Genomic DNA, 1,153,433 nt, shown 5'->3' on the forward strand with positions numbered 1-1,153,433 from the left:
ACCCCTGGAGTCCTTCCTGAATGCCTTCTCCCTCCCAAACCCACACCTGGGCCCCCTGATACTTGCTACTGAAACACCTGGGAAATCCCTCTCTCCCAGGCTGGACTCCCAACCATGGCTACTCTCTCCCCCAAGGCCTTGTTCTTCCAGTGTATCCTTCCTACGGTGCCGGAAGTCGTTATTATACCATGCAGCTCTACTCTTCAGGAAGTCTTGCTCCTCTTCAGGAAGTCTTTGTGAGTGTCCCACTGACTGCTGCTGAGGTTTTAAAGTTATGATTGACAGGACCCCTTGGGGGCTCCTGGGTGTGAACTGAGGGTGAGAGAGTTTGGACTTGCATCTCTCTCATTCCCATTTCAAACACTGACGTCCCATTTCCATCTGTTTTGCATATATATTGGGCTTCCACATGAGATTTCATTTTAGGACATGGTTCTCCTCCTAAGGAAAAAAAAATACTTCTGGAACATTGATGGCCCCAGAATTATGTCCAGTCTTCTTAGTTTAACAGTTGCTGTCCTCAGTTCTCTATCTCAGAAGCTGGCCTACTGTTAGCCCAATGTAAAGCCACAGACAGATAGAGTCTAATTTATAATTTACATTTATATTTTATTTTATTTTTTTGGTGGCTCAGTACTGGGGCTTGAACTCAGGGCCTCACACTCTTATTTGAATGTTGTGCTCAAAGCTGGTACTCTACAACTTGACCCATATCTCCACTTGCAGCTTTTTGTTGGTTAATTGGAGGTAAGAGTCTCTGGAACATTCTTGCCCATGCTGGAATAGCAATCCTTAGATCTCAGCCTCCCTGAGTAGCTATGGTAACAAGCATGAGCTACCGGTGCCTGGTAGATGGTCATATAAGTACCTATATAATATCCTTCATTTAATGTCTTGTCCTACAAAACTTAAATATTTACTATCTGGCCCTTTCAGAAAAAAAGTTTCATTATCCTAGCTAGCTAGTCATCCTAGCTCTAATGTTTCTTTCCATAATTAACTCCTAGGATGTTAACACATTCACCCTAGAGAAGCTGGCTCAGTACCTAGCTTATGAGAAAAACTCATCAAATAGAAGGCTACAGGACCGCAGGCCTGGTTTTCTGCTCTGGTATCATTCTTCATATTAATAGGGCCTCTTCACCCTCCCACTGTCTTTAGGAAGCGAATTATATTGTTATCCTGTATGTAACTGACAAATGAATTGAAAGGAAGACCAAAACCCCACCAGCAACATTTGGGATGAGTTATCTGATCTTTACTCCTAAGGACATCTCCTAAAGAGGTTCCACATTCTGGCTGTTTGAGCTAATACCCAGAAATGACAAGCATTATAAAAAAGGATGGCCTCAGAAATAATTACTGTGCTCCTATTATGCATGTGATGGGTTTCTAGAAGTAATGGCATCCTTGCTTGCCAATTTTCTTAAAAGGATTTAACCAATCTATCTGATTTTTTCAAAGCAGCATGAGGTATGTTAACAGAAACCCATATTGGGGCATAAATAGGGACTCATGGTATGCACTGAATATTTTGTGTAGAGAAAGGCTATGTTTGGAGGGAATGGGAGGGGTTTTCCTTTTATCTGATATTCTAGGAAATGAACCATTTTGCTACTTTCTGCGCTGCGAGCCCAGCATGGGTGTTTATCTATAATGGGTCCAACTTTTAGAAGATGTCTGCTCCAAATGACCTGGATATTATCCAAATAAGTGCTTTTAAATTCCCAGTAATAACTAACCAGCCATGAAGAATAACTCAATTTTGGATGAATCTACTTTTATTTATAACCAGGCATCCGCAGAAATTCTGAAGTCGAACATAATTTAAAAAGTGGAGGTGCAGATGCATACTTCATAATAATCTCCCTGCCATCCTGTTTTGAAAATTACATTCAATCAAGAAGTGTGTTTGGAGAGCATGTATGCTTCTAGATTTGGGCCCTGGGAAGGATACAGGGCACAGGGCCACCATTTCTGTGCCCTCCTGAAACCAGTCCAGGGCTGTTAGAGCCCACCCACATCCTGGGTAACATGCCAGTCTTTGAAGGTCATTATTTTTTATAATAACCAGAGAGAGTCAAAGAAGGGAAAATGATGGTGTTTTCATACAAGGTGGTCTGGGTAATCCAGAGATCAGTAGATAGTGAGTCCCTTATCTTTTCCAACACTGTTCATATTCCCTTTAATTAATTGTGCAAATATATTTGGCATACATTTCTTGAGCTCCCTTAAGAAACCTTGGGTCTCCCAATTTTAAGAAACCAATGTTCTGTCAAAGTCCAAAGGAGAGCAAATGCCCAGCACCATCCGAGAGGCCTTAGCCCCTATTAAAACTTTCAGTTGCATTAGACTAGCTTTACAGTGCAGGGTAGTCTTCTGCAGGTAAGTGAAAAAGAAGGACTGGTAATTTTCCATGGGGCAGGGTGCAAGGGAAAGGTCAGAATGGATTTTTGGGGGGTGAGAAGTGACCTCATGGGGCCAGGGTTTGAAATATGGTGGCCTTGGTGCTTGACAATCAATGTGTTGCCTACTGCTGGATTACTGCATACTGGTGTATGTATTAATTCAATAAATCCTCCCAACTATTATACAGAGACAGAATACTTGCTGAGCAGAGCTCCAGAAGATATAGAAGGTAGAGACAGTGGAGAAAAGCCTCTAGACTATAAGCTTCATGAGAATAAAGACAATACCTATTCTGTTCTTACAGTTTCCTTAGTACTTGCTTTTCACTGATGCAGTGTTTGTCACATACACAAATAGCAAAAATCCCAGAGGTAGGAATGAGGTGTGTACAGAATTTCATCCACCCGGGGGGACAGAGTCTGATTTGGAAAGTGACAATGAGGAGGAGGCCACACAGCTGAGTAAGGGCATGCAGGAGAGAGAAAGTTAGAAAGGTGTGGGCCTGGACTGGGATGGTGTTACAAGTACAGGTTTTTGTTTACTAGAGATGCAGATGACTCCATGTGAATGATTCACTTGTGGGAATAAGGCTGTCAGTTCTGACCAAGTGGCTGAATGGCCTGGGCGGAGGCAGTTAACACATGCTTCCTCTAGTCTTCCCCTCTACCCCCACTCTTCCCCCCGCCCCCTATTGACTGTGGCTAAGGATGGGAACAGCCTACATCTTTGAGTTGCTGCACAGTCACTGCCTATCTAGTTCATCAGATATTTTGTGAACGACAAACACATCCTGTGTATGTTAAGCTACTGAGATTTAGGGGCTTATTTGTTACTGCAGCATATCGTTTAGTATACTGACTAATGCATGGCTGGATTGCTGGGGCCCTTGAATATCAGGCTTAGAGCTCTCTTGCTTAGAGAGAGGAAGAGTAAAGTTGACCTGCTGTGAAATTTGTTTTGAGATGTTCAAAGTGGCTTGAACAGTAGAATCTTTATGCCTGCTGAGAGAACAACATGCCTTATGGATAAAGGCAGCAAGGATGGGGGTAGGGGGAATAAACAATGGCTTCCATTTAATCTCATGTGTGTTTTTAAAAATAGCACACTTTCCATGAAGCTTCTGTGCCTACCAATTTCTTTCCCTACATGATGGCATATCAACAATCTTCTTCTGCCTCCTTGTCTTTAATGAGCCCCTCTTCTCAGAGAATGCGTGTACCATGCTGTCTGAAGGCCTCTCCTGGTAGTGGGCTATTTTGTTATTCTCTGATTTTTCAGCATTATAAATAAGACTACAATGGATGCCCATTGCACACATCCACTTGAACACATGTCCAAGTATTTGTGTAGTGAAATGTCTCGGTCAGAGGCTATGAGCCTTTTTCATTTTAATAGGAACTGCCAAATTGCTACCCTAAAGGGGACTGTTATAATTTACACCCTGGGGAATAGTGATTTTTTTTTTTTTACTAGACTGGTTCTTCTGTCTTGTGGTTGGGGATGGCGGGGGAGCCACAGACCTTTGAAATTCATGTTTGGCTCAACTCCTTCCATTCTATCTGTGGCTCAGGTTTTGTCCTATCATCTGGCCTGTAGGTACTCTACCCCCACCAGGCACACATTTAAGCCATGAAAAATGGGAGGACTTAATCCAGTCTCCATCAGATCTAAATCAGAACATCCCCCCCCCCCTTGCCATTTTAAATTACCTCTCAGCTCAGCCCTAGACTGAGTAATTCAGAGTTAATGGGATATGAAAGTCACGGTCCATGGCATGATTGTGGATACCTCAGCCAGAGGCGAGCAAGATTTATTCTCTTGGAATCCAACTGGGCTGAGAAGGGTGATAAATCAGCAGGGCTGTTGCTAGTTTTCCTTCTGTTGCAAGCTCCAGTCCAGGTTATCAGAAGCAGCATCTGAAGCCGGAGGCTAGAGATAAACAGCTGAATCCAGAGCCCCACCATGTGGAGAGAAGAGAGGGGAAGGAGGAAAAGGTGAGGAGAGAGACAGGAAGAAGGAAGGAAAGAAGGGAGAAGGGAGGGTATGGGAGAGAGAGAGAGAGAGAGAGAGAGAGAGAGAGAGAGAGAGAGAGAGAGAGAGAGAGAGAGAGAGAGGGGGGGGGGGGAAGAGCACAAGCGATCTGGTTTCCTAGCTAGGTTGAGCTGGAGGTGAGGAATGTGTTCCTGTATAACTTGAATTCGACCAGAAGCATCCATTTGTGTTCACCCAAGATGCGGGCTGTGAACATGGCTGGCTGAGACTGCAGATCTTCCTGGCGATGTCTTGAAAGTCTTAGAAATCTCATGCCGATCCAGGCTATCCAGTGTCCAAGTCTTCTCCATCACTTGGCCATCCATCCATGCACTGAAAAGACCAGCTTCGTTCCTTTCTAGTGGTTCTACCTGTACACGGCAGCCATTTCCACAGAGAATCTACCATTTTCTGCGTTTGTGGATATGTTCTCAATTTTTCTTTACCCATCACAAGATGGACTCTGTTGTTCACTCTACCCCTGACATCGTGGCACAGGACTCACAGAGCAATAGTCACCAACAGACCAGTATTGTTGGAATCCTGAGGCCACCACGTGCTCACAAGCATACATACAGTGACTTCCTGTGAAGCCCTCATCCGTGCTTCACAAGCATTACTTCAATCCAGTCAGCTGACCACTGCAGGAAGTCAGTACTGCAGTTATGGCCAGCTCATCAAGGAGGAAAATGGTGCCCGGAACAGCTTGTTAAAGGACTTGCTCAAGATCACTGCAGTTTCCACGCACAGGGGCATGCAGTAGCTGCCCACAAAGGACTGCGGCTGACGACAGGCACACATGTCAGCATTCAGCTAAACACACACACACACACACACACACACACACACACACACACACACACACACACACACTGCTAGCCAGTCTCCAAGTATTTAGCAGTCATTGCACATGACACTGTTGACACCGAATGTGTCAGTTCAGTCTGGGAGGATATCTGTAGATGGTTCCCAGATAGGCTAAAGGATTCCAGCAATCTCTCTGCCTGAAAGGGATACAGGGACTATGGTTAGCCCTTGAGTTTGTGAGAGTGGAAGTGCTGGGAAGTGCTTGGGGAATTGCCCTCAACCAATGGAAGCAGACATTGCAGCCCCTTTGCAGCTCTGAGTGTGCTGTCCACCCATCTCTCAGAAGATGGCAAGCTCTGTGGTATGAGCTCCCATCTTCCACAATGGTCACCTGTACTTTTCCTGGTTTCTCCTTTCCTGCCGCACTTCTCCACTCCTTCCTGATACATCCTTGAATCACCTCCCAAATAAACTGTATGCTCCTAAATACCAGACCTTCAGTTGTGACCCAGGAACACTTTCCATTGACCCTTAGTTTGTTGGGAGAGCCAGACTCACCTGATCTTCAGGAGCAATTTGACCCTAGGGGTGAGGAGCCATGCATGAAGTCAGCTAGCGGCGAGATTAAGTCATGGCTAGGTGGGTTATAGGCAACATGGCTTAGGGCACACTTAATTTACTTTCTAAATCTCAGTACTACTTAGAACATGGAGATAGCAAACACATAAGTTTCAGAGTTATTGGAAAGAATTGCAGTGTTTTGCCATCAGTGGGTACTCAGTAATGTCACAGGGGCCTTCATCTTCCTCTGAGGAGATGCTGGTTTCTTTTAGTTGTGATGCGAAGAAATCATACTTGCTTTACTGGACAGAGGCTAGGGGCATGGCTGAGCACTGACTGTGGGCGTCAGGAAAGATGGTGGTCACCTGTTCATTTAGACTCCCCACACTCAGGGACAGACCTCTCTGCTCAGGTCCACACTGCATCTCCTAAAGGAGCCCCCTGTGCTTTCCTAGCTTTGTACTTTTGTTTCCCTGGGCCCCCCATCCACCTTAAATAATTTTGCCTTTTCTACCATGATCTGTTAAAATCCCACTCTAGCACACATGAGTCACCAGAAGAGTATAGGTATTCTCAATACACAGGTCTAGCACTTACGCTCAGAGTCTCTAGCCCAGTAGGTCGGGGTGAGGGCATATATATATGAAGAAGAAGCCTTTTCTTATTTTTTTTTGTGTGTGTCAGTCATAGGATTTGAACTCTGGGCCTGGGTGTTGTCCTTGAGTTCTTCAGCTCAAGGATACCCCCTACCCCTTGAGCCACAGTGCCACTTCTGGTTTTCTAGTGGTTAATTGGAGATAAGAGTCTCCTGGACTTCAGTGCCCAGGCTGATTTTGAACTGCGATCCTCAGATCTCAGCCTCCTGACTAGCTAGGATTACAGGGTTGAGCCACCATGCCCAGCTTGAAAAGCTTTTTCTTTATTCTGACAAACTTTGTGGAAAGAGTGGTTGGTATTGTGCCCAGGTGTTGTAGTCAAACTGATTTGATTGTGTGTGTGTGTGTGTGTGTGTGTGTGTGTGTGTGCTCTTGGGTCAGTGTACTCTGGGCTTGGAGCAGGGAGAGGAATGTAGCTAACCTACCTGTGATGGGTTGTGATGAGATTTCACGACGATGGAGTGATGCTTAGGAACACGTAGATGTACAGGAAACCATCCCGATATACATCCTGGAGTAGCCACATCCTCCCACACTCCCTTCTTGCTGGCCGTGTCTCTAGTATGGTATTTTGCCATGATCCTTCCTTCCAGGAGACTCCTAGGCCTGCGTGAGGTTCTTCTTATGCACACTCTGCCCTTGAACACGTTTCTGAGGACTGGGGCCGAGCAGGGCTGTTCATGCTCTGCCATTCCCTCCCATAGCACCAGACATCAGGTCTTGCATGGAGTCTAGGCTCAGTACATTTTTGGTGTGTTGACTATGAAGTCGTAGGAAACGAATGTATGTGGTTATGTTAGGTACCTGCCATAATGCGTTTTGAAGAGGCTTTTGATTAGGCTTAGGGTCTGGGAAACAGTTTCCTACAGACTGCTCATTTGGAAATTGCCAGGAGAAGCAACAAATATGTGCCCAGCATTCTGTTTTGCACAGACCTGGACAGAAAGTCTTTGTTTCCTGGGACTTCTGGTGACCAGGCATCCACTAGAGCTGGCGTGAGTGGGTTGCAGGGTTGTCCCTGGCTCCATCCTTGTTCCAATCCCACTGGGAATATGCTTGGCTCAAGTCAGGGACAAGTGTAAGTCTAACCTTGAGCTGCAGACAGCATAGAGGTTAGGAATCCTGTTTGTTCCTCTGAACTTGAGACTCGTGGGCTCCCCACTCAAGTTTAGTGATCTGGGCTCAGTCGCCATGGTGAATCCTTTCCCCTGGCTCAGAGTTGCGCCTGTGGGGGACACTTCTGGTGCTTCTTGGGGTTACTCTGTCCCCTGGGGGAGCAAGGCTGCTAGCAGGGCTTATAGGCAGATGGAACACGCACCATAGTCCCAGAGTTTTCCTGGAATGTGGAGTCTGGAAGCAAAGGCAGGCCACTCAGAGATCTTTCTAGAAGGTGGATGTTGTTACAGGGTGAGCATTTCTCTCCAAGGGCAGAAATGGGCTAGCTTCCAACTCTCTTTTACGTTTCCTCCCTTTATCTTAATATACTATGTTCCCTTTAAGAAGGAAAATATAATTTTCCATCACTTCAGAATTCAGCTGTTGACATCTTGATGTAGGTAAACCTATATATGTAATCACACACAAATATATGTGTGTACTTTATATACACACATTCACTCAGATACATATATATACACATGTATCAAACAAGAGGGCATATAAATAATACATAACATGGGCACACAAAAGTACCTATGGATAATATGCATAGGTATATATGTATACTATGCATGGATATGTATAGTAAGTATACATATAAAACACATATGCATTACTACATGTAAAACATACATAACTTATATACATAGATAGATGAATAACACAAATATTACATTTCATAAACACAACCATATCATATACATAGACATATTTGCATTATTTACATAAGTCTATATTCATACTATTCATTTATTTGTAGGTATATATATTGAATGCATATATAATATACACATATAAGTGCATGTATGTAATATAGGTATGTATAATATATCTGGCATATAATAAACAGAGCACATATACAATATATATAATACATAGAAACATTGTAAACATATATGATACATATGTACTCATATTGTACACATATGTAAACACAAATGCATACAATATACACATGTAATTGCTTGTAGGTATGTGCATACATTACACTGTGCCATGTGCACATGTATTGAGGCATACATAATAGGAATACACCATGTACTCTAACTCATTCTCAGGAAATCTTCACATAAGAGCAAGTCTCTCTGTCAGACATCCCTCAGCAGCAAGAATATGTAGGAAGTTTTAAAATTTCAATTTGAATTTCTTTCACTTGAATTTTATTTTGTTTTATTTTCATTTTGGGGAGGACTGAGGACTGAAACCATGGCCTTGCATTGCCTTGATTTATGCCTCCAGACATTTAGTTTTTGTCATAGTGTCCTGTTACTTTGCCTGGATTGATCTCCATCTCTTGGTCCTCCTGTGCTATGCCTGCTAAGTAGCTACCATCAAAGATGTGCACAAACCCCGCTCAATTTTTGGCATTACAAAATTGGTGAATATAAATTGTACTTAAGTATTCGTTATGGTGTTTCCATATATACATAAACTGTTATCTGATCTTAGTTACTTTCCATGAGTTCATCCTAATCCCCCTCTCCTCTCCTTTTTCTTTTCCTCTCTAATAATCTTAAGAATTCCTTCAATTGAATATATATTATATACACATATCCATATATGTGTATCATAGATGCACACATATGTGATCTTAATTTTGTTTTATTTTCCTCTAAGTGATGATTGTCTTTGGAGACTGGCATATTTCATATAATATGATTTCTATTTCCATTTATTTTCCATGAAACAATATAATTTCGTCCTTTTTCATGGCTAAGTAGAAATCCATTGTGTGTATATGCCCCATTTTACTTATGCATCCTAGGCCAGTTGCACTATTTGGAACTCTGTCCTTTTTAAAGATAGTGAGCCTTAATAGGGCAGAGTCCCTGAATGGTTTTCTCCTACTAGTATCTGGGTATCTGGCTATGTGTGTGTGTGTGTGTGTGTGTGTGTGTGTGTGTGTGTGTGTGTGTGTGTGCGTGCGTGCGTGCGTGTGTGTGTGTGTGTGTGTGTGTGTGTGTGTATGTATGTGTTCACATTGGGGCCTGAACTCAGGATCTTACATCTTTGCATGCCTTTTTTGCCTGAGGCTGAGTCTACTTTTTGAGCTGCACATCTACTTCTGCCTTTTTGCTGATTAATTGGAGATAAGAATCTCACAGATTGTCTAGTTCATGCTGCCTTTGAACCATTACTTTCAGATCTCAGCTTCTTGAGTAGCTAGGATTACAGATGCTGGTTCTAGCTACAAGATTCTTTATAATTATTTGTAATTAAGATTGTAATGATGTATTTAGGAAAAAAATTAACAGCACATTGTGAGCCAATTTCCAGGTGAAAAAAAATGCTTAGCTACATCATCACTTGAATGACATTGTAGTGATTTGTCATACCTGCCACAATGAATTTAAATTTTAATTCTAGTCCTGGACTGAAATGTGGCTTTCTAGTGTGTTCTTTGAGAAACAATGTTGCAAGTGACATACTTGTGCTGACACATGACTGACTTGCTTGACCAAAAAGGTTGCACTATCTCACATTTCCATCCCCAGAACTCACTTAAAAAAATACTCACCTTGAGAAACATTATATTTTTCTTGTTGGGTTAGTAGTCATAAATCAAAATCACCTGCCTCTGATAAATAAGAGTATTTATTTATTCATTCTATAGATGCTTGTTAGAGTGCGGGTGGTTAGCAAATCAAACCTATTCTGGGGCCAATGCTGAATTATAGCTTATTAATACATTTAAATGTTCTTCTCATTAAAAGCTACATTCCTGGTTATTATGACACATTTATTCTTAAACATAGACATTAAAGTGATTTTGTCAAATGACTTTTAAAATTACCTTTGGTTATTTCGATACATAGTATGTGAAATTTATAGATTTGGAAAGAACTAAATCTTTATTATATATTCTGTCTGTCTGCTTCGAAGCACAGCATGACACACCTTGCACATATTTAACATGTCTTAAAATCTTTTAAATATGCCCACCAAAGATAGACAGCATTAACATTTGATCAAATATCCTATCAAGCCTTTGGAGATATAGGCATTGACATAAATGTAGAATTTTATCTTGGTGTGACACACAGACTGTTTTTTTTAAAATAATATTTGAAAGTGATCCGATGACCTATAACGAATGTTTCCATTTTAATAAAACAGCTATTGTTTTTTATTAAGCTCTAATAATAATAATTATTAATAAACTATCAATGGTTATGGTAGTATTCTCTCATGTGGATTCATTGTCATTTAATTAGTTCCTTATTGACAGATTTTATATTATTTCAAAATTTTAATAATGAAGATCATAAATAGTGTCTCCCCACCCATACACACCAACTACAGTCATATGCCTATCCTTTTGGAATATTTTCTTATATTTGGAATGTTTATTATACAGGTTTTCCTAGATGTATTACCGAAATAGGCTTCAGAAGAATTACATTAATTTGACTTTGCCCTGTAGCATGTAAGAATGCACATGTAAACCTGAAAAAATAGCATTCATCCAGAAAAATGAAACAATGATCAATTCATATAGCCAAAGAGGAGAAATATGCTGAAAACTACATTTCCGCATTGCAGAGGAAATGAAAGAAGCCCTAAATGAATGAATAGCTATCCTATGTTCATGGATCGGGAGACCTAATAGTCTATAGATTGAATGCAACTCCTATCAAAGTTTAAATGGCCATTTTTTTTCTGGCTTTTTACAACAGTGGAAGAGCTGAGCTTCTTATTCATATAAAATCACCAGGGGTCCTGAGTAGCCAAAACTGTATTAAAAAATGCAGGACTCAAAATTCCTGATTTCAAAGATTTATTGTAAAACGAAAGTAATAAAATCAGAGTGACACAGGTCTGAAGATAGAAATAGTGAGCTCAGTGGAATTGATATGTGAGCTCATAAAGAAATCCATACATTTATGGCTGATTCTGGCTAGAAGTACTCAGCACATTCAATGGCAAAAAGAATCATCTTCTTTAACAATGAATGCTGCTACATGTAAAAGAAACTTAAATTGGATCATAATTTCAGGCCATATAAAAAGAGTCAAAATGGACCAACCATCTAAATATAAAACCCATAAAACTCTTAGAAGAAGGCAGAGAGTAATTACTCTGCCTTCTTTTACTTCACATAATTGTTTGAGGGTTCATCTATGTCATAGAATATATGTGTAATTCACTTTTTCCATTTTTATGCTGAATAATATTTCATATATGGAATGTACTTGGATTTGACAAAGGATTTTCAGACATGTCTCCGAGAATATAAGCAGCAACAACAAACAACAACAAATGGATATAAGGAATATCACCAAAAAATTGTATGTCAAGGAATATTGTTATTGTTAGTCATGGGTCTTGAACTCTGGGTGTGGACACTGTCTCTGAGCTCTTCAGTTCAAGTCTCGTGCTCTACCACCTGAGCCACAGCGCCACTTCTGGTGGATGCAATTATAGTCAGCAGCCCTATAAGCAAAGGAACTTAAGGTGCGTGGAAAGGCCCTGGATGTGAATATGTTTTATGTGTTCTAGGGCATGAAAGGCAGCTCAGGGTGGCGAGAGGAGAGAGGAGGGAAAGGAACAGGAAATGAGAGAGGCCAGGTGGTAAAAGCTGGAGTTGATGAGTGACCTTCTGGAGAAGAAAATCTAGATGGTTATAGAAGTGACTGGTTAATGACAGGCGTGGCAAGGGGTAGGAAGGAGAGGAGAGGGTCCAGAGGAAGTGTACAGCAGGAGACCCTGGCTGGGTCTGGGCATGATTGTGGGAACTTTGATAGGGCTCAGGTAGCCTTTGGGCCTCAGAGTACATGGTTGGCATCACGGAGATTTGAGCAGGACAGAAGGGATTTGACCAAGCCTGCAAGAAGACACTGGTGGGGAATCACACCCTTGCTAAGCAAGAGCTGCTTGGGTGGGCAGCCTGGAGCGTTCATCAGGCTATGGGCCTGGAGTCCTCATTGCACATCTAACTTCATGGGATGGAAGGAAAGCCAAAGGCATCTTGGTGAGTCTGGTGTGGGACTGGCATCCAGAGAGGAATCCAGTCTGCAAGGCTCCTCACAGCCCTAACTGAAATCCTCTCTGTCCCTGACATGTCAGGCTACCTCAATGAAGCCTTGGGTGGAAGACTGACAGCTCTATGTGAGAGCCGTCGGCATTTGACCATTCATGGTGAGTCTGCTGATGTCCCAGAAGTCCTGGGGCTCCAGGTGAATTATGATCCTAGGCCTTATAGCCTGAACATGTCTCATGGCTGTCCCCTAAGTTCTTTCTTCTAGCCAGCTAGTAGGGTGCAGACCACAAAATCCAATTAGATCAATTCAAGGGGGAAATGAACAAAAGATCATTTGCAAAAGTACTGGCAAGGTGTAGGCAAGCCACAGGCTTGTCTCCCTGGGTCCCAGGAGAGGAGCAAGAGGAATAGCCAGACATAAGAGGCTAGACCCAGTGCATTATGGAAAACAGGCTGGGCTCTCAGTTGGGGGCACCACTAGATCCAGAAACCTTCCAGAGAGGAAGCTGGGGGAATAAATACCCTCAACTCTTCTCTATTTTTTTTAATTTTTCAAGTGAGCACTGTTCAACTCACCTTCCCCAAGTTACTGACCAATGAAAAGATAAATGAATGATGTAAAAATCAATGTTAATAAATTCTTTTTTAAAAAAAGATAAATGAGTCGATGATTGTTCCAGATTTCTGAGCTTGGAGTCACGTGTCATGCACCAGCATTCACTAGAACATGTCCTCACACTTTGTCATGTGGGTAGCATACTCTTCAATCCCTGGGCTTGGAATTCGAATGTGGCCAAGTTCTTTGGCTACTGGGATATGAATGGTCAGTCTGCAGTTCTCTGAGTGAAAAAACATGCTGTGAGGGCCAGCCCTGAGATTGGTGGCCTCTTACCTGGCATTATCCCATCAATATCTAAGTAAGATAATGTAGTCGAGTCACACCGTAACTCTCATTTAGCACATGGTCAACTGAAGCCTTGAAAGACTAAATAAATTGCATAGATCATAGCTAGTGAGAGACAGAGACTATTTTGAAATGTAGGAACTCATACTTAGCTACAGTCTACCAAAAAAAAACAAAAACAAACCAACAACAACCACAACAATAACCCCACAGGCTCTCTTGCGGGCCAAAATATATTTCAGCATTCCCACTGACCCCCTGCTTGGACATCTATAGAAACTTTAGTTCCCTGAGGAGCTGAGGACATTGCATGAAATATGTAGTCAATGAAAGACTATTTACCAGGGTCTAAAGCTGCAGCCTTGAAACCCCAGCCGTATCATTTGTTATCCTCCTTAGAGTGCAGAGGAAAAGCAGGTGTCTAGAAGTGTGGAGAAGCTATGTTGCAGCCCACATGCTTAAGGAAACAAAGCTGCACCTGCGTCTTTCTTCCTCTGGTCTCAGAGGTGGCCATCTTAGCAACGGTGAGGGATTTATACATATTTATTTTTTGTGTGCATTTAGAATTGAGGTAAACACCTAAGGTGAAATTATCTGTGTGCTTGGCTAAATGTTTCTTGCACTTCAGTGTGTGTGTGTGTTTGTGTGTAGGTATGTCCAACCACTATAGGACATAGCTGGAAGAGCAATATGAATGAAAGTGCTGGGCTTTAGAGTCAGACAACCATGGGTATAACGATGACACTTTCCATTAGAATCTTGGATATATTTTATTTTATTATTTTATTTTTCATACCAGTTCTTGGGCTTGAACTCAGGTGCTTGGTACTTGAACATTCGTGTTTAAGGCTAGCACTCTATTTCTTGAGCCACAACTCTACTGCTGGCCTACTGGTGGTTAATTGGAGGTAAGAGTCTCCTAGACTTTCCTGTCTGGCCTGATTTTGAACCTTGATCTTTAGATTTCAATCTCCTAAGTAGCTAGGATTGATTACAGGCACAAGCTACCTGGGTGAGCAACTAGAAATACATTTTAAGGAAGCTCAAGACCTAGTTCATTCATACTGTGCAAGGAGGCCATAAAAAGTGTGTAAAGAAGATCTTCCATGATGTGAAGCAGTAAAGTCCGTAGCATTTCCTACAATTCCTGAGACATTTGTTTGGGTTACTTCTCCATGTTACCTTTTACAGACAGTGTCTACTGACTCTAGGACAAATGCGAATTCTGCTGGCCTAAGAAGCTGCCCTTACTCAGGGAATGAGGCAGAGAGAAGTCTTTTGTGCCTTGCAGATCTGCCTGTCAGGTCACATGCTCCATTCTTCTCCAGCTGCCTTCATCACCAATGCAATCACGAACACCTCTCTTTAAGTTTTCTGGCTTGTGCAATGTATGGGTTTACATGTATTTGCAGATAAATATAAAAACAGAACAATTCTTATCTATCGAGGTTGTAGTTTTAGACCCTGTAAAATAGGCTTTCATTGACTGTGTATGTACCTGTCTCCTTCAGGCTCCTTCAAGGTCAGGGACAGTGCACTGATGTCACTGTGTGCCCTCTTTTTTCCCCCCATATATTTTTTATTGTAATTAATAGAAGGGTTACATTATATTCACCAGATAGAAGGTGCCTTACTTCACATACATTGATACCCTTTCTCATGTCTCGGTCCCCATTTCCCTCCCCCCACCCCCACCTCTCATTTTGTTTTCCCCCCTTCCCTATCCAGTTTCAAATAACCAAATACTCATATATACAATATATCAGATAACAAGGTAAGATACTGTAACAATATGAGATAACCAAGGGACAGCAAAAGAGATGAGAGATAACATAGTACATTAAGGACAACCATCACTCGTTATGTGGCTTTTGTTTCTATATCCTAGAGGTCCTTTCATTTAGTGCCATACTATATGGCCTTATGTATCTAGGTTTTGCTCTATTGTAAATCTCTGCTAGGAGAGCCCAGGGTTTCTACTGATTATGACAAATGAGGGAAACCATAGTGAGCCTATGTTCCTTTGAGTCTGGCTTACTTCACTTAATATGATTTTTTCCATTTCTTTACAAATGGGGCGATGTCATTCTTTCTGACAGCAGCATAGAATTCCATTGTGTATGAATACCATATCTTGTTGATCCACTTATCAACTGAGGGACATCTAGGTTGGTTCCATATCTTTGCTATGGTAAATAGTGCTACAACAAACATCGTTGTGCTAGTGGCTTTATTATGTCCTTCTTTTTGGACGATTGGGTAAATGTCAAGTAGTGGAATTGCTGGGTCATAGGGGAGCTCTATGTTTAGTCTTTTGAGGAACCACCATACTGCTTTCCATAGTGGTTGAATGAGTTTGCACTCCCACCAACAGTGTAGTAGTGATCCCTCCTGGCCACATCCCCTCCAGCATCTGTTGTTATTAGAGTTCTTGATCATGGCCATTCTAACTGGAGTGAGGTAGAATATTACAGCTGTTTTGATTTGCATTTCTTTTATGGCCAGAGATGTCAGGCATTTCTTCATGTGTCTACAGGCCATTCTTTTTTTTTGAAGATGAAATTTTTATTAAAGAATTTATTAACATTGATTTTTTACATCATATTTCAAATGACATGTTTAACAAACAAGTGTTCAAGAAGAGAATCTCCATATGCAATCACTGGCACTTAGTTTTTAGAACATAATCAAAATTAGGCTAAGGGTTTGTATATCATAGATACATATTAATTTATGAAATAAAATATTATGTCTATACAGTCATAAGTTTTTATGTCTATGTAGTTTTTTTAAATATTTCCAATACCACGTCCATAGCATTGGGTATGCAACTATTGAGTCCTCAGTCTTGTACTGTTTGGATCTAATAGCCAAATATTAAGGATACCATGCACCTTTTGTTCCTTTGGTCTTGACTTATCTCACTCAACATGATTCGCTCTAGATTCATCCACTTCCCTGCAAATGCCATTATTTTATCTTGTCTGTTGGCTATGTAGAATTCCATTGTATATATATACCACATCTTATGTATCCATTCATCTGCAGTAGGGCATCTGGATTGTTTCCATTGCCTGGCTATTGTGAATAGTGCAGAGATGAACATAGATAAGCAGGTGTCCTTATTGTATTTTGGGTTATGGTGTTTAGGATAGATGCCCAGGAGTGGAAGGTGGGATCGTAGGGAAGGTCAATTTTCAGTTCTTTAAGAAACCTCCACACTGCTTTCCAGAGTGGCTGAACTTGCTTACAGTCCCACCAGCAGTGTAGTAGGGTTCCTTTTTCTCCACAACCCCGCCAGCATCTGTCATTGTCTGAATTCAAAATCCTGGCCATTCTTATTGGGGTAAGGTGGTATCTTAGGGTTGTTTTTATTTGCATTTCCTTTGTGACCATGGATGATGAGCATTTTCTCATATGCTTTTCTGCCATTTTAATCTCTTCTTCTAAGTCTCTCTTTAGTTCCCTTGCCCATTTAGTGAATGGTTTGTTGGGTTGGGGGGGGATTAGTTTCGTGAGTTCTCTGTAGATACTGGATATTAATCATTTGTCAGATGTATTATTGGTAAATATCTTTTCCCAGTTGGTTGGCTGTCTCTCTACTTTTGTGACTATGTTTTTATCTGTGCAGAACCTTTTTATTTTTAGGTAGTCCCATTTATCAAGTCTCTCTCCAATCTGTTGTGACCCTGGGATTCTGTTCAGGAATCTTTTGCCTGTGCCTATGAGTTCCAGTGTCTCTCCTACTCTGCCATGTAGCATTTTCACAGTTTCCGGTCTGCCCTTGAGGTCTTTGATCCACTTTGAGTTAATGCTTGTGCATGGCGAAAGGCTAGGTCAATTTTTAGTTTTCTGCATGTGGCTGCCCAGTTTTGCCAGCACCAATAATTGAATAGACTGTGTTTGTTCCACTGTATATCTTTGGCTCCTTTGTCAAATACAAGTTGACTGTAGGTATGTGGTTCTATTTCTGTTTTTATGCCAATACCATGCAGTTTTTGTTATTTTGGCTCTATAGTAGAGCTTGAAGTCTGGTATTGTAATACCACCTGCATTGCTCTTTTTGCCTAGAATTGTTTTGGCTATTCTAGGTCTTTTCTTGTTCCATATGAACCTTTGGATTATATCTTCTATTTCAGTAAAGAATGTCTTTGGGATTTTGATGGGGATTGCATTGAATTTGTATATTAATTTTGGCAGTATAGCCATTTTCACTATGTTGGTTCTCCCTAACCATGAGCATGGGATGTCTTTCCATTTCCTAGTGTCCTCTTTAATTTCTTTCATTAGGCTTTTATAGTTTTCATTAAATAATTACTTTACATCTTTGGTTAAGTTAATTCCTAAGTATATTATTCTTTTGGGGACTATTGCAAATGGGATCATTTTCTTGATTTGGCCTTCTGTTTGTGTATTGTTGGTGTACAAGAAGGCTACTGACTTCTGAAGGTTAATATTGTATCCTGCCACTTTGCTAAAGTAGTTTATTATTTCTAGGAGTTTGGGAGTGGAGTTTGTTGGGTCACTCAAGTAGAGGATCATGTCATCTGCGAATAGGGATAGTTTAATTTTTCTTTCCCTATGTGGATCCCTTTGATGTCCTTTTCTTGCTTTATTGCTCTGGCTAAGGGTTCCAGCACTATACTGAAGAGAAGTGGAGAGAGTGGGCATCCCTGTCTAGTTCCTGATTTTAAGGTAAATGGTTCCAGTCTTTCACCATTTAGTATAATACTGGCTGTGGGTTTTTCATGTATGGCTTTAATTATTTTAAGGACTGTACCTCTTATTCCTATTTTTTCTAGCGCTTTCAACATGAATGGATGTTGTATTTTGTCAAATGCCTTCTCCACATCCAGAGAAATTATCATATGATTCTTATCCTTAGCTCTATTGATGTGATGTAGTACATTGATTGATTTGCGAATGTTGAACCAGCCTTGCATCTGTGGGATGAAGCCTTCTTGACCGTAGTATATAATGTTTTAAATTTGTTTCTGGATTCTGTTGGCTAATATTTTATTGAGGATTTTTGCATCTGTGTTCATTAGAGAGATAGTTTTCTATATTTTTGTTGGTTTGGGAATGGGAGTAATATTAGCTTCATAAAATAAGTTTCGTATTGCTCCTTCTGCTTCTATTTCTGTGAAGAGTTTCAAGAGTATAGCTGTTACTTCATCTTTAAACGTCTTGTAGAATTCCACAGTGAAACCATCTGGACCTGGGCTCTTTTTGGTTGGCATTTTCCTGATTGCTTCCACAATTTCATTGTAAGAAATTGGTTTGTTCAATTTGTTTACCTCTTCATTGTTCAGTGTGGGTAGCCTATATTTATTTCTTCTTCAGGGAAGACTCTCTTTAAATCTTTGGTCCATCTTTTAATGGAATGGTTGTTTCTTTGGAGATTAGTTCTGGAGTGGTTCGATTTTTTGAGTTGTTGATATATTTTAGATAGGAGGCCTTTGTCTGTTGTATGGTTAGTGAAGATCTTCTCCCACTCTGTAGGCTTTCTAGTTAATTTGTTAGCTATGTCCTTTGCCATACAGAAGCTCTGCAGTCTAATGCAGTCCCACTTATCCAGCCTTTCTCTGATTTGTTGTGTTTCTTAGTCTTTATTAAGAAAGTTTCAACTTGTGCCAAGGAGACCTAGTGTATCTCCTATTCCTTCTTGTAAAGTTTTCAGTGTATCTGCTTTTACCTCAAGGTCTTTGATCCATTTGGAGTCAATCCTAGTGCAGGGTGACAAAGAAGGATCCAAGTTTAGTTTTCTGCAGGTGCTTAACCAGTTCTGCCAGCATCACTTGTTGACTCCCTTATGAAAGATTAGGGGTATTGTGTGCCCTCTTATTCCTGGAGTCCAATGTAGAGCCTGGCTTCAAGTCATGACTCCCAGTATTTTGGAATGAATGAATGAATGGATGACATCTGCCTGTGAGGATTGGATAGCTCTAGTCCTTAGTTCTCTGTGCTTCTCAGATCATCTTCCTTTCTACTTTGCCTTTGCCTTTGGTTGACCCTTTGAGAGCTAGCTGAAGTATCATCTTATGTGATTCTCCATTAGCGAGGTAGACTTCCTGCTGATGCCTCAGAAAGCAGAATCATGGGGAATGGGTAGGTTGGCATGTGGAATCAAGAGCCAGGGAGATCAGGCAACTGGAACAACAAAGACTTGGCCAAGAGGCCATGGGTGGATGACCCCAGTGACCTTGTGGTAGTGGGACCAGCAACAGGGACAAAAACCACACAAAAATGTTATAAGACAGAAATGATTGGCCCTGAGAAGTGGGTGAAGGGTGCAGGAGGGTGTGAGTACCACGAGTGCCTCTATAATCTCAGCTTTAGTGGAAAGAATAAAGCCTGCTGGCATCAATGGCCCCAGGACACCCTCACAACCACTTTGGTTTAGACTTCAGGTCTTGACATGGTTCTTCCATCAGCTGGATCTTGGCCGGCTCAGTGTCTTCTCTATATTCAAGTCTGGCTCCAGTGTCAAGATCTCATGCCCTTTCTCTGACCTCCCAAGTCTAAGGGAGTAACCACATCTCTCTGCTTTCATGCCATTCTATGCTTGTTTTCACATTCCACCACTAGCCGGCATTCCTATCTCTACCCATCTTGGAATGGAAACCTCAGAATCTTCTCGCTGGTGCTCAGCACAGCACCTTGCAGCTGGAAGACTGTTGATCTTGACACACTTCACTGAGTGTCATCAGTTTTTTTTGCTTTGTCCAGAACCACTGAGAGCTCTGTTCCAGCAACTGAGAACCAAAGAAGGGAAGTAGTGACAGGCTGAGATTACTTTCTGATGTTCGCTGTAGTGCTTCTCTTCTGCCCCTTGATGGAGCCCGTGTGGCTCCTTTCTAGTATATCTTGGTACTCCTTTGCTGTTACCCTTGGACTGGAAATAAATCATACTAAAGTGTGAATGATTGATATAGACTTAAAATACCACCTAATCTGAAGAGACCAAAGCCTGGCTTGTTGTGTTGCCTTCCTTCAGGAGCTGATGTGAGGCCAGTGCCATGAGAAGAGGTGAAACTCCTGATGCCAATTCATTCTAATTAGCTGTACAGTATTAAGGCAGCAATTTAAGCTCTCTGAGCCCTGGCAACATTAGTTTGGGGAAGATTTTCTTCCCATGTGGGGTTGTTAGGACAATCTGATGCAAACCTTGTATCTGGAAATGACTTATCTCTGTTAGAATGCTCCCTCAACAAGCTGTTATCATTGTTTATCACAACAGCAGCAGCAACAACAAACAAGAGGCACCGAGGAAGTGAAAGGTTCGACCTGAAAGGGCATTGTGCCTCTGGAGGCCCCCGCCTCCCTGCTCACCACACACACTTGCATAGCTTGGGATGAGGGCCCAGGAAACCCTCTCTCTCCATCTCCTGCCTTGCTCCTGTGTCCACACTCTGGGATCAAGGACCCACATCCTAAGAAGTGAGTGGTACAATGGATGCTAAGATCAGTTCTGCAGGTTCTCCAAGCCACGTATTCCTCTAACCCACTTATCACTTCAGCCTTTCTTGTCTACATCGTGCCCTCCCTGGGTTATCAAGAATGATTTTTCTAGTTCTTTCTCTTGATATCTTGGCCCAAACTTTAGGTAGTCTTTTCCTCCTTACAGCCAGCATCTTCTCTAAGTCAGCTGGACTCCCTGCCATCTGTCTACAGTTACCAAGCCATGAAGCTCTGTTGCCATATTGGAAAGGGGAGAGAACAAGGGGAGGGATGCATGAGATCAGGACACACATGCTCTGCTGATGGGATAGGGAGTTAGGAGGGGTGTGCTAGATCAGACGGACTGGGTCCCTGCCTTTGTTCTAACTAGCTTTGGGACTTTGAACACATTACCAGGGTCTTCATTTATTCATCTGCAAGGTGAAGGAGATCATAGACCCTCACATTAAGTGTTGTTTTCATAAGAATTAAGACAGATCCTTTCTGTCTGCACTCTGCTTCCTACTTTTCATAACATGTGTGTGTTGTGTGTGTGTGTGTGTGTGTGTGTGTGTGTGTGTGTGAAGTATGGTCAGCCCATTATCTTTGTTTGTTCACACCTATTTCCTTTATTCACACCAATTTCCAGGTACGTGTTCGTGTTTCCACTAAAAGTAGTTTGGGGTCTACTATATCTGAGTTGAATGATGTGTTTTGGTTCAAAGAAGTGTGAGCAGAGGTGGTTCTGAGCTCACTGCTCTGGTTAGGTTGGGTTTTCCTTTGGAGAGGAAGGTGAGAGTCTCGGGAGACACTGGAGCAGACAGGTACCTGCCCACTCATGCCCAATCGATCCCAGCCATGGCTCAGGGAAGATCAGCAGATCTTCTAGCCAAATCATACACTCATAAGCAAAGTCAAAGGCTTTTGCTGTGTGCTACTGATGTTTGTGATTGGTTGTGGGGCAACCATACCTGACTGAAACATGTGGTAAATGATGGAGACTCAGTATATTATGGACCAAGGATGAGCCCCATCTGAGGAGGAAATGGCTAATGAACTAGGATGGACCACATGCAAATTCATTTTCTTAAACTAGTTGAGTCAGACAGAAGGCAGTGGTTGTCACTGCTGTCTTGAGTAGTTGTTCCCTCCTCAGTACTCACACTGTTCTGTGTGCAGACCTGAGCTGTACAGCTCCTTCTACAAGGGCATGAGAGGCAGAAGGACAAATAGATGGTCAGGTGTGTTCTCATGCTTCCCATGGCATATAGATGAAGCAGAGAAGAGAAGACTAGTTGGTTTGTAGTGGCAGATTAGGTCCTGGTTTGTTCATCATGTGTATAAGAGATAAAAGAGAGAAAAATAACTCATTTGTTTGAAAGTAAGGTGACTCCTTCTCTAGGTGGGGCCCAATAAACACCTTAGAGTGTAGCCCATGAACTGTGCTGTGCCCTTTCCCTGTAGGTAAAGCTAAATCAGGAAGAAGGGAGGAGCCTGGAGAGCCTTCTTCCTTAGATTTCTCCCAGATTCATCACTCTTAACCCTAAAACCATCCTTCCTTTCATCCTCCCTCCCTCCCTCCCTCCCTCCCTCCCTCCCTCCCTCCCTTCCTTCCTTCCTTCCTTCCTCCCTCTTCCCCTCCTTCCTCCCTCTCCTTCCCTCCTTCCTTCTCTGCTTCCTCTCTTCCTTCCCTCCTTCCCTTCTTTTCTCCCTCCTTCCCTCCCTCCCTTCCTTCCTTCCTTCCTTATTTCCTTTCTACCTGCCCGCCTGTCTGTCCTCTCTCCCTTGCTCCTTCCCTCCCTCTCTCTTTTCTGTTTCTTTCTGCCCTGTTTTGTATCTGAAGTTATATATTTGTTAGTTTATTTACATCTACATCTCCCAACAGCAGAATATGAGCTCATGAGGACAGGAAACTTGTTTCTTTTCTTCATGGCTGTACACTCCTCACCTGGTAACTGAGACTGGTCAGTGATCTTTATGTATCTGATGAATGAATAAATACATGGACTCATGCAGTGGCCTGAGCCAGAACATGTTGGCCTGCCCTGTTTCTATGTCTGCAGCAACTAGACAGCAGTAACCAAGAGGCTCATTCTTTGGCCCTTGGAATGGATTCTTATTTGCTTCATTCGCTGGTGTGCCCAGAGTGTGGATCTGCTCTCTGTCTTGTTTGCTTTCACACCTGGGTCACTCACATTGCTGATGAGTTTGGATGCAGCTCCTCGCTCCACTTTCTGGCCTTGCTCCACTTTTGGTTTAGCTGACTAGTTGAAGATTAATGGCGAGCACAGCAGTTCCATTCCCAGCATGCACCTGGCATGGTCCTCCAGGGCAGAGATGCAATTCCTGTTACCTTGCTTACCCAAATGGGGATATTTCCAAATTGTTTCCTTGGAGCCAGGACCATGATAAACCAGTTGTGAGGACTTTTCGCCTGTGTGAGGACAGTTCTTACAGTCTAGCCTCTTTAAAGTCTTGCCAACTTGTTTCTATATGGCTTTAGCTCATTCTGCGCCCATTTGCTCCTGTAGTGATTCATGCAAATACAGCAACTTCTATGCAAATGGAACCTACTAATACTGTTTGCAAAGATGCCTCTGTGAAATGCCCAGAAACAGTTTTCTTCACTGCTCTGGAAAGGACTTCTTAGCTTTAGGTCACAAAACTGCTCCCTCCAAAAACCGCAAAACAAAAACCAAAGACAAAACCCCCCAAAACAACAACAACCTTCCAGGTGGGATGTTGGCTGAGCTCCATGGATGCTCCTTGCGCTCAATCACCATTCTTCACTCACGGCTGCTAGGGGAGCTGGGGATCCATCCTTTGCTCTTTGACTTCTCCAAGTTCACATCCTTGGAGTTATACTCTGTAATTGCTGCCTTTAAGTCACAATTCTCTGCCTTTGGCTTCCTTTTGATTAATGGCTAGAGCCTCAGCATCCCTCCTGAGAGGCACCTTATTCTTACCCATTAACACATCTCCTTCTATTTGGCCGGGGCCCCTGGTGCAGCCAGCACAGGCATTTATCAGAAGTTCATGAGCATTGCAGACAATTCTTCTTCCAGCTCACAGCCTGCAGCACCATAAATATTTGTGAGGGAGAATGATAATAATGGTGATTGCTAATAATTTTTGAGTTCTTCCTATGTGCCAGGTACCATGTTAACGACTGACATACTAATTTTTTTTTCACAGTACATCATTAAGGGATCTACTATTTTCTTAACTTTGGCAAACCCATTAAACCTTATTGCACATGTAGCATAGATAAGAGACACTGGCTGTTGTCTGGGGATTAAAGCAGATCTTTACCCCTCCATCTACTTTCCTGTGTCTCTATGGGGCCTAAGCCCTAGGCAGATAGCTCTCTCTGTGCAGCACTCCCTCTAGCTTCCAGTAACTGCTTCTTCCCCTTGCCTATTCTAAGTTAGAATGAATAGGAGTAGCCTTTGTTATCTTCTTCAAGGTTCTGTATCAGTCTTTGTTGTCTTCCTACATGCTGTCTGTATCTTTAAAAAATAAAATGGATAGTTATTATTATTATTATTATTATTATTATTATTTTGTGGGTCATGGGGCTTGGACTCAGCTTAGGAGCTGTCCCTGAGCTCTTCAGCTCAAGGCTACCACCCTACCCTTGAGCCAAGCCCTACTTCTGGTTTTCTAGAGGTTAATTAAGATAAGAGTCTCAGGTCCTTTTGTGCCTGGGCTGGCTTTGAACCTTGATCCTCATATCTCAGCCTCCTGAGTAGCTAGGATTACAGGTGTGAGCCACTGCTCCTGGCATGGTTATTATTTTTAAATAGTTGTACAAGGGGTTTTTAAGTCAACACATCAACTATGAGCACAGTGTATCTTGACCAGTTTCACCCTTTCCATCATTCTTACCCCTCATAACAGCCCCACCCAAACCTACCCTCCCTCCATTACCTGTTCCACCTTCGCATATGTACATTGAATATTACAATTGTATTTGTCCATCCTTCCTCTTCCCATTCATTTTTCCTCTCTCCCCTTTAGCTCCACCTTCTCCAGATAAAACATGTTTCAACCTCCTAGTATTCACTTTACTAAGCTCTCAGTGAATTGTGCTGAGAGTTACAACACAGGGATCTACCTGCACTTAGCACACTTTAGCCAATTTGATTGCATGATTGCCTAACACTTTCTTTAGTAAAGTGTCCTTATTTTACTCAATTTGAGCATAATATTAAGTACCTGTCATCACTCTTACTGAGATCCCTGGATTTTTTTTTTTTTAGTTTCATGTTTCCTGATATAGTTCTCGTTTGTCTTCTCTTTTAAATTTTCTCTGAGTAGTTGTACAAAGGAAGCTCAAGGCAACACGTGAGTTTATAAGTACAATGTGTCTTGATCACTGCTACCCACCCCTTCCATCATTCTCCTCCATCTGTCCCATTTCTGGTCTTCAGATAATCAGCATTTGCCTATACTCCATGATTATAGCCCACTCCAGCCAGTCTACCTTGGTGCTCCTTCCTAACTCTTACAGAAGCTACAAAGAGCACCGTGGAAAGAACAGTGGCTTCCAGGTTAATGCTGGGTTACAAGTCTCATTCTGACACACACACTGTCCAGCTTCAGCTAAGTCCTTAATTTGCCTCAACTTTATCCTCTGGGCAATGGAAGATAAGATGGCATCACAACTCTACCATCAACACCAATTAGAATAATAGAGCCAGTGTGGGTCTGGCACCTCAATATTCATTTCCCTTGATTTTCCCATCCCCCATTGGTCTCTAACCCACTGTGTTGGACTCAGTCTCTTATCCTTTTGTTAGACCCCTTCTTTTGGTCCCACACCAAAATATGTGTGACAGATCAAACCATCAGATCCTTTCCCATGGAAGGGTGTGTGTGTGTGTGTGTGTGTGTGTGTGTGTGTGTGTGTGTAACTCAGGAGAACAAATAAGACATTTGGATAGCTAAAATAATGTTATATAAGAATGGCAAAGTTATGCAAAAGGAGAGCATGGAGAGGGTGGCTCAGTGGGGCTCTTCACACCCAGCTCCATTTCATCACTAGGATAAATTGTTTCTGATATATTAGCATGAGAAAGTTATCATTTGATAATCTAACCCAATGGCTAGCTGGCCATGACCTCTGCAGAAATAGTAGAAGCTAACCCCTCGCCATAGCTCCTGGCTTTTCATTGGCCAGTGGCCTCGCTCCATCTCTAGAGGGGGAGGATATCCTCCACTTCTTACAGTGAAGAAAGGGCTGAATTGAAATTAACCCATGTCCACTCCTAGAGGATGGGGTCTTGGGTGGATCACAACTTATTCCAAAGACCATTTTCCTCATCCTCAAGGTAGGGATAATTATGATTGCTCATCCATGTGGTTGAGCAGCTAGTAGAATCAGGAGCAGGTGATGCCTATGAAAAAAAAGTGCAGGTGTGACACAGAGCAGAAAAGCATTCAGCCCTCAGCCAATGTTAATCTCCACCTTTCTTCTTCCATCCTCGCAGAACAGGTGGCCCTTTTCATTCCAGGGAAAACCTGAACATTTTTTAGAAGCATATGAAGAAACGTCTGATTTTTTTTTAAATCAACCTTCTTCAGTTTCTGGATGAATTGTCTCTATTCCTGTCTCATCAGGCAGTACGTTTTCTTCCTTGTTGCAGTGGTAGTGGTGGTGGTTGGATTGCCACTTTCAAGGATCTTTTCAGATCACCTGCAGCTTGTCTCTATTGAACCATGCTTCAAGAGTGAAGGTCTGGCTGGGTGGGGGGTGAAATCAGGAGTATTCAGAGTCTCATAGAGATCCCTATTTGATTTTATCCTTTTACTTATGTTATTCTTGCTTTGGTATGAGCCTATTGTTCTACAAAAGAGCTTTGATTCTGACTTAGACTTCATACCAAAGAGGAGGTCAGACTGGGCTTTAGGAAGGATTAGTGGCGATAGGAAGGGAAAGACCACCTAGGAAGGATTGGTTTCCAGTGGTAACTTATTATTTGCCAACTGTTTTCATTGATTTGAAATGAGAAAAGAGAATAGTCCTTTACCTAATTGGGCATTCACAGTTTTCCTTAGGGAGGCATGGTTACTACCGGGGTGTGGGGGTCTCGTGTGTTCTCTCTGCAAATGGCTGGGTCGGGGGAGTTTCAGCCTGCTACATGCTGAGGGTGACACAGAAAGAGCTCCTCTGGCAGAAAAGCTTTCACTCATGCTCAACTTCCTGTTGTAACAGTGTTAAGAGAGTCAAGCCTTTTAAGTTCACAAATAGGATGGGAAACATTTATATCAACCATCATGACTCAACAGGATTCTTAGCTAGGAAATACCATTTCTGTTGTTCTATTAGAAACACATGTGCTGCCCTGGAAAACACGGATACCAAGACAGCTCCCAGGGAATTTGATCCATTCCCTCTTGGATAGGTCCTGAGAATCTGCATATTGCTAAAGTACCATAAGGGATTCTGATGTATAGTGAGGACAGAACCATGGAGTGGTGAGATCAGTAAATTGCTAGTGTGCTACAGTTTTGTTTTTTTTTTTTGTGGGTTGTGGGGCTTGAACTCAGCCTGGGCATTGTCCCTAAGCTCTTCAGCTCAAGGCTACCACCCTACCCTTGAGCCAAACCCCACATCCCATTTTCTAGGTGAATTCGAGATAAGAGTCTCAAATCCTTTTGTGCCTGGGCTGGCTTTGAACCTTGATTCTCAGATCTCAGCCTCCTGAGTAGCTAGGATTACAGGCATGAGCCATCATGCCTGATTTAGTGTGCTGCAATGTTATCCCTACTCCCCACAGAATGAAATAACCTTTATTTAACAAGATGATAAGCCACAATCAATATAATGTTTAGCCAGAGACTGATATCTAGAGTATACAGAACAATAGATAATGGACTTGGGCATTGTTAGTCTTCTGAAAACAATGAGTTATTGGGCAATGAGCTATTTTCTTTTCCTGGGCTTTACCTTCCCATTCTGTAAAGTGGCAGGGTTGGGTGAAGTGCATTCTACTGGTCTTCTTCTAACACTGATGCTCACCATTTCTGTCTTTACTGGGTAGATATTTTGTTGTTTGCTGAGGCTGGCCCTTCGAGGGTTGACAGCCACTGGCAGAAGGACAGAGTAGGCCCTGGAGTGAGGTGGTGGCCTGGCTGCAGAGGGAGCAGCAAATTCCCTAACTGTAGGATTGACACTGGCCCTAAACTGAGTGCAGTTGCCTTTAAAAATATGTTGACCAAGCTTGAAGCTTTTATTTTCATATACATGGGTAAAATCAGTTCTGATATTTTAGCTTTATTTTTTTGAATATTTTCATTTCTTTCTGTAGCTGGAATAAAGAGTTGCCTTTCCACGAAGCAGTTTATGAATACAGTGCCTTTTGATCAATGTCACCTCTTTTAACATCCTCACCCGCTCCTCCCAGCCCTGCTTCTTCCCTCACTTTTCTTAATTTTTAGGTTAAATATTGAATTTTCTTGTCTTGTAACAAAGCAACTTATGTGTAAGATGCATCTTGACTCGTGTCATCCCTACAGCATCTTCAACCCGCTTGGATCCACCCCTTCCCTATTTTTCTCAATTCTGTGGTATATACAAAGCATTCGGTGCATTTCTGTCTGTCTGTGGCCTCCTCGGATCCCGGGCAGATTTAAGAATGAAGCCGAGACATTTCCCCATGCTGCAGCTATGCTGGAGGCATGAAACATCAGAACAGAAGTTAGGACCCAAATGCCCTGGAACCAGACTGTTCAATTTGAAATTGAACTTTGTCACTCAGTGGTTGTGAGACTCTCAGGAGGGTTATTTAACAACTCTGTGACTCCCTTTCCCTGTCTGTACAATTGCTTAACATTAGCTGAGTCTAGGGTTGTGGTGAAGACCTGAGCTGATGTTTTCAAAGCTTTTGGGATAGAGCGTGGTTATGTAGTGCACTGGAGATCTCTGTCTGTATGGAGACCCATATCTGGTTCTGTGCCTTCATTCTTGTCTCTGTTTATATAGTTCTATGTGTATATAGTTGAATAAAATATGGTCTATTACATGGATTGTATTGATCATGGCTCTTGAATTTTCAATCAAATAATGAACTTATAAAAAATGAATCAGTGCTGATAGCCTGAAAGGTCAGGTAACTCTTCTCTGGTCACCTGTGAGAATCAGGCCTGTGCTGTGTGAGGAAATTTTCAGGCAGCCCCCATGCTAGCCCAGGCTTCTTCAGGTCTTCCCAGGCTTTCCTGAGCCCCAGCTGCCCAATAGGCCTCTCTATGGGGACAGCCACACAACCCTCGAGCTCTCTGCCCACACATGACCCTGTCTTCACATTACAAGCTTTTCCTTGGTTTCTGGTCTCAGTGATTGATGACTCCCTTATTCCAGAGAGTGTAAGTCGGTCACTCTTCACCTCCTTTCCCTCATGCTGCTCCGCATTTCTCTACAACTCCTCTCCATTCTCATCTTGTTTATCTCTGTATCTCAATGCATTCTGGATATACGTGATCCTTGGCAAATATTTGCTGGGAGATGGAATGGATGAATGAATGAATGAGTGAGTGAATGAATGAATGTCATGCATAGGTGTTATAATAATGACTGCTAAGCATGCTTTGAGTGCATGTTGTCTTTCAGGCCCCATTCTAAGTACTGGGCCTATGTGCTTTCCATACCTAAGTGCTTAGCATGTGTTCTAAACGTTCCCTGAGCGTGGGATACAATGCATACACAAGGAAATCAGTTGATTGTTCTCTTAATCTACAGAATAACTTAAAATTTCCAGAACATTCCAGGCATCTGGACTGCACAGCCACAATCCCTGCAAAGCCAATGGTATTTCCCATCTTCACAAAGTCATCTCAGAGCCAATTCCTACTGAGCTGCGTCTGGCCTGGCGCAGTGCAGTTTCTGGGCCATATCTCCCCCCTGCAGGGAAGATGTAGAAGCTGCCGCTTCATCGAGCCCCCTAATAGCCAGGACTCATTTTCTCCCCTGCTACCCTGGGGGGCTTTTGCTCACCATGAGCTTACTTCTGTGCAGCTCAACACAACATACTGTAAAAGGGAAATGGTAATTAGAAAGAATGCTTGAGTAGGGGACTTAGGTGGAAAAATACTTTAGTTAAATGAAGCAGTAAGGATTCTTTTAAAATGTTAGGCCAACGTGCCCATCTCACTGTTCTTCTTTGCAAAGGGGAAGAGAGGGTATGCAACCTGTATTGTGCATCTGTAGGTACCAACTCCCTAGGGCTGAGTGACGTCAGCTGGGTCACCTAGGAGTGTGCTTGACTGTCTGATGAAATCCGTCCCTGTCCACATCTCAGTAGCCTAGGACCAAGAGCCCAGCCCAACAGATGGGATTTAACAGAATTACATCCACATCAGGGCTTTCATGTGTATCGCAGAGCAGATGATCAGGAGAGGGTTGTGGAAGCAGGGGAGGGGCCTCTGTAAGGACATCCCAGGCTCTGCTAACTTTTGTTTAAATAGCAGTCATTGTGCTCCAAAGCCATACATTGGTTGGTTTATCTCTTTATTAACCTATCTCCAACCAGACTGGAAGTCCATAGAAGTCAAGATTTTGTCAGTCTGGTTCATATCTGTACTGGGACCTTGCAAGGAGTTGAGATCTAGTAATTCTTCTAGAGTAAGTCTTGGTGTCTATGCTGCATGTGTACTGTAGAGTGGGCTGTGTGGACACAAATGGCCATGCCAGTGTTCCAATTAAACTTGATTTATGAAAATAGGCAACAAGTCATATTTGAAGCAACTTGTTGGCTCCTCCCCTAAAATACCAACTCCCCAAAGAGACAAGATTTAAACAAAATCCAAGAGATCAACACCTGCACAGTGCCTTTGAAGGAAAGAAATGTTGAACGGGTGAGTGCACGAGTGAATAAAGGAAGCAGTGAAAGTCGTTTGAATTGGCAGCTTCCTCTGGGAAAGAAGCATGATGGATATTGGTATGTCAGGCTACGAAGCCTTAAATAATCCCTGGAAGTAGATGCTAGAAGCCATCTTAGTTCTGGGATGGTTGATGCCATTGGCTTATTAGTCCCATGTCTGGGAACCCCATAGCTAGGGCAAGGCTTGGGAAGGGAAGGGAAGGGAAGGGAAGGGGAAGGGGAAGGGGAAGCGGAAGGAAAGGGGGGGATATTGAGCCTGAAGGAGAGAAGAGCCAGGAGGCATATTCTATATACTGAAGGAATTCAAGTGGGAGGACAATTAACTCTTCCTAAGCAATGTGAGGAATATTTTTAGAACTTTCTAGAAGTTGGTCATAGTCAAACATGGCTAATTGGTAGATAAGTGAGCTTTGGGAATATCTAAGCAGATATGGCAATGCTATAGCTCTTGGTTTTCAAAATCTTGGTGAGTGGCCATGTTTAAGTTTGGGCCTTTCAATTTGTAATACGTGGGCCCAAGGATGCCTGAACTACCTGACAAAGAAGATTTTTAAAAAACAAAACAAAACCGTGTTCCTGTGTTTCACCAACAGACGAAGCCCCACTCAAATCTCTTTTTGCCTCATCCTCAGGCCTGTCCTTGACTCTTAAAACTACAAATGTCTATTTCTTTAAATGCTATATTGTATGGAACATTATGAAATAACTACATGTGAGAAATTCTAGGCTCACTGATATCAAGAAGCTTGCCCAAGGTCACACTGCTAGCCTTAAATGTAGGGTTCCACAGCTGAGTGTAAAACCCATGCCATTCTTTTTTCCAATGATACGGAGACTTGTTCTCACTGGAATAAAGTTTCTAATGTATTTTACTTTAAAAAAATTAAAATTCGCTTCTTTCGAGTCAGTTTATGTTCTATGAATGAATCCAATGGCTTCTGCATTTGCCAAGGTCGTTTTCCATCTGCCTAGGGCAGAGTCCTTCCCAGGAGTTGTGTACAGATGCTAGCCCTAGTGATGTGTCTATGCAGTTCTTTCTGGGGCCTATGATGTTGCTCCTGGCTTTGTGTTGCCTCCTGTTCATCTAATAAGCACTCCTCTCAAAGCACCCCTCTCAGAGATTGGTATTGCATTATGCTTTTAAGAGCCAGAAAGCACTTCATGGAAACAAAGAGAAAAAAAATAACCAAACAAACAGTAAAACAAGTAGAACAGTGTCATCCCAACAATATGACCCTCTTCTGGCTATCCCTACCTACCTTGGACCTGAGCTGACTCTTCACCTTTCTGTCAGTCACCCCAACACCATTATCATCACTTTGTGCCCTCCTTCTTGATTCCAGAAATAATTACATGCTCTTTGTAACAGGTCTGTCTTTCCATTATATAGGAAGACAATGAAAACAGGTCAGAACTCATGGTTCAAGCTTAACGGCATCCGGCCCATGCTCCAACACATAACTTGGAGGCACAGACACAGTGCTTTCTCATTAACAATGCATCAGCTAATTACCAGGCCATTACACTCACCCAACACTTATTTGGTCTTGGTGAGACACTGCTTTATGTGCCCAAATGGCACAAAATTTGCATATGCCTAGGCAGTTGTCTCCAAATACGAAGAATGTGATTCCTCACATCAATTTAATAAAGGCTTTGTGGGCCACACCTGTAATTCTAGTGATTATGAAGACGCTGAAATCTGAGAATCATGGTTCCAAGCCAGCCTGGGTAAGAAAGTCCAGGAGACTTTTTAAATGAACCACCAAAAGCAACTGGAGTAGAGCTATGAATCAAGCAGTTGAGCATTAGCTCAGGTAGAGTAAGAAAATGTGCATTTCTAACCAGCTCTCCAATGCATGTAATGCTGTTACTCTATGGGACTACAATGGGAGAACTTAACATATGAAGTGGACAATAGCAGGTAAGATTGTCGAAAGGATGGTGTCATAGTACTCTGCATTTACAGAGATTGATACTGTCAGAGGCCTTCTCATCTCCCTTCCTTTGATCTTTTAAAACTTTTTGGTGCAGACAAATATCACTTTCTTTTCACACAGGACGTAAGAGAAGCTCAAATTTAATGCCCTTGGCAGGTCCAAGCAAGCTAACGTTCTAGTCTGGCCAGAGTGTGTATGGGTGTGTGGTTATGGCGGGGGACAGCTCAAATGGCAGCACTAATTCCTTCATATTGTCTATGTGACCTTTACTAAGTTGCTTGTCCTCTCTGAGCCTCTGTCCCTGCCAGCTAGAAACTAAAGGAGGGAGATGGATTAGGAGATTGTTCAAGGTCCTTCTGATTTTAGGACGACATTTTGCTTTCTGACTTCTGTTTAGACCCCTAGAAAACAAAACCCATGCCAATTATCTGCGAGAGGAATTATCCTAAAATAGTGCAGGAACTCAATAACCCTGCCATCCCCTGGAATGTAGGAGATCTCTTGTTCCAGAAACATAAATCATCATTTTCCCCCTTAAACTAGTTTATCCTCCAGCATCCATCTTAGCTAACTTCATCTACATTCCTCTGACCACCCTGAACCAGAGTCCTAGGAGCCACCAAATGTGAGTCTTCACTATCTGACATGCCTCCTACCAGCACCACCTCATCTGTCACCAAGTGATCACTACATCAATTAAAATTTCTGTGTGCCCAACTCTGTCCCCCAGCTCCAAGGGCCCTGCCTAGTTTGGGCCCTTAGCAATGCTTTTTTTCCCCCCAAATATAGGTTATTGGATCAACTTTCTATCCAATTTCCAAGTAAAGAGCTTGTGCTCAACACTCCCTCCTCCAATTCAAGAACCTTCAGTAACTCCCCAGAACAGGCATGCAGCCTGTCCCTTCTCACTCTTTGAAATCACAAACTATCTTTCTGCCAGCATGTCTTCATCAAAATTGGAGATGACAGTCTGACTTCTTTATGCTACCTTTTGTGGCCATCTCCTCTCCACACCAGGATTTTAGAAGGGATAGTGAAGGTCTCAGCTCAACAGATCCTGTAGGGCTGCACATAGCTTGTATCACTCCTTGATGTCTAGAAACTTAAAATATGTGTGAATTGTGATGTGTCCCCTTATTCTAGTTATCTGTGTGTCCCACAGCTCAAGTTTAGAAATGTTACTTAATTGGCAGGGGAAAAAAAAAAGGTTCAGTTTGCTATCAAGAAGACCATGAAAATGTAGAATAATGTGAGGGCAGGTATCCCAGGGCAATTAGCGAAGAACAAAGACAAACCATTATGTAAACACATCACCATTTAGCTTCCTGCAGATTGCAGTCAAGATACCTAGAGTTAGGGGAGGGAAATTCATTTTTTTTCCCCTCTGCCTCTTCTTGAAGTTCATTCTAATTCTCTTTGGAAATTAAGCTTCCATATGGTTAATATTCAGGCTCTTGGCATTAGAAATCGGCAGCATTAGCTTGTTAATACTCATTAATAGAAAAAGGCTTATAATAATAACCCTTCACATCCGTGGGGCCCTCTATGGCTTTAAGATGAAGTCACACAAATTATCTCATTTAATTGCCTTTATCCTTGTGAGTCAAGGTCCAGCCAAAGATATCCATTGATTGAAGATGGCGATGCCCTCACTTAGGAACCATAGGAAAAGATGAAAAGACCAAGGGTTGCTAAGATAGAACAAAGAAATGTGAGGGGAGGGAGGGCAGGAGGTGGGGGAAGGGTACTTTGTATCCTCTAAATATCCTCTGAAAGAAATGCTGCCAGTGCAGTTTGGAAGAAACTAAAGTAAGCCTTGTCTAGTACAGATCTGGTTTTAATGAGCAGATGAGAGGTAACTTGGAATCAGTACCTCAGAGAGTGGGCCCTCTAAGGCTGGACTTGGCTTCCTTAACAGCAGTGTTGCTCTCAAAATATTGTGTGCTCTGGCTGGATGAGCATCATTCTTGCCGTTTAATTTCTGTATCAACATGGGCACTTACATCCTGGTAATATGAAGTAAGGAAGTACGACCAACCCGCTCCTGAGTCAGAAGCACCTGTGTTCCATTCTTTTGAACTCCTTTCCATTTGAAAGTCACCACAGCCTTCTAAACTCCAGTTTGTCTATCTGTAAAAATCACCCTTGTTCAGCAAATAGAGACGAAAGGAGGAACAGGCTGGACTCTCCATCTTGACAGGCGAGGATTGTTTATTGAGGCACAGCGAGGAGCAAGAAATCCCCCCATGAGATCAGAGGTGGTGCAAGGAGGTGGGGTTGAGTGGTGCTTTGATGGGGGTCTGAGCAAGGAGACAGAGGTTATTGGAAGGCCATTAGGGCTGGGGGTGGTGGGGACTTTTGGTTAGGCCCACAGTGGGCTGTCCACAGACAGGCTCAGGTTGGATTGCCCTTCCTGCACCTCAAGCACATCTGGGTGCCAGATAATTGTTGGCTCTTATTGCTCTGGTCTGTCAGGTTTATATGTATGACCTTGAAAAGTGTCTACACTCATAAGCAGTATTTCCTGATGGATATTTGGGGAGCCCAAGATCCATGTTATCTGCAATAGCTGGTGAAGGAGGCAGTAACTGATCCCAGGGTCAAGAAAGTAAGTTCCATAGCTGACTGTACCTGTACTGTGTGCTGTGGAAAGCCAGGAATCTCACTGTGGATGGCCTTTCTGGAATCTGTGTGTTTATCTGCTGATTAAGCATGGAGTAGAAGATTTCTGAGAAACCTCTCAAATTGAAACAGTTCAGGAGAGGGTTGGAGTTGTCCAGGGTTTGGATGGATTTGCCTCAGAGGACAGGGCAGGCCACCTGACAAGTGCACTTCTTCATTCTGCGTGAAAGAGAAGCAATGTGGAAAAAGTTGTACAGATTAAATGAAGGGAGATATGAAAGCACCTGCTGGCATGATGTCAGTCTTTTTACTGGCTGGTAATGAGCCACCATCTTCTAACATCTTACCTGTGGGTGTCCAGATCATAGGTTAGGGTCTCCGTGTGTTTCTCTAGAGTAGCGCCACTTTCATGGGCTGATAACAAATGCTTAGACTTTACCCCAGACCTACTAAGGTAGGAACTTGAGGACCAGCAATTCATGTTTTAACTAGTTCACTCACAGATTATGATGTAAGTTCTTTTTAGAGAGCTATGTATTTATGGCTTGTAGAATCTACCATTTTTTTTTAAACCTTGAAAACCAGAAGGACAATCTACAGCATATAGCAAAGGCTAACCTTATCTAGGCCTGTAATGAAAGCAAACATTTGTTCTTTCCTAATTTTTCTAGCACCTTTCTTATTTCCTAAATTTTCGACTACCTTAAGTGGAAAACAAATACATTGACTTTCATCTGTTTCTACTCTCCTACCTCTATTCTGGTTTCCTCATAGGCTTACCAAAACCAGAGCAGAAAGAGACATAACTCAGGTCATAAAGGTCATGCTCTGGGACTGGTAGCCAAGTAGTGAAGGGAAGAGTTGGGACAGGGATGAGTAAACGGAGAATATCAGCTCAAGTTCAAGCACTTACCTCATTCCTCTCAATCCTCTTACTCTAAATGGGCCCAGCAATGCCTCTCTTGTTTTGAGCAGTTTCAGACCTGTATCTCCATCCATTCTTTTGCCAAGTCAGTGTCACCCTTGTACTACCCACCCCTCAGCAGTATGCCAGATTTCTACCTTAGTCTCGTTTTTAGAAACCCAAGCTCTCTATGTGGCTGTTTCCTGGCTCCTGGGGTCACAGAAGTTTGGAATCAGGACTCTGAGAATTGCCTTGTGACATTTTTCTCTCCTACATCCTTATGCCAGTTTTTCTTTATCTGGACTTTCTAAAGTATCTAAATTTCAGGTCTCTTTCTGACCTTTCCTTGGCGATTAGGAACTCTAAGCCAATGTGGTCACTTTCCCTCAAGGTTCCTGTCATTTAAACTTCACCGACCAGTTCCTCCTTGCTGGTCATAATTAGGACCAGAGAAGTAAGTAGGTCCTGCTGGGCGCTCAGAACATTGTGGATTCCGCATCTTTAATCAAATGAGATGTTGAGAAGGAAAGCCTCCTAGTGCTTCTTGCATTGATTGGCACCAGGCCCCTGCTTGAGCCTTTTGTACTTCCTGAGTCTTGTCTTGATTTCATTCCTGAGCCTTGTTCTCAGATTCCCCAAGAGCTCTTGTGACTGGTCTTGTGTGCCTGGATGCTAGAAATCCCCTATTTCCCTCTCCTTTCTCCCTTCCTCCTCCGCTTGTATCCTCCCCTCTACTTCTATGTTTACCAGTTTTCCCCATACCCAGTGGTTTCCCACCATGATGTTTTAAAGCCTCTTCACAGACCCAGAAACTATATAATCTTTCCTTCTTTTATTTCTCTCAATTTTTTGACAGTAGAGGTTTAAACTTGCTAGGCTGGAGCTTTATCACTTGAACCAAACCTCCAGCCCCATTTTCATAGCTTATTATTACTTGCATTAACATTAGGAGTGATTATTTAAATCCAAAGGCATCATGAAGTTGGAAAGTACATCTTTAAATTCAGAGAAACTATCAACCGATGTATAATGGACAAGTGACTGGCATACAAAGTATAAAAAGAGCTCTTATTAAACAGTTAAAAACCACAAGTGGCTCAGTAGAAAATTAAGTAAGGTGACAGTCAATAGATAACTTTACAGGAAAAGAAAACCAAGTAGCTAATGAACACATGAAAATAGTTTCAGCCTCCTTTATATACAGGAGTGTGCATTTTGGAAGAAAAGCTTGGTGAGATAAATTCAGGCAGAGTATTGAGGCAAACATTTCTAGTTGAAGCTTTGGCAATCCCACATTTGTTCTCCTAAATAGACAATGTGCTTGTATATCTCCACATGTCGATATTTTCACCCTTGTACAATAACTGGTCAAAAAAGTCACAAATTGTGGTTTGATCACATCCATTGCTTTTGGCTGCATGTGATGTAAAATATACCTATAAAGGTCAAGGTAACATGACATGGGGTCTCATACTTGAGCCCCAAATCTGCCTATTTGGAAATGGAGTCTCAAGGTCTTTTCTGCTTATGCTGATCTTGAACTGGGACCCTTCCAGTCTTGGTCTCCTTCAGAGTGACAGTATGCCATATTATCCACATGTGGTTGAGAAGAGGGTGTTACTAACTTTTTTGCCTGGGCTGGCTTTGAACTATGATCTTCCTAAATTTAGTCTTCCACATAGCTAAAATTATAGGTGAGCCACTGGGCCTGACTTTCTCAAACAGAAAGCTAACATACCAGCTATCTCCATTCTGGTTGGTTATTTCCTTGTGTGGCAAACAGAACTGCAAGCACTATGTTGATGGGTTTATCTTCAGACTATGTGAATATGTTGTCTAAGGTGGAAAAAGAGACTGTGCAGCTATGATATGATTAAAGGTTTTTTGTTTTTGGTTGGTCATGGGGCTTGAGCTCTGGGCCTGGGTGCTGTCCCTGTGCTCTTCAGCTCAAGGCTAGCACTCTACCACTTGAGCCACAGCACCACTTCTGGTTTTCTGGCAGTTAATTGGAGGTAAGAGTCTCATGGACTTTTATGCTAAGACTGGCTTTGAACTGTGATCCTCAGATCTCAGTCTGGGTTGAAACAGATTTCTATCATAATTAACACCAAATGAGCACATTGGCAGAGAGCTTCTTGTTTTCCAAATGTGGAATCCACATTAGCTAATTAATTCTAATTAGAGGCTGACAGTTCCATGTGGCAGAGTAAGCCTGTAAGAGGTGGGATTGTTCCTATGTCTTGACAAGTTAATTAATGAAAAGGAGCCTGAGAACTTCTTCCCAGTGTCACACTAGAAACTGCTCTTGCCCTTGAGAAGGGTTTTGGAATTTTGAGAAACTTGTGATAGACCCAAAAGAAGGCTCTCAGCTAGCAACAAGGGATCGGTGTCTTCTTAACATCTGCAGTGAGCTGAGAATCAGGGTAGGAACTGTAGGAGAGAGCATCTTTATTTTTCAGAATGTCCAAGTCTAGTGATCGAGGCCCATCCACACTGACACAGGCCAATGGCACCTTAGCCAAAGCTGTATGACAAGAAAAGAGAGATGAAGACAGAATGAACACCAGAAAAGAAGATTTGTGTGATTCCATTTATATAACATCTTAGAAAAGACAACACTATAGTGATGGACAACAGGTGAAGGGTTGCTGGATTGATGAAGATTGAGTCTTGGGAAAGGGCTATGATCTAAAAAGGGATAGACGGCCGAGACCAATGGTGGCTCACGCCTGTAATCCTAGTTACTCAGGATGCTGAGATCTGAGGATCACAGTTCAAAGCCAGCCTGGGGTTTATCCCCAATTAATCTCTTGAAAATGGGAAATGGGGCTGTGGCTCAAGGGTAAGGTGGTAACCTTGAGCTGAAGACCACAGGAACAGCACCCAGGCCTGGGGGTAAGGTGGTGGCCTTGAGCTGAAGAGCTAGAGTTTAAGCCCCATGACAGACCCCCCCCGCCCCCGACAAAAAAAGGGATAGACAAACAAAGGGTTTGAATTATTCTATACACTGATTCTTTCATAAATCTCTGTGTGTGGAAATTCAGGATTATACACAAAGAAGAGCCAAATTTCCCAAAGACAACTTTTGTATATATATACTGGAGCTTGAACTTAGGGTCTGAGTACTATCCGTTTGCTCAGGATTGGTGCTATGTTATTTGAGACACAGCTCTGCTACCCCAAATAAAGCTTTTTAAAAGACAGAAAAGAGAAAACAGGCTACAGCTAAAAATATGTATCAATATCTATGTGTCTCAACATTGAATGAATAAAAATTATATCATGATATTTGAATTTTGATACTATTTTTAAAGTACCCTTAATAAATATCTAAAATATTCTTAGCTAGATATATTTAGATATGTATACTTTAGAACTGAAGATCTCATGAGTTAATGAATTAATGTACGAAATAGTTGAAGTGTGAAACTTTAATTCATACAAAAAATAAGTAAATTAACATAAAAACGTGAATTGAGGTTTATAGAACTCAATAGATAGAATTCTCATGGCATTTGAGACTGATTTTCATAGACACCGAGCCCTCCAGTTTTGGGCAATGCCTCCATATCTGCATGATAAATTTAGCATAGTTATTTCAACTAAAAAAATTCATGATTTATAGATGACATGGCTGCCAATTTGGAAAATTTATGAGACTCCGCTGAAGGTGTTTGATGTTAATAAGAGAGTTCAACGAGGTAGCTGGGTATAACTTGCGGTACACGAACACAAGCTGAAAATATAGGGACATAAAGAATTAGACCATTTCCATTGATTGGAAGCATGTAATTAGAAAATGTAATATCTGAAAGAGCCAATTCATAATAGCAATGACAACATTAAAAAAACAAACAAACAGAAAATGAGGATAAAATTTGGGGGGAAAGGTGGGCACCAACGACTTAGGAGGCTGAGATCTGAGGATCATGGTTTGAAGCCAGGCTAGGTAGGAAAGTTCATGAGATTCTTATCTTAAATGAATCACCAAAATAAAACCCCAACAAATACCAAAATACCAAAATACCCCAACAAAACTCAAAGTGGACTGTGGCTCAAATGGTAATTTTGAGTGCTAGCTTTGAGCACAAAAGCTTAGGGACATTTCCTAGGCCCTGATTTCAGGTCCTAGGACCATTTATCTGTCTGTCTGTCTGTCTGTCTGTCTGTGTGTCTGTCTGTCTCTGTCTCTCTGTCTCTGTCTCTCTCTCTCTCCTGTCTCTCTTTCTTTCTCTAACACACACACACACACACACACACACACACACACACACACACACACACACACACACACACACACACACAATGAAGAATGGCTGGGATGAGTGGAGAGAAATCATGTGGTCCTGGTGGTGATGACTCAGCCAATGGATTAAAAGATAACAACGCTTCTCCACCTCATCAATAAACTCAAAGCAGCCTCAATAAAGACCAGTGTGAACGAAAGCACAGGGGACAGGAGAGTTGATGTGTGGAACCCAGGTAGCTTAGAGGTGAGGTGCAGTCAGCCACTCCCCTGGGACCAGATCAGAAAGAGCCTGGGCTTTCAGACTGAGGGCTTTGCCTTTTGTATGGCAGCTCATGAGAAGCTCTTGAAGATTTTAATTCAGGCTTCAGTAATAGGGGAATTGTGTTTGAAAAATATATCTTGACTGACTTAGGGGATTTCAGGAGAGGCTGAGACCAAAGGCAGGGAGCCCAAGTAAGGAGTCTTCTCACCAGCCTGACTGCCATTGTAGCTGGACTTTCAGAGGAATTTTGTGATGAATTGTCAATCATTTCCCTTCCTTTCCCTTTCATTTCATCATCCTACCCTAAAGCAAAATCCAAAGAACAGTTGCCCTGAGATGAGGTAGGGCATATATGTACATACATACATACATACATACATACATACATACATGTATGCAAATCTGATATCTAATGTCTTAGTGTGACCAATGGGGAAGAACCTTAAACTAGTTGAAGTAAACAAATAAGGAAAGAACAAAAAATGAGCAAATTTCCTCCCTCCCTCCCTCTCTCCCTCCCTTCTTTCAAGGCAAAGAAGTTAATATTCATGTGGTGGTCCTTCTCCTCCTTGCAAACCCCCATACCTGACACAGAGAGTTCTTGAACACTTGTTATATTGAGTCAAGTTCTCAAAAGTTGCTTCTCTGGGAATTTACTTACTATGGACTTGGCTGCTATCTCCTCTTTATCACTAAATCTTCTTCCTTCCCATAAATAAGTTAGCATTTGGCAAGAGAAGGCAGCCAGGGGTCTAGTAGCAGGGGTGGGAGGTAGGAAAAGGGAAGAAGGGACTGAGTAATACAACTCAATGCATTTCTATAAATTAAAAACCATCCAGTTTGCCACTGACCCAGGCATCTTTATCAATTTGCTTCTCCACAGCCTGCCAGCTGAGTACAATAAAGCTTCCTGTCCATTTCAGGCCTAATCATGCAGAACGTAAATCCTTCTGCAGAGAGGCAGTGAGCTGCCAGGGGTGGGGTGTGAACCAGGGGATGTTCATTTTCTTCTGGGATGTAATGAATATCAGAAATGCACATCTGCTCACTAGAGCTGCCTTCCTCCAGATTGTAAAGTAAGCACCCCATTAGAGGCAGGAGGCGTTCTGATGAAGAGGAGTGGAAACTATTATTTATGGAATGATTTCGTGGTACTTGATTCTTTTATGTGTAATTCAATCTTCTAGAAAGCTCTGTGACATAGGTACCATTATCCTCTTTTTGCCACAGGGAAAACTGAACTCAGAAAGAGCAAGTAGCCCATGATCTCAGACAGAAGTAAAGAGTAGATCTTGAAGTGACAGGTCTGTGTAATTTCAAATCTCTTCCACCTAAGTTAATATTTTGTGGGGGATTTCTGGCAGAGGATTGGAGGAATTAAGGGCTATATCCACTCCATAATTCATTTTGGTTGTGTCAATTTAATAAATATTCACTGAGGGTCTATTTCACACTCAACCTGATTTTAAAACATAGCCTGTTGTTCTCTAAATAGAACATCAGTCCTGTTGTCCAGGGTCCTTTTCCTTTTTCTTAGTTCTTGGATATCACGGTTTAACGTCTCGTGATCCTTGTGAGATTTTTACTCTTGTTTAGAAACTACCTTTTTATTATTTCTATAAAAATTTACATCATCTCTAGGTAGTTGTACAAAGGGGTTTCAATGAAACATGTCAGCGTATGCATATATATGCATATGAATCTGCAGATTTCCATATATGTTTATAATTTAGATCTAGCTTTCACACATATATTCTTTGTCTCCCTGAGCCTGAATTATTTTAACTTAACACATGTTTTCCTGATCCATCCATTTTCCTGCAAATGTCCTGTTCTTCCAGATGGAGAAGTAAGCTTCTCCACCCTGTGTATGTGTGTGTATGTGTACCCCACATTTTCTTGATCCATTTATCCATTATAGGACTACCTTTTCAACTATTGCCTCTTGTCCTGCCTCATCCAGTTCTTCTCCTCCCTGCACCTATTGCTTCTTCTCTGTAGGCACATCCACTTTTCCTGACTATATACCCCATCAGCTAAGCTTCTAGCCTTTTCTGCAAGGAGAATTGAATACACACTGGGCATGTGGAGAGAACACACACTATTCTGGGCCAGGATGAATATGGAGGCTAACTGGGAGATGGACACATATCCAAGAAAACACCAAACAAATCATAAACAAAGAAATGCTAGAATACCATACACACAGAAAATTAGGAAGTTATAGAGGAAGGAACAAAAAGATGAAAGTGCTCTTCGGTCATTATAAGTTTCAGAATTTTGGCTCATCTCTTAGTTTCTGACACAGGAATGGATGGAAGGAAGGATATGATTTCAATGGCTTTGTTTACAGTTTATTTAACCTGAGTCAATGTCCCAGAGGGCTAAATCATCAGGTAACCTTATGATAACCTTGAGTGTAAGAAACTGATATGTAGGAAAAGCAGAATAATAACATGGGGAGTCTCCCTATAATATTTTAAAAATCAGTGTGTATTAGTTGTACAAGGGTATTTCATTTTGATATTTCCATTCTTCCTATAACATAGTTTGATTGAATTGACAATCTATTCTTTCTTTCTCCATACTGTGAAGTCAGAAAGGACTTAGGCTGGGAGAGGATGAGTGGGGAATGGATGGCAGAGAATGGACCACACTCACTCTGACTTCCTAGAGTGGTCTTTTCTCAGACAGGATAGTATACACAAACTAGGACTTTCTTAATCCTGAGCAGCCACAACTGCTCATGAGGCCCCAGGAAGGCCTGCACTCCGCTCTGTGACACCAGAAATACACACAATCCAGAGCCAAAGTCCCCTGAGAACAGAGTAGGAAGTGACCATCTACAACCCAGGACGAGAGGTTGTAGGAAGCCAAGCTAATTCATAGATCGCAGGCCAGGCCTCTGCAGAAGTTCTTCCAGATGCCAAAGTTGGGAGTTGTTGCCAGCCAGGCAATCATTGGTAGGCGAGAGGATGTGGGGAAATAAGTGGAGAGATAAGCCTGCCCAAACATGTGCGCCTCTCACAGAGTTAAGTTGTGAGGATGCTCACATGTGCTCCTGCCCATATGTGTGTGTATGTATGCATATGTGCACACATGTATGTGTGCATTATAAAGTGTACCAGCTATGATTTTTACAAGGTGAACTTGCTGGCTCTGTTCTGTTACCAGAACCAGCAAAGCTCCAAGAAGAAAAATCTCCAAAAGTTACCCTCCTTTAGTTAAGTTAATCTTCTTCAGTTACCTTTGGGAACTGAGATAGTGATGTTGCCACAAGGAAAAAAAATATGTTAGGACACTGAGGAAAAGACCAAGAAAATTTATTAGTGAAGCAAAGCAAAGACAGGAAGACAGAAGCTGGCCAGTGGGCTGTTAACTGGTGTCACATTTACTGTAACACCAAGGAGATTTGAGGTGAAAAAGTAGGCTGGAGGTCTGGTTCAAATTCGCCTTAAGGAGAGATATTCTCTTGCAATCTCATTCCTTGTGTGTTTAGTCATTCTGGCTATTTCACTGTTGGATCTCTTGGGCCCAGAGATTTCAAGGTTGTTTGGCTTATTAAATTTGGGTCATTGTGACTTAGATGTTTGAGTCGCCTTTTAAAGCAAGCTGGATGCAACCAGATGGAACCTTACAGGCAGGCATCCATGCTGGAGATACATATTTTCATTGGTAATCACTTTTTTGTGTCCAGATGGGGCCTTTCCTCAAGCCATTTCTCTCCCCCTCCCCTGAAAAAAAATTGTATTTTTATTCCATTTCCTTCTGCTCCTCTATTGTTTACCAGATTTCAGTGAGATCTCTTTCACCATTTTCATACATAGATACAATGTGGTTCAAAAATATTCACCCTTTGTCATTGTTTCCTTGTCCCTCCTCACCCCCAAACAGTCCTATAGTTATAATCGTATTCTGAGATTATAGATAAACACACACATTTATGCATGCATGTGTATGTGCACACATTTATATATGTATGTATGTGTATCTGTGTGTATGCATGCATGTGCAGTGTGTTTGGTGTACAGTGTGTGGTATGTAGTGTGGGGTTATGTGGTACGTATGTGTGGTTAAAGTCTGAATTCTACAAATGAGTGGGAACATATGCTATGTGTCATTCTGAGTCTGTCAATGCTCACTGGCACAATGAACTCTCTAGCTCCATCCATTTTTCTGCAAATGACATAATCTTATTTCTCTTTCTGGCTGAGTAACATGGCATGTATGGTATGTATGCATATATATAAAATATGTTATGACATATATGATAAGTTACATATTATGTATGATGTATATAAGATATGGCATGTATAATCATATATATATATATATATACCATATTCATTGACTATTCCCTTCAATGAATATTCATTGCTGAGCACCTTGGTTACTTGTACCATTTAATTACTGTTAACAGCTCTACAGTAAACATGGGTATGCAAGTGTTTAAAGAAATAGGTATATAATTGGCATTTACCCAATGGTCCAGAAACAAAGACACATTAAATCCACTAGCACAATGATGTTCATTGCAGCACTATTTACCATAGCAAAGATATGGAACCAACCCAGATGCCCCAAGGTTGATGAGTGGATCAACAAGATGTGGTATTTATACACAATGGAATTCTATGCTGCTGTCAGAAAGAATGACATCACCCCATTTGTTAGGAAATGTAAAGACTTAGAAAAAATCATATTGAATGAAGTAAGCCAGACTCAAAGGAACATAGGCTCAATGGTTTCCCTCATTTGTCATAATCAGAAGAAACCTTGGGCTCTCCTAGCAAAGATTTATAATAGAGCAAAACCTAGATACATAAGGCCATATAGTATGACGCTAAATGAAAAGACCTCCAGGATATAGAAAGAAAAGCCATATAATGAGTGATGGTTGTCCTTAATGCACTGTTATCTCTCATCTCTTTTGGTGTCCCTTGGTTATCTCATATTGTCACAATATTTCACCTGATATATTTTATGTATGCTTAATTGGTTATTTGAAATAGGATAGGGAAGTGGGGAAATCAAGAAGAGCGGGGGGAGAGGGGAGGGAAATAGGGACCATGACATGAGAAAGGGTATCAATATTTGTGAAGCACTGTACCTTCTATCTGGTGAATATAATGTAACCCTTCTATTAATTACAATAAACAATATATGAAGAGAAGGAAAAAAAGAAAAAAAACCCAGGACTTTTAAAGACAATGGAAATAAGGATAAAGCTGTGTGAACCAGAACAAAAAGAAATAGATATATAAATATTTCTCTCTGATTTGAAAGAACAGGGAGAAGAGTAGCCATTAATATGGGTAAAATAGTATAGAAAAATTAAGATACATTGAGTCATTTTAAGTTGGTAAAAAGTAACAGTCACATCAGTTCCATGACACCAATTACCATTTATTTATCGCAGTGACTTTCCAGCAATGATAGCCCCTATTGCCACATCAGAGTCTCTGGGAAGTGTTATGGAAAGTTCCCACATACCGCATTGTTTAGTTCCACAGGGCCCAGCCACATTCCCAGTGGATCAGTGCTGTATGCTTTAGAGGGCCAGACAACAGAAAGCAGCCACAAAAACCCAAAATCCAAAATGAAGAAATTATTATAATTGGATTTGTTTTGGTGGACTTGGATTTTCTTTGTGTTATTTTCAGGAAAAAAACCACTATTCTTATTGTTCTTAGAACATTTATCAACTATTAATTTTTACCAGCTTAAAAACAAACAACAACAAACTCTGACAATGAGAACAACAGAAATGGTTTTGTCAAGTTCTGTAATGGCAGCGAAACAAATTTGGTATTGAAGTGCGAATGAAAAATTCAAAGCACTTGAAAAAACTCTTATGTCTAGTTACATCTGATAAAACATTCACACTACGGCTATACATTATGTTGAAAAGTAGGCAAATGAGAATTCTGAATTACAAGACTTCCAGATATGGCCAAAACTAAATTCCAATGAAAATTGTTTTACAATTTTTAATTAAACATCATAGAGTTAAAAAGAATCATGTGTTAAAGTTAAAAATTCAAAATTAATTCAAGCAAGTCAGGAGGAAGCTAATGGCAAATATAAAAAATGTAATTAGGAAACAGGAAAAAAATTTGATAAGGAAATATAAGAGCTGTCTTTTGAAAATGACAGTAGACAAATGAAGTCCTGGGATTTGTAAATTAGGAAAACAGAAAGCTAGCATAAATGTATAAAATTAGCGCTGAGCTAAAAGGAACCAATTGAGCAGATATTCTATATTCTAATATTGTAAAAAGTGTATTACCTCTGGAATAAGTATGAATTCCTAGAAATGAATGAGAATAACTGAAATTTCTTCCCTGAAATACCATTACTTAGTGTATAAGAAAATTTAGTTCTTCAAAATATTTTAAAATATTTCGTGTTGATTGATATGTATTAATTATACATATCAGTGGTTTTTGGATAGACAGTTGAACACGTGCATCACAGAGTACAATAATCAAATCCAGCTGCAGCTGCTCCTCCTTTTCCTCTCCCCCCTCCTCTTCCTCCTCCTTTTTTCTATTCCTGGGGCATGAATTGAGGTTCTTTGGCTCAAGGCTAGTGCTCTACTCTTTGAGCCATAGCACCACTTCCAGATTTTTTTCTGAGTAGTTTGTTGGAGATGAGAGTCTCATGGACTTTCCTGCCCTGTCTGGCTTCAAACCATGATCCTTAGCTCTCAGCCGCTGGAGTAGCTACGTTTTCAAGCATGAACCACTGGCATATAGCTATAGCTCCTTTGTATCCTTCATCTTCATCATCTTTCCCAACATTTATTCTACATTCAGGCCAATCTTTCTTACCCTCAACCTGAGAGAGAGACTATGAAAACTTGCCCTTTAGTGTTTGGTTTACTTCACTTAACACAATATCCTCCACTTGCACCCATTTTGCCACGAATCAAAAGGTTTTGTTTTTCTTTATAGCTGAGTTGTGTTCTATCATGTAAACATGCTACAGTTTTTTTCGTTCACTCATTTGTGGCTGGCTGGGTATCTAGGTTGATTCCGTATTTTATCTATTGTAAATGGCGTCACAACCCATGTGCACATACAGTTATCTTTCATAGACGGAGTTCATTTCTTTTGGATATTCACACAGGAGTGAAATAACTGTGTATAGATACTTCTCCAAAGGGGGAAAAATTAAATGGCAAATAAATACAGGAAAAAAATTCTCAGTATCATTTGCTGTCAGGGATCTGCTAATCAAAATGACAATGAGAAATCCTCCTACCCAGTTAGGAATGGCTGTTATTTTAAAAAATGCCAAGAATGTAGAGCAAAAGGTAGATAGGTAAAGTAACACAGGCATTATGAACAATAGCATGAAGATTCTTCTAAAAACTAAAAAAAAGGATTTATTTTAAACCAGTTGTACTATTAGTTACTATGTGAGTTGGATAGATTATTCATTTCTTTCAGCTTTATTTCCCTCTTCTATAAGTGGCAGAGTAGCTTCTGTTTCTCGATGGTCATATTAGTTGGCCATGAGATGCTTACTAGCATTGGTCTGTTATGGTTATGGAACAGATGTTGGAAATAAAACAAATACTTTGGGTCTTGATGGTATTATTAGTGCATTCCTTTTTGTAGTTTTCAAAATACGTGATATATATGTATCACGAATGTTATAGATCACCATCTTCCAGCTAAAGAAATGGGAGCCAAGTGAGCAGAGATAGCTGGGCAAGGTCAAGATAAGGAAGAGGGCTGAACTTACCTCATGGCTAGTTTACTCCAAGTAGAGAAATGCTCTCCAAACTTCACCCTGAGTTTGGCATGCTTTAATAAAAGCCTAAAGTTGTATTGCAATCCATTCTTGTGGAAATCCCTGGATTACTTAGGGCTAACACATTCTTAACAACATGTTCAATAATATATTAAGCACTCAGTTTCATGCTTAGTGGAGAGACACCATTTTCAATCATTTCTTTTACTTTAAAATAATTCTACAGACATTTAGGATCAGAAGTAAAATGTGTAACAATGACATTAGAGTTATACAAGTATTGGTATACCTTACATTACACAATCAATATAAAGCAGTAATGGTAATAATATAATAGTTCTGTAAGGCAATCAAATGTTTAAGAAATATTAAAAGTTGCTTTTATTTCGGTTAATTAATTCTTAAAAATCCATTCTTCGCTATCGTTAAGTCACACAAAGGGAATTTGATTCACTGTTATATACACTAAAAATGTCAGAAAATACAATGAAAAACTGGGGGGTGTTTGTGCCTGTAAGCCTGGCCATTTGAAATATAGGGACCAGGGGATCAAGATTCAAGGCCAGGACCGGGAGTTTAGCCTAGTGGTAGCGTGTTGACCCAGCATGCACAAAGACCTGGGTTCAATTCCTCAGTATCCCATACATAGAAAAAGCCAGAAATAGTGCTGTGGCTCAAGTGATAGAGCTCCAGCCTTCAGAAAGCCCAAGGACAGTGAGGATAGTGCTCAGGCCCTGAGTTCAAGCCTCAGGACCGCAAAATAAATAAATTAATTAATTAATAAATAAATTAATTAATTAAAAAAAAAAGATTCAAGGCCAGCCTGGGCTGAAAAGTTTGTGAGAGTCCATCTAAACAACGTCTAGAGGCTGTCATCCTTTAGTGGCTGGGACAGTAGTATGCCCCTAACATTCTCAGGGTCTTGGGACAGAACAGTTTGGGGGATTATAGCTCAGGCTGCCTCAAAATAACCCAGGCAAACAGGCTGGGACATGTCTGCCCAAGGGCAAGGTACTGAGTTCAAACCCAGTTCTGCCTCCCTCCCCCCACCCCTGCCAGCAGCCAGCAACACATGGGAAACAATTCGGATTTCCATTAGCAATGCAAATACAAAATGCTAACTTTAGTAAGGATTATTCGGGGATAGACTTGGAGAAAATGGCAGTGATCAACTGAGGGAGACAAACAATGACTTGAATAAATGGGGAGAGACATAACCTATTACTGGTTAAGGACACTCAGTGTTGTAAAAATGTCATTTTTCTCTAAATTAATTGATAGGCTTGACTTAATTTCCTTCTAAATTTTATTCATGGGGGTTGGTGTGTTGGCATTCAGTGTGGTGATCCCAGAATTCATGTGGATGAATACAAGTGTGTAATAGGGTTTTAGGAGAAGGCGGGGAAGAGTAAAAGCATTCACTAAATGTATTCATTGATTCTAAGACTTTCAGAAACATTAAATTATATGCCTGAAAATGGAGGGAATATGATAATCAATAAGTTCAAAACCTCCATGAATCCTTACATTAAGTCTGCTACTACTGGCATATACTCCCTTCCCATAAACTGTAGTAAAATTTAACTGAATAATGCATGTTTTTCTTCAGAGCCTTAATGATTGTATAAATATATGACAAAAGAGAAATGTATTAAGTAATAGGCCTTTAAAACCAGGAAACACAGCTCTTAGCACTTCATAAGAGTTACTGCAGGGGAAAACAGGAACAGAAAACCACAAATGCATGCTGCCCTGTGAATCTCAGTGATTGGCTGTGTCTGGCCAGTGACTCAGTGGTTCTTTCTGCATCTTCAATGGGAAGTTATTAGAGTCCTGCCTTGTGAGGAATAAGATTTACCCGGTCATTAACAAGTAGGTTTCCCAGATTGCCTAACACAAAAATTCTTGTGCAAGTGATAAACTGCAAGTAATCTATAGAGGAGATGGAAACAGATTGGAAGAAGGAGGATACCTTATCCAAAATAACATTCCCTCCTCCCCCCACCAAAAAAAAACCCCAATACCTTAAAACCTAGTTCATAACTCTTCCATAGAACCTTAGGGCTTCCTTGCAGGAGATGGGGCTGTGTATCTCTCTTGCATTTGGCAGTGGGGTTCCAAGAGGGAATACAGTTCCCAGGCAGCTCAGATGGGCGTAGCTGTGGGCTTTTTAGCAGGAATACTGCCAGTACCTGGCAGGTAGAAGGTCCGTAGTTAAAGGGATCTGAGCAGGGCACTGGCAGCATTTATTGCAATCATGGTTACTGGTTATAATTTGTGGACTAATTAAGACTCGGAATAATGAAAAGACCTGCCAAATATCTACCATAGCTATAGAGAAAGAGCCTAGGAGGGCCGGGAGTTTGGCCTTGTGGTTAAAGTGCTTGCCTAGCATGTACGAAGACCTGGGTTGGATTCCTTGGTACCACATACATACAAAAAAAAAAGCCGGAAGTGGTGCTGAGGCTCAAGTGGTAGAGCTCTAACCTTGAGAAAGCCCAAGGACAGCGCTCAGGCCCTGAGCTCAAGCCCAGGACTGGCAAAAAATAAAAAAAATAAAAAAATAAAAAAGAGAAAGAGCCTAGGAGAAAACATATTGAAATCAGGATTGTAATGATTTCTAAGGGATGGATGGTGATTTTTTTTGTTCTTATTCTTTATAAAATGTTGCCTGAATTCTTACCCCAAAACACATATAAGTGTTTTTATTTTAGAAAGGAGAGTAACAACTGCCCTGGACTATGCATTTGACAAAACAGACTGTGGCTTTGCCATCTTCCAGCATATGATGAGCACAGGTGACTTAGATCACTGTGAGCCATGGTATTCTCATTTTTTTTACAGTGAGTTTCATGGTGTTTCTTTGCCCAGAACTTGATTATCTTATCCCAATGTGGACTCTCTCTGCTATATTCTTTATAGTTCTGTCATGAATCACGGCAGACCACCATCTCCAGGCTCACAGTGGTGATTGTGTAACCAGACTTGGGTGTAATCAGGGTTCTTTTCAGAGTCCTCCAACTTGGAGGGAAAATTCTATTTTCCTTGGATTATGTGTTTTAAGGTTATGATGAAGGCTGCTCCAAAAGGAAGTGTGAGAGTCCCATCTCTTCTCAGACAGTCTCCCTACACACACACACACACACACACACACACACACACACACACACGCACACACACGCACACACACAGACCAGTTTTCTGTTTTTTCGTAGCCTTCAGTTTTCATTGAATGGAAACTATAGACTGCTCTATCACTCTCCCCTTATTCTGTGAGTGTTTTCGTAGGATCTGGCTTCCAGGGTGCACCTTCCTGATCACTTTGTTCTGGCCAGTCCTGGGACTTGAACTCAGGACCTCAGCATTGTCCTTTAGCTTTCTTGAAGCTAGTTCTCTACCACTTGAGCCACAGCACTACTTCTGGCTTTTCCTGTGTATGTGATACCAAGGAATCGGACCCAGGGATTTGTGCATGCTAGGCAAGCGGCCTACCACTAGGCCATGCTACTGGCCCCTTACCACTCGTAAGGACATCCATTCTTCATTCTCTTTTCCTCAATGCCTTCTTGAGGTTCAAATGTATCATTTTTAACTTTTTTTCTTTATTTCTTTCTTTTTAATGCATTGTTATTGTACAGTTGATATATGGAGTATTACAGTTACATGAGTCAGGTAATGAGTCATGAGTACAATTCTTGAATCATGTCTCCCTTTCCTTGGTATGCTGTCTTTCTCTCTCTCTCTCTCTCTCTCTCTCTTTCTCTCTCTCTCTCTCTCTCTCCCTCCCTCCCTCCCTCCCTCCCTCCTACTCTTCCTTCCTCTCTCCCTCCTTCCCTCCCTCCCAGTTTTTCCCTCTGGTTCCCACCCACAAGATGTATAGTTACAAGATTTACAATTTTATTTGTTCAGCCTTGTTTCATCTTTTTTTGTGTGTCCTTCCTTACTCTCTCAAATACAAACAAACTAACAAATTAGACAAAAGGAAAACAAAACAAAATCAGCAATAATGGCAACTAAAAATGTGTCTTATTTCCCTTTCTTTGAGTTCATTTTGCAGATGTTATTTTACATAATCATTGCATATAGGTATTGTGCCTATAAACCATCATTACTTGCTGCCTGATTCATGTAACTATAATTTCTCTGCATATGAACTCTATAATTACAATAATAACAAAAAGAAACATTTCAAGCACACTACTTATATATACATTTATAATAGTATAATGGTCTAATTTCATAGTTGAGTTCATCTGTAGCTAATCAGAAACCTAGATGTAAGAGTCTTACACATTTTACTTTTAAAACTTATACATATTTACTTTATTAAAATAAAAAATGATATGGAACATCACTGAAAAAGCTGAGTTCCTATCCTTGTCCCCCTTAGAAGTGAAGCCAACTGTAGAGTTCCCTTTGAAATCTGTACTTCCATTTACACACATGACTCTCTTTCACAAAAGAAACTGGTGTTCTTTCTGTTCTATATTAGGTATGCTGGCACACTACTCTACATTTCAGTTGCAACTTGTTTTCTTTGTTCACCCTACATTGTATTTTTTCCCCAGACTTACTCATTTTGATTTATATAAGCTGTCCTTTTCATCCTTATTTACTTTTAATGTTGTGTGAATAAACACAGTGTATCTATTCTTCTACTGAGAAATATTTAGGTCATTTCCACTTTCTCTGTATTATAGAAATTGCAGCAGGGAGCCCTGAATGTGTCCTTGGGCACATGGTGAGAGTAGCTGCAGGCTGAACGTAGAGAAACAGAATTGCTCTATGCATGCCATATACATCTTCATGTGTGCCAAGTGCTATCGGGCTATTCCTTCTCCAAATGGGAGCTCCGGGTTATGCACTCATCTGCAACGACAAGGCTTCATTCACCTTTGCTTCAGCCTCCGTGATGTCTGCCCCTACAACCATCGAATGGATCAAGAAAATGTAGCACGCATATACAATGGAATTTTGGTCATCCATCAAAAGAATAATAAGATGTCATTTGTAGAGAAATGGATGGACCTAGGAAAAAAACATCATATTGAGTCAAATAAGCCAGGCTCAGACAGACAAAGGGCTTGTGTTTTCTCTCACATGCAGATGTTGGGCCTAAAGTATAAATATATAAAGCATAAGCAGGGCCATATGTATGCATATGAGTAGTTGACTATTAGATTGACTAAATTTGTTAAAAATTTACAAAATTGACTAAAACTGAAGTGTGGCGTACATAGTGAGAATCCATGTTATTATGACCCCGCTGAACAGTGGTGAGTTTAACAAAATGAATCTCAGGAAAGTGAGTTACGTCTTGATTGCGGGTCTGGGGACTAAAGTGAGGGGGGCAGGCAAATGGAAAGAGGAATAGAAGATGAGTACAGTTTTAGCACTCAATGTACATATGTGAAAAAAAATGGAGCAAGGAAAATTGAGACTGGCAGAGACCGGGTAAGCAGGGGAATGAGAGAGAAGGTAGCTCTGACTCATATGCCCTACACACACATATAGACATGTTGAGTTGAAACCCTGTCATGCAATTATTTGAAGATTAATAGCGATCATAAAAATAAATCTCCTAGCTTATATCAGCAAATAGATAGTGGTAACATTCCATAACACAAGAGATTGTAGCAGGAAAATAAATAAGAGACAGGTTTTATAAGTACTCAAGTAAGTAGCATGCCAATGAATAACTAAAGCTAATAGATAAGGAGCCAAGGAAAGAAAAAAAAAACGTATTGGAGATTTGATTAAACCAAAAGGCTCAGTCTTTTGTTTACTTAAATATGTCTGTTAAAAATGTGTGTTCTATCAGACAATGACAGACGCTGGTGGGGTTGTAGAGAAAAAGGAACCCTACTGCACTGCTGGTGGGCTCGTAAACTAGTTCAGCCACTCTGGAAAGCAGTGTGGAGGTTTCTTAAAGAACTGAAAATTGACCTTCCCTATGATCCCGCCATACCATTCCTGGGCATCTATCCTGAACACCATAACCCAAGATATGATAAGGACACCTGCTCAGCTATGTTCATATCTGCACTATTCACAATAGCCAGGCAATGGAAACAATCCAGATGCCCTACTGCAGATGAAGGGATACAGAAAATGTGATATATATATATATATATATATATATACACACACACACACACACACACACACACAAGTAAATTCTACATAGCCAACAGACAAGATAAAATAATGGCATTTGCAGGGAAGTGGATGAATCTAGAGTGAATCATGTTGAGTGAGACAAGTCAAGACCAAAGGAACAAAAGGTGCATGGTTTCCTTAATATGTGGCTATTAAATCCAAACAGTACAAGAGTGAGGACTCAATAGTTGCATACCCAATGCTATGGTACTGGAAATATAAACACAACTGCATAGACATAAAAACTTAGGACTCTACAGACATAATGTTTTATTACATAGATTATTATGTATCTATGACATACAAACCCTCAGCCTAATTTTGATTATGTTCTAAAATCTAAGTGCCAATGATTGTATATATAGATTCCCTGCTTGAATACTTGTTTGTTTTTTTATTTTTATTTTTATTTTTTATTGTAATTAGTAAAAGGGTTACATGATATTTGCCAGATAGAAGGTGCATTAATTCACATACATTGATACCCTTTCACATGTCTTGGTACCCATTACCCTCCCCCCCACATCCCCCACCCGTCTTGGTTTTCCCCCCTTCCCTATCAAATTTCAAATAACCAAATACAAATAAATTCAATATATCAGATAACAAAGTGAGATACTATAACAATATGAGATAACAAAGGGACAGCAAAGGAGATGAGAGACAACATAGTACATTAAGGACAACAATCATTCATTATATGGCTTTTGTTTCAATATCCTGGAGGTCCTTTCAATTAGCTTCATACTATATGGCCTTATGCCTGAATATTTGTTTGTTAAACACGTCGTTTGAAATATGATGTAAAAATCAATGTTAATAAATTCTTTAACAAAAAAAACTGTGTTCTAGGGGTGGGGATTGTGGCCTAGTAGTAGACTGCTTGCCTAGCATGCCTGAAGCCCTAGGTTCGATTCCTTGGTACCACATTCACAGAAAAAGCCATAGTGGTGTTGTGGCTCAAGTGGTAGAGTGCTACCCTTGAGAAAGCCCAAGGACAGTGCTCAGTCCCTGAGTTCAAGCCCCAGTACTGGCAAGAAAAAGGAAATGTGTGTTCTGGTTTCTTATATCTAGATTTATATACCTGTCCTCTATGTTTCCTCAGTATTTTATCTGTTACACTATTTCCTCTATTTCCATTAGTATATGTATATATATATATATTCCTAGAAGAGATTAGAAATAATATTTGGCATCACCAAACATATTGAATTTATAAATTTAATGAGTGTCAAATGATGCTCATTTTCTTTTTAAAATTTGCCTTCCTTTGTTTACTAAGCAAGACTGTTTCTTTTTCTGTATTTATTGACTTTAAATATCTGAGCCCTGATTATTCATATTCATTCTTTGTCTCATGTTATTTGTTTGCCTTTTTCTTATTGATTCTGCAGTCTAGTTATCAGGTGGTAAATATATTCTCCCAGGCTGTTAATTTTGTTCATAGTTGACTGTCTTGCATCTCATCTTGCAATTGTTTATTGTTTTGGAAAAAGTCTCTTCTTCTTTTTCAGCCATTTTTTCTAATAGTTCTTATTCTTAGTGCTTTTGGCCTTAAAAATAATTTAGTTGATATTCATAGAGACACCAGCTCCCTTCACATTTGCTTGGGGTATCTATCTTTTTACATGTTATCTGAATTTGCACCATTCTCTATTTGTATTTATTTTATTTCTTTGTGCCTTTAATTCCTTTCCCTCAAATTGTCCTGATGACTTCCTCTACTTTTTATTTTCCTCTTTACTATTTTCCTCTACATTTTTAATGTTTACTCTTGCCTAAGACTAAAAGCAATTATTTCTCTTTTCTCATAGGATATAAACCTATGGGATGACCACTTTGGTCTTATCTGTAATTGTTAGCAGTGGTGTGTGTGTGTGTGTGTGTGTGTGTGTGTGTGTGTGTGTGTGCCAATCTTGGGGCTTGAACTCAAGGACAGGATGTTCTTCATTCAAGGATAACACTCTACCACTTCCAGCTTTTTACTGGTTAACTAGAGATGAGTCTCACAAACCTTTCTGCCCATGATGTGATCAAACCGTGATCCTCAGATCTCAGGCTCCTGAGTGGCTAGGATTACAGATGTGACCCATAGCTCCCAGCTTAGTTTCACTTTTAAGTACATTCAAATTTGTCACCAGAAGCATCATCTGCACTGTGATAATTCCAGTCTTCCTTTGCTTAGATTTCCCCATGATTGCATCTTTTGCTAATTTATCTCATAGAACATTCCACTCATAACTCTCCAGCAACTGGGACTCATGCCCTACCCAGGCACTTCCTGAGCAGCTCTTTCTTCTCTTCTGATTGCACTTCTTGCTTCAGTCCTGATGTCTAAAGGAGTCTTCTTTCCTTCCCTTAACCTTTATCTGTTTAACTAATGACATATTACCCTTTTTTGTGTGTGTATGTGAAGGCTTAATAGACTTCGTAGGATAGGTCTTGAGATATTAGATACATTTTTAAAAAGTCTTAGAATGAGCAGCAATTACAAATATTTATCTACACTATGTCTGTCTATATCTATCTATAGATAGATAATTCCATTTCAGGATTATACAACTTATCAGTGATCTTCCCAATATTTATAACTCCTTAAAGTGCAAGCTATAAATTGCCAAGCTTTTAATTCTTTTTCATTTTTGCTACATGTGAATTTATACATCAATTTATGTGATTTTTAAATTTTTTTTCTTTACTCCATGCTCTCCAAATTACAGAACACCTGCTGGTTATATAAAGGAAACTAATTATATCTCTGAAATTTTCCAAGATTCTGTCTCGTGCCAAGAGAAACAGTGCTGCCAGCCTGGTAAACCCGTAGTTCTTACCTGAAAGTATCTGCACAGGTAGTAAGTGTGTTTGTTTAACCAAAACAGAATATGCAATTTGCCTGATCCAATTCGGAGCACCTTATTTTAATAAACTTCCTAAAAATTGTTAGACTGTTGGCTGTCAGATTATTTTTAACTTGCTGTTCTGAAAAACCACAAGTCACCCATTTGCTTTCTAATTTTAGGGATTTCAGCTTTCAACTATTGTTACGGTGTCTAGCCTTACCTTTTGGCCCTGAGTCTCATCCCCAGTTTCTGGAGTGGTCCATTATCCATGAGCCACCAAAATGAATCTACACAAACACAGGTTAAAAGATGACTACTTAGACTTTGTTACATGCAAAGTCTAGGGCTTCATTTGGCCACTGCTCTAAGCTTGGGAGATATAGTATTAGAGCCAGACTTCCCCAGCTTGCTCACTTGTAATTGCTGTAGTTGAAGAAAAGCCTAGGGTCTATTTTTCCAACAACCAATTCACCTTCAATGTAGGACAGTGATATACAACTCTTACCAAACAACAAGATCATTTGGAAATTAAAACAAACAAACAAACAAACACCTGTTTCCAGGGCCAACCCTTAGAGATTGTAGCATCGCATGTCTAGATTGGACATTTGTGTGAATTGATTGTAATATTTAGCTCATGTTGGGTCAGGTGAAAACCCAGGAAGACATACTGACTCACCTCCCAGGTCCTCTCTTGCAACCACTGGTTCTTATCCCATTCTCAGAGACATCCCAGTGTAGCCACAATTCAGGGAAGATGCAAAAGTTTGGAGCTGGAAGATCTGGTGTCATGTGACATCGCCCAAACATTTCTCTCTCTGAATGTCTCTTATCTTAAACATGGTGATTATGATTCCTGTTTCCTACAGTGGTGCAAAAGATGGCCCTGGATGTATTTTTAGTAAGTTGAAAGACTTCATAGAAATGTTGAGCATGATGGGGCTGGGAATTTGGCCTAGTGGTAGAGTGCTTACCTAGCATGCATGAAGACCCAGGTTCAATTCCTTGGTACCACATACAAAGAAAAAAAAAAACTGGAAGTGGTGCTGAGGCTCAAGTGATAGAGCTCTAGGCTTGAGAAACTCCAAGGACAGTGCTCAGGCCCTGAGCTCAAGCCCAGGACTGGCAAAAATAGAAAAAAAAAGTTGAACATGAGATTTTTTTCCTTTAAGGGCTGAGTTCTTTTTTCTTATTTGTTTATTCTCTAAATTAGCCATTGATCTTTCCCATCAGATGAGCCTGTGAATCCAGTGTGAAGAATGCAGGATGTTTTGATTTTTTTTTTGCCAGTCGTTGGGCTTGAACTCAGGGCCTGGGCTTTCTCAAGGCTAGTGCTCTACCACTTAAGCCATAGCACCAGTTCCAGCTTTTTCTGTGTATGTGGTACTGAAGAATTAAACCCAGGGCTTTGTGCATGCTAGGTAAGCACTCTACCGCTAGGCCACACTCCTGGCCCCTTTTTGGATTTTCTGAAAGCCTCTTTTTTTTTCCCCCTCAGTACATGAATTTTATTGTTCTGATTTAGAATTACAATTGGGATGAAGTCACTGTTTAGATTTTTTTTATTTTAAATTTTCATTGTTTTTTTAATTTTTATTTTTTTAAAGAATTTTTATTGTGATTAATAGAAGGGTTCTTTTACAAACTCTCAAAGGCTAGTGATGTAGGCTAGCTTTAGCAGAATGACTTTAATACTGAAAGTAATTGGTCAGGTCATCCTGGCCTCTCGATTTTCTTCTTCCTAAAAGGAGTTCCAATCACTTTGTAAAAGAGAAATCTGGAATTAACACTAGTCACACTGTTGATAGAGATTCCTTCCTTTCTCTTCTAATATAGATGAGGGTGTTTTAATAGAGAAGTCTGGGCTTTGAGTGGGAATCTCCATGAAGGGCTATAAGTGATGGGACTAAACTTGTGGGGTTTTGTTTACAATGGTTTAGTCTAACAGTTAAACAATTTAAATATTGTAAAAGAGATATTTAAAACCTATGAAAATTTAAATACCATTGTGAGGATGCCACATTTTGATATACTACATAATTTTAACATACCAAGAAAAAAATAGAGCAACAATTACATTCTTTATCCAGGAATAAATAAGACCAGTATTTCTCAAGAGGTGGTTGCTATAGGCATTTGGGTGATATGATTTAATAACATCCAGGGAAGTGGTCATTTTAAAACTGGAGGTTTTCCAGAATTATTAGGAACATGTAAACTAGTAATAAATCACCCACAATGAGTTTTGTTATTCTTCAGTTCTTATAAAAGGGATTTTATACTATTGTCCCTTTTGGATGTAGCAACTTGGAATATAGAATGTAAAGAGATATAGAATTTCTATTTGCAACCAGTTCAAGCAGAATGAAACCTTGTCTATAAGACAAGATAAAACAAAAAGGGATAGGGCATGGCCCAAGTGGTAGAGTGCTTATATAGCAACTTAAAACCCTGACTTCAATCCTCAGTACTGAAAAACTTAAAACAAAAAAGAAAAAACAATACCAGAAAACAACAAAAAAAACCCAAAATCAACCACATAAAAAAACGCACATCAAGTCACAACTGTAAATTGTCCAAAGGAGATAAATGAGTAAGATGGTAAGTTCATCCTTGCTTTAAGAGGTAATCATGTCTCCAAATGGAATGACCTGCTGATGGGACATTTTCAGCCATGTTTTCTCTTTAGGTGGCATTGAAGGTCACCTAAAGGTCACACAGAACTCTTTCCTCTTGTCATTCAGAAAACATCAGAATGTGTTTATTATTATTTTTTCTGTATCCACTGATGTGTGTGAGATGAAGAAAGAATTAGCATCCTTAAGTGTGATCTACCTAGACTGTATCTATTACTTGTCACAAAACTCTCACTTAGATGTTGGGTATATGTAGTTCCAGGGCCTGTGTTTGGCTTTGCAACAAATCAAGGAGAGTTTATTTTCTGAACCAAGGTGCAGATACTTGCTTTGTATTTCCCACAAAGGATATGAGATCTTTGTCCCAGGAGCTTTTGCAGTAAGAAGGCACTCAGTGAAGTGTATGTCATTGTCTGGTCAGTGTCTTGCTCAGCTGAGGTTAGCTGGGTCTCACCTGTAAACACAGGAATAATCGGATTACGAAGATGGGTGTTACTGGGAGAATTTGAGACAAAGAAGGCATGCTATGACTTGCTTTCCCCAGAGACTACAATTATTAGCTACTCAAATTTGATGGCTATGACTGCTTGACTCCTTCCTTCATTCCCTCAACAGATGGTTACTAAGCATCTACCACAAATAAGAGAATCCTGAAGTTGCTGGAGAGTGTGAGAGATGCATGAGACAGAATCATTACATTTACTGGATACAAGTCCAATGCCGGGAGGAAAACCACAATAGTCATTCTCAAAGACTTCACGGTCAAGTCAAACAATTTAACACAGTATCAGGTAATGATGTGCTAGACACACAGGCAAAGGGCTTAAAAAAGAGATGGTAAAAGGTGATGGTTGAGTTTCCCCACGAGGTTCTGGAAATGGGCTGGATCACCATATTTTAATTGTACTTTAAATGAGGAAAATTGCTAACTGTGTTTGGAAGTTTATTACAGAATCCCAGTCTCTCCCAGGGTTCAATATGAACCAGTTCGTCTTGGTGTTACCTTCCTAGAACAGTCTACTAACCAAATACTCATTAGGAATATATCAAATCTATGCTTTCCTCTTAAGGGGATGTCAAAAATGGCAGCCACCTTCAATACTGAGAGCATGTTATAAAAAAAAAATCCCTCTCCCTCTCCCAGGCCCTACCCAGATGGCAGAGCCTACTGGTTGAACTTACTCAACCCTTTTCTCTTGTGTTCTCTTCTAAACTCCTTAAACCCTTCCTAATATATGGGCACATAACTTTCCCATTTCTCTTCCTGAATTTCCATCTGTACAATCCTGGCTCTAGCTCTGGTGCACTCTCTCTACCTCTCTGTCTGTCTGTCTCTTTCTCCTAGGCATTTCTGACTCACTAAAGATACAAAGCTCCCTTAACTAAGGACAAGATTTGTTGGTGTAAAATCTGGGAATCGGAACACTGTAAAACAGGAAGATGGGCACACAGACATCGTAAGTGGAGTCTAAGGAGACTGGAGAGAGGAAAGCATACAGAGGGGATCACTCCATGTGATACCCCAAATTGCGAGGGATCTTGGGAAATGTTGGCTTATAAGAGTCTCAGGGAGTAGGTGATACTTAGCCTAAAATGCTCTTTTTTCTCCCCTCTAAATAGACTTTCTATTCACCCAGATTTCTATGAATGTCTGTGTAGTGCGGGAAGAGGTCTGAGGTAAGGAGAGTGGATGCTCATGTCTTTTGGGCTGTCAGGGGAGTGCTAATGTGACCTTGGAGAGCAGGAAGCATGCACTATGGAAAGGCTTTTTCTGGTTCTCACCCACTTCCTTGGACTCAACTCTCCCATCCACTCTCAGTCCCGGTCTCCCTTTCCTGAGCATAGGTGGCTGCTTCTGTTTAGTGATCTCCTCCCTCCTTCCTGAAGAGCCTACTTCTTTCCTTGTTGACTTGGTGAACTTCTCTTTATCCTTCGAATGCCTGCTTACCTGTGCCTGCCTCTGACACGTTCCCCAGCCTACATAGATGACCACTCTTTTATAAGTGTCTCATGCAGAAAAATACTAATCTGATTGTAATTTAGTGATTTTGTACTCTGCACCTCATATGTATTATCCCTGGCATGCCTGTAACTTGGGGAAAGATGTGCAATTATCTAGATTTCACAGGTGGGGGCGGGGGAGTGGTTCGGTTAAATTGAATGGTAGTGCTTTGTCCAAGACTGGTGGACATAATCACCCAGAATATGCTCATATTTATTTTAGGGCATTGTCAAAATGGTAATATGTAAGCATGTATAGATAGGTTCAGGAATATATATTTATTATACATATTTGTCTATTGTCTATCATCTGCCTTCCACCATCTATCCATCATCTATCTATCTATCTGTCTGTCTATCTATCTATCTCAATCACATATATGTCTATTATCTATCACCTATCATCTATCTCTCTGTCTCTCTATTATCTATCTATCCATAATCTACGTATATATCTATTATCTATCTATCTATCCATCTTGTATGTATGTATATATGTACATGTCTGTCTGTCTGCTGTCTTATCTATCTATTGATTCATCTATCAATTGCTCTATTAATCTATCTATCTAATTTGACGGTCCCCAATGGGATTCTTAAAGGTAGATCTGAGAAACACTTTTCTGGTTCACTTTCTTCCTGTCTTCTACCAAAATTTTTACCTCCCTGTATTTCTATACCTTTCTGTCTCTCTCTTCATTCTTTTCTCCCTCCTCTACCTTTTCTTTCTCTCTCCCTGTCTTCTGTGTTCATGAGAATCTGCCTGTTCCTTTTGCTTGCATTCAGACTCCTAGCAAGACAGGTTGTGTCACCAGCTCTAGTTTCTGTGGAGAAATAGCTTGTTTAAATCTCTAGCCAGACTCTGTCCCCTCCTGTGGGCTGGGGTGATGGATGGTGGCAATTACGGCCTGTGTGCTTCCATTAGGGCCCTGCTGGCCCCTAGTACCAGCAGCTCTCTGCAGGCCTGGTTAATTATGATGTGGCATAGTATGGGGAGAGGCCCGTGGTGGTGGAGCCTGGCAGCAGCAGAACACTGGAGACCAACCATCAGGATTCTGTTCTTGCCAGAGTCCAGGACATTGCAGTTGGACATTTTCCAGTTGACAAAATAGGCTCAGACATATGACATGGCACAGGTTAAGGGTACGGGAGTCAAGGCTAGGTTGAAAGATGTATGTTCTAAGCCCAGCATGTCCTCTGCTGGGCACTTTATGGCCACCATACCCTTTAGAACATGATCGAAGGACCACTAGCATCACTGGATGATCCAAATGGATGCTCCTATCTCCCTTGCCTCTGAGCTTCACTGCCTTCCCACCCAGTACTTGATTGGAAATATCATCTATTCCTTCAGGAAGGATGGGGGTTGTGAAGATCACAGTGCTGGTGAGGTTGGGGTCACTGGATAGTCTGGCCTGGCACTTGAGGGATCTCTACCTTCTCAACCCAGTTCTCCTATTTTCATTTTATCTAGCTTTGAAAAACTCTTTCCTTCTCAAGGACATTATCCCTAGATTCTGCGTACCTAGAGGACCATGTAGACAAACGCATAAAATTGTGTAGAAGGCTTCATGATAAACTCATATTAGTTATAGTTTCTGGGGAGAAGAAGGAATGTGGTAGTTGTTTATAGGGGAAACTGGGACTTCAATTTTTTATGTATTATGGCATGGCTTTACATTATATGATATAATATGAATACAATACTTGATTCATTTAGTCTCTTAGTAATAAAATGAGATGACAAGTCTAGATAGTCTGAGTCCTGACAGTGATGTGATGGTGGTTCTGTGTTTTCTTGGACTGTGAGTTCTCACCCTGGTTAGAGAGGGTTCCTCTGTGTAGTAAGGACACCAGGCCTCTGAAAGTCCTGATCCCTGTGCCTAAGAAACCAACTTCATCTTGATTGGTTGCATCAAGAACTGGGAGGAAGAATGACAGGCTGGGGCAAAGGGATTTCTTTCGAGCCTTTTTTCTTCTGGTCCTTTAAGTTGGAGAAATCCAGAGTTACCTCTGATCCTTTGAGATCTAGTGGCCCTCTAGCCATGGACTGGCGTGCTAGGTCCAATTTATCTGTCCCCAAGAGAAACTTAGACCGAATGGAGTTCTGTTAGCTGGCATGGCCAGCGCTCCCTGTTCACACGGAGGAATGTGGCAGGGCTTCAGAAAAATCCATTGATTTCTGCTCTGCTTCACCCAGTCTCCTTTCCACCAAAAAACAGACCTTTGCTGAAGTTGTTTTCAATATCAGAGAACGTTAAAGAGCCTTGAGAGAAGTGGTACACTGACTGGGTCTTCTAGAGAGTAGTTAGGATTTGAGGCCAAATGATTAAGAAAAAAAACCACACTGACTTAGTCCACAAGGAAAATCTTAGTTCTACATCTTATTTCGCTCAATTTCTAGAGGTTTATATTTGCTTTTTGAGAAAAATTTTACTCCAGGTCCCCTAGAAGTCTTTTCATGGGGGCGTGTGGGGGTAGAAGTGCAGAGACTTAAAGTCATTGGACAGTCATTTTGTTCAAGGGAAGGAAAAGCAGGTCAGAACATTCTGGAAGCTAAGTATAATTTCCCACTTTAACCTAAACGCACAACTTGTTGAGCTCTTCTGCCGAGTTTACGTTTGTCTGTCTCCTTCTTTCCCACTAGCATTTCTTTGTGAGGGGTATTTCTTTTAAAAAAATCAATCTGATTGGACTAAGGGTTACCCAGGCTGCTAGTGAAATGTCATTTCTGATGTGTTTGTGAAGCCGTTTCTGGAGGAGATTAGCACTTGAGCAAGTAGATAGTGAAGAAGCTGTCCACTCTTCGTGAACACCCTCCACCCGACTGAGGGCTGGAGTGGGACAATGAAGTGGTAGACGTGTTGTTTTGCCCTCTCTTCTTGAGCTGAGACCTCTGTTGGTCTCTGTTCTTGTATATCAGAGCTCCTGGGTTTGGACTGAACTCTGCCGCTAGCTTTCCTAGGTGTTTAGCTTGGGGCTGGCAGATCACAGGCTCTCTCAGCTTCTCCAGTCAAGTGAGCCAGTCTCCTTAATCATGCACTTCTCTCGCAGCTGTCTTTCTATGTCTAGTGCATCTCTGTATCTCTATTGCTTCTGTTTCTCTAGAGCATTTTTCACTTCGTCCTCCTGCTTTTTGTCTCTTTCCTCTCCATCTTGAGTCTCTTTTAAATCCAGCAGGTCCATCCCATTTGCCTGTTTCTCCTCTCCACTTAGTTTCTTCCTTCACTTTTTTGTTCTGCATAGTCTCTCCCATCCCCTGTCCTCCTCTGTCCTCTTCTCCCTTCACCCCTTCTCTCTCCTTCCCTCCCCTCCCCTCCCCTCCCTTTTCTTTTCCTTTCTTTATTTCCTTTCTATTCTTCTTCTTCATTTTCCTTTCCCCTATCTTGGTCATAATTTGAAAATTAAGTAAGTTACGTCTTTGTGATGTAACTTTTGTGATGTAATTTCTTAGCTGCTGTTCTGAATTTAAAGGCTGAAGAAATGGAGATGTAAAACTTTCCCTTCTTTCTGTTAGAAAGAAAATTCAACCCAACCAGCACAAGTCCTAAACCATTTTTGTTATACCACTCCTGTTGGAAATTTTGTTGGAGGAGTGAGGAAACCAAAAACCACTGATCAATTAAAGTTTTTCTCGTCTTTGGGAATGGTAGAGTTTAATCTTAGATTTTGGCCTAGCGATTATATAGTAATTCCACTTTAGAAAGATAGGTATGGAAAAAATATGGGCCGCTCTGACCTTTTCTTCTTTTGCAACTCCAATAACTCATTCTGTTCTCTTTGTAGAATGTTCAGAGGACACCGCTGACAGTTAAGCCAAGAACTTGGAAATCTGGGTTTGAGCTCTAGTTTTTACCAGATGACTAGTTTGACTAGTTTTCAGACACTGGGTAAGTCTAAGGCTCAGTTTTCTTACATATGAGATAAAATCAATGATGCTATCTCACATGCTGCTTGTGAAGACCACGTAAGAAGAGTTCAGAGAAAACCTATGTCTCATCCCAGTGCCTTGGTCCATGTCAACTAACGATCTCTTTCTAGACTCTCTGGTCCTTCCTTCCTTCCTTCAAAATGGTAGAAGACTTTGGGGATTATTATTACTCGTAGAGGTGAGGATAAACACAAGAGACATAATCTCAGTTACACTGTAAATTTCGTCAGGAAGTCCTTCTCAACTTCTCATCCCGTGCTGCTTTGGCTGGATTCTATTTTCTTCTCTAGCCTTCTGTCTGGCTCACTTTTTTGTGCCATTTTTTTTTTATAAGACTGTGTCCTTCGCTAGCCAAGAACCATGTCTTGTTCCCATTCCTATATCCCCAGCACAACAAAGTGTTCAATAGAAGCTCACCGAAACGAAAACCAAGTCTTCAATTAGCCATGAATGCCTTACACCCCTGTGAGCGCTATCAACTTTTGACATCATAACTGATGAGGTGGCTAATTATTACAGATAAGAAGACTAAGTCTCCTAGGGTGGAAGTAAATGGACTTAAGATTACACATGATCTTGGCAGAAAAAGGTTTTGAAGCTGAGCAATCTACCTCCAGCACTCCTGTGTGTTACCACAATCTCAGGCAGCAGAGAAATCGGAAGGATTGGATAAACAAGACTAAACTAACGAGCCATGTGGCCTTGTAAGAACCACACCGGGCTTAGCAATATAATTAACTTCATTTTGAACTTAGTGGTAGTGAAGTTATAGCAGCCTGAGAAAATGAATCCTTTCTACTTCCCTCTTCCCTTAGAACAGATTTGAATAGACTGAAATCCCCTAACTGTCGTGATCAACACAAACACAACAAAATAAATAATGCAGTAGCTTTTTTTTCCCTTCTCTTCATAATCAAGACTTTGCAATCATAATTCTGCCCCTGAGCTAGCCGAGTTGGTAAGTGAGGAGGATGAGGAGCTTCTCTAACAATCCAAAATAAATTTCCCAAGATAATTACCAAGCTGAGAAAATTCCATAAATTTGATTTAATTGGAACGAGGCACAAGAAATAAGGAAGGAAAGCATCCATCTCCTTCTAGTCACTGGGGTGGCTCCAAAGCAGAAGCTGGGAGCAGCCAGTGAAAGTGGAACAAAACAGCAGTCGCCCAACCTCACTTTCTGGGAAGAGGAAGGGATGATTCTCCATCCCTCTACTTGGTTTTTCGTATGTGTCAGATGCTTCCGTTACCATGGGTGCACGTGTTCTAAGGTCATTCCTGTGACAACATGAAGGGGGAAGTACTACCAACCATTGGATTCATTAGCTATTGCTATGTAACAAACTAGCTCACATGTGAAGGTGTTGAACTGAAGATGGGTTTTCTGGAGCTGGGGCTTGTTCCCACCTCACTGAAAAGCTCTGCTTCTCACTGCATGAGTGTGGTGGGTTTCCATGACAGCTCTATGGATCTCTGTCCCTTTCTATCATCAGTCAGCTAGCCAGGATGTGTCTACCCTAGGTTGATGTTTTAGATCACTGGCCAAATAAGTCACATGGGATATAAGAAGCACAGAGAAGTGTACTCAGTCCTTGAGGAGGCCCCGGCCAGGTGGTGGATGTGGGGAGGGTGAAGAATTAACAGGGCTGAATTAATCACCAGCACTCACTCAACAATGCCACAATGAAGGTAGAATTATGGAGCTGAGAATCAAACTCATCTTTTCCCTTCTCGTGGTTCTTACAGAGAGACCATATCTGCCAGCTCGAAGCCACTGAGATTCTCCCTGACACGAGGCCAGGGCCTTTGTGCTGCCCGGAATGAATCTCTCAGATGAGGGAAGGGATCACAGAATCCAACTCAAGATGGGAGTGTCTGTTAAAATTCCTCCCCCTGTCACCCCACCTTGGCCTTTTCTAGAATTGTTGTCTGTATAAGCAAGATCAACTTCCAACTCTGCTCGTCTGTCCTTCCCTTCATTGTTACTAAGCTACCAACACAACTCCATTAAATGACCCCACTCTCCAACCTGGCCTACCCCACAGAGAATGAGTGAAGATGGGCTCCCTGGGCCCCAGCCAAGGCTCTGCTGGGGGTCCCTGTGCTGTTGTGCTTCTGGAATCAACCTGTCATGAGAGTGAATCCAGCTGCAGGCAGTTAAGTCAGAAGTGACAGGCCGCCCCTGCTCTGGTTTCCTGCTTCCAGTGCACGTGGGGACATGCGATGCTCGGGGAATTGTTAGGAATTGGAAGTAGATGCTCAGGACTTTAAAAGTGGTTTTTGTTTTGTTTTTGTTTGTTTTTTTTCTATTTGCCCTGTCAATGGAAAAGGATTCTTATGGCAGCTCCCTCTCAAACTCACAGGGAGTTAAGGAAGATTTTTGCATGGCACTTTGCAGGCCAGAAGGCCTCTCAGCCATTTAGGCTGCTCTGTGGATTGAAAGTCCATGCTTCTTGCATGCCTTGCATGGAGGAAGCAGCTGAGATACTGAAAGTTTCTTCCCCCAGTCAGGCAGTGGTTCTCAAAGCAGGTTGGGGTTTCTAGATCATTCCTCCTCCTTCCATTTGCCTTCTCCACACATAGATTTTGATTGGTTGGTCAATGTAAGGGGTGAGGGTGACCCAGAGAAAAAAAAAGCATGGTTATAGGCGCTCCCCCACAAAGATGACAATCACACAGCGAGTGTGCAATGAAGCCAAGGTGGGTGCAAAAACAGGGTTATTGGAGTCCAGAGCTTCACCTGTCCACTGATCTAACGCATATTTATTATGTGTCTATTACATGCTAATGACTGTGTTTGGAGCTAGGAATACAAAAGCAAATCACGCAGTCATCCCTGCCCATTTTAGAAAGGGAAATAGTCATTCAAGAAGTAAATAAGCAATGAAGCCCATAATTACAAATTGTCATGAATGCTGTTAACTGAGCCAATGAACTAAATATTCAAGGGAATCAGAGGTATGAAGGAGAAATCCTACTTAGGTAAGGTGATTGGAAGTGACTTCCCTGGGGATATGATGTTTTTGCTAAGAAAGACCTAACTGCTGAAAAGTCACCTGAGCCAGAGAATGGGACAAGAGAGTTAGAGGCAGATAAAATAGCATGTGCAAAGGACCTGAGGCCACAAGGAGCATGCTGCAAGAGCATAAGGTTGCTCTTGTGACAGAAGTACAGCAAGAAAGGAAGGGGTTATTGAAGGTGAGATTCCAGAGTAAGAAAAAGCCAGATCATGCTGGGTCTTACCAGCCACCATATTGAATTTGTCTTCCTTCTTTGCATTATGAGTCTCTTGGCCTAGAGAGCCATAACTGGATTTTGGATACCATAGAAACAGATCCTGAGATGAGAATGTGAGTGCTAGTAGTTGTTTGGGGTGGTGATGTTGGGAAGTTAACCGTGCATGGGTACTGGGAAATGAAGGAAGCTAATACAGGTAATCACTGAGCCAGGTTATATTTGTGGGTTACTGGAGAGCCTACAGGATGAGGAGATACCCGGTCCTTAGATCCAGGATCACTGAACAGGCAAAGGAGCTGGGTTTTTACCAGCTAATGGCCACCAGCCCCTGGTGAACACAGGAATGCTAACCCTGGTGATCTGCCCTGGGGATCAAGACACATTTGCAATGGTAAACCATCCGACTTGCATGCATATGGATGAGGGCTACTGCTCTGTTTCTTCTTCACAAGGAGTGTCTGAGCCATTAGCTTAGGGCTGAAGACATCCTGGTTTTTTTTTGTCTTGGTTTAATTAAAAAACTTATATAAAAGTGATGTCAGGGTGTTACTTAAGTGAGGTTGCTTAAACTTTTTAAATGTCTTCACCCTTATTCTACACACTTCTATTAATTTATTTTTTGAAATATCTTAAAGTAGTTGTCCAAAGGAGTTGCCATTCTGTTTGGGTGGTGGTGTTTCATATTTGACACTTCTACCTTCTCTTGCCTGTAGCCATGCCCACGCTGAAGACAGAATCTAAAAAGTGCCCATGCTGTCGGGATACAGGTGGATTTAGGAAAAGCACAGAGATGCAAGAGGTGGCTTTAGCAGTGGAAGAGCTAGTATTTTCCACAGAGCCCTGGGTAATTAATGAAGAGAATCATACACACCACCCTTGGCAATATAAGTAATAAAAACCAACATTACTGAACCTGTATTGTAGCTCATGAAAGGCTAACTAATAAATGATCTCATTTGTTCCCACAACAACCAGCGAGGCAAATAATACAGTTAGTGCCACCTAACTCGTGAAGGAGCGCCAAGCTTCACGAGTACTAATTGCTGTGCCCCAAATAACACAGGCAGCGAACAGCAGACTTAGAACATTTTTATTCTGGTGATACAGTGAGGTTTTTTTTCTTTTTTTTTTTTACCTTCAAAACAGCTCCATGGTTTTGCAAAGAAAATGGCACCCATTCATTGCAGTATTAGTTATAATTGGCATATGGTTAATGACCCCATCTGCACACCAAGAAGACATCAGTTGTCATGGAGCCTATAAAGCTGAGGATGTTGGAGGGGTCTGTGAACATCGATAAATCGATGTAAAGAAGCCATTGCATGATTGCGTTGTAGGTCAGGATCAGCAAACTTTCTGAGTAGAGAGCTACGTGATAAATATTCTAGATACTGCAAAAGACAGCCTTGCTGTCATACCTCCTCCATTCTGATATGGTAGCCCAAAAGCAGTCAGAGGCAATTTGTAAAGAAACTGGTATGTTTGTGTTTCAGTGAAACTTTATTGACAGAAATCAAGCCAAGGGCCAGGTTTGGCCTCAGGGTGACGTGGTAGCCGCAGGACCACTGCTATGGTGTAAACTATGCTACAGAGATGCTACTGTCATTCTGTCACTAGATGGCGCCCTGCCATTAGTAAGGTGAAAAGGAACGCTGGGCAGATTCGCCAGGGAAAGGAACAAACTAGGGCAGGGATTGCTTTAGGAGGTGGAAACCAGAGGAAAGAGTCTGGGAATGTTTCAAAGGACAGAAGTGCGCGCGCGCGTGTGTGTGTGTGTGTGTGTGTGTGTGTGTGTGTGTGTGTGTGTGTGTGTGTGTGTGTGTACGTGCACACAGTTCTTACTGAGTTCCAGGCATAGTTCAAGGCTGTGTGATGATAATGTGTGCCAATAGAAGAGGAAGAGGAGAAAGAGGAAAATAAGGAGGAGGAAGTAGATGAAGAGCAGGAAGAGGAGGGTGAGGAGGAGGGTGAAGGGGAGGAAGAGAGGGAGGAAGATTAACAGGAGGAGGAGGAGGAGGAAGGGACAGAAGAGGACGAAGAGAAAAGAGGAGGAGGAGGACGAGGAGGAGGAGGAAGAGGAGGATGAGGAGAACAAGAGAGAGGAGGAAGGGGATTGAGGAGAATAACCCCAACCTGTCTCCTCCCAGTTTTGTAATGTTTTTTTCCACTTGTGCAGTGAAAGGCTCTAGTCCTGGGTGATTTCAAGCTACTAAGCTGCCATCAAGGACACCCCTTGCAAAGTTACTCAGCACTGAATATGGAGCCTTACAGAAGGATACAAGCCAGCTGTTCCACTTGCTTAAGGTCCTTTATTCTGATTATTTCCAAATTCATCTAGTGAGTAGGTGGTTAAAATTTAAAAACAAAAAACAAAAAACAGTTAACCCTAGCTGAGCAACAATGACCTGCTGCTAGACATTCTGCCAAGGAAGTATTCTGTTTATGTCATCTGTTTGTGTACTTAGGTGCCACTGTCAGATGATACTGCAGATAAGCAAATCAGGCTTAAAAAAACAAACCCAACCCAAACCCTGGTCATTATCACAAGATGATATCATGAGGATTCAATGCAGGAAGTCTGGCTCCCAAGGACAGGCATTCCCCCAGATCCTTCTGTGACTGCCTCTTCTTTAGTCAGGTAGGATGTGAGAACTGAAAGCTGTGTTTGGAAACTAAGAAAACAGGTTTCAAAAACATGATTCAATGCTTAAGATCCCACAGCTAGTCACTGGTCACGTGAGGACAGACTCCAGTTCTTACTGGCTTCGGTAAGAACTGCTGGTCTGGCACAGACAGACCTGGAACCCAAGTGGCTGACGCTGAGAAAGACTGATGTAGCACTGGAGATGCAGCAAGGAAAAAGCTGAAGTGTTTTTGCTGGAAGAAAGAGATGGGACTCCTATGTAGCCTGCTTCCTCCTGCCTGCTTCTCAGGATGTTGCATGCAGTGGGAAGGCCACTGGGCTTGAAATAAGAAATGCAGATGACAGCTTCAGCTCTGTCCATTACCAGCAGCACAATTTGAGGCAATTCTGCTAATTTCCCCACACCTTCTCATCTGTAAAATCCAGCTAATAGAATCTGCCATCCAGATATTATAAATGAAGTAATGGATATTAAAAAACATCTGGCCTGGTGCCTCGCACACAGTTGGAACTCTAGCAATTCTCAGTCTTTCATCCATCTCAAACCACTGATGTACTTGGGAGAGAGCTCAGCGGTGTCTTCATAATAAAATAACACGTCAGGCCATGGCTGTCCACCTCAGATTCTATTGAACTTCTCTAGCAAGGACTTGGCAGAGGCCAAACTATGAGTGGAAATGGAGCAAGCTATTTTTTAAGCTCTGACCATGGTTAGAAGAGGCAGGAGAAAGCGTGTCAGTTATATGTTCACCCTTCTCAGAAACATAAATGTGGGGAAAGTGCAAGCTATTCTATGCCATTTGGAAGCTCAGAGATCTCTCAGAATACAAAGGTTCTAAACACCCAGACTGCCCTTAGTTACTTAGCATGGTGAGATCATCAGGGACCTGGTTTATCCAGAAGTGGCCCTCCCAACAATCACAGTTATACAGCATAATGATCTAGCTTGGATCCAATAAAGAAGAAACTAAGTACTCTTTTGCCAACATATGTATAAACAGATATGATCAAAGTTATATATCCCCAGTGGACCACTCAGCACCCCTGAGTCTCATCTCTCTATATAAATCTATTATGTATTATAGAAGTATATAATATCTACCTATAGTTATGTAATTATATATGTGTGTAAGTATGTATGTATGTATGTATGTATGTATGTATGTATGTATCTATCTATCTATCTATCTATCTATCTATCTATCTATCTATCTATCTATCTGTGCCAGTACTGGGGCTTAGACTCAGGGCCTGGGCACTGTCCCTTCGCTTTTTTGCTCAAGGCTGGCATTCTACCAGTTGAACCACAGTTCCACTTCCAGCTTTTTAGTGGTTTTTTGGAGATAAGAGCATCACAGACTTTCCTGTCCAGGCTGGCTTTAAACTGTGATCCTCAGATCTTAGCTTCCTAAGTGGCAAGATTTATAAGCGTGAACCATTGATGCCTGGCTACCACAATTCTAATGAGAATGGTTATCAAGTTTTCTAAAGTAGGGATTAAAATTAGAAGGGATTGAAGATCCAAATGTTCAAAGCAAACAAATAAAAAACCAAATTTATTGACCACTGCAACAAATATTCACTGATTGCTGCGTTGATTTCAGGCGTCAATTTCAGTAGCATATTCAGAGCTATTTGGATTCATATCACAATATCTGATCAGTGATTCATGATTATGGCAAGTGTGTGCAAGTGACCTGGAGAGGTTTTTAATGGTGTGTATAAGCAGGCAATGCATTGGTTTATTCATTTTAGAAAAATTTCTTTCCAATGTGCTTCACTATGTATATATTTGGCATTTGTATGTTTAAGTTGTCTCAGAGAGAAGTATGTCCTGTCATATGAAAAAAATATATAGCATGTAAAATATTCCTCTCTAGGGTCAGATTTTGGGGACATTGCAGCTGATCCTTTATTTTGATTAGGTGACAGACTCCCTCCCTCTCTCTCTCTCTCTCTTTCTCTCTCTCTCTCTCTCTCTCTCTCTCTCTCTCTCTCTCTCTCTCTCTCTCTCTCTCTCTCTCTCTCTCTCTCTCTCTCTCTGCCTGTCCTGAGGCTTGAACTCAGAGCCTGGGCACTTGAGCTTTTGTGCTCAAGGCTAGCATTCTACCACTTGAGCCACAACTCCACTTCCAGTCTTTGAGTGCTTAACTGGGGATAAGACCCTCACAGACTCTCACTGCCTAGGATAGCTTTGAATCGTGATCCTGTGATCTCAGACTCCTGAGTAACTAATATTACAGGAATGAACCATCAGTGCCCAGCTTTTAAAAATCTTCTTTTAAAGTCTTTAAAAAAATCTGCTCTAAAAACATTTTCTCCTCATTTTTTGTTTGTGAGATTTGGTAGACAGATTAATCTCTACCATTTCTCCTGTACTTATGAATCTGTGAAGCGTGATTATAACCTCATCAGTCTATATCATCCCAGACTGAGACGGTCTGATGTCTAGAATTTGTTCTCCCATCTAGTTATCTCTCTCTTCTTCCACCCATTCTAGATAAAATGCCCCAGTGATGCCCAGCTGTCCGCTTCTCTCTGAAGACTTGGAGACTCCATCTGTTCCCCAGGTGAGTTCATATTTCATTCTTCTCTGTTACATACATCTTTCCTCTGAATTAAAAAAATCATTTCTCATAATCTTCCACACATACACAACGTCTTTGGCAGAGCTGAGCTTCCGGGATTGAGGGCGGGGTGTCTCACTCCCTTCAGGACAGCCTGCTGAAGGAGCTGTGACTTCAGATTCTCATGGTGCTGAGGTCATGGCACAGCTTTTTCCTGACTTATTCTAGACCTGGAGTAGAGCTCACCAGTGGTTCCCTTAATCTGTCTTCTTTCCATCAGCCTGGCTGGCACTAACATAGAATTTGCATTCTGAGCCCTTTTGTTTTTATCTTCCTACCCTCAATCTTTTTTTTTTCTTTGTGGGTCTGGGCGTTGTCCCTGAGAAATTTAGCTCAAGGCTCACCCTACCCCTTGAAACACAGCACTACTTCCCATTTTCTAGTGGTTAATTGGAGATAAGAATCTCATGGTCTTCAGTGCCCTGCCTGGCTTTGAATCTCAATCCTCAGATCTCAGCCTCCTGAGAAGCTAGGATTAAAGGTATGAGCCACCATGTCCAGCAATCTTAAATGGTGCACATGAATCTCTGACCCAGGACTCTCCCTCCCTGCTCTTTTGTGTCTTCACATTCACTGTCCTTTCCCCTAGAGGCCTATCTGCTTCAGGGAGACCCCACACTCAGACAGAGTTGGATGCCATGCAGGCACCCACAGATGTTCCTTGGGTTGAAATTTCTGGTGGTTCTATTCATCACTGACCTGGTCTTATTTCATTGTGGAGGTTTAGTGATTTTCATGATACATGGAACCCAATCCAAAGTCTCTCTTAGACAAGGAGGCTTTGGATGAGTTGGGATTATCACCCTGGTCTAGTGGAGTGTGAACCCTGTGATACACCCATAACCTCTCGCCAACCCATGTGGGAGGGACCTCATGAGTTGAGTTCTCTATTTGGTATTTCTCATTCCATTTGAGGTTATGTATAGGAAGACATTTCAAAGATCCTTTATTAGCTGATGTTCAGGGCACCTCACTACTGATTAGGGGTTAGAGATTCAGGGTTTGATGAGATAGTGCTTCTTCTTCAAGGTGAGAGCAAGTTCCAACTCATTTTTACAGATGATAAACCAATTTGGCAACATTTCTCAGCAGAGTCATTATGCAGAGGAAACTACAAGAAGCTAATCTATAATGGCAACAGCGGATTTTCTCAGGATGGGCAGGTGTGCCTTTCTAGCACCTTCTGGGCCCCCTGTCTGAGCCTTCTAAGTGGCTGCCGACAGCTCAGGATTCCTGTGACTAATCAACACAGTGGAAAAGATGTTTCCTCCAGCCCGCTCCATCAACAAGGACCTCATGCTGCTCATTTAATTGTTGATTTATTCTTCTGAGAGAATTAGGATTGTAATAAGTGGAGAATGAGGCCAGACTTGAGCTTAGAGGAACTTGCCACTATTCTGTAGAATTGTTGGGATAGAGAGACTGGGTCCACTCCCAGTTCTGTCACTAATTCTCCATGTGACCCTGCACAGGACATTTAACCTGTTTTATACGTCAGTTGGCTGCAAGATCAGATAATAATAAACACTGCCTCATGGCAATGCTGTTGTGATGATGGGACATTTGCTATATGAGCATGTTCTGTAAATAGTTCAGCGCAAGGGAGCCTATCAATACAAATTTTATTCTGACACATTATTTGGAAAGATTACTCACTCACCAAATGATATCGTTATAGTACTAGTGGAGCATGGCTCTAAGTTCTTTGTAAATCTTCACATTACAAGGCAGGCATTCTGTTATACTGTGGGTTAGGGATGAGGAAAGGGAGATGCAGGTCATTCATCCAATGTCACACATGTACTAAAGGCAGACTTGGGATTCTAATCCATGCTCCATTATCCATGTCATCAAATAATACACCAAAGGGTGAGGATGTTGGGACTTCCTTCAAACTGGAATTTATATACACAAACACACTAATGGATAATGTTAATATATTATTGATATACATGAATATATTTTAGATATATGGAAAGAAAGAATATGAAGAAAAGAAAGATGCAGCCTCAAGAGGAAAGAGACGTTGTTTAGGAGAGATGTGTCTAACACACCTCTGTGTATAGATTAGGTTAGAGGGGGAAGATGGGTCTGAAGAAAGGGGTAATTGTATATGCTAGATTGAAGGGTTTCAGTTAGATAGTCATATCTCCCCTTAGAATATCTCTGCAGTGGTGTGGTGGAGCATCCGAAGAAAGCCAAGACTCTGAGCAGTCCTTGGACTGTGGGACTCTTTGAGCTTGCAAGTTCATCGGCTCTCCCTGCCGTTGATGTCAAGGCTACAGTTCTCTCTGCCTCAGGGGTTTTCATTTTCTTCTTGTTCCAATCATTCTTTATTTTCACTAATGTTATAATAAAATGTGATGCATGTAGCTCATTACGTAATTATGGAGATCACTGAGGATGTACTGGACGCTGCATTCCACCTGGTCTCAGATACGGATCTGGAGGTGTCTTTGTGAAACTGTCAGGTTCACATTGTGGATGTGGAGAATGGAGTCTGCAGTGGACCTTTGCCCTCATTTGAACAGTATGTAAAATATCCTTACCCCATTTACAGCCTAGTGATGGTTATAATGCAGTGGGCATTAGAGTTTCCAGTGAGAGGAGCTTGCCAATTAAGAAGGAAGGCACAGGAAGAGGTAACCCTGTTCAAAAAGAAATATACTCATTACCTGACTCATGTTACTGTAATCCTTTAAAATAACAATAAAAATACATTAAAATAAAAAGAGAGAGGCTCTGGAGTCAGAGGGCTTGCGGTTCACTTCAAGCTACAAGGCAGTTGGCAGCATCTGTTTCTTTGGAGGATGTGAGAATGATGGCCTTGGGTTCTTGCTGACTGCTAAGCAGTGATAGCTCAAGCTCAGTGCCCTGTCAAGTGGATATCTCCAATTTGCTTCATCTGATCAAGTCCACAAGGATCAGAGTAGGAGTTACAGAGGGGGGGCAGGGGGGACAGAGACAGAGGAGATAGAGACAGAGCACGTGTGACCCATGTACTTTTGTAATCTGAGACATGATAGCCTACCACGCTTCCATATTCTAGTCATTAAAAATCAAGATACTTGATGCAGACCATTCTGAGATTGCACGAGGAATTAAATACAAGAAGACAAATATCAGAGACCACTGTGGACCACGTTTGAAGCCGTCTCCTATGCCAACATTGCCTAACCTGCACATATCAAACCCTGCAGACAGGTGAGTGGAGAAAGAGTTATCATCTGCACGAATATCACCTATTGATGGTCACTAGGGATGAGAGCCCCATGCCACTTATTTCCACGGCTATTTCTTGACTTCCTAATTCTTAGAGATTGAGTCCGTGGTTGGAGGGTGTGGATCTCACAGCATCAAGGGTTCTTGAGTAGGTCTAGGAAGTGGCCAGGGACAGAGAGAAACTCAATCATTACCTAGGGGCCAGACATGGTGGCCTTCTATCCCAATCTTCTCCCAAGTTATATGTGCAGCATGCGTGTTAATATGAGACACTAGATGACTTACATGGGTTTTATACCAGGTCAGCTTACGTTATGCTGAACAAATTTTATGAAGTGTTAATGCTTTGGGTTGGTTTCTCTTTATTATATCAAACATTGGGTGAATGTAACAAAGTTTGACATTGGTCTTCGGGTCTACCGGGGTTTTGGCTGTGAGTGTCACTTCTATTGAGAACCGACCCCACTTAGCTCATCTCTGGTTTATCTTATCCTAGTACACGCTTCAGGGCCCTGGGTGGAGAGTGAGCCTGGGGCTGGATGAGGTTCACTGAAAGGGAGGTGAGCCTGCATCCCAAAATAGGGTTTAGCAGTTAGGTGGAATTCTCACTACCCAGCCATGACCCAGGTCCCCAGTGCACATCTACATTCAAATTTCCACTTACCGCATCCCCCACCCGCCCCGCCCCATTGATCACATGCTCATACTACGTCTTCCCTTTTACCATCTGGTCTCAGGGTCTGGGTGCTGACATCATTTGTTTCTTTAACCTGCATGAAAACCAGAAGAGATGCAAAGTTCCTAGCAACTGAAGTTCCTAGAAATGCAACAATTTAGGTAGCAAGAGGCAGATCCAGGACCAAAACACTGGGCTGTTTCCAAAATATTGTTCAATACCAGCTCCTAAGATCAAGAACTTCCAGCTAGTTATAACCCATGGGTGAGCGCATGTTAACATCTGTCATCGCTGGCATTCACTCTAACTGAGGAGAACACACAGAGACCTCATTTTCCCACAGCCCAGCTAGAGATTATTCTCTCCTCAGGCCTGTTTCTGACATAGCCTCCATTCCACCATCCCTGAGCAGATGCCTGCTGCAAGGCCTGAGCATATAATTGTTTGCCACTTTCTCCTGGCTGGTGAGTTCTGTCAAGATAGAAGCTGGGTGCTACAGCTAGTACCTGGCAGAGTGCCTGCTACATAATAGGCACTCAGTAAAAACTGATGGTGCTTGAGTTTGACTACATCCATTTCCCAGTGGGACATCTCAGAATGGGTTGGTTTTATGCATCCCTTGAACTGGAAGGATGCCCTTCATTCGCTGCTTTCTATTAAAGCATTGACTGTACCAGATTGCAATGGGATGTTCACTCACTGGCTTTTTTCTTCTTTTAGTGTTTCTCCTAAAGAGGACCTTGTTGCAAAAGTATGAGTATATGTAGCTGATTTGGGAGAAAGTAACAGGATAAGCAAGTATGACAGAGAGTGGAGGACAGAGCCTGTGAGTAATTCCAGGGGCTCAGCCCCACTGGAGCCTTTTGAGTGATGGCAATGAGCAAAGCTCAGAAGTGTCTCACTAGGATAAGGAAGTCGGGGAATTTATATGCCAACTTCCTGTCATAGATGCTCATTTCTGGTCTAACTTCCCAGCACTGGCCTGTGGTCATTAATCTATATAGTTCAAGGTCAAAGGGGCACAGAAGGGAGGCACTGAGAAATCCATTCCTCTGTTTGAGTCAAAATATGTTTAAAAAGACTCATAGGTTTGTTGAGAACCTAAGATGAGTCAGGCATATGTTTATAGATCTTGATAAGTAATCGTGGGGTTTTTCATATAAGATCTGTTATATGGAGAGGGAAATCAAGGCTCAGCGAAGCTACTTAGCTTGTCCAGGTTGGTGAGTGACAGTGTTCAGCCTCCTTCCTGGGTGTGTCTAACTCCACAGCTGGTGTTTATTTCACTCTACTGGATCCGCAATAGTGCTTAGCAAATAAGATAATGATTGGGTTTAGATGTCAACAATAGCAAGCAACTTGGAGACCATTTAAAAATGTAGCATTAGGGGATCAAGGCCTGGGATCCACATGGACTGGTGAGAATTAAGGGCAAAGACACAAGAGAGAAGAAAGTCAAAAGAGAAGACAGAGTCAGGAAGAACCAGCACAGGAGAGCAGACATAGGAAGTAATGTGACAGTGAGGCAGGAAGCAAAAATTGTTCCTTCAGAAACATCCAGAAGCACCTCGTGGATCAGCGTGCGGGGATGATTAAAACAAACCAGAAAAGAATCAACAGAACCCCCCCTCCACCACCGGCCCCCTGCTTCAGTGACTCATTTGAGGAGCAGCTGTGAATCACCAAATGCACGGCCATCTATTTATAACATGGAAGGACCCCTGCCGTGCGGGTTATTTGACTAAGTTCTTGACCAGAGGAAATGGCCGCACCAGAGAGGCTGGTGGATGTCCTAATGCTTGTGCAGAGATAAACATCGACTGCTCCTATCTGCAAATGGACCCTAAGGAGCTTCCAGGTGAGCTGTGAAAACTGGGAGAAGCTACCTCTTCCCTTGTCTCCTGTCATCATTATCTTTGCTTCTAGACAGGAGCTATGATTGTGCAGCACTGATGGTTAGAAGAGGCCACACATGTGAACCTGCAGCTCATGGACCATGCCATGAGCTTTCTCACAGTTCCTACCCCATGCCTGTACCAACCAACCTGTACCCTGTGTGCAAACTATGTGTACACACACAGAGATGGGGACACGAGGCATCATCTTTCATGTGTGAGCAGGGCAGGAGAGGACATGTTGGCATTTCAGTAGTGAGGATCACTCCCGATAGCAAGGCAGACCGGCTGTGTGACTCCATGGGCTGAATTCTGCTCTCCCCTGTCTGTCTTTGAAATGTGCAGCTGAGTGAATGGCTAAGCGCTCTGAGATTGCCATTCTGTGAAATGGACACTGAAGTCACGGGGGTTATTTGAATGTAACTGGCAAAAATCTTCCCATATCTAGAGGCACATAATCTGGAGGAACTCATCACAAAAGTGCATCCTTCCCCTGTTCTCTTCTCCCCTGCCTCCAGTCTGTCTTTTCTTCCTCCCTTCTTCCTTATATCATATTAGCATTCTATATATCTTAACTGTTATGTAAATTACAGGCAGTTTTGGTGTACAACGTGACTGCACACACACACACATTTTGAATGGCAACATCGAAGAAATAACATATGCATTAACAAATTTTCAAATACATAGTATAGAGTTATTAACTATAGTCACCATGATGTGTAATATATCTTGAGAATTTATTCTTCCTGTCTAACTGAAGTTTTGTGTCTCAACAATTTCAAACCCCAGTCTTCAGTAACTGCCATGAGTGTGACTCTTCCGTACTCCTCATTTAAGCCAGGTCACGTCATCTGTTCACCTATGTGTGCCTGGATTGTTTCATTCGACACAGAGGCCCCCAGATTTATCACATGTGAGGTTCTTTATGTCCTAACGTTATTATGTGTCTACACTGCATTCTTCTTCATATCTATGGTTATTATTTAATAACCATCAATGGATTGGCTATTGTGAATTTTGCTGCAATAAACAGTAGAATGCAGATATCTCACTGTTTTTTAGCTCCTTTTGAGTTTATACACCCGGTAATTGATTGCTAGGTGGTATGCTAGGCCTATTTTTAATTTTTTTTTTTGCCAGTCCTGGGCTTGTGCTCAGGGCTTGAGCACTGTCCTTGGACTTTCTCAAGGCTAGCACTCTACCACTTGAGCCTCAGCACCACTTCCAGCTTTTTGCTATGTATGTGGTACCGAGGAATCGAACCCGGGTTTTGTGCATGCTAGGAAAGCACTCTACCACTAGGTCAAACTCCGGCCTATTTTTAGTTTTTTGAGGGATCACCACTGTTGTTTTTTTTTTTTTTGTCAGAATGGCTGTACTAATTCCCATATACAGTATCTGAAAGTTCCTTTTTCTCCACATTCTTGCTGGCATTTATTTGCCTTGTCTTTTTGATATCTATCATTCTATTTCCTTAATGGTTAATGGCAAAAGCTTCCTTCTTAAAGGGGAAGGTTCCCTAGGAGTCTCTTCCACACTGAGCCAGGCAGAGAGGAGGGACAGGCGGTGGGAGCAGGCCCAGTTTCCATTCACTAGAGCAACTTGAGGATGCCAATCGGACAGCTTCCTTGGGGGCTCACCCAGAAGGCCTGAGGTAGGTAGTACACTGGAGTCTTTTCTAGTTGGATGGGCTGGTTTGGGGTATGCTTATCTGTATTTATTTAAAGTCAAACAAAGACCCTTTCTGGCATTTTCTGGGGATTCTAACATCTATTGAGCATGAAAGACATATGGTTGTCCATGAGGTGAGTGGGGGCTGGGTAACCATCTTCCAAGGTACCTCCAGGAAGCCCTACCTGTTTTTCTTCCAGGTCCAGATAGGAGTCCCATGGAGACTCGTTTTGTGGTTCACAATGCAATCTCATGAAGATGTTTCAAGAAACAAGGGCAAAATATACTACACACAGTGAACTCAGTTTCTTGGCAATGACACTTATTGAGTGTGTCTGTATGGAAAACAGCCTAAATTGTAGGAAAGTGTGATGATCAAGATTTGATATCATTTATATACTGTATACATATGTTTTATACATAATATGTATAAAATATACTTATATATTGAAACAAACTCTAAGATATGGAAATAAGAGACCTCTCATTAATTTATTTTAAATTTGTAATTAAATCTTTTTGATGATTATGTCTTTTTTTTTTCTTTTGTGGGTAATGGGGCTTGAACTCTGCCTGGGTACTGTCCCTGAGCTCTTCAGCTCAAGGCTACAGCCCTACCCTTGAGCCAAGCCCCACTTCCCATTTTCTAGGGGTTAATTGGAGATAAAAGTCTCAGGTTCTTTTGTACCTGGGCTGGCTTTGAACCTTGATCCTCAGATCTCAGCCTCTTGAGTAGCTAGGATTACAGGTGTGAGCCCCTGCGCCCGACGATTCTGTCTTCTTTATGTATGGTACATTAAAGTGTATATCTTCAGGAGGATTGGAAGGAGGGTACAATGGGTGAAAAAGTGCCACAGTAGAGCTCACTGGCTGTGGATGAAAGTGAACTCTACAACTTATGGGTGGAGATGGGAGGGAGAGACTGGGGGAGAGTGAGGGAATGGAAGACACTGTCCAAAAGAAAACATATTCATAACCCAATGCATGCCATTGCCATCCCTCTGGACATCACTTCTATAATAACAGTAAAGTAAATCAATTTTTAAAAGGTGATTAGATACCAACTATATGCTGAAATAGAAATCAGAAAGCTCACCTCCCGTGCTACACAGCTTCCCCCAAGCCTGGGAGAAGGTTGAGAATGTTATCCACTTCTAGTGGGTCCCATGCTGGCTACTTTGAAGCCAAAGCCTCCATGGCCTGGATTCATCTAGAGGAGGCATGCTCAGTACCACATTCCAAATGCCAGCATGCATTCACATGCGGGGTGAAAGATTTCTTGTGGGAGGAGACTGCAGATTTGGTCAGACAAGGCAAGACTGGTATTTGCATTTCCTGTGCTCACAGGTATCTTAGCTGCTAGATTTCACCGTTGGTCCTGGTGACTTCTGTTCACTCTTCAAATTCACCCGGGCTGGTTTTTCTCCTTTTATCAAGACTGCTTATTCCTGGTGCTGAATGAGCCCAACTTAGTACTGTCCTCTAGCTTCTCATTTTGTAATCTTCTCAGTTGTGTCAAAACTTATTTTTTTGCTGGATTTGAATGATGTTGGATTTGGTTCATGGAGACATGGAGATCCCTAGGGATGGATTGATTTTTGCGATCTGCAGGAGAGAAGTGCCTGTATCAGCAGTTGTTGTGAATCAGGGCTGAGATCCTGGGCTTGATGGATCATTCCCTCTCCCTCATTCAAAGGAGGTCATGGGTTAAATGGGAATATCTTTAAGTTGCAATTTTCTCTACCTCCCAGAAAGCCTTGTGTTGCTAGTTTTTATTTTCTTCTGCTTTAATAACTCGTCTAGACAGCCAGGAGCCTGGTGATACATGACATTGTTCAGCACTTTACAATTTATTTTGCAAGGCACTTTTTACATACATTAGAGGGCAATGGTTTAGAACATAGACCTTGAAGGCATGCTGCCTAGATTCAAATCATGGTTCTGCCAGTGCAGGCTGAGCAACTCACTCTTTCTGAATCCAGTCTCCATAAAACAGAGAAAAGATATAGGATATTTGTGGGGGGGTGGAGGTGGGGCTGCAGGAGAGCCATAGAATAAGAACTGTACATAGTAGGTCTGCATCTGTGTTTTTATGATGACTACTACTACATTTGTTTCTGTGGACACCTGTTTAGGTGAGTGATATCATCTCCTAGCTCTTCTTGCTTGAGCACTAAATATTTCCAAGCCCTGTTAACTTAAGCATTCCTGACACACGTGTAATGGGAGTTCCCAAAAGCTGCCTCACCTTCATTTACCGTCAAGCCTTGCCTTTCTGTTGGCGATGGCTGTCATTTACAAGCCTCCCAGGTGTAGCTCTATGGTGTACCTACTCATCGCCCCTTGCCTGTTTATAGAGGTCCAGCTGTTCTTCAAAGACGATTTGTTAATCCCCGAGCCTCTAAGCTATAGATAGAAGGAGGCACTGTGATGCTGGAGAGATGCCTTGCTTCCTTTGGAAGATTTAGCTCTCCAGCAAGGAAAACCCACTCTTCCAAACATCAGCGAGGCCTGGAGAATTTCCTAGTGAATGGATCAAAGAGGTAATTTCATGGTACACATCGAAACAAATGACCTAATAAGCATTTCTTGTAAGCATTTCTTCAGTCTACAAACCTTCCCTTTCCATTCACCTTCCTCGGCCTCCTCCTTCTTTCCTTACTTCCCCTGCCCACCAAAAACTAATTTGGAATCGTTTCCATCTTTTCTATGATCTTTGGAATTCTGCTCACTTCAACCACCAGGTGTCTATTATCGTTACACTTTGGCCTAGAAGATCCTTCCATATATCACTGCAGCACGATTGAATGTGTCACAAAATAGGACTCCAAACAGCCCTACAGCTAGTCAGTGTTTTTCGCTCCGCAGAATTTTAGATTCTTTCCCAATCCATTCAAGCTGGTGCTGCAGAATTTGTTCTACTCAGGGCCACCAGCCTCCTGACTGGGACACCCCCAGACCTCTAGGGGGATGGAGACCCCAGAATGAATGCAGAGATCTCTGTAACAGATGCTCCATGCCTTAGGCCATATTGACCTACTTAAACTATTCGGTGACATGACCTCCTTTAAGACAGCCTGACCAAGTGTGTGCGGTCAGGTTACCACAACTCTAGAACCTTTTAGAGGGACCCATGGGCAGGTGCCTTGCTCTCAGCAAGTACTCCTGGGTTAGAGCATATGGGGTCTAGCCAAGGCTGTTAAGTGAAAATGCCTTGTCTGGCTGTATCAAGTCACTACAAATTGTTTCCTGGAACAACTACATCACCTGGTAAAGGTGCAAAAGCCTATGAATGCCTGGGCTTTCCCAGGTCCTACCAAATCAGGTCCTGGGAGTATAGGAAGGAATAATCATATATGTATATATGGTACCAGTGCTGGGGCTTGAACTCAGGAACTCACTTTCCTTGAGCTTCTTTGGCTCAAGGCTAGTGCTCTACCACTTCAGTTACAATGCTATTGTTGGCCTTTTCCAAGTAGTTTATTGGAGATAAGTCTCACAGATTTTTCTGCCCTGGTTGGCTTTGAACCAGAATCCTCAGGTCTCAGTCTCTTAAGGAGCTAACCCACAGACACCAAATTAAGAATCAGAAATTTTAAACAAAGGCCCCAGTGAATTCTTCTACATTGTGAAATTTGGGATCCACTGCCCTAGGCTGTCAGTTCCATTCAGATAGGCACCTTGATGATGATCTTAGTTTCTATTTTCCTTCTGTGTGGAGCAGAACCTCCTTACTGACCCACTGTGGACATGGTCTGTGAATGAGAAATAAACAACTGCCATGGTAAGCCAGTAAGACTTGAGTATTAATTTGTTATCACAGTGTAGCCCAACTTTATCCTTACCCAAACACAAGCCAATTTCATCATCTTTCAGTGACGTTGGGCAATTGATTTATTCATCAGCAGGAAGTTTAATGAGATTTACTCTATGTTCCAGTAATCGTGGCTGGAGAAATGAGATAGAACTGCAATGGACAAGCAAGGAATTGGAAAGACCCAGCCTGTTCATTCCTGCATTGCCGGAGAGCTCTTGCTTTGTAAGGGAACAAATGAAATTGATTTGTAATCTCAAAGGAGAAGTGGGCATTGTTCTAGTCTTTGAGGACATCACAGTCGGATGAGGAATCAGACAAATCAGGACAACACGAGGTGTTGAGTCCCCAGTGGGTGGGGGGCTGAGCTCAGAGCTTGGGGGCCCCAGTAAAACAAACTAGCTTCTTAGGGAAGCTCAAAATCCTTGGCTATAATGAAAACCACCAAGCACATCAGAATCTTCTGTGGGTGTTTGGAGAAGAACTGGGTGCTGGAAGCTGAAGATGCCCGTTCAGATGCCCCAAATATGCTGATGATTGGATGAATGGGATCTTCTGGCCATTCAGATCCAGGTTTGTTTTGATTTGAAGTTAACTCCAAACAGACGCTATACACACAGTACAATGTCAGGTCGTAGTATAGTGAATGGTCACAAAAAGTATTGGGTAAAGCTACGTTCTTCCTGTTAACTTGTTGACAAGAGCTGGGTTTTGAGAGTGACTGCAAGGAGGGAAAACACTTTATAATGAAGAAGTTGATGGTATTTGTAGCTGTAATAATATTAAGAAATATCATTTGCTACAAAATGGGTCTAGGCACTTTTCTTCAAGAACTCCCTTAATCTGTACAAAAGCATTCTGTACTCATCTCCTATCACCATTGTGATAAATTGTCATGAACTTAGAGGTTGACATCAATAAGGATTTATTATATTGCAATTCTGGCCGATGTCTGATGCATATCTCACTAAGGAGCAGGCAGTGCTGGCTTCTTTTCTAGAAATTTGAGGGGAGAATGCATCTCCTCCCACTTTCCAGTTCCAAGAGGCTGCCTACATGTCTTGGCCCACTGCTTTCTCCCACCTTCAAATCCATGTTTTCTTTTACTGCTTTCAGCTTTTAAAGGTGGTTCGTAGGACATGGGGCCTACTTGGGTTATCTCAATAGTTTCTGTAGAGCAAAGTTGACTGAGTAGCAAGCTCAATTCCATCAGCATCCGGACTTCTCTCTTATCTTGCAACCTAACCTATTGCTGTGATGAGAGCACCTTTGGGAAGGTATAATTCTGCCTACTGAGAAGTCCTGTTAATAAGGGAGGTGCTGCTATAGGAAAGACTAAGTCCACCACTGCAATAAGAAGAGCAAGCACTGAGTTCATTTATGTATTTAGCAGCCTTGGGGAGACACGCTGTGGAGGGGGGGAAGCACTGTGTGGAGTGACTTCCGGAAGGGAAAACATCAGGGAATTTTATGTGCTAGGAAAGGAAGGCTTATTCTGATTATGCTAATGAAGAATAACAGCTTGCATCGTATATGGAAAAAAATTGACCCATCAATCAATGATCACTGCATATTATTGGGCAAACTGTTTAGGGCTGTGAAGGTCTCTTGTCTTGAGGTGACCCCAAATTCACAGACTATGTGCTTCAGCTAGTTACAATCTGTAACTAGGGCACAGCCTGGCACTCATTGTCTATACATGTGGAAATATCTCTCTGTATCACTGTCATGGCTTCCAATTGGCAGATGAAACAAGGAAGATGTAAAGAGCTCACATGGCTAGAGAGTAGCAAAACCCAGGATTCGGCACTGAACAGTCAGATGTCAATTCTCTCTTCTTGATGGCTTTACTCCAGACTCAAGCTTCAGGCCTCGCTAGCTGACTCTCTTCTCCTGTTTCCGCCACTGAGAGGAGGCTGCCGGTGAGCGATTCCACTACACTACCTGGCGGATGTCACGTCTCTGAGGGGAAGATCAGTGCCGTAGAGTTCTGGGCAAATGCCTTTCCCAAGTGAATGGGGACATTCAGAGCTGAAATTCACCAACCATCAGGCTATGCCTCTTGCAATAGAAAACATGATCATCTTCTGACACCAACCCCGAGGCAGGAAGGAGCAGCTCATTAAGCTCTGGTGGGGATGCTGACAGCTGCAGACGTGAGACCATGTTTATAAACGACTTACAGTGGGGACCAGTGACACCTCATTACAGGCGCCCATCAAGGGCCTGGTTCTTCTTTCTTCATCCCCCCCCCCCATCAATCTTCCAGTGTGGAGCCTGTAATAAGGACCTGTATTGACTCTTGATCAATTCATTTTGTTCAGCTGAAATAGAACATTGCTGCCTATGTGTACACATCAAGAAAAAGTTGTCACATGAGTGTGTGTGTGTGTGTGTGTGTGTGTGTGTGTGTAAGGGTGGTAAAGAAGGGGATGTACTGCACTCTTGGTTCAACTTATCCATAAAAGGATATCTCTCTGATATGGTTTCTTATGTCTTCTGGCGCAAATATGGCAACTACAGCCCTGCCTTATGTAAGATGATCTGGGATGCCTGATACTCGTTGTGTTACATAGAACTGCCAAGTATATGTGGGGTGTCCGGCTGTGGTATGTGTGTGATTTCTTGCAACATCCCTGCCAGGTTTGCATAGGTAAGTAACGTGTGGGGATCAAGATAACCCCACAACTATTTGTCATAAATACTCAATATTGCCTTAAATATATAACATCATTCAGAACAGAAATAGAATCAGATCGGTGGTATAGTCCCTCCATTGGGTGAGTCTGTCATTTCTAATGAAATCTTGCTATGCACAGGGTCAGGGGAGGGGGACAAAATTGGGTAGGGATAGCTAGACTCAGCCCCAGTCTTATCACACAGGGATCTTTAGAGGCTAAGCTGGAGGAGACATGTCTCATCCCTGGAAAACTGCTGTCTGGGCTGTCCCAGAGTTTGCTTCTGAAGCTGGCAAGTGTGTAGCAGGCAGATCTCTGTCATGTATCTTACCACATAGCCAGCTCTACTTGTGTAGATATATAGCAATCATCCAGTGATGAATTCCCCTCTTGTGTAGATTCTCTGTGGATAGAGAATTTAGTCTCTGAACTTTATACCGTGTTCATCGACTTCTCATAAGCCTGGTATATGTGAGTCTGCCATCAAGGGGAGATCATAAAGTAAGGAGCCATCCTGGTGTCTCTTGGGTGGGTGTAGGGAGTTCTCCTCTCAGTGCTGAAAAGCTTAGAGGTGAGACAGCTCATTCATTGAATGCAGATGCCTAGCTCAAGGTAGGCTGAGAGGACTCTGCTTTAGAGAAATGCATATGTCATAGCCTTAGGAAAGCTTTACATAGAGAATGCTCAGATACCTCAACGACCCTCCCTGCCCCCGAGTCTGCAGACAGAGCCTCAGGATTTATGTGTGTGTAGAGGGAATGGTTCTGACTCCCACCTATAGGTCCAATGGGTATACTTTTGCCTAGGATCTCTCCTGAAATGTATTTGAGAACTCCAGGGGTGTTCTCACGCACAGCCTGGATATTCCTTCCTCATTACCAATCTGTGGGTCTTAGTGATCTCTCTTCTCCATTGCTGGAGCCTGATTCTCAGCCTCCTGAGTAGCTGGGAGCCACTGGCTCCCAGCAATCACAGCATTTCTAAACACTTACTCTTGCCCAAACATTGTTGTAAATCCTTTACATGGACCTTTCCATTTTAGGAGTTGAAGACTAAAGCTCAGAAAGGTTAACAAACTTACCCAAGGTTACAAAGGTCAGAAGGGGCAGAGCCTGGCTTTGTGAATTCGGAATATCTAGCTCTGTGTCTCTGCTCTCAACTCCTCTGTCTCTCTGAAGTGCTGAGCCATTACACTGTGTTGAGCTGTTTTGCTAAACAGACAGGAGAATACCAGGAGTATTTACTTCATCTAACAAATTTCTTTATCCTCAAAACTGAATGCAATGTCTGACCCATGGCAGCCCAGTGAATATTCCTTGTGAAGGACTATGTCTTTTGTGGTGTGAGTTGAAGCAAAACTTTAATTCCACAAGGAAACATTTAGAGACCATTTAGAGACCATGACAGGTTCACTGAGGAGAAGGGTTCATGTTTAAGTCTCAAGTCATGGAGGACTGAGGAGAGAAGTCTTTACTGTGTGTGTAGAGGAGGGGCTGCCATGGCTGTTGTGCCTGTGATTGAGTCACTGTGCCCTTGAGAGAGACCTGCTGGCTATTACTGACATGCCAAATGCAGGGCCGGGAGCTGTGGGTGATCCAAAAACACAAATTTATGAAAATAGCACTCCCTGTTGAGAAACATCGGCTCAGCAAAGGCAGAGAAAAGCCCGCATCAATGCCACCTGGCGAGAACTAAATGGGAGAAAGATAGCTCAGGAGGCTGCTGTAAATGCATTACACAGGAGAGGCTCCAAGATTATTTACAAGATTCTGAGAGCCTTGCTGATCCTATCTCAGCCTCAGCAGAGAGCAGCCACTGGCTGGAGCTACAGTGAGTCCTTAACTTGCCACTCTCTTGGCCAGAGAATCAAACTCCGGTCGGATCTAGGTTTATTTTCCCCCATACTCTTAACAACAACAGAGGGGACCAGATGGTCCATTTCGAGGACCTGTCTTGTTTGGGTTTCTCTGGAAGTAAACTCTGAGAGGAGGAAGTAGATGACAAAGTTTATTTAAGTGCCGATTCCGGGAACCTGGCAGGGAAATGGTAAGTTGAGACAGAAAGGGGAAAAAATTGTGAGAATGCACTTCTGCCTTGCTTTGGGGAATGGTCTGGTCTTCAGTGAATCACTGCCCTGTCTGCTTCTTGTGTGCATTAATGACAATCAACTTGCACTTCTGACTGAGGGTGAATTTCAGAGCCAGGGACACTCAACAGTCCAGATGGCCATCAGAGCCTCCTGGAGACTCACTCTTGACTTCGAGGGGCAAAAGAGAGGGAAGCAAGAGATGAAAAAAACCTCTCAATACTGAGATCTTATTCTGGATTTTTATCTGAGCCTGTGACAATTACATGTGTGCGAACAAGATCAAAATAAGTTTTAATGCCCACATCAGAATTAAATCACAGCTTTTCCCGGGAGTACTGTAGCATGGTAGAGTTTTTGCTCTACCCACTTTGACCTGATGGTTTCTGTTTATGGACAACTACGTTTCCCCCCAACTTTCTGGCACCGTATCTATTTCCAGACTGAACTCCCAGATTGTTTAGTTTCTGGTAGATCTGTTTGATCTGGAATTTCCCGGAGGCCTAATTCCATTTGCCAGATGAACAGATTCTATTGATTGACTGGTGTGTATGTGTGTGCGCGCTTGTGCATGTGTATGTGTGCATGTGTTTCAAGTCATTGTGAAGTACTGCAAATCTGCCTATTCTCTGGGAGCTAACTGCAGAGTTTTCCAGGCATCTGGGGTGGCATTTTGTGATAGACACTGAAGGACACACTGACACCAGATCTGGCACTAACAGTCTCAGTAGAGAGGTCTGACCATTGGCGATACCTTCAAACCCATGCAATCCCAGCCGGTCCTCTGGGACCCACTAGGTCTGAGGCCATTGTGCTCTGAAAGGCTCTGCAGGATTCTGTCCACTCCTGAGAGCGGGCCAGATGGTGAACTTCCATGAGAGTAAAGAGGCCCCTGACCCTGCTGAGTGACTGACACAGCAGATGGTGGAGACTCCAGTGTGGCTTCCTCCTCCTTAGTCTCCCGTAGGTCCCAGCCATGGCCCAAAGTCATTTTTTTTTTTTGCCTACTTCTTATTGACATTTAGAGCACTGATCGAGTCTGGTTTACTGTCTCTCCCCTCCCAGGTTTTTTTTTTCCTCCCTTGACTATTTATTTGTTTTAGCAGTACTGAGAATTGAACCCAGGGCCTCATGCAAGGTAGGGCAGGTACACTATACCTTGTTTCCAGCACCATTTTTCCTTGGTTATTTTTGAGGTCATGTCTGATTTTCTGTAAACAGGTCAAAGCTTTGTTCTTCTTACTTGTGTTTCCTATGTCCTTGGGGATGATGAGAACATACCACTGTGCCTTCCCCAGTAGCTGGGTAACAGTCATGAATTGCCACCTCCAGCCAATGAGTGCAGATAGTCTGTGACCTGTGCTCAGACTGGCCTGGGACTCAAGTCTTCACCTCTGCCTTCCATGTAGCTAAAAGGTCACATTTAAGTGTGATTTCGGTTCATCTTCCTTTACAGATGGAACAATGACAACAGACAGTAGCAAATTGGAAGCTGAACTCTGGTCTTCCCTTCCCCTCACCACCCTGCCATGTAAAATATCATCTGTTTCTCTACCTTGTTCCCCCCTGTTCATCTGGGGACCTTAGGGGACCCTTTCTGAAATTCTAGAGGTGTGACACACTTAGCTGTGGCCATCGGGGTGGACTCATAATGGGAACATTTCTCGCCTCATTAACTTTCAATTGCCTGTATTTAGTCCTAGAGGAGATGCCCACTGCACAGTTAGGCTCACGGCAGGAATACTGACAAGTCACTATGAGGAGAGACTGGAGTCTCTGGGAGTAGGTACAAGCTACAGACACCTTCAAAGCAGACTCATCTCTTTAGTCCCATGTCTGAGAAATTGACCTATTATAGACTAACTGGAGTCATTTAACCCAACATGAACCCATTTACTCATTCATTCATTCATTCAATGTTTGTTTCATGGATTTAATTAGCATTTATTTAGCACCTGTCTGGAGCCAGCATCTGTTTTGGTATCCAGGAATCAGACCTCATCTTGATCCTACTTCACTGTAGATCATACCATAAAGGAAATAAATTTATAACAAGGTTAGCGAGGAAGGGGGTCAATTTTCCATCCGATTTAGGGCTCATTTGGAACAGGAATCTGGGCTGAATCAGGAGTCAGTCTGAGGCTTGGGGGTCAGAGATCAATCTCTGGTCAAGAAACAGAGTGAGATTCAATGGACCATAGGTGCCAAGGTCACTGATGGGTAATTTCCTCAGCCTTGTGGTCAGAGAAAGGTGTTGCGCATGAGTAGCCATCTTGGGTAATGAATCTCAATCACGAATGTACTCCTGGGACTCAGAGACTCATGACCTTGAGCAAGCTAACGCAGTGGTATAACTTGTAGTTATTAATATGAATGTGAAGTATCTTATTTTATGGTTCTTTCCACTCACTAAGGTCAGCATGGGTGACAGATAGACTGGTCTGAGAGATCTATTTTTTTTTTCCCCACTAAACCTGGGCTTGAACTCAGGACCTGAGCACTGACTGTCCTTGAGCTTTCTCAAGGCTAGAGCTCTACCACTTGATCCACAGCATCACTTCTAGCCTTTTCTATGTATGTGGTACCGAGGAATTGAACCTGCATGGTTGGCAAGCACTCTATGAGTAGGCCACAGAGACCTATTTTTGAGAAACTGGTTATGGTGTTTTGAGGTGAAAGTCATTGCAAGTTACAAATCAGTTCATCTTAACAAAGAACCAGATCTCTTAAGTAGACATTTCATACTTTACAAAGATAATAATTTCTTTTTTTTTGCCAGTCCTGGGCTTGAGCTCAGGGCCTAAGCACTGTCCTTGGATTTTCTCAAGGCTAGAGCTCTACCACTTGAGCCTCAGCACCATTTCTGGCTTTTTTCTATCTATGTGGTACCAAGGAATCGAACCCGAGTCTTCATGCATGCTAGGCAAGCACTCTACCACTAGGCCAAACTCCCGGCCCTACAAAGATAGTAATTTCTACACCTAGGACTCCCCTAGCAGAGGATTACAATACTCAAAACCTAGGTACATATGGCCATATAGGATGAAAATAAATGAAATGAACTCTAGGATATGGGAATGAGGTTTATCTTGAGTGATTGTTGTTCTTAATGTACTATGTCATTTCTCTTCTCTTTTTTTTTGCCCTTGTGGTTAATCGCATGCCATTGTTGTATCTGACTTGGTTACCTACTATATTGTATATACATTTATTGGTTTATTTGAAGTAGAGAAGGGAAGGGGGAAAACAAGATGGGGTAGGGGAGGGAAACGGATGACAATAACATGAGAAGGGGCATCAATGTGTGAGAAGTAATGCACCTACTACTTGACAGATGTAACTGTAACCCCTCTATACATTATCTCAACAATAAAAAAGTAAATGATAGAAAAAAAGGAAAGACAGTAATTTCATAAAATGGAGTTGCTAAGCCACTGCTTAACTGTGCTTTGAACAGAATGACTTTCTGTGTTAAAATCCCACCATATCAGAGGTACAGGGCCTCCTGGGAGTATTCTGGTTAGCTGTCTTGAAATTGTGTTCCCTGAATCTTCCATTTCTCCATTGGTGTTGATGGTAGAATTGTGGTGGATTTATGGCATAGCTTATGAACACAGGGCCATTAGAGAAAGGTCAAATTGCCCTGTCTCTCCTTCTCTATCTTCTCTCTAGCTTCCTAATTCCACCATTGGTCCCTCTCTGTTTTGGGGGTTGCAGCCCATTCAGGAAAAACCTATGTATCTCTCTACTAGTGTCTGGAAGATAGGTAAGAGGACTGACAGAATCAGTGCCTTTCAAGGCATTGACTAGAACTTCTTTCTTCAGGATAACTGGGCCCAAGGGGTATTTCCTGGCAAGGACCTGTGAACTCTGTATAGTCTCCCCATCCCCCAGGCAAAGGAATTATCCACACTAGTTACAGATTGTTCCTGAGTATTCAATAACTAGGTATGCCCAGGGTGAGACTTCCAGATCTCTACTTTTCGAACACCTGCTATTTTCCATAAAGCGAATATGAAAGCATTTCTAAGTGACACTCAAAACCTTGCAAAGTTTTATGGTTTTTTTTTCTACCTTCAGCTTGGATCAAGACACTGGTTAACTCTCTTTTCTCCTTCTTATCTTACATCCATGAATTCTTTTGCTGATTTAATCTTTGGCTGACTGTATTAAATAGATAGAAACATGGATATGAGGAAGACTTGACTAAGGGAAGAGGCAAAAGAAAGAAGAGACAGAGCTGTGAACACTTGAGCAGCTAGGATACCAGAATTTTGTAAGTTTTCCCTTCAGAAATCAAGCAAGAAGGATTTGAATTCTTGAGCTCTGAGCACAGTACTTCTGGTGACCTCTGAGGTGAGTATTGACTTCCTGGAGAAAGGCATCCTGACACATAGGTGCTCTCTTTCTCTCTCTCTCTCCCCCTCCCTCCCCCTCCCCCCTCCCTCCCTCTCCCCTCCCTCCCTCCCCCCTCCCCCCTCCCTCCCTCCCTCTCCCTCTCCCTCTCCCTCTCCCTCTCCCTCTCCCTCTCCCTCTCCCTCTCCTTGTGTTTCCCTGGCCACATCACATATTGCTGTCCCTTGTATGACTCTCTGCTGGAGGTGCTGCCAGAAATTAGACAAAGGAATAACCACGAGAGTGCTGAGTGAAATGGGAAGACGTTGGAGAAATAAGAAAGAGAAGCAGAAGGAAGAAAGAGTATACAGAGCAGGGGGCCTGCATTTGTGGAGGTGAAATGTCCCAGTGGGCAGAACATGTCTCTGTTCATCCTCAGTGGAACCAGAGAAGGCAGCAGAGAAGAAGAGCAAAGCTGGAGTTAATGAGTGTTTACTTCTGTCTCTTATATATGAAGCTAGCTGATTTTCCTCCATTATTTGTGTTGGTCTGTGCTCTATATGATTTGTGTTGTCTTCTAGAATATTCTGCCCTTTCCTGTATCCTTTCAGCCCTCCAGCAGTGCTGTTTACCATTTCTTTGAGGTCCTCCTGTTCTTGGAAGCTTGTTGTTTCTCTCATTTTATTGAAATTCTAATTGTATCAAGAGGAATTTAGGTTACTTTGACCTGAGATGGGCTTTTAGAAGCCAGCAAGGGTGTTTTTCTTCGGCTATTTAGCAGAGATTGTCTTATGAAGTGCTCTCAAGTCTACACTCCAAGAACAAGCTTATAATTTCTATTCAAATAGCTTCTAATGAGATGATGCTTTTTGTCAACTTCCGGGGCCAAGTCAAACTATAGAGAAAAACATCTTAGCTTTCTTGGCCCTTGGACAAATTCAAAATATGTACAAATATGATTTGGAAGATTGTAAAGACATGGAAAATAGACAACTGAGGTGAGATGGAGGGCTTGGGAGGTCTCAGAATTTTCAGAGGCCTTATCCCAGCACCGTTTATTCATGAATCATCCACCCAATACTTCCGTGTATATGTGCCAGGGCTGTACAGTATGCTATGGAGCAAAGGGTAAACACAAACTGAATTCTGTTCTGTGGAAATGATATTCCTCCCTATATTGGTAAATGATGTATGTGTGTGTGTGTGTGTGTGTGTGTGTGTGTGTGTGTGTGTGTGTGTAGAAGGTGTATGCTTTTGGGTGGCAGGCAGACAACCACAAAATTGCAATGATAAAGTATATAAAGTACATCACTCTGAGAATGACCAAACAATTTATCATCCAGGCTGAGACATGTTTGGAACAAACACTACACCACCCGGGAAACCACCAAAAACTGGGAGTTATTCTTGGCAAACCAAGACATATGGTTTACTGTAGGTAATGCCTCACATATGGTCACCGGAGCACAGGAAGTGTGGAAGGCTTCCTAGAGGAGCGCTCTTTGCACATTCCATATGTCCTCTCACCCTCTATTCTTGGCTTCTTCCACTCTCTCAGGTCCTAGCTCAATCATCCTTTCCTCTAGAAAAGTATCGAGCAAAAGCCTCTTCATCCTTTCTTAGCTCTATATCTCTCCTGCCATGTTCTGATAGCTGAGTTGAACTTACATGCAATCGTATGTTTCAGAACCATTTCATCCTCCGTCTTCCCGCCCCCCCTCCCAACAATGAGGAAGTAGGGCCATCTAAGATGATTTTGTTTACTATAGACAGATGTTCAATGGATCTTGGACGAATGGGCTGTGTCAGGAATTACCATCCCACCTAGCCAAGTCATCAGGCTCCTGAAACAGGACAAGAGAGGAGTGAGCAGGAAGCAAGAATCAGCACATTCTGGCTGAGGAGTCTGTAGAATGGGAGGTGTGGAGATGGTGGTGGTGATGGGTGGGGCATGGAAACAGCACAATGAATTCAGGGCAGCTGGATCACAGGGCTGGAGATGTCTACCAGAGACTCTGGCCTAGAGTTTCCTCCTCTTCCTTTCCTTGGCTGCAATTTGAACAGATGAATTCCTTGTGATTATTTTTTCCCCTGATTTGGCTCATTGCTCAAGGGCTTTCCTCAAAGTTGTTCTTACCTTTTCATATAGTTTTCATTAAGATCATGGTTCTCCTTCATTTTGGATTAAAAGGAAATCAGATTCAGAAAGCGGATGCTAGAGGTGATTTCAGACAAGATGCTGTTACATTGCATATCACTCTGGAGATGGAGTCATGTGCTGGGCAGGTCTGGACTTCCAGCTGGATGCCTGGAAGAGGACTGTGTGTGATCTATGGGCCCTCAGGAAATCTGCCTCTCTCCTATGCTGCAGGTGCTAATGAGAGGGCCAAGGAATGCTCTCTCTAGCTTGGTGAGTGCCTTGGCTTATAAAATATGCATTAGATAAATACTACCTTCCATTTCTTCCCATCTTCAGCTATTTTGTTAAAAGCATGCTTTTCCCCCCTCTTTGGAAGGCTTCTCTTAGTTCAAGATGCAAGGCTTCTAGCCACGAGATCTCCATGCCTGGGTACGTGTAATAAAATAGCACAAGAACATGTAGTTAGCTCCACAAAGTGTCACTAACCTGAGCCATCATGTCCCAAAGCCACAAAGCTATTTCCTTCAGTGTATGATTTGGCTCTCTGCAATCTCAGGCACTCTCACATCTTCTGATTCCTCCCTCCACCAACCCAGAAATGACACCTGATAACAGCTCCCAGGCCCCCTCTAGTCTCTTTGTCCTCGCCATCTCGCCTGGCAGAGTCTGCAGAAGGAAATGAGAACTGGGGGGCTCATTTCCAAAGGCAGAGACAAGAATTGGCTAATTAAAATGAAAAGCCTCCATTCCCTGGATCAGGAAAGGAGGTCTTCTGAGCAGCACCTCGAGGAAATCATTCTCCAAACTAAATGGCCTTCCAGCTGGGCCCTGATAGAGCTCTGGCATCTGTCTAGCGGCAGGAGGGCAGGAAATTGGGGCTCTTGCAGACTTGCTCCTCAACAAAGCCTAATGACCCTAGGACTCATTTCTAGAAGCTTCTTCCTTGTCTTCCTCAGTTCTGGATTCACAATTTCTTCAGAGATTCAATAGATTTATGAATCAAGGAGCCCTTGGATCTTCTCTCCAAATCTTTTTTATTCTGGTATGTATTAGGATCATGCAGAGACAGATGAAAGGATGTCTATGTCTGCCCCAGATCTATCAAAAAATAAATCCCTAGAGGGAGCCTGGGCATCTGCATTCCCTGAAAGCAACCCAGAGATTCTGTTGAATCACAAGTCATGAAGACAGCTGATCATATCAAGCCTTGTTTCTGGATGAGGACTCTGAGGGCCAGGAAGAGACAGGACATGACGCTGTCCCAGGCCATTCTGGATTGGATTCTGGACTTGCTAGCTAGCCCATTCTGCCACACAGAGTGTATCTTCATTCCTCCTTCCCCTCTGTCCCCCCACCCCCTTTCCTATTCATCCTCCCCACCCAAATCCCCCTGCTTCCTCACCAGCTGTGCAGATGGAAGAAAGCACAGGGAAATTAAGAAATGTGCAAGGGCCCTTGGCCCTTGGTGATGTCTCTGTGTCTAAACATGTTGGGAGGGGGGCCAGCAGGGGGTCTCCGTGTAGGGGCACTGAAGGCCCTGGTGAGAAGTGTTTACCCTCAGGGAAGATGTTGGTGAGATGTGTGGAGGTGGTGGAAGAATCTGGGTCAGGACCAAGGATAAGCAGAAGAAAACAGAAGTACCTGCCCCTCAATGTGGTACTGGATCAAGTTTAAGTCATAGGAAACTTTTGTTTTCTGTCCATTTTCTTCTTTTGCCTCTGGAAATAGAAATGTTATGTGACTGAATGTAATAGACCCAGCAGCAATGAGGAGAAGGTGAGGAATGGAGACCCAGGGCCAGAACTAGCTTAAGTACATCTTGTTCAAAGTCTCTTCACTCCTTTGCCTTTTCTTTCTGGACAATCTAGGATGCTCAAAAAAGAGAACTGTAAACTTTTAAGCCATAGGACTGGGAAGATCAATGCTTTGGATTCCTTCCTTCCATCTTTCCTTCCAAAGTACTGGAGTTTGAACTCATAACCTTACTTTTGATAGACAAGCGGGGTCTGCCACTTGAGCCACATTTTTTGCTTAATGATTTTTCAAATAGAGTCTGGCCCACCTCATCTCTGATCCCTTATTTACATTCCCCATGTAGCTAGGGTGACAGGGAGCCAGGCATGCTTTTACTGATGGATATGGCAAGAAAATGATTTACAGAGATGAGCCATGATGATCAGCTAACACACACTCCTACTTTAGACACAGTGAGGTTTTCAGTGTGCGTTCTTCAGATACAAAGAACTGACAGAATTGGTCTGAATTATGAAGGCCTAAATATGTTAGCTTTAAAAAATAAGGTCTTTGTTTTTTGTTTTTTTTTTCTGTCAGTTGTGGGGTTTGAAATCAGGACCTGGACAATGTCCCTGAGCCTTTTCCTAAATGCTAGCACTCTAGGACTTTGAGCAAAAGCACCACTGTTCATTTTTTGATGGTTAATTGGAGAGAAGAGTCTCATGGCCTTTCTTGCTCAGGCTGGCATTGAGCCATGACCTTCAGATCTCAGCCTCCAAAATAACAAGGATTGCAGGCATGAGCCATTAGTGCCTGGCTTTAAAAGTTAATATTAAATTTCCAAAGAGTTTTAGACTATGAATGTGTCTATTTCTCCAGTGATAGAGATAAATTTGGCCAACATTTTCTTCTTCATTAGAGTGTGCCCCATGCAGCTCCTTTTGGCTCTTCTGACCAGGACACTCTGTCCTTTTGGTTCTGACAAGCAGGACATGAGTTGTCACAGCCTATTTCCTCTCAGAAGTTACCCACAGTCTGTGTGGACAGATGGTACCTCTCTGAGGATTCTCTACTTTGTCCTTATTCCATGACCCCCAGGCAGTTGTGGTTTTCTCTGGGGAAATGGATGCCAGCACTGCCTGGGTTTCCCTGGGGCTCTACTTGGATTGTCAGTGATAGCTGATTGCTCGCCAAGCCTACTCTCCAAGAAACAGATGGGCTCAACTCTGCCTTTACCCAGCCTCTTGTTTTGCACAGAACCTGTTGGATCTGATTTGTGGAACTGAACATAAATCCCAGAAGCATCATTCATCTTTCTAGTCCAACCATGGAGATGGGATGGAAGTTGCTCTTCTCTGTTTACTTTCCTCTTTTAGTTGGATGTTCTCCACCAGGTAAGGCCATTAGTTGACCTTGATTTTAATACTTACTATATTGAAACCTGTCTTCCATGTTGCATGGGTAGTGAGAAGGCAATAAGCAGAAAACAGACCCAAGAGATTGTGTCTTTCCCTAGAAGGATAGGTGGCTGGGTTTGGAGGTTGGAGCCAAAGAGAGCCTTGCTTTATCTGTAAAGTTCTGACTATAAGAAAAAATATATTTGTATATCACTTACGTAATTAAAAATTAAGCCCATGACTAATGTCACACTTTTAGGTCTTAAGGGTTAACATTAATGGATATTCTGGATACAATAAAAAGAACTGAATTGAATTAAACCCAGAAGGCAACACGTATTTTGCTTTGGTGATTTGTTTCTAGTGTTTTTCCCATTTCAATTTAGCTTACCTTTGATCAATGCATAATAGATCCTATCAAACCTGTTTTATTCATATTATATCTTGATAGATGTGAAACCTGCCCTTCTTTCATAAGGAGTCTTGAGGAACTGACAAGAGCATATTCTTGGATTGGCACTAATGCTTTTGTATTTTTATTTTCAAAAAATTGGCATATATTAGTCATACAAAAGGGAGGGGATTTTATTGGTACATTTCCATACATGCCTCCAGTATATCCTTATCAAATATACCCCTCTTCTCACTCTCTCACATTCCCTCCTCCTTCTGAAGCAATTTCAGCAGGTTTTATTGTTCTTTCTTCACATGCAGATAAAGTAACTCACTTTTGCCGTTATCATCCCTCTCTTGCTGACACCCACCCCTCCCTGCAAGGAATGGCTTTATTTTCTGTCATTCATTTTAAATATTTTTTTAGTGTGTATTCATTTCATCAAGGAATATCACCATGGTATTTCAAATGAATGTGTGTGTATGTATATATGTATATACATATATATGTGTATAGATAGATAGATAGATCAGACTAACTCTCTTGTTTTCTCTGTTCCATTTCTCTGTTGATGGACGGCTTTCACATTGACATTCCTTATGCCATCTTCATATACAGGTGCAACATATTCCATTTTCAATATTATTCCTTACGTCCTTAAGTAACCACAGACACATACACAGTGACTTCAGGCCAAGCTGAAATTGGACTGTAACCTCGTCAGCCCTTTAAGCAAGATCTGTCCTATGGACCCTTTCTGAATATCTTACTAATAAAATAAAAAATGGTTGTTTGGGGTTAATTTGTTCCATAGCAGTTGAAATTATCACAGTAATCTCTCTCTTTTTTTCGTGTTGAATCATACCAGCTGCATTGATACCAATGTAGAATACTAATTAATAGCAACAATGTAGACATTCATGATTCTAGTAGAAATTCATCTAGGTTTTCCTCTATGATTTGACATATTTGGCACTTACATTAGCTATTTTACAGTAACAACACCAAATCCTCAGTGGCTTAGGACCACATAGATTATTTAGCGTACATGTAAAGTGCTTGGAATCTAGACAGTTTTCAGGACCAATGGGTCTCCACGTGGTGCTTCAGGGATTCAGGATGAGGGAGACTTTCTCATCTTATGTCACAAGACTTCTTCATTGGTGGGATAAGGAAAGAAAATGTTGGACAGCCTCTGACCATTAATTAAATAGTTTGTCATAAAGTTGGAATACATCATTTCTGTACAAAGTCATTGCCCAGGACTTGCCATGTAGCCCCAGGTAATGTCAAGGGAAGACGTCAGGCTCGATCTTCCTTCCTGTCCCATAGCTCAGCAGTGCTCCCCACTCATCATCATGAGCTTATGATAACAAAGTGTTGCGTAGTTATTAGCTTATAGTGGCTTAGTCAAGGAAATCTGCACTAAATATTGTCAAATGCTAAATGCTTTTTGTTTTGTTGTTCATGGGACTTGAACTCTGGGCCTGGGAGCTGTCCCTGAGCTCTTCAACTCAAGGCTACCACCCTACCCCTTGAGCCACAGTACCACTTCTAGTTTTCTGGTGATTAACTGGAGATAAGAGTCTCACAAAAATTTAAAAAAATTAAAATTAAAGAATCTCACAGATGTTTTAGTGCCAGGGCTGGCTTTGAACCAGATCTCAGATCTCAGCCTCCTGAGTAGCTAGGATTACAGGCATGAGCCACCATGCCTGGCTTGTCAAATCCTTTTTAGCATTTATTAAAATAATTGACTATATATTTCCCTTCTTTTCCATAGACTCCTCATAATGAGCTAGTTTTTTTTAAAACTAAATTCCTAGCATACATGTGATAATTTGGCTATACTGTCTCAGCCTGTGTCAAACTCCAGGCATTCATACACAGTGAGACAAAAGGAGGATACTCTTTAGATGAGGCCCACAGAGATTTAATGCCCATGTGATCATATAAAAGAATAGTTTTCGAAATAAATTCTGAGAAATGGCAAACAAAGGTTTTTTTCTTTATTGTTGTTTTTGTGTCCTGCTCTTTTTTTGACTTGTTTGTTCATTTATCCATCGTTGAAAGGGTGAGGAGGAACACAGACGTGGAGGACCAAAAGATGAACAAACAGAGCAGTGGCACTCAGAAGACACTATGCAGAAAATGAACTATGGGGTAGAAATGGGAGAGAGCAAGGAAACAGTGACACTGTCTAAAAAGAAATGTATTCGTTTATTTTTTCACCTGACTTATGTAACTACCTCCTCTGCATACCACCTTTCTAATAGCAATAAAAATGAATATATAACTAAATCAGTCAGTATCATAGCCTGGCATCCATGCTGTGATTTGGCAAGGGAAGGGGCATAGATGAATAAATGAGGGGAAAAGGTAGAGAATGCAGTCATAAAATTCAATGATATCCTATGAAATTAAAATTGACAGGAGGGGTAGAAATGGGAGAGATGGAGCAGAATGATGATAGAAGTGATACTGAGATTCATAAACTGATTTGAATGGTAACTCCTTTGTTTAACTACTTAAAGATAATCAAAACACAATTTAAACAATCAGTTAAGGGGCAGGGAGTTTGGCCTAGTGATAGAGTACTTGCCTAGCATGCACAAAGACTTGGGTTCGATTCCTTGGTACCACATACATAGAAAAAGCTGGAAGTGGTGCTGTGGCTCCAGTGGTAGAGCTCTAGCCTTGGGAAAGCCCAAGGACAATGTTCAGGCCCTGAGTTCAAGCCCTAGGATTGGCAAAATAAATGAGTTAAATGTTACCACTAAAATTTAGTAAAAAAAAAAAATCTTTGCATTTATAAGCATGCTTGCTCTGGCCATACTAGGGTGCGTGTGTGTGTGTGTGTGTGTGTGTGTGTGTGTGTGTGTGTGTGTGTGTGTGTGTGTCACACACAAAGAAAGAGAAAGACAAAGACATGGTATCTGTGCTATTTTCGTTTCCTAAAATTCATATTTGGGAAGGTTTCCATTCTGTTTTGGAATAGTACAGATTACCTAAGAATTTTGTTTGGAAGCTAGAACAACCTCAGTTACAAAAATATCTGTTCTGCCAGGTGCCAGTGTCTCACACCTTTAATCCTACCTAGTCAGGAGGCTGAGATCTGAGGATTGTTGTTAAAAGCCAACGCTGGCAAAAAAAATTGTGATAGTCTTCAATAAACTAATCAGAAAAAGCTGAAAGTAAGTGATGCTGTGGCTCAAGTGGTAGAACACTAGCCTTGAGTACAGAGAGGCTCAGGAACAGTTTAGGACCCCAGCAAAAAAACAAAACAAAACAACTATCCTTGCATCTTTTCAGGTAGAATTAACAAACTATTTTTCCCTCTGATAATTGGTTTACTTGGGCTAGCTGTTTTTTTGAGTGAGTTTTGGTAATATTCATGTGTTTCCAAAATCACCCAATAATCAAAATGTTAAAATTTGCTAGCTGCAATTGTTAATAATGTCCCCTTATAAATACAGCATAATTTCCCCACTCACCTGCCTATCCCTTCTCTGTTTTCTAATTTTGCTTATTTGTATTTTTATCCTGATTAGACTCATCAGCAATTTAGTTTGTTGGATTCAATGATAAATAACAACAAAAAAGTTCTTAGAATTCAGTTTTGAAATGTAGTGTTTTCTGCCTTTGCATTTATTGGAAAATGTCTCCTTTTTCTTGGCAGCACCTTGGTTTCATAGACAGGCACTTCCTCTGATTGCTCAAAGTGAGCCTCTGCTTTTGAACTCCTGTATCTTTTCATGTGCCTAGTGATGTTTTCCTGTTTGCTTATCCTTACAAGGGAAGCACTGAGCTTGCTCAGAATTAGAGACTGCCAGAGAGAGTCATGCTGGGCCAGAAGGGAAGCAAAAGAGAAACTGAGATTTGCTGTTAATGCTTCTTTGCCAGCTCAGAAATCTGACCACTTTGAGGTCAGAGGGCTTCAGCAGAAAAGACCTGGTACAGGGAGCTAGTGCCAGGAGCTTCATTAGTACTGAAGAAGGTTATATCTTCATTTAGTGTTGGCTAGAAACCCCATCTTACCATCCTACCTTTTTTTTTTTTCAGGCACAATGTCCTCTGTCGGGACCTCAAGGCCTACATGACTTATCAGCTGCCATATCTTGTTAAAGGCAGGAAGAGTTAAGTATTGCTGCAGGCTTTCTTCTCTGTGTGCACAGATTCTGTACCCAGATACTCCTCACTGTCCCACAGAACACTCTGGTGAGCTAGCCCTCACAGTCAAGTCACTCACTACCTTTTCCCATCATTTTGGGGGGCAGGCTTTGCACCTATTTCCATCACAAAACATGGGACAGCATGCCTCCTGCTACCAAACCTGGAAAGTAAATTAACCTCGTGACACACAGGATGGACCTGGGACAGAGTCAAACGCTTTCCACCCGAGCCACTATGTCCACTCTGTTCCTGGATTAAAAGCTAAACTGGGCACCTTGCAGCCTTTCATGGTTGCTTGCAGATGAACAGCTGGAGGATGGGATTCCTCCATGCCCAGGGAGGCTCTCCCCCAAAGCAATGTCTATGTGGAAACATGATTTCAGGAAGTGATGAGTACAGGGGGTATTAATCAGGGAGGAAAGGAAGGCGGGTCAATAGGAGGGGTGCTATTAGTCTACTTCTTCAAAATCACTTGAAAAGGTTATATGCAATGTAGTTCACAACTATCTTCGTTGTCCATAACCGTTCATCTCCAGTTGGTCAAAAGTTGTACCGTGGGAATGTTATTATATCCTTGCAAACTTGGCCATTCACATTGTCCTGTAGACAATTCAGCATAGTGTCAGGTGCTGGAGGGCAGGAAGACAGACATGGAGCCTGTCTGAGAGCCACAAGAAGCTTTCCTAGAAATCATCACCACATATGAGGTGTAAGGTCAAGAATTTCTGAAGTGGTATCATATATAGATGTTACACAAGTTCAACTAGATATGAGATCCCCATTCCCTCCCCCCTCTCTAGGGGTGGGCTCCAAATAGAAGGGAGGCAGGAAAGCTAAAATACCTATGCTTACAATGCCTACAATATTTACTTCAACAAAGTTCTTCCTCACCATTCTATTTTTTTCTTCAATGTTATTTTATCTCCCACATAATAATAGAAATGGGCAATTGACTAATTTTCTGAGTAAATGGAACAGGCGTCTGGGAGGGATAAACCATTTCATCTTTTCTGAGGCTCCTTTACCTCTTTCAGGTAGCAAAGCATTGAACACCAATCACTGATGATGATTCTCATTCAAACTTCTTGTGTCTTGCAATCAGAGGATACACCTGCCATATTTACAATGCACTTGGGCTGCTGGCTGTAGTCAGAAATTTATAGCATTGTCTACATATCTGTAGGTAATTTAGAACAAAACAAATGGGCTGGATGGAGCGAGTCCTCTTTATAACCTGGAGTGAGATTTTGTGGCTCTTTCTCTCATCTTCACAGACAGATATACTTTCCTATCTATGCACATATGGCCATGAGACATCTCATCACTCAAAAGGAGGTGGTAATGCCCATCTTTGCTCAGCTGGCTCTTAAAGCCTGCCTCCAAATTTACCCAACAAGTCAGAATAGCTACTTTGCTGGTAATTGTGTGGGATAAAAGCCTCCATCTAGGTTCATGGACACTTTAAGGAGAGCAATGTGATACTCAGGGAGTATCATGATTCTGCAAATGGATGTCTGGCTTAGGTCTGGCTTGCAGAGAGATGTATAGCAGGCCTCTCCATTTCTGGTCCTTCAGTAAGGAGCTTTCACCATATTGTTCAGTGGCATAAGGGCCATCAGCCTTCAGAGAGGGAAATGCATTGCATTCTGCTAAAGATGTTCTGGGGCTATTATCTGTTAAGGGAACTCATACCAAACAAACCACAACAAAACCTCATCCAGACTTAGTAGTAGGAATGCTTTTATTTACTCTGGGAAGTTGGTTTCTTTTACTCTTTATAGGCACTGTGCTGACTAATTGACCATCTCCTTTTTTGGGATAGAAATGCCAAGCTACCCCTTGCTATGGGTAGATGCTATGTCTTTGGGTTGACCTCATAACTTGTCATCATTTTATCTGTCATGCTCTCATTTTCTTAAGTTCTAGTCTTTCTACTGTTTTATATAATTAGCCTTTCCAACATGCAAGAAATACAAAATTTAGAAAATATAGAAACATAGAATAAAATTAATCATACTCTTGGTACTAAATGTTGATTATCAATAGTATTGAATATTATCGATAATACTGAAAATATTTTGATAGCTTTTGATTCACATATATATTTGTTTTCTCTGTCTCTGGACATGTAGTCCTATTTTCCATTCATCCATCCATGCACATCACATGCTTTTAAACAGCTAGTTAAAGCTTCATTCCAACGTTTACTTTATAGACTATGAAAGTAAATAATCTTTTACATTTCTGCTTATTTCTGGGAATTGTATTTCCATGTTTAACTGTCTCCACTTGCTCTGCTAGTACATGTCATCTGTCTTCAGGTGCCATATTTCTGCAGAATAGCTGGAGATTCCAAACCAGTCCCTGCACAAAATATCAAATCAAGTCATTAGGCCCAAGCCTCTCAGGAGTCTATCTCCCTTTCTTAAAAAACACATGAATGATTAGAATTTTTCTAACACCAGCTGGACTGGTTTCCTTACTCTTTCTGACTACTGTTCTTAGTTTTCTCCATACCATCACCTGCAAACACTGTCAGAGGAAATGCAATCCTTTTTCGTGCCTTTTCTATGGCAGGTGAGTGGCCTCATGCCACATATTCATATGGCATATGGCATATGGCATATAGTTCCCCTGGAATTTTGATAAAAGTCTTGAGGCCCTGGAATTAGTGTAAGACCTTAAACCAAACCACAACAACCAACCACACAATCCAACCAAGTTGTGCCCAGAATTCATGTAAACCCACATTTCACCCACGTGGTTAGCCAAGAGAAACATAAACAGAAGTAGACCATTGTTCCTTGTCTGTTTCAAGTGCTGAATCACATAAGATAGGGTTTCAGCCACTGTTAATGTTGGCCCCAAGTATATGAATGGTTTGATGCGCATATAAAGGTCTGGGATATAGGAAATATTAACAAGTACCGTTAGGTGGCAACTTTTACCTGTGTATTGGACATACACAATTGTATATTGTGTTCTGGCAATTGAGTATGCACTGATTTCACAATAATGTTCCAGAACGTATAAAATATTTCTGTTTTAGGCATTATGGAAATGTTTTCCTTCTTTCTAATTTTCTTTTCTTGGTGTCATTTTATTATATTTGTGGTCCAAGAATAATTATAGCAGGCAGAATAAGTGAGATTAACCTGACCAAGGACAAAACAACAATGACAACTAGCTGGCTGGGCACCAGGTCTCCCACTTAGGACTCACTCTGGGAAGCACACGTGGTATTTTGTGGCTCGAGAGTTCTGGTGAACAATGTATGCAGGTCTCTCAGGAGGAAGAGGTCTGTCAGGTTCCAAAGCTCATGGAAAAACAAAGGGAGCTCTGGGATCCAGCCCTTGTGGCTCATTTTATTTGTGCATGCTTTTATTTGGATTGTACAGAGGTATTAAAAAATAATTAGTGAACTCCAAGGAGTGAGTTCTAGTTGTTTCTTTTGATTTTCTAGAAAATAGAATAGAGACTAGCAGCCTCATATTCTCATTTGACAACTGGCTTGAACCCATTCCTCTTGGGATCCTATCTGTCTCTTTTTCACAGAAAAAACATTTGAAACAGTGCTTGTCCTACTTTAGCAACTATCCAACAATAGTCCAAGAGTGCTTGTTAATCATTCCTTGTTACTGTTTTGTACCTCTTGAGTTAGGCTTGGCAGGATTAAATGTGTCCAAGGTAAATATGTGGAGGTGACGCATGGACCCCTAGCTAAGATTGGAAAGCTCAGGCAACACTGGTTTTAGTGTTTAATTTCTGTGATTGAGAAGAGGGATCTATGTCTAGAGGCAGAATACTCTTTTTCCAGATTCCATGTCACTGGCTTTAGTCAATAGGATGTAGCAGATACCATTCAGGCAAGGAATTGTCCAACGCTTGCCATGCTGTCACCATGGGCATAGGAAGCATGTGCCTAGGCTAGCTTTCTGATCTCAGGAGGGAGATAAGAAGGACATGAAGCCAGGCTATGCCAGTTAGGGTGCCTGGCCAGAACAAAACCCTCAGTCAAACATGTAAATGAGCCCTGCTGAGGGTCTCTCAGTTAAGTCCCAGCTGGCTATTACAAAAGGCAGTTGCTTCAAGTCACTGAGTTTTGGCACAGTTTATTATGCAGCTATAGCTTGCTGATACATCTGGGAAGCTTATTTGTACACAGGCTCTGCAATTGTGATTCTGTAGAAGCTTCAAAAATGCACAGGTTTAACAAATGTCCCAGTGCCTCTATTACCAGGGTTCTGCACCCCACTGAAGAAATTCTGCTTTAGATCCCCCGCTTTTTTTTTTTTACCAGTTCAGTTCATAAAAAATCTTTTGATATTTCTGAGCCTTAACAAATAAAATACACATCTTATATCTTGTGCTGTAGTTGTGAAGATTAAATAAACATAAAGAAACTCTGTTGAATCCTAGCATCCATGGCTCATGCCTGTGATCATAAAGTTACTCAGGAGGCTGAGATCTGAGAATCACAGTTTGAAGCCAGCCTGAGCAGGAAAGCCTATGAGACTCTTATCTCCAACTAACAAAAAGCTGGGAGTAGAGCTGTGGCTCAAGTGATGGTACAGTAGCCTTGAGCAAAAGAGTTCATTGATAATGGCTCAAGGCCCCGAGTTCAAATCCCAGGACTGGCACCAAAAACAAAAACAAAAACAAAATGGAAATCAAACTGAGTCTACATGAGGATTTTCATCTTTCACATCCCATCCAACCTGAGGAAGACACCAGGGCGAATATCTTAGGAAAACATGAATCTCAGGGTCACAGCTTTATTGTATAGAGTTTTAACACAGCCATATTACAAACATCATCAGGGAACATTTACAAGAATAAATAAGATGGACTTGCAGGTGTAAAAAGATTACACTTCACTGTAATGTACAGTCAAAAAATATATCTGATATTCATTGACCTGACATTATTTACCTTCTGCTTTTTTTAAGCTAGAATTGGAAAGAAACAAACAAAAACAAAACAGAAAAAAAAAACATTGACAGCACAGTGCTGGCTTTTTTTCCCCAAAGTTGATTTATTTTGTTTTCTCTTCTCATACGTGCTTTATCTATCAAACACCCAAACTGTACAAGTGCAGGCTGTTGGGATTCATGGAGGTGACCGCAAGTAGTGTGGAGACTCTGGCCTCATGCAGTATCATATGCCCCATGGATATGGAAATGTCAGCTTCCCTAGAGTTGAGTGGCAGGGTTGGGGGAGACCTGAGCACAGACCTCAGAAGCTATGCATGTGTACAGTAGGCCAGGCAATGACAGACAGAGGCCTGTCTTGGATTGGCTTAGTGGGATGTGAAGTGAAAAGATAAGGTAGAAAAGTGATTTTTGTGGAATCTGATTATCAATATGGGTTCCCTCGGGCTAACCCAAGACTCATCTGAGGATGAAATGTACACACTGGGAATGATTATAATTTGGTGTCAATTGAATCGCTGTGCTTTTGAAATCTGCTCTGACAGGCCTTGAGTGAGGGTAGCATTCACTTTTAGAGATAATGAATGGGTATGGCCAGTGAAGCCCTGCTCTGCATTCTGGTTGCACTTTTCTTGGTTCGGTCATGGATGGTCCTGACAGCCAATGGATCTAGGTTATAGACCATCTTTTTTTCCAGAGGTCCCAGCAGTCATCAAGTCTATGGAAAAACAGTTGCTTCCTCTGTTTTGATGTTTAGTAAACAAAAAAAAAATCAGCCTGAGTTAACCCAGGATACTTAACCAGAGTAGCATTTAGCAGCTGGGTGAGAAGACACAGAGAGCAGAGCAGACAGCGTCCACCAGCACAAGCCAAGAATTGCCCACTGCTTAGTTGCGTGCTCAGCAAGTATGAATGAGTTCACAGAAGTCCAGAGCAACAAGATCTCAAGACGAAAGGGACCCGAAAGCCATTTCAGCAACACCCTTTCTTTGTTTTGAAGATACATCTGGCTTCTCTTGGCCAGCTGCTAACATGGGCACCTTATTTCTCTCTGGGCATCAGCAAGTTCTCCCTTAGAGCAATTAAATTTCATCATTGATCTCAGTTCTACTCTCAGGTGTGACCTTGGACTGGCAAACTGTGTTTGGCTTTGTCCAATAATCTGCTGTCTGTGGAAGATATGGGCAGTAGTATTCGGCAAAATCCTTTTGGGAGCCTGATTTTTACCTACGGTGACATCACTCTGACCACTGTGTTCCCCCTAAGAACACCTGGCACCATTAACCTTCCAGGAGAGGTCTTAAGACAGGAGAGGGGAGACCTTTTCAGACCATTACAGAGATACCCCAATTCATTTGTATTCACAAGCCCAAAGGCACTGAAATACTTGTATAGGGACTCAATTTTAGGAGGTTACTTGCTACTACCCTGTCAAGATTCCCACTCATGGAGGACCATGAAGTATGCTCAGCTCCAGGCATCCTGTCCAACGTGCTAAAGCTCTGGGATCTTTATTCCTTGAACATTCCAACAAAGGACCAGGGGGCACTTTCCACCACCCAGAGCTGCTCTCAGACAGACAAGAAAGCCTCCTAGTTATCCAGTCCCCGAAGGTCTTCTCAACAGGTCCCCTTCTCTATTGATCATTCTCTTATCACTTGCATTCTCTTGCCCAGTGGGTCATCATTCAGCTCTTGGGTGGGATGGCATGGGGGGGATAACAAGCTTAGAGGCTACCACTGTGGGTGCCAACCCCACCTCTTGGAGAATTAATATTCATGGAGCCAAACGTAGCTCACGTCTTCTGGGTGTTGATACACAACAGATCATCTTGACCTCTACATTTGTACAGTACCCTTGGTTAACAAGAAACGGATAGTCTTTTGATGTGCACAGATATGGCTCAGACATCTCTGTCTAAATACAACACATGTCATAGGAAACTAGAGCTCACAGCCCTGCCTCTCACTGACCTCTCTCTACCTTCTGTTTAGAGATTATAGCTGCCTGCTAGGAGAAGCCAAAGTTCTGCAAGTTATCATTTCTAGAGGGGTATTAATGGAACATTTCTAGCAGGGAGCTCTTACATGGAAGCAAATGAACAAGGCTGACTTTTTTTTATTTCTTTGTACTGGGGCTAGAACTCCTTAGTCTTCATGCTCAAGGCTGGTGTTCTACTACTGAAGCCACAGCTCCACTTCTGGCTTTTTGATGTTTCAGAAGAGATAACAATATCACAGACTTTCTTCCTGGGCTAGCGTGGAGTTGTGACCCTCAGATCTCAGCCTCCTGAGTAGCTAGGATGACAGATGTGAGTTACCAGTGCCTGGCAGGGCTGAATCTTAGTTGGTCTCCTCTAGTTGGATTTACTTTTCCTGTTTATCTATTATGCTTGGCTTTAGTTTGTTGCTAGCTAGAGACTGAAGAGGGGCACTGATTGGTTGGGTGATGGTTAAGACAAGTCAGGGCTCTGAAATGACATGACCACCCACACTTTATCTGTTGACATATCCTTAAGCTTGGATTGGTAACTTACCCCTGGGGATCTTGGCTAGTTCAGTGCTTTGTCCTTATGGCCTTGGCTCAACATCCTGCCTGTCCTTACCCTTCAGCTGCTCCCTGTCTTCCATGGTTGACCATCTTGGTGTTTAATGACCTGTTCGACCAACCTAGGAGTGGGCAGCTTCCCACTTAGGAAAGGTGGCTTTCTTACCCTCTGTCCCTGGCTACAAAGTCCAGATAAATGAGCATTTCCCTTCCTATCTCTGGATCTGGCTGGGTGGACACTACTGCAGAGATGACATGAGAAGTGCCTGGCTGCAGCTCCCTGGGGAAATTGCATTGTCTGTAGCAGTCTTGCTTTACTGACACATCCATACACTCCTCAGGGGTTCATCCCGATCATGATGAGGATCGTGGTAGGCAGCACAACAACTGCAAGTGGAAGATGGCCAGAGGGACCATTACCATTTGTTCACAAAGAAACTGAGGTTCATTTCAAGGATGCACTCTTGTTCCAAAAGGGTCTGGTAAGCCCTGCATGACACCTTATCCTGCTATAGCATAGAAACAACCTATGGTTGCTCAATGGTCTATTAGCATTTTTGGTTCTAAGTACTCATTAGCCATTCAGTTCTGACTTTGCCTTCTTGTTTTCTTGGCTAATGCCCTCTTGATCTATCCCCTCCTAAGTTGGCCAGGGCTTCTCTTTTTGCCTTCCCTTCTGCTTGCATCGTGTGGCTCAATAGCCTATAACCAAAAATTGACCAAGTTGGTGATTGAAACAAAGAATAAGCCCTTCCCTCCCCCAATATCATCTCCCACCATGGTGCACTACACAAAAGTAACCTGAGCTGCTTGGCAGTGTCCCCCTGCAAGGTGTTGCATACTATGGAAACCAGAGAGTGTTAAGGGAAAGTAAAGGTCCCTCTCAATCCCAGCCCTTGATGAGAGGCATGCCTTCAAACTTTCCCACATTAGCAGCTATGACACCCCATCAAGGGCCACTTAGACACTGGCATCTCTTCCTAGACATTAGCATTCAGCCTTTTTACCTTTAGGGTTTTGTAGGCTCAGTCTTTACCATCTCAGATGGGCAGTCTGTGTCATTCTAGTCTGTTAGTAGGTTCTTTCCAGCATGCAACTGGAAGAGACTAGTTGACATTAAACCAGAAACAATAAGGTCAGTGTACCCTCAGAACAAAGGGTTTGCTGAGGAGAGAGTGAGCGGGGCTCCAACTCGAGTCTAGCATCAGCTTCAGGAAAAAGCAGCATCACTGGCTCATTGTGCTTTCATTCTCCAGGGTCCATTAGCATAGGCTGAGCAAATCAAAGTATTATAGAAGCATATTAAAACTAATCAGGATAAATTAGGAAGTAGACTCCCATAAATACATCAAGAATTGTTAAAGTCAAACACGAGACGAGACTGAAGGAGCGTTATGCCTTCCATTATCTGCTTGGGGTTTTACCAAGATCTATTGAATGGCTTGTTTTACTGTAGTCTCTGATGTTCTGAGCAAATAAATCTATGGGAAAGACAAAGACAGATGGTGGGAAAAGATTGTGTCTGTGGTCAGAAAAACCAGGTAAGTACTGGTTTGCTCATTCATTAGGTATGGAACTCTGGCTAAGAGATTTCTCTCTCTGAAGACTGTTCCCTCCTCAGTAAAATGGCACTGATGATAATCACAGACATTCGTTACGATTGTAAGAAGTATATTTGTGGGGGTATGAGTCCCCTGTTCAGGGTCTACTGGTCCCATGGGATGGGTGACATCTAATAGGTCATTGCTTAGGCCATACCTACAACATGCTGTTCCCTTCCATCCTCACAAATGGAGACCTTCTATCTAGAGGCCCAGAGGCTTCTGGTTGGCCCATAATCTTCACACCAGGAAGATTAAAAAATTATGGGGATGCAGCTGAGATACACCCTGAAGCTGTCTGGGTCATCCACACATGTAGGTGAGGACAATTCATAGCTTGTCATTTAATTCCTTCTATCTTTTCCAAATAGAGTCCATAACAAAGACAGGGCATTCTTTGAGACCTACAAGCTGAATCGAGCTCTGGCCACAGATACCAAGAGCATTAAGGTCCTCTAAACCTACATGGCAACCTGGGTGAGGCAAGGACATACTATAAGGAGGCAATATTCATTTGGGAGATTTCCCAGGCAAGGGATCAAGTCTAAATTCCTGTGAACTGTTATCTTAGCTAAGTCCTGCCACATATATCCCATCCGAGATCCTGGAGAAATCAACTCCATTAGTGAGCCTCAGTTTCTTTTTGCATACACTCGCCCAAGAGCAGTTTACGACCCCTTCTTTGGAGGGTGGTTTGGGTTGTGAGAAAATGATGGACAAGCTGACCCACATTGAGTTACCCTGCCATGGCTAGAATTTCTGTCTTTTACCCCTAAAGCTCTTTAAAGTTCCTCCATTTGAAATGATAGAAGCCAGTGTCATTTTTTTTCTCTTCTAGCTATCATACCCTTTCCTGAGTAGGAAAAATCCTGACACTTGTGTTAAGTAGCCTTCTGTCTCCCTTTCCCCTGTTTGGATGAGCTGAGAGCTGAGAACAGAGCATGCAACATGCTATGACCAAGCTGTAGGCTCTTTGAGGCTGGGAAGGACCATCTTAGGACAGAGAACTTGAGGTAGGGGAGGCCAGAAAGACCAGTGGGTGCTATGCTGTAGGGACTATCCCATCAAAGGAGAAGAGCAAATTAGTTCTAGGGTTCTTCTGCCTGCCTTTGCTTTGAGATGTTTCCTTTGAATCTCCAAAGTGTCAGCCTTCCTTGATCAAGTCTGTTGTCCCTAGACTTCTACACAGCTCCTTGCCAATGGAAGCGGCTTCCTGGGGCTCCTTTCATGTCCTCTCCTAGTAGGCTTAAAGGCATGAATTGCTGACCCTAATCTGTAGGAAAGCAGAGACTCTGAGCTTCTCCTAGGAGTTGAGTCTCATGATCCACCACTTATTTTGTTCCAGCAACAAAATAATGAGCAGACAGACAAAATAAATATGATATTATAAAGCACACGCTTAAGGGGATGGTTTCACAGTGTCTGATGAAAGGAAAAAGAAACAACCCCACTGATCCAGGGGGGAGCCTTCTCCAGCAATAAGCTGGATGCATCACTGAAGAGGTCTGTTGGCTTCTTGTTGCCCACAGGGCAGCATCTGTATCCTCTGTGGGGCATCTGTTTCCTGGCCCTGGTTCACCTCCTGTCACTACTCCTGTTCTGCTACATTCTAGCTGGGCTTCATTCCCAACTCTGACCCTCCTGATACCTTTCTTCTTTTTTAACACCTCATTGGCATTGTACATATGGACACTTTGGCTTGCATTTCTTCCCTTCCCTTCCTGCTAAGACCCAGTTGGAATGGAGGTTGCTCAGGAAGCCCTAGGCAAGACAAGTCTCTCTTGTGCCTAGGCTCAGAGAACATTGGTAGGCTCTATTATTATTGCACTGTAGTTCAGTTTCCCCACTATGCACTGAGCCCTTGTGGGTAAAACTTGTGCCTTATTAAATTCTGCAACCCTCCTATCCTGTTCAGGGCAACACTAGCCTGCAAAATGGAGCATCCTGGGTCTCAGGCCACCTAAGACTTCCAGATATTGTACCTAAAGACTAGATAGAGACAAAGGTTGAGAGAATGTCCCTGGCTGGCTCATTCATAGTCTGAGGGAATAAAAGAATTGTTTTCACCAAGGAAGAAATCAGATAAAACTAGCTTTCCTGGGAAGCCAGGAATGAATTACTAAACTATATCTGAAATTCAGTGCTTCCCAAAAGAACTGGCATCAGAAAAAAAATAATTAAATCTTCACTCATGGAGTTCTTTGCTCAGAAGCTTAGCCTTATTTTTCCTCCATAAAGTAATTGCTTGGCTAAGAAAGTCTAAAGAAATTGGTAGAGAGAAGTTCATGGCCATTATCTTTTTTCTTTCTGGAACTCAGGACAGCACGTTACCTTGATTTCCTTAGCTACAGAATGGTGATGAAAACTGTGCCTTGCTGGGATACTAAGGACTGTGGGAAGTGCTATGGGAAGTGCCAAGCATGACACTTGGCATACAGTAGATGTTTCAAAATGTTGGAATCCTTCCTTGACTTACTCATACTTTGGGTGAGACCCACAGTCTCAGGCCTAATTTCTTTGGCCTACTTAGAGCCAAAGGTTGGCTGAATCTTAAAGAACTCTTTCAATATGGCAGCTGAATTGCCTTAGGAAGGAGTTAACATTTGGAGAGAGATTATGCATAGAGCTAGAGCTCTGTCTACCTGCCAAACCAGGGATTATCTTGGAGTAGCCCATCTTCTTTCCTTGTTCTGCAGCTATGTTATTCTCATGGTTGAACTTTCTAAGGATTGCCAGGAAAACAAAATAACAGGCACAAGAGATTTGTCTTGGAGCTACACATTCCAACTCCTACCCTACCTTTTGACATAAATGACTATGACTTTATACCCTCAAAAGAAAGTTTCTCATCACGTACACTCAGAAAAATAATCTCTGTTCATCTCTCCCTAAAGGAATTTTCACCCAGAAGACACAGGGGTTACAGACAAGCCAGCCAGAGCCCTGCTCACAGAGGGTGGCACCTTTTACAAAGATGAGGAAGAGCAACAGCATTTCCACACCTTTCCACACACCATAAAAAATATCGAAGAAAACCTTTAGTGAAGTGTGCTGTGGACACAGCTGGCTGGCTGGTGTTTAACACAAGTTCAAGGCCTGGGCTGGCAAAGGAGGAGAGGATGGTAGCGGGCCAAGCCCCATGCAATTTAGATGTGAGAATGGAGAGGGCATCTTATGTGGTCTACAGGGCATCCTGAGGTCACACTGATCTAGACTGGCATATGTCCAGTGTCAGAGGCCTCTGAAGGAATTTAGAAGGGGGAAATAGAGCAGTGACTTCCAAAAGCCCTGATCTTAACCATGAGAGCATGGAGGACTAGAACCCACATCCCCAACACACATAAGAGCAGGAGAGGGCTTGCCCGCCTCCTACTCCCCAGCACCTGCACAGTCAGTTTGCCACAAGATTCACAAACTCTGAAAAAACGAAAGCAAGAGGTCTGGGAACCGGAAGTCTCGGGCCTTGCTTGAGTGCACACTTCTGGTTGGGCACTAGGCTGTGGCTGGTCAGGTACAGAAGGAAAGCCTAGCACCAACAGAACAGTATCTCCTCCACTTGCAGGGAACCCTCCGGAAGGTATGGAGCTCTCCATGGAACATGGGGCCCCAGTCTTCGTTCTCCTTGGTATTAGGCTGAGGTTCCACCCATGCGCCCCTGAGCTCAGTCACTGTCATAAAAGGGATCCGGCTGCAGCAGTCTTGGGATTCCAGCAGGTTCTCTCATTCCACAGGGCTAAAAGGAGCTTAAATATTCCAGTGCCACTTCGTATACAAATTTATACTGTTCCTGGGATTGCAGGATTGGGGTGGGAAGCGAAATAGAAAAAAGAAGAGGAGGCACAAGAGAGACAGAAAAAGGGAAAAAATATTAGATTAGATGTTTGCAGATTTTAGAGGAAATTCTGTCTACAGCCACCCTAAAGTTTGCTCAAATTATCCATATCTGGACATTCTTTAGGATTCTGGCTGATATGACTTTTATTCAAGTTTCCCCAAATATCCATCTGGGATTCCCCCTCCTGTTATCTTTTGTTTTTCACACCAGTTTGCTATGCACTGCTGTGCCTAGCGCACTCACTGATAGCTGCTAAACATGAAGATTTTGAGTCTGCCAATCTAGAGTGAGGCTCGAGATTTTTGCCTTTCTTATAAACCTCCAGGTGACACTGCTGGTGGCGGTGTTTGGACCACATTCTGGGTTAAGAGGTCATCTGAGTAAGATCCTCCCCTGAGTAGGCAGTGTGGATTGATCTTACAGCTGCTCTGATGGCCTGTCCCTACAGTTGTACTAGCTCTTCATTATAGTTTAACTAGTGCCCTAGTTCAATGAACATTAAGTGGAATAGAACAGGTTTGGACTGAACTGTTCATCTAGAATCCTTTCCTCCAAGCCTGAATTAGTGATTTTTCTTAGGAGCAGGCAGAAAGTAAAACAAAGTAGGGATACTGAGATTACTATTCTGACTGTCCTGCAAAACAGTCAAGTTGATGAGGTTGGAAGGGGATGGGAACAGGGCAGGCAGCTGTGTATGCAGAACACGGACTGTAGGTATTCAGCAAGCTTCTAGCTGTTGGACATGTTTTACTATTTGATGTCACTTTTCCAAGTCCCGGAAGCTTTGAATGTCTAGAGGTGGAGGAACAGCTCTCCGGAACTCACCAGGGTCTCCACCATGTTGGATTTGTTGTTCCTCAGGGTTTTTACGATGTGGAACACGTCAATGATATTCTGCTGCTGGATCATCTCACACACACTGCAGATGGCGCAGAATGTCCCGCTGCGGCCTCCCCCGTTTCTAAACACAGAGTGAGGAAGTGAGCTATAATCCTGGGTGACCCCTGCTCCCACACTGGGCACCTGCTGACAGTAAAGCCACGCGATAGAAGTGAGGATCGGCTACCCTGGAAAAGGCAGGGTAAGGCCTGATGAAAGCTTTCAGCCCGAGTGGTAAGTTTTGGCTTGGGTCCTATTGGTGCCAGGAATCTTGAGGCCTGGGCACTGTCTCTTAGCTTTTATGCCCAAGACTGTTGGCACTCCACTTGAGCTGCAGCTCCACTTTAACCTTTTTGATAGTTATTTGGGGATAAGTGTCTCATGGTTTTCCCGCCTGGGCTGGCTTCGAACCATAACCCTCAGATCTCAGCCTCCAGAGTAGCTAGGATTACAAGCGTGAGCCATCGGCACATGCCTTGGTATAGGACCTTTGAAGGCTTCATCTGGTTAGTTCTCCAAGCCTATGATTGCCGCCTAGAGCCTGCTGACCATCAGGGCAGGATACTCTTGTGTCTTTGTATGCTGCCTACATCTCTTTCTAAAACAATGCCCTGGTCTTCCTACATATCCACTGAAGACAATGGGAGGCTCCAGCTCGTTTTCCTCTTTCTTCCCATCCTGCTCCAAGGACTTCAGAATTCCATCAGCATAAAGCCAGCCAGCCCAGACTCAGACCTGGGTATCTGGGAAGCCTCTCCCTGTCACTCTGCTTTAAGGAGAATCCTATCAATCATGAAGATAGGGATAGAGTGGTCTTGGCAGGGTATCTCTCTGTTGCTCTTTCTTTCTATGGTTTATCAATCATCTTCACAGAAACACCCTTCAACGTCTTTATAGAAAGCTCCTTTAGGAATCTTCCAGATTCTGAACTCCTGGGCATGTTGCCAAGATCAGCTAATGATTTCATGTAACGATCTGTGTCTAAGAAACATCTGGACAGAAACGAAGGTCCTCCAATCTCTCAGATGTTTTACCTACAGGTCTCCCAATGACCAGAGGCTTCCAGTATAGAACTTTCCCTCCCTCTTCCCACTCCTGGCAAAGGACAGTCCAGGGACCTCTCCAGGGTATAATGTCTCTGTTGGTGAAATGACACTGCTGTATTGGTCACTTCGACTAGGGGAGTCATGCGTAAATAAGTATACTAAAACAAAAGGCAGGTAAAACACACACACACACACACACACACACACACACACACACACGTCTAAGAAGGGTTTCCAGGAAGCTTTTCTGAATTGAGAACAGTGTACAAGAGGAGTTGGTGAGAAGGTATGGCTCTTTGGGCCTGGAAGAATGAGACCTTCCAGGGTGGCAGGTACTCCTCTGCTAATAGTGGGACCATCTGCATGTGTGGAGGGAAATGGAGGGAGCAAGAGTTAGCAAGAAATCAGCTGCCAGTTTCTTGGCAGCCAGTTGTGGGCAGGGACAGTTGCTAACCTCAACCTGTGGCAGCATGAAGGGATGCTGGGATGAAGAAAATTAGAAAAAGCTGAGATAGATAAGAGATGAGAGATGAGAATCAGAGGGCAGGAGGGGCCCCAAGGCTCTCTGACACTTGGGCCCTGAGTCCCCCCACACAGGCATATTTCTTTGAGTTCACACAGGGAAGGTTACCATGGATACATGCAAAACACAAAACATACATATTAATATTATAATCAGAGCTAAAACAGACTTTGTGAGACACACTGGTTCCTTTATTCCTTTGAGACAGGAGACTGCAGCCCAGGGAAAGTCCAGACACGATGATGCTCACTTATTTAGTCCAAGGTTAGGCTATGAAGGCCTTTTGTCTAGCCTACAAGGTCCCTAGCACAGCTGCTGGCCTAAGGAAAGGGGTGTGGGGAGGGAGTGGTGCCCCAGTCTCCTAACCTTCTCCAGAGCTGTCTGGTTTAACCCTTCCAGGGCCAGCTCTTAGCATTTCAACTTCTGGATCCCTTTCCAGGTTTCACAGCTCACTTTCAGAGTTTCCTACAAGAGACAGCTTAGAGAGGTTGATGTCACCCATCAGCCTGACAGTGGCAGCCACATAATCTTCCTTGACTCCACTTAGAGCTGTACCTTTATGACTCTTAAGATCTCAGGATGCACTTATGTGTTTAACCTCTCTTAAGCTCTAACTTTGCTGACATGTGTGTGTACCGCCTGTTAAGTGAACAATTAGCTGGATTTGAAAAGACTAAACCTCAATTCTCAGGTCAGTACAATCTTACTAATGCTTCCACTCACTCTAGAGATAATTATCTGGGAGGGAAGGAGGGAAGAAGGGAGGGAGGGAGAAAGAGAAAGGAGGAGAAGAAGAAGAAGGAGGAGGAGGAGGAGGAGGAGGAGGAGGAGGAGGAGGAGGAGGAGGAGGAGGAGGAGAAGGCTGCCTTTGAGTCAAATTTTCCTGGAACACACAGCTTTAAGAATTGGTCCTCCCCAGATCATTTGCATTCTAAGAAGCAAATGAATGATCTGAAGCACACATTCCATACACAGCTGTGGTCACTTGCAGATTTGCCATGGATCTCAGATCTTTGTAGAATCTTTTGTGTGTGTGTGTGGGGGGGTGATCTCTTTATATTCCTAAAGTAAACTCTGTGACATGCTAACATAATTACATTTACATGTACATATTTGCCACAATGGTATTGTTGATCTCAGTACTGACATTATTTTTGTTTCCTATTTCCTGCCAGAACACTATTGGTTTAAAGATGATCTCATTCAACCCATAAACTGGACAGATAAGGAAAGCGAGGCTCACAACATTCAGTAATTTCCTTAATGTGGCACAGATTATGAAACACAGTCCTCACATCTGGTATAAAGACACTGGGCTTACATGGCTGGACAGTGCCCATTCTAAGACAGGAAGTAAAGGCTCCCTTTCACCCTAGTAACTGGTCTTGGGCCCACTGAGCTTCTAAAGATTCCTGGACTCTGCAGGTCCATGTATCAGTCCCCTTCTCTGCATCCCCATAATGCTTATGGTAAGGTATATTCCCAGAGGAAGCAGACTCAATGTGGTGGTGGGGAAGTGGCTGGCATACTAGCCAAGGGCCTTGCCACATCCATCATAGGTCTTCTCATAACCTGCCCCCATCCTTGTGCTTGTATTTTCTCATTACAAAATGATAACGTCTATGTCACAGATGGAATGAGGTGATTCATTTACAAAATGTCTGGCCTTTCCCTTTCTCTTTCTTTAAGAAATAATAGAGGAAGCTTTGATTAGTGGGACCCATTGTGTCCGGAGGTTTTTGTGACTTGACTGGCAGGACACATCATGCATCCTTTTGGGGAGTGAGGCTCATTTCCATATTGGGAACCCTTAGGTAGAATCTGCATCTGCCATATTTGTATGCAAGATCATGCCATATAATGAACAGTTTGGGAAAACTAGCTATTAAAAGATCACAATTGCTTTCAATATTTTGTGACTGGCTTTTTTTTATTGTTGTTGATTGTGGGGTTGAATTTAGGGTCTGGGCATGGTTCCTGAGCACTTTTTTTTCAAGACTAGCACTCTACCACATTGAGCCACAGCGCCAATTTGGTTTGTGAGTGGTTAATTGGAGCTAAGAGTCTCAGGGATTTTTCTGCTCAGGCTGACTTTGAACCAGGATCCTCAGATCTCAGCCTCCTGAGTAGCTAGGGTGACAGGTGTGAGTCCCGGGCACCCAGCCTGTGACTGACTGGACAGAGCTAGGACTGACACACGGGGCCAGTAGCATCCTCAAGTAGGCTCTACTACCCATCACCCCACGGTGATGGAGATACCTCCAGGCTACTTACAGGCAGTGAACCACAGTACGTCCCTCCCTGCCGTCGTACTGCTCCTGCCACTTCTCCAGCCGTCGAACCACTTTGAGCAGAGAGCGCTTGGAGGGAGGGATGTCCCGGTAGGCAGGCCAGCCAATGTACTGGAGGTGCTGGACTATGCGATAGCCATCCTGTGGCTGAAAACAGAGAACTAGTGAGGGCTGCTTTCCTCGAGATGCCCAGGGATGCTGAGCCTCCAGATACCTCTGAACACAGACTCAGTGGGGACTAAGCCGGGCTATCATGGAAGAACAACGGGATATTCCCACCTATACCCACCGCTCTACCTTTGTGCACATTGCCTCTCCTCCCCTCTCTACCTGGAAAACTCCTAGTCTTCAAATTTAATTTGATATCCTTCTCTCTAGATATAATTTTCCTCTCCAAAGTCAACTTAAATATTCCCCCCTTCTCTCTCTGTCTCTCTGTCTCTCTCTCCCCCCCTTCCATGTCCCCTGAGATTCATGACAGCACGTATCACCTCCCCATTAGGTAGGATCTTCAGAGGGCAGAAACTAAGTTCAACATACCGGGCTCCTAATAAAGACCAAATAATTAGCCACCATTTATTTCACAGCTTATTATTTTTTCTCCTCCTCCCCAGTAATTATGCAATGAACATTTTCTTGAAAGCAACAAATTATTTTCCTTCTCAACACTCATGGGACATGGCTCAAAGCTTCCAGGATCCAATAGAGAGCTGCATGAGTCAGTGCCAAGGCAGTGGGGTGAGCTAATGCCTGGGAAGTTTTGTCTACATGGCAGCGAGCGTGTCAGGAAACCCACAGATGGCAAGCTGGGCGCCACTCTGCATTTCTCCAGGTTGGAGCCATTGCCGGGTCTGTTGCTCCCGAATCGGCAGCAACATCCCTTCCCCAAGGATGATGCTCGGGAGAGTGTGACACAGACTCCTGGCTTGGCTCTGCAGGATCCTTTCCGGGCAACTTCCATCTGTTTTGCGGAGGAGAAGAATGGCAAGCAATGGTGGCTGCACACTCACCCGAGCCATGTTACAAATGCGGAATATCCTGTGGATGATGTCCTCGTCGATGTCGGCCGAGACGAACTCCACCTGGATGGGCCCATAGCAACCAGATGTCTTCTCTGGCCAATACTGCATACAGAGCTGACAAGAGGAAAGAGGTCACAGGGGGAGCCATGGACAATGTGGGAAGGACAGCAGCGTCCTTCATCACAGAGCCTTCCTTATTTCTGATATTTGGCAGGCCATGTAGTTTAGAACGGCAAATAGCAAATTAGACTTGTGGTTTCTTTTGTTGGGGAGTAAAATGTCAGGATTCTGAACACAAACTCTGGACTCCAAAAGCTTTGCCATGCAGATTTCCAACCATTTGTTTACATTTGACAAGCCTTGGGTTTTCTCCTTCATAAACTGGTGACAATATCTACCTTGAAGTGCTTTTGTCAGGATTAGGAAGAATGCAGAGGGAAGGGCAGACACAATCTGTTTTTTAATAACTGTCAAAGTTGTGGCAGACATGTCCCTGTACTCCATTCTTACACAGGGTGCAGTAGCAATTAGATTATGATGACTATAAAAGAAAATATAAGCTTTGGCATCTGGCCCTACTGGATCCAAATTTGGGCTCTGTTGACTACTTGTCACATGCCCCCAACCTATTTTTCTCGTCAGCAAATTGGGATAATTATGCTTCCTTTGTCCCATAGGAAAAGCCACATACCATGAAGAGATCTTGTTGATATCTGTCTAATTTTTTAAACTGAATTGGGGAGAGATAAAAACTATAGCTGAAAACAATAAGACATAGTTGCCTCTCAATATATTAGTGACTCTCAGAGGCTGTTTTGTCTTCCCAAGAGGCATGTGCTAAAAGGCCTGGCCTACTTGAGGATTGTGATCAGCATTGAGTGATGAGAGGCCAAAATGCTTCTGCATATCCCGCAGTGCCTAAGATAGTTCCTTTTAAGTTGTGACTTCAAATATTGGTAGTGCAGACACTGAGAGTCCCTGGCCTAAGATCATAAACTTGTCATCAAGAAGGAGAGATATCTCATCTATCTGATGGGCTGCGAGATGACTTTGTTGAGGAAAGAATATTGGTGGAAATGGCAGGTATGTGGCTGTGGGGCAGGAAAGCACCTGTCTTCAGTTTCCTGGCTCCCTAGGGCCATATAGTTGGCTCCTGTCCAGGGCTCCAGGGCCCAGACATGAAGCACAGAGGCTAACTACAATTGAGGTTGCAGACTTGCTGTGGCCACTCAAGTGTAGACAGACACCATATCATAGAAAGGCACCTCAGAAGATGTGCAGTTTGGAATTGTTTCATCCATGGGGTGTTCCCCAGTACACATGCGCCTGCAGGCAGGAAGCTAGAATGATGGAGGTGACTCACAGAAGTGCAGTGGCTTTCTCTGCTACAGAGGGAACCAAGCGAGGGAACCATTGGCTTCTCTTTTATTGATGGAGAACAGATAACTCACCCTGGGAAGTTACATATCACAATGTCTTACTATGTCCTTTCTCCAGAAGTAGAATTAGGAGAGAAGAGGAGGAAGGAGGGGAATATAAGAGGGGGAAAATCACAGCTCTTGTCTTTCTCACTGTGGAAAGCCATAATTCTTCCTTAGAGATAGCATCATTAACCGTATAACAGTGGTTGAAATACTATGGCCCTCATGCCATAGTAAATAAAGGTCGGCAAACAAATGAGAATAAAACATAGCCACAATCACTTGTCCTTACCTCATAACTATTCTACATAGGTGTTTTGACTTACATTGGGGCTACATCCCCATAAACCCATCATGAGCAGAAAATACTATTAATCTCCCTCCCCAAATAAAATAGAGCACATATGCTGGCATTAGTGGCTCATACCTATAATCCTAGCTATTCAGGGAGCTGAGATCTGGGGAATCTCACTTTGAGAGCAGCTGGGGAAGAAAAGCACTCTAGTCTCTACTTCCAAAATAACTATCCAAAAGCAGGACTGGAGACTCAAGTGATAGAGCACTAGCTGAGCAAGCCAAAGTCCAATGAATACAAGACCCTGAGTACACATCCCAGTACTGTGTGTGCGTGTGAGAGAGAGAGAGAGAGAGAGAGAGAGAGAGAGAGAGAGAGAGAGAGAGAGAGAGAGAGAGAGAGAGAGAACACAGAGAAACACAGAGAAACACAGAGAAACACAGAGAAACACAGAGAGAGAAACACACACACACACACACACACACACACACATGGAGAGAGAGAGAGAGATAGAGAGAGAGAGAGAGAGAGAGAGAGAGAGAGAGAGAGAGAGAGAGAGAGAGATCCCTCATTTAATACATGCAACCTACTGAATATTGTAACTTAGCAACCCAGGAGTGCATAAGGTAGACTATTCCTTGTTTCCCCGTGCTATCCACTGGCTAACTGCAGCTTGCTACTGTGATACAGATTTACCTGACAGTATCATACTATGTGTCACTAGTCCAGGAAGATCATCAGATTCAAAATTTGAAATATGGTTGACACGGAGTGCTTATTTTATTCACAATGCTTGTGAAGTTGCAAAGAAAAAAAATGAAAGTCTAAATGGAATCCCTGTAAGCTGGAGATTGCATTTCAATTCGAAGGATCCGTCTTCACGTCACTCTTTGTGAGTAGCGAAGGCATGCACCATTGCGGCACTGGTGCTGTGTTTGCTGTGTTTCCCAAGCGTCTCCATCAAGGGCTAATCGAGCCTGTTGAGAAAGGCGGGGTGAATGTGTGTGAGTGGAGAGCACTGGTCACCCGGGGCTTCCATGGCTGGACAATCTGCTGCTGCTGAGCTGTGCAGAAATGACAAATCCATGATTTGAACTTCATTTCTCTTTGCCATTGGCTCTTCTGCCTTGCAACCTTCACAGTAATGAGGAACTGGGACAGATAAGCCTGTGACTGGCTGGAGAACATGGAATTAATCAGAGCTGCCCACTTTAAAAAAAAATAATTGCCTTTATCGCTTGCATTGAATTTAACCTTGCCAGAATTTGGCTGTGATCCTGACATGAAGTGTACGGATCCCAAGCTTCATGGAAAGTCTATTACCCCCAATATTTTCTGTCGGGGGTGAATGTGGACTGATTTGTCTCTTTTAATAAGATTTCCAGACCAATTTCTCAAGCTAATAGGTTCAACTATGCCTCAAACAAGACTCCTATATTTTGGGGACACTTCTGCATTGGATTTTTTTCCAGGTTACTCTCCCCGAATGCCCAGAGGGCTAGGGAAGATGGTAAGGCTTTTCTGCTTCTAAATCAGAGCCATTCTTTGACATGAGTTCCCTAATTTATAAGCCCACATCATCAGCAGCACTGGTGACACTTGGCTGAGAGATAGGTGGTTAGATGTGGGTTTGAGATACCAAGGCTATCTCTTCAAAGCCTAAGACACTATATATAATCTAGCCATGGGAAATGGGAGAAGAAAGCAGAAGAAAGCCATGTGCTTTGTTCCTCGTGACTTTCTGGGGCTTGGAAGTGATTTTCATCCACACGAGATGTAGTCTTGGGTTGAGTTCATGATTGTCCTTGTATCCAAGCATGTGGTTGGCCCTTGTGTGGGAGCTACCATTCGGGTTTATGCATGTTGTATAGTACAGGGTGGGAAAATACACTGGTGTCTCCACTTAAAATGCCTGAGGCTCAAATACCAGCTCAATCACTTTCTAGGTGAGTAATGTGGTCAAGTCTTTTAGCTCTTCCAGGTTTCAAGTGGCTGTACATTTTCATACTGATGTGTGTGTCGTGTGCCACTCAATGCACATAGCTATACAGATGAAGCAGCAATATTCAAAACAATATGGATAAAGGAAAGTTTCTATTTTAGAGTTCTAAGTCCTTAGGACAATTTCTCTTTGGAATAATACCCAGAGAACTGTCTTACAAAAGAATCCCTCATCAGTGAGCTTCTTGGTGTAGCTGCACAGTCAGGTAGCATTGTGGTAAAGGAGACGTTTCTTGAGAGGGGCTCAGAAAATGAACCAAGGAAGGCAGAAGGCAACTCAATGTGCAATGCGATCCTTCTCCGAAGCTCTTAGCTATTTTGTAAGTTTACAAAAGCATATACAATGCTCGGTGTCCACAAATCTTAATGGAAGCCAGAGCCAGCAAAAAATCAATTGACAAAAGAATAAGCAGAGTCCACATGTGTGAATGTGCATGTGGTACCAAGGAATTAAACCCAGGGCTTCATGTGTCCTTGGCAAGTACTCTACCACTAGGCCACACTCCTGGCAGAGACTCTAGAAACAGAGATGAGGAAGCTCATTTGGTCCCCAAGTCCAGCTAACCTTAAAGCCATGCAGAACACTCCATGTAAGCTTGGGCTTTTCTTTCCCAGATAGAAAGCTTGTAGTTGGCTGTCTGTATGAACAGGTTCAAATTCCTCAACCTGGAGTCTAGAGCAGTCTGTTTCCCCTCCCTTCTTTCTCAGTGCTCCTACTACTTTATTTCCCAATCATGTGGGGGGGGGGGTGCTGTCCAAAGGGAGCTCTAACCACTGAAGATGGACACAGCCAGGGATGATAGCCACAAGTTGAGGGAAAGAGCTCGCCTTATTATCTCTTATTACTTGGAAGTGACCACACATTCTTCCTGGGGAGAAGCACTGGGGCTTTGGCTATTATTGGCAGAATGAGTGAAACCAAGCAGAAGTGGAGAAGCCTAAGCAGACAGCTCTGGAACAGCTGCCATCCATTATTCCACCTCGTGATCTCCATCACTGTTGGAGCCACAGAAAGATGTCCTTTGGGGGTTGCAAGTTCACCCGTGAAATGTAACAAATGTGGAGGGAGCCTGGCTTGTTAAACATCCTTTTCTTGCTGATGAAATCAGAAAGCTTGTTAGTCGCCAGAATAAACATGCTCTGATGAGGTGAATGAAAACTAGCAGATGGACCTATTTTTGGAAGAAAAAAACCACACACACTTATTTTGTGCCATATTTCAGCACACCTTAGTTATGCCTTGGTTAATTAAAAAAATGCTTTGATATGATAGAAAGATCAAGTAATATTATAGCTTCCGAAATCAAAGCCTCTGCTTATCAAGGATCCCATGATACACAGGGGCTGCCAGGCCATCCAAAAGGTGAAATGATTTAATAATTTATAGGCAGAAGTGTGAAAGAATCATTTGCTTTTAAAATTCTGATTAGCAATTCAAAAACTCCCTTAAACAGATTCTGTAAAACATTATAACTGACTTTAATACAGTGTCCAGTTAGGAAGGCAGACTGTGGGAGAAGAGATAGGAACAAGGGGAGAGAAGGACACACACAAACAGTGAGTGAAGGAGATTCCTTTTGCTGTCCTGATAGCGGAATCCAAGTTCATTTCCAAGAAGGGACAGGTGTTTAGTGGGGGGAAGACAAGGCTCGGGGCCCAGAGCTAGGTGCTCTGGAGATGGCTGAATTTGGCAGAAAAAGGAGCAATCTTTTGGGAAGGCTTGGGAAAGCTCAGGATGAGCTGGGAGAGGAGGTGGACAGAGGAAAAAATGGTTTGAATAATAGGATGGGGAAGAGATGGGGCTATGGGGTAGGGAGGAAGGAAGGTGGGGCTTAAGAATGAGTATGTACGATGTTCAACCTTAGATCTGGGAATTTGTGGGAAATATGCCTCACGTTGCTCCCACTCAAGCCTTAGCTGGGAGTTGGAAATGGACATGAGCTTGAGAGACCCTTCCCTTAAAGTGTCAGAGTGGATGATGGATTTTCTGCACAGCATGAGGAATAAGATTCCCAGCCAATTTTATCGAATCCTTCAGAGTTAGAAGGAACTTGACTAATATCTGGGTCATACTAGTCTAACAGCGGACAACACAGAAAGAAAGCAAAGACATTGCCGGGCAATACAACATGGAAGTAATGAGAAGAAAACTTGAAGAATTAAGAGCCCTTAACCCAAGATATCCTCTTTCATATCATCCCAATTATTCCAGGCCAGCAGAGAGAGGGGGGGTGGGGCATGCACACAGCCCCTTACAAACTCAGACCTGAGGCTGGCTGAGATTCCATATATTTTGCTAGCATCTTAGGCTATGCTTTGTCAAGCTGAGATAACAATGGAGACGCCAATGCTTGCTATTTACCCTTCAGGCATGATAATGGCAAAAGACATGGGAAATGTCACCTTCTTCCCCTGGAAGGATGGAGAGCTTGTGCCCCCTCCCCCATGGACTCTACCACAGTCTTCTTTCTATTCTTGAACCTATGCATATTCACCTTTCATCATGGGTTTTGTGTTCCTTGAAGACTTAGGATTTCCACAGTGGGAGCCTCAGAACTTGGCAAGCTATGGGCTCTTGCTTGTTTTAAGGCATGTGCCTTCTCCACATCTCTACACAGTAGGAGATGGGCGATCATCAGGCCCTAGGACTTGGAAATCCATTATAAAGTGATTGTAAATTTCTTCACTATCCTTGGCAGGAAGTGATGGGTAAAGGTCAGCAAAGGCCATGTGATCTTTGTTCAAATCCCTTCTCTTTTATGCCTTCGTCTCCTGCAAAATGAAACCGGTGGTTCCTAAAGCAGGGTGTGGAAAGTCAAGTAGACACCATAACCATCTCCAAGGTCTTTGAAAACTGAAGGAAAGGAGGGCTTGAAGCAACAGAATTCTTCTCCTGCAGTAATGGATGTCAGAGTCCTGGCAGCAGCCTTAGGGGCTTACCAGCAAAATGGGGGGAGTAGCTTCCTTCCTGCAGTCTCCAGGCAGACCCTCTTCCAGCCTCTAGAGGTGGCCTGCATTCCTTGTCTGTCTGTCTATATCTAGTTCTGCTTTTGTGTTACCCACTGACTTTCACCCACCTCTATTTTTCCCTCCTAAGGCCCCTTGCATTGGGCCTAGGATAACGTCTGTATCTCAAGGTCCACCACTTCGTTGTGTCTTCACAGTATTTTCTACCACACTAGTGAACATGATCAGAGGTTTCAGGGTTTAGGATATGGATATCTTTGAAGCTCTGTGGGTCTGTCCACCGCATGGCCTATCCTACAGCCAATGTGAAGGATCTTCTGAGTTTTCTAAAGTCGCTGGTAGCGTGGTGAGACTGCAGGGGGACGTCTTTCTGGTGTCTATTGGCCAGAGAAGAAAGAGCTCTTAGGACTTACAGCTTACCCTTGGTCTTCTTGGGTTACATCTTGCAAGTCATCTTATGTGACACCCAACAGTCTCTGCTGGAGCCACAGGTGTGACATTCATCCTCTCTGGATGATGACAGTTAGGACTTAAGGCAGACCTGGTCCACGTTGCTGGGCTGGCCCAAGTCCTGAGTTGCATTGGCAGGAACACTGCTGGCAAGCCTAAAGCTGATGCCACTTCCAAGAACCGCCTTCCCAGGTGCCAAAGGGTGCTTTTCTGGTGCTTATACTGTGTCATTGTTTATTTTTGCAAGGCGCCCAGCTGCTGTGGTGATGATATTTATATCAATAAGTGCTCTATTCATCTGCCGATTTCAGGGGATGCTTGCCAGCTGTGTATGGCAGCCAACCTCAGGGTGCTTCTAAGCCTGATGGTTTTGCATTTAGAGACTTAATTCTCTGTATCAACATCTGGGATTGAAACATGCCCTCCCACCCCCAAAAGAGAGCCATAGCAAACAGGTTTGACTTTGCATGTCCCCAAAGGAGGGTTCTTTGAAACACCAGTTCTATACTCAAGACGTAAGAAAAAGAGAAGAGTAAACAGGTTTTCATAGGCCCTGTCACACATCAAGTGTAGTCCACCTTTACTTTTTAGTGGTCGTGATGGTTTCTGATTCTGGAAATCTTCTGGGAGCACTGGAAATCCCCAATCATTTATTCCCATCATTTACTTAAGCTTCTAGTCTTTCCTCACTCAGGCACCAAGCCTTAGAGTTGTCCTGGATTCCTCCTTTTCCTTCACATTCCATCTTCCACCTGCTGGCATATTTTGCCAGCTGTTCCTCTTGCATGTATTTAGAACTCAAGCCACGGCTGTCCCTCCTGGTTCAGGCTCTGTTACTGCCACCTGCATACTGCAGGAGCTTTTTCTCTATGGTCTCTGCTTTTGCTCTCAGCAACTTACCTCCCTACCAAGACTCTGCTCTCCTCAGAGTAGCTGGCTGATCATCTGTAAGTAGTCAGATGATAGCGCCTCTCTGCCTAAAGTGTCAATGGCTCTCCAGTTCTCACAAACTGAAACCCCCAATTCTTTTTATGAAGCCAGATGTCCTTGGCTCGCACCTGTAATCCTATCTATCCCAGAGGCTGAGATGTGAGGATCACAGTTCAAAGCCAGCTCAGGCAGGAAAGTCCGTAGGATTCTTATTTTCAATTAACCAGCAAAAAAGCTGGCAAGCTGTGGTAGGGTGCCAGCCTTGAGTGGGAAATATAAATAAATGAGAGTGCTCAGGCCTGGAATTCAAACCTCAGTACCAGGACACACACAGCATATTCTTCCTATGACTTCTCCCCATGATTTCCAAAACTCTGTGATCTGGTCTGGTTATATCTATCACTGCAGTCTGCTCTCATCACACCCTTTCCTGTCCCAGAAACTCTTCTTGGAACACTGTCTCCTAGACAGAGGCACATGGGTTCACTCTCTTACCTCCTTTGTGTCCAGATTCAAATGTTCTTTAGCTGGCCTGCCTGAACCAGGCTATGATAGCTACATCCTCTGCCCTGTACCCAGCCTTCTGATCTCCCTCATACCACCTTCCTTCTTTGTCTTTTCCGTACCCTTGCTGCCTTCCTAACATACAGAATACATTAGAGAACATGTGCTGTTTCTCTTCTGTCTTCCCTTTTAGAGGAGAAAGTGCAGGAGATGGGAATTTTCTTGTCTGTCTTCCCTCACACAGTCCAAGATTCTAAAATAACTTCCAATGAATTGTGGTAGCAGATGTTCCATAAACATGGAGCGCATGAATGGAGGGAATGTCTTGAGAAGTCTCTCAAAGGCACATCCCAAATTGAACCTCACATTCAGCCCCTCCTACCACACATCTCCCTGCCTCCCTTACCTTCCAGCCTTCCCATGTGGGTTGGGTGAATCCTGGATGCTTGATGACCCAGATGAGACACTTCCCATCATCTGTAACTTTCTTCTCACTCACCTTCCAAGCACAGCTGCTCCAACAGTGGGAACATTCTTCCAAAACACTTCCTCAGTTCACATCTCCCTGGACCCCCGAGCTTCAACCCCTTCACACTTGTGACATCTCTCTGCTCACCTCTGGTCTCTGCCTCCCTGCTCTTGGACTGTACATTTTCACTGGAACCTTGGCTTCATCCCTCTATGGAGAAACTTTGTATAATCTCTTCTGACTGGGTAGAAAGTCTTTCTAACTGGGCTCCAGGGAGTGCTAGGTGCCCACAGTGTCTGAGTCTGACAGCCACTAATCGAAGGTGAATTATCAGTGTGGGTGATGGTCGGATCTCTGCCTCAGATTTCCATACTATCACCTTTTGGTTTTGTTTTATGCCAGTTCTGGGGCTTGAACTTAAGGCCTGGGTTCTGTCCCAGAGCTTTGCTCAAAGCTAGTCATCATTCCACTTCTGGATTTTGGTGGTTAATTGGAGTTAAGAGTCTCATGGATTTTACTTCCTGGGATGACTTTGAACCACAATCCTCATATCTAAGCCTCTTGAGTAGGTAGGATTACAGGCGCCTGGCCAAGAGCAACTCTTGATCTCTGTCTTATACAGTGGACTTGCACAAAAGCTTTTATTAGTGGAAAGGATTAGGTGGCTTACAAAGTAAAAATCTGACACAACACTTCAATCTAATGCCCAATCTCCTGAGCTTGGCACAGAGAATTTCTGCAAACTAGCTGAGTCTTGCTGGCATGTCCTGTCTCAACATGCTCTTTTTCTTTCAGAGTAGCCCTGGCCCTTGTCACAGTGGAACAGGAATTATCTGCAAACAAGCCTACATTTATCTGCCCTGTCTTGCCCCTGCCGGCCCATCTGCCAGGAGTGCCTTTTTCCAGTTAGTTTATTCCCTGTACACCAAATTCTCTCTTGCCTTCCTCAAGGTCAAGGCCATCTTTCTCGAGGTCTCCCCTCACTCTCACTCTTTGGGCAGAATTGATTGGTCCCTGTTTCCTGGTCAACACAGCATTTCACTGCTGACCTCTATTACAGTATGAATATATGAGGATGGTCTAGTTTACCCATCTGTCTCTGTAGCAAGAGTCGAAGCTCCTGGAAGGCCGAGACTATAGCTCAGAGCCACAAGAAGAAAAGTTATTCCCACCCAAGGCCTTTATAAAACCAGAACTCATAGGTCACTATGATGAGTTGTGTTTTTGAGGTTTCCTCAAAGCAATGAAAAGACAGGTTTGCAAACATCTGAAAGGCGATTGCCATCAATTCCTCTGTGGAAGGGCTGCCTGAGAACAGAGTGGGCAGGACTCAGAATCTGTCTCAAGACATGCCCTGTAGGTCCTAAGTATGAAGATGTATCATAGGCAGATGATGTTTAGAGCAGGCATACCTAAAAGGGCAAAGTCTTGGGACAGGGCTCAGATTTTAATCTCCTAGGTTCAAGCTCCAGGTTCTACCAGCACATGGAAGAAGAAGGGCTTAGGTGTTGGATATAGACAGGCATTGGATTTTCTTCAGGGTCTGAGATGCCCCATGTTGGGAGGGGGACCTCTTAGCTTATAAGCTCAGTGTTAGAGAATGACCTTGAATGGTGTCTGAGACATAAATAATAGAGGCCGGCCCTGGGAGCTGCTGGCCAAGTAGTCACTACTGGAGGTTTGGAGTAGAGGATCCGTAGGAGTGCCCTTGTGTCTGCGGGCAGCAGACTGGGCATGCAAGTCAGACAATACCCAGCCCATGATACATCAACAGTGCTCATCACAGTCTCCTTCCAAATCTACAGCCTGGCTCTCCTGACCCACGCGGACCTACCTGTAGAAGCTAAAGCACCTCTACTTACCTGGGCAGTGTCCATCTCATTCAACATCACCACAGAGGAACAGTTATAATCGAAGACCAGCCTCCAGAAATCCGCTACGGTGTTGGGTAGAGGGTGCTGGGTGACCACAAAGGCAGCAGGCTGCTTGTGGCTCTGAATAAAGGAATGACAGAGAGGTTTTTGTGAATGACATATCTATCAATGTTATTCCAATGATGATGATGATGATGATGAGATTCGGATGGCTGCCAGAGGCTCTGATCTTGCCAAATGGATAGTACATAGAACCTGCCCAGTCTGTTATCTCCCAGTGAGTGTCCTGGGGACAAGGGGACCTTCTTCTAATGAACACATTCTCCTCCAAACTAAGACATTTCATTAGCAAAGTGTCACTTGGATGGGGATTATCTAAATAAATTATTTATGTCTTGGGGCTCAGCAAATAATTATCATTACAAGGTGAAATAAAAGATTCTGGATGCAGATCTGTGGCTCTGCCGGCCAACACACCTCTTGGGATGTAAAGAATCTGCCCTGAGCCTGTGATTCTGGAAAGCAGGAAGGGGGATGGCCACTGAAGGGGCTTATATTGCACAATTTACTCCTGGTTCTATGCTGGGTTAAGGATGAAACTATCCTGGCAGAAGATGGTAATGTGTCCTACAACCAATGGAGCAGTGAAAGGTTAGAGTTAGGGAGATATGGGGTATGAATCCAGCTTTGTGCCCTGTAAGTTATGGGTCATTCATCCCTCTATTCATTCACCCATTGTCAACCCTTTTATTCATCCATTTGTTAAGCATTGTTGGTAGAGATCTTCCTGTGGGGGCCATATAAAGGATTCTTTTACTTTTTTCTTTGTTTGTTGGTTGTGTGGCTTGGATCCAAGGCCTGGGAACTATCCCTGAGCTCTTCTGCTCGAGGCTAGTGCTCTACCACTTCGATCCTAGCTCCACTTCTGGTTTTCTGGTGGTTAATCTGAGATAGGAGTCTCAAGGACTTTCCTGTCCAGGTTGGCTTGAAACCATGGCCCTCACATCTCAGCTTTCTGAGTAGTTAGGATTACAGGCATGAGTGACTAGTGCCTGGCTGACATAAGGGTTTCTTAGCATTGGTAATTTACTACATGGCTCCAAAGCCTTGATTCTTTACCTGGAAAATAGAATTCATAAATCCAAAGTCATACAATTGCGTGAGACTTGTACAGGAAAAGACTAGTCAGCAAGAATCTGACTATAAGCCCACTACAGGACTCAGTACTGCAGGTGCCTAAATACAATGCAGCTCCAGTGAATAAATGAATTAATTTAGCTCCATTCCACAGGCAGGGGAAAAGGTGGCCCAGAAAATCAAAACAAAACAAAACAAAAGGCCTGTAAGGCTCTATAAACTTCCACTGGGCTCTGTCTATCATGATGCCCTGTGAGGAGGCATTTGGAAAGACGGAGTACTGTCTCTACTTTCTCAAGGATTTGAGGAATCTGAGAATTAGCCACATTCCCTTCGGAGATGGTTCCTGTAGGAGTGACAGGCCTTTTCAGTCGAGTTATATCTGAAGGAAATGGGGAGGAAAAAGAGGCAGAGACCTTAGCAAGCACGAACAAGACACTGTTAATATGGATGTATGCATGAAATAGGTCTATGTTCAAAGATCTGTATTCCGTCTCCTGGCCAATAAAAGGTTAGAGGAAGGATCTGGGAAGGCAAACTATTGAACTACTCAGAAACCAAATGCCCCAGCCATGCACAAACTAGCTTTTGATGTATTTCTAGACCTAGAAAAACAGAATCTAGGTTTTCAGAGACCACAGACACAGGGCTCTCAGATCCTTGGTTCCATCCTTCCTGATTTGGTTGACCTTCAGTTGACCTACTGATCCTTAATATCTCTGCAAGAAAAAAATGGAGAGAAGAATTCTCAAATGCAGAACGAGACAGTACAAATTCAGGCTCCGACAGGGGCCCAACACTCAGGATATGTTAGTTTTCTTTGCTTTTCCTTGTCTTGGTGATAAATGCACTATTAGGCCAGCATGCCTGACAAAGCCTTATCTGAAAATATGTTCGAGATCCGTGCTCCTGCTGGGTTTCAGGGATCAGCCAGCAATCCATTTCATGGATAACATCATCCTTTACCAGGGGAAACATTAAAAATTAACCCAGAGGACTTCATATTTTTCTGCTAGAGGCAAAGCTGCTATGGTTACCAGATAATGCACAGACTGAGCTGGAATACAGATAAGGAGTTTTTTTTTAATATAAGAAAGGCAAAGGCCCCAATGATGGCTTACAGGAGAAATGCCCTGTGGACAAAGAGAATATAATCAGAATCAGAGCTTAGAAAAAAGCGTTTGACTCCAGGCACCATCTAACCTACTAAGTAGAGGCCAGACACTTGCTTGATCCTTGCTTGGATGTAGAAGGCAGGAATATGATGTGGGGGAACAATGGTTTGAGGAGCTTGGATGTGTGGGTACACCCCTAGATCTCTTCTCTCATACACACACACACACACATACACACACACACACACACACACACACACACACACACACACACACACACACAGTGACCTTGGAAAGTCTTCAGCTGATTCCAGAGGTCTTTGCTATATTTCCAGCTCTTGGAACTAACCCAGACAAGACTCCCTACTTGTAGATTCAGAATTTCTATGGAAACTCCTAGCTCCTGTGGTCTGGGCCCAGGGCAAGCCTCTTAAGAGCTAAGATACTGGCCTCCCATCACTTCCTTGCAGCCCACACCTAGGATTTTTGAGGGGAATTTTGGGAGGATCACAGATTAGAGAAGTAGCTGGATTTGATTATAAAAGAGAGCACTATACACTCTGTCCTTTCTAAGAGAGATGAGGGGGCCATTGGGGCTACACAGATGTGCCCTCAGGGTGGGGAGTGGTGGATGGGCAGACTTAAAAGGTACAATATCTCTATCTTACTGGATCAAGCAAACTGTGGGTAGGCTCAGAAATAGAACTGAAGGGCAGAAAGCCAAAGAACTTTGGGTTTGGTTTTGCCACATTGTTTTCTAGGTGACCTTGGGAGTATCTCTTTCAAAATATGGCCTGTTTCCTCTGTTGCAGTGTGCTTGGATGAACAAGATGATTCCTGATACAAACATCTGTACATCTGGAGGTAGGATGCTGAGAACTAGAAACCCCAGGGAGAAGCACATGAGTAGAAGCACAGGTCTCACTAGAGGTGGGGCAGACTATCCCAAACCACAGCAAAGTCCCCTTCTTGCAATGATGGTGGAAAATCGGGTGATGTTCATAACAGGGTAATCAGGAATGTGGCCTGCTTCCCGTCCTTGTTCCTTTTGCTGCCTTCCATCACTGGCCACATAGCCACTTAGGGAGCACCTACACACACCCCCTTCCCTCTGCCTTTCACAGGAGTTGTCTGGGAAGCGGAGTGGGCGGGGCCAGCAGACAGGACGTAGGTCTGTATTGTGAAGTGTTCCTCTGGCTCAGGGCAAGGTCTGGAATGAGAAATGCTGCCAGATCTGAAAATCCAGCTGCGAGCCAGCTCCCCTGGAGATGAGAGGGGGGTGGGGCAGATCTGGTAGCTTTGTGCTGTCACTGAAGTCACTTTAAGCATTGGCTTTATTCTCTCCGGGCTCTTTGAGCCAGGGTGCCAAGAGCATAGCTTCTGCCTAGGTTTCAATCAGAAACCTCAGGGAATACTTCTAGAGGACAGCCATCAGAAGCAAGATGGCCAGGGAAGTCAGGTTCCTGAAGTCTGGCCACCTATGTATGCCTTGGGAAGCAGCTCCCTCTCCCGTGATGGCAGCCCAGGGGCTTTCTGCCAGGGCTCAGCTTACGTCCATCAATGCTGCATTGATGTAGTTGCTGGACTCGCCATCCACTGAAATGAGGAAAGGCAAGCAGCGGTCCAGAGGCAGGACATCCATGTTCCGGTTCTTATCGTGGTTCCGGGGCAGGAGCCCAATGCTGCAGTCCTCAGGCCGGACTCGAGGGGTGACGATGTTGAGTGTCTGTGGGGAACAAAGGTGGGTAAGAGAGACACTGCTCCTCAATCTCAAGAGAGACATTGGCTCCTCAACAGGGCAGGGATAAGTTCCAGCCAAACTCAGTACTGTCTCTTTGCCAGGACCCATGTTTCTCCCAGGGTGGCAACGTGCTATCATGTCCTGCTTGCTGTCAGAGAGCCTTTGAGCTTACAGACATCACCAGAGGGCTGTGTGACACCTTCAAGACACCAAGGCTGAAGGGGAATCATGCCTATGCACAGGATCAGACAAGCTGCCAACCCCTGCCAACCATTTGAGCAACACGGGTGTTTCTTTTTACCTGGTTGTCAGCTCTTGCCCAGTTGTAGCCCTGGCATCTGCCTGGGATACAAGTCAGAACTCTAGCTTTCTGCCTAGTGACTCACACTCAGGTGTCTCAGACCCAAGCTGACACGATTTTGACCAGCTGGGTGCTCAGATGTGTATCCATGATGTCTGGGCTGGGCCCTAGGTTGTGATTCCCCAGGGATAATGTATAGTAAGAAATACATGACCCAAAGAGCCTGTTGGCACATTTGCATTCAGGGGGTTTAGGTGGGGCCCAAGATTCTGTATTTTCTAAAAAGTCGCAATGCTGATTCCCTTGGTGGAAGAAGTATTGATGGAGAAGATATGGAGAGAGAATCTGAGTCCCTTTAGGGACAAGGAAGAATGGAATTCATGCTTGTGTGTATGAACTGATTTCCATCCACCATCTGGACAAGAATTGACACTTTGCCACAAAGAAAAAGTAATCATAGATAAAACAAGTGTCAGCCGTCACTGAGTGATGGGTTGAGAGTTGCTAATGGCTGGGAATTCAGTGTTGTGGAATGCATTCAGCAGCTGCCTGGTGCCGTAGATGGAAAGGGTGTACATTTCTCAGTTCTCACAATGTGTGCACAGAACCACTGAAGTGGGCTGGGTGACAACTACGGTAGGTTAAATGTTGTGTATTCTGTTCCTTTCTCACCCCGAAACAATGTGTTGCCATCCTAATTCGTGTGTGATCTGTGTTAAGGAGATGGAACATGTGGAAGGTAATTAAGTCACAAGGGTAGGATTCTCATAATTGGCATTAGTGTCTTTAGAAGAAGCACAAAAGCCAGTTGCTGGTGGCTCACACCTTTAATCCCAAGCTACTCAGGGGTTGAGATCTGAGGATCACAATTTGAAGCTGGCCTGGGCAGAAAAGGCTGTGAGACTAATCTCCAATAAATTACCAAAAAAGCTGGAAGTGGAGCTGTGGCTCAGGTGATAAGAGTGATAACCTTGAGTGAAAGGATCTCAAGAGCAGTGCTCAGGCCCTGAGTTCACACCCAGATGGAAACAACCAACCAAAAAAGAGGCATGAAAGCCTTCTTCCTCTCTGCATTCTGTCATGTCTACAAGAAGAAGGCTACCATCACTGACCAGGGTGGGCTCAGTCCTCTCCAGATTTTCCAGTAGCTTCCAAAAATTGTGTGTGTGTGTGTGTGTGTGTGTGTGTGTGTGTGTGTGTGTGTGTGTGTGTGTGTATGCACGTGCACACATGTGCGTGTGTGTGCCTGGGTGCATATGTTTTATTTGTATTGCTTTGTTTTACTATGATTGGGACTTTTTATGTAGCCTAGGCAGGTCTTGAACTCATGAATCTCCTTCCTCCTCACCTGTCCCAACAGTTCTGGGTGTGCAGTGTCACACATTAGCCTCCATCAATGCCATCCATTTCTGTTATGTCTCCATAACAAGTCAATATCTATGGCTTACGTCATCCAGTCTGTAAGAGCTTGTCACCATCATCTATCTGAACTGTGGAGATAGCCATCGACCCTGAATGTGTGCCCATACCTGAAACTCATCTTTGATCTGACTGGAGTTTGTCTGTGGGTCCAGCCTGCTGATGTTATAGTAGAGAGAGCGGAACTCACACACGGGGATGGCGGTATTGCCACAGAGGCAAGCTTCCAGGATGGCATCATGCACAAACACGTACTGCTCCTGCAACATTAAAAAGAGGAGAGGGAGGCACCAGGTAAGAACAGCAGTCACCCGGGCGCTGGTATGCCATATTGAATCCTGGGGCTTATGAAAATGGGCATGATTTGTACTGTCGAATACTTACTTTTTTTTTTGCCAGTCCTGGGCTTGGGCTCAGGGCCTGAGCACTGTCCCTGGATTTTCTCAGGGCTAGAGCTCTACCACTTGAACCCCAGCACCACTTCTGGCTTTTTGCTATGTATGTGGTACCGAGGAATCGAACCCGGGTCTTCGTGCATGCTAGGCAAGCACAATACCAGTAGGCCAAACTCCCGGCCCATCGAATACTTACTTTTTAATCCTGTATCCCAACAGGCTACATCGCCTTGGCTCATAGTGATAGCAGAGATTGGGTGTGTTGTTCATTATGTAAGATAGAACAGTAGAGCCCCACTTGATAAAAATAAAAATTTCTACACATATCCCACAGATTGTTCTTGGTGTCCTGTCTACATCCCTTCTGCTTTCCCCTTTACCTGCTACAAATAATCTGTGATTCTCTGATGACACATTTCTTCCTGGTAGCCAAAATGTCTAAGCAGCTAAGGCCACATAATAAAGGAAGCCTCAAGACATTGTCAGTGGGACAGCTTAGAGACACCGGTCTCACAGTAGCCTACCAAGTTCTCCAAAAAGCCTCCTGTTGTAAATTACACTCTGCTTCCTTCCTTTTCCTGTATAACTTCCTACTCACCATTCAGTGTATCTTGGGATTGCCTTTCAAACAAACTCAGTTTGCCTTCAAGGATTTTTCTCAGAGTCTGCTCTGAAAACATGTGCCAGACCCTTTCCCACTTCCGTACTTTATACCTGCTGTCCTCTTCTCTTGAGACTTTAAGCCCCATTAAATATATCATTCCCTCTAGAATTATTTTGCTTTTTCTATTAAGCAGAAGCTGTGACTTGTAAACACTTGATAAATGTTTATCGAGTGAACATTTTCCCTCCCAAAACTTGGCCTACTTCTTTGAAGTTTGTCTTGGGATGTATCATGATGAATTTGTGTTTGAAGATGTCTCCACATCAGGCAGTAAGGACCATGTGTCTAACTCCAGCCAGTGAGCTTGCCTCTTGCGTGAATGGTGGACCTAGCAACAGATAAAGATGAACTAATCCTCTTGTGGCAGTGCTGGAATCCTGAAGCTAGGCCTGCCAGTCAGCTCAGATCCTGCAGCAGGTTCCTGTGTGTATAAACCTAACAAAGACAGTTTTTGATTCAGAGCTAGGGGATACTGCTAGGCCCATAGACCTTGGTAACTGCCTTTGGCAGGATGAATGAAGTGTGTAGCTCCTATGTGCCCCAGCATTGAGAGTGCCAGGGTACTCCCAGCCTTCATGAGAAGATGGGCTCCTCACAGTAATAAGAAAGCAAGACATGGAGGAGAGAGATAGGTAGGAAAGGGTTGCTTAGCAACAGAGTAGATAAGTCAGGGCAGAGAGAATGTGCCTTGGGGGTCACATGCATTCCTGTACTATCACAATCTGGCCTTGTGAGGTGTGAGTTTTTCCGTTTCCCTCTTCATAGAGGAAATGGAAATATGTATAAGAGCCACAGCATTGGCTGTGAAGAATGGACTAACTACCAAGACTGTAGCTTGCCTTCTGTCTCTTGTCAGCAGAGGATAGGTACTGTCTCTCCTACAGTTCCATCCCCTGGCTTAAGTCCTCAAGTGTTTTGATGCTTAAGCTACTTCCTGCATGGGTTGACTTGATGGTTGGCATACAGCCAAGCACTCTGTTCCCCCTATTATTCCTTCATCCAACACTGGAATACTATTCGAAGACTCTCTGATGGCTGCCATTCAGCCACCACTTGGATGCTGTCTTAGATGGGGAGCTTACCACTTCTCATTGTCGGTGAGAGTTCTAGTACCATAGACCTGCAGGGCTGGCTGGGTCATGCCCTCCTACCTCTTACACACCCAGGTCCTTTTCTATAGGATGCTTTACCCATGGGTTTTTCTGATCTATGTGTCTCCTTGGCCAGGGATCTAAGTATCCTGCCAGCTCAGTTCCCAGAACTCACCTCTGTCTGTACCAGGTTGACCCTCTGCGCCCGGAGCTCACGCACACAGTTGAAGATGTCCACCACTCCTTCGTTCTCAGCCATGTCAAGCATGGTGTCGATGGCAATGAAGCAGCCTGTCCTCCCAGCTCCAGCACTGGAAAAGAGGGGTCCTCTGTGTTAGAGATCTAGGGGTCCAGCTTTGGACCAGCCACTGGCCTTCCTGCCTCTCTCTCTCTCTCTCTCTCTCTCTCTCTCTCTCTCTCTCTCTCTCTCTCTCTCTCTCTCTCTCTCCCTCCCTCCCTCCAAAAAATGTGTAGATTGATGAAAATGAGCAAGAGGAGATCACAGAGCAGGCCTCTGAGCTGCCCAGAGGCAGGAAGTCACTCTGGAATTCCCAGTCCAGGGCCCTGCAGTTGGACCACAAACCAGGGCACTGTTAAACTGGAGCAGCTGGCAACCCTGAGACCCCTGCCAGAGATCAAGTTTCCCAATCCATATTCAATTTTGGATCATTGATGGTTTGTTTAGTGGAATCAGAGCCAAATCCTAAAACGGCAAGAGAACTCTATGAGATTGCCAAGGAGCCTGGCTAGTCCTTCCCAGATCAGCGCTGACTTCTGCAATGGTGCTGAGCCAGAGACACAAAGAAAATTTGCCTTAGCTGCACAGTTTTGAAAAGAATGGCCAGGCAGACTGTCAAGGAAGCCCAGCTGGATGATGAGTCACATCTTGCTTCTCCTGTGGAGACACACGTTGCTATCTAACATGGAAATCAAAGGAAATTCAAAGGGGAGAAGAGATGGGATAAGACAGAAAAGCAATATTGTCTGATAAATCCATGGAGCACAGGACAATGGGGCTTAATCACTCTCAGGGAAAGGGACTGTGTGTGTGGGAGGGGCATCATCTTTACTTTCTTCTGGAAAATCCACTTGGAGGAAGCAGTCTGTATGCCTGATAAAATTTCATGGCGTGCACTGAACAAAATCTGACTTATTCTTCCTCTCAAACACCCGTCCTCTTCACCACATACAACCTTATTCCATATACCTTCCCCAGTGCTCCCAACAGCCGAGTCCTCAATGTTTTGGAGTCAGCCTAGAAAACTACTGTTTCATCACTTCTCCAGAGTCGGATTCTCAACCTGCTTTAGGGGAAAAGCTAGCCTGACATGCTTTGGAATCTTGGATCTATAGTGAATAAGTTGTGGAGTGTCTGCGAACCTGTTTCCTCACAAACAATAACAGGCTTCCTAGCAGAGTCTTCATAAGAACTGAATTATATTTGTTTCAGAATCAGATAGTAATTAAACATCATATATGGAAGAGACCCCTGGGACTCAATCCGGTTCTATTGCTTACTAGCTGTTTGACCTTAGGAAAACAACTTAATCTCTCTGGGTTTCATGATTCTCATTCATAAAATGTAGCTGATAGTATACCTGGGCACATTAACACTGTATGTGTATATTACGTGAAATTGCATTTAAGAAGCATTATGTATGTAAACTGCTTAGCTTTGTGCCTGGCTGCACAGTAAAATTTCAGGATAAATAGTTGCTACTTATATTCCACAAATATTTATCAAGCATCTATGATGCACGAGATGCTGGAATTAGGAGTTAGGGATGGGAGGAAAAATAAAACCTTGTTTCTTATCTTAAAGAATTAACAGTTTGGGGAGGGGTAACAATAAAAGGTATGGAGTATGGATGGTATTTTTAAGTGCTTACCATATGTCAGGGATTCTGTCAGGTACTTAGTAGACATTAGCTAACCCATAATAGCCCCCGGGAGTAGGTACCACTCAGTTCAGATACATTATGGTGCCTTGTTATTGAGCAACAGACACAGGGCATCATGCAGAGAGCTGTCCATGGTGGAGGACCTGATGCATATTTACCTTTACCCCACTTTCTCCCTCACTCCCTACTCTGGCAGCTGTTTACAAGAAAAGGCCGGATGCTAATGTTCCACCATTCTTGGTGGGCTCTCAGTTACAAAACAGAGGACACATGAAACTGTTCCCACAGGCCAATAGGGTTTGGCTTCCTCTGTGGAGTGGGTTGTGTGTCCACAACTGTAGAGAAGATGAGAGGATGCAGGGAGAGGCAGGAGCTAAGTCTGAGACATCCTGGTCCCTCAAATGAGGCAGGCATTGCCCAGGGCAGGGATGAGATGACTTGAGCAGGCAGGGTCTGAAGTGATGGGCTGGACCCAAGGTCACACACAGGCACTGGGAAGGAGGGGCCTCGAGGTCACTGGCCTTCAGGTCTAGGTATTGGAACCTTTCTGGTTCTCAGTGCCCTCCATATGCTACTTCATTTCTGTTTAGGAGATTTCAAAGACACGCTGTGCATGTTCACTGTGACTTTCTATGTCAAGGCTGAAGATATTTCTTCTCCATAAGAAGGGCAAATCTATTTTCCCTCTGCTAAGAACCCTGCAGGCCAAGGATTTATTTTAAAGACAACAGAGATGGACAGAAGTGTGCCTACACCAGGGCACTCTGCTGTTGTCCCACAAAGTCATGGCTGAGTGTCTAGGGGATCGTATACAACATCTCAGCTCTGCCATTTTTCATCTGTGTCTACTATCTCAGCAGCTCAACTTCCTCATCTGTATAATGGCATGAGAACACCCATCTCTCAAGGTTGGATGAGAAGTCAAATGATAGGGGAGGAGCGCATGGCAGAAGGAGCCAAGGTTGCTAATGCTCTACCTACATCCCCAACAACTTTATTGCTTCAGTACAATCACAACCATCACTTCTGCTATTGTGGTGAGACTTTGGGATCTGGTTCCATGGGAAGGGATTAGGCCCTGGAATAGAGCAGAGACCAGTGGGCAAGTGAGGGAACCCCTACCTGGAGCAGAGGAGCCAAGAAGCACATTCCTCTTCGGTGCTATGACTCACCTGCAGTGGACCACAATAGGCCCAGCTTCAGGGGGATTGAGGAACTTGACCTGGCGGACGAAGCCTAGCAGGCCCGTGGCATAGCAGGGGACGCCGTGGTCAGGCCAGCTGGTAAAATGAAAGAGGCGGAGCTCCCGAATTTCATGGTAGCCTTTCTGAGGAGAGAACAGAAGTGTCTGCCCCTCCAGCTCTGCTCTCAATGTGGGGAGCAGAAGCTGATTCATGGAGAGCCCCCTATCTCCCTTCCCTTGGGGTCAGGTGCTGTTACTTCACTGGAGGACTCTGAAAGGTGTGCAGCTAGCTAAAGTGACACTGGTGGCTTCAGAGCAGGCCTTCTCAGTGCCTTTAGGGTGTTCATATATATTCTGAATTCAGTGTTTTTCCCAGGAGACTTTCTCTGACAAGGGTTTTTTTTGGAGGTACATTAAATACAATATAAAAGAAGAAAGGATGTGGGCGGAGATCCAGTTTCAAGTGTTTCCAGTGGAATACAAGGCTTTTTTTGTCATCTGGTGTTGCCTAGTTTGTCGTGTCAGTGATGGTCACTGGGTTGCTTTTAAAGCTTAAAAAGTTGAGCATACTTCACTAATTAGATTCTTGCTTAGAATTATAGGATGGGAAACCAATGTAAAGCTTTCCTGACAGATGGTGGCTGTGGGGTCATTTTCCCACCTGGGCTCTCTTACTGACACACTCCTGGCCAGTCTTGCCTTCCTAACTTTTCCCTTGTCCGAATAAATGACAGTTTTTGCTCACACAGTCTACCCCATTGAGCCTTTCCCACTTGGTGACATCTTGCGTGCATCTCAGGAGCATCCACGAGGAAGAACCTGCTCGACCCATGTTAAACAATATTTCCAAATCATCTGTGCCTAGATTTGTGGTTGGCCCCAGGAAAAGAGAAAGAAAACCATAGTTTCTGTTCTTAGAGCAGTTTATGCTTTGGCTGGGGGAATGGGTGGTAGGTGGGGAAAAGTCTCAGGTGGCTAGTTCTACTAAAGACTTAGTTCAGGTCTGGCTTTGAACATGGTCCTTAGTTGTCAGTATGTCATATGTAGCCTGACACTCTCTTATAAAGGGCAGCGAGCCAGACTCCTACTCTGCCACACTATCTCAGGACAGAAAAATACAATACCATCAGTCCTGTGTGGCCAAGCAATGGTGCCAAGTGGATTAGGATCTCTTAAAATTACTTTTTCCATCTCAAGGATATTTCCAGTTTGCCATGGGTTTATTGGGATACAATCCATTATAAATCAAGAAATGACCGTATTTAAGAAACATGATAGAATTGCCATGGGCTATGTAATAGATGGACCATGCAGGCAACAACGATTATCTAGGTCTTACTCATTCATTGTGTTCCTGTGACATGAGCTCCTTCTGAATTCTAGATAAGCATCCTATGACTTTGAAACAAATGTGTTGGGCTTGATAAATTTCTCACACCCCCTATGAGGTGGGTAGAGGAGAGACCTTGCTGTGTGTGGTGGGTGATTTTTTGGCACTTCTGGCCTCCACCCAGCAGATATCAGTAACAACCTGCCCCTCTCAAGTGCCGATGACACCCCCCCAGAGCCCAAACACACTGACAAACACCCCTGAAGAGCCTAAAATTACTCCTGGTTGAGAACCTCAGTGACTCGTGGTGGCTTTTCTCTTCTCCATACTGTCAGGAATAATATTCCTTCCATCCTTTCCTTGGCTGTCACCTCACTATCCTCGTTCTCTGCCCAAATTCTTCCCCCTCCAGGGAGGTTCCTCTCTGACTTCTCCATTCTCCCACAGCTTTCTGTTTCTACCCTTAGAAAAGCCTTGCTGTTTTCATCATGGCATGTCGTCATTCCATGGATGTGTCTGTTAATGTCTGTCTGTCCATCCCTGCCTCTAGTTGTGGGATTTGCTGACCTGATTGTGGGTTGTAGAAATTGTGGAGTCAGACTTGGATCAGAGCCTTAGTCTCTGCTTGTCTGAGCAAACAGACAAGCCAGCTAGCTCAGTGGTCAGGCTTCCCACAGTAGAGAGTAGCTTACCTTCTGGACAGTGAAGGTGCGTATGACATATTCTGCTAGGGGCTCTGTTTCAATCAGGGTGACTTTAATGTCTCCATAGACCTCTGTGTCATCTGGCCAGTATCGTACACACTTCACCTGTGGCCAAGTGAGAGACATGGAAAGAGGACAGAAACAAGGGTACGTGAGCAGGTGGTGGAACTATCTCCTCTGGCTTTCCCATTTAAATAACCCAGGGGGAGACTTTGGTGGCATTCCCGTCCATGGGGTGCTCAGCTGGCCATGGCCCATCAAAGTGCACAGGGCCAAGTTCACTCCCAGAGGAATTAGGGCCATGAGAAATAACAGTTGTACCTTCTTTCTGCCAAGCTTCTTGTGATTTCCCAATGCATATGACACTGTGATCAGACAGAACTAGGTGAGACCAGTGGGCATCCGTAGCCTGACTTTGCAGATGGAAACTATCCTACTTAGGGTTTGGTGACAAGTTCAAGGTCAACTTTGTACTTTTGGTGGTTATGGGGGAGGAGAAGCTGAGTTTTATCAGCTGAGCAAAGACCAGAATAAAGGGTGGGGAAACAGCAAGGAGGTGGAAGCACACATAGTCAGGAGAGGGTCTTTATTAGAGGTGGTACTTGGCGATGGGTAGGAGAAAGGCTCTTCATTGGGGGAAGGATGGAACGTTCTAGGCTCAATGGGAAGAGTCCCAACTCTTCTCTGCCCTGACGCAGTGGGCATCAGAACTACACACAAGCTATCCCACACTGGACTCGGAGTCACACTTCACGGAGGAAAAAGATTTTTGAGTTTTCCCCTTAAAAGAACAAAAGCATGATTACCATTCCGGGGGACGCCGCACGGCTTAGCGTGGCATTTCCCACAGTGTGTTCCGCTGGGTGCTAATAGGTATTAGGTAAAAACAAAACAGAACAAAAACAAAAACAGAACAAAAACAAAACAAAAAACAAACACAAAAGGTTTTGTGGTCAAATGAGTTTGGGAAGTGCCGATTCAACAAAGTTAAACAGCCTGCTTTGCTACAGGACTACTCAGATCCTCCAAGCTGGTGATGCTGTATCTTAGGACTCTCCAAAAGGGACTGAGGACCCAGCATTTCCCAAACGTATTTAACCATGGAACCCTCTTCTCACTGAGCATCCTGCAGGCTAGCCTCCAGTGGAACCCACTTAGGGAAACACTGATACAGGGGCCACAGGGTGTAGAGGCAAATAGGTTCATTGCTTCATTTGTCACTCAGTAGCTGAATAACTTTCAGAAACTCACCTAACCCTCTGCTTATGAACGACAGACAACACTTAACATTATCTAACGCCACTTACTCAGCATTACTTGGCTAATTCGTATATTGATTTGTTGCCACAACTACAGATATTATTACCCTCCCCATTTTACAGAGGAGGATCTGAACATCGAGAAACGAAGAAAGTTGTACAGAGGAAAGCTTGGTAAGGGATAAGGTTAGTCTTCAAACTCAGGCTGCATAACAGCCAGGAACACTGGCTTGTACATTATTATAAGACACATTCGATGTATATAAGTGTTCACCACATTACCTACCTACAAGCAGGAGCTCTACTGGGAGACTTGCCTTTTCCTTAAGTCCAATGCATACTCAAGATCCACCCATTGAGGGCATCTGCTTCTAGTGAGGGATGTGTTGGGGCCAGCCTAGATTTGCCTCTGAATGCACAAACCTTGGGCTGGCCTTTGTGTCCACAGTAGCTGGAACTGGGCCTAAGCCCATAGGAAAGAATCTGAATGGACTGAATGTTAGGTTCTGAACATTGGGTGCTTCCAGGGAAATGATCTGCCCTTGGGGATAGGGGAAGATCTGTATCCTCATCTGTAAAATGGGGTAGTAAGCCAGATAAAGGTGAACTTGAGGATAACACCTCACCAGGCCCTCATTTCCTATTTGATTGAGAGCTGTGCACACCTTTTAAGTACATTATAAAAGCCCAGCTCCCCCTTCCCATGACTGTGGTCAACGTGCTCTGTTTTTGTGTTTTGTTTTGTATTATGGATTACTCCATTCTTGCCAAGATACACACTTACCTGCCCATTCTTTAGTGAGTTCATTCTCATAGGCAAGGAGGCCCTTTGAGTTCTGATGTTAAGCTATGTAGCTCACAGTTAACCAAGTAGGCACAAGCAAGTTGGGAATAATCATCTTATTTCTAAGCTCTAGTTAAGGACAGCCTACAGCAGAGGCTAAGTAGAAGCAGTGAGGGAGACAAAGCCTGTGCTCTGAAGATCGGCAAGGTTTTGAGGTCAGAGAAGGAGTGCGTAGTGAAGAGTCAGAGGCTGCTGTGAGGCAGAGAAAGATGAGAAGAAAGGAACAGTGAGTGGGTTTGTCCACATGAAGGTGAGTGGCCGTGACAATACTGCCCCCTATCGAGTGGAAGGAGGAGTTCCACAGGAGTTGGTGGAAGAGAACAGAGCAAAGAAACAGAGCTTTGATGGCAGGCATCTTTAAAGCTGGGGCAGTAAAGGTGGGGCAGCACAGCCATTTTTGCTGGCCCACCTTGACCTTTTAATAACAAATCTGGAGGTGGAAGATCTTGAGCACACTCGTTTGCTGAGCAGGAGGATACTCTAAGCCATGAGGAAGAGATGTATTTTCCAAGGAGAAAAAAAATCCCCCAGCAAGAATCAGAGGTTCGAAGCAGTACGCTCACATTCGCAGGGGCCAAGGCTCAGCTTATGTTGTTATTGGGCTCATCCCTACAAAATGGCTAGTAGGCATGGAAGGTCCACAGGAATCTCAGAAGCAGTCATTTCTTATGGCCGAACGGAACTTGACAACAGATGGGAAGAAGGAGAAGATGGTTGTGGATAAAATCAGGACTCGGCTTTGTGATGAGATGATGAGAGGAGGTGATGTCATTCACAGAGTAGGGTGAGAACAGAGAAAAGGATGGGGATTTGAACGGGAAGGACTCAGCTGGGCTGTGACAAGGGAAGGACTCTGTCTCTCCCAGAGGCTGCTGGGAGAATCTTGACCAGGGAGGCACTTGGGACAATGCAGGATACAGAAGCACTCTAGGGGTACATATCCAACACCCTCTGCCCCGATGGCTACAGAAGAGCCTTACCCTGCCCACCTCCACGAGGTTTGTGACCATGACGATGCTGGCAGAGTTCTCCTGCCAGATCATTCTCCAGAAGTCTTTCACCGTCTCCTGCATGGGACCTGCCGACAGAGAGGGTCATGCGGTTAGAGACAGTAAAGTCAGGAACTGGCTCTGACTCTGACTGCATCTTCCCCCTGTCCTGTCACAGTATTTGTCCTGATTGGAGGCTGTGTCCAGGGAGTTTGATTTAAAAAGAAAAAGTTAGGAGACAGGAAGGAATTGGGGGGGGGGGAGGGTGTTGCTGCTGAGGGTAAGAGCAGAAGATGCACAATTTTACACTTGCCAAATGCTGGAGGTATTTATCATCAGCTTCAACAGAAAAGAAAAGGTTTCTTTTTTTTAAGGGTAAGGGAAAAAAATATACTCAAGGAGTAGAAGATAGGATCTGACAGTCCAGAGCAATTTCCTAGGAAATTACTCTTTGAATGTCTTGGGTCTTCATCATTTTTTAAAATTACAAATGTAATTCATGTATTTGATATAAAAGTTTGAATGCTACTTTTCTGTGTTTATTCATATATGTATGTATTTACTGCAATAAGTATATCTATCATAAGCATTTTTGGTGCCCTTAAAAATTCCCAAGTATGATTTTTTATATCTGCAATATTGAGGGATGACACTTTATTTAGTCATATTTTTCCATTACCAAGCAGTTAGGATTTTCACTATATTTTCTAACAAAGATAATACTGTAAAAATGATTTTTAAATGTAATTGTCCTTCTGCCCTCCCCCCTTTCTCCCACATTTCTTTCTAGAAGGATTATGATTTTTTTTGTCAATTGTAGGGCTTGAACTCAGGGCCTGGGAAATACCCCTAAGCCTTTTTGGTTCAAGGCTAGTACTCTACTTTCTGGACCAGGCTGACTTTGAACCACAATCCTCAGATCTCAGCTTCTTGAGTAGCTTAGGATGACAGGTGTGTGCTACCAGCACCTAGAGAGGTATAATTATTTTTAAGCCTTCTGGTAACATTGCCAAAATAGGCTTGTAAGAGCAGATGGAGGTAGGTCTCTGGGGTCACATATGCTGAGACAATAAGGCACCTTTAGCTCCAGCCCTGTTAGGTGGCACCTAGTAAAGGCCTGTGCGTCTGGCCTCTCCCCTTCGGAATATGTCCTGGTGGACAGATAGCTCCTTCTGGTCTCCTCCCTAGAGTTTACCTTGTATCTTTTCCTGTCAAGGCCCCCTAGGGGTTCTCTGGCTCTGTACTGGTTGGGTTTTTCTAATGGAACTCACCCTCTTTTCCAGAGAAGGACCGAGGTCATTTCATTTACAGAACAGTGCTAGGATAAAGGGCATTGGAAGAGAGAACCGCGGTGTTTGCTGTGATTTCCCAGAAACCCCTCTTCCCTGGCATCCTTGTGGTCCCCTCTAAAGCATCAGGTAGATGGAGGGCTCTTACCTTGAGTGGCGATGTAGTGTCGGGGCCGATGGTATCCCTAGAGAATAAGAGAAAAAACTAGAGTGGAAGAGGCTCCATTTGAAACTTGCAAACAGCACAAGATAAATAAATATGTTCTCCCGGCTTGGTTTCTTCATAGTGAGATGGGAATAGTACTAGCCATTCCCCAGAGAAGTGGCAAAGATTAAATAAGCTGATGCATACCAAGTGCTTGGGAAGTCACTAGATGCTAGCTTTTCTTTTGGGTTCCTTGTGAGGCAACCATTTGGGCTTGACTTGACGCCATTAGCCCTGGGAGCAAAAAAATTAAGGGTGGGCCTCCTTTACAATCATGTGCCCTCCAAAAAGAAAGGAAGTTTTCAGTTTTATGGGGCATACAAACTACCACAAAGACTCTCCTAAACCCTAATTATATGCAGAACACTCTGCAAGGCCCCATGGGACAGCCAAAGAGGAGAACTGAAGAAAACAATTCTGCTGTTGACATCTTGCATTAGTAACAATTAAGAAAAGAAAATGGGAAGGGCGCCACATTGCTTTACTCTGTGGCACACTTGGGCTCACAATTAAAGTTCTGGCTGCAGAGAGGATCCTGCAGAGGGGTGAACTTACAGACCTATAAGGTATTTGCCGATTTAAAGAAGAGTTTCTGATTGGGGCATTTCAGAGAGCTCTTATAAACCCATCTTGTCTCTGCTGTGGGATTATTCCAGTGACCCATAAACTCTGGGAAAGAGATGGTGAGTGATCCTCTCTTTTGTCCCATTTGTTATTATAGAGAGGTAGTGTATCTCATGGAGTAGAAGCTTACATCAGAGAGAGTAAGAGATCTGTATTTCATACAGAGCACTAAATGTGATTGGTATTTAGAAGATGGATAGATGGATAATTAAAAAACAAAGGCCAATTATGGAATACATGAATAGAGAGACATTGGACATACCAAAGTTCACTTAACCTTTTTGGCTAAAGTTCTCTAAAGAAAGTAAGCTGTAAAGTTTGAATCATACTGCTTTGATCTTAAATTTCATCACCATGTTTTTGTCCCATCAAGGCAGATGATGTGCTTCAGATTTGCTGTCTCTGTTGGCTTTTGATGCAGTTGGTATCACATGCTGAGGTTCTAATAACTCCAAGACCAGTATATGTGCCTCCTGTACATTCCTTTCTCTTGCTTTTTCATTTGCTCCATAATATCCAGTAGGTTCCCTTCAAATGTTAGTCATTCTCTAGAGCAACTCTCAGCACCCAACACAATCAGGTAAACTACCCAGAAGCCTCAGCTTGGAACTCATCACCTGTTTGCAGCCTCTCCTCCAGCCTCACTTCCAGCTGCCCTTCATCTGCTCCCACAATGCCATGGGCCCTGTACTCCAGCCCCACGTCCTAGGTCTTCAGACACAAGATCTCTTCTGGTACAGAAGGAAGCCCTTCCTCCTGAGGACCTTGCATATGCCTAGGGAACACAGTGTCACACCGAAGGTCTATCTGTTTGTTTGATACTCTTCTCTACCTGGCCCATGGTACCTGCCATTTACAGCAGAGCAGTGTTTTCAACAAAGACTGGTTGGTGGAATACATTCACGTCTGCATGGGTGGAGTGTAGAAAATAGATTACACTACTTTATTTTTTATTACTAGTTACAGAGGGTTACACATATGTTTTTGAGGTTGTGTTGTGGTACCCCCTTAGCACATGGGCTATGAGACCAAAGATCCTGAAGAAAACTATGGTTTGGAAGACTGGTTTTCTTGAAAGTTAACAGGGCCAAATTTGGTGGCAGATGGTGGATAAAGAAAGGTACAAGGCTATCTGTAAGATCCTATTTGAAAAAACAAACAAAAAACCTAAAGCAGCAAGCACAAGAATGAGCTCCGAGTTCAAACGCAAACACCACACACACACACACATGCACACACAAACACATGCACGTGCACGCATGGGTTCAGGGAGAGCCTACTACTAAGTATGCAACACAAAAGTGGAGCAGATAGATGCGGGCTCTGCATTAGAGCCGTTTTCACACATCAGCAAACTGGGGTACGAGGCACTACGAGGGAAGATGCGGGGCTCTGTGGAATACCCCCAGGAACTGACCCAGCCACAAAGGCCCAAGGGATGCTCTCTGAAGAGGTGCTGGCTTAATTGGCTTCTTAATTAAGCCAAGTATGGGTCTCTTGGTCTCCCTGCCATTCCATTCCACAGCTCCAGCAGTCTGCTCTGTCTTTCCACTACTCTCCCCAGTGCTAACGGGGTTTGGGGGCACTTAGGAGATAAGGCCAGCTTCTTACTGGGTTTTATCACTGGCCATTCCTGGTGGCAGCCATGCTTCTTCCTAGTACCTTGTTCTCTCCTTAGTTCTGTCCTGTGATGTTGCCAGTTATTGCTCCAGACAGCTTTTTCTCTGTCCACATTGTCTGCTTCTCTAGTCTCCAAGTCCCTGCTAGGACTTGAACTCAGAGCCAGGTTGCTGGCCCTTAGCTTTGTCACTCAAGGTTGGCCCTCTACCACTTAAGCCACACCTCCACTTCCATACACACACACCCTCCACGATAATACTAGTTAGCTGGAGATAGGACTCTGCCTGGGCTTGCTTTGAACTGTGATCCTCAGCTCTCGGCTCCCTGAGTGGCTCGGCCACTCAGCAGCATCCTCTGCTTTAGTCATGTCCATGCTTTTGTTGGTCTCCCCGAGTTAAATGGGGACTCCACCAAGGCAGGCTGACTGAACTTGCTCATGTCCAGCTTGCTCACCACTGTTGCCTGCACTAAGAACTTTGCCTGGCCTTTCAGCCTTGATGAAAACATCCTGAAAACATTCCAGCTGGGTGACTGTCCTCATGCTACAGATGAGCAAAGACATCCTCCCTGGCCTCTGGAAATCCACACACTCCCTGAAGAGAAATGATTCCCACCACGAGATTCTTCAGTGGAGGAGATAAAAGGAGATGCACTGCTCAATTGGGTCTTCTCTGGGGATTTGCCAAGAGCTCATACTGCAAACTTCCTAACCTTAAAAGAACTTTGAGTTCATTTAAGTCCCACCTACACAGCACGCAGCCTGCCTGCAAACCAGCACTGGGCCTGCCTCCATCTGTCTGTGAGCAATGGGAAAGAAGTTTGCATCCAAAATGCATTTATCTCACTCTATACTCCTGCATCTGTTACTTACTGGGGACCTAGATACGATATTTATTTCCAGGCTGGTAATTTATAACAGATTCAAGTGGCCAATACGTTTTCGGGTGTGCAAACAAACCTGCCAGTGGAAAGTTCAGACAGCAGCAGATTATGTTCTCTGGTGGCCCTGACAGGGCTCGGCCCATCCAACTCATCCACATGGAGACATTTAAATGAATTGTCCAGATCCAATTGTGGAGAAAGGATTCAGTGCAAAGGAAGACTAGACAGATGTGTGTGTGTGTGTGTGTGTGTGTGTGTGTGTGTGTGTGTGTGTGTGTGTGTGTGTGTATGTGTGTGTGTGTTACCAAGAATCTCCATGAAGTCCCTAAGAATTAACTTTGCTGGAATATCCAGTAGGCTCACAATTAATACGATTCTATTTCCTACCCCCACAGTGGTAACACTGCAAGAGGGAAGTCGTGCTGTTTCTGATTTTGTCTCTCCATTTCTCCTCTCTTTCCTCCACACTCTGCTCTGCTTGAGAGGCTGATCTTATGAACTGCACCACAGCTTCATCTTCTGGGTGAAGATGAACCAGGAGCACAAGCAAAAGCTCAGTAGCCAGCAAGACGTCGAGGCCCATGTCCTTCTAGATCCCTCTCCACCAAGTCAGTGAAGTGAGTTAGTCTGGCTTTCTGTCAGGCTACAGCTTGCTCCTTATAGAGACTCCTGTCTTTTCTGATAGCTACCTCCTAATGCCCTCTCCTAGTTCATCCTTCCATCTAGTGAGAACCCATTTCTGTGTACAGTTCCAAAACACTATACCTTGTCTATTGACTGCCTTGAATTCCATTCACATCCCTATTAAACTCTCCTTGGTTACGTCCTTTGAACGGGCCTCTGTTCCCTTTCTGGTACTGTAACATCAGTTATGGTTTACTTGTAGGCTGGTATTATTCCTTTTCTGGAGCGATCAGGAAAAGTATCTAACTTATAATCACAGAAAGCCAGTCATTAGAAAGGCCTGCATTCAACAGGCCTAACCAGGATCAGATTCATGACTGTGGTCTTGTTAGCCCTTGATGTGGCCCTATTAGGACAGGGTGTAGCACGGGCATTTGGCCTGCTGGCACAATCTACTTCTTACAGAGAGAAGAAGGGGGTATGGTGTGTTCTAGCTGGGCAGAGAATTAAAGTCTAGCTGTGTGACTTTGGGCAATGCTCTTAACCTTGATCCCGATTTTCCTGTCTTTATAGGCTTGTAAAAAAATAACAGAACATGGTAGACACAGGAAACCTGGTCAGTATTCAAGCTACAGAAATTCACTTGCATTTAAGACAATTTCAGTTGTTGCCTTACAAAACCAGTAGAAGTCAGTCAGTTCTGGGTAGTGTGACAGGAGGAGTGGCTTTTGCTGGGGGGTTCCATTCAGATAGATTGGCCAGTATACAAAACTCTGAATGGGCTGAGGTCTTGAGGCTTGTTGCATACATCTAGATACAGACAAGATCCAGGAGAAAAAGGAAGGGAAAAATTCAGCCCTCAACCAACACGTACAGCTGTGCTGTCCTAGGCCCCACTGAATGGTGCCTACACAGTGATGTCAGGGGTAGATGGAGAGCAAAGAAAGAGCACTGGTCAGGGAGTCCTTCAGCTTTGGATAGGATTCTGATTCTTACCCTGTCCAGGACCATGGCTTGGGAGAAGCTCTATAAGCCCCAGATCTCAGCAACACAGGCACAAAATGGGAGAGAAGTGAAAGTGATCAGAGTTGTAGTTACCACTGTTCTGGGTATTATTGGAGGCAACAGGACATGGTTGGGGAATGACTCATGATCAAAACTCCTGCTCTTCTTCCTTTAATGTCACTTAGCCTTGAGGACCTCAGCTTACTCCTCTGGAAATGGGTAATAGTGGCACTTACTCTGTGAGGTAGAGGTACTACTTATGGTAACTCTGGCATGATACGCCCTTTCTTTCTGGCTTTTTTTCATGTAAGGCAGGATTAAGGCACAAGAAACCTTCTCTAATCATTCTTCCCCACCTTGAGGTTTTTTAACCTACAGAACCCCTGCTCTGTGAGATTTTTTTTTCCAATTTTTCCTATCAGACTCTTTCACCAGACTGAGTTTATTTTAGGCTGAAGACATGATTGGATAGGTTATTATTTTTAGGACTTAGTGAAAGAGATGTTTGTGAAATGAATGCTAGACCCATGCAGAAGAGGTTGATTGCATGGTGAATGAATGCTCAGAGTGCTTTGCTCTGTTTGGAGGTCTCTCCAAAATGGTATGGAAGGAGAGACTTTCCATCTTCGTGTCCACGGATGTTCCAGTCTCAGAAAAATAGAAGCTGCTGCATGCATTACCAACAGAGGGGACTCAATACAGGGACTTGGCTACACTAGGTGAGGGAGGAGTCAGGATGACTAGTGGACTGGTGGACTAACTCCTTACAGTTAGTGAGACAATTGGGGACAGAGAAGACAGTAAGGCTCAGGAGCTGGGGGTCCTGGAAGGAGCTAAAACCATGAGGGAGCCTAACTGAGGGAACCTGGACCTGTAGGCAGGATGACATGGCCAGGCCTGAACTGCCCACCCAAGAAAGGGTGCAAGAAAGGAACACACTCTTTTCTCTCTTCCTTGGATCTCTCGTCATTCTCTCTCATTGAAGAAGCCAGTCTCCCTTGCTCCCTACACACTGCACGTGAGCTCCTATCATGTAAATTCTGCCACTGGAAGTGCAAAGTAGAGCAGAGAAGGACAAGGAAACAATCTGAGGGCAGATGAACAAATGACACACACAAGTATTTGTTGAGTTAATAAATCATCTGGTTCAGGGTAGATAATGAGAAAATATGCAGAGCACATTTTCACTCATGTCAATGAGAATTTGCCCTTGATAGTTTGTCTACAAATGCATCTGGGAGTCTGAAGGACCAGGGTCAATCTCAGAGCCATTCTTCAAGTTCCAGAGAAGCCTGGCTTGAATCAGCCATGCTAGAAAGTCCGCTTGGCCACAGCGACCATGTTCTGTCCTTAGAAAGTCTTCTATGGGTATCCTTCTTGGCACCTGTTGAGGCCCAGATACTCTTAAATGGATGGATGGATCAAGAAAATATGTTATAGACTCACAATAGAATTCTACTCATCCATTCGGAAGAATGGTATCGCACCATTTGCAAGAAATGGATGAACCTGGAAACAATTAAGTGAAGTGCAAAAAGTCAGGCTCAAGGAGACAAAGAATAATTACATCTAATTTATCAATATGTAAGTAAATATACATAGGGTCCTATGCACATATACACAAATGTATTAATCCAAGTGTGGTATGTACTGGGGTTCTTACACTGGTGTAAGAACTAACTTATGCTCTAACAAAGTGAACACTAGGAAGCTGGAATTTGTGGTAGGTGTGGGAAGATGGTCCAGGGAGTGGAGTAGGTGATTGAAGAGAGGAAGAGGAAGGAAAATGCTATTATAATATTTAATGTATGTTCCATGAAGCTAGGGAGACAGGTGATGGGTGGGGCTGGGAGAACGACAGGGGTTCGGTTGACCAAATCACACTGTACTCATCGAGTGGTCTACTGAACGGTAACCCTTTTGTAGAATTACTTAAAGGTAATAAACACATTTTTTTTAATGGAGAGAATGAGGGAACAGATGACACTATTCGAAAGGAAATGTACTTATCTGTTGTATATAAATGTAACCCTTCTGTATATCACCTCTATATTATTAATAATAAAGGAAATTAATAAAACATTTTAAAGAAAATGTTTTTTAAACAGTTTTTAAAAATCTCCCCAGTCTAGCCAGCTAAGCCATCAGGAATCTAGTGCTGACCTTATTTTCTACTCTTTCCACCACCACGTCTCCACCCCTTCAAGTGGAGCTGCTTTGTCCTGCCTTTTCAGCAGATCCATCTTAGCGTCGGCTCTCTCTAACCAGAGGCCCATCTTCCCTCTCTTTGATTTTAAATTCTGCTTGTGCTTGAAGCTTTGGCTCACATCACCTTTTGCATTCCTGATGGAAGAAGTGATATTTCTCCCCACTTCTGAATCCTTGAAGCATTTTATCTGAACCCGTGACACTTACCACTTTCTAGTTTGCCCCAGCATTATTGATGTGCACAGCTTATCTCCTTTCTGAGATTCTAGCCAGGGTAGAGATCCTGGCTTTTATTTTTTTTTGCTGTATAATTCCCATACATAGCATCTAGCATACAGTGGGCACTTAAACATTTTTTTATTGCCTTCATGGCTGTACCTTTACATGAAAGGCTAAATAGAGAAGTATGCAAATGAATTCATGGGCTGAATGAGTAAGACTAGCAGTTGTCCAGGGGCTGTGGAGTATAGACTCCTCCAGGCTGCCTGAAAGCTGTCAGGGACAGCCACAGATCTCCGAGCCTGCACAGGCAATTCTAGACTCCAGATACCCGGCCTCCTGAAGACACTCACGTCAATGTAGTTGGCATTGATATAGTCAGAATGTGGATCTCCATCCAGCACCAGAAGCCTCACTCGAGAATGGTCATCTGCAGAGAGAGCAGAAAGAAGGGAATGGTGGGTAAGAGGAATTGGAGCGATGAAGATCTACTGCACATGGTCTCATTCCACTCCTTCATTGAAGCCTTCACATTCCTCTCAGGTATTTACAAACGAGGAAGCTGAGGTTCCGGGAGGTTAGTAGCTTTCAAATGAACCTGGAGACACATCCTCCTTTTTTCAATTTTGTTTTCTGCCTTCCATGCGGATTCTGGTTTTTCTATTACTTATCTGAGCAAGTGAGTCACCCTGGGGGAAGAGGGAATGCATTAAATTATATGTAGTTAGGGATTTCCTCATGGCTTTTCCATACATGTAAACAGAGGGATTTGAACACCCATTCCATCTATTCCTGCTTCTCTTTCTCCTCTCCTTTTCTTAGTAATTGCATTATTAACTTACAGATGAAAATACCAGCTTCATTGCCGGGGCCAGCCGGCAGCAAACCAGGGTTCGCAGATTGGGGTTCCTGAAATAGGGGGCAAGGACTAGGAAAAAAATAGAAGAGAGACAGACACACCAGGTCCGGGATGTCTGCAGCCCAAGTAAAGAGTGCCTTGTTTATTGTCAAAACCAGCTTATATCCCTTCTTGAAACCAGGGAACTTCCAACTGTTATATTCATATGGTAAATCTCAGGTAATTTAAACAGAATAAGGCCATAAAACAATAAGACAATAAAGCCATGGTCTGATGCAAAACAAGGTACAATTTGATTCTACTCCGGCTCCCAACACTTCATAGCCCCATGAAAGGGAGAGTCATATAGATATACGAGGGAGGGAGAGAGTATTGAACCTAAGGTAAAAGGCTCTATTTTCATGCTTGCTTACAAATAGCAAGTTTACCTTTGTTTTTTTTTCACATGTGCCCAAATTGCTTTCCTTTTGCCTCTCTGAGCATTGGAGCAAACAGACTGTTAGCATCCTATCATTATCAAGACCACTGTTGAAGTGAGGTTGGCTAAATCATGATATAAGAAATCATCAATAACTACTTACCATGTCACTGAAGATACCTTTTCTTTTTTATTTTATTTTTACCTTTCTTGGGAATTGACCTCAGAGCCTGAGCACTGTCCTTGAGATTTCTCAAGACTAGGGTTTTACCACTTGAGCCACAGAACCATGTCTGGCTTTTTCTATGCATGTGGTTCCAAGGAATCGAATCCGGGTCTTTGTGCCTGCTAGGCAAGTACTCTACCACTAGGCCAAACTCCTAGTCCCTGAAGATACCTTTTCAAATACAAACTAGGCATAGATTAAAACTTCTAGCTTTTAATCAAAATCACACTTCCTTCAAATAACAGCAAATACGAACTATCAAGAATAGTACAGTAGAAGGATCAGGATAATCTCTTGAAATTAATTAAAGTGATCCCAGACATATTAACAGGGATGTGCAAAGAGGACAGTTTGTTTAGATCTGGTGAGAGGAGACCCTCAGTTTGCAACCTGGATTACTGTGCATCTGTTATACAGTCACAACATCCATTGGCCAGTCAGTCTTGATCCAGGAGAAGAGTGGGATATACATTCTGACTATACTCTGCACGTCCTAAGCACCTGGATGGCTTCTAAGCAATTGAAATTCCCTACCAGCAGGGCTATTATTTGTCTTGTTCCCTGTTCTATCCCTGTGCTGCATAAAAAAAAAAAAAGAGTTTGCCACATGGCAAGCAGGCAGGCAGGCACCAGTGAGCACTTAACGTTTATGTAAATGGTGGCCTCATTGCATCCTCACAATGACTCCGTGAGAGTGGCCAGTGGATTCTGTTAGCCTGTTGTTGCAATGGATGAAACTGACCAGGCTCCTGACCAGTGAGTGCCAGAGCATGGAAGAGCGGGGTCCTGCAGCTGGGAGTTCCTATGTACGCAGAGTATCAGATACCACCTTAAACACACACGGTAGGAGAATTAACCACAGAGAAGTGGTTGTCCTGTGATGGAGGAAAATTTGAAGAGTCAGGTGACAGGAGAACTGGATAACTTTAAAGAAGCACTGATTCCTTAGGCGTGGAGGGACAGTGAGTTGGGGATCCCAGAACTCCTGGGGACACTTGGCTGGAATTGGAGTCACCCTGGGCTTTTCCAATGAGATTTGGAGACCAGAAGTAGGCCCACTTCAGAGGCCAACTCCTCACAATGCAGAATCTGGTGGGAAAGGCAAGCTAGGGAAAAGCAGGCCAAGAACTGGTAGAGGGAGTTTGAATTATTTTTCTGATCCTGGGGCTTGAAATCTTGGGCCTGAGCTCTGTCTTTTGTGCTCAAGGCTAATGTTTTACCATTTGAGCTCCTTGAGATACAGCTCCATTTACAGTGTTCTGTGGACAATTTGAGGTAAGAGTCTCATGGACTTTCCTGCATGGGCTGAATTAGAATTGTGATCTTTAGATTTCAGCCTCTTGAGTAGCCAGGATTACAGGCATGAACCAGGCATGCCTGGTGAGGAGTCTGTTTTATAAGTCATTACTGAACTCATAGTACGCAGTCTAGACATAATATAATATAAGAAATAATATAATATACATTCATCTTCAATCATTTACTCAAGCTACCTCTATAGCTTTGTCATAATATCAGAATGATGTGGCATTTTTTCCTGAGTCTTCCCATTTTATGAATGAAGAGACTAGAGCTCAGAGAGCTTATACCAATTGTCCTAGTTACGTGGTTATTCTGTCAGGCCAACTTGACCCTGGGCTCCTGCTCGGCTCTACCCTGGGATTTAGAGCTTCTCACAGGGAGAAGTGTTGAGTTTGTGCACACGGGTGGCTCCCACTTCCTTCTGTTCTCTAGCCCCAGAGAGGAGAGCTTTCCAGGGCTCAGCCATCCAGTGGTTCTGGTGCTTGACTTTGAGCCCAGACTTGCCAAGCTCTGTCACTAGCAGAGAAATGGTAAGCCTTAAAAAAGGGCATTATTCCATATTATATTTACATGTAATGGTGTCACTAATGACTTATTGATCCAAAAATCTCCTTTATTTATTGAATAATGTCTGTTCCTGGGGTCCATGGTGCTGGAAACAGAAGTTCTGTTATAAAATGTTGAAAGATTTCTCAACAAAAAGTAAAAAAAAAATGAATCTGAAATCGAGCTATGAAAAAAATAAAACAAAACAAAACAGAGACAAACCAACTTCTCCTAGCTAGATTTCCTTCAAAATGAAAGCCACTCTAACCATTAGATGGTAGGGTCTGCTAATGTCTCTTCTTCGCTAATTTGAAAGAACACATTTATTGAGCACTTATTGTGTGCCAGGCTCACTGAAGGTACTATAATTTTGTCAGTTTAGTAGGAAGTTGCACAGAAATGAAGTGCCCAGGTTTAGGAAGTAGATAACAGAGAGACATATGAGGCAGGCATCCATGGGGAGAAGACTAAGCCAGTGGACAATGGGGAAGGGTTTTTCCTTAGTGTGAACGTGAAAGCAAAGGTGAGTAGAGAGCACACTGGGTAGCTACAGAAAAAGCCCTGCCCTGGGAAGACCGGATGTGAGAGAAAACAGGAAACTTACACACACACACACACACACACACACACACACACACACACACACACACAATTGTGGCTCTTGACCTCAGGGCCTGGGTGTTGTCTCTGAGCTTTACCTCAAGGCTAGCACCCTACCACTTTGAGCCATAGCACCACTGTGGTTCTCTGGTGGTTAATTAGAGATAAGAGTCTCACAGAGTTTCCTGCCCCAGCTGGCTTTGAACCATGATCTTCAGATCTCAGCCTCCTGAAGTAGCTGGGATTACAGGCATGAGTCATTGACAATATTTACTAAAGGGACTAAAACATGAGTGACCAGGCTGAGTTCTGAAGGGTATCTAAATATCGTCTCTCTTCTCCAGGCTGGTAGAAGAGTACTTTAGTATAAGAAAACCAAACTCAATTCTTATACGGACTGACCAGAGCAGGATACAGTTTTTGTGTGTGTGAACCAGTACTAGGGCTTTGAACTCAGGCTCTAAGTCCCTTAGCTCTTTTGCTCTTGAGCCACAGCTCTAGTTCTGGCTTTTTAATTAGAGATGAATTAGGGATAAATAAAATAAGACAAAATAATCTGATTAATTAGAGACAAGTCTCACCGACTTTCCTTCACGAGCTATCTTCTGAGATCCTCAGATCTCAGCATCCTGAGTAGGATTACAGGAATGAACCACTGGCATCCAGCAAGGAGGGTACATTTTTAATGTGTGATGTGGGTATGGAGAGATGGCTCAAGCCTGGGTTCAAACCTCAGTCATGAGGGAAATCAACTCTCTTTATTTTGATTTCTTTAGCAAAATGGAGCCAATTCTAGCTCACATAGTAGAGGAAGGATTAGTTTTTTTCTTTTTTTATTAAAAGGTAGATAGGAAAAGCAAATATTAAGAAATCATGAAAAGATAGCTAACAATATTTGCCAAGCATGTATCTTACCAGTGACATCATGTATCCAAAATATGCAAAGAATATTTGAAAGCCGAAAAAGTAAGAAAGCAGTTTTTTATTTTAAAAAATGCGTAAGGGCCAGGAGTTTGGCCTAGTGGTAAAAATGCTTGCCTAGCATGCCCAAAGACCTGGGTTCAATTCTTTGGTACCACATATATAGAAAAAAGCCAGAAGCTGTGCTATGGCTCAAGTGGTAGAGCTCTAGCCTTGAGAAAGCTCAAGGACAGTGCTCAGACCCCGCGTTCAAGGCCCAGGACTGGCAAAAAAAAATGCGTAAAAGATCTGATGGACATAAGAAAAAGAAATGTAGGGGACAATAAATATATGCAAAGATGTTCCACATCTTGTTTCACTGAGGAATTTCACACTGAAACATCAATGAAGTAGGCTATCATGCCAGGTAATCTAGAGGCTAACATCAGAAAGAACTCAGTTCAAGACCAGACAGGGAAAAATGTTATAGAGATGCCATCTCCACCAATATAAAGTGGGGTGCGGTGGCACATGTCTGTCATCTCAGTACGTGTAAATAGGAGGACTGAAGTCCAAATGAGACTCTGTGAGTAAAACAATTGAAGCAGAAAGGGTTGATAAGGGTATGTGCAAGGCCCTACTTTCAAACTGCAGTGCTATCAATGAGTAAATGAATAAACATGATATAAGTAGATAGACATTTTGGTATGGCCAAAATCCAAATCACTGATACCACCAAATACTGGTGAGGATATCAGGCAACAGGAATTCTCATTCACAGCTGGTAGAAATGTAAAAGGCTGTTCCCACTCTCAGGGAGACAGCTCCTTACAAAGTTAAACATATTCACACATGACCCATTGCTTATACTCTTTGGAATTTATCCAAATGTCCTGGAATTTTAAGCCCTCACAAAAATCTGTACTTAATGTCCAGATCAGTCTTTTTCATGTTTGTGTAAGAGTAGAAGTAACCAAGATATTTGCTAGTAGGTACATTAATAAGCAGATTGTTATTTATTCATATGATGGGGTATAAATTCAGTGATTAAAGGAAATCAAGCTGGACTCTGAAGGATCACACTTGTAATCCCAGCTACTTAGGAGTCAGGGATCTGAGACTCATAGTTCGAAGCCAGCCTGAACAGGAAAGTCTTTGAGGATTATCTCCAATTAACCAGTAAAAAAACCAAAGTAGAGTTCTGTCTCAAGTGGTAGAGCACCAGCCTTTTGTGAATAAGCTGAGGAAAAAAACCTAAACCCTGACTACAGGCTCCAGTACCAACACACACCAAATAATGAGTTGTCATTCTCAAAAAGTCATGGACAAAACAAATACATATTGATTGGTGAGTAAAGTCAGACTGCAAAGACTCTAGACTCTATAATTCCATATGATGTTTCATATGACTACATATGACACTTAGGCAAAGAGAAAACTATAGAGCCCATTAAAAAAATCAGTGCTTGCCAGGGACTTTTAGGAAGAGGGTAGATTTAATAGGTTGAACACAGGCAGTTTCAGAGAAGTAAAAATACGTTATGTAATACTGTAATTGGAGATATCTGTCATGACAAATCCGTCAGTATAAAAACAACACACGAAGTGAATCATGATGTAAATTATGGACTTTAGACAATCATGGATCAATATTGGTGCATCAATTGTAACTAATGTACTGCATTAATGCAAATGTTCATTATATGTTAAGGATGGGAAGTCTGTACTTACTGCTTTATTTTTCTGTAAATTGCTCTCTGAAAAGTGGTAGGACAGTGTCGAGTACACAGCAGGTGCTCAATAATTGGTGGTTTAGGGCTGGATAGGGGGCAGACAGTGAGCCAATGGCAGAGCCACTTAGAAATAGATCCATCTAACCTGCAGAGGCACAGTGCTATTATCTGTGTTCATTAAAGGGCAGGATTCAACTAGAGGTACACCAGATACCAGAAAGGCATTGCAAGGAGTGGTAGGGCCTTTATGGTTTATTTATTCCTTCTGGGAAATGCTAATATCATTCCATGTCCCTTTATTCTTCCAACTTTATATAATTAGAAAGATAAAAAATTGTGTTTACCCACATACACGTGGAGAGAGAAAGATGTGGTGGTGGAGGATGCAGAAGCAGCTTCTATGAGGTAATTTACAAGCAGCCTGGATTGTTCATTATGCTCTATCTACATTTTGCAAGCTTGAAAAAAAACCTAGCTAATTTGCTGCTCCTCCTGCTCCTTGTTTGATATTCAAGACAAGGAAAGGAGTTAAGAAGAGTCATATGGAGGAGAAGCAAACTCCTTGATGGTGAGGTGAGATAAAGGGAGGGACTTGGCTCCTTTGGGTTCACAGAGGAGGTAGAGGGAGGCAAGGACTGGTGTGTGCCCTGGAAGGGGATGGTGGCTGCAGGTGGGAGAGAGACAGCGCTGGAACTACAAGGACTCGGATCCAGATCTCATCTAAACATAGCTCCAGAGCCTGTCATTCTCGTTTCCCACAAAGGTGCTCCTACTTTTGGCTAAGGACTGGTGGTATACTGATAAATGTTTTAAAACAGCTCAGTGGGGGGAAAGGGGTTTTGCTGTCCATGATGTCTGCTGATGTCTATGGTATAAACATCACCAATCTCAGCATCGCATGGCGCAGCTCACACTACTCCTGAAACCTGCACTGTCCCGGGGCTATGTTTCACTTACAGTACTCTACTGGCGAGAACGCTATCTCACCGTTCTCCTTAACCCCTTACATGATCAGAGACCATGTCTCCGTTCCCCACACACTTACTACTCCTCTTCTAGAATTTGCTGAAATGCTCCATGTTCACTCTGATCCCAGGGCCCTTCCAAGGATGGGTCCTGGCTGTGATTCCTCCTGTTCTCATAGCTGACTCCTCACCACATCAGACTTGCAGCCAGTTCTTGTCTTTAGCAGAAAAGAGCTGGGGGGATGGGCATATATATACACACATACATATACACATTTACATACATATAGTTATATGCATATATATGTATGTAAACACACACACACACATAGATCTGTCCCACTTTATGGGTAAAAAATTTAAGGCTCAGGAGAGGGTTTAGGGCCGAGTGTTTCTTTGTAGAGTGGTGGGGTTCTTATCTGAGATCATTGCCTGGCCTTTCTCCCATCACTTCTTACCGTCTCTCAGTTCCCAGTGCTAATCCGCTGTTCCACTGTGGTCCCATACCCACTCTAGGAGAGAGTTCAGTTCCCTCCTCTGCATAGATCTCACTCAAAACAAACTACAGCTTTCTCCGTCATCATCAGCTGTAACCCAATAAGTCAGCCACTGCAAGTGGCACATCAACACAGAATTGTTTCCAGGAGGTGGGGCTGGGGAGAGGAATACCATTTGGATATTTGATGCCTTTTTCCTCCCTGTCTTGTGGGCACTGAAGAAGGTAAAGAAAGGGTGTGATTTTTCAGAGAAAAGAGATTCGACTCATTACAATGAAATGTGGAGCTGGAAAACCATTTCCTAGACGTATTGGAAATGTTAATGCTATCATCTTGCATGGGTGGGTAGGGAAGAGGCAGGTAATTCTGCAGAGAATGCCTGGGTACCTCATTGAAGCTAAAGGTCTGACATTCAATCTTGATTGAATTACCGTTACTGGTGGGGTGATGGGGTGGTTGGGGTGGGAGCTTGGGGACAACATGGAGATAGCTTGATACCCCATCACATCACACACCTTCTGTTCCTGCCAGATCCACGCTGGCTGAATTGGGAAGGTTCCTTCTGTGGGACCCTGTGAGGAAGTATTCTAACAGGTGTAGCTTCAGGAGAGAAGGGCTGAGAAGTAGAAGCACTGAAGTAGGAGGGTAGTCATCCCCCAGTGAACCTCCTTGAATTCCTGAGGGACCAGTGAAAGGGTTTTCTGGTTTGGGTTTGCGTGTTAGGTTTAGATTTCAGCAGCAGCAGCAGCAGGACAAGGATGTAGGGGGAAGAAGGTGATCTGGGAAGGGGTGCCAGGAAATACTAGAAAGGGACTGGGAAGTGAGAAGGAGAAAGGAAAAAATACACAGGGGTGACTCACCAGCTCTAGCCACTACAGCCAATTCAGGCTTGATCGTGCTGAGGAGGAGGGGGAAGAATCACAGGTTGTGGACCTCAGTTTATGCCACCCAAGGGGAGAGGAACCAGAGGGGTGCTTTAATCGCCTACTCATCTAGACCATGCCGCAAGCAGATGCAGAAGGCTCAGGAGCCAGAATGTGACGTCCATCCTTGGGCCACCTGTCTTTTTTGTTGTTGTTGTTTTTGCCTGTGAACTCAAAGAAGCTAGGCTCTCAGCTAGACTTGAAAGTCTCTGACTCACTAGCATCCATATTCAGCTTTCTTAATTGGGTCTCTTGTGCTGGGATCTGACCTATCACCACCTCACAGGCAAAAATACAAGGTCAGAGACATGGAGAGACTTGGCCTAAGGGTGTGGACAAGGTAAATGACAGACTGAGATTAGAACTTGCACCTGCCTGACCTCAAGTCAAAGGTTCCAATGTCTCCATGTCCACTAAGCTTCTGACCCCAGTGGTTTTTCCTAGACTGGAGGATTTGCTGGGTGCCCGCCCGCCAGGTCTATCTTCCACCTTCCTTACATGGCTCTGTCATCCAGGAAGCTGGTCTCTGGGAACATAATTGGAGACCTTTAAGATAGGACATACAGCAGCCTGACCTATGAGGCTTTCAAAAATACACATTACTCAGCCCTTTCCCTTCTTAGTTAGGAGATCCAGGGTAAAGCATTTGTAGCATATTTTGCCAGTCCTGGGGCTTGAACTCAGGGCCTGAGCACTGTCCTTGGACACTTTTTGTTCAAGACTTGCACTCTGCCACTTGAGCCACAGTACCATTTCTGGCTTTGTCTGTGTATGTGGTTCAGGGGAATCAAACTCAGGGTTTCGTGCATGCTAGGAGAATGATCTTGGTATTATCACTGCTAGGGTCTACACTTGTCATTAACTGGGCAGACAGCTTCCTCTGCCCTCTGGTTTCTGTTGGGTTCAACAGTAGAAAACAGAGGTGAGGAGTTGGTGGAAGGAGGAAAACAGGGTTAAAGTACTCTTCCCTACAGAGTCAGTCAGCATTAAAGGTCAAAACTCTATCCTGGTGATCTCTCACCAGGACCAGAATCCTTCTTGTCCTGAGTTAGTGTTTATCCCTACTCCTACATCACACTTTTACAAAGTATCTCTTAGTAATTTCTCTTCAGATCATACAACTACAAAATATCTCTTAATCCTGCGTGGATCCCAATAATCTCATAAAGGAGCCCCATTTTATAATATTTGTAACCCAAGACCACTTCCTCTTCTAGTTCCATTTACTTCCTGCTAGCCCAGGAAGTGCGAGAAGGTCTACATAGGTAATGTTTTGGTTTTCTCTAAGTTTCCCCTTGCAGCAAGTCTCTGCCCTGGAGCAACCTGGAAGCAAAAGGCTCTTTGTTCTTACTTCCTCCCCTCACTTCCTTTCCATCCATTTCCCTTCAAATCCCACTGTCTCTAAATTCCAATTAGAATCTTGGAATCAAAAGGTTATTTTGCCAAAGTTTCAATTTCACTGTTTCTTTTAAAGCAATGCCCTTCCTCCTTTTCTTCCCCTTTAATCTTTTCAGTTCTCCCTGGCCTGGGCCTTTGTCCTCAACTATGGCCTCTCTTGGTGCTCTGGGTTCCTTAAGATGCTAATCACACTCAGTTTTCTTCTTATGCCAAGAATATTTCTATTTATCAAGGCTCAGCAGGCTGTGCCTTTGAGAGGAACACATACAAGGGCAGGAATACTTTCTAGTCCTCCAGGCTGTTTCTTTTTCACCTTCCTCATTGTGACTGTAGGATTTTTTCTTCTTCTTTTTTTATCCACCTCCCCCCTCCACCTCCTTTGGTTCCCTTTTATATCTTGTGCTGCTTTCTGAATTCCCTGGTTACATCCACACTGTCTCCTTTCAGTACTGAGTACAAGCCTGGGTCAGTCTCCCTGTGCTGCACTGACCCTCTGATTAGAAAGGAGATTCTAGCTCATTTGAACCCACTGAGGAGGCATTATTAGGGGACTTGAATTCTTTCTGGATTCCATGACCAGAGTCATGGAGGGGGAGAAAGAACTCCAGGGGGAAAGGGGAAGTGAGTTGGGAAAAGTGGAGGCCCCTGAGAAAGGTGTTTTTTTTACAACCCATTGCTACAGTGGCTAATTGCATCCTAAAATCCCCCTGAGCTCTGGATAAAAGAAATGGCAGATGCACTTTCATGGCACAGGGAAGAAGCTGGGGCCTTGCACTACTGAGGGCCTCTCCTGGCAGTGTCCATTCTTCAGCTCTGTGCTTGGGCACAGAAAAAAACATAGGCTTAGAGTGGAGCTGTGAGATGTGTAAGCCACAAGCTTTAAGGAGAAGCTTACAAACAGGGACCTTAAGTTCAGAACCGACAGCTGAGAACATGGCCAGTGGGAATGGTGTACACTGGGCGCCATACTTCTCACCCATCCCTGTGAGCTGGAGCTGTGCAGCAGGTGATGCAGCTATGGAACGTAAGTGGGTATCCCAATGGTGGATCTCTCACTTGCCTCATGATTTTTCTTCAGCATCCTCTTGTTCTTGTGTCCTATCTTTCTCTTCTGGGAACTCATCATTTTCAGTGCTGGCTTCATGTAGCCATCTTCCCTCTCTGCAAATGTTCCTCTCCAAATATTCTCTGTCTCATCAGCCTAGCAGTGAGAGGCCCACTTTTTCTGTTTTACATCCTGCAGCCTCTTCCCACTATGAACTTCCTATTTACTGGAAGCCAGTCATATACCAGGGTTTGGGAAACAGAACTGTAAGATGGCTGTCTTGTCACCTAGCAGCAATGCTATGAAGACAGGATTCCTGCCAGCAGATAGTCATCCAAGGGTCTCAAAGGTCAAAACGATGACAAGGGCCAATTAAAGACATAGATGTGCTCTAGGAATGAATCATAAGGCCTTGTCCAAACTTGAAGGGTCAGGATATCCTGTGGACCTGATGACTGAGCTGAGTGCTGAAGAATAACTAGCTCTTAGCAGGAAAAGGGGAAGAGAGGACATTTTCTGAGAACAGAATGTACAAAGGCTCTCAGACGTGGCGTATATGGAAAGCTCAAGGACTAAGTGACATTCTATGGTTTAACTAAAGTGGCTACTCTGAGGTGTTATAAATGAAGCTGGAAAGACAGTGAAAGCCTTACAACAAGGAGAGCTCAAAAGTGAGAGAAAGTAGCCAGGTACTGGTGGCTCACACCTATAATCATAGCTACTTAGGAGGCTGAGCTTGGGCAGGAAAGGCTGTGAGACTCTTAGCTCTAGTTAACTACCTAAGAACCAGAAGTGGAGCTGTGGCTCAAAGTTGTAGAACACTACTAGCCTTGAGCCAAAAAGCTCAGTACTCAGGCTCTGAGCTCAAGTCTCATGAGTGCCGGTGGCAGGGGTGGGTAGAGGGGAGGGGGCGGAGAGAACTATTCGAGATGTTTTTAGTAGGAAAATGACATCATTTGGGTCAGCTTCTTAAGAGGTCTTGCTGGCTTTTGATGAGGATAAAAGAGAAACTGAGGATACACTGCAAGTGGGCTGAGTGGAGTCCAGGGGAGACCTGGTGATGGCCTAGGCAAGGATGAATGATGGTTCCTTTGGGGAGTCTTCCCATAGATCTACCCATCACCCCTCAGGCTTTGACCTGGGATCATGGCTCATTCATTCTGGATATCCTTGGCTCTCAAGGAGGCAGGCACTCATCTTCTCTCTTTCTCATCTCTAAAGGAAGACATTGTGAATCCTGTTTTATGGAGCCTAAGGATTATGGCAATTACCCAAGGCTACACAGCCTATAATGGTCAGCACGTGGACTCATAATCCGATGAGGAGAATGGGCAAAGTGACCAAAGAGACAGAGCATCATAGTCATTGCAATGGGAGCAGATGATGGTGAAGACCAGTTAGAACCAGCATCCACATGTCCTGAAGCAGGACTGCATCTCCTGGTACCCCCAGCACAGGAGCATTTAGAGGAAGTCTGCGCAGCCTGTGCCTTAATACATGTCTGCTGACTCTCTGAATCTCTCCGCCACTTCACTTGCAAGAAATCTCGCTGTCTGCATGACTATCTTCCCAGAGACAAATTATAAATGTTTTCTGATTAGTGCCACCATTCAGAGCCCATTCCTAAATCAGCACAGGAAACAGCTAAGCAAAACTTCTGCCTTTCTTCCTTTACAATCTGCCCGTATCTTATTCTTTCTTCCTCCAAATTTTTCTTTCTTTTTTTTTTCCTTTAACTTGGGCCATGTCTAGACAGATTAAACCGAACCAAACCAAACTCCAAGTTGTGCTAGAAATAATTGTTATTGAGGATCTTTCCCTCTCACTCCCCTACCCTTGACTGAATTGGCTTATTTGGAGAGTTGAGACCAGGCGAATGCTCCCATACATTTGGGGAGATACCCATAGGTCCAGATTGGCTCCCTTCGATGCCACAGGCACTATGGGCCCTTTTTCTCATCAGGAGCACTGCTTAACATGTTGTCTAAAGTAACTTTGTTATGTCTGCGTGGATGATGCTTTGAAAGTTGTACATACCAATGTTTGGCAGTGATACAAATTGTATGTTATCTTCCTGTGGCAGCTTCTCTCTTCCCTTCTCCCACAACTGAGTACTAGGTAACATGAATACATGACTAGTGTTAGCTCCTCACCCTTCCTTGCTGGAACTATTGCAGTAGTCTGCCAACCCAAAGATGGATACCTCAAGGGTTATTCGATAACGGATTTCAGATAAAGAATGCTTTTCCTCCTTGTTCCCAAAGTGTAGTAGTATTTAAGCTCTCCCAGAACACCTACAGGATATGATGTTGCCATATCGATTCTTGTTGCGGTTTTCGTCTTCCTTGGCTGTGTCCCATGAAGCTGTCTGTCCCTCTGGTAAGGCCTGAAAAGCAAGGGTAGAATGATTAGAGTAGCCTGAAGTGGTGTTTTTATACATATGTAGATGAGCCAACAGGGAGAATCAGAGCCTACTGATGGGACACTCAGTTTGAAGCACTACGTTGTTTTGGGTTGGGTTCTGAGAAAAATGGAGTTGGCCCTTCCATGCACTTGTATTGACTCCAATATGGTTATGGGTTTCTGGGTGTCAAAATCTCATAATCTTGTCCAGCAGGGAAGTCATCCATCATTTATTCATGCATCCATTCATTTATACATCCATTTGTTCATTCCTTCCTTCTTTCCTCCATTCATTTATTCATTCACATACTCAAAAGACATTAATCTCTTAATATACACCAGGCACTAATCCAGACACAATGAGTATAGCGAAACAGAATGATCACTTTGAGCATCCAATTGATTAGCAAACACAAAACTTTAGGTAATCAAAAGTGCTAGAAAGAAAATAAAGCTGGATAAAGAGCTAGTGATGAGGAGCTAGAATTCTCTCGGCTTCTACAGTCTGGGAGAGTTTCTCTGAGCAGGTCACATTAAATTCATTTCTTAACGAGGTGAAGTCGCCGGCCACATTAAATAACACAGAAAATGCTTCAGGCAGAAGAAACAAGAAGGGCAAAGGTCACGTAGCAAGCAGAAGATCACACTTGCTCAAGGACGAGAGGGAAGCACCAGGAACTAGACATGGAAGCATTTGGGGATGAGACTCCCAATTACGCAGATGTTGGCTCAGAAAGCGAGCATCATTCTCAGTTTCACAGGAGACCAGGAGAGGGTTGTGGGAGCTGGGAAGTAATCTCATCTGTCGCATAAAGTAGTGTCTGGCTCTTGCCTGAGATATAGGCTCTTGAGGAAGGCAAAGGAAGAAACAGAGAGATTCGTTAGGAGCTTGTTGGCCTTTCCTTTGTAAATATGGTGGACCTGGATTGCCTCAGAAGCAGACTCAGAGAGATAGGAGTCCAAAGATGAGTAGTTAATTTGGTAGGTTACTCCAAGGAGAATGGCGGAAGTGTGACAGCTGAGCCCCCTCCCCCCCTCAGGGAGCCATCAATGAGGATGTGACCAGTGGGGTTTTTTCCCCTGGAATTGTCCCTCTAGAGGGGGAGGGAAGGTAGTGTACTGATGGGTGTGTATCCATCAATTCCCTCCTGTCACTGACTCAGGACAACACTCCGGGGATCCCTGGTTCTCTCTTCACGTTCTGTAGGCAGAATGGTCTTTTTGTATGGAAGAAGCCCTCAGGTGAACAAGTGCTGACACGAGGGAGCCATCAGTGGGCAGGACAGGAGCGGCGGAGAGAAGGCAGATAGATATTGGCTAGCAGCAACTCCACTATATGGGAAAGAGGAACAAAGGCTGGCCTTAGACTCTCATTTTGAAGAACTGACTGGAGTGAGGTGTATTTATTGAGATAAAGAAGGCTGGGACGGGGTGGGGAGAAACAGGATTGGGAAAGCACAAGTTAAGCATTATGTTTTGAGTACCTGAAGTGCCTAGAACAGTGCCAAGCACTGAGAACAGTGAGGGTTGGTTTCGGGAGATGGGGGTGAGAGTGGGGGGAGGGCCAGGCCTGGGGCTTGAACTCAGGGACTGGGAGCTGTCCTGAGCTTTCTTGCTTATGGCTAGCACTCTGCTACTTGGACCACAATGCCACTTCCACCATTTTGGTGCTTCATTGAAGATAAGAATCTCACAAACTTTCCTTTCCAGGCAAGCTTCAAAATGAGACCCTCAGCTCAGTCTCCTGAGTCACTAGGATTATAAGCATGAGCCACCTTTGCCAGACTCACGAGTTTTTTTTTTATTTTTAAATGTTCAAATTCACAACATTAATGGCAGCCATGTTTGAGATGTCTGGTAGAGGTTTAAGCTGAGAAGTTGAGAAAGAAGTTGGGTACTGAGGTCCAGAGTTTAGGAAGTAAGACCAATCCATTTAAAGGACAAAAACCACAGAAAAGAGAAAAAAAATAACCCAACTATTTGGAGTGCTTTGCAGGAGAACTGAATCAAATGATGTGGAGCCAGTCATTTCAGAGAGAGGAAAGACAGATATTGAGATGGATGAGGGAAGCGTTAGCAAACCTTCAGCAATGTGAAAGTTAGGCCATGTTTTAATTACAGTCCCTGCTTTGCCTCCAGTGGAATGGGGTCAACTGTTCTGCCTTACGGCCTTTTCATTACTTCTGATGATGGCCTGGGAACAGTGTCAGTATAGACAGTCTCCAGCCGGGCATGGAGGGGCCCTCTGCCCCTCCTCATAGCCAGCCTTGACTTGGCTGATGGATCTTCATTATGTGCATCCTAAGCAAGGGTTCAGCCACTCAGTGGCCATGCTTCGTGGGCTTCAGGACCACTGTGTACATGAGATCCACTGTTCATGTACGACATCACCTGTCTTGCTTGCAATCTCCTGTGTGTGTGTGTGTGTGTGTGTGTGTGTGTGTGTGTGTATGTGTGTGTGTGTGTGTGCACGTGTGTGTGTGCATGATTTTTTTTCCCTAAAGCAGGATTGTTGGCAAGCGTTCCCTATGACAACCCATATCGTAAGCATCTGCTGCCAATACTCATACCCAGTTCTATGGCTAGGGAGTAAAAGCAGTCACAGACAGGAAAAAAATAAAAAAGGAAGACATCGGTATAACGGCATTCCACTAAATCTTTATTTACAAAATCAGGCATCTATAACTTGTGGGCCATAATTCAGATCCAGGAAGTACTTGGTTCAGTTGAAATGTGTCCTTTGCGCCCCCCCAACACCCTTAAAAACCAAGTAGTTGATCCAGAGTCACAGGAGGGCACAGGTGGCAGGTCTCTAAGCTATGCTCTCCAACTTAGTCTTTCCCAAGACTGAAATAGTGAGATGGCTTGCCAGTTATCAGTAGGTCACAATTTTGTGTGTTCCATACTCGTAGATAAGAATCTTTGGGGTGGTTGAAGGGGGAGACAAACCAGGCATTAGACTCTGTGTACCAATCTTTGCCCGACATCCAGGTATGAAATGGAAGTGGGACAGACTTAATCTTCCAATGTAGGGTTGACGCTCTTCCCCCAACCCTCCTGTCCTGTCGTTCCTTCTTTTCTTGTTCTTCGTGGCAAAGGTCTACTGCTCTGCAACCATCTTGCCATTGGCTTAGGTGCTCTCTAGGCCACGAAGGCTTCTAGTTCCTACGCGTAACCCTTAGATTCCAGACTCTAGCCACCCCCCCCACACCTAGTCAGCAAGTAGAGCTTTCTCAGACAAGATGCTAAGTCTGTTGCCATGTATCAGGGTCTAAGTGACAGCTTTGGATTATTTTCTGCTTGACTTGATCTTTTTGAGGTAGATTTTCTAACTGAAAGCCTCTGATAAAAACACAACTGTCTATGCCTAATACAATAGCTGGGAAGAAGAATCTAATTGTTTTCACACTAATTTCTTCAGGAATGACTGGTGAATATTGGTTATGTGCTGTGGTTTGGGTTACAGTTGAAGTCTCTTTATGCCTGTATGCTGAAATTGTTTGGGGAAATTTTTTTTTCAAAAATTCCTAAAGCCAAAGCTTTGCCCCAAACCAGGGGTGGGACACAGGTACCCAGAGTGTGTAAACTCCCCAAGAGATTCTGATTTTCAGCCAGGACTCTTTCGAGTAGTGAATTTACCTGGATTAATACTTTCCCATGAGTCTCCTCTTTCGTTTCTCTTGCTTTGGTTTTGGTCCCTCCAATCCATCCTCCACTGTAATCAGAGAGATCTTTCTAAAATGTGAACAGGACCCAGTTATTCCCTTTGTTCTTGTCCTCAGATTAAGTTCCAAACTTTTTAAATAGCATGGCCTGTATGACTTTACCTCAAATACCCTGCCAGCCAAGCTGCTTGCTCTTATTTCTACATATTAGCTGCAAGATGCTTATCATTGTCTCACTTGGAAGTTTTCATTTGGCTAAGTCCTCCTGAAAACCTCGTATGGAGCCTTCCAAATCCATTTCAAACATCTTCTCCACTGTGAAATACTCTCCATTCACCCTTCCTTACTGTATCCCCAGTTAGAGTCAATCAGCTCTCTTAGGGGAAAAGCATTTGTACATCTAAATCTAAACGACTCACTGCCTCCCAACTGAGCCATGGGCTTCTCCAGAGAAAAGGCAGTGCCAGATAAATGACCACTGCTCCAGGACCCAATGCTAGTTCTGTTTCATCTGTGCTTGAATGACCCATCTGGAATGGATGAATGAATGAACGAATGAGTGAATGAATGAGAGAATTCATGAATCCGGTTGCTCTGTGCCTCCAGGAGATGAAGATCCTTGAATTTCAGGGGTGCTGGTAAATCTTGAAAAAGACCTAGTTGCATTTTCATCCACAGTGGCTTTCCAGGCACAGCAGCCATCACTGGGACAGCTGCATGGATATACAGTGGGTTGCTTCTTAGGCCTCTGCTCTCTTTTGAGCAGATTCTCTTCCTTTTTTTCTCCTCTGCTTTACCTTGGTCCTCCTCCAGGGGGCAGGGTGGAGCTCACAGAATAAGCATGGATTTCTCTGAACTATGGAGAGTGTCCAAGTCCAAGGAAGTTCCCTCCTGTCATTCTAAGAGTCCTCAAATGGCTCTCCTTAACAAGGCCACGCCCTGTGGGACAGAGGTAGACATGCAGCTGTGCCTGGACAATCCTTTATCCAATACAAAACCAGTGATGAGTGAAGATACTTTCAACCTGGTAGTGAACATGGCATCTGCCACAACTCTAGAAGCCTTGGTCCTCTCCTAGTGGGGCTAGAAGAGCAATGGGGTTTGGGGGGAGGGAGGGGAGGAGGGATAAGGGAGTAGGGGAGGGGGATGGGCGGCACTGTGATGATGGAGACAAACACAGAGGAAGCATTGCCCAGTGGAGAAGGAGGTGATAATGACCCCCTAATTGGCAGCTTTGATCACACATCTATTTTCCTTTTCCAGGGAGCTGCAATCTAATAGGGGATAATCTCTTCAAGGAAACAATTCTGTGGGGGTAAGAGTCTGAAAGGGAGGCTCATCTCCAGCTTCAAAGTGAGTGAACCAGGGGCATTATTTTTACATTAGTGGCTAGTTACAGTAGATTGACCAGGGAATGGTGGCAGTCATTAGGAGCTAATCACATTCTTTGAAACCGAAATTGCCATCTCATTATACCCCCCTCCAGTATCAATCTCCGCGTTTCCTCCCCTCCTTCTTCTCTCCTTCCAGGACTATTTTTACATTCCTCTCCAAGAGTGGGGACATTCCCAACTCTTCCCTCCGGTTGTGTTCCCAAGGTGCTCACTTTGTTTTCCCTATTAAAGTCCAAAAGATATATTTGAGAAAGTCTTTGTCCCATTCATAAAAATGCTCAAAAGTCAGGTTTGAAAGGATCTTTTTCAGAAAAAAGACATGTTAGCCTATGTGACAGGTCAGCAAATTGAGGTCAGAGACAGGAAATGACTTGCCCAAGAACATGCTGAAGCATCTTCCTCTCTCCCTCCCTCTTCTCCCATGGTGGCCATCTGAGGTAAGGCCCTGTGCCTTGTCCTAGGGACAACATCAACAGACCTCCTCTCATGAACAGTTCTCATGATGGAGAGGGTAGGACAATATGCCAGCAGATGAATGATTGCTTTGTACTTTGAAGGTAGTGAACAGGGTCCTGGGGTAGACAGTGAGAAGGGGACAGTGAAACTACTCAGTAGGAGCGTTGGGACACCCAAAAGGGGAAATGTGAGGAAAAAAGCAGCACCTGAATGTGGGGAGGTGATGGTGCTCGGCAACGAGCCCTAGCAAGCTCTTGATGGCCACAAAAGATTTCACAGAACCCTGAAGTCATGAAGCAAAGGGACGCAGGCAAGGCCATTTCACAGACATCTCTCCACACAAAGACAGGAGCATTATCCGTGCTGACAAAATGGCCACACAGCTCCCGTCCCGGCTGGTTTGAGTGCCCATTGCTTCTCTACTAAACTCATTTCTAGCTTCTCCATCGCTGTTCACCGGATGTGTGTTATTCCATAGCATGTCACCAGAACAAAGCCTGTCCTCCTTAAACCTTCCTCCCCATCACTTAGGACCTCCTTTCTCATACGCGTTCCCTAAGATACGCACTGAGATACACCAGAGGTATATTTTCTTCCTTGCAATCATGGATAAAACCAACTCCCTTCACCCCAACTGACATAGCTGTGCTGAGAACAAAATACGGCACATGCCAGCCTTGTAAGAGATAGGAAGGAATGTTCCAGGCTGAGGGAGCAGCCAGCACAGAAGTTAGTAGGTAGAATGGTCCAGAACTTGAAGGGAGGCTTTTTGGAGCAGAGGAACAAGAAGGCTGGAGGGATGTATTATGTGGATTCAAAGGTGTCTGAGGACACTTAAGCAAGGGCCTGTCAACCATGAGCGAGAACATGACTTATAGTCCATGCCATTGGGATTGCTCTGGGAATGTTTTAAGAGGCAGTGAAGCCAGTGTCATGCCTTGATAAATGGAAGGGCCAGAGGGATTTTGTCCTTGTTGATAAACTTCACAGACTTTAGGATAAAATGACCATCTAGTGCCGTCCTAGACTTTCTCCTTACAGTGACAGCCCATTGTCCCTGACACAGAGCCCAAGCCCTGGAGCCAATGGGAGTCTCAAATCAAATGACCACAGGTCAGGTGCTCTCAGTCCCTCTGTATTGGCTCAGTCAACAGGCCTAAACAACCTGCCTCAATTTCCCTACTTAGTCTTTTAATTCCCTGCTGGAGCTAAAATTTATGATGGATGGCCTCCTAGCTGATTCCTTTTTCTCCCATTTGGACTGGCCCTACTGAAGCTTAGAGGGTCCTTTCTGAAGATTTCATCCCTCGTTGGACACTTTTCCTTGGACTTAAGCCCTTAGTTTTTGCAGGAATGTCCCCAACATTTGCCTCCTCAGATGTCAAGAGGCAAATCTTCCAAGAACAGCTCACCTCCAATGCAAGACTGACGGTATGCCCGTCCAATTCACTTACCTGTTCACCCACTATCCTAGCAGGCCTGTCAGATATGAGCTCCCTTCACTCCCCTGGGCTTAACTGTGTCCGTGGAGATAACTGGATGTGATATGCCCCGGGGTGCAGCAAAACTGGGCCCAGCGATTGCTGATTTGGCAGTTCTTGTCTGATGCTTCAGGGCACAGCCAAGGGTCTGCCTCCCTCACAATCGATCCAGCCCACCCAGATTTCCCCTTAGCTTAGTCCAGGTTCTGTATAGGAATACTTTCACAGTCTTCACCAAGGAAGTACCATGTTCTCTGGGACTGTCATTCAGTTGTTGGTTTTTTTTCTTTCCCATCAAGAAATACTTCTTGTGCACAAATGAGGCATATGAATCCAGGAAAAATTAGGCTTTGCGAAGACAGAGTGCAGTGCATGAATATTTTTTTTGGCTTCAAGTCATTTTGCTACTCTAAGTGTCGATGAATTTTTCTGAAAACCAAGGCAATAATATACCCTTTAGGTGAGGAATAAGGAGGGGCTTAACTAGACAGGGGAAGCACAGGGAACATTCTGGATTGTTTTGTTTTTCCTTGAGCATGCCGACCGTGTTGGTATTCACATGATTCTGTACATTTATTAAAAGGCATAGCATTTAATACTTCCTCCCCAATAAAAAGTAACTAAATATTTCTAGAAAATGAAAAAAAAATACAATCAAGAGTTTCGTGATAACCAGTGTTAACCTGAGATAACGTGCATGACACTCCATATAATTCCTGCCTTGCACGTAGCAAGGTGTTCAGACTCCTCCATCCTAATTCTGCCTGGAGACCTTGTATTGGGTCCTCATGATCAAAACCCCAAACCCCCATTAAATTAGGAGCATCCACTGGATTATCACAAGAACAAGGATGGAAGGAAACTCAACGATATCTATTCCAGTTTCTTGGGCCAAGGGAGGAGTTCCTGGTCTTTTAGTTTTAAAACTAAGATTATTCTGGAAAGCCAGAACAAGCTGAGTAATTTTCAGGTGAGACTTAGAAATTCAGGAGTGAGAAAGTATGTCGTGATCTGTTGGAAGTCTAGGGTCTGGTTTAATTGGATTCGTGGTTAAATTTGAAAGCCACATGTACTGAAGTCATTGGCCAGCTCAATAATAGATGGTAAGGGCCACCACAGACAGTTTCCTGGTTGTTGACAGCACAATCGTACCACACCCAAAGAAGTACCATGCAGGTGGAAAACTCCACCTTCTATGTATGTTAAGAATATGCTTCCTGGAATGTGACTATTCAGTATCTTGAGAAAGATGGACTTGTTGCTATTTCACTCCAAGATGCCATGCTTTATGGGCTGGCCAAAGCCAACCTTTCAACAGATGCCATGTTTTGTGCTTGAAAAGCACATGCCTTGGGGTTTATAAATGTAGCCACAGAAGGCAGGAGAGGATGACCGATGAGGTCTCGTAAGAATGGCATCAAGACGGCAAATGTTATTGTGTATCATGTCACTAAATAGATGTTAATGTATGAGTTCTGCTAGTGAAGCTAAGAAGAAAATCAGATCACAGCAAGATGGTATTTGACTGTGACAGGAGTTGGGAATAAGGCAGAATAGTCAAGTGTGTGTCTCTGTGGAGAGCCACAAAATCTCTTTTAAAAGAACTAGTGAGGCCAGGTGCCCGTGGCTCACACCTGAAATCCTAGCTACTCAGGAGGCTGAGATCTGAGGATCATGGTTCAAAGTCATCCTGGGCACAAAAAGCCCATGAGACTCTTAACTCCAATTCACCACCAGAAAATCAGAAGTGGTGCTATGGCTCAAGTGGTAGATCACTAGCCTTGAGCAAAGGAGCTCAAGGACAGTGTCCAGGCCCAGAGTTCAAGCCCCACGACTGACAGAAAAAACAGCCAGTGAGGGTCAGGCACAGTGACGTGTGCCTAGAAATCCTAGAACCCAGCAGGCTGCAGACAGTGTTCATGAAACCCAGGCTAACCTGGGTTACACGGTGAGATCCCAGAGAAACCAGATCTTATTTCCTGGTTAAAGAATTTTTTTTTCTATAGTGCCACCCAGAATCACTCAGTTAGAAGTGCTCTTGTATTAAATCAAGAAAAAAAATGCTGTTGGCTGTGTTACTAATGATATTATAAGTAGAATTCTTAAAATAGGCTAAGAGGAAAGAGCTAAGTGCATGCTGTCTGCTTCCTGAGCTCTTCCCTAAGTCTGAAATCACAGGAGTTGCCGATGCCTTTTGTCCGTTGGTCTACTTTCTTATTTTAATCCAAAACAGTTGAAGTGAAATGAGGAGGCAGAGCCCAGGTCTCCCACTCTGGTTCTTATGAGTTCCTAGAGTTGAAGAACTGTCAATGATTAAAAACAAAGCAAACAACAATAACAACCACGGTTTCTCCACTCATGATTCAGACACTGCCCTCAAGTATTCATGCTTCTGTTTGAGATCACCTCCCTTCTGTAAAATCTGGGCCAGATTCCCACTGGGGGGTCCCATGCAGTAGATGTTCTGTGACTAAGGAGACAAGGCATGGTAAGAGACACAGGTACATTTGTCCTCTGCTCAGGTAGCTCAGGGCAGAAGGGAGAGCGCAGGTAATAACCTGAAGTTTCCTTCTCCATGCCAATGCCCCATCAGGGGGCTCCCTGCCCCCCAACACCCAGAGAAGACTCAGCAAGTTGGCAGCAGTGGCCTGTCCCCTCAACAGCCATGCTCATGGCGCATCCGCCCAGAGCTGGAAAACAAACAAATGTTTGCTCTTCATTAGGCTGCACCATATTCTCCACAGCTGTTCCTTGTTGCCTTAAATAGTCTTAATGGAGCAGTAATAAGCAGATACCTTCTGGTCACCCTACTGGGCTCATTCCATTCATTATGGTGGCAGGCTTCGTAGACTCGAACGGGATTAACATGCCTCCATTCCTCCTCTCCATGGCCAAATCACTTCTTCCTGTTCTCCTCTATCTTCCTCTAACTTGCTTTTCCTTGGATCATGGTGGCTGAGGTGCATCTGACTCTTGACTTGGCTCTGTATGCATTTTTGTTGGTAACTAGGGATGATGGAATCATTTGGGCTTTGGGAAATAGGCTGGTGCGGGGAGGGGGGAAGGATTGTGTAGTTCAAAATCATACCCAGACCCTTTTTATATTTTGTCTAAGATATAAGATTTAATGTATAAAAAGCATCATTTCCCAAACCTCATGATTTATTAAACGCTTGACTTGCACTTAATAAATGTTCTCCCATGTAACTATTGTTTTTCAAAAGGACTTTTTAAAATTGGCATCCATTAACTGCACAGGGGGGTTATATTTGATAGAATGGGTGTGTTCCACCATCCAGAGCAGATGCGAGGGACAGTGAGTGGAACAGGCAGGCGACGTGACAGGTCTATGGGCAGGCACAGAACCCGTGGAGAAGTCCGTCTGCTTCCTTAGGCTAGTGACTCTCAGCTTTAAAAGTGTACTGTCATCAAGTAGAGAGGTTAGAGAATATGGATATCAGATCCCATCCTTAGCGGTTTTTTTTTTTTAATTTTATTGGTGTGAAAGATAGACCAGTGTTTTAGAAAACTTCCCCAGGTTAAGTTTGAGATGGAAGACATCTCTGACCTGCAGTCCAAATATGCATAACAGGTAAAGTTAATGTTCTTTAGGTCTTCAGGTTTGTGAATCCCCAGGGTCCTGCTCAATTACAGTTGCTAGAATCTGAGACACAAACATGGGGTTCCATGAGGCTATCTGTGGGTAAGGGGCTCAGCTGGCCTAGCCAATCAGCTCCTATTTAGACATCCAGAATATCAGCAACAGAAGGGTTCTTTGGGTCATTTTGATCAACTCTTCCACCCCTGTCCACATAAATATAGAAACAGGTCCAAAGATGGGACGGGGACCTTCCTGAGGTCGACTTCAAAGTGAAAGCAAGTGACAGAAGCCTTTTGACTTTCAGTTCAGAACAATTCACGTAGTACTTCAAACAGCTGAACTAAGAGACTCTCAAACTTTCATGCCAAAAGAGAAGCTGATTTTATGATTCTACATTTAGCGTGTGTGGGAGCTAATCTGGGCTCTGGGCCCAATCTCCATTTTTCTCTCTCTCTCCCTGAGTTATAACCCTGGTCACCTATCTGCCTCTGGTGTCTCTCCTGTGATAGCCACCAGATTTAAAGCACAAGTTTACATTAAAAAAAATAGTCCTGTTCCCTTCCTTGACCTTCATGGTCAAATTTCTCATCTTGTTAAGTGCTTTCCTCTTCCAGCCCTATGAACAATTCCAGCCCCATGCCCCCCACCATGGCTCCTCTCATATTTTACACACCAAACTACTTATAGATCCCCAAACTCAACTTGTTGCACACATTCCGAAGCCATGGCTTGTTCTGATTCCTCTGCCTATCACAGCTTCCCATTTATTTTGGTTATTTGTTAAACCAAGATTTAACCTGGTGCCTTTGAAGAAGCTACCTATCTACCCTTAGGCCAAACTTAACACACTGTGTTCCATGGGTTGCTATAATTCCAGTATACCCCTATTATGGCATTTTACTAAGAAATGGAAACAATCAGGTTATATGCCTGTCCCAATGATAGGCTAGGGGTTCCCCCAGAAACCTAGTTCTTACAGAACTAGCCTCTATTCCCAGAGCCTAGAACAACGCACATCTCGTGGGAAATACTTCCATGTCTTATCAACGTTGGAATTCTGAACAGTTCAGCCCATGGTCCTTATCACTTCTTAGATCCATCCAGTCTGTGGTTTGCCAGTGACTCCAAAATTTTTCTCTTCAGCTCATACTTCTCTCCCTATTTCCAGTCCTACAGCAAATTTTTGCCATCTCAGCAAAGACATGTACTCAGTTCTATGTACTTTGTTCAGCTGAGTTGAGATCTGTTCTACCTGGAACTTTCTTTCTGTGGGTAGCAACCTCATCCTTTCAGTGGCTTCAGGTCATAGCTTTGAAGTAAACTTGGATTTCTTTTATTCGCACATGCCCTATGTTAGGAACTTTTGTTGGCTCTAACTTTAAACTATGTGTATCTAGAACTCACCATTCCTTGCCAACCCCTCTTCCATGCCTGGCTCCTGTCTCTACTCAGTCACTGTAGTGATCCCATCTATCTATGTCTCCCCGCATCCTCGTCACTGCGTAGAAGCTAGAATGACTCCACACAAAGGCAGATGGCTTCCACCTCTCCTCTCAAAACTCTGCAGTGATTTGCCATTTCATTCAGTGTAAAGCCAAAGTCCTTATACATGGCTTTGAATGCACTCAGCATCAGGTCCCTCTTTTTTATTTTCTTTTCCTATCAAGTCTCCTATTTCTTTTTACTTGATGCTCACTCTGTCCCTGAGAACTCTCTTTGCTCCTACTTTTACTTACTAGGTAAGTATCTTCCTCCCTTGATCTTGGAACTCCCTTTTCACAAATATCTTTCATCATGTCTATCTTGTTACACTGTCTTGTTACACTTTTACCCTATTTAATATTGAAACCTCCTTTATATCATGCTCCTGGAATCTACCATCTTCCTCTCTTTCTTTACTATTTCTTTCCCTGTGGTACTGTATTATTCAAAGACTATATTTTCCATGATCTTCTATGTCCTCCTCTAGAATCTGACAGGTGATTCCTTTCTTCATCAAGAGATTGAGTTAAATTCCCTGACCCTAGAATGAGGAAAGTTTGTACTTGTTTTACTGGAAGGCAGTACAAACAATGGATGGAGTGTGGTGGCAAAGTCTACGTAACAAAGTGATACACTTCTCATCTCATTAGCTGAGAGGCTCACCTTCGGAACTGTAAGCCACTAGATGAGAAATCCAACTGTTATAAGGTTACCATGCTATGAGGAGGTCCAAGCTGTTGCTGTTCCAATGGGAAATCACCACTGTGACCTGCATCAATGCTTAGACCTGGTAGTGAAAACACTTTCAGAAGAGTCCAGCCGTCAGTCTTGAAGCTATCTCCATTAAGGCTCTCAACACCACAAGAGAAGATAGACTGTAATCTTTTGCATCCTTTCCAAATTCCTACCCCATATAACCAATAGCTGCAATCTATCAATTGCCTTCTGCTGCTTCGAATTTGGAGCATTCTGTAATAGACACAGAAAATCCAATATTTCCCACCATCAAATGTGTAATACATTATCTAAGTCTACTTATTTTTAAGTCTAAATTTATTTTTCTGTTTCCTCTTCTGGAATATAAGCATCATGAGGACATGAATCTTTGTTTGGTGCACTGTTAGATCCCACATATGGAGAATGTCCTCGGCAATAGTAAACACTAAGTAAATATTTACCGACCAAATCTGTAAGTGATTGTGCAATTGAACTGATTTTTAGAAGGCACAGCTTGTTAAAGCTGAGAGGTCCCTTATATGTCAACTTGTCAAACCCACTCATTTATATGAAAAATATGGAGCCAAAGAAGGATGAAGCAAGCAACAGACAGCACATAGCTATATGGGAGGGAGCTAGAGCATAGGACTCTTATGTCTACTCTTGAGTTTTCCAGTTGATCTGTGACTCATGCTCAGGATGGTGATTTAGATAGAACAGGAACTTTTATGATCAGAGCAAAATCAAGGTATATTTCCTAAGAAAGCAGGCTGAAGCATCATGGAAACTATTTCATTCATGGTTGTTGTTGTTGTTGTTTTTCTTCTAATTAACCCCAGGCTAATCAGAAAATGCTCCTAACTAGAAGCTAGGAATTCCAGTTAGCTAATTAATATCATTTGAACTAATTGAGGACAAGGCTAGTCTCATTAGAGATATTTCTGGTGGAGGTTCAAATGGTGGAACAATTTGAATTGTATATTGCTTGCTTCACTATAGAAGTTCATTTTCCAGTTAGAATGTTTGGAAGATACAATCAATAAAAAATAAGGAATGTTACCAATTTCACCAATGAGATCCTTTTAAAGAAACACTGGAAGGAAACAGACAGAAGTCTTCAACTACATTTGTATTTTGGTTCTCAAATTGAGGTAGCAAATTATTAGAACAGATGTCTCTTAGCTTTTGGCTACTTGCCCCCTTTTCTGGCTCCTAATGTTGTTTGAAACTTATGACTATAATTGATCGTATCATTATATTATTGAATATAGCTCTATAAACAACACATCCTCTTCTCTTATTTGTTCAACAAACACATCTTTAACCTTGTGCATCAGGAAATACACACACACACACACACACACACACACACACACACACACACACAAACACACACATACACACACGTATTCTCTACCCAAGAAATCAGAAACATTCATCCCTTTAGGAACTAAAACCCAGTGATGTGAGATAATAGTATCATCTCCTTTCAGGCTTACTCCAGCATTCCATCACAATTTGCAGGCTGAACATGAACATATGGAAAATTATTATTTTATTTTACTTAGACTGTGCTTGAAATTGCTGGTTCTTCTGAGCTGACAATTACTCACATCCATTGGTGTAAATGGTTTGTCCTCATAAATAGGCCAAACACGCCCCATGCCACCATATATTATACCCTTGTAAAGTTTTAAGACCACATAAGTCCTTAGAAATCACCTTATACAAACTCACTATCCAACTAACAAAAAAATTTAAAACAGAGATAGCAGAATGATATCTTAAAAATATCACAAAATTCATGGCATTGGAAAACCAGCTGTCTGGACCTCCCCAAGTTTAACACAATTTCATGACTTCACATGGCTTTAGAGATATTACTTTGTAAGTTTTTTTTCTCAAAATATAGTCTGTGGGACAAACTTAGTCTGTATTATCAAGAATGCCAAATGTGTGGAGTCTGAATCAATGAGTTTTTATTGCACACAATGAAACTGAACTGAACATAACTGGGACATATACTGTATGTGGCAGAAAGAGGGGAGGGAGGAAAGGAAGAAGGCATGGAGAAAGAAGGAAGGAAAGAAGGAAGAAGAGACAGAAGAAAGGAAGGAAGAAAGAATAAACAAACAAAACATAAGTGCAAACAACTGACACAGAAGATGTACAAGAGATATTCAGAGGAGGAAGTTGGTGAGGAAGAGAGGGAAAAGGGAAAAGGCAAGTAAATGCTTGTTTTCAAATCTGGCTGTAGCTGGCTTCCATGTACACCAGGGTAATTGCAGAATTCCTTTAGGGAGTGAGCTCTTCCTTGGATTAAGAAAACATCATAGGAGGGGTTTCCTTCTATTTGGTTCTTTTTTTATTTGCAAAAGGTGAACTGCAATAGGCAAGGTTTGAGATGAAAAGGAAAGAGACAGAGAAAAAGCTAAACTGTTTTGCGGGATAAAGCAAAGGGAATGTGGGAGTCCTTGCCTTTGCATGATAGGGTAGAATGACAGAAGACACTGAAAGAACCTGGGTAGGGGAGTAGAGAGCAATCTGTCAGAACCAGAACCTTGCAATTCTTTCTCAGTGAGGTGAATCCTTGAGAACTTAAAGCATGATAGCACAAAGAATTCAGGCACTTTAGGCACTTGGCTACAACCAAGTACCTGTGTTTTTCTCCACATCAAGGTAACAAGTTAATGACCATTGCATGCCTGTGCAGCCTGTGTGTTAGAGATGCATTAGGGAGGAAGGGGAGGGGTAGCCCACATGGAAGTGAGGAGGATGTAGACAGAGGGAAAGCAGCCAATAGAGACAAGCCATGGCCTTGGTGGCACATGGTAAGAATGGAAGCAAGAACACAGTGTCATCATGCCAGGCATCACTGGCAAAGGAGGTGTGTAGGCTTTTCTATAGCCTGGGGGACAGAGAACTGAGCCATTTTATCTTCATAATGAAGGATGATGTGACTCCAAAATGTAGAGACCTTAGAGATGCTTGTGTTATCAAAAGAAGAAAAGGAGGGAGGAAGGGAGAAAAGGAGAGAGGAGATTAGAGACCAGAGAGGACAGAAAGAAAGATATGGAAGAGACATATGGAAATCTCTTGGCATGATGCATGTAATATTTTACACATATACAATGGTTCCTATCTGAGTTCTGACTCAGTGGATCTGGTGGGCCTGAGTTGCCAGATTCCTACCACATTTCCAGGTGAGATTCTGCTCCTGTTTGGAGAGAATACTTTCAGGATCAAGGCTTTAGGCCCCCAGACAGACCCATGATCTCTCGGCAGGGGAGAGGGGGGTGTCTCATTGCCAGCTGCCTTCTTACCTCGTATTCCTCCTTGAATCCGTAGCCCTGGCCTCTCTTCATCTGTGTGATGTGCTGCAGGAGGTCGGCCACCCGGATGGCAGGCTGGAACTGGTCTCGGGGATAGCTCATCTCCACGGGGTCGCAGGTTCGGTAGGGGTGAGTCTGGATGGTGAGGGTGGGCTGAGACAGCTCGCCACGGCTGCCATCTGCTTCAAAGAGAAGGAGGCAGAATGGCCATCACCAAGGGCAGAGAAGCCTCACTGTGGACTCAACTCAGGTGATCAGGAAGCTATAGAAGGTCTTCCCTGGGATGGCTAAGGGGTAGGTTTAACTATTAAAGTGAGACCTACGCCAAATATGTACTGTAACCCTTGGCTAGATTCCATTTGAAATGCCTACATTGATAGAGTGAGGACAAAGTGTCAAGTTGGTTGCCTTTCCTCCCCATTTTAGTTCTTCTGCTGAGCTTATTGGATTTGCCAGATAACCCCAGAATCAGTGAAAAGCCAGACAATGAAACATTGAGGGAAGTCTTCTATTTAGTAAGCAGGGTACCTAGAGTCTTTGATGCCTATCTGTAGGTGAGGAAACCTAAGGTGCCAGGAGATCAGGACCATTTGCCTGTATCTCTGTGACCTCATGCTGTTTATTGGGTTGTATCATGGGAGGAACTGGATCCATTTTTAGGTCCCCCATCAGGTAGCCAGGACTCTAATCTTCTAGCTGCTCTTTATAGCCATGAGCTGTACAACACTGACCATTTCTTCCTCATTTCTTCCTATTATCTAGTCCTCCCATTTCATACTGCTGACTCAGGAGAACCTCTGAACCCACCTTCCAACATTTTGTGAGCCTCTTCCTTCAGTTATACATCCTTCTGAGCATGTCTCCTTGATAGGACTTATATTCTCCCTATGATAAGAATCTTTATACTCCATAAGTTTCTTTGACAACCTTCTATTGGTTTGGTCACTGTGGAAACTGAGGCAGCTCAAACTGAGATTGAACTCCTTGTATTTCTGTAGACCTGGGCCTGCCACCTCCTTGCCAGTCATATGCCATTGGTACTACAGTGTTGGATTCTCTTTCCAAGAAACAGTTACTCTGGGTTCCCATACCTGTCTCAAAGACATGGGCAGTATCTGCCCCAGTGGTATTTTCACAGGTGAGAACCTCTAGATGTGGCAGCCAATGGATCTCACCCAGATCTTTCTAGACAGGGCAAGGTACCCATGCAGGCTTCCTACAAGTTGGTTCCTTACTCATTCCCTGGGAGACTTAGCAAACATGCTTATTTTCTGCAACTTGTCTTTTCAAAAGCAGTGTTCTCCTTAACTCCCATGCTTCTCATGTCACAATAATCTATCAGACATAGACACACTACTGGACAGTGCACTGGCACCACAGGCTATTCCTGGTAAGGAGGAGAATGCCTGGTATACTTGCAGGAATAAATCAACTGGTCCCACTTTGCCTGACCTGCAGACCCAGGAAGCCCATCAGTTTGGGGCCAGTCACAGGGCTGTCGTCTATGTCTGTGGAGGCAGCATACCTTATTTTCCTATCCCCTTGTCTTTCTGTATCTATTTTCTTCACCAAGGGACAATGAAAAGGTTCTAATTTGATTGGCCTAAACTCTGCACATTGATTGGGTCATAACAAATTAGACTATAGGAGGTCACAGGGTGTGTGTGTGTGTGTGTGTGTGTGTGTGTGTGTGTGTGTGTGTGTGTGTGTGTGTTTTAAACTTAGTGTGGGCTGGGCACTGGTGGCTCATGCCTGCTATCCTAGCTGCTTCAGGAGGCTGAGATCTGAGAGGATCGTGGTTCAAAGCCAGCTCCAGTAGGAAAGTCTGTGAGACTTTTATCTCTTAATTCATCACCAGAAAACTGAACATGGCGCTGTGGCTCAAAGTGGTAGAGCACTAGACTGGAGCTGAAGAGCTCAAGGACAGTTCCCAGGCCCACAGTTCAAGCCCAAGGACCAGCAACAACAACAACAACAACAACAAGTTAGTACTGTCAGTGAATATAACCAAGGCAGAGATGGGCCTTTGGGATTAACCAATCATCTCTTCAATACTAACCAAAACACTTCAGGGGTCAGATTTACACATAAAGAAAGGTCTAGGTGAGATGTAGACAAAGCCTTCCTGTCTGGAGGTAATAAAAATACTTATGTTTTTCTCTTCCAGGATTTTGAGCAAGGGGTAGATAGATCTTCACTGATTGTCAAAATGTAATGCCTAGAAAGTGAGGGCTGTTTTCCTTTCTCCTGATCACAAGTTAGACTTGTCAAGCACTCATTCTGATTCTGCTCTATGACTCTGCTAGACAGAGGTGAGACAGAGAGAAACATGAATTCTCCTCCCCAGGCTTAATGGTCTGGAAGGTAAAACATTGAAGAACTGTCAGAAGCACACACAGCCTTGAAGATGAAGGCACACTTGGGTGAGAGCAGAGAGACGGATTGAGAGTAAAGGCTGGAAGAGATAAGACTATGCAGAGCCAGGCTAAGGCTGGCAATGTGGAGACTCTTGAAGCCAGTGTGAAGCTGTCGACGACTTTGCAGAATGAAGGCTCACACTCTTTCTTGGAGGTATCCCAGCTGCCACAGATCAAAAACATTCTTCCAGTGAATAGAACTCCTGGGATGATGTGATTGGGTTAGAGACGGAGAGGAAAGAAAACTCTGGAGTTTGAGTCTTTCAATGTCACAGCTATGATTCCCAGGAGAAGAACTGACAGTCAGAGCTTGAAAACCTGCTCTTCCCACCCATCTAGCTCCCACATATAGGACACAGGTCCCTTCACAGACCCCTACTCTCCTAGAGGACCTGGGGTGTAGGCGTCACGGGAGACTAATAGCCTGCTTCCTAGAAATGGACACCTGGCAAGTTTTGTAAGGTACTCAATGTTTCTTACAAAAAAAAAAATCAACACAACCTAAAGAGCTATCAATATGGATATTTTCCCTCAACACATTGTTAGACAGACTGTAAACTTGATGTCAGCAAAACTAACAGCGGAATGGAAAATAAAATGCGCCTGAGATTTAACAATTCGTATTTGCTACAACATTTGTAACAGCGTCAGTGGTGCTGCAAATGATGCTAAGAAGACTCACGACCAAGGGACTTTCAAGGTTTATTAATCCAGTACGTTCGATTCCCTTTGTCCCATGTATCTTCGCTCACCTATTCCCTTATTAACCTTCGATAATGCGAAAGTGATGCCTTTTATCACACCCCATTTCACCAGACGCACTATACTTAATTTTCCATCATTAGGTTTAATGAAAACCCAATTTCACAACTCACTTCTCTCAGGAACCTACAAGTAATGCTACGTTTTTATCAGCCCCAATTAAAAAGCGTTATGATGTTCCTATTCGAGAGGGAGCCTTAAAACTAATGTGCGATGCTGCCGCTAATTCAGCAAGGGTGCGGGAATTCACACGCTGCCCATAAAATGGAACTCGAACCAGCTGGCCCAGAGAGAGAATATCTTTCATTCTGCTCCTCACCAGACCCTTAATTTTCATGTCTCCCATTGATGGGTCTTTCATGCTAGTTTATCATGTAATAATATTTTGGATTTCTTTCGCAACTTTAGATAACTGTTGCCTACATCTGTGACTTCTCTGGCAGTTACACTTATTATTGTCTGTGAGTTGATTTGTGAGGAATTTTGGTAACATGTATGAGATTTTAGGTCATGACGGTCTCCCTGATTTCTTCATTTTAGCTTCTGTACTAACTCCAACTCTTCTTTTCCTGGTATATCTCTCTCCCTCGCTGCTCTTTCTCGCTCCCTCCCCCTCCTCTCTTTCTTCCCTGCCTCCCCCCACCTTCTTCTCTCACATCTCCTGCTACCAGCCACTTAGAACTCCCTGTAACTTCAGCCAAATATCCTGAATCTGAGTCTCCATGTCTCTTCCTCCCTCTCCTTTTCTCCTTCTCCCTCTCTCATATCCCCTGCTACTCGCCATTCAGAACTCCCTGTAGCTTCAGCCAAATATTCTGTCTCTGAGTCTCTGTGCCTTTTTATCTCCCTTCTTCCCTACTTCTCCCTCTGTCACACACCCTGCCACCAGCCACTTAGAACTCCCTGCAGCTTCAGTCAAATATTCCCAATCACTTGACAGGAATTGTCACCCCAGCTGTCTAAGAAATGCTTACAGAATGCATCCATTGTTCAAAGCAGTATGTAAACTGCTGTCTGCATGCGGGAATGGGAGCCAGGTGTGTTCCTGGAGAGATAAGCACACCACAGTTGTTGAAGGAGAAGAGAAGTTGTGAATAAACAAGTGGAGCAATGATAGGAAGAGGCAAGCACGTTGGAGATGGGTTAGGCACCATGCAAACATGCTTGGGGCTTCCAAATCTCCCTTGGTTTCACTTGCCCTCACTTCATACCATCCACACTGGTGCTGCTTGATAGAACTTTCTGTGAAGACGAACACCTATGCCTGGAAATCTGGCAACCACAGTATTCAGAAGATCTGAATGGTAGCTGATGTGACAGGGGAAACAACATTTTGAAGTTTGTTGCCACTTCTGGGGCTTGAAATCAGAGCCTGGGTGTGGTCCTTTATTGTTTTAATTCAAGGATGATGCTCTATCATTTGAGCCACAGCTCTACTTGTGGCTTTTTGGTGATTAATTGGAAATAAGACTATTATAGACTTTCCTTCCTGGGCTGGCTCTGAGTCATAATCCTCAGCTGTATCCAAACACTAACCAACAGAACTTCATACAATTCCATGTGTGTTCTATAGCTGCAAATTTCTAATATGGTAGCCAGTAGCCATCTGTGGCTACAGAACACTTAAAATATGGTGAATAAGGCTTCGCATGGTGGTTTTTACCTGTAAACCTAGCTACTTAGGAGGCAAAGATTGGGAGAATTATGGTTCCAGGCTAGCTTGGAGAAAAAGCTAGCAAGACTTCACTCAATCCACATGACAGTCATGTTGGTACATGCCTGTCATTCCAGCTATGTGAGAGGCATAGTAAAAAAAGATCTCCAAAACTGGGCGCTGGTAACTCATGCCTGTAATCCTAGCTACTCAGGAGGCAGAGGTCTGAGGATGGCAGTTCAAAGCCAGCCTGGGCACAGAAGTCTGTGAGACTCTTATCTCCAATTAACCACCAGAAAACTGGAAGTGGTACTGTAGCTCAAATGGTAGAACAGTAGCCTTGAGCTGAAGAGCTCACAGACAGAGCCCAGGCCCAGAGTTCAAGCCACACAGCTGACGAAAGAAAGAAAGGAAGGAAGGAGGGAAGGAAGGAAGGAAGAAAGGAAGAAAGAACGAAAGAAAGAAAGAAAAGAAGGAAAGAGATCATCATGGCTGGGCACTGGTGGCTTGAGCCTATAATCCTAGCTACTCGGGAGGTTGAGATCTGAGGATTGTGGTTTGAAGCCAGCCCAGGCAGGAAAATCTATGTGAGCTACTTATGTTAAATAATAATAATAAAAAAACTACTCAGAAAAAGCCAGAAGTAACAATGTGGCTCAAGTGGGAAAGCACTAGCCTTGAGCAAAAGAAGCTCAGGGAAAGCACCTAGGGCTTGAGTTCAAGCCCCAGTACCTGAAAACAAAAAGGGAGAAAGAATCTCCATCTGAGGCTAGTCCTGGCCTAAACATATACAACACACACACATACACACACACACACACACACACACACACACATGCACACGCTCATGTGTTTGTATTTATAAAATCTACACATTATATATAATAAAATATATACATATACACATACATATACATACAAATAGCTATCATAACTGAGAACATAAAGTTTTACTGTAATTTTAATTAAGTTAAAATAAATATCCACATGTAGATAGTGACTACTGTAATATATGTATATATATATTATTTATTTTTTTTTTGCCAGTCCTGGTCTTGAGCTCAGGGCCTGAACACTGTCCTTGGACTTTCTCAAGGCTAGAGTTCTACCACTTGAGCCTCAGCACCACTTCCAGCTATTTTTTGATGTATGTGGTATCAAGGAATCAAATCCAAGTCTTCATGCATGCTAGGCAAACACTCTACCACTAGGCCAAACTCTTGGCCCAATATTTTTTTTTTTTAAGTCAACTCTTTTTTTTATTGTAATTAGTAAAAGGGTTACATGATATTTGCCAGATAGAAGGTGCATTAATTCACATACATTGATACCCTTTCACATGTCTTGGTACCCATTACCCTCCCCCCCACCCCCCCACCCGGCTTGGTTTTTCCCCCTTCCCTATCAAATTTCAAATAACCAAATACAAATAAATTCAATATATCAGATAACAAAGTGAGATACTGTAACAATATGAGATAACCAAGGGACAGCAAAGGAGATGAGAGACAACATAGTACATTAAGGACAATAATCATTCGTTATATGGCTTTTGTTTCAGTATCCTAGAGATCCTTACTTTTCCTCACTATGAATAGCGGTAAAACATAAAATCCTAAAATCCATAAAATTCACTAGCATGTTTACATCACTAAGCCCTAAACTGCCCTATATTCCTATGAAGAATACAGCCTGTATCCGAGGCCAGGTCTCAGAATCAAACAGGAAAAGGTCTAGATCATTCATCAGACAGTTATGGGCTTTGTGACTTCGACCAAGTGGCCATGTGTTTTCTGAGCCTCAGTTTCTCCATCGAGAATACAGGACCAAAAAAAACCAAGTGTGAGGAGGATTTGAAGAGACAGTGCATGTGAGCCGCTCAGGCCAGTGCCAGGGCTAGGCTAGTAAGCAGGAATACTCTGATAGCTGTCTTGATGACGATCAGGATGTCCTAGTGAATCCACAAGGTTCTTAAGGCTTCTGCTGTGGTTCAGATACGATTTGAATCTGTTTTCCTGAGTTGGAAGCTGGGTCTTCAATGTGGCAATCCTGGAGGATTATGGGGTGGGGAGAGCTAGAACTTTCAAGAAGGTGGGGGCTGATGGGAGATGGATTAGGTCATTGGAGGCATTGGCCAAGGAACAATATTCACCTTGTGGGATTTCATTAGTCTCACATGAAATCAGATTTCATTCTGAAGAACAAGGCTCCTTTCCCTTTCCTCCAGCTTCCTGTCTCACGGGGTGACTCATCCTTCCCTTTTGCGAGTATTTGTGTTAGGATGCCATCTGCCATGATGTCATTCAGTCCTCATGAGGGCCCAAGCAGACAGGACCGCCTGATCTTGGACTTTCAGCCTTCAAAACTGCTGGCTCAAGAAATCTCTTTTCTCAAGAAACACCATCTTGGATGTTTTGTTGTAGTGATGGAAAACAGACTAATATAGCTCCTGTCCTCCTGTCTCCACTTTCCCCTCAAAGCCATGCATCTTACTACATTGGCCTTCTTTGTGTGTCTAGGGCAAGGCAGTTCCATATGTTTACTAGTTGTTCATTCACAGTTCTCTTTTCTCAGTTTTGATGGCGTCATTCATCTTAGCAAAAGTCTTCCTAAGAGGCAAGGCAAAATTTCTTTTCTTCTCTCTCTCTTTCTTCCTTCCTTTCTTTCTTTCTTTCTTTCTTTCTTTCTTTCTTTCTTTCTTTCTTTCTTTCTTTTTCTTTCTTTCTTTCATAGGTCATGGTCTGAGTGCTGTCTCTTAGCTCTTCAGCTCAAGGCTACCACCCTACCCTTGAGCCAAGACCCACTTCCTATTGTCTAGAAGTTAATTGGAGATAAGAGTCTCAGGTCCTTTTGTGCCTGGGCTGGCTTTGAACCTTGATCCTCAGATCTCAGCCTCTTGAGTAGCTAGGATTACAGGTGTGAGCCACCACACCTGGCAAGACAAAATTTCTTAACTAGCCAACCAAATTTGTATGATTTCTGACACTGGTATCAATTTCTCATTTTATAGATCACAACTACTTGCAAACCCATGTGCCCTTTAAGGAAGGTGAATTGCAAGACTCTCTTCTAGGAGTCAAAAACCTGAGAGGAGAGAAAGGATAAAGTGAGGATGAAGCCTCACTAGCCTCAGTGTGGGGATATGCTTAGCAAAAAAACTCTCCAGGGTCTGTGGCCAAAGCAGACCTCCAAGCACAGCACCTGAGGACTAAACTTGCATTGACACAGGAACTTCACAAATTTTTAGCTATGGGCTGTCAAATGGAGTTACCTTGTGCCTCTAATCTTTATTTATTTATTTATTTATTTATTCACTTATTTATTTTGCCAGTCCTGTGGGCTGTCAAATGGAGTTACCTTGTGCCTCTAATCTTTATTTATTTATTTACTTATTTACTTATTTATTCACTTATTTATTTTGCCAGTCCTGTGGCTTGAACTCAGGGCCTGAGCATTGTCCCCAAGCGCCTTTTGCTCAAATTTAGCCCTCTACCATTTGAGCCACAGCACCACTTCCAGCTTTTTCTGTGATTAATTGGAGGTAAGAGTCTCACAAACTTTCCCACTTGCGCTAGGCTTCCAATCACAATCCTCAAATCTCAGCTTCCTGCATAGCTAGGATTACAAGTGTGAGCCACCGGAACCCAGCTCCATCTTTATTTTTAATGGAGAATATTAAGGGGAATGATTTCTGTCTTCATAATAATGATTATCAGTAACTCTTTCCTTGGTAACAAAGGTCAGATGGGATTCCACTGAAAGAATTCTTCTCCCAGTGGTACCTGGCTAGAAGTCAATGTCACTTCCTCCTTCTCCTACCAAATATCAACCCAACTTCAAGACAACATGCTCATAATAGAACTAAAATGTAAGTCTGTCAGTGAACTGAGTGCCAGAATCTGGGAGGAATATCCGTTAATTATAGCAGTATCACACTTAACATGTGCATGAAGATAAAGACTTAATTTTGTTGAAATTTCCTAAAAACCTCTGAAATTGTACAAAATGATCTTCCAACAGATTCGACAAGCCAGTTTTCTCTTTCTAGAGTTGAAAATGATTACAATTTCTTTGATAAAATAGAAGAAGAAGCAGTTGGCTTGTGGCTAGGAGTTGCACTGGAGGAAAATTTGTTCCACACTACTGAATTCTAGTCTGCCACTATGACAAGTGTGTGAGATTTGTGACCCCTGAGGAGCAGACAGGGCACTTCCCTGTCTCCTAGCCACGGGGGGACATATTTACTCAGTATAATGGCAGATAGAACTACTTGCTCTCTGTTTAATTATGACTGATCAAATGCATACTGTTGAACCAGTAAAACTAACAGAACGTAGAATGCCACCCACTGTGCATTTTATTTTGGGGGATGGGGGAAGCTGAAATGGATATTATACAAGCAGCATTAACACTGACACACTTCCTTAGGTGGGCTAAGGCTAATCTGTTGACCTGAAGAACAGAAAGAAAACTCCTCCTCCTCCTCCTCTTCCTCCTCTTCCTCCTCCTTCTCCTCTTTTTCTTCTTCTCTTGCCTGTCCTGGGCTTGAGTTCAGGGCCTGAGCACTGTCCTTGGATTTTCTCAAGGCTAGAGCTCTACCACTTGGGCCTCAGCACCAATTCTGGCTTTTTTTCAATGTATGTGGTACCAAGGAATTGAACCCAGGTCTTTGTGCATGCTAGGCAAGCACTCTACCACTGTGCCAAACTTCCGGCCTCATCCTCTTCTTTTCCAAGGTTCTTTCCTAGGCTTGAGAATATCAAAGACCCTCACAAACAAATAGCAAGGTCAGAGTAGCTCCAAGTGCATTTTCCTCCTTAAACTCCACCATTTCCATGACCAAGACAACTACAACAACAAAAGTCACCTTTGTGTCATCCCAGATGATGGAACACAGCAAGTATGAGAGCATGCCTTCTGGACCCATTTGCTCTTCCTGATCAAGAGCTAAGCCTTCCTCTTCATGAGCAGAAGGTGTATTGCTTTTATAATATCCCTCAGACCAGGAGTAAGGATAGTGTTAGACACCCTGCCTAAGAATGGGGGCTGTAAGGAAAGATTTCTCCTCCTGCTCAAGCCACTATGGTGGGAAGACAAAGATGCCATCAGTAACCAATTGAACAGATGAAATGAATGAGAATCCACTTGTCTATCCATTGGTAAATACCAAGCCTGGAGTAATTTTTCGTCCTATCAAGTTAAATATATAGAAACGAGACCAAGTGGGGGCTTAGGGAAAGATCTGCTGTGTTCATTATAAGGCAAACAGTATACTAAATTCTGAGAACAAGCATCAGTCTTACCATTCACTCAAGAGTCTTCTTCATCTTTACTAGTAGAGGGGACAAATTTGTGCTCCTACACTTTTCTGATGTAATTCAGGGGTGGACATTTTTATTTCAGTACTAAAAAGGGAAATATGGATTTTGTTACCATAATCAAGATGTCCTGATTCTCTTTGTCAGTTTTCTACCCCCACCCCAAACTTTAATGAATGGGCAGGCAATTCTCATAGGAACTTCTCATCTTGGTGATCATGATCTCCATGCATGGCAACTCTTCTGTACAATTATCCAGTCACCAAAAGATGTGTGTGTATTAATTATATGTATATAATTATATAATATGTATCATCCGGCAATGTCTCAGGAAGTAGATAGCACCATATCTGGCTGTGATACGGGGACTTACTAAACAGCAATGCATCTCTGAGGGAAGGCAGGATGGGGGCTCTGCCAACACGAGATACAGTAGGGAGCTGGAATGAACTTCCAGAACCACCTATTCTAACACTGAATGTGTTCTGTGAGAGAAGAATGCACTGCCTTACCACTGAAGCCAATTTGATCCCCCTCCCTACCCTCAACCCTGTTACTAAAGTATGAATCCACTCAGCAGAAAGCAGAAATGCATTTCAGAAAGATGTGTGTTTGAAAACAAAATTCATGCAAACATGGCGGTCTAAAGGAAGTGAGAGATTGAAAAACGAGACAACACAGTTTTCATTAAATGAATCAAGTTTAAAGCAGGCGAGTATTATTCAGCCACCAAGAATGAAATGTCTTTTGCCATAATATGGATGCACGTGGTGGGATATTTTAAGTGAAATAAGCCAGACACAGAAAGGGGAGTAGTACATGTTTTCTCACATAAGTAAAAGCTGAAACAAAAACCAACCTGGGTATAGAATAGTGATAAGGAGAGGTTGGGAAGCATGTAGGGTGGGAAGAGCAGATAAGGGGAGGTTGGATTGCATCAATACAAGCTGGACACATGTTTTTCAATATCATATCATAATTGATCCATGTGTATTTGAGCTTCATTAATGAATTTAATTCATATGTGCTAATTCCAAGGAAAATAAAAACTTACTAAAAAATGCACTAAGTAAAGGCAGAAATTACTGTAAGAAAAGAAAAAACAACCAAACAGCAATGGTAGATTTTAAAATAAATATAAGGATCTATGAGAATAAAAGACATGCAGGAATCTGTGAAGATATCTGAGAAACTTACCAAGGTACAGGCAAGGGTTAGTAGGAATAATGTGAATTTATTATCTGCTCATGTGTGTTCATGTGTGAAGGAAATAAAAAGACACTTTCAGAGAAGAAGAGTAAACAGACATATAAATGACAGATAATGGTTGCTATTAAAGAGGAGATCAGAATAAATGATCAAAAGCAGCTCCCTGGTAAGATATAAAACGAAACCTTCAATTGTAGACGTCTCTCAGTACCAAGTTCAAAATAAAACCCATAGCCTAATTCAATTGTTGAAATATTATTGAAATACAAACACTGTGATAAAAATCTAGGTTAGAAAATGGCTGCTTCTGAAATAAAGAACACAATGCTAGACAATTTTAAATGGGAGATTGCAATGGAATGAAGTGATGTGGACCCTCAAGTTATATACTGAGATAGGGGGTGTTCACTTTGTGAGGCTCCCCAAAAGTCCATCTTACATACAGGAAGACTCTGAAGGTGACTGGATGATTCTTTTACATAGGGCTAGTGAGTGGGAAGCAAACCAAAGACATAACTCCAGACCCCTCAAAAAAAAAAAGTAAGAATCCCACAGCAGAAGAATCATGCGATAGACAAAGTGACTTGAGAAGCACCATTATCAATGAATTATAGAGATAAGTATATAACTCACAATAAATATGAATCAAAACTGACATATAGAAAGAAATTTAAGAGGGATTATGCTAAATCTCTAATATAAAAAAATATTGGCTATAGTTTCAACTTTTAACAATAAACACCCAAAAGTGGGTATGCTAGAGCTGGGAGTGTGGCCTAGTGGTAGAGTGCTTGCCTAACATGCACGAAGCCCTGGGTTCCATTCCTTAGTGCCACATATCCAGAAAAAGCTGGAAATGGTGCTGTGGCTCAAGCGGTAGAGCACCAGCCTTGAGGAAAAAGCCCAAGGACAGTGCTCAGGCCCTGAGTTCAATCCCCAGGACTTCCAAAAAAAATTGGTTTTAAAAAAGTGGGTATTCTAATGCACCACCAAAAATCACATTATTTCTACTTCATCTTCCTTCAAAATGGACATGTAGTATATTCTCATTTTACATTCTGCCTTAAAAACTTTTATTGGCTCATATCAGATGTAAAAGAGGAGGTATTTTGTTATTACATCTTCATACATGTTTACATTTCCTTCAAATCAGTCTCATCCTAATTTTGGCACTGTTAACTAAGAGGTCTAACTTAAATGAATGTGGGAATATTGGTAAGAGTGTCCATCCATATACAAGACAACATTATCAATTAGTAAGGAAGGCTTCATAGCTTGATACACAAAAAATAAAGAAAACTCCAGCTCTTTTTCATGTTTTTTTCCTTTTTCTTCCACATGTGAGTTTAGGGTTGATATTTATGCTACCTGTGTGTAAACCTAGAAATCAATATACAAACCCTAATGCTACTGGAAACCTTCCTGTTCCAACAAGCAAATGAGAAACCATCCTATAGAGGTGTTTTCATAATCCAAGACACATTAATTCCCATGAGTAAAACCACCTCCACTCAAGATGAACTCATAGTGGGAAAATAAAATACAGAGAGTGACAGGCCACAAGAGGAAATCTGTCCCCACAAGGGAGCAACAGCAGACATGATATACAAAGAAATACAACTCCCGAGAATGGAAAACAGTGAAGCAATTGGAGAGACTGTAAAATAGGATGCTTAGATGAATTCAAGAGAAAAGAAGAAGACATATAAACCCTAGCAATAATGCAACACATCATGGAAGAAAGAGAGGTGGGCTTGGAAAATTCAAATTCAACTTCTAGAGATGAAAAACACAGTCACTAGAAGTGGAAAGAGAGTAAATAAATAGATTAAAAATAGCAGTCAATGGAACAAGAAATCAAGAATCCAACAGAGAAACTGAAGAAAAGAAAAGCTGTCTCCTGCCTTTAGATTATACAATAGACAATAAAGTAGATTCCTAAAGAGTTTTATAAATTGATTATAAAATATGGCATTAATATTGGGTGGGAAGAAATGAGTTCCTAGGGAATGTGTTGTTTATCTAGAGAAACTTGCAGTTTAAAGTAAGAGGAAGGTGTGAGGGTGTTTAATGCTGTAAAGATGAATTTACTTAATATTACCAGTAAGAGTTCTGTAAGTGCTGCTGTGTGTTGACGTAAGTAGAAACATGTGAAAGAACTTAGAGGATCGTGTCTTGGTCAGTAAGTTACATAAAATAGAGAAAAGTCAGCTAGATGCTGGTTGTTCACACTTACAACCCTAGCTACTTAGAAGGCTGGGATCTGAGGATCTCAGTTCAGAGCCAACCTGGGTAGAAAAGTACTTAAGACTCTTATTCCTAATTAACCAGCAAAAAGCCACAAAGTAGAGCTATCCCTCAAATGATAGAGTACCACCCTTAAATGAAAAAGCCAAGTGAGAGTTGTGAGGCCCTGAGTTCAAGCCCCCTGTATTGGCATTTAAAAAAAAGTCAATTGCACAGTTTTAATATTTTTACAGGAATAGTAGCATGATTTGGGTTCATTTGAGAGGAGTTACATAAACAAGACTGAGAATATTTTAGGGTAAGTCTGAATTATAGATAAGAGAACTGATAGGGGCTTTAGGCACAAAGGACTTTGGAAAAGTCTGAGAATCCTTTTTGTCATTTTCGTGCTTGACTGAGCCATAGCCAGCTTAAGGTAAGCCAACTATTCAACGATCGGAAGATTCATACTATCTCCTATGTCCTGTCCAAAAACCATCTTTGCAAAGCAACAACAACAACAACAAAAAAACAAAACAAAAAATACAAACAAGAAAAAACCCAAAACAAAACACCAAAAAAATCTTTGGCTACTTATCCTTAAAAGGGGAACCTGAATTGGCTAGGATTACTAGCAACTTGGAAATTTTTCTGACTTGAGAATCCTGAAGTGTTTGAAGACTGATCTAATAATGAGGGAAGCAGTGATTCCAATTAGAAAGAGTGAAGGACTTACGTGACACACTTTGAAGTCAGGGAATGTGTTTGAAACTGTATAGACTTTGGATATAAATAAGCCAGAGTGAGAACCTTAACATCACTACTTATTGCCATAGGACTGTAGTCAAATTATTTAACCTTTAGGAGCCAGTTTCTGCAAAAGCTTTACAGCTAGTATCTCTGAAAAGGGAAGACAGAGAAATATCAAACACCATGGCATAGCTGTGAGAAGCTCAACTTCAGAAGCTAACACAATAGGGAAAAGGAAGTAGTCTCTTCTTTCTGTGGCCAGAATCCAGATCTCTATGGTCAGCCTCTTTTCTTTCCTCTTGGTACCTGAAAACAATATCCCTACAACACCCAGGTCCCCACTGGCTTCTCCATGTTTCTGTTTTCAATGTTCAACTATCAACATAACATGTCTGTTCAAACCTTTTATGGACAGCTGCTGTCTTTCACGTATATGCCAGAATTTAAATATTGAAGATGGTTTCGAGTCTTGGAACTGGCTAGCAGCATTCTCACTAGCCTCCTTGTGTGTCCTCTTCTCTCACTAGACTTTAGACAAATCCTCATTGTCATCAAATTCTTGTCAACAAGCACACCCGAGTTCTGTACATGGTAGTTTATTCACCTGAAGTGATTCAACTTTTCCCAACTTTCAAGGCCCAACTGGACTCTGATTCATTCTTCAGGACTCAGCTCAAAGGTTACATACTGTGGAGTGTTACTTTTTCTTCTAGAAGAGACATATGATATATGGCAGAAGAAACATCATAAGTATGGTTACCTGTTATGCAGGTAAGGACAAAGATTGGCTGAGAAGAAGCATCAGGATCTTTGTTGGTGAGTCTGTATATTTTTAAGGTGTTGAGTTACATATACATATTCCAGTGTTGAGGCTATGAATGGAAAATTTAAGTTTTGTATATTCCTTTATAGGTTAATTTTATCTCAAAGGAAAAGGCATCAGTGATATGAACAGTTTGGTATTCGATAGAAATGATCTTTAATGTACATTAAAAAATCAAGGTGGGGCTGGGCACTGGTGGCTCATGCCTGTAATCCTAGCTACTCAGGAGGCTGAGATCTGAAGATCACGGTTCAAAGCCAGCCCATGCACAAAGCATCCATGAGAATCTTATCTCCAATTAACCACCGGAAAACTGGAAGTGGTGTTGTGGCTCAAGTGGTAGAGTACTGGCCTTGAGCTGAAGTGACCAGGAACAGTGCCAAGGCTCAGAGTTCAAGCCCCACGACTGACAAAAACAATAAAAGTGGATTAAGGGATTTGGATATAGGTGATAAAGTCAGTATAGTAAAATGTTAATGATGGAATGTAGCTGTTTTAACTTTTTTGAATGAAGATATGGCAGGTTCTATGCTTATGGCATTATCCTGTGTACCTCCAAGATCCTATAACTGCTAAGAAAATGCTTATTTGTGTGGCAGGTACACCCAGCTCTGCTCTACCTCAAGGAGAAATGCTACTCAGTCTTGTCTGTCTGCCAGGTCCATCTCTCACTCCTTCCAATTCCTGTGGCTGGAGCAGCCTGGTCTCTACTTCCTGCCTCAGTTCTGTCAGCCAGGTAAGCAGAGAGTGGTAGATAATCTGTATCTACCCAACCTGTTTCTTATCCAGATCCACTGGTAATTTCCATTATACCTGGATCCATTCTTCTCTCAGCACAGTGCCAGTTCCAGCTTGGGTAGGGTCTGATCTGGAGCTTCTGATTGGCTTCAAGGCTGTGCATACACTGAAGGAAACACTACCTTAGCATTTTGTGTTGGGTGTGTAGCACCAACCTCCAGGATCCACACACTCACAGTAAGATGTGTTATAGAAAGAAAAAAAATACCTCACCCTGAGACCATAGGCTTATCTTATTTTTTTTAAAAAAAGTATTTCCTATTCATCAAAATCATAAGACAAAGGTATGCTTAATAGTTGCCAAGTAATACTTAGCTAAACTAGAAAAATTCAATTTCTGACAGGTTTTGCAATCAACAGCTTGACAGGTGACTTTGTCTCTCATTGATGGGTAAGAAACAGAAAATGAAATGACTCACCTTGTCTGGGAGAGAATATTTAAATGTGCAATAGCTGGTTAAAATGAGTTTGCCATTGAATGAGCTATGAAATGGAAACTTCCTTTCTCTATTTCAGATAATGCCCTGGATGCTTAGGCTGAGTTTGCGGCCATAATAAGCCACATAGACAGCCGAGAATTACTAGAATAGAAAGAGAGATGGGGGATTACAAGACTTGAGTTTTCATTGTGGGTTTTACCACTAAAGTATCTTATACAATTTCTGTGAATCTTCACATTAATTGAGGAGCTGAATTAGACCAATGTTCTCTAAGTTTAATATGTATATATCTGAGATACTTGAAAATGATTCTGATTCAGTGCATCTGGGAGCTGGCTGATAGTCTGCATTTATGGTGACGCCTTTGGAGCTGTCAATAACTTTGCTCTATGACCATGCTCTGAGTAGCAAGAGATTGGATGTTCTCTAAGGGAACTTGGAGATAATGCATACAATTATATTTTTACAAATGGCCCTAAAAAGAGATGCTAATCAAACAGGGAACATCGTTTCTTCTTTCCTTTCAGTGGATAGATGAGGAGATCCGTGGGATTGTGTAAAGCCAATGAAAGAAACCTAAACAAATCCAAGTAGCCAAAGTGGATGGTTCCTATGTAGAAATACAGAAAACATTCTCGTAATCATGAGCTCATTCATCAGTATGTCCATGTCAAGATTCAGCTTTGCTTGGCAGATCTTTACTTGTTGGATTATGGAGATAGAGCACTGTCATGGTGGATGGCTTTGTTTTACAGACAGGCATACCAAATCCTGGGGCTAAAGAAGAGTCATTTGAGAAGCACATTAAATAAATATACAGTATTTGGTTCCATATTCGGGACATAAAGCTATGGCAACTTTAGATTATTCCCAGTTATATTTGGAAATCACTCATATCCATTTTATGTGGGTCAAGACAGAGACTGGGGGCCAGAAAGAGGAGATTGGTCTCAATTATTGATGGAAAATGCGAAAGAGAAGACCTGTCCTTTGGGATTACTTTCCAGTCTCTCCAAGATTCCAGTGGTTCTATGGTAATGAAAGTGACACAGGGGAATCACTGCTACAGAGAAAGGGCCCTCAATAATTGTCTATGTGGGATGCAAAACTCTTGGGGATTGCTGGTAAGTATGTTGCTTTAATTTTTTTCAACTGAGATGTATCGGGAAAAAAAACAAAACAGGGTTAAAAATCTTGGCTCTATTGTTATTAGTCCAAAGGACTATTATAACATCTCACATATTATTTCATGCATTAATTATAACACATGAAATCAGAAGCTTCAATTAACAAATCTCTACAAATCTTTTAGATTTCTCTAGGTCACAAGTTTGAATGCAGCTCAGATGGGTACCACTGATTCAGTGTTTCTCATGAGGTTGTGCACAAGCTGAACACTCACCTTGGAGAGAATCGATTCCAACCTCAATCCCATGATTGATGGCAGACTCACTTCCTCAAAGAATAGGGATTCAGTTTCCTGGATAACTTATTAGCTGGACGTACTCATGAGTTCCTTGTTAAATGGGCCTTTCCATAAGACAACTCAGACTGTGGCAGCTGACTTCCCACAGTGCAAGTATGAGCATGAAAAGAAGAAAAGGGAAGCGGCACTGTCTTTTTATACACTAATCCTGAAAGGAGCCTCTCATCACTGCATCTGTTCATTAGAAGCTACTCACTAGATCTACAAGAATGGGGACTAGGAAAGGATTACTGGGGCCATCGTGGAGGCCGCTAATAACAAATGCTAATATTATCCTACAATGTTGTGGAAGATCCCAAAGAGATAATAGCAATCAAACAAAACCAAAACCAATGAAAGGCCAACAGGGCTGGCATGACAGCCCAACCTGCAGTTCAAACTACTCAAGAGGCCCATGGCTAAAGACCAAACTAAAAGCAAAAGAACGAATAGTGTAGCTCATGGCACCACACTTGCCTAGCAAGAACAGGGCCCTGAGTTCAACTCCCAGTACTGCAAAGGAGCACTCACAGACTTTACCTGTATCAGAGTACAATATAAGAATTAATTCTTTTTTATTTTTATTGTCGGGATAACGTATAGAGGGATTACAATTAAATTTGTCATATAGTAGGGGTAATACTTCTCATACATTGATACTTCCTTTCATGTTTTGTCCCCGTTTCCCTCTTCCCACCACCTCCCAATCATCTTGTTTTCCCCCTTCCCTTCCCTAATTCAAAAAAACCCCATATATACAATATACCAGGTAACAAAGTAACAATATGAGATTAACCAAAGGGCAACAAAAGAGAAGAGCAATAACATAGTACATGAAGAACAACAATCACACAAGATCAAGGTCTTGTTTCCATATCCTAGAATTCCTTTCATTTAGTCTCATCCTATATGACCTTATGTACTTAGGTTTTGAGCTATTGTAATTCTCTGCTAGGAGAGTCCTAGATGTGTACTAATTATTACAAATGAGGGAAATCACTGAGCCAATGTTCTTTTGAGTCTGGCTTACATCACTTAATATGATTTTTTCCAAGTCTTTCCATTTCCTTATGAATGGGGCGATGTCATTATAATAATTAATTCTAAGGGATCTAATCAAAACCTTCCATGGAAGTGAACTTTGCTTATTAGCTTTACCAAGTATTCCACATCATTTATTTAATAGAATTATTATAATTCACAACAAATTCTAAGCTTTTCTTTCTGTATATTTTTCCCAAAGGGTTTTCTAGAATCTGATATATCAAGGGAAATATATGGTTTAATTTTCTTTATGACATGGATTGCCATTGACAGCAATCTTCAGTCATTAAAGAGTTAACAATGCACTTTGAATTGCTTTACCCAGATTAAAAAAATATCATTCCTTAAGTGAATGAATTAGCCACATAATTGACAGTTGATTCCAGTAATACAACACTAATTAAGTGATTCTGCTAAGTAAAAAAGTATAATGTAATGAATTTCCTAAACAATGGCCTAACTAATAAATTTTCATGCTAAATAAATGACTTGCAATGGGACTCAACACTCACCACTTCTAGGGTCAGCTGAGAAAGCTGCTCTCAGAAAACAGAAGTGATTGAGCCATCCAACATCCTTAACATTATATGAGGCACCTTGCCAAGGAGGGTAGATGCACTAGATTCTGGGGCCCAGAGAAATTTTACTTATGGGCTGGGAGACTACCTGGGTGAAGACTTGCAATAGACTAGTAAAGCCAGGTTGGATGAATAGCAGAACCCAATAACAGGCAAGTGGAGGCAGGTTTGTCTACAAGGAGTTCAGTATAATAGCAGGAACACAGACAATATGAAAGATTAGGTTTGAGTCCCAACTTTGCCACTTAGTAGCTATGTGACATTGAGCACATGACTTACTCGCTTTGAACTCAATCTCTGCCTGTATGAAAGAAGTGTAGCTCTGATCATAATCACCATCTTAGAGATTATGAGCAATGTATGACATAAGATGCAAAGCACTCAGCAGAGTCCATGGCACATGGCTCAGTCATCCTTGCTATCTTTTTGACAGTATAACTCAGACAATGAATGCCGTTCCTTACTGACATGGTAAGGAATAAGTAAGGCTAAGTTAAATTTTCACTCTATGCAGGACGTTGGGAGAGAAAACCTCAAAAAGCATAAAAGTTGGAGACCAGCTTGGTGCCAGTGGCTCATGCCTGCAATCCTAGCCACTCAGAGGCTGAGAGCTGAGGATCACAATTCAAAGCCATCCCAGGCAGGAAAGTCCCTGAGACTCTCATCTCCAATGAACTACCAGAAAACCAGAAGTGGTATTGTGACTCAAAGTGGTTGAGTGCTAGTCTTGAGGTAAAAAGCTCAGGGATAGCACCCAGACCCTGAGTTCAATCCCCATGACAACCACCAGAGCCACCAACAGAGCTAGAGACCAGTTAAGCTGTCACTGGAGGATTAAAGGGTAAGAACTTAAGAGCCCTCTAGAGGACAGAAAGGAGACTACAATGTAAGGGGCTGCAGGGACCATAGAGTGGTTCTGGAGCTGTGCTGAATGGGGAAACACAAGAAAGTAAGCATTTGGTGTTGGGAATCTTTAGGGCAGAAATACCAGGATTAGTACTTTTTAAGAAACATCCAGGCTGGCACTTCCTCACTATGTGATTAAACCCTAAGAGCAACTTAAGAAAACTCCCTGTTTATAAGCTTTCACTTTTTTCTCCCAGCAAGGTATAAGAATATTAGATTTAATCTTGAGTAGTTAAGGGTGGACCACTCTGTTCATCTTGATTGCAAAGTTCACACGTGATTCATTCAACAAATGCTAGTTAGTTCCTTCTAGGCTGGCAAGTACCATTTTAGTGACCGCGGGACGCTGTGGTGGCCAAACAAGAAGTGCACTGTGATTTGTATAGTCCAGTAAAAAGGGGCAGATACCAGCATCACAACCTTTACATGGAAAGCATGCGCAGTCCTGATATTTCTGATACAGGCTGAGGATGAACAAGAGCAAGGGTCTATTAGGAAAGAAAACCCCATAACAACTCTTTAGATTGAATATTAAAGAATGCTTTCCATGAGCCACATTTAATGATAGCCTTGAAGGAGTAGTAGAGGCTAAACAATGATAGTTAAAGAGGAAAGAAGTTCTGGAAGGAAGGCGTAGAATTGTTATCAAAGAATAGGGGGAAAATCAATAGGACTAAGCTGTCTTGAGCGAACCAGAGTGGCCAGCGATAACACTAAAGATATAAACAGAAATCTGATCATTCCGGGCTTTGGTGGACCCTGAGGTGCATTTTAACTTCATTAAAGGGGATACAGGGAGGGCAATGGGGATTCAGTGACAGGTTTTTGGTTTGGTGTTAGCAGGGGAAAATTTGCATTTTTACAAGGTAGCCACGCCGAGCAAGGATCTGTTTTATTAGGAAAGCATCACAATGACATTGAGTTATTAGGTAAATCTCAGCTGATGGATCAATTTCAAAGGAGAGTGACAGGGAAGAATGAGAAGGTTTACAGAAAGAATGCCCAGGGACCAGATTTGCAAGTGGATGTATTTGACAGAGCACAGCTGGCCGAACACTCACCACTCAAGTCCCGGCTTCAGGGGCGACTGTGCTAGTTTGGAATGACTCTCTTACTTCCTGAGCCACTGTCACATCTGTAGATCAGAGGGAATTTCATCTAACCTAGATCAAAGACCCTGAAGATGAAAAGGGGTTTTCACCTTGGAAAAACTGAACTGTCCCAATGAGACATTATCTGAATAAAGGCACTCATTTCAAAATCAAACATATCTAACTATTTCCAGCCATCAAACTCTCAAAATATGGATGGATCAAAAACGTATAGAGCAAGCTGGGAGATCTAATCAATACTCTGGACTTAAAAATAATCCCAAGAATAAAACCCTCACAAATACCCTCTCTCTACCAACCCTTAACTTCAAAGAGCTGGTCTTACCTATTGAGTTGTAGGGATTGTTAATTCCATAAGCAGGTGTGTTGGGGTGTGTGTGTGTGTGTGTGTGTGTGTGTGTGTGTGTGTGTGTATAATGCATCATTATTGTGCATTACTGTGTGCTGAGTCACTGGGATTTGGTGGCAAAAGAAGAAAGAGGCTAAGAACTCGGCAGCATCTGACTGGTAAAGGAACATAGTTTATTCCTTTCTCTGCAACCAATTCCAGATGCTAGAGACAGAACAGCTGTGTTTAGCATCAGCTGTATCAAGCACCCCAAATACTTCTTTTAACTTTGAGCATTTAGAATTTCTGTATCTGAGTCTTATCTATTTATTTATCCATCACAGAGTTCTTTCTCTTCGATGCAAAACATTGCTCTATGCAGAGAACAATGCACATCACTAACCCTTTTCACTAACAAGCAGGAAACACCCAGAAAACAGAGATAGTATTGCAATGAATATTGGGGTCTACCAATCTTTGCACTTTCCTGTTTTGCCCCCCATTTTTATTTGGGGATAGTAATGTGCTTGAACTTATCATCCTGCCTTCTCACTTGGCCATTTGCTGATGGCTGGTTAATTAGAGATACAGAGTCTTATAGTCTTTTCTTCCTGGGCTCTCTATGAACCTTGAATCTCAGATTTTAGCATCTTGAATAGCGAGGATCATTTCTTCAATGTTGGTGACAGTCAATCATTTTGATCATACATTGACTTTCTAAGGTATATATAAAATTTTTGTTAGAAAATTCTATGCTAAATACTGTGATTTTAATGACAATTCAGGATGAATAAACAGTGGTATTGTCTAGTTTATGTATTAACTTCTTCACCTACTGAATGCTATCCCAGAGTTGAGATGAATTGCCAGAACTTTCTATACTGGAATGATATTTTCACATTCCCTTTCATAGTTCTCTACCTTAACATTATATTCTCAGCTCTGAGTGCTTTTTATAGGCACTCCTATTTGTAAGTCTTGCTTCAAAGTTCTCATTCATTCATTGACTTGTTGAATGGCCCTGGGCCATGGCCTTCTCTTTCTTTAATTATGGCAGTGTGTTATATAAAATATATAGCCATTTTTGGTGGGGATTTTGTTTGTTTGTTTCCTATCAGACTCCTCTACTGAACTCCAAGCCTCCTTGACACCACAGAAGTGATTCAACAGTACCTCAAACCCAAGGGCTGAGACATAAAACTCCTCTCCTGCTTCAAATCTAGTCTCCTCATGAGCTTATCATTCCAGCATCCTCACCACCCATCCTACAGTGGGTAGAAGCAGGAAAGATGGGCTTCAGGACTAAGATCTAGGCTACTTTCATGGACAGAGCTGTGGAAGAAGAAGAACCCTTTCTAGAATAATGAAGATATGACAGGAGAGAAAAGTGAAAACTAATGGAGGTAGCTAGGCTTTGGTAGCTCACGCCTGTCATCTTAGTCCATCAGGAGGCTGAGATCTGAGGATCAAGGTTGGAAGCTTATGTCCAATTCATCACCAAAACTCCAGAACTAGAAGAGTGGCTTAAGTGGTAGAGCCCCAACTTTTAGCAGAAAAGCCGCTGAGCAGCCCTGAGTTCAAGCTCCAATAACGACACCCTCCCCACTTCCGTCTCCCTCCAAAATGGGGAGTACACCAAAGCAAGCAAAAGGAGAAACTGTAGTGTGTCAATCACAGATACTTTAGATCAAACCTCGGCTTGCTTTCTGACATAGTTGTTTGACCTTGAGCTCGTTTCTTTAAGTGACTGATCTTCTGTTTCTTTAACCCATGTCACAGAATTGTTGAGCATATTAGATGAAATGAGGCATGAAAAGTGCTTTGTCCAGTAATTACTTGCAAGATTACTCACAAGTGAGGTAGAAGTGTTATCTGTGTTTTTTTTTTAACTTACCAAGGCTGTAGCTTTGTGTTAAGGAGAAGGGGAAAAAAAATGGTCTCTAAGCTTGGTTTATTCCGCTACCTAGCAACTACATATTTACATTTACAGCACCACTTCTTTATCCCTGATTACTTTAACAAGCACTTTTCTAAGTGCCCTGTTATGATTCAGGACCACCTGTGAAGTGCAGAAAATAATTCTATTTTCTTCTTAAGATGTAGTGGCCTCGCATAAATTGTCAAAGGCAACCTGGGTTTTGTAGCTTCACTGAAGTCCCTTTGAAACAGTCTGAAGAAGGATTGGCTGGGCGAGCTCACAATGAAAGTGAAGATCTGAAGCAAATTAAACCTCCTCCCTACTTCTCTGCAGTGGATAGGTGAAATCTACACAAATTTCAGAGAAACTGAAGCCAGGTTTCAAGGAAACATAGAGACTCCTAACACTGGGAGTCCTTTTAATATTCAAACAGGCAAACGTTTTTCTTCTCTTTCCTTTTCTTTTTGAAAGTGTGTTAAGTTGTCCACACACCATGAGGCTCTCTTCCTAGCAAGTTCCGGCTACCATAGTCAATCTCATTTCTGGCCATATGCTGTCATACGATTCCAAACTCAATGTTCTGGGACTGTGATGCCCTTACGTATCTTTAAATCTGAGGTAAGCCTTCCCTTGTGTCCTCTCTAAATCAGAATACATCTCCCTTCATAGTATCCAATTATAAACTTAGGATGAAGGACTTGTTGAACTTCTGGTTGGCATTCCTAGGATGCTATCCATGTCTTTCCCCTGTCACTTATCACATTTATTGAAACTAATCCACCTGCAGGCCTCCTGATGGAGGACCGTCATAGCCTTGAAGGCACAGACTGTGTCTTATTTATCTTTACCATCCCTTATAATACATCCTATGAAGTCAGCATTCCATGAACATTTAAAGGAACATCTTGGCTATTCCCATTAATAAGCAGATGAAAAGTAAAATTCAATTTCAGAAGGTTCTATCTGTGAAGAAACAAGACATAGCTTCTACAAAAGGTACTCAAAGATAACCACTACTGACAACAGCCTCTATAGTATTTCATTCCTTTAAAGTAGGCTATGGAATAAGAGCTGGAATGGACAGAAACCCAAATTTATCCCTGGTTCTGTCAGTGACTCACTGAATGGTCTAGGGGAAACTCACTGGGACTCAATTCTCCATCTTTAGAAGAGGAAATTGGTTGGATCAGATGATATATGAGATACTTGTAAAATTTTGTCATATCTACATCATACTTACATCCATTATCATTTATATCATATCTATAACAACCAATAAATTTCTTTCTGATTCTGTTTCTCCCTGAAATTTGTCATAATTTAACTCCTTGGTGTTGGTGATAAACCATTTGCCCATTTTCTTAAGGCTACCTGTATTTCCATTTTCAAAAGAGTCAACAATTCCCATGCACCTCCGGCTTGTCAGGAATTTAATAAGTGTGGCCTTTATCTGCCACTCAAGTGGCTGATTGCAAAATATTCAATAATCCCCATAAAATATTCAATAAAACTGGAGGTGGCAAGCTTGTAACATTCAATTCTTCTTCTAGATTCAATTTAATCTTGGAGCAAAATGAAAATATAATTGTTCTTGCAAACAGATTTTTTTTTCTTTTGCATTCCTCTGCAAGAGCTCCTTGAGCTCTTCCTTTCACTGGATGACTCATCATTGATTTTCCTTGTAAATTTCCACTCCTTTCATCCTGACTTAGATTGTCCACTGTTCAGACTAAAAGAGAGGAAAATCCCAGAGATGGTTGTGGGAGGAAACACTTGGGGACCCTCATTTCTAACCGCAGGCTTTAACAGTCTTCTGAAGGTCCAGCATTCCTTTTAGCACTGCCCTTTTAGAGCATGCAACCTGGGAAGCTGAGATTATAGACTCTCCTCTATCTCCCTCTCCCTTTTCTTTTCCCTCTCCCGCTCCCTCTCCTCCCCCCTCTATCTCTTTGTCTCTCTGGCTGTCTCACTGTCTCTCCTTCTGTCTCTCTTTGTGTCTGTGTCTGTGTCTATGTCTGTGTCTCTTCTGCCTGCCTGCTTGCCTGTCTCTCTTTCTCTCCCTCTCTCTGGAGTGCCTGCAACTCTATCATAATCATCAGAGACAATTTAAGAAGGACGTTGGCTTTGCATTGATCTGGTAACTTTTTAAACATAAATAAGCATTTGAATCAACTGGAAATCTTGTTAAAAGCAATCCTGAACCCTCACCACTTTGTGATTCACCAGACGTGAGGTAGGTCCAAGAATTTTCTTCTAGCAAGTTCCCAGGTAATGCTCAGGTTACTCATTTGGAGACCAGACTTCCAGAACCACTGCTGGATGAATGACTCAAGGTCAGCCCAAGGGCAGCATGGGACTTGTCTTGGCTTTGGGCTTGGAGAAGTCATACAAACCTAGATCTGAACTCCACCTCTCCCTTCTAAAAGTTATGAAGCCTTAGGAAAGTTCTTTGCTATTTTTTAACCCTTCTGTTCCTCATCTTTAAATCACCAGGAATAATGACAATGTCTACCTACTCTGCTCAGCATACCAGTGAGATAAGGATGCCTGTCTCTCCTCAAAACAGAAATGGTCCACGATGTAAATACTGTCTAGTGTCCTCATCCAAGGTAGCAATTTTCACCATCACACAGCATTTAGTCGATTGTTTCCATAGAGAAGCAGAAGATACATTTCTCCTGCTAAGCTCATTCTTCCAGAGTTTCCACCCTTCCAGCCAACCCCCAATACTATTCAAAAATTCCTCTTCTGTCTTCCCTATGTGAATCACTTTAGTTATTCAACATGATCCTTCAATAATCAGACATTTTGCCAGCACAATGAAGATGCACTTTATGAGACTCTGCTATCCCTGCAGAGTTGTGAGATCTCTGGACAAGAGCCATCCCTGTATACCTTACCCATTACATGTTTCCAGGTGCTTCCCTTCTGTAAGGGTACCTTCCTTCTGTAAGGGTACCAAGCTTGGACATTTCTTGACCTGCCCCAAAGAAACCCATTACAAACTCTGTGTTCTCAAGGTCAGGGAGGGACCTAGGGTTTCAAAGCCTGCTGTCTTCCCCAGCAGTAAAGGATTGTTATGATTATGGTATGCTGCCTAATAAGTACACACAAGCCACAGAATCAGGGAGCAGGGTTCTGGGGCTTTTATACATAAGGTGACTGCAAAATATCAGCACAATGAAGATATTCTGTGCTAGACTTGGTTACCCCTCTAGAGTTGAGAGCTCTCAGTGAACAAGAGTCATTTCGTATCCACTTCTTCCTATTACCTCCCTAGAACTTGGTCTGGGCTACAAATGATGAGGGTGGGATTTCTGGTCTATAGTTTTTATGCTCTGTAGTGACTTCTAGTAGGGAGATTCCCACAGAAACCCCTATGAAAGCATTCTATGGGCAGGTGTCTTCCTGTTGCAGGTTAGATGAATATAAAAGTAATAGGAGATGCTCTGTTCTCCCAGTCAGTCAGGTGACTTTGCCTTGACATCTTTCCTCTTCATCCAGCTTCCAAAGTTTAGAGGTGAGATAAAGGCCAATTTGGAAGGAGATATCTGTTCTGGAATCCAGGATTCTTAATCCTTCATATAACTTTAGGAAGACATTTTAATAACTGAGAGCATCAAGTAACTCCACTGGTCAAATGGGTTTGGTAATAAACACATTGAAATTTTATAAGCGTGGTATGAGGACGAACTGAGATGTCCAACACAGAGCCCAGGACCTTGTGAGAACTAGATTGGCTCTGTGGCAGTGCCCAGCTCCAGGTCTCTGCACTAGACAAAGCCTATATGGCAGAAATGTCGGCTGACTCATTCATAAAGAATGGAAGCCTTTGCTAGGTGCTGGTGGCTCATATTTGTAATCCTAGCTACTCAGGAGACTGCGATCTGAGAATCACAATTCAAAGGCATCCTGGGCAGAAATGTCTGAGACTTACTTCCCACTAGCCAGCAAAAAGTTAGAAGTAGAATGGTGAATCAAATGGTTAAGGTCTCTAATCTTGAGTGGGAAAGCTAAGAGAGTTAAAGCCCCAGTAGCAGCACCAAAAACAAATAAATAAATAAACAAACTAATAAATAAATGGATGCATCCTTCTCTCTCCTTTTCTCTCAGCTATCAGTGACCTCATTTAGTGAGCTTAGCAAATTTCAGGCTGCCATTGGCTTCTAATCCCATGGCTAATGTTTCCATTGTCTATCTGTTGGCTTGTTAATTCAAATGAAAATGAATTTTCCTAATTCGTATCATCTAGTTGGTACTGTTATTTTATGGCACATGCTCTTACTTGTTATTTCTCTAAATTTTCCTGAATCTTGTTTTTTCTTGTTTTGCTTTTTACTATTGTTTTATTGTAGGTGCTCTTATTTGTTATCTCTCTAAATTCCTTGTGAAACTAGGGTCATAGACTCTAACCAATGTCAGACAAAATTAACCCTTATTGTGACTTACCAAATACCTGTACCATCTGGGCCTTAAAAGTCTCTCTGAATCTCATTTTGTTCATCTGCTTATGGGGGCAGCAATGAACCTACATGCTACTCATGACACAGGAACAGAGATTAATTTCTTATGCATTCTACAGAAGAATATGGTAAGCCAGGAAAAGCCTACAAGTAGAAGCCCTTAGTTCCTTGTGAGACAAGACCCTAACTATTCATCACTGTAACTTCTATACTCCTCCTTAAATGGTACCCAAGGAGTCAGAGCACAAAGTCAGGCACAAATAAAGCTGGGAGAAGACAGCTATTAGAGTCCATCTCCAGAGACTCTCCCTATGCCTATCTCCTGACTTAGCTGAACACTTCATAGACCAGTGTCAGATTGTTTTTGGACATGAATTGGTTGAATTGGTTTTGTCCATAAAGAGTCAATCAGATGGAAGCATTAAAATAAAGACAAGAGTTAACTAAAGGTGCCCAGTGAACAAATCAGTCTGTCAAATGCAATCTGCGAAGGGTAGACGGCCAAGAATTCTTTCATAGGGATTCAATAGGGATTTGTTTGGAAGCATTTTGGTTTGGACTGCAAATGAACAAGAGGAACATGACACATAAACACAAGCAATCAAGATGATGTAAGCATGATATGTAAAGAGTTCAACGGAAAAGAGACCCAGAAAACCATCCTGAGAGCAAAAGATCTCAGGGAAAAGAACTAAACAGGGCAGGGAGATTAACATCAGATTACTTAACAAAAGCTAGCACTTCTTGAAATAGAAAAGCAATGCACATTGTTTTTCCTTGAAGTGTGACCTACTCTCCTGTACTGGACAGTCCCAAAGCACCCCATCTCTATGACCAATATCTGACAGAGTCCTGTCATCTCTCGAGTCCCAGGGGGTCATGATTCCTATACAACTAGGAAGTGTGATTGAATCGATGCAGCCGAGTGCAGCAGGCACATAGATTACCCCAGGAAATAAACCTACACAGGAAGAGACAGAATTCGAATTAAGCTAGGGCCTAACTATTCAATAATGAAATAATTGCTCAAGGCACATTCTGTAATCTTTCCTGATGTAACAACTCTTCCCGTACCCCCCCTCTCTTAAATCTGCTTTAAAATTTGCACATAATCTCCGGGCCTCTTAAAGACACCAATTCAGAAGCCAGACAGTCACTTCCCTAATGTCACAAAAATAGATTCAATTTTACATACATCAGGGTGATTTTAGAAGCAATTTCTACATCTCCAGTGTAAGCATTACTTACACTTTTTTCCCCTCTCAAATCTCATCCCAGAAGTTCCACAGGGCATTTTAAAAGGTACGTGCTACATTTTAGGATGTTCAAAAAAAAATCCCCAGAGTGTGTTTTTAGCTGCAGCCTGAAGACTCCAGATGCGTAGAGAGGGTTTTAAAATATCCAATGATTCAAACAAACAGAAAATTTTCATAATAATTGAGTATAATAAGTCAACTGAAATTTATTTTTTTTCTGTCTTAAAAATCAACATCATTAAAATGGATGCATAGACACATATGAGTATGTGCATCTGTGTATTTATGTGTTTACATCTATGTGTGTACCCTTGTATGTATGTGTGCATAAACATAACACACACACATACAATCACATGGAATGACTGTGCGTTTACCTCCAATTACAGTCCATTTTATATTCTTTCTCCTCCCTTTCTGGCTAGTGAATCTGTCTCATTTTGATCTCAAAGGTCTGAAGTGTTGGCGCATGCTGAAAACAGTAGTGATATTTCTTTTGAAAACTAAAAAATCCAAATTGTTTCTATGTGTGATCGGAAAGCTTGAGACCAAACTACAATTTTAAGGTCACAATAAAAGTCATGCAATTTTGACCATAATCTTTGGTTTCCAGCATCTTTTCAAGGTATTTTTACAAAAGGAATATAAGTGTACATGTGAGGACAGCCTATGCAGTAAACATTTGATCTGCCTAAGCACTACTTAAACAGTATTTCCAATCAGCTGGACTTTTGAATGAATGTCTCTGTCCCTGGGCCCAAGGCAGGAGAGTTTGTGACAACTTCTTTATATAGTAGAGGGTCAGCAAACTTAGGATGGTCTTTTCTTAACATTTTTTTTTTGCCAGTCCCGGGCTTGAGCTCAGGGCCTGAGCACTGTCCTTGGACTTTCTCAAGGCTAGAGCTCTACCACTTGAGCCTCAGCACCATTTCTGGCTTTTTTCTATGTATGTGGTACCGAGGAATCGAACCCAGGTCTTCGTGCATGCTAGGCAAGCACTTTAACCACTAGGCCAAACTCCCAGCCCAGGGATGGTCTTTTCTTCAAGGACAAACAAACCCATATTCTTGGTAGCCCCTCTCTGGTCAGCGTCTCCTATCTGGGTCTCTGGGGAATATTTGAACATTAGCAATTCACCTGGATTACTAATAGAGAAAGGACGGCTTTCATTGTTAAGCAACTCACGTATTTTTCTTCAAGAATAAAAAGTCAAATATTTGCTTATTCAATAACCCATAGACTTTGGATTTTGTCTTTAGAAGCCATTACCGATCCTTAAAAAATACTCAACCTGAGCCTCATCAGTAACTGACACAGTGATATAGTGCGGTATGACACTAAGAGAAATATACAACATCACCTACATAGTATTTCTGCCAAAACATTTAACTTGATTATGATGGAGGATTCAGACAGGTCTGTATCATAGACTATTCTATAAGACAGCCTCTCCAGAGTTGGAGAAAAAAAAAGAGTCAGAATCCTGAAAGAAAAAGTAAAGTCAGGAGGTCTGTTCCATATGAAAGGGGATAACCAGACAAAAGCAAATAAAAGCATGAGTATCTTGGATTGGATCCTGAATCTTAACAAACTAGCAACAAACAAATAAACAAAAGAGAGAGAAGGACATTTTGTAGATAAAAAAATGAGTGCGCTGTATACTGACAAAGGATCTTGCTGTTTATGTCGAAATTTTCCTAATTCTTAGAAAATGCATGCTATAACCTCTGGTGGGGGGATGGATTACCATGACATCTACTCCTAAATGCTTTAGAAAATGACACCCGTGAGGGATATGTATAGGTATTCATTTTGCTACAATCTCAAGATTTTTTATGTTTCATCTGATTTCTTTCCAAATACGGCATATCATTCTCTGAAAATAACCATTGCTTACCATAACCGAGATGCCTAAAAGAACCATCTAAATGAGTTTACACACTCCATAGCACTCACACTCTATTTCTCATCTTAAAGAAGATGTCAGTTCAGTACATAATAGATAAAGGAAGAACCCAGATGTATGCATTTCGACAACCAACCCAGTGTGGATCCCACACTAGATGGGCTTAAGAGTGATGGGACTGAGGGATTCTTAGATCCTGAGTGATCAAAATGTGCTGTGTGGCTATAGGAAGTTGAGCTAAACACACTCACCATTGGATATCTTACCTGTAAAATATGAACAACCAGTCAGATTGTGTGCATTATAGCAGATAGCAAATAAACACTTCCTCTTTCTTCATCTTCTCCTAGACCCACATCATTTCAAATGGGCCACATCTAAAGTGTATGGTCTGATCATATATATATTTAGTCTTCTTGAATTTTCCCAGCTTGTACTAGAGGCTGAAGAATTCAGCTTATTAACTCTAAGAAAAAAATCTGATTTACAGAACTGGTTGAAAGATAGAAAATAAAGGCCAGCTCTTTTTTGAAACTGTTCTACAGACTAGGCTTGTAAATGCTCAGTTTTACAGTTCTCTTTTGGATGAGAGGTAACCACATAAACTTAACCACTTTAATTGGCTCAGGATCCTGTATTAACTCTACCTGAGGTCACTTAGAATGCCAAGAGTGATACTATGGCTCGAGTGGAAGAGCACTAACCTTGAGCACAAAGAATGTCAGAGACAGCACCCAGGCCCCGAGTTCCATACATGAAGCCCTGGGTTCAATTCTTCAGTACACATACATGGAAAAAGCCAGAAGTGGTTCAGTGCGGTGGCTTAAGTGATAGAGGGTTAGCCTTGAGCAAAAGCAGCTTAGTTCAAGCAGGACTAACAACAAACTAAAACAAAACAAACAAAAACTGGCCAAGGCTGGAGAAGCATGACTTCTGGTTATGTAAATTCATCAATTCTTTGGAGAGAAGTTGTTTCTCCAAGCTACCGTTTCCTAAGCAGTCTGAGTAAAGGCATTAATAGTCCATGTCTCTCTATTACAGAGATATAATTATCAAAACAGCTTGGTACTGGCACAGGAACTGGCCTGAAGACCAATGGAATAGAACTGAGGACCCAGATATTAAACCACAGACCTATGGCCACCTAATCTTTGACAAGGGAGCCAAAAAAATAGAATGGAAGAAAGACAGCCTCTTCAACAAGTTGGCAGAACTGGTTAAGCACCTGCAGAAAACTAAAGTTGGATCCTTCTTTGTCACCTTGCACTAGAATTAACTCCAAATGGATCAAAGACCTGGAGGTAAAAGCTGACACACTGAAAACTTTACAGGAAGGAATAGGAGATACACTAGGCCTCCTTGGCACAGGTCGAAACTTTCTTAATAAGGACCAAGAATCACAACAAATCAGAGAAAGGCTGGATAAGTGGGACTGCATTAAACTGCAGAGCTTTTGTATGGCAAAGGACATAGCTAGTAAACTAATCAGGAAGCCTACAGAGTGGGAGAAAATCTTCACCAACCAAACAACGGACAAAGGCCTCATATCTAAAATATATCAACAGCTCAAAAAATTGAATCACTCCAAAACTAATCTCCAAAGTAACAACCATCCCATTAAAAAATGGGCCAAAGACTTAAAGAGAGTCTTCTCTGAAGAAGAAACAAAAATGGCCTATAGACACATGAAGAAATGCTCAACATCTCTGGTCATAAAAGAAATGCAAATCAAAACAACTCTAAGATTCCACCTCACTCCAGTTAGAATGGCCAGGATCAGGAAAACGAATAATAACAGATGCTGGAGGGGATGTGGCCAGGAGGGATCACTACTACACTGTTGGTGGGAGTGCAAACTCGTTCAACCACTATGGAAAGCAGTGTGGCAGTGCCTCAAAAGGCTAAACATAGAGCTCCCCTATGACCCAGCAATTCCACACTACTTGGCATTTACCCAACCATCCAGAAACAAGGACATACTAAATCCACTAGCACAACAATGTTCATTGCAGCACTATTCACCATAGCAAAGATATGGAACCAACCTAGATGTCCCTCAGTTGATGAGTGGATCAACAAGTTGTGGCATTTGTACACAATGGAATTCTATGCTGCTGTCAGAAAGAATGACATCGCCCCATTTGTTAGGAAATGGGAAGACTTAGAAAAAAATCATATTAAGTGAAGTAAGCCAGACTCAAGGGAACTTAGGCTCAATGGTTTCCCTCATTCGTCATAATCAGTAGAAACCTTGGGCTCTACTAGCAGAGATCTGCAATAGAGCAAAATCTTGATACATAAGGTCATATAATGTGAAGCTAATTGAAAGGACCTCCAGGATATTGAAACAAAAGCCATATAACGAATGATTGTTGTCCTTAATGTACTATGTTGTCTCTCATCTCCTTTGCTGTCCCTTGGTTATCTCATATTGGTATAGTATCTCACTAGTATCTGATATATTGAATTTATTTGTATTTGGATATTTGAAATTTGATAGGGAAGGGGGGAAAACCAAGCGGGTGGGGGGCGTGGGGGGGAGGGAAATGGGTACCAAGACATGTGAAAGGGTATCAATGTATGTGAATTAATGCACATTCTATCTGGCAAATATCATGTAACCCTTTTACTAATTACAATAAAGTAAAAAAAAATAGTCCATGTCTCACCTGCCTTACTTGCTAAATATGAACAAGTTTTGAAATTTCCAAGTCCTCAGTTTAGAATGGTGTGCTTTCTCCTCTGAGGCACAGTCCTCCCCCTCCCCCATCTCCTCTTCCCCCCTCTTCCTCATTCTCTTCCTCCTCCTCCTTCTCCTCTTCCTACTTCTTCTCCTCCTCTTTCCATTCCTTATGAACTATTATTGTTGGAAAGCTATTTCTATTTAGGTTCACAAGCAGATACAATGCAGTGGCTTCCATTTCCTCCTTTTTTTAAAAAATGTAGATTCTTAAATATTTTCCCCCTCTGATGGGCTGCCCTAAGCTTTTCCAGAAAGAACCATCATCCCCAACCATCCCCAGAAAGCCTCCTGATGCTGTGACTCACAGCCCTTGATCACCACGAGGTGCCCACAGCAGAAGTACCAGGGCCAAACTAGACCACAGATATACTCTGCTCTTATTTGGCTCAACTTACTGAATCCATTAACGTCCTGAGAGCTAGAGGAGAAGCCTTCGTCGTTGCGGTTGGCACTGAGCTTGGTGTTGGGCTTGTCAGCTGAGGCCACAGGTCCCATCTCCCTCTGAGCTCCGCTCTGTGTCTCCTTCTGTTTCTTGGCCAGCTTCCTTTGGGACATGTGCAAGGGAAAAATCACAGTTAGATGGTGCCAGTTACACGAGAGCATCGGGAAGATGGGTTTCTTTGCTTTCTTTGTGTACTCTTCATTGTCACCCTGCTATAGCATCAAGATGACCCTCTGAGGTCAAGATGGAGTACAGCTCAGCCCTCCTGAAATCATTCATGGTTTCCTTTTACCATAAAATATGAAAGTTATGCTGCTTTATGACCTCAACTGGGTAAATTCTAGACTTTGAGTTTAATATGGTAAAATCAATGATGTTTTCCACATTCTGTTTTCAGAGAGATCAAGCTGATCTTTCTGCCTTCATGCTTCTTTCTGAATACAGAGTCTACCTGAAAACAGAGTCTAGACTTTCTCATAGACGAACTCATAGAGAAACTCAAGAAGAAATGGTGGACTGAATAAGAGGCTGGTGGCTGGTCAAACCTGACTTTAATGTGTAGCATTTCCTGTAACAGCCACAGAGCCTCAGAACCAAATGGACATTTCTTATTGTAATAATGATGATAATGTGGAGAAATAGTGCTCAACCTTCGGTGTAAATATGAATCACCTGGAAAGTCTCAGGGACAAATAGGGCCTGGACCTGGGTGTGGTCACCAGGTTCCTGGTTAGTCACCTGACTCAGGAAAAATTCATTCATCTCTTTACATCCTGAACTCTTCTGCTACTTTCCTGTGTCAAACAGCAGGACCAACATTACAGCATTGTAAGGACGCAATAAAATAATGTGTACAACACACAGAGCCCCTGATACATAGTAGACTTCAAACACACAGAAGTTGCTATATGTGACTATCTTATACCAACGACATTTCAACATCTCATTTCTGTCTCCATCTCTCCCTGTATCATATCAAAGGATGGAAGGACACTGATTCCTGGCTAGAGAACTGATAGTTAATCTTTCTGTTTACTTCCATCTTAACTGAGCGTTCTTAGCTATTTTATTACACACATAAAAAATGTGACTAACCAATCACTATGCACACATAGTGATTTAAATATTTCCAAACAGTCAGCATGGTCCCTCCAAGTTTTCCCAACATCTAAATATAGCCTTTAAACTGGGTGCTGGTAGTGCATACCTGTAATACTAGCCACTCAGGAGGCTGAACTCTGAGGATCAGGGTTCAAAGCCAGTCTGGACACAAAAGTCTACGAGACTCTTATCTCCAATTAACCACCAGAAAACTGGAAGTGGTGCTGTGGCTCAAGTCGTAGAGTGCTAGCCCTGAGCTGAAGAGCTCAGGGACAGCATCCAGGCCCAGAATTTAAGCTCCATGACTGACAAAAATAAATAAATAAATAAAAATAAATAAATAGCCACATGGAAAGTTATAGGTGAAACTCAAATCTCAAGGGTCAATTCCTCTGGGATTCCATTCTTCTCCAAACCTGACTTCATATTCAATCTTGTTACCCCTCTCTCAACACAGAAATGCCCCCATACAGGTCAAAATCAGTGCATTAAAGGGATTGTTTGTCCTAAATTGAACTATTTGATTGTCACATAGTCCATTTCAAGTGGTAACAATCTCCCTGCCAGAAGGAATCTTCAAGGAATAGCTAAACCTAGACAAAAAAATCCTTTTAGAGGAGTTCATCTAAGATCACTCCTGTCTGATAGCCGCTGTCTCAAATCATGGGGCTGATGTGAATGCAGAATGTATGGAAGGATGAATGGCACACTTAAATGAGGATCATTTGAGGAGGACTGATTTAGAAAAGGGACTCTCAATCGTGGGGAGAAAGGTGTTGGTGCCCAAAGGTATAATATAGCAATAAGCAGGTTATTTATCACCTACAGACCCAGATGGATAAACAGAGGAAGCTACAGTAACTAGAACCCCACAAGAGAGGGTTATATTAGAAACTATGGCTTTCTCCTGAGGGGACAATCTCTCGGGGTGGGAACCAGAGTCAAAAACATCCTGACTGCTAGATGCAGGTGGCTTACTCCTGTAATCCTAGCTACTCAGGAGGCTGAGATCTGAGGCATTAAAGTCCGTGAGACTCTCATCTCCAATTAATCATGAGAAAACCAGAAGTGGTGCTGTGGCTCAAGTAGTAGAGTACTAGCCTTTAGCTGAAGAGCTCGGGGAAAGCACCCAGGCTCAGGGTTTAAGCCCCATGATAGACAAAAAAAAAAAAAAGTAAGAATCCTAACTAGGCTGGGAATGTGGCTTCGGGGTACAGGGGTGGAGTGCTTGTTTAGCATGCATGAGGACCTGGGTTCAATTCCCCAGAAACCCCAAAATAAAAAAAATAAGTAAAATTAAAAGAAAAAAGCATTGAAATTATTATTTTTTGTGGGTCATGGGGCTTGAACTCAGCCTGGGCGCTGTCCCTGAGCTCTTCAGCTCAAGGCTACCTTACCCTTGGGACTGGGCATTGTCCCTGAGCTCTTCAGTTCAAGGCTACCACCATACCCAAGAGCCAAACCCCACTTCCCATTTTCTAGAGGTTAGTTGGAGATAAAAGTCTCAGGTTCTTTTGTGCCCAGGCTGGCTTTGAATCTTGACCCTCAGATCTCAGCCTCCTGAGTAGCTAGGATTACAGGCATGAGCCACTGAGCCTTGGCCATTGGAATTATTTTTAAAGGCTTTAAAAAAGGTATCCTAACTACAGCCTACCTTATCTCCCTAACTTCCGCTCATAAAGGCTGTCATTGGATGAACTCAATTAAAAGCCAGTAGAGGCAAGGTTCCCTTCTGCTGAGGAAGCAGAAACCAGAGTGGATTATGGGAGAAAGTGAATCTGAACCCAACAATCCAGAGCAAGAAGCAGAATGCATTTACAGTCCTCATTTTGGTGAGAGTTTGAAGAGAAGTACAACCTAGAATGGAATGTTTCATCTATGTATTTATTCTAAAACTGGCCTGCGGAAAGAAGGGCACTCAGGAATGAGAACACGTCATTTGGTTATAATGGTTTGGCCACAGGCAGGCTGTTGTACTAGTGAAACTGTTCCAGGCAGACAGAAGAACAACATGGAATGAAACATTGGATCAGCCGGGTCCTTTCTCCCCATCAGCAGGTAATCAACAGCCAGGGAGAACGCCAATGAGAGAAAAATGAGTACTTCTGCTGCTGATGACATTTCAAAATTTTATTCTTCATTTATTATCAAAAAGGAGTGTGTTTAAAAATGTATATGTGACCTTCTTAATCATAAATTTGAAAAGATATACAGCAGATCCTTTGCCTTTATTTGAGTTCTGCACATATTGCCCCAGTAGGAAATAAAAAGGAAATCCGATAAGAGAATTAACTTTAAAAGTACAAATGAGTATATATCAGAGGCTTTCATATTTCTTTGGGGGCAGAACTCTAAGCCAATCTCTTTCTATTCAGGGTAAAATAATATAGAGAGGGTTGTCTTAGACACAAATCATGGGTTTCCAAAGGAATAATAATAATAATACAAAAGGTTTCGCTGCTTCTGTGAGAAATGGCATTTTATAGAAATGCTTGGGTAGCTTTGAATACCTGTGTTAAAAAATGAAGAACGGAGCCTCTCTAACACACACACACACACACACACGCACACGCACACGCACACACACACTTAAAAATTAGGAAGGTAAGCTGTAAAAAAATTAGATACAAGACATCTATATTTATCTGAGATTAGCAACTGATTAAGAGGGAAGGTTTATTTTGGCTTATAGTTCTGGGGCTTTCTAGTCCAAGATTTGGTCGCTGTGTTTGCGCTTTTAGCAAGGGAAGTATATTACAGAATATACCTGTCAGAGAAAACAGCTCAGTTCATAAGCTAGAAAACAGAGAGAGTGACTGGATTACCAAGCTCCTAAAACCCTTTTGGCGAGCATCCTTACAATAACCTAAGGACCTCCCATTAGGCTCCACCTCTTAAAAGTCCATGGCACCTTTTCAGCCCTGCCATTTTGAGGATTAAGCCTTTCAATGCATGAATTTTTAGGGGAACACTCACCTAAAACATAGATTGCGACATCCTTAGTATTTAGCCCACAATGGATATTTACTGTGTTTATCGATGTGATTATAATCGTAACAGTGTTCTGGCAGTAGGGAAGCCTAACAGCAAGGTGGAAAGGCATCAGGTATTTCTCATATTGTTGGAGTGATGTACAGAACAGGTTACATACATCAGAGAGTGGGTGCATTACTTCTTGAACATTGTTACCCCTTCCCATGTCTTTCTCCCACTTTTCCTCCCAGGCATAAGGTTTTAAAGGAAATAAAACAAAACCTCAGTATAAGAATCAAGTACCAAAATTCTATCAGAATTCCAATGTTTGAATATTAAAAATGATCTCAGGGAAAATGATTTCAGGAAAATTGACACTCCTTTATTTTCCCCTCGGGAGAGGGAAAAAGCCAACTCTGGTAATAGGGTATATAAGACCCTGAAATTATGGTCTAGTTTCAGCTGAGCTTTCCCTTCTGCATACCTCCCTCTCATTTTTCCTCCCATAGCATAGCATGAAATACTTGTTATTCCTTGTTGAGTCTGATTCTCCACTGGCTACCACCTCCTCATCTCGCAAGGCTCAATGCTGTTCAAACGTCACTCTTCTTCAATGCTTCCTGCTGCTTCTCTACTAGAACTGCCATTTTCCCTCTAGCTGACTCATCCACGGAGCTCCTACATGTGTCGGTTTCTACTAGATGTAAGATCTCAATCTTGGGCTGGAGTTTGGCCTAGTGGTTAAAGTGCTTGCCTAGCATGCATGAAGACCCGGGTTCGATTCCTCGGTACCACATACGTAGAAAAAAGCCAGAAATGGTGCTGAGGCTCAAGTGGTAGAGCTCTAGCCTTGAGAAAGTCCAAGGACAGTGCTCAGGCCCTGAGCTCAAGCCCAGGACTGGCAAAAAAAAGAAAAAAGAAAAAAAGAAAAGATCTCAATCTTGACCCTCATGCAATCTAAAGACTAACGGACAAGACAGGCATTGAACGGCTAAATGCAGAAACAGAAAATCATGAAGATGATGAGGGCTAAGAGGAAATACTTTGAGCTATAAGAGAGAGCTAATACCTGGCTTGAGCCCTGCCGGAAGATCAGGGAAGGTTTAGAGGTTCTGTCAGCTAAGCACTCATCCATTCTTATCACAGTGACTCAACTCTTTCACCTATCGAGGTAAGAGCCTCTTGGGAAAAAGGGCTGTTGACTCCTTCTACTTACTCCAATTTCTTGCTGAGTGCCTGGCTCATAGCCAGTGCTCAATAAATTTGTTGCACAAATTTATATTTAAAAGTCTATGATTTGAATCTGAAGTGTAGAAAAAGATTTTCATCCTGCTCTGAATGCAAATTATAACCACTTTAAAAGTAGTTTCATCCAAGGGTAAAAGAGAAAGAAAAAAATGACTGCCTAAAATCAGTCCATGTCCTGGATTATTTGTGCCTATGAATACTTTTTCTTTTTCATTGTTGTTAATAACACATCATTTCTAGCTTGAAATGTCTTCAGAATTCATGGAATATTCACAGAAGTCAAATTTCCTACCCCAATCCCTGAGCCCACAGAATGTTCATAGCTACGGAATGTCAGGGGATTTTTAAAACTCATATAATAGTCACATGACTCATTATTTAATGTATGGAATCTTTGGAGCTTTCAAGATTAGGGTAATAATGTTCTGAAATTCGGAATTTGTTTCTGTTGTTGTTTTGAGATTCTTATCTCTTGGGTGACAGGATTTCACCAGCAGGGGGTACCAAAAGCTGTTACATTTAAAAAATAAGGCGAGCCTGCCTAGCCTACTTAATTCTCTGCAGAGACTGAAAGGGGAGGCAAATGGGAAAATTCACATGTTTCTCCTGACCAGGGGATCCTGGGGTATGTGCTCCTTCCACAGCTCGCTACTCTTCTGGGGTTTTTCTTAGAGGTGAATAGTCATCCCTACTTTTCTGGGGTGACCTTGCTCAGGCATGCTTTTCTTTTCCATAGGTCTTTCCTCTGTACTGCCCTCCACTGTCATGGCTGATGGACTTTTGCGGGGGAATTATGGAGATTGGAACCCTGGAGCCAGAGGTACATCAGTTCAAGGAAACACAGCTTGGCCTGACTCCTGGTCAAAGCATGTTTTATAGCCTGCATTGCTCCATGATTAAATGGTTGAATCTCAACAGTTAGGCAACAAAACAGGTAAGAGGGAAGGAAGGGCTCCAGCCTCTTACTTTACAGAAGGAAAAACTGAGGCCCAGAATAGGAGGTGCTTAGCCAAGATACTTAGCACCTGGGTGTAAGTCACAGGGCCCCAATACCTACTTTCTCAGAGATGCCTGCTCAGAGCACCTATTCAATATCTGCCGACCTCTCTTTGGGGATAAGATTAGAAATGAATACTCAAGCCAGGCACACATGACTCCAAGCTCTTACAGACAGCGCAACCTCTGCAACCAAACCCCATTAACTCAGAACTACTGGGCTAGATCACACCAGTGGCTGATATGTGCAGGGTTTGTGAATAAAACATCATACTCCCTTATATCAGGTGGCAGGATGGCATAGTTAACACACTGGCTTTGGAGCCAGACAGCCTGGCATCAAAGCCTGGCTCCCTGTCAGCCTCACTGTTTGAGCTTCTGCCAGTTCCTCCACCCACTCCTCCCATCATGCGCCCATTAGTTTCCTCCAAGCTGTGTAGCAAAGAGTATAGGAGTACTTTTGTTCCTGGTGGTTGTGAAGATGGTATGGGGCTAGCAAAGCACTTTGCTCAAGGTATGTACATAGTAAACAATCAGGAAGCACTCTCTGGTGTGATAATCTTTTAAAGGTTCATTTAAACAACCTCATTATGAAATGCGAATTCTTCAGTGCCAGTGCCCTAAGGAATATTTTTTTTTTCTGGTGTTTCAGGACATCTGCTGCTGTACAGGAGAGCCATGCTCTTCAGCTTCAGCTGCCAAGATCATCAGCTCTGGTGAGTGGCCATTCTGAAGCAGAGCTATGGGTCTTTCTTTTCCTAGTGTCTTGCCCTAGAAAATTTCTCCAGAATGGCAAAGTTTCAGATGCAGCCAAGGCAGCATCAGATCGGAACACAATCCGCAGGGCCAATTTGGGGGTGAGAGGGGGATAAAGAGAGTTTGATGAGATTCTACTGCTATTGGTAGTTTGGACATCTTGGTTTTAGGAATTTCCCAAATGAGTACCACGGGGCCACTTAGATTGAGCACCACTGACATGGAATGGCAAATCCCCACATGTGGTCCCTCCACCAGCCTCAACAGCTTTTACATAGGTACCTGTTACCAACTTGATTTCTTGGGCCACACACCTGACCCAGTGCATTGGGATAAGTGATCAATCAACCCCAGGCAATTCCCAGACATGCCACAGCTGGAGAGCCACTGGTCCACTCTTGGGATGTGGAACTTACCCCCCCCCCACACACACTCAAGAGCTATCTGGGTATTTCTAGTATCATTCATAGACCACACAAGATTGGCAGGCAGGCCAAGAGTAGCCAAACTGAGGGTAGCTGACAAGAAGCATTATGTGTGTGTCCCATCGTGTGCCAAATGCTTCACAGCCTCTGCAATGTGAGATAATATATTTCAATTGCTTCAAACCATACAAAGTGTTTTGTATGGAAGCCCAAGGAAATGAATGAGATTACACTAAAATACACAGTAAGTGTATTTCATATATTTAATAAACATGAAGATGAGACTTACTTCATCCCAGGCATTACTCAAGGGTGTTTCTAAACACTGTGTTTTAAAGGTGTTTAACTGAGAATTCTAGGAGGGGCAGCGCGACTTTTGTCACCATTTCATAAATGACACAGGCATGTAGACAGCTGAAGTGACTCACAGAGAGACAGGATGTCAGAGGCAGGCAGAGCTGGGATCCAAACCCATGAATGTTAAGATTCTTCGTGATGTTGTGCACAGCCCCAGTATATCAACTCTTCTCCCCACTTACCTTATATGAGTCCTCCATCACTTGTCTGACACCTTCCTCTGTGCCCCACTCACCCCATTGAATTTAGGACCCTGTATCATTGAATCTATGTAATCTGGGATTCCCATTTTCCTGCAATTTTATCCTAAGGATATCATACAGGAAACATTGCAAAGACACAGATTTATATAAGCCATAATTTTTTAACTTTAGCAAAATTATATATGTGTGAGTATGTCTGTGTGTGTGTGTGTGTGTGTGTGTGTGTGTGTGTGTGTGTAGATGTTTCTAGACTTACTTACACATTGCAGAATGTTTAGTAGCATCCTTGACCTCTAATCTCTAAATGCAAGGACAGCCCTTCACTTCCAGAGATAGCATTACAAATATCTCTAAACTTCACTCAGTGTTCTGGGGCTAGAGGTGGGTCATGGCCCTTTTTACTATAAATGTAACAGTTTAACATTTCATACCCAAACATGAAGTTGGTACCTTGAAAACAGCTCCATTCTTTCCAACAACACAAAAAGTGGCAATTATTTCTTTTGTTTTATAGATGAAAAAAACCAAAGTCCCAGAAGGATTAATTCTAAACTCATAAAACATGTCGAGAGAACAGGTTGATTTTGGACCTAGTTATTCAGCCTGCAGAATCGGCTTTCTCCGTCAACCTCCTCTGGTGCTTCTCTTTAATAGCAAAAAAAAATCAGTTATAGACTCATAAATGTCTAACAATAGGGAACCAGCTCTGTAAATTATAATGCATCCCCTGCATGGAATATTATGCAGCTATTAAAATGATGGAGTGCCGTTAAAAATGAAAACTGTAACAACATAGGGAAGAAAAGCCAACTGGATTATATTAAGTTACAAATACTAGAAAATAAAACTGTGTCTATATTGTGATTACAACTTTGAGGTAGTATACATGTGGATGGATGATGGGTGAGAGATTGAAGACATTAAGCATGATTTTCCTGTCTCTTTTCGTATCCATTCTTACTACCAGCATACTTTTTTGATTTCCCCCACCCTGTTTTTTTTTTTCTTTTCTTCTAAGTGATAGCCAGATAAAGAGGAAATGCAAGTTGTCAAGTTTGTCCTGAGTTAGAGGAATCCAAGCTTCCTAGAGCCTTTTGGGTGTGGCTAGAGGGGTGCTATGCCTCCCCTCCCCCACCTAACAAATAGTACTGTCAAGTTGTGTATTTTGAGGGTAGAACCTTCTTGTACTGACTACTTCTTTTAAGCACACTAAGCTGGAGGGACAGAAGAAAAATAGCTCTGAAGGCTTTTGTGTGAGGATCACTCTGTGAGTCAAAGCTATTAGGAACGCACAGTCTGAGAGAAGCAGACATGTCTGTCTGTCAAAAGTACTGAACACAGAACACTGGTCTCATGTATTATTCAAGAGTGGCCTGGCACCCTGGCCTGGCCGTGCGGGAAAAGTCTTGCAAAAGAAACATCTGATGAACTGATTGGAATGTCAAAATGTCATTAAGGATAAATTAATGGATGTGTTACTTTGGTTGTTAGAGGCAGTGCCAGCAAGGCAGTCGGCGGGCTGTTCGCCTGCCCAAGACAGACAGTGTTTGCAATGGAGATTCATGGTCTTTATGCGTTGTGAGGTGCTTTTGCAGGGAGAAGAATAAACAGAAATGCTCCAGCACTTAAGCATCATAAAATCACAAGCATGAGATAAATTAATTAGTGTACACGGGGAAGGCGGCTGCTCTGTCTGGACTCCTGGGAAAAAGTTAGAATGGATGGTACTGGGTCCCCCTATCAGCCTTCAAAGAAAGCGATTGAATTTAATGTGCAATCATAAACTGCGGCTGATGGAAAGATAAGACTGGTCTGCTTTTTTTTTTTTCTCCCAGAAATGCTATTTCTGTCGACTACTTGCCAGCTCTTTGTGTCTGTAGGTCAAGAGTCTAAGGAATCTGGAGAAACCTGGGAACTGGTTCTGCTGTTGAGGGCAGATTATAGTATCCCAAATACAGAAGCCATTCTCAGGCCCCCTGGGTCACTCAAGGTCTAGTTTTGGGGTGGTGTGAGGGGGCATTCACCACCCAAGAGTCAGCTCATTCCATTGATACATCAGTGTTGTCCAAAAGTTTTGTGGCTTCCCTAAGCATCTTCCTCCTTGTGATTTAGCAATAAAAGCAACAAGAACCACTACTGCTTATTGAGTGCTTAGAAGATACCAAGTACCAGGCACCGGCTAATTTGCAAGCTTATTCCACTCTTTAGTTGAGAAGATCAGAGAGTAACAAGGACACTTATGAGCACACAGCTAGTATATGGCCAGGTCATGACATAAACCTGGGTTCACAGAGGCCACAACTTTACGTTTCAGCCCTCACTCCGGTCTAAGTCCTGGAAGCTCCTTCTCTCACATTGAGTGGGCCTGGCTTGCATAGTAACACAGAATACAAAAACACTCAGCTGATGTTACTTTGTACTGGTGCCCAATGGGAACTTGGCTAAGTACTGAGCTTATCTTAGTCAAACCTGTCTTCCACGAAATAGGCCTTTTCATGAGAGTTATTTCCACACTTACTATTTATCTTTCCTATCTTTTCCTTTAATAGTTAGATGTACATTCATTTTTTTTCAAAATACAACAATTAGTTTCTCATCTGTACATGAAAAAAAGAACAATACAAATGTACATTCTTATGCACCAGTCCTTTTGCAACTGGACACAAAAGAAAAATTCAGATATAAATCCACCAAGACATGAGAAGGAACTACCTAACAAAAATGACCTTTAAAAGTTGACCACAAACAAAAATCAAGGAAGCCCAGTATGGTGGTATACACCTGTAATTCCAGTACAGAGACTTGGAAGACAGCTGGGCTATGTCATGAATTCCAGGCCAGTCTGGGATGCATGGAGATACAGTGTCTCAAAACAAAACAAAACAGAATTAAGGAAGACCCATCCAAATGAAGAGGTTTGTTGTATTAACCTATAAAAATGATCTTGCTGGGTGATCAACCTTCACCAAATTGTTTTGCAGATTCAATGGAAGCCTGCTCTAAATCTAACAGGATTCCTTGCAATAAGCTGAAATGTAAATTTATTTCTAAAAACTGGGAGAGAAGAGAAAAGAATTTCCAAGCCTTAAGTGCCCAGAAAATGATACTTGAAAAAAAATGATACTTGGAACTTATTATGATACGTGGAACTTACTATCATATTTAATACTTTAGCATCCAGCTACTCTTTAAATCATTATTTCTCTGTATCAGGCATAGCTGAATTTGAGTGAAATCTGTCCATGTTTCCTTCTCCCTCTGCCACCATTTTGTTGTTTAGACAACAACAAAAAATGTATTAAGAAACTGAACTCAAAAGTGGGACTCAAGAGGCCCTTAAAAACCAACAACAACATCAAAAATCCTGTCTAGCATCTCTTTAATCTTTGTCCTGATTTCTCCAATGCAGATCATAAATTTCATGCCAATTATAAAAAGATGAATGATCTTGCTCTTGTTTTATTTTTGTCCCATTTATATAGTAAGTGTATTTAAAGGAGTGAAGTGGTGGGTGCAGGGTTTTATGTGTGTATTTTGGAGCTTATCCTGTGATATTTTGAGGGCAACAATTATAAACTTCCATTGTAGGGCTGTCTTTGGGCTCTATTCATTTCATATTCTACCTAGCATGTGACTTTGGGGCAGAGGCTACAGCTCTTGCTACTTTTGGTGCTGTGTAAAATGAGAACCTGTCAGAATTATTGTCACACTAATTTTCCAATTCGTGGCAAGAAGACAGCATTAGTTTTTGTGCCTCTTGGTTCCCCAGATTTCTTTGATAGCCTAGGCCCTGGTCAATTTGATCCATCTTCCTTTCTTGAAATTTAAAGTGCTATTTGCCCATTGGATTGGCTCAAAGATTTCATGTGAAAATATTTTGTAAACTGAACAACTTGAATTGACATAATGTAAGACTAAAACATAACCATAATATGACACATAATTCAACATCCTATGTATTTTACTATGTACCAGACACACAACCCACTGAGTTATGTGTATTTTACATTTGGTATAATTCATCTGTGGATGGACATGTTCAAATTGATTCAAATATTTACATAAGATATCCGTGTATATAATTTTGTTTTAACATATCAGTTAAAAATTAATCTAAAAAGTAAAAATTCTTTTCAGAGAGCCTGATGCTGTACATATATTACATCATCTTACTTTGTCCTGATAAATCTTTGTAGTAGTGCTCCAAGTTTCTTATTCCTGGCTTCTAGTTCACTGATGAGGAAAAAGGCTCAGAGTAGTTAGGTAAGAAAGGGGCAAAGTCCAAGGTCCAGGCCAGCCTGGGCTATATAGCAAGACCCTATCTCAAATAAGCATACAAACAAGCAAATAAAAAAAATGCAAAGAAAAAGCAATGGAAAAGTCCAGAATTTGAACACAAATCCAGGCCATACTCATTTTACAACATCATTTCCAGGTTTTGATGATTGCTTTCCTCACGATGTCAAGCTACGGCAACAATTAAATCTAATACCCTCAAGGAATGGGAGATGAGATTATGGAAGTATAATTTACTGAGCACGCTGCTTTCTATCCAGATGGCCGCAAACACCTATGTGGTAACACAGCCAATACATCCACCTGAATCAGCCAGGAATTTCTTAAAAACACCTTGACATCCCACACTTCCACGGTAGTTTCTCCATATAAAAGTAAAGATAAGAAAAAAGAACAGCGTGGAATCCTACATCAACCAGATTGGAGGCTCGGGTTTTTTTCACCACAGATCCTCTTCTCATCTATTAGATGCCCAGATGATAAACACCGCAGGGAGAAAGGAAGAATAAGAAAGTAGAAAGACGGTCTTGGCTTTCCTTTTCTCCATTTTGATAAAAGCACATCACTGCTCAGGTGTTTTCCAAAGTAAAACAAGCTCCCTTTGCTTTCTTTCTTTCTTTTTTTTTGAGGCTCAGTGTGGTTTATAACCTTAATCAAATCACAGTTTCACATTTAAAAAAGATCAAATTTGCCATGAAAAACACAGTTTGGATGATACTAAGATTTATACTCTTCTCTCCAACTGGAGGTAGTTGCTAATGGAAATACAGATTCCTCTGCTTTCTGAATGCTCTGCACTGGGGATCAAAGTCATTGAGAGTAAAAAATGACTCGGGAAAGTAACTCAGCCAATGTTTTCTAAGATATTCTGTTAGAAAGTACATATCACTCTGTGTGTGTGTGTGTGTGTGTGTGTGTGTGTGTGTGTGTGTGTGTGTGTGTGTGTACACAGGAGCTTAAATTCAGGGCCAATGTGCTATCCAATAGTGTTTTTGCTCAAGGCTAGCACTCAACCACTTGAACCACAGTTTTACTTCCAGCTTTCTGGTGGTTAATTGGAGATAAGAGTCTCACAGACTTTCCTACCTAGGTTGGCTTCAAACTGTGAGTCAGTCTCTTGAATAGCTGGGATTATAGGTGTGAGTCACCAGCACCCTGCTCAACCTTTAGAACCTTTGAAATGAAAGTTTTGGCAACATGGGACAAGCCTGTTTCCTGTTACCACTATCCAGAAATAGCTGTCCAACCCTTTGCCTGCAATGTCTACAAACACCTTCTTGGGTAAAATGACATCTTCTACCCTGGTGGTTCTGGACAATAATTGTATCATTAAGGATGGACGCCAGGAAAACATATATCTATCCAATTTCACAGAAGGGAAAATTTGTAAAGTTTTCAGAACTACCATTTACAGTCACTCTACTCCATTCTGTTTAATAAGATATTCTTCCATTTACCTCATGCTTGGTAGTTAGACTTGATCTCCTTGTTTTCTTTCTCTCTTTTACACGTCCAGTCATAGTTGCATTCGGCTCAGACCCACGGTTTCATATGTTATGCTGGGCCACTGTCTAAGTGGTTTTGCTTCAGATCAGCCAATGACTTAAGTATATCTCATTTTACAGATAAGCAAACAGACTCAGAGGTTTGGGATTTCCAACTTCTAAGTAATTGTTCTTAACAGTGTCTGACTTCCTTCCTGTCCTTTTCTTTCCCTTTCTACTTCATTCCTTTAGGAGTCCTTTGCACAAAAACCAAGTATGACTCAGTAAGACAAATACGGCATGTTTGCACTCACTGGCAGAGTCTAGACCTCAAAAGTAAGACATAAATATAAAAGGTAGGACTATTTGGGTAGCCAGTGGAAGCAAGGGATGGTGGGGGTGAATGAAGTCAATATATGCATGCATAAAAATGGAGTAATGAAACCCATTAAGATTGGTTATAAAGTGGAAGGAAGCAAGGGGGAGATAAAGTAATAGAGGAAGGAGATGAATTGATCAAAATACATGTCATACACATGTGGAGATACCTCAGTAAAACTTCTCTGAACAACTGGTATATGCAAATTAAAAGAAAAAGGAATGCGTGCTTGCGCATGTTTCAAGATACTGTGCCCAAAGAGAAATGTGGAGGCATATGTGTCACTGAGGATCATGTCCTGTCTACCTTACATGAGGACCTTCCCTGGGACATGTCACCCGTTAGAATTTTCCTCAAAGCAGGATCGGTGACTTCCCACCTGGGGTAAAATCTTCAGTGCTCCTCTTTCATGTATCTGCAGCACTGTATTATTATTTAAACTGTGAACTCCACAGAAGAGGAATCTTTCTCGCCAAATACCCAACACCTGCTCAATGCTTCGCACAATGAATTGCTCATTCAGTGCTTACAAGTGATGATTCCACTTTTACCAAGGGAAAAAACTGAAGTTGGGATGGAGTTAAGAGACATCTCTAAAGCCAGGTACCAGTGGCTCCTACCTAATCTTAGCAATTTAGAAGAAGGCTGAGATCTGAGGATGGCAGGTCAAAGCCAGCTAAGGCAGAAAAGACTCTTATCTCCAACTAACCAATCAAAAATCAGAAGTGGTGCTGTGGCTCAAAGTGGTAGAATGCTAGTTCTGAACAAAAGAGCTCAGGGACAGCACCCAGGTCCTGAGTTCAAGTCCCAATATCAGCACATATACAAAAAAGAGAGACATCTCTAAAACTATGAAGCCAGATGCTCAAGATTATCTCCTGCTCCGCACAATCATCTATCTAATAATATGGCGTTAAATACTTGCAAGCCAAACCAGAAAAGTAGGTAGCAAGTAGGAAAGTACAAAGCACCACAAACAAGATATAATCACTATCATCACCATCAACACTGCAAAGCTTAACTAAAGCACTTTCTTCCATTAAAAGCACTCTGCTGAAACACTTAGAAAAACATTTCCCAGTTTGTGTATCTCAGAATCATCTTTTGCTGTAGCCCTTGCTTCAGGAAACATCCCCCATTTTAGAGAGGTTTGCTGAAATCCCCTTCTTCTCTGGAGACATTGCTAAATGCCACAGCTGCACACTGCCTGGTACTTCTGACCCTCACTGTTCCTTGAGGTTGTTTCAACAAGGGGTATTTCTATAGTTTTGTCTATGATACATGTTGAACTCTTCTAGGCAGAAGTTATGCAGGAAGATACCGTTGGTCTCAGGCAGCAAAAGCACCATGGAGCAACAAATTATGAATGAGTATCCAAAGTGGGACTTTAAGTTTACCTCAGCACCAGGCAACGAGACAATGAACTCATCTGGCTGGTGTACAGAGTATCCATAAGCAAGGGCGAGCGCATGCTCTGGAGAGGGGATACAGAAAGTACTCAAACCCTCTCATCACCATAGCCATGTTAAAGAAAAGACAGTGGCAACCACTCAGGTTGGGGTCACTGGCCAATTGTCTCAGAAAGAGACCAACCTGAAGGAGATATATTGGGAATGCTTTACTCATAAAAGAAGAGAAAGGAAGGCAAGGAAAGGAAAGGGGAAAGAAATGAAGCAGTAAGGCAGGATGGAAGGGGAAACCCTGTGGTAATATTATCGCTGTAATGGCTTAAGCTAACCCCTTGGAAATTGTACAGAAGGGTTGTCCGCTACAGCCCTGTGTGGTCAGCTGCTGCATGAGTACCTTGGTGGCAAGCAACTGCAAAGGGCACATGCTTCAGAGGGCTGTGAGTGGGCAGTGGATCTACCGGAAGCAATACTGGACAAGCATCTATACCTTTATTTTTCCTTTTCTAGGAGGTCAGAGTAGCGCCTCCCAGTGCCACCCCTAGGAACATTCTCTCTAACCACATTTCAGTTGGCCACTCCCTTGGATCTCAGGGGATCCTTTCTACCTACTCTACATCTGCCTTATAAAATTCAAAGGCATTTATTTGCAGAGTAGACACTCAGAATCATAGTCAGATGCATCAAGGCATCATTCGTACGGGGTTAGTATTAAGACTAACATAGGTATAAACTAAGAACTGAGATCTAAACATCTTTTTGTCAGCTTTGGAGAAGAAGTAGTCATTTGCATTTTCCCTGATTAAGGTGACAGTCTCCATGTTATAGATTGGCTGTGTTCAGTATTCATGAGTGATATGTTTAGACTCAAATTCAATTGAGTAAATAATAAAGCATCCTTCAGTCACAATTTCTATCTAAATCTATCTGTATACATGATCAAATCTGGTGCATTTATATCTATTTCAGTGTGACAGCATTCATTCATTTTATGCATTTATAATTGAGATGTATGTGAACAGATACAATGTCTCTAAACTCAAAGCCAATATAATACTACAAAGTTGGTGATCTGAAAGCCCACTATCACCATATGCTGAAATAAATGAATGGGGACATTAGCTAACTTCTAGAGAATGGGATAATGTAGTTCCAGAAGACTCCAAAAGTATCCAAAGGATATCCAATGCATAGAAACCCCTATATCTAGTAAGTTATCCTATCCTGACAACTATGAGATGCCTGACTCATTTGTGATAGTAAGCTACTTGTTGATAAATGCAAGTGGAATAATACATAGCCCTGTCTACAAGGAAATAGGTCTGCAGAGATTCCAAGGGTAGTTCATGCAGAAGAGTGTTCATGAGTGAGTGAGCTAGTGGATGAGGGAATGAGAAATGGATGCTGTAATAATGACAGGGGTCTAACACTATCGATGTTGTCTGTGGAAAGTGGAGAAGGCCTCCAAAGTGAAAAATAGTGTTTGTTTGTTAAAGACATTAGAATTAGTCAGGTGCTGGTGGCTCACACCTGTAATTCTAGCGACTTAGAAAGCTGAGATGTGAGGATAGCAGTTCAAAGCCAGCCTGGATAGGAAATTCCATGAGACTCTTATCTCTAATGAACCACCAGAAAACTGAAAGTGGTGCTGTGGCTTGAAGTGGTAGAGCACTAGTGTTGAGCAAAAGAGCCCAGGGACAAGTCCCATGGCCAACAAGAAAAAAAGTAAAAGACATTAGAATTTTCCAGGTAACTGAAATGGCAGCAGGGGGAACAGGCATTCCAGGAAAGACATCTGGAGATACAACCCTGTAAGCAGGACAGATGCCACAGTGTGATGTGAGGATATCAAGAGAGTTTTCTCATAGCCAGGATACAAAACAATACTTTTCAATGCTAATTACAGTTCACACTTTCAAAAGGGCTGGGAAGTTATGGGGTATTGGGCAGAGACTGGGAATGCGCATTCTCACCTTGTCTTCACCCTGGCCTGGGAAGTAGCTATGCTAGGCCCATCCTTGACCATTCACATCACAATGCCTTACACACTCACCTGCTGTTAGCTTTTGGCAACTGGTATTTATCATCTTTAAACTACCTTCTTTGATCCCCAATTTCCTTCATTGATATTCAGAGTGCCTGATAAATCTTAGAACAGGATTTTTTAAATCTCTCTTAATTTAATTGTTCTGTGAGGCTATGAGATCTGATTTGCCATGGAGGATGGATGATGGGAAAGAAGTTGACCTCTTAATATGATTGAGGCCCTACTATGTGCTAGGTGTTTTACACATATTTTGCTTTTTGAATCTTTGCAAGACTTCTATAGACATCATGAGTCTTCAAGCAGTTTTAAAAACCAGGAAACTGAGACTCAGAAAAAAATTAATTAAAAAATTAAATGTGTCATCCAGGCCACACAAATGCAGAATCAGAAGTGAAGTTGCCTTACAGAAATAAGGAAAATTCAGTGTCTAGGACTTTTCTTCTAAAACAGAAAGGACGTCCCTGTTGACTTTAGCTGTTGTGTCACTTCATTTCATCTTGGTCATTCATTCATTCTTCATACATTTACTGGGGCTTGATCATATAGGTCAAAGATAGTACAGACAGCAGCATGTTTATGGATAAGAAATGATCATCAAACATTTGTCCCTCCCTATGATACAAAATAATTGTAATGATATGTAACTGGACTCCAGCAGGTGCAGAAAAATGGAGAAGACATTTTGCAGAAGGTGGCTTTGACCTACCATGAGTAGAGAACATTGGGTCCACTGGCCACGTGAGGCCCTTGAAATCGTGTGAGCTAACCTTGACAAGGCAACAGCAGGCAAAACTCAAAGCTCAATAATTGTTGGAGCATTTTTCACAGCAACAACCAAAACTGGTGAACATCACATGCCACATGGCCCTTACAGAAGAAAAAATGAAAAGGATCCAACTTCCTATAAGAAAGCTGTAGGATTTGAATTTGCTGAGATGAACAAGAGACACGGATAGGGGAAAAGACCAAGAGTCCCACACAATATGAGAGGCAGAGAATAGCCTAGTCCTGGTATCCTTCCGCTGTTACACTTGAACGATGAGCTTTTTCTCAAGAACTAGCACAGTAAAATGTCTCTATTCCAAATGATTATTGTTCCCATCACACACCTTGAGGCAAATTAATCTATGGACACATGCCAGTGCTTTGTGTCCTACAAAAAGGGAAAACAGAACAAGTGGAGTTGCTCAGAGCTGTCCTATTATAGGGAGAAAAGAAGTAGGTATGTCATCTCAGAATGTGAGGAACTGAACACCTACTGTGCATAATCACCTGCATCAACTTTCTCTCACTAACCCTCACCAAAAAGCTACCATCCTTATTGCCATTTTTTTTTGTGTGTGGGTGTGGGGGTCAGTCATGGGGCTTGAACTCTGGGCCTGGGCGCTCTCCCTGAGCTCTTCAGCTCAAGGCTCTTGCCCTACCCCTTGAACCACAGCACCATTTCCCATTTTCTAGTGGTTAATTGGAGATAAGAGTCTCATGGACTTTAGTGTCCGGGCTGGCTTTGAACCATGATCCTCAGATCTCAGCATACTGAGCAGCTAGGGTTACAGGCATGAGCCACTGAGCCAAGCCTTTATCGCCATTTTGTAGATGAAGGAACTGAGGCTTTTAATGTGGCTCCATGATATCAAGGTAAACACTTGACAACAGCTGTTTTTTAATTCAATATACTTTGTCTTGTATGCAAGTTTACCTGGTATGGGAAAGGGAAGGGGAATCACAGAAACAGTGGGATACAGGTTGAACCAAGGCAACAGTGGTATTCACTAGACACTATGTCGGAAATGAACTTTACAACTTGAATGGTGCGGGGGGGGGGTGAAGTGAGAGAAAATGAGGGAGGCAAGCAACATGGTTAGAAAACACATGTATTCAATACCTTACTTATACAACTGTAACCCCTCTGTACATCACTTTTACAATGAAAAACTTAAAAACAAACAAACAATAAACAATGACAGGACGCCATGGTGGCTCCTGCCCGTAATCCTACAATCCTAGCTACTTAGGAGGCTGAGATCTGAGGATCGTGGTTCAAAGCCAGCCCAAGCACTAAAGTCCGTAAGACTCTTATAGCCAGTTAGCCACTAGAAAAGCAGAAGTGACAAGTGACAGGATGCTTGACTCAAGGGGTAGGGCGGTAGCCTTGAGTTGAAGAGCTCAGGGACAGCACCTAGGCCCAGAGTTTAAGCCCCGTGACTGACTGCCCCCCCTCAAAAAAAAAGACAAAAAAATACCTTGATAACAAGCCTCTTGTATCTCCCAAGAGACTGGCAGTTTTGCATAGAAATAAAGCTCTATAGGCAGATGGGCTTGTGTTTGCATCCTGGCTCTCCATCTGCCTGGATGAGGACTTTACACATGCATAGTCTATGTAGAAGTCTCTCCATCTTCTAGACTACAAAGCTTGGTGAAAAGAATGTGGATGTGCTGGGCTTGGGAAGTGTGTGGTCTGAGATTCAAAGTCCTGGCCTCACTTTTCTTCTTGGCTGTGAGATATAGACAGAGCTTCGAATCCAAGTCCTAACAGCTAAATAAAATCAAAGCAATGAGCTATATCTTGAAGGGCTTACTATCAGCATTCAGTAAGTCTGATGAATTCTAGGGACTTACTGGCAAGTCCTTTTAACTGTGTCTTTTGTGAGCTCACTCACCTTAGTGTTTTTCAGCACCAAAAACAGGATGTAACACTTAGTAGGAGCTCAAGAAGACAGGATGAATCTTGAATCTCCTCCTCTCCCTATTTCAGAAGTCTAGGGCAATGACAGGCAAATTATAGCATGTAGGCAACCTCTGGTCCACCGCTCACTGTTTATATATTTTAATGGGGTTTCCTTGGACTCGTCCGCATGCATTCAGGTGCACATTATCTCTGATTACTTTCATGTTACACAATCATAGTTAGGTAGATGCAAAGCCAAAAACATTATGAACAAGTTTGGGGACCCCTAATCTCATGTATGGATCCTTCCATTGAGAAAGAATACATAAAAGCTTCTTTGTTTAAGGGCAAGAAAAATTCTTCTATTCCTCCTCTATCAATTCTTTGTACCTTTTTTCCTAGGTTTATTCATTTTGTTCTGTTTAGCTATTTTTTTTTAATCTAGCAGTTTGGAAATCAATCTGTCTGTCTGTCTGTCTTTTTCTGTTTTTCCAATTAAAAAGCTCTACATGGGTAGAGATTTTTATGTTAAATCCTAAATCCTTAGAACCTTGACAAGCGCCTGTCACATGTTGGGCATTTCATCACTATTTGTTGACTGCATGAGAACCGGTTTCATTGAAGAGACTGTTAGTCAGAGTGTGTTGGTCAGAGTGGCTTTTGGAGGGAACATGGACCATCCTGTGAGGAAGAAATTGGGCTTTGGTTTTTTTGGACAGTCCTGGGATTTGAACTCAGGGCCTGGGCACTGTCCTTGGGCTTTCTCTACTCTTGAGTCACAGCATCACTTCCTCCTTTTTCTGTGTATGTGGTACTGAGAGGTTGAACCCAGGACTTCATGCATGCTAGGTGAGCACTCTACCACTAGGCCATGCTCTGGGCCCTTGTTTGTTTGTTCTGTTATTTTACAAAGAGGAAATGTGGACTTGTTATTTCTCAATGCTTCTGAAACTGACATACAGACATAAATCACCAAGGGATCTTGTCATGGCAGAGGGTCTCACTTAGGAGCTTTGGGCTGGTGCCCTAGGTAGTAAGCTTACCACAAGTTGCTGCTGCTGCTCCATGGCTTCTGTCCTGAGTAACAAAGATTCAAGGCTCCCTCTCATGCACAACACCAGCTTATGTGGTATGATCTCAAATATGGTTTTATGGAGGTGTCACTTCTTGTCTGTCCCTTTCTCCTTCAGTCTCCATGTCTTTCTATAAGTCTCGTCTTCACTCCTCCTAGGTGGCTCCCTATCTGGGAACACCTTGCCTTTAGAACCTTCCTTTTCTCTTCTCTTTCCACCTCTTTTCACCTTCTTCCTTTCCTACTGCTTTCTCCATAGTAACTCTGCCAAGACTTGCTGATCAAAGCAGACAGTCTTAATAGTTCTCTTCTGTTTTTAGTGCAATTGTTAAAGAAAAGTGATTGTTCTCATGACTCACCCCACTCTAGGCAAGATAGCTTCTCATCTACTCTTACTCAAAAACTTGCAGAAGCAACTTCTTATGTCGGGATATCTAGTTTGTCCACCTCAGCCCTCTGCAGCATCTGTTACTGTCAACCAACTCCTTCTTCAATGGCTTCCTCCTCTTATCTTCTTCCTACTGCTGGTCTGCAATGATGCTTAAATTATCTTTAAGTAGTTGTACAAAGGCATTGCCATTTAACAAAGCCATTTGTGAAGACTGTGAAGACTCGATCAATGTCATCCCTTTCAATATTCTCACCTATCCTTCCCCCATTTACTCCTTTCTCCTCTCTTCTTAATTTTGCAGGATATACATTGAATTTTTGTCTGAATTTTCCTTCTCTCCATTTGTCTGTCTCTTTCTGCTTGACCCCACCTTACTCCTTTCAAGTACCTACTTCCTGGTGTTTTACTTGTTGAACTTTAATTTGGGCTTTCCAAGGAATTATACTATTTGAGAACTTTTTGAATATATCATATTTATATATACTTGTACACCAACAAACATATTTACTTATGAGATCATATGCTAAATCGAACTCCCACCTACAAGAGAAAACATGTACCCTTTGTCTCTTTGGATCTAACTTACTTTACTTAAGATAACTTTTCACAAATCTTCATATTCTTTACAAATGCTACAATATCATTCTTTCTAATGGATAGGTAAAATTCTATTACGCACATATCACACACACACACACACACACACACACACACATACACACACACACACCACACACACACATCACACTTTCTTGACCAATTTGTCCATTGAGATTCATCTGGGAGGATTCTATTCCTTGGCTTTGGTGAGCATAGTGACCATGATTGTATCTTGGTTTGTAATCTTTTGGGTAAGTGCCAAGGAGTGAAACTGCTGGCTCATAAGGTAGATTTATGTTTAATTTTTTGGAAAAACCTCCATACTGTTTGAGTGGTTGAATAAGTCTAAATTTCAACCAACACTATAAGAGTTCCCTTGTGAAACTTTTCTCATCACTCCTGGACCTCAGCCCTTGTTTTCTCTGCTTTCTAATCTTTCTTTAGTTCCAGTTTCATTCATCCCATACTCCTATCTGCTATCTCTGAGAAAGGCTTCAAATATCTGCTTCCCATTGAAATACCATTTCTGTATGCCCAAGGCTTCATGGGACATTCTTGCTTGGAAATTCCATCAGAATTCTGGGCCCCATATATTTAAAATCATATTTATTCCCTTTGTTGCAAGCCACCCTCCCCACCCCTAGATGGTCTTGTTGAGGGGAGCAGGGACTGGTGCCATCCAGAATGCCTAAGAGTTCCCCCACCCCATTGTGGAAGGTTAACAATGGTACAGCCCAGCCACCTGGACCTCCCCACCCCAATGAGGAGGGATATGTGGTACAGCCCAGCCACCTTTGCCCTTCTAGGGAGGGACAACCTTGACCTCCCCACCCCCACGAGGAGGGATATCCGCTTGGGTGGGGAGGGGCCTGGCTTTGTGTGGAGACCTTTCCAATTTGCGCGCCAATTCCAACTAAGGTGATAGGTAAATTCAAACACTGGACTGTGACCCTATTGGCTACCTGCGCGTGGCCGGAGGTATCCCATTGGCCACCTGTGTGACCAGGTGTGACCGCATGGGTTTTGCCCTTAAAAACCCTGTGTGAGAGCTGCTCAGGGTCGCAGCGTCAGCTCCCGAGTTTGCACCGTGTCCCTGGCTGGTCAGTTCACCACCATCTATTTCCCCAATAAATTCATCTTTTTATATGAGACTGTCTCTGTGTGGTGGACTCTGGTGGGACGTGGAATCCCCTCCTCTTGACCCCATAACAGTCTCTGTTTCTAAAAGTCTATTCTCCATTCTGACCGTTGCGGAGCATGACTTACCTACTCTGAGCAATTTCTGTACCATTAAATAGGGATAACCATAGCTCTCAGACTGGGCCGTCATGAAAACTTACTGAGCTAATGCATGCACTAGGTTCTTGGAAAGTATTGTTACTTTCACTTTGTCTTCTCCTTGCCAGATGATTAAAATACCTTATCTGTTCAGTTTTCTTAGTGCTTAGATGGTTCATCTTCTCTGGCAAGTAGAGGTTAGGGATAAGGAGATGAGGCTTAAGAGAAAATCCAACTACCTATCTCATCTTTAAAGAAGGCAAAACGGGGGCAGATTCTTGCTCAGCAGTGACATACCATAAATAACACTCAGGGTGCTATAAATTTATGGATATTATTATGGAATATCTATGCTCCATCCACATGCATATGTTTTTTTAGTACTGGCACTCATTTTATATTCTAGGGCTTGGGATATTGAACTCCATGTCAGTAACAAATGCAAGGCCTTTGCTTAAATTGCACCTGAACTATAAGTATTTACATATTTACCACTTCTATTTCCATCTGCTCAGCTCTGATTTTACCACAATGACTAGTATAGCAGAAATCCAGCCTCTAGTGACAGTACTAGTTATACTAGCTAATACATGGAAGGAGTGATGTGTGCAGTTTGTTCTGGATCACACACACACACACACACACACACAAACACACACACTCCATGAAAGTCCGTGGAAGACCTGATGAGCTTCCAGCTAGAAAGCATTCTTTCTGCCCAGACCCTTAGAGTTTCTGAAAGGAGAAAAAAAGAAAACTAACATTTCATGGTCACTGACTTTGTGCGAGGTGCTTTACAAACTCATCTTGTTTCCTCTTCTAGGTAACTTTATGAGTTAGGCACTGTGATCATTTTAGAATTCAGAAAAAATGAGACTCAATGAGTTTTGAATACTTGCTCACAACCACTATACAACCACTGAGGGAATGACAGGAAAAAGACTTGAGCACAGACATGCAGGAGCCCTAAAGGGCACTTGCTTTCCATTTCAACAACAATATCATTTCCTGTTTTCATGGATGCTGTTCCAACCAATCAGAATGTTTATTTCTCCAGCAGTGAAAACAATCCATTCTTAAATACACTGACAATGGTCCCTTGCCATATTAATGATCTAAGTTACACAGCTATGTATTCCTATACCACAGCATATATAGACGCCCCTCAGATGACATGTGAATTATTTGATTTTTATGCTGATCTCTGATAGGCTTGAGCATCATGATGGTGCAGTTTAAGGTTTTACTCATTTCTCTGTCTACTCTGGAATGTAATGTGCACGTGTATGCATCTTTTTATTGACTGAACAAATGAATGAAAGGATAAATGAAGGAATGAATGAATAGAAAAAGTCCTTCAGGACTTCACTGGCACTTATATAACAATGTTGGTAGTACCGTTGTCTTATGAGCTCATCATGTGGCTCTAACTGGACAGAGTGAATGGGGAAGCAACTTTTCTGCTTCCATCTTCATTGGTGGAAGTTTTGGCAGATGGTCACCAACAGGCAAGCTTCTCTCACAAGGCTAGGTTTGCCAGGGATGAGGAAAGACACAGAATTGGGTGGGAATATTCTTTACCAGTATTCTGTGTTTTAATCTCACCATTTTTGCTAGTTAGATCTGAAATGAGTTCATGTATCTTTCTTGCAAACTCAATTTACAACAATAGAAAATTCACTTTGGGAACTTGGGACAACTTAAATTGAATGTGGTTTTCTAACTTTTTCTTTTTGTTATTCAAGATCTATTAGATGTAGTTCTCCACCCTGCCTCTTCCTTCATGCTTTGAAGAGCTGTGCTTTATCAATGAGAAACCCAATCACTTTTATTTAGCTTGTACAAAGCACTTTAAAAGGCTAGCAGCCATAAGGAATTGCAAACAAGTGCCCTGGTAACATAAGATGACTAATGTTAAACACCAAACAGAATTTCAACCCCAAACAAAGACCTTGGATGTTTACTGTCACCAGTGAGCCTGGGTATAGTCCTTACAATAGAGCAGAAACAACCAGTAGACTCCTTCCTAACCCTGAGGCTTCAGGGCTCAACCTTCCCCAGGTAGATACAAATGAACTCAGATGTTCTGGAGATTCTGTGATTCTGTTTTCAAATCTTATGGCAGGACTGGGTCCTTCTCTTGCGGAAATCCAGGAATTCCTAACTAGAATATTACACTCCATCTCTCCCAGCTCTAAAAAATGGGGCGGGGGGGGGGAGGAGGGACGAGGGAGAATAAGATGGTAGAAACAAAACAGACTTGAACAATGGCAGTGCATTTTCAAATGGCAAACATCTACAAAAAAATAACGTAAGAGCTACAGAGGACTTGACAAAAGTGGATACAAGAAAGCAAGAGACAATCAGTTGGTGCACAAAATGCATGCCACAGGTTCCCCTATGGGGCCACGAAGCAGTCAACACCGACTGGATACTTACAAGTAATAGGAGTAGGAATAAGCATTTCTTCTATATATTGGTGGGCAGTCAGATGAAGGAAATGTCCAAAAAGGGGGAAAAAAGAAAAAGACAAACAAACAAGAATTAGATTTATATGAAATCTTAATTCTTACATTATTTCAGCATCCCTCACCTCAAGGAGATGAAATTTCTCTACTAATCAGAGTCTTTGAATGGAGGAGGAAGTAAGAGAGGCCTCGCATATGATACCTTGGGCCAAGGAAGACAAATTTCAGGGTGGGCTGCTTTCCTTGTTTGAAAGAGTTCTTTATGGCCAACTAAAATGAAGTTCCTATAATGATGGGTCTTGGGGGGTCTTTAAGGTGCATCTTACAATTTGTGTGCCATACTTCTATATAAAACCCAGTGATTTCTTCTCTCTTCTCTGTTTCAGGTCAAACCAGAATTTGGTAAGGTAATGACAAGACAAAGGAACATATTGCCAGTGACCCAACGTGGCTCCCCAGTGATTCACTCATTGCCCACACCCACACATAGACTGAGTCAGGACTGGACCTGTGCCACCAATAGAATGTAGTAGGAGTTATAATCTGGAGTTTTCACAATCTAGACATAAAAGAAGCTTTATCTGGATGTTTGGACTCTTCTTTGGATGTTGGAGTCTCCATGTAAGCCCAACTTTCACCTAGGCTGGAGAAATCACATAGAAAGACCCTGAGATCTCTAAAGAGAAAGAAAATACCTAGGTAGTACCTAGCCATTCCAGCTCTAGACAATAAGGTTCTCTAAGCGGAGATCTTTGAGATCACGACCGAGAAACAAATCATTTTGAGAAGCCCTGTGCAACATGAAGATGCATCCCAAGCAATGGGTTGCTATCTCTAAGTGTTGAGATGTTTGATGGTCACGTGTTATGTAGAAAGACCATGCAAAATCCAACTCCATCATGAAAGGACATCGTATGGAGGAAGAGGGCTTTCAACTTCTGTGGGAACCAATTCTGTGCCTGTGTTCTCTCTTATTGCTCATATTAGTGTACAAAATTGTGTTTCTAGGAGCTTGGGGGTTCCTCAAGGCAACTTCATTGTGCAGAGGAGGATACTAAGAAGATGGGGTTACTGGCACTCAACCATGCACCCAAACCAGAGCATCTCAGATTTTTTTTTCTGGCCATGGGGCTTGAACTCTGGGCCTGGGCACTGTCCCTGAGCTCTTCAGCTCAAGGCTAGCACCTTACCTCTGGGTCTGGGCATTGTCCCTGAGTTCTTCCATTCAAGGCTACCACCCTACCCAGGAGCCACAGCGCCATTTCCTGTTTTCTAGTGGTTAATTGGAGATATGTCTCATGGAATTCAGTGCCTGAGATGGCTTTGAACTGTGATCCTCAGATCTCAGCCTCCTGAGTAGCTAGGATTACAGGCATGAGCCACTGCACCTGGCTCTATCATCTCAGATTTCTAACCTATTTTCTAAGCAGGGGCATTATCTCAGATACCATCTGGCTAAGAATTCAAGCCTCAAAAGAAATCACAATCTTCAATTTCTTCCTAATATCCTCACTAGCTCTTCATTTCTGAATATCACAAACCTCAAATACAGTCCATGATATTCCCCTGGTTGTAATTTGTCTTGTGTTGGGAGACAATAAATAGAATGTTTTTATTTCACATCAAGCTTCACTACACTGACATTAAGTGATCCATTTGAGGATTGAGAAAAATTGCTAGAAAATTCAGGTTCCCAAATCTGAGTAAGCAAGAATAGTTTCCTGCCTTCCTGAATTATTTGATTAATTGCAGCCATTATCCCATCTGCTTGTCACAGGAAGACAGTAACTTTATAACTGCAGAGGCATGAACACTTATTCTGACTTCTACTTTTCAGATGTGAAGTGGCCTCAGCCCCAAGACAGGCTATCTTGAGGTTTTCTGTTCACTATGAGCAAAGCCTACCCTGGCAACCCCATAGTCCCAGAAGGAAAGTGGCTGAAAGAAAAGAAGACATACAAACTCATGGCCAATATAGAAGACCTAGAAACCCAGAAAACGCTTCAGTGTCCTGGACCAAAAAAACAGTGGGTCTGGCTGCTGAAAGCATAAAACATTCAGAACTGTGGTGGATGGAGAGTCAATAAACCATGTCAAGTCATCAAAACCTGCCACTGACTATGCAGGTTGCCCTTGCAAAGAGATTGTTCCTGAACTTCCTACCATCTGACTCAGGACCTAGAAATGTTAGTACTCAGGGATGCAAAGCTTAGGATATTTGTGATGAACATTTCCAAATATCTGTGGCCACAGTCTGAACACCCCTTCTGAGACATATGGGAACTTCATCTCTAAATCCGTGTCCATGATATCAAAGGTGAGATCTTTGGGAGTAATGGGGATCAGACAGGATCATCAGAATGTGGCTCCCTTACTGGGACTGGTGGCTTTATAAAAAAAGAGGAGGAGAGAGTTGATGCACACTTGTTGTCTCACATCCTGTGACATGGCAAGAAGACACTTCCCAGAGGCAGGGCAGATAACAGCGCCATTCTTTCAGATTTCCAAGCCCATAGCACTACAAGACATAAATAATTTCTCCTCTTTATAAACTAACCAGTCTCACTGACTTTGTTATGTACAAAAACAGATGAAGACACCTATGTTCTCCATATTGTCATCTATCACCTCCATAATGATCACAATTAATCCAATAATTCAGGAAGGCAAGAAACTATTCTTACTTACTCAGATCTGGAAACCTGAATTTTCGAGTAATTTTTTCCCCAATCCTCAAATGGATCACTTGATGGCAGTGCAGTGAAACTGAGCTGAGAACCCAGAGGATTTCAAGAGCCAGTGTTGCTGTGTGTAACATCAAAGGCAAACTGACTCCTCCCCTTCAGAACTGTACCAAAGGGTGGGAATAGACAACCACAGCTCAAAGCAGCTTTGAAGAGTGAAAATATAAGGTGCATGAGTACGTCAAGTACAGTCACTCATTAGCTGCAGTGCCTTGAGCAAGTCATTAAATAGTCCTGAATTCAACTGTTTCCATCTCAAACTTGGGACCATAATTACATAGTCTAAAAGTTATCATTGCCATTGGCACTAAATTATATTATTTACATGATGTTCAAATTGGATGTGACAAGCTGATTTTATGTAAATTATGTTAGTGTAAATTTGCATTAGGTTAGATACATCTATACTTGGATGACACTAAGGATGGATAAAGGATGGTTTATGCCATCACAGATGTATACTGTTCTACATTCTGGCTATGAGGAAAAGTGTTCACTTCTTTAGGGATAATAAAATAGGAATAAATAAAACTATGTAGGTAGCACTTACAATGTGCTAGACATTGTTTATAATGCTCATTTTCCCCCCCAGTGGTACTGGGGGAGAGGAGGTATTGAACCTGTGGATTTGCTTGCTAAGTGCTCTACCATTTAAACACCCTCCCCCCATCATTCTATTTATTTATTTATCCATTCATTCATTTTTGCTGGTCCTGGGGCTTGAACTCAGAGTCTGGGTATTATTCCTGAGTTTTTGTGCTCAAAGCTAGCTCTCCACCACTTGAGAGCACAGTATACCTTCTGGATTTTGTAGATAATTACAGCATTGGCATTCACTGGACACTATGTTGAAAATAAATTATACAACTTGTGAGTGGAAATGGGAAGAAAAAACTGGGAGAGAGCAATTGAAGGGATGAAATTTCCACAAAAGAGTGTACTCTTGCTGGGCGTGTTGGTCTACATCTGTAATCCTAACTACTCAGGAGGCTGAGAGCTGAGGATCAAGGTTCAAAGCCAGCCTGGGCACAGAAGGAGCTGAGACCCTTATCTCCAGTTAACTGCTAGGAAATGGGAAGTGGGGCTTGGCTCAAGGGTAGGACAGTAGCTTTGAGCTGAAGAGCTCAGGGATAGCGCCCAGGCAGAGTTCATGCCCCATAACCCACAAAAAAAAAAAAAGGTGTACTCTTTACCCGATTTACATAACTGTAACCCCTCTGTACATCATCTTTATAATAGGAAATTTTATTTTTGTCAGTTGTGAGACTTGAACTCGGGGCCTGCTTGATATCCCTAAGCTTCTTTGTGTTCAAAGCTAATGCTCTATTACCTGAGTCATAGCACCACTTCCAGTTTTGAGTAGTTAATTGGAGGACTCTTCTGCCTGGGCTGGCTTTGAACCGCAATCCTCAGATCACAGCCTCTTGAGTAATTAGGATTACAGATGTGAACTACCGGTGACCACTTAAAAAAATTTTTTTTTTAAAAAGAAGCTCTTGGACTTGAGGCATGAGCCTGAGATCTCGGCCTCTTGGATAGCTAGGATTACAGGCACCAGCCACCAATGGCACCTGGCTCAGTTCTCTTTTCAATTGTTTGCTTTTTCACTGCAGGATTTTGCTTTTTGTCAATCCTGGTCTGGACTGCACTCTTCCTATTTGTGCTTTTGTTGCTGGGATAATAAGCAGGCACCACCCAAACATTGATTGAAATCCAGTTTCATGAATTTTTATTCTCAGGGTGACCTTGAACCACAATCCCCTGATTTCCACCTTCCAAATAGCTAGGATTCCAGGCTTGAGCCACTACACTTAGCTTATTCTGAAATCATTTAAAGATTGTTTTACTCACATATATTAGTAAAACAAGGGGAATTTCATTGTAATATTTCCATGCATGCACATGAAGTACCCCATCTGACTGTTCAGATAAATGTTACTGTTATCCCTTCACTTTGCAGATGAGGAAACGGAGGCAAAGAAAGTTGAAGGCATTTCTTTAAGGTTATGTGCATAGTAAGCCAAATTTGATATCATCATTGCTCTTATGCTCTTGAACACCACAGTGCCTCTGCTGTCTTGAAGTCAAGCAGGAAAGCAAATTATTGTTAATGGACCAGGCTCCCACTAGAGAAGACTCGTGCCTTATCTCTTTTAATCACCCCCACCCCTCAGCTCCATGGAACAGACATAGCTGTTCTCATTTTTAGATGGGGAATCTAAGGCTCGAAAAGATCATTTGTCAATAGGTCAAAGCTTCTGTCCTGAGATGGACCTTCTTCACATTGAGCAGCCACCTCCACTTGGGCCGTAGGCTGCATTTAGTACTCTGACTCAACCTTCTCTACTGACCTCTGTCTCAGCCACCTCTTCTTGACAACACGCTTCTTTAGTCTCAGAGTTCATCTTCTAAACAGCTTTTCTGAGTTACTCTGAGGTCATCAAAAGCCAGTGTTATCCCTGATCTGGCTTCATAGAAGCTAGAACAATGGTAACTGGCAATATTGCTTCAATATTACCCTTTCTTAATTAAACTGCCACTTCGGTCAGGGAAGCCTCTCAGCATTTTCTTCTGTGACCAAAACACAAGATACATGTGTGTTTTCTCTAAGCTTTGAAGAAGATTTGTGAAAGGTCTAAATTTACAATGATATGGTGATATTGCAAGTAGCAGATTGCCTAAAACCAAAAATTTTGAGCAGGAAGACAGTTGCTTAGGTGACAAAAACAACAATAATCTGAAACTTAATAAATCACATACTGCAGAAGCTTCTTTATATTTGGCTGAGAATGTTGACTTCAGGCAAAGTTTCTCTTTGTTCCATACCTTACAGGACTGGGTTGTCTATCTAATTACCCATTTGACTGACCTCTTACTGATCCATGTAGTCCATCCATCCATCCATCCATCCATCCATCCATCCATCCGTCTATCCATCCATCCATCCATCCATCCATCCATCCCATCTTCTGACCTTTCTCTCAACAACCATCTAAGAACAAATACTTCCTTTGCATAAATCTACTGAACTCACTTATCTATCCATTCACTTATCTACTCATTCATTCAACAATTCATCATCCATGTCTCCATCTTTTCACAATTAAGTTGGCAAAACTTCTTGAAGTATTATATATACTGTCTCTTTTAAGTATCAGGGATAGAAATCCTGAGTCAGTCTACCTGTCTGGTGGGAGAGTGAGGCAAAAGTTTGAAAAGCAGATGATAATAATTGTTCTCACTGGGGCCAGGAGTTTGGCCGAATGGAGACCCAGGCTTGATTCCTTGATACTACATACATAGAAAAACCAGAAGTGATGTTGTAGCTCAAGGACAGTGCTCGGGCCCTGAGTGCAGTCCCCAGGACTGGCAATCAATCAATCAATCAATCAATCAATAAATGCTCCCATTTACCCACTGAGTTATGTCTTATGTGTCAGAGACTATTCTAAGCAAACTATGTCAGCTATATTATTTAATACTGATAATATCCCCAAGAGACATTATGTGCATTTTGTGCATATGAGGACTGAGGCTCAGAGAGGTTAAGTAACTTGCCCATATATGCATAGCTGCTAAGAGGCCTGGTAGGTACAGAATGCAGACAGTCTTACTTAAAATGCCTATGTTAATAATCACTATTCTTATTTAGTCTTCTGGAATAATAAAGTAATGATTAGGAACACAAAGAAGCTGTGTAACCATATAACTGGGTGGGGCAGGTAGAAATGGGGAGGGAAAGCAAGTAAGGTGGGTGAGAATTTTTGATGCTTGATTCATAAAGCCAAAGAGAAGCCAAACGTGGAAATGGGTAGGTATTTTCAGGCAGATGGAAGAACTGCTCATTGACTAGGTAGGCAATTAACAAAGTGGGCGAATCTAGATGTAGGAAATAATACACAGCAAAGAATTTAAGGAGCTTGCGTTCAGTCCACTAGGTCATAGGGCATCTCAAAGAAGACCCAGGGGCCTAGTACTCATTTGAAATTCATGATTTGGGTTGGAGAATGGAGAGAAAGATAGAGGGGCTGGCAGTCAAATTGTTACATCAACAGCCAGGGCAGGAAATTGTGTGTGTGTGTGTGTGTGTGTGTGTGTGTGTGTGTGTTTTGTGTGTGTGTTTGTGTGTGCGTGTTTGAGCATGGATGCACGCATGTGCATGTACAAGCATATGACTGTATCTGATTTTAATGAACATGAACATTAATAACCGGAGGACGTCCAGGATGTGTGGTTTTGATTTTAGAATGAGTTGAGTAAAGGATGACTCATTCCATTTAGGCTGTGAACCCACTAAACAAACCACACACTCTCCTCTCTGACTTTCTCCTCACACTCCAGTTGAAACTTCGGTTTTATATTCCATCAAGGAAAAACCATCTTCATAATCATAACTAGATGGTTATAAAGAGTACAGACCATCATCAGTGTCTAAGGTGGAGAGCCAACTCTGTTACTCATCAGCCATGTGATTTCAAGAAATTTTCTGGAACTGTATTCATTCTGTTTTCTGATCTGTTGCATACTATAATCTAGTCATGTGTGCTGCATCATTTCACTCATCTGAGAGTTATCACCTGTGATTCTTTTCACTGTTTCTATTCTTTTCCTTTGGTTAGACAATGTCTTTCCAGAAAACTCAAGGCATGGGAAGTCTTTCACATTTTGTCTTGCATCTTTACTACTCACTCTTCTACCTCAGAACTTCATACATCATCCAAGCTGAAGGTTGGTATTTGGGTCTGCATTCTGCATGCTGTTACTTTGTACACAACACAGAGTATTAATCCTGGTTCCATCTGGGCTATTCCGTCCAAATGTTTTTAGGAAATACCCTGTATGTGCCAGACATGTGTGGGATAAAGATGAATCAGAATAGACAGATGATGGTCCAGTGGCAGAGGTAAGATGTGAATACAAATGACAAGGGTTAGACAGAACACACTTGGATCTCCACAGAGGATCCAGATGGCAGAGGAAGTTTGTCTAGACCGGAGGTAAGGAGAGATTTACTAGAGAATAAAATTTTCAAACTGGACTTTCAAATAGGTTTTATCTTGTCACACAGAACTGAGAAATGTAAGAATTAATAAAGAGGAAATGCCATAAACACAGTGATAGAAATGGAGTTACATTAGGAGATCTTCCAGAATCACTGTGAACAAGAAGACATTATAGCTTGAGAGTTTCCTAATCACTGGCTTCTTCTTTCCTTACCCCAATTGTTTCAGGGGAAGGAGAAGCTGTTAGAGGATTTCAGGGAACAGGGTAGAGTATGAGTTTTGCTTTTGAAATACTACTCTCACTGGAGTGCAGGGAGCTAATCAAGTATATTGGAGCTTTAGTGATAGGTTGGCAGGGCTAGAGGTGAGGAGAAGTATCAGAGGGGCTGGGGAGGAGACTCATGCAATAGTTCTATAGAAGTCTGCTTTATATGAGAGATAGTAGAGAGAGAAAAAGGAAAAAAGGGAGGGAGAAAGGGAAAAGGGAAAGATACAGGGAAAGAAGGAAGAAGGAAGGAAGGAGAGAAGAAAAGGAGAGAAAGATGGAAGATAAGAGAGAAGGAAGTATGATGAAGAAAATGTAAAGATGCAAGCTTAGAAGAGTTTAACATGATGAAATGCCATTTGTTTGTCAATGGATGGGATATTTGGCTTGAGAAAATACTCCATTTTATTTGATTTGGAATAGTTTGAGAACTAGGTAAAGATATTGACTTTAACTATAAAATGCTTGTGGGATTTCCAGGGCAGACAATACAGAATAACAGAATTTCAGTGACCTTTAGTGAGAGAAGAATATAGTTGAAGACTTGTCCCCATAGGCCAGTTCTTTGTTCAGACCTGCAAAACCACCAGGTAGTATGAACTATAAACAAGTGTCCCAGGGGCCAGAGGCCTCTGTCACTGGTTGCTTGTAAGAAACCCTTGCTAAGAAGGTAATTTTTTAAAATCCTACTTGGAAGGATGTAGGGGTCAAATTTAGAGAGAAATAGAAACTTTATAGATGAAGAGGACTATCAGGACTTTTAATTCAAAGATACACACCCAAAGACAGGCTATCGACAAAATTGGGAAAAATAATCCTAGAGAAGAAAAGTGGTACCTGAAACCAAGCCCAGTCAGTGATCTGTCATGTTGTTTCTCCAAAGTTAATAGCAATCAACAGGATTGTAGAAATCAGGACACTATTTTTCTTATTCCCAGTCCATAAGCAAGGTATCTTCCACCCATTAGATCAGGAAGAGACACTAAATGTTCAATGCCAATCCCAGAGAATCAATATAGACTCAGACAGGCCATAAGTCTTTCAGAAGGAATTCTCATATTCTACACTCTATCCTAACACACTTTCCAGAAAGTTGCTCTTTGGAAAGTCGGGATGGGCTGAAAGCTCATCTGGATTGAAGGAACTGATCAGGAGAGGAGTGAATGAGATAGGGGGGAGCTGCAACCATTCTGGGACTTGACTTCAGCACATCTTCCTAAGAGTTGCTTTGTTCTCATTTTAATACAGTGAAATGGAGGAGTTCATGAGGGATTTGGAGAAATCTTGGGGTGAAGATTTGCCAACCTGGCTCTGGTACTTCCCCACACCAGGCCATGCTGCCTGAAGCTTTGGCGGTTTGATATGATGGCACTGAGTTATGTGAAAACCGAGGGCATGGAAATGCCATTGCATAGCCCAGGAACAAACATTGAACTGTGGAACTTCTCATATGAAAGTGGCTAAGCACTTTCGACCACCAACATAGATTGGTGAAGGCCCCTAAGACTTGAATTTTCTACCTTACTATTTATTGATGATACCCAGTGCCACATGACATCAAGCAACATAAATATCCATGGCCCTGTAGAACTGTGGCTATCCATTTCTTTGAAGGAGGCTATGAATTACTTTAGGGAGAGGAGAAAAAGGGTAAAATAATCTCAGGATTGGAGGAATGAATCAATGGGGGTCTCTCTGTGTCAGTCTTACCCTCATGCTCATCAATACTAATGTCATTGCCTCTTCTTCCTTCTCGCTTTTCCTCCCTTCCCCTCCTCTCTTTTCTTGCCCTTTTCTGGCCTCCTCTTTCCTCTTTTTCTTCCCCTTCTCACTTCTTCCTCTTCCCCTAACCCCTTCTATTTCTTTTCTCTTTTTTTACACTTTCTTTCTCTTCCTAAATCTATCTGTAAATTGATCCTATCGACTGACCAGAAAATGCGGCATTTTTCCAAAGGGTTCAGCATATGCCAACACCAGTCATCATCCACATTCCCATGTACTCTTGCCACAATGTCAGAATTTTGCTCTTTGGAAAGAAATGGTAGTCACGTGACACTTGTTGATTGGGCCAGTGAGCAGTGATGAAGAGATATTTAAAGGAGGCTGAAACCACACAAAAGATTCACTTTCTACTTGCTCCTACCCCCAACAAAAAGCCCTTTCCTTATTCCCAGAAAGTCACACATTTCAGAAATAACTGTGGAGAAGGAAGTCAAATTTCTTCACAAGCTCACAGATGATGGTGACGTGGGTTAAGCCAGGTTTTAGAAAGAGCAAAATTGGAAGAGCATATCTGACTTACAAATCAGTGGCAAAGAATGGGAAAATTTCAGGTCTATCAAGAGATATTCAATTCGGTTAAATTGGTCACTTTTTCCCAGGTAGACAATACCAGACTTACCTCTGCCTCGCATTACATCAGTGAGACATCTCTAAGAAACCTGTCAATCATCCTGTATGTGCAGTGTGCTTGCTACCTCCAAGAAATCACAGTATATCCTCTAATTCATAACAGCAGCTGATGCTGTTTTGTCAATGGTAATATGAGACTGCAGTGCTGTCTTTAGCTCTTTGAGGGCTCCTCACTCCCAGTGTTCACAGAATATATTGTCGCTCACTCTAGTTTCCCCAACAAAAAAAGTCAGTAGCTAGATGAGAATGTTAGCTCAAGTCATTCTTCTGTCAGTTTGAGGAAAGAACCATGATGGGGACAAACGGGGAGTGGGTAGTGGGTAAAAAAAAAGAAAAAAAAAGAGTCAAGATGGATTTGGACAAAGGATATGAAGAAAGGCTGAAGTCCTGGCAACAACACATCTTAGTCAGGCTGTCAGGCTCACACCCATAATGCTAGCTACTCAGGAGGCTGAGATCTGAGAATTGTGGTTCAAAGCCAGCACAGGTAGATAAATCTAAGAGATTCTTATCTCCAATTAAGCAGCAAAAATCCAGAAGCAGACGTGTGGTTCAAGTGAGAGAACCAAAAAAAAAAAAATCCAAAACTATGGGATAGCATCCAGACCCTAAGGGAGAGAGCACAGGGAGGAGGAGAGAGGACAAAGAAAGAGGAGGAGGAATAGCGGAGAGAGCCAGGAAGACACAGAGAGAGGATATTCTGGTACCTATATGCCTTTGGTGGTAATCTCCAGGATTTTTTTGAGTCTCTGATAGCTGGAACTGAAGAATCTTAAAATATCTTCTGCATTCATATTAAGGTTTTACTGGACTCTTTAGGTAACCAAATCCAGAGATTCAGGATGAGGTATTAGTTTGGTTATTAATGTAAATGGCTGTTACACTAGGGGTGGCACATGTTATGATTTATATTATTATAATGCACATCAATGATGTACTGATAACTGATGCTTTGAAGACTGGAAAGTGGGAAGGTGGAGACCAAGACTTGGACTTTGGTGATGAATTGTGAAGCCATGGAGATGGAAACAGGTGTGGCATGCAGTGACAAGGCAGGGGCTACTCATTATTTAGAGGAATAACCAGTGAGTCCTAAGGAGTGCACCCCTAGCTGACCTTCCCTTCCCTCTGCAGTTGTCTTGTGTTATCCTTAATCCTTGGGAATTCCTCTTAAGCAGAAATGCATCGCTTGGGAATGCAGGACTTATTTCATTCACAACACACACATAATAGGTTACTTGACTAAATGTGCCCAGGAAAAGTATCCTGATGAGAGATGACAAGCAGAAACAAGCCAGCAGGGAAGGTTTTGCAGGACATGGAGTAGGAAGAGCTCAGGGTAGAAGCATTCCTGAGACTCTCACCCAACTGGCCACTTTGAAGATAGGTCAAGAGCTGCTACTTGACCAATGAACATGAAGGTGTGGATACAGGTTGAAGTGTTCCTTTCTTGCAACTGTAGTTCTAGGCTCATCTGCATTCTAGGGCCTCCCTAGCTGTCTCAATGGCAATCACAACCATGCCAAGAAGACTCACTTTAGAATAAACAGAATCTCATGGCACATCAAGCCATAGAAGCAACTGGTCCTATAAGAATCTATTCTCTCTGGCTCACTAGCCCTGCAAGCGGTACCCCTCCTTCTAATAACATAAAAGAGATAGACTGGAGCAGTTTAGGACCTCAACCATCCTACCAGAAGATTCCCTAATGGACAGTGACCCATGGAATGATGGCCTGGCCACACAGGAGTGCTGGGATCACCTGGGGTCAGCAGAGTCTCCAGGGAGGTGTGAGAGACTCACCTCCTTTTAATGGTAAGCATCACTCCCAGGAGAATGATGATGAACATGAGGAGGCCAGCGATCACGCCGGCCATCTTCACCGTGTTGTCCACCTGCTTCTCTGGCTCCACGGTGTTGGAATTCTGGGTGGAGGCGCCTTGGAGGAGGAAAAGGAAGGAGGAAGATGTTGAAACAGCTTGCACAGGTGACTGGACAATATTCACAATGACAACCCCACGGCAATCAGTGAGCTAAGTAGGTGCCAGGCACCATACTAGGAGCTTCCTAGACGTATTAATCCCCTTTGAGAATGCATCCTCAGGGAGTCTGGGATTCTTATGTAATCCACTCAAAGAAGGAACTGACATGCAGAGAAATTAAGTCAGCTTTTCCCAAGGATTGATAGCTGCTGAGTAAGAGTACCCAGTCCCTCTAGTGGAATCAAGCAGAATTTTCTGCCTTCTACTTTGTCCCTCAGAGCTACCATCTAGTTCATGGGTCTGTAGAATTATTTATGATCAATAAAATGACAGGCAAATGATTTTAAAAATGGTGCATTGAAGCAACACAATTCAAACCACAGGGATTATTAAACTGATAACATTTTTGTTTGTTTGTTTGTTTCTTATTAAGCAATGAACTTTAGGATGCAAAGTTAGTGCCTTAAAGGACTTGGCTTTGGCTTCAGAAAACATATATCAACTTTACATTGGACATTCTCATGAAGCTCTGTGCTCTACGAAAGGTGGATTTGTTAATTCTGTCCCTGGTAGAAGAAAGGAGGGCTCTGGCTATGTATATGCTTAGTCCTGTGCTAGGTGATTCTTGGACCTAGTTTGGTTAGCTCATACAACAGTCTCAGAGGTAGGTACTGATTTTCCCACTTCACAGATGAGAAAATCAAGGGACTTGCTTGAAAACACATGGTAAAGCTAGAGCCAGGCTGGCACAGGTTTGCTGGCTCCATATTTAGGCATCAATAGTCAGAAATCCCAAATTCAGCTTTCAAGACTTCTAGATCCTCTAATTCCCACTTACCTAAAATGACCACATTGCTTATGCCATAGCAAAGTAAATAACTAAAAAAACCAAGGCCCAGCCTCTAAGCTAAGTTCCTGTTTCAGAGTGTGGAGAGTGGTCCAGGGGCCATACCAGCCTCCTATGTCCATTTTCTCTGGCTGTCTTTATAGTCCCACTGGCGCTTCATTTGTATAAGAAAGATTAAAGTCCAACACATCTGTTCCCTAACCCTATCCCTACTTTTCTGCCACATCAGTACCCATTCATCCTTTATTAGCCAAAGCACTTTCTCTGGCCCCTAGGAGAGTTCCTTTCTCTTCTCTAAATTCAGATAAAACTTTGTAATACTTTGCACATGCCTCAAAGTTCTCTCTTGCCAGAATGTACTGATGTTATTAGTTATTTGTTTCCACATCTGTCTTCCCCACTGGTCTGTAAGATCCTCGGGGGCAGGATTATGCTCTGTTTATCCTTGTTTGCCCGTGTTAGCATGGAGCCTAACTCGTAATACAGGCTCTCTAAATGTCTGTGGTTTGCTCAGTGTTTAGCTTAAAGGGATGAGGGTGCTGCCTGCACAGACATTTGTCCTCATGGAGCCAAATCAAATTTTCTCTTTGTTTTAGTGATACATTCACAGAACTCAGTGGAGTCACGAGTGTAAGAGATGCTGATACCCATAAGCTTTATTTTTGATTCACCAAATGCACCGAGGTTTAAGAATAGCCCTCCAGCACCTCTTCCTTTTTGCTCAAGAGCAAGTGCAGAGTATATTCTCTCTCAGGGAACTATCCCTATATTGTGTAACTTGAACTAGTTGGATTTATCCAAACTGAAGAATGAAGATGGGGTCTTCAAGAATGAGGGGTAGCATCCCCTTAGTGGCTTTGATGTAGTGCTTAGCACAGGAATTCTGCCTCCTTCTCACAATAACTGTGTAACAGACAAATACGGAATAATATAATTTGCTTTCTTTTGTCACTCACTCATGAATTGTTTTTCTCATGTGCAATGTGCTAACTTATGCTGTCTATAAGGCCAGAAAGCTTCCTCCTGGTAGCAGTTGTGGGCATCAGTGTTTATGTACTCCTTTCACCAGCCCAAGGCAAGACCAGCTCATCAAATTCCAGGGTTAGCTGAGAAGGCTTCACTCAGCCCATCTACAGCTCGGAGAATTCCTAAAGTGAATAGACTGAGCCAGCCTCCTCTTTAGCAGGGGAAGGCTGACATTCTAGAGTGGGGAGTTAGCTCCAAGTAGAATGGAGGTAGCTCTCCCATTTCCCAGATTCAAGGTAGGATTTCCAAAATGTGTATAGTGTGCCCTGGATGAAGAACCTTAAATCACAATTCCTCAGTTTCAGCACAGTCTACTTTGGATTTGAATGGAGAGTTTTCTCTACAGCAGTGACTCATGGACATAGTTAAACTTTACTTAGTGTGGCTACTCCTATGCTAGAGGTTTGAAGGGTAAAGGCAGGCAGCCTCTGGAGAGACTCTTCTTACCCTAGAAACACTGGTCTACACAGTATCCCATCAGGAGATGGTTACCAGCACCCACAACAGGATGGGCATCTGATGAGAGTGGTGAATAGAATGGACATAGTTTCTCTTCTCCAAGAGTCTATTATTATTGAGAATAAGGGGTGACAATGAATGCAAGAATCAGTAAGAAGAAACTTCCAGCTCTGATCAAGGCTTGTACAAAGCTGTTCATGGCCTTGACAAGGTACAACACAAAGAAGTGAGTCACTTCTGGAGGAAGCAGCCAGCCCAGGGAATGTCAAGGCTGCAAGCACGAGAAGGAAGTGTGGGAGGAAGCAGCAGAGCAAACTGCTTAGGTTATGGCTGTGTGAGAGGACAAGTTTCAGAAATGAAAGGCATTTAGTAAAACGGAGATAAGAAGGCAAGAAGAGCAGGCTGAGAGGAGCTGGTAAGGGCAGCAGGGACCATTTCACACAGGACATTACAGGTCATGATGAGGGGGTTGTTCTGATACCCAAGAAGCAGGGAGAGAGGGGAGAGAAGGGGGTGAGTCATTTATGAGCCTCATGGAGGTAATGATGTAACCAGATCTGTTTTTCCAACAGCTTATTACAGCATCAGTAGGGCTGGGAAAGATGAGTTTTGAGAACATTGTAGGCATTCAGGTAGCTGAGACTCAAGGGATAGCAGTGGAGATTCAGAGATGTCAGGCAATGTCAGTGAAACCCAGATAGAAAAACCATGTTGATCTATTGCAAATCTCTGCTAGTAGAGCCCAAGGTTTCTACTGATTATGACGAATGAGGGAAAACATTGAGCCTAAGTTCCTTTGAGTCTGGCTTACTTCACTTAATATGATTTTTTCTAAGTCTTTCAATTTCCTAACAAATGGGGTGATGTCATTCTTTCTGACAGCAGCATAGAATTCCATTGTGTTCAAATACCACAACTTGTTGATCCACTCATCAACTAAGGGACATCTAGGTTGGTTCCATATCTTTGCTATGGTGAATAGTGCTGCAGTGAACATTGTTGTGCTAGTAGGTTTAGTATGTCCTTGTTTCTGGATGGTTGGGTAAATGCCAAGTAGTGGAATTGCTGGGTCATAGGGGAGTTCTATGTTTAGCCTTTTGAGGCACTGCCACACTGCTTTCCATAGTGGTTGAACGAGTTTGCACTCTCACCAACAGTGTAGTAGTGATCCCTCCTGGCCACATCCCCTCCAGCATCTGTTGTCATTCGTTTTCCTGATCCTGGCCATTCTAGCTGGAGTGAGGTGGAATCTTAGAGTTGTTTTGATTTGCATTTCTTTTATGACCAGAGATGTTGAGCATTTCTTCATGTGTGTATAGGCCATTTTTGTTTCTTCTTCAGAGAAGACTTTCTTTAAGTCTTTGGCCCATTTTTTAATGGGATGGTTGTTACTTTGGAGGTTAGTTTTGGAGTGATTCAATTTTTTGAGTTGTTGATATATTTTTAGATATGAGGCCTTTGTCCGTTGTTTGGTTGGTGAAGACCTTCTCCCACTCTGTAGGCTTCCTGATTAGTTTACTAGCTATGTCCTTTGCCATACAAAAGCTCTGCAGTTTAAGGACATATAATGTGAAGCTAATTGAAAGGACCTCCAGGATACTAAAACAAAAGCCATATAATGAATGATTGTTGTCCTTAATGTACTATGTTGTCTCTCATCTCCTTTGCTGTCCCTTGGTTATCTCATATTGGTATAGTATCTCACTTTGTTATCTGATATATTGAATTTATTTGTATTTGGATATTTGAAATTTGATAGGGAAGGGGGGAAAACCAAGACGGGTGGGGGGGGAGGGAAACGGGTACCAAGACATGTGAAAGGGTATCAATGTATGTGAATTAATGCACATTCTATCTGGCAAATATCATGTAACCCTTTTACTAATTACAATAAAAAAAAAACCATGTTGAAGATGCTGGCGGGGATGTGGCCAGGAGGGATCCCTACTACATTGTTGGTGGGCGTGCAAACTTGTTCAACCACTCGGGAAAGCAGTATGGCGATACCTCAAAAGACTAAACACAGAGCTCCCCTATGACCCAGCAATTCCACTACTTGGCATTTACCCAAATGTCTAGAAACAAGGACATACTAAAGCCACTAGCACTAGTTCATTGCCGCACTAGTTACTATAGCAAAGATATGGAACCAACCCAGATGCCCCTCAGTAGATGACTGGAACAAGAAGATGTGGTACTTATACACAATGGAATTCTATGCTGCCATCAGAAAGAATGGCATCGCCCCATTTGTAAGAAAATGGAAAGATTTGGAAAGAAATCATATTAAGTGAAGTAAGCCAGACCCAAAAGAACATAAGCTCAGTGATTTCCCTCATTTGTCATAATTAGTACACATCTAGGCCTCTCCTAGCAGAGGATTACAATAGTTCAAAACCTAGGTACCTAAGGTCATATAGGATGAGACTAAGTGAAATGAACTCTAAGATATGTTAACAAGAGCTTTATCTTGTGTGATTGTTGTTCTTAATGTACTATGCTATTTCTCTTCTCTTTTTTTTTTCCCTTATGATGAATCTCATGCTGTTACTGCATCTACCTTTGTTATGTGGTATATTGAATGTACATTTATTAGTTTATTTGAAATAGGAAAGGGAAGGAGGGAAAACAAGATTATTTGGGAGGGTAGGGGAAGAGAAACAGGAACAAAAACACGAGAAGGGGTGTCAATGTGTAAGAAGTAATGTACCTACTACTTGATGAATGTAACTGTAGCCCCTCTATACATTATCCCAACAACTAAAACGAAAAGAAAGAAAGACCATGTTGGTGGATGGGGTCTGAGGAATGAAGGAGAGAAGACCGAAGAGGGTGGCTACAAGTCACTGGTTTTCATGATGGGGTTGATGCTGCTTAGTGGGGGGGGAGGGTAATGGGTACCAAGACATGTGAAAGGGTATCAATGTATGTGAATTAATGCACCTTCTATCTGGCAAATATCATGTAACCCTTTTACTAATTACAATAAAAAAGAGAGAAAAAGAAAAAAAATGGAGAAAGAGTAATTTTAGAGTAAACTATGTAGGTGTTTAGGGCCATTTGAGCTCGAGAGAACTCCAAAACAGTAGGGAGTTAAATATGCAGGTCAAGAGTTCTGAAAAGCAGTCTGAGCTGGAGGTGAAATGTGAGTCATGCCCAGCAATGGGATTTGAAGTCTAGAAGTCAATCAAGTCATTTGAGGGAAATAATAATTCTAAATAAAAAAGCAGATCTAGAAGAGAGGCACGCAAGTCTTCAGTCTTCAGTGAATGGCAGAGGAAGATTATCCTCCATAGCCAATTGAAGGAGCATCCAGAGATGTAGGAAGAAAACTTGGGACTAGTGTAGCATCCTACTATGCTGTTCCTAGGGTGGAATCAAACTCCATGCCCACAGGAGAGTAGAGATCTTTGATATGAAGCAGAAAATCCCAAACAGATGCATCTTTAGCAGTGACTATGACCCAATGATGAAACATATCTGCAGCTCACAGAAATGTCTGGGCATTCAGTGACACCATATGAACAGCCAGAGTCCAGTGGTTTAGAAATGCAGTGAATTCAACCAACAGACATCAGAGCTGAGAGCACAGACTCTATGTAGTAGTGTTGTTAGGTAACTGATCCAACTACAGATACAAGATCTTGAGCATGCTCTAGTGTACATGAAATTTAATGCTTAGGGTTTTTTTTTTAAGGTACTCTTTAATGAAACTTGTTCTAACCTCTAGGAATTTGCACCTCTGTTCACCACCATTGGCCGGTGTTGAAAGGTGCAGCAGACAGACGAAATGGCTCTGAGACAAATGGTCAGATAAAATCTACATATGGCTTCTAAATCTGAAAGGAAGAAGAAAGAAGTCAGGCCAGGCCAGGCCTACTCCTGTCTCAGCATCAGAGGTGCATCCTCAGGGCTCGCATTGAAGAGTTCAGTGGAGCAGAGAGCTGTGATGGAAGTTATCAGGAAGAACCCTGGGGTTGGCTACTGATCCGAGTCACATATAGAATTGTACTGGGTCTATATAGAAGTCTTTTTCTCTGAGTCAGTGGCCCAAACATCCAAGGAAGAATTTTCAGACATAGTACCAGAAGCTCTTTAGTGAGATGTCATGTGAATTACTTTTCCCATAATCCCAGCCTTTATCTGAAAAGTCAGGCTTACATCAATCTCGGTTCCCAAAAGACTCTGTCTCAGACTGATGACTTTCTATTTATAAAGCCAGTACTGAGTAATGGGAACAAAAGAACTGGGAGGAGGAGGAGGAAGAGGAGGAGGAGAAGGAAGAGGAAGAGGAAGAGGAGGTGGTGGTGGAGGTGGGAGAAGAGAGGCACACCTTCTCATAGACCTACCCTCTATAAGACCTGACCCAAGACAAACCCACATAAACTCAATTGGCAACAAGGCACCAGGTGATAATTTCTCCAGCTGGAGAAACATTAAAGCTCTCTTGGGGTCCCCTGTGTGATGTGGTCATCAAAAATAATCCTGTGAACTCAGCTAGCACCAAGCTGTCTCTAATGAGAAGCTAAGAGCCTCACCTTGTACCCCAGCAGCTGTGCCCTCTGAGCTCTGAGCACATCCAAAGGCTAAGCTAGTTTCCTCAAAGCAGCAGCAACATTTCCCTGACCTCTATGATTCTCAAAAACCAGGATTTTTTACCAATCCCACCTCTCCCAGTACTGGCCCTAAGTCTACATGTCACTTTCTGGATGCTATTTACTCTAAGGTGGCTTCCAGTTTAGAAGTGGCTACTAGTCTCTTTGATCTTACTTAGCTTCATGCATATAGCCTGGGTACCATGTTTTGTCTCTCCACTGCCTCCTCCCACATTGCCAATCAACCATGTCAGTTGATTTTCCCTAGAGAATCTTGAGACCCAGAAAGGGCAGTGCTAGTTCTCTCTACCCTGTATTCATTTAAGCTATTTTGGTGAGTCCTATCCCATGTGGACTCAAGCCCCTTGAAAGGATTTCCAGGGCAAAAAAACCCAAGAGACTTGTTATATAAAACGTGGTCCAAAGTCAACATGTCAGCATCACATGAGGCCTTATTAAAAATGTAGAATTTTAGGCCTCAGCCCCGATCTATGAAATCAGCATATTAACAAGGTTTTCTGTGTGTCACAGGTATACATGAAAGCCCAGAGAACATTGCCTTTGAGGGTACATCAATCAATCAGAAGCAGATTTGTCTGCCTAGAGAAAGGAGATTCAGACGAGAACTAATTCTTGCCTTCAAGTAACTAATGGGCCCTTGTAGAAGCTGGGGAGATCTGGAGAGGTCTACCAATGGGTAGAAGTGACGGGAAGTAAATTGTGGAAGAGCTGTCTCACAGAGGGTGAAGCTAGAATCTTTTGATGAGCCTCAGGATGTGGAAGCAGAGTGGAGATGGTCATGGGTCATATGGCCAGCTTTAGGAATATCCCTGCTCTTCCTGTTCTACCTGTTCTCACCTCCATACCTTCCTAGATGCTTAACCACACTCTCCACACCTTACCTTCATGGGATTGGAGCTTTGTCAGTTGACAAGGCCTCCTCATCTCAGCTCAGCATCTCTTTAACTTCTATAATGCTCATGTTCTTGGTGAAAGAAATCCTCTGCCAGGTAGTCTACCTCCTCCCTACCCTGACACTGCTCATGTAGTTCACAAAGGCAGAAAATGCTGGGGAACTAAGCATGCTCTGGGGTAAACAGGAATGACTTAGTAACTTTTCATGCCTTTTTTGGTACCTGAAATGTTATGGTTTGATAATGCTGGGCCTATGTAGTGTTTCAAAGCAGGGTGCTATAACACTGGCTACTCAGGAGGTTGAGAGCTAATCTAGCCTGGGACTCTTATCTCCAATTAACCAGCAAAAAGCTAGAAGGGGAGGTATGGCTCAAATGGTTGAGTAGCAACCTTGAACAAAAAAACCTAAGGGATAGTACCTTGGCCCTGAGTTCAAGTTTTAGTACCTTTTCTCCCCCTCCCCAAGGGAAAAAAGTAACAAGTTTCAAATAAAACATACTGAGCTAACATGCATATTTCATTACTCACTGGCTATGTGTCCTTGCCCAAATATGTTCATGTGATCTAGGCATCTCATTTGTAAAAGAGGAAAGAAATATTAAATTTAATTTCTAAGAATTAGATGTAATAAAGGGGGTATAAATGCTTAATAATTTACAAAGAACTGTCCTCACTTGGAGCATAATAAAAGCAGGACACGGAAATCCCAAGGTGAGTAGGGTTTAATATCTCTGCAAATGGTGGGTGGCCTAGGTTGCTTGGGTGCTAACTTCTTGCAACACACTACTTGAGTTCAGCCTCCAGATTGTTGTACTTGACTCCCTCATCTCAGCAAGGCTCACATCAGGCTTATCTCTGGGTGACTTAATGGCAGCCATAACATAATTTGGCACCAAGGGATTCATGATTCATTCTTAAAGGATCCACTTTGGCAACAGGCCCAATTTCAGAGCTTTGCTTCAGAGAATTTCCCCTGTAAAGATAGAGAGTAAAAACAGAACTCACAGATAAAAACAAAAAAGAAAGTAAAGAGAAAAAAAAATCTTCCATTAATTGCACTTGATAAAACCCAAGTAAATCCCAGGAGAGGGATAGTCCCTGTCCCTCGTCATTGCTGACAGTAAAGAAAGGAGGCTGGCACTGGGGGATACAGCTCTGAAAAGCTGCGCTCTTTAAAACCCATAGTGGCCTCTTCCTATCCAAGGGACCTATTATCCCCAGTGTAGTTTATGTGGAGCAAATCTTCCTGTGTTGGCAATTTACCCCCATCTATTTAATGACTTCTTTTGTTCAAGGGTTTCTTTGCCTTTAGTTTGGCTTTGCATATATCTGGCACCCGGGAGAGGAAACCTCTGAAATCCTGACTTTGAGCTACTACTTCTCTGCCAAGGAAAGCTTGAAGCTAAATGTAAGAGTTTTGCCAAGAGGAGACATTCAGGGGAAAGATGAGGTAACTGGGCAACTGGGCTATGTTCTGGTTCTCCTATAGCCAGGCATGTGTTCTGTATCACCTTGGTTTGGCTGGGAGTGAATCCTCAGAATGAAAGCCTTCTTTAAGGTGAAATTGAAGTCCAAGAGAGGAAAGAAGTCAGTAGGAAAGCATCTGGATGGATGCTGTAGATTAGATTCAAGCCTCTAGACTTTACAGATTGCATCCTAAAGCATTGAAAGTATTTGTAATTGTGATCATGAACTACTTTGGCAGTCTTTGAGGATGGAAATTGTAGTGAACAGGAGGGGAGCGAGGAGCCTGGGGAGAAACAAATGCTGTGGCTGATCTATTGAAATGGAGAAAAAATAGTGTATTTCAGATTATTTTACAGTAGTAAGCGTGATGTTGATACAGGAAAAATAAATATAGAGAGAGACTGGATGATTAAATCACGACCACCCTCCCCTCTTACTACTTAAAATAAGAAATCATCATTAAAAAACAACACAGGCTCCACATCAATCACCAGCCAAGCAGGAAGAGAGAACACTTAAAGGAGAGCAAATGTGCTAGAGAATTGGCATAAGAGGATCAGAAGATGCAGAAAATAGTGTCGAGACACCTAGAGAGTGGCCATATAAGGAAGTCTGGCCTAGAGAAATAAAAACGAGATGATGAGGATCAAAGGTCAGAGGTTAAGATCGCCCAGGAGGAGTCAGAGTTCCAGTAGATCTGTGGGAAGAACTGGATTCCTGGGGTAGACACCACCACTGTCTAAGAAGAGCTGATGCCAAGATGGACAATGCTTCTCCCTATTTTCTGCTCTATCACATCTAAGTCATTGTCCTCCATGGGCCAAACCTAGAAGTAAGCTGGCAGAGGGGATCCAGGAAATGTGGCCTGAAGGGATCACCTGCAAGGGCCAGCAGTGCAGAGCAAGAGTGCAGGTTGGATGTGAGACTTGGATGGGCTAAGAACCACATCAGCCTTCTAGAAATAAGGAATGTTGGGTTCACTTCTTTGCAACTTTTGAACCCTATCTGGACTTAGAAACCAGGGAGACTGCCAGTACTATGTTTGGATTTCAGCAGTTGGCACTATAATGAACAAAACTGTGACTGACTCTTTTTAAATTAAAGAATTTATTAACATTGATTTTTACATCATATTTCAAATGATGTGTTTAACAAACAAGTATTCAAGAAGGGGATCTCTATATACAATCTGTGATTGACTTTTCAGGATAGCTAGCCACCTCTGTTAGACATAGTTAAACAGGTCTACTTAGAAATAGACTAACATATAGTTAGGCAGGGCTTTAACTGAACTCCTTATCTATAATAATTCCTTTAGCCCTCACTTGCCACCCTATGGAGCAGTTCTCTCACTTTAAGCATTTCAGAGATGAGAGCGAAGGTCAAAGAGACTAAGCAAGAGCTGGACTATGGGCCCTGGGAGTTTGACACAGAATTTAATCTCTTTAAACTCTGTCATCTCGCTAATAAATCAGAGGAGACATTGCTCAAGCCCAAACTTGGTTGTCTTTCTTCAAAGATCTGGAAGAAAGAGGCAGATGGGTATTAAGAAAATCTGGAATCTTATCTTGAACAGCCAGATACAACCATCTTTGCATTTCTATCTGAGTTCCTGCTGAGTTTGCCACCTGCTGTGTAAGCTGCTCTATTTTATACCTGGCTTTTTTTAAAATTTAAGATTCTCCTCCTGCCCTCTAACTAGTGTAGCATATTCTAATATCTAACGGATTGATGAACATGTCATGTGAATCTTGTTATATGGGCAAAATTATACAGGCTCTGCTCAAATGATATTTAAACTTGACCTTTTAAACTTAAGTTCCTTCATCCCTTTCACTCCCTTTGTATATCAAACACCATCTCCAAGTCTTTAAATATATTGAGTTTAGCTTCATTATTAATCTCCAAGCTTTCTCTGTGAGACCTTTCTTGATATTTAGCAACCAAAGCATTTCCTTTAATTCCAAACGAGACAAGTTTTGCTTAAGCTTAGGTGAGTCTTTTTGGCTTTATTTCCAATACCCATTCTTTTAGCTTGCCGTCTACTTTTTTTTTCTTAATTGCTGACTAACTTCCTTCCATACTGCAGATCATTCTTGCCTCGCTGGTTCTGGTTGATAACAGAGTACTTCAAAAGGATTATTCCATCATTCTTTTAAGTGACATCACCAACAAGTTGCTCAAGTAATAAATAAATTGCCTCAATTCATCATGTGGCAGTAACTGCTTTTAGCCAAGATTTAGCATAGAGTCAATGTCAGTTAGCTAAAAAAGACGACAGAGATGACAATTGTGTGTGTGTGTGTGTGTGTGTGTGTGTGTGTGTGTGTGTGTGTGTTTTAAAGATACCTCTATCCTCGCTACTGAAAACCATTTAATAAAATATGGCGTTAAGTGTAAAGAAGATACATATTTTAATATATTGCATTCCTTCAATATTACCCATCCAAGCCCTAAAAGATTAGTATTAACTTCATCAGAGCCTATATAACTAAATGTGCTAAATATTGCTGACAGAGGTACCTCATTTTCAGCCCTAAATGGAGGTTAGCACCCTGTGAGATGGGAAGAGCTTTCACTGATTGTTTGAAAAGCATTTGGGCCACTCAAATAAATTGCTCCTCCAGTGGTGATTTTGCTTGGTCCCACACATCGCCTGAATGGTTCCAAGTGGCATGCATTTTGTACAAGGATGGTGTATATAAGTCAAATTCCATTCTAATTATGAGTGTCGCTATGAGCTGGTGCTACAAGATCCTTATGAAGACGTTCTGGATACAGGAAAATCCCTTATTCTAGGATCACTTGTTTATACATTTGGATTTAGCCCCCTAGACATCATTAAGGGAAGTCATACCCCCTGGCAGTTCTTGCCCCTTACAGGGTAAGACTGGGGAATCTCTATGCCTCCTCATGACCTCCACTGCTCTCTCGCAACCCAGAGAAGCTTATCTTACTTTAGGAGCTTTGCCAGGACCCTAAACGGATTGGGAATAGATGTAGTCTGCAAGCGGAATTAAGCTAGACTTTGGTACAGGTGTTCACAGAAACCAGGAAGAGGGTGTTTTTGTTTGTTTGTTTGTTTTGTACACTAGGTTGGGTATGAAGCCATATAGAATGTTACCAATCAGAGTATAGAAAAGTAGGAATCAAACTGAAAGCAGCAAAGTCAGTAGCTTGGATGTAGGATGCTCTGACAGACAGCCTTGCATCCGTGATAACGGTAGCGTGGACACCTAACAGACTTAGAAGCACAGTGAGCCAGAATACAGAACTACTGAGCCTGTGGATGCTAGGCAGCACTAATTTCTACAAAAGAACGATTTCAAGGGGATGTGGCCTCTTCCCTGTGGAATCTCTCACCTCCCTGAATTTCACTCACACTGTTCAATTTCCTATGGTGCTGAATTCCTTTACTGGCCTAGTCTAACTTCTTCATCTGAATAGCAATAGCATCTGCTGCTGGGCCTGACCTGGCCTGGCCTTGGTCAGACCAACCAGGCTTTGGCTATCACCTGCTCTCTGTGTCCCCAGATTGTATGTCCTGCAGATAGTCCGTGACTGGCTTTTGTTCTCTGCTCCTGGGAAGGCCTCTCTTGTCCCACAGTTACCTGGGGCTTGCTCTGAACTCCACAGGAAGAATTACAATCAGCTCTGTGTGACCACGTGCTCTCTCTACCAGCTGCCTGAGAAAGTCTAAAGGGACTACCGTTTTGCCGCAGGGCATCCTAACGAGTGTGTGTTCTCTCTTACATCTGCTCTTCAGACTAAATCCTTAATCCCTAGCTCGGGCTGTGGGTGCTCCTGTCAGTGGCAGCTAAGCGGCTTTGAGCCCCCTGGGCTCGAGGCTCAGTGCACAGATTTCTGCAAGCAGCAGCCAGTACTATTGGTGCTGTGCTAACTCTGCCTCTCCATCTTCCTCACCAGGGCAGGCCTTACAGGGAGCCAACAGGAAGGCAGGGGAATGGGGTAGATAAAGGGGAAAGAGAGCTGTTGTATTGTGTCAGGTAAGCCTGCTGTGTTTGCACAACCCTGAAGATAGAGGAATCAAGTATGTTTAGTTTTGCCTAAGCAGAGTTGTGAATCCCCTTTTGCTGAGTATGTCTCTGTACAAACACCCAACACGTGGGGCTTTGACTCTCCGTTTGCATGCTTCTCTTTTCCACGAAGAAATGGTCTCCAATGTGGCAGGTTTGTCTCTTCATTGCCAAGATTGCACGAATAGTACCATTGTCTTTTCATTACAAAGATGGCAGGATTGTCTCTTCAGTACCAAGATGGAAGGATCATCCCCTCAGTGCCTCTCATGTCCAGCACCTTGCTGTGTTCGCTCTCATCGTTATAATCCAGGCATCTCTTTAGTTAGGACATATCCAGGCCCATTTCTCTATGGCCTAAGATTAAACCTATGCTAATGGATATGGTCCATTAGGAACTCACTTGGCTTGTCCAGTTCTATGGCTATGGGCTAAATTTTTCCAATTCTTTTTTGTTTGTTTTTTGCCTAGTCTTGGGGATTTAACTCAGAGCCTGGGCACTGTCCCTGAGCCACTTTGTACTCAAGGCTAGTGCTCTACCACTTGAGCCACACTGCCCCTCTGGATTTTCCTGTGCATGTGGTACTAGGGATTTGAACCCAGGGCTTCATGCATGCAAGGAGAGCATTCTACCACTGATGTACCTTCCCAGCCATTTTTTCCAACTATTATAAAGACATAATGGGATTTGGGCTAACCATTGGGATTTTGTCTAAGTAATCACATCTGCCCCAAACTTCTTTCCTTCTTTTTTATCTTTCTTTTTCTTTCTGGAGGGTAGGATTGAACCCAGGGCCTCATACATGCTGAGCAAGTGCTCTGTCACTGGAGCCATGTACCTAATCTTTTCATTTTCATTTTGTTTGGGTGATAAGGTTCTTACGAAGTTTGCCCAGTCATCACCTCAAACGTGTCATCTTCTAGCCTTTGTGTCTCAAATAGCTGTGATTATAAGCATGTGCCACCATGTCCGTCCAGGTATGAGACAGTTATGACCTCAGTATATCTTTTGGGGAGGAGGTGGACACAATTCAACTCATAATATTAAGCTGGATGATAAGCCAAGTAGCCTGGGATGGGGATACCAACAAGGGAAAGATCTTAGCATTTCACTAGGTAAAGTGAACATAGTAACAAGGTCAGGGCCCAGGGCACAGCATGAAGAGAGTGATCAGACACTTCTTCTTGGACAGGAAATGAAAACAACGTAAGCCTTCGGGAAGGATATTACGTCCCAGCTTTCTGTCTGAAATACACTGCACGATACCCCAGGGGCAGAGGGTCCCCAAGGCTCATACTCAGAGACAGAATTCCATTCTTTTTTCTAAACAGCTTCAGACAAACAGATTCCTCAAGGGATGCCTGTGTCACCTGACCCAGACCAGGCAGGAAAGGATGAGGGGGAGGAAATTGCTGTCCAGCAGGGGCTGCTGAGTTCACATCACGTGTCTGCTAGCCAAAGTCAACTTACACACAAGCAAAGCATCATAGTGCCAGAAAGAAGAGGAGGTGCCAGGAAGGGAGTGAGAAATCTATAGCCAGGATTAGTGCAAGTATGCACAGGATCAGAGAGAAGGGCTGTAAACATGCAGCACAGAATTCAGATTAAGGCAACTAACCCCAGCTGGGGAATAAAAGCAGCAGTGAGAACAGCAGCGTTTGAGGAGCTTCCAGCCAAATCCACCATGAACACATTGCCTTTTTCCCTAGCCTTTGTCCCTTCGCATGCGAACACTGAAACATCGAATCCCTGTGTTCTGTATGACAAGTTCATCACCCCCTGCACAAAGGATGGGTGAAAAACACAGCTCTGTGATTGGCAGGAGATGATGAGGGTAGAAATGGGGGCCTGTATATGGGTAGCAGCCAACAGGCTCACTCTGCTACATTGTGAGTCTCTCCTCACGATTACTACCCCATCTCTGTCTCCTAGGCCAGCACCAGGGCAAGCCAGGACAGGCACTGAGCTGATCGAGGTCAATCCCCACAGATTTGCAAGGACTCCTATCCAAGTGCTTTGGGGAGTGTGTTTCCAGGAATCTTGGGCATGTGGGCTTCATAGCATTCAAGTACTGGCTTATAACTCAATGCTCAGTGCTCACGACCAACCTAACAAAATGGTAAAAGATGACCAAGGTGAACTGCTAGAGCCATCACAGCATAGGGGCAAAGGAGAGGAGCTGGGATGAGTATGCTCAAAGCTATCACCTTACCCCTGGGCGGGGGCATTGTCCCTGAGCTCTTCAGCTCAAGGCTGCTGCCCCACCCCTTGAGCCACAACGCCACTTTAGATTTTCTAGTGGTTAACTGGACTTTAGTGCCCAGGCTGGTTTTGAACCTCGATCCTCAGATCTCAGTCTCCTTCGTAGCTAGGATTACAGGCGTGAGCCACTGCGCCTGGCTTGATTTTTTCCAAAAATATAAAAAATGATATTCACAGATCAAGTTCTTTTTCTATTGACCAGTGCCACCATGCAGATTTTTAATAGGAAATGTGACACTTGGGGTTGCACTCTAATGGCATTGAGCTGGTCCCCACATCAGAGACATTGTTAACTGTCCTATAGTCAATATGCAGAACAGCCCTCTACAGGAAAGAATGTGGATGGTGCTATATGACATACACCATAGCATGAATTCCTTGAAAGAAAGGTCAATATATTCTATGCTGCTGTCAGAAAGAACGACATTTCCCCATTTGTAAGGAAATGGAAAGACTTAGAAAAAATCATATTAAGTGAAGTAAGCCAGACTCAAAGGAACATAGGCTCAATGGTTTCCCTCATTTGCCATAATCAGTAGAAACCTTGGACTCTTGTAGCAGAGATTTGCAATAGAACAAAACCTAGATACATAAGGCCATATAGTAGGATGCTGAATGAAAGGATCTCTAGGATATAGAAACAAAAGCCATAAAATGAGTGATTATTGTCCTTAATGTATTATGTTATCTCTCATCTCTTTTGCTGTCCCTTGGTTATCTCATATTGTTACAATATTTCACTTTGTTATCTGATATATTGGATATATGTGTATTTGGTTATTTTAAATTGGATAGGAAAGGGCGGGAAACAAGATAAGAGTGGGGGTTGGGGGGAGGGAAATGGGGACCAAGACATGAGAAAGGGTATCAATGTATGTGAAGTAATGCACCTTCCATCTGGCGAATGTAATGTAACCCTTCTATTAATTACAATAAAAAATATATGAAAAAAGAAAAGTCAATATATTCTGAAAGACCCAAACCATGAGCTGGAATGAGCTAGGCCAAAAAATAAATATTAACATGGTGATCACATTTAGTGTTTATGATTAACTATGGCTGCACTTGTTCCAGTCTTGCATCTACAGGACGAGGTCCAATAAAGAGAAACAACTTCTGTAGGGGCCAACTGACCACAATGCGGCAGTGCTGAGAGCAGAGAGCTGAAAGCAGTAGCCACTCACCCCCAAAACCAAGCCATGCCTGCATATGGCTTCTCGGGAGTCCAGGTCCACATGCACCTGCCATGGCAAAGCTCCCAAATATCCCCATCGCTCAGATCCAGGTACTTATTTACACTAGCCATTGATGCTACCAGGGGACAAACAACAACAACAAAAAAACAAACAACAAAAAAACCCCACCCTTTGAAAGGGACAGCCTGCTCTGAGAGAAACACTCACAGGCACCTCACCCATCGAATGAAGCTGAGAAACTAACTGGTGGAAATAAATGGAACACAATGAAATAAAACTGTCAGAGAAAGAACATTCATATGCCTAGGAAAGACCAGGTGAAGAACAAATGTGTCTGATATGGGATTGGCTCTGTTTAAAGAAAACATTATCTGACTGCTCATCTTGAATAGAGCCCAGAGAACAATGGCGGGCAGAAATGGAGCTGCTACAACGGTGCCCCAGGGAAGCACGGCTTCCTCATACATTAGGCTTGGGCTCAGAAGCCACAGCATTTTTCTCTTGATGTCTTTCTGCACGCTTTCCTGTGTCCACCTGTGATTCTCTGCTTCTCCTGGGGAAGGGTGAGGTTGATAATCTGTAGGGGAGTGGTACTAGGCATATTAGGTTTTTGCTCCATGTTGGGCACTCTCCAAAATGAACACATTTCAGCTTTAGGAAAGTGAGCATGGGGATGCACTTGTTTTTTTTTGTTTTTTTTTTTGATTGGTCTTGAGGATTGAACTCTGAGCCCAGCGTTATCCCTGAGCTCTTAGCTGAAGGCTACCAACCTACCCCTTGATCTACTGCACCACTTCCTGTTTCCTAGTGGTTAACTGGAGATAAGAGTCTCATGGATTTTAGTGCCCGGGCTGGCTTCGAACCGTGATCCTTAGATCTCAGACTCCTGAGTAGTTAGGATTACAGGCATGAGCTACCGTGCCTGGCTGCGATGCACTTTTCAACTTGAAATAAGGTTGTCACAACTGACTCAGCATCATGGAGTCAGGGCGTGGTGAGATGGCCTGCCTGAGCTGTGGGAAGTAGTACAGTGGACAGAGAGGCTGACAACAACCACCAAGGCTGGGACAAAACTAGGCCATGGTGGATGAGGACCACTGAGGCTTTCCTAGGTTTTCTTTCCTGGCCTGGTGCTCCTCTTCTCTGGTTGCCATTTAGATCTGGCTGAGAATGACTCATAAATGCATTCTTCCCTGCCCATGCACCATATAGCTGAGTGAGGTGAACCAGTCTCTAGAAGGTTAGGAAGATCCCCATGGAAGCCCATGGCCCTTGGATAACTGACACAGTGGCCAGTGCTGCAAGACAGCTCACGTTCCAGAGGTGCCCAGAGGTGCACCTGATACAAGGTTCCACTACCTCCCTAAGTTTTGCCCTTTGCCTTATCCCATCTCCCTCCCTTTCCTTCTTCTGAGAGCACACTTCAGTGAGGAATCTGTAGCAAGAATCTCCACCTCCATCAAACCTGTGCCCAGGGAATTTAGTCTAAGACATTCACTAAGGGGAAGACATCTGAATTTGGGTTGGGGAATGGAGTGTGGATATGCAGGATAGCCTCGACAATCATCTCATCACTCCTCCTCCCTCTCCCCCACCCCTGCTCCCCACCTGCGGCCTGCATTCTCTTCCTCACCATGAAAAAATGACCAGTTAGGAATTAGGAGAGAGAAGTCCCATTCTCTAGGCAAAGATATGAGGAGAAAGGATATTCAAAGGTGGGACATTTCCCCAAAACTTTGCATTGATCAGAAAGGGCCCCATAGCAAGGGGGTTCTAGCTTGGCAGCCTTTTCCCTCTGGGGTCTCCCAGTACTTATCCATCTCTGACTTGGCTTCCAATGCTTTGAAGAATGACACATGTTTATAAGAAATGAGCTCTGTCTGTGATAGAGCTGAGGAAAGGGACTGGGATTTACATCAAGCAAGTACTAATTCTAGATCTGACTCTTACCTCTCTAGCTCCATTGACATTTTATTACCTTATACAACTCTGGATTGAGAAAAATAGGGAAGGGGTGAGGCAAAGGAGGAGAGTGAAGGGATGACACAGATGGAGAGGTATTGTATACACAAATTGCTTTGTTAAATGGTAAAAAAAATTCAATGTATAAGCTAAAATGTTGAGAAAAGAGAGGGAAGGAGTGGGGTGGAAGAGTCGGGTGAGAAGGCTGAAAGACGTTAACATTGATGAAGAGGCAGTATATTCATAAACATCTTTGTCAAATGGCAACTCCTTTGTACAATTCTTGAGATAATAAAAATATCTACAATGTTGGAGGAGTATACACCTGTGAAGTACATAACACAGTGTCCCCTAAGTGGTAGGTATGGTTATTCCTATTTAACTGGAAGAATCAGTGGGGCTGATCATTTTGAAAGGGATGTGTCAGGACCAATGCCAGATCTGGAATCACAGCCAAGTGTATTTGTGTCCTAGTCACAGCCCTGTTAGAAAAACTCTTCCCCAACCTCAGCTTGCTTGCTACTTCTCCTGTTGAGCAAATCCCTCCATGGCTCTATGAGAGTTTGAATTTTATTTTATTTTTTTAAACCCTTATATCTCTCCTTTGTATACTAGCTCACAGTGATATGTGTATCTGTGCACTTTTTAACTCTTAATGTTGAACAATGACTATTTCTCCTCCTAGAGCCCCACATGTCTTCTTTGCTTATTAATGTCTTCCTCAGTACTGAGAGTGATGTCTGGCACATGGTAGGTACAAGAATTAGGAGAATCGATGGATGGACAGATAGAGGGACGCATGAATGTGTGGTTAGATGGCTGGGGGAGTGGACAGATGGACGGATGGATGGATAGATGAATGGCTAGATTGGTAAGTTGGTAAATGGGAAAATAGAGTAGAAGAACTACCTGTCTCTCCCTGGTATACCTGGCCTGAGGGACCCACTGAACATGGGTTTTTCTCAATCCCCTCCCACCACCCAGGACTCTGGTGATCACCTGTGGTGAAGAGGCAGAGTGGAGTCCCCAGGGTCACCTGGGCGCTGCCCATTGGTACTGACCACAAGGAAGCCAATCCCCAGGCAGCATGCAGAAGAGAAGGAGAGAAAGAAACACAAATGAAAAACGTGCCATAGGTGAACAACACTGCAATTCTTGTGGCTCTGAAGAGCTCACATTACACAGCAAAGAACCTTGTGATCCCACAAAGCAAAAGGCTGAAATCGGCTGTTAAAAATGACCCAAGAATCAGAGTCATCGTTTACAAAGCATCATGACATGCCAAGTACTCTGCCAGGAGTACTTAAGTACATACAATGGCTCTAAAAACTTAGGACAGCCCAGAAAGGTCAGAAAAATTATAAATGAATGCAGCAATTCTTTTCCCAGTCAAATTTCATGTCCCTCAATCTTCCTTTTCTTCCTAAATGATTCCCCGCCCACATACCTACTCAGTCTAGAAATCTGGGAATCTCTTTTCACCCCTCCTTTCACCTGACATCCCACTTGAAATGATCACCAGATCTTACTAACTCTTTTCCAGAAAAGCTCTTGAAGGTACCCACTGCTCTGAGTTTTATTCCTAATCACTCAAGCTACTCCCATGTGTCACTTGCATCATTCAAGCAGCCTGCTCTCTGGCATTCCTCCTTTTAATCTTGTTCTCCTACTCTCCTATCCTTTCATTGAAATGCATCCATGTCCCTGTTATCCTAATGATAACCTGCAAACTCTTCAATCCAGCTCACAGCTGTTCAATGAGAAGTTACCAACATGCCCTTCCAAATCTTATCATCTCTCTACTACCCTCTACTCTACCCAGTATAGAATAATCAACTTTCCATTATCAGCAGTCTCCAGGCCATGCCTAGGCCAGACGCTTTGCAGGGAACATTCTCCTCCTGCTTCTTTACTTGTCTGAATAATGTCCTTTTTTCAGGGATCAATTAGAACTCCTTCCCTTTAGGGTCAAATGCCCCTCTTCTGCTCTCCCCAACTGCAGTAGCATTCCTTCTCATTGCAATGACCTCATTGTATTAGAAGTGGATGTCTTTTTCATCCTGTGGTTTCCTGGAAGATGTACCCTGTCTTGTTGATTAGTGTGCTCTTGGCATGCACCTGGCATAGAGTAGGTGCTCAGAGGAAACATGTAGGAATGAAAGGAGAAATGGTAAATCTGGGAGTTCCTATAACTTGTTCAAGGACATTGTCAGATGCTGTATTCACACATGGCTTGGCATGATTTTTAACATTTTTGCCTTTCCATACCCACCATTTATGTCTAGAGAAAATGATATAAAAGCCTAGAAAGTGTCTTATACTTGCTAGGACATCCTCAACCAGTGATAAAGAGGGTATGCATCATTTCATCCACAGGACAAGTGGCAAGCTTGATCAGCAACCATGAAATACTGTAAGATGGAAGCACCAGTAAACATCGGTCATAATAAACCTTTGGGTAAGCTTTGTCCTTTTCAAAGTACATCCTAGCTTAGGGGTCAACAAGCTAAGGCTCAGGAGCCAAATCTGACTCTGACTATCTATTCCTGAGTGGACAGAAGCTAAAAATGACTTTAATAATTTTCAAGGAAAAAAAAGAGGAATATTGAAGTTGTATAAAATTCAAATTTCCATGTCCACAAAGTTTTATTTCAATCCAGCTGCTTTTTCCATTGGTTTTGTGTTTCAGTGACAAAGTTGCTAGGTCTGACAAAAACCTTCAAGTCTACAAGGTTAAAAATAGTTCTATCTGCTTGCTCACCTTTCTTTCTTTCTCTCTTTCTTTCTTTCTTTCTTTCGTTCGTTCTTTCTTTCTTTTTTCTTTTCTCCCTTCCTTCCTTCCTTCCTTCTTTCTTTCTTTCTTTCCTTTTCCTCTTTCTTTCTTTCTTTCTTTCTTTCTTTCTTTCTTTCTTCTTTCTTTCTCTCTCTCTCTCTTTCTTTTTTCTTTTCTCCCTTCCTTCCTTCTTTCTTTCATTCTTTCTTTCTTTTCTTTTCCTTTCTTTCTTTCTTTCTTTCTTTCTTTCTTTCTTTCTTTCTTTCTTTTTTCTTTTCTCCTTTCTTTCTTTCTTTTCTTTCTTTCTCTCTCTCTCTCTTTCCTTTCTTTCTCTCTCTCTCCTTTCTTTCTTTCTTTCCTTCTTTCTTTCTTTCTTTCTTTCTTTCTTTCTTTCTTTCTTTCTTTCTTTCTTTCTTTCTTTCTTTCTTTCTTTCTTTCTTTCTTTTCTGGTCCAGAGGCTTGAACTCTGGGCCTGAGCACAGTTCCTGAGCTTCTTTTTGCTCAAGGCAAGTGCTCTTCCATGGAAGCCACAGTGACATTTCCACCTTTTTGATTGGAGATCTAAGTCTCATGGAGTTTCCTGCCTGGGCTGGCTTCGAATCACAGTCCTCAGATCTCAGTCTTCTGAGTAGCTATGATTTCAGGCATGAGCCCTGGCTCCTGGATACTACATGGGTTTCTAACAGGGAAGATTGATAATGCCTGTTCTAAGGGGCTTTTATGTCTGTCTGTCTGAACGCATGTACATATTTCCTTTGAAGGAAGTCATGACAGGACCTCTTGGTTTTACATGTCAGAAAAAAGAAAAAGAAAACATTTGCGAGAGGAAATGGGTCATGTATTCATGGCCCCTTAACTATTCTGTCATTCTGCAGTCTTGCCCCTAACTCAGTCCATGTTCTCTTCTAAGTCACAGCTAAGGTTTCCTTCCTGAACAAGGGAGCTTACCCATCTTTCCTTTCTATAATCACTCTCATATTCTACACATTCTGTGGGACTATCCGGAGTCCTGGTGGGGAGGGGTAGCCTTGCATAGTCCTTCAATTTCATGTCTGACTCCAACACCTTCTGGTCATTATGGCACACTACCATATGTGTCCTATTTAAGTTCATTCCATCTTCCCTCTGCTGTGGACTGGACCCCAAGCCTCACACATGCTAGGCAAGTAATTTCTCGCTGAGCTACATTCCAGGGATTTTTGCTTCCAGTGGTTCATTTAGTTTCTTCCCGAGCTTGAAATGTCTCCTTGCCATATACTCTCCAACCGGTACAACATGGTCTTTTTCCCTCTTCTCTTAAAACTTGCAGTATCATCCACATTAAAAAGCATGGAATGGGCCTGGAGTTTGGCCTAGTGGCAGAGTGCTTGCCTAGCATGCATGAAGACCCGGGTTCAATTCCTCAGTACCACATACATAGAAAAAGCCAGAAGTGGTGCTGAGACTCTAGCCTTGAGAAAGTTCAAGGACAATGAACTCAAGCCCAGGACTAGAAAAAAAAGCATGGGCTAAGCTCATTGCTATTTCCCTTCCCCTTGCTTTCTTATTCCTATGGCCTACAGTGGCTCTCATCACATGGTACTGATATATATGGCTATCTTTGCTAACTGTTAATTGTTGAGTGCTTAATATAAGCTAGGAATTTCACTAGGCACTTTATATACATTAGTTCATTAAATTTGTATATGAGGCCTGAGAAATAAATGGTGTTACTGCCACATATATATATATATATATATATGTATGTATATATAGTAAAACTGAGATACAGAGTTAGTGAAGTGCTATTTCCTGCTTAGATTCTATAACAAGGATAACCTTTTCAATTGCTAGAAACAAGATTTACATATGAATTCTAAATCAGCCCAGATGCCCCTCAATGGATCAAGAAAATGTGGTATAGATAATCATATATGTATCTATATATGTATTTGTATATATATATACATACATAATGGAATTTTATTCATCCTTAGAAAGAATGATATTGTAGCATTTGTAAAGAAACGGAAAAGCTTGGTAAAAATTATGTTAAGTGAAGTAAGTCAGGCCCAGAGCGACAAAGGATCCAACTTACCCCCTAGGAGCTAGATTTAGCTTATAAATTCATAAGTAAATATACATTTATTAACTGAAATATCGTAGATTCAAGGGAGATTTCAAACAGTGCAGTTCCCTAGAAAGCTGAAATCAAGTTCAGCAAAATAAAACACCAGGAAGTAAATACTTGAAAGGGATGGGGTGGCGTTCAGGGGAAAAGGTTAGATGAAATGATGAGGAGGAGACGGGTAAATTCAGAGAAGATTCCAATTTATATCCTACAAAATTAAGAAGCATGAGGGAAGGGGTGGTTAGAGGAGGGATAGCTCAGAATGTTGAAAGGGATGACATGGATAAAGATATATTGTATTCATAAACTATTTTGTTAGACTCTTTTGTACAACTACTTAAAGATTAAAAAAGAAGTATTCATGGGGTCAGAGCCAAGCTACTTAGAGACCTTGAGCTCTTTATTTAACCCTTCTGAGCCCAGTCAGTTTAAATTGTGAGGGGGTCAATAATGTGCCAAGCCCTCCTTCTACGAGCCAATTTTAACTTCCTGTTGGCACATGCGATCTTGTGACTAGCACAAAGTAGGTGGTTAATTTCTACAAGCCTCCCTTCCACCACTGGGAACACTACACTGAAATGGAGATTAAAATTACCTTTATTTTCTAACACTGATCTCCAGTCTAACTTCAATATTTCCCATCCTTTACTCTTCGTTTTTGTACCAGTCTTGGGACTTGAACTCAGGGCCCGGATGCTGTCCCAGAGCTTTATTGTTCAGTCAATGATCTACATCTTGAACTACAGCTCCACTTCTGGCATTTTGGTAGCCAATTTGAAATAAAAGTCTTTTGGACTTTCCTTTCTAGTTTGGCTTTGAACCACGATCCTCAGATCCCAGATGCCTGAGTAGCTAGGATTACCAGGTATGAAAAAATGATATACAGCTCTACTCATAATTTAAATGGCAGCCATTTCTCTTTGTGAGCTATCAATGCTTTGAGAACCAAAGCTTTGTGATGAAGATGACTCAAGTAACTCAGGAATGGTCTTCTATGCTAGAAGGGTGAGAGTCATTGCAGGATTTTTTTTTTTTGTCTAAACTTGTAGCATCTCTTTTCTTCCTGAGTATGTATGGGAGCGGGGAGTTTGAGCCAACTGAAAATACAGGGATGGGGCCAGGAGTTTGGCCTAGTGGTAGAGTGCTTGCCTAGCATGCATGAAGATCCAGGTTCAATTCCTTGGTACCACATAGAAAAACCAGAAGTGGTGCTGTGACTCAAGTGGTAGAGTGATAGCCTTGAGGAAAGCCCAAGGACAGTGCTCAGGCCCTGAGTTCAAACCCCAGGACTGGCAAAAAGAAAAGAAAATACAGAGAGTAGGGGAAGGGACAGAAGAAAACCAAAGATGTGCTGGCTATTATAATGAAAAAGATATTTATTTTATTTTATTTTGCCAGTCCTGGGCTTAACTCAGGGCCTGAGCACTGTCCTTGGGTTTTTCTCAAGGCTAGAGCTCCACCACTTGAGCCTCATTTCTAGCTTTTTTCTATGTATGTGATACCAAGGAATTGAACCCAGGTACTTGCATGCTAAGCAAGTACTCTACCACTAGGCCAAATTCTTGGCCCAAAGGGATATTTATTAAAATGATACTACTGGGTTATTTTCTGATGATTTTGTGAGGCAACTGCTTTTGTTCTTGCCATTAAGCCTTCAGGAAAAGCCATTTGTATGGAGAATATTCTGGGTCAGAGCCAAGGAGGTCTTGCTATTCTCAGCCCTTCCTAAAGCATGGAAAAATCTTTACCCTGGACTTGCTCAGGGAGGAATAGCAAGGCCTGGTTAAGCTATGAAGTGTGGAGCTTTTCCTTTTGAAAGTTCAAAACAGATTTTTCAATGTATCAATAAGAACCAGGAGTTTTATACCAGGCTCTCTCATTACAGCTTGTTCTCTCTTGCTTGACCCTTCATTACAGCTACTGTCCTAGCTACCATGGCTAGATTTGGGCATGTTATGGTCCTGAATTTCTCCTCAAATCTCTAGTCAGATGTGGAGGAACAGGAAGGGCTATGTGAAAGGCTAGCAAGTGAATGGGCAAAATCCTCTACATGGTCAAAAACAGATTATTGCTGTGCAAGATCTGTTAACATGATCTCTATATAGGTGACAGGCTTAAGGGTAGAAATCTGCCTTTCTGTACCCTTTGATTCTAACCTGAGTCCATTTGACAGATGGCTGATACACAAACATGTATGAGCAATGACATGATTCCAGATGTTGGCTTTTTTCTTTAGAAAACCAAGAGAGACAGGAGACCTGTACTACATGGGTCTAGATCTCTCTTATACTCAGAAGTCTAGAAGGAGAAGGAAGATCACTGACCATAATCTATTAAATGCATAATTAGTAGAAGGGATTAGTGATCTCAGTGAGATGACAGATATGATGGCACATACCCATAATCCCAGCCACTACAGAGACAGAGGTAGGAAGGTTTCCATTTAAGATCGGTCAACATAGATGATATTGGAAAAACTAACTACAAACAACAGAAAGGAGCAGGGGGCAAGGCCAAAGTCTATAAAGCAATAGAAGAGCTGGATCTGAATGTGAAGTTAATGTTATATTATGTTATTGTTATGAAATGATGTTAAAATTGTTCCATATCAAACAACCAAGTTTTGTAAAGAGACTCTGCCTCCAGGTCTCTGATTTCTCAGTAGTCCCTATAACAGTTCCAGGAAGCTTTATTTAAGATAGAACATTTTGTATAAAATTGGATGTGTTGAGTTCTGACTCCTGACAGATGATTGCCATATCTTATTTGGCTGTTTACCCGCCCCCCTCCTGTGACCTGTTATTCTGTGGGTAAAGAAGTCACAGACACATTATTTCACCTCTGGGCCTCTGTGTTCACATCTGTCCAGTCAGAGCATCTCTCTGGAGAACGGTTACTTATTGTCCCTGTCACTTCCTATAGGAGTGTGAGTCTGTTATGGAGAGAGCAGAGAAAGATGCTGGGCAAATGACTAATCCCAGGCTGGCCCATGTGAAAAGAAGGTATGTTTACAAAAAAGCATGGCCTCTTAGCTACCCAGAAGGTGGAGATTTGAGGGTAGTTGTTAGGAACTAGGCCAGGCAGACAAATCTGAGGTATACTAATCTCTAGTGAACCAAGCAAAAAGCCAGAAAGGAAGGTGTGGTCCAAATGGTAGAGCAATAGTCTTGAGCAAAAGAACCAAATGAGAGCAGGAAGCTGTGATTCAAGCCCAAGTAGCAGCATGCACATGAACACCCCACACACACACACATACACACACATGCACACATGCATACATACCCACACATAATACCATTGCTCACATCTCTTGCTCGGTGCACTGAGACAATGGTTTTAGACCTTTACTACCACTGTATCACTGGCCCCTTATACATCATTATTCTGGAATTCAGCTCTCAGCACCTATTCCAAGGGGGCTACTTTAATGGGATCATTAGAGAGTGTTTACTAGATTAAAACTCTGTCTGTCTTCTGCAAAGCAACTCTGCAAATGGCTTTATGGGTTTCCAGATTTATTTTGTCTCAATGACTCGGCTCAGTTTGCAAATCAAATCAAAGCTGATTTTTCTAACTGCCACTCCTGTGTACCCAGCAGGAGTCTACAGAGCCAGCTGTGTTTGCTTGAAGGCTGAAACCAGGGGCAGAAATGCTGCTGTCTACTGGAGGCCAGGGAGCTTGTAACTAATGGCTATATGGCAAGCAAGTAAGTACCTGCTTGACCTGGTTCAAGGAGGGAGCTGGGGTGAGGACGGCAGAGAAAAGAAATCAAACTTTACTTCCTGAAAGTAGAAAAGGCGGCAGAAGTATGTAGCCTTAAGGATTGATGGACAGAAATAAGAACGGGACAATTTGTGTAAGGGTTTTTTTTTGTTTTGTTTCTTTGTGTTTTCTTTTTTTTTGTTTTTGTTTTTTTTTTTTTTGCCTCCAGTCCCTGAAGTAGTAGTGAGATCCTTGTGTTCAACAAGACCCAAACAGGGACTAGAAGTGTGTTTCCGTAGAGAATTATAGATTAGAAGCTGATGCTTTGTTTTATATTTACTCCTCTCTTCCAAAAGAACAGTCCTGATATATAGCTTTCATTTGAAAAAAAAATGTGGCCAGGGAAGAAGAATGACCTGCTGGTTTTTCATCCATCCATCCATCCATCCATCCATCCATCCATCCATCCATCTGTCCACTGATCCAGGAAAGCATCCATCCATCTATGCATCCATTCATCAATTTAATCCACTTATCTACCCATCCATCCACCTACACATCCATTTGTAGCATTTGTTTACTTCTTCATTTAACACATTTATTTTCCTGAGTACCAACTTGTGCTAGCACTCAGAATGACCACAGTCTTTGTACTAAAGTCACCTAGAGTCTGGAAGGGAGATAAAACTTAAAAATATAGACAAACACGGAAATCTGTGTTGGCTAGTTAGATGAGTGATATGAAGGAAAAGCAAAAGGAATAATGAGAGTGAAACATGGGGAGTTGTATTATTAGATTGGAGGTGTGGTCTTTCATGGATAGCAAGGTTGAAACTGCAGCCTCAAAGATATTTATCTGTTAAGGAAGATGTTACATAGGATGGCCAGAGCATCTGCTGAGTAAAGGCTCTGAGGCTAGAAGCTGTGCAATGTAGTTGAAAAAGTGAAAAGAGTCCAGCAGGCTGGAATATAGTAAGGAATAAAAAAGAAGCCTGGAAGGGCCTGGATGGGCAGAAAGGATCATATAGACTGTAAGGAAGAATGGTACACATAGAGATTATGAAAAAGATAAAGTAGCAAAGGAAATGGAAGAATGGATGGAGGGGTACAAGAGAATCATGGGCAAGTAGAGTAGATTTGGATGGAACTTGACGCTGGTTTCTTCAAGAACAACTGAATGACAGGGGTCTAGAATTGGGCAACTAGTTCTGAGACTATTTTCTTGTTAGTCTACTCTGCCCTAGCCAGGCACTGACTCATCTCCTTTACAAGCAGTAGCCTTGAATGTCTCCTCCCAGATGGGCCGATGCTTCTCGAAGGAAGGATTGTTTTATCTCGCACCTCTAAATTCTCACTCCACACAGTGTACTTTCACATGAGTCACTTCCTATGTCCAACCTGAGGCCCCTCCAGCTACTTCCAATGTAAAACCCACCCTGCTCCCTGCTGTCCTGACATGCCTTTCTTGCAGTTTCCACTGTAACTACAAGAATAAGACTTACAGTTTAAATAGATCTCTTTTGCTCCCTGATTCTCCACTGCTTTCCTTTCAAAGTCTCACTCATAGATTTAAAACAAAATAAACCAAAATATAAGGCTTGTTTACCTACTGGGTGCAACGTTCTCTTTCCAGTTAAATTGTGAGCATGACTATTTCTCAGGATGAGACAGGCAAAGGCTTTGAGATGCTCATTTTTTAGCTCTTGGATCTGAGGCTATTCTGTGCACATTTTGCTACCCCTCCATCCAAGGGTACAGTAACGTCCTACACAGCAAGCTTGCAATGGTAACAGGATTTGTTCCTTTTACTAACTAGATACTAGGGTTAGCAGTCGATCACCTGTGTTCAAAGTTATTTTATGAACTGACAAAGATGGCTGTAAAGATGGTGCAGTGAAATTTCAGAGAGACGGAATAAAATCCGCATGGTCTGAGCCTTATTACTGTGACAGGCTGGGTCCAAATGTAGTTATTCATGTCAGCAAGTTTGTTTTAAGTGTCAGGTATGGAGCAGAGATGATGTCCTGTCATGGTCAATTTGATTAAGGAATTAGAGACGATTGGAGATGAAGTAGCCTCTCCTCAGAGCTCTTCTCAGAAGTCCAATATGGGGCCTGCCCCAGGAATCCTGGTCCTTCCTCTGCCAGAATCATAATGGGTCAGTCAGCATCTAAGATCTCACTACTATAGGGAGTCTCAGGATGGTCCTGAGACTGTGCCACTCAGAATGCAATGTAAAGGGATGACCATTCTATTTACACACCATCCACAACTACTTCCACAGATCATGTTTCATATAGCTACTACTAGAAACAAGAATCAAATCAGAACCTCTGCTCTCCCCTCTCCCCCTCTCCCCCACAACCACGGCCCTCTCTGGCAGACTGATTTCTGTTTATTCTGTACCTGAACACCTTGGGCAGTGGATTACACCGATTACACTGGTTGTCACAAGAACACTGTTTCTAACCATACAGGTCCTGGCATGTACTGAATTTTTATCACCCCTTCTCCAAGTTCTTTTTCTGTTGTGGACAGTATAGGAATTTGAATTCAGGTTCTCATGCTTGCTCAGTTTGGCTAGTGCTTTATACTTGAGCCACGCCTCCAGTATGGAGTCTTGCAGATTTTCCTACTTAAGCTTGCCTCCATATCTCAGCCTCCTGAATAGCTAAGATTACAAGTACAAGTCACTGGTGCTCAGTTAGATCTGTACAGACCTTGGACTATATCCTGATTTGTTAATAGAGTCTTTACAGGTATGATTAGTTAAGTCAGGATGAAGTCATGTTAGTATAGGGGTGGGCCCTTAAGCTAAGATGGACAGCATCCTTATAAAAGGGGGGTGAGACTGGACACAGACTTGCACACAAGGACAATGTCATGTGAGGAGAAGGCAGGGAGCTGGGTGATGCTTCCCTATGCCAAAATGCCCAACAGCTCTGAGAAACCCATAGAACAGAGTCTTTCCCATAGTCTTCAGCAGGAGCGAATCTGGCTGTGGCATTCACTGCCGCCTTCTGATCGCTCCAAAACTTCAGTACAAGAAGTTCTTATTGTTGAAGTCACTGACTGTGTAGACTTGGTTACAGTGGCTTTAGGAAGTTTGTAATCTACCTGACTGGGCAGCCAGAAATGGGAGCCAAGTGAGTATCTAATGTTATGGATGTTAGGTTTGGGGTCAAGTCAGAGTGACCCTGAATGAGTACCTGGGGCTATTCTAGATGGTAACATCCCGGGGCTATAGGATTCATGCAGCTGGCTAGCATTTGGAGTGAAACACTACTGAGGAGCTAGAGTGCCTCTCCATGGGTGTGTGTGTGTGTGTGTGTGTGTGTGTGTGTGTGTGTGTATGTGTTTCCATTCCCCTCTCTGGCTTCCTGTTAAAGTGAGATGCTATAAACACCCAGTTTATCCTGACTGCTGCCCAATTGATGGTCTTCTCTCTTCCACATTATCCATTTTCCTCTGTGGAAAAGTCTGTCATGGCATGTAATTTGCGTCGCTTTTGTTTGCAGGCCATCAATTCTCCTTGCCTTGTGAGAAGTGTTTGATCTTTTTCCATCTGGCCATCTGAGTTCCAGCAAGGGAACCAAGTGAGGACATGCCGACCTTAACAACTTATGAGACTTCTCATCACAGCAGCTCATAGAATTTAGGTCTTCACTTTCCACTTTCATCGTCCTCTCAGTGCCTATGGGTGGTAGATCTTGGTGCATGCTTGGCAAACTAACTGTAGATAGTCTCTCTCTCTCTCTCTCTTCTCTCTCTCCCCCTCCCCCCTCTCTCTTTCTCTGTCTCTCTCTTTCTCTCTCTGTCACTCTCCCACCTTCTCTCTTTTTCCTCTTTCCTTCTGTCTCTGCCTCTCTGTGTCTCTCTATGTATATCTCTGACCCATGTGTATATGTTTTCTCATAATCTATATCTATATATTCACAGACATATCCATGCAAACCTGAGTATTACCCTTGTGTATAGTTTATTATCTATGATTATATGTATATTAATATTTATAAGTTTATAAATCCTTTGACTCCAACCCATGAAATTATTATACAGAAAACAGAAACCAGTTTTGTTTGGTATGAAGGGAAAGGTGGTTGCTGTTGAAAATACCAGTTCTATAACAAAAGGATAAACCCAATTTCGGACTATTCAAGCTTGTAATAGGTTAAATGATAACACACCATTCATTGATTTTGGTTTTTAAAAAGAGTAATAAAAAGAAACATGTAGCAATTGAAAGAGCCAGGCAATTCAATTATAATTAGGAAAACAAAAGAGATGAGCCTGAACAATGCTGCCTTCTTTTTTTTTTTTTTTCCCTTTTTTGGGGACAGGGCGTGGGGGAGGATAAGTGTTGAAAATGCCAAGGACATAACAATGCAGTGTTTGTTTCCTCATTACTGAAGGTAACAACACTAATCTTCTCATATAGGAAAGCCAGGTACCAACTGAACAAGATATAAAACCCAAGCAATGGGACTAATAGGCATACTTAAAGAAAAACATCCACATCAACATGAAAACTGAGTGTAATGAAAATTTATAGCAGAATACTACTGAAGAGTTTATATTCATCACTCCACTGACTAAGCAGACAGGACTATCCATCCACCCATGCAACCATGCATGCATCCCTCTGTTCATGCATCCACACATGCATGAATCTAACCATTCATGTATATCATCTGTTCATTCATCCATCCACATTTCCATGCACGCATGCACCTATCCACTATTCTCTCCATCCTACCCCTCTAGTGAATAGATATCGAGCTCGTATGCTGTATGCACCTGTGCTCATGCATACTGGGGATGTACAACTTAGAAGAAAAGACCCCAGTGAAAATGACAGTGTCTCCTGATTTTAGACATTGTTGCTTGACTTTTGTTGTGGAGTTAGGGGAGTATATTTATAGTGTTGAAGAAGGGCTAAAGACTGACAAGTATATGCCAACATACCTTTTGTAGCCAGGCGAACACAGTTGATTTTGGTCTCCTGTGAACAACAAAAATGAGGCATAGTTAACTAGTTGTTAGTTATATAAGATTTCTATATAAAAAATATATACATATTTATACATAGGCATGCATATTTTTAAAAATTATAATTTAAAATTTGTCCTTTAGTTTTCTCCTATTGGGATAACTTTTTAATTTAATCTTTTTATTGCTTCTCGGGATTCTTTCTCCCAGGCAGAATGACTTGATAAACATTTCAGATACTTTCCAGTACCCAAAAAGCTGGAGCACTTTCAGTGAGTATATAGTGTTTTCCGGTGTGCTTTGTACTCAGGTATGGAAGTTAGCGAGTAGAGGAAGGGCCTTCTGGGGAAACCTGACTACAACTGGGCATAGATGGAAAGCACACTTGATGATAGCACAGCTTGTGAGAAGTGTGTAAGAATAAGAACCACAAAGCTCATTTTCCAAAGTTCCTTTGGCCCTGAGATTTCCAGGGGGCCTCCTAGTCTTTGTGAATGGTACTGTATATGTGTTTATGTGGCTACTGAATCTTTCCTGGGTGAACTCTCTAGTCATTGTTGGCTGTTCCTCAAGTGCAGGATCCATAAATCTTTGATATCGATGAGCATGATATGGAGTTACAGAAAAGTGTGCTTGGGTACAGAGGCATCTTACTCCACATTCCTGGGACCCATTTCCCATGGGCCTTGGAACCAGTTGGAAATTCTAGTTGGCCAAAAAAAGTCTAACGAGTGGGGATGCAATGGAGTGATGCAAGTAAAAGGAAATAAAAGAACAGAAGGGTGTGAGGCACCAAGCCAAAAACCTCTTCAGAATCCAGTGCTGCTTGAGCACATTTGCTCACAGGGAGCCACTGTGTGTTTGTGTTCCTCAGGACAGAAAAGGTTGTGTTACATCCATAAAACCTATCAACTTCAGAGAAACAACAAAAGCTTATTTTTCTGCTCAAACTTCCTGCCCAGTGTTTGTCTTTGGGTCTGAAGAGGTGAGAGCTAAAGTTAGGGAATGTGCTAACCTCTTTATCACTCAGAGACCAAGGTTGTTTAACTCAGAGAGTGAGACTATGCTAAGAGTCAGGCTTTGACTCAGAAGTCACACTTTACTTCTTCTCCTATTTCATTGATTAGAACTAGTCCCTGTGCCATGTTTAGTGCACCTAGAAGCAGAGAGTACTTTACAATGCTGACAGCAGGGTCTACTCTACCCATACATACCTCTGGAAGCCAGAAATTATTACTTCTATTGAGCCCAACTATGGCTCCCCACAGTTAACCCAGTGATTCTAATTCTAATTCCTGACTGCATAGAATGTCCTCCCCTGCTTGAATAGGAAAGAGCTCTGGATAACAAAAGATGCTTCATTTTAGTTTGTCTTCTGTAAATCATGATAGTAGTTAAATATTTTGAGCCATTATCAGTACTAATCCTAAAACAATCTCTAATGTATTTCTTTTCTTTCCCTGTTTCTTTCCTCCCCCCTCCTCCTCCTCTCCTTCCTCTTCCTCTTCTCCCTCATTCTGTTCCTTCTCCTTTTCTTCTTTCTTTTTTTTTTGAGCTAGTACTAGAGCTTAAATTCAAGGCCACGTGTTCTCATTTGTATTTTTGCTCAAGGCTGATGCTCTATCTCTTAAGCCACATCTCCACTTGGAGGTGGTTTTGAACCACTATTGTCAGATCTCAGCCTCCTGAGTAGCTAGGATTATAAGCAAGAGTCACTGGCCAGCCTTCCGGCCCTCCTTCCTTCCTTTCTTTTTCTTTCTTTCCTTATTTCTATCTGCAGGCCCTAGGTCTTGAACTCAGGGCACTGTCTCTGATTCTCTTTGTACTCAGGGTTAGAGCTCTACCACTTGAGTCACAGCACCACTTCTGGATTTTTCTGTGATCAGCCAGAAATAAGAGTCTCTCCGGCTTTATTGTACAGGCTGGCTTTGAACCATGACCCTTAGACCTCAGCTTCCTGAATAGGTCACATTACAGGCATGAGCCCCTAGCTACTTTGCCTTTCTTCATGTGCAGTACAAGGAGAGATAGCAGCAGTTGCCACCTGTCCTGTTGTGATCATGACTGCCTTGACTTACCAATGTTTTCATACCACAGCCAGCATCCTAGCTCAAGTACAGAATCAGATTTACCATTCTGAGTATGTCTATTGTGTATATGAAAAATAAAGTTTGACTGATTCAATTTCATCAGTTGTCTATCATATTCACCACTATTTTATAACTTATAGAATTCCACCACTATTTTATAACTTGTAGAATTTCTTTTCTCTTAGTTTCAGCCAGTTCATTTAATATAATGCCAATGGAAGAGTCTGGAGACATACACTAGAATCCTTCCTCTAGGTTATCATCCAAATTTTTGAACTAACTAGACAGCAATCATCTTGGTTGCTTATGCATTCAGCTCTCCTCTGGTGCTCAACTGCCTATGGCAGTAGCTTGAAAATAGGGTCAAATTCATTTCAGATGCTGATGCTGTCTTATTCCTTTTTTCCCCCTAATCCAGCAGTCTAAGAATTCCTTTAAAGAAAGAAAGTTGGGGGAAGCAAGATGGCACCGAAACAATAGGGACCCAGCCTAGCTCTCTCCCACAAAAAGAGAATCAGGGACTCCCACGAGCCAACGATCTCAAGATATCCAAAACTACAAATTCAAGAAGCAATGGAGAAGTATACAAACTGGAATAGAAATCCAGATAAAGCTTATATCCAACGTTCTCAAAGAATCCAAAAGTGAGGACCCCTTTGCCACTCCTTGCCCACGGCTCCAAGCCACAAAAGCCATGGTGGTGGGCGCCGGGGGCCGGGAAGCCCCGAACTCCAGCAAGCGGCAGAATCCAGCAAGCAGCAGAATCCAGATGCAGGAACCCACACAGATCCGGTGTGGACAGCACAGACAGTGGCTAAGACCAGAGGGGAGGCAAACCACCTTCCAACACCATGGAGCAGCTCACATCAAACCCCGACGAGTAAGTAGCCCAGCGGGTTCCCCAAACCCATTGAGAAAGCAGAACTGGTAATGAGCTACAAAACTTAGCCTGGACCCCTCCACCCTGCCAAGAAATACTGGCAAGTGCAGGAGGGCAAGGAATTCAGAATCTTGTCTCTTCCCCCAACAGCCCCCTCCCCCAGGACATTAACTGGAGACTGACAGGTGGGCAGAGCTCCCACCTGCCCAACAGCCTCCTCTCCCAGGCCACTGAAACTGGAGCCTGAGGGGCGCTAAGACCCTGCCTTCCATCAGTGGATGGGGGTGTGCGGGATCCTGAGAGCCAGCATCTGAATGACCCAAAACTAAGTGAGGTGCCCTCCTGTTGGGAGCCTCTGGCAAGCCAGCACCAGGGGAGTCACAGAAAGACTCTCAGCCAAAGTGGCCCTGTACTTCTCTGAAACACAACAGGGAACTGAAGGGCAGACCAGCAGGGGCCGAGCTTGCCCTCTAAGAGCCTCTAAGGTGCAGCTCCGCCTTCAGAGCCCACGTCCTCTGCTGGGCCCCACCCCTGGGATGAGGGACACAAGCTAGCCAGCTCCTGGAAGCTCCCAAACCTCCCAAACAGCAGGCCCTCAGCTGGGCCTCACCCCTGGGAATAGGGTAGGCAAACTAGCTGTCAGGCCCCAAGGCTAAAGCTCACAAACTGCAGGCCCACAGCAGGGCCACTGGTTGGGCTAGCTGAGAGCTAGCTGTGCAGCAGCACACAGCCTCTAGGAAAGGGCTAACACACCTGTATAAGCTACAATCTCTGACCCAGTCAGCAGCAGAACTAGTTAGACTGAGAACCACACCTATACACAAATTCCCTGAACTACTAGCCCCAAACCAAGTAAAGACTGCCACCTACCAACCACAGAGCAAACCTACAACGACAGTCTCAATTCCAATGTGGTGGAAATCGCAACAAATCACGAAATACGTAAGTAATGAAAGTCCCATACAAATCCAAAAGGAAACAAGAGTGAAGGTATGAGAGAGATGTCACCATCCAAACAAATGACACTGAAGAGACACAAAACATGACTCTGTTCAAGGAGATGATTGCAGACATAACTAAAGAGATCAAAGCAGAATTCCAAAAACAATTCCAGGAACATAAGCAGGAAATCAACAAGGAGCTCCTCAATCTCAAATGAAAAATAGATAAAAATTATACTTCCCTAGAAAAAAAGATTAATACCCTTAGAGCAGACATGATCAGCTCAGTCTCCACAATGCAAACAAAAATGGAAGCATTAAGCAACAGATAGACTGGGATGGAGAATAGGACATCAGGAACAGAAGATAAAACACAAGAGCTGGAACAGAGAATCAGTCAGAATTCACCAAAGAGAACCCAGGACCTAAGACACAGCCAAGAAATCTAATCTTTGCATAATAGGAATCGAAGACGGGGAGGAGTTTCTCCATAGGGGAATGCCACCCTTATTCACCAAGATCATAGCAGAGAACTTCCCCAACCTCAAAAGGGAAAATACTCACATTACTGAAGGCTTCAGAACTCTAAGCAGGCACGATCCTAGAGGGAACTCATCTAGACACATCATAGTAAAAACATTAGACCTGAATATTAAGGAGCTGATCTTAAATACCACAAAAACAAAGAATGAGCTGTACTACAATGGAAAAAAATTAGAACAACTGCAGACTTCTCCACACAAACCATAAATGCAAGAAAGGCTTGGAAAAATATCATTCATGCCCAGAAGACCAACAATTGCCAACCCAGACTGATATTCGGTGAAACTAGCATTTACGTTTGAGGGAGAAACAAGAATATTTCATTCTAAAGAGAAGCTATATGAATACGTGCACAATAAACCAGCATTACAAAAATATTAAATAATCAAGAACAAATTCCATAACAGCAAGAATTCCCATCAAGAAGCTATCACCTATAAATCACTAAACACAAAAGGGGAAAAAGGAGAGAAATAAACTCAGAAGTAAAAATAAATAATGACAAAGGACACTAACCCCTTCTCCGTAATTTCCCTAAATATGAGTGGGCTGAACAATCCAATCAAAAGACACACAACAGCAGACTGGATTAAGAAACAAGAGCCATCCATATGTTGCCTCCAAGAGATCCACCCACTTCCAAAGACAGAAACAAACTCCAAGTGAAAGGATGGAAAAGAATTTTCCACTCCAACACACCATGTAAAAAAGCAGGCGTAGCAATCTTAATCTCCGACAAAATTAACTTCTCAGTAAAATCAGTACAGAAAGATAAACATGGCCACTACATATTAGTAAAGGGGACAATTCATAACCAGAACATTACAATTATAAACATTTATTCCCCCAACATGGGAGCACACAAATTCGTCAAGCAAACTCTATTAGAATTATAGAACAAAATAGACTCAAACACAGTCACAGTGGGAGACCTCAATACGCCACTCGCACCATATGACAGGTCAACTCAACAAAAGATAAGCAAAGCCACCATCGATTTAAACGACACCATAGCCCAGCTGGGCTTAACAGATATAAACAGAGTCTTCCATCCAATGGTGAAACTTTATACATTTTTCTCAGTAGCACATGGATCATATAATAGTTCATCAAGAAAACTTAAGCAGATACAAAGGACTGATATAATCCCATGCATTCTATCTGATCAAAGTAGAGTCAGACTAGTTCTGAATAACACAGTAAAAGGTAAAAAGATTCAAACACCTGGAAGCTGAACAACACACTTCTGAATAACTCCTGGGTTACAGAACAAATCAAAGTAGAAATTCAAAACTTTCTTGAATGTAATGACAATCAAGATACATCACACAGAGACTTATGGGACACAGCAAAGGCAGTTCTAAGGGGCAAATTTATTGCATTAGGAGCCCATATTAAAAAGACAGAAGAAGAGCATGTAAATAACCTAAAGGAGAAATTGAAGCACCTAGAGGAAGAAGAAAAAGTTAATTCTAAAACAACTAGAAGGACAGAAATAACAAAAATAAAATTGGAAATATCAGAGATTGAAATAAGATCCACTATACATAAAATTAATAAATAAAAAGTTGGTTCTTTGAAGGAGTCAACAAAATTGACAGACCCCTGACAAGATTAATCAAAAAAAGGAGAGAGGAGACTCAAATAAACAAGATTAGAACCTACGGGAAATATCATGACTGATATCCATTATGAATAAGTACTACCAGGGCCTATATTCAAAGAAACAAGAAAATCCAGTAGAAATGAATTACTTCTTAAATAAATATAGGCTACCCACATTGAACAATGAAGAGATAAACAAATTGAACAGACCAATTTCATAAAATGAAATAGTGGAAGCAATCAGTGAAATGCCAACCAAAAAGAACCCAGGTCCAGACGGTTTCACTGAGGAATTCTACAAGACTTTTAAAGATGAAGTAATACCTATACTATTGAAATTCTTCTGAGAAATAGAAGCAGAAGGAACAATACCAAACTCATTTTGTGAAGCTAATATTACACCCAACCCCAAACCAGGGAAAGACTCAACAAAAAAAGAGAACTACAGACCTATCTCTCTAATGAACACACATGCAAAATTCCTCAATAAACTACTAACCAACATAATTCAGAAACAAATTTTAAAAATTATATACTACAATTAAGTAGGCTTCATCCCACAGATGCAAGGCTGGTTCAACATTCGCAAATCAATCAATGAAATACATCACATCAATAGAGCTAAGGATAAGAATCATACGATAATTTCTCTGGATGCGGAGAAGGCATTTAACAAAATACAACATCCATTCATACTGAAAACACTAGAAAGAATAGGAATAAGAGATACATTCCTTAAAATAATTAAAGCCATATATGAAAAACCTACAGCCAGTATTATACTAAATGGAGAAAGACTAGAACCATTTACCTTAAAATCAGGAACTAGACAGGGATGCCCACTCTCTCCACTTCTCTTCAATATAGTGCTGGAACCCTTAGCCAGGGCAATAAGGCCAGAGAAGGACTTCAAAGGGACTCACGTAGGAAAAATAGAAATTAAACCATCCCTCTTCACAGACGTCATGATCTTCTACCTGAGTGACCCAATAAGCTCCACTCCCAAATTCCTAGAATTAATAAACCACTTTAGCAAAGTGGCAGGATACAAAATTAACCTACAAAAGTCAGTAGCCTTTTTGTATGCCAACAATATGCAAACAGCAGGCCAAATCAAGAAAATGATCCCATTTGCAATAGTCCCCCAAAGAATAAAATACTTAGGAATTAACTTAACCAAAGATGTAAAGGAATCATTCAATGAAAACTATAAAAGCCTAACAAAAGAAATTAAAGAGGACACCAGGATATGGAAAGACATCCCATGCTCATAGGCAGGGAGAACCAATATAGTAATAATGGCCATAATGCTAAAATTGATATACAAATTCAGTGCAATCCCCATCAAAATCCCAAAGACATTCTTTACGGAAATAGAAGATATAATCCAAAGATTCATACGGAACAAGAAAAGACCTAGAATAGACAAAACAATTCAAGGCAAAAAGAGCAAAGCAGATGGTATTACAATACCAGACTTCAATCTCTACTATAGAGCCATAATAACAAAAACAGCATGGTGTTGGCACAAAATTGGACCAGAAGATCAATGGAACAGAATAGAAGATCCAGAAATAGAACCACATACCTACAGTCAACTTGTATTTGACAAAGGAGCCAAAGATATACAGTGGAACAAACACAGCCTATTCAATTATTGGCGCTGGCAAAACTGGGCAGCCACATGCAGAAAACTAAAATTTGACCCTAGCCTTTCACCATGCACAAGCATTAACTCAAAATGGATCAAAGAACTCTGTCAGATCGGAAACCTTGAAACTGGTATAAGATAGATTTGGGAGACAGTGGACCTTATAGGCATAGGCAAAAGATTCCTGAACAGAATCCCAGGGTCACAACAGATTGGAGACTCGATAAATGGGACTACCTAAAAATAAAAAGTTTCTGGTCTGGCTTTGTGCCTTGGTCCTCATATCTTGGTCTCCTCATTAGCTAGGATTACAGGTGTGAGTTACTGTGCCCAGCAGAAAAAGGTTTTTGTATAAGAACAATCTCCAGATGATAGGAAGGTACATTAATAGAGGACACATAAAAAGAACTCCCTGAATGTTTTGCTCCCCAAATTTTTATAAATAAATTTAAGCTTGCAAGTGATGGTAAAAGTGAACACACTAGGGCTTTGTTCTTTATGCTTAGAAGAAAAAAATTCTTATATTATTGTTGGATTTGCTTTTTTTGGCTTAAAATATATGGGGTGGTTATTTGGTAGATAAACTTAAGAGATTTTTATCTCCAATTAACCAGGCAAAAGCCAGAAGTGGAGATGTGACTCAAGTAATAGAACATCTATCTCTATTGATCTTTCTATATCTTTTATCTCTATTATACTAAATCTTAATAAAATTTCCACAGTTCATTTCAAGTATCACATACCTACAGACAAAAAAACCAATGTTAAATACATTTTTGGCCAGAACCCAGATCAAAACATGGAATGTCACCAGCATCTCAGGACTTTCTTCCAGGCCCCTTCTCCTCACTTCCTCACTGGAAAAAGGAGCCTATAAGAATGTTCTTTTCAGATTGTATTCCCAATGACAAGAATGCTGGATACCCACAGTCTTTTTATTCAGTCGAACTTTCCTTCTAAATATGTCTCCTACAGGTTTCTACATGAAAACAAACCCTTTTGTAACACAACCTGTCTCCTCTTCCATTGTCTCTTTCTTCCCATTGGTATTAGGGACTGAACTCGGGGCTTCAAGCATGCTGAGTAGGGCAGTCTATTCTCCACATGTCCAGGTCTTTTGCTTTCAACATTTTAAGATAGGGTCTTAAACCAACTTTGCCTGGGTTGACCTTGAGCCGCTTTCTTGATCCTTAGGTCACTGCTTCCTGAGTGGTTTAGACTACAGGTATGCTCTAGGATAACCAGACTCTGCTCTCTATACTCTCTAAAGCCTGCTATCTATAATCGGGATTGCACAACTGATTATGCTGAAGGTTCCCGACTCACACAAACATGACACAGGCATGTTTACAGTCTCCTCAGTTCCTGACAGCTTCAATTCGAGAGGAGATTTGTCTTTGTTGGTTAGAATTAGGCACAGAATAACAAAGCCTTGAGTTATTCTTTTGACCTTCTGGGTGATTGAACTGTCAGCAAGCAAAACAGGGAGGTTCTGGTCACTGTGGATTCTACCAAATGGACAGTCTGACAAGTCTGCATATGTCTAAGGTTTCGAGGCAGATCAATAAGCAGGAAATTAGGACTTGCTTTGTGCTGAGACTGTAAAAAGAATTTGGCAAAGGGAAAAAAAAAGAAAGTATGGTTTTCTGTTCTCTCTTATACTGTACTAATTGATCTATGTTACGTGATACTATAAACCAGTTACTTTCTGCTTCCCACTCCAGATTTGAAAATCTTTACCTAGGTATATCACCTGAGGGTAGAAGATAGCTTCCTCAATTTTGTGCCTCTTTTGAGACTTAATTCTGTTCTAGGTGTTGTGCAAGATCAAGCAAGTCACAGGCCCTCTCTGGGATTCAATTCTCTCATCAATCAGCTGGCAGAGAAACAAGTAGAGAAAGCCATTTTGGTGGAGAATGCAGGGTATTAAGAGGCTGTTTTCAAATGCCTACACTGCTCTCAGCTACAGTTAATATTATCCTGCTTTTTCAGTATCCTTAATACCACTCTACTTCATAACCTTACCTCATGCAAATAGTTTTTAAGGTATCAGCTGCCTTATTTACAAGAATGCCTCAGACCTGAATCTACTTATAACCTCCATTTTTGAGGAAGCCAAGTCTGACTTATTCTATAATCCAGCCATTCATCCTTCAATTAAGGACTGAAATTGCAGGATATTCTTCAGCTGGAGAGCTCACAATGTTAAATGTGCAAGCCACTGAATATTTTTATAGCTCATGTCTATCACCCAGGATGAGTTAGCATAAATTGTATTGCAATGTAATCAAGAGCCCTAGGGACTCAGCAAATACTTGCCACTTTTGCTCAACCATCCCATTGGATTATCAATTAAATAGGAGGGGGATTAGTCACAATCTCATGGTTTTCAAATAGTCCCTGGCATAGCTTTTCTGCAGCCTGACTCTCTGGACATTTTCTGGCATTGCAGTGTGATCCTAAGCTGTTGTTTGTCCTCAGTGGGATTCATTCACTTATCATGTTTCAATCCCTTCAAGACTGTTTAAGGAGTCTGTTTAAGGAGACTGTAGGAGGGGCTATCTGATTTTCAAAAATTACCTGCTTTGCATATCTTATGTATTTCTAAATTGTTTTCAAATCTGGTACCATTGGGCTTTGAACTCAGAAGCAAACAACAAAACAAAACAAAACAAAACCTCAGAATCCTTTAGCATCTGCATGATATAAAAAATCATCCATTAAAATATGAGGCTCAGCAGGGCACTAGTGGCTCACGCCTGTAATCCCAGCTACTTCAGGAGGTTGAGATCTGAGGATTGTGGTTTAAAGCCAGCCGAGGCAGGAAAGTCCATAAGATTCTTACTTTAATCAACCATCAGAAAACTGAAAGTGGTGCTGTAGTTCAAGCGTTAGAGCACTAGCCTTGAGCTGAAGAACACAGCGACAGTGCCCAGGCCCAGAGTTCAAACACTACAATCAACCAAGAATTTTAAAAAAAATACAGGGCTCCCTGATTCTGTTGAAACAGTATGTTTGTGAATTCTGGAAGGGATTTAATAAAGTTAGTATGCCAGAAAAAAGTTATAAAATGAAAAACAAAATATTATGGACAATGGACGTCTATCACGTTAAGAAAACAATCTTCTAAAAGAAGAAAAGAAATGTAATACAATACTTCAAAACAAAGTAAATATTCTGAGGGAGGTGGGAGGGAAACCATTTTGTGAATGCACAAGTTAAAAAGAGAAATGGACAAACAATGCAGGAAGATGAAAAGAAAGGTGATTTAATTCAGGAAAGAAATGAAAGAATAAGCCAGAATTGTCTCAGAAAGACTGAACTACATGATGCTCAATGGATCCTTTTAAGAAAAGGTGATGTTGAACATTTTTTGAAGTGTTTCTTAGCCATTTGTACTCTGAGAATTGTTGAATTGTTCATTTATTCTACGGTCTGTTCTTTTGCCATCTAACTTTCTGAGTTATTTAGATATTAACCCTCTAACTGATATGAAGCTGCTAACAGTATGATATGCGCATATCTACACATGTTGCAGCACCATGTATGAGAGTCAAATTGTGGGATCCGCCTCAGTGTCCAGCATTGAATGAATGGAGAAAATATGGTATACACACTTAATAAAGTATTATTCAGCCATAAAAAGAATAACATTCTATTGTTGGCAGGAAAGCAGATGCAATTGGAGAGAACTAGTCTGAGAAAAATAGGTAAGGCTCAAAAAGCTAAATATTTCATTTTTAACTTATATAAGGACCGGGGTCTAATATCATGATGACAATAATGGGATATAGATCTAAAAAGCAAACTATGAGGGAGCTAGTAAGAGGGGAAAGGTGTAAGAGATGGTAAAAAGACTAAAGAAGTTCAAAGTATTTCATAAGAAGAAAGAGAAATGGGTCGATAAATACAAAAACTGTTCAATATCATTATCTGTCAGGAAAATATAAAATCAACACAACAAGGAAGTCATTTTATCCAAGTTACTACAAAATGCTAGAAGGCTGGGGAGGAAAAAAAAATTATTGCTACATACAGGCAGTAGGAATGTAAATTAGCAATAGCTACTGTGGAAGCACCTCAGAAACCTTAAACATAGATCAGCCACTTAATCTAGCTATGGACTGTAAGGTATATCCAAAGGAAAAGGATTTAGTCTACATTCCAAGGAGATACAAGCATGTCCATGTTTATTATGGCACTATTCAAAATGGATAAGGTATAGCCTTAGCCTATTTATCCATGAACAAATGAGTGGAAAAGGACAATGTGATAATGGGTGTATGCATATGTATATGTAAATGTATATGTATAGGAGAACTATTCAGCCATAAAGAAGAAAATTCTTCACCCCACAATGAATGAAACTTGAAGTTGATATATGAAAAGAAATGGCAAGCCCTTAGAGATAAATTTGTTTTCCTACAAGGGGAGACAACTAAAGTTGATCTGAATGCATAACTAGAGCTAAGAAGGGTGTTGGGGAAGCGGTAAAGGAAAGTCACATATTGAATACCAAAGCATGGAAGCAATAGGCTCTGGTGTTCTGTAATACAGTGGAGAGACCACAGCTCAGAATTAACTATTGTATATTTTACGCGGAGCTAGAAAAGGGAAACTCAAAGTCTCTAAATGTTAAGCAATGATAAGGAGAGGAAACGGCTAATTTCTTCAGTGCATGCTGGATGCCTGTATTGAAATATTTCGCTGAACCTCACTAATGTGTATAATTGATCTGTTAATTAAAAGAGGATTTTAAAAGGACTGACAGCAAGGATTTAATAAACTTTATGGCAAATGTAAGGCTTAGATGAGGGCATGATGGGAAGCAGAATAGACAAATGTCATTATTTTCTGACACTGCAGAAATAGTGTAACTCAAGATGAAAGAATAGAAGAGGAAAAAGAGGAGAGTAAGATGATTCTCTGCTATCAGACAGGTGAAAACTAATGTATACCATTAAAACAAGTCAAGCATATAGCCAAAGGCCGGACAAGGTGAAACAAGACTCAAGGCATTTAAAATGTAAGAACAAAGATAATTTCTAGAACAACAACAAAAAAAACCCTCTCATAAATACCGAGTGCAATTTTAAAATAAGAGTTACTAAGGCACAAAAGCAAATAGTATAAAAATTAATATTATCAATTATGATATTAAATATAGATGGAGTTAAAACTCAGCACATCAGTCTATTAGTGAATGGATTTAAATTACAGAATTAAATTAAAAAGATTTCAAATTGGCTCACATATAAAAACTCAAATATCTCTGGTTATAAAGCCACACCTACAGCAATATTAGAAAGGAAAGAATGTTAGACGTGTCAAAACAGCCGGGTGGTAGCTCCCACCTGTAATACTAGCTACTCAGGATGTTGAGATCTGAGGATCGAGGTTCAAAGCCTTGAGACTCTTATCTCCAATTAATCATTGAAAAACAGGAAGTGGGGTTGTGGCTTAAGCCTTGAGCTGAAGAGCTCAGGGACAGTGCCCAGGCCCAAAGTTCAGGCCCCATGACCCACCAGAAAAACCCAAAACAAAACAAAAAAGAAATGTCAGAAAAATGAACAGGCAAATGACAGACCTAGAAGGCCATGGTAGTGAGCCTGAACTCCAACAAGAATTCATCTAAAAGAGACTGTATGTGTATATGCTGGTCCTGGGGCTTGAACTCAGGCCTTGTCAAATATAATGTGCTTGAGTCACAGCTCCACTTCCAGCTTTTTGGTAGTTAATTGGAAATAAGAATCTCATGTATTTTCCTGCTCAAGCTGGCTTTGAACCACAATCCTCCAGTTTTAACCTCTTGAGTATGTAGGATTACAGATATGAGCCTATAACACCCAGCAGTGAGGGCCTTACTAATGCTAAGACTTACATTTAACCAGCTGTAGAACAGTTATGGATATCTATACACCAAAAGCCACAATGATTAATCTACAATGTCAATCAATAGTAGCCATGTATGCAATAAGTCAGCAGTTAGTGAGTACATTGGTATGAAAGTCATATTCTCAACAGCAACGAAGACGAAATATTTGCTGATAAACCAAACAGAAGTTTCCAAAGTCTGTCAGTAAGAAAACTTTAGAGCAATCTCCAAAGAAACAAAAGTAGATTTGTCCAAATATATAGCCCTTAGTCTCAGATAAGATACTTCCATGTCTTAAACAGGTGAGTTTATCTTAATTATTGCGTACAGACTTTTAATGGAGCTGTGTAATGGACACTAAAATTTATATGATGAGGTGAGCATATAAGAAGAGTTAGGAAATCTCTGAAAAATGAAAACCCAATTGGACGGGGACTTTTCCCCAGGCATTACTAGGAAGCTGTGATTTCGGCAGGGTGGGCTTGTATGAGCGTCTCCTGCCAGGATGACTGCAGTAGCTTTCTGACAACTTCACCTGCATCCATTCTGGACTTCCATAAGGCATTCCTTTCTTTTCATTTCCCTCATGAGATTTTTTTTTATTGGTGCCTAGCCGGGCCTGGAAACTGATCCTTAGTTTTTTACATTTTTTTCCATCTAAGGCTGGTACTCTACCACTTGAGCCATAGCTCCACTTCAGGCTGTTTTGCTGGTTAATTGGAGACAAGAGTCTCATGGATTTTCTTTCCTGGACTAGCTTCAAACCATAATCCCCAGATCTAAGCTCCATGAGTAGCTAGGATTATAGGCAGGAGACCGTGGTACACATTATCTACAATTTAATTACCTAAATCAGCTCCCACCACCAGTGCTCAAAACTCCCCAAGGCTAAACAACAGAATAAACTCAAAATCCCAAACCTGCCCCTTGATGCTCATTCTGCTACACAGATCACATTAGGAATCCTTTCTCTCCTTCTTACCATCTGTCCCAGGGTGGTTGACCATACTTGCGTTCCTCCAACATGCTGAGATTACATCAACCTCTTTGCCATTTCCCCGTGTCTAAATTGCCTTGACCTCTCCACCTCTTTTCCATTCCAGTCTGTTCTGCATCACTCTCTCAAAGATGCCTTCTCTGATGTGTCCATTCAAGGCTCCATTTTTCTTCTGTCCTCTGTCATGTTATTATGCCATTACCTTTACCTCTCACCTTCTCACACATTACTCTACAGGAATTCTTTATGTATCCATTTGTCCATTATCTTCCATGTTTCACAGTAGAATATAAAGTCTGGAAAAGAGGAGATTCTCTCTCTCTCTCTCTCTCTCTCTCTCTCTCTCTCTCTCTCTCTCTCTCTCTCTCTCTCTCTCTCTCTCTGGTGATATAATGCTTACACATGTTAAGTGTTCCTTAAATAATTCATAAAACTAAACATATAAACATTAGTGTTGTTTTTCACTGGTGAATGAGCTGGGGTAGAGATTCCCTAAGCAAGCTGGGCCACAGTGATCTCAGAGGTAGAAGAGGGCTGACTTGCTCCACACATCTCACGAGGGTGAGCCCAACTTTGGATCTGAAAGGTACATCTATGCATCATCTTACAATTGTAATGAAATTGATTTACAGAAATTGTCACTAAGATCATTTCCTAATGTTTCCTTTGTTCCTCAGAATAAGTTTCAGGCTTTTCTATATGATAATACAAGAATCCTCATTGTCTAGTCCAGTCTCTGTGTCTCTGTCTATATCCCCAAGTGAACCTGACTGAATCTCCCTGAGCAGATCACAGCATCCTTATTCTTTGAGCTTCTGTCCAACTATGTGTTTCGCATGATGCACTCCATCCTGCTCTATGGTCTGCCTGGAAAATACTTAGATTTAATATTCAGCTCCCATGGCTCCATGTCTGAAGCTTCCCTGAAGTACCTCCACCTCTGATTTTACAGCTGAAATCTACCACTGAGATTCCTGATCTACTTTATTGTACACATTTGTTTCCACGACTGTCTTTTGCCTGGACTGGGAGTTTCCCAGGGGCAAAGGCTATATCTAATTTATCTGTGCATTCCCCACTGACTCTGAGCAAGCTCTTCTTAAATGCCAGCTAGGGTATTATCATCTGCAGCAAGAAAGATCATCTTACAGAAGAAGGGACACCTAACTAATGATGGCAAAAGTTTGCGAGGCAAACAGATATTGATGGAGGTAATGAAAGAATTGGGTTTAAGCTATGGTTGTTGCTCTAGGTAAGTCATTTCCACACTGGAATTCTTTTTTTTCTGCTATGAGAAAGGAACTGGACCCATCTATACAATCCAGGTCCTCCTGGGGGATGGATTAGCTGTAAGAACCAAAAAAAAAAAAGCAAAAGAATGTATCCCCTAATTGGGATGTCAGAAATGTGGCTGCTCTGGACAGCATGGAGTGTGGGTTAGACTTTCCATCATGAGCCAGGATCCCCTTGGCCTGAACCAGCCTAAACTAGAGCTGTCCTCCTCCGTACAGCCCTGCTTATCTGACCTTAGTGATCCCTGCTTTCTGTAAGCAATCAGTGGAGCTGTAATTACTAATTGATGTTTGTAAAGCCTTTGAAATTCTCAGGTGACAGATGTAATCAAAGGCCAATTTATTATGATAATTGTTATTAGTGCCGCTTCTCATTCTTTGTTGATGTTAACGTCAGGCCAGCAGGTGTTTTAAGATTGCGCAGGGGATTGAAGCTGGCCATGTCTGGTGGAAGGAAGAGAAAAGGGAGGGTGAAGTGGGAGATTTGGGATCTTTAAGGGATGCCTACTGCTCCCAATCTTGCAATATTCTACAAATCCACTTCGTGGAGCTAATACTGAGCATGGAGATTGCTAACTGTACAGAACTGATTAACTATACTGTCTTGTAATTCTAACACTTGATTCTTAAATATCGAATTATACCTAATAAGGAGTATCATCATGACATTTCCCTACCCACATACAATGTTCTTGGGTCATATTCCCTTGCTCTGTTGCAGTACTGAGGAGTGGCTCTGGGGAGCTTAAACTAAAGTCCTTGAGCTTGGTATGCAGACCTCTACCATTTAAGCCATGCCTCTAAGCCTGTTTGTGCATTGGTTATTTTTAAGGTGGAGTTTCACTTTTTGCTTAAGACTGCCTGGGTTCCTATCATATACAGTCAATGGCTGAAATAACATCTCATAAACTTCTTTTTTCTGGGCTCTTTTTGAAATGCTATTTTTGATCTTTGCTTACCAAGTAGTTTGGGATTATAAGCTTGAACCATATGTATGGCTTTGTCTGTGAACACACACACATTAGTATATACATATATATACACGAATATATACACATATATATTCATACATACACTAGCTCTACAAGGGGAAATTTTATTGTTGCATTTTCTTACATGCTACAAGGTATTCAAATCATACTACTAACCACTCCTTTACTTTTCTGTCCTTCCCCAAAACAATTTCAATAGGTTTCGATGGCCTATTTTCATATATGCCAATAACCTATTTTGACCATATTCATCCAAAGATTTAAGTTCAGCTTAGACTTTGTCTTTGGGAATGTGCTTCTATAAATCACCAGTTCTCAGAGCCCTGTCTAGTTCACATCAAAAGAGGATGCAGACAATGTGTACTGCAAAATAAGATTTAGCTAGGTAGTAAGGATCTGGAAACAAAAGGAGCCAGCTGAAATTTTCTAGGCAAGAGACAGTGACATGCAAGCCTATAATGGTGGCACTGGAGATGAGAAAATAGTACAGAGTAAAGAGAATTGTATAGTGTAAATCAAATAGAACTTGATGATTGGATGTGGAGGGTGAAGGATCTTGAAAACTTTAGAGCAAGGAAAGACTTAAGGATACGTTTGGAGATGAATGACAATTCACTTTGAAAGAATCCAGTGCATATTTTTTCCATCTATCTCTTACAGATCTCAATAGTTGAGTTAATAAGTTGGTGGCCATGATGTAAAACAAAACAAAACAAACAAACAAACAAGCAAACAAAAATGAACAAAGTTCAGCTTCCAGGAAGGACCTATGGAAGAACGGTGTCTTTCCATCTCTAAGCACAGCCATCTCAGCTTTCCTTTGTACGTTCACTTCCACCTCCTTCACACATGCCATGTGCCAACTTGTGCCCCCGAGCTTCCATCAGACTTTTGTTCTTCCCTCTTGAATGATCTCCTCATATTCAAATTTGATGAATGGGCTTTAAAAGACTATTCCTGGTCTCTGGGTTAGGATTATTGAATCTTTACTGAACCTTCATACTCTGCCACATGGATGATACTGATAATACTCTAATGATGGCTAACATGGAATGGTTGGTGTATGAAAGGCACACAACCACATTTCCTGCCTCTAACCATTGAATATTAGCAACATAAAAAGCTGATGCTCGGGGAATCAACAACTTCCCAACAAGAAGAGATGTTGAGAACTCAAGTCACTTGCCTAAACCCAGGAGAAACGTCCATGCTAAGCAGAGTCATCAAAAATGCTGAGGTGAAACAGACTTGGCAATCCATTAATCTTATTTAATAACATTAATTGGTAAAATTAATGCCATTTTATAGCTCAAGAAACAGAACCCATGAGTGTAAATGGCTCTATTTAAATTCTAATTTTGTAACTTCAGACTACAGCCTAATATAAAAAAGGAATAATTGAGTGTTTGAGCAAAAATGTTTCTTATAGTACTGGCCAGTGTCTCCTCGGGGTCCCTCATCTATATGTGAGATGTCCCAAGTGTATATGTGATAAATTTCTCTCTGATATTAGGGAATTCATGCTGTTCTATGAGAGAAGCTATGTAAATGGCACAGTTTCTTCTTTGCCTTGGCCTACCAGAAGTTCAAGAGGGAAAGATAATACACCAGTCTATGGACCGACTATAATTAATCCCATTTTTGTTTTTTGTCAGTCATGGGACTTGAACTCTGGGCCTAGGTATTGTCTCTGAGCTCTTCAGCTCAAGGCTACAGCCCTTCCCCTTGAGCCACAGCACCACTTCCACTTTTTTAATGGTTAACTGGATATAAGAGTCTCAGGGTCTTTATCAAAAAATTGAATCACTCCAAAACTCCAAAGAAACAACCATCCCATTAAAAGATGGACCAAAGACTTAAAGAGAGTCTTCTCTGAAGAAGAAATAAAAATGGCCTATAGACACATGAAGAAATGCTCAACATCTCTGATCATAAAAGAAATGCAAATCAAAACAACTCTAAGATTCCACCTCACTCCAGTTAGAATGGCCAGGATCAGGAAAATGAATAATAACAGATGCTGGAGGGGATGTGGCCAGGAGGGATCACTAATACACTGTTGATGGGAGTGCAAACTCATTCAACCACTATGGAAAGCAGTATGGCAGTTCCTCAAAAGACTAAACATAGAATTCCCCTATGACCCAGCAATTCCAGTACTTGGCATTTATCCAATCGTACAGAAACAAGGACATACTAAACCCACTAGCACAACGATGTTCGTTGTAGCACTATTTACCATAGCAAAGATATGGAACCAACCCAGATGTCCCTCAGTTGATGAGTGGATCAACAAGATGTGGTATTTATACACAATGGAATTCTATGCTGCTGTCAGAAAGAACGACATCGTCCCATTTGTAAGGAAATTTGAAGACTTAGAAAAAATCATATTAAGTGAAGTAAGCCAGACTCAAAGGAACATAGGCCCAATAGTCTCCCTCATTTGTCATAATCAGTAGAAACCCTGGGCTCTCCTAGCAGAGATTTACAATAGAACAAAACCTAGATACTTAAGGCCATATAGAATGACACTAAATGTAAGCACCTCCAGGATAAGGAAACAAAAGCCATATGAGTGACTGTTGTCCTTAATGTACTGTTATCTCTCATCTCTTTTGCTATCCCTTGGTTATCTCATATTGTTACAATATTTCACCTTGTTATCTGATATATTTTATTTGTGCTTAATTGGTTATTTGAAATTGGATAGGGAAGGGGGGAAATCAAGATGAGCGGGGGGGGGAGGGGTTGGGAAATGGGATCATGTCATGAGAAAGGGTATCAATGTTTGTGAAGTAATGCACTTTCTATCTGGTGAATATAATGTAACCCTTCTATTAATTACAATTTAATAAAAGTAAAAAAAAAAGAGTCTCAGGGTCTTTAGTGTCTGGGTTGGCTTTGAACCGTGATCCTTACATCTCAGCCTCCTGAGTAGTTAGGATAACAGGCATGAGTCACTGCACCAGGATGCTATTCCCTTTCTTCTATTATAAAATCTTTGAACCAAGCCAAAAGCAAAGGTGCATGTGATTCACGCCTATAATCCTAGTGACTCAGGAAGCTGAGATCAGAGGATCATGGTTCAAAGCCAGCATGGACAGAAAACTGGAACTGTGGCTCCAAGTGGTAGAACACTAGTCTCAAATGAAAAAGCTTAGGGACAATGCCCAGGCCCTGAGTTCAAGCTCCATGACCAACTACCAAAAGAAAGCAATATGAATACACTCATATTTACCTATACATATGTACACATGCACATACAGAACAGGTCCTAAGTAGTCCACAGAGTTATTACATTTATCATTTACTTCTTACAAGTGTCCTAGAGAGTTTAAGAGGGCATATGGCATCCATATTTGATGGATGTGAAAACTGAATTTTGGTAGGTGATTACTCAGTTCCGATAGCTAATAAATGGCAGAGGCAATTCTTAAAAACAGGAATCTGTTTTACAAATTCTTTACTTTTTTTGCCATTTAGAGGCATTTAAACCAGACTTCATGGAGACCCTAACTTTTTTTTATTGGTTTTATTCTGCCATTTTATTTTGAGATAAGGTTTCATCAACTTCAAAGAAAACGATCTTTAAGTAGTTGTACAAAGGAGCTGCCATTTAACAAAGTAGTTTATGAATAAAGTACATCTTGCCCAATATCATCTCTGTCACCATTCTCACTCATCCCTCCCACCTATCCATTCCCTCCCATTTTGTAGGATATATATGGAATTTTCAACTGCATTCTCCCCATCTTCTCATTGGGAGACCCTACCTTTGAAAGGGCCTACTGGAGGAAGAGACCCTAGCATAAGAAAGCTGGGCTGATATTTCCATGAACTGCTTAAGAACTGGGGTCTGAACCTTAAAGCCTCAAGGCCTAGGCTGACAGGATTATCTGCTGTCAACATTTAGGTAACCTTCATCTCGTTCTCCAAATGAATATAAAGTATATTTGCATGTGAAGGAAAATGTTCTTGCTCCCAGAAGTCCCATAGCATGATAATAAAATCTGTAAGAACTGTGAGTGCAAAAATAAATGTGCAACCTGGGAGAACTCATCTTGGTATTTGTACAAGGTGACACTCAGGGAATTTCCTACTTACCTGAAGAGAGAGAAGTTGGAGCCCCAACAGACCTCTAAACGAAGTTCAGAGTTTTTAACAGCATGGAACAATGTTCAAATGGTAGAGGAGAGAGGCCTGGTGGTAGAGATGCCAAAGAAGGTAAAGTGAGCTCCTTGGAACAGAATCTACTGAGGATCAAACTGAGGCATGGACAGGCAGTCCAGGCATGAAACCCAGGCTATGATGACAAACAGGAACCAGAAGAGGATATAGAAAGTTTGCAGCGAGAATTCCAATGCACAACCTGAAGTTTCCCTGTATAATTCCACAGGGCAGCTAATGAAATCCAGAAATATGTTCCCACTGGAGAATTACAGGGACAACTCTGTAAATAAAAGTTAGTGGAGGCCTTTGGTTTAGAAGTTTGTCTTGGATTCGGACTACTGGTGGGTGAGGCCAAACTAAGAACTGCAAGAAAGTATCCAAAGCACAGAGGAGCAATGGATAGTGAATCCCAGACTTCCCTTTTCCAAAACTCAGTGGGAACCAAGAGGAAGACCTGAAGCTTCAGGATGAAGTAACTGACTTTGTGAGATTCCCCAGGAGGGCTTCTAGCAGTCCATCTAACTACTGACAGGAAAAGAGTCACTTGCTGAGACCAAGCACTGTAAGAGGGGTGGGTGTGTCTGAGACATAGCAGGTACCCACTAACAGAAAGTCCTCAGTTTTGAAGCAAGAACTACATATGTGCTTTATGCATGGGTACCATGGGAATTTGAAGGCAAAGCTTTGGAATCATTGTTTACAGGTACGGGAGTCTTGAGGATTGTTCTCAAGCCCGTTCTTTCTTCAGAAGGTTCTGTCCCATTCTCTTTGAAGGAAACTATGGCCACAAGACTCGTGTTGGCCAACGGATCATGAAAGTTGTATGTGCCTTGAGTGGAAACTTTTAGGCCCCGTGTGTAACATTGATGTTTCTTTCTTTCCATATTTGGCAATTATGGCATGATGAACCATTCTCTTTCTAATACTGACAAGCAGGTCATTTCTGCTGAAATGATTATGTACTCCTTGCAAGTGTTCCCATGGCTTTAGGGAAGATACATTAAATACCTATGTCTCACATGGGAAAACTGACAAGAACTCAGTTCATTTAATGAATGAATGTTAGACATAATTCTGAAGCCCATGAATTTAAATATATACACACATTTAAATATACATATTCATGTATCTATATACATATTTTTTCTGGTCATCTATTGAGATTTTGTTGTTTAGCAGCATACTACAATCTAGTCTATCCTAAACAATGTAGAAGTTTTTCGATTCCATCAAGAAAAAAAAAGCTTAAATTCATGATGCGACGAGCTATCCCAAGCTGCAAAGTGCCTTCTGATCACGTATGTGGTCTTGACTTGAATCCTTCTATGTGAGTACCTCACCTATCTTCAGTCTATGGTTTGCTGTGACATTTGGATGTGACACCTGTCTAGTCAGAGAATCAGGAAATGGGATGAGAAAGGCAACTTTCTAACCAGAGGATTTAATTGTGTCAGTGATTCAATAGGAACAGATGGTAGGCTTGCAACCGTTTGTGAAAAGTTAATCTAAGAGGTAGGGAGCGGGTCATGTGCATGTCAACATCTGGGGTGCAGATGTGAGTCTTGAGGTTCCCCAGATTCGGGAAGGTATGCTGCTTCATGGGTAAGATGTGACATGCCAATTAAAGATGCTCTCACCCACCCTCCCTTGGGAAAGAAAAACAGCAACAAGGAAAACAGAATAAATTCTACAACTGTAATGCTTATATACGCATGGTCTCTATTACTTTCCATGAAGTTTATGAGACAGAGGTCATCAATAACAATATGTACATATTGAGCTCTTTGAGAATATCCATAATTCAAAACAAAGTCTGTTTGATGCTCAGCTCCAGTTGTTCCCATCCCACTTCATCACAGAAAACTCCCCCAATGTGCAAGCATTCTTTTCACAGTACGTGGACAAAACTAAATATAATTGCTGCTAGTTCATTCAGATGTAGAGAATTTTGCCTAACCCAGCCCTACCTAGATGATCCCAATTATTACAAAGTGATTATCCTGCTAACATGGCGCCCTATTCTTTCGTATCTGGCTTCCAACTGCTTTCAAGAGGCAATTGAGTTCAGGAGCTGGAAGAGGAAGTCTGAGAAAAAGAACAATCACCCTTCCACTGCTCATTTCTCTTATTTAGCTCAACAATTGGCAGAGCCATCATCCAGGTTAAATGTGCCCCTGCATGGTGAAAAAGATATGGCAAGGAAAGAGTTTTCTCTCGCTATAAATAGAACATGCATAACAGCATTGCCCAACAAAAGGTGGCTTCTGATGGATATTTGCATGTATTCACCACACTTGTTTTGCATCCAACCGTTAATTATGGTCCTTTTCAACTTCACAATCATGGCTAATGGTGGCGGGGATGCAGAGAACAGTAGATTCAGCAGACCTCATTCTGGGAAGAGGGAGATAAAACAATGCAAAACTGCACCTCCCACTGTTTACCACGGAGACAGCTACTCTGGGTACCATTTAGAAGATCTGGAGGAAATCAAGGCTGTCCAGGAGCCTGGAGCTTGGGAAATGAGACATCTGGGTGGATATTCTTACTACTATGATGAAAGGAAGTTCCTTTAAGGTTCATCTGTCTATGGCAAAATGGCTCCGAAACACAACTCTCATTTCTCACTGAAGGGAAAATTCAAAATGTACCGATACTTACTTGATGCCTTTAAAAAAAATCAAGATCCTATCTTATTTAGTCTTTGAAATTTCTGTGTGAAGAACAGATCACAATTTCAGGTTATGGAGGAAGACATTGACACTTAGCTGATTTACCTCCATTCATTTGTTCATTGTCACCCATCAAACTATTAGAATGTCTATAATATACTAGACAGTTAATATACCACACAATGAACCTTACAATGTGAAAAAATGTATTCATTAACTGAATACAGCACGAGGATTCAGCAATAAATAAACTAGAACCTTATCGTTTTTTAGTTGTCTGTTTAACTCTTGTACAGCACAACGCAACAAAAAGAAGCATGTTGTACTTGAGACATGTCTGTTTAACATTCATCTGGTGGTATATGGAAAATGGGTGAGTACTGATGTGGGATCTGAGGCAATATTACAAAGTTCTCAGAGAATGGGATATTAAAACTGACAACTAAAAAATGACAAGGTTCTAGCTCTCTAAAGGATGAAGTAAAGAGAGATCCAGATAAAAATCACAACTTTCACCAAGACTCCCAAGTGAGAAAAACAAAACAAAACAAAACACATCTTGGAAGTTTGTGAGATGATGTCTTAGGAAGTAGCCAAGACAGGAGTAGTTAAGACGCACTTGGCATGGCTTAACTGTATTTGAAACACAGTGGTAGGTTTCGGGAGAATTCTTTTTAGAGGGAATAGTGTAAGAAAGGAGCTTATCTATCATATAACAGGGAGAACAGGATGAAAGAGATCTTGTGATCATAGAAATGATACTGTGTGAGGAATAAAAGGAAGTGCATGTTAAATATCAATGAAATGACATGGGTGGCCGAGGCTGGGTAGTCGGTGCTGTCATATTTCTTTCTGAAAGGTTGACAGGGAGATTTGATTTGTTCAAATCAATAAAAAGTGCCCAAGGGAGAAAGAACATTAAGAAGACTGAATTTGGCTTTATCTATGAGAAAAAAAAAGTTCTAATAATTTTACCTACTCTACAAAGGAATCAACTTCCTTTCACTCCAGAGAATTGCTGTAATCAAGCTGAAGCTCTGCTGAGGAGGTTTTATTGGAGAGTCCCTTTCTCTTTTTCCCTTCTGGTCTAGATTAGATGATACTTCAAGCCCTTCCCACTCTAAGGTGCTATAGATGTATCAAGCGCTAGATCCAAAACAAATGGTTGATTGGTAAGGTGCTAGGCATTCAGCACCAGGGGATCCCCCCACCCGACATAGACTGTCCCGTCACCTAAAGGAAGAAATATCAATGGGAAAATAGCAGATCATGAATCAGACACAAATTTCTATCACAAGTGCCTGTGGACAACTCCTTCTTCATGAAAATGACCCCTCAAAGACTCTGAGCACCATTATTTTTTCATGCACATCTTATTTAAATTCTCTAAGGTTTTCATGGGGCCAGAAAAAAATTCCTCCCATTCACTGATCACAATAGAGTTTGGAAAACCTCTCTGTCCTCATGCCAAGAGTTGTCTTCTGCACCTCTAAATCTAGTAATTAATTGTTTGATATATTATTTCACTTATCATTCGCTTATTTTTGATCTCTCCCTTCACTCCCACTAGGTTGTAGTTTTGTGTGTCTGGCCTTGTGTTGTAGTTTCAGAACTTAGCAAAGTGCCTTTCTGTCACATAGTGTGCATTTGATATATCTCCTTTTAATTAATCAAGCATATCTAATTCTTTTAATAGCTTAATTAAAATTACACAGCCACCAGAGTTTTGTATGTAGGCAGTATGAATGTAAAAGCTAAATTTATGGACACTCTGCTAAGCTGACAAATTGCCCTAATAGCCACAGAATAAAGATATTTGGATCCTAATTTCTCTTATCTTGAGTGGAGCACGCATGTAGGGTAGGAGGGAGTGAAATTGGTTCACAGTAAATTATTCAACTTGGCCCACAACCATCCTAAAAATCAGTGGTCATTTTTGTTTTCTTCTCATCAGTTTTAGTTTTACAGAACCTTACCCCATCCGACATTTTTTTTCCCCACAGTAATGGAGTGTGAGCTCGAGGGTCTTGTACTTGCTAGGTAAGTGATCTAATATATGAGCCATATCATCCACCTTTGTAAAAGTTATCTTTCACATAGGTTCTAAATGGTATTTCCCCAACTGTCATCCTCCTCCCCTATGCCTCTTGAATTGCCAGGATTACAAGAACACATCACCACACTAAGCTTGTTTTTCAGACTGACTCTCATTCCTGTGAGTCAGGGCTAGCCTCCAACAACAATCCTCTCATGTCTGCCTCCCTTGTAACTAGGATGTTTTTAATCTTTTAGTGGTTTGGTTTGCTGAATTTGGGTTTTTACTTGATGTGAGCTACTATAACTATAAGAAGGCCACTTTCTTTGATTTTGTTTGTTTTCTTATTTTTGTCGTCAAATTTAGTTGTTGGTTTGGGTTTTTTTTTGTTGTTGTTGCTTTAGCATTGTCGATTCTCACATTTCCTTGAAGCTTCCTTTATTCTTTCTTGGTAGATTGGTACTGTCGGGCTTTGCTCAGGCAATTTGGAAGGCTGACTGCATGCTGAAAACACACACTTTAAAGTTACTCAGTATCAAAAATAAAACTGCCTTTATTCCCTCTGTCTAATATGAAGAAATTAGCAAAAATCTGTTTACATGCTTCAGTCCTCCAACTCCTTCTCAGTTTTTTTACAGGCCCACATTACCATTGTTAATTTTTACATTATGCATATTCTCTTTAAGTAATTATATTTTACATTAACCTTCTGTTGTATAACATGTTTAAAACAATTTGGTAGCATTAAGCCAATGGTTAATTAGTTTCATGTTCATTATGTAGGTCTTTTTTATATTCCCTATTTCTCCATCTTTGATTTCTTCATTTTCATTGATTGCTTCGTCAATTGCTCTTTGGATGATTTATTGAAAGCCAGGAGTCTGTGGGTCTTGACAATATCTTCTTGATATTGTCAGACAAGGGCAACAGACATGGCTGATGAGGGATTTTTGTGACTGGCAAACTCTTCTCTTACCAAACTTCTGCACTTAAGTAAATTGTTTGATGCCCTCTGTGATATGGAGAAATGTGAGAATGGGCAGGGTGAGATTTGTGGATGGCTTTTTTGCTTCTATGACCTTATTACCCAATTCTATTCAGTAAAATTTAATACCAAATACAGTCATTTCAAGCAAGGGATAGGGTTTCTTTTTCTTTTCCCTTGCCAGAAAAATGCAACACTTTAAGAGCCTAGACCCAATTGATTTTTCCTCTCTTTTCTTGTAAGGCCAACTGCACTCTAGAAATTTTGTTTAAACATTCACCCAATTGCCTTCCTACCTCATTATTGAAAACCCTCGTTTCAAGTTGGAAGTATACATAATGGAGGATAGATGGAGTAAGCAACTACGTGGGCTGGTTTATTTATCCTAGAAGCCTCAGAGAAAATACTTCTAAGACAAGGCAGTTCCAGGGTATCTGATTTCCCTTTTCCTGTAGGGGAACTCTTGCAATTTTGAAGAGGTGACCTGGGTTGTGATATCTGGGTACATTTCATGGTCTCATTTGTGCTCTAGGTTTTATGAGATTCTGGGTGGGACAATGGCAGATGGTAAATGGAACACAGGTCCTTCTGTGTCTACCCAGTTTGGGATTCCAAATGTATTTCTGGATATGTACCAAGGACCGGAAAGCCACACCTTGTGCTGAAGTGATGCAAGGGTTAGTGTGGAATGTAGAGATCTGAGGAGAAGTTGGGCCTCCAGATGCATCTCCCTGTCTTTATGTCTTCCTACCTAGTTCATCAGCATTGCCTGCAGAGGGAGGGCCAGATGGACAGGTGTAGGAGAGTTTGGCAGCTTCCTCTTTGTAACTTTAGACTTTCTGTGAGGAGTGTTACCTGAGTCAGTAATAAACGCAGAGTGGAAATACCAAAGTGGAATTTCAATGGGCATGGCAATATTCTGAAATGTTAATTTGTTCTTCCACCCAAGTTGCTTGTCAACCCCAGGCAACAGCTCCTACCAACACTCTAATCTCTATCTTGACTACCAAGAGCCAACCCAGGACATTCTCAACACACTTTGCCAAGTCTTTTTTTTTTGCCTTAGCTTTCCTTTACTAATCAGTTTCTTGCTTGTTCATATCCAGCAGATAATTCTTTTTTTGTTGTTGTCAGTCATGGGGCTTGAACTCTGGGCCTGGACATTGTCCCTGAGCTCTTCAGCTCAAGACTACTGCCCTACCCCTTGAGCCACAACCCCACTTCCCATTTTCTAGTGATTAGTTGGAGATAAGAATCTCATGTTCTTTTGTGACCGGGCTGGCTTTGAACTTGGATCCTCAGATCTCAGCCTCCTGAGTAGTTAGGATTATGCCCAGCTTACATGTCAGGAATCTTATGTTCCTACAAGCTCATGTAGTGGCACATAATACTCCCAGTATGAATCACAGGACTTAGCATATGACAGAGTTCATTATGTGTTGGTTTGGAATAAGGGAAACCTGGAGTATGTCCATTAAAGCACCCTAGATGACAAATAATAACCGGCAGCACAGACCAGATGAGTACGTTTGTAAAAGACCATAAGTGAAGGTAGGAAAGACCAGATGATATTAAAAACCAAGTACAGCAACCAAGAACATGTTTTCATGGCTCTATGGGACCTTAAGAATATAAATGATCCAATGGATAGAAGCAAAAAAATCTAAGAGCTATTTCAATCAACATTTCACATAGATTTCTTAGAGTCACAGACAACCATTCCTCCCTCCAAAAACTAAAATCAGTAAGGTGATTTCTCTGTTATTTCATCACTAACACTGGTTAGATGTGAGTCAGGCAGTAAGACTGACTGAAGCAATCAATATAATATGTGCATGTGGGGAAAAGTTAGGCACTGCATGGCTTTTAAGATCTGTTCTAGCCCTAAGATCGTGTGATGTGATGACTAACACTGTTTCTTGACCAAAGAGGTCGGTGACACCAAAATAGTTCCCTTATGTTTTGAGATAACAATGATCTTTAAATGTGTGGCTAATGGTCGTGATAAAAGAAATAACATTCCCAGATCAGCTAGTGCATCCAGATAGCACATTCATAGTTATTACTATCACAGATAAGGCCATATGCATTATTCCAGCACAATGTCTTCTCTATACACTGTTATAGGAGTCTTCAAACTTTTCTTCAGAAAGAGCCATATAGTAAATGTCTTAGGTGTTTTGCCAGAGTTTGGCAAAAGTGCTCAATGTTATTCTCAGACACCAATGCAGCCACTAACAATAAACAAATAATGAGGTAGAGCTATATTTAAAAGCAAAAAAATAGGCCAAACATTGGTAGTTTGTGCTTGTAATCCCAGCAAGTTGAGATCTGAAAATGGAAAGATTGGAATTTGAGGTCAGCCTAGAAAGAAATTTTTCATTATAAGAGACATTGGGGGTGGGGAGGATCCTGACCAGCCCAGGCAGAAAAATCTAAGAGAAAGGCTGGGTCTGGTTTCATGAACCTGATTCCAGCAACTAGAGGAAACTGAAAATAGGTGGAATACAGTCCAGGCATGTGCCAGGGAGGAAATAAAACACTACTCTAAAAAAAGTCACCAGTGAGTTAGGTGACACTGGATGATACCTATAATTCTACCTATTCAGTAGGCTTGGACCAAAGATGGGTGGTTTGAAATCAGTGTGGATAGAAGTCTGCTAGACTCCATTACTAAAATACCTAGCAATAAACAGGGCAGGGGGCATGGGTCAAGTAAGCCAAGCAAGCACAAATACCACAAACCCATGTACCACCAATACAAAACAACCAGCAAAAACAAAACTCAGAGCTTGAAGTGTGACTCACTGGTAGAGCACCTGTATGGCAAACAACAGGCCCTCAGTTCAAACCCAACACCACCAAAGCAGACTAACAAAATCTTATTTAAAGCACCACCAAAGGCATGAGGATAGATTTAAATGAGTCTCAGTTTGAGACCTGGAAAATCCCGACAAGGCAAACAATGGCTTCCACGTGGCCATACTTACTCCATTTGCTTTGCTGAGTGCCTGGAAGTAGATGCTGTAGCTTTTCAGTGGGGACAGGGGAGGGTTCCAGTAGCCATTGTAGGTCTTGTTGTCACCCACTGTGAATGGCTGGGTGACAGGCAGGTTGGCCGGCTTGAGCTCAGCAGCGAAGTAGTGCAGAGAGTCAAGGTTGGAGGCATTCCTGTAGCTTACAGGTACTGAGAAACACTCCACAATGTCAGCTGCCCTCCGGGACTTCTGAAGTCTCTCCTCTTTGACAACTAGCTGGTAAACACTGGACAGGAAAGAGGAGAGATGGATGAGCCCCTCTGTGGTGGAATGAGCAATCTTGTGCTTATGGTCAGCACAAGTCCCCTCGTGGGAGTTGTGGACACATCATGATCACTTCCTGTCTACAGTGACTCAGATGTTCAAATCATTAATACTTTGGAGGAACCTGTCTTCATGAAGAGGTCACACCAAACATGTCCAAAATTCAGCTGCATCCCAATCCCTAGGAACCGGTAAATCCCTATCTGTCGTGTTGGCTAATTCTCAATAAAGGGTTCATGGTTTCAGTTGGTATCTCCCTTGTTCTCACTCCGCACCATTAATAAACCAGCCCTGTAGACTGGACTTGACCTCAGCAGTGTCATCTGCTTCTCCCCTCTCACTATCAAGGTTGGCCACTATCCACTTCTCATCTGCCTTCACCAGAGTTTTTGTCTCTCATTTATTTGATCAGTTAGTCTGTCCATTAATTTCTTTCATCATATAACCCTGTCCTTGCTCAAAAACTACCACAGCTTCTCCATTGTCCACATTGTCTTTGGTAAACCCAGCCTGACAGGTGGAGCCCTTTGCCTACCTTGCAGCCTTCATTTGACATCTTCTGGTGATGCCTCTAGCAATCCAGCTTTCCCCCACGCCATCATGTCATGTTGCCTCTGCCTGAAGTACTCGCCAATCCTGTCCACATCTGCCTATGAAAGTCTTTCCTTAAAGGCTCAGCCTTCCCCAACTTTGACTTCCTTTCTGAAGCCTACATAGATCTGTCCAGTCAGGAAGAGTTGTTGCTCTGCTGTTGTTTTTTTTTTTTTACATCTTATCAATCACTATTGGTTGGTTTTGTAGCAACATGAGTCGGAGCAGCTCAATGTCTCAGTGGGTAGTCTGTGCCAGGTAGGTTAATTATCTTGGAATCACTTTCCAAACATACATGATGTCCCACAAGATGCCTGATATGAAGCAGGTGATTGATGAATGCATGTTGAAGTGAATCAAACTGGATTGATTTAAAGTAGAAAGCAAGGACACAAAGCCAACTCTGCCTGCATGCAGGAACTTTGACTCAAGGCAAACTGAGAGGGATTCCTTGGAGCTCTTGTCTACTGGTCTCCTATCATTCCTTCAAGTTAGAACCATGCAAGAAAGGTGATCCTGTGTGTGCAGAGATGACTGAACCTTTATTGAACATCAATGGTACGTCAAAGGTTGGTCTAAAATGGTTTTAAAATTGGGCACCTCATCTCTTCAAGTGCCTTACTATGTACTTCTTTTGAACAAATGCCCTTTTAGAAACTTTTATTGTGAAGATTTCTGAGACCCATGATCTAAGACATAAGGACAATGCTTAAAGAGTACTCACAAGGAGTGAGTCATAGCAAGAGCCCCAAATCAATCATGTGAATGTGCTGTGAACTTGCACATGATTGAAATAGATCCATGCAAAGACGTGTGGGCACTCATGGCTCACACTTGCAATCCTAGCTACTTAGGAGTCTGAGATCTGAAAAAGTCAGCCTGGACAGACAAATTCAAGAGACTTACCTCTGATTAACTAGCAAAAAGCCAAAAAATAGAAGGTGTGGCTCAAACAGTAATAGTGACTCAGACTTGCGTGAAAAAGCCAAGAGAAAACATAAGGCCTTGGGTTCAAGCCCTACCACAGGCACATCCACATGCATGCACGTTCACACACACATACACATACACACATAGAGGAGAGATACAATGATACAATTTGGGTAAAGATATAAAAGCATAGATTTAATTATTTTTTTGGTAGTCCTGGGCTTGAGCTCAGGGCCTGAGCACTGCCCTTGGATTTTTTTTTTCCCCTCAAGGCTATTATCCTACCACTTAAGCCATAGCACCACTTCTGGCTTTTTCTCAGTATGGGGTATCAAGGAATCAAACTTGGGTTTTCATGTATGCGAGGCAAGCAATCAACCACTAGGCCAAACTCCCAGCCCCAAAGATAGATTTTTAAAAATTCAAGAAAAGAAGGGCTACAAAAGACTCCCCCCAAGAACAGATTATTTGCTTGATATGTTAAATATTCCCTGGATTTAACTGACTGTGGAGATAGTTAGCCATGCAAAGGACAAAGAGATGGGCATGAGAGCATATGACACATAGGAATGAATGGAAAATATGGTTGGAAATTAGTAGAAGCCCACTGCACATGCCCATTGACTTATATGCATCTCTGCCTACTTTCCCCTAAGACCTAGTCTTTTCCTAATCCCTGTTTTGGCTGAGTGCAGCCCACATGACAAAACCTCTGTGCTGGTATCTCAGTCGGCCCGCTCATCCATCCTACCTTGAATCTTTTCTATCATCCTTTCCCACTACATTGAGATCACAGAGGTTTGGGGGAATTCCTGGAATTGGTGTCTCCCTTTTGGGATAATTTTAAATCTTCCTTGTGGCCTTTTTGTGATCAGGCAGATCAAGGAGGACCTAAAAACTACCCATGACATACATAAGATTTCTGTAGGTGTAGAAAGCCAGGCAGATAGGATTCCTTTATGTCTGAATGTTGCCAAGACACGTGGATGAAGGAACAGGATCCACACAAGTGTTACCGTGGTGGGTGGGTGGGTGGGGTGACATATGCCTGTATTTCCAGCTCCGTGGGAGGTGAAAGTGCGAGGATTATAGTTTATGGCTGACACCCTGGCAAGCAACTAAAGCAAACAAAATTGAAAGCAAAAAGAGCTGGGTTTGTGGCTCAAGTGGTAGAACATTTGTCTTACAATGATTCCAAAACCCAAAAATCTAACAGAAAAAAAAGATCTATTTGTCTATTTAATCACAGTAGCCAGATTAGAGATTATGATGTCTGGCTACATGACCCGAGAATCCAACTCTAGCAGCAAACAGCAGCAGAAACTCAAACTCTTTTCCTTCACACTTCCACATTGGTTCTTTCTTTTTTATGGCTTTAATTTTTCCCATACGTAACACAATCTATGAAGGACCATGTAAATACCTTTAAAAATTTTTTTTAACTTGGTGGCCTAAACCGCTTAGCTCTATTTTAACCAGCCTCAGAGGAAACAACAAAAGACTAAAACAGAATTTTTTTCCTTTTTTTTGGTTAAACTGCATCGTCAACATATGGTTCACATTCATTTGGGGATTATTGTGTGGAAGCACACTCAGCAACTCCCTCTGGCCCACTGCATCTGCAGCTTGGCCATTTAGACACAAATCTGCAACTATAGCCTGAACACTGAAAACGTTTGTCAGATAAAATCTCTTTGCCAGTAGATCCAGCCTCTCTCAAAGATCAGTGAACTATGATTAAAAGAAGGAGCGAGAAGAAAGAGTGCTTGGGATTTGTGTAAGGTTCTTTTCCTTGGAGGATACACATTAGGAAAGGAATGCCCGTTGATTATGACTGGTGGTTCTCTGACCAGATTTCAACTAGCAGAAACAGGGACCTATTAGGGCCATTAACAATTCCGGTGGCTTGCTTTGCATCTCCAAGGAGGATGTTTCCAGCCAGAGGCAGTACCCCTTTGCAATGCTGCCTTCAAATGACAGATGGAGTGTAGGCTTCACTTCTCAGGTGAAAGCTGTCCCAGGTCCAGATAGATATACATTCTGATTCCTGCACTTCTGGAAAGAGGATTTTACAGAAAGAGGAAAACAAGCCAGGTTTCATTGTAACAATGTACAGAGGAAGTAAAAGGTCCCAGGAGAAAAGCAGTAAGGAAATAAAACAAGCAGGAGAGCCAAGGTAATGAAAGCAAGCAAGGGTGTGATCTCAGCCAGATCCTAAAGGTAGCACTGGAGAATTGATGGTACCCCATAGTTGGTCTCATCTCCAGCCACATGCTTTTGAACATGGAGTAGCAATGCATTCTTTGTTAAAGGTTGTAAATGTGTGAGCCAGACAAGGAGGCTGCATATCTCAGGGAAGTCCTCCAAAGCAGGTCACATCTGAGAACCATTTGCGTGAAAACATATGGCGCCCAAAGGAGAGGATCTGCATGGGCAACCACAGTATGCCATTCAAAGTCCCAACAGGTGTGAGACGTGCACAATATCAGAGATCTGTTTTAGCGAGGTGTGGTTCCTCTTTTGGCCCCAGCCTCCTGGAGCTGTGGCAATAATAACCTTTCATCAGTCAAATACGGCTCCTCCACCACTGGTTCTTCAAGTGAGGATCCAAAACTATCAGCTTAGAATCTTAAAGGTGACCCAAACTCTGCAGTTTTTAACTGTAAATACAAATTATGCACCCCCACACGGGACTTTAAAAAATGCTTATCCCCTGACCCCATTTTAGACCAAATGAATCAGAATCTATTGAGAATGGGACTTCACACGGAACCAAATGTTTTCTCTAATGTTCTCTAAATGGTTCTCCTATATAACTAGGAAGTAAAAAATCTACTATAAATACTGGAGTATTTATACTTTTCTACCTAACAAGAGCATTCCCCTTCCAGCATTCTCAGTCCCTTAAAATCATTTATTTGGGTTATTTCAAGTCCACCAAGGCATTAATTCATAATTACTGCTTTATCATAACTATATGTCTATCATGTTTTGAGTCATTTCTTTGATTTCTTCCTTAGGGATTTTTTTTGTCACAATAGAATCCTTTTGTCTGATTTGTTTACTGACATGCCAACTGCCTCTAAATAGACTGTGAAGTTCATAAGAGCTAGGATCCTGTTATTTGAACATTGCTTTTAATACCACAATAAATATATAAAAGTTGTTCACTATTTATTAAAGACCTAAATCAATCAAAAATTCATAAAATTAATTTAGTTTCCACTCATATTAATTCATACCAAACTTTCAATCATCCTCATATTTCTGCTCCATTTGCCCACAGTATCTTTTCTCTTCTTCTTCAGAATAAGAATTCTTCATCTAATTAAACCTGGGCCAAACATCAACTTTCTGAGGAACATATCCTGACTGGCAACCCAGAACCAGCTTCTTTTTCCTTTGGTTTCATATCTCTTCAACTCAATTTCTATTGTAGGTCTTACTACTGTGTACTGCAATGGTGGTTCACCAATTGGTCAATGTTTATTGACCAATCATCAAGTATCATGTTAAATTCATTCCATCCATTATTCTATATAGCTTTCATAGCAACTCTGAGAGGAAGATACCATCTCCATTTGACAAATTAAAAGAACTGATATAGGGTAGGAAGAAAAGTAGCAATAAAAACTTCCTCAGCCTGACAAAAAACTATCCATAAAACTTAGAGGGGCCAGGAGTTTGGCCTAGTGGTAGAATGCTCACCTAGCATGCACAAAGCCCTGGGTTCAATTCCCTGGAACCACATACACAGAAAAAGCCAGAAGTGATGCAGCTCAAGTGGCAGACTGCTAGCCTTGAGCAAAACATGTCCAAGGACAATGCCCAGGTCCTGAGTTCAAGTCCCAGAACTGGCAAAAAAAAAACCCCACACACATAAATAACATCATCAAACTCAAAGATAAGAGACTAAATTAAAATCTTTTTCTCTGAAATCAGGATCCACACATGGATATCTGACAAATACCATACAGGAGATTCTAGCCATTGAAATCAGTTAAAACTAATTAATGAAATCACTTAATAAACAAGGTCAAAAAGGAAGAATTAAGACTTATTTGCAGATGCTATGATCTTATATTCTTCTAGGTGGCCAACTCTAAAAAGGTTTACACACACACACACACACACACACACACACACACACTTACAGAATAAAATAGTACATAAATATAAATTATATTTTCTCACTGAAAAAGCAATATGGAAATAAAGTTAAATATGATTCCACTCAATACAATAAAAACTACTTAGAAATAAATTCAACAGAAATAAAAGGCTTGTAAATTAAAAAAATAAATTGGAAAGGACATAAATAAATGAAAAGACATTCCATGTTCATGAATTGGAACAGTCGATATTGCTAAAATAACAGTTCTCCCCAAAGTTGTCTGTAGATTTACTTACGTATTTTGGGCAGTATTTGAACTCAGGGCTTCACACTTGCAAGGTATACATTACCTCAACCATACCTCTATCCCTTTCTTGCTTAACTTTTCAGGTAGTTCTCATGGTTTTTGTTGTTGTTGTTGTTGTTGTTTTCCCTAAGACTGGTTTCAGATCACAGTCCTTCTGGTATCTTCTAGGTGGAAGGCATGTACCACCACACCCAGATGAATGAAATGGGGTAATGATAACTTTTTATCCTGTTGGCTTCTATCTTGTGATTCTCCACATCTTCCCTTCCCTTCCAGCCACTGGGTATGATTTTAGGTGTCAGAACCACAGGAACTGAAAAACTCTAATGATTTGATCCTAAAACGGATGAAGAAATGTAAGTGCCCCTAATAGATCTAAAGTGATTTTAATTATATAAAGGAAGTTTTAGGACTTGCACTGTCCCTTTTCTTATAAATTCTGAAAATCGATACCATGATAGGCTGGCAGAAGAATAGACATATAGATCAATGAAAGTGCATTGAGATTCTTGACAAAGTTGCTGAGACAATTCAGCAGCAGCAGAATCATCATTTCAAGAAATAGTGTTGAGCAAATTGAATACCCCATGCAAAAAAAGCTAGATTTAAATTCATCCTATACATAGGAACTAATAGAAAAGGGATCATTATCCTAAACACAAGAACTTATGCCATAAAACTTCTAGGAATAAACACACAAAATCTTGATGACCTTGCAACTGGAAAAAATGTATAAAGATAAAATGCCCAAAGAACAAGCTACCAGTGAAAAAAACACAAACTGACTGAATTGCATTGAAAATCTAGGCTTCAGAAACATGGTTAAACAAATTAAAATAGGAGCATATAGTGAGCAAAATACTTCTAAATAATTTATATGATAAAAACTTATGTCCAATATCTATAAGAACACACTACAACGCAGTAAGACTGCAAAAGATAAAATTTGTGAAGTATCTGCCAGGTGCTTGTGGCTCATGCCTGTTATTTTAGCTGCTCAGGAAATAGATCTGAAAACCACAGTTCAAAGTCACAGTTCAATCAGAAAAGTCCTGGAGATTCCAAGTCCAATCCACAAGCTAGATTGGAGGTGTTCAAATGATAGAGCATCAGCTCTCAGTGATAAATCCAAGGAAAAATGGGAGGTACTGATTTCAAACCCTAGTACCAACACGCACATGTGTGTGTGTGCGTGCATGCACACATACACAAATATTTGCCTAGAAATTTTATTAGAGATGACACACAAATGGCAAATAAGCTATTGAAAAGATGGTCAACACTATCAATCATTAGGAAAATGTAAATTAAAATAGCCATAAGAAACCACTACATTTCTCTGTTAGAATGTCCATCAGTTAAAAGATAGAAAACAGGAGTTGGTGCAAATGGAAATACTGGACTCTTCATATCTTTTTTGTTGGGAAGGTAACAAGTGACAGTCACTTTGTAAAACAGTATGGTGGTTCTTTAGTAAATATTACTCTACCATTCATCCAGCCATTCTACTCCTGGATGTCTATGCAAGACATGCATCATCACAAAGAAATACACAATTGTTCATAGTAGCATTGTTAAGTGATTTTACGCTGTGGTAGAGACATTCTGATATGGTTTTGTGATGGTAGCTGCACAACTATTGCACATTTACTGGAAACCACTGAATTATACACTTAAAATGGGCGAATTTTATGGCATATGAAAGAGACCTCTAGAAAGCTGCCAAGGAAATGAGAGTCTTGGACTGAATAATTTCGAGTGTTCTTTCTCTTCTTAAAAAGCCATGATCTATCCTCCCCACTATGCACAGATTGCAATACAAAAAGACAATGAGCAGTGCTTGGTGTTATTGGGTAAGATGAATTGAGAAACAGTTGTGTGTTTTGTATTCCCCCAAAGACTCTAGCTTTGCAATTTCATTCCCCACATTAAAGGTCACCTCGCACTGTGAAACTGAAATTCACCATGATATGTCTTAGTGATTTCAAGGTTCTGGGAATTCTGCTTTACTTCACTATTTGCCTTATCAAAAGCTCTCAGAGGACAGGAGGAAGTAGGGAGAGAAGCATGTCTACCTGTTGCACATCTTTGCTTGGTTTCACACTAGCTATGTGGCCTGTCTGTCTGCCTTTTGTACACTTGTGAATCAGATATTTCCTGAGTGACTACAGTTCAGCCAATGCGAATTTCATTGTGATGGGGCTTCCAAGTAGTGAAAACTTAGAACCAAGCTGGAAAAGACAGAAAACAAAAATAAATAAACAAAACAAAACAATTAATAAATAAAATAACAACAACAAAAAACACAATGAGGTGAGAAAGAGGAAATCTTTCCAGGAAGGGTTCTGAGAAGAGCAGGTCACAGAGTGTCCTGTGAGGAGTGTCCTGTAAAGTGGGATAACGTGTCTATAGATATTCCATAGAGGCATCCTCTTGGTTTACCCATAATTCGCATGCTACTGAAGCAGATGAATTTCTTTGGGGTCCTAGGAGACCTTTCTCCTGTGACTGAATTGTTCGTGATACATGGAAGGATAATGAATCATGTGAAGAAATTTAGAGAGAGAGAGAAATATGATCACAAAGCAACCAGGACAATTCAACTAAAGAAGTCAGCTACATTATTATTATTATTATTAATTTGTGAATGAGAGTTACAGCTTTCTAGCCTCTTTTCCAACATTTACAAGAAGTTGAATTGGCTTTCATTGAGTGTTAACTATGGTTGAGACCAATTTCTCCTCAATCATGGTCCTTCTCTTGTTAATAATACCATGTAAATATCTTCCATGTGCAAGATATCTAGAACCTGACAATTTCTTTTCTTGACAACAACCCTAGGCCAAACCCTCAGCATCTCGTGATTACTATAATTGCATTCTATTCTCCGAATTTTCTTTTATTTTTGTCCCTAATAATTTACTGTCAGTGGCCAGAAAAACATAAAAATCAAATTTAAAAAATATGCCAATTGTTGTAACAACCTTCTTTTCAAACCCTTCTTCTGGCACCTAGGTATCACATAAAAGTGAAAAGGAAAACAGAAACAAAACAAAACTACATTTCTTCAATGAACTCCAATGAACTTAGCCTTCACTTTTAAATTTCTTTTCCAGTTATATTGGGGAAAAAAAATCACCTCTTCTATTGCCAGAACCTTCTAGATAAGCTCCTATATCAAGGCCTTCACACTTGGTATCTTTTGTGCTCGGAGTCTTTGGTATATCAACCCTTGGAAGCTATCACTGTCTTTGCCAGCAAAGTTCTACTTGACTGCTGTGTTTAAATACAACTGACTCCAACCCACATCATATTCTGTTACAATTCTGTGTTTAGATCTGCAACATCTCATTTACCAAAAATGAGTATAACCTAAGAACCTCAGTGCTTTCAAGAGAATGCTGTAGAAACAGCAAATGTCAACCTTCTTTGGGAACAAAGTAAGTGGACAGACAGGGACTCACTTGGTGAGATTTCAGTAGATGACTGAGATTGGTTGACCTTTTCTAAAGCAGTATCAAACTAAAAAGCTCTGCCACTCATTGTCAGATATGCTGAAAAAGTCACTTGCATTTAAAATCTAACCAGTGCAGCAAGACACAAAACAGAAGAGATATACATCTTAGCAAGGAAAGCAATTCATCATCATTTGTTGATAATGTGATTGTGACTTAATATATTGAAGGGAATCAATTGAAAGACTTCTAAAATTAATAAAAGGACCCAGTAAAGTGCTTTAATATAAGATAGAGATAAATAAATTGTCTATTGTGAAAAAAAACAAGCTAGACAATATAATGGGAAAAATCCTTCTAGAATGGAGTCCTTTAAAAATAATGAAGGATAACATAAATAAGAAATGAATGAGACTGATATTAGAAGGAAACAACTGCTTTACTGAGTGATACAAAAGAGAGTACCCAGTCCTTAGCCCAAGGCTCAGCAGAGTGGATGTAAACTAATTGTACGGAATCAAAGATGATTATACATGGACAGAAATACTGAAGTTCTGCAGGAAAGTACTGACTCACGACAAGTTGATGTAATGTTATCTTTGTGAAAAAGCATTTTACATAGTTTATATGCCATTCAAGAGCCCCAAAGATGCAGATCACCACAATCTGGCAAATCTATTGGTTTAATTCTTTAAAAGAAGAAATGCACTTAAGAACTTCTTCTGTTTCCTAATAAAGAGAAGGGTAAAAAAATCTCTATTGTTTATTATTATTTTTTATTGTTGGGGTAATGTATACAGGGGTTACAGTTATATTTGTCAGGTAGTGGGTGCATTAGTTCTTATACACCGATACCCCGTTCTCATGTTTTTGTTCCTGTTTCCCCAACCTGTTGTGTTTTTTATTTTTTTAATTAAAGAATTTATTAACATTGATTTTTACATCATATTTCAAATGATGTATTTAACAAACAAGTATTCAAGAAGGGAATCTCTATATACAATCACTGGCACTTAGATTTCAGAACATGATTAAAATTAGGCTGAGGGTTTATATGTCATAGATACATATTAATTCATGTACTTAAACATTATGTCTATAGAGTCATAGATTTTTATGTCAATGTAGTTGTGTTTATATTTCTAGTACCATGTCCATAGCATTGGGTATGCAAATATTGAGTCCTTGTTCCTGTACTGTTTGGATCTACTAGCCACATATTAAGGATACCATGAGCCTTTTGTTCCTTTGGTCTTGACTTGTCTCACTCAAAATGATTTGCTCTAGATTCATCCCCCTGCAAATGCCATTATTTTATCTTGACTGTTAGCTATGTAGAATTCCATTGTATGTATATACCACATTTTCTGTATCTATTCATCTGCAGTAGGGCAGATTGTTTCCATCACCTAGCTATTGTGAATAGTGCAGAGATGAACATAACTGAGCAGGTGTCCTTATCATATCTTGGGTTATGATGTTCAGGATAGTCCTTGTGTTTTTTTTATTAAGGAATGTTATAAAATTATAATACTTACCTCTACTACTGGAATATAGGTTAAATAAAAATGCGATAAAGCTAGGTGACAGTGGCACATGCCCATAATCCTAGCTACTTAGGAGGCTAAGATCTGAGAATTACAGTCCAAAACCATCCAGGGCACGAGACTCTTATCCCCAGTTAAGCACATCCAAAAACAAACAAATAAATATATAAAAGTAAATAAACAAATGAAATCCAGAAGTGGAGCTGGGGCTTAAATGGTAGAGCATTAGCTGTGAACAAAAAGGCTCAGGGACAGCTCCCAAGCCTTGAATTCAAGCCCTAGGACTGCCACGCACATGCACACACATACAGAAACACATGTGTGTCTCTATGTTAAAATAGAAAAGGAGAGACAGAGAGACAGTGAGAAGGACTTTTATGTATAGACATATAAATAACACAAATTCAATGAAATAGAAAATTATGAACAACAAATTTCAGACTTTATCACCTGTGTAGAAACTATATTGTATCTCAATTACTTAGTAATTTATTTCTTTATTTACAAAATTTCATGATATCTACATCAGCCAAATGCAAAGTGTTGGGTCTTGAATGAAATATTTCAAACTCTTAAGGGACATGTGATTGGTACAAGTGGGGAGAAATTTGAATTATTTGCTCTATATGAAATGCTAATATCTTATCAATTTATAGTTTCCAGAATGTGATTGCATTGTGTCTGTGTGAGAGGGTTCTTTTTTCCTTAGCAATGATAAACTAAAAGTTTTCCAGAGTAGTGATTTTTACAACTCATCTTCAAATGGTTCAACAACCATCTGAAGAGGAAAGAAATTAAATGTGACCAAGTCTTGGCAACTGATAAGCCTGGTAGAAGAATATGTGGAGGAACACTGAACCATTTTCAGGATTCCCTATAGGTTTGACATCAAAGAAAAAAATAATTTTATGTATAAATTTGATACTAGGATAAATAATACAACAAATTATAAGAAGCTATACTCAGAAAATAAGAGAAGGGAACAATAATTTACTATTTAAGACAATGGAGTAGTGTGGAGGATAAAATATTAAGGGACAGACATAGAAATCAATTTATCATCTGAAGAAATCTAGATACACATAATATGTTGTGTATATAATGAGATAGAAGTAGAAAAGCCAAAATTACAAATGAATAAAAAATTTCCAACTGGTGAAAATAAGAATTTTCCCAATCATTCTCATGTGAAGTAGGGACTCAAACCCACAATTTCATACTCTTTAGAAGCTGTTACAATGAGAACAGTGATGTGTAGTGCTTATGGGAGAAGACTAAACCTGTTTTTGGCATCTGAAAAGCCTTTGTTATTAAACAAAAAAGAATGACAAAAATTAATTAAGCATTCTATAAAAAGAAAATTAGAATAAACAATACTAGAGCCAGATGGCTTTTCCAATGAGTCCTTTCAATCTTTCAGGAACTGATAATTCCCATGCTATGTAAACAATTACATAGGACAGAAAAGAGAGAAAGCATATGGAATTATTGCAACTTATTTCTTTAATACAGTCTTCGGTTGGCTCCCCTAAATAGGTCACTTACCCCAAGAATACTAGGCAGACTTAGTAATGGAAAATCTTGGAAAATACCACAACAGTCCAAGTCGAAAACATACAATCATAAATGGTTGCCAAAGGCATTTGATAAAGTTAAATGCCCATTTCTCATTGCAAATGAATGACAAAGACAAAACATAGAACAAAAATATTTCCTTACTGCATTTCTGAAACCATCTGCTTCAAACTGACAAGTAACCTTGTATGCGAGAGAAATTTGCTGGAGGCCTAGTTTACTGAGCTTGGAAGTTAGAAAGGTCAACTATCAGTGTTGTTTGGTATCATTGCTTCCAATGCAACTAAACAAAGCTACACTAAGACTTATTACAACATGAGTAAGAGCACATGAAATCATTATTACTCATAGATGATATGATTATAAGATGGTAAATCAAGATAATAAAATTTAATCAAAGAAAGTCATGAGAGGGTTCACCTCTCATGGATAACACAATGCATGCATGCATGTGTACACAAGCACATACACACACACGTGCACACACACAATTTGCTGAGATATCAGCAACAAGAAAAGAATAGGAAATAAAATTTCAGAACGAACAGAGGACAACATTGATTTTAAGAAGCAATTTTAACTGGATAGTTGTAAATGGAATCTATGTGATAGAATCCATGTAGTTTTTCTGGGAAACAGTACAGACTGGAACAAGTACTTTTGCCTTCTTTCAGTATGGAAATGTCCATCTTCATATCATGTCAGACTGGGTGTTGATGGGAGCCTATAATCCATGTCAACACTGGAGAATTGGAGGCAAGTTGATCACCACTTTAAGATCAGCTTGAACTACAGAGATCTTGTCTCAAGCAACAACCACAGCAACAATAGCAAATCTTGTATAACATAATAATTTCAGATGAACCAATAGTTGCAATATAAGTTAAACCAATTTCCTTTGGAGAGCTTTAGGGAACACTAGAAAGTGATTTTTTTAAGCCATAGGGAAGCATGTACTAGTGAAAATAGTCAAAAATATTATGAACGAGACCATCAGGAGGACTGGACGGTGGAATATTTTAAAAGCTTGGATTAAAATGGTTGCAGAGTTGAACACACACACACACACACACACACACACACACACACACACACAGGCACTAGGTATCCATTTAGTGAGTCACTATCATGAGTTAGGACTGGGAAGGATTTTTGGTGAATGGCATGGAGAAACATTGCTACTGTTTGGAGAAGTAAAAGAATGAATGCCAATAAACATCATAGGAATGGTAGCTGTTATTGTCATATGTGACAAAAGAAAGACGTGAGGCTAGGCGCCGGTGATGGCTGATGTCTATAATCCTAGCTTCTCAGAGTGCCAAGAGCTGAGGATTGAGGTTCGAAGCCAGTTCAGGCAGGCAAAAAGCCAGAAGTGAAGCTGTGGGGCTCAAGTGGTCGAGTGCTAGCCTTCAGCATAAAAAAGCTAAGGAAGAATGCACTGAGTTCAAGTCCCAAGACTGGTATTGTGCCCAGATTTCAGGATCCCCAAAGACCACCAAGGAGCTGAACCCGATGTAAGAGCACAAGAGTCTTTATTGCAGGCTCAAGCCTGGACTCACAATCAACACTGACACAGTGGGTCTGAGTTGAGAGTCCTCACTTCCTGTTGTACAGGGTTTTGACAGGGTTTTGGGAACATTAGTAATAAGTTGAGCAAATCATAACACACTGCGGACAAATAGCAGGAAGTGATTGGTTATCTCAAAGGGTTTATGTATTATGAATTGATTGGCTAGTGTTAGGGGATATGTGCCAAACTGCAGGGCAGCTGAAGGGCAGCTGGTCAGGATATCACAATAGTTATCACAGGATGTCACAATGATTATCTTATCCTGGAGCCTTAAATCACTGGGGCGCTTTTACACAGGGAGTTGTCTGGAATTTACTATTTTCTTTTGAAGCTGCCATTTCTGCTGGTTAAGAATTAGTTCAGAGTGACCTTCGTCGAGGGGGGGGGCAGTCTGGGTGACTTTCTGCTAGGACCTGCTTAAAAATAACTTTTTAATGAAGTTCATCAAACTTCAAAATTAATTGAGGCTTCACAATGGCACAAAAAGGAAAGCAGAGAAAGAAGATGTGACACTACAAGGAGAGATAAAGATGGTAGCAAATAAATACTAAATTGTCCAAAATGTAAATCTGAATTTTTGTTATCATTTCTGCATATGCTGTAAAACTTAAATTTCATTTCAACTGAAGAGCTAAAATGAAGTTGTGCAAAACACCTCAGTATTTTGATGAGGACCCAAGGTATTTGGGAAAGTGAAAATACTCTGAAGATGATGTTTAAATGTGCAATGTGACAAATAACTTCCATGTAATAATATGTTTAATTGAGGGATAGTCTACTTTGGAAGAATGAAATAATTTCTGTTACATTTAATATGTTTTCTCCGCCCTCCACCCTGGTAATGTTAATTATTTAAAAACATCCAGTTACATAGCCCATTCCCAACTCCACTCCAGAGGTGTGATTTTCAGAGTGCACACAGCCTGTGGAGATTGGCTTTGAAGCAAGGAGGTGGGGCGGAGGTGTGGTAGAAAGGATGAGCCCCATAACAATATATTGTATGCATACAGTGACATGTTAGAATGAAGCTCCTTTGGCAGAGCTGATTGACACACATTAAAATGTGGGGAAAGAAGGGTGAAGTACAATATCAATCCAGTGACTACTGTACAATCGCCTTATATGTTAATATCAGCAGCTCTTTTTAACCCAAAACTGAAGGCAAGTTTATACAGAGTTCAGTACACATACAGTGCTCAGAAAAGCAGAATGCTGGAGAACCTGACCACTCAAGAAGCAGTAAGCGTCCACCTGATCTCAGAAAGTTCTGGAATTCAGAATCTCAAACCTTTCCCCGTTGCCACCTAATCAGAATCTGTCTTGTAAGAGATCTCAGGATGGTCTACTTGCATATTGCCTTTGAAAAAGCAGCAAAGTAAAACAGGGCACTTTAGGGAACTTTAAAGTTTCCTTCCTGCTTTTATTTTGTTCCTTAGTAAAACATTCCAAGTGTTTTCTGTACTGTAGCAGAGTGCCAGGCTATTTCCCTCACTCCAGGCTTCCCAACACTGCCTTCTTGTTGAGAAGCCCTGGGAAGCAACCCCTTTACCCTCCTGCCAAGATCTCAGTTGCAATGTCATTGTTATCTTCTACATTCACCTTATGTGGTAAGAGGAACTGAGGGGGAAAATGGAGTTGAAGGAGATGAGCCTGGATAGGGGTTCAGGCTCCAGCTCAGGGTGGAAACCCACAGAGATGCTCTGGGGACAGGAAAGCTTCAGCAGGCAATTTCTAAGAAAGCATTTGAATGAGAAAAGAAGAAGAAGAAAAAGAAAACATTCGACAGGGTGCCTGGGATGTCTTGGAACAAAGACAGTTTGGGGAAGTCAAAGTAGCAGGTGCCTTCCCTCCCAAGGCGGTTTTGTATGACCACCTGCAATCAATCATCCAGGAAAAGGCAAATGAAGTGGTTACTAAATTATCCTCAAATGAATCCTAATTGTTGGGCATTGTAGTGCAGATTGGACAAATCAACCCTAGAGGAGAGTTACAACATCCAACGAAACTTCTTTCCTACAGGAAACTACAACCCACAGATGGGGCTGTCTGCAGGAATGCAATGATCTGAAAATTGCACCTGTGCAGGGAACACTAGGGGCCAGGTCTCCACTCTAGCAGAAAGGCCTGTGGTTTCTGGAAGCCCACTGTAAATCTCAGGATGTGGAGGAAAGAAACAGCAACTCCAGACAACCTTATACACATACAATTACAGAGATTTCCACTCTAAGTCTTGCACTGAGTTGAACTCAGCAGTTCCTCAAGTATACTCGATGACCCCTTGGGAGTTCAAGACTCATTATTATTGTTGTTAATATTATTATTATCATGCCAGTCCTGGGGCTTGAACTCTGGGCCGGGGCACTATCCCTGAGCTTTTTGACTCAAGGCTAGCGCTCTACCACTTGAGCCACAGCACCATTTCTGGCTTTTCTGAGTAGTTTATTGCATATAAAAGTCTTATGGACTTTCCTGCCTGGGCTGGCTTCAAACGTGATCTTCAGATCCCAGCTTCTTAAGCAGCTGGGATTACAGGTATGAGCCACCTGAACCTGACTCTAAGACTTATTTTTGTCATCATTTTATAGCATGACAATTACTCATCAAAAATTAATAATAAAAATTATTAAACCAAAGGAAGTCATCCTTGTAAACACTGACATGGCGCAGATGGATTGTAAATAACAAAACAAAACAGGACATTCAGGACACAGACCTTATTCCAGGAATTCTGTTGCTCCCCAACAACTCAAGGAATCAGCCACTTACAACTTATAGAGTAATTTTACTTAACAACTGATGATGAAACAGTCTTTAAAACTTTAAGACCAATTTACCCAGTAACTATCCCTGGCAATCAGGCTTCTCATCTAATGCTACAAATAGGGATTTCCTCCTCTTCCAATAAAACTTCTACCTGTGCTTTGGTAGTGTGACTCATCAGACACCATCCCAGCCTGGGACTGTGTGACCTGAACACAATCCCATTCTTTAGTTCTGAACAAATTCCCTTGAAGGGAGATTTCTCTATTTTTGCTTAATTTGAGAAACATCAAAACAATTTTCATGGCAATAGTAAGACTTTCTCTGCCTTTTTGTGCCAGGCTGTAGGTCATCCAGGAGAAATAACATTGGTTTGTAAAATTGTAGGTGCCTATTAGCATGAATTAAAGGAAATGGTCTCCAATTATCCCGTCATACTTGTCCTTATGCTTGCCAGCATACCTTGCTATAAAAGTAAAAACAACAACAACAACAACTAAAACATGATACATTGACCTAAGAGGGCTTTGAGGTAGCAATAACAAGTATTAGTTCTAGTAAGTCTCACATGTGAGTACAAGTCTTTTGAATGTTCACATGGGACAATGGGCAATGTGTAGGAAATGGGTTTCCTGCTTACTGCGATATTAAAGCTTGTTAAAGGAAAACATTTCTCTGATTGAACTGTTTATTAAACTAAGCACATTTTTTTCCTGAGGCACTATTATTTATTTATTTTGAGATAATCTCGTCTTTAACTGCTGGGCTCAAGTGATCCTCTCCAAGCACCATTTCTTTTTATTGTTATCGTAAAGTTGATATGCAGAGGTGTTACAGTTACATAAGTCAGATCAAGAGTACATTTCTTTTTGAATAATGTCACCCCTTTTCATTCTCTACAGTGTCTAGTGAGTCTCACTGCTGCATTTGTTCACTCTTTGTTCTGCCATTTCTATACCATCCCCCTTACTGTCCCTCAAAATAGATAAAAGAACAAACAAGAAAGAAGGAAAAGAAAATGAAAACAGCACCAAAAAAAAAAAGTCTTGTTTCCATTGCCTGGAGCTCATTTGGGAAATATTATTTTGTGACAGATGCACATAGCTATTGTGCTTTTGCAGTCCTCTCCTCAGAATATCCTCCATTGGTCTCAAATGTGGAATCAACACAGATGGGCCTCAGTGGACGAACAGATCAAGAACATGTGGTATATATACCCATCCATCAGAAAGAATGGTATGATACGGTATCATTTATAAGGAAATGGAAAATTTGGAAAAAATACATTAAGCAAAGTAAGCCAGACCCAAAGAAACATAAGCTGCATGATTTCCCTCATTTGTGGTAAATATAAAATGCCTAGAAATCTACAAATAAACACTCTGGATATTTTTTTAAAAAAGTACTCTGGGACACAATAAACTATACATGTCTCAAGGTATTTACCAAGGACCACTATCATTCCTATCTACTTTTTTCTTAAAAGAATGACAGAAAATTATGGTCATTTTAGACTAGGATATTTGGTAAACCTTTTCTCATAAATAAAGTCTGTCTGTCACTTTAAAGAAAACTGACAGCATTTGCTTTCAAAGGTATAATTGAGCTTTCAAGGAAAAATTAGAATTTGGAAAACTTGTGTCTACCATTGTGAACTTGAAAAGTTCCTAATTCTTATTTATTGGTGGTGGTGAGAGAAAATGTGAAAATTCTGACATAGGATGTTTAAAGGTACTGGTGTTCAGATGACTGCTATAATTCTGAGTATTTTTCAGATGACCGGTATATAATAGAGCAAATTGTTACAAGGATAAAAGATCCATTCAAAGTGCAAGCTACACCGATATATTCTAATATAAACACCTGAAAGATATTAAAATGACAGTTTTTGTAATAAAAATAAAAACAATCACTTTGCATTTTGGTATAATACCCAAATCAACATCCATAATTACTCCGAACGGATAGTTAACATACACTTCCTTTCCCTTATCTATTACATATCTATATGATGCTGAATTTTCTTTATGTATTTCCACCTCAATAATTAATGGTAATTGATTAAATGCAGTAAATGAGACACCCAAACTATTTGCAGAATGTGAAGTTATATCTGTTGATCCTAGTTTTTTTGAAATGCAAACAGAAATATATTACTGATAGTAATGCATAATGGGCTTGGTGTTATTTTGTAAATGAATTTAAATGAATTCAAATTTTAGCTTTAAAGTTTTTTGGAATTTCTTAAATTTTACTGTCAGGGTAATGTATAGAGGGGTCCCAGTTACATTCATCAGGTAGTGGGTATATTACTTCTCACACACTGATACCCCTTCTCATGTTTTTGTCCCCCTTTCCCTCCCCCACCCCCTCCCAATCATCTTGTTTTCCCCACATCCCTTCCTTAGCTTTAATTTTTGATAGAGACAAAACCCACATGGGATCTTCCATAATATGAAGGATGTAAGGGGAACTGGAAAAGAATGAAATGTTAGCATCTCTGATATGATTATACATTTAGAAATTTTAAAGGAAGATTCCATTAATTCAAGATTTTTCAATCCTGGTTCTACTGGTACAAGAACTGGATAATTTCATGTTATCCTGTACACTGAGATATTCACAGGTCTTTCTTTCCTCTATTCATTAACTAAATTTCCTGTCTACCACCTTCAGCTTGGGTAACCAAAAATATCTCCAGACATGGCTACAATAAACTTGATTGAAAACAATGCCACAGGTAAATGGGGTGGGTGGGGAAAATGTAATTTAAAGAAAAATTCAGTTCACTAAAAAAAGAAATGTCAATGACATGAAAAGATGTGAAAAAAAATCTATCTTGCCAAGAGATGCAAATTAAAATAGCAATATGCTTCCATTGAAATGTACTAAATTAGCCAAAGAAAACAAATTACAATACATCATTTCAGTGAAGTAGTGGTTGAATTGGCAGGGTTAGATATTTACAGTAGCACTGTTAATTGATTCATCAAACTGTGGGAAATAATTTGGACATGCATCTCAACACTTTTGTGACTTGGGAGTTTATAGAACACAGGCTCTGGAATCAGCATTGAATTTGAATTTTGACTCAGAACCCCAGTCCTTAATTTGCCCTAAATGGCATCATTTACCCAAATCAGGAACAATAATATCTCCATCCATAATTATGAGAACTGGCTCCAATAATAATGTAAGTGAATTTCTACTCAGTCGACGAAGATTCTGTTCACTCCTCTTACCTCCCTTCCTTGTGAGATTTCACTAAAGTGACTGTGAAAGATGAAAAAAGTATAAATCTACAGGGAAAAGGAGAACAAGGAAGGGGGCAATGGAGCTTTTAACATAATTCAAAAAAATTAAACATGATCAGAGGACATACATAATGTATAAAGGACAAACAAATCCCAATTGCAAAGGAATGCAAAGTGCCTCCACAGATTTCAAGAGAAATAGCCGTGTGTGTGTGTGTGTGTGTGTGTGTGTGTGTGTGTGTGTGAGTACTGGGTCTTGAACTCTGGGCCTGGTTGTTGTCTTTGAGCTTTTTAGCTCAAGACTACCACCCCACTCCTGGGCCTGGGCATTGTCCGTGAGCTCTTCAGCTCAAAGCTACAGCCCTACCTCTAGAGCCACAGCCCTACTTCCCAATTTTTAGTGATTAATTGGAGATAAGAGTCTCATGGTCCAGGCTACTTTGAATTGTGATCCTCAGATCTCAGCCTCCTGAGTAGCTCAGATTACAGACATGAGCCACCGCACCCGGTTAGTCTCACAGACTTTCTAGAGCACTTCCAAACAACTTCTCCTACTCCTTATTTTAAAATATTGATTGTGGAATGTATCTTCCTGGTCAGATGAGAAGTGCTTTCCACACAGAGAACAGGCAGTTCAAACTAGAAAAAAAAGTGACTCCAGAAGAAATAGATACAATATAGATGTCAGGAAAGCCCTTCCCTTGCTCTCAAATCAAAACAGCATACTGAGAAAAGTTCCAGAAAAAATTGATTACTGTTATAAGCAAAAGTGGATGTCATGAGAAAACAAATTCAGAGCATAGTAAATAGCTCTTAAAAGACAAATTATGATTGCTGAAATTATAAGCAAATACACAAGAGCTGGTACGTTTTGGAGTATTCAGCAAAATTATCTTTAGAAAAATATATTAACAAATTTAAATTGATGGAGCTCAATGGGCAGAAACAATGTATAATTATTTTAATAAAGATATTGTCTGAGAACAATGGGAACTGGTATAGTCTATGATGAATTAAACAACAAAAATTATGACTGTCCCTAATAGGGAGAGTAATCAGAGGTGGTGGAACAAAGTGCTAGTGGCTACAGTATTATGTGTTCAGATTCGATACCAGACACTTACTAGGCTCATGGTATTGGGCAAACAACCTTTCTGTACTTTGGATTCTCTGTCTATACAATAGTGTTTTCTGTCTTATAGAATTTTGATGGGAATTAACTGAGTTAATATTTGTAAGGGGTTCAGTACCTGGCATTGAGTTAGCTTTAAGTAAATTATATCCTACCATAATATAAAGAGTATGCCAGTTGGCTCTAAAGAGACTTGCTTTTTAGAATTAAAAAGTTAGTCACTGTATACATATTTAATTAAAAGTAGTGGTATAACTAGATTGGAAAGATGGACGGGAGCTACTGGCTGATGTAAAACAGTTGGATAATCATCTGTCATATCACCGGGTAAACAGATAATGCCTGCAATCAATAATTTCAAAAAAGCACATTATGTAGTGTCAATGCCAATTCTCAGAAGAGATGGCACAGAATTACGATGCAATTGCCTCTGGGGCAGATGTCTGAGGGATAGAGTATGGAATAGTTGATGATTTGATTTTCTAACTATGTGTATTTATTATTTGAAGATTTTTTTAAATTAAAGAATAAAACAAGGTTAATGTATATGAATTGGCTGTCACTACTTGGCATATGAAAAGAGACACTTAATACCTTGTAGTTTCATTTTATTCATTTTAGTAATTTGACTCCTGGGGATTTTTCCTACTTGAATACACAATACCAAAGGAAAAGGAAGAATAGATGCATTATTGCTGAGATATTTATAACAATAAATGAATGGAAATGACCCAAATTTTCAACCATATGGGAATGGCTAAGAATTATGAATTATGGAAACAACACCTGGTAGAGTATTATAAGCTAGGAATATTCACTGCACATACATGCGCATACATACACAAACACACACACAACACACACACACACACACACACACACACACACACACACACACACACACACACTATGTCCCTGATGTATTTCAAAAACAGAAACCTGAAACAACCAAGAAACCTTAGACCAGAAGATGTAGTGAATTTCTCTGAAATCTGCAGTCATACACAGGACAATTCACAAGTGATTTTGCATCACTATGCAAAACAAGTTCCTTCCTTGTTCCCTTCCTTCCTTCCTCCCTCCCTTCCTCCTTCTCTTCTTTCCCCCTTCCTTCTCTTCCTCCTTCCTCCCTCCCTTCATCTCTCCTCTCCTTTCCTTCTTTTTATATGTACCAGGACTGGAACTTGAACTCAGTTCCTCAGCAATAGTGTATTTGTTCTTTCTTTTCTTTTGGTATTGAATCTTTTAAGTAAGAAAAATCCCCAGGAGTCAAATTTCTATAGAATTGGCAGTGACACTGTTCAAAAAGAAATGTACTCATTACCTGACTTGTGTAACTATAATCCCTCTGTACATCGCCTTTACAATAATAAATTTTTAAAAAAGAATATATAGGGGGCCGGGAGTTTGGCCTAGTGGTTAAAGTGCTTGCCTCGCATGCATGAAGACCCGGGTTCGATTCCTCGGTACCACATACATAGAAAAAAGCCGGAAGTGGTGCTGAGGCTCAAGTGGTAGAGCTCTAGCCTTGAGAAAGTCCAAGGACAGCGCTCAGGCCCTGAGCTCAAGCCCAGGACTGGCAAAAAAAAAAAAAAAAGAATATATAGGAACCACCCATATCTTCAGTAGTACTGTTTCAAGGTACTCAAGGGCTGCTCTCTGGTCAGAACCATGCCTCACCTGAGTTGTTTCCAGATGTGGCTTAGCCTCCAAATGACAGGGACTCAAAAAACTCATTTCTCAGGAAAAATACTGATAAAAACCATGCGATGACCATGAAAGCAATGGATACATCAATGCATCTGAATCTATGTCAGGACCTACAAGGCCTTAAAGAACCCACAGCTCCCCAAAATAAGATGAGCCAGGCGCAGTGGCTCATGCCTGTAATTCTAGCTACTCAGAAGGCTGAGGATGGTGGTTCAAAGCCAGCCTGGACACAAAAGAACCTGAGACTCTTATCTCCAATTAACCTCTAGAAAATGGGAATTGGGGCTTGACTCAAGGGGTAGGGTGGTAGCCTTGAGCTGAAGAGCCCAGGGACAGCACCCAGGCCCAAGTTCAAGCCCCATGACCCACAAAAAAAATAAATAAATAAGATGAGTCATACAAACTTGGCCCTTTCTCCTTCTGTGCAATGTTGTGAGCGTGAGGGAAAGGATATGAGAAGTCACTGACTGCAGGTTCTCGAGTGGGTACTCAACAAAGCTCAGTGGCAGGTGATGGGGTGTCTGTGACTCACTCCTTAGAACTGCTTCTCAGAAGACAGCATGCATTGAAATGGCTTACAAGGAACGTGTTACAGAGAGATTGCAGACTTGATCTGCAGAGTTTTTGACTCAGTAGGTTGCAGGTGAGTATTTTGCATTTCTAACTAAATCACTGTCTTTACTGGTGACCCAGGGCCAAACCTTGAGAACTATGGCTTTATACACACCAGATCTGGCTCAACCCAAAGGAGGAAATCATTGAGAGAGAGAGAGGAAACAAGGCCAGTGGGAGAAATTTGCTCAGGGTTCCTTATCTCCCCTTGTTTTCATGCCTACTGGGTAGAGCTCTGACGCATAGTCCCTACAGGCTTCACCTTCTTCCCACACTCCTTCCCAAGATTCTCCTGGGCCATCTACAGCTGTCTAAATGAAACCATCCTCCCAGATCAAATTCCTGGATGGAAAGATACCACCCCTGCCCACCTGCCTAAAGCCTATGTGCCACTACAGAGGCCACCCTCTTAGGTTCCAAGAAATTATGCATTCGTTATAGAGGAAATTAACACCTCAAAGCAGACGATAATTAGGAATTCTTCAATTCAGTTTATGCTTTTTCAATTAGGCACTCTATAATTTTAATCATGGGAGCATTAACATGTTTCTATAATTTATGTACCTGTGGTATAATTAAGCCTGGGAAGCACGTTGCTCTAAACCTGAATGGAAAAAATGATTGTTTCCTTTCACACTCACAAGATCACAGGTCCCCAACGGTGCAATGGCACCAGCTTCAAAGGAGCCACTGGTGAGCTGCAGAGGCCAGTGATATTACAGTCAGCTTTGGAATCCTAAAGACTACTAAGGCTTCTTCTGAACATCTGGCCCTCTTGTACACATCCGTATCCCAAAGCTTCTGCTCCTACTGTTGTGACTTCCAGAACAGTCTCACCGTTGGAAACTCTTCTGGATGATTATTCTTAGAAACTGATTTCAATTAAGCAGGGAAGGTATAATCTGCAAGGTACAGGAAGTAGATGGCTTTGAATAGAAGACATTGAACAATAGGCTAACACATAGCCAGAATGGGGACCAAGCTTCATTTCTTTTCCTTTTTTGTTTGCATCTATCTCTCTTCCCAGTTTCTCTAACATGCTCCTCTTTCGTCACTGTAGCTTTCCTTTTAGTCACCAAGCAGGCCTGAATCTGATGTGTAAAGTAGTTCCCTTGGGATTCTGAGCAGTTCTGCAAATTCAAGGAATTCAGTCGCACTGAAAGTTTTTGTGCTTATTCAGACTGAACCTCTGAACTTTGTGAAGGTTAAAAACCTTCAGGTTTTTTTTCTCTCTCCCTCTCTCCTCTTCCTGCTCTCCTCACAATAGCAAATTCAGATTTGCTGACTGCAATAAAAGGAAAAAAGAACATAATCAAAACTGGCCCGGGGGGACAATGCATACAGATTCTAACCCAGCTGAGTGGCGCGCCCATATTGCTACAGCAGTTTGGCACTCAATATATTTTGTCTGATCTAAGAAAATATAGAACTTTTTATAGAGTGAAAGTTGGAAATGGATTTGTTTCTCCCAGACTGCTTCAGCCTTCAACAAAAGAATACAGATTTGTTCAGATTGGTATGTTCAGCTCCACCAAACATCCATCTTCTACCTCCACCCCAACATCTGCGCAGATTTGATATATTCAGATTTGCGATCAGCATACAGCAACACATGAATTATTTCAGACACCAGTCATTGTCATCAACTAAGAAAGCCAGGGTTGGTTTTAGCCCCATGTGGACCAGGCTAGAGGAATAAGCTGGCAGAGATTCTAACTCAGCTTTGATTAGCTAAAAGTGCTTATCCTCATGCTGAAACACAGACCCAAAGAGACACTGGAGCTCTGAAAGACTTAAGACCACAGTGAAAGGAAAAACAGCTGCTTTCCTATGCCACAACAATAAGCAAATACCTGTACCATGGAACCCTGCCAGGTTACCTTGACTCAGGTAACACCAGAGTCACCTACAAATTGAACAGGTAGCATTCAATTATGGTCCAATGCCAGCAAGATAAAATCACCTTACAAGTTGTTCGAAAGGTAGATTTGCAGGTCCCTGGGGATTGGGCGAATGCTACATTTTGACTAGCTTTCCAGGTGCTTAAGATATTTGCTGATGTTTGGAAAGCTGTGATTGAACGATTTTCCAGTGTTTATTCCCTAGAGGAGAGACCCTGGAGTTTTGGAAGTCCAGGTCAGTAGGTCAGAGTTTCAGCAGAAAGTAAGTCTGCCACACATGTCACAATCTTTTAGGGCCTTACATTTTATACCTGTGTGAACTCCTCATGCCTTCCACACTTCTCAGGGGAGGACTGATCTCCTATCAGAAGAACCTCTATGCTTACATGAAGAACCCTTCCAAACCATGTACAGCCTGAACACTTTCCATCAGGCTTTCTAGGGCCTGGAGTCCTGAAATAAAATACAATGTTCTTACCTGTAATCCTAGCTACTCAGGAGGCTGAGATCTGAGGATCAAGGTTCAAAGCCATCCCAGGCACCAAAGAACCAGAGATTCTTATATCCATTAACTTCTATGAAATGGGAATTGGGGCTTGGTTCAAGGGCAGGGCTGTAGCCTTGAGCTAAAGAGCACAAGGAAAACACCCAGGCCAAGATCAAGCCCCATGACTCCTCCCCCCCCCCCCACACAAAGCTATTAGCTAGGGGCTGGGATCTCAGGCCTGAAATCCTAACTATGCAGGAGGCTGAGATCTGAAGACATGGTTCAAAGCCAGCCCAAGCAAGGAAATCTGTGAGACTACTATTTGCAATTATCCATCAAAAAAGCCAGAAGTAGGACTGTGGCTCTAGTAATAGAGTGCTAGCCTTGAGCAAAAAAACCCCAGGGACAGTGCCTGAGCTTTTCAAGCTATGGGATGGGCATCTACTGCCCCAGCAACACACACACACACACACACACACACACACACACACACACACACACACACACACACAATTGGGTTAATGCTGCTCTAGCCCACCTTACAAATGGACACATTTGAAATGGATGCATTTACATGGAGAAAGAAGCCCTGCTGAAGGTCTAAAAGTGACCCATGATGAAGGAGGAAGAAAATCAAGGCCAAACAGTAGGACAGCTGGAACACAGCTATGAAAACCAAGGGCAACAAGCTATTCTCACAAGAATAAAATCTGAATCATGGTGGAAGACACAGATAATCAACAGTTTCCACCAAATAGCCAATCAAAAGTAGCTGAATCAAGGACATAAAACCCCACTGCAGACATTATCTGCTTAAGGTACTATTGTCTCTCTGGTCAACTGCCTGCTGTGTTTCTCTTATACTAGAACCTTGCTTATCTTCCTATTTTCCTCTCTTGGTAAATTCTTTTACCAGCCCTCAACCTTGGCTACCAATATTCATGACACTTTAGATGCCCTTATAAATGATTTCATGAGCCTAGATCTAAGTAGGAATGTGCGGGTTACACAACAGACCCCAAGAAACTGGAGACGGCAAGAAACAAGTGAATTGCACAGTGAGAGTGCCTAAGCACACATTTCTTCTTCCTAGTAGAGCAGATTCTCTTCATATTTATTTTTTTCCTGCCAAAAATTCATGTCTGTCAGAATCACCTCTCTTACTGCTGCTGAGGGGAGACAGGTCTCAGTGCACCCCACGGCAGCTGGAGTAGGCATTGTGTAATATGCTTTTTTGGAAAAGGGCAAACCTCCCTGGAGTCTAACGTGGCACAATCCATGAGCTAGCTCAGAAGAACATCAGTAGACCTGGCTACAGAAATGCACTTGAGGAGACAGACTTGAAAGTCTGACCTTTGGGCAGATGCTGACAGAGCCACAGAGAGCTGTCAGTTATCAGCAACGCAGGATCTGACATAAAGTGGTGATGCAATCTGTAAAGGGGCCAGACCTATGTGGGAAGTACAAGGCAGCAAGGGGAGGCAGGGAAGAGCTGGAGAAACAGTGAGAACCAGAAGAAGGTACTTGGCAGTCACTGTGGCTCTTATGGTGGATTTTATCTCTTCCTCTAGAGGTGGGTGGGTTAGTATTCTAAAGCTACATCTTAGATCTCCCTTCCATTCTAAGCCCAGTTATGCTCTGATTCTTTGGCTCTAATGGCCTTTGCATTAAATTTAATACCATCGCCACTACCAATATGGTCACAACCAAAGACACACAATTCCACAGAATCCCACTGGTGCCTCCTCACCTTTGATCACCCTGTTTTCTTGACATCATTTCCTGTCTTTCCAACCTGATTCATAACCTCTACACAGAATCTTCAGCAGCAGTATGATCCACTGGCCTCAATATCTCAGTTGCCAGCACTTTCCACTTTCATGTTTTTGTAGCAAGCTTTGCCCAGGTCCAAGCACTTTGCTTAACATCATCATTTCCCCCAGAGTCCTAAATCAATCTTATTTTATACTTAGAGAACTGCTTGAAGATTTGGGTGAAAAAATAATGTCAGGACTGGGATTGTGGCTTATGGTTGCCTAGCATTCATGAAGCCTGGGGTTTGACTCCTCAGTACCATATAAACAGAAAAAAAGCCTGAAGTGGTGCTATGGCTCAAGGTAGAGTGCTAGTCTTGAGCAAAAGAAGCTCAGGGACAGTGTCCAGATTTGAGTTTAAGCCACAGGCTTAAAAATAAAAATAATTGAAGATCAAAGGGCTGACCCTTCCTTTCCTCCCCTTTCATTCCTTCCTCTTTCTTTCCTCTTCCTTCTTCCTTCTTCATTTCTCCTTGTATCCCTCCCTCTCTTCCTCCCTCCCTTCTTCTCTCCCTTCCTCTCTTCCTCCCTCCCTCCCTTCCTTCCTTCCTTCCTTCCTTCCTTCCTTCCTTCCTTCCTTCCTTCCTTCCTGCCTTCTTTCTTTCCTTCCCTCCTCTCTTCCTTCTCCTTCATTCTTTCATTCCTCCTCTCCTTCCTTCCATCATTTCTCTTTCTGTCCTCCCTCCTCCCTCATTCTCTCCTTTCCTCTCTTTCATCCTTCCTTCCTTTCCTCCTTCCTGCTTTCCATTACCCCTTTGATTTTCCTGTTTTCAAAGAAAGGCTAAAATGAAATTATGCTGCCATTATTTCAGTCCTACTTCTTCAATTGTCCTTTTCCACTCCTCTGTGGCTCCTGGATGAAGTGTCACATAGCCCTGTCATGTTTCTTATCTCTTGTAGCTCCATTCCCCTTGAGCAAGGTCACCCACTCCTTCCAGGCTTCAAATACCACCTGGATGCCAATGATCCCCAAGTGAAAACCCCTACTCAGTCGCCTCTCCAGCACTGCAGACTTTCAGAACTTAAATAGTCCCTGTGGTAGGAGGTGAACATGACAACCACACTCTCCTCTGCTTCATGCCAGAAACAGTCCCAGTCTCCATCTCTCCAGATGGCAGACAGTCCAAAATAGAACACTCGTTCTTCATGTTCCGTCGACTGCTCCATTTAAAACACCTGTCTTCTAGCCTTGGTTTAAGCCTAAGTAATATAATCCAGAATCTCAATCTCTCAAAGCAAAACTTTTATAGACAGGTGGCTGGGCTAAGGAATGGGGACAGGGGTGGGCGAAGGGTGGCTTAGCAGAAGAGGAACTGCAGTGTGATGTGTGATTAGGAGCCAGCGCTGAGAGGAAGGCATGCCCTCCTGAAATACCTGAGGGTTGCATTTCTTCCTTTTTTGTTTTCCTGGAAAAGATTTCTGTTCCACACACGCACGCGCGCGCACACACACACACACGCACACACACACAATGAAACATGATGTTATGAGATAAATGATAGATTGATAGGTAATAGATGGTACTCAGATGATAGAAAAGCAAGTTAACTCAGCCATCTTTCAGAGTTAGCCTTTGTGTTTATTTGTCTTTGTGTTCCCTCTGACTGCAGCTCTGTGCCACATCACCAGACTGACCCTTTGCTCCTTCTCTCACATCATGGGCATTTGTTGTATGTCTCTTTAATTAAAATGATATGCCTCTTCAGCCATCATGGTTAGCCTGTGATCCAGTCAGCCCTATGGAGCCGCCATCCCCATTATTCCTTATTTCTGGTTGCTTCTTCTTGCTTCTGGTGGGTTGTATTTCCCAATCTGGTGTAATGTAGTCCCAGTGTGACATGTGGCATGGTTACTGGGTTATTAGCTACAGAGCTGCAGAGCTAAATCTCCATGCAGGAAATAGGGAAGTATTTGTATCTCCTCCACCTGCTCATTTTAGTGAAGGACACACAGCACTCCTCCTCCTCCTCTTGTTCCTCCTCCTTCTGTTGCGCCTCCTCCTGTTGCTCCTCCTCCGCTTCCTCCTCCTCCAGTGCTGGCACAGGTGATTCAAAGAAGTGGAAAACTAAGCAACATAAATGAGGTTCAGAGAACAAGTTCTTTAGTCTAATTGTGATTACTCATCTCTCCCAATGTGGTCAGGGACTCACAAACTCCTCCAGCTGCCCCCATGTTAATAAATCCTCTGCATTTTCTTCCTAATTGGACACCACCATGTGCTGGTATCTGAGAATCAGACAATAATGACTCCAATTTTGCTCACTGCAGCTCTACAGACCAACAAAACCCTTCTGTGATTGCTCCATGCGCTCCCACTCAGGGCTTCACAGTTATTAAAGGAACCCTGGAGGAAATTTGGCAATCCTTTGCTTTTCTTCCCAGTAAACTTTCTTCTCTCTTCAATAGTTGGCTAGATCTCCAGTTTGTGCTGCAGCAAATCATTATGTATTTCAAGAGGATGGTGGATTCGCATCAGGGAGTGAGCAGAACTTGAAATGACCTTTCTGTGCTATGGTCAGTTCAATCCTATCAAAAGTGGAGCCTAGAAGCTGAAGTTGCTATGCCTGGCACATCTCAAGAAGCCCAAGAAAGCAGGTCATAGAGATGGTCACTCAGAGGTCCTCAGTAACTCTGTGGTCCAGCTGACGACCATGGGTCAACTTGCAGCATATCTTTGCTCAATTTGTTATGAACCCTGCTTAGTTCTGAGACCACCTTCACTGCCATTGGCTTGTCCCGAAGAAAAGGGTCCTCTCAATCTTTTCCATCCTTCCATACGTGCTTCTTGTTTCTGAGACTGGCACCATCTTGTATTCCACCAACTAGAAGTCTGAGAGTCCTCTGGGACCACATCTTTTCCTTCACCCAAGGAGAAGTCATCTCGATGGCACAGCCCACTTTTCCTGCTAAAGATTTCTATCTCATTACCACAGCTATTCTGCTTTAGGTCCACTTCCTCTCCTCTCCTCAACAACTACCTCAATAGATGAGCAGATAAAAGACATACACATAGCTATATAATTCAGCCACAGACAAGAATGAAATTCTATCATTTGCAGCAAAATGGAAGGAACCGGAGGAAATTGTGTTAAATGAGATAAGCCAGACCTGGTGAGACAAGTACTATGCCTTCTTTTTATATGTGGAAGCTGAAAAAAAGACAATTTGATTCTACAAATCATGACACTTAGAGATTGAAAAGTATGTAGAAAGGAAATGGGAGGATAAACAGAGGTTGGATCTAATCATTGTATTTTAGGCATGGGAGGAAAACTCACATCTAATGCTAATGGTAGATATCCTGAATACACATCTATCGGAGATACAATAATAAAAATAAAAGTGGTCCATACACAGTTCCTGAGATTTAAGGTGCTTAAAAGAATGTGAAAATCAGTTTTTCAGTTGAGCTAGCTTTATACCACATGCCCAATGGGCAACTACATTGCACAGCACAGGAATAAAGGGCATTTTCATTATCACCTGAAGGTCTGTTAGATGGCGCTGTATTATAGAATATAAGGTACTGGAAGGCAGAGTCTGAGTGTCAGCTTTACAAGGGCAGCAAAATGGATTTGCTGAGTTAGCTAATTGCATCTTTTTGCAACTCATTTTGTTGTTATTATATGTTTTTAAAGAAACCATTGAATGCTAGACACTATCACAAGCAATGGAGATCCAGTAGTGCTAAGACTTCAGGTTTCTTGGAGCCTGGTGAAGGGAATGTAAAACAACAAAACAAAACAACAAAGCACACGGAGGCCATGCATCACACAATTAAAAGCATAGAAAAGAACCACAAACAAACTACACATGTCTCCCTGGAGGAAAAACCTGCTAAAGGGGCAGAATGAGTTTAAATGAAATCAGAAATAAGGTTGAAGATGGATGCTGACAGGCCTGCAATTCCATGCTAAGAAGCTTGCACTTAATGCAATAGAAAACCAGTGACCCATTTAAGAATTTTAAGCGACCAAGTTAACTTGATCCAATTTGTGCTTCCAATGGCCCACTTGAACAGTTCAGGGGAGGTGGGGGAGTGGGTGGGTAGAAAGGAAGGAGGCTTGTGAGGCTCTTGCAGGGGAAGATTAGCAAGGGCCCCCTGGAGTCAAGAGAATGGGGTTGGAGAGTAGCTGAGAGGGCTAATTCCAGACTGAGGGAGTGTGAGCAGCTAGGTAGAAGTGAGAAAAGGGGAGAATGGCTAGGGGAAGCCCTGCTATAGAATCCAGGGCTCAGCCCCCAGCCTCACTTCAGTGACTGCATTATGAGTGATTAATTCACGGCCAAGTTACTTTCCTATGAAGGTTACCGCAGATACATCAGTATGACAGGTGGGGCGTAGGGAGAGGGGGGAAGGTTCAGTGTGTTCAAGCCAGAGCTGAATATTAGATTCTAGTCACTATTTGATTGATCTTTTAAGCAATTCTGGGATTCTGTCACTTAAAAACCAATAAATCTTGGAAGGCCTGGGGAAAGCAATGCAAAAGCAATAAATCTCCATTGTGGAGTATTAGAAAAATAGGCCGAGTGGCAGTAGACAGAGGTGTGGAGAAGTCCTGTACTGCCATTCTCCCTGCTCCTTGCTCCCCTTCTGGGTTCTCTGCACACTCAGTTCTAGCACACAGACAGTCTTGTGAGGCTTTCAAGGAATACCTAGCCAAAAAAAAAAATCCCAGGCTGTAGATTGACTGTTCATACCCAAGCATTGTGGGCAGGAGGAGAAAGAAGCTGATGCTGAGGCAGGCTGGAAGGGATGGGGGTGGAGGCCATGGCACTTCCATTTAGACAACCAGAATGCACTCACCATGGACTGGAAACCCTCGGAGGCGTCATGATGCCCAGCCTTAGTCTCCTAGCAGGCAGAGGTTCATCTTATTATATCCCCACCAAGAAACACCCAGTCATCACCTGACATGCCAGGCCTGGGACTTAGAACTTCTGGGGCAGCAGTGACGTCAGAGCCAGGGAATCCACTATCAAGTGTAAGTTGTTTGAGGCATTGTTATCTTCTGATGGGCATGTAGTGTTTGTACCTCTCTATTCGGTCTAATATAATTTGATATATATCTATAATGTCTCATAAGCAAATCAAGGTAATTCATGTTTCTATTTCCTGAAATATTTATCATTGTTATGAGTTGGGATCATTCAATTTCTTCTCTTCTAGTGTTTTTTTTTCCTTTCCTGGTACCAGGATATAAACTCTAGGCCTTGCACTTTCTCAGTTTGCTTGCTTGGCTGGTGCTCTACCATTTGAACCATGCCTCCAGCCTGACTTTTAGCTCGTTAGTTTAGATGTAGATTCTCCCTGACCTTTCTGCACAGACTGGTTTTGAACCAGAATCCTTCACATCTCATGCTCCTTAGTAGCCAGGATCACAGGCATGAATGACTCTCCCAGGCTATCTTTTATTTTGAAATATAAAAAATTATTATATTCAGTACCCCGATTTGCCATATAGTAGTAGAAGTACTTCCTCTTACCAGGTACAAGAAATGGATTCAAAAATCTCTTGTTCTAATGCCTCTAGTGAGCCACAGCACAGCCATGCTGTCTTCATGACTCAAGAACCTACAGGATTTCACATGGACTGCTATCCTGGCTCATCTTTCTTTTTTTTTTTGCCAGTCCTGGGCTTGAGCTCAGGGCCTGAGCACTGTCCTTGGACTTTCTCAAGGCTAGAGCTCTACCACTTGAGCCTCAGCACCACTTCCGGCTTTTTTTCTATGTATGTGGTACCAAGGAATCGAACCCGGGTCTTCATGCATGCTAGGCAAGCACTTTAACCACTAGGCCAAACTCCCAGCACCCTGGCTCATCTTTCTTGCATGGATACTTCTGTCATTCAGCTCTTCTCTGCTCCTCCCAGCTCCTCCCAGCTCTTCCCCTCAGCAGAGAGGCTCCTGCCTCTCAGAGCATCAGGCCCTGGGTTCAAGGTCAGCTGAAATTTGTTGAGAGTATGTCCACCAGTCATTACAATTGTCCTGAAAACCACACGTGGCATTGGTTACCCTTTCTTGGTAAATGCCCAAACCACGGTCTTGAAGATAATTCCAGAAACAAAGTGTCTACCTACCCACCTTGAACCAGAACCTAGAAAAGCACAGCAGCCAGACATTTCCAGACACCAACCAACTACTTCCCCTTTGAGCAGTGACATTTCCTTTCTTTTTATTTTTTTTGGAAATTAAAAAAGTCGGGGGATGGAAATGTCAGCATGATATGTCATGTCTCCCTTCCTCCCTGGGAGGTGGTAGGGTCAGAACCGGGCTTCAGTTCTACCTGTTTCATTTGTTTGTTTGAGGGACTGTCTTCTGTGTATCTCACTGTCTGTATCTGCAACATGGAGAGAGCTTTACTGAAACGTGGCATTGATACGGATTGCCTGGTGATCAGGAATGACACAGGCCATGTGCCTGCTCACTAAGTGGAAGCTAGTAGGCTCTGTTATAACTTCCTTGTGTTCTGGCTTATGGGCCAGGGCTAAATGAACAATAGGTACGAGGGGTTGCAATACACAGATCTCTTTTTTGGTGGGTCACTCGTGGGGCTTGAACTTAGGGCCTGGGTGTTGACCCTGAGCTTTTTTACTCAAGGCCAGCACTCTACCACTTTGAGCCGTAGTTCTACTTCTGGTATTCAGGTGGTTAATTGGAGCTAAACCTTTCATGGCCTTTCCTGCCCAGGCTGGCTTTGAATCACAATTCTCAGATCTCAGCATCCCAAGCAGCTAGTATTGCAGGTATAAACCACCTATACTCAGCTCATTGAATTTTTTGTTGTTGCTGTTCCAGTAATGACACTTGAACTCAGAACTTCCCACTTTCACTTGGCTTTTTCACTCATAGCTGGCTCTTTCTATCAAGTAAGCTATGTTTCCGTTTCTGGGTTTTTGCTGGTTGATTGGAGATAAGAGTTCCTCAGATTTATCTGCCCAGCCTGGCTTTGATCCTCCTATCTCAGACTCCTGTGTAGCTAGGATAATAGGCACAAGCCACCAGAACCCACTGGCCCCATTGATGTTTGAATACCCGTGTCTGCTCTGCAGAGCTGTCCAACTGCTTTTGTTCCCTACCAGTCTCACTGCTACTCAGTTATTCCATTCATTCTCCCGCCTCATACTTTAGGGTAGTTTAAGGATGCATGGGCTTGCTAAACAGATATGCAAAGTGAGAGTAGGGAGGCTCAGAGGAAAAGCAGAAGGCCTTTGTGGGAGCTGGAAAGGTTTTCCCAGGCATTTTTTTGGTTTGGGCTCTTCTGAGGAGCCCTTCCCTTTAACATTGGGAAGACTTTCTAAGGTAAGTAAGGCAGAGCTGTCCTCAGGCCCTCTTGCCTCTGTGTGTTATCCTGTTTTACTCAGCCTTGGTGAATAAATAGTTACCATGCATGCTTTGCAGGCAAGGAGAACTTGATATCAGAGAGGAGAGAGACAAGCTCAGCAAGGTTACTGCGAGATTCATGTTCCAAGTTCACCACCACTGAATTCATACTTTCCCTGGCCTCACACACAGCCAGAGGACTTTAAGGAACTTGGATTAAATCCTTGCCCAGCAGGTGATGATGGTGGGCAATGCAATGGGATGCCAGCTGGATGAGGCCCCTTCCTAAAAGCTTGATAGCCTTGTCTTCCTGTCTACTCCTAAAAGATCAGAGACTTGGGGGCAAATCTAGGCTAGTCACTGGATCAGTAATTAATTTTCTGTACAATTTTGGGCAAGCTACTCTATGTTGTTCTTTTGCTATCTTGGAAGCATTGGCTAAGGCTTCTAGGAGGAGAGATTGGTTAAAGGGAGTAAGGATGGCTGGTCAAGAAAGAAGATGTAAATTGGCAGAATCCAAAGGTTCTGCATTCTAACTCAGCCTTTCCAACTGTATGACACTGGGCATTCAAGCCTAGAGTTCCATCTGACAAAGAAGCTGGTTCACTGAATGCAGAGAAAACTAATCAAGGACGTGCATCAAAATAACTTGAGGAAAATCAGGTTTGAGCCAGCATCTGTTTTGGCTTAGCACAGACCTAAAACAACCACCGCATAGAATGCCAGACAGGTTCTAGGGTAAGATGAGCCAGATGAGCCAGAGACATCTGCCCACCTGCTGCGGGGCTGGTAGATTCATCAGTGGAAAGAGGATATTCATTGCACAGTCTTCAGATTGGGTCAGACCATCCATACTACCTGAGATCTCTGGGTAGAATTAGGAACAGATTGGAAAAGTGAAGATTAGGACCTTCTCAGACTCCTTTCCAGGCTAGCATATCAGCAGCCTCCAGGAATACAGAGTGAGGCTGCTGCATAAAATGCCCCAGTGCTTTCTCATGGCCTTCCAGGAAGCCTGAGCTTCTCACACATGCATCGACCTTAACCCACCATTCTGACCTTGATTTTCAGAGAAAGCAAACTCAACCCTAGGCCTGGCTGTTCTCACTCAGTCTAGCCATCTGCCTCTTTCCTCCAAGTATTTGCCTATACTAGACACTAGCAACTTGGTAAAAACTACAGTTCAGTGTCACCTCCCCTGAGAATCTACTTCTCTGAGTGCTCATTATCATCCATACACAGCTCTGTAACAGCAAGCATGGCTTTGTGACCCTGTCTCCCCAGTTACTGTCTGCATTCCTTTACGACTTAACTTGTTTATGACTAAGTGTACTTCCACATTCTAAACATTTAAGCAAGGTCTGTCAATGAGCCAAGAAGAGACGGTAAATGACAATGTGTTGAGTATACATTTTGTGTACTGAAGACATCCCTCATTCATGATACATAGAAATACCAACCACACCTGCTTATTGAATTGAATTGAACCAATCTGAAATCTAGACCACACTCATCATTTCAGTGAGCTGGGGTCTCACAGCATGGACTCCTGAGCAAAACCCCAAGCCAATGTTGCAGCCCTTGTTTGAAAGGAGATGCTCAACCTGGCACCAGTAGCTCACGCCTATAATCCTCGCTGCTTAGGAGGCTGAGATCTGAGGATCGTGGTTTGCAGCCAGCCTGGACAGGAAAGTCTGTGAGACTCTTATCTCGGATATACTAACCAGAAAAACCTAGAAGTGGTGCTGTGGCGCAAGTGGATTTATTGAAGTGAAAAAATAAAATAAACCTAGAAGGAGGTCCTACGAAAAATTCAGTCAGTCTGCCATTCTGTTTGTCTGTCTGTCAGCGTCACTCACTGTGGTGATCTCGCCAGAGGATTATGTGTGGGCTCCCAGCCCAACAAGCTACATTGTCTACAATGGTGATTTCCAACATTGTTTCCCTGGCTGTCTCAGGTCTCATGAGCACGCTCCCTCAGGCTACACAATTATGGGCTTAGAAGATCCGGGCTCAGAAATTCCCTTCCGCATTGGATTTGGGGCTGCTGATCGTCTTGAGTTTCAGGAAGTATGGCTTACTGGTCTGCCTTGCCTATAGGCATTGCCACTCTCATGTTTCAGTGCAGAGAACTACTGGAGAAGCTCCTCACCTGACCGGGGCTCCCCGGGACTGGGCAGGTTTCAGCATCACGGTGATGGTCGTATCTGTTTCGTTCAGTGGGCTGTCAGTGTCATATTCAGGCATGGAGGGAGCTGAGTAGGAAACAGAGATCAGAGGTGAGCTCGCACAGGCCTCAAACCTTGTTCACCTTGATGTCATCCGCAAAGACTTTCCAGATGACTATAAAGGTATGGATAGCTAGGCGCCGAGGCTACTCAGGGGACTGAGATCTGAGGTTCATGGCGCAAACCAGGCACTAAAGTCTGTGAGACTTTTATCTCCAAATAACCACTAGAAAATGGGAAGTGGAGCTGTGGATCAAGGCGTAGGGTGGTAGCTTTGAGCTGAACAGCTCAGGAATAATGCCCAGGCCCAGAGTTCAACAAAAATAAATAAATAAACAAACAAATACATATAAATAAATGAAGTAGACTTCTGACTTCCTAATTGCCTGGGAGCTCCCAGAGAGTGAGGAAACCTGGAGAAGGTGGTGGTAAGATGCATTAAAAACTTTCCTCCTCTACATGGAATAAAGATACACAGGGGAAATAGAAATACTTAATGAAGATATGGGAGCAGAGCTCACTTCAGTAAATGCACTTAGATATAAATGGAAGCAGTGATGAAGTAGTTATGCCATTTTTTTTTCACGAGAACCTTCTCCACATCAGGAGTGTGACTGCATTTAATCCTTTGTGAAAGTAATTTAGCCATTTGTATTAAGAGCTATCAGGACTCAGATCCCCTTTAATCCCAGTTTTCAATTTTGGAACTTAATCCTAAAGTTATAATCCCAACCACTGATTTAAAACTTTAGTTTGTAACATGTCTATTGAAGTGGTGTTTTATGGAAAACATGGAAGTACGAGATATATCCAATCACAGAGGAATGTTTAATTAAATTATGTCCATTCACTTGACAGAACTTATAATGAAAGAAACACAGGCTATGGGATAAGGATAAGTGGAAGCATTATGCTACAGAAAACATCAAAACACATACAAAATGTGTGTGCACCTAGACCAACATTGCAGAAATACTCTGTAGACTGAAAGTGGGAAAGTAGTGTTCTGACACCATCTCCTGGCTTAGAGGTAGAGGTAGTTTGTTATCTTGGACCATTGTGGAACGGTCCACATTCATTCATTCATTCATTCATTCATTCATCAGATATTTTTTGAGTACCTATGATGTGCCTTACACTGGAAAAAAGTTACTACTTGAAAGAAATTTACAAAACAATTTTGTGTTCATCTATCTATTATATCTATCATCTATCTATCAATTGATCAATCTTCTTCTGTCTATCATCTCCCTTTGTATGTGTCACTCTGTCTCTGTCTCTCTCACTCTCTCTCACTCTCTCTCTAGTACGCATGTGTTCACATTACTTAATGCAAACCTGTGGAGAATTATTTGGTGAAAAGCCGTGTAATTAATATTGTTATGCTTTAGGAAGCTCATTTATTAGATAGACGTTCATCATGGAATCACAGCAGTAACCATCAAGGGACTGTATCATTGGCATTGGCATTATTCTGCTACTACACAATGACAATGGACTCTCTTCCTTTTATTCTCATAAAACTTCAGAATGGGGGGGTGATAGGGTGCTGGCATGGGGGAGGGGAGACAGTCTTCTTTTCTTTTCTTTTCTTTTTTTTTTCTGAAAGCCATACCTGAGATCTTGGTGGCAATCCGAGTGGTGACGGGGGGCCCAAAGCCCTTGGCTGTGCTGGCCTTGATGGTAAACGAGTAGGTAGTCCCTGGGTAGAGACCCACAAAGAGGTGGTGGGTTTCATTCCGGAGTTTGAATACTTTGCCCCTCTGGCTGGACAAGTCAGCAGTTGGGTCCAATGAGCCCACAGCCTTGTAGTTGATCTGCAGGATAAGGTAACAAGCAATGCCTAAGTATCCCATGCAGAAAACTGGGGAGAGTTACCTCACTGGGTAGGAAAGAAGAGGGCTTGGGGGCTGAATCAGTGAATTCCATGGAGCTGACGGACACTGTCCGCCTTACAGATGCCCTGGCTCTGAATATTCCACTGCCAACAACCACAGTAACTCTGTCTAATCAAGAATCAAAATTGGAGCCCCAGGCATTATTTCAAATTTTCTAGAAGTCACATTAAGAATAAGAAAGTGAATTAATCTTAATAATAGATCTTATTACACTCAATAATATCCATAATACTATCATTGCAACCCATGATTTAGTTAATGAAATAGGCCACATTCTGTTATTCCTTCGAAGCCTTACAGATCTGGTGTGTATTTAACCCTTACAGCAAACCTCACTTTAGATCAGTCACATACCAAGGGTAGTGTTCCCCCACTTGGGACAAGTGAACCCATATTGGACAGGTGGGTCCAAATGGGGCCACCTGACATGAATTATGGACATTTGTTAAGAATGCAGATCACGCAAAATACTTCCTATGAATGTATGAAAATAGAACAACAAAATCCACTGCATTTTTTAATAAAAGGATAAAGGGGGAGAAGAGAGTAATAAAAGCAATGAATTTGGCCACAGCACCTTATATGTTTTATGAAAATAGCACAGTGAAACCCTGATGGACAATTATGATGTGCTGATTTTAAAGAGAAACTAGAGCGAGGGGGGAGAGGGAGAGGGAGAGAGGGAGGCCATGTATAAGTGGCTCATGCTTATAATCCTAGCTACTTAGGAGTCTGAGATAGAGTCCACAGTTTGAAGCCAGCCTAAGCAGGAAAGCCCTTGAGATTCCTATCTCCAATTACCTAGTAAAAAGCTAGGAGGTGTGGCTCATGCGGCAGAACACCCCCACCCAGTATGGGGAGGGGGTGTTGTGTGTGACATGGGAGACTCAGGATAGTCATTCTCATGTTATTGGTGGAGAAATTCAAACTTAATTGTAAGTAACTTTCATGAAATCAACACTTTTCTAACTACCAATCTATTGTGAAAGCCAAGGTTTGTGTTTTCCAATCTATTGCAGATAGGTAACCATCTAAGATCACGTTTCCCACCATGTAGCCTGTGAGTTCAATACTAACCAACCTGTCTCTACTGGGAGATACCAGGCCCAGTCTTCTACGATGACATAGAGTGGTTTGCAGTGTTCAAGTATAAAAGCTCTCAAGTGATCATTCAGGTTTTACACTTACTCATCCATAAAAATAATTAACTGGTGTTGGCATGGTGCTGCTTTAGTAGATCACAATTAGAGTGCCACATGTTTAAATTACTAGGGTTTTTTTCTTTCCCTTCTGTCCCTTCTCTCCCTTCCCTTCCTCCTTCCCTCCATCTTCTCTTCTTTCCTTTTTGCAATGCTATGTCAAATCTAGGGCCTTGGGTATGGTAAGTAAGTGTTCTACCACTGAACCTCATCCTCTGTCCTTGATAGGGGTTTTGTAATTTGTCTTATCTCTTTGGTTCCATTAAAATGTCTTTGTTTAATTTACTGATTCATGCATTAAATGAATTCAGGAAACTGATAAGCAATGACATAATAGGCAAATACAAACTTAAGGATTGTGGGTTATTTTAACAGTATATTCTCATTCATTAAAAGTAAAATACTCTTACTTTCCCAAAACATAGAGTTGGATTTCACACAACAACTTAATAAATAAAGCATGATGTTCAAGAAGGCAAAATTCAAATAGAAGATAAGTTAATGCAAGGTTGCAATGTTTTAATGTCTTGGGGGGGTAGGAAGTACTCAAGATACTTCAAATATCCTTTTTAGATAATTTACCATTATAAGAAAACATTCAAATTTGAGACAATAAACTATGTCTTATCCAGGAAATAAAACTTTCTTCTTAAATCACATTGCTGAGTTACATTTATTTATTTTACTGTTTTAATTATATACCTAAAAAGTCCTAACTCAAAGGACTTCAAATGCATAAATTAAGAAATCAGATCATAAATAGTCATTTGACTAAAGCTAAAGTAAAATATATTTTCCAACTCCTCTGTTGATACCTTGAAGTCTCAAGCTTTATGAATAAAGGTAAAATACTGGTTATTCTAAAAGTTTCTCCTACTATATTTGTGATTATCATGAACATTAAAATGTGTTTTATTAATGTGCATTATTAAGTCAGGTGCAGATGGCTCACTCCTGCAATCCAAGCTGCTCGGAATGCTGAGATCTGAGGTTTGTGGTTTGAAGCCAGCCTGAGCAAAATATCTGTGAGACATTTTGTCTGTTGCCTCTAGTAAACAACCAAACAAAGCCAGAAGTGGAGTTATGATTCAAGTGGTAGAGTGCCATCCTTCAGTGAAAAAGCTAAAGGACAGCATCCAAGCCTTGAGTTGGCCACAGTATTGGCACCAAATAATAATAATAATAATAATAATAATAATAATAATAATAATAAAATACATTCAGAGAAATATCAACTAGATGCAGGTTTTTATAAGTCATGCAATCAAGATAAAGAACATTTCCAGACCCAAGACTTGTCATTTGTACTTTCTTCCCATCCTCTCTGCATCCCAAACTGATTCTATTTCGTTCTAGTTTTGCCTGTTTTTTGAACATGACAGAAATGCAATCCCATAGCATATGTGCTTTCTCCTGCCTGTCTTCCTTTTCATATTATGTTTGTGACATTAATCTGCATTGTTAAACAGGTTGCAAATCACCCACTCTTGCACTTATTCCATAATCTATCCCTGACACTGGGCTAACCACAGGTCTAGATGCAAAGCCTGTGCTTACTGCTCTATCCTGCACTGCGTGGCCTGTAGGCACAGGTCATTAACAGGAGAACCCATCTATTCATCTTCTAGTTTGCTCTTTCACACATGTGTCTCCACACTCTGTGGTTTCAGGGAGGCGTCAAAGGAGAAGTCAGGCCCTACTCTCAGTATTCTAGGGACAGGACAGCCAGCTCAACAGTTGCTTTACATCATTATTTTCAGTCAAAAAATGCCTCCTACTTATAGAACAATCAAACAGATCATTTGTTCTGTCCAGTGGTGGCACCCAACAATTTCCATTTCCTGTACTGGAGTAGTGGTGGTGGTGTGATGTGTGCCATACGCACAAGGAAAGAAGCCAGACCTGGCCCAGAGCAGAGTGAGTGCAAGAGGAGAGAGGCTGCTGAGTGCCGGTTCTATGCAAGCAGACACTAGGTATGTGTATCACCATGCCTCTGGTCACCACTTTGAAGTTACTCTGGTGATCTCTGTTCACAGCCTTCCTGTCTACCTCAGCCCCAGGCAGAGGCAAAAACCGTGGACAAGTCTCCATTTCTCTGTGCTTAAAAACAGTTTCTGGCTAGGGCTCTTCCAGAGACTGGGAGAGGGAAGGGAGGGTGATAGTGGCCGCCTTTCCCATAATCCTTTGAGGAATTTAGCTCCTGTTGCTACTCAGAGTAAAAAAGAAGAAGAAAAAAAAAGCTTGAAAACACAATAATCATGGGCTGCCTCCCTTACTCTTTCCCATGATGTATTTCTTAAGATCCTTAATACTTTTCAGTATTCTAGCCAGCCTCAAGTGCTTATGTTAGGGTCTTCCAAGCAATGCCAAACCAAGATAGAGGGCACAGCATTTCTCTAGGGATAGAATAGAATGCACATATCAAGGAAGGTGGAGTCAGAGGAGAAAAAGAGGACTCTCTCTCTCTCTCTGTGTGTGTGTGTGTGTGTGTGTGTGTGTGTGTGTGTGTGTCTGTCTCTCTCTGTCTCTCTCTCTCTGTCTCTGTCTCTCCCTCTGTCTCTGTCTGTCTGTCTCTGTCTCTCTCTCTGTCTGTCTCTGTCTGTCTGTCTGTCTGTCTGTCTGTCTGTCTGTCTCTCTGTCTCTCTCTCTTCCTCTCCCTCTCCCTCTCCCTCTCCCCCCTCCTCCTCTCTTTCAGTTCCAGGAAGAGGAAGCCATCTGAGCAAAGGCCTGAGGTGAGAAAAGACAAAGATGTAGGGCAATAAGGGTAAGTGTGGTTGGATGCTGGTTTCCAAGCAACAGGAAAAGGGAGATGGTTAGAGTTGCACTTGTGGCCTAGGCCCCAAGCATACTGGGAAAGGGTGTCCTCGGCATTCTTTCACAATGTGGTCCCAGACCCCTGTCTGGGCTGATGGTATTACAATGATATACAGACACTGGAAGTAAAACTCATGCCTTATTTACTAGCCAGCTCCTTTCCTACGCTCCAAATTCAATCCAAACGCGACTCAATTTCCACGGAGCTGTCAATATAATATACTGCTCTCCCCTGCTCTCCTAACCTTTCCTGGTATTACAGGATCCTCACTTGCTTGTAATGAAACACTATGAATAAATCAATGTATGTTAATATAGCGTGTCTTCAATTTTTTATGAAGGGCCTCACCAAATCTAATTCCCACTGCTTTGTCAGAAACAGTCTTTGAAAAATTTAACTTGCAAGTTTTACAAAGTTAGTGGGGGATCAGGCTGGGGAGGGGAAGAAGAAAGGTGAAGAAAATGGAATGGGATAATGTGGTGGCCCTAAATGTATAATGCAATGTGAATCTCTGTTTAGGAGCTGGTGCAAAGGGGAAATCCGTTGGAATAACACACATAAAATAAATGTGGGGGTCAGGCACCAGTGGCGTTCATTTGTAATCCTAGCTGCTCAGGAGGCTGAGATATGAGGATTACAGTTTAAAGCCAGTCCAGGAAGGAAAATCTGTGAGACTTTCATCTCTATCTAGCCACCAAAAAGCCACAAGTAGAGCTCTGACTCAAGGAGTAGAATGCCAGCCTCAAGTACAAAAGCTTAGGAACATTGCCCAGGCTTTGAGTTCAAGTCCTAGTACCTGCACACCACACAGACACTGACACATACACGAGCCTACCACTGGAAGATGCAGCTATGACAAAAACACCATCTTGTCATGTATACCAGGTTCTAAGACCTGGAAAGCCTCATGTAATAAAAGTCATCTCATTTAACCCTAAAAATAGTGGTGCTTATTCTTCATGATCGTTTTTATTCCTCAACTGAGAAAAACTAAGGTTCACCAAAGACACAGTTGCGAGGACCCCTGGGTGGCAAAAAGCATCCTGAGCTCTCTGCCACCTCTCCCTCTCCTACTGTCACACCTCTTGGCTGACACATGAATATCAGAGTCCCTATGTGACAGAGATACCAGCCTGGATGGTCTGGCAGAACCCCAGTCTTTCAAAGAGATCACCCATGACAGGCTGACTTCAATGGAGAAACCCCAGCGTGGTTCTGCCACGTTATAAATTTATACAAAGATGGCTGACAAGGGTGTTTCGCATATGCATCATAATGGTGTAAAATCAAATGATTAAGTGGAACTAAAAATCTAAGGTTGAATGACTGTACTGGCAACAATGATGGTTGTGGAAAGTGAGTCTAAATCTGTCACCTAGAGCTTGATGTTCCAGAACCGTCCGCCTAACTTAGCATCTCTCCCTCTAGCTACTATACTTTTGTCTCCGTGTCAAACTCTTAGGCTGGGCCAGTACCTGAAATTATCCATCATTCTACTCTTACCTTTCCAGCTCATACTCAAAGTCTCGATAGACTAGAGACTCAGTAGAACAGAGGTAAACTAGACCGGCTTTGCCCACCCATTGGATAAAGTGTTAGCCGTGTGTCTTTAAGCTCAAAAGATGTACTGGGAAAGGATCCTAAGCATAATTTTTGCCATCTGGGTGGCTTCAGAAGCAAATAGTGTGGAAGGAAGACGGGTCAAGGTGAGCTCTGGCTAGGAAGCTCAGGATGGGCTCTTTGTCTCCCTGGATGTTTAAAAATACAGCTGAAATCTGCCCTTCCCGAAGAGCAGCAGGAATCGCAGATGTCTGGAGCACATGAGCCAGGGTCATGGTGGTCTTTTGCTCTAGATCACTGAGGACAAGTACAACAGACAAGTGTTGAGGGCTATTGCTCCCACTGTGTGATTCTGGGTATGGCTAAGGCTGTGAGCAGCCAGAGCTCTCAGGGACCTGCGCTTTGGTGTAGCCAGCCATTGCTTTTTGCTTCTGTGGAGACTGACTTGCTCTTGCACCCTGATGCTCTGCTTCCCTGCTTCCTGCTGGGCACTGCACTGGTTCTGGGGAGGGAAGGGGCAGGAGAATAAAACACAGCTTCTGATTTGGAGCAAACACAAACACTGATGGATATTTCAGGGAGCCAAGCATTTGAGAAAGACGCATCTGGGAGAAATTTTTTTGGCCACAGCCAGAGACACAGCTTCCCAGAAAAGTGATATAAGTGCTAGGCTTGGTCAGTTGTCTTGCTTGCTAGAGGAATACAGAATGTTCAGAGGACCTTTAAAAATAAAAGGCAGCCGGGTATGGTGGCTATGTCTGTAATCCTAGAGACTCAGGAGGCTGAGATCTGAGGTTCACAGTTCAAAGCCAGCCCAGGCACTAAAGTCCTTCAGACTCTTATCTCCAACTAATTACTAGAAAACAGGAAGTGGGGCTGTGGCTCAGGGGTAGGCCATTAGCCTTGAGTTGAAGAGCTCAGGGACAACACAGGTCCAGGGGTAAGTCAGTAGCCTTGAGCTGAAGAGCTCAGGGACAGTGTCCAGGCCCAGAGTTCAAGCCCCATGACCCACAAAAAAAAAAAGGCCCAGAGCACCAGGTCCACTCTTCATAAATCATGTGTAAGGCTCAGGGCATAGGGTATAGACACAGTCGTAAAGCTACCCAGGACATTCTGATGGACAGCTAGGACTGAAGATGGTGAAGCAGGGACTCTGAGCACAGAGCAGGAAGAGCAGAGATGTTGTGAGAGGCCACCTGTGCTACAGAAGGCTTTCTGGAAGAGAAAATGGTAGGGAACCAGATCTGCCTGATAGCCACGATGACAGGAAGGCAGGCGGGTCCATGAGGAATGCCAAAATCAGGGCTGAAACTGAAGAGAAACCACTTGCATTGCCTCAAACTCTCTTCCCCCAAGCTTAGGAGATACTGTTGTGATTTTCCCCTAAAACCATAAATACATTGAAAATCTTCTTTCTGGAGATGAAGCCTGATTCCCCCTCTCCTGGAGCTGACCTGGACTGAGTGATGTATGGAAAGGAGGAAAATAAACAAATAAAACGAACAAACAAAGCAACAACAACAACAAAATACCACAGGAGCTTGGAAGTTAAGAGACTGAATGAGCATTCCTTAAACAAGGGATCAAGGTTTGCAATGTCAGAAGAAATATCAGATGCAAAGGCCATGCATCTCCAGGAATGAATGACAGCGAGGGAACATACTCTCTCATCTTCTTCCCATTACAAATGGGAGTCAGAAAGAAAATCAACCTGAACCTCAACTAGCATTTCTACAGCGCATCAAGGTCTTAGAAAGCCAAAGAGGTAAAAAAAAATGGACACCGAATGCAGACATGGGAGACCCGACAAAACCTTCCAGTTGCTACTTGGGAAAGAGAAAGGAAAGCTGTAGAAAAAAATGGGGGAAAATCATCAAAATAAGTCTGGTCAATGGAATGCCTTACTGGGAATGTCTTGTTTTCCAAAATACACCAGGCTACAGAAGATGTTACTATGAGGGGAAGTTTGCCTGTAGTATAGAACTGTCTGTATTATTATTTTTTTGCAACTACTCCATACATGTAAAATTATTTTGGAAGAAGATGTTTAAGAAACTACAGAAATTGTCAAGCTGAGATCTGGCACCTATGTGATTCTTTTAGACTGCAGAATTACATCACTTCCAACAAATATTCATTTAGCCTTTGAGTACGTGCTTGGCTGGTGCTGTACACTGAACAGCCTAAAGAAACTCAGTCCAGGCAGCAAAGTAGCTGCCACCACTGAGAGCCTGGGCAAAGGTACATTAGATCACTGTTTGGAACTGGGATGTAACTCAGCTGTGGACAGTTTGTTTAGCATGTATGGGGCCCTAGGCTGGATTCCCAGCCATATGGAGAAAAGTTGATAGTCATTCTGAAGAGAGGATGGAAGGAAGGAAGGAAGGAAAGAAGGAAGGAAGGGGAGGGGAGGGCAGGGCAGGGGAGGGGAGGGCAGAGCAGGGGAGGGAAGGGAAGGAAAGGTGGTTCTTGGAACCAGATAGCAAAGCAATGTGATTTGAGTCTCTGGGCCAGGAAGCCTGTCAAGGTGTTTACCCAGGTGAAAGATGATAGGAAGGAGTGATGGGACACTGGAGTATGGAGGAAATAGGAGAATCACTACTGACTTAAGAAATTCTTTTGTGCAAATGAGTAAAAGGCATCTATCAGTCTCTAACCCTCAAATCTCAGACTCTTGAATGTCAGTGAAGTAAGGGTACTTTTGTGAGAAGACAAGATAATGACTGTTTTTAGTGTCTAGTCAGATTCTTCCTTCTAGGCACAGCCCAGCACTTAATAGATTTCCTTCCCTGGGTGGTGTGAATTTGTGCAGCACACAAACTATGCAACTATGTATGGCATTCATACTGGGGTCAGTTCGTAGAAGACTTCATATGACTTTGCAAGTGCATAGATTTTTACCCTGAGGATACTACAGAGCAGTAAAAAGAAAGGATTGGTTATGGAGGAACACAGATCCATAGCTATGGTTTAAAAGAGTCTGGCTCCCAGACAAGACAGGAACAAGGATCATGAAAAGAGACAGATTTGTGAAACTATCACAGACTTGTGGATCAGAATGTGAGGTCAGGTCCAGAATCAGTGGTTAGCAAGATCTACAGGTGATGCATGCTCAATGAAGAGAAATTCGGTCTCAGGCATGGGGATGGGTGGGCAGAAGACAGAAGGAGTAGGGTTTAGTTGTCTGAATGTCATATGACAACTAAAGCTTGGGTTCAATCAGATGCTGAAAGGATTGGGGTTGAGGTCAAGGTCAGGGGTGAACTGAGAGCTGCCATCTTGCATGGAGAGAGATGAGGCCTCTGGAAAAGCAGGGATAAAATCTAGCTGATGCATGGAGTCAGTCAGGCCTGGGGGACAATGACTTTCTCTACCAGAAATTACTGGGCTGACCTGAAACAGTCATCACTGGCCGAGTCTTCATCTGCTGCCATTCAGGAGAGGAGAGCTGTGTAGCACAGGGCAAACTGCAGAGTTTAATTGTGTGGCACCTGTGCTGAAACCCAGATTCACCACTCACAAAGTGTTGAGGGTCATTCGTCATAATCAGTAGAAACCTTGGGCTCTACTAGCAGAGATTTGCAATAGAGCAAAATCTTGACACATAAGGACATATAATGTGAAGCTAATTGAAAGGACCTCCAGGATAGTGAAACAAAAGCCATATAATGAATGATTGTTGTCCTTAATGTACTATGTTGTCTCTCATCTTCTTTGCTGTCCCTTGGTTATCTCATATTGGTATAGCATCTCACTTTGTTATCTGATTTATTGAATTTATTTGTATTTGGATATTTGAAATTTGATAGGCAAGGGGGGAAAACCAAGACGGGTGGGGGGTGTGGGGGGGGAGGGATACGGGTACCAAGACATGTGAAAGGGTATCAATGTATGTGAATTAATGCACCTTCTATCTGGCAAATATCATGTAACCCTTTTACTAATTACAATAAAAAATAAAAATAAAAAAAAAGTGTTGAGGGTTCAAAGCTGGGTCTGTACCCTCCCAGCCTAAGTGTTCTGGAAAGACTACACATGGCCAGGAAAGCTCTGCCTAGTGGCTGCTTGACAGGCTTTTCCTCTTCCCTAAAGCTGAGAGCCTCAGGATCAGAGGCACAGCATCTGGCGCTCTCCCTCTCTCTCTCTCTCTCTCTCTCTCTCTCTCTCTCTCTCTCTCTCTCTCTCTCTCTCTCTCTCTCTCTCTCTCTGTGTGTATGGTGGGGGAGGATGGCTCTTGTCTCACCCCCCTTCCCCAGCATTATCAACTCAGGGCCCCATACAGGCCATGATTGACATTAAGACAGTCCTGGCTGCAGTCCTGTGAGGTGCGGGCTCTGGTCTATGTGGTCACCACTAGTGGAGGGGAGGCTGCAGTGGGGGTAGGCTAGGACCCACCTAGGTTTTGCTAAATCAAAATGATACTCTTTCCCATGACTTGAACTCATTTCCTAGTGATTCCAAGGTCAAATAATAAAAAAGGAAGCTGGGCACAGTGGCTCACGCCTGTTATCCTAACTGCTCAGGAGGCTGAGAGCTGCACATTGCAGTTTCTACAGCTTCACACTGAACCAGTCCCATTAACAGGGCCTCCCCCACCTTGGATGGCTCTAAGCTCTTTTTTCCTAAACTGTCGTAATGCAGTTTAATAATATGAAGTTTACTCCCACCTTTCAGCACTTAATCTCATGCTGGGGTATCCAGGGCACTGTGATTTTTGTCATTTACACAGAAACCTTCTTGTTTGGTGGGTCTGTCTAGTGATATTCCCAATGGCTTTTTAGCCTGCCCAACAACACTTCTTGGGTTTCTGAATGTAAGTGGCTTGCTGTCCAACTTCTCACTGAGCTGATTTCTGTTTTGCTAAGTTTAACCTGGTTAATTTGCTAAGTTGCAGGACTAACTCCAAGCCAGTCAGTTTCAGGCATGCGTGCATACGAGAGAAAGGAAATGATCCCATGTCTGTAGCTACAGGGGCACCTTGAAGCCATACCACCTGACTTCCTGGAAGAGGCAACCCAGGGAGACCCTTCCTGGGGAGCAAAGCCTGGGTGCTGTTGACTACACTGCAATGACTATCAAGCATCTGGTCTGGCTCAGAGCAGAATTCTAGGTTTACTGAATTTCCTTTCTCTTTCCTATAAAGAATTAAGAATGAACAGGTCCTATGCTGAAGGCTGAGGTTAGAAAGATGGAAGTTCCAGACCAGTCCTGGCAAAAGTTTCCTAGGGCTTCTCTGCTCTGATCAGTGGCTGGTGTCTGTCATAAACATGATCAGGGTCTGAGTATGTCAAAAAGAGAGATCTTGTCTCAAACATGACCAAGGCAATAAAAGGCTGGTGCTCAGTGATAGAGCACCTGCCTAGCAAGCATGAGGTTCTGAGTTCAAACCCCAGTGCTGACAAAGTAAGAAGGGAGATATAACAAATCCTGATGTAGTACAATTGGAATTATGAAATTATTTTGATGCTCATTTCTGACATTCTTTATCTTTTCCTTGCCCCCTGATCTATCTGGCTGACCAGATTCTAGAATAGAGAGATTGACAGACCCCAGGGCTTGGCGCTGAATCTCTCTGAACATACCTCCCCCAGGAGGGTTCTGGAGAGTATTCCCTGCTGGACAGGCTCACACCTGTCTGGTATCTCTGGCTTGGATAAGTTTCTCTTCTCTTGGGTCCAAGTTTGTAAATCTCCTAATGAAGGAGAAAGTCCCTGTGTTCCCTTTCCCATGTGAGGTGGTTTAAAAAATATATAATAAGCCATTAAAACATTCTTCCTGTCAATATATAGAATTTATCTCACCAGTCTTGAGTCTTTCAGGACTTGTGGTTGCTTTGGCCAATAGAGTGAGGAGGAAGAGATGTTGCATGCCATCTATGACTAGACTGTCAAAGACAACTGCAGCTTCTGCCTGTGTATGGGGACATTCATGTTGATGGCATTTTAGTTGTTGTAAAGAAGTCTGATGTTCCTGAGACAGCCATGTGTAAGGAGGGCATAAAGTATGAGGAGAGACCCTGTGCTGATAATTCTGTTCACAGCTCAGTTGACTCCCCATCTTCCAACCCCAGAATATGAATAAAGAAGCCAGCAAGTAAATCCAGTGCTTAGCTCTATAGACTTCATGGCCTTGTATGTGCTTTTAGCTCAGATCTAGACATCAGGAAGCTCAAAGCATCCAGCTCTGCCATGCTCTTTCTAGCCCATAGAATCTACAAGCCCAATAGCACTGTTTTATGTCACTATAGTTTGGGGTAGTTTTTTCACCATCAGTAGAACTAGAACACCACACATCCATTGGACCTGAGTTTCTTAGATATCATGTTATTTTCTTTTGGATTACCCAAAGGGAATTGTAGAGATTCAACAAATGGATGTTACGCTCTTCACTGAGCAATCGAATTCAACACTGCCAAAAAGGAGAAAACACACACAGACCTTGGGTTCCTATTGATACAATGATCCAGGAAAGACAGAGAACTTGAGTAAGTTTTTTTTAGGGGGGAGGTATGGAGGGTTTCTGCTAAAAATGCATAGTCTTAACTTAATCCTAAGAAGATAGCAGTAAAAAAATAAAGCAGTGTTTACAAAGTCACTGATCAATATTCTTCAAGATGCCTAAATCCCTGGACACAGGAGGGACTGAGAAGCTGTCCCAAAGGAAAGGAGACAAAGGAGTAATAACAATCAAGTACATAGGGTTGTGGGTTGATCTTGAATTAGAACAAGGACATTGGCACAATACCTAGTAGGATTCACCTAGATTTGCAGAAGACAAAATTCCATACTGCTATTTAGCTCAACGAATTCATCAGTGTTAATATCCTGGTCACCTTCTGTGGTTCTGCATGCTGGTGGCATCCATGGATGTGTGGTAAATTTTCCATCCTAATGTTACAAGATTTCTGAAGGTCTAAAGTCACATTGAATGTAATTTTTTTACAGTAAATATACAAAAACGGATGCTAAGTCTCATTCTATCAACTAAATCCGAACATTATGGAGACATAAGGTTGGAAGCTAAAAGAGCAGCCATCTCTCTGCTCCTCATGTACTTGTAGCATCTGAATAAACCCATGATAAGCTGAACAAATCATGAATTGAGATGCACTCAATATACCTAGCCTATCAAATCTCACTGCTTGGCTCTTCTCAAATGTGCTCAGAACACTTGCCTACAGTTGGGTAACAATTATGGAACACAGCATTGATTTGCTTATGTAACTTTGCTGAATGCTCTACTGAAAGTAAAAACAACAACAAAAACAACGGAGTAGTTCTTTGAGTCTCCTTTTGCACCGCTGTGCAGTCAGTCAACATATACTAAGTGGAACCATCAAAACCAACACGTCAGGACTGTCTGTATTATAAGAATAAAAGTACACAACTCTTGGGCTGGAAGTATGGCCTAGTGGTAGAGTGTTTGCCTAGCATGCATGAAGACCCGGGTTTGATATCTCAGCATCACATACATAGAAAAAAGCTGGAAGTGGTGTTGAGGCTCAAGTGGTAGAGTTCTGACCTTGAGAAAGTCCAAGGACAGTGCTCAGGCCCTGAGCTCAAGCCCAGGACTGACCAAAAAATAAAAAAAGTACACAATTCTGAACCATTCTAAGCATTTCCCAAATATAATTAAGTTAGTTTTCTCAGGTTTAAGAGATCACTATACTTATTTTTACTTTTCAAATGAGGTAACTAAGACATAGGGAAGACACACACACATACACACACACACACACACACACACACACACACACACACACACACACACACAACCCTAGTCCTGGTATCTAGTAAATGTAAATTTAGAATCTACCTGCTTCACACTATATATTTCTTCCCTTGTGAAGAGTTGCCAGTCTTTCTTCCTGAGTCTGGGAGAACAGAACCTCTACCCTGAAGAATCCTGCACTAAGAAAATATTCCCAGAAAATCAGATATATGGAGAGAGCCCTTGCTTAGTTATGTTGGAGACCAAGATGCCAAAATTAAGGGGAACACAGATGGAAAAGACTTTGAGTGGGGAAAATTAGAAGACTTGAGGCTAGATTGATTTTTCCAAGCACCCCAGGGGTTTTCTCTGACAAATGTGGAGTTTCCTAACCCCTTGTCAGAGGCAAAGGCAGGGGGCCAGATCAGAGAGGCCTTCTAAAGAGAAATCCATCTATTACATAATCACACATTTTGGGTTGGTGGAGGGCTGCAGACTGAAATTTCACTCTATTGCATTTTTTCTTTCATTGAGCATTTTTCCTCATGAAATTAAAATAAAATTGATTTTTCTCCCCTAGTACATTAAGCAAAGGAATAAAGGGGCGGGGCTTACTGAAGAGTCCTGCACCAATTCCACCCAGCAGAGCAGCAACTGTGAGATGTTTATGAGTCCCCATTTATCAGGGGACAGTTTGGTGAAAGCCCACTTGGGTGAGGTGTGAAGGGATATGTCTTCTCTTTCCCAGAGAAAACAATAGTTTTTTTCCTTTATTTTTTGGTTAAAATGATTATTCATCTAACATTTCTCTCTAGCTTCCTAGTCTCAATTAGGTCTCTTTTTCTAACCTTGTCTCTGCGATCATTTCCTAGGAGTAGATACACAGCAGGTGACATTGCTATTTATGGAGCTACCATTGCTGAGCAAGTGAGTTTGGGGAAACCTAGATCCTCCCATTCTACAGTGGCTCCAGACCCCAGGCCCAAGGCACACTACAGCTGGAGTATGCTTCTCTATTTCCATACTCAGAGGAGGCTGAGGTAAGAGGAAGTGGATGCTCGGAGAGGTTAAGAAACAGCTAAGACTGCATGGTGAATGGTTCACTTCCAGGGCCAAACTAAGGGATTACGAGGCATCATGTGGGAGTTGGAAGACTGGATGGTCATCCTGACACCTCCCTTGAGCAGACTGATGCTCCTGCAGAGTAGCCTTGCCATGAGAGACAGAGCATGAGACTCACTTGTCTGTGTGTGTTTGTGTGTATGTGTGTGTGTGTGTGTGTGTAAGAGAGAGAGAGAGACAGACAGACAGACAGACTGACAGAGAGAAGAGAGAAGCACACGGAATTTAATTTGAGAAATTTATTTAACCCAAGATAGCCACAGTGTTATTATTCCAGTGTACCATAAATACAGAATTATTAAGAAGATATTTTACATACTGTTTTCCTGCCGGGTGTTTGAAATCTCGTGTGTGATTCATGCTCCCTGCGCATCTTCACTGCGACCAGTCACACCACACACTTCTAGCTCTTGGAAGACATGTGTAGCTGTTGGTAACACAGTGATGGTCTAGACCAGGGGCTTTCAACACTTTTTCTTGTTCTTCATTTTTTAAATAATCAAGTCAAAAAAGTATTTTTAGCCTTAATTTTCTTACTCAACTCCTTTGAATTTTACCACTTGGGACATGCCGTTTAGTTGTATATATTCAGACAGCTGTGCATATTTACGTATATGTCTGTGCATAGCAGTGTAGCTGTGTATAGCCTTTATGCAGGATTGTACTATTGCCTATCAACTCTACAGTTAGGTAGCTGAATATGACTGGTATAGACATTTGTATAGCATTTGTGTGCTTTGTGCTTCATCATGTATATGTATAAGAAGAGGGAGATTTTTTTCACTTTCCAATCCCACTATTCAACAACTAATAGTTCACCTATGAAGTGGAATAGATGGCCGCCCTCGCTAAGAATGCACAGTTGAGAGGGAGTGTGGTGAGTTTGCCATGGGGCTAAGACCCATGTAAGTAGTATTGCTGAATATTTTCTCAGTGCATTCCCTTCTGCTCTGAGGTAGGCCCCTACTCACAGACAGGCAACCGTCAGGGGTATGTGCTATCTACCCATACTCTCCACCCTTCTTGGATATTTCTCAAACTCTTCTGGATGAAACCAAGCTTCTGTACTTCATGGCTGCCCATGGCTCAGTCTACAGCAGCAAGAGCTGAGAACCACAGCTTCTGTGCCTCCTTTCTGACCCCATTGATTCCAAAGGACCAAATGGAACACTTACAGGGCAATCCAGGTCTCCTGGCACCCTAAGCCAGGATGACCCTCCCCCCCCCCCGGGTGTCCATGGGCAGAACAAACCCAGACTTGTTATGTCTACAGAATATATCTCCCTTACAAACTTTCCTTATTCCCCAGAACTGGAATGTTGTAGGAAGCTAAGTGATTCTCTTTCTACCCTTTAAAAACCAATGTACTCTGTGGATATCCTGCCTCCTGAGAGATTCTGGTGCCTGCTGCTCTCCTTATCCCACCTCTCCCCAGTGGACAGGAGAATCCATTTCTGCACTCATGGTTCCTAGGGAGCTCCAGCATTTCCATCAACAACTCAATCATCTCTGTCCAGTTCTTTTTGTCTTACCTGAGTGACACCTACCCCTTGAGATGATGCCAGGGGTCCCCTTGGGACTTTTTCAGTGTGCCTCTGGAGACAGCAATCTGTGTCTGTCTTATCCTGAAACTCTGCGCTTCGATAGTGCCATCAGAATATGTGCCCCTGTTGCAGACAAGCCAGGCTTCTACACTCAGGATCCCCTGCTGTTCCACTGCTGCACAGCACATGTGAGCAGAATGCATTGTACAAGCTTAGCGACCTGAGCTGCTGGGGATTTCAGAGTGAACCCACAATGTGAACAGATTGAACTGATTGTCTGCACCCCCCCCGGGCCACGCCTCATTAGGCACTGGGCTATAGAGGGAAACCAAACCACAAATGGAAAGGTTTGCTTCTGTTCTTTTTCACCTTGCCTCTTAGTAATATGCATGTCTTAGATTCTGGTGCTTGTTTACAGACAGAATCTTGATACACCTACCTTTTAGGAGGGGATTTGGAATAGGTAGGAGTTGTTTTGAACTGTATCACGAAAGACCCAAGGGAAAGAAATGGAAGAACTTTTGAATTATGAATGACTTAGCAGTACAGACATGGCTCCAGGTTGTTCAGGGCCCATTTTAGGGCAGGACGCCGAGTCCCTGGCTCACCTTCAACAAGAATCAGTTCCAACTTCAGTTCTTATCCACAGTGGTATATGTCAGTGTGTATAGGAATCCTTGGGAATGTTCGGGATCTCAAGTACTTTAGTCAGATCTGAATTTATAACAGCAGAGAGCACCTTCAAGTGTTTAGGACTAATTTCTTTCAGTATCTGAAACTCATTTCATTGGATTCAGCAAATATTTACTGAGCAGTAATATAGACAAGCTACAATCTTAGGGACTTCCATAGGCTGTGAACCATCCTTGCCCTCCTGTGGTTCAACTTCTTTTTGCCAAGGTGGTAAGAAGAGCAAGTACTATCATAATAAATATCATAAACATATCATCCTTGTGGTTTGTTAGCCAATGACAACTTCTCTAGGAAGCAAAAAGACAGGATAGCAGACAGTGGAGCAGGGAGAAAAAGTAATGCAAAGCACAACAGTTAACAGATCTTGTATGAGCAAGAACTTCATGGAAGTGAGGGAGATAGCTAAAAATATAAAATTTAAGAGATCATCTTTCCAGGAGAACAGGGTGGGGTTGGAGCTTAAAGGGTGAGACACAAGGATTTCTCTGTGAGCTCTTGAGAGACTCAGGCATCTGATCTGAATAGAAAGGGGTGGCTATGAGCCATGAGCTATAACCACTGAAACTGATGTCATGGTGAAAATTGGCTGGAAGGGTTGAACTCTGTGATCACTGATTATGCTACAGGGCCAGATTTCCTGGTATACCTATAAGATCCCACCTCCTGGCCCAGGTGTCTGTCTCATCAACCTCACACATGGCTCCCCTCAAGGGCCCTGCTGGGCAATGGGGGAAGTCAGGGGGGATGATGCCCTGGGAAGAGAAAGCAAATGTGCAAGCCCAGTTCTGAGGCAGAGTCTAAGAAGTTGACTGTTGCCCAGCTAGCACAGCCATTTAAATCTCAGGAGTGTGGAAATCTTGCAGATGTCAAAGACTGTCATAGGCAGTGCTCCATAATGGAGGAAGTTCCTAGACCTCAGGTAGGTTTCACTTCTAAGATTTACTCACTCCCCTCCCACCCAGACTCATCCCCCCACCTCCAACTCTGAGATTTTGTTTTTCCAGAATGAGTAGAGCTGGAGTCCAGCAAAATATTTGGGACAGTAGTCTTTGTGTGGGTCATCTCTGAATTCCAGCCTCTTTTTTTTTTAAATCAAGACCTGGAGTTCAAAAATCCCTCAAACATGAAGAAGAAGGTATTCAGAAGGCTCTTCTGCATATTGAAGGTATGCAACTCAAAAGCTCTGGGTGTTTTTTTTCACATAGGAGGAAGAAAGAATGATGCCATTGATTTGGGTGAAGGCTCCTTCCTAAAAATGTATCAAAATTTTCATGAAAGACATTTGCTAAATGAATACCAATTGGAATATTCTTTGAGGTCCTCTGAATATAAATACAGAACTACTCTCAAGGAGACCTGCTCTTGGTAGCTTCTCACTGTCTTACTGAGTCAAATTCATATGGTTCCACCCTGAGGCTAAGTGGGTAGTAGAGTCCCATATCGATTAGTGTTTCACAGAGTCCATCTTCCAGTGATAAATGCTCTATAGACCCAGGTGTTACCTCCAAAGAAGGGAGAATTCAAGAACCAGCAACGAATAGGACCCTGAGAGAATACATATAGTATTTGTCTCTGAATAGGGTGTGTCTGAAGACTTTTTATGCCTTCTCCATTCTGAATTTATCAGCTGAAAACTACCTTCATCACCCCTTGACCCACAAGCCACAGTTGCCATTTTAATCAACACTGTCAGTGGTGCAATGGACCCATTTTCACATTGGTATGTCCACTTGTTAAGATGGTACTAGGTACTAAACCAAACAAGGTACTGGATCTCAAATGACAAGAGAAGGTAAAGGGCCAGAGTGAGTCTCATTGCAGGATAGACACACCCCCTTAGAAGCCGGTGGCTGTTGGTTAACAGCCAAACAAAGTGCAAAGGCAGTAGTCAGGAAGGGGAGTGGGACAGGTAGTGAGAGGAAGCACAGTGCAGGAAGAGATGAGGGAGAGAAAAAGGGAAACTTGGGCTTTGGAGTTTTCCAATTATATATCTGCAGTGTCAAATCCTTTTCATCCACTGCCCAGGATTTTCTGGAAAATCAAGATGAGCTATTTTGAGGGACTTCCGTTTCTTAGACAGTGCATTTTCCTAATGAGAACATTGCTCCTAAATAATCAAGTCATTTGCGTCTTCAATCTTTCCCTTACTCTTCTCTCAGCCAACAACCCAAAGATATTAGCTCTCTTCACTCATGACTGCCTCTAAGCCCCCTCCCTTCTTTTTCTCATGATATATTGTTTCCCCATCCCATGTCTTGCAATCCACCTTGCCAGAGGCCATAGATTCACCCCTAGTGCAGTGTCTTCAAACCAGGTTAATGCATGTAGTCACCTGGCGTTGTCCACAGCCCCACAGCTTCTCTGGGAAGTGGAACTGAATGAACATCCATCTTTCATTTCACTGCCTTGTAGTTCCCTGAGGGAAACAGCCCAGGAAGCAGCTGTGTAGGCTGATAAGGGTAACTCTGCTTTGTCAGAATCTTCAGGCACCAGCTCCTGATAAGAGCCAGTACCCACAGCAGGCATCAAACCTTCTCCTAGAGCTTCACAGAGTCAGTCATCCTATGCTACACCACCAAGTCTTGCCTATGGCAGATGGATGAGCATTTCCATCAGCAGATGGGCTGAGTTTCATTCTGCTGTACCAAGAATAACAATACCCTTTTCTCAAATTCAGCTTCCAGCAGTGTCTAAGGCTGTGAGCTGAAAGACTTTGGGCCAGGGGCTCAGCTTCTCAGGACCTCAATTCCTCATCTGTAAAGTGGGATTATGATGTCCTAATCTTATGATCAAACTAAGCAATAATTCACATAACACCCACCAAGCTCTAAAAACAGTGTCTTGATATAGTAAGCACATCAATATCTGCAACCTATCCTTATTAATGTGTGTGTCATCTATGTGTGTATTTCTGATAGTCCTGGATTCAGGGCCTGAACACTGTCCTTGAGCTTTTGTGCTCAAAGCCTATTATAGTCCACTTCTGACTGTTTTGCATTTAATTGGAGAAAAGGGTCTCAGGGAGTCACAGTTCTACTGTCCTTGAGCTTTTGTATTCAAAGACTATTATGGTTTACTTCTGACTTTTTTGTGTTTAATTGGAGATAAGAGTTACATGAACTTTCCTGTCCAGGATCTACTTGCACTACGATCTTCACATCTCAACCACTTGACTAGCTAGGATTATAGGTATGAGCCAGAGGTACCCAGTTATTCTTACTATTTAAAAAAAAAACATTAAAGTCCTCTGATGGTTTTCCATTGATCTCAAGATTAAAACAAACCTACACTGTGCCCTGTAGTTCCTGTGATATCTTGCTTTAGCTGCTGTAGTACTGACTACGTAAAGAAACCAGGGCATCAAAGTAACTGCCACCACTCGTCAACATTGCTTTGGTATCTAAGCACTGTGAATTGGTCTCACATCTTCCTTTGCTTCACCCCACACATTAAGATGACTGTGAAAAGATGTGGGAAGTATCCATCGAGATTACTTCAGACCAGAAGTAGCAGTAGAAAAAGTACCAGAAGTACCAGAAGACACTCTCTAGGAAGCATAGCCCATATCAGACATGCAATTTTATAATGATTTCTTTGCTTCTTAGCCTCATGCTGGCCAAATTCTGATCAGACTTCTATGCAACATTTACATGTAAACAGTCTCTAATGTTGCCCATTTACTGCAATAGAATTAGCACTGAACACAGGGAAGACCTGGATAAATAACGTTGAATGAATGAGTATACATCAGTTTCAAGGCCCAGGGTGATCTCTAGTCCCAAATTGCCATCCTCCATGCCAGTAATCCCATTATCACATAGTATGTTCCAGAAGGCAGGGGATGGGGAAACCTCAATTATACACACTGGAAAATTTCAGGATCAGTTTTTTTTTCTATCCCAGGAGATAGAAGCAAGTATATCCAGTGAGCTGCTTGATTTTTGTTGTTGTTTTTGTCCTGATTAGGTGAATCAGGAATTAAATGGGAAGAAGTCTGGGGCCGACTTACCATGGAAATCCTTAGCCATTTCAGTCAGGACACCAGTATTTTTAGGAAATCTCTCCAACATCAGGGACTTGGATGAAGCCAGTGGTAAGGCAATTTGAGGCGGGGCGTAGAGATGGTTGAAGGACCAGGAAACTGACTCCAAAGTTAAGGTGTGGAGATGTACAGACTCAGAACTTGGCCTTGTTTCCAACTGAAGAGGTTCAGGGAAAGAAGGATTAACAAAAGGGTTGCTCAGAAAATAGGACTTCTGGACTGGGGAGTAACCAAGTTAAACAAGGACAATGCTCTCTCCATTTTCATAAAGGGTTCTTAATTTAGAGGATGCCAGCTATGGTTCCAATATTTGTGTGCCCTGAAACTCAGACAAGCATGGGATTAGGAAGTGTGGGTCTTTAGGAGATGATCAGGTCATAGGGTTAGAGTCTTCATAAATAGGATTAGTGCCCTTAGAAGAGGTAACAGAGAGCCAGGTGCTGGTGGCTTATGCCTGTCGTCCTACACAGGAGACTAAGATCTGAAGACCAAGGTTCAAAACCAGCCCAGGCAGAAAACTCTCAGACACTCTTATCTCCAGTGAACTACGAGAAAATTAGAAGTAGCACAGTGGGCCGGGTGGGTGGCTCATGCCTGTAATCCTAGCTACTCAGGAGGCTGAGAGCTGAGGATCAAGGTTCAAAGCCAGCCCTGGCACAAAAGGACCTGAGACTCTTATCTCCAATTAACCTCTAGAAAAGAGGAAGTGGGTCTTAGCTCAAGGGTAGGGCATTAGCCTTGAGCTAAAGAGCTCAGGGATAGTGCCCAGGCCCAGGGGTAGGGTGGTAGCCTTGAGCTGAAGAACTCAGGGTCAGTGCCCAGGCAGAGTTCAAGCCCCATGACCCACCAAAAAAAAAAATGAAGTAGCACAGTGGTTCAACATGGTAGAGCACTAGCCTTGAGTGAAAACACTCAGTGACAGCATTCAGGCCCTGAGTTCAAGACCTATGACCAACAGAAGAAAAAAAAAAGGAGGGAAAAGAGAGCTCCTTGAATGTTTTATGTTTTACCATCTGTGGACATAGCAAAATGCCATCAGTGAGGAAGTGGGACCTCACTGAATATGAATGTGTTGACTCCACCTTAAGACTGCAGCGTTTAGAAATTTGATAAATAAATTTATCTATTTATAAGCAATCCAACTTATGGTCCATTGTTCTAGCAGCTCAAATGGACTAAGGTACATCCAAATGAAATATAAATAAGCACAGAGACTTGTGCTGCATTCTGAGAAGAAGGAAAATGAGAGTGATCTCAGCCTAATTATGAATAGAGAAGCTGTTTCCATTTGACTTAACAGCTACCATGTGCCTGGAATTGTGCTAGGTTTCCCAATATACATTGTATTGGTTAATTTACAGAGTAAACACTAAGGAACTGATATGGTCCTTTCTATCTTATTACTGAGATGGCAGGGACAGAGGGGGTGAGTTACAGAGCTGGTAGCACATGGCCTGGCCCTGCTAGACTTGGACTTCTCTCCAGAGAGCTACAGGCTCAAAGACGTCACTGAAGGAAGGATTTTGAAGACATACAGAGCTTTCAATTCACAAGTATTTCTTTTCAAATCTTGTTTTCATACAGGAGCTTAGGATTCCTAAATATTTACATTTTTATTTGCGAACTAGCAGGGTCATGCCATGGATGGAATGCTCAGAAGGAAGAGAATTCACTGTTTCAATCATCATGTCCCCAAGTGACCTGCGTACAACATCCTTGATGAATACACTAGCCAAGGGCAGCGACCTTAGACTCTCAATGAACCTGTTAATACCACTATTATTGTTGCAGTGGCAACAATAGAAGTTACAGGCATAGAGCTTTGTCATTTGCAAAGTAATAAACAGACTTGATTCTACTCATAACCCTGTGAAGGGAACAGAATAGTGTTTCTCCATGTATAGAGGAGAGAAAGCTCGTGGAAGTACCAAAGCCAAGAAACAAGAAAGCTGCTCTCCCACACAAAGAGGAGTAAAGATTCTACATCTAGCACTTAGGCTCCTGGACCACCCCACCATTCATGAGATATGTGAGGAAGACTTGAACCAGGTATGGCAGACAAAGATCCCAGTGGGTATAACATGAATCATGCAGGACCCAAGGAAAAGTCTGAACTGAGAACAGAGAATGGTGGGGTGCAGGTCTGACAGCCTTGTGTGGGAGCTGCTTTTCCCCTATGTTGGGGCAGGGTGGAAGAAAGGAAAAGCACTAGGTTAAAGAAGTAGAATAGGTTCTTGCCAGCCCATAAATCTGATACGCCAGGGATGTCTCTTGCTTTGGCTTAATCCCTTTGCATCTGAATGAGAATATGGTGACCCCAGGACAGAGAGGGGTCTGTAATTCACCACTGTGTAGCACTAAAACAAACCCTACAGTTCCCAGGGTAACAGCACCATCTCCTAAATGGCTCCATCCCTTTGTTCTCTCAGCACCAGTTTGTTTTCCCTGATGAATTCTTCGGAGGCTTGCCTAGAATACTCTGAGGCTCAAGAAGAAGCTCGAGTTGGTTTGTAAAAAATGAGAGAACACATCCAATCGAGCCAGTAAGTGTAAAATAAAATCACAAACGTAATTGGAAGTAGATAAGGGAGGCTAGATGTTTGATCTGTAGTCTGAAATTCAAAACAGGCAAGTCAATGAAGAAAATGTGCTGTAAAACACCGAGCGATAGAGTTTGAGTCATGGTTTAATAATGTTAAAAGCTGCAATCAAATAATACTAAAAGGGAGACAAGAAAATAGAAAATACATAAATATATATGGTGGAGAAGTCAATAGCCTGAACACAGAAAAAGTTCTCACAAATCAATAAGAAGGATGAGCCTACAGGAAGAAAGATCAACAAACAGGAGCTGCACAGAGCTCCTTCTCACCAATAGGGAGAAAACAGATTCAGCTTCAGAAGAAATCAAATAAAGGCAAGCTTAGACCAGCTAGTTAGATTTTTCTCTAAACAGTAAAGAGAACTTAACACGATAATAGCAAGTTTTGCTAGGTTAGGGGTTCCCTGCAAGAGGGAAGATGGTTGATCTCATTGTTGTAAACCTCCTGTAGGAAAGTAGTAACACTTTCTGCTGACACAGAAAGCAGAACTGTAACAAATAAAACTAACAAACAAAAACAGAACTATAGGCCGGCATACCAACTTAAAAAGAGTAATAGAATGTACGATTCATACAAAATAGGTATTTATCCAAGAAATTAAAGGGTTCTTAAAACTACACTTCTACCAATGCGAATTAACCTGAAGTAGATAGATAGATAGATAGATAGATAGATAGATAGATAGATAGATAGCTCACATTTCACTCCATATGATTTCACATATACTGGACACTACTGTGTATCTTTTTCTGAGGAACAAGCAAGATGTGTTATCCATGAAAAAAGGAGAAGATTTTCTTAATAAATATAGTTTTTTCTAAATAAATATTTTTTCTAATAAATATTTTTCTAAATAAATATAAAGATTTTCTTAATAAATATTCTGTCCAAAAATCATTTAGTGAGTCCCTACATTGCACCAAAAGATGGAGTGAAGGGTGGGACACATCTCTCTTCACCCTGGTGGCAGCCAGAGCTGTGCATTGATTTCAATGTGTCCCATGAAATTCATGTTGCAACCCCATCCTTATCATTGTAGGGTTTGTTAGGAAGTGACTGAGGTTTTTCTGTTTTTTGTTTTTATAATAAGTGAGAGGTTTTATTTGGGTACCCTTCCATAAATAGCAGAAAATCTATTTTAGTACAAAGGAGGTTTTCGTTTCTGATATGAAATGTTTTGCTTTTCTTTTATCTGTAATTTTTTATGATACCTGGGAATATGTTTCATTAGTGTTAATGCTTCCTTAAGAAGATTCTATACATCTTTTGATTTGAACTGCAAAATGAAAGAGGCTTGTATTTGTGCATATTATGTAACAGTACATTCCAGCTAGATGTAAAAAACAACAGGACATAATGAATGATACAGGACTCTAGGCATGCACATTCTGAGAGACCAAGGAGGTACAATCAGGGGAGGAACATAAAGGTACAATGCCTATGTACATCTGATCAATAAAATGATACTTATCCAATTGAACTCCTGGAAATGGAAACAAGGTCTTTTCTTCATTGTTCTTTCTTTTCTTTTAGTCTTGTTTGTTTGTCTATCTGTCTGGAGTGACATTGTGATATGGATTCAGGTCCAGTGGTATTTAATGTTGTGGTGGTTGTGGTTGGAGAAGTCAGTACCCAGGTGGCTGTGTTTTAGTCTTTCCTCTGGTGTACAGTGAGCAGAGTGATGTGAATGCAGTTACTTCATAGTAATAGTTTGTAGACAGTAGCGAGGGATCTCATTTTTCCATGTCCTTGTGCTATCTTATTTTTTTAATAATAGCAATTTTTACAGCAGGACGACTTTAAATTTCTGATGATTGCTGAAATTAAATACCTTTTCATGTACCCATTGGTATTTCTTTGTCTTCCTTGGAGAAATGTCCTTTGCCCATTTCTAAGTTGGCAAGTACTCTGTTCTTTGATAATGCCAGATTGGCTCCTAGTATAACTCCTTTCACATTGTTTTCAGTGATGTACATCACTTTGGACCAGACTGGACTGAGATTGAAATTTTTAAGACTGAAATGATTTGATTTTTATTTCTCTAATTATGGAGGTTGTGAGGTTTCTTTGATCACATGACTATTATTTGAATCCTTTCTTTAGTGAAGTGCCTTAGTACAGTTTTCTGTTTGGTGGTTTGTCTTTTTCTTACTGGCTGATAAGACTTCTTAAATTTCTGGTCATAATAACAGCAAGTGACTGAGTTTTGAGGGCTTCATTCTTAGAGTCGATTACAACTTCTAAACGGGCAGGTGTGAACTAACTTAGCTGTATATTTGCCCTTCTGCCTTCTACTATGGTAGGATAGCATCCCAAGTTGGAATAAAAGATGTGGCCTCTAGCATACATCCAACCTGCTACTTCCTAGCTCTGTGAGGGATATATTTCTGTTCTTTAGGCATTACTCCTACTGTGGTAGCAAGTGAATCAAGATAGATGAATAGATAGATAGATAGATAGATAGATAGATAGATAGATAGATGATAGATAGATAGATGGATGAAGATATGTAGACAGACAGACAGACAGACAGGTAAATAGATACTCGACAGAGTAAGTGGATGATAGATGCTCAAGTGCAGGTAGACAGAGGAACTAACATTCAAGGTCACTTTCACTGGTGAATGACTAAGGATGGCCCACTATTTTCCCACTTGCATTTACACTACAAGGAATTAGAATTAAACACCATCAATAAATAAGTGGCATGTGATGTGATGGTTTAAAGATAACAAAATTCTTTGAGGTAAAAAATATTAAAACAATGTAAATTAAAATAGTTGCAAAATCCAAAGGCAGAAATTCACCACCTGCAAAATGACTGTCACAATGACTGGGGAAAATTACATGCCCAAGTTCAGAAGAAAACTGGATAAATTGGAAAAGAAACAAGATTTCTGAAAGCAGGTGGACATGCTCATACCGCCCAAGGAAGAAACCACAAGCCTCAAATTTCCAAGAGTGGAAAGAGAGACATTTCAAAGACAATTCAGCACAAAACTGTCTCAGAAATGTCATCAGGAAAGACTCTTCTCTCACTGACTGCCTCTCACCATACTCTTAAAAGCCACCCATTAAGAAATAATCTTCTTATAAGAACTTTCTTGCAAAAAAAAAAAAAGTTCATCCTCACTGGACCACAGCTGGCTGCACCTGTTGATAGTGATCAATGGCTCCTTTATGTTGATTTGCTTGGCTCCATTCCTGTGCACCACAAAGTCTGATTGCCTCTTTGTTCTATACATGCCAAGATGCTTCTGGCCACAAACATGATGGCCTCTCTGTAGAGAAATCCCACCGTCACCTTGGTCCTCACCCCTGAATCCCCCTCACCATTCCAATAGCCCTTTCTGAAATGGAAGCCTTGTGAGGTGCCATGGTCAAGAGCCCAGATTTGGCTGTTGTGCAGATGCTACCATTACCTAGGAAATGAAATGGGTTTACTAAGCAGCTTCTGGATAGATGAGGGTAGAGGATTCCAGAGGATGGAAGGAATAAGCTGATGAAAGAGGCCCAGTCACAGAGCCTGGGAGGGCGAAAAGCTTTCAGAGCTTCTGTGCTTTGGAGTCTGGTGGGGAGATGAGCAAGAGTAGTGAGTTGGGGTCAGATAAGGCTGAGCCTTGAAAGGTCTGATAAGAGGTTCAAGTTTTGTGACAGCAGCTTTGGGAAGCCAACCCTGGAATTAAACCAGAGATTGACATTATCACAGTTCTCAGTGCAAAGGGAGAACACGCGGTGAGAGTTGGGATCCGTGTAAAGAGAAGATATGGAGCAGGAGGGGGAGCCAAGGCTCTTTTGCAATTTACCTCCTTCCTCTGATAACCCAGATGGACGCCTGCCTATTTACCACTGGGCTTCCTGCTCATCAAAGCCCTGCATTTTGGCCATCCTTGAGAAGTCAGTGTTGGAAGCTTTTGGGCCTCTAGAGGTCAGTTGCAAAGGAGCTGATAAAAAGGGAAGAAAGCCAATGGCTATTCTCTGAGAGACCAGGGACCCTGGGTTCAGATATACACCAACTCCTGAAATGCTCAAGTGTTTCTGCAAGCAGAGATTCATTCTTTTTTAGAAGGCAAAGGCTATGGAGGGAGCTGTGTGAAACCCACCAACCAAATTTCACAGGGGAGACAAAACTGGCCACTTTCACTCATAAATGGAAGGATCGGTATTGGTGGATGTTCTAAATAACTCGGTTGGTGGGGCACATGTGCTTATCAGTGTGTCTTAGTTTGCTGGGGGAATCTGATGAGAAATTACAATGCTATGACCGTGTTCTCACTTATGGTTCTCAGCCACCTCTTCCATCCCAAATGCAAACAATATCATCTGCTGCCAGTTTGCGGTGAGATGCTAAGGATTTGATGTCTTCGTAGGTTTATGAGCATTTTCTAAATCAGTGCTCCGCAAGTCTTAATGTGCAACTAAGTCAGACTATGATTTAGTAGGTCTGGGTTGGGTCTGAAATTCTACATCTACAACACCTTGCTGTGTGATTCTGATGCTGTGGCTCAATGAACCACACTTAACCTAGCCCAGTCTGAACACTCCCATCAATCCTTGGATCATTGGCTTCAGTTTCAAAGTACCACTGGACTTGACAGAACAGCTGGGCCGATCATCTCTGTCTGTTCACTTTGTTGCTATAAAAGAAGCATTTCCTAGCCCTGAGCTTCTTCCTTGGTTTAAAAAAAGGACTAGACATGACAGAATTTAGGACTGGGATTAAAAATGACTGATGGGTTTGGCGGAGAGGAAGCAAGTATGGGGGAAAAGAAGGAGGAAGCCAGCAGGAAATTGAAGGAGTAGAGCTAGCTAGTATTCACAGTCTTAACACTATAAGCAACACCAGAAATAATGGGGTTATAAATTCTGAAGTTAAACATTGCTAAGGGGGAAGGGGAGGACATCCTGGAAGAGAAGAGACCCTAGCAGAAAAGCTGTGAATTATTCTGTTTCCAAAGAAGACAGAATAGACTCCTCTCACCCAGGTCCATAACAGCCCTGCCATAGACCATATTAGTGGAAATAATACCTAGACGAAGTGCTTTATTTACTGCCTGGAGAGCTTTTCCTATGGGGTCTGAGGTTTGTGGGATCCCAGTGTGACATATGACAAGCTGCAGGCTCAGCTATACAAGAAAAACCATTACACACCTGGGTGTGTTTTGGGGGAGGGGGAGTGGTCTTTGAAGCACTGTTCAACTATTTAGAAAGGGCTGATCAACTCTGTATTTACTGATTGTCTTGAAAGAATCGTCCTATTTTCTATACTTGCTAAATTTTTTCTTTTGGGGGAAGCTTTAGGAAGGCATGATCCCTCTGTCCTTTTTATTTTCTCCAATCTGTTGTTTGTGGCAAGGGGAATCTGGGCCAGGAAATAAAGGCAAGATTCTTGCTCAGATTTTCCTGCCAAGAGCCGAACACAGGAAAAATGAAGATGAAGGACGTCTCTCAGTGGATCTGACAACTGAAGAAACAAAACGTATATGGCAACGCCTCAGCTTCCAGGAAGAACAGGGCAGGGGAAGAAACAGGAGATCCATAAGAAGAAGGAACATGGCATCCCGTGAAGCACAGGAGATTGTCCACTTGGGAGAGGTAGAAGAAGACCACATGAATGGCTATGGAGTACAGCCGAGTACAGCCATGGAATACCTATGGATTTTTATGGATTTTTAGCCCTGTTGCTAATTTACTGTGTGACACTTAGCAGCTATTACCTGCCAACTTGCTATGGTATTTTTTTTAAGCTTTAATTCTTTGATCTGTTAAAGCTACTACTTTGGCTATTTAGCACTGACCATCCTTTCATGTTCTGGCATTTTATTTTCCTTCTGATTCCCTTTTTTAACTTTTTTCTTTTGGTGATCTGACTTTTTTTTTTGGTTGTTGTTCATCGTGGGGCTTGAAATCTGGGCCTGGGTGCTGTCCCTGAGCTCTTCAGCTCAAGGCTACCCCCTACCCCTTGAGCCTTAGTGCCACTTCCGGTTTTCTAGTGGTTAATTGGAGATAAGAGCCTCAAGGGCTTTAGTGCCTGGGCTGGCTTTGAACTGCTATCCACAGATCTCAGCTTCCTGAGTAGCTACGATCACAGGTGTGAGCCACCACGCCTGGCCACACATTTTCTTTTTCGTTGGTTGCTGTCTTTGCCTCCTCACTACATTAGGTGCATTGCTCTGTGTCAGACACTGATACATCATCTTAACCTTCTTATTCCCAGTGCTTTCCAAAAATCCTGGGGCATATCTACAACTCATTCAACATCTGCAGAGAACAAAGGGGGGAGAGGGGAATTCAATCCAACATTTAATGCATGTCCTACCAAAGTAAGAAAATGGGAGGAAAGGGTAGATTAGGAAGGAAAGGGGTGATGTTGCTCATAGAGCTGAACTATATTCATAACTGTTGTGTTAAATGGCAATTCTTTTGTACAACCTCTTAAATATTATATATATATATATTTTATTTTATTTTTTTCCAGTCCTGGGGCTTGAACTCAGGGCCTGACTACTGTCTTTGGGATTTCTCAAGACTAGCTCTACCACTTGAGCCACAGCACCACTTCCAGCTTTTTCTATGTACATAGTACCGAGGAATCAAACCTGGTCTTCATGCATGCTAGACAAGCACTCTACCACTAGGCCAAACTCCCAGCCCCATGATAAAAATATTTTTTTAAAAAAATCTGTTGGGAAAAAATGAACAGACAAGCTGTATCTTCTCAGGATCAACAGAGGTAGCCAGCATGTACTCGTTAAGAAATGGACTTTAGGTTTAGACTACTTACATTCAAATTTCAACCCTGCCATTTAATATCTCTGGAACTGTGTGCATAAGATCTAAGTTCCTGAAGCTTCATTTTCTCATGTTTGCAGACTGCAAATATGGATGCCATTTTCATTATAGAGTTGTGAAAATATTATAATTTGTGTGAAGCTCTTACAATAATTCTGATGTACAGTAAGCAGCTATTGTAATAGTTTCAGGGTCACTCAACAACAGTCATTTATAGAAAAGCAAATTCATTATAAATGTTGTAAGCTCATATAGAGTCGACAGAGCTGTGGCACGAAGTCAACTCATCCTAATAAGTCTCCAAGGTGACCATTCTTCACCAATTGGTATTTCTACCATGATGATTAGAGTATTCCATTTTTGTATTGGAACACATCTTTCCTTTTTTCCTTCCTTCCTTCCTTCCTTCCTTCCTTCCTTACTTCTTTTCTTCTTCCTTCCCTTCCTCCCTCCTTCCCTTTCCCTCCCTCCCGTCTCCCTCCTTTCCATCCTCCTTCCTCTTTCCTTTTTTTCCTTCTTTCCCTCCCTCCCCCCTCTCTCTTTCCTTCTTTCCTTTTTTTTGTGCTGTTCCTGGGGCTTAAATTCAGGATCTGGGAGTTGTCCCTGAGCTTTTTTTTTGACCTTAGATATTTTTTAATTTTTTTTTATTGTCAGGATAATGTATAGAGGGGTTACAGTTGCATTCGTCAGATAGTAGGTGCATTACTTCTTGCACCCCTTCTCATGTTTTTGTCCCCATTTCCCCCCCTCACCCAATCATCTTATTTTCCCCCTTCCCTTCCCTATTTCAAATAAACAAATAAACATATATAGGATATATCAGGTAACAAAATCAGATACAGTAACAACATGAAATTCACCATAAGGGTAAAAAAAAGAGAAGAGAAATAATATAGTACATTAAGAACAATAATCACACAAGATAAACCTTTTGTTTCCATATTCTAGTGTTCATTGCATTTAGTCTCATCCTATATGACCTTATGTACATAGTTTTTTTGTGTTTTTTTTTCAAAGCTAACATTCTACCACTTGAGCCCTAGCTCCAGCTCCATTTTCAGCTTCTTTTAGTATGGAGTCTCACAGGCTTTTCTACCCCAGCTGGCTTCAAATCAAGATCCTCAGATCTGAGCCCCTAAGAAGTTAGTATTACAAGCATAAGTAACTCGTGCCCAACCTTTGCATGCCTTTGGGACTAGTTTCCTAAGTCTCGTGTCCTTTATTCTTGTTCTAGTGAAGTGCTTCCATACTCGGACATCTTGTTTTCTGGTCTATGAATGACTCCCTGGGTTTTTTTTTCCAACTGGCTAAATCCTCAGTCATTGCAGATTTCCCAGACCTTCCAGACCTCCTAAGATGCTGACAAGCATGACAAAATATGATTCTCTTCCTTACCACCATAGGAAAGTCCCAACATCTTAATCATACGAAAACCAATAACAAGTAATGGAAGTCACAAGGTACTCATTTGTCTCTGATACCCCAATCACCATCTTGTAAAGAGACCCAGGTGTGAAGCACTCCTACCCGTGCATCACAGAGCTTCTCCCTCTTACCCCTTCCCATCACCACCATGACTTCCATGAGGCAGCTGGGGCTCAGCCTCTAGATCCACCCCTTCCTAATGCTGCTTTGAGGTGCTCATATGTCCAATGCTTCTTTCTTCAGCCTCAGCTCTGGTTTGGAAATTGAAATTGACTGGCCAAGGCTTTATAGCTCTAAATTGTAATTTCAAGGTAATTTGAACTCCCTTCCTCTTGGGGAATGGATAGAAAAGTGAAAGTCTCCTTGAATCAGTGTGTGGAACTCAACAAAGAATTAAGGAGCCCCTGTGCTTTGCTCAAAGCCCATGTGAGACCCGCAGGATAATCAATTTCACAATTCTGTAAAGCTGATTGGTATATGATTGGAAAGCCAGCCAGAACATTCTCTCTGGGCTTTAAAAAAAATTGCTGCAGAGGGATATAAAGTGCCATGACATCTGGCCACCCATGGAAATCCACTGCAACCAAAAACCCCTTTCAGTCCTCAAACCTTCACACCCTGTGTACCCAACTTCCAGACTAATCCTGTCCAAAGCCTGTGGGATGAGCATGTATGGTCAGCCATCCACTAAGATCTTGAGGCGCACTTCAGAAGACACATTTTGGACCAGACTGCTGGCTACTACAAGCTGCTTAAGGAAATCCTTGAATTTTAGTGTTTCCCTCTGATGGGTCTTTAACCCAATTTCCCTACCGCACTCTCCAACTCCATATTAAATTTTCATTCTTGCTCTAAATTGCTGTGTTACCTCTTCCGATCATAGTGGACAGTATCTGAAAATGGCTGATTCCTTGGCACTGCAAGGAAACTAGGGATGAATGAGAGGTTAGTTAAATCAAGACCAGGCTAGCCTCCACCAACAGTGGATATTAAATCACCTTCCCTCGCTGGCATCTCTCACCTTAGACTTGGCCTTCCTGGCCTGGTTGGCCAGACAGTTCCCTTTCTTATAATCCTCTGGCCCAAGGACCTATGAAACTGTCTTCAGGGATATGCAGATCCCTGAAGACAAAGCATGTTTCCCTTCTAGACATAGAACCCACTGTGGGAACAGTTAAAGCAAAGAACCAGGAGAAAGCCAACAAAGGAGAAAGAGAAAAAGCCCATTTGGCAGTGGGTCTCTAAGTCTAGCATCTAACAACAGCACTTACTCACCTCTGTCTGAGGTTGCTTTGCTTTTCCCACTAGATTCTGAGTTCCTGAATAGCAGGGGGGTGTTTCTAATTCATTTTTTAATCAATAACTATTAGAGAAAGACTACCTTGGATTTATTAGATAAAGTTTCAGGCAAAAGAACTAAATAAACACACACGCAAGTATTTTAGAAACAAAACATTTTAAACCCCTACGTGTACCTTATGTAGTCAGTTGTTACGAAAAAGCTCTCAGTATGTTCTGTGCTATCATCCAGTCTGTATAAATCACTGCGTGATCTGCCTAGCATTTCCCAGTCTTCAATTCTGTGAACAGATAACATATCTCTCCATAAAGCAAATGGTTCCCAATATGAAGCAAGGTAAAGGTGTAATGTTCTTAATTTAAAGGATGGAAGGAAGAAATTAGATTTATGGAAAGATGGCATGCCTTTATCAGTAGCAGTTGGATATCATTATGGGAAAACAAATGAAGTAGCTTCAGTGTAGTACTAAACTGTGCATCATGAGAATTTATTCATGATTTCTTCTCCTCGGTGGTGGTCACATTGGAACTATAGATCTGTAAATACTAAGGATGTGCTGTACATTTTGCTCACTGGAGGACCGTTTAGATTCACTCTAGGAAGATATAATGAAATTAGGTAGAATGACGTCTCCCCATTTATGAGGAAATGGAAAGACTTGGAAAAAATAATATTAAGTGAAGTAAGCCAGAACTGAAGAAGCAAAGGCTCCCTGGTTTCGTCATTTGTAACACCTAGTACACGTCTAGGATTTTCCTAGCAGAGGATCACAGTAGCTCAATAGCTGTGTACCTATAACCATATAAGATGATGCTAAGTGAAATGAACTCTAAGATGTGGAAACAAGAGGGTTTTTATTTTATGGTTGTGGTTCTTCATGAAATAAGTGAACTTCTTTCTTTTTTTTTCTCCCCCTATGGTTTAATCCCTTGTTGTCACTGTATGTGATTTTTCTACCTGGTGTATTGTGTATACATTTAGCTGAATTAGAGAAGGAAAGGGGAACAACAAAATGGGGAGACAAAGGACAAAGGGTGAACCAGCGTAACAGCCATGACCACAGGACAATATGTTGGAATGAACTTGATCCCTTGGTTGGAGAGTGGGAGTTGGGGTGGCGGAGGGAAAGTGGGAAAAAAATGTGTGTGGGGGGTAACAATGGTTGAGAATAAATGCATTCACAGCCGTATGTATGTAACTGTAACCCCTATGTCCAACACTGAGAAAAAAATTGCAGAAAGACAGAAAGAAAGAAAGAAAGAAAGAAAGAAAGAAAGAAAGAAAGACAAAGAAGGAAAGAAAGCAAGAAAGAAAGCAAGAAAGCAAGAAAGCAAGAAAGAAAGAAAGCAAGAAAGAAAGAAAGCAAGAAAGAAAGAAGGAAAGAAAGAAAGAAAGAAAGAAAGAAAGAAAGAAAGAAAGAAAGAAAGAAAGAAAGAAATTAGGCTTAGACAGGTGATTGTGCTGGACAACACAATATGAGCAATGTACCCGGTTATACTCATAGTGGTGCTTTAAAAGCCACAGTAGAATTTGCTATGTTTTCTTTTCCTTCTGTCACTGGCAATGCTTACCATGATGGTGGTTCTGTCAGTCTGCATCCCTGAGCAATTCTGCTTACTGTTAGTCCATGATGGGCAGGTAGTACAGGAGAGAGGTAAATTTTTGATGTCTTGGCTCACACAATAAATGAAAGATAGACTTCTGATGTGTTAACTGTTAATATTTAAGAGTTGGTTTGTCAGTGCTAGAGTGTTCATTCAATACATGTTTCAGGAAGTACAAAAAAGGAGGGACGGAATTGGGAAAGAGAGGGAGGGAGAACAGAAGGTAGGCAGGAAAAAGGGAGAGAAGGAAGAAGGGAAGGAAGGAAAGAGGGAAAGAAAATGAAAGCAGTAAGAAGTACAGAATTAGAGGGGAAAACAAGAAGTAATGATTAGATTGGTCATCAATCTTCTTTGGTACTTAGTTTCCACTTTAAACTGGGAACTAAGGTTAACATTTCTTGTTTCCTTCTATCTGCAATACTCTGAGAATCTGCAAGTATTCAGACATAAAATCTATGTTTCTTTTTTGTGTATGTGGAAGAAAATTCATTTTTTTCAAATCTAATGTGTAACACAGCAATATGTGTAGTGAAAGGTGGCAGAGAAATGAGGCAGGAAACAAAGCAATTGTGACTTTTTTGGTGTGTGTGGGGGGTGTAATATATACAAGCCATAAAGATTTCATTAGATTCCCTAATACATTGCTAATGAAAAATAAGACCTTTTCCTATTTTACCTACTTTCTGAACATTAGAATCAACTTGGCTTTCCAAGCTTTGCACCCCATTTACATTAATTAGAAAGTTCCATATTAAGGAAAGCTTTTAATGGGCTGTTATTGCAGATGATTTTACTGGCAAGCTGCATTGTTCAGTTTAATAGCACATAAAATGGCATCTAGAGAGAGACGTTGATAAAACTGAAGTTTGGATGGACTCGGGCTACACTGGTCTTTGCTGAGAGGACCTCGTTTCAGCAGCATTTTTTCACGGAGGGAAATAGCTCTTCTGACCCTTGGGAATGGGGCTGATCAGAGAATTCACTTGTTTCGGATGCTAGGAGAGGCCCACGCTGACTCCTGACTGGCTTTCTTATTGGAATTTTGCTTCTAGTTCTCTGTACATCATCTGTCAGTATCTCTTCTGGTCATTTGTGAGTCATGTGGACTGGGTGGAGAGTGTGATAGAAATGGTGTCAGACTGATGAAAGCAAAGAGAGGAGAGGCAGAATTTGAATAGTGGGCCAGTGGGCAAAGCTGACTCTGGAGCTTTGGAAGAAGTTGCATCGAAGGGAAGAAAGCAGAGCAAAAGAAGGGGCTGCACAGAAGTTCAGTGGCATTACGTAAGGGAGAGCAGGTGGCCTGAGGTAAGATTGAGGGATGTGAGACGCAACTCAAGGATCACATAGGAAAAGATACAGAATCGAATGGGAGCAGATCACATTCTGTCCTCATCAAACTACCAGGGCTCACCAAGTAGCATCCTAGGAGTCACTCTAGGTGTGACTCCAGCCACCACAGCAGATCTAGTTCAAGCAGATATTGTGGAAGGGACCTGATATCCCATTACACAAAGATACAATTCTGTTATGATGTGTTGTGGGTTATAGCCTACTAATCAGATGACAAATGGCTTGATAAGGGATTGTATATATTGTTTCTAATTAGGGCCAGTGAGTAGAAAGGATAGGCATGAGAGAAAAGGTGGAAAATATACAACAAACAAATAAACACAATGAACTACTAGGAAGCTGAACCATGTTTGATCAGGGGGTGTGAGGTCATGCGAGGGGGGATGAATGGAGAGATGAAGGATGGAAAAATAAAGCCATAGTATATTACATAATATAGTATATAGATGCTGCCCACGTACTATACATAAAAATGTATATGTATATATACACACATGTGAAGGTGGAAGCACTTAACTTGAGGCTGTGGATGGGGCTGGGAAAGAGGGAGCAGAATGATGGAAGGAGTGACATGATCAAGATACATTGTGCATCAAAACTGATTTGTTGAATTAAAACCCCTTTGTACAACTACTTACAGATAATAAAACATTTTTTAAAAGATGGAAGATATATTCATCTAATTTAATACATGGTCCAAATCAAATTTCTACCTTGCAATGCTATGGGTTTCCATCATTTAAACTAAGTGTGTCTTCGTCCATCAACTGATTATGAACAAGCAGAAGAAGATGGATAAGACATGGTTCCTGCTTTCTAGAAACTCTTCTGTGGAGAACACCGACCCCCCCACACACAAATACTTATGCCACTTATGTATCTCACACAGGAGGCTAGGAATATCTATAGAGTTGTCAAAGGCAGAAGCCGTGGAAAGGAGGAGGGAGGCAAGTGAGAGGTCACTGAGGACGAACCAGTAGGGTCCTGACAGGTGGACAGGGTGGGAGGGTATCCCAAGCTCAGGAAACAAAGCCAAAGCTGGCCATCCAAAGACATTGTACATATAATACATCCAGGGTTTTGTGAACCATGCTACAACACGAGAGTGACGAGAATCTCTCTAAGACACTAGTATCCATTCATTTAGATGTAAATGAGGAATTGTGATTTCTATTTCATGCTTTAATCACTTGAGGAGCCTCTATCATCCACGACAACTCCTCCATTTTACTTCTCCTACCTTCCAACTAACAGTGTACAAGATTAGATTCCTCTGAATTCTTGCCAATGTTCACTATCTTTTCCTTTCTTTCTTTTTATCATAGTCTATAGGGTGTGAGCTATCTCACTATGGTAGGTTTTGGTTTGCATTTCCCTTAATGATTTGTTTGACGAACATCTTGAACTAAATCTGTGACTACAGAAATGATGGTTCAAACTATCCACTTTAAAATCAGCTACTTACTTTCTTGCTATTGAGTTGTATACATTCCTTATAGAATTTGGCGACTAACCTCTTATCAGAGACATGGTCTGCACATATTTTCACCCATTCCCTAGGTCATCTCTTCATTCTGCTGCCTGTTGCTTTTGCTACACAATCGCCTTTTGAGTTGGATGTCATTGCCTTCATCTAATTTTTTTTTGTGGCTTGTACTTTTGATGTCATGTGGAAGGGAAATCATTGCTTAGACCGATGCCATGAAGTTTTTCCCTGATGTTTTCTTCTAGTTTACAGCTTCAGGTACACTGAATATTTAGTCCATATTGTTGCAGTTAAATCTTTAATCCACATTGTTCACCATTAAGGAGAGAACATTCTGCCATCTGTGATAACACTGATAATCCTGGAGGGTATTATGTGAAATGAAACGAGCCAGGCACAGAAGGACAAATTCCATTTATATGAGGTGTCTAAACTCTTACAGTCATAGAGATAGGAAAGTGGCTGTCAGGAGGAAGCAGAAATTGGAAATTACTGGGACACCATATAATGATTCAGTTGTGTAAGCTAAAAAATACTAGAAATGTACCATGAAATATTGTGCCTATACTTAACAATACTGTGATGAACACAAAATTTGTTAAGGTGGCCAGGAGTTTGTCTAGTGGTAGAGTGCTTGTCTAGCATGCACAAAGCCCTGGGTTCAATTCCTTGGTTACCACAGACACAGAAGAAGCCAGAAGAAGTGCTGTGGCTCAGATGGTAGAGCACTAGCCTTGAGAAAATTCAAGACGGTGCCCAGGCCCTAAATTCAAGCCCCAGGACTGGCATACAAACACACACACACACACACACGCATACACACACACACACACACACACACACACACAATTTGTTAAGGGGTAGGTTTCATGTTCTTTCTTCATAGCATACTGTAAGTAAACGAAATAGCCATTGTGTTTCCTGAAACAATAAAAACATATGAATGTACTTTAAACTATCATAGATGTTCATAGCTTTAAATAAATTGGAGATTTTAAATAGAGAACTTGATCTGGGGGTATGCCCCAAGTGGTAGAGTGCTTGTAAGTTCAATCTCTAGTGCTGCAAAAAAAATATTTTATACACATACACACAGAGCAGTACAGAGGTTTGGTAGTGCCAGATTACAGAATGAAAGAGCAAGAGTCTAAGAAAGACAAGTCTGGAGAGCTGAAATCTCACTTTGGGAGTCTGAAATTTAGAAGCTTCTGGGACTAATAAAGGAGATGAGTAAGTGACATGATGAAATTACCTGATAGGGAAACTAATGCAAGAGTCTAAAACAAGACTCTAAACAAGGACTTAATTAAGATGTTATGGAAAAATTAGATGAGGAACGATCTGGGGGACCAGTTGGGCTCCTGCATTTCTAGAGGTCCCTCTTGAGGAGGGAGCTGAATGGGAGGGCATAAAGAATGAGAGACTTGTCATGTTTGGACTCCCCTCTTGCACTGTGGTCATCTCACCTAGGTTCATGACAATCCTACAAAGGGGAAACTGAAACTATTTTGTATCTCCTAGATCAGAGCTGAAACTAACTCGCAGTTCTTTGACTCCTTTCCAAAAAAAAAACATGCTTTCTCTCTCCTTCTCTCTCTCTCTCTCTCTCTCTCTCTCTCTCTCTCTCTCTCTCTCTCTCTCTCTCTCTCTCTCTCTCTCTCTCGCTCACTCGCTCGTTTGCTCTTTCTCTCTCTCTTTTAATGGGTTGTTTTTCTTGCTATCTTTAAGTGAGTTGGACAAAGGGGCTTCATATTAACATGTCCATTTATGAGTACAATGTATCTTGATTAATATCACCTCTTTCATCCAGAAACAAAACACATGTTTTCTCTATTAGATCTTCTCAAATCTTTTTTTGTTTTGACTCAAGATTTCAGGATTCTAAGCACATAAACTAATTCTTGTCTGTTCAAAATTGAAATAGGGCAAGTCTTGGTGGAAATAATTTGAACTTTATGCCCAGCCTGGTTATATACTTTCACCACATTAAACATATTCATATAAAGTAGAAGCAGTCTCTATAAATATCTTTCCAATAAAAGTGAGACCATGCATTTCTGAGTGATAATCCCCTGCTTGGGGGCAATGATATAAACCAGCAGACTGAAGGCCAAACAACTTTAACCAGCCCAGAGATTCAATAAGTTAAAATATGTTTGGGAAGAGAGCTTCAGGCTAAACCAGTTTTTTTTTCCTCTTCTTCATCTTTGGCAATTATGTACAGACACCTTATTCAGCACAAACAAATCATCTACAGGGCATGAGTTTCTGCTTAAAGAGACACCAACAAGTCATCTAGCCATAAAGCTTGATTTGAATTCAAACTAGAGAATTCACATAGGGTAATTTCTGATGTTGTTTGTTTGGTTTTGGTTTTTACTATCAATTTGGAGATGTAAAAATCTTGCCACATTTTTTCTTCCTTTAATGTCCTCCTCCTTCTAACGTTTTTTTTTTGCTTGGAACCTTTGGATAGGGTGAGTGGTTCTTAACGGAAGAATGTTATGTTTATGGGATACCCAGAAATACCTGGAGACATCTTGGGTCACAGCTCGAGGCAGGAATCCAGTAGGTAGAGTTCAAGGATGCTGTGAATATCCAACCGTGCATACAACCATTTCCTATGTCAAAACTTTATCCAGTCCAAGATGTGAACAGCGCTGACACTGACAAACTGGCACAGGACCTCCCTCGATTCTCAGACTAATGAGATACCTAATGACTTATGGCTCCTAGCAAATTAAATTCTTCTCTTAAAGCCCTCATCCATGTACTTCTCTCCTTACATTGCAGGGATCTTACTGCTCCTATGATTATTCATTGCTGTGAAGATGAGCTTGTGCTGAAAACCTGAGTGTAAGATCACAGTTGGGAGAGTAAGGTCCAGGTCATGAGGGTTTTCACTGTAATACGAGGGTTAACCTCAAGGACAAAAAAGGCTTGAGGGCACCTGGATTACAGACACAACTCAGTCACTCAGATTCCTGAGCCTCACTCACTATTGAAGATGATAAATGTTTGTTGTTTTAAGATGTGGAAGAAACTTACCCCCCACCCAGAGTTTAGGGTATTTCTCAAATATCAACTAAAATGTTACCATGTAAGGAACTGAGGTTTTGAAGCCAGGCTTGAAAGGATCAATAGCATTTCCAAAAGGGGAATTATAAAGGTTTGAAAACTTTCTCAGATTTCCTCTAGTAATATAACTGACACGGAGGAAGTTACTGGTTCTTAGCATTGCTTTAAAAATATCAGAGTCTGCTGGGCGCAGTGGCTCACACCTGTAATTCTAGCTACTCAGGAGGCTGAGATCTGAGGATCAAGGTTCAAAGCCAGCCTGGGCACAAAAGGACCTGAGACTCTTATCTCCATTTAACCTCTAGAGAACAGGAACTGGGACTCAAGGGTACAGAGGTAGCTTTGAGCTGAAGAGCTCAGGGACAGCGCCCAGGCTGAGTTCAGGCCCAATGACCCACTATATATATATATATATATATATATATATATATATATATATATATGAGTCCTATTGGCATTCAGCATCACAATCAGACATAAATTAAGTAATGTACACTGGGACAAGTTGCAATATGTAGGTAGCTCTAGAGGAAAGACAATAGGGAGTTGATATGATGTAAAATGAGAATTGAGAGGCACTCATCTTTTTCCTTGTGAGCTGTTGGCCCCCTTATCCCAGGGGCAAGAGTTAGGTTCTCCTTTTAGGTTCCCATGGACCCCTGGGCCTAGATCATTCTTGTCTTGGAAAGACCACAAACCAAAGACTCTCCTTGACCTTTCCTATAGTGAGTCAATCAGCCAGGATTACTTGAAGATTGGAGAGGGTGGCAGACAGGGAAAGCAAGTAGGATTGGGCTACCATTTGGCAAAATAGAAGAAAGAATTCTGTCCTGCTACTGAGTGTCATCAAGTAAGTCATACATGCTAAAGAAGGGCTGAAAGCTCTGTTATATGACTAAATGCCATTGGATTTCAGCAATTTTTTTCACTGATAATACAATCTAGTCTCTCTTGGTGGAATGGGCTTGGAAACAGCTGATCCTTATAGGACTCAACTCAGGATTGCCAAAAGTTCTATATTGACACTGCCTTCCCAGTTCTCTTCCTGCCATCAACATTGACAACCTAATGCCATAGTGCTACAATGAGTCTTGCTCAGCCTACCTATCTGTGCCCTCCCTGGCTTCCTGATAACTCCCATGTGTTCTTTCCAACTCTCAGATGCAAGGCTACCTCTCAACTCTTAGCTAATTTGTACACAACAGGCCCTGTCTTTTCCCATATGTCTTGCTTCCATTTTGACTAATTCCAATGGAATCTATCTCACTTAAACTTAGTTCTCATGCTGACACACATTTCTTCCCCTGCCTTTGCTCAGACTTTGCATGAAATGTCTTTGTTCCCTCTTTCAGTTCTAACTGTGAATCAACTAAAGGCTTGAAAGGTAAGAGGGCTGTTAGCATATATCAAGAGAAAAGAGAAAGAAATAAAATAACAGGTTTGGATAAGACTGTAGAGGTTGACATTTTCTTCTGGTGGAAGGCATTTTACTTTACTAATCTTTCCTCTGATGCTTTCTCAAATAAATCCACTTTTTTTGTACCTTAACCCAGATATTTACCTTTATTTTAAAAAAATTACTGCCATTTTGCAGTGACCCACATTTCAGTTGGTTTGATATAGGGAGAAGTGAGGGGCCACAGAATGAGATGGAACTAGTTGGTTTCCAAAGAAGATTGCAATGTAATCAGAGCTGCAGTGCTTCGTCCACATCCTCAGAAATTCAGGACATCACCATATAAAAAAGGTAAAAGATTGCATGAGCCTTGAGAACTCAGAGGGGGTCCACCATAGACAGTGGACCTGAAAGAACTCTCATAAAATAGGATATAGATGGACTATGAGGGAAAGCAGCATGGAGCGTGGAGAGAAAATAATTCATTTTCTTTTCTTCCTTTCTTTATTCTCTTCTTTTTCCTTCCTCCCTCCCTTCCTTCCTTTCTTCCTCCCTTCCTCCCTCCCTGCCTGCCTTCCTTCTTTCCTTCTTTTCTGCTGTTACTGGGACTTTAACTCAGTGCCTCATAGTCTTGCTTGGCTTGTTACTCCAGGCCAGTACTCCACCCCTTCAACCACAGCTCCACTTCCAAGTTTTCTTTTGCTGCTTAGAGACAAGATTTCCTTGGATTTATCTACCTGACTGACTTAGAACAGAGATCATCAGGTCTCAGTCTCCTAAGTGTCTAAGATTATAGGCACAGCCAATAGTAGTAGCTGGCCAGAATTTCCTTCTTCACTCAAAAAACAAAAAAAAAATTCTTTCCTCATCCTTGCTAGTATTTTGTCCTGGGAACTTACAACAGAGGACAAATTAACAAGAGAAAAGCATGAAAATTAACTGGTTGTAAATCTTAAGTGACTCAGAAGACTTTACAAATAAAAGTAAAACATAGAATCCAATGTATTAGCTTTGAAGGAAAAGAGATAAGTATGCAGAGTCTGAGTGGACAAGAGCATGAATCTAATGAGGAGACTTAGCAAGGCCATTTTGTCCAAAGCCTCTTTGTCCCTATCTTCAGATACAATTACTTCTCAGTGGACACCAGTCGACTGAGGTCTGGGAGAGGCTTCATGAAAGAAGATTGCATAACTAGGGAAGAAGGAGTCATTTCTGCCTCCTACTGTGTGCCGAATGACCAGATGTCACACTGTGGAGTGACATACCCTGAACAACACATGCAAAGTCGTTATAATCGGTTTCCGTGTAACACTTGTTTTGAAAATACAAACTTGAACATCATGGCATAATTAGATTCAAGCACAAGTGATGAACTACATGCCTGGAGAAAATGGCATCCAGATGAGTTCCTCCCAGGGGAAATACAAGCAGTACATACATGCACCTGCCTTTGACATCTGTCTCTCCAGTCAGGGCTCAGACTTACTCTCCGTCTTTTGGAAATCATCTTTCTTCCACTTCACATCTACATTAATCTCCATTGGCACATGTACAAGATAAGGCTTGTTCCGAGGTACTGTGCCATCTTTATTTTTGTCTGTTAATTTCTTAATGCTTTCACATGCATAAAACTGTATGACTATTTCCAGTACTGCTTTTGAGGGATGGTAATGTATGACCTTTATTCTGCTTGTTTGCTCAAATGTCAAGATGTCCTATTTTGCAGTGGCACATCCTGGACTCAAAAAGGTTAAAAAAAAGTCTGAAAGTTTTTGCATGTTGTGTTCACACTCCATGTTTCTATTTTCCTGCCATACTCTGTGGTTTATATTTGACAGTAGGGCACAGCATGGTGAATGAATTAAGATGCACTGCATCCACGCTGACTGTATTCTCGAGAGCTAAAGATGGAAAGGTCAAGATGAGGGCGGGGCTAGATATCAACAGGATGTGTGGAAGTCTACAGCTGTGGCTAAAACCTGGGGAATGTCAGTAGAGCAGGTTGGCTCTCAACTTCATGAGCAAGAGTGTAAGAATGAACCAGGTCTAAGAAAATGTGACAGCTATTCTTTTGAATTAAACTACCTATACTCAAAAATAAAGTCAGAAAGAAACAGGAAAGCTGATGGTTATGCCTTCAAAAGATTACCATGATTTGTATCTCCTTAGCAAAAGGCAAACTACTTGACTGAGAAGTATTCATTCATCTCTTTTCATGGTCTTCTTCCCTTCTGGTGAGGATTCCTTTTGATTGGATATTTATCCTTCATGCTCCAGACACATGCTCAGCAAAGAAACTTGGATGCACACCTCAAGGATAAGCATGGAGTTAGTGCAACAACCTCAATGATTGATTAGTGATGGGTCCAGATGTTGGCGTGTCACTAAATTCTGGCCAATGAGATCTGTTCACAATTTGAGAATTTGTTTATTTGTAAAAAGAGGCTCTCAAGAAGGGAAGTCAGGCACAACAGGTATAACATCATGGCTGCTGTCTTTTGATAATGTGGATTGAGAGCCCAAAGGATAAAGGTGATAAAATGGCACTGACAGAACTTCTAAATCCTCGCTCCTTCAGCACCGGATCAGCAAAAAGCTGATCTGGAGGTATGACTCAAATGGTAGACCATCAGCTAAGAAAATAAGCCATGCAAATGTGGCCTTAGTTCAAACCTCTGTACCAACAAAAATTAAAATTGTAACAACAATAAAACCTAAATAACTAAATGTATAAGATTAGGAGGTTGACTGGCTAAAGTAACAGGTTACATTAGCCAACCACTGGTTGTTCACACCTCTAATCCTAGCAATTCAGGAGGCTGAGATCTCAGAATTGTGGTTCAAAGCCAGGCCAGGTAGAAATGTCTGTGAAATTCTTATTTTCAATTTAACACAAAAAGCCAGTGGAGCTATGACTCAAGTGGTAAAGTGCTAGCTTTGACTATAAAAGCTCAGGGACAAGGCCCAGGCCCAGAGTCAAGCCCCAAGACTGGCAAAAACAACTAAAAGGACATTAATTTCATTAGGTCCTCATAAAACTTTTTTTTTCCAGTCCTGGACTTGAGCCCAGAGGCTGAGCACTGTCCTTGGACTTTCTCAAGGCCAGCGCTCTACCACTTGAGCCTCAGCACCACTTCCAGCTCTTTAAAAAAATTTTTCTAAGTATGTGGTACCAAGAAATCAACCTTCATGCATTCTAGGCAAGCACTCTACCACTAGGCCAAACTTCGGGCCCCTCATAAAGCGTTAAATTGCAACCATAAATGTCATAAATTGTCATAAATGTACCGATAATGGAAAATATTTGAAGGGTTATTGACCCTTCTTTTTTCCAGCGAAATTACCCTGTTCAAACATCAACCCCGACAAAGTCCACCCTTCTGTTTACTCTAGTTCTGTGAGGAAAAATTTCTGACTTCTTCTATTAAAATTGCTCTACCTTCTGAGCACTCTTTCTAACTTCATGCTATTCTCAGCAGATGAGATTATGAAATGGGTGAATTTGCTCAAGATGTATCATAAACTGACATGTTTGAAACCCCTCTATACAACTACTTAAAAGTAACATAAAAATATATTTACAAAATGATCCTTTTAAACAAAAACACAAGTATTTTCCTTTACTCTTGTCTCTTATGAACTGTCATAAGTACAGCCATCTTATTATTTTAGACATACCAACTATACACTTCATGAGATCTTGCTCTTCCTGTTCTTTCTGCCTGGAACAGAATTTCTCCAGACAGAAATCTGCCTTTGATTAGGTCTGCATTCAAGTGTCACCTCTGATACGATGATTTTTTTTTTTTTGTAGGTTATGGGGCTTGAACTCAGCCTGAGTGCTGTCCCTGAGCTCTTCAGCTCAAGACTACCATCTTACCCCTGGGCCTGGGCGCTGTCCCTGAGCTCTTCAGCTCAAGACTACCACCCTACCCTTGAGCGAAGCCCCACTTCCTGTTTTCTAGAGGTTAATTGGAGATAAGAGTCAGGTTCTTTTGTGCAGAGGCTGGCTTGGAACCTTGATTCTCAGATCTCAGCCTCCTCAGTAGCTAGGATTACAGGCGTAAGCCACCAGCTGATGTGATGATTTTTATTTAAAATCAAATGCCTATACCCTGTCTTAATCATCCTGATCTTTTTTTCAATATGGTTTTATTGCTGTCTAATTTACAGTAATTTTATTTCTTCTGCTTTTAAGGAGACTTTCTCTTCCTTAGTTATTTAATAAATGCCATTAGATAGTTGGATCAATGATAAATAGATATGGATATGTAATAATATGTAAAGATTATATGTATATACTCCAATTAAAAAATCTTCTAATTATGGAAAACAGAAAAAAAATATATATATATTTGTGTGAAAAGAGCAGAGGTCATAAATGATTGAGTTTGATCTGTTTTGCAAGTCCATGTTCTGGGATACATTGCCTCTGTGTGTGTGTGTGTGTGTGTGTGTGTGTGTGTGTGTGTGTGTGTGTATGATCATTTGTATGTGGAAAAATTTCTTTATAATCTTTTTCATTATTGAATGTAATAGCCAAAAATTATCTAGTAACAGACACTAGTCCAATAATATATGTTTCAATGAGGAAGCATTACATGTTTATTACAATGATGTAAGTGATTATGAGATATGAAAATGATGGGTACATTGTTAAATAAGAAGGCAGGTTTTTAAATAGAAGTATGGTAGGATTCTAATGGCATGTCAAGAGAAGAAAGACTCTTCACATATGTCTTTATTTGCATATTAAAATTTTGGAAGAAACTCAACTTCATTAATAATTATCATTATCTTTGCATAGAGAAATGATGTATAATAATTTTCAAGTTTTACATCTATGTCCTGTAATTAAAAAATGACTAAATCATATTTTCATTTACAACCCTAACATCTGGCCTAAAGCAAATCTGATTGGTTGTGGCTCATCTTTCTATGAGTTATCAGTGTGAACCCTTCTGCTGGAATTGCTTGGGACCACTGGTGGCTCTGTGCACATGAAAGGCTCACCTGATTCAGGTTCTAGGACAGCCTCCCTCATTGACTCGCAGTTGGTATTAACTATTGGTCCTGATTCTCCTTTTCAATAAGACTAGATTAAGTTGCTTCTCAGAAAGGTGGTCTCAAGGATCAAGAAGCAGAGAACAGCTATACCTCGTCTTTCAAGATGTACCTATTGTCACTCTCACCATACTCTACTGATGAAAGAAATTCTCTAAGTCAGCCTGGATCAAAGCTGATGGAGACTTAGACCCATATCTTGTTGGGAAGAGGAGCATTGAAACATGGCAATGAGGCATGGACACAGGAAGTGTGATTCACTGAGAGCCCTTACCATATTACTGGAAATAATCTAACAGAGGCTAACTAATTAAAGTGAATTATTCAATTTTTTTTTACCAACTTGGTAGGCTTTTCCAAGATTCCTCGCTGAACCACAGCTTGGTTCATCTTGATATTTGTTTATTTGAGATTTTCTAGGGACTGCTGATGGAGGTCCATGAAGGCATTATTATACACAGAAGGCACAGTGGCTCATTATTGTATCATTTGAGTTTATGAGAAGAATTCAGATAGTCATAACAATAATATATCAGATGATGTGGGACGGGGGTGGGTAGTATCTGGAGAGGAGTTACCTTCATTAAGACATGTGTCTTATATTTAGATTTCCCCAGGGACTCATGCCTGAGTCCCAATGTAATGAGGACAGGGGAGAAACAGAGCCATTTTCATTCTTTGGTTAAACAGGTTCCCATGATATTGACAATGGAGCTGGAAGTCATGACAGCACAGGACTCCATGACTGGGCTGTCAGCCTTTCCTTCTGAAAGAACAGACCCAGCCCCCTGAGTATCAGAGGTGCTTATCCACATTCAGTAAACACTGGTGTCTTCCAGTGACACCAAGCTCCTTTGGTCAGTAGGAACAATGACACTCTAGAGGTCATCACTTATATAACGTACATAACTTTGAGTTGGGCAGTGTCAGGCCAGAGCAGGAGGAGCTAATGTGAGAGTTATTCGTAACTCTATAATAACAGATCATACCCAACACTAGAATGACCTGGGGAAGGGAGCTTTTAACCATACATGTATTTCTGGAGGCCATAGAGGATTCTGATTTTGACAGGAAAGGCTGAGGGTTGAAACAACAACTCTTTCCATAAATCCTTCCTCAGAGTCCAGATGTTTAGCAAGGATGTTGAAGGACTATCCTAGAGGCCTAGTCTAGTTCTGGGGAATATTGAAGACAGGCTAATTTCCTACTCCCTGCCAGATTGCTTGAAGATATTGCTGTGATTAGGACAGGTAGGGTGTATTTACTGATTCATCTCACACAAGTACTGCAACAATACAGGTTAAATACAATTCTCCAGGTCTTAGTCACCATTAACATCACTCTTCACCCTGGAAAATCCATTGTGTCTTTCAAAACCTGACTTATAAGACGACTTGGGCAATATCACCTTTTGTAAATTGAGGATGGCCTATAACTTGGTTGCCGTAGCAACAAATAAGATTGAGCATTAACAATTGAATCCAGATGGTCATTACAGGAAGATAAGAAAACACAGCCTCAGCCTGCTATGAAATGTGCCCATCAGTTCTGCCCATATCAGTGTTCAACATGGTCCTAAAACACGCCGTGTTGCTTTTACCTCAGGTCAGAGCCATAGCCACATGCAGGACTGGATCACCTTTTCTCCTTAATAAAGACACAACAGTGGGGAGTAAATCTGATTATTGACTTTTTATTCTAGAGTCCTGGAATAGGACTGTAGAGATTTGACCTCAAGGATTTCAAATCATATGACTTCTTTTATTTCTCATAAACCTGACTTTAGGAAGGCACAGTTGGTTGATTCATTCACTCAAATGATTTTTAATGAGGCTTCACCTCATTAAAAAAATCCTAAGGGTAAACCAGATGAGGTGGTACACAGGCACTTAATCCCAGCTCTATGCAGGCAAAGGAAGGATTGAGAATCTAAGGCCACCCTAGGTTACCTATTGAGTTCAAAGCCAACCTGGGATACACAGTAAGACACTCTCTCAAACCTCCTTCCCTTGTTCATCCCCCTCAAAAAAAAAAAAAAAAGAACATAAAGAGACAAGTATGACTCTTATTGCTTCTGTCCTCAAGGAGCTCAACTTAGAGAGGGGATGATCTTTAAATGGTTCCCATGTTTGTGAGAAGGGTAATGTAAGGACACTTACAAAGTGGGGGAGCTCAGGATGAGGAGAGATGATCACTCTCTGCTTGTCTCAGAAAAGGCCCCACTTAGGAGCCATGAGTTTCCAGGGACACTGAGTAGGGAAGAGAGAGGGTGTAAAAGAACATCCATGCAGAGGATTCCCACACCCTACTCTCCCCCCACCCGCCCTCCACCCCACCCCAAGGCCAGAACTGGAAGCTCAGGCATACCAAGGGCATACACCAAGCATGCTGATGGGTTAAGGTATGAGAGGGAAGAAAAGAAAGGGCCCATGAGTCCTGATCAGTGCTTGGACTTTAAAGAATGGACCTTAGAAGCACTTTCAGCAGGTGAAGCACCAGGACTGAATGCACATCTTAGGAAGTTAAGACAGCAAGCTTGAGGATAAATTAAAGAACAACAAGACAGCGTGGTATATTCCCCTCGCTGGGGCAAGATTTGATTGGGATTTCAGCAAAGCTGTACTGGTGGAAATGGAAGGAATCTTTGGTAGCCAGGTTAGATGTGTGGTGTGAGGAAGGAGGGAAAGTCTGGAATGCCCCCCACCCTCGCCCCCCGATTTCTGGCTTGGGAATGTAAGATTTATGTCTTTTTTTTTTTTTTACTAGTCGAGGCATATAGATTCAGATGCAGCTTGGCAAAGTCCATAGCTCGACTCCATTTTATTAAGTAGATAGAATAACTATCTACTTAACTTGTATTTGCAATAACTCAAGTGGGAACATTATGATGGTTTAATGAAACAATCTCTATTTAAAAACTCTATCAAGGTTGACATCTTAATGCATTGCAGGTTGAATCTCTCAGAAACGTTATTGATCTAGTCATCTTTTCCCTTGCTCTATATGCCATCCCCCCCCCAATATTCCCTGACAGAACAATATGCATGAGTGTTCTGGTGTATCAAGCCAACACTTTAATGTCAGTCTTGGTGTGGGGGTAATAGGCTATGAGAAGTTATGAAAATAATTATAAAATATACATAGAATTCTGTAGTTTTCAAAATGTTTACAGCTAATTCATCTTACTGGGATAACAAACTCATTGGCCTTAGTATTATTAATTTTTTTTGCCAATCCTGGGCTTGGGCTCAGGGCATGAGCACTATCCTTGGGTTTTCTCAAGGCTAGAGCTCTACCACTTGAACCCAGCACTACTTTTTGGGCTTTTTATTCTATGTATGTGGTACTAAGGAATCGAACCTGGGTTTTCATGCATGCTAGGCAAGCACTCTACCACTAGGCCAAACTCCCAGCCTCCTCCTCCTCTTCATTATTATTATTATTATTGTTATTATTATTTGCCATTCCTGGGCTTGAACACAGGGCCTGGACACTGTCCTTGGACTTTCTCAAGGCTAGAGCTCTACCACTTGAGCCTCAGCACCACTTCCAGCTTTTTCTATGTATGTGGTACCGAGGAATCGAACACAGGTCTTCATGCATGTTAGGCAAGCACTCTAACACTAGGCCAAACTTCAGGCCCCTGGCACATAAGGAAACACACGCAGGCACACACACACAGATACATACATGTATGCATACACACATGAACACACAGAAAATGCGAAGATAGTAAATGGGACGCTGGAAAGAAAAACTGGACTGAGGGTCACACTAGATCAAACTCCATCTCTGCAGATGTGAACTCAGACTTGTCACTGCTCCCTCCAGTCCCCACCCATCCTCTAGGAATGGGGTCAGGGGTGCTATCTTAAGGACAACATGTCATCACAGAGGAGTCCAGCATTATTTTATAGACTCTGAGTTCAGACCCCAGGCATAAACTGCTGCCGCTGTCAGTCCAATCTCTAGGCAGTGGAGATGGATCACCAGAACACACCACAAGCCATTAGAATTCACTCTTACCATGCCTGTTTTATTTTAGGGTCACACTTACAGTATTTTGGATATACTGTTGATGGTGGGCACTGTGGGCATGTTTTCCTTTCAAAGGATTGACATTCTGCTCCATTGTCAGAACTGGTAAATGCTTTCCTATCCTAGAACATTCAGACTAAGTTTTTGTCCTGAGATTTGGGATTTGGGTTCCTCCAATTCTAAATAGGCAAAGAATTGTTATGATGGCTAGAGAGGGTTCCGTGGAATTGCAGAGCAGAGAGAGATGATAGCGGATGGAATGGATAGAATGATGCAGGTATGCAGAAAAGATAGAGGGTCTGTGGTGAGGTGGTGGGCTACAGGGCTGGGAGAGAGAGAAACAATCTATCATTGCCTCTGTTTTTTTTTTTAATGTGAGTTTTGGCTCCCCAAAGTCTGCCTGGTGTGTGATTTGTGAGTTATCCTTGTGAGTTATCCAGCAAATCTTCCTCTCTTGATTAAGCCAGGTGGAGTTGCTTTTTATTATTTGCAACCAACCAAGACTGGGCTAAAACAGATGAGGGTCTATTTTCAGATAATTGGGCTCAAGAGGCAGGACTCGAGTATGCAACCAACATACTTGTGAGAAATGCACACACAAAAAATTTACATGCTCATTCTCGGAAAAAAAAAATGTCCTGCTTGTTCTTGGAAGACAGAGCATTACAGAGAGAGAGGGAGGGAAGGAGGGAGGGAGGAAGAGAGAGAGAGAAAAGAAGGTGAAGATTATCCCTATATTCAGTATTGAACCAGGTTGTAATGGGATTAAATTTAACCCAGTGAACCAAAGATGTGGCAACTGTAAGGGGGATAAACAGGGTTCAGGGCCATAAGAGAAAAATCTGGTTTCTGATAAAGCAAGTGTGATAATAAAACAGTGTGTGTTATGGGGCATGCAACTACTGACTGCCAGGACTGGCTGAGCAGGTGCTGTTGTTAGCATTGTGTATGTCTTGGCTTTACCAAGAAGACTATGGTGTGTGTGTGTGTGTGTGTGTGTGTGTGTGTGTGTGTGTGTGTGTACACTTTCAAGTGTTTCTGTATGTTCACATATTACACGGATGACTGTGACATCTGATTCCCCAGGAATAGTTAATTTGATAAACCATTTTTTGTTATTCAGTGTACATAGTATCAGACTTAGGACAGAGTAGAATTGGGATTGCTCAGTATGAAGACTCTACCCATTTTTTTTTTTACTAGTCCTGGGCTTGAGATCAGGGCCTGAGCACTGTCCTTGGGCTTTCTCGAGGCTAGAGCTCTACCACTTGAGCCTCAGCACCACTTCTAGCTTTTATTTCCATGTATGTGGTACCGAGGAATCGAACCTGAGTCTTCGTGCATGCTAGGCAAGCACTTTAACCACTAGGCCAAACTCCTGGCCCTCTACCCATTTTTAAATGCACCAAACACTTCCCACTCCTCTCCCTTCCCCTCACCCACTCTTTTTAAATTCTTTTTTGGATTTATGGTTTGTGTCACTCTAGGTATACAGTTTAAATCTTACTTATTTTAATATGTGAACTTTCATTATTAAACCTCCCATGAACATTTCAACTGGCTGTCCTAATATTCTATCATGTGCAAGTACACAATGTACTTCAACAGTTTCTCTATTTCTTGTTGTTGCAGGACTTTAGGTGCTTTTTTGATTTCACAATTACTAAGGATCTCCCAGTGGTGTGTGAGCACAAGCGCTGTATCTAAATCCAGATTGGTTGGATGTGTGTTGGTAAGTATTGTGGAGACACAAATGCTATTCTGTCCAAGTACTTCACAACTGCTTTTACTCACAACCTCTACAGGACATGAAGGCTCATAGAGATGAGCCTTTGAGGACATGTGGGATTTTTAAAAAATAACAAAACTACTTGACTTCAGGGTTAAAATTTCATATTAGAGAAGTGAATTCCTTTCTGTCCTGAAGACTTTTGAGTCTTACTGGACCTGGTCAATTGGCAAGAATAAGGACTACCTAGGAAGACCAAGGATAGATTTTCTGTTCACTGTTACACTGTCCTGCAGGGAAACACCCGGGAATGAGGACTAATCAGGGTTAGCGCTTGCTCTTTCTTTCTCTCTCATGCATTCTGCACTTTCTTTCCCGACACTACCTGCAGCTCAGGAGGGACACTTTCAGTGCTCTAGTCCAGCCTGGTCCATTACAAGGGACATATTCTCACCCCTCAATGGTGTGAGGAGCTAGCCTGTTGTCTCTCATAGCTGGAATAACACTGGGCTCTTTTATATCCATCGAGTAGCATTTCCCCTCCTCACTCTGCAGGGTCTCTGCGTGTCTACTCCATTTCTTGATGAAAGCTTCACTTCCCCAAAGTTAATACTTTGGAAGATCATCCTCAAGTTTAAGAGAATCCCTTGGTTCCACTGCTCTTCTCACTCTACATCTGAATTCAGTGCCACTGTGAGGACAGCATAGGCCCAGAAGCTGGATGTTCAGTGGGCACATTTCTCCTTGGGAGAGTGTGGCTAGACAGAGCTCTAAACTTTACCAAAGGGTCTGGCCTGTGGAATATATATGGAAATGATGATATTATTTCTGGCTGTTTAAGAAGATCTCTATCTCGATCTCTGTCTCTCTCTCTCCTCCTTCTTCCCTTACCCTTTCCCTCTCTCAGTTCTCCCTCTCCTTCCTCCTTCTTTCCTTTCCTCTCTCTCTTCTCCCTCTTTCTCTTTCCTTATCTCCCTCTCCTCACTCCCCTCCATCACCTGCTCTCCCTACCCCCCACTTCTCCGCCTGGGGCCTGAACTCATGGATACTGTCCCTGGCTTTTCTCAGGGCTCTAGCACTCTATCTTTGATCCACAGCTCCACTTCTGGCATTTCAGGTGATTAATTATAGATATGAATCGCATGTTACTTTCCTGCTCAGATTGGTTTCGAACAATGCTCCTCAGATCTCAGCTTCCTGAATAGCTAGGATTACAGGTGTGAGTTACCAGCACTCAACTAGGAATCATGTCCTTTATGGCATCACTTCCATGACTGGCCTAAATCCAATCAAATAGTCCTATAATTTTCAACTTGTTCACAGGGACCTAGGGTATAAGGAACAGTAGAGAGAAGCCAAATTCACCAAATTCAATTCACGACTTCAGGCAAGAATTTTCTTTTTTTGGCCTTCACATCACTGTGAGTAAAAGTGGGAGACTAATCTATGTCACACATAAAAATTCTTCCTATTCTTAACCTTTTATTGGTTGAAAGATCAAAAGCAACAAGAAAATTTCAAATGAAAGGGACTAATAAAAAGAATTGAAAACCAGAAGCCAAAACTGACTGACAATGTCAAGAGAATTTGATAAGCACAGCTAAGTGTGATGTTTTAAGTGTTCTTCAGCACAGACACTACTGTAAATCTTTGTCATTTGAACAAATAGGTAAACAATAAGTACATACACACAAAAAATATATGCACAAAAAAGGGAAATATTGGCATACAGTGGCACTCTGTGGACTTGGAGACCCCAACGTATGGTGAACATGCACTTTTCTTAAGGCTTTGAGACATATATGCATAACTGATCATAATTTGGCTAACAAGAAAATAATACTGTATTCTCTCTGCATGTGTGTGTGTGTGTGTGTGTGTGTAAAAGAGAGACAGACAGACAGACAGACAAACAGACAGAGGCAGACACAGAGACAGAGACAGAGACAGGGAGACAGAGAGTGTGTGTACTAGGGCTTAAACAAAGGAACTGGAGACTGTTGCTTAGTTTTTTTGCTCAAGATTGATACCCTACCACTTAAGCCACACCACCATTTCTATTTTTTGGTGTGTAATTAGAGGTAAAAGCCACATCAACTTCTCTGCCTAGGCTAGCTTTCACCTGGGATCTTCAGATTTCAGCATCGTAAGTAGCTAGGATGGTAGGTGTGAGTCACAGGTACCTAGCTCTAATGAGAATGATCTTACAAGTCACATTGCTAACTATAACATAATCAAATTAAATGGACATTTTACTTTTGTAGTAGTGAACACACTTCAAACTTCACCCTAGAAACAAAGACCCTAGATCAAACAGACAATCCAAATGGGAACTGCAAGCTAGGTAAAACATAATGAAGGAAAAAAAGAGACTACTGTATACAAAACACCACAAAGCAGCTTAAGCCACATTGAGAGTAAAATGACCCAAGTACTTTAACATTACAAACTAGAAAAAAAATTAACAAAATAAAAATACTGAGGGAAACGTAAGAATTGTAAATAATGATAAAGAAAAGAAAAATTTGAATATAAATAAAATTTAAGGTTGGCCCTTGGAAAACATATGCACTGTAAGTGAGACAAACAATGATAAAGAGACTATGATATAAAATATTAGAAAGAGAAAGCCAAATGTAACACAAATAACAAAGATTAAATATATTCTAACTCCACAGGAACAGTTTGAAAATCTGGAGACAAATTATTTTTCTAAGATTAAGAAAAAAAACAAAATTCAACTAAAGAAAAGAAAACCATAAAATTGCTTGAGATCTATTTAAGTATTTTTATGTTTAAAAAAAAAAAACCATGGGCTAGGTGCCCGTGGCTCATGCCTATAATCCTAGCTACTTAGGAGATTGAGATCTGAGAATCATAGGTCAAAGCCGGCCCAGGCAAGAAAATCTATGAGACTCTTTACTCTAATTAACCACCAGAAAACTGGAAGTGGCATGGTGGCTCAAAGTGGTAGGGTGCTAACCTTGAGTAAAAGAATTCAAGGACAATTCCCAGGCCTGGAGTTCAAGCCCCATGACTGACCAAAAAAAAAAAATCTATGGGCTCAAGATTCTATGAAGCTGATTTAAAAAAAAAAAGCAATTCTAGTTATTTAAATTACTTTAGTGAGTGTAGAAATGAAGTTTGTGTTTCAAACATAATCCTAATGCCAAAATATAACAGAATTAATCCCAAAACAAAAAGAGAGACCAGTTTTGCTCATGAAACAGATGGAAAGTTTTAAACAAATGGAATTAATCAGCGCATCAAGAGGATAAACCATGACGAGCTAATGATTAGTCCAAGGATGGTTCATCATCAGCAAATGCATCAAGACAACATATTAGCACCAGGAATTGATGGAGAAAGCCATATGGTGGAATCAGTAGATGCTGAAGTAGCATCTGGTATTCTGCCACCCAGCAACTCTTTTCCCTTATTCTGGGAATAGATGCCAATACTTTCCTTTGGGATCTACCTGCCCCCCACTTTCCTCAGCAGATGTACATGTGGTAGAACTCTACACAGCTTAGGGATAGAGCTTGCCACCAATATCTGAGCCAACTAACACATCACAGTCCCCTGGTTAGGAATCTCTGAGTCAGAAGTTTGTGAGGTTGAATAAGATCATTTCTTAAAGTCCCAGGGACACCCGACTCTTCCCAGCCATTTGATTTGAAGCTAAAGGCCTGCAACTGATGGCGCAGTCATAGTGGGAGAGTTTTGCCCAGTTACCAGGTATGCGAAGCACCTGGAGTCCTTGTATTAACTTGTCCTCATGCTCACATTCCTAGCTAGGAAAGTCAACATATTCAGTTACTTTTCTTTTTTCTTTTTCTTTTTGTGTAAGTCCTGTGTCTTGAACTCAGAGACTATCCTTAAGCTTACTGAGTTCAAGCCTAGCACTCTTTCACTTGAGCACAGCTTCACTTCTGGCTTTTTGGTGGTTAAACTTTCCTGCTTGGACTGGCTTTGAACCATGATCTTCATATCTCAACCTCCTGAACAGCTAGGATTACAGGTATGGGCCATTGTATTTGGCTTGACACTTTGCTTTAAGCTTTTCTGAGATGATTTTTGTCACAGAATAAAATTTCATTGATGTATATGTCCTGATACATTTGATAAAACACAGCAGACATTCCTAATGGAAACTTTTACTAAAATAGGACTTGATGGGTGCTACTTCAATATAATGAAGACTTTATAAAATCTTCATTAAACCTCACGTTATAGGTTAAAATGTGAAAGTCATTTCCTTTAAAATCAGGAACAAATCAGGCATGTCAGCCACTGCCACTTGTACTTAATATTGTTTTGGTGGTTTAAGCTGATTCTCTCAGTCAAGAAATCAAATATTCACAAATACTGAAATAGAAAGGATGGAAATAAATCTTCCTACAAATGATGTGATTGTAAGCTTAGAAAATCTGTGAGACTTCTCAAAATGTATTGGAATTTATATAGGGGTTCCTCATTTGACTAGAAGCAATTTAGATACACAAAAATCAATACCAATGATCAGAGAGAAGAAATTCTCCCTGTTAACAGAGTAAAATAATGTGAGAATAAGAAGAATACACTTGATAGAAATATATGGGGTGAGATGTGATTATATGTGCATATATGCAAATATTAACTTTAGTGAAAAATACAAAAGCATGTACTGAGCAAATAAAAGAAATATCATGTATATAAATGAGAAAACTCAAGAATGTAAATGTCATTATTTCTAAAACCAATGCACTCCATGGAATCCAATTTCATTCAGAATCTTTACATTTTTAATTCATAAAGTGAATTGCCCAGCTATTTTATACTGGAAGTACATGTGGAAGATTGTATGCCTCAGCAAACTAAAAGACATAAGCGGCATCATTTTGTTAGAATTAGTATAAAGTCCCAATAAACAATACAGCATATTTCTGGTTCAGAAACAAATAATAACTTAGTAGAACAGAAGAGAAATTTCAGAATAAAATGCGAATTTATATGAATGGATAGTAAGCAGCCAAGATGGAAGTTCTATCCATTGAAACCCATAAAGATATTTTAATATATTTCATTTCTTTTTGTGGGTCATGGAGCTTGAACTCTGCCTGGGCACTGTCCCTGAGCTCTTCAGCTCAAGGCTACTGCCCTAACCTCGAGTCAAGCCCCACTTCCCCTTTTCTAGGGTTAATTGGAGATTAGAGTCTCAGATCACTTTGTACCCAGGCTGGCTCTGAACCTTAATCCTCAGATCTCAGCCTCCTGAGTAGCTAGGATTACAGGCATGAACCATCGTGCCCAGCTATATTTGAATGTTTTTTTATTACTATGTAAGGTGATGATCAGTTGATAAGGAAAAGAACTATTCTGCTAGCAACAAAAGTAGGAAATCTAAGGCATAAGAAGAATAATCTCCCTAAAATAAATCCCTTACTCACCTTCTCTTTCCATAGGAAGCTTTACATTTGTTGGTAAGCCTATGTTGTGGAAATCACTACTGTCTATCTAGAGAATGACCAGAGAATTAAAAATAATGCAGAACAATCCATCTTGTGTTTGAATAATGGAATTAAAAGGGAAAAGATGGTCTTTGTGACTATCTTAGTCCCTCCTCCTCCTAAAACAGATGACTGGATTATAAAGAAAGCAAAAATGCATTTCCTTACAGTATGAAGGCTGGGGAAGATCACGTGTGGCCAGGTTGATTCTGTGTCTAATGACATCTACTCTGCTTCCATTGTAGCACTTCTTGCTGTGTCCTTAGAAATGAAGGACAATGGCTTCCTCACACATCTTTTATAAGCATGAATCCCAGTTATAAGGTCTCCATCCTCATGACAAAAGATGTCACTTGGTAAATATCACAGTGACCAGTTAGGTTCTGACATATTGGCAAAGGAGGGGTACATTCAGGTTACAGCACAATCGACTTCTGACACTATAATTGAAGGGTTGCAGCACAGTCCAGAATAATGTCACGTTGGATAGTTATACAACTGATGTATTTCATCTTTGTTTCCAGTCTTCAACTCTGTTGACCTGGGTGCTTTCTCTGAGCTACCTTGTCCAAGGCAAGCCACACGGTCACTTTTAGCTTTTGCTGTAATTAATGGGATAATAGAATCTCATGGACATTCATGTTCTGGCTGGCTTCAAACCTCCACCCTCAGATCTCAGCCTCCTGAGTAGCTAGGATTATAGTTGTTAGCCACCAGCACCTGCTAATATATTAAGTCTTTTGTTATAACTGTGCCAATAGATTGGTGAAAGGTACTTTTTTTGGAGGGAGACTCATATTTGATCAGTGAAGCTTCTTCAAGTATACTAGGCTATGTTTTATTTTGATTTCTGATTTAGCTTTAGAGAAAATGTGTTAAAGTATATAGAAAAGACTAAAACAATGCAAGTCTGACTATTTTTTAGCCTTCAGAACAGGGCTTGTTCCATGGGCCAAATCTAGCCTTCTCTTTATTTTCAAGAGTAGTTTATTGAAATAAGGTAACAGATTTTTTTACCTCTTGCAATAACCACTAACCACTCTCATAGTATCTACATTTGGGTTAAAAGAAAATTTGTTTAATTTAGAAATAGAACCTACTTTGTTCTGACTACAACATAATGTATTTAGGGAAAGAAATGAAAGAAGGAACAAATAAACAAAAATCCAAATTCTTTGGAAACACAATTCTTTTTAAGCACAAGTAAAATTGGATTAGAAGAAGTAAAAAAACATAAATTGTTCTAGAAATTTTAGGGAAGAAAACAAAGTAGTCACTACTGAGATTCACATACAAACTTAAGAAATGTTACCAAAATGGCATATTTCATCAGATATAGAAAAGATAAAGAGAAGTTATTGAGTGTATTTGAGTCATAAGTTTGATGAAAGAAGCATGAAAACTTCTGAGGCAAGCAAAAGGAGGAATTAACAAAAAAGTCATAAATGAGGTTTAAAAGACATATTAAAAAAACTAAAGGCATGGCTCAAGTGTGCAAGAAAAACAAGGATATATTTAAGATTGTACTTGTATAAATCAAACATATTTCCACTTAGCTAATAGCATAGATGAACTAACAACTACTGAAATCATCAGAAATGCAAAAAAATAAAATGCGTTTCTCTTGCGCGTTCTCTCCCATCCTATCTTCATTACTAGAGACTGAATTCAGAACTCCACCCACTGTGACACCTTAGCAATCCTTTAGATACTCATAGAATTAAACATTTACCTTGCAATGATCCAGCAAACCCTACCATGTGTTTGTATCAGAGAAAAATAAAAACAGATATCCATCAAAGACTTGAACACAAATAATATTCACAGCTGTCTTATTCCCAGTAAACAAAATTAGCAGCAAACTAAATTCTGCCCAAGAATTGATAAGTGCGATACATTCACGTACTGGAATAATACTCAGCACATAAGAATAGCCTACTTATGCATGCAATAACACAGATAAGCCTTCAGAGCACTATGCTTCATGAAAGGAATTAGATTACAAAGCTGCATTCAGTGGGATTCTCTTTATGTGACATTTTATAAGGAATAAACTATAGAGACAAAGATTGGATTGGTGGTTTGTAGGCTCCTGGAAGAAAGGGGAATCAATTGCAAAGAGGTACGTGGGGAGTTTGGGGTTTCTAGAAATATTCTTTCTCCTGACTGTGATAGAATCTGTGCAACTGTATACATTTGTCAAAATTTATTAAACTGTCCCCCTAAAGTGATAAATTCTATTACGTGTCAGTATAAATTTTAAGCAAGTTAATAGAAATTTATGAGAAGGCTAATAATCGGTAACAAAGATACAACTTTAAAAAGGCACATTTACCCAACCTTATCACTATTCTGTTTAAAAGTCTGAGTGGATTTCCAAGAAATCACAAGCTGACACACTTGCCTGAAAGCAAACGCAAAGCATAAATACATCAATTATTGTAAAATGAAATAATACACATAAGAACATCCACATGTCTTGAGTTCCTCTCAAAGCACTAGGACACTGGGAAGTCTTGGAAGAATTTTCAGATGTTTAAGATACAAATACTGGAACATTTGCCTCACAAGCATGAGGCCCAGACTTCAAACGGGTCTACAGAATAAAGGAAGGAAGGATGGAAGGAAGAAAGGAAGGAAGGAAGGAAGGAAGGAAGGAAGGAAGGAAGGAAGGAAGGAAACAGAAAATTAAAACTTCTTTTAGGAATCCTTTTAGAGCTACTCTGATAAAGTAAAAAAAAACTTTACAAAGACTGGCTCAATCTTTAGACAAACTTATTTATGAGTATGAAGATGAAAAGACTAAATTCAAGCCCAGTGCAATCCTGTATTTAGGAGGCTGAGGTAGGAGGATAGGATTTTGAGGCCATCCTGTGATACATATTGAGTACCCTGCCTGAGAAGCTAACAGCAGCAACTTACAAATCTAAGTTAAATATTATTGAACTGACCATCCCAAATAGAATTACCCTGCCTGGTGATGAGATGAGATTTTTTTTTTTTTGGACCTGAAAGATGGTTCAGTATCAGAAATGTGCATTCATTCATCATGTTAGACAGCTAAAGAGAAAATCAGCTGATCATTTCTGTGGTCCTACCATTTGATCTATTTCTCAGACCTCAAATCTCATACTTGCCTGTAGGCCTCCACTCTGAGACAGCTCCTCTGGAACACGGCCTTCTGGGACAGAGTATCTCTTTGGAAATTTTACCTCCCTACCATCTCAGCCTCCATGTGGATAGAAACTTCTGCTTACTACCCACACTCCTCAATAAGCATTTACTGGATGAATATCAAGAAGATACCGAAAAAGCTTTTACAGAAATTCAACACCCATTCCTGATAAAATAAAAAAGACTTGGCAAAATGGAAATAAATGAGTAGTTTTTAACATGATAAAAGAAAACGCTCTCTCCCATTCAAATCTTCCTTCTTGTTTCATGAAGAAAGAATCCAAGCATTTCCATTAGATATAGGATGAGAGCACATGCCCTCTATCCCAGACATAACTGCCAAAGCAATTAAACCAGAGGTTGAAATAAAAGGCAAGCATAGTGATTTTTTAAAAAGGAAATAAAATTGGCTATTGTTTGCAAGTCAGCCTTGGTGAATCAGCTGAAAAACATATTAGAAAAGAAATGGAAGAATTTAGTAGCATGGCTTGTTATAAAATTAAAAGCCAATAGCTTCACATTGTATCATAAACAGAAAATGTCATAGAAATAATGACAAGTTTGAAATGTAATATGTGAAAAAATCTTACCTAAAAAAAAAAATCTAGGATCAGACTCAACAAGAAATGTAAAGTACCTATGTTAATAAAACTATGAAAGTCTATTCAGAAGTATGAAAGATTTTATACACTCATAAGAAATTCAATTTTGCAGAGGTATCAGTTCTTCCTAAATTAATTCATAAATTTAGCACAGGTACAATATAAATCCAATAGGATTTCTACTGTAACTTCATAAAATTCTCTCCCACATAGCTGGAAAAATAAATCTGTACAATATCCAAAAAAAGGTTTTGAATAAGAGAAAAGAGAGTAAATATACCGTTCAACTATTGATAATGTGTCATAAAATTATGGATAAATTATGTGATGATTATGCGTAATAAGGGACGAGTGACAATAGCACAGAGTCCTCATATGGAAGAGAACACTCCTATTGCATATTATGGAACACAAACTCAGAGTAAAAGATCAGGTTAGAATATAGTAGTTAAGTGGGTGAGGACTGGGTTCAGATCCCAGCTGTTCTTCGCACTTTAGCACTTTGAGCATCTCATTTAACCTCTCTGGAGAGCACTGTCCACCTATATATTGCATGAGAAAACAAGAGTATAATGAGCATAACTTCAGATTTTTGACACAATTTCAAAAATAGCATTAAAATGCTAGCAGAGGGCCTGTCCTGTCCAATAAACATTAGCAAACATGCACAGGCCTATATATGTTCATACACATCTGGATATATACAAAACTCTTATTTTAAGTGTGTGTACAAAAGATGTTGTTTGGCCAACAGTATTAGAATAAGGAGTTTGTTTCTTGGATAAGATGTACAGTGGGAGAGACATATGCACAAAGATGTCTTCACTATTATTTGCGATTTGTAATGGTGAAACAATATTAATCCACATCATTAAGTAAAATGAAAACACATGACACATGTGTATATTGATACAGAAACTCATTTCCACCCCAAAAGACTTTGATATCAGCAAGTGTCTGGTTCCCAGGAGACCATCACCGAAGGGAAACTGCGCATGCTCAGAACTCAGCACTGTTCTCTGCGCACGCTCATTTCATTCCCTCTCAACCCACATACCACCACCCAATTTCCACTAAAGACAAGCTCATCTTCAAACAATGTGCATATTTTCACTTTATCACCTTATTATTGGGGCAATGTTTGCTTTTTCAGAGGCAGATTGTAGTTTCACAAAATTAAAAGTAGAGACACTCTGGAAACACAACTGACAGTAATTTAGGTTTGACTTGGAGCCTCTCTGAATTATCTGAAATTCAATTTTTTAAATGTGTAACATTCAACTTTTATTATTTATTTATTTTTACCATAGATGTATGAAATCTGCAAAAGAAGGTAGGTTGATGATATATTATGTTGAAGAAAGACACATGGACTCCTGGTTCCCATGTCAGAGCCAACCTGTGTGAGTTAACAAAGCCCCACATTGCCAACTCTGGTAGGAACCATATTCCTTCTTACACGTACCAAAATCTTATACTCAACAATATGTGCTGGGTTGCAAAACAGGATTTACTGTTTTTATCTGTCCTCTTGTTTTTCAGCCACAAGTGTACTACAATTTGCTATAGCACACACTCAAAATGAATAAATTTTCTAACCTCATCAAGACACACAATGCATTTTTGAAAATTCCCTCTTACTTTAGCATTACTTTGCAGGCTCCACTGAACCTCTATTTGCTGCCCTCAAATTAAACAGAAGAAATTTTGTCACCTGGTTCTATGCATAATTCATGATGGACTCGGTCTGTATCTGCTTTGTCAGCTTTTGCTCCATTGGTTCTAAAGATAACGGTATTATCTGTGGTCGAGTAACAGTATCCAATAATAGGGGAATGGGTAAGTAAATTAGAGTATCAACTTGATGAAATACTATATCATCACTGAATAAGATGATGATAAGGACTCGCGATGTGGTGGGGGAATGATTCTGACATAACACTAAGTGAAAGAAAGTAGGTTATTGGATCGTATAATACAATAACAGTGAATAAAAAGCATCCTCCATATGAGCAAGAACTTGAAACAGCTTAATTTGTTGGGTGGTGAGACTGTTTCTTCTTTCAAGTAGTGTCGTTGGAGTGTTGTAATGGAGTTTGCGCCACAGAGGGGAAAAATGAGATGGTCACTGAAAGTTCACCCTAGACTGAATGCAAGGAAAATGATCACCAAACCCAGGGCACTACCTTACAAACTCACCAAAAGATTAGCATGATGGGGAACTGAATGCTTCATATGAAATGATGAAATATTTTATTTTTGCATTGCATTTCTATTTTGAGGCAAATATTAAGGCCTGACTGGTAAAGGATGGATGGATGGGTAGATAATAGGAAGGTGAGGAAAACCTGACATTTATTGATTCTTACAGTGTCCTGGGAGGCTCTGTTCCCACCACCAGTGATTAAATCTAGCATTTGTATTGCCATTCTAGCCAATAAAAAAACGGAAAATTTTTTTTCTATCAAGAACTTAAAATGTATTGAATCTGGATGGAAACCTACTGCAGATATGAAACATACACCTCTCTGGAAATTTGAGCATGTAAAAATACTACATTCATGCTATATTAGTCACATGCAAAAATACTATTTGGATATATTAATTTAAGTGAAATATATTATTAAAATCAATTTTGTCTAATTACTTTTAGTTTGTGTTTTAATGCAGTTATTAGGAAGTTTTAGGTTATAAAATATAGATGGCATATTTTTTTAATTGTAAAATGCTGGGCAAAGTGGTGGAACTGGAAATTACAGGACCCTGCCTTACATTCGAGCTCAAACCACCAAAAGTGACCATGTTCTTTTCTGCCTCATCCTGAAGACTGCAAGTTCAAAGATGATCCAGAGACAAAAACCAAATGCTTAGTGAAGACACTTTGGAAAAATTAACCCAGCATTGGATCATTCACATGCAGCTGGTAGCTGCTAAATGAAAGACCAGAGAAATGTGGCCCTCAGCTTGCTCTTGGAATCAATGTCTGAATCACATGGGAATGGAGCAATTCAAGTTACCCTGATGGGACCAGGGGACTCCCACGCTCTCAGAGGCCCACTGTGCAGAGGGTTTCTGCTACCACTCAGGTAGGGAGTTGCTGCCAAGAAGTGTCTAGAAATTTCCATCATAGCACATACCCAGCCCTTTCCATGGGAGAGGTTGTTCTGGCTGAAAGACACCTTAATCTCCTTCAGATAGAAGCCTCGGCATGTCTGACCTCCTGAATCAGAGTTGAGGTGATGGTGTGTAATATCCAGGGGGGCGGTACAACCAGAAGAACAGGAAGGATCATGAGCTTTGACATCACAATCATAATCTTGGAAATTTACCCAAAGGAAGGAAACAAATAGTTGTAGAGGCTAGCAAGGATGTGGCCAAAAGGGAAACTTAATATACTGTCAGTGAGAATGGAACCCACTCTAGAAAGCAGTGTGCAAGTTCCTTAAAAAACTAAACACAGAAATACCTATGATCCAGGAATTCTACTCCAGAGCATTTAATAAAAAGGCCATATACTGGCCGGGAGTTTGGCCTATGGTAGAGTGCTTGCCTAGCATGCACAAAGACCCAGGTTTGATTCCTCGGTACCACATACATAGAAAAAAAGCTGGAAGTGGTGCTGTGGCTCAAGTGGTAGAGCTCTTGCCTTGAGAAATATCCAAGGACAGTGCTCAGGCCCTGAGTTCAACCCCCCACTCAAAAAAAGACCATATACCAGATTACAGTAAAATCACCAGAACAACCATATTCACTCCCGCACTATTCACCATGAAGTATAGAGTCAGATGTCCCTCAGTGGATGAATGGGAAAAGAAGTATGGTATATACATACAATGGAATTTTACTCATGCATTATAAAGAATAATATTGTAAAAAAGTGGGAAGACTTGGAAAAAATTATATTAAGTAAGTCAAGCCCAGAGAAAGGCTGCATGTTTTTCTCATGTGTAGAAGCTAGAATTAGCTTAGATTATTAAGTAACTATATTGGGTGATACACAAGTGCATACAAATGTACTAACTGCTATAGGGTAGATTCAAGGGAGAAGTCCAATAGTGTTTGAGGGGCCAAATGAATAAAGAGGAGATGGGGGAAATGTAATTAAAAATCCAATATATATCTCACAAAATTAAGAAAAATGATCCAGGTGTTGATAGCTCACATCTGTAACCTAGCCATACAGGGGACTGAGATCTGAGGACCAAAGTTCAAAGTCATCCAGGCAGGAAAGTTTGTGAGACTCTTGTCTCTGATCAACAACTTAAAAAACAGTAGTGGAGCTGTGGCTTGAAGTAGAAGAGCACTAGCCTTGACTTCCCCCACCCCCAAAAAGCTCAAGGACAGTGCCAGAACCTCAGTTCAAGCCCTATGGCCAACAAAATAAAAGTGACAGAAAGGGGTGGGCTGGAAGAAATGAGTAAGAATGCTGAGAGGGATAACACTAATCAAGATGCACTGTATTCATAAACTGCTTTGTTGACTAGCAATTCCTTTGTATAACTACTTAAAGATAATAATAAAAAAAGAGAATGAAAAGATGGGGGTAAGAGCAAATTCATGGAAATCCCATGCAAGTCTATTTACAACAGAGAAATATTGGAGGCCATGTGAATGTCACAGGGAATGGTGAAATAAATTGTGGTAGTGCACTACATGGGACATTATGCGGCCATTAAAAGACCTATAATATGACTGTGGCAAAATTTAAGTGAAGATGAGCATTTCAAATGATAAAGATGCAATAATTATAATGATATAAAAATTTCATATGCACCCAGAGAGGGACTAGAAGGCTATATGATGAAAGAAAAACACTGACTTCTGAGAAACTGAAATTGTCTTCATTTCTGGTACTATTATATTTTATCAGCGTAAACAACTAGCATCTTAAAAGAAATTTAAAGAGTGTGCTGAACTTCAGCTGAACAACCTCCTGTGGCACGGGGTCCACTTGTCACCTGCTAAGCCAGAGTTCGCTGTTTGTGAGGGGACGGTGACCAAAGGTTACTGATCAAGATGCAGATGGGGCCAATCTCAAAAAGCTTTGTTATTTTGTAGCAGAAAAACACTTTTGAGCTGCTGTGATTTTGTACACTTCAGCCTTTCCAAACGTCAACAAAGAAAGCTTTGCTTTCCTCTGCTGGAATCTAGTGTCACAGGTGTCACTTTCGGAGCCAAATCATGCTCTTTGTTTACTGGCAGAAAACATAACAAAGGCAGAACCCCAGCCTTCAAGGTCACATCAAGAGCACTGCCATCCTGAGACGCTGGGTTAGGATAGAAGATTCCCACCAATGGATTGCTGAGCCATGGGCAGAAAACAACACGGTGGGTGATTAATGTCCTCTACCTGCTTCTTTCTCTGGAGCTGAGTGATAATTATCTGATGGAATTTATAAGGAAGCAAAGGGAGATATTGTTTTATATCTCAAAAGCTAAAACAGTGAGCAAGATAACCTGTCCCACTGCAAATTTGGTGGTGGTGTGCTTATTTGTACTTGCAGTGGAAGGTGGTGAGGTTAGCTCCCATCAGTGGAAGCTGTTACTATGGAAATGGATGTGACAGACATTATACCAAGCGCAGCACCCTGGGCTCCTTGTAACTATGGACATATTGTTTCTCTAGGTACAGACTTCTAGAAAGAAGTTCTTAAGAATATTTGCTTTCCCCAAATAAGAATTCAGGAGGGCATTAGAATGGCATCGGGGTAATTTGCAGGGAGATGGTTTCGGTCAGAATCCTAGAGAGAGGTCCCCGTCTTTGGTACATGCATGGAAGAAGAGGGCTTCCGACAGATTAGGCAGAGAAGAAAACATGAACAAGGAACACAAGATGTGCTTTCTATTTTTCCATTAAGATCATTGCTGTAGGGAAGGAAGAGAGGCCAAATAACATCATCCAAATGGCAAATGTCCACTGAATATTTTCCATACACTAAGGCTTGTTTAAATGATTGGGAAACATTTGTAAAAAAGAAAAGACAAAGTCTTTTTACACACACACACACACACACACATCACTATTATGGAAGCCAACCACTGCAATGACAAATATACTGTAGAACAAATGCATGAAAGAGGTTAGGTTATAATCAAGACACTGGAGACATTAAGAGGAAATCATTAAAAGAGATGGTGAACATCTTACCTTCGGCTTTCATATATTCAATTGTTTCAGATCCCACCTATAACTGAGATCATGATATATTTGTCTTTCCTGATTGGGCTCATTAAACTTTACATAGTTTCCTTTAGGCTGAGCTGGGGCAATGGGAGCCGCCAGGTATCAATTACGTAGGATGAGTAGGTTTTGCAGAGTTGATGTCCATGCTGATCTTAGTTAATAGTCTTTTTGTTTTCCCAGTTCTGGGGCTTGAACTCAGGGCCTGGGCACTGTCCTTGAGCTTTGTCAAAGCTAGCGTTCCACCACATGATTCACAACATCATCTGGCTTTGCTTGTGTATGTGGTACTGAGGAATCAAACCCAGGGCTTTATGCATGGCAGGCAAGCACCCCAGCACTAGACCACACTCTACCACTAGCCCCTAATCATAGTTAATAGTCTTATATTATATACTTGAAATTTCTTAAGATACTTGCTCTTGAGTTTTGTTCACATACATAAAAATCATAAAATTGTGAGGAGCTAGAGAGGTTAATTAGCTTGACAGGAATAGCAATTTTATGTTCTGTATGTATACCAAAACATCAGGTTGTTTGCTTGAAATACAAGTGCCTCTGTGTGTGTGTGTGTGTGTGTGTGTGTATGTGTGTGTGTGTGTGTGTGTGTACTGGGTTTTTGAAATCAGAGTCTTGCCCTTGCTTGACTTGCTTATTTAGCTTGCTTTCTACTGCTTTGAGTCATGCCTCTAGCCCTGTTTTGTTTGTTTTTTTTCTGTTTGTTTTGGAGATGGGATCTAGTAGATTTTTTTTTCAGGTTGGCTTCAAACCACAATCCTGTGAATCTCAGCCTGCTCAATAAGTAGTATAATAGGCATAAACTACAAATGTTGGGAGATAGATACAATTTTTAATTTAATTTTCAAATGCAACCCAAGAGCTTTTCTTTCTTTTAAGTGTTCCTCAAACTTAAAAACTTACTTGCAAACCTTGATCTTTGTAAAGGCTAGTACAAAAGGGGGGAAGAAATTCATACAATTACAAGAACCTCCCTTTGTACAATTACTGCATGCTAATAAAAGATTTACAATAAATTGAGATCTTACCTTGAAAACACACTCTACCACAGACTTGTTTTGTTTTGTTTTTACAAACCACAGTAATGTCCTGCTCTCATACTGGAGGTTGGGAAGTCATAAATCTGGGTATCAATAGATTCAAGAGCTGCCCAGGTCCTCTTCCTTATAGATGGGGTCTTCTTGCTGTGTCTCCAGGTGACAGGATGCCTGAACAAGTCTTCCCCAGGCCTCTTCTGTAAGGGATCTAATCACATTCCTGTGGGCGTGGCTCAGCCAATCATGAATCATGGTATCACCTTTCCAAGGCTCCGCCTCTTAGCGCCAGCACATCACGAATTAGGTTACAGAATTCAAACCTTCCATCTATAGCAAACCCCAATCTTAAGTGCATGCTTTCCTTTGGAGAAACAATGCCTTGAATGTCATATGCAACCACTGACTCCACTGAGATGCAATCACTGGCAGCCTCTGGTTAGTGAAGGAGTCGTTCCTGTGGTCCAGGACAATTTTTCTTTCTTTGGCTTTTAAGCTACTGATTTGTTTGGAAATGAGAAACTTCATGAGCTGCTCTGGTTGCTGCTGTTCACAGGGAGCCTCACCCATTTTTATAATTCTGGGCAGAGGCGGGGGAAGGATTTTCCTTTTCAAAACTGACTCGGAATGTGGATATTTTTTTTCCAGTAATGAAAAATATTATTCCAATTTGCCTTCTGCAATTTTCTTGGATGTTGACAAAGCCTGACGGTGAACATTTGTGTCAGAAATTTATGTCAGAACCCTCCCAAAGCCATCAGGTCAAGCACAGTATTCAACTGCAGGAAAAAGGAGGGTTGGGCTTTGCCTGCCTCTATTTTACCCAGACAATCTCAAGTGAGAGATTTTCAAATGAACCAAGGTGCCACAGCTACCAGGACACCCAGTATCCCTCAGTCTGGCCCTATCTACTTTCTCAATCCATCTGCCCTTGTATATCCAATACTGACTGACTGACAGAATATCTCTCCTAAAGGGTTTGATATGTAAAAGACCCAATGTGTTCTGGAAGAGGACTCTCAGGCTAAGTTGCATGACAGATTTTTTCCAATTTTGTGTTTATGTGCATGTGTATGCACACAACTGTGTGTGTGTATGTGTGTACATGCATGTGTACACGTGTGCGTGTATGTGTATGTGTGTATGGCATTTGGGCTTGAACTCACAGCCCGGTGTTATTGGATGTTTCACTCAATACTAGCAGTCTACCACATGAACCACATCTCCACTTCCATTTTTTTTGCTGGTAAACTGGAGAATAAAAGCCTTAGAGACTTCTTCTGGGCTAGCATTGAACCTTAAACCTCAGTCCACAGATCTCAGCTTTTGCAGTAGCTGAAATTGCAGGAATGAGCCATTGGCACTCTCAGAAACACACTCTCTCTCTCTCTCTCTCTCTCTCTCTCTCTCTCTCTCTCTCTCTCTCTCTCTCTCTCTCTCTCTCTCCTTTTTGAAATCTCCCTTTTGAAATCGTTTTTCTTCCACTCCTCATCTCCATGCTCATGGTTGCCCAAACTGGGTGGACAGATAGTAGCTGGAAATTCAGCTCAATTCCATGATTATTTATTGGGCACGTTTGGAGGAAGCAATAGGAATCTAGGATTTTTTTTACTACTCCTGTGATCTTTGGAAAGTTACTTCCTCTCTCTGTGCAACAACGCAATATGGGGATGATAATCCCTACTTGAAGAGTTACAAGGCTTAAAAATAAAGTGCATGCCTGGCACTGGTGTCTCACTCCTGTAATCCTAGCTACTCAGGAGTCTGGGTTCTAATGACTGATGGTCAAAGCCAGCCCTGGGCAGGCAAGTCCTTGTGAAATTCTTATCTCCAATTAACCATTAGAAAACGGGAAGTGGCTCAAAGTGGTAGAGGGCTAGCCTTGAGCAAAAGAGCTCAGGGACAGTGCCCAGGTCCTGATTTCAAGCTCCAGGACTGACCAAAAATAAATAAAGTATGTGATAATAAACAGAGTAATATTTGGCAATGGTAATGGGGTCTCCATGGGATCCCAATCAGATGAAATCAAGGAGAGCTGAACCTGAAGGATACAGTGCAGAGTACAATGGGACAGGAGATTTAGGGAGCAGGTCCTAGAATCTGGAAGGTCATCTTGAGAAGAGCTATGACCTCTCCCCAGGGGAGAAAGCTACAACATGATTCCCTGCCCAATTCCTACAGGACAATCTTTTACCTGCATGTTAGAAGTGCTATTGGAGATTCAAACTCTTGTGCCTGAAAACAGGATGAGAGAAAGGATATTAGCACAACCTCAATTCACAGCAGGCTACCACATGCAGGCTCTAGGTCCCAACACGAAACACCATGTGTGCTCGGAAACCTAAGAATTCTGAGCTGTAGCTCGAGTCATACATAAAGGATCATACATAAAGTATGATACATGCTATTATTAAAACAAGTAGGAAGCCCTAAACCAGATAATACACTGGATGAATCCTAGAGCTTACTAAAGATGAAAGAAAATAGGGATGAGAAAGAACATTCTAGGTAAAGGCAATAAGAAAGCGCAGAAATGTTCTTTGGCTGAGCTAGAAACCTGGGAGTTGGATGTGCAGACAGCAGATAGCACTGGGAAAACTAGCAAGTGCTGGCTTATTCATCGAGGAACTACTGGTTATATTTGAAAGCAGATGACAGACCTAGGAATCTCTGATTGGCTGGTTTTTTTGCCCTTGGTGCTGGTCCTGGGGCTTGAACTCAGGGTCACTTGAGCCACAGCTCCCATTTACTGCTTTATGGGCGGTTGATTGAAGATAAGAGTATCATACACTTTCCTCCCCAAGGATTGCTTTGAAATATGATCCTCTGCTCTCAGCCTCCTGAGTAGCTGGGATGACATGCATGTGCCTGCAGTGTCCAGCCCCTGTGATTGGATTATCAGCAGGACAGTGACTGACCATATGATCTATGTCCTAGCAAAATGACTTTGTTCACCACAGGGATGGAGATATTGGTTGTCCTTGTTCTGATTCAGAACGGTCATAACATCTACAGTGTAATGGGGCAGGGAAGAAAAAAGGGTGGGAGAAGTCTGAGATAGAAAGGGCATGGCTCAGAGAGACACATGGCTCTAGAATAGGCCTTCAGCAAAAGTTCTGGGTAAGGCAGAAAATCTTGTCCAGATGTCTTAGTGCTGCACTTGCCAATCCATACTGAATCCCTTGGGGTCTGGTAACATCAGAGACTCAGATTCAGCAGATCTGAAATGGAGATGGCACATGGTCTATGAGCCCCCAGCTAAAGCTGATAGCATAGGAACATGCCTAGTGTCCACTTTTTAAGCCAATCACTTCACTGTTTTTGGTCTTCCTTTTCTTTTCTTTATTTTGTAGGTCACAGGGCTTGAACTCAGGGCCTGGGAGCTGTCCCTGAGTTTTTTCCGCTCTACTACTTTGAGCCACAGTGCCACATCCGGTTTTCTGGTGATTACTTGGATATAAGAGTTTCATGGGTTTTCCTGCCCAGGTTGGCTGGGAACCATGATGCTCAGATCTCAGTCTCCTGAATAGCTAGGATTACAGGTATGAGCCAGTGAACTGCTGATGCCCAGTTACTGCTTTGTTCTTACAGATGAGTCATCTGAAGCCACAGAAGGACCCAGCCTGGTGTATAATAGCTTGGTGGGAGAATAGTATAGAAGTCTGATTCTCCAACCCAGAGTTCTGTAGGGGCTCCCAAGACCCTCTGAGAGATGATCTGGAGGCAAGCACTCTACTTGGTACTTAAGGGCAAAGGGGAGAGAGAGTAAACAGTAGTTGATGAGGTACAAGTGTTCACAGCACGTCCTGGGAGAGTGCAAATGGATCTGCCAATATGTGTGACGAGCTCTTCACGCATCAGCCTGCTCCGAGGGTATCATGAAAGCTGACATAAATCTCTGGTGGGCTGCCAAAGGCCTGCTTCCCAGACTTGGTGATTGGCATAAAAACTCAACACAAGACTCAAAACACATGCTCAGGAGAGTGCAATCCACTTGGAGAGCAATTCCACAATATACATCAATAGTAACAAAAGTGTTCATTCCACCATTAACCCTAATTCATTTTTTTTTGGGGGGGTAGGAGTAGTCCGATATAGAAACTATCCTGCACAAAAGACAAAGAAGGCCAGAGAGGACACTGAAAGAATATTGCCAGCTATGACTCAGGCATAACGCATGTGTGTGTCCCAGTATTAGAGCTTCAACTTAGACTCTCACGCTCTTGTTTAGCTTTTTCTACTCAAGACTAGTGCCCTACCACTTGAGTCACAGCTCTACTTCCAACTTTCGCTGATTAAATGGAGATAGGAGTCTCCTTTTTTTCCCCGAGCTGGATTCAGACTGTGTGGTCCCTGGATCTCAGTCTTCTGAGTAGCTCAGATTACAGGCTTGAGTCACCAGTGCCCAGCTCTAAGTAATTCTTCTAGTAATTTTGCACTATGGACTTGAGTATTACTTTGCTTCTATATAATTTTTAGAGATGAAACCATGGTGACTATGGGGAGATTTGGGAAAAGGACGGAAGGGGTGAATTGATCACCAAGCACTACACATGGTGAATCGAAACCACTTTGTAAAACAACTTGAAGATAATCAATGTCAGAACAAACAAACAAAAATAAAAATGAAACCAAGAAGTTAATTTCTAAGACTTAATTTGCCCCCAGGCCACCTACTTAGGCAATGTCAGAACAGGTAAGTATGATCTGAAGGTCATGTTCTTTCCATGATGACAACTATTAGCCTGAGGTTCATTATAGTATTATCAGAAATATGGAGCAACAATAGAGGAATGGAAGAATAAATCAGAGAATGTACACTCAATGGACAATTATGCAGTCATTAAAAAAGATAAGCGGTTTCCACGGTGCTTTAAAGGCATCGTGATTGTGACAAAATGCTTAATGAAAAATTACAATAGCAAATTTTATGTAATTGTGGTGAAGTAAAAAGGTACGCATATTAATAAAGATAAATAAAAGGCAAAATAATTGTTGTGCTAAAGGAGGAGATTACAGGTGATTTCTTTCCTCTGCTACCCAAATCTTCTCTAATAAAGTTATAAAAATTGGCATGAAAAGGCTAAGATTACAGAATGTGTGTGTCAGTGGGAAGAGAGCTGCTTGTACATACAAGGTTTGTTTTTACTTTTTTTTCCCCCTGTGTTGTACTGGGGCTTGAGCTCAGAGCTCATAGTCTCTCTTAGCTTTTATGTTCAAAGCTGGCTCTCTATCCCTTGAGCCACAGATCCACTACTGGCTTTCTGCTGGTTGAGTCAAGGTAAGAGCTTCTCAGATTTGTCTGCCTGGGCTGACTTTGAAGAGCTACCCTCAGATCCCAGCCTCCTCAGTGGTTAGAATTACGGGCATGAGCTACTGGTACCTGGCTTGTACAAGATTCTTAACCAAAGCTCTTCTATAGTCCTGAGATATCTAGACATGCTCCTTTCTCCTGATCTCTGCCTTTTAGTCATCAAGTTTCGCCAGATGCTTGCTCTAGTGTGGACTTCTGTACCTCTGGATTTTTCTCAAGCAGTCCGCTCTTGCTCTGGCCCCTACTTCTAAGATAGGTAAGCCTCATTATTAATAATGGATCTCCAGATTCCCAGAGAGTGCACTGATAGGAAATGGGAAAGGGACAGAGAAGGATGCCAGCACTTCAGACGACAATCTGTCCAATGCTGGGAATAAAGGGCTAATGTCCTGGTCCTTGGTTCATGGGATCAGTTCCAAAAGGCAGAACGCATCTGGTTAAGAGACAAAGCATGTATGAGATAAGGATGTTGCCTGTTCCAACTTCTACCTTCCTGGACAGCCTCAATCCATGCCCTAACTAAAACAAAGAGTGAAGCTAGAAGAGTCTTGACATCCAGGAGTCTGGGAAGAATCCAACACAGCCCTTGCTGGGAGACCCCAGAAGGAAAGCTTCTTGCATGGGGGCTTGCATGTTCTCTACACTTCCTGTTTTAATTCCAACATCTCTGGTGTCCCTGATTGAGTCAGGTCATGAGATGCCAGCAACTCAATTCCTGACATGTTTTGACTCCACTTCTATTCATGCGGACTGGATATTCAGTGCTCTGTGAAATTAAGATCTCTGTGGAATTTTCCCAGAACCTCCAATGAGATGTTTCAACTTCCTATTGGCCCATGTTTATGACATCTCCACAGATAATATACCCCAGTCCTCTACAATGACAGTGTTGAGAAGGACTCGAAATGGAAATGAGTTCAGAATGGGAGGAAAATGATATATGAATGATTATAAAAACAGATTCTATAGAAGCAGACTGAAAAAGAGCCCAACTTTACCTATGCCTTGTGTCAGTGTCCTGGAGACTGGACTGGAGATGTTCTGAACCAGATTCACATGGAATGTGAGCTTCAGTCATATGGAAAGAACCACCTGGAGTGCCATGATGTGATGACAAAGACTCTGAGGCTATATGCTATAACTGATGACTGATGTTTACATGGGGAATATATTAGGGGAAAGAAAGACACGTAATTTTCTTCTAGTCCCATCTCTCCTTTAGGAAATCAGCAAATTGAAACTTAAGCTTGAAAACAAGATGAAAACTCTGACTGGTATTTCTAACCTTGGGTTTATAGATTTCCATCCACATATATACACATTCTTCTACTCTCTTTCCTTAGATCCATTTCTATTGAACAGAGAACGCTATTATTTTGAGCACAGCTCCGCAATCAATGGAAGGCATGTGAATGTCTCTGCTTGCGGCTGACAAATCTATTGAGAGAGAAAAGAAAGGCAGGAGTTCAAACTCTCCTTGCCAGCTGTTAAAAAAGATTCAGTTCACTCAAGGTCCCCCCAATTCTGTCTTACATTCTACAAAGATCAATCAACACCCCCTGAAATAGTGATTACAAAGTACAGTCTATATGTTCAGAGGACCAGAGAAGCCATTAAATAGGATCACTAAGTGAATGAATGATATAGCAATGGAAATAGGTTGGACATTGTGAAAAGGAAAAAGAAGTGTGGTTATAATCATGTCTACTATTTTTCAAATGCCCAAGGTGATTTGAAAGTGGATGTTGTGTGATGGGATGGGGATAGAATTGGTTTGTGCTCCCTCTCCCCCAAGCACCATGTGATGTTGCTTTAAGGTCACGAACACTAACAAATCACACACACACACACACACACACACACACACTATATTTATATGTATATATATATACATATATACATACACACACAAAATCTCAAGCAATCATACAGGAGAAGGTACTTAGATATTTTATTAATGCCATTGCCTTAATCTTGAACCCATTTTGGAATGTAGTTATAAGTAGATAGTGAATTTTGATGAAACTCATTTTCAATTATATTCTTAGCTCTTCTCCTCTCCCCCTTTTATTTGCGGAGTTAAATTTCATTTTGCTGTCTCTCTGTCTCTGTCTCTGTTTCTGTCTATCTCTCTCTTATATATGAAGTATATATAAGGTATTTTCACCATGTCACCCCCAGTATCCTTTCTTTTCCCCATTCCACATTCTCCTAGTTCCTACTCCTCAATAGCCTTCCTTCGTTTTTGCTCGTGTCCTGTTAATATTATTATTATTATCATCACTCCAGATTCTGCATCTGTGAGAAGACAAATAGAATGTTTAAACTGACTTTTCTTGTTCAACGTCACAATCTCTTTACTCATTTTCTTGTAATTAACATAATCGCATTCTCCTTTATGGCTGAACTATACTCTGATGCATGTATAATATCATATTTTCTGTATTGATTCATCAGAATAAAACTTGGTGTGTTAGGAAAGAATTGACAAAGAGAACCTTTAGATCTGTCTTCAGACAATTCTGGCCTGAGTATCTACTTCATGCCAATTACTCTTCGAGGTAGATGAGATAGAGCTGTAAATACAGATCACTAAATTTGAGCTTATGGTTAAGCAGGTAGATTTGATGAATTAAATGTAAACTCACTCATCACTTGAAACTCACATTGTCTATGAGAACTGTTACAGAGCATGAGGCAGAATTCTCTGTGATTCATGTGATCCCATCTGGTCATGTCAGTCCTGGCTGATGCCAAGGCAGTTCTCATTGGACCTTGGTCATCAAAAGAACCTTACTAAATTTCAGCCACTAGAACAGAGCAGACTATTACTATAATATAGCCTAGGAACTGGATAATGCATTTCATTCTTCACAATGATAATATTGATATGTATATGGGTACTATCTTTATGGCACATACAGTATAAATATGTACAAGTATATATATATATACATATATATGCATTTTGGGGAGTTGTGGTAGGTGTTATTCAGGAAAAGACAGGAGAGTTAGTGAATAAGGGTGAGTGGGTAGAAAACTGCTTTAAGATAACTATGGAGTGTCTTTCTGAGGAAGGTATCCCACATACTTATTATACACACAGTATAAGAACAAGTTAGCCATGGAAAACAGAATGGGAGAGCTTCCTCACAACCACAAACTCCAGGGACAACGTGCCTGAGGAAGGAGATGACATGTTGGAGGATAACAGATGGCCGATGAAATGAAAGAAAAAAAAGTGAGAATGGGAGCTGTAAGAATTTTCTGTCCCATGTTAGTAGTCAGAGGTTAGCACTTCCAAACAGAAAGGTTATAAAACTTCAGGAGGGCATTAACAAATCTAAATAAACACAGATAGATTTAAGATTGCAAATATGTCACTCACCCACATCTAGTTTTACAAATTTAATGCAATTTTAATGAAAATGACAATAGATGTTTTCATTAAATTCCATTAAGTAGATTCTACAGTAAAAGTGAGAATACCCAAGGTATTTCCAAAGATGGATGGAGGAGGGTCTGTTCTACCAGAGCCTTGAAGTAAACATGAGGCCATAATAATTAGGATGTTGTATGGTTGTGCCTTATGGAGGCCCATGGAATAGACATCTCAGAAAATAAGAACTTAGACATGTCAGGATTTTCGGTACACCTCAGATCTAGCTTAGTAAAACAGAAGAAAGGAAAGTCTACTAGTTGAAAAGACTTCAGAGAAATATTTACTCCACACAAGGTTGAGTGGTATACTCCATCATACACCATATAAATTAACTGTAAATACTTCAAAAACTTCAATTTCAAGAGTAAAACTACTAGTCTGAGTAAAAATAACTATAGGAAAGTATCTTTCTTGTCTTAGTTTAAGAAAAACAGGATAGAATGTTTCTTAACTAAATAAGCAAAACCTTAAAAGTATTGACTATAATTAAGGACTTTGATTTTCCAAAGATACCAAACAGAGAGTAAAAACAGCAATACACATGTGTTAACTAACAAAATGATATCTAAAGTATATTCTAAAAAAATCACATATCAAAAGATAAAGGGTATATAGGCTGACTGAAATGTTAGCAAAAGGTAGGACTAGAATGGGAAAAACAATAGAATAACAAAAAAAGATAGGAGTAGTTATTCTACCTTCCTAATAAATGGGGAGCTATAAAGTGTGACATAAAGTGAGATGCCATTTTATACTTATCTAACTGTAGAAATGGTGAATCATCATCTGAAGATAGTCAATGTGAAGTCACAGGAGTTCTTATATGTTGTTGGCATGAATGCAAATTAGTAAAAACCAGTTTGGTAAATAATTTGGGAGACTTTTTAAATGATAAAGTTGAGCATTCATTTACCATATTACTTGCTTTCACAATACATACACAAGAGAAAAGCTTACATATGCAGAGTAAGAAGTGAGCACATGGATGTGGGTACTATCACAGTGGAAAAAGGAAACATACTGGCAGCCACTGCTAATGCCTGTCAAAGGATGATGGTTAAACATATTGTACTATCTTCCTGTAGTGGAATATTAGGCTGTTATCAAGATGAATGAACTTCAGCTGAACTTACCAATAGCATTAGCACTATGCTAGGGAATAAAAATGTTCCAAGGTAAGATGGTAAGTTTCTGACTTCTTGTCCAAATATGCATATGCATATAGATGTGCATATATATAAATATTCCTATGGAATAATTATCACATATGAGTTGCACTGGACAATTTTTGAAATAATTACTATGTCACTTAGTATAATCACTATGATTACTATGTCATTATACAATCCTCTTCTAATATTTGAAAAATGATCCTAATACATTTTCATAAGAAGATAATTAATGAAATATGGAATCATCAGAGGTAAAATGTATATCCCTTAGACAAACAAAAAATGAGTTGTCTACAAATGATTTTCAAAATATGATTTATAGTCTGTTTCTGGTATTAAAACACAATATTTTATACTTTTTAAAAGTTCCAAAAGACTATATGTAGCTTAAAATCCTTTAAAAAAACCTGAGTCTAATTAGGTAGACATGATATACACATATGTATGTGTGCACATATGTACATCTGTATATGAAGTATACACTCATACATGTGTGTGTCTATATGTGTATTATATATATATATAATTGAAGTGGACCATCCATTTTAAGGAAATTATTTTTCTCTTGATGAAGAATTAAAAAAAAAAATAATAAACTCAAAGGACCCACTGGTTTGGTATAAGAGAAGAAAAGCTCTCTCCTCTCTCCTGAACCAATGAGAAGGCAAGGCAATGAATGACTCATTTTAATTCCAGCCTCCAGAGACTGTTAGCTTCTTCTGAACATCTAGTGATAAGAGGAAAACCTACAGGTACCATTCATTTAAGTTCTAAACACAGAATGTTTCTGACCAAAACAGAAATGAAAGAGCCAACACAGTTAAAAGCAGTAAAGGCATGCTATATTGCCCAGCGTGGGCAGAATTCCAACAGGAGTAACATAGTAAAACATCAAAGATAAAAAGAGAACAACTTGTGATGTTTAAAGAGACACTTGGCAACTTAAACACTGCCTCTGGGCAATGTATTGAAGGACCAGGCTGCCAGAGAAAGAGTTCCACCTCTAGCTACGTGATTATGCATGCAGGAAGTTCCTTTACAAAGCCTCCCTCCATCATAGGAGGGGCTCTGCATCAAAACAGAGCTTCCCTTCCATCTGAGAAGCATGAAGGAGAGCCCATATCACATGAGCAGAGGCCTGACTTTTCATGTTCTCCCACCTCTTTCCTAGGACAATTGCAAATGCCTTCTACTAAATGTAACTGGAGAGATGTTTTGTTTGGTTTCACATGCGCTGGTTCTGGGTACTGAATTGAGCTCAGGGCCTGGGACCTGTCCTTGTGCATTTTGCTCAAGGCTGATGCTCTACTACTTGAGCCACTATCCCCTTTCTGGATTTCTGTAATAAATTAGAGATAATAAGTCTCATGGATTTTCCTGCCTGGGGTGGGCTTTGAATCCACAATCTTCATATTTCAGCCTCCCGAGTAGCTAGGATTTATAAGCATGGAGTCACCAGTGCCTGATGACACAACTAAGACCTCTTCTAAAATATGATGTGAGTTTCTTCCATGACATTACTCTCTATTCTACAATAAAGTCTAGCAACTCAGTAGAAGGAGTTAGAAGATGGGTACAGGGCCAGAGTAAAGACATACAGACATGCCAGCTACCCTATAAACACATGTGTCTAAAGCCCGCATGGACATACATAGCTGTCTAAGCCTATACAAACAAGCTCTGAAGGATACACCACAAGATAGATATACTTACATGCATATATTGAACAATATCTCCCAAGAACCAACCCTTACTGTTTATAGCTGAATTGAATGGTTAATGTGTATGGTTAAAAAGAAATCAACAAAACAAAAATGTATTGTCAGGAGAACATGATTTTCCATCCTTTGGATAACAAGTACTGTGTATCTGTTGCTGTTTCCATTCCTTCCACCTGACTCTATCACAAATACTTCTGTTGTGATGGAAAAACACAGCCCCTTCCCCCAGGCCAATATGTAGGCAGCCAGAATTCTCCCAGTGAATGACAGGCAACTCTAAAGGGGCCACTTACATGAATGCAACTCACATCCCAACACAACTTCCTTCCTTCTAGATGCTGAGTGCCAAAAATCATTCTTTTTCAACCAGAGCTGTTTCTATGAAACACCTGTCAGCTTCCTTGTCAGCCCAGATGCTCCATAATATGCCATCTACCCAGAGATGCCTGCATTCTTCAAGTCGCTAGAAGGGAAATGTCTTATGAAGGGTGAGTGATGAGCTGGGGGCTGGAAAAAAATCATGGCTTCTAGACATCCCGGGGCCCTGACTTTTAAGATTTAGGGAAGGCCTCTGGGCAAATCTATTAAGTTCTGTATGTGTGTATGTCTTTTTTAATCTCACACATATGGGGGGGGTTGGGAAACAACCAGAAATGACTTCTACTATAGAGGACATGGAGAAAGATAGATGCGGGAAGAGCTGTGGTAGACTCCAGCATCTGACTTTGTGAGAGGCCGAGAGCAAAGTACAAAAAGGTATTGGCAGAATAACACCACCTGTGTTTATTCAATTACTCCACACACTGTCCTTTTAGCCACCTTGAGGAAAGAATAAAAAGGCCAAAGCTTCTTGGATTAGAACACTATGCCTGTCTGAGCATACGTGAGTTGGCTGTAGGGTAACATCAGAGAGAGGTGGAGCCTGATGGACAAATGGAAGATGGAACAAGCCAGGGTCAAGGCTGTTTCACCCGCAGGTACTCAAACAGAATTACATATCAAAGGAGATCAGGTTGGATTTACTGTACACAAGAATGCACATTAGAATTTCCCAGAGAAATTATAAATAAACAACCTATGTACAACATACACATAGAATCTCTCTCCTGAAGACTCTGATCCACTTGGATTGAAATGAGGTTCATCTATCCACTTACTTATGAAGGTATCTATCTATACACACATTTATTATTATCCACTTACTTATGAAGGTATCTATCTATACACACATTTATTTACCTCGTTTATTTGTATTTCCCAGGGTTCCAAGATGAAACTTTTCAATGGACTATGTTTTTAGAGCACTTTTAGGCTCACAGTAAAACTGAGCAGAGTATCTCAGGGTGTGATCCTAAACTTTCACCAGTTTTGATAGTCACCTCATTAAATAATATGTTCACAATCACCCCTTCTAAGGTAGACTTTTACACATCAGAATTACTTATTGAGTACATACCACAGGTGGAAGCTACTAGTTTAGGTCCTGCTCAGGTCCTTGATGTGATAAAGGGCAAATGAAATGGAACAATATTTGTCCTAGTTACCATCCTGGCTCAAGTTACACCCACTAGCACCCTGTATTATGCAACTTGTGTGTCCTAATTAATACATATCCATTTGGAACCATGTGAATTCTTTTTTGTTTGGGAATATGTTACTCATAATCCAGCTGACCCCTTCCTACCTAAACCGTCCCCCTGAACATCTGGACCATACTCTCCATTGCATCTCGACTGGTCAGTCAACATAGTCTGTGGTAACACAGCTCTGATAACCCCTAGGGGAGCTACAGTGGCAAAGCTAAGAGACTAGAGGAAATGTTCATGTTCCTCCTATGGGCCTGTCTCTTTGAGCACTTTCTCCTGAAGTTCACTCACACCGCTGGTCCTCATTCTCCATCTATGTTGGTATGTCTGCTCTCATCCTGTTTCAAACTCTCTGTCTCAGAATCCAACACCAGCCTTCTGGTAATTCACTCTTCTGGCTTGCTGAGTCCCAAGACCTGTGTGTTTCGGTGAAATTGAATCCAACTCTCTGTGTATTAGGAAAAAAAATATTGACAATCCTCCGACCTATTGTACCTTTCTAAGGTGCCCCCACTCTAAAGCTCAGCCCTGTGTGATTGAGACAAAGTCTGTGATTTATTTAACTCTGAGCCTGGGACCCTTAGAATAGCTTGCAAGCTAAATGTCAATCAAGTCCAGAATAATCAAGACACCCGTTCCGGTCTCATTAGGGTCTTCTCATTCCCTTTAAGCTTCTCAGATTTATACACTGTAATTAGAAACTTGGTGATTTTTGACTGCTAAACAGAAAGGCTTACTAGAATGCTGCCTATGTCTGAATTTTAAATATTTTCACACTTCGTTAACCCAGTTGCAAGTGTAACATCTTCTGGCCCAATTCCCTCACACTGTGTGATTTTTATTTTTGGACAGAGATGAGTACAATTAATTGAATTGAAACCCATATTGATTACTGTTTTTCATGAACTCTGAACAGCTTGTGTCTAAATGATTTTATTGAAGGGTTTTTGAGATAACTGTTGGGCTGCATTCATTCCTCAGTGACCTCATTCTGGCATTGTAAATGCCTGCCTGCCGTTGCCATGGTCTGGGAGTAGAAAGCAGATTCAGATGAGAGGGGCTGAACCATCCATCTCACATACAAGCCTCAGAGAGCACTCATGACCATCTTGGTGCGGTCCAATTTGTAATCCTGCTAAAGGGCAAAGTGTACTGCCCTCAAGGGAGACACAGAGATGTGATCCTACAGCAACATGGTCTGGCCTTCAAGGCCAGGGTATCTTGACGAGCAAAGTATCATCATTCCAAGTAAGAAAAAAAAATCAGGCACACTCACAAGCTATTAGGAAACGTGTTCAATTTGACAGAATGTCTTATACTCTGAAAGGATATCCTTCCTACATGTTTGGAATTATGAAATGAATATGTGTTCCTATTCCTTAGGTTGGTCTCTAAGACCTTTGAAATGTTACTGGAGGGTGAATTAAAAATATGTATGTATATAAACATATATGTACATATATATATATATATATACACACACATACACATAAGCAGGGCGCTGTGTGGCTCACGCCTCTAATCCTAGCTGCTCAGGAGGCTGAGATTTGAGGATCATGGTTCAAAGCCAGCCCGGGCACTAAAGAACATAAGACTCTTATCTCCAATTAATCACTAGAAAATGGAAGTGGGGCTGTGGCTCAAGGAGTAGGATGGTAGTCTTGAGCTGAAGAGCTCAGGGAAAACATTCAGGCACAGGGGTAGGGAGGTAGCCTTGAGCTGAAGAGCTCATGGACAGCACCCAGGTGCAGAGTTCAAACCCCATACCTACCCCCCCCACAAACACAAACCATATATATGCACATGTCTGACATGGAATTTGTTATTGTTTGGTGCTGGTCTTGGGCTTGAACTCTTGGCACTGTCCCTGAACTTTTGTGCGCAAGACTGATGTTCTACCACATGAGCCATAGCTCCACTTCTGGCTTTTCATTGGTTAATTGCAGATAAGAGTCTCATGGATTTTTCTGCCCAGGCTGGCTTTGAACTGCAATCCTCAGATCTCAGCCTCCTCAGTAGTTAGGATTATAGACATGATCTCCTGCCAACTGGCTTGGGTACTTTTCTTCCACTATATCATGAATAAAAAGCTATACACAGTAGATGTGTGTGTGTGCGTGTGTGTGTGTGTGTGTGTGTGATTGTGATCTCTGTTCCCCCTCACTCACTCCCAGTGCTGGCATTTACTGTGTGATCTCTTCTTTACAAAGCATCTGCCTGTGGCCCAAGACAGCTCATAAATGGTAAGAAATAGGTTGTGTCTGGTCCTGAGAGCTTCATCAAGATCCCTGCAGTTTCTATAATGAAGATATTATAATGCTAGCTATCTCTCCTTCTGAGCAATGCTAAATTTAGTGGGACAGGTGTTTTCTCAAACTCCTTGTACATGGAGGATAATCTCCTCCTTCAGAGAACCCCCAGGAACAGGGATGTTTGTTGAGAGCATACATGTTCATCAGACTAATCCTGATCTACCTCATCAAATATTCCCTGACTTTGTTCCCCAGAACTTCTCTCCCAGCACACACACCATCCATGCTCATTTCTGCGTGAGCTTTCAGCAGCATAAGCCCTTCATGGGCCCCTAGTTCTGTTTCTCCCTGGAAATTGTTTATGCTTTTTCCCTCAGACTTACTCGAGAAACCCCAAAGCACAGATGATCGCCCTGGTTTTACAGGTAGAGGAACAACAGGCTTAGAGAGTGAAATGGCCATTAAAGGGAACCCGAATACTAGACTACATCTTTCTTGCTTCTGTTTCATTTGCATCGCTCCATTTTTCTATTTTACCATACTGTCTTCAAAATACAAAGTATGGGCCAGGAATGCTGAGCACATATCTAAGATCCTTAGATATATGCACTTGAGTGGCCGAGGCAAGAAGGCCTGTAGTTTGAAGCCAGCCTGAGTTATATTGTAAGACTATGACTCTGAAAAATAATATACAATAATACCAGGAGATGCAATCTTATACACATTCCACTACTTGAATCTTAGCTCCTTCTACTTTCGGGTTTTGCTTTACAATGGACTTCTTTATTGCTTGTTTTGGTTTCTCAAGTCTCAGGAAACAGTATTATGTTGGCTTTGTGGAAAATTACTACCCGTGTAGGTTGTGTTTCATCTCGGATACGAAAAGGCCCTGTTAATGCTTGGTAGGGGGCTCTGAGCATTATCACACGGTAACAATTCAATATGCCTTTCACACAGAACAGTTTAAGGAATAATGGTCTTATACTGCTGAGATTGATTCCAAAGCCCAGGAATGGACACTGGGTGGGGTAAGGACCATGGGGAGACCTGTGGTTTATCAGATAAACGTTACCGTTTTCCAGGACTGGGTCTTCTCTTCTCTATCAGAGCCATACTAATCTTTGAGTTACTAAATCAACTGTTGCTAAAAATCACCTCGATAAGAGGTGTATTCAAACTCCTCTATTTAGGACCATCAAGAAAGTCCATCTGTGTGCTCTTCCCATTGTGTGGTCAGAAACCTCACTCACCTATACACCCTCAATGGGCAGACAGTCGCCATCTTTGGCTGGCAGAGGAATGATGACTAGAGCAGCCCAAGGGGTCTTTCTTACCTCATAGAGTGTGATGACTCCATTGGTCTCATTGGGAGGTTTCCACTGGATATAGATCTTCTCTTCAAAGGGCCCCCCTTGGATGGATTCAAGAGGAACAGCTCCTGGAACTATAGAAGGAAAAAGTGATAAACTTGGTGTCACCAGCCTTGTCTCAACAGAGATTGGCCAAGTTGCCTTTGGGCATAAGAAAGAACATAGTCTAGTACTGATAGGCCATAGAGTCCCAGTAGCATCTATTCTACCACTGTCATATCAAACTGGCCATGGATAATCCATAAATGAGTATGTCTGTCTTTCAATAGAACTGTTTCTCAAAGCAAATTTTACCTATGGACCACAATTTGCTCACTATGCAACTGGCTTTTTATCTGCATACTGAGCAAGTTTATTCCTAAAGGAAACCTGGTCCAGGAATGGGGGACACCAGCAGACCCTGGTTTTGTCAGCAGGTGGGACTCTAGAATTGGCCTTTGCTCTAGGACTGCCATTTGATGGGAAGCAAGCCTTGCCATCATTTTACCAGCTATCAATTTCACAACCCTGACATGATGTCTCCAGCTTTAGCAAGTGCTCCCTCTGTTTCCCTGATTCTAAATGGAGCACAAACTGTGGGCCTTGAGGCCCCAGTCCAATAAGAAGAAGCTCAAGGGACAACTCAAATAGAGTAATTCCTTAGAAAGTCAGAATCAAAGTTTAACAAAATGAACTCTAGAAAGCTGCTAGGGGTAGAAGTGAGGTGAAGAAGAAAGGGGAAGAAGAATGAAGAGGAAAAGAGGGAGAATGCAGTCACTAATTCAATTTACATCCTACAGAATTCAGAAGAGTGAAGGAAGGGTGGTAGAGGGAAGGGAGGAGTGAGAATGTTGAAAGGAGCGACATATATTATATTCAGAGGGGGAGGGAAAGTGGGAGAAAAAGAGGAAGGGATAACAATGTTGGGCAAGATATGTACTCATTATTTTACTTATGTAAATGTACTCCTTGCAATAGAATCTTTATAAAATTAAAATATAACTTTTAATATGAAAAAAGATATATTGTATTCTTCAACTGTTTTGTTAAATGGATGTCTTTCTACAACTACCTAAAGATAATTTTTAAAATTAACAAAGAAAAAGAAGCTCATTTTGCCCCAAGGCATTGGCTAGCTTTTCTTGCTGATGAATCTCCAAACCCTGGCATGGGATAGGTGCTTAATGGCTATTTACTGCTTGGCTGGAGAGGGGAATGAATGACTGAAGCCAGCATTTTAACCTAATGAGCACAACCTTTCCTGGGGCTTCTTCTATAACAAGCCTGTCTCTCCCCACCAAGCACCTTCTATAGGATTCTCACAGCAGTCTGCAAGATGCTGAGGCAGAAACTAAATGACTCTCCAAACTTTCCAGTTATAAATCCCTCGAGAATCCTGAATCCATGTAAATCATTACAGATCTATTTATACATCAGCTTTATACAAACAGGTACTTTCACTAAGCACTAACTCTTTGATCAGAATTTTACATACATTATTTTTCTCTAAGCCACAAAATAGCTCTGCCGGGCGGTGCATATTATCTCCTTTGCAATGATAAGCCAATTGAAGCTGAGAGAACTAAAGAAGTTGCCAAGGTCACACGAGTCTTAAGTTGTAAAGAGGGAACTGAACACCTGTCCACAAACTTCAAAGCAGACATTAAACCATCGTGCTAGGCCTCTCTAGATAGAGCCTCCGCCATATGTTGCAATCAGTACCCCATTGTTACATTAAAATATATTTAGTTTTTTCTCATGATGGACATGATTCACACCATTTGTTGGATATTAAGAATGCACAAAAATGTCTTAAGAGGACAGCAAATAAAATCCCTCATCATATCCACATCCAAAGATGTGTTTTAGTATTTTATACATCTTTTAGGTATACTTACTTTATTTTTAAACTATGAAATGCACCTTGCTTAAATGTACTTCATTTCTTTTTCCAGTGACATTGGAGTTTGAACCTGGAAGCTTGTACTTGCTAGGCAGGTGCTCTACCATTTGAACCACATACCTAGTCCTTTTGCTTCCAGGTATTTTTTTCAGATACAGTCTCATGCTTTCAACTGGAACTGGCTTCAGACTCCATCCACCCACACATGGCTCCCTCATAGCTGCTCTCACAGTCGCACATCACTGCTCTCTAATTATTGATGGAGCTGTATTTTTTCTTGTGTTGGCCTCAAATAACAATCCTCCTGTACTCTACCTCCTGAGTAGTTGGCTTATAGGGGTGAGCGAATGTACCCAACCTTATATTTCAGTTTCTAGAGAGATTTAATCTCTTCTCTGTGTATTATACTTGGATCTCTTTTTTTATAAATAAAATTTTTATAAATAAATTATAGACTTTAAAAAGAAATTCTTAATTATTCTTTGGATCCCTGTATTTTAATAGCTGCTTCAAGAACCATAATCCCACCCTAGTCAGAGTTAGCAATACTTTGTAATAAAGTATTAAAGTTAGTTTGAACTCACTATTATGAATATGAAAATCACTGGAATGAGCATTCTTATAAATCAGTAGTTGCTGATGTCCCAAAGATAAACTTGTGGCAATTAATTTACTTGGCCAAAGAAGATTATTTTATTTTTAAGCCTTTTGACACAAATGACCAGACTGCCTCCCAGAAAGTTAGTACAAATCCCCAACAGAGCATGCCTAGTCCTGATTTCTGCCAACACTATTTAAAAAATTAAGTGCATGTGTGCATCCTTTTTAGAATACTGGAGAGTGCAGATTTTTTTCCTGCTTAATTAGTCATTTGCATTGATTCTTTTAGGAACATGGTCTCTGTACCCTGTGTTCATTTTCTTCTATAGCTGCTTATTTTTGCTCAACTTTGTCTTCAGGATTTTGTCACTGCCATTTCTTTTTAAAAGCATTCTCTTTTTGCAGAATATATAAATATTTTTTGCCAGGTTTTCCTTTGTTTTAAATTAGATAAAAAAACTTTTAATCAGTTAAATTTCTTGTTGTTTTTCCTTTCCCAGTTCTCTTGCAAATATTTTTTGAGTGTTTAATATAACCAAAAGGCCTGTAGCAGGCATTAAGAATGCAATAACATGTGAGATGTAGCCAGATCCTTGATAAATCTGTGCCCTGGAAAGGGAAAAAATTAAATAATTATAACAATTAATTGAAGTTGTCATCAAAACTCTATGGAATGGCCTATTCAATTAGAAGAGTAACAACAAAGTAAAATTGACTCTGGGATGTTGAGAATGTTGAGTGGCAAGTAAGTTAGACATGATGGAATAAGTATAAGTTTCTAAGGGCAAAAGCAAACAATGCTGGAGTGTGGTTCATAGCTTTCTGAGGTCAAGTGTGGAAGGGAGACATCAGTTAGGAAGGTTCTGTCATCACTATGGGAGAAAGGATGCTAGTTGGACTAGGGAAAGGTAGTGTAGAAGTAAAATGGGCTGTGTAAGATTTCAGTCATGGTAACCTACCATGACTTGGTGATGGATGGATGTAGCTGATGGGTATGGAGAAAGGTAGAAGGGACAGGATGTGTTACAAAGAGCCCCAGCACTTAGTTTTATAAACTAAGCAATCAGGCTGTTGATCATATGACTTCCAGTCTGAAGAGGAAGCTGGCAAGTTTAGGAGAGAAACTTTTCTTGTGGTATATGGTTCAGTGGCAGTTGGATATTCAAAGGCTGGTGCCAAGGTCTGGAAATTGAAATCATGATCAAAGAGTACGGAAGTGGAAGGAGAAAAGGCAGGTGTGGGAGTCAGAGGTAAACAATGAAAGGAAGTGTTGCACTATGTTATTTCTCTTCTCTTTTTTGCCCTTATGGTTAATCTCATGCTGTTACTGTATCTGACTTTGTCACCTTGTATACTGTATATATGTTTATTTGAAACAGGGAAGGGAAGGGAAGGGGGAAAATACTATTGGGAGGGGGGAGGGAAATGGGAACAAAAACATGAGAAGGGGTATCAGTGTGGGAGAAGTAATGTGCCTACTACCTGACAAATGTAACTGAAACCCCTCTATACATTATCCCAACAATGAGAAAAATAAAAAAAGGAGGAAGTTGAGTTGCCCAGACTGCATGGAAGGAAGAAAGAGCCTCCTGGCTCTTGGGGAGACTGGTTAGCCATGATGGATATGGCTGGGTGGCCAATAAAGTGGGCTTGAGCTTGTTTGTTGAATGTAATGAACCAAGGTTATTGTGAGTTTGTGGGTAATTTAGAGTGAATGCTAGTATCACAAGCCATGGCAAGGATCACGAGAACGAAAGTACGGGGAAACAAAGACAAAACTTGAGGAGGGAGGAGGTTCTGAGGTGGAGGCAAAGGGGAGTCTTTATGATAGAGGCAGAGGAGGGTCTGTCTGGTAGAAGTTATGAAGGTAAATTTCAAGCTAGTAGGACTAGTCTACTTGCTTTCTTTTCTCTTTCCTTCTTTTTTTCCTTCCTTCCTTCCTTCCTTCCTTCCTTCCTTCCTTCCTTCCTTCCTTCCTTCCTTTCTTCCTTCCTTTCTCTTTTTGCCTGTCCTGGGGCTTGAACTCAGGGTCTGGGCACTGTCCTTGAGCTTTCCTACCACTTGAACCACAGTACTACTCTCAGCTTTTTCTGTGTCTGTGGTACCAAGGAATCGAACCCAGGGCTTTGTGTATGCTAGGCAAGCACTCTACCACTAGGCTACGCTCCTGGCCCTCTGCTTAATCTTTCTAATCAAGAGGAAATTCTCTTTCTCATCCCAGATGAGGTAAATAGACAGTAGAGATGAAAAACAATTTTATGACTTTATAATCTCTTCTTCTAATTTTTTTCTTTTTAGATAAAACACTGTAACCTCATCTGGAATTTATTTGAGACGTTGTACTCATTTGAAATCTAACTACAGTTCTTTGCAATATTCTCAGGACTATTTCCTGACCAGTCAAAACACTTCCCCAGTGATTTAAAATGCTGTCTAGCCACCATGTTGTTATTTTATATCCTCACATCTGCTTGGTAATGTTTACTGAGCTATAGCTTCCACTGTGACACCGTCTCTGTGTATGAGAAACAAAGTTTAGTATTTGTGAAAATAAGCCTTTTCATTATTCTTCTTTGGTGATGTTTTCTGGGTTTATTCTTCCACAGGAACTTTAAAGTCATAGTATGAAATTTCAAAATGATGGCAGAATTATTTTTGTCCCTTAATTCTTTTACTTTTCCTCTTCCAGCCTCCTTCCCCACCTCCCTCCCTCTCTACCTCCCCCTCTCTCCTTCCTCCCTTCTTTCTTCACTCCCTCCTTCCCTTCCCTCCTTCCTTCCCTTTTTCTCTACCCCACTCTCTCTTTCTTTCATTGAACACCAGAACAGTGAATGCACAGGAAGTAAAATCGAAAAACAAAAGTAAAAGCTTTTTAAAAAATCAATAAAGTGAAAACTGCTGCTTTAAAAAGACTTTTTAAACATATTTTTGTACTTATCTTAACCTGAAAGATGGATTTGAGTCCATCTTCATCTTTGGACCATACTAGGGATAGCACTGTCCTAAAACCCAGAGGTTCTCATGGTGAACATCTTGTATTAGCTCCTTCCCCCCTCCTTTCCCCTTCCTTCTCTCTGTTTCTGTCTCTCTCACTCTCCCCTTTCTCACCCTCTTTTCGTCCCTCCTTCCTTACCACTTTGTGAGTATATCCTCCTTAATGTGTATTTTCCAATAGACTCCTTATCTTGGAATTTTCTTTCCTGCTTCAGAATAAATCAGACTGAAAATTTTATTTAGTAAATGCTTTTTTTCCTTTCTAAGGCCACAAGAGTATTTTCTTAAATTCTCATAAAAAGTTTTGAAGTTATGCCTTTAATAAAGCATATCCTCAGCCCATTTGCTACTATATTTTAATACATATTGCTAAGTAGGGATCCAAATTTCTCCTCTTTTCTCTCTCTAGCCTAACACCATTTACTGAAGAAAGGTTACTCAGTACAACAAGTCTGTTGCCTTTTTCTTTTGTGAAAGATTCACATATGTTCAGGTCCTATTTCTAAGTTGTAGCTTAATTGTTCTGTTTGACCAACCCTGTGTTGATATGATATCCTCTTAATTAACAATGATTTGTAAGTCTTAATATCTGAAAGAATAAACCCTGTAACTCTGATCTTCATGTTTAACACTATCTTAACTATTTTTGTTTTTCATAGGTGTGTGTGTGTGTGTGTGTGTGTGTGTGTGTGTGTGTTTGTATGTATGTATGTATGTATGGAATTTGGACCAACTTACTCATTTTTTTATTTTTTTATTTTACATTGGAATTTTTTTTTTGCCAGTTCTGGGCTTGGGCTCAGGGCCTGAGCACTGTCCTTGGACTTTCTCAAGGCTAGAGCTCTACCACTTGAGCCTCAGCACCACTTCTGGCTTTTTTCTACGTATGTGGTACCGAGGAATCGAACCCGGGTCTTCATGCATGCTAGGCAAGCACTTTAACCACTAGGCCAAACTCCCGGCCCCATATTGGAATTTCTTGAACCATCAACCATTTAGGAAGTAATTTCTGACTTTATGTTATTATATTGATATATATTTTTTTACCTTCTTTAATATCTTTCATAGAGCTCTTCCCTTTCTCCATATGTTCAGAGATCTATGGATATGGATATCGATGATAAATAGATAACTGTATTGTTAAATATATTAACACATTATAATTTATAGCTATTATAAGTAGTACCTTAAAGAAAATACTGCCATATTTTAGATAAATAGAAGTAAATACTATTAGTGTTGAAATCTTGGCAAACAATTCTATTAATTCCAAATATCTGTGTCCTGGCTTCTTTGGCTTATGTAAATAATCACAGAATTTATAGTTAAAATACCTTTGTTCTTCTTAATCTTTTAATTCTATTTTATTTTCTTGTCTTTTTAATTTTTTAAATTTTTTAAATTAATTAGTGCATTTATTGTTGAAGTAACGTATACAGGGGTTACAGTTATATTAGTCAGGTAGTGGGTACATTGCTTCTTGAAAATTGCTATTTTCTTGTCTTAAGAAAAGGCTACCAATACAAGATTTAATGGAAATAATGATAAGTATATATTTTTCCAACATTAAAGATAATAATGTTATTATTTTACCCTTGACTATGGTGTCTGTGGCTTATTTGAGGTTATCTCTTGTCAGGTTAAGAAGGTTTATTTTATTCTTGGTATTCATTGATAATTTAGTTTATAAGCCATGCTGTGCTTTAGCTGAATCCATTACAATAATGATATATATTTCTCCTTTCTTAGTATGTTAATATAGCACATTACATAAGTGGATTTGCAAAAGTTAAGGTAATTTTGAGTTCTTGAAATAAATTATATAGTATTCCCTTTTCATATACACAGTTTGGGATGTTTACTCATATTCTGTTTGGTGGTACTTGCATCAGATTTCTCATTTCTCACTATAAGCTTGTCTAGTTTTGAAGTCAAGGTTACAATCATGTCTTAAACTGAGAACAGGAATTTCTGCTTTTTCGTCTCTTATAAAAACATATAAGCAAGCCTTAGATTTAAGATTAAGTTATTGCCTGATTGCACTTAAATCCCCACTTGGAATGCATGTCATCTTTGTTAGAAAGTTTACTAACTGTATTTTTTCACATAGGGATTGTTTTTTACTCTTTGAGCTGGTTTTGTAAAATTTATAATTTACCATGGCTTTTCCATGTCTCCTAAATTTCAAATACTTCGCTATAACATTATATATAGTAATTTACCCTCTCTGTTCATTTCATGGCTAAATAAACTCCATAAAGTACATAAGAGAAATAAATAGTTCATTAATTTAACAAACTTAATGCTATGACCTTGCTTTTCTTTATGGGTTTTACTCTTTAAACATGCATCTGGTAAATAGTTCTGAACTCTTTTACAAAGATCAGTGTGAAAGAAATAACATCTTTACAACGTTAACTTCCATTTCATGAACATGTTCTATTCCAGCATTATTTAGACATTCTCACTTGAGAATGCATATTAATGTATTCATTTTGTTAAATACCTCTTTTCTTGCTCCAGTTATTAGGGATATTTCTTATTTTTTCTTATGAGAGCCAGAGCCATTGAGCAAGTTGACCTATTGTTTCAAGTCTCTATTCCTGGTTATTTTACTACCACCATTATAATTCACTTAGTTCATTATTGCAGCAATTAACAGAGTGGTCTTTCAGTTTCAGCCCTTTCTTCTACATTCTGTTTTCAACATGATGATCTTATTAAATCACCTCTGTCCATTCTATTGAACCCTCCAGTGTTTTCTCAGGCCATTGAGATAAAAAACAAACAAAAACCAAACCAAACCCAAACCAAAGCAAAACAAAAGGCCATGAGTGCAAGGCCTCCAGTTGACCAGAAGTCCCTGTCTCAGAGAAAGCCATTGAATAGAGAAAGAGCAAACTCATTTGCTCGGCGCCAAGAACCTTACTAAACATGGTAGGCATACTAACATATTGAATCCTCTTGACAGCCTGAAAAATAGCTAAGGTTTGACCCTCACTTTAAAGGAAAGAAATGGGTGGGAAAATCCATTAAGTAACTTGCCACAAATTAAAAAGCAAAGAAATACTTTAATCGTGCAGAAACTCTTAGTTTGATGCTATTATATTTATCCAGTCTGTCTTTTATTTGTTGTAATGCTGGCTCTTAGGAAGTGACGACCCATACCACGGACCCTAGTGTTTCCCTGATTCCTTCCTGTAATATCATCATGGTAACTGGCCTTACATTGAGGGCTTTGATCCATTTGGAATTGATTCTGGTGCAAAGTGATATGTAAGGATCTAGTTTCAGTTTTCCACACCTGTTCAGCCATTTCTGCCAGCACCATTTGTTGAAGAAGCTGTCTTTCTTCCATCCTATGTTTTCGCTCCCTTATCAAATATTAGGTGGCTATTTCTCTGTGGGTTCATTTCTGGGTCTTCTATTCTATTCCATTGGTCCTCAGGCCTATTCTTGTGCCAGTACCAAGCTGTTTTTCTTAACTATGGCTTTGTAATAGGTTTGAAGTTTGGAATTAAATTGATATTCCTCCAGCACTACTCTTCTGCTAAGGATTGTTTTTGCTATTTAAGGTCTTCTATGGCTCTATATGAATTTTTGGATTGTTTCCTCTATATCACTAAAGAATGTTGCTGGGATTTTAATTGGCATTGCATGGGAGAAGATCTTTACCAGCCATCCATCAGACAAGGGCCTCATATCTAAAGTATAATTAGAGCTCAAAATATTAACCCTCCAAAACAAATTATCAAAAAACCAAAATCCCAATTAATAAATAAATGGGTAAAGACTTAAAAGAGAAATTTCTCAGAATATGAAGTAATAGTAGCCAAGACACATGACGAGATGTTCAATATGCCTGCCCTATAAAAGAAATGCAAATCAAAACAACATTGAGATTCTACCTCACCCCAGTTAGATTGGCCATTATCAAGAAAACTTATAATAACAGATGCTAGCCAGGATTTGGCCAAAAGGAAAACTTACTACACTGTTAGTGTGAATGTAAACTTGTTACACTACTCTGGAAGTTCCTCAAAGACTAAACACAGAGCTTCCCCATGACCCAGAAGTTTCATTGCTTTTATACTTTTTATTCTGGGCATTTAGCCAATTGACCACAAAAAAGGCTACGCTAATGCTACCAGCACAACCATGTTCAGGGTAGCATTGTTTACTAGCCAAGTTATGCAATCAACCCAGATGCCCCTCAGTGGATAAATGGTTCAAGAAAATGTGATAGGTAGGTAGATAGATAGATAGATAGATAGATGTATATAGACACAATAGAATATTGTAATATATGTATTCCAGAATGTTACTGCTCCATTCATAAGGAAATGGGAAGACTTAGGAAAAAAAATTATACTAAGCAAAGTAAGCCAGAACCAAAGAAACATAAATTGCATAATTTCCCTCCTTTGTAGTAATTAGAATGTACCTATAAATCTACAAGTAAACACAATGGATGGTAAAAGACAAAAAATACTGTGACATGCTAAATTAATCAGGAACTTAAACATACACACACTGAGACCAAGGGAGGATATTCTTAGGAGAGGATCATATAGGCTCAATAGCCATTTGCATATGATCATATAAAACAATGTTTATGGAAATGAACTCCAAGAAATGAAAACAAAAGCTTTTTTATTTTAGTCTTTGATTATTTTTTGTTTTTGATTTTCTCTTTTGTCACTTTTTCATTTCTGTACTTTTTGTCATGGAGGTAAGTTTATCTGATTTGGGGAAGGTAAGGAAAAGCAAGGAAATAATGTGACAAAGGGTGAACTAATTCAGTAGTGATTCTCATTAGACATTATGTTGAAAATACAGTACACAACCTGGGGAAGGGGGAATCTGGAAGGAAAAAAATGGGAGAAAATGAGGGAAAAGATAATGCTGTTCAAAAAGAAATGTATTCGGGCCGGGAGTTTAGCCTAGTGGTTAAAGTGCTTGCCTAGCATGCATGAAGACCCGGGTTCGATTCCTCGGTACCACATACATAGAAAAAAAGCTGGAGGTGGTGCTGAGACTCAAGTGGTAGAGATCTAGCCTTGAGAAAGTCCAAGGACGGTGCTCAGGCCCTGAGCTCAAGCCTAGGACTGGCAAAAAAAGAAAAAAAAAAGAAATGTATTCGTTACCTGACCTCTATAACTGTAACCCCTCTGTACATCACCTTTACAATAAAAAAAATAAAAAAAAATAAAAATCGGCCGGATGTGGTGGCTCACACTTGTAACACTAGCTACTCAGAAGGCTGAGAGCTTAGGATCAAGGTTCAAAGCCAGCCCAGACACAAGAGGACCTGAGACTCTTTATCTCCAATTAACTTGTAGAAAACAGGAAGTTGAGCTTGGCTCCAGTGTAGAGCAGTAGCCTTGATCTGAAGAGCTCAGGGACAATGGCCAGGACCTAGGCTAGGCTGTAGCCTTATCTGAAGAGCTCAGGGACAGTTCCCAGGCCGAGTTCAGCCCCATTATCCAAACACACAAAAAAATAAATAAAAGAAATGAATAAAAATCAAAGAAGAAAAGAAAATAGATGCAAGCTTTTTAGCTTCACTGCATTATCTGAAACTTTTTCTGATACCACCTTCTATATTAAATGATGAAAATGTAAGTTTTGATTGAAGATGGAGATATAAACATTCTACTTAAATAGTATTATCAAAAAATATAGGCTAAACCATGCAAATCTTCTCTAAGAAGTATAAAAAGATATTACACCTCCATTTCTGAAGATATTAATGTGGTGGAGAAAGATCACAGAAATGGAACTACATAGAAAGAAATTAGGGCACAAGAAGAAGAAAATCTAAACATTTAAAAGGCTTTATCTATTAATTAGTATTAGTATTAATTGCTAGTAATTTTTCTATTAATCAGCAATTTTTCTATTAGTCTACCTATGCTTTGACTGAATGAAGAATCAATCAAGAGACTATAACTTGAATCTGCAGCTCAAGCTAAGCTTTCTCTTTGCACAAAACCTAGGGCTTTCATCCCAGACAATAGATGAAGTGTTATACAGTTCAGGGTTTCAGATCTGACAAAGGCTGAAGAATCAGTGTTTTGGTTTGAGCCATTAAGAAAATGGGGTTGACATTTATTGAGATGGAGAAGACAGTAGAAAAGGAACTCGTGATGGTTGAAAGATGATTAGCAGCTCAGTTTTAGAGTATGTAATTCCCATAATCCATAAGCAATTCAGATAGAGAAAGTAATCAGACTCCATAGCTGAGAGGGCTAGAGAGAGACCTGCCTGGCCTAGAGAAAACAACTGGAGAAATTATTAGCATATGATGGATTCTGAAGCCAAGACATCGAGGAAATAATTAGGAAAAGGAATGCAGATCCATGTTCAGCAAGCTGTGGCCCTTGGGGCATAATCCAACCAGCTGCTTGTTTTTGAAAATATATTTTTTTTATTGGAGGACTTCCATACCTAATAATTTATCTATTGTTGCAGGCTGGTTTTCTGGTACAATGGCAGAAGTGAGTTGCTTACTAAGAGATTACCTGGTCTTCAAGGACTGTGTTTGCAGATCGGATCAGCTTTTAGTAGAGATATGCAAAGAAAGAGTCCCAAGAATTAAGTCAATAAATGGTGATGTTGAAAACACGCTGACAAAAGACCAAAGATAGAGGAAATGCTGAAGGAAAGAGGAAATATCAAAATGTGCTAAATAAAAAAAAGTACAAGAAGAAAGATTGAATAACCACTAGTTCTAAAGGGTGCTGATTCGTTAAACAGTCCTGTAAACAGTGTTACAATCCTTGATGACCTAGAAAAACTGCCTTGGCACTTTCATAGGTATTTGAGCTATTGTTACTGAGCTATTCAAAAGAGGTTAAAGAAAAACGAGGAGGTAGGGAAATGGACATGTACAAAATAGTGCATAAGACAGGAGCTTGAAGAGAAGGCAGAGCTAGGTGTTTTATATGTATTTTGTGACAAGTGTGAGGAGTTACCCAGAGGAATTTTGATGTAGGGCAGACAGCAGACAAATGCTGGGATAAGGACCTTCAGTAGGGAGATAGAAGTAGGATTTGGTGTAGTATATGGATGAGTTAGGTTTGGTTTATAAAACAAATGGGGGGGGGGCGGGAATTTGGTCTAGTGGTAGAGTATTTGCCTAGCATGCACGAAGACCCATGTTCAATTACTCAGTACCACATACATAGAAAAAAGCCAGAATGGTGCTGTGGCTCAAGTGGTAGAGTTCTAGCCTTGAGAAAGTCCAAGGACAGTGCTCATGCCCTGAGCTCAAGACCCAGGACTGACCAAAACAACAGCAACAACAACAACAACAAAACCACCACCACCAACAAACAAATGGTCTACACTTAGAAATAGTAGGTATAGGGACTAGAGATATGGCCTAGTGGTAGAGTGCTTGCCTAGCATGCATGACACCCTGGGTTCCATTCCTTGGCACCATGTACACAGAGAAAGACAGAAGTGGTGGTGTGGCTTAAGTGATAGAGTCTTGAGACAGTGCTCAGGCCCTGTGTTCAAGCCCCAGGACTGACAGAAAAAAAAGAACAAAGAAATAGTAGGTATGAGTGAATAAGATATGGATAATAAGAAATTGTAGGATGATATAAATAAGAAGGTCATCAAGTATGAAAACAGGATGGAGATGCTAGAGTTGTGAAGCCAGAGGAGAAATGCTCTCTAAGAGAATAAAGGGATGAAGGGGTTATGGAAACATGATGTAATGGGGCAGATGTCCTCGCTAGAGTGGGAGAAGCCAAGCTAATGTTCTGTGATCAGTTGTCTAAAGAGGGCCAAGAAAGGTTGAGAATCACATTGAAGCAAGGATGTGAGTAGAAGGAGATGAGAGTGGGCCTGTGCTGTTGAAGGAGAATGCAAAGGGAGTAACATCATTACTCAAGGAATTAAACCTTGGGAGAGATAGAAATAAAGGTAGATAAAAGGTAGCAGATTCTAGTGGGATCCATTTTGAGGGTAATTGAACTTGATGGGAAAAGACAGATGTGGTCAGAGTAAGCTGTTTATAAGTCAAATTTCAGATATAAGATATTAAAAATGTCACTTTTAACATGGCAACTTGAAGTTTCGCATACACCCTTCATTAAGCTTGTTGTACATAATCCCCTTCAAGTCAAAAAGTATCTATAATGCCTAATGTTTTCCCATACCACTCACTCAGATCGTGGCAGAAAGTGAGTTGAATACGTTACATGCGGACTCCTAGACTATGCAACCAAAGAGCCTGGTGACTTATTATTTCCATTTCACAGATAGGGATTAGTTGGCCTGGTATGGAAGTAATTTAATCAAGATGGCTTGACAAGAGAAGACTAAAGTCTAGCAGAGCTTGGATCCTTCTGTTTCTGAGTAGTTTCTTCTATCATTTGGTAGGATGCTGGCTTTAGAGGCTGAAGGGTGGTCACAGCACCTGTTAGTAGAAGAGTCAGGCCAAGGCTCTTTCCACTCACCCTCTTACCACTCTCTTCAAGCTATCTTTTTCAGTGACGTGGATTGATTTCCTTTTTATTAAACTGGGGGTCTCTGTTGTTACCTCTATCTCTGTCTCTCTTCGTCTCTTGCTTCCTTTCTCTTTCTCTCACCTCACTCTGAAAATAACTGTGATGAAAGATTTCCTTTTTGTTGTTTTATCTTCTAATTTTGTGCCTCTTACCTATTCTTTTCTCTCTTGTAATTCATTAATGAACCTACATTTTCCTTGTCCACAATTTCATTTCTTCTCCTATCTAACAGCATGGAACTTTCCATCCTTTTGACAGAGTTCTGCAACAAAGGTTAATTACTTTATAATTTCATTCTCTCTTTTTTTTAAAAAAAAAGGCAGACTAAAATTGCTAATTTTAACTGTGCTTCTTGTCAGTAGGTTCATGTAAATTCACTGTAATTAAACCAGATGTTTTCTTGTGCCTTAAAGTCAGGTGGTAATTTCAGGGAAATTTTCATTTCAACATAAAGGAGGCAAATGGTTCAAGGGAAGCTTTCCCATTGTTTTTTTTTCCTGTCCCTTCCCCTTCCATCCATTCTCTTTCTCTTTCCTCCCCTTAATCTTCTTCCCTTTTCTTCCTTTACCTTCTCTTTATTTTCATATCTGAAAAGTGGGATAGTTACCAAGAAAAACCACAATGAAGCACATACAAAAGCACAGGATTCTCTCTAAGACAGCAGGAATTTCTCACCACGTATTTTCTGTTTAATATAATTTTCTGTCCTCTCAGAATCAGGGGTCATTTTTGTTAGTGAGATGGTCAATTGCCCATTATAGAAAATTGGAAGGAACTTAAAAACATCAAAATAACTTAAGAAGACAGAAAAATTTGAATAGTTGTAATCACATTTTCTAATCTTATTAAGGACTTAAGACAGTGAATACAGTCTTTTCCTTCGGCAACATAGTGATAAGCCACCAATTCATTCACTATGAGCTCTCCAGGAAGACAAGAGCAAGTAAGTTGTTTGTCAGTTACCATGGTATAAATATTCCACTGTGAATGGGTTTAATAACAAATGAATTAGAGAACTTAGAAATGGGAAGAGATAGTAGTGATGAATGTGGGCAGGTACGTCAGTGTGAGTTAGTTTTGGCATGGCTATAAGACATTATACACATCCCAACTTACTGAACAATGTCCACATATATGACACCATGGCATCAGGAAAGAGACATGGATTTAATGTCAAATATTCTTCCATTAATTGATTCCTTAGACAAATAATCATTGAGCACTCCCTGTAGTCTGGAATCAGTCTTCGTGCTAGGAGTACACAATGGTAAACAAAACACGATTTTCTACTCTTAAGAACTGTATATTCCTAGAGCCAGGAGTTTGGCCTAGTGGTAGAGTGCTTGCCTAGCATGCAAGAAAACTTGGGTTCAATTCCTTAGTACCATATACATAGGAAAAAGTTGGAAGTGGTACTGTGGCTCAAGTGGTAGAGCTCTAGCCCTGAGAAAACCCAAGGACAGTGCTCAGGCCCTGAGTTGAAGCCCAGGATTGGCATATATGTGTGTGTGTGTGTGTGTGTGTGTGTGTGTGTGTGTGTGTGTGTGTGTGTGTATTCCTTTTAGAGGGCCAAACAATGAACAAAATAAGTAAATGCATAGTATGTTGTGGTAGAATATAAAACAGGGTAAGAGAGGCTTGGACCAAGTATAAAGTTGTATATTTAGTAGCCAGGGAGAGCCTGATAGGTAAAATGTGGGGACCTATTAATTCCTTTGCTACATTCTGTAGAAGAGAGAAGGGAGAGGGGAAGGGAAGTTCAGAAAGGAAGGCAAGGCAAGGGAAGAAAAAGGAAGAGTAAAGGATAAAAAAAGTGGAGTAAGAATGAGTGACTGTTGTCCTTAATGTACTATGTTATCTCTCATCTCTTTTGCCATCCCTTGGTTATCTCACATTGTTACAATATTTCACCTTGTTATCTGATATATTTTATATGTGCTTAATTGGTTATTTGAAACTGGATAGGGAAGGGGGGAAATCAAGATAAGCGGGGGGAGGGTGGGAGGGAAATGGGGACCATGTCATGAGAAAGGGTATCAATGTTTGTGAAGTTATGCACCTTCTATCTGGTGAATATAATGTAACCCTTCTATTAATCACAATAAAAATTATTTTAAAAAATGGAAGAAGAAGAGAAAAAGGGAGTAGAAAAGGGAAGGAAGGAGGGTGAAAGGGAGAAATAGGAGTGAAATGATCCTAGGAAACAAGCCAAACATAAATGAAGATTGTTACCTTCTCGGTGCTGATTGAAGTTGTGTAAAATGACAGATTCATTGGCAATATTTCTCTGCACGTGTTCCATTCTATGGAGTTTTGAATTAACACAAACAATTTTTTGCATGTTGAAAAAAAGTTTAATGAGGTTGGAAAAAAACCTAAAAATTGCTATAAAAGAATTTAATTGGATACTAATTTAATATTATAGCCCTAGTAAGAAAAACACTGAGGTTTTGAATGCAGTGCTTTGACTGTATCTTCAGTGCAACACACACTAGCAATAGAAAAGGTGAATTATTTAACTTGGTATGCTGCTTGTTTGGTGATGGGATTGTATGATACAATTTTGGCTGTTTTTTGTGTATTACAGGCTGCATGGAATGAAAAATAAAAACAGGTGAGTGCTGAGAGTCAGGTCTGAGTGTGGGAGTAAGAAGACAGATGTGGGCAACATACAGAAAAACTGGAACTGAAGGGACTGGGTTTGAGTCAGAATTAGCATGGGGTTCAAAGCAAGTAAACTCCACTCTTTAGCTCTTTCTACTGGGAGAGACCGGAGGCACGAATGACCCATGGAGCACATACTTAAAATGCTTATCTTAGAACCAATATCCCACCACCAATTGAAAGCAAATGGAAGTCCCTAAATAATGATTGACTTGAAGTCTGGCCTGCAATAGTCCAAAAATAGTCTAGAACATGGTGCCAGTGCCAATAGCCCAGAAGAATATTGAAGGTGTTTCAAAAAAAGCACAGTGGGACTTCTCTCTCGCCACGGATGAAATCACCTGAGCAGACAGGAAGATAGTAAGGATGGAGAATGTGGGCAGACCAAGTTTCAAGTGATCAATGAATCAAGAGTAATACCCAACAGGAGGAAAAAGATTAAGAGACCACCTTAATGTGCTTTTCATCCTTTCAGGCATCATGTTTTCCACTGAAAAATCTGACCAGTGTTTTAGCTATAACATAGAAGGAAAACCAGGCATTAAGAGAGCTGTGAAAATGAGAGAACAAAAAAGAAAAAAAAAAACAGAATAGGTTTTGGTGTTTGTGTAACATTGGCTTATCCGATAAAGCCAAGAAACTCTCGGGCCATTTGCTCTGAAGGCTGTGACTTGACAATTGTGGCCTAGGAAAAATATTACAAACTACATCTCCACAAATAAGCAAATATTCAAAATAAAACCCTGCTCAAATAGGTCTAAATTCTGCTAAGACTTTCCAATGGCGGAGGGGGCCAGGGCCTCAGAAGAGTTATTAAACCAAGGACTGGTGTCTTGTATGTTGGTGTTTTTAATGTGATAATGTCCACTTATCTCCTGGAGTAGGACTTGATGTTTTATTGATCATGTTTACTATAAATTTAATTGCAAAGCATTGCTGCTCCTACATTGTTGTTTAGATAAAGGGTCTATGGTTTGTCTATTTTTCTCTTCGTGGCAACAAGGAAGGGAGAAGTTCAGACATGCCTTAAGGCTGGTACACAGGGGAGTCATCCTGGGAGACGCACTCCATGGTGGCCTGATAACCTCAGCACATAGCCTAGCTGCTTCGTGGCCATGTCTTTTGGTGATTTTCAACAGTGGCTCCTCCCTGTTCAACAGTAGGGGATCCTCTGGGAATGTCAGATACTTCTCCCTCTGCTCCTCCAGTCAACATCAGAGCATATTGCTATTCTTTCACAAGTTATATAAAATAAATACCTAACAATGGATGCTCAAGCTTGGAGAGAGAGAGAGGCATCCACCAGTAGCTGGGTGGTTTCTGAGTTGCTGATAAAGTTGATTTCAAGTTGCTTTTTATTAATATAATGAACAATTATGTAATCAATCAACACACACACACACAACCATTAGAAACTGAGGGGCAGAAAATGATACAGACAAGAAATTTCTGTAGGAGGAAAAATTCCTGCTGAATTGGGGAAGAATCCTCTGCTTTTGTATATGTGGCATTGTTTCCCTAAGTACTCCCCAAGTTCACCAATCTGAACCCCACTTTTCAGAAATGGAAAATGATGAGAAGAGGGAGAAAGACCAGGGGAGAAAATATATGGGATAAAAGGAGAAGAAAAGAGAGGAGAGGAGAGGAAACAAGAGGAGGGGAGAAAAGAGCAATGAGGAAAGCTTATCTTGGTAACTGTGATTTACTGAAGAAGCCATAGTCATATTATTAAACACTGACACTCTGCTGGGTTTCATTCAATTTTTTTAAAGCTACCATCCCTTCTAATATGCCATAGTCTATAAGGCAGGCACTACCATAGAATCCTTTTTAATGAGGAAAAAGAGACACCAAGGGTTAAAGAGCATGCATGTGGCTCCTGAGTACATCTTCTCCAAGCACATACCTGCAGAAAGGAGGGGATGCACCATGCTGTAATAAAGGAAACTTGCAGCTCCCTCCTCCGATTTGGAACACAGGTGATACACATGTGTTAAGGAGCTGAGATGCTGAGAGCTGCCCTGTGAGATCTGGCTGCAGCCAAACCTTTGCTGGCCTTGGTCAGAGCTGCCCCTGCATTTCCCTCGTTCCTGTTCCCAGTCTTCCCTGGGGGAAACTTCCTTCATCAAACATTTTCAATGTAAATCTCATGAGTCAGATTCTAAAGCACTAGAGTACACATGCAAGCCAAGGACAGCCTGGCTGGGGGGCTAAGGGAAAGAACACCGTGGAGAAGACTTTCTTATAGACGTGTGGGAAGCAGCCAGTTCAATCAGGTGACTTCTAGGTGGAGTCAACATGCAAATGCCAATGGATGCAAGAGGAACATCTAAAGTTTAGGGTACAGGAAGCTAGTTGGAGAAAATATTGGAAAGGAAATTCTTGAAGGATTCACAGCTTGTTCTGTCAATAGGAAGGGAGGAGTTAGTCCTCACATGCAGGGAGGGGTCAGTGGGAAGCCCAAGACTGGCAAGGACAGAAAGGCAAGAAGTTCTATACTCTGGGACTACAAAAATGCTCCATATTCCCGGGGGACTGTTAAAGACACACTGCAGAAAACAAACTCGAAAGAACCTTGTAAGGTGGAGAGGTGGGATGAGAATGGGAGGAAATGGGAGCTATACTGCTGGTTTATAGGTCTCTACCGTGAGCTCGCAGATGCATCTGAGATGAAGCACACAGGGAGGAAGAAAAGTCAGCAGAGAAGACGAGATTAGGCCATCTTTTAAAATATTTTGGGTTTCAGATGCCAGCTGGACAGCCAGGTGCATTTCTCAGTACCTGCCACTTTGTGGGGTGTGCTCAGCTTTTTATATGTATTTTATCCTATGTGAATGCCGAGCTTTTTATACATGTCTTATTCTTGTATAGAAATGAGTTGTCTGACTTGCAGTCTCAACAGGTTTAAATTCTAGGGTGTACATTCTTCTCCTTCAGGAGGAACAGTGGGGTTAAAGGTCTGGGTGGAGAAGGTGGTGGAAAGTGACATGAGGGTAGGGGGACAGACAAGCCAACCTTGAAGGCATATGGGGTGACAGATCTGACTTGGTCCCTCTTGCACACAACCTAAAGGGTCCTCCATGGAAGCTTCTGGGGAAAGGTAGAGAGCTGACAGAGGCAGGGAAAAATGGAGATCTCATCCCCAGTAAGCTGGATCCCATCCACCTTGCTCACCATCCTCCTCCGTCTGCACCACCAGCTCCTCACTCTCCATGCGGCCCTCGGGGTTAGACAGCAGGAGCCGCAGTCGGATGGTCATAAAGGGCCTCAGACCCCGGAGGGTGTAGTGGGAGGACGTCTGGATGACCTCCTCGGCCTCGTACTGCTGCTGGTTGAACACATACTGGTACTGCACCGTCAGGTTGTAGCTGTGGCAGCGAGTCACGGCATAGCCGAAGGGTTCCCACTGCAGGGTCAACTGCCGGGCACGGATGTCCACGATCTCGACATTCTGTGGGCCATGCACAGGGTCTGCAAGACACACATCAGACAGAGATGCCGTGAGGAGAACAGCAGGAAGGCAAAGGGATGATCGGTAACCACGTCAGAGATCGAGGCTGCTCTTCGTGATTACTGCCTCATGCGGTGAAATTTTCATGGTGGTTTTTTCTTTTCTTTAAAAATGTCCCTTTCTTGCTTAAAGATGTGCATCTAAAGGAAGACATGAATATATGAAGTAACCATATATATCTCTTGTCGGATAACTGACAGATGTAAAAATAAGTGTCAAATCGTGCTATTTTTAGGGCCTCACCAGGGCACCCTAAAGAACCATCCTGTATATCACCAACTATACACAAAGCACTTCCAGAATGTGTACCATCAACGATATACGTGACACTTCTGGGATATACTCCTATCACCAACTGACCTCACACTTTTGGGACATACTTCCTGAGTACAATCACCTGTATACATAATACTTCCGGGATATACTTCCTGAGTTCCATCAACTCCACACACAACACTTCCGAGATATACTTCCTGTATACCACCAACTGTACACTTATTACAGGATATACTAATGGGGATGGCCATGGGAGCTATGGCGTGTCTCCTTATATTGAATTCAACCACACCCTCCCTGTCTTGTTAACAGAAGCCAGATGCACATGTTGGAAGTAGAGTCACATCCTTGATTGACACCAGTGTATCCACTGTGCACCATGAACTCTGCCTCAGAGTTTCCCTTTCATTGTTAACACCAAGCAGCACATTCTGTATCCTTCTTTTCTTCTAGTTTCTCCAAGAGCATTCTCTCACCAAGAGCTCTGACAATACTCTGATATCTCAGTGTTGTCTCCCATTCATCTCTAACCATTGATCTATAATATCAGCTATGCCTTACTTTTTTGTTGTATTTTTCTAGATTAATTTTCATATGGTTATCATAAAGGTGATATACACAGGGGTTACAGCTACAGAAGTCAAACAAAGGATACATTTCTTTTGGGATAATGCCACCTCTTCTCTTATTATCTCCCAGGTTTTTCCTCCTATCCCCACCCACAAGTTGCATAGTTCATTTTCTACATAGTATCTAGTGAGTCTGACTGCTGCATTTGATCACTCTTTCTCCCTCCATTTCTGTGCCCCTTTACCCTCCCAAAGATATATAAACAAACATAAAAGACGAAAAAGATACATACAGTGAACAAACACAACCTCTTCAATTATTGGTGCTGGCAAATCTGAGCAGCCATATGCAGAAAACTAAAAATTGATCCTAGCCTTTCACCATGTACAAGCATCAATTCAAAATGGATCAAAGACCTCAATGTTAAACCTGAAACCTTGAAACTGTTACATGATAGAGTAGGAGAGACACTGAAATTCATAAGCACAGGCAAAAAATTCCTGAACAGAGTCCCAGGGTCACAACAGATTGGAGAGAGACTCAATAAATGGGACTACCTAAAAATAAAAAAATTTCTGCACAGATAAAAGCATAGCTACTAAAGTAGAAAGACAGCCAATCAACTGGGAAAAGATATTTACCAATAATACATCAGACAAATGCTTCATATCCAGTATCTACAGGGAACTCAAGAAACCAATCCCACCCAACAAACCATCCACTAAATGGGAAAAGGAACTAAAGAGAGACTTATCAAAAGAAAAGGTCAAAATGGCAGAAAAACATATGAGAAAATGCTCATCATCCATGGTCATAAAGGAAATGCAAATAAAAACAACCCTAAGATACTACCTTTCCCCAACTAGAATGGCCAATATTCTGAACTCAGACAACAACAAATGCTGGCGGGGTTGTAGAGAAGGAGGAACCCTACTGTACTACTGGTGGGAATGTAAACTAGTTCTGCCACTCTGGAAGGGACTTTGGAAGTTTCTTAAAGAACTGAAAATAGACCTTCCCTATGATCCCACCATACCACTTCTGGGCATCTATCCTTAGCGTTATAACCCAGAATATGATAAGGAAACCTGCTCAGTCATGTTCATTTCTGCATTATTCACAATAGCCAAGTGATGGAAACAACCCAGATGCCCTTTTGCAGATGAATTGATACAAAAAATGTGAGATACACACACACACACACACACACACACAATGGAATTCTACATAGACAACAGACAAGATAAAATAATGTCATTCACTGGGAAGTGAATGAAATTAGAGTGAATCATGTTGAATGAGACAAGTTAAGACCAAAAGAACAAAAGGCTCATGGTATCCTTAATATGTGAATATTAGATCCAAACAGTACAACAGCGATGACTCAATATTTGGGTACCCAAGGTTATGGACATGGTCTTGGAGATATAAACATAACCACAGAGACATAAAAATCTATGATGGGTTATATACTCTATAGACATAATGTTTTATTACGTATATTAATATGTATCTATGACATACAATTCCTCCGCTTAACTTTAATTATGTTCTAAAATCTATGTGCCAGTGATTGTATATAGAAATCCCCTTCTTGAACACTTGTTTGTTAAACATGACTTTTGAAATATGATGTAAAAACAATCAAACTTAATAAATTCTTTAACAAAAAAAGAAATTAAAAAAACAGCAAAAAAGAAGTACTGTTATTTCTATTTCTTAGAGTTCATTTTATATGATCAGCTGCACATAGACATTGTATCTTTGTGTGCTACTAAGAATATTTTCTTTTAATCTCATCTATGATAACTGTGGTTTGTTTGTCTTGTAATCATAGGAATAATAATTAAAATAGGGTTAACTATGATGGCACAGTCCTGCAATGCCAGTTATTTTGGAGGCAGAGATTAAGAATAGTATAGTTTAAGGCCAGCTTCCTCTCTACGAAGAAAAAAAACGTGCAAGATTTCTCTTCTCAACTAATAAGCCAGCATGGGGGCACATGCATGTGATCCTAGATATAGAGGAGGCATAAATGAGAGGATCAATGTCTGAGACTTTGCCCTTCATCCCCAGAAAATGATATCAAAATACCAGCTAAATCACAGAAAGGCTGTGTGAACGGCTAAAGTGTCAGAGCACCTGCTGAGCAAGCATAAGATGGTGGATTCAAACCCTAATAACACACATAGTTAAAAAAAAAGCAAATCTCAATATAATGTCACATGTTGTATCCATCCTTCATTTTATAAATGGCATATGTAAGATGATGCTCTAAGGAGTCCATTATCTATTCTGTCCATTCTCTCTCAGAACAGTTAAGGTATGGCTGCCTCCACCCCGATGCAGAAGGAGAAGAGGAAGGGCCTCTTGGTGGAAGCTGAGTCCCCTGCTCTCATGAGGAAAATGTGACTTGTGTCAGAGACTAATCAAGAAATATATTTCTCAGAATCATCAGAGAGCTTGGTGAGCCAGCCTAGAGCTGTTCACGGGGCTGCAGGCCTGAGGCTGGGAGGAGGTGAGAGGCTGTGGGGAGGTGAAAGGCTGCAGGGAGGTGAGAGGCTGTGGCCTTTTACTAACACAGTCACCCGAGAATTTCTTGTTCATGCTCACAAGTTCTTTGTTCGTAAGGCAAGCCAGTGTTTCAAAAACCATTGGAGGAGTTTGAGAATGGGACATTAAACAAGCGGTCTCTGCAGGCCCAGGTGAAATAGGAAGTCCGGTATTTGGGTGCTGGGCCAGGCTTGATTATCCTACGCTGGCCCAGGCAGCCGTGAATACAGCTGTGCAGGTGTAAGGACAGTGAGAGCTGCTTGCTGAGGGAATCCTGAGCACCCTCACCACCCCTGTCCAGCTGGAGCCTTCCCACGGGCACAGATGCCAGAACCATGCTGGCAGCAAAGCTGCCTCTGCTGCCCAGATGTCGCAAGTGCCTGCAAAACCAATTCCAGACCCCAAGGACACAACCACCACCCTTCTCCCTTCATGACTGAGTAAAAACAGCCACAGACAAGACTCACTTAAGCCCAAAGCAAAGACCACATTTTGTAAAGCTTAAAATCCACTGTATTCCATGGGATTCATAAGGTCTGAGATCTCTAGTGTGACCTTGAAACACAGAGAAAAAAATATGGACAAAGATGATTGGGAGGGGGTGGGGAGAGGGAAATGGGGACAAAAACATGAAAAGGGGTATCAATGAGTGAGAAGGAATGTACCTACTATCTGGCGAATGTAACTGTAACCCCTCTATATATTACCTAGATAATAAAAGATAAAATTTAAAATATATAGACAAAACATCACCAGTGGAGCAACAGGCCAAGTGTCGTTTTTATCTCAAGTCATTACAGGAATCTGAAGAGAAAGGACTTCCAGCCCATTTGACACATGAGGAAACTAAGGTTCAAAAGGGTCTAGGAAAACAAATTTAAAAAACAGGGTATTGAACTTGTGTCTATCTGACCCTATACTTATTGTGCAAGGCTTTATTAGGAGTCTGCTGAATGGATGCATGCTGAACTTTATAGTTCTCCAGTGACCTACAAGGATATGTCACTATTAGTGCATGAGAACAAACCAAGGCTCAGTGAGATGCAAAGATGGATCAAAAGTCACACTGTAAGAAGCAGAGATAAAGTCTGGGAAAATCTAAACATGCTATGTCTTCTCTTTACCATAATATCTCCAGATGTGAAGCCTGCTGTAAGCCATCAGAAGCTGGGGAGACCTGGGAGAAGTTTTCAAGAAAGCCCATCTGTCAGGTATCTGCGCTCCAGTAGCTCATATCTACAATCCCAGCTACTCAAGAGGTCTGAGAATCATGGTTCAGAGCCAGCCTGGACAGAAAAATCTGAGATACTTTTCAAATAACCAGCAAAACAAAGAGCTGGGAGTAGAGATATAGCTTAAGTGGTAGAGCACCAGACGTGATCCAAAAAGACAAGGGAGAGCATGAGGCCTTGTGTTCAAGCCCCCATTCTCAGTACCAGCACACACAAAAGAAGGCAAAAAACAAACATGAAAAAAAAACCCTGCAAGGCAAATTCTGAGTCTTACTGAGTTGGAAAGCAATGCTGGAACTTACGCACATTTTGTACTCATAACTGCTCTGACCTCCTCCACCTAAGGCTGGTTTGTTTATTCTTTACTTTCCCTGCAGCTCACCTGCACAGGTGTATACATAAACAACTGTATATTCCTCTTAAAGGAAGAAATGTCCAGGGTTGCTTTTCAAAGAGAGTAAGAGAAGTTTTAAGCCTGACACACAAGGAAGAGTCTCCTTCCAAAAGAGGGAAGTTGGGACACACACACAGGGGAAAGGTACTTGTTCCCTCCAAAGTAACAAGATGGATTGCCAGACAAGGCTGGAAGCCAGACGTTGACCCTCCCATCTAAATGAGCTTGGACAAGAGTACTTTATCCAGGAGCCTCCATCTCCTCATCTATAAAAGTGGAAATTACAACACTAACCTCAGAGGGCTGCTAATGAGCATAAAATGAACTGTAAAGAGAGAAAACTGCATTTCCCTAACAGTGGGTGTTGCTTTTATACAGAATTGCCTTTGTTGGAGAAAGGCCTTAAGATGCTTGTTTGGAATACTGCACTTCCAGCCCTTGGTCTAGGTCATGTCAAATCTCCAGAGAAGACCTGCACACAGTCCTTGCATTGAGTAGGGGGAGAAATGGGAAGGATGGACCAATAGACCAAGAGTGGGAGAATGCTGGGGGAGACAGAATGTGAATGCTCGTCATGTGACTCCTAGACTTTCAAAGAGATTTTCAAAATGCCATGAAGACGTTCGCTGTGACTAGATCTCCTGTGGATCTGGGAACACCATGGTCCAATAACACATGTCCTGGGGACATGTACAGGTGTGCACATGGGTGTTAAACACCACAACTCCAGGTACTGCCAAGAACTTGGAAGATAATTTCAAGGTTTTACAAGCCATGGCAGTTAAGTTCTTGAAAGAGTTCTAAGCTAAAATGCAAACAGGCAAGCACGACTCTGTCAGTCCTGTAGGTAAGGTGCATGTAGCTAAACTCCTATCCGCCAGAGTTTGCAGTTATATGCCATGTGTAACCATTTACCTTTGGAAAATAACTTTCGGTATTATTTATTTATTTTTACTACCTTCAAGTAGTCGTACAAAGGAGTTTCCATTGAACAAAGCTATTTGTGAGTGAATACACTACCTTTCAACCTTCTTTACTCATCCCTCTCTCACCCACTTCTTCTCACCCTCCCTCTTCTTTATTTTGGAGGCTACACATTTGATTCTCCACTGCACACTGCCCCTCTTTTCTTTATGACAGGAAGGTGAATCTTAGGATGGAGGGGGAAAAAAAACTTATCCAGGCTCACACAGCCATGCCCCCAATTCTTTGGGCTTGCAGGAAGCTATGCAATTATGGTCACACTTCACATTTGTCATACTGCCCAGGAACTGTTTGTTCATTGATCTGTCCTCTAGGCTACCAGGATTGCCAACAGGAAGGCACAGGGTTTGTTAAGGGGACTTCTTGGTGAGGACACCAGATGGTGACATATTCAGGGGAAGCTGTTTAACTATCCCTGATTTTGTAGTCTCTGCCCTATCCTTCCTCTACAACATACCGGAAGGGTCTCAGAGGCAAGTATTCTTATCTGCATTCAAGCAAGAGGATGTCCTGAAATCCCACACATAGAAACTAGTTTTCAGAATGTGTGCAAGCATTCGTGTTTTCAGCTTGACCCTCCTAAACCTCAGCTGCAGAACCACACTTCTGCTCCAGTAATTGCCTTCCACAGGCAGAGTCTCTGGTTTACATTCAAGTTGGCACAAACAAGTTGGAAATTGCTGAGAAAGCCTTGTGTGTGCAGTAGAGATTGGTTTGTTGGATTTATATCCCTCGTGTAAATATGTCCAAGCCTAAAGCCTATGGTCTTTGCCTCCAGATAAGGCCCTGTCCATATGACCTTCTTGAAGAATGGCCTATAGGCCAAAAAGACAGCAAATAGCACACAGAAAGAGGGTAGCTCATCCAGAAGCTGAAAAATAGCCTCTCCTAGAAAATCAAAGTGGCGCATGTGCCAGGTGTGCTTTCTCATGACTTTATACTGGGCCACTGGGATCCTCTCTTAAGCTCTGCATTGGTCCTCTTCACACATTCTTCCTTCCAGATCAAAGACATGGCAGCCATCGAGGTGAGCTCGTCTGGTCCCTGCTCTCCCATCTATGCACCTCCTCCCCATTCTCCATGGCAGGTCCTCCTAAAGTTCCATTTTCATCCTGAAGTAACAACTTAGGTAGAAAGAACCTGAGCCCAACCTGTAGCTAGTACCTTTCAGCCTTCAAGTCCCCCTCCCTGCCTCCACTTCTGCTCTTCGCATCCTACACTGCTCAAGCAAAGTGTGATCTCCTGGATCTCCCCACTTCTGCCCATGCCACGAACCAAGTGAAGTCCTCAGGTCCCAGCTCCAAGGATGTCTTCGTTGGAGTCTCCAATGTCTCCTTTGCCCATAGTGAATACCATGAACTCGGTTTGCTTGAACACTCTAAGATGCTTGTGCTATGTCATTTATGAATTTCAAAGGATCTGTTTCCGTGTTTAGGTTGTGTGTACCGGTGAATACGTAGATCCCTTCCTTTTTAAAACTTGAATCTACAGCTAACAGATTGTCATGTACCTATATATACATTCAAATCCACCAAGTAAGCAATGACTATCAAACCAGGACCAAAGTCCCAATATACTACAGGGGTGACAAGCAAAGGGGGATGAATCTTGGGTGTTTTCACACTCCGATTGTTAAGAGTTAAATCAGACATAGTTCCCTTTTTCTTGCTGTCTATGGATTTGCTTCCATCTTTTCTGTCAAAGGCAACAGCCAAAGAATCTTCTAATGACCTTAATCAAGGCAGAAGCGCTTATTAAAAAAGGAGCAGCAAAGCAGATTTCCAACTCATAAATTTGTTACACATTCCTCTTTGAATGCAGAGTTGGCTGGGACATGTGTACTGTTCAAAGTTGAACCTAAATTGAGGTAATTTGGGGCATGGGGCTGAAACTGTGGAAGGTGGATAGCTTGTATGTAAAATTAATTTTGTATCCATTTGGAAATGCAATTTGAGTTCCTTTCAAATTAAATTGCAATGGAGTCCTAGGCAGCTAGAAACATGATTGCTGACATAATTTGATACTGCAAGAGCAGTAATACATTGACAGTTCTATGTGACCACTAATCTGCAATTTTTGCATGAAAATGAGACACGAAGGGAGGGGGGAAAGGTAAGAGGAACAAAAGGAGAATCTATCTTCTAGCACCATCCAATCCCCACTCTGGTTTATTTTCCAGCACCTCTAATTTATTGCAGATGCCGGGGGGAGCACAGGTGGAGAATAGAATAAAAATTTGTTGAGATATTACCAAAAAGACATTTTAGGAAGGTAGCTCTGTGTGTGTGTGTGTGTGTGTGTGTGTGTGTGTGTGTGTGTGTGTGTGGTGGTCTGTGTGTGTGTGTGTGTGTGTGTGTGTGTGTGTGTGTGTCCCATGTCCCACTGGTACTGGGTCTTGAGCTCTTAAAGTCAAGGTCTTTTATTCTTTCTTAATTTTTTCTGCTCAAGGCTGATGATATACCATCTGAGCCACACCTTTATTTCTGGCTATTTTTGCTGGAACTAAGTCCCTTGGTTTTTCTCTCTGGGATGGCTTTAAATCATGATCCTCCGATCTCAGCTTCCTGAGTACCCAAGATTACAGAAGTGAGCCACCAGCATCCAACAAAACAATGAAAACCATCAGCATTTCAAGCACATTACTTTCCTGGTTGAGGAGGTGATCAGCTGACATTTTCCAGTGGCAATGCCACAGAGGGGGTAACCACAGACTTTATCTACAAGCCAGATAGCCAAGGTTATTGGCTTCCCCTTGGTCTACATCTATTCCTAGCAAAACAATTGACCTTTTATGTTGTCACTTCAACCAAGCGGGAACCATCCCGAGTCTGTGGTTATGTAGGACCATTGAGGATTCCATGCAGGAACCCATCTCTAAGTTGGATGGGCATAGCTCTCTCCTAGTTTTCCTTGTGTAACTTAGGACAAGGTCAGTTGTAGGACTGGGTGCATAGCTAGCTGGTAAATTTCTTGCCTAGCATGCATGAGGCCCTGGAGTTGTTCCCATCACCACTGGAAAAATATAAAAACTAACAAACAACAAAAAACCCCCTCAAGCCAACCAAATAAATAGTGAATTTTCTGATTTATATGCTTTGAGTATCTTCAGTCTTACTAATTGCAATACTGAGTCACATCCCTGGCCCTTTTATAAATTCAGTTATTTTTCAAGCAAAGCCTCTTGTACTTTTGCCTGGGGCCAACTTCAGACTGCAATCATTTTACCTACAGCCTGTGGCATAGCTGAAATCAAAGGCTTGAACCAGCACATCAGGTTTATTAATTAAATAAAGACTTGCTGATGTTTTTTGGTTTTTTTTTTTTTTTTGCAGTGGTTGACCTTGAACCATGATCAGCTAATCTTCGCATTTCAAGTAGGTAGGATTTAGCCATTGTGCCTGGCACAGATAATTCTTTATATACAGAGGTTAGCCAGAGGTTGCCAAACTTTGTCAGTTGATAATGCCCTTAGTGTTTCTGTAATCCCCCCACACCCCGCCCTGACACACAGGTGCTGGCTCAGCATAGCTTAAGAAGTATTTATATCTTAGCCTCTTACAAGTGGTTTGAGAAAACAATACACAGGAAAACAAAACAAAAAAAAAAGCACTCCATTTTCACCAACCATGAATAGCTAATGAATGGGGGTACCTGTTGAACACGGCACAACATTCCAAACTGTGGCTTCAGATTGGTCACTGCCAGATTTCACATCTGTTCTCTATGGATAATTGTGGATTATCGTTTCATTTTATCCCGGCCACTGCACAAAACCTGGCTTTTACAAAGACAGGATAACAGCAAGGCAGGCTGCCCGATCAGGCTCACGTGGGAACTGTGTCCCACCTCAGGGGAGCACTTGGCATGGCGTCTGACTAGGTGTGTGGCTATTTCCACAATGGTTTCCAAGGACTCCCAAGTCCGGGGAATCCTCATCCATCTCAGCACACAGATTAAGAACCAGAACTATTAACAGCACTGGGGGGGGGGGGAGTGTCATACCAGTAAAAGTATTTTTGATTATCTCCTAACAACTGATGCAGGAGCCACTGCCTGAATTTTCATAATGTTCCATGTCCTTCTTTCCCTTCCCCAGAATCTCACACATCTAAATTCCCATTTTCCCCATTACAATCTTCTCCCCAGCGCTGTCTCAAACCCTTGCCACCCCTCTCGGCTCTACTTGGATTGTGGCTGAGCTCCAAAGTCAGACGGTATAGCCATAGCTCCTGACACAACAGTGTTCCGATGCTGAGAATAATGAAATGGACACAGACACAAGATACAGCCTGGAAAGAAAGCCTTAGAATGTTTTAAAAAAATTACTTTTGTGGCAGAGGAAATCGAGTTGCAAAGAGAGAAGCAATCTCTAAATTACATGGTTTCAGTTTCCAGGGTGTAGGGGAGAAACTCAAGACTCTCATGTCTTCTGGGCTTCACTTCAATTCATCCCTAATTCATGGCAAGTCTTCCTGTCCACTGAAAAGAGGGGAGGAAAAAAGAAATAAAAAGAATTTTTTTTAAACCAGGGGAGGAATAAAACTGATGGTCAAAAGCCACATCACACAGGGACCCCGCTAAGGTATGAAACATTCTGAACACTTTTTAATTCTCCTGACTGTGAAGAAGGCCAGCACTAAAAATTCAGCAAGAATTTTTCTGAGCATCCATTGTGAGCTCTGCTTGGAAAGCCCCATTGTAAATCAGATTGTTTCTATAGTATATACAACAAACAAAAATAATACTTTCTACTTGGACTCTGAACTCTTCTGAACTCTTCCCCTTCCTTTCATTTGGAGACTTTTTAGTGTTTTTTTTTTTAATGATTATTTCTATCTGGGGCTTTTTAAAGCTCAGGCTGCTCACAACTGAGAACTCCCTCACCCGGGGACATTCTTGATCTCTGAGGGAATGGAATTAATCTATGGACACTGATCAGGACTGCTGGACCTTGACGGGACCTGCTGTGTCAGCAACCCCAGAAGTGCCTACCGTGTTATTTTATGATGTCCAAAGCTTTATTCTTTGAAATGTACAAAAGGATCATTAAATTGAAGGAGCATTTTCAAATTTAAAAGAAAAAGAAAACACTATCAGTTAAGGAAGGCTTAGTGTCTGTCTGGCCTCATGTGGGACTTTACCTGGGTAAAAAGAGAATGGATGTAATGAATGAAAGAAAACCTGGTACAACAGGGAAGGTGGTGAATGAGATGCAAGAAGCCATATTTGTCTTCCTATTGTCTCTCCATCATAGATTCTCATCTATGATGCCTGATTTGGAAACTTGAGTCAAAAGGGACAGGTTGAAGTATAACACATTTTGTGGACTCACCATGTTAGCTCTAGCAAACAGTCATCTTTCTTCACAGGGTGGTCAAGGTACCCACTCTCTTTCCTCTTTGACTTTCAACTTGGATTTGGCCTTCAGAGGCAAGATTCAACACACTCATTCGTTTATGCTTAAGCTGGTGTATCTGCTTGTCTAATCCAGGCTGTGAGCTCAGCCAGGCACGGTCCAGGCTGAGTCGAGCTCAGAGCTGTTCCACACCTGGTAATTCCTGAGCCTCAGTTGACTGAGCAGCAGCTTACCCAGACACATTCTCCCCATGGTGGATATGCCAGGGTCAGGTCATCCTGTGCAAAAGCTCTTAAGGCTTCACTCTGGTCAGATCTTCTGACACTGCCAAAGCAAGTCACAGAGGCAAGTCCCACACCAATTGGGCCACTTCCCCCTGTGGGAGGAGAGAATGGTGATGGGAACAAATAGTTGTTGAATGATAACTCAAACCTTCTAGATCAATATGTGTTCATGTGTTAGTTACCAGGACTGGCCCACACTTCCTTCCACAGTCCTGGTATCGCTCATGGAAGAAAGGGAAGTCTGCCTATGAAGCAGGTGTCTGAAGAAGCCAGGAGATTCTGCCAAAATCCTAGGGCACATCCACATAGACTGTGAAAAAATGCACCTCTGTGGGGGCTGACTTGCAGAAGGCACGCTGGCCTTTGACATCCTTCTCAGCCCCCTGAAATGAATCTACTGATCCAGCAGAGAAACCTGTCAGATGAGAAACCAATGAGATCACCTCCCAAATGCCTGCCTAGAACACACTGCTTTATACATACTGATGGAGAGAGCCTCTGTGCAGGTATCAAAACCTCTGGAGTAGGCTAACATTGTAACCACTCCAAAGATGATCTTGTGCTAATATCTGGGACCTGTGAATATCTGACAGGACAAAAGGGAACGAGCTGTTAAGGATCTGGAAGGGCAGGATTATTTGGGGTTATCCAGAAGGGCTCAGGGAGACACAAGGATCCTTAGAGTCAGGGAGGAGAGATAACACTACTCTGATGTATTGGAGATGGAGGAAAGAGTTCCAGGCCAAAGAATGCAGGTGGGCAGCAGTGGGAAAAGGCAATCTGGAAACCTTCTTACATAAAGCTTACAGAAGCTACAGAAGAGACACACAGCCTGGTTGACGTCTTTTAGGCTTCTGAGCTCCATAAAAATATTTAAAATGATATTTATCATGTAACCCTTTTACTAATTACAATAAAAAAATTTAAAAAAAAGAAAGGGTATCAATGTATGTGAATTAATGCACCTTCTATCTGGCAAATATGATGTAACCCTTTTATTAATTACAATAAAAATATCAAAAAAAATATTTAAAATGTTGACACTGTTGTCTGTGTTTTTTGTTGTTGTGTTTTGCATAATTCTGGGGCCTAAACTCGGAACCTGGGCCCTGTCCCTAAGCTTTCCTTACTCCCAGGCTAGTACTTTACCATTTCCAGCTTTTGGGTGGTTAAGTGGAGATAAAGAGTCTTGTGGACTTTCCTGTCATGGCTGGGTTTGAACCCAGATCCTCAGATCTCAGTGTCCTGAGTAGCTAGTGTTACAGGCATGAGCCACCATCATCCAGCAGTAAAGTCATGTTGCTTTAAACCACTGAGATCATGGTGACTTGTTACAGCAGCCAATAAGAAACTGATACAGTCCTCCCAATCGTTTTTTGCAAATTTATTTCTGTATTTTAAAGATCTCCCCCTATCTACTATAGACACAGTATTTTGAGTACATACAGTATTTTTTCATAAATGTCCTTTTGCTTAAATGTATTTTTGTAAGACATATGCCATTGTTTACCATGGGTGACTTTTAAGCATGCAAATTTAGAATATGTTACAGCTCCTTCATCTTTCAGCTACTCTGTACACTGTGTCGTAGCAGCCTATGCTGCTCTGTGCCTTCAGCCCATCATCTCTGGTCACTGCATGGGTATTTCAGGATATACATTCTCCATAACTGGTCAACTTCCTGCCCATTTCGCTATGGATTAAACCACTCAGATGTAGGAGGTTGCTTGTCACTGGTAAATATATAATCATTCCTGACTGTGACTTACTCATTCTTTTCCCTCATTCCTCACCGTGCACAAGCAAGCAACCTTCTAATGTATTTTTACTTCATGTTTCTCCTCTCTCTCTCTCTCTCTCTCTCTCTCTCTCTCTCTCTCTCTCTCTCTCTCTCTCTCTCTCCCTCCCTCCCTCCCTCCCTCCTTCTCTCTCTCTCTCTCTCTCTCTCTCTCTCTCTCTCTCTCTCTCTCTCTCTCTCTCTCTCTCTCTCTCCCCCCCCCTCTCTCTCTTTCGTCCTATAGCAGGAAGCTGGTGGCTCAAGACTGTGGCCCTAGCTACTCAGGAGGCTGAGATCGGATATGGGGATCATGGTTTGAAGTCCACTTAGGTAGATAAATCTGAGAGATTCATATCTCCGTCAAAAAGCTAGAAATAGAATGGTGACCTATGTGGTACAGTATCATCCCTGAGTGACAAAGGTAAAGAAGAAAGCTCAACTTCTGAGTTCCATCCTCAGTATATCTATCAAAGGGAGAGAGAGAGAGAGAGAGAGAGAGAGAGAGAGAGAGAGAGAGAGAGAGAGAGAGAGAGAGAGAGAGAGAGAGAGGAGGGAGGGAGGGAGGGAGGGAGGGAGGGGGAGGGAGGGAGGGAGGGAGGGAGGGAGGGAGGGAGGGAGAGAGAGAGAGAGAGAGAGAGAGAGAGAGAGAGAGAGAGAGAGAGAGAGAGAGAGGAGAGAGAGAGAGAGAGAGAGAGAACTGTTATGGTACATTTTGATATTCACAGATGTGGTGCTGAGCTCTTATTTTTGTTAATTTCTTCCTTCAGCACCATGATTCAAGTATTATTTTCTATGGGTTTTAAAAATAAAATCCTATCAAATATTCTTGCTGACATGGGTGTGGTACCAGACACAAGCAACTTCTCATCATCCTCTCCCAATCCCACTGAGACACACACACTTCAGCTTAAGAAGCCCTTGCCCAGTCAGGTTACAAAGTCACTCTTCAATATGCTTTTCTAGATTTGCATTTTGTATTGATGTTTTAGGTCTTCTCAAGTCCATCTTGGGTACAATTATTCCTTTGTAATTCCCTTTAATTTCCTTCAGACAATGGAAAACCTTCCTTTAAACGATTCTTATCTAGTTCATCTGTGGAGTCAACTATGTACTGTGCAATTTCCACCTACAAACCTGATTATCAAACTGGCTATTTTGCCCTATTAGCCCATTGGTCTATTGCAGCTTAACATTTTGTAGTTTTAGGTCTACAAAACATATATCAGGAACATTCGTATGATCTATTGATAGAATTATGTGATATCACATATGTACTGACATGTTCTTGATATTATAGATTAGTATTGGTACCAACTATGGGGCTTACATTGAAAGAGGAGTTTACCAAATTCCTTAAAAAATGTAACACAATTTTCACTGGCATTGCTTTCAATTTATAAATAAGTTTGGGGATGAGTTTCTTTGTGTAACATGAGCATGAACCCTCTTATTCTGTTTTTCTCACAATTCTTTCATTAGTTTTTAAATCCCTCTCTGCTGAGATTTGATGTACTTTGGGGTTGCTTAAATCTTAAACATCTGATCATTGGTTTCAAAATCCCATAAACTGGACTTCCTAGCTCATTATCACTGGTATGGATGCCTGCTGTTGTGTCATCTTCCATATGGCAAACGTGAACTATCAATAGTCACTACAACTTTTATTGTGATTGATTTCAAGAGGTTTATCATATCATGTAAGCAATAAGTTGTATTTCTTTAGAAACTTTCCATGGCATTTTTCCCTTTCATTTAAAACATAGGCCAAAAAGTCCAGTATTGATTGAACTAGCAGCTGTGGTACTGATTTTATTCTGTTCTTCCTCTAGCTCTGAGAAGAATTATGCCCACATGTTCCACATAAGTAGAATGATTGCAGTAGGAGTTTAGTTTGTGAATCGTGACAATTAAAAAAACAAACAAAAAATAAACAGTTTTCAGCCAGATGCTGGTGGTTCACGCCTGCAATCCTAGCTAATCAGGAGGCTGAGATCTGAGAATCATGGTTCAAAGCCAGCCTGGCCAGGAAAGTCCATGAAACTCTTACCTTCAATTTGAAGATATAAGTCTAGTAAACTGCTGCTTTGGCTTAAAATGACAGTCTTGAGCAAAATTGCTCAGGGACAGGACCTCAGCACTGGTTCAAGCCCTATAACTGACAAAAAATGTTTCCATATTTTCTTTTTTACTCTCCTTTTTAAAAAAAAGTTTATATTATCTTTAATAGTTGTGCAAAGGAGTTGCCATTTAAGAAACCTGTGTCACTCTTGCTTAGTTTCTTTCACTCGAGGTTAGTATTCTACCACTTGATCACACTCCCATGTCTATCTTTCTGCTATTTAATTGGATAAAAGAGTGTTCTGAACTTGTTGGTCTAGGCTTGATTAGAATCAGAATCTTTAGCTATTGGCCTCCTGAGTAAATAGGATTTATTAGAGCCCAGTTAGTTGGTCTATGTTTTCTTAACTTCTATGCTTTTTTTAATCTAAATTTATTGTCCAATATTAGCTTTGCAAAAGGAACAAAAAACCTTTTTGCTTCATGCTCTAGAAAAGGAACTTGGCATAAATTATAAATTAAATCTTCTCTACAAGTTTGGCAGAATTAACCTTCCAATCACACAGGCCTGATACTTTTCAGAAAGGCTGATTTACTCAAATGTTCTCTTTATCTTCATGCCAGTTTTCTCATTTCAAGTTTTTCTGTCATTATTACCACTTCCAAATTCAATGGCCTATAATTCATTATACACATATTTTTTTAATATTTGCGTCTATTGCATCTCCCTTTTATCAACCAGCTTCGTTTTTCAGTATGTTTTTCACAGGGCCTGCTTTTCTTTGATAACTCTTTATTCAGTTAATATTGGTCTTTATGTTATTAATTTCCTTCTTTGTTTGGACTTTTCATGATTGAATGCTATGGTTAACTCATTTCTCAGCATTTAAAGTAATTATAGATTCATAAGAAGTTGTAAACCAATGGACAGAAATATCCCAAACACAGCTCAGGCTCTTCACAATTCATGTGAAACAGAAAGATATTGCAGAAAGGAAATGACATGATCATAGACCAGAGGTCTTTGAGATTTCACCAGTTAGTTACACAGATATATCTTTGAACTTTTGTAGGTGCTTGTTTTTTTTTATCATCACATCACATGAAATCACAAATGTGTGAAGTCCAATATAACTGCCATGAACACAAAGACAGAGCTGATCTGTTGCAAGATTGCCTTATGGCTATGGTTGGCATATTATGAGATCCTTCCAAAACTCACACTGAAACTTAACCACTAACAAATGCAGTAGAACGAAGAGGACAGACCTATAGGAAGTGACCAGGCAGAGACTTGTGGGTTGGTTCAGTAAATTATGAAAGGGTTTTTGCTAGCAAGTTCATCTCTCTAGTGTCTCTGGTCCTATGCCAATGCAGAAATGAGATGTAAGTCCTCAACACACAGACACGCACACACAGATACACACACACACACACACACACACTCAGCTAACACCTTGCTCTTGGATTTAAGCAATGGTGAGAAATAAATTGCTATGATTACAAATCACCTGATCTGAAGTATTTGAATATAGCAACAAGAACAAGCTAAGACACTTGCACTAATCTACTCTACTCATATTCACTCACTCCTGTCTTCCATTTTCTATCCTTTTATGATTTGGGGGCTGTTACATCAATGAAATCACGTGATATATAGTATTTTACTAAGCAGCACTTTTCACTGACTACAACTCCTTTCCTCTTGCTCAGTAGTATTCCACAGCATGGGTGCCTCACGGATACCTTCATAACTCACTCATTGAAGGAGAATTGGTAGTTTCTAATTTGAGGTTCTCATAAATACATATACCGTGGAGATTTACCCCCATGCTTGTAGGAAGGTGTTGCTTTTAGTCCTCTGCAATGTTTAAGAGGATCATCACAACGTTCTTCAGGAATTTCATTCACAGTAATCAACTTAATTGACAAACTGCTTTCCAGAGAGCCTGTTCTATTCTCCCTTCCAAATTTCTACTAGCAACTTGGGATAGACACCATTTCCCTTCCCCCTCCCAGGGTTTGGTACTATTGTTTCTGCATGAACCATTCAGGTGTGGGTGTAGCAATATTGGATTACAGTTTGAATTCACCCTACCCTAGTGAATAGGATGCTGAAAATCTTTCCATTTGTCTTTGCTTGGTGGCTTGTTTGGCTGTGTGTCTGTATAATTCACTTGCTTAATTCATTTTTTTAGAGGAAGAGAAACAAATTATTTAAAGAGGATACAAATCTGTATCAAATGTTTTTCAATGGAGCCACCATGCACAATACAAAATTAAGTAGGAACAAAGAGTTTCTTTACTGCTTCTTTCTTTCTCCTTCCTGTTTTGAATTTGTTATTTAAACGCAGGCCAGACTTCTAAAATAAATCTAGTGTGCTTCATTATTGAAAATGGTATGTAGAATTTGCTGAATACACTGTACTGTGTTTTGATTATGTTTTGTTATGTGAGAATAGACACTGACCCCTTCATTTCTGATAATAGCCTGGAAAAAATTGGTAGACGAGCAAGCATTCTTAGTCCCTTTAAAAAAAATAAGGAGGGGAAGTGGCACTGTGGCTCAAGAGGTAGAGCATTAGTCTTGAGCTGAAGAGCTCAGGAACAGGGCCCAGGCCCAGAGTTCAAGCCCATGACCAACAAAAAATAAAAAAAAAGAGGGAAGGGGTGAAAATATGATAGAGGTAATTTGACCTATAGCCTGTTTGATTCTCACTTCCTGGTAAACTGCTTTAAATCACAGATTACCTGTACGTATGGTTTGCTCCTGTTCTACAAATAGATACATCATGGTTATTCACTCTGTGTTTTTGTTATGAGTTCCTTATAACCAAAACGTTTAGTAGTATGTATTTAGTTGTCAGATTCATGAGATCTTGAAAACTGTCTTGGGCCGTTCATTTCCAGTTTCATTATATGATATCTAAAGAACATGGTCTGTATGGTAGAAGATGATAGAATTCATAGGTTTCTTTTCATATGGCCTACAACATGTTCTATTTGTGTATCAACTGTAAGTGCATCCAGAAAAGTTATCCTGTGGGTTTAGCATTCCAGATATAAAACTCATTTAATCTTTAGCTTGCCAATATCTTAGTAAGCCAATACCTTGAGTCTTTTAGCGATATTTTCCAGATCTTCAAGATCTCTGTGGATTTTTGTCTGCTTGATATTATTGCTTCAATCGCATATCTCTTCAGCCATGAACTCATTTCCACCTTATGTAAAACAACAGCAACCATAATTTGCAAACACTTGTCCTATTCAAGTAAAGTGTTAGTATGTGCCAGACACACACTTGGTCAAGCACTTGCAGTTGGTCGTGCTTGCTTCCTGTGATCATAAGCTATCATGTCCCTGTTCTGCTGATGAGACAAGTGAATTCTAGAAGCAAAGTGACCGTGTCCTGAAGCAGCAGATATAAAGCTGGCCTCTCCATGTAGATCTTTCTGTGATGTCCAGTTGTCTAATGATTGTGTCTATGATTCAGAGCATTCACCTGCAAAAGGAAGAGACTTGGAGAAGATACAGTTCTTCTGAGGCCAAGACCAGACTTCTCATTTTCATCATCTGAGATAATATTACAGAGCTGCTTTGTCTGGGTAAGACCTTAATTCTCCGTTAAGTTGACCATGGCCATGACCTTCTCTTATTCTCTTAGCCACCAATAAGGTAGGTATGGAAATTTTAATATCATAGACTAAGAAAAGGGCTTGTGGTCCTAATCACAGTCCTAGATAGTGGTCTAGCATTCATAGCACACTTCCTAGAGAACTTGTTGTGTAGTCTTGGCTACGCACATTTGCCCATTTTATACATGCCTCTAATAGTCCATTGGCTAACTCTCTGGAATCTTGAAAAAAGTCTTCCATCCCTCTTACTTGAAGGATATATTTGAATGTGGAAAACTGCATCCCCCTTCCCTTTTTTCCCTAAGGGACTCAACACTTTTCTAATGGCCTCTGGCCATTATCAAGGACTCTCATACCACATGTTCATCTCTTCCTACGCTCCACCTCCCCATTTGCTAAAAAAGTTACCACACTCAGTCACATTGCCCAGCTTTTGCTGTTTCGAAACAGGAATGGGACACCAACCAATACAACTCGTCGTTACCCTGACTTTCCAGTCTCACCTGCTTTTTCCCTTCCCTTGGTTCCCTGGAGCCTGGGAAGAGCATAGTGAGCTAATGCTGTGTTCAGCTGCACTAAATGGCTTTCTATTATGGTTAGGGACCTCTGGAGAAATAAGGATGAGATCACTACATCTTTTGTTCTCAGAATAAAAAATAATAATGTGGCAAAAGACACCTCTAATCCTCTGTTTTAATTTGTTTTTATTGATCTCTGTGAAAATTAGGGAAACAAGTTTTCTCACTGCAAATGTTATGATGATGCATGGGGAGGCCCTAGTTACAAGAAATAATGAAGTTGGAGCTGTGCTATGGTAGGGCTTGGGAAAATGGTGGATGAAGAAATCCTAGAGAAGGTAAGAATACATGGAGGAAAAAAGATTTATCGTATATTAAAAGTTAACTCAGTCATGGGATCATGAGCTGCATGTATCATCAACAAGGCATTTTATGATGCTATCCTGCTCCTCACCTGGCAAATTGCTATCACATCAAGCTACTTTTTTTGTCTGGCACTTGTCACTTACAGAAATTATCTTGCTCATATATTTGTGTGATTGTGTGTTTGTGTGTTTTCTCCCCACCCAAGCCTGAAAATTAGATGAGAAAGAGCCAGATCTTTGTGTAATTGTTTTCTCTTATTTCTCCAAAAATCACAGTTGGGACATAATAGGGAGTCAAATGTTTGGATGGCTAGATAGATGAATGAAATAAATATTTTTATGCTTTCACAATGTTCTGTGGTTTCCAAGTTTCCTATACCACACAAATCATTTCTCTACTTACAAAAATAACTAGATTCACTTTAGCACAGCTTCTTTCTAGAAACCATACTTGTGTCCTCTGGCGCAAGTACTGCATTTCAGTTCCCATAGAATGCTGGACCACAGAGTAGACTCTAGGCCTTTTAATACTCACGTTTCATTTTTGTCTGCCCCATTGAACTGAAGGCTAATAATAGTGTTCAGCTTTAACTTCAAGAGCAGAAAATAACTTGGAGCCCAGGAGGTCTGATTTTCTTGTAGATCAGGATGGTCCCATATAGTGTAAGATCTAGCTATAGTCACAAAGGATATTTCAGAAAAATTCTACATCCTCTATACTGTATTTTTCTTTGCTTGAATGTCACCAGATATGTTTATGGCATGCCCAGGAATTTTACTGAACACACAGCCCTCTCACATGTGTTTCTGGGGCCATGGAGTAGCATTTATGCATTTGTATTTCCTAGCCAAGGGCTATCTACCTCAGGATGAGCCAGCAAATGGAGGATTTATACCTAGAGATTCCTTCCTTAGTTTTCTTGTCCTTGTACCTAGAAGATTGATCTTCATACCCAAAGAGTTCATTAGAAGAAGAGAAATTATATAACCTAGTCAGCAATTATAAAAAGATACCTAGATTGTTTATGAGTGTTTTTCTGAGATATAAGCAGATTTTTTTCTGCTTAACTAAGAGGCTCACAGAAATTCCTTAAAAAATGTAGCTAACTGAGCACTGGTGGCTTATACCTGTCATCCTAGCTACTGAGGAGGCTGAAATCTGAGTATCACGGTTCAAAGCCAGCCTAGTCTGGAAAGTCTATAAGACTTTCCAGAACCGGACTGGTGGTTCAAGTGATAGAGTATTAGCCTTGAGCAAAAATGCTCAGGAAAGCATCTAGCCCCTAAGTTCAAGCCCCAGGAATAGCACATCTATAGCCATATACAAAAACAAAAGAGGTAGCTGGCTCTAAAAGATATTTTAATATGAAATATTGAGTACATATGAAAAACTACAAGTGGAATTATAGCACCCCAAATCTAGCATCATAGATACTAGGTTATGGTTTACTATTCCTATGAACTTACTCACATTCCTCCTCTCCTCTCTCCTCTCTCCTCTCTCCTCTCTCCTCTCTCCTCTCTCCTCTCTCCTCTCTCCTCTCTCCTCTCTCCTCTCTCCTCTCTCCTCTCTCCTCTCTCCTCTCTCCTCTCTCCTCTCTCCTCTCTCCTCTCTCCTCTCTCCTCTCTCCTCTCTCCTCTCTCCTCTCTCCTCTCTCCTCTCTCCTCTCTCCTCTCTCCTCTCTCCTCTCTCTCTCTCTCTCTCTCTCTCTCTCTCTCTCTCTCTCTCTCTCTCTCTCTCTCTGTTTTTTGTTGGCCTGGGTATTGTCCCTGAGCTCCAAGCTCAAAGCTAGTGCTCTACCACTTTAGCCACAGCACCACTTCTGGTTTTCTGGTGGTTAATTGGAGATAAGTGTCTCATGTATATATGTTTATTTGGTTATTTGAAATAGTATAGGGAAGGGGGTAAAACAAGATGAGAGGCGGGGGTTGGGAGAGGGAAATGGGAACCAAAACATGAGAAAGGGTATCAATGTTTGTGAAGTAATGCACCTTCTATTTGGTGAACATAATAATCCTTCTATTATTACAATAAAAATATATGAGAAAAAGAGTCTCATGGACTTTTTAGTGCCTGAGATGGCTTTGAACTACGATCCTCAGATCTCAGCATCCTGAATAGCTAGGATTATAGGTATGAGCCACTGTTCTTGGCTCTTTGACTCTTTTTCTACACAGACACACACAGAGACACACACACACACACACGCACACACAAACATATACATACATACACATAAAATACACATATAATTGCCTACTATTAATGTTCAGGTTTTAAAACAATATAATTGCTATTATATATGTATGCTTCTGTAGCTCCTATAGTTTTAATTAGATTCATTTGTGATGATGCACAGAACTCGAATTCAGTTTTCTCCACTATTATCCAAGTTTCCCTTGGGCGAGCTTATTCTTTTCTCTATTGACAGAATATTTAGTTTCATTGATTTTTTTTAAACCTCTTAAAGAGATTTTAGGCCTGTTAGCCATTAACACAGTGTTTCTTCATTTACCTAGCTCTCATAAAGAATTTGTTCAACATAAATTTTATAATTTTCTACATCTTATATATTTTAACTGGCATTGAGCTACCTTTAATTTTGTTACTAATATAAATTTATATTAAAAATAAGTATAAAATTTATTCTCAGAAGTACACAGATCCCTCACTTTTTACAAACTTTTTATTCCAGTAAACAGACACAGACCAAGAAAACAGTTCCATGGTTCATAGTTACCTTCATGATTTCCCTTTAATCACTAGCACTCGAAAGTTAACTGGCATGGTAATATTTTCTCACTGTAAAATATCTGCTATCTGGAAACTTTTCATGTAGCCTTTTGCCATTTATAATATTCTAAACTCTTTAACATGTTCATTTATACTACAGTACAATTTCCTATATGCAAATATGCCACATGTACTTGGTATATTATTTTGTTTCTTTCCAGTAATTCTCCTTTAAAATTTCTCTCTACTAACTACATTCATTACTGTGTAAAGAGAACTAGGGTTGGGATAGTTCTTTCTCAGATTTCTTCCTCATATTTCCTTGGGTTTCAGTGCAATATTTTCAAATTTCATCATTTTATGTTTATTGTCTGTTTCTTTTAGCATGTCCTTTATCTGATTAAGGAAGTTCTTTTTATTCTAAGACTTATGGGATATTTTTAGTTTACTGTCAATGTGTTTTTAATTTTGGCAAGTGATTTTATGCATCTATTCAGTGACGGTTCTTGTATTTGGATTGATTAATGTGATAATTACATTAACATATTTCCTAGTGCTAGACAGCCCTTGTATTTCCTCACTGAATCCAACGTTGTCACCATCTATTAATCTTTTCACTTTGTAAAGTTTTAATTGATATTACATATGCATATCATAAATCAAAAGCAAGAAGCTTGGAGACTTTCCACAAAACAAATAGTCTGTTGTAGCAAGTATTGATACAGCCTTACCAGAACTTCAGAAGCCTGGTTAAATTTAATTTCTTCTTTAACCTCATGTGTGTGAGAATTTCTTTTTCTTCTTTTTCTTCTTTTTTTTTGCCAGTCCTGGGGCTTGAACTCAGGGTCTGGGAACTGTTCCTGAGCTTCTTTTTGCTGAAGACCAGCACTCTACTACTTGAGCCACAGCACCACTTCCAGCTTTTTCTGTCTATGTGGCACTAAGGAATCGAACCCAGGGCTTTGTGCATGCTAGGCAAGCACTCTATCACTTAAGTCACATTCCCAGCCACATTTTTTCAAATATATCTTATTCCTTTACTACATCACATTTTAATTAAATACATAGGGCTTTCATTCAGCATGAAGTATGAGTTGATTTTGAAATAATTCAGTACTATACCAGCTGGCATGGTTTGTGATCTCTCCATTCCTTTGGGGTGACTGCCAACTGGGGACAGGTTCCATTCAATTCTAACCTGTGTTGCTAGGTAAGTCCATGCAAGATAAAAAGAGACACCACCAGCTAATACAGCATTACCATCATATCTGTCACGGAAATGAGGTGCTCTTTTCTGGTAGCTTTACCTTGCCATTGTTTGCTGAATGCTTCAAACTTGGAGAACTTGGAGAATTCTTATCACACAGTCCACTCTCATTGTGTTTGATATTGCATTGTCTGAATATTTTTCCATGTATTTATTCATTGTATTGCTGAGGGATATGTCTATTTGCCTTGTGTTATTAAGCAGTCTGCTACAAGCATCCTTTTATGTATCTTTTTGTTGAGCACAGTATGTATGTTATTGGGAATATACCAAGAAGAAGAATCATTGGCATTGTCTAGGGTATTTTACAGTTAGTGTCTCTATATATTAAGGATCTGTAAAATTAGAGCCTTGTATTAAATTCAGCCTGATGACTAATTTTTAGTGAGTAAAGTTTTATTGAAACATGGTTGCAGCCATTTATTTTTTGTCAATAAATTTATGTCTGTAGCATTAGAATGGCAACAGGGTTACTGTAACGTGCAGGCCTTAAAATATTTATTATACCTTTTCGACAGAGAAAGTTTGCTGCTGTCTGATGATGTCCAATTGTTTTCTCAAGTGTTCATTCCAATTTATACCACATTAACTTTGTGATAATGTATTTTAATACACACATCTATACATATATACATTACTGAACTCTACTCTTAATTAATTTTAACTTAATTTCATTGGGGTCAGAGCATATGGTGTGATAACTCTTCAAAACTTTGGAAACTTTCCTTATCTGCTGATTATTAATTTTATAACTGTTTCATGAGTTTGGGGCATCATGTGTATTTCTAAATACTGGGGCTAGCATTTTATATCTATCAATTGGACAGAGAGTAGGAATTTTGTAATTAAATCTTTTATTTTTCTATTCATTATTTGGTTTTTGATATGACAGTGGTGAACAGATGTGTCTGATATCATTTCTGAGCACTTTACACAATCTCTACACAAGCATCCTCTATGTGGTTTTTAAAACAGGCCAAGAACTATGCATCCTAAAGGAAAGTAGACATGCTGGTTTCACTACTTGAAATGTCATCCTACAATCTATGTCCTTGATTGACTCTTCAATGGTATTTGGGTCAATTTGTGAGGGAATTTCTATGGTTATCACACAAAAACAAATCTCTTGTTATGGAAACAAACCTCTTACTCCAAATCTTTTTGTACTTTTGCTCTCATGTATTTCCTTTTTCTTTCTTAGCATTTATAAATACTTGAAGTATTTATTATGCTGTCCATTCAGGAAAATGCAACCTGTTTAAGAGGAGAATTTTGTTTTGTTTTGTTTTGTTTTTGCTAGTCCTGGGGGCTTGAACTCAGGGCCTAAGCACTATCATTGGACATATTTTGCCCAAGTCTAGCACTCTGCCACTTAAGCCACAGCACTACTTCTGGCTTTTTCTGTGTATGTGGTACCAAGGAATCAAACCCAGGGTTTTGTGCATGCTAGGTAAGCACTCTACCACTAAGCTATGCTCCTGACCAGAGGAAAAATTTTTATTTATCCACTATTATTTCCTTAACCTCTAAAGTATGTTTGGCATAAAGTGACAATAAGCCAATTGGTCAATGAAGAAATCTCAGAAACCTCACATTGTCCAAATTTGAAATTTGTTGCAGTTTTGTTCAAAGTTGGCTTTATAGATTTGGGACCATGTTATTATATGCATATTGATTTGAAATTGTAAATCTCAGTTCAAGCAAACCTTTCATAACTGGAAAGTTAATCAAATCTTCTTTTAGCATAATGGTTGGTGATTTATCATTTCACTTTCATTGGTATCATCATTTTTTCTATTACTATTTTCTTCACTTCTGACATCCAAACTCTTGGTATTCTTATGTTTTAAATATGTTTCTTTTAAAATTTAACAAGCTTTATTTTGTTTTCTAATTTAAAGTTAGGATTTCATGTTTAAATCACCCAACTTAGTGCTTATGCAATTATCGAGAATGATAAATTAAAATCTAGTCGAACTATCCTTTTTATCATGCTTTTAAGTGACCTTTATTTTCTTTTTAAACTTCTATTGAGCTTCAAATTCTATCTTATTTTAAAGCTAACCACAGTCAGCCTCAAAATATTTTTCAGGATTCTGTGATGAACAGGGGTCAATTATGTAGACAATTCTGTGAAATTTATTCATCTCAGTAACAGCCACCCAGTCTGTGTTACACTATAGAAGAAGGCAAGGAATCCGTACGGTATACCATCACACAGAATTCAAATACCAACTCTCTGCATCAAGAAAATCAGCTTAAGTTTCTGCTGAAGATTATTCCTCCCTTTCTCTTTCCTTATTTTACTTCCAACTTAACAACCTAGCTATCAAACATACAGCTCTATATGTCAAAGTTTTCTTGTGACAAATTGAATTCCATAGCTATTTGTTGAGACGACAGATTTTTAGGGTCACAGATGAGTAGTGACTTTGATATGAACAATAGGAAATATTGCTTTAAGTATATAAAATAACACTTGCCTGAATATCAATAAGATGCATCTACCCTTCTGCTTAGTCTGCAAAGGACATAGATTATTCATAATCTTCTTTTGACATTGGAAGGAAAAAAGAAGCAAGAGTTATATTTGCCCTTTGACTGTGTTTTCCATTGGAATTTGATTAAAGAATGTTTTACTTTATTCATTATAATTTTAAAGCTACATAAAAGTTTGAGACACAACACACATTTGAAAGCTTTCCTAGTCTTCTTTCCCCACAGGTCCTATAACTATCAACAACAGTCAATTCTAGGCAGAAAAATGCAAAACTATTGACTGGGTAGTTGTGGATTATATCATGGTCATTAGTGGTTAATACCCCATTGCAAAGAATTGGAGAAATGTAGTCTCTGTTTACTTTTTCATCCTTTTCACATTTCCAACTTCAATAAATTTTTACTTACACTAACTGCATATAATATCCACGTACATTGTCAATGACTTAAATATGGTACATTGAGTAGACCCTCGTATCTATAGCTTCATGGTTCCAAGAACACTGCTGTTGAGGACCCTGTAAGTATTTACCATGTGTAGAGTTCAGTACTATACTGTTGATGTTTGACTCGCTTTTATATCATGCCACTGTTAAACATACTGTGCGCTAGAGATGTGCCACCTTCACAAAAATATAAAATGTATAATATTCCACCTCTAAACAAGGGTGACATTTTCACTTCATCACTTAAACCATTCACTATTGCCTTTCTTTGGTGGGAGTGGCATACCATTTACTTTTTGTGGGGCAAATTCACAAAGTGTAGAGGAGGAAAACACAATTCAACACCACTGAGAACTACATGGGACCCACTGAGATCTTCTCTGTATCAATTAAACAAGGAATCAGCACTGTGGCATTTCAAATTGTTGTTTTGTTGGCGGGATTTTTTTGGATTTGCCTTTTGTTTTGTACATGAGTATGCAGAGAAGGTGAAGATAACAAAGCTTATTAATGATTTGCTAATGTGGTTTGCAAAGGAAAAAAAATAATGAGTCTACACTGATTTGTGATGCAGGTCTTAAGCCCAAGGACTCATCCATATCATTTAGCGAGTGCAGCCCTAGAGACTCTCTTTGGCTTCCTCATGCCAGTTCATACCTTGGGCCTCCTTATTATTCTAATTCACTAAAATGATACAGTCTTTCGGTTGAAACAAATTTCCAGGATTTTCTTCTCCTATCTTCCCTAGCCTCATCCCAGATTATAACCCCTCAGTTTCAGATGCATCTTGCATTTTGCTTCCATTCAGGAATATGAACAATACTGCACAATATGTTGGGTAATTCCTGGGTAGTATATTTTCTATGACTTGAGAAAAAAATAAAGAATTCTTTTATTATCATGGCTCCCTGGGGACCCACAACTTTGGGAAGTTAGGTATGTAATACACACACATACACATAGGTACGTACATAGATATACATATATAAAATGTCTGTGTATATGTATATATAAGGATATATACATTGATATGTATCATAAACATATGTCACTACCATACTTGATACATATCATCATATTATTCTATCCAGGTATTTACCATGGTGAGCTCAAGTCTTCCATAAAAAAAAAGGAGGATAAAGGTAAGGAAAGAAATAGGATACATTATAACTAATGTCTTAATGCAAGAAGTGCCCAACCTGTGGCTAAGCCAATAATTAGAGGTTGTTAATTCATTCCTGCTTATAGTTTGTTCCAGACTTGAGAATAGGGGGATTTAGGAAAAATTTGCCATGGGCCTGGTTTCCAGTTCTACTAAGAAGAGGATGAAAATGGGTTATAATAGTAGCCAGAGGGCAGGAGGCCAGGGTAGAAAGCCAGCCCTAGGGATCAGGTTCAATTTAATTTCCTGCAGGAATTGTTCTTTTTTATTAAGCACAAAATAACTAACCCTCTAGAAAACCACAAAGTTCAAAAACAGTTCTCACAGGTAGCCTGATCTTTGAGTTTGATGTGTGGTTTGCATCTCAATGTAAGCTGGCACTTTCATTAACATATTTAATCATGCTTTTATCTTTAATCATCAAATGGCTTAATAGTGTGCATTGTATTCCCAGACTTGAAATAACAATGGTTATGTGGTTCTGTGATAGATGTTTTTAATAAAATCAGTAATTACCCTTTCTGTGTGTGCATTGTTGTATTATCTTTGTTTCCTTTTTTAATTGTGTCTTTTAGGTATGGGAAACAAAAAAAATAAGGTAGAATCCTCAAAATACCTTTTGTTTTGTGTTTTAGGAGTATCTGCCTAGTGGGAAGCAAAGTGGGTCCCAAACTGAATACTTCACACAGGAAACATGAGACGTAGCAAAAAAAATGGGATTCACGAGCAAACCAATGTGAGTTCACATGGCTGCTGTGTGAGAGAGGGCTGGTTACAAGGCCTCTCTGAACCAACCTTAGAGTACTCCAAAGAATATAAAGAATATTGTCTCTTTTTTTGTTAGTACCAGGGCTTGATCTCAAAGCATTGCTTCCTGGTTTGGCTTTCTTCACTCCAAGCTAGTGCTCTATCACTTGAGACACATACCTCTACATTTATCATTCCCCTGGTTAATTGGAGAGAAGAGTCTTCTCCCATCTCAGTGTCCTGAGTAGCTCAGATGACAGTCATAAGCCATCAGTGCCTGGTTTACAGACGTTTCAAAAGTAATTCTACTTAGCCTTCCTTTCAAGGCAGCTATACTCACTTCTAAATGGCTTACAAAGACATAGTAACTCATTTTGTCTCCAATGCAAATTAACCACTAGGTACACTGAAGATCCCTAGTTCACTGCAGGAAAACTGAGTTACACCGAGGTTGAACCACCAGCCCATCATTTTCTGACCAAGAAGCTGCACAGTTGGAAGTTCCAAGACACTGTAAATCAGGGAGTTGCTTCTGCTTCTGGTATTGGTCCCATAAGCCCATGATACTTAATGTATGGGCTGCTGGCCTGGAAACTTTGGCCATATTATGTTTTATGCCTGCCCTTTTCATGTGTCCTTTGACTTAATATGTTCCTAGTCAAAAATTCCATGTGGGATAGTATTCCACATACTCTTTCCCCAATGTCTGATACAAAATTAGCTGCTATTTATGCTCATCGAATCTTTTCAAATAGTGCAAATCAGGGGGGCGGGGGAAACAAGTGTGGTTCTGATTATATTGTTGAAGGCAAACTCTATGACATGAAGCACTGTGTTGCATCTGCCATTTTATAAACTGAAGGACTGTTAAAACTGCTATCATCTATCATTCAGTTGGCAAATATGTATTGAGCATCCATTTAGAGCAATCTCTTAGAGAATAATGAATACCATCCACACAGCCTTTCAACTACTCCTTCCTTGAGGGAGGATCAGGAAGTGTAATCAATCCAGATACGTCCATCCTGACCTCAGAGTAGAAAAAGAGCATGGCCTTCTCCTCTTTTATCCACATTGGCTTTCATCTGCTCTTTCCTGGAGGGATGGGTCAGGAATTATAATCAGTCTCTACAGACTGATCCTGGCCTCTGGGTAGAAAACAAAAACATGGATGCCTCCTCTTTTAGATGGAAATGACCCATCCTTTCTGACTCCCATCAATAAACAGAACTGCACTACAAAAAAACCCAAAATATAAAAATATATAGTATCTTATTAGGCAAAGACCAGGGACAAGGATAGAGACTGTTTCTACATTGATTTTATGAATGCATAGCATGCCAAGCACAAAGGCACCATCATCCTGCCTAATGATATATGCAAGTCCAAGGCCCATTGCCTGTCTGTTCCTAACACTCAGTACACTGGAAAATGTCCCAGGAAGAAAGGGCTGAGTGATCACATCACTGCCAGTCACCTTGCAGAATGTTGTTCAGGAGCCTTCTTTGTCAGGTTCTGAGAGCTTGCAGCCTACATTCTTCCTTAACAATTTAGATGGTTTCTTTTGCAATCAGTTGTTTGGATTTTGCTTTAGGTTAAAATGTATCTACAGCTTTACCTTCTTTATACATGGAGCCATGCACTATTATGTGGTGATGGGAGTGGCTTGTTTGTGTTTATTTTTCATTTTGTGGAGAGTTTCAGAGTCTGGGTGCTGGCTCTATACTTACTTCATTTGGAAATAAAGAGTTTCCAGACATCCCAGGGGCTGCTCTCAAACTGTGGTCCTTCAGATCTCAGCCTCCTGGGTAACTAGAATTATAGGTGTGAGCCACTGAGGCTTTGCTAATATGCTTTTTATCTTCATTTTGTTTCAGTTTTGAAAAAAGAACTGTACATAGAAAGAGAAAGGGAATTTACAAAGACATGCTATTGTGTCCATACAAGAACTCAGATTCCTCCAGGCAAAAAAATTGAGTAAAACAACCTTGTCCATTATCTCACTGGGCCAGAAATGAGACAAAGGGAGAGAGCTGAGAGGAGCTGAGGAGAGAATAGAGACACCAATCACCTTGACTACAAGTAACCGAGCAGGGGGTGGCGATAAAGCAGGAGGGAAAGCCATTTCCTTCTATTCCTTCTTGCAAACTAAATTAGAAGAAAGCTTCATTCCTTGGTTAGAGCAAGCATAAGAACTCTGAGTTGGAAATAATCTTCAAGTTGAAAGCATTAATGAAGACCTTGCTTGTATTGCGAGTCATACCGATAGGGATCCCATACCAGTGGAGAAGGGAGAGAAGAACTTGTACAGGCAAGAGGAAGAGGAGTCAGCATTGAGCTGAAGTCATTGTTGGTCACACTGCAAAGGGAATTTTAGTGTGTGTGCATGAGTTTCCTGACAGTTCTGGGAGAACCTGCTTGCCAGAAGCTGGATGATGACCACAAAACATGTTTCTGGAAATCAGAAGGTGATATATCTACCTGACATTTCATGACTGACATAACGTTGTTGCTGAATGGATAATAACAGAGAGTGTGTCTACTTTTTTAAAAAATAGATTACTGTCCTTCCAAGGCATATTTCCATCTTATTGTGTTCTACCTTCCTCCTCTGAGGACCTGCTTCCCTGCTTTCTAAATCTCTGCTGTTTCTGCTAATTGACACTCCCCGCAAAAATGCCAACCCATCCCTTCCATGATAACCACTACTCTTTGAGAACAAACTTTAATTTCGTCCAGTGTATACATGCTGTTTCAAATCATGCTTCAGTAGGAGACAAAATCCAGACAGGTGCTGGTGACTCACCTGTAATCCTAACCACTCAGGAGACTGAGATCAGAGGATCACAGTTTGAAGATAGCCTGAGCAGAAAAATCTACAACCTCTTTATCTCTGATTAACCAAATAAGTCCAGAAGCAGAGATGTGGCTCAAGTGGAAGAGCACCAGACAAGACTTGATAAACCAAGCAAAAGCATGAGGCCCTGAGTTCAAAGTCCAGTTCTGGCGCACGCACATGCATGCACTCATGCACACACACACACACACACACACACACACACACACACACACACACACACAAAAGTCCCAAAGTCCAAGGGTCAAGGCTGTATCCCTGCCTTCCTCCAAGTTGGGCTTTACATCTTTTCTCTTTCCCTGCAGTCAGCTACTCTTCCTCATTTAGGAACAACCTTCAAGAGACATTCTGTGTTGAACTATATGCCTGTGTGTTTTATAATTACAAGAATTCTTTTAGGAGCAACAGGTCCATAAATTTTCATACAGATATTCATTACATGGACCTCTCATCACTCATTACAATATAATGCTTTCATCCCTGTAAAAAACAAAAACAACCACCAAGAACCATTTTACAGTTGTAACGTGTGTCTCAATGATCCCAACTCTAGCATCTCAGGTCTTTACTGTTGTCTGTTTTTACCTTTTTGAGAATATCATGTACTAAAGATGGCAGCCAGTTGTTATACGTATTGATAATGTAATTCTTTGTAGTTGCTCTGTAATATCCCAACAAGCCAATATTCCACAGTTTATGTATGCTCTACCTGACAAATCTATGCTTTTTTGATTATTAGGCATGAGACAGATAAAAACATCCATACTTGCATTTGTACGTAAGCATAACTTCTCATTACTCTACTGTAAAATACCTAGTAGTTTGCATTGCTGGGTTCTTTGCTAGTATATATTCATTTGATTAAAAATATGATAAAACATGTGCATATATTTACAATTACTTTTATCTTTAAAACTGGAGGGAGGATGGCTGTTGTCACTGATTTGATCTCATGCCTCTTGAAATAAAGAGTGTCAGCTAAAAGTTGTTCTAGATTTATCAGTGTATTTTGATTAATCTTGCTCATTGAATGACAGTGTAATTTTTAATTTTATTTGTAATGTATAGAGAGGTTACAGTTACATTTGCCAGATAGTAGGTGCATTGCTTCTCCATAGTGTAATTTTTTGAGGTCAGTGTGTTTTATGTTACTGTGTTCTCCATTTCTTTAAAAAAAAACTGTCATATTTTCTAGGTACAGAACCATTATGATGTCAGTTACTTCCTGCCTCCCTTGAAGGAGTCAATATTTTATGTTTATTTTTTTAAATTTGTTAATTTCTAGGTACTTTCTCTCATCTATTTCCTTTGGCTTATGTTGGTGTGCAAACAAATTTCTTGAATAAGCCCCTTAAGTCTCCCAATTAACAAAGAATGGAACAAATTAAGTCTGCAGAGCACTGCTTTAGTTGTGTCCCAACCACTTTGAAAGGTCTTGTTTCCATTGTCAGTTCTCATGTATTCTTTAATTGCCATATTGATTTCCTCTTTCACTCGAAATTGTTCTTTAGTCCTTATTATTCCATTAAATTTCCAGGTGCAGGGGCATTTTGTTATATCCAAAGTCTACAAAATCACAATAAAAAGAATAACCCAGGGCCAGAGGTTTGGCCTAGTGGTAGAGTGTTTGCCTAGCATGCATGAAGACCCGGGTTTGATTCCTTGGTACCAAATACACAGTAAAAGCTGGCTCAAGTAGTAGAGCCCTAGTTTTGAGAAAGCCCAAGGACAGTGCTCAGGCCCTGAGTTTAAGCTCACTTTGTCATCTCCCTTCTAAAGCATACCACTCACCATTCTTACAAGCAAACAAGAATTCTATCTCAGCATTAATCATTAAACTAGTTAGGTATATTAGCAAAACAGAGTGATCTTTTATTTTAAACCTTCTTGTACATAGAATCATAGTGAATGCATTCCACTGTAATTTGCATTTCTCCCAGCACAACTTTGGGAATGCATTCATTCATTCTGATGCTTGCACCTGTAGTTCTTGCATTTCCTCTTTTATATAGAATCTTATCGGGTGTAAATAGCACAAGTTATTTATGCACTCTACTACTAATGGACCATTCAGATTGTTACCAATTTCTGCTTGTACGACTATGCTAAAAAATATTGTGTGTAATCCACGATAAATATGAATGAGAATTTCTCTGGGTTAGCTATTTCAGAGAAAAATTCCAGCATAGATGATGTATCTGTCTTTAATAATAAAATGTCCAATTTTACCTGCAGTGGTTCTTAAATTAATACCATTCTCAGCACTCTGTGATTGCATCTCCTTAATCATGTTTCATATGCCACACCACTTTCTAGTGTTTCACATGTAGGATGTGAAACCATTTCATATATTACTTTTAATATACATGCCTGGGATTTTTGTAATTCAGTTCTTTTTCTTTGTAATTATTTATACTTTATGAAACATCTTTGTTCCATTTCTCTTATTTCTACATGACATTTTAAAACATTATTCACTGAAACCTGTGATTTGTCTAGATGTATCTTGGTTGTGAGTTTTGCATGTTATAATTTTTTTCTCCCATTGTATAGTTTGTCTTTTGCAACTGAATATGATACACAAAATTCAAGGTTTAATACATTTGACTATATCAGCATTACTATGTGTATGATCCTTAAGAATACTTTTTACTCTATCCCACCGTCAAAAACATTTTTCCATATATTTTTTACATAAAAATGTTTGAAAGCCTTGCACCGGTGGCTCACACCTGTAATCTTAGCTATTTGGGAGTGTGAGATCTGAAAATCATGGTTCAAAGTCAGCCCAGGGAGTCCATTCAAAGTATAGTCTACTCAACTCCAATTAGCCACCAGGAAACCAGAAGAGGCACTGTGGCTCAAAGTGATAGAGCTCTAGCCTTGAATGAAAAAGTCTAAGGACAGCACCCAGGCCTTGAGATAAAGCCCCAGGACTGACCTCCTTACCCCCCACCAAAAAAAAAAAAAAAAACAAAGAAAAAAAAGAAAAGAAAAGAAAAGAAAAGGAAAGAAAAGAAAAGAAAAGAAAAAAGGAAAGAAAAGAAAAGAAAAGAAAAGTTTGGCATTTACATAAGAATCTTCATTGCCAGAAATTGTTTGAATGGGCAATAGTGGCTCACATCTGTAATCCTTGCTATCTCAGGGAGCTGAGAACTGAGGATCACTGTTGGAATGAAGCCAATCTTGGCAAGAAGGCCAATGACACTCTTTTTTTTTAAATCTTTTTTTATTGTAATTAGTAAGAGGGTTACATGATATTTGCCAGATAGAAGGTGCATTAATTCACATACATTGATACCCTTTCACATGTCTTGGTACCCATTTCCCTCCCCCCCCCCACACCCCTCACCCGTCTTGGTTTTCCCCCCTTCCCTATCAAATTTCAAATATCCAAATACAAATAAATTCAATATATCAAATAACAAAGTGAGATACTATACCAATATGAGATAACCAGGGGACAGCAAAGGAGATGAGAGACAGCGTAGTGCATTAAGGACAACAATCATTCATTATATGGCTTTTGTTTCACTATCCTGGAGGTCCTTTCAATTAGCTTCACATTATATGTCCTTATGTATCAAGATTTTGCTCTACTGCAAATCTCTCTAGTACAGCCCAAGGTTTCTACTGATTATGACAAATGAGGGAAACCATTGAGCCTAAGTTCCTTTGAGTCTGGCTTACTTCACTTAATATGATTTTTTCTAAATCTTTCCATTTCCTAACAAATGGGGCGATGTCATTCTTTCTGACAGCAGCATAGAATTCCATTGTGTACAAATACCACAACTTGTTGCTCCACTCATCAACTGAGGGACATCTAGGTTGGTTCCATATCTTTGCTATGGTGAATAGTGCTGCAATGAACATTGTTGTGCTAGTGGGTTTAGTATGTCCTTGTTTCTGGGTGGTTGGGTAAATGCCAAGTAGTGGAACTGCTGGGTCATAGGGGAGTTCTATGTTTAGCCTTTTGAGGCACTGCCACACTGCTTTCCATAGTGGTTGAACGAGTTTGCACTCCCACCAACAGTGTAGTAGTGATCCCTCCTGGCCACATCCCCTCCAGCATCTGTTGTCATTCGTTTTCCTGATCCTGGCCATTCTAACTGGAGTGAGGTGGAATCTTAGAGTTGTTTTGATTTGCATTTCTTTTATGACCAGAGATGTTGAGCATTTCTTCATGTGTCTATAGGCCATTTTTGTTTCTTCTTCAGAGAAGACTCTCTTTAAGTCTTTGGCCCATTTTTTAATGGGATGGTTGTTACTTTGGAGGTTAGTTTTGGAGTGATTCAATTTTTGAGTTGTTGATATATTTTAGATATGAGGCCTTTGTCCGTTGTTTGGTTGGTGAAGATCTTCTCGCACTCTGTAGGCTTCCTGATTAGTTTACTAGCTATGTCCTTTGCCATACAAAAGCTCTGCAGTTTAATGCAGTCCCACTTATCCAGCCTTTCTCTGATTTGTTGTGATTCTTGGTCCTTATGAAGAAAGTTTCGACCTGTGCCAAGGAGGCCCAGTGTATCTCCTATTCCTTCCTGTAGAGTTTTCAGTGTGTCAGCTTTTACCTCCAGGTCTTTGATCCATTTGGAGTTAATTCTAGTGCAAGGTGACAAAGAAGGATCCAGCTTTAGTTTTCTGCAGGTGCTTAACCAGTTCTGCCAGCACAACTTGTTGAAGAGGCTGTCTTTCTTCCATTCTATTTTTTTGGCTCCCTTGTCAAAGATTAGGTGGCCATAGGTCTGTGGTTTAATATCTGGGTCCTCAGTTCTATTCCATTGGTCTTCAGGCCTGTTCTTGTGCCAGTACCAACCTGTTTTGAGAATTATAGCTCTGTAATAGAGTCTAAAGTTTAGAATTGAAATTCCTCCAGCGCTGTTCTTTCTGCTAAGAAGTGTTTTTGCTATATGGGGTCTTTTATTATTCCATATGAAATTTTGGATTGCCTCTTCTATTTCTTTAAAGAATGACATTGGGATGTTGATGGGTATTGCACTGAATTTGTAGATAGCCCAATGACACTCTTATCTCCAATTAACTGCTAGGAAAGTCAGAAGCAGAGCTGTTGTTCCTTGAGCACAAAAGTTCAATATAGCACCTAATCCTACACACACACACACACACACACACACACACACACACACACACACACATATTGTTTGCATGGTGATTGGATCCTAGTAAATTTTTCTATATGATTAGTTATTGGCAGATAGATAAATTCCAAATTATAAAACAGTTTGATAAGCATATGAGCCTGTTCCTCCTCCTCCTCCTCCTCCTCCTCCTCCTCTTCCTCCTTCTTCTTCTTTGGCAGAGCATTGAACCTTGGGCCTGGCATTTGCTAGACAAGTACTCTACTACTGATTCTATCTCCAGGCCAGATTCTTCTTTGGAATATACTCTTCTGCATAAATTAGACATATCCCTTGTCAAGTTCTATAAGGAGTTATATTTTAATTACTATTGAATGTATAAATTCAGTTGGGAAGAACTGACATCTTAAGCATATTGACTGCTATTTTTAATCCAACAGTGTATCTATCAAAATAGGCTTAATGCCTTTAAATAGAATTTGATCGTTTTCTTCATTGGAAATACATGCCAGTATTACTATTCAGTCATACAAAGTTATGTTCTGTTGCTGTATTTATTATCATTTTAATATCTTTTCTATTGGTGGCTATTGAAGTATGGCCTAGAAATACAACTGGCTTTTGTAAAAGACATTTTCTTAAAGAACAGTGTAAAAAGAAGTGTAGAGCTTTATGGATCTTCATGAAGTACAGAGCCATGTAACCTGCATCCAGCATGGAGTACATCACATAACACAATATTCAACTTGTGATGTTGACTTATGCCATTCATGGAGTCACACAGACCATGTTCTTATACTCAGGCTTTTTTCCCCTTAAATATTATATTTTTGAGATAGATCTGTATTGAATGTTGTATCAGCCTTACCAGATCTGGTGTTCTCCTGCTGTGTAGATTTGTAGATGCTGACGTATGAATACTGAATTGAACAGATTTTAAAATAGTTTCCAGTTTGGGCCCATGTGGCAGATGTGGGTATTCTTGTGTGTCTTCTTGAACACTTTGATATGGAGAATTATGGTTTTAAAGTAGCCTTAGCAGAATGGTTTGAGACTCTATCATTTCTAAGTGGAGCATTCTTTACATTTGCCTTTACATCGTATTGATTTTGTTATTCAAATCTTTTAAATCCTCATTGATGACTTTTACATTCTAGTTGTTAATTACTGGGACATGTGTAAAATTTTTGAATAGAATGTATCACTTGAAAAAATATTTCTTGCAGTACAGACATTTTAATCTCTTGTTTTAAACCTGCTTTGTGTAGAATATACAAGTTTAGAATGATTATGTATGAATACTGAATTTTCCTTTCATTACCAGATGGTTTTATTTTTTCCTAATAAATTAATGTTTGTCTTAAGGTCTGTTTTGTCTCATCTTATAATAATGATACCAACACTCTTTTGCTAGTTTTTACACATAGTATCTTCTATTTATTTTTAAAATGTCTTCGTTTTTGTCTTTACCTCCAGCCTCTGTGTATCCCCATTTGAGATGAGGATAAGTATAAAGTGCATAAGCATATGCATAAAAACTAGAACACACCATTTTGTTGTAAAAACACACTCCCAGTATAGAAAAATTAAATAAATGGACAATTTAATAAATGCATATGAGGCAAATGGTCTTAGTATTAGTATTTAGCATAAAAATTTTCTGAGTACTCTGTAGGAATGTTGATCATAACAATCTTTCTTTCCCCTTAAGGTATGAAAATCATGTCTGACTTTTTTTTGTAGTTCTATCTTGCAAATACTCTCCACAGAATGCAGGGTATCTCATTCCTAAAGCATCACGAGAAACTGTTGCTTATAAGTTGATCAAAGGCTTCTTCTCTTCCAGTCCTTGCGCTTCTACTTTTTGTTCCTAGCAAAACTTACTAGAAACACTAGCACACTGGATCTACTCAGTTGTTACAGTTTTATCTAATATTTTCTCTGCTCCTGTCCTTGGCATTAGGAGTGAGATATTGTGATTTCAGTCATATCCCCTGCTTTATCCACTTTCCTCAAGACTTAGAAGGAAATATGAACCAGACTTCCATTTGTAACTTCCCAGAATGCTCTTTTCTCTTTTCTGTGTAGTGTGTGACAGTGTGGCAAGGTGGCTTGCTTTCTTAGAGTCCCAAGCTGTTTTTAAATTCAGTGTGTGTGTGTGTGTGTGTGTGTGTGTGTGTGTGTGTGTGTGTGTGTATGTGTGTGTATGTGTGTGTGTGTGTGTGTGTGCTTAATTGAAGATAAGAGTGTCTAGGGCTTGTGGGGCGTGGTAGCTCACACCTGTAATACTAGCTACTCAACAAGCTGAGATCTGAGGATCAAGGTTCAAAGCCAGCCTGGGCACAAATGGACCTAAGACTTTTATCTCCAATTAACCCCTAGAAAATGGGAAGTGGGGCTTGGCTCAAGGGTAGGGCAGTAGCCTTGAGTTGAGCTCAGGGACAGTGCCCAGGCCCAGGGGTAGGGTGGTAGCCTTGAACTGAAGAGCTCAAGGACAGAGCCCAGGCTAAGTTCAAGTTCCACACACACACACACACACACACACACACACACACACACACACACACACAGAGTGTCAAGGGCTTTTCTGCCTGGGCTGGCTTTCACCTGTGATCTTCAACCGTCAGCTTTCTATGCAGCTACAAGTGCAGTGTGAGCTATCAACAGCTGGCTTGTATTTTACCTTTAAAGTCCAAGGATTTTATTTGAACATCTCACATTGTCCGTGCTTGATTAGGAATCGATTAATCCTTCCCTGTTATGATTTATAATTCATGGAGATAAGTATGAATGGATATGCGTTTCACAGATATATTCCACAGAGTTCTGCTTTGCTGTTTTAAGGTTGTGTGAGAAAAGTTGGAAAACTCACTCACTAGTGTCACTTTTAATATCATGCTCTATCTTTTCCTTTTTTAAATAATTTTTACTGAGAAGGTGATGTACAGAGGGTGTTACAGTTACATGAATCCGGTATTGCGTACATTTCCTTTTGTACAGTGTTATACCTCCCTCATCCTCTCCCTCTTTTTCCCCTCCTGTCTTCCCTCCCCCAAAAGTTATATAGTTCATTTCCAGCATAGTCTCTAGTGGGTTCTGAAAATGTCTCTCACCTGCTGTTAGGTTCAGGAAAACAGTAGAGACACCTTTGGTGAAAACTCAAAATTTGGTATTACTACTTATTTGGCATTTTATACTTTGTCCTTCAACTTCTAGTTAAGTTGTTAATCTCTCCTTAATTTCATTTTCTCTTTCTGTGCATGTAGAAGTTAACCTCTATCTATCTACCTTCCATCTAAACTGTATTCCAAGGATTTCACTGAAAAGATTCATTTACTATTTAGAACTTTAAATACTTTAAATACTTTACATGGTATTGATAATCAGGACCTTAGCTCTAATGTTTCTAATATGCACGAGCCAAGTATTTTTATTTTATGAAGTTCAGATTTCCCATTTTGAGTTCTGATTCCTTGTCTCGCCATTCTTTATTCTCTCTTAGGTTTTTCTTCTAGTTTGTGTCAAAACTCTCATTCCTGGTTTGAATGTTCTGACTTTCCTAGTGTGAGATCTTACTGGGAGTCGACTACTGGATTTTATATTTCAGAATTCATCTTCCTATTCATATGCTCAACATAGTTTGCGATTTTAGTTTGATTATTTTTTTCTCTTTTCCTCTCCACTTGGCAGCTTGCTTGTTCTTTTTTGTTTTTGAAGCTACTATGGTCAGACTTGAACTGGGTCATTTCAGGGGAAAGTTGTGTATATATTTTTCCTAGCCTCTCTGGAGATTTTTCTTCATCTTCTAAGATTATCTATTTCAGTCTAGGGGAGTTTATATGATTTGTTTTATTTATCAAGTTTAGGACTAACTGGGTATCTTGAAGTAGAGAACTATCTTTCATCCATTCTAGAAAGTCCTCAGCTGTCTCTCATTCAACATCATTCTTTTCTTTGGTCTCTTTCAATGGAATGCATTGGTATAAGACTTTTTACTCACTGCTATGCTTTCTTCTCTTTGTTCTCCTGAGTACATTTGGTGGACTTTATTAAAAGTTTCACCTTACATGTTTCCTTCTTATCTCTACCCCATTTTCTTTATATCAGTACCACTAAGTTTATAGTTCCTAAGTTATATATGAGTCTTTAAAAGATACACCTCCATGAAATTTGGCACTTCTTAAACCAGTCCTGGGGCTTGAACTCAGAGCCTGAGCCCTGTCCTTGAGCTTTCTCAAGGCTAGCACTGTACCACTTGAGCCACAGCACCACTTCCAGCTTTCTTCAGTATATGTGGTATGGAAGAATCGAACCCAGAGCTTTGTGCATGCTAGGCAAGCACTCTACCGCTAGGCAAGCACTCTTCCACTAGGCCACACTCCCAGCCACAAAATTTGGCACTCTTTTGATGTATTATATTATCCTTCACTTCCTTACATATTTTAACTTCTTTTCTTCTTTACTTGGTGATTGAATGAGGATATAGCAAGTCTGTTTCACTGTGTAGATCAATGAAAATTTCCTATCATGGTGGAAGTAAGGCTCTAGTTTCTCCTCAGGAGATTCTCCCAGAAAACACTTACTTTCTCCACTTTTACCATGGAGAAAGTAAAAGGGCACAAATCATAATTATTCATTTACAAGTATGCCTACCTTTGTCTACCATGTGTTTAGGGAGGTGATTGCTATAGATTTTTGTTTTTTAAAGAATACCTGATTTTCAGTACTGGTCATAGTGGAAGTAAATTGGATAATTTCCGCATACCCAATTTTGTAATTAGAATTCCAACAGTTTTGGCTTTGGGGTTGGAGAAGCTACAGCAGAGAATGTTGAGTCCATTGATCATTGGCTGAAGTTCATCCTCTAGTAATTTAACCAAAACTGTCAATGAGGATCACAGAGAATTATTGTATTCCATAAAGTTTGTTCTGAATTATTATTATATTTCTCCAGTTCACCCCCTGGGTTCCAGGAGCTATGAACATGTGAAATCTTCTTTGTCTTCTAAGTCTATGTCTATCATGTTCTCTTCCTGCTTTTTAATGTTCTATACTTTCCTGCTGTTATTCATGATTTTCCTAGTTTTTTGTTTTATATTTTTCGTGTTGTTGTGGTTGGTTGTCGGGCTTGAACTGAGAGCCTGGGCACTATCCTTGAGCTTGTTTGTGCTCAAGGCTAGCACTCGACCACTTGAGCTATTGCGTCACTTCTGGTTTTGGGGTGGTCAATTAGAGATAGGACTTTTACAGGGACTTTTCTGCCCCAGCTAGCTTTGAACCGCAATCCTCAGATCTCAGACTCCTAAGCAGATAAGATTATAGGTGTGAGCTCCCAGGTGATTCCATGTTTTTGAGAGCTCTCATTCTCCTTTAAAATGTTTCCGTATCTTTTTGTTTCTGTTCTGGTTTAAAAGCTCTATTAATTCATTCCTGATATAGGCAAGGGCCTGGCTTATTGCCTGTTAGACCTTGATTAGTGTTATATTTCTTAGAGAAAGAAGTAATTCTTCTGTTTTTTTTTTTTTTGAAATTAATGGGGATTAATCAGGTCCCAGATTTTTGTTTGTTTGTTTTTTGGTAGGACGTGGGGCATAGACTCTGAGCCTGGGTGCTGTACCTGAGCTCTTCAGTTCAAGACTACTGTCCTACTTCTTGAGCCACAGCGCCACTTCTGGTTTTCTAGTGGTTAATTGGAGATAAAAAGCATCATGGTCTTTAGTGCCCAGGCTGGCTTTGAACCATGATCCTCAGACCTCAGCCTCCTGAGTAGTTAGGATTACAGGTGTGAACCACCATGACCAGCTAGTTCCCAGTTTTTATTGTATCTCTGTCAATATTAACTAGCAAGCTTTTATTAAATAAGTTGTATTTCCCTCAATTTTATTATATCCTATTTCTGTCAAACCCGAACTATATTCTTTTAAGTAATTGTTTTACCAGTTGAGTCGAGTTCTGCTTGCTTTGTTTGCACATGATTTTATATTTGAAGTCAGACCTGGTCCTACTCTAAGCAAGCCACACTTTCCCCTGTTCACTGTGAAATCCATTTCTGTACACAACTATGGGAGGGGGGTTCATTAGTTATTTTAGCTAGCAAAGATCAGTATCACAAGATTGAATCTCTTCTACTCTGAGGTTCCAACATAATAAGTCCTTAGTTCTTTATTCTGTCACCTCTTTCTTGCTTCTCTGTGGTATAAATTTGAATTCAGAGGTTGTCCTGTTCTACTTACCTCTCTCTGAAACTGACATCAAAGGGCTTGGCTTCATGAGCTAACCTTAATGTCTTGTCATCTGTCCTGATGACTTCGTCAAGGTCAGCAGAACACAGATGCCTTCTCTCAGGGCCTGGCCATACCCTGCACATACCCTGCAGCCTTTCCTCTTTGCTGTTGCCCAGTTTCATGTATTCTTTCCACTCTTACCACAGAACTTGGCGTTTCCTTTTCTTCTGAGTTTCCTTTTCATGGAAGGGTAATTTCAGAGAGCAGAAAAGGGCAGAATAATTTTTACTCTGACATCTCAAAATTAGAAGTCTGTTACTTGCCTTTTCCCAACAACCTTTGATATGAAAAAATGTTGGAGGCTTTTCACCAGTTTAAGTAGATTGTAGGCTGTCCCCACAAATGTCATTTGTAATTAGGTTGTCTGCAGTGTGGAATGCATTTCCCTTATAGAAACTACATAATAAATGGGAGTTGGCAAGCAAGGCAAACTTTTCAATAGGCTGTTTTGCTGGATACATTGTGCTAATAGCATTATTCTGGCATCCCGGAGCTACCATTTATTAAGTGATTTCTATGGGAAAAAATGATTCCAGGTTCTAGCCAATAGAATATAGACTATTTTAAAATATAAAGCTGTGTCACTCCCTTGTTTTATCCAGTGGTTATGAGTCCTTTTAGGCTACAGACAAAACCTTTAACATGGCCTAGTGGGTCAGGATAACTGCAAACCACTATGCATCTTCTTGCTAATAGAATATGCTACTCTGTCAACTCAGGAATGTTTGAACATTTTGTTTGTCTCCTTTTTCCCAGAGTGTCTGTCTTTCTCAATTTTTCTGCCAATACTGGGGCTTGAACTCATAGCTTTGCACTCTCCTTCAGCTTTTGATCTGTGGATTACAGTTTGAAGCCAGCCTGTGCAGGAAAGTCCACAAGACTTTATCTAACATTTTGTTATTGAGAGCTAACCAACCCCTCTGAGACCATAACAAATTTCATTTACCTAGATACTTTTTACAGATCTCAAAGTAGGTCAAGTCTTTCATTCTAATATCATGTCTTACATTATTTTTTTTGCTCACCAAATTTTCCAATACCTCTTCCAGTGTATATTGTACAGTGAGTACTTACATGAGTGGCTAAATATTTTACACTAACTAGAATAACTCTTAAATTGGGATCTGTTTACCTGTGGTATATAAATGTTTGAAACTCTTACTATTACCAGTGGCCTAGCCTATGTATCTTGGATCTGGGCTTCTGTAAAATCACTTATTTCTTATGTATTATCCCATGTTTTATCTTCAAGATGACCAATGCTATAAGTAGTTCACAAGTAATGATCCCCTCACACACAAATAATAAAAAACAGACTGATTTATCAGAGTCATAGCTTAACTACCTAAAATGTAAACAGCATGACATTAAGCCGCTTGTTTTACATCTTAGATATCCTTACTTCAAGCATGCTAGAACTGTCATTACATGTCCTGAGAGGGTCTCATTTCTTTTTTGTAATGACAAAGACTTAGCCCCCCCCCCCATTTTTTTTAGAAAGTACATTTTACCTGTCAGGCTATGTGTCCTGATTTTGTTGTTTATCATAAAAACCTGGCCACTAGGATCTAGAAATGTTCCTGATACCCATTAATTGGTCATAACTGTGTTTTCAAATATTCTAATGCTCTTGCCATGTCTAGCTCATGTGAAACAAAACTGAGCTGTTTTTAATTCCAAATTAACATTCTCTAGTTTCCCTTTACAACAGACTCGATTTATTTTTTTTAAACGGGCTCTCTAGCAAGGTGCATAGCATTTTCAGTCTAGTTTTACATAATACAACTTCTGAGTTCAAAAGAGGAAGGGTCAACACCATCTCCCCACCTCCAAAAATGTGGCTGTGGAAATGATAAAGAAATTTTGGCAAGTCCGAAAGGAGCTACAGGGCTGCAAAGCCCCTATAAATGGCACAGAGAGAGCCCTGAGGCTGCATCACTTAAAGCAAAAGAGGCCACAGCTATAGAGGGTCACATAGGAGGAGGCAGAACCTATGGCTGATAGAAGTTACCACAAAATTTAGAAATGCCCTCTGGATCCAGCACAATGTAAATGATTCAAATACTAAAGAAACGATGACCTGATCCGTTAGAGTAAAGAAGAGTCCCAGGCCCTGTTCTACTGTCTGACCTGGACCTTGTGACATGAGCTCACTTAGCCCTCTCCCTCATGCCTATCGCTGGGCAGTCTTCTCCCTCTGTCCCTTAACTTTGCTGAGGGTGAAGAAAATGTTCCTCAGAATACTCTTTGTTCGTGAGCAAATCAAACCTGCTAGATGGGCTGTATTGACACGGGCTGACTTTACAAGGGCATGACGTGTCATTTAACCACGAGGCTACAGTCTTGAGAAATGCATCATTAGGTGACTCTGTCATTGTATGTATGCGACATCACAAATTAAGACAGCCATAATGTCACTAGGCAACATAATATTAAGAGTCCACTCTCATACATGCAACCAATTATTGACCAAAAAAAAAAACCTCATTATGCAGTGCCTGGCAGTAATTGATTTTATCGCTGTTGAGAAGAGAGGGTGGGTACATTGGCTGATGCCAATGAGAAGTTAGAAGTGATTCACTGAAGCAAGTCCAGGGACTGTCTTGGGACAAGGACACCAGCCTTTGGGGATTACATTTTTACAGAATACAGGGACTAGCCAGAGGCTCCATCTAACCTTCTCTCTGTCATCTACGGCTCACTGCTCCATTCCTGTGTGTCAGCTGCCTGGAAGCTCCTAGGCACTACAACTCCTAATCCCCAAGGAGTGCAGAGCCTGGGAAAAGGCAGTGGACATAACTTGTTCAGTTATTCATGCAAGCACTGAATCAGGAGAGGTTAGCCTCCCCTGAAGACCTTGGGAAAGGCTTTGAAGAGGAGGTGACTTGAGAGCTCAGAACCATGGGAAGTAGAGTTAAGCAGGTTGCATGGGATGGGAAAAGGGAAACCACAATGCTGCATGCAGTCCTTTCTCAGTTCCCTCTTCACACCGTGGCACTGTAGGTGTGTTCCAGTGAACCCCAGGCTCCTTCTCCATCCACTGGCTTGAGGAAGAAGGATCAGCCCAACACTCAGCCCAGGTCAGATGGAGAACAGAGAGAGGGGGGGGGAGATAGAGGGGGGGGTAGAAGGTGTCAGGCATTCTAGTCAACTAAAACTACATCTGGGAACATCCTGTCTCTGAGGTAGTAGGGCTGAAAAGCAGGGCCTGGAGACTTGTCCCTGAGCTCTTTGGCTCAAGGCTACTGGTCTACCATGATGAGCCACAGCACCAGTTTAGTTGCCTGGTCTCATGGAGTCTCATGGACTTTTGTGCCCAGGCTAGCTTTGAACCGCAATCCTCAGATCTCAGTCTCCTGAGTAGCTAGGATTACAGGCCTGAGGCACCAGTGCCCCACAGAATTTCTACCACCACCTCTTCATGGTATGTAGACTTGAAAGTCAGTAACTGAAGTCTCAATGTTATAGAGATGTTAATACATGCACAAGTGGCACCAGTATTTTTCTCTGGGATGAAGCCTTCTCTTTTTATGCTAGAATTCGATTCTCTGAAACACAATTACCATCTGCCATAAGAACGTCTCCTTCAATCTTCTGAAGAACAAAACAAAGACAATAGGAAATTGAAATGTTAGGACTGGGTCAGGCGGTGCAAAGTTATAATCCCAGCTATGCAGAAGGTGGAAGTAGGAGGATCATGATACCGACAGCCTCAGGCATAAAGCACAGGCTCTATCTGAAAATCAGATCAAGAATACAAGGCCAGGGGTGGAGCTGAGCATCTGCCTAGCAAGGACAAGGCCCATAGTTTACTGAGGGAAAGGATTAGGGCAGCCTGCTTTGAGAAGAGAGATCCTGAACAGACAAAAGAGCAACAGTAGAACTTGGAAAGGAAAGGAAAGGAAGCCTCTGAAGATTGATTATCATCCAATTAGCTATCATTTTTACTTGGGAACGGCAGATGTGCTAGACTCGCTGGGGAGAAAGAAGATCTCCAAAAGGCTTTCTCAGGCACTCATTCAAACAAATACAAACTGCCTGGCCTCCTGCATATAAGTCCCCCTTGGCTTCTGCCCACCACAGTTTTATTTTGGAACATAGCCAACCGTGCAGACAAATGTTGTCAGCAGTAGTCACACGATGACTAGATGCCAGGAGAATAAAGCCACACACAGAGAGCCAAGTATACAAGCAAAGGTTCCCAGTATCGCTGAGACACAGACTCCCATTAAGGAGATGGCCTACATTGGGTAGATTCTGCTGCCCTTCAAAGCCCCCTTGACTAGGATCACAGTACAGACAACATAGGAACTCAGTCTTCTGAAGTTACTATAAGGGAAACATGGATGCAGAAAGGGAAAGGCTTGACCAAGTTGGTGTTGTCTGAGAAGCAATGCTAATATATATCTGCTAGACAGGGAAGATGGCCCCTTGTTCTCTTCAGGAGCTTGGTGGGTCAGACAGATGCAACAATGATGATAGAGCCTTCTTCCTGGAAGAGCAGGGAACGAGTGGTTCCTTTCTTAATTTGTGGACAGACAGGCTGTGAGAAAGGAGTCGGGGAGATGACACAGGATGAACCTTGATCTGTCTCATGCTTGAAGGAAAAGAATAGAGTCCTCTGGACACAGGACAGAATCAGCTGCCTGTGTGCATGAGCTCAAATCCCAAGCTCCTTAAGTTCAGCTGCTAGCGCCATAGTTCCTTCCTCTTAAGGTCACAGGTGAGGCTGTCCTATTGGAAATACAACTGCTCAGCACATAGTAGGATTTCAGGCATTCACATAATTCCAGAAATTCTTGAGCGACCTATGCGTGTCCTCTGAAAGTGCCAGTCTATAAACATGGCATATAAAGAGAAGACCCAGAAGTTGTGCGTTTGGTTCTTTGCAGACCAGTCACCTGCCAGGATCTGAAACTAAGCCCTCAGTATTGACCCAAAGACTCTGGAAGGTGCTTGCATTTGGCTAATCATGGGCTCCAGGCACAAATCCACTCCTTTAGACACAGACATCTTCTTTAGGAAGAAGAGCTAGATGATCTACAGCTCAAGTTGAAGAGGCCCACCCACCCCCAGAGCTGGTTATGTAAGTCATTTACCAGAGCCTCCAAAGCCACGTCTTCATGCAGGGAATGGTACCTGAGCCCCAGTAGCTCCTTTTATTGCAATGGGATTAATTGCCTGCTCCGAAAACAGCTCGATTCTAAATGATCCTAAATGGCCTCTAATACCTGTAATCTTCCCTCCACCACGCTGCCTTGCCACATTACTAAAGCAGTGCTGGTGCTGGGAGCTGGTTTGCTCAGTAAACAGCAGGCATCATTGCAGGAGGCCAAGGAAATCAGGCTCAATTCCAAGGGAAGGTGGAAAATTGATGACAACGCCATTGGCCTATTCACCAGCCTAATTTGATTCCAGAAAATCAAGCAGAGGAATTTCGGCTAGGCTGTTCCACACATTCGGTGTTCCCTTTGAAGGAACACTGCCTGGGTAATCAGGAATGCATAGGCTGCCAGTTCTCAGCGAAAGGGCCTTCCTTGCTGGGCAGTGAAGTGTTGCTCCAGAAATCTCACTATTTTTCCTCAGGGCCTCGGAGGAAGCCCACAAGCCCCCAGGATACCTTTCAATCAATCACTACCTGGAAACCTGGGAGCAGATTGGCAGCTGGCATATGGAGGTAGTGCATCCTGGCCTTGAATGTGCACTTACTTTACCAAGTAAGTGACAATCACAAGACAATCACATTGGTCCCTGTGATAATCACAGGGACCATTGTGAAAGGACTCTGGTTGATATCCTGGCTTGTGCTCACTAACTCTGTCATTTGGGGTATGTTAGCTCCAGGTACCTCCATTTCCTTATCTCTAAAGAGGGGAAGTGACTGTCGCAGTACATACCCAAGGGGAGGCTTAAAAGACATAACACTCCTGAAGAGCTCACTTCAATGCCAGAAGCTAAGTGTATCCTCACTCTGCAGGTCTCCAACCCTCTAGAGCTGGTAGAGATTGCCTATTTCCCTATCTACTGGCTGTCATGTAGTCTTTCCACCTCAACTACATCATCTGGAAAATGGGCTCATCAATGTACCTACACCATACAGACTAGAAGAATAGAAGAAGCCCATCAACAACAGCCAGGCTCCATTCAGCTCCGAACACCACTGGTACTCTATTAAATACTGGATGGATCTATGTGTCCCACTGAATCTTCCCTCTATCCATGAGAGGGAAGATTAAACCATGCTTAATCATGATTGTGTTGATGAGAAACAGAAAACAAAACCAATGAAGAAGGTTAATGAACTTTCCTGGAGTCATACAACTAGCAGCTAAGGGGCTATTCAGAAGGTCCATTGCACAGAGTAAGCTCTCAATAAGAATGTGATTGTTCTGGAAAATACCATTAATGTGAAGCTTCAAGGGAGAGAAGAAGACCATGTACCTAGGCAATAAGAGTGGTGACTGGTCAATATCTGGCTGTGACTGATCATAGCAGGGCCTTTACACAAAGAGGCTGAATGCATTCCGTTGGTAAACACATGGTAGGGCAAAGTTTGAAGTAGGCTTGATTGGAGGAGGTCTGGAAGCTGGAACTCCAGAGCCTCTTGGCCACCAGAACTCAGCTCATCAACCTGGATTTCAATAAGCCCATTAATAAAGAGCACATACACATACCTACTAGAAGCTGACAGGGAGCCAGTCAGTCTGTTGATCCCTCATAATCTCTGAGAAGAAGGAGTAACCTCCCAAACTAGGTCTGAAGCAAACAAAAAGGATGAAAGAAAACCCAGATATTTCATCAGCTCATTCAGAAGCTCAGTAGGAGCTGAGCCAGGACCTGAGTGCCATTTTTCATAATTTCCTAAACCATATCTTTTTGTTTTTATGAGACAGGTAGATTTTCTTTTTCCAATCAAAAGTAGAGGGGCTGGGAGTTTAGCTCAGTGCTTGCCTAGCATGCACGAAGACCCTGGTTCGATTCTTTGGTTGCACACATAGAAAAAAGCCAGAAATGGCGCTGTGGCTCAAGTGGTAGAGCTCTAGCCTTGAGAAAGCCCAAGAGCCCAAGGACAGTGCCCAAGCCCTAAGGTCAAGGCCCAGGACTGGCAAAAAAAAGAGAGCTAATATTGTATTTCTCAAAAGTCTCCATGTCCTATGTGGCATCTCCTTAATCCCAACAGCTTCACCTTGATTGGAATCTTAGTCTGAATCCAGAGAATCCCAAACTGATATTTCTAAGAATTTAAATGACTTACCTACTGGCAGAGGGCTGTCAATTGATGTATGTATGTGAAAAAAGAAATTGTGGGGAAATATTAGAAGCTCTACCTTCAGTGTCCTGACCAATGGCCAATGATTCTTATTCTACCCTCACTCTCTGAGGTACCTGTACTTTGCCTCAGCACACCTGCTGTGTACCTGCAGAGACATGTTGCCAAGATTCCTCGCTCTGAGGACCTCAGGAGCAGTCTAAGTCTCTAGAGGCACATCTGTAAAATCAGAGAGTGATCAATCACTGGTTGGGTGGTCTCCAGATTGGGAAAGAGCATGGTGTATAACTTGTATGAGACAACACAGCAGAAGATGCTACACTTAGTAATCAGAAAGGTTTGAACACATACTTTCAGCCCATCAGATTTTCAGAAATGAGAAGTTCTTGTTATATAAAGTGCCAACAAGGATGAGAGGAGGCAGATGCTCTTACTCTGCTGGCAAAACACTTTGCCAAGATCTAGGAAATATAAAAATACTATTTCTAGTCATCCAGGGTCATTTCTAGTCATATTAAAATATTTTGTTTTATAATGATCAAATAGTCTAGCCAATCAATGCAAAAATCTACTGATGAATTAGTAACAAAATGAGTATGGAACTTCCCTCCGATGGAAAGCTATACAAGAAAAATGAATGAGATTTTTAAAAGTTCTTTAAGAAAGAGAAACAAGTAAACAGAAACCAAGTATTAGAATATTCCCAAGTATTTAAGTTAAAGACTAATGTGGAAAGGCATAATGGCTACTTCCTAGCTCATGTGAGGTGGAAATTGGGAGACCTGAGGTTCAAGGCCAGCCCAGGTAAATATTCACAAGGCTCCATCTCAGCAAACAAGCTAGGCATTGTAAATTATGTCTGTAATCCCAGGTATACAGGAGGTCTGAGCATATAGCATATAGTTTGAGACTCTAACTAAAAACTTAGCAAAGCAAGGAGGAAGAATAGACACAAAGGAGTAATTAACAGGGCGGGATTATATTACATAAACCTAGCTAAAAATATATATTATACAGCTACATCCTTACATATGCATATATATATTACATATGAGAATGTTGATACATGTACAGATCTATACATATACATATGATATATTTGCACACATTTAGATATATAGCTATAAGAGATGAACAACTATAGATATACTATGTATATACATATATCTACATACATAAATGTATGTATATGTGTACATGTGCATATGCATATACAGATAGAGGCATGCATGTATATATCTGCACTTGTGTATATCTATATATACAAACACAGATATGTAAGTGAGAAGTTTTTGCCATGTCCTGAGCTCCAGGAGAAGCACTGAGAATACACAGGGGAGAGAACGGATATCCTCTATTCACGTCATACCATGGTGCAGCAAGCAAAGCAGATAAGTCAGTGTGTGCTTGAAAGGTAGTGTGCACTGCAGGTACCTTAGGGATAATAATTTAATTTATTCTTCACTGATGTCTCTGAAATGAAGCTGAAGTCTAAATAACAAGTCTGGAGTCTGGTGCATTATCACCGTGGATTTTCAGCTTTGTTTTCTTTTGCTATCATTTGAGATTTGGCTTACTATGTAAACCAGGCTGCACTCCACCTCTTTCTTCTTCCTTCCTCAATTTCCCTGGTGCAGGGATTGCAGGCCTGTACCACTGTGTTCAGCTTTTCATTAAAAGGTTTGCCAAAAGTACCATACTGCCGTGTGCCAGTGGCTCATCCCTGTAATCCTAGCTACTCAGGAGGCTGAGATCTGAGGCTCTCCATTCGAAGCTAGCCTGAGCAGGAAAGTCCCTGTAAGACTCTTATCTCCAATGAACCACCAGAAAACTAGAAGTGCAGATGTGGACCAAAGCGGTAGAGCAGTAGCTTAGAGTAGTAGCCTTGAGCACAAAAGCTCAGGGACAGCATCAAAGTCCTGAGTTCAAGTCCTATAACCAATTGGGGGAAAAAAAGTAGTATGCTGATCCACTACTATCCCCAGTTAATCTGTGAATCAATGTGTAGTCATGAAGACAGCTGGTGAGCTCTGAGTGCCAGGCTTCCTTTCAACATTAAGACGAGTTGAAGCATTTCCCTCTTATAATGTCCCTATGAAGTAGGCACCATTACAGTTTTTATTTTGAGGATGATGGAAGTGAGGCACATAGATTTTTAAAAGAAACAAGAGACAAAATGACAAGTACAAATGTGTGTGAGCTTACACAGCCATAGATAACAAAGTCAGAGTTCAGATGCAGACTTGAGTTTGCTGCTTCATTCCAACAAAAACATCTGCCCAACAAGACACAAACATCATGGTGTCTGCTGCAAGTCTTCTACAAAAGCTGAGCATCGTTAGCTGGGAATCGCATGTCCCTCTCTATACCACAACCGGTGGGAGCTGGAGGAAAGGTGGGGTCTTTGGGTCTAAATCTTATGTCTCTTGTTGCTAGAAATGAACAGGTTCTGCAAAGTGGGAACTTACTTTTTTAGTAAATGCAAGTGTGAGGAGCCTCTTGACCACAGCTCCTAATCAGAGGAGCATCTTGCTAATTGCCACTAATGTGATTACAGAAATAACTGGCCACTTTGCAATATTATACATCAAGTCACATGAGGATTAACGTGTGCCATCATCAGAAATTTTATTGTTCAGCACATGAGATCCAGACCATTGGCACCAAAGGGAATCTTAATGTTCTCATTCCTTCCTTCCATGGATTGTACATTTTGTGTCACATGAAAGCAAGAGCAATCTCAATACAAGTCCATAGTACTTCACTAACAGGAATCTGCACCTTACAGGGCCTTGCCTCCAGGAACCTCTTCCTGAGTTGTATCCACAACAGACCTTTTCATATGTCCATTCCTTTGTCCATCCTCCTCATGCCTGTGAGAGCAACCCCCTCTGAATTTTCACTATAGGATGATAAACTCCTATTTCCCACTCAAAAGTTCAATTGTCACTGACCCACGTGGCTACTGATAATTTTCATCTTCTGGCACATCAGAATCACATGTGTAAAGATGTTTTACTTCCAAGCATACAAGACCACTGGGGATGTGCCCACCATTGTCCATGATTGGCAACGGTGGCTCAGGGTCAGGGGGCTGTGCTGTTCCCCTGCTGTATACACAGACCCTCACTATAGTTCATGGCCTCCAGGATACTCTTTCCTTCCACCCCTGTATGTGGTATAAACTTACAGCCAGTCTAGGTCTGAGGATGGAAGCCTAGCAATCATACACGTGGCACTGTCATGAAATCAAATGACAATAATGCTCAGGAATTGTTGCGCAAGCCAATCATTTGGATAACTAAGAAAATAAAAGCTATATGCCTCAGAATAGCTAAAGCTGGCATTTCCTACCCCAAACACGAATCCCTAACTCTGTTGCATAGATGGTATGTTTCTGAGCTCTGTGACTAGAGAATGTTGTGATGTTGTTCATTTGCCACCACTTCCACCAGCAACTTGAGTAAACATACCATCTTCCTTATTTTCCCTTTATGATACCCCCTCACTACCAGGATTAGAATGTCTTAGCCTAGGTCTTAACATTTCTCATCAGTCAAAGATATCAACAAAAGCAACAAACAGGAGAGTTTGAGATCAAAACAAAGTAGAACAAAGTCACCTGGTGTAAAGTAGACCATTCAATGTCAAAACTACTAAAACAAAAATCAACCCTACTATTACTAAATCCCTGCAGAGATGAAAGACTCTATTATTACAAAGCTGTGAACCAAATATAAGAAACAAAAGGACATTCAGAAAACAATTTTTAAAAGCCCTTGGAAATTAAAAATAGGGTAACATATATTAAAAGTTAATTTAAAAAAGAACTGGTAGATGAAGCAAAGGAAATCTCTTTGAAAAGCAGAGGGAAAAATGGGAAAGTATCTGGACAATGAACATGGAGTTATTATAAAATGCATCTGGAATTTCTAACATTCTCAAACTCTACCATAACAACAAAGCAAAAATAAATAAAGAAATTGATAAATACACAGATGGAAAAAATGCAGTAGACCCTTGAGTATCCCATGGGTTTATAGTTTCAAAGAGAATGTTTTTGAGGAAAAATAAACAAAATCATTCAGTACTACAGCATTCCAGTCCAGCACTAGCAGATGGTTGGTTCAGTTTTTATCCACATTACCCTACTTCTACTAAAGGTATGCCGCTTTTCACCAAATCTATTTTTTTTTCACTTAATCCCTTACACTCACTTTTAACTTGTTTCAAGGTGGGGAAATTATTTAGGGGAGGCATATCATATAAGGTCAAAGAGAGACTCTGTCAGTCACACGAGGATTTCAAACATAACTGACAATGCCTGAAAGTCTCTCGACTAAGTTTCGACATGCACATGGCTGGAGTGAAAATCTCTGTTTTTAAAAATTTCTCTCGAATATTTAAAAATATTAATTGTTTTGATCATAAAAATGTGGTCAAAGTTATATATACTAAATCCATGCATAAGGCAAGCCTTCATGTAATTATCAAAAGAAGAATTACAATAAAAATACCTCATACTGATATATTGCAACACTATTTATAATTGTAAAGTAGTCATGCAATCAGCTTAGGTGTATGTGGTAATTAGAGAAACTGAATGGTTAGAGAAAATGGAATATCAGCTCATCAGAGTAGTATTCATCCATGAAAAAGAACATAATTGTGACATTTACAGGAAAATAGCTGGAACTGGCTAAGCCAAATAAGTCAGATACAGAAACACAAGAATAACCTATTTTCTCCCAAACATAAACTTTTAAAAAATGAAAGTAGAAGGATGTCCATTAGGAAATAAGAATGGTACCAATAGAGGGAGAAAGAGCAGATCATAGTTGGTAATATGGGAGGAAAGTGAAGGAAAATGCTTTATATACCAGTATAAAAATATCACAGTGAAATCTACTATGTTGTATAATACTGCACAGTTTAACAAAAACTAGTCAAGGAAGTTTTCTGGATGTGAAGAATGAGTGTGTCGGAATGAAGTCGCCAACGAGATGCCCAACCCATAAAGTAAATAAAAATCCATTCACATTAAGGCCAGTACTTGGAATTTTAGAATTATGAGGCAATGAGAGCACCCTCCTGTTCTGGGCAGGAAGATGGGAATAGGTGATATAATCAGGAGTCAGAAGAGCTTTCTATTTTTTTTTCTCAAAAGCAACACAGAATGATGGAATGTCATGAAGCAGTGCCTTCAAAGTAGGGAAGAAAGAACATTTCCAACCAATAACTCATTTGGATGAGGGATGGCTATGGAAGGTCCTCACGTGCTGAATTCTTGTTTATACATTCTTCAGAAGCCCCTGAAAACAGTACTGCTCTAAAGCAAGGCAAGAAAACACAGAAGGAGGAGCTGGTGACAAGAGAATTAACCCAGGAACCAGCCTCCGGCTGCCTAGAATCAAGCATCCAGGCCTGTCCTGCCAGAGCCCAATGCCAGAGACGAGCAGGCTGACAGCTCCAAGAAAGCTTTCTGTAGGAGGATAAAATTGGAAGAAAAAAATGAAAAAGAAGAAAAAGAATAACCGATGCATCTGAATATCTGGAGAAGCATTTTAGATAATTGGCAGAGAGCTGGGGCTGAATTAGTAATAAAAACATAAAAATGAAGCAAACAAACCATAAACACAGCAAATATTAGCTTCAGGGAGAACATAATAGTTGTGCAGAAAGGGAAAATAATCGTAATTTACTGCATGGTTCAGTTTTGAATGGCATTTTCATCGTTGGAATATTGTCAACACTGAATGTTGATCTAGCCAATGTTAGGACATAAACTTTCTTGGGTGGGTGAGAATGGTGGTGGGAGAGGACTGCTGTGAGAGGAGTGGGGGTAGGGAGGACGGAGAGCTAAATGATCTACCTCAGTGAGGATTTAATAGATGACGGTGCCCTGAAACAGTTTCAAGTACCAAGAAAAGTGACCGATGCAGCAATAGGAGATTAACACCTTATAGCAGGCCAGAGTGGGAGGTATAGAATAAGGGAGAAACCGAGACTTGCCTAAACTCATTTTTGTCATACTTCCATTGAAGAACAAATTTTCCTACTTAAACTATGTACTGGTGCAATTTAGATAAATATGTTAAACTAGAACCTTAAGCCATGTGATGCCAACAGCACAAGTTTCACATGATCCTAACACCGTCAAGGGAATTCTAAATTTCTTATGAGGAAAACAACTAAAACGATGCAGAATACCAGACAACTCTAAAAAAAGAACCCCATACTGGGTGAAGAAGGGGTAGGGAGGAGGCTGAGGGTGTAAATTAGCTAAATTAAGATATCAAAGAACATATTGAGAGTTAGCAAATAAAACTATACAAGGAAGGTCTCAATAAAAACAAAAGGAATTTAGGAAACACTATAGAGATGAACCAAGTTACAACCGCGACCCAGGGAAGATCAAGACAAAATAGAAATCAATAGGAGAAAAAAAGGGAGAGATTATTTATTAAGGAGTGTTGCATGCCCACAAGTGGGGGGGAAAACATTTAGTTAGATATGAAACATGCACAAAAGAAAAACTTCAAGGAGCCAGGAGTGTGGCCTAGTGGTAGAGTGCTCCCTAGCATTCATGAAGACCCAGGTTCAATTCCTCGGTATCACATATATAGAAAAAGCTGGAAGTGGGGCTGTGGCTCAAGTGGCAGAGCTCTAACTTTGAGAAAGCCCAAGGACAGTGCTTAGACCCTGAGTTCAAGCCCCAGGACTGGCAAAAACAAAGAAAGAAGAAAAGAAAGAAAGCAAGAAAAGCAAGAAAAAAAACTTCAAATGGACCAGAGAATCTAAGGGTTTTTTGTTTGTTTGTTTGTTTGTTTGCTTTTTCAGTGTATGTAGTACTGAAGAATCAAACCCAAGGTTTTGTGCATGCTAGGCAAGCATTCTACCACTAAGCCAGGCTCCCAGGCCCCAAGAATCTAAGTTTTAATGTGAAAAATAAGAGCATAATAAGCAATAAGCAAGACTGCTTGGGAGAGGGAAAACCAAGTCTGACAAAGAACCCAGAAGTCACAGTGAAAAAGATCTAAATATAAACATATACACACATGTACGTGTGCACATCTATGTCTATATGTTCATAACGGCCTATATGGCTAGAGTCACTATCAAGCAGCAAAGTCAAGAGACTGACCTGGGGAAAAAATACAACTCATATTTTTCTTAGTATGGACTACTATATAGCAGTAAAAATAAAGAGCAACTACCATACAGAAAAATGAGCACAGGAAATCCTTGTCAGGGAAGAAATCAAAATGATTCATAAGCGTCTCCAAAGATACTCCAATTAATTTATAGTTGCAGACATATACAATAATATCATACTAAGAGATTCAGATCGCAGAAGTTTTAAAGAGGTACACTATAATATTGTGTGTGTGTGTGTGTGTGTGTGTGTGTGTATGCGTGTGTGTGTCTGTACAAGAGCTTGAACTCTGTGCCTTGTGCTCATGTGCCCAACTAGAGTACACTGGAGATGAAGACATAGATAAGCAAGCATTCTGACACATTTCTGCAAGAACTGTAACATGATGAAAGCTATGAAGAGAAGATAATTGGGCAAATCTATGAAAATTACATCCACAACTACCTGGGGACCAACAATCCTGCTTCTAAGAATGTTTCCTACTAATATACTCACACATGCATGAAATAATGTTTATAGGAACAAATGACTGCAAATGAGTTACATATTTATTAGTTGGGGATTGTTAAATTCACAAGTTACATCTACATGAACTAGGAAGAGGGTGTTTTGTTGACCAATGTGAGCTGATATCATAAACACACCAAACAGCCATAAAACACTTATTATGCAACTGAATGATTTCCAAGATATTGACACATGAATAAATCAAAGTCCTAAACAGCAGATCAATTGATTTCTTTATTTAACAAAAGAAAGGTGTTAGGGGGCTTTGTGTGCATATCCGCTTAGCCATGAATAAATATTTACGTACTTATCAACTCTTGCACAATGATTAATGGCAGGGAGAGGAACTAAGCAACTGTGGAACTGGATTGGAAGGAAAGTTACTCTTTGATATGTATTATTATTCTCTGCCTTTTGATTTTATGTCTCAAAATGTATTGCTTACATAGAAAATGACACGTTAAATTAAAAAGTTGTGCAATAAGCAAAATAGTCAGAAAAACATTTTGCACACTTGTACACTTAAAATTTGCTGGGCATCTGGTGGCACATACCTGAAATCTTAACTACTCAGAAGGCTGAAATCTGAGGATCACAGTTCAAAGCCAGCCCAGGACAGGAAAGTCAATGAGATTCTTATTTCCCATTAATCATCAAAAAGCCAAAACTGGCTCTAGTGGTACAGTGTCAACCATGAGCAATAATGTGAAGTAACAGTACAAGGGCCTGAACTGAAACCCCTGTATTGGCACACACATGAAAAGTTAAAATTATTTTTAAATGATATTATGTAGCTATATTCACATGTTGTTCCTTTGCACAATGAGTGTGAACAACTTAAACAAGCCTATAGATGTAGTGAAGACATTGTAAAATGAAAGGGTTAAAATAAAGACCTTATATTCATAGAAGGCTAAAGTTTCTCCATATTACCAATAAGCAAATAAGTATGAGATTTTTATTAATAGAAAAAGAGGTGGCATCTCAAGAGTAGAAAATCACATCACTAATTGTATGAGCGAGTGCGAGTGTGTGTGTGTGTGTGTGTGCATGTGTGTGTGTGTATGTGAGTCTTGGGGCTTGAACTCAGGGCCTATGTGCTGTACCTGAGCTATTTTCACTTGTTTGCTCAAGGATAATGTTCTTCCATTTGAGCCACAGCTCCATTTCTGGCTTTTTTGGTGGTTAACTGGAGATGAGACTCAAGGACTTTCCTGCCCAGGCTGGCTTTGAACTACAATCGTCATTTCTTAGCCTCCCGAATAGCTAGGATTACAGATATGAGCCACTAGTGCCCAACCATCAACTTTTACTTTTGATTAAAAACTTCCTACAAACAAACAATATTATCTACTTAAAATACACATGCACAACTTACATACATACATACACACATATACAACCTACAATAAAGAATAGACATTTTAAGAAACTAGAAACATGGCTGTTAAGATTGGTAAACAAGTCACAGATACTCATTTGGTACTGTTTATCAAAGAAAGAGAGGAGGTAAAGAATAAATATTAGGAGATACCATTTTTCAGGATTTATAAATGATGTGATCATACATAATAGTAAATGCTACACAATCACCAACTATTAAAATCAACAAAAAAAAATACTTTACCAGGTAGCTAGATACAATATCAGCTCAGAAAAATCAATAGTATTTTTCTACACCATCAATAGCTAACTTAAAAAAATAGCAATAAGAACTATCTTATACATAAGAATTAATCAAGTGCTCACAAGATCTGAATAAAGATAGCTTTAAAGCTCTATGGATGGGGCAGGGAAAACTGAACTAATGTGGCTCCTGTGCTCATGAGGAGATTAAAAAAATAAACAAATATTCTAACATTTTAACCAAAATCATCTATCACTTCAGTGCCATTTCATGAAAGTCCCAATTTGATTCATAGGAATGTTACTTTCTTGTAAAATTTATAGAAAAGAACGGTAATGTATGAGTGCTATGGTGTCAGACTGAGAACTTGACCAGACCAAAATGAAGAACAGGGATTATTGTGATGGAATTGGACAAATTAACGCTAAGATTGCCCCCCCCAAGCTTAAAAATGTATCAGATGATAAAGACTAGATTGCACATCAATGGATGGCACATTTGTAAAGTTTGACTCTGTCAAATTTTTTAAACAGAAAACAGAAATGATGGATTCCAAGTGGATCAGATAACCAAAACTATGCAAATATAAAGTTAATAGAAGATGGGAGAATATTTTTTTGTGACTTAAGAATAAAAAGATGCTTAAAATGCTCACATTATATAGCAAATAACTGAAGAATTTTATTGTTAAAATTAGCTTTTGCCACCTGCTGCCTCAGGAGGCTTGAGACAAGAGGATCACTACCACTTAAAGTCAGCCCAGGCAGAAAAGTCCATAATATTTTATCTCCAGGAAAATGCTACTCTGGCAACATGGCTTAAGTGAAAGAGTACCATCTGTAAGCAAACAACCCAGGTGAGAGGGGGGAGCCCTGAATTTAAGTCGCTATGCCAACAGGTGAAAAAGTATAGGTCTATGTTGAAAAATAGTGATTGAGAGAAAGACCACTGTCCATAGACCAATATCTGGACTATAAAAGGGAACATTAGCTTCATAGAAGCTCTCTGAAACAAACACTGACCAATTAATTGGGAATGCCCCACACAAGGAAGCAGTGCTGGCTGCTCTGCCTGGAACCTGACTCAAGTGGTAGACAGACTGCCTATCAATAGCCCAGAGCTCTGAAAGACTCAGTCGTCCTTAATGTAAGGTACAGTTTTTCAACAGCTGGCTGTGACCCCAATGCCAGATAGATAGATAGATAGATAGAGAGAGAGAGAGAGAGAGAGAGAGAGAGAGAGAGAGAGAGAGAGAGAGAAAGACAGACAGACAGATGATAGATAGAATAGTACACATGCAAATCCTTCACTTAATTTTCCAAAGACTGCTTTATTAGTGGGGGGGTTGCTTGTTTTGGCAGCACAAGGACTTAAACCCAGGTTTTTGCACTTGCTAAGCAAGCACTCTAACACTTGAGACATGTTCGCAGCCCTTTGTAATTTTAGTTACTTTTCAGATATGGTCTCGGTTTTCTCCTGGGCTAGCTTCACATCACAAGCCTCCTATCTATGCCTCCCACATAGCTGGGATTACAAGGTATGTCTCATCATACTCAGCTTCTTCTTTGAGATAAGTTCTTACTAATATTCTTTACTTTGTCTTGGATAGCTTCAAACTGTAATTTCTTATCTCTGCCTCCCATGTAGCTGGGCTTAGAGGGGTAGGCCACTGAACTTGGCCCAAATTGACGGGTGTGTGTGTGTGTGTGTGTGTGTGTGTGTGTGTGTGTGTGTGTGTATTACTACGGTTTTAAATCTGTGCTTCACATTTGCTAGGCACGGACTCTGCCATTTAAGCCATACTTCTAAACCTCTTTGCCTTCTAGGTTAATGTTTAGCTAAGGTCTCGGACTGTTGAAGAAATGTCTAAGACTGGCCTGGATAACGGTTATAGCTATAAGCCACTATGTCAGGCTTGAAACGATTTTTTAGTAATGTTTGCCTTTGGGTTTCTATCCATTATATCTAGAAGAATTGATGTCCTGGCCCTGGTCACACAATTCGTAACTGTCTTCCTGACACCACTGGAGTCGTTCCCTGAGAAGCCATGTTCTCTCTTCCCTAGGCCCAAGTTCAGACTGACGCTCACTGCAGACATTCTGCTTTGAGAGTGCTGGATTGTAAATCCAAGCTTCATCCTGTACAGGCAGATTGAGCCTTTTGAATTTCCCATGCTTAGATCTGTGGAATAAAGAAGGAAACCCAGAAAACAATTTTCAGTCTGTACTGTGGCTGGAAGGACATAAGAAACAATTGCTCTCATGTCACACATTTACTTTGGAAGGCATTTCTCAGTAAACACCAGTCTGGTTTGAGCAATGGCCTCTTTCCTACTTCCCTACAAGTGAATTTCCACCCAAGAAAGTTCCTTCTTCTTTTATTTTTCTTTTTGATGTGCTGGTACTAGGACTTGAACTCAGGGGTTTGTGCTCTCACCTGGCTTTTTTTTGTTCAAGGCTGTTACTCCATTCCTTGAGTCATAGCTCCATTTCTGGCTTTTGTGGTAGCTACCTGGAGATAAAGAGTTTCACAGACTTTTCTGCCCAGGCTAAATTTGAACTGCGATCCTAATATCTCAGCTTCTGGAGTAGCTAGGATTAGAGGAGTTAGTCACTGGCACTCACTTCCAGTGAGACTTCTTTGAGGAAACAGAATGTGATCATTAGGTATCTTGATTAATGTCACAGCTGTTTTACTTTAATGGATCTATTTTTCTAAGCTGACAATAATATACACACACACACACACACACACATACACACACACACACACACGCAGAAGATATCTGGATGTGGGCAGTGGCCCACATCTGTAATCCTAGCAACTTGGAAGGCTGGGATCCAGAAGATCAAATCTCAAGCCAGCCTAGGAAGAAAAAGTCCATGAGATTCTATCTCTAAAATAACTGGACTGAAGGTATGACTCTAGTAAGAGAGCCAGCTGAATAAACACAAAACCCTGAGTTCAAAACCCAATAACCAAGGAGAAAACCAATAATACCTTAAAATAGCTTAGGCAAAACACAAAAAAGGCAGGCAGGCAAGGAGGCAGGGAAGGAGGGAGGAATGGACGGAGGAGGGGAAGATGGGGGAAAGGAAGGAAGGAAGGAAGGAAGGAAGGAAGGAAGGAAGGAAGGAAGGAAGGAAGGAAGGAAGGTTAATGAACATTGCCATTGTCCATGATTCTTCCAGTACTGACTATGGAACTTGGTAATCTTACCTTCTCTATCTTTCAGGGCCCTTGTCTGTAAATAAGAGCTGATAAAAAAAATTTTTAACAGATGAAAGGTATTCATACACATAAAACATCTAAAAGAATTATTGCACATTGTTGACCCTCATAAATTATACAGTTCTCTGCAGAAGGTGTATGTTATATGTATTTATGCATATTAGACTTTCAAGGCATTAATCCTGGTGTGTTGATTAAAACATCTGCCTTGTTACTCTGTCATCATACCCTGCAAAGAACAGGGCCACTCCCATTCCATACACTTCCCAGTGGGCTCATTCTTTTAGATATAGTCATCAGGCACACACAAAAAGCAATTTAAATAGTTCATCTTTCCTCTTTTCATCCATAGACAAATTTCAATAATTATCTTAGCCAACCCATTAATTAGTCTAAATTTGCCCAAGCATAATTGATGCTGCCTACACAATTTTCTATAAAAATTTGAAATGGATGGCTAAACAGAGATTTTTTTTGTTTGTTTGACTAAGTGCATTTTCCCCCTATGTAAAATGTGTTAGTCAATGCTTATCTAGTGTAACAAGCTGGTTTCTGGTGTTCTTGTCTGCATCTGTGATAGGAACAAGCTAGAATCTTTGAATTCAAATGATGCCTCATGATTTCTGGTTTGTGAACTTAGGGTCTAGTCCTTGGTGTGTCTGAGAAAACCTGCTCCTGCTCCATTATCTGATTGATGACCAGGTTGGCAAGTGCTGCCTTCAGGAAGCCCTCTCTTGCCTTGGCTTCACAGATGAACATTGATCTGATTTCTACATCCACATCTTTTGAGTACTTTGTTTCTTTCGGCCCTTCCACATGGTTTCCTTGTTGAGTTTCCAAAAGGCCTTCTTCTTCATTCCCTTCCCTGGTCAGGTAACACTTCATTCCTGAGTAATCTGCTCTTAGATCTTTATTAACCACGGTGCAATGGGATTCATCCTCTTATCAATATCAGGATGGTGAGTCCAGCATTGCTACAATGCATAATTATTTTGTAGTTCCAAAACCAGGGAAAGGAACATTGAGTCCTTGGGGCACATAATGCATTACCAAGGTGAGATGCAAATGTTCAATAAAACATCCAGGTGCTGATGACTCACATCCAGAATCCTAGCTACTCAGAAGTCTGAGATACGAGGATCACAGTGTGAAGCAGACATGGATAGAAAAATCTGTAAGACACTGACATCCAATTAACTGGTTAAAAGCTGGAACTAAGCTAGGTGCTGGTGTCTCACACCTGTAATCCTAGCTACTCAGAAATCTGAGATCTGAGGATCTTGCTTCAGAGTCATCCAGAAAAGTCTATAATACATTTATCTTCAAATTAACCACCAGAAAACTGGAAGTGCATGGTGACTCAAAATGGTAGAGCACTAGCACTGAGCAAAGAGCTCAGGGACAGTGTCCAGACCCTGAGTTCAAGCCCCATGATTACCAAAACACAAAAAGCTAGAACGAGAGATGTCTGATATACATGCAAAACTGTTCAGTAAACCTAGGAGGTTTTTCATCAAAATGTAAACTATGAAGGACAAGTAAGGGACATCCAGACACTCAAAAACAATGGGCTAAACATATATGCTTCTTGTTGGCTGTCTGACTGTATTGGGGTAGTTCCTGCTGTAGTCTGTGCCAGGCAAGCTGCATGTGTACACATTATGAATGTGTTAACACTCTGACTTAACTATGGAGGTGCAGTGATGAGACAAGATGCCAGGAAATAGTTCCTTGAGGGGCTAATAACCTTCTCTGAAATGACTGATGACAATGTTATCACAGGTGGTGACTCCAGCTCAAGCTCATCTACATGTCCATGGTTCGATATTTGTCACAAAAAAACTAATCTCAGAGGAAGATGAAGCAAACTACAGTACACAGACAAGACCGCAAGAGCTGATGCTAAGAATGCTGGATTACATTCTAATTCCAAGGTGCAGGGTTAGAACAGCCATCAAAGCAAAAGAATCGCATCATGGGTGAATCATACGTTGGCTAGTTATTAAAATGTCTATGGTAGAACTACAAAGCCAAGAAGCGCTGTTGCAGCATATCAACCTTTCCAGGAGAAATGAGCTGATGATTATTTTGTTGTGATTTCGGTGGTTGTTGAAGTTAAAGGCAGACCTGAGTGCTTAATTTGCGGTGATATATTAACAGTCACGGGAAAAAAAAAAAGACAAATGAGAGCCTCGTGACATCTCACAACAAGCCCAGCTATGTGCATGGGGCAGCTAAATGTGCCTGGATAAAATCAATGCTCTTCCACAGAGTTTGAAATCACAATGAGCCTCTTGCCTTATTGCATTAGTAACAACATTTTTCTGACCCAGCTAATCGCAAATAAATGGAGGCCTCACGCAGCAAGAGGGTTTGTGAAAGAATGCATGGTTGATCCTGCCAAGGTATCAGCACCATAGCTAAACTGTTTCAGAGTGTCTCAGAAAACCCTGCTTAGCACAACATCTTGAAAGAAACTTTGAGGGATTCCATTCAGCCTTCTAATTTGATTGTCAATTTTATTTGATTTATTTTATCATAGAGGTGATGTACAGAGGGGTTACAGTCCATTTCTTGTAAAGTAGTAAGTCCATTTCTTGTTAGTGCTACCCTGCCCTTGTTTCCTGCCATTTTCTTTCCCACCCACCCCCACTCCCTTCTGCCAACGAAGATGTCAAGTCAATTTCCAACATAATGTCTTTTGAGTATGGCTGTTGCATTTAATCTCTTAAATGTGATGAAACAATGGATATGAAAATAACGTCCAACTGGCTGCATTAATTCTTGGGACAAATGCAGAGTTAGACCTGAGAGGAAATGTTTTCACAGGAAGCCAGACATGGCACTACAACTGATGAGGACAACTCGCTCTGGCATTTGGAAAGTTAAATGGAGCTATGAGCTCCTGTCATGCCTGGGGCATGCACAAGCACGCACGCACACACGTGCATGAGCACACACACACACACACACACACACACACACATATACACACAAAGAGTTAATTGCATTTGTTAAGAAAGACCTGAATCATCTCACTTTTGAGCCCTGTGATTTAATTATATGCCACTGTAATGATACTGTGTGCAGTTGTTTTGGCTTAACGATGAGATGTCAACAGGACTGTCATGCATAAATTTTGTTGGAGAGTTTAATAGCTACCGGCTTTAAGGAGCTACTGAATGGTCTCCAGTAAGTACAGTGATCTGGTTTATCACGGTAAAGTATGGCAACTGATTCAAGGAACACGTTCATGTTTTATAAACTGTGTGATGAAATCAGTTGGTTTGGGGTGACGAGGGAATAGCATGTTGGGGAACTTTGGGTCTTAGACATCTCCAGCATCAATTTGTGTGACCCAGAATTCATAGTGGACATTGCAAAGTACCTCTCAGAGCTGACCAGCAAGCCACAGGCCCCCAAACGAGCTTCTCAGCTCGGGGCTTTCGAACATGAAGTCATCTGAAGTCGAATGAAGGTTGTGGAAGAGTACACCTCTAAAGGAATAACATGAGACATTTCCCTTACTCAGAAAGGATAAAATTCTGCTAGAGCATATGAATATGCTGGTAAATGTGTGCGATTCATCGAGGCATTTAATGAAAGATTTGGGGATGCGAAAGGTAAACAAAGGGAACTGGACATTTTTGCCACCCTATTTCATGTAGAATGTGCTTAATAACCTATCACATGAAATCATTCAGTTGCAAAGCCATGATAAAATGCAAGCTAGGTACCACAGCCCCCCACAGCTTGAGTACCTTAAAAGAAACAGAAGCAATGCTGTCTCCTTTGGAGGAAGAAATTCACTGAAATGATAGGCAGCTAGTTCAGAATGACTTGCTGCTGATCAGTTCTTTTCAAAATTTAAACCCCACAAAAGGGTCGATTGGGCTCCAGATTAACGGCAAACCTGGAAAGGCAATTATTGCTAGTAGCAACATCATCAATAGCAGCTAACTTCACACACCTCACCAAAATGAAGCAGCTCCAAACATCCCATGAGGGGAGAGTTAATTAAATGTTTGACCAAATGTAGCAGACCATTTTTTGAGCTGATGTTTTTGCCTAGCCCATGAATGATGTTATCAATATCTGATGGTTCTTGGACTAATAGAAATGGTTCCCCAACCCCTGCTCTAGACCTCTTTCAATAGACAGCTCCTTCCAGAAATAGTAAAGGTGTGTGTAGAATTCTGTAATGACATACAAACTGCAAGGTTTTTTTTTTAAAAATAGAAATATACCCATGATGATGAGACCAGAATAAAATTATAAAAGGAAAGTTTAATTGCAGGTCAGCTTCCTGGGAAATTTTAAAACCTCCAAATATTTCCTTAACCTCAATGAAAGGGAAGTGTTGGCATAGAAGATGAACAACAAGAAGAGAATAAAATATCCAGAAACAAACACAAATATAAATCAAACTTTAGAATATGAAAGTGACACGCAAAGCCCTGGAATAGTATTGCATTATTCAGTAGTAATGGTAGAACAGGTTAAATGCCTGAAAAGCATCAGACCTTATCCCCGAACAAATACAAATGGAATAGAACTCTCAATAGAGATTAAAAGAAAGCAAAAATGGCACTGTAATTGGGTAAATGTTTATCAAGTATGTTTTCAGGGAAAACTTTCTTAAATATCACATCAAAGATAGAAACATTCAAGTGGATGATTTAGCCACATAAAAGATAATGCTTTCTCAATATTACAGACTCATTCAAAAGTATAAATCGAAATGGAAAAATAGTTGCCATGTGTAGAGGTACCCATAATTAATGCTATTAATCTCTAAAGTATTTTTTACAAACCAGGATGGGAAAGATAACCGTTCCTAAAGGGAAATGCCCAAAGGTATAAGTGTATAACTTACAAAAGAAGAAAAATCAAAGAAATATAAATACCCAGCAAACATGAAAACCTATTCTACTTTGGCTATGGAAAAATCCGAAAATAAAAACAATGTGGTTTTGACATGTGATATTATCATGGGTTTAAATTAAAGCTAGTACTGGTTATTGGTGAGGGATGGGCTAGTAAGCATTCCCCTGAGCAGTAGTAGAGTTGATTTGTAGAAGCTATCCTGACTCTTTATATTCCATCCCCATGTTCTCTATCTGAAGCCTCAAACTGTGAATAATTTTCCACTCAGCCACTCTACTTCTAAGAGTTTTCTGAATAATCATATGAATCTGCATCAATGCATGTATAACCAGACTTTCTGAAATGGTACAATAATGGAAAATTGGAAATAACATGAAATTTCACTGATAGGCTAGCTCAAGTAAAATCTCCTTCTCCAAAGAGTCCCTTAAATGAATTTCCTCATCCTCATTACATCTAAATTTGGTCTACAAAAACCAATCTGCATGGTACCTATAAGTCTCAATAAACTCACAGAGCCATCTGGGACTTCCTGTCATCCAATCCAAAGGACACTCTTAGAATTGATTGTTGAGATACCCCACAGCATTTGGCATGGCTGTCTCTTTTTCTCCAGAAACCTTCTGTGAAAGCCAGTCCTCACCAGTGCAATCACCTTGCTACATCTTTATCATTGAGTCAATATCAACAGTCTTTTGGCCTTCATCTATTTGGTTTTCCTGTACACCATCCCATCTCAAAGTATGGCCCATAAACCAGTAGAACTAACATCATATAGAAACATGGTAGAAATACAACACTCTGGCACCATCAGAAATCCCCTGAATAAGAAAAATTTGGATATGAGATCCAGCAAGCTGTGTTTTACCAAGCTTTTCATTAGGTGTCTGATAGATAGATCCTCAAGTGTGAGAACCATGCCATGAGTCTATTACATCTTTCCAGCACTGGTTCTCCTCTTTCCACCTTGGTTGCTTATTAGAATTGCCTAAAGAGCTTTTTGGGCAATTCTAATACTTCAAGACCTGGTATTGAATTAGGATCTCATAAGTGGGTAGCCAGTTTATAGAGCTCCCTGGATGATTCTGATGTGAAACATAGGTGAAAATGTTCTTCAACACTTCAGGCTAGGTACTTTTTCCTAAATTTGCCTCCTAATGAAAAAAGGTAGGAAATTTGCTTAAAAAATAGAATACTCAGTCCTCTCCCCAGGATATTGTGAATTAATATAAAGATGAAGATTGCATCCCTGACTCCATGTGTCATGTGGATAAATCTAGGGAACACATACACACACACACACACACACACACACACACACACACACACACACACACACACACACACTTGAATCTGGCAGGAATTTCAGGGCACTAGGTAGTGTCTCATGCTAGACTCTTAGCCTAGCACGTAGGAGATCCTGTGTTTGATTCCCCAACAGTGCAAGAAAGTAATTAAATCAGTGGTTTTGATCTAAGCATGTTCCTTAGATCAACTAATTCTAGGAGCTATTAGAAATGCAAATATGGAGCCAGGCGCGGTGAGTCACACCTGTAATCCTAGCTACTTAGGAGGCCAATATCTGAGGATCACAGTTCAAAGCCAGCCTGGGCACTAAAGACCTTGACAATCTTATTTCCAATTAATGACTAGAAAAGGGGAAGACGGGCTTGGCTCAAGGGTAGGGCTGTCAAAGCCTTGAGCTGAAGAGCTCAGGGATAGCACCCAGGTCCAGAGTTCAATCTCCAAGACTCCCCCCGCAAAAGAAATGCAAGTATCAGGGGAGATCACCTCAGGCCTACTGAATTAAAACTGTAACTATGGGGCCCAGCAATGTGTGTTTAACACATCAGGAGGCTGTGATCCTGAGATCCACACCATCTTAAATTAGTCCATCAGTGAGAAGAGCCAGGACAGCATGGATCCCTTGACACAGGGCCCAGATTTCTTAGGCTTGCACTCTAACATGGCTTCAATTGATTATTGACTCTGCACCTCATTTTCTTAACCTGTAATATGGTGTCAGACAGCCTTTTCCACATCAAATCCATAGCCTGCGTGTCTCCTTTGTAATGATCAATTGTGCCAAAACACCTGGTTCAACCAGCAATGTACCACAGAGTGTGCAATATTGTTCTTTACTATATCATCACCATTTAACTGTTTGGCAATTAATAGATTCTTGTGAAACTAAGACCTATGTAGAGTATCTTTTTGGTTGTTGTTGGTCATGAGGCTTACTTAAATTCACAGCCTGGGTATCTCTGAACTCTTTTACTAAAGACTAGTGCTCTACCAGTGCCATTTGTGGTTTTTTGGTGGTTAACTGGCTACAAGAGTCTCACTGGGGATGCTCCTGCCAAGGCTAGATGTGAACCAGGATCCTCAGATCTCAGCCTTCTGAGTAGCTACGATTATAGGTGTGAGCCTCCAGCAACTGATGAATATCTTCTTTATATGTTAAAAAAACCCACCTATTTTAACGGAATAGTTGGCATCCCAAAATTGGTTAATTCAATATGAAAAAGCTAAAGAAGAATATACAATTTAATACTATTTTCATGTAATATGAGAAGATAAATATGAAGACAAAACTACATATATCTTGTTAGGTTTCTGTTTTTCAACGTCTAAATGTTCTGCCTGGACTGTATAATTACTTTTGTACTTGCAATAGTAGTAGTAAATACTATAATTATACCCATATATATATATAACAAATGGAAATGAAAAAATAGGACTGATATATATTGTTTTGTCAGCTGTGGAGTTTGAACTCTAGGCCTGGGCACTGTCCCTGAGCTCTTCAGCTCACCACTACAACCCTACCCTGGAGCCACAGCCCCACTTCTCATTTTCTAGTGGTTAATTGGAGATAAGAGTCTCATGTTCTTTAGTTCTTCAGTGCCTGGGATGGCTTTGAACTGCTATCCTAAGATCTCAACCTCCTGAGTAACTAGGATTATAGGCATGAGCCACTGAGCCAGGGCTAGGAATGATATTTTTAACCTATGAAACAAATGAGACAACCAGCAGAGTTTAATATCATGGACAAATGACTTAAATAGATTATCTACACTTAGAAAATATATAAAGGTGATTAAGGACATTCAAACCATGACAATCTGTTAAGAACAAAGAGCTGAAGCCATGATCTTAATAATAGAGTTCTTGCTTACAAGTGTTAGGCTTTAAGTTTAATGCCTACTATCCACCATCCCCCAAAAGAGAAAAATACAATTACATTTCATTTTGTTTTTATAAACTGGCTAAGATGGAAAAGGATGCTATTTTCTTGACTTAGGAATTCAATTCCTTGGCTTTTACCAATAAGTTAGTGATGTATGTCTTAGATGTTTCTTCTTATCATAAATCTAACAATCATACCTATAATAGTAGTGAAAAAGTTGGAAATTTCTAAGAACATCATATTTGGAAATTAATTAAACTGGTTGCCTAATAAAAATGGATTTTTAATAGGTTTGACTAGGAGTAATGGGTTTGTTAAATTTGCTTCTCTAAACATTTTTTTTCATTTATCTTGCAAATAGTGTCTTCATTTTGCAAACCAAGAGGCTATTATATACTGTTTTAAAATTGTAAAGATGGGTTGAAAGTGTTGGGAAAGGGGAGTGATGGATGTTAGGAACATGTTTTTTACATGTGAAGAGCACATGTGAAAAATGGAGGAACGTTCTGTGCAGTGGAGAACAGGATATGTGGTGGCTCAGAGGGAAGGAAGGAGAGGCACTGGGCCTCTGGCATCTCTGCCTGTGGGTGTGCTGTGGACAGGAATGAACAACTATGAACGAAGGACTTACCATGGCTTCTGGAAACAGTCAAGGCATAGCTGCGTCCTGGAGAATATCCAAAACTATTTCCAAACCCATCACTGGTGAATACTTGCAGGAACCGTGTTGTAATCACGTCTGCTTTACCTACACTCCGCATGCAAGCGGCTCATAGTAGATCCTTACAAACCCTTAGTCTGCAGCCATGAGAGAATTCCTGATTTGAATACCACATGAAAGAAACTAAGGGAAAAAGGGTATCTGAGCAGATCAGAGTGAAACCACTCCATGACTGGTGATTCTGGGATTAAGTAGGAGACACTGTTTACAGATAAATCATCCCACAGTATTTATCTCTGATCCAAGAATCTACACATTTGGGACTGCAGTGCCTAGAAAGGAAATGCCATACTCTGCACGCAATTGTGCCAATGATAAGTCACAGACAAAAATAAATAAATAAATAAATAAATAGAGCATCCCCACCCCATGCATAAAACTGTAACTTTTTATTGCTTTTTAATTCAAACCAGATATCTTTAAAAAATGCAATCTCAAGGACTGACATAGCCTGAACACTGAATATGATTTTCTTTCACCAAAATGGTAATGCATTATACAGTTACATTACACATTCTGTCTGGGCTTTCATTATAAAATCCAGTTTGATGTGGTTTCTTTCTGTGGCTTGTGTTTAAATATTGTGCTATTGCTTTGACATTTATATTTGCTCTTGTCCCTAAACAATAATGATTTGCCCTACATCCTACCTCCAGTCAGAAAGCAATCAATAGCAATAGAAGACAAATAAGGAAGACAATGTGTAGAAAAAGCAAGTGTTCATGAGTACGCTTTCATCTCTCTGTAATGCCAACATCCACATGTAGTCATGTCTCTGCCTTGTGCCTCAGTTGTTTTCTTTGAAGGTGCTGGAAATGAAATCTTGTGTCTTCTGTATGCTAGGCAGGTATTCTACCATTAAGCTCAATCTCCAGCCTAATACCAGCTCTTTCTACACTTGAAGCTTGAGTGAGGCTAAAGAGAAAAAGTAATCTGGGTCTCTTTCTTGATTAGAAAAGGCTTCAGCCACCAGACTTGGTTTGCTAATCTTTTCTGATCGTGTGTGTGTGTGTGTGTGTGTGTGTGTGTGTGTGTGTGTGTGTGTGTGTGTGCGTGCACTGGGGCTTGAACTCAAGGCCTGGGTGCTGTCCCTGAGCTTCTTTGGCTCAAGAGTAGTGCTCTACCTCTTGAACCACAGTGCCACTTCTGGCCTTTTCTCAGTATTTATTTGAGATAAGAGTCTCAATGACTTTTTTGGCTCAGGCTGGCTTTGAACCACACTCCTCAGATCTCAACCTTCTGAAGAGCGAGGACTATGGACGTGAGCCACCAGCACCTAGCTTTCTTTCATTTTTATCTCTCACATCTTCAGTCTAATCTTTTCTGTCTCATCACTCAATTTCCCCTTTTCACTCTTCACACACTTTCCTTTATCTGACACATATACTCCAGTCTCCCTGCTTCTCTCCGGGATGAACAATACCAGCAGCTCTTCAACACCATGTATTTCCTTCCCAACACTGGATGAGTGTCCTGGGAGAAGGGACAGGAACCATGGAATAACTCACCTCTAAACAATGTACCCCTATCCATCCCAAGTCACCAGCCATGGTAGTTTTCCTTCTGACCTGCCAAGAAGTCACTTTGAACAGTCTCCATGGGACATAGTGCAGGCCCAGACTTCTGTTTCTGATGCACAGGATTCTCGTGGAAGGATGAAGACTTGGAAAGAAGCAAGCACACACAAAGGCTGCAGCTACCATGATCCTGGGGCTTAGGCCTCCCTCTTCCCTTCCCTCCATCCTTTTCCTCAGTGCTAGGACTACAATTTATTTCAAGCCTTCACACTAGGCCCTGTCATCTCTCCTGCCAGGCATTTGGTCTCACATAGTATCACCTTTGTCTCCTTCTACCACATAATTCCTTCTTTCTCTCTCCCTTTTGCCCTTCTTTCTATACAAGACCTCTTCCCTAACCCATTTTCAATTTCTGTCTCTCTTTTATAAGGGTACTTTTAGGCTCTTTTTCCTTCCCTTCCTCTCTTCTTCTGTCCCTCCTTTCCTCCTTTCCTACTTTTCTTACACACTTGTAATTCTATGCACACAATTGCTCTTCTCGGTTGAATGTTCTCTCTCTGTCCCTCACCCCCAGTATTCCAATGAGAAGAGTAAGTGGTCCACAGACCTTACCGGCCACCAAGGCCCATGGGAGGAGAAGACCTAAAGTAGGAAGACCCATGGGATGCTCTGAAAGGAGGATCAGAACAATTCTACCAGGCAGGTGATAAGTCCCAGCAACTATTTGGATTGGGGTGAATGGAGGGCAGACTCTAGGATGAGATTCAGGCTTCTGAGAGAATAACACAGAAGAGAAGGTGGTGGGAGCCACAGAAAATGGTGAGAGGTTCAAGTGCAGCCATTCCTTGACCTCAGAGCTATGGCATATTAAAACTTTTTTGCCAGTCCTGGGCTTAAGCTCAGGGCCTGAGCACTGTCCTTGGATTTTTCCCAAGGCTAGAACTCTACCACTTGAGCCTCAGCACCACTTCTGGCTTTTTCTAAGTATGTGGTACCAAGGAATCAAACCCGGGTCTTCATGCATGCTAGGCAAGCACTCTACCACTAGGCCAAACTCCCTTCCCATATTAGAACTTTGTTAAGGATTATTTTTTAAGAAGAGAGAAGAATCCATAATTCTATATCAGCAGTCTTTGAATTTTGTTTACTCTACTTGAAACACTATTCAAAAGACCTTTCTTGAAGACCCCCACCCCACACCCCTACCTGAAAAACTTCTGCATTAGCCGAGTAAAAATAATAATTGAGCTGTTTCCCAATGGCAGCTTTTTGGCCTGGGATCAATTAATTGGTGCCTGTGTGGCCCCCTTTGCACTGGTATTGATACAATGATTCTGCCTGGAGAGCACCGGGAGAGCTTGCCAGCTCCGTGAGCACGCTGGGGCTACTCTCCCTGCTCCCCACGGGAGCCACGCGGCCTACTAAAATGACAACCACCCAGTGGCTGTGTGGGAAATATGTCGCAAAGGATGAGCTTCTGAAAAACAGAACATGGGAATGAGATGATGGCTGCATGCACACTGGTGAGGTGAGACACGGGCTCCTGCATCCACAGAAATGGGAGCCACTGAAACCCCGAAGTGCCTAGCCTCCAAATTCATGCTCAAATGTCAATGGAAAGCCTAAAATTGAAAATATATGGAAAGCTGGTAACAGAGCAGTGAAATATGCATGCACAGTGTAGTAAGTGAAGAAACAGTTTTTTTTTTCAGATTATTTTTGAAACTAATCTCCTTTCTCTTTCCCCTCAAAAAGAAAAAAAACTAAGTCAGCTATTCTAATATTGGACATTTGGCTTCCTATTTTAAATTTTTTCTCTTTTTGCCAGTTGTGGGGCTTGAACAGTGGGCTTAGGCGCTGTCCCTGAGCTCTTCAGCTCAAGGCTAACGCTCCACCACATTGAACCACAGCACCAAAGAGAGAAGTGAATTGCCAGGAGTAAGGCAAGATTGTGGGAGGTGAATGACAGATAAACTTTCCGCTAGGAATTTCAGAATGATTCAAGTTGTGACTGCCAAAGCACCAGAAGAGAGATAGAAATCTAGTGGATGCAGAAGGTTCTGGGCATAAAAGAAAAGCCTTCATACATGGGTATATTATTGTTGTTATATCACATTGTTGTATACTGGCTGTCTGATCTATGCCTATTGCTGTTGCAGGCTCTGAATATACATTGAGGAATTGCAGACTGAAACTCCTATAAGCTTTCAATAGTCAAGCCAAATACTTAGGCCATATGGTCCTCCACTGTGACCGAAAGCCAATATGAGTCCTTCATAGAATTCTTCCATAGAATTCCTCCCCCTCCTTCCCAAGCCATTCAATCCTTACACTAATACCATGGGGCAAGTCAGAGTCGTGATTATAGAGAATGTCCATGTCCAGTTGAGAAAGGTAAGGCCAGTGCTAAGCAAAGCAACTTCCTATAACTCTATCTGGCAGGTGGATGTTGGTGATCCCCGCCCAGCCTCTCTGACCCAGGATTCTTGCTCTATCACTAGTCATTTTATATATTTGATGATTCATTTCTCAGGACCTCATCATGAGTTTTTCATTATCTCTACTTTATAGGTGAAGAAAGTGGAGCTCAGAGACATAGAGTCTTTTCCACAAGGTTGCATGTCTCCAAAGGGTAAGTATAAACCAAGGAGGACCATTTTTCTTGGCCTACTCTTCCCTGGAGACTCTGGATGGTCTGGAACACTGGCTTCAAAGTTTCACTGTGAGTGTTCAACCTGGAATGCATGCACTGATTCATTTCTTCATGTATTCAAATGTGTACTGAGTGCCCAGCGTGTGGCACTTGTTGATTAGATGCTGGGACTGTAGAAGTGATCTCCAAACAATCACAAATGCTCAGCACTGTTGTCTTCCGGATTTGTTTTTGTAAAGAAAGTTATACTGCTCTTCACTTTGTAGAAGGGGCCTCTGCAATCAACAAAATGGCCCACCAGATTACAGAGAATTCTTACAGCCAGAGAGAGGCACTAGCAATAGTGAAGTAAGTAATACTAGGTCATAACTCACTTTTCATGACACCTGGTGATTGGAAGAGCAAATCTATCCTAACAATGAATGACTGTGGCACAGAAAGATCATGTAAGTAGCAGTTTCACGTTGTATACAGTTATGAAGACAAAAACAACAACCAACCAACACATTCTTAGTTTCTCCTTCATGGTATCTAAATGGCACCCAACCATTATTGAAGTTGGGATAGGATATACTCAGGAAGAAAACAGAATAACATCAAGAGATAAGTGGACAGGGCCTGACATAATAGTCCCTTACACCAATGCTGGTTGACCTCTAACTTGAAGAAGCTGGACTCTGAGAAAGGGGGAATCATCTGCCGATCCCCTCCAAGAACCCTGCTGAAGTTATTCTAACACAAAGAAATGTCAGGACTGAAATAATCAAAATGCATTTTTCCTTAGCCTGTTTACGGAAATATCAGTTATCGTTCTGCACAGCAATTCCAGTTTTAAAGTTTATTGTGCTAGGAAAAGTTGTGGAAGCCCTGCAATTCTTACTGTCTCATCTAAGCCAGGTAGGAGGTGAGAAGGTTGTGAAATATATGGAAATCCACATTTCCACAGCAGCACAGAGCTCTCTTCTAGCCTCCTGTACATGGCCTCTTCCTGCAGCACAGAGAAAGCTCCCACCCCCATGGCCTGCCCTCATTCTGACAGTGAAAATTAAAAGAGCAGCAGTAGCAGTAGCAAAGATGACAAAGACAGCAGCGTAGGGCCAGTGAGCACCTGCCCTGCTGTCTGAGGAGGACCAGGCCTCCTGGGGAGTGATGGGTTTCGTCTGGTCTGGGCCGATCACATTGTAAGGACATCCGTGACAGCTTTCAGGAAAGTGACTTTGGCAGGCTGCCCTACAGGGCTCCCAGGCTCTGATACCTGGATGGGCTCAGCCAATAGAAGGCAGAGGCATAAATTACACGACAGGAGGATCGTGAATACTCTGTATTCCCTCTGCTCTTTCCTTCCCCTGCCTCAGGGCTTCTCAGCCTTAGTTCTACATTCACTGGAGGAAAAATAATTCTCCTGTCATGAAGGGTCATCTACTAGCACAGGATCATTTTGAAGCCTCTCTGGCTTTGTATCAATAACACCTTCCCCAGATCATGACCAAGGTGAAACGAGTGATGCCACTAAACATCTCCAGTGTCCAGCACTGAGTCCAGTCCAGAAGTACTGCCCTGGGATAAGGTAAAGCCACGTGCACAACCATGTTCATTGCTGCACTATTCACCATAGCTAAGTATGGAAATTGTCTAGATACTCTTCAGTAGACAAAGGGAACAAGGATCTGTCACACACACACACACACACACACACACACACACACACACGCACAATGGAATTTTACTCACCCATCAAGAGTGGAATTATATCACTCGTAAGGCAATGGATGCACCTGGATGTACTTAATGTTAAGTGAAGAAAGACAGGCCCATCTAGACAAATGTGGAAACTACAAATTTACAAATATATAATGTAAATGTATACAGGGTTATATGCATATGTACACAAATATATTAACTGAAGCATGGAGTGTGCAGGGAAGTATGCAGGGTATAATTCCTCTGAGCTACTGTCTTACTGTCAAATAAAATAAAAATTAGAAAGATGATATTTGAGGCGTATTTGGGTGCGATCAAGAGTACAAGGTAAATGAATGAGGAGGTGGGGGCAATGATCAAGATGTGTTGTGCTTATCAGCTGCCACTGAAACTCCTTTGTGCAACTAAAGATAATAAAATTATAATAATAAGGAGGAAGTATCTTCCTCTCTGTACACAGCACCTTCATTTAGCTCCTGTCACTAACCCTTCAGGCATGCTATCTGCAGGTATCTGAGAGTCCTTGGCAGGTGCATTTCAGCCTGTGTGCAACTCCATCCCATCTTTCTCAGGACTGACTGTATTCTTTAGAAGAATGGGAACCTCCAAATAGCAGAGGCCAGGACTTCCACACTTAACACACCCTGCCCAGCAGGTTTCAACTAGCACAGTATTACCATCACTGAGGAAGTCCTTCTAGGTGTTTAGCTGGAATCCCTGTGGTCTCAGTGAAATTCTCTCTTGCCCAGCTGCTTGGAACAAAGACAACACTGCAGCCACTCTCCACTCCCAGCCTGTCTCTTTGTGTCTCTCTCTCTCTCTCTCTCTCTCTCTCTCTCTCTCTCTCTCTCTCTCTCTCTCTCTCTCTCTCTCTCTCTCTCTCCCTCCCTCCCTCCCTCCCTCCCTCCCTCCCTCCCTCCCTCCCTCCCTCCCTCCCTCCCTCCCTCTCTCTCTCTCTCTCTCTCTCTCTCTCTCTCTCTCTCTCTCTCTCATGACTCCTCACATTTGTGGGCAATTTCCTCCCAGGGAACGAAAGGCCTAGGAGGCTTCGGAATTGGCACAATCTCCGTGTGGTTAACCTGTGGCTGGCGGCAAATGCTGCTAGGCGCCAGGTTACAACAATCACCTCGAAATGAGGTCTGCCTTTGCCTTCGCTTAAGGACTGTAACAACTGCTTTTTCTCTCTCAGAAACAGAACCTTAGAGATGACCTGCTCTTCAGGTAGTAAATGTGTGTGCCAGTTTCCTGAGTGTCCCAGGAGGAGGTACCGGCTCCTCCTGTAAAGCCAGGAGGAAGGAGCTGGTTGTCATTATACATACTCATTTTTCCAAAGTCCCTTCATAAGGTGGCATCTGTCGTCTATGAGTATTTGATACCAGTGATGCTGACCTAGACTATCAAGTGACCTATGCATGCCACCTGGGTGCTTTATGGAAATAAAAATGCTGGCTAGAATGAGCCAACAGTGGATCTAGTTATAAGTTCTGGTTATGTTGAGGTGCTGGCATCATTTCACTGGTCCCAACAAGGTTTGTGGTACTGCTTGATGTATGCAGCATCCTCTCTCTTATGGATTTGAGTGTGGAGTTGGGACGCTGGCCACCAGATTTCATCATGGTGCTTGCTTTTACCAAGCTAGATGTGCTAGAAGTGGGGAAATGAGGGAAACTCTGTCCCAGGGGCTGCCATCCCCCATACACACTCAGTAAGCAGGTGATGTATGCTGACATGCACTCCAAAACACAGAGAACCATGGGATGGATCCTTGGCCTCTGCTCCCACATGCAGCATGACAGGTTGTGGTAAGGACCACAGTATCCTTGACTGTAAGCCTGATATGGCTTGTAGGGGACCCTCAGGCTTCTCTGGGACCGTGAAGAAGCCGGCCACCTCTTGTCGTATGGCTGGTGAGGAAATCACAATTCTGTCGTCGCTTTGCTCCAGCCTTGAAATCTGACAGCTCTGGTCTGAAATGTCACCTCAGAACAAATCACAGCATCGCTCTGGGCTTTGGTCGTTTCATCTGCAAGATGAGGTTGAGCTTTTATCATGGAAGTCTTTCTTAGTATTTGTTTTCTTTAGTGCTATACTTTTCATTAGTTGAAAATAAAGATAACTATGCAACTGGATAATTTCTATATATGTGCATATCTATATATCAGCTACTTGAACTAATAGGAAAGTGATTTCTGCCCCTTTTGAGAGTTATCTCATTCCCCATTCAAGGAAACACTGAACCCCATAGGTAACCACTATCTGGACTTTTATCAGCATTGTCATAATTTTGCCTATTCTAGAATTCATAAAAAAAACAGGATCACATTGTATGGAGCCTTTTGTCTCTAGTTTTTTTTTCTCTTCATTGTAAGAGTTTGAGGTAAATCCATATTATCAAGGGTACTAGTGGTCGGTCCCTTTCTGTTACTAAGTAGTACTCTGCTTTGCAGTTATAAAAATCACAATTTGTTTGACTGTGGTCTGATGGGTGATCATTAGGTTGTTTCAAGCTTGGAGATACTGTGAGTCAACCTATATGAGCACTCTTTTAAGAAAAAAATATATTATTGTTATTGTAGAGGTGATGTACAGAGGTATTACAGTTATATGTTAGGTAATAAGTATGATTCTTTTTGAACCCTTCCCTCATTCTCCCCCAGGTTTCCCCTCCAGTCCCTATCCATAAGTTCTCTAGTTTGCACATGATTATATGAAATAATACTTTACAAAATGAACTCCAAGAAACCAAAGCAAGGGATTATGTTTGCTATAGTTGCTGTTTTTGTTGTCTTTTCCTTTGTTAGCTAGTTAGTTTATTGGTCTTTGGGGGGGTGAGTGTAAGGGGACAGAACAGTTGGGACAAAAGTTGAACAAATGCAGCAGTGGTACTTCACTAGATGCTACGGGGAAAATGAACTGCACAACACATGAGCATTTCTACAGATGTGAGCCCATCTTGAGTTTATCCCAAGGTCTAGGTCTTCATATTCGAGGTGTCTCTTGGAATATTTTGAGGTTCTGCAGGTACTGGAATATCACCACATCCCCTTCATCACCTGACCTTAATGCTACCCCAGCCTCAGAGGGAAAGGTCCTCCTTCAGGGCTATGGAAAAGCCACCCCACACATCTTTTAGTGCTTTGAAGATGTTTTGTTCTTTCTCCCTTCTTGGCCTTCAGAACAAATTAAAGCGGTATGACTGCACCAACTTTATATAGAAATAACCTTTTAGAAAGATTGAAGACATAAAGGCAAAACAATAAAAATCCTGGAAGAAAACCTAGATAATATTTCCATATTTTCTCCTGGTTACATAAAAAGACAATAATGCTTAAAAAAAGATTGAAATGAACATTGAAAATGTCTCTAAAGAACAAATATAAAGAAAGTATGTATGTGCTAAAATCCAAAAAGAAAGCATATTAACAAGTATTAACCTTAATATACAAAGGGCTTCTTACAGAATGACATTAAGGTGTCAACCTCCAGCAGAACAAAATACATAAAGCAGAGGCAGAAGATCCAACACTTTTCCATGAAAACACTCTCATGATACACAAACACAATCAAGCAATTCAAGTACTAGAAAAATGTTCTAAGGAAATGGTTCTGAGGCAAGCAGATAAAATGGGGGCCAAGGCTGCTGTACCCACTTGTAGGATGAGCCCATCAATCCACCCTTGCCTGAGGACCACAGAAAGAACATAGCTTTCCATCTATGTGTGCATGCACACCAGTCTTAGGGCTTGAACTTAGGATCTTGGTGCTCTCCCTGAGCCTTTGTGCTCAAGGCTAGTGTTCTACACTTGAGCCACACTGCTCTACTTCTAGCTTTTTTGCTAGTTAACTAGACAATCCTCAGATCTCCATCTCCTGAGTAGCTAGATGTGAACCATGGTGCCTGGTGACCTCCATAAGCTTTAAGTTGTCCCAGACACCATTCCTCTGGGCTTTGGTCCTCTTACTTTGCTTCCATTTTAATTTCATTTCAATAAATTTGTGCTTAATACATTTTGTTCAACTCTTCATTCAGGATACCAAGAAACTGGAAGGGTGTCTAAAGGAGACCACCACCAAATATTAGTTGAATTAAAACATAAAGGCATCCTAGAATTAATAAACCACTTTAGCAAAGTGGCAGGATACAAAATTAACCTTCAGAAGTCAGTAGCCTTCTTGTACACCAACAATACACAAACAGAAGGCCAAATCAAGAAAATGATCCTATTTGTAATAGCCCCCAAAAGAATAAAAGGCTTAGAAATTAACTTAACCAAAGATGTAAAGGAATTATTTAATGAAAACTATAAAAGCCTAATGAAAGAAATTAAAGAGGACACCAGGAAATGGAAAGACACCCCATGCTCCTGGGTAGGGAGAACCAATATAGTGAAAATGCCCATACTAACAAAATTGATATATAAAACCCATCAAAATGCCAAAGACATTCTTTACTGAAATAGAAGATATAATCCAAAGGTTCATATGGAACAAGAAAAGACCTAGAATAACCAAAACAATTCTAGGTAAAAAGAGCAATGCTGGTGGTATTACAATACCAGACTTCTAACTCTACTATAGAGCCATAATAACAAAAACAGCATGGTAATGGCACAAAAATAGATCAGAAGACCAAAGGAACAGAATAGATGTTTCAGAAATAAAACCACATACCTATAATCAACTTGTATTTGACAAATGAGCCAAAGATATACCGTGGAACAAACACAGCCTATTCAATTATTGGTGCTGGCAAAACTGGGCAGCCACATGCAGAAAACTAAAAATTGTCCCTAGTCTTTCGCTATGCACAAGCATTAACTCAAAGTGGATCAAAGACCTCAATGTTAGACCAGAAACTGTGAAACTGCTACATGATAGAGTAGAGAGACACTGGAACTCATAGGCATAGGCAAAAGATTCCTGAACAGAATCCCAGGGTCACAACAGATTGGAGAGAGTCCCGATAAATGGAACTACCTAAAAATAAAAAGTTTCTGCACAGATAAAAATATAGTCACAAAAGTAGAGGGACAGCCAACCAACTGGGAAAAGATATTTACCAATAATACATCAGACAAATGCTTCATATCCGGTATCTACAGGGAACTCAAGAAATTAATCCCCCCCAAAACCTAACAAACCATTTACTAAATGGGCAAGGGAACTAAAGAGAGACTTATCAGAAGAAGAGATTAAAATGGCAGTAAAGCATATGAGAAAATGTTCATCATCCATGATCATAAAGGAAATGCAAATAAAAACAACTTGAAGATACCACCTTTCCCCAACTAGAATGGCCAAGATTTTGAACTTGGACAATGACAGATGCTCGCAGGGTTGTGGAGAAAAACGAATCCTACTACATGGCTGGTGGGACTGTAAACTAGTTCAGCCACTCTGGAAAGCAGTGTGGAGGTTTCTTAAAGCACTGAAAATAGACCTTCCCTACGATCCCGTCATACCACTTCTGGGCATCTACCCTGAACATCATAATCCACGATATGATAAGAACACCTGCTTGGCTATGTTTATCTCTGCACTATTCACAATAGCCAGGAGATGGAACGATGGAAACAATCCAGGTACCCTACTGCAGATGAATTGATAAAGAAAATGTGATATATATATATATATATATATTTACACACACACACACACACACAATGGAATTCTACATAGCCAACAGACAAGATAAAATAATGGCATTTGCAGGGAAGAGGATGAATCTAGAGCAATTCATGTTAAATGAGACAAGTCAAGACCAAAGGAACAAAAGGTGCATGGTATCCTCAATATGTGGCTATTAGATCCAAACAGTACAAGAGCGAGGACTCAATAGTTGCATACCCAATGCTATGGACATGGTATTGGAAATATAAACACAACTACATAGACATAAAAATTTATGACTCTATAGACATAATGTTTTATTACATAGATTAATATGTACCTAGGACATACAAACACTCAGTCTAATTTTAATTATGTTCTAAAATCTAAGTGTCAGTGATTGTATATGGAGATTCCCTTCTTGAATACTTGTTTGTTAAACATGTCATTTGAAATATGATATAAAAATCAATGCTAATAAATTCTTTAATAAAAAATCATAAAGGCACACAATAGTTGTTCATAACATAAGTACTTACATTTTTTTAACTGGAAGCACCCAAAATGTCCATAAATAGGGTGGTTACTAAAATAAATTACGGCACACACATAGTGGAATATGAGAACATTAAAGTCATTAGATCTCTATTATGAAGAAAGTTTCATACCTGTTTCAGAGACAAAAGCAGGTTAAGTTTACTAATTTAAGATATGGCTCCATCATGTTAAATGTGCATGTTTATGCACATATCTACAGAAAGAATTTGGAAAGCACTCTACTCATGGTTGGTTAAAATTTTAATCTCTGAGACTTAACACACACACAAAAAAAGAATTCTGTTTGTGTTTAGACTTATTTGGTCATTGAAGAGTTAAGATCCTGTGTTCAGGGCTCTCTTGTTCTCAGTGTTTTGAAGTCCCTGAATGTAACCATGAGCAGAAGGGAGAGATAATGGATGTGGGACGTGGGGAGGGACAGAGGTGGAAATGAATCATCTCTGCCTGTATACTCCAGGATGAAACATCTCTGTGGCAGTCACAGCATCAAGTAGTTACTGAGCGTTGCAGCCTGGCTGCTCAGGAATCCAGAGTGGATAGGCTGGCTAAAAGTATGTGGAGTCAATTTTGCTTATCCATTTCCCTCTTGTAGATCATCTGAATTTTCCCCCGAAGGACTTGCAGTAATTTTTAAATGAAGGCAAAAATGTCCAGTTAAGCTATTTCCAGTTTGACAAATCTGCAGATGCAAATATGCAAATATGAATTAAGTATTGTTGCAATTTGTATTTTGGTTGCCCTGGGTCCTGGGTGTCAGGGATGTGAAAATATAATAGTCCCCCTTATCCATGGGGAGGTAATATAAGAACTTGCAGTGGATACTTGAACCCATGCTAATGCTGAACCCTATACATGGCGTATTTATTTCTAAATACATTAAATTTAACATATGGGTTTATGTTAAATGCACTGTGAGAAATTAAGTCTAGTAAGTCAGAATATATGCATAATAATTATAATCATCTATTGTAATATAATTTCTAGCATCACTACTCCATGTTTTGAGGCCATTAATAAATAAGGGATATAGAAACAGAAGCAGACAAAAGAACAGTCGAGCTGCTAATGCAGAGAGTAACTAAGTGACTGATGGAAGGGTGGCTTATTCCATGTGGATTCTCTGAACAGAGACGAAGCACATCCCACACGGGACCCACAGAGATGAGGAGAGATGTCATCACACTACGAAGAAAATAAGGGTGCCGGAACTGTTGGTTCCACTTGATGTTGCCGGATTGCAGTTGACTATAGGTGATTGAAACTACAGAAACTAAAACTGCAGAAAAGGAAAGGGGAAGACGGTGCATCCCTCACTGCATCGCGAATTCCAAACACTGCAGATGCAGCTCGGAGCCCACAGCCTAGAATTCTCCCATGTCTGGGAGGCCTCAAGCAGAGAAGTTACCCCCCTGTTGCTTTCTGACAGGGCCTGTTCTGTCACCAGAGGTAAGCAAGCCCACTCCATCACTCAGAGGAATTCACTCCTCCTAGCCTCCATTTGTCACTGTCAGCCCGGGGAGCAATTATATTCCAGCCAGCCAGAAATAAACAGACACTAGCATCACACGGGAGATGACAGGCAGACACACTGTCCCCATCATGGCCAGCTGTGACAGAGCCTCTGGGCATGGGTACAGAATGAAGCCTGATGAGCAAAGCGAATCACTTGGGTCCCTTAGAGTCATCTCATTCTCTGTCATCATCTGCTCATTTCAGGTCAAACGAAGGGATTCAAGGAAAAGCCTTCCTCTGAAATGGAATGGTTATACCACTTCTAATAAAAATGCATTGAGAGGGGCTGGGAGTTTGGCTTAGTGGTAGAGTGCTTGCCTAGCATGCACAAAGACCCGGGTTCGATTCCTCGGTACCACATACATAGCAAAAAGCCAGAAGTAGTGCTGTGGCCCAAGTGGTAGAGCCCTAGTCTTGAGAAAAAACAGGGACAGTGCTCAGGCCCTGAGCCCAAGCCCAGGCAAAAAAAAAAAATGCATTGAGAGACATGCACGCAATGTGCAAATGCAGTTCTGTGGCTCTTCCGTCCAGGGAATCCTCCCATTGAGCTGAAGACCTTTTTGACGAAAGACCATACGTAGGTTGGTTTGGGACCTGTGCAGCCCTGGGGTTGGTTTTGCAGTCCTGCCCACAGTTATGCCTTCCTTGCTGGGGCCTGTAGCCTTTCTGCCTACAAAATGGTTGTATTAGCACAACTTTTCTTAATGTAATTTCCTCCACTTTCAAATACATTCTCACATTCTCCTGTTGACAAAAGCAACTCTTGCTATTAAATTTAGTCCACATCACACCCACCCACCCCCACCCCCCCCACATACACACACAGCACACAGCTAAAGCTGGGGAGCAGATCTGAAGCCCTAAATTTTAAAAAATGAGTGAATTCCATATGAAATCTGGAATTTAGTACAGGATAACCACAACTTTTCTACAACACTAAAATTTATCTCACTATTAAAAGCTTATTATGGAGGAGAAGAAGGAGAAGGAGGAGGAAAAGGAGGAAGAGGAAGAGGAGGAGGAGGAGGAGGAGGAAGAGGAAGAGGAGGAGGAGGAGGAGGAGGAGGAGGAGGAGGAGAAGAAGAAGAAGAAGAAGAAGAAGAAGAAGAAGAAGAAGAAGAAGAAGAAGAAGAAGAAAAGATGATGAGGAGGAGGAAGAGGAGGAGAAGGAGGAGGAGGAGGAAAGAAGGGGAGGGGAAGAGGAGGGAGGAGAGAGGAGGAGAGGGAAAGAAGGGGGAGGGGAAGGGAGGGGAGGGGAAAGGGGAGGTATTAAGCCATATGTCTGTGTCTATTTGTTCCTGTAGCCTAACCTGCCCTACTGATCGTGTTCTTACTTCTCTGGGAAACTCCCAGTCACATTTTAGAACTCAGCTCCAATAAAATTTCTCCACTACGAGGTTTTCTCATCCCTAGGGGTAAAAGCTACTCTTCCAATATCTAATTCCTTTTTTTTTCATAACACTCTAGAGAAGCAATAAGAGACCTCTCTGTTTCCCAAACCGGACCAAGGTCTTCTTTAAATCAGAAGTTTTGTCTCCTTAAGTTACATTTTTCCTCCTGGGGCTCAGAAATATTTGGTCTATGAGTTAATGCCAACCTCATCTATGTGTGTGAGCTAGGATAGCACCAACCAGCCTGGAACTGCTCCATTAACTCCAAAGTACTGCACAGATGTACAGGATGATTAATCACTTGCAAAGTATTTATTGATCACCAGGCTTGCTTTACAGTGCTGATATATTTTTCTGTTCGCCTACAGTGTCTGCATTCTCTCATGATTGCGGTTGTCTTAATTAGTATTGATAGAGCAAAATGGCTTAAATCGAACATTCAATGCCTTCCTTTAGATATCCAAAGAGATTAAAGGTGGGAGTTTCTGTGGATTAAATGCCTACTGGATGTCAGGCCATCATGTGGTTGGGGCTTTTACTCCTGACATTTCATTGAATTCCAGCAGAATTCTCCAAGGTGGGTGTTATGATCTTCCATTTTACAGGCAAGAAAACTGAGGAGCAGAAAGAATGCTATGTGTTTAACACTGCTCACTTTATAAGTAAAGCTTGGTCTCAAAAGTCTATCTCTAACCTTTTTCCTCTCAAAACAGCATCCTGACATATGATTGATTGTTTGGCTCCGCTAAGAACTGTCATAAAAATAAATCCAATTTCTTCTATGCTCCTCTGGGTTGGCTCTCAAATAAAAACTGAATGCTAGAGCTAAAAAAAACTGCCATAAACTGAAGTCCAGTTCTTGGAACTAGGGCTTAGAGGTCAGGGGTGAGTACCTAAAGTCTACAAATACCACCCTAGTCTAAGCCATGAAAGACAGGATCCTTCAAGTTATTTGGAATCTTTTGGGAATAAGAAATATTTTATCTCTTAGGATATGTCAGTGCTGTACTAAGTACTTTGCAGAGCACAGTTCACTGATCCCCTTTGACAACTCTAGGAAAAGATTTTTGCCATTATTATGACTTCAGAGATGACAAAACTGAGCATCAGGCTTGTTAGGTAATGACGTCTGTGACTAAATAATTTTCTATGAGACAAAAGACTCAATGCTTCCTTTCGTAAGACACATTTAGCATAAAATAATAGTGGGTTTCTTTCAGGAACTTTTGGCCAGAGTGATGGTGTTGTTTAAGCAGAAATAATAGAGGCTTCCTTTGCCCCTGTACTTTCACACAATATCACCTGGGTCTGATTTACCATGATCTGTGCTCAACATTTTATGGTCTCCTCATGAAGACAGCTAATACTATCTAGAAGCTATTAATCTGAATTCTCTCCTGGTGTCCAATTCTAGATATTACCTTCTCATCCTCCTAACAAGTTCCTTCTCCTTGATGGCTTGGGAGGTGGGACTTAAGATGATCAGCACAGCAAACCATTCAGATTGAATCTCCTTTTAGGCTCCTATGGATCAGAAGATAATTTGCCCATAGTGAACATTCTACAGTTCATAAACTGAGGGAGCTGTCTGGGGCTGGAAAAGGATAGAGCCACACTTACTGCAGGATTTCCTGCATACCCATCCTTGTATCAGTATACAAAGCTTAGTGGGCAGAACATACATCCAGCCCTTCCCTGGATTGGCAGTTTTCACACCATACACTTGTTTGCCTGCTGTCTCAGGCTGTCAAGTTTTTCTGTATGCCTACATACATAGGTCAAGACTTTGTAGTAGAGCTCCTTATTATAAGTCCCCATTAACATCTTTTTTTATTTTCCCTTTCAATATCTAAGACATAGTTGTAATTTCTGTGTACATACACGATTATCTGCTTAACATCTGACACAGTTGCTATGCTCTGTATTACACAAAAGTGCCTTATTCAGAACCTAGCACAGTAAGTAGCACATTTTACATTTTTTTCTTCTAAAATAAAATTAGCAGTTGTATAAAAAAACTATATGAGACATCTCACAATTTCCTCAACATTTTCACCATCCCTTCATCAGGGATAAATCATCAGATGATTTAATCTATATGGGAAAAGTGGGTGAAGATTCAATACTATTATTTAACTACTACTTCATTTTATAGACAATAATTATGCATCTGAGGAATTTAGTATCCAACAGATGTCCTGGAGATAATCTACAATGGATAATTACCATCCAGTGGGGGCTCTCTTCTACATGATTTTGCAGCTCTTCCCACCCAAAGAAGGGCATGGATTTTCAACTTGGCCTCATGACTCAGTTTGGCTGACAGAATAAGACAGGTGGTGACATGACCATTTGGAGACTCTATCACTGAATGTCTCTATTATCTCCCATGCCACCATAAGATGAAGCTCTGAGTAGCTCACATATCCAGGGGGAAGAGGCAGAGATGCCGGAGAAATCAGAGAGAGCTATAGATATAATATCCAGAAAAGATCCATCTCATCCTAGACCCTCAATCAACCAGCAGATGAGTGAACAAGCTCAACTGGGTTATCCAACTTGTACCCAAGTTATAGTCAGAGTATGAAATGTCCCCCAGCAGGCTCATGCACTGAATTCTCCATCCCCAGCTAGTGGTGTTATTTGTGGAAGTGATGGAAGCTTTAGGGGGTGGAACTTAGCAAGAGAAAATAGGCTCTAGAGGGGCACACCTTTTCCTGTATCTCTCTACTTCCTCTATCTCTTTTTCTACTTCCTGGCTGCCATGATATGAGCTACTTCCCTTTGACATACTCTCATGCTACCATGATATTCTGCATCACAGAAAGCTTAAGGAGATAGAGTCAACTGACTGTGGACTAACCTCTGAAATCAAAAACCAAAATACAGCTCTTCTTGTATAAAGTGTTCCTCTCAGAGTATTTATCATGGTGACAACAAAACATGGCCATGTGGCACTGAGCTGTTGGGCCTCGTTTCTTACAAATGAAAGGCTGATGAATGCGAATGAAGATACTTATGTGATAGTAAAAGCCACAACAACTGGAGAGACTAACATGGCCAACATAATGCAGCAAGAAATGAAGCCAATATTTAAATTCCCATCTAGGTGCTTCTAACAACCCTACCTGGTTTTCCTCTGTCCTTTGGAAGGACACAGAGTCCTTCCTCTCAGCAGGGTATCCAATGTATATCACTGGTGTCAAGGCCATCATTCCCATCTGTCCCTTCTTGACAGTGACACAAAGGTGACCTGGCAGCAGATGTCCTGCATCAGCATACTATACCTGGAAGCCCTGCTTATCCTTACCTAGTAACTCCCCTTCACTCCAGAGCTCTGCAGCATGTAAAGATAGCCCTCATTTTAATGTGTAAATGCCATTCCAACTAAACAACCCGCAGATAGCCAACCAGGTAGGCTAACTCCAGGTGATTAATGCATCTCTCAGGTGGTGAGAACCACTTAATCTTCAGCTGCAAGTTTCTGACTCCGCCAAATACAGCTCTAATCGCCCACAAATGCACTGCCTGATGGGCTTTTATTGCTTAATTACCAAGGTGAGAGGCTCGTAATTAATAAGCCATTTACTCCTACATTTACATGTTTCCGGGAAATGTCGTCAAAGATTTTTCCAAGGAAAGTCACAGTTCTTTGTCATTTCAGTCTGGTCTTCTACTACCTGCCTTGTTCTCTGGTTCTCAGACTTTTTTTCCTGCTGCTTCTGAGACAGGAACATAAACAACTCCAAAGTTTTCTCCCTCCTCTCACTTGCTGATTCTGAACTGGTGTTAGGGAAAAGTTGGAGATGGTCATCATCAGCATTGGGGAGCAAGTGCACAAGAACAAAAGCAAAATGTTGGGGCTGGGAGTTTGGCCTAGTGGTAGAGTGCTTGCCTAGCACGCATGAAGACCCAGGTTCGATTTTTCAGTACCACTTACATTGAAAAAAAGCTGGAAGTGGTGCTGAGGCTCAAGTGGTAGAGCTCTAGCCTTGAGAAAGTCCAAGGACAGTGCTCAGGCCCTGAGCTCAAGCCAAGGACTGGCAAAAAAAAAAAAAAGCAAAATATAACGAATTATGCTGGCATCTGAATACAAGAAAGAACTAGCTCAAGACCACCCTTAGAATATTCACAATGTATACCATTAGACATTGTGAATATTCTAAGCCTAATCAGCTCTTTTTATCCACTGCCTTGTGTCATTTTCACTCTGCATCTGTGGATCAAACCTACTGCGGACCATGTACCACGGAGGCAGGTTGATTTGCACAGACTTGCTTATCATCAATCCAAAACAGCACACCATAACAGCTGTGGATATGGCATATACATTTTCAGGTAGTACAATAACCCACAGATGATTTGATGTATAGGAGAAGGTGGGCATAAATTCAATGTATATATGTATACATTGAATGTATGTGCATATATGTTTTATATAAAGAATTTAAGCATTAAAGTATTTTGGTATGTGTATATGTATGTGTGGAAGGGTAGTCCTGGAGTTTGTTTTTTCCCCAAGGATAATGAGGAATGGCTGGGTTATGTGCATATCCATCGATATCTTTGTAAAGTAGCCAAGACATCTAGCAGTCTAATAAATTCAAGTCCTCAGAAACCCTACTAATAGAGTAATTTTTGTTGAACAAATATGAATTTTTATTTCCTTTACGAACCAAGTGACTTTTGGGTTTCTAATAAGTAGCTTTCACTGCATATAAAAATGAACATCTATGAATTTCAGGAAATGGAAACAAGAGGTATTTTATTTGTTGCTGTTTTCACTTTCTTTGTCTTGATTGTTCATTTATCTGTCTCTGGGAGGGTAAGGGAAGGCACAGAAATGGTGGGACAGAGGGTGAACATTATGTTGAAAATGAACTCTACAACTTGTGGGTGAGGATGGTAGGTGAAAACACTGTCCAAAAACAAATGTCCTCTTAGCCAGGCACGAATAGTTCATGTCCATAATCCTAAGTCCTCAGGATGCTGAGATCTGAGGATTGTGGTTCCAAACCAATCTAGGCAGAAAAGTCCCCATGAATGAGACATCATCAATTAACCACTCGAAGACTGGAAGCAGACCTGTGGCTCAAAATGGTAGAGCACTAGCCTTGAGCAAAAGAGCTCAGGGACAGCACTAAGACCCTGAGTTGAAGCCCCACAACCAACAAAAGTCCTCTCTACCTGACTTACATACCTGTAACCCTTCTCGATATCACTTTTGTAATAACAATAAAAAGTGAAAAGAAAGAACATCTGTGAAATTCTGTTTTGTGCTAACAATGCACAGGTCTATCTAAAGAGGTACATAGTGCTCAGTAATTTCTGTTGGCAAAAGTCCTTGTCAGGACAAACGCACCATCCAGGATGGTGCTGGCCTCACATCCCAATTCAAGAACTCCATTCGCTGTAGGGAGCAATTGAATCCTCACAACAGAGGAGCAGTGTCAGCTCCCCTCCCCTCATACACACACATACACACAGCTAACAATGTCCCAGTGATAGAAACCATAATAATGGGGCCCCTACTGATGAACAGAGGGTCTTGGCCAATCAGACCAACAGCTCGACAGTATGGGGTCCTGGGATTCACTAAATCATCTTGGGAAGGGGGGCAGGCATGCACTCAAAAGCATGTGCCAGTACTGGGGCTTGAACTCAGGGTTTGCGTGCTGTCTCAGTTATTTTGCTCAAGGCTGGCGATCTAACATATAAGCCACAGGTGTCCTTCTAGATTGTTTGTGTGTGTGTGTGTGTGTGTGTGTGTGTGTGTGTGTGTGTGTGTGTGTGTGGTTAATTGGAAATAAAACTTTCATGGAGTCTCTTACCTGAACCGGCTTCAAATAACAATTTTCAGCTTTCTAAATAGCTAAAATTACAGGTATAAGCCACTGGTACTATTCTATCTGTCTATCTGTTTATCTATCTATCTATCTATCTATCTATTATCTCTTATTTATTTATTTTATTTTGGTACTGGGGAATGAACCCAGATCTCCTAGGAAAGTACTACTTGGGCTATGTTCCTATCCCCCTTGGGTTTTGGTTTGTTTTAGAGATAGGGGCTTGCTCCCTTTGCCAAGGCTGGCCTCAAACATATCATCTTCCTGCCTCTGCCTTCTGAGTAGTAGGGATTACAGGTGCATGCAACCACATCCAGCTCCAGAGAGTCTTTAGAACTTTAGTCTTCCCAGGCTCTTTCTACTCCACTCCAGATCCCCCCCTCTCCCAATGCTGACATTAAAACAACAATGTTCTTGTTTTCACAGAAAAATTTGGAGTCTGCAGTCAGTGAGGCATGTGGATGAACTACTAGGTACTACAAATGAGAACACTTCTCCTCTGGCAGTCTTGTTTCCTCCTTCTTGTTTATCCTTTGTGCACATGTTGTATAAAGCATAATACTTTTCAAAGCGGTCCAGCTTCAGCACAGTCCATGTTATCAGCAGTTCCTCACAGGCACTTTAATGGTGGCAGACATGATGGAGAAAAGCAATCACCTAACCATTGTCTCCATGAAGCACTCACTTGTTCCTCTGCCTTTCTCAACAGGGGCACATTTCCGCAATGGATGTTGAGGTAGGCAACATCAAGTCTCTGCTCAAAGAACAGTTTCCACATCCTCATCCTAACTCCCTGGAACCCAGGAATCTTGTGAAGGTGATACCTCACATTGCCAAAAGACACTTTAACAGATTAAGTTCATTAATTAAGTTAATTAAGTGATTAAGTTAATGATCTGGAGATGGAGAGATTAGCCTGGATTATTGGGGTGAGCCTGAATGTAATCACAAGAGTCTTTATGAGTGAGAAATGGGGGAGGGAGGAGAGAAGGGGAGAGGAGGGGAAAGGTCTGAAGGGAATCAAGAAAGGGAAAGGAAGAGAAACACAGAAGGAGAAAAGGGCAGGAGAGAAGCTTGGAGATGCCACACTGCTAGTTTTGAAGCTGTATTCTCTCCTGGTACCTCCAGAAAGAACATACTTTGCTGACAAGTCCCCTAGATGCAAGGTACTGCCACACACATCTTATCCCTGCTTTCTCCTGATTATCATTAATTAACTTTTTCATTAGTTACTTCACTTTTAATCAAAGTTAAAATGAAACTTGCATGTTGCACGATCTGTGAGTTTTCCCACACTGAACATACTGTGTAAGTAATGCCTTGACCAAGAAACAGAACTTTCTCTACATTCTAGGATCCCCTTTTTAGTCACTAAACCCCCCAAAAAGTAAAGCCTATCTCAACTACTACTGATTTCAGCAGTCCTCCTATCCCTCCCTCCTTTCTTCCCTTCCTCCCTCCCTCCCTCCTTCCTTCCTTTCCTCTTTCCTCCCTCCCATCCTTTCTTTCCTCCTTTCCTTCCTTTTCTTCCTCATTTCCTTCCCCAGCCTTTCCTTTCAGCCCTGCCCCTCTCTTCCTTACATCAAACCTGTACTTACAAAGTCATCACAGCAGGCCCTTCTGCATGGGGTAAAGATACACTAACATATTACTAGTGTAGTGGTCTCAGATTGAGGGGCAGACTTTTCCATCTTTCTGACTAAGGATGGTATGGACTGCAAAACTGGGGCAACACTGTAGCCTGCCGATGTAGAAAGGACATTGTGGGGCTAGCCAGCGTGATAGGCCAAGGCCTGACATTTCCTAGCCGGTCAGATCTCCATGGCAGCTGGTATTTTATTTAAGACATTCGGGGTTCACAGTTAAAAAGCTATGAGTCTGAACAAATTCTTTAACTGCCAATTTCGTGCAAAGGGCTCTGGAGTTCGCACTGTTTCCGTCATGTGTTCAATCAAAGGGTATTGGGGACATAACTCTACATTATCACTATTGACATTTCCCAGCCTACTCCACTTTGCTTAAAAAGTGGGTGCCAAAGACACCACTTAATAACTTTAGGCATGATGAAAATGTCACTTTGACAAGTAGAAAAGTAAATTTGCATACTCACCAAAGGTGACCTGTTTAAAAAAAGACAACAAGGCTTGTTCCCTGGCTTCTAAGAGAAGAAATCATGGGTCATGCCCCCAGGATGTTACCATGCTCAAGTAGAGGGAGTGACAGGAAGAGAGCAGGAAGGGTGGCATCAGCTCAAGGTGTACCTGGTCCACAGCAACAGAGCTTGGGGGAGGCTTAGGTGAAGCCAGCAACTTGGGGTAGCCTAGTGCCCAGGGCTGAGAACAAGACCAGATCCAGCTCTGGCCACAGATGCATAGAGAGACTAAATATAACAAGAAACTAAAAGAAGACAGAAAATGAGTCTTGACCCTGAAGGCTGGACCTTTCTTCCATGTACATAGATGAGAATAGCAGCTAATTCTGTGGCCGGCCAAGGTCAAGGTCAAGGACACAGGCACACAGAAGACAGGATAGAGATCAGTGCCCCAAGGATGGAGATGGAGAAGGGCCTGGCTAAATGCCAGGGCACGGTTAAATTAAAAGAGAAGGGACGCTGCAGATGGTGAAGAGACTAACATGGACCTTCGCAACCTTCCCTGAGTTTCCAACAATGTACAGAACCAGAAAGTTCTTTCAGAAACCTTCCTTCTAATCATGGCTCCAGGCCATACATCTATCCAAGGACTACCAATGCTTTCGGGGAAAAACAAAGAAACAAACAAAAAACCCACCACCAGATAAATACACTATAGGCTTTGAAACACTATTACAACATGTTGTAATAGTGTGAATGTTCTGATGAAATTTACAAGGCTGGGCAGAAGGCCAGATCCAATTCACCTGCTATTGCTTGCCAATCCTGGATTGAACCCATTGCAAAGGCGATTTTTAACCTTCTGAAAATCTCACTTCTCTCCAGCCCCATTGCCTACCCGTGCAGGTCAACAATGGTCCTTTCTCCCTGGATGACTGCAGGGACCACACATTGGTTACTTGGTTTTCACCTCTCTCCTCCCCTGGCTCCTTCAATACAGGAGGTCTGGTCACATCACCTCTGCTCCAAATGCCTCCGTGATGGACAAGGGTGCCACACTCTTGTTGAACCAGCCTGTCTGCTCAGCTTCCCAGGGGATCATCAGATCCTGTTCAGTCCCTGATCCTGTGCACTGCAAACAAGCCAGTGTCAATGCCAATGGCTCCCACCTGTAATCCTAGCTACTGTGGAGGCTGAGACCTCTGGAGGCTGAAGATGGAGATTCAAAGCCAGCCCAGATAGGAGACTACACAGGACTCTAATCTTATCTACACAAAAGTTGGAAGTGAAAGTATAACTCAAGTGGTAGAACTTGAGCCTTGAGCAAAAAGCTCAAGGACAGCACTCAGGCCCAGAGTTCAAGTCCCAGTACCAACACACCAACACACAACACACACACACAGAGCTAATGGAGCATCTTTAATCTCTCCTGCAGGGCCACTATTCCCAGGAAAAAACAGAGCAGAGACCCCCTATAGAGAGCTAACTCCATCCTAATAGTCCCATCTTCTCATCACTGTGACATCACGTCCTCTGGGCAGCCTTTCCTGATATCCTGAGTTAAAGTCAGGACCTTTACTCCACCCTCCATTTTTCAAGTAGTTAAACCATGAGCATATAGGAGTTGTGTTCAGCAATACATCCACACCTTGCAACATAGTACTGACCCACAGACAGGGTTCAGTTCCCTGGTTTATCTAGTGCTACCCCACTAGATAAACCAATGAGTCAATCAATTACCTCTCACAATAGGAAAGTTGGATTAAAGTATGCCCATTTGGTCATTTTCCCTCCAAACGCTAGCAGATCCTGTGGCCCGAGTTTCCTGTGTTCATCAAAGTTGGTCTATTTTCTCTGGGGTTCTCTGAGACTTCCAAATGTGAAGTTTTCTCGCCCAGGAGTCATTTAGGTTAGAAAAAACAACCTGTCATCTAGAACTTTCCATGCTTTATGAGGATGAACTATGGTTTAGAGAGACATAAAGGCATTCATACATGCCTATCTGGATTTTTTTTTCTTCATAGGAGAATTCATGTGAATTCACCACCATCTTTTCTTCAACGTGATTGCTATTAAGTATTTTTATTCATTCGCTCGGCAAATGTTGCCCAAGCTTCCAGGGGGCTTCTGCTCCTGAATTGGCTGCTGTCTCCAGACTTGGCCGACACCCAATTCTTGCATTCCTGTGGGAAAGAGAGGCTATTGGGATTTAGTGCAGTAAATGCCATGATAAATGGATGGTCAGGAGAGATTCTGGGGAGTAAAATGAGGAAGAATAAAACTGACAATAAAGTATACTAGAATGTTCAGGTCAAGTAGTATTTTAGAAGCGAGTAGGTTTAACAGTCTGAAGAAAAACAGGCCAGCACCAAGAAAGTTACCAGTATAAAGACAGTTAAAACAAAAAAAGCTAGGTAGGATAGGTTCACAGTGCCGACTGTTAGAGCAGACAGGAGAAAAAAGACACAGTAGGCTCTTTGCAATACTGGATCTGGACGTGGTTTGCAAGGAAATCAACTAAGTTTAATGACCCACAGCACCCACCGAGGGTCAGTCAGATATCAGGCTTGGTGATGAAGGCAGGAAGAAAAGAGGTGGGTGCATGGGAGGAAACCTGAAAGACACCCAAGCAGAGGTGTAGGCTGCCTGAAGGGAACAGGGTGTGGAGAGAAAGCAGGCTTGTGGGTCTGCAAACAAGAGAAAAGATGAAAACCTATAGCTTTTCTTCTGCCCCGGAGAATCATTCTGTGTAAATAAAACGATTTCACAGCTCTGAGACACTGAACTCTGCTCTTATTGGAAACACTGAAAGAGGTGGGAGAGTTCATTCCCTTGGCAATGTTATTGTTAGCCTTGGCTGACAGTGATGGCCACTTTTGCCTGCCTGGTGTGGCCGCCAGGGAGGGCCAGGACTGCCCAGATGAAGAACAGAGATGAAGGAGGGCAAAGACATGACTATGTATGGACTCATTGCTTCCACCCCCTACCCCAGCACAAAGTTTTGTGAAACTCCATCTCAGACATTTGGCTGGATATAGTGACCTGTGCTTGCCATGCCAGAGATAGCGGGAAGCATGAATAGAAGGATTATAGTTCAGTCTAACTCAGGAATAAAAGAAAGATCCTATCATAGGCTAGCTCATGATAGAATGCCTGCCTGCCAAGTACGAGGCCCTATATTCAACATCATCATAATAATTATAACAATAATTAATTATAATAATAGGTTGCCAGATGAGGAAAGCTTCGGTGTGTGTGTGTGTGTGTGTGTGTGTGTGTGGTGTGTGTGTGTGTGTGTGTGTGTGTGTGTATGTACACTGGCATACACAAATAAACATATACAACTTTTCAGGAAGAGGCCAGAATGCAAAGCCCCTGAGCTCACAGCACTCATGCATCATGCAGTCTTCTCAGACATACACCACGGGTTATTCACGTGAGTGTGCCCATTTTAGAAACAAGAGAAGAAACTGGGACAGAAACCTGAGTATGAGTAGCTTTACTAGGAGAATCTGTGGGTCCACTCTATTCTTGGTCTTTCTGGAGAGAAAACCTAACCCAGAGCCTAATCTATGTGGCTCTCCTTGCTTCCACCATGTACTGTTTTTAATCTTCAGCTCAATTTTTCCAGTAGAGAGTTTAAAAATTATCTACATATCGGAAACACAAAAGCAGAGACACAGAGATGGGAAGTAATTTTCTGGAGGTGATAGAACTAACCATCTAGCTGGTCACACTCCAAGGCTATCCTCTCCCCTTCTCCTATTGTGTAAGGTATACCCCGGAGTATTTCAAACATCACACAGATTAGCCTCTGGGTTGGGTTTTCTCTCCAGAAAGACCAAGAATGGAGTGGACCCACAGATTCTCCTAGTAAAGCTACTCAACTCAGAGCCTGATTGATTTTTTTTTTATTTTTTTGACAGAAAGCCAATAATCTCACTCCTTCTGTTCAAAAAACCCACCCACCCACCAGCCCACCTACCCACCCACCCACCCACTGTGGTTCTCCACTTGGTGCAGGGGCAGAAACTTGAAAAGTTCTGCAGTGGCATGAGCCTTGCAAGCTTGTATGCAGTTACCTCCATGACTCCATGTCTACTTAATCCCCCCTCTTTCCCCCCCCCTCCCTGCCCACTCTCATACACACTCTGTTATAGCCCCATCTGACTTCCTTGGAAGCATGTTCCTGTCCCAAGCTCTTTGCACTGTCTGTCCCTATGTTATAAAATCTTCCCTCTAGGTGGGGGGGGGGGGGAGGGAGGGAAATGGGGACCAAGACATGAGAAAGGGTATCAATGTATATGAATTAATGCACCTTCTATCTGGCAAATATAATACAATAAAAATATATGAAAAAAAGAAAAGAAAAAAGATCTTCCCTCTAATCTTACCCTTAGAAATTGGTTTGGCTAAATCTTTGTCTCCTTTAAAAGTTTCTGCAATAGAGGCTGGGAGTTTGGCCTAGTGGTAACAGTGCTTGCCTAGCATGCACAAAGACCCGGGTTCAATTCCTCGGTACCATATACATAGAAAAAGCTGTGGTGCTGTGGCTCAAGTGGCAGAGTGCTAGCCTTGAGAAAAGTCCAAGGACAGTGCTCAGGCCCTGAGTTCAAGCCCCATGACTAGCAATCAATTTCCTCCTCAATGAGGCCCATGGTTGTGACTTATTTAAAATGATACACCATCCCTTCTTTGAGTATCCCCACTCAAACCACCTCTGAATACACATCAGCTATATGCATTGATTATGCTATTGATTATTTTTCACTTCCTTTTGTGAGAATGAAAATATCATGAAGGCTAGTATTTATCTGTTCTCTTTACCAGGAAATTCCAACTACCCAGAACTATATCAGTTGAATTGTATATTCTCTAACTGGTGGCTACACAGGAAAAAGGCTTAAAGGTACAGGGAATGATTGTAGATGCCAAAATCATTTATTCTTCTCCTCCTCCTCTTCATCATCATCATCATTATCATATTTCATCATCATCACTATATTTAAGTAATTGTACAAAGGAGTTACCATTCAACCAAGCAGTTTATGAATAAAGTACATAATGAATGATGGGGCCCCTTTCAACATCTTCCCCCATCATCCCAACTCACCCCTTCCCTCACTTTTCTTAATTTTGTAGGATCTGCTTTGAATTCCTGATTGCATACCACCACCCCTTCTCTTCATTCGCCAAAATTGTTCTTGTTTTAATGCTACCTTCTCCCCAGTTCTCCAACTAGAGTTGTTCAAGATGCAATCTTAACAAAGAAGTTTCTATAGAAGAAACTCTGGGGAAGGGAAAATTGCATTGGTTTTAGACAGGAAAATAAAAATGCTATGGAAAAGCAAAGGTACTTAAGACAAGGCCCGGCAGGTGGAAACAGTTCAGGGGTGGAGGAGAGACAGGGCTGCAAAGTGTGGTAGAATTCTTACTGTTATCTCATCTCCTGCCTGGAGCAGGGCTGAGCAATTTACAGCCCAAATCAATAAACAACTTAAATTCTGTTCTAAAGGAAAAACTGAAATGAATGCACAAGTGAAGAGGGAAACAAATCAACCCTGGGAACAACAAAGGTGCAGGGATCCTGGCTTGGCTTCACCCTAGCAAATTGGAAAATCCAGGCTAAACTGTGTGATGATCTTAATAATGCATGCTTGGCTCAGTGCCCACCCCGGGTCCCTAGAGATGGCCCAGAATCTGGTCAATTTTGTGGAGAGAAGAACAAAGGCATGCACTTATCTTGCTGTAGAAGAAGATCATGGAGAGCCTTCTGCAGGCCTGGAGAATTGGTTCTGAAGCAGTGTTGACATGGAGACACTCGGAAGAGAAGGCAGAGTGGTTGGAAAGAGTCTTAGGATAGAGGTGGTCCATCCAGAGATGGACAGAACACAAGATCACAGTGGGTCATCAATTATTAGGAAGGATGTGCAGGTCCTGGAAATAAATCAATCAGAAAACCACTGTTTCCTGGCATGGGTTGGGGAGGACAGCGGGGGTGCAGGGGGAGGGAGCACCAAGAGAGGGAGCACAGAAGGAGGGGACATGGTTTTGCAATGTGTTCACAAAGAGAGCTTCGTGCTTTTAAAATGAAAATTTGCAGACCTCAAGATATGGATGACTGGCTATGTGTAACTGGCTGTTGGTGGTGTGCTTTGTAATGGCAGAAATTCTCTAAGGAAAAGTAGGACATTGAACTAGGAGCAAAATCAACTCAGCGATCACCTCAGAACATGCTGGACCGTACAGAGAAGCATAGGGGACATTCTTGGGTTATGCATTTGTCTCTACCAATCCATCCTCAAATGGTTCCTTACTCATCTGTCCAATTCATTTTATCCAAGAGTATTTACTGCGTCCCTAGGAAGTGCTAGTCCTAGGTAGAGCAGAACACACAGTTGATAGACTTGGTTTCTTCAGCAATGTTTTTATAGAACACAGATCAATGATTTTATCAACCCTCACCCTTACAGCACCAGGGCTTAGAAGAGTCCCCTTGTCCTTGCTATGCCTTGCCCTGGCATGTACTAAAATGTCTGTTGAGCTTATGGAAATGAATGAATGAATGAATGAATGATGAGACTGTATTGCAACTCCCCTGGGAATTAGGTCTACAGAGATAGTCCTGATCCTGACCTTGGTGATGGAAACACATTCTTCAAGACTTGTAATCTCTAAATAGATCTTCAGGGGGACTGCTTTCTTAGAAAAAAAATCAAAGACAAACTTTACTTGGAAACTGACAGTTACAACCAGTCTGTAGAATTATTTGAGCAAAAGTCTTCTTGCCCTGCCCCCATAAGCCCCAGTGTTACTGACAAACTGTGAGGGGTGAGGGATTCTGAAGTGTTTTCCTAGGGCTTGTTCTTCAGGAGAATTCTTTCTAAATGGCCAAGCAGGGGGATTGGGATCGGACAAATTATTATTGGGAAAGCTGGTAATTTTACTGGACCCCTGTCATAGCTAGACACTGACTCCACTAGCTGTTAAACTCCTCTTTTTTTCTGTTTTTTCTTTACTTCTACTTACTTCTTTCATATTCTGTTTTTCATTTAATTTCCCGGGAACTTTCTCTCTCTTCTCTCTCTCTCTCTCTCTCTCTCTCTCTCTCTCTCTCTCTCTCTCTCTCTCTCTCTCTCTCTCTCTCTCTCTCTCTCTCCCTTTCTCCTTCTCTCTCTCTCTCTCTCACTCTCTCTCTCTCTCCCTTTTGAATCCAGAGCTGTGTACGTTTGTTCAGATTCTACACTTACTGCTGATGCTCTACCACTTGAGCAATGCCCCCAGCCCAGCATTGTACTACCTAATTAGAGCTGGAATCTCATAGGCTTTTTTCATCAAGCTGTTTGTGATTCCCTGATATCGGCCTTTGGAGTAGCTAGTGAGTCACCCATTTCCCAGCTTGCACATAAGCTTTTCAAAAAGTGCCTGTGGGCATTCAACAACATCTACTCACACACACTCTGCATGATCTTCTCTTATCCACCAGTATTCCCTCAAATATTGAGTGACAAGCAATCTTATTATGCGAATATAAATAGATGCAATCTCAGGTGGAGATTTTCATTATTTCTATGAAATCACAATGGCTCTTTGGCTCCTTCCCTTCCTCTTGTACTCTATATGATAATTAAACATGATTGCCAATTGAATCCTGTAGAATCTTCTAGACTAGAGAATGACATGCTGCAGTCATTACCAGGCACTCCAGTCAACTGGCCAGAAGAGCCCAGCTCTCCTAGGTACCAATGGAAAAAAACCATCTTGGATTCTGAAAACCAGTTTACCCTCTACAAAGGAAGAGTGATATCAGCCTGCCAGAACTTCGTGGAGCAGAGAAAACTCTCCTGGCAGAGTTCTGCCCACATTTCTGGCCCACAAATCTGTATAGAATGATCACAGCTACAAGCAACCTCCTGACAGTGGCCCCAATTCTGTGTATGATATGGCCTCCTTGCCTCTCCGTGATGAAAGCTCTGTCCCCTCGTGGTAGCATGAGAGCCTGGCTTCCCCTGGTTCGCTACATAACCTTCAGAAAGGTCCCTAGGAAGTGCTAGTCCTAGGTAGAGAACACACAGGTGATAGACTTGGTTTCTTCAGCAATGTTTTTATAGCCTCCATTGCCTTCCTGATATGTTCACGATCCATTTCTACATAAGGTGTGTGTGTGTGTGTGTGTGTGTGTGTGTGTGTGTGTGTGTGTGTGTGTGTGTGTGTCAATCTGGAATTCATCTTCTTCCCACCCCCCAAAAAAAGAAGGCACATTGCCTCAAGCTAAGTTAGCACCACTCCCTCTAAGGAACTAAATACAAACAAAAGAGCTGGGGACGTGGTTCAAGAGATAGAGTACTTGCCTAGCATATACTATGCCTTGAATTTAATCACCTTTACTCCCCCCAGCCTCAATCCTTCTCTCATATTCTACAGTTTAAACTCCCCAAGAAGAAAGACATTGTGTTCATTACATCACGGCTGTATCCCTCAAACCTAGAACAGCACCTTGGGAGGGGGCAGGAGTGATCAAGTAATATTTGTAAATAAATGAATGGATCAATATATGTTCTTGTATAGACATCTTTCCATGTGTTTCTGACTGTTCCTCAGGATATCTCCCTAGAAGTTAAATTTTACATTGTAGGATTCACACATTGCAAGATCTTTTAGAAAATATTAGACAACAGTCAGATTGTGCTGTGTCTTTTCTTTGTTCACATTACAAATGTTTAAGTGTTGATTTCCCTGTGTCATCACCAATGAATGGTCACAACCACTCAAAAAACATTTGCTATGTGACAAGGTGAATGAACTTGGTTACTCATCATTTGGATTTGATTTTTTTATAATCTGTGGAGAATTTGGTTCCTTGTTCACATATTTACTATCCAACAGACATATATTCCTCAAGAACAGGGATTTAGTTCTGCTCACTCAGACACTCCAAACATCCATGAGAGTTCAGTGTACCGCAAGAGATACTGGTTGAGAAGATGAATATGGGGATTCGGAGGATAGCAGTTCAAGGCCAAAGTGGAAAGATGGTAGGTAGTGGAAACATGGTGGGTAGTGGAAACACGGTGGAAAGTAACTAAAGCAAACAGGACTAGGAGCATTATTCAAGAGGTAGAGCACCTGTTGTGCAGATATAAGGAAGTCCCCAAGTTTAAACCTCAGCACTGAAAACAAATTAAAAGAATTAATTAGTATAGATATTTCCTTTTTTTACCAGAAGGGTGCTGGGTCATATTTCCTTTGAGAAGTCTCTTTTTTTCCCACTTGTTGGCTTGAAATAACTCTACACATACAGAATATTTACCCTTCGTATTATCAAGACTGAAGTTTTATCATGTCATTTGCATTGTTTTGTGTATACCACTTTTTGACATTCATTTTATGTGGTTCTAGCTATCATTTTAGTTTCCTTCCTGCCCTAGAGACCATGTTTAAAAACAACCAGAGTAGTTAACATTTGTATAGTACTTCCCACAGGCAAGGTGCTTTTCTCTGGAATAGACATGTTACTTAATGCCTACAGTGATCCTGGAAGATCAACACTCTTGTTATCTCATAGTATAGATAAAGAAACAGAGACAATGAGATATGAAATACCTTTCATATACACCTAATATATGCCCTGCATAGGTATCCAATAGTTCACATGTATTTTCCTATATAATGTCCAAGTTGATTTTTTATTTCAAGTGTAATGTTTGTGATGATTTAATAATAACATAGTGGCAAGAGTTTTTTGGAGTTGAGGTAAAGATCCATTCATTTCCCCATAGTAGTTGCCAAGTACTTCAATAAAGCTTATTGAATAATTTACCATTTGTCTACCAAATGAAAATTATACTTTTTAACATGTCTATGACATATTGCTGTACATATGTATGCGCATGCAAGTATATACATGCACAGAGAAACATTTGTATACAAACACAAATACACACATCCATAGGGTTTGCTCTTTTCCCCATCCTATATTCTATTCTATATCCCTTATCCTACTATCTAGCATGGAATTGGTCTTTAAAGTTATTTAATAACTTCTATGGCATGTCCAAGAAGCAAACTTAGGAATAGAAATATAAAGAAGAAGCATAGAAGGATTACCAGTGACTTTCTACGATTCCTGATTAAATGCACATTCAGTGCTGTTCTCAACTACACATGTAAGCGCTCCTAAATTGCATTATAAATGCACAATCATTTTTGGATATCATTTCCTTCAGAGATTCAGCAACTACAACAGCACACACAGACCTCTCTTACCCCAGGGACATGCAGCCATGTGCTGCATAATAATATACTTTAGTCAAAAATGGACTGCAAATGCTATAGTGTAAGCCGGGGAGCCAAGATGTGCAATGGCCCGGGCCATCCTAGGATTAGGGAAACACACTCTCGGATATTCATATTTTGACGATCTCAGCCTTCTGAATAGCTAAGGGGAGGAGCATGAGCCACTGGTGCCCAGCTCAGGCAATTTTTTGTAATGTTTTGGGTTTTGTGCAAACTATTTTAATTTCAATCCAAATATTGAGAATAATTTAATCCAAATAATAATCCAATAATGAGCGTCAGTGTATGCTCAGATGCCCACTGCTGGGACCAGATCTCAGGAAAACTGCTTCCAGAACATAGAGTGGGACCATCCTCCCTCAAGCTTTCCTTTTCTCCTTCCCACCACACACTGGGCCCGCGACACAAGTGGTGGGAGTGGGGAGCCAGCATATTCTGGGCCTTGGGAGATGCACCTGTTCCTAGCATCACTAAAGTCTGTTGAAGATCTGAAGGGATACACACTCCTCATTTCAGACACTTGGCTGGACTCCTCTCTATTCAGAACACCCTACCTACAACCTCAAGGTAATAACCAGATCTATTAGGATCTTATAATCTGTTGACATTCACACACATACATATATTCCCTATTTCTATACACGAAAGGGAGTATATCACCCCTTTTTCCCCTCACCCCTCCTGCCCTCTCCACCCCAGGATTGTTTTCCACTGAAGGGTTTATTTGAAAGCAGCTCCTGGTTCAAGTCTATAGGCAGATGAGAGTTCCCTGTGTGGCTACACCATCCTGGGAGGCAGCCCTCGGGGGCCTCGGTTTGGCACTTGGCTTGGTGTAACAAACAGAGCTTTCTATGTCCCCTGGTACTGGTATCACTTGACTCAGCTCAGGACTCAGAAATAAGAGTCTGATGTATCCTGGCATTCCAGACTGACTGGATGGATTGCACGGTCCAGCCCTGCTGGGTGACTCCCCTTGAGCTATGCCCATCCTCCCTGAGAAGCCAAGAGGAGTCTGGTCTCTGCCCCCATCACTCTTGGACCAAGCAACAAGACATCTGGAATCTAGTTTCACAGATCCGGGTCCTCTGCGTGGTAAATGGGGCAGGGAGATCTGACTATTGGGTTCCCCTAACATTCTGCAGAAGCTGCTATTCTTGAGAGGACTCCAACCCTCCCTGTGGCTTTCCCTGCAAACAGACATCTGCATTGTTCCCCAGACTGGCGCCGGTCCCTTGCGTCTACTCCAAGGCAGAGGAGGGACAATGGCTGGTATTTACAGGCATTGCCTGGAATGGGCTCTGGATTGCCAAGATGGACTTTGAACAGTGAATTCTTTGTGAATTGGCTGTGCCTCCACTCTATCAAATGGACACAAAATGAGCTCTGAGCTTAACTTGAAACAGAACCCTGACTTCCGCCTTAGCTCAAACTCTGATTTGGCCACAGGCACAGTAGTGACCTGGGTCAAGAGACTGAATTCTTACCCAGATGAAGTCCTGACTCTGGCCAAAGCCTGGACTCAGAGCCCAGCCTCCCCATGAGTTGTGACCCTGGTCACAGATTCAGCAACCAGCTTAGTCTTACCTCAAGCTTAAGCCCGAGGCTCAATCACGTGGGTACACAGGAGGCTGGGCACCATGGGCAGGTGTCCTGAGTAAACCCCATCTCAGCACCCACGTCCTACTATCTATAGAATCAAGCGTCTGGTGGCCATCTTTGCCCTGGTGACTAGATGTGACTTCAAATTCTGTCCCTGTATAGCAGGATGGCTTTGGATAAATTAGTTCTTTGACACTGAGCCAGTACAGGTCAGATGATCATAGGATTAAATTAGACCACATAGATAATAAAGTACCAGATCCTAGTTGGGACTCCTTAGGAATCTCCCTTCCCTTTGCATGTACTTTTATCTGCCAGAGACAGACCTACAGTGCAGGAAAGGAGTTCCCGAGCCGATGTAGACACCACCAACCCAATGGGGCTGTTGAGAAGCTGAACAGTGAACAGTGCTTGAACAGTGAATAGTGCTGATTGGCATGTGCTATTAGAAACACGCCACCCACCTCAGCCCCAAATAAAAATCTCTAATACAGAATGCAAGATACAACACTCACCATCCTTACATCAATTGTGTTTCAACATGGCAGCAGTGTTTTGGACACCTTATGTTACATAAAATACTTTGCCCTAATTCAATTCACTTGTTTCCTCTTGTTTTGCTTTTAAAATGTCACTTCTAAGAAAATATTTTTTAAAAAGTCTGATGACATTCAAATTAGAAAGCCAAGGAAGGGGAAGCAGCTCATGGGTAATAATGGCAATTACAACAGTAGCAAAGAGTGAAAATAAGAGCAAATGTGGAGTATTGCTAATGTACCTACCACACACTGCTTTAACAATTTAGCCCAATGATCACAGGTCTCTCTTAGAGTTCACCCCAGTATTGTGTCCATTACTGAGGTTGGTCAACTGAGGCAGTGAGAGGTGAGAAACATGATCTGGCTGCCCAGCTGATAAATGGCAAAAGTAAGGTTTCTGCTCTAAACCTTTGGATCCAGCATTCATAGTCTACAATATTGCCATATTTATTAAAGGCTGCCCCAGAAACAGCCTTCTTTTTCACCAACAGGTGACCTCACAGGACATAGCTTGCACAAGATAGTTAAATTCTGTCAGAGTCAGGAGACAGTGACCCTCAGCCTGCCCCACTGCCAGGCACTTCACCAACCATCACTGGTCAACACCCAGTACGGATGTCACAGGGAATGGAACATTTAATTGCATGCCTTTCTCATATGTGGCCCAGGTTATTTTTAACAAGCAGAGGCAAAGAGGTCAGCTTCCTCAAACCCTGTTAACTTTCCCTGCTAGCAAGAGGCACCTCTCAAAGCAGAAATGATAAACTTGACTGGCAAAAAGCAAGTTCCATTCTTCAATTTGTGTGCTGCCCATAAATGCAGCACCTCCTATTTGAGCAGAAACCACACATTTCAGCAGAAAAGAGAAATATGTCATTTCCCCTGAATCCATCTTCTTCAAAGCACTTACTTCAGAAAGTAGAGAGGGGAAAAACAAACTCTAATCACCTGGTACTTTGGATGGAAGAGGGAAGTTTATGAGCAAGAACTCAACATGCTTTACCACATCATTACACAGGTCCTCTGTGGCATCGGAGGCTGCTTCATAGATGGGAGTCCCACAACCTGGCTTCGCCTGCAGGTGGCGGAAGGGTGGGATGTATTCTCCACACCCCATCATTTCTCATCTGTCAGAAATCTACCTGAAGTCTACAGTTAGAGAACATACTAATCTTGATGATGCTGAACACTGCTACACAATGTAATGAATAAATGAATAAAAAGATAGACAGGCACAGATAACTGAGTTAGATGATGGTATAGATACACAATTGATAAAATGATAATACATACAAATACATATTTACATAGACAAACAATCCACATGGTTTATATTTTCTCAGTCATCCTGATGATCTTGAACACTGGTATAAAATCTAATGGATAAATGATTAGGAAGATGATAGATGGTAGGTAAGTAGAAATATAGATGGATAATTGATAGCTGATGGCATGCATAGATAATTAACAGATGATAATACATATATACACATACGTAGACAAGTAATCCACATGCCATGATCATACCATTTCTTCCAACGTGATCTTGTCATTCTCTATCCAGATTGCATTCACGTCCCTCCTCTTAAACCTGGGCAGAGACTTTGGACTCTGTCATAGCTAATGGGGTGTGGCAGATGTGCCTGTGACTTCTGAAGCTAAAAGATGCTATTTCTCTCAGGCTTTCTTGTTCTTAGAGCTAGATGCCATGACATAGGATAGCCCAAGCCATACAAATAGTCCATCAATAGTGTCCTGGTCAACACTTCTGTTACACTGATATGATGAAGTCCAATCCAGGAGCCACCTAGCAGAAACCAGTTAAAATTCACCCAAACAGTGAGCAATAAGGAAATGAAACATGGCTTCCATAGAAACTACATTGAGCACCTACTGTCTACAGCTGACTGATAAAAGACAGAGTCATGAAGCTGACTTGTCTTTATTCTCAGTGGAGCCTTAGAAAGCTAGCCAGTGGTAGATTGTACTACATATGAGGTAACTACAAGGTATTGTGAGAACAAACTGGGGTTGAGTGAACATAATGGAGCATGGGTACATCAAGTGAGGCTTCCTGAGAGAACAGAACTTTGAAATATGTCTTGAGAATGAACGCTAGTTAGATGAAATGGAGAGCTTTCTAGTCACTGTGAGGAATTTAGGGAAATAAGAGTAATTAGAAGAAATAGAACAGCTACTGGAAACCTTGCCTTGCTTTCAAAATATATTATGAAATCTCAATAGCTAATACTTGAATGTTGAAAACCTCAATAATTAATTGGTATGTCAATGAAGCAGTTGACCAATGGAACATTAGAAAGGTCAGAATTAGTCTGGACGCCTAAGCATATTATCTATGCTAGAAAAAGAACTTTACTAGAAATATTAACATTCTGTAAACTGAATGTCAAGTAGATCAAAATTGCATATGCAAAAAACATGTATTAAAATGCTAAAAGATAATAAAGAAAAAAATGTTTTCATAATAGTGGGGTATCTAAAAGTCTTTTTGCTTTTGTATATATGTGTGTGCATATGTGTGCATGTGTATGAGTGCAAGCCCTTGGGCTTGAATGCATGGTCGGACACTATCCCTGACCTTTTTCCTTTTAATGCAATGCTCTACCCTTGAGCCACAGATCTGCTTCTGGCTTTTTGGTAGTTGATTAGAGTTAAGAGTCTCATCGACTTTCCTGCCCAGACTAGCTTCAAACCAGGATCCTCAGATCTCAGCTTCATGAGTAGCTAGGGTTACAAGTGCAAGCCACTAGTGCCTGATTGTATAAGAAGAAACCATGCAGTGCTAGAACAGAAAAGACACATTACAGAAATAGAGAAGGAAAGGGAGCAAGAGAAGGGGAGAGAGAGAGCTGAAGTTAGGCTAAGTCTATGGAAGATAGGCTCAGTGTCAACCTGTAAAACTACAGCTTCTCCTTAGCAATGCCATGGTACTGTAACTTCCCACACCCATTTCAAGGCCCTACACATAGCAGATGCTTTAATAATACCTATTGGATGTGAGAGTTAGCAGAAATCTGGATGAATTTCTAGATTGATCATTGCTGGGCAGGTGGCTAGTCTTGTGAGCTGGGACAGAGGAATAAATGTCTATATGCTATGGGCTGGAAGAAGCAAGAAATCAACTGCTTCCTCAGTGCACGCTGACCTTAGCAAGGTCAAGGTCATTGGTCATCAAAACAGCCATACAGGTTGCTATCAAAACCATCAAAGCAAGCTCAGGAATCAGAAGAGTTAAAGCAAGGTCTAGTGCCAGTGGATTTCTTCTCTGCCACCCTGCACTCATTTCTCTGAAAGTTAGGCCCAGCGTCTCACTAAACTTCATTATCTCACAAGCCAACGAGAGATAATGACCTTTTAGAAAGTGATTGAGAATTGAAAGGAGAATAATGCATATAAAAAGCCAAGCACAGGCACAGGACATACGTAGGCCGAGTGCTTATTCTCTGCAGCCAACACAATTACTAGTGTCATGGTAGCTCTGCTAATGATTCTATCTGACAAAAATATAGGCAAGCCTCCACTGGATTAATAAGCAATCTCTACTTGCCCTCTTCTGTTCAGAACAGAGGCCATATTTCCCTATTCTTTTTTTTTCTCCAAATTTTAAGCCATAAATAGAAGGTAGCAAGAGCCATGGAAATAAACTGATAAAAGTTCCCTGAGCCAGGGCTGGAAGTTTGGCCTAGTAGTAGAGTGCTTGCCTGGCATGTGTGAGGACGCAGGTTCGATTCCTTGGTACCACATACATAGAAAAAAAGCCGAAAGTGGTGCTGTGGCTCAAGTGGTAGAGTTCTAGCCTTGAGAAAAATCCAAGGACAGAGCTCAGGCCCTGAGCTCAAGCCCAGGACTAGCAAAAAAAAAAATGATGTATAAACAAGTTCCCTGAGCTTAAGGAATCACAGTTCCTAGGATACTCTCTCCTCTCCTGATTATCCTAGGCTGAGATAGGAGCAACAAGAGACAAGTTTGGGCTCTCTTAATCCAGTGAGGCGGAGGAGGCATTAAGGAGGTAGGGAAAAGACCCATGGAAACCTACCATGCTTGAAAGATACAGGCTATCCCTTCTAATAGTGCTGTATGATTTCCTGGGGCTTGTTCTTGATGAGGACCTTACAAAGTTAGACTCTGGGGTACCTAGAAGTCAGCTTGTGGTTTCTGCTTTCCGTCATGAAGTCCCCATGGAAATCTTGCCATCAGTCTCTGCCACTTGTAACCCAAGATCTGAAGGCAATCTCTGTACTTAGCAGACAGGAGGGGTGGCTGTTAGGAGATTTGGGTAGCATTCAGGAATACTCAAGTTTTCATGTTCTTTGGATGTTGTTGCTTTGGGCTTCTTCTCCTCTCCCCACCCATTACTAGTGTTGGAAAAATGGCTGATGAATTTCCTGAATGTGAAATTCTCAGTCACTGGAAGAGTACAGAGTCTGTGGGGCCAATCACCAGCCGAAAAGAAAGAGCTGGGAAAGACTTCTGACTCATTGGACAACACATGCATGAAGGGCAGCGGCTGATACAGACGTTCAGCCTGGAGTTCATGAGATGGTGTGTAAATCAGGCCTTGGCAGAGGCATAGGTGGGATCACAGACTCTCAGAATCACCAGAATGTTGGGTTCCTAGAAGCTCCTTTCTTGTCTACGTGGATATCAAGATCCCCCTTCTTACTCTCGCACCCACGAGACTCCAATGGTCTCTATGGGCTTGCCACTCTACTCTCAGAAAGGGAAGCTGTGTTCATCCACTGCACACCACCAGCCCAGCCTTCCCTGTCTTGCTTCCCAACTCTGTTTTTGTCTTCTCCTTAGTTGTTCAAGATGCAAACCACACGGTGGTTATTACAGTGTAGTGTAGCTTAGATACTGATATTTGGCTGACGAGTTTCTTTATCTCATCTGCTAAACCAGATTTGAGAGAAGTTGAAAAACTTCCACGCTTCCACGTTTGCTGACAACCCTTTAGCCCTAGAGAGGAGTGGGAATTTGTAGATTGAAGTCACATTGAGATGCTAAGTATCACGTTTAAGATCCCTGCTGCATTTACTATGACAGTCCTGTTTGGGTGCTCGATCCAGGAATCTCAGCAAGACAAGAAGGGGACTCACTCACCTGCCCAGAGACTGTTCACTAATCTATGGGGGGGAAAACCAATCACATACCACTTTGATTGTTTTACCTTAAATAGGAAAATGACCCTTTGATAGAAGTAATCAATACTGGAAAGAATTAAGGTTAGACTTATAGATATATTTTTTATCCAATTATCCAATGAGTATATAGCTGAGGAGAGGAAGAGTAAGTAGTTGAGGGATGGGGAATTAACAGACTTGCTGTTCCACAGAAAACAGGAGAAGAAGGTGAGGGGGGGGAATGGGTCCTGGCAGATGAGGCAACATAGGAACAGTTGGAGACCGGCAAATCTGGATAATCAGAAGATAGATTCTAGGGTGGCAAAAAAATACATAAAGAAGGGGAGGAAGGAGCTCCTGGTTGAGGGAGATTAAAGATAGTTCAGACTATCTTTAATCCAGACCCAGAAACATCTCTTTTTATAATCTTAGTTTATGGAAACCAAAAGTGGTCACTGGAATCCTTTTTGGGTGAAGATTTAGAGCCAATCTTTATTCTTCATAATGTCTGTTTTCTGGGCCAGGAGCCTGGCCTACTGGTAGAGTGCTTATCTAGCTTATCTAGCATGCACAAAGATCGGGGTTCAATTCCTCAATACCACATACATAGAAAAAAGCCAGAAGTGGTGTTATGGCTCAAATGATAGACCCCTAGCCTTGGCAAGGCCCAAGGACAATGTGCAGGCCCTGGGTTCAAGCCCCGGGACTGGAAAAAAAAAAACAGAAAGAATATGTTTTCTTTCCCTCTCCTGAGAGAGAAAAGAATACTGCCCTATCAACAAACATTTGTTTTTAAATAGGAATAAAGCCTTACTCATGAGTCAGTCTTAAAAAAAAAAGGAAAAAAGAACCCTTCTTAACGTAACAATCTTCATAAAATAAACATATACCTAACTTACAGGTGGAGAAATCTAAGTATGCTGAGCGATAGCATTGAATGCTGATTTATTTATTTCTGTTCTACCTTTTCTCTGGATCACTCTGGAAGAGTGCTGTCCTTGAAATTTAGAATCCGCATAACCAGTTCTGACTCACATATATACCCTGTCCAGCTCAATATCAAATATTTATCTGCTCTCAGTATTTCAGATATCCAGCCTTTTCCCCCAGCTGACCCTGCCTGGCACACATTGAGCTGCAATCTGGCCAAACTCCATGGGTGACTAGAATCAAAGGCAAAGTCAGTATTGAGGAGGTTGATACACAATGCAGGAAAGTGGCCAAACAGGAGTGCATGTTTACAGATGAGCAGCCTGTGTGTGCGTGTGTGTGTGTGTGTGTGTGTGTGTGTGTGTGTGTGTGTGTGTATGTGTTTAATATCCTCTCCAGCTTTAGCATGAGCAATGATATTTTAATATCCTCTCCAGCTTTAGGACAGAATTCTGCAGGTGAGCCCCTACGAGGCCAAATTATAGCCAGGAGAGATCCCAGGGAAAAAGACAATTATTCACAGAAGCTGGTATATACTTGGGAAACAGGGTGCACAGAGATCTCTCTAACCTGGATGCATCATTCTTCCTAAATCAGGATTTCTCCTGATTGACACTTAATGCCAGGTAAATCTTTGGCCCAGAGAACTGCCCTTTGCGGGATGTTTAGAAGCATCCTAAGAGTGTATCTACTAGATTGTGGACAACCAAAACTCTATCTGGATATTGTCAAACATCTCTTGGATGACAGCAAAATGGCTCCAACCAGCCAGATCCTCATTTATGAAATCACAGACCGTGGGCGGCATATCTCCCTTGCAGACAGTTTGAGGAATCGTCCAGAGTCTAAAGAACAGGGCAGACTGCCTTCTCTCCTCCTGCCAGAAATTTTAATGTGATGTTTAACATCTTACGGGGGCTTGCTCATTGCAAGGATGAACACTTCTCCTCCCACCCACATCTCCTCCATCCTCATCCCTGCATGGAAATACTGCTGCTCAGGCTTCTTTGAAGGGAAATTGGGTCTGCAACAGGTATATCCAAGTGAATTCTCATCTAACAAGCCCTTCTACCCATCTGTCCGCTGTGAGGGTGGTTTAGAGAAAGTGCAGCAAAGAAAAAAAGCTCTGGACCTTCAAGGGAGAAAAGAGGGGCCTCCAGGACGGGTTTATTTATCCATCCTGTGGAAATTAAGGAAGGATTCTGATCAAAAGATCTATGTGTCTCCTAGACTCAAGAAATTTGCAAGGCCCAGAGCCACTAAAGAAGGCATAGAACTGGGAACAGACTGGCACAAGGTAGAATACACTTCATTGCTCCATTATCATTTCCCATGGAGAACAAAATCTGTTGAGTTACAGGTCTGACACATCTCTAGGTTGAGACCTTTCCTGGAAGATTTTATCTCCATGAGAATATCGAATGTCAGTACTTGTTGCTCACCTTGCCACCAATCAACCAGCCTTTCAAAGAGACTTCCAGAAGAGCATTTTCAAACCTCAGCAGACTGAGAAAAACAACCACTGCCCTACCCATCAAATACCAACAACTTTTCAAACAACTACAACAAAGCACAACTGTCAATCTGGAAAAGCCAAGAAACAAAGTAATTTGCAATCAATTTTTTTTAAAGTCATTTCCTGCTCTCCACAAATCAATAAAAATAAGGACTAAGACAAAGGTATGATTAGGCAACACACCACAGTAGTTTTCAAGTGAGAAATTGAAACATGGAAGGTCTGAAGTTTTCATTTGTAATTTAATTACAGATTAAACGAGTATTATTTTAAACTGTTAGATTAGCAGAGGTTCGAAAGGTTGACAATAGTGAACGCTGGCTGGCCAAAGAAGTGATAGAAATGGAAGTTCTGGTGCTGCTGAGGAGTGTAAACTGGTGCCTGATACTTTCTATTGCTCTATAACAAATCACCAAACAATCCACATTTACTATCTCAGAGCTGCAGAGGGTTAGGAGTCCAGGTCAGATTTAGCTGGAATTTATGCCTAGGATCTTTAGAGCTATAATGAGATTTCCAGGATCTCGGCTGCAGCTCAGAATCTCCTTCCAAGTTCATGCAGCTAATGGGGAGAATCCATCTCCCTACAGCTGCAGATCCTTGGTGGTGTGCCTCTTCCAGGCCAGCAGGAGAGGAGGTGGTTTCTGACTCTGAGACACTCTCTTAAAGCATTTGTCTGGCTGAGAATCATCTCACTGTGAATAACTTCAAGTGAAATGATGAAATCTTAATTTGACCAGCAAAATCCCCTTCCTTGTGGTAAATAATGAAGCATCATGACGTAGGGAAGCCCCATCATCTTGGCCACAGTCTTTGGCTAGAAGCAAGTGACAGGAATCACCCAGACTCAAGCACAGAGAAGATTCTGGCATATGACAGGCCCAGCTACCAGGGAGCTTGTAGTAAAAGGAACTCAGATGGCTCTAGGCCAACAAAGGCAAAGTTAACACAAGACTGAAAAATAAACAACAACAAAGAAGAGCTAGGGGGCATGATTCAAGTGGTAGAGTGTTTTTGTTTTGCCTAGCAAGCTTGAGGCCCTAAGTCAATTCCCATTATCCCAAAGAAAGGAAAAAGAGAAGAAAGAGAGGAAGGAAGGAAGGAAGGAAGGAAGGAAGGAAGGAAGGAAGGAAGGAAGGAAGGAGAAAGAGGGAGGGAGACAGGGAGGAAGGGAAGGAGGGAGGAAGAGAAAATGAGAGAGAACAAGAAAGGAAGGTTGGGAGGGAGGGAAGAAGATGTAATCTAGGATTGTAACGGCAAACCTGATATGTTGGGATATATAAACATAAAACATTTACAATTGTCATACCCATTTCACTTACAGGACCAAGGAAATAAACGGGCCACAGCAGGTATGTACACATAGATACCTTTTCAACTCTTTGCTGATTGACATTACAGAAATATAAAAGTTGCCCATATATACATATAGGAGATTAACTCATTCATAGTATTTTATATGGGACATCATATGGAAAGAGAATATAAGTTACCAAAAGGAAAAAGGAAAGGTATGAGGTATTGAGTGAGGACATAAATTAGATGGATTAAAGCTCAAGTCATTTAGACAAGTACCTATATTTCTATTTATACCTAGCTGTGTATATGAACATAAAACTCCAAACATATATACAAATATTAGTAGAAACTGACAGCAGGTATCAAAAGAGGCATTGGTCTCCATTTTACATATCATTTGTGTAGAACTTTTGTAAATAGTCAGGTATTATTTTTGCAGCAATAGAACTATTTTATTAAATGTTGGATCCCTGGTTAGCAAAAAACAAATACAGTATATAACAAAGTATACTGCATGTTCTGTGAACTAGAAATAGGAAGAGAAAAACTTATTAGGAAAGACATGAAATTCTGATTCTGGCTAGACAGAAGCTGGTATTAGGAGAAGTCTAAGCTTTGATTTTTGCTCTATTTTTCTGCATTTTTAAATACAGCACATTTATTATTTTCATTGCTTTTAAAATTCTATGGCTTTTAGGTGCAGGAAAGAAACCACAAGCGGGAAAAACAAGAAAGCAACATGCTCTAGCTAGGTATTAGTGGCTCACAAACTGCAATCCTAGCTACTCAGAAGGCTGAGATCAGAAGGTCAAGGTTCAAATCCAGCCTGAGCAAAAAAAAAAATCTAAAGTTACAATTAATCTACAATTAACCAGCAAACAGACAAAAGTGGAGGTGTGGCTCAAGTGGCAGTGCATCAGCCCTGGACAGGAAAAATCAAGCAAGAGTGTGAAGATATCCTGTGGGCCTCTATGTCACTCTCCTTTCTGTCACCACAGAGAGAACAGATCCTACAAACCACAGGAGATTAATAGAAGCATGTCTCCTAAGCAACATCCACCTCTCCCAGCTCTGAGAAGAAACGCCTCTGACTTCAGATGGAGCACCTGTGAGGCGAGAGTGCTAAGCCTCAGTGGAGAGGACCAGGTAGGTATTCAATGTTGCTGTGAATGTCTCTGCGTGAAGCTGCTTGCCCGCCCAAGACTATGACCATTCACCTAGGTCCCTGATGCTGGGCACCCACACTTTATCTAGCACCTGAGATAGTAAGTGTTGTCCATATCTAGGCCCTGAAACCCTGTCGTATAGGAGGCTGCCATGTCACACATCAACTTCCAAGAGCAGCTGTGACGGCAAGGAAACTGAGTATAAGTTACATGTGTCATCAAGTTACCTTGTTCAAATGCCACCAAGCTATCCTCACAGGACACCTCAACTCCCTCACACACCTATGCACACACATACACCCCAGTCCCTTGTCTAGCTCAAGTTCTGCCTAATATTCATATGATTAGCAAAATGCTCCCTAAGACATTGACTATCGACCCTCCAGGCTCCTCCTGGGAGCACATCTTCATCCCCCAATAGACCTCCTCCTGGTTCTGCATCCCTAAATTGGCCTCCTCCTGGTCTATTATGGTCTCTATGTTGATTCATGATTTGGAAGCTTGGTCAATGGGAGGATGGTGGTTGGGTGGTCAGGTGATGGTGTGGACTTTAAGACATGGAACTAGTAGGGGGATCCTTAGTTCACAGGGGGGAGGGGGTGCCCTCAGAAGGGAATAAGGTAGATCTCTTAGGATTCTGGAGTTGGTACTGTCAAGAGTGCTGTTATTAAAGCGTAAGCCTGACCAGTCCCCAGCCTATAACTTCCTATCATGTGATCTGTTCCTTCTCCTCAGAGAAGTCTACAATCCTCCACCCTGTGCTGCTCCCTAGAGCTGAACTGATGCTGGGCCCATTCCTGCAAACCTCAGAACATCTGTTCATTACAAAGTCACCTTTCCTCGATTGTTTTGTCTTCCTAATAGCAACACACACACTGCCTTGATTGCCCTTCCTTGGCCTAACCCAAGAGATGAAGCCCTCAGAGATCTTCAAAACCCACTTAGTCCTCTTCTAGCCTGGACAGCCATCAGTCCATTTCCAACAACTAGGTTTGAGTCCCTTTGTCCCAAGTCTCTGATTAGGCATTGTGTGGCAGCTTTCTCTTTATGACTCTGAGACTTCTTACACAACTCTGAGCTCATAGTGGCTGTGCCTGACCTCACTGCATCCAACCTTGCACCTACCACAAGGTTGGACACTAGGAAGATACGGGGTAATTGCTGCCTGATTAAAGCAGTCCTACTGGTGGATGAATAATCCTTCTTCATTTTAAGCAGACACAAAAGACCACACTCATAATAAAGGTTTGGGGGGGTGGGCGGCATCACCTTTTGCTCTTCTCTTCTGTAGCTCCAGCATTCTATCTGCCTCCCACCTCCACATCTATCCCTTTCATTTTCCCATTATTTTATTCCCCGCTTACAAATTATCATCCTACCAGTAACAAAAGCATCGCCTACAAATTGCTTTATAGGCCATCAAGCATCAGCATGTGTCACGATTATCTACATGCCCATAAATTCCTTGTGAGATTCAGAGTCCAGACACCATCTTCCATATTTTACACATGAAAAAAAAAAATGAGGCTCAGTAAATTACTCCAGGTCAGACAAAAGAGAAAAGAAAAGAAGAAAAAAGTGGTAGAGTTTAGATGAGAACTCAAAGCTTTTATTTTGCAGGCTTGAGCTCTTCATATCTATTAAATAGTCTTTTTTCCAAGAGTTCATGTGGATGCTTTCCTCTGAAAGAGAGAAAGGACTCTCTCCTTCCATTCCCAACCCCTAGCTCAAGGCCTTACACAGTAAACTGGTTCAATAAATCATTACTGAATTACTGAATAAATAAAGGTCATTTTCCCGGGCCTGAGTTTTCTCCTCTGTAAATGAGCTTGTTTAGGTGAGATGGTTCCCTTTCTCTAACTACAGATATCTAGTCAGCATTCTGGCTGTCATGACAGAATGAGATCTGCACTGGGTTGAATGAAAACACCACCGGCACTGGTTGTGAATAAGAAACAACCACAAAACGAATTGAGAACATTTAGAAAAGGAATAATGAAATGACACACTCCTTGATAATAGAAAGAATACAGAGCTCCGTGCCTCATTACAGGCTCTGCTGTTGATATCTTTGCCATTCCATTGTCATTCATTCCCATTGAGCATCCAGTTCTTTCTGCCTGCAGAAATATAATGGAGTGGGAGGCTTTCTCCATAACTCTGTGTCACCAACACATCCATTCCCCTCTTCTGCTTTTAAAGTGTATGTTCCTTAGTACATAATGGCTGTAATACTTCCACTCTCTTCCAGTCATACATGACAGAGAAATTCCTTCTAAAGGCTCCTGAAGATCTTGAGAGACTAGGATTTCCAATGAGACCAGGGAACTACCAGATTGTTTTTTTGAGGATTGTTCAAAAGACTCCTTGCACACAAAAGGAGCTAGGAAATCATCATGAGAATAATACAAGAAGTAAAGGTTATAAGGAAGTGCTTAGTTTGTGTTATGTACTGGGTAAACAACTTTACATACATTTCTCTACTGGTTCTTCGGACAGCTTTGTGGAGGAAGTGATATTCATACCTCTGTCTTACAGATGAAGAACTGAGGCACTGAGAATTTAAGATAAATGTGGCAGGCCTGTTATCTGCAAGACTGCTTGGGTAGCTGAAAATGAGAGAATCACTATTCGAGGGCAGTCCAAGTAGAAAAGATCACAAAATTCTCCCCTTCCCCTTTCATAACCCAAAACTAGGCATGTTGACATACACTTGTCCTTTTAAGCCAAAGTCACAGTTCCAAACAAAATCTGGCAGAAAAGTACACAACACTCCATCACAAAAGAAAGAAACTGAGTGCTGACAAAAGACAGATTAAATGGGAAGCCTGAAGTAAGTGGAACATGGTCCAGGTCTCCACCCAGAGAAGGAGCAAGACCCTATCCCCAAAATTACCACTGTAGGAAAAGGCTGGAGGTGTGGCTTAGGGGTGTAGTGCCTGCTTAGGAAGCACAAATCCTCAAGTTCAAAACATCAGCACCATTAAAAGTAAAGAAAGAATGGTAGCAGGTCACAGAGTTAAGATTAAGCTTGGGATTCAGACACAAGCTTAAGTACATGCCAAGCCCATGTACTCACTACATCCTCCTTACCTGGCTGGGCACCAGTAGTTCGTGTCTGTAATTCTAGCTACTCAAGAGGCTGAGATGTAAAGACCACAATTTAAAACTAGCCAGGGCAGGAAAGTCCATGCGACTCTTATCTCCAATTAACTTCTCTGAAAAGTCCAGAAGTGGTGCTTGGCTCAAGTGGTAAAGAAACACCAAATAATAGGTGGTATCAGAGCAAGTCAAGGGAATTGTCAGGTTAGAACTCATCTCTATACCTGGTTATGTTCAAATTATATGTGTTATTGTGGACAGACAGATAATCTCCCAAGTATTAACATTTGGCTAATGACACTCATAGAACTTAGCAAACACTTGGGATACAAAAGATAGCATGTGTACTACATTCTCTGAACATGAATGATCCCAAGGCACAAAGGGAGGACAGATCACCCACTCACCTCTGGCTCATTTATTTCATCCATTTACCCAACAATGCTTTATTGAGCAAGCATCACATGTCATGCATTGATAGGGTGCTGCCTTGCTCCTGCTCTCACAGAACTCACTGTCCAGTGACGAGTGACAGAAGTCTAAAAGCAAAGAAGCAATTGATGCATCATTTTAGGGAGAGGTCAGTGCACTGAAGAATACAAATAGGATATAGGAGAGAGAGAAATGGCCTGCATAGGCTGTGGGATAAAACAAAGACACTACAGTCTGGCAAGAGAGATTTTAAAGCTGAGACAAATGAAGAGCATTGGCTAACAGAAGGTCTAAGGTGGCAAGACAGGGTAGACAGAGAAAGATAGCCAAGTGTAGACAGGCAGAACAACCTGGAAAGTTCCAAGAAAACAAATATGACCAGCGGAAGTATAGCTCGTAGTGGTGAGAAGAGAGAAGTTTTAAAAGGTGATTGAGGCTAGATCCTGTTGGACCTTTCAGGCCATCATACCTTTGGTGTTTGGATTTGATTGTAAGTGCAACAGGCAGCTCTTAGGGAGATTTTAAGCAGGGAGTGACATAAGCTGGTTTATGTTTCCAGAAGCTCTTTCTGGGTAAGAAGAGAAATGAGTGGAATAATATTTAGAATACTGGAGACTGATCAATGTTAGACTTGAAAACTACTCAGTTGAAGGGTGAGAAAGGCATTTCTACTCTGTCTCCCCAACTAAGTATGTTTTACAACCAGATGAAAGAAAGAGGAAGAAGGCAAGCAATGTAAGTCTCTCTCTATCCACCTTCTAGCCTGGCTTCTCCAGGAATATCCAGCTCTGTGTGGCCCAAGCCTTCCTCAGCAGCAACTGCCACAGAAACATCTCTTTCTCTTTTCCTTTGTCTCTTGATAAAAAAAATAAAGAAAACATATATTTAATTTAGAAACAAATCAGACAATAAAGAATTGTCATATAGGTGGACTGAAATGAAAACTGAGGAATACAACCGAGGGTGTGTGAGCAATTCTTGGTTTCCCGGTGTGAGTGTGACCCATGTCAGAGGTGGCAGCAGACAGACTTTGGGCCTACCCAGGAATTCCTGCTGAAGCTGATCACCGCAAGTCAACAATGTTCTAGCAAATGTCTCCTCTCCCCACCCCATTTCTCTCCCACCTCTGCACTTCGGTTTGTTTAAACAGTCATTTGATAAGAACCCACATGCTTATAATATTTTGTCTTCCTCTTTCACGCAGTTAATATGCATGGCCCGTAAAATGTTGGTACTTGTCTGAATTATTGATGCTGGCATGAGATGGAAGAGCCACACAAGTCCTTTGGAGACAGGGAATTGACTTGTTTGAATCCTCAGGAGCTCGAGAATACTATGACTCAAGCTTTTAGTCCATAAAGGAAAGAGTCAATAATATCTCAGGGCAATCTCTCAAAAGCTTATTTCTTATTTCTGCTGATTACGTTCCTTTCTAGCAAGTACTAATGTATGTGGCTCTGGCACTGGAAGAAGAAGACAGAAACAAATTCTGATGGAAAATGTCCTCTCATTTTCATATTCATCTCATGAACAGAAATGCAAGAGAATGAAGTAGAAGTGCCGGAGCCCCAAGCCCTCTGAATCCAGACACTACTGGGGGCTGTGACCTTCCTCAATCCCTGAGAGTCAGGTCAGCCTCTTTACTGTGCACAATTCATGAACACCAAGGCTTCATGAAAGAGGATAGCCACACACCAAGGTCACTGTAGAATCATTAGGAGGAGAACGTTACTTGTGCCTAGCTTCTTCCTTTGCTGCCCTGGAGTCACAAAACACCCATTTTTAATTTACAGGATCTGACCTGCCCACTGACTTCCCTTCCAGCTATGTGGTTGGCACAAAGTCCTATCTTCCCATGAAGAATTCTGTGTGTGATGAAGACAATGGGTAGGGCCACAAGTTCTCATCCTTCTTTTTCTCCCAGGGATGTCCTGCTAGGCTGACTACCGCTAGGAACATCCAGCTCTGCTTGGCACAGAGCTGGGCTTATAGGGAGACATGGAGCTTCATAAAGTGCTTCGTGTTCTACCTGAGATTTCTGCATGGCATGACTGAGGTACGGACGCCCAACCTCCCAAGGCTTGCTGGATGTTAAGAAAGTAATTCATATCTGGTTTGGGCATTTGCGTTGGTACCAGAGGATAAGCTGAAAGCAGAATGTCTGATGCAAGCTGTAGAAGATGTGAATTAAATTCTATGAAGATTAGGAAATGTACAAGGCACAGCCTGGATTGAGGCCTAAGGTGTCCCTAAGAATCCAGTAACACCCACCCTAGAGGCTCATATAGGCTGGGGAATCAGAGTTTAACAGTGGTGGAATCTATCCAGCACTGATCCTCAAGACCCAGCCTTCAGTGGACACTCCATCTTCCTTAGGAGCAAAGAGACAGATAATCTCCCAGAATCTAGACCAGCTTCTGCTTCTTGGCACCCAAATGAGAGAAGCTATGTCTCTAGATCCTGTCTGTCCCATCAGGTATTAAATTCACTCACTTCTCAAACATCCTTGCAGAAAGATCAAGGGCTAGACGAGTAATCACAGCCGAGCTAACTCCTCAGCACCAGCCATAGATCCTCAATCTCAATTTTCACAAATATCTGACAATCTTATCCAAACATGCTTCAAACTTTAGAGCAGAGACCATTCCTGGTAACAATGATGGACAATTAACTTAAATGGCTGAGGCATTCTGAAACTGACTTCCTGGTCCAGGGACCACCCAGTGCAGTGCCTCTCTGGAGAGGGTGTATAGATGATGGGAAAGAGAGGGCTCTCTATGCCTACTCCTGGAGCATGGAGGCGCCCACTTCAGTGCATAGCTCAGAAGTTCTCAGGTTCCAAGGGATATCCTGCCAATGCCAACAGCCCTTGGGTCCCAACCCAGAGAAGCTGAGTCCTCAGATGTGGTTCCAACCCCACGAAACTGCATTGAACTCACCTAAAGAGATTGGGGAACACTGGCTGATGAAAGTGTGGTTGATGGATAGCAGGCAAGAGTATCACTGGAGAATGCGAGAAAGGCTCCATCACACCTGTAATCCTAGCTACTCAGGAGGCTTAGATCTGAAGATCAGGGTTCAAAGCCAGCCCAGGCACTAAAGTCCCTAAGATTCTTATCTCCAATTAACCACCAGAAAACCAAAAGGGCTCAAGGGGTAGGGTGGTAGCCTTGAGCTGAAAAGCTCAGGGACTTCCAGGCCCAGAGTTCGAATCCTACAACTGAGAACAAAAAAATAAAGAAAAGAGCGAGACAGCGAGAGAGAGAGAGGGAGAGAGGGAGAGAGGAAGGAAGGAAAGAAGGAAGGAAGGAAGGAAGGAAGGAAGGAAGGAAGGAAGGAAGGAAGGAAGGAAGGAAGGAAGGAAGGCAGGCAGGCAGGCAGGCAGGCAAGCTCCATCCTTGACCTACTGAATCAGAGTCTGTATTTAGTAGGATCTCCCCTAATTATTGCGCACATTGAAGGCTGAGACATGATTGCTTCAAGCATACTGTAAACCTCTTGGGATCTTTTTTGGCCCTTCATTTTTCCTTGACTCTGCTTGTGGCTCCATCTCCTTTGTCTCTTCTATCCCCCCAAGTTGAGTATAACCAGTCTCCTAAGTTGGCGATCTCATGTGAAGACAAATGTATACGTACTTGTACCTAGCAAGACTGATGTAGGAGAGCCATCCTTATAGTGCTGGGACTATATTTAGCCAGTCTGAGGCCCAGGGCTCAGAACTGAAAGACATCAATTCGGATTCTCATAGATTTCATCAAATAAAGCCCCATTCATTCATTTTAGCATGTGTTAGACAAGCGCTATGTGCTAGGCCCTAGGGAAATGACAACTGCCATTCATTTAATGCCTTTTGATTAATAAAATATGTTTCCTACCTACTCTCACTGAACTACATATACATCAGAGAGAAACAAACTAATGAGACAGAAAACATTATCCTTATTCTACAAATGCTAAAAGCAAGACACATAGAAGCTAAGTAACTTGCCCAAGATTAAGAAAATGCATTTGAAGATAGGCATGCTGGCTCATGACTTCAACCCCAGCGACTTGTGAGGCTGAGATAGGAAGATCCGAGCCTGACCCAGGCAAAAGGGCAAGACCCTATCAGAAAAGTAAATTAGAATAATGGATGCTGCCATGACATCTCATTTTGTAGAGTGTCTTCCTGGCCAGTGCTAAGTTCTTGAGGTCAGAACCAGCACAGGTGTCCCTCACTTTATCATGGTTCACTCACTGCTGCTTCATTGTATCACTGATTAAAAAAAAAATCTAATTCTGTATTGTGCAGTCTTCACTATATTGCAGGATTGTGCAATGTATAGCTATTTATATGATATGTATGATTCTAATCATCTCTGCCTAAAAATTTAAAACAAAATAAAAATATTAAAATGTTAAAGTTAATAAGAAAGTGAGAAACATTTCTCTATTTTTTATTAAAGAATTTATTAACATTGATTTTGACATGTTTCAAATGATGTATTTAACAAATAAGTATTCAAGAAGGGAATTTCTTTATACAATCACTGGCACTTAGATTTTAGAACATAATTAAAATTAGGCTATAGAGTCATACATTTCTGTGTAGTTGTGTTTATATTTCCAATACCATGTCTATAGCACTGGGTACAAAAATATTGAGTCCTCACTCTTGCACTGTTTGGATCTAATAGCCACATATTAAGGATACCATGCACCTTTTGTTCCTATGGTCTTGACTTGTCTCACTCAACATGATTTGCTCTAGATTCATCCACTTCCCTGCGAATGCCATTATTTTATCTTGTCTGTTGACTATGTAGAATTCCATTGTGTATATATACCACATTTTCTGTATCCCTTCATTTGCAGTAGGGCATCTGAATTGTTTCCATTGCCTGGCTATTGTGAATAGTGCAGAGATGAACATAGCTGAGCAAGTGTCCTTATCATATCTTGGGTTATGATGTTCAGGATACATGCTCAGGAGTGGTATGGCAGGATCATAGAGAGGGTCTATTTTCAGTTCTTTAAGAAACTTCCACACTGCTTTCCAGAGTGGCTGAACTAGCTTACAATCCCACCAGCAGCACAGTAGGGTTCGTTTTTCTCCACAACCCCGCCAGCATCTGTCATTGTCTGAGTTCAAAATCTTGGCCATTCTAATTGAGGTAAGGTGGTATCTTAGGGTTGTTTTTATTTGCATTTCCTTTATGACCATGGATGATAAACATATTCTCATATGCTTTTCTGCCATTTTAATCTCTTCTTTTGATAAGTCTCTCTTTAGTTCCCTTGCCCATTTAGTAAATGGTTTGATGGGTTTGGCAGGGGGATTAATTTCTTGAGGTCCCTGTAGATAGTGGATATGAAGCATTTGTCAGATGTATTATTGGTAAATATCTTTTCCCAGTTGGTTGACTGTCTCTCTACTTTTTTGACTATGCTTTTATCTGTGCAGAAACTTTTTATTTTTAGGTAGTCCCATTTATGGAGTCTCTCTCCAATCTGTTGTGACCCTGGGATTCTGTTCAGGAATTTTTTGCCTATGCCTATGAGTTCCAGTGTCTCTCCTACTCTACCATGTAGCAGTTTCACCGTTTCTGATCTGACACTGAGGTCTTTGATCCATTTTGAGTTAATGCTTGTGCATGGCGAAAGGCTAGGGTCAATTTTTAGTTTTCTGCATGTGGCTGCCCAGTTTTGCCAGCATCAATAATTGAACAGACTGTGTCTGTTCCACTGTATATCTTTGGCTCCTTTGTCAAATACAAGTTGACTATAGGTATGTGGTTCTATTTCTGGATCTTGTATTCTGTTCAATTGATCTTCTGGTCTATTTTTGTGCCAATACCATGCTGTTTTTGTTATTATGGCTCTATAGTAGAGTTAGAAGTCTGGTATTGTAACAACACCAGCATTGCTCTTTTTACCTAGAATTGTTTTGGTTATTCTAGGTCTTTTCTTGTTCCATATGAACCTTTGGATTATATCTTCTATTTCAGTAAAGAATATCTTTGGCATTTTGATGGGGTTTCATTGAATTTATATGTCAATTTTGTTAGTATGGGCATTTTCACTATATTTTTTCTCCTTACCCATGAGCATGGGATGTCTTTCCATTTCCTGGTGTCCTCTTTAATTTCTTTCATTAGGCTTTTATAATTTTCATTAAATAATTACTTTACATCTTTGGTTAAGTTAATTCCTAAGTATTTTATTCTTTTGGGGACTATTGCAAATGGGGTCATTTTCTTGATTTGGCCTTCTGTTTGTGTATTGTTGGTGTACAAGAAGGCTACTGACTTCTGCAGGTTAATTTTGTATCCTGCCACTTTGCTAAAGTGGTTTATTAATTGTAGGAGTTTGGGAATGGAGTTTATTGGGTCACTCAAATAGAGGATCATGTCATCTGTGAATAGGGATAGTTTAATTTCTTCATTCCCTATATGGATCCTTTGATGTCCTTCTCTTGCTGTATTGCTCTGGCTAAGGGTTCCAGCACTATACTGAAGAGAAATTTAGTGAGTGGGCATCCCTGTCTAGTTCCTGATTTAGTATAATATTGGCTGTAGGTTTGTCATATATGGCTTTAATTATTTTAAGGAATGTACCTCTTATTCCTATTTTTCCTAATGCTTTCAACATGAATGGATGTTATATTTTGTCAAATGCCTTTTCATACCAAGAGAAATTATCATATGATTCTTATCCTTAGCTCTATTGATATGATGTATGACATTAATTGATTTACAAATGTTAAACCAGCCTTGCATCTGTGGGATGAAGCCCACTTGATCGTAGTCTATAATTTTTTAAATTTGTTTCTGTATTCTGTTGGTTAGTATTTTATTGAGGAATTTTTTGTCAGTGTTCATTAGAAAGATAGGTCTATAGTTCTCTATTTTGGTTGGGTCATTCCCTGGTTCAGGGATGAGAGTAATATTAGCTTCATAAAATAAGTTTTGTATTTCTCCTTTTGCTTCTATTTCTTGGGATAGTTTCAAGAGTATAGGTATTACTTCATATTTAAAAGTCTTGTAGAATTCCAAAGTGCAACCATCTGGTCCTGGGCTCTTTTTGGTTGGCATTTCCCTGATTGCTTCCGCTATTTCATTGTACGAAATTGGTTTGTTCAATTTGTTTATCTCTTCATGGTTCAATGTAGGTAGCCTATATTTATTTAAGAAATCATGCATTTCTACTAGATATTCCTTTTTCTTTGAATATAGGCCCTGGTACTACTTACTCATAATGGACTGAATTTCTTGGATATCGGTCATGATTGTTCCCATAGTGTGTCTAATCTTGTTTATTTGAGTCTCCCTTCTCCTTCTTTTGATTAATCTTACCAGGGGTTTATCAATTTTGTTCACTCTTTCAAAGAACCAACTTTTTGATTTATTAATTTTATATATAGTAGATCTTATTTCAATCTCTGATATTTCTGATTTTTATTTTTGTTATTTCTCTCCTAGTTTTAGAATTAACTTTTTCTTATTCCTTTAGGTGCTTTAATTTCTTCTTTAGGTTACATGCTCTTCTTCTGTCTTTTTAATATGGACTTCTAGTGTGATAAATTTGCCCCTTAGAACTTCCTTTGCTGTGTCCCATAAGTTCCTTTGTGATGTATCTTTATTATCATTACATTTAAGAAAGTTTTGAATTTCTTCTTTGATTTGTTCTGTAACCCAGGAGTTATTTAGAAGTGTGTTGTTCAGCTTCCAAGTGTTTGAATGTTTTTTTTACCTTTTACTGTGTTGTTCAGAACTAGTGTGATTCCACTGTGATCAGATAGAATGCATGGGGTTATATCAGTCCTCTTGTATCTGCTTAAGTTTTCTGTATCAACTATTGCATGTTCTATTTTGGATTATGTTCCACGTGCTGCTGAGAAAAATGCATAAAATTTTGCCATTGGATGGAAGACACTCTGTATATATCTGTTTGTTTGTTTGTTTGTTTGTGTTTGTTTTTTTGCCAGTCCTGGGCTTGAGCTCAGGGCCCAAGCACTGTCCTTGGACTTTCTCAAGGCTAGCCCTCTACCACTTGAGCCTCAGCACCACTTCCAGCTTTTTGCTATGTATGTGGGGTACCGAGGACTCAAACCCGGGTCTTCGTGCATGCTAGGCAAGCACTCTACCACTAGGCCAAACTCCCAGCCCTCTGTATATATCTGTTAAGCCCAGCTGGGCTAAGGTGTCATTTAAGTCGATGGTGTCTTTGCTTATCTTTTGTTGAGCTGACCTGTCATATGGTGAGAGTGGTGTATTGAAGTCTCCCACTGTGACTGTGTTTGAGTCTATCTTGTTCTGTAATTCTAATAGAGTTTGCTTGACGAATTTGTGTGCTCCCATGTTGGGGGAGTAAATGTTTATAATTGTAATGTTCTGGTTATGAATTGTCCCCTTTACTAATATGTAGTGGCCATGTTTATTTTTCTGTACTGATTTTACTGAGAAGTTAATTTTGTCGGAGATTAAGATTGTTACTCCTGCTTTTTTGCATGGTGTGTTGGAGTGGAAAACTCTTTTCCATCCTTTCACTTGGAGTTTGCTTCTGTCTTTGGCAGTGAGGTGGATCTCTTGGAGGCAACATATGGATGGGTCTTGTTTCTTAATCCAGTCTGCTGCTGTGTCTTTTGATTGGATTGTTCAGCCCGCTCATATTTAGGGAAATTATGGAGAAGTGGTTAGTGTCCTTTGTCATTATTTATTTTTACTTCTGAGTTTCTTTCTCTTTCTTTTCTCCCCCTTTGTGTTTAGTGATTTATAGGTGATAGCTTCTTGATGGGAATTCTTGCTGTTCGGAAATTTGTTCTTGATTATTTAATATTTTCTGTAATGCTGGTTTAGTGTGAACGTATTCATATAGCTTCTCTTTGGAATGAAATATTCTTGTGAGAAACATTTTTAAGAAAGTGGGAAGGGTTTAGAAAGCTATATATATATGTATGTATATATTACAATGCTACTAAAATATACATATAAACAATAAAAATATATAATGTTACCACTTTGTGGATTTTCACCTATGATAGAAGTCTCTGGAATATAACTCCTGCAATAGGTGGTGGATCTATGTATTGTCATAGAAAGAAAGGAAGAAATAAAAGGAAGGAAGGAAAGAAGGAAGGAAGCAAAAGAGAAAGTAAGAAAGAAGAGAAAGGAGATAAGACAAGGAGAGGAGCGAATGAAAAAAGGAAAGAGAAAGAATGACAGAAAGACAGAAAATGAAGGAAGAAAGAAGAGAGAAAGGAAAGAGAAAAGAAATAGCATTTAAGATGGGATCCCCATTCTTGGGGTTTTTTCTTCTCATATGAATGGGAGCAATCTGGTTGTTTCCCTCTCTGACTGATGTCAGTACTCACCATTGAAAAGCATTGTAGGTAGAGAGTCAACACAGATATAAATTAGATGGAGCCATTGATTCTGACATTAGCGTGGTCCTGGGCATGTTTATGGCAGAAATACCCCCAATAACTGAAATATAGATGCAACCCAAGTGCTACAGACAGATAAATTGATAAGCAAAAATGTGGTATATACATGCAATGGAACAGTATGCAGCTTTTTTAAAAGGAAAGGAATTCTGATACGTGCTTCAACTTGGATTAAGCTTGAAGATATGCTAAACAGAAATAAGCCAGGCACAAAAGGACAGAGGTTGTCTAATTCCACTAACAGGAGGTTCCAAGACCTTCCAAACGTCCTAGAATCAGAAGGCAAAGGAGTAAAACGGCCGCTTGTGCCAGACACAAATATATTAATAATACATTGACTGAATCCAGGGATTCTGAAGCTGAGAAAGGCTATGCAGCTTATCACCTTGCAACGGCATTGTTTTATCCCTCATCAATAGCAATTCCTATACTTGGAGGAGCAATGAAATGCTTCCTGGACACACACAAATAAAAGCAAGTGAATAAACGAAATCTCAACATGCCTGAAGGTGAATGAGAGAGCACGAGAGAACAAGGTACATGAGAGTGCTGGCAGCTTTGTATGTGTGTGGTGTGTTTGTGTTGGGGGGAAGGGTAGGTCACATGGAGGTGGGGTTCAGAGAGAAGGAAGCCTGAAGATCAGAGGCGAAAGAAAACTGTAGGTGCTTTCCTTTGAGGCATGGTCACTCAGAGGGATTTGAAGGCCTTCACTTTGCCCTCTGACGTTCATACTCCATTTACCTACAGCTAATTAGAGCATCTAACTAAGTATACCCAGCAGCAATCAGGTGGCCATGTGTGACGTGTCACAGTTCACTGGACATCTCCACATGCCACTGAATCTTCAAGAAAACCCTAGGCCTTGGCGAGATTCAACTTAGTCTTAGAGCTTAGAAAACAGAAACTCAAAAGAGCAGTTCTCCAACCTCAGAGTAACCAAAGGGTTGACTCCCATTCAGACCCTAGATTCTGGCCCTGAGATGACCAGGGCCACAATAGCCATAGCTGTGGCACCCCATGTATCCAAGACCAGCTACAGGCACTGCCTCGGTGCCCTTGTCAGACCAGCATGCTGTGTAACACACCCTAATAAAAGGACTGTTGTTAGGGAGGATTAATTCATTCATGAATATAAGGTCTCTGGAAAGCCACAGCGTGATATAAATACCCGTGTTGTCAGCTTGGCCTCTCTGTTGCAGAATGAAAGGGACCATAGGCCCCCATTGTCCTTGGATAATGGCTTTGATTTGCTGTTGGGCTGAAAAAAGAGTCTCTGTCTGGGGATAAACAATGCTGAGCTATTCGCATAGCACAGATTGGGGAAGGGAGAAAGAAGCTGGGGGTTGAATCTTCCCTGTGGAGCTCTGTGCATCCGCTCCTGAGCTGCTCCCCTCTAACCCCCTAACACACACACACACACACACACACACACACACACACACACACACACACACACAGTCCAACCCAGCTCTAGAAATGATGCCTCATTATGGCTTCTTGCACAGGGAGTTTTCTATTGATGTAAGAATATCTTGTCTGCTCATCACAAAAATGCCATAGATTGAGTGCTTTAAACAACAGAGGTTGGTTTGTTTACAGTTCTGGAGGCTAGAAGTCTGAGATCACAGGAACACCATGGGGAGACCTCTGTGAGGCTTGCGAACAACTTCCCTCTTGCTATGTGTTTACATGGCTTCCTGCTCACATACTAGAGGGCTCCCCCTCAGCCTCTTCTAAAACTAATATGTCTTCACCTTATCTCATAGGACAAGGGTTCAGTCCCAGTAATGGCAAGCCTGAGGTGGCTTGATCTGTTCTGCAGTGACTGGAGAGACAGCTAGCAAGATTGGGACCATCAAAGGTGGCTTGGGTGTCAGGACTTCAGCCGCTGGAAGTGGAAGAATCCACTCACCTATCTTACACCAGGGTTGGCCTCAGTTCTGCTGTGCAGAGGCTGTCACCCGGAACACGGACATGACAGGTGGCCTAGCCACATGAACCATGCCTCTAGCTGCCTAAGGAATGTGTTGGAAGCAAGACCACCACTGAAGGAGTAAGAGTCCCAGGAGGCCACTGGGGAAGTCACACCACTCTTGCTTTCCTCCACACAGCACGGCAGTCATTGCCTACTCAACTCAAGTGAAGGGGACCAAGACGTCTCTTGCCAATGGAAAAACTGCCAAAGAGTTTGGGGCCATGATTTAAAACTGCCACCGGGAATGATTTCAGGGTTGGCATAGGACTAGTGACATTCTTGGATTGGATCTTGAATGCCCCCATGTGGTGAAGGCTTAGTCCCCAGGATGGCATGATTGGGGAGGACTGGATCCTTCTAGAGGTAGAGCCTATGGGAAGTCCTTTAGGTCATCTTGGCGCTCCCTTGAGGGAGATTATGAAGCTTCAGTCCCTTCTCCTCTTCTGTTCCTGACCATAGTTTAGGGTTGCTTTTTTTCCCACCGTGATTTTGCCCCATGATGTGTTGCCATGAGCAACAGGACATCCAGCCACAGACTGGAGCTCAGAAAACTGTTAGCCAAAGTAACTCTCTGCTTGTACGGATAATTACCAGTAATTATCTCAGGCACTGGCTAAAGGGATGGAAAGCTGTCTGCCATAATTGGATTTGAGTACTGCAGCCTCAGATACTCAGGCCCAGCCTATAACAGAGGAGACAGTTCATAAAACTCTAGTACTCCCATTTTAATACTCCTCCCAGACACAAGGAGTACTCCCAAATTTTAGAGTCTTTGAGAAACTTAAGTTCTTATCTTCATGTCTGAGACCAAACATGGCTGCTAAGGAACTTGGTCAGTACAAGAATGATTATATATACACACTAACTCCAAATCTTATGCTCATTCTTGGCAACTACGTATCTACACACTATCCACCATGGGAGCTGTAGATGTCTCTTTCTTTCTATCAAGATAACAAATCCATCTTTAGAGCTGGATAACCAGCCAGGAAGCAGAAACTTCAAAGCTCCCTCCCTCAAGTGGGGAAGGAAAAAAGGAGCAGGGTGTCCAGGGGACATTTGATGCCTACAGAGACTGTGGGCTGACAGACAAAAGTGAGTGTGTGTCAGCAGTCCCTAGCCCTTCAAAGCCCCCGGGTAGTGTGTGATGGGCAATTGAATAAACACATTTGGAGCAAGACACGTGTGCAGCCAAGTGTGTGCACATTTTTAAATATACATTTCACATCCATATGCAGATCCCAGTGACATGTGACAAATAGTCAGTGGCCTCCAGGAGCTGTTCTCCAAAGAGGCACTTATTCCATTTGACTCTAGGCATCCAAGCTTCAACAGCATGCCAGAATTGAGACAGGCTGTGGGAAGCAGGCCTCAATTACTTCAAGAAAACTCAAGTTAGACAGCAAGAGGGACTTCTTTCACACCAGCTTTTTTTTCCCTCCCCCAGCAGATTCTTTTGCAATATGCTATACAGACTCAACATAGACACTTAGATAAATAACAGTGCTCTCTGGAGACTAGGAAAAGGAATCCTACTGATAGAAACTGGGCTGTTAGCTCATAGTCCCAGATTTTCTGGAACACAATTATTACACTGAGTGTCATCGTGGTAAGTACTTTTGGCATGAATGAAGGCTTGGGTGCATTTTTTAAGGAGTAAAATTTAAAGAGTTGAACTTGGAACGCAGAAAACAGCGGCCCTGTCAACCTTCTCCAAAGACATCTGTGAGATGGGAAGGGACTCAGGATTATATAAATATGTGACATGCTGGGTGCCAGGAATTTTTCATCTTCTCTCTGGGGTTGGGAGAATAACATTATGTTGAGACATAATTCACAAGCTCTATAATTCACTAGCTTAAAGTACACAATAGCTCTGCATTGTGCTCCCACTGCTGCAAGGGATTTTAGAATATTTTCATTATCCCTAAAAGAACATCTTTGTCCTCGTCATTCCAAGCCCCTTACCTGGGTGAATGCAAATCCACTTTTGCTCTCTGGATTGGACTATTATGGATACTTCATAGAATTGGGGTAAAAAGATAGGAGGTCTTTTGAGATTGGTTTGTCTCACTTAGCACACTGATGTAGGGTTCATTGGTGTTGTAGCATGTATCATCCTTTCCTTTCTACTGTGCAGAATGAGTATGTTGGATGGACAGACTACCAACTCTTATTTATGCATTCATCAAATGATGGACATGTGGGTTCTATCTACGTTTGGGTTGGAAAGAATAATGGCTACTTTGAGTATTCATATATGCCTTTGTGTGGATGTTACGTTCTCATTTGTTCCGGATATACACTTAGGAATGGAATCTGGTTGTATGGTAAATTTACATTTAACCCTTTCAAGATACCCCCTATTGTTTTCCAAATGGCTGTATCATTTTGTAAACACACAAGTTACAAATGAGTGTTGCAGTTTCTCCACATCCTCACCAACACCTATTCTTACGTGTGTATGTGTGTGTGTGTGTGTGTGTGTGTGTGTGTGTTATCATAGCTATTCCACGGGATATGCAGGAACTTTCCTTAAATTCTTTTACTGAATCGTCACAACAATCCTACAAAAGATAGGTCCCAGCAGCCCCCAGTTCACAGATCACAGGACTGAGGCTGAAAGGGGTGGATGTGGGTTCATCTACGAAAGGCCATCTTACTGGGAAAGGGAGATGAAGGAGCACTACCACGTCTTGCTCCTTCACTACAACTAGCCCAACTCTCAGGACAGGAGCATTACCATCCTTGCCCTCTCTACAGCCTTTTCTGTGTTCTTCCTGTAGCCCATGGCCAACAGCCAGTAAAGACAGCAACTGTACATTCCCTCCAAGCTAAGGGTGGGAAGTGGCCCAGGGTGCCTGCCAAAAACTACACAGACACTCCCCCACTGCCTCCACCTTTTACCTGTGCCTTCACCTGGGCTAGCCGCAATGCAGCATTGTGTTCAGGCTGCAGGAAGCTTAGCCTCCATTCTCCATTTATGGAAAACATAGTAGACTGCTGGCCAGCCCATCAGGTGTTTTCAAGGATACCAATACCAGATTCTCCCAAATTCAAGAAATTAATAGTGCGCACATTGGTATAGAACCTGTGCCTTCTAGGATACACAGGAATATGGGACCTTGGTTATGTATTGGTCTACGCAGTGACCTCTGTCTGTCCGACCAGCTCTTTCCCCTTGCTCCTCCCCTTCCTCGCCACCCAGGAAGATGAATGATGCCAAGAACCACCAGGTGTGTCGTATTTATGTGATGTACTTCGGGCCTTATTCTCCCTCCATTGTTCTCTGATGTATGACAAAACTCCCAATTTGTCAAATGCTTAACCGCAGTCAGGATAATCTATTCTCCACACATCCATAGCGCTTTTCATTTCGCACAACTGTCACAGAGAACAGTTTATGAATTCTCTGTCTTGAGGAATTGGAGAAGATGGGGAGGGGGAGCAAATCCACTGCTACACACCAGCCCTTCTCCAGGGGATCACAGCCTCGTCTCAGAGGAGAGGAGAGAGTGTAGGCCCCGAGATTATATATTTCCCAATTAAGTCCATTTTCCCTGGAACCACCACTGAATGCCTTTCAGTTTAGAGGGCAATTCCACCCCACGATGCACAAATAACGACCAGCCCACCCTCTCCCCTCAAGAACCTTGACTGAGAACTCAAAGCAAGCAAGTAGATTAATTGGGAACCAAGTGTCCCCTGCATGCTTAGCTGCCAGCCCACCTCCCTGGCTGAACTTCCTTCTACGGACCCAAATGCAATTAAAAAAAAATAGATACTGAAAAATGTACATTGAATCATCTTTAAAAGCAAACAATAAATAAAATGTAAACCCATTTAAATTTCCAAAGACATATGATCAATTAAATAAATTATGCTAACCCACACAATGCAACATGATGTTCCACCGAAATAATGTTTCCATGGCACAGTAAAGTTTCAAAACTGTATTTACAGTATGACTCCAATTTAGTAAATGTATGCATGTATATGTATGCATAGGGAAAGGAAAAAAAAGACCAGATGGATAGATACCCTAAATGTTAAAACTCATGAGATTATCCGCTTTTAGAAAAGATATTTACTTTCATGTGTATTTTAAATATTCTTCAATGAAGAAACAAAGTTATTCTTTAAAATAATTTTAAGTTGATTTTGACCAATTCTATCTCTTCACAAATTGCTTCGAAAACTTTAAAGTAGCAATGGAGGGGCAGGTGTACAGCAAACAGAATTTACAGCCCAATGGCTTTGCCATAGTGAGTATTTTTCATTCACACAAGATGATGCCACACTGAACAACAGCTGTCCATATGATTTTAATCAGAGTAACTTGTGAAACCATAACCCACTTTCCCCCTCCTTCCTTTATTCCATTAAAAAGCTGTCTCTGGAAGCTAATGAGCAAATTCTCAGAGTACTGGAACCCAGGAGAAGCTGAATCACTGGGCGAATAGCCCATTAAATCCATACTATTAATGCAACCCTTTGAAGATTCACATAGCTCAGATCAGCTGAAAATCCCTCTGAGAATATATAGGATCCGTGGTTATCATATGTAAATGGAAGCCAGTGCTTAACAGGAAACCATGATTTGCAAATACCTTGGCTATGATCTACATTGCCATTCTAATCTGGGTGCAACATGGAGATCACTCTAGCAAGGAGCCAGGGGCAAGGATTAACCTTTACAGGAAAATCCTGAATAGGGGTTGAGACTTTCCAAGAAACTAAGATCCTGGGCAATTCTTCAACACCAAATTCTTTAGTCTTTCCTTTTTCTATAGATTTTCTTCCTCTTCAGTTTTCTCTCCCTTCCCTGCCCTCCTTGGATTCTTCTTCCGGTAAAACCTTGGCATAAGGAGTCCACTGAAAACCATGGATATATCATTCATATATATATATATATATATTACTAGTCTTAGAGTGAATATTGTTTTCTCTATACACACTTGCACTTTTAAGAGGCATATCTATATGAACTTATGCTTTCCACTGTCCACTCAAATTGGTCTTTGGCCCCATTCTTGCATTGAATTACAATTTTTAATCTCTGAATGCCAAACAGAAGCCAGTGTAGAGGACTAAATATGAAAGGAAAAACCAAGATGAGGAAAAGAAAAGTTAGCTTAGTGGGGAGGAAAACTAATCCTATAGGAAATTATCTCACATTATTACTAACAAAATAAATTCAAAATCGAACATCTCGCTCAACAGAAAGCTCACCAACCTCAATTTCAAATTAAGGATATGGAATCCCACAGAAGTGACTTGAACTCCCTCAGGGGTTAAACTCTGTGAACTGGAAGAGAGGGTAGAGGAACTTGGTTCTTTTTCTCCCAGGATGTGACTGTTCGTGGAGGAAATGGTATCATTCTCAGGGGACCTGAGATATTCGAAGTTTTGCAGAGCATGTCAATTCCCTACCCATCAATGTCTCTGACATGTTCACCTCATCTATGTGCTTCCTCTGAATTCTAGCTCCAGAACAAGTGATCTCCACATCTAAACAGGATCCTCTGATCTTCCTAGAGCCTAAATATACTCTCATCCCTTCTCTCAGGCTTACTTTAGCCCAAATGGCTGTCCTAGCATGTTGCATTCGGTTTGAATTCTTTAAACTCAACTACAACCAACTTTCCCCAATAACAGCATTCTCCACACACTGCATATATATCACTCAGCTCATAACCTACCAGGTTTACTCCATCCCTACAAGTTGGCTAATGGAGAAATGATAATTCTTCAAAGGTCTCATCAGAGCAAACAAGAAGGCTGGGCATAAACAAGAAGGAAGGCTGAGCACTAGAGGTGTAGGAGGCTGACATCTGAGGATCAAGGTTCAAAGCTAGCCCAATCAGAAAAGTTCATGATACTCTAATCTCCAATTAACTAATATAAAAAATGGAGCTGTAGCTCAAGTGGCACAGTGCTAGCCTTAAGCAAAAACACTAAACAAAAATGTGAAGCCCTAAGCTGAAGTCCCAGTATCAATACAAAAAAAGAAAGCAAGAAGGAAGAGAGGGAGGGAGAGAAGGAAGGATGGGAGGGAGAGAAGGCAGGCAGGCCAGAGAAAGAAAGAGAAAAAAGGGGAAAAATAAGAGAGAGAGAGAAGGAAACAAACACCAAAATCCCTGTGGAGCTGAAAGTTTGAGTCAGGAAGCTAGAAGCCCTGACTTGCCAGGCCCAGTGCTAGGTGCTGCTGTTCACAGTGTCTCACTTAATTTAATCTCCCAGCCTTTAATAGCATCGTGCTCTGTGAAATTTGTACATGGTCCAAAAGGAAACAAGGCGTTATTTATAATAATTGGCTTGCCATTATCCATTCACTTGGTACAGCCTAGAATAACATGATGGGCCTTTATGCTGTTCACAGACTATAAAAAAAGGTACTTCTGTGGTGATTCAACGTACAGTAATATCCATTTTAAGGGGACAATGGATACACTCAGTCATTATTCATCCCAGAACCTTAAACAGCAGAGAATTCCTTTATCAGGAACATAAGATCAAAAACACATGAGTTAGTAATACTGAAAGGAGCCCCACAACACATTCATTGAGGTACTAACACTATTTGGAAAGAGGAAAAAAATAATGATTTATAAAAGCTGTATTAGGCACAAAATTAGCCCACACTGGTAGGTTGGAGTTCATTTAAGTCAAAGCACAGACTATTCTAAAGAACTTAAGTCAAAAAAAGAAAATGGGGTTTAAAGTCTTCACCACCACAATCTAACTCAGTTCTCAGTATGCCAGAGAAACGAATGGGAAAGGAACAGCAAAGCAGTCAGACACAGAGTTCTGAAGAGGTAGGGTGGCATGAGATATGGCAGCAGTGTAGACCAAAGTCAATTAATAATTATTAAGTGTCAGTTACAGGTATCTCTTTAGTTTTTTGGTGGTGTGTTTTCCAAAGCAAAGTGCAAGTGTGAAGGTTAACCAGCAGCCTCATAGATAAGGACAACACGGGAGACCTGTGGAGTTGTAATAAGATAAAAGGAACCAGGGAATCTTGCACAGAGTCTTGAAGCTCTAGAGCTGAGAGTCCTCCCTGGGAGGTCAGTTCGTCCCTTCTCTGCTCTAGGGCCTAGAGGACTGTCTCTAATGCCCCTACTGGTCACCATCTGGGCTCTTCATACTGGCTTAACCAGACACAGCCTGACCTCTTCAATCTTAAGATTTCACAGCCTCCATGTGGGAAAACTAACTTGGACCCCCAACTCAGCAACGATGAAGGGAAGCCAAAAGTCCCTTAATCAAAATCTCTAGGTGCAGAACAGGAGCTTTGATGGCCTTATCTGTTCATTTAAGTCACAGTTCTCAAAGACTGTGGGGGCATTATTGGACTGGGCCAGTCTCCCCTCTCCTCCTGAAACCATTACAAACCTCTGCATCTCTTTTTTATCTTTGGGGAAGTGGGGAGGCAGGAGGAATACTGGAGCTTGAACTTAAGATCTTGAGTGTTCACTTGGCTATTTCAAGCTGGTACTCTACCACTTCAACCTCACCTCCACTTCTGGCTTTTGGGGGATTCATTAGAGGTAAGTGTCTCACTGACTTTTCCTCCTGTACTGGCATGGAGCCAGGATCCTTAGATCTCAGCTAGTCTGTAGCTAGGATTACGGATGTGAACCACCATTGTCTAGCTTTTGGGGTTTGTTTGGGGTTTTGTTGGTCTCAATAATGAGCATACTTATTGAATTCATGCCTTCCAGCATCAGTCACATCTATGTGATTCTAGAAGGGTAAGCTTCAATTTTTTAACTATAATTTCATTTTTCTTCTTGCTCAAACTCACATAAAGCTCGGAATGTATTTTATCCTACTGGTTAATCATACGCTTAGTGTAACAAAAGAGGACTTATATGCTACACAGACTAGGTTTGAATAGTTCCCATGTATATTAACCAATAATTAGCCGGTAGGGTAAAGGAAGAAAGACTCTTTATATCTATATTCAGATTTATGTCTGTTCAGGCTTCAACAAAATAATTCCATGTCGCATAATTAGAAGAATGAACTGACTCTCAGGCCTATTTTCAATGTTTTGCTTATTTTCTGCCTTCCCTCATTTGTTTTTGAAAAGAAATATTGAATTAGTATCTTCACCAACATCTTATTGGTAAACTGGGAGAGTTTATTTTAGCAACAAAAATAACAGTTAAGGTGGGCGACCTGGATCATGCTTGTCATCCTAGCTACTCAGGAGACTGAGATCTGAGGATCGAGGTTCAAAGCCTAAATGGGCACTAAAGAACTTGAGACTCTTATTGCTAATTGATCATTAGAAAATGGGAAGCAGGGCTGTGGCTCAGGGGTAAGGCAGTAGCCTTGAGCTGAAGAGCTCAGGGACAGTTCCCAGGCCCAGAGTTCAAGCCCCATGACTTACAAAAAAAAAAAACAGGTGCTGGTGGCTCATAGTTGTAATCCTAGTTACTCAGGAGGCTGAGATCTAAGGATCAGAGTTCAAAGCCAGCATGGAGGAAAGTCCATTAAGACTCTGATCTCCAGCTAACTTCCAAATTTGAAAATAGAGATGTGGCTCAAGGGCTAGCCTTGAGCAAAAATGCTCAGGGACGGGGCTGGAAGTTTGGCCTAGTGGTAGAGTGCTTGCCTAGCATGCATGAAGAACTGGGTTCGATTTCTCAGACCATATACATAGAAAAAAGCCAGAAGTCGTGCTGTGGCTCAAGTGGTGGAGTTCTAGCCTTGAGAAACCCCAAGGACAGTGCTCAGGCCCTGAGCTCAAGGTCCAGGACTGGCAAAAAAAAAATGCTCAGGGACAACACTCAAGCAACTGAGTTCAAGTCCCAATATTAGTACAAAAAGAAAGAAAAAAAAAGAAAAGCTAGAATCTCTAGTCAATTTAGTTCTTGAATTTCATTCAAAGAATGGTTAATACCAGATAAAGGGGAGCATCTTTATCATTGGCTCAAATACTGAAAAGGTGTCTTTCCTGGGACATGTGGACCCTGTCATAGATGAGGCTCCATCCACACCAATAGCCTGTGCGGCCACTCAGAAATGAAGTCAATCATTTGCAGACCCTCAGAACTAGGAATTCACACAGTCCACAAACCATCTAGATATGTACAACACCCCCAAGGCAGAGAAAGAGATAGGTGACAGAGAGTACCACAGGGTTAGAACTCAGGAGCCTCTGGGGCCTCCACTTCTAGAACAGTGATGATATGCATGGAATCATGGAGGGCAGTTAGGAAGAAGCTGAGGGAAAGCAGAACTAACTTGGCGCTCACCTCCATGGAGAATAGGAGAAGTGGCATTAGATGACATGACCCTGTAGTTGTACCAGTCTCTGTAGCTTACCTAGAAATCATTGGCACTGTCCCAGGTAGCAGGGACCAGGTGGATCGCAAAGCTTAAATTATCTACAAGATGGCCCCATGCAAACTCAGTTTGACCCCTGACCTTTCCCAGTAACATTTAGCAACAAAATGGAAGAGTTGATAATTCAAATCTATATCCTTTATCTCAAAGCAAACTCATATTCTTCGATGTTGTCCCATGCCACCAAAGTGTTTCTAATTTTGTCTCTAGGACTTTTTGACTCCCAAAGTGGGCTGGCAAGTCCTGAGGTACAGAACTATAACCTCTGTTACTTAGTAAGTAGTCAACCACTGTTGAGGATCCTCTGTGTTCATGAGAAAAGTCAGTAAGGACATTTCCCCATACACACACACACCCCTACCTTCCAATGAAATAATTATAGAGATGAATATTGATTCCTGTTTTGACTTTTCCTCAAAAGTAGTTCTGTCTCCTCCAGTTTCAGTAATTACATTAGTAAATAGAGCAAATGGACGTATAGTTCTCAGATCAGCCCAATGCACTTCTAATGGGCTACGTAGATGAGAAGCTAAAGGAACTAAAATACTCTCAGGAGAGGTGCCACAAAATAGCACATGCACACCCCAATAGGTAAGCATAGCGTGTACCTTGCAAGTCAGATGGGAATGGGAGGGAAAACACAGACGAATGAAACTGGCAGCCATCTATCTTCTACCACCTTTGTCATCATAATGCTGTAACAATTCTCTATGTTTATGTGCTTGTTGTCACTCCCTGCTAGGAAGGATATGTATTGGGTGTCCATCTCATACTTGCAGAGTTCAATTTTTGCTTGCTACTTTGGATGCAAACAAGGCCCTGAGCAAAGCAAGCAGCTTATGAATTCAGCAGTGATGAAAGGCTGACATATTCACTCTATAAAGCATAGGGAGAGACTAGAATGCAAAACTGAGCAGCAATGATAAGGAAATTGATTTGGCCATAGACGAAGGGTTCAGAGCACATGAGAGCAACTCAAAGGAGCCACTGCTTAGTACCTGCACTACTGGACAAGAAGTTCTTGGCACTGAGTTCCACAGTTCATAGAGTGCCACTGTGAGAGACAGAGTGGAGTCCCACTGTTTTCCACTCAGCTGCTTCTGAAGGTGTCTATAGATTAACCACAGGAACTTGTGACTCTGCCACTTGAGCTGGCAAGAGGGATTCTGCAGATGCGACTAAGTGAAGGATGTTGGAATGAAGACTTATCCTGGAAGGTTTTGGTGGGCCCAAACCTTCCTTATGGTTGAAAGAAGCTAGTGCCAGAGAATGACTTGACAATACTCTTCCTCTGGCTTTGAAGATGGAAGAGGAGACTATAACCCAAGGAATTCAAGTAGCCTCTGGAAATTAGAAAAGGCAAGGGAATGGATTTCCACCTAAGACCTTCTGAAAAGAACACAGCAGTCAATACAGTGAAATCCATTTTATACATCTGATGATAATAAATTTTCATCTGTAAGATAATCAATTGGCCACAACATTTCCAAGTAATTTGTTAGAAAAACTTTAGCAAATGGATACAACAGGCTGGAAAGAGCCACAGGCTACTCATTCACCTTGGAAGAAACAGTCAGAATATACATGACTTCAGACACCATCAGGCAACTGAATGAGCTTTGGCCTAATGTGTTTTAAAAACAGTCACTAATTCTCAACTCCAGTGTTGCTCATGTCAGAGCATAAAGTTAAGGTTAAAATTCCTTCATTTTCAACACTTAATTCATTCAATGCATATTAATTTATGATCCTGTGTTATCTAACCATATATCTTTATATCTGTGTGTACATACAGGTCAAGAATAGAAATATGGGGGGGGGGGGATGGAGGCTCAGGAGGGTCCCTGGATAGCAAGACTTCTTGTTGCTGGGAGAATGAAGCATTGTGGGTAAGACTCCATCAGAAGATAAAGTGGAAACTCAAACTGGCTTTCTCCTGTATGCTTCCCTGTGTGCTTCAATAAAAACCAGCCCAGGGCTCACTTCCCTTTCATTGTTTCACCACATTGAACTGTACCTCTGAGTATAGCAGCTTTCCTGAGTTCTTTGAGTCCTGGCAAATCATCAAGCTTAAAGATAGTCTCAGAAATGCCAGAATAGGGCTAAATTCTGAAAGCTGGATGGTTCATAGGAGTCACAGCAGTGGACTTGACAAATGCTGAAGATAAATGCTCAGAAATTGGGAATCCATCCCTCCACTATTAACCAGGGAATGCCCAGCCAAGCTTTGCCTATGGAGTAGTGCTTCCTGAAAATAATTCCAAATCGATCTGCATTTACTATTTTATGGCTAATAATAATCTTCTCAACTTGGGAAGGAAATTTGGATGTCTTTTTGAGAATCTCTGGCCATTGACTCTAACTGACCTTGAGTGTGCTTGGCCCTTACAAAGTCCCCATTTTGCAAGCTACAGAAGTCAAGTGAAATTGAGCAACTGGAAAACACATTCTTTTGCTCTACTAGAATAACACCAGAGACTGGAAGCAGCCCAGCCAAACAGAGCAACCCTCAATATATTTTATGATTTAGAAGATATTTATATCTATTTATATATATGCATAGATATGTGTATATATATAGACATAGACATGCATGCATAAATATGTATATTTATGTATTTATAAGTATGTACATTCCTAGGAGCAATGTGAGCCATACACTGGACTTCATGTGAGTATGAAATGAGCATATATTGGGTTAAGCCTTTAGGATTCCCTAACCCTAGCCTAGACCATGCTGACAGTCTAAGTCAAGCGAACTGTGGCCATGGCCCCATAGTGGAAAATGAAGTTGTGAGTTTCTTTGCAACTTCAAAGGTAAAAGGTATCATCGGGATGTCTGAAGCATGATAGTCTAACAGCTGGGCATGTTAGAAATCTGAGAAAGATAGTTCCAAAATTTACAAACAACTAGACTGTACATTCAAATACTCTGCTTTGGATGTTATATACACAGTATAGTTTAACAAAATATCAGAGCTGGATCCTTTCATCACTCCTCCATTTGATTATAAAACAGAAAGCAAAATATACTCTATCTTAGAGGCAAAGTCCTTTGTTCTAGCTGGAAAGCCAGTCTTGATCTATGAATCCTGAGCTCAAGCACACAGTAGGTACCAACAATCCACAGATAACTATATATATAAAGGAATGTTTGAATTCAATTAGAAAAATCTCTTTTCTGGTATTTTTCCCCCTGGAGTGTAGACATCCTGTAGGTCTTCTGAACTCTTGCACAATAAATTAATTTTATTTCAAATCGCTTGAATGGATGCATGATAAACTTTGGAAAGACACATTTAGATGCATATTGAAAATGGAAAGATGCATGGGTCCCCAGATGAGAGAAAATAACTATGTAAATAAAATTTAAAATAAACACTTTATAGCTTGGAGAATTTCAATATTACAACAACACTTCTAAGTTCCATGTCACCATTAATTGTATTCCTGAAATCTACGAGCAAAAGGGCAAAATTGTGGAAATAAAGTAGATGCATATTAAAGCTGAAAATTCATGAGCGATGAATTGAGAAAAAATAATCAGTAACAATGTGCAATATTCCAACATTTTGGAGGCTTTAAGATCTATATTTTCCTCTGATGTGCAATTATATGAACTTATAATCCTTGAAAAATTGTCATTTCTTCTGTTACCAGAATTGCTTGTAATAGAAATAACAGATATGTTTAGAAATATGCCTAGATGATTATAGCTGAAGAAACATCATGGTAGTAATTCTCATTTTTTGAAAGTGCTAAGATGCTGGAATTACACATAAAGTTAATAGCTTCTTTCTAAGAAGCCTTGGGTTTTATTTTAGCATCATTGTTTTTGTTTGTTTTGCTTAAGACTAGGTGAAAGTGCAACTTACAGACAATTGGACTCTATTGAATCCTAGATACCAAGCTACCTGAATAAAATCCCAATGCAGCTAACTACACCTGTGGAAACTTATACATAACTGTGCACTGTCAACTTCTGTTATTATAAAGCAAGCTGAATGTCTAAGCTGGGTTCTTAAATATTCACATACAATGTTATTATATGTAGTTCATAAGCTATAATTAGAACAACGAGTCCCTAAGGACTCTTTGTCTTTTAAGGAAAGTCCTTGAGTTAATGTGGAATAGAAGTCCTTTAAAAATGGGTCCTTGAGAAATTAGTAAAGTTGAGTAATGATTTCAATAATACAAAGCTACATTAACCTTGTACTTGGCTACTCTTAACCTTCTCTAACAAAACAGAAATCCTGAGAAAGGACTGTTCTTTTTGACCATAGAAAGGATACAAAATCACTGTGATTTTCTTAAAATTACTAGGGAGGATGAAGGTCTTGGCGGGGGGGGGGGGACTAGACACCCAGAGGAAGATAGTTAATGACTTAAATTTATTATCAAAGAACAATACTTATCAGTCATATATATGGGTTGCAAAAGCTCAGTCCTGTGTTGTGTGAGCTATTCTTTCTACTACACTTTAAGGCAACAGAAAAAACCATCCGATAGAAAATGCTGCCACTGCAGAGGTATACTTATGAAGCCTGTTTGAGAGAGAGGCACCTGCTGGTTTGGAAAATGATGTAATCACCATTGCCTTTGGAATGCACAGATGGAATTTCACCAGGGAGATCAGAACGAGGAGTATGGCCTGGTGTTTGAGTGCCATCACCCACCCCAACATGTACAGATCTGATATGTTGTAAAAAGCCATTCACAGGGGACTCTCCTGTATTCTTTTAGGAACCTAACAGTGTTAAAATGCATGACTAAAAAGATAATGCACACACAAGTAAGGGAGACGGTGACCCTGCATCCAGAGGGATAAAATGGTGAGAAGATCACATCTGGCTACAACACTGGTCTCAAATTCCAGTGTGCGTGGCACCACTAGGGAAGATCTGACAAAACCCACATGGCTGGGCCCTTACCTAAGAGTTTCTGACTCAGTAGGTTTAGGAAACTGCCTAAGAAGGTGCATTTGAAATAGCTGCTCAGGAAAGCTGAGGCTGCTGGTCATTTTGAGATCTCTGGTGCAGGTAACTTCATCCAGGAGCCAGAAAGACCCTTCTTTCTAAGTGGGTCAAAAATCCAAAGTCTTCACCAGGACCCTCAAGGACTCCTTAGCGACCTTTCTTCTCCCTTCCAGGTGCCTTACAATTGTCATTTGCACAGTCCAGGAGACCCTTTCCCACAAGTGGTTTTCCACCTCGTTTCCTTCAGTTTTCTATTCACAGAAGCTTTTCAATTTAAAAACATTCCTTTCCCACACCCTGATGACTTCCTATCTTCTCCTCTGGGTCTTCTCATCAAAGAATATTACCTGAAAAGGTAATATTCATTTGCTAATCATCTCTATTCTGAACAACTGAGCCTTGTTGGGCTCACTGCTGCACTTCTAATACAGAGGAAGACATTTGATTCATGGCAGGCATTCAGTGAACATGTATTAGACGAAATAATGAGTTTATGAATGAAACAAAAGACTGACTGATGAAAGTACAAATGTACTCTGAGCTGACAAAGCCAATAGGATCAAGGTATCAGGCTTTGGACCTAAATCTGGGAGTTGAATGCTTGCTCAAGTGGTAGAGGGCCTGCCTGGCAAGTGCAAGACCATGAGTTCAAATCTCACCCTGAACAGAAAATGTATATTGTATAAAAGAATTTCACAGCCAGAAAGAACTTTGACTTATCTGCTTACAAATAATAACAGATTTTGGCAGGGAGGGAGTGACCAAATGGGAATACTACTCTACTGTTGGTTTAAATCAAATTTGTTCAACCACTCTGGAAAACAGTATGGAGATTCTTCAAAAGACTAAACATAGAGCTCCCCGTATGATCCAGCAATACCACTCCTGGGCATTTACTCAAATGACCACAAATAATGCAACACTAAAGCTACCAGCACAACCATGTTAATTGTACCATCATTTACCATAGCTGGAACCAACCCTGAACCATCTCCTGGAACCAGTCAGGAGATGAATGGTTCAAGAAAATGTCGAATATATGCATGTTGGAATTCTATGCTTCCAACAGAAAGAACGGCATTGCCCCAACTGGAAGGAAATGGAAACACTTAGAAAAAAATCATATTAATGAAGTAAGCCAGACCCAAAGAAATATAGGCTCCATGTTTTCCCTCATTTGTAGTAGCTACTGGTTTTTGAGTGTTGATTTTCTGAAACTTTGGTGAAGTCCATAGTATCTGTTAAGTATTAGGATCCTATCATCTGAAATAGGCATAATTTAAATTCTTTCTTCCATATCTGATTCTCTCTTATTTATCTCTCTTTTCTTATTGCTCTGGCAAGAAATTCCAGTACCACATTGAATAACAGTGGGATGATTATGCCATATTTCCTGTCATTTTGTTGTTTTGATGAGAATGCTTCTTTTCTATTCAATCAGCTCTGCTAATCTATTCATCTAGTAGGTTATTCTTTTCTGTATTTTCCTGTGTGAGAGGCTCTATATGGTCCTGTCGGACATTTCTTCTCCCCAACCACCTCTTATAACCGACTTGTATCTGAATTCTATGGCAAAATGTCCTGTGAATATTGAATAATGACTGTTCTTTGTCCCTGTCCCCAAAAATGCTTTTCTTTACTAAGGCTAGCCCTCTCATTTACTGCCTCACAAATCCCTGTGATTAAGGCTTGGGGGCTGTGTGGGTTTTTCCCACAGGGAGAGTTGGCAGTCTAACAGGAGGACTATCTGGGGTTACATTGTCTTGCAGTCTTTAATTTCTTCCTCCAGGTGGAGACCCAGAGGGCTAGCCTGGAATTCTTCTCCCACTGGGATGATTTCTCTACAGAGTTCTGCCTCCCTGTCATCACTTTTATAGAATCTAGAGTGCTCTTTCTGCCTGTCTGTCTCTGTCTGTCTCTGTCTCTCTATCTCTCTCTGTCTCTCTGTCTCTCTCTCTCTTTCCCTCCCTCTCTCTCTCTCTCTCTTCTCTCTCCTCTCTCTCCCTCTACCTCCAGAATGTCATCTCTTCTATGGTACTAGATCGTTCTCATTTAGAGTGAAAATGGCAATTGTCTCAAATCCTCCATTTTACCCTGTCCCCCTCCCACTTTTTTTTTTTTGCCAGTCCTGAGCTTGAACTCAGGGCCTAAGCCCTGTCATTGGACTTTCTCAAGTCTAAAGCTCTACCACTTGAGCCTCAGTACCACTTCCAGCTTTTTTTTTCTATGTATGTAGTACCTAGGAATTGAACCCAGGTCTTTGTGCATGCTAGGCAAGCACTCTACCACTAGACCAAACTCCCATTCCCCCACCCACTTTTAAAGGAAGAATATAAAATAGTGTTTGTTCAAATGTAAACACAAGTAAATAAAATTCATAGTCAAGACCAAAGCAAAATAACTGAATAGGACCAGAGTAAATAATTTTATTGCTGATAATTATATGAAAACAATCTTAGATTTAAGCTGTGTTGCCTTTTTAATTTGGAAAAATGTGTAGATTAAGTTTTCTATTCTGCCTACAATTTATTTTTTGTCAGATATTAGAAAGATGGATAAAATGAACTCACAAATTCATGAATTAAAATAGTAGGGCCCATTTATTTACCATATATTAAAATAAAGGGCATGTGTGAGGAGGGGAATCTCTGTAAAAATTGTCACTTGTCCAGGAGTTTGATATAGTGGTAGAGGGCTTGCCTAATATACACGAGGACCCAGGTTCAATTCTTGGTACCACATACATAGAAAAGGCCAGAAGTGGTATGATGGCTCACGTGGTAGAGCACTAGGCCTTGAGAAAGCCCAAGGACAGTGCTCTGGACCTGAGTTCAAGCCCCAAGACTGACAAAAAAAGAGAAAAGAATGCTCACAATGCATTAATTATAAGGCTTCAGATAGATTCTGTAACTCAAATATGAGCATCTGAAATGACCTTCCCATTTGTTTCTCTTAGTTATTAATGTCTCCCATGGGTAGATAGTTGACCTTTAAGTTTGAACTAGTTCCAAAAAATGTCCAGTCATTCTTGACCTCTTCTGAAAGGAATTTGTTTTTGTGACAGCATATGTTTTTTCACAGGTGCTCTCTCACCACCAATTAATTATCCTACATATTACTTTTTTCCTTTGGTGTGAATTGATTCCTTATGATCATTTCTCATGTATTAGATTACACAGAACCATTTTAAAGTCTTGGGTAAAGCCCAGGTCCTTTCCAAAAGTACTGCACCATTCTGAAACCAACTACAAGTGAAGGGTTTTCCATGTGAACTGAGATCTACTCAGAAGACAGTGAAGTTACAGATGAAGAAACAGCAGGCACGTTGAGAGGACAGGCTAAGTCTGGTAGATTTTTGGTCTGTCCTGACTATGATGGAGACTCTCTGCATCTTCTCTTCTCCCTCTCTCCTTGGCTCCTCTCTAGAAATCATTTGCCCAATTATCTAGGACAGTGTCTGTTGCATCAGGGGTAAAAGTTTTCCTGAAAAACCAAAGACCCAGCACATGTGACTAGTGTACATCTAAGTGGCAGACAAAGAAACACTGAAGGCAACTCTGTTGATCATACATTCAGATGACGTATGATCCTCATTACCAGATTCGGAGAATACCTGGTATTCTTAATGGATGCAATATTCCTGGGTTGTAGGTTCCATCCCAGCTCTGCCTTCACAACGTGGAACTTCCGAATGGCTGCTCAACCTCTCTCTGAGCTCCCTCTTTTTCAAGAAGACCCACGGAGCTGAAAGGGCTGAGTGTGGATGGACTTGCCTCAGGTCCACAAAGTGAGCAACCCCAGCTCCAGGGCCAGGCTGTCTTCACAAGCATGGTTACCTGCTCATACCAGGCCTAAACCTGGGTCTCTACAGAGCTGAAATAAACCCCCACACTTCTTGAACTTCTATTCAGCACAATTAAGATCAGGTGGACCCAGTGGGCAGGTCTTCCTTAAGCTTGGATGCATAATTAGAACTTTCCACCCTTTACCCTCACATTCTAGCAGTGACTATAGACAACTTTATAAATTAGATCAATATAGAGAAGGCTCTGGTCTTACTAGTTGTGTGCCCTACCGACAGTTGTGAACATGGTTAAGTCAAATGACTCACTTGTTAAATTGGGTTAGAAATACTTCCACGCTAACATGCAGTAACAGGACATCGAAAATAACCAACAACCTCAAAAACAATAAGGGTGACGTGACATTTGTTGAGTTCATACAACCTGCTTGCTCAGAGTTAAACAGAAAGCTTTATGCATGTCATACTCATAACAACCTCAATATGTATAACAAGAACCAAGACTCATGCAGTGGTACCCTTGGTCCATACCTGACATAAACAATCCTATAACTCCTCCTTAGACATGAAATTAGTGAAACAGAATCTAGTACTCTGTAAAACTGGCAAAGAAACCACTCATTGACAACAAATTCCATAGTCAAGAAAGTACAAGTGACAGAAGCTATCAGGGTCCACCCCATAACCTGGAGGTGACAGGAAGGCTGAATGCACTGGTCTCTCTACACAGGCTGAAAAGGCACTCCTGAAAGGGAAACATTTGACTTTAGGCCATGAGGGAGTGTTAGAGAACTAACTAGATGCAATCCTTATCCAATTATCCAATATGGGCCTGGAAAGGAGAGGTAAGGGGAAGACTCACAGGTGTGTGTCTAACAGAGACTATGATGGGATATATATACACATACATATCCCTTTATTTTTTCCCTTTTCTCCTCTCTTTCTTTACTATGTTCTCCAGGATCACCTCCTAAGGGGTTGATTTACACGCAGGTCAAGATCTGCCTTTGCAAGGATTCACACTAAGATGGAGGGATGGCTTGTTATCTAGAAGAAAATCTGTGAGGGGATCAGAGTAAGGAGAAAAAGCCAGAACAAAGAATGATTGGGTCACAGAGGTCTCTGAAAGTAAAGTGAAGTTCCAGGAGAGCAGAATCACATGGCTGCCACTTGGTTGTGGGGGAAGGAGAGGACATTTTCATAATTGATAACTAAGCTGACAAAATTAAAGTGAGAAAAACCAGCAGATTTTGCAAAAATGTGTCCAAGATGCTTAATTATTTTCATCATAGAGATACTTTGAGAATTAAATAGAAAAAAAAAAAACAAAAACAAAAAACATGAGAAGCACTTAACAACTAGGCCTGGCCCAAGATGAACACACAGTAAGAATAATTAATGGCAGTAGATGGCAGTACGTGCTATTATATGTATCTGAGCTTCCCCCTTAGGGGGCCACTATCCATTTCCCAGAAGATAGGATGGAAGCCTGATGAGTAAGGACTTATATGACCCCTTCCCTCAGAAATGTCCCTCAGTTAAAAGGAATCACCTGGCCCCCAAAAGGAATGCCCCCCCCCACACAACCAGTGGTAAGCTAACATAGGCTACACATGCCTGGTCCCTTACTACGTTCACCTGTCCACTTTGCTTTATGACCCATGGGTTAAACCCAGCTCTCCACTCATTTTTATAGACAAATACTCATTAGAGCACAGCTACACCCATGGCTTCTGGATTGTCCATGGCTTTCTTCCTGCTGCAATGGCAGCCACAGAGCCTTCTGCAAGATGGAAGGTGTTCACTCGGAGTTCCTTACGGAAGACACTGGCTGACCTGTGCTACTGCTGAACTGTCTTACGTGATACCAGTAGCCCTGGTTGTACTGTTTCCTTTTCAAGTTTCTTAATTTCTTTCAGCTTCCTTACCCTCTGGTGGGGGGGGGGAGGGTTGGGGAATTGAGCCAAGTGGACTAGACACAGCTACTTTGCCTCAGCAATATATTTCCTGACTCTTACCAAGATTGTACTTTATTCTGGCAAGGATGTGAATAGCGCAAACACTATAACCACCCCCCCCACACCATGACCCCTACCCCTGCAACTTACAGCTGGGTTTGGTCATGTTTCAGCCAATGAGATGAAAAGCAGAGTAGTAGGCAGGACTTCTGGGCAAACTCTTTTTATGAGGGATGATAGTGAAATTCCTTAGCTACTTTCCTTCCCTTCTGCCCAGCTGGGTAATGTAGATCTGAAGTGATTTTAAGTTTTGCCTGCATCCAGGAGCAGAAGCAAGCACTGATTGGCTCTGTGCATGGACTTTGGAGTTTTATGGCAACAAACTCAGGGCCTGAGTGCTGTCTCTAGGCTCTTTTCTCAAGGCTGGCACTCTACCTCTTTGAGTCACAGCTCCTCTTCTGATTTTTCAATGGTTAATTGGGGAGTCTCCTGGTGACTTTTCTTCCTGGGCTGGCTTCGAACCATGATCCTCAGATATCAGCCTCCTGAGCAGTAGCCTTACCAGTGTGAGTCTCTACTGCCTGACTGAGGTTTACAAACTAACTCAGCTGCATTGTTTCCTAAAATCAGAGAGAAATGAGAGCAGAATATGTAGGTCTACTCCAAACCAGTAAACAAACTTATTAGTATATGGAACTTCTGTCTCCTCCTGGGCTCTCTAAGGAATGTCTCATAGTATCAAAGAAATAGGAAGTTATCAGCTTATCCAGAAATGCCATCTTCTTGACTCTGAGAAATGGAGAGTGCTTTTATGGACATGGCTAGACAAAGAGAAGGATAAATACTTGGCATGGCCCAAGGAGGCTGGCACCCCCATTCATGAATGACCCTAGGACTGCTCTGGCTGAGCTGTATGATTCTTGGAACATCTAGCTTCAGTATGGCTGCCAATAACCCAGCAAATTAAATAAGATACCCCGAGGCCCAGAGGCTTTGGGAGAATGCCCTAAAAACCCCACACTGCCTCACAGTGTGAACTATTTTCATTTTCCTCATTAGATTCTGAAAACAACCTCTGAAGGGCCACATCCAGGCCGCTGTCTTCTGTGTGTGCTGAGTTGCCATATTGTTCAAGGGACCAGTCATTCCATGAGACACTTATTTCAGAGCGAAAAAATACCCATACCCAAACACCTCCTGCCTTTGTTATGACTTAATGATTTCTTTTTACCCTGGCCACTTCAGATGTGATTTGCAGCATCTTAGGAAAAAGAAAGAAAAACAACGAAGAGAAGCCTGGAGAGCCAGACATGGTACTCAGATCTGAAATCTGGAAGGAGAGCCTTGGTTTTAATGAGCCTCAGAAGGTTTCACAGAGACCATCCTCATTAGCAGATCTATGGAGGAGGAGACACGCCCTCTTCCTCCTGTCTCTCCATCATTCTGCCTCCCATCCCTGCCTTTGCAAGGTGTGGAATGAATGTTAAAGCTGGGGACCTGCCTGGACAGAGGAGGTCAGGGGGCTTAGTGCTCAGAAGGAGGAGGTGTGGAACATCCCTGGGATCTAGCTTGTGTTATGCCTGCGATTCAGGGGAGCTCACAAATTGAAAGGATCCATCTATTAGCTGTCACAGCGGGGCTTCTCAGCAAGGGTGAATGGCTGAGAAATCAAGCTTGAAATCTGCAATAGGAGCAGGTCAAGGTGGGGGGGGGGGACTCTGAGCTGTTGGTTATCCCAGAGCATAACATAGGAAGGGGCCACTTATTTACCTCATTCATTCATTCATTCATTCAGTGGCAGTTCTGTAACAGGCACTGTACTGGGAGACTGCAGAAGATGCATTCTCCCTTGTGAGCTCACAGCCTCATCATAAAAGAGGCAAAAATACTCATCTACAAATACTACACAAGCATACAAATCACCCTCTCTTTGGTTGAGAACTCTAGGAACAGAGCTTGAGCTAGGGAGACAGGTATATGTCATTGATTGAAGGAGAACAGAGGTAGAAGGTCAGGATAGGATCAGGGCAAGCCAACCATTATCCTGATCCACAAGCAACAGGCTGTAGAAACCACAGCTGCACAGCACAACTTTATGTTGTAAACTGGGGAAACATTGAGGAGCCAGAGCATGGGTTACTACTGAGCACGTAGACTGGAATTCATGTGCTTGAGAAACGACTCAACTTGAGTGAATTTAAATACCGACTTATGGCATCTGGGTATCACGTAAGACAGTTCAGCAGTAGCACAGGTCAGCCAGTGTCTTCCGTAAGGAACTCCGAGTGAACACCTTCCATCTTGCAGAAGGCTCTGTGGCTGCCATTCTGTGGAAGAAAGCCATGGACAATCCAGAAGCCATGGGTGTAGCTGTGCTCTAATGAGTATTTGTCTATAAAAATGAGTGGAGAGCTGGGTTTAACCCATGGGTCATAAAGCAAAGTGGACAGGTGAACATAGTAAGGGACCAGGCATGTGTAGCCTATGTAAGCTGACCATTGGTTGTGTGTGTGTGTGTGGGGGGGTTCCTTTTGGGGGCCAGGTGATTCCTTTTAACTGAGGGACATTTCTGAGGGAAGGGGTCATATAAGTCCTTACTCATCAGGCTTCCATCCTATCTTCTGGGAGATGGATAGTGGCTCCCAAGGGGGAAGCTCAGATACATATAATAGCACGTACTGCCATCTACTGCCATTAATTATTCTTATTATGTGTTCATCTTGGGCCAGGCCTAGTTGTTAAGTGCTTCTCATGTTTTCATCAATCATCCAATCAGGTGCAGAGAAGTGGGCCATGTCAAGTCAGGTACTGATTTGTTGTCAGGTACTTGACTAAGTTGGTACTGACCAGTATGGTTCTCTTCAACTATCACCTTCACAGAGGCAAGCAGCCATGGCATGGAGGTTAGGGGAGGGGAAGGACTCCACTCCCCATGTGCACATACAACTGTGCCTTCATTCCCTGCATTTGGGTCTTGGTTCTACAGTGACAATAAACCAGAGGTCATTTCCAGTGCTATTCTGACATCCCTGAGAATATGTATGCAAAGATAAGGCAGAAGAGAAAAACCAATTTCCTTCCAAGATTTTTAGCTTCTCAGGAAAACAACTACAGTGCAGAAAATAGTCATCTCTGCCACTGTGGCCAAGAATGACAAGAACACGGAGCAAATACAATTGGGCCTCCCATATTCACAGTGAACAATTGTAACCCAATTAAGAAACCCCAGTGATGCTGGAGTTGTGTGGAAGTGGATCGATATCCACTTCTCCAGGAAGGCTTCTAGAAGAAACTACCCTCTCCACAAACTTTTCATGTAGGTCCTTACATGGGCAGGATACCATGGCTTATGTATCTGGATAGTGTTATAACTGACTCTGTAAGCAACAGGCATCTGAATGAGGAAACTGACTTCCATATATGTTACTGTGTGAAGAGAGAGCAAAGGCTTTCACAGAAAGCAACTCCAAAAGAGACGTTGCAGCATGTCATAGCAGACAAATTCAACTGGATCATATGCCATTAATTCCATTAATCAATACGGCCAAACTTTACTGCTTGCCAGAATCAGAGTTGAGAAAGTCCATGCAGCACTAGGGGTGTGACTTAGTGGTAGCAGTCCATTGTAGTTTACACGATCCCTGAGTTTGCTCCCTAAAACCATGGAATGACCACAAAAGTATGGGGACACTATATTGATCCGCAACATGATAATCAATTAGCATTTGTTTCCCATCCACTCACCCATTATGCTACATAGTGCCTCATTTATAAATATAAACTGTTACACAATGTAAACTATTATCTGTGGAGCCCCTGTCCCAAGTGTATAAAATTGTCATAATTTACTCTAGTTTTCAGATGAGAAATCTGAGGTTCAAATTGCTAGGGTAACAGTCGTAATGAGAAAAGAGCCAGGGGCTGGTCTGGGATCCACCTGCTGTGACTCCAGTCACAATGTGCTTTCCAAGATCCAAAGAGCAATCTCCTTCCACAGAACACCACTGGTGCTATCCAGTGCCATGGCAGCTCAGAGTGAGCCTTCGGGGTTCCCAGCTGGGGTTTGCAATGTATCACCCCTGTGACCTTGAACAAGTAACTTCCTCCCCGGGATACTCATCTTTAAACAACCAAAAAAAAATGATGGTACAACCTCCCAGTAATATTAATACTGAATTAGATAGAGAATGGAAGTAAAGTACTTGCCATATATTCTGATTCTGTTCTAATGACCCAAAATGGCCCATTACCCATTCATTATGAAATGAAGACACTTGGGACATTCCTTCAGCAGAAATTATCATCTCTGAATCCACATTGCCATTTTCATGGTTGGACCACATCCACATTGTGCTGTTTTAAAACTGAACTGAACCTTCCACATACTTACACAGTGCCAGGCTGTACTGTGCACCAGAATACCAGTGCATAGAAGATACCTTGCTAGGCCCCCGACCCCACCCCTGGAGAATCTGCTCAGGGACAGTGCACAGAACCAGTGGTCACAGATCCTCCAGCCCATGTACAGTGGTTACCAACATGGAATCTAGGAATTTTCCTGTGATCATCCAGGGCTGATTTCCAAGCTTTCTCTTAGGACATCAGCTTCCTTTGCATTCATAATTCCCATGGCCCTAGAAATCCCATTCAGGGCTGGCAGAACCAATCCTTCCCACTACGTCTCTCTGCAATAGAGGACTTTAGTGCTTATGGTGTTCCAGCTAGAAAGCCAAGTCCAGGACCTGCTTACTTGCCAAGGTCTTTGATGCTTCCCTCAACTAGCCTGATCTATCTGGATATGCACAGACACCATCCTCTCCTTTTCTCTCCCTCTCCTGAGGAAAAGATATCCCCCTTATAAACCTTATAATTCTCCTACTGGCCTGTCTCCATGTGTTCCTGTGCTGCTTTCCTTACATTGGTGCTGTGACTCAGATCAAGGCTTCCTTGGTAAATTTGCTCTTGTCCCTGAGCTCTCCTGGTGACAGCTTTAAGCCCATCCAGCTTTAAGCTCACCAGAAAGGTCTGGTGAGCTTCTGCATGGTCCTGTGTGATGGTTTGCTTACACATACTATTTTGGGTAGATCTAGAGCAGAGAGAAGAGGCCATTAGGTATATAGACTTGGATGTCAGAGGAGATGGAAATGTGACTTGGTGAAACCCTGGAAAACTGGGGGCTATCTAGATAGAGCCTATGTAATGAAGTCCAGAGAAGGAAATAGAGGATAGAGCCCAAAAATCATAACCACATGCAAAAATCAGAGATATGAAATTGACATGGGATTCTGGAAACAACTCTTCTAATCACTAGATGGAACTTTTATTTTGAAAGCAGATCTGGCATGTGCCTTCCCCAAGGTGGAAATTCCCTCTACTAGCCCAAGTAAGAAGAGCTTCTTCTAGAGGTGCAGTCATGCTTTAAGAGGAAGCAAAGCTGAGGCAGGAAAAGGATGCTGTAAGAAAAATAGAGAGATGGCTATGGGAGGGGAAATGTCAAAATTCAGAGCCTGCCTAAGCCCAGGCTAAAGGAAAGATAAGAACCTGCAAATATTTGACACGTGTTTAATACCAACAAGAAAGAGAATTGATTCTGCTCCAACTACTAGGGGCTGTGGCTTGTAAGTAATGATAAGAAATAAAAGCCATTGATTATCAGCTCCAAACACCAAAACACTTATTTGCAGACTTATTATCTCGGGAACACAGAGAAGTATAAAGAGAGAATGTAGACTCCTAATAGCTACCCATGGCCCGGTCCAAAATAAATTAGGATGCTCAGCTAAGATGGATTAGGGCAGGGTGTAAGCTGACAGAATTTCTAAAGAAATCTCCTTTACCCATCCAGGCCAGTTCCAAGACTTTATCTGAGGAGGAACTTTTAGATAGATGCATGTATATTAGTAGCTATCAGGGTATTAATTGTAATTTTTAAAATAACTTAGAAAAGATGTAAATGTTCTGAAATCAGAATCTGGGAAAAAGGAATGATAGATCTATATAATAGCATATTAAGACTTAACAATATTTTACTGCCCCCTCTCTTTTAAGCTATCAGTGTAACTCTGGGTTATGCCTGTTTATGTTCCTTAGTGGTTGCTCATGCCAAGTCACTTGTCCATGCCATGCTGAATGCAAGGGGGACACTTTAGGGAAAGCCTCAATGGGATTCTGTGTGTGTGTGTGTGTGTGTGTGTGTGTGTGTGTGTGTGTGTGTGTGTGTTCCAGTACTGAGACTTGAACTCAGGCCTCAATCTTTCACTCAACTTTTTCACTCAAGGCTGTTTGTTACTCTATCATTTTGGCCACACTTCTACTTCTGGATTTTTGTTGTTTAATCCGAGATAGAGTCTGCATGGACTTCCCTGCCCAGGCTCGCTTCAAAGTTCAATCCTCAGACCTCAGCCTCCTCAGTAGCTAGGATTACAGGTGTGAAACTCCCACCAGCAACTGATACAGTGTGATGCTGCAGACCTGAAGGCAGCATGTTTCCAGGTGGTTCTCCGGACTGTTTGCAGACTCTGCCTTGACACTCCATCCTGAAGGTGGTACTGCTCATCGGGTGTGGCTTCTCTTATCTTCCATGTACTCTAGCTATGTTGATCACATTTATTACAATGTCTTTGTGGGGGATAAAAAAAATCAGTGCTTCAATTGAAAATAAGTATTATCTACAGCTATGCTTCCCGTTATCTGATTGTGGTTTTATGGAAGCTATTTTGCCACTCTGGAGGTTGAGATAATTGGTAACAATGCAGAAACATTCTTGTCTATAGACTTACAAGTGGTTTTATCTGGGAGGGGGAGAATGAAACAGCCCAAATTAAAAAGCCAGATTCCATTGCATTTGCATATTCATCTGAACATTCCCAATGTATATAAATGGTTCTGATCTTTAGGTTTCCCTCTCTTCTGGTTATATTTGTTCACTGATGAGTTAAATGAAATTATGTTCATTTCTGGATCACTTTGACAGAATTCTCATTTTACCTTTTGCTTGAGAATAATCTTTTTTTCATGAAAGTTAACATTCGCATTATTTCCTTTATTGATTTTTAAACAGCTTTAAATATTGAGAGCCAAAGACCCCAAATATCTGTCTCCATCCCTCATTATTCTTTCTTACTAATTTACTTACAGTTATGATCAAGTTCTGTTATTCATAACAATGTTCTACAAAGTTGCCCTAGAGGAAATACAAGGTTAGATTTCTGTAAGCTTATGGTCATAATTTTTTGGTCAGCCGACTAGGGCATAATACTGCTTTATGTGTGCTTCTGCTTGGTGACATCTTATTTAATGGCTATTGTGGATTCCTTCACAATGAGCTCACAGCCCACAGCACCATCACTCAGGCCTAAACACAGCTCAAGCGTCACTCCTATGTTTTTGGTTATATGGCCAACTCTGCCTAAGGATATCACATCCCATTTCATCACTGTACTTGAGCCACTTTGAACAACAGACTCACCAACAGAATGCATCAAAATGTGAAACAACATGGAAGTAAATAAACCAACAAAAGGACCCTTGCTCAAGGGATGGCTCAAACAGGACATCTGCTGAGACCAGGTAAGTCAGACAACTTGGTGTGTGTGACCAACAGAGAAAATAGGCATGAGGATTGACTCTGGTGTGTCAAGTAAAATTAGTAGCAATGTAAATTTATACACATGTATTTCACAAATAATGGAAATGGATTTCATTTCTTTATCTACACTAAGTATAATGTATGTTCTCCTGTTGATCCTCGGCCCCATATTAACTAATACTATAGCTACCCATCACTCTGCTTGGCTTAATGACAAGTTCCATACTTGGTATCTAGAGTTACTCAGTGTCCACTTGTGTTTCCTAGAGGGAAACTTTGCAAGCACATGAGGAAATACTGTATATTGTCAAACAAGAAACTGATGACAGAGTGTATTTATTAGGTCAATTTTGTTCAAGGAGAGGTGCACATCTGTATTTTTAAAAGATGAAGAAAAAAAGAGAAAAAAGGGAAACCATAATGAGAAGAATCGCACTGAAATTTGGAAAGGTTATAGCCAAGTGATGGAGTTTATGGGTGATTTTTCATATTCTTCTTTAGTGTTTTCCTCTAGCCTCCAAAAGGAAGATACGTTTCCCCCCTAGCAATACCACTAATTCCAGTAAGATAAGAATGGCTGTCTTAACTTGGTCTCTATAAACAGCAGATCAGAATATCTCCCGGTGCCAGAGTCTCTCTATTTTGCAAGGAAAGGTCTTAGTCAGCACCCTCCACCTACTTATATGGCAGAACTTCACAGCCTAACCCCTCAGGGTCCATTATTCTCCTAGGTAATATTTTTTTTATTCCATGTCTTTGAAACTTTGTGGCTAGAATTACATGCCATATTCTAGAGGTATTCTGTATGTCACAGCAAAAGCATCCCATTGCCTCCTCCTTATCACCCTGAAATTCCCAAGGTAGGGGTGGGAGGAAAGAACTGGAATTCTATCATTTGCAGAGAAATGGTTGGAAGTGTGGCTCATCCTTTCAAGGAAAGCAAGCCAAGTTTTGAAGGATAAAGACTGCATGTTTTCTCTCCTATGTGGATGCTAGACCTAAATACATTGAACCTGTAAATGGAGATGGCATAGTGAAACTCTGACAGCTGTTATATCATAGGTGATAGGGAGGCATGGAGAAAGTGAGAACAGGAAAAATCACCAGTCAGATTAAAATACTGTGTATACGCATGTGTGAAAACCCATGGTGAAACTTCTTTGAGCATATGCACTTTCCAAAACGCATGACAGGTCCTGTTTGGAGGCATAGGTCCTAGTGGGAGGGCAGAGGGAAGAAAGAGAGGGTGATGAAGGATGAATATGGTCAAAATTCTTTCTGTATATGTGTGAACATAGGATAAAGAAGCTTTGGTATAAGAGGAGGAGAGAGGAAAACAAGGAGAGGGAGAGAGAAGGTGGGTCTGTTCCAGGTACGTTGTATTCATACACGGACATATCAAAATGAAAGCTCCTTCCACAACTAATTAATGCTAATAAAAACATGAGGAGGAAAAACAAAAACCGAGCACATTGCTACCTTGAGAATTATGTCTACTGTGGACATTCACTTGTTATTCGTACTGCCAGACGTGCAGCCAGATACAGAGTTCTGTCCTCAGGGAGTGTCTAGCCTACTACATTCAAGACAGGAGCCTGGTCCTTTTGCACCTGGGGAAGCCTTTAGATTTCTATGGTATCCCAGGCTTTGATCATAAGCCTGGGGGTGGGGATGGGGGCTGGCAGTTGTGAGAACTGACTGTAAAAGACAATTAAGGGTCACACTATTGACTTCTTCCCTTCTGTGGAATATTCCTGTGGGCTCAATTTTTATTGTGTTTAGCTCCTATACCAACCTATATAAAATAGCCTGGGTCAAGTTTAAATGGATTTGCTGCTTAACCTTCAAATAAAAAAAGAAAAGAAAAGAAAGCCTCATTCAATTAATGAGAACTTCCTGCCTCCTCCATCCCACTATTCCCACCCTCTCCCCTCTAGTCTTCGGGTTAATCCATGATTCAGTGCACACAGGAACTTAATGCAGTGAGCAGAGAGAGGGGAGGAATAGGAAAGTGTGGGGTGAGGAAATTCTAGGGATGAACACTGAACTCGGCAAAGCCTCAGTGTCCCTGGTGTGAGAAACGGGAGGAGTTGCCTGTTAGTCTCAGATTCTCTAGGTAGACCCTGGAGATAGGATTTTTTCAAAGCTCTGCAAACAGGAGGTGCTGGGAAAACCCAGAAATTTCTAACTGAAGGAAGTCTGCTGAGTGGCTGGATTCGCACTGTCTACTGGGCTCCCCCAGAGTCCACCTGAACTTGGCCCCACCTTTAGAACCTCAGGATGGCCTTTGGGTCAACACATTGGGCACCCAAAGACACACACCCTGGTCACCCTCTTTCCTGCAGGCAGGCACAGCCATTTCCTGTCTGCCTGGAATCCAGCCGCTGCTCTCAATAGTTCTCCCATCTTTCTTAATGTGAAGGCAGAGGTTGGGAAGGCATCTGAGTTCCAGGATGGCTTACTATAGGCAAGGCATTCTGGATGGGAATTCCTCTGCACCTGAAATCATTTCCACTGAGGCTGTACACCCAGCTCATGATTAGATGGGGTCCTTAGGACTGAGGGACCTTTATCAGTGCTACAAGTGTCTACCCCTAATGACTTGACTCACAGCACTTTAGTGTGAGGGGTCGTGGGTAAGAAGAGACAAAGTCTTTGGGGTTTAAAGCTCAGGGAGCCATCTACTAAGACTGAATGGCCCCAGGCAGTCCTAAGTACACAGCAGGTAGGCTTTGGAGTAGTATTCTGGAGTCAGATTCTGTGCAGCATGGTAACTTTAAATCCTTGGAACAAAGAAATGAAGGTCTCTGCTGGTGATGGGCTGGTGAACCTTCTCAAAGGGTCACAGGTGACAGGTAGATGCAGGGAAGTAAGCATCAGCATTCATCACTCACATTAACACTGGCCACATTAATTTCTACCTAGCAAAGAATTCAGTGTTATCCCCACTGAACGCATGTGGGGAAACAGCTACAGAGAGGTCAAGCAAACTGCCACTGGCTGTCCAGCAGCCTCATGACAGAACCTGGGTTCAAACTTGGATGAATCTGGAAGTGAATTGCACATTCGGATGTATCTTGCTCCATCTGAACACTGAACTGTGAGCTAGTTTTACATCCCAGATTTCTGCGACATGGAACGGATCCTGTAGCTTCCCAAAATACCAAAGAGGTGCCAACTGTAATAAAAATAACCTCTCACATTTAAACAGAGTGTTTTACAATTGATAATGTTATTTTGCATCCACATTTGACTCTAAGAGAGGAAAATTACTTTCAAATTGGATAAATTTTATGCAGTAGAGCAAAACAAGGAGAAAACATTTACAGTGATCCAAAAACTCAAAACCTGAGTGTGTGTACAAGCATGTGTATGCACAAGTATGCTGTGTGTGTGTGTGTGTGTGTGTGTGTGTGTGTGTGTGTGTGTGTAGAAGAGAGATGGATAAATGGATGGATGAATAGACAGGTAGATAGATAGATAGATACATACATACATACATACATACATACATACATACATACATGTACACATACACATACATACATCTATGTATGCATGTTTATATCTGTATATGTTCATATACAATGTAAAGAACAAATATACTTTAAGGACACTGAGGTCTGAGAATCAAAGTTCAAAGCCAGCTCTGGCAGGAAAGTCCATGAGACTCTTATCTCTAACCACCAGCAAAAGGGGAAGTGCAGTAGTGGCTCAAAGTGGTAGAGCCCTAGCCTTGAGCTAAACAATTCAAGGACAGTGACCAGAGTTCAAGTCCTAAGACCACCACCAACAACAACAAAAAAGCATTAATATCAGAATCAGTCACCTCACCTTACATTCCTACTTAATTCATATTCAGCTCAGTCCAATTAACATGCAAAGAGGAGCCTGGGACTAAAGAAGGGAGCTTGGAGAAAGTTAACAGCTCTGAGAACTTGAATGAGATTTTGCTACACTTGTGACTGATCTGGGAGAGAGGGAGAAGAAAAAATGATATTCAATCCCTACCTGTTGAAAGCCCTCTGAGGAAGTATTTCCTGCTGTTGCCTGAGCTGGGTACAATACAATCTCTTACTTGCAGTTCACTAAAAGCAAGTGGTTTGCTACAAAAGAAAAGAACCTGTGATTTACTTAGCTTCAAGAAAGAGATTGGGAAGGGCTCAGGTCTGTTGTCTGGATGGAAGGACCAGAATCCCAGCATCCAGCCATGAATGGGGACCCCTTATGGTTTGATAGTCTCTACTTACATGATCTGGGGGTGGGGAAGAGCTACACAGGTATATAATTCTTACTTGTCCCAGCTCATGCATGGACTGTATATTTGTAGTTCACAAAATTGAGCCAGAAATTACAGGTGAAATTTTATAAAGACCTATGTAGTTTTCTTTTTTTTTTTTTAGGCAAGTGAACACTGGCTCATGCCATTAGATAACCTGTGAAATTATGGTCTGTAGAGCCAGCATAGAATTCCATTGTGCACACACACCAAGGTCTGAATGTACTGCTATTGTTGGTATACTGAAGTGATTTCAAAGATTTTTTTGCCCTTATAAATAATTCAGTGATGACCTGTCTGTATAAAACTCTTTTTAAGGGCTCTGATTATGTTGTTAGAAAAAAAAATGAGCAAATTGTCCTGTCAATATTCAGTGCCAGTTAATTCACCTGCAGAAATTGTGGAGAAGGCTGCTTTGGTACTCCTTTGCTGGTACTAATTGCAATCTATTAAAACAATATGCTGTGAAGATATTATGGGTGATTGAGCATATTTGATCATCTGTGGCATCAGACTTTTTTTTACTAAGCTTTCTCTATTCATATTTTGTTTAACAATTACCTTTTTAGAGCTGAAAATTTCAGCACTCTTTCTTCATCAATGTGACTCCATCTTGAGAGTTACCCCTCTTTTCTCATTAAGGATATTTAACCTTTATTCTTAATTTGGTCACAGGCTCATCTCCCTGAATCTGCCTGCCCTTTTGCCCTTGGTTTTCCTCAGTCAAGTTTGGGTTATCGTTAAAATGGACAGAAAATCATCTTTTCGTTATTTTTCTTTTGCTTTCAACTTAAATACTTAATCTAACCATAATTTATGTAGCCTATCATAATACATATGCAATGAACTCGATTTTTCTAATTTTTAGTAATATGTACTATGTATTAATCACACAGCATTTATATAAATTGACAAGATAACCAGTTTCTCCATATACTATATTTCCTTTCCAGGCTTTAATTATTATGATGATTATAAATGTTGATTTCTCACAGAGAAATCTTCTTCCCCCTGCTACTTTTTCTAAGTGGTCTTGACTACTTCCCCCTGTATATTCTTTCAAATCAATTTTTAAATCTCTTTGTCAAGTTCCAAGAAAGAATCCTATTAGGATTTTGATTGCAATTATATTAAACCCATAAATTAATTTGGAGAGAATTGATATCTTCACAGTATTAAATTTGCTAATCCAACAACATGATATATTGCTCCATTTATTCTAGTCTTGTTTTATGGTCCTCAATAAAAGTATTTTAGGTGTGTGTGTGTGTATGTGTGCATGTGTGTTTTCCTGGTGATTGTGCACATTTCTTAGTTTAACTCTAAGTATTTGTATTTTAATTGCATTTGAGGATATGATATGATATAGTTTATTATATTTTATAATGGTTATTAATAGCATATAACTATTGGTTTTTGTTTATTTCCTTTGTGTCTGTTTGCTTCTGATCATGGTATTGAAATCTGTTAGTAGTTCTAATAGTTTCTTCTTTCTTTGTTTTAGTTTTTTTCTCCTTAGGATTTCAAGCTCTAAGAACATTTTCTGCTTGAAATAGAAAAGGGCCTTTCCATTGCTTGCTGACTAAGAATTCTGATCAGTAATGAAGGGTGAATTTTTTAAATTACTTTTCAACCTCTCCTTAGAGAATCAAATGGTTTTGATCCTTTAATGAAAGGCATTATACCAAGAGTTATTTTTTTTCTTTCTAATAATCAGAATTTTTCATCAGTACATTCCTGAGGTAAAACTTCACTTGGCCATGGTGCATTGTGCCTTGCTCAAGATACTGAATTACAGGGTTCTGACTAGAAATCAGGGGAGCTTTGCAGCGATAACAACAAGGGATCAATCCCCAAGCTAGGCTACTTGGGCAAGTATACAGACTTAACCAAGTCATTTATCTTGAGACAAAATTCCTGCAAGAAGTCTAGATATTTAAATCTAGGATATTTAAAACACTCTTAGAGCCACACTGATAGCTGCTGCACTTATTATAATTATTCATTTGGTTATTTTATCATCTCAAGTTTTCCATAGCTATAGGAATTGTTAACCATAATTTTAAAGTATTCTTGTAAGAAATCAAAGTTAGCTTAACAACTAAGCAAACAATACTTTTATTTTTATTAATGCCTCTTTGTCGTTCACAGATTGTTCAAATATCTGTCTTTTAGGTTAGGAGAGGTGGGGCTATTTGATCTTTGGAGCCCCTGGCTCTCTAAGGAGGAGATGACAGAAAACCCTAAGCCTAAGAGGTTGCTTAATAAGACTTCTTGTTGTTTGGGAATTTTACCTAACCCTTCATAACCAAGAAGGGTAAGCAATTTATCAGGTGCCAGTGGCCTAACCTCAGTAATCCTGGTTACTCACAAAGCTAAAATCTAAGGTTCACAGTTCAAAGCCAGCAGGCAGGAAAGTCAAGTCTATGAGACACTTATCTCCAATGAAGCACCAAAAAGCCAGAAGTAGAGCTGTGGTAGAGCACCAGCCTTGAGGAAAAAAAAAAAAAAAAGATAAAGGACAGTGCCTGAGTTCAAGCACAAATTTTTATTTTTTTTTAATTTTTTATTGTAATTAGTAAAAGGGTTACATGATATTTGCCAGATAGAAGGTGCATTAATTCACATATATTGATACCCTTTCACATGTCTTGGTACCCATTACCAAGCACAAATTTTTAAAAAATGTAATTCTGCCACCTTCTATAAGAAGCAGCAAGGTCTCCCCAGCTATCCTTCCCAGAGACAGTCCAGACACAACTGGATGGAGACGCGTGCTTCCTCCAGGACCACAGTCTGCTCAGACAACAAGGAGATACTGTGGCCATGCAGAGAAAGCCTGGGAGATTGTAAATTGTACACTGAATGAGAGACTTCAGATTGAAGGCCTTGCCTTTTGTCAGCTTCTTTCACAGACCAAAAGATGGAATCTTTAAGGCAATCCCTTGTAGACAGCACGTGTATGGTAGGAACGGAGAGAGATTAGGGAGAAGAGAACAACAACATCCGATGGCCCAGCAGATACTTGGTTATCCACCAGACACCTCTTGGTTCACAAAGAGGCTCCGGAACAAAATAAAGTAGAGCTGGCTTCCCCTTCTTCATTCCCAATCATTTCCCCAAAGTCCTGTAGCCCAGGTGAAGAGGAGAAGTGGTAGAGAAGGCAAGCAGGGGTAAGCGAAGACAAGCTCCACATATTTGTGGGGGAAGCAGTGCTCATTGTCCACCTATGCTTTCCATTAGACTGGGCTCACTGCTCTGGCAGCAGTGTTCCTTTGAGCACTGGGGGGAGGGACCGGGAGGGGGGTATAAACAGGAGATCTTTCTTTCTGGTCTCTCTGGAAAATTCCTCCATTGGACTTTAGCTTCTACTGATGATAACACTTCATTCTGGATGGGATGGCAGGATGGCTTTTATTAGCTAATCTTGCTTTGCTCCCTTAGGATTCCTGGATCATTTTACCTGAGCAATGGTGGGGCAGAAATCAGATCTAGATGTCTTGGCTTATACCACTGCCACCACTGCCATGAAAGTCTTGTTTGATTCTAGGTCAGAGCTGTGAGAGCTGAGTGATGCTCCAGTGCAGCCAAAGCTGAGAGAAACGAGAAAACACATAAACCCATGGAGCCAGTGGTGTGCTCTTGTTTGCACTGCAGGCTCTCAGTGACTTCTTTATCTCTCTGTCTCTCTCTTCCTGTGTTCTTGCATGCAGACCCTTTAGAGAACACAGAGACGATCGCAGGATGCTAACAAACAGCCTATCCCTTCCTGGCTGAGGACTCCCCCACCCCTCATCCCCAGTAGGTTCTGAAGTTGACCATGAAGACAGAAGGGTCTGGTTAGCATGTATGGCTCTCTGGTCTGGTCTAGAGATGGAATCACTAAAACAGCAATACCCTCCCAACCCACTAGATCCCTTCCATTGTCAGTTATCCTCTCAACTGCACATCACAGATCACAGGAGACCTGCAGAGCCACCAATACCAATATCATCTCATCCTCCCCACAGCATAGCCACAAGTGCCCCATCCTCTCTGCAGTGATCTCAGCTTCTGTGCTGAGCAAGTGAGGGGAGCAGCACTAGAAAAACTGTCCCTGTTAGCGACTCTAATGCAATGAAAGAGGAAATCGCTTTCAATTCTGACCACCTCACCCTCTTTTTCCAGGTATGAGGCTTGTTTCTAAGTAATGTTCCTTCAAGGATTTCTAGGTTCTGGATTCTCTGATAAGCACACACCTTATCATACGGAAGCTTCTTAGTTTCCCTTAACTTGAAGTAAAGGCACAGAAAGACTAAAGTGATCTATCTCCCATCCCTCTAGATCATCTATCTAGCAAATGCCTCCCTTTAAACTGAAGAAGGAGGAGGAGGAGGAAGAAGAAAGAGGAGAAGGAGGAGGAGGAGGAGGAGGAGAAGGAGAAGGAGAAGGAGGAGGAATCAGATAGTCAGATTCTCATTGGCTTGAAAGTCCACAACCCTCTCATTACATTATAATGACTGCTCTCACTTCCTTGAACTTGGCAATTTGAATTTGGAGAAAAGAGACAGAATGAGACACATATCGCTTCAAGTAGAGATCCATAAATACGTAAATAAAATAGACCATGCAATCGGCCCTCAGGTGAAGGGGACAGAAGTCAACAATAGAGATAGCAACTCTGGTGGTACAGGGGTGCTTCTTAGGTGAGGGAGGAATTGAAACTTCGCAAGGGGGTCTTTGATTTACAGAAGTGAGCAAGTCACTGTGGGAGGACTTGGTTGGTATATTGATGTGTGATCTTGTATGTATGATGTATGATAAACATGAAGAGAACTGCCTGGGGTCTGGTTCACACAGGCTTTCATAGAAGGAAAGAGGGTTTTAGGGCTTAAGACGAAGGCAACCGTAGGTTGAAGACCTGTCATTGAGTTGAGAAATGCATCTAGGCAGCAAAGCCAGGATCCCATGGAGGCAGACATGGGGTGACAGTGAGGTGAGGAAAGACCTTTTGGGCATCAGATGACCAACAGCCAGGTAGGTCAGAAGGACATTAAAAGGGATTCCTACAAAATATATTCAGAACCAACATGGATCTACATACTGCCTATGTTATTGTCTATAACACTGCTACTAATACATTTCCACTTGTCTTCCCCAGTGCTGACCTTGGCAACCACTCCCAATGTCATTGTTCTCCCAGCTACCTCTAGATAATAGTTGATGCTACCAGATACTGTTCCTGTCCTTATTCTTTGGGAATCTGATGAATACTCTTTGCCTATGGTCCCCTCCCTAGTTTTACTTTAAACAAGCTAATAATGGATAGAGAAACTACTAGCAGTCCTAGAGTTCCAGCTGTTACAATGGTCTACATGGAGCATCTGGTTCCCACCAGAAACAGGATCCAAGGTGAGCCAGCTGAGGACCACGGTGACCCCAGGACCTAGGACCTACCACTCCCTGGCTATGGAGAGATAGTCAAAATCATCTAATGCTCTAGACAAGAAAATCTCTGAGTCCAGACTACACTAAGAGCATCATATTCTGAAGCAGGATTATCCCCTGGGAGAGTGAAGAATAACAAACGATTATAATCGGGTCCCTAAGCAGAGCAAAACAAACATACCAGTAACAAATAAACAAGCCAAGCAAAGAAAATGGCCACCTACTACATCCTAGGAAATGGACAAGCAAGCCTTCTTATTTTTATATAATGATTCATAATCATAACAGCCAGAATGCAAGCAGCAACAAATAATGGTTTATTTCATTACAGGCATCTAAAGAGCATTTTGAGCTTTTCAAAACACTTTGATATACATTATTGCCTTTGCCCTCAGGCCTGTATCTCAAGCAAGATGATGAATGATTAGAATAAAGAGGAAGAAGAGAAAGAAAATAATGAATAAGGAATGAATAGAGCATTGCAAGGGTACAGTATGAAAACAGAATTAAATTGCTTTTTTTCTGAGTAGTAAGAAGTCCCTTTGATCCTAAAGTCCAGATGAAATCAAGTCACTCTCATAAACCAAAGTTCTTCTGGGGTACCCTGAGCTCCAGGTTTCCATATTTCCATCGCCTGCTGTTCATATTTATTTCAAATACAACACTTCAACCAGAATGGACTCCTTTGCCCATCCTTTATCTTCCCCATGTCAGAAAACAGTGTCAGCTTGGCCTTTTTTCTCTTCTCTGCATATCCCTGGACTCTTGTGACAATCTATCTAGATTCCAGTATAACTGGCTCTCTCTTTCTGAATCCCAGTTTGTTCATACGGGATGCTTTGTGATTGATAATGAGTATTGAGACCACCCCTTAAGAACTGGATCTTCATCCTCAAGCCCCAAGAATCTATCTGGCCATTGTCTTGTCAGATATCTCAGGAGGAAACTACAACCTCATTTGCCTTTGATGAGTTGTTATCCTGGTGTCTACTTGAGCTTTTAGCTTACTACTACCAAGCCTCTGCCTGCTCCTGGCCTCTGGCCTCACTCACCAGTGCCTGGGATCTAGAAGGGACTCAGGGCATGTTCATTTGATAGAAGGGATGGAGACAGCCACTAGTTTTAGTCTGATCTCTACAGATGTCGCCCATTCCTACCCTGAAAAGGATTCTTGTGAGCAATACACAGCTCCCAGGGTCAAAATTACACCAAAAGATATAGCAAGAGGTGCCTTTAGCTCTGAGCTTTAGCTATAAGGATGTGGGACATTGATCTGGTAATCCTGTCTCAGTCTTTCTCCCACCTACCTTTCAAAGATGCCATAAATATCATTATAAAATGAGTATACTGCTACCAGTGTGCATGGTATATGGGGATGTGCCTTAGTATCCCTCAGAGGGCTCCAAGAGCACAGCTTTAGGCCTCCCTGTCAGAATTTCTGACAAGTTCCTACAGGACATTTGTCATAAGTCCTTTGGGCTAGTAGAATAGAATACCAGAAACTGGCTGTTTTATAAAACAACAGACATATATTTCCTATATGTTCTGGAGACTGGAAAGTCCAAACTAGCTATGACTGTCATCCAATTAGGTAGCTAGTGAATACCTACTTCCTGGTTTAGAGAACCATCTTCTTGCTGTGTCCTCAAATGGAAAAAGCCAGGGAACTTTCTGGGGGTCTCTCTCCATTTCGCTGTCTCTGTCTCTTTGTCTCTCTCTAGCTCTCTCGAGCTCAGGGCCTTGAGCTTACTAGTCAGAACCTCAAGTACTTGAATATCAAGTCCTTGATTCTCACACCCATCCCTTTACTAACATTAGTTATTTTTCAAATAATGTCTCATGCCCCCTGCTTTTTTTTTTTTACCATTGCTGCCATAGACTGTGATTCTCCTAAGTCTGCCTCCTGTGCAGCTGGGATTACAAGTGTAAGCAACCATGATGACCCCTAATGCTATTTTTTTAAAGGTACAAATTCCATCTGTGATCTAATGACCTTCCCAAAGCTCTGCCTCCTGACACTATCACACTGAGGTTTACGTTTCAGCACATGAATTTAGGAGGAGCACAAAAATTCACTATGTAGCAATACTAATACGACTGGCAAGGGGCCCCATACTTTGAGAAACCCCTGCTCTGGATAATTCCAGGAGCATTGTCCTTCTCATGCTCAGCCTGTTTTCTTCTGTGACATATGCTATTTCAATACCTAACGTCATAGGTATGTTTTACCTCTTTACTCAGTCTCTAAATCCCTCTGGGCACAAATTATATCTTCCCTACCCCATACTGTCTCACTTTTCTATTTTGCAAAATAATGAGTACCTTTTCGGTGTGATTAATAATGGAACAGGGAAAGAGGAGAAGACACAGACTACTAACACCAGTAAAGGGCGTTCACAAATGAGCATCATCCCTGAAATGCTCTTAAAAATTAATTACAAAGAAAAGAACATTCTACCATTAGTGGCAATATACTTGATGATACATTTTTGTAGAATGTGGGTTATTCAAGATCTTAGCTGTAACTTACTTATACACCAGCATGTACTGAAATATAATACCGCAAGCGGCATGCTAACTCATAATTTTTATAGTGATAGACTATTGTGTTTTCAACATGTAAAAATCTCCATTACACAGTTGTGGCAACTGTCTGCAGTAGATTGTGAATTTTTATTGAGACGATCGTCTTGCGATTGAATTTCTAAATGTATTATATACTCATCAGCAAAAAAGTCCACCGGGGCTGCTAAAGTACTTTGAATACCATTTATAAAGATCAAACCCCCCTGAAAACCCTTACATTTACCCCGTGGAAGGAGAGAGGACTCATCAGCAAGATCAAATCAATTATTTTTATAGATGACTAGTGCATTGCAAAGCTGAGATAAGGTATTATTACCTGGTTTAATAACCTACCCTTATGTCCTTTTAAAATAGTAAACTCTATAATCTGGTTCCAGAATGAGGAATTTTACCAAAGGCTTGCTTTGTGAATAATGGCATCTCTGTGTATCAAAGTAGTTCAATAACCTTCAAAGGAGCAGTTCCAAGCATGGAATATTCACTCTCCTACCTGAAACCCTGCTGAGAGACTTCACAATGGTTATATAGTCACTTCTGCCACAACACTGATATGTGTTCCAAAACAAGTCCTCTCTGGGGGATTGATTTAAGCATAATGCAAATTCCGCACTTCCCTATGTAAGATTTTGTGCGTGGAAAACCTCAGTGGAGAGCAGAAAACTCTACCTAGTCGAACTGAGACACACACAGGCCACACATGCACACACCCCTCCAACACACTGTCCTCAGTTCATGTCGGGGGATATGACCCAAGCCCTTTGGTTCCTGGTGGCTACAGCTTCCTAACTACCTTCTTTGAATCCTTCTGGACAAGTCAGAGGCTGCAACCTTTGTGACCCACAAGCAAACTTCAGACCTTTCTCACGACACTTAACCAAATGACCTACACAACATACCTCCCTTAGCCATTTTTAACATGGGTACAATTATGCTACCATTTAAACTAGATTCTTTTATTTTAAGGTGACATGGATGAAATATGGGATACTTCAGGTGTTTTTGTTTTTTTCTCAGAAGCCCTGCAGTTTTTGCCTGGTTCCTTATTACTTCAACCACACCTCCACCCTGGCCTTTTTGCTGATTATTTTAGAGATGGAATCTTGCTGAATTTTCTGCCAGGGCTGGCCTCCAACCTCAATCCTCCAGTTTTCAGCCTCCTAAAGTGCAAGAATTGGAGGCATGTGAACCCCTGATGACTGACAGACTTGTATTTTTTTTAATTATTATTATTATTGTTGTTGTTGTTGTTGCATAATGTGACACAGGCTAATGGATCTCAGCAGCACAGATACCACATCATAAAGAAGTGATGTGCTATCCTCTGCTTTCTAGTCCATACAGCTGCACTAATGGATTCTTCACTCCCTCTTACACCAGGCAGCCACCAGTGACTCCTTTTCCCTTGGAAGGCCATGCTGCCCGTTACTCCATGCCCTTCCCTTCATCCCAGTGCAGGTCTGCCTGTCATGCCAGTAGCACTCAGCTTCCCATGTACCCAACATGGTGTGGCCAAAGGTCAATGGCATTAGCATCAGATAACCCCAGTGCAAATTTTAACTGTGCCATTGGCCAATTCTTGGACAAAATGTTTTAAAATACCAAGTCTCTATTCCTTCATGTGTATATATAAAAGTATATAAAGTGAATGGTCATTTAAAGTGAAAAAATAGAATGTAAATTGCAGCTCTGTGTGTGTGAGCACACGTGCATGTGTGTGTGTGTGTGTGTGTGTGTGTGTGTGTGTGTTCTAGTCAGAGAACAGAACGTCTCAGGGATACAGCTCTAAGCAACCATCCCTTATTCCAGGACATCTCAGGGATATAGCTGGAGCCAAAGAACCCTCCCAGATAAATTACCAGCCAGCAAACTCTTAGGAGGCATCTAGGAATGTCAGGGAGACCACTGAATCCAGAAGCCCATAGAGAATACAGTAGAATCCTGAGTCCCACAGAGGAAACCATCCTATCTCAGTCTCTCATTAGGAGCCAGCAAAACAGACTATGGAAGCTCCCAGCCACCAAAGCTATTCGTGGGTCCATTTCAGACAGGCAGTGATGATGACACAGGTAACACTAGGAGCCCCTCAGAGACAAAACAAGAACCAGGAACTATCAGACAAATGACCAAGGGTCACAGGCCCAGCCCAGGGTCCTCAGGGGCACAACCGAAATGAGACACTTGTTACCGCTATCACCAGAACCACACCACACAAGGACGCTGTCACCACAAAGAGCTTAAATAAGGACACAATCAGTCAGGGACCCCCGGGGTTCAGGGACAAGAATCCTGAGTCAACACACAGAACCAGGATCCCTGAGACACATAACAAAGGGCACCAGAAATCCTCACGGCCATGGAGCCAGGTCAGAACCACAGGCTTTCCACAACAGAGTCAAACATCCATAGTATTTAGAATCACGGTCCCAGCTGGCAGGGGTGTGTGTGTGTGGGGATTCTCCTAGGCTGGACCTCCAGCTGGACTGTTGACAAGAAGCCAGTGGACACCAGAGAAACCTGGGAATGCTCCATCCCAGGAATGCAAGAGGAAGAGCAGTCAGGACAGCGGGCTCCTTGGTTCTTACCGGCACACTTGGTCCTGGTGGTGAGGGGAGGCCCTGGAGGTCCCGTGCCCCCCTCGCCGGGCCGTGTGAGGAGCACCCGGATCTCGTACTCCACGTCAGGGTCCAGGTGCCACAGCTTGTAGTTGGGAGAGTCGACGATGTGGGTCTCTGCCCAGGTGCCCGCGGTGGTGCGGTACTCCACCTCCTTCAGGATGATGGGGCCATCTCCGATGATGGAATTGGCATTCGGCTTGATCCACAAGTAGGTGGCCCCCACAGCCAGCAGCTCTGGGGGGGCAATGGGCGTGGGGGGCTCTGTAAGACAAAGAATGGATCACAGATTCTTACAGGAGGATGGTTTACAGAGAACATCCAAGCTTGCAAAGACAGGGGAAATCCACACATAGACACACCAAATCCACCCCGCCTCCTTTTTAAACTCTGTTCACCTTCAATGTTAATAAACTTTTTTATCTCTAAATGCTTGAACTGGCCTTTCTTCAGTAAATACAGTCAACACATCCCATATCGGTCTCCATTTAAAGGAAGGAAAAAGTAGATGTCTATCATGAAAACAAAAAGATTTTTCCAAAACATTGCAAAAATATCTAGGGGAAGAAGGAGGGAAGTTCTGCTTTCTAGTATCCAAAGAAGAACCTGCCTCTACTAAAGTGAAGCTTGAATACCAGAGGACTCTGAGCTGTAGCACTAAAATGCACATACAGTCAGTAGAAGTCATTTTTTTAGGTAAGAGCTCACATTTTTGCCTAGATCTGGCCTCAGACTCCCATCCTCCTATTTATGCCTCCCATATTCCTTGGATTGTAGATGTATACTACCATACTCAACTCATGTTTTTTTGAGAAGGTGGGGGAGGTCTCACTTTTTGTTCAAACTGGTCTCAAACCACAGTCCTCCAGATCTCTACTTCCCAAGTAGCTGGAATTGTAGGCAAAGGGCATCTATATCTTTATTCACACATTCGTAACTTTTTCAAGTGATTACAATAGTAATCCCATGACCCAATGTAGATTTGCTTTTCTTCTCTCATTTACTAAATCCTAATGGCAGTATTTATATGCCATATAGATTTCATTATCATTGTCTTTAACAACTTCAAAACAATCTATCTAATTATGCTGATTACTCCAGCTCTTGAAGACATGTGTTGTATACTGAGGTTTGTTTGTTGTGGTAAATAATACTACAACAAGTATCTTTGGGCACATGATTTCATCTCCTCTTGGGTGATGATTAATTCTGAGAAACAAATTCCAGGAACTGGATTATCCCATTTGGGAAATGAACTAGTCAAAGATTCCTAGAGTAGAATGAAGAAGTGGAGCAGAGGCACTCAGAGTTGGAATACAATGATGATCTATTCTGTTATTACATGTTAACTAACTAGCTTACCTCTGGGGTATTCATATGAATAAGGAAGGTTTTAATTTTAGTTTGGGTGAGGGCTTTGCGATAAAGACAAATTCATCTTTTTCCCCTAATTAATTACCTACCAACATAAATTCTCCAGAAACAGAATAATGTGTTAGAAAACAGGGATGGACAATATTTTCTCAGTGTGACTCAAGGCCAAACGTAAGGGCTGGTTTCAGATTACCTCTATTATAGCTTACCATTTGGTCAGAGAAGGGAATTAAGCAGATTAGTCAAGCGAGGTACTTTTCTTTACAAAGCCATGCAGGTTATTACTCAAGACCTTGTTATCTCAAACGTGTTTGCAAATTGATTTTTGGATAATTTGTTCCAGGTAGAGAAGTTAAGTTGGCAGGCAGATAATTTCTAGGCTCATCCTTTGTGCATTTTAAATATATGGACCCTTTGATCACCATTATCAAATCTCCAGAGTTCCCATCAGTCTCCAATGAGGCCTCAAGGGTGATATTTTGTAGCTCTGTGATGACTCTGCCTAATTCTTTAATATAATTATTCACAGACTGGTCCCGAGTAGAATTAAGAGCAGCAGACTTCAGTAGTTTGGGGCTGAGCTAGTGCCCGTATTAAGCTCTCTTTCATTGACTTTTTGTCATGGCTTACTGCCTTGCTATTGCAGTTTCCAATTTCTGACCACCAGTAAGGAAATAAAGTATTAGTCTTTCCAAATGTTTAGTCTCTTTTCGTGTATATCTAATGGCAGGTGCAAGTATAATAACAAACACCCTCATGAACCGTCTCAAATGCTTTGCTGGTTCACAAGTTCACGTGCACTCACGAGGTTCTCTCTCCATCTTCTCAGGAGCAGAGCATCATAGAAGCTCTAATTTCTGGCATCAAAAAACCCATTAGTAAATTGCTTTGTCTTATTCTTTTGCTTTTCAGTGATCCTCCAAATTAGAATTGCATTTTAGGAGATACATGGACTGGTGATTCATAGAAGAAGAAGCAAGTATAAAGCACACACACACACACACACACACACACACACACACACACACACACAAAATCTGAATGAGGTAGCTCATGCCTACAATCCTAGCTACTCAGGAGGCTGAGATCTGAGGATCAAGATTCAAAGCCAGCCAGGGCACAAAAGGACCTGAGACTTTTAACTCCAATTAACCCCTAGAAAACAGGAAGTGGGGCTTGGTTCAAGGGTAGGGTGGTAGCCTTGAGCTGAAGAGCTCAGGGTCAATGCCCAGGACCAGGGGTAGGGTGGTAGCCTTGAGCTGAAAAGCTCAGGGACAGCACCCAGGCCGAGTTCAAGCCCCATGACCCACAAAAAAAAAAAAAAAGTGAACTCAGAACCAGATTCCTGTCCCTTCCTTTCTTCTCTTATATCTAAGATACTAATGTCATCAACCAGAAGGGTCATTAAGGAAAGTCTATACCAATAAAAACTTTCACCTAGGCCCCGAAAAAAAATCTAATAAGAAATGCTCTTATTAGGGAAACGCACAAAAACTTATTACTACCAGTTCCACAGATTACTTCAGAAACCCAGGAATCATTCTGGAACTCACGTAAGATCTCCTTCAGTGTCTATGTTAAGAACAGAAACCTACAGAGAATTTGGTGGTGGATGACCTGCCCATATCTTACACTTCTTTGGGACTCTGAACTTTTTAGTGTACAGGCCCAATGCTAAAAACAGCCAAATGGAGAGGAGATGTAATACAACTTCTGGGCCAGTTCTCAAACTTTGGACACAAATAAATACCTTGTGACAACACATTCACAGATTTAACATTTGTGCCAATATAGCACAAATATTTAAAGAAAAAAGATGTAACCTATCCATAATACAGTAGAGACTCTACCAAAAGCCTACCAAGGAGGCTACATTTCCCAACTTATGAAGGGTTCTATCTATGGTCTGGAGTCTTAAAATGATCAGCACATCAGCAAAGATACTTCTAGAAAAAAAGAAATGCCTCCTAATATAGACCTGTGCATCTTATGTGCCAGTAGGAGTAAGAAAGGTTCTGTCCTGTCTCAGTGGCTCACACTTACAATCCTAGCTATTCAATAAGCTGACATCTAAGGATAATGGTTCAAAGCCAGACTGAGCAGAAAAGTTTGTGAGACTCTTATCTCCAATTACACAATTTAAGAAAAAAATCAAGAAGTGGAACTGTGGCTCAAGCGATAGAGCACCAACCTTGAGTGAAAAAGCTAAGAAACAGTGCCCAAGCCTTGTGTTCAAGCCCTAGTACTGGCATATGCTACTACTACTACTAATAACAATAATAATAAAACTCAGAGCATTATTACCTCTTCTGGGATGGCTTCCTGAAAGGAAGCATGAGAAAACTTTCAGAGTTATAAAAATATCTATGTCTTGACTAGGTTTGAGTAATACCTATTGAAATGTGTGCTACCAGCGGAGGTATTTTGCTATAGGTCAATGATACATTTAAATATTCTGGAAAACAGAAACAAACAAAAATAATCCTTCTCTATAATCGAGAAGGGGGAAACAATATCACTAAATGTTATTTGAAATTGAACCCTGGAAAAGTTGCCAGGCCTTTATCCCAGTATCATTTCCTTCGAGGCAATTCCTTTTTTTTTTTTTTTTTTTTTTTTTTGCCAGTCCTGGGCTTGGGCTCAAGGCCTGAGCACCGCCCTTGGACTTTCTCAAGGCTTAGCACTCGACCCACTCTAAGACTTGAGCCGCAGCACCACTTCCAGCTTTTTTCAATATATGTGGTACCGAGGAATCGAACCCGGGTCTTTGTGCATGCTAGGCAAGCACTCTACCACTAGGCCAAACTCCTGGCCCCCCTTCGAGGCAATTCTATCAACACCTTCAGACCTTGAATCTTTAATACATTTCTTAATAATCAATTGTTTAGATATAAATCTAGTCTCATTCATAAGCCTTTCCACAGGTACCACATCTGACTCCTCTCTTTCCCTAGTTCCAAGGCATCAACCATGCAAAAACTATGTTTGGCATTTAGTGACATCTCTGCCCACAAAGTTTGAAACCAAATGAAAAGCAGAGAAACCTGGCCTTCAGAAAATTGCAGTGTGTGTTGGGAGATGGTATGGTGCCTTCCAGCCAGATATCAAAACCCTACGAACACCAGGACCTGGAGAACCAGGCCAGAACAGCAGTTATTCTACAACTGCCAAAGCTCTCCTTCAACATAAAGATGGTGAGGTGACCCTTTAATGGAATTCAGCCTCATCCTCAGTCAGCAATCTCCAGGCCAATTCCATCCTTCTTTTCCCTGCTGTGAGCACTTGTAACAGTTTGACTCCCAGAAATTCCTACAGAGAGCAAAAGTGCTTCAAATAGCTGAAGATCGAGCTGTGTGTGTACATATTGTCTGCAATGGATAGAAATCAAACGGTTTCAGGGATAAGAAAAAAAAACACAAAAAAACCCTGGATGTAACTAAGAAATGAAGTAAGCCTTGATGTTCAGGTGGGGATAACATGGTTTTCAGTACTTAGCAATGCTACCCTCACTCTACTGAGCCTTGATCTGGTTGCAATTCTATCCACTGATCTTAGGGACCAGAAAACACCCACCCCACCCCCTAGCATGATGTTTTAGATATTATTTGTGGCTGTACCAGGGGGTAGGGGGTTCAGTGTGCCACAAAACTAAGGTGGTTATACAACAGAGCAGAAGGGGAAAGAGGAAAGCATGATTTAGTCAAGGAAAGGCACTATCGTTGGGAGAAATAGAATGACTCCTCTATTTGTATCTATGTGTGCACTGGCAGGTGGGTGGGCTTGTCATTTACTTTCACTAGCAAAGTATAGTACTGGAAAGCATCTGAGTCAGTAGGGCACTTGGTGATTCACGCCTGTAATCCTAGCTACTCATAAGGCTGAGAGCTCAGGGTTAAGGGTCAAAGCCAGCCTGGCCAAGAAAGCCCATAAGACTTTTATCCCCAATTAACAACCAAGAAGTTGAGCAGTGGCTCAAGTGGAAGAGTGTTAGCTATGAGTACAAAAGATGGAGACAGTAGAGACACTACCCAGCTCTGAGTTCAAATCCAAGGATCCTCTCTCTCTCTCTCTCTCTCTCTCTCTCTCTCTCTCTCTCTCTCTCTCTCTCTCTCTCTCTCTCTCTCTCTCTCTTCCTCTCTCTCTCTCTCTCTCTTTCTCTCTCTCTCTCTCCCTCCCTCCCTCCCTCTCTCTCCCTCCCTCTCCCTCTCCCCTCTCCCTCTCCCCTTCCCTCTCCCCCTCCCCCTCCCCCCCTCCCCCCTCCCCTCCCCCCCTCCCTCCCTCCCTCCCTCCCTCCCTCTCTCTCTCTCTCTCTCTCTCTCTCTCTCTCTCTCTCTCTCTCTCTCTCTCTCTCTCTCTCTCTCTCTCTCTCTCTCTTTGACACAGATTGATTTAAATTCTCAGTCATCTTGGGCAAATTATCCAAAACCCTTGCCTCTCAGTATCTGCACAGCACTGGTTCCTCTCTCCCGAAGTCCTTGTGAAGATTGAATATAAATATCAAGACATGGCAAACTTTACAGAAATGCAAGTTACTCCTTGCACCTCATCACTGGCAGGTATGGTTTCCAGCATCCATCCCAGAGCCTTCTCCACAAATGGGCCATGGAGTCCAGATTCTCCCAGAGTCTCCCAGAGTCTCTAGGGGATCCTGCATACCCAGGATACCTTAGACTCAGCCATCACATCAACTCCATGGCAGAGGAAGTCACAAATCCATTCAGCCTTACCTCACACTCTGGGAGAAAGCACTGAAGCACTTTACCAGAGTGGGCAACGCAGAAAAACTCAGGCATAGTGGCAAAGGAGGTGGCTGGCATGAGGGAAGACACGTAGCACCCAGGCCCACCTGAGACCAGGCCATCGGTTGCTATGCTACCAGCCACAGGAAGCAAGACTTCTACAGAAGGGGTCTGGGGCTTTAGAGATACTGTTATCTTGCAAAATTTTTTTTCTCCTTGGCCTATCCCTGCATGCGAGGGGGAAAGGCATAATGAGTCTCTAAGCTGCTGAAATGTCCAGAAGTAACTGGGAAGAAGGACTCCTCTGAAGTGTCAGGAAGGGGCATCCAGATGGATTAAGAGGCTTAGTTGCACAGTCTCTTCAGTTCGTAGAGAGAGTTTAAGAGATGATTGCCCCCTTTATGTAAAGGAACTGGCAAATTAGCTTCTTCCAAATCCCTCTCATTCCTCTAGGGCTGCCTCTGCACTCTGCCTTATCCAGCCAAAGGGCCTAAATTATTGCTCTTTGAAACAAAGGAATTCTGCCAATTCCCACAGACCACAGGTGGACATGGACTCTGAGAACAGAAAAGGGGGCTTTATGTCAGGATCTTCTGTAGGCTTCTGAAGCTAAGGGTTACTATGATGGAGACAAAAGGAAGAAGGAAAGTGAAGATAAATTTACTGCCTAGACAATTTCAGGCACAGTTTTAGACTGATCTTTTTTTTTATTTTATATTTCATTTTATTTCTGCAGTCCTGGGATTTGAACTCAGAGCCTCAAGCTCACTCAGCTTGTGTGCTTATTTGGCTAGTGCTCTACCACCTGAGCCATGCATCCAGCCCTGCTTTTGCCACTTATTTTGGAGATGGTGTCTCATGGACTTTTCTGCCCAGTCGCAGTCCTCTGGATATTCAACAGATGTGAGGCACCAGTGCTCAACTTGTTCTAATATTTCATTCAGATACTTCTGAAACAGAAGCACTGGGAACTCAAACAAATGCATAATAACTTCCAGGGAGTCATACAAAGTAATGGAAATTTTAGCTAGAAAATCTTCACAGAAAAAAATACTACTTGAAAGTAGAAGATAATTATATTTAAATTTTATATACAGAAAATGTTTTTGTGGAATATCATCACACAAATTCTTTCTGGGAATAAAAAGAAAAGATATATTTCCAAATGTCTTTGACATGCTTGTAACAAACATAGGATTAAAACTTTACAAAGGCTAGATAAGGTAGCTCATTCCTTTAATCTCAGCTACTCAAGGAGACAGACTGGGAGAATCATGGTTGGAAAAGTTTATAAGACCTCATCTCAACCAATAAAATCTAGCTATAGTGATGCTAGCCTATCACCCCAGATACATGGGAATAGAAAAAATAAATAGGAGAGTTGCAGTCCAGGCCAGACTGGGCATAACACAAGGTCCTATTTGGAAAAACAACTAAAGCAAAAAGGCTGGGGTGTAATTCAAGTGATAAAGCACCAACCTATCAAGCACAGGTCCCTGTATTCAAACCCCTTGTACTACAAAAAGAAAGCCCATCTTACATGGACACTGAACATTTAATTCCAACTACAAAATGGATATTTAATATTAATATACTAATCAATGTAACTTTTCACAGCAAAAAGCCTAAGTTAAAAATCATGTTATAGGGGCTGGGGAGTTTGGCCTAGTGGTAGAGTGCTTGCCTAGCATGCACAAAGACCCAGGTTCAATTCCTCGGTACCACATACATAGATAAAAGAAGCTAGAAATGGTGCTGAGGCTCAAGTGGTAGATCTCTAGCCTTGAGTAAGTCCAAAGACAATGATCAGGCCCTGAGGAAAAAACAAAAACAAAAAAAAACATCATGTTATCTTAGGCTGGGAATTTGGTCTAGTGGTAGAGTGCTTGCCTAACATGCACAAAATCTGGGTTTGATTTGGGATTTCTTGGTGCCGCATACATAGAAAAAAAGCCAAAAGTAGTACTGTTGCTCAAGTGGTAGAGCACTAGCTTTGAGGAAAGCCCAAGGACTAGCAAAAAAAAAAAATCATGTTATCTAGCCATGGGAAGTGGCTCACGCCTATAATCATAGCTACTCAGGAGGCTGAGATCTGAAGACATGGTTCAAAGCCTTCCCTGACAATACAAAGCCATGAGACGCTTATCTCCAATTAATCACTAGAAAAGGGAAGTGGTGCTCAAGGGTAGGGCAGTAGCCTTGAGCTGAAGAGCTCAGGGACAGCGCCCAGAACAGAGTTCAAATCCCATGATTCCCGAACCCCCCCCAAAAAATCATGTAATCATGTCAGAAGAAGCCAAGGACATGTTCATGACAAAGTTCTGTATTAACTAGATCAAGAAAGGAGAAACCCTTTTCTTTAGTACTAGAGTCCAAAACATCTACCTAACAACCTAACAGTAGGAAAATCCTATTTCCCTGAACCCCACTCCCCATGTCTATTTTGTGGTCTAACCAGCATAATGTAACAAGAAAAAGGAAGAAGAGACTAAAAAGATTGGAAAAGAAGTAATAGCTTTCATTTTTTTCTCAGACTCCATAATTGTATATCCATAAATTATGCAATTTTATTTCTGTACACATAAATAATTATGTCCCACAAAGTATAACAAGATGGAACAACTGAATTCAGCAAAGTTTCAAGTATTAAAATGTATAAAATTGACCACAAACAATTATATGATGCAATTTACAAGGCATCATTACTGAATTAGTATCAATAAGACCATAGCAATGTCACCTTCAGGGGTGAGAGTAATTGACACAGGGCGGTGTGAAGTAGGGAAAGTACAAGATTTTTACAACTACGTACCAGTGGAGGTCTAATGGACTTACATCAAAGTCATTGAGCTATTCACACAAAAAAGTATGCATTTTGCCCTTCAGTAACAAATATGGACAAAACTATCTACAAAGTAAAAAAAAAACCCACAATATTTAGGAATTTACATACACATATCTGCATGTGTATATACACACTTAGCCCTCTACATTGAAAACTACCATTACTGAGATCTATTTTAAAGGCCTAAACAAGAGAAGGATATTCCACGTTTATGAACTAGAAGAATCAACATCATAAACTTATTGATTCTCATTAAGCGGAACTCTTTGCTGTTCCAAATCAAATGTTTGGCAATTTCCCTGGATAATTTGATAACTGAATTCTAAATTTCATATAAAAATGCAAAAGGCCAGAGACACTCAAAATAATATTGGAAAAGGAAATGAAAGCTGGAAGGCTCCTATTTAAAGTTCTCAAACGTCATTATAGGGCTCTAGTAATTAAGAAAATGAGGCACTGACTGAATGCAGAAAAACAGATCAAGAAGCTGAATGTAGTCCAGAAGTAGATCTGGATTATACCTACTACATACAGCATCACATACAGCTGGTTTGTAGAGTGGGTATCTCAATAACTTTTACCCTAAGCTGAGCTCAAACCTCAATGCCCTCCAGAGCTGTCTCTTGAGTAGCTGAGATTATAGTCATGAACCATTTGTCTTGGCCATTTGTCTTCTTTAACTTTAAGGATTCTTTATATTCTAAACATTACTTTTTTTTTTTTTTTTTGCCAGTCCTGGGCTTGAGCTCAGGGCCTGAGCACTGTCCTTGGACTTTCTCAAGGCTAGAGCTCTACCACTTGAGCCTCAGCACCACTTCCAGCTTTTTTTCTATGTATGTGGTACCGAGGAATCGAACCCGGTTCTTCATGCATGCTAGGCAAGCACTTTAACCACTAGGCCAAACTCCCGGCCCACATTACTTTTTCTTATAGACTTGGTAAATATCTCTTCACCCCCTACCTAACTTGCCTTTTCATCTTGGCATGAGCTTTCATAGGGCAAAGTTTTAACTTCGATAACATTTAATTTATCAATTTCTCTGGGTATAAACCATGCTTTTGATGTCAAGGCAATATTAGGTTTTTACTTTTGATTATCTTCAAGCTCAGCAAAGCTTACTTTTCAGCTGTGTCCCTGACAAAATCGTGTTCAATCAAATATTCAGTTGACAATCACAAGTATATATGGTACTTTCTCAATAACGACATCCTGAAAAATAACCCTGTGCTGTATTGAAACTTTCAGTGGCACTCATTTAATTTTTTACAAGTATAATATTTTTTTAATTATGTTTTCCATCAAGATGATTGAGAGTTCTTTAAAAATGGGAAAATCAAAGAATATGTTGGCAACTATTTAAAAGATGTAAAATACTAAAACTTAGAATAACCTACAAACTGGGGGGGGGGGATATAGCCAACATGATTCTTCAATGTCCCCTCATCAAATCTGACTAGGAAGAAAATGGAACTGCAGCCCCAAGTTCAAAGCATAATTCAGTACAGAGCAGGTACTGAAAGCATACTCAGATATACTTAGACACGCATTGAACATGTGATCTTTCTCTACCCTTATTTTTCTGTCATGATATAATTGTTCTTATGCAGACACACAGAGAGAAAGAGAAGCTACCTTCAACCTTCAACTAATCAGGCTCTAAAATGGATCAAAAGCCATCTGAGTGTTCTTTGAAGTAGATCTTCTTAATACTGTCAAGGGTCATAAAAGTGTTGGGGAGGAGAACCCTCCCCACCAGTAAAGTACTGGGAGGAAGACAGAAGCCTCAGCAGACTACTGGGTATACTTTCCAGATACCCTGGCCAGAACTATCCAGCTTATCCACATCATGATCCTCAACACATTTCTGTTGTTTTAAAAAACTTGAAGCCAGGTGCAGTGGCTCATACCTGTAATTCTAGCTACTCAGGAGGCTGAGATCTAAGGATCGTGGTTCAAAGCCAGCCCAGGCACTACAGTCCATGAGACTATTATCTCCAATTAACCGCTACAAAATGGGAAGTGGGACTGTGGCTCAAGGGGTTAGGGTGGTAGCCTTGAGCTGAAGACCTCAGGGACAGCACCCAGACCCAGAGGTTGGGTGGTCGCTTTGAGCTAAAGACAGCACCCAGGCCCAGAGTTCAAGTCCTACAACAACAACAACAAAAAGAAAAAGGAAAGAGAAAAGAAAAAAGAAAGAAACTGTGTTTTGAGATATTTTTGTTTGTGTACAGTCGCTGATAACTAGCACATCATATTTATCCTATAGATAGGTAATGTGTTGGAAATATGTAACAACTTTCTCTAACTAGAAAGAGAAAGTCTTGGCTAGAAGTCAGTATGATTTTAAAACACAATCAAATGCACTAAAAGCAAATATAAAGCTTCATACTTGAAGATCACTTTCAGAATCCTCTTTGAAGATGAAACCCACAAACAGGAAAAGACCGAGAAGTGCGCAGCTGAATCTGTTTGAGATGAAAATGAAAGGAGGCTGCTGCCTATCGCGCTGAAGGACACGCTCTGAGGAGACATTCGGATGTATGTAAAAATCTCCTCAAACACTTTCTGAGCCCCGTATTTGATTTAATGGTGGTCTACACATGTGGCCACTCAGATCTGCCATTATATAAATTTCTCCTCTGTGTTCTAGAAAATGCGGATACCTCTAATGGCACTGGATTGAAAGGACTTTTAAAAAAAGATGGTTTGTCAAGAAATTGTCTACAAAATACAGAGACGGGTATTGGCATCGATAGGACCTGTGATAGTTGATCTTGTTAACTTGATTGGTTGGAGAGATGTCTTAAAGATTGGTAAAGCATGCCTCTTGTGTGTGTGAAGGGGGGTAGGGGTGGTCCCTTGGTGTCTTTCCAAAGAGGATGAATCAACAGAGGCAGCACCATCCCACAGGCTGGGGATCCATGTAGAATAAAGGGAAAAGAATTAGGAAGCCCACTTGATGTATGCAGGTATTTGCTCTCAGCATCCTGGCCACCATGAGGTGAACTGATCTGTCCTGCTCTGTACCTCTCTGCCGCTCTGCCAGGTCCTCCTTGTCACAATGGACTGAAACTCTTGAAACCAGATGGCAAAATAAATCTTTGCATCTGTTAAATTGTTTCCCTCAGGCACTCTGTCACAGCAATGTGAAAATGACAAGCACAGAATGAATGTAAAGCAGGCAAAAGTATGGAGGCAAGATGGGGTATGGGGGAGCTACAGTGCTTTCAAATGTCCCAGCAGGTAGGACAACATTTAATAACAAAAGCTAGTTCCAAAAAAATTGACAGTAAAATGTCTACCTCTTTATTTCATCCATTGGGTAATAAAAGCAAAGGGAAAGGTTTAAAATCTACCTTTGTGGCCATATATGCAATAAAAGGCGAAGTGAATTTGAAAGCTTGCTCTGCTTCGAAAATATACATTGGCTTATTCAGTGGTGCTCACGGATGGTCTTGACGAAATTGCTATCATTCTTCATTGACAAAAAAAACCCATATAAGTAATACTGAAATTCTTAAAAAAAAACACTCTTGCCAAAAACCTCATCTAGATCTTAATCAGTAAAGGAAGGAAGGAATCCAACTAACACCCCACCCCACCCCTACACACACCAAGAGACAAATATCCAGTGCAGTGAATTTCCTAAAGTATTAACATTAAAGAAGAAGAAGGACTAATCTCTAATGGTATCATTCCTGCAAAAGCTCTTCACAGCTTGGAGGAGTTTATGACCTCTTCAAACTGCCCCATGAATTTCCTCTCCTCTCTCAGACTCTTTTTCTTTCCTGCCAGGAAAAGAAATGTAACCTGGACTACACTTCCCTCCCCCAATACTCACAACTGATCACCCAGAAGGGTGATCTGGGCACATTTAGAGGGGGGGGGGTCTCAAGATCAATTCAAAAGTTAAGTAACCACCTCCTGGCCCAATAAGAAGCATAAACACAGCCCTCTAAGACATGACAAGAGTCATTCTTGAAACTCTGCAGGCCTAAGTCCTTGTAGTAGTCATTGAAAAGCTCTACTGTCCTCCACTAAGTGACAGCATCTCAGCACCACTAATCTACCTTAACTACTGCTTGAATAAACTAACTCACTTGATATAAAAAAATATTTTATTTGTTTATTTGCCAATCCTGGGGCTTGAACGAAGGACCTGGGCACTGTCCCTGAGCTTCTTTTGCTAAAGGCTAACACTGCCACTTGGGCCACAGTGCCACTTCTTTTATTTCTGTATATACGGTCCTGAGGAAATGAACCCAGGGCTTCATGTATGCTAGACCCAGCTTCCCCCAAAATCTTTTGTGGTTGCACCAATGGGCTCTCAAACTTAGCTACACATTAGAAGCAAGCAAATAATTTTTAAAGCTCTTTACACTCAGTTTCCAATTGTTACCAGTTAAATGTGAAGTTCTGAGGTGAGACTCGGGCACCACATTGGTTGAAATTCTCCAGTGTTTCCAACATGCAGTCAAGTGCGAGACTCACTAATTTGCATTCATTCATTCACTCAAATTCTTCCTGAGCATTCATTAGTTAAATCTGGGTATATCCCCAACTATCTAGTTCTGTAGTTGATGTACAAGTTTTCTCTGACTGTAGCATCAGAGGTTAAGCCCCAGTGGATGCATCTAAGGATAAACAGCTGAACCAATAAGCAGTCATCTTCCTCTCTCTGCCTCCTTCCAACCTGGATTACAGAGGAAAATCTGGTATTCCCAGAGCACCCTGCATATCAGCAACAGCTCAAAACTGTGCTGCTCAGAAAGCTACACAGCAGGGTTGGAGGGGGTGATGATGAAGAAATCCGTTCTCACGATCTCATGGGCTTCTCTTTGGAAACAATCTACAGCCCATAATAATAATCATGCATAATCTCAAGGGGCTGGTATGCCACAAGCTTTACACCTTCCTCCACAACCACCCATGTGTGCTGAGAATCCTTACACATTTTGACAATAAATCACATGTGAGATACATATGATTACATACATCCAGTCATATCTTAAATGCATACACGCTCCTTATGCATTTGTTAAAGTTTCATCCTTCAAGGCCTATTAAAATTGGCACCAAAAGTCTAGGCACCAGTGGCTTACGCCTGTAATCCTAGCTGCTCAGGAGATTAAGATCTAAGGATAGCAGCCTGGGCAGAAAAGTTCCCATCAAACTCTCATCTCCAGTTAACCACTGAAAAACCAGAAGTGGCACTGTGGCTCAAAGTGGTAGAGTGCTAGGTTTGAACAAAAGAGCTCAGGGACAAGTGCCCGAGCCCTGAGTTCAAGCCCTACAATGGGGTGGGGGGGTGGGGAGATCTATTCAGATAGTTCCTTGAGCTGTTGTGACGTGTTCCACAGTGTTGCATATGAGATTCAATCTGGTGGCATATGAGATTCAATGCATCAATGAGCATTTACTTATACTGTATTTTAATGGTGTCTACTTGTGATGAGAATCTACCAGACTTCCATTAAGGTACTATAACAATTATAGTGATATAGAGTGCTCTTTTGTTGCTGCTTTTAATTTCTATACTTTTGGTCTTGTATGTAAGTTCATCTGTTTGGGGAGAATAAGGGGGAGCACAGAAATGGTGGGACAATGGTAAACTAATTCAGCAGTGACACTCTTTAGACACTATGTTGAAAATGAAATACATTACTTGTCAGGGAAAGAATCAGGAGGATAAGCCTGGAAGAAAATAAGGGGAGAGGTGACAATCCTCAGAAGGAATATACTAGCCAAGCATGTTGGCTCATATCTGTAATCCTAGCTACTCAGGAGGCTGAGATCTGAGGATAATGGTTCAAAGTCAGCCCGGGCACTCAAGTCCATGAGACTCTTCTCTCCAATTAACCACTAGAAAACCAGAAGTGGTGCTGTGGCTCAAGGGGTAGGGCGGTAGCCTTGAGCTGAAGAGCTCAGAGACAGCACCCAGGCCCAGAGTTCAAACCCCACAATGAAAAAAAAAAAAGGAATGTACTCATTACCTGATCTCTGTGGCTATAACCCTGCTGTGCATCACCTTACCATAAAAATTAAAAATAAATTAACTTTAACGATAACAGAAAATAAAACACTTCAAAACAAAAAGCTTGGACTAGGAGCATGGCCTAGTGGTATAGTGCTTGCTTGTCTAGCATGCATAAAGCTAGGTTGAATCCTTGGTACAAACATACACAGAAAAAGGTGGAAGTGGTGCTGTGGCTCAAGTGGTACAGCACTAGCCTTGAGAAAACCTAAGGACAGTGCCTAGGCCCTGAAGTCAAAGCATGTGTGTATTTGTGTGTGTGTGTGTGTGTGTGTGTGTGTGTGTGTGTGTGTGTGTGTATTAAATGAGAGAATAGGTAGAAGAAAAAACTTATCTCACATCAAGAAGCCCAGAGCAAAGCGAGGTGCTGAGCAGTAAGAAGCCTTGTGGCCCATACATTTCTGTTCTATTCATTTCTGTTCCATCATTCCTGGCTGCATCTTTCTCCCCAACAATAGAATCGTTGCAGTGTGCAAATCACGGCCAATCATGCTGTGCCTCTCGCAAAGCCAAGTACGGGATCTTCTACAGGAATTTTGAATAGGAACTATTTTTCTTTGATGGTGCTTCTAACTCCATTTAGGGTAGAGATAGTCAACGAAGGAGCGAGCCCATGGAATGATTCAGAGCTTAGCTAGAATTGTATAATTGATATTAACCTCAGGAGCACTCCATCATAGATCCTGTTCTCTCCTTTCTGGCCTCCCCACCTGGCCTGGGCCTTGTTTCCATCTCTGGCCCAAACCCCTTTTCCGTCTATTGAGTGATGACTCAGGAACGCCATGACTTTGACAGACCCTCTGGAAACTAGCTTCTAGCATTGTCCCAAGAATTCTCACAAACAACAACAAAGCACAACTTTCCTTTCAACACAACTATGAACCTGGGAAGTCACTTTCCCTTCCACTTGAGCTCTGTATTGTCCTAATATGAAGGCAAACCCTTCTAGTCCCTCCCACCCAGCTCTGCCTCTGCTGAAAAATCTGCAGGCTAAACGTTACCCCCTTCCTTAGGCCTAACGGTCTGAGAGGATCTGAATCTCTCAAGAAATGCGCAGACGTGGAACACCTCATTCACACGGCAGATATTTTCTCGGTTTAAAAGGAAAAAAAAAATGTGTTCTCACTTAAGAATGCTAATGGACCATGCACAGGAATAAAATCCCTGACCTACTTTGAAGCTGAACTTATTAAACAAGCCGACCTTATTACTCAGAAGAGACTGTAAAACAGGAGTATAAAGCCCAAATGGAATTCCTCACATCCTTCTTTAACAAGAGCAGCCAAAAAAAAAGAAAAAGAAAGAAAGAAAGAAAGAAAGAAAGAAAGAAAGAAAGAAAGAAAGAAAGAATCACAGAGGAATGTCAGAGGCCTTTTGGGAGTCCTATCCAAAACTCAGAATCCTTGCTGAAAGCCTGGACAAGGGGACCTCTGAGGTCATTTCTATCTGCCATAAAGGGTGATTTTGGGGTGTGTGTGTGTGTGTGTGTGTGTGTGTGTGTACATGCAGGCACACCAGTCCTAGGACTTGAACTCAGGGAGAGCTTGAGCACTGTCCCTTCATTTTTTTTTTTCTCAAGACTAGTGCTCTACCACTTGATTCTCAGCTGCACTTCTGTATTTTAGTGGTTAATTGGAGATAAGAGTCTCATGGACTTTCCTACCCAGGCTGGCTTCAAATCATGATCCTCAGCTCTTAGCCTCCAAGTACTTAAGCTACAAATGTGAGCCACCAATGCCTGTCCTGTTGTTTGTTGGTTTTGTTTTTTTTTTTTTTTGCTTGTTTGTTTTGTTTTGTTTTGCTTCTGGCTTTTTGCTTTTATTTTTCGGGACATAACGTTAAAATTTTTAAAAAGGGGAAAAAATGAATGGATCATCAAAGGTATATCATGCCAGACACACTGCAAGACAGGTGAGGTACTGAGAGGAAGCTATGTGGCTCAGAGGACCTCACAGCCTGGCAGAGCCAGGGGGCGGTCCACACTGATGAATGGATTTATTTCCTAACAGCAATTTGAAAGCTGCCACAAGGCTACTGCAGACATAACACAACTTGTGTCTGCAGCAAGAATTCCCTTTGGTTCTCTACCTGACAACTTCGGTTTAGTTGAATGAATCTTTCAGTGCATTTTAAACTGTCTCACAGCCTCGAGTGGCCGTCTGCAAGTTATAATCAGATTTATCACGCTGGGAAGGAGGAGAGTGGCAATACATTTCTATGGGGCTTTAGGGCAATAATGTGAGGCATCCCAGCTCATTCCTGAGAAAATCCTGCAGCCACCAGACACGTTATCCAAACCTGAAAAGGAAAGAGGCAGCAAAATTCAGCGCTGGAACTGTGGGTGTTCACATCAACGATGTTGGATTCGTCAGAAATGAGGGGTAACACTGTGGGCTGACTAACGATGTTACCTATAAAATGCCATGATACTAAGGGACTGGAAGACTTCCTTTGGGGTCCCAATTTCAGGCTCACTGACTCTTCCCTTCCTTGACTCTTTAGAATCTGGGCATCCCCACACAGGGCTCAGAAAACAAAGCCATGGTACAGGAACCATGCTGCTTCTATGGCATTCCCTAGCCTCATCCATTTAGGGTAAAATCAGTTGGTGAAGGAGGGAGCCCTATAGAAAGATCCTCAGGAGGAACAAAGAAGTCTGCAAACTACAGCTTCTGGGGTGGGGTACAAAGTGGAATTGGAGATTGAAGCTATGTAACAAAGACCAAGATTAAGAAAGCCGTAGGGAGTTCTGCAGATTTCAGATGTCCTGAAATTGAGAAAGTAGCACCTCAGGGTAAGAATTAGAGAGATCCCAGCCTGGAGACAGCAGCATCGCTAGCAGTGCTACCACTATCATTGTGGGACTCATTTGAGCCCTGTATGACTCACTTGAGCCCTGTATGACAGTGCACAAGGCATCTTAATGGCTTGGAGGTATTTGAGTGTTCAGAAGCCCAGTGGAACAGCCAGGCTTATCCTCATTTAACAGATAGAGACAGTGAGATAGAGAGACAAGTCCAAGGCCATATCACAAAGATTAACCCAACCCTAGTCTTGGTTTCCTCCCAGCACCCCCCCCCACTTCCTTAACTCCCTCATCCTGCTACAGTCACTCAGACACAAATCTCCCACCCCTGTCAATCATTATAGTCATTCTCCTAGCTGAGGATACACCCTGTATGGGAGTCCTGCTGAGCTTCAAATAGGATACCCTTTGCCCTCCATTACTGGTGTTCTTATAATTATGGGCTTCTCTGACAGCTGTTCTTTGGGTTGTTTGGAGACTCTTCATGTCACTAGACTCAGACGGTGTTTGCCTCATTTTCTCAGTGGGTAATTCTCAATAACATCTCTGGGAAATCAAAACAAACTGGAGCATAATCAGAGAGCCCAAGGTTGGAAGGAAGGCCAGCTGCACCCTGCTACAGAAGCTCTAAGAGGCTGGTGGGAAGATGTGTTTGTCCTGAATGCATCCTCTGATGTGCTCCTGGTGAGTGCACCCTCAACACAGTAAACCCTCCAGGGGGACCTTCCTCTTCAGTATAGGGGATAAGAGCCTGTACAACCAGGTTTGGAGAGTGGATGCTTCCCCTGGGACAGCTGCCCTGTGTCTTATCCTGAGTGCCATCTTATTCTCTGCCAACCAGCAGTAGGAAACAGAAGTCAAGAAATAGTCAGGGAGCGTTCAGTCAAGTTCCCTTGGTGTGAGATCAGAGCTCTGGGATTCTAAGGCTGGACCCCCAACAACTCATATTTCATGAGCTTTTCAAGAAGAATGCTTCTCTGAGTTTTTCCTCTCAATTCTCTCAATTTCAATTTACAATTCTTCTTGTTGAACACCTCCTCACAAGCCATCTTGGAGAGCGTGGCTCCACAGCCAGTATAAAACCAGCCCTTCCATCAACACTAAGAAGGGCTCTTATCTCCAATAGTCCACTCAGAAAAAGCCAGATGGCTCAAAGTGGTAGAGCAAAAATCTTGAGCAAAAGAAGATCAGAGACAGCTATCAGGCCCCCACATTCTGGTTTCCCAGGACTGGCAAAATGATGATGGTGATGATGATGATGATGATGATGATGATGATGATGATGATGATGATGTGTAGTATCTGACTGGGAGAGGTTGTTTGTTATTATTGTGTTACCTCATGCATCTTAACTAATTTCATGCTAATAACATTTTTTATTTCCACACAAGGTGAAAACCAGCCTGAGACAAATCCATTGATTATGTTTTTGTCACTGCTATTATTGGGCCTGAGACTGGAGCTCAGGTGGCCTGACCCTAGAGTCCACAGCTGTCACACTCTGTGCACTCTTCCCTGCTCCTTGATGCCTGGATAATCCAATGATACCTCCAAGTAGAAGCAAGATATGATAATACTCGCACTTCACAGAGAGGAGTACACACTCCACCACTCTTTACCTGAATTAATAAGTCAGGAGCAACATGGGAGAGATCAGTAAGAGGGTCACCGGACAGGAAGAGGGAATTCATTAGGAAAGGAGGCTCAAATGGTATCTCTTCTCTTCTCTGAAGATGCTCCTGTTGCCCACATGTCAATGTGATGCTTTCTCCGAGTCCACAGGGCCAAAATGTAGGTTTTAACCAGTCTGAATGTCAGCTTAATTTTCCTTAGGCCAATGATGGGGAAGTAGTCTTTATCTTAAGGCAAGCCAAAAGAGTGCCTCCCCCTCTTCTAGTCACTTCTTATGGAGCATTAATTAAAACAAAAAAACAAAAAAACGCAATACTCAGGAAGCTGAGATCTGAGGATCACAGTTCTAAGCTAGCTCAGGCAGGAAAGTTCGTGAGACTTTTTTTTTTTTTTTTTTTGTGGGTCGTGAAGCTTGAACTCTGGGACTGAGCGCTGTCCTTGGCTTTTCAGCTCAAGGCCACCACCCTACCACTTGAGCCACAGTACCACTTCTCATTTTCTGTGGCTATTTGGAGATAAAAAAATCTCACAATCTTTAGTGCTTAAATCTTAGCCTCCTGAGTAGCTAGGTTTACAGGTGTAAGCCACCCAACCCACTGAGACTCTTAATTCCAATTAACCCCTAGAAAAACAGAAATGGCACCGTGGCTCAAAGTGGTAGAGTAGCACTAGCCTTAAGAAAAAGAGCTCTGGGATAGTGCCCAGGTCCCAAGTTCAAGCCCCACGACTGACCCCCCCCAAAAAAAAGACCCACAAGAGGATTATCCTTGCCCCTTCAGGCCACTCAGGATGAGGAGATGGAATACTCCACTTTGGGCCCACCAAAGCAACATACCATCAGTGTGAAATTGGTTTTGTCTCTAAGCTATTGAACTCTCTACCCATACATGGCACAAGGGACTAGGGAAAGTGCTATCTGAGCTGAGAATGCAGCAGTCAGAATGGATGCCAATTTGCACATATTACTGATAGGAATATATGTGGCTACAACCCCTTATAAAGAATAATTCAGCAATGTCTATTAAAGATAAAAATGTTCAACAAACACAGACCTAGGAAATTATGCTAAAGATATGCATGTACAGTGAAGTGACATGTGTACAGGATTATCCATTTAGTATTCTTTTCTCACAGAAAAAAAAAACTTGGCACAACCAAAAGCCCAGTTAAGTAAATGATGGTCCATACATACAAAGAATTCCCTGAAGCTATCAGAAAAAAAAAACAAAAAACAGGGAATTCCAGTATATCCAAAAGATATGCAACATACATCAAGTGGGAAAAAACAGACATCTAAAGAGCTTATGCAATATGCTTTACTGGTGTCACACACTGACAATAACAAAATGGGAGTTTTATTAATCATGAAATATCTCTAGAAATACACATAGAAATACTACCAGTAGTAGTCTCCAGTGAAGATCAATAAACATCTGGGGAAAGAAATCAGAACAGGGATTTTCTGTGTATATTCTTAAGTACCTTTTCATTTTGAACTACATAAATTACTTCTCTCTCTCCCTCCCCCCTTCTCTCTACATATATATATATATATATATATATATATATATATATACACCGTGTGTGTGTGTGTGTGTGTGTGTGTGTGTGTGTGTGTGTGTGTGTGTGTGTGTGTGTCTGGGGCTTCAACTCAGAGTTTGGGCACTATCCCTGAGCTTTTTGCTCAAGGGTAGTGCTCTGTGACTTAAGCCAAAGCTCCATTTCCATTTTTTTGAGCAGTTCATTGGAGATAGAAGTCTCACAGACTTTCTTGCCTAAGCTATCTTCAAACTGCGATCCTTGGATCTCAGCCTCTGAGTAGCTAGGATTTCAGGTGTAAGCCATTGATGCCTAGAATTATATATATATATATATAGTATTATATTATATATAGCTATATACATAGAATGCATATATATAATTCTTTAATATAGCTATCATTCTGATTGGTAGTAACTAATCAGAACTTGAATAAGAATCCACAAGATTCCCAAAAGCATATTCTAAGAGTTTTGAAGAATTGCCAAGGGTCTTCTAGAATTCCCAACACACAAAGTAGTCCCTGATACAAAATTTCTCCTTTCTTCAAAATATTCAGTATAATAGAGTAGACCCTTGGTATTGTGGTCTATATGGAGCCAAGGAGATCACCATTAAGGAAAAACTATAAATGCTCAGGATATATCAAGTTCTGTGCTCCAAAATTATTCGAATTATCCTATACCATGTAAAGAGTAAGTCTGAGTATCTGTAACTTGAAACCTCATGGAAAAGGAGACATTATTGTCACAGAAATTACCACTGTGTACCTGATTACTGCTCACCTCACGCTAGACCTTCTTTCATACTCTTTATCTCATACACTCTAGGTGGCTGGTTCAACTTCCACTGAAGACATTCCATCCTTCAACAAATCTAAAATCTCCAATATATCATTTAAATAAAGCATATTACATGCTCTTTAGGGCTTCAGAGTGTTGTCATAATTTTTGCCTTGCTTGTCAGGAGATGTATTATATTTTCACAAAATTTAGGGCAGGGAAACACTAAGCAGATCACAAAACGATTTAAACACATCCACTCAACAGTTATGCAGCAGCATTCTAGATGGAGCACTGAGCGTCCAGATTGGTCAGAGCTGAGTCAGAGGAGTGCACAGAATCGTTTATGAAGTAATCCATGACAGGTGCTGTACTAAAAGATGGGTATTCAACTCTGAAAAAGACACAATTCTGCCTTGCTGGAAACCAAAAATGGGGACAAATGTGAGTTTAGTGGTTCAGTTGGCTTTTGTCCTACAAGGACTAGATAGATAGATAGATAGATAGATAGATAGATAGATAGATAGATAATCTTTTATTTTCAGCATAGGATTTTGATCACTGATTGAATGGAAATGTAGAGGGGAAATCCATGTTTGTCTGGGCTTTCTGCCCAAGGGATTTTATAGATTCAGCAAAGGGAAGTAGAGCCCAAACAACAGAGCAAGCTTACTGTATGTACTAAGGTAACAGAAGTGGAGTTTTGGAGGATGCTTAAGTGGCTGGAATCTGAAGGTAGGGCCCTAAAGAACACACAGGAGGACTCCCTGCCATTCTCTGAACAATGACTGACTTGCATACATGCAAGGAAAAACTCTGGGTTCTCACAGGAATAGCGGATAGTGTAGCCGTAAGTGGAACAGAATTACCAGCGACTGTACAGTTCTGGGAAACATAAGAATTCTGGCCCAGCCTAGTGGAGAATTTAGTTAGGACCCGAGAAAGAGCAAGTCACAGTAGTAAGTGTTTCATGTGACAGTAAGTACCAAACATTCAGAGGGCTGACAAAAGCAAAATAGATCCATCCTAACCAATCCTGACAGTTTCAAGAAAGCATGCCAAATAATTTAACTACCTGCCAAGATAAAATTCAATACTTCTTAAAGGAAATTGACATAACTCAGACTACCCATAGCTTATTGTCCCCAACCCACAGCTTCCTTGTAAAGTAACAGGAAGTTAAATAATAAACAAACAAAAATGCAGTCAAATGAACAGACCCTCCACTCCAGATGATTCAGATGTTAGAATCTCCAGCTGAGAACTGTCAAATAACCACTAGAAATATAGTAAAGGATTTTAAAAAATTTTTAATGAATATGAATGGGAGAGCAAATGGAATCACATCTAAAGAATTAAAAGTCAAATAGATAAATGAATATTTTGTTTACCTAATAAATATGCTTCAGATTTATTAGGTAAGTGAATAAATTTATCAAATACCTTTGATATTTATTTGTCTATGAGTAGTAATTTAGGGCCATCCCAAGCCAAAAAACAAACAAGCAAACAAAATAAACCTTATCGAGAGGTTATATTGAAGAACAAGAAGAAATTCAATGAAGAAACTGATATGTGGGCCAGGGTCATAAAATAAGGATTTCCTAAAGGAAAAGGAAATTATTCATTGGTGAAAATTGACTACTGCTCCCATTTCACTAAAACATGCTCACAGTTTACTTACTGCACAAAGAGAAGGTATCTAGCTTCCTTCCCATTATAAAAGCATGGCTAAGTCTTGAATAAGCAAACTCATTCTCCTGAGCAAAGTTATTCTGGATTTTTTCCAAGCTTTTTTGAGTGCCCAGAATTGTCTTCTACACTGCCAAACCCCCAATCACATATTTAGTAGCTGGTTTTGAGATCATTTGTCAAAATTGCATGACATATAGGTACAGAATAATTTGTTGCAGGCATTTTTACATCTGGCTGATTCAAATCAAATCACCCAGAGATTAGGTAGAGACTTACCAATTTGACTAGTTTTAATTACTTGAAACAATTTTGATGGTCACATGAATCTCTCCCACCCCACCCCCATGCAGTTTCAGAAATAATAGGCAACAGATGGGAGAAATATTTAAGACTATTTTTTTAAACAAAGATGATACAGAAAATGTTTCATTTGCTTTGATCTGTTTCCATTTAGAAGCAAACTTCTTTACAAGGAAAAGGACATCATCTAACTTTAAAAAAAAATCCCTTCAGTTTACACCAAAATGAACTTTTCTCTCAACTGCCTAGCAGTTACAGAACTCAGATGTGCCTGTTAAAAAGAACAGCTGCATGTGTTTAACCCTGGGTCTGAGGAGCCTTCATTTATTCTTTGTAACTAACCAAGGAATTGGGCACAACTAGAGCTGGATGAACACACCTGTAAGTCTTGAGCTTGTGCTACAAGAATCTCCACCCACTGTAAGTACAATGGGAAAAAGAAACTGCAGGGCTGGTGTGGTTAATGAAGAATTCCAGCTCTCTGGATGGAGTATGAACATGTCCCTCTCAGGTTTATCCTCTCAAGTTTATTCTTCAGAGTTCGGTGGTGGAACCATCTTGATATCTTCATGGAAGATGGTTACATCACTGAGGGAACGAACTAATATTGCTCTCAGGAATTGAGTTACTTCCCATGGGTTGTTATGAGCTAGGACAACATTAGCTTTTGCACAGTTTCTGACTTCTATCTCATCATATTATCTCTCCCACCTGCATGTGTTCTCATCATGATGTGAGAGTTGATCAGAAACCTGCACCAAGTTCTTAAATCTCTGGAACTATGAGCCAAATAAGCTTTTCTTCCTTACAATTTTCCCAATGTTGGCCAGCAGCAGGATTGTCAGGGAATTTCTGTCGTGAGCTATTGCACAGTTGCACATGTATGTATAAACATAGGTATGTACATCCATGCACACACAAGGAGGTGCATGCCTCATGTCCAGCCCCATTTCACAAATACCTTTTTCCACCCAATACCAGTAAAAACCACTGCACGGGGTCAATACAGTGACATTTGTTGAGTATTTACCTAATGCCTGGTAAGGCGGTTGCTGCCACATCCCCCAGGTGATTCAGGATTTTCCATTTCCTTTGACGCTCCACTATGGCCACTTTTTGGATGATACAACTGCCCTTATATTTCCACATGGTCTCCTTTTAGTCCAACCCCTTTTTCCCCTCATTATGCTCAGCCTTCGCAGGAAGCCCCGCCCACTAACCTCTTTTCCATGGTCTCCCCTTATCCCACCCTGGTTCTACCCCATCCAACATGGAGCCCAAGGGACATCATTCATTCCCTCTGCACTCTCAACCTGCAATGGCCTTTGTCTGCATCACTTGTGTAGAAAAACCCCGGGTATCTACTGCAGCAGCACTTCTCAGACATTGCCATTCTACAAATCACCTGACCAACTTGGTAAGATGCAGTCTGTGGTTCAGTATTTCTGCATTTCAAACCAACTCCCAGGTCAAGACAATAATGCTAGTCCTAGACAGTAATGCCAGTCTCTGATTCCACAGCATCACCCCATTCCAGCATGGCTCCGGTTATCCATCAAGCCCACCAAACAGCAGTTCTTTAAGGAACTAGTGCCTAAAGTTACCAGGTGTTAACAGTTGACGCTCCTGCTCCTGAAAAAGTCTCTGGCCTTGCCTTCTGATGTCACTACAACTCTCTGCAACTTTCGCTTCTCTTCCAAGTTCTTTTGCATAATCTTCCCCAGAGGGTAGGCTGGCCAATTATATTCTCTCCATCTCACTTGCGAGGGGAGTCTTCCATGGTGTCCTTTCCAAGCCTCTCAGGGGATGCTGGGGCAGCCTGTCTGTTGCCTAGCCAAGCTCAGGGCTGTGTTTTCATCCATGCCCACACTGCCCAACAGCTGTCTCACCAGGACAGAGAATTTCCACATCTATGGTGTCCCAAATGGGTGCCCGTGGAGTGTTACATGCGCTTCGTTCATGTGACAGAGACATTCACATTCTGCTTTTTATTTACATTTGACTGATTTGAAGAGCAACATTTGGCCAACAGTGCCATGTCAGCTGGCACAGATCTATAGAATTAAGCGCCTCACAGACAGACACATCCACCACACCAGATGTTCCTCTGGCCTTTGGCACATGCCAACATTTTAGAAAGTGATCATAGGTGGTAGGCTGGAATTTAAATCCTGATTCTGATACTTCCTGTTCAGCCCTGGGAAACTAGTTGGCACCTCAGAGGGTAGCCTCGATCAATGGAAATGAACTTATACATAGATAGACTTCTTTCACCATGGTTTTCAAGGACTTTCCACAGACATGTAGGCACTCACTTACTGATTCACTATTGTCTCCCTAGGGAGACAAAGAAAACAAAAGCAACAACAACAAAAAAAAAATCCCAGCCTTCAGAGAGCTCACGCTTTAATCTAGTCATCTAAGTGTAATAGTGGCACTGAGATAAAACCTAAAGGAATAGTAAACAATAATGAAAATCATCTGCATGTTTGTATTGATTTGTCTGCCCTAAGACATTCCAGGAATGTGTAATTGAGGGCAACATCATCTAGGGAAGGAGGGAGGTTTTCTAGTGAGAAAGTTAAGTCTCAACTTGCATTTAGAAGAATGGACTGGATCTAGTCACAGACCTGCACAATGGGTATTAGACATCCCCATTTAGAAAGCAGAGACTTCAGAGAAGAGAAGATAGTCAAGATTCTAAAAAGAAATTGGGTCTTGTCTGTTAAGCAGGGGCTATGACAGTACTCATCCACTAGATCTTTCTGTCGACACAATGAAACCTCAACAACTGATCTTTCTAACAACAATCAGAGCTTGTTCCTTGTATATAAAAGCCTTCAAGTTGTCCCAAAGACCAGGACTAATCAGACCCTCCTGACCTTGAACTGTATCTCCATGGCAGTGACTCCAGCTACTCTTCTCCCCTATAATGCTCTGTGCTTGACAACACCACTCTACCCAACAAACACCACCGTTTGGAGCCTCTGCTCACATACCGTCTCTATCTAGAAGTGCTCTTTTTGCTCAAAGACTATGGTCACCTTCTTAGAACTGCCTCAAACTGAACCTTTCAACAATGTTGCTGTGAGCCCTGGCAAAGAGTTATTCACTGCTGGTTATTCTTTGGCTCTTGCTGTGATAACAGTTATAAATTACATCGATATTTGTGCTGGACAATGGTAATATTTTACCTTTATCCCAGTGCATCTCAAATTCTGGCCTGCGTGAAAATGTCATCCTAGAAAGCTTTAAAAGCAAATCCAGATCCCACTTTAACCTCTGATCCCACAGGTAGGGTGGGTCAGAGAATTTACATTTCTTAACAGTTTTCAAGTACTGCTGACATACTGGCCCAAGACCACACATCAAGTTGCTCGGGTTCACATGTGAATAAAAGCACACCTCAGTTTCATCAAGGAGGAAATTTAGGTGAATTGCCACTGATTAATCAATTTAGTGATGAAGCCAAGTTTTAACCTCAGTCTTGGGGTCCCTACTGTGAGGTCACTTCCTCAGCATGAACAGAGATAACCTATTAGTGCACTCTGCATTCAAATTACCATCCCCCTACAGACACTTTATCTCATTTAATCCTTCAGCTCTTTTAGTGGTGGCCCATGCCTGTAATCCTAGGTACTAGGGAAGCTGAGACCTGAGGATTGTGGCTCAAACACAGCTGGGCATGAAATCAGTGTGACTCATATCTCCAGTGAATTTCCAAAAAGTTGAAAGTGGAGCTGGGCCTCAAGGGGGTACAACACTAATCTTGGGTAAAAAAAAAAAAAAAAAAAAAAGCTCAGGGAGAGCAACCAGGTTCTGAGTTTACCCTTCTTTGCAATTGTTGATTTAGGCACAGGTCTCCTTAGCCAGGTAGTAAGCACCTTTAAGACCAGAATGCATGTTTCATTCTATTTCTTATCCTAGCCACTAGGAAAATAGAGGCAATCAGCAGATACACAATTGTGTTTGCTGAATGAGTAAATATGCAAGGCTAAGGGAGGAAATAAAGGTTGGGACAAGATGTCTTACCACTTCACAAAGAGATTGCTGTGACTCAATGCACAGAACAAGACTGTCCTCAAATGAAAAAAAAAAGCCATGATAGGTAAAACAACTACAATTAAAAAAAATAAAAATAGCAAACACTGTGTCCTCCAGAACTGTGGGTTGGCACTCAAAGATGGCTTTGGAGACTACTGAAAGACTGCAGGTTTGGCAAAATGAGCCTCCAGCCCTGATCTGAAATTGCTCCTCCTTTTTCCCTTTTAGCTGATTTTTCTCCTTGCTGAGCCTTCCCCAGGAGGTCGGTCTGGTGTGCTCTATTCAAACCAACAGCTGCAAAGGGGGAGAATAAAAAAAAAAGGAACGTTTCTGCTGCTTATAATCAAGGGTAAAAATAAAAGAGGCACAATGAAGATTAAGGAAAATAAACAGTGATCAAGCCTAGTCTTTTCCATTTGCCTGTGGATTCCTGCTGTGTGTCCAACAATGGGGGAAGGTGGGGACTGGGACATGTGGGATGCCACATCAGCTCCCACTGCAGGAGGACAGAAAGACGCCTACCATGAGTCAGACTTAGGGGGCCAGAGAGACAGGGACTTCTCCAGCCCCCTCTCCCATGTCAGTCTTGAGATGATGGCTGAATAAGAAGAAAACTGGGCGGAAGAGGACAACAGGCAGGGGAGGGGAGTGAATCAGGAGTAGATCCTGCTTATTTCTTAGCTGGGACCAGCTGAAGGGCTGACCACCCCCCCTTCCATCCTGTTGTCCCAGGTCCATAAGGACCTCAGACAAAACCCAAGGTACACACGGACATGCTGGAGGTGCAGCCAGGGCAGTCCAACCTAAGCCAGGCTAATAACATTCCACTGTGGGCCAAAAGTCCACACTTTCCCAGCCCTAATAACCTTTTTGATAACCAGAACTGTGGAATGGCACTCAAAGAAGGCTTTGGAGACCAGTTTTCCATAACCTCTGTCTCCTTGCTCAGACCCCATAAAAGCCCAACACCAACCCCACCTCCATGCACAACCCCATTCCTACAGGAAGAATGTTTGCTCCTCCCTGCTGGGTTCAATAAACAATCCTAGTCTGTCTGAGATCGAGTACAGCTTGTTCCTTTCTCCTCCATTTTCCTAACATCAGCTATTCATTCACTCATTCATCCATTCATTCACTAAAGGTCAAGGCCTGGGCTTCTACAGTACTATAAAGTCCTTCAGTGAAATCCATCCACCGATGACATGAATTTACCATGGCTATCTCCTCTCTTCTCATGACTGATACCCATAAGGGTACTGGATTCCGTATTTGGGTTCCATCTTGAGATTTGTCCTAAATCACCCCTGGTCAGGCTGAAGATCCTTCTATAATGACATTGTAGACAATGTAGACATCCGTCTACAATGACAACATCAAAGATGGTTGACTCCCCATGTGCCAAGCACTGAGCAACGAAGCTACTCCTAATACGTGGTTCTCTCAAAAGCTCTGTGACAGAGACAGACATGCTATAGTCTCCCAGATGAGTAAGCCTCCCGTGATGAAACACCAGACACATGAATTCACATCTCTTCTCCAATATCATCCATCTAGGATGTGCAGAGGATGGATTCTTCTGGAAAGAAGACCCACAGAAATCATGGAGAAGGGAGATAAACGGGTGAAGCAACCATCTCCACCTGGTCTGCAAGCTCAGGATTGCCCTAGTCCAACCAGATTCCTCCATGATTCCATGAGCCAGCTGCAAGGTTCCCACACTGGATGAGCATCAGTGGTACATACAGCACACTCTAATTGCCCAAATTTTATTTGCATCTTCGCTGGGGCTGTCACTTCATCCAATTAAGTGGGGGTTACAGAAGGATCCACTTGTCATTACAGCAATTCCTCCTCACACTAAATGCTTCCAGAATCTTAACTACCAAGCAGGCATGATGAGGAAAGATGGCTCTTGTAGAGCTGGTAGTATTTCTTTCACAGAGGCAAACACAGGCAGGCCCCCGAGCCCGACATGCACTACCCGTGTATAGCACCTCCATAAATTAGACGGACCTAAATAAGTCAGGCTGCAGACAAGGATGGAAACAGAATGCAGATGAGGCCCACTGCCAGGCCCAGCGTTGTGTATCCCGTGTGGACAGGATAGGACAGCAGTATTGAGCCGCCAGCCTGGTGATGCAGACCGGATGGCCAGCTCCTTCTCATCCTGGTGTGAGGATATCTGAAAAGTGCCCTCCTCTCTCCATTTTAAAGACTGGATGATGCTACTCCCAAGACTCCGGCCTCCCCGACTCACTCCACCATGGCGCCCTGACCCATGCCAGCCACAAAGACTGCCTTCCGTGCCTCCCACATCCACAGCCACTCTAGTGTTTCCCACTCGTTGATTCCTTTCTCTGGAAGGGACTTCTGCTTTTTCTTCTTCTCTAGTGCTTTGATAAAATGTCATTCACTTCTAGCAGGCTCCCTTATCCGCTCACCAAAGTGGGTCTCTCAGTTTCTGCCACCCTTTCCCATGCCAACAAAGCCCTAATGGCAATGCATAGCATGATGTGGGTCTAGGAACACATTTGAAGTCCAACTTCTATTGAATAGCACTGCCCAGTAACTATAGTCAAATAAATGTACCTATTCAGATTCAAATCTAATTAAACTTAAGTAATATTTACAAGCGAATTCCTCTCATGACGGCCTCTTTGGGGGTATCTCATAGTATATTTAGCTACAGAGCCACACTGATCACATGGGACAGATCTAAAGCATTCCATTGGGGCAGAACATTCTATGAGACAGTGCTGGCACTCGAGGCATATTTCAAGCAAGCCCTGAACCTACAGCAGTTCATGGGCACACATTCATCACTTCACAAGTATCTGAGTGTGTAGGTGGCAAACCAACAGTGAATTTTTGACAAACAGGAAAGAATGAAGGTTGGGGAAGATGAAAGAGTCTTCAGAGGGAGGGTGTCATTTTAATGAGCTCTGAAGACTATCAGGAGAAAGTAAAGGGCAGAGCAAACCATACAATGACAAATGAGAATGCTGTTTAATATTTAGAGGTATAGCAAGTTGTGTGTGTGTATTCCTGTGTGCGTGTGTGTGTGTGTATGCGCGTGCACACAAATGTGCATGTATGAACCACTACTGAGGCTTGAACTCTGAGTCTCATGGTCTTGCTTGGTTTATTCTGCTCAAGGCTAGCTAGCAGTCTAACACTTGAGCCACAATACCATGCCCAGCTTTTTGCTAGTTAACTGGAGACAAGAGTATTAGGGATTTGTCTGCCTGGTGTTGGCTTTGAACAATGATCCTCAGATCTCAGCCTCCTAAGCAGGCAGGAGCAAGTTGCATCCAGTGGCAAGTTTCTTCTGTTGTGGAATTGGGATTCAAACTCAGGTTTCCTGCCATCTAAAGACATTTATGGGGGTAGGGGGAGTCCCAGCTGAGATATTTGCCTTAGGCTATAGAAGTTATAGAAGTTAACCATGTACTAGTAAAGCTTTGGTCTTCAAAAGGAAAAACAGTGCACCAATTTTTCAAAATTCTAGGCACGAAAAGAAATGCAAACTTGCATACTTCAAGAGACAGAGAAAGATCCTACATACTTCCCTGGTCTGTTTCTTGTGTCTGTGCTACCAACATACGTTGGCAACACAGACCATACAAGATATCAAGGATCCTTATTAGGCTTCTGGGCATGGAATATATTAATATAATCTCACATGGGAGTGAAAATACCCATTCACTGGGTTGTTGCACATCTGCTTTTACAGACCTTACTCCCTAGACATAAGATTTAACCGGCTGCCCTCCCCATAACATGATATAGACAGGTTGACAACCTGCCTGGAAGCAGAATGGCAGCCTCAGGAAGCCTGGAGGGTGTGAAGATCCCATGGTAGAGGAGGAACAAGGAGTGGAAGAAACAAATCCTTGGGTTTCCATCCCTTTACGGGAGGGGGGTCACACTCTTCAGAAAGGCGGTCTCATTTATACAAGCAAACAGATCAGAACCTGGTGCCTAGAGGAATTCCCACCGCACCCCTAACTCTTTGCTTTGCCCTGTGTAGATAAAAGGAAAACAAAGAAACAAAGAATTTGAAGCAAGGAGCTGGTAGGAGCCCAGGCAGCCTCTGTTCATGTTCATCATTCATTGCCTGCATGGCCGTTCTTCTGGTACCCTCTTGGATGCCAGGCCCTAGGTCTTTTGCAGGGAAGATGCAGGTCTGGGCTGGAGCTGGCTGGGGAGCTCATTAGCACCTTGCCAGAGCAGAGGGCTGCCTGCCTTGCAGGCGGCATTTTGAACTCTCACTTCAGTTGCTTTCTTGAAATCAATACAATGCTTTTGCAGTAGCTCCATCCCCTGCCCTGGCTACCAGGCTTCTAAGGAAAACAGTCAGGTTTATCAATGTCTTTACTTCCTGAAAACAGCATCCCATCATTTGTCTGCTGATCCTCTCAACTCTTATTATAAAGGGTTCAGGGAGGAATGGGCTTAGAGGCAGAAATCCAGGCCTTGGTAGATGCTAGGATGACCCGGGGAAGAAATGGCCTCCATGAGAACAACTATAGCCTAAGGAGGTTTTCCAGAGGGTCCAGGGAAGGATCTAGAATCCTGAATGGAAACTGGACCCCGAAGAAGGTCTCTCAGTTGTAGGGCTGCAGAGATGCTATGTCTAAGACATTATTTCCTTAAATGATTCCTTTCCTGCCTGCACTGGCTTTCAGCTGCAGTACCTATGGCCACCAGAGAATTCAGGAGAATTCTGGTTATAGGGACCTCCCTGTAGACCCTAAGCTTCAAGAAGACCATCAGGATAGCTAAGTACAAGACCCTGGGATGAAGACCTTTGGGGGCCTCTGGGACAGTGCAACCAGTTGTGGGCCCCTGCTTCCAATTCTGTAGCTTTCTAAAAGCCAGTTGCTCTAGTAGAGGGAAAGAGCATAAAACATTGTGCTCAGACCTTCCAAACTCCAGCGGGACTTGAGAGAGAGCTACTACCTTCTTACCTCAAGTATCTCTGATGGCATTACCCTCAGTATCCAACAAAGACATGGTACTCTTCAGAGCCCACAACTTAACTCATGGTGAGCTGATGTTGTCAAACCTCCAGACTGAGGATTACAGAATGTCAAATCTTGGGAGAGGATCTAGGACAATGCCATTTGTAAAAAGGGGTTGCAATACACTTACCTCAGAAGTCTTGCCATGAGACTTAATGAAAGCCAGCCTTTAAAAGTGCTGTATGAGTCAGCTTTTGCTGCAGTAACAAAAATATTCTCCATAACAGGAATTCTTTCTTTCTTTCTTCCTTTATTTGTCATGGGGCTTGAACTTTGGGCCTGGTCACTGTCCCCGAGCTCTTCAGCTCAAGGCTACGGCTCTACCTCTGGGCCTGAGCATTGTCCTTGAGATCTTCAGCTCAAGGTTACTGCCCTACCCCTGGAGACACAGGCCACTTCCCATTTTCTAGTGATTAAGTGGAGATAAGGGTCTCAAGTTCTTCAATGCCTGGGCTGGCTTTGAACTTCGATCCTCAGATCTCAGTCTCCTGAGTAGCTGGGATTGCAGGCGTGAGACCCTGAGCCAGGCTGGGACTTGTTTCTTGCCCTCCGCTCTAGAGATCAGTTGTGGCCTGGCAAGGCTTGGCCAAGGCTGGGTCTAAGGGGAGTTCAAATAAGTTCTATCTGTTCTGCCTTCAGGGACTAGGCTAATGAACAGATGGTGGCTATTAGAAGTTCTTCTAAAGATGAGGAAAGAGGGAACAGAAACATGTGACACCTCCTGAAAAGGCTTCCAGGAGCTAGCCCAGTGGTCCTCTATCCCCATCAAGTCACATGGACAAGGCCAAGTTGATGGGCTTTTAAAATAAAACAGGCCATGCCCTCTGCCCTGGGGTAGGGTCAGAGAAGCCAATTCTTGGAGAACCAAACACAAGTCTTTCAGAAGGAGTCAGGAAGGACTGGGCGCCAGTGACTGTTAAGTTCAGAAGATGTTAGGTTTGATGAGAAGGGGTTATTACCATTGTCGAAGGCAGCTAGGATTATTATTATCGTGGGTGAGAGCATCTGCCCAGGTTTCACTGATGCTATTGGGGGGGGGGGGGTTGGACAGGCAATGCACAAACTAAGGAACTGTATGATTGGAAAGCTAACTCCAGAAAAGCACAGCTCTCCTGCCAGGTCAAGGTTAACTCCAGAACTGATGGAGCCAGTGATGATTAGAAGAAGGACAAGGATTTCAGTCAGGCAGCCTGACCTCTTCCTATCTTTGGGGTCAGCAGGAAGTAGAGCAGGTGACACCCACTGTGTAAAGTAGGCCCAAGATATAATCCTTGACCCCTGAACTCTAACCTCAGACAAATCCCCACTCAAACCCTCTCCAGGAAGGAGAACATTATGAGGTGGGAATGATTTCTTTCCATGTATTTTTTTCTTAAAAAAAAAAAAAACTCAGTGTTTATTTTTATTTCTTTTAGGCTGAAGCTTAACTTCCAAAATAGACAGTCTTTTTTAGTAGCCCTGTCATTAGCAGTTGCTACAAACACTAAATCCCCACTCACTCTCCCCCCCCTCACACACACACGTGGAACTACAAGCACAACAGTTGAAAAGAGCAATTAGAACAGAAGTCTCCCAGGAACCAGCGACAGCAGTGGCTTCCGTTCTCAATGCCACCATCTCCCAAGGGAATGGCCAGAAGCCAGGCCTGAACCTCCCCACCCTACCCTGAGCCTCCAGAAATCCCTGGGCCTTGGCAAGGGCTGCTGCCACCCTCTGCAAGCATCTGCTGTCTTGTATGCCTGGCTGTGTGCTGCTTCAGGGAAACTTGATCCTTTCTCTCTAACAACTACACCCTGTGTGTCCCAAACCAGGTGGCTCAGCCTTTTGGAGTCTCCAATTCTGCCTCTAGAATGTGAAATCAATCACTGTGGGATATTTGGGGTGTATATACATTGTAAATGTGCGTGTGTGTGTGTGTGTGTGTGTGTGTGTGTGTGTGTGTGTATTAAAGAACTATGTGATTTTAAGTGAGTTCCTCCAGAGATTGATTTGGGTGAGGGAGTGGGAATGGTGGTAGGGTCTCACTGTATAGCCCAAGCTAAACTGGAACCTGTGCTCCTCCTGCCTCAGCCTCCCAAATGCTGGGATTACAGATGGAGTCTACCATGCCATGCCTTGTACTATGATCTTGAAAATGAAGAGACAAATTGTACACAGCCCTTGTTTTCAAAGAGAATAGAGTCTAGCAGGGGTTTCGCCCACAAAGCAGGAGACGTGGAGACATCTAATCCAGTTAATGACGGTGGGCACAGTTGCCAAGGAAGTCTTCCCTGGAGAGAGGATGCTTAGCCTGAGCTACAGGAAGGCTGACAGAATAAGGAATTATCATGTAATCCAGAAAGTGGGGGACAAACTAGAGGCACCATCTACCCATACAAAGTCACCCTCTACATGGTCCACTACTTTTCTCCAGCCTGGCAGGGTGCATGCCCCCAGACCAGCCTCCTGCTATCTACCCAGAATCCCTCCATGAGGAAGGGTTCCTGTACCCCATTTTCAAGTCTGAATGGGCTCTTCTCCATACCACTGGGCAGAATGGCTGGACTCATTTGGTCTTGGATGTTAAACCTAGCCAGGACCAATCTGGGAAGAATCCTTTGTTAGGACTGACATCCAGACACAGAGAGAATTGAATTTTCTTAGCCTTGAGGTTGTGAAATGAAAAGATAGGAATCTGGAACTGCTATATCCCCTGCTTCCTCTGGCTTGCCCCACTGACATGGAAGAGAGAAACTTCCATGAGGAAAATAACAGAGCAGCAAACAAAGAGAGGAGACAGAGTCCTGAGGACCAGAAGGGAACACCCACAGTCACAGTGTCCCTCTGGGACTCCATCCAGCCGAAACTTGGGCTGCTAAAGCAGCCCAAGGATGCAGAGTGGGCTGGGGGGGCAGGAGCTCTGCTTCTCCTTCCCTAAATTCAGGTGGCTTCTGCTAGATCCTCTCGTTATCCTTATGTAAATAGCTAGACAGCTTCTTCAGGACAAGAGCAAGAGTGTGGGCAGAGATATCCAGACTCAAGCTGCTGTCCAGGACGGTGAAAAAGCATATCCCTCTTTCAGTGAGATGGTCCCCACTTCTACGATGCAAGCAAATGAGAGGCTGGGAAAGCCAAGTCTCTGCCAGAGGGAATTCATCCAAAGCCAGTGGGGAAGAACTAGCAAGTGAAGTGGGCAGAAATGAGCTGTGCAAACAGGGCCCAACCGTCTGCTGCCAGACTGCTCTGCCTAAGAGCCTCCAAGCAAAAGACAGGAGAGGAGGAGCCAGAGGAACCCAGCAGGATGCCAGCATAGGCACCCAGAGCTTCCAGATGGGGTGACTGGTTCGCTTGTCCAAGCAGGGATTCCTCATAGCCCATGCAGGGGCATAACAGTTCTAAAAACTTTTAACACCAGAAATTCTCCAATGTCTGCTATATCACAGAGAACAGGATGTACATACATATACAGGAAGGGGAGAGAGAGAAAGTTTGTGTGTGTGTGTGTGTGTGTGTGTGTGTGTGTGTGTGTGCATGTGCACATGCTTGCACGCACATTGTATGTGTGTTGGAGAAAGGATGAAGGGATATGATAAAAAGGAGCTGAGCACAAAAAAAGGCGTAAGGAGTGCAAAGTAACTGAGAAGGAAAGTCAGCAAGAATGGAGCACAGATAAAATTAGAAATGACCTTAATAATGTAAACCAGTAGAAGATGCAAAAACATCAGAGAAGGCTAATTCGGCCCCTCCAAGAGACATTGGGATTTCATGGGGGGAGGAGGTAGATCTCCTGGTATAGTAGATAAATTGGAGTATTCAGGGAGTTCTTCTGATATACAGCTGCGGAAATACCTAGCACTGACTCTTGTGTAAAAGCAATCACTATTTGTGTAATTGTGGGCTGTCTTCCATGTTTTCTGGAGACAACAGGGTGGCCCACTGGCTGACCAGGTGTGGATCCCGACTCCCACAGTCATGGCTGGGTGTGGGAGGGAAAGAAAGACATTCACTGGGGATGTGGCAGTCTGAGCAGGGTTTGTAGACACAGGTAAGACCCAGCATACTGCTGCACGGGGCCAAGGCCTGGGAGGTAGGGCCCTGCAGCTTCCCTTACTTCTGATATCATCCTTCTCATGTCAGGAAGTAAGTCAAGGAAGACTGGGACTCAGCAGACATATACAAAGATAGTAGGGTGAGTGACCCATGCCTCCCCCAGCCTGCAAGCTTGGCTGATCACTTAATGAACGACATTAGTCTACTAGGAGAAACGTTGGTGAAGGACAAAAGTGGGTGGCCAGCTCCCAGTGGGGAGTCACAGAGGAAAAGCCTTAGAGGTGAGTATAGCAGTGGCCGTGGTAGAAGATGCCACCTTCTGAGAAAGTGTCCTCCATGGCAAAAGCATCGGTTACCTCCTCCTGCTGCGAGTCGAGACTACATAAATCCCACAGTGGTCACTGTGAGGCTCCCCACAGGTTGATCTGAGGCAGAAGCACAGCCTGAGTGTTTTGGGTATCCATCTTCTGCACAGGAAACCAGAAGAAATTTCTAAGCCATCAAGGCAGCAAGGGTACAGCCTCCCTACGGTGGCAAGCTGGGTAAGTCACCGTGGGTCCATCTTAGGCTCATTCACATCACACAGCCCGGGTCTGTGATTTGATGGTGTAGATGTGGTGGTTGGCTCTACATAGTCATTCAGGGACTTGGGTTTCTACCCACAGACACTGCCATCTTGACAGACGTATATGGTCTCCACAGGGTCTGCACAACTTTCCATGGGACTGGACTGAAAGGGACATAGGTCACACTGACACATTCATATGTCTAGATGGATGCAGAGGGCTGGGAAGTGTCTCCTGCCTAGCCAGTGGTGGGTGGGGTGTGGGGAATAGAAAAGAGAACAGAGTGAGGAAACAGCTCAAGATGCATAAGATGCATTGTATACATAAACTGCTTTGTTAAAGGGCAAAACAAAAAGTAAATACATAACCTAGAATTAAGATCAATAAGGGAAAGAATGGGTTTGGGAGGGGTAGGTGAGCATGGTGGAAAGGCTGACATCGATCAAGTTACACTGTATTCACAAACTGCTTTGGTGAATGGCAATTCCTTTGTACAACTACTTAAAGGTAATAAAAACATTCAAAAATGGAAGAAAAGCTATTAAATAAAGAGAGAACAAAGAATGTTGAACAAGTCTTTGAACTTCCCCAGCTTGAAAGAAAAAGACCCCAAATTCTATGATTTTCCACTGTGCATCAGAAAATTGGAGGCCAGGGATGTATTCTCACCTGTTGTTGGGTGGAGAAACTGAGACTCAGTCACTTTGTAAAGTTTAGTGGAACTACAAGAAATGGACAGAGCCAAGAATCAAGCAGAGCCCTGCTTGCTTCTGAAGGACAGACCCTTACTTTCCCTAAACAGAGCATCTTTCAGGGTTTGGTAGGCTTTGCAAGCCACAGCTCTGTCTCACTGGGGGGCCCTGCAGCTCCTCATTCATGTGTGCAACAGATCAGAGGCCCCAACCACCATGCACATGTAGCTGCTGATGAACAGAAACAGGAGACTGTCCTTCACTGAGAATAGATGAACATCCACTCTGATTATATCTGTCTGTTCCTTGTCAGCAGGCTGCATTCCATCAGAAAAGGAACAGGCTCCATTTACGGGTCTGGACATGAGTCACAACTGCCCCTGGACACACACAGAAAGAAACAGGCATGCTACTCTGATTAATAATAAAAGACTGGTGCAGACTCATCTCATTGGAAAAGAAAAGAGGCCAAATTCAAGCTTCCCTTTTGTATTAGGTCTAGGAAAGCATGAAATAGGAAGAAGCATTAGGGAAGAAAAGAAAATCTTTAAAGTAGAAAATAATTCCACCTGACCAGGTGGTGGGGAAATAACGATTTTGTACTATTCTAGAAGCCCCGTGATTTATCCAAGCTCTATCTTTTCTTGCTCATGCTATCTTAGAAACACATTCTGTTATTTAGGAGAGGAAATAAGTGAGCCACATCTGTATAATGCAACGATTTCTTGACAAGTAGGGAAGTTGAGGCCCCAAGAAATGGTATTTCAAGTCTAACTAGAAGCAAAATGGAAGCTATATCCTCCCTCAGTTTTCATTTTTTAATCTCTTTTCCTGAGCTCTCTAGACAGGAAGGAAGATACATGGGGCCAGACACAAGTGGAATACCAGAACAATTCAATAATGCAATGTGTATGTGAGAAAACTCACTGCTTATAGGACTTGGTCATTGCTCTCTCTCCGTCTCTGTCTTTGTCTTTGTCTCTGTCTCTGTCTCTCTTTTTCTCTCCCTTTCTCTTTATATCTCCATTTCTTCTCTCTCACTCTTTCTTTCTCTCCCTCTTCCTCACCCCTTTTTCCCTCTGTCTGTCCTATCTTTCTTTCTTTCTTCCTCTCTCCCTCTCTTCCTTCCTTCCTTCCTTTCTCTCTCCTTCTTTCTTTCTTTCTTTCTTTCTTTCTTTCTTTCTTTCTTTCTTCCTCTCTTCTCTCCCTCCCTCTCTTTCTTTCTTCCTTTCTTTCTCTCTCCCCCCTCCCTCCCTCCCTCCCCTATTCCCCTCCTCCCCACATCTGATTCCTGCTTATTGTTTCAGTTTTGTCTTTCGGGTATTTAAATATGTTGTTGCAGTTCTTTTCTGGGGATCATTTCTAAATGATTGGCAGTGTTAGGTTTTGAAGTTCAAAACACTTGACTCTACCTTATCTCTCCATGACATTCATCCTTCATTGAAGCCATTGGACTCCATCAGGTCTAAGTTGACTGTACATCTGAATACTCTGCCTTCTATATCAGGTCCTGACTGACAGGAATATCACCAGTCCTGGAATCCTGGTTTCAGACCCATCTATATCACAACTCAATGCATTACCCAGACTCTACCTGAGCTTCACTGACCATAGCCAAGGGCACCTTCTGCTCTTTTCCTTAACCCTGACACATATGTCTGCCTTATGTCTTCTGAAACATGTGAACTATATCAATAAATAGCAATTAGGACAAGTTAAATTTTTTTCTGAATCTAAAAACATTCAACAAACTTTCCCCCCCACCAAAAAGAAGATTTATTAAGCAACCTTCAGAACTTGGAATTGAGCCTGTTTATCAATGGAAGGAAAGGAAGCATCTTCCCATTTGTTTCTAAGCCAGTTAGAAAACGTTTAGTGGTTAAGCCTAGGAGGGTTGTGAACGGCTTTTCTTGATCAAACTTGTATCAATTAAGATGTCAGTTGCTATATAGCAAACAAATCCCCAAGACACTGTAGCTTAACACAATTATATGCAAATAACAGGCCTGCCTAACCTACACTTTTCCTCTACAAGGTGGTTCAGCCTTGTTCAACAAGATGACTTTGCTGACTCCTAGAAGCTTGGAGTTCTCTGTGTCTAGGTAACCGCAGAGGGAAGAGAAGGTATGGAGAATGACTTCTTAAAGGGAACTTGAAAGAACCTATACTAATTCTGCTCTGGTTCTACTGACCAATCAGAAGAACCTGGTGAGAAACATTCTGGGAAATGTAGTCCTTGGTCATAAGGGCTGGTTTTCCTTCCCAAACCACATATCCCACCTGTCCAAGAGCTGATAGGATTTCAGCTGAACACTAGGACCTCAAGGATCAAGCAGTACCATGGGAAATATATTGGCCAGTCTCTCAAACTAAGCTGGATCCTTTCATTCTTTAAAGCTGCAATAATGAATGATCCAGCCCAAAGACCAATCGTGTTGAGTATTACAGGAAGTTTAGCAACATCTCTGAGCTCTACTCAGTAAATGTCCATATATCCCCCATCACAATTATGATGATCAAATCTCCTTAGGGTATAGTGAGAAGAGTGTCCATGATCTGAGCATCCTTCCAAAGCTGGAGACTGTGGTTTAAGTGAACTTAGCTGTGCCTCCAACTTAGTTCCCAAAGAACAAGATCCTTCATAAGTCTGTATGAGAATGGAAAATTATGGGACACAGTATTCACATTAGGATGGTCAGAAAGAGTCTCTTCTGCAGAAGAAAGAAGCCAGGCCTGGGCTGTGTGATTCTGAATGACACTGAAGAATCAGGTTTCTGCATTGTCACCAGCAACATAGGCCCATAGTGATGACGAAATGAGACACCATGTCCAGATAGCCAGTGAAATGTCTGGTACGCAGTAACTGGTCCACAAATGGTAGCTAACTATAGCCTTTGCAGCTCCTTCCCCAGCCCAGCTCATACTTCCACTTGAACACTGGAGGGTAATGTTTCAAGTGAGCGAGAATTTAATGCAATTGCCATTTGATTTAATTTCCAAATGCGTTAAAACTGTTAATGCAACACATCGGCATGCAGCTGAGGAAGTAGTCAAAATAATTCAGGGAAACCAATACTTGTCAGGTTTTATTTATCCACATTTACGCTTCTTTAAAAATAAGCTGGTCTCTGTGCCTGTATGGAGTACAATATACAGAGAGAGCTCCCCGTTTAGCTTCCCCCACACACATATGTTCAAGTTAAGTTCCTCACTTTTATCCCATCTGTCATTTCTCTCTTCCTATGAAAAGCTAATGGGGACATTACCAAGGACTGGGGGAGCCAAAGACTAAGTGTGTCGGGGAGAGCTAGAAAACATAGGGGTGAGATAGTTGGGTTAGGACAACTTTGACTGCCTAGGATTTCTACATCCGCACGCCTGCTTCTAAATCTTGGGGGGCTGGCATTGTTATCCTCCTTTTACGCTCAGAGAGTTGGGGAACAATGGTCCTAATTCACAAAAGGAAATATAGGGCAGAACCTGGATTTGAGACCAAGATCTCTGATGTATAATCCACATGTCTTTGAAAGCAGCAATTACAGTAAAAGATCATGGCACCCATTCAGAAACATTAAGATTGCAGAAAGACAAAAAAGACAAAAAAAAAAAAGAGAAACTAAGCATTCAGATATCTTGCTACAAGCCTAAAAAATGGGATAAGGATGAGGCTGCTGACGTTTCCCTGCTCTGAAAGCCAAGTTCACACATATCATAGAGAAGGCAAAAGGGAATTGCAGGGCCTCAATGTTCATACATTGGTTCAAGTCTCTGGGCTCCAGGACACAGGACTCTTGGGGAGATGGGTAGGGTTATCATGACAAGTCTTCCCTTGAAGAGGACTAATAAAGGTCAAGAAGGCTTTTGGCTTCTGATTTTTTAAAACGATTATTCTAATAACTACATGGCAGACAGCAAAAGTAGTAAGGCCGGGGACATGTGCATGGAAAGTTCAAATTGTAATCAAGTCTGGTGGAAACACAGGGAACTACCAAGCACTAGCTTCCGGGATAGAAACAAAAGAATGAAGGGGAAAGCCACAAATGTCAGGTAAAAGGAAAAAGAAACACATCAACAAACAAGGCAGAGCTTGCTCGGAGGCAGAAAGCAAACTAGGAGAGCTCAAGCAACAGCAGAAACCTCAAAAATGGAAAAACTGCCATTGGTGACTAGAGATAATAAATATATCTATCTCTTTAAGCCACCTCTTTCTTTGCAGAGAGAACATCCTAGTATCACACTGTGCTCATTAAAGAGAAAGAAGTGTTCCTTCTGTGCCCAGAGCATGGAACAGTCCCTGAATGAGAAGGGTTCTTATACTTCTCTTGCCAGATCCACTAAAGAGGTCCCAACTCCTCCCTCCACCGTCATGCAGCTTCCATGGCATATAGGCCACTCTTTCCTTCCTTTTGAATCGTATTTTTAAGTTTTATAACTGATGGGAGAAATAAAAGGGAGCCATATTGGAAGGCCATGATGAGAAGTTTGGATTGAGGGTGACAGGAAACATTCTAAGATTTGTGCAGGCAACTGCTGCTATTTCTCTTGTTTTTATCCTGTCATGTGGGCTTATGGATAGAGAACAGACCTCGGTGGGGAAGAGTGGAGGGAGTGGGGACCGAGGTAGACTAGGGTAGGGATTGGCAATCATCACACTGTAGCCTTTGGCTCAAATCCAGCCTTCAGTCAGCCTCTGTAAATAATGCTTTCTTGATGTTTTTGGTTTTTGATTTTGGGGGGCACTCAGCCATATTCATTTATTTGGACATTTCCTGGAGCTTCTTCTGCTACAACAGCAGACCTAAGCAGCCATCCCAGAAAACTCAGGACACTTAACTAGTATTTTCTGAGTGGAAATTCTACCCATCTGAATTAAGGAGGGGACAAGCAGGTAGTAGAAAGTAGTAGGTTCTACAAAGACTTAGGAGATGGAGTTTACACAGAAGAGAGGTCATACCCTTGCCCAGGCTCTCGTTCCCCAAGCTTGGTCATTGGCATCACTTAGAAAGCAGTACAGCTTTCCTTTCACCTCTGAGGAAAGTCCACTTCTTTTTTTTTTTTTTTTTTTGCCAGTCCGGGGCTTGAGGTCAGGGCCTGAGCACTGTTTCTGGACTTTCACAAGGCTAGAAGCTCTACCACTTGAACCAGCACCACTTCCGACTTTTTTCTATGTATGTAGGACTGAGAAATCGAACCCAGATCTTTGTGCATGCTAGGCAAGCACTCTACCACTAGGCCAAACTCCCAGCCAAGAAAGTCCACTTCTAAAGGAGCATTCACAGTCCAACAGAGATTCCAGAAACAAAACTGAGTGGCTACTGCTAGCACTATCTCTTCTCCCAGCATGCACCTAACCTCCCCTGATTCTCTCAAGATATGGCTGCTGGTTCTACCTCTCCTCCCAGCATGCACCTGTCCTCTCTTGCTTGGTGTTTTCAATGAAGTTGTGACTGTTGGCTCCATCTTTTCTCCCAGAATGCACCTCCCCTTCCCTGGATGTCTCAATGAAGATATTGCTGCTGGCTTTGCTTTTACTCTGAAAATACACTTGTCCTCTCCTGGTGATCTCAGTAACAAAGCAGTAGCTGGCAGCCTTTACCACCTAACAAGGACATGGATATATGGGGTCTCTGGAACAGAATTTCTGTATTCTACTCCCATTTCTTGGCTTTATCATTTCCGTGCATATAGGGTAACTTCTGACTGCCACAGCCAAATCTCAGTGGCCATCAACTTTCTCCAAAGACCAGGAGAGAACAGGTCTCAGCCATATGCAATAGTATAGTAATACTAGGAAATTTAGCACCCTCAAGAGAAGTACTAGTCAATAGTTAGTTGAAGTTGGCTATAGGTATTCCAACTTCCTAACACTCTGAGTTCTATAATGAACCTCAGACCTTCCTAGCAGAACTCAGCTCCAGATGCCCATCTTAGCTATTGTGTGCTTCTCCCCCAACCCTCTCCAGCTCACTATATCACAAGTAAACACCAAGCATTCAACTTCAGCGTCTCACCTACTTGCAGGGGTCCCAGCCCCCATGTCACCTATCTTTTGCTCCTCTTCAAATACTAGTTGGGCCTTTGACTATACCCAGATTCCTGATTGGATGTCCACTGTATACAGGCAGCAGTGGGGGAAGAGATTAAGAGCTGCATGCAGAGACCTTGTGAGTGTTGGCATTCTGCCCATGAATCATGAACAGAAGTCCCTCACATAAAACTCCAGTACAAAGAGCACACATATCCTCCCTAAACAGCCCCAAACATGACCACCACTTACATCTCAAAACTGATCCAGTCTGTGCCAGATCACAACCTTCTGAGGCCACAAGATCCAGCTCAGATAGGGCCATTTACAGCAGGCCTCTCAGATGTTTACAGACCACATTCCTCAGCTCAGATCCAACAGGAGGACCTACCAGAGTAGGGTTTTCAAAGCATGTGGTATAGAAAGATGAGACAGGCAAACCTAACTCAACATTTTGTCAGCTGGGAAAAGCTTTATAACTTCTCTGAGTCTCTGTGCCGTGCCTTCTTTCACCAAAAGGGATATTAAAAACACTTAGGACAAGCCAGGCATGGTGGCTCATGCCTGCAATCCTAGCTACTCAGAAGGCTGAGAGCTGAGGATCGAGGTTTAAAGCCAGCCCAGGCACTAAAGAATGTCAGACTCTTATCTCCGAATAACCACTAGAAAATGGGAAGTGGGGCTGTGGCTTGAGGGGTAGGGTGGTAGCCTTGAGCTGAAGAGCTCAGGGTCAGTGCTTAGGCCCAGAGTTCAAGCCCCATGCCCCACAAAAACAAAACAAAATAACAAAAAACAAACAAATAAAATGTGAGAGATAATTTTGGGGGCTGGGAGTTTGGCCTAGTGGTAGAGTGCTTGCCTAGCATACATGAGGTAGATTGCTTGCTTAGCATGCACAACGACCCAGGTTCAATTCCTCAGTACTCCATACATAGAAAAGTCAGAAATGGTGCTGTGGCTCATGTGGTAGAGTGCTAGCCTTGAGGGAAAAGCCCAAGGACAATGCTCAGGGCCCTGAGTTCAAACCCCAGGACTGGCAAAAAAAAATCCTTAGGACAGAGATTATAGTTAAGATTTGTAAACTAGTCCAGCAGGTGCCTGACATTAATTCCATGGCTGTGTATCATAGGTTTGCTTGTGATCTTGCCAGACACAAGGTTCTAGTACCAATACCTGATTAGATTCAATAAACATTCACTAAACAAATGAAGACAGTAGCTAGTCAGTTGTTCCAGCCATCCGGAGCAGAGCTTGGAAGCTCAAGTTACTACAGAGACAAGGGGCAGAGCAAAATGGGTCACATGAGGACAGGAATCAACTGTGTAGCACGCTCCTACAGAATGGGTCGGCTACTGCTGCCAACCCATGATGAAGACCCTAGCATGACTTCAAGAAGCTTCTTAGCACAGAGACAAAATATTTCAAAGAAAGGGAGGGAAACAAGACCACACAAGGGAAATAAAGCATTTTACAACTGACCTCAACCAGTGGGCTGGATTTGACAACCTAAATCCCCATCTGGAAAAGGGCAGACCTTCCCATGATCTAAACTTAACTATCCCTAGGATATGTCAATATGGGGAAAAATTGAACCCTGTCTTTGGACAATATGCCCTAATAATATGATAAAACTAATTTTGTTAGTAGTCACAGATAGAATTTTGTAGGTGTTTTCCTTATAGTAGGATTGGACTCTCTGTTGAATCAAGATGTATGTGTATATCACATATACATTCATTCATACATATATACATACATATAAAGTACATATGTGTGTATATATATATATGCTATTGTACTGTCTCTATAACAAGGACTCCATTAGATATCTTTATCCCATTGTGAAGATGAGAAAAGTAGGCTGGGGTTACCATGATTCACATTGAAGCTCATGTGTGCTTCAACCCATACTTTCTACTCTTCTTTTTGTCAGTCTGGGTGCTTGAACTCAGGGCCTGAGCAGTGTCCTTGGGCTTTCTCAAAACTAGGGCTCCACCACTTGAGCCACAGCACCACTTCCGTTTTTTTTTTTTTCCTATGTATGTGGTACTGAGGAATCGAACCCGGGTTTTTGTGCATGCTAGGCAAGCACTCTACCACTAGGCCACTCTCCCGGCCCCATACTTCCTTGCACTTAACCCCAGTGGGGTACCCTACATCAGACTCACAGTGGTAGGTATATCGCAATATCCGAGGAGTCCCACCTGTATTACGTGTTTTCGAGACACTAACCCCATACTGATAGGCGTTCTGGGCAGTGGGCAGATTGTTAAATAAAATCAGAGACCTGGTTTAAAAATCACCCCCAACAGATTGATGAATTAGAATCATTTCATCAGGATGCAGCTGAATAACTTTTGTCGAAGGCATGCAAGTCCTTGAGTAGAGCTAAAACACCTTGAAATAGAAGATACTCAGAAGACCAGAAAGAGAGAGGAAATAAGTATGCTCAGGAGCACTGGCCTGGAACAGGTAGGTTGAGAGGCTGGATTGTCAACTGAGAAAAACCTCAATTACAGAGTAATCTAACATATACCCAGTACATTATCGCAACTCAATAAACAGCTCTTCGAAATTAAGTAATTCCAATTTGCTTTCATTGCAGTCTGTGTGTCACCCGGAGAATTTGATATTACCTACACTCGAGTTAGGCTGCCTGTTCCGCAGCCCTGATCTCCATTGTGCCAGGATGGCCACGAGCCAGCCAGTCCTGAGCTAGCTGACTTGTGTGAGGAAAGGCAGAGTCCCAATCTGGCCCTCCACTGCTGGGCTTAGCATGAGCACCTTCTGTAAATAGCCTCACAGGGGACCACCAGCACCCAGCACCCTCAGACACCAAGTCCTGTGGGCTCTCAGCCACAGCACAGCCAGAGTTCTAAAGATGCCAGGTGGAGGAGATGGGCCCATGTGGCTGGCTGGATGACCACACTGTGACCAGCTACTGAGCTTTCCTCACTCCTAAGTAAAAGAAGGACTGGGTGGGGCTATGCACAGTCCCCAGGACCCAGGTGTTACCAAACCAATATTTTTCTGTTTCTCCCTCTCCCTTTGCTTGTGCATCACCCTGTGGGGGAAGAACACCAGCCACTCAAGCCGGAAGCAGGGCCAGGTGTCTTGTTCTACTCACAGACTCCTATGGATTTTCCTTATCTGGATGGGTCATTTGTTTGATTTAAATATTTTTGAGCATGTTTACTAAGGCATGATTCTTAGGACTCAGGCTTCTGTTATTCTACCACAGCCTTGGAGAGAGGAATCTTATATCCCCATTCCCAGATAGGCCAGCTGTGACCTTGAGAGGTTTATGTCATGTTCAAGGTCACAGAGCTAGGACAAGATGGGGCTAGGCTTCCAATCTGGGTGTCTCGGCTCAGAGTTCTATCCTGATGCTTGAATGGAGCCTAAGGGAGGGTATCCATGAAGGATCTTGTTCTTTCTGTGCCTTGCAAGAGTAGGCTCCTGCCTACTCAACCCACCCTGCTGGGTGATGAGCAGGAAGAACAAACGCAGGCTCCCTCCTCAGCCCCTAGGACAGTGCTTGACTCCTGAGAATATTTTCCCATTGCGTTTCAGCTTTTCTCCTTTCCTTGCATAAGAGTAGATGAATAGCTTACTGTGGAACTTCTCAGAAGTGTGACTATGTCAGTGTTGGAGTGTTTATGTATCTTGACTCAGCCAAGATAGAGGGCTCTGGGGGAAATATGGAAGGAGGGAAAGTGAGTCAACACTCAGAAGTTGGCTTCCCAGAGGCTCTTATTCACAACCTCCAAATTCTTGCTGGGCTCACACTCCTGGGAGACAGGTTGTCCTTTCTCTGGGTGCCTTTGCCTCTCATTCTCTTCTTTAGCATGGATACTGCTAGCTCTTGTTTTGTTCTGTGTGTGTATGTGTGTGTGTGTGTGTGTGTGTGTGTGTGTGTGTGTGTGTGTGCGCACGCACACTCATGTGCATATATGCATGCACATGCATGCCATAAGCCCTGCTTGCTTGCCTGTCATCTGTGTCTCTTTGGCACTCTTCATGAGATTGTGATGCCAGTTTACCAACAGGACCACAGTCTCCAGGCCCTCCAGTGTGGCCTAAACAGTATGAGCCAGACCCATGTCAGAAGTCTCCCCTAAGGCTGTCCTGGGCTTATCCACTTGGCTGTGTGGGTTCTCTCTGCCATAAAAGAAATTGAAATAGAATCAATGTGCACAGCTGCAATTAAGGAGAAATGGGATAACATACGTGAAGGGACTTGTCAAAATGTTCAAGGGATCAAGCTCAAGGTTTGTCACCAACTGAATATTAAAATGAGACAGATATAGGCCTTAATAAAAGGGAAATCTCCATGCCAAAAATATGGATGAATGTCATCAAGGTGTAATAAAATGAAACAAGATTACAGAGAGTTCCAACCTATTAACCTCAGTGAGGGAGCAGGGTACCACTAAAACATGCCTTCAACTGTCGTGGCAGAAGCTGCAGGTGAGGGGATTCAGAGCAGTGGTGGCTGCTGGGTCTTACTGCTCAGTGCATCTGGGGCCCATGTGAACTCTTACTTAGCTTGCATAGCCCATCAAGGATGATGAGGTCACCTCTTCAAGTCAAGGCAATGGTGCTTTAGTATCCTGGGTTCCTACACACTGTCAATCTAAGTCTTCCCTCTCACTATCTGTGATCAAATAGCATACATCTCTTGCAAGAGGATGATAAATTTAGTGCCAGTTTGGGATACATAGTCAAACCTTGTCTCAAAAAAGAAAAGAGTTTCCTTATTTGCAACAAAGGTAGATTACTGTCAATCTTAGACTCCTACTAGCAGTTATTTGAAGATTTAAAACCATCAGAGATATAGAATTCTCCAAAATTTAAAACATACATTGTTTAAAAAAAGAAATGTGATGAATTTTAATTTACAAGGAAGGAAAGAATGGCGGGAAAGAAAATGTAAAACCTCCCTAACATATTTTTATTTAAAAAAATAGGGGACATGGAAAGGATAAGACAAGCATATTCTCATCTCATTTGTTTGTGCATGAAGATATCAGAATGCAGCATCTGTGTTCATGCTCATTCATTTTATTCTACTATCAGTTACTTGTGTTGCCCCAAGCCCACACTAGTATAAGACCAAGAAGAACTCAAGGAAACTCAGGACATCCACTTATATAGTTCCCAGTCCAGAACAGAAGGGCAGCCATAAGAAGAGTGCATTCAGTTTTCCAGGGTACAGCTCAGAAAATGGCATAGTCACTAAAAGGACTGCAAAGGCCACTATGCCACACAAATCAATCTTATGACACCCAAAAAGCAAAGATAATGAGCCTGAGCCAATGAAAGTGATGGCTTCTTTTATAGATTAATGGCACCCCATGTAAATGAATTTAAAGATGATTTTTGTGTGTATAAAAGTTGTTTGGTTCACAATTGCCTAATGAGTTGATCTTTGGCTTAAGTGTTCGTGACATTACCGTGATTAAATGAATGTCCGCTGCGGCCGGCAATTCATTCACTCATCCATCACTCCACCACGTTTTAAGTTACGTCTTAGGAAATGACTGACTGCCCAAGTCAAAATAGTCAGCCACTGGCCAGTTCACATGGCTCAGTAAACACAAAACCCATGCCAAGGCTGAACACTTGGCGGTACTTAGAACCAAGCAAACAATTCTCCCTCTGTCATGGGAGCAACAGCCTAAAAAGACAGACTACAGCCACTCAGAATAAATAAAGGGAAGCTGTCAACATCATTTGATAGTTGCTATAGGACTAGAGGACAAAGAGATGAGCTAGAATGTGATCAGTAGAAGAAGCAGGGGAGCTCTCTGGAAGAAGGTAATATTAAAGTTGAGTCCTCAGAGATGACACATCCTCAGCCATGCAAATATCCATTTAGAGTCAAACAGCCTTGGAGCAGAGTCCCAGAGAGCAAATTTCCATGCGAGTGGCAGTAAAGCCACTGATGAATCATGTGGTTGCCAACAAAGAGAGAGCAAGCTTTCACCCCAACCCACTCTTTACAAAACCAACACCAAACCCTTCAGTGGGTTGATCAATGCTTTCTCCCTCTTCAAACACACCAAATACCATTCCACAGCTGGTGTAATATGAGCAGCTTCATTATTTCATTCACTAAATTAGGCTATATTGAAATTTTAATCGGTGAACATAACACAGGCAAAATGAGTACATTCATACACTGTTGCTACCAGCATAAATTGTCAAATTCTTTTTTTTTCTTTTGTAAATACAATATTGCAACACAAAGAAAAAAATCTATCAAGATATTCTGATGCTTTGACCCTCCCAACTTTACCTCTGGGGAATTTGTCCTAAGGAAAGACTCCACTGATTGCAATAAAAACGCTCTCTTTAGAAAAACTCCATGAGGTGTTAATTATTGTGTACTCAAATGAACAAAAAAAAACAAACATAAAAACACCTGGAATTACCTAGATAACTGCAAAAAAGGGGACTTTTTAGAAACAGGAAAATGTTGCCCAGCAAGGCGGGCATACCTATAACCCTAGCATTCAGGAGTGGAGACAGGAGGACTACAGTTCAACAGCAGCCTCTAGACAGATGAGACCCTGTCTGAAACAAGCAAAGCACAGACAAAAAAATCCAGGAAACTGCTTTGGATGCAATAATATCTACCCATTAAGCCTGATAATAGAACTGAGCTAAAGCTTTAAAGATAAGCAGGACACTCCCCTCCTGGGGATAAAAACAGCCGAGGAAACATTGTATACACTTTTCCTGGAAAGTATACAAAAAATAAGGTGATCAAGAGGCAGAAAACCTCAAATAATTGAATCAAGGCGAATGAGGGCCAAGATCATTTATTTAGAAAAATCCTCCCCAAATATTGTCATTGTATGAGATTTTCAATTAAAAAAAAAATCCCTCAGAAACAATTGTACAGGAACACAGCTGCCGTGTACTGCCAAGGACATTCATTTGTTTGTTTCTTCCTGACTTGAAGTACAAAACAGGATCACATTTAGTGATGTCCCTTGTGTGGCCTGTCAGGCAGGCTGTCCTGCAAGTGTCACACGTGTGTGAGTGGCAGTGCCACTCTTCTGCCTTGAGTGGCAATGCCATGTTGTAAAATTTCACAATAGCTTCCTGTTTGGGGGTGGTGGGAGGGAGCAAGAGGCATCCACGTCACATGAGAAAGGTGAGGGGAACAGCAGGAAGAAGGTGTGATATAGCTCAAGGCTATAGGGATGGGGCACAGATGGCCTTGTGGGCCTGTGGCACTCACCTTTCACGATCAACTCTGCATAGTTGGACACGCCAGACCCCCCATCCGAGCGGATCACACAGCGGTATTTGCTGACACTGCGCTGGGTGGTGTCTGCCACACTGACTGTGGCCGAGAAGCGTCTATGGTTGACCACACGAGTGACCATGAGAGCCGTGTCTCTGCCATTCCATTGCTGCAGGACAGAGGAAGACAAGAGAAGCGATCATAGCATTCCAGGCTTCCAGGCAACCATCTCACATGGGTACTTCCCCTACTGCCGTGTTTCTGAGATTCAGGACTGCCTAAGAACAGTGAGAAGTGTTCACCCTGGTTTCTGCTGGTGAACTGACTCAGGACAAAAGGAAAGTTGTCTGAGCTGTGGCAAGAGGCAAGAGGAGGGATTCCTGGTGAGAAGAAAACAAGGGTAAAGTCCCTTCTAATCACCTTGGATGTGTGTGTGTGTGTGTGTCTGTCTGTGTGTGTGTGTGTGTGTGTGTGTGTCCATCCATTCGTCTGTCTGTCTGTGTCTGTGTGTCTGTGTGCATACTGGTACTGGGGCACAGGAACTAGGTATATTTCTTAGCTCTTTCACTCAAGGCTGGCATGTATCATTTCAGCTCTACATTCATCTTTTATGTGGTTAACTAGAGACAAGGCTCTCACCAGCCTTTCTGCAGGGACTGGCTTCGAACTGCAGTCTCTTGATCTCAGCCTCCTGAGCAGCTGGGCTTACAGGAGTGAGCCATTGGTACCCAGCTCCACTTTGGCTTCTTGCTTGGCCTCATTTGAGGTTGCCCTTCATCCTTCAGCCCTCTCCTTCTTTGTTCCCCTCATCACTTAAGCAGAAACCATAGTATGCCTTTAAAATATGTTTAGGTAAACTAACGAAAACCCAGCCCAGGTGGAAAAGGTAACAGGTGACCTGATTTACAGTCCCACAGTTGGTAACTTGGTATCCAAGCCACAAACCCAGGCCCACCTGTACAGGAGGCTTTTCAACCTCTTTTGTCCTGGCCATGTGCTACTCGCTGGGTCCCTGGGACAATCTCTTCTCTCTTAAAACCTTCAGGCAAAGTGTAAGCTTCCCACACATCATTGCTCTATTCATTTCCAAGGCCAACTTGGTAGACATTCATTGAAGCAAGGTGAATACACAGGGTTTTCTTTTATCGTGTGTGTGTGTGTGTGTGTGTGTGTGTGTGTGTGTGTGTGTGTGTGTGTGTGTAGCATTCTGAATCTGAGTTGTGATATTCTGCCTTAGAACAAGACACAGTCCAGGTGCAAGTTATGACAACTGGAAAGACACAGCGTGGAGATACGGTTGGAGTAAACATTTACTGAGCACCTAGCACATGCCAGACTCTGAACTGAGTATTTTCATGCAATTCTCACTAGCTTATTTAAGATGTGCACTGGTGCTGCTCTTCTCAGAAGAATTCAAATATCAAGGAGGTTAAATAAATTGTAGAGCATGTAAGTCCCTCATTTGAGCTTTCCAGCTTGAAGTCAAACATGCTTTCCCAAGACTTTATCCCCTCGCTGCCTACTTGGATTTAAATTGTGTTATATTCAAGTGAAGTAGAGTGGTTTTAATTGTCTGGTTGGATTGAGGGAAACCTTGAGTCTTATGATTGCCATGTCCTCAGTCTTCCAGGATTCTCCCTCAACAATGTAAATGGTCTCACCACATGGCTGATTACTTTAGGTTCTATCCTCTTCCAGCCCATCTCCCATCTGAGGCATGTCAGGAAAGGAACCCAGGAACAAGTAAAGACACCTGTCTGACTTTGCCTCTGGAAGGGAGAAGGCACCTGCACGTCTCAGGAGCAATGTGAGCTGACCAAGCTCCCCATCTGAGAGCAGCTAGACAGCAAGCTGGCTTCAGATTAGAGGGAAGCTCAGAGGGTTCATTTTCCTTCTTTTTTCCTTCTTTTCAGTCTCTTTGCTGTCTGGCTCACATGTGCATCATTTTCACACTGCGCAATAAAAAAATCAATGATATCTTTAAAAAGCTATGAGAGTGTAAGAGGCGATCAGAGCCCTGCCCTTTCCAGAAACTACCCAACAGGATCAGGAAGAAGACAGTGCAGGGGAAGGGGAGTTACTAAGGGTTAAAACTGTTCATCACTTGCCCATGCTTGGTAAACTTAGGAAGAGAGCAAGCCACTCAGATGTAAGTATAAGATGCCAGGCACTACAGGAAACTTCCCTTTTCTTGACAGTGCAGTGACAAGTAGAGGAGATGGTGATCAACACCAGAATGCATCTTGCTTTGAAGAAGGATGTAGAATAGATGGATGGATGAGAGATTAAAAAGGAAGGCAGGAAAAAGTGGAGGAAGAGGAGGGAGAGGAGGAGGGGGAGGGAGAGAAGGAGGAGGAGGGAGAGGCGGAGGAGGAGGAGGAGGAGAGAAGAGAAGGTAGGGGAAGGGAGGGCAGGAGAAGGAAACAGAAGGAAAGGAAGGGAAAGCAAGAAGACAGAGGAAAGTAGAGGAGAGAGGAAAAATGGGGAGGGGAGGAGAGAGGAGGAAAGGGGAGAAAAAGGGAGTGGAAGGGGCCAGCCTTTCATTTGCTAAGATTTAGGAAGTCAAATAATTGATGCTCAAAAAATACTGACTCTAAAGGATAAAGAAATTTGAAAAATAATGCACAAAACATTAAATATATCTGACATAAAATTTCTCATCTGTAGTTGTTTCCAAGTCTAAGATAGCTTCCCCTGAAGATAACTGGTCTATAATGGAGTCTCTGAGAGTCATAAATGAGAAGGTCAGTAAAATGCTTACTACATGGTGATATCTTGTGGTATTAATGGAACTCTTGAAATCAGCCATACAATTATGAGAAAATGGAAAGCATGGCAGATACCTCCTCACCCTTCCACATTCAGCCTTCCCACATCCTCATCACTAGAACCTGGAAAAGGACCCTTTGAAGATCCATCATTCAGGTAAGGATCCAACAAAAGGAGGTCATTTTAGAGTATTTACCCTGTCAATGTAATCACAAGGGTGCGTGCGTGCGTGCGTGCGTGCGTGCGTGTGTACAAACAGGAGAGTGAGAGTCGAGAAGGGAGATGTAAGACAGGGGTGATTGTTCGCTTGAAGTTAGAGAAAGGGGCCAGGAATCGAGCAAGGCAAGTGGCTTTCATATAGTTACCAAAGGCTTATAGTTTCTCCCAAGCCCTTCTGGAAGGAACACACACAGCCTACCCACGCTTTGATGTCAGCCTTCATTGTGACTCGTCTAGAATGGTAAAGAACTCCATTTTGTTTCGAGCTAGGTTACATCTGTGATTCCACATTAGCCATAAGAAACAAACATGAAGAGAAGCTGGTTAAGTGCAAAATATTCATGATTCACTTTTAGTTTAAATTTTATTTTGGTGTTGCCTCCAGGGTTATATACTTATCTTCTGAACAATGTTAGAGTCTAGCAGAAGCAGATAGGATTAAGTACTTCCCCCATAATGATTCACAGTTTTTTTGTCCAGTTCCTGAGCCAAGAGGCTTTCTCCCATTGAAGGATAGGAAATTGCAAGTTGTCTTATACAAGCTCTTAAAAATAGGCCTTTAGATAATCATGCTTGTCATATTGGGAGCAGGCAACAGCAGGACAGGGACGAGCAGGAGGGCCTAGAGTCTTGACAGAACTCATGACATGATGGACTATGGCCAAGGAGAAATGAAGGTGATGTTCAGAAAGAGAAGCCCGGATGGAAACAGCCTGTGAGGATGACTGGCCAAGACAAGGCAGGGAGGGGTAGGCAGGTGCTGAAGGTCAAGGTAGCTGAACCTAGGAACCTAGAACAGAAATCAAGGACTGACTAGAAAACCAAGGTATAAGGTGGGCACCAGTGGCTCATGCCTGAAATCCTAGCTACTCCCGTAGCTGATATCTGAGGATTGTAGTTTGAAGTCAGCTTAGGCAGAAAAGTCTGTGAGCATCTTATCTCCAATGAACTTCCAAAAAGTCAGAAGTGGAGCTGTGGCTAAAGTGGTAGAGTGCTAGCCTTAAGGGAGAGTGGGGAAAAAGGCACAGGGCCAGAATCTAGACCTACAATGAGAGGACAGAGGGAGAGAGAGAGAGAGAGGGAAGGAGAGGGAGAGAGGGAGAGACAGTGAGACAGAGAGATAGAGAGGCAGAGAAAGACAGAGAGGCAGAGAGAGAGACGGGAGACAGAGAGACAGACAGACAGACAGACAGACAGACAGACAGACAGACAGAGACAGAGACAGACAGAGACAGAGAAAGCATAGGATTGTGTGGGAAGGGCCTAGGATGAGCCAAAGTGAACCAGGCTATGGAGAAGCAGTATCCCAAGCCTGGGAAGGATGCTGTCAGATCCCCCCGTTATCTACCCATGCTAGATTGTTGGTAGTTTTCTTTTGGTTCTTGTAGTTTCTTTCAGCTAGAAGTCTAACATTCCCCTGAAATGTCAGAGCATACTTCCTTTGGTGGTAAGCTTTCCAAAGCTGTATGTCTGTGGTGCCAATCATCTTCTAGCCCTTCCGATTCTGTGACCCAAAGGAATACATTTCCCATGGGCAGGGGCTTCCAGAAAGCCCAACCCAAGATAATGATCCATCAATCACGGTCAGGATCAGATGAGGAAAGAGGCAACACAAGGATGCAGTCCAAATGTCAAAACCAGAGTCCAAAGTACTCACCCTGGAATCAACATTCTGAGCTACTCCCTGGCCTTACAAGGCATTACCCCAGTGTCATCCACTTACCAGAGCCACTCACTGAGCCAGCTGCTCACATGGCAACAAGAGGATAGCACTTGCTATGTGACTGGGGTGGTTCCCTAGAGAAGGGCTCTGTGAGCCTTGGCCAGCCACAGCACACTGAATTCAAGCTGGGTCTATCAAGGGGTCTATCCAGGACAACCACATGTAAACCACACATGGGGTCTCCTCAATCCCCAGTTAGACCTGCTTTGAAATCTGCTGGTATTTTGTGTCTGAATCTTCTTTATTTGCTTTTTTGTTTTCAAATGGAGCTGAAAAATGACCTTCATAGAACACTGGTCACAGCAGAAAGCTTAAGCATTCTGCACTAAGATAATGCCTCCTATAAATGGCCAGTATTAGAGCCCATGTATAAATAATTTGCAGAGATGATTGGGGAAATATTTTCTTTTTCCTTCCTTCCTTCCTTCCTTCCTTCCTTCCTTCCTTCCTTCCTTCCTTCCTTCCTTCCTCCCCCCCCCTCTCTGTCATTCATGAGACTTGAACTCAGGGTGTTTCTCCGAAGCTCTTTTTGCTCAAGGCTATTCCTCTGCCATTTTGAACCGCAGCTCCACTTCCAGTTTTCTTGTGGTTAATTGGAGATAAGAGCCTCACAGGGACTTTTCTGGGCTGGGATTTGAACCAGGATCCTCAGATCTCAGCATTCTGAGCAGGTGGGATTACAGGCATGAATCACCCGTGCCTGGCAACTTTTCACATATTTGAGGGTGACATTACCTAGGCCCTGTGATCACTGGCTTCCAGGATCAAGATTCCCGAAAGTTCTCCTCAGAGGGTCTTGCCCCTGGACGAGCCACATGGTAGCATCGCAGAACTTGTCAGAAGTGTAAATTTTTAAAAGAATCCGAGCTATTGTTTATTATAGCTGTTGGTAGCCTGCATTATCTCTTCTTTCCCTATTCTATTATTAATCACACTGGAAATGTACTCATTATTTTACAAAACAGAAAATGAGAGAGTGTGGAGTAGGGAGGGTATAATTTCTGCCCAGAGGAATTTATAGGCTGGGTAAAGATTCCAACAAAAGAGCAAAATTTTTAAAAAGTGAAACATAAACATAGCATACTTTGTGGAGGAAGCACATGGGCATGGAAAGAGCAACGCTCTTCCACCAGCCTGGAGTAAGGGTTCTCAAAGTGTGGTCCCCAGCCAGCCTGCACTTCATCCACTGTGAGCCAAAGGGAATTAGAAATGTGCACTTTCTCGTCCCTTCCTAGACTTGTCAATCTGGAACTCTGGGGGTGGGACCAGTGAATGTTCTTTTAGGTGAAATTCCCACAATTCATTTGTAGTGAATATTCTATTCACTTCTACTCTTCCCTTAGCAAGGGCATGACATTTGGAAACTTGCTAGAATCTTGCCCATTGATCCTCTCCAAAGCACATTTGTAGCTCTTTTTTTTTGCAACCTCTGAAGAACAGCTTTTGATTATTCTTTATTAAAAGTTAAAAGAAATAGAAGTAGACAAAGTCATTTTTGATGGGCTGTGCTGAAACCCTTTAAGCAGGGCATACAGAGGACCCACTCATTCTAGGATGCATCAGGGCTCAGGGCTCCTACTGAGACTCAAGCAGGGCCTGGCATAGACCCACAGGGAGCCATTAATTCTGAGTGAACAGAATGAGCAGAAGGGAAACAGACCTGCTGGAGTCTTCTTCCTGAGTGACCATGTCCCTGGCCCATGTCTGCTCCACTCCAATGCCACTTCCTCCATCCATGGAAGGTGCAACTCATGCATAATAATCCTCTCTGCTGTACTACCCTGCCTCTCCCACTGTGAAGAGACAGTTAACTCACTAGCATAGCATGGCCTTGCATCTGTGGACTAGAAGAGAACATTCCTTACAAATGAATTGTGGGAATTTCATCTAAATATTTTCTTGCAGGAGATTCTTGGAATAAACAGAACAATTTTCAGCTCAAAGTACTAGGCCTGAGTATGTAAGTATGTATGATTTTTATATTCTCTCTTTCTCTCTCTGTCTCTCTCCATGTCTTTCTCTGTCTCTCTCTGTCTGCCCCCCCCCTCAACACGGCATCCAGGATGAGCTGGATAGAAAACCCTGAAGAGCAAAACCAGAGGATATGCTGAGAGGAGGCACAAAGAGAAAAAGCACAAGAGAAGAGAGTACAGAGAATTTTCCAGGTCTGACTTTGACTAGAGCTGTTTGCGAGCTGACATTACTTTCAGGTGGAAAAGAGTAGAGAAAATGGAGCTGATGGGAATAACAATGGTGACAAGATGCTATCAAAGCACTCAAAACAATACTGAGTTTAACGAAAGCTTTATAGTTTATAAGTGTGATCTCAATTAAACCATTACTAATACTAAATTGCATTTATCTGTTGGAATTCCTCAGCCCTGACATGGACCTACTGTGTTAAAACATCTACCAAGCTCCATCCTCTCCTCCTTGCCATGGGAGACGGAGCAGCAGGCCTGCTTGCCATGTGGTAAAATTAAATAAATTGTGTCCTGGACCCAAGACCCTTGTTAAGCTGCCATCAGGTAAAACTTCATTCCCTTCATCGTTGTTGACACATGGTTTCAAGGACTCAAGGGGGCAGAGGGATTTCCATGGAGGGATTAGTCAACATCAACTGCTGAAAGAAAAGTCAAATATAGACAGATCCTCATTTTTTATAGTTTGACTTGAATTTTTCAGCTTTCCCATGGCACAAAACTGTGTTCTCAGTAGACACTATACTTCTGAAAATTATAAGTTATTTCTTTATTTTTTTTGGTACTGGGTTTTGACTATAGAGCCTGAGTGCTGTCTCTGAGCTTTTGAACTCAAAGCTAGCACTCTACCAATTGAGCCACTGCTCCACTTCCGGCTTTCTGTCCAAGAGTCTCTTGGACTTTCCAGCCCATGCTGGTTTTAAACCATAATCCTCAGATCTCAGCCTCCTGAGTAGCGAGGGTTACAGTCATGAGAAACCAATGTCCAGGCAATACCTGTGATTTGATCTTTGCTTGAACTAGAAATGTGTGATATAATTCTCCCTGGAGATGGGACAATGAAGCTCTCAGGGAGCCCTGAAGAAACAATGAAAACTCTACAATCGATGGTTTGGCTAAGCTGTGATGATAAGTAGGTCAGGTGTATTAAATGCACTTTGATTTGCAATGTTTCCAGTGCAGGATGCTTCTATCAGGGGATAGAACGCCACTGTCAAGGAGCACCTGCATAAGAACAGATAAGCACAAATTGGCTTTAACAAAGAAAGTGCTGATGACATTTACAAGAGCCACTTCTGCAAGATTTGGGAGTTGAAGAAAACTATGTTGACCTCACATTTGCAATGTGTGACTAAGAAGGGGACAACAGAACTCAAAAGGCAACCAGAATTCTTAGGAAAGGTACACAGAAGCACAATTCCTATGTGCATCAGATCATATACAATACTATTTATCAAAATAAACTCCAGGAAATGGAAACAGAAGGTTTTATTTTTTTCTTTGTTGCGATATCTGTTTTCTTTTTGCCTTGTTTATTTCTCTTTCTTTGGGAGAGCAAGAGGGCTGGGTCACAGAAATGATGAACAAATGCAGCCGTGACACTCACTGGCCACTATGTTGAAAATGAACTATACAACTTAGGGTGGGGATGGGGGGAAAGCCTTGGAGAAACAAGTGAAGGAGTGACACTGTACCTAAAGGAATGCTCTCATGGAAAGTATAAAGGTTCCTCAAAGGACTAAACATAGAACTCCCCTATGATGCAGCAATCCCACTCCTAGGTATTTTCCCAAATGATCACAAACAAGGCCACATTAAAGCTACCAGCACAACCATGCTCATTGCAGCATTATGCACCATCACTAACCAGATGCCCTTCACTAGGTGAATGGTCAAGAAAATGTGATGTATATATACAATGGATTTCTATGCTTCCATGAGAAAATGGCATTGCTCCATTCATAAGGACATGGAATAACTTGGAAAAATATCATATTAAGGGAAGTAAGCCAGACCCCCAAAACACGAGCTACATTGTTTCCCTCGCTTGCACTCATCAGTATTTGTCTAGGATAGTCCTAGCAGAGGATCAGAGTTTCACAATAACTTGACAGATATGTCCCTACGACCATATAAAATGATGTTAAACAAAATGAACTCTAAGACATGGAAACAAGGTTTTGCTGTTGTTGATATTGTTGTATTTAATGTACTATATGAAGTTTTTTCTCTTCTCCCCCCCCGTAGTCACTGTTTTTGTCACTTTTTGATTCTGATACCCTGTGTCTTGTATATATGTTTATCTGATTTAGGGAAGGGAAGGGGAATAACAAAGTTGTGAAGCAAGGGGAAAGGGGAACCAATGCAGCAGAGATATTCACAAGACATTAGGTTGCAAATGAATTTTACAAACTTCAGTGGAGGTGCCAAGGTGGGGAGGGGGAGGGTAGAGTGTGAGGGATAGTGGGAGAAAGAAAAATGAGGGAGAGTAACAATGTTTGACAAGAAATGTACTCATTACCTGACTTATGCAACTATAGGCCCTCTGTATATCATCATCATCATCATCATTTTAAAAAGAAAAGAAGGAAACAAGAGGGGCAACCAACACATATTTCAAGAGCATTTTAAAAATTATTGTAAACTTGAGACACTCAAGCATATTTCAATCTTTAGGTCAGTGCTGCCAAATGAGAGATGTGTATACAGTATACAAGGCTGAAGGATGATACAAGGTGGCAAAGATGAACTTAAGACTTCCTATAAGGAGACTCTTATCCATATTTGATTCCTGCATGAAAGTCTGGTCATGAGCAGTGAATTTGTTCTGTGTGAGATCACATGTATGATAGATGCCAGTTCAGAATTCTTTTGTTACTTCATCATCCTTGCTGAGTTACAATATAGTCACTGCACAGAAATCCCACACATAAAGGAACACAGGTTCATAGCAGGAATGGAGGAAGAGAAGTGGGTCCACACAGCTCTGCAGGAGGGAGGAAACAGGTTCACTGGAAAAATCACCAAAGCTATGAATGACTTCCCTGCTGATCTCATTCGCCAAGTGCAGCTGATGTGGGACCTGAGGGCTTTGAGGGCCAGAGCTTTTTCCTGCCAGGGCCCTGTCAGTTCCCAGGGCAATGTCTGTGACTTGTCTCAACATATACATAATCCCTGCTGAGATGTATGCAGAGCGTTTGGACATATGGCCCAGTTTCTAAGACTCTGCAAAAGTGTTATGAGTTGCACAAATTCCCTTGTGGAATGAACACTTTGAAGAGAGGCCAGGGGGACAGTTTCATGGTAGAGCAAACAGGGTCAACTCCAGAGTCCCTGAGGACTTGAAAGATGACAGAATCACATCAGCCATGGATGCTCTATGGCAAGAAGACACCTGAGCAAAGTGTGACGAAGATGACAGAAGTGTGGAGGAAAATATCTGAAAAGTATCTGGCCGGGGTTCTCATTTGAGGGGGTGGGGGATGGAAAGGATGGACTGTATCTCCATCAAAGTCACTCCACTCCAGACAAGGCTTCTTGCCAACTCCCCAGCATCTGTGTCTATTGAAGAAGTGACAGTTTTTCTTTTCTTGAATAGAATCCATCTACTTTTGGTTAGTTCTCTGTAGTTTGTTTGGAAAAAACTATAAAAGAATAATGAAGAAAATAAAAAGTAAACATCATCTACCATTACAATCAATTATTCATATTTTGATACTTTCATGATAGTGTTATATGTGTGTGTGTATGTAGGGATGTTTGTACAATCTTACATGTGTCATGAGTACTATTATATTTGAATATATATGCTTTTTCATAAAATTTAATATATGGTTTTTATAACTTGTTCTAGTCACTTAATTACATACTGTGAAAATGTCATTAAGTATATATCTATAATCTGACATTTAATTACTTCATTCCAGCATTTACTTAATTAGTCTCTCTTGGTGGATCTTTCTAGTCCTTTATCCATGGAACATACTAGAAGGTACATTTTTTGGTCCCAATTTCTAGTCATTTAACATAAGTAAAATGACTTGTTGGGAGAATATGCAGATTTAAAGCTTTAGATATCCACGTTTATCTTCCAGAAAAGATGTACCCACGTAAATATTTCCTGATGATGATTCTATCAGTGCAGTCCTACCTGCACTGATAAAAGAGCCTCTCAAAGGCAACGACAGCTCTGCTGGCTGAAGACTGGACTTGTCATAAGCTTGGGAACCAATGGATTTGACTTCATTAGGCCAATAGATGATGTGAGAAGTAAAAAAGTTATAAAGGATGCCTTTCAACCATGGATTGTGGCATGATAGAGCCCCCTTACCTTAAGGAGTAACTATGCCTCAGCAGGACTAGCATGTTTATGATCTGCACTGGTCTCTTATCACCCATCAGTCTGACACTCTACAATTAATCTAGGCTCAGGTACCTCTATTTCCATGTAAGTTCTGAACGCTGCTTCTTTTGAAGAACTTGTGTTAAAAACACATGAAAGCCATCAGGGTCTTCCAAACAGCATGTAAAATTACCGGGAGGGTAGAAATTAGGGGTATGGGTTTGGCCTTCCTTTTGAAGCTAACTACTTTAAAGAACAGAAGACTATAGAATTCTGCTCTGCAGAAAGAGAGACAGGCATTCTCTACTAGGACCACATGGGTGACAGGGATTTATCACAAACAGGATCCACTGATGGCTGAGGAATCACAGCAATAAAGGTGGGCCCAGAGATACCACTCCAGAACCCAAATCTTTTTCCCTCACTTAAACTGGCTAATAGAAAAAACGTTTCCATGTTTGGTGACTAACTGAATTTCCTCAGTTTATCACAGAAGCTCCAGGTGGTAAATGCACTGTTGATGGTGGGACCAATATAGGTGTCGTATGAAGACTCTCTTGGCTCTGAAGTGCTTGTTTCACTTGCTTTAGAAATTCACTGGCTAAGTCACCCTGGCCTTGTGGTATGGACAAGAACTCTGGCAAGTAGACCAAAGCTTCAGTACTCAAGCTGAGCCAAAGTGATGTCTCATAAGATGTCTATATTGCTTTTTTCTATCTTGCATCAGAGCTTTGGCAGCTTCCCATGGGCAGGTATCTTAATAGGTGCCTTGAATTTTGGTCAAATGATGTCATGATCACATAGTTAATGTCATCTGTCAATCTGTCTGGGCTACAGGTTGCCCAGATTAAGCATTGTCTCTGATGGTGTTTCCATATGATAGTGACATTTGATTCTGTGAACTCTAAAGTCTTACGTTCTCTTCTCCAGTGTGGGTGGGCAGCCAACATTACCTGCCCTTTCAAAGGTCTGAATGGAAGAGAAAGAGGAGGAATTTTCCCTTTGCTTCCTGTTGCCAACCTCAACTGGCTCACAGACTTTCTCCTGCCCTTAAACTGTGGTTTTATGCCATTAGCCATCTTGGTCTTGGGACTTAGGCTGAATTCCATCACTAGTATCCTTGGCTATTTATCTTGAAAACGGAGATGGTGAGTGCTCTGTCTATAATCATGTGAGGTTTTCAAAATAGATCTCTATCTTTTCATTTGCGTATGCACATACATTTGTACATGTATGCATATAACAACCAGCAAGCCAACTTCCAACTACACCATTGCTTATAAGCCTGAACTCCATAACCAATCAGATATATTTTCCTTCCCAATATTCTCTAAACTATGAGTATGAGAGACAATATTTAGAAAGGTTTCCATGGAGGAATACTTATCACATACGCGCACTCACCAAATAAATTTAAGACATCCCAGGATGGACACAAATTAAAGCTGGGAGGCTCTTTCATAGCTATCACCTACCATCTCTCTTCTTCTTCCCCTCCCCAGATTGCTTTTACACAGAGTTTTATTATGAGAAATGGGCCTAGCCCATGAACCCACTTGCCTGCCTTCAAAGGGACCATGGAGGAAATGCTGATCCTTATATCACACAGAGTGTGCTTTTGGTAGATTCCTGGGGATAATTCCTGCTTGGCCTCTGTATGAACAATGGTTAGAATTTTCCTGAGCAATTGGGTCATGTTTATCTGGAAAACACTGTGAGCTGTATACCTGACAGGCTTTCTTCATTCCTTCAGCAGTTGTAATGCCCTAGGCCCTGCTTAGGCCCTATCAGCAAAGCAGCAAGTACTTAGAAAAGTAGTTTTATTGTGAATATCAACTCTTCTCAATTCCTTCCTTCCTATCTTCTGTTGTTTGGCTTCTAATTTATTCCGTCTTGCCATGCTTTAGATCCATATTGTAAGCCACGGAAAAGGCATTCTATGAAATAAGATGTGGTTTACACTGAAAAGGAGATAAATAACATGGAAGAGCTTGACACCATGTACATTTAGTTGTTTTTTTTTAATTCAATTATGTTCTTTTATAATATTCTCCTGATCACAGACCTCAGGTTTAAGGAAAGCAACTCAGAACTGTAGCAATCATAATCATAAAATAATTGGAGAACCCAAATAAAGTTGCTGAAAATATCATGATTGTCCTATTTCATTTGTCTGAGAACCCAGGGGAGATAATGTCCTTGGCATGACAAGATATCCTGGGAATAGGATTCACTTCAGTGCTAATTATAATGAAAAGAGTCAACAGCACTACTTAATACTGAGTGACTGAGAAAGAGGGGCCAACACTACTGTTGTTTCTCTTCTGCTGAACTGCAAGGTAGCTAGGCAGAACTATTGGTCCCTGGAGGGACTTTTTCTGCCCAGGGAGTTTCCAACTGTCGGAAATGAACTCAAATTTAAGAAGAGAATTGACATGTGAACTCCCATCAAAGTACATCAGAGCTATCTGGGCAACAGAGCACATGAAAATATGTTCAACATTCTTAATCCTCAGGGAAGTGAAATTTGAAACTACAATGAGGTACCTCAACACCTCTAGGCAAATTAAAAAGGATTGATTCAACCATAGAAGGTGTTGGTAAGGATAGAGGAACAAATGGAACTTCCACAACCAGCTGCCTTCGAAAAATGGTGCTAGCCTTTTTTTGAAATCAGCTTATGACACACCCGTTCCACTTCTGGATGCGGACGCAAGAGTTGGAAGAACATGTGCTCACAAAGGTTTGCACAAGATGTCTGTAGGAGCTTCTTGCTAATGGTCAGAAGCCAGATACAATCTAACAGGTGTTCATCAACAGGTAAGAAATTGAATATTAGTGAGGATCAACTAAGTTAAATAACTAAAGGATTGATATACACCACATAGAAGAACTTTGGAATAATTGCATTGAATAAAATATGTACAGAATTATTTCACTTATAAAATTCTAGAGTATATATATTGGTATATTGCATAGATATGCTAAATATACATATATGTAATATATGTGGGTGGATGCTATAAATATACATATATGTATATATTTATATATAGGTATATATATATGTAGGTAGAAAGAGCAGAAAGGAGGGATTGCAAATAAAATGTAATGACCAATTTGATTGTAGAAATAGTTTCACATTTCAATATATGGATCATATTTGTTGAGCTGTGTATACCCTAAATAATGTCACATCTCGATTACACTTTCATAAACTCATTCAAAAAGCTTTTTTTTCAGGTTAAATAAAACTCAGGCATGTGAACATACACCTATAGTCCAAGCATTGGAGAAACTCAAGGAACTCATGAATTTTAGGTCAGCCTGGGCAACATGGTGAGACTTTGTCTCAAAAGAGAGAGTGGAAAAAAGAATAACTGAATTAGACAAATAAAAAATTAAAAGAAAATGGGCACTGGTGGTGGCTCATGTCTACAATCCCAGATACTCAGGAGGTTGAGATCTAAGCATCACAATTTGAAGCCCATGCAGACAAATCTGAGACTGCTCTCCAATAAACCAGTAAAGTAGGAACTGAGCTTAAGTGACAGAGTGCCAACCTTGAGTGACAGCCTGAGACTCTGAGTTCAGGCTCCAATATGAGTACAAACATTTTTATGGAAGGAAGAAGGAAGAAGGAAGAAAGGAAGGGAGGGAGAAAGGGAGGAGGAAGGAAGGAAGGAAGGAAGGAAGGAAGGAAGGAAGGAAGGAAGGAAGGAAGGAAGGAAAGGGGGAGGGCCCATAGACAGTAAGACATTGGCCTTTGTGCTCCTCATAGAGGTATGTGCTAGCACTATCATACTGTGTTCTAATCCTGTGTCCACCCCTGCCTCCACCCTCTGCCCAAAGCCAAGCTTTCTTGTCTTGCTGGAAAATAGCACCAATAAGTAGGAATGATAGAAAAATATATCCAAGCTGAAGCATTTTCTTGGATATTCTATTCTGGGTCTATTTAGCCAGACAAAAGAAAGATTATTCATTTTACCAACCTATTCCAGGAAAGAAAAGACTGATTTTTACCTAGATATCTAAGAACCTTTTAGTCAACATTTTATGATGTCACATAGCCAGAACCTTAGCCCTCGTAATCTGGATTTAAGAGACAAAACTTCTTTGATAGGAGTTAGGTAAAGCTATAGCCACAAATTTTAGACCTGGAACTCTTATTGGCCATCACTTTCTCCATCTATAAAATAGTTACACCAATGCCAAGCTAACAGAATTGCAGTTAAGATTTAACAAGATCATGGGTCGGAGGGCAAACATCCAAGAAGCAGAGTTACTTTGAAAATGTCCCTTCCTGAGCCAGGCACCAGTGGCTCACATCTGTATCCTAACTACTCAGAAGGCTGAGATGTGAGGATTAATGTTCAAAGCCTGCCCAAGCAGACAAATTGGAGAGACTCTTATTTCCAATTAAGCAGTAAAAAGCATAAGTAGAGGTATGACTCAAGTGGTAGAACACTAACCTTGAGCAAAAAAAAAAAAAAAAAAAGGTAAAAATACAATGAGAGTCTTTGAGTTCAAGACCCAGTACTGGAGGGCATACCCCACCCCTCACGCACACATACACATACACACACAGGCACACTGGTACATTCTCTCTTACCCACCAAATCCTTTATCACAGAACATATTTTCTTCTCCTAGGAAGGAGTAGGGAGTGGGAGCAGGAGACTCTGCTCGTCTTACCTGGAGCCAAAGTTTGTCATGCTGAGACCACTTCCCTCCGGCAATGCACTGAAATGTGGCATTCTGTCCCACATTCACCTCCACATTTTGGAGTCGCAGGAAATGAGGTGCTTTTCCTAAGACAGAAACCAAAGGGCACATGAGGACAGGATTCCATGGCCGGCACTGTTTACTTATTGGGGAGGGATGTGGGATGGAGCCTGGGTAGGGTGAACTGCACTGGGGAATCACCGGGGCTTAGGGCAGACATGATGGATCCTGTATTGAATCAGGGCTGTTCTGTGAATTCACATTCACAGATATCTATTCACAGATAGATATCATCTATCTTACTTGAGCCACAAAAAATCCACAAGGCAGGGGCCATCCCTAGCTCCCTGTTGAGGAGATGAAGGCTCTGAGGTGGCAGATACCCAGAGAGTGGAGGAGTCAAGACGAGAATCCAGGTCTCTCAAATCCCCATTCCTAGCTATTGCCTAAGGGTGCTCATTACACGGAGCTCATCCTGATGAACTGTTGAAGCCGGGGCAGCTGCTGGAGGCCAGGCAGAACCATGGAACCCAATACCAGGACGAGAAAAATGGGAGGAAAAGGGTTCACCACTAGGCTTTCCTGCTGCCTTCCTAAACAAACACAGAAAGCTGCGGTAAAGTGCCTGGCTTGACACCTTGGCCTTGCTCTTGCTGCTGCTGCTGCTGCTGCTGCTGCTGCTGCTGCTGCTGACAAAAGGAGACTACTGGAGCTGTCCTTCTCTGAGAGCTTCTATGTGATGGGAACAGTGTCTTCCAGCAGTAATCACTTTAACAACATAGGGGCAGTGGCCCTCTCTCCCAGATTCAGAAAGGAATTAAGGAACAAAGAGTTCCAGAAACTCGCATTTGTGCACAAAGGTCCAGAGTTTACCATCTTAGCTGAAAGTGATGGTGCCTCCTGAATGTGAGCATTGATTCTAGGACAAAGAGTGTCAGGGGAAAGAGCTTTCAATAATAATAATTAATCATCATCATCATCATAATCGGTGCCTGTGGGCAATAGGTTTCACGATGACCATTTTTGGCAAATGTTTTTTAAATTGTGCCACTACTGGGGTTTGAACCTGTAATCTTGCTTGGCTATTGCACTCAAAGTTGGTGTTCTACCACTTGAGCCACTTCTCTATGTCTAGCTTTTGGTTGGTTAATTGGATTTCTCAGTTTTCCCCACCTGACAGGGCTTCAAACCTTCATCCTGAAATCTCGGCATCATGAAGGCATGAGCCACAGCAGGCTGGCCAGCACATGTTTTTGGCTGATGAACTTGGGTTCACCGTCTTTCTTGTTTGTGGAGACTGGATCTCCTCTATATAAGCCCTTCTAAAATCATCGATATTGATTTCTATCTGCTTTTAACCGATGATTAGATGAATGAGTTTCTTAACTGAGCACAAGTTGGATGCCTATCGTTATCAAAAACACTGTTAGGAACTGAGTCCTGAAGCCCCTCCCCAGAATAGGACCAAACAAAAGAGTTCCAAGATGAAAGGAATCCACAGGGGCCTTTGGCCATGTTTCTTGAGAGAGACAAACAGGGGCAATTATGTCATTGAAAGGTCCTCCAGTGTCAGACCTCATGATAAATGCTTTGGGTGTTTTATCTAATTTAAGTCATGGCTTCCCTGGGAAGAAGATGCCAGTATCATTTCCTTGATAGAGAGGGAGAAGCCAACAATCAACAAGTTCACTGTTCCCAGAGCTAGAGAACTTCAGTGAGAGATGGGAAAAGAGTGCAGTCAGGTTCTATTTTAGTCCTATTTTTGACTTTTACCTTGCTCCATTCTCTTGCATCCTGGGCATTGGAAACGAAAATACTGTCATCAGATTAAAACGTTAGGGGGCTGAGAAAGGGTTCTCAGGCAAGGCTGTGCTGTCTCTCCAGGCTGCTCTGCTTGTTCCCAATATTTGGGATGTGATCCTTTTCCTTGCTGATTTTTCCCCAGGGGCTTTACGCTTTGAACATTCTTGTCTACCAAACTGTATCACCACCTGTAAAGGATCTGCAGAAGCCAAGAACCTTGGCATGATCAGGGATACTTGCTGTGACAACATAGACACCTTCTGCTCAACTCTTTTCAAACTCATGACCATGGCTCAGAGGCCCCATTTGCTAAGTTCAAGGGCCCTATGGATAACGTGGCATCACGGGTCTAAGGTTCAGACAAGATCATTTCTGGTAAGATCTTCAGAGTTTAAGACTCCCCCTTGTCTATTAGCCTGACAAACATCATGCTGCTTTGATTGTCTAAAATCGTTTCATTTTGGGCTCTCCTGTATAATTTTGTCAAGTTATTTTTGGAACTATCAGTTCAAGTCAATTCTTCAAGGGGGAGTAGAGTGAACCTTGTAAGTCTGTGTAAGCCACAGCTTTAAAGGAAAAGAGAGTATCAGGTCTGGGTAGGAAAGGAGTGTTGAGTATGGACTCCAAGGCTGGAAGCTCTGTGCTGGGTTTTTACAAAGGGCTGTTCTTCTCTCCCTTTAGAGACACTGGAAAACATTAATCTCTGGAACATGAACAAAGAGAGATGGATCTTCTCTAAATCAATGGTCCCTTGCTTGTTTCTGACTTCTCTTTCTCTCTTCACAACAACTGACCTTTTTTTTTTCTCTGCTGGGGGGCTTGAACTCAGGTCCTGAGATGTTGTCCCTGAGTGCTTTTTGCTCAAGGCTAGCACTCTAGCCTTGATCCACAGCACCACTTCTGGTTTTCTGGTGGTTCATTGGAGATAAGACTCTCACAGACTTTATTGCCTGGGCTGGCCTTGAACTGCAATTGTCAAATCTCAGCCTCCTGAATAGCTAGGGTTACAAGCACGAGCCACCTGTACTCAGCTAGAAACAGACCTTTTGTCTTGATTCTCCAGTCTTCAGTTCTTCTCCTCCCTCCCTTACAGATCCAGAATACAAATGTCTCATGGTCCCCATGGTTAATGTTTAGGCAAAAATCTGTGACTTACAGCAAAGAGGTAGAACCCATATGCCTACAGGAACACGCCAGTTATGTGAGTCAATAAAGCAGTTCAGCTGTAAATTAAAAGCAACAAAAATACTACCTTCCTACCCTGTCTGTGCATTTCTCCACTTCTGATAGAGACTTAGAAAAGAGTGGTTTTTATTTTTCTGTATAAGGAAAGTAACAACAAGGCAAGCACCATTATAACTGCTATTTGGAAATCAGCCTCAATATTGGGAGGCAAAAGGAAATAGCAAGGGTCTGGAGGATCTGGAGCCCTACAGAAAGGGGGATGCTGTCAAGCCCAGCAGATGGAAGAAGGATTCTTAGTTGTTACTTAACTCTGGTCACAGATAAAAGGGTTTTGCTGAGGATTGCCAATCATCTGATTTTACCAGTGAAGTAAGAAGTCGAGATTTATGTGAAATCTTACATCTAAAAATCTTGGCTGGATTCTTAAAGCAACACAAAAGTTTAACCAAACCCTATTGGTAGGCAGTTTCAATCAAGCCTGTGGTCTCAGGATACGTGTTCTTATGTAAGTTATCTGGAACAATCCCTATGGCTCAGTCTTGCCCATGTAGCCCTCCATAAAAGCAGTAACACTACTATATACTATGGCATGAGAATGAAGAGAGAACTGGCCCTGGACCATAAGAACTTACCATGCCACCCTCTTCTCAGCTTTCTCTCTGCAGGCCCTTACAATCTCATCTCTGCTCTACGAGGACCTAGATCACCCCAATAGTCTCTTTCTCTGGGAATCCTCCTTCTCTGAGGAACCTATTTGGTCCTCTTGTCTGTGTTCCTGCCATCCCTGACTTCCTTCATCCATCCCTTAACTCCATCTCCCAATTTGGCCAAACCTGCTTTCCATGATTACAGCCCAACCATCAGCTTCTGAAGCTCTGGGAGGGAAATTATTCCACCAACTTTAATGCACAAATCTTAGGTCAAACATGGCTGACCACAGGACCTAGGCCCGACACCAGTTTACGACTTTAAAATACCGCCCCCCACCCCCCAATTCAATCCCTCACTGCCGCTGAGCTTCTCCAAAAGGCAATCCTGCTGATTGGGGTTAAGAGCAAACTGGCTGTGCAGGTGGGGCAAGATGCCTCAATCTTGGTGACATTTAAGCTCCTGCAGGTGTCAGCATAGCATCTAAAGACATATTGTTGTGCCCTTTATCTGGCTCTTTAAGCCTGACAATGCTCAGTAGGAGCCTGCACAATTGGAGAGAAATGCTCACAACATACATGGGAAACATGTTGCAGATGTTCTGTGGGCTCAGAGACATGGCCCCAAAAGCTTGTGATGGGCTTCAAAAAAAATAGGTTTAAAAAATTCTAAAAGTCAACATAGGAGTTAGAAACTTTGAAACCTAATGGAAAATCATGCTGACATTTATCGTACCTCGTTATAACTGCAGTGGCCCTGCTAATGACAAATACTGAGAAACAGCAGTGCGTGGTAACAAGGGCCAATGTATTTTTGGAATAACAACAACAACAACAACAACAAAAATGCTAGGTGGGCTATAAAAGTTTCAAATGGTAAGAAAAAATAATTTCCTTTGTTTATTACACCTGACTTTGATCACCATTTTGGAACATCTTGAGACACACGTGTACAACTTCAGTTCCTGTGGATGGAGGGTTCATCCAGGCCCCCACTTCTCTGGAAGTTTCAGAATAATTTACAGAATCAGTTATTACTAAACCCCATCATATGTTAACAGAAAACATTCTGAAGGACAGAAGTAGAGAATTAAAATGCTTGAGGACATAAAAGAAATGCATATTTTTAATATACTTAAATTTTTAACAATCTACAAGGAGAGTCATAAATATGTTAATTCTCAGGCTAGGAGGCCTGGGAAGTACTTTCAGCTTAGAGAACAATTGCTGAAGTGGTAGTGGATTGTGTGACATGAAGTCCCTTGTGTAGCTCCCAGGCCCAGCAAGTGTATATGTATAGCAGGGATTGCAACACGCATGCTCAGTTCTCTCCAGGTCATAGTCAACATGTATGTGTGGAGGGGAGAAGGGTACATTCATCACACATGCTCAGTTCTCTCCAGGTCATAGCAGGTATGTGTGTATAGTGGGGATTACAGCACACGTGCACAGCTCTCTCCAGATGATAGCATGTCTGTGTAGGCAGGGAGGGCATAGTCACCATGCATACTCCAGTTCTCTACAGATTTTCACCACCTCACTTAAGCCAGCCGTTTGGGAGTGACATTTCAATCTCCCCTTCTCTCAGTCTGAACCATCAATAAGACCGGTTGGTCTTTGCACCTTCCTGGGTCTCCACTCTAGCCACCGTTTCCACATTCTGCTTCATCCTTGAGGCAATGATTGCCCCTTATGAACTGGATTGGGTTTATCTGCCTAAACTGAAGATGTATCCCCTAAGACTTCTGAATTTCGAAACAGGACCTTAAAAGAAATGACTGGGTTAAAATGCAGTCCATTGTCTGGACCCTAATCAAAACTGACTGATGTTCTTTATAGGAAGAAGAAATATGGGCTGGGAAGGGAAGAAGGTGGAGAATAGTCTTCCATCATTTACTACAATTTAAGAAAACCTACGTAATTAAGTCCCGTGAAAATACCATTAAGGATAAAGGAACTTGGGAATCAAAACAGACAAATAATATTGTAACACAGGACCATATTGCCTGCCCTGGGGAGTGGTCTGTGAAAAAAACAAAGTTTGGCAACACTCTGACCTTGGACTTCTTGCTTGAAGAACTGTAAGAAGATACACATTGGTTGCTTAAGCACCCAATCTAGTATACAAGAAAGACAGTCCTCTCACCATAATACATCCTCCTCCTCCATGCACCACAGAAGTGCCTAACAGCTCATTTTCTTTTTGGTTTCTTTCACTTAAGTGGATGTCTACGAGAACAGAGTCTGCCTTGCATACTCCATAAGCCCAGCATAGTACCTAGTACTAAGCATGTGCTCAATAAACTCTATTTGGTTGTATGAATGGATGGTACTCTACTGTCCCAGTCTGGACTAGCACCATGTCCTCCCTGGTTCTAGAATGTTTTTGCTCTTAGGTCTCCTGACTTTCCTAGAGGCTTTCACAGAATCGTGTGAAGTGATCCTTTCACAACTGAGACCACACCAGTCCTAAGCATATACCCCTTCCAACACTGCTTCCCAGACCTGGTTTCACATCTAAACAGCCTGTGCCAGACTCCAGCTCAACAAGCCCACTTTCTGTCATGTTCCACCTGCTCAAGAGCTCAGGAAGCATCTAGCTGCCTTATTCAAAGGCCCCTGAACTTCCCATTTCCTCTGAGTAGAACATCCCCAGCCCAAATCTTCACATAGTCAACTCCTTCCTGTGATTCAAGGATTAAAGTCTCAGGTCAGAATAACATCATCAAACACACCCTCCTTAGACTACTATTTAAGGATCCCTCACTCATGTTTATCATCCTTGCAGTACTTACTACTGAGTACATCTTAGTATTTACTGCTTAGTACTTCTCTCCAAAGTCATTTAGTACATATTTAATATTAGTTACTTAAAAAGAAAAACAAAACCTTTTTCCTTCTGACCCTCGTGCTAATTAAGCACCACGAAGATAAAAACTGAACATTTCTTACTCAAGAATTCATGATGCCCAGAAAAGCTCAACACATAGCTCCATTTATTTGTTGAAAGAATGCGTAACATGCTGGGCTATCTGTGATTTAGTGCAGGAGCTACAGAAATGCTCCCAGATGACTATGTCTACTGCCAGAGTTTGCATATATTTAAATGGAAGTGTACCCATCCCAGCCATTCGTGTGCTTTCTGGAAAGTTTATGCTGAAAGCTGGCTAAGCACTGAGATTGAGCTTGGCCAGAGCACCCACGCAGGAGGTAAGCAGGGTCACGTCTTCCTGAGTGCTGGCCCATGGCCCATTTGCTGGGAAACTGGCTCTCAGCAGTTCTATAACTATGACATCCATGTGTCTCAGCAGGAGGGGGAGGAGGATGCTGTCAGGGGAATCCTAAATTCACAGCAGGCCCCAGGAAGGAAGAATTCTAAAAGAGCTCTAAGGCCTCCATGGTAGAAAGGTACCTGAATGCCTTCTAGAAAATTCTCTCCCATGGAGATTCATCAGAGAGAAGTATTTGCATGTGCTGATAAAGCATGTATAGCATCAGGAGTTAAGACAGAACTTCTATTAAGAGATGAGTACCAGAGTCAGATGTGATGGTGGAGGTGAAAATTGTCACCAGAGCAAGAACTCCGGGACCCAGGGAGAGAATGCCACACTTTATTCTCTAAAAAGAGTCATGCACCAACTACTAGAAAGATCAAGTCCAAATATCAAACACTGGCTGAGCATCAGGTGAGTAGGCCTTATGAGAACAAGTGTGGACAAAACTGAGAGGCCTGGCATAGTAGCACACACTCCTAATCCTAGGTACTTGGATGCTGGAGGATGTAGGGGGATAAGAGTCTGAGGTCAGTGGTGGGGGAGAATATGAGACATGACACAGAAAAGAAAAACATAAATGGATGGAGGTGTGGCTCACGTGTTAGAGTACTTTCCTAGAAGGTGGGAGGCTGCTGAGCTGAAATCTATTCCAAGTCTTAAAAACTGAGAATGGTACTGTATAAACTTTACTGACATCATGGACCATTCTTAGGACCATTGATATCCAGAAGTTCAAGGTGGAGAATCTTCAATCCAGTAAGAACCCTTCATCTGCATGTCTGCCTTTAGTGTTGGAAATTTCTAGAACCTTCTCAATAGAAGGTCTAGATGGGCAGGCATTTTCCAGGCATGACTGAATGGAATACACATCCAAGAATTTCTAAAGACTTAAAGATAGAAGGGAGACGGTAGAGACTTAAAGCAGAGTTACACCGTCCAGGGTATCTCTTCCTGAAAGGCTGATTTCTAGGATAAGGGTCTCTCTTGCATAGACACCCAGGTCAGTATTTCCCAAAGATTGTTTGGAAATTGTCCCAAATTCCTTCAGAGAAAATAAATACTAGAAGACAATGAGACTGACCATGAAGGCATAGTGGAAGGAAGAGTGGGGGAAGAAAGCAATAGCTGAAGGCCTGACATTATTCTTTTGGTGGAAGTGAAAAGAATCATCTCAATGAAATCAACATATGGGGGATCTAACAATTCCTTTGAAGGGCAGTCACCATCCTTGGGTATATCATTTTAAATCCAATCCTCCAGTTAAAGGCCTCAAGATATGATGCCATCACAGCTACCCTAACCCTGGATTTGGGCCGTTCTTTGATTTGGCAGGGGCTGGATTTCTCTACTGAGCACATCCACTCAAGTGTCCTCAACTGAACGTTGTAAAGAGAGGGGAAGTGGATGAGCACAAAGGACTGGTATGCCTTGAAGGACTCCTGACACTATGACATAAGTACTAACCACAAGAAAGAAATCTTGCGCAGTGGTTTGTTGTTGCTCTCTCTCTCTCTCTCTCTCTCTCTCTCTCTCTCTCTCTCTCTCTCTCTCTCTCTCTCTCTCTCTCTCTCTCTCTCTCTCCCTTTCTTCCTTTTTTTTAAGACAGTTGCACAAGATTTTATCCAAGGCCCTCTAACTTTCTAACTTTTCCACTTCAGCTGTATGGATCCCACTAATAAACAATCAGGACTTTAGATTCCCTTAATAATGGACAGAGATCTCCAACAAAGATGTTCATCCTCTCTCCCTTCCCCCTTCCTTCTCTCCCTCTCTGTCTCTGTCTGTCTGTTTGCAAACTTCTGGAGGTAAAGCCTGTTGAACAGGATGGTAAAATTATGGATTTATTCAGGACTAATTGAATTGAGTATGTAAGCATTTCTAAGGCTTGAGAGAGAGAGAGAGAGAGAGAGAGAGAGAGAGAGAGAGAGAGAGAGAGAGAGAGAGAGAGAGAGAGAGAGAGAGGGAGAGAGAGAGAGAAATGTCTGTGAGCTGAATGAACAAGGACATAGCAGCTTCTGAATATCCAATCTGGCACAGCATAAAGCTAGATTGGGAGAAGGAGATAGACTTACTGCATGGATGAGCAAGGACCCGGACCTCGTCCACTGCGATGTAGCCAGGATGACCCTTCAAAGAGACGGATTCAAATATCACCTGCAATACACAGGGCGGGAATGAGTGTTGCAGAAGCAGTGGTAAGCATTCATTGCAGAAAGCTACCCAGCCCCTTTCTGGTTTCAGTTCTCCTCAGAACTAATCAAAGATCCCTCACATTGGGGCAGCAGGCCACACTAGCAGTCAACTTGGATTTCTAAAACAAGGCAAAAAGGCCACACTCTGGTAACTACCAATGGAAGTCAGCCACATAGAACATTTTTAATAGACTTCAGAAATAATACTTGGATGGAAAGAAAACAGCCCAACACAGCCTGAGGCCTCAATCTGCACCTTTCTTCTTGCGACTCCAAATGAAGTGCTTCCTACTATTCTGATGTTTGTATATGTGTGTGCGTCTGCTGGTACTGGGGCTTGAACTCAGGGTCCCAACTTCTGCATTCTACCCATCCACCCATCCAGTTCCAGCAGAGATCACATCTTTCCTCATCCACCCATCCAATCCCAGTAGAAGTCATATCTTTCATCATTCACTCATCCAGTCCCAACGAAAGTCACATCCTTAAGAAGGCAAAATGATTTCTATATGCTCACCTAGACTTGGTTGCATCTACATTAACCAGTCTCTTCTCTGTAAGAAATGTCAGTGACCTTCACCTAACCTCCCCACACGCATACTACATTTTACATATTCTTGGTTGTCTTTCCCTATGTCAGCACTTGGGTTTGAACACAGGGCCTTGTGTTAGTGGGGTCAGTCTGTACTCTATCACATGATGCGTGTTCCTAGTCCTTTTTGCTTTACCTTATTTTTGAGATAGGTTCTCATATTTTATCTAGGTCAGTCTGCTTTCTTTGTAGCTGGGATGTTAGGCATATATCCCCATGCTCAGCTTTTATTGGTTTAGCTTTTTTTCTCAAGGCTAGCACTCTACCACTTGAGCTACAGTGCCAATTCTGGTTTTCTAGTGGGTAACTGGAGATAAGACTCTCGTGGACTTTCCTGCTTGGGCAGGCTTTGAACCAGAATTCTCAGATCTCAGCCTTCCAAGTAGCTAAGACTACAGGCATAAATCATCAGCACCTAGCAATAATAGGCTTTTAAAGTGGACACAACCAGTTAGAAATCAGTGCCACTGCCCTGGTTCAAACAACCACAATTTCCCATCTCTACCTCCTTGTTACCCTCCAAAACTGATTCTTTCCTCTTCTTTCTTCTCCTCAGCTCAAGCTTCTAGATAGACTATAAGACAACTAGAAAACCTTTATGTGGAAGGTTTTCCTTCCTTTTTGTAGTTCAGTGGGTTCCAAGGTCAACGTTAATAAAGTCCAGAGCTCCATCAACCATGACGGTGAGCTAGGCCCTGGTGGAAAAGGCATCACTGGAAGTAAAGATCAACCTTCTTGGGTGGTAAGATCTATCAGTGAAGTTGTCCGGTGGAGCTTAGGTGAAGTGATGGGAGAGGACAATCTTACCAGATAAGGCAGTTGCCCTAACGAAATGACCAATCAGAGGTTTGCTAAAATAACAGAGAGGTTCAGAGGGAATGGAATTATGCAGCAAGTGGGGAAAGCTGGCCAGAAGAATGTTTCCCATCTTGCCAAAGGGGAAACTGACAGAAACAATTTTCTATTTAAAAAACAAATTCAAAGGAAACCCAAAACAATGTCCAAAGGGAAAAAAATGAAAGAAAATGGAACATATAAAGTAAATACATTTAAAAAGGAACAGCATGAAAGTATTCACACTGTGTAATTAAAAGAAATGACAAAAGTAAGGAAAAAATATTTCTGTTTTGACAACAGATATAAATGGGTTAAAACAGGGAAAAGCTCCCAGACTGTCTAAATATTCAAAGTCTAATTGTATGCTATAAGATAAACACCTAAAACAGAATGACTCAGTAACCTTAAAAATAACAATCTGAACAAAGACATAATAAGGAAAGGAAAATAAACAGAAAGCAGTTGCTGTAAAAAAATAATAATACTATGAATGTTTCCAGGTACAATTTCAATGAAAAGAAAAAATAAGAACCATTAAGTGGACTGAAATAGTCACTTATAGAATCTACTAATCAAGAGACTTAAAAGGGAAAAAAAGATGAAAAAGACGCCACAGTACTTGAAGGCTTTAACCCATATTTTAGAATCTAATTAAATTAAAAAAACACCAAAGATGTCAAGTATATCTATGTAGCTACAAACACACACACACACACACACACCTATAGACACATGTACCTATACATGCACACATACAATACATTTACTAAGCTTATGCTAATACAAAGAGAGAATGATGCTTATAGGTTTATAAAATGATCATAAACTAGACCACAAGTATAATGTTAATAAATTCTTCAAAGAAGAGAATTGTATCCACTTGAGTTTCTACATTTCCTAAGCAAATTCACTAAAACTAGAAAATAATGACAGTCTTCAAAAATAATCAAGGTCTTAAAAGTTATACCATTGTAAAACTTCCTAATAACTATGATGTCAGAGTGTGTTTTGTATGTTCACAAAAGTCTGAAGCAAAATGGAAAGTGGAGTGACAAGCTGAGAATAATACTTGTAATCTATATGCCAGCTAAAAGGAGTAGGTGCAGTCTCTGTATTGTCAATCAGCAAAGGAAATGAACAAGCCCTCCAAGAGGAAAGCTGGCAAATGATTTCAGCACGAAATTCACAAAAGACAAAAGGAGGAATGGTACTAAATCTGTGAAGGCAGATTGTCTGAAGTATCTCAGGAGACAGGGAGAAGGTACCTTAGCACGTTCTTGCATGCTTGGGCTGAGATGACCACCACCCCATCCTTGTGTTTGTGTATGGGGGGAGGGATCTAATCAGCTCCAGTTCCTTGAGGCAGCATCTGTTCATCTCTTTCTGAAGAAAGAGAGAACAGTCATCTTTTGGCCAACTACATTCATAAAAATATCCAAACTAAGGTATAAAAGGAATAAAAGTCAGAAAACGGGAGAAGAGTCAAACGGGAGAAGTATTGAGCACTGAGTACTGAGGGCTTCATTCCTGATCTCCAGGGCTCATGGACGGCAGTGAGTAGAGTTAGGTAGAGCACTGAAGTGCACCTAGTAATGTTCATGCCAGTTTCTGGAAGCAGAAACTGAATTCAAGACCAGAATCACAGTGGCCCTGAGGAACATTGTTTAAGTCCAGGGCTGTTACATGGACCTACCATCAACTATAAAGGGCCAACCACTGAAACCCCATTTGAAACTTCCTGATGCAGGCTCTGGGTGGTCAGCTTAAATCCCACATATCAGACTAAGCAGGAAATACCTTCCCAAGAGAGGCTAGACACATTCACATTCAGTCCCTCAAAAGATCAACTTGCTCATAACCCAAGATATGATAAGGACACCTGCCCAGCTATGCTCATCTCTGCACTATTCACAATAGCCAGGCGATGGAAACAATCCAGATGCCCTACTGCAGATGAATGGACACAGAAAATGTGGTATATATCTACAATGGAATTCTACATAGCCAACACACAAGATAAAATAATGGCATTTGCAGGGAAGTGGATGAATCTAGAGAGAATCATGTTGAGCAAGACAAGTCAAGACCAAAGGAACAAAAGGTATCCTTAATATGTGGTGATTAAATCCAAACAGTACAAGAGTGAGGACTCAATATTTGCATACACAATGCTATGGACATGGTATTGGAAATATAAACACAACTACATAGACATAAAAATCTATGACTCTATAGACATAATATTTTACTACATAGATTAATATGTATCTAGGACATATAAACCCTCAGCCTAATTTTAATTATGTTCTAAAATTTAAGTGCCAGTGATTGTATATATTCCCTTCTTGAATACTTGTTTGTTAAATGTGTCATTTGAAATATGATGTAAAAATCAATGTTAATAAATTATTTAATAAAAAATATATTTAAAAAAAAAAGACCAACTTGCATACATGTTTGGAGGAGGAGGTTTAAGAGACTGCTGTGCTGCTTTTATCGTTTGTGCGTGTGTGTGCGTGTGTGTGTGTGTGTGTGTGTGTATGTCCAGTACTGAGGCTTGAACTCAGAGCCTCACACTCTTGCTTCCCTTGTCTATTTCACTCTAAGGCTAGTCCTCTAATATTTGAGCCATAGCTATACTTTCAGCTTTTTGCTGGTTAAGTGGAGATGAGTCTCACAGACTTTTTTTCTACCTAGGCCACAATGTAACCTAATTCCTCAAATCTCAGCTTCCTGAGCAGCTAGGATTGCAGGTCTGAGTCACCAGTGCCCAGTTCTTGCCTTCCTCTTCTGTAATTCTTGTGCAGAGGACACATACTGAAATAAACACAAAAGGATGCAAGCATTTCCTTAAAGGATATGAGAAGAAGGGCGGTATATCAGAGCTCTTCTTAGGAAAAGGATCTCATGCATTTTCTTGGGGAAGGAGTTCTTAGAGTAAAATGAAGACAATCCCACACCCATTGACAGAGATTGGTACCAGAGGGAGATGGGCTGTGTAGTAGAACAGGCCAGGTGAGAATGGGTTGCAGTGGAGTTACAAGGTGAGAGTGAGCCCCTCCCTGTGGTGACCATGGCTGATACAAAGTATAATTAAGAAACTGGGGAATGTTGGATATCAAGAGAATTCCTGAGAAGGACATAGTGTCCAAGCCAGATGGATCTATAGCAGGTGATTCCTTCATTGCCGGGGTCTAGGTAGCAATTCTAAATGTTGAATCAAAGGTCATTCAACCTACACAGGTGACAAGAGGTAAAGTGGCAGCAAAGTTCCTAAATAGTTATGTTTTGTCATTTATTTTAAGATAGTTTATTTTTTTAATTTATCTTTAAGTAGTTTTACCACAGGCCAGTTTGGGAATAAAATTCATCTTGATCAATATCACCCCTTCTATCATTCTCCCCTATCTTTTTTCCCCCAAAGTTAGGTTGTTATAAAATCTTGGGGACAGCAAATTTCAGAACCATTAAGAATCTGAAATAGAACTGACATCATTCAGAAAGAGCCCATGATCAGAGCCCATGGCTTTTCCTGGGCATTTAATCAACCCCTCCTCCCTGCGAGGAGGTGGGCATTGGAGATGGGAGGCAGAGGAACTTTCTCATCTAGGGCTTTCCTGAGGGCTTGGTGCTAGTAAATCCACTAATAAGAAAGGTGAAATGTGTGTTTAATACAAGCTAAAGTCAATTTTAGGATTGTGAAACATGACTTCAGAAAATGAATACATAATCCATCAGGTCTACAGCACAGAAATGCTAAAAACAAAATTGTATTTAGTCTACAGAAAGTAAATATAGGACCAGAAATTGAGGTTTTGAAGTAGCTTTTGAGTATCTATTTGTTTCCTTATTTTTTTATATATGAGCTGATACTAAGGCTTGAACTTAGGCCCTTGCTCTGTCACTTTGTTTTTGTTCATAGCTGGCATTCTACCACTTGAGCCATACCTCTACTTCTGGATCTCTGCAGGTTATCTTGAGATAACAATCTCACAAATTTGCCTAGGTAAGCTGACTTCAAACCAAGATCCTCTGATCTCAGCCTCATAAGTAGCTTAGATTATAGGCATGAGCTGCTAGTACATGGCTAAAGGTTCGTAGACTTTTTTTTTTGCCAATCCTGGGGACTGCACTCAGGCCCTGAGCATTGTCCTTGGGCTTTCTTAAGGCTAGAGCTCTACCACTTGAGCCACAGTACCACTTCTGGCTTTTCTATGTATGTGGTACCGAGGAATCAAACCAGGGTCTTGGTGCATGCTAGACAAGCACTCTTACCACTAGGACAAACTCCCAGTCCCAGGTTGTTAGACTTTAAATACCCATTTTGCTCCTATCTTTATGTCTTCTGATATGTTCTTTTTCCTCATCCCCATATCTGTATGCACACAGGTGAGTATATTTGAGTCTGGGAATATGCAAGGGCTTAATACAAGAGTATACACCATCCTATACCTTTCTCTGGGTGCCCACATTGATGGCTGGGTGCTAGTTTACAACACACATCTTTTTCAAACTGCTGTTCCCAATCTATAAGAGCTCAGAGAAGATGGCACATAATGATGCTGGAGTGGTCAACATAACATGCTAGATACCATGAAAGAGGAGGTGCTAGGATAGGTCAAACAGTACAGATTGGTGTAAAAAAAAATACGTCTGCCCCTTTTCTCGTTTTCTGTTTATCCTTCCTTCCTCCCTTGCTTCCTACTCCCCCTTTCTCCTTCCCTCCCTCTCTCCCTCCCTCCCCCATTAAAATCTTCCTTCCCTCCCTCCCTCCCTCCCTCCCTCCCTCCCTTCCTTCCTTCCTTCCTTCCTTCCTCCTGGCAATTACTGAGGCCCGCTGTTTGCACAACACGATGCTATGCAAGTTGTGTATTTTAGTCCACAGGATCCTTCAGTGTGCCTTTCCTCCTTCCATTTTACAAATGCGTGAGCCATGATTCTGGCTGATGGCAGGAAACAGCCCATATTACCCTGCTAGACAGCAAAGGATTCTCAGAACAGACAATCCAGTTTCCCTAAACACAGGGGATAGTGCTCAAAGCCAGAGGACCCAGGCAGCAATGTGAGATCACACTTCAATTGACCGGTAATGTTCCTCTTCTAGAAGATAGGACATGCTGCTGCCTAGGCAGGGGATGCTGTGAAGACAAATGAGAGGCAATAGGCCTACCACTGGGCTGGGAGGAGGGGAGCTCAATACCTTTTACTGCCTCAAACCCTGTCACAGAACGTGGTAAATTGTGAGACAGGCCCTTTTCTGGGTCAGTTTCCTGTTCATTGTATGTCAACCATTCACCACATCCTGGACCCATGTGTGCATACTGTTATTATTATTATTATTATTATTATTATTATTATTATCATTGGAACCCTAAAGCCTCAGCAGGAGTGTCCATGAGCTTATGGCTTTATGCTCATTGATACAGTGGAGACAGTGAAATAAGCAGAACAGTTAGGTTCTGGTCCCAGCTTTGCCAGTGATTTGCTGGGTCTCTTGGACTTCATTATTTCTGGCCTCAGTTTCATCACCCACATCAGAGTTTAACCAAGTAGAACCTGAAAGCCAAATCTGATTCACTGCCCATTGTTGTACATAAGGTTTTACTGGAGCACAGTTCTGTCCATCTATTTGCATAAGACCTGTGGCAGCACAGGTAGAGTTGAGTACCCACACTTGGGATTTTAAGGCCCACGAAAAAAACTAAAAATATACTCTGTGTGATCCTCTACAGAAAATGTTCACCTGATCTACAAAATGAGGGTGAGCTCAGACCACTCAAGCTAATACACATTCTAGAAATCTATGGGCAGGGAGAGTAGGTAATTTATCATCCAAACTGGAGCACATGGTAAAATGGATGGTCTCAACAAATTCACCAAGATGGGAGCCACCAGTCAAAGGCTGTCTCAAGACAATCAAGATTAGGGCTACCTAACTCTAGAGTGGTATGCCTCTGCAGCAGGTGTCACACAATAAAACAAAGTCACCTCCAAAATCCAGCAGGGAACTTTAATTAAGCACCAAAACACTGGATTCTTTCTGACTCTTTGAAAACCTCACCTGGATGTCTGTGACCCCTCTAAGTGGAAACACTCAGCAGCTTTTCTCATATGCCATGATCATGACCACAGGTCTCAGTCTTCACTATGGAAACTCAGTCATGAAGCAGTGGGAATTCTTAGAATTTATAGGCAAGAATTTCTCTACCTCCACATACTCATGCAAGTAGAAAATATGGCCTAAAGCTGGATACCGGTGCCTCACACTTAGAACCCTAGCTACCCAGGAGGCTGGGATCTGAGGACCAAGGTTCAAAGCCAGTGTGAGACTACTTTTCAATTAACTACTGAAAAACTGGAAGTGGAGGTGTGGCAAAAGCAGTAGAGAGCTAGCCTTGGGCAAAAGGCTATGAGTTCAAGAAAGTCCCATTTTTGGTGTACACACACACACACACACACACACACACACACACACACACTTATACACAAAAACATCCCTTCATGCAATTCAGAAATCCCAAACTTTCCATGATAAATTATTGCACATAGATCATTTAAAAAGTATTTGGTGGTTTAAAAAACAAACTAAAAAAACAGAAAAAAATCCAAAAATTAAAAAAAAAAAACTGAGCTGGGCTGGCCTGACACTACGTACAGGCTTCATTTATCCACTTCTTGTTAATTTGTGTTAGTTCTGTCTTGGGGTATTAGCACAGTTGACTGTGGGGTTCTGCTGCCTAGAGGTGTTAGCAAAGCACACCAGGCAAGCAAATGTTCTCAATTCTGGCATGTCTGATAGGATGAGTGTCAGATTAAGATTTGTGGCGCCTCGTACGTACAGCTAAAATCTGCTGCGCCAAAGGAAAAGATACAGGAATAATGAGGACAAAGGTATTTCTCTCCAAAGAGCTAGGATAAGACATCTCCCAACATAAGTGACACAGAGTTTGAAAATCAATGGAGTCAGTTTGGGACCACTTCTGTTGATAATATATTGTCTCTCCAAAAGAGGAAGTGGATATCACCTGGTACAAAATGAGCACAGGGCACCCTGACTGTCATAAGGCAAGTCTTCCTAAAAGAATAATTTTTACTGTGCCTGAAACATGATAAACTCTGGAAATGAACGGTCAACACCATCACCTCCTCATCACCACCATTATTCCCATCCTCCTTGTCCTCCATTGCAGCAAATGGACAAGGAAGGGCAGTGCAATTATTCTAAAAATAAATCACAAGCCATTGCAGATAAAGTGGGAGCAGATACTGCAAAGTCTAGGCTACATATTGGAGGTCATTGAGGACACAACTTTGATTTCTGGTTGCCAAGGCAAACGGGAAAGAAGGAAAGCTTGGATGATCTTTATATGTAAAATCAGCAAATGATCTTGATACAGAGATGGACCCCTGATATCAGATGGACTGAACCAAGGACGAGGAACTGGAGGGAGTTGCTGAAGAAGCCTCAGCTCCTTCCTCACCAATCTTCGTCCATCTTCTGCTTCAGAGAGATTTCTCTAAGATATAATTTTGTCTCACCTTCATCCTTAAAACCTTTCAACAGTAGGGATGGTGATTAATTGCAAGTGGGTATAAAGAACCTTAATACGATGATATAAAAATGTTCTCAAAGTTGTCAGTACCTCTGCTAAATCACTGCACCTTTATTAAAATCACTGGGCTTCACACTTAAAATAGGTGGCTTTTCTGGTATGGAAGTAGTTTTACCTAAATACTGTTTAAGAAAAATGTCAGCCTGGCATCAGTATCTCAGGCCTATATCCTCGCTACACAGGAAGCTGAGATCTGAGGATCACAAATTAAAGCCAGCCTGAGCAATTAATTATTCAAATGGTGGAAGTGGAGCTGTGATTCAAATGGTACAGTGTGAGTGTTGAGCACAAAAGCACAGAGAGAGCACCCAGGCTCTGAGTTCAAGCCCCAGGACTGGGAAAAAGGAAGGGAGTGAAGGAAAGAAAGAAGGAAGGAAGGAAGGTGGGAAGGAGGGAAGGAAGGAAGGAAGGAAGGAAAGGAGGGAGGGAGGGAGAGAGGGAGGGAGGGAGGGAGGGAGGGAGGGAGGGAGGAAGGAAGGAAGGAAGGAAGGAAGGAAGGAAGGAAGAAAGGAAGAAAGGAAGGAAAAAAATTCCTGCTCTCTGCTCATGTTTTTCAACCTGTTCACTTCTCTGCTTGCTTTGTGTCCATAGGGTAATAACTAAGAAAGTAAAATTGATGTTACAATGGATCCAGACATGTAGCATTGTCTTGACATATTTTTTAATTGTAGTTTGTACATGTATTGGGGTAAAATGAGTTGGATGAGTTGAGAAGAAAGGCTGTTTTCTCCTGATGGTTTGTACTGTTCTAGACCCAATGATGAGTTCTATCTTGTTAGCCTGGCACTTGAACCACTCATGCTCTACTCTTATCCTGAGACTCATCTCTCTGCACATCACCTTCCCCACACTCCAATTGGGCCACTCTCCCTCACTTATCTCTCTCTCTGTTATACACACTATCCCCTGCAGCTACAATGCCTTCCTCCACCCTTTTCCTATTCAGTTTATTCCCCAGTCAACACTCAGCCTATCTTCTCTTCGAAGCCATTCTCATTGCTTTCCCCACCAAACAGCAAATCCTTGACTCATTAACTCAACTCTCCGAGCCTTGATCTCTTCATCTGTAAAAAGAGGGAATGTTCTCGTGGCTCCCTCATTAGTGTGGTAAGCATTTAAGTTACAAAAGGTTTCAGGGTCTTTCCTTCAGCATCCACCCCACCCCAGGGATTCACAAGTACTCAAGAGTCCCACATGCCTTCTGCTGTGCTGTGCCTGTTTATTCCCACATCAAGCTTCTCTTCTAGACCTTGACAGACAGACCCTGATCTCCAGACAGACAGGTGCTGTGCAGAGTCACCTCTGCAAATGTGAGTTGACTGACTGATATATAAGTGAAGTTCTCTGAGGGCCACATAAATATGGTTATTATTTTTTTAATCAAGCCATGGTAAAATGCTGTACCTGATAGAAATGTGGCCAGAAGGTGCTGATGGCGAGTTCTGCCTTGACCCAGCCCTCAGTGACGACCCCAGATACGTTCCACACTGGGTTTCCCTGGGGCCCACCATTCACTTTCACGTAGACATTCAAGGCCCCGGGGCTGGAGCGGTCACGGCTGGAGAAATAGTAATGGAAATCGATGCAATGGGTGTCGTTTTCTTTCAGGGTAGGCAGGAGAAGATGGGCTTTCTGGCCAGAGGCCCTTCCAGAGCTGTTCACCATCATGAAGGACCCTGAAGACCCCCAATGGGGTGGGAAGTGGAGACACAGAAAAAGAGAGAAAAAAGTGAAAGTCAATCACAACGTGAACACAGTGGCCAGAGGGGTAGCTAGAGGCCCAGGCACCCCCAAAAAAAGGAATTGGCTGACCCTGGGGAATCTGTATCTTCTCTTGGTACCTCAGGGACCCAGGCTCTGGCAATTAAAACTACCAATTCCTGCTTACCATAAAAATTTAATAACTGAGTAAGGGTAACGTGCAGGAACTATTTCAGTAGGCTGATAATCTATGCGAAAGTAAAGAAGACATATTATATTCAGAAGCTCATGAAGAAAGCATGGCATCAAAACTCAAGAAGAAGCCTGAGATCTGAGGACAGTGATTCAAAGCCAGCCTGGGCATGAAAATCCATGAGACACTTATCTCCAATTACACACCAGAAAACTGGAAGTAGTGCTGTGGCTCAAAGTGGTACAGCGCTAGCCTTAAGCTGAAGAGCTCAGGGGCAGCACCCAGGCCCAGAGTTTAAGCCCCACAACCAACAGCAACCTCAAGAAGTTTATGAATGGCATCCACTGGGGATGTGAAATGAGAGGACTAATAACCTGGTACAAAGTCTGGACTGTTCTGATGCAGGTAGGAAGAACTTCCATATTATGGGAAGGGCCATTTTCCAACAGATTCTAGGTGGTCTTGCCACCAAAGAAAAGCATATAGAAATACAGTATCTCCAAGGAAGCAGCAAGCCCTGGAGAATGTGAGAAGCAACTAGAAGATGTTCCAGGGGAATGGAAGATGAGCAGTACTTGCTAAGAACTTACTATCATGTTTGTAAACATCTGCCTTGCTTAAATTTTATTCCATGTAAGCTTCAGATGGAGCTAGAGGATACCTGCTTTATTTAGAGATGAACAGCTACTTAGGTTTGAGGCCAGTCTAGGCAACAAATCAAGCTCCTGTGATCACTACTAGATTCTTCATGCTCCCAGCTTTCAAGCTCATTGCCGTCAGCTTCGTGGCTCCTCTCCGTAGAAGCAGAGGAGGGGCTTTTGCCCTTGGACTTAGGATTCTACCATGTGGTTCATTTTGGCCAACACGATGCTAATGGGCTGATTTTAATAGACGCTCTCAAAATGTGCGTGGCTGGCAGGCTTAACCCTCCTGCATTACTTTCCTTTCATGAGAAGAATGTACCTCAGGTAGCTGCTGTCCTATTCAACTTGGGATGAAGATAAACATACTTGGAAAGGGATGAGTTCAGCCTATGGCAAGAAGCCAAGACATCCATGCCACCCCAGGCAGCCAGACAGTAACACTCAGCATACAGAGAATAAATACAGATTGTTGTATGTCACTGGTTTCCTCTAGGATTATTAAATGGCCTGTCTGTGGAAAACTGTAACTGAAGCCTGGAACAAGTAGCTAGCTCATGACTGTAATCCTAGCTGTCCAGGAAACCAAGATCAGGAAATCCTAGTTCAAAGTCAGGATAGGCAGGAAAATCCATAAGACTCTTACCTCCTATCAACTGGCTAAAAGCAACTGGAACTGTGGTTCAATTGATAAGAGTGCCAGCCTTGAGTGAAAACTCTAAGGGACAATGCCTTAGGCCCTCAGTTCAAGGCCCAGAATCAATCAGCATGCTGACATACATACAAAGATTCAGGTGACAAGGACAGGTAAGCCTTTACTAATGGACACTGTATGATCACCACCTATCAACCAGAAAACTCACCTATATGGAATAGGATATCAGTCTCTGGGGGTGGAGCAAGTTTTTCTAAGAAGTCAGTATCCTAGTTCATGGGCCGGCAGTGATGGGGTAAATGCAGAGATGTTTCCTAGTCACATAGCAAGGAAGAAACCACTGAAGAACATCGAGGCTCAGAGAAAAGACAACATCCAAGGCTGGGAGTTTGGCCGAGTGGTAGAGTGCTTGCCTAGCATGCACAAAGACCCGGGTTCGATTCCTCAAGTAGCACATACATAGAAAAAAAAGCCAGAAGTGGTACTGTAGCTCAAGTCTTGAGAAAGACCAAGGACAGTGCTCAGGCCCTGGGCAAAAGGCCCAGGACTGGCAAAAAAAAAAAAAAGAAAAAGAAAAGACAATATCCAGGCCTGGTTGCCCCCATCCTAGACCTGCTAGAAGGTTTCCTAGCAAATAGATGAGTGAGGATCCCTAGGCCCACAAAGCGAAGGTGGCCACCCTGCCACTGAGGAAGAGAACAGCCTGAAAGTCTTAGAAGGAGAGGCAGCCTAAGAAGCAACAGGTGCCTAGTTTTCTTCCTTCTACCTTGCATGAAGCTCCTCATCCACATCCATACCTATACACTGCCAGGTCGAGTCAACAGGGCAAAGGCATGATGTATAGCAGTGACAAATCTCCCTATATACAACATCATCCTCCACCCTCCATCCTCTTCTCTCCAAAGAACATCCTTGGGCCAGCAGCCTCAGCACCACCAATTAAAGAGTTCATAGGAAATGAGAATCTCAGTCCCACTCAAGGCTGTTGAGTCGGAGCCTGTATTTTATCAAAATCCCTAGGCGATCTGCACACACAGTAACTGATCTATTCTCTTTCCCATGTGCAACTGAACAGTCAGGAACCTAAGGGACTGACATAGCCTCCAGGAAGGAATGGCCATATCTGCACCATGGGCCATTATCCACTTACTAGCAACATACCTTTTGGAACTTTAAGAAGGAATAAACTATACTAAGGTTAGGGAGCCATTCAAAATTTGAAGTTTGCCATGTTCTCAGCTAGCATTAGTATTATTACTGTATTTGCGCCTTAGTGGAGTCTGTAATTCTTACAACTCCCTTTTTTTAAATATTTTTTATTGTAATTAATAAAAGGGTTACATGATATTTGTCAGATACAACTCCCTTTATTCAAGGGGATACGATGTAAAAGGAAAGCTTGTAAGCAAAGCTTCGGATGTTCTCATAGAGACACCAAGATAGTAACCCTGGCAACTAGAAAGGGCATTTGAAATGGAGAGAAGAACATGTGCAAAAGCCCCAGGGCAAGGAGCCTAGGGGCCAGCAATGCAGGCCTAGAAGACATAGGACACGCCATTTAGATCACCCCTGCCCGGGCCTTCTCAAGGTCTTTCAAAAAATCAGAAGGCACTATCGTTGAGCAGAGCCCAGACCTGCCATGTCTGGGCTTGTTCAGCAGTGGAAGTCCTGGTTCTGCCTGACTCAGGGGGACCCTCTTTGATCAACAAGTTGCCAAAATTAATATAATCTGCCAAGCTGCCAGTTTCCTGGAGATCAAAAATGAACCAGTCATTATGCCAAGATCAGTCAAAACCTGCCAAGAATCAGGGAGACTGTAAATATATTCTTTTTCCCTTCACCCTTAAAGAAGATAAAAGCAAATCCACTAACGTGATAAGGAACATAAAACAGCATTAGTTTCCTCATCGTTATTGTATGTAACACTGAAATTTGTGGAAATTAAACCAGGAAGTGCTCTCTGGCTGGCCATAGATTTTGCCTTTCCCCCTTTCCCCATTCCATGCATGATAATGCCTTGATAAGCTCCCCCTCCCTGCACCCGTGACTGATGTGTCTGCTACAGAGATCCCCTCGTCAGAGACAAAATGCTTCTGTGTGGCAGATGGTGACTCTTGTGTTTACACATGAGCACCTCAGGATTGCATTTCCTCACATCGGCCGTAAAAAGAAAGTCCTAATTGAGTTTTTAATGGCTTTGCACGTTGTTCATTAAGATTACATGAGTGTGCATGGGCGACTGGCAGCTGAGGGCCTGGAGCTCTGAGAGCATAGAGCAGTCCCTGCAGACGGGCGGCCCTGCCAGCCTCTGATGCCAGCACCTATGTGGAGGGAATGGATGGAGGCAGAAGGCCTGAGTGCTACCCAGCAGCTGTGGTAGGGGTGGCATGAATCCTGGGTCATCACTCAGGTAAACTGGGATTGGCTGCACTTCTGTGGTTTCTAATTGCGTGACTTTTACCAAGTCAGTGAAAATCCCTCTCATCTATGCAATGGGATACTGAAACCTACATATGAAAGCTCTCTGTTCTTTCCTGTGATTACTAAGTAAAAACCTGTACGCTACACAATAAATATTCATTTTATTGTAAGTGGAATGTTTACTGAGAGCATACTACATGCCAGACATCAGTCAAAGTATTGGTTGGAGGTAGTGCCATGCTAGCTCTGGTTTTTGCTTGCTTGCTTGCTTGCTTTCTCTCTCTCTCTCTTTCTTTCTTTCTTTCTTTTTGTGCTGGTACTGAGGTTTAAACTCAGGTCTGAGTGCTGTCCCTTACTTTTTTCCTTAGGGCAAACACTCTACTCCTTGCACCATAGGCTCCACTTCCAGAATTTTGGTAGTTAATGGGAGATAAAGGTCTCATGGGCTTTCCTATCCCAATTGGCTTCAAACCACAATCCTCAGTTCTCACCCTCCTGAGCAGTTAGGATTACAGGGCATGAATTGCTGTCACCCAGCACTAGCTCTCCTTTTAAGCAAAAACTCCTGAGTCACAGAGCAGTGAAATCATTTGCCCAAAGCTACAGAACCAGAAAGTAGTAAAAAAAAATACTCAAACTAATGACAGGATCCTTGCTTAGTGAGCAAAGGCTTCAGAATCCTAAAATTTACTTTCTCCAGGCCAGTACCTTATGGCAAGGTTTCCCTGCTGAAATTGAAATGGAAGTTAAATAAATGCTAAAATCATTTCCTTCCATTTACTATCCACATTTTAAGAGCACCCTCACTTTTTCTCTCTCCTCTCCCTTTCTCTCCCCTCCCCTTTTCTTCTGTCTCTGTCTCTCTTTATCTCTGTCTCTATCTCTGTTTCTCTGTCTGTCTGCCTCTGTCTCTCTGTCTGTCTGTCTGTCCCTCTTTGTCTTTCTCTTTCTCTCTTTGTTTGTCTCTGTCTGTCCGTCTCTGTCTCTCTCTCTCAACCTCTCTCTCTCAACCTCTCCCCCCTCCCTCCCCTCCCCCCCCCCCCCCCCTCTCTCTCTCTCTCTCTCTCTCTCTCTCTCTCTCTCTCTCTCTCTCTCTCTCTCTCTCTCTCCTTCCTGGCCACCATGAGGTGAACAGCTACTCCCTACCACACGCTCCCTACCATGTTCTTCTGACCCACCACAGATCCAAAAGTAATGGCACCAAGTGACTGTAGATGGAAATTTGGGGAGCTATGGGTCAACACAAGCCATTTGTCTTATAATTTGGTTTTTCCAAGCTGTTTTTTTACAGGGATAGCAATCTGGCTAATATAGGCACTCGCCACTTCCACTCTGACATGTGGCTCAACAACTATTGCTGAAGCCTTCATTCTGATGAGCAAGGATCATGTGGGTGCTTATAATAAAGGGGCCTGGCAGAGATGTTATTAAGCAATATGCTGGTTCTAAGGACAAAGGAAGGGAGCAGGGGACAAATAATGCAATAGACCTACAGACATTAGAAAAGGCAAAAAACTGATTATCCCTTGGAGCCTTCAGGACGGAAAATAGTTCTGATGACATCTTGAGTTTATATCAGTGCGACCCATTTAGCTCTTTGACCTCCAGGAGTGTAAAATTTTAAAGGCAATTATTTATAGCTACTAAATTTGCAGTCATTTGTTACAGTGGTGATTAGAAACTCATACACACTCCAGACAACCTATGAGGGTGGATATTCCCTCAGGAGATCCTCTTCAGACATTCATGCTACCCAGCTCCAGCCACAGCCCTGTGCTATGCTACTGACATGCCACTTACTCTGTGTGACTGTCACACATGCCCTGGAGCAAGTTATTCCTATTCTTCTATCCCTGTCTCAGCAATGCATGCTTCTATTGTTGCTCTTTTGTTCTAGACCTAATTTAAAGGTGCGTGGTGATTTAAAAAACTATGCTGTCTGGTCACAGAGAGAGCATGAGAAAGGCAAAAGACACAGAAACAACACTATCAAATGAGAAATAACTCACTATCAAATGAGAAAATATATGTGCAAGAAGTTCTCTTAGTACATCCAGGATTACCAAGAAACAGAAGCATCATTAATCCAATCACAAACATAACAATAAACCAATAGCCACCGTAATAAAGGTATCATTCTGCATTACCCATAGTATCTGTGAAAGCAATTTAATTATCATGTGTCAAAGAAAAGAAAAGAAATTTGCTTCTTTTTTAATACAGCAGAATATGGGGGGAAGGTGTTAATTACAGCTTAATGGATACATAATATCATTTAAAAACAAGGAAAATACATCCTGAAATTTCAAAGGAGCTGAGCACTGTGAATATATTGTCAGTCACTGTGTGTGAAGGAGTAATGAGTATTTCTGTAATCATTCATTCAGACCAATAAGTTGGGGTTTAAACATTTCATATGCAAATTTGTAAAGGCAATTTTCCAAGAAATGGTTATCTGATAAGCCATGTAAGGTGTGGATAAGGCGGTTTAAAAATGGAATGAACCCAGGTGACTGGATTTGAATGCACAATGGACCGGGCTCCCTGCTACCCACCACTGAGGGCTTAAGCATAGCCGGGCCTGGGGTGTGTGAGCACTTGAGCTTATTTACCCCCAAACCAAATCCAGATGATCTTTGTATTCCTCCCTCTTCCTGAGACAGAGATGAAGGCAAAGATAAAGAGAGAAAGAACAGAGAAGGAAAAGAAGGGAAAGGGGAATGATAAGACAGGGAGAAAACAAAGCGAGAGTGATAGAAAAGATGAGAGGAGGGAAAGGAGGACTGGCAAGGGATAGGGGAGGGGGAGGGAAGAGAGGAAAGGGAGGAGAGGAAAAGGGTGGGGAGGGAAGGGATGGAAAGGGAAGGGAGTGGAGGGGCAGGGGGAGGGGATGGGAGGGAAAGGAGGGGAAAACAGGGGAGGAAAGGGAAGGGAGGACAAAGGAAGATAGGGCAAGGGAAGAAAAGACTAGAGAATGGAAGGAAAAAGGAAGGGAAGGGTAAGGGAGTGGAGGGGAGAGAGGGAAAGGAAGGTAAGGAAGAGGAGGGGAGGGGGGGGAGGGGAAGGAAAGCGAGGGGAGGGGAGGGGAGGGGAGGGAGGGTTGGGGAAGGAAAAGGAAGGGAGGAGAGGGGAGAGGAGGGAAAGGAAGAGAAGGGAGGGGAGGAAAGGGAGGGGAAGAGAGGGAAGGGAGGGAAGGGAAAAGAAAGGAAGGGGAGAGAAGGGGAGTGAAGGGAAGGGGAAGAGAGAAGAAGGGAAGAGGAGAGGAGGAGAGGGAGGGGAAGGGAAAGGTAGGGGGATGGTAGGAAGGCTAGAGAAAAGGAATAAGGGCAGCAGGGTAGGAAAAGAAAAGGGAAAGGAAAGGAAGAGGAAGTCAGGCAGGGAAATGAATTGCAAAGGCAGGAAAGGACACAGCACCAGGAGAAATGAGTGAAGATTAAAAAGATTAGAAAAGAGCAAAAGAAAATATAAATGACATGTGTTTATATATATGTATACACATATATTATGTGTTTATAGATGCATATATAGTTAAATATATAACTATATATTGATATAAAATATAAATATAAACTCACGCACTCCCTGAATTCATAAGCTAAACCAAAGGCAAAGTTCAAACTCTTCCCCCAGCATTTTCTTCCCAGTCCTTACAATGACCTCAGGATGAAATAGATTCAGAAGAAAGGCAGCAGGACTGACAAGGACCCGCCTTCTTCCACTTAATGACTTCCCTACCTGCCCCCCACCCCCATCTATCTCAGTGCAATGTCTTAAGCCCAGAGGAAAAATGAACTATGGTAGGGAAAAATAAACATGAACCAGCCCATGACAGGAGGGACTCAGCTATGGATAACACAGAACATAAGACCTCGTCTGATTTACTTTTTGGTGTTGGAAAGACCTCATAACTCATTAATCAAGTTCAAGATAAAATTGAAGATCAGATAATTCCACTCTCCCCTGACTTGCTGTCCCTTCTGTGTGCTCATTATAGTCACATAGAGCCACTGTAAGCAAGGACTCCCTTTCTTTCTGCATGTCTAAGACAGGTATGCAGGTCAAATTGGTAATGCCTATGAGATGTTTAAACCTCAATCTATTGGTCCTCCCAGCTGAAGAAGACCATGGCCTCAAGACTTCACACACATGCAACAGTCACTGGTGAGTTAGAAAACAGGAGTGGGCTAGAATGTTCCCTTCTAGTTCTTTATCAAGGAGTGGGGAAAGAGAGACTTTCTTTTGGGAATCTTATCCTTGGAGGAATATCGTATTTCCTATGCTGCCTCAGGAATTTTTCTTTGTTATGCTTTGTCCTTGCTAGCAACAAGAACAGGCTTTGTGTATATTCGTTTGTGTATATTCATTCACTTAATCTACTATCAATACTGTGAGGCATTCCCTATTATCATGAGATAAGAAGAAAACTAAGAGAGACCCAAGTAACTTTCTTGAAGCCATAGAGCCAGATTTTAAGCACAGGAAATGAAGGCCGTGGGTGGACATGCTGAATTTGGCACAGGGACTGATCATAAATTCCTCAGTGTTGCTAAACTTGACCTGGGAAGCTAATGTAAGCAGGAAGAGGGCAATGAGTGGGAGAAAAGGAGAAAAGTTCAATCAGTTGTCAAACCACTGTCACATGAAAATAACCAGGACACTGGGACACTGTCAGACCCTCAGTTAATCTTGACCTCTTTTGCCTCTACAGCTTGAAATTAACATAGAATACACACACACACACACACACACACACACACACACACACACACACACACACACACATACACACACATATATAACTCTTTACACATCTGTTAGCATGATGATATTTTGATGAGTTACATTTATGCTCCAAATGACACTCACAGGACATTCAACTCTGTCATACATAGCATGCTGGCCACACACTGTAGAAAATTCTGGATTATTACCTCACATATTTGCAATGGGAAAAGACACAAATGGAAAATAAGAAGAGAAAAGAAAAAGACAAAAAATCCCAGCAATGTGAAGAGATGACTAAGCCTGTTAAAATAGTGCATCCCTTCAAACTACTAAATTGGGTCGTTGCTATTATTTCCCAAGCTCTAAAATGCCAGGGCTGGGAGAGATGTGCAGGGTTTCTATGTACCTTTTCAGTCACCTGATGCTTTTATGTTCCCCCAAACTACCAGAGCTGGGAGCACCAGTTATACACCAGTGAAGGCCAAGAGTAGGATATGTTTTTGTTCTTATTTTTTGTATAAGAATAACATCCATTTAATTCTCAAAAAGATTAAAAATCCTGTTCAAGATAAATAAATAAAAGCTAAGAGCTACCCTGGGAGCATTGCAAAGTAGCTATCCTGATAGGAAGAGGGAGTCACTTACTATGAGTGCTATCTAGGTTTCACCATTGTTTCCTTCCTTGCTAGGAGAGAGAACATTACTGGGGTTGAAGGTGAGTGTATCATCCTGTTTAATGCCAGCAACAATGAGCTCCTGTGCCCTTGGAGCTAAAGATTCTCACCCTATTTCCACAGCACATTTTGCTCCAGTCCTCAGCACCTGGGACTTATTTTTCCAGCTTTCTTCTCAGCCACAGAATCCCAAAGTCTGCCAGCACCTCAGTTTCGTGTTGTGTGGCTTTATATGCCACTATCCTCATGAAATCCATTAGAAATTATTATTGAATATTGGTCTAACTTAAGAAATTTCTAGCTTCTACTATCCTACTATGTGTCTGACATACCCAGAGAACAGCAATCAGCACAGAAAATCTGCTTGTGGAAATCACAATAAAGGTCAAAACAATCACAAGAACATCAAAGTTTTGTAATACTAAGTCTTGTAAGCCAAGAAGTATTTAACCTAGATTTGGTTTGCAAGAGGAAAAAATTTTTAAAGAGAGAAAGCAAACAACTTGCTTTTATTGGCTGTTGCCAATAAACGCTAAGCTAAGATCTTAGAGTGATGAAGTTGTTAGATGGATGAATGGGAAATAGTAAGAAGCTTTCATGCAGATAAAATACAATTCCCTTACTTCAAAGTCAAAAAGTAAGAGAGCCTATGCCTGCCCTGTGGAGGGACCACAAAGAATTGTAGTTCTAGGGAAAGTGTCTTCTAGTTATTTCTCTAAACTCACCCCTCAACTTACAATCAACTTGATGCTCAGAGAGGGCAGTGAGCCAACTGTTGGCAGGGTCAATATTCAAACTTGAGTGTGTCTGACTCCAAGGTTCATGCCGCTTTCCTCTAAGACAGTGGTTCCAACATTATAGAAGGAACTAGAACCAACCGGAAATCTTACTAGGCTCTTCTTCTGAGAGATTTGAAGTGGAGTATTTTTTTAATACACTATATTTCTAAATAAAGCTAATGTAGTTGATCCTTGGCCTCACTTTGAGAACAATTAGAGTAGCTAGTCTCTAATGCCTGGTCTTCATAAATCAGTAGATTTGAGCAGATCATCCAGCTGTACGATTCCCCTCCTCTGCTTCTGGGGCCATCATGATGCTTATCAACAATACCCTCTTACCCTGCCATGCCATGCCCACCTATTCTGGGGGCAGACAGACTCATCAAATATGAGTTCTCTCTCTGCTGCCCAACCCCAAGCAAGCTCTTTTCTCCAGCCTGAGCAGTCTCTCTTCCATCATTGCTAATTACCAAGAACACCATTAGACACTTATTGACTCCCCCAAATGTACTCGGGTCTGCATAGAAAATAGCACAATAATTATTCCTCCTCTTTTACCATACTCTAAGGAGCTACAAGACTTTGACAGCTGTTATCCAATTAATCCTGACAGCTTATTTTTTTTTGTAATCTAAAGGTATTCTTTTTTCATGTACAATAAGAAAAGCTATTTCCGGTTTTAAATTAACCATGAGAGCAAAGAAGGGGGCCAAATAACTTGGCTACTATCATGAAAGGTCATTTCTTACCTTTTATCTCTTTTAAGGTTAGTGGGAAAATACAGGATAATGGTAAGGATTCTGAATTCAGGTTGTAAGATCAAATCCTATCTCTGCCTGATGCCAGTTAGATGACCTGGGGCAAATTAAACTGAGCCTCCAGTTTCTTTATCTGCATAATCGAGGTGATAAAGATAATAGTAGTATCTGTGTCCAGGTTCAATGGAGATTAAAGGTGTTTTATATCACATGTGCTTAGAACCTTGCCCATCCTAGAGTAAGATCTATGCGATCATGGTCGTTGGTGGCAGAAGCAGCATCTCTGAGCCCTAAAGTAGACCTTGGAGTAAGATAGTAAATTAGCTGACATGAGAGACCTGCAAGAAAAAGCTAACCTCAGTCACTTTACCTGAAAAGGACAAGACCGTGAGGCACCAAGAATTCAAGAAAGCAAGTCCGTAAGAGATCTCTTCCCCGCCCCGCCCCCAAAACATCTTTTTCCACCAGTGGTTCCTATGTGGTCCCTGAGCAGTGACATCTGTACCACGTGGAAACCCATTATAAATGGGTTGTGAGAGACTCAGTGACCTCCCATGCATTTAGCAGGTCCTCCAGAAGAGTTGATGCCAATGCTGAGTTCTACAAGCACACATTTGTAAACAAGTTTCCCTCAGCTTACTCAAGCTAGCTCTTGTCCTGCTTTTCCCATGAAGGTAAGCACCGAAACATGGGGCCAAGTCCTGTGGTCTTGATGCTAACCTAATGTTTTTGTTTGTTTGTTTTTTGCCAGTCCTGGGCTTGAGCTGAGGGCCTGAGCACTGTCCTTGGACTTTCTCAAGGCTAGAGCTCTACCACTTGAGCCTCAGCACCACTTCCAACTTTTTCTATATTTGTGGTACCAAGGAATCGAACCTGGGTCTTTGTGCATGCTAGGCAAGCACTTTAACCACTAGGCCAAACTCCCAGCCCTCTGTTTGTTTGTTTTTATGTCGGTTGTGGGGCTTGAACTAGGCGTGGGCACTGTCCCTGAGCTCTTCAGCACAAGGCTACCACCCTACCTCTTAAACCACAGCCCCACTTCCCATTTTATGGTGGTTAATTGAAGATAAGAGTCTCAGTTCCTTTTGTGCCCGGGCTGGCTTTGAACCTTAACCCGCAGACCTCAGCCTCCTGAGTAGCTAGGATTACAGGTGTGAGCCACCGTGCCCAGCTCTTGTAATAAAGTTTCATCATATGTTCTTCCTGAAGGATCATCTCTTCTGAGGCTCAGATGGGACGGGCATCACTGATGAGGTTGTGCCACAGTGCCCAGAGGGTTGAAAAATAGGAGAAGGAGTGTGTTTGGGGTAAAAGGACAACTCACGGAAGTAAACAGGACCCTGGTCTTTCTTGAAACCACCCACATACCTCCATGGCTGTTGATTAGGGCTCTGGTAACCAGCCCCTTGGACCCCTGATGTTCTTCAGGAAGAGTCAATAGCAAGAGAGACACATCCCTATGAGAGTCATTCCTATGACTCTGCCTCCATCCACCTGCTCCAGACCCTCTTACTGAAGAACCACTTCCTATTTTGGTCTTCTCTTGTAGCCAACCCTGTGGCCAATCATTGTCCTCCTTTTCCTACCAAAGCCTCACGCTAGACTTTCCCCTTGGCCACAGGGCAGGCATCAGTTGCTAAGCCAGATACCTGTTGCCTTGCTGCTCTTTTTCCCTTGAAGATCAGTGGATTCCACACTCAACACCACTGAAGAGAATGATCCTGCCAGTTGTATCTCGGTACCAGGTCCTACATGATGGGTGCCAGCCATTGCAGGACAAGATGGATGGGTGACATAGTGGCAGCTGTGATACTGCATGTCACTGAGGGACCATGGAGCTCTGGGTCTGTTTCCTAGGATTCCATAACCAAGTATCACAATTTCAATGAGTTCAGCAGGAGCTGTTGCTCTCATAGTCCCAGAGGCCAGAAGTCTAAGGCTAACCTCTGTCATTGGGGTTGCATCTTGGAGTGTTGAGGAAGATCTATTTGATGCCTCTCCATAATTCCCTAACTTCTGGAGATCTCAGTGACCTTGTGTGGTGTTATATGGCTTGTGCACAAATTTCCCCGCCTTCACATTCATATGGTATGCATACTTTCACACCATAGATAGAAGGAAATGAGTGATGTTAGATTAGAGGTCACCCTAATTCAGTGGGGTCTCTTTGAGCAAATCACTTCTGCAATGACCATTTCTAAATAAAATAACATCTTGACATATTAGGAGACATAACTTCAACCGATGAACTTTGGGGAGGCAAAAATCAACCCCTAATATATGCTATTGTGTTCAATTCCTAAAAGAGACAGCAAGGGAGGTTCTTACATGGACTTCTGTAAAGATGACTAACCATCAGATTCAGAGGGTGCATGGTAGAGTACTGTTTTCCATTAGAGCTGCACATAGCTAGGTGTGGTGATTCATAACTGTAATCCCAGCCCTCAGCAAGTTAAGGCAGGAAGATCAAGTGGTCTAAGACAGCTTAGGAGAACACTCTGTGTCAAAAGTAAACAAACAAACAAATAAATAAAGCTGGCACCAATGACTCATGCCTATAATCCTAGCTGCTCTGGAGGCCAAAATCTGGGGATGGCAATTTGAAGCCAGCACAATTAGGAAAGTCCAATAAACTACTCAGAAAAAGCAGAAAGCAGCACGGTGATTCAGGTGGTAGAGCACTAGTCTTGAGCAAAAGAAGTTTAGGGACCACGCCCAGGTTCTGAGTTCAACTCCCAGGGCTGGCAAAAGTTGTAATAGTAATAAATTAATATTTTTACAATGCTACATAAAAGAGGAAAACAAATATGTAGAAAAAGAAGAGTAAAAATTTACTCACAATAGGAACACTATTGCACATACATACTGAAGTATCTCAGTGTTGTATCCTGGCAGAGGTTAATGCTTTCTATGGATCCGAGGCATTTAATTGAACTTGGGACTACAGTTAGTAAACTTGACTTTGAGAAGATACTGAATGAGGGCTAACAGCAGACCGAGGCCTTGCTTCGGCAGGAGCTACACCCAGATGTCACTGGGGAAGGGGTGGGCACACCTTCATGGGGGGGGCTGCCTGCTTCTGAGTGTCAACAATTTGTTCTATAACAACCGCAGATTGGGCGTCTGGTATGCGACACCAGACACTGTTGTAGGGCCTGGGAATACAGCAGTGAACAAAACAGTCAAGACACTTAATCAGAGACAGTTTGCTGAGATGAAAATTCTCCTTGAGAGCTTTGGAGCTAGTTGAATAGGGCTCCTGTACATGGCCCCCAGGGAGGCTCTCTAGCTTTTTTATCCCATGATTTCCCCATTTTCGGTTCTTGATTTTTAGCTCATCTTTCAATGCTCTGAAGTACCTTTGCAATGATTATTTCCCAAGGCAGCATCTATTGAATGGTGTATTTTCCGAGCCTGTGCCTTGCTGACAGTGCATCCCTTTTATAGGCTAGATCATGTGGCTCTGACTAAATTTCTCTCTGGTCTCAACCTATTGCCTTCTAAATAACCATAGGCCATTGTATTTCCTACTTCATTAACAGAACAGGGGAAGAAGCCCTTGTCTGCTAGAGCCTCTTCATGAATGGGCATTTGGAAAGCAGATAGGCAGGCATGCCACACATCTTAATTTCTAACATACAGAGACTCTCTTATGGGTTTATATGAGGGAACAATAATGACAATTAATATTTAGGCTGGAGAATCAAACTCCAACAGTCAAATCCTAGCTCTGCCATTTCCTAAAATGCATCCCTGATCACACTCTTAGATGCCCTGCCTCGATTTCCCAATCTGTACAATGGAGATTTTAAAGAGAAAGACCAGCCTCTCAGGATCATCCTGAGGATTCGCTGAGCTGATATGTGTAACAACTCAGACAAGAGGCTGGCAAACTTCTTCCAAAAAAGGCCAGATAGTCATTATTTTATCCTTTGCTAAACATGTAAAGTTCTTTCTACTTTTGGAATGTGACAGCCACCACGCACCATGGATAAGTGAACAGAGGAGCTGTATTTCATAAAGTTTTACCAAACAAGCAGCAGAGGCAAACTATAAGCCACAGCTCAACATTCCAAGTTCTCAACAAATGTTAGCTTTTATCACTACAATTATTAATATTAACTGTGATTGGATTCAAAAGAACAGTGGTTAAATCTTCTCCTACGCTTCAGAACCTGTCAGGTTCTCTGACACCAGGAACAGATGGTGAACACGAACCATGAAAACCCCCTCCCTCAGGCACAATCCCACTAGCCCACCTCCAGCACTCCACTTGTGAAAACTACACCTTCCAAGATGCAATGTGCTGCAGCAATGTCTCTGCTAATTTTTATCTTGCATTTGTGAGAGTTTCAGCCGCCAGCAAAGATGTAAAAGGAAAGGGTGGGGGAAGCAAAGTCTGAGTGCTTGAGAAAGGCTTGTTTGGAGGGATTCTTGTCCCACTTTAGATTAGTCCAGAATTCAGGCTTCTACTAGAAGGACAGGGGATTATTCAGAATTTTGGCTGGTAGTACAGCATAAATGGCTAATGTAATGGGGTTGTGTGTGCACATTCAATGAGTTAGAGTGAACAACAGTTCTCCAAATTCTACTTGCCACTTTTGCCGTGGCTTTTTGCCCTTGTTTATTGCCTGCATGGGAATTATTTATGGAAAATGGGAAAAGGCTGGGATTCTCAAAGAATCTTATAGGTTCATTTCTTTCACAAACTAAACATTCAGATTAGTTTCCCACCCAACCCATCTCTCACTTCCTATCTTGCCAGCCCACATGCTTTTTGACTCACAACTTAGCTACCTACTACTGTGCAACTCAGGATAAACCCCTCTGCACTTCACTCTTTCCTTCTTTTACATTTTAATAAATTTGAAGTATCAGAAAATAGAAAAGCTACAAAGAATAAAAATAAAAAAGACCGTAGTTCTACCATCTAGGATTAACCACTGTGAATGTCTTGACATATTTGCTTTGCCTTTTTATTTTTAAAGCAAGATCACTTTATTGTTATTGTGAAAATGATACATATTCATTTGAAGAATTTTAAAAAATGCAAAGAAGTACAAAGATACAAGTTTTCTATATAAAAAATCCCTAGTCTCACTACCCAGAAATAGTTACCATTAACATATGTTAAAAATCATTTTAAATAACTTATTATATAGAGAGACACAGAAAGGATAGATGGAAGATAGATAGAGGGATGGGTGGCTGTCTATAAGAAGAAATAGAAATAAATATGATCAAATTTGGGGTAAAATATTATATACTAATTTAACCTTATATATTTATTTTATTGCTATTTAAGAAAAGATAAGAAAGTTAAAATCCAGACCTTCAAATGTTTCTTCACCAAGAGATATTTACCAAAAGATCATTTTACGGTTAAGAATCTGAATCGTGAAGAAAGCATTTGGAGTAATTCTGTTGGCATTTTTTAGAACTACTTATTTTCATGTTAGACACTGTTAAATGATTCCATGCTGTGAAAGATGGTTTGAGGAATACCACATTTCCTCTCCACTTTCTCTCTCACTCCTAATTTCTCAGCTTTAATTGTTGGTAGTTGTTATTGCTATACCACACGGGTTTTATAACCTTCATATCTTGATCTACAACTGTAATTGCCCAAGTTGTTTATTGTCAGCTGTTTTTATATAGATCTACTCATCATTAATCCTTATACCATGAGTACTGCATTCCTGGATTTATGAATCTTTTATTTGATTCACTGTTAATTAGTTAGATTTTGTGACTAAGTGGTTTTTCAAGATTCCATGGATGTTATATTGCTTGAGTACATTCATTATCAAAGACAGTTACTTGTTGGCTTTATGGGCTATGATATTGTTAACTATACTTTCTTTCCTTTAGATCTTCCTAGCATCATTCTAATTGTCCTTTGAGAGTTACTGCTATCAAAGAGTAGTCTGGACTAGCCAAGCTAATTTTCCTCCTTGTTGAAGATGTTCTATATCTAGAAAGGTGGGAAATTCTTTCTTTATCTTAAAAGTAATAGTTGAACAAGGGTATTTCTTGCTGTTCAGTATTCTATATCAAATTTCCCTGGTATACAGAGTTTCTTTATTATGAGTACTATTTTCTAAAATAAGCAACACCAAAAATTTGGGAGTAAACTATTCAATGATGTTATTCTCACAATAGTATGCAACTATCACAATTATACATTCCCAAACATTTTCACCATTCTCTAATTTTCTCTTGACTGAATCCAGCACTCTTATCTGCTTCCATTTGCTTGCTAAGACTCTTTCATTAGAGTTTTTCCCAGCAGTATATTTTCTGTCCTGTTTTGTTTCATGCTTTTTTGTGTGTGTCTGTAACAAATTTGTGGGCTCTCTAATCTTTTCATTGCTCTGTTTCTTTTCTTTTGTCTCCATTAATCTAGTGTTGTTCAATTATTGTCTCCTCCTTGAACTCTTATGCTGTTGACTTGATGTTTATATCAAGGTTGTTTTATACAGCTCAATAATTGTGAATGATTCATTTCTGTTCCTTAATTTAAAGTTCTGAGTTAGAATCATTGTTCACATGTGTTAGAGGCTCTGCTCGCTTACCTTCATCTTCCTTTACCACCTCTTGATGTATTGTATTTGTACTATGCTTTAATGTTGTCATGACATTTCTTCTCTTCTTGTTCTGCCTTAGTGGCTATGCTTGGGTGATTCCATTCTGACATTCCAGCCTTAGTGGCTATGCTTGGGTGATTCCATCCTGACATTCCATTTGCCACGATATATAGCATAGGTGATACGTGACTTTCTTCTTGCCCTATCACATAACAGTTTAAGGCGTTTTTTAACCCTTGATGCTAAAGTGTGAAGACTGAATATTCTTTGTTCTGCCTGATTCCCTAATGGCCTAATGAAATTATGAGAAGAAAAGAAAGGGCTAGGCTCAGGTCATGTTGAGTCTTTTTAGAATTCTGACCTTCCATTACTTCTGCCTAGTTTTTGTGACATATCCAGACTGTTACCTATTCTATCTATTCACCCATTTGTGAAGATATTCTCTATTTTCATATCATTTGCTCAATCTAGTATATAGTCCAGGGGCTTTTGCTATCATCACAGAAAATGATCCACTTTCCTACCCTTCCTTATTCTTTGTTTCTATCCCACAGTCCTGAACCGGGACTGTTTGCTTACTTTAATCAGAGAAGGAAAAGGGTAATACTAGTCAGTCAATTCTGTTTCCTCCAGATGATTTGGTGCTAATGAAAAATCTCAGGATCTTGTTACTAATATGCTTTCGGGGATGCTGGGGGAAAAGGTTCAATGCCTCTCTACATCACTCCAGTATTTTCTGGAGTGCTAAAAGTTGGTATTGATTTCCTTTCCCTTGTTTAGATGTTGTGAATTTTGCTTACTTATATTCTCTTGTATTTTAGGGTGTTCAATTTATTAGAGCAAGAGGAAGTATGCAGTGTAGCTTCTGTCAACCATACTTTATTATTGTCTGAGGTAGTACTCTGATCATTGATAGTTATCTCCTATGGCTCTTTTTTTTAAAGTATTTAAGCTCACAAAACAAGACAAGAACAGTCTCAACTGACAGGTCTCCTTATTGGCCATTTTGGATTCTAGAAAGAAATATGACCACAGTTTCCCATTAGTAAGAGAAAATTATTTCAAGGCCAGATGTCCATGGCTTATCCTTGGAATCCTAGGTACATTAAGAAGCTAAGATCTGAGGAACATAGTTCAAAGCTAGCCCAGACAGGGAAATCTCTAAGATTCTTATCCCCAATTAACCACCAACAAGACAGAAGTGAAGCTGTGGCTCAAATGGCGGAGAGCTAGCCCTGAATGTAAATGCCTTGGGAGAGTACCCAGGCTCTGAGTTCAAGCCTCAGGATTTGCACACACATAAGAAAGATTTCAAGCAAAAACTTTATAGGTACAAAAGGCTTACCTCAGTCCAGCAGTAAACAAAGTGTGACTGCAGAACACTGGCTTTACCATGAAATTCTCTGTGTCATAAAGAGATGGGGCACATCTGGCCAGTGGGCCAAAGATGGCCCTTGGCTTCAAGTGATACATGATGAGACAGACACTTCTTTTTTGCTTCTCATCAGCTGCCCATGGCCCGTCCACCTGATAAATTTGTATGCTCCTTGAATGACATTATAAATGTCCAGATAGTCCTTGTCAGAAGAACAAAATTCAGCACCCCTCAGTTCAGCACAGGTTCCACTCTTAGAATCACAGTACTGGCCCAAAGCTATAGAGAAAGGTCTAAAAATGACTAAACTTAAAAGAGTACAGACAAAAACTCACCATGGAAAATAGGAGAGTAGGAGAAGGCGAGAGTACTAAGGGCCTTCCCAACATACCTAGGAGATCCTGAAGAAAGAAGTAGAGGCCTAAGGTTACTATCTAAGTATAAAAGATGACCAGTGGAAGACATGAAATAAATGTACAATCTAAATATAACAGGAAGTGGAGACTGGAAAGGGAAAGTCCCTATTTCTCTTAAGAGAAAACTAGTAGGCAGAGTTTCACACTAATAAGTCAAGGAGAGTACTTCAAGCAAATCATTTGCATGAGAAAACATAACCACCAGAAGAAACAAAAATAGAAATGGATAACCTGAAAGAGACTGAAAGAGTGGGATCCAGGAGTCCCTGAAACTGAGTGGCATATGGTAGCTTTTCAATACTAGTCTTCTGAGCTAGTTCCTGTCTTTACCTTGTTTGTGGCTTCACAAACCTTTATGAGAATGTTTTTAGGTGAAATTAAGCCTAAAACAATAGAACAATCCCACCTGTCAGCATGTACAGAAACAACAACACACAATAAAGTCAAATTGCTCCGTGAGTTCAATTAAATCATTCATAGCTTAAGAAAGTAATATACGTATATTCAGAAACAACCTGTTTATTCCAGGAATATAAAGATTGCTTAAGGAATTTAATATGCATTTATATGCTAGTTAATTTTGGCAGGAAGAATATAAGGAAAACAATCTCCAAAAGCAAGAGGCTTCTGGTAAAGAATCTGTTCATAGGCTGAGCTCTCAAAAGGCCAGGATTCTGAGCTCAGATGAATACATTAGACTATGAGGGCATCCATCTGAAACCAAAGACTACACCCTATGTAAGAGACAAGCACTGATGTCATTTCCATTAAACTTGGGAATGAAACAACATGATAACAATATTATTCAACACTCATTTACAAATTTTAGACAATGATATGTAAAAGGGATAGAAAGAAAAAAGAAGCAGAGAGGAAATTCCTAAATGATTAAAAAAATGTAAGGAACAAAATTAGCTCTGTTGCTTGGTGATATGTTTGGACAACCAGAAAACCCTAGCATCTTCTCAGAAGCCTATAGTACTGATGAAAGTATTCAGTAAAAGAAGTGGTTAAAAAATAACTACATAAAATGCAACAGCTTTCTTATATAGCAGCAATAACCACTTGGAAACTCTAACAGGAAATAAATTAAATCACAAGAGTGGCAAATACCTAGGAATCAACTTAAATAGAGCTTTGTGAGGGCCAGATGAAGAAAACCATAAAACGTTACTAAGGGACATAAAAGAACTTTGAAAAAGTGAAGCTGTATGCAATGATTCTGAATCTGCAGACTCAATAAAGTCAAGATGGAAATTCTCATAAAAATAAATTTGCACAGTATTTTTAATGCAAATAAAACTCAAAAGTTTTCTGCAACTTGACCAAGTAATTCTTAAGATCACCTGCAGGGAGACACAAAACCACACTTGTTTTTTCAGTAAAATCTAAAGGAGTGAAGGTTATAGCCTACCAAGTATGAAATGCCTTGGGAAAGCTATAATGCACAGAATATTGTACTGACATTATAAAACAAACTATGCTAAGAAGAAAGTGTATCAACAGACCTTTATGAGAGAATGTACTTGGTGGGAAAAATCTCACTTCAAGTGAGCAAGGACTTAATGCATGGTTATGGAATACTGGCTAACAATTTGGAAAACAAAGGATTTAGAGTTCTCCAAATAAGATGAACTAAATATTAATTAATTTGTTGAAAATTAATGCAGCTGGCTGGTGGTAGCTCACATATATAATCCTAGCTTCTTAGGTGAAATCTTAAGATCACAGTTTAAGCTAGGACAGAAAAGTTCTCAAGACTGTTAATTTCAATTAACCATCACAAAAGGAGGAGGAGGAGAAGGAAGAAGAGGAGGAGGAGAAGGAGGAGGAACAGGAGGAAGAAGAGGAAGAGGAAGAAGAAGAGGAGGAGGAGCAGGAGGTGAAGGAAGAAAAGGAAAGAAGGAAGGAGGGAAGAGGAGGATAGAAGGAAGGGAGGGGGAGAAGGAAGGAAGGAAGGAAGGAAGGAAGGAAGGAAGGAAGGAAGGAAGGAAGGAAGGAAGGAAGGAAGGAAGGAAGGAAGGAAGGAAGGAAGGGAGAAGGACAGAGGGAGAGTAGGAGAGAAGAAGGGTGAGAGAAAAAGAGGATGGGAGGAAGGGAGGGAAGGGAAAAATACAAGTGAAAATGTTTATCAAGTGGTACAGTGCTAACCTAGAATGAGTAAGCCAAGCTAGAGTATAGGCCCTGAATTCAAGCCCCAGTACTAACACACAAAAAATAGACAAATAAATAGATAGATACATCCATAAATCCATAAAATAACAAATATCAAATTGAACACGAAAAGTAAAAACTAATCATATAATTGAAGTTCTAAAATAATGTCAAAAAATATTTATCTCTTTCAGGGACAGAAAAATAATGGAAAGAAATAAAGATAAAAAGTATTTTTTATCACAGAAAACATAAAAATTAAAACTATTTATCAGAGAAATCAAGAATTCCGAAGCACATAAAAACTAAGAAAAGTACTTTAAAACAACTATCAGGTAAAGAGTAATATCCTTACTCCATAAAAAATCTTGTACATATATATATATTGAAAATATAAAAATGTTCCTGAACAAATAATTCACAGAGGAGGAACATAAAACATGTTCAGTTGCATATGTAATAAAGACAATCCAAACCAATATAACACAGTGTCATTTCTGATGATCAAATTAGCAAAGATTTCAAAAAGTACAGTTTCTAATATCACTAAGGATTCCATGAAGACTCAATGCTTAAATTGCCACTTAACATAAAAACGTTCTGACCAGGGAGGGGGTAGAGGGAGAAAAATGGGGACAAAAACATAAGAAGGGATATCAGTGTGTGAGAAGTAATGCACCCTCTATCTGGCGAATACAACTGTAACCCCTCTATGCATTGAAATTTTTAAAATATTTTTATTGTAATTAATAAAAGGGTTACATGATATTTGCCAGATAAAAGGTGCACTAATTCACATACATTGATACCCTTTCACATGTCTTGGTCCCCATTGAAATTTTAAAAAATTATATAATTAAAAAAAGTTCTGACCAGTAGTTTGAAAATACATACCATACAAATCAGATACCATGTTAAAAATTTCACAATCAAATGAACAGTCCCAGGCTAGAGGGAATAATTGAAAATCCCAACAAGACTTATGTGAAAAGTCTCACAATGAAATTGTTCATCATAGCAAAAAATAGGAACCAGTCAGAAGCCTATGCCTTGTTGGGCTCTGAGGGCTCTGGGATCAGCTTTGTACACATACTCCCAGGTCTCATCTTTGGAGGAGAAGAGCTCACCTTTGAAGAAACTGACTATATAGAAAGGCAAAGACTTGGGCTGGGAGTTTAGCCTAGTGGTAGAGTGCTTGCCTAGCATGCACAAGAACCCGGGTTCAATTCCTCAGTACCACATACATAGAAAAAAGCCAGCAAAGCTCAAGGACAGTGCTCAGGACCTGAGTTCAAGGCCCAGGACTGGCAAAACAAAAAAAGGCGGGGGAAGACTTAGCATGCTGGTGGCTTTCATCTGTAATCCTAGGTACTCAGGAGGCTGAGTTCTGAGGGTTATCATTCAAAGAGTCTGGACAGAAAAGTCTGCGAACACATCCAACATAGGCATTTACCATTTTAACTTTCTTCTTATTTTTTTCCCTACTGGCTTGAACTCTGGGCCTACTGTCCCTGGGCTCATTTTGCTCAAGACTACTGCTCTACCCACTTGAACCACAGAACCACTTCTGACTTTTTCTGTTATTAATTGGAGATAAGAGACTCATACACTTTCCTGTCTAAGCTGGCTTTGAATAGCAATCCTCAGATCTCAGCTTCCTAAGTAACTAGAATTATGGGCGTGAGCCACCATGCCCAGCAATTTTCTTCTTTTAAATATGAGTGTACCACCAAGTCCAGTCGCCCACCAACCTTGGATCAAATCACTCACAGCAAAGACCAAAATCCAGGGGGTAGAGGTCTGGGTTGCATGTGAGAAGATGAGGAGCAGAGCAAGAACTTGCTTCCTTCTGAAAGAGATACTCACAAAAAGGAACATTCAGACACTTGAAAGAGATTGCTCACTGTTGAAAATAAGAAAAACATAAAAATATAATAGGTGACATGAAGGAAATTGTCCAGAAAAGTGAAAGAATAGGTTCCTTGTGCCTCGCATCTGTAATCAGGAGGCTGAGAAATTGAAGTACTGAAGTTGCAAGCCAGTCAGGGAAGGAAAGTCCATGAGACTCTTATAGTCAATTAACCACACAACAGTTTGAAGTGGAGCTATGGTCCAAGCCCTGAGTTCAAACCTCAGTAACAGCACAAAAACATATCTATCCACCCATCCTTCCATCCATGTACACATACATACATACATACATACATACACACACACACACACACACACACACACACACACACACACGCATAAATGAAAGAGACAGGCCAGGAGTTTTGCCTAGTGGTTAAGGTGCTTGCCTAGCATGCACGAGGACCCGGGTTCAATTCCTCTGTACCACATACATAGAAAAAAGCCGGAAGTGTTGCTGAGACTCAAGGGGGCTCTAGCCTTGAGAAAGTCCAAGGACAGTGCTCAGGCCCTGAGCTCAAGCCTAGGACTGGCAAAAAAAAAAAATGAAAGAGACAGAAAAGCAAAGGGATAAGAAAATTGAAGGATAGACCTAGATGTACAAAAGTAAGCTAATGGAATTTGTTTGTGATAAAGGATAACAGAAACCTCAGTGTATTAATAAAGAAATGAAACTATTATCAAAGAAAACAAGTATAAAAAATACATCTCCCAATTGTCCACTTCCCAGAAGACAATCACTCCAGGCAGTATAAATGGCTGCCTCTACCTATCCTGAACATGGTCAGTTATTCAATAAATAGGTCCACGAACACTATTTCCAACAAAGCCATTCCAGATTAGAAGCTTATCCTCCTAACTTCTTACATGCTTGGCAATGCAGAGTCAAACAGTCGTTCTTTTTAATAAAAGAAAGACTCAAACTTGAATATTGATCTGAGAGGGAGTACCAGTCACCAATGAGCTTCTGGGGCTGTGAGTCAGAAACAGAATGCAACCCAAGGTCAAATGCAGGACACTGGAATGAAACACAACTAGAACTGAATACTTCCTCACCCACTTACTTCCTGGCATTGCTCTAGAAACCTTTTGGCAGAATTCTTACTCTTACAAGGGGAACAATATAGCCTACATTAGGATGAAATAATTAGCCAATAATTAGATGACAATAGCTACTAGGTATTGGTCATTTGCTATCTCTGCAACACTGAGCCAAGTGATTTTTTTCATTGCTCCATTTAGTCCTCAGAATTTAAGAATTAAGTATTACCTTCTCTGCATTAAAAAGAAAAGAAAAGAAAGAAAGAAATCACAGCACAGAAGGAGTTATTTGTCCCACAAAATTAACAGCTGGGATTTGAACCCATGAAACTGGAGGCCAGATTTAGCCAGAGGGCTTTAAGCTTCCCTAATGATCAAAGTTCTCATGGTGGATGAGAACCAGTTCACTTTCCCTTCTCCATCCACACTGCCATGGGAGACCAAGATCCAACGAAAGGACAGTGAAGCCACAGTCATCTAGAGGGTGGGATATGGCCAAGGTTCATCTCCCATTGTCTTTTCTTGCCAGCAGAAGGGGATCTCACATCTAGAGGAGCTACTGCCCCCGAGTTGGAGGTACACAAGCTTCCACTTTTAAAGCAGGTACCAAAGCCCACCCACCCTAGCTACACCTGCAGGCCTGCCTTCATGCTTTCATTTCTGCTCTCAACAATAACTCCCCCTTCTCCAGAATGACCAACAGCATTGTTCACTGAGGCCAGCGCTTACCCTGACAGGTAGAGCATCTTCCTCTTAACACAACTAAAGAGATTGAGCTGACTGATTTATTCTCAGCTATCTATTCCTGGATCCCCAGAACCTACTGGTGCCTGACAGTAAATAGGCACCAAATTAAGATGTTTTTAAATGCTCCAATAAGATGTGAGGTCTCACCATTCATCCCCATTAAACATGGAGTGACTTGTGGATAAGTTACTTCTCACCACTCCTGACTCTAGATTGTTGACTCAGGGAGACAAATCCAGGTCAGAACACAAGCCACTGCCTTTCCTGGGTGCCCAAAGTAATGTCAGTAAGTCTTCAATGTCCATTTCCAAAGTTTAAGACAGGAGAGCCAAAGGGCATCTACTTGTCCCCATCCTTGCAAACATGTGTGTCACAGAGAAGCTCCCTTATTTCTGGTGACATTAGCTTCTTCTGCTCATGGCAATGCTTAGGGCTCTAGAGACACTTCAGAGCCACCACCAGGTGCAGTAATAGGGACTCCATGGGCTGGGGAAGGAAGAGTCTAGAGCATACTGCTGGCTTTGCCACACACGAGTGGCGTGGGATGGACCAGTGTTGCCATCACAAATCCTTGGCATACTCGTTCTGCAGTTTGTATTTCCCATCAGTGATATGCACTAGATTGCTGCTGGACGCCAGATGCACCATGTTAGGCACTAGAATACAAGCGGAGGAACTGGTTTACTAAGAGGAGGGGACTACAGACAAAACTCAGTGGGTAACAATGGACATAAGGCTCTGCTCAGGCAACCTCACCTTCAGCGTGGACTGCACCTGCGCACTCCCCTAAGCTTCAGTCTATGGACTGTGCCTGCGTACCCATCTCACCTTCTGCTATGGACTGCGCCCATGTACTCCCCTCAGCTTCAGCCAATGAACTGGACCTGAGCACCATTTTGGCTTCAGCCACTGAGTCTATGTACCATCTCACCCCACTGCTAGCTGGGGCCTCACCATGGGGCCGGCATCCTATCTAATGCCAGAACTTGCCTTCTGCTGAGGAAAATCACCTCTCAGAGACTCTGTATCCCATTAAGGAGACAATACATCTGAAATCCACTTGTACTTAGACCTGGCTGTGCCCAGCAGATGCAAGTGTCCTTGGGCAAATTATCAGTCCTTTGAAGTTCTGGTTCCCCTGTTTTAAATCCTTCACCACAGGCCACATCCTGGTGGCTCATACCTGCAATCCTCTTTGGGAGGCTAAGATTGGAAGGTTCATGGTTCGAGGCCTGTCCAAAGGGAAAAGTTCAGAAGATCTCTTCTCAGTGGAGAGCTGGACTTGATGGCACATTCCTGTCATCCTAACTTCAAAGAGAAGCTTCCTATGAATGGGTCTACCGAGTATATGTCCAGAAGGAAGCAAAACTTTACCTCATAAAAATAGCCAGCAGGAAGCAGATCTGGAGGTATGGCTCAGCGGGAAGAGAATGTGCCTAGACGTGAGTTCAAATGCAAGTGCTTCCAAACAAATAGCAACATAACACATATATGTGCAAAAATAACACATATATGTCTTCATTCCTGATCACAAACCTCTAAGACAAGAAAGAATCCAGAGTAGACCTTACTTCAAATCCACGCACTTCCAAACAAACAGCAACAACAATAGCACATATATGTCTTCTTTCCTGATAATAACAAGAGAGAATCCAGAATAGTTCCAATTTTTAGAAAGATATTGAGGGCATCTACAATATCCCCAGGAACTCTGAGACTATGTTCTGTGCTCAAACACATCAATATTTTTCCATAGTGAAGCATGCAATAGAATTTTTTAAATATAAGATAAATAAGGACTGTAAATAACTTCACATCAGTTTGAGTCAGATGTGGCAGCCAAATAGATTTAGTAGTGTTAAACTTGTGGAAAAGAAAAAAGGACTGTTTTCTATTTATCAGCTTTTCCAGTTTCTGGATGGTATAGAAGAAAATGAAGCTAGTTCATGAACTATTACAAGAGATAATATACAAACAGGTATTTTGCTGAATGGCAAAATCTGAGTAAAAAAAAAAAGAATGAAGATTCTAATCCAATTCAAGCCAAAATTTGCCTTGTTCCTTCCAGCACTGTAATTTTCTCTATGGTCCTCCATCTCTGTCTGGTAAGTAGCTGAGGGTATTTCTTCTCCTCATCAACCCAAATAGAGACAGCATATGATAGCTCTGTGTCCATCCTAATTGTCACTGTCATTTTTTTTTTACCTTCCAGTTTAATTCCATGCCTCGTAAAATTTGGTACAAATGGCTGCCCCAAGAAAGAACTCCTTTTCAAAAGCCACCCCCACTCAGGAAAGTCCTGTATTCTCTAACTGAAACCTGATCTCAGGAGAGGCAGCCACACTCAGGTTTTCTTCCTGGTCTTGGAAATGGTCCTTACAGAGGCTGTGCCACGAACAATCCCCAAACAGGAGAAGCCAGTGTGAAAATTGAGATGGCCCAGTGTGTGCCTCTCTAGAGATGCTGAGCAATGATCCCACCAGCCAGGGATGAAAATAAGTCCGTTTAACCTGGTGCTGGTGGATCACATCTGTAATCCTATTCAAGAAGCTGAGATCTGAGGATCATCGTTCAAAGCCAGGATAGTCCATGAGATGCTTATCTACAATCAACCACCAAAAAGACATTAGTGGAGCTGTGGCTTAAGCAGTAGAGTAACAGCCTTGTGTGATTTTTTTTTCAAGCTCAGAGACAGAGCCCAGGCCCTGAGTTCCAGGCCCCAGGACCAATACAATAAACAAACAAACAAAAAGAAAGCCCATTTACTCAGACTTTGTATGACATTAGATAAGCTATTTCTTCCTGAATTTCACAATCTCACCTGCCAAACCAACAGTTTACACTCAGAGGAACTTTCCTGGTTTTTAAATGTCACAATTAAAGTATTCTTCCTTTGTGAGATAAACGTGGGTTCCCTAAAGGGAAATAAACTACAGCTATTGATATCTCCTGATAGGCAGTCCCAGGAGGAGGTAAATAAGCAAGTACAGTGTGCACATCTCCACTCCAGCAACACACACTGCCTCATCGTGCTGACACATCCTCAGGGTGGCCAAGGTCCAACAGCAGCCCTGGGGAGTGCCATCCCTGGGACTCTGCAGATGGGCCTCTCCCTCCAAGGCCTCCTCTCAGCAGCTGCCCACGAGGCTCAGACCTGCCCCCCCCCAAAAAAAAACAAGGAAAGACTTCTTTTCAGAAGCAGAAATTCCAAAATTGGAGGGCAATGCAGGTAAGTGTGGTAGGTTGTAGCATCTCAAGTTGTCTTTTTTGAAAAATTAAAAGGTTGGCCAAGGTGATAAATTCTGGTATCCAGAATTCAAAGTAAAGAAATCTAAAGGCGATGGCAGGGACAATGGGTACTTATTTGGGAAAACACTGAGGACAGAACCCTCTCCTCTCCTCTCCTCTCCCCACCCTCTCCACACCCTTTTCTTTTGTCTGCACTCTCTCCTCTGCTTATCTTCTCTTCTCCTATGTCCTTTCCTCTGCTCATCCTCTAGGCCTCACCTTCTCCTCTTCTCTCCTCTGCACTGGTCCTTAGGCTTGAAATCAGGGCCTGTGCACTGCTTTTTTTCACTTAAGGCAAATGCTATAGCCCTTAAGCCACAGCTCCACTTCTGGCCTCTGGCCTTTAGACAGTGCATTGGAGATGAGAGTCTCATAGCCTTTTCTGTCCAGGCTGACTTTGAATCTGAGATCCTCATACCTCACCCTCCTGAAAAGCTATGACTATGGTAAGAGCCACTACTACCCAACCAGATGCCACATTCTTTTTTTTTTTTTTAAGAATTTTTTAATGCTGATTTTTACATCATATTTTAAATGACAAGTTTAACAAACAAGTGTTCAAGGAGGGAATCTCTTTACAATCACTGGGACTTAGTATTTAGAACTTAATCAAAATTAAGCTAAGGGTTTGTATGTCATAGAAACATTAATTTAAGAAATAAAACATTATGTCTATAGAGTCATAGGTTTTTATGTCTATATAGTTATGTTTATATTTCCATTACCATGTCCATAGCTCTGGGTATGCAGTTATTGAGTCCTCGCTCTTGTACTCCTTGGATTTAATAGCCACATATTAGGGATACCATGCGCCTTTTGTTCCTTAGGTCTCGACTTGTCTCACTCAACATGATTCACTTTAGATTCATCCACTTCCCTGCGAATGCCATTATTTTATCTTGTCTGTTGGCTATGTAGAATTCCATTGTGTATATATACCACATTTTCTGTATCCATTCATCTGCAGTAGGGCATCTGCATTGTTTCCATTGCCTGGCTATTGTTCATAGTGCAGAGATGAACATAGCTGAACAGGTGTCCTTATCATATCTTGGGTCATGATGTTCAGGATAGATGCCCAGAAGTGGTATGGAGGGATCGTAGGAAAGGTCTATTTTCAGTTCTTTAAGAAACCTCCACACTGCTTTCCAGAGTGGCTGAACTAGTCTGCATTCCCACCAGCAGTGTAGTAGGGTTCCTTTTTCTCCACAACCCCACCAGCAACTGTCATTGTCTGAGTTCAAAATCTTGGCCATTCTTATTGGGGTAAGGTGGTATCTTAGGGTTGTTTTTATTTGCATTTCCTTTATGACCATGGATGATGAACATTTTCTCATATGCTTTTCTGCCATTTTAATCTCTTCTTCTGATAAATCTCTCTTTAGTTCCCTTGCCCATTTAGTGAATGGTTTATTGGGTTTTAGGGGGATTAGTTTCTTGAGTTCCCTGTAGATACTGGATATTAAGCATTTGTCAGATGTATTGTTGGTGAGTATCTTTTCCCAGTTGGTTGGCTGTCTCTCTACTTTTGCAACTATGTTTTTATCTGTACAAAAACTTTTTATTTTTAGGTAGTCCCATTTATCGAGTCTCTCTCCAATCTGTTGTGACCCTGGGATTCTGTTCAGGAATCTTTTGCTCTGCCTACGAGTTCCAGTGTCTCTCCTATTTTATCATGTAGCAGTTTCACGGTTTCCAGTCTGACATTGAGGTCTTTGATCCACTTTGAGTTAATGCTTGTGCATGGTGACAGGCTAGGGTCAATTTTTAGTTTTCTGCATGTGGCTGCCCAGTTTTGCCAGCACCAATAATTGAATGGGCTGTGTTTGTTCCACTGTATATCTTTGGCTCCTTTGTCAAATACAAGTTGACTATAGGTATGTGGTTCTATTTCTGGATCTTCTATTCTGTTCCACTGATCTTCTGGTCTGTTTTTGTGCCAATACCAAGCAGTTTCTGTTATTATGGCTCTATAGTAGAGTTTGAAGTCTGGTATTGTAATACCACCAGCATTGCTCTTTTTGCCTAGAATTGTTTTGGCTACTCTAGGTCTTTTCTTGTTCTATATGAATCTTTGGATTATATCTTCTATTTCCATAAAGAATGTCTTTGGGATTTTGATGGGGATTGCATTGAATTTGTATATCAATTTTGGCAGTATAGCCGTTTTCACTATGTTGGTTCTCCCTAGCCATAAGCATGGGATGTCTTTCCATTTCCTAGTGTCCTCTTTAATTTCTTTCGTTAGGCTTTTATAGTTTTCATTGAATAACTCCTTTACATCTTTGGTTAATTATATTCCTAAGTATTTTATTCTCTTGGGGGCTATTGCGAATGGGATCATTTTCTTGATTTGGATGCCACATTCTTTTTGATTGATTGATTGATTGATTGATTGATATGCCAGTCCTGGGCTTAGGCTCAGGGCTTGAGCATTGTCTCAAGGCTAGAGCTCTACCACTTGATCCACGGCATCAATTCTGGCTTTTTTCTGTGTATGTGGTACCAAGGAATCAAACCCTGGTCTTTGTGGATGCTAGGCAAGCATTCTACTACTAGGCCAAATTCAACATTCTTAATAGAATGAAAGAAAGGGTGAAGATTTGTCTGCCATAACTTCATGAACATCTCAGAGTCTCTCTCACTCCTTAGAAGGATAGCTCTAATTCAGGCCAGCCAAAAATAATATCCCTGAGTATGTCCCAGGTAAAATCATTTCAACTTGACCAAGCAAACTACAAGATAATAACCTAACTTTTCAGAAGGTAGAGAAGTCTGAGTACCTGTGTAACAAGCATGAGGCCCCAAGTTCAACCCCCAATATTGCCAAGAAAAATTGTAAAATAAATAATCAGAATCTGTGAAGATGGTAGGAGATAAGGACGATTCACAGTGGTCTTCAAAATAAAATGATCAAGTTAAGTAGACAAGTTGAGAACATATTTGATGAGCAGATGGGCTTTTGCTCTGAGGATCAATTACATACGGGATACTCAGCTAGGCCTCACCATCCCATGCTACATCCTTCTCAGCAGTTCCTGTCGAAGTATGAATAACAGGAAAAATGTTTGCAGATATGGCCGTAGTAGTGAAAGTCTTGAACTTTTGAGCTTTTCCTGTGATTTAAAGGAGAGCTAGAGTTCCTGGGAGAAAGTTGGTAAAATTCAAAGGGCCTGGGAAGAAAATGTTCACTCTCATAAAGGCATATTTAGAGATGAATCTGGCACCATGTGAGTTAAGAGGGTTTTGCCACAAGTATAACCTTTCTTGCCTAAGTGCCCAGAATACCTGGGGACCAATGTTTTCAGAAAAGCCAATGATCCATTTAGTTTTGCCAGTCCTAGGGCTTGAACTCAGGCCTTGAGCATTCTCCTTGGACTTTCTCAAGGCTAGAGCTCTATTACTTGAGCCATAGCACCACTTCTGGCTTTTTCTATGAATTTGGTACTGAGACATCAAACCTGGGTCTTTGTGCATGCTAGGCAAGCACTCTGCCACTAGGCCAAACTCCTGGCCCCAATAGTCCATTTTGGTTGCTGTTGGAGTCCAAAATGTGTTAGGTGGAAATCCAACTTACACTCCTGAAACAACCGAGACCAAGCCTCTTGGTGGCCATCTGAGCTAATTTCTCTCCTTATTCTCTCATGTGACAAATGGTTATCTTCCCATGCTATTTCTCTCCTCAGAACATATGGGGGATGCTGAGTGCCTCAGCACATGCAGAGTCCACTTGACACTGCTCATTCATTCATACTTCATTCCTTCACTCATCAGTTTGAGTTGGGGCTGAGAGGCTATCTTCAGATCATAAGGATTCTTCAGCAAGGATCTGTATGTGTGCGCCCTTGGGCACAGCCCTGGATTTAACTCTGAGCCAGAGCCTGCTGAAAGTCTGCTTCCCCTGCCTGGCTCTTCTTCTCCTCATTATCCAAAGGTCATCACTATCTCAGATTTCTGGAACCTTCTGGAGTATATCTCCTGGGCTTCAGTTACACGATAACATCATCCCCTGGAACCAAGGATAGAACTCTTGGGAGTCTGTAAGAGAGACTGAGCATCCTTTCACTCACCCAGGGGCAGAGGCAAGATGGTACAGAGATTTAACACCTTTCCACTATCTCTCCAGCAGACAGCCAGCCTTCCTGTGTCACCATGAACCATGGCTGTCTGCTCACTTCTCCTATTCTGATAAGGTCACCCACCGTGTTTTATAATGTAAAAATAATATCCCTGCTGCCAATGCAAATTATGTCAGAACCATCCAGCCTTCTGTGCCTCATGCAGAAAGCAGCCCAGCAGGGGAGAGGCGGGCCACGCTGCACTTACAAGGCTTATTAAGATACCTAATGAAACACCTTGCCAGTTGACTGCCCTGCTCTGAGGAAAGCTCTGCAGAAAGTATCACAGAAGCAGATGCCAGGCTGGGGCAAATGCTTAGGAAATGAAGTTTGAATGCCACATGGAGAGGAATGGGACCTTTGCCTAGTCAGTGCCAGGTGCTCCCCACATCTGTCAGGGTAGGCCTCCTCCTCCTTCACAATCAACATACCACAGAAATGGCCTTGCCTGTCTTGGTCTCTAGGAGGCAGGGGCCACAACACTCTGGCTTCAGAAAATGCAGGCCCTACGACTACAGGCATCTGTTGACTGTCAAATGCAACAATGGGCAGCCTTCTCATTCAATAATCACTTAGGTTATCTGGGGCATGATTCTTTGGGATCTCTTGAATATCCATCAGCATCTCAGAACCCTCATGTGGCTGGATCACTTAGAACTTTTCAGTTGGTTGGCTCTGTAGAGTCCTGGATGGATGGGGAGATTCCAAGCTCACCACACAGACTGTTTTCTTACTTTCTCCCCTCCTGAGCTCAAGTCTTAGGCCTGCCTGAACAGGAGGTGCCCTAGTGTAGTGGAGAGAAATCTGGACAGGATAGATCAATCTAAGCTCAATTTCTACCCCTTACAAACAACATGACTGAGGAAAACAACCAGCCCATACTCTACCTGTCTTTTCTCATTGTAAAAATAAAAAGTGATGACAAACATAGCCTCAGTCTCCTCCTACATGTTGTAATTATAATTAGATCATGCCTCCATATTAGCATGACACTGGGAATGTTCAGGGGAGGAGAGTTGATAACAGGACAATTACAAGGCCAAAGATAAGGCAGAATGAGTAGCCGGACAATTGAGCTGTTGCCACCCCTGAAAGGGCAGGGATTAGGGAAGAGAGTATTCACTGAGATTCATCTTGGAGGCAAAAACATGAAGAGAGTAAAGTCTGGACACTTTGAGCCCAGAGACATGATTAGCCTAAAGTAAAATCAATGGAGGGAGTCCAATCAAAAAGTACCCATCACACCTTCTCTGCCCTCTCTTTAATTCCTGACCTTTGCAGGGTATTTAGTGGACCACTAGGTCAGACTTCTAGGTCAGTGAAATAGAATGAAGAAGGCAGAGAATGAATTCAGAGAGTCACAAAATCATACCATCACAGCACAGAAAGTGTTCAGAGAGTAAGCAGACAATATGCAGCTCATGTTGCTGTAGCCATTACTATCACCTAGTCACCAGGAGACTATATGGAGATATGAAGCCAGATGCCATAATCAAGATACACATGCCTTCCACAGACACTGCCAAACTCATCTTTGTAATGTTTATGTTTTAGAGACAACAGCCTTAGAAGGCAAGAAGCAGTGGACATTCTATCTTCGGATTGAAGAACCTTCTCTTACCTCGCAACCAACCAGAATCTAATATATTCTAGCTAGATCTGAATTAAGAGTATTCTACAAAACAACAGAATTCTTATTTTCACAGGAAAACTCCCTAAAGTGACAACCCAATACATCCCGACATTCCAAGACACAGCTTATGAGGAAATTTTGCCACTGCATGGTCTCAACAGCATACCTGCACAAACTTGAAGTGACTACCACCACCTCCAGGCAACGTTACAGGACCAGTCAGTATTAGATATGTGGTGGGTCACTGGCCCAATTGTCATTATGTATAATGCCTGTAAATCAAATCCTTGAATTCAACATTCCTAAACAGTCCAGGAAGAGCCGAAACATTTATTTGTGCACACTGTGGGGAGGCTCCTTCTCCCAAGACCAACCTGGACTCTGCCTCACACATCCCTAGGAAGTCAAAGCCACAAGAGGTTGTCTTCAAGGTAGGGAAATGAATGAAGAAGGGGCCAGAGTATTTCACACTGAGCCACACCAGACCACAGCACCCATGGTTACTTGTTATATAATTGGAGACAAGTGACCTTGATTCTCTGAGTCTTGCTACACCTCCCTGTGATTCTTTAGAGAATAATCCATAATTCATGGCATTAGTCTGAGGATTGACTGAGATACATGTGTGTATCTACTAGAACAGCACACAGCAGCTCTTCTATAAATGAGAGCCATATATACCAACAAAAAGTGCCAAGTTTCCAAATGCCAAAGTTCACCTTGTCATGTTTCCCCTTAAAATGACAATCACAGCTTACAAATCCTGCTGGATCTGCTTCCTCCAACTTTAAATGGGCAGCTATCTCATTTGGGGGAGTTTAAGGGGATGTCTACATTTTACCAATTATAAAATAGAAGAATAAAGATTTTATAATAGATCAGACAAGGCGTTCTTTGTTTCCATATATTTTTATTGTAATTATTAGAAGAGTTACATTATATTCACCAGATAGAAGGTACATGACTTCGCAACCATTGATAACATAGTACATTAAGGACAACAATCACTCATTATATGGCTTTTATTTCTATATCCTGGAGGTACTTTCATTTAGCATTATACTATATGACCTCACGTATCTAGGTATTGTTCTATTGTAAATTTCTGCTAGGAGAGCCCAAGGTTTCTACTGATTATGACAAATGAGAGAAACCATTGAGCCTATGTTCCTTTGAGTCTTTTTTACTTCACTTAATATGATTTTTCTAAGTCTTTCCATTTCCTTACAAATGGGGGGATGTCGTTCTTTTTGACAGCAGCATAGAATTCCATTGTGTATAAATACCACATCTTGTTGATCCACGCATCAACTGAGGGGCATTTGGGTTGGTTCCATATCTTTGCTATGGTAAATAGTGCTGCAATGAACATCATTGTGCTAGTGGATTTAGTATTGGACAAGTAAATCTTAATCTTCCCTATGATTTTACTTCTATCTGGATCTTGTGTTGGTGAAGATCTGCCTGTTCCCTATGTTGTGCTGTAAACATGAATCCTTCTATCTTCTCTTTTTTCCATATATTTTATTGTAATTAATAGAAGGGTTACATTTTATTCACCAGATAGAAGGTACATGACTTCACAACCATTGATACCCTTTCTTATGTCTTGGTCCCCATTTCCCTCCCCCAACCCCCACCCCTCATCTTGTTTTCCCGCCTTCCCTATCTGATTTCAAATAATCAAATAAGCATATGTACAATATTTCAGATAACAAGATAAAATACTGTAACAATATGAGATAACCAAGGGACAGCAAAAGAGATGGGAGACAACATAGTACATTAAGGACAACAATCACTCATTAATATGGCTTTCTATCTTCTCTTAAACAAAACAACTATCCCCTCAGGGTCCTGAACAGCAGGAAATCGTGGATTTGTCCACTGAGCCAGCTGACTCCATTGCAAGCTGAGTTCAAGAACTTGAGAGCTCTCTGAGACTGTATTTTAGGCACATTAGCACCTGTTCATCTTGTAATATGACCAGACTTAACACTCAACATTCCTCTTTCCAGGATTCTTGTTCTCCAGGACTGAACTAATATACTCTTAAGAAGCCCTCCAGCACCAGCATCCTAAGGTCCTAAGTAGGAGAGCTAAGGAAGAGTAGATCTTTTTCTTTCTCTTCTCTGTAGTAGAGTTTGGATTTGGAGCCTTGTATTTGTGAGACAGGAAGTGTGCTGCTGGAGCCATGCCTATAGTCCTTTGAAAATCTGGTTAGTCTTGAGATGGCATCTTTCTCTCTACCCAGGGCTATGCCTATTTCAGGATTTCCATTGGGTTAATAGGCACGAGCTCCTACACCAGTGTCTTGTATTGTGATGGAATAGTGTAGAAATATCTACAATGGCACCTGGCCCCCAGCCACATCCTTCCACATTCATTCCTGGTGCTAGCTGTCAGTTTTTCCCTAGAAATAGGAAAGATTCTTTGAAGTTTATCTACAACACCCCCTCCACTCCCCCAGGAGCTCATACCAACATTTCCTTCTCACAATGCAGTGATTTAGAATGGAATGTACTGGTCAAGCCATCCTGTATCCAATCTACCTTCTTACTCCATATCTTCTCATTCCATGGATGAATTTTCAAATGGGGAAGAACAAGTAGATTGATTACCCGAGTCTCTTTCCACCCAAGTGCCTTCCTCTTTGGTCCTTGTTAAGAGCTTTTGATAGCTGGCTCACTGCTAAGTCGAACTTGCAAGGCACTGTTTTCCTGACACTTCCTTAGATCTGCTCTTTAATTACAGCTCTTCCTTCCTATTCTCCACTATTTCAGACGTTACTAGTCTTCTGATGTTCTTTTCCACTCATTAAAGTCGAACATTTTGTTCTCGTCTTACAGCTCTGTCCCCAGCACGGTTCAAGAAGTACTTGAGTTTTTTGGTCTGTTACTACTTTGCATAATAAGCAGCATTCTGTCCAGTGCAGGGGTGAGAATAACTATTTGATTTACTGTTTTCTATGGAAAGCATCTAGAAATATATGAAGTCCAAGAGCTCCGCTCTTTTGTGAAAGGGTTGTTCTTCTACCAATATTGATTTCTATTATTCTTTCTTAACGTTATTAATGCTAATCTGATTTGACTACAGTCATCACTGTCTTTTACATCTCCCTTTTCCAATCTAATTCTCAATGATCCAGTAAGAAATCTATATTTATATCTTGCTGTCTTCTGAGGTATCCCCTTTTCTCTCCTGTCCCACTTGGAACAACAGAATCAATCATCACTGCGACCTGAAAGAGCAATGTTCTTCCCATTTATTTGCTGTTGCTTCAGCTCTAGTTCTTGCTATGGCAAGGCAGGGGTCAGCAAAGGTTGTATGTAAGGAGTTAGACAGGGACTGGGCACCAGTGGCTCATGTCTGTAATCCTAGCTACTCAGGGGGCTGACATAGGAGGACCAACCATGGTCTGAAGCCAGCTCTAGAAGGAAAGTCCATCATACTCTTAGACTAATTATCCAGCAAAATGTTAAAAATGGAGGTGTTGCTAAAGTGGTAGAGTGCCAGTCTTGAGCAAAAAGGATAAGAAGGCTTTTAAGGCTGAGTTCAAGCTCCCAATACCAGCATACACACGGACACACACACGGGCACACACACACACACACACACACACACACACACACACACACACACACACACACGCTAGACAGGAATGGTTTCAGCGTTGAAGCCACACTGCTGCACCCACAAGTACTCAGCTCTGTCACTTTAAGGCAAAAGCAGCCACAAGGAATACATTAATGATGGGTGTGGATTTTTGTTCACCAACTTTATTTATGAAACATAAGTAGTCAGCTTTGAACTACAGGCCAAATTTTGCCTCCTCTAGTGTTAGAAAAAAAATGTATTGCATTTATATTTTATTTTAGGAGTGGTATTTTCCCACACTATGGAGTTTGGGGGGTGGGGTAGAAGATGGGTCCAGAAGATGGGAAATTGAGTCTGACGGTGTACTTGCTGTAATGGAGAAATTAATTAGACAGACAACCAAGTGAAGGGAACAGTTGGATAGTCCAAGCTAGATTTTGAGAGATGTTGTGCTGGGGCTAAACCACTGGAAGTTATCAATAAACAGCAACATCTGAAGATCATTCTGCCCTGAGAAACCAGCAAAGAAGAGCCACTGAGAGAATGTGGTAAATTATGAAGCAAATGAACAAGCTTCCAGAGGATGAAAACATTGACTTAAGAGTAAAAGATGATGATCAGTTGAGAAAGTTAAGGGCTGGGAATAATGGCCTACTGGTAGAATGCTTTCCTAACATTCATGAAACCTTGGGTTTGATCCCATATAAGAAAATACCATGTGGTTCAAGTGGTACAGTGCTAATCTTGAGAAAGCTCAAAGACATTGTCCAGGCCCTGAGTTCAAAAGTCCTATGACTGGCAAAAAGAAATATAAGCACCATCATCGTTAGCAACACAAAAGTCACTGTGACCTTGATTGGACCTGTCCTGATGGAGGAATGGAGGATTAAGACCTCAGTGACTTGGAGTGAAGTCAGCAGAAATCTGTGGAGATGGCTGGAAACAATGGATCTGAGTGGTTTCTTCAAGCACTTTGCTGGAAAAGGAACAGAGAGATGTCATCTTTTCTTTCTTAGTTATTTTTGTTGCCTTAGGTATTTTTAACACTTATTTTCACTGATGAAATCAGTGAATCCTTGTCATTTCAATCGTTGATTTTGTCCTTTGTAATATCCTTCCTACACTAATACCATAGAAAAATTCAACTACGTTGTGTTTACTCTCCTACCTTTAATTACCAGCAACCTAAGCTGGGAGCAGTGGTTCATGCCTGTAACCCTAGCTACTCAGGAGGCTGAAATAGAAGGATCATGATTTGAAGCCAGCCTGGGCAGGAAAGTCAAGGAGACCCTTATTTCCAATTAATCACAGAAAAAAGCTGGAAGCAATGCTGTGGCTTAAGTGGTAATGTGCTAGCCTTGAGTACAAAGAGTCTCAGGAAGAGCTTCCAGACCCTGAGACCAAGCCCCAGCATCCACAAAACAACAATGATAATAACAACAATAACAGCAGCCTATTATTTAAATAGGTGACAGTCATGATCTAACCCCACAAAATCACATTTCCCGCTGACATTCATACACAATCTATTCCTTCCCCAGTGATCTAAAATATATGCAATAAATGTTTACATTCACTCCAATCATTCTCATAGTTTATTTTCTACAGGGTTCCAATTATGTTTTCCCAGTCAAAAAGTACCACAATTATACAGTTAAATTATTTTATAACTGTACCTTTTTTTAACTTTCTAAATCTTCCTTTTACTTAAAAAATACCTTTTTCACTTCTTAGGGGTTTTAGCTACTATATCACCCTTGCAAGGATTTTTGTCAAGTTTATAAAACATAAATGGATAACCAATTTGGAGAAAGGGCTGATACACTGATAGGACTGAATGTTTCAATTCAGAAACACAGTGTTTTCCCAAGTATTCAAATTTTTCTTTTGTGTGATTCTGTGTGTAAAGTTTCCAGGCAGGGCTTACATTTTTTTTTTATAATCTTCATTGTGAACTCTTAAAAATATTCTGCCCTATTATGATTGGTGTTTTCTTTGTTCTATCTATTGCAACTCAAAAATTGCACATAAGGAAAAGCTAACAAACATCTTTTGGAAATTTATTTTGTATCTAGCCCCTGAAATCAATCTCCCCCTCCTTTCTCTTTCTCTGCCCCCCCTCAGTGGGTTTTTCTTTAATGCTCTTGCATACATTTTTTTTCCAGAATACTAATCACACATGTTCAGAGGCCTTCTTTCCTTTGTTTTTCAGAGCTATAACAGTTTTTCTTCATTTGGAGGATTTTACTTCCATGGCTCACTCTGGAACTATCCTATCCTCACAGGTCAGTGTTAGTTGCTTTCTCTACTTCATACAGCCACTCATCAGACTTGGCCACATATCTGCTAGCATATCCAGTCTTGGAGTTTATGAGGTTTGTATAGCATGTGTCCTAGCTTTCCAGTACCTGGGTGGACAACAAGGTAGACTAGGATGGTGTCCTTCGTAAGTCCACTGGGAAGCATGGACCCCACTCATATGTATGGCTAAGAAAATATGGAAAATGAAGGCTCTACACTGTTTTTTAGGATACCTGAGAGATCAAAGTAATGCTGATGCTACAGAGAAAAGAGGGCAGTCAAGGCACCTGGAGATGAGGATGCCAAACTGCCAGATGTTTGATGATAAACAGCCAACAGTCAGGATAAGAGCAGAGGAAGCATATCCCAGACACCTTTGCCTGATACATGAAGATTAAATCACAGTTAGCAATGTGCCCTGGCTCTTACAGCTCAGCCCTGAGTCTTTGTTCAGATCAAGGAAGCACATTGTTAGTCAAGGAAATCGAGGTGGAATCTCCACATAAACTTCCCAGGATTCCTTGGGGTTCTCCAGAGAAACTGAAGCCATGGAATATATTAAGATGCATGAGAGGGAACGCTGTGGAGAACTGATGTGTGCAATACAGGGATGTGTGCCATCAGCAAGTAGGAGACTCAGGAAACTTGATTTATCAGTCCAAGTCCAAAGGCCCAAGAACCAGGAAATCTAATGTCTCATCATGTAATTCCCAGTGCCCTTGGTATGAGGCTGTTTTATAAGTCATAGAGTTTGGAATCCCAACACCTAAAAGCTCCATTGCCCAAGGTCAGGAACATGGAGGCCCCAGATTCAGAACGGAGAAAGAACATTTACTTCTTTCCTTCTTTGTTCTGTTAGGGCATTCCCTGATGTGGATTATACTCTCCATGCTCTCTCCATTGGTCAACTTCTTTCGGGTCAACTTCTTTCCCAACTACAGAGTTACAAAAACAAACAGAAATGAAAAAACAACCTTCTCTGACACACTCCGAAATAAACTAATGTCTTACCAGCTGTCTGGGCATCTTGTATCCCAGTCAAGTTTGATATATAGCACTATTACCCATTATAACCTCGAATACAGCTGTTTTATGTCACACGAGACTGCATCAGGATGGGCCAGCAGGCCAAATTTTCATGGAGGCCTATGGAAAGATAAGATGCCTAAACACTACTACCTTGTGTCAGATCTGAGTGGAGTGAGCCAGCGGTGAGTAAACCTGGACAGGGTCAGGCAAAAAGCCAGTATGGCTCGCCACATCTGTTCTGTCATATACATTTTTATGTAAGTGAAGCCAGTCCTTTCAGACCTACCAAATCAAACAACCACTAGTGTAGAACAAAGGAAGCCAAGAGTGCTACCGTGGTTCCCAAGCCCAAGTGATAAGAGTTTGAATCTCCCTTACACTTAACACAGGATTTTCCTGGAGAGCAAGAAACATGAGTTCCCTTTCATTCATCCATCCCTTTCATTCATTCAGCAAATGCCCAGGAAACCTACACTCTGGTAAGGTTCTTTACCATGTGCAGTGGATCCAGTCTCCCCGACATACTGACCCTGTTCACACTTGACTTAGGATAATTAACTCAGCAAGTCTGAAAAAACTCCACAAAGGAAACCAACCAGTGAGCTAGTTATTGAATAACTGTCTAACTCACTGCAACTGCCATTCCCTCAGAATTCTCACCATGGAACTTTTTAGGGCATTCAGTGTCAAACTAGATGGGAAGACTGGCACTCACACCACTGGGCTGACATGCAGTTGGTCCCCTCCTCTGCAAGGCACTTGGGCAGAGGCACAAAGGAGCCAGGCAACCCAAGCTTCTCTCCTTACAGCCCCTCAACAGCAACTCATGAAGACCCTTGTTGCCTAGAAAGCAGCATGGTAATTAAGCTAAGAGAAAAGTTCCTTAACTTTCTAAGCACTGCACATTAACATAAACCTTAGAGAGGTCTGATAAAGTTCAGTGCTCATCCTTAAGCTTGCGTGGGCGCTCTAACTCGCTCCCACCCTCCCCCCTCTGGCCAGAGCTACTGCCAGGCAAGGAGATCACCTTCTTTGTAAAGAAGGAAATTAAATTAAATCAGATTCATGACGCCAGAATCAACAACAACAGTAACAGCAGTACCTCCAATAAAATTAAGATCCTGAAATGCAAACAAGAAAATTATCTCTGGAAAACCTAATCCCATGGCCCATTTTAAAAGGCATCTACCACTGAGGCCCTCTGTTGCCACTTTCCACAAGCATACCAGGAGTAAGAGAGGCCCTGCAGTATCTCTTGGCTGCCTGGAATGGGGTCTATTGTTTGTTGTTCTATTCTTTCCAAAGCACATATCCAATAATGTACTTGACATATAAATAGGCCATTCCAGTAAATATGGTCATTGAAAACCTTTTCCAATAAGAGCATGTCACACTGGCTCTGTGCACGTGTATTTATAATCACACAGCATGGCAGAAGAGAAGGAATGCCAAGTCTTCCAGAAAAATATGGCGGATTGAGGGCCATTTCACAGAACCTCCATCTCCAAAGCAGAATAAAATTAACAAAAATAGAAGAGAAAAATCACAATAGAATATACGATCGATTTTGACACACAGGAAGCATCCCCGAATGCATGCCAATGATTCTAAGTGTCATCCAGCCCCAAATGAAGGAGGAATCTATGACCATCTTCCTCTTCCGACTGGAACAGCTCTGGTGGAGAAGGAGAAATGTTGGAGAAGCAGAGAAGCTCAGTCCTCCAAATTGGAAGGAACAAGTTGAAAAAGTATCACCAAAACACAAGGTGAACATAAAGATCCCACCTAGATATAGTTTCTTCTGCTGTGGAGAGACATCCATCCCTAAATCTCTCCCCAGAATTGCTTCTCAGACAGATACAAATTAGCTCAGGGGAGGTTTCAAAAGGACAAAGCAAAGATAATGGGTGGTTCTAGAATAAACAAAGGCCCAGGAACCATAGGACCACCACCCAATGTGGTTGACTTACATTTCTGTTTATTCAGTTGTGGTGCTTGAACTCAGGACCTGGGCGCTGTTCCTGGGCTGCTGTATTCAAGGCTAGTGGTCTACCGCTCAGAGCCACAGCACCACCTCCCAGGGTTGATTGGTCTTATGAACCTTCTTGCTTGGCTTTGAACAGCAATCCTCAGATCTCAGCCTCCTGAGTAGCTAGGATTACAGGTGTGAGCCACCAGTGCCTGACTTTGACTCACATTTTTAAATGGTGGAACAAATGGAAATGTTAGAAGATAAGTTTCTAGCCCTGAAACAGGGCTACCAACTCAGTTGACTTGATCCTAGGGCCAGATTTTCCATACATTTACAGAGCGAGACTGAGGAAAATGCTACCAAAAGCCCTTTGTAAGTCCCTCCAAATTTTGACTTCCTTAAACTACATGTAAACAAATTCAGTGTCTCAGAGAGAGGATACTTCTGCACCTAGGAAGGAGCTTGCAGCACTACTTATTTTGTTGATCTAAAGAATGAAATGATAAATACATGAATAGCTACATGAATGAATGAATGAATGAATGAATGAGGAGTACATGGATGTTTATGGAAGAGAAGTCAAATAAACTGTGCCCAAACAGAGCATGCAAAAGGAAATTCAGCATAACCAATTTGTATCAAATCCTATCATTCTCTGACTACCCGTTCCCTATACAGTTGCCAGGAAAAAAGAAAACCAGATTTTATGTAACAATATATAACACTCATCAGATGATTATTAATTGACCCCAGCGTAGCTGTGACATGTAAACATTATCTTTTTAAGAAAACAATCTTTGTGGCAGAAGAGATACTCTAGGAACCACAGATAATTACTTTGTCATCCCAGGAATGTTAAGGAGAATAAGAACTCTATAAAACAGGCAATGGAAAGGTGAGAGAACATGACACTCATTCTCTGCTTGGACCTCCACTAATTTCTGGATAGCCATGTAGGTGTACACTGGACCGAAGGATTCTCACTTCATCTATCACAGATACTCAGCCCCTAAATAGATGTTGGCAAAGACGGTGGTAAATTAAAATATTAGAAGGCCTAGAGCTGCCCTTATCAATGATGAGCTAGTGAAATCAAGCTTGGATATTTAAAGCTATAGTTAGGGTGCAACTAGTATATTTAGATGTCTATGTGTATGTGAATATGTAGATAGATAGATAGATAGATAGATAGATAGACAGACAGACAGACAGATAGATGCCTGTATGTGCATACATATAATGTATATATGTGTGTGTGTGTGTGTGTGTGTGTGTGTGTGTGGTATATGTGTAAATGTGTATGTATGGGAGAATGAGAGAGTGTATAGCAACAGTAGCTGGATAGGCTCAGAGGAGCATTGGAGGTTAGTCAGAAGACCCATCGGAAGGTCTGAGAATGTGGCTTAGTGATAGAGTGCTTGCCTAGCATGCCTGAAGCCCTGGTTCGTATCCTCAGTATCACATAAACAGAAAAAGCCAGAATTGGTGCTGTGGCTCAAGTGGTAGAGTGCTAGCCTTGAGCAAAAGAAGCTAGGGACAGTGCACAGGCTCTGAGTTCAAGCTCCAGGATGAGGAAGAGGAAGAGGAAGAGGAGGAGGAAGAGGAGGAGAAGGAGGAGGAGGAGGAGGACACTGTTGTTAACAACGATGATGACAACGAAGACAAGGGGATGACCCATCACAAACCAAATCATAGTAGTAGTTTGAATTTTGGGGGGTATGTGCTGGAGGTAGATCACTGGGTCATTTAGGAACTTGATGGTTAACTTTCTGAGGAACTGACAACAGTTTCCTCCATTTAGTATTAACACCAACAATGCCCAAGAGTCTACATGGCATGAATGAGTCCCTTCATAGTTCTCAGCTTCCCCATCTCTGAAGAAAAGGGGTTAGGACTAGCCACTCTATTTCTGCCTGTTTTATATCGACCCATCCTTTCGTTCCATCCAAATCGTGACTTTCCACTTCCCACATCCCTTCCACAAAGTTCCCTGACAGTGGGAGGTACTGTAGTAAGTCCCAGCTCTGCTCCTTCTCAGCATCAGAATTATCTTCATGCGCATCCCCAAGTTACATTCATGCTTCTCCAATCCCATCCCAATCCCTCAAAAGGACTCTCCCTCCCCACCCCCCGCCCCGTGTCTTCCTTTCACCTTTTTGCAAGCATCATCTTGTTCTGTCTGTTGGCTGTCAGCTTTTCTTTCCAAGCTTCCGCCAACTTGCCCGATTCTTGGCTACTTCTCCACCCTCAGCTCATAACTATTTCTTCCCCTAAGCTCAGCGAATGCTAAGTGGTCTTTATGAAATCCTATTAGGATAATCTCCGTGTCCTGGCCGTGTCACTTCTCAGCTAGGCTGCATCTGGAAACCTCAGCTGTCTTCCTCCCCCATTCCTTCATCTGCACACCATGGGCTCAATTCCGAGCCAGCCAGTGTCGTACTTATACACAAATGTACTTACAAGTGTTGGGACACTGTGGCAACATGGAGCCCACAGCAATGGTTACAGTCACTGGAGGTACAACTCAGAGGACAAGCGACTCAGTCTTCTGTGATTCTATTCCAACATCTGCCTCAACATCAGGACACACTTCTTTCTCTTGATAAACTCTAAAATGTTTTGGGGGATATCACCTGTAAGTTTCAACATTTGACTTAATTTACACTAAACTGACAAGCTATATCCACTTGCTTATTTATTTTCCCTTGTGCCATATAGTTTTTCATTCAAAAGTTTCTTCAGATTGTTGCTGGAACTAATTCCTCAGCCCTTTAGATTTTTTGCTGTTTTTTTCATTTTAAATAGAATTAGTCATTTATATTAGGTTTTCTAACTGGTTATTGCCACGGTTTAGGAAATTGCTAATTTTTGTGTATTTATTCCCTAATGAGTCACCTTATTGGACTCTTTTATTGGGTTGTAATAGTTTTTCCAGTTATTTCTCTTGAGTTTTTGGTAGATAATAATATCTCTGAAAATAACAATCATCTCTCCCATAATTATACTTCCCATTCAGTTTCTAGGAATCCCTGGATAAATGTTAGATAATTTTAGTGATCATGAGCGTCTTTATAATATTTTAGGATTATGGGTTGTAGGTTTGGAATAGACATGCTCCATGGCATTAAGAAAATCACTTCCTTACTCTTCAGGATGATAATTATTCTCTACCTCCACCCTCATTCTCCCCTTTGCTAACCCAGAATCAGTCTTTACCCTCCCTGTTCTCTGAGAAGCTTGTGTCTTTGGTCTTTATCTACCATCTGCTTCTGGCTAAGGTAGTGATTGACAAGCCCTGACAGATGATTAGAGTGTGGTCATATTCTGTAGTCTACCAGGAAGTCAACCATATCCTACTCTTGACCTTCAAATCTGAGGTAGCAATATTTCCTTCCCTGCTGTCAGCCATTCTCACCAGTCAAAGCAATACCTTGCTGCTTCTAGATAATTAGCTTAATCCTGGTCCTAAATCTCCTTCATGCATGTGTCATTCAAGGGTCATCTTCCCACCCAATCACCTTAACTGATTGGGAAATTGAGGACCAACTTTTGCGTACTTTCAAAGGCCAACACCTAAAATGACTAAAATATTTTTACCCCGTTATGTTCATGTAACATATACTTCTTGGTGCATCCATTTAAGGGAAAACATGTTTTTCTGAATACCTACTGCATATGGGTGGCTGAAGTAGACATTGAGATTAGAAGTGAAAACATAACAAAGCAGTCAGATTCCCTACCTTTCTGTTTTCTTAGAGCAAACAGACAAGCGAGAAAATAAATACAAATACCTAGGTGTCGGGAGAGGATTAGATGGAAAGAGGACTTGACAAGAAAATCAGGGATACATGTAATAAAAGGATGTATAAGAATATTTCTTGCAACATTTAACGTGGGAAGAAGCTGGAAAAGAGCCTTGCACAGGTACCAAGGCCTGAAGCATGAAAGAGCCTGGGATGGACAAAGGATTGTCAGGAGGGGCAGCAGCAGAGTTTTGGAGTGGATGAAGACAGCCAGACTAAATTAGCACCAACCAATGGAAACTGAGTGCAAGCCACATTCACAATTTAATACTTTCTACCAGAGAAAGCCCAAGAACAGTGCTCAGGCCCTGGGTTCAAGCCCCAGGACTGGCCAAAAAATAGAAAGAATATGAGGTAGAGTTTGTCTCATATCTATATACATCTTCTCATATAGTACAAATAACCATGAGGTGACTTACAGTTCTAAAATCATGTATTTATTATATTGTATTGCTTAGAAAATACTGATCAGCAAAAAGGCTTATTCAGTAAAAAGGCACTTGTTTTTTTGTTTGTTTTGTTGAGTATTTTTCATCCTCCATTGCTTAAGCCTACTCCTGGGAACATATGGATACAGAGGGCTGGTTATATCTGACAGGCGAGACTTCTTAATACTGAAGCAGCGTGAAAATAAGATAGTAAAATATTAGACAGTTTTTACTTAGACTAAGTCTTTTGAGATCTGGCTCGTGCTTTTTACCTTCAAATACATCTCTTTGGGACTAGCCACATCATGTGTTCCAACAGCCACACGTGGCAGGTGGTCATTGGCTGGACTGTCCAGGTCTAGATGATGCCTGAACCAGAGCGATAGCTAACGGGCCCATCGCTTCTGCTCCTAGCACAACAGGCACTTAGTGAGATCCTGCCACACAGAGTGACAGGACTATGGAATGCACGACACAATCCAGAAGCAGAGAGACAGCTCCAACATCACCAGGGAATCTGTTTTAGGAAGCTGGGTCTATCCGGGGTCGGTCTTCATCAAAGAGAGGAAGTTGGGGTCTACCTGCTGTACCTCCTACCATGGAGTCTGTTCAGGACTGTGACTCCCATGGCTGCGTGTTCAGCACAGCTGCGCCCTCAATTCAGAAAGATCACGTTGAACCATATGCCACAGAGCAGGAGGGAGGCAGCCCATTAGCATGCATTGTACACAGCCTTACATTTGGAAAAGCACCTCAAATGTGCCAATCCACATTGCTCTGCTTCATTTTTCAACATTCATGAGTGTAATTGCATTTATCCTATTCGTCAAAGCTGCAAAACAAGTGATAATTTACTACATTACAGCCCATATTGGCTGTGTTTGCAGCCACAACAGTTCTAATCTGCCCTCCTACGGGGCTGGGTGGGTAAACAGGGAATGGTCTTTTTCAGCTAAGAGTGCTACATTATTTGACACAGGATGTTTGGGTCCAGGTGTTCTTGAAGGTCACAGTAATAGTGCCAGGGACAAACCCACCATGAGATGCTGAACTCTCTGATCAAATTCACCTCCGCTGTCTTTACAGTAGCAGGGTGATGAAGACAGATACTCCATCCTTAGTTCACAGAAGTGACTGATGGCCAGAGAGGTTCTCAGTTGCACAGAACAACCAATTGGGGAACCCCACGCCCAGGGCTCAAATCACAACACATGTGACAGGAAACCTTGTGTTTTACCCATGATAACACACAGACCACTGGCAAAGCTAGGGGTGTTATAAATATGTGAGTAGAAAGAAATAGGCATGATTGGGTTGCCTGACAAACCCAAACTATCTATAGGAATTGAAATGATTAAGAAGACCTACTTCTTTGAATCTATGCTGCAGAATGCTGGCTTTCAGGAGAGACAAAGGATGGAAGTGCACAACCCTGAAGGTACAGATACCCCGGTGAGGGTCTAGGCGTGAGAGTGGGGCAGTGTGGTCCAGCCTTGTGTAGAGATTACTCTAGAATGATGATTTCTTTCTCTTACAAATAGAAGTCACATCTCTGGTAGTGGGCAGTCTTTGGATCACAAACGCCATGAATTCATGAGTAATTTTAGAATAGATCTGCAGAGCCTTGCCCTAAAACCTTACAGATTTTTTTTAAAACTCACATTCTAAATAAGACAAAAGTAGTAGTAGGAGTGGCAGTAGTTCAGTGAAAAGAAGACCCGCCTCTGCTTCCAGGGTTGTGGGAAGACATGAACTATGCTTCCTCGGTCCTGTACCCTACCTTCCTAATTATAGCACAACAGATTGGGAAGGAAAACTAGGGGCTGGTTTTGTCATAACCAATCACATAAAGTCATTGATCTAAGAAACAGGCAAGTGCTACTACAGCTCTGGGGTCCAGCCCCACCTCTCCAGCTTGTCCTTGACAGGTAACATGGGCTAGGGAATCACTATAGAGCCTGAGAGGATGGGAGCTGACTCCTATGAATTCAAGAAATTCCTCCAGACACGTGACCAGGTGTTCTACTCTGCTGGAAACCCTTCTCCCCCACTCCTCTATGTGTGTTCCCTCTCTCCAGACACAGTACCCACCCACCCCCCAGTCATATCTTGTCTTCCACCTACTCTTCACACTGGCACTCATGCACTGAAGCTCTTGGCCCAAGTCAAGTCTAAAATGACTGCCACCACTCTGGGGCCTGGTGAGGGGTCTTAGCAAACAAGCAGACAAGAAATTCTATAGTCATACTACAGCAGGGCTCATCAGAGGCCTCAGTGACTACCTAAAGAACACACACACACACACACACACACACACACACACACAGGTTACATGCCCAACAAGTCTTTGGGGGTTTCCTGCAGTAGACAGGTGGACACACAGCTACAGGGCAAGTCCCAGCTCTGAACTAGGCTAGGAAAAAAGTGGCATTGAGAGATGATGGATCTCTACCATAGGTTCACGCCTATGTTTGGTCCTTCTGTCATGTAATTTAATGCAATGCAGTTTAACCCGACTGTTCCCAGATGCACTAGCCTTCTTATATAGATTACAGGGAAAAGCCAAGCTCCTCCAAACTCCACAGCTCTACTCAAGTTCCTTCATGCAAATCCTGTGGTCACATTCTCTTTGGACTCTGCACGGTTCCATACAGGCCACGGAAGATTAAAGTAACTGAAATTTCATTTTGAATGCAGAAACACAGCCTCCCAATTAAAGCAAATAAACTTTCTGTTGCTGTTTTCCAGATTGTAAAGTCTAGACCTCAGGACCTCGTAAAGCTGACATTTTGTTTGCAGTGGTTACAAGCAGATAATCATTTCCTTCAGCAGGGGTGTTAACTGTAGCTTTCCTTCAAATCCTGACTACTGACAGGAAAGAAAGGAGATTCAGTTCACAAAGGTTGCAACTGTAACCAGGGTGACTCTCGGGCCTGTGAGCCCCATTTACAGTGGGCCATGCAACCCTATGGGCACCAGAGACTCTCCCTGTTCTTCTTCACTGAGGATGTCATGAGGCCCTTGGTTGCAGTCATGAGCAAATCCTGCCACAGACAAAGGGAAAGAGGAAGCTAGGCCAGCATGACCCACTGTGCTGAAGTCCAGAGAGACAGAGCAACTTGTTCCAGGCCATACAGTAGGTCAGCAATGTTGCATGGCTAGGATCTAGGCCAATTATCATCATCATCACCTTCATCATCAGCATCAGTATCATTATTGTAGTATGCAGTTATGTGGGGCTAACTATATAGAAATGACTGTCCAACAAATCTAAGAAAATTATTTACCTTGCAAAACTGAAGTTCAATGTCCATCTGCTGTGGTTTGAATGCACAAGTAGCTCCAAAATGTATATATTGGAATTTAAGCCCTAATATGATAGTCTTAAGAGAGATAGGGACTTATAGGCAGTGGCCTCTCACAAGAGTAGAGTCCTCATTAAAGGGATTAGTGGTGTGTGTGTGTGTGTGTGTGTGTGTGTGTGTGTGTGTGTGTGTGTACAGGACGTGAGGATTGAACTTACAACCTGGGTACTGTCCCTCAGTTATTGTATTCGAGGTTAGTACTCTACCATTTGAGCTGATTCTGGCTTTTGGGTGGCTAATTGGAAATATAGTCTTATGGACTTTCCTGCCCAGGCTGGCTTCAGTCTATGATCCTTAGATCACTACCTCCTGAGTAGCTAGGATTATGAGTATGAGCCATCAGTGCTTGACTGGGATTAGCACCTTTTAGAGGGGCTGGAGCTATCAGGAGTTGGCAATTCCTGCTTTTATTAAGAGCTAAATCAGAAGACTAAGATCTGGGGGTCATGGTTCAGATTGAGCCCAGACAGAAAATACTGAGACTCTTGTCTCCAACTGACAAACTAGCAAAAAGTCAGAAGCAGAGCTGTAACACAGTGGTAGAGCACCAGCCTTGAACAAAATATAAAGCCAAGGAGCAAGAGCCCATACCTTGACTTCAAGCCCCAGTACACACACACACACACACACACACACACACACACACACACACACACACACACACAAGACTGGAGGGAAATACTAGATCCATTAGCTAGCCCCATTAGCTAGACACTGCTTTTAAGAAGCTAGTTATCTAAGTATCAGAGACTACCTAACCCCTTACCAGACATCAATCCTGCCAGACACCTTAGTCATGAACTTTCCAGCTTTTGGAACTCTGAGAAACAAACATACTATTATAAGTTCCCAATCTTGTGGCACTTCTGTTCCAGCAGCATGAATAGACAATTGGCCTTTTTGATTCTCCCAGGCCTTGATAACCATCAATTGCTTTTCTGCCCTATACATTTTACTATTCTATGGACCTTATAAATAGAATCATACAGCATCCTTTTATGACTGCTAATTTCACTTTAACATAATGTCTCTAAGGTTCATCCCTGTGGCAAAATGGGTCAAAAATGACTTCTTTTTTTCCCTTTAAGGCTGTTAGTCTGTTGTATGCCATACCTTTTTAATCTACTCATTTGGTGATAGGCATTTGACTTGCTTCTACAAGTTAGCTATTGTGAATAAAGCTGCAACGGACATACGAGTGAAACTATTTCTTCAAGGTCCGGCTCTCAGGATTTTTAGCTATGTATCTCAGATTGGGATTGCTGGGTCATAGGGTAAGACAGGTTTTTCTCTTTTGAAGAACCTTCATACTGTTCTGCACACAAGCTCCAGCGCTTTACATCCCCACCTAGTGAGTACAAAGGTTCCAACCTCTCCAGATCATTGCTTGTTATTAACAGTTGTTATGTTCAGCTGTTTTGGGTTGTTTTTCCTTTTATAGAAACCATCCAAATGGATGGGAGGTAATACCTCGCTGTCCTTTGAATATGCATTTCTGTATTTCTATTTGTGTGTCTTCTTTGGAGTAAAGCCTACTCAAGTCCTTTGTTCATTTTTTAATCATCGTGTTTTTGTTGTTCTTCTTGAGTTTGTAAGTTCTTTATGTAATCTAGACACTAACCCCTTATCAGATACATGATTTGAAAATATTTTCTCCCACTCCATAGGTTTTCCAATCAGCTGTTGCCTTTAAATGTTCCCTTTCATGTTTGATGTAGTCCCAAGTGTCTAACTTTGCTTTGTTGCCTGGGCTTTCATCTTGATTCCAGGAAGTCATTGCCCAGATTCAGTGTCATGAGGCTTTCTCCTTATATATTCTTCTTGATGACTTATAGTTTTAGACTTTGTAGTTCAGGTTTTAAACCTAATTGTATATGTAAGTATAAGGTAAGGGTCCTAATTCATCCCTCTGCAGATGGATACCTAGCCTTAACCACTATCGTTTGTTGAATAAACTCTCTCTTTTTATTATGTAGTCTCAGCTCCCTTGCCAAAAGATCATTGAACTATAAAGACGAAGGCTTCAAAGGTATTCTAAGCATTCAATACCCCCTATTGAACCCATTCCTGATTGATATACTTATGCTGGATTCTGATTCCTTCCCAAATAATTAATAGGCCCAGCATGTTTGCGTGTGTTAGCCTCTGTGGTTTTAGAAGGTTCTTGGAAGATAGAAATGCTTATTTTAGCCATAGAAACTCTCTGGATTCTTAAAGGGCATAGCATAGTCTTGCTGTTCAGAGCTTTTACAAGTTGCTCTACTGATGACAAGTAATGTTTTTTAATCCTGAGAAAGTGCAACTTGGGTTTTTAAGTGAGGAACACAACACTTAGGAAGGGAAGCAATTTTTAAAAGATATTGGCAGAGTCAAGGAAAGCTTAAAGAAACACTTAACTTTCCAAACAGAAAGTGTGATTGTGCTAACAGGGAGTACAGTGTCAAAACTGGTTGGTGATGGAAGGCCTTGGGAGGTCCTTGTGGAACGCGGGGTAATTTCTATTAATGGGCGGAAGTGTCTCACAGACTAGTACTTGTGAAAAAGTAAGTTCTGAAGCTGTGCCTTTGACCTTACTGGGACCAAAACAGCATTGTGGCTGCTTCCAGAGACCAGAGCACATGCCTGAAGCCTAGCCAGGGAGATTTATCTTCCCATGTGAGTCTCTATTCTTAGGGATAGATAGTCCTGCATATGCCGCATCTTCACACTCTTAAAAAGACAAATTCTCTTCATTTGTTCATTTATAAATGTATCACCAAATTCCTGCATGCATTAACAATGCTTCCTTTCTTTCTTGACTTACACATTACAAATCAAATAATGAAAGGGTCAGAAGACCTTTACTCCTGCTTTTACATAAAAGTCCTGCTGTTTTTTTTTTCATGGTCTATTCCCCCCTGACCCCAGAAAATAGGAAATATAAGGAGACACATGGTTCAAGTACTGAGATGACATTCCAGAGTTCTTACTTTTTAGATTCATGTTGCAGATGCAGGATACTAAATAAAGCAGCTCAATGGGTGTGGTTGGTGCCTGGCAGGATGAGCTACCTAAGGATTTTTGCCTAGCCATCTTGCAGAAGGCCAAGGTGGACCAAAAAGCCCAAGGGATACTATGTCTATTCCTAGTCTAACCAAGTTCCTTCAAAGCACATAGAAACACATGCATAGGTACACACACACACACACACACACACACACACACACACACACACACACACACAGCAGTCCTAAAGGGGCTACAGAATGATCCATCCATAGAATAATCCATCTACTTCTTGGTATGGAAATTGAGGCTTAGATGTTGTGTCAATACACAAGGCAAGGAAAGAAATCTTGTGTCTGTATGCAGAAGAGTAGAGGGTCAGTAAAGCAACAGCATGAACCACAAAGGTGGTTGCTTTGCTTCAAATCCCCTGTCAACCACTTGCTCTACAAGTTGCTTAAGCTCTGTGTGCCTCAATTTCCCCATCTGCGCTTCAGAAGGGTAGCTACACTATGTAGGGTGATGGGAACCATGCTTGAGACAAGACATTTAGAAGACCTAGGTAGGGGGCACTCAGCAAATGTTGCAAATAGCCTTATCCTGTAGACCGGAGGACAACAGAGTAAAAGTTGGACAATCTAGGCCAGCACTGGATAGACAGAAATATAATGTGTACCACATGTACAATTTTAAATTTTCTACTAGCCACATTTTAAAAAGGAAAATAGAAATGGGCTGTGTCTTAGCTACTTAATCTAGCCCTTTATATCGAATTATAACATGGACTCGGCACAGAAAATATTAATAGTTACTCTTTTTCATAAGAAACACTAGAAAGCCAAAGTGTATTTTACATTTCTAGGACTAACTACCTTTCAAGAGGTTAGTGGCCCAGGAGCTGTGGCTGCCACACTGCGTACTGCAGGTATAGGACACGCCTTGAAATGAACTCAATGAGTCTACAAGAAATAATTCCGTTTGCTAGATTGTTAGGCTCTTTTTGATGGAGATATCAGAATCATCTTGTTTTCACTAAATTTGGGAAAAAAATATTCTATTGGCACTAAATAATAGCCTTTTTTTCTCCACTAAATGGAAGTATAAGAGAATCTGTCTTTTCATTAAAGAAGACAATGCACGAATTCAAGGAGGAAAGAAGTGTTCTCCTATGGGGAGACCTAGACAGATGGACAGTCTAGTTAGGTAAGCAGCAGCTGAGAGCACTGCCTGGCTTGGCCAGGGTGGTCCAGGTGAAGATGCTGAACTATAGCTTCCAATAGGTGGCCTGGGACTGGTGGAAGTCTAACCAGCAGGAGTCTGACTTGTTGTTCTGTTAACCTCATCTTCTGATACATGACATCAGAGCTCATTTCTGTGATGTTCCTGCTTAACAGAAATTTCTCTAAACAACATGCAGGTTCTTCCTGTCTATATTTCGACTATCCTGGAGGGCCTTGATCAACTCCAGAAGGGAGATTTGGCAGAATCAACCCAATCAACTCCAGTGATTAAAAATCAAACATTCTTCCATTCTGCCTTCCCTTTACTTCCCCAAGGGGAAGATACTACAGAAGTTTTCAGACAATATTAATCTATAAAATGTTAGGGTGTAGATGAATTAACCACATGCCTGCTTATAATATTGTAGATTAGACTTAATGGCACATAACAAAATCACACTTCAAATTGAGCAATCCCAGCTCTCAAGAGGCTGAGGCAGAAAGATGGCAAAATTTGAAGCCTTCTAGGACTCTGAGTGGGAACTATCCCAAAATAACAACATAAATGAAGTTGATAAAAGGACACATTAATTCAAAATAGCATTATAATGGTCCAACGTATCTCAGAGCCAGAACTATGCAGATTCAACTCTCAGCTCCTCTGTTTACTACTAACTTCTCAGCAAGTGATGTAATATGCTGAACCTCAATTTTCTCGTTTGGTGGAATGGACGTAATAAGCTGGAGGATGCAGTTCACAGTAAATGCCCAAAGGATATGCATGTTAGGTTAGAGTGGGATTTTCACCATTGACACCCACAGAGCACAGTGCCCCATTTCATTCAAGCTTATTTGGGCCACAGAGAGCAGAGCCTGCCACTGGCACACCGGAGTGACAGCAGTCCATACCCTCTTTAATTCGAAGGATGCTGTCAATCAGCTTTCTGTGACCGCAGCAAACATCCAAGGCAAATCATCTCATGAAGAAAAAAGGTTGGTGGTGCCTCACCATTTTAGAGTTTTAGTCCCAAACTGATCAACTTGCCCCAAGGCTTTTGAGCCTGTGGCAGGGTACACATCCTGGTTGGAGCACACAGTAGAGCCAAATTGCTTGTCTCACAGCCAAGAAGCAAAAGGAGAGAAAGAAGAGACTGTTGTCCTTCTATTCCCTTCAACAGCACGCCTCTTGGGACCTATCACCTCCTAGTAGGACCCACCTATTAAAGGACCTGCCTCAACTATAACACTGGGACCAAGCCTTTAACACAAGACACTTTAGGGGAAATCTAAAGTCATAACTGTAACATAACCTCCCTGGAATCCTATAGTAATGGCACAGGAAACTCAATGTAAAGGCAAATGAGGAAAAGTGAATGTCAAGGCAAACGTCCATGGGCATATTAGAACATCTAGAAAATATGTATTTTGAGAACCACAAGATTGTCTCTCTTCTTCTTTGTTGTTATTATTTGTTGTTTCGCAATACTAGAGTTTAAACTCAGGGTCCAAGTTTGTTCACCACTTGAGCCATGCCCCCAGCTCTTTGTGACATTAGTTGATGCTGTGGATAGGTTCTAATATTTCTCTGCTACCTACACCTCCAGTTTAGTTGGAATGGTCACACCCAATATGTTGGCCAATATAGAGTCATTCCAACCTTTTGACCAGGCTATCCTCGAATTATAATCCTCTTGGTCTTTGCCACATGAGTAGTCAGGCATGATTCACCATGCCTGTCCAATTCATTCATTCATTCATTTTGCTTTTTTAAACAATAGTGAGGGCATTTATTTATAGCAACAATCATACTTAGCTATATCTTCCAAATAATTACTAGACCTGTGTTTAATTTCCTGGCTGTTTTTTCCCCCACCAATACTGTGAACCCTGCAAACATCCCAAGCTACCATTGATTGGGGTCAGCACAGGCTAATGCAGTTTTCCCAATTAATTTCACAGCTCCAGGTATGTAATACAAGATGCTGTGTAGGTACTTTTCTGAGAGGTAAAGGAGACAAAGACCTGGCTTTTTATTGGGACAGAAGGGAGGCATTTTGACTTTTTTTTTTGTTCCCATTTGCATTTTCTATGGATTGATGAAATAAAGCATGATACACCCATATGGTAAAATACCACGCTACCTTGGAAGGTGGAGAGTAGATCCAAACACATTTGGTATGAGAAGAGATGGAAGGCAGAACATCCAGGAATTCCAACCTGATACACGGTTTGCCTTCTGTACTTCCTAGTACAGGTTGGGTCCAGACTTATAGGGGCAAATCCTGGCTTACACTATGTCACTGAGGACTATGGAAAGTCATTTAAGCTTTCTGGGCCTGACTTTCCTTGTTTATAGAAGGCAGATCATACTTACACCAGAAGGGCACTGTGAGAACTAGTAAGTTAGCGTATTTAAACCTGCCTCAAAATAAACACACGATAAATATATAATAAGAAATATATAATAGGGGTTAGGGATTTAGCTCAGTGGAAGAGCACTTGCCTGGCAAGTACAAGGCCCCAAGTTCAGTCCTCAGTTGTTAATTAATTAACAACTATCACTTCTCTATTATTATAGAGACATATTCTCTACTCTTTCCCTCTTTATTCTCTCCCTCTGTTTCTCTCTTTTCCTCTGTATCTTTCTCTTTCCTTCTACCTTTCAAGACACATCAATCTATTAGTAGTTTTATTTGGACAAATTGAGCTGAAGGTGAGGAATGAATATAAATATCCAAGCTCAGCATTTTTCAAGAAATAATGTGCAATATTTTATCATTAAAAAGGAAAGAAAAAAATAACTGTACCAAAGGCTAAATGGGAGTAAATGAACCTGTAGCTTTAAGCCAATCAGGAATAATGAGCAATTAAGGACACCAAATGACCCAGATGTTCAGATAGTTTTCATGTATACATTCCATTAAAGGAACAGTTGTATCAGGTTTTACTGAAGGGGGCTGCTACTCCACACATTTGCAAACTTACCTCTAGGATCCTGGGATCAGCCTAGAGCAGAAAAGCTCAGAGTACCAGGCTGTGGGACATGTGGCTATCCTGAGCACAGTCACATCCATCAGGAAGAGAGGAGACACTCACAGTATGAAAGCCTGGGTAACATAGGCAACATAAAAATGCCAAAGCGAAGGCCTTTTCCCAAGAGTAAGAATCCATCAATAACCCTTGTATGCTGACCACCCTCCATGAATCCCACCAGGACACAGGAAATTCACTGTGTGGCCCCCAGTTAGCTACTCCTCCTATAGAGCAAAGATAACGTATGATAACGAACAGCGATGAGAGAGCACAGAGGATAGAGGACTATGTGGATGAGTCAAGGAAGGCACCTCCAGGGAGATGGCTCCTGTTCAGGGCTTTGATTCAGAAAGGACAGGGACAGAAGAAAACCTGTACTCTGGTCTACAAGGATCAGCAAGCACGATAGAAGCCATCTGCATAGCTGGGGCTGAAACAGCAGAAATCAATCCTGATGCTCTCAAACTAAGAATGGTCTAGAGGAACACTATGGAGGCTTGGTGAGTTCTAACTCACCAAGAAACAGAAGCCCAGCAAAGTCTTTTAGTACCCTTTTAGACCCTGAGCCACCAGTACCAGAAGACATCTTAATTCAGTCACCTTTGGTCACTGCCTCAGTCTTCCTAAGGAAAAGTCTGGATTAGAATGGTAAAGCTGGCTAAACCCAGGTCCGTGGTACAACCACACTGACTTCCAGGAAGTGGTGAGTACCTGGCACCTTGACCTTCCTAGGGATTCAAATTCCAGCAAGATTTATAAAAATGCAAATCTCTGAATCCAATCATCATGGTTAGAGGTTGGACTCCCCAAATATAATGTAGAGAGGCTGGGGAAAGGAGTCTGGGGTAGTGTCATGAGAAAGTTCAAATAGCAGCAGTAACAAATAGCAGCAGTTCACTTAACAAACACTGACCACTACCTACTTAACTCTTGGCACTATGCTTTACAGATGGAAATAAAATATCCTTGCCCAAGAGGCAACAAAAGTCAGCTTAGTAAACAAATAGAAAACAGACTTGCTCATCCAGTCAGTACTGGAGACCCCATAATTCCATCTACCCGATGATATTCATTTTGATTGGTCCATTCCTGGACCTGCATTAGTTGCTAGTATTTCAGATAAAATTGCTGAATGTCTTCATCCAGTATCTAAGCCAAAAGTTGTAACATAGTTACACTCCAGGGACTCCTTAGCTACTGACTTGGGGTTTTGTGTTTCCAAATTCAGAAAGCATTTTCGCAACACATGGATGGTTTTCTTCCTCCAGATCTCACAACACACAAGCATTCTGGTGTGGGCTATGAAAGGGAATAGAGAACTATGTACATTTGGTTACAGGAATGCTAATGAGGAAGAACTCCAGACAGCTAGTATATTCAACCAGACATGGTGAGTAAATAAACTATGGAACAGTTGTTCGAATGGAACACCCTAAAGCTTTTTGAGAATGTGAGTTTGAAAAGTATTTAATGACTTGGGAAAAATGCTAATATATATATAAATGCTAATATGTATGCATATATATAACATTGAATAGAAAAAAAGATGTTTACATGAATTTTGTATGCCTGCATGGCTTTCACTTGGTTCTTTGTCACTCTATTGTGTATATTCTTTTTGATGAATATGCATTGTTTTGCATTCATAAATCATGACTGCAAATAGAAATCATTTTAAATGACACTCGGTGAATGTGCACAATATGAATCCTTACTAAGATGCAAGCCTGACTTGACCTAGCAAATCTACTTCTTTGGGACCCAGTTTTCAAGGCAACAATATCTCTGAATTCAAAGACATATTCAATGAACTATTCTATGAGAAATTGATGCTCCTGTACTTGATTAGAATAAACATCCCATGAATGTCCATTTCTGAGGAAGAAAACATGGATTCCAATACTTCTGATTCCCTTAAGTAGGTTTCCTCATGGAAAGGTGCCAGGACAAGAACAGAGTCAAGCAGAGTAAAAAGTACCTTTGTAGACTTGATTGGGATTTAAGTTGGCTAGGGATGCTGAAACAAATAGCTACCAATTGATGGCTAAAGACAATAGAAACATATTCTTTCCCAAATCTACCCAGAAATCCAGAAGTGAAGAGTTGACAAGTCCACATTCTCTTCCATCCAGGTCTGGTTTCTGCTGACTTCTGGACTTTCTGTGCCTTCCACACTTTAGAGGGTATTTCTGCAGTCTCTGCCTTCATAGTCACATGGCCCTTCTTGCTGTGCCTCCGTGTATCACTTCCTTTACTAACCATATTAGATCAGATAAGTAGAGCCCCATCTTAGAAATCTGGAAAGATTTCATTTGTAAATAGGTCACATTCCCAGATACAGGGGAGAGAGCTTTAACTTGCCTTTGGAGAAGATACAATCCAATCTATGCCAGACACCAGCATTCTATAAGCATCAGAAGTTAGAGAATGGTCAGGGCAAATGGCCCAGGGCCCAGGGGCATGAAGGGAATCCCAGAGCATCTCTTAAAGACAGCACCTGTTCCCACAGCCAGCTGGTATGCTGATGCAGTGCCAAGGTTCTGTATGGCTCTGTCCATGTTCTCCCAGGATTTTCTCCGGTCCTTTCCATCCTTCCCAATCAGGAAACCACAAGGCTTTGTATTTTTCTGCTCTAGAAATATGTCCAAGAGAGTGAGATGAGGGAAGCTGCTTGAAGTCAAAGCTTTCCTCTTTCTTCCTTTGTTTTAAGAAAGCTTAAACTTACTGGAGAGTCTATACTGAATCTACAAAAAGGAGGACCAGACTCACAGTTAGCCTTATGCTAACTTAGAAATAAAGTAAAATTTTAAAAAAAGAAGAAGGCAAGAGAAGAAGGGTACAGAAAAGGTTTTGCAGGTCCCATTGTTCTCTGGGGTAAAAGCTAAAACTGAGAATGCCCCAGGAAGGATGCAGAGGACACCTAAACTTGTCGGACCTGGACAAAGGTTCCTAGCCTTAGGAGGAAGTGACAGAATCAAAGAAAGGTGCCCAGGCAATATGGCAGCAGGTGCTTCTTAAGGAACATCATGCCAGCTGACATCCCTAAGAACAAACACTCAGGAAAGAGGTGGCCCCATAGCAACTGAAATGTAGTATCTCAACTCCTTAGGGGTGTTGCAAAAATCATAAAGGAATTTCAGAAACCAGTGGGGAGGGATGTGCACTGTTCACATTTACATCCACCTCCTCGCTGAGCTTTCACACTGGCTCCCACGTTAAAGACAAGTAAACTGAGGCAACGAGTTGACACTATTTGTTGAGAGGTCATTCACCAATGACATAGAATTAAAATAAGCTGAGCTGGAAGTATGTCTCATGGTTTGATTATGAAAGGACCCCAAAGGCTCACTGCTAAAGGCCTGGTCCCCGTGCAGTGCTCAGAGACAGGGCTTTGGGGAAGTGATTGTCTCATCGTGGCTCTGGTCTTATCAATGGACTCTTCCATTGCTGCATTCATCATTAAGTGGACTACTGGAAGGTGATGGAAACTGGGGATGGTAATGTCTGATTGGGGGGAGTTTCTCAGTTACCCAGGGACCTTTGAAGGGTATCTTGTCCCAACTACTTCCTCTCCCTGTATCTCTGCTTCCTGGCTGTCATGAGACAAGCAGTCTCCTCTGCCACCATGATATGCTGCTTCATGTCAGGCCCAAAGCAATGAACCCAGCTGACCTTGGACTTTTCCCTCCTTGCAGTTGTTTCTGCCCTACATTTTGGCACAGTAATGGAGGAGTGAATAACACAGTATAGTCATGACAAGGGCTTTGAAGGAAAAGGGTAGGATGTTACACTGGGACAGTGAGGGAAATCTTCCTGAGACTGACAGATGGGGAAAGAGCTCTGTAGGAAGTTATTTGAGTTTAAACCTGGGGAAACCAGTCAAAATAAAGGGTTGAGAAAATCCTTCCAGCAGGAGGAGACAGCATGGGTAATGGCCCCGGGTCACAAAACAATCTGACATATGAAATGGGCCCTAAACAGCCAGGGTGTCTGAATCCTTTGGGGACAGAAGAAAAAGGACTCAGGGAAAGGAATAGATTAGGCTACAGTGGGTAGGTCAATGTTTACCTATGTGCCACTCAAAGAATTCAATAATCAAATCATGATTTATGTCTCCAGACTGAATTACAGCCCAGACAGAGCCCATCATATAAAGAACATGGATAGAAAAGGTAACATCTGAACACGCAGACTCAAGCTAGATTTTAAGGAAGCTGGAAACTGCTGGATTTGCAGCCGGAAAAGTCAGATTTCAGCCTTTGCCCATGAGGAGAACAAATGGTTTTGCCTAATCCAAATTTGTTCTCATACCTCTCAGCTTGAGCAGCGCTCAGGGCTACTGGATTCCACAGGCACATCATGACAGAACAATTTCAGTGATTATTATCAAATGCCTCTATTTAGAAAGGCTCAGAAGATTGTATTAGCACAATCCAATATTTATGAAATGATGCTCTGCTATAATAAGGGGCTGAACAAATTAAGATTAGAATCAAGTGTTGGGACTTGAGGAAAGGACATTAAAATACGAGGAAAGCAGTGATTTTGCATGAGTAGCTGGAACCTTGGTTTTTCTGATCTGTAAGATGAAAAGCATACTAGCCAAGGCAAAAACAGGTGATCAGTTAGTAGAGAGCCCAAAGTCCAACTTAATTATGTTTACCATTGGTTCCACCATGACTAGATCATTTGCCATCCTTCCATGAACCCATATAACCAAATGTCTGCTGACACTCAGCATGAATACTGATCTACCTGCTGGAGAGAAAGCCATTAATGAGCCGGGCATGGTCTCTAGACACCTGGGACAACTTTTCATCTTGGAACAAACTACACCAGCCATGATGAGTGTTGAGGAAATGCGTATGTGCAACAAGGATCATGAGAGTCAAGCCAGACTGAGCCACAGACTATGTCAGAAGAGGGGGGTACAGGCAAGGGTTTGCCTCTTGTGAGAAAAGTGTTAGAAGATTCTGGATACTAACAAAAGTGAGCACAGAAGGGAGTGGGCCTGGGTGAGGTTGGAGGTTGTGGGTGGATTGGCCAGTTGAAATTGTTTCAGGACTTTAGTCATCTTCCCAGAGCAATGAGAAGCTTTCTGAGGCCTCTGGAAAGGAGCCAGAGAGATAAACAGAGGAAAAATGAGAGTGAAAGAAGAGCAAAGTGTAGAAAGGGAACATAGCCATGCCTGTGTTTTTTTCTAATGATCTCATCAGCTTCTGTTCAGAGAATGGAATAAAGTTAGAAAGTAAGACAAGGAGCCTGTAAGAAAGTTCCACAAACACCCAGGGAAGATCCAGAGGGGACTAAAATAGGCAATAGTGCTGAATGTGGAGAGATAGGCAGACTCAGATGGGCTCAGAAATTAAAGCAGCACAGAGGGATGGATTTGAAAACAGAGGATAAGAACACAGGGAAAAAAGAAAAAAAAATGGACTAGGACTTCTGCATCAGCTCCAGAGTGAACGAAATAGGTTTTTCTACAATAAGGAAACTGAAGAAGAAGTACAAAGGGAAATGGGTGAATCCAGAGCTCCAGTTTGGCTGGGTGAGGTGACAGAGGCCTTTAATCTTAGAACTCAGGAGGCTGACACAGGAGTCTTGTGAGCTTGAGGCCAGAGTTTGTAACACAGTGAGACTTAGTTCAGTTTTGGAGCTGGAGAGTTTAGACAGCTGATAATTTAGTAAGTTCCTACAGGGCCTCAGATGGCTACAGATTAGAAAAGCACATGCCAGATGCACACACACACACACACACACACACACACACACACACACACACACACAGAAAATCCTCAAAACATAGATAATGTGTTTAAAACACAGATATTGGGGCTCTAACAGGAGGGAGTCCAGCAATTAAACCAGGACACTTTTAAGAATAAGATCAGCCCCACTACTGAATGTCACCATAAGACAGACACGGAGGTCGTCCATGTCACCTTGATAATGGGCACTTTTTAATCCATGGATGCTTCTGCTCAGGAAAAGTAAAACCTTATGGCAAATCTGAAATGCTCAGTTCTGTATCACAGCACAACTTTATTAGTGCTAAGGTGTTTGTTTGTTTTCATCAGCACTCAGGAGAAACTGATACAATGTGGGTCCTCAATAGGAACTGTGCAGACATAGCCAGTGGCTTTCTGCCATGAACCCAACCTCAAATCAAGAAAGCCACTTTCCCACCGTGACACTTATGAGGATCTTCTTGGCCTCCACCAGCAAATCCCTTTCCTTGGAAGTGACTAATAAACATGGTAGCCAAGTAGTGACTGATTAGTTTTAGATGTGGAAGAGAAGTTGTTGGAGCTCATGAGTATGCAGGTTGTATCTGAGGTCAGAGGGTGGTGAGGCCACCGATGGAAAGAACATAGAATCCCAATGTTGAAGATTGGAGCAAACTGAGAGAGGAGGACAAGGAAGATTTTCACAAGATGATGGGGAAGAAAACAAGACAGTGTGTGTTCTAGATGAAGCCTTGGTTGGGGAGGACCTATATCTAATCAGTCATCTTTCCAACTGTACCAGGCGGTTATTTTAACTTTCCCAGGCTTATAGCATCAGGCAAACATCATTAATGGTGTTCTCCTTGAGTATCCAGTGCATTTCCCCTAAAGTACAGCAGGGGTTGCATGCATCTACCCAGAATTTGTACTGGTTAAGGGTGAGCTTGGCATTCAGGATGTGGTGGTATTGAGCAGGAGCTGGACGGGAGAACTCTGAAGGAAATGTGTGACCTCAAATCTTCTCAAAGCTCTTTGATCCCTCACACCCTAATATCATCAGTCTCCAAAGCAACATACTGCAGATAGTCAGGAACTATAATCTCACAGTTAAAAGTAATCCCAGCCAGAAGCTGGATAGCTCACATTTATCATCCTAGCAACCCAAGAGGCTGAGACCTGAGAATCAGCATCACAGTCCAAAACCTACCCTGTGAGACTCTTAGCACCAATTAACCACCAGGAAACTGGAAGCGGAGACATGGCTCAAAGTGATCTAGCCTTAAGCCAAAGAGCTCAGGGACAGAGTCCAGGCCCTGAATTCAAGCCCCACGGCGAAGGGAAGGGGAAGGGGAGGGGAAAGGGGAAGGGAAGGGAAGGGAAATAATCCTAATGATTCCTGTATCATGTGACCTCTGCACATCACTATATCCTGGAGAATTCACCCAGCCTTGTTTGAACAAGGATGGGTATTAATAGGTATCTCTTGGGCTCCCAAATAGTTCAATCCCTACAAGAACCCTCCCTCCATGAGTCACTGTCCAAGTTAGTCATCTCCACCACAGCCATAGACATGATAGATCACATACCTGTGGGCACGGCTGGGTCCAGCACGGGCTTCTCCCAGGTGTTAATCTGCTCCCAGGTGAACCCATTGGTCCCTAGGGCCACACTGTAACCACAGTTGCTGTAGTGTTCATCAAAGGAGCAGCCTCCTGAAGACAAAAGAAAGATGGGTGAGTACTGCTTGAATCCCAGGCTTGGGATTGTTACCCTTATCATATCAGCACCTCGTTTACAATTTGAAATTTTAAACTCCAAAGACTTGTGTGTTTTGCAGAGTTTTTTTTTTAAATAGGCAAGCAAATTGGATTTTTTTTGTATTTGCATTGGTGCTCTTACGAAAGGAGCTGGCAACGGCAGGCTCCCGTATTTTAAAAAGTTAATAAGGCTAGTTACATTGATTTCAATCTTTCCTTCCTGAGAAAGCAAACAGTAATGCCTCATTCTAAAGTAGGGGGAAAAAAATGAATGCTGGGGCATGCCTCTGCGATTGATTCCTGCAACAGGGAAGCAGCAGAAAGACTACTAGCCTCCGAATCCAGAAAAACAAGACCCATCTCTCAGCTTTGCAAAGTTGCATGATCTCAGGCCACATGTTTAACCCCTGTGAGTCTTAGTTTCTTTACTTGTAATATGGAGGGCAACACCCATCATATTGAAATATCATTAATTAAAGCTGGGAGCTGATGGCTCATGTCTGTAATTCCAGGTACTACAAAGCTGAGATCTGAGGACTGTGGTTTGAAGCCATCCTAGGTAAGAAAGTACATGAGACTCCCATCTCCAATTAATCATCAAAAAGTTGGAACTCTGGCTCAAATGATGGCACATTAGCCTAAATCAAAAATGAAAAAAATTCCTTAGGGATAGTGCCCAAGCCCTGAGTTCAAGCTCCAAGACTAGCGCACACACATGCACACACACACACACACACACACACACACACACACACACACACTTAATAAAAGCACATAGGAAAACCGACTGCCAACAGAACATATTGCCGTGTCCACCTTCCTCTCTGTCAAGGCAGGCTATCTGAAAGATCTGGTTTCATGGAAGAAGAAGCGAGCAAGAGAGAAGTTAGGAAATCATGCATTTGAAGATTGGAAAGTCGGTGCTGGCTGTAGTTTAGGTAGGAGTTGAGTTGATCATATTAAATTGCTTTGCACAATAAGTAGGAATGGTAATAACCTATGAAGACAGCTGGAGAAAAATAAAGAGGAGAGAGGGGTACCAGAACCACCGTGAAAAAGCAAAAAACTACACAAGGTGATAAATTCATTGGGAAACAGAGGAAGGGAAGTTGACTGGTGCATTTGCAGGGACTAAAATATTTTTTCACATATTCCCTCATTAACTCAATAATAGTTTACATTGTTGTTGGTGGTGGGGATTGAACTCAGGAGCTTAGTGCTTGCTAGGTAAGCACTCCAACAATTATTTCATTGAGCCCACTTACTATAGAATAGCATAGCAAATATACCCTAAAGGTGTAGAGCAAAAAAAAAAGAATGAGGGAGAGAGAGAGAGAGAGAGAGAGAGAGAGAGAGAGAGAGAGAGAGAGAGAGAGAGAGAGAGAGAGAGAAAGAGCTTTCATACAGAGGTGTTGATGTTCAAAAGAAGATACTAGTTAATTTTAGGTAATGGATTACTTGCCTAAATTGTCTGCCTTCTTCTAGACAGCATTCAGGAAGGCATATATTAGGGTATGTCTGGGCAGCGATGCTTGCAAAGCAAGGTCACCCCTCCCTGCCTCTGCAGTCCTCGATGGACAGGTCATAAACCATTGCTGATACATCTTGGCTGGTGCAGAACGAGAAGCTCCTCCCCACAGCTACCTCCCAGACCCACCTTTCTGTCTCCAACTGCCTAACTCTGGCAGCCACATCCAGCTACAGTCAGCAACCAAGTGCTTTTCCCAACTTCCAATCTGACCTTGGACACTGGGGTCCTGAGCCTTCCACACTGTCGGGGTCTGCAAATGGGTGGAGGAGACCCCTTAGAAGAAGGGGAGCACCCTGTGTCGATTTAAGACACTCAGGCTCCTGGAATGTTTTTTAACCCCTTCTGCAAGAATCTGTCATCCCTTTGTGGGGACTTCACTGTCTCCATACAGAAGAGTTTTTGGATGCAGGCTCCTGCTCTGCATTATCACACATCTGAATTCTATCAAGACATGGTTTGGGACTTCCCAACCAGAGTTTCTGGCCTCCCAGGAAAGCAGAAAAGTCAGATGGATGAATTTGTTTCTGCTCTCTGCTTTGGGCAAACCTGGAGCACAGAGTACACTCAAGGGGCAATGGTTAAGCCAGCCATTAGCCCTGCCTCAGCAACCTGATCAACAGACTCAGGAGATACTGACTGCATGGTGGCAGAAAAAGCAAGCTGAGGGCAAGAAATGACAGAAAGGCAGGGTAGAAGGAAGTTGCCAACCCACATGACAATTCCCCACCATATCCATCTGCTTATAGAGGGTTCTATGCTTGGCTTAGAACTTCCTATACATGAAATAGTAAATGGAAAGCTGGCTCTGTACTGGACACTGTGTTCATGCAATACAAAGCAGATTGTTCAGGAAGATGACCATCCATCCAGCAGCGCTGTTCAGACAAGAAGAGCCCATAGTAGAAACTTCATATCCTACAATGAAGCATCACTCCATGTCTCAAACAGCATCCTCAGGAGGAGGGCACGGCCAACTTCATGGGACTGTGGCTCTTCATCATTCTCCATATAAAGTGATAGTGTCAGCCACACACACACACACACACACACACACACACACACACACACACACACATACTCTTGAGGAAAAGCAGCCCACTGGAGTGCAACACTGTAATGTTCATCCAACCTGAATCAGCGATCATATATTAATAAGTAAGAAGTATTTTTCAAAGCAAACATCCCTGGATTTTCCACTTCTCATTCTACATAATTAAGAAACACAAGGGAAGCTGACTGATATGGCTCATATCTACAATCCCAGCTATTCAGGAGGCAGAAAATTAGAGATCATGGCTCAAGGCTACCACAGGGAGACAATTAGTAAGCTCCCATCTCAGTCATTGAACTGACTGGTAATGGTACACACCTATGATTCCAGCTATAAGGGAGGCCATAGGAAGGAAGATCACTGTGGGAAGCCAATCCAGGATAGAATACAGAAGACTCTATCTGAAAAAAAAATAACTAAAGCAAAAAGGACCAGGGCCCTGTCTCAAGTAGTAGAGTTTGCCTAGTCAATGTAAGACCTTGAGCTCAAGATCCAGAAATGCCAAAAAATTAAAAAGAATCAAAATGAATATGAAGTCAGGATTTACAAGCTGTCAGTAACCAGCATTGCTTAGCAAGGTATCACCTCCTGAACATAGTTCTTCCTGCTTCTAAACCTTCGTCTTCCAGTATACAAGAAAAGATGACCTCAAAGAAACTTAAGGGATCCAAGTCTAAGTACTAGAGGTTCAGAAGGAACTAGAAATTTCTGGGAAACCCCAGAGATGCAGAACCTTGCCACCAGCTCTGACACCAGCTGTGGTTCCTAAACCACTGGAAGCCACAAAGAAGAAGAGAGCACAAAGAAAGGCCAAGCTTCCCATGGACCCTGAGCATGACACATTCAAACCTGCGAACCTGAGTCTCCTTGCAGCACCATTCACTGTTTCAAACAACATCTACCTCCATTGATACAGCAGACTGAGAAGGCCCAGCTGCTCTCACAGGTGTTTGGGGCCATCCTCTTAGGAAGAAAGATGTCTGCTTGTTGAAGAGACTCATGAAGAAACACACTAAAGTCCAATCACAATCGGGGACAGAAAGAGCAGGTGGCTACCTCTAATGGTGTCAACCTCACAGTGGTCCTTTCAGTGGGGAACAGCACCTCCACCTCCACCCCAGAAACTAGGCTCAGCCTCCAGAGGGTACCACCTGGTTCAGTGAAGACCTGCAGCATTGTAAGATGACAGGAAAAGGCACCAATTGTCCAAGGACTCTGCACCTGGACAGAAGAGTTATTTCTCTGGCAGGTGGAGGTCACCATGTGGCAAAGGCCTCAGATGCTCTGATGTGAGTGAAGCATAAAAAGTCAACAGAGAAATGGAAAACTGTAGCAAGGAAATTGGATTTTGAAAATCCATTTGGATTTGGTAATGTATAGCATATCAGCATCTGTAAGGGAAGTAAAAATAGTGCAGGGTACATACTTTAGGATACATTAAAGCATAAATAAGGTTTATAGTGCCAATCAGAAATTTTTTTAAACATGAGCTCTTCTTTTGAAAATGAGAGAGAAATGGAATTCAATAAAAAAAAATAAATGTGTCTGCCTCTGCATTTCTCAGATATGATCCTGTGTATTCTTGAACAGAATTAAGTTCAGGAGAAGAACCAAAGATTTGTTAGTATTCTGCTGTGTGCCAGGCACGGTATTTAAGTTTTCTGGTTTTTATGTAAATTGCTCTGTCTGTTAACATAGGGAAAAGCACCACCACTCTCTAAGACAGGAGTCAGTAGACTGTTTTCTGGGGGTGTTACTGGACTTACAAACTATGCTAATGAGGAAAGCTATCTAGGATTTGAGCCACAATTCCAGCCTTGTGCTTTGGGTTTGTTTTTCTGGTACAGCCCCATGTTAACTTTGCCTGGGCTGGCCTCAGACTGATTCTCCAGTCTCTTAAAATGCTGGGATTATAAATGTGCACCATATCTGGCAAAAAAATCTTCGATATGGAAAAGACCAATAAGGATCATAATACTCAATGACTGTCCTATAAAACTAGAAATATTGAGAAGATGAGTGAGGATGGGAGGGATGGAGGAGAGTAATGAAAGACGTGATATTGATCAAGATTCATTACACTCATAAACTGACATGTTAAATGATAAGTACATCAATATTATATAATATATACATATATATTAAAATCAGTAAGGATTTTTCAGCTTTAAGTCCCTATAACCTCTGTCATAACTACTCAATTCTGCCAATGAAATATGAAAGCAGCTATACCAATACATAAATAAATGGGGTTGGCTGTGTTCCAATACAACTTTACTTATAACAATGTTAACAGGCCCACATTCTGCCAAGAATCCATAGTTTGCCAATTCTTGCTCTAAGAGAAACATATTGTTCTTTCCATGTGATAGAAACTTATTATCAATGCTTGTATGGAATTTTCCCAGCTCGGGGAAAAGCATGGTGTCACATACAATGATAACCTTATTTTACTGACAGCTGTATATACACAAGTCTTACTTTACCATCTTTCATCTTTGCAAGAGGCCCTGCCAGTCTGTCTGTACCCCCCTAACAGGTACCACAGACTCAGAGAAGTATGTCACCCTTGTGGGGCAGTGAACCTTAGCAATAAGTCCAAAGCCCAGGTGCTTTCCCCTTTTTCCAACCCTGCCCCTTTAAGAGTATTCAGTGTTCAGACTCTGAGTCTTACTCTGTCACTTTCAGAATAGAAAGTTTTGCCTTTCATATCCCATGGTGGAGTTAAGTAAAGATCGAAAACTGGGCCAAAAATTAGAAAAGGAAAAACAGAAGTGGAAATTTGCCTTCTCTTGCTCTGCGTGGTAAATGCTACTTCTAGTGAAGCTTGTGTTACCAGATACAGGCAGAAAACTAATCTTCAAAGAAACAACCATCCCATTAAAAGATGGGCCAAAGACTTAAAGAGAGACTTCTCTGAAAAAGAAATAAGAATGGCCTATAGACACGTGAAGACCTGCTCGAATCTCTAGCCATAAAAGAAATACAAACCAAAACAACTCTGAGATTCTACCTCACTCCAGTTAGAATGGCCAAGAAATCTAATAACAGGGCGGGGTTGGGGGAAGAGAAACGGGGACCAAAACATGAGAAAGGGTATCAATGTTTGTGAAGTAATGCACCTTCTATTATCTGGTGAATATAATATGTAACCCTTCTATCAATTACAATAAAAATATATAGAAAAAAAGAACATTACCTTCCCCCCACCAAAAAAAGAAATCTAATAACAACAGATGCTGGCGGGGAGGGATCACTATCACACCGTTGGTGAGAGTGTAAACTCCTTCAACCACTATGGAAAGAAGTATGGAGGTTCCTCAAAAGACTAAATACAGAGTTCCCCCATGACCCAGCAATTCCACTATTTGGCATTTACCCAATCATCCAGAAACAAGGGCATACTAAAGCACAATGATGTTCATTGCAGCACTATTTACCATAGCAAAGATATGGAACCAACCCAGATGCCCCTCAGTAGATGATTGGATCAACAAGATGTGGTATTTATACACAATGGAATTCTATGCTGCCATCAGAGAGAATGACATCGCCCCATTTGTAAGGAAATGGAAAGACTTGGAAAAAAAATCATATTAAGTGAAGTAAGCCAGACCCAAAGGACCATAGGTTCAATGGTTTCCTTCATTTGCAATAATTAGTACAAACCTTGGACTTTCCTAGCAGAGGATTACAATAGCTCAAAACCTAGATGCATAAGGTCATATAGGATGAGACTAAATGAAAGGACCGCCAGGATATGGAAACAAGAGCTATATAATTTGATTGATATTCTTAATATACTATGCTATTTCTCATCTCTTTTGCTGTCCCTTGGTTATTCTCATATTGTTACAGTATCTTATCTTGTTATCTGGTATAATGTATATGCATTTATTCGTTTATTTGAAATAGGAAAGAGAAGGGGGGGAATAAGATGAGGGGAAAAGGTAGGGGAGGGCAATGGGGACAAAACATGAGAAGGCGTATCAATGTGTGTGAAGTAACACACCTTCTACCTGGCAAATATAACTGTAACCCCTCTAATAATTATAATTTTAAAAAAATGAGAGCTGATACTGGCCAGGCTTCAACTTTGGGCTGGGTTGGAGAAGGGCTACTAGGGCCTAGAAAAAGAGTGATGGCAGGAAGCTATTAAGCAGTTACAAGAGATGAGCATGGTATCACATTAATGCTCGAGATAGAACTATGGGTCAAGCACTGTGCTAAGTGTTTACCAATAGTCCACTACTTAAATAGGATATACCCAGGACCTAGAATCTTGGAAGCCATCTCAGAGATCTGCCTGCCCATCATAATGCTATGGGCTTTTGTTGCTAGGACTCAGCAAATCATTATACACCAAAGCAGCCACAGGCAACATGAATAGAATGGGCTTGGCTTTTGTCCTCAGGTTGTTCTTCGGGACAGGGATCACGAAGTAGCCCAGACTGGCCTGGGACTCATGATCCTTTTGTCTTTACTTTCTAAGTGCTGAGATTACAGGTGTGTACGACTAGGCCTGATTCTCATCAGATTTTATTTAGTCAGATGATACTTTGTGTTTCCTATTTTCACATGACACTAAGTAGTATGCTTTAAAAAATTTCCTAACACAACATATTCTTTCACTTGGGGGTTATATAAAACCCAGGTAAGGCCTAGGCTTTAAATGAAGCTACAATTAGCTGACTTGTTCTCATGTTGTTAACTCGGCTACTGGGTTTCCGTATCTGATGTTAAATATTTTGCGCACTTCCTTTCTGATCCTTAGCAATAGAATGCTTCTTCTTTTCTCTGGGGAGTAAAGTAAGGGGAATCATGTTTCACCCCCCTCCCTCCTCTTTCTCTTCCTCCTCCTACTTCTCCTCCTCCTCCTATTCCATCTTATCCCCTCTTTCTTCCTCCCTTTTCTCCTCCTATTTTCTTCCTCCTCATCTTCCCTTCTCCTCCTCTTTCTTTCCCTCTTCCTCCTCTTCTTTTTTGGTTTTATGAAGCAGTGTCTGACTATATTGCCCAGACTAACCTGGAACTCACAATCCTCCTGCCTCAGCCTCTTGAGTTCTGGGCTGGAATTACAGGTGTATACCACTGCCTTAACAGTGTTTAGATTTAAATCAACAGCCTGGCACTACAGCATGTGGCCTTCAAGGATAAACAGTAACCCTTCCCACTCTGCAGAGGAGGAAAATGAGACGAGAACCCATGCAGTTTCAGTGCCAGATGAAGGGCACAGTGAAGATTCTAATCAAAGACCTCCTTCTGAGGCCAAGTCCCAGAACCAAGGTCACCTCTGGGGTAGATTCAACTACAAAATTTAGAGGCTCATGAGCAAAGCTGTAATGTGGAGTCTCTGGCCTTTGAAGTGTGAACAGATATAAAGATGGCAGGGAGACATTCAGCTGAGTGCTACAGCCTGCGGACACAGAGCTTACAAGGTAGTAAAGACCACCCTGCACTGGAGACACACACATTTGGAATACAATGTACCCCAGACCTTGAACCATTGAGATTCCACCTTGTTCTCTCTGATGCTTTGAAGGCAGGGTGACATCTAAGTGGGCCTTATTAATCGTAAGCAGTCTATCGCAGGAAACCGAGTCTTGCCCCTGGAATGAATGTAAACCAGCCTTGCATAAATTGAATTTCCTTTTTGAATATCTAATTGAATTTGCAGAATTGTGTGCCGGGGGGGTGTTTAAATAAGTGCACAAATATGATAAGAAGGCCTTCACACCATTATATCTAATTCAGTAAGCAAAAATAATGGCAGGGCACGTTCCAATTAGCATTTGATTTATTTGCTTTAACAAATCCAATTAGTAGAATGTTTTATAAAGTCATCCAATGTCAAATACTCATGGACTTAACAGATAGAAACAATACTCCTAATAGGAAAAAAATGCTTTAAAGCTCTTTGAACAGTGAATTTATTATAAATAAGATATGGTCTCTCTGATGACTTGGACATTCCCCAAGGCCTGGAGAAAGAAGTGTCTGATCTGCTCATTTGATTCTTTCTCTGGGAGAGTGTTGGTGGCAGCGTGGGTTTAATATGGGCCCCTTCTATTAAACCAAGGAAAGGGAAGCCGGCTGGGTGATTTCAGGGAGGAAAATGAGCTTGCTACTGGGTGTCTTCAAGACCAGAGATGAGTTTGAACTTGGGAGGCAGCACAACACAGTTGAGGAGTGCATGGGGGCGGGGGCGGGAGAGGGAAAGGTGAGGTCCCAACTTCTAGACTTCTCAGCCATCACCTGGAGATTTTGTGAAGATCAGTAGACCTCAGACACACTTTGAGGTGTGGGGATGATATTCTTGGCACAGTGTGAGACATAGAACATGGCAGAAGTGAAAACTCTGGATTCTGGAACCAACAACTGCTATGTAGGGCTATTAAACAAAAATTAGTTGTATGGCCTTGGCCAAAATCTTTAAGCTCTGGTCTGGATTTCCCCATCTGTAAAAGTAGAATTTGAATTGTGCACCAGTAGCTCATGTCTGCAATCATTGCCTAACTCAGGAAGCTGAGATCTGAGGAGTAAAGTTCAAAACTACCTGGAAACACAAATACAAAAGACTTATCTCAGTTTTATGAACAAAAATCCTGAAATAGAGGTGTGACTCAAGTGGTAGAGAACCAGCAGAAAGAAAGAAAGAAAGAAAGAAAGAAAGAAAGAAAGAAAGAAAGAAAGAAAGAAAGAAAGAAAGAAAGAAAGAGGGAGGGAGGGAGAGAGGGAGGGAGGGAGAGAGGGAGGGACCGAGAGAGGGAGGGACCGAGAGAGGGAGGGACCGAGAGAGGGGTGGGGAGAAGGGAAGGAAAGGGAAAGGAAAAGAAGGAAAGAAAGAAAAGGAGCCAAGTGAGAACAGGAGACCCTGAGTCTAAGCTCCAGTACCAGTACCAAAAATAAAAACCCTACTATTCTAATAGTTTTCTATTCTTAGGGTTGTTATGAAAATTGAGTGAAATTTGTGAAACTTGAAACAGTGCCTGGTACATAATGCCAAATAAGCCATTGCTAAAATGCACGTTTAATCATGAATTAGAAGTGAGAAAGGTAAGCATGTTTTATGTGTGCATCTTGCACAATTGCTCAAACCAAACAAAACATTAAAGATACTGTGTCTGAGCTCATCCATGTATCTTGAATAGATTAACACTGCCTAGGGTGACTCACATTTCTCATCTGCATAGCAATCCAGGTCTCCCCACCATGGCTGTGTGACCTCAGTGAAGTCACCAAGTTTCAAGCTTGAGTTTCTTCACGTGTAACAGACAAAGAAGTTGGACCCTCTTCTAAAGCCACCTGATTGATGGCATCCTATGAGACTGGCTATGTGTGCTGCCCAGCCCTCTTCCTCCCCTCCCCCCCCCACATGTGGGAACTGGAACTGGAAATAGTCTCTGATCAGGCTAGCATCTCCATATGGGCTGCCATGGCCATCATCCAGCCCACTAAGGGATGTGGTGGTCGATTTCCACCCTTCACAGGGACTCACCTCCTGAATACCACTTCGGATAGACACAGTGATGGTACTGCAGCTGAGAGAGGAGTGTGATAAAGAAGCCATGTGTGGGGCCAGCTCGCTCACAGCTTCTACCTACAGAGGAGAGGATGAGGCTGGGAGCAGACAAGGGGATGAGTCCCTTTCAGTCTCAATACGCTAAGGTGGTTCAATTGAGAGACCAGCTGACCAAAGCCAAGTCCAACCAGTGTGCAAGTGGCCCTACCCAACCTAGTAAGTCTTTCCCATCAAAAGATCATGGGGGACAGAAAACAGGAAGCCTGCTGCCTCTCCAACACAACAGCCAGGATAGCTTTTAACTGTATAGGGAAGTAAACAGAAACACAAAGTTTGCAGCAGCCTCAGTTTCTTTGCATTTCTAACACTCAGTGCCGGGGGGGGGGGATTTTACAGGGCTGCCTCCCAGAATTTTCTCTGTTAAAAAAAAAATCAAATGTCACCTTCCTAGAGAAGACTTTGAAAATATTCAGACAAAAATAGGCTCATCCCTTCTCCAATTAGCCTGTGTCCTGCACCCCTGTTGGTGCTTCCAGAAGCTGCTGTTTCTTATCTCCCAATTAGACTCTGACCTTGTTTATGTGTTCCCTTGCTTATTTATTTTCTGCCTTCTGGTAGGCAGTTGAAGTACAGAGGGGCAGGACCTATGCCAATTTCATTCACCTCTGAATCCTCAGGACCTATCTAAGAGGCTAAAGGACAACTCTGATGAGGGTGGTGGAAGAGAGAAGGATGGGATTGAATAACATTGATCAAGATGCGTGATACTCAAAAAGTGGAGTGTTGAATCAAAATCCTTTTGTACAACTACTTAAACGGTACTAAAAAATAAAACCAAATACAAAATTCAAGGGCAACCCAGGAAGTACCCAGCTTGGTTCTGGAAGGTATTAAGTGATCCTGAGTATATCTGAGAAAATTCTGGGGCCCCATTTCCTCCAGGGCCATCCACAGTTCAAAGTAAGACCTACCAGCTACACATGTTCTGTTTCTGTTCAAGGCAGACACAACTCTTCCCACATCATGAAGGAAAGAGATTAGAAACCAGTGGCTTTCTCTACATGAAGATGTGGAACACATGATGACCTATGCATCAAACTCTGGCCTGCCTCTTCAGGTTGTAAATACAGTTTTATTGAAATGCAGCTATGCTCCATTTGCTTGCACACAGTCCCTGGCGGCTCCCCAGGAGAGTTGAGTAGCCATGATAGGAACCTCCTAGCTTTTCACCACTGGAATATTTACTATCTGGTCCTACACAGAAAAAGTCTGTACCCCTTCCCTTTCAAAGGTCAGAAAGCAATCAAATAGCTATTGCCCAAAGCAGGCAGGGAAGCACAAAGGCTGGTGATAGAAGCTGATTTTTACAAAGTTGCTATGGCTATAGGAACATCTGGTCCTCTAAATCCTCATCTTTTGAAAGCGACTTTATTTTAACATATAGTATTTTTCAGAGGAAGAAAGATAAAGCAGGAGTTTGCCACCCTGACCTAACAAACTTCTTCTTCGGACTCCTCTCAAGGTTTCCAGGAAGGGGTCAAAGTCACAAGGAGTCACTTGGAGTCACAGAGAGTCACGTGGTCCACACGTGGCTCTCTTGGAACCCCAGAGCTCTTTTGATTCCACTCAAGATCTCAGCTGTGTTGGTGACCTGGCTTAGAGAAACCCCAGGAACAACAATGGTGGGATGCTGAGTGCCATCTAACACAGGTCACCATCACTTCTGAGCCCTCAGGAGCCCCCAGCAGAAAACACACACAGGTCATTCAAAACTTTCTCAACTTCCATTGGGAAAAGTCAGCTTTCTGCTCCTACTCTGTAACTTCCTCTGTAACTTCAAACAATTAAAGGGCCATTTCTTTTTACAAGTACTCCTTTATTTATTTATTTTATTATTATTATTTTTTTTTTGCTCTGCGAGCAGGCTTGCGAGTTGCTCTTCAGAATTTAATGCACAATTCTGCAAAACTGGAGCTGGAGGTTCAGAGAGGTGATGTAACTTCCTCAAGGCTACACAGCTTGTAAAAGAATCAGGATTAGAATTGCTTACAATTCGACCCCAAAGCATGAGCCCTGTCAACTACATCGTAATATGCCTCGCATGAAAACACTAGCAAATGTCTTCCGTTTGGAAACTCTTTCTCCTTATTATCCTCTCTGAATTTATTCAACCTCTATTTGGGATTTCATGCATCAGTGCTGTACTGAGTGTCTACTGTATATTAGGCATTATTCTAGTTGCTGGGGATAAATTTAGCAAGAAGACTGACCCTGAGACCTGCAGGGAAATACAGTGCATGAGGGCGTCACTTTGGCTCTTCACATAATATTACACTTGGAACACAGTAGAACACAGTGGTTAGGAAGAATGATGCCCATGAATTAGCTAATCCTTCACTGGGCATCATGCCAGACATTTCACAAAAATCTTACTTGATCATAGCAATCCTGCAGTCCAGACATGAATGAGGAGCCGGGCACAGTGGCTCACACCTGTAATCCCAGTTACTCAGAAGTCTGAGATCAAGAGGATTGTGATTCAAGGCCTGTCTGTCCAGAAAGTTCAAGAGATTCTCATTTCAATCAAAAAGAGCTGGGTAGGGTGGCATGCTCTTGTCATCCTGGCTATACAAAAAGATCAATAGGAAGACTGCAATCCGGGCCAGCAGGACATAAAGGGAAGGGTCTATTTGAAACAACTAAAGTGAAAGGGCTAGATATGGAGCTCAAGTGGCAGAGCCTCTGTCCAGCAAATACCAAGGCCCTGAGCCCTAATACTACAAACTCTCCTCCCCACCCCCCCTGCAAAAGATGAGGAAACTGAGAAGCCAGCAAGTGAAGAATGTTAGTAGTAGATTTGGCCTGAATTCATTCCTGAAATCACATCATCTTCTCCTTCACAATGTCATACATATAAAAGCCCCAGAAATATCAAAAACTGGCTGTCAGACACTGGTTTATGTGCTCACTTTTTAAAAGAATATTAACATTTAATTACACAGAGTAAAGACTAAGTCTCCACATAGTCAATTAAACTCGATAATAGCACCAGCATTATGTAAATCTCCAAACTGGTAATTACGTAGATAAAATATTTACTGAGGTCTGAGCATGATCATAAGCACCAGTGCTGTGGGAAGCCCCCTCTAGACTTGACTGTTCAGCTTCAGCAAATCAGCCTGTGTTTGCTGGTTAAGTTTACATATCATACATACCGTATTAAAGTGGATACCAACTGTAGTATAAAGGGCTGGGTATGGTAGCACATTTCTGTAATCCCAGATTCTAGGGAAGTGGAGACGGGATCACCGTTCAATAGTAGTAGCACTGGCAAAATGACACAGCCTTATCTGAAAAAGAACTGGGGGAAAAGCCCCAGGTTCCATTTCTCATCCGAAAAATAAAGATAGACAGACAGACAGGCAGACAGACAGAGGAATCATAAATTTGGCAGTTTTTATTCTCAGAGGTAGTAATGGTAACTGTGATGAAATGTGCATTAAGCCAGCCTGTCTGTCCACTGTCAAATCTTGACACTGGTTTCCTAAGACACAGGCAAACACAAATGAAAACTTAGCACTCTCCTAGTAATTAAGGTTAAGTTGCCTTTGATCATCCTTTCAGAAAGCAAAAAAGTAGGTTAGTTATTAAGTTTCCTAAACAATAAAACAAAAGACCCATTACCTCAAAGCTGCCTCATCTCTGCCTCACAGATGCCCGAGAGCTCATACTCGGGATACATAAATATGCTTCTCACTTTTGGAACAAGCACTTAGTCATTTCCAGTTCTGTACACATTTTTTTGCCTTTCCTTAATCCGCAAAGGCCCAAAGCAGAAGTTCAGCCCGTGCCAACATGATTCTCCTCAGGCGAAAACTCTTTGAAACAGAAGTGAACTTCTAACAAAGCTGCCACTTGCTAAATCACAGAATAACTGAGGGCCTGACAGGACAAGAGAGGCAGGTGGTCCTGAAGATTGAGGACCTGCCTGGGAGAAACTAGCCTGGCATAAAAGACTTGGCTCTGCTACTAGCTGCTATGTGACCTTGACTGATGACCTTGACCACCTATATTCTGGAGGAGGCAGAACTGGCTAGAAGCTCTTAATCACTGCTATGACCATGAAAACCCTAGGGAAGGAGACAGTGTCCAGTGGGACAGGGAAGAAGGACTCACAAAAAAAATCTTTCTAAGCATCGGAGAGAAAATGGAAATGAGCGCTGAAATGGAAATGGAAGTGGGTGTTTACTACACCCTTGTTATAGGGTTCAGGATAAACCTGATTTGCTTGAAATTAACCATGCATTTCTTTCATGCTGTCAACACCCAAGTTCAAAAATACACAATGTCTACTAAGTAGAAAATTATGTCCTTGGCCTCATAAAACCTAGAGTACATTCCGAGCTCTTTCCTTTCTTTACCATTTCCTATCTATAATTATAAAGTCTAATTGGTGGGGAGGGATAAGAAACCTATGAGGAAAACAAAATAATACAGTGAAAGTAAAAAAGTATCATCGTGAATATTAAAGAGGCATCTGCAAGTTGGACACTAAGGGAACCTGAATCATGTTCTGCAGAGACCTTAGCATCCTCCAGAGGCTAGAGAGAGCCTTAGCTCTTGCTGAATGAAGAGAACAAGACACACACACACACACACACACACACACACACACACACACACACACACAATAGAGACTGAAGGTAAGAAACAATGGAATCAGATGACAAATTACGGGTACAAAAAGGTTTCAGAGAAAGTCAAATGCAAAAGGCAGTATCGAAAAAGAAGGGCAAACATGACTAACTCGAGGAGCACCTTTAGTGTGTGCCAGTTAGAATGTCAGGGCTGTGGAATGGGAGAGCTTTGGAAAGATGGAGGGTGTCTGAATTTGTTAGGCACCTTCTCTTCACCTTCCCTCCACTGCACTGCCAATTCCTCCCTGGATCTGGGATTGTTTTCTCTCCAAATCAGCTCTCTCTGCCGTGTCCTTCTAACTGAAGGGGTAAGAGCTTTGGCAGAGTAAAAAAGAGTGATCAAGAGTAAGATGATTCTTCAGATGACATTCCACAGTGACACATCAGCCAAAAAGCATGAGCCCCATGTGACTCAGCCCCAAGGACAGGTAGAAGAAACAGTGTTCTTCACCAGATGCTGGTAGCTGATGCCTATGATACTAGCTACAGAGAAGGCTGAGATCTGAGGATCACAGTTCAAAAGCAGAATGGATAGAAGAGTCCATGAGACTGGTATCTCTAATGATTCCCCAGAAAGTCAGAAGTGAAGCTATGGATCATTATGGTAGAGCTCTAGCCTTCAGCAAAATTATTCATGGACAGTGATTAGGCCCCAAGTTCAAGCTCCATAACTGACAAAAAGAAAAGGAAAGAAAAGAAAAGAAAAATAATGCTCCTGTGCCACCAAGCATATGAACATTTCCAGATGATGCAGAGAACTAAGTGTCTACTTAGAGTTATGTTGGGAACACCACAGGACCCCCCACAGCCCTGGCCCTTATCAACTGCAGCTGCAGAACTAGAGGAAAAGCTAACTTGTTCCCTGTGGAAAGGCAGTTCTGCACACAGGCAGGTGAGGAGATGCTTAAAGATGCAATGACTTCAACTCAGGAGTCAGCCCAAGACCATATGACTTTGAACACGATACCTACTCCATCCCAGTGTGGAATTTCTCATCATAAGATCTACATAATCCCCTTCCAGGGGAACTCTGTGGACCAAACAGAGCTTCAATACATTTGGGAGAGTGCCATCCTTAAAGGAAAAGAATGAAAACTAAGTATGTAGGCTATTTACGTGAATTGAGAAAAGAAGCCACATTAGCCACAAAATAAGACATTTCCAATCACTGCAAGATATTACAAACGCTGTACAATCCAGAAAGAGAGGCTTCTTATGAACTATCTTCTGAGAATATTTTCCTCTACTTTCCCAGATTTATTTCGGGCATGAGCTTACTACTAATGATGTGCCAATACCAATTTCTTTAACAGAGAAACTAAAATTGTCACAGCTTACAGGTTGATTAGTATTTGTTTATTCTTAATAATATTTGTAGAAGTCTCCTTCCAGTTCCCATCATTATTTATTTTTTTTAAAACAAGGGTCATGTAAATGTTTAGGGTTACAATCTACTCAGGTTCTTTCAGGTACATGCTAGAACACTCTAGGTCATTCTAGGTGCTCTTTTGTTCATTGTATGATCAAAACTAATCTATGAGTTGATAACAGGAAGTATGTTCTTAGAAGCCATTTCCACATCACGGTGACTAGGGACTGTTAACCCCCCATCAGGAAATGCATGCTTATGCATATGCATATGTGTATACACTGTACAATCGATATACCCAAGCTAAAACACAGCTCCTGCATGCCTGGATCCCTAAAATGCTCTCTCTAGTACAAATCCTCTTCTCATTTTTTACAGCAGAAAAGCAGCACAATGAAGGGAAACATGGAGAACAAAATCACCCAGAACCAGTTGTACCTAAATAATGAGCTTTGGAAGGATAATGTGCTCAAGAGACCCTAAACATGGTGTTTGAGGAGCACCCCAGGAACGAGGTTCTTAACACCTGTGCAGGATGCAGGTAGATATTGCTGAAAGACCCTTTGTGCAGCCATGTCACTTATCTGATCAGTAACTTATCCAGCATTGACCCGCCTCTCCTACACCTCTGGGGTGCATATCTCATCTTTTTAGCGTCACACCAACTCTCAGGCAGGAGATGAGTTGGGCCTTGGGGTCAAGGGTAACAAGGGGCCAGATTTATAAAACTTACACTCAGTTTCTTTCATCCCAATATTTTGTATTTTTACCTTGGGGGAAAAACAAACATATAACAACTGTGCTCGAAAACATTGCTATTGTCCATGGCTATGACAAAATACTATCATTTGGACATTTGCCTAGTTTTCTAGAAAGATACTACAGCCAATCATTTTTTTCCCCATCTGGTTAATTTCCACACAGTTTTCTTCTTCTCTCCCCTGTAACTCCTTCTGGGCTACAAGTACAAGTTTTGAGCCATTTTAATGCCTACAGCAGGAAGCTGGTTGCCCTAGCTCCTTTCATCCAGCAGGTGGTTTGGCTGAAGATATTTAGATATTTTTCACAAGCAGCTTCATGAGACACACATCAGCCCACAAGCCCTTCAGCGTTATCCAGGAATCCTGCTGGCCCCTTCGGAATTTGAAATAGATAGGATCCTTTCATGAGAATGGTCCTGATCTCCTATGAGTGTTTAGGGGGTGATTTCTCACAGCAGATTCCCTTTGGCCAGGAAGCTTTCTTGAAGATGCCTGCAGACAGTTGCCATGCCCTTGGGTTGATGACTACTGGGGAAGGAAGTCATAGCTGGGAAGTAACATGGAGTGTTGTGGTGGTCAGATCACTTGTGACTTTCATAACCTCATTTATCTGGTTATTTTGGAAAGGGTAATATTTAATGATAGGGAAAACATGTTGTCTAGTTCTTCCTGGAAACATAAGCAAAATGATGTTAAATGGGGATGTGGGCAAAAAGGAAATTTATTCCCAGGATTCCAGAGGATCTGCAGTGTTTGAGGACAAACTACAACATCAGGAGAGCTGCACATGTGGCCTGCATATTACCTAGAGCTCAAGAGAGGCATTTTATTCAATGCTACCCACAAGGGGATCATAAAGATACCACCACACAAAATAAAGGGAAGAGGAATGGAGGCGGAGATTATTACTGAAAGTCTTCCTTCAAATGGCTCACCAAAGAAAAATCTCTTAAATTATGATGCCCCTATCCAAAATGGAACACGTTCACCTCATATAGTTTGCAAGACTTCTTTGACTGAGTTCTCTCCTCTTCTTTCCTTTCCTTGCTTCCTTCCATGGTTCCTCTCTCATTTCTCTCCTTTCCCCTTATCCAATTAATGTCAGAGAAACTGAACACTAAACATCCAGAATCTAAAAAAGAGCAGTTAGGATTATGCACATGAGCCACTATTGTTCAATATTTGTCTATTCAATTGGCAAACTGTGAAGCCCATCATCTCAGCATTAAGTTATCTGAATATTAGCTGAAGTTGAGTGGTTTTTGTAAGCTCAGCTGGCCATTGACATTTTTTCATTTGCAAATTACCTATCTATGTTTTGTGCTCACTTTCTATTGGGCTATTTATTGGTAAGTGTTATTATATGGTAAAGACATTAGTCTATTTTATATATTCGCAGTTAAAAATGGTCCTCTAGTTTCTTTTAACGTCTTAATTATTTTTGACACAATTATTGTTCAGAATAAAGTAAAATCTATAAATCATTTTCCACCCTGGTAGAACTGCCTACAATGAATATTTGATACTTAGGTGTTGAATACTGCAGAAGAAATTAATATTTACTCATATCATCTTGTGGTTTTCTTGTTACTGTCTGAGTACATTTAAAAATTTCACTCATCTAGGAATAAAATTTTAATGTATGGTGGGGTAGATGAATCTAACTGTTTTGTTTTTGAAAACATTTCTTATTTTTCTAGAAATACTCCAAAATCTTCCAATCACCTGATAGCTAACCTACAAAATAAGAATACTGGGGTTTATTTCAGAGCCTTTCATTTGGCTCGTCTATGTCTCCATATCAGTACCATATTATAATCATTATGGGTTTGAACATGACAAAGTGAATAATAAAATTAGGAATTAGATCAGTAAGTGAGCTGTCTCAGTTTATAACTCCAACCTATAACTAACTGATTACTAAGTCTCTGTGCCCTTGTTTCTTTGTCAATGAAAAAGAATTCCACCACTCTCATAAAACCATTGTATAAATTAAAATAAGTTCACAGACCTGAAGTGCTTAGAAGGGTGCTTGGTACACAGTGAGCAATGGATAAATATTAGCCACCATGTTTGCTTCCCTTTGTGATAACAAAGGCTGGGTGGCTTAACCAATGGGGATATATTATCTCTCGATTCTGTGGACAAGAAATCAGAAAATTAACGTGTTAGTAGACTGATTCCTTCTGATGGCCTTGAGAAAGGAAGTGTTTTAGTTTCTAGTGATGGTGTAGTCTTGGTACTCCTTAGCTTACAGAAGTATGGCTGTAGCCTCTGCCTTCATCTTCATATGGCATTTCCCCTATATCTGTGTACATGGTCTTCTCCTGTTGGTATGAGAATGCTAGTGGAGGAAACTGAGTCATGAAGATATTAGAATAAAGAAAGAGCAGAAGCAAACTCAACAGACCAGATCAACTTTAATGAAACAGGGATACCATGGTAGTCTGAGGAGACATGAGGCATAATAGAGGAAGGGATAGAAGGACTAGAGTCTCACGGACTTGCCTGCTCAGGCTAGCTTCAAACTAAGATCATTCAGATCTCAGCCTCTTGGATGGCTAGGATTGCAGGTATGAGCCACCGGCTCTCATACAACTTTTAATATTGATTGTAAAGCTAATGTTTCTAATTAACATGACAGATGCGCAATCAGCTTTAGACTTAGAAAGTTGTTTGCTTATGTAATATGATAAGAATTCACTTCACAATTTCTAGTAAACAAAAACATTGGGAATGCTAGGTCGCATGAAAACTTTTAAACTCGAATGGGGATTGGATGTCATCAAATACCCTCTTTCAGGTTATTGGACTATCCCATGGCAGTTCTACTTTGCTTCTGTCCATCTGACATACATTAATTAATGTCTTCATGTTGACTGCTCCCGTAATTTCTAAGATAAATCCCGGTGTAGAATATATATGCTTCCTTTAGAATATCAGCAGAGTAGATTTGTGATTCTTACAATTTCGTTTTGCTCTTGATGGTTACATCCATCTTCATTTGCGTGGTTGTCCAGTAAAAATCCCCTGACAGATTTTACAGGCAGGTCACCTCTGTTTTCCTTGGGAAAAGGATTTGTGGACTAACTTTAAGCAGTTTCCTCAGCCATGTGTCTCCCAGCAGCTGCTTCAAGCATGAGGTAGCAGGGTAAGACTATTGCCAGTACCCAGCTGATCCTCTAAATTTTATTATTTTACTATGAGTTGTTTTATTTCTTGGTTGTGTTCATTCATTTTGAGGAAGACTAATGGCCAGATACCTGGGCTACTATGCCATTCCTCTTTCCCAAAAGTCAGACCCATTGCATAGATTATCTGAATGGACCCATCAAGGAAAAGCTAGTCAGCTCCATGCTCCTAGAACCCTGTTCAAAAAACACAATCTCTGTACCTGCATACAACGGAATAGTGCTGACGAATAAAAGGGAACAAACTACAACAAGATAAACAACAGAGATAAATACTGAATGTTTTGTGTCGACAGAAATAAACCAGATTTTAAGAGATTACAATCCCTCTTTCCCATTTACCTGGCACTCTGTAAAAGGTCCAAATTATTAGAAAAGCCAGGCATCTATGACTCATAAATCTAGCTCCTCAGAAGGCTGAGATCTGAGAATCTGTTTGAAGTCAGCCCCAGATAGACAAATCCAAGAGACTCTTAACTCCAATTTTCCAACCAAAAATGTGAAGTAGAGGTGTGGTAGAGTGTCAGCCATGAAAACACAAAATGAAGCATGCTGGACACTGGTGGCTCATGCCTGTAAAAGTCCTAGCTACTTAGAAGGCTGAGATCTGAGGATTGCAATTCAAATCCAGCCCAGGCACAAAAGTCTGTGAGAATCTATTTCACAGTTAACCACCAGAAAACTGGAAGCGGTACTGTGGCTCAAAGTAATAGAGTGTTAGCCTTGAGCTGAAGAGCTCAAGTCCCACGACTGACCCCCCCAAAAAATAAATTAAATAAAATAATTAAAAAAATGAAGCTACAGATAACAGAAAGTGAACGTAAGGAAATGTTTCTCTCAACGAAGAGGAAATATAGTTGCTAATAGAAAAAAATATGATTAAGATATAAAGAGTAAATAAGGGGATGTGGATGAAACAAACTTGTCTGTGAAGCTCTAATTACTAATGCTTGTGTTATTCTGTTTATTTCTTTGGTATGTGTTTAAAGTCTTAAGCTGTATATAAAATCAAGCACATAGCATAGGATGTTTATGAGCCAGTAGCCAGGAAAGCAATCATACAAGAATATCCTTCAATAATCTGAACTCTTAGCCTGCCCTAAATGGCTTATTTCATGAATGTACTTTCCAATGTCTTAATAAACCAAGAGATAAAGGGAAAAAAGAGAGATACAATTAAGGAAACAGAGGCAGCCCAAATTTTAGTTATCCAAGTAAAATGGCTGTGTTAATGTCTTTGTTAATGTCTCTTGGTCAGAGTAAAGAGCAAATGGTTCCCAGGATGACTGCCTTTGCTGTTTTAGGGGCTCTCTGGGAGCCAACTCCTCTGCACAATGTGCTTGGAAATCAGAGCTTCCATTAAAAAGACTAAGTTTATAGCTGAGCTCAGAGGCCCTCCAGCAAGATGACTGCTGCTTTGTCTCCCAACAAAGAGTTCTGAGGCCTGCTCAGGCTATAAGAAAAGCCTGGAGGAGCCCCTGCCCTGATAGAAAAGTGCCTTAGCACAGTAGGTCTTCTGCAAGTTGCTTTCTGATAGGCACAAAGATTGTGTGTTGAAGGTCCGGCTCTGCCCCAGGCTGGAGCAGGCCACCTAGCCAGATAACTAGGGTGCATTGCAAAGTGAACCAGACCCACCTCCACATTCAGGATGGTAGAGATAACTACTTAAAGATTCTCCTCTCAGTGTGTCTGTGGCCTTACCTGCTGGGGACAGATGAATCACTGCTGGTTTTGAAAGGTCATTTACCCAAGGAAGAGCTCAGAAAATGGAAATACTTAACTAGTGAAATCATACTGTTTCAAGCAGTCCAGACTTTAGGGAAAGAAGGTGGGACATGTGACTTGAGATGACAGGCCTGAGGGCCACACCAGAGAGATGGCAACCCTCAAAGGTGGAGACCAGGTAACCAAGCCTCTAACAAGTTTGTCCAAAACAAGGGTCTCATGTGATTCTGACCCAGCATCTATGAAACATTCTGCCCAGGTGCCAACTGTCAGCCTAGGCTTAAGTGTTTTGTAATATCTCATCAAGTCTCCAGGACCATTAAAAAAAGCATTGAATAAAAAAAAAAAACATTGAAAGAAAATATTTGACTTAATCCTAAAACTGATAAGCAAGAAAATCAAGCAAATCTTACAACTGCCTGGCTACTCAGCGTAGAACACCTTTACCATCCACCCCCACCCCCAGCTTACTCGTTTTCCTTGTATTTATTCCTCTATTCTAGTTTAGACCTGAAACTGTATAAGCGGTAGCTCAATCGAGCACAATCTTTCATGAATATTCTAAGAGAATTTCTCCAAGGGTTATTGTGACCCTCCAATGCCAGCTGGGATGGCAGCTCACTGTGTTAGGGTTGATGGCCATCACCAAAGGCCAGCAGGGGAAGGACAAGAGCCAGAGGAACACCTGGCCTCTGTGGAGGAAGAGTCCTCTGTGATGATGAACAACAAGTCAAAGAAGCTCTCAGCTGTCCCTGTCACAATCGGGAGGATTCATAGAGTGAACATCAGAGACACTGAACACAATAATAATACCATGGAATACCTATTCCACACAAAACATTCGTGAGTTCACCAAGACTGCCAAACCTTAAAAAGAGCTTACCAAATGGCAAAGTTAAAAGACCACATGCTCTGTGCTGCCTTTTTCGTGCAACTGTAGAGCAGGCAAAGCTACAGTACATAGGAAGGAAGAGAAGTAGGAGCCTGGGGAAGAAGTTTGTTGGGGGAGGAGATCACCGGGGAATGAGAGGAAACAAAGGAAGGAGAGAAAAGTAGGGGACTTCTAGAGTGAGGAACTGACTTTGCATTATTTAAATTTTAAATTAATAAGTCTAGGACTTGGGCCCAACAGTTATGTGATTTTAATACATTATTTTCTTAACATATATTAATTCTACAAAAAAAGGTTCATCATGATGTTTCCGTATATTCATATAATACACTTAGAGCACATCCATCCTCCTCTATTACTCTTTCTTACCCTCTCTGTTTGGTGGTGGTGGTGGTGCTGTTGTTACTGTTTTCTTTTGTGCCACTCTCTGGGCTTGAACTCAGGGCCTAGGTGCTACCATTTAGCTTTTGTCTTCAAGGCTGGTACTCTACCACTTGAGCCACAATTCTATTCCTGGCTTTTGGATGGTTAGTTGGAAGTAAAAGTAAAAGTTTTCTGCCTAGGCAGCCTTCAAAACTAGATCCTCAGATCTCAGCCTCTTGAGTAGCTAGGATTATAGGCATGGACCACTGGTACCTGGCTTATCACAACTTCCACTCTCCTTTCGTGCTCCCTCTTCCCATGGGTCCCTACCTCACTCACCCTGCTGTGACCATGGTCACGTAAGGATGTGCCAGGACCCAAACTGACTTGTCTAAATGCTTAAAGGTTATGATCTAGAAGCAATACTTTCCAAGATGGGTAGAGTCACACACACACACACACACACACACACACACACACACACACACACACACAGGCATGCACAAATCGGAGAACTTAATTCCAAACAAAAGACTATTATGTAACTTGAGTTAGAAGAAGGCACAAAGCAGAATCACATTCTTCCTTTCAAAATGTCCCTTATCCATTTGTGAAAAGAGAGAAAGGAAACTGCAACCAGCATTGCAATTTTTTTTTCTTTCAAATCTGGACTCTAATCAGTGCAGAAACTGGGTAACAAATAAGACCAAGAGGGTTTAATTAAACTGAGCAATCATTAAACTGGATTTAAGAGTGCCTGTGTTTGCAAAACAACACAATATTTACAGACGTTTTCTTCACCCACCCCCCTTCATTAGTTTCAGACTCCACAGGATATATGGAAGCTGGGAAAAGGTCCTAATGAGATCTTGTGAATTTCAACCACTGAGGTTAGCATGATAAAGAGACCACATAAAACAATACCCTAAATGGAGGGCCAAGTTAGGAAAGCTAGAGGCCCTAAGGAGGCAGCACTGAAATTTCCAGGAGTTAAAAAAAAAATCAGCATCATAGGTGGAGGAATATGAGATAGGAAATCAAAATATTATCTCAGTGATAGTGTAGTCAGGTAGGATTAGGAAACTATTTTCATATAGGTATCGACATAGATATGGATATTGCAATGCAATACTGGGACTTGAACTCAGAGCCTAAGTGTTGAATTAGCTTCTTGCCCTACTCCCCCCGCCACCTCCCGCCCCACAAGGCAGGCTTACTTTTTGCTACATAATTGATGTTAAGAGTCTTCTTACAGACTTTCCTGCACAGGCTGGCATTGACCCTCAATCCCCAGATCTCTGCCTTTTGAGTAGCTAGGATGATAGGTGTGAGCCACTGGCCACTGGCTTTCAAATATGGCTTTATTACTTTAATTTCTTTCAAAATGAAAACAGTTATTTCAGGTGTACAATATCATAGATGGCCATGCTCTCTTTGCTGTTTCTTAGACCAAGAAACAGCAGGGGAGAGCCTGAGACTCCTTGGTCCTGTGGCACTATACCCAGCACCCACTCCAACCAGGTTCTCACTGCCACCAAGATGCTGAAACTGCCCTTCTTAGGTCACTTTGACCCTGGATGGCTGGATCCCAAAGTCAGTCCTCACCAAGTACTCAAGATGCAGTGCTGGTGGAGTTGATGACTCCCTCCTCCTCCCTCTCTGGGATTCTAGCCAGTTCTCTTGCTTATCTTCCTCCCCTACTCTCTCACAACCCTGGTATATTATCCCACTCTTCCACATCAGGCTGCTCACTGCTCCATTCTTAAATTTCTCCTGCTCACCCCTCCCCTCCCTTGCCTTCTCCTTCCTTCTCCTCTCCTCCCTTCTCTTCCCCTCTCCCTTGCCCTCCCCTCTTTCCTCTTTTCACCTAGCCAGTAGGATCTCATACTACCCCTGGACTGAAAGCAGCATCCACACACTGGTCTTGCCCAGCTCTATGTCTTTATCCTTGACCTCTCTGTCACTAAGCTCTTGGACTGTCTAACTGAAAGGTGCAGGTAGGCATCTAATGGACATCTCAAGTCTCCCTAGTCCTACCACTCCTTCATTCACAGCCATCCTTGCGTCTGCCTCTCTAGTACCTCAGCATCCCTCATGGGTCCCCCAGCCTGGCCAATATCACACTGGTTGCTTCCTTTCATTAAATTTTCTTCAGTTACATCCTTTGAGGTAGAATTCTGGTTCTTGCAGGAACCCTGGCAGAAACAGTAGGACCACTTCTTTACCACCTCACCATGATCCCCAGCCCAGGCTCCCTACACTGAGGTCAGCAGGAGTGGGAGCATTTTATGGATTCACACCTTCATCTCTGTACTTTTCGGTACTTTCGGAAACAGAACTTTACTTTGACTTCCTCAGAAAAGTCTTCCCTGATGTCTACCCCAAATCCAAGTTTGAGTTGACATCTCACCTCTGTGGTCCCTAATATCTAGCTATTATTCAAGTGGCAAAAAATAAATAAAATCCCACATTTGTAAACAGGTGAAACTCCATAGAAGAGCCACCGAGGCCCTTCTACAATCCTTCTTGCCCCATCACCATGGTTACTGATGCCAAATCATGGCTGCAGGAGGGCCAGTCATATCTGCAAGATGTTTGTCCATTATACCTGGGGACCATCACTGAAAATCAAGAATGTCTCAGGTCACCACCAAGGCTTTTTGAATCCACAGTTATTAAAAATAATCAAAGCCACAGACTGGGAAATACAGGGGGTATAGAACAGTCAACAAACCAAAAAATATAGACCTTAGCTAAAGGAATCCCATAGGAAAACATTTTGAAGAATGCTTTACACTCAGAAGAATATATGCCTGTGCACTGAGCCAGGATCATGGTCCATGAATTTGTAATCTCTTAAGTCAAATGACATGAAAAGCTCCGAAATGTGTGAGAGCTCAGGTATTAATAGTGAATGAAGGCTTTCCGGATGGATAAGAAATGATGCCACATAACTTTTCCGGTGACAGATGGAGCCACAACACCACAGACCACCATCTAGGTGACAAGACAGTTTTCATGAGCCACCTGAATAATAGCCCCAAGAGGCAGGTTCAGCTTTACTGCTATTTTGCCTTTGAGAAGACCAGAGCCTAGAAGAGACAGATGACTTACCAAGGACACTCAGCAAGGATTTGAGAGAGCTGAAAGCTTGGCATCAATGCCAGAAACCCCTACATTGTGGGCATATTTAGGGTTTTCTTGCATCAGTGCCACCCAATATTGAAAACTGGTATCAAAATGGACAGAGCATTCTGAAACCATGCTAGGGGTTCATATGAGAATACCCTGGACATCAGTTTTATACTTGCGTGTGTGTGTGTGTGTGTGTGTGTGTGTGTGTGCATGTGTGTTCACACATACATACATGCTGGCACAGGGGCATGTACTTAGAGTTAGGGAGCTGTCCCTTAGCTTTTTTCATTCCAGGCTAGCACTCTACCACTTGAGCCATAGCTCCACACCTACATTTTTGATGGTTAGTTAGAAATAAGAGTCTCACAGACATTCCTGCTTGAGCTAGCTTCAAACTAAATTCCTCAGCCTCCCGAGTAGCTAGAATTACATACATGAGCTGCCACCAGCTTGAACTAGCTTTCAAATATTTGACTTTTTCCCCCAATTATGGTCCATGCTACCCATTTTAGATCATAACATAGCCAGCTAGGGAAGACCATGACATTTGCATGTAAACCCCCTTCCTTTCTGGTGAGCTGGAGGTGCCAAGCTCACTGGCTTCTGAGGCTAACTTTGGGAGCTCTGTGAACAAAACCAGCTTCACACCCAAAGATACTCTGGGCCCAGCAAAACAGACAAGCAGCAGCCTAATCTCTTCCTAAGCTCCCCCAAACCCCTCCAGCCGCTTTGCCCTGGTGGTTTAAGTGCATGATATATTCAAGGTGAAGAAAGCCAAACTCACATGAAATGGTTCAAATGTGCCCAGAACATCACAGCTGGTGAATTGCCTGAGTCTCCCAGCAGTCACCAGACTGAGCTGCTGTGAACCTCAACATGAAGATCAAGACATAGGACTCGCCAAGGTTATGGAGCTGGCTGAGTCCAGTATGGATGTGAATACTCGTGAGTCTGAGTCCTCACACCTATGCTCCCAGAATTCACTAGCCATCCACTAAGCACCAAGGAAATTTTTAGAAGCTCAGTCTGGGCCAAGCTCTAGGGAGTCAGATTTCATAGTTAAGGAGAGGTTGGGTTTGAGCATCTACATCTGCTTAAAAAAATAAACACAAACAAAACAAAACAAAAGCATCCCAGATGGATCCAAGACAGGGAGGGGTTACACTGTCTACAGTAGGGAAATCTCGGTGCTCATAAAGCATGTCTCACAGAAGACAGAAGCAGCTTCCAAATGCAAACCTTAACATTAAAATGATGGAAATCAGCTCCTGAAGCCTCCCGCAGCTGTGAGCCCAAGCTTTGCAGAACTGCTGGCATTTAAGCGTGTGTCCTGTGTCTGTGACACTTTCATCACTGTAACAAAATACCTGGCATAAACAACTTAAAGGGATATATTATTTCTTTGGGCTCATGGTTTCAGAGATTTCAGCCCACAGTCTTGCAATCTATTGATATTTGGCCTGTGATGGGGGAGAACAGGATCACAGGAGGAACATGAGAGAGAGGCTGTTCACAATAACCAGGAAGCAGAGCGATGGGTGGCCCACTCTACCTGGCTCTCCTGTTTTCCCCTTTTATTCCAGCTGGGCCTTAGGCCAGGAATGGTGCCACCTACATTGACGGCAAGTCTTCCTCCCTTGGTTAATCCTACCTGGGAATGTCTTTACACACACACACACACACACACACACACACGCACGCACACGCACACGCACACACACACACACACAGATGCTTTTTCTAATCTTCCAAGACCTTGTCAATCCAATCGAGTCAACAACTAACTACAGTGCCATCACACTTTCTAAATTTTCTCAAGCCTCTGACTCGAGCTTTATCTAACCCTAGCTCCGCTTCTAAAGATCATCCCTATTTTAAAGTACCTTGCTTATTTTGTAAATTACTTTGGGTGGGGGGGTCATGGAGCTTGAACTCTGGGCCTGGGTGCTGTCCCTGAGCTCTTCTGCTCAAGGCTACCGCTTTACTGCAGGGCCTGGGCATTGTCTCTGAGCTCTTCAGCTGAAGGCTATCGCCCTATCATTAAGCCATAGCTTCACTTCCCCTTTTCTAATGACTAATTGGAGATAAGAGTCTCATGGCTTTAGAGTACCCTTTGTAGAACCAGGCTGGTTTTGAACCTTGATGCTCAGGTCTCTGCCGCCTGAGTAGCTAGGATTACAGCCTGGCTATAAATTACTTTGAAAGGAAATTCCATAGCATTGCAGGGAAATCAGGCTCCCTGTTCACAAAGGAAAAGGCTAAATGCAAAGTCAAGGAAAAGTTAACACTGGCTAGATGCTCTCGCTTACCTAGACTTGTCTGAGATAAAAATGAGTGCTCATATATGTGAGAAGAGCAAGACCTTAACAGTCATCCCAACACAGAGAGACTCCCCCTTGCCTGAGGAGGACTAGAAGTGAAGAGTCAGGGCTCTGGAGGCTCTGCCTACGTGCCACCTGACATTTCATGAGCCACCTGCTGACAGCCATCCTGTGTCCATGATCACCTCTTCTTTCCTCCTTCCTGGACCAACCTGGCCCCCTAGCATTGACCTTCTGTAGGTTCCTGTCCCAGCAGAGGGCCGTGGGAGCCTACACCTTATGCCTGGCTCCTTTCCACTCCCCAGGAGAACAAATATTCTTTTTAAAGCAATGCTTATTACAATTTGCTCCATTGCACCTGAGGCTGAAAGATGCTCATAGAATTCAACAAAGGGTAGAGGCTGACATGTATCATGGGGACTCAAATCTCCCACGGGAAGCATTTCCCAGGAATCTTGGGTCAGGACCAAGGCTGTGCTCTCAGCGATGGCATCCTTACATCCATGAGAGTCACAGGTCCCTGGGTCTACAAACCCATGTTACAAATTCCAGCCTTCTGCTGACAACCTGTGTGTCCTAGAACCAGTTTTGTGAGCCTCTCCATGTGAGCCTCTTCACTTACAGTGGAAAGGGCATAATGCTTACATACACGATTGCCAAGGGAATGAAGTGAAGTAATGTATGTCAAGCCCCAGTGGGGTGACAGCCAGGCTTCAAGGGTGTTCCCTGTTAGAATGGCAGCTGCCACAAACACTGTCCCCGCTTCCCACTCATGGAAAAGCTATTGAGGCAGGGAGTATTTCTATTCCTGTTCAGGCCACCTCACAGATGCTACTGCCCAGAAAGGATCCTTCCCTGCTCTGTGGGTATCTCTGTGTGTGTATATGTGTCTGCATCAATCAAGATCTCAGTGGCTAAATCAATGATGGAGAGGTAGGATTTTAAGGCTGTTGTTGATATGTTCTGGCATGTCTGCAATGAGAAAGGGCAGCAAAATCTGAGAGACCAGCGAAGAATAAAAATCTCATTCCTGAGATAGTAGCGTGTGCTCACCTAGCCTGCACAACACCCTGTATTCAATTCCTCAATACCACATACACAGAAAAAGCTGGAGGTGGAGCTTTGGCTCAAGTGGTAGAGCACTAGCTTGAGTAGAAAGTGTCCAAGGACAGTGCCCATGCCCTGAGTTCAAGCCTCAGGACTGGAAAAAATAATCTCACAGCAACTGAAAAGCAGAGTTGTGGTCTGACCCATGTATTCAACCTCTAACTGACACACAATTTGCCAATAAGCAGGACTAAGTATACAATCCCTGGCACACGGAAACCGAGGCAAAGCAGGGAGTGTGAGCATTATCTCCCACCTTTCTAGATTGCAATAAGGGGGGGGGGTGATTAGTCTAAACCCTAGCTTATTGCTCAAGGCTCTGATTCCCTACCCTAAATTTAAACAGCTGCTCCTTCAATGTAATGGAACGCAAATGTCTGAAGAGCTCAAATTTTAATTATCAAAGTCCTGATGAAAATCTGAATCAACAGCTGCTCCCGGCAAGACAGCCCTCAGAGATGCCCAGAATGGGGCAGAGGGAGGGGACAGCAGGACAGAGCCCAGACAGGATGAGGATGACTGCAGATGTCTGGGGAGCCCCGTACCTGCAGCTGTGAACTGTGGGGTGGACAAAATGGTCCAGGATGCAGCCGGCAGAAGAGAGATGCTCAGGGGCACACCTGTCCTTGCACCAGACACCATGTGCATTGGCATATGTCTGTAAGAATGGCAAGGTGGAAAAGTGGTGGCAAGAGCTAGGAGAAAGCCATGTTGTGGTGATTCTGCTGAGAAGAGGAACAAGAAAAGGACAGCTACTCAGGAGGACAGTGGAGTAGAAGCAAGTGGGTCTCAACTGAGACAGGCAGTAAACACTGTGTTCACAAATATTAAAACTTACTCTGCTTTATCTTGTCTTCCCCAGGTAAGAAACATCCCTCATCCCTGCAGCTATTCCAGGGCAGGAGTTACTATCACTCAACCCAAAAGCCTGGCTTCTTTTGCTTCATGATGGAAAAATGAATCATTGCACCTAAGGGTCTGACCTTCCTAGCCCTAGATTTTTGGCCCTTCAGATATCTAATGGCAGCGATCTAATATCAGTCATTTTGTCTGGCTAGCTTTGCCCCTGTAGCAAATAGTAAAATTACAGGACAAGCAGGACAGCCGAAGAACCTCAGTTCCCTTCTGTGCTTCACCCATCCATTCGGGAAAGATGGCTGTGAAACTGGCTCTGCTGGTGAGTGTGGAAGTCACTACAAGATCTCCAGAAGAAAGTCTGGGCACATGTGTCAGTTTTAACATCCTGAGTATCTGACAGAGTTTAGTTCCCTTCGAAAAAGATGCTTTATGCCTTATATTCAAGGATCTTCCCATACCTCATTATTCATAAGAATGTAAAGAATGCAAAAGGGTTCAACAATGAGAGGCATGGTTAAATAGTTATGATGTGCTTAGGCTGTTCAAGTGCATGCTGTTAGCAACAATTCAGAGTTCTACAGTTCTTACATACTTGTAAGAAAACATTAAGTAATAAAGCAAGATATGAGATAATCTATCACACACATAATTATTCCAGTTGTGTTTAAGAAACACAGAGGCATAGATAGAAACAAGAAAAAAAATATAAAACTAACAGGACGTACATTAATCATCAATGTTCTTACAGATGGATTTGATTGTTTTTTTCTGGGCTTTCTTCATTGTTCTCTAAATCACCAGAACAGATTTTTGTTTTACAAATCACTGAATTTTTTTTTGTACTTTGTAGGTCATGAGGCTTGAACTCTGGGCCTGGGTGCTGTCCCTGAGCTTTTGAGCTCAAGGCTACCACTTTACCACTTTGAATCAGAACTCCACTTGTGGTTTTCTGGTGATTAATTAGAGATAAGTAGTCTCTAGATTTTCATGCTTGGGCTGGCTTTGAGTAGCAAGGATTATAGGTGTGAGCCACTGGAGTCCACCCATTGAATTTATTAAATAAAAAGTAAGTTCAAAATAAAGGAGATGCTACAGTTTAGATTTTGAATGCCCTCAGAGGTTTGGTTTTCGTTATGGTGAGGTCTTCAGGTCATTGGTATGTGTCCTTGTTTGGGATTGTGGGACTCTGGGCCCCCTCATCTTTCTCTTTCAGCCCTACCACAGACTCATACCATGATAAACTGCCTCACCACAAATCCGAAGCAACAAAGCCCATCAATCCTGAACTAAAACCTCCCAAACGATAAACTTTTGCCTTTTATTAGTTGACCACCTCAAACATTTTGTTACAGTGATGTCAAGGTGACCAATACAGTAAGTTAGGGAGACAGTGCTTAACCTAGATGGGACCTAGAGCTTGTCAACAAAACTCTTCTTCTCATGGTGTTAAGAACCGAAACAATTCCCCCTGAAATCAACTTGAAAAAAAAATACAATGTGGTCTGATGTTTGTGGGGATACAAGTATCCTCAGCTCTGTGAGCATGGATTGGAGAAAACCACTCAAGCATCAGTTTTGGAACAGACCTCCTCAAGGGCTACCAGTTGTCATGACAATGTGTTAGCCAACCATTTGTTTAAGTATTCCCTCCACTGTTGATCTGGAGTATCAGAATGGCCCACGTGCCTCCCCACTGCCAGTTCTTGGTTCCCATCTTAGTGTCTAACTTGGCTGCAAAGTAACCCTCTAGTGCGAACCCTAGCTCTAGGCGATTACCTCAGTGTGCCTGAGGTCCGTTTCAACAGGCAGGTACTATAAGCATCTTGTTGTTCTGATGAGGCCAAGAAGGTATGGGAGCCAGACTTGGGGGTAGTCGATGATAGTAAGGAAGCTGAGCCCTACCTTTGGGGCTCCCACTACATCTGAAGCAAGCCTACAGCCCATCATCAGCGCAACGGAAAAGCACCTCACTGGTCTGTGAGGCCTTCTAGTAACAACATCTTCCTAAACAGGGAAGAGCCACATCCCCTCAAATTCAGGCTTATGTTCTAGAAGGCTTGGGGGCCAACTACCTTGATTTCTCATTTTATGAAGTTATCTACAATGAGCTAGAAGCTTGTCATTTGACAAGGGTATGCATATGGGGAAACAATGAAACCTAGGCCAGAAGAAATAGCCACATGGCCCCTGAATGCTCAAGTCCTTATCATTCATCCCTTAAAATTCCCTGACAGCACCCATCTTTGATGAGCCATGCAAGGTCCTTATCCGTCCCAAGTCCTGACAGAGTATAGGTCAGGACCCACAGTCTTCTTTTAACTATAAAGCACCAAAACCACATCCTGACTAGTTTTCCTCACTCTGTCCATCTCCATTTTCACATAGACTAGAAACACCAGCCCAAAGCTATATCAGCTTCCTTCCCCAGGAATGCTCCATGCACACTTGGTTTGGGCACAGGACCTCTACATTTATCCTTTCAAAGAGTATGAAGCTTCCCAAAGGTCCTAGATAAAGAGCTGCTCTGATAATACAGACAGTACCTCTTGTGGGGTTGTACCAGATCAGAGTCTGTTGCTACTGAGGCTGCAAGTGAGGGTATCAGACTCCAAAAGATGGACAGTAAATGAGCTAGACGAAGGTCAGGAGACTAAACTGGGCTCACACAAAAGGACTCGGAAGTTAGAATAGTCTCTGAAACCCTGAGAAGCCACACACAGTGAGGAAGAATGAGAATGGAAGGCGATTTTGTATGGGCAGCCAGGACACTGTAGGACCTGTCCCAGAGTTTCAGTGTCCCCAGGACATTCCTAGCTTTGGCACAAGTCTTGTGCCCTTACTCAGGGCAGCTGTGCCCATCAGCCCCCTGCCAATCCAATGCAGGTTAGGCCTCGCGTTTGGAGAACAGCCATGACACTTAGGTTCGTTCTGACATGACACCTGCTTGGCCTCCCTAACAGGCGCTGATTCCCACCTGCAAACAGCTGCAGTCAGTCCAAAGATGGGGGAAATAAAATGGCCCAGAGTGAGTATGAGTCTACAAAGCACAGAAGCACGTGTCCTGCCTGGCCCTCATGGGTCTGTGTGCTTCACCTCTTCCAACCTCGCTTCACAACAGACCCAGACATGGTCTTTTAAAAAATCCCAAATCCATCTGGCAGCCCCTGGGCTTTCTGTTGACCTGAGCATGAAAGCTAAGCCCTTAACTTAGCCATCAAAGCCTTTCTGAACCAGCCTCACCTATCTCTCCAGCATATTCTCACCTGAGCCTTTGTGAACTCTCCAATTCTGCAATTTAGCCAGGGTGACCCCTATCTTTGCCCAAGTGTCATTCCAGACTATGCCCACTGCTTCCCTATACCCCTACCCACCAATTCTATTTATTTGTCAAAAAAAAACAAAAACAAAAGAAAACAAATGCCTCATTGTTTCTCCTGCACGTGAGTGCGACATGTGTGTGTGTATTTATGCTTGTCACAAACCTCCTCATTCCACTAATTCCTTGATGACTGGAATATATGTGATTGTGTTTTTCTAGCCTTTGGCCTGGTTCAGTACGAGGCATAAAGCAGGAACACTGAGTGTTTGCTAATCCATTGATTGATTGATTGACTGATTATACTTAGCTCCCCCAAACCCTTCCAGGTGAGAATATATTTTCCTTGAGGCTTTCAGCCATTACAAGTGACAGACAAGATGCCTCTTTGAATTTCCAAACACTTCCCTCAAAGCTTTCTGTCTCACCTACCAGCTCATGCCACCATCAAGATAAGGCTCAGAGATATTCCTGTCAGAGCACCCTTTTGCTGCTGTTGTTATTGTTGATTTACTTTAAAATGCAACTTGGTGGCTTCAAATTTGAAGAAGAACATAGCTAGGTGTTCAGCCTGTCCTCCAACATCTGTCACCAACAGGCTGAAGAGATGTGACTGCCACCTTTCCAGCCCAATGAGATGATATTTCTCAACCACAATACAAGCCCAGTGAGCCATAAAATCATGGTGAATTCCCTATCAGCTCAACATCCTCCGCAATTTTTCAGAGAATATGATTCAATCTGAAAATAAGTGCAACAGTCTGGAACGCATTTTTCCCCAGTGCCTAACTTTCAGCCTCCTATAAATACCCAGCTGGCCTTCTGGGCACTGACGCCTCTTGGGATAATCAAACAGACTTCCACTGATGGCTGGCCTTGAGCAGTGTCAGAAGGTACTGAGAATTTACACATCGTACTATGGCATTGCTAACAGGGACTAAGGCAGTTTGCTGGGCCTGAGTTTGTGTCAAACACCTGTGCCAAAAGAAGGCCATAGATGAGAGAAGACACACAGAGCAAGGGAGAAAGATGGAATAAATACAAATATAGCTGAGAGAAGAAACCAAAGGAAAGAATCCTACTTCTTGGATTAAAATGTAAAACAAATCCCAGAAGGGAAAAAATATGAAGTATATTCATGTTTTACCTTTGAGTAACAGTTTACCCCCAACCTTAGCAGTTTCAAGCATCATCTTATTCTCCGGAAGTCAGGAGTCCAGATAGAGCTTAGCAAGGTCTTTTCTTCCAGTATCTCCTAAGGACCAGGATTGCAGGTTTACCTGCAGGCTCACCAGGGAGAGAGTCTACTTCTGAGCACATTCATGTGGTTGTGGGAGGTACTCAGGCTACTGGGGCTGGCTGACCCAGGCCTTGGGGCTTAATGAGTGGTTGGCTAGATCGAGATCTCCCTTAGTTCTTTACCAGGTGGCCCTCACCAAAGAGCACTACACAGCATGTAGCTCGCTAATAAGACAGGAGCCATAGCCTTCTGTAACCTCTTCTTAGAAGACACCCCATCACATTTTTATTGCCATACTTTTTTTCTTTATAAGGAAGACTCTGAGTCTTGCCAGCTCTTGACCACAAGGAACTACACAAGGGGATGAATATTGAAAAACAGAGATTGCCAAAACCATATCAAAAACTTCCTTCAATAGAAATAGCACAGTAGAATTCCAGAAAAGGGGATGGAAATGTAGCACAGGTCTAGTACAGGTGAGGCTCTGGGTTCAATCACTAGCCTTCCCATTCCATCATCATCATCATCATCATCATCATCATCATCATCATCATCATCATCAAAATCATCATCTCTTGCCAACGACCCAGAACATAGAATATTGGGGAAAGTTGTTCATTGATTTCTCATGAATATTTAATGAACGTATACTAGGGATGAAGACCTACCCTAAATGCTAAGTGAATGAAGTCAGAGGTGAACAGAACCTACAAAAACTACTGTTCTCACATATTTTAATGGGAGGAGAATGACAAAAAGTAAGGTAAGTAGTGCGTTGAATGGAGCTGACAGAAACAGTAGAGTGTGCTGTAGCTTGGTTGTAACATCTCCCAAAAGTCATCTGCTGAAGGTTTGGTTGCCAGCCTATGGCACAGCTGGTAGGTGACAATCTTTAGGAGTAGGGCTATATAAATTAGAAAGCTGGGAGCTCTGACTCCTCCCTCCTCTTTGTATCTCCTCCCGCTCGATTGGTGAAACAAACACCTCATGGTGGACAGGAAGCAGAGAGAGTAACAGAGCAAAGTCAGGGCAGAGTTATACCCTTCGAGGCATGTCCCTCCCCACCCATTTCCTTCAACTCCCCCCCCCCTTTTTTAGTCCCCCACCTCCTAACTGTGGACCCAAATGTAGAATCTACCAGTGGAATAAACCACTGAGTATCCAGAACCCTCACAATCTAATGGTGTCTGGAAATACCCGACAAACCCAGGAATGGGGTTTCTAGGCATCTCTCAATCTAATCATGATAGCCATTCAATCAAGACTAATCTGAACATATACTTTATAATATCACAGTAACCACTATACAAAGCATTTTCAAGCATCTGCACACTTTTTCTGGGATCCAACTACATTATGGCTGGTTCAGGCCTTCTATGGCTGGCAGCATCTTCCTCTGAGAGGAAAAGCAGAGAAAGACACTGAAGAAGGAATTCAGCCAGGATACTAGGTCCCTGCATCCTGCCCTGTTCCTGTCACTCGTAGCCCTCCCCATTTCCCTTCTCCAGCCTACTTCTCATTCAACTGGAGTTGTACAGTGGGTTTTTAGCCTTGCTTTCCCTTCCCCCAGCCTGGCTCATTAGAGAGGGCTCCATTGTGCAATGAAAGGCGGCAAGGGGGTTTTTAGGCATGGTTTTTGGTTTCACCGAAAGTCTATAGTGTTTAAATAGCCTCTTTGTTCTCTCTCTCAATAGTTCCTGTGTCTTAAGAAATTACGAATTTTCATTCTTCTTATTGCATTAGTAGTTTGGAGGAAGGAAAAAAAAGAACAGAAAAGAAAGGAAACCAATTAAAAAATAAAATTCTTAGGCTCACGAGCAGCATTTATAATAACTTCACAGGTCGAACCTGCACTTACTGCTGGCAGCTGAAACACAAGGTTCCCTGAGAGGTGAGCAATAAAGAAGCCATTTAGTACTTGATCTTCAGAGGAGCTTTTATCAACTCACTTGCCCCCCCCAACACCATCCTTGGTTTCTATATAATCCAAGTAAAAGGAGTCGTACCCACCAGCTCTGCCACATTTGCATGGGTCAGGCCTCTTATTAAATGAGTTTTCCCCAAATGGCAAATTCTGACAGCAGATACTTAAATATTTCATCAATTTCAACAGAATGTCAATTTCTCCTTTCAAGGAAGTGGCCTTCTCAGCTAATCTGGGGTGAGGGAGGGAAGCCAGTTCCAAAGCAGGCAGCCACTCTGGATATATATATATATATACACCTTTAATCCCAGGTGCTGCCCAACTGCTCCTTCCAAGTCATACACGCGGCTATCAGGACTGGCTCGGAAACTGCAAAAATGGAGACTGCATCTGTGCTTGATCGAGGAATGTAACCTATCTGTTTTTCCCCCTTGTCTCTTGTCCTTTTCCTTCTTAAGAGCAGGGATGCTTATCTCTCCACCTCCAGTCTTGGTGGTGCTAAGACAATGTTGGTTTAATCAAACTGATCTGAGTCCATTGCCTTATTATTTTATTCCTCTCATTTAATCCCCCCCCCCATTTATTTGTGCCAGTACTGGGGCCTGTACACAGGGCTTCCTGCTCTCCCTAGGAGTTTTCACTCAAGACTCATGCTCTATCACTTGAGCCACACCTCCACTTCCCTTTTTTTTCCTGGTTAATTGGAAATAAGAGTCTTATGGACTTGTTCTCCCAGGCTAGCTGTGAACCTTGATCCTAAGACCTCAGTCTCCTGGTAGGTAGGGCATGAGTGACTAGCCTCTAGCACTATTTCCTTGGCACCTGCTATGTCCCAGATTCTTCACTAAGAGCTAAGGCTGTGGAAGTGAATCAAACAAGGTTCTGGCCTTCAAAGGGCTAAGACATTAGTTGGTCAGAAAGACAACACACACATACATGAATAAGTGGCATCATTGATAAACATTTACATTTCACATGGAAATAAAGATTTTAAGGTAGAAAATGGTATAGGGAGCCATGTTCAGAAAATAACTCCAGCCTATGGTTTTATCTTCTCCTGAAGCTCCTTCACCTCAGTAAACAACAGCAACAGCATAACAAAATATCAGATATCAAAATATCAGATGGAGAGGTTGCATTGCACCAGGGTTCCTGGCTAAACTGTGATGTCACAGAATCAAAGCTGAGAATATTGCTGCGAAGCCCAATGGGAATAACCTCACCTCTTGGATTCCCAAGGAACCATACCCACAAATGAAGACCACAAATCACAGGTTTCAAAAGTCAGGGGCCGAGAGTTTGGCCTAGTGGTAGAGTGCTTGCCTAGCATGCATGAAGACACAGGTTCAATTCCTCAGTACCACATACATAGAAAAAAGCCAGAAATGGTGCTGAGGCTTAAGTGGTAGAGTTCTAGCCTTGAGAAAGTCCAAGGCAGTGCTCAGGCCCTGAGCCAGAGTCCAAGACTGGCAAAATAAGCAAAAACAAAAACAAAAAACAAAAGTCCTTGCTAAGGCTGAAAGATGCCATCACATGAAAGACCTTGCCTAGGACTTTGCCCAAACCAGATGTTCAGTAAGTGACAGTTCTACTCTTTGTCCACTGGCCTCACTCTTTCCATAAAAATTACTCAGCCATCCAGAAGCCCTCCCCTCCCCATCCCCATCCTTCTGGTCTAGCCCCATACATACACTCAGTGGGTACCCAAACCCTCCTGACAACATCCTTTCACATCCATTCTTCCCTTTGATTCCAGTGACCCTCACCTCAGTGGATATGCTATGGCTTCTTTGTGAGTCTTGGGCTCAGTGAAATCCCTCTTGCTCCAGTTGGCCCTCGTCCATATACAGAGGAAGTCCATGGAAGATCTAGGTAACACTACTCATGTCCCCATGCCCACCCCCCTTCACTGAGGCAGGAAGACATTAGAAAGAAATGTGTGAGAGCAGAGAAAAATATCACCTGGAAGATCTTGGAATGGCAGAGGCCCCCGGAGCTCCTGCTGAGATTTCAGACTTCCTAAGCAGGCAAGAGAAGCAAGCATTGGTTAGCTTGCTGAGGGATGGAGGGACAGGGCCATCTTTCACCCTTCTTTTCCATCCCCTGAAGCCCTCCAAGCCATACTTCTTCCTCATAGCACTGATCACCCTGTAACAAAAATCCCACATACCACCGCCCTGCACTATTACATCCCTTGAGATGTTGGGCAGGTTGTCCATGAGGAGAGACCCCCTTCTAAGGGCTCCTGGCAGGGCCCCATTTGGTTCTCTGACAAGCCAAACCCTCTTATACCATGGGGCTTTTGCATCTGCTACACCTTCTCAGTCCAACTCCCAACATATTCACATGACCAGTTCTCAGTTTACCTGTCACCGCAGAGAAGGTCATTCCAACCACCACACAGAAAGTTCAAATTAAGCTATCAGCCATTTTATACTTGAGCTCATGAGCCTCATCATGCACTATCGTTGGCAACTGTGTGTGTCTGGGCTGCCTTGTTTTACCTCTCCACTGGCATGGAAGCTTCATGGAAGCAGAGAGTGTTGTCATCTCAGTAGCAGTTCTTTGTCTGTGCTTAGCACTTGGTAGAAATCCAATAAACTCATGAATGAATGAATGAATGAATGAATGAATGAATGAATGAATTTTTAAAAATGAACCCATTCCACCACTTTATCCATGAAAGGAATATCCACTAGTGTCATTTGCAACTATCATAGGAGCTATGTATCCAGGCAGGGTGGCTCACACCTGTAATCCTAGCTAGGATCGTGGTTCAAAGCCAGCCCGGAAACTAACGTGAGACTGTTACCTCCAATTAACCACTAGAAAACCAGAAGTGGCACTATGGCTCAAGAGGTAGGGCAGTAGACTTGAGCTGAAGAGCTCAGGGATAGCACCCAGGCCCAAAGCTCAAGCCACACAACCAAAGAAAAATAAATCATATTAAGTGAAGTAAACCAGACCAAAGGAACATAGGCTCAATGGTTTCCCTCATTTGTAATAATTAGTACACATCTAATAGTCACCAAGCAGAGGATTACAACAGCTCAACACCTACCTACATAAGGTCATATAGGATGAGACTAAATGAAAGGATCTTTAGGATATGGAAACAAGAGCTTTATCTTGTATGATTGTTGTTCTTAATGTACTCTATTTCTCTTCTCTTTTTTTAGTTAATCTCATATTGTTATTGTATCTGACTTTGTTACCTGGTATATTGTATATAAGTTTATTTGTTTATTTGAAATAAGAAAGGGAAGGGGAAAACAAAATGATTGGGAGGGGGTGGAGGAAGGGAATTGGGGACAAAAACATAAGAAGAGATATCCATGTGTGAGAAGCAATGTACCTACTACCTGGTGAATGTAACTGCAACCCCTTATACATTACCCTGACAATAAAAAATAAAATAAGAGTCTGAAACTAAAAGAAGTCAAAAAAAAAGAAAAGGAGCTATGTAAAATATAAATCACATGTACAATACATGGTAATTACATAACAGATATGTAAATGCATCCATTACCTATTCTTATCTGTATGGATTCATTAATACAATAGTAAATCTAAAGATACAGGTTCTTCATTATGAAAGAAAAGTCTATCTGTTTATCTACACTGACTTAAGCCTCACAGGTCCCCATGGGATAGGCATTTTGTGGATGAGAAAACTGAAGAAATACAGAGGTTTAAAAACGTCCCCAAGGAGAAGATCTTCACCAACCAAACAATGGACAAAGGCCTCATATCTAAAATATATCAACAACTCAAAAAATTGAATCACTCCAAAACTAACCTCCAAAGTAACAACCATCCCATTAAAAAATGGGCCACAGACTTAAAGAGAGTCTTCTCTGAAGAAGAAACAAAAATGGCCTATAGACACATGAAGAAATGCTCAACATCTCTGGTCATAAAAGAAATGCAAATCAAAACAACTCTAAGATTCCACCTCACTCCAGTTAGAATGGCCAGGATCAAGAAAACTAATAACAACAGATGCTGGAGGGGATGTGGCCAGGAGGGATCACTACTACACTGTTGGTGGGAGTGCAAACTCGTTCAACCACTATGGAAAGCAGTGTGGCAGTGCCTCAAAAGGCTAAACATAGAACTCCCCTATGACCCAGCAATTCCACTACTTGGCATTTACCCAACCATCCAGAAACAAGGGCATACTAAATCCACTAGCACAACGATGTTCATTGCAGCACTATTCACCATAGCAAAGATATGGAACCAATCTAGATGTCCCTCAGCTGATGAGTGGATCAACAAGATGTGGTATTTATACGCAATGGAATTCTATGCTGCTGTCAGAAAGAATGACATCGACCCATTTGTTAGGAAATGGAAAGACTTAGAAAAAATCATATTAAGTGAAGTAAGCCAGACTCAAAGGAACTTAGGCTCAATGGTTTCCCTCATTCGTCATAATCAGTAGAAACCTTGGGCTCTACTAGCAGAGATCTGCAATAGAGCAAAATCTTGATACATAAGGCCATATAGTATGAAGCTAATTGAAAGGACCTCCAGGATATTGAAACAAAAGCCATATAACGAATGATTGTTGTCCTTAATGTACTATGTTGTCTCTCATCTCCTTTGCTGTCCCTTGGTTATCTCATATTGTTATAGTATCTTACTTTGTTATCTGATATATTGAATTTATTTGTATTTGGTTATTTGAAATTTGATAGGGAAGGGGGGAAAACTAAGACGGGTGGGGGGTGTAGGGGGGAGGGTAATGGGTACCAAGACATGTGAAAGGGTATCAATGTATGTGAATTAATGCACCTTCTATCTGGCAAATATCATAAACCCTTTTTACTAATTACAATAAAAAAAATAAATTAAAAAAAAAAAAACGTCCCCAAGGTCACCCAGCTTTTGCCCTGACTGGTGGAGAGTGGGTCTCAGATCTATGTTAAATAGAACAGGCTCATATTCTCCACACGAACGTCAGAGCCCCAGGAAGGCTCACCGGCCACTGCATAGCCACAGTAGCTTCCAGCAGGAACGCGTGAGTGTGCTCTCTCTCTCTGCAGCTCAATTTTACATCCTGCAAGAAGCTGCTTACAAATAGGACAGAAGCCTGTCTGGGAAGCGTCTGCCATCTCTCCCGGGACTAATCTGCCATGAAGCAGATGTGAAGCCACATTTATCACATCCAGTGGAACGTGAGAGAGACAAAGCCCCTGCAGATGCCCCCTGCTTTCCAGTGTCCAGCCTCTCCTCCCGCCATGGGCCCTGCTGAACAGAGCAGCTCAGCCAGGATGTCTCCAGGCTATAGAATCCCCTAGCCCAGCCCATAAAGCAGAGCCCATGGTGAAAGGGTTTTCTTTTGAAGTGAAAATACACAGAACAGAAAACAACCATTTCAAAGTGAACGATTTCCTAGTGTTTGCTGCATTCATCGCGTCATGAAACCATCACCTTCACTGAGGTCCAAAACATATTCATCACCCCCAAAGAAGTCCATGCCTCCTCTCTCTCCCTCCACAGCCACCCAGGGGCTTCCTGAGCATATGGATTTGCTGATTCACAGCATCTCATACACCTGCATCACACGCGATGAAACCTGTGTGTCTGCCTTCTTCATTCTGTATAACGCTCTGCAGGTTTGTTCTCGCTGTGGCATGGGTCCAAGGGTTTGGGCCATTGGGCAGTCAGAAATAACAAGTAAGTATTGGAGAGTAAGTTCACAGATACAGTGCTTGGCTATCAGGGATGAGGCTCTGGGTTCCGTTCCCAGAACTGTATTTAATGATTACTAACAACAACAACAACAACAATAATAATAATAATAATAATAATAATAATAATGAAGAAGAAGAAGAAGAAGAAGAAGAAGAAGAAGAAGAAGAAGAAGAAGAAGAAAAACCACTCACAGGTTAGAAAGGGCCACTAACAGAAATACAGTCTTCTTTCAATCTGCCTAAATACTGGCAGGAGGTGGGTACCCCTAGGTCCATGCCTGGTAATAAACCACCAGTGGAATGCAGGGCTCTCTTTATGCCACACCCATTGGCACTCCAGCAGGTCTAGTCCTGACAGCACTCAGAAAGGAAAATGATATTCATTTGTGCTCCTGTTTATTTCTGCAGAAAGGAAAACCAGACCTAGCCATCTTAAGACCCCAGTACCTGCGAGCGTTTAAATGGTACTGTCATTCAGCTCTAAACACTACAGTTGTGGTCTGACCTCGCAGTGGCTTTGGCAAAGGCTGGTTCATGCATGATGGATGGTCAAATGTTATCTGTTCCCTTGACCCCTTGACAAAGGGATAAATAAAACTCTGGCAAAAGCCAGCTTAGGTACTTATATCCAGTGCCTGCTATAGAGGGAGCATCAGATTCATTTCCCAGGTACTCTGTGCCCCTGCCATCTATCCTGGCCCCAAATCATCCCTTCTTCCCTAGCCTAACATCAGAAGGATTTCCTCCATCCCCAAATGGGGATGTCAGCAGGGGTGCTGACAGGGTGAGCTGTGTCACTGTGTGTCCTGGGATGCTGTGATAATGGGGTGTTAGCAGCATCCCTGATCTCCACCCACTAGTTGCCACCAGCTCCCTTCCCCCAGTTCTGACAGCTAAAAATGTCTTAAGACTTTGCCTAATGTCACTCAGCTTCCACCCCCAAGAGGGAGGAGGTGGCAATCAGTGGGACTGCCTTGGTACCACTGATTAAGAGTCAGGTCAGAGAGTAGCTGCACAAAGGTTTGGACCAACGCTGCCTGAGACCTGCAGGTATGGGATCTTGAGGCTGGCTTCTTCCAAAATTAGGTTAATTGCAATCAACTCTCAATTACCCAGGGGCCAATTATCTACATTACCAGAGTCCCCACCCTCATGCTACCTAGCTTCCGCTCTATTGCCATTCACAGTGGGGAAGAAGAAGGAATTTAGAAGCAAGCACACAGACTCAAGGGAAGGAAGGCTGGGTTATTTATTTTGTTTGTTTAGGAAGCAGAATTAAGCAGGTTAAGATGCAGCATCCTTGTATGTGAATAGTTTCTACCCTTCCTTCACAGCCAACCCCCCTCCCCCCACTGCAGCAGAGACACCAAAACTCCCCTCTGTACTTTGCCTTCAACTTCAGTTCTCCTCCAGGAAGGGGAAATTCTAATTTTACCTCCCTCCTCACAAGCCACCTTCCTGGATCTCCTTCAGGCAGGGACCAGAAACAAGGCCTTCTCTAAAGGTACCAGACAAGAGACAAGGAAATAGCATTGGAGAGTACAAAAGAATAATAGATACATAAAAAAGAGTGCCCCGTTCTCATATTTTACAACCTGAAAAAAGATGAATAAACTAAAACAGCTCATTTGCCAGCCCTTCTCTTCTAGCTCTGCCTATTTTTCTCTTCTTGGTCAATGAAGTTTCCTGGAAGTTTGCATCCATTCACCTTTCCCAACATCCCACCTTCCATTCCCTCCTCTCCCAATGCCAAGATCCCTGACAAGTGTCCTGCCTGTCACTACATCTAGTGAGTGGCCTTGTGTCCTTATCTATGTAGCAAGACTCTTGAAGGCAAGGACTTTATCTGTTGTGTACAGTCTTCAATTCTCAGTGCTGGCCTATAGTAGGTGATAAAATTATTTTTGTCAGATAAGTGAATGGAAGAATGAGTGAGCAAATAAGTGACTGGGTAAATGAATAAATGAATCAATGAATGATTGAATGAATGAATGGACATGAAAGAATGGGTGAATGAATGAATAAGGAAGTAGACATGAATGAATGAGTGCAGGAGTGAGTGAATGAATGAACAAATGAAACAATGCATGAGTGGGTGAGTGAATGAGTGAATGGTTACATGAACAAGTGAATGAGTGAATGAGGGCACAGTGGATGACTCAGTTGACTTCTGAGAAGCATTCCCAAGGCCCTCAGCAATCCCAGTCATCCAATGCCAGGTATAATCAGCATGTGACTACCAGAGCTGTTCTTTGATGATCTAGCCCCAGCAAATGGTACCCTACAAACAACCAGGGTTCTCATCAGTTGCCCTGGTCTGAGCCATGTCAGCCATCTTGGCCTTTGACATGTCTCACCTGAGTCCTCAAACATTCATTCCGAGACAAAGCAAACCTTTCCAACCCTGTATCTGCTTTAATAAATAACTTATAGAATCATAAGCACACAAACCAGTGGTTTATATCACTGGGTTTGGGGATCATTTGTTATTTAGCAAAAGTACCTAAACCATTTGGCTATTGCTGGTCTTTGCTAAATCCCCTTCGAGTGCCCCAGTGCACAGACAGGACTCTGGCCAGGTAACTCTGGGTCAGGAACCTTGTCCTATAGAGCTGAAATGACACAGTGGGCTTCACCAGTCTTCCTCTCTGACTACATCAGAGCCTCCTATGGGGCTTGGCACAGGGTTGGGCTAAGACATCAGGTGTACATGTGCTGGACCAATGAATCCAATTCTGACCTCCACGAGGATGCTGGGAGTCCTAGCCCTGACTATGGCTTCAGAGACCCCAGGAAGGAAAACGTGCTGCAAGTGTTACTGTAATGATCCTGACAAGTTCCAAGCCTGGTAATCATTAACCATCCCCAGGAGAGCTAGTTAGCAAGCGCAGAAGAAAGCCCCCTCCTCAGGGTGGGGAACACTATGCCCTGATGGCACTTGGCTTCAAACTGAACTCCCGATGCCTTTGTCACAGAACCAATCTGTCTATAAAATTGGTGGTTTCTATAGAAACAGAGGCACTATAGTAAAAGCAAAGGGAAATCGTACATTCTGCCAGTGTATAGAGATCAATCCTGTTCTTAGGCGGGGCCAGGACTCTTTCACGCTTTTTTTATTTATTTATTTTCGAGCATCTCAACTTTCATTTCTACCCCAGCCGTCCCATCTCATATTTATGAGGCTTCTGCATGGGTAATCACGTCTCTTCTCGCCCAGCTTCCTTTGTTAAGCATGACCACAGACAGGAGTCTGTAGGAACAGCGTGGGCATCCCGTGGCATCCCTGTGCCAAGTCAGCATCTCCAGATCTCACCCTGGGAGGCAGAAGTGGGATCCCAGGTACATTGACGGGGGGAGCCTCCATGATGGAGGATGCAAAGTGAGGTCCACAGCCCCTCACTGGGGCTCCATGGGGTACTTGGGCCCTGTGCTTGCACTGCAACTCTAACACAGTTCCCAGGCTTTTCAATAATAATCTCTTGGCAATCTCCCCAAAGTACAGGTAGTGGCCTTCTAACAGGCCCGGTGGCTTTCTGACTTAGCTTGTATCAGAGTCACTCATGTGATCTCTGTTCATCTGGAGAGAAAATGAAACACAATTTGCATCTGCAAACTCAGTGAACACGTGAAAAGTATCCACTGTTATCTTGATTCACTCCAAAACCAAGAAATAATGCAATTATATTCTTCATCAAAGAGTATTTTTCTAACACTTAACTTGGCTCTGACCTAATAGCACTTAAAGGTGTTTTGCCTTTTTCCTGCTGTGCTAAATGGCTGACTGGATGAATAGGGATAAAAAGGTAGCTGTACCCAGGGTCATAGGCATATATACACAAACAAATTCACAGAAGTACACTATATACAGAGAAGGAATCTAATGGTGTACCTCCTATGAACAATGAACTTATAGTCTAACAAATACCAGGAGTTGGTATGCATTGGTGTAGCTGGGGAAGGAGGTCAGGAAGAGAGAGGGCAGACAAATGGAGAGGATAAGGGTGAGTGAATACAGTAATAACATTCGTTGTACATGTGTGAAAATGTAACCACACAACTTGAAGGGATGGGTGAGGTTGGGAGAGTTGGGGGGGTGACAATACTGTTCAAGACACCTCGTATTCTTAAACTCACCTGCTGAATTAAAACTCCTTTGTATAACAGCTCAAAAATGTTTTTTTCTTCTACAAAAACGGAGGGCTGAGTGTGTGTGTATCTATATGGATGAGTGGAAATTAAATTATAGATGTGCATAATGTGGGAATATGAATAGATGTGGGGGAGAAGCATGTATGGAAAGATGAATAAATGGGTGAATGGACGGTAGATGGATGGATAGATGGTGGATGGATGGATGGATGGATGGATGGATGGTAGATGGCTAGATGGATAAGATGGGATGGGGGGAGGAGTCAGATGATTAGGTTGGTGAATAGAAAAGCCAGCCAAGCATCAGGATAATGTTCTCAATGTAAATATAAGCATCCATCTGTATTTTCATTTATAGCATCTTGAGTACCTATCCTGTACCTGGCATGATGTTAAGAACTAAGGGAAAATATAGCTGTGATAGTGGGACCAGATTCTGTGCATGAAAAGCTAAGACTTCAGTACATTTGGTCCAACAGGTGGATTTAAGGAACCAAGAGCAGGTTTAGGAAGAGAAGTGTACCATCTGTCATCATGATCAAGGCAGTAATCATGGATAGTAGCTTGGCCTAGGAAAACAACAGTGGCTATGGAGAAAAGAAAAAGAGATTCCAGGGTGACTGATTGCATCCCACAAATCTAAATTTAAATCTCAACCATCTACCTGTGAGCCTCCGTTTTCTCATGGATAATCACACCCATCTCCCAGCAATAACTTGAAAACCAAGTGAGATGTGATAGATGAAACCATCAAACACAAATACTAGCCAAGAAATGTTTCTAACATGCAACCTCTATTTTTAATGAAAAATACCAAACCTCTACTTTCAGCTCCTAGACCACAAATCCCATGTAATACTAGATGCATGTGGTTTAAAGAGAAGGTATGGGCCGGGAGTTTGGTCTAGTGGTTGAATGCTTCCCTAGCATGCATGAAGACCCAGGTTCGATTCCTTGGTATCACATACATAGAAAAAGCCAGAAGTGGTGCTGTAGCTCAAGTGGTGGCTCTCTAGCCTTGAGAAAGTCCAAGAACAGGGCTCAGACCCTGAGTTCAAGCCCCAGGACTGGCAAGAAAAGTGAAGGTATTAACTTAAGAGAAAGGATTCAAGGGCAGAACAGGACAGAGTTATCCAGCCTTTGTCCCCATCATGGCTGAGTCTCCATGTCATGTCCAAAAAGGTAGAACAAGAGCCTATTCCATTCAACTCACTTGACCAAATTTCCCTCAGTGAACCTCCATGGAGCCAGAATAACAAGGCTGCATAGGTCAAAGAAAATACTCACATGACTAAGCAGAACCAAAGTAGAGACGCTGGGGCAATCAGATTGATTGAAATCTCATTTAAGATTTAAGAGCCATGTCACTGATGTTACTTAATGTCTCTGAGGTTCATCTGCCTTTAATCCTCATCCCACAGCCCACAGTGGGGACACAGGAAGAAAGGCCAAGATGGATATTCTGAGACTAGAGACACAGCTCAAACAGTAGGCATCTAGAAAGTACAAGACCCTGAGTTCAAACACAAGCACCATCAAGAAAAAAATGGGAAGGGGAAGGGGAAGGAGAAGGGGAAAGGGAAGGAAAGGGGAAGGGGAAAGGAAAGGGGAAGGGAAGGGAAGGGAAGGGAAGGGAAGGGAAGAGGAGGGGAGGGGAGGGAAGGGAAGGAAAGGGAAGGGAAGGGAAGGGAAGGGAAGGGAAGGGAAGGGAAGGGAAGGGAAGGGAAGGGAAGGGAAGGGAAGGGAAGGGAACATTCTGGCTCACACTTCACTATAAGCAGGTCAGGGCATCAACAATCAGGGAAAAGAAGTGATATAAGGAAGGAGGGCAACCATCCAAGATGGTGCCTTCCTAAGCCAGTGACATGCACAAGGAAACAGTAGTTCACTGGGGAGCTGTGTGAACTCTCCATCTCAGAGAGTTCCATTAGGGACAGAAGAGAGAAGAGTTTACTGAATGCATGTCTCCTGCTCTCTGAGTGAAGTTCATCTTATTACATGCCAAACTCTGTTGTGTGTACAGGTTGTGATACCCAAGTACCACCATGATGCTGATGGAAAGATGGCCTGCCATGGTCTGGGACTTCTTCAAGCACTGTCTGCTTGAAGCTGGGCAGATACAAGGCAGAGTATGCAAACACCTGGTCTTCTCCCCAAGGGAGGTGAGACAGACTGTTAAGTTGCTATGGATGGGATGCTGAGCAGTGGATCTAATAAGTTTAAGAACTAGAGCCTGAATTCAAGGCATCTAGCTCTGAATCTAAAGTGACTGTTCCTTCATTCAGTCACCAGAGACCCTCAACTCTCTTAAACATTCCAGGGCCAAGGCATTGGGCTCTGAACCAGCTACAGAAAATGCAGACTCCTGGGCCATCTCCCAGCATTAGAAGATCACACGTGACCATGGATATCTGTAGAGTTTTAATTTCTCCTGCTGACTTTTGTGCATAACACATTTCACAAATGTTCTAGCTGTTTAGCTAAAATCACATCCTTAAGCCATCCCAAGCAAGCTTAAACTCTCCAACTCATGTCATGGGGGAAAAAAATACAACAGCAGAAGTGATTAACTACAGATCACTGAAACTGAACAATGCGCCATGTGAAAGGTGAGACGATGGTAGTGCAGGGCAGAACATGGCAAGTCAACATAATTAGAGACCCTTGTCAACAACATTTGCTCATAAACATTTATAAAAATGTCTCCTGCACAGGAAAGGAAGTTAATTTATCATATAGCTTTAGGGGAGAAAGAGTGGATTTGTTTTAAATATCAAACTCTACATTGAGACTTGATTTTCTTGAGTGGTTGACAAACTTATTTGTTCTTTTCTGTAACTGGAGACGCTTTAGGAGAAAGATGCTAGAATATTCTTTCTTTTCAAAGGAAGAAAGGAACTCATCCGATTTTTCCCCACATTAAGACTTTCCTTTTGCTATCACAGCCCAAGCTGACATGAGATGTTTTTCTAATGGAGATAAATGACTCATGGTGAGGGATGGCCTGGCAAAGAGTGTCATTTCTTCATGTGACATTCTGTCACTTGTAAAAGAAACTTTCATTAATAAGCTTTCATGTAGCTACGAGTCCAGTGTAATGTACTCATCTCTGGAAATCTTTTTAGCAAAATCAGATTTAATTTCCTTTTTCATTAATTAATTTTTGTATTAATCTCATCCATTAGAGCCTAATGCCCCTCAATTATATATCATTAGCTCAGAGGAAAGTTAGAAATTGAGACTGTCCCAGGATTTCAGGAGTGCCCTGCTCTGAATATCTGCTTTAATTAGTTTTCATTAATTACTTTTTAAAATATATTAATATTTTCTACTTTGGGCTCAATACTTATTTTCTATATATCATACATTCTTGTTTATTTTCTTAAATTCAGAGACTGGCTCAAGGGTAGTGCTCTACCACTTAGAAACACAGCACCACTTCTGGTTTTCTGATGATGCATTGGAGCTAGGAGTCTCCTGGATCTTCCTTCCTGGGCTGGCTTTGAACAAAGATCTCAGTCTTCTGAGTAGCTAGGATGATAGATATGAGGCAATGATGCCTGGCTTCACACATTCTTAAATGAGATCTCATTTATTGTAATCAGTCAAGTAAGGGGCCCAAAAAGAGTTCAGAAAAAAAGAGTGGCAGAAAGGTTCTATGTCTCAGATTACTTGGTACTGTTTCAGGGGTGGGTTTTATCTCAAAATGTATGTCATTAGAAATGTAAATGAGGAAGGGTGGGAGGAAAGAGGGAAGGGGAGGGAGGGAGGGAAAGAGGGAGAGAGGGGAGAGGGGGGGCACACAGAGCACAAATAGAATATCTTAGGATGCCTGGTGCTTGCAGCTGATTTGCACATAGACGCCGAGTCACTTCATAACCTCACAGAATGCTGCACAAGAACATCTGTCTCACCTTCACCCTCGTGCTGGCTTCTCTCCCCTCCCCTTTACTAGGGAATACACAATTTGTCATCCAGACCAGGACGTTCAGGAGATAGTACAGGACCGTTATTAATGATTATGTTGAGGAGCAATGGACACAAACCAGACTGTTCCCAGCACACCAAGATGTATTGTCACCTGCCCAGTTCCCTGGCCCACCCCTGCCAGCTCAGTCCTCCTGCAGCTAATAACTTAAAATCTCCTCCCCCTAAGAGAGAGAGACCCATTTCTTTAAAGCAGCCAGTCTACCTTTTCTGCCTTATACAGATCAGTATTTTCCAGCAACACCAAACACATTGACAAATAATTCTTAGTGTGACTGTTTGGAATTCCCACTTTGGGTCTTAAATTAGATAATCATCATCACCCATTGTACGCAGAGCCAGTTACCAACTGGAATTTTGTAGAATGTTAGTGAATTGTGCTAAGCCCTTGAATATCACGGTTGACATCATGGTTAAAAACAAATCAAACTCAAACTATCCTGGTTTGGATTTATGAGCAGCTTTGTTAAGAATCTCCATGTGTGATTTTTTTAACATCTGTAAAATTAACAAACTACCTGCTGTGTGGGGTTCTCAGGAAGGTCTGATGGATTGGATATATGTAAAGTTCCTATAACAGTCCATCATAATCCACAGTGCATTCACAATGCCATGTAAGTGATGTAACTAAATGAAAAGCATATACATAAACAAAGAAATAGTACTGAAAGAAATAAGTTTCTACCCATAAACAAAGCTGAGTATCTTTTTTTATTTTATTTTTTTAGTTTGAAGACACAGACTCACTATAGAGCTAGCCTATGAATCCTGGGCTGGCCTTGAACTGACATTTCTCCACCCTGAGCCTCTAGCAGGCTAAATAAGTGCTAGGATTCCAAGTATATGCAACTATCTCCAGCTTAAGCAGTTTATCTTGAAATCAAGAAGAGAACACAAGAAAACCAGAAGTGAGTAGGCACAGCTTCCTATGTTAAGGTAGATATGAATGTCTTCTCTGTTTTACAGACTGGAAAATAGACTTGAGCCCTGGTGGTATAATGGATAGACAAGACAAAAACTCAACGTGTTGGGTTATATTTCAATTTCAGGTTTAACCTTCCATATTTCTAGCTTCCATAAATACCTATCCCCAAACATGCAAGCCCTTTCCTGGCTCTGCATATGACTAACACTGTAACTTTTAGAAGGATCTTCTAAATCCTGAGAGGGTGTTCAAAAGGAGAACAAGCACAGAGAAAACATTGTGGGAAATATTGATCCAGTTGCCAATGACCAGAACTCAATATTCTATGAGGAGTTCACTCCCGGACAAGACCTTACCAGCCTAACCCATCTTGTGCCCTGATTTATACACTAGTACCACTTTTACCTGCTCTCATAGTACAGCCCTGCCACCTTGTGCAAAAAGAGGGCCTGGGCCCAAGGCTACTTACAGACAGTCTATACCTTCACTACCAGCCCACTGACTACCTACCAATTGTGATCTTGGCCCATTCCTGCTGCTCTAAAAGAATCCCTCAAACTGGATAAGTTATTAGAAAAAAAAATGTATTGCCTACAGAACTGGAGACAAGAAAGCCCAAGATCAGGGAACTAGTAGATCTAATGCCTGGTAAGAAATTGTTCTTTACCTCCGAGATGGAACCTTCTTATTGCATGGCTAGATGCTTAAAGAGGAGTGAATGGGAATCGAAGGATCTCTCAAACTCTTTTTATAAAGGGCACTAATCTCATCCATGAGGATAGTGTCCTCCTGAGACTTCCCAACGACCTCACGTCTTACAATTATTGTTTTGGGGATTCAATTTCAACACAAAGTTTGAAGGGAACAAACATTTGGGTCTTAGAACAGAGAGGAGATTATCTCATTTGGTCAACCTAATAGAAGTAGTCCTTCTTCACCCATGTACAGTCATTAGGATGCATGGGTCACTGCTTCCTCCACCAAAACAATGATCACACTAATGTATGTACACGTCTGCACAGCACATATGCATGCACGAGCACATGCACACACACCTTCAACAATAAATATGCCAAACAAACAGCAGCTGATACAAGCAGAAGCCACCACGGTGACACAAGAGCTCATAAACAGCATTGAGAAAAAGATGGAGAACACCCCAAATAAGGAGAGAGAGAACCTAAGAAGATAGATAGGACTGTCCGCATTGATTAATAATATAAAAGAAAAACTATAACCAATCTAGGGTCTAAGAAGTTGTTTTTAAAATTAAACAAGAAAGAATGATGTGCACAGAGAAAATATACTTTCCTAAAGTGATGTATAAATGAAATGCCATTAAATTTCAGACTATTTTGCGTTCTCTCTAAATTCAGCAAAACTTGGTTTTGTGTGAGAAAAGTACTCTAACAAAATGGTTAAACAGGGAGAAAAAGAGATCGGGTTTTAAAAGTTAGGAAAATAAGCAAAGATAGGTAAAGAAAAAATTCTTTGGATTCAGTAATTGCAAACAGAATTTTAATGTATATAAAAGCTGTTAAGAAGCAGAACTATGAAACATGGAAACACTAATATGTAGAATAAAACTTTCCAGAAATGAAGAAACAAAGAAGGTAAGGATGGAGATCTCATTATATATTCAAAGTACCATAACTGTGGTATCCTTGCTCAGAAATGAGAAATAGTTGAGCTATTATATGCAATTGGCTGTTAGATGGATAAAGAAAATGGGAGGTTAATTCCTTATGAAGAAAAGTTAGAAATGTATTTCGTCAGAAGGTAGAATGGGTGTCCTGAACAGAACAGAAGGTGACACAGCATGCATCCACACACCAATTGTTAATAGATGAGCAAAAATTCACATGTGTAGGGGACAACAGAGAGGAGGAGAGACGAATTCACTGCCTGCTACAGTAATAGCACAGGTGTGAGTAGTCCGAATGCCCCTGGTAATAGTATGTGGACAGCTGCTCAAAGAAATGCCCACATCTTCTAATCTTTAACCCTGAAAAAAATATATTATCTTGCACAGTTAAAGGGACTCTGCAACTATAATTAAGGATTCTGAGGAGGAAAGACGATCATGGATTACATGTGGAGCCTGAGGTCATCACAAAGGTCATTATAAGCAAAAGAGAGAGGCAGAAGACATGCTTCTAGAATCAGAGAAGGGACAGGTGTGAAGGCATGAGCCCAGGATTGCAGGTGGTCCCTAGAAGCTGGAAAGAACTAAGACATGGATTCTCACTGAAAGGTTCCAGAAAAAGCACAGTCCTACGGACATCTTGATTTTTAGACTCCTGATCTTCAGTTGTTGTATGATAGTAAATCTGTGCTGTTGCATTAGAACCCTAAATTTGTGGCAATTTGTTATAGAAACAATATAACACTAATACAGGTACTTGGTTAAGAGGAATACAGATGCAGAATTAACTCAGTTTCGATACCCTAGTTTCAGGGTTGATAATCTTTGATCCTCAGTTGAGGTTCTGAAATTGAACATGAAGAGGATGCTTGGAGAATTTCAGAGACATATAAGATTCTGTAAAACTATGACTACAGATACCCATTCAGGCAGAAATTCCCTCTACCTCTTTCCCTTCCCTCTCCTGGTGAAAAAAGTGGGGGACCAAAAGGAAAAAAAACCTAGAGACAGGAAGGTCACAAAGGAGATGTTGTAGGGATAATGAGAATTTCTAAAAAGAAAACAAAACAAAAAAGATTAGAACAGATTTTCTAAAATGAGCTGTAATGGAATGTCCTACTTACTCTGTCTAATAACTTTTCTCAGAAAACAAAGAAGAAAAATACATGCTATTTATATGTGTAAACATTTGTATACATAAATGAGTGAGCTCAGACTTCTCTATAGCAATAGACAACAATAGCTAATGATGAAATACCCACAGGGTTTTAAGTGTGTTTTGTCTATGTTTGGGAGAAGCAGAAAGATATTTCCAAATGTGAGTGGACTCAGGAAAAGCCCACAGAAACAACTGCATACCCATTCTCCCCTCCCTCTGTCAAGTGTAAAAGAAACACCCTAAAGATAGGGGAATATTTGTGAGAAATACAGACCAAATAATTGTACTTGCACTGCTCTGATCTGAGAACCTGAACAAACTCAGTATGGAATTTCCTTAAGCACTGATGAATGGTATTAATATGAATTAAACTGATAGATTAACAGGTCTTTTTTTTCAGTTGTGGGACTTGAACTCAGGGCCTGGGTGCTGTCCCTGTGTAATTTTGTTTAAGGCTAAAGCTCTACCACTTTGAGTCACAGTGTCACTTCCAGTTTTTTGGTGATTAACTGAAGATAAATCTCACAGACTTTGCTGCCTGGGGTGACTGACCCATGATCCTTCAAATCTCAATCTCCTGAGTAGCTGGGATGACAGGTGCGAGTCACCAGTGCTCAGACAATAAGTCTTTTTAAAAGATGTCTCAATATACAATTTTAAATAATAATGATTAAATGGGAAATGTGTGGATTTTTAAAAAAAAAATCCCACAGTGGCCATTAATAACTTAGGAAATAAAGATTAGAAAGAGTTAGAGATATAGAAAGGAATATAAAGCAATCCTACTCTGCACAAGGAAAAGCCAATAAAATATTCTGTATTTTGACAGCAATTAGACACAAGTTTTAGAAAAAGTTTAAATGTAAATGTCTTTAAGGCAACTAAATGCATCCAAGAGTAAAACGAAAAGCAAGCTGCAATATGAATACTAATTACTAAACAAGAAATAGGCAAACATTTTTTAAAATATACTTGAGATAGTCTTGCTATGAAAGCAAAGGTGGCCTAGAACTCAAGATCCTCCTGCCTCTCCCTCCCAAGTACTGGGGCTGGAGGTGTATGGCCCCCTGCCCACACAGTCAAATTCCTACAAGAGCCACTGAGTAATATTTACGGTTCTGGGTTTAGGTTCATAGTTATTACTGGGAATCCTCACGTTGTTGGTATTGGTGGTGATGGTGGTGGTGGTGTTTGCGGGGAGGGTGCTTATACTTAAGGTTTTGCACATTTACTTGGTCAAGATTGGCACTCTACCACTTGAGTCACATCTCTGGAGATAAGAATTTTGATAAGAATATTGCCTTCCTGGTCTGGGTTTGAACCTTGATCTGCTCAGATCTCAGCCTCCTGTGTAGTTAGGATAACAAGTGTGAGCCACCAGTGCCTAGCTCTTTGCTTTATTTTTGCAACTTTTAAGAAAATAAAAGGTATTGTACTCTCAAAAACAGAGTATAGTTTGCCAGTCTCTATGACAGAAAGACAAATTAAAAAAAATAATAATCCAGCTGTGGTATCATACAGCTGTCATCCTATATAATCAGGAGGTGGAGACCAGCCCAGGCAAAGGAAGAGTCAGTGATTCTGCAGTACAATGTAAACAGAAAAGGCCAGAAGTGGCGCTGTGGCTCAAGTGATAGAGCCTTGAGACAGTGCCCAGGCTCTGAGTTCAAGCCCCAGGTATGGAGAAACAAAACAAAACAAACAAAAGAAAACAAAAACCACCATCTCAATAAACAAATAGCACAGAGGTTGGGGAAGTGGTAGATTATCTGCCTATATATGAATGAGGGTTTTGGTTCAATCTTAAGTACTACAAATTAATTAATTAGCTAGTTAATTTATTAACAAAAGCAGTGAATGAAGATACTTGAAGTCAGAGAAAATAGAGTATTTTGTTTTTCCATGTCAGTGGCCCTAACACCCCCAATAAAAGACACTGATTGGTAACTGAGTTAGAATTGAGTAAACCTAAATATTTTCCATGAGACACAATCTTAAATAGTTAAGTTCTAAAAAGGTTAAATTTGAAAGCAGGACTATGGCTAATAGACAAATGTCAATGGAAAAAAATGCAGGTGTGCCAGTACCCATACCAGAGTAGAATTCAAAGACAAGTCATTTAACAGTATAAAGAAAGTCATTTTACATTGATAAAAAGGTACAATTCACAAAGAAATCTTAACTATTATGACCTTTTCCACGGTGAGTAACTTTGCATTGTAATATAGAAAGCAAACTATGAGAAGTTAAATCGACAGAAACACAGAAAGAAATCCAGGAATTTAGCACCTTTTTCCTAGTCCTTGATAGAAGCCAAGTAAATTTAAATAATGACTAAGAAATCTCTGTCAATATAATTAACAGCATTGATTTAAATGACACATGTAAAACTTTTTTCCCTATAGAACATTCTGTTCTGTGCTTTGGATGTTTTAAAATTATTAAAATAAGAAGATTAATGGCACAAAATATCAATAGCAACTGGCATATATTTTACAAGTTGTATTTAGCCAAAGACTATACAACTTAACCACTGATAAATGTGGTGGGAGAGAAAAAGATACAATGAGCACTATTCTTTTTATAAAGATTTCTGTCATGAACACTTAGCCAGAATTAACAAAAATATATAACATATCATGTATATAAATGTAAATATATATTTGCATAAATGTATATATACATATAATATATATATCATGTATATAAACATAAAAATATAAGTGAAATAGAAATCAAGTTCTATTACATATGAAAAATAATATCATAGTCAAACATTATTCTAGAAATATAAAACTATTTTACCATTAATTTAATTAATATATTTAATTTATTGAGAAATATATTTCAGCTTCAAAAACATATACTGATACATATCAAACATATTAGCTTAACATAAATACCTAATCTTGATTTAAATCCTTTCTCACTAAAATTCATCATTATTTGAAAGTGATTACCCAGGAAAGCCAAAGTAATCAATAGAAAAATTATTACAAACTTACACTCAAATTCAGTAAGGGCGTCAGCTTAAAGTAAATGAGTAGCTGGGCTCTGATGACTGACACTAGCTACTAAAGGAGGCTGAAATCTGAGGACCAAATATGGAAGCCAGTGGGGTGGGGGCAGGAAAATTCATGAGACTCTTGTCTCCAATTACCCACTAAAAAGCCAGAAGTAGAGGTGTTGCTGAAGAGACAGAGCAGTAGCCTTTTAAAAAGAAATGCTCAACGATAGACTTTGAATTCAAGCCCCAGGGCTGGCACACTCAGGCACTCGTGTGCACGGATACACACACACCTATCAGAAAGTAAATGAGAACTGTAAACATATTTCATGTAATCCTGTCAACCAACAAAAAATATAAATCTAGAAAAGCACATATCCCATTTGTGAGGTGCACAGCTCTTTCTCAGTACTCACAATGACTAGTTACAGGACTGCCCTCACCCCTACCCCAAAAACTACCTAAATACGTGAGTGTTAAAGCCCGGCTGCAAAATGAGGTCTTTTTTGCCTCTAACCTGTGTGCACCCTTCCAATCATCTCTAGATTACTTCTAGAAGCACCTAGTACAATGTAAATGATACATAAATAGTTATGAGACTGCATTGCTTAGGGAAGGATGATGAAGAGAAATCTGTACATGCTCAATATACCTGCATTTGCTTTTAGAATGTGCTCAGTCTGCAGTTGGCTAAATCCACAGATATGAGAACAACAGATATGAAAAGTTCCAACTTACACATATAAACACATCCATAGGATAGACAGACAGACACAAACCCACACAAAGATAGACACTTTTATCTATCTAGACAAAGGAGTACTTACAAATATTTAAAAAGCAGACCTCATATGCAGGTATTGGTGGCTCACATCTGAAATCCTGGCTACTCAAGAGGCTGATATTGAATCTTGATCTAAGGATCAAAGTTCAAAGCTAGCCTTCAGATAGGAAAGCCCATGGGACTCTTTAGCTCCAATTAATCAGTAAAAAGCCACAAGTGGAGCTGTGGTAGAATGCCAACCTTGGACTGAAAAAGCTGAGCAAGAGCTTAAAGCTCTAAATTTACATCATAGTACTAACACACACACACACACACACACACACACACACACACACACATACGACCAAAAAAAAAAAAGTCCTCTGGGAAAGAGGACTTTTATAACACTTGTGGGTATCTGTGGTTGATATATTCCAACCTGGTCTGTTTTAAATGCTCAACATAGTACCATGGAAGACAGAACTCAGAAGATATGGCAAGATAAGACACAGAGGCTCCTAGGCTCACAACAGGGTTGGGTGTGGACAAAGCCATCAAAAGTTGAAAATACTTTTCATATACCTAATACTATTGTTGACCCTTGTTCTTCAACCAGGAGCCATGCCCACTGCAGAAGCCCTGTGTTTTGAGAAAACACCATGTGAGGCATATCATTAGACTGAGAAAATATTAAAACTCAAAACTGGAGATACCGTTTCTATCAAATGTGTATCATCATAAAGTAAAATGGCCATAAGGAAACCATCATTAAGCTGATGACCCTCTCCATAGGGCTTCTACCTGATAGCCATACAACAGATATAACTAACAGACATTAATAACACAATGGAGTGTAATAATTAGGACATAAATAATGAGCACAACTAATAATAAAATGGAGGACACTAATGAGGAAGGCTTACGATTTTGTGTATTTATTACCCTTGTTTTAAAATATAGTTCAGATGGCTATAGATCCCTAGAACTTAAGTTTTCAGAATGTCTATATGTTTTGGTTGTAGGTATAGCTCAGTTGAAGTATACTTACCTACCAAGCAGTTAGCCCTGGGTTCAAATCCTCAGTACAACAAAGAAAAGAGTTGATATTTAATAATCCCCTCACAGATACTCTAAAAATTCAATCAATAGCTCTTATAAGATACTTCAGCTGGTCCCAGCCCATCACCACTTTAAAAGCCCCCAATAGAAAGATCCAGCACCTCTAAAAACCTTACAGAACTTAACTAAAGACTAAAAATAAATAATTTTTTTAAAAAGAAGAACATTTCAACAAACAAAAGCACATGATACCCACAGTTGAGAGAATGCAATACCAATACTAGTTTATCAGTTCACTTACAAAAATCCCAAACAAATCTCCAATTTCATCTTCTTTGTGGAAAATGTGGGTGGAGTGGAGGCTGACCAAGAGGTCCTAAATATGATCTATAAAAGCAGATATGCAAGAATACCTAGGAAGGAAGTGGAGGTGTGACTGAAGTGGTGAGTAAAGAAGTCCAGCAAGAACACAAGGCTCTGAGTTCAAGTGCCACTATTGTTACCAAAAGAAAAAAAAGAACGAAAATAGAACAATATTTGAGGGGCACTAGATATGAGTTATTATTGCAAGGCTAAAATATTCAGGAAAGGTTGACGAGGAGCATTGGAGAAGATTGAAATTGTGGCCTCAGTCCCACTGGGGAGAAAACTACCCAGGCAAGTCATTTTGATTCCATGTGCCAAGCATCATGATAGAAATGACAAGAGATGTGGGAACTGAGATGGTTGGGATATCACAGAGAAGAATGATATCTAAATAAGCAGATGTGCCTACTTCAGCTTTTCTAGCCTTGCAGAGAATTGATCAAATTTCCCTCCTTACCACCAGTGTCAATTTCCTAACCTGTTTGCCAACACAGTATTACACCATTTTTAGTTGCTTTTGTCCAAGTCTGATGAGTGAAGATGGCTGTTCATCTTAATGAACATGCCTCCTGTCCAATGAAGCCAGTCAATATTTCCTATATACAAGGCTATGTCTACTTTTGTGGGACATCATCTCTCCTCTGTCCTCCTTAGGCCTTGTACTGTTCTAGCACAGTCCTCTATGTACCACATACACAGCCGCCATGGGTTATATGTTTCACCTACCAGAGGACTGCATCTATGTTGTCTGCAGTAGAGAGCATGTAACCAGCTGAGCCCAGCTGCTCTGCTATCATTTGCCAGGTGAACAGGAGAGCGGCTTTGTGAACATTTTCAATGGGATATGAGCAGGGGCCATGTCTGCACGACAAAAAACACAGTACTACCTTGCTAATGACCCAGAGCTCTGCCAAACACTATTAAAAGCAACTGTGCACAAACCAGTGGAAAAAACAAAAACAAAGCCAGGCTGTAGGTCATCCTATTGTATGTGATCACCAGGCAGAGAAAAGTTAGTAAAACTCAAGGAGAATCTTCAGAAAAATACATTTTGCTTAAGAGACTGTTTCAATGCACCTGTAGAACTGTCAGAGAAGATTAGATTCTCTGCAAATAGCAGTCACTTGAGTCTCTTCTTTATTTCTAAAGACTTCCCTTTGTTGTGTCTTTGCAATACTGTCTTTAAAAAAAGAGGCATTTTGGTCTACCATTATCTATTCAAGAGACACTGAAAAGGCCTAGCAATGAGATGAAAGGACACTTCAACAAGCATTGCATGTATACAAGTTTGCAGACATACTTATGCAAATACTCAGTCCTTCCTTCCTCAGTTACTTCCTGGACCAACACCAGAAGAACAGGAGCTGTCCATCAATTTGGTGATTGCGGTAATTCAGTTGCCCCTAGAAGATATGCATAGCTTCCCTCTACTTTCTTGATTCCAGACATAGGACCTTATTTGGAAAACAGGGGTGTTTGTGATCGATATAATGAGACAATCCAGCTTTAGTCAGGAGGTCCTTATCCTCAATAACAGGTGTCCTTATAAGGAACTAAAGAGAAGATGACATAGATACATGGGTAAGAAAACCATGTGAAAATGGAGGCCAAGAAAGCAGGGATGTAGCCATGAGGAATGCCAACAACAGCCACCGGAAGCTGCAACAATAAGGAAGAGATGACTCCTAGGGCTTTGGAGGTTTGCTCATATCATGATGTCAGACTCTGGACCTTTATGTTGTACATGGTAACTTGTGATAGCCGCACTGTAAACCTAATACGATGTCCAGCCTTGTCCAGCCTGGAATTTGTATTTCCTCTTTACTCCCATGTGGCTTCCTTCCTTCCTTCCTTCCTTCCTTCCTTCCTTCCTTCCTTCCTTCCATCCTCCCTCCCTCCCTCCCTTCCTTCCTTCTTCCTTCCTTCCTTCATTCTGTCCTTCCTTCCTTCCTTCCTAGGCTGTCATCCAAACCACTGTGGCAGTCTCTTCATTGGTCTCCCTGCCTCCCCCAAGCCTTCTCTCAACCAGATGTCTGAAAGGACTTTAGCAAATCAAGCTGAGATTGACACATTCCTGCCTGGACCCTTCTATCAGTGGTAACCAACCCAATTGTAGAAATCAGGATAAAACTGAAAATACTCTATCTGTGGCTGTAGATGACTAACTTCCAGCCCCAGCTTGTCCCTCACACCTCCTATCTGCCAAGACATTCATCCCTAAACACCTTCTACTGCAGGCCTGACTGAGTGCACGGCACACTCTGAGCACATGAGATTGTCACCTACCGGTTCTTCTGCCATGTATGCCCTCCACTCTTTCAAGTTTCTGCCCAAGGACTTCCTTTAGTTCTTCCTTCTGCCACTACTGCCACCTCCACCAGAAATGAATGCTCTCCTCTCATCTCCCCACTCTGGGATATGCATATCCATCTGGGGACTTGCCCATGTCCCTCGTGGCCTCTGAGCTCTTCTGCCTGACCTGCATGGAGCATGTATATCTCAGAGCCTAGCCAAAAAGCCTGATACACACAGGGATCCAACAGGAAGATGGATAGGAAGATGACTGGATGACTGGATGGATGGATGGATGGATGGATGGATGGATGGATGGATGGATGGACGGATGAATATATGAATCTGTGAATGAATGTGCAAACTGACAAAGTCCCAAATGAACTTACACCTAGACAGCTTCTCCAGGGAGTAAAGTGTGGCAGGTGGCAGAACACCAGAGGAATAGCATGAAGTTATGCAAATGAGCCCACTAGGCAAATCCAAAGTCCACTGCCAGCAAAGGCATCAGAAAGATACTGGCATTTCCTGGGAGCTTCTCAGTTGTTAAATCACTTTCATAAGCATCAAGCTGTTTGCTCTTCGCGATGTAAGAAGCTGCTATTAACTTTGTGCACAGGAAGGAAGCTGAGACTCAGAGAAATCGTAGACATAAGTTGAGGCATCATGCCCAGTGAATGGCAGCCCCAGCCACTGGTCCAGGTCCCTCTGACTCAGTCCTGGTCCTGTCTGTTCATCACAATACTTCTGATCCTAGCCATCCAGATCTGCTCCAATGCGACTCCCCCCTGCAAATCTCACTGTGGTGATGTAGATACCACACACACACACACACACACACACACACACACACACACACACACACACACCGTTTGCCTGAAAATGACTGATAGGATAGAACTTGACGAGTCATCATCCGCTTTTGGCATCGACAATGGCTGGTTAAGGGGAATATTGTGTTGACTCCTGCTAGATGGAAAAAAGATGTCACTTATCGTTAATGGAGTGTCACACGTACGCTTGCCTAAAGGAAAATGCTCTTTCCATTGTTGTTGTTGTTCTCAATCTTTCTCCTCATTTTACAGCCACTTACAAAAAAAGAAAAAGGAAAAGAAAAGAAAAGATCAGCAGAAAGGATGGTTTTACCTAAGGCTGGAAGGCAGCCTTCTATTTTATTTCCTTCCTTCATGACAGGAGTAACCAAAAGCCAGTCAATATGAAGGTGCATAGTGGAACCATGTCTGAGGGCCCCGGATCAGAACCTCGAAATCCAGCAGTTATGGCTGGGAAGCCTGAGCATCAAGCCAGGACACCCCAGGCTCTAAGACAGCTATCCTCTTCTCTGCTCAACTCTGATGACTCAACAATTCATTTACGAATCCAGACAGGTCATCTCATGGGGTATTTCACTTTATGCTATGCATTGTGTGCAAAGTACATGTCTTATTCCACAATCAAGTCACAAAAGCCAGTCACCAGTGGCTCATGCCTGTAATCCTAGCTATTCAGGAAACTGAAAGCTAAGGCTTGAGATTTGAAACCAAAGTGGGCATGAAAGTCCATGAGCCTCTTATCTCCAGTTAACCACCAGAAAACTAGAAGTGGTACTGTCGCTCAAGGGGTAGAGCGCTAACCTTGAGCTGAAGAGCTCAGGGAAAGTGCCCAGGTCCAGAGTTCAGGACATTAGTAGTTCATGCCTATAATCCTACTTATCCAGGAGGAAGCTCTGAGGATTACAGTTCAAGTTCACCTGAACAGGGAAGTCCCCAAGGCTCTCATCTCCAATTAACTATCATCAAAATGCCAGAAGTGAAGCTGTGGCTTCAGTGGTACATACCAGTCTTGAGCAAAAAAAACCCTAAGGGATAGGGCATAGGTCCTGAGTTCAAGCTTTAGTAAACACGCGCGCGCGCGCGCACACACACATACACACACACACACACACACACACACACACACACACACACACACACACAATCAAGTCATCCACAAACACAAACCAGGACCAAGAATTCCATAATTTCTAAGGCTTTTCAAGCTGTTTTTTTTTTCATGAGTTTAGTGTAAATTTATTTGGTGCTAAGACTGGAGTATTTATAAACCATTGATTTTTTTTAAGTCTCTTCCTTAGTGTTAACATCTATGCATCTTACTAGAAAAATAACATTCTGCTTGATTTGGGGTGTTACTGAGCCCTGAGAATGTGTTAGATTTGGACAGAGGCAGTCCTGCTGCAGAGCTGGCATGGTTACCCACGGGGCTTTGAGTGACACAGTACTGTGCATCCCTTTCTGCTCCTCTCCACCGCATCCTCTTAGAAAGCAGCCACTCTCTGCTTGTGCTTGAGTTGAGTTGAGAGCCACTCCCAGAGCATAAGGAACATAAATAAAGTCCTTTCCAGGGGTTACAAGTCTTGGAATCAAAACCTGTGTCAAAAAAGGTAACCCTTTCCACAGCCATTGTTAAGGATAGCCTGTGTGATCAGTCAGCCAACACGCTCAAGACTGGTATGTACCACTGAAGCCACAGCTTCACTTCTGGCTGAACCACTCTACCTTCATCTTTGTGTCCATCCAGTGACAGGAGAAATCAGGCAAGATGCAAAATACAGTGACAATGATAGGAATGAACTGAGGAAGGAAATTAATGACATGGCATAGGAATGCCATGGGAAGAGGGTCATTCAGCTCATCTTCAGCCATCTTTGGGATACAGACATGAGTGTGTAAGTTTAAAAAGGTAAAAGATATGTATTAAGAATCTCTGTTATTGGTGTAGCCTGACTGGTCATTATCTTAGTTCTGGTTCTCCTGGGTTCTGATGAAATTGAAAGGAACAATCTGGTCCTCCTGAGAGGGTTCCTCCTGCTCTGGGGAACAGGTAATGCTCTTCATTTGGGGTTGTGGGTTCCTTCAGGGTCATTTCTGTGTCTTGTCATAAAGAAGTTATCCGTCAGTCAGACTACAAAGTCATTATAAAGAGAAGGGCTCAAGGTAGACACATACAAAATGGAGGCAGGGGTACCAAGCTTTTCTTCTGCTTTTAGTGAATCTGTGAGTCCAAGAGAAAGAGTCAATGCTTTTTCAGCAAAAACAAAACAAAAACATTTTATGCCCCTTGTTCAACAAGTGCACTTTCGATAAGACGCTGAAAATGGAGCTACCTCTAGGGTTGTGCATCAGCCTTTGGAGTTTGAGAGCTCGTGGAGCTTGCCTATGAGAAAGTTCTACCCCTCCATCTAGCCTTAAGGTAGAGGTCGCCTGAGTCAGGACATTTCCCTTACAGGACAATGTATTCTCCCACAAACCTTGTGATATCTTCCTCTCCTGACCACTACTTATGTCCCCCTGTACAGACTGGAGGCTTTAAAAAATAGGTTGTTTTGTTTTGTTTTGTTCATTGTAGGTTTTCTTTGCAATTCTCACCAGTCAATGTCTAGCTACTACCTATCAACATTAGGATTTAACTTGAGGTCTAGGCTCCCTGTATTGTCAATGGCTGGCAACTAAACCTTTAGCATACAGGCCTTAGAGAGACACTGATCTAAACCAGAGCACTTTGTAAATAGCCAGATGACACAAGATGGAGAGACATTCTATTCTAATACCTTTGGAATCAGGATACTTCTTACCACATAAGGTTTTATTTCCATGCTTGAACTCAGAGGTCTCTCACACACTCTGCATCACTGCTCACAGATGGTGCTGTATCACTGGAACCAGGCCACCCATCTAACTTTTTGCTGGTTGATGAGAGATGGAGTCTCTGAGACTTTTCTGCCCAGGCTGGCTTCAAACCATGATGTCCAAGTTTTAGCTACCTGAGTAGCTAGAATTACAGATGTGAGTCATTTGATGACTGGCTGATGTGTTATTTTTATGTCGTAGTTGTTTCCAGAAAAGCAGAAACTTTCCCAATAGGTGCCCCTATTTCCTTTATAGCATCTTAGAATTGAGGGAAAATGGTAATTGCTTTTGGATAAACTGGGGCTTTCAAGAGAAGAAACAGAGCCAAGAGCAAGTCACAGACTCAAGCTGGGCTCATAAATGAGGAAATTACATTCACACACCCAAACACACACACAAGAGAGAGAGAGAGAGAGAGAGAGAGAGAGAGAGAGAGAGAGAGAGAGAGAGAGAGAGAGAGAGAGAGAGAGAGAGAGAGAGAGAGAAATTCTAAGGCCCAAACACCAGGCTGCATAGGAATACTGGCTTGAGGGAATTGCTGTACAAGACTCTTTATTTGCATTTCAAAACCCTAACAAATGGCTGCAATCCACAACTTTGGATTTTTGCTAATTAGTTTTAGTCTGTGCCTCTGTCACCTTCAGGAGGAAGCCAAGGAATTTAACCTTCAGAATTAGCAGCCATGCATGTCCGAAGGCATTTCAAAGAGTCAAAGTGTGTTTGGAACCTAATGGCTCAGGCTAAAAGTGTTCTGAGGATTTTCCCGCTCCTTGGGGAAGGAAGTCCCTGACCCTAGGGAAAACCAGCCTCATAACCAAAAGTTTCTTTAAATCCTATAACTGAAAAGAAAAAGTTTAAAACAGATTACCCACAAAGACAAAGAACCATGGCTGAAGAATACACACATACATGCGTGCATACACACAGACACACACACAGACATAATCATGCTTCCCTCATTGAACCCCTCACCACTACCACCCTTCACTCAGTTTCACCCATATAATTTCCTCGCAGCGGCTTTCTGGATCTGATGTAATTTGTCACTTGCCAGGCTCTGACAGCTGTTTTCTTCTCCCCTTCCCAAACTATATTTCAAACAGAGTTTCTATGTATTATTTCTTCCCTGCTTATTTGTTTATATTTAGGAGGAGGGTACGAAGGCTTGAACTCTGAGTCTCAATTCTCTCACTTGGGTCCCTCTACCCCCAAGGCTGGTACTCTATTACTGGCCTTACAATGGTTACTTCGAGGTAAAAGTCTCATGGATTTTTCTATCCAGACTGACTTTGAGCCTCAAGCCTCAGCTCTAAGCCTCTCCAGTAGCTAGCATTACAGGCATGAGACATCCAATGTCTGCCTCAACTTATTTCACAAATATATTAAACACATACATATATATATATGTATATATATATATATACATATACATACGTATACCTGCTTTGGCCACTCTGCCTTTGTTATTCCTCCTATGTAGAATGCAACTCCCAGATCCCAGAGCCCAGGGCTATCAAGCTCCGTTCTAAAGGATAATTCATTCAATGAGTGAGATAAAGCAAAGGAAACCTTTCCCTTGTACAGGAAAAAGAACCACATTGGCTAGCCACAATTGCTTTCTTATAACGATCTGGTCATTCATAGAATACATATTAATTATGCACCTACTATCCACCTGGCACTGATCTAGCCCTGGGATCATAGCCTTGAAGGCTTCTGCCTTTTTGAAGCTCACATACTATGGGGAGTATAACATTTATTTTGAGATCAAAATGGCAACCATCAACGATGAGTTCTCAAATAGGAAGGTACAAAGCCTGATAAGACATTTTTGAAAGATCACTCTGCTTCAGAGATTCCAAACAAACTTCTAGCAATGAGTGAGTTATCCTGGATCCACTACCTTATCAATTACAGTAGCCATTGACCCCATACAGCTAGCCAGCCCTTGTAGAGGGACTGAGAAACAGAATGCTTAATTGTATTTTCTGATTAATTTTCTTTCCAAAGCTCATGTAGAAGCTGGCAGCTACTATATTGATCAGCACAAATCAACTGCTATGTGAAGAATAATTATGGGGCGTGGGGAAAGAAAGACAAGAGTGGAGACAGGAAGATTAATCCGGAGGCTGCTACAACTCTCCCAGGGAGACACGACGTGAGCTGAAGCAGAGATGGAGAGAAGGAAAACCATTGGGTTGGGGTTCTCTTCCATGGGTAGTCAGTGGAGTGGAAGAGAGATATCAGGGTTCAGCCAAGATTTTTAGTTTCAGCATCTGTGTGGATGGTGGGCCATCCTGATAGGGGAAAAGACTGAGGACAAAGCACATCTTGAGCAGGGAAAAGAAAAACCCAACCAAAAAAACACCGGTTCCTCCCCAGTCTTTATGTGGCAGGCTAGTGTCTGACATTTGGACTTCAAATGTCAGATCAAATGTCACCCCCAAGGAGAGTCTGTCACAATCTATCACTGTCCTCATCCCACCTCTTCATGGTCCAGTCTCGTAGCATCCTGAAGTGACTTACAGTTACCATTCCCTGATGACAAAGGCATCACCTCTGTCTTCTCCAAGCTCAGAACTAGAGTAGCCTCATCGCCCTGTCTCCCTTCACTGGAATCATTCCACTTCACCATGAGCCTGGTACATGCACTGAGCTAAGTAAACAAAAAGGGATCCGTGTGTGTATCTTGCCAAACTGGACATGGCTGAAGTGTCAAAAGAACTACACTCAGTGGAATACAGCAGAAGAATACACATGCCTGCCTGCTCAAGTACCAGTGAACAAACTCTGTTTGATATTGTTTACTAGGACCCTGTTTATTCCCCCAAACAGTATGATTTCCAGGTAACAGGCTTTCATCACCATCTGACCAAAGCAGAGGGAAGATGCTAATCAAGATAGTAACTCCAGGACTGAGGACCCACTTTTTTCTCTCTCTTAGAGGGGGAAGGAAGGGTGCAGATGATGAAAGCTGGGTTACTTCCAGGCAGCCATGTTTGAAAGTCTTGAAGTGTTATCTAACTGAGGCAGGATAAGTTAGGGAAAATTAGGTATGGTAAGCAGTTGCCAGGAATTAAAAACAAAACAAACAAACAGCAAAAAAGTCAAGCTTAAAGCCAATACAAGAGATATTTATCCATCTATTTCCCTTAAGATTAAGGGACTAGTCAGAAGTCATTTTAGAGGAAAATGAGGCAAGATAAATTGAAGACAATGAGACCTGATGAAGGTAATTTAGAAACTAGGTAGTACCATCTATGCTCCAAAGCAAAGCAACAGGATGCCTTCTTTCCTGAGATGCATTTCTCACCCCAAGAATTAACATCTGGTTGGAAGAATGTATGCCTTCCTGAGAGAAATGCTCTCCCAACAATATAAGCCACCTCCTACCCAAAATGTATACAACAGGACACTTCTCTATCTCAAGGATAAGCATCAGTTTTATGGCAGGATGCAATCTTACCTGGAAGAATTGCCCAAAACATCAGAAACTTAGAAAGTACAACACCAGGAGTAATTAGAATGAAGATTAACAACAACAAAACTCTCTTTGCATAACTTTGAAGTCAGACCCCTGCCTTTACCCTTTACCTTATTTATGTCTCTCTCCTCTAGAGCATTCACACTCTGTTAGTGCCTTTCTGCTTTTTGCCTGCTTTCCTGCTTACTTGCTTACTCAACCAAGCTCTGCCAAGCTGTCTTACCATTGTGACTTGTCCAGAAAGTCTTACTCTGAAATTGAAGTCAAGGACCCTAAGTGAAGAGTCCCTATTTTTGGAGGAAACTTCACACTTACCTGCCTCCTATGACAAAACCCCAATCAGAAGCCCCCACCATGTCCTCTGTCCCCTGAAACAGCAGCTGCATCTGCATCAATGGTCTGGGAAGGGAGAGGTTTGACAAGGAACAATATGGCCATTGAACTGATTCAAATTCAATTATGCAATCATGAAAAAGCAACATTGTCTCTCTGGCTATCACTTTCCATTCACACTTCCCATCAACTCCAATCTCTGGCTATTTTCTCAGCAACTAGAGCTAAGCTAAATCTCCCTCCCAGAAGCTTTGAGCCCAAGAGTAGATCTTGACATTCATTTGCTCCAATAAGCCAAACAGTAGCTTCTTACATCGTTTTTCACATTCTCCCATCCTCCTTGTAGACGAAATTTCTCTACATATATTCTCCTCTCTCCACTCCTGCTCTCTCGTTCTCTCTCTCCCTCCCCCCACCTCTCTCCTTCTCCACAGACACTTTCATTCCACACCGACTACAGTCCTGAGAACACATTTCCTTTTCCTCCTCACAGGCTTCCCAAATGAGATCGTTGCAGCTAAAAGCAATTGTAGGCACTGGATGACCAACTCCAGAAAATGAGTACATGTTCCAGTAAGGCTGGAGATGGAGAAGAGAAAAATCCGTTTCAATTTCAATGGTATTCATAACGCCCACAAAATGGAGCACGCTCCCCGTTCTCCCCACACTGGTACCAATATGAGCAGAAATTAAAACAAAAGTTATTCTCCACATCACTTCCAAAGGTCAATTTCTATTTCCATCAGCATTTGTTGCAAATCAGAAACGAACCATTTGCCTCACTCTGAGCATAATTTCTATCACGGCTGCTGGCTGTCTCGATTTCCAATGGAAATTATGGACAACAGAGCATTAAAAAAATAACTAGACTGCATTAAAGATTTAACCATGAGTCATTACAGACATTGAATCAAGGTATAATTCCTCAGCCCTGAGCTTGATATATAGACATTCTGACAAGGGAATCATTTGTGGAATATCTGATATGGACAGAAAGAATGAGATGGAAAAAATAGCAGATAGGAAAAACAATGTTGTTTTCCATTGATTTGAAAATAATTGAAATGAACCATTGTCTATCTAAGATCTACTGAATAGAATACCATGCAGCTATTCAACGCTATTTTTACAAAGGGGTTTTTAACGATGTGAAAAAAAGGTGCATATTATGTGGCTAAATTAAAGGGCAAGATTCATGACAATATATATAGCACAATTTCAGCTAGAGAAAATGCACACACACAGTCTTCAAAGCAAATGCATGAAAATATTACCAGTGGTTACTGTTAGGGAATCAAGAAATATATGTCTTTGTTTTCCTGATCCTTCTACTTTCCTCTATTTTTCTAGACTTTATGTAGCAGGAACACATTAACACAATCTTTCATTCAGCCAATGTTTATGTCAGAAATGCCTAAAACTTCAACCCTTTTCTCATTCTATGAAAATACATCTGCCCTCGTGGCATTATAGTATGTGAAGAAACAAGGTAAGATGGCCACTCCACCACCTGCAGGCATCCCTAGTTTCGAGGAAGGATTAGCTTAGGTTTCGGTCAACACTACTTCTAGAACTGAAAGAAAAGTCTAGCAGCAGAGCTGCTTCCTACAGTTCCAAAAAGAATCAACATCCTATACTATCAGCACAATTTACCAGGGAAAATGGGAGGACTTTCGGAAAGCCCTTGACTTTAGCATATGAGTTCTCGTCTCTCCTCCATGCAAAATAGCATTGCCATACCCATCTTCCACATGAGATTATGGGTGTATTAGAAAAGAAGGACCTTGCTCAAGGTGATAAGTCAGTTCCTTGTCAACATCCAGAGGCAAATTCAGGTCTTTGGAAATCAGTGGTTGGGTTGGTTCTCTGCATCTCTACACCTGGTGGCTGTCATCTAGACTATATGCATTGAGGGTATGCTGTCAGATAAGGAGACCTCCATACAACCATCATCTAGACCTGCCAACATGAGTCACTGTGCCAAAGGAGTGGCTATGGGTTATGGCTATAGGTTAATGCTATGGGCTTCAAGAACAAAAGCAACTAGCTCCTATCATCTTATCCTCTCAAATCCTAGAGAAAAAAACAAAAACAAAACAAGAATTAGAATCAAGTCTAGATAAATGACAGCATATAACTGCTAATTATAACACTATTTCCTAAACACGGAATCCTTAAACCAAAATAAATAGGATGCTTTAAAGCCCTCTGAAATATTCCTCCAACATTTTCTTAACAAAAGTTTGTAAGTTTACGTGTTCATGAACATGGTATACAAGTAGTGATTTTTGTTGCATCTTGGTCCCCTTTAGGAATTAAAATTTTAGAAAAGGTCAAACTGATTAAAAAGAAAGAAGGACAGAAAAGCGGTTTTGCGCTGCAGTTCTGAATAGCAATCCGAATGTACTCACTTTGTTCTTTTTTAATCACAGCAACTTAGTCTGATAGCCAGACTGATTTAGTCCTTGGAGGGGGGGAGGGGGAACAGCAGAAAAAGTAACGGGGATTAAACAGAAAAACAAAATTAGAGAGACAAAATTCATAAATGAGCCTTCAAAAACCTATCAAGTCCCAAGGGGCCAAATACAAAATTTTCAGATAGACCAATAAAGAAAATGAAGGTGTCTAGATAAACTCTGGAATTCTATTCAGTTTCATGCTCTTTCCTCATACACTGAGTTCAGCATTACAATAATCTTTTAAGATCTATGTTTATTGATGTTGATTTGAACATTTTGAAAAAGGATTCAAAAATATGAGACAAAATCAGTAAAGATTGTATACAAAAGTGAGTTTACTGATTTTTAAAGTAAAGTGATTTTTTACATGATACATGTTTCTTGGGATCAATATTTTATATCTAATTTATATATTTTGATATATTTTGAAATCAATGTTTTTTTCTATCTGCTGAAAATTTTTTCTATATACTTTTATTATAATTAATAGAAGGATTACATTATATTCACCAGAGAGAAGGTACATTACTTCAAAAACATTGACATTCTTTCTTATGTCTTGGTCCCCATTTCTCTCCCCCACCCTTGCCCCTCATTTTGTTTCCCCCCTTCCCTAGCTGATTTAAAATAACCAAATACACATATATACAATATATCAGATAACAAGGTGAAATACTGTAACGATATGAAATAACCAAGGGACAGCAAAAGAGATGAGAGATAACATAGTACGTTGAGGATAACAATCACTCATTATATGGCTTTTGTTTCTATATCCTGGAGGTCCTTTCATTTATATCTGCTGAAAATTTTATAAAATGAAAACTACATATTTAACTATTTGTGTGTCTGGATATTTAATTTGTTTTCTTCACTTTTTTATTCATTCTAAGTAATGCTGGGCTAAAAAACTCCTTTATAAATACCTTGTACATGTGTCATTCATTATTTCCCTAAATAGTTAGTTCCCAGGAACGTGACTGCAGGATGAATGAGACCATGTCTTTTATATTTCTGCAATCATACCTGGTCAGAACAATGTTTCACTCAACAACAGATCCCATTGTAAGCAGAGTGGTGGTTCCATGAGAATATTAAAAAACCTGAAAGTTACCTATCACCTACTTACATTGGAGCCACCATAACAACATGGCACGATGCATTCCTCACATGCCAATGGTGATCATGGTGTCAACAGACCTGTTGTGTTGCCCATGACATGAAAGTAGACTGCATATCATCATATGCAGTACATACCACTTATGGGGATAATAAAACCACATCCCTGAGCTAGGTGTGGGCTATACTGTGCTGTCTCTTATTTTAGTGTACTGTAAAGCAATAGGCTGTTTCTCCTACAATAACCTCACATACCTCATGTTTTATCACAACTCTTGATGGCACAGAGAATTTATATCAAGGAATTTGCCCACACATTCCACATGCAAGTGTAGTGTTTGTGCACATCTCTCACGATGTGTCCCAGCGTCAGGCAACATACAGCTTCAAGAAATTGCTCTCCAGATAGTACTGTAGGGACTTCTCCATTATTGACAATCACATCACCTCATTCCTCACTGTATCACTGTTTAAACTGTCAGTGTAAATGAAGAAAAATGGTATCTCTATTCTTTCCAAATTTACATTTCAGTTGTAAGGCTGGGGTCTTTTTCTAGATTTTTATTGATGGGCAATTTTTCTCACACAAATTGTCTATTCAAGCCTCTTTCTCATTTTTCTATCCATCCACTAGTCTTTTGGTTTTTAGCGCTCTTTCTAGATGAAGAATAATCGACGAGTGTGAATCTTAGATATTATAAATGTTTTTACTCCGGTTCTTCTCTTTTACTTAAATTTTTTTCTATGATGTTATTTTTAACCTAAAACCATTTGTGACTTTTATATAACCAAATCCATCATTCTGTATGCTTATAATTTATTTCTTGCCTATTATATTTGGAAAGCTCTCATCCCCTTGAAAGCAAATAAATATTCACCTATATTGCCTTAAACTCTCTCTTTTCTACTGTAGTGCATTGATTCTTAGTTGGTATAGGTGAAATGTCAAACTAACTGAAATATCTTTAAGGTTAAAAAAAGACTATAAAAGTAAATCTACCTGAGAAGACCATGTTTACCGACAGATAAATTATAGCTGATTTTGTCCTTTATAATCCTAGGGATGACAGTTACAGTGTGTATTAACATCCTTGGAAGAATCCTAAATCCCCTTATCCCATGTCTCCACTCTGGTTTGGCCTCCTCCACTGCTGTAATCACGCCAAGGAAGGATTAAATTACAAAAGCAAGTGACCCCAGAAGCTCCAGATCCTAAACCATCCAGGTATTCCCCAAACACACAGCCAGCCCCAAATCTCTGCAGAGAAGCCAAGAGCACACATGTCTGCTTAGAAGAGTCTTTCTGAAGTTCCCAGAGCTAAGGGACTCTGTGAGTCTGCTTGGAGGGTCTTACTGAGAGAAAGCAATTAAAATTCACATCACAAAAGAAATGAGGCTTTTTTATTATTATTATTCTAAACTACAAAAAAAACGTGGTAGTGTGGTTAATCAGAGCAATTATAAATGGTAACATCATTATTCAAGTTTCTATTTCCAAACGAAGTCATTTAAATGAATACATTTTCTGCCTGGGAGCAGTAGCTGCCAGGGAGCCTTTAAAAAGAAAAGAAAGGAAGGGAGGGAGAGAGGAAAATAGGAGCAACCACTGGTGCAAAGCCTGGGAGGGTGGGGAGGAGGAACTCAGCATCAGAAATGGTGGGAGGGAGGGGTGAGGAGGGATCTCCACAGCCAACCAGGTCAACTTCTATAACCTTGGACAAGACCACAACTTATGTTCCTGAGCTCTTCTTGCTTTGACATTGTGGATCTGGAATTTCATGGCTTATTTTAAGATCTAGTTTTTCTATACACTGCATCCACAATTTTATAGGATCCATCCATGTGTTAAAGTACATTCTCTTATTCAGAAACTACCCCAGCTACTTCTATGCAGTGTCAGACTTGCTTCTCACAGCCCAGGCTGCACTCTGCGAGGCTACTGCAAATCATGAGCAGAGAATACATTCATGTTAGTCCTGAGTTCAATTTTCAACTCCAACAAGCTGGCCTTAATGTTCCCTCAAATTTCTTCTAAACTACAACCCCCTCCATCCACAATTCTTCCCAGCATTTACTTTTGGAAACTTTCCTGTGCACTTTGTTTTTCCTGGTTGTAGTGCTTGAACTCAGGGCTTGGGCACTGTCCTTGAACATTTTGTTGAAAGCTAGTGGTCTACCACCTTGAACCATAGTTCCATTTTCAGTTTTCTGGTGGTTAATTCAAGAGAGGAATCTCACTGACTTTCTTTTTTTTTTTTTTTTGCCAGTCCTGGGCTTGAGCTCAGGGCCTGAGCACTGTCCTTGGACTTTCTCAAGGCTAGAGCTCTACCACTTGAGCCTCAGCACCACTACCGGCTTTTTTCTACATGTGGTACCGAGGAATTGAACCTGGGTCTTCATGCATGCTAGGCAAGCACTTTAACCACTAGGCCAAACTCCCAGCCCTTCTCACTGACTTTCTTACCCAGGCTTATTTTGAACCACGATCCTCAGATCTCAGCTTTACTGAGCAGCTAGGATTACAGTCATGAGTTATCAGCACTAACCTCATTTTTTTTAATGCCAATTTGAAATGGATATAAATCTCTTGACCTCTTACCAGTTTTATAACCTGGGAAAGATTCCTTTGAAAGGGAAGTATCAAAAGAGGCCCTGTCTCCCAGTCTCTGTGGCATGAGCTTAACTCCAGCACCCTGCTCCAACTTTTAAAATGATCTGCTGTCATGAAGATGTAAAGAATGTTTGTTTGTTTGTTTTCCTTTGGTAAAGCCAAAGCCCTAAGAATTCTACTTCTTAAGAACCTTGCTTTCAGCCTTTTGTTGAACAGAGTTGGGTTTCGTCTCTCACTATAGCAATAATCTTGAATTACATCTTCCTTGCCTGTTTGAATCTGTCTAGTGCAATTTTGAACCTCAGGGTGTTTATCTGTAAGAAAGTAAAAGAAGAACAAAAAGAAAAATTTTTGTTTTGTTTTTGCTTTTCTGTTTGCAGTAGGAGAGCCTGAACTCAGGCTTTCCAACTTTCTACGCAAATGCTCGACTAATTGGGCCATTACCTCGGCTCTTTTGCTACTGCTTTTTTGTGTGTCTGTTTGATTTAGTCAGTCATGGGGACTGAACTCAGGGTTTGAGCGCTGTCCTTGAGCACATTCCTCAAGGCTAGTGCTGTATCATTTTGAACTACAACTCCACTTCTGGCTTTGGGATAGTTAACTGGCAATAAGAGTCTAACAGATTTTCCTGCCTGGGTTGGCTTCAAACCGCAATCATCAGTTCCTGAGTAGGTAGGATTACAAGCAAGAGCACCCAGCTTTGCTATTTTTTGGGGGGGGGGATGGGTCATAGGGCTTGAACTCTGGGCCTGGGCACTATTCTTGAGCTCTTCAGCTCAAGGCTACCTCCTACCCTTGAACCAAACCCCACCTCCTGTTTTCTAGAAGTTAATTGGAGATAAGATCCTTAGGTCCTTTGGTGCCCGGGCTGGTTCCTCAGATCTCAGCCTCCTGAGTAGCTAGGATTACAGGGGTGAGCTACCACTCCCTGTTTGCTAGTGATTTTTGAGATGGGGTCTTGCATTTGTTCAAGTTAGGTTAGGACCACAGGTCTCATGATTTCTTGGTAAGTACTTGAGCCACATCCTCAGCCCCTTTTTTGGCTTCAATTATATTGCAAGTAGGATCTTGCGTTGGACTGGCCTCTGACCCTGATCCTCCTACCTGTGACCTCCCCACACAGCTAAGGTAGCTAGAACTCAGGCATGTGACACCAAACTCAGCTTATTATTGAGATAAAGTCTCACTAACTGTTTATATGGGCTGTCCTTGAACACTGATCAGTAACTGGGATTGCAGGTATATGCCTTTACTCCAAAGTTCTTAATCTAAGAAGTGAATGAGGACTTTGAAAGAATGAACTGGACCATGCATGTAACACCTGCATAGAGCAGAATGGGTAGATTGTTCCCAAGGCCTATTTCCCCCTAACCACATGCAACACTTCTCTCTGCACTAACTTTGCGTTTGGCCATGTGAATTACTTTAGCCAATAGGACATCAACAAGCATGCCATCGCAAAGGCTTTAAAACATGCTGTGCCAGAGGAACATCGTGGTGGATTTCAGCTGGAGCTGGGAACCCTTTGGAGGAAGCCCCAGGCCTTTTGGACATGAGAGAGCCCAGCATAGGCCAAACAAGCTGGCCAAAGCAGGGCAACCCCTCCCAGACCCCCCACTGCCATGATAGGATAGACCAGCTGTTGTTTCAAGCTATACCTTGTAGCATCCTTTCCTGTAAATCAGACATAAACGGATACTCTCAGGCTCTGAATCTATGTCCTTTTCAACTTTGCCTCTTTTCTTAGGATGGCTTTGAGTGGAGGCCAGAAAGGAAAGCTGAGCTAACAAGCAAATCACCAACCCAATCTGACAGGTACTACCCTTTCTACCTGAGCTCATACCCAGTGTCTGTAGGTCCAGGGACAGAGTGAGACACCCAGGGAGCAGATACCGGCTGGCAAGTATCTGTAGTTCTTTCAAGAGAAGATGAAGTCTCCTATCAACGTCGTACTGAATCACCAAAGCAGGCTTCTGGGGAGAAGGGGCACTCAGTCCTTGAAATGCTGACAAAGCAATTCCTTCAGGAGAACCAGAGATGTCATCCATGTCTTCCAACTTCTGATCACCCACACCCAAATAAGTCACATTCACTCAGCACCACTGTGTACAAGCTCTGGGCAGGAAGTGGGGACAGCAGCTCCTAGGAGGCCATCCATCTGTCCCCAGGGAGCTCACCGGGGTGAGGAAGGAGACAGGAGTGGAGCAGATACACAAACAATATGAGCAACAACCTTCCATGATGGAGATGAGGAAAAAAACAACAGAGCTTGGCCTGTGTTTGGGGGTGGGGCTGAGCTTGGCATCATGAGCACCCAGTCAGTCAGGATGGACAGAGAAGGCTCAAGGAAGAGGTTAAGATTTAAAACTAGTTCCAAGTGTGTGAAGAGTCAATCTAAAAGCTTTAAAAATTAAAATAAAGTTGTAGGCAAGGAAAACTATGCAAAGGCCCTGAGGTAACAAGAGCTTCTGAGAACTCAAAAGACAGTAATGTAGACTGCTCCCAGTAAGCAGTGATAGGAGAATGCCCACAAGGGTGAGCAGGGCCAGGAGAAGCCCCTGGGTGGCTCTACTGAGCCCCTTCCAGTCTCCTCATCTTTTCTCACACCAGCCTTCTGAGGACACAGCCTAGACATAACTACTGTAGTTACCCTACGGGGGTCAGAGGTCAGGGATCAGATAATAGAGACACAGGGTGAGTTTGCCTTCTTAGATCCCATAACTTATTATGTAGATGTGATCACCCCAGAGGGGTGAGAGGATCCACCCAAGACCACACAGCCAGCCAGGCTCACCAGTGAGCAACTAGGAAGGACTGGTAGAGATCCAGACTCCAGGCTGGCTCTGGCAGCCACTCCAGGGGCTTTTCCTCTTCTACTCTTGTTTACTTCAAGCTTCTATCCCATCCAGGGTGTGCACTGTCACTCATCTCCCTCCTGTGTTCTATTTAAGCAGTTCTGTAGCTGATGGGAGCCGTGCTGAACAGCCAGATCAGAAATCACCCTGCAGGTGAGTGAAGGCATGCAATGTGGCCTGAACATCTCTTCTCCGCCAGTCACAGGGCTCTGCTCTAAGTGCTACAGGTTGTATAATTTCTTGATCCACCCCAGAAGGCTGAGTGGCATCCCAATGTCATAACACTCCCTGATAAGGGCAAAGCCACTGTGGGAGCTCAGGTTAAGTCCCCTGGGATACCAAGCCCACTGCCAGAGAGACATCTGTCTCCAACTGTGCACAGGATATTTGCTCAGCAGCCACCTGCTGGGTCCTGGCTTCACCCCGGGATCTGGGAATGAGGAGACATAGGCCTAGGACAGGCACAGCCCCCCAGAGCCTTGACCACAGCCTAGGAGAAGAGGACAGAGATTCTGAGCCCCTGGGAGGTGGTACCAGCCACTTGTCTCCCGTGTCTTGGATGACTTCCTGCCTTACATTAGCTGTCTAATTTTTGATTCTAGGCTTCTGCCCATTTTCTCTGGTTATTGGCAGTCAGGTGCCCCAGGGAACCCCAGCTCCATCTCTAGCTTTCACAGGTCCCTGTTTTCCCTTTCTGTAGCCCCTCCTCAACATTCTCCCTATCAGTCAAATCTACCTTGGACTCAGCCCCCAAACTGAGAACTGGAAAAGAAGGTCTGTCACACCATTTGGCTTTTATGTGCTGGATGATGCCATGTTCACATACCACATGTGTAAATAAAGACAGACTACACCATATCCATTAGTGTTAACAAATGTTCATTCATCCACATGTACACAAACACACTCTTCCCTAAGCATATTAGGTACATTCATGGAGGTGTACCCATATGTGCACAAAGGCCACAATAGACACACACACACACACACACACACACACACACACACACACACTCTATTCACAAAGACCTGTCTGCATAAATGCCCCAAAAGTTACTGCAAAGTCAAGGGAACGCTGCACTTGACAAATCATATAAAGAGACAGACAGAAACATCCTGAGTCCACCACTTAAAAGGCCCAGCTATTGTCTATCACACAGAGATGTGTAAAAAGCTCACATTATCTCTGACACAAATACAGCTCTTCTCTTATTCCAATAAAGATAAGAGCTTTCTCATTATTCTATTGTGGAACAAAAACAATCTCCCAAAATCAGCACACTGAAATAAAATGTCTTTAATTAACACCCCAATGTCCCACCCCTACCCATGACACTCAGCTCAGTCTGTCAGTATATTTCCTTGAGTACCTACTATGTGCTTCCATGTCCATCATATTATTTTAGTCCCATAATGACTTCTCAGGTATTCATATTTTAGAGGTAAGTATATAAGCTTAGAATCGACCAAATTTTATAAGCAGTATAACAACCTAGATTTGATAGCTGCCAAAGATATATGAAGCATGATCATGAAATTTAAGACTCAAGATCTATCATTAGGGCCTGGCATGGTGGTACACATCTGTCATTCCAGCTGCTCAGGAGGTGGAGGTAGAAGAATCAAGGTGTGAGATCAGCCAAGGCAATACTTTGAGACCCTAATGCAAAAAGGGTGGCAGGCATGGCTTACATGGTACAAGCACTGCCTAGAAAGCGTACAACATGAGGTCATAAGTTCCATCCTCAGTATTGAAGAAGAAAAAACCAAGCTAACAAGATCTGTCAACTGTTAGAGAATGAATATCACATAGCAAGTAAAGGCAGTAAGATGACTGAGGATGCGAGTGACAGGAGTTGGTTCCCAGTAAATAGCCATCAGAATCAAATGGGAGGAAAGATGGATGCAAAGGCACCATCAGGGCGAGAAAACTCACTAGGGAAGTACAGCAGGGGGCATATAAAGAGGGTAGAATGGGGGAGAAAGACAGAGAATATGTGAGAGAGAAACCAAGAGGAGAGGGAGGGAGGTGGGAAGGTGGGAGAGGTCAGGGCCTTGAATAAGCAACCTAAGAGCCTGGTGATTCATCCACTCACAATTTGTATGGTTGCACAACACAGTGCCAGGACCAGCACTAGAAAAGGATAAACAAGTCATGAACCACATAGAGCCAGGATGGTAGCTGTTGGAGGATTAATCTTTGTGTAAGGGGAAAGAGAAATAGTAGATAGAAAAACAAGTTAAATAAAGACAGTGGAGAATGTGGGGGAAACAAAGGTACAGCTAGATGGACAGTGTGGAAGGGATGTCATAAGTACCCACAATGCTCAGAGTTGGCACCATGGAGAAAAACATGGGAACAGACTTAGAGCCAGAGGGGGGGTAGGGCTCACACACAGCGATGGGAGAGTCTTGGAAGATGGAGACACAAGGCCAATATGCAAAGAACAAGACACACGAGGAAGCTTTGGTACCTACAGATGATTTTGACTTGCTACGCTAATACATGCACAGGATATATGCCATCTGATGAAGCCATCACCTGTACAAGAAGGTATGGAAAAATCATATGCACTTAGAAAAATACTTTAAATAATTAGGCAGGGAAAGAACATACATTAGAACCGGGATTAGATGACTATGGCTGCCATCTGTTTTTTTGTTGTTTTGTTTTTCTGTGGCCTCAACAGAGAAGTCTTTATTTTGTCCAATACAGCACAGAAAAAACATCCCCAATAGAACATGAACCTCTAAGTATATAAAGTATAGACTATACCCCACAGCTTTCCTTTACATGGTAGCAAGAGAAAATATAGCTGATGGGGGTAAAGGGAAGTTAGGTTAGCCAGGCATTAACATTCAAAGACCAAGGTACCATCTGTTTTTTTTTTGTTGTTGTTGTTGTTTTTTGCCAGTCCTGGGCTTGAGCACAGGGCCTGAGCACTGTCCTTGGACTTTCTCAAGGCTAGAGCTCTACCACTTGAGCCTCAGCACCACTTCCAGCTTTTTTCTATGTATGTGGTACCGAGGAATCGAACCCGGGTCTTCATGCATGCTAGGCAAGCACTTTAACCACTAGGCCAAACTCCCGGCCCACCATCTGTTTTTATACATAAAATTTTATTAGAAAAATGTCCCATGCAAGCTCTCATTAGGATACATTCAACAGGATGGCAGAAACGATATTTTAGGGGGAGAAGCACAATGCTCACCTGACTTGTATGTTTAAACAAATATAGTAGCCAAGTGCCAGTGGCTCACACCTGTAATCCTAGATACTCAGGAGGTTGAGGTCTGAGGATCGTGGTTTGAAGTCAGCCAGAGAAGAAAAGCCCCCATGAGACTCTTAACTCTGATTAACCAGCAGAAGTAAAGCTGTGGTTCAAAGCGGTAGAGCGCTACTCTTGAGCAAAAGAGCTCAGGGACAGAGCCCAGGTCCTGAGTTCAAACCTCATAACTGACAAAAAATAAAGAGAGAAAACAAAGAAAGTTCAGCATGAGAATGGATAATTCATTTAATGCTCAGTCTGATGAGAAAAGGAGCTTGCAAAGTTGGATAATTTAGAGATACCATTTTATAATTGGGAAACAGCTGGGAGAAGTGGGCAATACTGATCACAAGAGGCTCCTGTAATAGAAAAGGAAAGATTAACTGGTAGAAATAAAAGGATTTAATTAATAAATGTGGAAGTCTGAAGGAGAACTTTAGTTAGACCTTGGGGAGGAAAGCGAAGTCAGGAGTAAAGCAGGCAGGATGCAGAAATAGCATGAATTCTTGTATTTTTCAGTTTTATTTTATTTTTAAGTGACAAACTATTATATAAATTCATGAGTACAATGTGGAGTCTCAACACTGATATGTACTGTGGATGAATCCATTCAAAATAATTCGCATATCCATCACCTCAACCATCTATCACACCCTTGTGAGTAAGAATATTTAAAAGCTTCCTTTAGCTATTTTCAAATACACAAAACATTTTGACTAATGTTAGTCACAAAAGATGGTTTGCATTCCTTAACTGCAAACCTGAGGGAGGCTGCAACTGGTAGGAATTCAGCCAAGTCAAGTTAAAGGTCTTAGTGACGTTTCTACTGGAAAATTTCATCCAGGTCGACTAGAAATGAGACTCCTCTCTCATGCTAATGAAATAATCATGGAGGTCAGCCACCTCCAATCTCCTCCCACTGCATCTGCAAACTTCTCTAGAATTCTAAGTAGCAAATATCTTCAGATCCCCAGGATATACAGAGTTGATCGCATCTCCTCACCTCTGCTGTGTGATGCAAAACTGCAAAAGCAGGCAGAAATTCCATAATGAATAAGTATGGCTATGTTCCAACAGCAACTATAGATATATATGTATATATATGCATATATACATATATATATGCATATATACATATATAATATATACACATATATATATGCTTTCTGAAATATTGTCTGATTCTATTTATGTGAAGTGCCTAAAGGAGGTAAATTCACAGAAGTAAAGGATTAAACAATGGGAACTGTCATAGGCTGGGAGATGGAAGAGGGGGTGAGGTAGTGTTTAATGGGTACAGTTTGCTTCAAGGATGATGCAAAGTTCTGGGAATGAATACTGATGATAGTTGCATTATATTATGAAATGTACTTAATACCATAAAGCTTCACATTTGCAATGATTAAAATGATTTTATGTTACATATATGTTTTACCAAAAGAAAACTAAATAAATGAAAAGGCTAAGAGGCCAACTGTGATCATAGATTCCTATAATCCCAGCACTTGGGAGGCTAAGGCAGGAGAATTGTGCATTTGAGGCCATCCTGGTATATCTATCAAGATTATTTAATATAGTCATTAAGACATTCATTAAGACATGCATGTATGTGTTACCATATTGAAATTACGAGTCTCTTCACTGGAATCTCAGTGATATTGTTCAAGTTGGCCTTAACTTAAATTCTAACTGTTTTAGATTTGCAGATTAAAAGTCTTTCAAGAGGCCAGAAGTTTGACCTAGTGGTAGAGTGCTTGCCTAGCATGCATGAAGACCCGGGTTCGATTCCTCGGTACCACATACATAGAAAAAGGTAGAAGTGGTGCTGAGGCTCAAGTGGTAGGGCTCTAGCCTTGAGAAAGCCCAAGGACAGTGCTCAGGCCCTGAGCTCAAGGCCAGGACTGGCAAAAAAAATGTATTTCAAATAAGGATAACAAACTTTCAATCCAACTAATCTTTTTTTATTTTCTTGTTGGGATAAGAATGGAAACAAACACTACTCTTTCTTGGTTTTCTATTTGCTCAGAGTAACATATTTGGCACTAATTCTCTTGAAATTCTGTTAAAATATTTAATAGTAATATGAAATAAATAAGAGCTAGCAATTTTTTAAATGACTGTCTCACTTAGGCTCCAGATTAGCATTCACAGATGTCCTGTGGAGAAGAATCTAGGCATATCCACGACAGAGTCCTGAGAAAAAGAATTTGAGATTGGGATAAAAGGGTTGAACAGAAAGACTAAGAACAGGATAAGGTAATAGTTTCTTGCAAAACTCTGGGTCCCATGTGTACCTATCACACAGAAGCCCTCCGTTTTCCTTCCTAACAATACAAATCAACCCACAATTAACCAAAGAATTAAAGGGCCTCCCCACTGTTCCTAGACAAGTCATTATAGATCAGAAGTGGAATAGATACTCCTCTACTCTGCTTCACCCATCCCATTCACAAATACGCTCCCTAGAAAACAGAAGAAACCTGGTGCTTGGCATAAACTCTCTTTAAGATCCAGAGTAGACTTTCCCCCTCCACCCATTCTTCTGCCAGTCAAGAGGATGGAGAATGGAAGGGATGATTAGCAAGGCAAAAACAAAACTAAATGGGTTGGTGTACTCATGGCATGTGTCAAGATGACAGCCAAAATATAAATTGGAGGACCGGATAGTCAGAGTGGACTAAGGGAACTGTTCCAGGTCATGCCATAATTATCTGCATTATTTTTCATGGTCTTTGTAGATCAGGAACTTGGGGACAGCTTGGCTGGGCATGTATGGCTCAGGTCTATAGATACGATTGTAACCTTATGGGGATTCATGCAGCTGGGGACTGGTGGGTGTATCTCTCCTCATGGAGTCTTGGGAGTCTCCCTGTGGTCTTTCCATGTAGGCCAACTTTGGTTTCCTTATAATAGGGCTGTCTTAAATATATTTCGTGTATAACATGTTACTCAGGGTTTAACCAGAGCTCCAAAATCAGTGTTCCAAAAAGAGAACAGGAAAAGTTTCATAACCTCTTCTCTGACCAGAGCCCTTAAACCACCATTTACACTATACTCTTTACAGAAAAGCAAAGTATTCTACTATTCAAGGGAACGAATAGAAGCTGACCACTTGCTGAAAACATGAGGCTCTAAAAAAACCCCTGGGATAGATACTATCCGTGTGGCCTTATAAAGAAATATAAAACCTGCCATATCCTAAAGTTTAAGACCTTATATAGCATGTTAGTCAGTTTTCCTGTAGTAAATACTGAGATAACGGAAGTATGAAGAGAAAGGATTTAGTTTGGCTCAGGTACTTAGAGGTTGCAGTTCATGATTAGTGAAATCTCCTGCCTTTAGGCATCTTGTATGTGGGGAAGAGAGAATCACATCTTTGTAGAAACATGTGGTAAAGCAAAACTGCTCCCCTCATGAAAAAGAAGAGGTTGACACTGACCATCTCCTCCAAAGACAAACCTCCACTGATCTAAAGACCTCTCATGAGGATCCATCTCCTCCAAAGACAAACCTCCACTGATCTAAAGACCTCTCATGAGGATCCATCTCCTCCAAAGACAAACCTCCACTGATCTAAAGACCTCTCATGAGGATCCATCTCCTCCAAAGACAAACCTCCACTGATCTAAAGACCTCTCATGAGGATCCATCTCCTCCAAAGATAAACCTCCACTGATCTAAAGACCTCTCATGAGGATCCATCTCCTAAAGCATTCACCAACTCCCGAGTGCCACAGGCGGGGTGGGGGTGGGGGGGAGACTTGCTTTAACACATGGATTTTCCAGATCCAAACTATAACAAACATCAAGAAACTATTCATCCTGCAGAAAATATCCTCAGTCCTCTTTCTCACAACTGTGTCCTCAACTCACAAACTTCTTTGTCTAACATTTCCCCAAGATGATAATTAAACAACAAAAAAAATCCTGACTGTCAACCTCTAAAACCCACCCATAGTAGCCTAAAGTGTCTCATCACTTGCCTGGAACATTCAGAACCTCTCTCCTTGGTGATATTTCTTGTAATACATTGAGATAACTGATTTATATGCAGTATTGTGACACAAATAAGAATCTTGGAAGCTGAGTGTGGTAGCACCCATCTATAATCTCGCCTCCAGTGGTGGTGGTATAAGGAAGAGAATACAAGTCTGTGGCTGTCCCAAGAGAAAAATGTAAGACCCTATCTGAAAAACAGTAAAAGCATAGGTCAAGGGGGTAGAGTGCTTGTTAACAAGAGTGAGCCCTTGGTTAAGGCCTAAGTACAGAGGGAGGGAGGGAAGGAGGGAGAAAGAGAGAGAGGGGGGGGGGGAGAGGGAGAGGAAGAAGAAGGAGGAGGAAGAAGGAGAAGGAGGAGGAGGAGGGGGAGAAGGAGGGGGAGGAGAAGGAGGGGGAGAGAGAGAGAGAATGAATCACCTGAACATATAACCGTAGAACCCAAACACATTATCAGCTGTCTTATCAATGTCATCTTCCAAGCATTAGATTCAAGGTAATATAATCTCACTCATCATACCATGGAAACAGTGGGAAACATCTGGATGTTATTCTTTGAATTATAACCTTAAATAGTTGGGACAGAGGTAATGCTGTGTATGTATAAAACCCCATTTCAGTTGGCCTCCCCTCGGGCATATACCACTTCCCCATCTGGGCTCTCTTGTACGCCTATCAGGATGGTGTAGCTGAGTTCTAAACAATTGGATGCATGTACAACCACTTCCAAATGTGACCCCAACATACAACGTACTGCTCTGTTTTTTCTTTCCTTCCCTCTCCCTCGTTAATGCCAGAGAGCACAGGGCCACATCTGAGAATGACCCAGCAAGCCACTGCTCGGAGGAGCCACAGAACCCACACTGAAATACAATTTGAATCAGAAATACTTCCACGCAGGTGTATTATTAAGTTGCTGAGAGTCTTCTCTTTCTCTTGCCCTAATAAGCGTACCAAAGAGATCTAATGCCAGGTACTGTGGAAGCCTGGGACAATACAAGTGCTTATTGTTCAGGCAGCTTCAGACCCTTGTAAGACCATCTATAAACTAGGCACATTCCACACTCAAAGGAGCCACCGCGATCTCAGAGTTTGTTATTGCAGAATAACTAAGACCAGCTTGACTAACAATAATATGTTTAAATCAACATGAATATATTCATGAGCAGAATTAAAAATTCACATGAATTTTTCAGTTGAACTATGAAATTTTAAAGAAATGCCCTGCTCGAAGCAGGTGACTCAGGCTATGCCCCGAACCCCAGGGAACATCTGCAAAGTCTCCTCTGTTATTAGGAAAACTTCCAGGACAGTGTCTGAGACACCCCCTAAGGCATTAGCAGACATTGTGTCTAGAGCCAGATGATACCAAAGGCTGTGAATTCCGACCTCTAAGTCACTTACACAAGTCACTCCACCTCTCTCTGAGCCTCCAACTAGGATAAGGAGTAACTGATTGTATAACTGATTTACTACTTAGGGCAGGATGGCAAAACTTTTCCCAGAGATGCAATAGCTCTTCGTTTCAGGTAGGGATTGGAGAAGCTCCTGTGACATCAAATGGGATAGGCATATCCTATGCTTCTCACTGCCCACCATGGCTGTATGCCTGTATGAATACCTTTGTACAGTCTATGGGTGATATAAATATCCAAACGGTACTTAGTGGATGAAATATCATACCCCTACTCCTGAGCGAACCCTCGTCAATATGTTCCTTAAATGGGAGGAGCATCTAGAAATGGAGAAAGAGACATGTAATTTTTAAAGTAAGTTTAAAAAGTAAGAAAAAGCTGGGTTCTAGTGGTTCATGGCTGTAAATCCTAAGTACTTGGAGGCTGAACTCAGAGGATCACAGTTCAAAACCAGCCAAGGCAGAAAAGTCCATATGAATTTTTTTTTGAGTGGAGATCAGTTGTGGGCTTTAATTCAGGGCCTGGCTGCTATACCTGAGGTCTCTGTGCTCAAGGCTAGCACTCTACCACTTTGAGCCACAGAACCACTTCTGGTTTTTGAGTGGTTAATTGGAGATAAGAATCTAACGGAGACTTTTCCACTCAGGCTGACTTCAAACAGTTATCCTCAGATCTCAGCCCCCTGAGTAGCTAGGATTCTAGGCATGAGCCACGGAAACCTGGTTCCATAAGACTCATCTCCAATTAATTAGCAAAAAGGCAGTCTGGAGTTGTGGCTCAAGTAGTACTGTGCCAGCCTTTAAATGAAAAACTACAGGACAGACAGTGTGCCCCAGCTCTGCGTTCAAGCCTCAGACCTAGCACAACTAAACAAACACTCATAAATAATTTTTAAAGCAGAATTTTTCTTGTGGTAATTACTGAGATGTTCATCAATCTCTTGAGGACATAAAAGGTCAAATGGAAATTAAGCACACAGCAAAGGAGGGTTAGAGGCCAGCCTGCAAAGGGTAATAGCCAATGAGAACTCCTGGTTCATTAGTTTTCTTCTGTAGTATAATAAGTTATCCCAAATCTTAGTGACTTACAAAAAAAGCATTTGTTATGTCATAGTCTCCACTGATCAAGAATTTAGGAGTGGGTTGAGAGGGTGGCTAGGGTTAAGAGTGTAAGCCCCAGGACTGGCAGAAAAAAAAAATTAAGACTATCTTTGATGGGTGGTTCTAATATGGGGCCTTTATGGCTTTATGAGGATCTTCTTGTAATTCTGAAACAATTAAAAAAAGAAACAAGCATGGTGTGGATTAGAGCAATGGAACTGGGAGACCCTAGTTTTAGCCCAGGCAAGCTCATAGAACCTAATGGTTCGCCCCATCTGGGTGCCAAAGTGAAGACCAGAGTCACCTTTAAATCTCCACTTCCTCTGGAAGGGCTCCTGGGGCCCTCTGGCCATTCTCAGATACTAGGAGTAAGAAATGAAGACAGGTGACTTTCTCTCCACCAGGGACAGAGGTCAGGTTTCACAGAGACTCTCCACACACCACTGCCCTATTTCTTTTCAAGGAGATCACACCCTTAAATGTGCTAACAGCATAAATCCCAAAAGGTCTTGTCTTCTCCATTGCCCTCTCCTCCTCTCCTCTCTCCTCTCCCATCTCCTTTCTTTTCCTCTTTTCTTCTTTCCTCCCCTCTCTTACTCTCACCCTCTCCTCTCTTATTCTTATCTCCCCCCTCCTCTCTCCTTTTCTTTCTTCTCTTTCTCTATAACAAACTACCCACCAAGTCTTCATGGTGAGACAACAAGCATTTGTTATATCTCGTGATATCTGTTAATCAGGAATTTAGGAATAGCACTCTGACCTTCATTTTCTCATCTGCAGAAGGAGGGGAAACAATCTGAGGCAATGAGGCAATCTGTGTGGCTACAACAGTTTCTCCTACCTTCAGGGTCTTCTGTGACTTTACCCTTGTCCTGTCACTCCATCTGTGTGCAGAATTTCATTCCCCTCCCCTTGAACCTGGCTAAGATGGTGAACTCTTGGACAAAGAGGGTTGGATACAAAAATTGTGATTCTAGTTAACTTCTGAAGCTAGGCTAGGAAAAGAAAAATAATAACAGGCAACTTCTTCCTGGTTCCCTCCTGATGCTCTGTCTTGAAACCAGGCCTCCATGCTGTGAGGAAGCCCAAACAGCTCAAGAGGAGGCACAGGTGTGAAGAAACTCCACTGCTCTGGCACTCCAGCTGTCTCTTGGGAGTGAGTTAAGTGATCCATTTTCCACTGTAGGCTGGAGAGAGTTATAGAAATACAGAGACAAGCTCTTCCACAGAGTGCTGCCCCCAAATGCATACACAGGAGTATGCTAAGTAACAATGACCATTCTGAGCTACATGCTTAGGTATCTGTTGTGTAGCAATAACAAGTACAGTAACAACACAGGGGAGATTACTAAATGACAATCAAATGTAGTACTTGGCTAAGGACCTGGGATGGGTGAACTCTTCAGTTCTGATGATTTATCAAGTGCCCTAAATCACATAGTTAATACAAGTTAGGTCCAGAAACCAGTTCTAGGCCATCAGTGTGCTTCGTATGATGCTCATAGTCTGGAAGGTGAGTGAATACAGTGTCTCCCTTCCCTCAGGAGCCACTAGAAAGTTGGGGAGATGGGCATGTGGGTAGGGTGCATTTGGATTAAAAACAGAGAATTAGCAGTGAAAAGGGAAGCCATGGTAAGTTAGCATTGTTCCTTTGTCCATAAGCAAAAGACCAAGCATTTCTCAAGGGAGAAATACCACTTCCTCTATGGAAAAATAAAATATGCCAACATTGACCAGAGCAGAGAAGAAGGTGTATTATTCACAACTCATCAACTCATTGTCTGCCCAGGCTGTTCTGAAAAGAACGAGTTGGACATAGGTCAAAAAACAAAATTCTAGCTGTAATCCCTTAGTACCTAAGTACTCAATTATCAGAAAAATCCTTTGTCCCCGGGGAGACCAGTGGAACCTGAATCCACAGAGAAAGCTTCCTGAACACAGCTCTGCCAGGAACTGAGCTAGGCGACACCCTGGCAAATTGATATGCAAATTGAATAAACAAAACGACATCATAAATAATTAAGTCAGCCTAACATGATGAATGAATTAATCATATCAGGGTGATGAGAAGAAGCAGTGCTGTCATCCAGAAGATCACTGATTTGAAGAAAATGACACATTGGGAGGATGGACATCTCTGGAGAGGGCGGTGACCCACCCTGACCTTACAGAAAATAGATTCTCCAAAAATATGAATGGAATTGAATGTACTCATCCCACCAATATTAACCCTCTACATGAGATAACATTCTTCATGCAATAAGCACTGACATCTTCTCACTTGAATCTTAGGAATAAAGCAGTTCTGGAAAATAAGGCAAGAACTGGTCATCTGTTCTTCCCAGTTTTATAGTTGAGAAAAGGAAGGCTCAGGCAATGCCACTTGCTCACATCGCACATTTGGGAAGGGAGACACTCAGAATGGATCTGGGACTCCTGGTACTGGCTGGATCCAAGTCCCTGGCAATCCACTAATTGTGTCTAGGTAATTGTGGGTTGCTATGCAGAGGGAGATGCTAACACCACTAGCTGACTATAATAAATCAAAACCAGATTTATTTCAAATGGAATCTTCCATCTCTGTTTTGCCGTGTGTGTGTGTGTGTGTGTGTGTGTGTGTGTGTGTGTGTGTGTGTGTAAGTACATGGGCTTGAACTCAAGGCCTTTTCCTCTCACTCTCCCACTTGGCCATTTTGTTCAAGGCTGACTACTAACAGACCATACTTTACTTTCCAGCTTTTGGACTGTTAATCAGAGATGAGAGTCTTGTGGGCTTTTCTGCCCAGATTGGCCTTGAACTGTGATCCTCAGATCTCAGCTTCTTGAGTAGCTAGGATTACAGTGTGAGCCACTGATGCCCAGACAGTGTGGCTTTTTGTTTGGTTCCTGTGCATCACATCAGTTTATGGACAACAGGTAAGCACATGAAAAAGAATTATTCCATGTAGCTATTAAAATCAATATCAAAGACTATTTGGCCACATGGAGAAATTGCCACAATGTATTGCTAATCGAAAGCAGAATGTTTTTGAATTGCATGAATACGAGGCACATTATATTAATGAGCACACATACGCAAGTATGCAAGAAGATGGAAAGCATGTATCAAAAGGTAAACAGTTGTTATTTTCACTTGGTGGGACTCTAAGGAGCTTTTGTTTCTTTCTTTGAGTATTTCAAAAGACTTTCAGAGATTTATATAAGAATATATTACTTTTTATAATTGAAATTGTTATTTATAAAACTAAAGCGTTAGAATACTAGAGAAGGAAATAATATTTCTGAACCCATACTTAACAGAATTCATACATATTTCAATGCTTTTTTTCTTAAGGAAATTACTTACCAATAGGGCTACATTTTGAGGCACTATGGAATGGGAACTAGAATAAGACAAGACATGCAATCAAATCTCTGTCTCTCAGCACTGGAAGAAAAAGTTGAAAACAGAAAGAAAAATTTAAACACAAAAGCAAAACTCCCTGATGGCAATATACCAGAGATTCATCTCTTTCTTCTTCTCCCATTCCTGTAAAGGAATAAATAACTCACCACTGAACCCCAATAATGGCCCTCATCTCTGGTTTTACAGGAGATTTGATGATGCCTAAGAAAACAAGTTTCAGATCAAAGGAAAATCAACCAGACTTCTCCAAAGTGAAAAACCTGAAACTATATAGGTATGTTTCAAAAATGAGTTTAAAAGGCAACAAGGGTCAGAAAGCAGGCTCATCCATCACATCTGAGAGAAATAAAGTAAATAATATTAAATTAATTTTAAGTTTGTTTCTCTAAGAGCATATATCTCACAAAGATTTTTTTCTAGAAAATTGGGGGGGGGACTGTGATACTAATGCTTTGAACTCTGAAAAAAACTGGAAAAGCAAAACAACAAATCAAAATATAAACTATAAAATTTTAAGACAAAAAAAAATGACATGATGGGTCCAATAAATAAATAAATAAATAAACTCCGCTGTATAAATGAGTCAGTGTAGCTGAGGTACAGCTAATTGGGAGACACATATAGAAAGGCCAAGGTCTACGACCCTCCCGAGCATAAAAATTCATGAGACACCAACAGCTGCATACTGGTCAATCAAATTCTAGGCTGGGCCAGGCAGAGTATGAGACCCCACCTTGATAATAAAGCCAAAAAGGGGGAGGGAGGCATGGCTCAAGTGGTAGAGCACCTGCCTGACAAGCACTAGGCTTTGAGTTCAATCCTTAGTACGCACATATATACGCACGTGCGTACACACACACACACACTTATTATAGACCATGTAGCAAACCACTCAACTAATCCATCAATGAAGAGGAGGGGGAAAAGTGGTTGTGAATCAAGTGGAATGCAGAAGGCCATGAGCACTTGATACAAGCAATCTAAGAGACATTATTGAATTTGAAATTACCCAAGATAAATGGGAAGGATTTAGAAAGTAGAACACACAATCAGTGATACAATAAAAAGAAATTCATGTCCCTAGGGAAAAAAATCTAACTATGACTCTTAAGAGGAATCATAAAAAAAAATAATAAAAGAAAAGATTGAAAAGCAAGAATCGTGGATAACTGTGCTACTAGTGCAAGTCCAGCGAGTCAGGAAGAAAGACAGAAGGACACAGGCTTGTAGGACAAATGTCAGTGACTTGGAAAAGCAGAGTCACCTGCATGGAAGAACCTTCTGTACCCAGCCCAACCAGGTACTCTTGTATAAAAGTGGAAAAAGAAAAAGAGAAGGAGGAAGACTGTCAAGAAGAAATGGAAGAACGAAGAAAGCAGTACAAGAGAAGACAGAGATGAAGGCATGATTTCCTCCTCAAAGGACCATGAGACATTGCTCACCAACTAGCCAGAAGACAGATGATAAGGCTGAAATACAGATTTCAAGAATGAGAAAGGAGTAATACAAAGGTATTTTGAATGCTTGACAAATTCAGAGTTGAGTTTAAAAAATGGCGGCTCACGCCTGTAATCCTAGCTATTCAGTAGGCTGAGACCTGAGAATCGAGGTTCAAAGCCAGCCCAGGCACTAACATCCTTGAGACTCTTATCTTTAATTAACTAATAACCAGGAAGCGGTACTGTGATTCAAGTGGTAGAGTGTTAACCTTGAGCTGAAGACTGACAGGGCCCTGGCCCAGAATTGAAGCCCCATGACCGACAGAAAATAAAAAGGAAAGAATTGTGGTTAAGTCCTTCTGAAAAATTTAAGGCAAATGAAACTATTTAAAAAATTATTTGGGGCCGGGAGTTTGGCCTAGTGGTAGAGTGTTTGCCTAGCATGCATGAGGACCCGGGTTCGAGTCCTCGGTACCACATACATAGAAAAAAGCCAGAAATGGTGCTGAGGCCCAAGTGGTAGAGCTCTAGCCTTGAGAAAGTCCAAGGACAGTGCTCAGGCCCTGAGCTCAAGCCCATGACTGGCCAAAAAAAAAAAAATTATTTGGGGCTAGGAGTTTGGCCTAGTGGTAGAGTGCTTGCCTAGCATGCATGAAGACCCGGGTTCGATTCCTCGGTACCACACACATAGAAAAAAAGCCAGAAGTGGTGCTGAGGCTCAAGTGGTAGAGTGCTAGCCTTGAGAAAGTCCAAGGACAGTGCTCAGGCCCTGAGCCCAAGCCCAGGACTGGCAAAAAAAAAAATTTAACATTGTTAATAAATGCTTTAATAATAATAAAAAATTAACAATTTTTAACCAAACATATATGGTTAAAAATAAAAACAAACTGTAGGTCTTCCCTGTAGAAAAGATAAATATTCAATTAAAACAAAAGCATCAGATATAAAGGCAAAGGTTCTGGTGCCGGGAGCCAGTGGCTCACGCCTGAAATCCTAGCTTCTCAGGAAGCTGAGATCTGAGGATTGCTGTTCAAAGCCATCCCAGGCACTAAAGTCTGTGAGACTCATCTCCAATTAACCACCAGAAAACCAGAAGTGGCTATGTGGCTCAATGTGGTAGAGTGATAGCCTTGAGCTGTAGAGCTCAGGGACTGTGCCCATGCCCAGAGTTCAAGCCCCATGATACACACACACACACACACACACACACACACACACACACACACACACACACACACACACACACAAAGGCAAAGGCAAAGATATCTCTATTGAAATGAAGGCAAAGACAAGAAGACAACAGGAAGACCCTTTTTCCTAAATGAACCTCAACCCAGTGGAAGCAAGAATGTAACGTAAACGAGGAAGAAGTAAAGGTACAACTAAAAGATAAATAACTTAATTCAAAGTAAAGCATCCCTAGAAAATGAATCAAATAAAATGGAACCAGAAATTATTCTGCTTATAAGTGATTTAAATTATACTCAGTATGGGAAATCATATTAAATTTTATTTTTAAAGGCCATTTCTAAAGAGATAAATGGTACAATCTGCAATAAATATAAAAATGCCCATAGCATCAAATTCTGTACAGAAAAATCTGCTGTGGATTCAAGAGATAGAAAATGAAGGAAAATAAAAGTATTGATGTTTTGAGAAATTAGTAAGTGCTTGATGATTCTTACTATTAAATACAATGTGAAAGTATTATTCATACTTTATAGACCTCAAATAAGAAATTTACTTTCTGTTCTAATGCCTATAAAATAGATACCAACAAATATAAAATGACCCAAAAAACCCAGTAATTTTTCAAAAAAAGAAATTAATAATCTAGAGTAGAGTCTCCTCTTATTCTATAACAAACTAGAAATTAATTTCAAAAGTAGAACAAAATAATTATCCCAACAGCTTGAAAACAGTTCTCTCTGGTCAAAAAAAAAAAAGAAACCAAAATAGCAATTACAGAACATTATTAGAATAGCAGTAATAAAACCAACATATATCAAAATACATGGAAAATAGCCAAAGTATACTCAAAGTAAATCCTAGAGCCTTAAACATGTTAATAAGTAGGCAAGGAATAAAATAGAGAGTCCAGAAATGAAGAATTCAACTCAACTCAAGTTAAGAATGGTGGTGAGTCAAGCAGAAAGACATCTGTACATAGCAAAGGTGAAAGCTGAAACTAATTCATTAAAAAATAGAGGACCATCAGAATAAATAAATAAATCGAGGAGTTGGTGTTTTGGGAGGGGGAAAAAGACAATAAATTAGATAAAACACTAATTAATAGGATCAAAGGGACAAGCAGAAAATAAGAGGGGTGACCACAACAGCAGTGACCACAGTCTACACGTCCGTCAATATTAAGCACAAAAATATGTCAGCTGATGCTAACATGTCTTATTTGGAGACTGGGTATGGATACTTTTGTCAGAAGCAGTATAAAGTCCTATTTGGGAATATTTATTTCACAGTCTTTTAAGGCTGGGGTGTTTTAGAGGCAACAGAATCCCCAGTATATTTCCAAGAATGATCATGATAGACCTTCTATGACAATTTGGTCCCATCTGTAAAATATATATTTACTTAGGGATGTGAAAGTACTTCAGAACTTTTGACCAGTGAGATGCAATGATGCTGAGGGCAGAAGATAGCTGGTAACCAAGGCCTGTGACTCCTTCCCTTTTCCCCTGCCCCCCACACAATAAGCACCAGAGGTATTGGTTCCACAAACTTCCTGTCACCTTCCCTCATCATACAACCCCTCCTGTGCATCACCCACCACCACACAGCAGGCAGGACCTCTTCTTATTTATTCTGCAAAGTTTTAGCAAGGAGTTATTTTAGTGTAACAGGGTCAAAGCCGAGAGAATCATTTCCTGCTCACCATGCAGGAAAACCCAAGGGTCTCTTCTTGAAACATAGGATCTCTGCCTGGCTCTGGTGGCTCATGGCTGTAATCCAAGCTGCTCAGTAGGCTGCCATCTGAAGATGGTGGTGGAAAGCCAGCTAGGATCGGAACGTTCCCTGAGACCCTGACCTCCACTAAACTACCAAAAGAGCCAGGCATGGAGCTGTGACTATCTCTTCTGGGTACTTACTGCTTTTACCACAAGAAAGCAAACTCCCAACTACAGTGGCTCATAAAGTGCTATACAAGGGTGACCAGGTCCTGCATACTCTGTAAAACGATCTCATTCCTTTTTCCTTTTTATTCCCTGTGCACAAGGCCTCTCACAATTCCCAGATCATTCCAAGTTCTGCCACACCTCAGGGCCTTTGCACATGATATTCTCGATCTGGAGTGTTCTTTTTCCTATCCTGTACCAAGCAGAGTATATTAGCCATCAATTCTCAGCTTCAACATCTACTCCATTAATTGGCCTTTGCATCCGATATTATAATTTGCTGCTTGTAGTTTTTATGACACAAGGTAATTTGGTGAAGAGAGAGGAAAATGGCCAAAATTTTTATTTAACTGTTTGTTGACAGCTTCACTGACTCTTGGCACTGGATATAGTTTCAGAAACCAAACCCTATGAGTATTTTTTTTTCATCACTAGTCCCCAGACAGCCAGCTCTCACCTTTCCTGCTAAGCCTCAAATATTTTCAATGAATAAATAAATGTGAAAAAAATTCTGACCCTGTACCAATGATCTTAAGCATGACAGAGATATATACTTCATCCACAGTTTTCTATTTGTGAGACTCCATCCTAAGGAAATAATCCTAAGAACTCTTCAAAGGCTAGGAGTGGTAGTGCATTCTTACAATCCCAGCTATTCTGGGAGGCAGCTATTGAAATATTCTTGGCTTGCAGCCAACCTGGGCAAAAAACTCAGCAAGACCCCATCCCAATCAACAAACTGAGTAGAGTAGTACATGCCTGTGATTCCAGTTTCTTGAGAGGCATAGAGAGGAAGAACATAGTCCAAAGATAATACCAGGCAAAAATACAGGATCACATTTGGACAAATAAAAGCAAAAAGAAATAGGGATGTGCTCAAGTGGTAGAATGCTTACCTAGAAAGCATGGAGGCCTGAGTTGAGGAGGAGGAGGAGGAGGAGGAGGAGGAGGAGGAGGAGGAGGAGGAGGAGGAGGAGGAAGAGGGGGAGGAGGGGGAGGAAGAGGAAAGAGACACAAAGATTAAGTTCCAATTTTTTTTCATTATAATATCCTTCCAATTCCAAAACCAACAAATGACCTATATAACCCCACAACAAAAATTCTGAAGTGAGTTAATTTGTAGAGTGGAATAATCAAACACATATGATAGTAAGATCAATATTAAACAGAGAAAAGGAAACTTGATGGACAATTAGACCCTAAAGTTATAAAAACAGAGCATTCTAGATGCAAAGCAAAGGCAGGAAATAATCTAAATATGAATCATAGATTTGTTTCCTCTCATTGATTTCCTGCATTTTTCCAATGATATACATTTCCTAATTTCCACATTGAAGAAGAGAATATGTTTTAAAAGCAGAAATACAAATTAAACATCATTTCTCTAAACAAAAAAAATCAAAAGGAGAGAAAGCATGAGTGTGATTTTTTTTAGGCCTTATAAATAAAGTTTTTTCAAATACATTTGAAGATAAAGCAGAGTGGCTATACCTAATCAAGGAAAGATTACTGTAGTTAAGACTGCAAGAGATTGTATCATCACATGTGAAGCATAGTAATTGCATATGGTAATTTATTATGGTTCCCTCCCCAAACCAAACCAAGAAAGAATCACTAATCTGGGCTCTTTTACCTCAGTCTATAAAGATTCATCGCTTTCTCCATGCTTGGTGTTTGCATGTGTGTCTGCCTACTCTGATCTCAGTGTATCTTGTACAGTTCACGCACAGCTGCCCTTCATTTCTCCTTGAACTTGAAAACCCTCTCCTCCTCCCCTACCCAGGGCGGGGGGCTGTCTTTTCTCTTCTGCGGTCATAATAAAGCATTTACATGAGAAGCACTTATTCAGCTCCCTTTTCTTCCTGCCACTGATAGAAAATCTGATGAGGGAAAAGTCATCTGCTGACACTGCTCTCAGGAGTAACCAAAGTTATTTTTGTGTGGGATGCTCACTGCCCTGCCCGGCAGTACCCAAGAAACCCCAGACAGATTTACACTAAAGAAGTCTAGCACTTCAACACAGAGGCAGACATGGATGCTAAGCTGATAAAAACTTTATCTTCTGAGAAAAAGAAACAGCAAAGACCTGGTGACGGCACATAAACTCAGCACAGAAATCTCCAGATACGGTGAGAAGGTAGAAAGCTCCTAAGAGATGACCAAAAGAATGAAAGATGGGGAGAGAGGGAGGGAGGAAGGAAGAGGAAAAGGAAGGAAGGAAGGAAGGAAGGAAGGAAGGAAGGAAGGAAGGAAGGAAGGAAGGAAGGAAGGAAGGAAGGAAGGAAGGAAAGAGGTGGGCAAGGAGTTTGGCCTAGTGGTAGAGTGCTTGCCCAACATGCATGAAGACCTGGGTTTGACTCCTCAGTAACACATACATAGAAAAAGCTGGAAGTGGTGCTATGACTCAAGTGGTAGAGCTCTAGCCTTGAGAAAGTCCAAGGACAGTGCTCAGGCCATGAGTTCAAGTCCCAGGATTGACAAAAAAAGGTATCTCATTCAACTTTAAGAATGCACTCCAAACATCAGCATGGATTGAACCCCAGATGAATCTTTCCAGAATAATCATAACAACTGGAAAGTGGGATAGCAAAAAGAAACACAAGTGACATTCAGAAAGAGGAGATCACTGCTCCTGAGTGTCACATCAGTCAAAATAAGACATGACACATTACCATCACTTAGGTAGAAGGTGAAAAGCCCACAGAGCTGACTTGCTCTTCCCTTGGACAATTCCAAGGATTCTAGGGAAAATGGCAAAATTGCATCCAGAAACAGTATTTTTGTTGTTGTTCGGGATTTTCTGACCAGGAAACAAGGAGCACATATTTGCTTTGAATAGTGCTCAGGATGGAAATATTGGCTTCTGAATTTAAATATACCCAACATCAGATCTTATTATTATTCTGCTATCTTTAGCCAGGGTTTTTTTTTCCTCTTTTTGCCTTCATGAGTTATTTATCATTTCACTTTCAATAACTTTGATATGTAAATTAAAGCCACTGTTCCAAATGTTATGATTTAGATAAAGATCTAGAAACACTAATATTTCTCATTACAGATTTTGCTTATCCAAGTGAATGCCACAGTCTCACCCGGTATGAACTACAAGGGGGGGAAAAAATGTCTGGATGGAAATCTATATATAGACTTTGGAGACCACTAAAAAAAGGAAAAAAATCCCAAGGCATCAAGCTAAGATTTTTCAACCGTAGCAGTTTTCAGTTTGTTAGCCCAACTTATCTGGTAGCTTTAAAATCATGATCAGACTTTCAGTTTCAATCCAGCCGGGACAATGCCATGGCTCAATCTTGAAAGTTCGCAAGCACAGGGAAGTATTTAACATTGGACCTGAACCCTGCCACATTCTCTATAGCTCCCGGCACTGTGACTATGGCCAGACCATGACCTTGCTTTACCTGAATTTCCTTGACTGGGTGACATTATAGAATCTTTCATGAGTATGAGAAAAAAATAATCCACATCGAAGTGTTGACTTACCCTAATACAGGGTAAATCCTCCATAATCTCCATTAAATGACGCTTTCTTAGGCAGAATGCTGTTAACAACAGCTTCCCCACTGGAAGAAGGATTCGTTCCCCTTTATCACTAAGAAAAGCCTTGTAGTGGTCTATGGACCAAATAGCTAAAGGTTCGTGTATCCCACAGTCTTAGGTTGTGATCCTCATGGGAATGATTAGGTCATGAAGATGGAGTTCTCATGAAAGGGTCAGTATGCTTAAAAAGGGAGCCCAAAAAGATCCTCAACCCCCTCCCTTGTGTGAAGACCCAGCGAGAAGATGCTCATCTAGGAAACAGGCCGGCCCCAGATGCAGAACCTACCTGAACTTTGACCTTGGGCATATTCTAGCAGCTATTGGAAAATCAGCCCAATTCGATTACATCCATGATTACCTTTAGCCATAGAAGGACCCGCTTCCCCCCTCCCCATGAAAAGCACATTTCTGTTATTTATTAGGCACCCAATCTATGATCTTTCCTGTGGTAACAGCCCAAAGGCATGGAGACGCAAGCCTGTTAGTGAGACTGGGGACTAAGTATGGGGTTACACACAGGCAAGAAAATGAAGCCCAGCCTCTGACCTGACCTGGTGGGGTGCTCCTCACCCACGCCTCCAGCTCTGAGAGGGACCTCAGAAGCCCTCCATTCACCTCAGCTCCCTCTCCTGGGATACACCATGGACTCTGTTTGACTGTCTGGTTGCTTCTAGAAACATTCTGGTCTGCTTCATGCTTCACCAGAGTGGAGTGGTCGGTGAGCATCTTGCTGTCCAGATGCCTTGAACAGAGGCCATGAGATCCATGGGCAACAATAACAGGGCAGGGCCAGAGGGGAGAGGGCAGGCAGAGACCATATGGAAGTCTAAAAGTGTTCTTTTCCTAGTATTCCCAGTGTTTCTTCCAAAAAAGGAGGAAGAAGAAGAGGAAGAGAAGAGGAGCAGGAGCAGGGGCAAGAGGTGGAAGAGGAGGAAGCGAAGCAGGAGGAAGAGGAGGAGGAGAAAGAAGGTGGCTACAGGAAAGAAGAGTAAGAGGAGAAGAAAGGGAAGAAAGGGGAGAAAAAGGAGAAGAAAAATAATAGCCTGGGAAAGTGTCTTTAAAAAAAAAATCAGTCATAAGGCTTGAACTCAAAGCCTGGGCATTGTCCCTGAGGTTTTTTTCTCAAGGCTGGCACTCTACCACTTTGAGCCACAACCACCTCTATAGATTTCTGGTGGTTCACTGGAGACAAAGTCTCAAAGACTTTTCTGCCCAGGCTTGAGAGCTTCAAACCACAATCCTCAGATCTCAGCCTCCTGAGTAGCTACAATTATAAGTGTGAGCCACCCACACTGGGCTAGAGAAGTACCTTGAACAAGGACTGAAAACAGATAACACTGGGTGTATGTCCATACATTCACTCACTCACTTACTTACTCACACTTGCACTTCCTGAGAAACACCCTGTACTTCTTTGGAGACAGCTAGGCACCTTGAAATGTCCCTGCCCTGGTCCCAGGAGAGGCTTTATGCTTTGGGACTTGGGACACCTCATGTTCCATATTCTTCCTCTCACCACCACCCCCTTTTGGAATATGTTCATTAACTTTAAGCAGTTGAACAAAGCAGTTGCCACTCACTGAAGCAGCGCAGGAGTACCTTGCCTCTGGATTAATGTTGCCCCTTTCACCATTCTCACTCACCCCTTACTTACCTTAATTTTAGATTATGTACTGGACATTTTTTTTATTTTGCTATTTAACAGAGTAGTTTATGTATACCATGCATCTTGATCAGGGCATCATATCAGCATCTTCACCCCTCCTCCACCCACCCCTTCTTCCCTTCTACTTCTCAATTCTGTGGCATGTACAACAAATTCATGCCTTCGTTCTCCTTTCTTTCCCCCCTTCATTCTTCTACTCGTCCTGTCGTGGCCCCACCCTTCCCGCTTGCAAGTATCCATTTCCTGGTACTTGTTTTGTTGGGTTTTGATTCCATCTTCCCTCTTTACAACAGAGCTGGGAGGGAAAGCATCTCTCTGACAGTTGTTAACACACCTTCCCGTAGCCCAATCAGTGTCCCCAACCTGTCCTCCTGGAGGCAGCCTGAACTCATCACGTCCCAGCCCAACTCTGTCATTTTCCCACAAAACCAGCTCTCCTCCCTTAGCAAACACAGTCACTGAAACACCGAGAAATTCCTTCTCGTTCTTTACCATATCCCATCTTTCACCAGGACCTGCTATATCATCCTTTGAGATTGTTCCCACCTCTTACTTCCTTCCCAGCCCTGCCGTCCCTTCCTAGCCCACACGACAGTGATCTGAGTCACAAACTCCTGCCAAACGGACGGGCCTGGATGACTGCCTCTGGCCTCTCCTCATCAGCCCAACCTCCATCATCAGTGATCCCCTGCCAGAGTAAGCAAACTCCAAACAGAGGTCACAACGATCAGTGTGGCATTCTAGGCTCCAGTAGTCGAGTCTCCAAACACCTTCCTGCACGATCTCCTGAGTCACACTCGCCTGTCAGGCAAGGCACACGGCTGGCCTTGCTCTTCCTACACTGGCTCCCTCGAACCAGGTCAGAGTCCCTACATCCACCCCTCCCAACGTGAGCTGAACTCTAAGTCACATCTGAGTTCCAATGGATCCAGGCCATCCCGCCTCAGCAGCTGTGCCCCAAGAAGGATGTCTTTTTTCATCTTCAGAACCTCTACCATCTTCTCCCCTTAAACTACCCAATGCTGCCCTTCACATAAAGGCCATGGACACCCTTTTAAACAGTTTCCTAGGCCTTGGTCTGCATGCTCTTTGGGGAGAGCCCTCTTGTGGTGAACCATATAGCGATCACATCTATAAAACACTTTCCCTTACCCATCATGTGGCTCTCAGACCTCAGTTACCCATCCGTATAATAGGTATAACTAAAAACACCAATATAGTCATGTCAAGACAGTCAGTGAAACTGTTGAGGTAAAGCATCTCATTCTTATCAACATCCCATGTACATTGGCCAGCAGTGTCCTTATCACCACAATATTCTTCACCATCATCATTGTTGTCATCATTGTTGACATCATTATCTTTATTATCATCATCATCATCATCATCAAGCTTTGGTTTTAGACACATTGCATCAACGAGGCATACAGAAATGCAGAACTCTACCACTTGTTGGTGGGGAAAAAAAGGTTTTAAAAAGAACAAAAACACTCTCCAAAATCAATGCCCCTCCCTCCACTAACCACAAATACCCAGCCAGTTCCTCACATATGAAGGACAAGCACATTATTATCCTCATAAAATTCCTTTCTTAAAGACATTAAAGAGCTCAGAATATTCCATTCCCCTCCGCTTCACAAGTCCCCTGAGAGAGAGGCAACAGGTACAGCATCACATTTCCATTGTCCTTAGATAAGCTTAGAGCAGGGACAAAAAACAGGCTGGCTGCACTGGGGGCTGAAGGACTACTCACCCACCCCAGACCTGTTCTGATTTGTTCCTTCCTAAGGGAGACATCTTCACTTATTTGCAAAGCACACTGTTGACTCAGATCCAGGAAATAATCACCTTCCAGGTGGCTCTTGGATCCACTCATTCATTCACTTATGCATTCATATATTCAACATAACAATCAGAGAGGAGCCCAATTCCAGTCTTGCAGGCTCCGCTGAGCTCCCCACAGGCCACAGAATGTGTGAGGTACAGCCACCAAAAAAATGCCCCAGGCAACAAAAGGCAGCCTCTGTCTGATCTGCCCAGTGAGATGGAGAATGCCTCTGGAATCTCACCATCAATATCCAATCCCTCAAGCAGGAGACTCTTTTCCAGTACCAATATAAAGCGCCCCACTCCCCACCAAAGTCCTGATGCTTCCCAATCAAAGACCTCAATTCCAGCAAGGTTTCAGGTTCTGTGACAGGTTGGGTAATAGTCTCAATCTTTCTCTCCCCTCACACCCCGCATTTCTTCCTTCTTAAGAAATCTTAACTTACTTTTATTACTTATATGTCCACTGATAGACTTGCCCATTTTTGCACTGGTAGGAATTGAACCCAGGGACTCATGCATGCTAGGCAAATGTTCTTTCCCTTGAGACATGCCCTTAGCCTGTTTTGTTGGCTTTATTTCTTTATTTTTTTGTACTTCTGTTTCTCAGATAGGATTTCACTGCCTTTCCTTGAGCTAGCCTCAATCTTGAGATCTTCCTGGGATTTGGTTTTTTGTGGGTTTTTTTTTAAAAATGATCCCAGGGTTTGAACTCGGTGCCTGAGCTTTATCTCTGAGCCTGTGCTGGGCTGAGAGCTGGCTGTTTCTGACTCCTGAGTAGCTGGAATTAAAGGCAGGATGCATTGTGCCTGTTGCTTAATATTGTTTCTAATTGTCTCTATAACATGTGGATGGTACATACATAACACATGGCTCCATGTCCCTTCCATGCATCTGCGCCTTGCACATAAAAAGATTCTGTGTTTCTATGATTCCTTCAAACATGATAATGATGCACAGCAAGGATAGATCTGGAGTACCTGGACGTACACCATGTGCACACACCTGAATGGTCATATAGAGGATGTTATCACTGAGCAGAGAGTACCTTGGAATGATTTCTGTTGCCATCATTTCCTTTTAGTCACAACAAGCAATCTGCATACTATCTAGTCCAAGGGAAAATAATATCTGTCACCTTCTACATGCCCAGAGGCAGTGCCAGACCCAGGAGACAGATAAAATAATGACGAAGTGGAAGTGAACTAACAGATGGCACAATCATTAAAACATGCAGAAGATGGGATGGGGTACACATCTGTAGGGTTGGCCACCCTACACTTGGAGATCTTGTGGAGATTGTATACACACATAGGGAGACACACAGACTATATCTACTCACTAAAGCATGGCATGAAGAAGAAAAGGAGGATCAAATGCAACTGTTTTCTGTGTTCCTGTAGTTACTCTGCAAACATTTCTGAACAGTTCTTTCTGGGGCCTGCTCTATCCCACCCTAGGGATACAATACAAACCAGGGAGAGAAGTGATCAGAAGAAGAGACTCGGGGCATATAGACCTGGGTTTGAGGTCTCTGTGACATTTCCAATCCTGACTAAACTCACAAGCACTTGTTCTATGACCTTAGGAAAATTAATAGCAAACAGTCCAAAGGGTTGTTGGGAGAATTTAAGAAGATAATTAGCATAAAACAATATGGCAGCTGGGTCATATGGGAATTCAGTCATGAGAAAACAGAGAAGCCACATTTCAAGAGGTCAGACTGGGAGTCTTCATCGGAAAGCCAACATCTGCAGGTGCACTCTTGTCTCAAAGGCCTATGGCCCCTCGAATACACTTAACACTGTCAGGAAACAGCCTTGTGAGCAGGAGAGGAAAGAAAGAGCAGAAAAACAATACCAACAAATCCAATCATCTCCGATGAAGAGCTGAAGGGGGATGCTATGGCAACTGGAGGAGAGCCAGGAGACAGGAGGAATGGCTCCATCGCACCTGAGCTGGTGTGCACCTAAATAGGGTCAGGTTAGGGGGCAGGGTCACAGGGAGCTTGAGAGTTCATGCCCCAAGATTGGCAGGTTCAATAACCTGTTGTCCAAGTCCAGCTCCCCCTAGGAATTCAGGCACCCCTATCACATGGGAGGTGAGACTTCCCTGCCTCTACCAAGAAGAAAAAATGGCACCAGTTAAACCCAATACCCTACCATCTACTATGTGGCCAGGATGGCACCAGGTAGACCCAGTCTCCTTATTTCAGGCTGGTGTTCCACGTACAGGCAACACTAACCCACAGCACAGCCAGGTATTGATTGGCTCTTGGGTTGCCAACTGGATCCATTAACATTCCCCAGGAAAAAAGATGATGGATAAAACATAGTGCCATGGTGCCTCCTGGGCAAAGCATGCCCGGTCTCTCACTTGTAGAAACAGAGCACCCCTTGAGGACCCCGTTTGCAAGTGGGACTTGTGACATGACTTGAGGCCATTCACACTGATGACTAGAACCTTCCTCTGCAAGTCTGTCTCTGGGATCTGCATAGAACAAAATAAGCCCCCATACTTCCAGCACATTTGGCAGAGGCGATCGGGGACTAATGCCTACAACTGTCACCGTTTAGTGAAAGGTTTAAAAAATGGGGTGTTTTTTTTTTCCAAATCTGGCTTCATAAGCCAAGCAGAGGTTTCATTCCCCCAGTATTAATGTCGCCACAAACGCATCAAAAATGGGCACCCAGGGACAGAGCATTTGTTTTCAGCTACATTCAGCTGCTCAATAACTTTGTAGGCCAAATCATATATCCAAGACCAGATGAGAAAAAAAAAATTTTAATTCAACATTATGGAGATGGCATCACCAACTCTGAGTTTCAAGGGGTTATTTATTTATTATGTGATAATGGGCCCAAATGTATACACTACTCCAAAATCTGCCATGAAAATTCAAACATCTTTGTAATCCCTGTTTACAAAGCACACAGAAAAATTAAAATGGGCTTAATCGAGCAGTGTTTGTGCATATTAATGAACCTCAAATCTAAATCTGGATTTGGGAAATAAAAAGGGTAAAAGAGGATTCATTTCAGTCTAATTTGCTTTTGAATATGACACTTTGCATGTCAAATAGTACAAAGGATGTGGGAAATGGGGGCTTCAGCAAGTATTCTAAAACGTTTTCATATCAGTTGGGGGAGGTACAAGACCTTTTAAAGGGAAAGGACCACTTTGCATGTCCTGCCTATATACACAGCCATCTCCAGTTAACTACTTGTTGCTCAGTAAGGCTACAGGACTGGTGCCCTTTGAGAGTATAGATCCTCTCCTTGTTTGTTTGTTTGTTTGTTTGTTTGTGCCAGTCATAGAGCTTGAACTCAGGGTCTGAGCACTGTCCCTGAGCTCTTCTGCCCAATACTAGTGCCTTATCTCTTGGAGCCCAGCTCTATTTAAACGGAGAGTCTCAGGTACCTCCCAGCCTGGGCTGGCTTTGAACAGGGATCTTCAGATCTCAGCCTCCTGTGTAGCTAGGATTACGGGTATGAGGCACCAGTGCCTGGCGAATCCTCTTCTTTTATAACCTGTAGAGCCTATCCTGTGCCTGGTACCACCACAAGAGTGCTGGGTACCCTAAAGAACATGTTTCAGAAAGCTCATGAGTACGTGCTTCTTAGGAAACACAGGTACAAAACAAGGCCAACCCATAAACCTAGAATCAAAGAGATCAAATCACAGCCCTGCTGCTTATTCACTACAATTCATTTACAGTGTCCCTCCTTGCCTCACTTTCTACATCTGAAAAATGGATCTATAATTCCTGCCTTTCAGGTCAAATGTATTTTTCAGAACATAGAACAACAGGGTTACCTTCAACTGCTTTGCCTGCCCTTGGCGCAATAATAAAAATTAGGAAAGGGGTAGAGGTAGTTTTTGAATGTTATAATTCAATGAATAACCAACACTCAATTTTTGGGGGTCCGGATCTGTAGGAAAGGAAAGAGACAAATGCAAAGATCTCAAAGTGGAAAACTGGAGGTCTGGATGGACATGTGCCTAACAAACTGTGCCTGCCTTCTCTGCCTATGGCACAGACTACTGGCTCTCAAGCCTCAGCCCTGCGGAAGAATTGAGAGTGGGCTATGCAATCAGATTCCTTAGGCTGGACTCCAGGCTCTGCTATGCTTCAGTGACTCTGAGCAAGTTCTGTCACCTTGAAGGGTTTGGTTTTCCCATCTGCAAATGGAAACAATACAGTAACCACCCTGGGTGTGCAGCTTAGGTGAGATACACCTGTCAGCAGATTCCTATAAAGACATAGATAAGAGACTATGCCTGGGGAATTGGATCCAAGACAGCAAGATTCACAGAATAAACAAATACATTCTAGATACTCAACAAAAAACAAAGAAATGGGAAGCTACCTGACATCACTATCGAGAAATACCTCCTCCCAGAATCCTGAGGGGTCTCCAAGCTGAAAGCACTCTCCCTCTCCCTGAGCACTGGCAGAGCTGAGAGCCTCTGGCCCCAATTTCTTCAAGGTCCCTGCCCAGGGGGTCTGCAGACCATCCAAGTGCCAGAAACCCCTCCATCTTCCTCCCCCTCTCCTTCTCCTTGGTCCATTTTGCCCTTTTTTGGAGCATCATCATCTCTTCTTTCCTCTTCCTCTACCTGGATCCCTATTTTCACAATAAAACATTCCTCTCTGGCATTGTCCTGCCGTCTTTTCCATGGATTTTCATTTCTGTGTCTTCCTGTTTTTCTTTTCCTCTGTTTTAACCCCCTTCCTACCCTCTCTTCATTTCTATTTCTGTCCAGCCATAGGATCTGTCTTTCTCTCTGCCACTCTCAGGCTCCTTCTCAGTCTCTCCCTCATGTGCACCTGCCAGGGTATCTCTCTGTCTTTCCTCCCTATGTGTCTGTTCTGACCATGACTCTCTGACTCCCCCCTCCTGCTAAACTCTCCTCATTTTGTCTACACCTGTGATATCAGGCACTGCCAAGGACATAGGGAAAGATGGGCATGCTTCCTCCTGGCAAGAAGGCTGGGCTCCCAGGGAGGAGCTGGAAACCCTTCTCTGCCTCAGACCTCCAAGTCCATGCCATCTGCCAGCTCCCTGCAGAACCCGGCTGCAGCAACCAATGCCACATGTGCCAGAAGCAGCCTTGGACGCTGGAGTCATACTCCATAACCATGAGTGGAAGAAAGTGAGCTTGGAATCTGGACAGACCCCAGCAAAGAAAGCCTACTGGCGGCACTTAGCACTGAGGCTGGCATGGGCCCAGACAGCCCAGGACTGATCATGCTCACAATCAGAAAAGTAGAGCAGAAAGGATTTGTCAGACATCTTTGCGTATGCTGGGGCCACCATGCTCTCTGTTTCATGTAATCGTACATTCTCCATTAGGTACTACTAGGTATGATTATATCTAGTATGCAACTGAAGGAACAGAGAGGTTGATGAATTGCCCAAGGTCTTCTCATCTGACCTAAGAAAACATCTAGGAGTCTAATGGGTGTTGACCATGACAGCACAATTATTTGGGAGGTGGAGGTAGGAGGATCAAGATCTAAGGCCAACCTAAGGAAAAAGTAGTGTGAGACCCCATCTGACGAACAAATGAAAACTAAAGACATGTAACTCAAATGGTAGAACACAAACAAGAGCTCCTGAGTTCAATTCCACAATTCAGAGGTAGGGCGAGGAGTCCAGTGGGTTCTGAGAAGCAGCAAGAGGCTTTACCTTTCACTGGCTTCTCCATTCAAGGAGCAAAATTCTTCTCACACATTCAACATAGGAAACAAAGATAAGGTGATGATGCCACATTCCCTTTTTTTTTCCTCAGGAAACAACATTCACAACAGGCTAGATGATCCAGAAAAGTAATGTTGACCAGGAAGTAACACCTCACTCAAAATAAGCTCCAAAGAATTAAGTACTTAAATGCAAGATGGGAAACACAATACTGTCAGAGTCAAATATAGGACCCTGTCTCATGGTCTGAAGGATGAGGGATCATTGTAAGTAGAAGATGAAACTCAGACAGAGAAAAGTTATTTCATAAAAAGTAGTAATTAAGTGCTTCATATTGTAAATGCGACTATAAACAGGGATGAAAGAATTGTGGAAAACAGGAAATAAACATTGGCAACCTGTAAGACTAAGTCAAATAGGTGTCCTTATCTTAAAATGTAAAGAATATCTATCAATCAATAAAAAAAATCAAGGAACCAAAGATAAAATACAGAGGACTTGAGTGGAAAATTAATGGAAAAGGACTTACACTGGGCAAATAAAGAAGAAAAATGCAAACAAAAGCTTTCAAAACTGTATTTGTCAACCTTTAGGTTTGCAAAGCTTAAAAACCATTGTTATCAAGACTTAAGAAGCTAAGCACTTAGAATTACAGTAGATGCAGCTGTGGCATTAACTTAGAAATTTGCCAATATTTATTAACATTTCAAATGCACATAACTTTTGACTCACTTATTCTACTTTTAGAAATGCATTCACGTAGGCACTTATAGGTATGTTATTCTTAGAAAATTGCTTGAAAGACAAAATATTAGAAATGTCTTCCATACTTCAAAATTGATTCTGAATAAATACCACTATATCTGGGTAACAGCATGAAATACAGCCAACAAAAATAAAAGCTGTGTCAAGTGCCAACGGCTCACACCTGTAGTCCTAGTTACCCAGAAGGATTATAGTTCAAAGTCAGTCCCAGGCATAGAAATCCAAAAGACTCTATCTCTACATAACCAGCAAAAATTAGACTGCAATTGTGACTCGAGAGGTGGAACACAAGTAAGCTGAGCCAAGCAGAAGGCCCTGAGTTCATGCCCCAGTATAAAGATGATGTAGGCCTACGTGAACTTAATCACAGAAAGTTATCACCTGGCATGGTACATTGCGTATCTGCAGTCCTAGCACTCAGAAGGCTAAAATAGGACAACTGCAAGTTCAAGGCCAGTGTGGGCTCCATATTAAAATCCTGTTCTTAATCCATTCCCCCTCCCCCAATACAGCTATTTGAGATGTTAACTTGATGTGCTGAAGGAATACACTGATAGCCAGTAACACCTTAGTTACTGTCAGCGCTTTAGGAAATATTGAGTCTATCTCTCCTCTGCTGGAAAGCAAGCCTGGGTAGCTTGACATCTGACCCTTGGAGATTGACATGAGTGCCAGTAGTCAAAGTGAGGAAGGCGAGGAAGGCCATGCTCAATGTAAGCAGATACCACCCCAACCAGCTGGGGGCCAGGTAGAGCAAAAAGGTTGAGAGAGGACAAGTTCGCGCTCTCGCTCACGCTCGCTCTCTCTCGCTCGCTCCCTCGCGCGCTCTCTCTCTCTTTCTCCCTCTCTCTCTCTCTCTCTCTTTCTCACAGACACACACACACACACACACACACACACACACACACACACACACACACACACACACTTCTTTTACCATTGGATATGAGAAGTCCTAATTCAGTTCATTCTCAAGAACTCATACAAGTGGTCCTCTGAGCATCTGAATCTTTGGTGTCTAAGAGTTGCACTTCACTTTCCTTGGTTCTGAAACTTTTAGGCTGAGACTGAGCTTTGTCCTTGATGTCCCCATCTCCAGCCTGCAGAGAGCCAGGTATGGGATGGGACATTTCAGCCCCCAGAATTGGCTCAGATAGAGCAGATAAATCACCCTGCTCTCTATCAGTTCTGTCTCTCTGGAGATAGAGACTCCACTGACGAAAGCAATGTTCATAAAGCAAGAATGAAGACCAGTATAGATATGAGGAAGCTCCTTTTTAAGAATACAGGATGGAGAGGAAAGCGAGGAAGGGGAAAAGGAGAGGGAGAGGGAGAGAGGGAGTGAGGGAGCGAGGGAGAGGGAGAGAAAGTATACAGAGAGGGGGATGGGGGATGTATAAATGAATGAAAGAATGAATGGATTGATCTGTGTAGAAATCAGTGCAAACAGAAACAAAGAGGCTATGGTGGATGCTCTAGGGAGGGAGGGCCAATAGGAGACTCACCTTTCCTTCAGACCATATCCTCCTGTTATACTGACAATGAATATCTGTTATTCTGAGTTAAGGAAAGAAACCACCATGCTAAAATGACCAGCAACCATGGTCTGAAACAGAGCACCCTGACCTGCTGTGCTCCCACCCCCAACTCCTCTTGCCACTGACAGCCACCTGTCCTAAGGAAGCTGGGGATGTGAGACCTTGATCCCTTGTTGAGGGCCATATGACATGTACTTATCTGTAATTAAGTCAAACACATTCTACGTTTAGATTTTTCTGAGACCCATTACTCATTTGAGCCATTAGTAAAAGTGCCTGGGCCATGTACATAATGAAGACCTCCTTCCATGTAGTACTTCTTTATCTCTCCCATGCCCCTGTCACTGCTAAGGATGAAAAATTCCATTTTCTCGAAAGATCTTGGGCACCTCTATGAGGCAGGTTTTGAACCTATGTCTGTTGTGTGGTAGAATTTACATGTATTTTAACACCAGCCAGATAGATGATCAAAACTACCCTACCTAGGCCACTGATAGGATTAGACTCAAAGAAATGTACTATGTAGCAACTGTTACCCAAAGCATACCACTGAAATCCAGAACTCATACTAGGCTTCTTATAAGACCTTGATTGAACTGACCACCCTGTTCTTGTGCTGATCTACCTTTGTAACGTCCTACAATGGGACCGAACAAAGTAACAAACACCTGCGATCCCAGCAATGCAGGAGATGAAGTAGGAGGATCACAGTCCAAAACCGGGCCTGAGCAATGAAAAAAAAGCAAAAGGGACAGAGAGTGTGACTCCAAGAGGTGAAATGTTTGCCTAGCAATTGCAAAGCCATTAAATTAAAACCAAGCTACTATTAAATAAATGAATACATAAATGGGAGATGTAACAAGTGAGAAGAATTTCTGAGTTTACATGTGCTTAGTTTTCATATACTTAATTTTCACTTATTTGCAAATACTTATGTCGGGGAAGGAGCCCAAGTTTAATCACAGAATTAAATTCATTTTTATTTCATACAGACCTAAATGCATAGCCAGAAGATAATGTTACAACACAGCTTTAATATTTTATGCGTAAAGGTTTGTGGAATTTTTCCTTCTTTCCACTTATGGTCTATGCTCATAAAGCTTTAGATTTGAAGCATTTCAGGCAATTTTTAATTAGGGATACTCAAATCACTAGGCTAACTAACTCTATACATTGCGTAACTCATTTTCATTCTTTTGTACATCCCTGACAGCATTTACACTGCCAATGTCTGCAGAGAAATGAGTAGCACGATATTTCTAGAATTAACCTCAGAGCCAAGTCTGTTTCCTTTCTAAGCATCCAAAAAATAAAATGGCATGCAGACCCATCCTCTTTCCCACTCCTACTCTGGCATCCCTTTATAAACTCTCTAAGGAGAGTGTTTTGGCCTGTAACTCAGGCCAACATTTTCTGAACAAAGTCCCAAATTAAGATTTGGGGGCATGTGTGGCTTTTTGTTTGTTTTTGCCTGTCCTGGGGCTTGAACGCAAAGCCTGGGTGCTGTTCCTGAGCTTCTTCTTAAGGCTAGCTCGCTTATCACTTGAGCCACTGTTCCACTTCCAGTCCTGGTGGTTAACAGAAGATGGGAGTTTTGTGGACTTTCCTACCCTGACTGGTTTTTAACTACAGTCTTCAGTTCTCTGTCTCTAGAGTAGCGAGGATTACATAAGACACCAGCTCCTGGCAGATCTTTGGTTTTAAGTGAACAAAATTGCCTGGGAACCGTCCTACCTGTTTTTCTACACCATGGAATACCCTCAGAGACCATAGAGGTCAAGCCTCATGGGCTCCACACAAGGACTTAGTTATGGGCTGCTGACCTCCACCGACAACTGACTTCAGGTCCCTGAAGAAGCTGCACAACAGCAGCACATCTCCTCAGGCTTGCCCTTTACCCTTTGCCTTGCCCTTTGAACTTGATACCTGGCAATATTTCCTCTAGTAAATGTCATTTCCCCTAATCATTCCCCAATTTCCCTCAAGTGTCACAGGCAGACAGTCCTCTCCCATTCAACTTAGATCTAGATGCCTCTATTATTTATCCTAGTCCAGAAATGTAACATCATAAGCCTTTGCGTGTGTGTGTGTATGTGTGTGTGCGTGTGCGTGCGCGCATGCATGTGCATGCCAGTACTAGGACTTGAACTAGGGCCTGAGTGCTATCCTTTAGCATTTTTGCTCAAGTGCTTTACCACTTAAGCCATAGCTCCACTTCCAGGTTTTTGTGCCAACTAATTGGAGATAAATCTCCCAGGCATTCCGGCCTGGGCTGGTTTCAAACTGGGATCTTCAGATCTCCTGAGTACCTAGGATTACAAGCCTGAGCCACCTGCACCTGACTAGGCTCTCTTTTTGAACAATGTTTGCACTCTTGGATTTAATGTCAGAGCCCTGCTGGGGAGATAAGATGAGTCACAAAGCCTCCCAAAGTGCTAGTGAGCCTCTCTACAGGACCAGAGAAGACATAGAGCACCTCTTCTTTTTGCCTGAGCATCTTATAGCCCAAGGTATCACATCCCAAGGGGCTGAAGACAGAGTCACAAATCTGATCCAAATGTCTCAGGAGCAGCAAGAATTCTGCTTGAGAAAATCTCCAATGAATGCCTACTCTGAGAGCAAGAAGAGAATAGAAATCAGGGACAGTGGTGGGGGGACAGAAGATGGGATGAAAGGGCCTAGAGACACAGGGTCAGGTTTCTCAGGCACCTCTTAACATGTCACCCCTTTGACTCCTCCCCACCCCCAAGGAGGAGGCTGTGCATCTTCAAGTCCAAATGGGAGGAAAAGGGAAGGGTGAGACAGTCATCCATCAGCCTCTCCTCAGCAGCCTGCACGGAGGAGCAAGCCGTGCAACATTCCATCTCAAAACCACAAGATCCATCTTGTCGCCAGAATTCTCTGCTTCTTCCACAATTTATTCCATCCAGTGACTGAGCAGAACAAGTCTTTCAAAGGGCATTTTTCAAAGCCATGATGCTACAGTAGTCACACTGTCTGGTCCTGACAGCTTCCCAAACACATTACAGGTCCAGAATTACATGGAGGAGCTGTCCATCAAGTGCCTTCCATGGTCCACCGGCTGCTTGTGAGATCTGGGTAAGTCATGCATACAGGCCACCTCTGGGCTGTGGTGATTGGAAGTGCTTTGGCTTTCATCAACAGCATCAGAGAATTTGCATCACACCCATGAATGATATCTTCTAGAAACAAGTGAGATTGTGCCTGGTAGCTCTTCATTTTCCCACCTTCAATGACCAGGCATGCTGAATAGTGACTTCAAAAGACCCCTGGGAAGTTAAGACTTTAAGTGTGGAATTTGGTATTATTGTTCAAAGTACTTTAACTGGAGGGAGGAGAGGGGTGTTTATACCGCTCTGCCACACTGATATTAGGCTTGGCCATGTGATTTAAGGTCCTCCTTCTTGCAAGAAGGCTATCCATCCCTGGTTCAGGGACAGAAGACTTGCCTTAAGATATTTTCTAATGGGATAACATAATCATTTACTTTTGTAAGCTCAGGAGAGGCTAAGGGACTTGCCCATTAAATGGATAGCTATGTGTCACTTCCAGGAGAAAGCTTAAGAATCAGAGGACTCAGCATCATGGTAGTCTTTGCAAAAACAGTAACCATAAATCACTATCTCTTAGACACAGGTTGGAATGTCAGATTGAAGGCCAGGAAGCATAGAGGCCTACCTACCTATGGTGGCTCTACAGCCTGATAAAACATGAATTTTTGTGGATGTCTGTTACCTGGGATTTTACAGATCATTTATTATTGCAGACTGTTGCTAACTAAAATAACTTTTTCCCTTTTTTTGTTTCTTTCACTAATATTTAATCAAACTTCTACTATTAAGAATTGAGAACCTTTTTATGAATTAAGCATGTGGATTATGCTTCTGAATTAAGCATATGAAATATGCATATGAATTCTACTTTTATGAATTAAGGCAGCCTACTATAGGACAGAAATTGGGTTGAGCTGGCAATGGAAATAAGAGAGGTACATGATGGGAAGACAGAGATGTTGCCTGAATACATTTTAATACATTGTGGCAAGTTTTGTAATAAGATGTAATAGGAACTTGGGCTCTCTCTCTCCCTCCCTCTCCCTCTCCCTCTCCCTCTCTCTCTCTCGCTCGCTCGCTCTCGCTCTTTCTCCCCCCCCCCCGCACCTCCTCTAACAGAAGGAAATAGGAACTTTACAGAGATGCCTATCATATACAATGTTCCATAAATAAAGCAGACTGATGGATGGACTCTCATGGGATCTGAATGTGAGAGGAAGATGTGGACAGAAAGGGCTGTGGTGGTCCTGCAATGAGGAAAGGAAACAGCACTCCTGTAGCTAACAAAGAGGAAAAGATACCTCAGGCAGGAAGGAAGCTGGTCTAAGATGCCATGAGCCACTGTGGTTCAGGAAGGATAGGCTGAGAGGGGAGGTTAGGTTTTAAATGATTCTAGAAAGAGCCATCACATGAGGTTGGACAGGAGACAGAAGGCCATGCCCAAGAGGATGCCGTGAGGGTTATGGAGGAGCAAGTGGGGGCATCTAAGCAGGGAAGTGGTCTCCTGCCATACAAGTAGTAGAGAGCGAGGGCAGTGACTGAAAGCAAGCATGGAGCGCATCCTGCCTGGGCCAAGTGAGGACACTCAGAGCAACATGCCTCTAATGCAAGAAGAGAAAAGCACACACTCCGTCACAGGCCAGCTCCCTGGAAAACAGGCTCATCGGCAAGATCTGTAAATGGTCATTTATACTGGGAATTTATACTGGGAACATCTGTCTCCTCAAAGACAGGAAAGAGGAAGAGTGGGCAGGAGGAAGAAGCTGTGATATCTGCCCAAGTGACCGCACAATCAGAATGACACTCACCTTCAGTTGTGTCATCCTCCAGGTACATTCTCCCCTTCACACTGTGAGGTTCATTTTCAGATGGTTCGAATATATCAGTAGAGAGATTGTGGAAGGGCAAGCCAACCAAAAAATGAGACAGGCCTGTCTCTGCAGAGAAAGTCTTCCAGTGTGCTTTCATGGGTTCTCCAAAACACCTAAGGTCTGAGCATCTGAGCTTTGAACTGCTCTAGCAGCTAGCCTCGTGCATGAAGCCACTCTGCTCCCCAGCAAGTGTCCAACACTGGGCTTGGTTGGGGAGGGAACTCAATGAAGACTGCACAAGAGGTGCCCTTGTCAACTGGGCAGAATGGCCAAAAATAATCCCAGGGACCATGCAGGAATTCTCTTTTTTTGCTTTTTTTTGTTTTGTTTTTGCAGTCCTCGGGCTTGAACTCAGGGCCTGGGTACTGTCCATGAGCCTCTTTGTATACAAAGCTAATGTTCCACCACTTGAGCCACAGAGTCATTTTCAGTTTTTTCTTGAGTAGTTTATTGAAGATAAGAGTCTCACGAACTTCCTGCCTGAGCTGGCTTTGAACCATGGCTTTGATCCTCAGATATCACCCTCCTGAGTAGCTAAGATTATAGACGTGAGCCACCAGCACCAGCTAATTAGTTCTGACTATGTGTCAGGCCCCTCCTTTGTAACTCCCATGTTTACAGTTAGGAAAGGCTCAGAAAATTGAGTCCCTTGTCACACAACCTGTATGTGACCAATCCAGAATGTTATTCTTTCCTCCTGGATCCCACTGATACAGAATGGAATAAAATAAAATAATAAAACAAACACATCAGCCCTGTCTACATGTCACGCAAATCAATGATCCACCTGTGCCCAGTTTCTATAATGGCTCCCATACAAAGCAGGCCATGTATAGAATACTTCTGTCACTGTAGAAGATTCTATCAGAGAGTGACGTTCTCTAATTCTATTAGAGAGCTGCTATTAGAGAGCTGCTTTGAAATCTCAGAGAGAGTAACGAGGCCTCTGTCATAATCTACACTTTCTCTGGGGCCCTCCATCTACACTGTTCCATATATTTTCATTGAAAAAAAAAGCCACAAGTAAATCTAATTAATCCGAGGAGATGAAATATATATACAATTAATCCAGAAGGGAGAAGGGAAACCATTTTTGTACATGTTTATGTTCACTTGAAAAACAGGGGAAAGCTAATGACTATAGTTCCAGAAAAGGCCACCAGGGGAAATTGGAATCTCTCATCTCAGCCCTCTTCCCAGCAGGAGGGCTAGAACTCTGAATCATGGCTAAGATCAAAGAGGATTTGTGCATGTCATTACTGCACTCCCCCTCTCCCCACCTCCTTTCCTTCCTATGTTTTGTAAGGCTTCTTAGTTCTTGAGACTGGCCTACATTAAGCTGCCAGTAGATGAAAGTTTCCATTCCTCAACAATACTACTAGAGAAGAGAAAAATCGTGTCACTAGATGTCTAACTCCCTTGTTCGTTATCTCTGCAATAGAAATAAATGCATGAACAAACTGCAGGGGATCTGGTTTGCAACTTTTCCACCTACCAAGACACCATGTCTGTAAATTTGGATTCATGTGAAGGTCTTTAGAAGTGAGACAGAGAGTACAGGAAATGGGCCTGTTATTTCCTGAGGAATTCAGCTCTATTGTAAAGCCTGCAAATATCTTTATAATTTGTCCATCTCCTCAAACCCATCTCTTCCTGACCACTGCCCATGTCTCTTGGATCTCACCCAACTCTCAAGCCCAGGACAGGCATTTTGAATACAAGAGGTATGTTGCCTTGAGTCCTTCTCTTTGGAATATCTCTGGACCATTCTTCTCTCCTGATCTCATGTAAGTGTGATTTCTAGATACCACTCTGTCCTGCCTGCCGCCTCTCCCATGTGTTCTATTGTACACATGAACTGCCTTTGAGAGAATGGACACTAAACTTGAGTCCCAGGCCTCCCATTACTGGTAAGTGAAGGTACCTGGGGATTCCCCCACCCCCATCAGAGGACGCTGCAGGGACCTGCTCTGAGGTGCAGGCCTGAGCTCCCCCTCACTGTGCATCCACACCTGGGTTCCTCCCTGGCTTCTCATAATGGAGGCCAGGTTAGGAAAGAGCAACGCTAATTAGTTAGAAATTGAAAGCTATTACCATAATAATGAAAAGATGAGTGAACGCAATATCCCCTTCTTTCACAGTATTTACAAAGGAAAGATTAATAAGGTAATTTTCCTCCTGAAACTGAGGAGTTCAGCCTCTGATACACACAAAAGAGGAAATGGTGAGCTAGATGCTAACACTGTCACAAAGGAAGGAGAGCATCCCAACTCTCTAGAAGACCACAGAGCACAGAGGCCTTAGGTAACTGCCAAGGTCACTGCTCCTGATCATTCTGCTGTCTCTTGCTACACAGCACTTCATCCCCATAATCCCTATTTTTGAAAGAACACACTGGCCCCATTCTATAGCAAAGAGAATGAAGCAGAAGTGGGTAACTCATTTATCCCAATGGCAAAGGTAGCCAAAGTGCACTGTGACCAGGCCACTTGAGGAGATGGTAGAGTTGAGAGAGATGGAGGAGAACAATGGAAGTATGTATATGTGTGTGTGTATATATATACATATATATATACATATATATATGTATATATATATATATATACTGCTGAATGGAAGCCCCTTTGTATAATTAATCCTACTCAAGAGGCTGAGATCTGAAGATGGAAGTATGAAGCCAACCCAGGCAAGAAACCCTATGAGACTCCTATCTCCAATTAAGCACCCAAAATCCAGAAGTGGAGCTGTGGCTCAAGTGGTAGAGTGCTAGCCTTGAGCAAAGATGGTTCAAGGACAGTGCCTGGGCCCTGAGTTCAAGCACCAGTACAGAAAGAATGAAAGAAAGAGAGAGAGACAGACAGAGAGAGAACAAGAGAGAGAGAGACAGGAAGGAGATAGAGAAAGAGAAGGAAGAATAAAATAAGGATTGGGCCAGTGGGACCTCTGCCCTGGAGCCCATTCCATTGCTAAGCTGTACATCCCATTAACGAGGAGGAATCTGTTCTTGCAGCAACTGCAGGCACAGGCACCTTTGCTCCCCCAAAGCAGCTGCTTATGCACCTGTCCATGTAAGAGTCCACACTTAAGACATGAAGCTCAGGGCTGGATGGAAAAGAAAATCTCACTGACCTCACTGGTTGTACCTGTGACAAGGGGGATGACAAGCTAACCCTGAGCTGAGCACCCTGGGCTCCCAAGGCCCTCCATAGCCTCCCATAGCCTCCCATGCCCCCCTAGAGTCCCCACAGCTCCCAAGGCAGGCTGAGGAGTTCAGAAAGGCTGGTGTGACCATGGAGGACAAAGGCAGTACAAACTCTGCCCCATTCCCATCATCCTCCAAGAATGAGTAGATTTTCCAGGAGGTAAAGTTACATAAGACTTTGAGAAAGCAGAGGTTCTACTAATTGAAAAAAAAAAATAATAATCAAGGAAAGTCTTTAGACACTACTCCAGGGCTCAGAAATAGGACAGAACCTCTAAAGTTTGTAAAGCTAAAACCTCAAAGCCACGAAGGCAGATTTTAGATGTGCTTAAATGTACTACAGGAGGAGGGAAAAGATCAAGAAACACCAAGGTTGTGTCCCTACAACAGACCAAACCCAATGGGCCCCTGCTCAGCCCTCCAGTTCCTCGGCTTGTCTGTGCTGAGCTAGACAGCCCATTGTGCCTTCTTGCCTGTCACCTCCATGCGGGCTCCCACCCCACCATCTCCTCAACCTCTACCCACTCCTAAAGAATTACTGGGAACAATGTTGAGATGAGGGGACTGGAAACAAGCAATTCCTATTCACTCCCAATGGAGTTGCAGAGGGGATTGGGGGGGGGCGAATAACAAAATAAATAGAGGCAATGGAGAATAAACTTCTACTCTGGTACTGATTATATGCCTAGAAGCCCCTGGTGTCTCACGGCTGTGAGGTCCACAACAGCCTATTCCAGCACACCGACCTATGAGAAAAACCTAAGGCTCAGCAAGAACATGCTTTCCTCACATCCACCCTGAGTATTTCATCAAGAGTACTGGGAGCTCCAAGGTCTCAGACAACACTGTGGTTTGGGTTATCTAGCCACCTAGACCTGGATTTAAGCATCAAGGAATCTACAGATCCCCTGATCTTTGCAGGAACCACTCAGCTCTGTCAGAGTAACAGGAAAGACAGATGCTACGTAAAACAATGACAAAACTTTATTCACAAAAGCAGTTGGTAAACTGAGTATGCCACAGTGCTGGCATTGACTTTGCACTCACTCACCTCTGTTTTATAGGAAATGGTTTTGTCTAATGTATCACCATTTTTGCCTCACCATGACCCTCCATGAGAGGGATAAAGACAAAACATATCATCGAAAGATTAGATTGTGAGCCCGGCACCAGTAGATCATACCTGCAATCCTGGGTACTCAGGAGGCTCAGATCTTAGGATCAAAATTCAAAGTTAGCCCTGGAAAGAAAATTGGGGAGATTCTTAGCTCGTTTACCACACAAAACCCAGACATGGAGGTATGGCTCAAGTGGTAGAGTGCTCACCTTAAGTGAGAAAGCTAAGGGACAGCATCAGGTCCTGAGTTCAAGTCTAGTTCCAGAAAAAGGGGAAAATAAAATATTCAATCATGCAGATCCTATCTCATGATTGCAATAGAATAGCATTTGAAATCAGTTTTATGAAAGGTGAATATATTTAAACTCAACCATTTAACAAGTATAAAACATTTTTCAATGCTGAATGACAGCATTGAAAAAGAAGGAAAGTCTAATTACACACTAATTAGAAACATGGAAATTTTAAGTCTTCAAGGATGAAGCCAAAGCAGTATTCAAACCGAAAGAAATACAGATCTTGAATTTTCCTATTAGGTGCAACAGAAAGAACTGAACAATCATCTCATAAGGCTAGAATCTACACAAAAAGTAGAAGAAATTAATAAGATTAAAGGAGCTCGATTTTTTACTAAAAGATAGGATGGATCTGTGAAATAGTTCTTATCAAAAGACCATAGAATAAACCACTGGCAAGAAGGAAAAATACAATTGTATAAAATGAGGAATCGACATCCATATATTCAATCAGTCAGCAAATGTTTGCCGGGTACCTATTATGAGCAAGAAAGTGGTGGTACAACTATGAAATGAAGCAAATTTTAACTCACTTGTGTAAAGGAGAAAAAATAAGCCACTGGGTGCCTCATGTGTTTTGCGAATTTTATGAGAAGCTATGTAAAAACTATGCCAGCAAATTGCATGGCAATGAAATTGAGCTTTTTTTTCCAGGAAAATATAAAAGTTAAGAACTTGTCTGACTAAATCAGTAGCCATTATTTTGAAAACCTAAACATTTATCCAAATTTACCTCCCAAAAACTGTGCCAGGAGAGTTGGCTTTGCAAGACTCATTCTAAAAAGCTTTCAGAAAAATAGATATGACATTTCAGAGCTGTTCCACGGCTTAGATAGCAAGGGAAAAGGAACCCTGGAACATTTTAAGTGGCTAGTAAAGTTCTATGACTAAGACAAAGTGTGACCAAGAAAATGTCAAAATAGCTTCATTCTGAAAGGTTAAGATCAAATACAAGTCAGTAATAACTATTATTATTCTCTGTGTGTGTGTCTCTCTCACTCATCTCTGTCTCTCTCATACACCCAGTACTGGCGTTTGAAATCAGGACCTCACTCACTTGTTAAGCAGGTACTGTACCATTTGAGCTTTTTCCCCATTGGTTACTTTCAAGGTAGAGTCTCATTCTGATGCCTAGGCTGGCCCGAGATCTATTTCCTCATGTCACCAGGCATGGCAAGCACATACCTCCATACCTAGCCCATAGTTAAAATGGAGTCTTTTAAAGTTTGACCCAAGCTGGCCCTCAGCCACAATCCTCACTCTCTCACCCAGAATTCTGACAGTGAAAATGTTCTGGACCTTGTTTTTGTTTGTTTGGTTGGTTCGGTTTCAATAACTCCTTTGGTTTCTTTGGTGGCTTCTGCTGTCCCCTTTCTTTCACATAGCCCTAGCCTACTCTGGGACACCTTCAGCTGAAGGAGTCAGAGACATAAACATCCCCCAAAGGGTACAATTCTGAAAAGCCCTACTATTGCTAGACTGGCCTTGTGTATCTAAGCTAGAGTCACCCTCTGTGGGACTTTCCTAGAGATTACATCTTGTCATCCTTCTCTTGGACATCTGTCCCCTCTTCCATCTGCTTCTTCTGGGAGTACTTCATAATTAACTCATCCCTGTTTCAGGGGCTATAACTAGGGATCATATGCAGGACAGGAGAAAACCCAATCTAAGAGTCTCTGTGGTTACACCGACCTGTGCCTATGTATAGCATCTATTTCTCAGGCTTTGCTTTGTATTTGTATGTCAGGCTACATAAATGTGAGTGCCTGACCAAGGCGTATGGTACTTTTACACACTCCAACAGGGTCATTATATAACATGCACACTATCTGAATCCTATTACTTCCTTTAAAAAAATCTAATAAAATATGAATTGCAAACATATTTGCCCCAAAGGGCTTAGATAAGGGATTAAAGAACTATATAAAATACTGGCAGATAAAATTTACTACTATTAAAGGAATTTTAAAAAACATGAACAATTAAAAGTCAATTAGAACAAATGGTTTACTATTTGGAAATTTGGTTATACACTTTGTAAAAATAATAAGTCAATGGGGGCAAAACCACATGACAACTTCAGCTTTTATTCCTGTTAGAGAAAAAAATAAATGACAGAATAAAGAGTTATTGAAATGCCAATTCCTTGACATAGTAAAGAATATGAATCTTTTGCCTACTATGAACAAGTTCCTAGATTCAATTCCACTACCACAAAATAAATGCATCTACAAAACATGTCATTGTATTTAATAGGATTCCGGAAGCATTGTAATTTTATCAGGAAAAAAAGCTCATTTCTGCTATTATCACTATTATTTAGCCTCATCTTGGAATTTCTAGCACAAGCAATAAAAAAATACAAGAGATAGAAGTATTTAAACACAAAGAGAGATTGCCATTATTTGCAGATAATGTTATCATCTACCTTAAGACCCAAGGGCATAACTGAAAACATTTTACAGCTGATAGAAAATTTCTTTAGTAGGGGAGGCAGATTAAAAAAAAGCATATGCTTTAAAATACATCTTTTTTATATCAGCAGCAGACAATTAGAAAACATGATAGAAAAGAAATGATGATAAAGAAATAAACAAGAAATGTGAAAACTTTGCAGGAGAACTCTTATAACTCCACTAGGGGACAGAAGAAGAAAACATGAATAAATAGTAAAGCCTACCTTGTGCTGAGATAAGAAGACTCAACAGTGTAACTGTGTTTGTTCTCTCTAAATTAATTTCTAAATCCAATACAGAGTCAACTGAAGTCCAGACAAATTCTGGAGGGAGGCACTTGATCAAATTAGTTTCAATATTTTACTGCAAGAAGAAGTATGTCAAAATCCCAGGGACATGTGAAAGCTTAGAATAATAAGAGAAGAATCTTCTCCAATGTAAAAAGATAGAGCTAAAGCATGAACCAAGAGCCATCACTGGATGAAAAGATTCCAAAACATGTAGGAATATATTATTCAAGTAACACTTCTAAGAAGGGGAAATAAGAATTATTCATATAGAGATATTGAGACAACTTGCTCTTCTCCTAGAATAAAACAATGAAGTGATGTCCCTAATAACTAAACCAGGGGCTGATAGTTCACACCTCTAATTCTAGCTACTCAGGAGCCTGAAATCTGAGGATTCAAAGCCAGAAAACCAGAAGTGGAGCTGTGGCTCAAGTAGTAGAACCATACTTGAAAAAAAAAAAAACCTAAAGGGCAGTATCAGCACGCGCACACAAACACACAGAGGCAACTTTATGGAAGAACAACCAGAGAAATAAAAATGTACAACTAAATAACAGAGGGAAAAAATTCAAAACATCAATGAATACATGAAACTATTTTCCCACTTCACTAATAACAGAATGGGTGCTAATCAAAAATATTTTTCATCTATGCAACATAAGGATCAAAAAAAGACCGGTGAAAATAAATCCTGGAATCGAGACAAACACTATGGTTCTTCTATATGCCTATCATATGTTAAAAATAGGAATTATAGGGGGTGGGGGGGAGGGTAATGGGTACCAAGACATGTGAAAGGGTATCAATGTATGTGAATTAATGCACCTTCTATCTGGCAAATATCATGTAACCCCTTTATTAATTACAATAAAAAATATTAAAAAAATAGGAATTATAACTTTCAACAATGAAAATGCCTAGAAGATACATGATATATCTCCAATGGTGAGTTAGCAACAGAGTTGAACTGGGAAGATAAGAGAGGATTCTTTCCTATGTACACTTCTGACACATAATAACAGCCATTAACACCTACTGGCTACCTATAGTGTGAAAGGAAAACACATCTGTCTATGTAGGCATGTCACACCCAGGAATGCATCTCTTGCTGTCCTTCGTCCTGAAAAAGCAGAAACTCCTAGGGGAACACCTTTCTCTGAAAGAGAGGGGAAGTAAGTCCTATCCCACCCCTTCTTTTGCCCAACCCTCTCAAAAGCAGCTTCTGTGATGGAAGTATAAAGAGATGGACAAGCCTGAGCCAGCTTCAACTAGCCATGTATGATTTCGCTTGGTTTCAGAAGCAAAGCAAAAAGAGGGGAGACACTCAGGGTTGCTGAACATGGGATAGAAATTCCCAGCTTCCTCAGATCTTTGTGCTACACAATTGTATTGACTGGGATAAAGAACTAGAAACATGTAGCATCCTCCAGCCCAGTGTTTCTCAAAGTGCACGCCTCGGGCCAACAGCAGCGTTGTTAGAAATATAAAACTCCTGTGGCTTGCCCACCTTCCTCCTCTACTCCAGAATCACTGAATCCATCAGTCCACAATCTAGCAACCTGTGGGCTCAGAGAGCTTAATGGACTTGTTCAAGACAGGCAACTATTGTGAGGAAGGACTGAGCTCAGAACCCAGAATTTATATTACCTGTGTGTTATTAACTCCATGACATCAATTGTCTTTTAAGAATAAAAAGGATGCTCTTCAGAATTACTATGACTGGTTTTAGAAGTGGCTCTTATAAATTTTATGAAGGTGACAACAGAGCAGAAAATTATACCAGTCTCACCCTCTTTCATTGAACTCAGCCTACATCATAACAGTTCACCCTATTTTCGACAGCAGCAGCAGCAACAACATCTGCTGGTAGAAGAACACCTAGAAGACCTCACCAGCCTGGAGGAATGGACAACCTACCTCTGGTACTTCACATTCCTGCCTAATACCCATCTCTTTTGAGAATCATTTGCAACACAGAGGTAAGCCAAGAGCCTTGCCCCAATGCAGTGTTTCCTATCAGGATACAGAGTCTAAAGCAAAGGTTGGCAAACTGTGGATCATAAGCCTAGCTGGCCCACTAGATGTCTTAGTTCATAAGGTTTATTAGAACATTAACTAAGATTATTTATGAATTGTCGATGGCTGCTTTTTCATGCTAGAATGGCAAAGATGAATACATGTGACAAAGAATAACTTACGTGTCTCAAAGCCTAAAACATTTACTTCCTGGCCCTTTGCAGGAAATGTTTCCTGATCCTTAGTCTAAATATTTGTCACCAATGGAAAGAAAACAGATTCAGACAATCAATCATGCTTGGATTGAATTCCTAGATCATTAGGTAGGACTGACCTAGGACTGACCTCCATAAAGTTCCTTCACCTCCCTGAGCTTCTACATCACCCCTTTCTACAACAACTACTCTACAGAACTGGGATCATGAAAAAGTAAAACAGAACATGTTCAGGCCTGGCACACGATGGCTGCTAACTCCCTCCCAGCTTCTGTTTCAGTACAGACATGTCTCAAGACCAGTGCTCTCACAGTACTAGGAGGTAGTAGAACCATTTTTTGTTGTTTCTTCACAGCCACTCTCCCACACCAATTAGGGATGTAGAAGCTCTGTGACTCTCACAGACTGCAAGTTGAAATGTCTCCTCATCCAGTGATCTGGTGCATAATTCTGGAACCAAGCAGCACACTCAGATGCTATCTATCATCCCCTAACCCAAACTTGTCCTGCCCAGAGCCAACAGCCAGCTCTGCGTTGTGAATGAAAAATGGGCTCCTGGGAACACAGATCACGGCTACAGGAGGGGAAACGGAAAGGGTCTAAACTGCAAAAACTGCTCCAATCCCACAAATCTTTGCTTCAGGAAGGGTCCTCCTTGGTGACCTTAGAATCCTTCACACACAGAGGCTTGATAACTTCCTACTACCTTCCACTAGAGCTGAACCCACTCTTCTCCTCAGTCAGGCACACAAGGAGAACTGCCTCCAGCAACTATAGTGGGGAATCAGTTTATCCACCCACACATTCCTCTCATAGTTCCTAGGACATCCTAAACCACTCCCTTCCTCTCTCCACACTGTGTCTGGCCATCTGATCAGCTCAGTCCTGTTTTCAGAGCCTGTCTTTTTTATTTCCTACTTGGTCTTTACTCCATCTACTTTGCTGAACATTCCAGGTCATGTGTTTCAATGACTCTTGTGGCTCCTCCCCTGTAGAATTGTGGTTTAAAGATACAGATAACCTCTGAGGGCTTGATGACATAAATTCAGTACCACTGGCTTCTGCTAGTCATAACAAGTGAGTCCTCTCCCCATCACAGCTAGGCCAGATCTAATGGCATCCAGAAACATGACAGTACCCACCTCTGGGAGGTGCTGAGAGGACAGAACACAGTAAAGTGCACAAAATGTTCCATTTAAGGTTCATGCAATCACTCTCAGAAAGTAAGGAGCCTTTTCTATTTTTTCCCCACATTGTCTCCCTGTTTCCAAGCCAGCTAATGTGTAGTGTAGACGACTCCATAAAATGTTATTGAACAAATTTAAGAATTCATACAGAACTCATTTAACTTGTTAAAGCAAGGAAGTGAGCAATTGTGATGTACAGGCCTTTGGCTTTTAAGTACTTGAAATCAAATTGTTATTCTACTCTTCTATCCCAGCACTCAGTGCTAAGGTTATTTGGCGCGTCTGGCGTGTGACTACTTAAGAAGGGGTAACAGCCTCTAATTAAGCTTAAAAACGTCACTGTGAGACAGGCAGACAGGAAGGAACATTCTTCAGGAAAACATTTCTAGGGCAGGCTTGGGCCAAAGGGCTGTCAATCAAGAGACTGTTATGTCTCTGAGCTCTTACACTCAAAGAATTTTGAGAATCAGGAGGAAGGATCCTTGGGGGTCATTTCTTTCAAAACAAAAACAAAAGATCAACAACAACAAGGAATAGTCAACCCAGTTGTAAGGGGCCAGGGAACGTTTTGGTCCAGGTTCTCTGAGTTACTAGCATTCCTTCACTATCTTGTGCCCATCAGTGTTTTGTTACTGTGACAAATATCTGAGAAAGTCAACTGAAGGGACACCACACTCATTTTTGCTCATAATTTCAGAGGTGTTGCTTCATGGTTGGCTGACTCCATTGCTGTAGACCTTTAATGAGGCCAAGCAGGAAGGTATGGGAGAGAAAAGTGTCTCCTCCCCTCATGGTGACTAGGAGGCAGAAGAGACAAAAGAAGGGGCCAGGGTCCAAGATACCCTACAAAAACACTTCTAAGGGATCTACTTCCTCCAGTTAGGCCCTGACTTCCTGAAGTTCCCGCCAGCTGGGAACCACACCCTAATACATGAGCTTTTGTGGGATATTTTATATTCAAACTGTAACACCTCTTTTACTGACATTTCTTCATTCCACTGATGCCCTTACAGCTATTTGGTACTGCCTCAATGAATACAAGCTGTTTATTGAACAACTACAATGTATTGGTCTAGGAGAAAGCAAACAAGATAGACAAGGACCCTGCTCTTTTGAGCTCACAGTTGAGCTGGCAGCCATTACCAGTGACAAAGAAAAGAAGGAAGAAGGGAGTGGGGAGGAGAGAAGGTACAATGACAAAGTAAGAGAATTTGAACCAGAAAAACTGCACCATACAGAGTTCAGGACTGAGTCTTCTAAAGGTGAAAGACTAAGTGCAAAAGCTGAGGGCTGGAGAGGATAAGAGTTTGGTAGGGGTACTGTTATGCATACAGGTCTTCCTGGATCACACTAGTGCACTGAGATTTTATTCATCTTATTCCAATTGTGCAAGGAAGCCAGGTATAAAAAGAGGGATGTATTCTGTTTCACTGTTGCAGATGATTACTGTTGTTGGCAAGAAAGAAGACTGAGGGAGAGGACAGATAAAAAGAGGGGGAGAAGAGCAGACAGAACTACTCAGGAGTCTAGACTCAAAGTTTTTATATTAATCCCACCCAAGGCCTCAAAAACACCGTCCTTCTTCCCAGGATTAAGATGACTCAGGCCCCAGGGTTTAGGGGACCTGGGTAAGATTTTCTAACATTCCTCCCTACACTGTGACGAGTCCCCTTAGGCCCAAAGAACTAGTCAAGTCATCAAGACTCCAGCATGGAGCAGGCTTCCCACCCTGGTATCAGACACATTCTGGGTTTCAATAAACACTTGTTAAACGGAAATGAACTCAGTGCGCAATCCCTCAGGAGATACAAATTCTGCTATTGACGAAGGTTCACAGCGAGACAAGGATAATGGGCTCAAATCTCGTTAGCAAAGTCAGAGAACTGAGAAATTTCCAAGCTCAAAATAATCATTTCTTTTTTGCTTTCAATATTTTGCATAGTGAGGAACAATTCACAAGGTGGCTAGACATAATTCTTGCACAATTATTCAACATGTCCTGGACAGGACATGTTGAATTATTCAGCGTGTTCTTTGCTTCTTTGGGTAGAAGTTAAGGATCACTCATTCAACAGTTTATTTTCCATAGAGCCTTTTTGTCCCCCTCTCCTTCTGTTCAGCATCCCCTTATCTATCTACGCTATATAATCTCATCTGTCTTATTGGATTCTACCCCCCCAACACACACACACACACACACACACACACACACACACACACACACACACACACACACATCTTCCTCTTCCTCGCTATAGGCTTCTCCTCTTTCATCTTTCTTGGGAACCCACAGTGCTGAGCTGGAGCTCAGCAATTCCCAACTTTTTTATTTGACATCCCAGTGTGTCTCCAGTCATCTCCAGGGGAGTTGTGAAATTCATTTTCATTCACTTTAATTTAAAAAAGAAATATAGGCCATTTAGTTCTTTTAAAAGGGGGAAATAGGGTGTCAGTCAACCAGCAGGGAGGTGAATCCTGACTTTAGCTATTAGCTTATTGGGCAAAGTGGCTCTCTTCCAACTGTTCTTGGGTCGTTTAAGCAAATAAAGTGTTTTTCTAACATCTGAGAGATATTTGCTCATGGGTGGGGAAGGATAAAATTCAATAAGGGGGGAGAGAAAAAGAGACATATGAAAATTAATGCTGTTTTATTGACTCCATTTCAGATAAACTGGGAATTGAGCACAATGACTTATATCTCATTTAGTTATTCTATTCAACAAATTGTTGACTATCTAGTATTTCATAGAACCTGATGGTGATGATGAAGGAGGAGGAGGAAAAGGAGGAAGAGGAGCAGACCAAATAATATTTATTGAGGTCATTTACTCCTTCCTACATAGACTTCTTTAAGCTACTTTAATTAATACAGTGACTCCACAAAATAGTTGACCATTTTGTCCACTCTGAGAAAAGTTAAATCACACACATAAGTGAAACTTGAGCCCAGGACTGTCTCACCACCTCCACAATACACTGCTTAAGGAAGCAGTCCAAGGATGTATGGGGCAGTGTCTTTCCACATGTAGGTATGCAAATTGTGGACAAAACATACAATTGATGTAAGTTTAGAAGAGGATCTGGTATACAGTTCATACAGAGCCCTTGGAGAAAGTGGGTTACTGGGTATGACAGCAAATGAAGGATGAAGGTTTGACCCTGGTTAGTTACTGAGGGAAGACACTACAGATATTTGAGGGATGCTAAGGTATCAGATAGGACAAAGGGTTACTGTCTCCTATAGTGGAGTCTGGAAGTATTAACCATTATTTTTCCAAAGCCTCCTGAGATAACTATTTCTATTTTTACTCTCTGATGATGGTGAATTTCTAATGTAAGTTTGCCATCTGCTCCACACTGAGAGGCAAATAGGACTGACAACGTGACAAAGTTGGTGACATGCAGAGAGACAAGCCCTGTCTCATCCTTGGCCCTATGGCAAGAAGGAGGCATGTGACCCTCAGGAAGGTGCCTGCTTGCTGCTGCCCTGGCCACCATCCATCTCAGTAACACTGGTGCTGCCCTTCCCTGATTCCTCCATCCACCCCTTTTGCCCTACCTGACTCCAACAGTACAGAAGTGTCAGACAAAACATCAACGCTGACAACTGCTGGCTGAGCAACACAATGTCATGAATCATCATCTCAGAAGCAGAGCAGAAAGTAACCAGCTACCTCCGAACACTTAAAACTCTGTACCTGGCTGAAGTTGGCAAAGCAAAGTGGTAGGGTTAACAGCCAAACTCATAAGGGATTCATGCAACATTCTGCCTGTCTTACATTGACAGGGAAAAATTAGCATTCTTGGAGGGAAAAAAATAGACACCTAGCTGTGGCCTAGCAAATCCATGAAGAGCCAGGTAAAAATTAGATGCATGCATAATATAGAAATACCTTGAAAGTCCAAAACACATCTTTTACTTTGACATCTAAAATTTGTGTGTTTTCCATGTATTTGCCAAATGGCAGTAAGTTGATAATAGGAGTACAAATCACAGTATAAAGTTTGCAATCTGACTGACCAACCACCTCAGAGGGCAGGTATAACTGAGGCATACAGAATGTGCCTCTTGGGTGTAAGTCAATTTCTGCCACAACTGCCATGACCAGACAGACACAAGGGATCTCGGCTTAAACTCTACATGATAGCATTGACTTGAGGCTCATGCTCATGCTCACACTTTTTGCATCATTCCTGTCTCAGTATCTCTTGAGGGAAATATGCCTGATAGGAAAGCTCTTCTGCCTTGAGAACATCTGGCAGCAACACGTCACCTATTAACCCTGACCGTAAACCACTTTACCCTCTCCAATTATATAATCTTCAAGTGGTTATGGTTGCTTCTGAGTCAGAAACTGATGGTAACAACACATAGCAATATTTACGGAGTTATTCCTAGGCCCACAACTTTATGCTAAGCACGGAACATAGTATCATTCAGTCAGATCTTCCACTTTTTCGTGGTCTTGATTGCACAAGAAGACAAGGCTGGTGTGTTGGCCAGCTCTCCTAAGGTAATCAAATTGAATGAAGGCAAGGTTTATTACAGCTTGTGTTTGGCCCTGTGGCTTGGGGTTTATGGGAAGGGCACTATATTGTGGAGAACAGCATACAGTCCCATTAACATCCAGGAAATGCAGAGAGAGACAGGAAGGAAAGGGCACCCCAACACCCCCTTCCATGGGCAGACCTCCAGGAACCTCATCATTTCCTTTCTCTAGGCCCTGCCTCCTGAAGATGCCATCACCTTCCAATAGCATCATGGGCTGGAGACCAAGCCTTCAACACAGGGCCTTTGGAGGATAGTCTGGATCCAGACCATAGCAGCTGATGAGATGGAAAAGCCGAGTGGAGCCAACATCCTTGTCCAGCCACTAAGCTGCAGAGTTATACGTGGATAGATCAGGAGGAGAGCACACAGCTTTTTGGGAGCTAGTTCAATCAGTCCTGACCACATGGCAGGGAAAGGTTAGCTAGAAAGGATACTAGTTTACTAACATCTTCTCATCCATTGACACAACAACTCCAAGGGAACCAAGATTTTCTTTTTTTTTTTATTGGAAAATATAGCCAACTTTTTAACAAGTTAAATGTTTCGAGGTAAGTTAGATTTTGTCTCTCAAAGAATAAGTATGAGCTGTGCATCAGCAGCTCTAGTTTATAATTCTAGCTACTCAGGAGGCTGATGTCTGAGAACCATGGTTCAAAGCCAGCTCAGACAGGAAAGACTAGGAGATCCTTATCTCCAATAAATTACTTAGAAAAAGCCAGAAGTATGAACAAGAAATCTAGTAACAATAGATGCTGGCGGGGATGTGGCCAGGAGGGATCACTACTACACTGTTGGTGGGAAAGCAGTATGGCAGTTCCTCAAAAGACTAAACATAAAGCTCCCCTATGACCCAGTAATTCCACTACTTGGCATTTACCCAATTGTCCAGAAACAAGGACATAATAAAGCCACTAGCACAACGATGTTCATTGCAGCATTATTTACCATAGCAAAAATATGGAACCCACCCAGATGCTCCTCAGTAGATGATAGGATCATGAAAATGTGGTATTTATACACAATGGAATTCTATGCTGCCATCAGAAAGAACAACATTGCCCCATTTGTAAGGAAATGGAAAGACTTAGAAAAAATCATATTAAGTGAAGTAAATCAGACCCAAAGGAACATAGGCTCCATGGTTTCCCTCATTTGTGATAATTAGTACAAACCTAGGACTATCCTAGCTTAGGATTATAATAGCTCAAACCCTGGATACATAAGGCCACATTAATGGATCTCCAGGATATGGAAACAGGAGCTTAATTATGAGTGACTGTTGTTCTTAATGTACCATAATTTTTCTTCTCTTGTGTTGCCCCTTGATTAATCTCATATTATTACAGTATCTGACTTTCTTATCTGGTATATTTATTTATAAATATATATATGTTTATTTGAAATAAGAGGGGAGGGGTTGGGGGAAGGGAAATAGGGACAAAAACATGAGAAGGGGTATCAATGTGTGAGAAATAATGCACCTTCTATCTGGTGAATATAACTGTAACCCCTCCATACATTAGAATAAAATTTAGAAAAGAACACACAACACTGCATTACAAAAAAAAAAAAGGAAAAAGCCGGAAGTAACACTGTGACTCAAAGTGATAGTGTACTAGCCTTGAGCAAAAGAAACTCAGGACAGGAGAGAGAGAAAGAGAGAGAGAGAGAGAGAGAGAGAGAGAGAGAGAGAGAGAGAGAGAGAGAGAGAGAGAATGAAGTTAGGTGTGGTGGGCTCATATCTGTAATCTTACTGCAAAGGTTGAAATCAGGATTGTGATGTAAGGTTAGCCCAGGCAAAATGCTTGTGAGACATAGCCCCATATCTCAAGCAATTTAAAGCTGGTATGTGCCTGTCATCTCAGCTACTCAGGAAACATAAATGAGAAATTGCAAATCAAGCCAGTCGCAGCAAAATTAGACTATACTTTAAAAAAATGAAAACAAGAAGACTTGGGGCATAGATCAGGTGACAGAAAACTTGTCCAGCAGATATGAGGCCCTGATTTCAAACCCTGTACTATGAAAGAGAGAAGATTAGAAAGAGCTAGAGGGATATAACATGGTGGATAGGAAGGGGGAGGGAGAAGAAGGAAAGATGGGGGAGAAAGGAGAAAAAAGGGAGAAAGAGGAATAAAAGGAGAGGGAGGGAGAGAGAAGGTAGGAAAAAAAGTAATGGGAATCAATTAGAGTTTCCCTGGAAAGAACTACTTTTGATGATTGGACTAATACTTTAGTGGTAACAAAACAGCAAGACAGCCCAGAGCATCTAAATAGAATAGACCTGGGCCTGGTCATCGGATTTCCAATGGCCCAAAGACAGCTTACTCTTTGGCAGCCCAGCCTCCCATCCTGGTTGGAGGTGAAAGCCAACAGCTTTACAATACTAGGCCTGGCAGGAAATTCAGCCACACAATAAGAACAATGATCCAAAATGCAGCTTAGATGAACAAAGGAACACCATTGAATAGAAAGCTCAGGAACCTGACTATTCCGCAAAGCAAAACTTCTCGTGCACTACATAATAAGCCAAGCTCCCTGGACTACTAAAGCAGCTCATTCATTTACTTCAGAGATTTGGAATGGGGGAGTGAAGAGGGGGAGGACTTAGTATGCACCATGTACCATGCTAGTGGCATGGTACATGCCCCCAGTGAGCTTTCATTCTTTTCTGTGCAGTACACAACCCTGTAAGTGCGTACATACTTTTGAGTTATTACCTGCTTCTACATTTGTGTCTGCAAGTTTATTAATACCCGAGAAAAAAGGTCAAATGGGGGATTTATTTTAAAAAATAACTTTATTGAGACAGAATTCACCTATAATGCAACTCACTAATTGAAAGGTTACGACCCAATGGTCTTGAATGGATTCACAGATGTGCACAGCTGCTCACCGTGGTAAATGTGGGCATGTGTTCACATTTAGCTATCCACTTTCTAAGGTCTTTAACCTCCCCTAATATAATCATGTGCATGTGTATACACAGACACACGCACACGCACACACACACACAGAGTCTCCAGAGTTCTGCCTCTCCTGGTAGTTACTCATTAAGTTCAATACAGAATTGCTAGATGACCTAGTAATTCTCCTTCCATATATATGCCCCTAAAGAATAGAAATCTGCCATTCCAAGTGTACATTATCTGTTCATAAAAGCAGAGCTCACAAGAAGCAAAGCAGGAAGGAAGCAACCCAACTATCCGTCAACAGACGAACAGATAAATGAAATGTAGTATCAGTTAACCATCCCTTTCCTGAAAACCCAAAATCTTCATTGTCACAAAATCTGAAACTTTCCAAGAATCATATTTGTTAGATTCTGAAGCACTTCAGCTTTTCATATCAGGAATGATCAATCTGTAAAGTCTAAGCAAATATTACAAAATTACTTGGAAATATGAAACACTTGTAGTTGAATAAAGGATATTTAACCCATACAGAGTTTCCAGAGTATACATGCAATGGAACATAAATCAGCCATTAAAAAAAAAGAGAGTGACAGAACCAGGCACAGTGGCTTACACGTGTAATCCTAGCCACTCAGGAGGCTGAGATCTGAGGATCGCAGTTCAAAGCCAACCCAGGCACTAAAGTCCGTGAGACTCTTTTCTCCAATTAACCACCAGAAAACCGGAAGTGGTGCTGTGACTGAAGTGGTAGGACAGACTTCAGCTGAAGATCTCAGGGACAACGCCCAGGCCCAGAGTTCAAGCCCCACGACTGACAATATTAAATAAATAAATGAATAAAAGGGAATGACAGACCACATATAACATGAGTAACACCTAAAAGCATTATGCAGAGGGAAAGCTGGTATTAACTAAGGACACTTGTTATATATGATTCCATTTACAACTGATCCTTTTGGCCTGACTTCTCTTCCTATGTTCCTTCTCCCATCCCCCGCATTCTCACACCACCCCTCTGTGCTATCCTCAAGACCTCTGTCTTTTATGCCAAGATCCCTGCTCATATTTAATTCACAACCACACCCCCACCTTTGTCTCTGGCCTCTGCACTTTCTCCTCCAGTCTATCCCACCCATGAAACCAGCTGCTAGAGCGGTCTCTCCATATTAAAATCTGAACCAGCTGATTACCCCTCTTCAGTGGCATCTATACTGCCAACCAGACAGAAGCAACACCCATTCTCCCAGCAGCACATTTTATTCACCATTGGGATAGCAATGGTACCAAAAATGCCCAGTGGTGGGCACCATTACCCACCATTCACACAGTAGACACTGGGTGACCAGGCGGACAGCAGCTTCGTGAATGGCTTCCTGGGTCCTATGCTCTTCTGCACTTTTGTCACCTTTACCCTGCCTAGAATACCCACCTTTGTCTTTCCTGTCTAAAATAACACTCTACCTTCCAGACATGCCCCGTCCAACACCTTCATGACTGCTTTTCATGGTAGTGCAATGGAAAACACTGTCCTGAAAGACAAACCTCACTGCTAATCCTCCGTACAACAACTAGCACCCCACTTATTTAATACACAGTATGTTTTCAATTTTTAAAAAAAATGAAAGAGAATGAGAAACTGGAAAGAAGAGAAGGAAATTAATATGTGGAATAATAATAGGAACCTGAAGTGGCAAATGACTATTGTCTGAGCTATTAGAAGTTGCTTTCTTGACAGATTCTTGTCAACTGTATAGGAACAAAAATCTACTACTAATAAAAGATAGAGTTAATAACAACAGTAACAAAAATACCTTACCCTCTCTGTCTCTGTCTGTCTGTCTGTCTGTCTGTCTGTCTCACTCTCTCCCACTCTCTCTCTCTGCCTCTCTCTGTCTCTCTTTCCCTCTCTGTCTCTCCCTCTGTCTGTCTGTCTGTCTGTCTCTTTCTCTGTCTCTCTCTCTTTCTCTCTCTCACATACACACACACACACACACACACACACACACACACACACACACACACGCAGATCCAACTAGCTTAGCCCAACCAGAGTAATGATGGGATGTTTTGCCTTCCTAGAATCTTGTTTACTTTCAAAGTTCCACCTTCACATTTATTTGTGAAACAAAATAAGGGCTGGAGATACTACAAAGGTTTAAGTAGCTGTATCTTAAAACCTTGCTCCCAGCAGGACAGAGTAGAATATTCTGTAATCCCAGCTACTAAGGAGGCAGAGATCAGAAGGAAGAAAGTTCAGGACTGGACCAGGAAACAAGTTTTTTCTCAGCAGAGAAAAGTGGCTAGGGTGTCACATACCCTTCATCCCAGCTATGTGGGAAGAAGCACAAATGGGAGAATCATGGCGTACCATGGGTCCCGGCCAGCCCAAGCAAAAAGTAAGACCTTATTTCCAAAACAGTAAAGAAAAAGGAAAATGATTGAGGGCATGACTCAAGTGGTAGAATGCCTTTCTAGCATGTGTGAGACCTTGAGTTTGAGCCCCATTACCAATCAACCAACCAACTAAAACCTGAAAACCTTATTCCCTGGTCTTTATCTTCCAAATATATAGCTTTTCAAGCTTTTGTCTCTATTACTGTTTTTTAAGTTGGTGAGCTCCCCTCATGTGCTTTCTTGTGGTCTGTGTCCCCCTAAGCCCATGCAGATGCTGCAGTCTCTGAAAGTCCATCTTTTCAAGTGACATATCACAAAGGTGAACAACAGATAACTCCTTTGTTTTTAGGGGGCAGTATTCAAAAAACTCGCCTACTTCTAACTCTACCATACTTGGTAGAGAACAAAACAGAATGAAATAACTGTGACGTGCAGGAGCCCAATTAAAGATTTCCTTTTTCAAACCTAAAAATGCAAGAGTATAGCTCATGATGATTGAAAGCAATAAAGGAAGGAAGGAAAGAAGGAAGGAAGGAAGGAAGGAAGGAAGGAAGGAAGGAAGGAAGGAAGGAATAGAATTCAATATTGATCTCCATCTCTTCAGATTTCTAAAATTTTCCCATCACTCTGCCATTATAATTTCCTGCTAATTACTACAAGCACTTGTATTAATATACTTTTCAGCCTCATTAACTATTACCTTGGGCCTCACATTAAAAATGACAAGGCTCAGTAATCTTAATGAGCACCCAAGTTATACGAACCCCTGAAAATCCCAACAACAGAGTACTAAATTCATGGCTGAGCTGCTCTGTTCCCCAGGCATGTAGAACAAGCAACTTTCAGAAACAAGAAAGAAATAATACAAGCCCAAATGACACTTGACTTGAAAACACACACGTTTGGCTTTGGCCTCCTTCAGATTCTATCAATTAAAGGGCAGGAGAACTGCTTAGCTTCATCTCTACCTCCCCTTTCACCCTGGATGAAAACTCAGCATCAATCTCTCAGCACATTGTTAACCAATATTAAGTCTTTCTTGTGAATCTGACAGGTAGACCTACAAGTGAACTTGACAGAGGCTACGAAGATGGGAAAGGCAGTATTCACTATTCACAGAAACCCGTAGTTTTCTCTAAAAACATAGAAGTGTGAAGGATAAACAGTCAAGGAGAGAATAAAGATAGATTTCAGTTTTCTTTGCTTTCTGGCATGAACATCATTGTCTGTATTCCTCAAACAGCCAGCTAGGCAAGACAGTGAGACCAGCTTCCCGATCCTCAAAGTAAATTATTTATCAGGAGCTGGATTTACTGCTCTCAAGACTAAACTGTCAAAACCTCCCCACTTTTCCAACAGCAGTTGTGCTGTGTAGTCCCAGGCCTGCTTATATTTTCATTTGCCTCTAGGTTAAACAAAAAAAATGGAAGTAACAGTGAAAGATTGACAAACTCTACCTCAGCCAAGATGGCAGAGAGATTTTTCTGTGTCCAAGTCCTCTATGTTGAATACAATACAGAAAACTTAGGATAGACAGGAACCTTGTGGATTATCTACTTTCACCGATTTAATGGAAGAGAAGAAAATCATGACTCAAAGAGAACAAGTGATTTGCCTCGATTGCAAAGGAGGAGACAAATCCAGAATTCTTGGATTATATCCGTTAGTCCACCATCAATAATGTGAAAACTGTCTCAAGTGTTTTCCTGAGAATGGAGGCAGAGACAGTTATTCATCAAACAACAACAACTTTGGTTTCCCTCTTCTACAAGCTCTGGGACATGGCCACTTGCAAGGAATGACACCTTTCCATCCTTTCCTACTCTCACATTCCCCTCACAGCTGAGGCCGGTGAAATGAGAATGGGCATAGGAAAAGGTGGTGGTGCCCCTCTGTTCATAACCCATACAAAGCTCAAAGCCAGCACTCTTCCATCCCTCCAGGTAGAAGAAGAAAGGAGACGTTAAGGTCTTAAAAGAGATTCAGACCTAGATCTACAAATGATCTCATGGAGCAAAGCTTTTTAACCATGAAGCACAGTCATATATAAGGGTTGTTGATAACAAGAAGACATAAACTTTTAATGTGTGATTTCTTCATCAGGTTTGGGGGTTTATCCATTCTAGCACTTGGCATTAACTTCACCAGTACAAGAAGCAACTTAGTAATTGAAGATAGATTCCCACACGTGGGGAGTCCAAAGCAAAACTGAGAACTCATGAGAAAACTTTGCTCAATTGTAGGAAAAACATTTCTGAATCAAATAAAGATAATAACAATCTACCCATTTGCCAACATGATAATCAAACTCAAATAGAACAATTGTTCTAAGCCTCTGAGGGAGGAATCAACTACGTAAAGGTTAGCTTTGAAAACTGGAATAAGTATTTTTATCAAAAGAATTCCTTCCTTAAGTATCCTATTCCCAGTCCTTTAATCTTAAAAGTGATGACAAAAGGAACCATGGAAACATGGAACGACTTTGATGGGTCTCCAGGGCATTGTGGTGAGGGGAAGAGGACAATCTCAAAGGGTTCCAAGCTGTCTGATTCCATTTATATACCATTGTGGAAGTGACAGAATTAGTGATGGAGAACAGGTCAGCAGTAACTGAGCATTAGGGACTAGCAAGAATGTGACAACTAAACAGCAACACAAGACAGTTTCTTTTGGTGATGGCACAGCTTTGACTTCTGACTGTAGGACCAGTCAGCTAAATCCACACATGTAATAAAATTTCACAGATCTAGAGAGACAGAGACAGAGAAAGAGAGATGAAAACGAAAGGGAGGGAAGGAGAGAGAAGGTGCAGATGTCTCCGTGACATCTAAATAAGGTCAGTTGCTGAGTTCACAATCAATTTCCTGGCTTTGAAAGTGAACTCTGATTATGTAAGGTATTTTCTTTAAGTGAAAAGTAGAATAGCCTTTCTACAATTTCTGCAAATACATATGCTTTGGGGTTAGTTTATTGTTGGTTTTTTTAATGTCAGTATAGGGACTTGAACTCAGGGCCTTCCTACTCTCAGTTTGTTTGCTTATAGCTGATGCTCTAGTACATGAGCCATGTCTCCAGGCCAATATTTTGTAGGCTAATTGGAGATGAAGTCTTTGGGACCTTTGTTCTCCAGGCTGGTTTCTAACTTTGATCTTCCACTCTCAGTCTCCTGAGTAGCAAGGAGCGTAACCATAAGCCATTCATCCCTAGTTAATTATTTCAATATAAGATAGTTCAAGTTTTCTTCTAAAATATTGCATGAGGACACTTAACCCAATACCTCCAAGTGTGTGAAGCTCAAGGATGATAACTGCAACTGAGTGTGTTTATTCTTCACCTCCCTTGCTCTCTACTCAATGTCTCATCCAGTGCCTGATACATAGACACCATTCCAAAATACAAGTTGAATAAGCAAAAAGAGAGAGAAGAAGAAAAATGAGAAGGAATGATTACCCATGCTATGCAGAGAGGGGAAGGTACACAGACTTCCACACCATGACCTTGTACCCCAAGACTAAGGAAAACTAGGCAGTATGGGAGAGAATACAAAGCTCCAAATAGGAACCCACACAAGGGAAAGCACCAGAGCAGCACTGGGGCCTACTGCAGCCCACTGAGATGTGATGACCACACAGCCACCACAGACATTGCAGGTGGGGTAGTAACAGGTAGAGTATGCTGAGGTCCTACAGCACCAGGAGGCCTTCCTATGAACCTGCCCTGCCTGAGTGTCACACCATGCCTGGGACAGGAGAGGCAACTTGATTGATCTCCCCGTGGACTTTGTGACCATTCTTCCACTGTCTAGGAAAACAGCTTCTGGCTTCTGCCCTGATGGTTTGGCCACACATGGTCAAGCTCCTTCTGCCTCTGATAAAGAATCGTTCAGATCCTTCACTTTCCACAACATCCAAACACCTGGCAGCCTCTTTGGATCACAATGCCAAATCTCATCTGTTGATTATATGTCCTGGACATGCTCCATTCAACCAACGGTTAAGACAGCTCTCCTGCTGTGGTGTCCACCATCTTGAGCTCACGCCTTTGGTCTGGAGCATCACGGAAACTGAATGACCACACCTCCGTGCCAGCACTATTCTCCATGCTGTGTCCCCAACTGACAGAATCTTTACAGCAGAGCTACAGAAAAGTCTAGCATCAGTCCCATTTTGTAGATGAGCAAACAGGACTTCAAGAGCCCATGAAAAGAATCTCGTCCCCACATTCTTCTCCACCTGTCATTCTAAGGGAACTTTCAGGATTCAGGGAGGATGACTGGCATCACACAGACAGATCAGAAGCTCAATTTGAAAGCTGGTCATGAAGCTTTAGGAGAAGAATCAATGTATACCGTAACATGGGAGAAGATCAGAGACATTGTGCTGAGCATACCGAGATGACCCGAGCACATGCTCCATGATTTCATCGCTGTGAAGTGCTGGAAAGGGTAAATCTAATTTACCTTGCACCCTTGGTTGCCTGTGGCTGGGGGGAGGGAGGAGGCAGCAAGGTGACCTGAGAGCTGCTAATGAAAACATGTTCTATACTTTGATCAGAGAGCTGGTTACAGGAATGTATACATTTGTCAGGTCCCAAACTGTACCCTTATAGAGTGTGTATTTCATTAAAAGTGACTAAAGCTGATATATTTACAGGAAAATGAAAAAGGAAAGAAAACAAAGTCTTTGTAGCCAACAGCCCTTACCTTTCAATCTCCCTTTCTCTTTTTCCTGGCTGGGTGACCTCAGGCAAGCCACTTAACACATCTGAGCCTTGATTTCAGACTCTTGTCAGGGTTGGAGCTAGTGCATGCCAAACACCTGGGGAAATGATCAGGCTTTCACTAGACAGCAGCTTCTATTATTACCGTTGATTAATAATAATGAGCAATAATAATCTGAAAAACAGCTCCAATTCTCTGTTTCACTTTGCCGGGTAGATCTTTAGCACTAGCTTGCTCTGAAAACCAATACATAGTCTTTTGTGGTATGCAATCATTTTAATCGATGCTAGAAGAGATAACCAGAAATGAATACCAAATATATGTAGATTAATGAATTCATGTTTACATATGAATATGGGCCATGGAATCTTAGACTCATTCAAACCTGAACATTGCTGACAGTTACCATTTTCTGTTACCAGCAAATTTTCAGCCTAAGGAGCTCTGGGGGGAGTTGTTCTTTTTTCCATATTGTTACCCAGGGTGCAATTGCTCTAATAAGATCATTAAGGGGAAAAAACGAATTTTTGGACTCTCTAATCCTTTTGTACGCATTTTTTTCCCTAAGAGTCTTTCTCTTGGGATGAGACATCCATCAGAATGGCAAATCAGAAAGGTTTTAGAACATTAGTCAGCTCATTGTAGTTTTTGGTCACTTCTTTCCACACTCAGAAAATTGCTTTGCAGAAACCCATTTGGTTCTATTTAGACTAATACATAATTTTTCCAGAGCTGGAGCAAAGGTGAATTAGAAAGTTTCTGGATTCTTGCTAGAGTTGAGACTCTTGGTAAGAGGTTGAAGAATATTCAATAATAACAGCTGAGAGAAGAAAAAACCCATGCAGCAATGAGCAAAAAGTCACAAGGCATCAGTCAATTCACCTTCCAATAATTGCCTCTAACCACCCATCACTTGTGAACATCCTCATCTCACTTTTCATCAGCCAAAAGACTAACATCCCCTGCTCAGTGTCTTCCTGGCTCCATCCCAGTGTATTCTGTCTTAGGACAGATCAATTCAATGTCATGAACTGTCTTCCTTCGACAGAAATCTCCCAGTGCTATTCTATAATGAGTACTGGGAGGGCCTTCTAAAGACTTAGAGAAGACTCCAAAGAAAAGAGGAGGTGGTTATTGCATAGAAAAGCCCCATTGAAACAGGATGCTTCCACCTATAGGAAGCTCAGCAAGTTCCCGAGTGTTCTGCACAAGTCCAAGTTAAATGAAATGGAAGAATTCATTTTGAGTTCAGAGGCTTAGGGAATTAAGCTGCCTCATGGTCTTGCTTGGTTACTTTGGCAATGACTTTTGCTAAGAGCACAAAAGTTTTGCTTTAAATTTTGGCTTTCATCATATTTATCCATAAACAATATAGTTCAAGAGGCTCCAACAACTTTTCTTGAAAGATGTTTTCTCTCCATAAGAGAAGGCACTACTTCTCCCCAACTCCGCCTCCTCCTTTCCTGGACACACTGCAAGCCACCTTTCCCAAGATCACTTGCAGTCACTACCACCCTCCCTCTTCTTATTCACAATTCAATTCTTGGACCTACAGAACGGCAAGGCCACAAGTTCAAAAACCTTTCATCTGAGTATAAACTCAACCACTATGAAAAGCAGTATGGCAGTTCCTCAAAAGACTAAACACAGAGCTCCCCTATGACCCAACAATTCCACTACTTGGCATTTACCCAACCATCCAGAAACAAGGACATATTAAATCCACTAGGACTACAATGTTCACTGCAGCACTATTTACCATAGCAAAGACATGGAACCAACCCAGCCCCTCAGTTGATGAGCAGATCAACAAGATGTGGTATTTATACACAATGAAATTCTATGCTGCCATCAGAAAGAACAACATTGCCCATTTGTAAGGAAATGGAAAGATTTAGAAAACATCATATTAAGTGAAGTAAGCCAGACTCAAAGGAACATAGGCTCAATGGTTTCCCTCATTTGTCATAATCAGTAGAAACCTTGGGCTCTCCTAGCAGAGATTTACAATAGAGCAAAACCTAGATACATAAGGCCATATAGCATAACACTAAATGAAAGTACCTCCAGGACATAGAAATAAAAGCCATATAATGAGTGATTGTTGTCCTTAATGTACTATGTTATCTCTCATCTCTTTTGATGTCCCTTGGTTATCTCATATTGTTACAGTATTTCACCTGGTTATCTGATACATTGTATATATGCTTATTTGGTTATTTGAAATAGGATGGAGAAGGGGGGAAACAAGATGAGGGGCGGGAGTGGGGGGAGGGAAATGGGAACCAAGACATGAGAAAGGGTATCAACGTTTGTGAAGTAATGCACCTTCTATCTGGTGAATATAATGTCACCCTTCTATTAATTACAATAAAAATACATGAAAAAAAGCCCTTTCATCCTAAATGACAATGCAAATCACAGCTTCTCTGCTAACCCACATAGCATGTGATGAAGGAAACAGATCTGCATTACAGCAACATAGTAAGATGTGGAGGTTGTTTGTGGTGCAAGTTATCCTGTCCTGACCAATGCCCTCCTGTACAGTTATCTTCTCAACGGTTCTATGAAGTGTTTTCAGATTTAAAAAGAGAATGTCAACATCTAGTTATTTATGCAGAACCAATGTTTTTTTAATCAAATTTCACAATGAGCCTGTCTGAGAGCTGCTGTGTCAAGTTCTAAACTGTTTATTCTCATCCCCTTCCAATACAGATCAAGTTCAAGTACGTTTTCTGGAAAGTTGAGGGCTGACAAGAACTGTCTGGTGTCAAGCAGGAAGCCATTGTGTCCCAAGCCACCTCCAACAACACTTCAATTCCCCACTACCAGCAAATCACAAGGTTTATGGTACGGATATGCCACCATCTCCCAAAGGAAAGCTTAACGGTGAGTGTTAAAAATCCAATAGGCAGGAAAATCCTAGCTCTTGGCAAACAAGGAGAGAAGGTATTTCTAGACTCATTCATGGTTCTGGAAGTTTGCATAAATTTCCTTGGCCCTCCTGTTTTTACCTTCCCTTTTTCCTCCTGGTGCAGTTTGTCCTCATGGCTGAAGAGAATCCTCTCACACACAGACTAACTTTCTCCAAGCCATGCTCCTGCAAAGCCATGCCCCAGACAGAAGGTACCTCTAAAGGAAGGTACCTCTCCTGCGGCTCCAGCCCTCAGCACACAGTAGAGAGACGCACTGCTCAGCCCTGGGCAAAGCTGTACCAAATAGCCTCCATATTCTGATTGCTTAACAAGATAAATATTTTCTTTGTACACACACTACAGGCCAACTTGGATCTACAGTCCTATGCTTCCCACCATTCCACCCAACACCTGGGTCTCAGTGTCTTCCACAGAAAAGGAAGAGTGAAAATGTGGTATGGGTTTGGAGACCTCGTGGCAGAATACAGATTTCACTTCCCCACTCACATTCCTTTGGCCAGCATTAAACACCTGTCCACATCTAACAACAAGGAGCTAATGCAAACTGCTCTCGTGAGGGCTTTAAATAGGTGAATAGCTGAATAGCTGGGGATGGTATACAGGAGACTTAAAAAATATTTTCTATCAAAGTAGTTGCCTGACATATGTACCACCAATTAGGAGAAGCTACTATCTCCTACAACGTTATACAGCCTAAGATTCCCAGAAAAAAAAAAGCCATAGATTTCCTTCTGCTTGGAAGAAGCTATTTCCCTTGAGCACATCCTGTTGTACACAAAGAGTTGTTTCCTTGATAAGTTCCTGATTTGACCAGGTGGTTGGGCTCCAGCTGATTAATCAAATAAACTAACTGACCCACTTGAATCCATCTAATCACATACGACTGAGGACCTCAGTTCTAATTGGAACAAGGATCGGTTATGCGTTAGGATAAAACCTGTTGGGAAAGGTAATCTCAAGATGTCACACACAGCTCCAGAGCTCACAGTGGGCTTCTCATTGTACAATGGGAAGGTGTCCAGAGAGATAAATTAATTTGCAAAGTGCATATTTAGCAAGCAGGAAGGCCAGGACTAGGATTCCCAGCTCCCTCCCTTCTCCCCAAGGCTCCACTGTATGTATCTGAGCCTTCCAGAAAACAGCTACCAGCCAGGGCCTTTGAAGGTCCTATCTTCCCAAGGTGCTTATACCAAAATTACACAGTCTGTATCTGTGGCAAGTGTCTGTGTGAGATATGAGACCCAAGGAAGTCACTCTCCCCCACTCCTGCCCCCACCAATCTCCCACAGTCTGTGTCACCCAGATGGCTTCTGCTCATGCAAGAAGGACTTGGCTGCATTTTCATCCTTAAACACCTCTTTATGTGTCCCCAGAGGCCTGTCACCTACAGGAGCACTTCTCTGCAGGCTCGGTGAATTACAACTCTTCTAAGAAGGCACGTTCCAGACAATGAACTTCTCTCCTTCTGTCCCTTAAAGTGAGATTAGCCCAAGAACACTGCAGAAGTTTGTGAAGGCTCTGGGTAATAGCATGTCTCAGATTCTCCATCATGGCTGTGAGACTGTCTCTGAAGCAGTCTCAAAGTCTGAAAATCCAATGAAACAGGCAAGAACTTCTCAACTGCCTTTCAAGGATATAGGGAAAAGAGATTTCTCTCTGAGATTACTTCTGGTTCCATTGCTATGTGCTCCCACCAAAGTGTACCTCCTATCTCCCCATCCACACAGTACAAGGAGTTCCCACACCGCATACTTAAGGTCAGTTCCACACTGTTTATCTGAGCTATGGGGTATGGCATTGTGGTGGGAGACAAGAGGTATACAGACAGGACTTCAAGTTCCAGGGCTGCATCTTCCATCTACAATGGGCCAGCATCAGTCACATCAATGGGCCATCTCTAACATGCTGCGCCTTCTCACTGCTCTGTTGCAACATAGCAACAGTGAAGCCCAATTGTGCACGTACCATATTTTCTGTGGTGTTTTTGTGCTACAAAGGCAGAGTTAACTGACAGAGGCTTCTGTGACCCACAGGGCCTAAAATATTTATTCTCTGACTCTGTCTGTTTAGTCCTATTCCTCAGCAAAGAATCAGTCTCCTTGCAAACAAATAAATGTCCATATCTACCCACAGTAACGAAATTCTCAATAGCCAAAAAATGGAAACAGCTCGGTTCCTATCAGAGGATAAGTGGGTGCACAAATGATGGAACATACATGCAATGCAATATTAATCAACTGCAGAAAAGAAAGAGGCATTACATGAATCATGAAAACATACCAAGTGAAACGTCACGTACTGTGTGACTCCATTTTAAGTCAATATCCAAACGAAGTAAATCAATCAAGACAGGAAGCAGGTTAGTGCTGACCACAGACCGGATAGAAGACATAAGAAAGGGCTATCTAGGGAAAAACTGAGAAAGGGAGGGGAAGAGAGACCAAAAAGAATTTTACCTGACTAATGTAACTGTAACCCCCTCTGTACATCACCTTTATAATAACAATTAAACATTTTTTAAGAAATGCCTTTTTGGATTAATGAAAGGTTTCAGAAGTATAATAAAGGTAGGTATACCACACGGTAAAAGCACTAAATGCCACTATATCATTTTCTTTAAAAATGGTTTAGAGCTGGGCATGCTGGCACATGCATGTAACTCCCAAGTTTGTAGGAGTTGCAAGTATAAGGATCTCTATTCAAAAGGAGCCCAGGACAAAACACAAAACCCTATCTAAAGAACAAACTAAAGGGAAAGGACTCGGACCAGGGCTTACCTAGCATGCATGACACTCAGCGTTTAAACCCCAATACTGTCTTCCCTCAAAATGGTTATTTTATTTTATCACCTTAATAAAACTGAAAAAATAACCTTAAAAAGTTTAAAACAATAATAATAAAAAACAACACAAGAGTCTTCTTTAGGATTTGGGGGTACAGGAGAGAGAGGATCAGCCTAGCAATAGTCACAAGGACACCCAGGAAAGAAGTAAGACCATGAACAAACTTTAGAAACAGCCTGGAGGTGATAGCTCATACTTGTAATCCTAACTACTCAGAAGTTGAGATCTCAGAATCCTGGCTTGAAGCAAGCTCAGAGAAGGAATGTTGGTAAGACTCTCATCTCCAACTAACTAGCAGAAAGCTAGAAGTGGAAGTGTGTCTCAGATGGTACAGCAAGTGGTAGTCTTGAGCAAAAGAACTCGAAAATAGTGTCCAAGCCCTGAAGTCAACAACCAGCGCTGGCATGCACACACACACACACACACACACACACACACACACACACACACACACACAAACAAAGGAGGGAAGGAAAGTAAGTTAGAGAAGCAGATGCTGTCTCGGCCATGCTGGGTTTATATGCCTGTGGACAATAAGAGAAATAACAACAGGAAGTAATCATTAGTGCTAGCCCAGGATTTAAAAGCAAGATTAGGGACAAAGACAGAACTACAGGGACCATCCTTAGGAAAGTGATGCTACTTCAGGAAAAACAAAGCAGCACTGGGGCAACTGTTGGAAAAATCCTCAGAATCACAGGGCACTGGAATAAGATGCTATGGGAAATAACACCGCCGCAATGTGGGTAGAGAGTGAGGAGTAAGCCAGGCGAGAGGAGAGCCACAGGGCGAGTGCAGTTGGGAGCATCAGAACCTACAAGGGTTCAGAGGAGGAGAAGAAGGTGGAGTTGGAGGAGGAGTTAGAGTGAAGTAGACAGATGACTCAAAGTTCATTCGAGTTATAGGACAACTATAGAACTCAAAATCTACTTCCTGATTCTCATTTTTTTTCCTCTGAGAGGCTGAGGAAGATGGATCTTACTCCCCATGCGTATAGATCAATAATCATAGAACCTTAAAGGAAGTAGAACTCCCTGAGACATGAGCTCTGCTCTCCTCTGGCCCTCAGCTCCCACAAACCATGCCTCACCCTAAACTTGTCTCTCATGCCCAAAGGAGCTGCATAGGCAGCATACACCCATAAATACTCTGAGAAAGCATGAATCCAGCCGCTTACATCGACTAGACATCATGTTTCTCTCTACCACCCAGGTCATGGTAACAATCAACAGCTACCTATGGGACAGCGCTACAACCATTTCCATTTGCAGCAACCACCTCCTCCCCCCACCCCTACACTGTTACATTCACTTGAAAACGATGACACTTTGCAGGATAATGGCAAATTGATTCCTTAGAAACAGAATGAAATTTATCTGCCATTATTACTCGGAGTGGGAATTCAAAAAGGCATTAATAAATAATATAACCTCATTATATTTATTCACCCTTGATCTATCCTTTATAAAATTAACTAAAGAGGTAAGCACCAGAGAGGAGGAAGAATCATTTCTGGTAGGACAAGGAAGGGACTCTATAGGGTTGGGTGCTGTTAAGGCGGTGCTCAACAAGAAGCCATGGAATGTCTTAGCAAAGGCAAGTTTGTAATGAGTATCAGGCTGACTTTTTTAAATAAGAGTCATTCATGTGTGAAATGGGTTCCCCCAGAAATGAGGTGGAGTCCCTCAGCTTCTGTGAGGCCATAATAATAGGTTAGTCATGTATGACAGCTTGCAGAATTGTTGCTCCGGCTTATAGGAGGTTTTCGACAGCTGTCCTGTGATTTATACAGTATCAATGGGAAAAGCATCCTGCTTAGCCAGAAAAAAAAATGTTCTGGAGGACCAAGTTCACTGTGGGCTCCTACAAGGTGAACATTTTAGCAAACTTGAAATAGCTCATCAACTTCAGAATATACTGTGGTAGGGAGAGAAGAACCTTGACTCCATAATGTCAAAAAACCAGCCTAGGAACCAATCAGAATAAAGATGTTTACTCATACATCTTTTCATCTTTCTGTGTGTGTGTGTGTGTGTGTGTGTGTGTGTGTGTGAGTGTGTGTGTGTGTTGTGTTGAGATATCTGAATCTGTCCCTGACCCACCAAACCTGAGAGCGCTATTACAAAGTCAGATCCCTGTTCCTCAGTAAGTAACCATCCACTAACCATGAGTGGCTGACATAAGAATAGTGAGGGGACAAGGGGGGACCACAGTCATTGCAGGTTGTGGTCCTGGGCTTCTGTGGGATCAGGCTGCAGCTGGCTGCAGACACGCCATGTCCTTGCTTGGTTCCTCCTATTCCAGTCTCTTCACCTTTCTCCATCTTTCCCTTAGTGTGTCCATTCTCAGTGTGGTCTCCAGACAAACAACATCAGCATCATCTGGATGTTTGTGTGATGTGTAGATCACAAGTCCTACTCCAGGCTTCTTACTCCCAGCAGTTGTTGGGAGTGAAACCCAGCAACTGCTGCTGGGTCCACCCTTCCTGGTAGCTTTTAAGAACCCCAGGCTCACAACATAGACTCAACAGATTTCTCTCACCTTGGACTGATTCCAAGTAACCCAACTCACGTCAGGAAATTTCACCTTTAAAAATACGTATGTAATTTCTTAAATCAGGCACGGTGGCTCATGCCTGTAATCCCAGCACTCAAGAGGCTGAAGCAGAGATATAAAAGTTTGAGGCTGGCCTGAGCTACACAGAGATACCTTGTCTCAAAAAAACAAAAACAATAAAGACCTAAATTAAAAATGTACTCTTCTCAATAGCTCTTGAAAACTGATCCTTTCTCAGCTTGACCTGAAATGAAAGCAATATTGCTTTATCTGTCTATCTGTTTTTCTATTCATCTATGTATCCATTTATTGATTTAATACTGAAGCATGAATTCAGGACCTGGGCCCTATCTCCCACCTGAGCTACACCCTCACTTCCAGATTTTTGCTGGTTAATTGTAGATAACAGACTCATGTACTTTCTTTCTTGGACTGGCTTTGAATCATGATCCTCAGATCTCAGCCTCCTGAGTAGTTAGGATTACGGGCATGAGCCACTGGCACTTAGCTGACACTACCCCCACTTAAATAATCACCATAGTTACTCCCAGTCTAGCTCTGGCAATCTCTGTGGATCCGTCAGGGCCTATGATGAAGCTTCCAGTCTGATTGCCTCAAGACCAGCCTTCATCTTTCTCATGTCCGTGACCTCACAGCCTGGCACAGAGCTGGCCCACCCCAATATCCCAGATGAGCTGATCTGAACCAAGCCTGACTGTTGAAAGTAGCCCTCTTTTCTGAGACTCAGAAGCAAAAATTCATGCAATTAAAAACTCAAGAAACAATCCCCGCAACAAATTAATATAATGACTTGATAGACATTATGGTTATGCATTGGCTATAATTGTGCAAGCATGTAATATGCAGGAGAAATTGCTTGCTGATCCATCTGATAGCCTTCATAAGCCCTGAGTCCTGCAGATTAATAACCCTTGTAATTTTATTCTAGTCTATGTAATTGCAGGTGCCATCTTTTGTCATTTAATACCTAATTCCTCATAGTAGGCTTCCCGGCCTCTGACACTTGGTTCAAATATTCACACTGTCTTCTTAGCCTAGAGAGACTTTTTTTTATTAAAGAATCAAGCTGAATGTGAAATAAAACAATCACAAAATAAAATCTGGCTGCAAACCTGAGCTCTGGAGACAAAAAAAAAATGTTATTTCCAACCCAGCAGTAGCTGGCTGTTCTCAAATTATCCATGTAGAAAATTACCCAAACTTTTCTACCCAAACTGCATTTGTTTCTGATTTTAAACTAAATTCCACTCCTAATTTTTCTTCCTTTCTCCAAAAGCTTCTATCTTTAGGAAATATGGAGCCCAAGTTCTATAATTTGCACTTCATTTGAACACTAATGAAAAGAAATGCTCTTTCCCTTCAAACTATTTCCTCAGTCAATTAAACAAATCCTCTAAGTGGAGTGTGTGAAGTGAATTGTGTCCAAGAACTTAATTAGTACTTAATTCTGGAATTTGTATCTTCTTAAGCCCACATCCTTTTAACTTTCCTCCAAGCTCAACAAATGGTCCAGGTGTGGTCCCTCACCATAAGATCAAGGCAGAAGTTGATTTGAAGAAGTCAAGAAGAATATAATTAAAAAAAAAACTCCATCTGTGTGTTCAAAAAAAGCCTTTCTGTTGGACAAAATTGGAGTCCACAAAATCCACAGGAGAAAACAGTACTGGCTCTTACTTTGCAAAAAAAATTAATAGTAGTGATCATATTATAAAGGAAATATAGTCCCATTGTGGAAAAACTAGGGAGTTGAGAAGACAGAGAAACAATTAAGTCAGCTAGCCAGCCAATGATTATGACTTTAACAGAAATTTTCTTCCATTTTTTAAAATGCTGAGCACACAACGGATATGATCCATTATAGATCACAATGTGTATGCATTCCTCTCCTTTCTCCCACTCAGAGAATCATTTTCCCATATTGTTCAAAAGTGCATACATGTACCTCATTCTGTCATTTAATGAGGTTGCCTTCTTGATTCTTCTGGGCTAGAGAAGCAGGAGGTGGCAAAAATAGCTTTTATTAATGTATGATATGTGTGTGTATAAAAGTGTATACATACTCACCGCATGTCTGAGGTACTAAAAGTGTGCAGAGGACTGACAATGCACAGGAAAAAAAAAAACCTCAAAGGCTCCTTATGAAAGAACAAAGAAAAAAGCCTAGTGCTGGTGGCTCAAGCCTGTAAGTCTAACTACTTAGGAAGCTGAGGTCTGAGGACCACAGCCCAGACAGACAAAACCAAGAGACTCTTACCAATTCAGTACCCCAAAACCAAAAGTGGAGGTGTGGCTCACATGACAGCCTTGAGTAAAGAAGTTAAGCAAAAACAGAAGACCCTGAGTTCATGCCCCAGTATGGGCACAAAAAAAAAATTTTGAGCAACTCCACAATAGGGAGCTATAACTGATAGCAAACCTTAAAAAAATGGCAATACACACATCAAATTATGACTTGATATTAGACTGTAAAAGCAAAAACTAAACAAAATTTCATTACATCTGTTAATGACCATATGCTCTTTTTCTGCAAAAGCATTGCTTTTCCAAAGATTTAGCTATCACACAATCAGATCTAATACAAGGAAACAAGCCCTCTTATAGGCTGCCAGCATGTCCTGGACATCCAAGCTTCCATAGGCCTGCCATTTTACTCACAGACTCCTCACCCAAACCTCTTGGCACCTGCTGGCCAACTTAGCTTAAGATGTTACATAACTTCCTCAAAGTCATGCATATGCTCAAGGATAAAGCCTTTGAGTGAGGTCAGTCCTTAGGTCAGCCTGCTTTCCACACTTCCATGGGACCTGGAACCTTCTGGAACTCTATAAAACAGGTAGACAGCATGTATGGGTCTGTAGATCAAACATCAGCTGTTGAAAACCACTGGAAAATGGGACAACATTCTTCCTTCTGCTTCTATGCCGTTCACAAAGTTCCATCGATGGAACTTTCCCAAAGGCTGAGCCAGTCCGCAGACAGCTTAAAAGCCCATGTCTCACTCTGCCCCTTCCCAGAGCTTTTTCATGGGCTCATTCCCAGCCCCAGAGCCTCTGGGGAGATCTCTACATAGATGCAGAAAATAAACACCCAGCCCTTAATGAACAATGTTTTGTTTTCCTCTAGGCCATTGTCCTGCTTTTTTAGCACTTAACAGCGGGGATGTATCAGTATCATAAGACTACTGCCTAATTAAAAGCAAGTTTTAGGAACTCAAACCCTCATGGGATTCCTCACCAAAATGCAAGCGCCCCAAGCTGAAAGCACATAAACATTTCAGTAGGTAGTGGGCGTTGACATTCTTTCAAGTGCATATGGCCCACTCCATCTTTCTCCATCTACCTGGCATTATGAAGAGCCCTCTTCTGTCCAGATGTACAGCCAGATGCTGGAGGCTCTGTAGAAGCTGCAGGCAGTGAGCACGGGGAAGGCTGGATGACTGCCTGTCTCCTTTCTCCTATTGAGATGCATTATGCAAGCACACTTTACTCTGATAAACATTTATGAGCTCCTGTCCTTATGGATGGAGTCGGGAATCCTGCCCTTAAAACCCCAAGAACCTCAAGGTAAGATGTGTTGCTTACCTGAGCATCCTTTTTAGTAATGTGAACATCTTTATGTAAAGGGAAAAGCAGTATAAATCCCCCCTGATTTTGGCTAGGCATCTCAAGCCATTATTTGGGGCTCAATTTTCATAGAAGGAAGAACTAATAACAAAAATCTGCAATGGAAAGCACGTCTTAGAATTTGGAAGAAAAATAAGTATGCAGAACCTCAACTGCTACCAGAACAGGTGTGTGCTCAGTTAGAATTTTGCAAGCTTTTGCATAAAACGTTAACGAGCTTTTGTGCTCCCCTTCAAAACATAATCCGTGAGTCCCCAGGCTTCGAAGGGTTGAGACCCCTTTTATACTCTCTAGAACTCCAGGATCTGTGTATTGCAGAGTTCAAGAAACTCTAGCCAGAGGCTTAATTTGATCTCACTCTCCAAAATACACACGAATCAAGAATCTTAAATCTCCTGTTTTAAAATTATTTCCATCATTATCATCAGGAAAAGAGCAATTGTTTCATCCTCCTCCTCCTCCTCGTCCTCGTCCTCCTCCTCCTCCTCCTCCTCTTCTCCTTCTCCTTCTCCTTCTCCTTCTCCTCCTCCTCCTCCTCCTCTTCCTTCTTCTCCTTCTCCTTCTCCTTCTCCTTCTCATTATATTGACAACCTAACAGGGACCACAGTCCTCCTAAATTTTTTCTCCATTTGAGTGACCCAAGACTACCCCATTGTTCCAACAAAAGAGTCTTCTCCCATTAGTCATGATTCCAAGAATCCAGTGGCAAGATTTCTGGAGCCCAGATCTTAATTCTATGATTCACCTTAACCCATGTACTCTACACAGCTAAAATAGAACACTGCCATTCAGTAGCACAGACAAACAAGGCCATTTCTATATTGAGTAGAATTAGATCATCCTCTCCTCGATCTTGATGCAAGTCAAATGAAACAAGAACAAAATCATACTCTCAGAAAAAACTCAAAGGGGACTTCTTTTTACTAATGATGGGCTCTGTCTTTATCTTTTACTGTAGGTGTATATGGCCTTTCATTGCTGAAGAGGAATTTTTTTTTTTGCCAGTCCTGGAGCTTGCTGAAACTCAGAGCCTGGGCACTGTCCTTGGTCTTTCTCAAGGCTACAGCTCTACCCCTTGAGTCACACAGCACCACTTCCAGCTTCTTCTGTGTATGTGGTACTAAGGAATTGAACCGAGGACTTCATGTTCAATCCACCCCTGTAAATATCCCAAGAAATCCAATCTTCTTTTTTGTTTTTTGTTGTTGTTGTTGTTTGTTTTTTATTTATTGTCAGGGTGAGGTATAGAGGGGTTAGAGTTACATGCATCAGGTAGTGGGTACATTACTTCTTGAACGCTGATACCCCTTCCCAAGTTTTTCCTCCCACTTTCCCTCTCTCTACCCCCTCCCACTCATCTTTTTTCCCCTTTTCTTGCCTATTTCAACTAAACGTATATACAATATACCAAGTACCAAAGTCAGATACAGTAACAATATGAGATAAACCCTCAGGGAAAATAAAAGAGAAACGAAATAACTTCACCTAGTACATTAAGAACAACCATCACCAAGCTAATCCTGTTGTTTCCATATCCTGGAGTTCATTTCGCTTAGCCTCATCCAAGGAACAAAATCTTTACCCTAGAACCCCAGAGTGACATGAGCATTGAGAGAAGGCAACAATTCCACACCGCCACCACTTTCATCCACTGTCTCCTGGCCTTTCACTGCCGTTCACCGATCACACAAGATTAAGACTTCTAGAATCACTTGACTCTCCTTCCCTTACCCACCCACCCCCACAAGAAAGAGGTCACCGAGCCCCCATTAAGTACTTCTGAACACTATTCCTTTCTGCTTTCTTTCTCAAGCCACAGTCTTCACTTGGGCCCTCTGTATGACTAGGCCAGATTTCCAGCCTCTCCATGGGACTTCTCCTATTTGTAGAGGAAAGATTCTGAACCCAAACATCTCATGAGTATCTGTACAAGAGAGATTCTGAATCCCATCTGTGACCACACCTTCCCATGCTTGAAGAGCAGTTTGCTAAGCCACTAAGGCCCTATCTGAACTCACAAATAGCATCTATCTCTAGTGTTTTGCTCCCTCCTCCCCACCCCACCCCAAAAATCCCACATCCTGTGTCTGCATTACTTGCAGACACTGCTAAGCACACATTCTGGAACAAAACTCCTATTTCATGCACACACACTCTCTCTAATCAAATAACAAATGCAAGGTGGCAGACAGAGCTGGCGAACAATAAATGTCACGTGGCAAGGAACAAAAATCTAACTCAAACAAACCTCTTTTTGCTTAGGAATGATCAACACAATACACCTTGGCAGCACAAAGCATGAGCAGGCTGCCCCTTTAAAAACTATAACCATCAATCCGTTGCTAAGCCTACAGCCAGTTGTGGTATTAATCACACTCTTCTGGCAAGAGAATCCGTTTCCCAATAAAGTTTGAGTGGCAGGGAAAAGGCAGAGCCAACAATCGGGAGATAAACTCGGCTTCCAAATACTCAGAGGGAAGCTGCTCAAACCACACACACACACATAAACACACATGCCACTCCACTCGGCTTCCCACACCCCAGTCCCATCAATGCAGAGCACTCTACAGTGCTGTTTGGAACCTTTTTCTATTGTGTGATTTTGCTGTGCCTTTTGAACACAGACCACCCTTAGAAACTGAGTCATATTACATGTCCCACTACTATCTCGCTATCTTATAGCTCTCTCTCTGTCCCGCTCCCCATCTCCCTTCCTCCCTCCCTGTCTCCCCCCCCCGTCTCTCTCTTCCACATTTCACCAAATAGTATTTCTGATCCCCACAATCAGCTGCTACTCATTCCCAGGATGCCATGCTCATATTACAGATGGGAAGACCAAGTCCCAATTCTTTTTCTTTATGTACCTAGCTATTCCTGGAGATTTTCCTTCCATACCAATGTTCCAGAATCCTCTGGAAATCCTGTGACATGAGTGCATCAATACTAAATTTCTTCATTGGAAATGAATGACATGTTTACGAAACACCACGCCTCCTTTCCTATCCGTAGTGTGTTATAGCTCACCACTTCAGGCCTTCCCTCGTACCCTGTAGTGTTTCTCCAGGTAAACTGGATACAAGTTTTGGTTAAGTAAAATCCTTGCTACACTGGTAGGTGTCCAAATTGCAAATCACAGTTATTTAAATTTTCTTCATTAATTATTGTAAACCTAGGAAAATCTATTCTGTTGTGGGTGTTTATTTTATCCAACAGATGTATTTATTGGACTCACTGCTATTGATGGGTAGTTTTTTACTTTGTTCATCAATTAAATGGTATATGCAAATGAGATTTTGTCTTTACCTTGCCTGTATTTATAACCTTCTATTAAAAATGTTTCATTGTATTTTCCACATTTTACATTATACTATCAAGGATCACACGTATTCTTTCATCTTCTTAATCTTACAAGAAAATGTTTCTAATAGCTATCATAACTTTTTGCAGTAGGCTGTTGGAAGAAAGTCTTCATGAAGTTAAAAACATTCCATGAGCTAGATAGACACTCATGGTTCATATCTGTAATCCTAGCTACTCTGGAGGTTGAGATCTGGGAACCCTGATTTTAAAAATATAACCCTTTCAGCCTGGGCACAAAAGTCTATGAGACTCCTATTTCCAATTAACCACCAAGAAGCCAGAAGCAGATCTATAAATCAAGTAGTAGAGTGCTACCCTTGAGCATAAAAAGCCCTAGGAGCAGTACAAGAAACCCCTAATAGGTTGCATAACAGGTTGTATTATTGTTCTCAGTGACTTACTGCCCCTCTTACCTAGAACAATCTCCACAGGGCGACTCCCCTTGAATAAAGTGGAGATCTGCACATTAATATCAAGAGATGACATATGACACCTGTCATTTGACAGTGGAGTCATCACCTGGCACTTCTGCTGACCTTTCACCTCTGATTCTAGGGTCGGTCATCACATCCTCCTGTCTGGGACAGGAGGATACAGGAGAATACAGACACAGCCAACTTACATCCCACATGTATCACAAACAGGAAACCAACCTTTGTTATCATAAGCCACTGGAATTTGGGGTTGGTTATGACAGCATAATCTATCAAAACTTGATTACTATGTGGTATATATTAGTCCTATTTTTGTCTGAGCTTTTTCTATAATAAAGGACAATGCCTTTTCTATGCCTGATGAGACTGGCATATGGTTATGACTTTAATCTATTAATATGATAGATCCTATTAATAGTTTTTCTTTTTAAAGTTTTTAAAATAAATTTAATTATCCATAAATAGTCGTACAAAGGGGTTTTGATTCAACATGCTAACTTATGTCTACAATGCCTTTTGATCAATGTCATTCCTTCCATCAACCCCATGCAAAAGTTTTCTAAAGTTAAATTGGTAGCAGGTATTGCATGCCCGTAATATCGATGTTCTTTCATCCCATAATGTGGCAAAGTTCTGGAGAAATGGATGCCTATTGTGGAACTACACATATAAGCCCTTCCTGCATGAAGACAAGGATCTGTGACAAGTTCTTACCAGTAAGACTTGAGTATAAATGTGACCTGTTTTTATGCTCAGAGCACCCAGACACTAGAGAGACATTCTCATCTTCACTTCTTTGCAGCCGCCTCAAACGATAAGACTGTCGACATGACATCTATCCAAACACAAGGAGAGAGCCAGCCTCCTTGAGTCATCTCATGGGTTTTGGGCAGCCACCGTACCATTTCATGATCAAGAAATCAACTCCAGGGGTTTATAGGAATTTTTCTTTAAGGGTAACTGCTGTCAACCCTAATATGCCATCCTTATACTCTAGGGATAAATTTCATGATATATGATTTTTTTAAAAAAATTTATGAGCACAAACTACTCATATCAAGAAGCTACGCTGTGAGATTTACAACATACCCATCATATTCTTTGATAAAATTTACCCTACCTATTTTATTCTGTCTTAACCCCTTTCGCTCTCTTCTCTTCCCTGCTTTTTAAATAGCTCTTGATAGCCTTCATTATATAATTTTTATGCATGAGTCTAATATATTTACATATTATATATATATATAATATTTGCTCCAGAACACTCCCCTTATTCCCCACTCCTTACCAGCTGGACATAAGCTATCATACAGGATATAAAAATCAAATTTCATGTTTTAAAATATGGCATTGGATTTTATCAAACTTTGAAGTGAGACTTGCTTGATGTTTTTCTTCTCTGGGACTACATTCCATTTTGATACTGACAATTTAAATCTGATATTAAACCTCAGAAAACAAGAGCAATGCTCCCTTTCTTTATAAGTTTCTGGAACAACTTGTGCAGGATTTCTTATTTACATAAGAACTGTGTAGACTTGAGTATTATTTAGGAGCAGGTAAGGCTTTGTGATAATTTTAATTTCCTCAGTGGTGATTTTCTAGTCAAATTTTCCAGTTCTCCATTGGCCAATTTGGAAACTGCACCATTTTTTCCTCGTAGACATACGTACTTCCTGTGGTCTTTGCATCTGTTTATATATAGTTACTCAATTCTCTTCTGATCCCTTTGTAGCCATGGTTATTTTGTATATAATCTTTTTCTTTTTATTCCTTTGTTAACCTAACAGTATAGGCTTTTCCATATTTCTTCTATTTTCAAAGAATTAACACTGGGTTATTCTAATTATTATTATTATTATTATTATTATTATTATTATTAAATGTCCACCTGTATTCCATTTTTACCCTGCCTTATTATTTCTGTCTTTCTCGTTTCACTGAGTCTGGAGAGAATATAGCCCAAATGAGGTCAATTCTTAGAAATCTGAGTCTGATTTTCTGGCTCAGCAAGTGATCTTGTTTTTGAAAATCCTATGTGTGCTCAAAGAAATAACATGCATTTAATGTTTTCTGTGTTATTCAGCCTCTTACTGTGTTCTTATTTCTGTTTGATCTGTTCTGAGAAGAATATAAAGAAATTCCCAACTTGAATGATACTTACATATTAATTACTAGAATTCTTTTAATTATGTGGAGGTAGTTCAGGGCTGCATTGTTGGTTGTTTCTCATGATTGTTGAGTCTTCCTGGAATATTGTGATATTGTAGCATTTCCAGAAAAAGAAAATTACTTTTCATCTTATTTAGAGTTGAGCTTAAATTCTTCTTCATCTGGCACTGAGATTGCCATCCACCTGTTATTGTGGCTGCTTTTCTAGATGGCACCCTTTATCCTTTTACTTTTCAATCTTGATCTGAGCATGTATTTATGTGACTCTATAAAACTGAAAGATGGCTGCCTCTTTTTGTCATCCAATCTAAGAGTACCTGTGCCTTAATCAGCAAGACTGATCCATTTATCTGTAATCACTGATATGGTAAGTTTGATATGTTCATCTTACATTATGCTTATTTTTGACTTTCCTCTCTCTTGATGAATAGTCAATTAAAAAAATTCTAGCTTCTAGTTTGAAAATTACATCTTACACGTTTATGATTTTCATGGTTTCCCTTAAGGTAAGGTCCATATGAATGCATACTTCCCCCTCTTTTTCATGTTTTTTATTTGTTTCATTTATTTGTTTGTGCAGTATCAAGGAATCAAACACTAGGCAAGCACTCTACCATTAAGTCACATTCCCTGCCCTATTCTCTTTTTTTTAAACCATTCTTTTTTATTAGATACTCTATAGTTTATGATAATTGCTCATATACTTTATGCAATGAAATCTAAACTATTCCTAGCCCTACTCTCTTAAATATTATTCATGAGTATATCACCCTCATAGTAGGACAGAACCCCTGAACTACCTCCCTTAGCCTTCTGATCTTCTGCCCACACTTTTTTTTCAAGTTGACATGATCTAGAAATTGAGTTCAGATTACATATGGTTCCACCATGACACTGCAGAACCTGTACCAGGGGAAGAAGCCAGCAGATCATACTTGACCATGCTCATTCAAACCAGAATTCCTCTGCTATCTGTTCTGGTTGTTATTACTGTTTTTTTCATTTTGTTGTTGTCCATTTTGAGTTATGCAGATCCATGTTTCTATCAGTACCCTCATTTTTATACCTCTCATAAAGTATACCTTACATACTATGAGACTCGCCCATTTTAAATATGCAGTTCTAACATTATCACTGTGCTTACAGAGTTGTACAACTGTCCCATCATAATGATGGGTTCTAGAACATTTCTATTACCCTGGAAGTTGTCATCCTCATGCCTGTTTGCAGTCAGGCTCTGGCTCCATCTCTAATCCCTGACAACTGGTTAGTTCTCTCAGTCTCAATTTGGAAATGTCTTAAGATTTCATACATATGCAATCACACAAAAATGTGGTGTTTCTTACCTTATTTCAATAAGTCTAGTGTATCTGGAGTTCTGCATGTGGTTGCATGTGCCAGCAGGTGATTGTATTTCATTTATGTGTGTAATCCTGGATGGATGAACGACATTCTGCTTATCCATTTGTCAGCTGATAAATACTTAAGATTGTCCCCAATTTTGTATACAAGCTATGCTATGAAAACAGGATTTGATTTCATTGGGTAGATACCTAACAATAGCATCTCTGAATAGTACGGTACATTTATGTTTAATTTTTTTTGCCAGTCGTGGTGCTTGAACTCAGGGCCTGAGCACTGGCTTTGGACTTTCTCAAGGCTAGAGCATTACCACTTGAGCCACAGCACCACTTCCAGCGTTTTTCTATGTATGTGGTACCGAGGAATCGAACCTGGGCCTTCATGCATGCTAGGCAAGCACTCTACCACTAGGCCAAACCCCCAGCCCCACATTTAAATTTTTGAAGAAACTGCCCACCTCCTCCTCCAAAGTGGAGGTATCATGAAAGAGACTCACCAGCCCTGTTCATTTTCTTTTTGCCAGTCCTGAGGCTTGAACTCTGGGTCTGAGCACTGTCCTTGAGCTAGAGCTCTACCACCTGAGCCACAGCACCACTTCTGGCATTTTCTATTTGTATGGTACCAAGGAATTGAACCCAGGTTTTCATGCATGCTAGGAAAGTACTCTACCATGAGGCCCAACTCATGGCGCCAGCCCTGTTTATTTTTTTAATCCTTAACAAGCATTTAGTGTTGCTCTTTTCTATCTCTCCCCAGGGACTTTATTAATTGAGAAAAGGTATAGCAAAATCCAGAATGGTTCTACAATATCCTTCCTCACCAGTCATTTCTGATGGATCCAGATTTTCCACATCCTTGCCAACTCTTCCTGTTAACTGTCTTTTGCTGTGACTATTAGCTGCATGCTACAGTGGATGCAACTATTATTTTCATGATAAAAACCAGATACACAGTCAAATACATGAGATGAATGCATACACTCTAGGATCAAGGAGAAAAAGAAAACTGTATTATACATCAAAATAGTCAATATAGTTGTCACAGGATGACAGAGTAACAAGTCTTGTTTCTATGTTTCTGCATTTTTCTTGATAAGCCATAGACATATACTTCAATATAGAAACAAATTAACTTAAGTTACAAGATAACGTAAGGTGTTTTGTACTTGATTTTACCTAACTTCACCAATAGTGCCAATTAGACACCACTGGTTTCCCTGACACCCCTTTAGCTTAACTTCCAAGATAACTGTTGGCTTGGTTAGGCGTGGGGTAAGAAGTTCAAAACTTCCAGAACCTTTGTGAAAGGAAGTAAGAGACCTGAATGAACACCTGCTACCTACTTATATCCAAAAACATTTATCCATTCACAGTCTCCTGTGGGCACCAACCCTCTCTATACTTCATGTGGCTCTCACACTAAACTCTACAAGGTGTGTGGCATTGGTAGTTCTGTGTTAGGTCAGTGATGACACAGGTTGCCTTTCAGGCAAAGTTATAGCTGCCACTCATCATATACACAGGGGATTTTCTTTTGTCAGTCATATGGCCTGAACTCAGGCTTGACACTGTCCCTGAGCTACTTTTGCTCAAGGCTAGCACTCTACTACTAGAACCACAACACCACTTCCAATTTTCTGGCAATTAGCTGGAGATAAGAGTTTCATGGACATGCCTGTCCTGACTGGCTTTGAACTACTATCCTCAGATCTCAGTCTCCAGAGTAGCTAGGATTACAGGCATGAGCCACCAGCTCCCTGCTCTAACAGGGAATGTTGTGAAAGTATATAATGCATCTGGCACCATACTGTGTTTCGCCTTGAGTTCACAAGCTACGAATCAAAGGACAAGGTACTAAGAGTCCCAGTGAACAATTACACAGAAGGAGCTACACATAGAAGGAGTTTGAATAAGAAACCCAAACATTAGCAATTACACAATTGCCTAAGATCTAGCAATAAAAGCCAAAGGAAGAGCTTCCCTCCCCTGCCCTCAGGATCCCTCTCAAATGCTCCTGTCATGTTCTTCATCCTAAGTTACCACTAAACATCTTGCCTCCCTCTGAACATCTACACAAGCCCAGTTACATGGCTTTCGATGGATGCTTAGAACATCCACAAGTTCACAGGCAAACAGACCAAGGCTTCCAGCTCAACTCCTCCAAAAGAAGAAAAACCTTTAAAAAAAAATCCTGCTTCCTACACCATGACACAACACTTGTAAACCCTATATCCTTTGTTATATAAGAGTCTGCATACCATTTCATTCCTTGTTGAATTATTTCAGGAATGGCTTTAACATCAAAGGACAAGGTACTACCTAGGGGGGACGGTGGCTTTGCCCTAATGAATAATTTGTACTCAGTAATAGGGAGTTATCCATGTCGCCAACCGGAATTACTAATTTTCAAAAGACCAAGAAATTAATAAAGTACATTCAACCTTAAAACCATTCTGAACATAATCTCCCTTTGAGGATTCATAAATGCCTGGAAACGCTTCACATTTGTGAATAAGGTCCATGACTCTGGGTTGTCACATCTATACAAAGTGATTCGGTAAAATCCCACAGGCTTAGCCCTCACTAATCCCACTGTTCTTGGTGAAAAGGAACTGCTCTCCTTACTGTAAATGGAGGCAAATGCCACCAGAACTGGGTACAGCACATGTGTCATTAAGGAATGTCACTGGTTTTATGCTCATTTATTCTGGATCTAATGGTTACAGTCAAATTCACCCTTTAGAGGTGTACAATTCTAGAAATTTGGCAAGTGTGTATAGCAAGGTAAGTAAGTGTGACTTATAACAACCAAGACAAAATATTCTCTCTCTCTCTCTCCCTCTCCCTCTCTCTCTCTCTCTCTCTCTCTCTCTCTCTCTCTCTCTCTCTCTCTCTCTCTCTCTCTCTCTCACACACACACACACACACACACACACACACACACACACACACACACACGAGTTCCCTCAGAGCCCTCTGAGGCAAACCCTTGTCTTTTCCCCCTAGTCCCTAATCACAAATCTGTCCTCCACCTTTCTACAGACAGGATGTTGCTTTTGAGTCTAGTTCCTTTCAACCTTTTGAAATTGTCCATATTGTTGCAATGGTATTGTCTTTAACTGAAGAAGGACTGAGATATCCCTGGTGGGGCCCTGGTGGACTCATACCAGGTTTCATTGTTTGCAACACGTGCCTCTTTTTAGCTGGTACACCATGCCCACCAGATACTTTTTTTGCCAGTCCTGGGCTTGAACTGAGGGGCTGAGTCCTGTCCTTGGACTCTCTCAAGGCTAGAGCTCTATCACTTGAGCCTCAGCACCATTTCTAGCTTTTTTCTATGTATGTGGTACCGAGGAATCAAACCTGGGTCTCCGTGCATGCTAGGCAAGCACTCTACCACTAGGCCAAACTCCCGGCCCCAGATACATTCTTATACATTAAAGATGCATCTTTCTAAAGAGGGTCAGTGTCTTCAAAGAACAAAGCTCTAACCCGTGGGTTCCCACCTGTGGACACTGACTCTGCTCTGTTGAACGCTGTGGCCCCAGTACAGAGCAGGGCCCTCAGTAAGGGCTCCAAATTTACTGGTGAAACTCACCTGAGCTGCCACATGACAAGAGGTTAACTTGAATTCTAGCACTGTCATTGAAAAACTAAACCATCCTAGTAAGCAAATTTCCTTATAAATGAGAATACGAAGGTTCTTTTGTGGGGGAATGTTTTAACCCAGCTTTGGAAGCATTTTTGAAAGAAAAGCTCCCAAAAGTGCTCAGAGCAGAGAGGGCAGCAGTGTTTTCTAAAGGGGAGACAGGAGCATGTCCTGGTCAGTAAAGTAGGAAGGGCAGTCAGGATGCTCAGATTCCTGCCCCAGTGAACCTCAGGGTCCTTTCCCACGTGATTCCACAGGGGTTAGGGATCAGGATGAATTCCACAGCACAGTAGCCAAGAGTTCGCTCAGCCATCTAGCCAGCAGAAAGCCTAACCTACAGCATTCATTCCCAGAATCATGTGTGTTCACGCCCCCATGGGCCCGCCTACCGATATTTAACTGACTCATTTTCATGGTCACACCAGGAATGAGTCAGAAAGCAGACTGGAAATGCTGCTCAGAGATGCTAAGCAAGGATCTCAAACCCATCAGCCTCTAAATGCTATAGGAAAGACTATACCCCTTACCACTTCATTTACCTTATTCCACTCGGGGAGACAGAGCCCAAGCTAAAAATTAAAGGCTTCAAACCTTCATACATAAAGTGGCTCTGCATTGTTTGAAAGGAGAAGGTTAAAAAAATTAATAAAACTTAACATCCAGCAACCAAGCATTGCCCACATAAAGCTGAAGGTTTTAAATCATGACAACCATGAGTTGTCTGTGAAAACCAGGTGGAGACATATGGTCCCCTCTCCCTCTCTCTTTAAACACATTGATATTACAGCCAAAAAAAGGCAAATGAAGATACATATTGAAGGACTGTCCATGAAGTAAATGCCCATTAGCTAGGAGATCCTAAACAGATAACAGAGAAAATGAAGAGGAGATGGTAATTAACCAACAAGTTGACAGTACCTTTCACAGAATTAAAGAAAGATCAAGCTGGGTACTGATAGGTCAAATCTATAACCCTAGCTAGGCAGGAGGCTGAGATATGTGGATCGCAGTTTGAAGCCAGCCCAGGCAAAAAAATCCATGAGACTCTTATCTTGAATAAACAACTCACAAAAAGCCATAAGTGGGGCCGGGAGTTTGGCCTAGTGGTAGAGTGCTTGCCTAGCATGCACGAAGACCCGGGTTCAATTCCTCGGTACCACATATTTAGAAAAAAGCCAGAAGTGGTGCTGAGGCTCAAGTGGTAGAGTTCTAGCCTTGAGAAAAATCTAAGGACAGTGCTCAGGCCCTGAGCTCAAGCCCAGGACTGGCAAAAAAAAAAAAAAAGCCATAAGTGGCACTGTGGGTCAAGTGGCAGAGCGCTAGTCTTGAGCACAAAGAGACTCAGAGACAGCACCAAAAGAACATATAGAATAAGTAGCAAACTGGATAGATACCACATCCTAAATCTTGAGGGTGGGCGTGGGGGGGGGGTAGAGTGCTGTGATTCGCAATGTATGGATAAAGAAGTTAGCAACCTTAAGGAAACAGAAAGGCACCTGCTCCCTCCACCAACAAGAATCTGAAAAGCAATTAGGAAACAAGCTATACAAAGTCCGATTCCAACATAAATCAAAATACTGAATCATAATTACAGCAATCAAGAGGATGAGAAAGGTACCTGGCCATGGTGCCCAGCATTTCTGAAGGGCACACTTCTAGTCACAAAGGCATTTGCACCCTGAAAAGCAAAGCCTAAAACAAAACTGTGGAGAGGCAGTTTCTTTGGGAAAGTGGCTGAATGTGACAGAGTAGAGGACTGGGGAAACTGAGACAGAGAAGAAGCCTATATCAAGCCCAAGAGCACCCCATGCTTCAGTTCACCACTAGCATGGCAAGACACCCTCTCACTCCAAGTATTATCTGCCGAGGGGCAGGGAGATGAAAATATTTACCATTCCCTACCTACCAAGGACTTCTCCAGATATGCAAAACCACCTGAATGGCTTAGCCTGAGACCCTCAGAGACAAACAGCAGCAAAACCCCAGAACAGATGATAAGAAGCAACATAGGGTGTTATTTAAAAAATGCATTTTCGACATACCTGTAGGATTTCGCAATACTAACTATATAAAGGTGAAACAGGAAAAAAATAGTATGCAGAATTAACACCTCTCACCAAATATTTTTGGCTCTCAAGTTTTCTGGGCACATGATGAAAATCACACTTTCTGGTCCCACAGTGGCTGGATAGGACCATGTGACTCACTCTGGCCAAGGAATGGAAGTGACAGTAATCTCATTTTTGTGTTCGGATGTTTAAATATCGATGACACAATCCTTTAGAGTCTCCTTTTCCTCTGTTGTAAGAAACAACATCACAGCTAATAATTGGCCCAGTTCCTTGTGATGGGAGACTCACAGCAGAGCCAGCCACCATAACTGACATGAGAGTACCAAGAAATAAGCCTGTGTTGTTCAAAGCCACTGAGATCTGAAGATTATTACTCCTGCCTAACAGAACCCAGAACAAGTGGTTCATAATATGGATAGTGGAAAACAGCTTACAAAATATTATATACACACTGATTTTACTACACATTAAAAAAATTTCAAAACCTGTCTAGTCAGGATATCACACAGATCATCTATTTGAGAAGCAGAGGTAGGAAAATCAAGGTCTTAAGCCAGCCTAGAGAAATGCATGAGACACTATCTTAAACTAAAAACCAAGACAAGCTGGGTACAGGTAGTTCATGTCTGTAACTCTAGCTACTCAAGAAGCTGCAATCTGAGCATTTGGTTCAAGCCAGCCTGGGCAGAAAATTCCATGAGACTGAAAAACACCTGGAAGTGGTGCTGTGGCTCAACTGGTAGAGCACGAGCCTTGAACAAAAAGGAGCTCAGGGATAGCATGTAGGCCCAGAGTTCAAGCCTCAGAAATAGCAAAGAAAAAAAAAACAAACACCTGAGGTCATAGTTCAACTGGTCAAGTCTAGCAAGCAAGTTTCCCAGAAAATTGTGTGTATTGGCACACATGTGCTCCCAGCAACTCAGGAGGCAGAGCTAGAAGAATCTCAATCCAAGGTTAGCTCTGAGGGGGGGCAAAAGGGCACAAGACCCAGCCTAAGAAATAACTAAAGCAAAAATTAGCCAGGGGCAGGAGGAGGGGTTAGAGGGGGTTAGGGCCTTAAGCTCTCTACTACATGGGCCACAAGTTCAAACAGTAGTATCAGCAAAAGCAAAAACCAAAAGAAAAACAGAAGTGAATACTAAGGATGGAAAAGACAAGAGCAGGTTATCAGAGCAGATGGCTACAGAGGGGATACCTGATCCAGTACTGAGGAGTTTGAGGGAAGATGTGACAGGCAAAAGAAACAAAGGAATGTGCAAAGGCTCAGTGTCCTGAGAGAGTGGAGTCTGGGCCAGAGAACTCCATATGTGTCCATGGCCAGACCCTCTGTCTCTCTCTGCATGCTGGAGGTGGAGGGCAGATCACCTGTGGAACTTTCCAGAGGGCACTGTCCTGGGAGAAACACAACCCACTGAAAATCCAGAGCTGGGCAGGCATGCTATGGGCTTCCCTTCCTGAGCCCCATTTTCGGGTTGGCCTGTTATCAAACACTTTCACACCCAGTGATACCTTGTACTTTTGCCTTGTCACCTGTCATTAGTAATTTCTCCCACCAGCATTGAGAGGGAAATCACTGTTATTATTTTCCTCTGCCCCACAGAGAAAGGAAGAGTGGAGGTTGACTGGCTCATGGGAGTTAGTGGGCAGACAGGGATCAGAATTGAGCACTGAGGGTCTCCAGCAAAGCCAAGACCCACAGCCTCCTGCCCCTGGGCTGAGGCTGGGCACATAAGCCACGAGGACCACTGAGACCCAGATGTATGCTGCATCTCCCTATTCACTCCTCAAACATTCTCCCAGCTTCTCTCTGCTCCTTCGATGACTTCCTCCTCTCCTCTCTCCCTTTCCAAAACTACTAGACTTTACGTGAGCCACATAAACTTCCCTCCTTAAGGCAGACATCTTCAGATCCTGTGCCTTCTCTTGTGGACATTCTTCGAGTTCCAGGATGGCAAAAGCCTTCCTTTAGGATCCCTAAACGGCAGGTAAGGGAGGGCTCAGCAGCAGGACAGCAAGATGTCAGGAGTTAGCCTTTTTGAGGGGATTATTCTGGCTTAGAAGAGCCCTGGCCCAGCCACATAAACTTCCCTCCTTAAGGCAGACATCTTCAGATCCTGTGCCTTCTCTTGTGGACATTCTTCGAGTTCCAGGATGGCAAAAGCCTTCCTTTAGGATCCCTAAACGGCAGGTAAGAGAGGGCTCAGCAGCAGGACAGCAAGATGTCAGGAGTTAGCCTTTTTGAGGGGATTATTCTGGCTTAGAAGAGCCCTGGCCCCCGTTCCATCAGCTAGGCCCTTCCTCCTCCAGGCCTCCATTCACAGCCCTGTGTAGCACAGCCCAGATACCTGCTGGAATAGCAACAGGGCCTTCCAGATGCGCTGAGAAGACCAGACAGTCCCTTCCCTTCAGGATCCATCAGAACAAGGCTGGAATCCAAAGCATCATGCGACAGAGCAGCTCATGATCTAGAAGAGGTTCTTAGGGAGGCAAAGGCAAGAGCACGCAAAGGCCTGGGCTCCTCTTCCAGACAAGATAAATCTACTGGTGTGGGCTCCAAAATCCTATGACCCAGCTCAGAAGTAGTTACTGCCAGGCTGAAGGCCTGAGGTGAGTTTAGAAGAGATTAAATTACAAAGCCAAAGGTCCTAACCACCAGGAGGTCTTCACAGCCAGAGATCAGCTTGTGAAGGAGCAGACAGAATACCAGCAAAACTGGGCTTCATTTCAGTTGCTGATGGGCCCTGGTCTTCATGTACAAAGGCACGCATTGGCAGCCCAGACGCTGGCCCCCAGGAAGGGCCACTACAGGAGCCAACGGGGAGTGAGCCTCAAGAGCTCTCACGAAAGGACCAGCACATGAGAATTCAAATGCCAGTCCTGTCACTTGGGGGCTGTGAAACCTCAGGTAGGTCACCTCCCCTGTCTCTTTTCCTCACTATGAGAAAAGGTCCAAGCAAATGGACCTGACCAGTCATTGTGGGCATGCACCCTACAAGCAACACCAGCTTGGTAACCATGACGACAATAAAATCGATGACGATCTTGCTGGAAAGTAAATTTAATAGATGGTATAAAGACATAAGCATAGATATAGATACACATGCACACGCACACACACATACACACATACACATGTTATGCAGTATTTGAACTCAGGGCCTTGCACCTGCTTAATTCATGCTTTCAACCCCAACAGACATAGTTCATACAAGCCACCCATTTTGTACCAGGTTCTATTTGCCCTTCAACACCTATTACATGCCTTCACTGCACCTTGTTTGCAGTAGAGGCACAGACTGGCTGAGTAACTTGTCCAAGATCCTATCATTCCTGATCAGGAATGGTGCTGAGATTCAGGCCTGGGTAGTTAGGACCCATTGGATAGTAAAAATATAACCTCCTCTAATTCTCAGAATTGAGTCTTGAAGGATACAGGGCTGCTGCCCCCCACATTCAAATGAAGGAGACATCTAACAGCACAGAAGGTAAAGGACATTGCTGGCAGTAACAGGACACAGGTCTTAGAGAAAAAGACAGCGAACTCTTTGTGATCTTGTGTGAGCTCCTATGTGGCTCTGACAGCCCCTAACTTGTTCACCTCCTATGAAAATCAGCTCACTTTTATATGCAGGAAAGATGCAAATGTGGTACAGTGCCAGACTGTGCAAAGAAGCCCGAGGCACCCAGAGGGAAGATTTCCCCTGGCCACGCCTCCACCAGCTCCATGTGAAGGAGGCCAGGATGGCAGCATCCCTCAAGGACTTCAATAGTGATAAGAACATCTAGATCGCCCACCCAGGTGTCAGAATGAAGTCCTAGGACAAGGCCCTGTGACAGACTGGAACACAGAGGACTTGATCACATTCCTGCTTATCAAAATCAAATATCTAATCCACAAAGACTCTTGGGGTTTTAAGCTGTGGAGATATAGCACTGTACCGAGTTTGGAATCAAGGACCGGTTCAGGTGGCATGGGTAAAAAGTCCTTAATCAGGTTGCTCCACCTCCCTGCCTCTGTTTCACCATGCCCAATCCTCCACTGCACTAGGCAATATAAACATGTATTTATCAGAAAGTTCTTAGCTATCCCAACTTTCAATGGGCTTCTCAACTCTAATGAGTAAGAATCGTCAAAGAGTTCACAGAAGAGACAACACTGACCCCCCCATCTGCTGACTCAAATCCTCACAGTAATGAAGAATTGACTCATTGAAACTGGGCTATGACCCAAGGTTGAAGAAAACTCAATTACATGTTTAATACAATACTGCAGACCCAATGCTGAGAAAGTCCTAAGTAGTTTGGATTTTCCTCAGCTAGCCAATGAGTGGACTGCTATGGAAGGAGAGAACCACACTCTTTACCCAGATCAATCTCCTGACACCCCAAAACAGCAGTGCTGCTCACAGGACTGGACTCCCATTTGATGGATTTCTGTTGGCTTGGCCAAAGGTCCCCAACTCTGTACCAAGTCTGTCTTCATCCATACATCTGTCTCAGGTAGAGGAGGCATGGCAGCACTTGTGTCCTCTCACATCTAGACACTTCTCCACCACAGTAATGGCAGGTCTTCATGTCAGGAGCCTGAGAAGATGTCCAAAGAAGGGCTCACTATGTGATTCTAAACCCACAACTCCTACTGGGTTTCATGGGCCAGGCAAGGGTCCTGTAGCCAGGGTGAAATCAGCAAATCAAAGGGAAGGAATCAGTTCTGTGAAGGACACATGGCAGGTTTGGGAAGGTAGATAGGGTCCCAGCACTTACAGGTCTGCCTATCCTGGTCCGAAGCTTAAAGGGACCTCCTTACTAGTTTTACTTCCTACTTCCTGCAGGAAGTAAGTAGGGGGACTTCTTCCCCTCTCAGACAACTTTTCCCCTGCTGCCTCCCAGTTATCATGTTGACGAGGAGCATGTCAATACAAAATAAAAGCCCTCTAGTAGATGATAGTGAACAGCCATAAAGGCGCAAATGGGAAGGTAACCAGGCAGGAGAGCCAGGATAAATATGATGATGGTATTATGCATGCATGTGAGTGTGGTTATCTGAGACAGAGATATTGGGTAGGGGTAGGAATAGCCGAAGTTAAGGTGTTGAAGAGAACAATGCTAGAATTCCCACCAACTCACAAAAGAATTGATCCAACTCCCTGTCCATCTTCTCTGAAGGACAAAAAGAGAAGAAAACACAGCATCTAGGTGAGGTTGCATGTGCCTATAATCCCAGCTACCTAGGAAATCTAAAAGTATAGAAATCTATAGGATCAAAGTTCAAGTTTGCCCCAGAAAAAAAATGTTAGTGAAGATCCACCCCTCCTCCCATCTCAACCAACATGCAGAGTGTGGCAGTATACACCTGTTATTTTAGCTATGTGGGAGGCTATAAGTAGAAGGATCGCAGTCAGAGGCCAGATCTAGGTAAAAATACAAGACTCTAACTAAAGCCAAAAAAGGCTGCAGGTGTCACTCAAGTGGTAGAGTACTTGCCTAGCAAGTGTGAAGTTCTGAGTTCAAACTCGAGTACTTCCATTCCTCAAAAAAAAAAAAAAAAGAAAAGAAGGAAAGAAAGACAAATTCAAGTGCTCTGAACCTCAGTTTCTCATCAATAACAGTAGGGTTAGATACGGAGCTATCAGGTTTTTCCGGGAGAAGGCACACAAACCGCTGTCCAGTGAACTACAAACATAACCTCTCATCAGTTTGGTTTAAATGACAGAGACATCAGAGTAAGAACATTGTCTAGAGTCTGCTGGGGTGAGTTCAAACCCCCGTGTGGGTCTCAGGTAAAGCTCTGCTGGCTTCCTAAGCCTCCATCTCTGCCATCAAAAAGTGGGGATTTTGCTGCACACCAGGGAGTTCTAGTGACCACATGGGCTGATGTAATGAGACATTTACCACAGGACAGGGTCATATCCTCAACAAAGCACAACTGGCACTGCTGTCTCTGGAAAAGTCTTTTGTCTAATAGTTCAAATATGGGTGAAAAATAGAGCTCCGAATCCACACCAACACAGGTGGCTAGCAATGAGGAGTATGGGCAAGGAAAAGGTTTTAAGAATTATGAGGGTAATGACTCAATATGGCCACTTCCACAGGGGATGCTGGATGACAGCACCCCTTGACCATCTGTCACAACTCTGGCAGTAGTTGTAGTTCTCTGGAAAGCAAACAAGAAATCAATTTGGGGATGAAGTATCTAAGATTATATATAACTACTGTACTTAAATTTTGAAGACCAGATTTTCAATGGAGAACGCACACACATACACACACACGCGCGCGCTAAGAAAATCTAGACATTTTTAAATGCGTATAATTAGTGTAGAGAAATAAAATATTTAGCTGGCCTAATTTTTACACTGGGAATAGAAAACTGGATTTTCAATAAATCCAACAACATACTTTGTCATGTCAACATTCAGAGGTAAGAAATCAGAAAGGTGGGAGACAGAACACCACGGCCAGAATCCCAGAACTGCCCTTGTTCTCTGGGCACTCCCTCTGTCTGCAGAAAGCTCCCTCGAAGTATCCTCAGAGGTCAGCACAACACACTCACCTGTTACCATACAGTCCTCAGGCATGCCAGGACAGTCTAGTTCCACATCGCTGGCCTCGAGTCAGACACCTGACACTGTGCAGTTACACAGCCCAAGACTGCAGGGAAAACAGGAAGCTATACTCTTCAAAAAGTTCTTAACTGGAATAAAGCCAAGAGCCCTTGAGATCAGACTAAAGGAAATAGAGAACTGTGGGGAAAGATTCCCTCCCATTCCAGCCCCAAATCCCACCTCACATTCCATTTTTTGTCACTGGGGAAGGAATAGTCTTAGATGCTATAATAATTTGTATCTCTCATCCAACCCCATAAAATCCTATCATATTCCATTTGATAGTAGCAACTACCCATGAATGGATGGGGAAATACAAAAGAAACCTAGAATTGGGAATGAGATCTCTAGGTCTCCTAAGAGGAAATACTGTAATTAAGGCTTCCCTTTTGTCTTCTATATAAGTTTTCTGATTTAGGGAGGGGAAGGGGAAGCACAGAAATGATGGGAGAAAGGGTGAACCAATTTAGCAGTGACACCCACTAGGCACTGTTAGAAATGAGCTATAAAATCTGGAGTCGGCAGGGGAAAACCTGGGAAGGAATGAGGGAGGGAGTGACACTGTTCAAAAGGAAATGTATTCATTGCCTAATTTATGTAACTGTAACCCCTCTGTACATCACCTTTATAATAAAATTCAAATAATAAAAAAAATTCTTCCCTACTAACAGTTGACTCAGCCCCTAGACCCAACCTAGGAAATGGGAACTCCTCACAGGTAATCTCGGCAAGTCCTCAAATTCCAAAAGCTAAGGGATGTTGCTCTCACCCTAAAGATGACATACTTTCTGTGTGAGGAAGGTGTATTGGTAACAGGGGTTTAAACTGCTTTTGCCACTACAAATTTACCAAAAAGCAGAAGAAAGGTCTGCCATCTCTGTCTCCATTTAGTGTTTGTCCTTGTCCTCTTACAGTTGGTATGCAGTCATTTGGGGTCCCAGGAAAGACATTTTAATGCTAACACTGTAATAACAAAGGACTGAGACCACCAACCCCAAAGGAGAAGGAACCCAAATGAGAATAATCATCAATGATGAAAAAGCTGCTCCCTGGGACAAGAGGAATTGTTTTATGGGAACCAGACTTTTCCCTTCTGTGATGACAATAATAACTTATCTGGAATCCAGGAGAACCAAAATTGAGATAATGACCAGCCAGGATAAATCTACAACTCAGACTCTTTTATTAATTAGTATTACCATTATTCAATAGTTGTACAGAGGGGTTATAATTCCACTAACACTCTATACACATACCTTTTGTTCCTGACTCTAATTCTTCCCTGATTTAAACCTAAGACACATGTCTATACTCCAAGAAATGGCTCAAGATGAACTGATGTAACATCTTCCAAAAATTCTCCTCTCTCTGTCATATTTATTTCCTAATAAACATTCCAAACACTTGGGCTATATTCAAGTCTTGGCTAAATTCTTCTCTTGCCAGATTCTAGGACCCCAGGTTGATTACCTGCTCTCCAGTAACACATCTAGCTTATTGGGGAGGGGAGATAAACAAAAGAAAACTAAACACTAACTCCTTAGAGTACTGAGGGTGGGAAAAAGTCTTGAAAGCATTGGTGTCACCATGGGAAACTCATTCTGAATTTAGTTCTTAGGAAATAACATCCACCAAATAAGAATTGAACCTTCATCCCTCCTCCATATCTGTGGTGAACAAGCAGCACAGAACAGGGCAAGGAGAGCAGACACTACATAGCAAGGATGACCAACCAGGGAAAGAGAACCAGTGGCTTCCTAACACTTGCCTGCTAAGATATGCTGGCCAAATCACTTGCCCTTCCTGGGTCTCCAGAAAAATCAGGGCTCAGACTGAGATTCCAAAGAGCCCTTCTAACTGGTGCTGGATACAGTAAAAGATAGATAGATAGATAGATAGATGATAGATAGATAGATAGATAGATAGATAGATAGATAGATAGATAGATAGCATGTAAAGGCTAATGCTTTAATCTGCCCCAAAATCTAAAAATGGCAAAAATTTTGCAGCCTCTGATTAAAGGGAAGAAAACGAACTCAAGATACTACCTTCTACTAGCCAGAAGAAAAGATAATGAAGGAAGGAAAATGGTGCTTGTTTAATACCACATTCACTTGCTGGTTAATGTCTCCATGGGCACATGACAGGAGATGCCTTTTTCCCAGCCGAAGGATCCATCCACAACCATACAAGGGTTACTGAAATTCTGGAAAATAAAAGAAGGGTACTGCAGAACAATTACCCTAACCCAAGAAAACCACCTAAAACTGGGAGACAATCGAGGGGAAAGAAAACAAGAGGCGAGAAAGAGAAGATTTGAGACACAGAAAGAAGCATACACAGAGAAAGAACAAAACAAAGACAGAGAAAAACAGAGAGAGAGAGACAGAGACAAAGACAGAGACAGAAGAAAAAAATAGAAAGATTTAAGCAGCCCTTCTTTACAATGGAAATCTGACAGGTTAAAATTTAAAAGGTCGGAAGTCACAGGTGAATGGGTTTGCAAGGCATTTGGGCACTCCCCCATCTACAGGCAAATTCTGTGTCTCCATCTATTTTAGTGTGGCCAGACTGTCCGCTAAGACTAGTCGAATGTGGCAGAAGGAAACGTAGTGCTGGCCTCAGGCAGAGAAGGTTGCTGGATGGGTACCCCCTGGGACTCTAATGCTGGGGGTGATCTCAGAATTTAGCTGCCACAGTCCCAGCTCAGTGCCAACTGAAAACCAAGCATCAGCTGGCCACCATACAAGTTTGGGCTTCAGCTCCTCTCACTGGAGGACCCACTAGCTGTCTCCAGTACCAATATCTGCTGTCTGTGGCCTTAGAGCTCAGGAAGAGCCCAGGCCTCTACAGCATGTGTTGAGTCTCTACACTGTGAATGGCTCATCATGCAACTGTAAACATAGAATCATGGGTTTAGAGGGACAAAGTTGAGAGGGGGCATACCAGATGCCCCTTGTACTGTTGAGAACATACCCCAAACTCCTTCATACCACAAACCACCATGTCCCCAGCACTAACCAGAGAGAAGGTAGGGAAGACATTCGAAGACAGCAACATGCAGAGTAAAGGAAACATCTCCCAGACACCATTTTAAGGGTGTGGAAATCACTTCTCTGAACCACAAAATGGGACAATCAAGACTCCTTACCAACTAAAATCAAGAAAGCCTCTTAAATGATGCAAAACACCTTATCCTCTCTAAGTCCCGATTTTAAGGTAGCAAGAAATGCATTAGCAAGTGCAGCATCTCCAACACTAATCAAGAATAAACATTTACCCAGGCACAGTGGCTCATGCCTGTAATCCTAGCTACACAGAAGGATTGTGGTTCAAAGCCAGCCCAGGCACTAAAGACTATGAGACTCCTATCTCACTAGAAAAGGGAAAGTGGGGCTGAGGCTCAAGGGGTAGGGTGGTAGCTTTGAGCTGAAGAGCTCAGAGCCAGCGCCCAGGCCCAGAGTTCAAGCATGTCAGACAGACAGAGGGCGGGGGGGGGGATGGGGGGGGGCGAGGGAGAGAGAGAACACTCATAAGTTCTGAGACCAGACCCAACTTGGGAGACCCTTGGTGGCCATACTTGATCTACACAGAGAGGCCCAGGCCTTGCTTGCTTTCCTAAGATTTTTTCATTTTTGTTCCCTTTGTCTTTTGTTTTCCTTACTCTCTACACACTAGAGCCAGCTATAGGAAAAAAAGGCCAATACCTTCAGATACCCAACCCACTTCCAAGCCCCCACTTGCCACCTGTCCAAGGGACTCCAGCCCCACCTCAACTGGCAATACTACTCTGCTCAAGTTCTATGTGGAGAAATCCCTAGAACACTGGAGACACCACACTGACTCAACAATGACAAAACTACCAAGCACTCACAGAATACTTGCTGTGTCTACCTAACTGGGAAGGCAGGAATAATGAAGACAAGAAATAGTATGAATGTATCTGAATGTATCAAGGGTAGGGAACAGAGAAGCAGCCCCAAAAGCAAATAGGATCAATCATCATTAAGTGACTAAAATGCTTCACATAGACCTGGTATGGGGGTTCCCCACAAAAGCTAGGAGACAAAAGCAGTGCCCACCTCCACACAAGCTCCAAGGAGAATTTGCACATGAGCTTCACTTGGCTCTTTGCTGAGAGCTGAGTCCTGCACTGTTTTAAAGAATAGAACTGTCCAAAGAAGAAAATAAACCACCTAGTGAGAAGTAAGACATTGAAGGCAGAGGAATAGTCCAAGTCCTCAATTGTGAAAGGAAAGGAACAGATTTCAAAAAGGAATGTTCAATAAACGACCATACTGGCTATTCCTGGAAGTGAGCTATGAGTTCTCAGACTCTCACATTCTACAGTCAACCACAGCTGCTGCTTCAAAGAAAACAAAAGCTAATGTGCATGTCCTCTCACTCAGTGCCAATGGATACATGATCTCATCAGTAGGCAGGATATTCAAGGAGTGCCTAGAAAAGACTCTCCTGACCTCCTTCCCTAAGCAGGGCAGATGTCACTGGAGATGTCACATACAGCTCTCCCTATGTGCCCCGGGGGGAACTCAAGTGTGTCTCTGCATTTATCATGGTTACCGCAGAACCAGAACACCCTGGCTACTACCACGTGATACCCAACAGCACCTTCAGGTATATAGGGAAGTGACTTTTGTTTGATTGGGTAGAAATAAAAACAGTAGAAATGTCATTGAAACCACACTCCACTGAAAACACTCACCCTCAAAGACAAACGCATGAATCTCACCAACTCTGCAGGGTTGCAAGGACAATAGATGGGGGGGTGACACCTCCCCATGCAGGTTGTTAAGGATGCACTTGTCTTCAGATTCCTAAAGCTGTTTACATCATTCCTCCCATTCTGCTCCATGTGGTGTAACACAAAGAGAGCACAGAAGGGTCAGAAAACCAGATAAACAAATCAGGAAACTGGAGACTAGGTAGAAAGGAAAGAAAGGGGGGAAACAAAAGGAAGGAATTTGGGAAAATGTAGGATCACCTTCAAAGTAAGCCCTAGGATGTGTGTAATGAAAAAAAATGGGGAAAATAAAGCAACATGGACTATGATAAAGATCAGGCCATCTGAATGACTCTACCCAGGCTCAAAATGATTTCCTTCATCAGTGAAGTGAAATTCAACAGCTAACCAAGGAGATTCAAACATCAACTGCATTGTCTGTTATGGAAAGATGGCACAAAGAACACAGGAAACAACCTAAGCTCTCTCAGAAGAAGCAGAGCTTTTGGGTCCCAGAAGGTACTCCATGCCTAGAGAGTCACACTGAGTAAGCTATAATTATACAGAGATATATACCAAAGAAGAAGATTATGAACTGATTGCATATGAAGACAGAAACCAGCACACCAGCAGCAGTGCCAGTGGCAACAGTGACAGGAGCAGAGCACAATACTTTGCACATATTTTCAACATGGAATTTCAAGAGCTCACATGGGAAAAAGCAAGAATGCGAATCCACAACTGAGCACAGTCAGACACAGAGACAATTTGCCTCCTTGTGGACAGTCCAAGGTGTTACTGGAAACTGTGAGTACCCCAAAAATAACAACATCCCCAGCACATCTGGATAGAAACTCTTCTGCCCCTTAACCCAGAAGAATGCCATTTTTGAAAGTGGCAAAGAAGCTGCTGGAGTACATGGCCAAAAAGCAATTTCCAGAGAAGTGCCATTTCTGACAAGGACAAAGGAATCTGAGACACTTACACCTTTTCTTTCTGGTGGCAAACAAAAGACCTGCCCAGTGGGAAGCATCCCTGCCCAACAAGAGCAAGCAAGGACAAGGTGGCATTCCAGCCAAATTCCAGCATGACTTGTAGCCAGCCAAGCACCTTGGAATTACAAAACTGGCTGTTTCCAAAATCTCACTGAAAAAAAATTAATTAAAAAAAACAGACAGGTCTAAATGTCAAGTGTTTTTCCAAGTTGTGCTAAGAGAAGGAACTCAGTTACTAGTCACTCTTCCATACTGAGAACATTACAGAACCAGACATACTGTAGCTCTAACCCAAGTGGTCTCCAAAATCTAGGATGCACTAAAGATCTATCTCCTACCTGTTTTAATCTCAATACCAAACCCCACCCCCTCCACAAATGCCAAATCTAAACTGGGATGAGCGCTGCTGAGAGTCCAATTACCTAAGAACGTCTTTCTGACCACTCAAAACAAAGAATTCAAGAATTCATCTGTTCTTTTTGATTTATAAGCAAGATACAGACAGGCATTAAAAACTTACCTATTAGCCAATTAATTATACTGAGGATGGGAATCAAGGTAACAGCCATATCTCCACATCAAGAATCAAACTACACCCCAGCTCTGTGCGCTTATGCAGTATGGATCCAAACCTACAAACATCTGAGAAACATCCTGCCAGTGGAATAAGTAATCCTAAAAACCCCAATCCCCTGTGCCACCCAGATCTAGGTGACAAGGAGAACTACAGATCACAACTGAAACAGAGATTCCATGAAGACACTGCATACAAGGTATCGAGAGACATGAGGTTCCTCAAACAAATTGGAGAAATCAGGGGGTTTTTTTGGGGGGGGTGTATTGTTTATGTTGTTTTTTTTTTGTTTGGTTTCTTCTTTTTGTTTTTAGTTGGATTGTTTGATCTTAGATATAGTTGATGACTGCTAAGTCTGTTTCTTAATTGTGTGCATACTGAATTCTGGCTATATTTTTGAGTGTTTGATTTTTTGGTTTTTCAGTTTAGATTTTTTTCCTTTGTTTACGCATTCATTCATTTTTTTCCTTCCTGTTTTTAATCTATCTCTCTTAATCTTATTTTTACTTGTTTATTTCTGGTCTTTCTCTCCCCTCCCCCACTCTTTCCTGTTCCTTTGTTCCCTTATTGTTTTTCTGTTTGTTTGACTGTATTTATTTCCATTTTGATCCTGTTATTTTGGGAGTTGGTTGGTTTATCCTGATCCTAACAACAGATTTGCTCAAGGGCTACAACTGTACAAAATCTCCTTTGCTACATAACAATACCCCTCCCCAAACAAAAGTAAAGAAATATTTAGATAAAGGGATACCTATCTATGTTTTAAAATAGCTGATGTAAAGTCTATATAATTGTAGGATTCTGGATTATTTTATTACTTTATACTGAACCCTGTTGTGGTTTTAGATCGAGCTTGTTAGTTTCCAAATGGGCAGAACAAACCACAGGAACATAAAACAAATGGAAAGTCAAGGAAACCTCAACTCACAGAAAAAAATAACCAGGCAATAAAGCATACACTGAAGGACCTAGAAGGTAGTTCTCATTGCTGATAAATAAATTTAATGAATGACAGAAAATCAACACTGGGCTAATCATAAACATGATGAAATTAAACAAGGATTATTGGAAGAATTCTTGAAGTCCAAAAATATGAAGGTAACTGTATTCCAAGAGAAGGAAAAGGAATCCAATGAAAAATAGTCACTCAGCTGAAGGATATGAGAGATGAATAAATCAAAGAAGTGAAGAAGCTCACACAAGACTCAATAAAGAGATATAAACCACCAAAATGATCAATTAGAAGGCAGGAGAAAAATAACAAAGTAGAAAGTCTTGACAGCAGAATAGATGGATATAGAAAACAGCCTCGGGAATCAAAGAAAAATTTGACATTATAGAGAAAGAGGGGACAATTATATCAAACAAATCCAAGAAACAATAAATGAGCTGCAAGAACTTCAGGACTAAATCAGAAGACCTAATTTCAGATGACCAGGTAGTAAAGAAGAAAAGGAAAAGGCAACCAAAGGCCTTAATAGAATTCTAGCAAACAACTTTCCAAACATCCAATGCACAGGCCCATTGAGATATAAGAAGCCTTTAGAACTCTAAACAGACCAAACCTGTAAGAATATCCCACTGACAAATTGTAATCTTCACAGGATCAATAAAGACCAAGTAAAGAATTCTTAAAGCTGTCAGAGGGAAAAAGATTAATTACTTATAAAGGAAAACCAGCAGAATAACTACAGATTTGTTGGCTGAAACCATGATAGCAAGTAGCGTCTGGAATGATAGATGCAATACCTTAAAGGCAAACAACTACAGAATACTGTACCCAGCAAATCTTTCCTTCATAACCAAGAGACAAATAAAAACTTCCCATAACAAAAAAAAAATTGAAACAATTTATCTCCACCAAACCAGCACTACAGAAGATTCGTAAGGTGCATTCCATATAGAAAACTAACAAGAAAAAGATACTGGCACAGGCTGCTTATCAGAGAATCAGACAAAGCAAAAAAAGATGAGGCACAGCCTCTAAGACGGTGAATAACATGGCAAGAATTACCAAATACTACTCAGTCCTAACTCACAATAGTAATGGATTATTCTACTTAAAAGACATAGATTGAATAATTGGATCAAAAAGCAAGTCTCATGCATCTGCTGTCTTCTAGAGACACATCTTGTTGACAAAAACAAATACATTCTAAAAGTAAAAGGCTGGAATAAAATCTTTCAAGCAAATGGCCCCCATGAATAGGACAGAGAATCAATACTAATATCAGATAAAATAGACTTCAAATTAATATTAGTGAGAAGAGACAAAGGACATTACATATTAATAAAGGGATTTCCCCTACAAGAAGATATAACAAATCTAAATATCTGTACACCAAATTCCCAAGCACTGAAATTAAACTTCATCAAAAAAATACTGTTTATATTGTATATATGCTTATTTGGTTATATGAAATAGGATAGGGAAGGGGGGAAAACAAGATGAGGGGAAGGGGTGGGGGGAGGGAAATGGGGACCAAGACATGAGAAAGGGTATCAATGTTTGTGAAGTAATGCACCTTCTATCTGGTGAATATAATGTCACCCTTCTATTAATTACAATAAAAAATATATGAAAAAAATACTGCTTATCCTAAAAACACACATAGATCTAAACACATTGATTGTTGGTGACTTTAACACAGCACTGTCGCCTTTGGATAAAACATTCTGGCAAAAACTCAACAGAGAAACCTCAGACCTAAATAATCGCAATGACAAGCCATACTTAATAGACATTCATAGAATATTTCAGCAGCACCAGAATATATGCTCTTCTCAGCAGCACATGGAACACTCTCCAAAATAGATCATATTTTAGGTCACAGAGCAAATCTGTACAAATTCAGAAAAATTGGCAGTATATCCTGCATCTTTTCAGACCACAATGAAATAAAATTAGAGCTTATGACCAAAAGCCATCACAGAAAATTTTCTAGCTCATTGAGACTGAACAACACATTGTTGAATGACCAGTGTTTCATTAAAGGTATCAGAATGGAAATTCAAACATGTATGGAATTTAACAACGATGAACATACAAAATACCATCTCCTCAAGGACACAGCAAAGGAGTACTCAAAGGAAAATTTATATCTCTGAGTGCCTACATCAACAAATTGGTTAAATCTCAAATCAACTATTTAATGATACAGCCCAAGCTCCTTGAAAAAGAGGAATAAGCTAAGCCCTAAACTAGTAAATGGAAACAAATAATCAAAATCAAATCAGAAATAAATGAATTAGAAACTTTAAAAGAAACAGAAAGAATCAACAAAGCAATTGCTCTTTGAAAAAATTAACAAAATTGACTTGCCCTTAGCAAACCTGACCAGAAAACAAGAAAACACACCCAAATTAATGAAATCAGAAATGAATATGGGAACATCATAACATACTAAGCAAGATTTGGAATATTTTATAAGGAAACGCTTTTTAACTTTTATGATAATAAATTGGAGAATCTGGAAGAAATATAAGAATTTCGAGAGAATAGTGATATATCCAACTTAAACCACGCTTTAAACCAACTAAACAGACTCATAACAATTAATGAAGTAGAAATAGCAATAAAAGACCTCTCCTTCAAGAAAAGCCCAGGACTAGATCGATTCACTGCTGAATTCCATAAGGCCGTCAAAGGAGAATTCACTCCAATATTCCTTAAAATCCACAATGAAACTGAAAGTGAAAGATAACTACCAAATTCATTCTATGAAGCCAGCAAAACCCTCATCCCAAAACCAGATAGGGATTCATCGAAGAAAGAGAATTATTCCTTTTTTTTTGATGAACATTAATGCAAAACTTCTCAATAATGTAATATTCTGGTCAACCAAGTTCAACAACTAATCCAAAAAAAACATCATAGACAGTGATCAAATAGGAGTCATTCCAGGTATATAAAGCTGATTCAATATATACAAATCAATTAATATAGTTCAACATATTAACAGAAGCAAGGGCAAGAATCGCATGATCATTGCAAGAGATGCAGAAAAAGCATTTAACAAGATCCAATGCCCCTTTATTAGAAAAGCTCTGGAGAAGCTAGGAATTCGTGGAACATTTGTTAATATAATGAAAACCGTACATGACAAACCCACAGCAGGCCAGGAGTTTGGCCTAGTGGTAGAGTGCTTGCCTAGCATGCATGAAGACCTGGGTTCGATTCCTCGGTACCACATACATAGAAAAAAGCCAGAAATGGTGCTGAGGCTCAAGTGGAAGAGCTCTAACCTTGAGAAAATCCAAGGACAGTGCTCAGGCCCTGAGCTCAAGCCCACGACTGGCAAAAAAAAAAAAAAAAAACACAGCAAGCATTATACCTAATGGTGAAAAGTTAAAGACATTTTCTCTAAAAATCAGACCCAAAGAAATATAGATAGCATGGCTTCCCTCATTTGTAGTAATTAGAATGTGCCTATAAATCTACAAGTAAACCCAATGGACAGCAAAAGACAAAAATTACACTTAGATGTGTTAATCAAACAGGACTCTAAACATTCACACAGTGAGGCCAAAGAAGGATATTCTTAGGAGAGGATCCCATAGGGCTCAATAGCTATGTACATATGATACCATATATAAATGACGGTAATCGAACTGAACTCTAAGAAATGGAAACAAGAGGTTTCCTATTTTACTTTTTGTAGGGTTTTTTTTCCTTGTTTCCCCCTTTTGTCACTATTTTTTATTTATTTTCCTTTTGTTTTGTATATAATTATCTGAGTTGGAGAGGATAAGGGGAAGCATAGAAATGATGTGACAATGCATCTGTGTTACTCTTTAGACACTGCTGAAAACACAGCTTTGTAGGGGCGGGGGTTTGAGGAAGGAAAAAAAAATGAGAGAAAAGCAGAGAAGAGGTGACACTGTTCAATAAGAAATATACTCATTACCTGACATGTAACTATAATCCCTCTGTACATCACCTTTAGAATAAAAAATAAAATTAAAAGCCATGAATTGCATTAACCCTATACAACCCAAGGAAGATTAAAAATAAGGAGAATCATTGTTTCTCCAGCTTGAGATGTTGGAGGTTTGCAATGCAACTCATTCATGATACAAATGTGTCTCCTACTTTAATTAAACTCCTTCTCTCATCAAGGGAAGGAAAAATAATCCCAATCTAACATCTCATCCACGATAAACTTTGCTGTCTCTCTTCTGTTTCCAAATGAATTTGGCTTATTAAAAAAGTAATGAGCTATTAATTAACTCTACACTCATACAAAGCTGTTTAATTCTCAATCTAATTAGTGGCAATCTGTTGAAGGATTCTAACGATTATTTTAAATTTGCTAACAGAAACATCTTTTCACTTTTCATAAGTTATTTATAGACTGAGCTCACATTGGATCCTGTTTGGGTTTTAATTTGGTAATCCTTTTCCTAGCTATTCTACTCGTCTACCATCTCTGTGTGACACAGTTAACAATCATCACTGTTAGAAAGATAAGAAACAGAATTCTGGGTCAGGGATTTGTCCAGAATGGTCACCCTTTTGTCTCTGACAGATGATCTGCAAAGGCTGAGGTGTGGGAAGAGGCAGATCTCTCATGTGACCTCATGCCCCAAGGAGACAAAACTCAGCTGTGAATCAAATCAAAGGTGAGCTCAGTAGAAGTCATAGAGTTTATGCTAACGTGGGGGCATGAGAGATGAACAGCACCACACAGACAGGAACAGCTCTTTCATGACTGATACCATACAGAACATCACAAAACTTCTATTTCCATCACATTATACACTGAAGTATATTTCACTTATGAGCCCAATGTTTACTAGAACCACTCCAGAGTTACATCCAATTTACCAAAGCATTGTAGACTTATGTTCTAACACCAAAACCATATGCTTTAAACCATGGGTTCAACAAATATACACACAAACTTCCCATTTAAAAAAAAATGACAGTCCTACATAATGTAAAGGATTAGCTGTCAATGTTGTTGGTGTGTCGAGGTCTCTAGGTCTCCAGGGTCTGGTATGAGATAAACCTGTTGCAGAGTTAGTCATTCCATTCTCTAACATCCAAGGAAGAATGGGGAACCATTTCCTACATCAGCTACCTCCTGCCCTCCTTAACATACAAGAGGCAATACACACAATGATCTAGAAAGCGGCAAAGCAAACTGCCTGAGTTTAAATTCCAGGTTTTTATTACTATCTATGTATCCAAAACCACATTAATAACCTCCCTGTGCCTCAGTTTCCTCATCTAAAATTAGGGCTTATACTCTCAGGATTATTAAGGGTTCATGTAAGAACATCTCCAGCATCCCCCAAACAATACAACATCTTCATGCTCTGTAATTTCTAAACAAAATTTACACTTAGCTGAGCATTTACTCTTACAAGATACACAGAGGTGGGGATACTACAAAGCCATTATCCCATTAATCATGATAATTTATTTAAAGGCTCAAAAATTAAGAACATTTGGTCACAGTATGGAACTTTATTCTGTAGGCATATCTTTTATGTTTCTTTTGAGAAAACATAGGTACAGCACTAAATTAAATAGCATACAATTTGAGCCTTCTCCCTGTGATTATTTATTAAGTGTCATTAGTTATTAAAATGCTAATAATTCACCAGGTTTTTAAAAAAAAATAAACATGGGACCTTGAAATTTTAAATTTAAATAAGTTGAATACTAATAGAGCAAAGCCTGAGGGAGTATATTCTCAGGAGTGGTTATTTATTTTACAAAAAAGAGCTATCATTATAATTAGTATTAATAATAATGATTGTAATAGCTAGCATTTATTAAGTATTATGCACATGTTGGCACTCTGCTTGGTGGGCTCTGAGCAGCATGTACACTACACAAGTTGACACAAGAAAAAAGATGCCCATAAGCCAGGTGCAGTGGCTCACGCCTGTAATCCTAGCTAGTTAGGAGGCGGAGGCTAAGATCTAAGGATCACAGTTTAAAGCCAGCCCAGGCACTAAAGACCGTGAGACTCTTATCTCCAATTAACCGCTAAGAAAACCAGCTCAAGGGTAGGGTGGTAGCCTTGAATTGAAGAGCTCAGGGACGGAACCCCAGGTGCAGAAGACCAGGAGAGAGAGAGGAGAGAGAGAGGAGAGAGAGAGGGGAGGGGGGGAGAGGGGAGAGGGGAGAGAGAGAGAGAGAGAGAGAGAGAGAGAGAGAGAGAGAGAGAGAGAGAGAGAGAGAGAGAGAGAGAGCATGATGCCCAACTCTATTCTAACATCCTCATCCTTTAGGTCTCAAGCATAAGCTGAGAAACTGCCCGGAGCACGTACCAGCAGACCTGGTTTAGATTTTCAGTGGGGGGATCAAGGTCTTCCTTGTGTCCAGACAAGGGCCTTTAAACCACATCTCTTCATAAATGTAATGTGGCGGCCCCTCTTGCTTTCTACTTTTCCCATTACAACATGGAAGAGCATGATGCTCACTGGTGTGTGGCTAGATCTTATCCCTTCCTGGATTCCTGGTAATGTCCAAAGACATCTTTGGTTCTCACAATTGAGGGAGAGATTGCATTACTAGAATCCAGTATAGAGTGGCCAGAGAGGCCACTAAATACTCAGCCCAGCACAGGCCCCCATCATCGAGAACTACCCAATTTCAAATATAAACTCAATTTCCAGTCAAAGCCAAGAGTAAGAAACCAGCCCTTGTGCAACACCACAGCCTTGGGGCTGACAGCCCAGCTATGGCTCTGCTACAGCAGCCCCAGAAGTCCTGGGCAAGTGACTGACAGTGAGCCTTGCTCTTCTCACCCACACAGCTGAGCCCGAGGAAGTCATGTGAAAATCCCCTCCCCCTTCCTCAACACAGCGAGGCACACTTAGCAGATGACAGCTGTGGTCGGCACAGGCTTGTTCCCTTGTCCTCAAAGAAATCCTGCAAGGCTCTTTAAAGCTCCCTTTTCCATCTGGTACCCACTCTTGGTCCCCACTGCAAACTTTACTTGGAGGAGTGAGGGTGGAATCAGGGTGATGAGTCACAAACAGTGAGTGAAAGTGATTCTTATAGGAAACAGAACTCAAAATGTTGGTCTCATTAGCACCACATGCAATTCTACTGAGCTGGCCAAACAAAGATACAAACAGAAAACAACAACAACAAAAACCACAAATAAACCATTTGGCCACTGGCTCAACAACATCAAAGCAAGTCAACCTGAGGCTCAGCCCTGAAAAACCGTAAGTCTCAAGTTGGGGGTGGGGAGGTTGTTGTATTAATGTTATCACAGACAACCTGCCAGAGTGGAGTACAACTGAGCGGGAAATACAAACTAGAGCACCCAAAGGGAGTGGAAGGGTGAACCAAATATTCAAGGGCCTTGTCTTATCCAGAGTTCACGGAATGCTGATCCTGGTCTGGATATTAATATACGAAACAGGATACCCCTATAGTTACTCATCCATAACTATGAAAATAATCACAACCAATGTTCTCCCTATCCACAGTCACGATGATCCAGGAAATCTTATCCTCGATGGGTCGCTACCAGGGCAACCCTCCCATTGTGCTCCCATCATATACTGGGCTAACCCTGAAATCAAACCTCAGTACCATCAGGAAAATGAAAGAGAAAGGAAAACTATTTTAAAAGGAAATAGGGTCAAGGTTAGGAGGAAGAGCCAAGATCCAGTCTCATTTGTATCCTCAAGCTCCTCCCTCCCACATCCCCATCCTATCATAGGGTGACAAAAATTTAGTAAGACCAGTCCAGGCATCCTGATGCAGATCCAATTGTGGAGAAATAAGTTTCATTTAGTGGCAGGAACCACAGAGTGAGTCCTATGGGATACTGACAAACATTCCCAAAATGTCCCCAAAGAATAGGATATGGAAAAAAGAGCTTTATCTTGTGTGGTTGTTGTTCTTAATGTACTGTTATTTCTCTTCTTTTTTGTGCCCTTTGGTTAATCTCATATTGTTACTGTATCTGACTTTGTTACCTAGTAAACTGTATATACGTTTATTTGTTTATTTGAAATAGGAAAGGGAAGGGGGGAAACGAGATGACCGGGGGGGGGAGGGAAATGAGGACAAAAACATGAGAAGGGGTATCAATATGTGATTGTAATGCACCTACTACCTGGTGAATGTAACTGTAACTCCTTTATACATTCCCCAGACAATAAAAAATAAAATAAAATAAAAAGAAGCTGCAAATTGGACAATGGCAAGTTTGGCCCTGTGACAAAATATATCATGTCCAGGGATACCTGAAAAGACTGGTGTCCCAAGCAGTGTGCAGGGAGGGTGCCCACATCTTCCAGCTCCTTTGTAACTGTGAGGCCTCCTATTCTGCAAAGAAGCTCAGCCGTACATAGCCTGGATCTATCTTTGCTCACAGAAATAATTTGGTTTTTAAAAGTGGTACAAGGCACTTATCTCTCATGAGTTCAGAAATAAATATTTTGTGGTTGGTCTAAAATGGGAGTCAGCAAACTTCTCCTGTGAAGAGCTATAAAATAAAGTATTTTCAGCTTGCTGCTATGGTACCAAAGTAGCTACAGGCTACGTGTAAATGAATTAGCAAGCTGGACCACCAATAATGTTGTATTCACCAATGCAGGAAGTGAAGGTGGAGTTGGCCCCTGGGTCACATTTTACTAATCCTTGATATAAAAGGGATAACACATATATATACATAATTCCTTACATATATTTATATTACATATTACTATACAGTATAATATACACTATATTATTCTAGAACATATATATTATGTATTATTCTAGAACATATATATTATATATTATTCTAGAACAAACATACAACAAAATATATACAATTTAGGTCATTGTTTTTTAGACTCAGATTTCAGCAAAGGACCTTGAGCATCTAGTCCCTCGTTTACCCCTCCTTATGGAGCAAAACACTGAAAAACTATTCCCATGTCTCAAAGATATTGATGCTTCCTATGCATCAAGATTCATCCAAAGCTACACAGATAATATGTGGTAAGGCCAGGACTCTAACTGCAGCTGTGTGAATTCCGGTACAGAGGCTTTCCAGTTAATCCTAAAATGGTTCTAAAGAATGAAATGCCACCTTTCATTCAGGAAATGTCAGAAAATGCCATTTTTAGTCTAAAAAAATCAGCAGCAATGAATTCAAATTTAGAAGTAAGATGTTCACTATAACCCTTTTTATAATAGTAAAATATCAGAAGCAATTTGAATGTTCAATATTAAAGGTAAGGTTGAACAAATTAAGATGTCACTGTTGAAAATAATGTTCATAAGATTGTACAATGACATTGGAAACTGTTCCCAATCATTTTATTTGAAAAGAAAACCTGAAAGCAACATGGTAGCAAATTTCTAGCTCTGTCATTTTAGCATAAATATTAGATATATTAAAATCTCTGGAAGAAAACACTGCAATTGTTTCTAGATATTTCTTTGATCTAGATTTAAGGGGAAGTTTTGGTTCTACCAAACTTTGATATTTGTATTTGAACCATGTGCCCAATACTGCACAGTCACTAAGTTACTCAACTAGAAGACAAAAACCTAGGGCTCTTATAAAGACACCTACTCAGCTATGTTCATCTCTGCACTATTCACAATAGCCAGGCGATGGAAACAACCCAGATGCCCTACTGCAGATGAATGGATACAGAAAATGTGGTATATATACACAATGGAATTCTATATAGCCAACAGACAAGATAAAATAATGGCATTCGCAGGGAAGTGGATGAATCTAGAGCGAATCATGCTGAGTGAGACAAGTCAAGACCTAAGGAACAAAAGGCGCATGGTATCCTTAATATGCGGTTATTAAATCCAAAGTGTACAAGAGCGAGGACTCAATAACTGCATACCCAAAGCAATGGACATGGTAATGGAAATACAAACATAACTATACAGACAAAAAAACTTATGACTCTATAATCATAATGTTTTATTTCATAAACTGATATGTTTCTATGACATACAAACCGTTAGCCTAACTTTGATTAAGTTCTAAAGACTAAGTCCCAGAGAATGTAATTAGAGATTTCCTCCTTGAACAATTGTTTGTTAAACTTGTCATTTAAAATATGATGTAAACATAAGCCATATAATTAATGATTGTTGTTCTTAAGGTACTATGTTATCTCTCATCACTTCTACTGTCCCTTGGTTATCTCATATTGTTACACTATCTCACTTTGTTACCTGATATATCGGATATATTTGTATTTGGTTATCTGAAATTGGATAGGGAACGGGGGAAAACAAGATGAGGGGTGGGGGAGGGGGGAAGGGAAATGGGGACCATGACATGTGAAAGGGTATCAATGTGTGGGAATTAAGGCACCATTTATCTGGCAAATATCATGTAACCTTTCTATTAATTACAATAAAAAATATATTTAAAAAAAACCTAGGGCTAGGTTTTCAAATTTTGTGATCTAGATCATCAAGCTATTCCTCCTCATTATAACATGCTTATTGTGGCTGACTTTCAGTGCCCTTCAGACTCCTCTGTAGGCCCTGTAAATACTGAGTTGAGCCCAGAACTGACTCCCTGCTTCAGCATTCTGGGAAGGAGTCTTTTTTCCCAGGAATTGCACTTTAAGAATTATTGGTCTCAAGACGACAACCACATCTGCCTTGTCTGCATCCCATGGCCCTGGCCCAGTGCATGGTAAAGGCCCAACATGCAAGTGACTGTTGAACATCTCCTGTCCCCATCTGGCCTGCTATGCTGGCATAGGCAGCTGAGATTCTGGTGACTTTCAGTTAACATGAGTGTTATGACATTCCTGTGCTGGTGAGGACCCACAGAGAAGTCATTACATGCTCTCTTTTAGAAAGGACTAACCGCAAATGTGAGGTGAGCAGATGACATCATGGACTCCTTCCCCTTCTTTGAATCAAGATACAGATCACCTGATGCACCAGCAAGAGTAGCAGTGCTTTCCCAGGTTGTTGAGTAGGTTTCTGGCAATGAAGCTACTGTCTGTGGTACCCAGATAATACAATGGATGGCTGAAGATGCAATAGAGCAAACAAGCCCTTAACTTTGCTGCTGACACTTCCTAAACTAGGCCTTGTGGAATGCATGTGATGGCAGAAATTGTCAACTGTCCTCTTGAATCTATTCTCTGAGTGACAGAACTCCAGTTTTTATCCAGATACTCTGTTGACCAGATAAAAGACTAAGCCTCCTTTGTATTTATCACATGATTATGGCCTAACCAAGAAGAAAGAGAGGCAGATCTTCCATGTCATCTTAAAGAGGAAGGAATGTGACTTCTATCCTACCACTATATATGAGATGGCTGGACCTCAAGCCAGTCATCTTGGACCAAGAACTTCAGAGCCACAAACCCAAAGTAATACAGGAGCAAAATGAAAAAACTACAAACCCCAGGACTTTCTCAATTGGTCAATACCATGGACCAGCTAGATTGTCTCTTTTGTGACAATCCATTTTTATCTTGTTTAAACCACTTCCTATTTGTACAGCTGAATTTAATCTTAACTAGTATCCAGATGGTAACAGATCCAGTAATCCATCCCAAAGACTGAAGGATGAGGTTGATTACCCTCTCTTACACAATGTCTTCTGGAAAGCCAGTTCACTTCTCTGAGCCTTAGTCTCCACAACTATAAAATAAAAAGAAATCTTAGCTGTAATTGTTTCACAAGGCTTTTGTGAGCCATGAATATTATTCATTTCAGATACAAAAGGCAGACAAAGGTGGGAAGGACTTTATTACCTACGAAGGAGGGATATTTCCCAAAGAGGAATATAATGAAGTAGAGAGCATTGCATATCAGAAGTTTCTCCTAGCTGGGCGCTACTGGCTCACTCCTAGAAACTCAGGAGGCTGATATATGCGGATCACAGTTCAAAGCCAAAACAGGCTGAAAAGTCCCTGTGAGATCCTTATCTCCAATTAACCACCGGAAACTTGGAATTTGTTGCTATGGCTCAAAGTGGTAGTAACCTTGAGCAAAAAAGCTCAGGTCAGTGCCCACACCCTGAGTTCAAAACATCCCCCCCCCCAGCCCACCAGTACCACCACCGAAAACAACAAAGCCTCTCCTAATTATGGAGAAGGAAAGGAAGAGGATGAACACTTTCTCTGCTCTTCTATGCCAAGTCACCTCTGCCAGTTCTCTGCAGGTCATCCCTTATTTTCCAAATGAGGATTTAATTTTGTTCTAACACCATTATTACATCTAAATTAAATATTTATTGGGCTGAATATCAATTGACTTTTAGAAATAAAGATTTGAAATTTATAAGCAAACACACAGTAATTCAATAATTATAAATTTCACAATGCAGCTTTGTAATCAATGGCTGTTTGGTAATGATATAAACGCGCATGTTTCTTAGGAGACCCTGGTCGATAAATTATATTCTGCATATATAGCAATCTGGTAACATCTCCACACTGGCTTTGCCTCTTTCTCAGAATAACTGAAGCCAGAGATTAATCCCAAGCTGGCACTCCCTGGCCAGTTCACTCATCAGTCTGGCTGTGCTGAGATGGGACCTAATGCACGTTCACAGAAAACATTAATTCGGAAGATAAATCACCTGGAAGGAAAACTTCATAGCATGCCACCTCAGAGGCACACTGTGCTATATGTAGGTGACAGAGACAACCATGAACATGTTCACCCATCCACCCGGGGACTACCAACTCCCTTCAGCCCACTCTGAACCAATGGAGGAGCCAGGATATCTGCCCTTCTGGAAGATTAGAAGAAGGTGCCATTGGTGATAAATGATAATCCACGCCAATAAACAAAGGGAATGGCACTGGACATCAACTATTAGAAATAAGCATTTGACATTCATACCCTAGTTTTATTTTTTTTTTTGAAAAATGAGGGCTTAAAGGGAAAAGGTAACTTGCTTAAAACCAGAGACTAAGTGAAATTTAGGGTTTGAACTCAAGACTTAGGTGGTGTTGAATTCTACCATCAGTCTCCCACCCATGCTGAGTAACAACTCACCCGGGCAATTTTGATCTCATCTCTCACTGAGTGCGGGACAGAGATCGTCATGGCAGAAACATCAGCTCAAATAAAGAAGGCTTGTTAAAGGAACAATGTGTACCTAACCTCCATGCTCCATTCTGCAGCATTCACCATGCTTAAACACAGACTTGAGCACGAGTCCCATTTCAATTTCTAAGTGCTAAGCACCAGTAGGATTTTTGCTTGGAAAGAATCTGAAAGCAATCACGTGTGCCCGTGTTCATTTGAAATCCATTCTTTGTCTTTCCAGAACTGGCCAACTCCAAGAGGACCCATTACAAATTTGGAGTCTGTTTGAATGAAGGTGCTGCATGGGGCTGTGAAGTCCTGGGGGAGGCCTCTGTCACAAATCCACACATGCTGCTAATGAATTAAAGAGCTCCTAAGTGAGTTCAGTGATTACATTTCAAATTCTTTTATATTAATTATTAAAGGCAAATTATGCTGCTGAATAGGAAAGCCATAGAAAGATAGTGGCTTAATGAAAATAGGTTAGAGAAGGAAAGTGATTCAAAAAGTGAAAGACATTTGGGAGAAGGTTTGTCAAAAATGGAATGAAATGGGGATGCATGGCACATCTAGTCACTGTGCATATGTCTTGAAGAGGAAACGAGAGTAGTTTAGAATCTGTTAGAATCTAACCTGGTCTGAAGCAAAGGAACTTTGGTCTGCTTATAGAATACATACGTTTAATCTACATCCTCTCTCTCTCCTCCCTCCTCCTTCCCTCTCTCCGTCCCCTCCTCCCCCACTTTTCTTCCACATCAGTACTGGAGCTTGAACTCAGGGCTTGGACAGTATCCTTTAGCTTTTTCACTCAAGGCTAGCACTTTCTTACTTGAATCACATCTCCACTTTGCTTTTTTTGCTGCTTCATCAGAGATAAATCTCATGGTCTTTCCTGTCTGGTTTGCAATTTGGCTTCTAATTGTGATCCTCAGATCTCAGCCTCCTGAGTTGCTAGGATTAGAGGCATGAGCCAGCAGTGCCCAGCTCCTTGGCTCTCTCCTGCTACAGCATTTTGCCTTGGAGGACTTTGCATGAAAGAGAAAGGATTTTACTTTTCTAGCACGGAATGACAATTCTCAGCAATGTGGAAATACATAACACACATCAGAGGATATAGACATTATGATAACACTAAAAATTAAACTTTGGGCCTAAGGAGGACACATGAGAACACAGGTCCTCATGTTCTAAGGAGCTAAGGAGTCTTCCCCAGGCATCCTCTGTCCAGTGCTAGGTGTTAGAAAATCACCCATGGCATCCTTCTTCTGAAGCCTGTGCCCCAAAGCCCACATTCCAGGATAACTGCTTGGAACAGCCATGAGCCAGGACCAGCCACACTGGTTTTGCATGAGCAAGAAATAGACCCAGGACGACTACTTCTGTTTCTTCTCCCAATGCAGCCGAAAATGAAACAAGGCAAAGGTGAAGTAATTGTGTGACAGAATTATCTATGTTGTGAGCAACTCCTCTGTCCTTTGGATTCTTCCTATTTTCTAGATGAAGAGAAAAATAACTGTGCACACACACACACACACACACACACACACACACACACACAAATTAGAGACTTCTAGGCATGTTGCTAGACCCTCCTCTCCATCCACACACAAGGCTTCTGAACAGATCACATTATGGAGCAAACAAAACAAAACAAAAGATCTAATTCTTCTCATATTACAAAATAAGAGGTAGGACACACTCAAGAGACCCTGGAGCGACAGCACTTTTGAAAAATAACCTACCAAATAATCAACCACAAGAAGCAAAGGAAATAGGCAGAAATCTGTCCCACATGCTTATGAGAATAAGAAAGGCCATGGTTCCCACAACTCAGTGCAAAGACAAATGGAGAGATGAAACAGGTGACGATCTAACAAGAAAATATAACAAGGCTTGGTGAACTAAGAGAGATTTATAAGACACAACAAAAGGGTGTGTACAATACTAAAAGCAATATACTGTTTGGAGGCAGGGGTGGGGTGGGGGAATCAATGGAATAGAGAGTAAAATAAAATGAAAGTCTAGACACAAGCCAGAGTGTAACGAGGTAAGCTTTTCAGTCACTGCCACTGAGGCTCCTGATACGCACCTGCTGGCACAAGTGTTAATAGTACCAGTGCTGAGTTGGCATCCTGAGAAGGTCCCCAAACAGCCCTTGGGCATCCCAACCCCTCCAGCCTCCATAGTTTCTTGCCTGACTCTGGTCCTGCCCCTTCCCTGCACAGAGCCCCTAACCTAGTTTTACAGATGTCCTGGAATCTCCCAGCCCAGGACAAGCTTTATGAACAAGCTTCAATTTGAATCATGCCGAAACTGCAGGATTCCAGGAGAACACAGCTTTTGTTTTTCTCTGCTATCTGACAGTCACGTTAAAACTACCCTTTACACCTTACTTTGGAAATCTCCAAATTCATCTGTAACAATGATACACTATTTTTACAATCATACGGGAACACTTTAACAAGAGAGAAAAGACAACAGGATAACTTTTAATGAAATGTAAGTTAAATAAAAGCATGCTATTTAATCTTACTTTTGGCCAAAGAATGATCCCTCAAACAAACATTCAGGCCTACATTGTTTCAAAGGTGATTTATTTAGACAAGTTTCTTTTCATTATTTTTAAACCAAGACAGCATCATATTGATAACAGCAGTTGATAAAGAAAGCAAATGACTCAAAGCCAATCTAACTTACAAATGTAAACAAAAATCCTAAACATAGAAAAATAGGGTCTAGAGAAGTACTGCTAAAAATAACGTCTCATATGACATAAATCCTTAGGAAGACGAGTGTCTTCCTACAAAATGAACACCAGGCAATGTGCACTTGAAAGGAAGAGTAAGGCCCAGGAGAGGGGGACAGGTGAATGCAAGAGGAAGGGGGGAGAATGCAATCATAAAACTCAATGCATGAGGCTGGGAGTTTGGCCAAGTGGTTAAAGTGCTTGCCTAGCATGCACCAAGACCCGGGTTCGATTCCTTGGTACCACATACATAGAAAAAAGCTGGAAGTGGTGCTGAGGCTCAAGTGGTAGAGCTCTAGCCTTGAGAAAATCCAAGGACAGTGCTCAGGCCCTGAGCTCAAGCCCAGGACTGGCAAAAAAAAAAAAACCTCAATGCATATCCTAAAATAACAATTAAGGAACCTGAGGAAGGTGTGGGGTTGTGCAGGATGGAGGAGAATGATGAAAGGGATGACATTAAGCAAGATGCACTACATTCATAAACGGCTCTGCTGAGTGGCAGCTCCTCTGAACAACTACTTCAAATAATAAGAACATAATAATAATAATAATAATAATAATAATAATAAATAACATCGTGTCCTAACAGGGCTCATCCTCAGGACACAGTCTATTAATATAAATACTGTACTAATAAAAGAGTTAAGTGTTCCAGGATAACTGGATGTCCAAAAATTTGCACTTAATCTCATTTCCCATCTATGTCTAGGTAAAGAAGGGGAATTTAAAAATCTTGATAGATTAGGATTCTTTCTTAACTCAATGAATAAAAAGCAAACACCACCATCACTACCACCACCACCATCCCCATCACAAAACAGTCAACACAGCACTGAAGGAAGAAATGAGAAAAGAATGAACAAGGATGCCCATGAGCACCACTATTCATCACCTTGTCCTCTGAGACCCTGCCAATGCAACTAGACAAGAACAATGTAAGTACTAAAATGTAAAAGAGACAAAAAAATCTATAGCTAGATCAAAGTGCTTGAATGCTTTTTAAAAATATTTTGTTTTAGTAGAGGTCATATTCGGAGAGGTTACAGCCACGTGAGTCAAGTTATGAGAACAATTGTTTCTGGACCATGTCTCCCCTTCCCTGGGTCTCCGGTAGTTTTTCCCTCCCATCTCCCCGGTCAAGATGCACAGATCATCTTCTACATAGTGAACACCACGGTTGTATTTGTTCACCCTTTGTTGCATCTTTCCTGTGCCCCCCTCTGCCCTCCCAAAGACCAACAAACTAGCAAACAAAACAAAAGGAAACAAAAATAAAAACAGCAACAGTGGCAACTAAAAAATAATCTCGTTTCCTTTTCTTGGAGTCCATTTTGTAAAATATTATTTTATATGATCATCTGAACATAGCTATTGTGCCTTTGTGATCTGCTCCCATGCATATTCTCCTTTGGCCTCAATATGTGAATGTCTAGAAAACCTGTATAATGTATTATGTCCCGTGTATGTGTGTGTGTGTGTGTGTGTGTATGTGTGTGTGTGTGTGTGTGTGTGCAACTCATTATTCAGTATGTGTATTTATAGATTTATAGGCACATTCTAGTTATCACAAATAAAGGAAACCATGCAACCTATGTTTCTTTGGATCCTTCTTACATAATATAATCTTTTCTAAGAACTACATGATCATCTCAATAAATGCTTGAATGCATTTTAAAAACACTCAAAAAAAGGGCCTTGAGAAGCTGGTAGGAAAACATAAGCAATATCAGTAAGAGTAAGATTTTTTTAAGGCAGGTGTCAGTGGCTCACACCTACAATTCTAGTCACTCAGGAGGTAGAGATCTGAGGATTGAGGTTTAAAGCTAGTCCAGGCAGGAAATTTCATGAGACTCTTATCACCAATAAAGTACCAAAATGCCAGAAATGGTATTGTGGCTCAAACTGGTAGAGCACTAGCTTTGAGCACAAAGCTCAAGAATAGGGCCTACACCCTGCGTTCAAGTCAGGACCACACACACACACACATACATACACACACACACACACACACACACACACACACACACACACCATACAAACACACACCACATGGAGTCCATATGTGTGTGTGTGTATATATATGGTCCACAAACATATATGTGCATAAATATGGTTCATATATGTGTGTATGTGTATATATGGTCCATATATATATGTATCAGTAGTTTTATGCTATGAATAATAATATAGGGAAAGTCAGAAGAGATACTTCTCAAAAGCATAGAAATGAATCAGAAAACTATTTTGGAATAAATTCTTTTTGAAAAAATCCACACTTTTAGAAAGTTATGTAGAAGACAAAAGAAAGGAATTCCTGGATCCATTGGCCATGTTGGTGTATTACCCAATTTTATGACATTGCAGAGTATAGCAGAGGTGATCTCTACCAAAAATCCCAATTTATGAGCTGTAACAACATGAGTATAAAATTTGTCTGGAAGAATAAACTCAGCAAGAATAGTCAAGGAAAAAATGTGAAAATTTCATTACTTTAAGGATTTAGGGTGACTTGCCCTTCAAATAATAAAACACACTGTATTACTGTAGTGCAGCAAGAGAAGGAATATATCAGCAAGGGCATCCAGACAGAGGTGCAAGCTTACACAGAAACGTAATGCAAATTAGAAGATGCACTTCAAGTCAGGAAAGAGTATGAAGAAGAGGCAATACATGATGCGATAATAATTAGCTAGGTATTTGGAATACTTGAATCAAAGCTTAGAAGATATATATATATATATATATATATATATATATATATATGTGAAAAAAGTAAAGTATTTTATCCTCTTGCATTGGAGATGTGGTGCTAGGGATTAACCTTAGGGCCTCATGTTTTCTAAGCCAATAGTATTCCATTTGAATCACACCCCCAGTCCTTTTTTGTTAGTTTTTCAGGTAAGGTCACTCGCTAAATTTGCCTGGTTGGCCACTGACCATGATCTGTCTATGTCTGAGTCTTGGGGAAGTAGAACAACAGGCATACACCAGCACACCTGGCTTGCACTTGTGATAAGAACTTACCAACGTTGCCTAGGCTGGTCTCAAATCTGGATCCTCCTGTCTTCGCCTCCACAGGAGCTTGTACTAATACGTGTGAATTACCATGTTTGCTTCTGGATAATGAATTCTTAACATGCACCAAGTCCAGAAACCATGAATAAAACAAATGACTATTTTGATTACACAAGAAATAAACTGTGGCAAAAGAAACAGCATAAATAGAGCTTAAAGGCAACTGTTTGCCCTGAGCAGTGAATGAGCAGGGTTCTCAACAGAATGGGGGTTAAGGGGTGACTCTAGAAATATATTATGTCCCAGTCTGGATGGTAGATGGTGCACAGGAATTTACATATGTAAAATTCATTGAGCTGTACAGTTAAGATTTGTCCATTTTATCATGGGTAAATTATGCCTCCATAAAGAAAAGGAAAAATAATAAGGGGAATAAATCAAGCATTTATCCTGTCTTTCCCATAAAGACTATATTTCAGGGTATGGAAAGACCTCATATGGAGGGAAACTTATTTATACAAAGTTACAGCCAATAAAGGCAAAAGATATTAAAGAGACTGACACCCAACCACCTTGTGCTCCTTCAGGGGACAGTGAGGACATTGTGCCTCAGTGGCTACATCAACATTACCTGGAAGGTTCCTCAAACCACACAGTGCTAGGCCCGCCCTTGAGGTCTCCAATGCAATAGAATAAGAATCAACATCTCTCACCCATTTCCGGGGGATGTCAGACTACTGGCTGCACTGCAGGCCCAGAGACAACATTTCACAAAGGTTGATGGGACTATTTATACAGAATAAGTCAGACTACCACCACTTGACCTTCCTGAACATCTGACCAGCTGGCACTTTGACTAATAGGAAATGAAAGGAACAGAGGCCATGACTGACACCATGGAGATGATGTCAGCTAAACCCAGTGTGGGAAAATCTACACAGTAAATGATCTAGCACCTTTCCCAAAGAAATGCCATGAAGATAAGAGAAGGGAGGATTTTACAGCTCAAAAAAATTAAAAGATCTTTTGGGGAACTGATTCACACTACCTATCTCATTCCCCCCTCTCCCCTGAGCCAGTACTAAGTCTTGGACTCAGGGTCTGAGCACTGTCATTGAATTTTTTCACTCAAGGCTGGTGCTCCATCACTTAAGCCAGATTTTTAAACCTCTCATAGACTTTCCTGACCAGGCTGGCTTCAGACTGGGATGAGACCTCAGACTACTGAGTAGCTAGGATTACAGGTATGAGCCACTGTTGCCCCCCTACACTATATCATTTTTTTATTTAAAACTTAGCCTAAAAGAAGAGAGCAACATAGAGATTGCTAGGGACCAGGAACAGAAAGGAAATGGGAAATAGAGGGAAGTCAGGCATCAGGTGTCCAAATACATCTATAGATAGGAGGAAAAAGCTCTAAGGCTCCAGAGCACTAGAAAGTGAGTCTGGTTTGCCACAACTATTATATGTTTTATGGAGAACTAGAAGATCAGCATTCAGGGCTCCAGAACATATGGAAATAATGAAATGAAAATGCTAAGTACCATTATCTGATTTTACACATTGCATATATGTTTTAAAATTTCAGTACTCCATAGAACAACCTAACCATAAAATTATGGCAGTTAAGAAGAAAAACAAGTGAGCAAAAAGCAAAATAACCATTCATAAATAAAACCAAGAAGCTCAAAAGAGCTTGGTGAGATGAATGAATTCTCCATTTTGTTGACTGTAAGTACAGAATTAAGAGTTTGGCTGTGTTGAAAGCCACTGCACAGGAAACACTACGGCATGGGATAAGATTTAGCCAAGCTTGGCATAATATTGGTAATTGTAGAAGCTAAGTAGTGATTTCAGGGGTGACACCATTCAATTCTGTGTGCTTTTTAGTATGCATTTCTACATATTGCAGAAAAATAATGGGGTTTAACAAAAAGAACATATGCACATGCATAAAGGAGCAGGGCAGACACACAGATGGTTCATGCTATGCAGAAAAATGAAGTGGTCGTGTCATGGGTACACTGTGACCTATTTTGTTAAAAAAAAAAAAAGACACCAAGAGATAGTCAGAGTCAATCAGTCCAAATAGTCACATTAAAGTTCTCTGCAAAGTAGAATTGTAGACAATGGGTTTCTCACACCAGTCAATAGTGCTCAGAGCTTTCCATAAGGACATAAAACAACCCTTATCCAATGTAAAGAAACAAAATAAAAACTAATAAATAAAAAAGGCTTGGTACATTACTGGCAAAGAAGAAAACAGAGACTATGCAAAGCTAACCCAAGGTTCTTAAAAAGTACAATAATCAGAGGCCTCTGAGAGCAAGGTCAAAGATATTGCACAGCCCCAAGCAAATAACAGCAATAAAGCACACAAGTTCAAGTTCAGTGTGCGTGTGTGTGTCCTGATACTGACCTTGAGGCATCTGAATTCCATTTGATTTCCCTTTGCCTTAGAGGGCAAATTCACATGGAATAAATTTCTACAAAGGCCTCTCTCTAAATAAGAGAGGCTGATAATTTCTCTTCCAGGCAAGTGTTTAAAGAAGTCCAAAGTTTTATAACGTAATCCTTTTGCTGTTTAGATCCAGAGCCAACTGGGAAACTCAGCTCAGCTATTAAGGTAGATCCATGCTGCAAAGGTTCAGGGTAGCTAGGTATTTCTTGTTTTGTTCCCACAGCCCAACAGACCTCAAATCACCTGCGGCTGTGGCTTGCTTAAGAAGCTGCAGTCCAACCTTATCAGGAATGCAGAGAGAACCAGCACTCAGTTCCTTCTGTCATTCCTGTGGCAAAGGATGCTGATTGCAACAAGCCCTTCCATCTTCAACCCTCCCATCATCTCCTCCTTTGTGACCACCAGGGAATCCCTATGACAAGAGTCTACCTCCTGCATTCCTCTTGTCCACAGCACCTAAAAGAGAGCCTGTTTCACAGCAGTTGCTCAATAAATAATGGCTGGGTGCATGGCTAAATCATATCCCACTCCCACTTCCAAAGGAAGATCAGCAGTGTACCCTCCTCAGATGACATTGCCATGTGTTTGCCGGGACTTCTACCCAGGAAGTAAAAGTAAGCTGTGGAGTTACTCAAAATATGAATGCATATCACACATGCAGATCACACACACACACACACACACACACACACACACACACACACACACACAATCTGCATCCCTGCATGGGATGTTTTGATACCCCCATACTGTTTCTGTTTGCGCCCTAGCCAACCTGAGCTCCGGCTCACTGTTTTCTTTCTTTTTTTTTGTTTCTTTTTTTTTTTGGTGGTTTTCTTAATGCAGCTAGTTACTTTCCAGTAACTTGAGCTCCCCCTGATCAAAGGCCCTTCCAGTCTACCCACAAACAAGTATGCCTTTATTTTAAGACATTTCCCTTGCCCATCCAACAAGGGAGGGAAGGTAGAGTGGGGGGTGAGGCTTTCTTCCTCCCCCATGGTAAATATCCAAGGAGACCCCAGCTAGAATACTACCATACCCAACCCAATATTCCCTGGTCAGTGGTCCAGTCCAGGGAAGGAGTTTCTTCCACCTCCTCCTCTGGGCATTTACAACTTGACCATTGGCACCGGGTCACCACCAACCACTGTGGGAGAAGGGATGGATATTGAAGGGACTTGACAATTTAAATAGTTCTGAGGGTGTTTTAATTAAGAAAACACAGAAAGAGAAATATAAATGTACACAATATAGTCTACACCCCCGATCCCTCCCCTGCATTCATTACCAGCAATTCCTGACATTTCCTTCAGGTGACAACTTATGCATGTAAAGCTTCTTGCACATGAAGGTGGGTGCCCCTTTGTCAGATAGTGGTAAGCCACTAGACAAAGTTCTACAGCTACACTTTTTCATTAACCATATTACGAATGGGGCTAGTGGTTTAGAAATCTGGATCTGTGTTAGTATTGCAAAGTCCAGTCTTATGCATACATGCTAAAAGCAGAGTTAAAATCTTAGTGGCTACATGTCCTGCATAGACACACACACACACACACACACACACACACACACACACACACACACTGCATCAAATAGGATTTCTATAGGTAAAACTACTGTAAAGTAAACATAAGTTGTTAACTCATGCCAGGTGTACTGCCTGTACTGACGCAGAAGGATTGCAGACTCAAGGCCATCCTGGGCTACATTATTACATAGTGAACATAAGGCCAGCTTCTGGAGTAGGGGATGGTGTAAGGTGTTTTGGGAAATTATTAACACAGGAGGATGGAATTTCTGATGTACCATATTAGAACTAAGTTGGAGCTCATCCCACACCACTTCATCTGCTTGTCTTTAAGTCTGTTGTTCCTTGATTTCATCCACACTTAAGGTTATTAATGCCCCACTCAGGGATTCATATTCACAAGGCCTTCTTAATCCAGTTTACTTTTTTTGAAGCTTAATACCCTTACAGAGCCACTGTGTGTGAAATTATCTTTTACAATGCTGAATCGAAGCAGTTTATAGTTTTCAGTCAATTACTCCCAACCAGCAGAGCTGTGCTCAGGATAACATTTCAGTTAAATTTCTTACTTCTTGGATCATGAATTTTCAGATAGGACTAATCCTAGTGTCTAGTGAGTTCACAGATTTGGACTCCTGCTCAGGCCAGATTCCCTGAAGCCACATGTGTTCTGGACAATTGTACATGAATTCCAGAATGATAAACCAGATGGTAGTTCTCAATCCCTAACAAAATGAAAAAGTGTTGACTTGAAGAAATTCTATAGCAAACATATAATGATTATATTATACAATATATAATATACTAAATATATATTGTATATAATGTATTTAATTGTATATATAACATATCAAATTACATATAATTTACTTATATATTATATAATTATACCTACATTATATATTATAATTACATAATGTACAATTATACTATATAATTATATAAACTATATAATATGTTCTATTATATATTTATATACTAAAAGAAAATCACCAGCCATCACTTTAATTGTATCAGCTAGCTTTGCTGTGTAACAAACTAATTCCCAATGCTTAGAGGCTTCAAATAAGTGCCATGCATTTACCTGTGATTCTGTGTGCTAGTGCTTCAGTCTCAGTTCAGCTGGTGGTTGTTCTACTCAACTCTGCCAGGCTCAGTCATGGATCTGTAATCAACTGTTGCCTGGCTGGGTGGCTCTGATGTAAAGCAAACTAGTTGTCAGCTTCAAGAGGAGCACAGGACAAATCATGAGTATTCATGGTTAGATTCAAAGAACAGAGAAGTATCTACCTCAAGATGAGGATCTGACGTGTTACATATGAGAGTAGAAATGAGGGAAAGAATGAATGGTCATTTTTTTACAATTTGTCATACCAGCAGCTTATAAACTCATCCAACTACCAAACTGAAATCATATTTACAATAAAAAAAAACTTTGCATGACATGGAGCAGTTTTCAATCACTCCAACTCTATACCCCTGGGACAGTTTTCTCTATGGAATTCACAGCCAGCATCCACTGGAGAGACTTCCAATGCTGACTTCCTTTAGGCTGATTCTAGGCAGAGGTGGGGTGAGTGCTTCATGAGCTTTTTCCAAGGTCACAGCGTCACAGAAGAAAAAGCACTTAGCATCACCATAGAAGATACCACTCTCCAAGCAAGCTACTTTCATTCTGCATAGTGTCCCCTCCCCTGGGAACCTGTAGTGACAGCAGGAGCAATACAAAACTCACTGAGAGAATTCACACCAAAAGACCATGTTCCTGTGCCCCAGGCAGCTGCACAATGCTATGTGGAGATGACCTTGAGGCAGTGAACCAAGCACAAAGTTCTAGAAGGACTCACATGAGCAAAAAAAAAATGACAGAATTGAGCAAGAGTCTGAAAAGGAGGCCAAAGCTGTGAGGCAACATTCAAGGGCCACAGAACAAGTGGGGAGCTGTACATCTTCTGAGCCTCCATGCAGATGGAGGGAGCTCAGCCCCACACTAAATGTCCCTCTCCTCAAGGAAGAACAGCAACACACCTGTGCCTGTGCTGGGAACTAGCCCTGCCTGGTGGGAGATGAGCATGTGAATAAATATGGTGCCTTCAAGGTAGAGGAGACGGTGCTGCCTGCTGTCTTATTAAAGGCAATCAACCCCTTCCACTATGCTACTTTTTATAAGTGAGGTAAATAACAAGATCTACAGCTATGATTTGTTGAGTCTCAACCATATGGCAGAAACAGTGCCAGCCAGCCCACCTATATTTAGTGATTAGCATTCTTGCCACAATTATGTCCTCAATTACTTAGACTGAGTGGCTATATACCAGGTTCCGTGGCATGAAGCCAGTCTCCTGAACGTTAACATGTGACTATAATTGCTACAGGGACCCCCCATACTCACATTTTTTTGTCTGTCCTTGGGCTTGAACTCAGTGCTAAGGGCTTGAGCCCTGTTCCTGGACTTTCTCAAAGCTAGAGCTCTAGCTCTTGAGCCACAGCACTACTTCTGGCTTTTTCTATGTATGTGGTACTCAAGAATCAAATCCAGGCCTTCATATATACTAAGCAAGCACTCTACCACTAGGCCAAACTCGTGGCCCAACACATTTTTTTGGTTGGTTGTAGGGCTTAGACTCAGGGTCTAGGCACTGTCCCTGAGCCTAGCACTCTATCACTTAGAGCCACAACGCCACTTCCAGTTTTCTAGTGGTTAATTGGAGATAAGAGCCTCATGGACTTCTCTGCCTGGGCTGGCTTTGAACCATGATCCTCAGATCTCAGCCTCCTGAGAAGCTAGGATTACAGACATGAACCACTACCAGCGCCTGGGCAAAGCACCTTTCTTTGCATTTAAGAACAACCACTACCTTTGAACTTGACACACTCATCTCAACAACTCTCATGATGGCCCTCAAAGCAGGCATCATCATTGTCACTTGGCAAACACACAACCAGTGGCATTCTACTGAGAAGCTGGCAAGCTAGCTGAGGCTCCTCTCTGCCCAGCCAGCAGGGGGCATACTAAATGTGCCAAGACGGGAGCTAGTGGTCAGATGCCACCTATTCAGAGCAGTTTTAAATCAGCTCTCCCTCATATTTTCCAAGGCTTTTGGAGGCAAGAGGAATGCCCATTCCTGTTCTACTTCTCCCTCCTCCTTGCCACTTTTCAGAGTCTTCAGCAAATTGCTCTTACATAAATTCAACAGCTCACTGCCTCTAAAGCTCAGCTCTGGCTCTTTATCTGCCTGCAGGGCTCATGGGGCTGCTAACTTGCTACTTGAATAGAATCGAACACTTACACGCTCATACGATCTCTCATTCACTCAACAGAAATTTATAATGTCCCATCTAAGGTGAGGCTTGGCCATGAGCACTGAGAAGATGCTGAGGAGAATGACTCAAGGAGGACAGGGTAGCACTCCTGCAGGAGGTCACTGGGCTTCTCGGAGGGTCCTGGGGAAAGGGCAGGACTATGGTCCGAGCCATACCAGCCTGATGGCAATGACTAGATGAGGGAAAGTGCCCAGGCCCTGTTCTGGCTTGGGTCTATGTCTTGGAGAGTCTCAGCTAGAACTACAGCTTTGGGGTGCCCCATTAAGGACAATGTAATGGGTATGATTGAAGTGACAGTTCTCAGCCCTGACCCCCTCAGGAAACTTCTTGGTAGATTCCTCTTCCTCAGAGACCCGTGATCCCTGTGCACACTCTGTTCCAGCCACCCCGCCCCCTTAAAATAACAGTAGGAACTGTCAGAGTCTTTCATGCCAAGCCGGTGGAGGAGAGGGCTCTCAAGACGGACCAGACCAGTAGGTGACATAATGGCCACAGGAGGTAGCCTAGTGGCATGAAGAGAAGGAGTGTGACACACGTGCACAAATTCATGGAGGAATGGGAATACAAGCCAGAGTGATAGAGGAGCAAGAAAGGTACAGGCAGGGACGATTCTTCAAGGAATCTAGCTGCAAATTGGAAGACGGAGAAGAGCAATGGCTGCCTAATTCAGGAGAAGCCTGGGGTTTTTGGGGTAGTAAAGAGAGTAGAAAGATGAAGCAGGTGAACATATATATATATATATATAAATGCTGGTGAGAAGGTAGCCAGGACCCGAGAATCCCCTTAGCGTTCCAGGGACTGCAGGGAGTATTCACGGGACTCAGCACACAGAAAGACCCAAGAGCAGAATCAGCAAAGAGAAAAACACATGGAATCCAGTGTAGATGAGACTTGAAGAGAGTCTCTTATGAGATACATGTGGCCAAGGCTTTAATTGTGGTCTGATCACATCGACATCCTCTACCCAACACAGACCAAAAGCTTAGACTCTCAGAAGGAAAGCAGGTAGTCAGCATAAACCACACTGGGCTCCAAAAGGCTGCCTCAATGAACTAACCTCTTCAGTTCCAGGGATGGTGGGAGCATATATGAAGGTGCTACATTATGCTGAGGGAGCACGCACCTGCTGCAATTTAGTGCTCTGGCTTCTAGGGTGGGACATCGATCTCCAGTGCTGTCAGGCCAATGATAGGTGAGGCACTGGCCCATCTTACCACACAGACATCCATCTCATCCCAGGACTCAATGACCATTAGCCACCTCTTAACATCAGGAGCCCTCATACTGCGAATGCACACATACCCGAACTTACTGTCCCATCCCCACACAACCCAACACTCTACAATGGAGGACAGATACATTCCCAGCTGGGCATTATCCTTGACTCCTCCCCCTGCAGAAACACTAGCTCCGCCTTGGGAGCTCTGGTACAGGCCACCCGATCCCTCCCAAAAGCCAGCACCAGTGTTATCCCTCTCAAGGACGCATCCTAACTGGCCTTCTGCTACCTTGCCTCCTCCATCCACCGACCAAGCACAGAAGCAGAAGCAGTGCTTTCAAAAGCAAAGGTAATCATGGCACATCACTCCTAAAACCACACTAGTGGCTCCGGGTGTCCTGGAGAAAGAGCAGTAAGTTACCCCATGCTCCAGATGTCTTTGACTATTCAGCAATGTGGCCTCATCTCTTATCCTACAGGAAACCCTCCGTCCCTATGCTCCTTCCATAATGAGTGTTATTTCTTCGGCATGTGAACCATGGCCAAGGCTATGTCCGCTCCTTAGCAGAGCCACACAAAGAAACAAACTTTGCTGTTTCTTTACTACCCAGCTATTTATCTGCCTTCTTCCAAGGTCTGATCACCAAGAAGGAAACTATACTGTTCACCTACATCTGACACATGAGACACTCTCAGTAAATGCTTATTGAAACAGAGTGATGAGAGATGAGAGGTAGGCAAAGGTACATATGTGTGAAAATGGAACCAGGTAACTTGAAGGGATGGATGGCATTCCATAAATGTTTCATAAAGCACTGATCAAGATGTACTGAACTTACAAACTGGCATGTTGAGTTGAAGCTCCTCTGTACAAGTACTTAAAGGTAATATCAAACAAAATAATAAAGTGAGAATTTTCAGTCATCAGTCATCAATCACCCCCATGATCCATTCTCTATACTACTTTTGTTGTTGTTGTGGGGCTTGAATTCAGGGCCTGGGCACTGTCTCTGAGCTCTTTTTCTCAAGGCTAGCACTCTACCACTTTGAGTCAGCCCCACTCCTCATTTGCTGGTGATTAATTGGAGATAATAGTCTCATGGACATTCCTTCCTAGGCTGGCTTTGAACCACGATCCTTAGATCTCAGCCTCCTGAGTAGCTAGGATTACAGGCATTAGACAATAGCACATCAATGCCACAATTCTCTGTACACCTACAATTTCCATGACAAAACACCTGAAGGTCATTTCTAGTTCGTCCTGTTAAAACCAAGTCATCTCTATCTCATACCCAAGAAACTCCTCAATTCAACTACTTGCAACAAGAATGTCATATCAAGGCAGAAGAAACGAAACCCGCGGGAACATACCCAAGTGCCAGCTACCATTCTCTCATTCTGCCCCGGCTCCCAGATTAATTTCTGGCACCCAATCTGTAACTGGATGGACAGAGGAAGCTTCTCCAACACACTCCTAAGGCAGCAAGAATGACTCTCTTCACAGGCGTCCATTTTACAATGTGTCTAATTATAACTGAATAAATTACTTCTGCCATTCTGCAGAAATACTTCAAATAAATAGCTCTCTTTCCTTGAATTAAAATCATCGTCCTTTGTTTTCTGTTCCATAAAGCAACAGAGCCTGTTGATTAAAGATCATTTATAGGACTTCATTTTCCATCTATTTTATGATATCACTTTAGAAGACTCCCCCCACACATACACCCAGGAAAAAAATATTCAGCTGCAAGGAGGGATAAAAACTACTAGAAATTGGCTCTTTGAGGGTCTGATGAGAAATGAAGTTGTGGATATAACTTCCAACGAATGAACGCAGATTAGAAAAGTCTATTTTAATAACTACTTGGTTCTTCTCCTTAGAATTTTTTTCCTCCATTCAACTTCCTATATTTTTCTTGAGATTACAACCTAATCCCCGCTGACACACTAAATATTACCTCTCTGTATTGGATGGATGACACTGAGACAATAAATCACTTTGAGCTAACACAATATGCCAAGCAGACCCAGCTAAGCCAAATATTTGACAAAAGACACACAAACTGAAATTTAGCAAGGTGGGAATGTTCTGGGAATTATGTCCTGAATATCAACACTCTCCAGGCCCCACACAGGGAAGACAATGGGGCTCAGAGAGGCCAGGTGGGAAGATTATAAGATACTCCCCATTCACATGGCTCCAGGCAGTCTGGTACAGGAGACATCTTGGGAACTGACTCTAATTGGGCCTCCCCTAAATAACCCCGGACATCGTAACAAAACCAAGAATCCTCAGTTCTAGCCAAAAATTAAAAAATAAAAATAAAAGATTCACATACAAAGCACTGGTTTTGGTTTTGGTGGGTTTTTTTCCCCCCCAGTGGCACAGTGGTAGCTTCAATAAAACACAAACATGGAGAAAGAGCTTCATGAAAGGCCAACAAAGCCACTGACTCCTCCATATTCTGCACTTGAAGAATCCCTTCTCAAGACCCTCTACCTAATTTCCTAGTTGAAATGTCTTGTTTTTCTTAAAGACAGCAGCACAATGGTATGCATTTCCAGCTCACCTCCTACAGCTGCCCTGGTGAGCAGGGGCAGGATTCTCAAGAGAATTTTGGAGAACTTCAGCCAGCAATGAGACCGGTATCATCATTTAACGCCAGGCCTTAAATGGAGGATGGACCGGCCTTAATCCCCATGCCTGGATGAATCTGTGGGCCACCCGTCTTGCTACCCCACACCTTCCACCAGAAGTCTCTTGTCTGAGCAGCCCTGGTACTGACAGGCTGGGACCTCTGCCTAGAGCACTGGGCCTGTACCCTTCCTCAGAGACTGTTCCTCTTCCTGCTTCAGGACCCTTAAGGGCATCAGCCAGAAGGAAATCCTCCCTGGGACCTCTCAGACGAGACTGACTCTGTCCTTCTCTGCATCTCACTACCAGCCTAGTGAATCCTGAGTCTGACTCCCTATGCCTCAGTGCCCTCAACACAGTAGAAGGCAATAAGAGCACCCACCCCGCAATATCCCGTTTAAACAGATTGTGAGCACAATTCTTTTTGCACAGAAAAACAATTGTTAAATACCATCTTCTTCTTCCTCTTCTTCTTCCTCCTCCTCCTCCTCCTCATCATCATCCTACACCTCACTCAATCCAAAGACCCTTAGCTTCTCACATCTCCCATGACACCACGGGCAGACAGAAGCCTGAACCCAGAGCCTGACATTCTGTAAATGTCTGCTGAGCACACGAAGGAATTAAGTGATATTTATACACTGGCCAACACAGGTAGGATTCAATAACACATCTTCCTCTTGTTTGCTAACATTTTAAGTCTCTATCAGAGAATTTGATGAAAAGTAGGAAGGAAAACATAAAAAAAGACTGTGAGTGAGGTGAAGCCCAGTATTCTCACACTCCCTCTTCTCTCTCTCTCTCTCTCTCTCTCTCTCTCTCTCTCTCTCTCTCTCTCTCTCTCTCTCTCTCTCTCTGCCTCCCTCCATATATATATATATATATATATCCCTTCAAGCCTTTCATCCCCATCACAGACCTGTGTAGCCTAGAGATGATCGTTACCCACAATATATACATCCCCAAGAGCAGATCTATCTATCTACCTGAGTTAGGGACAGCCTTCCAAGGAACCGTTCACCTATGCCAGGTCAACATGAGCCCATGGGATTTAGCACACGTCCACCATGGCAATCAACCCGTGGACCACACGGCCATCTCATTTCTATCTCTGATTAGACACCATAGCTCATGATGATAGTTTATATCTACAAAAGATTTCTGCAAAGCAAGGACTCTGTCTTTGGTAGTGACCACAGGTATATTAAAACTGAAAAGTGACTCACTGATGTTTCCACATCCCAGGCTGGTGGGAAAGGGGATGTGGGGGGGAGGTCTTCCTCAAACTTCAACCACATCTCCAGAGCCTTACTTTCTACTCTGCAGAATGTGCACACCCAATAGCACACTTCTCTGGTCCACACATCACTGGGCCTATAATCCATCATCCTGCCCATACTATGTTCTCATCTCTGGAACAAAGGGCATCCATCTTGAACATCTCTCCCTAGGCCTTGCAAACACACCTGCATCCTTTGTGACCCTCTAGACTCTCTTAGATCTTAGCCCATGACTCTTGGCGCTTTTGCTCAGATCTGTTGTCACCCACCACCCTATTTTATCTCTATAACTCAGCATCCAGCACAGCAGCAGATGTCCACGGCAGGTGTTCCAGGCATATGTGACAAATGAACGAGTCAATGAAGACTCTCTGTGAGATCACAAACTTCAATGAGGTCACACGGAATTTTAAATCGGGAGGCTCTCCTCCACCCAGTGTTGATGTATTCTGTAGGAAGTAGAAAATATAGACAAGACTGGGCCCAAAACCTTTCATAAAAACAACTGAAAGCCAAAAAAAAAAAACCTGACAACCAATAAGTGGCATCCGCAGGATGACTACATCCTAACGGCTGCCTTCTTGTGCCCACTATCTGCATAAATGTATCTTCACTAATATATCTCCAGACAGCAAGGCCCCAACCAACCCTCCACACCACCTTCCCAGTGCCCCCTAGCTGTGAGGCCAGTACTGCCTTCCCAAAAGGCAAAATCAGACCTGCTGTCCTGGCCCACACTACCCTTTCCCATCTAATTCCTGCATTCAAAAAAAAAATTTTTTTAAACAAACAAAAAACACCTGTGCTCTCCTAGCTAGATATGGTAGTACACTCTTGTCATTTCAGCCCACAGGTGACTGAGGCAGGAGGATTCCTGAGACTATGAGTTCTGGAAAACATAGGGAGTTCCTGCCCCCAATTAATTAATTAGTTTAAGTCACAGTACATTCTCATCTCCTACATCATTTCTCACTGGCTCCAAAAACAATCATTGCTATTTTTGCAGAAAGAATAAAGAACATGTGTATTTTTTTTAGGAAGCAGTTCCCTATAACAGAACCACTCTGTAGGTTCAGGTATAGCAGTTGGAGGGAGCCAGTTTGCCTCAGAAAAAGCTATCATATGCTGACTTAAAAAAAAAAAAACAGGCAAGAAAATTAAGGCAACAGAAGTGAAGAAAGAGAATGGGTTTTTCTTCTACTTCTAAGATTGCAAAACATCAGTATAATGTGCTTGAGAACTCTTTACAGTGCCTAAGGTAGGTCAGAGGAAAAAAAATAATAAAATGTCCATGTGGTATTTTTAACTTCTATAAAACAAATTAATGCTGTGGAGTAACTGGGGAAAGAAAAAAGAAATCTTGATGCATGTTCTTTTGCAACACAGTTTGCTATAATTGGTTTCTCATGTAATTACATATATTATCAATGTAATTACAAATAATACACATATTTGATTTGTGTAATTATAGCATAGCATGTAATTTTTAAATGTAGAACATTTCTTTCTCCCCAAGATCCTTTTGTGAAGGATATCATTTATCATTTCTAAAAATACGCCCTTGTGCATAATGTTTTAATAAAAGAAAAATTAGTAAATATTTGCTTTACTTTTTGTGTATTCCACCAAAGTAAACTTTGTCAGGAAAAAAATTGGGTCTTAAAGGGCTCATTATGTGCTTGGGAAAACTGCCATTCTAAGCTAATTCTGCTCACTGGAGAAAAGCCAACCAACATTACAATTCTCAAGAAAAGTAAAAAGAACCTACTGTGTTCACTGAAGTCCAACGGCAGTGCAAGGGAAGGGCCTGGGCAGAAAGATATAACTCCTACCGGATGCAGTAAAGAATGCTGAGCTCTGTCTCTTATCAGCCGTAGGTGCTTCAGCTACCAAGTGAACAACTCCATGCCCTCACACATTCACAGTTCAGCAGAGCTAATATATATATATATATATATATATATATATATATATATATATATATCTCCAAGGCCCTGGTTCTCACATCATGGCCACACATATTGCCCTCTCCACTTCTATAGCAGAATCTAGTAGAACCCTTTTACCTCTGGTATATTTTCTTTTTGCAAGATCACAGTTTACCTGGCTAGCTCTGAGGTACTTAGGATATGGTGGGCCCTTAGTCCTATATTTTTTAGAATATTCTTAGACTTATTCAAAGTGGGAGAAGGACTGTGAAGTGTTCAGAAATATGCAAACACCCTTTATACAGGCAGGGGAATGCAAAATCCTAAACTGCAAAGACTCAAAGAGAATTTTTAGACAATCATCTTTTCACAAGTGGCCTACACGTAAGGACTATTATATCTACAGTTTAAAAACTGAACCAATATTTTAAATCAGGAGATACCCAGTACATTTGGACTTACATATTATATATTATGTTGAAATTTTTTTTAAAAGAAAGCATTGACCTAAAATCCTTCATGACAACTGTGGGCCAGGGAATGGCACCATCCAGCCGGCCCCATTCTGAAAGTTATACACATGCACGTGTCCACACACACACACACACACACACACACACACACACACACGCACTCATATACTCCTACTCCATACACACTATCTGCACAACCTAAGGTACCTTGAACACAAACCCTGTCAAATATATCTCCCGACAGAGAGAACAGGAAAAGGCTTAGATCAACAGCACCAGCTCATCCAAGTGAAGCCAACCCTGCCTCCCTAGCAGCCATGATCATAGCAATGTCAGAGCAGTGGTCAAGGGAAGGCTCTGCCTCCCTAGAGGTGAGGGCAGTCAGGCTCAGTGTCCGTGGTTAACCTCTGTTTAAGAAGGATCTCCTAAGGACTCCATTTGTGGGTCTAGTCTTGGCAGTTCAACAGGGTTAAAAAATACTAGGCTTGGGGCCGGGAGTTTGGCCTAGTGATAGAGTGCTTGCCTAGCATGCATGAAGACCCAGGTTCCATTCCTCAGTACCACATACATAGAAAAAAGCTGGGAATGGTACTACGGCTCAAATGGTAGAGCTCTAGCCTTCAGAACTCCCAAGGAAAGTGCTCAGGCCCTTGAGCTCAAGACACAGGACTTGAAAAAAAAAATTACTAGGCTACAAAGACAAGAAAACAAGGAAAGAAAAAGGGATGAAGAAAGGAAGCACACAAGGAAAAAGGAAAGAGGGAAGGGGAGAGAAAAGAAGGAAGGAAGAGAGGGAGGGAAAGGGGGGGACAAAATGAGAAAGAAATGAGGTAAGGAGTCCTTTCCCAAGAACGGATTCAAGGAACATTGAATCCAAAGTGAACAAACCATGTAGTCATGCTCTTTAGGTTACCTCAACCAAGACAAATTAAAATTTTGTAAATCATGGATTTGAAGACAAGTGACCTTAGGATCACAACTCCCAACTGACGTGGAGACAGAAGAGAGAGAAGAGCTGCCCTTGCATCCATGAGCTGTGTGACAAAATCACCCACCCTGCTGAGCCAGCAGCAGAAACAGGGTCTGAATCTCTTTTTGACAGTAACATCTGGATACCACTCCAGTGCATGTCAGTCTGGCTTCATTCCTCACCCTACAAACCAGAAGTGCTCAGAAAAGCCTGTCTCCTGCCCAAGTTTAACCACAGGCTCAAGGACTAAGTAAATAAGGATACAACTACATGTTATGAGTTTACTAAGAGAAAACCTGGACATAAAATACACCTCAAGGGAAGATACCTAACTACCTAACTTTGCTTTTATCTTTTTCTCCTGCTACATGAGTTTGTATTGGCTGTTTAAAATAAATGAAAAGTTACATGGATTCAAGTTATTCAGAAGGAAAAAAAAAGAGATTTGTGGCTCAAGGCTGACCAATACAAAAGTTAGCAAAACTGTATTTCAAAAACAAAGCAACAAGCTGAGCATCTTGATGCATACTGTAATCTTAACTATTCGGGAGGCAGAGGTCAAAAGTTCCAGATCTGAGGCCAGCCTTGGAGAAATACCTAAGATCCTATCTGAAAACTCAAAAGGACATGGCTTAAGTGATAGAGCATTTGCTTAGCAAGCCCTGGGTCCAGTCCCCAGAAATCATCATTATCATCACCATCTATACAAAAAATTTAAATGTATGAGTGAATTATCTCAGTGTAGCTTAGTCTATACTTCTTCTCCTCTGTTCCCAGGTGAGTTTCCATCCCTGCCTGATCGTTCCTACTGTCTTCCTCAGCAAGAGCAGCAACGTCCTCAGCACATAGTAGGTCCCCTAATAAACACCTGTTCGGTGAATACACTAACAGAGCTTGTATTTTTCCCCTCACCTCTTCTGTCTCTGAGATGGTCCATTTAGAAGATGATGCTCACGTGAATGATATTTCCTGGAATAGCCCATATAATTAATTACCCTTGTAACCTCAAAAAATCATATTTGAAATCAAATCTGCACAAGTGACAGGAAAGGACATTTTTAAAATGGCACTCTTCTCAGTCTCTTAATTATATACTATCTATCAAACTCCCCCCCAACTCTGAAAATGCCCCATTTAACATTCTGAACTTGGCTTTCCACTCCAACACTTAAAATGGAGATTGGATTAAACATTTCCCTGATTTTTTAACTCACCTGCTCCTCATTTTTACTCTTCAGCTGAGTTTTATCTATTCCTCATTTCCTTCTTGCGCTGCTATGTGTTGGCCCAGAAAATGTAATTGAAGGCACAGGGTATCAAATGCTGATACCCACATTATTCTGATATCACCACAAGTCTAAAGGGCACACGTATGGATGCACTGAGACACACTGAAGACACACGTACAGAATTCTCTTGTCCTGAACCTCTCCTCAAAGCTTACTACCTTGAGATATATAACTTGAGAATAGTATGAATAAGCATGAATGATGTTTTAAAACACGTGTATGCGTGTGTCCAGATGGGTTTACATATTCATAGGAAGAACATATTAAGTATATGTACAGAATAGGCAAAATGGTTAGGTCTGTGTAGGACACCGTGAAAAGCCAGTGGGTTAAGGGAATAGAGACTTCTCACCTTATTTTCATTTCTGTAAATGAGGTGATAAAGTTATAGATGAGTTGCATTTTTAGATATTGCCTCTCATTGCACATATGCAGGTGTGTATCTGTATAAAGGTTTGTTCCCTGACATCAGGATTTTAAAAAAAACAAATTCATAAACAAAGATGAACAGAGAAGCAACAGCAGAAACAGAAGACCTCCAACTGACCCTGGGAAGCTGCAGGTAAGACCTGGTGCCCAAGTCTCTGGTCACACATCATATGCTCCCTTCCCAAACCACAGCTACTGGTATCACTCCCACTAGTGGTTTTCTTGTGTCCTGCTCCCCTTCCATCTCCTCTGGCAATCAGGCACACTCATCCACCAAAGCTTCTCCTGGGTCCATCTGTCCCCATGGGAACCACCTTCCATCTCCATCCCCAGGGAAGGAGAGTCCAGACTGCATAGAATGGAAAACACATTATAAATTCACTTAAACCACTGAACATAGTTAGTGGGGCACACTCCTGGAAAGCCTTCCAAAACCAATCGCGTTCTGACTGCTATGGGCAGCCTCATTCTCAGGCTGATCTCCTCACCACTCACTAGCTTCAATGGGCCCTGTAGTTTCAGAACTCATGCTGTACATTTTCATAGCAGAATAAGCAGACTGGCTTCCCTTTGGTTTACTCCTTGCCCCCTCACTGTCTCAGACAGAGCCATGGGCCCATTTTTTTCACCAGCTTCTGTGCTCAGGGAACCAGCTGATTGATTCACTCAAGAAACCAGGTCTAAGCCAATTATTGTGACTAGGAGAGTTAGATGGATCTGATGGACTCAAACAGTTTACAGAGTGAGGAAAAGAACAGAATGGTGAAGAGGATTAAAAAACAAAACTTAGATGCAACTGGATGGAGGGAAAGGAGAATGAATGCTGGTGGAAACCAACAGAAATGGCTCCTACATCACTCATATCCTTCATGAGGGATCCCTGTAAGGTATCCTAGATTGCTAGATATCTGCATTCTCTCAACATCATCACAAAACAATACCAAATCTATATGCTCATCAATGATCTCTTGATCTCTCCCTCCCTCTCTCTCTCCTCTCTCTCCTTTCTCTCTCTCTCCTTCTCTCTCTCTCTCTCTCTCTCTCTCTCTCTCTCTCTCTCTCTCTCTCTCTCTCTCTCACACACACACACACACACACACACACTTCTCTCAGATATACAATACTTTACCTCACTTACAGGACTGATTCTGGACTTGACCTTTGGGGTCTATCCTTTCACCAGTCAACAGGTATTATTTTTAAAGAGCAAGTTGATCTACATGGCCCACCTGTCGGCAGCTTCCCACTGCCCTCTGAGCTCTGTGGAATCATCCAGCGGTGAGGCCCTGGACAAACTGGCCCTCTCTGGACATCCAGTCTCATTTCCTGTCACACCTCTGGCACTTACACCCAGCACTCTCAGCAGCTCACAGAGCTCCCTGGAATAACTAGAACATAATGCTTCTACATTCTGGGTTAATTCCTTCTGGCTTTAAATCCCTTTGTCCTTTATAATGACCAACTCGTACTCCTACTTTAAAACCCAGAGCCCATAGAGGATGACTGGCCACTCATACCATTTCTACACCTAGAGTGTCCTTTGTTGTTGTTGCAGAATTTAGAGATTGTTTCTTTGTTTGCTTATTTGTTTCTGAGGTAATGTCTCAATGCATAGCTTAGGCAAGTTTAGAAATTAAGACCCTTTTTCCTCAGCATCCTGAGTGCTGGGATCGCGTAATACATCACCCTCCCCAGACCTAAAGCATCTTCTCCATTTTCTACAATGAAGAATATTTAATGTCACATCTTCCTGTACTTAACATAAGTGAAACATTAATTAAGTAGTTAATTAAGAAAGGGAATGAAAGCAGCAGAGAAACTTGAACAGGAAAAGGACATAGGACATAAGATGGCCTTTGCGAATAACTTGACAAAAGCCACAGGCCACCATGCCTCTTCTTTGGGTATTTGGCTACGTTTTGTTTAAGGAGTTACATTTTAAAAGATTAGAGCAATCAGTCAGTGTAACTTCAATAGATTGAATTTCCAGGGAAGCTCAGCACAGCAAGGACAAGGGATGAATAAATTATGCCAAGTGAGGGAGGTTCACAGTCTCAGGAGTAAAGCCAGCCTCTCAGAATGAGAGGTGACTTGTGGAGAAACTTCTAGAGATGGCTCAGTGCTTCCCAGAGAGAACAAGAACAACGGAGGTGAGAAGATGTCCCATTTCAATAGCCTCAGATCTTAGGGGAGAGGGGGAAAAATACACCAAACTGTGAAAGCCATCAATGCTCTCCTGTAGGAAAATCATTCCTCGAGCCTGCCCTAACTCCCCAAATCCTACACTGATTTCACACTCTAGAAATTAGCAACCTGAGTGCTCAGCACAAGATTTCACATAGGCAATGGGAGCCAAGTCGACTGTTAGGTTTCTCACTGCAGAAATCTCCATCTTTAAAACCTGTGGGTGGTATCATGGGCATCTTTACACACCCTCCATGACATCCCCACACAATGCTGAATGTGATTCACCAAAGCTCACGTAGCTCAGGTAGCTGTTTGAAGCCCTGTACAGGAGAAGACTCTGTTCTAGGGCTTTTCACCCCTTCCTGGTATACAAGCCTTATTTCCTGCATTATCCCTAGGGACAATCACTACAGGCCATGTGAACACACTTCACTCATGTCAGGCATGAAGACTTGCACACAATAAATTAGGAGCTATAGACTGTGACAGTCCTTAGCATCATCCATTCGACAGATAAGGGGAATGAGACCAAGGAAGGGAATGACTTCTAGTGGCATCCCTGGAGGTTAATGCCAGAGGGGACAGGAATTCAGGGCTTTGAGCTCAAGGAACTCAAATGATAGAATGGTGAAGAGATAGACAGAGGGGGCTAGCTGGAATGGAGGGACAGAAAGATTTGGGAGACACTCACTGATAGTAAATGCTAGCAAGACAAAGGCAGAAGAAGGTTCGGTAATTCAGAAATTCCCATGGCTAGGAGTTTGGCCTAGTGGTAGAGTGTTTGCCTAGCATGCACAAAGACTGGGGTTCACTTCCTTGGTACCACATACATAGAAAAAAAGCCAGAAATGGTGCTGTGGCTCAAGCAGTAGAGCTCCAGCCTTGAGAAAGCCCAAGGACAGAGCTCAGGCCCTGAGTTCAAGGCCCAAGACAGACAGACAGACACAGACAGACGGAGGGAGGGAGGGAGGGAGGGAGGGAGGGAGGGAGGGAAGGAAGGAACCCATTATGACCCAAGCCAGAGAAAAACATTGGCCAGGAAGTGGTGGAGGTGGGAAGAGTGGATAAATGGGCTCATAAGTACTCACTATGGATTGGCATTGGGTATGAAGGAGAGGAGTCAGGAAGAAGTGGTTTGGCAAATGCCAGTGCAGAGCTGCCACTGGCTGAGGGTGAAGCCAGTCTGGAAAGTCAGGAGTTCATTGCAGACAAAGTGGATGTGACTTGGTCATTACTTGCACACTGGACATGAAGTTACATAGGCAGGAGCTCTGGAGAGGGCAGAGCACTGGATAGAAATCCGGGCCACATCAACACAGAGGCCTTGAAAGCCAGGGTTACCAGCGAACAACACTGATTTTAATCCCACTCAAAGCAGAACAGTTGTGGTGGCTGCTTATCATTCCATCTCCTCCATTCTTCCTTGCTCCCAGTAAAGCTTCCTGTGAACCCACAGCATACAGCCAGATCTACCACGGAGCCTAAACATCATGGTTGCCAGGCCTCCCAAGATAGCCTCTACCAGCAAGTAGCTGAATGGGAAAGGCACTGGTCGTGGAGCGGAAAGACCTGACAAGCCCGGCACGGTAGCTCACACCTGTAATCCTTGCTACTCAGAAGGCTGAGATCTGAGGATTGCAGTTCAAAGCCAGACCAGACACTAAAGTCCATGAGACTCTTATCTCCAATTAACCATGAGAAAACCAGGGGTAGGGTGGTAGCCTTAAGCTGAAGAGCTCAGAGCTCAGGGACAATGCCCAGCCCCAGAGTTCAAGCCCCACGACTGACCAAAGAAAAAAAGCCTAACAGTAAAATGTGGACTCTGCCAATTTTCTGACATTTTAGCTATGTGGTCTTAGATGAGTACGTTTGGCCTCTCTCAGACTCAATCCTACTCTAATGTATAGCAATGAACAAAATCCATCTAAACAGTCCCACACAGCACCCGAGACAACTGCTCGATAAATATTGGCAATGTTTCTCAATTTTTGTATTGTTATTGTAAAAGTGATCTACAGAGGAGTTACAGTTACATAAGTCAGGTAATTAGTGTATTTCTTTTCAGACAATGTCGCCCTTTCCCTCGCTATTGGCAAAGTTTTATGTTTGGAGATGATTATTGTTATTTATATCTGATTTAGTTTGAAATCCCCAAAAAGCAAGTGAGAGGAAAGGTATGTGCCCATGACAACATGTGCCAGTACTGGGGCTTGAACATGAGGCCTGAGCTCTTATTTGGCTTTTTTGTTCAAAGCTGGCACTCTACCACTTGAGCCATAGCTCCACTTCTAGCTTTATGCTGGTTAATTGGAGGTAAGAGTCCTATCAGGGCTGGCTTCAAACCTGGCCTCAGATCTCAGCCTCCTAAGTAGCTAAGATTACAAACATCAGCCACCAGCACCAGGATGAAGCTCTAATCAGCTGTAATCCTGGCTACTCAGAAGGCTGGGATCTGAGGATTGAGGTTCAAAGCCAGGCAGGAGAGTCCTTGAAACTCTTATCTCCAATTAAACACACACACACACACACACACACACCCCAAATGTGGCTCAAACCATGAGCACAAAAGCTCAGTGACAGTACCCAGGCCCAGTGTTCAAGCCCTAGGACATAAATAAATAAGTGTACAAACAAACAAAGAAATGTGAAAAGTGGTCCTACAAAACACTAATTAAGGGGAAGTGTGCTGGTTAATTTTTTCTTGTTATTATTATAAGGGTGATGTACAGAAGGGGGTTATACTTATATAAGTCAGATAAAGAATGCATTTCATTTTGGGGAAATGTTAACCCCACCCTTATATTTTTCCTCCCATCCCTACCCTGTGATGGTGAATTTTGAATGTGAACATGATTGGATTGAGAAATGTCTAGATTAGTACAACACAGTTCTGACTGTGTCTGCAGTGCCATTTCCAGAGAAAGCTAACTCATGAAGACTCTGACCTAATGACCCAACAATTCCCGTGAAGGATGCGTAGTGATAGTCCTGAGAGGTGTGAAAGTGGGAAGTGGCCCTCCCTGGAGGAAGTACATCAGTGAGGTATGTCTCAAAAAGTTCTACCTTCCTCGGGTCCCTTCCTGGAAGTCTCAAGAGCCAGCTAGAAAAGAACAGTGGGAAGGGGGACAGCCCAAAGTATGAACACTCTGGCACCTGTCACAGCATTATCATTCATGTGCCCCAAGAACTGAGCCAACTCATCCCCACTTCTTTAAGCCTGTTTTCCATCTACAAAATGGCAGTAAAAAAATGTCTCCTCTTAGGGATGGCTTAAGGATTTCACACAATAGTGTTTCTGCTGGCAGGAGCCAATGTGTTTGCTTTCTCTCCCTCCACTTCACCACTCCCTACCACCATGCTACCTTCCCACATAAAGGGAAATGCTGGCTTCCTCGTTGGCTCTTTTAAGAGAGCATTTTCTGGTTTACGATACTGTTCTCTGGCTGCACAGTCCTCCTTCCCTATAACACAGTCGCTGGGCTTCAATAATGATCCCTCAAACTATTCCTTCCTGGTTGGAGACAGGGGAGATGGTTTGAGAGCCAAAATGACAACTCCCATCCCCAAAGTATGATTAAACTCTGTTGCTGTGGTTTCTCACAATCCAGCGAATCCAGGCTACCTATCTACAAAGCAAATTGGTCAAGACAGAACTGTTTCCTAAACTGATTATATGCCACTCTGTCCTATGTGTTGTTGGGTGGCTGACAGATACCTTGGCAATTCAACCAAAAGGAGTTCACCTCTCTTTCCCTCTCCAGCATAAAAAAGATCCATCCTACAGGTCCCCCCATCACCCGCACCACAGGAAGCAAGCCTGCCCGGGGCCTGCAGGGTAGCTCAACCTCAGCCCTGAGACAAGTGCTTATGTGTGAGCAAAAAGCCCCTAGAATACCAACAAGCAGGGAGGCTCTCGTGCCAGGAAATCTCGACAAGGGCCATTTGTTCAGTGTCCTGGGAAAACCGAACACCAACGGTAGCCTGCCTCACGGAGGCAGCCAGCAGCCAGGATGGAGCTGAAAGAAGGTGAACACGGTGAGACTGACCAGGCTTTGCTACCGATACATAAATGTGACCTTGTCACAACAATGAGAGGCCTGCTGCACTCTGTGGGGATCACCTGTGCAGCTGGGGGGTGGGGGGTAAAAGGAGGAATGTGGGATGTGTACTAGCTGGGATGGGGTGAAGAGCTCACCTGTGGCATCTTTGTTCTTCACAGTTCAGACATGAATATATCCATGTCCCCTCACTTCAGGAAAGAACTGAGGGGACACAGGATTTATTGATCATTTAATTATGAGATTAAAATCAGTCAACAGGTAAGTCTATACTGACTGGCCTATCAAATCAACACCATCAGAATAATATGTTAAAGAAATATCAACAGTGTTCACCTATGTAGAAGTTAGCATAATCCAAAATGCATTCCATATGGTGAGAAGCCAGAGCAGTGACTACGTTTGAGCTACAAGAAAAGGATGCCCAAGGAAGCATTTAGGGGACTTTGGGCCTGTTCTGCTTCCTGGTCTTGTGGTGGCTTCATGAAAGTTTCACCACAGTCACCACGGTGGGCCCAACTATACTCTCCATGTAGTCTAATAAGGGAGGGATCAGAAAAACCAAAGCCCACTGTCCAGAAGGCTATTTTATAAATAAAGTTTTATTGGAACACAGCCACATCCCCTTCATTTCTGCATTTTCTATGCCTCCTGAGCTTACCCCTTTATGGAAAAGTTTGGCCGAGTCTTGTGTATACTGTTCACATGACAGGCAATTTGATCTGGGCACATATTATTATCTCTATCTTTCTGTTCATTTGGCGTGTAAGGGGGTGGTATTCTATTTTCTTTTATTTCCAATACCTAGGTCACATGGCTGAACAAATGTATGAAGCAGTTGTCCCAATTAAAAAAAAAAAAAACAGTGTATAACCAAATAGCTTTCCCAAAATTCACAGTCAGGTTTATAAAGTGTAGGAGTCCTCTGAGATTTTACTGATGAAAATACGGCAAAAGAATTTATAAAAAAGGACTTATGGTTCATTTAAAGGTTCCTTTGTTCCTTCTTTACCCTAGGTAGTTTTACAAGGAAGTTTCCTTGTGATCTTTCCACACATGTATATAACACACTTTGATCATACAGAATTAGAATGCCATCCATTAAAAAAAAAGCGGTAAGGATTTTCAAAATAAAAGAAGTTGTAGAAAATCTGTAAAGAAAACAATCGACTTCACCTGTTGGAGGTTGTGTAGTAGCTTCTTTTTCTTCCCCTATAATCTCATACTGGCATTATTTTGGTCCTTACATCATTAACTCCTGCTTTATTCCAATATCTTCTATTGTTGATTCATCTCAAGCTCAGTGTAAAACTTCCATGGATGTGTAAAATGGATAAAAATTCTAATTCTACTCATGTTTTTGTTGGGCACACACATACATAGGTTCACATACTTTAGTAAAAAACATTCCCAAGACATGAAGAAGACATGTGATCTTAAACAGATTCATTACAGAAATATATTATGTTAGCTCATAAATGAGAAGATAAGAAAATCAGAAGAAGAAAACCAGGAGATAATTAAGACCAAAGAGAAAGACAGTTACTTCCTACAGAGACCACTCCCTCTAACACCTTATGTGATGGCGAGGCTAGACTACAACTAAGCCTCAGAGTTTCCTGGATGCTCACAAGAAACTGCAATACAGGCAGCACAAATGTCCCCAGTGTAAGGACACCACGCCGAGCTTCACTACTGTCCCTGCACAGTACAAAAGAGTTGGCGCAGCACACAACCGAAAGCTGGTTGTTCTTGATGAAAAAGAAAAGCACCTTTACCCCATTTTTTTCTGCAAAAAGACAGCTCTTTTTTTCTCTTGCTCTGAAGGACAAAAACCCCTTCGGAACCTGACTCTCACTGCCATGTGGCACTGCCCACTCCCATCTGGGTGGCTGGCACAGACTCTGGCAAGCTGAGCAGGGGCCCCGGGAGGGTCCTCAGCTCCTGGCTCCATCGCAATGACCTACTTGGGATTAAAACAACATTTGAGAATAGAAATGTGTTTTACGGGTCATAAATATTGCACAGATGTTCCTTATTTACACAGACTTGGTAGATTATTATTACCACATTGCCATGCTAATATGGAGATTCTTGTTTTAGAAACTGGAGGACAGAGAGTGGGGAGATGTAATTAAACAGGCAGGGTGCATACTTGGGGAGGGGGGAGAGAGAGTGTTCAATAAAACAAGACAAAACAGGGCCGGGAGTTTAGCCTAGTGATAGAGTGCTTGCCTAGCATGCACAAAGACCTGGGTTCAATTCCTTGGTACCACATACATAGAAAAATGCAGAAGTGGTGCTGAGGCTCAAGTGGGAGAGCTCCAGCACTGTCCAAGGACAGTGCTCAGGCCCTGAGCTCAAGCCAAGGACTGGCAAAAAAAAAAAAAAAACTGAAGTCCTTACTGGGTTTTATTCTGGAACTGGTCTTTGATATCTGGAGTCAAACTGATCATTTGTAAGGATGGAAGCACAAGGATGTAAATCACCACATAGCAATAATAGCACCGAGTGGATTATGTGCTTTTTCTATATGTCTCTTCCCTTAATCCCCAGAACAATCTTACAAGGTATATTGTACCATCAATGTCCCTATGACAAAGAGAAAACGCAGAGGTCATAAATCTTTTAGGAGCATCTAACTCCACACACCTTGATCTGATCACAACCACACCACAAGCAAAAGACTTAGAATACCAACAGGTTTCTAAAGAAGCAAGGGCTATTTGCCCTGTCCCGCCCTAGATCATGGATGTATAAATCAAGTTCTGCCCCTGGAAAACACAAATGGCCTCTCTGCAGGCAGAGAATGGGCAGTGTCCATAGTCCTTCACTCCTGGGTCATCCAGGAATCAACTCCCAGGGATCTGGTCTGGGGCTGCATCACTCCACCTTCTCCCTGCTCCCTCTCTCCACTCACCACTCCTTTTCAGCCTCCCAGACTCCAACTGCACTGGAAGGCTTGGCTTTCCACAACTCTTGACACGTGGCTCTGCCCAGGAACCAATCCCACCCCTCTCCTGCTCACTGATCATAGCCATAGGTCCAGGCTGCCGGAAGCATTCCTGACTCCAGACAATCACAATGTCCTGAGAAGTGGGTCCTTATAGCAGTGCCTTACACCGGTCATCTCCGGATGACATTGGGGTTGGATGCCAATATACCATCCAACGCCAACCCAGTGAACTCCTGAGGACAAACAGGTCCTTCAGTTGTCCTATGCTAGTGTAGCCCAGTGGCTGACCTAGAGAAAAAAAACTGGTAAAACACTGCCGGATTGGAGGAACTGTCTCATCAGAGATAGAACAGAGACCTGTCTGTTGGCACAAGGTTGGTCTGCCAGGAGGTGCAGCCGTCATTACCAAATGTACAATGAGACTTGACATCTTCAGTTTGAGAGTCTCCAATGTAAACATTCGCGGCCAGCACCTGAGATGGACAGGGGACCAGCTTTGTCTGGTCACACTGGCCCTCAGCCCTACGCACTTGATCACGCAGCATTTGTAAGGCCCGTTCAGAGCAACATGGCATGGGGGGCAGGTTGCATATAAGGCTGTGCTGCTCAGTTTGAATGTTTGAGACTTGAGTTAATCAGACTTTTCTATGCCACAAGGGTGAAGTAGATGGTGCTGTCTGCAGAGAGTGGAGATTAAAAGTATGAAATCCTTAATTACAGTATAAATGTTTTACTTCCTTGTCCCTTGAGTGTCATATAATATACTCATGATTATTGGGTCTTACTTAAAATATTTTAAAAACAACTTAAGTGATAGATAACAAACCTAATTTTGGAATGCCTTGCCTTAAATTCCAAAGATCTCTCAGCTCAATTTGAATGTAATTATGTATTAAGGAAAAAATGAGTTTGTTGTTGGGAACCAGGATGGGCCAGCAGACACAGCAGGAAGAGTGGAGTCGGGGTTCAGCTTTGATTTTCATTCATCACAAAGGTTAGCAACATTTTGGAGCACCTCTCCCCACCTCACATGAGACAAGATGGAACTGCTTACATTCACATGGAAGAAGCAATCCAACAGCAACAACAACAAAGAAACAGACTGATAGTATTAACCTACTGACAAATCCAAACAAATGTGACTTAGAAAGTATGTCTGGGGCCGGGAGTTTGGCCTAGTGGTAGAGTGCTTGCCTAGCATGCATGAAGACCTGGGTTCAATTCCTCAGTACCACATACATACAAAAAAGCCAGAAGTGGTGCTGAGGCTCAAGTGGTAGAGCTCTAACCTTGAGAAAGTCCAAGGACAGGGCTCAGGCCCTGAGCTCAAGCCCAGACTGGCAAAAAAAAAAAAAAGTAACCAATGTCTGAGCTAGGCACAGTGGCTCACGCCTGTAATCCTAGCTACTCACAGGCTGAGATCGGAAGATCAAAGTTCAAAGCCAGCCCTGGCACAAAAGGACCTGAGACTCTTATTTCCAATTAACCTCTAAAAAACCGGAAGTGGGGCTTGGCTCAAGGGGTAGGGTGGTAGCCTTGAGCTGAAGAGCTCAGGGACTGTGCCCAGACCAGAGTACAAGCCCTATGACCCAACAAAAAGAAAAAGAAAAAAGAAAGTAACAGATGTCTAAATGAAAATTGAAAAAGAAGGAGCATACCAAGGAGAGAGAATGAGAGCAAAGGGCCTGGAGTAGGCACAGGTGTCACTGTTAGAGAAATAAATGCAAGAAGCCCAAAGTATCAAAGGCAGAAAGTCAACAACCCTTTTCTGTGAAGGCCAAGTCCAGGTTGCTTTCCACTGTAACAACTGAGCTCCACCTATCTGGAAGGAGACATGGAAGTGAATAACAATGCAGGCTAATGTACCAGTACAATAAGTTTTCCTTTCCAGACTTTGAAATTCAAATTTCATATCATCTTCATGCACTTTTGACTCATCACCAATCATTGAAAGGCAAAAGCCATTCTTCATCCATGGGTCATTCCAAAACAGGCTACATGCCAGATTGAGCCCGGGAGACATAGTCTGTTGTGCCTGAGGTTACAGTTAACAAAGCAAATGGTAACAAATGGTGGAAAGACCCATGGGAGAGCCAGATCTTCCAGGTGGTGTATCCCAGTGTGTGCATGGGGTTTCACTCATCCTCTGTGCAAAAGGAGCAGTTTGGAACAAGGGAGGGATGTGGTCTGATTTATGCTCTTCCAAAATCACTTTGGCAGATTGAGCAGCAATTTTGATGGTGTCATCGACTTTCTTGAAAAGTGTGTCAGTAAAGAATGGAGCTCTGTCGCCTTGATTAAGGAGACTGGAGCAAGCCATCTGCCCATCAAAAGCTCTATGGATCTGTTGATTTCCCTCTGTGTTTGAGTCACCAAAGGTTTTTATTTTTCTTCAGTGTTCATTTTCAGTTCGTAATTCTCAAGGGTCCCTCATTTTCCTCACCACACACTATTTGGCCAGGCAGACACAAAGTTGGGGGACACATTTCCAGCATTTACTGGATGGCCTCCCATTTTTATCTTCTACCACCACTGAAGCCATCTGACCAGTCAATACCTCCAGAACAATTGACAGGCTCCACCTTGCCTTCCCAAGGCCTTACCACCACCCAAATCTGCATTTTCACATTCCCATTTTCCAATCATTTTTATAATAGAAGGGAAATCTGAACCCCCCAAAAATTCAATTGTAGCTGTGCAGACAAAGGTGGTAGGAGAAAGAAACACTGGTCTTGTGGTTGGCAGACATTGGGGTATAATGGCTCCATTTGGTTTTGTAAAGCCCCAATTCAATATCAAGAAGAATGAATGATGAAGAAAATACAACTTTGCCTCCCTCCATGCCAAAAATAAAATACATTCTATCTTATATGATAGACAAAGCTGTTGAAAGACTTGGTCCTTCTAGGTCTCCCTGTGTTTTCCTCACCATCACCCCCAATCCTAACTTCCAACCTACTCTCTGGAGCCTACATGGACCTTCATATCTGCCCATGCTGTGCTCCATATCTGGACACTTGGTCCAGGTAACTCCACTCTGGAAGAAAGTACTAGAAGCACAAAGGACTGCCTTGTTCATCAACCCAACAAAGCCTTTACTTTTGATGCCATCTGACCTCTTAAAAATCAAATCTGTCTCAACCCTTATAAGCTTGGATAACATTCAAGCCTCTTTGAAGTGTCTGGTCCTTTGTCTAGCCTAAGAAATAGGTTACGACTAGTTCTCAGGGTTACAGGGACAGTGAAAACGAGTCACACCTTTTAAACCCTTTAATTAAGGCACTTGATAAATTAACTAGGGCAAATAAGTAATCCTATCAGACCTATCAGAGCCCGCCATCCCTCTCCCTTCATCGCTTAATTAAATTGAAGTACTTCCTGTAGTAGTAGAAGGTCTTTTCTAACAAGGCACTGACAATGCATGAAGGGGGGTAAGTGGCAGGAAGACTCTAAGATGACTTCCAATGATCCCTGCCTCAGAGTATTTATGCCCCCATGTAATCATCATATGGACAGGATTGTGGGATGGAGGGATTAGCTTCTAATAGGCTCTGCGAGGAAAAGGTGATAGGATGTCATTTCTGAGACCAAACTCCCTAGGTCTACAAACCTCTGGTTTGACTCCCTCAGTAGAGAAATGAAGCAAGTCACTATTGAAGAGATCCATGTGGCAAGAAACAGAGGTCTGGCCAGCACCCCAAAAGAGCTGAGGCCCTCAACCCAGCAGCCTGTAAGACACTGCCAAAAAAAATGCTTGGAAATAACTTCTTCTATAGTACAGCCTGCAGATAAGACCACATCCCTGGCCTATGTCTTCCTCAGAACTTCTGAAAGACTCTAAAGCAAAGGGCCTAGCAAAGCTATGCTTGCACTACAGAAATGGTGAGGTGATAAGTGTGTGTTGTGTTCAGTGCTAATACTGTTACCTTCATGGTTAACCACTACACAACCTAACCTTTCGCTTCAATTTGCATTTCTCAAGTCATCCAGACCAGATGTCACAGGCCAACGTTTTTGCACACCTCACACTGCCTCATTATTGTAAGCTTTCTTCTCACAAAGGAAGCTAGATTAGAAGATTAGACTGGAAGCTGCTGGCCTCTAAAGAATCACTGTGTTAAACCAATGTCCATTCAGCCCTTTCTTCTAGAAAAAAAAATGAAATAAATAGAACCATCTATTTTTCCCTTTGAAGCCAGTGAGAAGGGAAAGCCAACCCATGACATCACCATCTCTACATCTAGGTAGGAAAGGTCCCGGCAGCACCTGGCAAGGCCCCATCTGACTCCACACTTGCGTGCAGTCAGATGACTCTATGACACCTGGCTTGCTCAAGTCCCCCCACAAGACTGGGGGACTTGTGGTAATGGCAAGTATTGTCTCATTAATTTACTATCAAAATCTTTGTTCCCCAGGAAATTTGCCCTAGGCTTTACATAATTTTTCCAAGGGAAGGCAAAATGATTTCAAGCTAAGACCTTAGAATGTAAATTCACTCCTCGGACAACTTAGTACAACCAAAATCAAAGGAGCCAGAAAACAAGCAAAGGAAAACATAGCTGCCATAACCATGCCAGGCCCATTGAGCCCTGCTACCTAATTGAGCTCTGCACAAAATTCCCACCCTCTTCTTCCTCCTATGTTCCTTGGTATGTATCATCTCCTACCCCGTTCCCATCCCCTATGCCTTCATTCAAGCTTCTCCTGAGAAAACTTGGCTTGGTGACAGCAGAGCTTTCCAGAGACCAATGGCTCATCCTTTAATTCATTTGCTAAGGTCAATAGATTGAAAGCATCATACTAGACAGTAGACACTCAAAGAGCTGTGTCGAAAGCCCTTGAAAACATACCTTGCCCCTCCCTGGCCTCTCTCATTGGTAGAACTGGCCCACCCTAAAGAGCAGGTTGCAGCACCTTTCCAACACCACGCCCGCCCATATACAGCCTTGGATTGGTCCAGGGTCACCCCCTGCCAAGGGTGGTAGGACTGATGAAGAACCAAGGATTCAAGTGAAATGATATGCCTGAAAATAAAGCATTATTTAAAAAAGAAAATAAAGCATTATAAAAATAGAATCATTGAGATTAGAGAAAACAATTTCATCTCTTCAGGCAACTCAAGGTTATCCATAAAAAGATGAGCTATTGTATTGAGAGCCCACACCTGCTTCTCCCTCCCTGACATCATAATTGTCATGAATGCCACCACTTCGCCAGCAAAGTAATAAAATGGGACCTCCCGGGACTTCAGAAGAGCCGAGCAACGCTAGCTTGTGGACCAGGCAGGGCCAGCTGCTGCGTTTATTGGGCTTTTAGTGGTGCTTCCTATGGTTTTTTCTTCATCTCTAGCACTCAGGCCATCATTCCCTTTATTTTCCACCCCTGTAAACCCATCTCCCTGGAACAGCAGAGCTCCTTCCTCCCAAACACCCTGAGCTTGGAGAATCCGTTCAAAATTTATTACAAGTTTTTTAGAGAACTTTCATAAACCCATGTAAGCGCCCCCCAGCAACTAGAGGAGAATTAGGTGCTTTCCCTTGGAGAGAAGACAAGAGCACTGTGTGAGTTCAGCCTCACTGGCTGCTCAAGGCTCTTTGGCCTCTTTCTAGGTTCTGCAGGGTATATTGGAAAGCAAGTCTATCTAGCAGAATTCTGGATAAGAAGGGAGTTTTTGCACGATATTTGGTATACAGTTACCGTGACAACAAAGGACCATACCCAGATCCTCCCTATAGATAAAGCTGTGCATGGGTGTGTCAGACCTATGCCAGTGACACCATAAATGTAGGTGATATACAGAAAAAAATACACCCTTAAAATGCTAATAATTTTCACACCATATATTTACTATTTTACTTGTTTCTTTATGTAATATGATCATCTGAATGAGGCACGACTCATTCCAATTTTTCTGATAAAGAAATTAGGAGCTCAGAAAGGTTAACTGTTAGTTTTATTCTGACACTCCAAGAATAAGAACAGTAAAATATCTCAACCATATTAACCCCAGAACCAGTCCAGATGGGAGTGAAAATATCTCCAGAGATTGTTTGAGGGTTAAATCACATCTTCAGTCTTTCCACACTGGTGGCTCACACCTGTAATCCTAGCTACTCAGGAGGCTGAGATCTGAAGATCGTGGTTTAGGAAAGTCCCTGTGAGACGCTTATCACCAATTAACCAACAGAAAACTGTGGCTTGAAGTGGTAGAGCGACAGCCTTGAGTGTAAAACCTCGGGGAACAGAGCCTACACCCTGAGTTCAAGCCTCATGACTGACAAAAAAAAAAGAGCAATAAGCTAAAATCCCACCTAGGAATTGGAAATTTATCACATAATGATTGAGAGGGTCAATCCCCAATTCTCTATTAGCTAATGATACTAAGTAAGCCTTAGTGTGACTGCACGTAGCCTGGTATCTTACCTGCATCATCGCAAATCCTTACAAATCCCTGCCAGGCTGGTAGAATCACTCTCATTGACAGAAGAACCACATATAATGATGCTTATAGAAATGAACCCCAATAATTGGAAACAAGAGAGTTCTTTTTTAACTTGTATTGTTAGCATTTCTTTCTTTATCCTTTCTTTTTCTTTTGCCTGTGATTTATTCCCTGTTATCACTGTTTTTTTTTTTTAAAAAAAATCTGTACTCTTTGTCATGTATGTAAGTTTATCTGATTTAGGCAAAGGGAAGGAGAATCACAGAAACAGTGGGATAAAGGGTGAACCAACATAACAGTAATACTAGATGCTATGTTGGAAATGAACTTTCAAACTTGAAGAGGAGGGGAATGATGGAAGAAAACAGGAGAAAAAGTTACTTATGTAACTGTAACACTCCTGTATATCACCTTTACAATAAAATTAAAATCTAAAAGGGAAAAAAAAGGTTCAGGAACACACAGCCAGTAGGTGACAAGTACTAGGGTTTTAGTTCAAATTTCTGACTCCAAGACCTACTCATTTTCCAACATGTTGAAGGACCTGAAATAAAGTATATTTAAGGGCAAACTATTCTTTTACGATGCAATTGACCTTTACAATTCAGAGGATTCTTGTGAATCTGGCATCGCTTTGAAAAATGAACCGATGCTGGGCTGACAGTGAATGCAGTTAGGCTAAAATCTACATCTGGCCAGTTCATACCCGTGTGGCTGTACAGATGGCATAATCTCTGTGGGATGTGCTGTGTCTCTGTACAATGGTACAGCTCCACAGGGGTTCAATGGGAATGACAAGACACACACTGTGCCACACTCCTCTGCACACAGAAGACTCCTGCCTTAATTCATCAATTATTATTTTTTAATAGGAATACTGATTACAATTTCTGGTTGAAACACTTGAGATACACTGATGACTTTTGTCAAAAACTGAACACAAAATCTTCAAGACAAAAAAAATCAGCGAAGAAATCACTTCATATCCATTCATTCACCCACAGTGTGTGAACACTGTATATAGGAATGATGTAGGGCATGCCAGGAAACAGGACAAAGTTCTAACCATGATGGAACAAAATCTAATTTGAAAAAAAAATCACAACATAAGTGCCAAAATAAACAAGATGATAGATTCAGAAACTCAACTCCTAGGGTCAAAGATGGAGCTCTTTCCTGATTGGCTAAGAAGAAGACCCACCTCCAGACCAAGGAGATGCCTTGATTGGCACATCTTTGCTTTCCAGGACAGTGGTTCTGAAACTTCCCCATCCACCAAATTCCCTTGGGGGGAAAGATGTTCAAACACAAGTTGTTGGTTATCTACTCTAGAGGGTTTGTTTGGGTAGATTTGATTCCAGTCAATGTTGATGTTGCTAATACACTGCCACTGAGGAACAGAGCCTTTGCAGCACAGAATGAAAGTGGTGCAGTAGGAAGTCTCAGAAAATGGCATGTCAAACTCCTATTCGTATTCCCCCTTGAGACTAAACTCAACTGAACACCAAGAGTAAAGGAACCAAGATAACAGTGACCCAAGCAATACAGAGAACACAATCCCTTCTCCAGCCCCTTCCAGATAAAAGGATACAAATGGCTTCCCACTGCCCCTGCTCTCCAGGTGCCTTGACATCCCTCAACCCTACTCTGTGCATCATCCTAATGCCAGACTCTTGACATTCTAGTGGTACATCCTATTTTCCATCAGATATGCCACCAGGTCCCAGAAAGCTCCTCTTGTAGAGATATTTTCATACACTGACAAAAACAACTCTATTCTTCCCAAAGTCACATCTAGAAGATGCAAGTCAATGTCATAGAATTCTTTGCTGCACAAATAAGAACTGCATGGACAGTTTGCAAGACCTGTGTAGCACATGCAGTAAAATCACTCTCTACAGAGCTTTTGTAGGCCTGGATTGGGCACTGGAGTAACCAATTGACTCTGATTTGCTCTGGAATCTTCTAAATGTTCAATAGTAGATGCTACACACCCCACATCCTGGGAAATAACTTCTAACCTGAGCAAGTCTAGACACAGTGAAGCATCCCCACCTTGTATGTGCACTAAGGGGGCTCGAGTGGCTAGCAGTAATATCATGGCCAACAATGGGCAGATCTCCTAAGTACTCTGTTAGAAACCCCTAACACTCTGTTAGATACCCCTACTAGGTATCATATATACACATCACCATGCTGCCTTTTCACAACCACCCCACAAGCAGTCCTTGTTTCACAAACAATCAGGTGAAAATAGATACTCATAAGACTCAACAACAGGCTTAAAGTCATATAATGATGACCTTGCCAAGCATTCACTAAGTCAGAGTGGAAACTCAGGGGCTCGCTCTTGCCTGCCTTGTGTTTTCCTCCACAAAGAACAGATGAGCCACTGAACCCGCACCTGGTGAGTCCAAAAGAGAGATTTGGCCCAGAACATAATAGGCACAGTAGGAAGCAAGCCCAGAACCTAGGCTCACAGAGCCAAAAGGGAGAAGAGCCTACATGTTCTCTATTGTGAGGCACACAATGAGAAAGCCGGACCACAGTAGAATTTGAAGCCTTTGAGACAGAAAAAAAAATCAGAGATACAATGATGTAGGCCCTCATATCTCGAAACCAGAGAATCTTACATCAACACCCTAGCCTTCAACACTCGCTGCCTCTCACAGATCCAAAGGCAAAGACAAAGCCCATCTGATGACATGAGCTTCTCCTTCTCATTTGGGAAGCTGGAAGAGCAATCTGTCTTAAATCAACAGGGTCACTATCCTGTGAACTATAATGAACTCAATTCTATATCCTAAAATGTCCTAAAATTAACTATTTCCTTAAATACCATGCTTACTGGTGCCCCAAGGGTCTGAAGCCATAGTGCAGGGTTGAAGGATACAGCTTCCTCAGCTTCTAGGTCCCCAAAATATAAGCAGCCATATCTACAGGTATGATCTACTTTCCAGGATAAGAAGAGGGTTCTCTCCATGGACTCCTCTTGTAAGGCTGGGATAGGTGGACTCACTTGTGGGAGAGATGGGGATCCTTTCTTGCAAAGACAATTCCTTTCTCAAGCCTAATATTGCCATAAAAATCTTTTGAGATGGGACCTGGAGTGTGGCCTGGTGGTAGTGTGTTTGCCTAGCATGCACGAAGTCCTAGGTTTGAGTCCTCAGTACCACCTACACAGAAAAAGCCAGAAGTGGGGCTATGGCTCAAGTGGTAGAGCATGAGCCTTGAGAAAGCCCACGGATGGTGCCCAGGCCATGAGTTCAAGGCCCAGGACTGGCAAAAAAAAAAAAATCTTCTGAAATTCAACCTCACATGATAGGGAGTTAAGAACCCAGACTTGGCAATGAAAAGACCACAGTATGATGACAGCCAAACCCTTGAATCTCCATGAAATCAATTTTCTTATCTACTATATGACTGTACCACATCTATCACATGGGATCATGAGAATTAAATGAGTCTTAAAACTCTCCTAGACAGGCCAGGAGTTTAGCCTAGAGGTAGAGTGCTTGCCTAGCATGCATGAAGACCCGGGTTTGATTCCTTGGTACCACATACATAGAAAAAGCCAGAAGTGGTGCTGTGGCCCAAGTAGTAGAGGTTTAGCCTTGAGAAAGTCCAAGGACAGTGCTCAGGCCCTGAGTTCAAGGCCCAGGACTGGCAAAAAAAAAGAAAAGAAAAAAAGGACAGAATTTATGATAAGATAGCATACTCCATTTTGGGTTGGGAGTTTGGCCTAGTGGTAGAGTGGTTGCCTAGCATGCACAAAGACCCAGGTTTGATTCCTTGGTACCACATACATAGAAAAAATCTGGAAGTGGTGCTGAGGCTCAAGTGGTAGAGCTCTAGACTTGAGAAAGTCCAAGGACGGTGCTCAGGCCCTGAGCTCAAGCCCAGGGCTGACAAAAACAAAAAACAAAAAAAAACCACTCTCCTAGAAGGATCCTCCTCATGGATGTTTATGAAGGCAGACTCCTAATTATTCTCCAAAGGTGGCACAAGCGGGTAGTACCAAGTATGTCTAGAGCAGAAAGTAGTGGCTAAGCATGGAGAACCCAGCCCCACTAGGGTTCAGTTCTACCACTTGCTAGGCCAGCAACCTCTGGTTCAGTACTTCACAGCTAAGTTCTTCAGATTTGATGAGTGACAATGAGTAAAACTTTGACAAGTGTCTGGCTCATTAGAAGTGCTTGGAGTATGCAATGACATTAGCAATCCCTGTTTGGCAGTCATTTCCTCTCCTGTATCTATTCCCCCAGTGTTTAGTGTGGGTCTATCAAGAACTGCAGGCACACCCTGGTGCACCTGTGTTTTTCATAACTTCTGAATCTGGGCCCTATTATTACCTCTCTATCATCCATCATTTCAAAACCAAATGCTCTGACATCTCCTTTAATTTCTGCTTCCAGTTACAAGTGAAGCCAAATGCTCTTTCTCTTTCATAGACCTTAGGACAGTGAAAACTTCTACTGAAACATTCCTAATCAGGATTGCCCTAACAATGTCACCACTGGAAATGAACCATCTCCGACACATGCTCCTGTTCCTGGGGAATCTCACAACTCATTCCTTTTTAGTAAAAACAATATATAGATATAGATATATAGATGGCAACAAATCAAATTGGTCAGTCAGTAAAAGGATCTTATATCAAAGATCTCAAGTGAGGGGAATCAGGGGGGAAAAAATTAGGAGAAAATGAGGGAAGAGGGAACACTGTTCATAAAGAAATTTACTCATTGCCTGACCTATTTAACACTCTATACATCATTTTACAACAAAAATACATTTTAAAAAGGGGGGGGGAAAGATCTCAAGTGAACTTTTTTTTCTTTTCTTTCCTTTTCTTTCTTTTTTTTTTGCCAGTCCTGGGACTTGAACTCAGGCCTGGGCACTTTCCTTAGGCTTTCTCAAAGCTAGTGCTCTACCACTTGAGCCACAACACCATTTCTGGCTTTTTCTGTGTATGTGGTACTAGGGCTTCAGGCATGCTAGGCCCCATTCCTAGCCCAAGTGATCAGATTTTCAAGAGGTGGGGGGGAGGACAATTCTAACAATTCTCTCCTCTCAGATCAGAGAAAGAACCATAGTCCTTAAACACAGAAGTCTGGGAGAGAATGAGAGAAGGGGTGATGACATTGTTCAAAAAGAAAGATACCCTTCACCTGACTTATATAACTTTAAGCCCTCTGGAACAGCACCTTTATAATAACAATAAAAAAATTAAATTAAAAAAAAAACAACCCAGAAGTCACCAGGTCATTTCACAGATGGGAGATGAGAAATGGGAAATGTGTCTCCAGATATTGAGAAGTCTGATCAACATCATTCCTCTGCAACAATGGCACCTTGCTTGAGGATTCAAGAGGCTCAGGGTCAAAGGCCGTCCCATGGTAGAACCTCTGTTATTTTGGGGGGAGGTAAGGAAGTCTTCTTCAAGAAGAATAGAAAGTAGGGACCGGAAGGAGATAGATGCTGAGTTCACAAGGCCCCTCCACCAGGCCTGGGAACTCCTTCTTGGAAGTCTTTCTGCATCTGCACTACATTTCCCCCTTCTAACCAGATGCAGACATCCTAGAATTCCCTAAGGAATCCTCATTACAAACTAAAATAAGGGTATCTGCATGGAAAATGAAATCCAAATTTGTTTTGAAAATATGACTGAAGAAAACAGAATATACACTCAAAGTCCCTATCAATCACACTTCACTAATGAATCTTAAACTCCAAAGTTGTCATCCTTTAGAGAATCATGTAAATGCAGAAAGTACAATGAAAAGTGAATAACACCTGTTCTTCCTATTAAGCTCTACCAACTAATTTCAACAAATCTCCTTAACATGCATTCCCATTCCCAAATGACAGCATTATAAACAATGCTCAAACATCCTTTAGCCAATATCCTAGTTATATTTCTCCCTGTGCCTCCCCTTTGAAGGAATATAGCCTACCCTGGGTTTTTTATGCTGACATAAACATACACAGTTTGACTATCAATACGTATTCTTTTGTTATGTCCATAAAAATCAGTTGTGCAGTTTTTCCCCACAGGAGAGGATGACCTGAGTTTGGTTCATGAAACAAAAGAGCCAGATATTTGTAAATATTCCTTAAATGGAGGTTCAGCTAATTGGCAGAAATTCTGGTATGAAGGGCAGATGCTGGTATGAAAGGGCAGTGGTGCAGAAAAAAAACTGAGCTGCAGCTATATGGCAGCATGATTTGGCTCGTGTCAAAGAGACATGTAACTGGCTAACCCATTAGTGGACCCAGAAGCCAGAAAAGTCAAGGCAAAAATAGAAGATGTCTTATTACATAGATTAATATGTATCTATGACATACAAACCCTCAGCCTAATTTTAATTATGTTCTAAAATCTAAGTGCCAGTGATTGTATATAGAGACTTCCTTCTCCCTTCTAGAATACTTGTTTGTTAAATACGTCATTCGAAATATGATGTAAAAATCAATGTTAATAAATTCTTTAATAAAAAAAACAAAAAAATAGAAGATGTCTATTTTGGCCCTGTATGGTCATCTCACTTGTTTTTGCCAGTCATGGGGCTTGAACTCAGGGCCTGAGCATGTCCTTGAATTTTTCTCAAGGCTACAGCTCTACCATTTGAGCCACAGCACCACTTCCAGCTTTTTTTTTCTATGTATGTGGTATCGAGGAATCAAACCTGGGCCCTCATGCATGCTAGGCAAGCACTCTACCACTAGGCAAAACTCCCCGCCCCCATCTTACTTTTATGACCTCAGACATTGTTGACTAATAAAGCAAGAGGTTATAGAGGTCTGGGAGCCACACACGGCCTTGTCCAGATCATTTGTATATGCTTTTGGTATCAGAAGTGGGATAGATACAAAGTACCCACATTTTGGACAAGGGCCAGGATGCCAACGTTAGAAATGATGAATTAAACATATCTAAAAAATGAGAGAGGCTGAGTTTAGTGAAATATATTGGCTGTTCCTGTCCCTTTAACCACTGGTACCTGACACGTAGGAAGAGAGAAAGAGAAAGAAGAACAGAAGGAGGAAGAAGGGGGAGTTCAAAAAATACATGTACTTGTTACCTGACTTATAAAATGGTCAACACGTTAATAATCACAATAAAATTATACTTTTTAAAAAGAAGACTGGGTAAAAACCTAAATACATACAGCCATATAGGATGAGGCTGAATGAAAGGACCTCCAGGATATGGAAACAAGAGTTTTATAATGTGTGATGGTTGTTCTTAATGTACTATGTTACTTCTCATCTCTTTTGTCCCTTGGTTATCTCATATTGTTACAGTATCTTACCTCATTATCTGGTATACTGTATACATGTTTATTTGTTTATTTGAAATAGGATAGGGAAGGGGGGAAACGATGAGGGGAGGAGATGGGGGAGGGAAATGAAGACAAAAACAAAAGAAGCGGTACCAATGTTTGTGAAGTAATGCACCTTCTATCTGGCAAATATAATGTAATGCTTCTATTAATTACAATAAAAATTATTAAAAATAAAAAAGAAAGCTGGGTAATCCTAGCTACTCAAGAGGCTGAGATCTGAGGATCAAGGTTCAAAGCAAGCCCAGGTACAAAAGGACCTAAGACTCTTATCTCCAATTAACCTCTAGAAAACGGGCAGTGGGGCTTGGCTCAAGGGTAGGGCTGTAGCCTTGAGCTGAAGAGCTCAGGGTCAATGCCAAGGAGCAGGAGAAGAATGGTAGCAGTGAGCTGAAGAGCTCAGGGATAGCGCCCAAGCCAAATTCAAACCCCATGACACTCCCCCCCCACACACACACACAAAAAAGGCTGGGTACTGATGGCTCATGTCTGTATTCCTAGCTATTCTCGGGAGGCTGAGATCTGAGGACTGAAGGTCCAAGTTAGCCTGGACAGGAAAGTCTGCAGACTCTTATCTCCAATTAATCACCAAAAAGCCAGATGTGCAGCTGTGACTCAAACGGCTGACCACTAGCCTTGAGCAAAAAAGCTCAGGGACAGTATACAGGCCCAAGTTCAAGCCCCAGGACCAGAAAAAAGAAAAACAAAATAGGATGAAGAAGAGGAAGATGAAGAGAGGAAGACAAAGAAGGAGGAAGAGGAGGAGGAGGTAAAAGGCAAAATTCCTGGAAACTTCTATGTAAGATCAGAAAGGCTAAGACTAAGGATCTCCAAGAGACTTTAAACCCTAAAAGGAGGAGATTTCCATGATTTGAGCCAAAAATCTATAGATGACAAAAATGTGTTCTCCCATGAGCCTCAGGAAAAGTAACCTGGGTTCAAGTTGTTCCCAAAGGTCTCCTGAGTTCTTGGTAGGACAGGTGGTCATCACTTTTCCAGAGACTACTGATTGTTGTTGAGGTTTCGGAGGGAAGATGAAATAAAATCAAGGTGAGGGCCTGGATGTAGCTCAGTGGCAAAGCACTTGCCTAGCAAGTGTGATGTCCTGGGTTCAATCCGCAGTACCAAAAAAGAAAAGACTTCTCCTCCCCTGCCCCCCACCAAATAAAAGAAATTTTAAGAAAAAGTATCAAGATGAGAAATCTTCCTATGCTACTCTGAGAGAGAAGCAATAGCAATTGGGAGACCACACGCAAATCTATGCTAAATGTGTTATAGGTGGGAAGAGATAAAGACAACAAAGGCAAGAAAGCTGACTCCATCTAACTCATTTTTAAAGGTGACCAAGGAGGAAAATAGATCCTAAGTTTGAATTCTAAACTTAGAAATTCTGGTTGAAAATGTGTGCACTTCTTGTAGGCAGCAGTGACCTTGGAACTATGAACTTTGCTCAAATTAACTGCACTTCCCCTACCAAAAATGATGTCCAGAGGGTCAAGTCCCGAAAATGTTGATTTTTTTTTTCTACCTGCAACAGTCACCTTCTGAATGGAACCTTTGAAAGGACTTAGCTGAAAAGTTCTACTGATAAATACAAGCAAAAGGTTTTGTGTGTCATATCTGGGTGTGGTTAAGGAATGTGCACATTTAAGCTGAGTATCTCAATAGTTAAGTATCATAAGCTACTTCTCTTCCTGCAGGCCCAACACTTCCTCAGTAAACCTAATTAAAATGGCCTCAAGACAATACAACCAAAGTGTTGGAGTGCTGGCCTCTGATTTGTTCCAGACAATTTTGTGTAAGGGAAGATAACCATCCTAAATTACAGCCAGCTGAAATACAGTGAAGAAATTGGCAACGTGCCCAGCTTCTTTAGGGCTAGAAGCTTTTGGAAAATAACTGCTCCTTCCTCCCATCCCACTTGGACCTCTGGTTTGAGTCAGTTTAGAATCCTGGCTTCACATCTTGGTTTCAGGGCAGAAAACTACTTCCACCACACAAATACTTCCTGGAACAAAATGTGAAAAAGTAACACAAAAGGTAAAGAGGGTCTGGTGCCCGTGGCTCATACCTGTAGTCCCAGCTACTCAGAAGGCTGAGATTTGAGGATCATGGTTCAAAGCCAGCTCAGGCAGAAAAGACCATGAGACTCTTATCTCCAATGAACCAGAAAGCCAGATGTGGTAGAGTGCTAGCCTTCAGTGAAAAAGCTCAGGGACCGTGCCCAGGCCAAATTCAGGCCCCATGAGCAAAAGGAAAGGGGAACCAAAGGAGAACAGGCTCAATGGTTTCCCTCATTTTTAATAAACAGTACAAACCTAGAACTCTCCTAGGAGAGGATTACAATAGCTCAAACCCTAGATACATAAGGCCATATAGGATGAGGACAAATTAATGGACCTCCAGGACATGGAATCAAGAGCTTAATAAGTGACTGTTGTTCTTAATGTACTATGTTTTTTTCTCTTCTCTTGTGTTGCCCATTGGTTAATCTCATATTGTTACAGTATCTGACTTCGTTACCTGGTATAATATATTTATTTATTTATTTATTTATATGAAATAGGAGGGGAAAAAAGATGAGTGGAGGGGGTGGGGTTGGGAAATGGGGACAAAAACATGAGAAGGGGTATCAATGTGTGAGAATTAATGCACCTTCTATCCGGCAAATACAACTGTAACCCCTCTACACATTAAAATGAAAGAAAAGAAAAAAATGGTGAAGAGATGACACATATGATATTAGGCAGAAGAACAATATACTGAATAAATAAGACAGTGAGAGTTCAGAGCTCAACAGCTGGAAATAGAATGAGACATGTGGAAATAGCTTGGAAAACCTACTGAAAAAGCTTGCATCAAAGCTGATAGAACAGAACATCCTTGATCCAGGCCTGGTATGTTCAGTCATGCAACAGCATGCAATATTCCTGATTTAGACACCTAGAAAGGGTAAGCCTCCAGGTCCTGCACACTAGGAATGGTACCCAGAATCCGCCATTGCCTAGCCAGCTACAACACAGCTGAGGGGCAGAGGTCATAGCAAGAGAGGCCTCAAGAATTCAAAGGGAAGGTCAACCAAACACTTCCCCAGGGTAGAGATAGCATGAACTCTGTGTCTTGGATTACTCCTTCTTGGAGGTCACTTTGTGGAAACGGCTCCACAGAGCCTGTGGTTAGGATCACCATCAAGAGATGACTCCCCCGCTCAATAGGGATTCTGCCTAACCAAGAAAACTGGGCCCCTCCAGAAACACCATAATGTTTGGAGCCATAGTTTATTTTATAGCTGATCTGATCTGTGAAAATGACAATTCCTGGAGAGGGCATCTCAATGGGAAGTGCAAAGCCTGATTGGTCCATTCGGATCTACACAAACCCTTCTCTGAACAATGTCTTGGGTCCAACCAAACACAGTTGCCCTGGAAACGTACTAGGACCAGATTTCTTCCACGGCTGCCGTGCTACTGCTGCAGTCAACTCTAACTCAGAGTTCAGGAATAACATGTTTTTGATCCATATAATAATCTGTATATCATATTAAGTCTTTTCATTGCAGTAATTTATTAAATTCTCTCTTAGTGTTACCTGCCAATTTTCAAAGACTCTCAGAAAATGGGTCAGAGAGGTCTAACATAAACGCTCATTCAAAAAAACTTGGAGAGCTAAGGCAATAAAATATTAAAATTCAGCTAAATAATATAATAGCCCTAGTCTATTGGTGTTTTGTTTTGTTTTTGAAACCATTTCTTACGTAACCTAGATACGACTATGAAAAATCTGAGTTCTTGCAGAAATGCAAAATAGTAAGATGACTCTGGGGAGTCAAGTTTGAAAAACTATCTGCCTGGTTTTTCATGTCAATTTGTTTTTACTCTAACATTCCTACTGAACATTTCTTTTTCCTTAATTTGGACTAGGTCAATTCTGAGACACTAAGAGTCCCTACCAAAGCCTTTAAGGTATAAAAGACAGAACAGACATTAATGCCCCCCAAATAATAAGAATTAAAGGATTTAAATACTTCAAAGGTTGTGTTTGTGTTATTTTCCAGAAAACTATATTTCCTATATCTTTCTATAGTCTGAGGTTCCTGTGGTGCAAAGCTCCTAAAATTCTCCACAGTTTCCCTTCTGATGGCATTCATGACTATAGTGATTTTTCATTGGTACATATTAATTTCATAAAATAATGGATTTAAGGGTTGAAGGTGGCTTCAGTGGTAAAGCACTAGCCAATGAACAAAAATGTCAGATACCAAGCTTGAGTTTCAGTCTTAGACAAATTCAAAGAACAAAAAAAGGAAACAAAACAATGAATTTCACTGTTATATTTACATCTTCATATATGCATATAATGTATTCTGATCACAGCCCCCCCTCCCAATTGTATTCTTCTTCCCATTCTATCTCTCCCCCCCAATCCCCACCACCAGGTCTCTTTCCTTTTTTCTATGTCCTTTATACATCCCTCTTATGATGGAAACCTGCCATTCTGTCTCTCTGGATATGGCTTGTTTCATTTAACATGATGATATCCAGTTCTATGTTATGGTTCTTTTTATGAGCCAAGTAGACTGAGCTAAGAGATAGCCAGGTAATGAGCTAGTGAAACATCATGTGTTACATGTTTGTAGACTGGATGACCATTGGAACTGGTGAAGTGAGTTGAGCAAATAGCCCTTTCCACAGGCCACCATCCAGTCCATGGAGAGCCAGAAGAGAGCCAAAAGGTGAAGGAATGACAAGCTCCTTCTCTGTGTCTGAGCACAGTGTAGCTGGTACCCAGATCAGGACTAAATGCTCCGACATACACCACCAACGTGCTCAGGTCTCCAGCCTGCAGATAGATTACGACTTACTGCAAGCCAAATCCTTTTATACACACACACACACACACACACACACACACACACACACACACACACACACGCACTATCATATATCCTATTATATATTCTAGTAATTCTGTTTCTGTGGAGAACTCTGAATACTACAACTTCCTTGTGTGATTCTTTCCCTTTGAATGTAGATTGAACCAAATGACTGTCTCCTGAAATAGAATACAGTAATAATAACAATAAGAAGTTGCTTCTATAATTACTTTAAGAAGATTGTAACTTCCAACTTGTTCACACTTTCTCTGATCCTCTCACTCCATTCTGATAACACGCCCTGCTGAAATGTGAGCTGCCACATACTGTGAGGCACTGGGAAGCAAAGGAATGGGGGGGTTCCTCTCGCCCCTGCCCATACACACATAGCTGAACCCTCCTAGCCATCCCGTGGGTATTGGAGTAGGTTTGACTTAAGCCCTCATCGGCACTTTGACTGCAGACTGCCACAGACTCAGAGTCAAAACATTACACTGGGCAATACCAGATTTCTGTCCCCCAAAGAAATGGTAAGAACAAGAAAGCCAGTAAGCTTGGAAGAGTAGCTTGTGGTACCGCAAGCAATAATTCATATCGGTCCCTTAGAGTAAGACTAGCATTGCTATTCTTCCTTTACCCAAAGTTGGTGCCCAGGCAACAATGACAGACAAGGCCTCTCACTGGACCCAAGTACCCTCAGAGACCAACTTCAGGATGCTTAAGGAGAAAAGAAATAGTTACATCAACTTTTAGACTATACTAATTTTAACACAGAGCATGACAATGTGATAAAAATTACTTCTAATTAGATTAATAAGATCTCACGTTCAAAATAACTTTACAAAATGAAAGAGCCAGGCATGGTGGCTCACAGCCTGTAATCCTAGCTACTCAGGAGGCTGCGATCTGAGGATCATGGTTCAACGTCAGCCCAGGTACTAAAGTCCGTGAGACTCTTACCTCCAATTAACCACAGAAAACTGGAAGTGGTGCTGTGGCTCAAGGGGTAGGGCGGTAGCCTTGAAAGAGATCAGGGACAGTGCCCAGGCCCAGAGTTCAAGCCCCACGACACACACACATGCAAATCAAATAGAAAAATGACCTGTTCATCTGTCCCTACTATGCCAGTGCTCCCTGTTTATCTCTCTCAGGCTAGTGCTGACACAAAACCCCTCACATTCTGATATCCCCCACAAGAAAAGCCTGGGACTCTTTAAAGAATGACTGGAGGCTGACGCTGGTGACTCACCCTTGTGATCCTCACTACTGAAGCGGCTGAGATCTGAGCAGAAAAGTTTGTGAGTGAGACTCTAATCTCCAATTAAAAAGTGGAGCTGTGGCTCAACCAGGAGAGCACTAAGGAGAAAAAAAAAAGCTAAGGGATAGCACTCAGGACCCGAGTTTAAGCCTCAGTACCAGCACAAAATTTAAAAATATTTTAAACATTTGACTGTATTTGGAGTCTGGGGTCTGTATTTCCAGAAAACCTGGAAGGGAGTTTGAATATCCATCCTGCTTTCACAGAAAAACCAAGAGTATCTCAAAGATGTCTGGGGGTGGTGAACAAGCACTTGGTTTGAAGGCTTCCCCTCTGACCATACTGTGGTCAACTGAATAGCTAAACAAACAAAAAAAGAGTCATAATTCCAGTTAATTATAGGAAGTGGAGACCATGTCAGTCCAATGATATATAATGGTGATCCCACATTGAGTACTTCTTTAAAGTCTGGCTTGTCAGTAAGAATTCACTCATTCATTCATTCGTTCATTCATTCATGATCCATAATAGATAATGCATGAAACTCACAGGATGAATATTCAATCACCCACTATAAATTAGAGGAGGACCAACAGACACGGACTGAGATTTCCTGGTTGGTTTAAGAAACTCTGGGGTTAAAAGGGAAGCGAGAAAAATTAGGGATGGCATGAGGAGAAATTTGGAGGGTCCTAGGAGGAGGGAGCTAGGGGTATGCAGAGACTTTTGAACAGGAGCCTCACATTCTCCCAGGCGTGGGGGCCAGGTCCACAGAACCAGGACAGGTCAATATTTATATGCACTGCATCATTTCTTTTTGAAGTATGGTGGGCACAGTGGCCCATACCTGTCATCTGAGGGCTCAGTAGAAGGAGAAAGGCAGATTATGCCAATCCAAGCAGCATAATAGGACCTTGTTACCAAAATAAATAAAGAAGGTGCTGGGAGTATAGCTCAGTGGTAGAGTACTTGCCCAGTATATTTTGCTTGATTCCTAGCATTGCAAAATTAATAAAAAAATTAATAGCAACAACAAAGATTATCAGTGTAATGGAAAACAGTATGGCAATTCCTCAAAAGACTAAACATAGAGCTCCCCTATGACCCAGCAATTCCACTACTTGGCATTTACCCACTCATCCAGAAACAAGGACATACTAAATCCACTAGCACACCGATGTTCATTGTAGCACTATTTACCATAGCAAAGATATGCAACCAACCCAGATGCCCCTCAGTTGATGAGTGGATCAACAAGATGTGGTATTTATACACAATGGAATTCTATGCTGCTGTCAGAAAGAACAGTATCACCCCATTTGTAAGGAAATGGAAAGACTTAGAAAAAAAATATTAAGTGAAGTAAGCCAGACTCAAAGAAACATAGGCTCAATGGTTTCCCTCATTCGTCATAATCAGTAGAAACCTTGGGCTCTCCTAGCAGAGATTTACAATAGAGCAAAACCTAGATACATAAGGCCATATAGGATGACACTAAATGAAAGGACCTCCAAGATACAGAAACAAAAGCCACATAATGAGTGATTGTTGTCCTTAATATACTATGTTATCTCTCATATCTTTCACTGTCCCTTGGTTATCTCATATTGTTACAGTATTTCACCTTATTATCTGATATATTGTATATATGTTTATTTGGTTATTTGAAATCGGATAAGAAGTGGGGGAAAATAAGATGTGGAGCAGGGGTGGGGGAGGGAAATGAGGGCCAAAACATGAGAAAGGGTATCAATGTTTGTGAAGTAAGGCACCTTCTATCTGGTGAATATAATGTAACCCTTCTATTAATTATAATAAAAATATATGAAAAAACGATTGTCAGTGTAGGTGCTGGGAGATTGGCCAAGTGGTAGGTAGAGTGCTTGCCTAGCATGCACAAAGGCTCAGGTTTGATTCCTCGGTACCACATATACAGCAAAAGCCAGAAGTGGTACTGTGACTCAAGTGGTAGAGTGCTAGCTTTGAGAAAGCCTAAAGACAGTGCTCAGGCCCTGAGTTCAAGCCCCAGAACTGGCAAAGCAAACAAAAGAAAGATTATCAGTATAGAGTTCTTTCAGTATAAAGTTCTTCATGGAAGCACTGTGCAAAAGCAGAGTCAAAGCCAGTCAGGATCTGCTTTTCACACCTCTAGCAGATGTTCATCTTGACTAGAAACCCAGCCCCCCCCATAAAAAAAAAAAAAAAAACGGCTCATCTGCACCAAATCTGGACAAGAGAACAGGGGAGAAGTATCCACTTTTCTGTCCAGTTACTACATTTCTTAGCTTAGTGAAAAAGGAAATGGACGAAAGGCCTAGTCAATCCTCATACACATCCATACCCTACCAGAACACCACAGGCAAAGGTATTCAATGCTTTATTTACAATGCTTTGCCAAGTTAGCACTAAGAAAAACAAAGTCTGTTTCAGTTTGCACTGCTCAACAATGAACAAAGCCACCTAATTGCTCAAATTCTTGCCAAAACTTGCTACTCTTAAACATTTTCACTTTTGCCAAATGGATGGGTGGCAGAGGGGAAGGCTAATTGGAGGAGAATGCTACTGCACAGATTTAATGCACAATCTAACAAGCTTAAAAAAGGGGGGTGCACAACAAATGCCTTGAAAAAGGATGTTTTTGGAAACTGGTAAGAGTGAAGAAATAGTCATACCATCCCCCGGGTACCCATTTTGTGCCAGAGACCAAGTTTGACAACTTACAGGAATTCTGTCCAGTCTTGAGACTACCAAAGCGCTGGGTCACCCCACCTGAGATAAAGAAATAATGGTTCCGATTGGTGGAGTGTTTCATCAAGGGTCACCCGGAGTATATTGGGAACTGCTATTTTGCCCTTTAGTATAGTGGACGTTCATGTTGCAACAACAACAACAAAAAAATGTTAACTACTCCATTCCACAACACTCCATCCATTGCCAGTTCACCACTCTATCCTTTTTAGTTAAGTATAGGGAGTTAGACAGTCCTTTCACTCCTGAGTGCCCAAGTCTTTCTATCACCCCCCTCTTTCATGTCCACGAGTGGTACATGCCTTCCCCATGTCCAGCCCTAGGCAGCTTGTAGTCTGTTTTAATCTCTACACTTGTGTTTTTCTGGACCTCCTATGATATGAAGTCTTCCTTATCCCACTTCTAGTACTTAGAATACTGTGCTCAGGATGTACCTATAGTATAGCAGATACCTACAGTGCATTCCTTGCTGTCATCAGCATTCTCCTACTGGATGGACTGACCCGTTGACGGGACACTTGGATTGTGTTCAGACTGGAATTACTCTGATCATTCACACCCATGTCTTTTGGTACCACAAACGTACGTATTACTGTTGGGTAGATTCTCTGTCTGACTTTCTAAAGAAGCTGGCAGCATGCACACAAAAGTGGCTTTGCCGTTTAGTTTTGTTTTGTTTTTTCATTCCCTCCAACATACAATCAAATGTTTTAGCTAAAGATTAAAGGAAAGGGGAAAACCTTTGCATGTGCTCCACAAGAACAGCAAAGTATGTGTTTGTGTGAAATAGAGACAGACATACAGACACAGACTGAAACAAACAGAGGCAGAGATAGAGACAGAGAAAGGAGAGAGATGAGCATTTAACAACTTGATTCCAGAGTGAAAGAACCTCAGTGTGTAATAGGAGACACACTTCCATTTGTACACAACTCACCAGTCTGCTGGTGACGTGGCCTGGTCTTCTGAACAGGCCTGCCTGCATATCTCCCTCGAGTGTACGAACTGAAGGAATGCTGACATTGGGAATGAACAAGCTCTAAAGATCACCATTTTTCATGTGGGCTCCACCATTTTTACCACTCTACTTTATTAATTCCCATTATTCATGGTTGACTTCCAGGAGTGCTACTGGGGTCTACTTCTAAACTCCTCGCTGGGCCCCTCTGTATTCCCCGAAGAAGCCTGTGGCTCTCACCCATAGATAAGAAGTAAATGGTATTCTTGTGCTCATTTCTTCATTTCACGAGTAAATTCAAGTGCCTGACACCTCGAATGTTGGATTTTGTGACACTAATCTGTCACCAAGCTCTTCTGGACACAAGACTATGGATGCCTACCTCTCAACCTGCCATTATCTGACTGCTATCAATCCATTAAAAATCTGTGGTTTTCTGTGAGTCCAAACCAATCTAGATCCCAATGATAAGAGATCTTAACACAATGACACACTCTGCTTTCTAATGTCACCATGGTGTTAGCTCCCACACTGAATCCTGTAATGTTTGCAAGTGTTATTATGCATGTCAACATAGTTGGTTTCCAATCATCTCATAGCTTTTTTTACTTGTGTACTAGAATGCCACCGTTCCTTACATGGTTTTCTTCTTTTTTTCTTTCTGCTTGTTTATCAAGTGTACAGAGCATCTTCCTCTGCCCCCTGCTCACTCCAGAGTGCCATACACTTGATTTCTAGATCTGGTAAGAGATACGAATGGTACCAGGGACAGCACCCAAGGGCAAGAATGTCAGCAGGAGACAGGAGAACAAAGGAAATACTTAGTATTTTTTTGATATGATAGACAACCAAGTACATTTTTAGATAGTTCTTCAAAAAGTTAAAATGTGCCAGGCACCAGTGGTTCACACCTGTAATCCCAGCTACTCAGAAGGCTGAGATCTGAGGATTGCAGTTCAAAGCCAGCCTGGACAGGAAAGTGTATGAGATTCTTACCTCCAATAAACTACCCAGAAAAAGTAGAAAGTGGCACTGTGGCTCAAGTGGTGGACTGCTAGCCTTGAACAAAAGAAGCAGCTCAGGAACAGTACCCAAGCCCAGAGTTCAAGCCCCAAGACTGTCAAAAAAGAAAAAAGTTAAAATGTGCTAAAAACTAGACATTCCCTCCCTAAACCCTTAAACCACCAAACCTTGCTAATGTCCATATAGGAAAAATTTCTTTGAAATCTAAATTTCTTTAAAATCTTTCTAAAACAAATTCCAGGAAATCAAGACATTCATATAACCCTGATCCCCCACCAAAAAAAGAAAGAAGAAAGGAAGATGGGGGCCGGGAGTTTGGCCTAGTGGTAGAGTGCTTGCCTAGCATGCACGAAGACCTGGGTTCAATTCCTCGGTACCACATACATAGAAAAAAGCTGGAAACGATGCTATAGTTCAAGTGGTAGAGCTCTAGCCTTGAGAAAGTCCAAGGACAGTGCTCAGGCCCTGAGCTCAAGCCCAGGACAGGCAAAAAAACAAAAAAAGAAGAAGAAGAAGAAGAAGGAGGAGGAGGAGGAAGAGGAGGAAGAAGAGGAGGAGGAGGAGGAGAAGAAGAAGAAAGGGGGGGAGGGAAACGGGTACCAAGACATGTGAAAGGGTATCAATGTATGTGAATTAATGCACCTTCTATCTAGCAAATATCATGTAACCCTTTTACTAATTACAATAAAAAAATTTAAAAAAAAAAGAAAAAAAAGAAGAAGAAGAAAGGAAGACTGAAGGAAAGAGGAAAGGGAGGGAGCAGAGGAGGGGAGAGGAAGGGAAGGGAGGAAGGAAAGTGGAAAGGAAGGAAGGATGGATGGAGGGGGGGAAGGGAGAGAAGGGGAGGGAAAAACTAAACATTATCATCAAAATGCAACCCTCTCCTGGTCCATTCTGCACTGAGCATTCCATCAGTCGATGCCCAGCCCCTGGATGCACACCAATGGCAAGCTTAGTGACAGACAGGACTCCGTGCAGACACAATGCCCACACCAGGAAAGTCTTCTAGTCAGTCTGCATGCATCATCTTAGTCACAAAATCCAGTAAAGCAGTTATAATTATCCTCTCTTTACAAATGGGAAGTTAAAGATCCAAGGAAGATAAATGACTCGTCCAAGTTGGCATAGCTAGCAAGGGGCAAAGGCAGGATTCAAACCGCAGACATCAGATTGAGAAGCTCTTTTCTCCAAACCACACTGCTCCTGAATTAAATTCCTCTGTTCCCCGTGTTGCTACAAAACTCATGCCATCTCTTCATCATCATCAATAAATATTTATGAAGGACCACTGCCTAAATAGCATCACTCTTGTTTCCACAGCAACACTCTGTCAGAGAGTCAAGGGAGTACCCCGTGCTTGAGAGAACGGTGCTGTAATATCCTCTGATCATGGCTCTGAAAGGTGGCAGTTACATTTCTACAGGGCAGACCATCTCGGCTGGCAGGCTACAGCCTGTGGGAACGATGCTGAGTGAGGGCAGGCAAGGAGGAATTAAAGTAGGGGAGAAAGCTAATGGGTTGTAACTCAAGAGGTGGTCTGCCTGTATCATGTTTGTGATTGTTGCTACAACAGACGCCAAGCCAGGTTTGCACATTAATTGTTCTTTTATTAGGAAACAAATCAAGCAACCCAGGACAGAAAGTAAAATTCAACTATAGTGCTAACAGTTCCCCAGAGGAGTCTGGCAGTGATTACCAAGTTAAACGAATACATTACCAACAACTGCTGCTTCACATCTGTCCCCTCAAAGATCTGTTTTTGCTTATAATATTCTGAAACCCATTAATAAATGGACTAATTATCCTCTTATCTGCTCCTTCAAACAGCTACCTTTTCCTCAGACCATTTCTTTTTTTAAAAAAATGTTCTCACTATTATTCCTACAAACACTGTTGTGGTTCATCAAACACATGTTAGAGTAAGGAAGAGAGAAACTGCCCTTCGATGAGAAGCTTCTGCCTCTGATTTTTGGACACCGTGACCAATGCGTTACAACAAATGCTATCATCCAACTATGTTTTGGATATACGCTTACAAATTGAAATTGTTTTCAAGGTCTGGAATCTTCAGATCAAATGAGTGTGCACAAACACCTCACTGTGTTTTAAAATGCACTATTTACCCACACTTGCCAAAAGTTTGAAACCAAGATACTTGACAGCTTAAAAAAAAAAAATCAAGCTGTCATCATAGTAAAAGTAGATCTGAAGACCCCATGCACCTAGGAATTTAGCAAGAAAATACATCCATTTCAAAAGTCAATATTCACATCATTCCTGAATCTGCAAATACAGATGTACACACGGAAAGCCGGAGGAATCTAATTTAAATAATCTAGTTAATATTGAACCACAGAAAGGAGGATAGATACATACAAGAGTGGGGGGGTGGGGAAATCCTCATTTCTACCAAGGAATGAGGCTTAATACCAAATCCCCAACCTAAGCTAATCTCATTTCTTTAAGGAGCCCCGGGAACAAATGTAACCACTTGCTAAATAGATGCGAGGGTAGAGCTGCAGAATCCACCCAGCTCAGGTCGGTAGAAGCAGAAGAGAAACATATGGTGCCTTCACAGCCGATTTCTTCCCAAACTGAACTGTAGGAATGCTTCCCTTTCCCGTGCGTTTCCGAAGAGCAAACAAGAGAAAAAGGTGCCGGTCTCTTCACACCTCTCTAAATGTTTTAACAAAAGGCGGCTGAATAAACACATTACTCATTTAAAAATTGAAAAGTTCGGAGCCTCCCAAGAGGAAAAGCCACTGGATTTGCATGTGAACCGTTGTGGGCGAGCGCCACCTGGCGAGGCTCCGGGGAACCGGCGCGCTGCGTCCCGCCCTGCACAAGCTTCCAGTTTGGGGAGGTTTGACAGCTTGCTGCTCAAGAGTGGTCTGAGACCGGTGGTGACATTTTGATACATATCTTGCTTTTTGACGAGGAAATGTGGTTACTGTTACCGCATGGTCATCCAGCCCAGGCTTTCGGAGTCTCTGAATCAAATCTGGTGCACAGGACTGCCCCAACCATCCACCATCAGACACCCCACAATGAGGGAAATATTTTTTCATGGCTGTCTCTCCTTCCGCCCTGGGCTGTTTCAGACTTGCAGCTACACACGCCTCGAAAGGCATCGTCCCAACTTTCCAGCCACAGAAACTCTTGTCCTTTCCCCCCTGCCCCCAGTCCATTTTATTAACAAGGCAAGGGAAATCTAAGACATTGCCAATGGAATGTCACCCAGTGGTCCTCTGTCTCCCCAGGGGCTTGTTTAAAGACTCTGTACTTCCCAGTTGTTCCTCCATCTCTCCCTCCCTCCCTCCCTCCTTTTTTTCCTTCCCATCTTTTTTCTTTTTCCTTTTTCTCCCTCCTTTCCTTCCTTCCAGAATATCCTCCCCCCCCTCTCTCTCCTTTTCCTTTTCCCTATTTTTCCTTCCCTCTTTCTTCCTTTCCTTCCTCCCGTCCTCTTTCTTATAAGGGTACAGCTGTCCCTTCAGCAGGTCCTATGGCCTGCTTGCTTGTGAGTGCCTATGTCCGGTGGTCACACAGTCCTATGGGTGCTGGGAAACTTCAAGGTGATGTTGAACTTGGGAGTGCACCTGTTCTCCCGCCTTTCTCTCATTTCCTTCCAGGGCGCCCACGGTGGGCGCTCGGGGGTGGGAGCCGTCTGCAGTGTGATCTGGTGATGCTGAACACACACCCGCACAGACACACATTCACACTCCCCTGCACTGTCCACCAAGGACACCTATTGGGGGACACACACATGCCCCCTTCTCTGATCCAACAACCCCAACACAAGTGCCCAGAACTTTTCCAGAAGAGACCAGGCATATGGCTGAAGTTACTCTGCCTGGAAGGCCTCCACAGGGGAGTACCTACTAGCCCGGGTCTTTCTGAAGGAGTGGAAGGGGTAGGATACGCAGATTCACGGCTTCATCTCTCACCAAACACCAACCTCCCTACAGCCGAGGGGCGCTGCGTGTGGAGCCCCAGACTGGAGCTTCCTGGGTCTCCGAGGAGGAGCTGGGCGGCGCTGGCAGCCTGGCCTGCCGGGGCGAGGGCGCCCGCCGCGCCCCCCGCACCCCGGCCCCCAGCCAGGGCCCCGCGCTCCGCGTCCCCACCTCGCCGCCCCGAGCATCAAGTGACAGATTCCGACAAGTGGGAGGACGCAAGTGGAAAATATTCGCAACAACCGCGGAAAGTTACTCCAGCCCAGGGGGCCCCGCGGCAAAGTAAAGCGAGGAACTTGGAGACGCGCGGGCTGCCTGGGGATGCGAGGAAGCCGAGCACCCCGGCCCGGGCGCGCCCGAGGCTGGGATCCGGGCTCAGGCCGCGCGTGGAGACCCGCGATCCCACCTTCCCGAGACCCCCGACAACTTTCTCCACCGAGGGCCCCGCGGCGAGGAGGCCGAGGCTCCCCGGGAAGGGCCGGGGACCCGGAGGGCGCACTCACCTGCGGCGCTCTGCGCCCGGGCGCCGGGCAGCGGCGGCAGCTGCAGCCGCAGGAGCAGGCTGAGGGCGAGCGCGGCGAAGCTCGCCATCCGAGCGGCGGCGGAGGCGGCGGCGGCGGCGGGGCGGCGTTGGGGCGGCTCAGCCCCTTCCCACGGGGACCCGGGCCGGGGCCGGGGCCGGGACTGGAGCGAGCGCGGGGCGGCCCCGCATCGCCGGGGCGGCCGCAGGCTGTGCGCGGCGCTGGGCGCCCGGGCTGGCTCGGCTGGGGCTGGGGAGCCGGCGCCGCTGCGCTGCGCTGCGAGCCGAGGCGCGGCGCGAATTGAGGCGGGCGGGCGGCGGGGCGGGGGCGGGACGCGGGGGCCTGCGGGGAGGGGGCGGTGTCCCCCGAGTCCTAACGCCGCCCGCCCGCCCGGCGCTCCGCCTCGGCCGCCGCGCACACCCTCGCACGCACGCCCGCCCGCGCCCTCCGCACGCCCGCGGCTGCCACTCGCCGGCTCCCCCGCGCACCCTCGCCGGCTCCCGCTCCGGCTCCGAGCCGGCCGGCTGCGAGCGGTGCGCGCAGTCACGCGGGTTCACACCTCACCCCGGCACCCAGGAGACCCGCCGGCCCGCGCGGGGACCTCGCCTCTCCACCCCGCGCCACGCCACGCCGCGCCACGCAGCCAAGCATCCTCGGCCCTGCCGAGTGGCAGGTACGGGGGCGGGCAGGGGGGGAGAGAGGAGAGAGCGAGGAGAGGGGCGGGCGAGGGAACAGGTGAGCGGAGGGGGGCAGTGAGGGGGGAGCCTGGTGACTGGGGGGGGACGCCTTTGGGGAGGGGCTCAGGCACACATCCTGGGATGATGACCGTTCCACCTAAGAGTTCCTCTCTCCCTCTCTCTCTCTCTCTCTCTCTCTCTCTCTCTCTCTCTCTCTCTCTCTCTCTCTCTCTCTCTCTCTCTCTCTCTCTCCCACACACACACACACACACACACACCTTGTACCCCCTCACCACTGGCACTATCATACACCTACTTCCTCACCTGCATGTCCCCCTCTTTCTCTGGCGGCCTCTAACACCCCCCCCCCCCACTCCCCATCCACCACCTCACTCGCCTTCTCTCCTGAGACAGAACCAAGAAGCTTTTAGCTTTTTCCTTTTTCTTCTAGGTCTGAACAAAGACCTAAATGCCTAAAAACCATAGCTGAGAAGCCCAGCTCTCACAGTCCACAGGCCAGGGCTTCCCGGGGCAGAGCCCCCCATGAAGAAGTACCTGGGTCTCACTTTGGGGATGGGGGAAACGCTAGGATATAAAATCCGGGCCACTTGGTAAATACTTGGCTAACCTGGCCAAGCCTCTTCCATTTCAACCCAGCCACCCCTCCTGGCCAGGTGAGGTCCCTAGAACTGGCTTGGACAGACTATGGGAAGTCAGTCAAGCATGACCAGGGTTTTCAAAAGTGGGGAGTCCCAGGATTTGGATCGGGTTGCTTCAACCATAGCTCAGTCCTCAGTAAACAGAGTAGAGCAATTCTATTGAAGATGACTTCCCACCCCCCACCCCCCACCCCCACTTTTAAGAGAGCCTCAGAGAAAAGGCCTCTATGCTTGGCCTGTGACTCTAGGCTGGCTGATCCCAGGCAAGGAGGAAGCCTAGGGATGTCTAAGCCACCCAGGAGCTTGGTGTCATGTTTATAACTTGTCCCAGTTCCCTTGGGACCATTCATTCCTTCTCCCAGGCTTTCTGGAAAAGTATAAAATAGCAATTCTCCCAGCATCTGCCCAGTCCTGGCCCTACAGCACCCTCCTCTGCTCAGGCTCCCTGGTTGCTGTCTCTCTACAGGCAAAGTTCCCAGGTCTGAATGGGGGTAGGGGTCCATGCAGCCCCCAGGAAACGTTCCATTTCTTGGTGAAAGCTGGTGGAACAATACCTGATCCCCAGAACCAGGCCTTACCTACCCAGGTGTGCACTTCTGAACTTCTCTGGGCACCCACCTGCTGCTGGGTAGGACTCTGGCATCCTGCCTCACCACCATGCTTTCCCAGTGCCCAGAAGGCCCATCCACCTCACTTCCATGGTATGCACACACCTATCCTTAGGCTTTGAAATCTCGGCCAGCAGGCACTCCCTGCCCAAAGGATGTTATCAAGCCCTCATCACTGGTCTGTTCTACAAGCCTGAGTTCCCAAAGGGTTCCTGGCACTTCACACAGAGCAAAGGGGGTTGGGAGGATGGAAGAAGAAGGCCAGGACAAGGCTCTGACACCATGCTCTGTACAGAGCCCCCGCTAAATTGGCTTCTAAAGGAGATGATGATTCATGAGGCGTCCAGCATTTCCAGCACACAGGTAAGAAAGGCGGAGCCACTCCTCCTGCTCCTCCTCCACTGGGCTGCTCTGCCCTCAACTCCAGACAGACTCAGCATCACGGCTAAAGAGTGGCCCCAGGGAGCCTTGTGACTGACTGGAGGGGTACCAGGGCTCTACCATACCCTACAGTAATAATCAACTATAATATAATAATAATCAGCAGGCCTCACGTCCTTGTGGCCACTCTGCCGGGAACCCCATGGGACATTTGGCAAAACCTCCTTCCTGGGCTTCTCTGTCTCCCTCTCTTCACAGTGGCTTCCCTTCCAGCCTTGGTAGGTATCAAGATAGGAGTGTTCTGCTGCTATGGCTACAAATCTTCTTATCCTCTGATAAGGAGGAAGGCTGAAATAGGGCCCAAGGGCCCAGAGCCACACAGGGCTGCTGCTTAAGCCAGAAGAGACTTAAGCTGTCCTAGAGCTTCCAGTCTGGTAGACAAAGAGAAGAGGGTAAAGGACAGGATGTTGAGTCTGTCTTCCTGTCCCAGTGCGGTTCAGCCCTCCGGTGGCGAGACAGGACACTAAAGGAGGATGTTTTGAGCCAGTATCCAGTGCATCCTTCTCATGGGAAATAGCCAGTGCTGCCTGTTCTTTAATCTGGGGCTGGCACATGAGGAAACTTGGGCTGCAGGCGGACAAAGGCCCTGGCTGGGAAATGGAATTCAAGCAATCCAAGGCCATGTGTGTCTCGTGGCTGCCCTATGGAACAGTGAAAGCTTCAGGAAGTTCTATTTTTTTAATTTTTTATTATTTTAAGTCAGTGTACAAACGAGTTGCCATTTGATAGAGCAGTTTATGAACACATTGCATCTTGATAAAATGTCACCCTTTCAACATTCTCACCTATGCCTCCCCTACCCACTCCTTCTCTCACTTTTCTTAATTTTGTTAGGATATACATTGAATTCTTGACTCCATTTCTCCCCTCTTCTCCTTTTCATGTGGAAAGTTCTATTAACACTGCTCTAGGGCAGAGATCAGTGAATGTCTGCCAAATCTGGCCCAATGTCTACTTTATAAACAAAGTTTTATTGCACTACATCCATACATATTCTTTTATATACTGTTTTTGGCTGCTTTTTTAGAAACAGAAATCTCTGTGTTCACACACAGCTGTCCACTAACTATAGCCCACAGGCCAAATCTTCCCCATTACTTGTTTTTATAAATAAAGTTTTATTGGAACACAACTCTACTTACTCATTGAAGTACTGTTCTCTAGAGAGTGCCTGGCCTGCAAAGCTGAAAATGTTTTACTGTCTTGCCCTTTGCAGAAAAGACTTGCTGACCCCATTCCTCTAGAAAAAGTCTCACATGACCATTTGCCAGTATAGACCAAAAACCAGCCCCAGAGTATGATTTGTGGACCAAGAGTTTCTACATCTCCATGGAACTTGTTTAGAATATAAGGGTCTCAGGCTTCATCAGAATGGGATATACTAGAGGTAAAAAGCCCAGAGACCTGCATTTTAGCCTGGCTTCTGGATAATTCGAATGCATGCTCTAAAGCAATTGTGGAGGAAGGAGAAATAAATGATTCTCAAGGCACACAGGTGATAGGATCCCGTGGATAACAGAAGAGTTTGAAAAGATGTTAGAAGGCCGATAGGCCACGCGCTGCCCTCCCTCTGCAGGGAGCCCTGTCACGGCCCTAACACCAAAGCTGTGTAAATAAAGAGGTGCCTGCGTGGATACCCAGGCCCTACCACCACCTGTGGGTTCCACCCTCCCGCAGAGCTGTCAGCACATTTGGAGCGGTTTCCACGCATAAATTCATGGACCAGCTGTCTCTTTTAATCTGGCTGCAAGATGAAACCATTAATAGATGTCAGACACATTGGCAATGATCTCTTCATTAATAATTTCCTCCTTTCTAAGGAAAAAAATTAGTAACAAGCAACCATCAATAATTCAAAAATACAAGTTAACCTTTCTATTCGTAGAGTAGTTGTGCACACACCATACACTCTTAAAGCCAGAAGTCCTGGCTTGAGTAATGTTTGGTGACAGGAATATTAATAGGTATTAATGATGTCTGTCAAGACCTGCAAATATAAATAACCCGGAGGCAACTCAGAAATCAGAAGTATAATATTGTAGGACTTGGTGAGGCCTTGACTTAAACTTTTGTACTGTGATTTCCTTTCGGTATATTTTACTGAGTGAAACTTGTTAAAGAAAATTTTTGTTAGCTAATTTTTTTCTTAAAATAAAGACTTTTCCACCAAAAAAATAAATAAATCAGAAGTATGTTTCAGGTACAACTTCATGATCTAACCATTCCTTTAAAAACACATTCTCTAGTAACATGGCTCCGACCAAATGCAACACTTTCCAAAGAAACCCATTTTCGGTTTGAGGCTCCAGTGGTTAGAAAGATTTCCCTTTTTGCCCAACAAATGTTGCTCCCCTATACATTTCCTCCCTGGAAAGCTAGCTCTTATCTCTGGGGATTCACTGAAGGCACCTGCACACACGCCCAGGTGACCTGTGTCTGGATTTGTGGTGTGTCTTTCTTTTTCATTATGCTGGTCTTGGGGCTTGAATTCAGAACCTGGGCCCTATCGTGGAGATTTTTTGCTCAAGGCTGGTGCTTTACCACTTGACCCTCAATTCTACTTCCAGCTTTTTCAATGGTTAATTGGAGATGAAAGTCTCACAGACTCTCCAGCCTGCACTGGCTTTGAACTGCAATCCTCAGATCTTAGCCTTCTGAGTAGCTAGGATTACAAGCGTGAGCCACTGCTGCCTAGTGCATTTTCGATTCTTTAGACCTGGTTTTCAGGCCCACAACACCTGATTGCCTTTCTCCACCACATTCCATTTGGGGATCACCCCTCTTACAGAGCAGCTTAATATCTGTCCATTCTTCATACCTCCATTTACCACCCAAACCACTCACTGTGCCTCTCCATATCTGCTTCTCCGTCTGTGAAATTGAGGTGATTATTCCCACCTCACTGAGCTGATGAGAGAATTAAGCGACTTAATGGATGTAAACACACCTAGAATAGGACCTGGCCCACTCAAGGCATTATTTCTCGTCCTTCCCATTTCCAAGTCTTAGATTCACCATCCCACCCCAGTTTTGACTCCTAGCCAGCTCTCCCAGACACCTGGACAGCATCAGAGCATGGAGCGCCAGCTGCTTCCTCCTTGGGCCAAAATACCAGCACAGGGTCCAGAACATTGGCAGAGACCTGAATCTGGATGTTCTGAATTTACTGCTAGGATTGCATCTAACCCGAGTGGAATCTGTCAAGCAGCTGTTTGTTATCATCAAAAAGTGAACGAAACACCTGCTGTGGAGGTTGGCACCTCTAATGTGTGCCTGGCCTTCTGCTGGACAAAGGGGATGTCACAAGAAACGCACACCTAAGCCACAGGGAGGATCACACTAGCCCATGAGGGACAGGGCGGTGGCAGTCTTTGGGTTGGAGTAATTATCGTCGGATATGATTGACCATGGCCTCAGATTTTGATTCTTGCTTCCAGTGGAGTGGCTTCTCCAGTGAAATGAGAATAGCTAACATTATCTCCTCAGTCTGATGCCCTGGAAGGGAACACATGTTTTGTGTTTAGGTGGTTTTTGACCACTGAGGTTCCCCAAACTTTTCTCCTGGTTCTTATCTCTAAACTTGGATTACTTAAGGGACTAAGTAGGGATGGATTCTTCAACTTACAATGAGGAGAGCCTGACAAGTCCCTTTGTCCCCTGAAGGAACCCAAGCTTCATCTTCTGCTCCTCACTTCCTCCATTCTCATCCCTTCCAAACCCTCCCTCCCCATACACAGAAACCTGAGAGGCTGTTCAAGAAGATCGTCACTGCACAGCCTGTCTCTCAAATCAGCTTAGAGCCACATGCCCCACCATGCAACCCTGACCATGGCCAACAAGAACCTCTATTGGCTAGGTTTGGCTTTCCTTCTTAAGCCCATCCCTTCCCTAACTCACATTCAATTCTCCTTGTGGCAAAGTAGAGAAGGAAAGAAAAGGGCATTCCAGGTGAGTGTAACAGCCTATGTTTGAACAGATAAGGATACATCCAAAAGGCTGATGTCTTAGGTACAGGAGCCCTCAGCGATCTGACTTTATTTCCTCCCCCTCCCCCAGCTCTATTCATGCATATCTCTGTCCCAAGCCACACAGGAAACTAATTCCCCATCGTAGACCTCTAGACCTTTGTCTGTGCAGTCTCCTCTCTCGGAAATACCTGAAACAAAACCTTATCCTTTCTCTTCTTTATCCAGGCACCTAAACCTTTATCCTGCAAGGCGGGACTAAAGACACTGATTGGCTCCTTTGATTCACATTCCATTTCCTGAATCGATCGGTGGGATCAGGGAAGGGGAAAAGGGTGCCGTCATTGGCCAACCTAAGCCTCTGTATTGATGATAATGACTATTCGTGACAGCCCCACAAGACTGGAATGGGAAAGGGCATTTCTCCAATGATTGTGGGAAATCCAGAAAAATCTGTCCACTTCACTTTTAAGTCAAAATGTTCCTGACCTTTTAGTAATTGATCTAGAGTCTAACCAGTTACCTGGGGTCTGCCCTTCATCTCCCTCCTCCTCCTCTCCATTTAGCTAACTCACATCCTAATCCCTGACACCCACACCTGTGCTTTTCCTCAGCCTCCCCTTCCTCTATACCAAAGCATGAATTACATTCTTGAAATATTTTCAGCTAGCCAGCAGCTCCACGGCTAATCCCATGCATAAATATAGTTCTCTAAGTTTGGGAAAACAGCATCTGTTTAAGAACTACTTCATTATATGACAATGAAACACATTTCCTCTGAAATACTAGCAGCCACCTTCAGTCCCAGAATCTCTCTCACCCCCTCCATGGATCCAGGCTGGAATGCCGGCTGAGGACTCCCCAGGACACAGAGAAGGGTCACAAGACTGCACATGTTCATTCCGGTCACACTCCCATCAAATAAAACAACAAATAGTTATTTCCACAAGCTTACACACACACACACACACGGCAGAATGAGAGTAAGTTTGTTGAAATGAACATGAAGACTTGAAGGTACAAACCTGGCATGGAAAGCCACAGAAAACATCACCTGGGAACACAGAAATCGTCAGCATCGGGCACAATTAGGGATTGGTTTGAGGACAAAGCATCCTGTGCTTTGGGGAGGGGAGGATAGGAAGAGAAGGGTAGGAGATCCTAGACAAGGCTTTACAGGAAGACTTTGTATCACTGTCTGTCACTGTGGTTTAAAAGATCTTGGAGCATTTCTGCCTCCACCTCCGACTTATTTGTATCTGGAATTGCTATGCACTCACACTGAGCCATGCATGCATGTATCAGCAGAGGAAACTGAGGCAAGAGGAGGTAATTTAAGATTGATATTGCTTTTAAGATTTTCTCCCTCCCTCTCTGTCTCTCTCTCTCTGTCTCTGTCTCTCTCTGTATCTCTCTCTGTGTCTCTGTCTCTGTCAGTCTGTCTGCCTGTCTGTCTCTCTCCCTCTGTCTCTGTCTCTGTCTCTGTCTCTCTCTCTCTCTCTCTCTCTCTCTCTCTCTCTCTCTCTCTCTCTCTCTCTCTCTCTCTCTCTCTCACACACACACCACATACTGGAGCTTGAACTCATACTCTTGGCTTTTTATACACAAGGCTGGCACTCTTAACACTTGAGCCATTCCTCTACTTCTAGCTTTTTGCTAGTTATTTGGAGATAACAGGCTCTCAGATTTGTCCCCCCCACCCCCCGGGCTAGCTTTAATCCTTGATCCTCAGATTTCAGACTCCCGAGTAGCTAGCATTACAGGCATGAGCCACTGTTGCCTAGCTTCCTTTTACCCTTTAAAGTCTCTGTAATTGTATCTTCTAGTCATGACCCGTGAACATCAGAATCAGCAGGGAAGTCAGAAGCTGTCCATCTGAAAACTGTCTTCATTTTATAGACTTTCTAATAGAACTTGGCTAGAAAGTTCCAGTGACCATGGGACCTAGGTATGATCACTCCTTGTAGAATCTAGAACTCGGCATAATTCTTATTTCCAGTGAGGAAAATATTAACGTCCCAGGAATGTTTTAAATAAAATGCACATAATCTTGCAACCTATTAATAGCAGGTTTCTCCAACCTGATAGGATTTTTTAAAAATTAGTAATTGACAAATATTAAATATTTCCTTACTGCTAATAATGCTTTCCCCATTCTCCTTTTCTTCCTTCCTCTAACTCTTCTAACATGAATTTATCGTCTATTTGAAAGCCAATCTGACTGGTTATTAGATATTCTCCCTGCTGTCACTCTCAGTAAATTATTAAACAGCTGACCAAGCTTTGTTTTAAAATGATTCTCTTATGAAGCTCGGTGATATATTTGCTATGAATACTGAATAGAGCTGCGGTCTCTGAGGATACGTGAATGATTCCTATTTACTACCTTTAGCAAAACATGTGACAATTAGCAAGAACTTGACTTGCATCACAGTTAGTATATTGGCTGGTAGCTCATTTACATGGTGTTCTATTCCCTCCACACAACTACTGCCTAGAATAGAACGTGTGCAGCTTCTTGGCATGTCACAATGCCATGTGCTCCTGTCTTCTGTCATCTCCCACCACCTTTCTTGTCTTGCCACTCCTGAGCCTCTATGTGTATCAGTGACAATCCCTTCCTGGTTCTCTGTGAATTTCTATTTCAAGAAAAGAAACTTGATTAGGATAGGATAAAATATCTTAACCTGTCTGCATTTCCACTTCCTCATCTATAAAGAGTAATCCAAATGGAATCCTGGACTATCAAATGAAAACAGTGTGAGGCATAGTTCTGCCTGGCTTCAAGGAACTGTTATCTATTTTCCCGAATATAGACTACTAAATTGTTCCAGATCCTCTGAGGTATAAGCAACAGTACTCACCTCAGAATTCACCTAGATGAAGCCACCAGACTTGGTGGCTCATGCCTGTAATCCTAGCTACTCAGGAGCTTGAGATCAGAGGATCACGGTTCAAAGCCAGACCACACAGGAAAAGTCCATGAGACTCTTATCTCTAATTAACCACAGAAAACCAAAAAACTTGAGCTGGGGCTCAAGTGGTAGGGGGCTACCCGTGAGCAGAAAAGCTTAGGGACAGTGCCCAGGCCTTGAGTTCAAGCCCCACAACCAACAGAAAAAAAAAATAATTCATCTAGGCAAGGCACTGGTGGCTCACACCTGTCATCCTAGATACTCAGGAGGCAGAAACGTCCCTGTGAGACTCTTATCGCCAATTTACAAGCTCAAAAAAAAAACAAACCAGAAGTAGCTCAAGTTGATAGAGTGCTAGCCTTGAACACAAAGAGGCTGTGGGACAGTGCCCAGGCCTTGAGTTCAAGCCCCACAACCAATAAAATAAAAAGAAACCACCTAAATGAAAGAGAAGTGTGTTGATTCACCAAACCAAACAGCCATTGGTCATTCAAGGTGTCACTTGGAAAATGAAAAGCAGGACACTGGCTCTACAGGTGAGGAGGCTGTTCAGAAAACTACAAGGGCAGGGAGGAGACTAGAAGATCCATGAGTGAAAGAAGCTGCTGTCAGCCATGACAAAGGTCTAGGCCAGGAGAGGGGCTAATACATGGGAACTGGCATTGTACCAGTGTCTGCCCCAGGCAAGCTGAGGATACCCAGGACATCCCTTTGCTACTGGAAAAATCATTCAAAGCAGAAAGAGCATAAACGCTTCCCTTTCTTCTCCTTTTCTGTGGGGCCTATGGTCCAGGCAGGACATGCCTTTGGCCAAACTATTGGAATCCTGCTAAAACAGGAATCTGGGGATCTAGACACAGAGCCAAGCAGGAAAATGTAAGCACAGGAAGAAGGCCAGCAGGCTCAGAACCAGCCCAGATGGGAAAAGGAGCTATATGACAAGCCTCAGAGGCCGGCCAGCCTTCAATGGGGCTTTGCCTTCTCACTGCCTTATGCTAAGCTTATCAAATCTCATATCACAATTCCAGCTCTGCTTTCTTCCCAAGAAACAGAGCAGAACGTGGCTGAGCATTCACTTACTTCACACTCAGGAAGCCGCTTTCCAAAAGTGCCAAGACTAGCACTCTATCCCTTGAGCCACAGCACCACTCTGGCTTTTTCTGTGTACATGGTACTGAGGAATCGAATCCAGGACTTCATGCAGGATGTGCCTTTCTATCTGTTCTACCACAGTCCAAAGGTCCACCCCAACATGCAGAGGTCGTGGAATACATCTTCCTGTCAGTCAATCCAAAATGGCCAGGCAGTGGAATCCAACAAAGAAACATTTGTGTTTTGGTCTCTCCTCCTTCCCCTTCTCTTGCTTCTCTCCCTCCCTTCTTCCCTCCTTCCCTTCCTTCCTCCTTCCTCCCCTCTTTCTCCCTTGCTTGCATACTTACTCTCGCTCTGCTTTGTAGTCCACCTGTCAAATCCAGGGCCTAACACAGGCTAGGCAAGTGCTATATCACTAAGCCACATCCCCAGCCCAACCTTTGTATTTTGAACCATTGCAGTGTGGGGACAGGTTGTTATAGCTGTGTAACCTGGACTGTCCGACTGATTCCATGACAATGGTAATCAAAACAGTGATTTTTCTAAGCCTTGTTTCAGAACATCTGCCCATCCAAAAAGTGCTACACTCTTTTCAGCCAGCCAAAGATAAGATTCTCCATGTCATGAACTGCTCAGTCACCCTCCCCAGCTCCCTCACGCTAACAAATTCCCCAGCTTGATGACAACAGCTGTAGTTAAAAATTACCATGTATTGATCATCCCTCACTTACCTTAAAAAGCCCCTTCCATCCTGCTAGACTTACAACAGGCCTACATGGTAGGCATTTTTGTCCCCAGACTTCCAGAGTGCAAACCAAGTTTTCTCAGTGATGACAATTCTACAAGCAAAGAAAGAGACCAAGCTGGAATTCAGCCTTCCAGGTATCTGCCGTCTGGGCCTATGTTTTGAACGACTAAAAAACAGTGTCTCCTTCACACAACCCCACAAACATCACCCCATCCAACACAACCTGCCCCTCCTGGATTATACCTGCAGCATCGTTCTCCCCACCCCCTCCCATGCTCTGCTGGGGTGCACTGGTGATTTTTTTTCTCATCTACCTGATTGCTGGTCCCATGAAGGCTTTGATTCTGGCTCTTCAGACAGCACTTTTGTCTGGATCCTTCTGGTCAAGTGCTTACTTCTTTGACCTCTAACGCATTTTGTATCTGAGCCACTACTCCACCATTATGCTACTGAAAGTAGCTACTTTGTAGTGGGTTATATATAATGACCTATTTCCCAGTTTATCTAATCCTACTGTAGTCACTTTCACCCCTCTTGTAACCAACTAGATTATTTATTTTTCTATCTTTTTGCTGGTCCTGAGGCTTGAACTCAGGGCTGGGTGCTATCCCTGAGCTTCTTTTGCTTAAAGCTAGCACCCTACCACGTGAGCCACAGCACCATTTCCAGCCTTTTCTTAGTACTTCAATGGAGATCAGAGTCTCCTACCAGGACTGGCTTTGAACTACAATCCTCAGATCTCAGCCTAGGCACCTGGCTGCAGATTTGCTTTGGGTGGATTCCTTACAATTAATGACACTCTTACCCATGGTGATTTTATCAAAAAATAAATTTTGTTTTTTTGGCTTTAAAAAAAATTATCACAAGCTGGTGGCTCATACCTGTAATCCTAGCTACTCAGGAGGCTGAGATAGGAGAATTGCGATTCAAAACCAGCCCGGGCATGAAAGTCCATGAGATGCTTTTTTTTTTTTTTTTTTTTTTTTTTTTTTTTTGCCAGTCCTGGGCTTGAGCTCAGGGCCTGAGCACTGTCCTTGGACTTTCTCAAGACTAGAACTCTACCACTTGAGCTTCAGCACCACTTCCGGCTTTTTTCTATGTATGTGGTACCGAGGAATCGAACCCGGGTCTTCGTGCATGCTAGGCAAGCACTTTAACCACTAGGCCAAACTTCCCGGCCCCCGGTGAGATTCTTATCTCCAATTAACTATCAGAAAACTGGAAGTGGTGCTGTGGCTCAACTGGTAGAGCATTAGCCTTGACCTGAAGAGCTCAGAGACAGCACCCATGTACAGAGTTCAAGCCCCATGACCAACCATAAAAACAAAAACAACAACAACAACAAAAATTGATCACACTCTATAATCCAGACTGGCCTCAACCTTGTAATCCTCCTACCTGAGCCTCCCAAGTGCTAGGATTTTTGATTACCTGTCCAGTGCCAGTCTTTGATTAGATACTGGATTTAAATTGGTTGCAGAAATTAGACATTCACTGCTTTTAGAAACTTACTTTTGAAGGACAAAGTCACACAAAGGAAAAGTAATTACAGCAGATCATGATGCATATTATTATAGAAGTTTCTTGGTTGCATGACCACTTGCAGATATTTACTGTTCACCTGTTTGCCAGTAGAGGTGGGCTGTAATTCCACAGGGTGCCAGTATGTACTGCCACCTAACCGAAGAGTAAGTTGCCTCCACTGTTCTACTTTGTCATTTATTCACAGGGACAAGTGATTGTTGGAACAGAGTCAAAGGAAGGGAATCTAAGAATTATTTCAGAAGCAGAGATGATGGGGTATGAGGGTAAGAGAGAAGAAGGAAAGCATGTGAGGAAGTTATGACAACTATGTCATAGATCCAAACAAGAAATAGCTGAGAAGCTGGGCGTGGTGGCTCACGCCTGTAGTCCTAGCTACTCAGGAGGCTGAGATCTGAGGATTGAGGTTCAAAGCTAACCTTGGTACTACAAAGCCCTGAGACTCTTCTCTCCAATTAATCACTAGAAAATGGGAAGTGGAGCTGTGGCTCAAGGGATAGGGCAGTAGCCTTGAGCTGAAGAGCTCAGGGACAGCATCCAGGCCCAGAGTTCAAGCCCCATGACCCACAAAAAAAAAAAAAGAGCTGAGACAAGCCCACCAATGTCCTGAGCCACTGTTTACATCATTAGTTACAGCTAATGAGTTTGGCTTTTTAGCCATGCAAAATATCATTGGACACAAACCATCCCTTATTTAAATGATGCTGAGGATTGTCTAGCAAACTCATAACTAAAAGCCATCAGTGCAAGGGTCAAATCCTGCAACCAAAATTTGGTTCTTTTGCAGCTGACAGAGGTTGGAGGGAAATCCCTGTCCCCTGAACATATATGATTGCCTGCTGTATGCAATAGCACATTCTCCCCATCTCACAGAGCAGAATGTGAGAGGGTAAAAGCTGATACATTTTTCCATGCTAGGAGAACCTCGGTCCATCTGCCTGTTTTATTTTTTTTTGCCAGTCCTGGGCCTTGAAGTCAGGGCCTGGGCACTATCCTTGGGCTTTCTCAAGGCAAGAGCTCTACCACTTGAGCCACAGCACCATTCCTGGCTTTTTGCTATGTATGTGGTACCGAGGAATTGAACCCGGGTCTTCGTGCATGCTAGGCAAGCACTCTACCACTAGGCTAAACTCCCGGCCCCTGCCTGTTTTATTTGACTTCCTAGAAATATCCACAGGGTTCCATAAGGCCCTCTAAATTCAGCAGGCAGTGAACAGCTGTAGGCACCTAGGGCTGGATTATAAAAATATCCATCCATTGTGAGGTAAGACTCAGAAGTATTCTCTCATTCACTAAACCTTTCTGCCTTAGGTTTGGCCTCACTCAGAAGGAAGAGGTGGTACTTGAGGAATTGGGGAATAACTAACTATTCTCTTTACTCCCATCAGTTTACCCAAGCAAATGTAGAACTGGAAAACAGCCCAGAAAGACCCACATATAGAATCAAGTTCTAAAAGGTCAGTTCAACATTTTAATTAATGATCACATTTTACAATAGGCTCTGAAGTTGAAGTATCCATGCCTTTGAATGAGAAGAGGGGTCTAGGGAGAGTTTCAAGCCAAGTCGGGGTGCTATTTACTTCAGAAAGACTCACCCCATCCCAGTCCCTCCTCCCTCCATGTCTAAATCCATGAAGCCCCAAGCGAACATACTTTCTATCTGCTGGAAAAGAATTTCATTCTGGGGGACATGTTTCTTAGTAAAGCAGTAATTACCGGAGCAATTTTAGCAGGTACCAAGGCATTTTTAACCATTTTAATTATGCAGAAGCCTGATTAATTATCTAGTCCATGGATCAGAGGCCATAAAATGGCATGAAAACAGTAACGACACGAGGGTGAGGGGCAAATTCCACTGTCTTCACACAAGAAGCTGGTCTCTGGGACTGCAGTTACACACTGGTCCTGTGGTACTCCCAGAGCATGGACCACTGGCCTGTGTCCCCCACCTTGGCTTCATCACCAGCCCAGTGCCTCCAAGTCTAGTCCCATTCCTTCACCAGGATACTGTAAAGGTAGTGTGGGGAGAGGGGAAAGGACTGGGGCTATAATATACCACCTCTGGTCCTACGCTATGGAGGTGAGTCTTTTCTTTAAGGATAGACCTTTTAAAACACTGCCTCAAACAATTAAATCTTCTGTGCTTGGAAGGGCATTGGTCTTCTTTAAAGCAGGGCAGTCATATAGAGTGAATTAATATAGAGGGGCTGGCAGAGGATAGCATGATTTCCTGTGTAGCAAAAAGATGGGAAGGGAAATGAAAGATAGGAATTTTTTAAGCCATTCCCATCTGGGCACTTGCTGATGGCCCATGCCTATAATCCTAGACACTCAGGAGGCTGAGATCTGCAGTTCATGGTTCAAAGCCAACCTGGGCAGACAAACCCAGGAGATTCTTATCTACAAATTAACCCACCAAAACACTCCAAGTGACATTGTGGTTTAAGAGGTAGTTTATCAGCTTTGAGCAAAAAATCCAAGGTGGAGCTCAGGGCCCTGAGTTCAAGCCCAGTACTTGCACCAAATAAGAAAGGCCATCTCCCACTCACTGAGCATTCACTGAGCACACCCACGATGATGTACTGCAACATGCCGGCCCCACCTTCAGGTATCTGTGGAAGGAAATCCTAACTGCCCGGACGGTCTCGTAGCCCCTTGAGGGATCCCTGAGGGATCTGTTTGGATGACGATGTCAAACCATTCTGGAAGCAGAGGTATGTTCCATTTGTAGTGACTCGGGACACCAGGCCTGGAGCCTGTGTGTGACCCTTGCAGATTCCGTGATGAGGTTATCCTGCAGAGTGGGTGGGTGTGTCCCCTGGGACTTCACATAGCTCCCCAACTCCAGGCCTTGATGTTGTTCCAGGTCTGGTCCCTCTATGAGAAAGTCCTGGCCAGCATGGAGACAGCTGACAAGCATTCAGCAGCCTTCTCTGGCCGGTTCCTCCAGCCACACACAGTGAGTTCCCTCGCAGCTGGCTCCTAACACAAAGCACGGGGGCAAAGAGCCTGATTCCTGTGGAGACAACTTCATGGCTCCATTCTTCGTTCTGCCACCCTCTGGCTCGTTGACCTTGGGCAAGTCACAAGTCCTCCCTCAGCCTCAGTTTTCCTCTTTGAAACAAAACCTATGAGTATGAAGAGTGCAGAGGGTGAAATAGCTGTGCCACCGCCAAAACTCACGTGTGGAAACTTTCATTCCATTGGGATGGTGGTTTGGGGAGGTAAAGCACTGAGGAGATGATCAGGTGGTGAGGATGGAATCCTCCCGCAGGGGATCCTTGCCCTTACAAGAAGAGACCAGACAAGCACTAGTGGCTCACGCCTGTCATCCTAGCTACTCAGGGGGCTGAGACTTAAGGATCTCAGTTCAAAGCCAGCCTGGCCAGGAAAGTCCTTGATGTCCAATAAGCTATTCAAACAAGGCCCAAAGTGGAGCTGTGGCTCAAGTGGTAGAGTGCTAGAGCAAAAGAAACTGAGTTCAAGCCTCAAGATAGGGAAGAAGAAGGAGGAGAAAAAGGAAGAGGAAAAAGAGGAGGAAGAGGAAGAGGAGGAGGAGGAGGAGGAGGAGGCGGCGGCGGCGGAGGCCAGAAATCACAGGACAGTGCAATGAGAAGTGTGCAACGCGGAATAACTTCACCTCTTGGCAGCCTCTCTCTGACTTCAGCCTCCACGACCATGAGGACTGGGTTTCTGTCGCTTCTAAGAAGCTACTCTGCCTGTGATGCGCTGATATCAGTCCCAACTGACTGAGACTGGTCTGCACTTGTGCCACATTAATATTACTGGATACAATCTAGCTCCTGAATGGCAGTGTCACTGTGTGCCATTTACTTCAATTCTATAGGACTCGGCTACCCTGTGTCTCAAATGGGATAATATCCTTATCTATTCAACAACTGTGCGTGGAACTCCTAATAAATGCCAGCCACTGCGGTGAGAGCTAAAGAGGCCATGAGAAACAGAAACCAGGTCCCTGTCCTCTGTGGATGAGGCAAGATAGTCAAATACATGGGTGAAGAGGGGGAAAAAAACCCACAAAGCTGACTGGAGTGACAGGGTGTGCTCTGGAAGACACACAGGGGTCAGGGAAGGCCTTTCTGAGGTAATGACTTTGGGGCAGTAATCTAAATCAACTGACCAAGTAATTTGAGGCAGAGAGGTGATTCCTGTCACAGGGAACAGCAGGTACAAAGGGCCTGAAGCAGGACCACATGCAAGAAATCGATGAGGACTCTAGTTGGGGCAAAGTAAGAAAGAAAGCAACAGGGACCATTATTATAGCACTTTTACTTTGCAGCCTCCCCCTCAAAATAAAAACTTGAATCAAAGACAGGTTGGATCATCTGTAAACTAGGCCACCAGGCTCTGAAATCTGCTCTATTTTTTTTGGTCAGTTGTGGGGCTTGAACTCAGGGCCTGGATGCTGTCCCCAGCTTCTCTGTGCTCAAGGCTAGCACTCTACCACTTGAGCTACAGCACCATTTCTGATTGGGGATGGTTAATTGAAGATAAGAGTATTATGGGGACTTTTCTGCCCATGCTGGCTTTGAACCGTGATCCTCAGATCTCAGCCTCCTGAGTAGCTAGAATGACAAGCATGAGCCACAGCACCCAGCTGAAATCTGTTCTACTAACCTACCATGGCTGCCTGTGACCCGAATAGCAACACTGACTTATGGAGCCACAACCCCACGGACTGGTGTCGTGAGACACATTGCTTGTGGGAGTTACGTGGATGAACACATTTTCCCAGATTCATCCGTGACCTCCTCTGAGGAGATTTCCCAAGTGTGTTTCCGAAAGTATTTGATGTGATTTTCAATGCAATAGTGGCCACAAGGTGATCCATCAGCAGGCTGCCTCTGACAGAGAATTGATCTCCCAGGTCAGGAAGCAAACCCCCGTTTACGTGGGATGCACCCGGCCTGCGCCTTCTGAGGAGCACAGAGAAGATGAAGCACAGTCCATGACAGTTCCTGTCAAGGAGTTTGTTATGGCAAGAGGGGCGGTGCTGATGAGCTCATGCGTGCGTGCTCCTCCAATGCTATTGCTGGCACTCACTATGCAGGCCCTGCCTTTTCCTTTCTTCTTGGTATTTGTTTGTTGTTATTTGGGGGACATCAGTAGGATAAACATTTCGCCCTCCCCACCCGCATCTTTGAACATCAATTCCTTGATGTTTCCAAGTTCTTTGTGCTCCAACCATCTTCATCCAGTAGCACACTAGCAGAGGAAATAGGGCTCTGTGCCTCACACCTATCAGCCTAGCCACTCAGGAAGCTGAGCTCTGAGGATCACCGTTTGAAGCCAGCTGAGGCAGACAAATCTGAGGCAGACACGCTTTTCTCCAATCGACCACCAAAAACAAGAAGTAGGGGTGTGGCTTGAGTGGCAGAGCACCAGTCTTGAGTAAAAAGAAAAAAGCTAAAGGAGAGTGTCCAAGCCCTGAACTCGAGCCCTAGGACTAGCATACATCACACACACACACACACACACACACACACACACACACACACACACACACACACAGCAGGATGAGTACTTACTTGATTCCCTGACCACCAACCATTTTTTTTTCCTTCCAAACTAGATCTTTCTGATTGTTCAATTTTGTTTCACGTCTGGATGAGTAATTTCAGAACCCCAAGGTTAGTGAAATCTGAGCCTCTCTGAGATTTCTTGCCATCACACAAAAAAGAAAAAGTCCATTGTAGCAAATTGTCTGTGTGATTCATTTGTAGCTAGCAATGATGAAAAAAATATTTTTCTCCTTCAAGACATTTCAAAGATCTCGGACCATGATGATAGGAAATAACCTCAGAAAGTAAGAAAAGGCCCGATGCAAAATTTTAATGTCTATTTTGTTGTGGGGAAAAGCATAATCATTTTGTTTTGGGGGTGAAATTTGAGGATAAGAATATAGAAAATATAGAGCAATCAAAGATGTGGTCCCAACTGCCTTTACTGGCCTAAAGATTAATGTTTCCAAGTTACAAGTATATTTATTTTCTTATGGCAAAGGTTTTCTGCTATTATAGAAATTTTAGAAATTATGAAACTATTTTTCCCCATCTTTCATATGAATCATACAAATTTGGTTTGTTTGCTTATTTGTTTGCTGGTCCTGGGACTTGAACTTAGGGCTTAGGCACTGTCCCTGAGCTTCTTTGTGCTCAAGGCTAGAGCTCTACCACTTGAGCCACAGCACCACTTCCAGCTTTTCCTGAGTAGTTTATTGGAGATAAAAGTCTCACAGAATTTCTTGCCTAGGCTGGCTTGGAACCACAGCCCTCAGATCTCAGCTTCCTACATAGCTAGGATTTCACGTGCAAGCCACTGGTACCCAGCTCATATAAGCTTTATTATTATTTTTTTCATCATCATCATCATCATCATCATCACTACATTTTATTGTCAGGGTAATGTTACATTCATCAGGTACATTACTTCTTGAACACTGTTATCCCTTCCCATGTCATACAAGCTTTTTATGTTCACCTACAGATAAAGCTAAGTTTAAAAGAAAGGAAAGAGTACCTATAATCCCAGCTGTTCAAGACGCTGAGGTCTGAAGATCATGGTTCAAAACCAGCCTGGGTAGGAAAGTCTGTGAGAATCTTATCTCCAATTAACCACCAGAAAATCTGAAGTGGCACTGTGGCTCTACCCGGAGTTCATTCTTTCGCTTCCAGAACGAATGCCCTCCCTGGCCATCTGTGGTAGAACTTAGTGGACCATCATTCAGTTGTACTAGTGTGTGAACTCTGAGCTTCATTCTTGTTAGGTGGGTGCGCTCCCACTTGAGCCACATTACCAACCTTTTTCTGCTTTTGTTGTTTTTCAAATCAGTTCTTGTGCTTAAAATTCTGTCAGGCCAGCCTCAGACCATGATCCTTCTAACTCTGCCATTAAAATCACTGGAACTACAGCCATGTGCCATCCTGCCCAGCTCAATTCACTTTAGCAAAGCACTGACTCTGAGGCAAGGTCTTCCTCACTTTGCCAGTATCTCGGTCACAAAATGGCGATAACTTTGGTGGAGACAGCAAGCTCCTTACCATGCTTCATTCCACAAAACACCTTGGGACTCTTCCCTATGAAGACACCTGCTGAGAGCCCCAGAAGATGAGTCCTATAGTACATCAATCAAAAGAGGTGCAGTTATGCTGTAAAAGGATTTCCCCAAACTCACAGAGGCTTGGAACAACAAAATGCGCGTCCTCCTTCTGCTACAGACCTGCTATGGAAATATTGGGGCCCTGTTCCATGCTGTCCTCACTGGGGAACCTTGATCAAAGAGATACCCCCCTTCTCTATTCTTCCATGAACATAAAGCAGGACAAATGGCTCTGCGAATCTTGCATAGGCCCTTCAAGATTTCCATATGAAGGTGTCATTCTGCTCACATCTCATTAGTCCAGACAAGTCTTAGAGTTGTCTTAGTCCAAGGAGGTAAGAGATACAGTGGACCTCTGTGCCCTCAGAAGGGAACAACTGATGTATTTGCTAACCAACAAATACAAACCACTCCCACAGACCTCTCAGCTCAGAGGAGCTCATTGTTTGGTAAGGATGACAGAGCCAAGAACAAGCTAGATATAAACTAAGAGATCGAGAATCGAACCTGGGTCTTCGTGCATGCTAGGCAAGCACTCTATCACTAAGCCAAACTCCCGGCCCCTCAGGCACTATTTTTTATATGCAAATTCATGGTTGGTTGAATCCTGGGCTGTGGAACCCATATAAACAAAAGGCCTACTGTGGCTTGCTTTGTTCCAAGTCAAATATGTGTCTAGGGGTGTCTAAGAACTGAGAAAGGGGATGAGATGGACCGGCGTAAATTGCATGTCAGGTGAAGGCAGGTCTTTGAGAAGGTTAGGACATCATTCATTCATTCAACAATTGCACACAAGTCCTTTAACAGACTCTGAGAATTAACCACAAAAAAATGTGAATGGAAGAAGGGAATCACTTTAACAAAACAAACGACTGAAAGGACAATTGAGAGACTTGGGGCAGATTCATGGACAGTAAACTTAGATAGGGGGCTGGAGCCAAAGTTGATGCTGAATCAGAGAATGTTGGGACCTGATGTCCAAAACATGGACAGAATGGGAGCTGGGGGGCAGGGGAGAGGGGGAGGGAGGGGGAAGGAGGAGGCCTGTTAGTTTAAAGATGCAGAAGTGGTCTTTGGGAAGGACGGTAGAGAGCCCTCTAGTGGACACTCTTACTATGCCCTTACTGGTGTCTCCTGGAAGTAACTTCCCATTCTTTCCCTCATTTCTATTAGCCTCAGTTAGCTGGGCCAGGGAACGTATTTTTACACCCGCATAGTCATCTAATGAACCTTAGTCAGCTTCACACCCTCTAGCATACCCTCTCATCCTCACCCCACCATTTCCTGAACCAATCTCAGCAAGTTCTAGAAGCAGTTCCTTAGCACATACATGCAAACAAGCCCCCACTTACAGGTTACTTTTGGGGATCCCAACCGATGCCCAGCAACCACAGTGTACCAAGCCCTTTGAAGGACACTGGGAATCACCATTGGATTAGACACATCTCAGTTTCCAAGAAGCTCAGGGTCAGTTAGAGAGATAGGCGCATGCATGGCCCATTTCTGTACAGGGTGTGAAGCTGCAGTGGGATGGAGGTTCTGGGGCTGCAGAGGGAAGCATGAAGCCAAGGTCAAGAGCTTTTTCTCCATCTGAGAGAGGCAGGGAAGGCTTCACTGAGTTAACTCTCAATGAACTAGCCCTTTAAGATGAAAAGGATTTGGAGCAGGTAGAGGACCAGTATGTAAACAGGCAGGAAAGGGATTGTAGGAAGAAGACTAGGACTTTGCCAGATGAGAACATAAAAATGTAATCGCTGGTGATGGGCTAAGGCCACAGGTGACACAATAGCCACTTGATGGGCAGGAGCCAAGCAGGAGGCTCAGGACCAACCTCCGAGGAAGTGGTCCTAGATCTACTTACAAAAGAAGGGCCTGTGTCCTCAAACCCTGCTCCCAGTCCCCCATGGCCTCCTGGGGGCCAGCATTCACTACACCTACTGAAAGTCACGACCCTCCCTCATCACTGAGGCTCTGTCTGACACAGCAGGCCCCCAGGAACCGATGTGGATGCCATATCCTTTGCTGTCTGGGAAATGTTATTTTACTTTGGGGGTCTCCCCAAAGCAGATTCTGAAACAGGGGCCTGAATTGTACAAGGAAATACAACAGAGGAGGCAGGAGAGAAACTGCAGAGGTTTCCTGCCCCAAGGCTAAGGTAGCCTGTGTATCTACCCCTCTGTCTCACCAATCACTGGCAGAGAGTTGTTCTCAGGAAGTACCAGTCCCTAGGAACACAACAAATCACCAGCAAGTAAAGAAGGGCAGGTATGCTGGGTGCTGGTGGCTTAGGCCTCTAATCCTAGCTACTGTGGAGGCCGAGATCTGAGAATCAAGGTACAAAGCCAGCCCAGGCAGGAAAGTCTTGAGACTCTTATTTCCAGTTAACCACCAGAAAACTGGAAGTGATGTTGTGGTTCAATGAACACTAGCCTTGAGCAAAACGAGCTCAGGGACAGTGTCCAGGACCTGAGTTCAAGCCCCACAACCAACAAAAGAAAGAAAGGAAGAAAGAAAGAAAGAAAGAAAGAAAGAAAGAAAGAAAGAAAGAAAGAAAGAGAAAAGAAAAGAAAGAAAGGAAAAGAAAAGAAAAGGGAGGGGAAAGTACACAATTAGAAGTCAAGTTAGGCCACTTTGTCTGCCTGCTCATCCACAAGCACTCAGCATGAGAGAACCTTTAACAGCACAATCAGTGCTTCTTACTGGCCTGCCTAGCAGTGGAGAAGAAATGTCTCTGAGCACCTGCCTTTCCCTCTTTTTCCTCCATGTGAAGGTTGGAAGAAGAGTAGGAAAGGCAATCACCCGTCCAGAGGTGGGGAGGAAGAGACCTATATCCAATAGCCACTTAGGCTTCATTGTCCCTAACCTATTTGGGGACAGTGTATCTGCCAACTGGCACCAATTCATTTCCTCACTCCATAAAGCAAGTGGGAAAAAAAAAAAGCTCATAATAGCTCTTGAACAAAGTTGAAGCATAATCTAACTTGGGGTTTCTAAAGAATCTCCTGGTTCTTTCTACCTGGAAACATCAGTGTAAAATGGCTTTTAATGCACCTGCTAGTGCAGCAAGGCAGTGACTCATTTTCAAGTGCAACAGCTTATTGGAGGCATAGAGATTGTTCTCCTATTCCAGGAATCTGTAAACTGCTCTGGGCCTCAGAGCTCTGTGGAAGAGGCATATGAGAGAGGTTTTCTGGTCCCAGTCCCTGTCTTCATCTGGGTCCTTTTAGAAGATGACACAGAGACCAAGATATAATTGAAAGTGATATATTTTTTAGGTGATTCTGGAACTTGCCTGTGGTGGAGTAAGAATGTAAGAAAAAGAAGGGAAAGCAGCCAATTGAAAATTCTTTATCAGACCAGGATTATTAATGCATAGTTAGAACCTCAGCTACTTAGGAGGCAGAGATAGGAAGATCCTAGGCCAGCCTAGGGGTGGTGGAAAGGCTCAGGCACTATCTCAAAATAATGCTTGAAACGCTGAAATGCTAGAGGTATGGTTCAAGTGGTAAAGTGCTTACCTAGTAAGCATAAGGCCTTAAGTTCAAACCCAGCATTTGCAAAATACTATTAACAACAAAATAAAATTGATGTGTTATCAATGCATGGAGATGTTTCTCCTAGGGAACTTGGCAAGCCAGTCAAAAAGATCACATGTATCAGCCAGGCCACAGTGTATCTGTAAACCTAATTACTCAGGAGGCTGAGATTGAAGGATTGTGGTTCAAAGCTAACCCTGGACAGGAACGTCCTTAAGACTTTTATCTCCAATCATTCACCTCCTCCCCCAAAAAATCCAGAAGTGGAGTTGTGGCTCAAGTGGTAAAGTGCTAGTCTTGAGCAAAAAAAAAGAAAAAAGAAAAAAACAAAAACGTTCAGGGACATCAACCAGGCCCTGAGTTCAAGCCCCAGGATCAGCATACATACACACCTCAGTAAAAAAAAAAAACCATGCACATTATCACCTCCTACTTGAGATGGGGGGTTGCTGGCATATAAATAAGCCACCCTGACTCCTATTTTTCTTCGAAGGCATCTGGATAGGGTTATAGTCCCTACATGTCTACCCTACCAACGAAGTGGCAGACAGACCCTGGAGTTCCATGGAATGAAATTTTATAGAGCTAGGGAAAATAGAAGAAGGATGCAGCCTGCCATTCTTCCTCCTCTAAACAGGAAGCCTCAAATCTTACTTGTTTTACCTGTCTGGGCTTTGGGCTGTGAGTGCTACCTATACCTGAGATACACCATCAAAAACTGGAAAGGTTATATTTTTAAAAAAAAATCTCTTGGGAGGGGTTGGGGGAAGGGAAACTGACAAAAACATGAGAAAGGGTATCAATGTGTGAGAAGTAATGCACCTACTACCTGACGAATGTAACTGTAACCCCTCTATACATTATCCTGACAATTAAAAAATAAAATAAAAATCTCTTGGATGATTCATGCATTGACTGTTAAACATGGATACAGAGCCATAGAGTGACTGTGCGGGGACCAGGTCTGAAATCTGAGCCTCGGATCAGAGCTCCACCCACATTGCACCCATTTCTAGCCAGAGCCCATTTCTGTTGCTATTTCATGTTTCCCAATTCCATCTCTCCACATCTGCCCCTGTGACCTTGGAGGACACTTGCCCAGCGCCAGCCATTCTAAGATCTCCGCTAGACATAGATAATGCCACTCTTCCCATCTTTATCCAGCTCCTTTGACAAAACCTTTTCATACACCTGCAAACAGTAATCAAAAAAGAAAGTATGAAAACCAGGGGATTGATGTTGGCCCAAGCACTCTGGAATGCAAGGTAAATAGTGTTCTTCACGTGGACAGCACGCTGGGCTGATAAAACGGCTTCTGTAAACTCAGTATCAAGGGGTCTCAGTCTAATACCGCTGTCTATTGTCGTTTGTGTTTGAAGATTGTTCAAAAAGCACTGGGTTGCTCTCTACAACCATGTGTGCACGTCTTAATTTATAAAAAGCCATTGTGCATCGCATCCTGTTCAACTCAGCATCCTTAGACCCCAGCACTCTTTCTAGCAAGTAATAAATGTTCAATAAATGATTATGTAATGGATGAAGCAAAAAGAAAGCCCACAGGCTTCTCCATTCCCCCTTCCCACAGAATTGGAAAGACGGGTTGCAAGGCCTTTCATATATACTGTGACAGTCTGAAAATCGCTCATGACTTCTTTGCCAAAGCTTTCTTTTTCTTGAGCTATACTGACAAGAAAAATTAAGATCACTCACTCATTAAGGAAATATTTATTCAGTGCTAACTATATGTGGGGTACTGGGATACATTGTGAGGGAAAGGAAACGAAGATGAAGAAGCGAGTCTTCCTTTTTTGAAGTCTGCAGCCCACACAGATAGGAATCCAGTAATTGCACAAGGTAAAGGGCATATTGCAACTGTGAAGACTGACTCTGGTGGTTTTAAGGAAATATTCACAAAGTCTTTGATGTAAGTCCCATCAAGGAGAAGCTGAATTCCTCTTCCTTTGAGTGTGGGTTGGGTCAGCCTTGGTGACTCAATTCTAAAGGTAGAAGTGATAGAATGTCATTGGCAAGATTCAGTTATTTAAAAAAAAAAAAGCTATAGCTTTCACCAGGTGCTAGTGGCTCACACCTGTGATCCTAGCTACCCAGAAGGATGAGATCCAAGGATCACAATTCCCCAGGCAGGAAAGTCCATGAGACCCTTCTCTCTAATTAGCTACCAAACAGTCACAAGTGGGGGTGTGGATCAAATGCTAGGGCAAGAGCCTTGAATAAAAAAGCTAAAGGCCAGTGTTTGGGCCCTGAATTCAAGCCCAAGCACTGACACAAAAACAATAAAAGAACAAGAGAGAGAAAGGGGAGGCACGGGGCCTTTAAACATAAAATTGCCAAAGTTGGCAACTTCCCTCCCTCCACTGGTCCTGAAAGCACACATTCCATACTACTGTACAGCATTGTCGGCCCTGAGCTTCCCAGAAGCCAGGCATAGGCCATTTCATCTTTGCACAGTGCTCTGGGCATATTGTTGGGCTGATCAATATTTGATCAGTGGAGGCTGCCATTGCCAGAAAAACTTCACAAGGAAGCTCACTTTGAAAGCAAAGGTCCCTTCCCTCCACTTGCCTCCCAGGACAGGTAGAACTGCCTGCTGGAAAGTTCTGACAAATCTATCTCTGAACCTCAGATTTCTAGGTAGGCCAAGGGCTGAAATTAATCTCTGGACACTGTTTATGGAGTCCTTTGCCTGTGCCGGGAACTCTACTGAACCTTCCATAGACATTGCCTCACACCCTCATTCTCAACTCACCCCCGCACTGTACAGAGATGGAAACCAAGGGGAAGCAATTAGTAGACGGACTTGCTCTCAAGTATCAGCCATCTCCTGCAGAAGAAACACACTATCTCAGCTCTGTGAGATCCCAGGAAACATTATGGAATGGTGCTTCCACCAGAACCCAGGAGGAGGAAACTCTTTTAGCCAGCAGTCCTCCAGCCTCACAGACAGAGCTCATGTTCTCAGCTCATTAGACACCAAGGAAGAAAGAACACAAAATATCCTGCGAGTGACTCCTTGATGCGGCACAACCAAGGCAACAGAGCTCAGACTACAGGAATACACTACTACCCTCTGAAGACAGCAAACAAATTGCCTTTGCATTCCTAGCTTGGCTACATTCACCCTAGAACAAAGAGCTGGGGGGAGGGTTTATTTGGGAGGTGACCTCAAGAAGCACAGTGAGAGTTGCTCACAGTCCCCTGTAAGCAACCAGGGAACCCCTACTGAAGCTCTGTGCTCCACCCATGAGAACAGTTCCCTGAGTGCAGAACCCAGGGTCTTTGACTGCCAGCTGGCATATCTCATCGGTGGAGAGAGTCACTGCTGGGACATTAACTCTCCAGTACATCTGAATGTCCAGCATGGGAGTCTCAGTCCCCTCCTGCTGAAATAAGGATACAGGGTGCAACTGGTGCCATCTCAGCCACATGGCGGATAATAGGGGACTGGGTTTAACTGGCACCATCTTGTCTTCATAGTAGAGGCAGGGAAGTTCCACCTTCAGTTGATGGGTATACCTGAATTCTAGAGGCAGAGGTGGGGATTTGGACCATAGATTACTGAAGCTGTCAGTCTTGTGACTTGAACTCAAGAGACTCTCAAGTTTCCTGTGATCCTGCCCCACTGAACCTGACCCTATTTAGGCCCAGACCAGTTCAGGAGCCATTACTCTATACCTCCTGTCTCCTGGCTCTCATCCAGTTACCATGGCATCCCACTTCAGCTTTCCATCAGAGTTGATCTGGTTTGTTGGTGTTGTTTCTCTGCTTTTTTTTTTTTTTTGCCAGTCCTGGAGACTAAACTCAGGGCCTGAGCACTGTCCTTGAGCTTTAGCATTTGAGTCATACCACCACTTCTGGCTTTTCTATGTATGGGTACCAAGGAATCGAACCTCGGTCAAGCACTCTAATTACTAGGCCAAACTCCGGGAACTTCTGCTCTTTCTTTCCTCTCCTACTCTCATGGCTCAGTTTTCTAACAATGCTAAGTGGATTTGAGGGGCTGCAGGTCCACTTGCAGTCTCTGGCTCTCCAGGAAAGACTCCCAATTTGACCTCTCAAAATGTGGTTCCTCTGTTCCTTGGTCATCAAGTTCTCACACAACACTGTGACCAGAAGAACCCTTGAGAGGGCAGAGAATACTTGAGAGGCCCTTAAGAGTAGAGGCTCTCAGTCATATTTACAGTAGCCTGAAAAATCTATAGTGTCAGAGGGACATGGGATTTTAGAAAGGCCTGTACAGGCCCTCCCATGACTGTCTCACCAGCTCCATAAAATAGGGACCATTCTTGTGCCCATTTCACAGTTGAGAAAACTGAGACAGAGTCTTAGCAAAATGAAGACAGTAGTCAAGGTTATAGAGCTGGCAGCCGGGACACAAGCCAGGTCAGATCAGTTCTAGAGCTCATGGTCTAAGCCCTGGGCTACTCAACCTCCTCTCCCAAGAGCTCACCAGCTAGTACCCTTTTGTCTCCATCGAACAGGAAGCAGCCATCTGGGCTCTGAAATATCCTTGTTCCCTTGTTTACTTTTTATTGTACATAGTTAAAGCCTGTGATGGTGTTCTGTTAAGCATAGTGAGATGCTATTTAAGTAATTTAACATGCCAACATCTCTTAGGTGGCAAGAGCTACCTAAAATCAACTATTTTCGCAAACAAATCCCAAGAACAAATTAACCATTGCTCGCGTTGTGAATCAAATCCAGATACTTGTTCATTTTGCATAGAGACAGTCTTGTAACCTTTGCCCAGCCTCTCCCTGTTTCCTTCCCCTCCTCTTGGTAGCCACCCTGAAGTCTCTATCTCCTTGACTTCCTTTTTAAACTCCAAATCTTATTTATGTTCTATGCATCTCTCTTAGCCCACAGAGCAAGTTAGAGTAAGGAGTGGTGCTTTTGTTACACTAAAATATTAGGGTACACAGCAGCATAGAGTGACAGCTCTGTCATAACAGAAGTTGACCCTCCTGATGGTACTAGGAAGAGTGCTGCCCTGTAGGTCACAAAGAACCTTGTTCAGACACCAGCAAGGCATTGCTTCATAAGAACTCTCAGTAGGACCATAGCAGGACAAGGCTCTCCCCAGACTTGTGACCCACAGAACTGTGAGGTTATTTTAAACTGATACATATGTCGGGACTTTGTTATGGTAGTAAGCTAATTCAGCCAATATATAATGTCTGGCATATATTAGTTGACTGATAAATGTTTGGGTGGACCGATGAATATATGAGGATACTCTTGAGGCTCCACTAAAGGATTTTGTATTTGTGGTTCCTATGTCTTATATTAGTCAGCTATTGCTGCCTGACAAGCACTCACAAGCACCAGGGCAAACAACTGTAAGCTTTTCTTCTTATTCAGGCATCTGCAGTGTCCGCTGGGTTTGAGCTGAGTTTAGTCAGGCTTGGCTGCTAGCTTGGGGTGGATTTAGATCCTCTTTAAAAAGTGTCTCTCATCCCACTAGTGCTGCCAAAAGGCAAACACCCTGTGCAGAGACATCTCAAGTCTCTGCTCCTGCCCCACCCAGCATCTGCCCACTGACCAAGAGGATGAAAAGATCACATACTTAGCCCTCTGCATGCAGTGCTGGCTGCTGGGGAGAGAATAAAGAGCCACAGCCACAGTGCATTTCTCCAGGAATGTCTGCTGGGACAAAAGAACCCTTTGGAAGTATGATGACAGCATAAACCAATGCGTTGAAGCCCTTTTTCCAGTATTTACCGGTCATCTGAGATTGATCAGCTGACTCTGTCTCTTCACGCTTCAGTTTTCTCAACTGTCAAATGAAGGGACTTACTTTTTAGGAGAGGAGACGGGTGTGGCAAAATGGGACCATGGAAATGAGTCCTTAAAACTGTGTCTGGCACAAAGGTAGAGCTCAAAACCATATTCACACCTCTCCCTTCTTGGGCGCCCTCCTCACACACAGCTTCTGGGATTCAGCGAGGAAGCAATGGGCAGGTGAGCGAAGTTGAAGGAGACCAAGCTGGCCACTGGCAGCTGCGTGGCATGGGGTGCGTGAGTGTGTCTTCATGCTGTGTATGCCTGTGTGTGTGTGTGTGTGTGTGTGTGTGTGTGTGTGCGTGTGTGTGTAAGAGTAAGAAAGAGGGAAGGAGGGAAAGGAGGAGAGAGATCTATTGCATATACACCCCCCCTTGCTCTTTCCCCCATGGGCTCTCAACAAGGACTACCAGTGATTTTGAGCAATTCACCAGGACATGTTGTAAGCCTTGATTGCACAGAAACTAGCAATTTTCCTATCTGCATCAGGTAGCCAAGCCCCATGGCCAAGGAAGATAAGCAATGCTGCAGAGAAACTTCTAGAACTTGCAAACAGTCTGAAGCACAAAGCCCACTTCTTCCTGAAGTGAGCAAGCTTGATTGACAAGGCCCAACAAAACCTCAGAAAATCCCAGCCAGCCACTCCCACCATGGCTCTGGCCCAGCTCCGACTACTGCAGCCCACAGAGCAGCCTTGGAAATGGACTATAAATGGCATCTTTTTATTTATGAGAACTTTTTCATTATGGGCATAATACCCCCATTCTTTCCCTGGTTTGTATATAAACATAGCGAAATGGGATTATTTTAAAAAGGACCTTGGGACACAATGCTTCTGTTGGGAAGAGCGCGGGCGTGCTCACGCTGTGAGCAGGCTGGGCTGCATCTCTCCCAGCTCCTTCCAAGAGACTCAGCCAGCAGTCATTCAAGACAGACAAAAAGAACTTGCTCATGCAGCCATGGGGTCCTGGAAACCCGGAGAGCCTTGGCAAGTCTCTGGGTACTCAAGGGTTACATGACCCTGAGGCCTATGATTTTGTGCTTCTGGCCCTTGGCCCCTAATTCTGACTCCCATTTTCAGGAAAGTCACCTGTTCCCTGATTATTTGCAGTAGTTTGTTTAAACCACCCCACACACATTCAAGTGTGTTATTGAAATTCTTCAGAAAGGCTGGGCATTCATGGCTTACACCTGTAATCCTAGCTGCTGCTCTGGAGGCTGAGATCTGAGGATCACAGTTCGAAGCCAGGCAGGGTCAGAAGTCTGTTAGACTCTAATCTCCAACTAATGAGCAAAAAGACAGAAACAGAACTATGGTTGAAGTTTTAGAGCAATAGCCTTGAATGGAAAAGCTAAGGGGCAGCTCCCAGGCTCTAAGTTCAAGCCTCAGTACATATTTGTGTGTGTCTATGCGCATATGAAAATCTTCAAATGAGAAAGCTTAGTGTCCTGTCACCATCCCAGAAAAGCTGTCAGAGGCCAAGCTTGAAGCCAAGTGACACTGCTCTTCAAATACTCCCAGGGGTCCATCCCTGGGGGAGAACTAATGCTCTGAGCACAAACTCAGAGCCACGTGTTCAAGTCCCATCTCTGACACCAGGTCAGTACTCTGTATCTGGGCTTCCATTTCTTTTCATGTTTTCTTCAATTTTGCTCTACCTTCCCACAGATACAGAAGACCTAGCATCAAAGACTCAAGGGCAAATGGCTTATTTGGGAAGTAAAAATGCCAACAGGAAAGTAGGGAAGACAAATGGTGTATTAGCTATCTGGTGCTTTATGATAAATTTCCCTCAAAATCTAGCAGCTTAAAAAGAACACATGTGGATTATCTCATAGCTCTTGAACTATGAGGAGTCTGGGCACAGTGTAGCATCACTGGGAACCACTGGTTTGTAGTGTCTCATGAGGTCGTGCTCAACCAAGCTGCAGTCTCATCAAAAGGCATAACTGGGGAAGAGCAGGCTTCCGGCCTCACCTGGCAAAGGGGAGGGAGGTGGGGATGGGACAAAATTCAGTTCCTCAATGGCTATTGGCCAGAGGACAATAGCAAATTTCATCACAAAGAAGTTCAAGCCTCAGTACTGGAACTTGGTTCATTCCCTCATCTTTCTTTTCTTTTTTTAATTGTTGTTGTTTGTTGTAGAGCTTGAACTCTGAGCCTGGGAGCCACCACCCCCAGCTTCATTCCCTCATCTTTCTTCTGCTTTTAGGGTTAGATCTTTTCATCCCACTGCCTTCATTACACTTCCTAAATCCTGAATCATGCAATCTTCTCTGTGTGTGTGTGTGTGTGTGTGTGTGTGTGTGTGTGTGTGTGTGTGTGTGTGTGTATTTTCTTTTCTGGTCCTAGGGTTTGTACTCTGGGCACAGGTGCTGTCCCTGAGCTTCTGTGTGCAAAGATAGCTCTCTACCACTTGAACCACCTCCCCACTTCCATTTTTCTACGGTCAATTGGAGATAAGAATCTCATGAATTTTTCTGCTCCTGCTGACTTCGAGCCATGATCTTTAGATCTCAGCCTCCTGAGTAAGCTAGGATTACACGTGTGAGCCACCAGCACCCAGATTGTGATTTAATATTTTTCATTTGTAATTTTTAGAAAAGTTCAGATTGCATAGCATCGTCATTGCTTAAGACAACATCCTAATTTTCCACAGGATTAAGCTAGACATCTTTCTATATCTGAATGAACTATGCGGATAACCAAGAAAGGGTTAAGTTATGGCCACTTACAGGGGTCAGAATTCAGAAGCTGCGTGGTAATTTGTCAACTAATGTCTTGGAGAGAGCTCTTGACAAAATAAGCAGATTTGACTTTTGGTGTCTCTTAGACTTCAGCTCTTTATCTACTAGGACATGGAAACCATCTCATTAGATAACAACGTCACCATAGTCCCTAACAGAAGGAATATTTAAAATATTACATAGCAAACACAGCATGGTTGGGAGCCATCAGAGCAGGTCCTAGGGAGCTGGGGAGTTGTTAGCTGTACAAATGACATAAGCTGAATATCTACCTGGGGTTTGGGTCACAAGTGTAGGTCTCCCCTAAAGCTTCCCATGGGCCTGTCACTGCTGGCTGGTCTCGCTTCTCCACAGGAAAGCATTCTCTTAGTGTCTTTGTGAAACAGTTGATGAACTCTGGGGACAGTCTCCTATTTTCTTCTTAGTTTCTCAGAGAGTTTGTGTTTTTTAATACAACGTAATTTATTCTGTAGCTATAATGTCAGAAGGGTTAAGGTTAATAATTCATCGGCAAATCTGCCTGACCTCACCATCCTTGTGTTCACGATAGTTCTAATGTGACTGCAGGGTCTTCCTTGTCTCCCTTACCAGCCTATGGCTTTGCCATGTATTTCTTGAGAATGAGAGTTTTGATCTCTATGCCCAGGGCCAAAGGCATGAGCTGACTCCCAGGAGCTGGCTAGACGTTTGCAGAGCTTTAAAAAAGAGAGAGACAGTAGGAAAAAGGCAAACTATTTCCCAATCTCAGCACAGAGAGCAAAGTGCTTTTTTGATCTCATGATCTATTTTGAAAGGCCAGTGGAATTTGTATTCTATTTTGCAAACCTTTACATGGTACTTAGTATGTGCCAGGTATTGTCCCAAACGCATTTCAAACCTTAACTTACTTAATCTTCATAGTGCCTTAGGAGGCAGATCCTATTATTTGTGGGAAAGGAAAGCAGGCCCAGACTGCTTAAGTAATTGTCTAGTATTTAGAAAAGCCAGAATTTCAACCTGGCCTGCTTCCAGAGTCTGGGCTTTCTTAGGCACTACATTATACACTTAAATGTTCCTTTTTATTATTTAGGAGATTTTAACGGTTGCTTATAAGGAGTGCCTAATTTAGGGGAGCAACAAATACCAATACTGTGTAGGCACAAAATACCACACTTTATTCCAGGGCTTTAGCAGGTATCATACTCCTGTCTGTAACCAGAGGAGGCAAACCATGATGTCCAGAGCCTCAGAGAGGAAATAACAAAAGCCACAGCAACATGATTGGCAGATGGAGGTCACAAGAAATATTAATCAAGTTGATTGTTGTCTCAGCATAGACTCAGAGACACAAGCTATTTGTACTGGGGCCCCAGATATGACCCTTCCCCTCCCCCACCCCCGCCAAGTCTCTCTGACCTTCACATGAAAACTGGCTAAGAAATTGCTACATAAGGTCATTAGCAGAGTACAAGTCATAGCTGATTCTAGAAGATGTATAATTTGCATTCAACTATAAAAGTAAATATTAAGCTAGTAGTATGTTTATTGACTGATTTCTAGTTGCTGGGGATCGATGAGAAATTCAAACATTTGTTCATCAACTTGATTACTCTTACATGATTATAAAGAGCATATGTAACTTTTTATCATTATCTGTTGCTTGAGGGATGCTGAATCATAGGGAATTCATTTTTTGTATACAGAATTAAGTTTATGTTTTTGTAAGTAAAACACAAAATTGCTAATAAAATTACATATTTTTGCAAGTGATCAGCTATGTATTCCACTATCATTAACCGAAAAAGCCATTCTTTTCCCATCTTAATCTTGAGGTAAACAGGTATGTTTTAGCTTTTAATTTGAAATGCTTTCAGACTTCAGAAATTCTGCAAACGTAGACCTGAGAGTTCTCACATACCATTCCCCCAGCTGTCCCCAATGCTAAGAACTTGTTTAACCACCAGGCAACCATTAAAATGGAACATGAACAGCAAGGCAGTACTTTTCTTTGATTTTTGCCCATTTTCCCATTCCTAGGTTTTTTCTGAACTAAGATTACCTTCCAAGATTCTAGACTGCATGTGCTCGTGGGCTCCAATCTGACAGTTCTTCTGTCCTTTCTTACCTTTGCTGAGCTGAGCTCTTGGAGAGGCTTCTGGTCAGCTGTTCCGTGGACTAGCTCTCAGTTTGGCTTGCCTCAGTGTTTTCTTGTGATAAGAATGAGGCCATGCATTTTTGATAAGCACAGCCTAGATGTGACCCAATGGGTCTCTCGGTGTCTCATATCAGAGCATGTGAGACCTGAGCATCTCTTCATGTGTGACACCCACCTTCATGGCTTGGGTAAGCTGTTGCCTGCCATGTTTCTTCGTGGTGGTGCCATCACATTTCTCTAAGTCATCAGTAAACAGCTTGTGGGCAAAGCTCCACCACCTGAGCCACACTTCAACCTTATAGGGGATGGTTGGAGAGACCACAAACATCTCATTTCCTATGTCTAATTTTAGTCTCTATCAGTCGTGCCTGTCTCTAAAAATGTCTACCATCGTGCTGCCTAGATAGAAATATTTCTATTCCCATTGTCCCTCCACACATATTAATCAGAGTTTCTCGGCAAGGAAGAACTGCCCCTCGCCACCAACAAAAATAATTATTTATTTATATCACTGTGGATTCGTGAAGGTGTATTCTACTCCAGGGATTATAATCCAATTCCTAACAATAAATTCTAAAACACCATCGTTTTCTCTTTCTAAATTTACTTGTCATTGATATGTTTAGATAGTCCCATCCAAGCAATATACTGTCTTAATCATTACAACTTTACAATATATAGTAGAATCCAGACCTCAAAGGTCTTTCTTCATTGTTACTATTTTTCAAAACTAGTCCTCAGTGGCTTTCCCCTATTTATCTTTCCAGATGAGTTTTTGAATAATTTTTGTCAACTTATACCATAAATTCCTAAGGGCATTGGTTTGAAATTGCATTCAATTTATGAACTAACTTGGGGAAAATTGTTTTCTTTAAAATATTAAATCTCCCTCATCCAAAAACATGTTGTGCCTCTCCTATCAGCTTTTATATACCTCTGTGAAGTTTTGCTATTTATTTCACGTAAGCACCACACCTTCTTGGATGGAAAAACCCTCAGAATGATTTTTCACCTGGGATTTTTTTTCCTTTAAGCCAGACACCTTCGTGAACTGTCTTGCTTGATCTAAATTTTTTTAGCTTATGTATTTAATCTATAGTTATTTACTGAGCATTTACCGTGTGCCAGGCACCATTGCAGGAAACGGAGACTAGACTGCATTCTGTCTCCCACAGAGTGTGAATTGAAGTCATTCTGCCAGACATGACACTGTCGAGAGCAAAGTGAGACAGCAAAGGCCTGGTCCCCACCCATGGCACAGAGCACACACAGAGACCCACACCCTCCTCCCAAGGCACTGTTAGGAGAATGAGTAAACCAGACTCCTTCACTCCTTGACATCATATACCTGAAGCAAGCAACCCAAGGGAAGAGAGACCAAATACAACTCACCCCTTCAGAGGCCTCAGCCCATGGTCGTTGCTGGCTTTATGCTAGTTCTGGGTCATGCTAGGTGGGAGAGCTGCTCACCTCATGGCAACCAGGAAACAGCGAGGAAACAGGAAGGGGAGGGGGACAAGATATCACTGGAAGGTACATACCTAATAACCTACTTTCTCTACCGTCTAAAGTTTCTACAACTTTCCAAAATAGCACCACCAACTGGGGACCAAAGCCTCAGTACTTGAGTCTGTAAGGGACATTTCATATTCAAATCATAGCAGAGGTTTAAATGACAGAACACCTGTATAGTTCCTAGGATCAGCCTGGAACACGGACAGTTAGCAGAGTTAAATAAGCAAATACTTACAAAGAGGGTTAGTTCTAATAAGGCAATGTTAAATATTCTAGGCAACACAAGTATAGCATAAGGAAATATAAAATGAAAAGGTGGGCAGCGCTTTATTAATTACATCTGGGAATGCCTCTATAAGGGGTTCTATTTGAAAACAGCTGAATAAAATGGAAGAGTGAGCCAAGAACCATTTAGTCAAAGAACATTCCAGGTTAAAAAAAAAAAAAGCCTGTGCAAAAGTCCTGTGGCAGGAATGGATTTGGCATATTGAAGACACAATAAGGCCAGGTGGACTGGAACAGAGCCAGGCCATGTAAGGAGACAAGGCAGGACATGCTGGGAAAAGTCAAGGCTTATGAAGTTTCAAGATCCAGGAAAGACATGTAGAAACAGAGATTCCAGTGAAGAAGCTGTAGAAATTCAAATGAGAGAAAGAAAGTCATGGCTGGGACCTGAGTAGAATGGTCAGAAGCAGTCTGATGGTGGATGTATTTTTAAAACATGAGCACCATGGGACTGCTAGCACAATGAGTGGGGGAGTGAGGGAAATGAAGAGTTCAGGTATCACACACTCAGCCATCACGGATTCAGACTCAGCCATTATTGTACTTCCATGATTAGTTCATAAAGGTTTTTATCTTCTTTAACAAACTACTGCTCATCATCAAAATATTTTATAAAGAGCCAGGTGCCGATAGTTCATGCCAGTAATCCTAGCCACTCAGGAGGCTGAAATCGGAGGGTCACAGATCAAAACCAGCCTAGTCCATAAGATTCTTTTCTCTAATTAACCAGCAAAAGACAAGAAGTGAAGCTGCGGCTCAAGTGGTAGAGTGAAAAGGCTAAGGGACAGAGCCCAGGCTCTTGAGTTCAAGCCCCAGTACTAACACACATTAAAAGAATAAATAAAAACACAAAGCTAGGACGTGTTTTCTGGCCCGCCTGGCACAGTGTAAGAGCTTACTACCATCTCCTTTTCAGCTAGAAGCGAGTTCTCTGGCGCACAGAGCCCTGCCAATATTCAAACGCTATCCTTCTTATCAACTGAAACTCTGCTGAACACATTATATTGTATGGATGACTCAAGCATCCTTCAGGCTCAGAAAGAGCCTGAAGGTCAGGATTATAATCTCTAATTAGCTTTGTTCTGGAGCTGGGAGGGAGGGCTGGTTAAGAAGAAGTTTTGTGAATTCTGGATAACGAATTGCTACCTGGATAGGTTAAGAACAGATTCGGCTCATTTACAGAAGTGCTTTTAATTGTGAATAATTACTGGAGGGTATACTTTAGCCACCACTGACACATATAAATAAGCATTTGTACCTTGACTTCAGGCAATTAATACACTCCCAGGGCTGTTCTGATAAACAAAACGCCTGGAGAAGTGCAGGACTCACATCCTCCATGCGGATTTTTGTTTGGCCTGACATCACAGGATGCCAGGAGAAAGAAAGAAAAACTCCACTGGGATCTCAGAGAGCCTGAATTAGTCAAGGTTTGAGCGCCTCATACCCAGAATGAAAACTGCTTCAGGATAAGGGGCTTTTGGAAGCCCCTTTGCAAAAGATTATGGATGAATTAAACTGTGATGTCATGGACTCAAAGCAGAGGCCCCCCTGCTGCCTTCAAAGACTTCTGCCCCATCCAGAAGGGGAAAGTGTCCTGATATTTACCAACTGTCCCCAATATGCCTTCTTCCACCAGTGCTGGGATCAAGGAAGCAAATAATGCCAAAGAAAGGTTCCTAGGCAGAGAAGGACCACTGAGGACCCCCCCACACACACACCACAATCCTATAGCAGGTATACTCAGGCCCTTAAGTAGAGGCAGCCCTGCTCATTCCTGGACCTTCCTCCTTCCTTCTTGATTCTGACGGCCACTCCCAGCATTCCTTTAGCACTTGCTGGCTCTACTTCAATACCCCATTGGTGAATTGTAGCTCTTTCCCCAGTTTGAGCTTCTGTCCAATTCTGCCATGACCCATTGCTATGTAAAACGTGACCCTTCAGGGGGGCAGGTGGTATTAGGGGGTCTTAACTGCATATCCTCATCTTTGGGGGAAAAGAGTTTTACAAATGGCATTAGTTACGATGTGGAATTTAGGAGCCCTGATTTCAATATGACTCCTGAGAAGATGGGACACAGATACCACACAGGAGGAACTCACAGGGGTCCCAGGCATAAACCAGCCAAGGAGTGCAGGCCATCTGTAAAAAACCCTCCACTAGAGCCTTCCGACACACCAGTTTCCATCTCCTAGGCTCCAGGACTATGAGCCTCCGTGGGAAGGCCTTGAGTTTGTGAGCATGCACACAGCGGCCTTAGGAAATTAATAAGCCATGTTTTACTGGTGTGCTCCAACTTCCCTGTTCAGCCACCATTACAAATAAAAGTTTACAAGGGAGCTCAAGAAGATATGATGAAAAGGACTCTAATTAATGGGTAGGGAAGGACAGGCAGAAACTCAGGCCTCTTCTCTCCTTCCTTGCAGCTGGAGAGGGCAGGGGCCGCATCTGACAGCCAGCCCTCAGGCAGTTTGAAGATTTAGCAGCAAGTGACAGCAAGACCTGGAGCTGTCATTCAGAGCTCTTCCCCATGCTCACGAGCTTCTGGCCTCCAGATGAAGTTATCACATCACCTCTCAGAGCTTCAGTTTCTTATGCCGTTGAGAGGCAGACAAAGCCACAGTTGAATGAAGTCACTGCACAGCCAAGAGGAGACCCTATTTGTAAAGCAGCCACATTGGGGCCTGTGATAACTGTGTACACCACACACACACACACACACACACACACACACACACACACACTCCTAAAAAATCCTACACTAAAGTCCTCACTCAGTTCTCCACAATGTGAACTATGTTCAGAGGTGAGTAAAAATGGGGTCACTGGGGTGTACCCAAATCCAACATGCCTGTTGTCCTCCCTAGTTAGAAAAAAATAGATTGGGCACAGGCACGCCCAACAGAAGGACCAGGTCCTTGCAAACGTGACTGTGCCCATCTGGAAGCCCAAAGAAGAAAGCTTAGGGGGAAAAAAACTGGCTGACTCCTTGATTTCTGACTTTCAAGCTACGAGACAATCCTAGTCAACCAGACAAAGTCAAGCAGGCTGTGGTGCTTTGTTACCGCAGCCCAAGCAAACAAATGCTGCCTGGTACACAGCCCTTCCACATTCCCTGATGAGTGCCTTCCTTCTATCGTATTTGATGAGTTCAGACACCTCTCCTTTTCCAGTTTTAACATCTGTGAAATGGCAATGGATCTAGCACCAACTTTCAGCCAGGCCAGACAGACACAGTGGTCCTGTGTCATACTTACCTGAGCTCAAGCTTGATGCAGACTCCTGTGTCCATGTTTCAATCAACAAACAACTGACAGACCATTTGAGGAATGATTTTTGGCTCTTGTCTACAAACTTTCCATGGACAGTGCCTGATAAATTTTTTAAAAAATGTCAGCATCAGACTTTGCAGAATGATAGGCAGTACACACATAAGAGCCACCCCACAGTGGCCCTGCTCAGTGACACAAAGGACAAAGCTATGTAGGAAAGTGCAGAATGAGGCCAGAAGTGACTCAGAGACCTTCTATCCCAAACACAGAAATGGTCTAGGAATCTTTCCATCCATTGATTTTTGTTCACGGGTCTTTGAATGTATGTAAATGTGTGATGTGTGATAGAATCTGTCTTGTTGGATTTAAAGAGTCCTTTCAAGAATCATAAAAAGCAAATTGTAAGTGATGCAGAGTAAATACAGTCATCATAGTCAACGTATATGTGTGAAAATGGAGCAAGGTGAACTGAGGTAATGGGTGGGGTTAGGAGAGAAAGGGAGAATGAAGAAAGGGCTGTCATGTGTCAAGGTGCATTGGATTCATAAACTGACACAATAAATTGAAATCCCTTTGTACAATTACTTAAGGATAATAAAAAATTAAAATTAAATTTTAAGTACAAAGTCCAGTTTGGATGATGGCATCTTTTTTTCCTCTTTCTTAGTGATATGTGAAATAAAAATTCATCTTTCTTAGTGGTTAGCATGGAATTATCTGAATTTCCAAAGTAATTTTAGGCAAAAAGTACAAATATCACCAGGTCACAAGTGAAAAGCTGAGGCTAAGGGAAGCTAAGCATTTGTTCCGATTCACATCACAGCCCAGCCCTGTACCTCCAGACCCACACCATGGGCTGCATCCCCACCCCGCTAAGCCCATCTCAGCTACTCCCCACCTAAGCCTCAGTTCCAGTCCTGAGAACCCAGTCTTAAGCAAGTACTGCCAAGGAGTTAAATTAGTTGGGTTTTTTCATGCATGTATAATGAACTCCTACCAATAAATAAGGCTTTACGGGTGGCAGATTTATCCATTTTTATTGTGCAAGAGTAAAACTCACCGGGTGTAGACTTCAGACAGGTGCTGCCCTCACACTTGCGGGTGTAAATCACAGTGTCATGGGAAGGGGGGACAGCCTGGAGGCCCACCTGGAGGCCTGATTTCAAGACTGTCAACAGTCACAGCTCCAAAAGCCCACGTGACCCATGGGCAGAATCCCCCAGCAGCAGCGGCCAGCCATAGGACAGTTTACTGGAACCAGCACAGCCACTGCGAGGAAATGAATAGGGTAGTTCAGGGGTTGCCCTGGGCTAGGACTTCATGCTTGGGGCATCTAAACAGACATGAAAGTATGTAGCGAGAGAAAGAGGAAACAGGGGGAGGAGGTTTTCCTGAGATGCCTAGGCATCCATAGGACCCTCTGGAACCATGAGGCCTTCGAGACAGAGGCTACACAATGGAATCATTTTCAGGGTGGGGAGGGAGGCAGAATACAGATTGCTGTGCTCTGTTCCTGGGAATTCTGATCCTGGATGGAGCTGGAGACTCTGCTTTTGTTTTAGGAGATGCTGGAATTGCTGGTTGGCGGATCGCTGCACTCTAGAATCTATTTTGAGCAAAGGCACAGGTAGCTCACATAAGTCTTGTAATGACCCTGCAGCCCTGCTAGGGAGGTGAGCAAAGAGACGCAGCCCACATTAAAGCCAGCCTCAGCCTTCTAACGCTAAGAGCATGCAGATCAGATGTCAGCTGCCGGGGTAATCCTAGGTAAGTGACTTACCCCAAGCCTCAGTTTCCTTCTTTGACTGTGAATAATAGGTGTCCAAAGGGTAAAGCTGCTGTATTTACGATCACAGCACTGCTAGAGCTGGAGGTATGGTTCAAGTGGTAGAGTGCCAGCCTGGTAAGCACTAGCACAGCCTCCCCCCACCCAAAAAAAGATTCTAATATGGCATTGAGTTCAGCAGCAAGTGCACGACCACTGACTCCACCCTGGCCCTCAAGTGAGTTGATAAATACAAGATTTTCTTACCAGGAAAGAACTAGGAAGCTCCGTGACAGATTGATGAGGGTTAATTGCACTATTCTTTTTTATGTTCTATGCACATTTTTGTTAAACTTTTTGTAAAGACACTAAATGTACCCAACTTCAGAGAATCATCATTTTTATCATTTTGTCACCTCCCCCCCCCCCAGTTAGCATGAATACAACACCCCTCCCCCCAGAAAACAATGTGTATAGGAGAGGCCACAGGAATAGGCCAGCCTGCCAACTGCTGGTTTTATTGTGGTTTAGTTTATTTACATCATAAAAGCTAGTAAGTAGGTGAGGCACGGGAGAGGGGGAGGGGGCTGTGGAAGAAGGGCAGCAAGCTTGCAAGATCTCTCCCTGCTTCTTTCTGCATCTCTCATTGTCACTTGGAGTTCTGTGACCCTTTTCTCTCTGTTCTCTCTTTTTCTATCTCCTCCTCCTTCTCTTCCTTCTCCTTGTCCCCTTCCTCTTTGCCTTTCCCTCCTCTCCTCCCCATCTTCCTCTTTCCCTCGGGTTCCACACAGGTATCTACAGAATGAGACAAAAGCAATTTCAGCTTTTACCTTGCTCCTTAGTATGCTATTCAAAGTGTTTACGATTGCTTATTGTTTTTGTGGGGTAGGCCCATTGAGGAGCCACAATTTGAATCACCCACTCGCAAGTGGGGCTGGATCCTGGCTCAGTTCTTCACCAACTGTGAAGAATGCAGATGCTAGGCTCAGTTTTTCCAAAGACAGAGCCTAACACAGGAGCTAGGTGCCACCACTCACTGGAGAGGCGATGCCAGGATTCTGGAGAGCCAAGATACAAATCAGGAGAAGCCAAGAAAGGAGAGCCACTGGGAGCCACAGGGCCTCTACTCCACCCCAGACTCCATGAAGGGTGTGGATCTCTCCCAGCCCAGCCTCTCCACGGGAAGGAGGTTCTCCTGTGTCTAATCCACACTACCAAGGCCAAAGGAGTCTTTACCTGGAAGTGAACTTGACAATGCTGAAGCAGGAAAGCAGGGAGATAAACAGAGAGGGCTGAAGAACTGAGGGGATAGAACTGCTCTCCACACATGAAATCACAAGTCAGCCAAGGAGATGCAACCCAGGTACCCAAGTGTCTGTGACTTCATTTAACCACTGGAAGCGTGATGATGGGAAATGATGTAAGCCCATGCCATGGCTCTAGCTGACAGAAGGCCCAGAACACCTCTGAGCCCCTCCTTTTCCTGTCACCTACCGGCTCTATTTTTTTCGGTAGGGGTGATATACAGAGGAGTTACAGTTACATTCATCAGACAGTGGGATTACTTCCTGATCATTGTTATCCACTTTCCCTTCCCCCAACCCCTCCCACTCATCTTGTTTTTCCCCTTACCTGGTATATACAATATACAATATACCAGGTACCACATTCAGATACAGTAACAACATGAGATAAACCATAAGGGGAAAAGAAAGGAAATATTTTCACATAGTACTTTAAGAACAACAATCACAAAGATAAACCTCTCATTTCCATATCCCAGAGTTCATTTCACTTAGCCTCATCATCCTATATGGCCATATATACTTTTGAGCTATTACGATCCTTTGCTAGGAAAATCCTAGACATATACTAAGTGTCACAAATATGGGAAACCTTGGAGCCTATGTTTCTTTGGGTCTGGCTTACTTCACTTAATATGACTTTTTCCAAGTCTTTCCACTTCCTTACAAATGGGCCAATGTCATTCTTTCTGATGGCAGCATAGAATTCCATGATATATCTTCATGATCCATTCATCTACTGAGGGGCATCTGGGATGGTTCCATATCTTAGCTATGGTGAATAATGCTGCAATGAACATGGTTGTATTGGTAGGTTTAGTATGGCCTTGTTTTTAGATAGCTGGGTAAATGCCCAGGAGTGGGATAGCTGAGTCATAAGGGAACTCTATGTTTAGTCTTTTGAGGAAACTCCATACTGCTTTGAAGTGTTTGAACAAGTTTATACTCCCACCAACAGTGCAGTAGTGATCCCTCCTGGCCACATCCCCGCCAGCATTTGTTGTTACTAGATTTCTTGATCCTGGCCATTCTAACTGGGGTGAAGTGGAACCTCAAAGTTGTTTTGATTTGCATTTCTTGTATGGCCACTACCTGGTCTATTCTTGTCCCCTCCTCTTATCCAGCTCAATTTCTGAGACAGCTCAGAGGAGCTGCTGGGAAAGTATTTCTACCTTGGGTGTTGTGAATTTCTAGAAAGGTCTTCTCTCCTGATGAGGCCTTTGTCTAGTCCACTATTCATTCTTTCACTCATCCGAAGTATATTTGTGACAGTCATAACCAGATGGAATAATAAACTCATATTTTGTTAAGTGGCTAAAATACTAGGACTTGTTTGTCATAGCAGCAGACAGAACCCAAACCAATCCTCCCTGCCCTGGAAGAGTTTTCTGCTAGTAGAGATGAGGTTTGTCTCTAAGAATCTTAGTAGATGACTTACAGGAACGTCAGGCCCTAGCGGACATTTTCTCACAGTGATGCTGAGTGGTCCTGCCATGTTGCATTATTTCCCTGTGTTCAATGTGAGCTCTCTCCTTGGACTTGTGTGATCATTGCTTTGGCTTTCCAATGGGCAAGATTCCTAAAGGAATGAGCATTTCTCTAAGGAGGGGTAGGAACCTTCCCCATAGGAAAAAAAACATCCCCAGGGAAAAGCACTGGAAAGAGAGAAAGATGCAAAAGAAGGAAATATCAAGGGCACAAAGACCTGAAGCAATAGCACCCCCTAGGCAAGAGCTGAGAGCCAAACTCAACACATACACATTGGTTCGCTCCATCACACAGCACAGCACTCATATGTGATGGCTACTACTAGCTTCTCGTTTTTCTAAGTAAGTATCAGAGGCAATGATACACGCAGTAACATACGCATGTCACCTGTCAGAAAGTGGAAGAGCCAGGATGCAAATTCAGACTGTCCAGCTCCAGAATCTGGGCTTTACACCCTATTACCACATACCCATGATCACTAATGTTATATCACACTTGCTAGTTCACAAAACACTCTCGGACTGGATGTCTGCTTTCCCATTTTACAGATAAAGGGAAAGAGCTAAAAGTCTTGTGATTCATCAAGCTCACACAAGAAATAAGTGGAGAAGCCCAGGCTCGAACCCTGTTCTCTGACCTAGGACAGAGAATGCTACTGCAAGCAGTCTTCAAAGAAGCCCCTTTCCTCCCGCTGCTCTGCACAGGAGGTGAGGTGTCTATATTTAGATCCTTACAAGGAGCTGCTGTGAGAATGTCCTTAGGCTATGAATTCAGCCTTACACACAAATTTATAATAGACTCAGGAAAAGCCAGGAATAAACGAGTGGGAGAAGATCCTCCATTCCAAATAGAAATGGAACCGATCAAACAGACCCCAAGAACAAACAGAGGCTGCAGCAGGAAAACTGGGTTTATCTCTAACTCTGTGTATTCAGGAGCTTTTCCCGGAACCCAGGTCTCACTGGCAGGAAATTGTCATTTCATGCATTTGTTTATTTTTCCTGTGTACTTTGCCAAGCTCTGCCGTTTCACTGAGTTCTTATCTCCTCTGTCCAATTTGGCAGACTGCTGGGTTGGAAACAGTTCATATCTATTCAGACCAAATCAGGAGGTGATATTTATCAGAGACCACTGAGTCTTCCCCCGGCAAAGAAAAACATGAGTCCACTCCCCAGCTGGGCTCACCGAGGCCTTTCCCTGATGAGATTCGGCCAGACTCCACTCACATGCACCAACAGGTATGGTCTGTGGTACAGTATAGAGTTGCCTCTGATTTGCACAGCTCACAGCACAGGAACTACATTTACCAGCTATCCTTGCAGCAAGGTGAGGTCATATGACCAGTTCTCACCAACAGAATAGGAGCAGAGGTCATCTAGCAGTCTCCCCTAATCATGGCCATTAGTAACCCTAGATGATTTCTCCACATTCTTTTTGGAAACAGTGGACATAAAGGATAGCAGGAAACTGGGTATTGTATTCGGTTACAATAACAATGGTAACTATTTGCTATAGCAAGTTTCTCTTGAAACTTGATTTAATACAACTCCATTCCTGACTGCTGAATTGCTCCTCTTAGCATCCTACAACTGTACTGTATTTAAGTTGTTCCCTGCATTCGGAAGGCCCTTCTGGGTTAACATGGGAGTTTGGAGCCCAGCAGGGCATAACTGCTATAGTCTTGCCTATTGGACATTCTTTCTTTTTCTAGAAACATGAACACATCATGAGGAGCCTCACCCCCAGCGATTAACTAAGGCTGATTCTGCCACCCTCTGTCCCAGAGTGGTGACCATGAAATTGCGTGGTGACAACCCTGAAAACTCTATATGTAGGTACCAGAAGAGATCAGACCTCTTGTTTTTTCCCCTACAAAGAAATGAATGGTAAATTTCAGTATAGAATCTTCAGGGCGCAGCTCTCTCCCACTTGTGCATGGAACCAAGAAACAGACCTCTGAAATGAGGCAAGAGTGAAGCCAAGTCATTACTTGAGGCCCTTGATATAGACATGTGAGTGTGCCAACTGCAGCCCCACTCAAGGCCAGCTGGAAGGAGGGCTCAGTTGTTGGCAGCAAACAGCTCACAGTCATACCCTCCTTGGAGACCTGCCTCAGCTGGAGAACTACTTTGCCCAGAAATTCCCAGGAGGCCAGGCCCCTATTGCAGAGGCATCCTAGAGCCAATTGGCTGGGGGTGGGGGAAGCCAAGTCTCTTGCTTTATGGTAGGATGACTCTGTGATGTTATTCCCACTCCTGAGCGCCCCCTAACAACAAGCTGAAGATGGCCTCACCATGAAACTCCACAGGCTGCTTGTGTCATAGCTAGTTTCCAGCTGGCTCTTCTGCGATCTCACCTCAATAAATCACAAGAGTCTCTGTGACAAAATTTTTGCCTCTAGAGAATCCAATCTAAGAGACCCTGTGGATCAAGACATGCTTGAAACAAGAAACACGGACTTCCTGACCTTAAAAGTCTACAAACTAGCTGATGTCTTATGCCTGTAGTCCTAGCTTACTGAGGAGGCTGAGATCTGAGCAGTGCAGTTCAAAGCCAGCTTGGGCAGGAAAGTCTGGAAAACTCTTCTGTCCAATTAATCACCAGAAAACCGGAAGTGGCATGGTGGCTCCAACAAGTAGAATGGTAGCCTTGAGCAAAAAGAGATAGCACCCAGGCCCCAAGTTTAAGCCCCATGACCAATTAAAAAAAAAAAAGTTTATGAACTTTCTTTTTTCTCATTTAAGTAGTACTTGATCTGGGGCCTTCTTGGTTAGTAAAAACTAAAGCTTCCTACAGCATTCCTCATTGTTAATCTCACCTTTATCCACAAATCAGAGTGGAGAGAGCCTGCATCTTGCTGGCTCCCTGAAGAGCCACGTGCCAGACCCATGGAGGCAGCTGCACCAGCACCCCAGCACCCCATGCTACCAACAGCAACAAGCACACCTCCCCACACTTTATTCAGTGTGTGACATTCTAAAAGGGGATGCCAGGTCGGGCCAGATTTCAGCTGCAAAAAAAAAGGACCTACTGTCTCTTTAGTCTGTGCTGAATACAAATAATCCTTGTATTCATAATAGATGTTTAGAGAGAAACTGTTTCAGTCCTTGGCTTTAGAGAGTTGTATTCTCACATCTTGACTGTTACAAGGCAGAGTTTGCTGGCTATTAGGCTCTGTCCTGAAATCTGCCAAGATGCTAGCACTCGGTGGTATTAGAAAATTATGGTGTTTTGCTGTGTCGCCACAAAAAGAAAGATTAAACAGAAAGCAGGGTTTAATAAATAAAGTTGAAGGTTGCTGAGCAGAGCAACAGAAAGCACTGTTCATCTATAAGGCCAGTTCCTTCAGACTCCTAGGATGAATTACATACATCCCAACACCAGACCCACCCAACCCCAGCATTTTCAGTCCTTAACTGTCTAAGTTGGGTGGTTATAGTGATTTGGGTTTTAATATGTGTTGTGGGTGTCGATCAACTATAGGTATTGCTACAGTTTGGATATTTAGCATCTATTAAGGGTTTGTGTGGTAAAGGTTTGGTTCCCAGTCCGGTACAGTTGAGAGATGCTATAGACTTTTAAGAGGGAGGAATGCATGGCTCATGCCTGTAATCCTAACTACTCAGGAGGCCGACATCTGCAGGTACAGGTTCAAACCCAGCCCAGCCAGGAACATTCATGACACTCTTATCTCCAATTAATCACCAAAAAACTAGAAGTGGAGGTATGGCTCAAGTGGTGGAGCGAGCACCTTGAGTGAAAAGGCTGAGGGAGGGTCAGGAGCATAGCCTAGTGATAGGAGTGCTCACCTAGCATGCCCGAAGCCCTAGGTTCGATTCCCTGGTACCACATACTCAGAAAAAGCCAGAAGTGGTGTTGTAGCTCAAGTGGCAGAGCACTAGCCTTGAGCTAGCGTCCAAGGACAGTGCCCAGGCCCTGAGTCCAAGCCCTAGGACTGTCAAAAAAGAAAAGAAAAAGAAACAAAAAAGGACCGAGGGGAAGTACACTGGCTCCCACTTCAAGCCCTAGTATTGGCATAAACACATGAATACACACACACACACACACACACACACACACACACACACACACACACACACACACACACTGAGTCCCAGAGAGGGCCAGAGATTTACCAAGGTCACACAGCAAGTTTGGTTGCCTCAAAGCCCCAGATTTCCTCCCATTTACCTTATGTCCCTCCTTTCTGAGTCAGGGGAAGAATGGCGCTACCTCCCCCAACCCCACAAGACAGGGCAGGCGTGTCAGCATCTCCCTGGGAAGATGGTTTGTATGCAGTCTCCTGATGCCAAACCAGGCCAATGGGGATAGGAATGGGAGCAAAGGTGGCCTCCATTGGCAAGTCCCTGCCCAGCTTTTTTCTCCTGCCAGTGTGATCTTGCCTGGCCTCTTCAACCTGAGCCCAGGCCAGGCACTTGAATAGAGAAGGGGAGACAGAACAATCAATGGGTCAGCCTTCCATTTCCCAGAGGCAGGGAATAATGAACAGAATCAAGTCAGGATCCTTCAGCCTAAAGACTGGCTTCTTAGGAAGCTGAGATCTGAAAATCGTGGTCCAAAGCCTAGGTTCCTGTCCCAAACTCTTTCCAAACCAGCCGGTCCATCGGTCAGGCTGGGGGGCGGGGTCAAGGGGGTGTTCCCAGCCTTCCATCCTAGCTCTATGGGGCTGACCTTAATGGGGTCTCCCAGACACCCACCTCTCCACTCCACCTCTGCCACCTTTCCGAACCTTCCCTGCTCAAACCTCATCTCTTTCCTGATGAAATTTTCTCTCCTTCCATTTGTAATCATGCACTGGCATGTGAGTCTTAAAGTGTCCCCATAAATATGTGCTTTCAAATTTAAACTGGTTCAGCAATTCTTCACAATGATTTCACAAAAATTAAGCCCAGACAATTTGTTGAGCTGAAGCACAAAATTTGCCACTCGAGTGATGGAAAGGTGGGGAATGTTCTCAGCGTTCCATTGCCTGGTAAACAGGAGCTCCTCCCAGAACCAGGAGTACAGGCTCTGTGGGCACATGCTGCCCCCTGGCCGTGCTCAGGGTTAGTGCCAGCCCAGAGCCTGGAATTTCACACAAGGTCCAATGAAACAAAACACAATCATTCCTGGGGCCAGGCCTAGGAATTCTCCCCAGTCAGGAAACACTCTGCAACATCACAGGCAGATGGACATGACAGAGGGATGTAGCTTTGTGAATGGATAAAGAGGGAGGTGTGAATTTTTCTCTGTGTCTAGGAAAGCAGGGATTGGCAGCATGAGATTAAAAGTCACCAAAGTACACTGGGTGGATGCTGGTGGCTCATGCTGTAATCCTAGCATCTCAGAAAGCTGACATCTGAGGAAAACACTCAGAAAAGACAAATCTATGAGTCTGTTATCTCCAATGAGTGAGCAAAAAGCCAGAAGTAGAACTGTGGCTCAAGTGGTAAAGAGCCATCCTTGAGCAAAAGAACCAGTAAGAATGCAAGGCCCTGAGTTCAAGCCACAGACCAACACGCGCGCGAGTGCGCACACACACACACACACACACACACACACACACACACACACACACACACACACACAGAATGAGGAACTGTTAGTGCCACAGTCTAGGACAACTTCAAGTACATTGGGCCAAACAGGACCTACAAGGCCAGGCCGTGTGACTCCCTTGTGAATAATATCCCAAACTCCTGCAGAGACAGAAAGCAGCAGCCAGGGGTAGGGAAGGAATGGAGGTAGAATAAGAATGGATCATGGCTAATGGAGTTTCTGTGTAGAATAATAAAAATATTTTAAATCTAGATAACCCAGGTGCCAGTGGCTCACGCTTGTAATCCTAGCTACTCAGGAGGCCTGGATTTGAGGATCAGGGTTCAAAGCCAGCCCAGGCATGAAAGTCCCAGAGATTCTAATCCCCAATTAACCCCAGAAAACCGGAAGTGGCATTGTGGCTCAGATAGCTCTGACCTGAATTGCTCAGGGACAGAGCCCAGGCCCTGGGCTTAAGCTCCATGACCGACAGGAAAATAACAACAACAAAACAAAAAAATCTAAAAACCCACACTCACAACTAGATAATATGCTGGGTACCAGTATTGCATGTCTGAATCCTAGATACTTATGAGGCTGAAATCTGAAGGGCAAAATGTGAAGCTAACCCAGGAAAGTCCCCAAGACTTTCATCTCCAGTTAACCAAGTCGAGCTGTGGCTCAAGTAGTAGAGTACCAGCCTCGGAGAAAACACTCAGAAAACAGTGCCCAGGACATGTTCAAACCCCAGAACCAGCACCGAAAAAGAAAAACAAAAGCTGAAATTTCCTACCCTAGTATGAAACCTAAGTGGCTTTAAGTATCTTACTTTGACTTCAGATCAATCAACAATGCTAAAGTTAGGTGAAGTCTTGAGTTTTTTTTCGGTGTGTTATGGGGCTTGAACTCTGGGCCTGGGCATTGTCCTTGAGCTCTTCAGCTCAAGGCTAGAGCTCTACCTCTTGAGCCACAGCACCATTTCCAGTTTTCTGGTGGTTAATTGGAGGTAAGAGTCTCATGAACTTCCGTGCCCAGGCTGGCTTTGAACCACAATCCTCAGATATCAGCCTCCTATGTAGCTAGAATTGCAGGTGTGAGCCACTGGTGCCTGGCCCAAAGTCTTGATTTTTTTTTTAAGATTTTATTGACATTGATTTTTACATCATATTTCAAATGTCATTTGATTTTTATACTTACTTGATCTCTGCACTCACTTGATCTCTAGCCTCCCATAGCTCCTAATCTTCCCACTTATGCCTCCTCTTCCCCTTCTGTCTCACTCCCAAGCATCATCAACTACATACAGCCCATGTGAGCCTTAGTACCATCCACAAAGAAGAAAGACAGGATGAAATTTTGCCTCCAGACCCAAGCAGCATCTTTGTCTCCTGGGGAAAAATCACAATAGCTTATTTCTTTACATCTTTAGTTACTTACCTTTTTTTTTTTTAACTCTAAGAATCAACAGTGGACAAGTTAATGAGAAATACAATTGTTGCTGCTTGAAATAAAAAGCTGATCATGGTAAAATGTGAAGAAATTATTGCATTTATCTAGAGTTTGTCAGTTTAAATGCAGGAAGTTAATGTTGGGAAACAACAAATGCTCTTTGAACCAAGTGAATAATGAAACCTTTTCTTTCTGCTATTCTCTCTCTCTCTCTCTCTCTCTCTCTCTCTCTCTCTCTCTCTCTCTCTCTCTCTCTCTCTTTCTCTCTCTCTCTCTCTCTCTCTCTCTCTCTCTCTCTTTCTCTCATAACTGTTGCTAAATTAAATACATATAAATTCAAATGCCCCTGAGATAAAGTACTGAAATACCTTGTAGGAATAAATCATGCTTTCATTTTGAGATGCCAATTGAGCCTGCATATTGAACTCTCTTGCCTCCTATCTGCCAATTGAAATGAACAAAGAAAGGTAGAAATTTGTTAGATGGACAGAATCCATCTGCATTTTAAGAAACACAGAAGGAGCTCTTTCCGTCAGAACCACTGTGGCATGTCCATACGACTTAATGGAAGTGACACACTAGACTGAAAAAGACATCTGCCCATGTCCAATTCAGAAAAAAAAATAACAGAAAAATCCTTCAGAATATAAGCAAGGTAGAACCAAGTCCTTACCATCGAGCCTCCACCCACACCAGGGGAAAAAAATTGCTCAGGTCAGGGGGTCATAGGTCAGCAGCTAGATAGAAGTGAGTTGTGACACCAAGAACAAGCTGAACCCATAATGAGCCAAGGTGGGAGCATCCACAGTGTAGACTCACAGTGAACACAGGTTTCCAGGGCCTTGCACACAGCACCTTGGCTCTGACTCACCTCCCTGAATGTCAGCTGACTCCAAGCCACTATCCCCCTGTGAGTTTCACCCTGTGGGGTTCTCTCTGAACCCTGGAGCCATCCCTGGCCATCAGAGACGAACTAGAAACATCAGTGCCATGGGGGAATCAGGGTGTATAAATGCCTTAGCTCCCTTGCCTCTTGGATGGAATAACTCCTGTCTCCTCTCTCTCTGAGGCGTGTGAGTGTATATACAAACACACGTATGCACATATGCATGGAGATGTGTGTGCGTGTGCATATCCATGTGTGTATATATACATGTCTATATGTCTGGATGCAGATATGCATCTATATATCTGTATCTATGTATATATCTATGTATATGTATGTGCATATAATATAGACATGTATATATACAAATATACACATACAGTGAGACTGAGCAAAACAAATATTGCCACTATGAAAAAATAGCTCCGCAAGCAAGAAATATTTTGGCTAGGGAAAGCAAATATGGCAATCAAAATATCTTAACTAGTGGAAGCCAAACAATGGACTGACACTGCAAAAACCCTCAAGATGAGCATAAGAAATCTCCCCAAACTCAAAGAAGGAAGGAAAGGTGACTATGAGGAGATGGAAAGAGGACAAGAAAGTGACTCCTCCAGAATCAATAAGCCCTGTGTGGAATTCTAGAAGGAGTGAAGGGACAGATGGACAAGAAGTGATAATAGAGGAAAAGGAAAATTCTCTCAACTGCAGGCAAGGGATTCGCTCCTGTGGATGGCCAGTGAGGGCTGGCAGCAAACCCTGCTGTAAATGGTGTCATGGATGGGTGCTGAAGCTCAGCCCCCAGGCCAGGCCTGGGCCCTTGGCATCTGCCCAGGTGACATGGCAGAGAAGTGAAGCAAAGGCCAGCTCACCTAAGATTGCAATGCAGAAGCCAGAGTAGTGGAGAAGTGTAAGGTTCCTGATGTTGCGGGCATTGGAGGAGAGGGGATGGAATGCAGATGAACAAGTCTACACAACTCCAGGAAAGCAGCCAAGCCAAGGCAGCCTGTGGGGGCGAGGCCAGGCAATCATAATTGGCACTCGATGCCATGCTCTCTTCCACTCTTCTCATTTCCTTCCATTTTTGTGCCTATTCTCCATCCCCCCACCAGTTCTGGGAGGGAGAACTCTTTCATTTCCAGATGATGACTATTGGTGTCTCTCCTATTTACCCATCTACTTCTAGCCCCAGAGCTTCAATCCAAGGCCACCCTCCTGGACTATTTTAACAGTATTCCATGTGTTACTCATGCTTCCAGCCTCTGAAACTCAGCTATCTCCTAAAGACCAGGAACTGGACCAAACCAGGTATTGAACTTAGATGTTCACAGTATTAAATACAAAGAAATGGATCAAGTAAGGGTTATAATAGAGAGTGATGAGGACTGTGGGAACACTGGAAGATGAGTGATCTGAGGACAGGGAACAGTCATTTCTCACTCCCAGCCCATGGCTACCTGTAAATACATATATATAATATATAATATAATATAGCATATATCATATTATAAATATCTAAACCTATGATATAATATATTATAATAATATGGTATAGTACATACAATATACGATATATATGTGTATGTGTGTGTGTGTGTATATATATATATAGATAGACATAGATATATATTTGAGAAAGTTAGATCTTTCTCAAGAAAGCCCAGAAGCCTGCTTAATAGGCTGACATATCACCAGGTATATTTTTCAAATCCTTGTAAATGTACAGTTACAGCTCTGTCTGTTGTCATCGCATAAAAGAAGAGGGGAAATATGATGTAACAATTAATGTTAATGCATTCTTTAATTAAAAAAGAAGAGGGGGGAAAACAACCATTTTTATATAAGTTACCTCATTTAATTCTTTCAGCAAATCCCTGATGCTATCATTACCTCCATTTTTATCAAAGAAGAGGACATTCAGAGAGGTTAAGATACTCAAGACATGACCACCAGAACTCGGCAGAGCTAGAATGAAAACCTAGGTCAGGGAGTTTCCAGAATTTCCCATTTTATTCAGGATACTAAATTCCCTTTCTATGACAGCCTTTGAATCTCTGTCTCCCGAGGTTTCTTTCCATCTGGCTCAGCAATCTCAGTTCTTTCATCATTCTTGATATATTATAGAGTCCCAATCCATCGCCAGCTTGAACACGGAGGAAACATCCAGTGGTTCACTGGCTGGTTCTATTCCTACACTTGACCACCTCTTCTTCCACCCCAGGCCCCAAGCAGTGGGAATTTTCCAGGCAATGTTCACTCAATGAGAATTTGAGGAAAGCATGAGAATAGCTTCATGGACCCCCATATCCTTTACCAAGTAGATAAAAACGCATACTCTCACGGCTATTTTTTTAAATAAATGAATAGCTAAAAGTAAGTGTAGTACAGGCCTGTAATCACAGTGATTACAAGTTGGAAGAAGAAGGATCTCAAAATGAAAGCCAGCCTGGGTTGTATAGTAAGACTATATCCACACAAAAACAAAGAAGAAAAAGACCAAGATAGCATTTGCCTGTACAATCTACAATATGTGGTCTTCTGTATCAGAGAATGGGCAGCACTGTGAACAGGTACAGGGTTTTTTGGAGAATGAGTAATGATAATGTACTAGAATTAGACAGCAGGCATGCTAACATAACGTTGTACATATACTAAAAGTTGCTGCGCTGTAAATTTCTTTTATTTGTGACCAAAGAAAATTTACCATTTTAACCATTTTAAGTGCATTTAAACGTTAATCTCATCCCCACCATTTACAGTTACATGATTGTACAGTCGTTGCCACCATCCATTTCCAGAACTCACTTGTCTCTGTACCAGTCCGGGTTCTCCAGAACAAAAGAATAAATGAAGCATAAAGCCAGGAGCTGGTGGCTCATGCCTATAATCCTAACTACTCAAGAGGCTCAGATCTGAGGATTGCAGTTTGAAGTCAATCCAGGCAGGAAAGTCCTTGAGGCTCTTGTTACTAATAAAACTATTCAGAAAAGGCCAGGTGTGGGCCAAGGGCATGGCCTACTGGTGGAGTGCTTGCCTTGCATGCACGAAGCCCTAGGTTCGATTCCTCAGTACCACATACACAGAAAAAGCCGGAAGTAGTGCTGTGGCTCCAGTGGCAGAGCACTAGCCTTGAGCAAAAAGTATCCAAGGACAGTGCCCAGGCCCTGAGTTCAAGCCCCAGGACTGGCAAAATTTAAAAAAAAAAAAAAGAAAAAAGAAAATGCCAGATGTGGTATTGTGGCTCAAGTGATAGAGCACTAGCTTTGAGCACAAAGAAGCTCCGGGACAGCACCAAGTCCAGAGTTTAAGCCCTAGGACAAGAAAAAATCCTATGTACATAGAAAAAATATATAATGCACAAACTTCTTGATTCGCATGGTTATGGAAGATTAAGTCTCAAGATCTATAATGCACAAGCTAGAAGCCAAGATACATGCGATGCCATTCAAAGGGCCAACAGACACAGGACCAATGAAAATCCAGTATTTAACCTTGTATCTAAAGGCCTGGGGAAAAAGAAACTGCCCATCTTGAAAGAAGGCAGAAGGAATTTCCTTCTACCTCAAGGGAGGATCAGCCTTTTGTTCTATTTAGGCTTCAATGGATTACATGAGGCCCAATCACTTTACGGAAGTCAATATTCTACACTCAGCCTTCTGATTTAAGTGTTCATTTCACCTTCAGATATAGCCACAAGTGTTTGACCAAACATTTGGGCACTGTATGGCTCGGTCACGTTGACACACTGAATCAACCATCATATTCCCAAACTCAACGCCTCATTAAACAATAACTCCAAGTTCCCCTTCTTCCCTCCCTTGGCAACCATCATTCTGCTTTCTATATCCTCAAACTGCTGTTCTAGATACCTCATATACTGGTCACTACACAATACTCATCCTTTTGTGTCTGGCTTGCTCCATTTAGCACAGTGCCAGTAAGGTTCACCCGTGCTATGGCATATGTCAGAATCTCATCTCTTCTTCTTGAGGCGGGGTAATAGTTCACTGTATGTGCATGGACATTCTGGGTATCCATTCACCCTCCAGTGAACACTCAGGTCATGCTCATCTTGTGGCCATTGGGAACATTGCTGCTCTGAATGTTGGTGTGTTCACGAGTCTAAGTCCTGGGTTTCAGATCAAAAGTGAATCTAAGGTAATTGTATGTTTAATTTTCTTTTTTTTTTTTTTTGGCCAGTCCTGGGGCTTGAACTCGGGGCCTGAGCACTGTCCTTGGACTTTTTTCTACCACTTGAGCCACAGCACCACTTCTGGCTTTTTTCTATATATGTGGTACCAAGGAATAGAACCTGGGTCTTCGTGCATGCTAGGCAAGCACTCCACCATTAGGCCAAACTCCCGGCCCCTGAATTGTACAATCTTAATGGTGCATTTTATGGTATTTTGACTATATCTAAATAAAGTATGCTTTAGCCATGAAGAGGAAATGACGTAAACTGCTTAACACCCGACAATTAGCCTCGACTGTTCAAAACATCAATATCATTTTTTAAAATTAAGAAAACTAGGAAGAAACGCTGTAGAACATATAAAGAGTAATATAGAGGCTCAACCATCAAATAAACAAGTAGAAGCAAAGGAATACAACCTTTCTTAATTATCTCTACTGAGATGACAAAAAGGAGTGAATGAGAGGACCTAATTTCCCATCCAGTCTTGTAGCTTGAGGTAGACTGTGACACAATTCTGGCCAATGAAATTTAATGGAAATATACTGAACATTTCTGGGAAAACTTAGCTTTCATATCCCCCACCCTGTTCTTTCTGACTGAAATGCAAAGATGAGACTGGAAATGATCCAGCTGTCTAACCACCCTAGGTAACACACTCCAGAATACTAAGAATAGAAGAATAGGAACATAGACCAGAGTCCTCAAAGGAATGTTTGATCTGCCTCCCAAGCCCTGGACTCCTGACCTCTGGACTTCTTGTTACGTTATCTTTGTAATCCTTTAAGCTATTGATAGATTTTTTTCTGCTATTTGCAGCCAAGTGTGTCCTGGAGTCTTGCAGAAAGATGACAACTTCATTTAACCTCCCTATACTCCAGCTTCCTCATCTATAAGAGAAGAGAAACCATAGGTATTTGATAAAGAACCAGCATAAGGTTGATGTGGGTTATATTGACTAATTACTACTGAAAATACATTCAGATTACAGTTTATATATGAAAGCCCAACACATATTGGCTGTGATTTTCACAGTTATTACTGCTAACTAACATTATGATTACTGCAGAATGAAAAACATGTTCTCAGAACTTACACATAAAGCCCATCAAAGAAACCAAAAGGAGCCCAAATCAGAGATGAAGACTTCAGTGGTGGACCTAGATATCATCTGTGAACTGCCTCAGAGGCTGGCCCATGAGTTAAAACCAGTCAAAAGGACATGATGAAAGGTGACATGGCTCTGGAACCAGTTGGGTGGAATTCAACCAATGGATATTCTACTTACTAGGATGAAATATTAGGTAAATCATTCAACTACCAGGAGCCTCTGATTTCTCAACTGTTGTGATCAGGATCATAGCAATAATTGTGCAGATGAAAGAAGGCATGAAATTTCTTAGCCTAGAGCCTGGCCCACAACTTGTACCAGACTGTCCATTTCTGTATGAATTAGCTGTTACTGCTGCTGCTGCTGCTATTGTCTCTAAATTTTGAGACAGGTGTTTGATAAATACTTGTTGGAATCACTCATGGATGGATGGATAGATGGATGGATGGGAGATGGGTAGATGATGGAGGTAGGTAGATGAAAGAGGTAGATGGAGCAAGATGCCAGAAAGGCAGCATGGATGGATGGATGGATGGATGGATGGATGGGGATGGATGGATGGGGGGATGAATAGAGAAATGATAGAAAGACAGACAGACAGACAGACAAATGGATGGGACTGATGGATGGATGGCTTAATAGATACATAGAATCTCTTGGAGGCTTAGAAGTAATAACATTTAGACATGCTGATGGTCTTGGAAGGATTATCATCAATACCTGATGAGTTAGGTATTCACTCTTTTTCACAGAGTGAAAAGATCCTATTAATCTACAGTCACAATGTACTCAGCCCCCTTCTCTACTGGAATCGCTTCTTAACAAAACTCGAAAAGAAAAATGTGTCTTGCCACTGCCGTGGGAATTATAGGTTGTCAGGAGCCCTGCATTAGTGCATATTCCCAGACTTTATTCTTAATAATAAAGTTTCTGGGCTCTCAATTGTGGAGGCCATGCCATCTTTGAATTTCTTTGCTGCCATTTGACAGAGAAAAGGGATGCCGTACCACTCATCTCAGCAAGCAGGCCAGCTTTAACCAGACGGCACTGTAAATCGTAATTAACTGCTACCTTGAAATGTGGGTGTGGAGGGTGAGGGGCCGCAAAGCCCACACCAGTCTTGGGCACAAAGACAACCTCAGCTTGGTTCACTGAAAGGTAATTACAGACACCGTCAGTAGTTGGTGCAGGCTTTCAGTTAAAGTCAAGAAGGCTACAGGAGCATAAAAAGCCCAGGTATTCTAAAATAATCACTAAATTCCTACAGTGAATTTGTGGGTCGGTCACTCACAGTGCCTAAATAAAGACACCTACAAAGCACTTTGTTTCTTCTCAATGGAACAAAAAAAAGGGAGTTGTTGCTTTTTCAATGACCCCCAAAGGGGAGAAGGCAGAGAATCAGTATCAGTAGGCCTCCACCAGACACTACACCAGCTGCTCTGGGTGTAGTTATTCATTTCAACCTCACGGTGCCTTAGTGAGCTGGCATAACAGATGCCCTTTACAGATGAGGACACTGAGTTTAGAAAAGTAAAGCTATGTAATTTTCCCCAAGGTTTAAAGCAGCAAATGGGATCCATACTCAAGATTTGCATGAATTCCAATGCCAGTGAGAACTCTCAGAAGCCCTTGTATATCATCATGGTAGTTGGTCCATCTTTGGTTTATCCTATGGCTGATGCTGTGCCTAGCCTGCCACCAATCGACCCCACTGTCCACCAAGATATGTGGGAATGCTCTGGCCTAACCAGACTCTCAGGCTGAGCTTGCCGGGTGCTGCTGCCTGCACAGTCACAAAAGCTGCCCACATAGCTCATGTAACTAGCCCCTCAAACCTCCAGTTCCATGGAAGACTGACAGGGAGCTGTGGCTGGAGACCTTGACCTACTTCCTGCTGCCTTAGTCCCGCCCCCAAGCTGCTTCTATCTAATATGGGCCTCAGACCAACACTCTTTTTTTTTTCCATATATTTTTTATTATAAAGACCAACACTCTTATAACCTTCCTTAGTTTCCTGCTAGTATAAATATCCATGTTCTGCGAATATAGATATCCAAGTTCTGAGTGTCCAGTAGTATAAGAAGACAGTCACAGTCCTCATGGGGCTTGGAAGTATAACAAAGGGGACAGACGCTAAGCAGACAAAGCCAAAGCACTCCCAGAATCATCGATTTAATTCGTCCCATGTAACAGTGTTGAGAGCCAAGCCAAACATAGCTCCAGGGCTGTCAGTGAACCCACTATCCCCACTGTACAAATGAAGAAACTGAGTCTCAGAGACTGGGGCAAGTCCGAGAGCCCAGGCTGGCAAGTGGGGAAGCTGGACAATGGGATTCCCAGGCCACACTCCACCCACTGGCCAATAATTCATCCTATGTTGTGGACCCCGGTAGCCAACATCCTTAGTTACTCCAAAAACATGTTTAAAAAATCATTCAGAGCCCAGCGTCTTCATACCACCAGACATCATCTTATAAAACAGCTTGTTTTGAACGGTGGACAGGTGTCTGGATAGCCCCAGGCACAATCAGAACTCATTTCTCTGCCAGGAGAGAGAGGGGGAGGGAGGAAGGGATGGAGGGATAGAGAGAGAGGTAGTGAAGATGGGGCAAGCCCTCCCAGCAGCCCTTGGCAGGCTCCATCCGTCTGTCGAGAGCACAGCCAGGGCTGGCCACAGGGAGTGCAGTGCAGTGTGGGCACAGAGTTGTGCGAGTGATCTCGGCTCTCTCACGTGTGGATCTTAAGAACACATGGATTAGACACACCATCAGGGTGGAGGATGGCTATCCCCTTCCACAAGCACTGCGGAGTACGCCACCTGATCCAAGCACAGATGGAAGACAGAGGTAAGGGGTTAATTGATCAAGCAGCATGGGCTCCGGTGCCAGGGTTGGCAGAAAAATGGCTCATCTCACAGATGCTCAGGCCCTGGCCTGGTCAGTCTCCTGTGATCAAATCAGGTCATTATCATGCTTTTGAACAAACATGCTGAAATGACATGTGTAGGTTCATCTTGTCACCGCTAGCGTGGTCACCTTGAAATATTCTGGCCACCTTCCTCTACTCTGCAAACATTTGCTAAATACCAGACACCCAGCAGAGCAATGGAGTAGTGAGTGTAATCATGGCACAGAGCAACTTGGTCTCCAAGCACCAACTGGGAACCAGTCAGATAGAAGCTGGGTCTTAACCCTCTGCACAGAAAAGACAAACGAAAGAGTACAATACACACAGGGCGGCAGGATGGCAGGAAGGCAGTAAGTTGGGGAAGACGGAGCACAGATCACAGAGACAAAACTAACAAGATTGATGGTGCCAGGTCCCGGGCACTGGAGTCACACCTGAAATCCTAGCTACATGAGAGGATGAGATCTGAAAGATCACAGTTCAAAGCCACCTTGGGCAGAAACAACCAGCAAAAAGCAGGACTGGAAGCCAGGTGCAGTAACTCACACCTCTACTCCTAGCTACTCAGGAAGCTAAGATCTGAGGATCGTGGTTCAAAGCCAGGCCAGGTACTAAAGTCCATGAGATTCTTATCTCCAATTAACCACTGAAAAACGAGAAGTGGGGCTATGGCCCCAGGGGTAGGGCAGTAGCCTTGAGCTGAAGAACTCAGGGACAATGCCCAGGCCCAGAGTTCAAGCCCCATGATCCACAGGATTGGAGGTGTGGCCCCAACGATAGAGCACCAGTCTAGCCAGCAGTGAAGCCTTCGAGATCAAACCCAGGATCAATGGGGGTGCTCGGTCTTGTAAAAGAAAAGAAAAGTGGCCACAGGAATCCTTTTTATTGCCATCAGTTCAGAAAGGCAAGAAGCAGCATAATAATCTGTCACAACCATCCTGTAAAGATTCCAAGGCTCTGGACACAGAGGCAACTTTGAAGGTGGCAGATAGTTGCAGGTTTATACTGGTTGGAGCTACTGTCCATGTCCTCAGCACTCTTTAATGTAAAAGAACAATGCGAACCCTCTTCTAGGCCGGGCTAAGAAACTCAGTCCAGATTGACAGCCCCAGATCGGGAGGACCTCCGTAATCACCAGCCATGCTTCGTGACTGCCACCAGGAAATCTCTTCACAGAATCCCAAATCTCATGTCCTTCCCGCCTTCAGAATTGCCTTTCCTGCTTTTCCATCTTCCATAACCCCACCCTCTCCCCAGCAGGGAGCCTAGATTTGGGAGCAAATAAAACCAAGAAAGACCTCTCTTTAGGCAACTTCCTTTTAATCTTCCAACACAAGCCTCTCTTAGCAGGGAAAGACAAAAAGCCTTCCACCTTCGAACAGGGAATACAGGAACATAACACAAATTAGTGTATTAAGTCATCCCATCTGTCAGAGAAAGACTTTGAAACAGAAGTATTTAGAAAAGAAAAAAAAAAAGGAAATTTTATTTGCAAAGAGTGCAAGGGACTGAGGCTTCAAGAGGACTGATTCAACAAATACTAACATAGCCATTATTTGTGTGTGTGCATGTGTGTGTAGTGTGTGTGTGTGTGTGTGTGTGTGCATGCTCACCCACACACGCACACCAATACTGGGGCTTCCACTCAGGGCCTGGGACTGTCCCTAAACCTCTTTGCACTCAAGGCTAGCACTCTACCCCGTGAGCCATAGCACTAGCAGATAAATGCATCTTTTTTCTTCTTTTTTAGTATTGGGGTTTGAACTCAGAGCTTTACGCTTGCTAGCCAGGATCTCTACCACTGAACCTCACCTCTAGTCATTCATACTCTACCACTTGAATCACAGCTTCATTTCCAGATGTTTTTTCTTTTCTGCCCAAAGTGCCTTTGAACCATGATTCTTAGATCTCAGCCTCGTGAGTAGCTGGGATTACAGATATGAGCCACTGGCACCTGGCAACACAGCCATTATTGAAAGGAACACAAGTGCAAAATCACCACACTTACTAGAGTGACATTCATCTACCATGATGGTGGAAATAACAACAACTTTTGTCCAAGATCATAATATTCACAAAGGCCTTGATTTCTTCTCTTCAGAGGCCATCACAGTACAATTAGGGATAAAGCTGACTTTATTGGGAAGTCTAGCTTTGAGGGAATTAATCAAGGATTTATTATTTGAAGAGCCTGATAGATCTAGCTGGTCTTGGGGCTTAGAAACATACAGTTGAATCAGCTCAGTGCCTCTCTCTTCCTCTAATGCATTATGTGACATGCTTAATCATATTGGAAGCAGACAAAGTGACAGGTTTGGCTTCCTCACACCATATGATCTACAGAGGAAACGTACCAGGAATTCTAACTAGTTACTCAGAGGGAGTCATAAAGTATCAGTTGAGAATAAAAGACTTGTGTGCAGACTTTTGGAGGGGCCCAAAGTGGGGGGAGAGCATAGAGCCAGAAGCCTACTCATCAAGCCTGTGTACCCTTCCCCTCCCCCACCCCAAGCAGAAGGGATGAAAGCACTGAGCACTATGGGTGAGTTTCTCTGATACCTCAGCTACCCAGGGTATGTCTGTATACCAGTGGCCTAGATGCTAAAATCTTAGTTAGACATTGAACCTACTCAACTCACATCTTTCCAGATGGGGAAACTGAAGCCTCAAAATATCTGCAGTGAAAGCCTGTGTACCTTCAGGAATACAGTGTGGGATTCAGGGGCAGGGGGGAGGAGGCAGGGAGGAACTTAACATAGTTAAAAGGACACTCAGCATCACATGTAATTAATCAGGTAGGCAATACCACTTCCTACTTACACTTTTTCTCAAAGAATAATTTTAAAGAATAATTTACAATGTAGACACAAGAAGGAGAGCAATTTTCTGACTATGTCACCTGCCACCAAAGGTCATTCCCAGCGGAGAATCAAATCTCTGAGAACAGACCGATTACACTGTGGATACACCAATTACACTATGCCTCTTTAGGAGTCAATACTCATTTTGGTGGTTACACTCTGGGGCCTTTTCTTTCTTTTCCTGTATTGCTCATTTTAATTAAAAAATAACAATCCAGGTTCACTATGGAACATCCAAACAATAAAAGAAAGAAATAGAGTAAGGGCTTCTTCTAATGGCTATCCCTAGTCTCAGTTTCTTCTCTGAAGACAAGATATGTTTAGCAATTTAATGTCTACCTTCCCATATGCCTGCACTATTCACCAATTTGTAAGCACATAAACACATTTAATGAAGGGGGAACCTTCCCATCAGTGCTCTGTACAACATTTTCTCCACCTTGATAGCTGTTTTTTGCCACTTAATATCTTATGTCATGTAGTTTGTTCTCATTCTTTAAAAGCAGCGGCATAACGTTGCATGTCTGCTCCAGAATCGAAACAACCATTCCTCAGTAATGTACAACCTAGGTTATTTTCTGGCGTCTTACTAATATTGTCAGTGTGTGTGTGTGTGTGTGTGTGTGTGTGTGTGTGTGTGTGTGTGTGTGTTTGCGTGTGTGTTCCTATGGAAGAGATTTCCTGGAAGTGAGGTACAGAGTTCATGGATTTTAGACTTTATGTTCTTGGCATCAGAGCATTCTGAGCTCAGTTCACAAGATATCTAAGACCTTTCTGGAAGGTTGGTCCATGTGATCTGTGGAAAATGGAATCACACTTCAATTTGTACTTCCTTTAATGATGAGTAAGGCTCGGGAGCTTTTCACCAGGGTCAGAGGACTGCATGTGGTCCTCTGAAGCTGATGCTGAGATGAGATGAGACAACCAAGAGCTTTGCTGGAGAAAATGTCTCTGAAAGATGAAGCCAAGGGGAACCAGAGGAGACAAGGCAAGCCTCCAGACCAAGATCCACGTGTGCCAAGAGATGGACATAGGAAGACATTCAGACCACAGGACAGCTCCAAGGAAGCCTCCACCAGACCAGCCTGAGGGTCCCAAGAAAGCCTGCCTCTAGGACCCCACCATGTTCCTTCATCAGGTGACAACGGCTTCACAGTACACTCTGGCATGCCCTTCATGGATACTCCAAAGATTCTCTCATGCGAGTCTGCCAATCATTTCTTCTCCCTTCAGGGGGGATGGTCCAGAGAGAGCTGAGCAGTGGATATCCATGGCTGTTACTTTAATCTGTGTTTCCCCTGCTACTAATTACCTGAACTTTGTCTTTTTTGTTACAGATCTGCAGAAAATCTTTATATATTTGGTGGATTAGCCCTTCATAGTATAAGTTATACATCTTTTCTCCTAGCCTTTGTTTTCTTCTACTAAGGGCTCTGTTTTGCTATTAGAAGTATTTTTAACACTGAAAAAAATGTCTGGCCTATCATAAAATCTGTTCATCTTTAAGGCTTCTGTGTCTTACTTAAGAAAGCTGACTTCTTCTAATAAACAACAAAAGGAGAGGATCTCATTACTTTATCTTATACATTTCCTGGCTGCAGAGTACATTATTGACCTAAATTTAGTATAAATGATCATATTATGCATCATCCAAAGCATGAGAGAGTTTGCTTCTCATCATTTCCAGTTTTTTGCCATCTAATTATTATAAAATATGTTCCCTTTTGAAATGAGTAACTGGGCTCTATTTGTTCAAGTCAAAGTCCATGACTTTTCCCATAAAGTCATCAGTAAGGTTGGACAGCAGAGAGAAAATCATGTGAACAAGATTCAGTATTTGAGAGCCAGGGAGGGCATGTTTCTCCTCTGTTGGGTTCAGCTTTGGGATGGGGTAGACCTCAGCCAGCAGCAAGATATGGATGGATGGATGGAAGGAAGGAAGGAAGGAAGGAAGGAAGGAAGGAAGGAAGGAAGGATACCTCAGCACCCCATTTCCAGCTACAGGAAGCTGGGGGAAAATAGCCCCTTGGACAGTGGTCCAACCCAGGCACACCTGGCTTTCTCTACAGAAAAAGCAATTGATTGTTCTGCTATTGGTTCATGCACCTTGGAGAAGACAGAGCAGTGGCAGTCTGACAAATGTCTAGATCCCCTACTCACTTTATTTTACCTGATCTTCAAGTGTCACACTATCAGCCATTTAAGAGGCCTGGCAGGGACAGCGTGGCCTATCCCAGCATATCTGCCATGCCCACCCTTCTTTGCCCTTACGCTCTCTGAGGCCATGGCAATTATCTCCAGACAGTTACCAGTGAACAACTAATGTCTTGAGCTCACAATTTTTATGTCAAGGTGAGTTTGGATTCTGAAGTTGATCTCCTTGTTGTGTAGATTTTATGAAGGGAATATTAAATCATTCTCAGATGTGTGTTCCATTAAGCTCAAACCCTTGAAGAGTCATTAAAGCCCCTTCGTGTGGAAATGCTCTCAATCTCAGTTTGATGGATATCAGTAGGAATGATCTCAACATTAGTTGGGGTACTAAACTGGCTGAAGAAGCTCTCCCAGGCATGATTCCACAAAAATCCTGGGAGCCTGATCTTTCTGTGGCTTGTAAACCCCAAAATCTCTGAGAGAAACTTCAAAGATCCCTTCTATTCTGGAAAAGTATTTCCTGCCTGTGTCTTAAAGAAATAGATTTGCAGCGGGGCAGAGTGGGGGGTAGGCATGGGGTCAGGGTGACTCACGCCTGTAATCACAGCTACTCAGTAGGCTGAGATCTGAGGATCAAGGTTCAAAGCCAGTCCAGGCACAAAAGGACCTGAGACTCTTATCTTCAACCTCTAGAATATGGGAAGTGGGGCTTGGCTCAAGGATAGGGCCATAGCCTTGAGCTGAAGAGCTCAGGGACAGCGCCCAGGCCAAGTTCAAGCCCCATGACCCACAAAAAAAAAAAAAAAAAAAAAGGATAGATTTTCCTGGGCTGAGAGCATAGCCAGTGCACACAGCCCTGGGTTCAATTGGTACCACACACACACACACACACACACACACACACACAGAAGTGGTGCTGTGGCTCAAGTGGCAGAATGTACTAGCCTTGAGCAAAAACTGTCCAAGGACAGTGCCTAGGCCTTGACTTCAAGCCCTAAGACTAGGGGAAAAAAAGAGAGAGAGAGATGGATTTGCCCCGAGCCAGCATCACTCTGAACTGCAGGTCTGTCTGAGTCTGTCCTCAGGGCTCAATCTGGGGCTAGGATCTGAGCTTATTCTGTAAGAAGAGCGAAACTTCAATGCAGATCTGGGCTCAGAGCAATGCTCTTGTTTAAAGGCCTATTCTGGGATAAGGGTCAAAGACCAGTCTGTTGCCAAATCAAAGCCACAAGCCAGGCACCATTGGCTCATTCCTGCAATCCTAGCTACTCAGGAGGCTAAAAACTGAGGATCGTAGGCTGGGCAGAAAAGTCCCCAGAACTAAACATCAGTGGAGCTGTGGTGGTTCAAGTGCTAGAGCACCAGACTTGAGTGAAAAAAGCTAAGAGACAGTGCTCAGGTACTGAGTTTAAGTCCCAGGATTGTGCATGCATGCGTGCGCGCGTGCGCGCGCGCGCACACACACACACACACACACACACACACACACACACACACACAAATTAAAGCCATATGTGAAAGCAAAGTCATAGCTATGTCTAGATTTAGCTCACAAACCAACAATTTAGTTTACTGTCAAGATGAAGGCTAAATTTATAGCCGGGATAAAGACTGAGTCCATGGCCTGGTTTATGGTCCAGTCCATGGTAAAAGGATCATTGATTGTCTGGCCTAGCATGGCCCTACTTTTACTCAGGGTACCAGAATATAATACACTGTCAAAGCACCCTAAGCCTCAAACATTAGCATATCTGTTCCCAGATAAATTGTGCCAATAACCACTGAGAGATTCGGGGTATTTCAGGTAAGAGGAAGCAGATAGCAATGTTTTCAACTGAGAGTGTGTGTTAGGAGAGTAGCAGAAAGATGGGAGAATACAAGGCCTTAGCCTTAGAAAACAAAGGCAAAATCACATGAATCCTGTGTTATTTATAACTCTTTCCCTGCAAAACTTATTCATCCTACTGATTTTGGCAGACAAAAATAAACAAAATCTTTTGGGAAGGGTGAAACTCCCACCATAGCTACCAGTGGGAGTGAAATGAGGTTGTTCGGCTTAGCACAGGGCACATTGGACTTTGTCTCAATTCAGCTAACCAGAGGAGGATGAGCAGAGGGTGCTAATCAGAAGGCTGAGTGTTGGGAAGAGTGCCAGGCAAGAACCACAGGATGGTAGCTCCAAAGAACGGGATGAGATTTACTGTGACTGGACAATAGTCCAAGCAAACAAGAGACGAGAGGCAGAAAAGAGACAGTGTCTGAGCCTGGGTATAATACTGGGAGCAAGAAAGAACCTCAGAGTTTGAAACAAGAAATGAATAGCACCAGATTTGCAGTGCAGGAAACATGACTGGTTGTTGCTTTCAGACAGGATCAGAAGGGACCAGGGGAGATATAAGGGACTAGGCTATGATCAAGTATCTGTAGGCCGAGAAGACAAAGTGGTGAGAAGTGAACAAATCCAAGACCACTCGTGCGTAGAATCTTGGTGACCAGCAGATATGGAAATGGTGGAAGAGTCCAAGGAAACAGGTGAACCCCAAGTTCTGGCTTAGAAAAAAACTAGATGGCAGCAAAACTTACTATAATTGGGACAATGAGAAGAGCAGGATTCACAGACAAAGAAAATGGCAAATTCCAATCTGGACTGGTTGAGTTTTGATGGCCATGAGACTTCTAAGTGTGCATATCCAAGAAGGACTGATGACACGGGCCAGGAATTCAAGTAAACAAGCTAGACTGAGAAAAGTCATAGATAAAAGAGAAATTAACCAGTGTGTAGGGATAAGGAGAGGAGGGGAAGGGAGAAGATGAGAAAAGGGAAGAGGGGAGGGAAGGAGGAAAGGAAGAGAGGAGAAAAGGAAGGGAAGAGGAGGAAAAGAGAGAAGATAAGGGAGAAGAAGGAAAGAGAGGAGAAGAAAGAGGGGAGAGAACACAGTATTATGGTAAGAAGGGACCTTCCACAAAGTTTATGTATTGAAGCTTTGGTCCCTTGCTGTCTAGATCTAATTATTGAGCGGTAACCAGATCATAAAGGCGCTGCTTTTATCACTGGAGTAACCAGTCCATTAATGGATTCACAGTTTGATGTTACTCTTGGAAGGTAGTAAGAAACGGAACTGGTTGGAAGAAGTAAGTTACTGTGACCATCTTCTCAGGGGCTCTCTCCCCTCCTGACCCAATCCAACCTCTCTGCTTCCTGGCCACCATGAGGTGTGCCACTTTGCTCTACCACATGTACCCTGTGATGCTGTTATGTCCCACCACTGAGGCCAAGAAGCACCTGAGCCTAATGACCACAGAATGAACCCTTGAAAACTGCCAGCCAAGAGAAACCTTCCCTCCTCTAAGTGATTGCTCTCAGGCACTGTTCCAGCAATGACAAGCCAACTAACACACCCAGAATGGAATCTCAGGATGTTCAATAGAGGAGGAAAGGTCAAAAAAGTCTCCTGAAAAGGATTAACTAGAAGTGAGGAGGTGAATTAATGATTTGGGACATTAGAGACAGAGTGGTACTGATGTGGCTAGGAGATGGAAGATGTGAGAACTCAAAGCATTCAGGGAGCATACAGTTCCTTGGTGACTTTCTAGGACCCTTGGGGACCAGAGCCACGCTGGAGTGTATAGAATGGATTGAGGAAGGAGATGTGGATACAACCTTTTAGATCTTTCTTTGGGGAGTTGAGGTAGGAACACAGATGAGGTAGGTGTGGCATTTGTGGTAGACCATTGCGTTCTAAGCTGAGAGTCTTGGACATATATAAGTGCTACTGGGAAAAGCCCAGTCAAAGAAGAAATTAACGATACAGGAAAGAGCTATTCAGGGAAAGAATGGGTCAGTGGATGTCCATCACTTACCATCATCAAGGCGCTTCCCAAACACTTTTAATATTTCATTTTCTCAGCCCTCTGCGGTTTCACAAAACTATGCTCACTTCCTTCACAGCACTTAGCACAGTTGGGAAGTTGTTTTAATAATTCTTTGACTTGTTTATTGACTCTGTTCCCACTGACCTCAAAGCTCCAATTCAAAGACTTCTCAGCTCCCCATTTCCCCTAGATCTTGCCTTATTGTCCCCCATCAACATTTAACTCAACCTGAAATAGTATTATCTATTCATTATTTGTCCTCCGACCAAAAACATAAACTCATGAAGAGATAGGATGAAGTCTAACTTTTTTTCTGACATGTTCCAGTGCCCAGCTCATAGCAGGTGCACAATAAATATGGGAAGAAGAAAAGGAAAAAGGGAAATGTTTGCAGAACCATGTAAGAAAACCAAAAGCTATAAAGTGTTGCTCAAAAGTGAGGATCAACAAGAGAAAAAAGCTAAGACTTATCAGGTTTCCACTTATCTCCACATGGTTTGTAAACTTCCTGGCAACTTTCTGAGGTGTGTTTTTATTATTCCCTTTTCAGAAATAAAGAAGTAGGGCTCCAGAGGATTTTAAATATCGGCCGAAATCACATTATTAATATGTAGTAGTGCCAGAAGGAAACCAGGGATGTCCTGGATTGTTTGCTTGTTTCTGGTCTACTTGAATATTATTTAATTAAATATTCACTAAATATTCTACCAGAGAAGAGCTCAAAAGTTCTCAACACAAAGAAATAGTCAATATTCAAGAAGAGGGAAGTGCTAATTACCCCCAGTGGATCATTACGCGCCGTGCACATGTGTCAAATTATCATAGCATTTCCCATAAATAAGCACAATTACTAGCTGTCAATTACAAGTGAGAAGAAAACACTGAAATAGGAAAATAAAGAAACCTGGGCTCATTTCCTGCCCCACAAGACCACTGAGCTCATAAATTCCTCCCTCCACCTGTCCTTGGGGCTTGGAACAAGCCTGACAGCAGAGACTGGCACCATTTTCTGTGTTTTCTAGAACCATCCCCCAGGCTGCTATCCTGCAGGGGGTGTGGGAGTGGTTGATGGGAGAGGTGAGGAGAGCCTGCACCAGGGATGTGCTTGGTGGCTGAGACCAAGTCAACAGTTGGAATAGAACACGGCTTGGACCTGATGTAGCAGTGAGAAGGAACAAGTCACCCACAGATGAGTGGATGCTCCCAGGTTTGAGACTCAGGGGATGAGTAGCCAGGGCTTGCAATGGCTGAGACCCAGCAAAGGGAGGCAACAGGTATGGAGAGGGAAGCAGTTTCCGTGGGTGGGAACTGGGCCACATCCAGATGGACATATCTAGTGTGAAACTCCAAGGAGTAGCCAGGTTGGGGCAGATCGTTGAGAGCTGTGGTCCACAGAGCCCGTAAAGACCTTCTTCCCAAGGGCAGCCATGGTGAGATTGAGGGACAGGAGCAGCTGGGGCAAGCTCAGGTAAAGGTATGCGTGATGCCAGGAGGGAGTAGTCAGCCAGGAAGATGTGAGGGGAGCCTCGCCCTGCACTATGTGGAGGTGGAGCCAAAAGACAAGTGAGTTTTTTCTGTCTGTTTGCTCGACAGAATATTTTACAGCCTCCCTGGATAAACAAGCTGTCATCTACCACCCAACTCTATGTCAACTGAAGCAGCGTGGGGGAAGAGAACGCTGGGGGAAAGATAACACTGTGGGTTTGGATACCCTCAGCTGCGGTGCCTAATTACTGCACAAGCAGCCCAAGCGCTGGAGGCAGAGTGGGGCCTGCTGCCTGACGGAAGAGGAAAGCCATTTCTCCACTTCCAGGAAAGGGATGGAAGTGAAGCATGGGTATTTATTGAGCACCTACGATGGGCCAGACTCTTGAAAACTGCCGTTCTACTTAATACAACATGGTATCAGTTCCATTTTACAGATAAGAAAACCAAGGTTCGGAGAAGCCTGTCTGTATATTCAAATTAGAGGCATCAATCCGGGGCCTTCTCATGGCACTCTTCTACTTCCTGGAAAAGGTCCTGGTTTGCCTCCTCCCTCCCCTTCCCCTGCCCTACTGAGTCAAGTGCAAGTGTCATGCTCATGAATTGGAGGCTATTTGTTGTTCTTTTTCCTGAGATGCCCATTTGTAAGAAATAAAACTGTTGGGCTCAGCAGCAGGGCAATAACTATGAAGCAAGCAGCACTGTTAAGGGGCCAGATTTGCGCTCTCACTATTACTGTACATTCAAACTAGATCTCTAAAATATCATTTAACACTAATGACAATTCCATAGGAGCCAATATACCTCTTTCTCTCTACTTTGCCCCAGACCCATGAATCCAAGATCAAATCAAGATGTGGAAAGAAGTGAGGGCGCTGTTCTGAGCACTCAGGAACGGTTGAGAGGAGCGAGTCTGTGCCCACTAAGAAAATGTCAGCGGTCAGGCTACAGATCGGCTGATTCTCCCCATCTCCTCCCCTCCCTGACCTTACAGATGAAGGAAGAGAGGCTCAGAAAGAAATGGTAACCAGATTTGGAGGGGATTCTAGTCCACAAAGATTTCCTGTCCATAGCACATTGCTTCATAATAGGCCAAGAAATCCATTTACAAGAAAAAATGTATGCATAGGTTACTTGTATGGTTTATATTAATTTATTTACTCCTTTAAAAATCCCAACATGTGTGGGGGTGGAGGGGAGGGACAAAGAAATTCAGTAAATATGGAGGTCTTCACCAACCCCAAACTGTTCCTGCTTTCTACCTTCCAGAGCTGCCTTGATTCTGGTCACTTCCTCTCCAGACTCCACATACCCCTCCCCCACCCTGGGTGACTTGGAGAACTCCCACAGCCTCTACATTGTGACTTAGCCAGAGCTAAGAACCTGATAATCTGGTTCTTGGGGAAAGTAGGAACATATGCTTCCTATTTCCCCATTGGTTGCTCTGCGTAGCAGTAGTGTGAACATCTTGTCAAGAGGCTGACTCCTCCATGCACACATTTGGCCCAAATGATGTGAGAATGAAATAACTCCTCTTCCTCCCAGAGTAAAAAGGCACCATTGCACCCAGTAAAGGCTAAGTACTCTGTCTCATTCCCTAAAGGAAAGACAGAAGAATTACTGATAGAGTTTCAATCTCAGTAAACTTTGCTATCAATTGTACAAATAATAAGCAAAAAAAAAAAAAAAGTGACTCTCAGAAGCATTTTCCAAGTCCCTGAAGGGCAACACTGCCCCCCTCAAATGGATCACATTGAAAACACTACTGCAAAATGAAAAATGTAACTCTCACCCATAGTTTGGCAGTTATTCCTGCCTGAAGTTCTTTCTATTCACAAAATCCACCTGACTGCAATTAATTTAGAATGTATGAAACTGTTCCTTCCCAGCCTCCCAGCTCCACATTTCACTTGCCTCAGTGAAGAACCTGCAGCCTTCACTAGTAGGGTCAGAGTTGAACCTTCTCTACTGAGGTCCAAGGGTTCTCAATGTTGGTTACAAATATCCCTGTAGAGGATATCCCTGTAGAAAAAAATGTATATAGCCAACAATTCCAGGATCTCATATCATAAGGACGTTTGTCTCACACATCATAGCACAATACAGGTCAGTGGGAAAAGTAGAATTTTCTAATCCTTGCAGTCAATCAAGGACCCATCTTATGACTTCACCCTCTCCTAAATGGCTGGAGTTCTCTCTACTTAGCCATTGGATGGAAACAGAATGTTGAAGATCACAATTTTTATGCATCATTTTAAGAACTGGTCTATCATTTCTGTTCGCATTCCATTGGTCAGAACTCAGTCACATTATCTCACTGGACGTAATTAAAAAATGAAAATGAGGAATCTCATGGGTTGTTACTATTTTCTTGTTTTGAAGGAGAGCCTGCCTCCCTTCAGTTGTGAATGCCTCAAAAACATAAACAGATTTCCTCCTACTTGCCCTTCTGGCCAATGGACTCTAGTCTGCCAGTCATGGCAGAGTAATCCAGAGTGTAGCAATTGAGAGGTAGACCTCAAGTCATAGCTAAGTGTATCATACAAGAAGCTAGCAGGGATATAACACACAAAATAGAAGACTGAGAATCACAGCTGACCCAGAAAGCCTAGAGCCATCTTGGGAGAAGAGCCTGGAAGAATATTAGGAAGGTATAAGGATCTTGAAAGGTTTCCAACCCAGCCTGGATTTAAGAGGTTTTCAGTCTCCCTTAACCCTCACCACAAAAGAGATTATTAGGCATTAATACACAGTAACTGCTTATTTTACACATATGGGAATATGAAGCTGTTTCTCCAAGTCACCCAGCTCTGCATGCATCTTCCAGCCTTTTGTGCATATGGAGGGTGGGTTAAGGGAGGATCCTGGGATTTGAACTCAGGACCTGAGCATTGTCCCTCAGCTTTACTGCTCAAGGCTGGTGCTCTATCACTTGAGCCACAGCTCTACTTCTAGCTTTTTTGTTGAGTAATTAGAAATAAGAGTCTCATGAACTTTCCTGCCTGGGCTGGCTTGGAACCTTGATCCTCAGTTCTTAGACTCCTGAGTAGCTAGGGTTACAGGCATAAGCTACCAGTGCCCAATGAGAAACATGTATTTCTTTTTTATGAATTAATCCATGAAAATTCAAGGGAGCATCCCATGGAAACATCTGGGAGATCTGGGAAGGCACTATCTTCCTCTGGAAGCACTCTGGACCGTCTCCAGACACAGACCATGTAACTACTTGGTCCCAATAACGCTCAGTTTCCTCTTTCTCAGTGACCCTGTTACTCATGTAAGAGCCCTGGACTCCAGTATGCATTGAGTTTGAAGTCCCTGTCCCTGTTGTATTTTCAAGCATTTGACCATTTAATACTTCACTCATTTATAAGTCAGCAGACATTTGCTTAAAAGGTATTCTGCACCGGGTTTATGTTTGACAATCAAGCAAAAACAAGAGATAGCCCGGCCTTCAGAGACTTCACACTCTGGAGAGAAGGACAAATGTAGAATCATGTTGTTGTAAATGTGGAGTGATCTGTATGCATTAAGTCCTTAGAGATCCAGATATTTATGTCTGTGTAGAAACTACCACAGCTGGCCACATATCCTTGGTACACACCCTCCTCTACAAGATAATGGCTTTTACTGACAGCAACTGCCAGTTCTCTGGGTATCCTCTGCACACAGACTGAAAGCATGGAAAATAAATGTCCACTGGATCCAATGGCACATGCTTGCAATCCCAGATACTCAAGAGGCTGACACAGGAGAATCATGAATTTGAGTCCAGCCTGGGCTACATAGTGAGATCCTATCTTCTGATAAAAAGAAAATACAGTTTGCTGGTGGTTCACGCCCATAGCGCTAGCTACTCAGGAAGGTTAAGATATGGAAGATCACAGTTTGAAGCCAGCTGGGCAAAAAAGTCCACCAAATATCCCATGTTCAGCTGGGCATTAGTGGAGCACTGGTGGCTCATGCCTGTAATCCTACCTTCTCAAGAGACTGAGACCTGAGGATCACAGGTCAAAACCAGGCAAAACAAGAAAGTCTATGAAACTCTTATCTCCATTTATGCACCAAAAAAAAAAATGCTGGAAATGGAGCTGTGACTCAAATAATAGAGTGCCAGACTTAAGAAGGAAAAAAAAACCTTAAAGAACAGCACCCAAGACCCTGAGTTCAAACCCCAATACATCATACAGAATGTCAAGCTGGAGGCATGGTTTAAGTGGTAGAGTACCCGCTGAGCAAGTAAGAATGAAGTCCTGAGTTTAAACCATGGTACTGGGGGAAAAATAAAAGGAAATGTCCCCCAAGTTACTTCAATCAGTAACTGACCAGAACTGGTAGATCAATTACCCTCTGATGCAATGACTGTATTCTGTTCCATGTTGCCTGCCACAAGTTTCTCCATTGCCAGGAAGAGTAAACTGCTCAGTGAGGCATCCCACAGTCTCTCTTATCCCACTTCCCCCTCCCCTACTGTGATCTCCCGAGATCAGTTCCATGTAGACTTAAAATCACACTCTTGTCTTAGGGTCTGCTTCTGGGACAGCCCCAACGGAGACACATACCAATAAATAAAGACGGTGCACAGCCCTTGCAACCCTTAAGAGTCCATTTAATTCAAACAGAAATTTACTGTCCATTAGCCCAGAATGGGTCAGGAGATAAGTCCAAACAATTCATTCGCTTTCCTTTAAAAATAATCATAATAATCAAGCTAATGAAAATGCTGAGAGAGCTCAGGGGAGTGTTTCAGTACTTGTGCTTGCTGATTGCTGTCTCTTGTGGTCTTGCTGCATGTCAAATCAGCAGAGCCAGGCTCTTTGCAGAGAAACCAGGCCAGAATGAAGGCCTGTGCTACTGCTTTGTGAAGGAAGACATGTGAAAGTCATGGGATAGTCAGAACTAGAGAATAACTGACAGTGCCAGTGTTACCTGCCCTGGCCAGAGGAGGAAATAGAGAAAAGTTAGATGATGGTTCAAATTCTTCTGCCTTTGTACCCACATTTTTTCCTGCTCATCGTGTGTGTGTGTGTGTGTGACCAGAATGAGGAGGGAAGGATACAGCAGTAAAATAGACTGGACTTCAGAGCCACAGAGCAAGAATGGCCATTTAACCTGTTTCCCTCTGGTCTGGAAGGGAGACGGAGAAGGGAGGCAGAGCAGGCAGTGGGTACCAGGACACCTGGATATGCTGATTTGGGGGGGCCAAGGAAAATGCAAAGATTTTGAGCCAGGACTACCTTAAGGAAGCTCAGAAGTGTCTGGGGCAACCTTAAAAGGGATTCACTCTTTTTAAAAAGAAAGTGACAGAAGTTCATGAGCTACTATTTCAATATAGAGAAGATAAAATGTCCTTGGATAATCTCACTATATTATCTCCTGTGTTATCACAGACAAGGGAGGCCAAAAACATAGGATCCTGCTGTCTTGAGCTGACCTGATGAGCAGACAGCAATACACACACACACACACACACGTGTGCGTGCGCACAAGGACCACTCAAGCCAGATATGTAGGATTGAACAAATAAATGGTTGTTCCTTTCTTCTCTTCCCTCTCCTAGTTCTAGAAGCTAGAGGGACCTTGGTCTTGTCTGCCACGTAGGGTCCCTGCTACTTACATCTCTCAAGGAGCCACAACCAAATGTTTCCAGCCTGTCCACACGTAAACACAACGCCAATTTTCCCAATACACTGTCTATTTATTTTGCAGGCTGTGGTCTTTATGATGCACATTCCTGAGGCCGTTAATCAGCTCTTGAGCATATCTCTTTGTGTACTGGTTACCCATCTCATTAGCTTCGATATTGAGACTCACTAGGACACGTGGGGGATCTTCCGCAGAATGAAAGCAGGTTTTTAATAAGCCCCATCACTGCTGGTTTTATGGTGCCGTCTGAGGAGCAACGAATGTGTTCATTGGCAGCCGCATTCCTTCATCAGGTATTCAGTGGGTAATTGCACATATAAATATGGAGAAACACAGAATTAGGGAGCTGAGCGCAATCACGTTCCTCGAGGACCAGAGCATCATCCGCTCACCACCAATTCTCAGGCGCTGGCTCCACTCTGTTTCACATGGGACTCTGTATTGAAGTACGTGGATTCATTCCCATCTCTCTGGAAAACGCCTCCTCTCAGTCTTCAGACTCTCCAGATGAAGCTTCCACAACAAACAAGCTCTCCCTGTATTTGGTTACCTAAAACAGCCATACTAAATCTTTCGTCTGATTCCTTTCCTACTTGTCCTCTAAATGTACCCAAGATCAAATATTAACAACAATATGGGTTGAAGGTGTAGCTCAAAGCAAAGTGTCAGGTACTGAGTTCAAGTCCTGGTCTCCTAACAAAAGAACAACAACAGCAACTAAAGTACATTAATTCTTAAACAAAAAGTATATCTTGATTATCGGCACAAGAAAACAAACTCTCAGTTCCTCAACATAAAAAAAAATGAGTCAACATAAAAAATACACCATTTAGAAAAGTTTGTTGATTTAGTCCTGTAGCTTGTGTCCACTCCACTTAATAAAAAAGGGGCCAAAGGGAAGATGAAGCCAACTGGTAGATTCTGAGAATGGGAAACGTCAGAAGAGACTATATTCCAATTTTAATATATGGCAATTTTTAAAAGGCAATAAAGGCCTAGGAATTCAAGACAAGGAGAAGTCAAGAAGTAAGAAGTAGCTTTGATAATAATGGCTTCTCCTCCTTTTAGCTAAGATCAGGTGTAGACGTTGCTTTATTAAATAGTCAAATTTATGTCACCACTTGCACTGATGTAGCTTCCAAACTTAGATGTGATGTTTAAAATGTCAGAAAGCTTTTTAGCACCAACTCTCTTGTGGTTAGAGTTGTCAGAAGGATTTGTTAGTTAAGGGAAGTGCAGAGTTGAACACAATGGGAAATCAAATAACGGGGTTATTCATCACTCTGGAATTCCAGGAGATTCCTAAGGTGAGCAGAAAGGGAATGGATTCACCATCAACCCCTAGGCCCAAAATTGCTTCCTCCTTCTCTAGCATTCCTTCTGTTCACAAAGAAAACCGTCTTCCTGCCAGCTATTCCCTCTTCCCCTGCATCCAGTCCAATACTATCTCCTATTACTTGTAACATCTAACTGCTTCTAACACTGTCCCCTCTGCCCTAGCCTTAGTGATATACGGGCTGCTCATTGGTTCTCCCCAACCTTTCTTGTCCTTTAACCCCAACAATTCTCTTTCACACAGACACTAGAGAATGATTGCAAAGGCATCCATCAAAATTTTGTTAGTCCATGACTAAAATCCCTCATGGGTACCCTCTCACTGACCATGAGAGAAAACCCAAACTCCTCCCTTTCCAAGGCTGCACACTACGGCTTCTGCCGCTCCCTCCTGTCTCTGTCACATGCAATGCTTCCCCTTGTTTCAGCTACCCTCCAGAGCATCTTCATTCTCTCTCCAGAATGCTGCTCCCACACTTGATCCCTGTTCACCCACCAACTCTTACACCAGCTTACCACATCCCAAATGTCCCCATGGATCGGGCAGTGGCTGGGGAGGTGGCCTATAGGAATGAAAGGCACAAATGAACTGAACGCCTCAGATCTCAGTCTATACCTCCTGGCCCAGATAGCTTTTGAAAGTTGACTGATACATTTTTGTAGTTCTTGGGATAATGACACCTTGTGGTACAAGAGACAGAGCCTGTGATACCTAGTGCATTCTCTCTTGTCAGTCCAACCCGTGACTCAACTCTCCTGTGCGCGCTGTTCAGCAGCTCATGGCGATATCCATTACCAATAATGCAGGAACCCAATCCACAGGCAGAGTGGCCTCTGCAGGATTTCTAATTGTGGCCATGACCGTAGCAAAAAACATGGATCAGGCAGGTCACAAGAGGCAGAGATGCAGAGATGTTTTCAGGCTCTTGGCAGCTGAATTCAGACCAGCTGTCATTACACAGACACCAGCTTATAAAGTTCTCTGTAAACTGCTACTGAAAATTGTACAGAAATAAAGACTCTTCTTCTCAGCTGGAGTCAAACTCTCCTATATCACTTGGACCTAAAGCCAAAGCCATTCTCTTGAAAATAGTAAGACTGAGTCTCTCAGGAGATAAAGACCAGGATAGGTGTGTGTGTGTGTGTGTGTGTGTGTGTGTGTGTGTGTGTGTGTGTGTGTGTGTGCACATGCACTAAATACTGTCACCAAATAAGAAAATTGCAACTGACGCCACTAGACTATTGAGGCAGGAGCCATGTCTGGTGTTATATTCCTCTTTTTGTAGCAATTTCTGGCACATCCAGTTTCTCAGAGTATGTCAAATCAAAGGATTAATCGAGGGCTTAGCCTTTTGTCTCATTACTTCTACGCTGTAAATGAAAACTTCTAGGGGTGCTAACAGAAAAAGAAACCTCCTTCTCCCTTCTCAGGTTATCCATGGCCTTTCTGAGACAATGCCAAACTCTCTAACCTTAAGGGAAGAGGGATGTGAAGAATGGAGATGTGGGGGCTTTTTTATTTCACTGAACTTCATGAATCAGAGTCTTCTAAGAAGCAAAGGAAAGACTATATTTGAAAAAGTAAAACTGAGAAAAGAGCACCCAGAACCCCAGTTGGAAAGTATGGTGAGACAGAAAAGCATAATCACAGCTATTCAAGAGGCTAACATTTGAAGGTCAAGGGTCTCCTCATTTTTTATCCCTTATTCTTAATTTTTCTATCTCTTTACAATCTCTAAGTCCTAATTGTCTCCACTACTATTGAATTAAATGCCTGATCAAGGGTATTACATGGAGCTGCAGACCTTGCACTTTACGCAGTGTCTCTCTTCTCTATCCCTTAATCCTGTCTTCACCTCTGTTATCCAAGTCCTGGGGCTTGGACTCAGGGCCTGTACACTGCCCTTGGGCTTTCTCAAGGCTAGAGCTCTACCATTGGAGCCACAGCTCCACTTCTGGCTTTTTCTGTGTATGTGGTACTGAGGAATCAAACCCCGGTTTCTGTGCATGCTAGGCAAGCACTCTACGACCAGGCCACTTCTGCCTTTTTCTGTGTATGTGGTTCCAGATAATCAAACTCAGGGCTTCTTGCATGCTAGGTGAGCCTACCTCCTTTTTTTTTTTTTTTGACAGTTCTATAGCTTGAATTCAGTGCCTCATACTCTTGTTCAGCTTGCTTACTCATGGCTGGCATTCTACTATTTGAGCTATGGCTCCAACCCAGCTTTTTGATACGTAATTAGAAATATAGTCTCACAGGTTTTTCTGCCCAGATTGGCTTCACACTATGATCCTCTGAGCTCAACCCCCTGAGTAGACAAGATTATAGACATTATAGATGAGTGCCCAGCAACACTTCTTATTCTTCTTTTCTTTTTTGTTTTTTTGTTTTTTTGGTCAGTCATGGGCTTTGAACTCTGGGCCTGGGTGCTGTCCCTGAGCTCTTCAGTGCAAGGCTACCACCCTACCCTTGAGCCACAGTGCCACTTCCAGTTTTCTGTGGTTAATAAGAGATATGAGTCTCATGGACTTCAGTGACTGGGCTGACTTTGAACAGAGATCCTCAGATCTCAGCCTACTGAGTTGCAAGGATTATAGGTGTGAGCCACTGAGCCCAGCTGCCTTAGACTTTCTGTTGTTGCTGGTCCTGAGACTTGAACTCTGGGCTTGGGTTCTGCCTCTGAGCTCTTCAGCTCAAGGTACCACCCTACCCCTTGAGCCGTAGCAGCACTTCCAGTTTTCTAGTGGTTAATTGGAGACAAGGGTCTCATGAACTCTTTAGTGCACAGGATGGCTTTGAACCATGATCCTCAGATCTCAGCCTTCTGAGTAGCTAGGATTACAGGCATGAGCTACCACACCCAGCAACACTTCTTATTCTTAATGACTAAGTTCTAACCCTTATGTACAGTATTCTTATTCTTCTAGCTCCCTACTATACCAAATAAAATTGCTAATCCCTGAATATCTAACATGACTATTGTGTAAATAATGTTACTGATGGTATTTTATAGTTTTAAAATTCTGTTTGGGTATTAAGTTTGGGAGTGTTGAGAAACACTCCCATGCAATCTAGGAGAAATGGCACATTAACCCAGCTAACACCCAGACTTGTGAGAATAGAGACAATAATCCAATAGAAAAACTGGAGGTGAAGAAAATCTGAATCCACAAGTTGTCTACAAATGAGCAAATGCCGATGTAGAAATACAAGAAGTATGAAAAGGCAAGCAAATACAACCACAAAGAAACACCTATACAACAGAGGATCACAATGAGAGCAGAGTGCAACCCCCTCTACTAAGCTCAAAGGAATGATGAGGACGTCAGTTCAGTGAACATTCAAGGTTTCTGTATAGAAATCTGCGGTATTCAATGTTTCCCATTGTGAGTGACATCCTTTTTTCTCTTGCAGCTTTCAATATTCTTTGCCTGTCTCCTTCTGTATTTAGTGTTTTAACTATAATATTGTGTTAGGTGATTCCAACCTGTTGGTTATTCTAAAAGTCTCCTTTGCCTGGGTGAATTTTTCAATATTTAGGGAGTTTTCTGTCATTCATTTCCCATGCCTTTAGATACCCCTCTTCAATTTCCTCTCTGCACACCATTCATAAGTTTGGTCTTTTAAAACAAACTAGATTCCTGAAGTTCTTATAAATGCTTTAAGATCACCTTAATCTTTTCTGTATTTTTGTCCACTTTTTCTACTATGTGTACTCTACCTTCAAATCCTGAAATTCTGTCTTCCATATCACTTACTATGTTGGAGGGGCCTTCCACAGTATTTTTCTATTTCAGTTTGCGGTGTTTTTATTTTGGTTTGGTTTGGTTTTAGTATTTCTATATCTTATTGGGATCCTTTTCATAATTTCCATCACCTTCTTTACTTCATTTATTTCTATGTATTTGTCTTCATCTCTTTTACCTATTTAGCTCTATCCTCCTTAAGCTCATTTAGCTGTTATTTGCATTTCCTTGATATTTATTTAGCTTGCTATTAGAATCATTGGATTCAGTTTGTCTATGTTCTCTTGGATTTTGTTGAGTTGTTTGTAAATACAGGAGAATGAAATTATGCCATTTATAGGTCGTACATGGAAACCACCGTACTAATTGTAGTAAGTGAAGTCCAGAAGGACAAAGGTCACAGGTTATAAATGTTAGATCTAAATGATAAACATGTATGTAAGTATATACAGAATTCTATATGTATGTGGTCAGATTAAAGTATATCAGATGTATGTATGAGACCACTGTGGTGAAGCCCCTATGAACAATTAATAAATTGAATATGAGGAAATTCAAACATGTCCTGATGGGGATGTAGGTGCTAGTGGGAGGGAGTAGAACAAGAATGAGGGTGAAGGAGGCAAAGATGGTTAAAAGTGTATCAAAATAGAACTACAAAGCTTGCTGAGACTGGTCTGGGAAGCATGGGAAATGACAGAGGGGTGATTTCACTCAAGATACACTATAGACAGAAATAAACATGTTAAAATAAAACCTCTTTGTACAGATACTTGATGTTAATATTTTTAATGGAGACTAGCAAAGAAGCAAACCAGCAGATGGAAGAAACCTATCCCAGCTGTTTGCAGCAATGAACAAGGGAAAAACAATCTCAGTTCAGAAAGGGGAATGACTTGTAGGAACTCAGCCAGGATTCTGATGAGATGAAATATATTCAATGTTGTGGAAAAAAACACCAACCTTTTGCTCATACCTGGTACTGTTTGTCCCTCTCATTATCATCATGCAATGTCAAAACAAGCACTGCTACCAGAGCAGTGGCTCTCGCCTGTAATCCTTACAACTCAGGAGGCTGAGATCTGAGAATTGAGGTTCAAAGCCAGCCCAAGCACTAAAGACCATGAGACACTTTTCTCCAGTTAATCACTAGAAAAATGAAAGTGGAGCTGTGGCTCAAGGAGTAGGGTGGTAGTCTTGAGCTGAAGAGCTCAGACACAACACCCAGGCCCAGAGTTCAAGCCCCATGCCCAGAAAAACAAAACAAAACAATAACAAAAAGACAAGCCCTGCATCATTGAGAAGCAGACAAGGTCCTCCAGTATGTCTGGAGCTAGGAGATCTAAGGCTGTAGCCATCAGGACACAGTGGATTCAGGTGCATCTGTTCTCGTCCAGAAGGAAGTACCTCTAGACTGTGACCCAGGTAATAAGGGATAAGACGCCAGACAATCGGCATCAGTGGGGTTCAAGATGTGTGACTTTTGCTTCAAGAAGCAGAGGTAGGGGACCAGGAGTTTGGCCTAGTGGTTAAAGTGCTTGCCTAGCATGCATGAATACCCGGGTTCGATTCCTCGGTACCACATACATAGAAAAAAGCCGGAAGTGGTGCTGAGGCTCAAGTGGTAGAGCTCTAGCCTTGAGAAAGTCCAAGGACAGTGCTCAGGCACTGAGACCAAGCCCAGGACTGGCAAAAAAAAAAAAAGAAGCAGAGGTAGGAAGCATGAGATATCCGAACAACCTCCAAGAAGACTTTCCTGACTTCTCCAAGTGTACATGCCCCTTTCAAGCCTCTCTCATCCCCTCTAGTAAGGTCGACTTGTGAAATACCACACTTGACCAGTGATGTCTTTCCCGATTGTTTTAACCATTAAGATCTGCTTAATGACAGGAATTATGCTCACAGGCTGTGCCAAGTGGAATGGGAAGGGGGGAGTTTACCACACATATAGAATGTTTAAGGCTAACAGCTCAAAGCCAGCCTAGGCAAGAAAGTTCATAAGATTCTTATCTCCAATTCACTACCAAAAGGCCAGAAGTGGAGCTGTAGCTCAAGTGGTAGAGTGCTATCCCTAAGCAAAAAAGCTCAGAGACAGCATCCAGGCCTCAAGTTTAAGCTCCAGGACCTACACACACACACACACACACACACACACACACAATATTTGAAAAGAGAAAGTTACTCTGAAACCAAAAAAGATTCCACAATCTTACTGCTGATTTTGCTATTCTGTGAACCAGCAGAATCACCTAGAGCTTTGTAACGAAGGTGGAGCGTCCAGCTCCACAAAGACCTTCTGAATCAGGGTCAACATGTTAACAAGATCCTTGGGTAATTTGTACATTATTATCACTTGAGGAGAAATAAACTGAGGACATGAACCTGAATCTTCGGGATTCTAGACGCCCTCCTCTTTGACCTCCCTCATTTCCATGTATCTTTGAAAGTCACCTGAGCTCTGATACAATTTCTCTTCATGTCTTCCTATTCTGAATTGACTTGAGCAAAAGAAGAAATAAAATAAGAAGAAATATTGTGAAGGAAAGCTGAGCTCATAAATAGACTGCCTGTGCTAAGCCAAACACAATGCTAGGAAGAAAGCATGGCATGCATTCTCCTAGGACATCCCCAGAGCAAGCACTGAAGCCAGGCACATAATGAACACCACGTTCCAATGGAGTAGAATCAAGATGGTTTAGTAACTGTACTGAGATCATGCAATTGGAACTTGCGGTCTAGCTGCAAGAAACAGCTAGACTTCATGCTAGCTCGAGCTATTTTTATTTTACTGTGAAGAAAATGTATCACCCCTAATCCAAGGACAGGAAACCCGAAGCAAATCTTATAGAACCTAAAAGTGGGCAACAGTTGAGTCCAGGCATCTGTCCGTGTTTCTTGGGAATCCAACTTGCCCCTGAGATGAGGACTCTTGTGCAAGTAATTTACTAAAAGGGGGCTCTCAAGAGAAAGAAAGAGGGTGAAGCCAGACAAGGAAAAGGGAAAGAAGAAAACTTAGAGGAGACGAATATGATCAAAGTAATTTATATGCATGTGTACTGAAACACACTACTTTGTACAATTTATATAAGCTAATAAATCAGAAACATTCCAAAACATCCAAAAATAAACAAGCAGTAATGAATATGTCTAGTTCTGCTCATTAGCTAGAATCCAAACTCCAAAGTTCATGTTCCTCTTCACTTCATTGGGTAATTATTCAAAGAAAAAAACCTGGGTCAAATCCAATCTCTATCATTTGCTGGTCATGAAATCTTAGGCCCCTTTCCCTAATTTCTCTGGGCCTCAGTTTCCATGTGTAAGAGAGGATGATACCTGCTTCCCAGGGCCACTGGGAGAATAAAATGAGCTAATGTTCATAAAATCACTTAGAATAATGCCTAATGCCCAGATGCCCTACAATAGATAAGTACCAAAAAATGTGGTACTTATACACAATGGAATTTTACTCATCTATTACAAAGAGTAAGATTATGTCATTTATAGAGAAATGGATGGACCTAGAACAAATCATGTTAAGTGAGGTTACCCAAGTTCAGAAAGACAAATGCATGTTTTCTCTTATATGCTGAAGCTAAATCTAAATATACTGGGGCATGATAGATTATACAAGACTCTAGGTATTCACGCACAAACAATGATACTAAAGGAAGATACTCTTAGGGGAGGAACCCAAAAGCATAATGCCTCTGAACAGTTAAAATAATATTTATCACCCTGGAGTTTGGCCTAGTAGTAGAGTTCTCACCTAGCATGCACAAATACCCGGGTTCAATTCCTCAGTACCACATACATAGAAAAAGCTAGATGTGGTGCTGTGGCTCAAGTGGTGGAGCTCTAGCCTTGAGAAGGTCCAATGAAGTGCTCAGCCCTGAATTCAAGCCCCAGGACTGGCTAAATAAATAAATAAAAACAAAATAATACTCACATTTGTAATCCTAGCTACTTAGGAGGCTCAGATCGGAGGATCATGGTTTGAAGCCAGCCCAGGCAAAAAAGTCTCTAATACTCTCCAATAAACTACTCAGAAAAAGGCAGGCCGTGGTACTGTGGCTCAAGTAGTAGAGTACGAGCCTTGAGTACAAAGAGACTCAGGAACAGCACCCAGGCCCTGAGTTCAAATCCTAACACCAGCCAAAAAACCCTAATTAACTAATTGATTTAATATAATTTATGAAAATGAAATTCAGGATATGGAAACATGGGCTTTTGTTATTGCTGTTGAAGGTTTTGGTAGTGGTGATGGTGCTTATTTTTTGCTTTTTATTGTATTGTTTTGTTTGTTCTTTTCTCTGTCTTGTGTGGAGGCAAAGGGAAGCACAGAAATGGAAGAAGAAAGAATAAACACAGACATGATACGCAGTATATACTATGTGAAAAATGAACTATACAATGTTTGGGCAGAGACAGGAAAAGGAAACTGAGGGAGAGCAAAGCAAGGGCTAACATTTGTTCCAAAAAATTATTCTCATGACCTCACTTATGAAATGGTAGTCCTTCTGTACAACCCCTCAATAGTAATAATGAAGTCACATTTTTCTTTTTTTTTTTTTGCCAGTCCTGGGCTTGAGCTCAGGGCCTGAGCACTGTCCTTGGACTTTCTCAAGATTAGAGCTCTACCACTTGAGCCTTAGCACCACTTCCGGCTTTTTTCTACGTATGTGGTACCGAGGAATCGAACCCGGGTCTTTGTGCATGCTAGGCAAGCACTCTACCACGAGGCCAAACTCCCGGCCCCTGAAGTTACATTTTTAAAGGAATAATACCTAGCATATAAGTAAGCATAACAGCCAAATGGCTGCTAATTTAATAAGCATGACAAATGGATTTTTGAGCAGTAAGGACTTGTGGAGGGAAAACTGGCCAGGGATGCAGAGATAGCGCACAGGTCCTGATGTCTGGGATGAAACCCTGGGAGACGAACAAGAATGACAGGAATGTCCACACTGGACTGAGTCAACAAAGACGGTGCTGTCCGTTCTGTAGGAAATCAGTGCCATGGCAACTCGAAGTAGCCTTGAGCAGCCTTCCATGTCAAGATTCACAGAATCCGTGGCCATAACAAGGACCAGAAGACCTAGCCCAGAGTCCCTGAGAACATAACCTCATTTAGAGTTGAGACCTTTAGAGAGTGGCCAAGCTAATATGCAGCATCAACAAGGGCTCTAGAGGCTCTAGTGGCTAAGCGGTAGAGTGCTTGCCTAACATGCATGAAGCCCCGGGTTTGATTGCTCAGTACCACAAAAAAAAAAAAACAAAAAAAAACAAAAAAAAAAAAACAGAAAAAGCCAGAAGTGGCACTGTGGTTCAAATGGTAGAGTGCTAGCCTTGAGCAAAAGAAGCTCAAGGACAGAGTCCAGGCCCTGAGTCAATCCCAGGACTGGCCAAAAATGAAGGAGGAGGAGGAGGAGGAGGAGGAGGAGGAGGAGGAGGAGGAGGAGGAGGAGGAGGAGGAGGAGGAGGGGAGAAAGAGGAGGAGGAGGGGAGAAAGAGGAGGAGGAGGAGGAGGAGGAGGAGGAGGAGGAGGAGGAGGAGGAGGAGGGCTCTAACCCAAGAGCCCAAGTGTCTATAGAAGGTGAAATCTGGACATGGACACAATACATGTGGAGGGAAGATGAAGTGGAAAATGCAAGATGGCTATCCATAAGAGGAAGAGCCTGGAGCACATTCCTCCTCTTAACTCTCCTCTCACCCTCATACCCCTCAAAAGGAATCTAGCCAACACCTTGGTTCAACTTGTGGAATTCAGGACTGGGAGACAATAAATGCCAGGTATATAGATACCTTGTATTATACTGTACCTTGTACAATAAATACAAGGAAAGGTGCCCACCCTAGTGAAGAATATGGTACTTGAACTGCACTAGGTACCATGCAAGACTTTTCTTAGCCTTAGCTCGGTTATTCTCCCCCCCCCACATCCTGAAAGAGATAGGAGCAGGCAGACTGACTTAAGTAGTAGAGCACCTGCCTAGCAAGACAAGTCCCTGAGTTCAAACCACCCCCAAATACACTGAGAGATGGAGATGACACTCTGCCCCACAGATGACAGAAAACTGAAGCACAACACAGGTAAGGACTCCATCTGCAACAAGTAGAGGGAAGATTTGAACCTTAAACCATCATTGGTCTGAACAATGCCTGGCACACAGGAAGCACACCCAATATACAGAAAGTATTCAGTCAGCGTATAGAAAACCCTGACCTCGAACATAGAAGCATTCATCTGTTTGTTTCTGACCCTATTCTGCCTCTCTTCTGAGACATCTTCATTAACTAAGAAGTAGATGGCCTTTCCAGACTTGAGGAATCAGAACTGTCCCCAGCCTGAACAATATCAGGTAAGGAGGTAAAGCCCAAGAAGGAGCAGGGATTCCCCAAGCTCTTTCTACCTCAGGCTCCAGGATACAAACGAGACCTGGAATGGCAGCCTCTTTATGTACTTTCTGGTTCTGCTTCTATTCTGTCCCCCAGTGCCCAGTCTTTGTTAACAGTCCTCCTCCTCTCTCCCATGTTAGAGAAAGGGCCTCTCCTTCCTGAGGGAACAACATAACCTGCTCTTAACTTTCTCCCTGACGGGGTAGGCCATGTTTCAGGCTAGGTTTTATTCCTGCAGAAAACTGTCTATATAACTTTCAAACAGACTTTTTTAGGACCACAAATAGTGGTTGTAAAGGTTTCAAGCCAGTGAGTGCAGGTAGCTCATACCTGTCATCCCTGCTATTTTGTAGGCTGAGATCTGAGGTTTGAGGTTCAAAACCAGTCCAGGCAGAAAAGTCCTTAAGACTCTTATCTTCAATTAACCACTAGAAATCTAGAAGTGGAGCAGTAGAAGGCTAGCCTTAAGCAAAAATGCTAAGGGGGGGGGGGGGCAGGAAGTTTGGCTTAGTGGTAGAGTGCTTGCCTAGCATGCATGTGAACACCAGGGTTCAATTCCTTGGTACCACATACATAGAAAAAAAACCAGAAGTGGTGCTAAGGCTCAAGTGGTAGAGCTCTAGCCTTGAGAAAGTCCAAGGACAGTGCTCAGGCCCTGAGCTCAAGCCCAGGACTGGGAAAAAAAATGCTAAGGGATAGTACTCACCCCCCAATACTGGTACCATAAATATAAATAAATAAATACATATATATTTATTCCTCACAAAGAGACAAGAATTGAATGAATCAACATGGTCAAGCACTTCATTCTTGTCATAAGGCAGTGTTCCATAAGCAGTACTAATTTTACTGCTTCTAGAATTATTCATGGCATTTTCTTTGCATTCAAAAATATGTATTCGATTTTTTTCTATGTGAAAAACAATCTCCTTTCCCACTGACAACTATGAATATGCTCAATTTTCCATTTTTAAAGTGTTTGTCTTATGCTTTGATGTATTGAGATGCATTTTCCGTGATTTCTTTAAATGACATGATTATAGTCTCATCTCTGTATACATGCAAATGTCTCTAATTGTCTTCTAATACAAATAACCTCTTTCCCAAACTCAGAATTTTGAGGCTATCTCCTTCCCCGCCAACAGTATGAAGAAATTCACTGTCAAGTCAGCCTGATTTTTCTTCCTTTGTTCCTTTTTAGGATATTTACCTTTAAGAATACTTGTAGGATTGTTTCTTTACCCTTGAAATATAAAATCTTCTCTAGCAGTGACTAGGGGATTGCTTCTTTTCCTTAGTTACATGGTAATGCTTTGGAGCTTCAGATTCCAGTCTTTTTCTGACTCAACTAACCTTGCTGTCACTCCACCACTAAATGTTGCTGTTATTCTTGTCTCTTGCTCAAAAGGAGAAATATTTCTATTTTGAATCTCCCTCTTTCTGTGTCAGTCAGTTGTCACAATAAGAAATAACCAAGATACCAAAATATGATAAGGACACCTGCTCAGCTATGTTCATCTCTGCACTATTCACAATAGCCAGGCAATGGAAACAATCCAGATGCCCTACTGTAGACGAATGGATACAGAAAATGTGGTATATGTACACAATGGAATTCTACATAGCCAACAGACAAGATAAAATAATGGCATTCGCAGGGAAGTGGATGAATCTAGAGCGAATCATGTTGAATGAGACAAGTCAAGACCTAAGGAACAAAAGGTGCATGGTATCCTTAGTATGTGGCTATTAAATCCAAAGACTTACAAGAGCGAGGACTCAATAACTGCATACCCAATGCTATGGACAAGGTAATGGAAATATAAACATAACTATATAGACATAAAAACCTATGACTCTATAGACATAATGTTTTATTTCATAAATTAATATGTTTCTATGACATACAAACCCTTAGCCTAATTTTGATTAAGTTCTAAATACTAAGTCCCAGTGATTGTAAATAGAGATTCCCTTCTTGAACACTTGTTTGTTAAACTTGTCATTTAAAATATGATGTAAAAATCAATGTTAATAAATTCTTTAATTAAAAAAACAGTTAAAAAAGAAATAACCAAGATAAAGCTGGGTATTAATGGCTCACACCAGTAATCCTATGTATTCAGAAGGCTGAGATCTAAGGATCCCATTAAAAGCCCAGGCAAGAAAGTCCATGAAACTCTTATTTCCAGTAAACTACTCAGAAAAAGCCAGAAATGGAGCTCTCACTTAAGTGGTGTAGGGTGCTAATCTTAAGCAGAAGGTCAGAGACAGTATCTAGGCTCTGAGTTCAAGCCCTAGGATTAGCACGCAAAACAAAACAAAACAAAAAAAAAGAAGATGAAGAAGAAAAGAACTAAGATGAACAACTTATGAAAAGATTTCTTTCTCTTTTTTTTCTTTTTTGCCAGTCCTGGGGCTTGAACTCAGGGCCTGAGCATTGTCCTTGAACACTTTTTGCTCAAGGCTACTGCTCTGCCACTTGAGCCACAGTGCCACTTCCAACTTTTTCTGTATATGTAGAATCAAGAAATTGAACCCAGGGCTTCATGCATGCTAGGTGAGTACCCTACCACCAGGCTACGTTCCTGACCCAAGAAAAGGTTTGTTTTGATCCAGTCCATGATCAATTAGATCAGTTGCTTTTGGGTCATAGAAAGGAGCATGTCATGTAACAAACCTGCTCAACTTATGGTTAGGATGTGAAAGAGAGAGAAAGAAGAAAGACCAGACACAGTTCCAAGTTTAAGAGGCTAACCTCTGAAACTTTCCATAACTTCCCAGCCTCTATCACCTGGACCTTTGTAATACATTTAAGAGCCAAACTCCAGGACATTTCCTTACCTTCCCTGATGCTCATCTCTGTGATTCCTTCTAGATAGTTCTCAGACCTCTGTACTCTTTTCACTCCAACTGTCCCTCAAGTTGTCTTCCTGCTTCTATTCCTGTACCTCTCTAACTCATTCCTCTGCAGAGCAGGAAAAAAAGTCTTCTAAAATGTAAATCGTCACCCTTCTCTCCTGCTGAAATATCCTTCAGTTAGTCCTGAATAAAATAAAATGTAATCATCCATGATGGCCAGCAACACTACAACAGTTAGCCTTATGAGAGATGACCAATTAGCCTTCCCCACCCTGGCCTGTTAGGAGTCTAGAGCTTAGAGAGGTAAACAACAAAATCTAAGGAAATAGAGCTTCTCTTTAAACCCTGTCACGGTAGCCCAGACAAGACTAAAAAGAAGGGAAGACACAGGAAGTAAGACCATAGGTATGTCTTGAGGAACCAGCAGGCTCTAGATTCTAAAAACATTTCTGTACATTTTTGTAAACTAGAGTTTACAAAGGCTATATTTACTGAGCCCCATTGCTACAGAAAAAAAAATATATTAGTCCAGGTTCTTTACAAATATATCCCATCTAGCTGGGTATTAGTGGTTCATGCTTGTAACTCTAGCTGCTCAGAAGGCTGAGATCTGAGAACTGTGGTTCGAGGCCAGCCCCAGCAGTAAAGTGCCCATAAGGCTCTTATCTCCTATGATCCCCCAGAAAACTGGAAGTGGTGCTGTAGCTCAAGTAATCGAGTGCTAGCCTTGAGCAAAAAGAGCTCAGAAATAGTACCCAGGCCCTGAGTTCAAGCCCTAGGAATGATCAAAATAAATAAGTCAATATATATATATATATCACCTAATCTTCACATCTTTATTAATTATTCCCGTTTTTAATAAAGAAGCACAGGTTCTGAGAAGACAAATGCTTTGCCCAAGATGCCATGGCTAATAAGAAGTGGAAAGATAGTTAAAAATTGCTTCTGATCTTTTCCTATAGTTTATGGCTTCTCTAAAAATTATGAATTCCAACATCCTGCTGGGGAGAGAACCATGGGGATATAGAGGATTTAAACAGACACAAAAGATAAGGGCAAAGTCCTTGCTATGCACCAGACACCATCAACCCTAATATTAATTTCAGCAAGGCAAGTTGGCCATGAATTTATCCAATTGACAACAAATCAGGCCACACTAAAGCTACCAGCACAACCATGCAATGCTGCTCATTGCAGGATTGTTTTACCATAGCATAGATTTGTGATCAACCCAGGTGCCTCACAGTGGATGAGTGGATCAAGAAAATGTGGCGTATATATACACAATGGAATTCTATGCTTCCATAGGAAAGAATGACATTGCTCTATTTGTAAGGAAATGGAAAAACTTGGAAAAAATATATTAAGCAATGTAACACAGACCCAAACAAACATAAGCTGAATGGTTTCCCTCGTCTATAATCATTAGAATGTGCCTATACATCTACAAGTAAACACAATGGATAATAAATGAAAAAATTACACTTGGATATGATAAATCATATCTCTAAAATTCACAGGAGAGGAGCACAAGGGCTCAATCGTTATGTGCATATGATTGTATAAAATGATGCTTATCTAAATGAATTCCAAGAAATGGAAAAAAAGAGCTTGTTTATCTTTCTTTTTGTGGGTTTTTTTCTGTTCTCTCCTTGTTGTCTCTGGTTTTGATTTCTGTACTTTTTTTCTTGTACATGTTTATCTGATTTAGGGGAGGGAAGGGAAAGTACAGAAAATGGTTTAACAAAGAAGGAACTAATCTAGCAGTGATACTCACTAGATACTATGTTGCAACTGAACTAGACAACTTGCAAGGGAGGGGATCAGGAAGGGAAAAAACTAGGAGAAAATGAGGGAAGCAAGTATATACTCATTAACTAACTTATATATCTATAAACCCTCCGTACATCACTTTTGCAATAAAAGTAACAAACAACAACAAAACAGGTTTGGGTAGGCACCAGTGGCTCATGTCTGTAATCCTAACTACTCAGGAAGCTGAGATCTGAGGATTGAGGTTCAAAGCCAGCCCAAGCACTAAAGTCTGTGTGAGACTCTTAACTCCAATTAACCACCAGAAAACCAGAAGTGGTGCTGTGGCTCAAGGGGTAGAGCAGTAGCCCTGAGCTGAAGAGTTGAAAGCTCAGGGACAGTGCCTAAGCCCAGAGTTCAAGTCTCTCAACCGACAAAAAAGAAAAGAAAAAACGGGTTTGGCTATGATAACAAATGGCTCCCAAAATATATTGATTCATGCAGTATTTCTTACTTGAGGGCAGCTTTTTGTTGTTTTGTTGATCATGGGGCTTGAACTCAGGGCCTAGGCACTGTCCCTAAACTCTTCTGCGCAAGGCTAGTGCTCTAACACTTTGAGCTACAATACCACTTCCTGTTTTCTGGTGGTTAATAGGAGATAAGAGACTTTCCTGCACTAGCTGGCTTTGAACCACAGTCTTCAGACCTCAGCCTCCTCAGTAGCTCGGTGCCCAGAGAGGACAGCTTGTATCTCTCCTTCTATGGGTCCCCTAACCTTGTCATCATAATGTACCTACCTAACAGAAGGAGACCATTCACCATCTGCACTTCAGATGCTAATAATCCTCTAGAAGTCTTCAAGATCCTCAGTTTGGCAGAGTCACGAAAGACAAGGAGCTAGGGTCCTGAATCCCCATGGCAAGGTCAACCAACAAAATGCTCAGTTCTACTGTGTCTAAAACTATAAGCAAATCTTTTATCACTGAAAAGTGATGGCAGTTGTGGAGTGTGTAATATAACAACAAGCATTTGTTACACTTATGAATGCTAGTTATATCACGGTTTTAAACATCAAGAGCCAAGGTTCAAGTTCAAGTCTACCTCATATCAGGTTTGGCACTCCTTCCCCATGGCACTCTTCCATGGCAGGCCTGCAGCTGGTCCTGGTTCAGGCTCTGACTCTAATATTACTACATAATGTTGAGAAATCAGTTCCACTACTTCAAATCTTTCAGGGAAGAAAATAAAATTGTTCAAGTGCCTAGGGAGGAAAAGAGTTGTTCGTTGTAAGAGATGGGGCAAAACTTTTTTTTTTCCAACAAAGAGTCATCCAGGCTGATTATATAATCATCTACATTTAGAAATGTAACCATGGCAACCATGGCATGTGTGAGGTTCAAACTTTGTTCTAAATCTGCGGATGAGGATGAAGAAAAGGCTCTTGTGTGGCCCTCAGAGGCCCAGCATGCCTCTGCTCTTCCTCCGCTGGGGTCCGACTTAGCCTGAAGAGCCAAGACCAGGAATAGAAGGGCTTTCCTGGAGGAGGTGGCAGTCGCTAGGCTGAGCTTTGCAAGATGAACTGAGGCTTCCCAAGTGGAGAAATGAGGGAGATTTTCAGTAGGAAACAGGGCATGTGCAAAGTCTTGAAGACTGGTACACCCAGGAGGCAGCAGACCAGCATCTAGCTCTCCGGCTTAAGTGTGGAGAGGTGACGGAGGCAGGTGAGGAAGATAAGAGCCATCAAGGCATGCGTATGCCAAGCTCAGGAATTCAGACTCAGATATGCAGGGCCACAGGAGGGGGAAGGGGGCCTTCCATGGAGTCCCAGTGCTAGGCTCCTCTGCCTCCCAAGATTGATGGAGTCAGTACCTCCACTGACTCCCAGGGCAGGGCCCAGACATGTGTACTTTTCAAAGCCTTTCCAACAGTGGGGTGGTATATTGTATATATGTTTATTTGAAATAAGGAAGGGAAGGAGAAAAATAAGATGACGGAGTGGTTGGGAGAGGGAAAGTGGGAGGAAAAACATGGGAAGGGGTAACAATGTTCAAGAATTAATGTACCCACAACCTGATGAATGTAACTGTAACCCCTCTATACATCACCTGACAATATACAATTCAAAAACTTTAAAAAATAGAACCATGTGATCCAGTAACACCACTTCTGACCATATATTCCAAAGAATTAAAAGTGTCCAACAGATACTTGCACATCCATGACTAAAGCAGCATGAGAGGGAAAAGCAAATCAAATTAAAGCATGTTATAAACATGCAATGAAATAGTGGTCTGTCTTTTTCAAAAAAGGAAGGAGGAAGGAAGGAAGAAAGGAAGGAAGGAAGGAAGGAAGGAAGGAAGGAAGGAAGGAAGGAAGGAAGGAAGGAAGGGAGGGAGGGAGGGAGGGAGGGAGGGAGGGAGGGAGGGAAGGAAGAGGCATTATGCTAGCTCAAGCCTATAATTGCAGGAAGAGATTTGCAATTTTTTAGTTATCAACTCAGAAACAAATGGGATGGACATGTAGGTCAACTGGTAGAGTGCTAGTTTAGAAAGGAATAGTTCCCAGGTTCAATTCCCAGTACTGAAAAAGGGGAAAAAAAGAAATTCTGACCCATAGCATATATTAAGTTGGAGGATATTACATTAAGTGAAACAAGCCAGTCATGAAAAAAGTAATAATAACATTTATATGAACTACGTAGAGCAATCTAATACACAGACACAGAGAATAAAGGTTGGTTGGTTGGGGAGGGGGGGAGTGAGCAGGGGAAGGGTGGTAGAGAGGGATGTCTTTCTGTAAGTAGAGGTTGTTTGGCAAGATGAAGAGCCCAGCAGATCCTGTGTGTTCATTCCACACTGCTGAGCTGAATGCTTACAAATGATTAAGATAGAAACAGTTATGCTACACATCTTGTCTCTAATTTAAAAAGAAAAAGAAGAAAGAAAACTTTGCCCTATGTGTCTCCAAAACTAAGGGAGGGGGCCAGGAGTGTGGCCTAGTGATAGAGTGCTTGCCTAGCATGCACAAAGACCCTGGTTCAATTCCTAGGTACCACATGCATAGAAAAAAGCCAGAAGTGGTGCTGAGGCTCAAGTGGTAGAGCTCTAGCCTTGAGAAAGTCCAAGGACAGTGCTCAGGCCCTGAGCTCAAGCCCAAACAACAAACAAACAAAAAATGGAGTAGAAAGGAAATGCAGGATTAAACCTGTTGCAGTAGCCAGATGAGATGCTGACATTCAGAGTTGTGAGTGAGGGGCTGGCAGGGGGAGGAGAATCAGGTTTCCTAATTCCTCCCCATACTCACAGGTAAGGAGTGAAGGCTCAGAGAGGTAAGGCTCTTGCAGGAAGTTCAGAGTATGTACAGTTTACACTTGGAAAGTGTGATTCCAAGGGGTTGATCAAGCACACTTCCTGGGGAGGCTGGGATCTCCTACCCCACCTCACACCCAAGTCCAAAACGTGCATCAATCATGGACATCAGCAAAGGGAGACTTGCAGCAGGGACGGCTGAGTATCCTCCAGACCAGGCCATGGAGATTTGACCAAACTTTCCCAGACAGGGAAGTCCTAGCCACTCCAGGGCCTTGGTACTGGATTTTCCTCTATAGGGAAATCTTTTCTTCTCACCTTCCTGCTTCACTTCAGATCTCAGCTCTAACCACAGAGAGGCAATCCTGCCCACATATACACACCGGCGTGTGTTCACAAATCACACACACACACACACACACACACACACTCCTAGTCCTTCTTCTTCTAGTCCCTGCACATCTATCAGTGAGATCTCCAGGGGAAAAGCACTATCATCCACACTCAGCTCAACCCCACCATCCTTTTCTTATGATGACTACTGAAGCCCCAGAACTGCAGGGCAGTTCCACATGGCATCTGGCCAGTCAAGGTACCCAGAGATCTGTGAACCCACACTCCTGTAAGAAGGTTTCAGATGGCTGGATCTGTATTTACTTTCTTATCACCTCCTTTGATGTGGAGAAGGATACCAAGTCAGCTAACACGGTCACAAAAATTGTTCACTGTAAAGAGATGTTCAGTTGAGTGGAACAATGAGAGCTAAAATGTAGTCCATGCTTTATTTGCCCAGGTGTACACTGTAGCATGGACTTGATCTTCTCAGAAGGAATACCTTTTCTTTTCCTTTTAATTTTCTTTTTTTTTTTAATCTCTGAGACAGGATCTCACTGTGTAGCTCAGGCTGGCTTTGAACCCAAGATCCTCTTGTATCTACTTTCTGAGGTCTGGGATTATAGGCATGAAAAGCTTCAGGAATATCTTCTTCTAATAACTTGTCATGTGGGCTGAAGGGCCACCCTGAAATAAATGATACATGACATGTGGGCAAGGGACTGCATATCCAACAGGACTAGGGCCTGGAATACTCCTTTCATTTCTGACTTCCAGGAAGTCAGATGACTTCAAGGGCAATCCATCTTTCCTGTGAAAATTTATTATCCAAAATAAAAACAAAAAAAGACCTTCTGGAGTTAACAAAAACTATCATCGCAATTACATTTATCAAGAAAGCATGGCAATCAATGTCTCACGCATAGACTGCATCTCAAATGTCCTTAATCAATGGCTGTGCTAATTACACATTTATTGCAATTAATTTCATTTCAATTATACCTCAATTACTAACCTTGAGTGAGATTGGGCAGCTCGGAGAGTTTGTGCCACCACTGAGCTAAGACCAGAGATGAGTTGTTGTCCTTTGATGCTGCACCATTAAAAGTTGGGTTATTGGCTGGAGGCCTTCTCTGCCAGGGAGGGGGTGTGTTTCTCCAGAGAGGCAATTCATAACATGAGCCTGAAATTGAGCGCAGGAAGGCTGGCAGCTGTGCTAACGAATTAACTGGAGCTGGTGTTTAATTTGCTTCTTATTGATGCCATTTCCTCGCTGGTTCATTAGCTGTGGGTGGAGAATAAATGCCTACAGAGTTCAGCCTTTGTGAGGTCCTCTGTCCCATTCATTCCTTGTCATCATGGCTTAGCAGTTCAGCTTTCTGTGTTTGGGGCAGAGCTTGACATCAGCAGCCTGTGCATTGAGACCCCCTGGAGAGCACAGGGCCACAAACCAGGCAGAGGTGTTGGGATAAAGAGGTGTCCTGGGACAAAGCAGGAGCCTTGTGTATGACACATAGATTGTCAACTTTGGACTACTTTGGATTAAAGTTCAAGTCCTACTTCTGAGACTATACAGTGCCATGGTCTTTGGAAAAGCCAATTAATCTCCCTGAGTCAAATAAATGTAGAACAATCATTCCTCAACGTTGGCCAGAGCTCAGACAGCATATCTAGCCCTCTGAGATAACCTGTCAACAGGCTCCCAGCAAGTCTGCCTCTGGGAGCGCTGGTTGTTTCATTCCCAAAGGGGATTTTCTTTTATTTTGCTGAAGAAAAAGGAACTGTGTGTGTGTGTATGTGTGTGTGTGAGAGAGAGAGACAGAGAGACAGAGAGGTAGAGAGACAGAGAGACAGAGAGAGAGCACCTGAGGATTTGAACTATGGACCTTGTACTTGCTAGGCAGATATTCTACTTGAGTCATATTTTCAGCTCTTTGCTTTAGGCAAGGTAGATGGGGTCTCCTGTTCACAGTGAGGCTGGCCTCAGACCATGCTCTTTCTAAGGCCTCCCTGGTAGCTAGGATCACAGCCACATGTCACTACACTCAGCATTTTTGCTGAAGTGGAATATTGGTATTTAGTATTTTGGCCCTGGCTACTCTTTAAACTGAGATCCCTTCTTAGCTAGCTGGTGTTGTAGGTGTGGACCACTGTACCCAATCCCAGGCCTCTATCTTTTTTTTTTTTGGAAATAATTACTTTTATTTTCATTGTAATATAACATTTTCTTTTAATTGCAATTAGAAGGGTGCTTTCTACATACCGTTTTAACAGTGTGAAGTATTTTATTTTTTAAATATGGGGGCCAGGAGTTTGGCCTAGTGTGAGTGCTTATCTAGCACACATGAAGACCCAGGTTCAATTCCTCAATACTGCATACATAGAAAAAAGCCAGAAGTGGTGCTGTGGCTCAACTGGTAGAGCTCCTGTCCTTGAGAAAGTCCAAGGACAGTGCTCAGGCCCTGAGCTCAAGCCCATAACTGGCAAAAAAAAAAAAAAATGAAATAGTTAGTGGACAATATTCTAATATTCTGGAGTACTAAATTTCCAAGTTTAATGTTTAGCAAAACAAAAACAAGGGTGGGGGGAGGAATAAAGCCAAGGCAGGAAAATTCAAAGTCACATGGTGAGTGGGTACCTAAACTGAATTAGAATCAAGTCTTCTGGCTCCTAATTCTAAAATATTCCTACCACAGTACAAGACAGCTTCTTTGAGAAGACATTTGATCACAGGTAAAAACTGAGGATGCTCATGAGTGCTCAAAGAGACAGATAAGAATACGCAGGATAAATCCCTGAGTTTAAACCCCAGAACCTTCCCCATTAACTAGTACAGAATTACTGTATATGTGTGTGTGTGTGTGTGTGTGTGTGTGTGTGTGTGTGTGTGTGTGTGTGTGTGAAGCCAGGTGAAGTAGTACATTTCAACACTCTGGGGTCTGAGGTCAGAGGATAATGAATTCAAGGCCAGGCTATCCATTGAAAAGAAAAGTCAGATATCTTCCTATCATGATTCTTGTCATAGCTAGGGTGACAGTTTGAGCCATAATGACCAGCCTTTTCTGTTGAGTGTTTTGTCCAGGCTGGTCTTGAACATCAGTCCTCTAGATCTCAGCTAAGACTTGAGCCATTATACCTGAATCTTAAATGTGCCTTTGTCTTCCTATCATCTTTGCTGTCACACAGTAATTGGAATACAAGTCTAATGCTGGCCAGGCACTGGTGGCTCGTGCCTGTAATCCTAGCTACTCAGGAAGCTGAGATCTGAGGCTGAGGTTCATAGCCAGCCCAGGCACTGAAGTCTATGAGACTCTTATTTCCAGTTACCCACCTGAAAATCGGAAATGGCCCTATGGCACAAGTGGTAGAGCGATAGCCTTGAGTTGAAGAACTCAGGGACAGCACCCAAGCCCAGAGTTCAAGCCCCATGACCAACAACAATGAAAAAAATGTCTAATGCAGTTGGGCATGGTGGCTCACACCTGTAATCCTAGTTATTCAGGAGGCTGAGATCTAAGGATCAAGGTTCAAAGCCAGCCCAGGCACTAAAGTCTGTGAGACTCTTATCTCCAATTAACCACCAGAAAACTGGAAGTGGCTCAAGGGGTAGGGAGGTAATCTTGAGCTGAAGAGTTCAGGAACAACATCCAGGCCCAGAGTTCAAGTCCTGTGACCAAGCAAAGAAAAAAAGTCTAATGCTGCAAACAAAAAAAGAAAGAAAGGACTATGGATTGGGAACATGTGGCCTAGTAGTAGAGTGTTTGCCTAGCATGAACAAAGACCCAGGTTCAATTCCCTGGTACTACATACACAGAAAAATCCAGAAGTGGTGCTGTGGCTCAAGTGGCAGAGCTCTAGCCTTGAGAAAGCCTCACATAGAAAAAAGCCAGAAGTGGTGCTGAAGCTCAAGTGGTAGAGAGCTAGCCTTGAGAAAGCCCAAGGACAGTGCTCAGGCGCTGAGTTCAGGCCCTGAGTTCAGGCCCAGGACTGGCAAAAATAAAATAAAATTAAATTAAATTAAAAGAAGGACGAAAGAGAGGGGGAGGGAAGGAAAGAAGAAAGAAAGGAAGGAGGGAAGGAAAGAAGGAAGGAAGAAAGGAATCTGCCAACCTAAATACTCTTGCAAATTGTAATGCATTGATAGGCTGGAATACTGTTCAACAGAATAATGGAATGCACTTGATCTAAGTTATCAGCATGAATCAATTTCTCAAACATAATGGTCAAATAATTTTAAAAAGAATACTTAGAGGGGCCGGGAGTTTGGCCTAGTGGTTAAAGTGCTTGCCTAGCATGCATGAAGACCCGGGTTCGATTCCTCGGTACCACATACATAGAAAAAAGCCGGAAGTGGTGCTGAGGCTCAAGTGGTAGAGCTCTAGCCTTGAGAAAGTCCAAGGCCAGTGCTCAGGCCCTGAGCTCAAGCCCAGGACTGGCAAAAAAAAAAAAAAAAAAAAGAATATTGCTTAGGTTGATTCTTAAACTTCACAAATGCAAGGAGGAGAGATTGTAAATAGAATCACACATAATTTCAGTATTTAGACCCAACAGGAAGAACCCATCAACCAGAGAGGGAGCACCCAGAAGGGGGGGACAGAGCACAAAGAGGACTTCAGCCAGAGCTGCAGCACTTTACTGACCTGTGAGTACATTCGACTGAACGCTCCTCGAGGTTCATTTTGGGGAGGGTTATAGTTTGGATCTGGTTTAGCATCGGCCCCAAAGGCTTGTGTGCTGGAAGCTTGGCTTCAATATGACAGTGTTAGGAAGTGGAACCTCTGAGAGGTGAGGCCTAGCGGGAAGTCTTTAGGTCATTGGGGATTAAGTAGTGCTGTGGGAGTCATTAGCTCCCTAGACTATGGATTGCTTCAGAGCAAACCCACCAAGCTTTCATCCCAAACCCCACAGGAGACCCATATCGAGTGCCTGTTGTCGCCAGGGCATTTACATAGAAATAGGAAAGGGTCCTGGCCCTGCCTTTCCAGGGAATGCTACTCTGACAGCACTGCCCCCCAGTCAACAGTCAGCATCTGCCTTCCTACCCTTAAAAATGGAACAGAGAGGAATAGCCTTCTGTAAGTGCCAGTGAGAATTATTCAAAAATGATGAGCATAATTAAAGTCTTTCTGGATCTTGCTGAAAGTGCCTTTTTCCTCAAACATTAGTCTTGCTCCTGGGATTTATCCTTTTATTATTTTTTTTAATCCCCTGTCCTGAACAGTGTAGACATGTTGGCTTGATCCAGATGGACTCGCTGACTCTCGGTGACTGCAAATGGACTTCCCAAAGGCTGTTCACAGTTGGTTTTCTTTCAGCCTTTCTTAATTTTCATTTATTTTTCTCTAATCTTCATCCTGGCATTAGGCCAATGCTTTGGGTTGAATAAATTTAAATCCCATTACTGGTAATTAGGAAAATCCAAGCCCACCTTTGAGCCATGTCATGTAATGAACATTTTTCAGAGGAGGGGAGTTCCAGGACATCACAACCTACTCTCACTCGCCCATGTATCCACCAGACCCCTCAGCACTTTCAAGCCCTGTATACCTCCAAGGTACCTCCAGTTACCTCAATGGCTCTTTGAAACTTCTTAAAAATGTCTCAAAACGATTGAATTGTCTTCCAGTATCCAGTGTTTAAAAATCCAGTATGTCAAAGCAATGGACATGGTAATGGAAATACAAACATAACTAAATAGACAAAAAAACCTATGACTCTATAATCATAATGTTTTATTTCATAAACTGATATGTTTCTATGACATACAAACCGTTAGCCTAATTTTGATTAAGTTCTAAAGACTAAGTCCCAGAGAATGTAATTAGAGATTTCCTCCTTGAACAACTGTTTGTTAAACTTGTCATTTAAAATATGATGTAAACATAAGCCATAT

The 1,153,433-nt window shown here is 42.0% G+C and overlaps 1 protein-coding gene across 1 annotated transcript; it reads right to left on the bottom strand.

Moving 5' to 3' along the window:
- Window positions 1-117,383: 117,383 nt before the first annotated feature.
- Window positions 117,384-796,823, bottom strand: Ptprt (protein tyrosine phosphatase receptor type T). Its single transcript, XM_090352716.1, has 31 exons — window positions 796,631-796,823; window positions 731,173-731,444; window positions 720,607-720,688; window positions 711,595-711,710; window positions 695,859-696,033; window positions 644,450-644,743; window positions 469,570-469,866; window positions 449,698-449,807; window positions 363,546-363,747; window positions 361,855-361,957; window positions 324,312-324,585; window positions 294,567-294,603; window positions 262,071-262,206; window positions 249,815-249,844; window positions 223,649-223,797; window positions 189,129-189,316; window positions 172,905-172,992; window positions 159,548-159,624; window positions 151,956-151,992; window positions 150,510-150,607; window positions 148,233-148,292; window positions 147,415-147,531; window positions 145,382-145,536; window positions 142,484-142,619; window positions 140,269-140,418; window positions 138,250-138,423; window positions 134,434-134,565; window positions 123,523-123,648; window positions 122,496-122,659; window positions 118,599-118,734; window positions 117,384-117,725 (listed from the first exon to the last, which is right to left on the bottom strand). The coding sequence occupies exons 1-31, from the start codon at window positions 796,821-796,823 to the stop codon at window positions 117,672-117,674; spliced, it is 4,362 nt and encodes a 1,453-aa protein (XP_090208842.1). The 3' UTR covers window positions 117,384-117,671.
- Between the last annotated feature and the right edge of the window lie 356,610 nt (window positions 796,824-1,153,433).

Source organism: Megascapheus bottae, chromosome 18 (genome assembly GCF_031878675.1).
Source record: "Megascapheus bottae isolate mThoBot1 chromosome 18, mThoBot2.hap1, whole genome shotgun sequence".
Lineage (NCBI taxonomy): Eukaryota > Metazoa > Chordata > Mammalia > Rodentia > Geomyidae > Megascapheus > Megascapheus bottae.

Bases quoted from the DNA above. Each gene is read 5' to 3' on its own strand.
- Ptprt (XM_090352716.1), bottom strand. From the start codon at position 796,823: ATGATAAGGGTAACAATCCCAAGCCTGGGATTCAAGCAGTACTCACCC. The intron at 711,711-720,606 runs GTAAGTCTATCT...TTTCTGTCTTAG, and splicing joins GGTCCTTGCTCATCCATGCA to GAAAAGCACCTCATTTCCTG. The intron at 159,625-172,904 runs GTAGGTGTTCTG...CTCTCTCTGCAG, and splicing joins ATATGGCAACATCATATCCT to ATGACCATTCTCGAGTGAGG.